The 1,080,072-nt window shown below is 38.4% G+C and overlaps 3 protein-coding genes, 1 long non-coding RNA gene and 4 pseudogenes across 4 annotated transcripts; 5 read left to right on the top strand and 3 right to left on the bottom strand.

The window, feature by feature from the left end:
• Positions 1–105,158: 105,158 nt before the first annotated feature.
• Positions 105,159–646,610, top strand: LOC149169055 (uncharacterized). Its single transcript, XM_089428542.1, has 13 exons — positions 105,159–105,560; positions 105,796–107,454; positions 143,847–144,017; positions 185,808–186,105; positions 247,173–247,288; positions 247,557–247,840; positions 294,108–294,174; positions 294,484–294,717; positions 356,471–356,608; positions 419,480–419,605; positions 495,703–495,891; positions 547,796–547,915; positions 646,029–646,610. Exons 2-13 carry the CDS (start codon positions 106,084–106,086, stop codon positions 646,245–646,247), a joined length of 3,333 nt encoding a protein of 1,110 aa, XP_089284668.1. The 5' UTR covers positions 105,159–105,560; positions 105,796–106,083; the 3' UTR covers positions 646,248–646,610.
• Positions 509,250–510,051, bottom strand: LOC149169058 (uncharacterized). The gene is made up of 2 exons (XM_089428058.1): positions 509,663–510,051; positions 509,250–509,506 (listed from the first exon to the last, which is right to left on the bottom strand). The coding sequence occupies exons 1-2, from the start codon at positions 510,039–510,041 to the stop codon at positions 509,250–509,252; spliced, it is 636 nt and encodes a 211-aa protein (XP_089284184.1). The 5' UTR covers positions 510,042–510,051.
• Positions 566,177–566,940, top strand: LOC149169057 (uncharacterized; annotated as a pseudogene).
• Positions 614,678–616,898, bottom strand: LOC149169056 (uncharacterized). Its single transcript, XM_089427016.1, has 2 exons — positions 615,154–616,898; positions 614,678–615,030 (listed from the first exon to the last, which is right to left on the bottom strand). Exons 1-2 carry the CDS (start codon positions 616,687–616,689, stop codon positions 614,827–614,829), a joined length of 1,740 nt encoding a protein of 579 aa, XP_089283142.1. The 5' UTR covers positions 616,690–616,898; the 3' UTR covers positions 614,678–614,826.
• A 188,338-nt stretch (positions 646,611–834,948) lies between the features above and the next one.
• On the bottom strand, positions 834,949–835,778 carry LOC149169054 (uncharacterized). The gene is made up of 2 exons (XR_016259362.1): positions 835,248–835,778; positions 834,949–835,186 (listed from the first exon to the last, which is right to left on the bottom strand). It is a non-coding gene; the product is annotated as an uncharacterized LOC149169054 (long non-coding RNA).
• Positions 835,779–836,810: 1,032 nt separating this feature from the next.
• On the top strand, positions 836,811–838,048 carry LOC149169053 (uncharacterized; annotated as a pseudogene).
• An 81,892-nt stretch (positions 838,049–919,940) lies between these two features.
• On the top strand, positions 919,941–920,321 carry LOC149169052 (UDP-glycosyltransferase 86A1 pseudogene; annotated as a pseudogene).
• A 155,689-nt stretch (positions 920,322–1,076,010) lies between these two features.
• LOC149169051 (isocitrate dehydrogenase [NADP] pseudogene) lies at positions 1,076,011–1,076,820 on the top strand (annotated as a pseudogene).
• Positions 1,076,821–1,080,072: the final 3,252 nt, after the last annotated feature.

Raw genomic sequence — 1,080,072 nt, 5'->3', positions numbered from 1 at the left:
ATATATGTTTGTGATTTTGCAAATGTTTTATGTATTTATGTTTGATATTTTGAATTCAAATTGTCTAAGCTTGTGTTTACTTGAATTGCATGTAACATTATTTGAATTTGTATATATATGTTTGTGATTTTGCAAATGTTTTATGTTATTTTTGTTTGATTTTTGAATTCAAATTGTGTAAGCTTGTGTTTACTTTGAATTATATGTATATGTCACTTGTTTTGACAGGTGTTTAGTTGATGTGTGTGTTTGCTCGTTTGAATTTGCTTATATATGAGGGGTTTTGACAATGATTATTTTTCTTTTGTATTTGGACACGAAATTGTATATTCTGTGTTTGCTTATTTAAACTTGTATTTTGTATGTTTATTTTATTGAAACTTCATATATACGTGAATCGTTGTATGAATGTTTATTTACAAAATATCTGTATGTAATTTGAAATTGTAATCATGTGTTTGTTGTATTGAATTATGAATTTGATATGTGCATGTATAATGTAGATTTTAATTTGTATATACGAAATTACTTTTATTTAAAGTTGCATAAGAATTTGTATTGTTTTCTTTTTATTGACATGAAATTGTATGTTGTGTGTTTTGTTGATTGTATATTGTATGTTTATTTATTTTAACTTGTACTTTGTATGTTTTCTTGATTTGAAATTGGATATATGTGTGTGTGTGTGTTTATTTATTTTACCAAATACAATTAAAAAAGAAAAAGAAAAAATAGAAATCTAATTATAATTAAAACTCATTATAATAAATAATTAAACATTAAAATATTATTCGCTAAAAAATATAAGACTTAATTAAATCTATATAAAATACACATGTTCAAGTTTATAATAAAATCCATGCCAATACAAATCAACATAACAAACAAAAGCATTCATTAACAAAACACTTGGTAAACAAACTTAATCAATTTGAAATAAACAAGATAAAATATACAATTTCAAATGCAACGGAATATAAAATTTAAACATATACATTCACAAACATTGACAAAGCCACCTACACATACAAACATTTGACAAAACATATTTCTCGCATGTTTATGCAATTTTAGAAGTAAAACACCTAGAATTACAAATTTAAATAAGCAAATATTACAATTTTAAAATTTTAAATATCAAACACAAAATACAATTTCAAATACAAAAACACATAATATACAATTCCAAATAAGGAAACACATATCATACAATTTCAAGTCAATAAAAGACAAACACTCAAACATGCCATTGAACATTAAATAAGCAAACGCACAATTACAAAGTAGTAAAAACCTACACACTATTTACAACTACAAAATTAATTACAATCACAATTCAATACAACAAACAAACACAATATTTACAATTGTATGTTGTGTGATTATTTGAATTTGTATATTGTATTTTTGTTTATTTGACTAGTACATTGTATGTTTCTTTATTTGAAATTTGATATCTATGTCTGTGTGTGCGCGCTTTTATTTATTTTAACCAAATACAATTAAAAAAGAAAAAGAAAAAATACAAATTTCATTATAATTGAAACTCAATATAATAAATAAACATTAAAGTATTATGCAATAAAAATATAAGACTTAATTAAATCTATATAAAATACACAGGTCAAGTTTACAATAAAACTCATGTCTAATATAAATGAGCATAACAAAACAATCATTCATTGACAAAAACACTTAGTCAACATACTTAATCAATTTCAAATAAACAAAAATACAATATACAATTTCAAATGAAATGGAATATAAAATTTAAAGACATACATTACAAACATTCACATTTACATATCTTTACTATCTCGTAAAATGCAAGTTGAATGCTAATCATGCCAGAGTCCAGTGATTCTTTGGAAACTCATGTAGCAAATGGGTGATTGGTGTGCCCTGCATGACAATGCTACCCTGCGTTTATTAATAAGCTTTATCGTTGTATTGAACTCTTATATTTGGGTGAGTGGTTTGACTCTATTTATCAAGTATCTTTATTCTTTGTTACACCTTATTGTAGAGCATTTCTTAACGTAATTTGCTGTTCAGCTTTTTGAATGCATGTGAAACTAAAGTTGCCATCTTGTTCCTTCTATCCATTGTATAAGACTTGTGTAACTGGTTCTGTTTCCTTGGTTGAGTGCAGGTTTCAGTTGATCAAATAAAATCTGCAAATAAGTACACTGATGACACCATCTATGCTGAGAAAAACTTATAATTCCTTGAGAGGGATATGGGAGCTCAGATTATATTTGAAAGTTTGAGATTATATTTGAAAGTTTGTAGTATAGGTTGTCATGGAATGTGTATGCAGTAATTTGCACAACAGCCTCAAGTCCCCAGTCTTGTTTAGATATAAGAGATCGGCCAGTCCAGTTTGAGTTTGGATTGTTTATGGTAGGTTATCTATCACAAATTTTAAGGAAATATGTGATAAGCCAGTTGGAAATGTATTTGTTTTGTTTATACAGATTTCGTTTAGATTTGTTACTCAGGGCATGATGTCATGTTCTAGAGATACCCTGTCCATGTATCTTTACTATCTCGTAAAATGCAAGTTGAATGATAATCATGCCAGAGTCCAGTGATGCTTTGGAAACTCATGTAGCAAATGGGTGATTGGTGTGCCCTGCATGACAATGCTACCCTGCGTTTATCAATAAGCTTTATCGTTGTATTGAACTCTTGTATTTGGTGCCTCCACAATTATTAATTTCCAACCCTTATTGCGATGTGTGAATGATAGTATTTGTCATTTTGTATGCATAACAAGCTTTAACTTCTTTTGATAATAAAAAATGGTTATTTTCCAATGCTTAGCCCTTCAGCTATGCCCAATGGGAAATTCAAAACAAGTGAAAACTAACAAATAAAATCCACCTTAGTATGTCTTACCTTATGGTATTTATTTTAATTTATAATTGTTTGAAATACAAACAAAACTAATAAAAAAACCCACCTTAGTATGTCTTACCATATGGTACTTATTTTTAATTTTTATTGGCCTGAGCAGTAGAAATTTTCACCACAAAATACTTAACTTAGTTTTCGTGAAATTTTTTCAATACTAGAAATGGTTACATATTTAGCTCTTTGGCTATACATGATGGAAAATTCAAAAGTAAGAAAAACATATATCTTGGTATGTCTTACTCGATGGTACCCATTTCAATTCTCATTGTGTTTGAAACAACCCCGAGGAGTACTAGTTTTTAGTCAAATATCTTTGAGTTAGTTTCTGCGAACTTAATATATTTTGGAACTTTGTAGATTGTCCACCCTTTTTTTATTAACCTTTAAACTTGGTATTCGAAATGAAATTTTATTTGCAGTTCTAGGGATTGAGAGGAAAAAGGTGTCTCTTACTTTTCTGAATTTCTTTATTGCAACTACTGTTTGACTATATGATACCAATTTTTTTTTATTTTTAGGTTAGTTTTTTTGTATCATTAGTTGCTAAGGAGTATATATTTGTGAAGACATTTTCTAGAAAGAGTTAGGGAATTAATTAATTCACTAGAAATATTATAACTCTAAATATGAGAGTGATAACATTATTTGAATTATTATATATATGTTTGTGATTTTGCAAATGTTTTATGTATTTATGTTTGATATTTTGAATTAAAATTGTCTAAGCTTGTGTTTACTTGAATTGCATGTAACATTATTTGAATTTGTATATATATGTTTGTGGTTTTGCAAATGTTTTATGTATTTATGTTTGATATTTTGAATTCAAATTGTGTAAGCTTGTGTTTACTTGAATTATATGTATATGTCACTTGTTTTGACAGTGTGTTTAGTTGAAGTGTGTGTTTGCTCGTTTGAAATTGCTTATATATGAGTGGTTTTGACAATGATTATTTTCTTTTGTATTTGGACACGAAATTGTATATTCTGTGTTTGCTTATTTAAACTTGTATTTTGTATGTTTATTTTATTGAAACTGCATATATACGTGAATGGTTGTATGAATGTTTATTTACAAATATCTGTATGTAATTTGAAATTGTAATCATGTGTTTGTTGTATTGAATTATGAATTTGAATGTGCATGTATAATGTAGATTTTATTTTGTATATTACGAAATTACTTTTATTTAAAGTTGCATAAGAATATTTTATTGTTTTCATTTATTGACATGAAATTGTATGTTGTGTGTTTAGTTGAATTTGTATATTGTGTGTTTATTTCAACTTGTACTTTGTATGTTTCTTTATTTGAAATTAGATATATGTGTGTGTGTGTGTTTATTTATTTTAACCAAATACAATTAAAAAATAAAAAATAAAAAATACAAATCTCATTATAATTAAAACTCAATATAATAAATAAACATTAAAATATTATACAATAAAAATATAAGGCTTAATTAAATCTATATAAAATACACACATTCAAGTTTATAATAAAATTCATGGCTAATACAAATCAACATAAGAAACATAAGCATTCATTGACAAAACATTTTGTAAACATGCTTAATCAATTTCAAATAAGAAAAGATACAATATACAATTTCAAATGCAATGGAATATAAAATTTAAACACATAGATTCACAAACAATGAGAAAACTACCTACACATACAAACATTTGACAAAACAGATTCTCACATGTATATGCAATTTCAAACAACACTAGAATACAAATTTAAATAAGAAAATATACAATTTTTAACTTTTAAATATCAAACACAAAATACAAATTCAAATAGAAAAACACATAATATACAATTCCAAATAAGGAAATACACATTACACAATTTCATGTCAATACAAAAACAAACACTCAAACATGCCATTACAACATTAAATAAGCAAACGCAAAATATACAAAGTAAAAACCTACACACTATTTACACTATAAAATTAATTACAATCACAATTCAATACAACAACAAACACAATATTACAATTGTATGTTGTGTGTTTATTTGAATTTGTATATTGTATTTTTGTTTATTTTGACTAGTACATTGTATGTTTCTTTATTTGAAATTGGATATCTATGTCTGTGTGTGCGCACTTTTATTTATTTTAACCAAATAAAATTAAAAAAGAAAAGAAAAAATACAAATTTCATTATAATTGAAACTCAATATAATAAATAAACATTAAAGTATTATGCAATAAAAATATAAGACTTAATTAATATCTATATAAAATACACAGGTTCAAGTTTACAATAAAACTCATGTCTAATATAAATGAGCATAACAAACACAATCATTCATTGACAAAACACTTAGTCAACATACTTAATCAATTTCAAATAACAAAATACAATATACAATTTCAAATGAAATGGAATATAAAATTTAAAGACATACATTTACAAACATTCACATTTACATATCTTTACTATCTCGTAAAATGCAAGTTGAATGCTAATCATGCCAGAGTCCAGTGATTCTTTGGAAACTCATGTAGCAAATGGGTGATTGGTGTGCCCTGCATGACAATGCTACCCTGCGTTTATTAATAAGCTTTATCGTTGTATTGAACTCTTATATTTTGGTGAGTGGTTTGACTCTATTTATCAAGTATCTTTATTCTTTGTTCCACCTTATTGTAGAGAATTTTCTTAACGTAGTTGCTGTTCAGCTTTTTGAATGCATGTGAAACTAAAGTTGCCATCTTGTTCCCTTCTATCCATTGTATAAGACTTGTGTAACTGGTTCTGTTTCCTTGGTTGAGTGCAGGTTTCAGTTGATCAAATAAAATCTGCAAATAAGTACACTGATGACACCATCTATGTTGGAGAAAAACTTATAATTCCTTGAGAGGGATATGGGAGCTCAGATTATATTTGAAAGTTTGAGATTATATTTGAAAGTTTGTAGTATAGGTTGTCATGGAATGTGTATGCAGTAATTTGCACAACAGCCTCAAGTCCCCAGTCTTGTTTAGATATAAGAGATCGGCCAGTCCAGTTTGAGTTTTGGATTGTTTATGGTAGGTTATCTATCACAAATTTTAGGAAATATGTGATAAGCCGGTTGGAAATGTATTTGTTTTGTTTATACAGATTTCGTTTAGATTGTTACTCAGGGGCATGATGTCATGTTCTGAGATACCCTGTCCATGTATCTTTACTATCTCGTAAAATGCAAGTTGAATGCTAATCATGCCAGAGTCCAGTGATGCTTGGAAACTCATGTAGCAAATGGGTGATTGGTGTGCCCTGCATGACAATGCTACCCTGCGTTTATCAATAAGCTTTATCGTTGTATTGAACTCTTGTATTTGGTGCCTCCACAATTATTAATTTCCAACCCTTATTGCGATGTGAATGATTAGTATTTGTCATTTTGTATGCATAACAAGCTTTAACTTCTTTTGATAATAAAAAATGGTTATTTTCCAATGCTTAGCCCTTCATCTATGCTCATGGGAAATTCAAAACAAGGTGAAAACTAATAAAAAAAAGCCACCTTAGTATGTCTTACCTGATGGTACTTATTTTAATTTTTAGTTGTTTGAAATTGCCACAAAAGTAATAAAAAAATCACCTTAGCATGTCTTACATTATGGTACTTATTTTAATTTTATTGGCCTGAACAGTAGAAATTTTTCACCACAAAATACTTAACTTAGTTTCATGAAAATTTTGCAATGCATGAAATGGTTACATATTTAGCACTTTGGCTATGCATGATGGAAAATTCAAAACTAAGAAAAACATATATCTTGGTATGGGTTACTTATGGTACCAGTTTTAATTTTCATTGTGTTTCAAACAAGCTAGAGGAGTACTAGATTTTAGTAAAATATGTTTGAGTTAGTCTTCGCGAACTTAATATCTTTTGGAACTTTGTAGATTGTCACACTTTTTTGATTTACCTGCAAACTTGGTATTCGAAATGAAATTTATTTACAGTTCTAGGGATAGAGAAGGAAAAGGTATCTCTTACTTTTCTCAATTTCTTTACTGCGAATATTGTTTGACTTTATCATACCATTTATTTTGTTTAGGTTAGGTTAAATTGTTTTGTATCATTCGTTTCTAATGAATAATATTTGTGAAGACATTTTCTGGAAAGGGTAAGGGAATTAATTCACTAGAAATACTATAACTCTAAATGTAGAGAGTTATAACATTATTTGAATTATTATATATATGTTTGTGAATTTGCAAATGTTTTATGTATTTATGTTTGATATTTTGAATTCAAATTGTCTAAGCTTGTGTTTACTTGAATTGCATGTAACATTATTTGAATTTGTATATATATGTTTGTGATTTTGCAAATGTTTTATGTATTTATGTTTGATATTTTGAATTCAAATTGTGTAAGCTTGTGTTTACTTGAATTATATGTATATGTCACTTGTTTTGACAGTGTGTTTAGTTGAAGTGTGTGTTTGCTCGTTTGAAATTGCTTATATATGAGTGGTTTTGACAATGATTATTTTCTTTTGTATTTGGACACGAAATTGTATATTCTGTGTTTGCTTATTTAAACTTGTATTTTGTATGTTTATTTTATTGAAACTTCATATATACGTGAATGGTTGTATGAATGTTTATTTACAAATATCTGTATGTAATTTGAAATTGTAATCATGTGTTTGTTGTATTGAATTATGAATTTGAATGTGCATGTATAATGTAGATTTTAATTTGTATATTACGAAATTACTTTTATTAAAAGTTGCATAAGAATATTTTATTGTTTTCTTTTATTGACATGAAATTGTATGTTGTGTGTTTAGTTGAATTTGTATATTGTATGTTTATTTATTTTAACTTGTACTTTGTATGTTTCTTGATTTGAAATTGGATATATGTGTGTGTGTGTGTGTTTATTTATTTTAACCAAATACAATTAAAAAATAAAAAGAAAAAATAGAAATCTAATTATAATTAAAACTCATTATAATAAATAAACATTAAAATATTATACACTAAAAATATAAGACTTAATTAAATCTATATAAAATACACATGTTCAAGTTTATAATAAAATTCATGCCTAATACAAATCAACATAACAAACAAAAGCATTCATTAACAAAACACTTGGTAAACAAACTTAATCAATTTGAAATAAACAAAGATAAAATATACAATTTCAAATGCAACGGAATATAAAATTTAAACATATACATTCACAAACATTGACAAAGCCACCTACACATACAAACATTTGACAAAACATATTCTCGCATGTTTATGCAATTTTAGAAAACACCTAGAATACAAATTTAAATAAGCAAATATACAATTTTAAAATTTTAAATATCAAACACAAAATACAATTTCAAATACAAAAACACATAATATACAATTCCAAATAAGGAAACACATATCATACAATTTCAAGTCAATACAAAGACAAACACTCAAACATGCCATTGCAACATTAAATAAGCAAACGCACAATATACAAAGTAAAAACCTACACACTATTTACAACTACAAAATTAATTACAATCACAATTCAATACAACAAACAAACACAATATTACAATTGTATGTTGTGTGTTTATTTGAATTTGTATATTGTATTTTTGTTTATTTTGACTAGTACATTGTATGTTTCTTTATTTGAAATTTGATATCTATGTCTGTGTGTGCGCGCTTTTATTTATTTTAACCAAATACAATTAAAAAAGAAAAAGAAAAAATACAAATTTCATTATAATTGAAACTCAATATAATAAATAAACATTAAAGTATTATGCAATAAAAAATATAAGACTTAATTAAATCTATATAAAATACACAGGTTCAAGTTTACAATAAAACTCATGTCTAATATAAATGAGCATAACAAACACAATCATTCATTGACAAAACACTTAGTCAACATACTTAATCAATTTCAAATAAATAAAAATACAATATACAATTTCAAATGAAATGGAATATAAAATTTAAAGACATACATTTACAAACATTCACATTTACATATCTTTACTATCTCGTAAAATGCAAGTTGAATGCTAATCATGCCAGAGTCCAGTGATTCTTTGGAAACTCATGTAGCAAATGGGTGATTGGTGTGCCCTGCATGACAATGCTACCCTGCGTTTATTAATAAGCTTTATCGTTGTATTGAACTCTTATATTTTGGTGAGTGGTTTGACTCTATTTATCAAGTATCTTTATTCTTTGTTCCACCTTATTGTAGAGCATTTCTTAACGTAGTTGCTGTTCAGCTTTTTGAATGCATGTGAAACTAAAGTTGCCATCTTGTTTCCTTCTATCCATTGTATAAGACTTGTGTAACTGATTCTGTTTCCTTGGTTGAGTGCAGGTTTCAGTTGATCAAATAAATCTGCAAATAAGTACACTGATGACACCATCTATGCTGGAGAAAAACTTATAATTCCTTGAGAGGGATATGGAGCTCAGATTATATTTGAAAGTTTGAGATTATATTTGAAAGTTTGTAGTATAGGTTGTCATGGAATGTGTATGCAGTAATTTGCACAACAACCTCAAGTCCCCAGTCTTGTTTAGATATAAGAGATCGGCCAGTCCAGTTTGAGTTTTTGGATTGTTTATGGTAGGTTATCTATCACAAATTTTAAGGAAATATGTGATAAGCCAGTTGGAAATGTATTTGTTTTGTTTATACAGATTTCGTTTAGATTTGTTACTCAGGGGCATGATGTCATGTTCTAGAGATACCCTGTCCATGTATCTTTACTATCTCGTTAAAATGCAAGTTGAATGCTAATCATGCCAGAGTCCAGTGATGCTCTGGAAACTCATGTAGCAAATGGGTGATTGGTTGCCCTGCATGACAATGCTACCCTGCGTTTATCAATAAGCTTTATCGTTGAATTGAACTCTTGTATTTGGTGCCTCCACAATTGTTAATTTCCAACCCTTATTGCGATGTGAATGATTAGTATTTGTCATTTTGTATGCATAACAAGCTTTAACTTCTTTTCATAATAAAAAATGGTTATTTTTTCCACAAGTAAATAAACAGTGTTCATTTCAGATGGCATTTTCTCTTTGAAACTGTGCCTCTGGACAACGCTGCTAACTTAACTGAACATTCATAAAGCTCTGCCAAATCTTAGTAGTTCATGGCCTATTTTAAATTCTATCAAACTTATTCGAACTAACACAGTATTACTTAAGCGGGGTCATTTCACATATGTTTAGTACAATAGAACTAAATATATTTTGGAACTTTTTTAGATTGTCACACCCTTTTTTTATTAACCTTCAAACTTGGTATTCGAAATGAAATTTATTTACAGTTCTAGGGATTGAGAAGGAAAAAGGTATCTCTTACCTTTCTTAATTTCTTTACTGCGAATATTGTTTGACTATATCATACCAATTTTTATTTATTTTGTTGAGGTTAGGTTTTTTGTATCATTAGTTGCTAATGAGTAGATATTTGTGAAGCCATTTTCTAGAAAGTGTTAGGGAATTAATTAATTCACTAGAAATATTATAACTCTAAATATTGAGAGTGATAACATTATTTGAATTATTATATATATGTTTGTGATTTTGCAAATGTTTTATGTATTTATGTTTGATATTTTGAATTCAAATTGTCTAAGCTTGTGTTTACTTGAATTGCATGTAACATTATTTGAATTTGTATATATATGTTTGTGATTTTGCAAATGTTTTATGTATTTATGTTTGATATTTTGAATTCAAATTGTGTAAGCTTGTGTTTACTTGAATTATATGTATATGTCACTTGTTTTGACAGTGTGTTTAGTTGAAGTGTGTGTTTGCTCGTTTGAAATTGCTTATATATGAGTGGTTTTGACAATGATTATTTTCTTTTGTATTTGGACACGAAATTGTATATTCTGTGTTTGCTTATTTAAACTTGTATTTTGTATGTTTATTTTATTGAAACTTCATATATACGTGAATGGTTGTATGAATGTTTATTTACAAATATCTGTATGTAATTTGAAATTGTAATCATGTGTTTGTTGTATTGAATTATGAATTTGAATGTGCATGTATAATGTAGATTTTAATTTGTATATTACGAAATTACTTTTATTTAAAGTTGCATAAGAATATTTTAGTGTTTTCTTTTATTGACATGAAATTGTATGTTGTGTGTTTAGTTGAATTTGTATATTGTATGTTTATTTATTTTAACTTGTACTTTGTATGTTTCTTGATTTGAAATTGGATATATGTGTGTGTGTGTGTTTATTTATTTTAACCAAATACAATTAAAAAAGAAAAAGAAAAAATAGAAATCTAATTATAATTAAAACTCATTTATAATAAATAAACATTAAAATATTATACGCTAAAAATATAAGACTTAATTAAATCTATATAAAATACACATGTTCAAGTTTATAATAAAATCCATGCCTAATACAAATCAACATAACAAACAAAAGCATTCATTAACAAAACACTTGGTAAACAAACTTAATCAATTTGAAATAAACAAGATAAAATATACAATTTCAAATGCAACGGAATATAAAATTTAAACATATACATTCACAAACATTGACAAAGCTACCTACACATACAAACATTTGACAAAAACAGATTCTCACATGTATATGCAATTTCAAACAACACCTAGAATACAAATTTAAATAAGAAAATATACAATTTTTAACTTTTAAATATCAAACACAAAATACAATTTCAAATACAAAAACACATAATATACAATTCCAAATAAGGAAACACATATCATACAATTTCAAGTCAATACAAAGACAAACACTCAAACATGCCATTGCAACATTAAATAAGCAAACGCACAATATACAAAGTAAAAACCTACACACTATTTACAACTACAAAATTAATTACAATCACAATTCAATACAACAAACAAACACAATATTACAATTGTATGTTGTGTGATTATTTGAATTTGTATATTGTATTTTTGTTTATTTTGACTAGTACATTGTATGTTTCTTTATTTGAAATTTGATATCTATGTCTGTGTGTGCGCGCTTTTATTTATTTTAACCAAATACAATTAAAAAAGAAAAAGAAAAAATACAAATTTCATTATAATTGAAACTCAATATAATAAATAAACATTAAAGTATTATGCAATAAAAATATAAGACTTAATTAAATCTATATAAAATACACAGGTTCAAGTTTACAATAAAACTCATGTCTAATATAAATGAGCATAACAAACACAATCATTCATTGACAAAACACTTAGTCAACATACTTAATCAATTTCAAATAAACAAAAATACAATATACAATTTCAAATGAAATGGAATATAAAATTTAAAGACATACATTTACAAACATTCACATTTACATATCTTTACTATCTCGTAAAATGCAAGTTGAATGCTAATCATGCCAGAGTCCAGTGATTCTTTGGAAACTCATGTAGCAAATGGGTGATTGGTGTGCCCTGCATGACAATGCTACCCTGCGTTTATTAATAAGCTTTATCGTTGTATTGAACTCTTATATTTGGGTGAGTGGTTTGACTCTATTTATCAAGTATCTTTATTCTTTGTTCCACCTTATTGTAGAGCATTTCTTAACGTAATTGCTGTTCAGCTTTTTGAATGCATGTGAAACTAAAGTTGCCATCTTGTTCCCTTCTATCCATTGTATAAGACTTGTGTAACTGGTTCTGTTTCCTTGGTTGAGTGCAGGTTTCAGTTGATCAAATAAAATCTGCAAATAAGTACACTGATGACACCATCTATGCTGGAGAAAAACTTATAATTCCTTGAGAGGGATATGGGAGCTCAGATTATATTTGAAAGTTTGAGATTATATTTGAAAGTTTGTAGTATAGGTTGTCATGGAATGTGTATGCAGTAATTTGCACAACAGCCTCAAGTCCCCAGTCTTGTTTAGATATAAGAGATCGGCCAGTCCAGTTTGAGTTTTGGATTGTTTATGGTAGGTTATCTATCACAAATTTTAAGGAAATATGTGATAAGCCAGTTGGAAATGTATTTGTTTTGTTTATACAGATTTCGTTTAGATTTGTTACTCAGGGGCATGATGTCATGTTCTAGAGATACCCTGTCCATGTATCTTTACTATCTCGTAAAATGCAAGTTGAATGATAATCATGCCAGAGTCCAGTGATGCTTTGGAAACTCATGTAGCAAATGGGTGATTGGTGTGCCCTGCATGACAATGCTACCCTGCGTTTATCAATAAGCTTTATCGTTGTATTGAACTCTTGTATTTGGTGCCTCCACAATTATTAATTTCCAACCCTTATTGCGATGTGAATGATTAGTATTTGTCATTTTGTATGCATAACAAGCTTTAACTTCTTTTGATAATAAAAAATGGTTATTTTCCAATGCTTAGCCCTTCATCTATGCTCAATGGGAAATTCAAAACAAGTGAAAACTAACAAATAAAATCCACCTTAGTATGTCTTACATTATGCTACTTATTTTAATTTTTAGTTGTTTGAAATTGCCACAAAAGTAATAAAAAAAATCACCTTAGCATGTCTTACATTATGGTACTTATTTTAATTTTTATTGGCCTGAGCAGTAGAAATTTTCACCACAAAATACTTAACTTAGTTTTCATGAAAATTTCGCAATACTAGAAACGGTTACATATTTAGCACTTCGGCTATGCATGATGGAAAATTCAAAACTAAGAAAAACAGATATCTAGGTATGGGTTACTTATGGTACCACTTTTAATTTTCATTGTGTTTCAAACAACCTAGAGGAGTACTAGATTTTAGTAAAATATGTTTGAGTTAGTCTTCGCGAACTTAATATATTTTGGAACTTTTTTAGATTGTCACACCCTTTTTTTATTAACCTTTAAACTTGGTATTCGAAATGAAATTTATTTACAGTTCTAGGGATTGAGAAGGAAAAAGGTATCTCTTACCTTTCTTAATTTCTTTACTGCGAATATTGTTTGACTATATCATACCAATTTTTATTTATTTTGTTGAGGTTAGGTTTTTTGTATCATTAGTTGCCAATGAGTAGATATTTGTGAAGTCATTTTCTAGAAAGTGTTAGGGAATTAATTAATTCACTAGAAATATTATAACTCTAAATATTGAGAGTGATAACATTATTTGAATTATTATATATATGTTTGTGAATTTGCAAATGTTTTATGTATTTATGTTTGATATTTTGAATTCAAATTGTCTAAGCTTGTGTTTACTTGAATTGCATGTAACATTATTTGAATTTGTATATATATGTTTGTGATTTTGCAAATGTTTTATGTATTTATGTTTGATATTTTGAATTCAAATTGTGTAAGCTTGTGTTTACTTGAATTATATGTATATGTCACTTGTTTTGACAGTGTGTTTAGTTGATGTGTGTGTTTGCTCGTTTGAAATTGCTTATATATGAGTGGTTTTGACAATGATTATTTTCTTTTGTATTTGGACACGAAATTGTATATTCTGTGTTTGCTTATTTAAACTTGTATTTTGTATGTTTATTTTATTGAAACTTCATATATACGTGAATCGTTGTATGAATGTTTATTTACAAATATCTGTATGTAATTTGAAATTGTAATCATGTGTTTGTTGTATTGAATTATGAATTTGAATGTGCATGTATAATGTAGATTTTAATTTGTATATTACGAAATTACTTTTATTTAAAGTTGCATAAGAATATTTTATTGTTTTCATTTATTGACATGAAATTGTATGTTGTGTGTTTAGTTGAATTTGTATATTGTATGTTTATTTATTTTAACTTGTACTTTGTATGTTTCTTGATTTGAAATTGGATATATGTGTGTGTGTGTGTTTATTTATTTTAACCAAATACAATTAAAAAATAAAAAGCAAAAATAGAAATCTAATTATAATTAAAACTCATTATAATAAATAAACATTAAAATATTATACACTAAAAATATAAGACTTAATTAAATCTATATAAAATACACATGTTCAAGTTTATAATAAAATCCATGCCTAATACAAATCAACATAACAAACAAAAGCATTCATTAACAAAACACCTGGTAAACAAACTTAATCAATTTCAAATAAACAAAAATACAATATACAATTTCAAATGAAATGGAATATAAAATTTAAAGACATACATTTACAAACATTCACAAAGCCACCTACACATACAAACATTCGACAAAACATATTCTCGCATACACCTACAATACAAATTTAAATAAGCAAATATACGATTTTAAATTTTTAAATATCAAACACAAAATACAAATACAAATAAAAATACAAATAATATAAAGTTCCAAATAAGGAAACACATATCATACAATTTCAAGTCAATACAAATACAAACACTCAAACATGCCATTGCAATATTAAATAAGCAAATGCACAATATACAAAGTAAAAACCTACTCACTATTTACACTAGAAAATTAATTACAATCACAATTCAATACAACAAACAAACACACTATTACAATTGTATGTTGTGTGTTTAGTTGAATTTGTATATTGTATGTTTGTTTATTTTGACTTGTACTTTGTATGTTTCTTTATTTGAAATTGGATATATATGTCTGTGTGTGCGCACTTTTATTTATTTTAACCAAATAAAATTAAAAAAGAAAAAGAAAAAATACAAATTTCATTATAATTGAAACTCAATATAATAAATAAACATTAAAGTATTATGCAATAAAAATATAAGACTTAATTAAATCTATATAAAATACACAGGTTCAAGTTTACAATAAAACTCATGTCTAATATAAATGAGCATAACAAACACAATCATTCATTGACAAAACACTTAGTCAACATACTTAATCAATTTCAAATAAACAAAAATACAATATACAATTTCAAATGAAATGGAATATAAAATTTAAAGACATACATTTACAAACATTCACATTTACATATCTTTACTATCTCGTAAAATGCAAGTTGAATGCTAATCATGCCAGAGTCCAGTGATTCTTTGGAAACTCATGTAGCAAATGGGTGATTGGTGTGCCCTGCATGACAATGCTACCCTGCGTTTATTAATAAGCTTTATCGTTGTATTGAACTCTTATATTTTGGTGAGTGGTTTGACTCTATTTATCAAGTATCTTTATTCTTTGTTCCACCTTATTGTAGAGAATTTCTTAACGTAGTTGCTGTTCAGCTTTTTGAATGCATGTGAAACTAAAGTTGCCATCTTGTTCCCTTCTATCCATTGTATAAGACTTGTGTAACTGGTTCTGTTTCCTTGGTTGAGTGCAGGTTTCAGTTGATCAAATAAAATCTGCAAATAAGTACACTGATGACACCATCTATGTTGGAGAAAAACTTATAATTCCTTGAGAGGGATATGGGAGCTCAGATTATATTTGAAAGTTTGAGATTATATTTGAAAGTTTGTAGTATAGGTTGTCATGGAATGTGTATGCAGTAATTTGCACAACAGCCTCAAGTCCCCAGTCTTGTTTAGATATAAGAGATCGGCCAGTCCAGTTTGAGTTTTGGATTGTTTATGGTAGGTTATCTATCACAAATTTTAAGGAAATATGTGATAAGCCGGTTGGAAATGTATTTGTTTTGTTTATACAGATTTCGTTTAGATTTGTTACTCAGGGGCATGATGTCATGTTCTAGAGATACCCTGTCCATGTATCTTTACTATCTCGTAAAATGCAAGTTGAATGCTAATCATGCCAGAGTCCAGTGATGCTTTGGAAACTCATGTAGCAAATGGGTGATTGGTGTGCCCTGCATGACAATGCTACCCTGCGTTTATCAATAAGCTTTATCGTTGTATTGAACTCTTGTATTTGGTGCCTCCACAATTATTAATTTCCAACCCTTATTGCGATGTGAATGATTAGTATTTGTCATTTTGTATGCATAACAAGCTTTAACTTCTTTTGATAATAAAAAATGGTTATTTTCCAATGCTTAGCCCTTCATCTATGCTCAATGGGAAATTCAAAACAAGTGAAAACTAACAAATAAAATCCACCTTAGTATGTCTTACATTATGCTACTTATTTTAATTTTTAGTTGTTTGAAATTGCCACAAAAGTAATAAAAAAAATCACCTTAGCATGTCTTACATTATGGTACTTATTTTAATTTTTATTGGCCTGAACAGTAGAAATTTTCACCACAAAATACTTAACTTAGTTTTCATGAAAATTTCGCAATACTAGAAACGGTTACATATTTAGCACTTTGGCTATGCATGATGGAAAATTCAAAACTAAGAAAAACAGATATCTAGGTATGGGTTACTTATGGTACCACTTTTAATTTTCATTGTGTTTCAAACAAGCTAGAGGAGTACTAGATTTTAGTAAAATATGTTTGAGTTAGTCTTCGCGAACTTAATATATTTTGGAACTTTTTTAGATTGTCACACCCTTTTTTCATTAACCTTCAAACTTGGTATTCGAAATGAAATTTATTTACAGTTCTGGGGATTGAGAAGGAAAAAGGTATCTCTTACCTTTCTTAATTTCTTTACTGCGAATATTGTTTGACTATATCATACCAATTTTTATTTATTTTGTTGAGGTTAGGTTTTTTGTATCATTAGTTGCTAATGAGTAGATATTTGTGAAGTCATTTTCTAGAAAGTGTTAGGGAATTAATTAATTCACTAGAAATATCATAACTCTAAATATTGAGAGTGATAACATTATTTGAATTATTATATATATGTTTGTGAATTTGCAAATGTTTTATGTATTTATGTTTGATATTTTGAATTCAAATTGTCTAAGCTTGTGTTTACTTGAATTGCATGTAACATTATTTGAATTTGTATATATATGTTTGTGATTTTGCAAATGTTTTATGTATTTATGTTTGATATTTTGAATTCAAATTGTGTAAGCTTGTGTTTACTTGAATTATATGTATATGTCACTTGTTTTGACAGTGTGTTTAGTTGATGTGTGTGTTTGCTCGTTTGAAATTGCTTATATATGAGTGGTTTTGACAATGATTATTTTCTTTTGTATTTGGACACGAAATTGTATATTCTGTGTTTGCTTATTTAAACTTGTATTTTGTATGTTTATTTTATTGAAACTTCATATATACGTGAATGGTTGTATGAATGTTTATTTACAAATATCTGTATGTAATTTGAAATTGTAATCATGTGTTTGTTGTATTGAATTATGAATTTGAATGTGCATGTATAATGTAGATTTTAATTTGTATATTACGAAATTACTTTTATTTAAAGTTGCATAAGAATATTTTATTGTTTTCTTTTATTGACATGAAATTGTATGTTGTGTGTTTAGTTGAATTTGTATATTGTATGTTTATTTATTTTAACTTGTACTTTGTATGTTTCTTGATTTGAAATTGGATATATGTGTGTGTGTGTGTGTTTATTTATTTTAACCAAATACAATTAAAAAATAAAAAGAAAAAATAGAAATCTAATTATAATTAAAACTCATTATAATAAATAAACATTAAAATATTATACACTAAAAATATAAGACTTAATTAAATCTATATAAAATACACATGTTCAAGTTTATAATAAAATTCATGCCTAATACAAATCAACATAACAAACAAAAGCATTCATTAACAAAACACTTGGTAAACAAACTTAATCAATTTGAAATAAACAAAGATAAAATATACAATTTCAAATGCAACGGAATATAAAATTTAAACATATACATTCACAAACATTGACAAAGCCACCTACACATACAAACATTTGACAAAACATATTCTCGCATGTTTATGCAATTTTAGAAAACACCTAGAATACAAATTTAAATAAGCAAATATACAATTTTAAAATTTTAAATATCAAACACAAAATACAATTTCAAATACAAAAACACATAATATACAATTCCAAATAAGGAAACACATATCATACAATTTCAAGTCAATACAAAGACAAACACTCAAACATGCCATTGCAACATTAAATAAGCAAACGCACAATATACAAAGTAAAAACCTACACACTATTTACAACTACAAAATTAATTACAATCACAATTCAATACAACAAACAAACACAATATTACAATTGTATGTTGTGTGTTTATTTGAATTTGTATATTGTATTTTTGTTTATTTTGACTAGTACATTGTATGTTTCTTTATTTGAAATTTGATATCTATGTCTGTGTGTGCGCGCTTTTATTTATTTTAACCAAATACAATTAAAAAAGAAAAAGAAAAAATACAAATTTCATTATAATTGAAACTCAATATAATAAATAAACATTAAAGTATTATGCAATAAAAATATAAGACTTAATTAAATCTATATAAAATACACAGGTTCAAGTTTACAATAAAACTCATGTCTAATATAAATGAGCATAACAAACACAATCATTCATTGACAAAACACTTAGTCAACATACTTAATCAATTTCAAATAAATAAAAATACAATATACAATTTCAAATGAAATGGAATATAAAATTTAAAGACATACATTTACAAACATTCACATTTACATATCTTTACTATCTCGTAAAATGCAAGTTGAATGCTAATCATGCCAGAGTCCAGTGATTCTTTGGAAACTCATGTAGCAAATGGGTGATTGGTGTGCCCTGCATGACAATGCTACCCTGCGTTTATTAATAAGCTTTATCGTTGTATTGAACTCTTATATTTTGGTGAGTGGTTTGACTCTATTTATCAAGTATCTTTATTCTTTGTTCCACCTTATTGTAGAGCATTTCTTAACGTAGTTGCTGTTCAGCTTTTTGAATGCATGTGAAACTAAAGTTGCCATCTTGTTCCCTTCTATCCATTGTATAAGACTTGTGTAACTGATTCTGTTTCCTTGGTTGAGTGCAGGTTTCAGTTGATCAAATAAAATCTGCAAATAAGTACACTGATGACACCATCTATGCTGGAGAAAAACTTATAATTCCTTGAGAGGGATATGGGAGCTCAGATTATATTTGAAAGTTTGAGATTATATTTGAAAGTTTGTAGTATAGGTTGTCATGGAATGTGTATGCAGTAATTTGCACAACAACCTCAAGTCCCCAGTCTTGTTTAGATATAAGAGATCGGCCAGTCCAGTTTGAGTTTTGGATTGTTTATGGTAGGTTATCTATCACAAATTTTAAGGAAATATGTGATAAGCCAGTTGGAAATGTATTTGTTTTGTTTATACAGATTTCGTTTAGATTTGTTACTCAGGGGCATGATGTCATGTTCTAGAGATACCCTGTCCATGTATCTTTACTATCTCGTAAAATGCAAGTTGAATGCTAATCATGCCAGAGTCCAGTGATGCTCTGGAAACTCATGTAGCAAATGGGTGATTGGTGTGCCCTGCATGACAATGCTACCCTGCGTTTATCAATAAGCTTTATCGTTGAATTGAACTCTTGTATTTGGTGCCTCCACAATTATTAATTTCCAACCCTTATTGCGATGTGAATGATTAGTATTTGTCATTTTGTATGCATAACAAGCTTTAACTTCTTTTCATAATAAAAAATGGTTATTTTCCACAAGTAAATAAACAGTGTTCATTTCAGATGGCATTTTCTCTTTGAAACTGTGCCTCTGGACAACAGCCTGCTAACTTAACTGAACATTCATAAAGCTCTGCCAAATCTTAGTAGTTCATGGCCTATTTTAAATTCTATCAAACTTATTCGAACTAACACAGTATTTACTTAAGCGGGGTCATTTCACACTGCTTAGTACAATAGAATGATCTTTCTTGAAATAGAATAAGTACTTCAAAAAAGTACCTATGAATTTTACTCATAGTTATTTGACTTTAACCTTAACAGAATCCTATGCCAAATCCCTATATGTCTTCTAGTACAATGTGTCCCTTGTTTGACCCCAAAAAAAAAAAAAAAAGCAGCAAAAAGGGCATTGGCCTTACACAGCCCGACATTAGAAGCTCTGCTAGATTGTTTGAGAAAGAGAAGCCCTCGTAGCCCTTGTACACGTACCCTGCAATTCTCGAATAATAAAACCCTGGGACAAACAGGATTGTTCCCAACAATGCAAACAACATACCTGAACAACAATAAATAGAAATCCCACAAAAATAAAATCAGATATAACCCTCAGTCTTCAGCAGTAAGGCAACACCGATATAAGAGGCCAAAAAATCCAAAAACAGATTTGAGAAATAGAAGAAAAATGAAATGCTTTATTTCCGGATAAAAATCATAGACAAACCATGGGTTCTGTCACCACCGATTTGCTGAGAGAACATGAAGAGGCCAATGGCAATGACGATGGTGCCGAGGATTAACAGTGCAACTGCCAATGATATTTCCTTTCTGGGGGGCTTGCTGGGTACTATAAACGTACCGCTGAAATCATTGTTGTTTACATAAGACATGGACATGGATGGAACAAATCAAACCTCTTCTATTCGGCCTTATTATGGCAAAAACGCCTCTCCAAATTGCTCTCCATCATATCTGTTCGTCCCAGAGATATTCAATATCTATATATAGCCACTATGATTGAACTTAGCTCCAAAAGTCGCTTTCTCTACAAACATCTGCTTGTGACAAGGAGAGTAACGTGCATTAAAGCTTCTCCCAAATGCCTTGTCGGAAGCCTTACCTTGGAAGTTGATCGTTCATGCTTCATACCTCATTAACTTAAAGCTACCGATGAAAATATCAGCGTAATTTTGGCGGGGTAATAATGTTGTTTAATTACGCCGTAAGGCGTTTCTCCTCTTTGAAATGGGTAGGTTAAATTGACAGATCATTGAGTTGGAAGGTTTGTAATAGTCCTCGTAGAGAGATATTTCAAATAATTTTTCAGTATTGTGCTTGAATATAATGAAAATGGATAGAGAAACACCTAGAGAAATCTTGGGGTAGAGTTGCTGCCTTTGCTTGTGACCTTCTGAATCTCAAAAAAATAATTTGTGATGAGTCATATTATGATTTACACTCAATATTAAATATAAGATAAATATATAAGAGTAGCATGTGAGTGTTAGATTTATAAAGAATATTCTTTTTATTATTAATAAAAATATAGATAGTTAGTTTCATTTTAAAGGGTTATAAATGAGTTATAAATACAAGACTTAATAGGTTGTAAATATTTAAAGTGTTGTAAATATGAGTTATTAATTGTTTTTACTCAAAATCTGATAAATAACAATTTAGTAATTTCTTTATAATGGAGTGACTTAAATTCATGTTTCTTTAGGTTGAAGGTAAAGCCACTAAAGTGCAAAAATTGTGATGCCAATAATTAGAGGGATTGTCATCATGGGGTGATAAGAAATTTAATATTCCAAGAAGAGGAGGTAGTAGTAGATTCTAAATAAATTAGCAATGCAAAAACATAAATGTTTGCAACAAATTTAGAGAGATCCACCTTGTAGAATAATGCACACACTACATGGATAATGGATTTCTGCACTTTATGCCTTACGGCGTTTTCTTTGCAACATCTGGTACAAATGCTAGTTACCATCCTCTTAGAATGGAACAACAAATTTCCTTCTAAAGATCACAAGAACTATTCTCAGGTCCACACTTGTGTGCTTTTTCATTTAGCCAACGGTCCAAATAAATGATTTTCTAAAATATACAAAAATACACCTTAATTTTTTTTATAAAAAAAAAATATGAAATCTTAGCATTCTTTGTATCCGTCGGCCATTAAAATTCAATTACCTTACCTTCTGCAATTCCAAGCCAGAGAATAAAAAATCTTCACTGAAGATTTAGTGAAACCGTATGAGAGGCGCACTAATATAATGTTAAACGCTTAATATTCAGGCATTTCAGAAAAATCTGTTAACAGGAAGCTTCATAGCATTCACATTGCTATAAGCCCTACGGGCAGTAAGCGCAGGTTAAACGATTGTGATCGTTCGGCTCTGACTTGAATTCAAAGTGAAAACAATGGAAATTTTAATTAAGATATCTCCTCTTCTGTGAACTTAGACGCTTTCATTTCACAGGAAAATAAAGTACCTTCTGTAACGCTTCAATCTATATAATAAAACTCCGCTTCAAAAAAAATATAAATGCCATGGTCAACAACGTACATTATCTGCTCACATACCAGTATTCAAAATCACCCAAGTAAATGCTCGACCGAGGCTCCTCTCTTCTTGATCAAGCGATGTGGGTCACAGTACTATCGTCTCAAGTGACATGGAGAGGCTTCCACAATCACAAACAGATTCTTCACCTTACAAATTAGTTTTCTTACAGTTCCTTGCAGTTTGGTTGGTTGGCATAAACAAAAACCCTTATTGGGCTGTCAATCACCCATCATCACTAACCTCCAAAGTCAACACTCCAATCACTGCAACCTTTTCTTGAATGAAATTACAGGGGCTCTAGGTTCTTATTATCGAAATGCACCGTCAACGGTTGGTAAGATTTTTTTTTCCCACGCCATGCTTTTAATTACCAACAAATTGGAAGGTCTATGTTGCTCCAATCAGCATTGTCGTCCTGTTATGGCCAAGTCTGATCTATCTCTGCACAACAATTTCAATTTCGTGTATTTGAGAATTACCAGGAGTTATCCATCAAAGAGTGGCCACATTCCCACTGAGCAACTCGCTGACTAAATTCAATGATTGTAATCACTCCATAATATAGTGTAACATCAGATACATTGATTAAGCATGCTCTAATATTTGTTGATTAGTGGCTCTAATACCACGGTAAGACAACAAAAATAGAAACCAAATTCAACTGTGTATTAAGAATTGATCTCAAAGAACAATGTACATAGTGTACATATAAATACACCAAGAAACTGTTGATTCAATTTCCTAGGTTTCTTAGACTCTAATAACTAATTACCATAATACACACTATCCCAAATCATAACTTGAGGATTAGGTGTCTAACATAAACAAAACAATCAGAAGTGACAAGTCATGCACAAAGATGAACGACTTTCATAGGTAAAATATCTGATAATACGTTACAATGCCTTTGTCTAAAGGGATAGTAGAGATAGTCATTTCACCCCATGGCCTGTCTACTCAATTATTTCTCCCTCTCCTCAAAATGCTCCTTAGGAAGTTTCATATTCATTCTATTCTTTAAACCATCTTTTGCCTTCTAGAATTAACCTAGTAGCTTGAGTGATGTTATCTTGTTATCTTCATTAACTGTAAATGTAATTTGTCACAAATCAAAATTCAAGGCAAATGATCCAACCTTAAGCAAGCTAATATTCTCAATTCACTAGAATAACTGCAACCAACCTACTATTCGAAAATGTTGATGGCTTCTAGATAATTCATTACCATTTATGTGGAAATTAGCTCTTATTAGAATATCTTCCTCCCATTATGGTTCTCAATTTGTTCATATAGTCTATTACAATGCTACATTCTCAGAACCTTAATCAGAATTTTCTAAACATTATCTAATTCTTGATGGAGTTTTGAACGCTGGTTGTAAAATGCTTCATTGGAAAAATAAATGGAAGGTTAATTATTTTGCATGCAACATTGGTTTGAATCACCTTGGGTTTCATGATCAAGCAACATGTACTATTTACTTAATGCCCATAAGTACCATTCATGCCGATTGGATAAATACATTGTGTCGAGGATTAGTGACAAATCAAGGTATTAGTTCAGTCATGTGTAGGAAATAAATGTGTCCATGTACATGTCACCAAAAGATTGAAAAGGATTCATGGAGTGTATTGCATTGAGAACAATGGTCGTGTCATAGCTTTGGACAAAGTGCATATCATGATTATTGGAAACAAGCAATAAAATGGGCATTTAAAATAGGAAATTAAGAGAATTACCTAACACGTGGTGGTCAAAAGTAAAGAAGATCGCACTTTGCTATTGAAAATTTGCATAACTGAAGTCTAGTTGATTATTGTTGTAGCGGTTCATGACAACTTATGCATCATTATTCCTATTGCTATAGAAGATGTTGCTCGTGGTGTTATGAAGTTATGTGTAGAGTTGTTGTTGACTTTTGATGTGGCGAAAGTTTTGATAATTTCTTAACACAATGGCTAACAAGATTCTCTACATTAGTGTAATAATGAATTCTTGATATACTGGCCGATGAGATTTCCTGCAACAACACTTCATTGAGTTTTTCTCATGGTAGTTATGGATTTTTCTAAAATAACCACATTGATGAATTACGATATTTCCACTGCAAAATTTCTAAAATAACATCATTGTTACTACAGAAACATTCTCCAAATTATTGTTACTAGAATATTATACTAAAGTTTTTTATTTTATTTTTTAAATATACAGTGAGGTTTGCCAATTCTAGTTTTCAAAAATCACTGTAGCCTTTAATGGCATCTTTATTTTTCAATACAAGTTTTTTAAAAAATTATTTATAGTAATAGTTTCCATTACTAGTTTTTGAGAACTAGTATAGCCTATATTGCCATTTATTGTTGTTCACTATAAGGCTATTGCCATTTATTATTGTTCACTATAAGGCTTCTTTCATGAACAAGTGTTTACAAAAATTAAATAGTGTTCAGGGCCATTAGGCCCTTAATTAAATTCAGATATTGGTGTTGCAGTAGTCTTTGAATAAACTCTTGTTTAAACTCTAGTTTCTTGTACAATTTCATCCAGTGATCATTAACTAGGAGTGGTAACCTTTCGTCATTGATGGTTCTCAGCTTTGCAGTTCCATTTTTATAAATATGCTCAAACTCATAGGCTCCTAACCATCTTGTGGTCAATTTTTCCTTGAAATATTGGAACATTGAAGCATATAGTAGTGCCCAATTGCCTAGCTAGAATAATTTGTTTTTTATAAATTAATTGTGTCATCAAACTCTTTGCTACTAATTGTTTCTATGTTCTCCAAGGCTTTCTTTCAAAACTCAACCAACTAATTTATTTAGGTTATTCTCTCTTTTTGTGCTGCAGAAATATCCATCTCCATTTCCATTACAGTCTGCATAGTTTTTATCTCAAATTCAATGGAAAGTAATGAAGTTTTACCAAATAAAAATGCATATGATGTAAATCCTATTGAGGTTTTCCATTTGGTATGATATGCCCATATTGCTTCTAGGAGTCTATTTACCCAATATCTGCAATGGAATTGAAATATTTTTTTTTCAAAATGTTCTCCATCTCCCTATTTATTACTTCCACCTATCCATTAAATTGGGGATGGGATGGTGTCGTCATCTGATGCTTAATCTTGTACAAATTTGTAAGATCTACTGATTTTGATCTAAATTGTTTTCATCTATCTAACACAATTTCCTTGGCTATCCCATATCTTATAAATATGTTGTCATAAAGGAATTCAACAACTCTCTTTTCCTTAATATTCTTTAGTGGTTGCACTTCAACCCACTTTGTAATACAAACAATACATTTTAAAATGTACTTACATTGATGAGAATGTCTACTGACGAGTACAACAAATTTGATACGCCATTTCTCAAATGGCTCTAGAGAAATCAATGGATGAATGAGAATTTCCAATGATTTTGTGTGTTAACCCATTCTATTGCATGGATCACAAAGTATCACATACCCTTTAGTATCTTTATGCAGTGCTTCCCAGTAGTACCTAATGGAAACTATTTTCTTGGTCGTCTTGGTGGTTGCAAAGTGTTCATTGAATGGCTCATCATGACAACCTTTTAAAATGTCATGCACCTCATCCTTTCTAATGAATCTCCAAATAACTTGATATATCCCTAGCTTGAATATATAGCCTTTTATCCATGTATATGGTGCACATATTTCAATTAGAGTTCTCTTTTCTCAAGATGAGAAATGTTGAGGCAACTTGTCAGCCACCAAATAATTTGCAATGTCCGCAAACCATGGTGTCATTACCGAGACTACAAACAAATGCTCATCTGGTAAAGCATCGTCCAAGGGTTCATCTACTTTATCATTAGTGATCCTTGAAACGAAATATGCAACCACATTATTGCAGCCAAGTTATCCATTATAGTACTATCAAACTCTTGAAGAAGCAAAAACACAAAAATTATTTTACCATTAATAACATGTATATTCATTAAATACTTAATGGTTAAATAATGTATGCACAAACATAGGATACCTAGTGATGTATTGTCTAAACTTGTTGATGCCATGTACAACCAGTAGGAACTCTTTCTCGATAATAATATAGTTAAACTATGCATTTGCAAGATTTTTGTTGATGTAATAAATTACATGCATTACTGAATCTTGTTTCTATACTAGCACAACACCCAAACTTTTATTAGAAGCATTAGAATATATATGAAATGGTATACCCCAATTTGACCCTTGTATGATAGGAGCATTTGTTAGCTTATCTTTTAAGGTCTCAAAATCCTACTGACAAGTTGTTGTCCACATATATTGGGAATTTTTGGAAAGAAATACAAATAATGATGAGGCTAACCTGCTAATTTTTCTAATAAATCTTTGATAATAACCAACATAGCGAGAAAACTCTTTACATCTCTTTGTTTTGTAGATAGAGGAATTTTTTTAATGACAACAATTTTTGCAGGATCTGACTTAATTCCATGTGTTGAAACATGATGTCCTAACACAGTTATTTCAATCATCATTAGAAAACATTTTTTATTGCTCAATGTAAGATGGTTTTTCATGCATTTTTGAAGGATTTTTATAATTTGGCCAAAGCCTCATCAAAAACATCCCCAAAGGTTGTAAATCATCCATGATAACTTCAACATATTTAGGAATTAAATTACAAAATATAATTAAATCAACCTATGAAATATTGTGAGTGCATTAAACAAACAAATTATGAGGATTAATAAGATTACAAGGATCCCCATACTTTGGATTAACGGGGTTTCCAAGCATAAGAATGTTGTGTAGAATGTTTAGTTTCCTATTGAAATGGATTGGGAGGATTTGGTAACAATGGTTCATCTTATTTCTTATATTGTTGCTTCTCATTACTCGCATATCTAATTTTATGTGATTTTGGATCCTCCAATTTTTTTCTAACCTTAAATATGTGGCTTAGAAATTAATTGTAGTAGCAATATAAGTTGAAGATTCGCCAGATTCATTAGTGTACACAAGTCAACTTCACTGGGCTACTTGGTTTGGTTACATAGAATGATTAGCTTTCCCACTCTAATATTAGGATTTGGATTTTGTCAAGTAGGTAATTAAGATGGCCTAGGTGGTTAATAAGAACATTGTGCCCATGTTGGTGATAACAATTGTTGATCTTGTTGTGACAAATTCTAATAAGGTATGTTTGTTTGTTGCATTTCTGGTTGAATGACCAATGTAGAAAAATACAATTAGGTTAGATAAGGTTGTATATTATAAGGCAATTGATGATTCCAAAGATTTGCTAAAAATGTCTATTGGGGCTATTATTTTTTGAACATTGAGAGGTTGGTAGTTGTTGGCCTGAGTTATATTGGGAATTATACTAAGGTTGGTTAGATAATTGATTTGACCATTGTTGATTAAAACATTGAGGATTTTGATTCACTGTAGGAAATGGTGGCAAAGGTTGTCCAAACCTCCTCTCATTAATGAAAATAATTTGTTCCACATTTTGCAAAACAATTTGATATGCTACCTTCAACCATGACAATTATAGAAAATCATAGACATAATTGTTTTCAAAACATATGTTGCAAACTTTTACTGCAACAAGTGGACATTCATTCCTCGAATGTCTCTTAGTACATCTTGGACATAATATAGCTAGTGCATACTTGTTATATTCATATTTATTCGAGTCTGTAGAGTATCTAGCTACATAGAGAGTGAATTAGGATGTCAATTTCCATACCCTCCAACAAATTCCCAATTTTAGTCTTAGTTAACCCCATAATATTCCTTGATGTTGTGATTGTCAAGTTGTCCCTTTTCCTTTCCTCATGTTCGCTCTTGAATAATTCTTAAAATATATATAATTTCATCATAGCTATATTGATAGATATCTCCATTAGAAATGAGGTTTAAGGCTTCCATTAGGTCTTCCCTAGCCCCTTTAAGTAGTACCAACTTTAATGAATCATCATCCAATTTAAAATGTGTTGAGCAGTTATAGTTAAACCTAAGGCATTAAACATAATCTTTTAGAGTCTTGTTTGGTCTTTGAGTCATTCAAAATATTCCATCTCTTGTTTCTCTTGCTTTGCAATAGTTTTATATATTGTGAGAAAGTTATTTTTCATTTCCTCCCAGGTACTTATACTTCCTCCTTTGAGTCTCATAACCCATCTCAAAGCAACCTCTTTGAAAGTTGAAGAAAAGAACCTTAACTTTGGAGAGTTTGTGTTATAGTCATAAGTTCTACATAAGACCTCAAATTCAAACACGAAAATAACCTTAACTATTGATAAAATGTCTTCTAGTCAGAGGTTATACATAAGACCTCAAATTCAAACAAAAAAGTGTCACGATCCTCTGTAGGCAATCCATAAAACACTGGAATAACTAAGAGGTTAATGTTATTTATTTTGGCATCATTAGCACCTTCCCTTATATGGAAAGGAGTTTATCCTTCTTCCTCTCTTATATGATGCCTAGCATGCCTTTCTTCCTCATGGCATTTTGCATGACCTACCTGCTTATCTCCCATACTGGACAAAGTATCAAGACTCAAGTCAAAGGATTGAGGCTCTACTCTAACATCCTCAATTCCCAATAAACAAATTCTAAAGGTTCCTATTAAATAATTTCCTTTTGCTTTTCAATTAGTGTTTCTTCCTTTACAAGCTCTTTTTCAATGGTCTATAATTCTTAATCAAACCCTAAGAAAAATATGAAACAAAAATTCCAAAATTTGGCATTTCCCCAATAACGACGCAAAAAGGTGACAGGTTGTAACACGTAGAAGCAAAACCCTACTTTAAATATAAATCTAGGATCATAAAAGATAAAAATAAAAATAAAAATAAAAAGTTGTGCACTATATGTGCATTTTTTGAGTCTTGATTTCGTTGGCCTTATTTAATCACAAGAAATTTCTATACAATACTGACAAGTTTTATGTACAAGGTTTGTTGGAAATTCTAAATGGCACATTCTAATTGATGTTCATGAACTAACAAGTAAATAAATATTCTAAAATAACTCTTAAACCAATTTTACCAACTACAAACTAAAATTTGTGGTTTTGCTTCATCTACCTATTGCTACATAAATTGATTATAGCAACTTCAAATAAAAACCAACCACTGGTTAGACGTAAACTAATAACTCATTGTTAGAAGTAAACTAGAGTGATTGCTACATAAATTATTCACAACTTTTGCTACATTAATTAATTACAAATACAATGTTTCAGCTAAAACTTAAACAAAAATTGAATCTACAGCAAAAGTATTCAAAAGAAAACTAACTATAGTAACTAAGATTAAAACTACTATGGAAATACATAGTTCAACTAAAGAAATACTTCTAATATGAAATTTGTCCTAAACATGGTTTAACATAAATTACATTACATAATAAAATGTACTTATAGAAGGTCATATACATAATGATTGAGAAAATAAATACACAACTCAGAAAGAAAGAGAAAATAAAATAAAAATCACCATGATTATATAGTGGCCCTTGCTCTACAATTCATTAAGTGATCACACAATTGTACCATTAGCTATCTTACACAGGAATTTAGGAATAGGAAATTATTTTGTATCTAAAGAAATCATTAAAAACATGAGAACCCTTTTGAGTTGTTTCTTCTATCATTTATACAAAAACATATAACTACTATGTAATTGTTTAATTAATTTCTAATGGTTCTTTACTTACATGAAGAAAGTAACAACTTTTTTGTCCAAAAATGGATAAGTATCTTTTGTAACTACCAAATACATAAATTGTGGTACTAACTGTTGAATCACGCCCTTGCACTTCAACCAAGTACCTTGAGTGGTCTAACATGCATAACCGAAATTCTATAGGGCTAATGTGGCAAAAATAGTTAATATAATATTTTGGTAAAAAGTAAATAATTACAAGTTTACATTATGTTGTTGACGATGAAAGGTTGTGCAACTATGGTTCCTTTCCTCCTTGGCTTACATGGCTACAAAAATACTTTGTAGCAAATGTTGTTCTCATCTTAGCGATTGTTGCCAATGAGAAACCTTTGTAGCAAGTTTTGTTGACAAAAGCTTCTACAACCCCTCTTATAGTTATAAAGACAAATGGGTGTCTATTGGAACCTGCAATGCACATGACATTATCTATCCCAACACACCATAACATTTAATTTCGTTAATTTTCTTATAAGAAAACTCACTTTTCACACATAATCCAACCATGAGAAATGTGGCATATAAATGGAAGAAAATGAGGTTAAATGGGGAAATAGTACATGACAAAGGCTAAATTATGGGTAAAAAGGAATGATTTAATGTGCAACTAATGAGGACAATGACAAACCTCTTCAACATGTTTAGCAATTCCATTGTTTCTAAGAGTGGAGTAGAAGAAGAAAAAACTCATACAATATTTGGAGAAAAGGCTATGTTGCCTCAAATATTGGGACATATTGGAGAGAAGTACCATTGAGTGCTACGTGGTGGTTGAAGGTACATCAAATTGCTCTCTTGTGTTTGATTTCTATGAACATTGCTTATATGGGAATCAAAATAAGGTAAGATTCTCCTCTGCTACTTCGAGGACAAAGGAAATATTATAGTTGGTGCACAATGATGTGTTTGAACCTATGTTGGTTCCATCACTAGGTAAATATGTGTATTGTATCTCATGATTTCTCAAGGAGCACGTGGACTTATTTCCTCAAGAAGAAATTAAAAGTCTTTAGTAAATTTAAAGAGTTGAAGGCGCTTGTGGAAAAATGGAAAAAGAAGAAAATCAAGGTCTTGAGGACAAGCAATGATGGGGAATACTTTGGGAATGAGTTCAAGGAATTATGTAATAAGTGTGATATAGAAAGGTGGAATACTACATCATACACATCTCAACATAATGGGATTGTAGAAAGGATAAATAGGACATCGATTCAAAAAGTGTGGAGCACGTTTAATGGTGTCAAGTTAAGACATGAATTCTAGACAAAGGAAGTGAGCACTATGTCTTACCTGGTAAATAGATCACCCTCATGAACATTGAATGCCAAGACTCCACATGAGGTATGGAATCGAAAGAAAACATCTCTTAAACATCTCGTGTTATTTGGTTGTCATGCTTATGTGCATGTTTTAGAGGAAAATAAGATAATTTGGATACTAAAGTTAAAAAGTATATCTTTATTGGATATAAATATGGTCTAAAAGGTTATAAGCTTTGGAACCCATAAACTAAAAAGGTCATGTATAGTCAAGATGTGGTATTTAGAGAAATTAAATATGTTTTCAAACAAGAAGTCCTACTAAGGGAGAAAGAACCAAAAAAAATAGAGTTTGAATTGAAGGATGATGAATCAGACTTTATAGAAGAACAAGTATCAGAATAACCTCATACTTTGGTATGAAGGAGATAGATTCGGGAAAGAAGGTAGCTATATGGGTTTACTCCACCCAATTTTTGTTCCAATTTCACTTTAATTTTTATTGGTGTGATATTATAATTATTATAGGGGTAGTGGATTCATAGGATGGAAAACCCCTGGTTGAAGAAATGGTAGCCTTTGACAAGAATAATGATTGGGATCTAGTGGAGTTGCTAGTTGGAATAAATAACATTGGTGGCAAATGGGTGTTTATGAAGAAGTTGAATGTAGAATGCAAAGCAGAGAAATAAAAAGCTCGGTTAATAGTAAAAGGTTTTCTCGAGTAGAAAGAATTAACTTTGGTGATGTTTTTTTCTCATATTGCCAAGTTAACTTCTACTAGATTTATTTTATCTATTGCTACAACTTTTGATTTTGAAGTAGAAAAGATGGATGTGAATACAACGTTCCTCCATGGGATCTAGAAGAAAAAAATTATGTGAAGCAACCAAAAAGATTTGTTGGGAAGGGAAAGAAATAACTGGCGTGCAGGCTAAAAATGTCATTATATGGGTAAAAGCAATCACCAAGGATGTGATATAAAAATTTGATACTTATACATTGGGACTCAGCTTCACAAGGAGAAAAGTAGATCATTGTTTATATTTCAAAATTAGTTGGTGATCGTCTTATTTATTTGGTCTTGTATGGGGATGATATGTTGTTGATTGGAAGAACAAGAAAATCATCTTGGATGTGAAAAATCAACTATCCTCTAGATTTGAGATGAAGGATTTTGGTGTTGTAAATTTCATTCCATGGAAATTAAAAGAGATTAGCCAAATACAAAACTCTAGTTAAATCAAATGAAAATATGAGGAGATGATATTGCAAAGTTTTAATATGTAAGAAAGTAAATCGTTAAGGGTCCCTATTCTTGTAGGGGTAAATTTATCAGAAGAATAGTGTCTAAAGATACAAGAAGAGGAAGAGGACATGTCCAATGTTCTATATGCTACTGTGGTTCATAGTTTGATTTATGCAATGGTGTGTATTAGACCAAATATTGCACATGAAATGGGAGTATTGAGCAAGTATATGTCAAAACCAAGCAAAGAGCATTGGATAGTGGTAAAGAGGGTTTTGGTTATTCGTGTCGCACTACTGGTTATGGATTGTGCTACCAAGGAGGACTAGGACTAGATAGAGTGTTGGACATACATGTCTTTGGTGATGCATATTGGGCTAAATATATGGATCGCAAAAGATCTACAAGTGGGTATGTGTTTAACCAATTTGGAGGAGAAAACAATTGGATGAGCAAGAGGCAATTTGTAGTGCCACTCTCAACTATAGAAGCAAAATACATTAAAGTTACTAATGCAAGCAAAGAAGAATTATGGTTACAAATATTGTGTCCAGGTATTGGGATGGTACAACAAGTTGTAAGGATGTTGCTTGACTTTGTGGATGAACTATGTGAAAATTTTAGAAATGTCTAATGATTTGCATGGACTTTCCACCCATCATCAAGGACACATGAAGCATTAATGATGTATGAAAAGACTGTAAGTTGTAAGAATAGATTCTGACAGCCATAGTGTAATCTTCCTTGCAAAGAACCTATCTTACCATACTAAGACAAAGCATACATATGTCTAAAATCAGTTTTTGAGAGACATGGTTGAAGGAAAGAATGTGATATTGGTGAAGGTGGACACCTTGAAGAATGATGCAAATTCACTAGCAAATCATTTGAGCAACGAGAAGTTCGATTGATGTAGAGAAACAATGGGCATTGATGCCCTAGATTATTGATCACCTATTGGTGTGTCCTCTTGTATGTAAAGAAAACAACAAGTGGGAGAATCTTGGGCATGTGTGATGTTCTTTGCATGACTAACAATTTTTTGCATGTGTTCTTGGTAGTTTTTGACATGCTATTTTCGCTTTTAGCATTTTTATGGTGCATGGTGGTTTAGGCCATGGTTTTGTAACTGTAGTTCAAGAACAACTATTGTATTATAATCCAAGGATAATGGACTGAGGGATTATATTTTTTTATTAAGAATATATTTACAACAATTAACTATATAGAGTTAAAACTGACACAAATACCTTGGAATCATTGTTAATAACTTTTTGGAGATCTAGTGGAATAGATGGTATAGATGTTTGAAAATCTAGTGATCACAATTGTGCAATTGCACTATGGAATACATTTTTGAGTAATTTTGTCATATTCTTAGAGCATATCACTTTATAGGGTTTCCCTTGGATACCTCTCACCTCGATTTCCTTTCCTTCTAAGGAAAATATCATAAAAAGATCTTGAAAATTAAGGGCCATTGTTCCCAATTATTGCAATTCTTGGACTAATAATCCAACATCACTACCACCTATCTGGATTACAATCATTGGACTATCAAATAAATAATCCCCCATACCACTTAATACTATGGCACTTTCCTAAATAGTTTCTAGTATCTCCATCTATAATCACCACCTAAAATTGTGGTGCTAGAAATACAAAGCAATTGAAAAGTTTTGATAATTTGCCATTGATGGAATTACAGGTACTACCTGAATCAATCAACATTGTTATATATATATATATATAACGTGAGGGTTTGTAGGGTATTGTTCCAGCCAATATGTGATAATATATTGTTGGATTAGTCTCTTTTAGATCTAGATCTTGTGATTGTTCCAATTATTGATTTATTCCTCTTCATAGTCTATGTAGAATAATTTCTTGTCACCACATTTATGCCCCTTATTGTACTTGTTATCACAATTGGAACATAGTCTCTTTCCTATTATTTCATCAAATTGTTGAGGTGTCAACCTTTCCGATTCAATGCGGTTACAAGGATAATAATGTTCTCTATAGTTGTTAGTCACCACTCTTTTAGTAGCGACAATGATGCTTTCGAATGTCCTTGCCAAACTGAATGTGTGCTCTAGGGATTTAGGTTTAAAGAGATACACCTCATGTTGGATGCCTTCCTTTAAAATCTCTATAAAGAGGTCTAATATATTATCCTCTTGAATGTTTCTTACCCTGAGACTCAACATTTGGTATGGTTGAATGTGCTCTATAATTAGACATTTTTTGTTGAAGATTTATCAATTAACTAAAGAATATATTTATCTTAATATCGATTCCTCCATAAAATTTGCCCAAGATACAATAGAATCATTTTTCTTTTCACAAAGCCATTGATACAATACAAATTTATCTTGTTCTAAATACAAGGGTGTGATAGTTACCCTCCATAACGCTAACACTTGGTGTTGATCAAAGTATTGCACCATATAGAATATCCATGTTATAGGACGTTTACCATCAAACTTTGTCATAACGATCTTCCTAACGAAGAAATTTCACGGTGTCAAGTTGAACCTTTCATGTTGTGGATCTTCGAGTGATAAATTATCATGATTTTTTGATTCAATATTTGTGTTATCTAATTGTGATAAATTACTCCCCGTATGTGATTAAGTCCCAATGCAATTATTCTCCTTTTCATGATTTCCTTGGATGTCCAAATCCCTTTTTGGAAGCCTCTCTAAGAGAACGATTTATATCAACTTCATGGATATTTATATTTCTTCCTTCTTTTCATCCACCTTCTTTTCCATTTCATCCATCTTCTTTTTCACTTGATATTCTATTTCCTTTTTTAAGTGTTCTTGTGGATGTGGTAAATCCACTTGTTTCAACATATTACCATTCATTTGGTTAACTTGATCATGCAATTTATTATCATGTATTCTAAGTGTTCACTTTCTTCAAATGTCATGTTTGATTTTTTGTGAGTATCAATAGTATTTCTTATAGAATCATTTTCCATAGGAGAAAATAATAATACTCCTCTCTATCACAAATTTTCAATCATCTAGAAATATATCTTTCAATCAAATTTTACTCCACTTATAAGTTACATACCTTTGATGCTAACTAAGGAAGAGTAGTCTTTATTGTTGTTGCTAACCCTAGCCTATTGCCTTAGTTACTCCCATGGATTTTCCCTCTAGAGGGGGTGCCCCTTTCCCCTACAACCCTCTACCAACATTCTAGACTTTCATGACCTAGTGGCCTCCATCAAAAAAACTGCCAAGGCACAATCATTAAAGCTCAGGGAGAAGTTGCACGAGATCCCTAACATCCCTATCCATCCCATCCTCTCTTAATCTCCCATTCAATCTTGTTTTCTTTTAACAAGAAAGAGTAGCATGTTTGTATTAATCCGCGCTTGTAGCAAAAAGTACGGGAGATTTACATTTCATACACATTGCCATCAATGGGCATCATTGTCTGCAAACTGACTGTCCAAGCCCATTTTCCTCTCAAAATTGCAAAAAGCGACTGAGAAATTACATATTTACTAGAGTAGACCTTACAAAACTACCGTAGTATTAAAATACATTTAAAATTCTTCATGAAAAATAGAAAAAATAAGCAGACTAGTCATCAAAGTAAGTTGGTCGATTGAGGTCTATGCCAGTTGTTTCTTCAGATGTCTAGGAGTTCTGCATTGCCAATTGGATTTGGAGATCATCGATTTTACTTCGTAGATCATCTACCTCATCTTCCAATTGAATCATTTTTATGTTCTTCTCCATGTTGCTCTCGTGCATTTCACAAACCTCTTCTCTCTACTGCTGAAGACTCTTCTGAATTTCTGTTAAGCCTACTCGTAGAGCTAAGTGTTCTCTATCACAAGACCCACATGCGGGAGGGTAGTATGAGGCCATGGGGGGTACTTATCCCACTTCATTTCAAAATGGTTCGCCATCCGGGCATCGACGGACCCGTGAGCCAAAGTCCATATTGTTGAGAAGAAAATGGTGCACAGTGGAAATTGCAAACTCAAAGGGACAACTCACAATGAGGCTTTGGGATCTTTCCCAGTGACCCAAATGATGAGGATGAACAGAGAACTTATCAAAACCCAAAATGATCACATAGTAGCAGGAGCTTTCAGAATGAGACTCGACAATGTGCAATTGACACTCACCAACACTTGACTCTCCCCACCCGACTAAAATAACTAGAAAATGACACTCTCCAGACTAAGGGAAGGGGTTACCTTCAACATCCAAAATTATCCACTGACAACCCCATCTCTGCCAAAGAGTCCTCTCTCCAGCGACCCTCTAGACAGAGTCAGACACATTCCTATTGCAGAGGTTAAAACCGTTGTTCAACAATTTATAGAACTTTTCGAAGAGAAGACTCATGTGATTTTGAAAGACGACAAGCTTACCTCCAAGATCCCAATGCTCAACCATGATTTCCCTAGTGCCTGAAAAGAATTTTTCCTTAAGCAATTTCACCTTTGTGTGAGCAAACTATCTAATCCATACTAGGGGAAGTAAATGTGGCTCTATTTATGAGGAATTGTGCATAGTGATAACTTGATTGTTCTTGCTACGGACCCTGATACGAGGAACGACTTGTAGAGTTCCCACACTTATCTTTTCCTCCACGCCAAGTGTATTGACCTGCTGAGGACTGCAACCACGAGTTCAGTGAGAAGGAACTAAAATATTCAGATGATGTCATATGGGAGGGGAGAGGGGACACAAATAGGGAGGGAGGATGTGATGAGGGCAGGGGGACCGATAGGAGGGGTGAGGGGGGAATGCTGAGGGGCTAGGAGTGGTGGTCGAGAGAGGGGGGTCGAAGTGTGGGGGAAGGGGAGGGTGATGTGGAGGCAAGGAAGATGGAAGAATGGAACACAAAGAGGAAGGATAAGTTCTCACAAGGGGAGGGAAGGGGAGGGTGATGTGGAGGTAGGGGGGATGGGGGAATGGAAAACAAAGAGGAAGGACGAGTTCACACAAGGAGAGGGAAGGAGGGACAATAGGGATTAATGAAACCTTTGAGACCATGATTTGAAACTTTTGTGCCTGATCTTTGTTTGAAGAAGGAGAAATTTATCATCAAAATTTGGAATTTCATTCAAAGATTTAAGGGATGGGTAAATAACCATCGATTTCATTAACCTTGTTGCAACCTTATTTCATTTGGCAATTCGTATTTTACTGCATATCCGAATCCTTATTTAGGCCTATGAGAATGTGAAAAAAATGTAGATTCTCAAATAGAGGGAACATGACAAGGGCTCTCTTGAGAATCTGATTTAGCAAGTTATTATGGGCTGCAGAGTTTGAGTTAATCTGTTTTATGACCAAGAGAGAGTCACCCAAAATATTCATTTCCTTAATTCATTTTTTATGAGCTAAAGTGAGTCCAAGATATAGTCTATAGGCTTCCGCTTGGGTATTGGTCTTCTTTCCCAAGCCCCATGCATATCGATCAACAATTATTCCTTCAGGATTAATGAGAATCCTCCCCCTCATGTCACCCCATCCCATTTAATCTTGTTAAAAGATAACTAATAAGTTATTTTATGACGATATGACCTTCCAAAAATCCCTCGTTGTATCAGTTGATAAGAGATATAAATTACTTATTAAAGGTGAAATATTTCACCCTCTATGTAGGGGCTCCTTTACCTTTTGATTTGAGGAGAAGGAAGACACGAATCCCATCTTCTTCGTAGCTCCTACTTCATGGGATCTTACAAAATTGACCTCAATCAATGGATGTCGTATTTTAATTATGAACATGATATCCCCTTAGTTATTCCTATTTGGGTATCCCTACCTCATCTCCCTTTCCATTGTTATGTAGATAAAACCATTTGAAACATTGGCAACTATTTTAAGAAATTCATTGGTTGAGAATATCATATGGATGTCCCACAAGCCTATGTTTGCATTTGTGTGGAGGTTGACCTATAAAATGGCCTCCTAAATCTTTCCAACTCATCTTAGATAATTGGTTGTACATTCAACTTATAGATTAGAAAAAAAATTCCCTTCAAGTGCAAATGGTTCCATGAATACAATCACTTCACCAAACATTTCCCCAAGCTAGCTCCCGATAAGAAATATATAAATGTGACTGAACAGTGGCAAACCAAAGAAGAAAAGGCCTCCTCTCAAGTGAGGTGCCCCTTCTCATAAAGTGAATCCCTCTTTGGATGTTCCTAGAGCAAGCTTGCATAGTTCAACATCACCATTTAAATCTAATGGAATCTTGTCGAAGGGAAATATCAATTCAAAAATAGGTATGACCTACTTTCACATTAGATGATGCTGACAAGACTAAAGGCCCTCAAAGCCCCATTTGAGGGTCAACCTTGTCCCGCTACCAATTGCTTTTGGAGCCACCCTTTCTCCTTTAGAGACCCTCTACCCATTTATTTTGGATCCACTGTTTCTCCTTTAGAGACCCTCTACCCATTGCTTTTGGAACCACCCTTTCGCCTTAGACCCCTCTATCCCCATAATATGTAAAGAAAATTCTAAAATGGATAGTTTAATAGAAGATATAGATAGAGGTTATTTAAGAAAAACCATCAAGAAAGTTAAGACAAAAATTGAATAAGTGTAACAGGGAAGAAAAAATAGACAAGGAGCAAATTTTGGGCACTTAGTCCACATTAGATCATGTGGTGGTAAGAGAAGGAATTTTTTTGAAAAGGCAAACAAGTTCCAACCCTCCAAAAGGGGGACCCCATAAATTCAAGCCTAAATGATGAAGGCCATCTCCTAGAAATATATAATTTTTAGAAGTAAACACAAGTTAAAATTGGTTAAAGTAATTAAACTTGAAAATCCCAAGTCATCCTACTCTAGGAGACCGAATTGAAGGATGTTGAGATCCCTCAAGAAAGCACAATATTTTGGCATACAAGCAAAGGATACGCAAACATCTCCTATGGAGCATCAAGGGGTATATATACCCCATGGAAACTGAGAATATTCCAATTACACAATAGGGTCTCCACCCCCACTAGTTCTTATTAACTCCATTGGCGTGTAAGAATTCTAATATTCACGGAAGTCCAAGGTCAGCGGCCATATTTAGCTCATTTGAGAGCTTGTATGAACCCTTAACCTTGAATGAACTCCTCTTGCAGCACCAACAAGATCTAGCTCTTCTATATAAAATCTAGTGAATGCTTGCAAATCATAGTTTATTTCCACACTTTCTATTACAGAGCCTATAATACACTAAGAAGCATCTATCCACATTGAAATGCACCTTCCTGCGAAAATCTATGAATAAATTGTTCAAATTTAAGGATAAGAGTAGAACCTTCGAAGGCATTCATTTCCAAATATGGGATCATAGCCCTACTCAATTTTCTTTAGTTTCTACTGGAATGTAACTAAAGGAAGGGAATTGTTGTAAAGAAAGGAACCACTGTAAAGAAAGTGCATATTGCAGCAAGAGAAATGTTGTAGTTCTAATTAGAAGAAATAATGGTTGTAAAGTGATGGTGAATGGAGCTGATATTACCAGGTAATAAATAATTCAATCTAGGCTCAATTCATGGTTCATTCTTTGGGAGTTTGGTTCATTCTTGTTTAGAACAATCACCCGGTGGCAACGACAACCCTTATCCCAATTGCACATTCAATAAACTTGCTTACATGGATGTGTGAACCCATTTGTTTATCTCCGTTTACACTGACAGATGTTAATGTTGATTAAGAAATTATTTTCACCGGAAAATGGTGCAGCCAGAAACTATATTTTTAACACTCCCTTACAACTAGTATTGTCCTTCCCTTAAATTGTCTTACAACAATATTGTCATTTTGTCGAGGCATAAAGATATGCATGTGTCTTCACTTGGAGGGATAGAAGCGGTTGTTGTTTTCACTTTATAATTTAAATAATCGCACTCCCTTAAGCTGCACAAATCCGAATTGTGATTTTTTTTTAAAACTAACTATTTTATTTTCTTGGTTTATAAGAGAATATATATATATATATATATATATATATATTTATTTATTTATTTCAAAAAATGTTAATAATAACAGTGTTTAAAAAAATATTTTATCTTCTTTGTTTATATATATATATAATTTATTTTTTTATTTAAAAATATTAATAATAATATTAAAAAATATATTAATAATAACTTTTTTATAAATATCTAAATATAATTTAATGCAAAAAAAATATTAAACAACTTTTATTTGATTTGTTCTTATTTTAAGGATTTTTTTTAAACATATGTATAAAATATAGTTTATTATATACTTCAAAGGAAAAAACTTATTAAAATTAGACATTTCATGATTATATGAACTTTTAATTTTTTATGTGGGAACATTATATAGGACTAAATTTTACAAGGAGGTGTTTTCCACATTTATTTCTTTACAAATATGTCTATTGTTTATATCATGTCATCATTGTTTCTTTATTGTCTTTCTCAAGTTTAAAAGGGGAAAATCCAATATTTTCTTTTTCAACATTCCAAAAATGAAAATCTTATGGTTCGAAACGCGTCAGCAAAATTTTCTCCTATGTGATTTCTATCGAAAATACTCTTCTTAATGTAATATGGATCACAGAAGCCTGAATTCAGAAATCTTATGGGTGTCAATTTTTATGTTTACAAGACTATTCATTTTCTTTTTCTCTAGAATATTTATAACATTAAGATATATTTCTTATAAGTGGTGACCTATTTAATGATAATGATTATGTTAATTATTAAAAATAGTTTTTCATGATCCAAGTATTAAATTTATTTAAAATTTTCATGTTTCAACTTCATTTAGTTTGGAAGACTTTTACAAAAGTCAATATTGATACAATTGTTTGCATACATGAACAATTCATAATGAATCACTTACATCATATTTTAAAGAGTTTGCCAAAGTGTTTCTAATGTCATTAAACATTGAGGGAATCAAAAGAAAGAGTTGTATTAGAGATCTTGAATCAAACTAGCATTTTGGATACAATCCTCAAATATTTTATGGTAATCATCATGAAAAAATTGTACAAGAATAAATAGTTTATAGCACATTGAAAGGACCTCTTTTTTTTAGACGAAAAAAACAAAACTTCCATTCAATAAAGAGAAAGTTTTACATATTCGTGATTCTTTACAAGATAGATTGCATAGAAGAGTAAGTATGTTCCACCAACAACTGTTTCATGACAAAATCTATTCTAGTGTCAAATCATCAATCCAAAGAGAGTAGAGATACATCACCAACAATACAGAAAAAGGAGATCATAAACAGGGGAAACCAACAAAAAGCCATTCAATTCAATGCAAAAATGGAAACAAAAAAAACCAAAGACAGGGGAGGGAACTAGATCTCAAAAGAAGAAAAAAACGTGTCATTGCTCCGACCACCAAAAAAGAGTTCAAAGAACATGAACCCAGGGCAGAGGGAGAGGTTGAGAGTGGAAAGAGAATATGCCTCCAAATTTTATTCCCAGTAGACATGCTTGAAGTAGATTTCCGGGATGAGAAGCGGTAGATTCTTAATCTGCAACAACCAGTTGCAAAGATCAGGGACATCAAGAGCCCAGATGCCTTTTACCCAGTTAATCGTAGATAAGGATTTGCAATTGATTAAGATTTTTTCAATTCCAAACCAGGAAGCACATTGCAGGGTGCCCCAAAGAGCTAATAGCTCAGCCCTACAGTTGTCTCCTCTACCACCATACCAGGAGAAATGGAAGTGAACATCTGGGTCGAAATGAAGAACAACCCCACATCCATAGTCACGACTGGAGGAAGCCCCATCAAAGAAACATATTGGATAAATTCCCTCCACACCAGAATAAGAGATAAATCAACGAGAGATTTTTGGTTGTTAAGGGACAATCTCTTGGAAGAATGCCACTATACCTATAGCACCTCATTTGATGTCCAAAGCTTTTCCTATGAAAATAAGGGCATTACAGGCCCCCCAGATGCCCCATAGAACATAGAGTGGGAGAGTCTTGTAGGACTTCATTCTGCAGTCCCAAAGGAGTACGCAATCATGGATGGAGGGTACAATACTAATAGCAGGAATTCCCAAAAAAATAATACCTCCGCCCATATTTTAGAGGCAAAAGGATAGCACAAGAATAGGTGTGGGCCATTCTCCAAATCCAACCTTCAAAAAGAGCACCATCCAGGGTCAAAAAAGACTCTCTTGAGAAGATTGTCCTAGGTGGGGACTCTATTATGGATGGCGAGCCAAGGGAAGCATTTGAACTTCAAGGGAGCATCCCATTTCCAAGTGAGAAAGGTGCATTTTGTGCATTATTGATTTTTTATTTTTGATATATCCTTCTATCTTGAGGGTTTGTGGAGTGTTGATCCCAACCAATACATGACAAGATATTGTTGGAGTAGTCCCTTCTGTCTCTAGGTCTTGTGACAGTTCTAATTCTTCATCTTCTTCCTCTTCACAGTCTATATAGAATATTTTCTTCTCACAACATTGATGCCCCTTACTATACATGTAGTCACAATTGAAACATAGTCCCTTTGCTCTTCTTTCATCTATTCCTAAGGTATCAACATTGTTAGTATAGGAGAGGAAGTATGATGTTCTATAGAGTTGTTAGTGACCACTTTTCTAGTAGCCATTTTACTTTCAACTCTCCTTGTTATAATTAAAGCATGTTTTAGGGATTTAGATTCAAAGAGACACACCTCATATTAGATGCTTTCCTCTAACATTCCCATAAAGAGGTCTAACAAATTACCCTCTATTTTTTGTATCCTAAGACTCAACTTTTGGAATTGTCGAATGTCCTTTGTAACTAGATCTTTTGTCGAAGATCAACAAGTTGACTAAAGAATATATTTCTTTTAATATTCCCATAATGTGTTATCATTTCCTTAATAAAAAAGAACCAAGATATAATAGAATCCTTTTTCCTTTCATGCCATTGATACCATACAAATTTTCTTGTTCTAAAAATATGGGTGCAATATTTACCTTTTGTAATCTTGTCAATTGGTGTAGATCAAAGTATTGCTCCATGTCGAATATCCATATTATAGGATCGTTACCATCAAACTTCCTCATAATGATCTTTATAATGAATTAGTTCATCGGTGTTGACTTCAAGCCTTGATGATTATGGTTCTTTGATTCAATATTTATGCTCTCCAATTGTGATGAAATGCTCCCCATATGTGATTGAGTTCCGACACGAATTTTCTTCTTTTTTCTAGATTTTCTTGGATCTCGATATTCCTTTTAAGAAGCCTCTCCAAGAGAATATTTTCCATGGAATTTATCTTTCCTTCCATATTTTGTTCCATATATCTTAGTGATCCTTACAATTGTTAAAATTGACTTTCTAACTTGGATACCTAGTACTCGACAACTTCTATTTCTTCGTGAGTCACAAATGATATTTATGGAGGTTTAAGTGGTGAAGTACCTTTTGAAGCACCCTTAGGATACATGTGAGTGAATAATAGTATTCCTTTATTTCCTCTTTATCACAAATTTTGAATCACCAAAAACAGATTTTGTAATCAAAATTTATGCCAAGTGTATGTTACATACCTTTCAAAACACTAATTTTTAAACTATCTAGATAGTTGACCTTCATCCTAGTATATCTTTGAAATTTGAGCCCTTACAAATATAAATTGTTGGTTTGTGTTGGAAACCTAATCCGCTAAGGGTTGGTGTGGACGAATGTGAACATTTGGAGAATTCCAAGATACCACTTGAAATATAAAAACCAAGGGTCACAAGGCTGCATAAATATGTGTATCATTGCTAATAATATGCGTTCAATGTTTTATCTTAATCTATTGTTTACATTTGTGTTATTTAAAACGGTATCAACGAAGGGGTATTCCTGCCCTTCTCATGTTTGAGCCACTGGTTTTGTGCCCTTTGTGTGCATGTCAGCTCTTCCATCAGCTCTCCATTTCATGAAATGTCATCTAAATTCTAGTTGTGATCTCTTCCCACGATTCGTTCGACTTGTTTCTCTCAGTTTTTTTAGGCTAGTCAAGTTTGTCTCTTTGTGCATATTAGACCTGGGCTTGTCATATCTCTGTTAAGGTGTTACATTGGCAATATCTTGTGTCATTTTGTTGGGTCCCTATAATGCTAGTGATTACCCCATTACTATTGTAGTTATACCCCTTATTTATATTGTTGTGCCCCTATTACCCCCATATTGTTATTTCTGTGCCCCATAGAATCCCTCTATTGTTATTTTTGTGGCTTTATATTATTATTGTTAGGTCGGCTGGATTATATTGTGACTCCTTAGACTCCTATATATAGAAAGGAGGTTTTGTCATTTGAATCATCCAAGAATTGTTCATTTATGTAATGTAAAGGAGGTTTCCCCCTCGAAGAGGCTGAATTCTAAGGTGTTGATCTATCTTTTCTATCTTCTCTTGAGCTGGTTTCATAACATTTGGTATCGGAGCTTTGGATTCTAGGGTTTCGCTGCTCCAAACAGGTCATTGTGGCATTTTCGCTATAACTTTTTTTCTGTGACGTTTCAGAAGTCGCAAAAAAAACCCATTTGAGAAGAAATTGCGCTGAACCTTGGGTCCAAATATCAGAGTTTTTCGCGCGATATTTGCGGAGATATGATCTGAGGAAGTTGGTCTTTTTGCAAACTCCTGAATTACATTCAAAACAAGTGACCTAGGGAAAATCGTCATAACTTTCTCTCTGGGAATCAGATTGAAATTTCGTAAGAAGGTACAGAAAGAGGACGGACTGTAGTTTCTTGTATATCTTTTTCAGAACCAAATATCAAAAATTGTACACGTGGCACTTCATACAACTTCACTCTTCTGGAAAGGTCTATAATCAGGTCATCTTGGGAGATTGTGCATAACTCTTCCTTGGAGAATCCAATTTGGATCAGACTGGTGGCATTGGAAAGAGGATATAGAGAGCTACTACAGGTCACAAATTCAGAACTAGATGATTGGAAAGTACAGAGATACATCAGAGGCAATATCAAGCTCCTACAAAGTGAAAAAAGGTGTGTAGATTTTTTTAAATTTTTGCTTAAGCTTGGTTTGAAAATTTATTTTGAAGGAATTCAAAGGGCATAGTAGAGCATTATTATCGGTAACTAATGCCCCGAGGAAAGAAAATGCAAACACCAATTAAGGAACCTGAAAGCTCTAGCATGACTCATGAAGAAGAGGAAGAAATGCTACATGATATATCAAAATTACAAGAACAAGTGCAACAAATGTCACGCTCACAAAAGTTAACAAACGCTAAGATAAGTGGCATGGAAGCTAAGATGAATGGCATGGAAGCTAAGATGGACAGTTTGAAGATATATTTGAACACAAATTTGAAGACAGGCATGGCAGATTTGAAGACAGATTTGACAAATTTTCTACAAGAAATACTTACTAATGGTGAAAAGGTAGTAAAGGAAACTCATGATGAGAACAAAAGAAATGTTAATCATGATTCCATAGACGCTAATGTTGGATCGAAGAATCACCATATTCCAAAAATCGATATGAGGAAGTTTGATGGCAAGGATCCTGCCACATGGATATTACAGATGGAGCAATCCTTCGATCTCAATAATGTGCAAAACGCACAAAAGGTACGCATGGCAACTGTATATTTGGAACCAAATCAGTTTGTATGGTATCAATGGCTTTGTTCTCATAAACAATTTATCACTTGGGCAATTTTTACGGAATAATTGATAGCACATTATGAGGATACAAAAAGCAACATTTTTTTTAGCATATTGATAAGTCTCAAACAAAAGGTTCAATAATGGAGCACATTGAGGAGTTCCAAAAATTGAACATAAGGGTAAAAGATATTCCAGAGGAGCATAGGATTGATGTGTTCATAGGGTCTTTAAAGGATAATATCCAACATGATGTTCGCCTTTGGGAACCTGATTCATTAGAGAAGGCATTCAGGTTAGCAAGAAAAATGGAAAGCAAAATTATGGCAACTAGGAAGCATACCACTCACAACTATAAAGACGGAAGTGTTGTTGTCCCTAGTCTTCCACAACCTACAAGGTTGACACCACAACAATTGGAAGAAAAAAGAGCAAAAGGGCTTTGTTACAGTTGTGATAGCAAATACACAAAAGGTCATAAGTGTGCTGAGAAGAAATTATTCTACATAGATTGTGAAGAGGAAGAAGAAAAGGAGCAAGAAAGGTCAAAAGAAGAGGATATACTCTAGGAACAAAGCCTAGATGAAGAACAAATAAATCCGACCATATCTTGTAATGCATTGGCAGGAATTACCACTCCTCAAACCATCAAGATAGAAGGACAAATCAAGAAGAAAAAGGTAATAGTGTTGATTGATTTAGGAAGCACCCACAATTTTATTCATTGTAGGGTAGCAAAAGAATTGAATTGCTTCCTATATCCAGCACCAGGGTGTCAAGTGATGATTGCAAATGGAGGAACAATAAATTGCTCTGGAAAGTGCCATAATATCAAGCTATCCATGAGAGAATATGTATTGACTAACCCAATGCTTTCCATTCCAATGGGAGGTGTTGATGTTGTACTAGGAGTCCAATGGCTACAATCCTTGGGTACAATAGCTTTTAATTTTCAAGAACTTTTCATCAAATTTTCTATGGAAGGAAAGGAAGTTGAATTAAGGGGTATTGCAGGGAAACCAGGAAAGATAATCATCTCTAATGGCATGACTAAGCTTCTAAAAAAGGAGCAAAGAGGTGTAATTACACAATTATGTTCACTAGATGTTTCCACATTGGAATCATCTATTTCTCCAGATCTCCAAAAAGTCCTGGACAATCATTCCAAGGTATTTGAGACTCCCAAAGGTCTCCCACCTATGCGTGATCATGATCATGCTATTCATCTGATTCCAGGAAGTGTTTCTCCAAACATCAGGCCGTACAGATATCCCTATGTCCAAAAAAGTGAAATTGAACGTATGGTTGCAGAAATGCTAGAGGCTGGTATAATTCAACCGAGTCAAAGTTATTTCTCAGCTCCAGTAGTATTGGTGCACAAGAAGGATGGATCATGGCGCATGTGTCCGGATTATAGGGAGCTCAACAAGCTCACTATTAAAGATAAGTTCCCCATTCCTGTCATTGATGAATTACTAGATGAATTGCATGGATCAATTTACTTCACCAAGTTGGATCTTCGTTCGGGATATCATCAAATCAGAATGAAGATTGAAGACATTCTGAAAACGGCATTTAGAACTCATGAGGGTCATTATGAATTTTTGGTCATGCCTTTTGGCCTCACCAATGCACCTTCAACATTTCAAGGTTTGATGAATTCAATTTTCAAATCATTCCTTAGAAAATTTGTGTTAGTATTTTTTGATGATATACTAATCTACAGCAAGTCTTGGAAGGATCATGTTGAACATGTTGACAGGGTGCTACAACTATTGGAGGAGAAACAATTATATGCAAAAAGATCCAAATGTTTCTTTGGAGTCCAGGAGGTGGAATATTTGGGTCATATTGTATCTCATGAAGGAGTTAAGGTAGACCCTAGCAAAATTAAAGCCATTAAGGAATGGAAAATCCCCACATCCATAAAGCATCTGCGAGGATTTCTTGGGTTGACAGGGTATTATCGCAAGTTTGTTAAGAATTATGGGAGAATAGCAACACCTCTAACAACATTATTGAAGAAAGATTCATTTTCATGGACTCCGGAAGCAACAAAGGCCTTTGAACATCTTAAAGAGGCAATGTGCCAAGCACCGGTCTTAGCTACACCAGACTTCACAAAAACCTTTATTGTGGAATGTGATGCTTCAGGAAATGGAATTGGTGCTGTTCTAATGCAAGATGAAAGACCCATTGCTTTTGAAAGTCGTCCAATCAAGGGAAAGTTTTTAAGCAAAGCTATTTATGAGAAGGAAATGTTGGCAATACTCCATGCACTTAAGAAATGGCGACCCTACCTAATGGGAAGACACTTCAAGGTAAAAATGGATCATGATAGCCTTAAATACTTTTTAGAACAAAGATTATCCTCTGAAGAGCAACAAAAGTGGGTCACAAAGATGTTGGGTTATGAATTTGAAATCATCTACAAAAAAGGGAAGCAAAATGTGGTGGCAGATGCACTCTCAAGAAAGGATGAGGATGTGGAAGCATTGTTGTGTGCCATTTCTATTATCCAACCAGATTGGATAAACGAAGCAAGGGAGGAATGGAAGAATGACGAAGAAGTGTGGGCACTTATTCGAAAGCTACAACAAGATTCCAGTACTTCTGATACATTTAGCTGGCAAAATGATTCGTTATGGTACAAAGATCGCTTATACCTCTATAAGAATTCCCAGCTAAAACAAAAGATTCTTATGGAATTGCACACTTCTCCCTTAGGAGGGCACTCAAGATTTTTAAAAACTTACCACAGGGTTAAGAAGGAATTTTTTTGGGATGGCCTTAAATCAGATATTCAAAAGTTTGTGGCGGAATGTTTGGTTTGCCAACAAAATAAAGTTGAAACAATTAAGACACCGGGTCTATTACAACCTTTATCCATTCCAAGCCAACGTTGGGAGGAGGTTTCAATGGATTTTATCACAGGTTTACCCAAGTCTAAGGGAAAGAGTGTCATCATGGTGGTAGTTGACAAGACTTACCAAGTATGCACACTTTTGTGCATTATCACATCCATTTAAGGCTAGTACAGTTTCTACTGCATTTATGGAAACAGTTCAAAATCTACATGGAAACCTAAAGATTATTGTAAGTGACAGAGATCCCATTTTCACTGGAAATTTTTGGACAGAATTATTTTCTTGTCTTGGTACTCAGTTAGCTCATAGCTCATCTTATCATCCTCAATCTGATAGGCAAACTGAGATAGTAAACAAATGTTTGGAAGGATATATTCGTTGCTTTGTATCTGATAAACAGACACAATGGGTCAAATGGTTGCCTCTGGCTGAATGGTGGTATAACACTTCCTTCCATACAGCAACAAAAATGACCCCATTTATGGCACTTTATGGTGGTATTCAATCAGTGGAACATCACATCGAACATCAACAACAAGTCCTCCAACTCTTAAAGGATAACCTCGTGTTGGCACAAAATAGAATGAAACAACGGGCAGATCAACATCGCAGTGAAAGAAGTTTTGATGTAGGTGATTGGGTATTCCTACGGCTACAACCATATAAGCAAATGTCCCTAAACCAAGCTAAGAAGGATAATAAATTATCACCAAAGTATTATGGTCCGTACAAGGTGTTGCAAAAGATTGGTACTATGGCATACAAATTGGACCTTCCTGCAGCTTCTCGATTGCACCCAGTTTTCCATGTTTCATGTTTAAAGAAGGTTATAGGCGACAAGCTCCCAATTCAAACAATATTGCCAGAACTTGACGAGGAAGGAAAAATTATATTGGAACCGGAAGCAGTCACAGAAACAAGAACTCGACAACTACGAAATTGATCAATTTCAGAGTATCTTATCAAGTGGAAGAACTTATCCGCTGAAGATTCCACATGGGAGGATGAGAATTTTATGCAGAAGTATCCAGAACTACTCAAGCGTTGAGGACAACACTTTTTTGAAGGAGAGGGGCATGTTGGGTCCCTATAATGCTAGTGATTACCCCATTACTATTGTAGTTATACCCCTTATTTATATTGTTGTGCCCCTATTACCCCCATATTGTTATTTCTGTGCCCCATAGAATCCCTCTATTGTTATTTTTGTGGCTTTATATTATTATTGTTAGGTCGGCTGGATTATATTGTGACTCCTTAGACTCCTATATATAGAAATGAGGTTTTGTCATTTGAATCATCCAAGAATTGTTCATTTATGTAATGTAAAGGAGGTTGCCCCCTCGAAGAGGCTGAATTCTAAGGCATTGATCTATCTTTTCTATCTTCTCTTGAGCTGGTTTCATAACACATTTTATGTTGATTTGTTGAAGGTTTTGTATTTTTATTTCCATGTTCTTGCAATTTTAGCGTGATAATTCTCATTTACAGTTGTCTCTCTGCAATCTTGTCAACCTATATTCTACCTTTTAATAATTCCCCTACAGTTCTAACTTTGTCAACTCATTAACAATTTTGATGACATTGATACAGTGTGGAACCCCGAACTAAGAAGGTTTCGCCCATCAACCATAACCAACAATTGAAGCATGTGTCTAGATTCACTTTTGGTCCAAAAAATCCTCGTGAATCTCTATATCCCATGCTCATCTTTTGTTATAACAATAATTCAAATCTCATTCTCTATTACATGAGAAATTGTGTGCACTTTAAGAAATCATGGGCTCAAAATCTTAGATTGGTCAATCGCTAGAAGATGACTATTATGCAATTTCTATTCGACAAATATTTGATGTGCTCATGGAAAAAGTGCCTTTTTCAAGAATATTGACTTTAGATTGATGAGAAGAAACTAGGGAATTCAAAGATTTGGGAACACACAAGGGAATGCCATACCGAGTGGCTTCAGTCATTTCGTTCCAACTTTCCCCATCCACTACTATGCTAATGACCGACACCATTATCAAAGAACATATTCATTGATGGTGGAAGATCTAGAACCTATTCGTCTATTTTTTAGGTATTTAAAGGCAGATTGGAAGGAGATTCAACAAAATCATTGTCAGATAAATTTACTAAGTAAACTAACGCATATGTTTTACTTGTCAATCCAGGTTTGTAGACTTGGAAGCACGTCCAAAGTATATGGTTTTCAAGTAAAGCCAATTTCAGAAGGCAAGGCTCAAAGGTTAAGGGAAATGCATATTACAAATAAGTTCTAAGTTTAAAGAAACTAAAAAGTCTCTGATTCAAGATGCAGTAAGTGAAGGAAGAGGCTTCTAACTTAGGAGGTCCTAATTTTCCTTCTTCACGGTTCTACTCCAAAAACATTACCATTGCATCAAACCATAAACTTGAATTCAAGAAACAATTCAAGAAATGCAAAAGGATGATTTTTAGTTGTGATTCATAATTTGATAGAAAGAGAATTTAACTTAAATCCGTGCTTTTCCTTTCGTATGCAAATTAGATTTCAAACCAAAATCATCCAAAAATGATATAGAAATCATAACACATCTAATTAACTTAATCATAAAACTGAAATAAAAAATATTGAATCAAAACTATGTTAATTTATACAAAATTTAACCAAAGTGTACTTAGTTTGGTATGGGGGCCCTCCAACTTGCCTTGTACACCTGAAGAACTCTTCAACTACAGCTAACTTAATAAAGCATCCACATCATGAACAAAAAATGGAACAACAGGAATGATTCTTCAAATTATCTCAAAAGTCTCCAATAATCTTAATACAAAATTACACTTTTTTGAATGGTCCATAAACTCTATTTAAATAAGAAAATCATAAACAAACTTTTCTATAATGGCTCTAACAACCTTATCAATCCTAATCCATCCATATAGGTCGAAATCATCAAGTCTGGTTCACAAAATCAGGAAAAATCCCATAAAATAATAAATCTGCTCCTTTTTACTAGGAATTCCTGAATGATAGGTCAAGTTTGACCAAAGTTGACCGGACCTGTTTTTGCTTAGTTTTATTGAACCAATAGGTGTTTCTTCATCTGTGGTTCCCAAGCTTTCCAAATATGCGCTCAGATATTTCTCAGGTGTCTTGCACATATGACTTCCATGAAGCTATTATGGGAATTTTTAATGCAGTCCAAATTTACTTTTAAAACCCAATTTTACAAAAAAATTCAAAAACTTAATTTAGTTACCTGAATATGAAAAATACGACTAAAATTAGGCATATATAGGTGAAATAGGATGGAATATGGTGGTGAATAAATGGATTTAGGATAGGCAAAGATGACAAAAATTGAGGGCCAACATCTCCCCCTTGCTAATGTTCAAGCATGTCCTCATGCTTGCCTCCTCCATTTGGATCTCCTGAGCGATGATGCCCCTGTTGTTCCTAATCTTGTAGCTTCTTCCTGTGCAACCTAAAGGAGAATGTCAATACCCTCATGTTTCTCTTCTTTGTAGATGGCAGTCTTCACTTTTTGTTTCTCATATTTGTACTGCCATAACTTTTTCTCCTTTAGCCATCTATAGGCTTGTTTGGAGATGAGGATATTTTGAGTCTCAAGCTTTTTAATATGCTTGCTCAATTTCTTGTTCTCCTTGATTATGTTGTTGTTATTTTCTTTATACATTTTGTTCTCCTTTTTCAAATGTCTCTCCATGATCTTGTTGTCTTCCAACTCACTTGTCAGCTCTGTTATTTTCTTAAGATATACTTCATTGTGCAGTTCTTTAGATTCTTCCCTAGTCTCTTTGGCATATGAGTGAGATGAGGTGGCTCCTACCCAAGAATCCTCAAAATAGGAGTCTTTCTCTATGGGATATTCCTGGACTTCCTCCTCCAATCTCTGTATAATCTCATCAATCTGCTTTGATGTTTGTGGAGGCTCAGTTCCAATAATTTCAATTTCTGGATCTTTTCCTTTGTTGCTTGGTTCCTCTTGTGATTTTCTTCTAGGCCTCCTAGGAATGGACAGAAAGGATTTCTCTTTTTCAATCATAATATCATCTTGCTTCTTCTTCAATCTTGTCTTAGGATACAAAGGAGAATGCATGATACTTCTTGTTACATGCAACTGCTCAAACTTCTCCTCATTCCCTGTTGTTTGTTCTTCAAAATGATGTTTAGCCAAAAACTCCTTCCAAAGCAACCCCTTATTCCTTACCTGATACTCAACAAGTATCTTGATTAGCCCATGATGATATATATTGGCTTCCTTGTCTTCTGTCTTTTCTTGACGTTCTCTATCATTTTGGTTAGGCTTTTTTAAAAGAAGTGGGGTAAGTTGATTTTACAATCTCCCTTCATATGTTGAAGCAATTTGATATGATAGAGGTATACCACACTGTACTGATTATCACAAGTGAAGTACTTTTGGATAATCAAAACCAACTCTGACTATGGCTTTCTAAGTCAATCTCTTGGAATCCCTCTTGTCCTATCAAAGGACCCCTTCCTTTGTTTCTCCAGGAAAAAGGTCCATCCCTTCTCCTTAAAATGAAAACCCTTGTGATACTCTTCTCCTATCAAAGGAAGGTCCAATTTTTTAGAAATAAAGGTTGGGTTCAACGGTATATAAAGTTCACCAACTCTGGTTTGCCCATGTTCAAAATGCTTTATGAACTCCTGTGTGATTTTATCATTATGACCATTGAACTTTTTAAGAAACTCCAGCCTTGCCTGGTATAGTTTCTCTACTGTATCCTTACTCTAGTTTTCTATCTTGAAGTCTTTAGGTTCAGTTTTGGTTTCCATTTGCATCTGATCTGTGTACCAATTAATATGGCCTTGTCCAGTAAATAACCTCATCATGAATATAACAAGAAAAATATATATATTTGACCTTCTCATTCATGCAATCTTTGGATAAAAATCATGGTGAATGTACTTACCAGACCTCTGTAGCTTTGAAAGAAAAAGAATGATATTACTTCTTCTGCCTTTAGGTCTTCAATTTCTCTGTCTCCTACTGCAAATGGTATTAAAAAAAATCCTCTATTTGTAAAACTGGGTAAAAAAAACTCTCACTATGTGAAAAACCATGTAAAAACATCTCCACTACAAAAATCTCTCACTCTTTGCAAAATTGTGTTTAAAGATCCTCTTTGTTTGCAACTTTCACATAAAAATCAATGAAAAACCTTCTCTGTTTGAAAATTTTCATACAAAACTGCTCACTGTGTTTTTTATGTGCAAAATTTGGAAAACTGTGTTTAAAAATGTATGAGGAAATCGTTTTTGGAACGATACCTGAGCTGCGAATGACTGTAAAAACCTTGTAGAGATTATCTTGTTAATGTTTGTTTTCTCTTGTGTAAACATACAGTCCTAGTTAAACTCTCTGTCTCCGGCAATTCAAAAATCATTCGTCTACAAGTGGCGGAGCCTTTTTAGGGTGACAGAGCATTGATAATCTAGGACTGAAGTCGTGTTTCTCTCATAATATGACACATTTAAACAACAACTTAAGTTGAACCCTTTTCAAGAGAATAACACAATCTTAGAAATCTTTTAACTGTTGAGAAGACCCCAAGATCTACTCTTACTTGATCACTGCACAATTTATGGGATTTGATGGAGAATATGCCTGCTTAGCGCATAGGAAATCTCAGTTTTGCGCTCTCCTATGTCTCCTCCTTTTAAACACAATGCTCCTCCTTATTTCTCTGTGCAATTCCTCGTGCTATCTCTACTGCACAAGGTTCTCCTCTTTGCACACAGTTCTCTTTCAATCTCTGCATATTTCTCAGTCAAACAGGGTTTGTTTTGTCATGTTTTCTTTAGGTTGTGATAAGCAATGAATATGCAATGTCCTTTGATTCAAAGCTCGGTTATGATGAAACTTAGTTGTGATGATGAAGAAAAACGCATAGACAGTGTTCAACTGTGCGTGCAACCCTTTGAAACATATTTTGACCATTTGTTGCTGTGTTTTTTCGATTTGACTAGCTGATTGTTCATCCTGTCACTTGTACCTTTGGCTGCCACTTATTTCACTTGATGCATCGTGGTTTTATACTCTTATCACCACTTTGTAACACAAGTGTTGTCCATTGTACATGTCTCGACACTTTTTTTGTTTCTTGTTAATGTTGCATCATAGCTCGTAACTGCTTGTAGTTTAGAGCTTTCAATACTCATCACTATTAGGACTAGTCTATGACTTTTGCATTGCATGCTTTCTTGATTATGCATTATGCTTGTTCATTGTGCATTTTTAGATCCATTATACTTGCATTGCATGTTGCATATCCATTATTATGCCTTTATCATTGCATACTTGCCCCTTTTTTGTGTCATCATTTACATATACTTATGTATTGATTTGTTTTGAAATGACCATAATCTTGGGTCATTTCAAATCAAATTCTTTTTGAAATAAGATGTTAAGTATATTTGTTCTTGTTTTGTAGGCATGTGAAACTAATCTTTGTTGTTTTGTAGGCAATTTTCCATGAGGCCAAAAAGGAGATGTGGCCAAAAATTTTGGTCAAAAATGCAAATGAATGTGGTTGAGTGAATGATGAATTGATGAATGTAAGGTTATAATAAGGTTAATGAATGTAATAAGGTGAATCAATAATGTAAGAGGTAAATGTAGGGTGATGTAGGATATAGGGTAATGTAGGATAATGTAGGATGATATATACATGGATAGGGGTACTGCATATTCAAGTTTAAACTAGTTTATCAATCTTAGAAAAAAATCAAAATCGAAGGCATTAAGAATACTTTAAACTTACAGTACTTTCCTTTTGCTTGATAGCTCATTGTCAATGCTTTTCTTCTGTTGATGATGACCTTAGCTCTTTTGTCAACACTTGACCTTTTTCTAATGATGATGATACTTTGACCTCAAAATGAATTCTGTTGAATGATTTTGTTGGATTGTAGATGCTTGTAGCTGCTTCTTAGGTCCCTTTGATGTTGATTTTAAGATGAATAATTAGGTCCCTTCTGCAATAACATATGACATTGATCTTGTTCAGGTCCCTTACTGATAAATATTGATTATGATGTCTTAGGTCCCTTCTGCAATACAACTGCTTGACATTAAACCAGTTGCATAGTTTGTTGGTTTATTATGAATCTCCCCCCTTGCTGATCTTGAGACTTGTCCTCAAGTCTTTGAATTTTGGAGGATGATTCTGCAAAATGAAATTGAAAAACATAAAAGAAAATTCATATTGGCCAAACAAGTTGGTTTTCCGATATGAATTCGAGTTTGTATTGTAACAATATCCTGAATTTTCACAACCAAACTCCTTTATTATTTTTTAAGTTCTTTTATTTTTTATTCTAGAAGTAGGGAAGGCATATCACTATGTTGTTCCAGTACTTCCATATTATTTTCGGTTGAGACTCTCTTCATAAAGTCTTCTTTATTGATAGGCTTATTATAAACTTTGAGAATATGACCATTAATTAGAAATGAAATGGTGGCTTCATCAATTGTCTTGATCTTGATTGCTCCATTGTCAAAGATTTATTCTATCTCATATGGCCGAAGCCAATGAGTAGTAAACTTAGCTTTGAAATCTTTGTACTTGGAGTTGAAAAGAAGTGTCTAGTCTCCCTTATGAAAAAAATTGTTTTTGATAAATCTGTCATGCCATTTGATTCTTTGTTGTTGTACTAGTGATGTATGCTCAACTGCTTGTTGTCTGATTTCGTCTAGTTCATTCAACTGCATAATTCTCTACTGTTGGGATTTTGACAAGTCCAATCCCAATTTTGCTACAAGTTTAAATGTATGAATTTGAAATTCGATTGGTAACGAAACTTCTTTACCATTTACCAGTTGATATGGGTTAAATCCATTAGTATTTGTCCATGTAATTCTGTATGCCCATAATGCATCTTTTAATTTGTCTGACCAATCTTTTATGTTCATTTTCATTGTCTTTGTCATGATGTTTTCCAGAACCTTATTAGTAGATTCCACTTGTCCATTTGCTTGAGGATGATACGGAGTAGACTTTCTATGCTTGATTTTGTATTTTTCCATAAGATCTCGGACAAGTTTAGAAGTGAACTGTGATCCTTGGTCTGTAACAATCTGTCTTGGAACTCCAAATCTTACAAAGATTTCTTCAAAGATGAATGAAACCATTGTTTCTTTTGTTTCTCGTGCCACTGCTTTTTCTTCTACCCATTTTGTAACATAGTTTGTACACACTAAGATGTACTTCTTTCCATTTGAAGGCAAGTTAATAGGTCCCACAAAGTCAAGAGCCCATTGTTCAAATGGTTCTATAAGTACTTGTGATTTCAATGGCATCTCATCTGATACTACAGGTCTTCCAGTTCTTTGACAGCTATCACATCTTTTGACATAGGCCTTTGACTCCTTGAAAATTGTTGGCCAGTAGTAGCCAAGCTTGAGCACCTTGTATGATGTTCGTTTATCTGCAAAATGGCCACCACATGGTTCATCATGAAATGCTTTTAGAATATCAATAATTTCATCTTCTCTTACACATTTTCTTATCAAAAGATTAGGACCAGTATAGAATAGGTCACCATTGAACCAATTCTATCTAGCACTCTCTCTGATTATTTTTCTTTTCCGGTTGCTAGTGAAATGAGATGTTAATATTCTAGATGATAAATAGTTAGCTACATCTACAAACCATGGGGTTTTAGCTGTTATAGAAAATAGATGTTCATCAGAAAATTTGTCTAAAATAGGAATAAGATCACCAGGAGAATGAATCCTTGATAGAAAATCTTCCACTTGATTATCTTTTCTTGGTCGATCTCGAACAATGAGATTGAATTCTTGCATTAGTAATAGCCATCTAGTAATTTTGCCATTGGTAATTGTTTTCTTCATTAAATATTTAATGGCTAAATGATTTGTATGAATAAACACTTGATAGCTTGTTATATAATGCCTAAATTTATTGACTGCATGCATAACAACTAGCATTTCTTTTTCAGTTATTGTATACTTTAATTCTGTCGGAGTTAGATTTTTGATAATGAAATAAATGGCATAGTTAAACTTATTTTATTTTTGTCCTAGAGATGCTCCTATAGCTGTATCTTATGCATCAATAGATATGTGGAATGGTAATGACCAATTTGGTCCTCTGAGTTTTTCAAATGCATTTTGACAATCTGTAGTCCATTGAAACTCAATGTCTTTTGCAAGTAATTTGAACAAGGGTAAAGTTATTTTGCTGAAGTTTTCAATGAATCTTCTATAATAGCCTGCATATCCCAAGAAACTTCTTACTTCTTTCTATGTTGTCGGTGGCACTAAGTTTACAATGACTTGTATCTTTGTTGGGTCTACCTTTATTCCAGAAGAAGAAATGTGGTGTCCCAACATTATCCTTTCACTTAACATCATAAAACATTTCTCATTGTTGAGGGATAAGTTTTTCTCTATGCATCTCTTTATAAAATTTTCAAGGTTGTTTAAACAATCATCAAATTTATCTTCATAGACAGTAAAATTATCCATGTAGACTTTAACACATTCATGTATAAGATCTGCAAAAATAACTAGGACTTCTCTTTGAAATGTAGTAGGTGCATTACATAATCCAAAAGGTAAAACATTATAAGCATATGTTCCCCAAGGACAAGTAAATGTAGTTTTATCCTGATCTTTCAATGCTATCTTAATCTGATTGTATCCACTAAATCCATCAAGAAAAGAGAAGAATTTATTTCGTGCTAGTGAATCTAGTACTTGATCAATGAATGGTAATGGGAAATGATCTTTCAATGTTGCTTTGTTCAGTTCCCTATAGTCTACACATATTCTCCATTTTCCATTTTTCTTTGGTACCACAACTAAGGGAGAAACCCATTGACTATCTGAGATAGGGTAGATGAATCCTACCTGTAATAGTTTTTACAGTTCTTCCTTAACTATCTCTTTCATCATTGGATTCATTCTTCTTTGTGGTTGTCTAACTGGTTTGATATTATCATCAATATAGATATGGTGAATACATGTTTTCGGATGAATTCCTTGCATGTTTGTATAGTCCCAGGCAAAAGCTTTTGAATATTTTTGTAACAATGCAATTACCTGTTGTTCTTGTGATGATTGTAGATTATTACCAATATTTAGATTCTTTCCAGGATTGATTTCAATGGTTTTGCTTTGAGAATTGGTAATTGAGCTAACAGGAAAAATTCTTTCAAATGAATTCTTCAATGATTGAATAGTACAATTTTCTTGAAAACATTGATTTAAAAGATGATTTGCAGCTTCATATTGCGTTATTCGTAGCTGCTCAGAAATATCAGGTTCTGAGATAAAAAGGTCTATTAAATCCTCATTTTCTTCTTCTTCTCTAAAATTAAAGGCTTGATTAATGCTTAAAACAGGTTGAGTTTCTTCTTGTTGGTCATCAAGCCATGATAGTAAAGAAGGAGATTGAGCAGGAGGATAGAGTGTAATATGTTTCCTTTCATCTCCATGTGTTATGATCATGCTTCCTGATCTGCATCTAATGAAGGCATCTGCTGTGGCTAACCATGGTTTGCCAAGAATTAAAGGATGGCCTCCTATATTTGTTTTTGGTTGCAAGATCAGAAAGTCTATAGGGTACTCCCATGAATCCAAAGAAACAATGATGTCCTCAAGTATTTCTTCCAGTGCAACTTTAGATCTATCTGTTAATTCTAAAATTGTAGTAGTAGGTCTGATATTTGACAATTTTAAATACTTCATTGTTTCTGTTGTTATGACATTCATAGCAACTCCTCAATCAATTAAAGTTTTAGGAACTGAAAAATTATTGATTGAAATGGTAACCATAGGTATCCCAGGATCAATATACTTTTCAATTGTTGTTTTTGCAAACATGAGACTAACAAATTTTCCAATGACTTGGATTGTGGGTGGATCTCTTTTCTTTCTGCCAGTTTTCTTAATTCATAATTCCTTTATTGTTTTTGTATAGATTGGAATATCTTCGATAACTTACAACAAAGGAATTTTGACATAAGAATTCTTTAATTCATCTAAGATATCAAATTCAGGAAGAGAAACTGAATTTTTCTGCTTTACTAACCTTTCTAGAAAAGGTGGTGTTTGAGTCATAATAGTTTTACTTTTCTAAATTTGATTCTTTGGATTAGATTTTTCAAATTGTTCTCCTTCTTCAATTTGTTCTTCTATGATTGGTGGAGAATCTTTTTGTAGAACTTTTCCAGACCTCAAGTGGATGTCTTGAATATGAAGAATAGAATATGTAGGAAATAATGTTGTTTATTCCACATTATACCCTGGCCTTTCCACTCTATTACTCGGATTTGCTACTAGCTGAGCTAGTAATTGAGTTTGTTTGGGTGGTGGTTAGATAGATGGTAGCTGAAGCTATTGTGGTTGAGTTAGTAAGGGTGCAAGATTTTGATGTGGAAATGTTATTGGTTGTTGAGGGTATGGTTGCTGAGGGTATGGTTGTTGATATGGCTGTTGAGGATAAGCTTGATATAGATAGAATGGTTGAGATGGTTGGGCATATCCTCTCCAACCTTGTTTTTGAGTTTTAGGGAGCCAAATTTGCCATGGCATAGGAGTATTCCATGAATTTTTTTCTTTTAACTATAACGATTATATTAATTATTTAAGCTCAGTTGGGTCGAGGCCAAAAACAACCATCATTACAATATGCAAATAAACTTTTAGGTGCAGCTATCCTTTCCTTACATAGGTGTAGATTTACTCTAGATTACAGGATCAGGATCCATGTATATTCTTCATCATTCTTGCTGAAAGCTCCTTGTGGCAAGAGGCATGCCTGATTTGCTTTTGCATCTGCTTCCTTATTTGAACCACGTAGAATATGGAAAAGAAGGTAGGAAGGAGAAAACTTGGAGCACGTATCTCAGCCTTTGAAGTGTCTTGTTGAGTGCCGGATTGCTAAAGTGGTCCTCCGATTTTAATATCTTTATCAAAATTTATGATTCCCCGAATACTTGTATTTTCTTATTTCCTTTTTCACGTGCTATCTGATAGGTTTTTAGCAGCCCAAGGATTTCTGCCTGGTTGTTGGTTCTCTATCCAAGGCCCCAGCTAAAGCTATCTTCTTGAATTCCCTCTGAGGAGTAGATCACTCTGCCTGGTCCTGCTATCCCTGGATTGCCTTTGGAGGCACCATAAAAAAGAATTGTTGCTTTACCCTATTTCCTCCACCAATCTTGAAAATCTGAGTCTATTTCTCGTAATCTCCATACAAGAGTTTTACTAGGGCAAGTGGTGTTCTTTATCTTGTCTCGAAAAATATATGTTCCCATCCATTTCTTTTCTTCAGGGAGAAGCGTGTTATCATTTTTAAGGGGGTGATTGGCCACAGTCTCGAGGAGTAGTGCTTTTGCTTTTGCTGCCACCTTCAATGGGGAATTCAAAATGTTGTTGAAGATCTTATCGTTTCTGGCGAGCCATATTTTCCAGCAGACGTATTTAGGAACTGCTTTCCAGATTCTATTCCATGTTGTCTTTCTTTGGGTCCTGTGAGGATATCGCATTCTCCAAGTGCTGAAAAGGTTAGCTATTTTGACTTGCGATGGGGCAGAGACATTGAGACCTTGGAGGATGCAGTCCCAGACTTCTTGAGCAAAAGTGAAATCCACGAACACATGCTCCATGGTTTCCTGAGCTTTGTAGCAGAGAGAACACCAATGTGGCCCGTGAATGCCTCTTTTACTCAGATTGTCGCTAGTTAGCACTTTCCCATGCATTAATACCCAAGTGAAGAAGTTTATTTTGGGAAGCCCAAGAGGATCCCAAATCTGTTTCCACACCGATGCAGTGTGTCTCGAAGCTTGTTGTACTTGAAGAGAGGCAAATCCATGCCTTACCTTGTAAATTCCAGTCTTTCCCCGTCCCCATTTATCCATCAATTGCATGTGAACCGATGTCGGGCCCGTTGGCGCTTCTTCTTGGAGAGTCTTTTGACTGCATAGTTGTTCAGGAACTCATGGAATTTCCCAATTTCTCCATTTTCTGGAGTCGTCCCAAGCCGAAATATCCGTCAGGGTGAGGATTCCTTGCTGCATGAGGAAGTTCCTAATTTCTTTGAATGCCTCATTTTTTCTCAGAGGTGACTGTCCCATTATGTTGTCTTGCCACAACATCGTGTTTTTTCTGTTGCCTGGGATGTGATACAAGTGATTTTGAAAGAACTCAATCCCCCATCGGCAGAGGTACCATATCGACATCCCTTTGATGTTGTTATCTATCTGAATGTTTCTTAGCATTGAGCCTTTTAGATAAATATATATTTTTATGACCTGACTGACAGGGTGTTTACTGTTTAAGAAGAGGGTCCAGAGTATTTTGCCTCCAAGAGCCAGATTGGCAAGGCTTGGGTCTCTTATTTGCAGGCCTCCTTCATAAATGGGACATTTAACTATATCCCAATTCACTAAATGGAATTTTATTTGATTTCCTATTCCTCCTTTCCACAGAAAATCCCTAATCATTCTGGAGATTTGTTGTGTGATCTTCTTTGGAGCCAGTAGAAAGGAGGCATGATAAATTGGCAGGGAGGAAAAAACAGATTTTATAAAGATGAGTTTGCCAGCATTGGTGAGCCATTGCCCTCCCCAAGCTGTAATCTTGGACTTAATTTTGCTTATTACCTCTTTCCACAGCGATAATTTGTTAGAGCCCAGGGTTATTGGTAACCCGAGATATTTGATTTTATCCCAAGAAGCATATCCCAAAAAGCCTAAGGAGTAGGCTATTCTCTGAATTGCTTGTTGATCCACATTCCACTCGTATATTGCACTTTTCCTTTTATTTATAAGAGCTCCTCAAATGCTGCAGTATTTTTGAAGGATTCCACTATAAACTTTGGCTATCTTGATGGAGGCTCCGCCCAGAAGAAGAGAATCATCTACGAATAATACATGGTTGAGAGGATCTAGCCCTTTCGTCATCTTGACTCCTAGAGTTGTCCCTGCTTTCTTTTCAGCTGTCATTTTTCTACTTAACAAGTTTTCCATCAGTATGCACAAGAAATGGGAGAGGGGGTAGCCTTGCCTTATTCCCCTCAAGGCTGGAAAATAGTTTGTTGGCCTGCCATTAACTAAAGGTGCTATCCATGGATTTTTAGTACAAGCTTTAATCAAATTGACAAAGTCAGAGCTGAAACCAAAGGAAAGGAGGACTTTTTACAGGAAAGAAAGATTTACTCGGTCGAATGTGTTTGCCATGTCGAGCTTTATGAGCATACCTTTCTCCTGCTAAAGGTAACTGGAGTGTATGACTTCTTGCACTTGTATTTCATTGCCTAATATGTGTCTCCCTTTGAAAAAGCCTCCTTGGGTGGGAGAAATGAGTTTCCCAAGCAATGGCTTGATTCTGTTTGCCAACAATTTTGTCAGTATTTTGTATGATGCATTGCAGAGCAAGATTGGCCTAAACCTGTCAAAAGTGCCCAGATTCACTTCTTTTGGTATTAATGCAAGGAAGGTAGAGTTAGTATTGCCTCCCACTTTGGATTTTGATGAAAAGCTTTAATCATCCTCAGAAGATTAGTTTTTATTATTTCCTAGCAGATTCTATAAAAATGAATTGAGAAGTCGTCAAGTCCTGGTGCCTTGTCTGGTTCCATGGACCATATTACTTTACAGATTTCTTCCTCAAAGAAAGGTTTCGTAAGAATAGTGTTGTCCTCCTTGCTTACCAAAGATGGAATGTGGGAGAGAAATTCCGAGATGACTTCTTCACTCCCATTCACATCCTCTTTATACATATTCTGGAAATGATCTTCCACTGCCTTTTTTAGTTGTTCTTGACCTTTGAGCACAGTCCCATCTGAGCAAGTGATTTCAGAGATATGATTTCGAGATAGCCGTGCCTTATATTGCCTATGGAAGAAAGAGGTATTTTGATCTCCAGCTTTAAGCCACATGCTACGATACTTAATCCTCCAAGTCTCTTCTTCATGGCAGAAAGTGCGAAATGATTTGATTTGGGTAGCTTGTTCTTTTTCTAAATCTGAAGCAGAGATCTCCTTACTTTCCAAATCCATTTGCAGATCTGATAAAAACTGAACTATCTCCTTTATGTTGCTGGTAGGAGAATTTGAGGGTTCTTTAATCCATTTTTTCAGAGCTCTCTTAGTTATTTTAGTTTCTGCTCCCACAAGAAGCTGGGAGATCCTGTCACGGTTATGGACCATGCCTCCAGAACAATTTCCATGAACCCTTCTTTCCCTGACCAAAGCAGGTTGAATCTAAAGGGGATATGGCCCAGATTTTCTTCCTCTTCCAGTTGTAAGAGAATAGGTTTGTGATCTGAGGCCAGCTTTGGGAGAATTTTCGAGGAGATCAGTCTTTTTCCTAGCAACAAAGAGCTTTGCGCTAAGAAAAGTTCTAGGCAAGCACATATGTGTTCTTCCCTAGCTCTATTATTTGTCCAGGTGTAAAGACATTTCTTCGGTTTGAAGTCAAGAAGATCCCAATGAAGTATTAGCTCCTCTACTAATGGAAGCATTTGGTCCCTGCCACTATTTCCACATGTCTTTTCTTTTGGATCAATGACGAGGTTGAGATCTCCAACCACTATTATAGTTTGAGGGGAGTAAATGTCTAAGAAATCAGACAAGGGTTGCCAGCATTCTTTCTTCTCTATAAGGTGGACTGGAACATAAAGGTTGAAGAGAGAGATGGAGAGCTTACTAGAGAAGTGCCGAAGTTCGGTGAATATCCAATTTTGGGTCTCAAAGGAGCTTTCTAGTTGATACTTGTCCTCCGACCACAATGTTTTTAGGCCACCAAAGGAACCTTTTGCACTAATGGCCTTTCCTGCATTTTTCCCCATTTTAATTTGCTAATCTCAACAAGGGTTTCCCCTTCAATATTAGTCTCTTGGAGCATGAGGATCTCGGGAATTTCTATTTTCAGAAGATCTTTAACTGCTTCAGCTTTCGAAGGGTTCCCCAAGCCTCTGCAATTCCAAGGGACTAGCTTCATTATTTAACAAGATTGGAGTGAGTTGATCCCCCCTTAGAGGGCCTTGTTCTGGTGTTTCTCCCAATAAACATTTCAATGGTGGATTGGTTGCCTTGCATTTTTTTCCTCTCTGCCTCTTCTTCCCTGGCTTCCTTATGAGATTTCCTTCCAACTCTTTTAGAGGGTCTCTCGAATGTCTTGTCTTCCGATGATCCAAAGGTTTCCGAGGGTTTTTTCCTTGTCATTTCTGCATATGTAGGTGAGAAGGAGTTTCCTACTGGGGAGTCAAGTTGGGTTACTTCTATGTTCTTCTTTTCTGCTTCGAGTGAAGGAACTTGGTGTTCAATCTCCTCTATCTCTGTTTCTGGAATTTCAATTGAAGTGTTGAGGGTTTCGAATGGGTTTATTGAGGTTGTTGTCTTTGGCTGTTCTCCTCTTCCTTCCATTGGAACCATTCCTGTTAAGGGAGTTCCAGACTCCATCGGCACCTCTTTCCCTTTCTTCCTGTTACTCACCTTGGCCTAGACTGCTTTCTGCACCTGGATCCATTTTTCTCATTTCGACTTCTCTAGATCTTCCTCCTCCTTTTTTTTCAGTATCTTGCGAAATGCCCATATTCATGGCAATTTCTACATTTGAATGGTAGCTGCTCATAGTCTAACTCTTGGATATAAGACCAGTCTGCTATTGTTAACTTTATGGCTTCAGGTAACCCTATTTCCAAGTCGACTTCGACGCATATTCTTGCACATGAATACTGATCCCTTCTCTCTGCTCTGTCTATGTATTTTTCCAAGGTGTTACCAATCGTTTCTAGTGACTTCGGGTTCCAGCAGTGCAGTGGAAGATGAGGGAGGCGCACCCACACTGGAACTGCTGACGGCACATCTTGTGTCAAATTGAAATCTGGTGACCATGAGTTTAGATATAGACCCTGAGGTCCCATGAAATATGGTCCATTCCTAAAGATGAGATTTTTGTCTTTTACTGAATCAAAAACAAAGACAAAAAAGCCCTTACCCACCAGGAAACTTCTGATGCCTTCCTTTACTAGTGGTCGCCAGTTCCTTTGTACCCACGCCTCGATAGCCTTGGGGGAAGGTCATAGCCCTGTAAATTGACCGATGAACCCTCTTTCAGCTAAGTTCAAAGAATATCTGCAAGAATCTTCAACGGGCAGGGCGACTGTGGGGATGTTGTCAAGTTTCTTTACAAACTTGCGTTGAGTTTCCCTTGTTGGGCGTTTACTACTATCGTCGATATGCTTCCTGAACGCAAGGATCTATGGTGGAGGAGGCGAAGGAGGAGGGGCCTCAGGGCCCCCTCCCAGGGCCATGGCAATGGAGGGAGTACTCAGATCGCACCAGGGGTTGCTGCGCGCGCGAAGCAAAGGTTTTCAAAACAGTCACCAGAAAGTAATCCTTCACTCCAGCCCCTTTTTTTTCTGCCGTATTCCATGAATTTTGATACTGAAAATTCTAGGGAATTTGTTAAGCAAATTGTTGAGATGTACCTGCAAAACGTGTTTGCCAAGCTCTTCTTGGTGCCATATAATAAAATCCTTGAGTTTCTTCTAGTTGGCCTGCTTGCAACTCTTTTAATGTTGGACAATCATATGTGACATGATTTTCTGTACAAAGTCCACAAACATGTATATTATCCAAAGGACATTCTCGTAAAGGATGCTTCTTCCTACACTTAGGACAAAAGATTGATAGTATTTGTTCTTCTTCTTCTTGTTTCTTCTTTGCTTTCAATACATCAACCTGTGTTCCTAAGGTGCTCAAAATATCAGTTTTAAAGTTTTCTAACAAACTCCCTATTTTTGCTCTTGTTACTCCTCTTGTTGCTGATTTAGAAGCTCTTGAAGTTATATTTCTTTTTCCTATTTTGGTTCTACCTCTAAAATACTTCTGACATAATTCAAAATTTTCATTGAATGGTAAGTATGAAATATCTCCTTTACCCATCACATTGAGAATATCAAGATACTCATCTCGTATTCCTTTGAGAAAAATTTTTCAAATGGTATCAGGATTTAAAGAATGTTGTTTGGATTTTTGTAAGTTGTAAAGAAATCGTTCTAAGTATTCTTCCAAACTCGCATCTTCTTGTTGAGACATCCTAAAAATATCCTCCTTTGAATATCTAGGCCTACAATAGGGTTGATACTTCTTAAGAAAAAATTTCTTCATGTCTTCCCAAGAAATAATAGTGTGTTCTCCTAATCCCATAAACCATTTTAATGCAGCTGCTTTAAGAGTAGCATGAAAAAAATGAAGCTTATGTGTATCATCAGTATAACCATAAGTACGACATACAATATCAAATTCAAACATGAATGGATCGAGATCTTCATAAGACATTCCATAGAAATTTGGTAAAACCGAAGGTGGAATATTCTTCATTTTTACCTCTTCTCCAAGAATTGCTCTAGTATCTAAAATTGGGAATCCAAAACTAGCTTCTTCATCATTATCTGTTTCTGCATCTTATCTTCTCTTATGATCATATTCTCTTTTGGCATCTTCCTCTCTTTTTATTTCTACTTCTCTTCTCATATCTTCTTCTCTTTTTCTTTGCCATTCCTTTTGTTGCTTTTCATATTGTAACCTTTGTCCTGGAGTTAGTATTGGGATATTAGATCCTTACCATTCTTTTGCCATATCTTTTTCAACGGTTTTAAATGTTTCAGTAACAAATTGAGATTGTGTATTTTCAACTTGCTTTGTTGTTTAGAGATAGGTTGATCTAGTTGTTCAAGGATAGGTTGATCTAACTGTTCAAGAATAGGTTGATCAATTGGTTTTCTTGTCTCTCTTTGTTTTTCCATGGAAGATGTTCCTATTTGTTCTTGTTTTTGTTTTCTCTTCTCTTCATAAGCTAACAAAGTTTTTCTTTCAACAAGCATTAACCTTTGTCTTGAACATTATTTTTCCTCTAGCTCTTCCAAAGTTGGTTTTCCAACAATTGGTGTAGTTAATTCAAATGTAGGTAGTCCTGCTTCTACCAATGGTTTAGTAGTTGGGGGGTCTTGTTTTATGTATCTACCCTTTTCGTCTCTTTTTCTAGTCATATAGAATCATAATGGAAAAATCCTAACTACAAATTTTTGTTTTTGTTTTTGTTTAAAGCTTCCTATTTTGATTAAATCTGAATGTGCTTCCCCGAAAACAGTGCCAAAAATGTCAGGTCAATTTACTAAGTAAACTAACGTAGGTGTTTTACTTGTCAATCTGGGTTTGTAGACTTGGAAGCATGTCCAAAGTATATGGATTTTAGGTAAAGTCAATTTCGGAAGGCAAGGCTCAAAGGTTAAGGGAAATGCATATTACAAATAAGTTATAAGTTGAAAGAAACTAAAAAATCTCTGATTCAAGATGCAGTAAGCGGAGGAAGAGGCTCCTAACTTAGGAGATCCTAGGTGTCCTTCTCCACAATATTGTCCTCAAGAAGAGAAATTAAAGAGCAGCAGTTTGTGATGTGAAGAAAGCAAGAGAAGAGGCTCCTAACTTAGGAGGTCTTGGTTTTCCTTCCTCACTATTCTACTCCAACAACATTACTATTGCATCAAATTATAAACTGGAATTCAAGAAGCAATTCAAGAAATGCAAAAGGATGATTTTTAGTTGTGATTCATAATTTGATAGAAAGAGAATTTAACTTAAATCCTTGGTTGTCCTTTCGCATGCAAATTAGATTTTAAACCAAAATCATCCAAAAATCATACAGAAATCATAACACATCTAAGTAACTGAATTATAAAACTGAAACAAGAAATATTGTATCAAAACTATGATAATTTATACAAAATCTAACCAAAATGTACTTAGCTTGGTATGGGGGGCCTTAGACCTTACCTTGTACACCTAAAGAACTCTTCATATACAACTAACTTAATAAAGTATCCACAGCATGAACAACAAATAGAACAATAGAAATGATTCTTCAAATTATCTCAAAAGTCTCAATAATCTTAATACAAAATCACACTTTTTTGAATGGTCCATAAACTTTGTTTAAATAAGCAAATCATAAACAAACTTTCCTATAATGGCTCTAACAACCTTGTCAATCCTAATGCATCCATATAGCTCGAACTCATCAAGTCTCGTTCACAAAATGATGAAAAATCCCACAAAAAAATAAATATGCTCCTTTTTACTAGGAATTCCTGAATGACAGGTCATGTTTGACCAGCGTTGACCAGGCTTGTTATTGCTCAATTTGACTGAGCCAATAGGTGTTTCTTCATCCATGGTTCCCAAGCTTTCCAAATATGTGCTCAGATCTCGCCCAGGTCTCCTGCACATATGAGTTCCATGAAGCTATTACGAGAATTTTTAATGCAATCCAAATTTACTCTTAAAACCCAATTTTTACAAAAATTGAAAAAAATTGAAAAAACTTAATTTAGTTACCTGAATATGCAAAAAAAAACTAAAATGAGGCATATATAGGTGAAATAGGATGGAATATGGTGGTAAATAAATGGATTTAAGATAGGCAAAGATGACCAAAATTGAGGGCCAACAATCATTCTCTATTTTTGTAAGTGGCTTTGATTGATTGTCTACTTTTATATATGATATTTCCTAGTTTTTTTATAATTGGGCACCATCCACGTAATTAGCAAGCCTAGAGATCAAGGAAATCTTTGTGCATTGAACACAGAGTGCATATTTTCACAAGCTTGGCAATTGTAAGTTGAATAGAAAATTTTGAGTGAGCAATAGTGGAAAGAAAATTCTTGTAACCTCTCGACCTGTAATCATACTTCAAAGAATTCCATAAACTGTGAAATTCAAACAAAATTCATGAATTGACTAATGTTATGGTGTATTGGCATGTTGAAGAGGCATCAAATGCATCCTAAATATTTATATAAATATTTGCATTCATTGTAGATTTTTTCCAAATTCCTCTTTCATTGTATAGAGCTAGGATACAAGTCCCTGGTTGTCCATTTATGGTAAAGGTGTTGGGAGAAATGTTTATGAGATTCACTTCGTTTACCATTGGGAGAATTTTTTCACTATTTTGTTCACAACACACTACTCAATTGTGGTTATATAGCATTTGCAGCTATTTGTCTTTACAAGTTCAGTTTTTGTTAAAGCTAACACATGTCTTTTGTTGAATTGAGTTGTTGAGAAGATGGTTAGACTTGATGATGCATTAGAGTTTTTTAATACTCTAATACAGTCAATTGTTGATGGGATGGTAAACATCAACAAGGACACTCTTTCTAACATTAGAATCTGTTTGCAAAATGCACATGACAAGATTATTGTCTACAACTAGAATTTCAGTTCTAGTGAGATGAGCTTCAGCAAAAGAGTTGTCATTTTGAATTGATTTTTTTTAGAACAATACTCTATTTGAGTTTGAGACAAACTTCCATCAGCAACCATAAACTAATCAAATCATTGAGGTGGAGGTTGATTCAATGCCCAGTGCAAGAGAATATTTGCATGCAGATGCATAAATTCAACCTACACTTCCTATGTTGATCATCATACCTTGGGAGGATCTTGTCAGCAACAAGCATATAATTGATCTTAGATATGATAAGGATGTTTCCTTTCATATTCTTAACTACTCTAAGCCCATTCAATTTCAAAGTTTTGGGTTTCTTCCAGGAAGTTCAATTTCACCTGCTTCTCTTCCACAACCACCACAAATTGTCAAATGCCAACATTGCGACAGAGTTGGCCATGTGAAAGATTATTGTTTTGATCTTCATCCATGTGACCATTGTCATAAAAATATTGATAATTCAAACAAATACTTCAAAAATGAGCCTCCTACAAGAACAAAGATTCATCTTGGATGGATCACTTCTTGGAAATGGGCTTCAATAGCCAAGAAGATATTTTGCTCATACCATAGAATTTGTTCTTGAGTATTGACATGTCTATTAATTGATATTTTTTCATATTCTCACCTTGTATCTGACACAGGGGGGATTTATGGCCATCTACAAGCTTCAAAGATACATCAAGCGATCCGAAGCCATAGCCTAAGCCTGGTACATGAGGCTAGAGTCAGAGTCAGCCATACCCAGAATTAGAGTTATAGCCAGAGATAGAGAAATGCCCCATGAACATGCCTTTGGTTGGTGGATTTCCTTAAACCACCATAAGTTGAGACCTCAATGGTCTCAATTTTCAGAACACTTCCTCTAGCAAAAGACTCAACTTCTAGCCATATTTGGAACTATTCCATGAACTTCACTAAGCGTTCCAATGTTGGTGGTCATCCTTAAACCACCACTGGTTGAGACCTTGAGTTCTCCCACCTTATACCATCATTTATGAGAGAAAATTCAGCCAATTAATGCCATGCATTTTTTCATTTTTGTATTACAACTCTCTTCTTAGACTCATATATTGTCCCTTCGGATTAAGGGGGGGAATGTTGGACACCTAATCCGCCAAGGGTTGGTGTGGACGAATGTGAACAGTTGGAGAAGTCCAAGATACCACTTGGAAAATGAAAACCAAGGGTCATAAGACTATATAAATATGTATATCATTGTGAATAATATGCATTCAAAAATTTATTTTAATATATTGTTTCCATTTGTGTTGTTTAATAACTTGTAATGCCCTTATATCTCTTTTAGGCAATTCCACAGGTGGGACCAAAATTTCATATGCCAAGCGAAAGTTACGGTGACCTTTCCAAAGCTTGTGATTTTTTCCCTCTTCCCAAGAGTGAACTTGTGTAGTGTGCCACATGTCCAATTTTTCCAATATGATTCTAAATTTTTTACTTGAGGTACTTCAATATGTTTCCTCAAAACCCTAAAAAAAATATAATATGAAATTTAACTGGTAAAAAGTTATAGTGAGATTACCAAGACGACTCTTTTAAAATATGATTTTAGAATGGTCACAAACCCTAACTTCCACAGGTATACCTATAAAATTATATTTCATTAGAATCTGAAATTTTGACACATCTACCCAAAAATATGTCCCCAACAACCTCCAAATCTCACTCTCTTATTTCTCCCATAAAAGAAGTTATAGAAAAAATTCCAATATGTCCCATTTACAATTAATTACAGTACCAATCACAAACACAAAGTTCAATAGGTTATATTTGTGAAACTATAGTGAACTAGAATATGAAATTTTGATCACTTACACATGAATATGTTTCCTCAGGCTCCTAAAATTTTTTCTCTCTTAATATTTTGAATGAAAAATTGTAGTGAAAATTCCAAGATTATTCATTTGAAATTGATTTTAGGACCATTCACAAACTCTAACTTCCACAGGATGTATCTCTGAAAATATAGTGAAACAAATTATGAAATTTTGACGAGATGTACTTCATGATCTCTCCTAAATTTTATCAAAATTTCATGCTTTGAAGCTTTACAAGAAAAAATTATAGATAAATTTCCACAATGATTCATTTGAAGAAGCAAAACCCTAGGTTCATACTCTCATACAAAATGTTATGAACCATGCACCTTGAAAATAATAATAAGTCAATGAATAAAATCCACCTCAAGAGTGGAACCCCCTTTTATAATGAATATAGTAAGATACATATTATGATCCTAATATTGTCTCCTTAGTGTGTATATATAAGAGATATAGGGTTCACATATAATGAAAGGGTTCAACATTGGACCTGGATGGGCCAAGGAAGCATACTGCAAAAGCAAAGTTCCATAGTAATAAAAAAGGGTTCTAGAGTAATGACTACATAAGTAAGGTTGTACCACATGGAACCAAGAACAATGGGAACAAGAGAATGGTTGTATACCCAAGCTTGTGATATGTATGGAATGCCTTTGAGACAAGAGTAATAGATCTATGTTAAGATATTGAGGTGGGACTATTGAAAGTGCAACAAAATAAGAGATTCATTGGAAAGCTAATTGTGAAGCTTATGAAAGAGGACAAATTCAAGATGCTAACTAGACATCCCTTGAACAACTGAATAAATGTTAATTACATAAACACATGGCCAACTCATGTATCCATGATTATGATGGGGAACCTCTCAACTTATCTCTTACTTTCTGAATGTCTTTTCTTCAAATTTTGAAAGGGTTGTAATATGTTGATAAATAAGAGCATAGGCATGTTGAGATGGCAAGGGATTGAATAACTAGATTACATATGCACTAATAGGCATGAGGATAGAGAAATGTTCATTGCATATATATATGCCATGGTGCATGCAAATAATGATTGAACATGCATGTCATATGCTTGTGGACTCAGAGTAGTATGTTATCATAAGATGGTTATGATTACTAACCATGGATGACAACCATGTAACCAAAATAGGTTGACTATATGGCTAGAGAAGATTATGAGGATGTTGCTTAGAGTCTTGTGGGGACAAAGCTAGGGATAATAAAGTATGGATCAGAAGGTTGGTTAAGAGAAGTGTAAGAACCCTCCCCGAGACACCAGTTGGTCATGTAACATCTAATAAATGCTAACGATCAAGTAGGTGTGTTTTAGTATGTTCAAAATACTAAGATGGAATTAGGTAAGGATTTCCTTGGTAAAAAATTAGTAGCAACAATGATATGCGTGCATGTACGACAAGTGAATCAAGAGCTAGCACTGACCATTCTCTGGGTGAATTTAATGGTCACTTAATCATTCCATGATATTTGGAATGAAATATTCCTTTCCAGTTTTTGTTATATGAAAAGGGACAACATGTTGTATCTATCAGATATCTCATTAAATGACTGTAAGTCCTTATCATGTAGGGTATTTTCACATTTCATGAATGTATATGAATAGTGAGAAAGGTGTAGGTAGTGCACAACCATGTGGACATGCATGATTGAGATTTTGTTTGAATGTACAATGTAAATGCATGTTTGTGATTTTGAATATTAAATTGATTGGTAAGTAATTGAAATGATTAGAGTTGGTACTAACTCATGAAGACATTGCACTCCAAGGAAGGTTGCATGCTAATATAGTTGCATGTGAATGGACTACCCAAAATATTATATTGAAGAAAACATAACTACAAAATATGAACATGGTAGTTAGAATGATGGGCTATCCAAGAGAAGATGACTAGCCTAGTTGAAAGTAATTGCTTAGGCAATACAAGAGAGGGCTAGGAAATTCGAGTTGTGCAAAGAAAACTCAAAGGGGAGAACTCTTCACTTTCTTCCTATTGATATTTTGTTGAGAATGAAAAGTATTGGAATGTATAAAATAATAAATGCCTAAGAATTATTGCACATGTTATATTAAAAGGGATAATGATCTTGGTATACCCAAGATTGAAACACCTTGTGTTCACATGAGTGTAAGGGGGAGGGACCTTTGCGTTGTTATAAGCAAATATTTAATGACTATATATGGAAATGATCATAACACATATTTTATGTTGGTTCATTGATGTGTATGCCAGATGGAGAAATTGTAAGTCTAAAACTAACTAGGACAAAGAACATAAAGAATGATGTTGATCCAAAGGAGCAAGAATGTTGATGCAACTGAAAGGTAGTAGTCCAAATGTTTTTTCAATGAAATAAGAAGCACCTAAAATGGTGTAATGTTGCTAAAGATGACATATGAGAGGGTGTGCACATTGAGGACAATGTTCCTTTAAGGGGGAGGGGATTGTAACATCCCTTTTTTTAAACCTCGTTGATATTGTAGTTGTAATTAATCATATTATTGATCCTTATCTGGGCATGTGCATGTAACTGGGAAAAACGCCTAATATAATTGTAACTATAATTTAAATACCATTTGACGAAGCGATGAAGCCTTAATACGATATAGACCGTGTGAATTCATGTGGTGAGGAAAGCTAACAAAAGGGAATTGGAGGTTAATAGTTGTCAATGGATTATTTTGTGAGCCAAATTTTATAAGGATCAAGTTTCTAAACCTTTCCCAAGAAAATATTTAACAAGAAGTTGTAGCAATAACTGTCAACAGTTATGAGAGGAGCGAACATCAGTACCAGGATAGCTCAAGATGTATGGACAAAGTACCATTAGAAGGATTTATCATAAGTGATGATCTGATCAAGCATGGAAATACCTGACATGTAATCCCATCAAGGGAAGTAATCTAATGAAGTCAATTATGGAAGATAAAAAGAGACAAAAAAACAAAGTAGAAGGGACAAACATTAGTTGAGGCACGAGTACGGGAGGACGAGGAAGAGTGAAAAACAAGAGGAGGAGAGCATAGAAAAGGGGTGTTGAGAAAACCATATATGAGAGGAGGGCTCTCGTGTGTGGGAGAGGTGAATCTCATGCATGAGAGGGTTCACCTGATTTTGATGAGAAAGGTTGGGGGCAAGTCTCAGCCTAAGCAAGAGGAATGAATTAATTGTTAAAGACTGTCTATGTTATGTATAAATATATATGAAGGAGGTGTCGAGTGACTCATGGTTGAGTGATAGATCCTTTCACTTTGTATGGGCTTGGAATGGCCATGAATTAGGTGAAATTTGGAATCCATGCACTTGAGCACAGGTGTTGATGAACTCTTGTTTGAGTAAAGGGTTTCCCTTGTGCTATGTAGGTTCCATTGTGATTTCATTAAGAATGAGTTTGAGACTTGGCTATATGGACTAAAATACTCCAAACTAACCTCCAATTGAGATGAAGGAGAGTGACCTTCATCCTCGTACCACCATTAGTCTTGGAGATGGTACCTTGGGGTGCTTGTTGTGTAAAGCAATTAAGAAACCATCCATGGTAGCTAGGTAGAACTTTGAGGTTTGTGTGATCTTAAGGAAATGGGTGAGATAATTTAATGAAGGAGATTGGCTTCAAAACTCCACCCTGTATTATTGGGTAGAACGTCCCTCGTAGCTTCTTGGTTTGGCTCAGTAGTGGCTAGATACAAGAAAAAAAGTAGTGCATATGAGCCTATGGTGGGGTGGAACATGGCACATCTTTCATTATTTGCAAGCAACCTTGTTTATAATAATATAAGTTTTCTTTGGGGATTTTAAATTATGAATGCAAACTTGAGCATATAAATACAATAATTGTTGATGAATTATGTATTTAGGAGCTATCCTATCGAATTCTTATCACATCATGTGTCTTTATTATTTACATTATGAAATGATAAACTTACCACTAATGACTAGATGAGAAGGCAAGTAGAGGACTTATGGGTCTAAGCCCCCTTAGTACAATAGTTCATTGGAAATTCAAGGATTGGTTCCCCTTTTGTTTGGAAAAGTCTTTGGAAATTTGGGGTTCAAATGGCCTTAGCCATAGCCCTCGTCACTGGCGAATGCAAGGTTCATGATCTTGTGCTAGCAAAGTAGAGGCTTATGGGGAATATCAGGCTATCGAAGATTTGGTAAATGCATGTTGTATGAGAATCACTAGTATGGTGTGGCTCTTGTGTGTCAGACAACAATCAACAAATATATTCCCCATCACTTAATGTTATCGAAGGGTCAACCCCTCGAGATATCAAAGGTCAATCAATATTGAAAGATTAACGCAGTAAAGTTCTAGCATGGATTTATTCCTGTGTGACAAAATGTTAATTAATGACATAAATTATTAGAAGTATCGAAGGATGATTTCAGAAAGATGACATGGAAATGGCTCATGTATGACATTTGTCATCTGAGTCCACCACTTTTGGGCATGATAGCTAAGCAAAAGTGATAGGGATTGAGTCCTTTATGATGGAAGGAATTTATATAAGAAAGGGGGGCGTAAGAAGAGAGGCACCTTTTGGGTAAGAGGAAATAATTTGTAAGCCTGGAAATAATAGATTGAGGCTTGGGGGTGACCAACTATTGAGTTGAGCCTACAGTTGGGAGGATAGTTGTTCCCCATACCCTCATTATGGAGTTGTTGAAGGGAAATAAGGAGGGAGTTGGAAAACCCATTCCTAAAAAAAAGGTGTGCACTTAAGTATTTTTTTTATGGTATTACAGATTGCATGTTGAAGAGTTATGTGGCATTATGACCTAGCATATTGGCATTATTGGAATTCTACTAATTGAGAATCTCCTGCTAAAGTCATTTTGATAGCCTGCAATGATGATATGCCATAAACCTAATGGAGTAACCATAAAGGAATTCTTATAAACCAAGGTTAGATAAAGGTCCAAATTCTATTGAATCATCTTCCTCACAGGATGGAGTCTTTTGGTGGAGGGGAAGAGTGATCCTAATTTGAAGTAGTACAATTGATGCTCAAATGTTAAACCTTGAAAGTAATCTATTATCTAAAATTTCGAGAGAAATCATGGCTCCCAAGCATCGAATACAATCTTAGTAACTCTTGAATTTGAAACCCCACCTCAAGTTAACTAAGGGGTTGTAAACCCAATTGAGTAAGAAATATCATATTACCTAGGAGAGACGATGAACATATTTAAATATGGGATCACTGATAAGCCTCATCATTGGGTAATTATATGGGCCTTAATTTGCCTTAATTCACCTCCTACCTTAGTCAAACCATCTATTCTCACAACTTATTGCATACTTTTGATTATATTTTGTTTATGAGATGAGTTAGATTTGGATATTTCTCTTTGTGGTCTAATGTGCATGTAATGCAGGAATAAAGGATAAAAGCAAGGAACTATGGCAAAGACCTTGGTCAAAACTCCAGTGGGACAAGGGAGAGTAATTATAGGAGGTAAATCCTCCTCATTTACTACCCCTCCATTCGAATATTCCTCCATCAGCTCGGAGTGCAAATGACCATCACTTTGAGGACTAGAAGACATTCGAGCAAGTGAAAGGGACATAAACTAGTTTATCTTGAGTGGGGAGCCCAGCCTGCCTAATGAGAAGGAAGTTGTTAGAGACTTCAGATGTATAAGTAGAGAGGCTTAGGACCTCAATAGGATTCAGACTTTTCATTGTAAAACTCTACTTTATTTCTGAGCTGCAAGACTTGTGACAGTTTGTTCTGTAATCCATGGTTTTCATAATGAGAATGAGTTATGTTTTAAGCCAGCTCTGAGTTAACTCAGAGGGCTGAAGCTCTTGGGTTAGGGCCTGACCTGAGTAGCCAAAGCTCCTCTTTACTGTACATGTATGCTAGAATAGATTCCTAGTTTTCATTGTTCATTTGCTTAAGTATCATAGATTTATGTTTCTGTTCATTTGCTTAAGTAGTTTCCTGGTTTTCTATTTATTTGCTTAGGTAGCTGCATTTTCATTACAGTAGTGTAGAGTAGATCGGTTGTGCTGTAGTTTACTTCCATTTTGTGCCTTCTTTCAGTTCACAGGGCAGCTAGAGGAAAAAGGTCACCATAAGGTTGTCCGCAGGTGTCTCAGCCTCATCTCCTCCCTCTGGGACCATGACTTGAGGAAGAGACCCTTCAGCAACCACAAAAACATAGGTTTATGGTTCTCGTATGAGCTATGGAGTTTGTAGTTTGATACAGTTACTTGTCCACCCTCACTGGTTTTTTTGTCATTTTCATTTAAAACCTCCTTCAGCACATTCTTCATGCATCGTTTCATCATCGTCCGATCCACAAGAAACCTACCCAATCACCGTCTGATTCATTAATTTATCCAACTGCCACCTCGCGTAAAGTCTTCCACTTACTTTATGCGCTTTAAGTCCCCACCATCGATTTTCCTTTCCTGATCTGACGATTATCACATCACCTCAACGCTTTATGTGCGTTAAACCCCTACCGTCGATCTGCCTCACTTGATCCGACGACTATCACGTCACCCGATCTCCAACTAGCTTGGTTGATCTCCATCGTTAATCAACCCCGCCTTATCCAACTGCTATCACGCAATCTCGCATGGATTATTGCACGACCGTTATCCCCTGAGGACACGCAAGAAAAGTGGTTTTCTCATGCTACGTGTCGCTCAGTTAGGCTAATCACGTGAAATTCAGAAATACAACTTACAGCCTTGAGGGCGCGCGAGAAACTACTTACTGCTTTAGAAACCCGCTCCATCATTTCTGCATGTTTCTTTTTCCCGCGATATGATCTGCGCCATCCATCCTCCGATTAATCTTGTCTATCCATCTCTTGACTTAATCTCCGCAATAAGATCTTCGTTGTTCATCATGTTCATTCGTTCGTTTCGTCCATCTATCCACTTAACCTCCACGATAAGACCTTCGTTGTTCATCTTGTGCGTTCACCCTGTTCATCCATCTATTCACTTAAGCCTTCGCGATAAGATCTCTGTTGTCCATCTTATGTTCATTGATCAATCCAATGGAAAGACAAATCCCTTTTAACCAATGTTAAGAGAAGTAGAGAAACATTGGATCAAGAGGAATAATAATGAGATTTGATTGGGAAGGATATACGCTAGAAAATAGTGGATTATTATGATATAAAAGTAAGAGGTATGTACCAAAAAACAAAGAGCTTAGGAGTTGATATTGAAAGAAGCCCATAAATCTCAATCCAGGAGTGAACAAAATGCATGAGGACTTTAAAAATATATTCTTCTATGTAGGAATGAAAAAGAATATAACATAGTTTGTAGCTTAGTGTTTAGAATGTCATCAAGTTACAGCATAACGTTAAATAACCCTACAGGACTACTACAACCACATGATATACCTGAAACCAAGTGGGGACTCATTTCAATTGATTTTGTAGGGGGCTTCTCATAACACCCTAGAGACATGACTGCATTATGGTATTTTTTGACAAAATCACTAAAAGTGCCCACTTTGTTCTAGTTAAGAGCACCTAGGACAAAGCTACCATCACTTAGGTTTTTCTAGAAGAAATAATTCACTTGCATGGAATGCCTCAAAAAATCATATCTGATAGAGATTCATGGTTTACCTCTAGATTCTGGAAAACCCTCCTAAATTCTATGGGAACACAACTCAATTTTAGTGCTACATATCATCCGGAGACTGATGGGAAAACAAAAATATTAAACCAAGTACTAGAAGACATGTTGAGAATGCATGTCATGGACTAACAAAATCAATGGGAAAAATATCTTCCATATGAAATTCTCTATGGACGACCCAATCACACACAACTAAGCTAGCATCGCTTGGAAGGTCGAGCCATATTGGGACCAAACATGTTACATGAAATGGAATAACATATGATTACAATAAAGAAAATATTTGAGGGAAGGAACTGACATAAAAGTTAGGTTATGGTTGAGAGGGAGAACTTTGATTTTCCAATTTAGGATTTCCCTCTTCATCATCTTGTTCTTGAATAATAGGTGAGTTTTTATTACTCACCATTCTCCCTGAATGATGTTGGAATCATCACAGTCTAGAGAAGAAACAACATAAGTTGGGTAAGGTGGTAGCTCAATGTTGTAAGTTGGTTAAGCTACCTTAATATTTGGGTTAGGTGTAGGTTAAGTAGGTATAGGGGGAGTCTTTAAAGTGGTTTGGAAGAGGGTAAATGTTGTTGTTGATGTTGGGTGATAGGTGGAGACAGAGGCACATATTACTGGGGATGACTCCCATAAGGTATAGGCCCTCACTGACTTTGTTCCCAAGGTTGGCCTTGGCATATGGATTCCAACAGTGCTAAGGGATTGGGGAGTGCCACTATTATGGATATTGATAAGGAGGAAAATTTAGTGATGTTTCCTCTATGGATTGAGGTAGCCAAGGTCATTTTAGTTTTATCACTATTCGACCTTAAGTGTGCTCTGTTTAGAATGTGAAATATTGTCTGAACAAGTTCAACCCAAAAGGTGTTTGGAATATTTATCTCATCCAACATTGCTCTAGCCATTTGTTGCACTGATATATTTTTCCTTTGTGCCACTCCATTTTGTTGTGGAATTGAGAATTATTTTCTTATTCCATGTTCTTCACGAAATCATCAAACTCACTTGAGGTATACTATCCACTTTGGTCAGACCTTATGCATTTTATTTTACAATTAGTTTGGTTCTTAGCGAGGGATTTGAAAACTTTGAACTTATCAAGCACTTTAGATTTCTGTTATAAAAATGCAACCCAAGTAAACTTGGTATAATCATTAATAATCAACATGAAATAACATTCTCCACCTAGGGTTTTAGTTCTTAAGGGTCCACAAAAGTATGTGTGAACCAACTATAGAGGCCTGGTTGATGAATTTTCCTTGATCTTGAAGTGTACTTGAACTTGAATATTGGTTGGATTTCAAATCTTTTGCAAATCCCTTACAACTTACTTTTTGCAAACCTTCACTATAGGATCAAAGTTTAAGTGTCCCAACTTTATGTGCCACAACCAAGTCTCATCAAGCTTCCCCAAACAATGCTTCTTGTTTTCCTCATTGAGTATGTACACATTACTTGGAGTTCTCATTGCTTTTGCTACTATTTTTTCTGTGTTTGCCATTTTTATTTTACATCTTTTGGAGTGAAAGATGACATCATACCCCTGGTCACACATCTAACTCACACTCAACAAATTGTATTTGAGTCCATTAACAAAGAGAACATTTTGAGCCTTTCCTCTTCCATTGTCCAAGCTAATTGTGCCTTTACACATGATTTTTATTTGTGCATCATTACCAAAAATGAAAATGCATGTCATATCTTTTCTTAGTGACAATAATTTACCCTTATCACCGATCATATGTTTGGAGCATCCACTATCAACATACCAATGGTTGCCTTTATTTTGAGCATACATGATAATGCCACATTCTTATTTTCTTTCAACTCTTTTTTTTTCCATGTTCTAGATTCTTGAACTTGGTTTGTCTAAGGGGCTGTTCTAATTCAATTTGCTTTACAGTCAACTGCCTTATGCCTAAAAATGTCACTTGTAACATTCAACATGATTTAGTAAAGGAGCAAAAGGATTGTTACTTCGTGAGATATTTCTATGAGGATTTGCATATCTATTGCCCCTATTCTTTGAGGACTTATAATATTCATTTCTAAAATAATTATCTTTGAGATAAGCTCTATAATGGACAATCTTGTGAGAAAAATTTGTGCAAGCATAACCATAACCATAAAACATATTTTGATACTTGGAATTAGATGGCCTTTGAGGGAAGAATCTTCCGATTCTTTCTTGATTTCCTGGATGATTCCTTTGTTGATTTTTGAAGTCACTTTCATGGTTGTTTGAATTGTTGTAGGTTGCCTTCCATTGTTACTATTGTTTTTTATAAAAGTTGTCCTTAATTTCCTTGTCACCATTTTCTCTTCTTTGTTGCTATTGTGGTTGATTGTTTTCCTTTTCATGGCTATTATGTCCTTTGAGCACTTCAAGATAGCTTTTATGTTTTTTTCATTCAACTTTCTTGGTGCTTGTTTCTCCTTCATAACCAAGACCATTTTTAATGAGAGGAGATCTTTGAACACTTAGGATTTCATCCAATTTCTCAGATCCTCCGACAAATATTAGATTCTAGTTTATATGAGCTTGGGTGTTTTCTAATATTTTCTAATAGAGACAACTTCTTGCAGTCCTTCCCTTTCTCTTTCAGTTGTTCTAAAAGAGTGCCTTTAATCTTCTTAGCTTCCTCTAGCTCCACCTTCGGAGGGAGAAATAATGAGTTTCCATTTTCATCCCTTTCTTTTTCATATTTCATCAACAACTCTTCCTACTTCTTGTTTTCTTCCCGAGCCTATGTATTTGCTCTAAGGCACTAACTAGTTCTCCTTCCAAATCTACTACAACTCCCTCTTTATTTAATTCATAATCATCTTTCCCTTCGTCTTGGGTTTCTATAGCCATGAGCATGAAATCATTTGTTCTCTCTTCCTCATAAGGTTTCTCACCCTCATCCTCTAAGGAGTTGCTATCCTCTTGAGTATAGAAGCTCTTTTTCTTTAAGTTTCTTTCCTTCTCAACTCTCTTATGATTATCCTTTTCTTTATTGTCATATTCATTATATTGTTTCTTATGTGGGAATTTAGATGCACTATGACCAACATTTCCACAATTGAAACATTAGAAAGGCAACTTACCTTTGTATTTTTTGCACCCTCTCTTCAATATTCTAAAAAAATTGATTTCTTCTTGATCAGATCCATAGCTTGAATCTTCTTGACTTCTTGGTCTTCTTATCAGCTTTGAAGGTTGCTTCCCTTAATGTAGATCCGCCTCTTGTGATTCTCATTCCATAAGCAGTTACTGTTCCATGTAGGTGATCCATTGTTAAAGTGTTGAGATCTCTCTTCTCATCAATAGCTAATACCTTGACATTGAACTTGGCAGGAATAGATCTTAACACCTTTTTAACTACCATGCAATCATTCATAGTTTCAACAAGACCTCTTATAGTGTTAAGTATTCCATATACACGAAGAAGGAATTTCACTATGTCCTCATCCTTATTCATCTTCAGTGACTCAATTTGCATTCTATAAACTTGGAATTTAGCCTTATTTACCTTGCTATTGCCTTCATAGAAATTATGCAACTTATCCAGAATCTCTTTGGCTGTGCTGCAGTGCATGACTTTAACAAATTTAGATTCAGGTAATCTACTTAGGATTGGATTCATTACTTTAGCATTATAAGTAAAATTGAGCTTGTCATCTTTTTGAGGCAATGTAGGTGGCTTTTCATACCCATTTAGCATTGCATCCCAAATATCTTCACCAAGGGACATTATGTAATTCATCATTCTTACCTTCCAAAATGCATAATTTGTTCCAGTGAACATAGGAGCTTTGTTAGTGAAATTTCCAACCCACCTAACATTGTCTTAGATCTAGATATACCTTCCAGTTGTTAGACTACTATTGAAGGAACTTGCACTAATACCAATTGTTGGAAACTGAGAAAATATTGGGGGGGTGAATTAGTATTTTATGAATTTTAAGAATTACTTAGTGAATCAAACACATTAAAAAAAAATAATAGTGTACCAATCACATAAAGCTTGAACACAAGATGGTTATGTGGAAACCCATATAGGAGAAAACCACAAATTTTTTTTTGATTGTAATGTAAATTCAAGCACCAATTTCAATTTACATCAACTTTTGTAGGAACCAACATACATGAGGCACCCACCCCCGTTTGTTTGCAAGCACTAACTCTTGATATTTGTAGGCACCAACTTGCTGGAGGAACCAACCCCCCGATCTTTAAGGCACCAACCCAAAGGAGACTCCAATCCCCTAATATGCAAGCGCTGACTTGCTTCAGCCGCTCAGATCCCTCTTTCATTCATTTTCAAACTTAGATCTATGGCTCCACAATCAGACATCGTTCGTTTATTCTCATATGGTGATTCATATTTGCATTGTTTCAACTAATTAGATCTCATTGCCTCTGCACAGCTCTAATTTTAGACTTGGCACTCAGATATGTACCAAGTGGCACACAACGTCTCCACGACTCCTTCATTGCACTGCTATCTATTTTTCTTGATTTTTACAGATGTGCTTGTACATGTGCACAAGCTCCTTCTTGTCATTTTCCATTTATTGTTTTACTGTGTTTATTACCATGGGTATTAATCCATTATTTCACCCATCATATTTTGAATTGACTCGAACATTGCCTTTGCAGTTCCATTGTTGTTTCGAATGTGACCACGTTTTTATCTCACATCGAAAGCATCAAAATATTTTGGCCCAATTTAATAAATTTTACACTCAAAACACCAAATTTTCAAGCCCCCCATGGCTAGCCTTAGTGCTTATGTTTTCCTCCTTGTGACCTTGGTTGTGACCATGGCCTAAATAACGCTCACAACCCATCGACTGCTGCTCACCGCTTGATTCTCAATGGTTACAACTCTCTCCAAATGGGTGCTTTGATGGATGGAAAATGGCACTATCCTATTTGTTGTTGATGACAATAAATTCTATGTCTATCAACCATTTCTCATTACTCATTAGCCAAGTTCACTACCTACTACAATACCCTCCAATTGGTGGTCCAATGGATGTAAATACAACTTTCTTGTTTGTTGTCGATGACAAAAAATATCCATCTTTCGGCCTTCGCTTAGCACTTGTTGTTCAAGTTCATTACCTACTATAATACCCTCCAACTAGCAGTTTGATAAATGGAGGTTTCAATTGACAATACCTTTACTTCTTGCTTCACTTGGTGACAATTTGTTCGTTTGTCGACCCACCGCTCATCGACTAACACCGCTACGGTTCAAAACTTCTTCAAGATGGGTGATCCAATGGATGAGTTTCTAATGGCTGACGGGCCCTTGGGCATTTACTTCTAATCCACAAGTGGCTAGAGGTTATGACCTTTGGATTATTCCCTTCTCAGACCTTGTAAGTCAAAGGTATTTACAACATCAAATACCAAACCAAAGTTCTGAGACCGAAATCCTAAGATGGGTTCCACTGCCACATCACTTGCTATTGTTTTGTGGTTTATGTTCCTGATTTATTGGTCTCTGTTAAGGAGAGACTTGTTGCTGTTGATTGCCATACTGTCTCGGGTCGCCTGGGAGCTTGCGTAGGTGCACGTGGGTCATGGTATACTTTCTCGATCCTCATACTGGGTGAGGGGGTCATGGTATACTTTCTTCATAAACTTCATTATTCTCTTTGACAGTCCCAACTGGTTTGTAAATTGCTTTGTTAGCTTGGCTATCAACGTCCTTATTTTGGTTTCTTAGGACATGCTTTATGGTTATATTTCCGAGACTTTCAAAACTTGTTTTGATCCTTTGATATATTTTGTTGATGGCTATGCTTTTGAAGTCCCTTTTTGCATCCAGAGCGGCTATTATGATAGCCGAGTCCCCTATTATTATAGGGTCCTTGATTGCATTTTTGTTTAAAATCCTTGTGCCTAGGAGAAGGCTATATGCTTCAGCCCTGTTGTTTGTCATTTCTCCAAGGCTCCATTCATAGGTTATTATTTTGTTTCCATTTGGATCTAATATAACACCACCTGCCCCTACTTTACCTCGGTTATTTTTTGTAGCTCCGTAAAAAAAAAAAAAAAATGTGTCTCTTCTGTTTTTTTATCTATTCTGCAAATTCTTTATCCTCTAGTCTTAATTTCCATTTCTTGTTTGTGTGTGTGAAATTATTTATTTTTTGCTATAGCTTGTGCTTTTGCTTTGTTTTCTAACATTGCTTTGCTGTACGAGTCTTTCTCTTCTTGTTATAAATTATTCTGGTCCATTTTTGAGATTCCATTTGTACTTACTATCTCTGCAACTTGGCTCCAAGTTTTTGCTAGGATCTTGCTTAGATTTGGCTTTTGTTCTTTGAAAATGCATTTGTTTTGGGCTAACCAAATTTGCCAACATAGGATTGAAGGGAGACATTTCCATATCCTATTTATTGTTGCCTTTTTTTTCTTTGTATATGGATAGCTTTTATCCCAGTTTTTATGAAGAGTTGTCAACTGAATTGTTGCATTTATGTTTATTTCCAAAGGACTTGTTGCATATTTCCAGCACTCTCTCGCCACCATACAGTTTATGAAGAGGTGTTGGATTGTTTCTTCCTCATTTTGAGGGCCCTTGTATTCCTTTTTTTTTTAATTTTTTTAATTTTTAGAGGTAAGAATTTTTCCTTTGAGAAGAGTCCAGGTGAAGACTTTAATTTTGGGCAGACTCTCTGATTTTCAAGCTACCTTCCAAAGACTCCAATCATTTTGATTGTGAATTTTTTGGAGGAGGTTGTACCTCGATTTCACTGTGTAATCCCCTCCGTTTGGGTCCCAAACAAAGGCATCCTGATCTTCTTTGTTGATGGGTGTGGCCCCCACCAGATGAACTTTTAAAATTTCCCACTTACTTTTTAGTCTTGGTGGCGCAGCTAGCTTTTTCCATCTAACCTAGTTATTCTAATCCCAATCCGAAATAGAATAAAGAGTGTTAAAACTTTGCTCTTCCATCCATCTCTGAAGTCCTCTTAAATTTTGTTGTTGATTTAAGGGGTTTTTCCCCATTATTCTATCCTCCCAGATAGAAATTGTTTTGCCATTCCCTAGATTTTTGGATATTTGATCTCTAATAAGAGGAATTATCCTTTTAACCAATTTCCAGATTTGGGTGCATGGCCTACTTGGAATAGTATCAATGAGCAGCTTTCTTCTATGACAATTTAAGTATTTCATTGTTAGAACTTTTTCCCACCAATGACCGTTCCCATTTATCATTCTCCATATAATTTTTGTCCCTAGAGCAATGTTCATTAGTCCTGGCAGGCGAATTGCTATACCTCCTTTTTCATAGGGAAGAGTAACCTGCTCCCATCTAACAAGGCTGAATTTTTTATTATCTTGTTTTCCTCCTTGCTAGAGGAAGCTTCTTATTGTCAATTCCATTTGCTTGTGGGCACTTGCCGAAGCCATAGTGATTGCATGTTGATATATGGGCAAGGCCGAGAGAAGTGCTCTAATCAGTGTCACTCTTCCTGCCAGGTTGAGCCACATCACTCCCCAGTTCTGAATTTTTTCCCTCATTCTCTCCACTTGCTTGTTCCAGACTTCTGATTTTACCACTTCCTTTGCTAAGGGCAGCCCAAGATAAGTGAAGTGGCTCCAATTTATTTGTAAAGGTATTTCCATTATTTGTGAGATACGTTGCATTGATTTTGTTGAGGTATTTTAGCAATAAATTCTGCATTTGGAGTTGTTTAAAATTCCTCCTGAAGCTAGGAGAAATTCATCCAAGACTTTTTTGAATCATCTTGATATAATGCAGGATGCCCCGCCTATGAGAAGGGTATCATTTGCAAAGAGTGAGTGGTTTATATCTTTGAATCTTCTCAATATTTGGATCCCTGTTATTTTTTTTTCTCTTTTCTTTGATTTTCTAGCATAACACTCAGCGATTCAGCCATGATGATGTATAAGAATGGAGAGAGCGGACAACCTTGCCTCAGCCCTTGTGTGCTTTGGAAAATTTTACTAGGTCGTCCATTGATTAAAGGAGCTATCCATGGATTTGATATACATGCCTGGATAATCTCTATGAAATTTATTGAAAAGCCAAACTTTTTGAGAGCTGCTGCAAGAAAGTTATGGTTAACTCTATCAAAAGCATTAGCCATATCTAACTTAACAATCATTCCTCTCTCCTTTCTTTGGATACTGTTGTGAATAGCCTCCTGAACAATTATCACATTGTCTGTGATTTGCCTCTTGGGGACAAATCCTCCTTGGTTTTCTGAAATTATTTCCGGAAGTAATTTTTTCATTCTGTTTGCTAGAATTTTGGTGAGTATCTTATAAGATGAGTTGCAAAGGGAGATTGGCCTATATCTGTTAAAAGTTGTAGGATTGGGTTCTTTGGGAATGAGGGCTAGGAAGGAGGATTTTGTATTTCCTCCAATCTTTTTTTTTGTTGGAAAGCATTTTTGAGCATTCTCATTAGATCTTTTTTGATAATTTCCCAACGTTATGTTGGCATTTTGGCACAGGTGTGGCGCTACGGTACAGGTGTTGTCCTTGATGGCAACTCTCTTTGATGAAAGATCTCAGTCCAGACTACAAGAATGAAGAGAAATTTCATATACGCAGGTTCATTAAGCCCAAGTTGCGTATACACGCTGGTACGCTATATACTAAGTCGCGGATACGCAGGCTCGCTATATACGAAGTCGCATATACACGCAGTTTCATGAACAGAAAAGAGCGTACATGTCGAGAAGCTTCCCTTTGGTCCGTGGTAGTTAGTCTTCGGTACTTGAGCCTATGTTTTTGACCAAGGTATCTCGACAGACGTGTTGATCCCTAGTTTTGAAGTTGATGGTATTGTGTTACTATGGTTTTGGACCGTGGTATTGTGAAGGGCCTAAGGCTATATAAGGAGAAGAAGATCATTAGGACAGTGCACTGAAAAAGTCTTGAATATCTGATAATGAAAGAGTTCTAGTATGCAGGTTCTGGGTTGAAGATACATTGCTTGATCTGAGCTAAGGAGAGATCACACCGGTTGATGGAAGACTAGATCGGGATCAAATTGTTTGAAATGAACTATCTTTATATGGTTGATTATGCGTATTTTTAGATCTGCATACTGACGCAATGTTATGTTCTGGGTATGACTGATGTCTGGTACAGCTGCAAGTTATGAGAAATTATTTTTAGATCTGTACACAAGTTGTCTTTGGTAAAAGCGCGTGTATACGCGGGTTGGTTTCATTGAAGTAGCGTATATCTTTTGAAGCTTAATTTTTGGGTTGCAGTTGGGTCTGACTATTATTGCAAAGTTCTGTAGTCTGCTCTGTGTTCTGGTGACTGGGTGTTGACAGGGTTTCAGTGGTTCAGTGATTCAAAGATTGATGATGCTACTATTGGTTGTTTTGTGCTTCAATGATTTGTTATGAAAAGTGAATGAATCGTGGTCTTCAGATTGTAATGTTGTGCTTCAGGAGTATCCAGTCTGAAAATTGATGAAAAGTGGTACCTGAAGGAAAGAAGATTGTAGGCCAGCACCTACGTACTAGTATCTTAGCTAGTACAAGAGCAAAGGGGGTTGGAGCTCCCTTCCAGGAGAGTTTGGAAAACGAGAGAAGGTTGTAGCCTTCTGCAGGTTGTAGCCTGCGTACTGGTATAAGGCTGCACCAGTACAAAAGATTGTAAACTGAAGTTTCTTATTAAAGAAAGATAGAGACGACTTGCAGCAGGTGGTTTTCAACCACATTGGGTTTCCACCTTATATCAGGGTGTTCATGTGTGTGGCTTTTGTGTGATGATCTGTTATGTTATATTGCACTTGTTTACTTTTAATATGGTTAATAATGTCCTGATGCATTTACTGAAGATAAACTAACTGATTCATAAGATTTCTGGTTATACGCTGGTTGCTTTAGACACAGTAGCATGTACACGCTGGTTCACTTAACTGAAGTAGCGTATATGTTTCTGAGTGTTGAAAAAGTTTTATTGATCTGATAATACTGATTCACCCCCCCCCCCCTCTCAGTATTATTTCCAACAATTGGTATCAGAGCAGGTCCTTCAGAGAAGCTTGATTGCTTGAAGGTAGATCGTTCATCATGAGCAACTACGAGAGAGAAGCATCAATCAGGCCACCGGTTTTTGATGGGACAAACTTCAATTATTGGAAGGTAAGAGTTACTGCCTATCTTCAATCTCTTGGTACAGAAGTATGGGACATCGTAGAGATAGGCTACACTTTTCCTTCAGCTACTCCTCCAGATCCAGCCGAGAAAAAGAAGTATGAAACAAATGCGAAAGCAGTCAGTACTCTATTAGGATGTATATCCCAATCGGAATTCATGAAGGTAATGCACTATAAATCCGCAAAAGAAATATGGGACAAAATTGTCACGAGCTATGAAGGAGACGAACAGGTAAAGCGTGCTAAACTTCAAACTCTCAGGATTAAGTATGAGACTCTCAGAATGTATAATGATGAAAGTGTGGCTAACTATTTCCTTAGGGTAGATGAGATTGTTAATTGCATGAAAAACTTGGGTGAAGAAATAAAAGAGGCTATTGTGGTTGAAAAGGTTCTAAGATCATTGTCCCCCAAATTTGAATCTAAAGTGTCTGTAATAGAAGAAAAAGAAAATCTACGAATTCTTACTATGTCTCAGCTTCACGAAATTCTAACTGCTTATGAAATGAGAAAAGGAGGTCCATCAGACAGAAGAGAAGCTGCTTTCAAGGCTTAAGGCAAAGAAGATTATTATGAAGCAAGTCACGTGCCAGAAGATGAAGAAGAAGAATCAAATTTTGTCAGAAATCTTCAAAGGGGTTCTGGAAGGTTCAGAGGTAAGTTACCTTTTAAATGCTTTGCTTGTGGAAGAGTAGGTCATTATGCTGCCAAATGTCCTCACAAAGATAAGAATGACAAGGGAAAGGAACCTGTTAAATGGAACAAGAAACAGAATGAAAAGAAGAAAAGCTATTACACTCATGAAGATAGTGATGGTCTTTCAAATAGTGACGAAGATGAACAGGGTTATAGATATAAACTTTTAATGGCTTTTGAAGATGATGACTACATGGATGCTATAGATGTAGAAGGCTTTTGTGAAGAAATGAATAATCTCAAAGTTTGCTTAGAAGAGAAAAGTGCTATTATTGATTCTCTACAATGTCAAGTGGCAGAAAAGGAAAAACATCTTGAAAAATTGGAATGTGAGATTGTTTGTCTTAGAAAGGAGATTGAGAAAACAAAAGCGATTAATCTTAAATTTGTTAAAGGATCTGAAACCTTGGATGAGATTATCAATGTGCAGCGTTCTCCTCTGATCAAGACAAGTCTGGGATATAATGGAGAAACATCTCAAGCTTCTACCTCTAAAAGTTATCTTGATGCAGCAAGGAGGAGCGAGCAAAGACCAAATAAAAGTCATCAGGTGAATCAGGGACAGTTTACCTCAAGAACAAATAAAGACTATCAAGAAATTCGGGGACAAGCTGCCTTAAGGACAAACAGAAGCTACAATCAACCACAGGTAAAATCTTCCCAATTTTCCCCAAGAATGGATGTCAATAGAAGCTACAATCGGTTGGATGATAGATCTGATTATCGGAGAAATTTCTTTAATGGCCAATGTCTTTCTTGCCATAACTTCGGTCACAAAGCAGCTCAATGTGTTGCCTACAAGACAATCATGACTAGAGAAGCTCCAAAGCAAAGAAGTATGACTGGAACCATGAAAAGGACTTATAACAACTTTTCGGTTCTTGAAAATGAAGTTGAATGCTCTATTTGTAATAAATTTGGTCATGAAGACTCTGAATGCAGGAGCAGGTTCTGGAAGACAACTCAGAAGGAACAAACCTCAAATGTCAGAACATGGAGAATAAAGGAACCGCAACCAGAAAGATGTGGGATAGCCTTTTACGCAGAAGGTCAAGAAAGTCTATGGTACATTGACAGCGGATGTTCGAAGCATATGACAGGGGACAAAGAAAAACTTGAATCATATACCGCATTAGAAAAGGGAAAGAAAGTTTCTTTTGGAAACGATATCTCTGCAGCCATAAAAGGAAAAGGCGTTGCTCCGTTGAAAGAGAAGGTCAAAGCTGGAAATGTTTTGTATGTTGATGGATTGAAGCATAATCTTCTGAGTGTCAGTCAGATGTGCGATCAAGGAACAGAGGTAATATTTAGATCAAATGGATGTTGTGTTCGTGATCTTGATACAGGTGAAACAGTGATCAAAGGAAGAAGGACTCCAAATAATCTATACATATTTGAAGAAAAACAACAACAATGCTATTTGAGCAAGAATGATGAACACTGGCTATGGCATCGGAGGTTGGGGCATCTAATCTTTCCACAAATAAGGAAAGCATGCAAATATCAGGCAGTTCGTGATCTTCCAGATATCAAAATTCCAGACAACACCATATGCAAATCATGTCAGTTTAGAAAGCAAACCAGAACTAATTTTCCTGAGAAGGAAGGATCAGCTAGCATGCCTCTTGAGCTAGTTCATACAGATACATGTGGTCCATTCAAAAAAAGAACACCTCGAGGAGAAGAATATTTGATATTATTCATTGACGATTTCTCCAGGTTTGTCTGGTTAGGACTTATGAAGCATTCGAAAAATTCAAATCCTTCAAAGCCTTGGCTGAAAATGAATCAGGACACAAAATTAAGTGCCTCGGATCTGACAGAGGTGGGGAGTTGACCTCGAATGAATTTTTCGATTTCTGTGAAGAACATGGGATAAGAAGAGAATTCTCTACAGCTAGAACTCCTCAGCAAAATGGAGTTGTGGAAAGAATGAACAGAACAGTCCAACAAATGGCTCGTGCTATGCTTGATGAATCAGGTACTCCCGCAACTTTCTGGGGTGAAGCTGCACATGCTGCGGTTATTATTCTCAACAAAACAAATGTCCGAGTAAACAGCACTCAAACTCCTCATGAGCTCTGGTGTGGTAAGACTCCTTCGGTGAAGCACTTCAAAATCTTTGGGAGCAAATGTTATATTAAGAATACTGATGAGCAACTTGGAAAAATTGAACCAAGAGCAGATGAAGGCATTCTTCTTGGTTATTCTCCACATAGCAAAGCATACAAGTGCTACAATAAAAGACTTGGCAGAATTGTCGACAGCATTGATGTTGTGGTTGATGAGAAGGGATACATTCCTAGGCAAGTTCATCATGAAGACATCGAAGAAGATGAAGGCTACCCTCAAAGACAGAATGATGAAGAAGAACCTCAAGAAGAACCAGAGGAGCATACAAGAATAGAAGAGAAGACTCCATCCAGATATGTTCAGAAGAATCATCCAGAATCTCAGATTGTGGGGCAGAAAGAAGCAGGAGTACAAACAAGAAGAACAATTGCAGAAGCTTCAAGCTATTTGGCATTACTCTCTTCCACTGAACCACAAAATGTGAAAGAGGCATGCAAAGATGAATGTTGGGTCAAAGCAATGGATGAAGAACTTGAGCAGATCGAAAAGAACAACACTTGGGAATTGGTTCCTAGACCAAAAGATAAGAATGTCATAGGGACAAAATGGGTCTTCAAAAATAAATTGAATGAAAATGGAGAAGTAATTAGAAACAAGGCCAGACTTGTTTGTAAAGGGTATGCGCAGCAAGAAGGAATAGATTTTGAAGAGACCTTTGCTCCTGTTGCAAGACTTGAGGCCATCCGAATGTTCCTTGCCCTCTCAAGCTTTCAAAACTTCAAGGTATTTCAAATGGACGTGAAATCAGCCTTTCTGAATGGAGACTTAGAAGAAGAAGTATATATTGAGCAGCCAGATGATTTCATTCTTGGGAATGATCCAAACCTTGTATGCAGATTGAAAAAGGCTCTCTATGGTCTCAAACAAGCTCCAAGGGCTTGGTACTATCGTTTGGACAAATATCTTCACCAACAAGGTTTCTCAAAAGGATCAGCAGATAGCAATCTCTATATGAAAGTTGAAAATAACAAATTGCTAATACTTGTTGTGTATGTAGATGATATTATCTTTGGCAGCAATGAAGAGGCTATGAGTCAAAACTTTGCCTTGGTTATGCAGAAAGAATTTGAAATGTCATTACTTGGAGAATTGACATACTTTCTTGGATTGTAAATCCAACAAAATGAAGGAGGTATTTTCTTGTCTCAAACCAAGTACCTCAAGCAGATCTTGAAGAAGTATGGCATGGAAGATTCAAAGCCAGTATGTACCCCCATGGTTACTGGATGCAGCCTCAGTACAAATGATGAATCAGCAGCAGTTCATCAACCAACTTATAGATCCATGATTGGGAGTTTGCTTTATTTGACAGGTACCCGACCAGACATTATGCATGCAGTAGGAATTGTTGGAAGATTTCAAGCCAACCCAAAGGAAACTCATCTTCAGGCAGTCAAAAGAATCTTCAAGTATCTTCAAGGGACTCAAAACTATGGCTTATGGTATCCTAGAGATACAAATCTCACTCTTCATGCTTACACAGATGCAGATTGGGCCGGAAGTGTGGATGACAGGAAAAGCACAAGTGGTGGTGCATTCTTCATGGGTTCCAGATTAGTATCTTGGTTCAGCAAGAAACAGAGTTCGATTGCTTTATCTACAGCTGAAGCAGAATATGTGGCTGCGGCATCTTGTTGCACACAACTTCTTTGGATGATGCAGACCTTGCAGGATTTTCAAATCACTTGCACTCCACCTGTCTCTATCTTATGTGATAATACAAGTGCAATCAGCATTTCAAAGAATCCAGTCATGCATTCAAAGACCAAGCACATACCAATCAAGTATCACTTCCTCCGGGAACAAGTGCTTGAACAATTAGATCATTGGAGTTATCGTGCGATTGGTCTCGGTTTTTCTCTTTCAACCATAGGTACTCTTTCTGGAGCAATATGGGCCAATGAAGCATGGGATCTTATTGGAGCTGGAACTTGCCACGACCCTTGCTCGTGATTACCAATTCCTCCGACTACTAAATATCCTATCATTTTCATTATTGCATACCCTTTTCCAAAGATGGCCTTCTTTTAAGACTTAGAAACATCCAAATACTTTGTTTTACCTACCTTATCTACTAATGAAGCAGTGTCCTCAGTCAATGACAGATCCTTTATGGTAGTACACAAACTCTACACATCTACTTATTCTATATATTGGGGCAAGACATAACTATCCTTGTCATTCCTGTGACACTTTTCATACAGTTAATACATATATAACATATTGTATATGATATCATCTATTTATGACACATTTTCTATATAAAGCCTCTCCCGTTGGTCGAGCCCTGCTTACGCATCCTAGAGTACATCCCTTTGATAGGAATCCTAGTGGTCGCCAGACCCCCTTAAGAGTGCCCTACACCACCCACTGAAAAGAGGTAGCAGCTTGGCAATGCCTAGGGTTTCCCAAAGGTGAAATCATGGTGGGAAATGAGGCAAGTTAGGAGTGGCTATACAGCGTGCAGTAGCCTGTGGTAGGACGCGAACTTGGGGAGAACAGAACCTAGATCGGGCCTTCCCGCTCTCCTAACTACTATTACTATGGCTGGACAGATGAAGCCCCTCAATCTTCCTCGCAGAAGATCTGAATCAGGTGAGCGGCTCCGCCGGGGATTGGGGTGGGTGGGTAAATAGTTTCGGGAAAATAGAGCGAGAAATCGATGGCGTTGGTCGAGCCATGCGTTAGCACCCTCTCCTTAACAGTCGAGTGTGCTAACGCACTCCCTAAAACTCCATAGATGGTTTTAACCGGATAATAACAATAATCAATCCTAGCCCGAATTGTCTGTAGGGGAACCCTACCTCCCCTGTCCCATTCGACCCGGGCAATTTCCTTTCCACATGCACACAATTTAATCAAGGTATCAAACTTCTAGTTGGGTTTTATTTAGCTTTTATCTATGAGCTTATTCACTTCCCTTTCCAACACCGAACAAACCAAACCAGGATGAAACCGTTATGCAACCAACTCACAAAATAGAAGAAGAGATAGATCAATGACTTCAAAATTAGCCTCGCTATGTCAGGTGGGGCTATGTGAGGCGGCTATGTCGGTTGTCTATGTGAGGCGCTTCAGTCGGCTATGTTCGGGTGGCTATGTGGGGATATCCGGCGTGTAGGGTGGGGCTATGTCTGTCTGCTATGTGAGGTGTCTATGTCGGGTGGCTATGTGGGGATGTCCTGTAGGTTGGCTATGTGGGGGTGGCCTTATCCTCTGGGCCAGTGGGAGTAGTTGATGCTTCATCCTGCTGTTGAAGCTTGTCTGTTCTAAAGAAAAGTTGGTGTACGCGTGTTGTATAAGGGATATCCGCGTACATACGCCGATTTATGCAGGTGAAGTCACGTATATGGAGTTCTGAACAGCAAGGGCAGACTCTGGTTGGAGAAGGTTTGAGATGGGTATGCCAGAGTCCTTCAGGCACAGTTTCAGGGGGTGCAGCAGGCACAACTTCAGGGGGAGCAACTTAAAGTCTAATAAAGCATTGTTGGCATTTAGATGTTTTTGGTTCTAGTTCACAACTGTTGTTGGTTTCAGGAGAAGGAGCACAGAAGGAAATCTTGGTTGTTGATCTAAAAGATGATTATCAGATGCTGTTGGTGACTTTCATAAGTCTTGGTCTAGATCTTTCGTCTCTATGTCATGTATCTCTTTTGTGATATCTCTTTTATGATGTCAAGGTCATGTAACGGCCTATGTTGGTTTCCCCACTATGCCTGGGATGAATGATGTAATGTAATTGGTTGTTATATGTAAATTTCTGATGTATCCCCTGTTGGTTGGGAATATGGATGTATGTATTGAGTCTTTTGGTGATAGGAAGGTCCTTTATGATGTATAAGTCTTGGTTCTTTTTTAAGAACATCTTTTGCAGATCTTGCCTACAGTCAGGGGAAGCATGTTCAGCACAGCAGAGCAGAGATATCAGCATGTTCTCAGGGGGAGCATAGCCCTTTGCCCTTGATGACAAAGGGGGAGAATGATTCTAAGGATCTTGGGGTTGCCATCAAGTCCAAAGGGGGAGATTGTTGGCATTTTGGCACAGGTGTGGCGCTACGGTACAGGTTTTGTCCTTGATGGCAACTCTCTTTGATGACAGATCTCAGTCCAGACTACAAGAATGAAGAGAAATTTCATATACGCAGGTTCATTAAGCCCAAGTTGCGTATACACGCTGGTACGCTATATACTAAGTCGCGGATACGCAGGCTCGCTATATACGAAGTCGCGTATACACGCAGTTTCATGAACAGAAAAGAGCGTACATGTCGAGAAGCTTCCCTTTGGTCCGTGGTAGTTAGTCCTCGGTACTTGAGCCTATGTTTTTGACCAAGGTATCTCGACAGACTTGTTGATCCCTAGTTTTGAAGTTGATGGTATTGTGTTACTATGGTTTTGGACCGTGGTATTGTGAAGGGCCTAAGGCTATATAAGGAGAAGAAGATCATTAGGACAGTGCACTGAAAAAGTCTTGAATATCTGATAATGAAAGAGTTCTAGTATGTAGGTTCTGGGTTGAAGATACATTGCTTGATCTGAGCTAAGGAGAGATCACACCGGTTGATGGAAGACTAGATCTAAGGATAGATCGGGATCAAATTGTTTGAAATGAACTATCTTTATATGGTTGATTATGCGTATTTTTAGATCTGCATACTGACGCAATGTTATGTTCTGGGTATGACTGATGTCTGGTACAGCTGCAAGTTATGAGAAATTATTTTTAGATCTGTACGCAGGTTGTCTTTGGTAAAAGCGCGTGTATACGCGGGTTGGTTTCATTGAAGTAGCGTATATCTTTTGAAGCTTAATTTTTGGGTTGCAGTTGGGTCTGACTGTTATTGCAGAGTTTTGTAGTCTGCTCTGTGTTCTGGTGACTGGGTGTTGACAGGGTTTCAGTGGTTCAGTGATTCAAAGATTGATGATGCTAGTATTGGTTGTTTTGTGCTTCAATGATTTGTTATGAAAAGTGAATGAATCGTGGTCTTCAGATTGTAATGTTGTGCTTCAGGAGTATCCAGTCTGAAAATTGATGAAAAGTGGTACCTGAAGGAAAGAAGATTGTAGGCTAGCACCTACGTACTAGTATCTTAGCTAGTACAAGAGCAAAGGGGATTGGAGCTCCCTTCCAGGAGAGTTTGGAAAACGAGAGAAGGTTGTAGCCTTCTGCAGGTTGTAGCCTGCGTACTGGTATAAGGCTGCACCAGTACAAAAGATTGTAAACTGAAGTTTCTTATTAAAGAAAGATAGAGACGACTTGCAGCAGGTGGTTTTCACCCACATTGGGTTTCCACCTTATATCATGGTGTTCATGTGTGTGGCTTTTGTGTGATGATCTGTTCTGTTATACTGCACCTGTTTACTTTTAATATGGTTAATAATGTCCTGATGCATTTACTGAAGATAAACTAACTAATTCATAAGATTTCTGGTTATACGCTGGTTGCTTTAGACACAGTAGCGTGTACACGCTGGTTCACTTAATTGAAGTAGCGTATATGTTTCTGAGTATTGAAAAAGTTTTATTGATCTGATAATACTGATTCACGCCCCCCTCTCAGTATTATTTCCAACACGTTATCTGTAAAAGGCCATTGTAAACCCATCTGGACCTGGTGCTTTATCAGGGTGGAGATTCCACATAACTTCTCTGACATCTTCCTCAATAATTTCTTTGTCTAATTACTTGTTTTGTTGGTCGCTTTTTTGTTTTTTTGTTTTGTTTTTATGCTGCAAAATTTCTTCATTAGTTGTCTGCTGATCACTTGTTGAGAGGAGTTCTTTAAAGTGTTTATGGGCTACATTTTTTATTGCTTCAACTCCTTTTATTTCTTGACAATTTACTTGAATATGTTCAATATGATTTTTTGACCTCCTTATTTTCATTGTATTATGAAAGAACGCTGTATTTTTAGCATCGGATTTTAGCCAGAGGCATCTTGATTTTAGTCTGCTTTCCTCTTCTTCTTGCCTATTTTGCTTATATATTTCTAGATATATTTCCTTTTCTTGTATATGATCTTGCTTACTTTCTTCCTTATTCTCTTTTCCCTTGCAAAGATTATCCATTTTTTTTTGCAATTCGATTTTCCTAGCTTTGTCCCGAAGATCGTTTTCTCTTGCCCAATTTTTTAAGTGCATCCTTAGGTTCTTTAGCTTGGTTTCCCAAACATACAGGGGAGATCTTGTGACACTTTTTTTTTTCAGCTGTCCTTTATTTGTTTGCCAAAATATTCCTTGCTGTCCCAAATTGAATTATATTTGAAGGGAAGGGTCCTTGATTTTCCAGCTTTCCCAAGGTTAGCACCACCGGCTTGTGGTCTGAAGTTGAGTTGTGAACAATTTTACTTTTCACAAGAGAATAAGCAGCTGTTATGCTTTCATGAATAAGAATTATGTCCAACCTTTCTTTTATGTTGTTTTTTCCTATTCTTTTGTTGTTCCATGTGTATTTTCCATTGCTTGGCAGAATTTCTATTAATTTGTGTTCTTCTATTATTCCTTCAAGAGCTTCTCTTGACAGATCATTGTGGAAGATTCCACCAAATTTTTCTTTTGTATTCCTTATCAGATTTAAGTCTCCTCCCAAGATTAAGTTCGCACTTTGTCTCTCTCCTATTTCTTCTTTAACTGATTTCCAACATTGTTCTTTCTCTCTATAGTGATTTGGGGAGTACACATTTATAATGCTATACTGTTCTTTTGTATTGAGATTTCTCAACTCTGTTTGAATCCAGTGTCTGCTGATTTTTTGGGTCATTAATTCCCATTTTCTTTTATCCCAAATGGTGTTGATTCCTCTTGATGCTCCTGTGGCTTCTAATGCTACTCCTTCATAATTTTTTAGTTTTTGCATCATTTTTTGATTTTCTTGCTTGTTTAGTTTGGTATCTTGAATCATATATATGTCTGGTTGTTCCTTGGCTAAAATGTCTCGGGCTGCATTGACTTTAAAGGAGGTATCAAGGCTGTGACAATTCCAAGAGACCACTATCATTATTTATTGTTGTGTTGGTGTGGTCCTCCATTTCCTCTTTGCTGAGTTTTTTCATGACTTCCTGTTTGTTTCCCAAGGAATGAGTCCATTGACTGTTGCGTTCCTAGGGCCATTTCTTTAGCTACTGCCTCATCTCTGATTTCTTTATTGGATTTCCTTCCCACTTTTTTTTGCTGATCCCAAGCTTGGGGGATTTCTTTGGCTTTGTTTCTAGTTAGAATGCGGTCCACTGAGGGAGGAGGTGGAGAGGATATAGGGTTGGGGGAGGATATGAGAGCTAAAGAGATGGGGTTTGAAGGTGGGGATCTGACAGAGGGTAGATCAAAGGAGTCTTCTAATGGCTCAAAAGGATTGGTGTTGTGTGATCAAGAGGAGTAATCTTCACTGGAGGTTGAGAGGTTGTTTCGTTTGCTTCTTGGGACTGATAGATATTTGATGCGGTTTGCTTATTGGTAGGTTTTTTCTTTTTCACTTGTTACCATGTAGGTTCTTGCTCTTCTACATTTTCATGCTCTATTTTTTTAAGTCACCTATTTGCAAAATGACCATATTCGTGACATACCTTGCATTTAAATGGTATTTTCTCGTAGTCCAGCTATTGAATGTGTGTCCATTGGTCGACCTTGATCTTTATGGCCTCTAGGAGGCCTTTTCTGAGATCTACTGCCACACATATTCTTGCGCACACATGCATGTTGTCTTTTGGCTCACATCTGTCAATATATTTGCTCACTACGTTTCCTATAGCCTTTACAGATTCGTCTCCCCAACAGTGAAGAGGAAGATGCGGGAGCCTGACCCACACAGGCACTGCATTTGGGACATCCATATTCAGATCAAAGTCTGGCGTCCACTTGTTCAGGTATAAACCTCTGGAGTCCATGAAGTAAGGTTCGTTTCTAAATATCAGATCTATGTCCTCCTTTGTTTCAAAGAGAAAGGTGTAGTATCCCCTTCCATAGAATCGTATTGCTATATTCCCTTGTGTGGTTGCATTCCAGTTTCTTTACACCCATTTTTGCATTGATTTGGGTGAAGGCCATAACCCAGTGAACTGTCCAACAAGTTCGCATTTTGCTAGAGAGATGGTTACTCTTCTTGGAAGTGCTGGAGGGAGAGAAATCTCTGGGATACTTTCAAGTTTCTTTACAAATTTATTGACTGATGGTCTGTTCCTTGGAGCTCCATTCTCTGCGATCAGAGATGCGAAGGCTTCTGCATTTTCTTCATTCCCTGGCTGTGAGGAAGGGTGAGGATCTCCCTCCTCAGAGGGCTGCATGGTCTGGTTGGCCTCAGCAGCAGGAGGCTGCCGAGAGAGGGATCTGCAGGGGCAGCGGTGGCTAGGTCAGCGTAGGCTCGGGATCTGCAGGGGCAGTGATTAACTCTCTCGGCATGCCCCCATATTGTTATTATTGTATCCCATAAAAGTCCACTCAGAACTTTGAGCTAGCTTTTACTCCTTGGTATCTAGATCAATTACTTTTATAACACTAAAAATTATTGATTTTCCTTGGTCAAAATTCAATTTGCTCAAAACTCTAAGTTGGATTTTGCTCATTGCTTTCATGAACAACTATTCCCTAAGCACTCGACACTTAGATGATTTTCCTATCTTCTTACTAATCTCCTTTATAAATTTGATCCCCTATGACATCTAAAGTTCTTCCATTCCTTAGACTAACTTTACCTATCCATAAGCATGTGTATATGTGTGTAATAATGATATATATATATATATATATATATATATATATATATATATATATATATATATATATATATATATATATATATATATATATATATATATATGCTACAACATGAAATCCATTCTATGTGTCATTAAAAAACATAAATTTTTGCATTCCTTTACAAAAACTAACTTACTTGTGAGGTCATAAATTTCAATGCATAGCTATAATACCACTTTCTGACAGAATTAGATCCCCTTTGTTGGATATGGGTTATTGATATGTTATTCTTATTTTAATTAAATTACTCAAAATGTTTACGAAATAGTAAAGAAACCATTTTAAAATGCACCATAAATACACTTTATGCCCTTGGTTTCTATTTACAACAAAGGCTTTCACAATATAATAAAACTAACAAGCAACTACATGTATAAATATACATATATGCAAGGTAGTACAAAAATAAGATTTAAATATGAACATAGTGACATCATGTGCATCCAAAGTTGAAAATATATTATAATATGATATTTTTATTTTAATGAGCCTAACACAAAATCTCTGCACATTAGTGGAAAGTCCTTTTAAAAATGCAACATGAAAGAGACCTTATACCCATGGTTTATGCTAACATCAAATCCACAAACAACAAAATAAAACTAGCAAACAACTACATATCTATATGTGCATATATGCAAGTGAATAAAATGATAAGATCTAAACATGAATGTAATGATATCATGTATATCTAAGGTTGAAAATATAGTACAATATCAATAAACAATCAAAGAGAGTAATGCATAGATTTCATGAAGAACAAATACTTTTTTGTTTATTCATTTGCATACAAATTTTCTGTAAGGGTTTTTCGCCTAGTCATAGGCTTGGATTTGATAGAGCCACACCCAAGCTCAAGGTCTATGTGTGATAAGGGAAATCTCTCATCCCTAAACCCCCCAATTATTGTTAAGGCCCGCCTACATCATTATTATCTAAAAAACCCTTGCTCATCAAGCAAAGTCAAGGAATAATCACATATGCCAATGAATTTGCTTGGTACAACGAAGATTAGAGCATTCACTACCTAACCAATTCCCATGCAACGCTTCTTTCCCGTAGTGTTGGGCACTCTGTATTAGTCCCAATTCTATTAGAAGCACAAGTTCTCTTTGCTAACTATTATCATATATAGATAGAGACTAGTGCTTATTATGTTGACAAATTATCATGTTTTAATTCATCTTTGTTCATCCTTTATAAAATGTAGGGTTCTTCACCTTGTAACTAAGGTTGAAACACAATCTTGATCTCCATCCTTGGGGACTCCCAAACCCAATGTGTAGAGAGTAGTTTGAGAATGAAGCAAACCCTTTTCCCCCTTTTTACAAGATATGAGAGGTTGACTCGACTTTCACACTAAGCCTTTGTCAATTGCTAAACCTTCCCCTCTCAACATTCCTCTCGAACAATTGTGTGCTTTATTTAATTATTAAAAGTAGAGAAATCTTACTCTCCATTACATTATGCATTATAAACATTGCTTATTGGATATTCACAATGAATGGGGCCTTTCACAATGTGCAACTATTATTCCAAGCACAACAAAGAAAACATTACCCAATTATCCACATAGCCAATTACTTAATTAGGGGTCAAAATTGGTGTATAACACTTAAACCTTGCCAACAAAGGATGAATGCATAAAATGTATGATATTTCACATCTCAAAAAGAATTTGGGATCCACCGAAGGTCCCATGCCAACTTGTTAGTGTTTCATTCCCTATAAGTAGTTATTTCACAAAAATTCATCAAGCAACTCCACTCTAGTTCCATCAATTGATAGTTACTTCATTGCAAGCAACTTTCAAAGTGAATAATTTAGGTGGGAGCCAACATATTTGTGAAAATCCTCCCAACTTTGCCTATGCTTAGAGAGCATAACATTTTAGAAGTGGGAAGTTGGTGGGCATGTGATGATCATTAATAGACAAGAGTAATGATCTTTGTCATCTCTTTAATAACAAATGACATTTTAAAGATGACTTTGATTGAAGTAATCAAATATATCCCTATATTTTTTAACATATAGGTTGCTTTGAGAGGAACTAACTTATCCATAAAAAAATACTTCAACTATATATAGATATCATACATTATATTACATCAATCCTATCAAATGTTAATATTCTATTGAACTTCCATATGCATATATATCTTTTTTCTTTCTCCGTGCACTGTTTTTTCCCTACTTTGATAAGCATCTCTTAGAGTAAACAAGGCACATTAACACACAATAGTTAAATGTAGAATGATCTTCAAAAGTCCATGTGACCTTCCAACATTCCAAAAATCTAAAGAATAATTAAGTACATTGCAAAACTACTGTCCCTTACTATACCATAATGTAATTTATGCAACTATAGTTAACCTATAACAACCTCAAGCTAATTCACATCCATGAAGATAGAATCACTATATCCCCTTCCTTCACAATAAACCCTTTATAGAATTTACTATATCTCTTCCTTCCAAATAAACCCTTTATATAATTTGTAATAGGTTCCTTGCATATCTCTTAGCCTCACCATAATTGCTTCCTCACCCTTCTCATTTGCGCAACATTACCTTCACTTTTAGTATCTAAATATTTAATTTATAACTAACATACATGTGGAAAAAAATAATTCTTTTTCCAAAAAATGCTTTTCCTATTTGCTCCACTTCATTCATGTTCCTACAAATCCTATATATATTCATATCATCCGGGAAATATTACCTTTCAAAAATCAGCCATATTAAAGATTTGATTACTCATCTTCACCTCTAAGGAATTAGTTCCTTGCCTTGATATTTCTATCTAACAAATGCCTACATTGTCACACTGGTAACCTGCCTTCCTAAGTTACGACAATTATGGTTAAGGCCGTGGGCGGGCCAAAGATTCTGTTAGTTACCTTTCCGCAATATTCTGATTCTACCTTTTTCTTTATCTCAGAGTTGGTGTAATATATACACCACATTTAGAACAACAAAATCCTACTTGGGGGTGAAGAGCAGTCAAGCGAGTCGGGAGAGCAAGAGGGCGAAACAAGCCTAAAAGGAAAAGGAGAGCAAGAGGGCAAAACAAGCCTAAAAGGAAAAGGAGAGCAAGAGGGCAAAACAAAGCCCAGAGTCCCAGCCAACGTACTGGGCGGTGGGCTCACTCAGAATCGGGAGGCAGGGTCCAGTACACGTTTGATTTAAGTGTGTCCTTGCAACATCTTCACACAAAAATCACCAAAAATTTCACTTTTTTGTGAGGGGAACTGTTCTGCTCTAGTGGGCTGTCTGTTCCTGCACAATACTCATTTACCCTTACAATCTATGGAAGTCTAGGTGGATGATGCTTCAATGCCACAATCCAGACTATAGTCTATCTGGTATGTTACCTTCGAACAAAGCGACATACCTATGCTGAGGCGGAGGTGAGATGTATTGAAACATAGTCTTAAAATGAAAACCTGCGAGTCCCAGTATTTTTTGTTTGAAAATTCTTGTCAATGACAAAATCTGTTTGGCTCCAACAAGACCCATTATTTGCTTCTTGTTTATTTTACTTGAACGATACTGGAATATGAATTTGGACATTGTTAAACTTGGATATTTTCTTTGAAGGGGTACTAGCTTTCAAGTCAAGACAACTCTCTCCACAAGATTTGTACTCGCAAAATAATTTGGCTAAAGGAGAGCTCACGATTTTTCATTTATAGAAAGGATTTTGTGGGCAGACAATACAGAATCAAATTCCCAGATCAGGCAACTGTTGATTTATTTGGCGGCTGAGTTTTCTAAGTCGTCTAGGAGAAGAGTAATCGGGGTGTTTGCTTGGTGTGTGTTTTTATAGGGAAACGATCAGTTCAGACTGAATGGTGGTGCATAGAAGAGGAAGGGAGAGTTATTAGAATGATAACCATGGAAGTTGATCAGGTAGATGGACAATCCAATACAAGCACCTTAGGAAAGTGCTTGGACGAGCTGAAATATTCACGTCTTATACATACACTAGGAAGAGAGTCGGTGGAATCTCTAAGGAGGAGCAAAGCGTTAATTTTTGGCTGTAGAGGTCTTGGGGCAGAGATAGCGAAGAATCTAGTTTTGTCGGGTATTGGGGGCATTGGTTTGGTGGACGATGGAGCAGTCTCTATGTTGGACTTGGGAGCAAACTTCTTACTGCAAGAAGGAGATGTTGGCCAGAATAGGGCCCTTTGTACTTCAAAGCTCTTGAGGGATCTGAATCCTGACGCTTCGGTTGAGGTGATTCCTTATTTCGATGCAGAAGCTTACTTGAAAAATTACAATGTGGTCATTGCTACCCATGGCACAATCCCTTTTTTGGTCCATCTGAACCAGGTCTGTAGGTCATGTAGCATTCCATTCATCACATCTTGTGCGAGAGGGGTTTTTGCATCTGTATTTGTTGATTTTGGTGACCAGTTCCTTGTCAAGGATGAGACGGGTGAGACACCAGGTAATGTAGTGATAGAGAGTATAACTCAAGACTTTCCTGCAACAGTGACAGTCGTAGAAGAACAAAGGCTTGGTTTGGCAGATGGAGATGAAGTAGTTTTCCACGGAATAAGAGGTATGGAGGAATTAAATGAATCAGGGCCAGTCACTGTCAGTGTCACGGGATCTTACTCATTTACAATCCTCATTGATACCAGGAAATTTGGGCGCTACACCTCAGGAGGCTATTTTCACAAGGTGAAAGCTAGCAAGACTGTTAAGTTCCTTCCACTCGAGGCAGCTCTTCTAGCTCCCAAGTTTGGTGTTTATAACACTAAAAAGCTGCAACATATACCTGACATACATGTTGCATTTCAAGCTGTTGATGCATTTGACAGAATCAACCGTCCAGAATCTCTGTTTTCTAATCCAATAGCTATAAAAGATGACGAAATAGAAGACATATTGTTGTTAGCAAGACAAGCAGTGAGAGAAACGACCATTGCAACAGGCAGTGGGTGCACAACAATGTCCCGTGGTTTTACAGATGAGAAACATAATGCAACTGGGTTAATTCTTCAAGTTGACCAGCAGGTAAATGGCATAGATCCTGAGGCTTATGGGGAAATGAGCAATGGGCAAAACAAGGATAATAACATCCTCGCAGGTGAACAGATTGCGGAAGCAGATAAAAATACAGGTCAAGTGAAGACAAAATGTGCAGAAATTGATGAAAATCTTATCAAAGTGGTAGCTTTAGGAGCTCATGTGGAACTGTGTCCCATTGTTGCTATTACAGGAGGGGTTGCTGCACAAGAGGCCATAAAGGTAGGTTCAAGCCCTTTAATGTCTTTGAAAACCACTGTGATTTAATCTAAGAGTGGTGCTACTTCATTAAACAACCATAGCTGGTTGACATTCCCACGCTTTTAGCAACAAACTTTTCATAGTCTGTAATTGTTTGTCTGATAATCTCTAAGTCAGACACTTGTGTCCCATGTGTTAGTGCCACACAACAACAAGGAACCATAATATTTGATTCAGATATAGTGTCATATATATGAAAGCTGCACACTGATAACAACAATGAAGTGGTGGATGCTGTCTTCATAGTTTTGCTCTATTCTTATTTTTGGTGTGCACTCTTTCAAGAAGTTGAAATAATTTGGCATAATGTTATACACCGAAACATTGGTTCTATTTTCAAGGTAGCCTTTTTCTAGTGTGCTAGCATCTTATATTGAGCAAATGATCTGCATGTTTGGAGAGAAATCAGCATCTTGTTCATGGTGTGCGTTTGTGAACATTCGAATAGAGATTCACCACTTTTATCTTCCAACAGTGTTTGGCAGATAACAGTTGCCCCAAAAAAGAAAAGTGCAAATGTATAAAATTTAAATGAAATAATATGTAGTTACATATTAGAGAGGTTTAGTTTCCCAGCTTTAGACATTGGATTATAGGGCACAATCATATTTGTAAAGCAGGAACTTTAGTTCCTTCTATGCCTTATATTACTTCTTAACCCTACGCAATTTACCCCTATTTCTGCTTCTTAATTCTATGTATTTATACAAGATAGTATCTATCAGTTATAAGTAATTGAACTTCCATAACTAACAGGTGTCACTGCTAGATGACCACACGTAATATGACTATTTATCTTGAAGTTAAATTTGGGTTCAATATTGATGCCGATGGCAGTCATTAATGTTGATTTTTTTAGTGGTTTGTCTCTTGACTTATCGATTTGGGATGGATCAGGTCCCTTCCTTATGAGGATGATGGCCCGCCATTGTTAAAATTTCAATGCTTGGTAAGCAGACCTGCAAACTACGAAGTACAAACCTAGAAAGCTGGAAACTCAATGATCTCAAAACTGCTGTTTGTATGCTAGATCTATAAAAATATAAACTAACTGAAAATATGAACAGCAGAAGCTATAAGAAATCTGCAGCACCCAAAATCACATCTGTTTTATTAATTGAAAAGGTGGAAATACAATGTTACTTGCTCAACTTCTCAACTCATTCACCTAAAATAGACTAAATTGGCCTAAAATAGTCCACAAAAAAGTGCCCAGATCTGCATGAATGCTTTCCTAGATTAGAGTACCCTCAAGTAGTTAGGCATGCATAATGCAATCAGTAATCTCCCAGGGGTCTGCACCCTATCTGAAATAAGGAATCACTCTTAGATAATGTGCTGGGCTAATTCTGGAATCACTTCTGTTTTATTAACTGAAAAACAGGAAATACAATGCCACTAAACAATGCCACTAGCTCAACTCCTAAACACACTCACCTAAAATAGACTAAATCGCCCTAAAATAGCCCACGAAAATGTGCCCAGATATGCACAGATTCTTTCCTAGATTAGAGTACCATCAGGAAGTTAGTCATGCATTAATGCAAGCAGTAATCTTCCAGGGTCTGCACCCTATCTGGAATAAGGAATCACTCCTAGATAATGTGCCGGGCTAATTCAAAACAGGAAATTGTTTTTTAATAATAAAAGATGCTATGAGTGGCACATTCATGTCTCAACTCTCAAGCATGCGTATACCATCTACTCTAGCCTATATAACTGTGTCTTCTCCACACTCCAAGCTACTGATGTCCCATTTCACTGCCAGGACTGTTGCACAAAGCCTGGGATGATATCTGTTGATGGAGTTGCTGCTGTATGGATCTGCATCACTACTGCACCATGCTGAGGATAATACTGGCTGAGCAGCCAGGTAAAATTCTAATGCTCCCCTCTTTATGAGGACAGTGTTCTCCACCAAGCCAAGCCTCTCCCACAACATTTCGAACTTCCTCTTAGCTAGGGGTTTCTTCAAACTATATGTAACATATGAATCTGAAGGAATATCCTCAAGAACTAGTCGTCTCGTCTGAACTCAGTCTCCGAGGAAATGGTATTGGATGTCAAAGTGCTTGGGGCAATCATGAAACACTAGATTGTCAAAGAGTCTGATGCAACTATAATTGTGACAGTATACAACAATAGGCTCTAACATCTGATTGGCCAACTCTACTATCAACTTGCAAAGCTAGAGATGGCTTCACAACTAGCAGAAGTGGCTGCCATATATTCTGCCTCTGCTGAACTACGTGCCATTGCTGCCTCCTTCCTGCTGAACTAGGATATTATACTTTAACCCAAATTAAAACAAAATCCTGAAGTACTCTTCCAGCTACCTACGTCTCCTGCCCAACTAGAGTCAACAAATCTATGCAGCACCAATACAACATCTCCAAAATACCTCAGACTATAATGAATTGTGCCCTTAAAGTTTTGGAGCACATGCTTTGCAGTAATTGAGTGACTCTGCCAATGTTGCATGAAGCGGGGATGAAGTGGGTGCGTTTTTTGGAAGCGAAGTATCGGAAGCATCATTTTCCAAAATTCCTTCCATGAACTTGGTGCCGTGGTTTGGCCTGCAGAACCGCAAATGGAATCGTCACGGTTCCCACATGTCCAGGAATCACAATTCTCAAGCGAAGCACGTTTTCGAAATTTGAGTGTGGGGTTCCATTTGCGGTTTGCTCACGAATCCACATGGTTTGCAGTTCCAGCTTTTGATCTGTTTTAGGGGGGACGGTGGTTCCTGCAACACTGGACTTTGCCTTGACTCAACCATGTACTGTTAATTTCTAAGTACTAGTTTCAACTTTTTGTTTCTTTGCAGCTATTTTATCCCCAGAAAATATTGAACCCCTGAAATTAATTTTCTGCAATAACCAATTCTGAAAACTACAAAACAGAAATACTGTGGTACTATTAACTCAATAATTTTGCAGCAGAAATACTAAAAAAAAATCACCCACAAACAACAAAGATTTGCCCCCCAAATTTCTCTTCATTAAATTCTTCTCAAAAAAATTAAGGGCTCCCTTACTAGGGAAAATGACCCTTTGAAAATACACAGAAAATATAGCTAATGGAACCTAGCAAGATCAGCCCCCATAAATTCGTCTTGGACTTTGGTGGCTGTCTCTCACTAGTTTGGCCCACCTCAAGTAGCTTGGCCCCTCCACTAGTGCGATCTCAACCCTCATGGCCTCCCCACACTCCTGACACACTCCACAAACTCGGTCTTGATCCTCTCGGCCTTTCCAAGCTCACGGAACACCTTGCCTTCAACCTCAAGCAAATCTCGACCCTCCTCTTTTGCACTCCACCTGCAAAAATCGTGCTCGATTGAACTCCGAACTGCACACTTTATGATTTCTTCAACCTCTTCACAAACTTGCAATTAGCTCATGCAAATTTGCTTGAATCTCTCCACAAACAATTGTGTCTCCATCCTCTCCCTTAGGCTTCTTTTATATTTTCAAATTGATCAAAGTCCCTAACCCTTAATCTCAAGAGTCCAAGGTGATAGACTGCAAGGATTAAATCTTATCCAAATAGATCAATGGCTGAGATTAGATCTAAGTCACTTAAATAATTAAATATTTATCCTTAGAAATTTGCTCAAAATTAGCCAATTAATGTGTTTTTCCTAAGTTAAAACATAGGAAATAAATTATATTATTTGCTTCTCTCAAAAAAGTTAAAAACCACCTAATGAGGACCTCTTCTCCTGCATGCTAGACACAAGCCTATGTAGAAGACCTTTCAAAGCTACAAAATCAACACTCCCTCCTAGCTAGGAAGGGATTCTCCATCACCCGCAACTTGTCCCTGTAGAACATGAACTTCCCCTTAACTAGAGGCTTGGTGAGAATATTTGCTACTTGCTCATCTGTGGATATGTACTGCAATCTCACAACACCTCTCTAGACTTTATCTTTGATGAAGTGGTACTTGATCTCTATGTGTTTGGACTTGTCATTAAACATTGGATTCTCCAAAAGCTTGGTGTAACTTTGATTATCATAGTGAATCATCATGGGCCCCATTTAAAGACCAAATAAACCTGTGAGCATTTTGCGAAGCCATATGGCTTCACAGACTTGTAGCTATGTACTCAGTGTTTGTTAAGTGCTACTGCGTGTTGCTTTCTGCTAAACCACGAGATCACAGCTGATCCCAAGCTGAAAGTACTCTTCTTATCCACTACACTCCCAACCCGATCTAAATTTGTGTAGCCCTGCAATTACACTTTCCCAACTCTGACATACTTGAGTCCATACTTCACTGTACTTCTCAACTACTTGACCCAATGGACCCTCCTCAGCTCCACCATGAACTGGCTAAGTGTGTTCACAACAAAACAAACGTTTGGTCTAATATTGACTGGATACATCAAGGATCCTATTAGTGTCCCATGCAAGGCAGGATCCACCAACTCATTCTTAGAAGCATCAAGCTTCCTCAAGTTGGTAATCATAGGTGTCGACATTGACCTGTAATTCTCCATCTCGAATCTCTTCAAGATATCAATCGCAGACTTGTTGTGGCCAAGGAATATGTCTCTTGGCTGCTGCCACATGTTAATTTGGCAGCTCAGTGACAAATTCCAACCATGGGATGAGATTCCTCTATTCGAGAGGACCAATTTTGACTATTGAAGCGCTCAATTTGGATAAGGGAAAGTGTATTTTTGAATTAAAAGACCACATGTGCATATTTGATCAGGTTGGCCTCAAAGCAAATTGGACACCCTTAGAAGGCTATAAATACAAGTCAAGTGAACCTCCTTTGGACATCATCATGAATCATTCTTCTATTCTCTTCTTTGGTTTGGCTCGCACAGGTCTGAGGCAAGTTTGTAGAGATTGGTTGGCACAGGTTCGAGATTATAGGGTCTGAAGCTCGCACGTGTTTCTAGGGTTTTGGGTGTCAGCGCAGCTTTGTCAAAGGCAAATATCCACTGTAGTTGCTGACATGCAGGGCTATGCATGTGATTGGAGGGTTTTAGTTGCATGCATGACACACTCTCCATGCGACTGGACTCTAGGATTTGGTTTTTCAGTTGATCGAAGTTTTCACCCATTGACCGCAGTGTTCGACAGTGGACTGCAGACAATGATAGTTGATCACAGGCTTTTGAATCTAGGTTTTGAGTATTAGCATTGCTGGGCTCATCTCATGGATGTTGTTTAATTGATTTTGCTGGATAGGTTTATGATTGAAGATATGGATCATTGTACTCTCTTTTGCTGAATAATTCAATGACAATCTAATAAGAAGAAGAATTTGAAAGGGTTTTCCCTATAGTGGATTTTGCCCTGGTCTTCGACTAATCTTGGTGTCTCTATGTGCGAATGCTTTTCTTCTATTGTTCCTTTATGTTCCGCTGCATTGATGATGATATTGTTCTTTCTACATAGTTGCATATGTTGCTGAAAAATGATGTAAATTTGAATAATGATATGATGCCATGGGGTGAATTTAAATATGGAAATAATGAAATGCAATTACCAAAGCAAAGAATAATATAGCCTTAAGAAAAATCAACATGGTATCGAAGATGGGTTGAAGAAAAGTCATTGAAGATCACCCCTATAAAGACACCCTTGATGGGATGCAAGAGAAGGAGGATACCTAAAAGAATTCTAGGGTTTGAAGGAAACCCTAAGCAATTTGGTTATTAGGGTTTGACAGATATTATGAGGTCAGGGCTTGAAAGTAACCCTGGTTTATGGCAAAGTTTTGAGATATGCAATCTAGAAACCCTAACATGGTCAATGTAAAGATGTTCAAAGCACTTGTGACAGATTTGATGAAGCCCTACATGGGATAGTGTTAAGTTATGGTATGTTCTATGCTTATAACAATTTACTTCTTTTTCTTATTATATTCCACTGATTAGCAATCACATGTACATAAAGTAAAGTGCAGATAGAACATTAAACGATCGACAGAAAACAAGCCAAGACAAGAGACACAAGATGTGGCGGCTAGCCAGGGACAAACCCCACAATGTGTGGGGAAACCCTTTGATCAAATCTTCTTTTATCTTCAATAATTCAGCAAAGAGAAATAGTACAATAAATCTGATTCATATCAGTAGTAGCAAACCCTAGATCAGCAACATCAGCATTAGCGGCTTCATTATCAAACTAGGGCAGACAATATCTCACAAACCGACCGTCGGATTGACTTCATTCCACCACCAAAAGTTTCGGCTTCCAGAGGAGGTTCAGATGAACCTACAACGTAGTTCCAAAGAGGAGATCTTCTAGGCCACACAAGTCAATCTTTACTTCTGCAGTTGCAGCTTCAGTTTCAGCAGTTTCCGGCTTCAAACTAGGGCAGTCGATATCTTGCAAACCGTTCGTCAGATTGACTTCATTCCACCACCAAAAGTTGCGGCTTTCAGAGGAGGTTCAGATGAACCTACAACGCAGTTCCAAAGAGGAGATCTTCTAGGCCACGCAAGTCAATCTTTACTTCTGCAGTTGCAGCTTCAGTTTCAGCAGTTTCCGGCTTCAAACTAGGGCAGTCGATATCTTGCAAACCGTTCGTCAGATTGACTTCATTCCACCACCAAAAGTTGCGGCTTTCAGAGGAGGTTCAGATGAACCTACAACGCAGTTCCAAAGAGGAGATCTTCTAGGCCACGCAAGTCAATCTTTACTTCTGCAGTTGCAGCTTCAAATTCAACAGCTTCCGGCTTCACATGTGTGAGAGAGAGACCCATTTCAGCGCAGTAGAGAAGAGACTCATTTCTGCGCAGTAGAGAGAGAGAGATGTGATGAGATGAGTGAGTCCAAATGAGGAAAAGTCCTCTTATATTTATACACAACGTTGGTGGGTGAATAGATGCGACTGTTGGGCTTCTGAGCCTACATGAGTTGTAGGTCGGCTTGATAATAATTCCATAATCAAAATAAATTCATATCTCCATGAATATTTATCAGAATCGGATGATCTTTATATCAATCCTACACCTCTCGACGAGAGGAATCTAATAAAAATATTATCAACCATGAATAAGATGACCCACATGAAGTTTTGCCCTGGTTGCCAATTTTAACACTCCCTCTCAACCATGGAGAACTTCATCTGCAATCTGTCTATCGGTCGTTACTATTCATCCATCAAATGCACTGCCCTGTACAGCCTGACCCTTGCCCTGCTCTGTTCTATTCTGCCTGTTCTGCTTTGTCTTGTTCTTCCCTGCACTGATCTGTACTGTTTTGCTCTGTTCTGCTCTGCTTTTGTCCGAATTATGAAGAAGAAGAAATGATCGAGGATGTATCATACTGACTCAAAGTCAGTCTCAGAGTATGTACCATTGGTCCCAGACTAGTCTCAACCAACCCGAAGTCAGCGTCATAGTGAGTACAACTTCACTGGTCCTAGACCAGTATCATCCTCCACTGACTCAAAGTCAGTCTCAGAGTGCGTACCACTGGTCCCAGACCAGTCTCAGCCGACCCGAAGTCAGCTTCATAGTAAGTACCACTCCTACCACTGGTCCCAAACCAGTATCGCAGTCTCAGAGAGTGTATCACTGGTCCCAGACCAGTCTCAACCGACCCGAAGTCAGCGTCATAGTGTGTACCACTCTCATTGGTCCCAGACCAGTATTGCACTGACATGAAGTCAGTCTTGGAGTATGTACCACTGGTCCCAAACCAGTCTCAACCGACCTGAAGTCAGCGTCATAGTATGCTACAACTCCTACCACTGGTCCCAGACCAGTATCATTGATCCCAGATCAATGGAGGTCATCCTAGCGTAGGGAGTACGGTAGATACAACGATGCGTCCATCGGTACTACTATGGTCCCTAACTTCATTTCCCTGCTCATTGATCAGATGAGAGGTACTTCCCATGAGTCCCAGACTGCATGGGTAGGATGCCTCGACAGGAGAACTAATCAATCCTGTCCTCACAGGAGAACACATCAATCCTGCTACAATCGTCGTGGAGAACACATCAATCCTGCTACAATCGCCGTGGAGAACACATCAATCCAGGCTGCCATGGAGAACACATCAATCCAGGCCTCACAGGAGAACTAATCATCCTGCTACACAGGAGAGCGAATCATCCTGTTCCACAAGAGAGCGAATCATCTTGTCCCACAAGAGAGCGAATCATCTTGTTCCAGTGTGCACCACCAGGGGAGGGTGAGTCACCCTGTGGTCATATGTTGCTCCAGTAGGAACCGCAAGCCCTCAGAGCTCCCAGAGCTCAATGTATGCAACATGCAGGACCCTTGTACAAAGGTTTCTTGCCGACTCCAAGTCGTTTGGGAAAATCGCAGATTAGATCTTTCCTCGGGGCTTTGACAAGGTGTATCAACCTATACATCATCTTAATGTGATGGAGCTTCCTTGCTCATCGACTTACCATATCCTAGATGATGTCTATCTACTGGAGCAATTGACGAATACGGGATTCCTCAATAATCGAATCCCACCTCTGGTTGTTACAGAGAATCACAGTGGTATCCAATGTAAATCCAAACAGCTCACTGAAGAGCTTTCGCAACCAGACTGCCTCACACGAGGTTATGCTAGCAACAATATATCCTGCTTTGGCGGTGCTCAAAGCCACCGACTTCTGCTTCCTGCTCATCCAGGATATCGAAGCAGATCCCAAGGTGAAACAGTACCCGGAAGTGCTCTTACGGTCCACCACACTGCCTGCCCAATCAACATCAGTGTATCCAAATAGTCTCACATCTCCGACAGTGTATCTTAATCCATGAGAGATTGTGTCCTAAAGACATCTCAAAAGATTCCTGGCATCAATCCAGTGAGGCTCAACCAAATATGAGCTCACAATGCTAACTGCAAAACATATGTTTGGACGGAGGTTCACCAAGAACATCAATGCAAATGAGTTTTTGAAACTCAAAGGCATTTCCCAAGTCTGGACCGACATCACTACCATATAACTTCTAAAAGTTAAGATCCTCGAGGTAGTCACAGGCTTGCAGTCCATCATACCGAATCTTTCCAATATATTTACCACATATTTTCCTTGAGATAGGAAAATTTCCCTTGGCTTCTGCCACACTTCAAGTCCTTGGTCCTTCATTTCAAATTCAGAAGCCATCTCCCTCTTACATTTGTGAATGAGAGGGTTTGCACCTGTTAGAAAGAGGTCATCCACATACAACACCAGTATGAGAGGCTTGTCATCTTCAACCTTAAAGTAAAGGTTAGGATCAGCTTCACTCCTAGTGAATCCCAGCTTCATCAAGTAGCTATCAGTCCTCTCATACCATGCTCGGGGTGCTTGCTTCAGCCCATAGAGAGCCTTCTTCAACTTGCATACATGAGATTTTCAATCATAAATCTCAAATCCTTCAAGTTGCTCCACATAGACCTCTTCTTTGATAGAACCATGCAAGAACGCGGTCTTAACATCCATATGATGTAGGTTCCATCCTTGTGAAGCCACAAGGGCTATGATCAAGCAGATGGTCGTATATCTGGCAACAGGTGCAAATATCATAGTCTATACCTCCCTTCTGGGATAAACCACGAGCAACAAAATGAACCTTATACTTTTCCATACTTCCATTTGCTGCATGCTTTATCTTGTAAAGCCATTTTGAAGTAACAATTGTCTTGTCCAGGGTCTGGGAACTACTTCCCAGACATCATTCTCCATAATAGACTCATATTCTATGGTCATAGCATCCTTCCATAGTTAATGCTTGATGACATCTGAGAATGATGAAGGTTCATTTTGTATGATCGTGCTCATGATGGTCAGGTATCCCTGATACCTGTTAAGTTTCTTACTTTGATGGAAGGTTCCTCAGGGTGCAGCATGTCCTTCAGCATCATCAAGTATCCCCCTAAGTCATGAAGGCCTCTTCCTAGAAGAGGAAGGCTCATGTGGATGAGGATCAATCGGATCCATGGGTTCTTCTACATCAGGCATTGATTCATCATCCTTTTCTTTCGGTTCCCTGGTGTCGGCTTCTTGAGAGCTCCTCAAAGTCGGAAGATTGTTCACCTTGCTGAGAGCCATATCTTCGTCAAAAGGTGACATCATGACTAATTACGACTTCCCTTTGACCGGCTACATAGATTCTATAGCCTTTAGTATTTTCACCATAGCCCACGAAAATTCCCTTCTTTCCAGATGCACCCAATTTATTTCTTTTCTCTTTCGGCACATGAAATATACAGGGCTTCCAAAATTTTTAAAATGAGAAACATCAGGTTTCTTACCGGTGAATTTTTCTTCAGGAGTCTTGGAACCCAATGCTTGATGAGGGCATCGATTTTGTACATATACGGCGGTGATTGTAGTTTCAGCCCATAGAAACTTTGGAAGTCTTTGATCATGTAGCATGGCCCGGACAGCTTCCATCATCGTGTGGTTCTTCCTTCCCACCACGCCATTCTGCTCAGGAGTATGTGGTGTAGTAGTCTCCCTCTTAATGCCAACCTCAAGTATGCCTGAGTAAACCAATTGTAATATATCGGAGGTCTTGCTTTGGCTTGAGGGGAATGGTCCCCTTTTGAGCTTTCCTTCGGCACATCCTGGACATACACCTTCTTTCTCTACTTAGAATTCAGGCATCCCTGTCACCATTTGTCTTACACCGAGTATAGCTTTATAATGAAGGGGGGCAAACCTCTAATGCCAAAGTTTAGACTGAAGAGATGTGTCATAAGACATGACACCTAGCAGACTTCCATCGACCTGATATAATGAATCAACACTAAACCCAAGAGTAAAGGCATATTTAACATTATTTTTCCATATACGTACCTTGCCATCGCTGAAGGTTACCTTGTAGCCTTTGTCTTCTGTTGCCAAGATGGACACTAGGTTCTTTTTGAGGTCAGGTGCATTTAATACATCCTAGACTTTCTAGCCTTCTTGAATGGTTGTCCTCTTCCTTGATTCCCAGCTCTCCTCTTACCTTTGCTATTAAATTTGTCATTCCTTTGATTGCCATTAGAGGGATTTTGATCATCATCCCAGTGTGAGTACTTTCTATCAATGTTCCACCAAGACTCTGGTGCGGGGAGACGCACAGGGGGGACGTGTGGGAGTACCCTCAAATTTTAGGGAAATTTTGGGGGTGCGGGGAGTCGTCAAGGTATATATATATATATATATATATATATATTCAAGTTCATATTCATTGTTCACTGTTCAATAATGAAAGCATAAAAATATTAAATAAACAATTGAAATTTGAATCATTGATCCATCCTCATCATTCATTTTGATACATACATCATTCATATGACATACTCAAGTGACAAGTCTCATTATTGAATTAATTATTATTCATAATTTCATACATACCATGAGATTCGAAAAGCAAAAATAAAAATCAATAATAAAATATTCAAATACATTGATGGATATCATTCATCATTCAAATGGTTCATCATTCTACAATCTACATTGATTTAAAAACTAAATTCATCATTCATCATTCTAGAATCTAAATTGAAAGCAAAACATACTAGTATATTTTCAAAGTTTGAACACTAAATCTATATAACTCAAAGTTTCAAAGTTCAAACTCAAAAATAGTTAAGAGTGAAATGGAAATGACTTTGGGTTGAAATGAAATGAGCTTTTAACTTTAAGTTTTAGGCTTTTAAGTTTTAGTTATTTAGTTTTAATTTCAATTTTTTCTTTAGACTTTTAAGTTTTAGTTATTTAGTTTTAATTTTAGTTTAAAAAAAAAATTAATGGTTTTGATTTTTGAAATTTTGATTTTTTAAGTCTTATTAGACAAATTTAAAGGGGGACGCCCAGGGGCACCCTTTTTGGGGAGTCTAGACTCCCACAATGAAGGGGGACGCCCAGAAGCACCCTTTTTGGGGAGTCTAGACTCCCACACTGGGGAAACGCACCCCCGTGCGTCTCCCCAAGACTCCCCAAAAAGGGTGCGTGGGGAAACGCACCCCCAAGAGACTCCCCGTCCTGGGTGCGTGGGGTGCGAGGGGTGCGCGCACCCGACCCTGGGGGACGCGTCCCCGTGTAACACTGCTTTCTATCAGGGCACTTCCTTGCATAGTGACCTGCTTCATCGCAGATGAAACATCGTCCTTTTCTTCCACCCTTAGATCCATCCTTTCCTTTTGATTTAGACCCAAAATTATTTCTTCTCTTAGCATGAGAAGAAAAAGCAGCAGGAGGACCTTTAGGCATGGGCATTTCTTGCTTTTCTTCCCTTGTTTCTTCTTGAATGCATCTAACCATTAATTCCTCGAAACCAGGAATTACATTATAGTTCAGAAGAGTAGTCCTGAACACGTACCATTCGGATGGTAATCCTCCAAGAGTCGTGAGTGCCATTTCTCTGTCAGTAATAGTTTCCCCAATATATAGGAGATCGTTTTTGATCTCGATGATTCTTAATAAGTATGCTTGCATTCTTTCATCTTTATCCTTCTTGATTCAGCTTATTTCTCAGAAACAAAACTTGATTTGCATCATTAACTTTAAATAAACTCACCAGTCTATCGTAGATTTCCTTGGAGGTGTCCAGTTCAGAGATGTAGGCCACCAAGTGCTTGTTGATAGAGTCCCGGATGATCTTCTATTGTTTTGACTTCTCCATTTTTTCATTTGTTCCAGGCAGCAACAGATGCATTTGATGGAGGCTCAACAATATTGCCTCTCACATGATCCAACACTCCTTGATTCTCAAGGGTTAGATCGATAGACATCTTCCATCCGTGATAGTCAGCGTTCTCATGGAGCTTGTCTTTGGCAGAAAAGAGTGTTGAGGACCCCATAGTTCTTTTAGAATAGCCTTGCCAATCTTCTCTTCGATGATTGCTCTTGCTCTTGCTCTTGCTCGGGCTTTGTCTTCACCTCAGCTCTGATACCATGTTAAATTATGGTATCTTCTATGCTTATAACAGTTTACTTCTTTTTCTTATTATATTCCACTGATTAACAATCACATGTACATAAAGTAAAGTGCAGATAGAACATTAAACGATCGACAGAAAACAAGCCAAGACAAGAGACACAAGATGTGGCGGCTAGCCAGGGACAAACCCCACAATGTGTGGGGAAACCCTTTGATCAAATCTTCTTTTATCTTCAATAATTCAGCAGAGAGAAATAGTACAATAAATCTGATTCATATCAGCAGTAGCAAACCCTAGATCAACAACATCAGCATTAGCGGCTTCATTATCAAACTAGGGCAGACCATATCTCACAAACCGACCGTCGGATTGACTTCATTCCACCACCAAAAGTTTTGGCTTCCAGAGGAGGTTCAGATGAACCTACAGCGTAGTTCCAAAGAGGAGATCTTCTAGGCCACGCAAGTCAATCTTTACTTCTGCAGTTGCAGCTTCAGTTTCAGCAGTTTTCGGCTTCAAACTAGGGCAGTCGATATCTTGCAAACCGTTCGTCAGATTGACTTCATTCCACCACCAAAAGTCGCGGCTTTCAGAGGAGGTTTAGATGAACCTACATCGCAGTTCCAAAGAGGAGATCTTCTAGGCCACGCAAGTCAATCTTTACTTTTGCAGTTGCAGCTTCAAATTCAACAGCTTCCGGCTTCACATGTGTGAGAGAGAGACCCATTTCAGCGCAGTAGAGAAGAGACTCATTTCTGCGCAGTAGAGAGAGAGAGATGTGATGAGATGAGTGAGTCCAAATGAGGAAAAATCCTCTTATATTTATACACAACGTTGGTGGGTGAATAGATGCGACTGTTGGGCTTCTGAGCCTACATGAGTTGTAGGTCGGCTTGATAATAATTCCATAATCAAAATAAATTCATATCTCCATGAATGCTTATCAGAATCGGATGATCTTTATATCAATCCTACACCTCTCGACGAGAGGAATCTAATAAAAATATTATCAACCATGAATAAGATGACCCACATGAAGTTTTGCCCTGGTTGCCAATTTTAACAGATAGTCTCAATTCGGCCTTGGTTGTTGATGAATATATATTGAAGGCAACAAGTGTTATATGGACAATGGATAGTCATGACTCTTGAAGGCTGGTTCAATAGGGAGCTGATCTCCTCTCATTAAAAGATCAGTACGTTTTGATTTATGTTACTTCTTTATGTCCTTACTTTTGTTTAGATTTATTGATTTGATCATTGATTATGCTTCCTGCATGTATATTTGAGTATTTGATTCTTCTAACCTCTTGATGAGATGATGTGATAAGTGGATCCTTCTTGAGGATCACCAGAGATGTAGGAAAATATGGTTAGAGAAGATCTATAGTTTCCCATGACAAAGTGCTCCCGCTGCCAATGTTAAATAATAAGGTGCAACGATATCTGAATACTACAAGGTATGTATGGTGTATTGTTTCAAATGCAATATTGGGTGGCAAGGTAAGCCCTAAGATATGGTGAGGATATCACTTCACAAATAACTCGTGCATATGAAAGTTTGATTCACAGTACTTATGATGAGATGGTGCACTTAGCATAGGACAAGTATCTTACATTCTATTAAGACATGGTAAAGCTACATAGAAACAATGATATTTGATATATTGGTGCTCTTGATATTTGGAAAACATATTTCATTTTAGACATGATGAATTTCTTGATTCTATGAAGCTACTTAGAAATATTGATTTTTTTGATATATTGGTATACTCTATGTTTGGCTAACATTTTGGATATCTTGATCCCATAAAGAAGGCTAGCACATTGATTCTTATATATGGTAACTTGATACTATTGATAATGCTTGTGATAAGCATGATAACCATGATGATAGAAGTGTAACAATGAGATTGATATTCAGGATCTTTTTGTTGACCATTATGAGCTTAGTAATTATGACATATGGTAAATTTAAATGCCCAGACTTAAGATTTTTGTCATTAATAGACTAAATATATGATAGTCCGCAGCAAGTTCTAGTTTGAGAAGAGAGGGTTTCCCTTAGTTTAAACCCCAACTGCATGGAAGCAATCTTATTAGTGTGGAAGCCTGACAACCTCACAAAAGAAATCCTATGGGTGCAGTTATGCATGCAGGTCTCAAAATCTAAAATCTTATGCATAAAATCAGGAATGCACCAGGAGTATGACAATCCTACTGACATGGAACAAACAATAGAATGTCCTATGAGCAGGGAAAGTTGAATATTTGACTTTCTAGAGAGAATGTGAATGTGCTGACTAAATTTGTGTTTGCATGTGACCAAAATATGCATATTAGTATGTTATTTCGATTTGATCATTAAAGCTAGTGTATGACAGTATATGATAACAATTACATGGGTTTGACAAGATTTGACCTATTGGCTTGACTTAGTGAGCATATTGGCTTGAATGATTGATGATGTTTTAGAACTTTGACATGATGCTTGATGGTTCATAGATATGTTTTGGCTTATGGATTATTTGAATTCACGGTGATGACAAGTTAGAGTTTTGATCTGATTTGGTACTTAATGACTGATGATTTGCCTTGATGACAATGCTATGTGGGCATAGTAACTTTCAGTGACTAATATTGGTATTGAATAATGGTTTTGGCCTCATTGTCCTTGGCACAATGGTGGAAGTATACACAGTTGTGCATAGAACCCGAGTGAATTCATGATTAAGCCGCTTCATACACATTGAGTTGCCACCAAGCACCCTTCAAGATATTTGCATGGGACGATCAATTTTTGATATGATATATTCATCCTATGATATGTGACTGCATGGATTTACTGATGATGTTTGGGATCATTATTGATGAGCACATCTGGGTGTTGCCTTAGTATGAGATCTGCCATGATATTTTGAATGAGAAGTTCCGTAGCTTTAAGCACAACCGAGGTTGAGTACGATGTTGCTAGCATGGCTAGCTATGAAGCGAGATGAAGAAGCTATTTGAGCATGTTTTGGATATGACAATAATGAGTGGGATATGATTGGCAGAGAATCTCGTATATTGCTGGGACTGAGATGCCTTCATCTATTGAGACAGTGTTGTTGTACGAGACAAGCTTAGGCTTGTGGTTGCTGCCTCCATGAGATGGAGGTTGAACAAGGTATCCTTTTTGTGATATATATATATATATATATTCTGGTTCTAACATAATATTTGATTTGATGTCCTATATGAATAAGAGACTGTTGCTATTGAGACATGATGATTACCAGATATGAGCACGACGATATGTTTTTGATCTAGAGAGAGCAAGAATGATCGAGAACGCTGAGCTAACTCTTCCCCATTGTTTGAGCTCCCAAGGTGAGGAATTGAGATGGAGGGCTCTTATGGTTGAGGGATCTCTAAACAATAGGGTCGTAGATGCTGCTCCCCTATCTTGGTCTTTGTAGAGTATACCTCAGTTGGCATCATACCCACAAGCTGGGCTTGTTGGGAATACCGCTTCCCGTCTGGCCAACGGGTTGAAAATGTACTTGGGGGCGTACAACCCAAGCTGTTTATGATGCAGGTGTTCTACCACATGACTCTTGAGGGTCATTGTTGGGAAGATCAGTGGGCAATAGGATGGGTTGGGATGTGCTCCCCTATATCACCTATTGCTTGATATGGGGTTGGATATGTTTTGCTCCCCCATGAGATTCTAGGTCGAGACTAAGCTCCCGATGTGGTTTCAAGTTGAGATGTGCTCCTTGATGTTGTTCCGGATTGAGCTAGGCTCTCCAATGTTAATGCAGGTCGTAGATTTGGCTCCCTACTAATAGTGATCCCAGGTGGTAGCAGTGGCTCCCCGATGGATAGAGGGTGGTAGATTGAGCGCTCCTCTGATGTCAAATTCTTTTTCTTTTAGATTCGAGAACATTTAGCATATGAGCAGGGACAATCAAGAGATAAGCAGGAATAAGCAAGAGATGAACAGAAATGAGCAGTGATGACATTTGATGACGAGATACTTGAGACAGGATATGATTTGATGACAAGATACTTGTGATGATTACATGATGTAGTTGGAATTTCTCCCTAGCTAAGAGGGAGTGTTAATTTTGTAGCTTAGTGACATATGCCAACCATGGGACGCGATTCCTCTTTTTGAAAGGACCAATTTTGACTATTGAAGTGCTCAATTTGGATAAGGGAAAGTGTATTTTTGAATTAAAAGTCCACATTTGCATATTTGAACAAGTCGACCTCAAAGCAAATTGGACACCCTTGGAACGTTATAAATACAAGTCAAGTGAACCTTCTTTGGACATCATCATGGATCATTCTTCTATTCTCTTCTTTGGTTTGGTTCGCACCAGTTTGAGGCAAGTTCGTGGAGATTGGTTGGCACAGGTCCGGATTACAAGGTCCGAAGCTCGCGCGTGTTTCTAGGGTTTTGGTTCTTAGCTGTAGGCTTTTCAAAGGCAAATTTCGACCATAGTCACTGGCATGCATGCTAATGCATGTGACTGGAGGGTTTCAGTCGCATGCATGACACTCTCCATGCGATCGTACTCTAGGATTTGTTTTTTCATTTGACCAAAGTTTTCCCCTGTTGACCGCAGTGTTCGGCAGTTGACTGCAGACAATGTTTGTTGATTAGAGGATTCTGAATCAGGGTTTTGAGTATTAGCATTGCTGGGCTCATCTCATGGATGTTGTTTAGTTGATTTTGTTGGATAGGTTTATGATTGGAGATATGGATCATTATATTCTCTTTTGCTGAATCATTTAATGACAATCTAATAAGAAGAAGAATTTGAAAGGGTTTTCACCATAGTGGGTTTTGCGCTGGTCTCTGACCAATCCTGGTGTCTCTGTGTGAATGCTTTTCTTCTATTGTTCCTTTATGTTCCGCTGCATTGATGATGATATTGTTCTTTTTACATAGTTGCATATGTTGCTGAAAAATGATGTAAATCTGAATAATGATATGCCATGGGGTAAATTTAAATATGGAAATAATGAAATGCAATTATCAAATAAAAGAACAATTAGCCCTAAGAAAAATTAACACCACACATCCAATCCTAGAAAGTAGTGCATCATCCCTATGTCCTTCATCTCAAACTCTAAAGCAAGGTCCTCCTTGCACAACTCTATTAGCCTTTCAGATCCCATCACAAAGAGATCATCCACATAGAGCACCAAAATGGGCGGTTCACCATTAACAAGTACATAGTACAAGTTAGAATCTGCATCATTCTTGGTGAAGCCCAAGCCAAGCAAGTACCCATCAATCCTTGAGTAACATGCTCGAGGTGCTTGCTTAAGTCCATACAATGCCTTCATCAACCTACATACATGGAACTCCCTTCAATGCACCTCAAATCCATGAGGGTGTTAAATATACACCTCTTCCTCAATTACCTCATTAAGGAAGGCAGTCTTGGCATCCCATTTGATGTATCCTCCCCTCCAGCTTTGAAGCAATGGAAATAATTGCCCTTATAGATGCATATCTGGTGACAGGAGAAAAGTTTCCTCATAGTCAACTCCCTCCTTTTAGGAGAACCCTCCTGCTACAAACCTCACCTTATACTTCTCGACACTACCATTTGTTATGTGTTTGATCTTATAGATCCGTCAAGTAGTGGCCATTGATTTCCCCTCAGGCCTTGGTACAATCTCCTAGGCATCATTCTTCATGATGGAGTTGTATTCCTCCACCATGGCATCCCTCCAAACCTGTTGGTTTCCTGCCCCCTCAAAAGTAGAGGGCTTGGACTCACTGATGTTGCTCATTGAGGCCATGTTTCGGAAAAATCTCTTCGGTGGTCTACTCTCTTGGAAAGTGTTGTTAGGAGCCTCCACATGCTCCTCAACATCCCTCAAATTTTGCTTAGCCCATTTGGCCTCCTCTTGACAGAGCTCAAAAGAATGTCTTGATCCTTGTCCTAATCAGAAGACTGTGTCCCTGTTGTTGATGCTACTGGTCCCTCCTTAGTCTTTGAAGCCTCTCGCTCCTGAACATCCGAACGTGACCTCGCTAAGGTCCTACCCTCCTCAAATTTGACATCGACATCCCTGCTAACATTGTCTTCCTCTGCATTGGAATATAGACCCTATAGGCCTTTGAAATCTTGTTGTATCGAACAAAGACGCCATTTTCTGTTGAGGGCTCCAACTTAGTCCTCTTCTCAGATGGTATGTGGACATAAATTGGACTACTGAAGATGTGAAGGTGGTGCACCTTTGGTTTGAATCCTTCAAAAACCTCTTTAGGAGTCTTGTCCTCCAAAACTTTATGAGGACTCATGTTCTGCGAATACAAAGTTGTGATACATGCCCCACAAGAACATAGGCAGATCTTGATCATAGATCATAGCATTTTTTGCCCCAATAATGGCCCTATTCTTCCTCTTTGTTACTCCATTCTACTATAGATTATATGGCACTATTCGTTCCTTGCCTCTTTGCATAATTTCTTGAACTTGTTGGAGGTATACTCGCCCCAATTGTTTGAACTAAGAGCCTTGATTTTCTCCCCCTTTTGGTTCTTCACAAGAACCTTAAAATCTTGAAACTGATTAAAGACCTCATCTTGGGCCTTTAGTAAGTATATCCATGTCCTCATGGAGACATCATTTATAAATGTCACATAATAGTAATATCCCTTCACAGACTCCATTGACATAGGACCGCACATATTGGAATGAATAAAGTCTAACACACTCTTGGACTTACTGTCACTAATTCGAAATGTAGCCTTGGCATACTTGCCAAGTGCACATCCCATGCATACTCCATCCTGCTCCATAGTGAACTCCAAAAGATCTGTGACCATCTTTCGTAGATTATATGGCACTATTCGTTCCTTGCCTCTTTGCATAATTTCTTGAACTTGTTGGAGGTATACTCGCCCCCATCGTTTGAACTAAGAGCCTTGATTTTCTCCCCCCTTTGGTTCTTCACAAGAACCTTAAAATCTTGAAACTGATTAAAGACCTCATCTTGGGCCTTTAGTAAGTATATCCATGTCCTCATGGAGAAATCATTTATAAACGTCACATAATAGTAATATCCCTTCACAGACTCCATTGACATAGGACCGCACATATTGGAATGAATCAAGTCCAATGCACTCTTGGACTTACTCTCACTACTTCGAAATGTAGCCTTGGCATACTTGCCAAGTGCACACCCATGCATACTCCATCCTGCTCCATAGTGAACTGCAAAAGATCTGTGACCATCTTTCGTAACAATGGTAAAGCTCTATAGTGCAAGTGATCTATCCTCCTATGCCACAACTCACATAGGTTGTCACTGTCATGCACTAGGGCTCGTACTAACTGTCCTCTCAACAAGTACAAGTTACTTTCTGTACCTCCAATTACTTCCCTCATGCTATGATCAAATTCCCTTGACCTAACAAGTCCCCGATCACTTGTAAAGTTGACCTCAAAACCCTTGCCCTCCATAGCTGAGATTGAGAGTAAGTTCTTCTCAAAGCTTGGCACGTACATACTTCATTCACCTCCATAGGACTTCTTGAATCCAATTGGAACTCTATGCTGTCCACACTCACTACTGCATACTTGATGTTGTCACCAAGCACCACATGTCGGTCTTTGTGCTCCTTAACCATACTGGTGAAGAGGTCACGAGATCTCGTCATATGACAAGATGCTCCATTGTCCATTAACCACACCCCTTGTGTAATGGTGCCAGAAAGACAAGATACCATTGAAAAATCCTTTTCAAACTTATTGGATAACTCATCCATTTGTGCAGATGTAGCCATAGGTGCCTTCCCCTTGCCCTCCTTCTTGTTCAAACATTGACTTGCATAGTGTCCATATTGGTGACATGCAAACCACTTGACTTTGATCATGTCCTTTTTTTATCATCATGTGAAGATGCTCCTCCTCTTGGGTTCTACTTGGCCTTTGCCTTGCCCTTCTTTTCTTGCCTAGCAAGAGCAAGGTTCTCCTCATCCCCACCCGTACGTTGTCCACTAGACAATGACTCCTCCGAAATCTCTTTTTGAGTGACGTTGTCCCATAGCTTGTTCCAATCAAGAAGCTTGTCATGTGCTAGGATCTTTGTCACAAAGGTAGCCCATTGGTTGGAAAACCCACTCAAGTCTATATCAATAAGCTCATCCCCTAACACAACTTCCCCAACATCTGCAAGCTGATCTCGAATTTGTTGAATACTAGTGAGGTATGATGCCATTGTGTCTGATCTATTCATCTTGGTGTTTCTCAACTTCTCTCTCAACACCATCTTCTAGTTTGGGTTATCACTCTAGTATAACTTTATCAAAGTTGTCCACATCCCACGACAATGTTCTTTCTTGATATGTGAGGGATCACAGGATCCTTCACAACGTCCAAAATGATGCACTTAGCTTTCACATCCTTCAAATTGTGAGCAACCTGTGTCGTAGCATCCAAAGAGGTTGTATGTTGGTACAAACCAGTTTGGAAAAAGTCGTGATAAAATCGACAAAGTCCGATTTTTTGGCGACTTTTTGGAAAACGAAAAAATCGAGATTTTATCGAAAAAGTCAGGATAAAATCGAGAGTTTTTCCAAAAAGTTGTGAGTGAGGTAGTTTCTTTAACGACTTTATATATATATATATATATTTTTGAAAAAATCAGGATTTTATCGAAAAAGTCAGGATAAAATCAAGAGTTTTTCCAAAAAATCGTGAGTGAGGTAGTTTCTTTAACGACTTTTTATTTTATTTTAATATGAATATTTTTGTAATTTGCTGACTTTTTCAAAAACCTCCAGACTTTAATGACTATTTCAATTTCTAAACCCTCGTCGATTTAATCCCGACTTCAACTTTTTCCACATTGGAATACAAACTCCCATAGGTTGTTCTCCATGAGAATTACTGAAATTCTTTCCTTCCATGGACTGAAATTAGATGCCCCTTTCAGCCAACCTTCAAATCTCAAGTTGATAGAGTCATTTTTCTCGGATCAAACCATTGGCCACAAAATCCTTTTGCTTAAACAAATCTACTGTTATAACCCTTGTGCTACTGATCTTCCCTTCTTTATAATTTTTATTGCTATGATACCATGTTAATTTCTAAGTACCAGCTTCAGTTTTTTGTTTCTTTGCAGCTATTTTATCCCCATGAAATATCTTACCCAACAAATTTGTTGACACCTAAACCTCCGGGATTAGGAAAAAACATGTAAATATGTAAATATAAAGTTAGAATAGGAAGAGACCTAAGAATGTATTTAATTACATTCATACTATTGAAATGGACAATTCAAGAGTTACTATCCATCCTGCCCTGACATGGTATCTAAGCACAGGTCCCCCATTTCTGTTTCTCTCAGTAGCTCCTTGCTCAATGTCTAATGCATTCTGCTCACTGCCAGTTTTGCCCTATCTGCTTGCCAGAACTTGAGCGTTCTTGTTGTGGACCTGTCCATAGATTATAATGCTCCACTAATTTGGTGTCTGTCAGAAACCCATGTCTACGTTGTGCACCTGACCTAATGCCCCACTAATTTGGTGTCTGTCAGAAACCCATTTCTTCGTTGTGCACTTGACCTAATGCTCCACTAATTTGGTGTCTGTCAGAAATCCGTTTCCTCACTTTGCGCCTATCGTAATGCTCCACAAGTTTGGTGTCTGTCTGAAATCCAAACAATGGATCTAATATTTCTCTCAATCACCACCACCCGCGCCTTCTTTTCCTTCATCCTTGTGTTGCTCCTTGCTACATCGTCGTTGTCCTGCTGCATTTTGTTATCACCATTAATGGGTTCACCGTCATGCGCAACTTTCACCGTGTTTTGCACAACGGTTTGGTTTCTGCATGGGCTTGATCTCATGACATCTTTGTGAGGAGTCTGAGCAATTTGGGGCATATTCTTTCCTGGAAAACATTATAGTCGTTGCTCTCCTCTTCACTATAGAAAGCCTTCTTTCTCGTCCCCTTGTCTCTATAGTCATGGTTTCGATTCTCCAGAGCTCATGATTCTAGATTCTCCAGAGCTCAATAGACTGCATTATTTGCTAAAGGAGTCTGCACTGGCCAAGTTATACGTAAATGGATTGCCGAAGCCTTTGAGAGAATGGTACAAAGGGTTTGTAAATTGTGAACCCAACATGGTGAGACAAAGTGGTTGTGAATTAGTCATTTGGTGCAACGGTAGTCCATTCTATTAGCAATGGAAGCATGAAGTGGCGTAACGACGTATGCCAACTAGGCTATGGCCAATTGTGCATTTTGCTTCGGTGTTAAGAACAGGTTATTAAATATTTTCCCTAAAAGTAAGATTAAGCCCTTTTTGAATATCAATAGAATTTTTATTTAAAATTATGATTGAAGGCTTATGGGTGGAGCTTGAAGTTAGTGAGATAATACAAAGGGAGAGTAGAGTGTTAACAACCATTCAAGTAGGGGTTCTTGTTAGAAACTCTAATTACTGCAGTGATTTTTGCACAAAGCTTTGATTAAAGATGCACTCTCTTATCTCCATTGTGGGTGTGGTGCTCACTAGAAAGGGAAACTACCCTGAATGGTCAAGGAAGATCAAGCACACGCTTATCTTCAATGACCTACGGTAAGGTGTTTGTGAAGGAGAAGATTGCAATCCACTTGCAAAGCCCACAACAAACAAAGAGTTTGCCATATGGGAAAACAAGAACAACCAGGCCTTTGCTTTGATTGTTGCATCTATAATGAAGAGGTGAGTCGTCACATTACCCCAATTACCAATGCTTTTAATGCTTTAAAGAAGTTGAAAGATTTATATGACTCACACTCTGAGCTCGAGGTAGTCTAGTTAATGATCAAACTCTTCAACCCGGAGTTGAAAGATGATGATCCCTTTGCCCTAGCCTCTAAAATTAGAGCTATCATGTATGATGTAGAAGCCACTAGAGTTAAAATGGACATTCCTCTCACAACTTTCATCAAGGCACTATATTCCACATATTCTCACTACCTTGAATCATTATAAGCTAGTGTCCAACTTAAGAATAACACTTTTGACACTCTTGTGGAGAAGTTTGCAGAAAGAGTGAAAGCTTTTGGGAAGAGGAAGACAACTGCTCAGTCTTCTGAAGAAGCCGCATGCCTTGAAAGTGAAGAATCAGACACAAGAATCCTCTAGTGGAAGAGGTGGTAGAAGAGGATGTGGAAAGAAGAATAATAGAGGCAGGGGACAAATGTTATCAAGGAGGAACACCTAATCTCCATTGTATTCGCTGCAACAAAAATGAACATGATCATCCACATGCAAGCTCTCTTGGGACAAAATCTAACAAGAAGGAAATGAAGAGAAAGGTAAAACATCAGATCCAACGAAAGGTAAAGGACGTGAATCTCATTATATTGTGGCACATTGCAATATTGGAGTAACTGAAGATTTGTTTCATACTTCATTTGGTTCGTGGAAAGATGCATGGTTGCTTGATACAGGTGCAACCTGCCACATGACCTTTCAGAAAGTTTTTTTTGAAGAATTCAGTGATAATGTTGATGTAGTTATCTACTTTGTCAATAAGTCAAAATTCAAGCCATTTGGACTCGACACCATCACGCTCAAATTGCCTGGACTTCGTGACTTTTTTCTACATAATGTTCTCTACCTCCCAATGTTGCGAAGAAACTTGTTGTCCCTGGTTCACAACTGCCAACAAGGACACTCCATTCATATGTTTGATGGCAAAGTTGAGGCGGGAAAAGCATCAAACAACACACTTGTAATGATGGGAATAGAGGAACAAAGATTCTTAAAGCTGCAAGGAAGGTCTACTTGTGCACAAAACTATGGATATAGTTCCCAACATAATGAAGGTACATTGCTATCTAGTCTTTCATGGCATCAGAGATTTGGACATATGAATTATGACAATCTTTGTTTATTGAAAAGAAAAGGTGTTATTGGTTTGCCAACAATTCTAAGGAAATTGAAGCAATGTGATGCTTGTATCCTAGGAAAACATAACAAACAACCATTTCGTGATTCCGTTTCCAGAGCACGTAGAAAGCTTGAAGTTATTCATTCTGATTTGTGTGGCCCTATGTCTGTTCCTTTTGCAAATGGAAATAAATATATGATGACCTTTATTGATGTCTACACTAGAATGGGTTGGGTATATTTGTTGAAGAATAAATCTGAAGCTTTTGAAACTCTCATGCATGGATTGAAAATGATGCACAATCTCATATTGGCTCTATTCATATTGATAATGGAAAAGAATATACTTCAAATGAGTTTGAAAACTATCTTTGCCAACATGGGATTCAACATCAAACAATTGTGCCTTATAATCTTCAACAAAATGGTGTAGCTGAAAGAATGAATCCGACTATACTAAATATGTTTCGTTCCATGATGCTTTTAAAAAACGTAAAGCTGATGTTCTGGGCTGACAGCAGTTTAATGTGCAATATATATTAAAAATAGATGTCCATCTCATGCTCTCGAAAACAAGACTCCTTATGAAATGTGGTATGGCCACATTCCTTCGGTAAGGCATCTCAGGATCTTTGGTTCCACTTGCTATGCCTTGATTCCTAAGGAAAAAAGAAACAAACTTGGTGCAAGGAGTTGAAAGTGTATCTTCTTGGGGTACTCGGATACCACCAAAGCATATCATCTCTACGATGAGATAAATAAGAAGTTTATACTATCTAGAGATATGATTTTTCTTGAATTTTCCAAGACTGGCAATGTTGTTGAGCGGCAACTTGGTCGCTTGGATAGATTCAGTCATGCAAAAACTTTTCAGGAATTTGATAATGAGATTCCACATCTTGAAGGGGGGATCCCTATCTTGGATCAATCTGTGGAATCTCCTTCTAAAGCACTCTCTCCCCCTCATGAAGCTCCAACCACTTCTTCAGATCAAGAAGACACTTTGAGTGATGTGATTAAGAGGATTGGAAGGCTAAATCTTGATGCAACCCCATCTCAGTGAACAAAACAACCTGGACCATCTTAGAAAGGTCCTCCAAAATGGCTCACTAAGACACTTGAAAGTGTTCATCCTGATAAGGTTGGAAAGATAGGAACTAGAAGTTCCACTAGACAAAATGGAGGTGATGTAGATGATTTTGATTCAGTTGTTGATATGGATGTTTCTTATGATTATGAATTAAATTTGTCTACTAATTTTGAACCAACTTCCTTTAAAGAAGTTGCTTCTCATGATGAATGGAAAGAAGCAATGCAAAAAGAGTATGATGCTCTTATAAAGAATGGAACCTGGAAGCTGGTGGACCCTCCATTTGGAACCAAACCAATTGGCTACAAGTGGGTCCTCAAGAATAAGTATAGATCAGCTGGCTCACTTGACAAGCACAAAGCAAGGCTCATGGCAAAATTAATGCGCAAAAAGAAGGGGTCGATTATGAGGAAAATCCCCCCCCACAGCAAAATGGATCACCATTCAGACTCCCTTTGCCTTGGTAGCTCAAAATGGATGGAAAGTTCATCAAATGAATGTAAAAACTGCTTTCTTGAATGGAGATTTGAAAGAAAATGTTTTTATGTCTCAACCAGAAGGTTTTGTTGTGAAGGGACAAGAGCATAAAGTATGTAAACTCATCAAATCCTTGTATGGCCTAAAACAAGCACCACGAGCTTGGTATGAAAATTTCAATGAGAATCTTCTGAAACTAAATTTCAAACACTTTGATTTTGATGATGCAACTTTATTTGTGAAGAAAGTTGGCAAAACTGTTGTCTATCTTTTAGTATATGTAGATGCCCTGTTGATGACAGGGAACAATGAAAACTATATTGCATCCATAAAGAAAGGATTTGAGATGACAAATTTGGGACATGTTCACAACTATTTGGGTATTGAAGTAACCAAACATCAAAACTATATATTCCTCTGTCAAAAGAAGTACATTGGGGAATTTTTGAACAAATTTGGTATGGTTGAATGCAATCCCTTGTCCACTCCAATGGAACAAAATTTAAAGCTCACATCTAAAGAAGGAAATTGGTTTGAGGATGCAACTGAGTATAGATAGCTTGTAGGAAGTCTTATCTACCTCACCACTACCAGATTAGACATTTCATTTGCTGTTGGAATCATTTCTAGGTTTATGCAAAAGCTTTGTGAGGGTCATTGGTCTGTTGCAAAAAGAGTTCTAAAGTACTTGAAAGGAACTCAAACCTTTGGACTCAAATATACATAGGTGGATGACTTCAGCTTGATTGGATACTCTGATTTAGACTTTGACGGAGATAAGGAAAATGGAGTATCTGCTTCTGGTTTTGTTATGAGTCTTGGATCAGGAGCTGTCTCCTCGAGGTCACGCAAAACATCAGTTCTAGTAGATTCCACAATAGAGGCAGAATAGGTGGCAGTTGCAAAAACAACCAAGGAGATTGTGTGGCTCAGGAAAATTCTTGAAGATTTGCAGGAGAAACAGGTGCACTGTACTCCTCTTTTAATTGACAATACTTCTGCAATTAAGTTGGCCAAGAATCCAAAATTCCATGATCGAACCAAGCATATCATTACAAAATATCATTTTATTCGACATCATGTTGAGGCCAAGACTATTCACCTACACCATTGTTCCACAAATGAGCAAATTACAAAGATCTTCACCAGAGCACTTGGAAGAGAAAAGTTTAAAATATTTAGAATGATGCTTGGACTTACAAACACCCCTTCAGATTAAGGGGGAGAATGTTGACACCTAATCCTCCGGGATTGGGAAATAACATGTAAATATGTAAATATAAAGTTAGAATAAGAAGAGACCCAGGAATGTGAATACTAAGGGTCACCATCCATTTGTATTTAATTACATTCGTACTATTGAAATGGACAATTCTTGAGTTACTATCCATCTTGGCCTGACAAAATTAATTTGCTGTAGTAAATAAATTCTGAAAACTACAAAGCATAAATACTTTGGTACTTTTAACTCAATAAATTTGCAATGGAAATACTCAGAAAAAATCACACGCATACATCAAGGATTTTGCCGTCCAAATTTCTCTATGTTAAATTGTTCTCAAAGAAAATTAATGACTCCCTCACCAGGGAAAATGGCCCCCTAAAAATATACAGAAAATATAGCTAATGGAACTTGGTAAAATCAGCCCCCCAAAGTTTTTCTTGCACTTTGTTGGCTGCTCTCACAAGTTCGTACCTCCTAAAGTAGCTTGACCCTTTTGGCCTCCCCACACTCACGACACTACTCCACAAACTTAGCGTTGAGCCTCTCGACCTCTCCTAGCTCATTGCACACCTCAACCTCAACCTCAAGCAAAGCTTGACCCTCTTCTTGTGCACTCCACCTGCAAAAATTGCGCTCATTTGAACTCCCAACTGCACGCTTTTAGATTTCTTTAGCCTCTTCACAAACTTGCAATTAGCTCATGCAAAGTTGTTGGAAACTCTCCAAAAACAATTTTGTCTCCATCCTCTCCCTTAGGTTCTTTTATAATTTCAAATTGAGCAAAATCCTTAACCCTCAATCTCCAATGTGATAGATGGCTAGGATTAAATCCTAGCCCACTTAGATCAATGGTTGAGATTAGATCTAAGTCTCTTACATAATTAAATATTTCTCCTTAGAAATTTGCTCAAAATTAGTCAAAATTTACTAAATTAATTAATATGCTTTTCCTAAGTTAAACTTAGGAGAAAAATCATGTTAGTTGCTCCTCTTGAACAACCACCTAATGAGGACTTCTCTTGCATGCTAGACAAAGCCTATGTAGAAGATCTTTTGAAGCTACAAAATTAACATGTACTGGGACAAAGTGTTTATTGTAAAACACATATTATGCCTGGCATTAACTAGATATATAAGGGAACTAATCAACTTCCTATAAATGGAAGGATCCATGTAATCTTAATTTAAGTCATCATGTAAATTCATATTTAGAACCATAGGAGTGGCTAAGGGTGTTAAAATATGTAACTAGGTTCGGTCTTCATAATCACATATGTAATCGTGATTTTATGTATTTTGATGTAATGAGAAAAATAAATTTATTACTGTTGTTCTTGAGGCATGGGTTTCATACTCAAGGGAATTTATTTTATAGGTCAAGCTCCCATTTAGAGCTTCCGGGGCTTGTCATTGATTCTACAAGTCAAGAAACTCATTGTCATGTATGAAAGACCCTTCTTGGGAATGTTATATATTGTAAAAAGAATTTATTTAAGTCAAAGTTGAGTCAAAAGACCCTCCAAGACCTCGTCATGATGTAATGAACAATTCGGCCTAAAGGCAGCTTCAAGTCGACCTACATACATGGACAAGAAGCCTATATAAAGGAAGACTCAACCTCATTCAAGGACACACTCATGACTTACACAAATTTGATCAAGGAAGAGGAAAAGTGCGAAGGAGAAGAGGACAAGAAGAAGAAAAGGAAAACGAATTTCTGGGACTATTTTTGGGTATTCTTCTCACACGTGTGAAGAGGATTAGGGCATCCTTCTGCGGTAGCAACTACCAAATTGCAATCGTCTTCAAGGGCTGAGTTCTGGGTCAAGAAAGGTCTCTCTAGCGAGCCGAATTGTCAAGGAAGGGAAGTCAAGAAAAAACTGTCCACTTCCTAGCCACATGTGTAACCTAGAGTTTCTACATAAGAAGCCAAAATTGTAGGCTTGCAATAGCCAGCCAAAATTTTGATCTAGGGCCGAAGTCTGAAGTAATGGAACAAGTTTGACCAACGTTGACTTGAACAAAGAAAAGTTCATCAAGGAGGAACTTTGACTTGGTCTTAGAGGGGTATTGGTGAAGGGTCTAGGACTTGGAATTCGTTAATTGAAGATTCTATAAGATGAAAAATTCTTGTGGGTTTTCCTCCCAGAGTGGAGAGGTTTTGGCCTTGGTTGATCGCCTACATCTTGTGTCCTTTGTCTTATTGTTCTTTATGATTTTATAGTTGTTTGATGAAGAAACACACTAATAATAAACAAGTGAAAGAAGAAGTTAATTAAGTGAAGTAAAAATATACCACAAACAATTATCAAAAGCAGAGAAATCACCTACACTTGCTGCCCCCAGATTTCTCAACATGGGATTAGAGCTAAGGTAACAATGACAAGGAAAGACAACTTATAGAAGGACACTCAAGGACCAAAACACTAAAGGATTGTTAAGAATTTCAATCATCAAGAAGGGTCACTCATCTCAAAGGCACCACAAGGACAAAGATTACATCATCATCTTGAAGGAAGTTACTAAAGAAGACCTCAAAACTCGAGTTCGTTCAAAGAATAACTCTACCTTAAAGCATTCTTGGGAATCTCGCACAATCATCACCTCAAGGAAAAAAGAGACCTCAAAGACCCTACCTCTACTCAAAGAAAGACAGACTACAAATTGAAGCATCTTGAAGTCTCTACATCCAAGGAAAGCAAGAAGAAGCTTTATCATCATCATCAAGGAATCAAGGTGACCTCCCTCTCTTTAAAAGATCACTTTTGAGGGAAGGCATCTTCATCAAGAAGACATCTTTTATTATCATCAAAATCAAGAAGGCGTCAAGTTGAAGATATTGTCATCAAGGAGCATCTTCACTTGACAAGTAAGTACCTTTATATTTATGACTGAATCTGCTATCAAATGACTGCATTTTGCAAGGAAAGCAACAAATTGGTTGGGTCATCAAACTTTCTTGCATGGAAGAAAAGGACATATTTGATCCTCATAGAAAATGAAGTCGTGGATCATGTTAAGGGCTCAATCACTAAACCTCCAAAGGAAGAAGCTCAAGCTCTTGCAAAGTACATGAAAGGGGAAGTAAGGGCTCAAAGGATCCTTATAGAATCCATCAAAGATCCCCTCATACCCTATGTATCAAAGTTGGAGACATCAAAAGAAATATACGATAAACTAGTAGAATTATTCTCCGTAAGTACTGTTGGAGAAGTGATATCATTAAGACAAGAACTCTACAAGATGAAAATATCAAAGGAAGAAGGAATAACCTCATACTTTATGAGGGTGTCAGAAATAAGAGACCAACTACAAGAGTTGGGAGAAATAATGTCCGATAAAGAAATGACCACCATAGTGCTCAATGCACTACCAGAGGAATGGGGCAACTTTACATCAAGCATCTATGGAAAGAAGGAAGCTACCCCATTCAATGAACTTTGGTCATTGTGTAAGATTGAAGAAACCCGATTAAAGGCAAAAAGCGATGTAGGATCAAATGAGCAAGCCCAAGCATTTGCTGCCATGGCTAGGAAGAAAAGAAAGTTTGGAAAGTTTGGCCCTCAGAAAAAGAACAAGAAGAATATGTCAAAGATCCAATGTTGTGGCTGTCATTAATATGGGCACACCGCACTACAAGAGAGATTGTCCTAAACTCAAGAAGGAAAACAACAAAAGAGGAAGGGAAGAAGCCCTTATCACCGAAGAAGTGGAAGAACCTGAGAAGAAGAAATCAAAGGAGGAGGAAGTGAGGGATCTCTACTATGACTGAGATGATCTCCTCCACTAAGTTCCTTTCAGTTTTGAAAATAATGGCTATCATGGTAGGAAGCATTGTAAGTATGATAGAATGTATCATATTAGGACATGGCATCATGGTAGAAGCATATGATTGAAGTAAGAGCTCATTATGTTAGCTTGAAAAAGAGAGCTAAAGCATAAGTCTACATGGATGTAGCAATCATTACATAAAGGAAGTAGCTCGTGGTAACCTCATTGAAAGCATGTGTAGTGCATATGGTCATCTAGCATAATAGAAGGAATTCATCGTACATCATCATCACGAGAAAGGAGCTTCTGCCGGATAAGGATAATCTAGATCCTCTGTTGGAATCTTCATTAGAAGGTTCACCTCTACTTAGAAGAAGCAAATGTCTCGCTGATCATTCCACCTTGTGTGGGATACATAGTTTAAAAGTATGCTGGTATGATGACAAAACGATGTAGCATGTGGAGATGATTTAAGCACTTTCAATCAAGGAAAGGAAGCTGCCGAAGGAAGTCTAGATGACCAAAAGGAGAAAAGAGGTATGTGTGCATATATTTGATAGTTTAAAGTCATGTCATCATATAGTTGCAGATAACATGGGTAAATGCTCTACCTTGAGGGCATGATCAAGGATCTCTTCCGTTGAAAGGATGCATGAAAGCATGGTTCACATATTGACAAGATGAAATCAACATAATATGTCCTCATATGGAAGACAATCAAGATGAAGTAACTACGGATGAAAGTTCCTGGGCAGCAATATGTGAAGGAAGAAAGAAGAGATCATGAAAGATGCAACTATCGTCACATAAGAAAAAGCAATCAACATCCGATGACTAGAAGAATTGATCATGACATTTCCATAGAAGGAAGACCATGATAAGGTTTGTAAAGAAAAGGAGACCCTTGGCACATGAAGTCTTGGAGATGTGTTTATAAATGTGCAGGATGTTGTAGGCAAGCTAGATGTCATGATGAAAGGCCATCACAAAAGGTAACTGTGATTTAATGTTCATTTTTGAACAAACATTTGGATGGGTTGATACAGGGCTACCAAATGAAGGTTGTAGATGTCACCTACAACTAGCACTCATGTGGATGGACGAAAGATCATAATTGAAACATGACTTGAAAGAGGTAGCAACATGAAGAAAATCCAGATGTGGACTAGAAGATCACTTTCCGATGAAGAGTAGGATGGTGTTAAAATTGGCAACCAGGGCCAAACTCCGTGTGGGTCTACTTATTCATGGCAGCTGATATTTTTCTTGGATTCCTCTTGTCGAGCGGTGTAGGATTGATCTAAAGATCATCTGATTCCGACATGTATTTATGGAGATATGAATTTATTTGTGTTATGGGACAATTCGTCAAGGTCGGCCAGCAACCAAATTGCCCCCACTTGTGCTCAACGTTTTAGTATAAAAAGAGGTGGCTTGCTAGTCATTTGGACACACACTCTTCTTGTGATCTCTTCCTCTCCACTTGTCTTTGGGTTTTGGTGGAAGGAGTCACTAAGAGTATACACTGCCCTAGAGGGTTTTCCCTAACTCTAGACACTATCTAAAGAAAGTCTATACGCTGCCCTAAGAGGAGTTTCCCTAGCCCTACTTACAGTCAAAGGGAGAAGGCTCTACACTGTCTTATATGCAGTCAAGATGAAGGTGGCTTCCACAACGCAGCAAGGAGTTAGACTGTTAGCCTAAACGCTGATCTCATCCTTACCCTAGCCGCAGTAAGGAAGTGTTTTAGCCACAGAATTCTGGCCACAGTCCTGGCCCTAACTTTGAAGAGAATAGGTCGCATTTTTATGTGCCCTAACTGCTGTCATAATATTGGCTCTCATATGCTGTTCAAAGGGTCCTAAATCCGCTCTCCTAAGGACAGGTCTATACGTTGTTCCAAAGAGACCTAGACACAGTTCTGTGTGTGCCCTAGTCTCTGTTCAGATGCACCCTAAAGGCTGGCCCTATTCCGCAGCAAGAGAAGGACTCTATGCTGCCCCAAACGTTGTCATCAGAGGTGTTATAATCCGGCTACTTGTAAAAGCCTTTCACACTGCCATAAAGAAACTCTACGCTGCCTAAACGCTGTCATAGGAGAGGATCTTGAACGCTGTCCTTAAGTAACACTGTGTCATGAAGAGTGTAACTATAGCCTAGCTGCTCTGCTAGGCTGCAAGCCATAGCAAGCAGCTAAGGCTGGTAATTGGATACAGTATTGGAGTGTAGTGATGATGGACATGGTGTGATAGGTGACAGTATGGTGCATAAGGTGCATGGTGCAGCACAATGGATGCAGCATGATGATGGGCATGGATGTATAGCAGCAGCATGATGTATTGCAGTATGCATTGAGTGCAATTAAGGGTACATCAAAGTGCAGCTCAGTGATGGGAGCAGCACCGTAATAAGAACAGCTCAGTGTCCGGTGGAGCTTGGATGGATGCTGCATGGACATGAATGCACTGACTGTTGGGTGCAGCATGGTGACAATGAATGCAACACACTGTTGGATGCAGCATGGTTAATGCAGCACACTGTTGGGTGCAGCATAGTGATCATGAACGGTGCAGCATATATAGTGCAGCATGGTGTAATGAAGTGCAGCACCGTGATGGGTGCAGCATGGTGTAATGAAGTGCAGCACCGTGATGGGTGCAGCATGGTGATGGAATCACCTGTGTTCAGATCAGCTACTTCATGTGTTATCTTTTTAGTGAAGATCTCTGCTCTTATTTTGTCAAGTCAAAATGTTGACGTCTGATGTATATGTACTATCTCTCTCTCTGCTGAACTATTGAAGAACATAAGAAGAATTGATCAAGGGTTTCCCCACATTGGGTTTTGTCCCTGGTGGCGCCACATCTTGTGTCCTCTGGTCTTGGCTTGTTTTCTGCAATTGATGTTTATGTTCTATCTGCATTTTACTATCATGCTAAATGTGATTGCTAATCTGGAATTGATATTGAGCTAATATGGAAAATTGAAGTAAATTTGCTCTCAGCATAGAACATACCTAAAATTAACAAATGGCATGACTGATGTATCTCATGAAGGAAATTGATGGATGGCCGATGCCCTACAACTGATGAAGGCTCCATTATGAAAAGGATGAACTTCATGACATCAAAAGGAGCCCCACAAGCAGCTGAGAGTCCCATGATCTACACCTATAGCAAAAAGCTGCTGGAAGCAAGTCCCTGGTTAACAGGGAGCTTGGACAAGTCCCTGGATAAGAGGGAGCTTGGGTACATTCCTTTTATAGGAATGGGTATATAAAGTATACAACTCAGTGGGCGTTTGAATTGGTTAGCACCTTGGAGGATGCTGGATTCTTTGAAAATTCTGAATAGGTGCATAAAGCATATGTTTGAAAATATTTGGAAGGCGGCAAGGTTTATATTACCTTGATAGTTTACAACTTTAGTGTCACAAAGTGGGGCAATGCATCAAAACGCAAGCTTTACAATCCATTTCAGAGAGGAAGGGTCAATTCACTTCACTGGAATTAAGTACCAGCAAGAAGAAATCTTGTTATGTTATTAGATTGCATTCAATTTCACTATTGCAATCAGATTCAATTTGTGGTGGGATTTCAACCATAATTAACCATAAGACCATCTGAAATAGAAAGAGGTATCCTTTTATTGTTGATTGCATGTAGAAGATTTGTTGCGGTACTCAATGAGGTGTAATTGGAAGAATACTTCTTGTGAAAGAAGAAGCTAGGGACAAATTCTGTTTGTGGGATGTGGGATGTTACAATGGTTGTTTTTATATGTTTTAAGGCTGATACTACAATATTTATTTTACCAATTTATTTCCAATTGATGGATATTGTGTCATTTCGTTCATAAGTAGATAAGTTCATGAACTTCATGGAATATTTGGAAATTGAATATGTGATTTTGTTTCGCAATAAAATTGTCTTGTTGCCAGTGTTTCAGGATTCAAGGTAGTTTTATATCTAATTTGCTTATGCATTAACAAAACATGGGTTGAAACTTGAAATGATCACAATATGAAAGTTTCAAACTTGCTTAAGACAACATACTAACATAGAAATTTGTCATACCAATTCTGCAAATGCTACACATAAGTGATACACCTGCTCTGTATATCTAATGGCATAAGTGAGATACATTCCGTCCTGTCTACTTCAAAAGGAAAAGGGATTATTTGCCAGCAGGCATCTGTTGTGATTGGTTCTGACTGGGGATGACCATTTTTTTGACAGGTAGCAAAATCTTCAAGTGCAAACAGTAGACAGAAAACTCAATTTCTCTTAGAATGAACATTCAGTGTCCATAATATGTAAACCCAGCGGCTCTCCAAATTTTCTTATTCACATCTTTTTTTGTTATCTACATTAAGCAATTTAGCAATATCATCTACAAATATTCTAGAATAATATTCTCAAATAACATCAACATTAAAGAACACTTATTTCAGTGCTATATAACTTGGAATAGAACCATAACATGATTTCTTTCTAAATGAATCCCGCAACTTGAAATATATTCCAAATGTAAATCCGGGAAAGTATTCTGGTTATTGTATACTGATGATCTACAATGGTGTTACTTACATGTGGATACAGTTATCCCATATTCTCTGTGAATTATTAATTTTCATGTTTGAAGCTACAATATGTGGCTTCTTCCCGCTTCTTGGATATGATAAATTAGCTTTGACAAATTGTATCCCCATTTCTTGTCGCTTCCAAGCTGTAAGTTCTACTGTTTGTCATTGTTCTGTTCATTAAATTTCCATCTAATGATCTGTATGGAGGATTACATGTCCACTTATGAATGCAGAAATGAGAGATGTCTTTATCCATCTTTATATGTAGACAGACCTAGAAACTTGATCCTATTTTATGAGTCGATTATTGCAAAATGATCCAATTTTCTTTTTGTATGTGTGGATTAATGTATGCATGATAGATTACCTGGTATAATGCAACCTTTAAGATGAAGCACTGGGTAATAATACAAAGTCAAAAATCATTAAGTAGACTTGGTGCAAATTGCAGGCTGTGACAGGAGTATTTATGCCACTTCACCAATGGCTTTATGTTGATGCTATTGAATGCCTTCCTCCATCAGCTCCTGGTTTTCAAGAGAGGTCTGCTTCTGGTTCACGGTATGATTCTCAGTTGGCATTATTTGGGAGGAATCTTCAAGAGAATCTTGGTTATGGACAGGTAAAAACCTTTCCTTTTTAAATTTCCAATGGACTCTAGCACATTGCGTGCTTCAGTTGTTAGAAAATGTCAGTTTAGTTTGTTGACATACTCAGTATTTCTGAATTTGAGTGGCCAAAAATGTCAGTACAATTACTTAATCAAGATGGGTTATAATAAATCCCTTTTATTCTTTGACAGTGGGTCATCCTATGGGCATCCACTAATCTAAGTTGTCTATACACCTGGAATTGTGGCTTTTGAATCCTTAATTATGGATAGCCTTTTATGTGATTTCATTTAACTGTAAGTCACTGGTGAACTACCTTACAGAAAATAACAAAATATTAACACATTGATCACTAACATAGACCAACAAAAAATACATGCTAACATAGATTGATCATTATGACTAACATGCAATATCTACATAAAATGTTTACATAAGATATCCTCTGTTACTTGGCTTAGTTGGAAATATTTGATCCTCACAGATCAATCTTTTTAGGCCTATTTTTAGAAATTCTTCTAGCACAACAGAGATTCAAATCAAATCATGTCCACACTTGTTTAATTAGATGACTGCTAATGCAAGTTGTTTGACATTAAATTGAAGAGAGAAGATAGCTGGCCATAGCTATTCTAGGAAGAAATAAATCACCTTGATTAAGCTGGTTAATGATTTTGAAGTAGAAGATGTGGAGATTAAATAACAAGTTACTAATGCTAATTAAATTGACAAAGTTGATTTACTTGACATGATTTCTTTTGCCATTGTCAGAGAAGTTCAAACTGACCTTATAAAGGTTTGTGTTTTGATTAAATGGGAATGAGCAAAGCTTTATGGTCCTAACTCCTTATTGATCACTGTAGTATTCATGCGTTGTAACTTCATGTTTTAGCTGATCACTATGATACAAGTAAGATTTATAATTTGAAGGTTCTTATGGCCAATAGCACACAAATTGCCTGCATTTCCCGACATAAGAATCTTTAATCGTAATCTGCATGTTATTTTCTATGATTTTCTATTAATGATGATATTATAGATGCAGTTGATGTTCTTGACATGTAGATGGGACCTTGGGATAGATGTCTACCAAACATGAAGGTACCATGTGTTAAGTCTATGGTGAATAGCACAAGAATATTCTCCAAGGTTTTCAATCTCCCAACATCAAAGACTATTTTAGAACGCTATATGGAGAAATGATCTATTGAAGCTTGTGGTAGCTTCAGAAGGTCTTCTGCATAGGCTTGGTGTCTTAGCATGTGGAGGACATTATTTGCCTCTTCTAGGTGCTTGCTTGGTGGAGTAAGTGATTTATGTCTTGTTTACTAAGTCTAACTTAGGAAAATTATAATAATTAAAGTCAATTAAGTCATTTTCTAAGGATAAATAATTTAATTATTTGAGTGACTTAGAAATAATCTCATCTGTTGATCTCCTAGATGTTCTATAAGGGAGATTAGGATTAGGGATTATGACTTGCTACACAGGTTCACTGGGACCTTCTTCTTCATAATTAGGTATAGTATCTTCTTCTTCCCTTGGACATTCTTCAAATATTGGTAGATCTTCATCATCGGAATCAATAGGGAGATCTTTAGACCAGTGTGGAAAAAGTCTGCAAAAAATCCTGATTTAATCCTAAAAACGCGATTTTTTGAACTAAACGATTTAATCCCCTGACTTTTTGGCGACTTTTTCACAAACAAAAAAATCACGATTTTTTCCTTAAATCGGGAGTTTACCCAAAAAGTCTTCCTCCCTTCCCAGGCCACGGATAAAGAGGCCGCAAAGGTGAAAAAACTGTAAATTGAAGCTTTCATCCATGCATTTTCAAGCTATTGCATTGTATTGTTTGTCATACTTCTTGCGAGATAGCAGTCCCATTTGTAATCTATTAGTTTTGAGGTTAAGATATGTTTTTGTTTACCAAGGAAAAACAAATCTTTATACTTCATATTTCTAGTTAGAAAGCAAAGTATACATTGGCTAAGCCTCCAGGCTTTTAGTGATCCAGACTCTAACAGCCACTGCCCCTTCAAAAGATTACAAAAGTACCAAAAGGACAGGCATACAACAGTCTTCCGTAGAAAGAACCCCACACCATCAAAAACATTGTTACAGTTGTTGAATGCTTCCAGACGAAACAACAAAGAGGAGGTAATGAAGATCAAATAGCAACAACCTGTCCAAAAAAAACAAAATCAGTGCCTCAAAAAAGAACCCATTTTTCAGACAAGAACAAAGTACCTGTGAAATCTTGTGATAGCAAAGATCCTTCCTGCAATGAGAGCACATTTTGAAAGGGAATCTTCTTTAGTGGTGAATTCCATATAAATGTGGGGAAAGGTTATGTATCAGAAGTGGATTTTACCTCCAAGAGTTTTTGAATAATAGATGCCAAGGCTACGTTAATAATCTGACTTCTACTGTTTTCTCATAAAATAAGCAGCTTGGATTCACCAAGCGTTAATTTTCACATCTACTGTGATACTCACTGTTAATTTTCATTGGACCTACCACCTGACACGTTATTACCCAAGCAGATTACAATCTACTGAATAAATGCATGACTTATTTCTTAATACAATTAGCGGAAACAAAAATTAAAAGGGGAAGAGGATCTCAGTGACTGATTACTTGATGACTTTTAGATGATTCATGATATACATTTATTATATTTTTTGTTGATATTTTGACTCTTGAGAGTTGAGACTCGGACAAGACTCAAAATTCAGGGGTTGATTCACTATTTTGATATGTGATGTAGCATTAGATTTCATATACATATTATATATTAGCTTTCTTTACATATTTATGTGGAAATGCATTTATTTGATGTTGTGTATACTCTAGATGTTAAAAAAAAAATGAATAATTTTGTGTTTTTTTAATTTTGCCGACTTTTTCAAAAAACTCCTGACTTTGACGAGTTTTTCAACTTTTGGACCCTTGCCAAATTAATCCCGACTTCGACTTTTTCCACATTGGTTTAGACTTCTTGTAGGCAATGCTCTCATCAAAAATCACAACTCTACTTACTTCAATTCAGTGACCTTCCTTAATGTAGATTCTATATGCCTTTGACGAGGCACTATAACCAACAATTATGCACTTCATGCTTGTAGGATCCAATTTTTTCTTGTTAGCTTTTGGAATGTGAATGTAGAGAGGGCAGCCAAATATTCAAAAATGATCTACACAAGGTCTTCTCCGGGTAAACGCTTCTTCAGGAGTCATGTTTTTATGTATCTGATGAGGACTTCGATTTTGAATATAGATTGCGGTTTTGGATGCTTCACCCCACATAAATTGAGGTAAGTCTTGATCATGTAACATAGCTCTAATACATTCTTTAATTGTACGAATTTTTCTTTCTTAATTCCAACCTCCTTACAGAAAACAATGAGTACTTTTGATGTGTAGTCCCCTCCATTGTCAGATATTAGCACTTTTATTTTCCTTTCTGTAAGATTCTCTACTTCTACCTTGAATTCCTTAAATTTATGAAATACTTCATCCTTGGACTTAAGAAGATAAATCCAAGTCTTTCTTGAGTGGTCATCAATGAAAGTCACATACTATAGATGACTTCCAAGAGACTTTATAGCCATAGGACCACAAACATCAGAGTGAATGAGATCCATAGTTTCTTTAGATCTTGAAGCACTACTTCCAAACAGTTTCTTTACATTTTTTCCTGATGCGCATCCCTTAAAAATTCCTTCACGCTCTTCCTTTAGTTCATGGATGCCATTCGCCATTGAGTTTAAAGATGGTAAGATTTTGTAATGAAGGTGTCCAAACCTTCTATGCCAAAGTCACATGGACTGATTTTAAGGTGCACTAAGGCTTGAGAGAGAGGTGTAAGTAATCAGTAGAGTCTACCATCACAAATTCCAATGGTTTTCGCATTATTAATGCTAGAGTCCTTACCCCATACCATAACTTTCCCATCGACAAAAACAATTCTATCTCCTTTATATTCTAGACAAGAAATGGAAAGTAAATTTTTCTTTAAACTTGGGACATATAGGATGTTGTTGAGATGTATGTTTCCTCCGTCTTCTAGCTCCAATGTGGTTGATCCAATTCCTCTTACTGCATAGCTCTTTTTATCTTCAAGATCGACTGAATGAGAAGATATTCCTTTTGATAGGGTCTTTAGTTGTCCATGTTCACAAGTCATATGTCTAGATGCTCCACTGTCAGTTACCCATATGTTGTCATCTTCCAAAGTACATGTAAGTGCTGAGAATAGTCTTTCATTCAAATTCTTTGTAGTGAAGGTCTTGGTCATATAGTTCTTGATAGACAATAAGAAATCCCCAAATGCTTTGATGCCTCCCTTGAGATGTTTTGTCATCAGAGAAAACTGCTTCAATGAGTACTTCAATAACTTCTTCAAGGATGTAGAGATCTTCATTATGCCCTTTATCATCCTTAGCTTTGAAACCATGTTGAGAAATCAATCGCGTTGCAATTGAAGTGATTTCTCTTTGACTTGATAATTGCTTGCGATACTTTTTTACTTTTCCTTATTATTAACTTCTCTTATTATTATGTTGTTCTTATCATCAAACAACTACCAAAACACAAAGATCAATAGTACACAAGAACATAAGACGTAGGTTGCTAGCCAGGGCCAAAAAGAAGAAAACCCACAAAAATCTCTTTTCTTCTTATAGATTCTTCAAATGACGAATTCTAAGACCTTAGACCAAGTCTAAGACCCTTTTAAGACCAAGTCAAGCCTGCGTAAGAATGTGCTTCTTCTTACCAAGTAAAACCAAGTCAAATCTCTTCCAAATGCACAATTTCGACTCCCAGCAACAAACTTCGGCCCTCGTTGTAGATCTGAAATTTTTGGCCTCTCTGCAACAAGTTGCAACTTTGCACGTGTGGATGAATTAGGGATTTTTAAGGCTTCCTCCTTCCTTCGCTTGGGTTTATTCTTCTTCAAAGGCTCATAGGTGATCAAGTTGACCTTCTTTGTTTGGATTTCGTCCCTTCTTTGCTTCTTGAGAAACTTTGACCTTGTAGCTACAAAACCCTAGCCTCTTTCGCACGTGTGAGAGATAGGGAGAGAGAAAATCGAAATTCTTGACTTCCTTCTTCCTTCTAGTCCTTCGCTTGTCTTCTTACTTCTTGTTCTTGTTTCCTTGATTGAATAAGTGAATGATTGTCCAAATGAGGTCAAATGGTCTCTTATATATAGGCTTCCAAGGGGGACGAATAGCCCTAATCAGGCCGACTTCTTCAGTGCTACGTCGACTTGGTTTTGGAGGGGTATTTTGACACTCTTGACTCAAAATAAATTCTTTTGACTTGTTAAAAAAATGCCCTGTAGGGTCTAATACATGTGACAATGACTCTTTTGACTCCTTGACTCTATGACAAAACCTAGAAGCACACAATGGGTGCTTTGAATTAGAACAAATTGAACTTGAGCATGAAATCCATGTTATAATAATAATAATAATAATAATAATAATAATAATGATTTTTCCTTTTCTTTTTACATCAAATACATAAAATATTATGAAGACTGAACCTAGTTACAAATTTCAACAGTAATCTGTGTGAATTGAAAATTGACTTGATGGGGTTTTGAATTTCTTGCAATGTAAGGCAAGAATCTCAGTGACCCTGAAGGAGCAAGACCAACCCTCCTCTAGCTCCAATGCAGACCTTAGGGAGCACACAAACACTAGCAATATTAGACCCTGCAGTGTAGGCAACATAGGATAAAAAGGACATAAAAGCATAGAGGGTGATCCTTGAAGCTATTAAGGATCATTTGATTCTGCATGTTGCAGGAAAGTCCAGATCTAAGTATATGTTTGATGCCTTAGTATCGCTTTTTCAAAGTGATAACATGAGTCCGAAATTGATTCTCAAAATTAAGCTTAGAGAGTGCAGAATGAACGTCTTTGACATTGTGACCAACTACCTTATGAGGATCACAGATCCGTGACCAACTTGCAACTATTGGATATGTTGTATTGGATGTAGAGCTAGTAGATGTTGCTCTAAATGGGTTCACTAAGGCTTGGGAACCATTGATCATGGGCATCTGTGCCTGGGAACATCTTCCAACTAGGAGAGACTTCGGGATGTCGACATCCATGAGGAGACTTGTAAAGAGTTTAAGACCAACAAGCAAGGAGGAGGAGCAACATATGAAAACTCAACCTTGGTTAGCAAGATGAAGAAGACCAAAAGGAAAGTTTCCATCAAGAAGGGTGATAGCTAGGGAGAGGGACAATAGTCTGAGTAGAAGAGATGTGTGAGCAAGATCAAATGCTATATCTGTTATAAGAATGACACTTTGCTTCTCAGTATGCATAGAGAAGAAGGGCACAGGGAAGTTGTAGATAGTTGCAACGAGCTTGCTTCCAAGTTCGAGGGTGACTATTCACTCGTGTCTTGCCTTTCTATTAGCACTATTGCTAGAAGCGCCTGGTACTTGGATAGTGGCGTCTCCGGCCACATGACAGAGGCTAGAGAGCTATTCAGTAGTTTTGCAGAGGATGACTCAGGGATCCATATTGAGCGTGGAGATGATGCCAAGTATACAGTGAGGGGACAGTGGATAGTTTAGTTACAACTTGAGTCAGGAGGGTCCTTTGATGCACAAAAGGTACTATGTACTTGGCCTAAACTTTAAAGAACCTTTCGTCTATCTTAGTCATGAAAGACAAAGCTTATGAGGTTAACTTTCAGATGATGAAGTGTTCATCTACCTAGAGGGAGCCAGGTCGGAGACTCCAGTAAGGATTGGAGCTAGGCCAGAGACTCCAGTAAGGATTGGAGTTCGAGAGGGGAACCTATATAAACTTTAGGGTCAACTTGCTTAGGCACTAGTGCACACCAATGGGAGCATGTGCGAGCTTTGGCACATGAGGATGGGACATATCCATCACAGAGCTCCACCATTGCTAAGACAGATGGTCACTGGGCTTCCAAACATTAGTTTGGACTAGCAGGGGGTGTGCACCTGGGAGGAATGTCAAGGCATCTTTCCCTAGCAGCGAGATTCGATCCAAAGGCATTTTGGATTTGATCCATTCTGATTTAGTCGGGCCTATGTCAGTATCTTTAGTAAAGAGCACATCTTATTATGTGACCTTCATTGATGACTTCTCCAGGGAGACGTAGATCTACTGCATGAAGATCAAGAGTGAGGTCTTCAGCCATTTCCGAGCTTTCAAAGCTTAGGTGGAGAACATGACAAGAAGGAAGACCAAGGTGACGAGAACAAACAACGGGGGTGAATACATCTCTAATGGGTTCACTCATTTCTGCAGGGAGGCAAGGATCAAGAGGGAGAAGACAATGACTTACAACTCGTAGCATAATGCAACTGTAGAGAGAAAGAATTGGTATATCATAGGTGCAGTGAAGGCCATGATCCATGATTAGGTTTTGTCATGTTTTTGTGGGTCGAAGTATGCAACACAACTGTGTATTTGCATAATAGGAGCCCACTCTAGATTTTAGGGGTTAAGACACCAGAGGAAGCATTCCCAAGAAGGCTGAGATGGAACATCTTAGGATATTTGGTTGTCTAATCTATATCCACATATTTGTGGAAAAGTGGTCAAAGCTGCAGCCCTTAGGTGAGAGGGGCATCCTCGAGGGATACACCAAGGATTTGAAGGCTTATAGCGTCTTCTTGACAGATCAGGGGAAGGCAATGGTGAGCCTAGATGTCAAGTTCGAGGAGACTTGGCGTCTATGAAATCTAAAGAACTACCAACAATTGCAGAGGGGACTCAGGAGGAACCAAAGGAGATGTCGAGAGCAGAGACTTCCAGTAGCAGAGAGCCAACCTTTAGTGCAGGGGGAGTAGTCATCTCCTTTGACATCAGTTAGGAGGCCCATGTGGGCAAAGCAAACCTTGTGAGATACTTAGGAGCATGTTGAACCTCCCATGAAAACTTTTAGGGAGAGCAAACCTCCACGAAAGTTTCTAATGTACATGTTTTTGATGATCAACATCATATACTCAGAGCCTTCCAACTTTGAGGGAGTAGCCAACCAACAGGTGTGGAGCGATGCCATGGTGGAGGAGATTAACTCCATCATGAGGAATGATGTGGGAGATTGTGCCGAGAACAAAGGGGGAGACAATTGTGACTTCCAAGTGGCTTTACTAGGTAAAGCATGTTGCATATGGTAGTGTGAATAAATACAAGGCCAGATTTGTGGCTTGCGGGTTCTTTCAGAAAGAGGGAGTAAACTACGAGGAAACTTTGCTTTCGTAGCTAGATACTCCTCTATTTTAGCAGTTCCTTAGATAACTTTTGAGATGGGATGGAGCATCCATCAGTTGGATGTAAAGAATGCCTTCCTCAATGACATCTTTGAGGAGGATTTTTACATCGAGCAACCACAAAGGTTTGAGGTCCATGATAGATAGACGTATGTATTAAGGCTTAAAAAATCCCTATGTGAACTCAAACATGCACCCAAGGCTTGGTATCTTAGGATTGACAACTATCTGCACGGTATAGTCTTCACCAAGAGTGAGGCAGATCCCAACCTATACTTCTTGTGGGCTGGATCTGAGCCCCTCATTTTGGTGTTGTGTGTGGATGATCTCATTTTGACAGCTGTAGAGAGATTTATTGCACGTTGCAAGTCAGATCTTGTGTCAGAATTTGAGATGAAGGATATTGGGCCGTTGCATTACTTTTTGGGACTTGAGGTTTGGCAACAACTAGGCGATATCTTCTTCAGACAAGGGAAGCATACTTAAGAGATCCTAAATAGATTCAGGATGGAAGATAGTAGAACAATCTAAAGAAGATTGATTCTTTAGTTTCAGAGTTGACAAACTCCACATAGTACAGGCAGTTGATTGACTCATTGATGTATTTGGTCAACACTTGACTAGACATCAACTTTGTTGTTAACACCCTAAGCCAATTCATGGTGGAACTGAGGGAGGTTCACTAGATTGCATCAAAGCACATGCTTAGATATTTACAGAGCACAGTAGGATACGGATTGCAATACCTTGGTAGAGATTGTCTATGGTTGCAAGGGTACTCAGATTCAAATTGGGCAGGTAATGATACAGATCGAAACAACACCTCTGGATGTTGCTTTAGCTTGGGGTCAATAGTGATTTCCTGGTTCAGTAGGAAGCAAACCTTAGTAGCACTGAGTTCAACTGACACAAAGTATATGTCGGATGGTTTAGCTAATTGTGAAGCCATTTGGCTTCACAAACTACTTACACGATTGTTTGGTCAGAAGCTTGAGTCGACAATGATCCATTGCGATTGGAGAATCCAATGCTTCACGACAGGTCAAAGCACATTGAGATCAAATACCACTTCATTAGAGACAAGGGTTGAAGGAAGTTGTCAAGCTCTAATATATTTCTATGGAGGAGTAGTTGGTAGACATTTTCACCAAAGGGCAAGTTCATTTGGTTTTGAGACAAGCTTGGAGCGATGGAGAATACCTTCCTTGCTAAGAGGAAGTGTTAGTGTTTGTAGCTCAGACAAGTATTTCCATGAGGGTTTATACTTACGGAAATCATGATTAAAAGTATCCTATGATTTTTTAGAAGTTCACTTAATTAATTAATGAAGTGAACATTTTATTATTATTAAAGTGACTAAAGTGGGTCACTTAATAATTTAATTAAAAGAGAGCCATTGATTTCACGGTTAGATGTGAACCATTCAAGATTAGGCTTTTGGCCATGTTGAAGTTATAAAAGAAAGTGAGGGCAAAGAACAAAGATACATAGAGCATTCATTACATAAGTCAGGTTGAGTGAAGGAGAAAATCAAAGATTTGATTTTCAACCATTAGTGAGGATTTCAGTTGTAGTTTAACAAAGAGAAGGAAACCAATCTTCAACAAGGACATGCAGCGAGTCAATAAGAAGGAAAAGAGTAGACATACAACCCAACAAAGCATGCCATATAGATTTTGTATCATCGTACGGAGTGGAGGTCAGGCTGCCTCGATTTCTATGTAGATTGAAATTTTCAGGTTTACTATTCATTTGATTAATTTCTCAGAGCCATTTTTCCCTAAAAGGGAGCTCTTGTAAGTTCTGAAGACAATTTTGAATGATTAACTGATCTAGAAGGGAAGGGAATAGATATTTGTGCACTTTGTGATTGCTTTTCTCATTTTTTGTTGCATGCAAAAGTTAATAATTCCAGCAAGTAGCTAGATTTGATCTGTTTACTTAGGATATTTTAACAACCTAAGTGTCTAGGGATGCAAAAGTCAACCAAAGTCTCCTTAGGACATCTGCTCAAGTATTGAGTAAGTTGCTATTGAAGCTTAGCCTAAGTCTAACATAGGAAAAACACATAATTAATTATGGTGGCTATTGAGCTAAAGAAACTTAGGAAAATTAAAGTACTTACTTTAGTGATTATATTTAAATCTTAATCGATCTCAAGTGAAGCGAGATTTAATCTTGGCCATCCGTCACTTTGGAGATTAGGGTTAAGGATTTAGCTCAATGGAAAGTTATAAAAACAGGGTTAAGGATGTTGAGAAATCTATAGAGCAGTAGTTAGGATGATTTCTCTATCTATGCTAACTGCTTGTGATATCTTTTTACTTTTTCTCACTTATTAGCTTATTCTCTTATTATTATGTTCGTTCTTATCATCAAACAACTAGCAAAACAAGAATAATAGTACACAAGAACACAAGATATAGGCTGCAAGCCAGGGCCAAAACCTCTCCACTTGAGAGGAAAACTCGTAAATCTCCTCTTCTTATAGATTCTTCAATTGACGAATTCCAAGACCTGTAGACCAAGACCAATACCCTTCCAAGACCAAGTCTGACCTCTCCGAATGAGGTGCTTCCTTTATAAAAGTCAAACCCAGTAAAATCTCTTCTAGCAGCACAACTTCGACCCCCATCCTTAGAATTTCGGCCTCTACTGCAGGTCTGAAATTTTCGGCCCCCTGCAACTGCTACTGCATCCACATGTGTGAGAGAAATTTAGCCTTACAAGGCCTCCCAAAAACTTCGCTTGCCTTGCTTCCTTATCTAGGGCTAGTAGATGACCTATTAGGTCTTTCTTCCAACAACTTTGATCCTCTTCTAGCAGATAGAGAATTTCGACCTTGAAGCAACAAACCCTAGCCTTCCTTCTTCGCACGTGTGAGAGAGAATTAGCGAAGAAACTTCTTTTATTTTTCCTCCTTCTTTGCTAGCCTTCTTGTGCTTCTCCTTTTCTTGTATGAGTGAGAAGTGAATATATTCCAAAGAGGTTGAGTCCCTTCCTTTATATAGGGACATGGCTCCTCAAAATAGGTTGACTTCTTTGTTGCCAGGTTGACTTGGTCTTGAAGGGTATTTTGGCAATTTTAAATGCAAAAATAATTATTTTTATAAATTATAATGTGCTCGAAGGGGTCTTCAACTTATGACAATAACTTTTTTGACTTCTTGACTTAGGACAAACCCTAGAAACACTCAATGGGTGCTTGGCCTGTAAAATAAAATACCTTTGAGCATGAAACCCATGCTCCAAAAATAACAATAATAATTTTCTTTCATTATCAAAATACAAGAATCAAATGTACATTTCATCTTTATGAAGATCAAACCTAGTTACACATTTTTCAACGCTCCCTCTTAACTAGGGAGATATTCATAACTCGTACATGGACATTCTCAATCTGAAGAGATCTCATAAGAAGAGTCAGATTGGTTACCCATCTGTTTAGCATCATAACAACCAACATTTTACATAGCAAGGCCTTGACTAACAACTCTATCTCTCCACAAGATTAGAGCACAATGCTGGCGAGACCAATGATTTATAAACACTATCATCATTGTCTCTCAAGGCACATACTCCACCCAGGTGTTCACAGACTATCTCCTTCCATGACTATTCTTATGTTGGATAGCCAATCCTCAAGAATATCGGTACTCGACTACTCTTATCTTAGATGCCCTACCTCATGCTCAAAGAGTATCGTATGCAAGATGCTTACCCAATCCTTCTTTCTTTCTACCCAAGGGAAGACAAGAATGATGTGCCTATCTCTCCCTCTCAATTGGGGAGGATATATCAACCAGACCAAGCTTGTCTCTCAATTTTCAAATACACAAGCTTCTTATTAGGGAGAGATTTAATTAATATTATCAGGGACCTGTTCACCAATGGCGATATACTATAGCTGCAATACACCATCTTGTACTAGCTTCCGAATTTAGTGATACTTTTTGTTTATATGCTTTGTCTTTCCATGAAACATCGGGTCTTCAGACAACCCTATACAACTAGTGTTATCACAATGTATCACTATAGGGTCCATTGTCCCTTCAAACAAGTTGGAGAACAACTTCCTCAACCAGACAACTTCTCTGCTTACTTCACAGGCTGCAATGTATTCAACCTCAGCACTACTCAAAGCAACTGATTCTTGCTTTCGGCTCATCCATGAGACCATGGAGGATCCCAAACTGAAACATCCTCCTGTAGTGCTTCTTCCATTCTAGTCACTGCCTCCCCAATCAGAATCTGTATATCCAATCAAGTGGACATCATTCCTCCTATCATATTTCAGGTAGTAGTGGATTGTTCCTTGTAGATATCTCAGAATGTGCTTGGCTGCTATCCAATGATCATGCTTTGGCTCAACTTGGAATTGACTGAGAACATTTACTACAAAACATATGTCTAGACAAGTATTCACCAAGTACATCAGTGAGCCAATCAATTGTCTATAATTTAAAACTCCTTAGCCTCTTCAAGTTTGTGATCATGGGGTTTGTCATAGGTTTGCAATCCATCATGTCAAACCTCTTCAACATCTCAATCACATACATTCCTTGACCTAGATAAATCTCATTAGGTCCCTGCCAGACTTCTAGTCCCAAATAGTAGTGCATCAACCCAAGGTCCTTCATATCAAATTCTGCTGCTAGTTGCTTCTTACATTCTTGGATTCGACCTTCTACACCTGTCAAGAGAAGATCATCCACATATAGAAGAATGATCACGTTCTCGTTCTTGACAACCTTGATATAGAGATTCAGATCAACATAACATTTTGTGAAGCCCAATCTTTGTAGGTATGCATCCATCCTTGCATACCATTCCCTTGGTGCTTGCTTAAGGCCATATAGCGCCTTCTTCAATTTGCAAACATAAGCCTTTCTATCTTTGACTTCAAATCCCAAGGGTTGCTCTATATAGACTTCTTCATCAATTGTGCCATTTAGGAATGTAGTCTTGACATCCATTTGATGAATGTTCCATCCTATAGATGCTGCCAAAGAGACCAGTGAGCGCATAGTTGTATGCATTACTGTTGGAGCAAAAATCTCTTTATAATCGATGCCTTCTTGTTGAGAGAATCCCCTAGCCACAAATCTTGCCTTATAGTTCTCAATACTTCCATCTGCTGCATGTTTAATCTTGTAAAGCGATTTGGAAGCCACCATAGATTTGTCTTCAGGCCTAGGTACGATCTCCCAAACCCCATTCTTCATTCATGGCATCCTTCCATTCTTGGTGATTGACAACTTCTTCAAAGGTGGATAACTCTGCTTCTATTAGTTTTGCCATATACGTTGCATACCCAGAATATCTTTTGGGCTTCTTGCTTTCTCTGAATGTGCTTTTAGCTACTCCATGCCCCTCTGCGTCTATTAGAGTAGATTTCAACTAGTTAGGTCTCTTTCTAGTTTCGGGGATGACCATAGGTTGCACAGGTTCACTGGGACCTTCATCTTCATGATTTGATTCTTCTTCCTCCCTAGTACCTTCCTCTTCAAATATAGGAAGTTCTTCATCATCAAAGTCCATAGGGAGATCCTTTGATTTCTTGAATGCAATACTTTCATCAAATATCACATCTCGACTAACTTCTATTCGGTGTCCTCCTTTTATGTAGATCCTATAGGCCTTAGAAGAATTACTGTAGCCAACAAATGTTCCCTTCATGCTTGAAGGATCCAACTTCTTTCTCTTGTCCTTTAGTATGTGAATATAGACAGGACAACCAAAAATTCAGAGATGATCCACGCTTGGTTTCTTCCCAGTGAAAGCTTCTTCGGGAGTCATGTTAGCTAGTGACTTGTGGGGACACCGATTTTGTATGTATACAACTATCTTAGTAGCTTCACCCACAAAACTTATGGCAAATCTTGATCATGTAACGCGACTTTTCAACTTTCATCAATGGATCGATTCTTTCATTCTGCAACTCCATTTTGTTCGGGATTATATGGGACTATCAACTCCCTCTTAATCTCATTCTCCATATAGAAATATATCATTTCCTTTGATGTGTATTCTCCTCCATTATCAAACCTTAAAATCTTGATTCTCCTTTCTATAAGGTTTTCTACTTCAACTTTGAATTCTTGAAATTTGATGAATACTTCATCCTTGGATTTCATTAAATAAACCCAAGTTTTCCTTGAATGGTCATCAATGAATGTTACATAGTATAGATGACCTCCAAGAGACTTTGGAGTCATAGGACCACAAACATTGAAATGAATGAGATCCAAAATTTCTTTTGACCTTGAAGCACTGCTTCCAAATGGTCTCTTGGTGTTTTTACCCAATGCACATCCCTTGCATACTCCTTCATGATCTTCTTTTAGTTCAGGGATGCCATTCACTATTGAATTTAGGGTTGGTAAGATTTTGTAGTGAAGATGACCAAATATTCTATGCCAAAGTTCACAAGGGCTAAATTCAATGTGAACCAAGCTTGAGCGAGGGGAGTTAACAATCTTTAAAGTCTTCCTTCACAGATCCCAATCAACCTTGCATCTTCTATGCTTGAGTTTTTACCGCATACTACAACCTTTCCATCTATGAAAGCAATTTTGTCTCCCTTATCTTCTAGACATGAAATGGAAAGAAAATTCTTATGCAAACCTGGAACAAACAAGATATTGTTGAGATGAATATTTCCTCCATTCTCCAGCTCTAGCAAAGTCCAATTCATCTTATGGGATAGAACTTGTTGTCACCAAGCTCAACAAAGTAAGAGGACTTTCCTCTTGACAATGTTTTTAGTTGCTTGTGTTGCCTAGTCATATGTCTTGATGCTCCACTGTCGATTACCCAAATATTCTCATCTTGAAATGTGCCAGTGAGTGCTAAGAATAGTCCTTTGTCCTTTGTAGATGTCTTGGTCACTTCCTTCTTAAGCGAAAATAAGAGATCCCATACTTGTTTGATGCCCTTCTTGAGATGACTTGCTACCTTTATACACTTCTTTGGGAACTTCTTCAATGAAGTAGAGATGTTCATTATGCCCTTAGCCAACCTTAGCTCTGACACTGTGTTGAGAAATCTATAGGGCAATAGTTAGGATGATTTCTCTATCTATGATAACTACTTGTGATATCTTTTTTACCTTTTCTCACTTATTAGGTTCTTCTCTTATTATTATGTTTGTTCTTATTATCAAACAACTACCAAAACAAGAAGAACAATAGTACACAAGAACACAGGATATAGGCTGCAAGCCAGGGCCAAAACCTTTCCACTTGAGGCAAACCCGTAAATCTCTTCTCTTCTTATAGGTTCTTCAATTGAAGAATTCCAAGAACTCTAGACCATGACCAATACCCTTCTAAGACCAAGTCCTACCTCTCCGGAGACCAGGTCCTACCTCTTCGGATGATGTGCTTCCTTTATCCAAGTCAAACCCAGTAAAATCTCTTCCAGTAGCACAACTTCGACCCCCAACTTCAAAATTTTGGCCTCTACTGCAGGTTTGAAATTTTTGTTTCCCTGTAACTGCTATTGCATCCACACGTGTGAGCGAAATTTAGCCTTCCAAGGCCCCTTAGCAACTTCGCTTGCCTTGCTTCCTTATCGAGGGCTAGAAGCTTACCTATTAGGTCCTTCTTCCAACAACTTTGATCCTCTTCCAGCAGATAGAGAATTTTGACCTTGATGCAGCAAACCCTAGCCTTCCTTCTTCTCACGTGTGAGAGAGAATTAGCCCAGAAACTTCTTTTCTTCATCCTCCTTTGCTAGCTTTCTTGTGCTTCTCCTTTTCTTTCCTTTCATTGTATATGCTTCTTAAGGTGGATGTGGCTCCTCAAAATAGGCCGACTTCTTAGCTGCCAGACCGACTTGGTTTTGAAGGGCATTTTGACACTTTTAAATATAAAATAATTCTTTTTACAAATTACAATGTGCTTGAAGGGGTCTTCAACTTATGACAATGACTCTTTTGACTTCTTGACCTCGGACAAACCCTAGAAGCACTCAATGGGTGCTTGACCTCTAAAATAAAATACCTTGAGCATGAAACCCTTGCTCCAAAAATAACACTAATAATTTTTCTTTCATTTTACGAAATACAAGAATCAAAAGCACATTTCATATTTATGAAGACCGAACGAATTACGCATTTTTCAACACTCCCTCTCAACTAGGGAGGTATTCATAAATGTTACATGGATATTCTCATTTTGAAGAGATATCATAAGAAGAGTCGGATTGGTAACTCGTCTGTTTAACATCATAACAACCAACATTGTCACATAGCAAGGCCTTGACTAACAACTCTATCTCTCCACAAGATCAGAGCACAACGCTGGCAAGACCAATGATTTTTAGACACCATCATCATTGTCTCTCAAGGCACATACTCCACCCGGGTGTTCACAAAGTATGCCCTTCCAGGACTATTCTTATCTTGGATAGCCAATCCTCAAAGAATATCGTCCCTCAACAACTCTTATCTTGGATGCCCTACCTCATCCTTAAAGAGTATCGAATGCCAAATGCTTACCCAATCCTCCGTTCTTTCTTCCTAAGTGAAGACAAGAATGATGTGCCTATCTCTCTCTCTCAACTAGGGAGGATATATCAACCAAACCAAGCTTGTCTCTCAAATACACAAGCTTCTTATTAGGAAGAGATTTTGTCAATATCTCAACCACTTGTTCACCAGTGGAGATATACTATAGCTGCAATACACCATCTCGTACTAGCTTTTGAATGTAGTGATACTTCTTGTTTATATGCTTTGTCTTTCCCTGAAACACTGGTTCTTCAGACAACCTTATACAATTGGTGTTATAATAATGTATCACTAGAGGGTCCATTGGTCTCTCAGACAAGTCGGACAATAGCTTCCTCAACCAGACAACTTCTCTGCTTACTTCACCGGCTGTAATGTATTCAATGTCAACACTACTCAGAGCAACTGATTCTTGCTTTCGGCTCATCCATGAGACCATGGAGGATCCAAAACTGAAACATCCTTCTGTAGTGCTTCTTCCATTCTGGTCACTTCCTCCCCAGTCAGAATCTATATATCCAATCAAGTGGACATCATTCCTCCTATCATATTTCAGGTAGTAGTGGATTGTTCCTTGTAGATATCTCAGAATATGCTTAGCTGCTATCCAATGATCATGCTTTGGCTCAAATTGGAACTGACTGAGAACATTTACTGCACAGTGCAAAGCATATGTGTGGTCGAGTATTTACCAAGTACATCAGTGAGCCAATCAATTGTATATACTTGGTCAGGTCCCTTGGGCTTGATTTGATACTCCTTCGCGTCTTCATTTTTGTGATCATGGGGGTTGTCATAGGTTTGCAATCCATCATGTCAAACCTCTTTAGCATCTCAATCACATACTTTCCTTGACCTAGATAAATCTCATCAGGTCCCTGCCAGACTTCTAGTCCTAAGTAGTAGTGCATCAGCCCAAGGTCCTTCAAATCAAATTCTGATGCTAGTTTCTTCTTGCATTCTTGCATTCGACCTTCTACACCTGTCAAGAGAAGATCGTCCATATATAGAAGAATTATTCTGGGCTCATTCTTCACAACCTTGATATAGAGATTCAGATCAACATAACATTTTGTGAAGCCCAATCTTTGTAGGTATGCATCCATCCTTGCATACCATTCCCTTGGTTCTTGCTTAAGGCCATATAGCGCCTTCTTCAATTTGCAAACATAAGCCTTTCTATCTTTGACTTCAAATCCCAAGGGTTGCTCTATATAGAATTCTTCATCAATTGTGCCATTTAGGAATGCAATCTTGACATCCATTTGATGAATGTTCCATCCCATCGATGCTGCCAAAGAGATCAGTGAGCGTATAGTTGTATACATCGATGTTGGAGCAAATGTCTCTTCATAATCGATGCCTTCTTGTTGAGAGAAGCCCCTAGCCACAAATCTTGCCTTATACTTGTCAATAATTCCATTTGCTGCATGTTTAATCTTGTAAAGCCATTTGGAAGTCACTAGAAATTTGTCGTTAGGCCTAGATACGATCTTGCAAATCCCATTCTTCATTATCGATTGATATTCTTCATTCATGGCATCCTTCCATTCTTGGTGATTGGCAACTTCCTCCAAGGTGGATGGATCTGCTTATATTAGTTTTGTCATATATGCTGCATACCCAAAATATCTTTTGGGCTTGTTGCTTTCTTTGAATGTGCCTTTAGCTGCTCCATGTTCCTTTGCATCTATTAGAGTAGATTTCAACCAGTTAGCTCTCTTTCTAGTTTCGGGGATGACCACAAGTTGCACAGGTTCACTGGGACCTTCATCTTCATGATTTGATTCTTCTTCCTCCCTAGTACCTTCCTCTTCAAATATAGGAAGTTCTTCATCATCAAAGTCCATAGGGAGATCCTTTGATTTCTTGAATGCAATACTTTCATCAAATATCGCATCTCGACTAAATTCTATTCTATGTCCTTATTTTATGTAGATTCTATAGGCCTTAGAAGAATTACTGTAGCCAACAAATGTTCCCTTCGTGCATGAAGGATCCAACTTCCTTCTCTTGTCATTTGGTATGTGAATATAGACAGGACAACCAAAAATTCGGAGATGTTCCACGCTTGGTTTCTTCCTAGTGAAAGCTTCTTCGGGAGTCATGCTATCTAGTGACCTGTAGGGACTTAGATTTTGTATGCATACAACTATTTTAGTAGCTTCATCCCATAGAAATTTCGACAAATCTCGATCATGTAACACGAATTTTACACTTTCTTCAATGGATCGATTCTTTCATTATGTAACTCCATTTTGTTCAGGATTATATGGCACTATCAACTCCCTCTTAATCCCAGACTCCTTACGGAAGGCTATCATTTCGTTTGGTTTGTATTCTCCTCCATGATCAGACCTTAAAATCTTGATTTTCCTTTCTGTAAGGTTTTCTACTTCAACTTTGAATTCTTGAAATTTGATGAATACTTCATCCTTGGATTTCATTAAATAAAATTAAGTTTTCCTTGAATGGTCATCAATGAATGTTACATAGTATAAATGACCTCCAAGGGACATTGGAGTCATAGGACCACAGGCATCAGAATGAATGAGGTCCATAATTTTTTTTTTCCCTTGAAGCACTGCTTTCAAATGGTCTCTTGGTGTTTTTACTCGATGCACATCCCTTGCATACTCCTCCATGATCTTCTTTTAGTTCGGAGATGCCATTCATTATTGAATTTAGGGTTGGTAAGATTTTGTAGTGAAGATGACCAAATCTTCTATGCCAAAGTTCACAAGGGCTAACTTCAATGTGAACCAAAGCTTGAGTGAGGGGAGTTAACAATCTGTAAAGTCTTCCTTCATGGATTCCAATCAACCTTGCATCTTCTATGCTTGAGTTTTTACCCAATAATACAACCTTTCCATCTATGAAAGCAATTTTGTCTCCCTTATCTTCTAGACATGAAATGGAAAGAAGATTCTTATGCAAACCTGGAACAAACAGGATATTGTTGAGATGAATATTTCCTCCATTCTCTAGCTCTAGCGAGGTAGATCCAATTCCTCTTACAGGGTAGCTCTTGTTGTCACCAAGCTCAACGGAGTAAGAGGACTTTCCTCTTGACAATGTTTTTAGTTGCTTGTGTTGCCCAATCATATGTCTTGATGCTTCAGTCTCGATTACCCAAACATCCTCATCTTGAAATGCGCTAGTTAGTGCTGAGAATAGTCCTTTTTCCTTTGTAGATGTCTTGGTCACTTCCTTCTTATGCAAAAATAAGAGATCCCATACTTGTTTGATGCGCTTCTTGAGATGACTTGCTACCTTCGTACACTTCTTTAGGAACTTCTTCAATGATTAGAGATGTTCATTATGCCCTTAGCCAACCTTAGCTCTGATACCATGATGAGAAATCTATAGGGCAGTACAGTTAGGATGATTTATCTATTTATGATAACTGCTTGTGATATCTTTTTACTTTTTCTTACTTATTATCTTCTTCTTTTATTATTATGTTTGTTCTTATCATGAAACAACTACCAAAACAAGAAAAACAATAGTACACAAGAATACAGGATGTAGTCTGCAAGCCAAGGCCAAAACCTCTCCACTTGAGTTGAAAATGCGTAAATCTCTTCTTTTCTTATAGATTTTTCAATTGATGAATTCCAAGACCTCTAGAACAAGACCAATACCCTTCGAAGACCAAGTCCAACCTCTTCGGATGATGTGCTTCCTTTATCCAAGTCAAACCCAATAAAATCTCTTCCAACAGCACAACTTCGACCCCTAGCTTCAGAATTTCAGCCTCTACTGCAGGTCTGAAATTTTCGGCCCCCTGCAACTGAAACCCCATCCACATGTGTGAGCGAAATTTAGCCTTCCAAGGCCTCCCAACAACTTCGCTTGCCTTGCTTCTGTATTTAGGGCTAGTAGGTGACGTATTTGGTCCTTCTTCCAGCAACTTTGATCCTCTTCTAGCAGATAGAGAATATCAACCTTGAAGCAGCAAATCCTAGCGTACCTTCTTTGCATGTGTGAAGGAGAATTAGCCTAGAAGCTAAGTTGCACTGAAACGGATACGGATGCCGGGTTTGAAATGTATACAACAATTTTTCAAAAAATCTGGATATGATATTGTAGGAAACGACACACACACACATATATATAAACAAAATAAGAATTTTATATAACCATCCATATTTTAGAATCTAGATTATATCTTAAAATACATAATCAATTATCATCTATCATCATCATCAATTCAGCATAAACATTGTCATCATCATTAATGATTATTATAACATTCATGATTCAACATATCATGAAGTTTCTGTTTGAAATTTCAATCATCAACATAACAAGTTACAACATCATCACCAAAATTAATAATGCATACTACATAGTACAAAGTACAAAATGAACTATGACTGGCAGTCTACTCATCTTCCCTAATTACCCTCAATTAGGGAAATTAGATAGGGGCTTCACTTTTATTTATTGTCCTCAGTTAGGGGAACTAGACATACATTATCAATATTGAACCTTGAAAGTAATAAAGAAGTTTTGGTCCTTGGAATATTCATTTTGTGGGTTGAATGAAGGACAACTCTGTAGATGAATGAATAAGTTGTACATTCTAAGTGAAATAAGGTTTTACATTTTAATGATAGCAATAAAGTTTTCTATCATGACCTTGTGTTTACACTGAAAACTGCACCTTGTCAGTGCAATGGACTTCAAACTTTTACCTTTAACATTGAACAAGAATAAGTATAATTAATGCCAAAATTCTACTCGAAACTAGCAGTGTTCCTCAGATAAAGATTGCAACCGTAATCAAACAAAGAGAATTCATTTATCAGTTTCTTGCCTGGATATACCACCAAATGCTTCATGTACAGTGCAAACTACAATCTATATTTTTTAGATATGTTGCAGTCCCGAGAGACCAAACCACTACAGACTTGATAGATACTGACACATTCAATAATTTTTCCATACCATTGATGACTAGTCATAATTTTAATGACCCATCCCAGCTCCTTGTAATCCTATTTGTCACATATCTATTGAACTAGTTTACATCTGGCTCAAGCAATTTCAAAGAATGGAACCCAAATTGTCTCGTCTCTCCTGAAAATTGCATCAACCCTTATAGAGCTAACAAGGTGGTTGAATTTAGGCTAAACCCATCCCAGCATCCTGTCCACAGAATACTCTGTGTCATCGGAGTGGAGTGAAACAACTCGTCGTAAATATCTATTATTTCAGAGAAGCAGGTGAATTACTCATTTAAACTTTAAGTGAGAACAGGAGGGCGACACTTACTCTGCACAGTCAAGTCCACTTCCAACAAAAACGCCTTTCCGTGTTGAAGAAAAGTGTAACTAGGTTTGGTATTTGTCAATTTAATTTTGATCTTTGTACTTGTCAAGAAAAAGAGATATTATTTTTGTAAATTATATGAATGAGTTTCTTGCTCATTCCATAGGTCTAGGAAAGTCAGAGAGTCAAAAGAAAATTGAAGAGCTCTTCTTGAGCTATGTGTAATGTATATGGGTCAAACCGAATGTCTAGAATAGCCCTCCAAGACAAGCACAATCCTCTGGATGAAGTCGGCTAGCAAATGAACTAAATAAAAGTCATGTCGGCTGTTAAATAGAGACACATCTGTTCACACTGACAGGTCAGCTAAATATGGGGACGAAACAACTATAAATACCCAGCTAGGGCATCCGCAAATCACAGAGACAAATCTCAAATTCATCTGAGATTTTCGGATAAGATCAGTGTTTCAGAGCTTCGGATGGGTACAGGAAGTGCAGGAGAACAGTCTTGGATTTGTCTGAGATTTTCGGAAGTCTGGAGTAAGGATACCTCTGAAATCTCGCTAATAATCGGATGAGTGCAGAATTTCAGTGTTGCGGAGGGAGAAGAATCTCCGTGTTTCTAAATGATATCTCGACCTCCTCACAACACTGTCTCAGCATGCTAAGACGCAGTCCCAGTATATGTGTAATGAAGATCTCTCAATACACTCTCGGCATACCTCTGTCTCAGCATACAGTCTTGGCATACTTGTGAAGAGGAGAGTCATGGAGAGACACTCTTTGTCTCGGCCTACTCTCTAGATACAATCACAGTCTCGGCATAATCATGATGAAAAGGATTCCAGTGATCTCACAATAATGCACTCTGTCTCATGAACACAGTTATGACCTCAGCATAGTTGCAGTCATGATCCTAATGAAGACAAAGTCAAGACAGTGATGGTGGTCTCGGTGAAGGTACAGTCATGATGCAGCAGTAATGAAGATCTCCGTAGTGCAGTAGTAATGGACTCAGTGGTGCAGCAATGATGATGATCTCAACAGTGACAAAGAAGAGGATTGGTGTCTTGGTCTTGGAGTGGCTTCATAGGTCAAGGGTCATGGTCTTGGTATTCGTCAATTGGAATCTCTATAAGAAGAATTATGTGCGGGTTTTCCTCTCAAAGAGTGAGAGGTTTTGGCCCTGGCAGAATGCCAACTTCTTGTGTTCTTGTCTCTTTGTTTTGGTAGCTATTTGATGAAATAAAGAAGACACACTCTAACAATAATAAGTGAAGATTGGTATAAGAAGAAAAATTGAAAACACCTCACAAATAGTTATCATGCTAAGAAGAATCACATAAACTACATTTGCCCTAGATTCTTCAACGTGGTATCAAAGCTAAGGTTATAAAGTCAAAGGAAGGGCAGCAAAAGAGACGTACAAGGACCAGTCTTCAAGAAGGGCATCAAAGCAAGAGCTTTGTCAAGATTAAAGGATTAGTCCACAACAACAGTCTACAACAGCAAAGGCTTTTGTCAAAGAATGAAGTTTCGATCACAAGTACTCAGAACTCGGGTTCATGGCAGCAGTTTCGATGCCTCTCACAGTCCTAGTCTATGTCATACGACAGGGATCTCAATATAGAATGGAGTTGTTCATGGATCTCAATACCATAAAATGATCATTATGGCAAGGAACATCAAGACTCTATGGTTCTACACAATGCTGCATGCTACAAGTTTCCAGAATCCACTTATGTGATAGCAAGACAATGCTATCTCAAGTTGATCAACAGTCTGCTAATCATAAGAATCAAATGTATAAGTCAAAGAAACTTGAAGACAAGAAGGCAAGCTTCATACCATTACATCAAGAATTTCATTCGGAGGAAGCATAATCAAAGCAATTAAGGTGAAGATTTCATCTTCACATGACAAAGTATCTTTTCAATTTATATATTTGGTTAAATGACTTCATGATTGCAAGGACATCTATAGGTTGGATGGGTCATCAAGATTCCTTGCATGAAGGAGGAGGGTAGACATAGTCCTCTAAGTAGCTGAAGTGATTAAACATATCAATAGGTCTCCTCTGAATTTATGGAAAGGGATGCTTATGAAAGATCCCCTCCCATAGCAATATTGGATACATCAAAGGGATGTAGGTGATAAACTCATTCTCTAAAGATGCAATGAAGAAGGTCATATGGAATCTATTCTTCATGAAAGTAAAAAAGGTATCAAGGATGTATGATATCTTCATAAGACCCCATCTACAAGATCTAGGAAGGAAGATAAGCATCATCGTTCTGATTGATAGGCAAGGTAACAAATGACCATGAACAAGAAGGTTACCTCATCCAACAACTTGTGGTCTCTATGCTAGATAGAGAAAGACAAGTTGATGGCAAAAATATTGAAGGTTAAAAGAACTCAACCATGTGCATAAAGGAAAGGCAAGGTTGGTCCTCACGCCAGACAAAATAAGTATAATTAAGATTCAATGCTATAGAAAGATTTTGGAAGCTCATATCACTGAAAGATGGAGGAAGCTGAAGAAAAGAGCCAAGGATAGAGGGAGCAACAGATCTCCAATACGATCAAAACGGTTTCCCTCACAAAAATGGTTCTATCATAAGTTCCTAAATCTTTAGATATGACCATGATAATGAAATGCATCATGGCATCATGAGAGCATTAGAGGCAAGAGCTCGTGGCATCACCATGAAGGTCAAAATCCATGGCAGTGCAACACAAAGAATATAACTCTTGGGAACCTCATTGGACATTGAAGGAAAGGAAGAAGTTATCCAGGACATGTCTCATCATACATCAAGTCAAAAAGGAAACATCTGCCAGATGGGGATATACAAGATCCTCAAGATTCTCTGATAGAATCCTAGTCGCAGGATTCACTAATCTAGAAGAGGAAGCAAGTGTTTCACCAAGAACTCCAAGCTATGGAATTCATGAATGATGTTATGATGACATAAGAAAAGAAGCAGATTAAGGGATTGAAGATACTTCAATCAAGGACGCTGTTGGAAGAAGCCTAGATGACGTAAAGGTAAAATGATGTATGTATGCCTATATTTAATTTTGTAATGTCATGTCGTATAGTTGTAGGTAACATGGATCATTACTTCTATCTAAAGAAGCATGATCAAGAGAAAAAGGATCTCCTCCTCTGAAAGGATGCAGGAAGGCATATAGTCACACTAAGATGAAATCAACATAATATGTCCTCGTATGAAGTATGGGGTGGTTGACTACAATTAAGAAACTCTGATTGAAAGCTCCTGGGAAAGGAATGTGTGAGGAAGGAAGAGATTGTGAGATATGCAAGCATGATGAAGGCAATCAACATCCAAAGGACCAAGAAGATTTGACTAAGAAATCTCCCAGAAAGATATGAAGACTCTGATGAAAGTCTGGAAAAGATGGAGACCCTTGACAATGGATATCTTTGGAGATATGTCAACATGTATGCAGGATGTTGATACCTACATGAATATGTCATGATGAAGAGCCATCTCGAAAGGTATGATTTGATTTAATGTTATGTTTTGATTTCTTGAGTAATATCTGGATGAGCTCATGCAAGGCCACTGGAACAAGAATTGTAAGTACAAGTACAACCAACATTCATGTGGTGGATGGAAATTCCTGAAAGTATCATGATAAGGAAGAAGTAGCCATATGACGAAGTTTCCAGATATGTATCAAGGAGGCCACTTTCCATGAAGAAAGGAATGACATGACAAACTAAGAAGGAAAGTGATCGACGACTGATGCCCTACAACGAAGAAGCTAAACTGAATTTCATGACATCAAGGAAAGAAGTTGATCAAGCAGTCGAAGGACCATCGAAGAAGAAGCTGCAGATGAAAAAGGAGAGTCCCTTGCTAAGAGGGAGCTTTGACAGGTCCCTAATCAAGAGGGAGCTTGGATTAGGTCACCTCTGATTAAAAAAGAGTGACAGTTGTGTTTTTCTATTTCATGTGTCATGCACTAGACCAGGACTAACAACCGTAAGTCTAGGTGAAGGCCATGAATGGAAATGAAGACACATGATAGACACAACATTCTTGAATCTTGTCTTCATCTGGGAAGAAAGAATGGGAGGATTGGGTAATCATCTGGCATCTGATGCTCTTTTAGGGTCTGTAGGGCATCCAATATAAGAGTAGGCAAGAGGACCGATATTCTTCGAGGGCTGGGAACCCAAGATAAGAATAGTCCTAGAAGGTCATACTCAATGAACACCCGGGTGGGTATGTACCTTGAGAGACAATGGTGAAGGTGTCTATAGTCATTGATCTCGCCAATATTGTGCTCTGATTTGATGAGAGATAGAGTTGTCAGTCAAGGCCTTGCTGTGGAAACAATGTTGGTTACTATGATGTTATACAAATGGGTTACCAATCTGATTCTTCTTATGAGAAATTCTTTAGATTGAGAATAACCAAGTACCATTGTAAATACCTCCCTAGTTAAGGGGGAGTGTTGAAGAAAAGTGTAACTAGGTTTGGTATTTGTCAATGTAATTTTGATCTTTGTACTTATCAAGAAAAAGAAATATTATTTTTGTAAATTATGTGAATGAATTTCTTGCTCATTCCATAGGTCTAGGAAAGTCAAAGAGTCAAAAGAAAATTGAAGAGCTCTTCTTGAGCCTATGTGTAATGTATATGGGTCAAACCTAATGTCTAGAACAACCCTCCAAGACAAGCACAATCCTCTGGATGAAGTCGACCAACAAATGAACTAAATAAAAGTCATGTCGACTGTCAATTAGAGACACATCTGTTCACACTGACAGGTCGGATAAATATGGGGATGAAACAATTATAAATACCTAGCTAGGGTATCCGCAAATCACAGAGACAAATATCGAATTCATCTGAGATTTTCAGATAAGATCACAGTGTTTCAGAGCTTCAGATGGGTATAGGAAGTGTAGGAGAATAGTCTCGGGTTTGTTTGAGATTTTCGGTAGTCTGGAGTAAGGATACCTTTGAAATCTCGCTAATAATTACAGGACAGAATCTCAGACACTTTGTACTTTCGGATAGGTGCAGGAAGCTTAGAATTTCGGATAGTTACAATGGCTCAAGAAATCTCGGATGAGTGCATAATTTCAGTATTGCAAAGGGAGAAGAATCTCTGTGTTTTTCAATGATATCTCGGCCTCCTCACAACACTGTCTCAACATGCTAAGACGCAGTCCCAGTATATGTGTAATGAAGATCTATCAATACACTCTCGGCATACCTCTGTTTCAGCATACAATACTTGTGAAGAGGAGAGTCATGGAGAGACACTCTTTGTCTTGACCTACTCTCTAGATACAATCACAATCTCAACATAATCATGATGAAAAGGATTCCAATGATCTCACAATAATGCACTCTGTCTCATGAACACAGTTATGACCTCAACATAGTTGCAGTCATGATCCTAATGAAGACAAAGTCAAGACAGTGATGAAGATCTCGGTGAAGGTACAATCATGATGCAACAATAATGAAGATCTCTGTAGTGCAGTAGTAATGGACTCAGTGGTGCAGCAATGATGATGATCTCAACAATGACAAAGAAGAGGATTGGTGTCTTGGTTTTGGAGTGGCTTCATAGGTCAAGGGTCATGGTCTTGGTATTCGTCAATTGGAATCTCTATAAGAAGAATTATTTGCGGGTTTTCCTCTCAAATAGTGAGAGGTTTTGGCCCTGGTAGAATGCCAACTTCTTGTGTTCTTGTTTGTTTGTTTTGGTAGCTATTTGATGAAATAAAGAAGACACACTCTAACAATAATAAGTGAAGATTGGTATAAGAAGAAAAATGGAAAACACCTCAAAATAGTTATCATGCTAAGAATAATCACATTAACTACATTTGCCCTAGATTCTTCAACATTCTGAAGTTTGTAGTTTGCACTGTCGAGTCTCGACGACTCATAGTCACTCTAGGTGGTTCACTCCAGTTGACATTCACTCCTCCAACAAAAAGATTTCACTCCAGCGGCAGACAAATAGTCACTCCAGTAGGCGGCTCACTCTAGTCGGCACTCACTCCTCCAGCGAAAAGATTTCACTCTGACGATAGACAAGTGACAATAACATAAGGTATTTAGCCTTTTAGGTTAGGTTCGGTGGTCAAAGCGAAAGGAAAGATCGAAAACGAAAAGGAAATATCGAAAATGAAATTGCAGGATTGTTCCCAGTGGGCAAATATCAGGGTACGTTCTTGTTTTAGGCAAGTACGGATCACAAAATTACAAAACGTTTTGACATTTATCAGAAATGACCATTTTTCAACCAAAACGCTGGAAAAAGTCTGAAATCTATACACCCCATTTCTGAAAAAAACTTGCCACAAATACGTTTTTTCACTGTTTTTCCGACGTTTTGTACACGAATCCGGATCTGAAATGGGATCCGGTGTTTTTGAAGTTGAAGGTAGCCGTTTTCGAAAACTTAGCCTAGAAGCTTCTTTTTTTCGTCCTCCTTCATTAACCTTCTTGTGCTTCTCCTTTTCTTGTAGGAGTGAGAAGTTACTATATCCCAAGGAGGTTGAGTTCCTTTCTATATATAGGCTTCTTAACGTGGCCGTGGCTCCTCAAAATAGGCAGACTTCTTACCTGCCAAGCCGACTTGGTCTTGAAGGGTATTTTGACACTTCTAAATACAAAAATAATTCTTTTACAGATTACAGTGTGCCCGAAGGGGTCTTCAACTTATGACAATGACTCTTTTGACTTCTTGAACTAGGACAAACCCTAGAAGCACTCAATGGGTGCTTGACCTCTAAAATAAAAGACCTTGTGTAATATCCCTTATCAAGGGTATCCCTCAAACACAAGCAAACTCCAACCAGAGATGGACTGGGAGGGTGTTTACCAGATATGTCGCCTCTGAAAAGAGGACGAGATCTGGAGGCTACCTGGCCCTTTCCAGACTTTGTCTAAGAGTATAGGAGAAAAACACACAAGTGGTATAGTAGCCGGGAGCTCAAAGAGATAAAAATAACATTAGTGCAACATACAGTAATGTATACATGGAATATAAGCAGATACTCAAGAAATGCAGAGAGAAATGCTAAGTCATTTTATTTTACTGAGTAATGGAAAGAGTACAAGAGGTGATCAGAAAGATAGCACCTCGACTTGCACAAGGCAAGTGAAGAAATACACTCAGAATGGTAAGGAAATGGCCTCTCTTGGAACTACGTCCAAGCTGTCGGAGAACTGCTGTGTTGCTGCTACTGCTGGAATCAAGTGAGGATTTGGGGCTGTTCCCCTCCTCAGAAAATGCTGAAACCCTGGAATCAACCTCTGCTCAATAAACCCAGAAAAGCCCAGAAAGCTTTTCTAAAATAGTTGACCCTCGAAAATAATCCCCTTGAGGATCTACGCTATCCCTCAAGACTCTGCACTGCCCCTGAAGAGAATCCTCCAAAACTCTACCTGAGACTCTGCCAAAATCCTCCAATATGCAAGGGCTGATCCCTTGCTCAATCTCCAAGCTCAAGTCCACATAAACCCAATCCGGAGCTCCTACCAAAAGAGACTGTGTCCTCCCCTCTCAAGACTGCGCAGTCATCAAAATGCTCAGTCCCTTTTGCTTCTCCTGCAAAATACTGATGAAACTACCTTGCTCGAGCAGGCACTCGAAGTAGGGTGAGATCTCCGAACGGAGACACTCGATGCACTAAACAGTGCTGCAGATAGGCTAAACAACCAGCGTGCTCTAAGTCGAAATGACTAGCTTAAATGCAACATAATCCCATGCCCAAATGAGGAGGCTCCTCTCTCCTTTATAGCGTTGGCCTATCTCAAAACCCTAAGGCCCACCTCCTCCAACGTAGCCTCTCTCTTGCCATGTGCTCCTTCTCCATCTGCGTAGTCCCTCCAAGTGTCTACGTGGGCCCCCTTCTCTACGTGGTACTTTGGCCCCCTTGGCTCCCCTTTTAAGTTACAACATTGTGCTACTAGGGAGTGACTTTATTGAAAAATTGAGTTATGTCCCCCTTTCCTCACCTTTTTATTTATAAATAACTATAGAAGGCAAAATTGAGCAAAATTGAATATTCTAATTAGCCATGGCTAATTAGGAATATTCAGTGTTGTTAAAAGCGCGATTAAATCGCGCTTTTTATGGGAAAAAAGCGCCTAAAATTTTTTTTGCCGCTTTTTTCGAAAAAAGCACGCTTTTTTCGCAAAAAAGCTCGGGGTGCGGGGCAACGAGTTTTATAATGAAAATTTGGATTTTTTTTTGCTCATTTGGAAATCAATAGGATTAGACTTTCATTTTATTGTATATGACATTATGACATGATGAGATACATTATTATATTTTTTGTTGATATTTTCAATTAGTTTATTGTGTGCTTGACCATTCAGGGCTATGGATATTTTCATGAAAACTACAAGAATATTAGCCTTGTAGACACAGTGTAGGCACCCTGCCTGTTTCATTGGTTTGAGAGAACGCTGGTTTGTCTCATTTCCTGAGTTGAATTGGTATTGCTTTGCAGTTTTCCTTTTTCCACAGGCTGTCCACAACATTTTATTGCTTGTTGGGCATTTTTCCTCTTCCACAGAGCTGTGCAATCAAATCTACACTTTGCTGAATTTACATATCTTTGGGCATTTTATCCATTGCCTGGGTGAATTTATACTGCCATGGGCATTTTATTCACTGCCTTGGTGAATTTTTATCCCCTTGGGTGTTTTATTCACTGCCTTGGTGACGCTATTCACTTACTTGGCTGATTTTACCTTGCTGGATGATTTCCTTTCATTGTTGGTTTGACTTCTGTTTGTTGATGTTGTGGATGGGCAGAGTTATAGTTTGTTGGTTGGTAGAATTTACCTTCAACAAGCAAAAATAATTAGTAAAGGAAGAGGCTATGGAAGCTGTTGCTATTGTAGCTCTTGAAGATGAATTGTATTCAAATTACACAAACAAGCAACAAACCAGATGTGGATCCATCTTGAAATATAAGGATAAAAATTTTCATTCCACAGGCCAGACAGGCTATAGTCTCTTTTATGGATCATATGGTATCAGAGTAGGGTCATCTGAAACCTTGAAGCAATTACCATGGGCAGAGCCTTGAAGAGGGAGAAGTTGGAAAAACTGAGAGATTTCAATAAGCAGATGATTTTTGAGGCTGAGCTGGGACTCAGGAGTCAGGACTTACTATTCAGGACATGATTCAATGTTATGTGTGATTTTAGCGCTAGAAATGATATTAAACATCTTATATATTAGTTTTTTTATCATATTTATGTGTCAATGTATTTATTTTATGTTGTAGATGGTTTAGATATTAAAAAAATTGAAAAAAAATGAAAAAAATTGAATATTTTTGTACCAAACGCTTTTTTCCCGCTTTTTTCCGCTTTTTCCCGCTTTTTCCGATTTTTTCCGCTTTATTCCCAATGCCGATTTAATCCCGCTCGCGCTTTTAACAACATTGGGAATATTACACCTTGAGCATGAAGCCCATGCTCCAAAAATAACAATTATAATTTTTCTTTCATTTTACAAAATACAAGAATCAAAAGTACATTTCATATTTATGAAGACCGAAACTAATTACACATTTTCAACAAAGGAGAGGAGGACTCACCAGACAACGATGCAAACCATTGATAAAGATATTTTCTCAAGGGTGAAGTGAGATAAGTGTCTTGGGTACAAGGAAGGTGCATGGGTACAACACTGGAGATTTAGATCAGCTAGGCAAATCAAGGACATATCTAGGGCCTGATCAATTGGATTAGATCCAAGATATTGTAAATGTATTTTCCTCAATTCGACCACTATCCCATGTCGAGATCCCAAATAGGCTAAGCTTATTAATTTAATGAAGAGTTGCCAAGGTGATGATTCATGATCAAGATTTGCCTATGTTTCTTTGGGTAGAGGCGTGCAACACGTTGGTGTTAAAATTCCTTGAAATGCAACAATTGGAATTAATTCTTCTAATTGGATTAATTATGCAGTTTATTTTGTTACAACAAAAAACGAATTAATCACACAGGAATTTCTTCACAAATAAAACATTGCGGAAATAAAACTGGAACTGAGAAAATAGAGTGCGCACACAAAATTTGACATAGTTATTTTTGGACATATTCCCCGGAAAAACCCAATGCCGGAAAACTGGTGCAGTAGATGAGGGTTTTATTATTATGCAACAGTGAAATTTTGATTACAATTTAGATGCCCAAAACAGAAAATCTTCTACAAGAATTTTTGGCCACAAAAATTAGTGAGACAAATCTTGCCTCACCTGACACTGATCTAGCTCCAAGTCTGGCACCAATTGGGCTGCTCGAAACCCTTGCGTCAACCTCTGTGCAGATGCTGCGTAGTCCCTCACACGCTCTGCCTAGAAGTTGCTTTGATCAAGATGTCCTACCCAACTCAGCCTCTGGGAATGACTTGGTAGCCCTTCCGAAATTTCTCCCAGCCTCCTGCAACTGAATCGACCATCACTCTAGCTGAATCAAACTCGTCCTCTAAAGCTCCCTGCACAGTCCCTGTGTAGCCTCACTAAAGAAAAACTCAACCCTCTTGCAACTGACTCTTCGGAATTGGAATCTCCTCCAGAATCAGTGTCTTTGTGCCTCACTGACCTTGCTTCCCCTCTGGTTCAAACTTCTCTTCCTTGCTTAGCATCTACTGCTGGAGAGTTCGATCTGCCAAGGAAAATCGATCTCTAGTGTCTCAACTGTGTCTTGTTCCAACCCCATCGATCTCTTCATATAATCTCTCGTTATCTCACCAACAACCATGAATAAATCCTCATCAACAACTAAGATAATCTCTGAGTCGATCCATGTGAACTTCTAGAGAAATCTCACGTTTCTCAATTAATTCCTGTTAATTAATCACATTTCCTAAGTTTGACTTAGGAAATATTTAATTATTGACTAATTAACTTAATTGAGCCATCTCTAGGTGTTTTCTCGTAAATCTTTTTCTAGGTTTTGGAGTTCTTGTGTTTCTAAGCCTCTCTCACTAAAGTCGAGACTAGAAGTTAGAACACTTGTCCGATGCTACCCAACCATAAAATACTAACGCTCCCTCTTAGCAAGGAAGGTGTTCTTGACGATCTCATAACTTCCTCCCATACACACTTTTTATTTCTGACAATTGTGACAACCTTGCACTGTCCACCAAGCCACTGCACAACTCTGATTCATCTGCTGCCAACTTTTCACTGCGCTGCAACTGATCTCATGTTGCTGCTGCTGTTGCAACTACTGCAACTGAGAACAAATCTACTGAATCCACTGTGCCACTGGAGTGGCTTTGCAACTTCTTCCTGAGTCTCTGGCTGCGCCTCTGCACTGTCCACTGAGTAACTATCTTTGTTGCAACTGCATTGCGCCCCTCAACATCTTGACTGCAACTAGCTCTGTAACTGTCCCTCAAGATCTGGCTGCGCCAACTGACACTTATCACTCTACTATTGAATACTGTGGGCCCCTATAGCAGGGGTAATGATCCAAGAGGAAACATCTGTCTGATGTCATCCTCCTTGGACCTTGCCCAAAACTCACAACTCTGGTGACTAAGTTTCAATGTCACCCCATTTCTCTCCTGGAGGTATTACTGCATACAAAGCGAAGTCTTCCTCCAATCTAGAGGACAAGTGGTCAATCTCGGTCGAAGCTGCTGCTTGTTCTTGCTTCTCCTTCTTGTCCTTCTTCTTTTGAGGACACTGAGTACTATAGTGACCAAAGTTTCACCAAACTCACCACACCTAAAGCATTTGATCTTTGACAAATCTTTCTTCTTTTCTCCTCCCTGTGAGCCTTGTCTCTGACTGGGACCTTTCTTTGTCTTTCCTTTGATGCAAGGGCTACGTTCTCTTCTTCCTTCACACTCTTCGATTCTTTGCTGCTCCCACCAAGGCTACTCTTGACTAGAGCAAGTCGCATCTCCTCCAATGTGAAATATGCCCACAATCGATCACCACTAGGTAGTTGATCTCGTCTAGTAATGCCTTGGACGAAAGTAGTCCACTCCTCGGTGAAACTGTTGATAGCTACACGCACCAGCTTAGCCTCTTGAGGTGTCTCTCCAACTGCTGCAAGCTCATTTGGGAGGTAGGGAGTAACTCCTTCTCCCTTCTGCATTGTAGTGGTTCTCAACTTCTCCTTCAAGAACATCTTCTGATTCTTGGAAGTATTCTGGTATAGTTCTACAAGAGCATCTCACATTTCTTTGGCCGTATTTTTGGTCGCTATGTGTGAGACTACACGACCTTGAACTCCATCAAGGATCAACCGCTTCGCCTTGGTCATCTCCTTATTGTAGTTCTTTAGCTGCTGCAGGTCTAAGGTACTACATCAACTCTCTGCAGATGCTCTCAGACCATGCTCATTTAGCAAGAAAGATATTTTGGCTTTCTAGATACAATAATTTGAGGCTCCATCTAGCCTACCATAATCTCGATGTCCTATTGAGGTCATTTTCTGTAAAACTCACAACTGGGAAAATAAACAAGAATCTCCTCCACTCTTGCACAACTACTTGTTTTGTTGTTCGCACTCCCTCTCGGAATGCGCAAAATAGCTGCTGCTGCCTCTCTCTGCCTTTAGTTGCTCTTTGAGACTACTCACTCAACCTTCCAGATGTCCTTTTTCGGAAACTGGCAACGAATGACAATCTCAACATCTCGAACTAGCTAGTCTGGCATGCTCACACGACCTTTTGCAACTGAAAATCAAGAAATTCCTTTAGAAAACTGAATCTAGAAGCCCTTTGAGAAAAATCCCTCAGTGTGTGCTATTTCTCTTCCACCCAATGCTGAATCTGCTATGGAAAAATCAACTGCGCCCAGATCTGCTCACCAAAATTGCTTCCCAGCTTCATCATTGCTTGTTGGAACTGCTACTGAACAAATCGAACTCTTCCTGCCATATGCAATTGGAAAATTGAGCCCTTATCCAACAATTCGCACTACTTGGCCAACCTCTGCATAGACCCAAAAGAAATTTGTTTAGACTCCCTCTGAACAGCGAAATTTCTCCCTCTTGATATCTAAGCCTCTGATCTATAAAACTCTCTTTGATACCATGTGGAAATTCCTTGAAATACAACACATGGAATTAATTCTTCTAATTGGATTAATTATGCAGTTTATTTTGTTAGGACAAAATAACAAATTAATCACACTGCAATTTCTTCACAAATAAAATGTTGCGGAAATAAAACTGGAACTGAGAAAATAGAGAGCACACACAAAATCTGTCACAATTATTTTTGGAAAAATGTCCCCAGGAAAACCCAATGTGGGAAAACTGGTGCAGCAGATGAGGGTTTTATTATAATGCAACAGTGAAATTCTTTGTACAATTTGGATGCCCAAAATTGACAATCCTCTACAAGAAATTTTGGCCACAAAAATTAGTAAGACAAATCTTGCCTCACCCAACACTGATCCAACTCCAAATCTAGCACCAACTGCGCTGCTTGAAACCCCTGTGTCAGCCTTTGTATAGTCCCTCACACGCACTGCTTGGAATCTGCTCTAATCAAGACGTCCAACCCAACTCAGCCTTTGAGAATGAATCGCTAGCCCTTTCAGAATTTCTCCTGGCCTCTAGCAACTAAATCGACCCTCACTCTAGCTGAATCAAACTCCTCCTCTGAAGTTGCCCATGCAGTCCCTGCGCAATCTCACTGAGGAAAAACTCGACCCTCTTGCAAGTGACTCTTCGGAATTGGAATCTCCTCTGGAATCACTCTCTTTGCCCGTCACTGACCCTGCTTCCCCTCTAGCCTGAACTTCTCTTCCCTGCTCAGCTGCTGCTGTTGGATAGTGTCTTAAGTGTGTCTTTCTCCAACCTCATCGACCTCCTCTTATAATCTCTTGTTGGCTCACCAACGACCATGATTAAATCCTCAATAATGACTAAGATTGTCTTTGAGTCGATCCATGTGAGTTTCAAGAGAAATCTCACCTTTCTCAATTAATTCCTATTAATTAATCACTTTTCCTAAGTTAGACTTAAGAAACATTTAGTTATTGACTAATTAACTTAATTGAGCCATCTCTAGGTGTTTTTTCCGGAAATGTTTTTTCTAGGTTTTGGAGTTCTTGTGTGTCTAAGCTTCTCTGACTAAAGTCGAGACTAGAACACCTGTCCGATGCTACCCAACCATATAAAACTAATAGTCGGTTTATGTTCAGAACAAGAGTCCTCGCAAGATCTTAGGGGACATGACTCCTAAGGAAGCATTTATGAGGGTGAAGCCAGAGATATGGCATTTTTGCATCTTTGGCTGTTTGGTGTATATCCATGTTCCGCTAGAGAAGAAGACAAAGCTGCAACTCTTATGAGAGAATGATATTTCTGGGATACATTGAGACTTCAAAAGCATACAAGATTTTCATTCCAGCACGGAGGAAGACAATTTTCAGTAGGGATGTGGATTTCCTAGAGTACCTAACATCCAGGAAGTCTCATGAGCCACTTCCAATGATGGGAGACGAGAAGTAGGAGGCTTTGAAGGATGAGCAAGTTCATCAGCTACTTCTAGTTCAGGGAGTAAAACTTTAGGTGAGGAGGAGGAGTTAACAACATGTCCTACCATTTCTGCTAAGAGACCTCAATGGTTTGCGCAGACATTAATGGATGCTTAGGAGCATTTGGAGGCTCCTAGGAGCACATTTAGGGTGAGTAGACCTTTGAGGAAATTCCCAAATTACATGGCACTTTTGAGCAGTATTATTGATTTCGAGCCTACTGGTTTGGAGTTGAGTAGACCAACAGGTTTGGAGGGATGCCATGATGGAGGAGTATAACTCCATTATGAGGAATGATGTATGGGATATTTTGTCAATATTAGAGGGCAAGTCAGTGGTGAGTTCCAAATGGGTCTTCAAGATCAAGCATGCTGCAGATGGTAGCATAGAGAAGTGCAAGGCAATGTTTGTGGGGAGAGGGTTCTTTCAAAAAGAGGGAGTGGACTATGAAGAGACATTTGCTCTAGTTGCAAGATATACTTCCATTGTATTGGCTGTGTTATCTATTGCTTCAGTTATGAGGTGGAGGATACATCAAATGGATGTCAAGAGAACATTCCTCAACGAGGTGATTGAGGAGGAGGTGTATATAGAGAAGCCTCAAGGCTTTGAGGTACATGGGAGGGAGTCTCATGTGTGTAGATTGAAGAAGGCCTTATATGGACTCAAGCGCGCACCCAAGGTATGGTGCTCTAGGATTGAAGGGTATTTGTTGAGTATGGGCTTCACCACGAGTGAGGTGGATCCCAACATGTACTTCATCCTTGTTGGAGATGAACCACTTGTCTTGGTGTTGTATGTGGACAACTTGTTTCTCATAGGTTCAGAGAGGCTCATATCAGGGTGCAAGGTAGACTTGGCTATAGTTTTGAGATGAAGGACATCGGTTTGATGCATTACTTCTTGGGGTTAGAGGGTATGGCAGAGGTTAGGTGAGATCTTCCTTGGTTAGGGGAAGTAAGCAGTATAGATCTTGAGGAGATTTGCGATGTAGGACTGTAGATCTATGGCTACACCTATGATCACCAATTTGAAGAAGGTTTTGACTTTAGATTCAGAGTTGGTGGATCCCACATTGTAGAAACAACTGATAGGGTCCTTGATGTATTTTGTCAACACCAGAGTAGATATCTATTTTGCTGTGAACACTTTGAGCTAGTTCATGGTGGAGCTAAGGTAGGTGCATTGGGTAGCAGGGAAGCATGGTTGAGATACTTGAGAGGTACAATGGAGTATGGTAAGGAGAAACATTATGCCAATTTATTACTTATATTTTCAAAATAAAGCATATGAATACGAACATATTACTGATGAAAGAAAAGGTTGCATCTCAAGATAAGGGCTGGTATTGTGATGGGATGAAATGGATTAAATAATGGGATATTTGAAGTTGAAGATTAGCTGGATGAACCATTGGCCATTTAATATTGGTGCAAAGAGGGTAATAGAGAAGTCATGGGAAGAACCCGGTGAGAAAATGAGATTGTATCAACGCGTGATCAATTCAATGATTACATACACAGAACAACAGTACCTCAGAGAAAATCTCTATGACAAGGTAAAAAGTTATTTTTATATATATGGACCTCTTTGTAGTGATCTTATCAATTATTCAATATTTAGTATAATATTGGTCACAATTTTGTCTCAATTGCTTATTATGGTGATATCAGAGCTTTGCTTCGATTCAAATTTTCATTGCAAATTCCTAAATGCAAAAAATATACCAAAGTGTAAGGGAAAGACTACATCAAATTAATGGTGGGCTAGACCAAAGGGGATATTTTCTGACATCATCGCACTTTTCCAAAGCACTTGAAGTAACTGTCAACCCTCTGATGGAGGAAATAATAGAGGATGCATTTCTTGAAGAAGCTGAAAGGGATGTTATTATGAATATCTCAAGTTAGCATGAAGAAACGACACTGGCATGAAAATGAAAACTGCACTTGTCTATTATGAACTGTTTACCACTTTGCTGATGAACATTGAAGAGGAAGAAAACTTGGAGCCAAGCCCACATGAACTCCTCCCTTAAACAGTAAAGGTGGTAGAATTTAAATTGGAGGATAAATGGGAGTCAAAAAAGAATGAAGTAGCATCCAAGCATAGTAAAAATGGCCAAGGGATCGTGCAATAATAGAAAAAAAGAAAAGCTTGAAGTTGAAAATGAACAAGCCAAAAGGACGTTCATAGACTCACATGATTTTTGTTACTCAACCTCATATGAATTTTGTTTAGTAAAGGGCGTGTATGAGTAAACAATCTAACAATAGTGAACGGAACTGTATGAGAGAGAAATCGTCTCAAAACATACATTCTTGTGCCAAGGCAAAAGGATCAGTTTATTTTATGAGTTTCACATGTATGATGATGATAATAGACACTATAAAACATCACATCAATTTGTTTCACTGATAGCATGGTGTGTATCATGTCTAGCCAACAATATCCAGAGTCTCAGTGGACAGCCTTTGATGGATAGACTAGGAGAATTATAAAAGTGTTGAAATTACCAATGGCCATTTTCAATATCTGGTACAATGACGATTCCTTGACTGTCCTTATCAATGATGAGTGCATGGGATTTTGATTAGCTACTTGGCTTATTGCGTAAAAGCAAAGTAACGTGGGAGCTTTTCTGTCAAAGTAATTGTATTGTCTTCTGTGCTTCATTGAATTGTGTTGATTTTAATAGCTGAGAGAAGGAGGTTGTGGTTTTATGAGTGCCAACCTCAAAGTTATATAAGCTCCATGCACTTTTCTTTCTAAATTGCAAATACATTCTATGCTAACATTGAGTATCTACAAGAGAAAAACAAAACTGGAATTGTATATAATATATCATGTGATAAGTGTATACTCTTAATCAGTGCTGGAGCAGAAATACAATCAGAATATGCTGGAGTGTCCATATTTTTAGCATCTTTCATAACAAGAAAACCTTTAGCCGACGATTGCATACATATCTCTTCCCTCTTGTTAGAAGACAACGACTGAATTGAAGTGACAACATCAACAAAAACAAATTTCCACCTTAACCTACAGATAGTGAAGAATGTAGTAATTTTGAGGTAGTTCCAAATGCTCGCAAAGGCAGAGAGCACTAGATAGCTGCAGTCGCCAAAGAGGGCTGCTCTACAATGCACCTGCCCTTCGAATAAAGCTCAGTGCTGATACTGTATATGGCACTGCCAATAGTGTCTAGCAAAGTGACAGTCCCAAACCATGTGTTTCACTGTCTTTGGTTCACCAGACACTAGAGAAAGTCCTTTTTTAAGCCCACTATTCGTCAAATGGGCCTTGGATGGCAGCCCCTGATAAATGACTAGCCAGATAAAGACCTGCAACTGATAAGACAAACGGTATGCAATCTGTGAATCCACCTGTCCTCGGGATCTGAAGAATTCAAACAAGCATTAAGCATAGAAGAAAAGACATGTTTTTTATGTAACAGGAAGTAGAGTTTCTTGGAGTCACACTGCTGAATTTTCCTACCAAACAACCATCCCCAGTCTCTCCACAATGGGCCCTGTGTAACAATGTTCAGTTTAAACAAGTCCTCAGGAGGATTCAACTCAACAATATCCTATGTAACTAGCTTGTCTGAAGAAAGGAGGGCCTTCTGTCGTGCTAAAAGGTCTGGAATTATTCCATGATCTAGCCTCAAAGTCCCAAAGATCCCTCTAGGCAAAAATATATTTTCTGCTTAACCTGTGTGCTTGAAACCACGAAAGTTGGACAATGCATTCATCCTGTTGTATCCAGCTCCAAATTGGGCTCCAGGTTAGATCCCAGCATGAGTTGCTTCTCAAGTAATTCCACTTAACCAACCTGACCAACTGCTATTGCAGTTGACAGAACAACAATCTAGAACAAATGTCGAGACATGATTATGCCACACAATCCAAAAGAACCATGCACCTTTAGCACATTCTGGGCTGTTAGAATTGTGTCACAAAAATGCCCTGCCATGGAGCAGAACTCTCTAAGCATCTTACCAGACAGCCAGAGTACTTCCATCTGAGGCAACATCAGTAAGACCCAACCCCCCCTCCTTGTGCATAATAGAAACATCCCATGGAATCATTGGAAGCCCTCTCTACCCTCCATCTTTGGATCACAAAATTGATCCTAGAATTTGCTTCAATCGCCTGAACTGAGTTCTGCTAGGGAGCCAACAAGAGACATAATACATATGCAGCCCTGGAGTATCTCAAGACAACTGTCAACTTACTTGCAAAAGGGAGGTCCTTCAACTGCTAGAATTGGAGCTTTGTCTGCAACTTCTGAAGACACCACTCTTACATAACCATGGCTGAAAGGCCCATGCCAAATTGGATTCCCAGACAGCGGACAATCACGCCAGGCTGGATGAAGTACCACACAGAGGGAATCCACTATGGAGGGTCATCAAGGCCTTCCAGCCAAAAATTGGTGTTCTCACACACAACTGCTCCTGAGCCAGCACAGAAGAGGTCCATATGATCTCTTGTATGAATCACTGACGACTGTTCAACTTGAACTAAAAGAAAGGAGTCTTTAGCAAAATGGTGATTCACCATATCTGAACCCTTGAGGACAGATATTTTGCTTACCTTGGATTTGGAGCTAGATATATTGCCATGGTTAACACTTATTCTCCAGTCCCTCAGCCCTTTTGGCAAATGATTCTCTCTTAGCTTGAATTTCCCTGCATTGTTTGATTGGACATGGCTGTTGTCTTGCCGCTAGTAGCTACCTTTATGTGCTGTCTGCTGAAGCTCCATGTACTTGCCTATTGACGTGTTCTATTTTGAGTGTCGCTTACAGTATGCTGGATCTGACATCTTTGAATTAGTTAACAATTCTCCTTGGTTCAATATTATATGTTTTATCAATGTCAAATTACGGGCATGTGTTCTGGATAGAAACTTCTTTTTAATGTTGTATTTTGTGTATTGCTTATAAGTCTGCAGGATCTGACATCTTTGAATTAGTTAACATTCTCCTTGGTTCAATATGTTGTTTTTATCAATGTCAACTTACATCTGTGTTGTAGACATTTTTTTTTTCAGTTAACTGTGAAGGTTATTTTACTGTATTTCTTTTAGGTTTATGACAAAGAGTAATGAAGTCGTTTGTAATGCACAGTTACACATTTGCATCTTGGGATGGTAATGTTTGTGTGTATGTGTTTTGCCATTCTAGTGGCTGGTTGTGGGCGCTGGTGGTATTGGATGTGAAGTTATGAAAAACCTTGTATTAATGGGCATTGGCTGCAGCCCGAATGGAAGCATAATAGTTACTGATATGGACAATGTATCAAAGCCAAATATGACCAATCAGATTTTGTATCAAGTAGATGACTTGGGTAGACCAAAAACACCTTCAGCATCAAGGGCTTTGCGAAGAATTAACCCTGCAGCTCAAGTACGTGCTCTGCATGCTAAATTCGGCTCAGAGACTGAGAATATATTTGACTCCTCTTTCTTTGATTCAATTTCTGGTAAGAAGTTTCTTCCATCTGAATATCAAATTGCTTTTTGTTTATTTATGAAATTTTCTCAATAACATCACTATTCTAGGCGAAGATTCAGTTGCAATCAAATAGTAAGTTCTATGTGCTTTCATAGTTTTGCATGGTTAATGGGAAACGCACTTTGACATGGACTTTTGGCATAAATGCTTTGACAGAACTTCTGCCAGAGATGATACAGGTTCATGATTTGCTTGCTTGTTATCTGTCTCTTGATGTTGGTGATGTTTATTTTTCTAAATTTCTCTGTATTTGTACATGTACACAGTCATATACATGTGCCCATTTGTGTGCATGCATACACACGAAAAATATGCTTGGACACAGAGTTACTCGATTTATCACCCTAGGGAAACAATCCAGAATCTGATGTGAATCAGATTCGATTATCTACACTAGATTCTGCAGGATCCAGAAGTAAAAGCTGCCAAGTCTGTTTTTGGAAGCAGAAACGTCTGTGGAATTGGGATTTGTTTCCTTCTGCAGGAAACAAATTATAAGGGATATAAAATAAGGCAGGACAGGTTAGGAGGGGAAGAGGAGAGTGGGATCAACATGGCCTCCCCACAGCAAATGGGCACTTAGGGAGGTCTCCTGCTCACTATGATTTTATTTTTCTCAATATGACTACGGATGCATTTGGGACCCTAACTTACCTCATTTTCCCTGTCATGCTTGGTGAAAAACTTGGGAGCATAGAACAGCCTACAGTGGGCGAACTTGGCAGATTTGGGTATTTCTTTTCTGTTTTAGGTGCCTGATGAAGAGTTTATTAGTTGTGGGTGAAGGGGTATAGTGTTTTTAGCAGATAAAACAACACTCAATACGCTAAAAAATTCTTCTGTTTCTCTTATTCTCCTATATTCTTCCTGCAGCTTCACTTTCATCTGCTCAATAAGGCTTTGGCTGTCAAACTCGTGGTGGGACAAGTGGTGGAGGGAGAGGAGACTCTGAACAAAATCCCAAAAATATAGCATTGATTCTCCTCTTTGAAATAATGTTATAAGAATCAGCAAGGTGAAGAAAAATGCAGGTGGAAGCTACTTTTGGAATTACAAGATTAATTTTAGAGGGTCACATACAAAGGTTGAAGCTCATTCTCTTCATCTTCTTGGTAATGGAGCTGAGTTTTGTAAGGCTATCATGCAAAAGGATGTGGAAGAATATTAGGAGCATGGTGAGGCACAATTAGCCAAGGAAGAAAGGAGGATCAAGATGTCTTCTCCAACAGGTTCAAGAAAGGGACACCAATTAGAATTGGAATTGAACACTGAACCCTTTGCAAGAGTGTTTGGTTTTGGCAGGAAGGAAGAGGTAGATAGTAGGGTTTCGAGTTGCATATGTGCATATGGGATTCCCTTTGATGTACTTTGGTCTTACTATTGGCAAGAGGTGCTTAGAGTGGTGAATGATGCTCCCAAGGGTTGCAAGGGGCCAAAATTTTAAAAATTACTCACCACCTTTCTGTAGGAGGAGATTCTTGGAACCAATATGTTGTAATTAAAGTACTAGTGGGATCTTCATTATTTCAAATGGATGCACTGGTATGAAAAATAGGACATTAAGACTGATAGTCTTGTCTCCTTTACAGCCATGCTTCTTGAGAGCAATTGATTCTTTAGGTGAGAAGAAGAGTGTTTAATGGGTGGCTGAGATTATGGATGCTTTGTCTTTTTTTACCTCTTGAACTAGCACTTCAAGTGGTAAACCCTAAAACGCAAGTGCAAACCCAAGGGAACTTACAAGGGCTATCCACTGTCGTCATTGTAGCTCCTCCTCTTGCTTTAGGCCAGCTCTTCTTCGACACAAGGGGGGTTTCCCTAAGTAAATGTATCACTAAATTCATGCAATGAAGGTTCAAACGTAGATGGAGAATTAGACTTAGTAAACAGTGATGTGAGATATTATTTATAGAAATAGATGATGGTAGTTTGCTAAGACTACTGTTAATCCAAGGATTACGGAATCAAATGATACAAATGAAGAGGGCTTGATATGTTGAAGAATCAAGGGCAATTAGGTGTAGTGTGATTCTTCTTGACTTGATAACAATTTGTGGAGTCTTTTTACTTTTCTTGTTAGCTTAATCTTCTTCTTCTTATTAATGCATGCGTGTGTACTTCATCAAACTGCTACCAAAAACATAAGAACAAGAATACAAGATGTTGGCTCTTTGACAGGGCCAAAACCTCTCTTCTCTTGAGAGGAAAACCCTTCAGTAAGTTTCTTTTATTGAAGCCTCTTATTGATCAATGCCAAACCCTAGACCCTTGATTAGAATGTCCTCCAAGTACAAGTCAAGTCCTTCCTCCTTTCTCCACTTTGTTCCCCGACACTTCCTTTTTCCGGCACTTCATTTCCCGGCACTTCATCCTCCTTCCAACTGTTGTTAGATCTTGTTGTACTTGCTCTAGAAGAGATACCTTTGATGAGAGCCTTTCCTTATGATGATCCTTCCTTCTCTTCTCCAACCAACGAACTTGTATGACTGTTCTAGGAGGGTTGTTATAACAGCAGAGACAGCCTCCTTCTCTTCGCACGTGTGACTGTAATAGGCTTTAGAACAGCCCTATTACCTTCGCTCTTCTTCCTAGCTTCTTCATTTGAGCGCGAGGCCCTTTTAGTCCTATGTTCTAGCCCAAACAAAGATAGATATAATGCTGTTATGTTGCTGCGGTTATGCCTGTAGGAATGCTTCTGTTTCTCGCATGTGTGACTGTTTTCTACCCTAGAAAACAGTCCTATTGACTTCGGTCTAGGCTTCACCTTCCTCGCTGCCCTTGAAGACCTCTTCTTTGTCCTTTGTTCACCCTTTTCTTGCCTCCTTACTTTGCTGACTTCAGAGAGAATACTATACATTGTAATGGAGTGGATAGGCTCTATATATAGAGGACTGTACCTCCTTTTAGGCTGACATGAAGGCCGACTAGAAGACTGCAGGTCGACTTGACAATTATAATTCGGCTTGCTTCTTTTGTAGGTGTCGTTGCATCGAGGAGACTTGTTGATTTTGCTTGGAGGTATTCTCTTGACTCTAATACACAAACATACATGGTGTAACATGTCCTTAAGGTCTTCAACATTTTCTTTTGACTCCTTGACTCACCTATAACACTTAACATGTGCTAGACCTATTTCAATGAACAAGAAACTCATTGCCATATATTATAAAAATAATATTTCTTTTCTTGAATAAGTACAAATATCAAAAGTACATTTATGAAGACTGAACCTAGTTATATTTCCTTCAACACTCCCTCTTAACTAGGGAGGTATTCATACAACATTACAAGGTGTTTGGCTATGTTTCAATTTTGAAGAATTCAAATAAGAGAAACCGATTGGCAATCCATCTATTATAGCATCATGATAACCAACATTTTTTCCACAACAAGGCGGTGACTGACAACTCTATCTCTCAATAGATCAGAGTACAATGTTGGCGAGACCAATGACTTATAGACACCTTAGTCATTGTCTCTCAAGGTACATACCTACACGGGTGTTCATTGAGTATGACCTTCTAGGACTATTCTTATCTTGGGTTCCCAACCCTCAAAGAATATCGGTTCTCTTGCCTACTCTTGTCTTGGATGCCCCACACATCCTCAAAGAGTATTGGATGCCAGATGATTACCCAATCCTCCCATTCTTTCTTCCCAAGTGAAGACAAGAATGTTGTGTCTATCTCTTCCCCGCAATCGAGGAAGACATTCCCCAGTATCCTCTGACAAGGTACTTGTCCAAGTTCCTTTGTAATTTGGAACTTGTTATGACTCCCTCTTAGCTAGGGACTTGTTCATTCATCACCAAATTCTTCTTCGTGGGTCTTCCAGCTGCTTGATCTCCTTTCTTCCTGGTTTGTCATGTCATTGCTTCCATCGATCACTTTCCTTCCTGGTTTGTCATGTCATTGCTTCCTTCGTGGAAAGTGGCCTTCTTGTCATATACCAGGTTCAACTGTCGTCTGGTTATTCCTTGTTATCTTGTCTATGCTTCGGACTACTCTTCACATGGATGCTTCTTTGTACTTGCTTGTTCCCATGCTTTGGTCTAGTAGCCGTTCATGACGTCTTCTTGATATTGCTTCAACATTAAATGGTACTTTTGTTGGATGGCTTCTTCATCATGACATCTTCGTAGAGTAGAATCAATTATCTGCACCTTTTATATCTCCAAGGCCTTCATAGGTGTCAAGGGTCCTTTGATCTTTTCCTTTCTTAGTCAGAGTTGTCCTACCTTCTTTCGGGAGATGTCTTCAATGGATCTTTGTCAGATAGTGATTCTTTGTGATCATGGTGTTCTTCACATGCTTGATCTCTTTCTGCATTTGCTTCTTCTTGGATAGATAGGTCAACCACCTTCTGCTTCTTCAAATTCTTCATTGCTTGCTTCTAGTGCTAGTCAACATTTCTTCTTCACTAGCTTCTTAGTCAACAATCTTATACTCCTTATATGAGTATTTCCTTTTGTTGACCTTCATTGCATTGTAGTACATGCCTTTGAGCATGTCATTGGTGAAAGAGATTCTTTCCTACTTGATCATGTTATAGAACTATTCCCATGACTCAATAATATACATATGATAACATGACTAAACTTTGATGCATACATACCTCATCTCGATTCTCCTTTGATCATCTTAGCTTCATTTGGTTGTCCTTGGTGTAGCCCTTCTTGCTTCATCTTAGCTTGCCTACATATCATCATTTTCTTGAATTCCATGAATGGGATTCCCAATGAGACATCTGCTTTTGTTTGTGAATCTTCTTTTGAAGATTCCATCACAAGATCTTAAAGACCCTTACCTTGCAAATGTTTCTTTCCTTTTGATGATGTAGGTCTTCTAAGATTCTTAATCATGATCAATTTTCTTTTGTTGTGGATGAGGTCCTATACTAGGTATTCTCCTTCTACATGAATATCTTGAGCTATATCTACCATGCTTCTATATTCTTGAAGATATTTCTAACCATGCATTTTGTTCTATTTATAAATGCTCCTTCTACATGAGTATTTCGAACTCTATGTACATCATGGTTCTAGATTCTAGAAGATGTTTCTAGCCATGTAATTTTCTTCTATTCCTACATGCTCCTATACTACTCAAAACTTTGAAAGAAGACTTTAAGTAAAGAAGTAGACTTAGTCATAGTAGAGATCCAGAGGATCTTCCTTCTTTTGCTTCTTGTCTTCTTCTTTCATTTGAGTCACATGAGCTTCTTCCTTTTTCTTTTGTTGTTGTTGTCCTTCTTTAGTTTAGGACAATTCCTTTTGTAGTATCCATATTCTTGGCATCCGAAGCATTGGATTTTGGACATATCTTTGTTGTTTGTTCTTCGTGGACCAAATTTTCCCTTTCTCTTGGCTATGGTAGCAAATGTTTGCTTCTTTGATCCCACATCTTCCTTTGCTTTGAGTCTTGTTTCCTCTATCTTGCATAGAGACCACATTTCACTTAGTGGGGTGGCTTCCTTCTTTGCATATATGGTTGATGTGAAGTTGCGCTAATCCTCAGGTAGAGCATTGAGTACTACAATTGTCATTTCCTTGTCGGACATAACTTCACCTAGCTCTTGAAGTTGATCCCTCATCTCAGAGATCTTCATGAAGTAGGGAGCTATTCCTTCTTTTGATATCTTCATCTTGTACAATTCATTTCGTAGAGATATCACTTCTCCAGCTGTGCTTACCGAGAATAGCTCTACTAGTTTATCATAGATTTCTTTGGATGTCTCCAACTTGGAGACATAAGGAATGAGAGAGTCTTTGATGGATTCTATTAGAATCCTTTGAGCTCTTGTCTCATCCTTATTGTACTTGGCTAAGGCTTGAGTTTGTTCCTTAGTAGGGATATTGATATTCCCTTTGATGTGTTCTAGAAGTTCATTCTCCTTGAGAAGGAAATCAGTCCTCTTCTTCCATGTAAGAAAGATTTTGTTACCTACCAATTTGTTGCTTTCGTTGCAAAAAGACATTGATGTATATTCAGAAGGGGACATATACTTACTTGATAGATTTTGAGATGTAGTAGACTTGCTTTCTCCTTGAAGACTTGATGGCTTGCCTTCCTTAGATCTTGATGTTCTTCAAGTTGCTTTCTCCAAGTGAACTTGCTTGATGACTTGTAGCTTGATGTAGGTCCTTCTTTGATTTTCTCTTCTTGTAGGTGCCTTTATGTAAGGCTCTTCTTCTAGCTTTGTAGTATTTCTTGATGAAAGATAGATGGTAGATCTTCTTGTCCTTGAAGTGATTGAGACTTCTTGGTTAGATGCTTCAACTTTTGTAGATGTCCTTCCTTGATGAGTGTTCTTGAGATGCCCTTTCCTTGATGTGTCACCTTAGCTTTGATACCATGTTGAAGAATCAAGGGCAATTAGGTGTAGTGTGATTCTTCTTGACTTGATAACAATTTGTGGAGTCTTTTTACTTTTCTTGTTAGCTTAATCTTCTTCTTCTTATTAATGCATGTGTGTGTACTTTATCAAATTGCTACCAAAAACATAAGAACAAGAATACAAGATGTTGGCTCTCTGCCAGGGCCAAAATCTCTCTTCTCTTGAGAGGAAACCCTTTAGTAAGTTTCTCTTATTGAAGCTTCTTATTGATCAATGGCAACCCTAGACCTTTGACTAGAATGTCCTCCAAGTACAAGTCAAGTCCGTCCTCCTTTCTGCACTTTGTTCCCCGACACTTCCTTCTTCTGGCACTTTGTTTCCCGGCACTTTGTCCTCCTTCCAACTGTTGTTAGATCTTCTTGCACTTGCTCTAGAAGAGATACCTTTGATGAGACCCTTTCCTTATGATGATCCTTCCTTCTCTTCACCAACCAATGAACTTGTATGATTGTAATAGGAGGGCTGTTATAACAATAGAGACAACCTCCTTCTCTTCTCACGTGTGACTGAATAGGCTTTAGAACATTCCTATTACCTTCGCTCTTATTCCTAGCTTATTTGCTTGAGTGGGAGGCCCTTTTAGGCCTACGTTCTAGCCCAAACAAAGATAGATATAATGCTATTATGTTGCTACGGTTATGCCTGTAGGAATGCTTCTGTTTCTCACACGTGTGACCTTTTTCTACCCTAGAAAACAATTCTCTTGACTTCGGTCTAGGCTTCACCTTCCTCGCTGCACTTGAAGACTTCTTATTTGTCCTTTGTTCACCCTTTTCTTGCCTCCTTACTTCGCTGACTTCATAGAGAATACTTTACGTTGTAATGGAGTGGACAACCTCTATATATAGAGGACTGTCCCTCCTTTTAGGTTGACTAGAAGACTGCAGGTCGAATTGACAATTATAATTCGGATTACTTCTTTTGTAGGTTTCGTTGCATGGAGGAGACTTGTTGACTTTGCTTGGAGGTATTCTCTTGACTCTAATACATAAACATACATGGTGTAACATGCCCTTAAGGTATTCAACATTTTCTTTTGACTCCTTGACTCACCTATAGCACTTAACATGTGCTAGACCTATTTCAATGAGCAAGAAACTCATTGACATATATTATAAAAATAATAGTTTTTTACTTGAGTAAGTACAAATATCAAAAGCACATTTATGAAGACCGAACCTAGTTACATTTCCTTCAACATGACATATGTGGAAGAAGACGTAGTGAAGCCATCATTGATGTGCCATGACTAATCCAAATAGATCTTTTAGGTTATGGGAGTAAATAAGGGCCCTTATATAAGATGCACCATTGACACTAAGAATATATAGCCAATAGATAACGTGCAACTGTAGAGTATTGAAGGATGGACCATAACATGAGATTATAAAGAAAAGAACCGGGAAAGACAAACCTTCAAATGAATGGAAAGCCCAAGATACAAGTTACATCTTCAACAACAACATCATAGGATGAAATGAGGTAGTGACTTGTGCCACATTAGATCTTTTATTATAGCAGAAATCTTCCTCAATATCCACAATTACATCAAGAGCTAAGGAGGGTTTACAACCTCACATTTAGTCTCTTTCGATGTGCAAAATTTTGCCTTCTAGATATTATTGCATAAACAACATACAACATCTACTCAACATAATACCCAAAATATCCCGGAGACAAGAGAAATGGAAAGAGAGCATCATATATGCTTGCTTGTACTTCAATTTCACCTCCTACATGATCTTCAACTAAGCTAGAGGGCTTTACCCTATCAATTCAATCATGACAACCAAATGAGGAAACTACTCTCAAAATAGAGTGTCTAGCTCAACCTCAGTGGATTTATGATCCACTATTTTCTCTAAGAAGAATCAATAAAATAACTCAGACTCTTCTAGATCTAGGCTTTTCTCCTATGAAAAGAATAAAATACTAAGGTATCATAACCAACTTAAATGACAAGGCAAACAATGCATAAAATAATGAGTGATAAGTGGTGGCTATACCACATGGCATCTTCTCTTTTGTAGAATCCGTCAAAGATAGCCTCAAAATATGCAAAACTTTGCTCTATGTTCAAAGTATCCTCCACCATTTGTATGCATTAGTTTTAGTATCCCAAATAATCAAAATGCTCAAGCAACCAAGGTGGGGCATTTGTCAAAAGGTTGGTCAAAATGAGGTGAGGTTTTTAATGCCATTGATTTGTAGCCACTATAACTCACTCAAAATTTGTCAAAGTTTATATTATGACCACATTTTGGAAGTCGCACAACGATTCTGCATCTATTATCATTGATTTGGAAACAATCTGGGCACTCTATATCTACTCATGAGTTATGATGCTCCTCCAAAAGTCCACGAAAAGTGGATCTCATGGATAATTGTGCAAGCAGTGATCCATTATTTGTTGTAAAAAGTTAAAAACTCATGAAACATAGGGTGACTTCATGTGTGCTAATAAGATGTGGGCATTCCTCAAAATATCCTAATCAACCTCACATAAAGTGGATCTACATATGTATATGTGTAAAATGGGCATTATTTGTTAAAGCAACTCCTTAAAACAAGTACACCCTCAAAGAATGTGCATCTAACTGTTGAGCCTCATAATTGCTTCTTTTTGACACTCTTTTTCCACCTATTTTACTCCTTTTTGATCATCATAATATCTCAATGGGCAACAAATCACAAAATCTATGGCATGGCAAGTATATAAAAGTCTTGTATTTTATAAGTTAATAATGTTCTTTATTATTAGTCTAATATTTGTTTTAGCTACCAGATCGGGATGATTCTGCAGTTAAGTCCATTGTTTCATAGGTTCTAAGGTGCCAACTAGAGAGTGAAGTATATGGAAAGGTGTTAATCAATGCACTCAAGGATTCCTTCCTACCTTCATGAACCAGATCGATAAAGGAAATTTCCAGTTAAGTGGTCAAAGGCAAAAGTCAACTCTGTCAGCGATAACAAGCGAGCGAGGATCGATATATACACCTAATGATTTGCTTTGTTAATAGCAAATCGTTAGCGAATTTCATTATGATATCTTTCATAGTTAATTTTGGTATTTTGTTAAGCGAAGCTAGGCATGAAGCTCTAAACATTTAATGATACAGGCTTTATAAAAAGACTTCGTAAGCAAACATAAACACAATGATTTTTGTTATGCCACTGTGAGAATTAAGAATTCTGTTTTCAATTCAATTATAAAGAATCCTTGTCTGCCTGGGGTAGCTCAAGTGGCGATCGTTGTGGAATGAAGTCTCACTGAACCAGAGATCTTGGGTTCGAATCTTGTGCTACCCTCCCCCTGTAGGGGGGTGAATAATGGATATGTAAACTCGAAAATCGGAGAGTCCTACCAAGCTTACAAAAAAAAGAAAATTATAAAGAATCCTTCTTATTTTGATGCGTGGTTGATTGTTCAATTTGAACTCGTGACTATCTGCTTGTGGAGGGTCCTGTCAAGTAGTAAGGTTCTTTATGTTTTTAAGTAGAATTTCCTTATATCATTTTGTAAGCTTATTTTCTTGATGCATCCTGTAGAAGATTTTCCTTTGTTGATTTTTGAGTTACGTAGTAGTAGTGTGATTGTCTTGTTAAAAATTTTCTTTATTGATTCCAGAGCACATGAATTGAGTTTAATGTGTAACGATAACAACAATTAGAGTTTGGATTTAGATTAAAATTGTAATTCTTAAAAGCAGAGGATTTGATTACAGGTTTTATTTTAGGCAAGAGTGATTTATGATTTTGAGCAAGTGAGAACATGTTTTCAATTCATTTTGGATTTTCGTGGAAGAGTGTGTTATTATGATAGATGCGTTGATTCCTTTAGAGGATTTTCATGGAAGAGTGTGTTATTATGATAGATGCTTTGATTCCTTTAGAGGATTGAGTTTCTTTCAAAGCATAATTCAAACATATAGCGGAGAGAGAGTGTGTGTGTGTTTTTCCGAGTTAAATTTCATTTTACAAGTGTGAGATTGATTTATAATTATGAGATTTTCATAAGTTGTGTGGATTTCATAATTAGATACAATTTTTATAAGAGTGCAATTAATTTTCATAGGTGTGGGATTGATTTACTTTAATGCAGAATTGTGAAAGTTTCTTTTGAAGCAGAGTGTGAGATTTTCCATAAATAGTCTTTGATAAAAGAGTGCGATCATTTTATTTTCTTGGAAAAATTGCTCTACTCATGTGCATTCCAATAAATTAATTTAGAATCTATATTTTGATAACTTAGTTTAGAGCTGTGAATAGCCAAGGACTTCTAGCACATACAATGCACTTACACTTCATCAGCTTACTAGCCTTGGTTGATAATTTATGCAAGTAATTTAAGGCTAATTAAATTACCAAACACCAACCTCAATCTATGTATTACCATCAAATGAAGTCCTCATCATGTGTGCCAAGGCATAGATCTATGTGCAAACACTCAAACCTCCTTAATCCAATGGTCCAAAAGTGCATGACCTAGGAGTGTGTGCATAAGGGCGCCATGCCTCCAATACATGTGCTTAAGAAGAGGGAATAAATGGAGCATTCTTCTATGAGATTTAATCCATCTCGTCATAATTTGATCCATGTGGCAAGAACCTCCAAATGAGCTGTTGACGTGAGTAGCATCAAAAGGTCTTCTGGTGATTTAGCATGTGGAAGACATTATTTGCCTCTTCTAGTGATTTATGTCTTACTTAGGAAAAGTACAATAATTAAAGCCAATTAATTATTGTGGACTATTGGGTTATTTTTTAATCATAAATAATTTAATTATTTAAGTGACTTAGAAATAATCTCAACCGTTGATCTTCAAGATGTTTCAAGAAGGAGTCTTCAAGATGTTTCTCAAAGGAAGATTCAAGATGTTTTTAGAAGGAATCTTCAAGATGTTTCTATAAGGAGGATTCAATATTTTTTTAGAAGGAATCTTCAAGATGTTTCTAGAAGGGAGGTTGGGGTTAGAGATTTGGACTCAATGAAGATTATAAATGGAGGCTGCCGATGGAAGGGAAGACACAACGAAGAGCACAAGTTTGTGAGTGAGTCATCACGAGAGAGCGATTCTCTTTGCAGCGTGAGTGGCTCAGTGACCAGTGCACAAAGAAGGAAGAAGTGCGAGTGGGTTTGAGCAAATCCAGGAGGGTTGACTTGCCGGAAGGAGATTGAGTATGTTTGGAGGAGGCTAAGTTGCTGGAGTGCTGGAATTTTTTCAGCGCGCATTAGTGGCAGGGTAAAGATCGAGTTGCTGGAGGGTGCAAATTTGATCGCTGGAGGTCGATTTCTTCAGAGCAATTTCATCTGGAGGCAGATTTCGTTGAGGCCGATTTAAGTGGGCCAAATTCATTTTGAGGGAGTCAAGTTGTAGGTTTCGAATTGTATTTTTCCTTGTATCTTCATGGATTGAAAAACCTAGATTTTCTAGGAAGTGACATGATGGAAAATTGTTTGTGGGCTAATTAATTTTTGCAATATGTGATTGATCTCTCTGGTTTATTTCCGTTGCATATTTTTAATTCTAGAAGTTAAATACACAGTGATTTTATTTTTTTGTGATTCACTTATTATTTGGGTAAATAAATAATAATTTGGGATAAATTAAATTGCCGTGAGAAAATAGATCTGTTTGGTATTAGAAATTTAACATGGAATCAAAGCAGTCTAGAAGACTCTGAAAGAGAGATCTGAGATGACAAGGGTTTGCAACAGAGAGTTTTCCTTTTTGTAGCAATAGAATTATTTCTAAAAATTTTGCAGTAGGGTTCTGTGGTCATGGTTTATCTATGAAGATGGCTCATTAAATAGTTTGAGATAGGAAGACAGGTTGGATGGGGTATCAAATTTCAGCCCCTGGAAGGAGCAAATTACCTGGATTTTGAAGATGAATGATCTCTGGGATTTAGTAAGCAGAGATGTGCAAGTTCCTTCAGATTTGGTACAAGCAGCATAACATAGAACCAAGGATATGAAAGCAAGTTCCATAATTCTGGATGGTGTGAGGGATCATATAATTCCTCACATATCAGGGAAGGACACCAGTAGATAGATGTGGGTAGCTTTGACTAGTCTTTATCAAAGTACAAATTAGAATAGAAAAATGGTGTTGTGGCAAAAGTTTATCAACATTAAAATGGGCAGATTTGAGACCATGAATTCCTATCTCATGAGGGTTGAGCAAGATCGTGATGAGCTTGTTGCTATTAGTGAAATTGTGCATGATACAAAGCTCATCAAAGTTGCTCTGAAGGGGTGCGTGAAGCATTGGTCCACCTTGTTGAGAAATCAAGGGCAGCTAGATTAGGGTGATTTCTCTTATTTTGATAACTGCTTGTGATGTTCTTTTACTTAATTTGGTGTACTTGTAATTAACTTTTTCTTTCACTTGATTATTATTGTGTTCTTATCATCAAACAACTACCAAACTATGAAGATCAATGAGACAAGATGACACAAAATGTAGGTTGCGAGCCAGGCCAAAACCTCTCCTCTTGAGAGGAAAATCCACAGGAATTCTTCTCTTCTTATAGAATCTTTAGATAAAGAATTCCAAGACCTATGACTCACGACAAACACCCCTCCAAGACCAAGTCAACCTCTTCTTTGATGAGCTTCTTTTCCATAGGGTCAACACAAGTCAAAGCTTCTCCAATACGTCAGATTTTCTGCCTTACTTTAGAATTTCGTCTTGTATTACAGGTTTGCAATTTTCGGCCTCTACTGCAGTTTTGATTTTCGCACGTGTGATTAATTTTAGGGCAGATAAGGTTCTTCTCTCCTTCGCTTGGCTTGGTCTTCTTTCCTTGGGAACTTAGCTTGTAAACTTGATCCTCTTGACCTCAAACTTTGGCTTCTTATGGTGGCTGCAATTCAGTCTTTGCTGCAACAGAAAATGCCCTAATTCTTTTCACATGTGTGAGAGGAAGTAGCCCAAACCAGTCTCTAAACACTTCACTTTCTTTTCCTTTATCTCTCTTCTTTTTCACTCACCTTTTAGGTCTCTTTCTTGTCTTGATCGAACTTGTTGGATGCTCTTTCAAATGAGGTCGAGCTTCTATATATACATGCTTCTTGTGAGGTCGAGTTGCCCTTCACGAGGTCGATTTGTCTCCTGTAGGATGACTTCCCTTCTTGCAGGCCGACTTGGTCTTGGAGGAGGACATTTGACACTTTTGACTTACGTAAATTCTCTTTACATGATACAAAGTGCCAAATAGGGTCTTTTACATATGTCAATGACTCTTTGACTCCTAGACTTTATGACAAAGCCGTAGAAGCACTCAATTGGTGCTTGAACTATAAATAAAATGAAGTTGAGCATGAAACCCATGCTACAAAATAATAATAAAAATTTCCTTTTTCTCTTTACATCAAATACATAAAATCATGATTACATAAGACATTATGAAGACCAAACCTAGTTACATATTTCAACACTCCCTCTTAACCAAGGAGGTATTCAGAATACATTCAAGTTACATGGACATTCTCATACTGAAGAATTCTTATATCAGTGCATCTCATCATATCAACCAACATTGTCACATAGCAAGGCCTTGACTAACAACTCTATCTCTCCATTAGATTAGAGCACATTGCCGGGGAGACAAATGATTTATAGACACCTTCATCATTGTCTCTCAAGGCACATACCCCATTCAGATGTTCACAAGTATGTCCTTCTAGGTCCATTCCCATTTTGGATTTACACATCCTCATGGAATTTCCTCTTCAAATACTCTTACCTATTGGATGCCCTACCACATCCTCAAAGAGTATCAGTATTAGTTTCAAATGCTTACCCAAACCTCCATTCTTTCTTCATAAAGATGACACGAATGATGTGTCTCTCTCCCTCTCAACAAGGGGGGTCTACTCATTCCTATAAAAGGATTATACCCAAGTTCTCTCTTAGGCACTTGCACAAGCTCCCTCTTAACTAGGGACTTGCTTTTAGCACCAGCTATATGCTCTTTGGTGGAGATCATAGTACCATCTACTGCTTGTAGGGCTCCTCCTTTCTACATCATCATGTCATGGATGATCTTCAATTTCTTCATCATGGAGCCATCTTCTTCGAGAACTTCTTCATAGGGCATCAACCATCTTCTCCATCACTTTCCTTCAACGAAACATAATGTTGAACCAATAGTCATGTCATCCTTCTCTTCATCGGAAAGTGACCTTCTTGTCATCATTTGGCTATCCTTTATATTGCTACCTTTTCCAAGTCATATTTCTTTCAGGATCTTCCATCTAATCTTAGTTGTAGATGAACTTCTACAACCCTCTTTCGATAGCCCTGTTACAACCCAACCAAATGCTTTCTTTCAAAAATAAAAAATGAACATCAAATCAACATTACCTATTTATGATGGCCCTTTGTCATGACATCTGCTGCGTGCAACATCAACATCCTTTTGCATACTGTATGAAATCATCTCCAAGACATACATTACCTGTGAAAATTCCTTAAACTCGGGAATCCCTATTGCAACAGCTGATGATATTTCTCCTACTTGTTAGATTTACATGAACAAGTTATTTGCAGTTTCCTACTGCAAACATCGAAATACATACACTGCAGCCTACACCATTAAAATAATATGCCGAAACAAGAGCCTGAGCAATAGAGAAAGATACAACACAAATGACACAATTATTTTTGGACAAATGTCCCTTGAAAAACCCAATGCAGGAAAACTGGTGCAATAGATCCAAGGGTTTTTATTATTAAGCAGAAGTTATTTCTGAATACAATCTTTGGATGCCTTGCTAGCAATCCAGTATAGAGAATATCACTTGGCAGAAGAAATTAGTGAGATTACCTCACTCTACACTACCAGTCCTGGCTGATCCGATAGCTGAACCAACGAGTTCCCCGACTACTTCTATGCTGCCCTTGTGTGGGCTTGCGTCAACCTCTTCTGGGAATCGATTTTCTCTCAGGAGCTGACTCCAGCCCTCCTAGCGCAAAACGTCAACCTCCTCAGCAAATTTTGACCTCTGCATGGAAGGCTTTTGCGCTGCTTTGCGTGGGTCCTGCGTGAGCCCTTCCTGGATCTGGGTCACCCTCTCTGCCAATTGCGCTAACTCCTTTGTGTGTCTTTCTGCCTCTTTGCTGTGTATTCTTGGCTCTAGAGAAGATCCTCCGGCCAAAACTCTCTTTGCCCCTCTTTGTGTGATCACTACGAAATCACTACACTGCCTCTAGCTTCAACAATTTGGTCTGACTGATCAAATCTCTATGTGTCTTCCAAATGACCCTCAACCTTTCTGAAATAATCTCCTCGTTGACATTCAACAACCCAGACTAGAAGCTAATCAATGGCTGAGATCATTTCTGCTTGATCCTCGTCTTCTTCTAGAAGTTACACCCACAGTTAGATTAATACCCATTAATTATTTTAATTTCCTAAGTTTAGACTTAGGGACCCATTAAAAATAATTAATTAAATTAATAAAACTGTCTCTGGGTGGCATTTCCCAAAACGCTTTCTGGGTTCTTTGGAATACATGTGCCCAAGCCTCCCTGCAAAATTTGAGACCTAGAGCACATTCGATGCTACCAGAAATCAACATTACCAAGGTTCTCCTTTTCCAACATACATATCAGGGTCTTCATACCTTCTTCATGGAGATGTCATAGCTAATCCTTCTTGTTATCAGATGTTGATCACTTATCTTATCTCACGTGACTTCAGATACATCTTTCACAAACTCTTCTTTCACCTTTCTTCACATATTGCCTCCTCAGGATCTGCTATACATAGTTCCTTCATCATAGGAACATAGTTCCTTCATAGGAACCATGGTTGCCAACCACCTCATTTCATATATGATATCATATTCATATATATTCTATCATGTAGAAGAGTTCAAGACACATTGTATTTATGCCTTCATGTATCTTTTCATAAGGAAGGGTTCCCTTTTCTTTCATCATGCTAATTAGACAAAGCATTCTAACCATTTCATCTGCAACTATGTGATGACATGACTTTATCCATCTGTTACCAAATATATACATACCTCTTCCTTCATGAAGTCATCTAGACTTTCTTCTAGCAACTTCCTTTCCTTGCTTGAAGATGAAAATACTTCAACCAACTTGACACGCTGCACATCTTTGTCATCATAATATCATCCTTCTAGACTGTGGATCCCACACTATGTGGAATGTAGACCATCTATGTGACACTTCTTCTAAGTAGAGGTGAAAGAAAGATTACAATGAAGGATCTTAATGATCCTCATTTGCAAATGATTCTTTCTAATGATGATGAGGTGTGACAACCTCTTAACTTCCTATCTTGCTAGATGACTTGCTTCAACCATTGCTACTTCAGTTATTCTTCTATGCTTCTAATGATGATGCCATTAGCTACTTCCTTTTTATCACGATGCCATCTCAATTACTGCTACAGTGCATCCTATCATACCTGTGATGTTTTCCATCATGATTGCTATCTTCTACAAACTGAAAAGAATTAAGTATATGATGTTATCTCAGTCATAGTAAAGGTCTTTCACTTCTTCCTTCTTTGACTTCTTTTCACGTTCGTCTACTCCTTCGGTGACATGGGCTTCATTTCTTTCCTTTCTCTTCTTATTGTCCTTCTTGAGTTTAGGACAATTCCTTTTGAAATGCCCATATTCATTACATTCATAGCATCGAATCTTAAACATGTCAATTTTCTTTTGAATTTTTTTTTGGGACTTCCCTTTCTTCCTTGCCATAACTACATATGCTTGAGTTTGCTCACATGATCCAACGTCGTTCTTTGCCTTCAGTCTGGTTTCTTCAATTTTACATAATGACCATAGATCATTGAATGGGGTAGTTTCCTTCTTTCCATAGATACTAGACACAAAGATGCCCCATTCATTTGGAAGTGCATTGAGCACAATGGTGGTCATTTTTCTATCTTACTTCTCCTAGTTCTTGTAGTTGATCTCTTATTTGAGATACCAACATAAGGTATGAGGCTACCCCTTCTTCCTTTGATACCTTCATCTTGTATAGTTTGGTCCTTAACGATGTAATTTCCCTTACATTACTTACAAAGAACAATTCCACCAATTTTTCATAGATCTCTTTCGATGTCTTCAACTTTGCTACATAAGGAATGAGAGAATCCTTGATTGACTCAATAAGGATTCTTTGAGCTCTTATTTCTCCTTTGATATACTTTGATAGTGCTTGAGATTGTTCTTGAGGAGGTTTTGTGATAGAGCCCGTGACATATTCACTAACTTCATTTTCTATGAGGATCAAACCTATTCAATTCTTCCATGCAAGGTAATTTGATGACTCAACAAGTTTGTTGTTCTCCTTGAAGAAAGAAGTCATTATAGATTGAGACATAAAATATAGAATACTTACTTGTCAAGTGAAGTTACTGTTTTGATGATGATATCTTCAACTCGATGCCTTCTTGATGATGTTGACTTCAACTACTCCTTGTTGTTGACAATTGAAGATGCCTCCTTGATGATGATGAAGTGCTTCTTCTTGCTTCCTTTGGGTACAATGAGAATGCTTCCAACAATACTTCAAGTGTGTAGAGTCTTTTGCGTGGAGGTGGGGTCCCTGAGGTCTTCTTTCTTCTTTCAAGTGTTGTTCCTTCTCGATGATATGGTCCTTGTGATGAGATGGATAGTCCTCCTTGATGCTTCTTGTGCTTGGCTCTTATGTATCCTTCTTCAATGGAGTATTTTCAAGCTGCCTTTCCTTGTTGATGTCACCTTAGCTTTGATCCCATGTTGAGAACTCAAGGGCAGCTAGATTAGGGTGGTTTCTCTTAGTTTGATAACTTCTTGTGATGTTCTTTTACTTAATTGGATGTACTTGTAATTAAATTCTTCTTTCACTTGATTATTATTGTGTTCTTATCATCAAACGACTACCAAACTATGACGATCAATGAGACAAGGACACAAAATGTAGGCTGCTTAGCCAGGGCCAACACCTATCCTCTTGAGAGGAAACCCCAAAAGAATTATTCTCTTCTTATAGAATCTTTAGATGACGAATTCCAAGACATATGACCCAATATAAATACCCCTCCAAGACCAAGTCAACCTCTTCTTTGATGAGCTTCTTTTCCACAGGGTCAACACAAGTCAAAGCTTCTCCAATACTTCAGATTTTTTGCCTTAATTCAGGATTTCAGGTTCTATTATAGGTCTGCAATTTTCGGCCTCTATTGCGGTTTTGATTTTCATGTGTGAGTGATTTTATGGCAGAGTAAGGTTCTTCTCTCCTTCGCTTGGCTTGGTCTTCTTTCCTTGGTAACTCGGCTTGTAAACTTGATCTTCTTGACCTCAAACTTCAACTTTTTGTGGTGGCTACAATTCAGTCTTTGCTGCAACAGAAAAATGCCCTAATTCTTTTCGCACGTGTGAGAGGAAGTAGCCCAAAACAGTCTCCAAACATTTCACTTTCTTTTCCTTTATCTCTCTTCTTTTTCTCTCACCTTTTAGGTCTCTTTCTTGTCTTGATCGAACTTGTTGGATGCTCTTTCAAATGAGGTCGAGCTTCTATATATATAGGCTTCTTGTGAGGTCAAGTCGCCCTTCATGAGGCTGACTTGTCTTTTGTAGGCTGACTTCCCTTCTTGCAAGCCAACTTGGTCTTGGAGGAGGACATTTGACACTTTTGACTTACATAAATTCTCTTTACATGATACAAAGTGCCCAATAGGGTCTTTTACATATGTCAATTACTCTTTGACTCCTAGACTTTATGACAAAGCCTTAGAAGCACTCAATGGGTGCTTGACCTATAAATAAAATGACCTTGAGTATGAAATCCAAGCTACAAAATAATAATAATAAAAAAATTTCTTTTTCTCTTTACATCAAATACATAAAATCATGATTACATGAGACATTATGAAGACCATTGAAGTAAATTGTGCTAAGCATAGAACATATCTTTGTTATCTAAAATTACCATGGAATCAGAGCACATGTGAAGACAAAGCCCAAGCAAGAGTGAGGAAAAGCAATCACTAAGGGAAGCTGTTGGACAAGAACTTGGAACTAGTTTCAATGACGACTATGTCTTACTTCAAATTCGAGGACAAACTTAAGGACAAATCCGGCTATCATGCATAGAAGATGTCTCTTGATTTGACTTTGGAAGAAAATGATGCTATGGACTATGTCAAAGGAAGAGTGGTGGAGCCTCCCTCAAGTGCACCTGCTGCTGCAAAAAACAAAGTACAAGAAAGGTGAGGTCAAAGCTAAGAAAATTATTGTTGATTCAATTCACAAGCCTTTGGTTTCCTATATTTCTGATTTGGAAACATCTAAGGAGATGTATGCCAAACTGGTTGGGATGTTCAAAGTAAATAATGCAAATCAAGTTCTCTTTCTCAAGAACAAGTTGAAAGACATTAAGATGGTTAGAGGAGAATCCATTCAATCCTACTTCATGAGGATTACCGAAATCAAGAATGATCTCCTATCTATTGGAGAAGTTGTTGGTAACAGGAAGCTCACTCTTATTACACTTGGAGACCTTACAAGAGAATGGGATGTATTTAACACTACCATCCTCAACAATGACAGGATTCCGGGATTTGATGAATTATTGGCTAGATGCACTCAAGAAGAAATAAGAATGATGGAAAGCGACAATCCCTCAAATAGAAATAATCTTACCACCTTCTTTGCTCATGCTAAAAGGAAGAACAATGTTGGTCCAAGAAGACAAGGTCAAGGGTTCAAGCCAGGATTCAAAGAAGGAAGAAAAGGAAGATGCTTCAATTGCAACAAGTTTGGTCACTTTGCTAGAGAGTGTCCTCACAAGAAGGATACTTCGAGGGATGATGACAACAATAATCTCAACAACTACAAAGGCAAAGGCAATCAAAGGAACAACAGGTTCAATAACAAAGGAAAGAGGAATGCTCCCGCCGCTCGATATGGAAATGGTCGTCCTCCCAAGAAGTTGAGAAACTCCAGGTATGAAGAAGCTAATGTTGTAGAAAAGCAAAAAGAATTTTATCTTATTTCTGTGCTCACCACTGCCTCTCCTTCAGATATATTGGGTCACTAGTTAATTGATAGTGGTACCTCAAGGCACTTCACTGGGTACAACGAGGCCCTCTCAAACTTAGTTGAAAAGAAGACAAATATGGAGATTATACTTGGGGATAATGCCACTTATCCTGTGAAAGGAATTGGGACTGTCACTCTTCACTTAAATAAAGGTCAAACCCTACATCTACAAGAAGTGCTGTATGTACCTGAGTTGAAAAAGAATCTGGTCTCTATTTCTGCGATGGAGTATAAAGGTTTCAAGGTGACATTTGTTGATGGGAAGGTTTGTGTTTGGAAAAGGAACCCGAAAGATGCATTTACACTTGGATTTAGCGTTGAAGGTCTCTATCAGGTTGGAGGAAGTTCGTTAGGAGCAATGACTTGCGATACTTCTCTTCAATCCAAATTATGGCATTGAAGATTTGCTCACCTTCATTACAAAGCCTTACCTGATGTAAGGAAGATGGTCACAGGTATGCCCAAATTCAACATAGATCATGAAGGAGTTTGTCAGGGTTGTGTAGCTGGAAAACATACAAGGGGACCATTCCCCTCAAGTGAAAGTCAAACTATCGATATTCTTCAATTGATCCATTCTGATCTATCAGTTATGTTCCTCATAACATCTTTGGGAGGATATTTGTACTATACAATTTTTGTGGATGACTTCTCTCGCAAAATTTGGATCTATTTCTTAAAGAAGAAGGATGCAGTTTTCAAATGGTTCCACTCTTTCAAAGCTTTGGTCAAGAATCAAAGAGGACCAATAATGGAATCGAATATGAATCAAATGAATTCAATGACTATTGTAGAGAAGTTGGCATTAAGAGGGAGACCACTACTTCATATACTCTTGAGCAAAATGGTGTTGCCGAAAGGAAGAATCGAACTATCATAGAAGTCCACCCGTGCCATGCTTCATGACCAAAGCCTATTGAAGTTCTTATGGGGAGAAGTTGCCAACATCGCTGTGTATGTTCAAAATAGATGGCCGCATCAAGCATTGGACTTCAAGACACCCGAAGAAGTTTTCACCGGTAAGAAACCTGATGTTTCTCATTTTAGAATTTTTGGTTGTCCTGTATATTTTCATGTGCCGAAAGAGAAAAGAAACAAGCTAGATGCATCTGGGAAGAAAGGAACGCTTGTGGGTTACAATGAAACTTCGAAGATATATAGAATCTATGTGCCTCGTCAAAGGGAAGTGGAAATAAGTCATGATGTCACTTTCGATGAAGATTCTGCCCTTGGGAAAGTCCGAGATCTTCCTATCCCTAGGAAGGACAATGATGATGATGCAGGAAAGCAGGATGAATCTCCAACAGATGATCCGATGCCTAATGGATCCCATTGATCCACCTCTTAGTGAGCCCTCTACTTCAAGAAAAATACCCTTGTGGCTCAAAGATACTCTTGAAGATGTTGAGATACATGTTGCACCAAGGGGAACATTTTGTGAAAGCAAGAAGCTGAACAGGTACCAAGGGTACTTAGCTGCCATGAGTACCATTTTACAATCTGAGCCATGTACATTCGAAGAACCCGAACAGGTACCAAGGGTACTTAGCTGCCATGAGTACCATTGTACAATCTGAGCCATGTACATTCGAAGAAGCCATGAAGCACCAAGTTTGGAACGATGCGATCAACGAGGAATATGAGTCAATCATGAAAAATGATGTCTGGGATGTGGTTCCTAGACCCAAGGACAAGTCAATGGTGACTTCAAAATGGCCTTACAAAATCAAACATGGAGCTGATGGGAGTGCTGAAAAGTTCAAGGCGATGTTCATTGTTCGAGGCTTCTATCAAAAGGAAGGAGTGGACTATGATGAGATATTTGCACTGGTTGCCGAATATACCACTATCTGTTTGATTATAGCCCTTGCTGCCTCGCAAGGATGGAGCCTACACCAAATGGATGTCAAAAGCTTCCTTCTTGCATGGCTCGCTCAAGGAGGAAGTCTATGTAGAACAACCCGAGGGGTTCGAAGTTCAAGATTGTAAGACACATGTATACAGGTTAAATAAATCCTTCTATGGATTGAAGCAAGCCCCCAGGGCTTGGTATGAGAGGATAGATAGCTATCTTATGAAGCTGGGATTTGCAAGGAGTGAAGTTGATGTGAACTTATACTTCAAGGTTGAAAAGGACAAGCCCCTCATTATGGTCCTTTATGTGGATGATCTCTTTCTGATAGGGGATGACCCTCTCCTTCATCAATGCAAGAGGGAGTTGGCTTCCGAATTTGAGATGAAGGACCTAGGGCCGATGCACTACTTCCTAGGGCTAGAGGTCTGGCAAAAACCAGGTGAGTTTTTCCTTTCTCAAGGAAAATACATTGTGAAGCTGCTTGAGAGATGTGGGATGGTGGACTGCAAGTCTGTGTCTATTCTGATGGAACTCAACTTCAAGAAGCTATGTGGAAGTGTTGTTGGGCCCGGATTAGCGAACCCTTATGAGTATCGACAAATTGTGGGGGCCTTGATGTTCTTGGTAAACTCCCGTCTTGCCATATGCTTTGCTGTGAACACGTTGAGTCAATTTATGGTCGAGCCTCATCACATTCATTGGATTGCTACTAAGAATCTCTTGAGATATCTCCAGGGCACAATCCACTATGGAATGAGATACAATGTTGGGAATTTGAGGCTGCATGGATATACAGATGCTGACTGGGCAGGCAGTGTGGTGGATCATAAGAGCATGTCTGGGTGTTGCTTCTCTTTGGGGTTTGCTTCAGTATCTTGGATGAGCAGGAAGCATAAATCAGCTGTTTTAAGCACCGCCGAGGCCGAATACATTGCTGCGAGTATTGCCTGTTGTGAAGCTGTTTGGTTGAGGAAGCTCTTCAGTGAGCTATTTGAGCACGTGCTAGTTACCACTGTGATCTTCTGCGATGACCAGAGTGGGACTTACAGGATGCCTTACCCAGGTCCCGGACACCTTGCCCCCAGAGACAGGCTTTCCGGCCTGAGGGGAAGGATGTGAGGATTCCGCCTCCAAAGGGGAATCCAGGACGAGCACAGATTGATGATGATGCCAGGAGGGAGTTGAAGAAGAAGCGGTTGTGCTTTACCTGTCAGGAGCCGTGGGCACCGGGACATAGATGTACTGCTGGCAAGGCGCATTTTATTGAGGTCTTCTCCGAGAGCAGCAGGGAAGAGGATGAGGAGGATGATGTGGAGGCAGGAGGTAGTCATGTCGCGCAGGATCGCTTGCCACCTCCACCACCAGCAGCAGGTGGTGTAACTTTTGCACCTATCGAAGGGACCCTTGCAACATTGCGAGGAGTCCCCAAGTATTTGACGTTGCGCGTACGGGGGACAGTACGTGGCCAGCGGGTTTCAATTTTGGTTGACAGTGGGGCAACCCACAACTTCATCGATGCACAGATGGTTGAGCGGAGGGGTATACAGATAGAGATCAGACCATGGTGTGTGCTCGTTATGTTCCAGAGTTATCAGTGACGATGGGCACCTACACACTGATTGACCACTTTTTCATGGTTGATATTCCGGACACCAACATGATATTGGGTGTTCAGTGGCTTATCACTCTAGGGAAGGTCACGACAGATTGGAAGACCCTAGAGATGGAGCGGGATGATGAGAAGACAGGGAAGCGTGAGAAGATATGGGGACAACACACATATCTGCCTCAAACTGTTTCGGCTCATCGGATGGAGGCAGTCTTCCGGAAGGGAGACGTAGAGTGGGCAGTGGAGCTGCGTGCATCAGAGGCAGGGACTACAGGGCAGATAGTGCACCCAGAGATATAGTCCATCCTTGACTGGTATGCCATAGTATTTGGGGAGATTCCGCCAGGACAGCCACTGGACCGGGGGTTTGAGCACACCATTGAGCTTGAGCAGGGCATACAGGCAGTGATTACTACCCCCTATAGGCATCCCAAGGCCTATCGGGATGTGATTGAGCGAGCCATTCAGGTGTTGCTGGCTCTTGGGCACATTCGGCCGAGCACGAGTCCTTTTGCTTCTTCCGTGGTGTTGGTGAAGAAGAAGGATGATACATTGAGGATGTGCATTGACTACAGGGCCCTAAACAAGAAGACCCTGAAGAACAGGTACCCCATACCCAGGATCGATGAGTTGATGGATGAGTTGAGAGGAGCTCGGTTCTTGTCAAAGATTGATTTGAGATCTGGTACCATTAGATTCGCGTGAGGGAACATGACATTCCCATGACCGTCTTCAGGTTTCACTATGGGCACTTTGAGTTTTTGGTGATGCCCTTCGGGCTAACCAATGCCCCAGCTACATTCCAGTCTTGCATGAATCACATCTTTCGCAGTCACTTGAGGAAGTTTGTGTTGGTATTCTTTGATGATATACTCATTTACAGTAGGACTTGGGAGGAGCATCTCCAGCACATTGAGACAGTGTTGCGCATCTTGGAGGAGCAGCAGTTCTATGCCAAGCTCTCCAAGTGTGAGTTTGGATTGACGGAGATGTTGGACTTGGGACACATCATAGGGATGGACGGAGTGAGAGTCCACGAGGAGAAGATTAGGGCCATCAGAGATTGGCTGGAGCCGAGGAACGTGACGAAACTACGGGGATTCATTGGTATTTGTACTTACTATTGGAAGTTCGTCAAGAGTTTCTCTCAGCTTGCTGCACCCCTGACTGATTTGACGAGGAAGGGGGCATTCAGTTGGTCGGATACAATGTAGCGAGCCTTTGACAGGCTCAAGGAGGTGATGAGCAGCTGCCCAGTGCTTGTATTGCCAGATTTTTCGCAGCCATTTGTTTTGGAGTGTGATGCGTCCGGAGAGGGGATCAGCGCAGTATTGATGCAGGGAGGTCACCCTGTAGCTTTTGAGAGCTGGAAGCTCCTTCTTCACGAGAGGTTGTATTCTATATATGACAAAGAGATGTTGGCCATCATGCATGCATTGGCCAAGTTCCGGCAGTATTTAGTGGGTAACAGGTTCAGGGTGAGTACTGATCACAACAGCCTCAGGTTCTTTTTGAAGCAGAAGCAGCTACAGGAGAGGCAGCAGAAGTGGATCAGTAAGATCCAAGTGTGTGACTTTGACATCGAGTATGTCAAGGGTAAGAACAACGTGGTAGCAGATGCCCTTTCACGTAGACCAAACACGACGTCTTTTATGAGCTTGGACACAGACTGGAGGGCTCGACTCTTAGTAGAGTACTCCAAAGACCGATTTGCATGTGAGGTTCTGGATGGGCAGGGGGCGGATGACAGGTACAGGGTGATTGATGAGATCATTTACTATAGGGACCGGATCTTCTTGACTGAGGGATCTCAGCTCAAGAAGAAGATACTCCAGGCATCACGTGATACACCTTTGGCCGGCCATCAGGGGTTTACCAAAACCTACAGGGCCATTAGAGAGAGGTTCTCATGGAAGGGCCTCAAGGAGGACGTACTCCAGCATATCTGGGAATGCAAGGTTTGCCAGAGGAACAAGGGGGAGATGAGCCATCCCGCAGGATTATTGCAGCCTCTTCCCATTCCGGAGGGGAAATGGGAGTGTATTTCGATGGACTTCATCACAGGTTTGCCCATGGTACAGGGCAAGGATTGCATCTTTGTCGTCGTTGATCGACTGATGAAGTACTCACACTTTTTTGCCATATCCGCACACTACACAACAACATAGGTGGTCGAGTTGTTCTTCAGAGAGATCTTCAGGTTACACGGTCTTCCCAAGACCATCACCAGGGACAGGGACAGCCATTTCATGGGCGGATTTTGGCAGGAGCTTTTCCAGTTGGTGGGGACGGAGTTGACATCGAGTACTAGTTATCACCCACAGACGGACGGGCAGACAGAAATAGTTAACAAGTGGCTGGAGGGCTACTTGCGTAACTATGTCAGTGGGCAGCAGCGAGCATGGCTGAAGTCGCTGCATCTGGGGGAGTACTGCTACAACGCTACACATCACATATCCATTGGTATGTCACCATTCTATGCTTTGTATGGATATCATCCCTTATCTTTTGATGACGTGATGTTTGGTGCTAGCAAGGCTCCGAGAGCCAAGATTTGGGTCCAAGAGAGTCAGGATATTCTCCGAGCTCTCAAGGATAATATGGCTACAACACAGAACCAACAGAAGCTGTATGCCGACAGGGGTCGGGTGGAGAGACAGTTTGAGGTAGGGGACTTGGTCTACCTATGGTTACAGCCATACCGACAGTCGTCACTGGAATAGAAGGGGGCTGAAAAGCTCAAGCCCCGCTTTTATGGGCCATACAGGGTGATACGCAAGATTGGACAGGTTTGTATGAGTTGGAGCTGCCCCAAGGCAGCAAGATTTATAATGTTTTTCATGTATCATGCCTGAAGAAGGCATTGGGACAACATGTGACAGTGACAGATGAGCTATCGCCCACGGATAATGAGGGGCATCTGGTGTTGCAGCCAGAGGCTATTATTGATACCAGGGAGAGGCAGCGACGGAGCAGGACAGTTCGGGAATTCTTGGTGAGGTGGAAGAATTTACCGGATGAGGATGCCACTTGGGAGAGTAAGAAAATTTTGCAGTATCCATCACTTCAGTTGCTTGAGGACAAGCAACATTTTGCCGGGGGAGACTGTACTATTCCTAATTAGCCATGGCTAATTGGAATATTTGATTTTGCTCAATTTTGCCTTCTATAGTTATTTATAAATAAAAAGCTGAGGAAAAGGGGGACATAACTTACCTTTCGAATAAAGTCACTTCTTAGTAGCACAACGTTGTGACTTAAAGGGGAGCCAAGGGGGCCAAAGGACCACGCAGACACTTGGAGGGACTGCGCAGATGGAAAGGAACACGTGGCAAGAAAGGGACTGCGTTGGAGGAGGTGGGCCTTGGGATTGAGAGAGGCCAACGCTATAAAGGAGAGGGGAGCCTCCTCATTTTGTCATTTGATTATGTGCATTTGAGATAGTCGCTTCGACTCAGAGCACGCTGGCTGTTTAACTGGTCTGCAGCATTGTTTAGTGCATTGAGTGTCTCCGTTCGGAGATCTCACCCTCAGCCCCGGGGGACTTTGAGTGCCTACTCGGGCAAGGTAGTTTCCAACAGTCTTTTGCAATAGGATTGATCTTTGGCATTGTGGAGGAGCTGAGCATTTGAGGACTGCGCAGTCTTGGGAGAGAGGGACGCAGTTCTTTTGGTGGGAGTTCTAGATTGGGGGTTTGTGGAGGATTAGTGCTGGGAGATTGAGCAAGGAATCAACGCTTGCATATTGGAGGATTTTGGCAGAGCTTCTGGTTGCGTTTTGGTGGATTCTATTCAGTGGCAATGCAAAGCCTTGAGGGACAGCGTAGATCCCCAAGGGGGTGATTTTCGGGGGTCGGCCATTTTAGAAAATTTTTCTGGGTTTTTTGGATTTCTTGAGTAGAGTCTGATTCCAGAGTTTCAACGTTTTCTGAGGAGGGGAACAACCCCAAATCCTCATTTGATTTCCAGCAGTAGCAGCAGCAGCAGCACGACAGTTCTCCAGCAACTTGGATGCAGTTCAGAGAGAGGCCATCCCTTTGCTATTCTGAGTGTATTTCTTCACTTGCCTTGTGCAAGTCGAGGTGCCATCTTTCTGATCACCTCCTCTACTCATTCCATTACTCAGTATAATAAAATGGTTTAGCATTTCTCTCTGCATTTCTTGAGTATCTGCTTATATTTCATGTTCACATTATTACATGTTGTATTAATGTTATTTTTATCACTTTGAGTTTCCTGGTCACTATATCATTTGGACGTGCTTGGTTGGAGTTTGCTTGGGTTTGAGGGATATCACGGAAATGGGATATTACACATTGACGGAGGCCTTATTGACCAAGTTTGACTGCGTTTTTGAGGGCAGAAATTCGATCTCTTTCGGCCACATTTCTGGGCACAGAAATCAAGGAATTTTGGACTAGTTGACCAGCGCTGACTTCATGGTCAACTGCTGTTTGACCGCAAAAAATTACATCAGAGTTTCTCTTTCCTTTGAATGAGTTTGACCGTGCTGTTTTGGGCTGCAATTGACCTCTTGTTCAGGCCAAGTTTGACGAAGGAAGACTGAGCTGCATTGGAGAAGGGTTGCTGTTGTTTTGACTAGCGTTGATTTTCTGGTTAGGGCTGAAGTTTGACTGCAGTTGGCTGCAGAATTTGACAAGGCTAATTTGACTGTATATTGGGCAAGTGAATTTGGTTTTTGTACTCTCTCTCTTTGCTGAACTATTGAATAATAATAATAAGATTTGATCAAAGGGTTTTCCTCACATTGGGGTTTTTCCTTGGCATTCGCCAAATCTGGTGTCGTCTTGTCTTGGCTTGCTTCTACATATGTTTTTATGTTCTATTTGCATTTACTGTCAATGTGATTAATCGTTAATGTGATTGGTATTGGAAATTGTCATTAGGTTGCTAAAGGAACATTGAAGTAAATTGTGCTAAGCATAGAACATACCATTGTTATCTAAAATTAATAGAGGTTCATGGTGAGAGGGTTCTCCTAGAAGGAGGGAGTGGATTATGAGGAGACATTGGAACCTGTCACTAGATGTGCATCTATTGGAGTAGTTATGTCCATTGCTTAAGAGATGGGCTGGAGGATGCATTAGATGGATGTAAAAACTGCTTTCCTCAATGGAGTGATTGAGGAGGAGGTGTATATTGAGCAGCCTCAAGGTTTTGATATTGGAGAGATTCCCATGTATGCAGGTTGAAGAAAGCCCTTTACGAGCTGAATCAGGCTCCACGCACATGGTATCCCAGGATCAATGAATATCTTCTTGGTTTGGGTTTCACCAAGAGTGAGGGGATCCTAACTTATACTATGTATTCGTTGAGGGTGTGTTATCTGCTAGGTTGCACCAAGTAGAATTTGAAGATCCCATGGCCCAAAGTATAGGGCACTCATAAAATTTTCAGTAGTCTAGAGTCAACATGCACTGTTGACCTTTTCTCTCTCCTCTCTTTGCTTTCTTTTCTCTAAAATTTCGCAGCCTTGTGGGGAATTGTATTAAATGTCACTAGTATGATGACCTGTTGTAACAGGCTTAGTTGACTTGGGACTCGATTGTCGAGTGAGTACACTATAGATTGTTTTTTTTCACTTAGCTAATTAGTCTCACTTTTCAACGATGAATAATTAGTTGAATATTTTTCACTCACATACCTCCAAAGCTGGAGTGATGGCTTGATGGTTGAGCTTTGTGTCCGTTCTAATGCCTAGAGTTGATGTATATTACCATACTAGGACATATATAAAGTGTCACGAAATTTGATTAGGTTTACATAAGATTTTTTAAATTATTAAAAATTCCTGCAGGACAGGATTTTTAATTAATTTCCTAATGTAAATTGTAAATAAGTGGTCCTAGGAGATGTCTAGGGCATGTGAGTACTTGAAATTCATCCTCAGAGCCTTGACATTATCCTAAGACCCACTTCCAGGGTCAAAAAACAAATATTACCCCCTCAAAAACCATTTTTCTTGATGTAAATGGCAAAAATGGCAAAAAATTACAAAGAAGTAATAATATGAGACATATTAAAAATATGTTTCAAAGTCAAAAGGGGTCAAGCAAGTGATATGGAAATTAAGTGGAGGCCAAAAGTGATTGGGCATCCAGCTAAGGCCCATAAGTCAAAGTATCAAATAAGCCAAGTCAAAGAGGCACCACGAGTTGCTGAAGTACTAAATAAAATTCGATTGGGGATATTGTCTAAGGTTAAACTTAAAGTTAAAAAAAAGAAGTGAACGGGGAGTAGACCACACCTCACTCCCCCTTGTCATACATAGCCACGAGGAGTTATGCATTGCCAAGTTTTAGTTTCCATGCAGGTTTTCAATGCAACCCAGCAAGAGGAATCTCCACGCAGAATTGGGACAGGTGGCCAACTATTAGATGTTTCAGTCGAAAAGGAGTGTAACTTCACATTAGATGCCACCTATACACAAGTGCTTCCAACAGTCATTAGCGCTGGCAGTTACACACAAATTTGACAGGGATACACGTCAGTTGGATGCTCCACACATTCAATTGACGATTCACAGTTTTTTCATGTTCAGTCTTGCCCAGATTTTGTGGAGTTTGCTCCACCTCTACTTCAGTCCTTGCACACGTGGCAGCTGTCACACTTACACTCAACCAACAATACAATCCACTTTGCCAGCACTCAGTAAGTTTGTCCATGCACAGATCTTTTTTGGTGACACTTATCAACATGTGCAACCAGTCCTCTCTCGACTTGGAGCTCGACTTGGCTTTGGGATTCTCACCTACCTTGCCACTTGCTGTTTCGGTCTTCATTGGGATTATTTCAAAAATATGTATAAATAAACACATAGAGCTCTCATTTGCTCATGGTTGGAAGCTGGAAGCTTGTTATAACTCTGTCAATTTTTTTTTAAAGTAATAAGAAGTAAAGACTTTGGAGGTCATCATGCTTGGTTCTATGTTTTTTTTCCTTGTAGCATGAGGTAACACAGTATTTTTCTGTTGAGTTCTTTGTTGCATTGTAATTATTTTGTGTTATAGCCTGCGGGCATTCTTGTCTAGGGAAGGAATGCCACAATTACTTGTAGTTTTCCTTGGGCTTGCACATATCCTAGGCTTAGTCGAGATTTGTATGTTCTCGGTTGAAACAAATCCAACTTTGCCATCATATGGCAAGATCCCATTGACACTAATATTTGTGCTTTGCAAGATTGTGGTTGCTTTGAAACAGGTTATCAAATGCTTTGGAGTTGGGGACGTCATAGTCTAGACTAGCCATTTCCATTGACTTTAAGGAATGCGTAGTTCAAAAAGCCAAAGACTCTCCAAAGCAATTCAAAGAAGAAAGACTCTTCCTTCCATCATTTCAGATCTATACTTTATTGGTCACTTTACTTGTGTTTTCATTTGCAAAATCAAGCAAAAGGCTTTTTCTTGGGTTGCTGCTCATAACAGTGATCCTATTTGTCTAAGGAGGAACCAAGTTCACTTGGTTTCCTTAGCCAAAATAGAGTAGAGATTAGTTGGATTTACTTGGTAGTTTTGTTTGCATTTGATACTAACCCATGCTAAGCTTTAGAGTTTGGTTTAAAGGCACCTCTTAGTCACTTTGCTAATTGCTGTCCTTGACTGTCTTTTCGGACAGATTTAAGGACAAGGAGTAGCTCGCTTTTGCTGATTTTGGGGCAGCCTTGGAAAGGGAAAGAACATTGGTGGATTTGGGCAACAAGGACAAGCAAACTCTTGAACCATTAGATGCTTTCATTGTACCTTTTTTAAAGTGGTTCTACATTCCAAGGATCCTTCAAGGATTCACTATTTTGTAACTCATTTAGACTTCTCTTCTTCATCGATAAAGGGAGTTCTAAGTTTTTTTGGGTTTTATCTTACCATTGAGTGAAAGATCAAACCAAATTTTGTAACCATTTCCAAGTAACCTCTAGTTTTTATTTTTGATCACTTGTAACTATTGGAAGGAAGTACGTTTCCCTTTTGAGGGATCATTTGTAAACTCCTTCCCAAAAAATTCCCTTTTTATCCCTCACTTTATAAGAGGGAGCTAATATAATAAAGAGGCACCTTTTCTTGGGTGCTTGGTGATTTTTTCCCCTTGGCATCCCACTCTTCCCCCTTTGGGGAAGGTCTTCATGTGATTGATTGAATGGTTGGATGATTTGTTTCTTTCACTTTCATTCGCTTTTTATCTTATGCAACATAGTTCATAGTCTCTAAACTTCGCATGCAAACTATTTGAATGAGTCTTATGAACTAATTTCATCTATTTTGAGCATTCCTTTTCTTTGCAGATTAGCTATTTTTCATAGCTTGATCTATTGCAATTTCATTTGGTTATTTGCTTTAAGTTCCTCAAAAGTTGGTCTTCCTTTTTGCAAAACATCATCTATTTATGCAAGGTATCTTATCACAAGTTTGCCAATTGCAATCCTTTCATTTCCTTTCATTCATACAATCATAAGTTAGCTTAGTCTTTTAGCTTGCTAGTTTCATTAGATTTTAGTTCTTTTGCATTTAGAGAAATTAACCTCCAGCTTAACTGGTTGAATAGGTTAACAGGGCCCCTTTTCACCCATCTCATTTTCCAAGATTGGAAATGGTAAACACTCGACTTGCTAAAATAGGCTGGGCAAGCCAAATGTTAGATCTACTTGTGAGTGGGTTGACTTGAGAAATCAGGTGGATACTCATTAATGAAGCTAAGCTTCTCCACATTGGATCCCAAATGTTAGATCTACTTGTGAGTGGGTTGACTTGAGAAATCAGGTGGATACTCATTAATGAAGCTAAGCTTCTCCACATTGGATCTCCTTGCAGCCATCCTTATCTTTGCTAGGATAAAGTTTTGGAGGAAAAGTTTCACATTAGATTAGGTGCAATCTCTCTCTAATTTACACTAACTCAAGCGACAACCTAATCAATTCTAAAACCAATCAAGAAGCAATTCATCACACTTTATATTTTCCATTGAGTACTGGATTGAGATATTGTTGCTTTAGTTTTACAAGTTTATTTACATATTGGCAAATTTCTATCTCAAAGCACTTAATTTCAAGCAACTTTTATTTTAAGGATCTCCTTTCAAGTACTTTGCTTTCAAGTCTTTTTCATTTCCAGGTACTTTACTTTTATTGCAAGCATCTATTTGGATTATTGGCATTGGTCTCTTTGTTGATCATATCTCTACATTGCTCAAGTATTTCATTCATTGGTTTAGCACTCCTATATATGTTTTGTCATGAATGTTATGTGATGCTTATGTACTCGAGAAATCATTTTTTATTTTGAAGCATATGTGATGGTCTATATCATAAATGGTGAATTGTAAATTGGTTCAAGTCATATTAACTCCTAGAACTTGTTTAGCATAGCACTAATGAAGCCTTTGTTTTGTTCTTTAGGGACTACCCTCCTTGGCTTTGTTAGGAGTTAGCCTAGACGAAGGAGTTGGGAATTGGGTGACGACCCCAACTTGCAACTTGTCCCCTGTTACTGCTCAAACTAGCAGGGGGCCTAAAAGGGACTCCTAAAGGGACAACTGGTAGACCAAGGGCAACAATGGAGACTTAGCCCACTGTCACCTCAGTGAAGACTCCCTACTCTTTACAGACTTTCATTGATGGGAGGAGACCCGGTATATGGAAAGCCACTCGTGAAAGATGAATCAACAAATGGATGTTGAGTGACCTTGATGATCCTTTTTCCTAGAAGGAGGTTAAGAATGGAGCTTTCTTGCTCTTCAAGCAAGGTACAAATATTTCTATGAGGAGGTGAGGATTTAAGGGCTAGGTTTAAGGAATATGTCTCGTAAAGGAGTTTCTCAATCCCTAAAATCCTTATTGAACTTGGTTTCCCAAGTGGTTCTTGAAGAATTAACTTTTCAAAGGTATAGGACCACACGGGACTAAGTGGACCCATCCTAGGTTAAGGGGAGGGAGTTTAGCAACCAATGTTGATCTTAACCTAGACAAGGAAAGGGAAAGGATCAAAACAATAATTTTCACTTAAAGGTGTCAAATTGATCCTATGAGGTACTAGCCTAGGGAACACTAAGGCAAAGTTTGATCTTAGAGCTAGGGCTTGCGATATCTCACAATCCCCCTGTCGAAATTTGTTAAAATTGGCAACTAGGGCCAAACTCCATGTGGGTCATCTTATTTATGGCAGTTGATATTTTTATTGGATCCCTCTCATCGAGAGGTGTAGGATTGATCTAAAGATCATCCGATTCCGATAAGTATTTATGAAGTTATGAATTTATTTATGTTATAAAACAAATTGTCAAGTTGGCCAGCAACTTGAGTAGGCTCAGAAGCCCAATAGACATGTCTATTCATCATCTACGTTTTAGTATAAATAGAAGAGGATTTGAAGTCATTTGTCACACACTTACACTCCATGTGATCTTCTCCTCTCCACGTCTTTGGGTTTTGGTGAAGGAGAGACACCAAGAGTAATACGCTGGCCTACAAATGAAGCCCTAAACGCAGTACAGGTGAAGGCCTTATACGCAGCCCTAAAACTACAGTCACGTGACCCTAAACGCAGTGAAGATCAAGACGCAGTTGAAGGGAAAGGATCCTAGCCGCAGTTAAGGGAGATTGCCATACCCTAGCCGCAGTAAAGAGGTCTATTATGCAGCTGAAGGAGAAGCCCTAGCTGCTGTCCAAAGGTACTCTAGCCGCAGGTCTAAAGGAAGTCTTAGATGCAGTTGTGAAGGTGCTTTAGAAGCCCTACACGCAGTAATAAGGAGCCCTTGATCCACTGTTCAGATATGCTCCTATCTGCAACTAGCCACAGTCAAATAGAGGTTGTTATACATAGTCAAAGCTGGCCTCATTTCCGTGTTATTACTCGCTGTCAAGAGGAATGTTAATTCACTGTTCTAAGTGGTCCAAATCTGTAGTTAAGGGTGGATCCAATGTGCCCTAATCACAGCAAAGTTTCAGGGTGAAAGTGGCATGGTGTGACAATATAAGGTTAGTTTCTTCTTGCAAAAGGACCAAGTTAAAGGAGCAAGTGAACAGACCTGTTGAGGTGTCCAAGGCAGCTTCATACGCTGCCCTAATCCGCAGTCTAAGAAGTCCCATCTGCTGCAGTCATCTAATTGGTATAAACTTGGATTGCTGTAGGTGACAACATGATAATTTAGGTCTGCTGGAAGGTGGAACTATAGCCCAGCTGCTTTGCTAGGCTGCAAGCCATAGCAAGCAGCTAAGGCTGATATACTGTTGCACGATATAACACTGCTACACGATGTAACTACAGGTGACAAGTGCAACTGATGATGTGTGTAGCATAGCAGGCATTGCATATCAACAATGTGTTCAACATTAAATACAGATCCATGACGTTGAGCTCAGTGATGTTTGAAGATGAAGCACAACATAGTGCAACATGATGATGAATTGCCACATGATGATGAAGTGCAACTGATGATGTGTGTAGCATAGCAGGCATTGCAGATCAACAATGTGTTCAACATTAAATACAGATCCATGACGTTGAGCTCAGTGATGTTTGAAGATGAAGCACAACATAGTGCAACATGATGATGAATTGCCGCATGGTAATGGGAGCAGCTCTGTGACTAGGTGCAGCACCATGACGAAATGAAACACTACGATAGGTGAAGCAGTCACCTTGGAGAATCAGTCACCTTGGAGAATCAATTGAAGCAATATGTCTTTAACTGATCTCATGTATCATCGTTATAGGAGATGATCTATTTTCAGATCTAGATAAGTCAAAATGTTGACTTCCATTGTAAATGTACTATCTCTCTCTCTTTCTCTATTGAACTTTGAAGAACATAAAAGAAGAATTGATCAAGGGTTTCTCCACATTGGGGTTTGTCTTTGGCTAGCGCCACATCTTGTGTCCTCTTGTCTTGGCTTGTCTTCTACGATTTATATTTATGTTCTATTTGCAGTTTACTTTTTGCTAATGTGAGCGCTAATCTGGAAAAGAAATTGAAATAAATTGCTCTGGCATAGAACATACCTAAAATTAACAAAATTTCTTCAAAATTGTAGGAGACCTTGAGGACACACCAACGCAGTATAGGCTAGGAGATTGAACTTTTTCTATGGCTACTTTGTCGGGAAAGTGATGCCCTAGGTGACCCAACTTGGCTAGACCTAGAAGAGAACGGGAAATGTGAAGAAAAATGGTTCTTTGAGTGACAACCTATTGGTAGACCATTGCCTAATCTGCTAGGGAGAATGGAGATGGAGTCTAGGAGAATAATGAGAAAGGACTTCGTTTCTCGATCAAGGAAGCCTCAAGGACTACTTCGCTTGTCCTTTAGGGCAAGAAGAAGCTACCTTAAAGCTTTACACTTCACTTTGCAAAAAGAGATGGCTTATCAAGATAAATTCAATGGTAGAATTATCCCTAGGAGATTTCATTCAACATGCATGGCCCATACATTGAGAAATTCTATATAGAAACAATAATTCCACAATTTCACAATTATGCAATGCATCAATTACCCTTGTATAGAGGAAATTCCATTCCAATGCATATGACAAAGTAAAACAAGAATATCATTAAATGTGTGTACTTACTAGTAAGAGAACATATCCAACCATCAACATATTTGCCAATAAAGAAGCTCCAAGATAAGAAAGTCCAATCCAAACATCAAAATTCATCCATGCTCCAATTCATCCTCCAAGAAAGAAATGCGAAATTCTCAAGAGAGAGAATGATCCAATCAAAGTGATGATACAAAATGAATTCATGTCTCTCCTATTTATACACTCATTAGGAGTTCGAATTACCTAATTTGAGCCTACATTAGCCCATCAACTAAAATAATGTGCAAATAACTATCTATTGGTGACAAACCTACCAAACTAGCTCATAAACAAAATAATAAGCCTTCCAAGAGGTCAAATAATTAATAATGCATGTTGTTGGGCTCTTTAAGGGGCCTGATGAAGTCCATAAGTGCCAAAATGATGAATTGTACTTCCAAAAGTAAGGGGCATGGGGTTGGCCCCTTGTTCTCCACATAATAAACTTGTGGTGCTCCCAATGGTTGCGAGGGCACACAAGTGACCTCATGGGTCTCCAAGTGAGTCGAAGATGCCTGTAGTCCATCTGTAAGGGCTCAGATGATGGTGTAAGTGATGCCACATCAACATACAAATCCTGGGTCATCTGCCAAGTGCATGGTACAACTATGGGGTAGGTTGGGCAAAGGTGAACTAGGTGCATCTTCTTTGCCCAATAGGTCAATCTCGAGCAATCTCTGAACATCCCTGGGGATCCATGGAGTGTTGTCTACTGCTATGGAGGCCCATGGCTTTCAATACACACCCTAAATGTGCCAATGCAACCCTATAGAGGATTAGGACCCCTTATAGGAAGACTACACCCAAGATGGAGACCACCTGCAATCCTGCATAAGATCCAATGCGTCCCCTAGCCTTCCAGTACAACAAGTCATCAAGGAAATCGAGTAAAAGAGCTTACAAATCATGGGCAACAAGTGGGGACTTCATAATGGCATGCCCTTCCATAATGGGCTTTGGCATGTGCTAATGTCTCCAAGCTCGAAATGGGGTTAACCAAGCATCTTATTAGGTGATTTCTACTTCTAAAGGGGACAATATGTCCAAGGTACATCCTTCAAAGGGTGGTGGCATGTGACAAAGAGATGAATGGAGTAGGGGATGAAAGGGGCAACCCTGGGTCACATGCTGGGGTACAAGGGTAGCTAATAAAAGGGAAGCCCACACTTGTGTATATAATGTATAGGAGGAAGCAAATGTGGTAAAAGAGGTGCGCTAACCTTGATTTTCCCACCCTTCTTTATATGCCTTTTGCCTTTTTATGATTTTACTTTAATTAACTGCTCGGGGCTCAAGGGGTGAGAGCATGATGTGTGAGATATGACAGTGGATATGCCCTTTAAGGTAGGGTGGTTCATTGCCGACCAGGGGTTGGGACAATCATGGGTTCCTAAATGATAAAGGAGGCTCATCAAGGGCCTGTAGGAACTAGGGTGATGACCATGATGATGGGGCAAAGCTCATGTATTAGATTTTGCCCACGTGCTAAATGTGTTTGTCCCGACCATCTTTTGCATTTTGTGGTACATTTTCCTGTTGAATGTGGTCTACGTGGCATCATTCCAGGCCCGACCCAAGGTGTGGACAAGGGGAAGGGGAGAGCTAGCCCTATGTGGACCCAGTGGAGGAATGTGGACCTAGGTGGGAGAAATGATGAATGGGGTTATAATGAGTGGAAAGGGGGCAATATATGTGGATTAGGGAGCAGGACCACACAACCAAAATCAAGGTTTCCCATGAAATGCCATCCCTAAAGCCAAATGGTTAGTAAAAGAGATCCCACGGGACTAGAATCCAAGGTTAACATCCCAAAGGGGGCTAGGGGACAAGAGCACAAACCTAACCCATTCTTTCTGCCGAATCCCCCCATTAATCCATGGTCAGAAGTGTCCATGATAAGCAAACTACAATAGTCAATTACCAAATGACAAAGCATACCTTTAGGTTCGGGAGGCCAACCTTCAAACATATGATCATGGCAGATGGATGAGGGACCGCATAGCTGGCTCAGGTGGTGGAGAAATGGCACAACGAGCTAGTTTGTCGCTGCAAGGAGTTGTTGGCTGTCGACTGAGGACCATCTTGGAGAAAAATTTCTCCTAGGGATATCACCCACAAAATGGTGGGTAACACCCCCCAAGGCCACACCAATTGGACTTGAAGACTTTCTCCACGATAATCCTAGGTGTGGATTTAGGTGGCAATAGGGTGAACCACTCATCTTGGCATTGTATGTGGATGATCTCTTCTTGACAGGATCAAAGAAGCTCTTAGGGATGTCCAAGGAGGACCTTGCTTCGGAATTTGACATTAATGACATCGGCTTGATGCACTACTTTTTGGGATTGGAGGTGTGGCAGTAGCCAGGAGAGATTTTCCTTAGGCAGGGCAAGTATACAATGGAGATCTTGAGGAGATCTAGTGATTTATGTCTTCTTTTTTAAGTTTAACTTAGGAAAAGTACAATAATTAAAGTCAATTAATTATGGTGGACTATTGGGTTATTTTCCAAGGATAAATAATTTAATTATTTAAGTCAATTAGAAATAATTTGAACCATTGATCTTCAAGATGTTTCTAGAAGGAAGATTGAAGATGTTTCTAGAAGGAACCTTCAACGTGCTTCTAGAAGGAAGATTCAAGATTTTTATAGAAGGAATTTTCAAGATGTTTCTAGAAGGAAGATTCAAGATGTTTTTAGAAGGGAGATCAGGGTTAGAGATTTGGCCTCATTGAAGATTATAAATGGAGGCTAGTGATGGAGGTGAATATAGAACGAAGATAACAATTGTGTGAGCGAGTCATCACGAGAGAGAGCGATTCTCTCTGAAGTGCAAGTGGGTCAATGACCAGTGTGCAAAGAAGGAAGAAGTGTGAGTGGGTTTGAGCCAATCGAGGAGGGTCGAGTTGGAGAAGATTGCACGACTGGGATGTTAGAAGGAGATCAAGTTTTTTTGGAGGCCAGGTTGCTGGAGTGCTGGAAATTTTTTAGTGTGCATTAGTGGTAGGGCATAGATTGAGTTGTTAGAGGGCGCGAATTTGATTGCTGGAGACCAATTTCTTTTGAGTGATTTCATTTGGAGGTAGATTTCGTCGAGGCCGATTTACTTGGGCTGAATTCATTCTAAGGGAGCCGAGTTGCAGGTTCTAGATTGTATTTTCCTTGTATCTTTGTGGGTTGGAAAACCCATATTTCCTAGATAATAACATGGCAGAAATTGTTTATGGGTTATTAATTTTTACAATGCGCGATTGATCTCTGGTTTATTTCTGCTGCATATTTTTAACTCTAGAAGTTAAAGATACCAATGATTTTAATTTTCGGTGATTTAATTAAATTGCCGTGAGAAAATAAATCTGGCTGGTTTTAGAAATTGAACATGAGCAAGGGCATCCATACCTGAAGGTTCAAACCATGCAATATCATGCCAAAAATTTGGGGGCTAGAACCATGTGGAGAGAGTTATACATGAAAATTGTTCTCCTGAAACATGAACTGCATCATCCTAATATGCCATGTCAATGCCAAACAAGCCTTCATGTTCCTCAAATTGAGCCAAGAATCAACACATATCATCAGCATACCACTCCTTGGAGGGTTGGATCATCATAAAACTATGCAAATGTGTAGCGCTTTATCCAAAGTGACGTGTGAGTATGCTAAATATGTCATCATTATGCCAATCATGCAAACATGACCTATGGAATTTCTCCAAGAGAGCCACACCTTATTATACAATGCCAATGCAAGGTATAGATCATCATATAACAATGTGTAGAAATGGAGCATTCTCTAGAAATGATGAGCAAACATACCAAGAACAACACCATATTACCAAGGTAAATTATGTGAGGTGTTGATGCCTTGAAAATCGCTGCAACAACAATGGGGGATAACCACCCGGTCTGGACCTTAAAGCAACTCTTTTTCCGTTTGGTGTGGTGGCTCCAACTAATTTAACTAGGTCCAGTTACCTTCTCCCTATCGCTATGGGTTTATGATGTATTTTTAACTACCCATAGACAGGGATATCAAATCACTTCTTCTTGCTGATCAGGCAAGAGAATGACCCTTAAGCTGATTTGGGTTCAGCCAAGCCACGATTGAAATTTTGCCTCTTTGAGAAGAGGACTTAAAAGAATGTAGAAATTACTCTCAATGCAAACTTATTCTATAATGCAAGCAAAAGAAACTAATCTAAATCCTATCTTAATTAGGTAGATATAGATCTAACCCAACTAAGAGCAAGATAATTAAAATATTGGGATTTAAACATGCTTTGCTTATAATGAATATCAAGTTAATGAAGTAGTTCAATTAACTGATATTGTGGATATCAAAACAAATCCTATTGAGACCTTTTAACTGAAATAATAAACCAACAACATTCAAGGAAGTAGTTCACAAAAATGATATTGATTATCAAATCAATAAATCCAATAATTAAACAATAATATGCAGAAATAGTTCATAACACATTACTATTTAATAAATCAGTTTTATAAGATAGATTTCTGAGCAAGTAGTTACTCAGAAATCAGAATTTAATCCATAAGAACAGAGATACATAATAACAACATTGAGACAAATTACCCATATTGACAATAGTGCACAAACATGAATAAAATGACACATTCCTGTTACCATAAAAATGAAACTGATATTTGAAATAGTAGTATTAAAAATACCAATTTATTGCCTCCATTTCTCTGACCTTGGTCTCCAACAGTCCTTTACATTGCTTGAACTTCTGCCTTCAAAACTAGAGCCACAATAGTGCAAACTCTGCCCTTCATACATAATTCAAGATACAAAGGAAAAATCCTCAATAATCCCCAGATCTGAGATTTTCTCTCCTCTCTCCTACAACTCTAAATTCCTATTACAGTAGTGCTTTTAGAAGTCTAGAATTGCAGAGGAGAGCAACCCCTTATTACATTCTGCAATCTATTATTTATACTATTTGCAAAGGAATTTTGGAGAGGAGAGTTTGTTGAAGAGAAATCTGCCAAATACAATTTTATTTATTCAAAATTCCAATCTTTAATTGTTGGAGCATTCTCATTGATTGAAATCCTTTTCTCCATATCACTTCTACTGTTTTTCGGCAAGAAGAAATAAAAATAAATTAAAATGCAACAATAAAATCAAAATGGCATTGCTGACATTTAAATCAAATCCAATCGAATTCTATTTAAATCAATAATTGAAAATAAAATATAAGCTTTCTATTGATGCATGGGATGGTTTGATTGGCCAAGGATATTATTGACGAATGGATCTGCATTGAGAAGAGGCTTGGACAAATGAAAATGCAGAAAATAAAACTCAGAAAATTGATTTTGTTTTAGAAATTCGTAGCTTGATCTTCTGCTTGATTTTTGACTCAATAAATGATCAAATCTGTTAGTGAAACCTCCTCAGAAATATTCTCCTTGATTTTATCTTTCCAATGAGCTGTCCTGGGCCTCATTTGGCCAAGTATAACTCAATCTATGAGCCTCCAAAGTTGATGGATCAAATCTGGCATAAATCTGGAAATTCTGTTGCTGGGCTAAAAATCAGAATTTTAGTTAAAAATCTAATCCTAAATTAGAATTTTAATTAATCCTAATTTAATTATTAATCATAAACTAAACTAATTAATTAATTTATATAAATCTCACTAACTAATATATAATTAGTTATTTACAGACTATATAATATTAATCTTAAATAATAATTACATTTTAATTTATTTAAATTAATTATATTACATATATTAATTAATTTAAATATTAATATTTAAACTAATAAATATTATTTATAATATTAAATTAACCCTACACTATCTTACTTCACTTACCTTTCCTCACTCATTCACTCATCGTATGAGTGAGTTTTGAAATTCAAACAAATGCATGTTATAATACTTATGCCTTAATGCCCCTTTGGTTAATGCACCATGGTTTGACTTTTCGCAATCGGAGAATCGGGGGTATGGAGGCTCTCAAACTTGTCACAATGCCAAAGTCCCCGATGCGATGTAAAGCAAATCGGCAATCGGCGTCGGGAGGGTATCGAGGTTCTTAAACTTGTCACAATACAAAATCCCCGATGCGATGTAAACTCCCGATGCGATTAAATTTATTTTATATATATATTAATTTTATATATTAAATTTTAATTTAATTAAATTAATTATATTTTATATAATAATTAATTTAATTAATTTGAGATTTAATATATAAAATTAATGTTTTGTTTTAATTTTATTTTAATGAAATTTAGTTATGAAATTATCTAAACTACAGCCACTTGGAAAATAAATAAAAAGAATAAAAATAAACTACAGCCACTTGGATATTATGGGTTTTTTAAGATTAGTAATTGTTTTGGAAATTGGAGTAAATTTCTTAAATCCCGATGCTTAATAATTTGGCTGCTTAAGTAAAAATGGAAAATGAAAAATGTTAGTAAAAACTCACTAAGTGTTGGTATTTAAAATAAATGCATTATTGAACTAATTTATTTACAAAATGATATATTGTACATTTTATGCATTTTTAGCCCATGCTAGATAAATGATGAGACTTCAAAAGAGTACCATTTTCAAACCAGTTGACCAAATGAGGCAAAACAAGCGTCAATGGAAAGCTTATAAAAAATCGATTTTAACGAAGAAATCAAAACAAGAATCCAAAGAAAATGAAAAATTAACCAAAAGCATAGGGCAATCAACTAAATAAAAATCCAAAAAGGTGTTTAGCCAAATTTTTATAGAAAGGGTCCCCATTATTTGAGTTGAGCAAGTCAAAAAATGATAATGGGGGGTTGTGTTTTTACCACAACATGAGGTAAGGCTCTCCATGATCCAAGCAATCACCTCATAAAAAATAATCCACTAGATGGCTGTTCCACCAGTGAAAAGCATGCAACATGGGGAATGCACCACCTATATGAACCATGATAAGGAATCCATAAAGGAAGAGATGATTCTCCTACATCCAAATCAATCAAATGATAGCACAGTACTCCAACAAGCAAAGCTGTCATAATGGAAACAATCTCCATACATAAACTTTGTATCCCTGGTCCATCACTTGCTCAAGTAGTATCATCCGGAGAATACGTGACCTGATAAAAACTATGTGTTATGATGAAAATCACAAGTATAGGCCTCATACAAAGTGATGTGTAACAATCTTAAATGGCAGTCAGTCCATAGTGGCAAACATGGAGACAATCTAATAGTGAAAAAGCAATGTCCATCAGAACCATCATTCCTGATAAGGTATGGTGGGGTCAGATGGAGTTCTTCTTTACTTGAGATATTGGATTCATTAGTTGATTTTTTGCAAATTTGTGATCCAGATGTGCCTATGTTGGGAGAGGTTTATCAAGGTACTAATCATAAGTTGGACATAATTCAATTGTTTCCTTTTTGGAGGGACACTCTTTTGTATGTTAATATAGAGATGTGTTAAATAATGAATTTTCTAATTCATGATAGCAGATCTGCACTCAAAGATTTTCCTCTATATCTGAAAGAGAACGCTGAGAAATACCAAGCAAAACTTTGGATTTTTGAAAACTAAAAGAATAGGACTCAGGAGTATAGATCACGAATGTAGACACTGCATATCAGAATATCAGTAACAGTCTGGCATGTGCAGAGTGTGGATCTGAGAAATACTAGATCTTCAAAATAAAACTAGCAAGCTAGAATCTGTAGTGGAAATCAAGTAACTTCTCATTAACATGGAAAGATCAATGACAATGACTAATTATTTGCTAATGTTCACTCCATGCAAAAATGTCCAAGAATGAAGACAGTAACTTTTCAAGTAGTGCAGACCACATGTGCCAAGAATAGCTAAACACATGCCAACACATGCCAAGCACACTCCTCCACGTGAAGGCCATTTGCCCACCCATTGTTAATTTTTAGGGCTAGATTGTTCTCTGCTGTAGATAATTGCAATTTAACCTTTTTCAACATTTGCACATTAAATTCACCCAATAACATCATTTTATCATTAGCAATTTATGTAGAGAGAACAATAACATCAACAAAGCAGCGGAACAGTAAAGAACATTAGAAGAAAAGCATGCACAATAGAGACACTAGGATTTTGGTTGGATACCAGGGCAAAAGCCCACAAGGGGGAAACACATAAGTCAATTCTTCCTCTTTTATTACATATTCATCGATGTTCAGCTGAGATATGAAGTACCAACATCATGAGGCATAAGTCGTTCGTCATCAATCACATTAGTCCACTGAGGGCCAACCCAGCAGCAGACAAGTATATTAGAGAGGCAAGCACAGGCCTCCATGAGTGTAGAGTACATCATTGTACTGTCATATAGAATCTGCCATCACTGTCATATCATCATCATAGAGACAGGCCATAGATCAGAGTGTCTCTGTCATACATCAAAGGGCACTGCCATGTCAAGATCACTGCCATACATCAGAGGTCACTGCCATGTAGATCTCTGTCACATATCAAGAGCACTGTCTTGAAGATCACTGTCATAAGGTCACTTTCCATATATCACTGTAATAAAGGATGTTGCCATAAGATCATACTACTGCTTGCCATACAGTAGTTATTATGAGGACTGTCATATATTACTGTCATGTTGTATTGTGTCATATATCTTTATCATACACATCATTGTACACTGTTATAAATCGTGCTGTCATATAGAGACACAACCTTTCATCAAAGGTCACTGCCATATCAATAGATCACTCAAGGTCACTGCCACAGAAGGTTACTACTACCTCAAAGTCACTTGTCAAGTCAAGGTTATTGTCATACGAAGATCATTCTCATGCATTAAGGTTATAGCCATACCTCAAGGTCACTGCCATATACATTCATCACTGCCATACAAGGCTTACTGCCATAGATTGTGTCCCTTACCACTATTATTATCATTGAAACATCAAAGCCATAGAACATGGTACTGAATATAAATAGCAAGCCACGGAGAGTCTCAAACGAGTCATATAGATAAGAGTATGCTAGCCACTTATAAATTAATGCGAGTCACAATAGAAGCGATCCACAGTTGAAGCGGGCCACAAATACTTGCGAGCCTCAAAGTTAACAAAACGAGGCACTGTTACATATGCGAGCCACTGTAATATGTATGTGGGCCGTTGTGAGATAATGCGAACTGGAGCAACCTCAGATGCGATGCAAGCCTTAGAGATATGTCAACGAGCCACAAAAATTTAACAACGAGCCATGCAGAGTATTGTGCGATAGGAAATAATGCGATCCACAAAGATATAGTGAACCATAGAAAAATAATGCGATCCATTGAGATTCGATACGATCCACTAGAAAGACAGAGATAGTGCAGGCAACAGTAAAATACGAGCTGCAGTGAGATGCGAGCCATATATATAATGCAAGCTACAATGAGATGTGAACCACAGATAGATACAAGCCACAAATAGATATGAGCTACTAATTTAGAATCCAAGCCACAATAACCTCAGACCTTGCACCATTGTGAGATTTGAATTGCTCTTTGGGATGAGAATTAATCTTCTATTTGTAGCCATTCTCAAGATTGACTGGGTGCCAAGAGAGTCAAGTCGACTTGAACTTTCTGCCATCTGATCATCAACTGAACAATGATGTCTCAATCTAAAGAAGAAGAAGAAGATACCGCTTCCCACAAGTGACAAAGATCACACATGCCCTATAGTAGGGAGAGATACACTTGTCATAAGTGACAAGGATCATGTACACCCTACATCGACAATAAGACAAATACAATCTTACCACATGGGGTAAGGATCATACACACCTATCATTTGTTGAACTTCCCACCTTGATTCTCAAGCATCAAGTGGTAGAGCACTTGCATCCCATCACTTGGGAGAGATTCCACTTACCATAAATAGTAAGGATCTCACACACTCAAGTCTCCTCACCCATTGGCCAGATGGGTGGCAATCCTTAGAAGCCTAGCTTGTGGGTAGGATGCATACTGGGGTATACTTTGCCAAGTCCTAGACTTGATAGGGAGAGATATAACTTGCCATAATTGACAAGGATCACACACACCCTATAGTGACAGTAGGAGAGATAGACATTATCACAAAGGGTGAGGATCACTCACACCTATTGTTTGGAGTTCCCTCAACCCAGGAGCTCTCTAGCTCCATTCCCCTCCTAAGAGCTCAAAGAGGGGGGAAGAGCATAGCTCAGTGTTCTCGATCAACCGTGACCACTTCCTGGAAGGGTCACTTCCACCAGTACAAGCTACTTTTTGAAGACCAAGAACTTCCCTTTTAGCGAAGGCTTGGTAAGAATGTTAGCTATCTGCTCATCAGTTGGGATGAGTTGGAGCCTTATTGCTCCTCTCTGCACCTTATCTTCGATATAGTGATATCTAATATGCTTGGACCGTTCATGAAACACGGGGTTCTTTGAAAGTTGGATCCCACTCTTAATATCACATTATATCACAGTGGTTCCCAACACATGCTGAAACAACTCTCCAAGGAGATTTCTTAATCACACCATCTCAAAGCTAGCTATACTAGTAGCAATGTACTCAACCTCAATTGCGGTCAAAGTAATAGAACTTCTGTCTCCTGCTCATCTAAAAAAATTATGGTAGACCTCGATCTAAAGCAACAACTAGATGTGCTCTTCCTGTCAACAACATTTCTAGCCCAATCATCATCAGTGTATCCATCAAGTCTCTGACAATGTATCTTAGTCCATGAATGACTACATCATCTAGGTATCTCAATAACAACTTTGTGCCTTTCCAATATACAAGTCCAAGCTCTATCTAGCTTAGAGAACATGCCCCAAGGCAAGGATCCATTAAGTTGTTGACTCTATTGAATTTCCACGACCTTGGGTCTAGGTTAGAGTCTTGAAATCACTGACACTACCAAACCAAGAATCTCAACCATAAACTACTTTTCATAGTAGAAATATAAAGCAGTAAATCACATATGCACAGTTTTAAACAAAATTGTACAATATCGTACAACCCCAACCTTCGTTATATTACACCAAATCTGAATAATACAATAATCTACGGTATACAAGATACAATGCCAAACTTCGCTGCAACTTCTATGTCGTCTCTTGTCTTGCCGGTCCTTCGCTTCCGTACTACTCACTAGTATTGCCTTAGTCCATCAAGGCATCTACACTTCGAGACTCCAAGAGGGCTGCCTCCTATCACTGCTGCAAGTCACCTCTGCTACAATGAATACGGGCTCATCAACTGCTCTCTGGGTAGGCCTAATTCTCGAGCTCCAATTTGCCACGCTAGCAACAACTTTTGTCCATCAAAGTGTTACACTTCGGCACCGATCTTCACCCAACCTTCAGTTGCTCTTCTTCCTTCAAGATAGCTCGTCTAGGGCTACTTTGGGTAGCCAACTCGTTGCCCTCTAATGAGCTCTGACACCCAATCAACTCACTGTTGATTCTGCTCCTAGGATGACACTTCACCACCACGAAATATCATCCACATGGCACCAATAGGTTGCTCAATAACTGATCCAAACTCGTCAACTTCTTTGACCCAATATACATCAATTTCTGCTCTGAGTCTGATTTCCTCTGTAATATCCCTTATTAGGGGTATCCCTCAAACACAAGCAAACTCCAACTAGAGATGGACTGGGAGGTTGTTTACCAGATATGTCGCCTCTGAAAAGAGGACGAGATCTGGAGGCTACTTGGCCCTTTCCAGACTCTATCTAAGAGTATAGGAGAAAAACACACAAGTGGTATAGTAGTCGGGAGCTCAAAGAGATAAAAATAACAGTGGTGCAACATACAATAATGTATACATGGAATATAAGCAGATACTCGAGAAATGTAGAGAGAAATGCTAAGCCATTTTATTATACTGAGTAATGGAAAGAGTACAAGAGGTGATTAGAAAGATAACACCTCGACTTGCACAAGGCAAGTGAAGAAATACACTTAGAATGGTAAGGAAATGGCCTCTCTTGGAACTGCGTCCAAGCTGTCGGAGAACTGCTGTGCTGCTGCTACTGCTGGAATCAAGTGAGGATTTGGGGCTGTTCCCCTCCTCAGAAAATGCTGAAACCCTGGAATCAACCTCTACTCAATAAACCCAGAAAAGCCCAGAAAAGCCCAGAAAGCTTTTCTAAAATAGCTGACCCCCGAAAATCACCCCCTTGAGGATCTACGCTATCCCTCAAGACTCTGCGCTTCCCCTGAAGAGAATCCTGCAAAACTCTACCTGAGACTCTGCCAAAATCCTCCAATATGCAAGGGCTGATCCCTTGCTCAATCTCCAAGCTCAAATCCTCCACATAAACCCAATCTGGAGCTCCTACCAAAAGAGACTGTGTCCTCCCCTCTCAAGACTACGCAGTCATCAAAATGCTCAGTCCCTTCTCAACTCCAGAGATTGCTTCTCCTACAAAATACTGATGAAACTACCTTGCCCAAGTAGGCACTCGAAGTCCCCCGGGGCCAAGGGTGAGATCTCCAAATGGAGACACTCGATGCACTAAACAGTGCTGCAGATAGGCTAAACAACCAGCGTGCTCTAAGTCGAAATGACTAGCTCAAATGCAACATAATCCCATGCCCAAATGAGGAGGCTCCTCTCTCCTTTATAGTGTTGGCCTCTCTCAAAACCCTAAGGCCCACCTCCTCCAACGTAGCCTCTCTCTTGCCACGTGCTCCTTCTCCATCTGTGCAGTCCCTCCAAGTGTCTACGTGGGCCCCCTTCTCTACGTGCTCCTTTGGCTCCCTTGGCTCCCCTTTTAAGTTACAACATTGTGCTACTAGGGAGTGACTTTATTCAAAAAGTGAGTTATGTCCCCCTTTCCTCACCTTTTTATTTATAAATAACTATAAAAGGCAAAATTGAGCAAAATCGAATATTCCAATTAGCCATGGCTAATTAGGAATACTACATCCTCTTGCTGCCCTTGACTGTCACTGGTTAGGGCATATTTTGCAGGCTGCAACAACCACTAACCAACCCCTGAACAACCCTCAAACAACCTTCATTAAATGCGGCCTAGCCTTGGGAGACTCCTCCTTTACCACGCTGTTGTCATAGGCATATATAAGCCCTTTAAATTGCCCCTCCACACACCTTACTGTGCTTCTATGTCTTGCGGCCTAGCCCATAGTAATCCTGTCGATTTCGGCCAGCAAGGTGATAGAGATATGCCCCAAAAACAATACTTCAAACATTCCCAAAAACACTTACCTCTACCTCGGCCCTCTAGGGAGTTATCTTGGCCTTCCTTCTAGCAAACTCGACCTCCAAACAGACCCTTAGAGACACCCCTAAGCTCCATGTTGTCCCTTCTTCTTTTGCTGCGGCTAGGCTTCAAACGTCGGCCTTTCTCCTTTTAAAAGCACCCAGTAACAACACCCAAACAACCTCTTTCCCACGCTGTACCTACAGTAAAACAAGAGACTTCCACACTGCTTCTAGGGCTTCCACTCTGTCCTTTAGTCTCCTTCTTCACCGAAATTTCAGAGGATGTATTGCTCAAGTTGGATGCCTAAACAATGAGCCTTCGTCCTCCTTTTATAGGCATAAAGAGGGGCTCAACGTCTCATTTGAAGTGACACTTCTTTTGGACTGTGTTTACATCAAGTCGGCCTACTTGACAACCAAATTAATTTGTCAACTTCAAAAATCAATATCTCTCTAACGACAACTCAGATTCAGATGATTTTCGTTGCGTTGGAATCGTCTTTCCAAGCACTATCATCCTCATCCATCACATGTCGTAAATCCATCAATGTTTTGTCCCAAATCTCGATGGGTGCCAAAACCCCATACTTGGGTTCCAAGCCCACAAGCTGCCCTTGTGGCACTTTTCCCTCCAAACCCTGAACCCTAGGGCTTGGAGTACCTCCCAAGCTACGGAAATCAACACTCTCTCTTAGCGAGGGAGATACTTCCAAGACTAGGAAGTATTTCGTCATCATCATCACTGCTCGCAACACTTGCCCAACTCTTGGCGCTCACATTCGTAGCAATCCCTCTATGGTGAACTAGCCCTCCTCAGAAGTGTCGCTGTTACTGTTGGAAGCAACTTGTTTCTTCTTCTTATGCTGTAACGTCTTCCACTCTTTCCATGATTCCTTCTTGGCAATTGTGGGAGCACCCTTGCTCACCATTGACCAGGCACTCGTCTTGGGTTGCAGAGTCTCCCTTTGAATCTGCAAGCTCCCTCTCGAACTAGACTCCCTCTGAGTCTCTGGGACCTAGACCTTCTCGGGAAAGTGTACCTTCCTCTCGGGAACCTGTACCTTCTCCTTCGAAGCTTGCACCTGTACCTGCACCTGCTCCTGCTTGTCTGGAACTTGTACCTGCTCCACCTGCTTCTTTCCATGATCCACAGGCTTGCTCGTCAACTTGTAGAGACCATGCTCTCTAACTCCGAGTACAATCCCATTGGAGTTAGAGCCTTTGAGCCTGAGTCTTGCCTTCCCATCCTGGAACAAGACCTCAAACCCTTTCCTCTCGATCATTGAGACAGAAATCACGCTATATCTAAGTCCCGGTACAAATAGTTCATCATGGACCCACATCATACGTCCTATCTCCATCCTGAATGGCACAACACCCGATCCTCAAATCTCTAACTGACTATTGTCGCCCAACACCATGTGCAACTTCGAATCCCATCCAACTAGTCTCAAAAACATCCTGTGACCTTGTCATATGCTTCGTCGCACCACTGTCCACGTACCATCCATCCTCAGTGATACTACTCTGCGAGAAATGAGAAATCATAGCAAAGTCCTCGTCTTCCAATCTCTTGGAGAGATTGTCCATCACTGTTGAAGCGACAACACCAGAGGCTTGCTTTCATTTCTTCTTCTCATCATTTCCCTTCTTCTTTATCGGACATGTCGACGAAAAATGACCCATCTCACCACAGTTGAAACACTTGACTTTACTCAAGTCGTTCTTGTGCTTAGCCTTCATTCGTTATGCAAGTGCCATGTCATCATTTGAAGCTTTTTGCTTCGGCTAAAGATCCTTGTCCTACAACTCTTCTTGAATCAAGTCATCCCACAGCCTATCCCTGTCTGACAACTTCTCCTTGGCAACAATACCCTTGATGAAGGGCTTCCATTCCTTGGTGAACCCTTTCAAGGCAATCCTTACCATATCTCCATCTGAGATAGTCACACCGATGGCAGCAAGCCCATCATTGAGCCGAGAGAATCTCATCAGATATGAGGCCATGCTTTCACCCTTTAACATCTTGGTGGCCTTCAACCTGTCCTCTAATACCAGTACTCAGTTCTCGTTTTTATTCTGGAACAAATTTTGAAGAGCCATCCACATCTCATGTGTGGTGTTCTTCCCAGACAAATGAGATATTAGGGCATCCCTCACACCATCAAGGATGATCAATCTCGACCTCGCATCCAAATCTTCCCATATTTCCAGCTCCTTAGGGTCAGTTGGCTTCTTGATCACTTTGTCGGCAAAATCCCAGATCCCGTCGACCTGCAAGATTAGTTTGATCCTTTCCTTCCATGGACTATAGTTGGACAGCCCCTCCAACTTGTCCTCATATGGATACCTGCTTGCAACTTTGACATTGTAGTGAACCATTCACTCACAATGTGACCAACTCCCTCTCACGCTCTACTTCGTTGCAACAGAACTCTAATTTACTTACTTCCAAAGTAGCTCAAACACGCTCTGATACCATGTTGAATTTCCACGACCTTGTGTCTAGGTTAGAGTCTTAAAACCACTAATGCTACCAAACCAAGAATCTCAACCATAAACTACTTTGCATAGTGGAAATATAAAGCAGTAAATCACATATACACAATATACATAGTTTTAAACAAAATTGTACAATATTGTACAATCCCAATCTTCGTTATATTAAACCAAATTTGAATAATATAAAAGTCTATGGTATATAAGATATAATGAAAAACTTCACTGCAGCTTCTATGTCGTATCTTGTCCTGCCAGTCCTTCGCTTCGTACTGCTCACTAGTGGTGCCTTAGTCCATCAAGGCATCTACACTTCGAGACTCCAAGAGGGATGCCTCCTATCACTGCTGCAAGTCACGTCTGCTAAATTGAACACAGGCTCATCAACTTCTCTCTGGGTAGGCCTAATTCAAATTTGCCACCCTAGCAACAACTTTCGTCCATCAAAGTGTTGCACTTCGGCACCGATCTTCACCCAACCTTCAATTGCTCTTCTTCCTTCAAGATAGCTCATCTAGGGCTACTTTGGGTAGCCAACTCGCTGCCCTCCAACCAACTCTGTGACACCCAATCAACTCACTGTCGATTGTGCTCTTAGGATGACACTTACCACCACGGAATGTCATCCACATGGCACCAACAGGCTGCTCAACAATTGATCCAAACTGGTCAACTCCTTTGACCCAATACACATCAATTTCTGCTCCGAGTTTGCTGCCCTCTTGCTGCCCTTGACTATCACTGGTTAGGGCAGATTTTGCAGGCTGCAACAACTACTAACCAATCCATGAACAACCCTCAAACAACCTTCATTAAATGCGGCCTAGCCTTGGGAGACTCCTCCTTTACCACGCTGCTATCTTAGGCTTATATAAGCCCTTTAAACTGCCCCTCCACACACCTTATTGTGGTGCTATGGTCGGCGGCCTAGCCCACAATGATCCTGTCAATTTCGGCCAGCAAGGTGATAAAGATCTTCCCCCAAAACAATGCTTCAAACAGACCCAAAAACACTTACCTTTGCCTTGGTCCTCTAGGGAGTTATCTCGGCTTTTTTTCCAGCAAACTTCGCCTCCAAACAGACCCTTAGAGACAACCCTACGCTCCACGCTGTCCCTTCTTCCTTCAAGATAGCTCATCTAGGGCTACTTTGGGTAGCCAACTTGCTGCCTTCCAACCAGCTCTATGACACCCAATCAACTCACTGTCGATTCTGCTCTTAGGATGACACTTCACCACCACGGAATGTCATCCACATGGCACCAATAGGCTGCTCAACAATTGATCCAAACTGGTCAACTCCTTTGACCCAATACACATGAATTTCTGCTCCAAGTTTGCTGTCCTCTTGCTACCCTTGACTATCACTGGTTAGGGCATATTTTGCAGGTTGCAACAACCACTAACCAATCCATGAACAACCCTCAAACAACCTTCATTAAATGCAGCTTAACCTTGGGAGACTCCTCCTTTACCACGTTGCTGTCATAGGCTTATATAAGCCCTTTAAACTGCCCCTCTACACACCTTATTGTGGTGCTATGGCCGACAGCCTAGCCCCATAGTGATCCTGTCGATTTCGGTCAGCAAGGTGATAAAGATCTTCCCCCAACAGTGCTTCAAAGTTTCAAACAGACCCAAAAACACTTACCTTTTCCTTGGCCCTCTAGGGAGTTATCTCGACGTTCTTTCCAACAAACTCGGCCTCCAAACAAACCCTTAGAGACAACCCTAAGCTTCACGCTATCCCTTCTTCTTTTGCTGCGGCTAGGCTTCAAACTTCGACCTTTTTTCCTGCATAAGCACCCAAGAACAACACCCAAACAACCTCTCTTTCCCACGCTATACCTATAGTAAAACAAGAAACTTCTACACTGCTTCTAGGGCTTCCAAGTTGTCCTTTAGTTTCCTTCTTCACCAAAATTTGAGAGGTTGTATTGCTCAAGTTGGATGCCTAAACAATGGGCTTTCTTCCTCCTTTTATAGGCATAAAGATGGGCTCAACGTCTCATTTGAAGTCACACTTCTTTTGGATTGTGTTTACATCAAGTCGGCCTGCTGGACAACCAAATTAATTTTTCAACTTCAAAAATCAATATCTCTCTAACGATAACCCAGATTTAGACGATTTTTGTTGCATTAGAATTTTCTTTCCAAGCATTATCATCCTCATCCAACACATGTCGTAAATCCATCAATGTTTTGTCCCAAATCTCGATGGGTGCCAAAACCCCATAGTTGGGTTCCAAGCCCACAAGCTTCCCTTGTGGCGCTTTGCCCTTCAAACCATGAACCCTAGTGCTTGGAGTACCTACTAAGCTACAAAAATCAAAAGACTCATCGTGGGATCCATCAAATGTGCATCTGAAGAGGAGTTTCTCTCCACTGCTTCAGTCATATATATCAAGCCAAAAATCTGTGACAACACACTTCCCTTAACAAGGAAGTCCTCATCATCTCTTTGTCACACTTCTAATCTCAAGTAGTTGATCACCTGGGCTAAGTGATTGACTTCTTTTGGCACTGAACACAGAGATGATCTGATCTGTTAGAAATAAATTATTAGCTTATAAAATCAAATATCAAAGACATGCCTACAACCTTGAAGAGAGGTTGGAGTCCACATCAAATGTCCATCAATCCAGGCATGCCATGTCTAGGGGACTAACTTGAGTCCATATGGGACTTTCTTCAATCTGCAATCATGAATCTCATCTCAGGTGTCTTAAAGACTTGAGGTAACTCTAATCCGCTTCTTCCTTAAGTACATCATGGAGGAAGTCAATTTCACATACATTTGATAATAACACATTTGGCAACAAGTGCTATAAACCTTTTCCTCTGAGAGCATATTCCTTATAATTGATGAATTTAACATTTCGGAGGCAACTGACTCTCCTGCATCTTGTAATCAGTATGATCCTTTCATGAAGGACATATTGCTTCTCATCTTTTCCTTAGCTTAGAATATCTCATTGTTACATGACAACTTGCTCCCTCTAAATGGAAAGCCTTTTAAGTCATAATCATCAACTAGGGAGATTGCAATCCTTCTTCTGAGGTCTGCGCTGTTATCCGTTGCCACTCTAGTCATGCTCTTCATCCTCCTCAATCTCGATATAGAGGACTAGGTCCTTAGATTCATCAGAGGTACCTATTGACCCCAGAACAAGAGCAAAAGCAATAGTAGAAAGTAAATAAACATAATGAAAGTGTACGTGATGATGAGGCAAGATTGTCTTTCTTCTCAAGATATGAGAGTGGCTCCTTCATTTTATTGCACCAACTCCTTAGAGCTAACTCTTGCTGCAATGCTCTACATCTTGATGATCCTCAAGAAGGATTTGCTTTCCTTGATCACATCCTCATCCAAGAAGTTAGAAGCATTCAAATGCTCATGCAGGAAGAATAAATAGTAATCTAAAACGATAAATCTAAACAAGAGCAATGTCATAAAGAAACAACATAAGACTTGGAAATACTTATCATTAAAGAGGATTGTAGGAAGCTATCAACTCCCTCTTGATCCTGCCTTCAAGGTTCACCACTGTGCATCAACCATATGTCAATGCCTTCTTCAAAAGAAATGCATCTTCTTGAGTACCACCTGTATTCTCATTCCAGATCCTTCGAAGCTAGGTTATTAATGTATAAGATGATCATTGGATCTGCATCATACCATCTCCTATTAGGAGACTAGCCCATCTAGGGTTTCTAAATCTGTCACAAGTACTTGAATGACTCAATGGATTCTCATTGATCATTTCATATCATGAAAATTTTGAATCATACTAGGCCTTTCCATATCAAGGCCACTCGTAAGGTTTCTCCCCAACCCTATCTTCTATTTGCAAGAACAAAAGACTTCCTACTGTTTCCTTCAAACCCTAGCATTCGTTTATGTCTCCACCATCTTCATCCCTTTCACTTTGCTTGCTCAAGAAGTCCATCATAGGTGTTTATAAGGGGCTGATCTCAATGACTTTTCTTCAACCCAGCTTTGATTCCATGTTAATTTTTGGGGCTAGATTGTTCTCTGCTGTAGATGATTGCAATTTAAACTTTTTCAACATTTCCACATTAAATTCACCCCATAACATCATTTCATCATTAACAATTATGTAGGGAGAACAATAACATCAACAAAGCAACATAACGATAAAGAATAGTAAAGGAAAAGCATGCACAATAGAGACGGCAAGAGTTTTTGGTCGGAGACTAGGGAAAAACGTCACAAGGGGGAAAACCCATAAATCGATTCTTCTTCTTCTATTAGATATTCATCAATGTTCAACTGAGATACAAAGTACAAACATCATGAGACATAAGTCGTTCGTCATCAATCACATTAGGCCACCTAGGGCCAACCCAACAACAAACAAGTATATTACAGAGGCAAGCACAAGCCTCCATGAGCACAGAGTTTATCATTGTCATTGTCATATAGAATCCACCATAAATGTCATATCATCATCATAAAGACGAGCCATAGATTAGAGTGTCTCTGTCATACATCAAGGGGCACTACCATGTCAAGATCACTTCCATACATCAAAGGTCATTGCCATGTAGATTTCTGTCACATATCAACACTGTCATAAGGTCACTTTCCATATATCACTGTAGTAAGGGATGTTGCCATAGGATCAAGCTATTTATATTACTGTTTGCCATACATTACTTATTATGAGGACTGTCATATGTTACTGTCATGTTATACGGTGTCATAGATCATTTTCATACACATCACTGTACACTGTTATATATCACACTTGTCATATAGAGATAACATTTCATCAAAGGTCACTGCCATATCAATAGATCACTCAAGGTCACTACCACACAAGGGCTATTGCTACATCAAAGTCACTTGTGATGTCAAGGTTATTGTCATACTAAGATCACTCTCATACATTAAGGTTATAGCCATACCTTAAGGTCACTGCCATATACATTGATCACTGCCATACAAGGTTTACTGCCATAGATGATGTCCCTTACCACTATTATTATCATTGAAACATCAAAATCATATAACACGATACTGAATATAAATAGTGAGCGACAAAGAGTCTCATATGAGTCATACAGATAAAAGTATGCGATCCACTAATAAATTAATGCGAGTCACAACAGAAGCGAGCCACAGTTGAAGCAAGCCACAATTGAAGTGATCCATAGTTGAAGCGAGCCACAGATACTTGTGAGCCTCAGAGTTAACAAAATGAGCCACTGTTAGATATGCGAGCCACATAGAGAATTATGCGAGCTACTGTAATATGTATGCTGGCCTCTGTGAGGTAATGCGAGCCAGAGCCATCACAGATGTGATGCGAGCCTCAAAGATATGTCAACAAACTATTATACAACGTGAGCCATAAAAATTTAACGAGCCACATAGAGTATTGTGCGAGCCATTGTAATAACAAATGCTAGCCATTACAAATACGAGCCATAGGAAATAACGTGATCCACAGAGATATAGTGAACCATAGAAAAATAATGCGATCCGTTGAGATGCGATGCGATCCACTAGAAAGACAAAGATAGTGTGGGCCACAATAAAATACGAGCTACGGTGATATGCGAGCCATATATATAATGCGAGCTACAGTGAGATGTGAACCACCGATAGATACAAGCCACATATATATTTGAGCCACTAATGTAGAATGCAAGCCACAATAACGTCAGACCTTGCACCATTGTGAGATGTGAATTGCGCTTTGGGATGAGGATTAACATTCTATTCATAGCCTTTCTCAAGATCGAATGGGTGCCAAGTGAGTCAAGCCAACTTGAACTTTGTGCCATCGTGACCTTTAATAATTCGCTCATGGGTGCCTTAATATCGAAGCCCAAAAATAAATTATAATAATGAGAGAGTGCCATGCCGATTACATCAAGGAGGATTGCCATGAACTTATTAGTAATAATATTTTCCTTTTTAACCAATATGAATTCTCTTTTGGGGCGAGATGGGTTTCATTTGGGGTCTTTGGGAAATTCGTCCCATAGCTGCCCCAATTTTCAACACCCATGCCCAGCCTACTGCACAGAATATGACCCACGTGTGCTAAGAGTAGGTATATATATGCTAAGTAACACACTGAGCACACTCCTTGGTATGATGAACACAAGACAACACCTTCCAAGCACTCAACTTATTATTTAATTGCAAATAACTAACTGATGACTAATCACTAGCCAACCAGTCAATTCTAGTTTCTAAATAGAACTTCTGAGAATAGAAATCCTTAAACATAAGATATCAGAGAAACTGTTGGTTATTGGAGAACAAGTTTGAAGCAATAAAATAAACTAACACAATGCAGTTATTAGTAGATGGGACAACTACAATCACTGTTTGCACTTTTTGGCCTATGCTTTGAGCACCAGTTAGACGTGTCCCTTGTGTTTCCTTTGCCCTTGGGGATGTCCCTGCTTGGCAGAGGACATCCCAGTGAAATCCACGTTTGGGAGGGGATGTCACCTAGGTGCTTGGGGCACTTTCCCCCAAAACGAGATGTCCAAGAGATGCCCCCTATTATGCAGGGGTCGTCTAGAGTCCAGAGTCCAGACATCCCCTTTCCATACACATCCATATTGGTGTCAAAAGTTAAAACCATACAAATCTCTGAAGGATGTACTATCTTTTAGATAGTTTTAACACCTCCTATAGAATTGAAACACTTGGCTACCATTTCCATTCCAACTGTCACAACCACAAAATAAAAATGTCAATTTAGGCTTTGAGTTTATTTTTAGTTGAGAGTCGAGATGCAACTGACACAAGTTTCTCTTAGTTGTTAGTATACATTGCCACCTTCTAGTGAACCTATAGGTACAATGTGGTATCTGTAGACTGTGTGCTCCATGTTTGCTGAAGATCAATATTTATTATAGGAAGAAATGTTGGCTAGTATTCACCTGTAGTGAGAAATGTTGCGTTTCCTTTAGTTTAAATACAAATGAAAAGTCAAATAAGCATATTCTTGGCATATGCCATTCAGATGTTTTACTTGAAGGCAATTTGTACATGTACTCAGGTCTTATAGCAGGGGTTTACCTTCTCTCACTATGTCTACGTTGTTTACTTTGTGCAATTCGTTTTAGCATCTTAGTGTTTAGCTATTTTTTTGGTCCCTATGGTTTTTCTTCCTTAGCACTTTTCCATTCGTCTGGATGTAATTCTGAGTCCTATTGACCTACTTTGGTCATTCCTCAATATTAATATATTTTTCGTTCTTTCTTTTTGAAGTTATAAAGTGATCCCTTCTTAAAGGCCCCCCTGTTAAAGAAGATATTCCTTCCTTACTCTAAAGTATTAAGAAAGGACCTCAAACGTAACAGGACTTTTATATTAAAAGCTGGGGTAATTTATTGCTTTCAATCCTACAATGGTATCTCTCTTGTTTCAGTAGGATTTCATACTGTAATTTCATATTTTATACATGTTTAATTGAGTAACTGCTTGAAAGTTTTTCTTAGATCATAGAATGTTCTTTGCCTTTTAGCCTTTGCCTAAACCCATCCCTTCCTTCCACCATTGCAGAAACTTGATTCAATGTAGAGGAAATTCTATAAAACATTCTGATGCTGAAAGTAGGTATATGGAAGAACTTTGTATTTCTGTCACCTCTTTTTCTCTAGAGCATTCTCCAACTTCGAGCCTACATTTTTTTTCTCCCTTCCTCTGAGTAAAGTGTTTCAAGCTCCCTAGTATGATTGCATTCAAGTACAGGGTTATTTATTTATTTGTTATTTCAAGTGTGAAATTAGAATACACATTTGGCTGCCTTAAAAGGCACAAAAAAAGGTCTCTGTAGTGTCTTGAAATAATTTCTTTCTCTGTCCTATACTTACATATTACAGTCTTCCTAGGCTCCTCCAAGGCAGCCTTCACATTTCAAGTACGGTGTTATTTTTCTTTACCATTTCAGTTAAAACAATAGGAAAGTAAAATGAACGGCACCGATTTAGTAATAAGCAGGATAGTTATATATTTGGGAGGATGATTCAAATGGGGCTTTGAAGCACAAAACTAGCAATGATGTATCCACTAGTGAATCAGTGATATTAACTCTATTTGAAAAAATGGGGCCTCATAAAGGATGACTGTTCCACTCTCCAATTAATCAGGAGATCCTGTTCTGGACTTCCTAATCATGCAGTCTACATAACTGTATAAATCCAATGTCCAACTTCTGGAGCGACTTGTAAATTGCGAGTGCACTATTGTTTTTCTGAATTTACATGCTTTAGTTACAATGCTTATGAGACGAAAGGCACTAAGTAACAACATACACTGGAGACAAAATAGGACTTCACATCAATATTGCGGCTAATAGCAGTGAAATGAAACTCCTCTGCCAACACTACTTTAATGACTTTAACTTAAGGCTTTATGAAATTGCTAGTCTGACTATTTTTGTAGGATTTTTTGTCTTTGACAGTTTTGGAAAAGTATTTTTCTGTTGGATTGTTGCTGCTATTGTCGAATGTATGTTATATGAGATTTTATTTAAGTTTTAATAGTAAATACTAAATACAATCAATTAAAAAATGCCCACGTTCGTCTGCAATCACCTTTTGTTTGTGCATCTTGTGTTGTTAGAGGTTGACATTATGCAGGTGCTTAGGCACACCAGCAAACCAGTTGACAGCTTAAAGCTCTTGCAATGATTACATTAGAACAAATGTCATGACTTGTCATCAGAATATCCATAATAAATTTGATGTTTCTCATACAAGTTTCTAAAAATAGCTATGAAAATGTAGGTGTCTTCTCTGCCGTTGACACATCATCGTCAAGATTATATCTTGATGCTCGATGTGTTGCATATCGCAAACCAATGATTGATGGAGGCAAGCATGGTACTAGAGGCAGTGTACAGGTAATTATATCATCTGGAGGTAAATGGGAAGATTGTTGTGTGCCAGAGGAAAAAATTGAATATAGAAGTCAAGGGCTTGAGTGTGGGTATGGCTTTGAGTGTGTGTGCAGTTGTTCTTGTGCATGTGCTAGATATTCTTGATTATGGTTATGTTTTTCATTCTAGAGAAATTTCAAATTACAGTAAAGGTGAATTCCTGTGAGAATCTTAGATTAGAAATCGCAAAGAAGTTGCCAGATTTAATATGATTAGATTTTGAGATTTGCAGGTATTTATTCCTTATCTCTCAGAAATGTATGCTTCCTCAAGGGATCCGCCAGAACATAAGGAGATTCCTATATGTACACTAAAGAACTTTCCTTATGCAACAGAGCATACTCTACAGTGGGCTGTTGAAATATTTGAGACCCTTTTCAAACAGCGGCCAGATGATGTAAATGCTTACCTTTCCAATCGAGACTTTCAGGAATCAATAAAAAAGTCAACAACACCTGCAAGGCACCATATCCTTGAAATGCTAAGGGATGCTCTTGTAAAATACAGACCATTAAGGTGTGTTTCTTTGGATGTCCGTAGTTAGATTTGTATTTTATTGTGAATTCTCTTTATTTGTCCTGCAGTATCCATGTATTATCATTCAAAGTTTAGCTGATTGGAACTATGAATGCTATGCTGGGTAGGAAAATATTTCATTTAATATATATGGATTTTCTTTTCTTGTTATCTTTTGTAATAATGCAACGTATAACTTTTCTAGTCTGGATTGGAAGGGGAAGTGCAGTAATGTAATCTTGTAAAGCTATCTATGGCTTTTCTTCCCAGTGGAACATCTGATTTTCTTGCATATTTTTCCATTGTACTGTGTTCCAATATTTCCATGATTCTTAAACGGAATTTCATGTCACAATCAAGATCTGTCTCAAGTATGTCGGTTCCCCTAAAAGAAATGTTATATGTGATAACTAACAATATTCATGCATCATCATTCAAATTTTATCTGACTAGAACTGTGAATCATATGTTGGCTAGAAAAAATATTTTATTTAGCATCTCCGAATTTTCTTTTCCTCTTTCTTTTGTAGTGTGATTTGGAAGGGGAGAGCACAGTATTGTAATCTTGTAAAGCTATATAGATCCACATCTTTCTCCTCGAAAAACATTAATTTACATATCAAGAAACTTCCTCAAAGCTGGGAACTCCTCAATAATAATAAGAAATGCAGAAATATGGCTTTGAATAAGTCTTGGATTCCACTTGTCAACCTCCAATGACAAATGTCTTATTATTTGACCATGTGTGAAGGTTCCTTGTGCCATTTGCTTTCATTTTCCTTTGAATTCTCTTCAAGATAACCACTCCATAAATAATGATAAATACCAAGTTAAAGGAGATGCTCCTGAAGATAGGTTGTTGCTTCTTCTTAGGATGATGAAATGATTCCATGTGTCCTCGTTAGAGCTTGGGTGGTTCTCAAAGAGTGCTAACATATCCCTTGTGTTACCCTTCATATTATATGAAGCCTTATATCTGCTTGAAGGCCTTACCCAAGCTGGCTGTGTTTTGAGTATATTGTCATTAAGTTGCTATTTAGATTCATGTACCTCATGAATTATCGTCTATTTGTGTTAATTTTAGGTATGTTCTATGCTGAGAGCAATTTACTTCAAATTTTCACAATAACTCAATATCTAAGTCACATGACACGAGGACATGAGACACGGAGGACATGTAAATACGAGTATTCAATACGAAACGCAATGACCCGGAAACAGGACACGGGGGACACGTTTTATATGTATTTAGTAAAAATATAAATATATATATATATATATATATATACCGAAATATAGTTTTTTATCCATATTAAAATGCAGGTTGCAGCTTATCTAATCAAATTAAAATGTAATTCTCAAAGTTCATAGTTCACTTTAAAAAAATAAATAGAATCAAAATTTACGACTTACAAGCACATAAGAAACTAAGTAGTAAGTACTTACTACTAAATATAAATTTAGAACTTAGATATTAAAACCATAAAATGCATATTTTCCATTAAGTCATCAAAATCAAAATGTATCACTGTTCAATGTTTACAATGTACATAGATAGATCATAGATCATAGTAGATACTGACTCCTGAGAGAATGCCAATGGAAAATACAAAAGAGTAGATACAAAATAAGTAGGAATATCATAGCTCGGTACTGGTCCATGAGTCATGACTCATCACTCTATCAATAGTCCATGTCCTCTGGCTCTATGTCATAGTCACCATCACTGCCACTGCCATCCGACTGTACTCCATCCTCCTCCTCTATGCCCAATCCAGGATCTGCTGCTGCATTTTTTGGTGTGGAGGATGACCCCTCAAGATGCTGTGTCTCTGTAACGAATAAAATATATAAATAATATAAATATAATGTAAAAGATAATAATCATAAATAATAGTTAGTTAAGCTAGTAAATAGGTTGAAGAGGCATGTCTAATAGGACATGACTCTTCATGAAGAGATGCTTGTGTGGTATATAAGCAAGCCTCTCGTTCTCATTGTAATTCATCATCATTCTTATTCTTATTCACATATTTAATATTATATTTATATCCTTAATGGATAATTTTCATCATCATTCTTATTCTTATTCACATATTTAATATTATATTTATATCCTTAATGGATAATTTGATATTCCAAGTCTTTTGGAGTAATTAATCTTAAGAAGGAACTTTGTTCACTTCATGTGGTATCAGAGCCACGTTGGCTGATCACCAGGCCTTTGGCTATCAACCTATCATCAACTTCGTTGCTGTCATAATTGAAGTGTTTCGCTACATATTGGGAGATTCTCCATTTTTTAGGTCTTTGGCCATTATTTAAAAAAATTAATAAAAAATAAAGAAGAAGGGTATATAAAAAAAAGAGGAAAGGAAATAATATATTCCGAAGAAAAAGTGAATATATATATATATATATATATATATAAAAGGGTTTTACATTATTGATAAAAGTGCATAATAAAGATAAGCGGGAATCTTTTCAAGTATATTTAAAACTTTTTACGTGGAGAAGCCCACGGTTTTAAAAACAACCCATGGTAATTGCCCATGGTATTTTAGAAAGTTAAAAGAAAAAGAAAGAAAAACAAAAAACAAAAGGAATACGTTTTACTTTTTACGTGGAGAACATTTTAACGGAGGTTTTAAAAACAACCCACGGTAATAGCCCATGGTATTTTAAAAGTTAAAGGAAAAACAAGGATACAAAAGCTCTTACGTGAAACGTAAATATTACTTTTTACAGGAGGTTTTAAAAACAACCCATGGTAATAGCCCATGGTATTTTAAAAGTAAAAGATATTTTGATAACATTGGAGAAAAAAGGTGTGATCTAAATAATTTTAATCATTCAAATCTAAAGATTGTGACTGTACCAAGAGTCTCATTGTCTCATTCAAATTAGTAGTCACGACTCATCCAAATTTTCGATTTTTTTATTTATTATAATTATAAAAAAGGATACTATATAAGCCTTATATAGTTACATATAAAAGGAAAAGTGGGTCTCAAAAAAGTATATATAAATTTTATATAATTTTAATTCTATAATATATATAAATTAAAATTATATAATATATATAATTTATAATTATATATAAAAAAATTATTATTATATAAAAAAATTTATTAAAAGAGTGAAAAAAAGAAGAAGAAGAAGAAGAGAATATTTGAAATATATATATATATATATATATATATATTAGATTTTTATAAGAGAGAAGTGGAAATATATTTTACAAATTAAGAGAATATATAAAATTTAAAAAAAGAAAAAAAAGGGTTTTATATAAAAAAAACTATTATAAAAAAAAGAGTGATTTAAAAAGGTATTTAATATTTAAAGAGTAAAATGGAGACTAGTAATGAAAGGTTTCCTAAAACCTTTAGTAAAAGTGTTGATACATTATTTAAAATCAAAGGATCGCTCGCAGGAAGAGATATCATAATCACTATCAGTCCTGCTGAAAAAAGTAATTATGTTAGTCCTAAATGTGCTAACCAATTGGTGATTCCTGAATCAAATATAGTTGAAAAGAATACTTTTGGCGAATATGACAAACAATATGACATAAGCAATTTACACCTAAATATTGGAGATTATACTTTTACCTCAAAATTCACCGTGAAAACCTTACGTTTTTTCGATAGTGACATTGATAGTGACATTGTTTTGGGGTTACCTTGGATGGAAACTCTAGGTTCCTTTATTCTAAATACAAAGAAGAAGTTTTTAACATTTTCTTACAAGAAGAAGAAAATAACGCTCCAAGATTTTACACTAAAACCAAATTCAGTAACACCAGAAGATATCTCAGATATTTCAAAAGTAATGTCTCAAGAAGGTAAAAAGCTGTTACAAAATATGCAAAAAGAAATTGACAAAATCAATGTTGACAAAAATGAAGAAGTTTCTCGATTTAAAAACCATAGCGAAAAATTGCTGAGACAAATTAAGAAACTTAAGAAGGATAAGAAGTCATTAGAAAGCCAGGTCCAACAACTTATCAAGAAGGAAGCATCAAATGTAGGAATTCAACTTGATGACAAAACAAAAAATATCGATTCAGTGAATGTCACAACTCAGGAAGAAGACGAGCAAGTTGAAGAAAACACAAGCTTGGATGTTGCAGTTGAAACAATGAACATCCCCAGTGAATGTTTCATAACCAACTCAACAACATCTTCGCCAGAAGAAAATATAAAAATTGGCACATGCCAAGTAAGGAAAAATTAAACAAAAAAAGTTCCATATCGGCATCCAAGTCATGAGAACAGACGAATCAACCATACTACATATTTGAACCAGTCAAAACCGAAACAACAAACTAATGTTCCAAAAAAGAGTAATGTAACCTCAACCCAGTGCTACAAGGACAAGTCGTTACAAAGTTTTAGTGATCAGAATGCTATACAGAAGATTAATCTAGGATGGTCTGATCCCTTCTCAATGCAACAATTTTGTTTGTCACTAAGAAGATCATATCAACTTGTATCGACGAAGATGACTGTTCCAAGAGAGAAAGACTTTCAAAGCTGAAAAAGAGATCAAGCTTTTTTCATCGACAAGCTTTGAGGACAAAGATTTTTGAGGAAGGAGGCAATGTAACGAATAAAATATATAAATAATATAAATATAATGTAAAAGATAATAATCATAAATAATAGTTAGTTAAGCTAGAAATAGGTTGAAGAGGCATGTCTAATAGGACATGACTCTTCATGAAGAGACGCTTGCGTGGTATATAAGCAAGCCTCTCGTTCTCATTGTAATTCATCATCATTATTATTCTTATTCACATATTTAATATAATATTTATATCCTTAATGGATAATTTGATATTCCAAGTCTTTTGGAGTAATTAATCTTAAGAAGGAACTTTGTTCGCTTCAGTCTCATCATCAAAAGTCACTGGCTCTAGCACTGGGTCATTAAGATCCATGTTGGCTAATGCCAACTCAATACTGTCGTCCAAACCCATATCATCAGGAAACACATCCCACATCTTTGTTTTTCCCTTCAACCACTCCTGTCTCTGCCTGTAAATAAGACGAAGGTTGGTGTGCACATACACCATTGTCTCCGCCCTGGATTGCTCAAGCTTGCTCTTTTTCAAACTATATAGATTCCTGTAAGTGCTCCAATTCCTCTCACAACAAGAAGATGAAGTAATTTGAGAGAGGACCCTCAAGGCTAACTGTTGTAGAATAGGGCATGCTGCCCCATGAGTTGCCCACCATGCATAGGCACTTTTGACCCCCCTATCTCCAAGTACATCATACCCCCCAAATCTCCTGGTGCCAGTGGAGAACTCTACAAAGCCTTCCTCCACCTCAAGAAAAGATGCGCTATCCTGAAATATCCTTTTGAATGCTATCTTCCTCCCCTGTGAAATCTCTCCATCCATGTGAGGAGGGTATCTGTGTGAGGTCCCACCACGGAGCCACTCTTGACTGTAGTACTTGGGATTCAAAGAGTGAGCTAAGAAATGCAAAGGTGTGCAATTCTTATCCCACCTAGAGATAAGAATATCCTGTATGGTGGACCATAAGCTCTCTGCTGATGTCTCATATGCAGGGCACTCATTCTCCATAACAATAGTCTTCACAGACTCAATCATGGAATCCCAACCCTCATAAACCTCTCCTAAAATGGGCTGGTCCGTGTCTGCAAACCGCAAGAAAGAAATGATAGGGTTCATGATCTTTATGGTAAGATCCACCCTTTCCCACCAACCATCATCTAACATTATGTCCTTTACCTTTTTTGAAGCTGTTTGATCCGTCTTTCTCCAAAAAGACCAAAGATCTGAAATAACCATGGCCCCAAGAGCGGCCTTCACCTCCTTCAACCTCTTAAGCATGATGAATGAGGAAGCAAACCGAGTATCTGCAATCTTCAACAAGGATAGATGTGTGTACTCTTTATATATTGTGAGGGCATTGGTATGGTTTTGCACAAAATTTCGGATATGGCGTGCATCCTCAATAAGATTGCTAATCCATGTCACATCTGAGGCAATAGATTTGAGTGCTAAATTCAAAGAGTGAACAATGCATGGTGTCCAAAATATTTGTGGATATTTAGTTTCCACAATCAAGCCAACTGCTTTGCAAATAGGTGCATTATCCGTGATGATTTGCACACAACTTTCAATGCCTACTTCTTCAATAACTTTAATAAACAGCTCACCATATATTGTGCATCCTTGTATTGTCCAAGAGCATCAACTGCTTTCAAGAAAACCGGTCCATTTTGAGAATATACCATGAAATTGATGAGAGGATGGCGTGCTGTATCTGTCCATCCATCAGAAACAATACTGACACTAGATGAGATCCATGATGATTTAATAGGTTGTAGAATTTTATCCACCTCCTTCCTTGCCTTCACCAACAATGTGGTTCTAAGTTTTTCTGAACTTGGAGGCACATACCCAATTGGAGCCCTATCAACTAGAGCTCGACACATCTCAATAAACATAGGAGACCGTGCAACATTAAAAGAAATGAAGTTGAGATAGAAAAAGAATGCCAATGTAAGATCAACCTCATCTCGCTGCTCACGCCGAAAAATCTTGCCCATTGGACCACCATAAGTTTGGGCTGCCCTCTTTTTTGTTGGCTGAATTTCTTTTCTCCCAAATCTACTACTATTAGAATTCCTCAAGAATGGAAGAGGATCTTCATTTTTACTAGTTTTCCTGCTTGCTGGCACCACATTTCGGGAGCCAGCTGCATCCTCCCTTTCCAAATCCATTTTTTCTCTAGGACTGATCTTTTTGCATGCTCCAAATCCACAAGGAAGGCCCAACAAATGGCCCTTAACTCGAAAGTAAGTGCTCTTAAATTCACCCTTGCAGAAATTACAAGACCAATGCACATTCCCTCCCGGACCAGTGTATGGCACTTGCTTCTTGGTTACATACTTCCAGAGAGGGTATTTTTTTAGCTGTGCTTGTTAGCTTGCTGTAACAACACCATATGTTAATGTTGGCTGAGAAACACCTACAGCTTCACTTGAAGCACTTGGGGCACTATGACCAAGAGAAGGTGAAACAGAAACACTTGGAGGGGGGGGGACCACGAAAAACACCGCCCTTCCTTTGACCTCTGCCGGCTGATTTGGATGATTGAGCCATTAATCTTCTCACTGTTATAAAGTCCACACACCTTCACCTACAAAAAAAGCAATTAAAGTTAAACAATTATAATTTATAAATTATAATTTATAAACTTATAATTTATAATTTATAAACTTATAAAGTTAACTCAGGACTGTTATATGATTCAATATGTGCACACAGACAGTGAATGGGCAGTGAGTAATGGTATATCCACAACACTTAAATATTGGGGAAATATACCAGCCTTAAGGCTCATTTTACCACAGTAATTCAAGAGCAGATTTGTAATCAATGACATGAGTGAGCACTGAGCAGTGAACTGATACAAGCACATTTACCACAGTAATCTAGGACAAATTGTTACCATGAATAGTATGTTATCAAGAGTGTAATCACCACAATTAGTCAGTGATGTAATGATGAATTTCCAGCAGTGAAAGGGCCAGAACTAATTTCTGTCATCTCTTAAGGAGGCCACTTCATTAAAAAGGGGAGCTATCTAATATATGTTTACAGTCAGCTTCAGATGCAGGTTTGTCTTGGCCGAGTTCATAAACCAAGTGCTGTAGCAGCTTGTTAAAGAGGACAGAATTAGAGTAATCATCGAGTCTGGTTTCTTTTTACAGTAGGTAAGTGTTCCAATATATTCAAGAGAATTATCATATTCCTGTAGCAGCCTGGCAGTTAAGGAGGCCACATTGTACTCAAGGGAATCATCAAATTATCAATTCTGATTTTTCCTATCAGTTTCGAGGTTATCCCAGGTGTTGTTCTTCCATGGCACTGAAAGGTAGATTCAGGGAGCAGTGAACAGTACTTACAATTGAATGAAATGCACCAGCGTGACATGCCAGAGGTCTATTGTCAAACAATGATGAGATCATGTGATAATAGAGTGATATGATAAAGTTAGCACTAGCAGCCAATCAGCATGCCTATAGTGCTCTAAACAAAGTCAAGACACCAACATTCAAACCGCAGTCCAATGGCTAATCTTGCAATGCTCCAACTGACAAAACTGCATGAAATAGATAGTGAACAAAGGCATCCACAGTGAAGTTTAAAGAAAGATAATATATGTTAGGATAATAGGATTCAAAGCTTTGTCAACTGTGTTACCATCAGACAATGATGCACAGTACCCCAAACACTGGTCAAGATAACTGAAGTGTAAACAGAGCTTACCCACAATGAACGCTGCACCGGTTTACGGGCCGGTCTTGAACGCTGCACAACAATCGCACCAGCCGCACCACAATCTGCTCCAGACTCCTCCACACGACAGCTCCAGACAGCACAGGACGAAAATAACCCGCAAAAATCCATCGCGCGGCCTTTAAATTACACTTTTTGCAGCATACGTATTCAACCGGTCGAAATACGTTAGGGCCACGTTTTCAACAAACGAAATACGCGTTTTCGAAATTCAGGACACGACGAAAACCATAGAATACGTATTCAATTTTCCAGGACACGATAAAAACCATATTCGACACGTATTAGGGCCGTTTTCGTGTCCAATACGTAAAATACGGGACATGGGACCCTGGCGGACGTGTCCTGTGACAGTTCCAGATTAGCAATCACATTTAGCATGATAGTAAAATGCAGATAGAACATAAACATAAATCGCAGAAGACAAGCCAAGACAAGAGGACACAAGATGTGGCACTAGCCAGAGACAAACCCCAATGTGGGGAAACCCTTGATCAATTCTTCTTATATGTTCTTCAACAGTTCAGCAGAGAGAGAGATAGTACATATACGTCAGAAGTCAGCATCTTGACTTATCAAAAAAGAGCAGAGATCTTCTCTAAGAAGATGTCACATGAGATCGCTGATCTGGACACAGGTGATTCCATCACCTTGCTGTACCTATAACTGTGCTGCATCATGCTGCACCATCATACGATGTCCATCATCACTGTGTTGCACCATCACTGAGCTGTACCTCATCATGCTGTACCCAACATGCTGCTCTTCATCATCATGCTGCACTATGCATCATGCTACACTATGCATCACTGTGCTGCACCACTGTCACTGTGCATTATGCTGCACCCATCATACACATGCTGCATCCTTCATGCTGCACTTCAATACATTCATGCTACTGTACCCTATTACTATGCTGTCCCATCATATCATATTGCTGCACCTCATTGCAGCATTCATCATTACGCTATGATACACTTCATCACTATGCCCTTCATCATGCTGCAGCATTCAACATGCTGCACCTTATTACCATGCTGTCATATCTTATTATATCATGCTGCTGTACTTACATCAGTTCACAATAAGGGGATTCTCTGATTGCCACATTGCTGGATTGGGAAGGGCATTCAATCTGAGGGCATGTGTAATATCACTCCATAGCAGGATCTGCTCCTAGTTGGAGTTCCTTCAAGCCCAAGGCAACTCCAACAAATGGCTCCCAACAATCTGCAATGTAGACTGATCCAAACTGATCCAAGAACGTGGATCCAACGCACATTCCCATGCTGCTGCAGTACTGCTGTCCTGGTTAGGGCAAGTGCGTGCTGCAACTTCCCTTCATAAACCGACTTGACAACCCTCTCTTTGCTGCGGCATAGGCCAGGAGGTACACCTTCTTTGTGGGCTGCTGTTCTGGGCAATTGCCATCCCTTAACAACCCAAATTTAGGCCTGTTTTGGGAGGCTAGGCCTGCGGCCTACCTCAGCTGGCTGCAGCTCTCCTACAGCCCACCAAAACAACCCTCATACTGGCCCTAAAACAGTCCGCAATACTCTCAGCAGTCTCGGCCTTCCTCCAAGGGACCTCGGCCCCTCTCCCAGCAACTCGGACCCCGAAAACAGCAAGCTCAGACCCTTAAGACATTCCCTCCTTCCATGCTGTTCCTTCCTCATTATTGTTGCAGCTAGGGCGCAAGAGAATCCTCCTCCAACTAGTCTTTCTTTTGAGAGTGCGTTGCACAGAACCTTCTCTCCTCTGCTGCATAAACTTCCTTTAGACTTGCGGCTAGGGCATTCTGCCTTCATGACTGTGTTTATGGCATCATTAGGACAGCGATTAGGGCTTGTTTCATACCAGTGTTTAGCCTTCTCCATGATAGCGTAGAGCCTTCTCCATTAGGGCAGCATTGTCTCTTAGGATCTCTCCTCCCACCAAAACCAAAAGACAAGTGGAGAGGAAGAGATCACAAGAAGAGTGTGTGTAAATGACTAGCAAGCTACCTCTTTTTATACTAAAACGTTGAGCAGAAGTGGGGGAAATTTGGTTGCTGGCTGACCTTGACAAATTGTTCCATAACACAAATAAATTCATATCTCCATTAATACATGTCGGAATCGGATGATCTTTAGATCAATCCTACACCTCTCGATGAGAGGAATCCAAGAAAAATATCAGCTGCTATGAATAAGTATACACACATGGAGTTTGGCCCTAGTTGCCAATTTTAACACTCCCTCTCAACTAGGGAGAACTCCATCTGCTAATCCATTTGCCAGACTCACAGCTATGTATCCAGCCTCATCGGTGCATAAAGCAACCTACTTTTGCTTCCTGCTCATTCAGGATATCAAAGCAGAACCCAAAGACAACCAAAGCAGAACCCACATGGAGTTTGGCCCTAGTTGCCTATTTTAACAATTTGGCATTCTCATCATACTTCATAGGAGCATTCAATTTGATTTTGATTGAGTGCTTGGATTGATAAGGGGTAGATCACATGTGCACACTTTCATAGATGCTTCCCTTGTGATAGTTATCTATTGGCCACTTTGTGGGTGTTGAGGTATTCTAATGGGCATGATAGGTATAAAAAGCAAGCGGAAGTGAGCATGCCTAAATACAATAGTTAATAATTATTGGATCAATAGAAAACCCCAAGCTTATTCAGATTGGAAAGGATACATCAATGGAATAAAGGAGAGATAGATAATCTTTTCAAGTGGTGCAAAGTGTTAGAAATCCATGTACCCCAGGTCTAGTCTATGCTCTAGCAAGAAAACATAAACACACTGAAAATGCTTGACTTCATAACTTTTGCACAACGGAATAGACCAACAATTAGATCAATGTACATTACACAAGAATTAATGCCCAAGACTTGTTTTCTTATAATTCCATAACAAGAAATCCTCAGGGCTTCTGAACTAGGGATAATGGCCCTTTATATCCTAGTACAATGCCAAATACAATGTCAAATCCTTTTGACCAAACACTTAGGGCTAAAGCTTTGTCCTCTAAGTCTTTCCTGTCCAATTATATGCGCCTACAACGCTCTGATAATACAACTGTAGCTAACTAGGGCTTTACTATCCCACCTTTAACGATACAAATACCAATTAGCTTACCTAGCCAACCTATTTTCCTTTGCAGTACCCTCTTTAGCCTTGGCCTGGTCCCTTAGGACTTTGGCTTACTCCTTTAGCCCTCTACTAGTCCTCTACTACACCTATTCACGCCTCAACTTACTGTTATGCCCTTGGCCAACTGTTCTGGCCTTTGCCAGCGTCTTGTTTGCCCTTGGCCTCTTGGCACAACACTGTGTTGGGCTACAACCCTCTACTTTGTGATTGTGGTTGCCTTGACTCACAGTACGGCAACCCTCAACCAATCTCGACCTCCTTTACTAGCCCAAATAGACTTCGCCCCCCTGTGGCTTATTTCCTTTAACATTACAGTCATTTCAACCACCAATTTCTCGGCCTCGACTCCTTGCATAAAGTTCCACAGGGCTTGTGGTCTTCCTCCTTGGTTGCAACCTCCTTTAACTTACCAAAACCACGAAAAACTTGTCTTCTCACTCCTGTGACTCCTTTTGTTGCCTTTTTCACCATGCACAAGAAGAATAGTCCTTCAATTCTTGTATTTATACCTTTCCAAGGGGGTGTGAAACCCTAAGGGGTGTGCCTCTTGGCCTTGTTGCCCGACTTGAGCCGACTTGATACCTTAAATCGACTTATAAAAAAATTAAAATATTAAATGCTTTTCTATGGGTGAAAAACCCCGACAAATAGCCGCACCTTGGGTGCAAAGCCCATTAACCAAACCAGAAAGCCCCAAGGGATTTTCCAACTGGAAATACCTTCTAAGCTACCAAATTTCAACACTCCGTCTTAGTGAGGAAGGTATTTCCACCTGCCTCCGAATCTGATCTGCAACCACATCCTTTTGGAAGACTTGGATCTTTGAAAACACCATGCTCTTAGAAGCCTCTCGCTTCAGAGCATCTTACATGGCCATCCAAACCATGACTTTCCTTGTTCCTAGAAATCTCCAGCTCCATGACTTTTCCTTGCGTGGCCATGACTTTCTTGCATGTGCCTGTTGAAATATGTAACTAGGTCCGATCTTCATAATGACATATGTAATCATGATTTTATGTATTTGATATAATGAGAAAATTAAATTTGTTATTGTTGATCTTAAAGCATGGGTTTCATGCTCAAGAAGATTTATTTTTAGGTCAAGCTCCCATTGAGAGCTCTTAGGATTTGTCATTGAGTCATCAAGTCCTTAAAGGTTATTGTCATGTATGAAAGACCCATGTGGGTATGTTACATATTGTAAGAAAATTATTTAAGTCAAAGAATGAGTCAAACAAACCCTCGAAGACCTTGTCAATATGCCACATTCAAGTTGGCCTATCAAGAGATCATGTCGGCCTTGGAGTGAAGTTAAGTCGGCCTAGAAGCATGGAGGAAAGGCTATATATGGGAGTACTGAGCCTCCCTCAAAAGATCATCTATCAGGTATTCGAGTGAAGGAAAAAGTGCGAAGGAGTAGCAAGAAGACTCTTAGATAGCGAGGAAGAAAGAGAAAGAAAATGTAGAAGATTGGATCTGTTTTTGGGCTAAATATCTCACACGTGCAAAGGAAAATTAGGGCTCTCTCTACTGCAGAAAGACCGTATATTACAGTCACTCTAGTGGTCCAATATTGTGTGGAAAAAAGATCATTTTGAAGGCTGAGTTATTGAAGAAGAAATATCATACCAAGCAAAGAAGAAAGGAGGATTCTTCCTCCATGCTCTTGCTCACACGTGCAGCCTAGGGTTCCTGTTGTGAGGCCAAATTTGAGTCGAGAAGTTGTAGCTCCGAAAAAGAAGATCGAAGGAGAAGCTGTTACTATTGGAAGGTTAGTTTGACTAAGGTTGAGCTTGTGGAAGAAAGGCATTTCAAGGAAAGGTTGAGCTTGTGGAAGAAAGGCATTTCAAGGAAAGACATTGGCATGGTCTTGGAGGGATTTTGGTCAAAGGTCTGGTTCTTGGAATTCGTCAATTGAAGATTCTATGAGAAGAAGAATTCTGTGGGTTTCCTCTCAAGATTGCAGAGGTTTTGGCCCTGGCTGATCACCTATATCTTTTTTCTTTTGTCTCATTGTTCTTTATATTTTGGTAGTTGTTTGATGAAGAGAACATATAATAATAGGCAAGTAAAAGGAGAAGCGAATGAAGTAAAATTAAAAATACATCACAAACAATTATCAAGCAAGAGAAATTATCCCATCTCTCTGCCCTAGATTTCTCAACATGGTATCAAAGCTAAGGTAACAAGTCATGGAAGGGAAACTCAACAAGGGACACTCAAGCTCTCAAAGGTCAAGGTTCTAGAAGGATATCAAGGGCATCAAAGAATCAAGAAGATCCTCTCATCTCCAAGGCATTTGGAAGATAAAGGTTACATCATCATCTTGAAGGAAATGTCAAAACCATAGATCGATCAAAGAAGTAGTCCTTAGTTAAATCATCATCACATCAAGGAGACTTCAAGGAAGACATCATGAGAAGAAAGGAACTATTAGCATCTGTTGGACACCTAATCCTCAATGGGTTAGTGTGGAAGCCAAATGGACAAAAGGAGTCCAAGAGACCTTGGGATGTGAAATCCAACGGTCACAACATGTAATATAAATGTAAATCATTTGTTAATAAAAATCGCACTTTCATGTTTTATCTTTCATATTTCTCTTGCTGTCCATGTGTGTTTAACATGGTATCAGAGCGGGCGATTATTGGTCCTGCGCCAATGTGAGCCACTTGTTTTGTGGTCTCTATATACATGTCAGTTCTGCCTTTCTCCTAATCAAAGTTGATCAGAATTGCCACCTTATAAAGTGTTTTACTGTGTGCTGTACACTGCTCTGACATGGTCTGACATTGGTATGCATTGATGCTGCTCATTACAAGGCTCACGTTACTATGCGTTGATGCTGCCACAGGTCCCAGGTTCCCAAATTAGTTTTTTGTGCTGTAACTCCCGTAAGTTTTCTGTCATTGTCCTCATTATTCCCTGTCCCTCTGCCAGAATTTGGAGCGTTCGCTGCATTGTAATGAATGTGAGACCGTGCACTGTGTGCTCAGAGGTCTGCGTGTAAATGTTCTAGAATGCGCTGAGGGTAGTTGTTTAAAGCTTGAAGATGTTGAAGCCGTAGAAACCTGCATTAAATTTGAAAACCGTTGAATGAATTCACACCTGCCCATCTGACCAAATTCAGTTTTCCATATATACGCTGCTCCACCTGCTATTCACCATTTATTCTAGCTGCTCATAAACATCCATATGTCGCTCCACTCTGATTAAACAGTTTCATTATGTTATGCATTTGCCTGAAGTCTGTGGTATTACATTAACGCTGTTGTTAATTGCTGAAGGGCTCCGTCTAGCGAGTTCAGCAGTCGGAAACCTAAGCTATTTGCGCATCCATCGAGTAACTGTTTGGTCGGTGCTCTCTTTGGGAAGATGAATCGCTAACCGGGCGACTGGAATTGTTCGTCTTGTCAACATCTTAATTTTAGTCGGCGAGATTCGTGTCAGCACTGTCTCCATCGAATGAACCTCTGCTGCGTTGGTAAAGCCTTGTAATGGTGTGGCAGGTTGTTACGTCTCAAACCTGCGTACTGTATGACTAGTATGTATCCATTCTCTTTTTCAAATCCAGAGAGATAAGGTTGGCGAAAGCCTAATGATCTGGACACAAACATTGGCTCTCCTATAAATGAACGCTTTCCTGCCCACCAAGTTGAAACTGATTCTTTTTCTGTACCTTTCAATTTGACAATTGTATCAAAAGGAAAGTGCTGTAAAGATTTGCATCCGCTCGAGCATCCTCCCACATATAAATATCTGTTTTTGTAACCAGTGACCGCCATGTTTATTGATGGAAAATCGCAGGACTTTGTCCACCCTTTGAAAGAAGTCACTTGTGAAGAGTAGCTGGTGTTATTATGCTTGGGATCGATTTGGATTGATACTGGTACCAGGTGATGCGTGCAAGGTTCTCTGTCCGAGGTGATGGAAGAATTATTCATATATCCCGAGTAGTATTTATAGTACCATCTGCTAGAATTAACATCGCTTCATTCAATTCTTGGTGATGTGAAGGCCGAAACGTTTTCTGAATTGACAAGCCTAGTGGCTTCATTCAATTCCCGTGGAGAGTACAAGACTCGTATCTGCGTTTCAGAAAAACATGAACATGCATAGTTAAAATATGTAGAAGCAAATCGATGAGTGATAATGTTACGATTCGAATTTTGCTTTCATATATTTTACTGTTTTTTGAAAAAAATTGAGAATAATGGTTGGAGTTACAAATATCCATCCGAATCATATAACATTTAGAAATATTTCATAAATAGACAACAGAGATCAAATAAAGAACACATGCCAGTGTCCTTCATGTCAATCTCCCACTCTGCTTGAAGCAATATTTATATATATATTTCTTAAATCTTTGGCAAGATTTCTAGTAGAGTTTTCAGCTAGCAGTGGATTGGCACAATAGGCTCTCTAACAACAGCTAACTCACTCTTGATAACCTACTTAGATGTTGAGGTGGAGCCTGAAATGGTTGTAACGGTTAAACCCACTGAGGAATGCTCTTTCTTTCTATTGAAATATTGATCAGGCAGTTGCTTATGTTGTGGATACTGTTTATTTTTACACAGCCAGTGGACAGTGTTGTGGGAGGCTCTGAAGGAAGCCCTTGGGAAGGTTCTGGTGCCCTTTTTTCCTGTGTAATCAGATTGAAGAAGTTGTTGCCTCTGATCGTCTTCTTTATTCATCATTGCAATTTTGTTGTCAAATTAAGGTTTAAGAACAATTCACAGAAAATTAGTCTATGTCGATCAGAATACCTGTTATCGTATTACTCTGAGCACCCAGTCATATTGTCAATTTGGCATTCAAAATTCCATTCTTCAGAAAATTATTCCCACGACAGGTTCTCTTGGATTCAAGGCTGGTACAAGAACATATCTTTTTGAGGCCTGAATTGCTCGTTGCCTTGTTGGAAGTTAAATTCTCAGGTGAATTGGAGAAAATTCATTTTTGAATGAGGAGTCTGTTTTCCGGATGTCACCATTCTTTGTGTGTTGAATCTATTGCAAGCTGTCAAGATTGATTTGAAGTTGTTGCCATAAGTTTATATAAAAGAGAAATTGGTGTCCATCTTTTCCTCATTGTTTTACTATTTTTTTGAGGTTGAAAAATGGCTCCAATTGGTGCAATATTAGAGTCACTGGACAATCTAATACTCTCTACTATGGATAATACAATCAAAATCAGCAAGGATTTTCTCACCGATATTCACAGTTGTTTACAAGATGTACATGACAAGATTGAATTTTTGCAGCTTGAATCTCAACTACAGCAGGAAGAATTACAGCAGTGGAGTCATCATTATGAACCTGTTTCTATTCAGAACATTGAAACAGTCTCCCATAAGCAACAAGTTCATTCAGATCCAATGCCCAATAAAGCAGCAGTTGTACATGCAGATGCAGAAACTCAGCTTGCACTTCCCAAGCCCATCATCAGACCTTGGGAACAACTTGTCCACAACAAGCACAGAATTGGTCTTGGATATGAGAAGGACTTGTCTTTTCATATTCCAGACTACTCCAAACCAATTCAGTTTCAGAGTGCTGGATTCATTCATGACAGTGCACCTGCTCCTCATGACAGTTCACCTCCAGCTGTTCCAGACTCTACCCCTCTTCCACAACAACAACAACAACAACAGATTGTGAAATGCCAACACTGTGACCGAGTTGGCCATTTGAAAGATCACTGTTTTGATCTTCATCCATGTAAGCACTGTCATAAAACTAGTCATTCTTCACACAGATGCTTCAGAAATAAACGTCCTGCAAGAACAAAGATTCATCTTGGATGGATCGCTTCTTGGCAATGGGCATCAACAGCCAAGAAGATATTCCAAACACATGTCAGAACTTGTTCCAGAGTATTGAACAATCTTGCAGTTCCATCATCTCACCTTGTATCTGACAGGGGGGGAAATGATGGTCATCTACAAGTTTCAAAGTCACATCAAGCGAGCCTGAGCCACAACCTGCCACACCAGATTCAGAGTTGTAGCCAGAAACAAAGATGCCCCTGAGCATGCCTTCAGTTGGTAATCTAGGACACTTCCTCTAGCAGAAGACTTCAGGTTCTTGCCAGTTTCGGAAGAATTCTAGGAACAACTTCCTCTAGCAGAAGACTCTAGCTTCTTGCCAGTTTTGGAAGAGTTCCAGGAATTGCATTAAGCATTCCAGAGTTGTTGGTCATCCTTAAACCATCACAGGTTGAGACTTCCCTTTTTAGGTTGAAGTTCTCCCTTTTATGCGAGGTGAGACCTCCCTTTATTGGTTGAAGGTTTCTCTCTTCAAAACTATAGGAGCACTTCCTCTCGCAGAAGACTTCAGCTTCTTGCCAGTTTTGGAAGAGTTCCGGGAACTGCACTACGCGTTCCAGTGTTGGTGGTCATCCTTAAACCATCGCCCTTTATACCAACATTTCAGAGAGCACATTCAGCCTAGTGCTGCCATGCATTTTTGCACATTTTGTATTACAGTTCTCTTCTTGGACTCATACATAACCCTTCGGATTAAAGGGGGGAATGTTGGACACCTAATCCTCAATGGGTTAGTGTGGAAGCCGAATGGACAAAAGGATTCCAAGAGACCTTGGGATGTGAAACCCAACGGTCACAACATGTACTATAAATGTAAATCATTTGTTAATAAAAATCGCACTCTCATGTTTTATCTTTCATATTTCTCTTGCTGTCCATGTGTGTTTAACATCATCATCAGAAGACTCAAGGTGATCTCCCTCTCTTTGGAATCAAGGATCACCTTTGAAGAAAACCATCTTCATCAAGAAGAAGTTTTCTATTATCTATACCATCATCAAATTCAAGAAGGTGGTAGGTTTTAGGAGCATCTTCACAAGTAAGTATATTTATGTCTACATCTGAATCTGTCAAAATGTCTTTTTGCAAGGAAAGCAACAAACTGGTTGGGGCTTCAAACATTCTTGCATGGAAGAAAGGGACAGATCTGAACCTCATAGAAAATGAGGTCGTGGAAGATGTTAAAGGGTTCAATCACTAAACCTCCAAAGGAAAGATGCTAATGCACTTACAAAATTCATGAAAGGGGAAGTAAGGGCACAAAGGCTTCTCATAGAATCTATTAAGGATCCCCTCATTCCCTATGTATCAAAATTAGAAACTTCAGAAGAAATATATGACAAACTTGTAGAATTGTTCTCTGTAAGAGCTGCAGGAGAAGTGATCTTGTTAAGACAAGAACTCTACAAGATGAAGATATTGAAAGAAGAAGGAATGACCTCATATTTTATGCGGGTGTCTGAAATAAGGGACCAATTGCAAGAGTTGGGAGAAATAATGTCTGACAAGGAAATGACTACCATATTTCTCAATGCACTACTAGAGGAATGGGGCAACTTCACATCCAACATCTATGGGAAGAAGGAAGCTACTCCATTCAATGAACTATGGTCACTATGCAAGATAGAAGAAACTAGATTGAAGGCAAAGAGTTATGTAGGATCAAGCGAGCAAGCTCAAGCATTTGCTGCCATGGCTAGAAGAAAAGGGAAGTTTGGGAAGCTTGTTCCCCATAGAAAGAAGAAGAAAATGTCGAAGGTTCAATGTTATGGCTGTCATGAATATGGGCACTACAAGAGAAATTGTCCAAAGCTCAAGAAGGACAACAACAAAAGAGGAAGGGAAGAAGCCCATGTCACTGAAGAAGTGGAAGAAGTTGAAAAGAAGAAATCTAAGAAGGAGGAAGTAAAAGATCTCTACTATGATTGAGATAGTCTTCCTCACCTAGTTCTTTTCAAGTTTCTGTTTCAAGTTTTCTGTTGTAAAGTATAGCTATCATGGTAGGAATCATTAGAAGTATGATAGGATGCATCATGGCATCATAGAAGCATACGATTGAAAGCAACAACTCGTAATATCATCATAAAGAAGCATGAAAGATAGTTGAAATATGAGCCTATGGCTGTCACCTATAGAAGGATGTAGGTTTGGTAACCTCATGAGCAGCATAAGTAGTACTTATGGGAAAAGGAAAGTCATCTAGTATAGAGCTCATCATACGTCATTCAAAAGGAGCATTTGCTGGATGAGGATGATCAAGGTACTATGTTGGAATCTTCATTGGAAGGTTAACCTACTGGAAGAAGCAAGTGTCTCGTTGAGAATTCCACCTTGTATGGGATTCATGAAATGATGGTATTATTTCAAAAGAAGTAAAGCAGGTCAAGGGATTGAAGTTCTTTCAATCAAGGAAGCTGAAGAAGGAAGTCTAGATGATCAAAGGAAAAGATGAGGTATGTATGCTTGTATTTGATAAAATTGGGTCATGTCATATAGTTGTAGATAGCATGGATAAATGATCTACCTCATTAGCATGATCAAAAGAGAAGGATCTCCTCCTTTGAAAGGATGCATGAAGGCATGGTTCACATATTGACTAAGATGAAATCAACATAATAAGGCCTCATATGGAATATGAGGTGGTTGACAAAAACAAAGGAACTATGAATGGAAGTTCTTGGGATGCAATATGTGAAGAAAGTAAGGAAAGATTGTGAAAGATGCAACTATGGTCACATAGAAAAGGAAATCAACATCTAATAGAAGAATTGACCATGACATCTCTAGGGAAAAAGGTATGAAGACTCCCATGAAGTATGGAAAGGAAGATGACCCTTGACATATAATATCTTTTTGGGAGATGTGTCAGTATGTATGCAGGATGTTGATGTGAAAACAAGCAAATGTCATGATAAAAAGACCATCACAAAGGTAAGTTTATTTAATGTTCATTCTTGATTTTTGAACAATATATGGATGGGCTAATGCAGGGCTACCAAAGGAAGAGCTGTAGATGTCATCTACAACTGATACTCATGTGGTAGGATAAAAGATCCTGAAGGAAACATGATGTGAAGAAGGTAGCAAGGTATGACGGAAAGGCCAGATATGGACTAATGGATCACTTTCCGATGAAAGAAAGGATGACATGACTGACATGATTCATGAATGTGTCATGCCCCCAATTAATAATTTTGCTAAGGGAATTCTCAATTTTGCAATTTTTGTAAGTTAATAAATATTTGGAATATAAACTTAGCAAAGTGGGTGAAAAAGGAAAATTTATAAAGATGCCACCCCCAAACATTAGATAAGCCAAGAAATTCGGTGGGAAGTGGAGAGTGGGGGCCACTCTAAGGGAATATGCACCCCTGGGAGTAATTCAAATTGGGTGAGAGAGGGAATTGGATGGGTGGAGCCCACAAGGTGCATGATGGATGGCTAACTATAAATTGGAGGCGAGACTCTCATTTTAGGGGCTTTTTGATCATTTGACAAACTTTGTTGTTGCTCAAGCTATTCGACTGAGTCACAAGTGTTGTTGAGCACTAGAGTTTCCCAAGGAGGAAACTCACCCTTCTCTTTAGTGGACTACGAGTGCCACCCTAGGAAGGTATCACCATTGTCTTGTGGAGGCAGGGAGAGGCATAGCATAGGTGCCACAAATTTTCTGAGCTAAACTGGGACGCAGAATCAGAGCTACGCTATCCTTTGGGGAGTTGGTGCCGGGAATTAGAAGCCACACCATTTGCTGGACACTACTTGCAGAATTTGCTGGAGGAGAGGAGAGAATTGCATAGCAGAAGTGAGCCCATCTCACCAGTACAAATTTCTCTTGCTGAGCCTACGCAGTTACTACCCAGGCTTGCGCAGTAATTGAGAGGGAGTTGTTGTGGGTGGTCTTGGTCAGAGGTATTCAGAGCTGGGTTGTGTGGGAATGAAGGGGAGATTTTCCACTATTTTGGAGGGTTGTAAAGACAGAAATTCCTGCAGACCGAAATTTACTAGTGGTGGAGAAGCGCTGGGAATTTGGGGTCAATTTTGGAGCGTCAAAACTAGAGAAAACCCTTTTTGGGTTTTTCTGGGTTTTTGACAAGGATCTCATATCTAATTTTGCAGAATTTTCTGGGCAGATTTGAGGGGTCAAATTAGGGTCTCAACACAACCAATAAGTGTAGAATTACTAGGGCCAGCGCAGATTTCTGGAAGATAAACTCCTGCAGCAGTTGGGCATTGATATATCGACCACCTAAGGCTTGTAGCTTGCCTTGTGCAAGCCCAAGTGCACTCTTTCTATTTCACATTGTACTCCAACAGTTATATATAATAAAATTGTCCATTCTGGTGCTCTGGCAGCGTTTTCTGTTTCATGGGTGTTTACTGAAAATTTATTGTGTTGTTATTTCTATGCATTTCTTTGATTATCTCTGTAAAATTTCTATTTGGAACATTACAATGGTATCAGAGTAGCTGTGGGGGAGCTAGCAGGATCATGGAGGTTTTGGCTATGCATGCATAGTGACTGGTGAATTTATGGGCACTCCAATGACACAGAAAGGGAAGAGTACACAAGGGATCATGGAGGAGTTGATGAGGCATAACCAATAGCTGAGGAGGCAAAACCAACAGGTCCTAGAGAGGATGCAACAAATGGTGGGGATGTTGAGTCATACCCAGCAGAGAAGCCATGTGCATGCACACACAACCTAGTAGTACAACACCCATACGTATGGCCAATTTGGTTGTCCTACCATGCCTCATTTTCTGGATGCGCTGGAGGAGAAGCATGAGTCAAGGATGAGATCATCCTATAGAGGAGGGCAGTTAGAGGGTGAGACCAGGGGGTGTTTTTGTCAGTGGAGGTCGGGGGAGGTTGAGAATGAGGACAAGCAGGATGGTGAGGGGCACATTGATATACCCAGTGTGGCACAGGAGTCACCAGTGTTGGAACCTCTTTGATAGCACCGGTTGACACCTTGATGGAGAGTAGAGCTTACGTTGCTAGAGCCATATGTTGATGAGGTGTCGTCCCTAGGTAAGGTGCTAAGAGACATAAAGGTACCCGGAGCCATGACTAAGTTCCCTGACAACAACCACCTACAATAGCATGTAGAACACATAGAGGGATGCGAGCTAGTCATGGAGGGGCATGTTGTGACCCATGTAGAGCCTATGTTGGAGGAGGACGAGCAATCATCTTTTGGGCTAGCCGTCGATTTAGACCAGATAGATGCACAAACCGTCAACAAAGCTGCAATACTTCCAGACAGTAGCTCTCTTCAGTCCTATATAGATGGGGCTTGCAGCATTGCTAGGTTACCTTTATACAGGGGGGAGAGAGAGGTGGAGTTACCTAGACATATTATATGTGTTGACCAACCCAGCGAGACAAGGTGACATGAGTTGCGCAGCGTGCAATGTTCACAGGTTGGAGGGCTAGTTCAGTGTACGGGGGTTTGTGCTTTCGATCGTTTCCTTGGGGTTGGATGGTGAGAGATTTTGAGTTGGTACTCGGTGGAGTGGGCTAGGCGTATGGAGTCGGTTATAGGCCAGAGTGAGAGTCAGCAGGCATGTTCAGGCATCGGGGATACTGGAGGCCCAGGTTGGCATTGGGATCCAGGTGGGACTACCTACCATTTGCCAGATACGCAGATTGACTATGGCATTGGTGGTATAGTTGACCCAGCAGTCGAGCACACACATTTGCTAGGGGAATTTCAGTCAGCACCAGTGGCCAGTCAGTGTGTGAGGGAACTCCATGGGTCATTGGGTTATGCTGGTTATGCGTGGGGTCATGAGATAATCAACACTCTCGCAGGAGATTGTCGGAGGAGGTGGCATTGACAGGTCACCAGACAATGCCTTGTATTGGGATGGGGATTCTCCACTATTATGTGGGGCACAACGAACATAGAGGTGCAGAGTAGTGCTGGCATCACTACTGGCACCTAGGGAGATTCACTTCTCGGGTCCCTCCAGGAGGATTTGGAGGGGAGATCCATTCATCAGAGGGTATGATGATGCGACAATGGAGGTGATGATGCCAGTCAGGTGCGGGCCGACGCGTACTGTCACAACTTTAGGCCATGACATCTAGGGATGTGTAGGAGCATATAGTGACGAGCAGTGGCCTACAGAGGAGCACAAAGATGCATGGTTATTTGCTGTAGCATGTTGGCGTGCGTTGTGGAGTAGGAGGAGCGACTCCCATCTCACTGAGTACACATAGGGAGTGCCAGGTATAGTGGCACAAGCAGGATACGAGACGATACGGGATGGTCCAATAGTAGCACGAGGTATCCAATGGTGTATAGAAATAGGCCGCAGGGTATAGTGGCATGCTGTGGAGTACGGGGATACTTGGTGGTATGCAGCGGCATATTGTACGACACAGTTGGCTCTTGGAGCGTTGCCTCCAGGGAGACTTATGGACAGGGACATTAGGTCTACCGTTGGGTTCAGTTCACCCCAAATTGATGAGGACGGAGTTGAGCTTCTAGGGACGCCATGTTCAATGAAGTCGATTGTGTTATCAGCAGATCTGAGGCAGAGAGAGGGACATCCATAGGATTACTCTTCGGTATCCCTGCAGACTCTTGATCATACCCTTGGGGACCTACCCACCCATCACTCTCCAGTGTTGCTTACGGTCGCAAAGAGTTTGTTGCTTTCTGTTCAAGCAGCAAAACATAGGAGGCCCACCTTAGGTAGCTGGATGAGGCACTGCGTGTCATGGGTGAGGAGGAGACTCTCCAATTGAGACATTTGGTGGAGGCATGAGTTGACAGATACAGGCTTAGGGATGGCATGGTTTATTGTCGAGGTAACATAGGTTCCACTCCTGGGCTCACACTTGGGGAGTCGATTGCGAGGGAGTTGCATGATGCACTTCTGGCGAGACCGTTGAAGGCATTACAGGAGCCTAAGGGACAGTGGGTGGTAGACTTTGTCTACAGGAGGGTACCCAAAACTCTGATTAGTATCCAGGTGTATCATCAGGAGGTGGTATAGCGGATTTCACTGCATGGTCTAGCAGGAGTAGGGCAAATTTGCATGTTTGGGATTGATTCGTGATACTTGGGGTCCACCTATGGTATACATACAAGGGTCAAAGATGAGGACCAGATGGGCTCTAGCAGGTAGTAGTGTTATGCAATGGAAACCCATGAGGTGTGGGAATTGTGGACCTCTAGTATGGTTATGGGAATTACAGATCCAGTTGATGCGGGGGACACTCCATTACTTAGTGAGTACGATCAGGACAGTCGATGATCTGGTTCATTATCAAGTTGGCACATGGGGGATCACGGAGGTCTTCATCATATGGCGAGGCATGTGGGTGTTCAGGGTTGGGGCCAACCATGGAGTGATAGGCGCTGGCATTGTTGAGTTCCCTTGGCAAGTTGGGCATAGCCTCGATCATCACATATATTATGGCCAAGAGTTGCAGGAGATGAGGATTTGGTACGAGTATGTTAGACAGTTAGTTGTGACCAAAGTGTCACAGGGTCTATAGGGCAATTTCTTCTTGCGATGGGCTTGGGATCTTGGCATCACAGTACTTGACAATTCAACTACCTTTGGAAGTGAGCTGGGTTTGACAGGGGGAGATCATTTTGACCTTCCATTGGATTTTAGTGATTCTTTATTGGCATGGGGGACTTCACCAACATGGAGGGATGACCAACAGGGGGAGTTTAGGGGAAGCTCGTGCGAGCAAGGATTTATCCACAGGGGTTGGATTGTATCCTTGGGTGCCTAGCCTTCGAGTACATGAGATGAATGACTCAACAGAGCAACTGCACGGGGAGACAAACAAGGATTTATATGATCGTGTTGCTTTCTTTACTGATGGTATGTAGAGGGATTCAGGTGTCTATACCAGGTTGGACAGTGAGTGGAGCAACAGGTGCTTCACGTTGACTAGGACGACTTTGGGTCCTAGTATCGAGGGACTCCTTCATGACAGGATAGTGTTGGGGATAGGGATGACTCAATGGCACATTTGGGACCCCGATATCATTTGCAGTAGCCATTTGGGTAAGCTGATAGAGGGGCGCTTGTTCAGGCATTGCTTGAGGACAAGCAATTTTTGGTGGGGAGGACTGTCATGTCCCCAATTAATAATTTTGCTAAGGGAATTCTCAATTTTGCAATTTTTGGCAGTTAATAAATATTTGGCATATAAACTTAGGAAAAGTGGGTGAAAAGGAAAATTTATAAAGGTGCCACCTTCAAACATTAGATAAGCCAAGAGATTCGATGGGAAGTGGAGAGTGGGGGCCACTCCAAGGGAACCCACAAGGAGCATGAGGGATGGCTAGCTATAAATTGGAGGTGAGGCTCTCATTTTAGGGGCTTTTTGATCATTTGACAAACTTTGTTGTTGCTCAAGCTGTTCAACTGAGTCACAAGTGTTGTTGAGCACTAGAGTTTCCCAAGGAGGAAACTCACCCTTCTCTTCTGTGGACTAAAAGTGCCACCCTAGGAAGGTATCACCATTGCCTTGTGGAAGCAGAGAGAGGCATAGCACAGGTGCCACGAATTTTCTGAACTAAACTGGGACGCAGAATCAAAGCTATGCTATCCTTTGGGGAGTTGGTGCCGGGAATTAGAAGCCACACCATTTGCTAGACACTACTTATAGAAGTTGCTGGAGGAGAGGAGAGAATCGCAGAGCAGAAGTGAACCCATTTCACCTGTACGAATTTCTCTTGCTGAGCCTACGCGGTTACTACACAAACCTACGTAGTAATTGAGAGGGAGTTGTTGTGGGTGGTCTTGGTTAGAGGTATTTGGAGCTGGGTTGTTGTGTGGGAGTTAAAAGGGAGTCAAGGGGATATTTTCCACTATTTTGGAGGGCTGTAAAGACAGAAATTCCGATAGACCAAAATTTACTGGTGGTGGAGAAGCGCTGGGAATTTGGGGTCGATTTTGGAGTGTCAAAACCAGAGAAAACACTTTCTGGGCTTTTGACAAGGATATCATATCTAAGTTTGCAGAATTTTCTGGGCATATTTGAGGGGTCAAGTCACAATATCAACACAGCCAACAGTGCAAAATTACTAGGGCAAGTGTAGATTTCTGGAAGATAAATTCCTGCAGCAATTGGGCATTGATATATCGACCACCAAAGGCTTGTAGCTTGCCTTGTGCAAGCCCAAGTGCACTCTTTCTATTTGACATAGTACTCCAACAATTATATATGATAAAATTGTCAATTTTGGTGTTCTGAATTTTTTTTTTGTTTCATGGTTGTTTGCTGAAAATTTATTGTGTTGTTATTTCTGTGCATGTCTTTGATTAACTCTGTAAAATTTCTATTTGGAACATTATGAAATGAAAGTGATGGATGGTCAATGCCCCACGAAGAAGTCCCAAAAGATGTAGGCTCCATAACAAAGAAGAAATTCATGACATCGAAAGAGGGAGTCCTACAAATAGTTGGTTGTCCCATGATCTCCACCTAGAGAGCTGTTGGAAGCAAGTCCCTAATTAAGGGAAGCTTGGTCAAGTCCCTAGTTAAGAGGGAGCTTGGGTACATTCCTTTTATGGAATGGTTTAGTCATCCCTGGATAAGCCTTTTATGGAATGGTTTAGTCATCCCTGGATAAGGGGGAGTGGCATATATGGTTCTCTACTTCATGTGTCATGCACTAGACGAGGACTAACATTCGTGAGTCTTAGTGAAGGCCATGAGGAGAGATGAACACATCATTCTTGTCTGCACTTTGGAAGAAAGAATGGACGATTGGGTAAGCATATGGCATTGGATACTCTTTGAGGATGTTGTAGGGCATCCAAGGTAAGAGTAGTTGTAGAGGAACAATATTCTTTGAGGATTGGGAATCCAAGATAAGAATAATCTTGGTGGAACATACTCTGAGAGAACCCGGGTGGGGTATGTTTCGAGAGAGACAATGATGATGGTGTCTATAAATCATTGGTCTCGCTAGCATTGTGCTCTGATCTTGTGGAGAGATAGAGTTGTTGTCAAGGCCTTGCTATGTGACAATGCTGGATGATATGATGCTATACTGATGGGTTACCAATCCGACTCTTGTTATGAGAATTCTTCGAATTGAGAATGTCCAAGTACCTTGTAATGAATACCTCCCTAGTTAAGAGGGAGTGTTGAAATATGTAACTAGGTTTGGTCTTCAAAATGACATATGTAATTATGATTTTATGTATTTGATATAATGAGAAAAATAAATTTATTATTGTTGATCTTCAGGCATGGGTTTCATGCTCAAGAAGATTTCTTTTTAGGTCAAGCCCCCATTGAGAGCTCTTAGAATTTGTCATTGAGTCATCAAGTCATTAAAAGTCATTGTCATGTATGAAAGACCCATGTGGGGATGTTACATATTGTAAGAAAATTATTTAAGTCAAAGAATGAGTCAAACAAACCCTCCAAGGCCTTGTAAATATGCCACATTCAAGTTGGCCTATCAAGAGATCATGTCGGCCTTGGAGTGAAGTTAAGTCAGCCTAGAAGCATGGAGGAAAGACTATATATGGGAGTACGAGGCCTCCCTCAAAAGATCATCCATCAAGTATTTGAGTGAAGGAAAAACTGCGAAGGAGGAGCAAGAAGACTCTTAGATAGTGAGGAAGAAAGAGAAAGAAGACGTAGAAGATTGGATCTATTTTTGGGCTAAATACCTCACACGTGTGAAGGAAAATTAGGGCTCTCTATGCCGCAGAAAGATTGAATATTACAGTCATCTAGAGGTCCGATCTTGGGTGGCAAAAAGATCATTTTGAAGGCCGAGTTATTGAAGAAGAGATATCACACCAAGCGAAGAAGAAAGGAGGACTCTTCCTCCATGCTCTTGCTCACACGTGCAGCCTAGGGTTTCTGCAGTTATGCCAAATTTCAGTCAAGAAGTTGTAGCTCCGAAAAAGAATATTGAAGGAGAAGCTGTTGCAACTGGAAGGTTAGTTTGACTAAGGTTGAGCTTGTGGAAGAAAGGCATTTCAAGGAAAGGGATTGACTTGGTCTTGGGTGGGTTTTGGTCAAGGGTCTAGGTCTTGGAATTCGTTAATTGAAGATTCTATAAGAAGAAGTGTTGGAGTTTGTCTTTTCAAATGCTTCATTTCCCTATGAGCTAAGTATGGTGAGTTGTAAGCTCACATAGGTTCTTGTATTTGCCCTGTTGTCATAGTTATCCTTAACTGACACCGGGCCTCCTCCATTGCTATATAATGGAGGCTTTCTATGTACTTTTACACAACCTTGTGACTAATAATTACTCTTACATGGTAATTACTCTACAATTTCAACTCCATGATAATTTGAGCACTGACATCTTTCTCTCTTTTGGGGGGCGGGGGGAGTTTTTTCCTAAGGGTTTTTCTCTCTTTCTCCGCTTATGAGAGTTTTTACATAGGTAGCTAATTAGGCCTTGTTGTCAGGACCCATTTCTTGTTTTCTTTCTTCTTTAGTTACTCCCTATGTTTTGCTAAGGGGGGTGTTGGAGTGTGTCTTTTCCAATGCTTCATTTCCCTATGAGCTAAGTATGGTGAGTTGTAAGCTCACATACGGACTTGTTGTAGAAATTCCCACTGTAGATCAACAGATTATGCAATATACTAAAGCAAAATACAAGATCTACTTCTACAACAAACTCTGTGGAAACTTAATCAATTTGAGCTAGATCAATCAGAACACATATAACAGATGAAGAGAAATCATACACATGAAACACAGAAGAATAGCCCGGGGAAAGCCTCAACCTAAAACCCCAATCTCTATATTATCATACAATTGGAAATATGTTCAGATTACAAAAAGAATCAGCTCACAAGCTATCCTGCTCTCTCTGCAATCAAACAATACTGCTCATAGACAGTCAAAGGCTCTCACAACTTTCTCCTCTGTCCTCCAAGCCTCCTATTTCCTTGCGCAATTTTTCTTGGGGTCTAATGATGCCACCTGTGTGAATTGGCCTCATCACACTCACTAAATTGAAGAAGTAACTGCGCAATCTCCAAGGAATGAATTCCTTCTGCATGCAAGAGATATTCACAATGGAATATTTCTGCAATTGATAGTACACTATCCCTCCATCTGAGTTCAACTGGGTCTTTGTCTGAACTGACATGCATGAGTTATTTATGAGAGAATATTCATTTATCTGAAGTGCAGCAGTTACATGCATACATGCATTAACTAACTGAACTCACCATTAATTCAACAAACTGTTTGAATTAACCTCACTGGACTTGACTCAGTTAACTGAGCCAACTAATTACAACTCATTATTACAACTCATCCTTATCTCTTTAACTGATGGATAAATTGCTCAATCAATGGAGAAACTGTTGCATGTCCCCACATAGACTTCATGTTTGATTTTCTACAATTAATTAACTCAAGATGAATTAATTAATTATTTTACAAACAACTGCTAAGATCAAATTCGAATTTTACTTCTCTATTTTAGTTTAGGGACTAACTAAAATAGGAATCTAACCCGAAATGCTATTTATACTAGTGCTATTTTTAGCACTTCCATTTTTCATTCCTTGTTGCTATGTCCAACTCTGGTACCCGAACTGCTATTTATAGCAGTGCTATTTTTAGCACTTCTATTTTTATCATTTCTTGTTGCTATTTTCAACACTCCCTCTCAAAAAGCAAGGCATTCAACTCGAACTCGATCTTGAAGCTTTGGAATGTTCTGCATGCAACACTTCTCCCAAGTGTTGTTGCTCTAGCAACTCTAGAAACAAGAAATCTCCCAACTGACCTCCTTGTTGGGCTAGAAACATTCTCTGATGCTGAAGCTTCCTCTGCCGCTGACAAGTGCTCCCTCCGTGACCTCTGAGCTGCTGCAACACTCTATGCATCTCGCATTGTTGCACACCTCTTTGTGCCATCCTGCACTAGTGCAACACTCCTGTGCCTCTTGCATTGTTGCAGCCTGCTAGCTCTGCACTGTCTTGGGATTCCTGCACTGTAGCTCTCTCTGCCGCTCCATCCGCATCTACCTCTACCCACTCAGCCAGTCCTGCTACTCCTCGTCAAGGCTCCCATAGCAAGGTCTAATCAGAGAGGCTGGGTACCTTAATGATCCTACCCCTATTCCAGCCTTCTTGGGAATGTCACTCCACATCGCACCACCTCTGACCTGGAGGTATGGATGTATGTGATCCCTCTGCCCACTTGGCTCGAAATTTCCCCCTACTAGAGGTCTCTGCATGAGTGGATGCCTCCACTGTGTCTCCTCTCGGCTTCCCCAGTTGTGGCTGCTCCACAACCTCCTGAAGCTGCTTCACCAATCATGGCTCCTCCATAATCGTCTGATACTTCTCCTGTGGCTGCATGTTGAGAGGTAATGTACTCTCCCTTTCAACCACCAAGTCTTCACCAGTTGCCTTGCTCCTCAAGGCTTTGCATGCATCTTGAACCTCAAGAGCATACAAGTTCTTGACTCGTAAACCGATCTGCTTCACCTGTCTCGTGGTGATGTGTTGAAGGAAAACCTTTCCCTTACTGAAGATTACATCATAACCTTTGTCTTCCAGCATTGCGATCGACACCAAATTTTTCCTCAGTCCTGGTACATATTTGACATCGGTCAAGGTAATGCGAGCTCTATGCTCCCTCTGAAAAACAACCGTGTCTACACCTGAGTCACTATACTTTTCATCATTACCCATCACTATGAGTATCTGGAGATCTTTCTCCTCCAAGGTATTGAACAAACTCTTGCCGCCGGTCATGTGGAAAGAAGCTCCATTGTCAAGAAACCAACCACATCCCACCATGGATGAAACCATGCATGCGAAGAGGGTGAAATCCAATTCGAACTGTGTGGCCAATGCCTCACCTTCAGATCCTTCCTTGGATCCCATCTTGGAATTCTTCAGTGGACAATTTGTAGCAAAATGGCCCACCTCATGACAACGAAAGCATCGCACTATTGATTTGTCAAACTTCTTCCCACCATAGGAAGAACTTGATTTGGGATGAGAATCCTTCTCCTTCCCTTTATTTGCCTCACTCGCTAAGGCGCAATTTTCTTCATTCTCCTTGGATGAAGAACCATCTCTGGTGCTTCTCCTTATCTCCTTTTGCATCAGATCCGACCAAAGTCGTTCCCAATCTGGCAATTTTTCTCTTCCATTAACCGAGTCTTGGTAGCTATGCCAGCTCTTAGGTAGACCGAGGAGTGCAAGACTCACCATGTCATCATCAGTGGTCGTGATCCATACACTTCCAAGCTCATCCCTGCAGGTGGTGAGCTTGTTCAGATATGTAGAGATCATGTTGCGCTTTTCACACTTGATTTTCCGAAGCTTGTCTTTCAGCGCCAACTTCCTTTGATCACTGCTATTCTGATATAGATCTTTCAATGTTTTCCACATGGAAAACGGTGTCTCATTCCCATGGAGGCTCGAGACAATGTGGTCTCGAACTCCCTTCAGGAGGATTCTCCTTGCTCTAGCCATACATTTCTTCCATTCCGCCAATTTTGTAGCATCAGTCGGCTTGGGGACTTCTTGATCAATGAAGTCCTTTAGATCGTTATCCTCTAATACTACTTGCATGCGATCCTTCCAGGATATATAATTCGAGTTGCCACTAAGGGCATACTCGAGTATTAAACCGTTGAACGCCATTGGTGAAATTGAGATGTGATAAGAACTCGATTTCTATCTTCAGAAACTTCAACCTTTGAACTTCTCCCTTCTTGTATACTGTTCTTCGCTTTGATCACCTTTGCTCTGATACCATGGAGAAATTCCCACTGTAGATCAACATATTATGCAATATACTAAAGCAAAATACAAGATCTACTTCTACAACAAACTTTGCGGAAGCTTAGTCAATTTGAGTTAGATCAATTAGAACACATATAACAGAAGAAAAGAAATTATACACATGAAACACAGAAGAATAGCCCGGGGAAAGCCTCAGCCTAAAACCCTAATCTTTGTATTATCATACAAGTGGAAATATGTTCAGATTACAAAAAGAATCAACTCACAAGCTATCCTGCTCTCTCTGCAATCAAACAATACTGCTCATAGACAGTGAAAGGATCTCACAACCTTCTCCTCTGTCCTCCAAGCCTCCTATTTCCTTGCACAATTTTTCTTGGGGTCCAATGATGCCACTTGGGTGAATTGGCCTCATCACACTCACTAAACTGAAGAAGTAACTACACAATCTCCAAGGAATGAATTCCTTCTGCATGCAAGAGATATTCACAATGGGATATTCCTGCAACTGATAGTATACTGTCCCTCCATCTGATCTCAATTTGGTCTCTGTTTGCACTGACATGCATGAGTTATTTATGAGAGAATATTCAGTTATCTGAAGTGCAGCAGTTACATGCATACATGCATTACTAACTGAACTCACAATTAATTCAACAAACTGTTTGAATTAATCTAACTGGACTTGACTTAGTTAACTGAGCCAACTAATTACAACTCAATATTACAACTCATCCTTATCTCTTTAACTGATGGATAAATTCCTCAATCAATGGAGAAACTGTTGCATGTCCCCACATAGACTTCATGTTTGATTTTCTACAACTAATTAACTCAAGATGAATTAATTAATTATTTTACAAACAACTGCTAAGATCAAATTCGAATTTTACTTCTCTATTTTAGTTCAGGGACTAACTAAAATAGGAATCTAACCCGAAATGCTATTTATAGCAATGCTATTTTTAGCACTTCCATTTTTCATTCCTTGTTGCTATGTCCAACACTGGTACCCGAACTGCTATTTATAACAGTGCTATTTTTAGCACTTCTATTTTTATCATTTCTTGTTGCTATTTTCAACACTTGTATTTGCCCTGTTGTCATAGTTATCTTTAACCGACACTAGGACTCCTCCATTGCTATATAATGGAGGCTTTCTATGTACTTTTACACAACCTTGTGAATAATAATTACTCTTACAAGAAGAATTCTAGCATTTTCCTCTCATGATTGGAGAGGTTTTGGTCTTGACCGATCGCCTATATCTTGTGTCCTTTGCAACGTTGCACGAAGCGGGGACGAAACAGGGACGTTTTTTGGAAGCGGGGATGCGGAAGTGTCATTTTCCAAAAATTTGGGAAGCAAAGCGTCTCAGAAGCATCTACTATATATATATATATTTATATTTTTTTGCATTTACATTCAAAACAAACATCCCAAATACCAAATTGGTTGTAGAAGACATGAAAGCATGCATATTTTTACATAAATCAAGATAGATATGGCATCCATGATTCCATTGTACATCAATGATTAATTATTCGAGCATCAACCATCTATATTCTAGCAATTACAAACATACATCAAATTTTTAAGCATATTATAAAACATAAAACATTTAAGCATATTATAAAACATAAAACATAAAACATAAAACATATTATCTAGCAAGTGAGCAACTATCAACATTAGTCATGTCCAAAATTCAAATAATAATGTTTACAAAATAGGCCACTTGGTCACCACCAAGACAAAAAGGTTAAAATTCACAACAAGCCTACAAGTCTAATGATTAATCTATGACAAAAGTAGTAAATTGTGAATATAGCTACTAATCTCTCCTCCTTCCACCACAAAGAGAACGTGGTGGTGGTCCTCCACGTGGTGGCAATGAAGAAGATGGTGCCTGTGGAAGTTGTGGGAGTGGGATTGAGACTGATGAAGATGAAGCCCCTACTATTGGTGTTGAACCATGGAACCTGGGTACCAATGGAATAGATGGGGGTGGCATCTCAAATTGATTATCATCATCCTTGTTTTGCTCAAAAAATTCATACCAAAAAAAACCACTAGTTAACAAAAAAAATTAAAAATAGGAATTAGAGATATGCTTTATAAGCAAAATTCATACCACAATGGACATACCTGGAGAAGAGCATGCTCTAATTGCTCTAATCGCAACACTCCATCCTCCAAATTGGGCTCCTTTGGATTCTTGTCCCAAACCTTAAGGTCTTTATTATTGTTTGCATCATCACAATAATGGGACAACAATCGCAAGTTGTAATGAACATAAACCAAGCTCTCTGCTCGGTCTTAACTTAACCTGTTCCTTTTAACATTATGGATGAAAGACTAAGAGCTCCAACACCTCTCTACAGAAGAAGTGTTTACCACCTGTGATAGCACCCACAATGCCAAAGTCTATAGAAGTGGAGTAGCACCTCCATGCATGTTCCACCACTCAAGAGAAGAAAAGTTCTCGCAATCTTTAATTGCATGCATGGTCCCAAATGGACCAGTGCTAAGCGTATAGTTGTTCAATTGTTTTTGTACCATGGTAGCCTCCTCATCAGGGACTAATTTACCAAAGCAATCATATATTTTTCTAGGACCTCTAGATCTAGGTGTGGTTTTCTCCTGCTCCCCCGTAGGTGCTAGTGTTGAAAGCCATGATGGATGATAGTATTTAGGTGTCAAAAGATATGGTAATGCATGCAATGAAACATTTAGCATTTCCAATTGGTTTTCCACCTCTGCACGAATATAATTGTACAAGGTGATATGTCTAGGATCAAAAATGTCTTTAATCTGCCCAACATGCTATCCATTTGCTCACACACCTCCCCAATTATTGGCCGATCTGAATCTGCAAACTTGATCATGTAATTAATTGGTTTGGTGATTGGCAAAACATATTTAACCTGTGACCAAAAGAACATGTCAAGAATAATGTCCTTGGCTAGATTAGCACCATCTTTATCAATGTTAATTTCCTCCCATGATTCAAAGGTCACCATATTAGTTAAAACTTGTCTCACCTTCACTAGCCGCCTAAAGGTGAGGTAATAACTTGCAAATCTTGTTTTTGCAAGTTTAAGAAACCGCAACATGGAGTAAGTGCCATAGAAGTAGTTTACCCTTATATGCCCTGCGATAAATTTAATGAGTTGCTTCCCTTTCCTGTAAAGCTCATTAATCCATCCACATTCTTTATGCTTCACAATATCATTCATCGAAAGGTTCATGTGTGCACCAAGCACCCATACCAAAAGATGTGTGGATGAGTACGCTCAATAACTTTTCCCGTTGCCTTACAATTTGCTGCATTATCTGTGATCACTTGAACCACATTATTCGGACCAACATCTCTGATTGATTGCAATAGGAGATTTGCAATGTTTTGGGAACTTGCATTGATGGAGGAGTAGTCATGACATGTAATAAAAATTGCACCACTAGCAGGAACACCATGAAAATTTATCAAATGTTGGTTTCTAATATTTGTCCACCCATCTGATACAATGGATACCCCACAATCCACCCACTCATTTGTAAAACATGTCAAAGCTCTTTGAACCTTTGCTTTTTCTCTTTCTAATAACATTGTTCTAGCTTTCTCATAGTTGGGGGACTTGTATCCTTTTGGGGCTTCATTGATGGCCTTTACCATTTCATGCCAATAGGGAGAGCGAAGCACATTGAATGGTACACCGCAAGCACAAAGAAAATTGACTATCTTTCCATCCACATCATCCCTCCCAACAACATTCAAGAAATCCCTTATTGCTCTTTTACCTCTAGAGCTTGCAGAAGTACCATGAAGAGATGATCTACCAAATCTAGAGGTTGCACTTGATTCAGACTGAGTTTTTTGTTTCTTGCTTTTTTGTTGTGCAACCTCCTCTATTTGGATGTATTTTCTTCTTTGTTCAGCTGAAATGTTTGGGCAAATTTGTATCCCCACAACACCCTTTCTGTCATCACTGTCCATCACCCCACAAAGATGTCTTATCACACGGGTATATGAACCACTAAATGGTTTTCTTCCATGACAACCATGAGGGCACAAAAAATTGTAGCTTCCACCACCTTTTCCCCCTTCAAGTTTGGTCACATAGTTCCACAAGGGTGTCAATGCAGCTTTCCCCTCTAGTGTTTCAGTGTTCCCTTCAAGTTCATCCCCTTCCTCTTCAAACCCTTCCTCCTCATCATACATTGGGTCACTCATATGGGGACCACTATCCTCTTGTTCTTCTTCCTTTCTATTTCTACTCCCCCTTGCCATCATTAAAACCAAAAGTGGAATGATACATAGAAGCCAAAAGAACACCATCTTGGAATATGAATATAGGTGGTGGACAACCTGCAATTAAATGAGCAAGAAGAAAGAATGGGAAAGAGTAGGAGAGGGAGGAGAAAAATACAAAAAACAATGACAAAAAAATGAGGGAGTTTGGGGTTTGCACTTACCTCTTTAGCTCTTGTAGATGGAAGCCCTTCTTTACTCCTCCAAGCTCCTCCTCCTTCTCCTAGCTCCTCCTTCTTTACTCCTCGAAGCTCTGTTCAAGTCTCTCCTCTCTTCTCCTCTCTTCTCCATGCTCTATTCTTCAAGCTCTCACAAAATACAGGTGAGCAAATGAGAGGTCAAAGGGCCTTTTAATCCCTTCATTCCATACCCTAACCCATCTTGGACCCACCCCAAGCAATAGAAAAAAAATTAAAAAAAAAGACGATGCACAGAATCGGTTGTGATTTGTACGGATCCGACCTCGAAACGTGGCGTTTCGGCTGGGCTATCGGCCAGCCAAAACATGGATCGGAAATTCCGAAACGCGGATCGGACTGGACGATTCCGACATGCCAGGAACCGTCTTTTTTGGCTTGATCTGTGTTTTAGAATTTCTGAAACGCATTTCGGCCAGCACATCACCCACAGATCCGTACGGATCGCATTTCGGGGTTTTGGTCCGGGGGACGGGGGGCATTTCGTGCAACATTGGTCGTTTGTCTCATTGTTCTTTATATTTTGGTAGCTGTTTAATGAAGAGAACACATAATAATAAGTAAGTAAAAGGAGAAGCAAATGAAGTAAAATTAAAAATACATCAGAAATAGTTATCAAGCAAGATAAATCATCCCATCTGTCTACCCTAGATTTCTCAACAGTGCCATGACTTTTCCATGCATGGGCATGACTTCCTTGAATGTGCCATAACTTCTCTTGCATGATCATGACTTTCCTTGCATGTACCATGACTTTTCCTTGCGTGCACCATGAATTCCTTGCATGGACCATGACTTTCCTTGCATGCACCATGACATCCTTGCATGGTTCGTGACTTTCCTTGCATGGCCTGGAAGACTCCACTCTTTCGCTTGAACCTGAAGGTTAGATTTCCATTGGGATGTTGACTCTCCCTTTGAGCCAACAGTCTCCTTTTGAAGCCAGCCTCCCGCTGAGCCTACACAAGTTTCCCTTGGCTCATTTTGTTTTCCCTCCCAAAATGTAATCTCAAGAAAACCTATGCACACACTGCGACTGAACTTGTGTCCTTTCAAGTCCAGACTCTAGAGCTATGACGAACACTTGGCCTAGTCCACTTTAGACCATCGCAACTCAAATATGCAAGTGTCCTCATCCTCCTGGGTCAAACACCTCATATGCATATGGCTCCACTATCAGATGTGCAACTATGCAACTAAAGAAGATACTATCTCACGAAATTGATCAAACTACAACCCATATGAAGCTACCTCGTCCATGCCAAAGCACTCCTTGCCAAGGCACCTGAGCTATCACAACTTACTTTGATAGGTCAATGAAAGTCCATCAACGATGTCGACAACCCACCATACAACATACTGATGTGAGCCGAGCTCTTCGCCAATCCACCAAAACTCCCACCCTACCACCCCAAGCTGCAATAATCCATACCTCCATGACTCACAAGGCATACCTAGCCAACTCTCTTGGCAACACTGCAAAATCTGCCCCCCCCAGGTTTGGTCTATGCTCTAGCTAGAAAGCATAAACACATTGAAAATGCCTAACTTGAAAAACTTTTGCATAACTGAATAGACCAACAATTAGATCAATGTACTATACACAAGAATTAATGCCTAAAACTTGCTTTCTCATAATTCCATTAACAAGAAAACCCTCAGGGCTCTGGTACCAGGGATAATGGCCCTTAATATTCCAAATAATGTTAAATACAATGTCAAATCCTTTTGACCAAGTACCTAGGGCTGAGGTTTTGTCCTCTAAGCATTTCCTAGCCAATTATATGCACCTACAACACTAACAATATAGCTGTAGGTCACTAGGGATTTACCAGCCCACCTTAAATCATAAAAATACCAATCAACTTACCTGGATAGCTTGCTGCCCTTTGCAATCAACCTCTTTAGCGTTCTTGTAGCCTTGGCTTACTCCCTTAGTCCCTTGGTTTACTCCTTTAGCTCTCTGCCAATCCTCAACTGCACCTATTTAGGCCTTGGCCTACTATTTCGGTTTCAACCCACACAACATTGTACAGGGTTACAACCCTCTCCTTTGTGATTGTGATTGCCCTGTCTCACTCTCCGAGCTTCTATAACACCCTTGAACCAATCTCGACCTCCTTTACTAGCCCAAATAAACTTTGACCCTTGTTGCCTATTTCTTTTAGCACTACGGTAAACTCATCCACCAATTTCTAGGCCTCGACCGCTTGCATAGAGTTCCATAGGGCATGTGGCCTTCCTCCTTGCCCGCAGTATCATTTAGCTTACCAAAACCATATAAAAGTTGTCCTCTAGCTGTCCTCTCACTCCTGCGGCTACGACACACATTCGACTCCTTTTGTTGCCTTTTCCACCATGCACAAGAAAAATAGTCTTTCGCTTCTCGTATTTATACTTTTCCAAGGGGGTGCGAAACTCCAATGGGTGTGTCTCTTGGCCTTGTTGGCCGACTTGGGTTGACTTGACACCTTAAGACGACTTATAATTAGATTAAAATATTAAATCTGGCCTACTAGAATGGATTACAACTGGTATCAAAAGATCATATTCTTTCCCCAAAAGCACTCAAATTTGAAAATCATGAAAGATTATAATGGTTGATGTTTGAGCATGTTATCAAGACTTGCCTTCTCATCTTTTAATCCCCTTGTGGAAATTATAAAAGGAGGTAGCTGTCTACCTGGGCCTTTGTATACACATTTTTTCTCTTCATCAAAAGCTCAGAAATTACCATCCCAGATCAGAAGGATAAGGTGGAGCAAAGTTCTTTGTATTTTGTCTTTTTCATATCTAGTTATGCCTCACTGTTTAGTTGTTCCTAGGTTGAGTTTCTAAGTCCAATAAGGGCCTGTCCCGAGGCCATATCTGAAGCAATCAAGTAATCATTTTGATCTGGTCGTGATGATTAACGTATGGTTGATTTGGTCTCCAAAGTAAACTGATTTAGTCATCAAAGGCGAAGTGAAATGTAATTAATCTTTTTGATTTGGTCCATGGAGGTGTTGCATCGAAAGTCTGAGGTGGAATCGTAAAGTAACTTAGTGCATGTATTTAAAAGTGAAATTGATCTGCTTGTACAAGGCCTTTGAGCAATCTGAGTCAATGGCACTGAGATAGATTGAAGTGATGATGTGCATATTGCTGCCTGCGTGTGAAAAAAATTGACAGTATGAATTGCTGTGCATGTTACCTGAGCACTGGTGCGATGGAATGGCCTGAGCAATTGATGGTTCTGCCATAGACTGAACAAAGGAGAAGGTGTGATCTCAATATCTGTGCAAAGGCATGATCGTGATGTGAAAATTCCATGGGAGAATATGTATTGAATAGCCCATTGCTTTCCATTCCAATGGGTGGCGCTGATGTTGTACTAGGAGCGCAATGGCTACAATCCTTGGGTACAATAGCTTTTAATTTTCGAGAACTTCTCATGAAATTTTTTCGGAAGGAAAGGAAGTTGAATTCAGGGGTATCGCAAGGAAAAAGGGAAATATAATCAGCTCTAACGGAATGACAAAGCTTCTAAAGATAGAACAATGAGGCGTAATTGCACAATTATGTTCGCTAGAGGTTCCCACATCGAAATCATCTATTTCGCAAGATCTCCAAAAAGTCTTGGACAACCATTCCAAGGTATTTGAGACTCCCAAAGGCCTCCCACCTATTCCAGATCACGATCATGCTATTCATTTGATTCCAGGAAGTGTTCCTCCAAACATTAGGCCTTACAGATATCTCTATGCCCAAAAGAGTGAAATTGAACGTATGGTTGCAGAAATGCTAGAGGTTGGTATAATTCAATCTAGTCAAAGTTCTTTCTTTGCTCTAGTAGTATTGGGGCACAAGAAGGATGGATCATGGCGCATGTGTCCGGATTATAGGGAGCTCAACAAGCTCACTATTAAAGATAAATTTCCCATTCTTGTCATTGATGAATTATCGGATGAATTGCATGGATCAATTTAATTCACCAAGTTGGATCTTCGTTCTAGATATCATCAAATTAGAATGAAGGCTGAAGACATTTCGAAAACAACATTTAAAACCCATGAGGGTCATTATGAATTTTTGGTCATGCCTTTTGGCCTTACCAATGGACCTTCTACATTTCAAGGGTTGATAAATTCCATTTTCAAACCCTTCCTTAGAAAATTTGTGTTACTATTTTTTTGATGATATACTAATCTACAAGAAGTCTTGGAAGGATCATTTTCAACATGTTGATAGGGAGCTCAAACTATTGGAGGAGAAACAATTATATGCAAAAAGCTCCAAATGTTTATTTGGAGTACAAGAGGTGGAATATTTTGGTACTCAGTTAGTTGATAGCTCATCTTATCATCCTCAATCTGATGGGAAAACGAAGATAGTGAACAAATGTTTGGAAGGATATATTTGTTTGCTTTGTATCTGATAAACATACACAATGTGTAAAGTGGTTGCCTTTGGCTGAATGGTGTTATAACACTTCCTTCCATACTGCAACAAAAATCACCCCATTTATGGCACTTTATGGATATCATCCACCGTCCATCACATCATCTTTAAAAGAAAATTCTAAGGTTCAAGCAGTGGAAGATCACATAGAGCATCAACAAGAAGTTCTCAAACTCTTAAAGGATAACCTCACTTTGGCACATAATAGAATGAAACAACACGCAGATCAACATCACAGCAAAAGAAGTTTTGATGTAGGTGACTGGGTATTTCTACAACTACAACCATACAAACAAATCTCCCTCAAGCAGGCTAAGAAGGATAATAAATTATCACCAAAGTATTATGGTCTGTATATGTGCTACAGAAGATTGGTACTATGGCATACAAATTGGAGCTTCCTGCATCTTCCCGAGTGCACCCAGTTTTCCATATTTCATGCTTAAAAAAGGTTATAGGTGAGAAGATCCCAGTTCAAACAATATTGCCGGAATTTGAAGAGGAAGGAAAAATCATATTGGAACTGGAAGCAGTCACAAAAGAAAGAAATCAACAGCTACGAAATCGATCAATTTTAGAGTATCTGATCAAGTGGAAGAACTTACCCGCTGAAGATTCCACATGGGAGGATGAGAGTTTTATACAAAGCATCCAAAACTACTCAAGCATTGAGGGCAACACTTTTTGAAGGAGAGGGGCATGCTAGGTCCCTATACTACTAGTGAAACTCCATATTTTTATTAGTGCATCCTCCTTATTGTATCATTGTGCCCATATAGTCCCCATGTTGTTATTATTATGCCCCATAGAAGCCCACTATTGTTATTGTTGTGCCCCTACAATATTATTGTTATGTAGGCTCTAATTGTATTGGGACCTCTTAGACTCCTATATATATAAAGGAGGTCTTGTCTTTTGTATCATCCAAGAATTGTTCATTTGTGTAATGTAAAAGAGGTTGCCCCCTCGAAGAGGCTGATTTTGAAGTCGTTGATCTATCTTTTTATCATTTTGTGAGCTGGTTTCATAACACTCTCATCTGTTGCTGTTGCAACTGCAACATCTGCAACTGAAAAGCATCCAAAATACTGAATCAACTGTGATCAATATAATGCATCTGTCACCCGAGTCTCTGACTGCTGCTAGCATCTACACTTTCACCGAAGAATCTACGCTGCTGCTGACTCTGCATTGTGCCAACTGCACTGCTGCCAACTCTACACTGTGCTTCCTAGCATTTGACTACTACTAGTCTGCAACTGCCGCTCTGGAACTGATTGCATCAACTGCAACTAATCCATCCTACTACTGAATATTGTGGGCCCCGTAGTAGGGTATTGATCCTGCCCATCTGGCACACTGGAGTCTCATACTTCTCGACCTGGATCTGGTGCCCCACTATTGCCTTTCAAGCCTTGGCCCTGGCTGGGACCCTTCTTCGCTTTGCAGCTCGCACTAGACAACTCGCACTTCCTTCGTCATCTGCCTTCGGCAATTGGAAGTCGATCTGCTGCCCAGATCTGAATTTTGGCTAACTCGCACGACCTCCTTTGGCAATCTCATACGGTCATCCCTGCAAAGCTGCAAAATTTCTGAGACTCAAGACTGGAGAAAATAAATGCGATAATCTCCCTGTTTCTTGTTGCTTGGCTGCTAGATTTGCTATTCACACTCCCTTCTGGAGTGAGAAGATCTGCTCACAGCTACTACCAATCTACAACTGGAAAAATTAGATCTCTAAAACTCGAGATCCACCGAGAAATTTTCCCTCTGCTATGTGTGCTTCTTCTCTCTTCCACTTGACGCTGGTTTTGCTCTAGCGAACTGCTGCAAAACCCTTTGTGTCAAGCTAGAGATCTGCCCAATGAAAAATGATTTGCTCCCTCCACCTTTAGAATCACTCAATCTGGAAGGATCGAATATTTTTACCCCACTCAGAAAAATTGAACCTCCACAAGTAACTTGGCCTCTTGGCAGAATGACTGCGCTTCCCTTGAGAATTTCGGCGTGCTGCCCACAATGAGCAATGAAATTCCTTCTCTTTTTGCCTCTGTGCTCTCCGACTGATCATCTATGCTTTGATACCATGTGAAAATTCCAATACCAGAATCCTATTGCAGCGACTGGAAATTATTCTCCTAATTGTTAATTTAATTTAACGATTTATTTGCTGTTTGCTACAACAAATACTGAATAAATCACACTGCAATCTGCACAAATAAAATTGCAGAAGAATAAACGCTGGAAGAAATGCTTGCACACACACATAAAATGACACAATTATTTTTGGACAAAAGTCCTCGTAAAAACCCAACTTGGGAAAATCGATGCAACAACTGAGGGTTTTATTATTAAACAACAGTGAAATAATTTGAGTACAATCTGGATGCCGAATACTGGTAATCTTGTAGATAAAATACTGGCAAAAATCTGGAGAGGAATTTTCCTCACCCCATAGGCAATCTCCCAACACAACTTGCCTTCATAATTTCGGCCCTTTGAGCCTCTGCGTCAGCCTCTATACTGCTCTGCGTAGATGGCTGGACGTCTAGCCTCGGACTAAACTCTAATGAAGTCGTTCTGCCTTCTGCTGACGAGAAAGACGCTTCTTCGACACTCTGGGATTCCTTCCTGGCCTTTAGAAGTGAAAACGTCAATCTCTCCCAGCGAATCGACTTTGCCTCTAGAGGCTACTGCATTGCCCCAACGTCAGCCTCTCTTTGGCTCTCTTGCCTCTCTGCAAATGCACTCACCGGATTTGGAAACCTTCCTCTGACTTCACTATCTCTGCCCCTCTCTCACTACTTTGATTTCAGTAGCTCTCTCTCCGGCAACTGACTGTTGCTACTCAGGAAATCGATCTGCTCATGAAATTGAACTGCTCAATTGTCACCTCCATCACCACATCGATCTCCTATTATAATCCTCTGTTGGAGCACCAACGACCAAGATTAAAACTTAATCAATGGCTAGGATCATCTTTGGATCGATCTGTGTGAGTTTCTAGATGATTCTCGCCTTGACTTAATTAACACTAATTAATTAAGCATATTGCCTAAGTTTAGATTTAAGAAATATTTAAAAACTGGTTAATAATCTAATTAAGTCATTTCTAGACAGAATTGTCAGAAACGATTTCTGGGTTTTGTAGATCTCATGTATTCTAGCCTCTCCGCAAAATTTCGTTTCTAGAACACATTCGATGCTACAAAAACTAACACTTGATTTCTTTGAAGATCAACCACTAGATCGAAGTATTAATGTTTTGATTGATCTGATTAGCAGAGTGCGTATGGTCTGTGAGCTGTTTGATCCGAACAGATATGTGATCGATCTCTTAGCCTGATAGCGCTTGGTGTGTCAGAGTAATGTGTATCAGTATGTTTGCTCATGTGTAACACCGGTGAAGAAAATGACCTTTGTATGATCTGGAGTGATGGTCTGCAACTGTGATGTGTTGGATAGAGTGTCTTAGTTCAGAACAAAGGCAAAGGAGCAGAGGGTTTGCCAGTCAGAGTCTTGATCATTGCTAGTGTGTATTATGGCCATTCGTGATGAGATATGCTGCAGTCCGAGATTGTGCAAGCATTGCTGATGATAGAGGTAGAGCTGATATTGTAGAGTAGTTTATTATTGCTGGTGCATATCTGTTTCAGGGTTTGGTTTGTATGCTGTATTGAGTTGCAATCATGTTTGGATGCTACTGTAGCTGCCAATATACTGTCACGAGATTTTTATTGCCATGTTGCTGCGAGGAGTTGCCTGTTGAGTCTTGTTTATTCTGCTGATGTAGTGTTGAGCAATGTTGATATGCTGCTGTGTTAGGGTGCCAGTTTGAGTATGTGTAGATGCACTTGATGCCATTTTATATGCTGAGTGAAGTGGTAGCTTGCTGGGATTATGTCAGTTTGTGGCAGAGAATATATTGCTGCTACAAGTTTGTCAAACTATTGTTGTTGCTGCAGGCTTTTCTGAAAGTACTGACATATTATTAATGGTGCTAGTGTGTGAGATGACAAAGCTTTGAATTGCTAGTATCTCGTATGGTTGAATGCAAAGATGCCATGTATGGTGCTGCTAGGGTTTGACAGTTTGATGATTATTGTTGACAGTGAGGATGTGTTGCTGAGTGGGTTTATGTTGCAGAGAGGTTTCGTGTTTTGATGTTGTTGTTATTAAGCAGAGGTAGATCCAGTGTGAAAGTGAACGAAAGGTTGTCCACACGGTGATTGTAGGTAGGTGCCTTCAGGGAAAGTGGTGGCTTGCTAGCTAGAGAGTGGTGGCTTCCTTTAGGTGTGTGCCTGAGAACAACTTGGGGGTTGGCGCCTTCAGCAGACAGGGGTTTGCATACAGTTGTGGAAGTGGGTGCTTCCATTAGGTAGTTGCCTGGAATGAGTGGGTGCTCACGTGAGATTTAGTTCAGTGCCTCGCAAGTCGGTGCTTGCATGCTAGTGGGTGGCAGCATACAATGTAATGAAAAGATTTTATATAAGAAGAAGAAGAAGACAAAAGTTTGGTGGTTTTCTCCTGGAAGGGTTTCCACCTAAATCTCTGGTCTCCTTATGTGTTGCCTCTTGTGCTGTGGTTTGATACATTTACATATTTAGATCTACTGCTCATGTGTTATGATTTCATCCTTGTACATTTGGATCTAATGTTCATATGCTGTGCTACTGGTTAATGAATGGTCAACTGTTTAATGAATTGGTAAAGTTGGTTAATGATGATCGAATCAGTGTTATACTGATTCACACCCCTCTTTCAGTATAACCAAGCTTCCAACACTGTGCATCCTTTGCTGCACAACAATTATATTCTACTTCAATATCTGGGTTTCTTTTATTGATGGAAAATTGCATGTGCTATATTGCTTATGTAGGTATGTTTTATTAATGGGTCAATTTTTTCTTGTTGCTATTTAAAGAACGACAATGGCTACTATGCACTTTTTTGTTTGACAAATTTGTTATACAAACTTTTGTTTTAATGATTTTAGGCTTGTCAGTTGCATAACTCTTAGAAAGAATGGTACATAAGAATTGTGTTGCATATTCTCTAATCCTCTAAACATAGTTTATGTTGTTGGGAAAGGTTATGATGAGCATTGTAATTTATATCATACAATGTCAAAAAAATTATTCATGGAAGTTTCTTTCATAGAATTTTCATTTGTGTATAGAAATTTTACTTAGAAAGTTTACTGCAGTCTTTCCTAGTTTTGCATTTCACTTCTGATGGACAATTTCTGCCTCTGTTTTCTAGTTTTGATGCTTGTGTTGAATGGGCTCGGTTACAATTTGAAGATTTGTTTTCAAATAGCATCAAACAGGTATGATTTGTATTAACTGTTTCGAAAAGAAGTATATCTAATACAACTTGCATTATCATTCACATCTGTAGAGTGTCCAACTTGCTTCTGAGTTATGAGGATTCATGTGGCATTGAGAAACTAGAAATTAGATGTTGAAGTGATTCAGCACACAGAAGCATGCAAAACTGTAGAACTGGAATATGGCCTTTGAAGCATGTCGTCCTCTGCTGCATTTACACAATTTAATTTGCATGCATAAACATTAATTTTAGTTGGTTCTCTCGACATAATTGATCTCTTTTAAGCACTCACTCTTTTGGAATACAGATTTGCTACAATTTCCCTGGTGACATGAAAACAACAGCGGGGGCACCCTTTTGGAGTGGTACAAAAAGGTTACCAAAAGCTTTAAGCTTTGACCCTGAGGATCCTCTCCATATGGATTTCATTGTTGCTGCGGCAAACCTACAGGCAACTGTTTATGGACTTAAAGGTTGCCAGGATCAGAGGCATTTTATGCAAATCCTTGAAAAGTTTCAAGTGACAGAATTCAAACCCAAGGTACAAATATTCATTATGTAGTTTTGTTGGTTGCTTTCTATATCAATCAATTCTGATAGGACAATTATGTTTAAGAAGAATTCTCCTTCTTCGTGAAATGCTGCTTAGTCATTGTTTTAGATAGAGTTTTAGATTCAAAGGAATAGTAATTTTTCACATTTCAGCAAAATGTATGTAATGTATTTTTTCTTAATTATTATTTTGTTTATGCAAAACAAATGGATCTGATGGGTAATACTGTAATACCTCTTATTTTTCTCAATTACTGCTCTGTTTTCTCTGTGGATTGCTGTTGGAATTTCTAAGTCTAACCCGTTAGAAACCATTCATGTACTTTCTGATTTATTCCTACCTACTTGTTCTGTTAATTAATAAGTTATTTACCATGTAAATACTGGAAATAAATACAAGTGCATGTTCAACACATTATAGATCATCAACTGAAGAAAACAGAAACAAGCATACAAGTGACACCGTTGTTTTTGGACTAATGTCCCCGGAAAAACCCAATGCGGGAAAACCGGTGCAGCTATCTGAGGGTTTGATTTATTAAGCATTTTCAAAATACAATCTGGGTGTCAAATCCAGCTCACCCAACAGAGGAAAAATCTTGGCAGTTGTACCTCTCTACTCGAAAGCAGATATTCTGGCTGAAACCCTAGATAAACAATTCGACAGCTCCACAGCTCCAATCTTCCCCACGAAACCTCAGTGTTAGCCTCTAGGGACTGCGTCAGCCTCTCTCTGGCCCAACGTTAGTCCAACGTCACTCTGGCTTGGCCTGCGTCAGCCTCTGGAGGCACTGTGTCAGTCCTCTGGCCCTCTACGTCACCAACGCTGGCCCTCCGAGGCACTGCGCAACTCCTGGCTGCCTCTGTGTGAGCCCTGGCTGGCTCTACATGAACCCTTGGCCGCTTTTGGTCCCTCTCTCCGGCTATTACGCTAATCCTCCCAATGTTATCTCTGCCTCTTTGCTTCTGTATTCATTGCCCCTCCGCTGCAACTCTGATCACTTTCTCAACTTTCTCAGCAAACTCAACCCCAGAAAGTCGAAATCTTGATCTCTTGGTGTGTTCTCCAAGTGACCCTCGAGCCTCCTCTTATACTTTTCTCGTTGACAAATCAACGGCCGAGATTAAGTCCCTAATCAACGGCTTAAGATTAGATCTGGCTTGATCCATGACTTTTAGACCATTCTAACACAATTTTATATTAATTCACATTAATATTTTATTTTCCCTAAGTTTAGACTTAGGGACTCCATTAAAAATATTAATTATTTTAATATCTCCCAAATTGTTTAGAATCTGCCAAAACCCTTTTTGGGTATTGAATATCTCATGTGCCTTAGCCTCTCTACTAATTTTTGTGGCTAGAGCACATCCGATGCTACCCCAAATCAACACTCCCTCTTAGCGAGGATTGTGCTCTAGCAATACTCCTCACTGAGTATCACCCTGATCATCCAGCATCAGTCCCTGTGCTGATGCTAGGCCTGCTGCCCATCATCTGCACTGCTGCATCCTGTACTGCTACCCATGGCCCTGCCACTGCCACTGTTGCATCCGTATTGCAACTCCCTCTGCATCCGTGCTGCTGCCCATGGCCCTGCCACTGCCACTGCTGCATCTGCACTGCAACCCCTCTCATCATGCTGCATCGTGCTGCCCATAGCACTACCACTGCTAACTGCTGCACTGCAACTCAGTTACTGAGAAGTAAGTAACTGATCTCCCAACTCTGACATCTTCGTCAGGTTAGAGACACCCTCGATGCTGAAACTCCCTCTGTCGCTGACAAGTGCTCCCTCTCCGACCTTTGCGTTGTTGCAACAACTCCATGCATCTTGCACTATTGCACACATCTCTGTGCCATCTTGCACTGGTGCAACACTCCTGTGCTTCTCGCATTGCTGCCTCACGAGGTCCTGGGAATCCTGCACTATAGCTCCCTTTGTCGCTCCATTCGCATTCGTCTCTACTGACATCCGCCTATTGTTACTTGGGAGCGGGAGCGAAAGCGGGGAGCAGGAGAGGAAACGGGTGTGGGAGCGACATTTTCAGAAGCTCCCGCTTTGGGTTGAATCCCAAAGCGTTTTTTATAATATATATATATATATATATATATATATATATTTATTTATTTATTTTTTTTGATACATATATGTCAACAAAAACATGTAGAATGATGAATTAGATATAAAAAACATAAAAAAACATAGATTGAACCATATAACAACAATCATCTAGAAGTTATAATCTTCATCAACCACGTCCACAAGTTAGTAACATAGTAACATACAACATATTCAGTCTCATGATTCATCAATCTTAAAGTTTCAAGCTTTCAAAATTCAATATATAACATTTATCATCATTGATTACCAAAGTTGTACTTGTAAGCTAAGTGTAACCATTACAACAAATAATATCTAACATGAAATGAAATGTTATAAAATGAAACAACTTTCAACTTTCATGAAGCATCATATTCATAATTCATTACTAATGAGTTATAATTGCCAACTTCAAACTTAAATTGTCATATATTGTTTAAAAAAATATCATAATAAATATGAAAGAGTCAATAGCTATAAAAACTACTAAAAACTAGAAAAGAAAAGTAAATCTATTATCTATTTCTTATGCTTGGGTCTCTTGCCACCACGAGAAATGTCTAATTTTTTAGTCTTGTTGGAAAATCAGGATCTTTGTCATTAATATCACCCTCTAAGCATTAACATAAGATAGAAAAATCATAGCATGTCAAGTCAAGATTTTGTTTGAGTGATGCATACATTTTTAGGAGGGTCATGATAGAGGAGTTCGACAACCAATGTCACTAACATCAAGGTACATAGAGGGATTGGTGCTCTTGATTAAATACAAGTTCCATACCCTAATACATGACAAAATTCAATGGAAACATTGCAATCCCCTAATCCTAAAATCCTGAAAAACTGATAAGTCTGCTGGATTTTGAATGAAATCTAAAATTCTACTTTCTCCATATGAAATCCAATGAGGTCGGAACCACTCTCAAACATCTTGAGTCATTTCATGGTAATGTTAAAAATTTAAGTAAAAGGATGAAAATGAAGATTAAGGATAATGTCACTTTGTCACTTTTACTTTAAGAATTTAACATTACCATGAATCTCATATCAATACTAGGGCCATAGGCTTGATCATTAAGCTTCCCGACTCAAAACTTATTTGTTTCTTTGAAAAAAATTGCATTTGGAACATTACTGCATTTTTTTTTTTGCAAAAAAGGCTAAACGCCCCCGAAAAGGCAGGGAGCATAAATTTTTTTAGGGTGCGCGCTCCCGACCCGCTCCCGAGTCGCTCCTGCCCGGAGCGCGGATTGGGAGCGAGATCGTAGGGGGGGGGGGAGCGCTCCCCCGCAACACTGCATCCTCTATTATTGCTACTTCTCTTCGAGGCACATGTAGCAAGGTATAATCCAAGAGGTTGGGTACCTCAAGGATCCTGCCCCTCATCGCCTGTAGTCTGTCTGACTACAACTCGATGTCTCCCCACTTTCGGTCAAGTGGTGTGTGTGCACTCATGGCACAGTCATCGTCTTTCTCCAGTTCCTTCTCTACCCTCGATGGCGCAACCTTGGTCTCAAAGTCCTCTCCCTTGCTCTTCTTCCTTGGACACTGGGTCGCATAATGACCTAGCTCCCCACAGTGGAAGCATTTGACCTTGGAGAGGTCCTTCTTCTTTCGTTTCTCCTGCTTTCTCTCAGATGCTGGGGCAACATCCATCTCCTCCTCCTTGATTTTGATCCCCTTGCCACTACTTCCTGCCTTGCTCAGCCTTCTGATCTCTTCTTGGCGAAGAGCCGCCCACATTTCCTCCCAATTTGGAAGGGTTGCCCTGCCTAGTATGCTCTGGACAAACACCTCATAGTCTTCTGAGATTGCGTTCAGGGCTGTTCTCACCATCAATTCTGGATCCGGCGTGGCTCCTATGGAAGTCAGCTGATCCCGGATCTCCTTCAATCGACCGAGGAAGGGGTCGATTTGTTCTCCCTTCTGCATCTGGTATGACCGCAGCTGATTTTTTAGTAACATCCTTCTCTGCACAGAAGTATGCTGGTACAATTTCTTTAGGGCCTCCCACATCTCATTTGTCGTTTCCTTTTTGACAATATGTGGTACTACATGGTCCTTGACTCCGTCAAGAATGATGCTTTTGGCCCTCGCCATTGCCTCCTCGTACTTGTCGTTATCAGTGGAGTCAACTGGGATAACTATTGTCCTCAAGGCGAAGTGGTTGACACGATTCCCTGTTTAGAACGGATAGGATTTTGGCCTTCTAGACTACGAAGTTTGAGGCTCCGTCTAGTCTGTCCTGGTCTCTTACCTCGTTCACTGCCATCTCATTGCTCCTCTACGTCCCTCTTGGAAGTTCTTGGTGTGACTCCCTCTGAGCCTCGATTTCCCTCTTGGAAACCCTTCCGCCAATGTTGAGATGCCCCCACTCCGATCGCTAGTGCAACTACACCACTGATCCAAATTTCTCGACTAGAAATTCTCAGTAGCAACTCCCTCCTCCTTGGCCTTGCCCTGTTAGGTACTGTTATGACTACAGTACCCCACCAACTCCACTTTTCAAGTTACCCACAGCTTCCTAAACCCCAACAAACTGAAGGTTAGAGCTCCTAGGCTCTGCGCAATCCTGACACTGGCAAGTCAACTTCCTCAACCAACTGCATCAACCGTCCTGGCCTTTGCGTGGCTCTGCGTGAGCCTGTCTTTGCCTCTCTCAGCCTCTCCGTTGCCTCTTCCTGGCTCAATCTTTATGACGTAGGCACTGCGTCACCCCTCCTTACTGCTACTCTGCTAGGAACAACTTGTCACTCAGGACAATTGTTTTTCTGCTATTGTTGCTCTTCTCGGCTGATGTCCTCAGTTCTCGTGTGCTCTGCAACCACGCTCTGATACCATGTTGGATTTTCTAAGTCTAACCCGTTAGAAACCCTTCATGTACTTTCTGATTTATTTCCTATGTACTTATTCTGTTAATTAACAAGTTATTTACAATGTAAATACTGGAAGTAAATACAAGTACATGCTCAACACATTACAGATCGTCAACTGAAGGAAACAGAAACAAGCACACAAGTGACATCGTTGTTTTTGGACTAATGTCCCTAGAAAAACCTAATGCGGCAAAACCGGTGCAGCTATCTGAGGGTTTGATTTATTAAGCAGTTTCAAAATACAATCTGGGTGCCAAATCTGGCTCACCCAACAGAGAAAAAACGTCGGCAGTAGTACCTCTCTACTCGGAAGTAGATATTTTGGTTGAAATAGTACCTCTCCACAGCTCCAATCTACCCCACGAAACCCCAACGTCAGCCTCTCTCTGGCCCAGCGTTAGCCCAACGTCTCTCTGGCTTGGCCTGCATCAGCCTCTGGAGGCACTGCGTCAGTCCTCTAGCCCTCTGCATCACCCACGTTAACCCTCTGAGGCAATGCGCAACTCTTGGCTGCCTTTGCGTGAGCCCTGGCTGGCTCTGCGTGAACCCTTGGCTGCTTTTGCATCCCTCTCTCCGGCTACTGTGTTGATCCTCCCGGTGCTATCTCTGCCTCTCTGTTTCTGTATTCACTGCCCTTCAACTGCAACTCTGATCACTCAACTTTCTCAGCAAACCCAACTCCAGAAAGTCGAAATCTTGATCTCTTGGTGTGTTCTCCAAGTGACCCTCAATCCTCCTCTTATACTTTTCTCGTTGACAAATCAATGGCCGAGATTAAGTCCCTAATCAACGGCTAAGATTAGATCTGGCTTGATCCATGACTTTTGGACCATTCTAACATAGTTTTATATTAAAAATATTAATTATTTTAATATCTCCCAAACTGTTTAGAATCTGCCCAAACCCTTTCTGGGTATTGGAGATCTCATGTGCTTTAGCCTTTCCACCAATTTTCGTGGCTAGAGCACATCCGATGCTACCCCAAATCAACAATTACACCAATGCAGGCTTTCAGTTCATGCAATCCATAAACTGCCCATGGTTTAGTAGCAAAAGGTTTTAATGTTGTTCTTGTAAAAGGAATTAACTATAAGTAATGCCAGTTATTTTTCTGCTTTCTAGGTTGACCTTTCCATGGCTTAGTGGCAAAGGGTTTTGAACTGCGTATTGCTATGAATGGGTTAATGACTTTTGTTCATTTTCAAGACTGATAATGGGGTGCTAAATGGATCAAACATAATATTGAATCCAATTAGTATATACAATGGCCGTCATAACAGTCTTCAGTAATATACTAAAACTGAGATAAAATGAGACTATGTTATGGAATATAAAGATTGGGCATCTTTGATCAAAGAAGCACCCTTAGCCAGGCGCTGATGACATACATCATCCTGCTACATAGTACAAAGAGCAGACAGTGAGTTAACCTCATGTTCAAAAATAAACTAACACCTGATCATATTAAAAAATAGACTTACCCCTAATCTTCCATATAATTAATAAAACCAAAATCTGCAGAAAGAAACATAATTAGAAGATGAAAATATCCAAACAAATTTGCATGCAAAATGAACCCTACCCTGCGGTAGAACTGAATACTGATGCTCTAAATTTCTCCACTAATGCTTAGCAAATTGACAGTCTGAAAAGATTTTCATCACGATCTCTGAGCAATGATAGATAGGACACAGTCCATTAGAGAGCCCATTCTTAGCCAATCGAGCCTTGATATGGATCCTCCTAAGTCACCTGACACGAGGATTCGGGATTCATAGGATTCGGGATTCGTGGTGTCGGATTTGGACACGTTGACCCCCCAGAACAGGACACGTAGGATTCGTTATATATTATTTTATTAATATATATATATATATATATATATATATATATATATATATATATATAAAAAAATTAGATATTTCTTACACAAATTTTAATTAATGATACAAATTTATTGATTTCAAACATCGATCTTCATCTATAGCTATTAGCATGCATAGTACATACAAAATTCAAATACATGTCAGTGGTACTGGTCACTTAAATCATGCTTCATAATTCATAACTGAAAGACAACTTACAACTACAAGATAGTAAGATAAACACACTAACAACTGTAGTTTTCTCATTAAGTCATCAAATCAAAATGTGTTACATAGGTAGTGCTAGTGCAATGGCAATGGCAAATAGAAATAGAAAATATAAAACAACTACAGGTATACAAGCCTCAAGGCATCAATCAGCATCAGAATTAGCATCAATGCCCTCATCATCATGGTCCCCACTGCTCTCCTCTGCATCCTCCTCCTCCCCTGTATCCCTAGTCGCCTCTGCATCTGCTGGTGTGGAGGATGACCCCTCTAAGTCATCAAATCTAACAGGCTCTAGCACTGGATAATTGAGATCCATGTTGGCCAATGCCAACTCAACAATGGTGTCCAGACCCATATCATCAGGAACAGTTTTACTTGGGAGCGAGAGCGAAAGCGGGGAGCGGGAACTGAAACAAGAGCGAGAGAGACATTTTCAGAAGCTCCTGGTTTGGTGCTCTTGATTAAATACGAGTTCCATAACCTAATACATGACAAAATTCAATGGAAACATTGCAATACCCCAATCCTAAAATCTTGAAAAATTAATAAGTATGCTGGATTTTGAATGAAATCTAAAATTCTACTTTCTCCATATGAAATCCAATGAGGTCGGAACCACTCTCAAACATCCTGAGTCATTTCATGGTAATGTTAAAAATTTAAGTAAAAGGATGAAAATGAAGATTAACATTGCCATGAATAGCATATCAATGCTAGGGCCTAGACTTAATCATTAAGCTGCCAAAACGCTTGCCAAATGAAAATATGCGTGGCTGTAATGACCAAATGCGGCCTTTTCATACCCGGGCAGGTCACTTTTGCTGCCTAATGAGTCCTGGAAAACAGGACACGATTTCCAAAATCATGACACGCTGGGGGATTCGACGTGTCAAAATAGGACACGACGTGTCATGTTTTTTGGACACAAATTTCGAGAGAATTGTGTCAGACCGATTCGGATTCGTGGGCCCTATAGAACGAATCTGGTTACTTAGGGATCCTCTTATACATCACTAACCAAACAAAAACCACTAGTGTATAAAAATGCTGAATGGACCACACATTGTGAAGTCTAAATACCCATCTATCCTTCCGATCAATGGACTTCCATCTTGCATTGAGGATCAGGGGTAATGGATGTCTTTGATGCACTTAATACAGATGATGAGAGTCATACTGAAGTGGTCAATTAAATTTCCCTTGTCAAAATGTTTCAAGCATCTCAATGCATACTTTAAACAATTCAGACTTTGGAATGAGACCTCTTAAGTTGATAATTGAATGATGGTCAATGCAATAAGACAATACTCCTGAGCAAAAGAACACCAATCCTCCAGTTATGTGTGACAGAACCCTACATATCTCTCAAGAAGAAAATGCCTTTCCTGCTGAACCTATGAGGTTGAAAGCAAAGCATATCTGCAACACAAGTACCCAAACCCTCCAGCTCCACATGTGATGACAAGCTAGATCCCATCTTGTCATGTTGCTCTGCCAATACCAACAGACGAGACCTGCAACAGCTTTCAGAGCTGACAGTATACTCCTGAAGATGATTGAGCTTGAAAGTTGAAACAAATGAGATGAGGAAAGAAGATTAGATAAGCCAAGCACCCCTCTAATGGTACTTGTATGCTAAGTGTTACCTACCCATATGGGTAACCCCAAGTGTTAGAAAATCAGAAAGGCAGAAATATATTCTTATGTTGATAATTACTTGTGATATTTTTATATTTTTATTATTATTATTATTATTTTTTTTTTTTTTTTATATGTTCTTCCCATCAAGCAATCATCAAATCAAAAGCATGAAGGTCAATGATACTAGAAGTAGGCACTCATCCAAGGCTAAAATCCCTATGTAGGGGAAAACCTACTCAAAATCTTCCACTAATAGAGTCAAATCAAATTGAGGCAAACCAAGACCTTTGACTAGACCAAAAGACCTTCCTTAATCCACAAAGTCAGCCTTCCAAGATGAATATGCAAACTTTAGTAGTCTATTCTCGTCAACTAGCTTCAATCCAGTTGCTACCCAGAATTTTGGCTCTACAACTCCCAAAATTTCTGCCCTACTACAGATCTGAAAATTCTGCCCTCCTGCAGCTACTCAGAAACTCGCATGTGTGGCAGAAAAGAGATATTTTCGGCTTCCTTTTGGCTTGACAAGTGTCTGCTTCTTCTTCACTAGGGTTTTCTCCTTCACTTTAGGTATTTCACTCCCCTTTTTTCTCCTCTAGCAACTGCGGATCGAAATTGCTTGTCTTGTGCTCCAAATGAGGTCGAGTTGCTTCCTATATATAGTGGTTTGAGGCTCCCGTTGAGGCCGACTTGTCTTCCTTGGGGTCGACTTGGTGGAGGAGGTCTATTTGACTCAATTTACATAAAAATAATTTTCATTCTTGACAAATAAAGCCCAAGAAGGGTTTATTACATGATGACATGGACTAGGACTTATGACGTAAACCCTAGAAGCCTACAATGGAGGCTTTGACCTAAAAATAAAATAATAAAGCATGCAACCCATGCTTAATAAATAAATTTTCTTTTTCTTTCTTTTGACAAATAAATTACATCATGACTCAAATACAATGATGAAGACCAACACTGGTTACCTTCTTCAACACTCCCTCTTAACTATGGAGGTATTCATAATTACATGTCGAAATTTCTATGTCTGACACGTTAGAAATCCCTATTGCATTATTTGGTTTAATTTCTCCTACTTGTTCATTCCATTAACAAGTTATTTATAAATATAAATACTGAAATAAACACAAATGCAACGTTAACTCATATATAGATCAACCACTGAAATACTGAGACAAACACACAAGGGACACTGTTATTTTTGGACAATCGTCCCCGACAAAAACCAATGCGGGAAAACCAGTGCAACAGTTCTGAGGGTTTTATTATTATGCAGATTCTTGAGTACAACTAGGGTGTCAGAAATGGCTCACCCAACAGAGATTGTTACATGACAGTAATACCTCTTCTCGGAGACAGATATTCAGCCTCTCAGCTCTAGTCTGCCCCACAAAAATCCTTCCAGTGCTTCCTCTTGGCCCTGCGTCAGCCCTGCTAGCTTCAACGTAGCTCCTGAAGCCTCTGTGTCAGCCTCCTGGCCCTTTGTGTCAGCTCTTAGCCCCTCTGTGCAGGCCTCTCTGCCTCTGCGCATTCCCCAGCTGCTTCTGCGTAGCTCTCGCTGCCTCTGCGTCAGCCTCTTCGGTTTCTGCGCTGACCCTCTGGCACTATTCCTTCCTCTTTGCTATGTACTCACTGCCCTCATTGCAACAAACCACTAGCTCGAATTTTCTCAGCAAGCCCCACTTCAGAAAATCGAACTGACTGATCAGTTTGGTGTATCTCCAACTGACGCTCAAGCCTCCTCTTATACTTTTCCTGGTGAGTCTTCAACGACTGGGATTAAGTTCCTAATCAACGACTAACATTAGATTTGGCGTGATCCATGTCATTTAGAACATTCTCATCCATTTTTTTATTAATACCCATTAATATTTTAATTTTCCTAAGTTTAGACTTAGGAAACCCATTACAAATATTAATTATTTTAATATCTATCCAACCGGTGGAATTTCCCCAAACCATTTTTGGGTCTTGGAGATCTTATGTGCCTTAGCCTCTCCACCAATTTTCATGGCTAGAGCACATCCGATGCTACCACAAATCAACACTCCCTCTTAGTGAGGAATGTGCTCTAGTAATGCCCCACCACTGAAACATCACACTAATCATTTCGCACTGGTACCTGTGCTGATGCTTGGCCTATTGCCTCACATGGCCTATTGCCTCACATCATCTGCACTGCTGCTTCCTGTACTACTGCCATGACACTGCCACTGTCACTGCTAATATCTCGGTCAGTCTGGAAGCCTCATGAAACCAAAGCTGCCTCTGCTGCTATCCTGTGCTCCCTCTGCTGCCACTGTGCTGCTGCATACACCTCTGTGCCGCTCGCACTGCTACAACCTCCATTGTGCTGCCTCAAATTTCTGCACCGAAGCACTGCCTTGGTGCTCCATTATAGTTTGCTCCACCGGATATGATCCAAGAGTTTGGGCACTTCAAAGATCTGCTCCTAATATGTAGTCCTGCTGACTACAACTCGATGTCTCCCCACTTCTTCTCTAGAGGTGCATGAGCACTCATGGCACAATCGTCATTAGTCTCGACTTCTTTCTTCGCCTTAGTTGGACCTGCCTTGGAGTTGGAAGCCTCTCCCTTGTTTTTCTTCCTAAGACACTGGGATGCATAATGTCCCAGCTCCCCACAATGGAAGCACTTCACCTTGGAGATATCCTTCTTCTTCCTCTTCCCCTGCTGTCTTGTAGATGCTAGAGCCGCATCCTCCTCCTCCTCTTTCTTGGTTCGACCTTGCTTGCCACTACTCCCCGCCTTGGTCAATGTCTGATCTCTTCTTGGCGAAGAGCTGCCCAAATCTCCTCCCAACTTGGAAGAGTAGCCCTGCCCAAAATACTTTGGACAAATGTCTCCCACTCCTTGGAGACTACATTCAGGGCCGTCCTCACCATGAATTTCGGCTCCTGTATAGACCCTACGGAAGTAAGTTGGTCACGAATCTCCTGCAATCTGAGGAGGAACGGATCTATCTGCTCCCGCTTCTGCATCTGTATGACCACAACTGATTTTCTAATAGCATCTTCTGCTGCACGGAAGAGCCTTGATACAATTTCTTCAAAGTATCCCTCATATCCTTTGCTCTGTCCTTTTCAACAATATGTGGTACGACATGATCTTTGACCCTGTCAAGGATCATGCATTTCGCCCTCGACCTTGCATCCTCATACTTATCATTCTTAGCTGGGTCGACCGAGATAACCATGGTTCTCAAGGCAAAGTCCTTGATGCGATGTCAATCCAGCATTGCTAGGATCCTGGCCTTCCAGGTGACATAGTTGGAAGCCCCGTCCAACCTGTCCTGATCCCTCAACTCGTTCACTGCCATTTCCGCTCCTCTTCTGGACTCCCTCTGAGGATCAACTTCCCTCCTAGAAATCTCCTTCTAAGTTCTCTCCTCTCCAATCCTTTATGCAACTGCAACTCGGATTTGGATTTCCTAGCTAGAAATCCATCAAGATAGCGACTCCCTCTACCTTGGTTCTATCCCCTTGGGTATTGTTCTGCACTGATATAAACAACACCCCACCAACTTCTCAATCACAATCTGCCCACAACTCTCCAAGCCCCGACAACTGAAGAAACTGAGCCTTTCAGGCTCTGTGCAATCCCAACAAACGACAAAATCTGCTCTTCCTGGCCACATTGTTGATCCTTCCTGGCTGAGAACGATGACCGGGCACTGCGTAGGTCTGATTTGCCCTTCTCTGTCTCTGCGATGACCCTCCTCTTGGCTTGAAATGATGATGCAAGCCCTCTGCGTCACTTCTTCTCTGCTGCTTCTGCTCTAGCACAATGCTATCTCTTGGGACAACTGTACTATTGCAAATTCTCCAGATTACTGTTGGTGCCTTCAGTTCTCCTGTGATCTTTAATACTCTGATACCATGTTGAAATTTCGAAGTCTGACACATTAGAAATCCCTATTGCTTTATCTGGTTTAGTTTCTCCTACTGGTTCATTCCATTAACAAGTTATTTATAAATATAAATACTGAAATAAACACAAATGCAGCCTTAACTCATATATAGATCAACAAGTGAAATACTGAGACAAACACACAAGGGACACCGTTATTTTTGGACAATCGTCTCCGGAAAAACCCAATGAGGGAAAACCGGTGCAATAGTTCCAAGAGTTTTATTGTTATGCAGATTCTTGAGTACAACTAGGGTGCCAAAAATGGCTCACCCAACAGACATTGTTACACGATAGTAATACCTCTTCTCGAAGACAAATATTCAACCTCTCAGCTCTAGTCTGCCCCTCAAAAATTTTTCCGGCGCTTCCTCTTGGCCTTGCGGCAGCCCTGCTAGCTTCAGCGTAGCTCCTAAAGGCTTGGCATCAGCTTCCTGGCTCTCTGCGTCAGCTCTTGGCCCCTCTGTGTCACTACGCAGTCCCCAACTGCCTCTGCGTAGCTCCTGCTACCTCTACATAGCTCTAGCTGCCTTTGTGTCATCCTCTTCGGTTTGTGCGTTGACCCTTTGGCACTATCCTTGCCTCTCTACTATGTACTGACTGCCCCTCGTTGCAACAGACCACTACCTCGAATTTTCTTGGCAAGCCCCGCTCTAGAAAATTGAACTGACTGATCAGTTTGGTGTATCTCCAACCAATGTTTTAAAACTCCGACTCCGACTCCGACTCGGCCGAGGGTCGACTCCGACTCCGACTCGGTATCGACTCAGCCGGCTCGATTTCAATGACTCGGTCGTTGTAAAAAATACATTAAATATTTATTTTTTATAAAAACCCATAATTTTAAAGATTTTCATTCATGTTTCCAAACACACAGCATTAGAATATAGATAGAAGACAACATATTATCAAAGTAGGCTCATGAATATATCCATTATATCAAAATGGCACCCAGTGCATTGTCCAATACATACACGATGATGATATAGAGATCAAAACAAAAACAAATAACCAAGGAGGCTATAAATGGCCTCTACAACAAAGCTCTGTGACTAGTACTACTGGCTACTGCTAGAGTTGCCAACATCATCTGGCTCAGTGTTACTTGGGAGCGGGAGCGAAAGTGGGGAGCAAGAGCGAAAACGGGAGCTGGAGCGACATTTTCAGAAGCCCCTGGTTTGGGAGTGAATCCTAGAGAAGTTCGACAACCAATGTCACTAACATCAAGGTACAAAGAGGGATTGGTGCTCTTGGTTAAATACGAGTTCCATACCCTAATACAAGACAAAATTCAATGGAAACATTGCAATCCTCCAATCCTGAAATCCTGAAAATCTGATAAGTCTGCTGAATTTTGAATGAAATCTAAAATTCTACTTTCTCCATATGAAATCCAATGAGGCCGGAACCACTCTCAAACATCCTGAGTCATTTCATGGTAATGTTAAAAATTTAAGTAAAAGGATGAAAATGAAGATTAAGGAGAATGTCACTTTTACTTTAAGAATTTAACATTACCATGAAATTTGAGTAGCATATCAATACTAGGAGAGGTGAATGGACCCCAAATAACACTTAACCAATTTAGAAAACACCTTGGAGTCCCCAACAATTAGCTAAATGTTAAAAAGTTAAAAAAAAATTAGAAAAATCGTTGTTTTTTGTGGGGACTGGCTAGATTTAATGACTCGGCCGAGTAGATGTGGAAACGGCCGGGTTGACCGAGTCATGATTGACTCGGCCGAGTCATGCAATAAACTCGGCCTCCCAAACTGGTTTTTCTGCCGAGTCATAAAATTCTTCAATGACTCGGATCAACTCGGCCGTTTCGGATTCGATTCGGCCGAATTTTAAAACTATGTCTCCAACTGACCCTCAAGCCTCCTCTTATACTTTTCTTGTTGAGTCTTCAATGGTCGAGATAAAATCTCTAATCAATTGCTAAGATTAGATTTGGCTTGATCCATGTCATTTAGAACATTCTCACCCATTAATATTTTAATACCCATTAATATTTTAATTTTCCTAAGTTTAGACTTAGGAACCCCATTAAAAATATTAATTATTTTAATATCTCTCCAATAGGGTGGAATCTCCCGAAACCGTTTCTGGGTTTTGGAAATGTTATGTGCCTTAGCCTCTCCACCAATTTTCATGGCTAGAGCACATCCGATGCTATCACAAATCAACATTACATAGGTACATGGATGAACTCAAAATGATGTGTTTCTACAAAGAGTTATAACACACAGAGTGCTATAAATTAGATACTTGACCAGAGTATCTAATCGGGTGGGACTAAGGTGTGTTCCAAGCTTTAGCCTCTATAGATACCATCAAGATACAACTCTAACACCAACCTAGGGATCTAGGTATCGTATCCAAGGTCAAAGCCTCACAAGACCAACGATACCCTCCCTACTTCGGGATCTAGACATCATGAAAGACCGACCAGATGTCCTCCCAAGCGTCTTGTCACCCAAGATGCTTCATCTCTCCCTATACACGAAATTAGATATATCTAACAGTGCAAACATGCTTCCAAAATGTTCAACCTTCTTATGGAGAGATCCGCACAAACACATGTTTAGCACAGACCTTCGGGGTCCTCAATCATTTTGATGTTACTTAAATTATCATCAAATTATCCAAATACGTCTTGTTGGAAGCTTTCTTCTTTACTTTCTACTGCAACACCAAACTCAGCCTTAGCACCTCTAGTAGAACATCCAAGTCTTGTTTACAACTTTGCTACTCACGAGTATCTATTTATAATGCTTCAGTCATGTTCTTTATTTTTTCTTCAAGATCTTTATTATAGCCGTCCCATTATGTCCTCCCTCTCAACTAGGGAGATATACACTTTCTTTCATCCAAGCTCCGTCTCAACTTAGGGAGATCAACAATTTCATTATTATAGGTTCTTTATCATAATATCAGAGAAACTTCAACCTTTCAAAGCTTCATTTCTTCAGGAACATCATTATTTCTCATGGCAACAAGGTTATCTATTCATCTTTTATGTCATCATTGTTTTTACAGCTTCCTTCGTTCATCGTGAATTATGAACATCTTCAACATCTTGAAGATTATGTATCTGCAAATAGCAAGTACAACCAAGTACAAATATACAGAAGCATGAAGTCAACTATATCAAAATAGGGTTATGATGTCATTACAATCAAAGCATCAAAACAATCAAGCTAAACCTAGTTAGGTTCATAATCAACAAGTGTTACATGTTTTATATTCTAGACTTTCACAACTTGCTAAGGTTTTGTCACAAAGCCTAGATTCCATCATCTTAGATATCTACAATTAAATCTTGGTATCAATCCAATCATAACACTTTACATCTTCAATATTATGCCCTAGAATTTCATGTCAAATTCTACTAGGCTTTTGTCACAAGCCCTAGATTTCATTAGTAAAACTAAATCATGGATATCAACAATCAAGTTAGCATACTAGCATTTCATATCTAGGGTTTCATTGTTATTTTCTTATATTAATCCCTAGATACATGCATCAAATTTGCAAAACTAGATATATAATAATTTTACTAGGGTAGGATTCTAGTCATATGGAAGCACATGCACCTAGGGTTTCATTCCTAGGACCTTATTTTAATTATTACAAAGATTTTTGTTCATAAACCCTAATTCATCAAACACTAAAAATCTAGGGTTTTAGATATTAACAACAAACCCTAAAAAACTAGGGTTTTACCATAACATTACGAAAACCCTAAACATCAAGAGAGTAGGATTTCTGTAAGAGATTTAAACTTGATCAATAAACTCTAAGAAGATTAGGGTTTCATCATTGGCATGCTCTAAGCATTGAAAGGCTTTAGGGTTTCACCAAAATGAATGAATGGAAAGAGATAGTATGACAAGGGTAGATTTAATATAGTGATTAATCACCCTAACAAGAATCTTTATTATTCAAAACCCTAGACGCAAGAGAGTTAGTAATACAAAACCATTGTAAGATGAAGATCTACAACAAATCAAACATAACTTGAGTTATTCTTTAACAAACCTTGTCGGATATCATCTTCTCTGAAGGGCTTCTTTTGTAACAAAGCTTCTTTCATGATTCAAGTCTTTCCTTTGAAGTTTCCTCCATAACCTTTGTGTATTCTGCAAACTTTCCTACCAAGGAAAATACAAAGAAAGGATTATGAGTATGCAATACAAACAGATCTTGATGTGTGGAGGAAATCAAACATGAAAGCGGAAATAAAGAACAATATGTTTCTTTAGGTAAAATGGTGAAGGCTCTCTCTTAATCCAATCTTTCTGAGGGATACATACAATTTATCAAAAACATTTTAAGAGTTTCTAACATGACATGTTAGATCTATGAACTCTAGAAATCATATAAAATAAAACTTTGCGCAACCTAAAACAATAGTCTATAATATAAGTTGGAGGATATGTAAGAGACTTAATAATATAAGTCTTTGACTTCGGACACTTCGGTCTTGTTCTTCTTAGGTGGAGCTTCATCTACAACTTTGGCATGTTCTTTTTCTCTTTTGTTGTCCTTGTTCCTAGGATTTTCAGGACATTGATTCTTATAATTTCCCATCTTATGATAATGATAGCACTATACTTTAGATAGGTCAATCCTCTTCTTGTTGATAAATCTAGGGCATAGAGATTAAGTGATTTCTCTTCTATTAGTAACTGCTTGTGATTGCTTTTTACTTCTTTAGATTAAGATCTTCTATTGCTTTGATTATTAGTGTTATTCTTCATCAAACAACTACCAATGCATAGACCATAAAGAGACAAGAGACACAGAATATAGGCTATCAGCCAGGGCCAAAACCTCTCACTCTTTGAGAGGAAAACCCGAACAAATTCTTCTTCTTATAGAGATTCCAATTGACGAATACCAAGACCAAGACCCTTGACCTATTTTCCCCTCCAAGACCAAGACACAAATCCTCCTTGATGAGGTTCTTCCTGCAATGATCAAACCTCTGCTTCTTCGTTCTTCTTGGCTACTCTTCAGAATTTCGGTCCCTTGGTTCAACACTACACTTCAGAAAACCCTTAGCCCAAAACAATCCCAAAACTAATGCTGGAATATTTCATATCTTTTCCTCTCTCTTCACTGGCTCCTTCTTTGTCACCTTCGTACTAATTAACTTCAAACTATGGAGGTATTCATAAGTACATTATTCAACACTCCCTCTTAACTATGGAGGTATTCATAATTACATAGGTACATGGATGAACTCAAAATGATGTGTTTCTACAAAGAGTTATAACACACAGAGTGCCACAAATTAGATACTTGACTAGAGTATCTAATCGGGTGGGACTAAGGTGTGTTCCAAGCTTCAGCCTCTATAGATACCATCAAGATTCAACTCTAACACCAACCTCCTGATTTAGGTATCGTATCCAATGTCAAAGCTCCACAAGACCAACGATACCCTCACTACTTTGGGATCTAGACATCATCAAAGGCTGACCAATTGTCCTCCCAAGCATCTTGTCACCCCAAGATGCTTCATCTCCCCCTATACACGAAATCAGATATATCTACCAGTTCAAACATGCTTCCAAAATGTTCAACCTTCTTATGGAGAGATCTGCACAAACACATGTTTAGCACAGACCTTTGGGGTCGTCAATCATTTTGATGTTACTTAAATTATCATCAAATTATCCAAATACATCTTGTTGGAAGCTTTCTTCTTTACTTTCTACTGCGACACCAAACTCAGCCTTAGCACCTCTAGTAGAACATCCAAGTCTTCTTTACAACTTTGCTACTCACGAGTATCTATATATAATACTTCAGTCATGATCTTTATTCTTTCTTCAAGATCTTTATTATAGCTGTCACATTATGTCCTCCCTCTCAACTAGGGAGATATACACTTTCTTTCATCCAAGCTCCCTCTCAACTTAGGGAGATCAACAATTTCATTATTATAGGTTCTTTATCATAATATCAGAGAAACTTCAACCTTTCAAAGCTTCATTTCTTCAGGAACATCATTATTTCTCATGGCAACAAGGTTATCTATTCATCTTTTATGTCATCATTGTTTTTACAGCTTCCTTCGTTCATCGTGAATTATGAACATCTTCAAGATCTTGAAGATTATGTATTTGCAAATAGCAAGTACAACTAAGTACAAATACACAGAAGCATGAAGTCAACTATAACAAATTAAGGTTATCATGTCATTACAATGGAAGCATCAAAACAATCAAGCAAAACCTAGCTAGGTTCATAATCAACACGGGTTACATCTTTTATATTCTAGACTTTTAACAACTTGCTAAGGTTTTGTTGCAAACCCTAGATTCCATCATCTTAGATATCAACAATTAAATCTTGGTAGCAATCCAATCATAGCACTTTACATCTTCAATATTATGCCCTAGAATTTCATGTCAAATTCTACTAGGTTTTTGTCACAAACCCTAGATTTCATTAGTAAAACTAAATCATGAATATCAACAATCAAGTTAGCATACTAGCATTTCATATCTAGGGTTTCATTGTTATTTTCTTATATCAATCCCTAGATTTATGCATCAAATTTCCAAATTAGATATACAATGATTTTACTAGGCTAGGATTTTAGTCATACGGAAGCACATACACCTAGGGTTTCATTCCTAGGACCGACCTTTAATTATTACAAGGATTTTTGTTCATAAACCCTAATTCATCAAACACTAAAAATCTAGGGTTTTAGATATTAACAACAAACCCTACAAAGCTAGGGTTTTACCATAACATTACCAAAACCCTAAACATCAAGAGAGTAGGATTTTGGCAAGAGATCTAAACTTGATCAATAAACCCTAAGAAGATTAGGGTTTCATCATTAGCATGCCCTAAGCATCGAAAGGCTTTAGGTTATCACCAAAATGAAAGAATGGAAAGAGATAGTATGACAAAGGTAGATTCAATCTAGTGATTAATCACCCTAACAAGAATATTTTTAATTCAAAACCCTAGACACAAGAGAGTTATAATACAAAACCAATTCCAAATGAAGAATAATCATATCTTCTTGTAAGACGAAGATCTACAACAAATCAAACATAACTTGAGTCAATCTTTAACAAACCTTGTAGGATGTCAGGGCAGGAGTAACTCTAGTTTGGCAAAAAACTGATACAATTTATTTCATTAGGTAGCTATTGTTATATACAAAGAATGTGACTGCTCAGTTCATCTTCTGATGACTGTTCACATTCCAAATTCACCCAATCGCAGAGGATTAGGTGTCAACATTCCCCCCCTTAATCTGAAGGGATGTTGGTGAGTCCAAGCATCGTTCTGAATCTTTCAAGCTTTTCTCTTCCAAGTGCTTTGGTGAAGATGTCTGCAATTTGCTCATTTGTGGAACAATGACGGAGATGGATTGTTTTGGCCTCAACATGATGTCGGATCAGATGATATTTAGTATTGATGTGCTTTGTACGATCATGGAACTTTGGGTTCTTGGCCAATTTATTGCAGAGGTGTTGTCAATCATGAGTGGAGTTGATTGTACTTGTTTTACCTGCAAATCCTCAAGAATTTTTCTGAGGCACACAATTTCTTTCGTTGCTTCAGCTGCTGCCATGCATTCTGCTTCTGTTGTGGAATCCGCTAGAACTGATTGTTTGCGTGATCTCCAAGAGACAGCTCCTGATCCAAGACTCATAGCATATCCTGAAGTAGATACCCCAGTTTCTTTGTCTCCATCGAAGTCTGAATCAAAGTATCCAGTCAAGTTGAAGTCGTCCACCTGTGTATACTTGATTCCAAGGTCTTGAGTTCCCTTCAAGTACCTTAGAACTCTTTTTGCAGCAGACCAATGTCCCTCACAAGGCTTTTGCATAAACCTGGAGAGGATTCCAACAGCAAATGAAATGTCTGGTCTGGTAGTAGTGAGGTAGATGAGACTTCCTACAAGCTGTCTATACTTTGTTGCATCCTCAAATTCCTTTCCTTCAATAGATGTGAGCTTTAAGTTTTATTCCATTGGAGTATAAAGAGGATTGCACTCTGTTAGGCCAAATCTGTTTAACAAATCTCCAATGTATTTCTTTTGAGAAAGAAATATGGATTTTGGATGTTGGGTTACTTCAATGCCAAGATAGTAATGAACATAGCCCAAATCAGTGATTTTAAAACTTTTCCCCAATTCCTTCTTTATGGATGCAATGTAGCTTTCATTGTTCCCTGTCATTAAAAGATCATCTACATATACCACAAGATATACAACTGTTTTGTCAACTTTCTTGACAAATAAAGTTGCATCATCAAGATCAAAATGATTGAAGTTGAGTTTCAGAAGATGCTCAGTTAGTTTTTCATACTAGGCTCGCGGTGCTTGTTTGAGGCCATACAAGGACTTCACAAGTTTGCATACTTTTTGTTCATGTCCTTTCACAGCAAATCCTTCAGGCTGGGACATAAAAACATTCTCTTTTAGATCTCCATTCAAGAAGGCAGTTTTTACATCCATTTGATGGACTTTCCAACCGTTCTGAGCTGCTAGTGCAAAGAGTGTCCTGATGGTGGCCCATTTTGCTGTGGGGGCAAAAGTTTCCTCATAATCGACCCCTTCCTTCTGTGCAAAACCTTTTGCCACAAGCCTAGCTTTGTGCTTGTCAAGTGAGCCGTCAGCTTTGTACTTGTTCTTGTAGACCCACTTGCAGCCAATTGGTTTGGTTCCAAATGGAGGATCAACCAGCTTCCAAGTGCCGTTCTTTATGAGGGCATCATACTCCTTTTGCATCGCTTCTTTGCATTTATCATGAGAAGCAGCTTCTTTGAAGGAAGTTGGTTCAAAATTTGTAGACAAGTTCAATTCACAATCATAAGAAACATCCGTATCAACAGGTGAATTAGAGTTATCTACATCACCTCCATTTTTTCAGTTTGAATTTCTGGTTCCTGTTTTTCCAATTTCATTAGGATGAACACTTTCAAGTGTCTTTGTCAGCCACTTTGGGGGACCTTTCTGAGATGGTCCAGGCTGCTCTGTTGATTGAGTTGGGACTGAATCAGGATTGAGTCTCCCAATTCTATCAATTATATCACTTAAAGCATCATCCGTTGTTGGAGTTTCATGCAGGGGAGATTGTTCTTCAAAAGAAGATTCCACATGTTGATCTAGTATAGGAATCCCCCCTTCAAGATGTGGAATTCGATTATCAAATTCTTGAAATGATTTCGTTTTTGCGAATCTATCCAAGCGATCAAGTTGCCGCTCAACAACATTGTCAGATTTGGATGATTCATGAAAAATGACATCTCTAGATACAACAAACTTTTTATTTGCTTCATCATAGAGGCGGTATGCTTTGGAGGTGTTTGAATACCCCAGGAAGATACACTTACGACTTCTAGCACCAAGTTTGTTTCTATGTACCTTTGGTATCAAAGCATAATAGGTGGAACCAAAGATCCTGAGATGTTTTACTGAAGGAACATGTCCATACCACAATTCATAAGGAGTCTTGTTTCTTATAGCATTAGATGAACATCTATTCTTTATATATGCAACACATAGAACAGCATCAGCCCAAAACATTATCTTTACATTTTTGAAGAAAAGCATGGATCGTACCATATTCAAGATTGTTCTATTCATTCTTTCAGCTACACCATTCTGTTGGGGATTATAAGGCACAGTTGTTTGATGTTTGATCCCATGTTGGCGAAGATAGTTTTCAAACTCATTTGATGTATATTCTTTTCCATTATCAGTGCGAATAGAGCCAATATGAGATTGTGCATCATTTTCAATCCATTTATGAAAATTCTTGAATGTTTGAAAAGCATCAGATTTGTTCTTCAATAAATAAACCCAACACATTCTGGTGTAATCATCAATAAATGTCATGATATATTTATTTCCATTTGCAGAAGGAACAGGCATTGGACCACATAAATCTGAATGAATGAGTTCAAGCTTCCTATGTGCTCTTGAATGTGAATCATGAAAACACTGTTTGCTATGCTTTCCTAGAATGCAAGCATCACATTGCTTATGTTTCCTAGAATGCAAGCATCACATTGCTTATGTTTCCTAGGAATTGTAGGCAAACCAGCAACACCATTTTTCTTCAATAAGCGGAGACTGTCATAGTTTAAATGTCCAAATCTAGCATGCCATAATAAACTTGATGAAGTGTACCTTCTTCATGATGAGAAATATATGAGAAATGTTGTGCATGAGCAGAGGTTCCTTGCAGTTTGAGAAGCCTTTCTTCTTCTATTCCGCTCATGACAAGTGAGTGGTCAGAAGCTTTTCTTACCTCAAGTTTGCCATCAAACATATGAATGGAGTGACCTTGCTGGCGGATGTGAACCAAGGACAACACGTTTCTTTTGAGCTATGGGAGATATAGAACATGATCCAGAAGAAAGTCTGGAAGACCAGGCAGTTTAAGCCTGATTGTGCCAAGCCCTGATGGCTTGATTTTTGACTGATCTGCAAAGTATACTGCTCCATCAACATTGTCAGTGAAATCTTCAAAAAAATATTTTCTATGAGTCATATGACAGGTTGCTCCTGAATCAAGCAACCAATCGTTTTTCGAAGAAGCAAGTGAAGCATTAAACAAATCTTCATTTACTCCAATGTTACATTGTGCCTCAATATAGTGAGCGGATTCAAGTGCTTTACCTTTGTCTGTATCATCAGTTTTACCTTTCTGTTGGTTTCTTTTCTGCTCAATTTTGTCCCATGGTAGCTTGCATGTAGAAGCATCATGTGATCCATTTCTTTTGCAGCGAATGCAGTGTAAGTCTGCCTTTTCTCCTTGAGAATGTATGCCCTCGTTGCCTCTGAAGTATCTTCCTCTTCCTCTTCGTCCACCTCTTCCTCTTGTAGAATCTTGAGCAGGATGCTTTTCTTTATGAGCAAGGCACACAGTCTCTTCAGAAGATTCAGGGGTTGTCTTCTTTCCAAAGGCTTTCTCTCTTTCAACAAACTTTTTCACAAGAGAGTCAAAGGTTATATCTTTAAGATTTCCATTTGCTTGTAAAGACTCAAGATAATTGGAGTAGGTAGGATAGAGTGCCTTGAGAAAAGCAATAAGAGGGTTATCCAGCTCAACCTTAGTGGATTTGATATCATGCATTATAGACTTTACTTCAGATGCAAGAGCAATAGGATCATTATTTTTCAGTTCAAGAGTGAAGAGTTTAATCATGAGCTGAACAACTTCAAGTGCAGAATGTGAGTCATAGAGTTCTTTCAGCTTTTGTAAAGCTTCAAAGGCAGTTGAATATGATGAAATATGGCGACTCACCTCTTCATTTACAGATGCTGCGATTAATGCATAGGCTTTGCTGTTCTTGTTTTCCCAAATGACGAGCTCTTTGTCTGATGTAGGCTGCACTGGGTCATTGTCTGCTTCTCTGACACACACTCCTTTCCACAACTCATTGAAGATGAGGGTGTGTTTTATCATCCGGGACCATTCAAGATAGTTCTCCTTGCCAGTGAGAACTATTCCTACCATAGAGATGATTGAATGCATTCTGTAAAAATACTTCTGCTGATAAAAAAAACTTCTGCTGATATACAGTGAAATTGTACTCAAAAGATTTCTGTGGGAAATAACTTTGGTTGTTTAAAAATAATCAGTCATTCACCGCGAGCTCTACAAAGTTGGAGCAGCAACGGTATTAACCGCGAGCTCTACAAAGTTGGAGCAGCAACGGTATTACAATTTCAAAGTTCACTGAAAAGATTAAAAAAAATCACCATAAATCCCTTTGATTCTCTAGACCAGAAACCAATCGATCAACACATCCATTATTCGAAAATTTGCTTTTGCAATCGCAGAAGCATGTCGCCGTTGGCAAAAAAATCACAATGGAAAAAAACAACTTTTCACACGCATTTACATATATGAACAGTTATATGATTTAAATGCGCTGTTCAAGACCTCAAGCTCTCTCGTATCCTACGATTTGAACTATCAATTACAAAGGCCAGTTCATAACTTTTATTCTGTCTGGATTTGTCTAAGAAAATAATGATAGCTCAATACAATGCTGACAGAGTCCCTCAATACAAGTATCGAGAATTTTACATATGCGGGGAGAGCTACGCAGGGCACTATGTTCCGCAGCTAGCGAAGAAAGTGTATGAATGGTGGGAAATCCACTGATGGACGATTACTATGAGTCTATGACAACATTGGCTGTATTCAGTACTGGTGGTCTAAGAAAATAATGATAGCTCAATACAATGCTGACACGAGATACGATTACAAGTCTTCGAACAATCAAGGAAATTGATACGATTACACCAGCTCACCAGAATTCGGCAGTTCGAACTAGCTCAGAGTTTCACGTCAGGTTCACCAAGGATGAAGATATGTAGCGCTTTGATACCAGGTAGAGACAGAGAGCAGTTATTAATTTATCAAACAACATCTTCATATAGAGCCGTCTCTACCACTCTGATTAAATTATCAAACAGCTTCTTCATACAGAGAGGTCTCTACCTCTGATTAAATTATCAAACAGCTTCTTCATACAGAGCCGTCTCTACCACTTTCGGCTTAATCCCATCTTTATTCTTAAACCAGAAAGCCGAAGGGTGAAAGTAAAACGGGAGAATGGGATTAAGTCGAGAGATTTTCATGGAGAGAAACCTTAACAGTGAGCAGGGCGACCTGTTGCGGCAGGTAATAAAAGACAAGTTACTTGCAGATCGTTTGCTGGACGAAGAGGAAGAAGGGCCTCTGCTGTGGTGGTCTGACAGTGGTCAAGAGATTTTGGAAGATAAACGCAGAGGGTAGCAAATGCGCAGCTTGTGGTTACTTCGCATCCCTGAACTATTTAGACGAGGAGGAAGCGTTATGATAGATGCGTTATGGACAGAGGCAGCGCTGGTGCGCCAGAGAGCGTTATGACATATGCGTTATGGACAGAGGAAGCGCTGGTGCGCCAGAGAGCGTTATGACAGAGGAGTTACAAAGACATAAAGGGTAAACAGGGAGCTGGCTCTAATACCATGTCAGGCCAGGAGTAACTCCAGTTTGGCAGAAAACTGATACAATTTATTTCATTAGGTAGCTATTGTTATATACAAAGAATGTGACTACTCAGTTCATCTTCTGATGATTGTTCACATTCCAAATTCACCCAATCGCAGAGGATTAGGTGTCAACATAGGATATCATCTTCTCTGAAGGGCTTCTTTTGTAACAAAGCTTCTTTCATTATTCAAGTCTTTCCTTTGAAGTTTCCTCCATAACCTTTGTGTATTCTGCAAGCTTTCCTATCAAGGAAAATACAAAGAAAGGATTATGAGTATGCAATACAAACGAATCTTGATGTGTGGAGGAAATCAAACATGAGAGAGGAAATAAAGAACAATATACTTATCTTTTGGTAAAATGGTGAAGGCTCCCTCTTAATCCAATCTTTCTGAGGGATACCTACAGTTTATCAAAAGCAATTCAAGAATTTCTAACAAGACATATTAGATCTATGAACTCTAGAACTCATATAAAATAAAACTTTACAAAACCTAAAACAATAGTCTATAATATAAGTTGGAGGATATGTAAGCGACTTAATAATATAAGTCTTTGACTTTGGACACTTTGATCTTGTTCTTCTTAGGTGGAGCTTCGTCTACAACTGTGGCATGTTCTCTTTCTCTTTTCTTGTCTTTGTTCCTAGGATTTTCGGGACATTGATTCTTATAATTTCCATCTTATGACAATGATAGCACTCTACTTTAGATAGGTCAATCCTCTTCTTGTTGATAAATCTAGGGCATAGAGATTAAGTGATTTCTCTTCTATTAATAACTTCTTGTGATTGCTTTTTACTTCTTTAGATTAAGATCTTCTTTTACTTCGGTTATTAATGTTATTCTTCATCAAACAACTACCAATGCAGAAACCATAAAGGGACAAGAGACACAGAATATAGGCTATCAGCGAGGGCCAAAACCTCTCACTCTTTGAGAGGAAAACGCAAACAAATTCTTCTTTTTATAGACATTCCAATTGACGAATACCAAGACCAAGACCCTTGATCTGTTTGCCCCTCCAAGACCAAGACACAAATCCTCCTTGATGAGGTTCTTCCTGGAATGATCAAACCTCTGCTTCTTCATTCTTCTTGTCCACTCTTCAGAATTTCGGTCCCTTGGTTCAACACTAAACTTCAGAAAACCCTTAGCCCAAAACAATCCCAAAACTAATGTTGGAATATTTCGTATCTTTTCCTCTCTCTTCACTGGCTCCTTCTTTGTCACCTTCGTACTAATTAACTTCAAACTATTTTACCTTGCACTTGCTATATTGTTGCCCTTACTGCCGCACGTTCGCTCTGTTGTCCTTATACCTTCGCACTGCTATCCTAGTGTTGATTTGGGGTAGCATCGGATGTGCTCTAGCCGCGGAATTTGGTGGAGAGGTTGGGGCACATGAGATCTCCAATGCTCAGAAAAGGTTTGGGCGGATTCTAAACAGTTCAAGAGATATAAAAATAATTAATATTTTAATGGAGTCCCCAAGTCTAAACTTAGGGAAATTAAAATATTAATCTGAATTAATATGAAACTGTGTTAGAATGGTCTAGAGACATGGATGAAACTAGATCTAATCTTTAGCCGTTGATTAGGGACTTAATCTCGGTCGTTGATATGTCAACGAGAAAAGTATAAGAGGAGGCTTGAGGGTCGCTTGGAGAACACACCAGAGTGATCAGTCATTCTATTCATAAGAGTGAGCTTTGCTAAGAGAGATAGAATCAGTGATCAGAGTTGCAGCTGAGAGGCATTGAGTACAGAGGAATAGAGAGGCAGAGATAATGCCAGAAGAGCAGCATAGTAGCCAGAGAATGTGATGCAGTAGCAGCCAGGGCTCACACAGGGCTACACAGAGGCAGCCGGGAGCTACGCAGAGCCTAAGAGAGGCCAGCATTGCTGACGCTGAGGGCCGGGAGTTGCGCAGAGAGGTCAGCGTTGCTGACGGTGAGGGCCAGAAGGCTGATGCAGGGCCTCCTAAGGTCGATGCAAATCCATTTAGGGTGACACAGGGCCAATGCTGGGTAGAGAGGGGCTGACATAGTCCAGAAAGGCAGACGCTAGGGTTTTTGGGGTAGATTGGAGTTGAGGCGTTGCCGAAAGGTTTATCCGGGTTTTCAGCCAAGACATTTGTCTCAAACTGAGAGGTATTACTTCCAAGGAAATTCTCTGTTGGGTAAGCCAGATTTGGCACCCAGATTGTACTATGATATTGCTTAATAAGAAAACCCTCAGATCGCTGCACCGGTTTTCCCACGTTGGGTTTTTCCGTGGACATTGGTCCAAAAATAACCGTGTCATTTGGTGTGATTGTTTCTGTTTCCTTCAGTTGTTGATCTGTAATATGTTGAGCATGCACTAGTGTTTATTTTCAGTATTTATATTGTAAATAACTTGTTAAGTAATAGAACAAGTAGGTAGGAATAAATCAGATAAAGTGCATGGAGGGTTTCTAACTGGTAGACTTAGAAACTTCAACACCTAGTGCCTTCGCACTGTTGTCCTTTCCCACTATTGCACTTTCGCACTTTCGCACTCTTGTAATTACTGTGGTACCTTCGCACATTAGACTGAGATTACCAAAATTGTATCAAATATGAAATTTGAGCAGCCTATTTATAGTAGTTTGCCCTTGTATATGAGCCAACATGAGTACATGAGAGCCAACATGTCCATGAGAGCCGACTTCAAGGAGAGGTTTCGTGCTAGGTTTTGGAGGGCTTACACACTTATTAAATGACTCATACAAGATGTAACATGTCCAAGAAGGGTCCTTCATACATGACATTGACTCAATTAGACTTTATGACCAATCTTAGGGACTTTGAATGAGAGTCATACTAAAAATAAAATTTCATGCTCATGAAACCCATGAGACAAGCATTATAATAATAATTTTATTTTTCTTCTTTTCATCAATTACATAAAACCTGTAAAAATTTCTCATTTCCTACCCCGGTTTTTAGTTTCACCTTATTTCTCCAATATAGTTAAATGCCTTTTCCCATATCCATACATTCAACAAATGAAAAATAAATTTTGCTGAAAACACAAATTCTGGAAATTTTACAGAATGCTGGAAAATGCAAAAATAAAAAATCAGCAGGTACAAACGACCATTTAACACATTTAAACCAATGTTGTTAAAAGCGCGATCGGGATTTAATCGGCGCCGGGAAAAAAGCGGAAAAAATCGTTAAAATCGGGAAAAAATCGGAAAAAAGCGGGAAAAAATCGTTTGGCACCAAAATATTCATTTTTTTTCATTTTTTTAATATCTAAACCATCTACAACATAAAATAAATACATTGACACATAAATATGATAAAAAAACTAATATATAAGATGTTTAATATCATTTCTAGCGCTAAAATCACACATAACATTGAATCATGTCCTGAATAGTAAGTCCTGAGTCCCAAGTCCAACTCAGCCTCAAAATATCAACAAAAAATATGATAATGTATCTCATCATGTCATAATGTCATATACAATAAAATGAAAGTCTAATCCTATTGATTTCCTCTGCCCCTCTTGCGAGAATATGGCACAGCTTTCTCTTTCCCTCTAGATGTAGAAGCTGGTGCCTGTGCTGGTGGAAATGGCAGTGGAGTCTGACGTGCTCTAGAAGATGAGGAACTAGTAGTAGCAGCTACAGGAGGCTTAGGTGGACGGAGACCACGTCCTCTACTGGTGGTAGTGGTAGCCCGGGTAAGCGGTGTCACCTCCTCCTCCTGCTCCTCTAACTCCTCCTCCTCCTGCTCCTGCTCCTGCTCCTCCTCCTCCTCCCCCTCCTCCTCCCCCTCATCCTGCACTAACCAATCCTCAGTGGGATCCATGAGAGGCCTCTCGGTCTCAACCCTCCATTCAGCAGTGGTGTCAATCCCATCCAATGAGATGGCTTCCGTATCAGGTGTCTTCTCTAGTTGTTTTACCCACAATCGAAGATTGTAGTAGACATAGACCATGTCATTAAGTCTATGGGACTCCAACCTGTACAAAGTTCATGAAATAATAAATTAATAATTAATAATTAATATTATAAAAAAAATATTGTTTAAAACTTTAATGAATTCAAAAATTTATTTGGAAATTTGCAATATTTTAAATGTTTAAGTGTTAACCTATTGCGCTTCTTGTTGTGTATTTTTTCAAATACACTCCAATTGCGCTCACATCCCGAGGAGCTGCATGTTTGGCTGAGGATGCGTATGGCAAGATTTTGCAAAAGGGGTACTCTGCCACCATACATCTTCCACCATGCGTCTACAACAAAATTACAAATAAAATTTTAAATAAACATAAGAAAAAAATGGAATTTGAAGAAACAATGAAATTTGAAACAAAGTTACAAAGTACATACTACAAACTAAAAAATACCTGGCATTTTAACCGTCCTATCAATGACAGCCATCTCAAAGCCAAATAAGTCACCTGACAACTTATATTGCTCAATTTGTCTAGAGATCTCCATACGTTCTTCTGAAGATCTCACCATCTTCTGGACACAGGTTAATAATCCTTCCACGACCTCAACATCAAAATTAAACCCACATGCATAAGAAAATGCAGGGTTCAGGAAAAGCCCAGCAGCATGAATGGGACGATGGAGTGTGTTGTTCCATCGCTCATCAATGACGTTCCATAGAAGGAGTTGTCTCTGGAACCCATCATCTCCCTTGTCATCATAGTAGGACCGAATGGCTTCTTTGGCCCTATCCATGGCTTCATACAAATAGCCCATTGCGGGCTTCTCACCATCAACCAACCGAAGAACCTTTACCAAAGGTTCTGTAACAGCGCACACCTCCTGCACTCCCGCCCAGAAGTCCTCCTGGTATGAAACTACTCTGCAGACGGCCTCTCCTTCTGGTTTGCGGCTCATTGACGAAGCACGCCACTCCTCTGAAAGAAACATTCTCTTCAAATCCCACATAGAATTCAAGAGGGATTGAAGAGATATGAAACTCGTCGCAAACCGTGTAATGGCGGGGCGCACCAACTCTTTGTTGTTGGTGCATTTTCTCATCAAGCTAAGCACAGATGTGTGGTTGTAAATAAATTTTGTGATGCTTTTTGATGAGTCAACAACCTCTTTGACAATAGGAATTTTCCCTATGTCCTCTAACATCAAATCAATACAATGGGCAGCACAAGGTGTCCAAAATAAAGCAGGATGCCTGTCCATAAGCATTCTACCAGCAGCAACATAATTTGCAGCATTGTCCGTTATGACTTGGACAACATTTTCTGCACCCACCTCCAAAATAAACACATCCAGCAAATCACATAAAGTTTTTGCATCTTTGATTTGATCAGTTGCATCAACAGATTTGATAAACATAGTCCCCTTGGGACAACTAACCAAGAAGTTTATAAGGGTTCTCCCCTTTTGGTCAGTCCAACCATCTGACATAACAGTGCATCCTGTTTGTGCCCATGATGCCCTAAAATCCTCCAATCTTTGGGTGCAGTCACGCTTTTCATCTTGAAGAAGCCGGCCTCTGAAATCATAAAGAGAAGGGATTTTGTACCCCGGGCCAACACTGGCAATAGCATCAACAGTAGGTTGGAAAAATGGATTATTCCTTACAATGCTGAAAGGAATATCACTCCAGAGGAGAAATTTTGTCATCAACTTGTCAGCTTGTTCTTTTTCAGTTCTTTTTAGCATTGAACCAATAGTTGGTTGTGAACCAGGTGTGGTTCGAGGAACAAAATATGATGATGCAGCTACCGGATTGATTGACGCTGCAGTAGAACTAGTGCCACTTGGCCCACTTCCTTCAGCTGACCTTTTTAGTTGCCTTTTGAGTTCTTCTTTGGCCTCTCTAGTGTGCTCTAATTCTCCCAATGCTCTCATGGCTTTTTGGATAATTTCAGCATTTGTATTTAGACAGGGCCCCACATCATGTCCAGGGATTTGTGCAAGGTGGAACTTCAACCTGTACACCCCTCCGAATATTTCCTTTCCACACAACTTGCAATACAAGTTTTGTCTATCATTCGGAGTTTTAGGGTCACCATATTCCCAGAAAGGATCCAATTTCCTTGGCATGTTTGTTTTTGAATTTGCAAACCTATGGAAAAATAAGGATTAGGAAATAGGAATTTAGGATTACAAAATACAAATTACAATTTAGCATTTACAAAATTACAAGTTAATTATTTCCAAAATCCCAATTTCTAAACCCAAGTTACCCAACCAAATGCTAAAAAACAATGAAAATTCAAAAAAAATAAACAATGTTTAAAAAAAATGAGAAAATAAAAATAAAAAATTGGTTCTCATAGTCATAACAAATAACCCATCCCAAATCAATGAAAAATTTCAAAAAATTCTTTAAAAACAATGAAAAACAAAGTTTTTATAGAAGCAAAACAAAAAAAAATTAATCTACATACCTTTTTTACGGACAAATTGGTGATCTTGGCTTGGATTCCTCCTAAAAATTCAAAAAAAATAAACAATGTTTAAAAAAAATGAGAAAATAAAAATAAAAAATTGGTTCTCATAGTCATAACAAATAACCCATCCCAAATCAATGAAAAATTTCAAAAAATTCTTTAAAAACAATGAAAAACAAAGTTTTTATAGAAGCAAAACAAAAAAAAATTAATCTACATACCTTTTTTACGGACAAATTGGTGATCTTGGCTTGGATTCCTCCTAAAAACGCTTGGATTCGCTCCCAAATCCGCTGGAAACCCTTTAGCTCCTCTCCCTCACCTCTTCTCCTCCTCCTCCGCGCGCAGACAGCAAAATGACATAAAAAAAATCGTGTTTTGCCTATTAAAAGCCCGCTGCCCGCGCCCTCTGCGATTTTTTCGCTAAAAATCGCGATTTTTTCGAAAAAATCGCGATTTTTTGAAAAACTCGCGATTTTTTCGAAAAAATCGTGTATAAAAAAAATTGCCGATTTTTTGGTGTAAAAATCGCGATAAAATCGGCTGGGCGAAAAAATCGCGATTTTCCGATAAAATCGCGATTTTATCGCGATTTTAACAACACTGATTTAAACACTGTAATTTTTGGTCAAGGTGACCCTGGAAAAACCCCTTACAACTCTTGGGGAAAACCAGTTCGAGAGCTCCTTCTTATTTTTGAAAAATGGTTTTTTACAGTGAGAAATATTCAACAAAAATCAGCAAGTAAACTTTACAGCTTATCTTGTTTTCCGTGCCTCACAGCGAACTGGAAAAACATGCAAACGACAAAATCTGAACAGGAATAAATGCTGTACGTCCTCCTCGATTTCTGTGCCAATTTTCAGCCTTAAATTTTGCTGTATGGCTTGCCTAGAAAATCGTGCAAGCTGCCAGAAATTCTGCTGTACGATTTCCTCGATTTCTGTGCCGAAAACTGCTGTATGGCCTCCTTGAAAATTTTGCCAGCAAACTCAGATTTCTACTCCTCGATTTCTGTGCAAACTGCTGTACGACCTCCTTGAAAATCGTGCCAAAAAATCTACCTTTCACTGTATGCTAACTCAGCTGTACGGACTTGCTGGAATGCTGCCTTGGAATGTGTGCCAAACCGCTGCCTCCTTCTCCTCCCTGTCTAGAAATCTCCCTTGCTCTCTTGCTCTCCTTCTCCCAATGTGCTCATGAAAGAATGAATGACCTTTTCCTCCTTTAATCTAACCCTAAGTGACTTTTGGGTGGTCCCTAAATCCAATGGCTGAAATAGATAGAGATTTAGGGCTGAGATTAAATGCTCATTTAAATCTCACTTTCTATTTTTTAATTCACCCCACTTTAATAAAGATCCACTTAGTCATTTATTTCCAAAGTCACTTTTCCTTTCTAATTTTACATTGACTTTATTAAAGTCACTTTAAAATTAGACTTTAGTAACTTTATCACTTAAAGTCACTTTTAAATTAGATTTGACTTTATAAAAATTATAAAGTCACTTTAGGAGAAAAATTAAATTCTTTTGGACACTTTTCCCTAGGCCAAAGATCAAAACCTTAGGGAACCACCTGTTCTCCGGTACCAAATTTCAACACTCCCTCTTACCGAGGAAGGTGTCCCTCACCACACCTATCTTGTCTTTGAAGTATCATGCTTGCCCCGTGGTAACGCTTTGGTAAGAATATTTGCAACCTGCTCATCAGTGGGAATATACTCAAGCTTCGTAGCGCCCTTCTGAACACAATCTCTGATGAAATGATATTTGATCCCGATATGCTTTGACCTGTCATGAAATACTGGATTCTCCGTGAGTTTAATGCAACTTTGATTATCACAGTAAATCACTAAAGGTCTCAACGGCTGACCAAATAAGCCAAACAACATCTTGCGAAGCCAGATGGCCTCACAACTAGCTAGACTGGCTGCCATATACTCTGCTTGCGCTGAACTCAATGCTACTGACTGCTGCTTCCGGCTGAACCATGACACTACTGCTGAACCCAACCCAAAACAACACCTTGAAGTGCTCTTCCTATCATAAGCACAACCTGCCCAATCAGAATCAGTATAACCTGCCAATCTCACTCCATCCCCCTGCCTGTAGTCCAGACCATAATCCACTGTCCCCTGCAAGTACCGCAAAATGTGTTTTGCAGCCACCCAGTGAACCTTCCTAGGCTCACACATAAATTGACTCATCGTGTTGACTGCAAAACAAATATCTGGTCTAGTGTTGATCAAATACATCAAGGAACCAATCAACTGCCTGTACAATGTGGGATCCACCAACTCGAAATCCGAAGCATGAAGCTTCTTCCAGTTGGTAATCATCGGTGTCGACATGGGTTTACAATCCTCGATGTGGAATCTGCCAAGGATGTCCACAATATACTTCCCCTGCCCCAGGAAGAAATGCCCCTCCTCCTGCCACACCTCCAAACCCAAAAAGTAATGCATCAAGCCGATGTCCTTCATCTCAAACTCTGCCGCAAGATCTCTCTTGCAGTGCTCTATGAGTCTCTCTGCACCTGTAATGACCAAGTCATCCACATACAGCACCAGAATGAGAGGCTCCTCACCTATCACAATAAAGTAAAGGTTCGGATCTGTCTCACTCTTTGTGAAACCCATCCCCTGCAAGATGTATCTATCCTGGAGTACTAAGCTCTGGGAGCTTGCTTCAGGTCATAAAGGGCCTTCTTCAGTCTGCACACATGGGACTCCTTCCCATGCACCTCAAAGCCCTGTGGCTGCTCAATGTACACCTCCTCCTGTATGAAGCCATTGAGAAATGCAGTCTTCACATCCATCTGGTGGATCTTCCAACCCATCTTTGCTGCTATCGATATAATGGAGCGGATCGAAATATATCAAGCCACGGGAGCGAAGGTGTCCTCATAATCAACTCCCTCTACCTAGGAGAACCCTCTAGCCACAAACTTTGCTTTGAATTTCTCAATGCTGCCATCTGCAGCATGCTTTACCTTGTAAAGCCATCTGGAAGTAACCACGGATTTGCCCTCAGGCCTCGACACCACCTCCCAAACATCATTCTTCATGATAGAAGAATACTCTGCCTGCATGGCCTCTCTTCAGACCTGCTAGCTAGCTGCCTCCTCATAGCTAGAAGGCTTAGAGTCAAGGATGCTGGTAACCATTGCCATATAGCTACAAAACCTCTCAGTTGGTCTACTCTCTTTGACCGGCCTCTTAGGCTCAGCAACAGATGTGGCATCTCTCAAGGTGACCTGAAGCCACTTGGGCTTCCTCTTCCCTGAGCGCACTTCTCCCAGTGGAGAATCAAACTCCTCCTCATCATCATCAGAAGCCTGAACTCCTGACTGTGTTAAAATTGGACAACTAGGTCCAAACTCCATGTTCTGATGCTCAGATTAAGAGGCTAATATTTTTGTTGGATTCCTCTTTCTGAGAGGTGTAAAATCCATATAAAAATAGTCTTAATCCGATGAGCATAACTTATATTTTGAATTTATTATTCTTAATAAATTATATGTGCAAGGTCAGCCAGTTTTGTAATGTAGGCTCACATGCCCAACAGATGTGTCACACACCCTCATTGATGGATATATATACAGGAAAAGTTGGAGAGAATTTATACACAACTGAACTCACATCTTCCTCTCTCATCCTAAAAGTACGAGCTACCAGGAGGGTTGTTGTGACACATGCTGGGCTGGCTGACCAAAGGAGACTTTGCTGGTTGAAGCATCTTGTTGACCGCTGAAACGAACACATTCATTTTTCTTGTTTCTGATTTGTCTTCTGTAAGATCTGCTTATATGTTCTATCTGCATTTTGCTTATCTACTTGTATGATTGCTGTGAGAAAAGTGAAATTGCTCTTAGCATAGAACATCTACAAAACTCGACATGGTATCAGAGCTGAGGTGAAGACAAACTCTATCTATAGCAATCATCTTCGAAGAACAGGTATTCTTGAGGTGATCTCCTCTCCACGTCTGGGTTTTTGGAAGGAGAGAACCAACAGATACGCTGGCCCAAGGGTGATGCCCTAACCGCAGGAAGCCGCAGTCATATAAGGAAAAACCGCAGTAAGGTTAAAGGTTAAAGTGTGTTCATATAAGGGACAACCGCAGTAAGGCTAACGTAGCTGCAGTCAAGCCGCAGTCATGTCTTACAAGGAGGTCTGGACGCAGTGCAAAAGGAGACCTGTAGCTGTCAAGAGGAGTACTAATACGCAGTTGAAGAAATAATGAAGCCGCATATAAGTAAACACAGGACATAAAGAACAGTTATGATACGCTGTTCATATATCCAATATTGTTTATGTTGTATACGCAATATGGAACCACTTTATACGCTGGGAATGGTTATACATATATACGCTGGAATAAGTAAGCCGCAGTCTCAAAGGAACAAAGAACAGCAAGCCACAGTCAATAGGAGTTAAGGAGTCATAGATCAGTGGGTCGAAGAGATTTAAGGTATATGAAGCCAAGCCGCAATCTGGTATATAGAACAGCTGAAAAGGATTACAGGCAGGAGCTAATATGTCGGTCACAACTATATATTCAGATACGTTGGCATATTAACACAGCAAAGAAATACGTTCTGAGGAAACATGTGGAGACCACACACTTTGATCGTTGTCATATAGCACACTGTCATATAATACAGGGAATGAAGATATTTATTAGAACGCAGTCAGGATGTAGGCAAAGATGCGTGGGCACATCACGCAAGCCCTAGATCCGGTAACGTGGTTCATGCTGTAGCACGCAGACATGTAATACGCTCTCCTAAATCCACTTACAGTTATACGATATAATGGAAGGACATTGTAATGGAACGCTGTTAGCTGCCACTAATATATATGAAGCCTGTAGGTTAGAGGAACAAAACTCAAGTTTCCTGAATCTACATACAAGTATACGCTGGAAACGCTGGATAATCAAAACACTCGGAAATAATATAAGCATTGGACGTTGGGAAAATGTTGTACGCTGAGCAAACGCTGGACAGTCTTGCATATATGCTGGATAATTTTATAAAAGTGTTTATAAGCGTTGGACAATCTTACATAAACGCTGGATGCTGATCAATAATATATACGCTGGTCGAGAATGCATATAAATTGTCATATGCAACAAATGTATGAGGCTGACACATGGGAAACCATATACACTGTACGCTGGTCATGTATATATATATACATATACGCTGGTAATGAGCCGAATCGATGAAGTGAACGCAGTCATGATACGCTGCTCCTGGAGGCTTATACTCACATCATCGGAGTCATATATGCTGATATATATATACGCTGTCATGAAAACATTTCTCACGCTGTTTATGAAAACATACAGTGATGCCCTAGCAGCAGTGGTCGCAGTAATGAAGATCGCTGCCGTAGCCGCAATGAGGAAGACATAGCTGCAGTATTTGATTCCTTACGCAGTTATGGTGACAGTTAATATGTTACGCAGCAATGTGATACGCTTTTCATATATATGATGATACGTTGGTTAATCTCTGGAAAATCCATGTACAACTCAGTTATATATGGAATGTTGTTAGTCGTAGAAGCCCGCAATTGGATTATATATGGAATGCTGTCAGCATATACGTAGCAACTATCCTCTATAAGCTGTTATCTATACGCACAGAAATTGAATACTACTTACGCGCAGTTCTTGAAGACTCACAATCTGTCCCTGAATCTTCGGGTGATGAAGGAACATAAGATACGCATTACTGTGGGCTAGGGTATCCGCAAACAGCGACTCAATTCTTTCGTGTGATCCACACTATAGGAAGGAGGGTACAAACCTCTAATAGCTGTAGGATCTAGATGCTATCGTAGTGTTTGGATACAGGCAGACCAGATCACGTATGACATGATAATGCCTTCTCACCTCAGGAACTAGGCATACTTGAAGAGGCATGAAACAGAAAGACAGACTTGGCATAATGGCGAGACACAGTATAGTATGATATTGAGAACTGTGACGCCTTACTATTCTCCCTGTCTTGGATTAATGGAGATCACAATGATACTTAAGAAGCAACCTTAGTCTATGCATATTAGCACAATGAGAATTAGTGATAAAGGTTTCAAGCAATGTCAAGTGCTGCTGTAGTGATGACAGTGATAGTTACATTCTCAGCATAGTGGAAGAAGTTGTGTCAAGAATGATCAGTGACAAAGTCATGATCTAGTTCTTGTAAAGATCTTGATCTCGTTGAAGATTCAGAGATCGCCTTTGTGGTAACTTCTAAGGGACAGGCATGGGCAACACAATGTTGAATGAGATCATGAGCAGCATGATGGATAGGATCATGAGCATGGGCAGCATGATCATGGACAGCTTGATGTTGAGAACAACTCAGTGATACTTGGATGCAGCATTACATAATGAATTGGCAGCATTAAGACACATGGGCAGCATAATGTATGAGGTCATGGACAACATGATGTGTGGGCTGCACAATGATCATGAGCAGCATGATGATCATGGGCAGCATGATGGTGCTACACAGTAAGGTGCAGCAAATGGACGAGATGCAGCATGATGATAGGTGAAGGAGTCACCTTGAGAATCATTTGAAGCAGAATGTCTTCAACTGATCTCTTCATTATAGGAGATGATCTATGCTTAGATCTAGAGAAAGTCAAAGGGTTGACTTCTGTTGCAAATGTACTCTCTCTCTCTCTTTCTCTGCTGAACTTTGAAGATAAAAGAAGATTTGATCAAAGGGTTTCCCCACACATTGGCCATCATGGCTCAGGGACACCCTCGAAGATGCTGAGGGTCATGCTGCCCCAAGGGGAACATTCCGAGAAAGCAAGAAGCCGTGTAGATACCAAGGGTATCTAGCTGCCATGAGTACTATTATACAATCTGAACCTGGATCTTTTGAGGAAGCCATCAAGCATCAAGTCTGGAAGGATGCTATGAGGCTATTATGAAGAATGATGTCTCGGATGTGGTCCCGAGACCGAAGGACAAATCTGTTGTCACCGCTAAATGGCTCTACAAGATTAAACATGGATCTGATGGGAGTGCTGAAGAGTTTAAGGCAAGATTTGTTGCCCGTGGCTTCTCTCAAAAGGAAGGAATTGACTATGACGATATATTTGCACCTGTGGCTCGATATACCACCATCCGATCCATCATAGCCCTTGCTGCTACGCAAGGATGGAGTCTTCATCAGATGGATGTCAAGACCACTTTTCTGCATGGTGCAATAAAGGAAGAGGTGTATGTAGAACAACCTCTGGGATTTGAAGTTCAAGATCAAGACACTTATGTCTGCAGGTTGAAGAAAGCCCTCTATGGGTTAAAGCAAGCACCCAGAGCTTGGTATGAGAGGATGGATAGTTACTTGATGAAGCTGGGCTTCACTCGAAGCAATGCTGATCCAAACCTTTACTTTAAGGTTGAGGAAGGAAAGCCTCTCATTCTAGTGCTGTATGTGGACGACCTCTTCCTGACAGGTGATGACCCTCTCATTCATCAATGTAAGAGGGAGCTTGCTGCTGAGTTCGAGATGAAAGACCTAGGACTGATGCACTATTTCCTAGGCCTGGAGGTCTGGCAGAGACCTGGAGAGATTCTCCTTTCTCAAGGAAAGTATATTGTGAAGCTTCTGGAAAGATTTGGGATGGTGGACTGTAAGTCCATGTCGACACCAATGGAACTCAACTTTAAGAAGTTGAGTGGCAGCGCTGTAGGGCCTATCTTGGCCAATCCTACTGAGTATCGTCAACTCATAGGAGCTTTGATGTTCTTAGTGAACACCCGTCCGGACATATGTTTTGCAGTGAATACTTTGAGTCAACAGATGGTTGAGCCTCATCATTTTCACTGGGTTGGTGCCAAGAATCTTTTGAGATATCTTCGGGGCACGATAAACCATGGGCTGAGATACACTGCCGGGAGTGTGATACTCCGGGGATATACTGATGCCGATTGGGCTGGCAGTGTGGTGGATCGTAAGAGCACATCTGGATGCTGTTTCAATCTTGGTTCTGCTTCGATCTCATGGATGAGCAGGAAGCAGAAGTCGGTGGCTTTGAGCACCGCGGAGGCCGAATACATTGCTGCTAGTATGGCCTGTTGTGAAGTAGTTTGGTTGAGGAAGCTCTTTAGTGAGCTGTTCCAACATGTGCTAGATACCACTGTAATACTCTGTGATAATCAGAGTGGGATTCGTATGACTGAGAATCCTGTGTTCCACGACCGATCCAAGCATATTGATATCAGGTACCACTTTATCCGGGATATGGTACAGCGAGGCGCCGTAAGGCTCGATCATATAGGAACTGATGAGCAGGTCGCGGATACTCTCACTAAGCCCCTGGGGAAGGTCAAGTTCCTAACCTTCCGTGAGAGTCTTGGTGTCGTGGAAAGACCCTATGATATGGGTCCTGTTGGACGATGAGCTCTGGGAGCTCTGGGGGGCTTTGGGGATAGCTTCTCGGAGCTATAAGCACTCATAATGCTTCTGCCCCACCCTTGTGATTATTGAGCTGGTTCGCCACTCATTTAATCTGTGCCCCGTATGCATCCTACCCATTGAGTTCAGGGCTCATGGGAAGTACCTCTCATTTGGCCAATGAGGTGTGGAAAAGCTAGAGACTATTAGCAAAGACTGATGGACGCATCAGAGATTGCCGTACTCTCTATCTAGGATGGCATGGTCCAACCACTTGATCTGGGATCAAGATTTGTGAGGTCTGGGACCTCTGGACTGATTATGTCAGTCGGGGAATGATGTCTTTGTGACTTACCCACTTCTGTTCTGAAATAAAGAATCCAGCAAAGCAAGTTTCGGCGGGATGACTCACGATGTTAATTGCACTAATAGATGGAGTTCTCCCTAGTTGAGAGGGAGTGTTAAAATTGGACAACTAGGTCCAAACTCCATGTTCTGATGCTCAGATTAAGAGGCTAATATTTTTGTTGGATTCCTCTTTCTGAGAGGTGTGAAATCCATATAAAAATAGTCTTAATCCGATGAGCATAACTTATATTTTGAATTTATTATTCTTAATAAATTATATGTGCAAGGTCAGCCAGTTTTGTAATGTAGGCTCACATGCCCAACAGATGTGTCACACACCCTCATTGATGGATATATATACAGGAAAAGTTGGAGAGAATTTATACACAACTGAACTCACATCTTCCTCTCTCATCCTAAAAGTACGAGCTACCAGGAGGGTTGTTGTGACACATGCTGGGCTGGCTGACCAAAGGAGACTTTGCTGGTTGAAGCATCCTGTTGACCGCCGAAACGAACACATTCATTTTTCTTGTTTCTGATTTGTCTTCTGTAAGATCTGCTTATATGTTCTATCTGCATTTTGCTTATCTACTTGTATGATTGCTGTGAGAAAAGTGAAATTGCTCTTAGCATAGAACATCTACAAAACTCGACAGACTGTCTGTCTGCTGTCCTCCTGCCTGCACCTAAACCTGTAGAAGCTGAGGTACCGTGTGAACTATCTATCAATGGAATCCCTAGTGAACTGCTCTGTGAACTGTTCTGCATGTTGATCGGAGCACCACCCCTCTGGCTCGGCGAGCCACTGCTCACTGACGGACCTGACATCCTCATAGATGTACCTCCTAATCCTCCTGATCCCTGCCCATTGGATCCCTGCGACTGACTCAACTTCACATCCCGCCTGACAACAACTTTCCTCTGTGCAGGAATGTAAATCCGAAAGGCCTTTGAGGTCTCACTGTAGCCCACAAAGATACCCTTCTCTGCTGTGGGCTCTAGTTTGGTCCTCTTCTCCTTGGGTATGTAGGAGTATGTAATGCATCCAAAGATATGAAGATGACCAATATCAAGCTTCTTCCCAGAAAAAGCCTCCTCCGGAGTCATGTGCCCCGAGGCACGATGCGGAGTCCTGTTCTGCAAATAAACAGCTGTGTTGCAGGCCTCTGCCCACAAGAACAATGGCAACCCCTGATCATGTAACATGGCTTTGGCAGCCCCTATGATGGATTTGTTCTTCCTCTCCGCAACCCCGTTCTGCTGGGGGTTATAAGGAACAGTGAACTCCCTCCTAATGCCTGCCTCCGCACAATAGTCAACAAACTCTCCAAGGGTGTACTCTCCCCCATTGTCCGACCTCAGGGACTTGATCTTCCGACCTGTCTGTGTCTCCACAAGAGCTCTGAACTCCTGAAACCACTTGAAGACCTCACTCTTGGTCTTCAAGAAATAAATCCAGGTCCTCCTGAAGTGATCATCAATGAATAAAACATAGTACTCATATCCACTCAAGGAAACATGAGACATCCGACTGCTCACATCAGAATGAATCAGATAAAGTATCCCAGTCGCTCTGTTGTCACTGTTGGGAAAAGGGGATTTGGCAAACTTGCCCATCGCACATCCTCTACAAGTATCAAAGTGATCAGTACTGAAATCTGGCACACCTGTAGTGATCTCCCGCAAGGTCCTCAAGGCTCCATGATACATATGTCCCATCCTGCGGTGCCAAATCTCACACAGCTCAGAACTGCTAGCTCTGCTGTCGGTACTACTGCTCAATGCCAAAAGGGACTGGAATGCAAACTTGTACACCTTTGCATGGCGTACACCTATCACTGTAGCTGAATCAGCTGGAGTGCCCCTGGGATACATAAACACCTGTCCTCCCCTGAACAGTACCTCATATCCTCTGTCCTCCAAAGCTGAGACGGATATGAGGTTCTTCCCCATCCCTAGCACATAAAGAACATCTGAAACCTTCAAGGGAGGTTTGGACTCCCTCTGAAATGTCAGTGTCCCCACACCGACTGTTCTAACAACTTTGTCATCACCGAGTACTATCTCTATATTAGTGCCATTCTCTGAAAGCTCTGAGAAGTACTCACGGACTCCTGTCATGTGACGTGAAGCCCCACTGTCCACATACTAGATACCCGAAGATGCTCCGCTAATCGAGGGAAAAGCATGCTCCCTCTGAATCTGTGTGGCAGGTGATCTTGCACTAGAGGACTCATACGCAGTGAACCCAAACTCCCGGTCAAAACGAACTGCAAAGTCCTCAACTTCTGCTGAAGCTGCCACGCTCTAGTTCTTCCCCTTGTTCTTCTTCTTTGGACACACAACTGCATAGTGTCCCATCTTTTGACAATTCCAACACTTCACTTTGGAATAGTTCTTTTGTGTGTTACCCTGTTTACCTTTACCTTTGCCTTTGCCCCCACCATTGCTTGTGGAAGCCTGCTTCTTCCCTTTGCCTTTCTTGCCTCCTGCCGACAATGCTACATCCTCATCCTGCTCAACTGGCTTGGCTGCCCCAAGCTGATCTTTCCTGATCTCTGTCTGAATGCAATCATCCCAAAACTTCTCCCATGTGGGAAGGGTCTCACGTGCACAAACCCCATCAGCAAAGTTCATCCATGAACGGGGGAGGCCATTCACTGCAATCCGCACCAACTCAGTGGGTGGAATGTCCTCTCCAACTGCTGCCAACTCATCTCTCACATTAGTAATCTTTGTGAGATATCCAGCTGCACTATCGTTGCCCATCTTAATGGTCTTTAGCTTCTCCTTCAGGACCATTTTCCGGTTCTCATTGGTACTTTGGTAGAGATTGGACAATGCTGTCCACATCTCATGGGCATTTCTCTTTCCTCTCACATGAGAAATGCAATGGTCTTTGACTCCTTCTAGAATCAGTGTCTTACCTTTGTTGTTCTTTTTATTATACTTAGCCAACTGAGTAGCATCAATAGGCACAACAACAGGGTTCTGTGTGGTATGCACCATGATGTCCCAGACTTCTGCCTCCTCAAAGATACTCTGCATTCTCTCCTTCCAAACGCTGTAATTTGTATGCCCATCCAGCCTATCCTCCACCCTCAATCCCAATGACATCTTACTGTCTTAAAACTGAAAAATAGCACTGCTGTAGTAAAGATAAAACTGCTGTTTGTGAAAAATCAGCTTGCTGGAATTTTCTGAGTGAAAAATCAGCAGGCTATAATTTTCCTCCTTGCGGTCCCAAACTGCACTTCAGCACTCAAGCTCTGATACCATGTGAAAATTTCTCATTTCCCACCCCGGTTTTCAGTTTCACTTTATTTCTCCAAAATAGTTAAATGCCCTTTCCCATATCCATACATTCAACAACTGAAAAATAAATTTTACTGAAAACAGAAATTCTGGAAATTTTACAGAATGCTAGAAAATGCAGAAATAAAAAATTCAGCAGGTACAAACATCCATTTAACACATTAAACACAGTAATTTTTGGTCAAGGTGACCCTGGAAAAACCCCCTACAACTCTTGGGGAAAACCAGTTCGAGAGCTCTTTCTTATTTCTGAAAAATGCTTTTTTATAGTGAAAAATATTCAGCAAAAATCAGCAAGTAAACTTTACAACTTATCTCGTTTTCTGTGCCTCACAGCCAACTGGAAAATCTTGCAAACATCAAAATCTGAACAGCAATAAACGCTGTACGTCCTCCTCGATTTCTGTGCCAATTTTTAGCCTTAAATTCTGCTGTATGGCCTGCCTAGAAAATCATGCAAGCTGCCAGAAATTCTGCTGTACGATTTCCTCGATTTCCGTGCCGAAAACTGCTGTACGGCCTCCTTGAAAATCTACTGTACGACCTCCTTGAAAATTATGCTAGCAAGCTCAGATTTCTGCTCCTCGATTTCTGTGCAAACTGCTGTACAACCTCCTTTAAAATCGTGCCCAAAACTCTGCCTTTCACTGTATGCTAACTCAGCTGTACGGACTTGTTGGAATGCTGCCTTGGAATGTGTGCCAAGCTGCTGCCTCCTCCTCCCTGTCCAGAAATCTCCCTTGCTCTCCTTCTCGCAATCTGCTCATGAAAGAATGAATGACCTTTTCCTCTTTTTCCTCCTTTAATCTAACCCTAAGTGACTTTTGGGTGATCCCTAAATCTAATGGCTGAAATAGATTGAGGTCTAGGGCTGAGATTAAATGCTCATTTAAATATCACTTTCTATTTTTTAATTCACCCCACTTTAATAAAGACCCACTTAGTCATTTATTTCCAAAGTCACTTTTCCTTTCTAATTTGACATTGACTTTATTAAAGTCACTTTAAAATTAGACTTTAGTAACTTTATCACTTTAAGTCACTTTTAAATTAGATTTGACTTTATAAAGATTATAAAGTCACTTTAGGAGAAAAATTAAATTCTTTTGGACACTTTTCCTTAGGCCAAAGATCAAAGCCTTAGGGAACCACCTGTCCTGCTGTACCAAATTTCAACAAAACCATAATTACACATGTCATTATGAAGACTGAACCTAGTTACACTTTTCAACAATCCCTCCTAACTAGGGAGGTAATCATAATGGTACTTGGTCATTCTCAATTCGAAGAATTTCTTATAAGAAGAATCAGATTGGTAACCCATCTGTTTAGCATCATATCAACCAACATTGTCACATAGCAAGACCTTGACTAACAACTCTATCTCTCCATGAGATCTGAGCACAATGCTGGTGAGACCAATGATGTATAGACACCCTCATCATTGTCTCTCTCCGAACATACCCCACCCGGGTTCTTAGGGTGTTTTCCACTAGGACTATTTTTATCTTGGATTCCTAGTTCTCAAATAATATCGGTCCCCAACGACTACCCTTATCTTGGATGCCCTAATACATCCACAAAGAGCATCGGATGCCAGATGCTTACCCAATCCTCCATTTTGTCTTCCCAAGAGTAGACAAGAATGATTTGTCTATCTCTCCCTCTTAATTAGGGAGGACATATCTATTCCAATAAATGAATATACTCATTCGTACAGAAGGAATGTACCTTAGATCCCTCTTGGCTTAGGAATTTCCAAGTTTCTTCCAAGTAAGAAACTTATTTTCAGGTTCCCTCTTAATTAGGGACCTACAACAGCTCCTTAGGTAGAGATGATTAGACAACTAGCTGCTTGAAGAACTCTTCTTCACGATGTCGTGAACTTCTTTTCTTTTTTTAGGAGTCTTCATGTTTGTGACTTCTACATTGGGCACCGACCATCCATCACTTTCATCCATGAGTTAGCCATGTCATCATTGGAAAGTGATCCATCAATCCATATTTGGCCTTCCTTCATGCCATGCTTCTTTCTTCATGGCATGTTTACTTAAGGATCTTTACATCCTACTACATGTGCGTCAGTGGTGGAAGACATCCCTCTTAATTAGGGACCTACAACAGCTCCTTAGGTGGAGATGGTGGGACAACCAATTGCTTGAAGAACTCCTCTTCACGATGTCATGAACTTCTTTTCTTTATTTAGGAATCATGTTTGTGACTTCTACATTGGGCACCGACCATCCATCACTTCATCCATGAGTTAGCCATGTCATCATTGGAAAGTGATTCATCAGTCCATATTTGGCCTTCCTTCATGCCATGCTGCTTTCTTCATGCCATGTTTACTTAAGGATCTTTACATCCTACTACATGTGCGTCAGTGGTGGAAGACATCCATATATCTTCCCTTCGCAACTCTGCATAAACCCATCCAGATATATAAAAAATAAAGGAATGAACATTAAAATTGACATTACCTTTGTGATGGTCTTTCATCATGACATCTTCTAGTTTGCATCAGCATCTTGCATACATATCAACACATCTCCCAAAGATATATATATATATTTTCAAGGGTCTCTTTCCTTTTCAGACTTCATCAGAGTATTCCATGATCTCTTCCTTTCTTTGCACATTACTTTCCCAGTAGCTTCCAATCAGAGTTTCTCAATTGTAGTCAACCACCTCATACTTCATATGAGGGCATTTTATGTTGATTTTCATTTAGTGAATATGTGACCCATGCATTCTCGCATTCCTTTGAGGGACGAGATCCTTACTTTTGATCATGCTCTCATGATAGAGCATTGATCCATGTTACTTGCAACCATATGACATGACTTCCACAATATCAAATGTAAGCATACATACCTCATTTTTCCTTTGGGTCATCCAAACTTCCTACAACAACTTGCTTGGGTGAAAGAGCTTCAATCCCTTGATCTGCTTCATTTTTACATCATACCATCATCCCATGAATTCCACAAGATTGGAATTCTTGATGGAACACTTGCTTTTCCTCATGATCGGTGAACCTTTCAATGAAGATTCCATCAGAGAATCTTGAGGATCTGAAATATCCCTATCAGCAAATGTTTCCTTTTGATAGATGTATGACGAACTTTGTACTAGATGACCTTGCCACTTATGTTCGCAATGAGATTCCCAAGAGCTATATCCTTGAATTCCATAGATTTTAAGCATCTTTCATGCTTTTCTATGATGATGTCCCGAGCTCTTGTTTTCAATGCTTCTATGATGCCTTGGTGCATCCCATTTAGTGAATCATGATAGATGTATCTTACAACAAAAGAATTAGGAACTTGAAAAGAACTTAGGTGAGGAAGACTATCTCTATAGTGGAGATCTATTACTTCCTCCTTCTTGGATTTCTTCTTTTCAGCTTCCTCCACTTCTTCGGTAATATGAGCTTCTTCTCTTCTTCTTTTGTTATTGCCCTTCTTGATCTTAGGACAATCTCTTTTGTAGTGTCCATATTCTTGACATCCATAGCATTGGATTTTAGCCATGTTCTTTTTCTTTCTCTGAGGACCAAACTTTCTAAATTGTCCCATTCTTCTTGTCATTGCAGCATAAACTTGATTTTGCTCACCTGCGCCCGCATTAGATTTGGCCTTTAGTCTAGATTCTTCAATCTTGCATACTGACCATAGATCCTGGAATGGAGTAGCTTCTTTCTTCCCATAAATACTTGAAGTAAAGTTAACCCACTCCTTCGGTATTGCATTTAATACCACTATAGTCATTTCACTATCAGACATGACTTCTCCCAGTTCTTGTAGTTGATCCTGGATCTCAGATATCCTCATAAAGTATGAGGCTATTCCATCTACTGTAGACATTTTCAGCTTGTATAGTTTTTGCCTTAATAAGATAACTTTTCCAACAATGCTTACAGAATACAACTCTACTAGTTTGTCATAAATTTCTTTTGAAGTTTTGAGTTTAGATACATATGGGATGAGGGGATCCTTGATGGATTCTATGAGAATCCTTTCTCCCTTCATATACTTGGCAAGCACTTGAGCATCTTCCTCTCATGGTTTTGTGATAGATCTTTTGACATGTTCCATAACCTCATTTTCAATGAGATTCAGATCTGTCCTTTTCTTCCATGCAAGATAGTTTTAATCCCTGACCAATTTGTTGCTTTCCTTGCAAAAATATATTTTGAGAGATTAGATAAGGTCATATACTTACTTGATAGGATGGTCCTTTCTCCTTGCTACTTCCTTGACGTTTATGAAGATAGAAAACTTCCTTTTGACGAAGATAGTTTTCTTCAATGATGATCGTTGATCCCACAGAGAGGGAGATCCCTTGGATCTTTTTGATGATGATGATGTCTTCAATGGTAGGGATCTTGCTTGAGAGAGATCGCCTTAGAGTCTTGATGACAACGCCTCTAGATTCCTTTGGATGAATATACTTCAAAACATTTCAACTTGATTTGTAGATCCTTTCAATTTGAGTAGACATAGGGTTTTGGCCTTTTTTTCTTTGATGATGATCCTAATACTTCTTTGTAGACCTTTTGACTTCCAGATGATCTTTTCTTTGATGCCTTTCTTGAGAGTTGGTCCTTGAGTGTCCCTTGATAAAATGTTGTTCCTTGTCTTAGTCACCTTACCTCTGATACGATGTTGAGAAATCTAGGGCATAGAGATTAAGTGATTTCTTTTCTATTAGTAACTGTTTGTGATTGCTTTTTACTTCTTTAGATTAGTATGTTCTTTTACTTAGGTTATTAGTGTTCTTCTTAATCAAACAACTACCAATGCATAAACCATAAAGAGACAAGAGACACCGAATATAGGCTATCAACCAGAGCCAAAACCTCTCACTCTTTGAGAGGAAAACTTGAACAAATTCTTCTTCTTATAGAGATTCCAATTGACGAATACCAAGACCCTTGACTTATTTTCCCCTCCAAGACCAAGACTCAAATCCTCCTTGATGAGGTTCTTCCCGCAATGATGAAACCTATGCTTCTTCGTTCTTCTTGGCTACTCTTTAGAATTTCAGTCCCTTGGTTCAGCACTAGACTTCAGAAAACCCTTAGCCCAAAATAGTCCCAAAACTAATTCCAGAATATTTCGTATCTTTTCCTCTCTCTTCACTGGCTCCTTCTTTGTCACCTTCGTACTACTTAACTTCAAACTACTATACCTCACACTCACTGTACTGCTTCCCTTAGTGCTACATTTTCACACTGCTGTCCTTATACCTTCTCACTGCTATCCTAGTACCTTCACACTGCTGTCCTTATACCTTCGCACTGCTATCCTAGTACCTTCACATTGTTGTCCTTTCCCACTGTTGCACTTTCGCACTCCTGTAATTACTGTAGTACCTTCGCACTTCAGACTGAGATTACTGAAATTCTGTGACAAATATGAAATCCAAGCAGCCTATTTATAGTAGTTTGCCCTTGTATATGAGCCAACATGAGTACATGAGAGCCAACATGTCCATTAAGTAAGTTATATTCTCCATTTCGTAGTCGACTTCAAGGAGAGGTTTCGTGCTTGGTTTTGGAGGGCTTACACACTTATTAAATGACTCATACAAGATGTAACATGCCCAAGAAGGGTCCTTCATACATGACATTGACTCAGTTAGACTTTATGACCAATTCTAAGGACTCTCAATGGGAGTCATACTAAAAATAAAATTTCTTGCTCATGAAACCCATGAGACAAGCATTACAATAATAATTTTATTTTTCTTCTTTTTATCAATTACATAAAATCATAATTACACATGCCATTATGAAGACTGAACTTAGTTACATTTTTCAACACTTCTTTGGTCCTTTAAACTTCTTGTTTCCTGCCTTTTTTCTTGTATTATGCAAAATATGCATTGGATGCGATGAAGATGTTCTCTTCATCTTCCTTCTTATTGTTTGTGAAGCGAACAAAGTTCCTTCTACAAATTAATTACTCCAGAAGACTTGGAATATAAAGATATCCATAAGGATACAAATATTATATATTAAATGTGTGAAGAATGATTTACAATGAGAAAGAGAGGCTTGCTTATATACCAAGTAGGTGTCCACTGTCTTTTCATGGAGAGTCATGTTTCATTTAGACACGCCTCTTCAACCTAATTACTAATTAACTAATCATTATTTATGATTATTATCATTTACATTATTTTATATTATTTCCTATATATTTATTCATAACATTGCCTTTCTCCTCAAAAAGCTTTGTCCTCAAAGCTTGTTAATGAAAAATGTTTGATTTCTTTTTCGGCTTCGAGTTTCTTTCTATCTCGAAACTGTCATCATTGTCGATACATGTTGATATGATCTTCTAAGTGACAAACAAAATTATCGCACTGAGCAGGGATCAGACCATCCCCGATTAATCTTTTGTGTAATATTCTGATCATTGTAATTTTCTAACGACTTGTCATCATAGGGCTGGATTGAGGTTACATCACTTTTCTCTGGAACATCAGTTTGTTGTCTCTGTTCTGAATGTCCCCGATATGTTGCGTGGCTGAGTTGTCTACTCTCATGATTCGAATGTCGATAGGGAACTTTTTTTGTTTGACATTCCCTTATTAAGTGTGTGGAACTTTTTTGATTTACTTCAAGGGACGATATTGTTGAGTTGGTTACAAAACCTTCACTTGGGATGTTAATCATCTGAACTGCAACATCTAAGTGTGTTGTTTCTTCAACTGACTTGTCTTCTTGAGTTGTCATATTCACTGGATCGGTATTCGTTCCCTTATCTTCAACTTGGATTGTTACCACTGGAGATTTCGATACTTCTTCTTGAGTGAATTGTTCTAACTTGTCTTTTAATGCTTTCTTATCATCCTTAAGTTTCTTAATTTGAGTGAGTAGACTTTGATTATGGTTTCTCAGACGTAAAAGTTCTTTGATTTCTGATTCATCAACCTTCTTTTCAATGTTTTGACTTTTGAGTTTTTCATCTTTTAGATCTCTGATTTGTTCTAATAAATTTTTATTAAGGTTCTTTAAACATAAAGTTTCCTCTTCTTGTTCTGATAAGCACTTCTTGAGTTCTTTCTTTGTGACCTTAGTCTTCTTCACTTGTGCAAGTAATTTTTCGACGTGGTCCTTGAGGCGAGAAATTTCTTCATCCTTTTACATTATTTCTTTGTAATGCATATCCACAAGATTTTTATGTTTGTGTTCTAACGCTTTCTTGTTTTGCTGAAGTTTAGCTATTTTTACATTCTCTTGATCTTTTAGTTGCACTTTCTTGGTACACTGGATTACATCGTTTTGTGGGAGTGATGATGGACGTTCAAATTGCAATTGGGGTTCCATTTTCTTGCTTTCCTAATTAAAATCAGCATGTTGTCGCTCAAGTATTGTCATTAATTGTTCTATATCTCTTGCGAATGATTGTTTTTGTTCATTACTTAGAGATTCCATATCTTTTTTCTTTTTCTTCACTTATTTTAACTTTGTATGGAATATATATATATATATATATATTCTTTTTTTTTTTAATTTTTATTTTATCTCTTCAATATATCTTTTTAATTTTTAATATATATATATAATATATTTTTTAATATAAACCTTCACTTATTAACTTCAATAATTTTGCTTTATAAATACCCTCCCACTTGTAATTGCCTTCACATGAATGTACTTATGACTTTAATAATATAATATTTCTTTTTCACTTTTTAACTTAGAGGGTTTTCCTCTTTTCCTAAGTTATTTCCCTTCAATACTAACAATTATGATCGACTCTCTTATAAATGTTGGTGCCCATATATAATAATGTATTAGGTAATCTTAATAGAATGTTGACCGTCACATCCCTTGAGATTCTTAACAATATTAGCAGCCCGAATATTTGAACTAATCACTTGGATGATTCTTCTCTTTGGATTTTGCAAACCTGTGTTGTATCAATTTACAACATGCGCTTCTGATGAATTTTCTTCACTGCTTGAGCAGGGTGGATGATAGTTGAAATAGTCGGTGTGACTGTGCAATAGTGCCTACAGGTTCAATTAAAGGCTATTGGGGATGGACGAGGGCCGTGTTGGGTGGTGGATGTGTATGTATGGAATTGTGGATGCAACAATTGAGATTGTGGGCAACTAGCGCGGTGAAAGTATCTACGGTCAAATGTTATTTGTACGGCGAAAATGGTACAATGACGGGGTTTGACTCTGGACGGATGTGGATTGCGACGGAAGGTTCCAGGGTTTGCTATTAGATTGTATGTGTTGTTGAATCACAGTGGTTGTGTTGTTGGATCTGCAACAATCGAGGATTGTCAGGTAGTAGGTGTGAATGCGGCTATGGCTTCCACTGTGAAGATGGTGGCTTCCTACTGCAGAATCGGCCTAACACAAGATTTAGCCCCTGAAATTAGGTGCTGCAAGATGACACTGCCTTGGCAAACCTCGACCCCACTTGTGCTTAATTCAACCTTCCTGCATGGCTGTGCTGGCAGCTATGGTGGTTCCGGAACGGGTGACTACACCTTTGCGAAAACCTCTCTATTGTGTATGGTGGCGGGAGGACCTAGCCGCGACACGGTTTTGTTTATTTTATTTTTTTTATACATAACTTTTGTATTTTGTATTTTTTTTAATATATTATGATTTTTTTTTTTGAGATACAGCCAAAGGCCTAGTAGCAACTGCAGAATGGAGAAGCTCCCACTTCGTAGTGAGACGCTTGAGTCTTGACGGCAACAATGTTGACGACAGGTTGGTGGCCAAAGGCTTGTTGATCAGCGAAACGTGGCTCTGATACCAAATGAAGCGAACAAAGTTCCTTCTACAAATTAATTACTCCAGAAGGCTTGGAATATAAATATATCCATTAGGATACAAATATTATATATTAAATGTGTGAAGAATGATTTACAATGAGAAAGAGAGACTTGCTTATATACCAAGCAAGTATCTTTTCATGGAGAGTCATGTCTCATTTAGACATGCCTCTTCAACCTAATTACTAATTAACTAATCATTATTTATGATTATTATCGTTTACATTATTTTACATGATTTCCTATATATTTATTCCCTAGATGATGAAGGAATGGTCATTTTAGAACCAGAAGGTATCATAACTACCAGAGAAAGGAAGCTTTGATCTCATGTAATCAAGGAATACTTGATCAAGTGGAAGGACTTACCAGAAGAAAAAGCTTCTTGGGAGACTGAAGTGTTTCGTCAACAACATCCGTCGTTACGTATGCTTTGAGGACAAAGCATTCTTTTGAGAGGAAGGCAATGTTATATAAAAAATTAGTTAGTTCATAAGTTTATTAGGCAAAGGGCATGACCATTCACCAATATGCACCCAAGGCAGTATATAGCCAGTGCCTCCCACAAAATGTAAACATCATCTATTTATTTATTAAGAAAATATATATATAATGGTTGTCAATTGCTAAATTCATGTGTTCCAGTTTGCTAATGAGTTGCTAGCTTCTTCTTGCATTCCACTTTTCTTCAAAAGATGGTGTTTCTTTCCAAATGCTAATAATACCTAATCTAAAGGCAATCCAGGATTTTGGTAGACCTAGTAGTGCAACAATCACAAGCTCTTTATCTAGTATGACTTTATCGATAGCTTGGAGCTCATCTCTTATTCTGGAGGTTCTTACAAAATAGAAAGATACTATATAATTTTTTGTCATCTTTATTGTTCTTAGTTCATTCTTGAGACTCGTTATTTGTCCAATTTTCTTGATGGTGAATAGTTTGGAGAGAGCTTCATACATCCCTTTTGCAGTATCTATATTGGATATGTAGGGAATTAAGTTATCCTTCACTCCATCTACAATTAGATTCATGGCCAAGATGTCTGTTTCCTTGTACTTTTCCTTTCGTGAACCATCTGAGGATTCTGTGACTTTTCCTAGTACAAAATCCAATACTTTGTGTTTTGCAAGGATGAGATCTATCCTCTTCTTCCATGCTCTATAGTTGGTGGCTCCTTCTAGTTTGTTTTTTGTCTTCATTGATGTGGCCATAATAGTCCTTCCCTTTCCTTATATTGTCCTTCTCCTTGTGGTCTACTTTGAAACCTTATCTTAACCCTTTCTTCAATAGCTCTTCAAGTTGCCTTTTTCCTCTTCTTTTAGCTTTGCTCTGATACCATGTTAGAAAATCAGAAAGGTAGAAAGATTTTCTTATGTTGACAATGACTTGTGATATTCTTATATTCTAATTAGTTGTCTCTATGTTCTTTTCATCAAGTAATCATCAAATCAAAAGCATGAAGGTTAATGACACCAGAAGTAGGCACTCAGCCTGGGCGAAAATCCCTATGCAGGGGAAAACCCAGTGAAACTCTTTCACTAATAGATTCAAATCAAATTGAGACAAACCAAGACCTTTGACTAGCCAAAAGACCTTCCTCAGTCCACCAAGTCAGCCTTCTCAGATGAATATGAAAACTTCAGTAGTCTCTTCTCGTCAACTGTCTTCAATACACCTGCTACAAAGAATTTCGGCCCTACTGCAGATCTGAAATTTCGACCCTCCTATAACTACGCAAAAACTCGAACGCGTGGCAAAAAGGAGAGATTTTTGGCTTCCTTTTGGCTTGCCCTATGTCTCCTCCGCTAGCGTTTTCTCCTTCACTTTAGGTATTTCACTCTTCTTTTTTCTCTTATAGCAACTACAGATTGAACTTGCTTATCTTGTGCTCCAAATGAGGTCGAGTTGTTGCCTATATATAGTGGTTTGAGGCTCCTATTGAGGCCGACTTGTCTTCCTTGAGGCTTGTTGCACCGATTTTGCCACAAGTCCAAGGAAGCAGTTGTGCGAAATGTTTCAAAGATCAGAATCATCAGCCAACCAGTTATCATGTCAATGTAAACCCAAATTCTGCAAATTGTAATGTAAATGATGCTAGTAAGACCGTGTAATTATGTAACAACCTAGGTAAGCTTATGATTTTGGCAACGAATTTCATCCTAGGAGGTTTTTTAACCTCACCGATTACCTGTGTTTCTAAACACGACTAATCAAAAGAGGTTTTTCCCTCCAGCTTAAACCCCAAATCTAGGGTGAAATTTATTGTCAAATCTTAGGTGAGTCCTAGTGTTCTTAGTCGAGTCTATTGTAAAAGTGATTTGGGAATAATTTAAGTTATTTGGCTAAATTATTTTATTACAAATCACTTGGTCTGTTAGATCACATTGTGTCGCAGAATTGGGTAAAAATTATGAGGGTCTATAACGAATGAGTATTCCCCCTTTGAGGGTTGAATTTTTAATTGTCTAATGTAAAAATATTTTAGTGAATGATCCCTCATAATCAGACACCATGGCTAAGTATTTTAGGGTGGAAAAATAATTAATCCCCTCTTGTGTCAATTAATTAATTTTTTTTGGCAAAAATATTAAATCCTAAACCATAAAATTAATTAATTTAGAGTTAGAAAATAAATTCTAGAGAAATTAATTTCTACAAGTGGAAAATGACCAAAAAATTCGCGGGTCAAAAAGAAGTTAATTTTTGGAGGTCCCTCACCAGGTAAAAATGGATTTTTTAAGAAAAATTAAGCCCTTGGACCTTGGTGGTTATGTCAAAGTCAATTTTTTGAGAAAATTAATCCAAAATAATTATTTTTGGATTAATAAAAAGTGATTTTTATGAGAAATTCGAAAAATCTTCAAAAATAAATATTTTCGACAACATAGATTAAAAGATGATCAAGTATTTATCAACGATTGAGATTACTTTGACGGGGATCAAGCCAACTAGCCGTTATTTTCCACTTGGAGGATTTATCTATAAATTAGAAGCCATTTGCTTCTCAAGTCACAATGATGGTGACTCTGGTCTAAATGTAATTTTGTAACGCTGGTGTGAAGCCACTGTTCTGCTGGGAACATTTGAAATTCATAATAAAAGACTTTGGGGTTCAGTTCATGGTGTCTTTGTCTCATTGATTTGTGGTACGTGTTGGGTATGTGCTTTCCTATATTGTGCTTCAATATTATATGAATTGTTATTTCATTTGTAGATGATAGGAACATTCTATTGGTAAGTTTTGAGTTTATCTTAGGTGATTCGATTCATTGTATGATCTGACAATTTTCTCTTAAGAAATATATAAAGTTTGCGGGTTCCCCGGCCCGTGGGCTCCAATTTCGCAAGACTGTGGTTAACATCTATCTTTCGAAATACATCAAGCTATTGTCATTATCATAAAAATTACTCTCCAAAAAATATTTTCAAGCATTGTATATTTGTAAATACATTTGTAAATTTTTTTTTTGTAAAATAATTTTTGTAAATAAATTTCTTCTAACCCTTGTTTTCTTGCTATTTGGGGTTTGGGAATTTCTCTTAAAATTATGTATATATTGGGTTTTGGGCACATGTATTTTCATTTGTGCATGTGAGATTCAAGAAGATGCTGGGTTGGAGCTAGATCTAAGCCCTTGAGGTTAAGATTTAGTCTCTAGAATTTTTGCAGGGCCAACATCAAGGAATTTTTCTGTGAAATTGAGCAATATTGAAGATCTGAAGCAAACTCGAATTTTGGCAAGGGTTTCAATTTTTTTTAGGCCCTCTAGGCCCATCGTCCTCCTCCTAGCTTAGCCACAAGCTTATTTTGCCTTATAGCCCTAGCTGCTGGCCTTTTTTAGGTCACGACCCTAGACGTGAGCCCTCTCAGCACTGGCATCATCTTTGCTAGGCCTTAGTGGCCTCCCATCCCTTGCCGTAGCCTCCTCCCTGTCTCGGCCTGCTTCGTTGCTCCTCCTTGACCTTCATTTCTCCACCTTCTCCCCTCCGCTTAACCTCCTTATTCCTCCGCTGCCCTCCATCTCCCTTCTTTCCTCCTCGCTGTCCCCTTGGCAGCCTGCCGCAGGCCTTGAAAGGCCTCCTCTTGCCTTCCACTCTCCTATCTTCCCTTGCGGCCCTCCTCTTCCTGCCCTTTTCCCTCTCGGCCCCCCTTGTTGCCCCTGCCATTAGCCTTGACAGCCTTTCCAAGGCCTGCTGTAAGGCCTAGCAGCCCATCTTACCCTTGTCATGGCCCTTTGAGGGCTTCTTCTCAAAGCCGCTGGCCTTTAAGGTCCTTGTCCCTCTGATGTAGCCCTTATTGGGCCTTCATTCACCCTTACCGAGGCCTATTAGGCCTTTCTCCCTTTGCTGCTCCCATGTCTGGCCTAAATGCTAGCCTTACTAGGCTTAGCGTGGCGCTAACTTGGTCTCTTCTTGCCCTCACTCATCTCTGTGGGTTATTTATTTGTTTTCTAAGCTAACACTTGATTATTTGCAGCGAATATTGGTCATATTCTTGTGATTGCAGGCAGCTCTGTCATTGGAAAAGTGTTGGGCAAAAAGGACAAGCTCTCTTCTAGGCCTAGGGCCTCAAGGGTTTTATCTCCAAACCCACTAAACTATCACTGTTTTGCTACAGCAAGGTTAAATCTCTCATAACAGTGGTAAAAGACACATTAAATTGGCATAAAATCAACTCACACATTGTCTAATGTATTGATAAGTCAATTGGATAAATTGGGCATTTATCATTTGGCATGAATTTACAAGTTTTGGTGACCTTCACCTCTGCATCATAGGTCTGATATAGCAGTGGCATTTACATCATTAAAAGACCTAATACATTGAGAATTTGGTAGTTTGAAAGTGGTTTTGATAGTAGGTTATTTCGCTTGCAATTGGCATCTCACATTGTACATCTAAAGTGCTCTAAAAGTAATTTAACTTACTGCTGTCCTAAATCACGTTACTGCTGTCCTAATTGCTCATTAATGTCATTTGGATAACATTAAAACATAAGTAACATAAGATTCTATTTCAACAGAACAAGATGCTTGCTCAATAGAGCCAATCCATGGATTGGAAGAATATGAAATTCCACTTCGAGATGCATCACCAGGATGTTTCTTTTTTTAATAAGTAATTTCTTCTTGAAATTTGTTTTCCAGCAAATATTTGATTCTTTAAACCAATTATAGCTAGAAATCAGGCCCCACAACCAGGATGGCCGCATGTGGGGCCCACAAAACACCTAAAAAGTGTCGAAATGCCATGGAAAAGGTCTGAAAACCGGCCAAAATGTATGGTGCCGTAATGTACAGCCTCTCCAAATCATGGGACGCCATACAGTATGACACTTGACGTTTCGGCCGCGTTTCGGCATTCCAGCTACTGGTATGGTCCAAAATACTGGGTTCCTGGACATTTTTTGCAACATAGGTTTCAATCTATCATATGCTGGTTTGATGGATCCCCAGCTTAGGTTTTCCTCTTAAAAATTGATCACTTAGCATTATCAGTGATTACCATGGTTCTTAGATGTACAACAAGCAATTAAACCACTTACCCTTTCACTGTTTTATTTTGGCCAATACCCATGGATGCTTGCTTCGTGGAGGGGACAAGAAATTTCTAATGACAGAAGGGAATATAAATAAAGAACATGGCCATAATAGAACTGGACATTAAGTTGTTTGAATTCCAATCTTCCTTTGATTCAAACGTACCTTTTCCAGTGATGCAATAGTTTTTGTAATTTTCCAAAGTCCTCTACTTTCTTCGTTATCTTGACTGAAGATTCTTTTTCCTCTTCATGAGAGAAATGCTAATTCACAAATCTCAGTTATCGGTTGCCCAGTCTCGTCCCATAACCTCCAGGAGGATCACTTTATACTTACAGGTTTTCTGATCCAATTCGAGAAACGAGCAATAGAGAGAGCATAGGATACTTTAGACCCTAGATCACTGATGCCTGAGGTTTCTCACTGACTTTTTCCATGGTGGTTGACTTTCATCTTCAAGGCCTGTGAGGAGTTGTCATTCTAGGTCATAGATCATGCATGATCATATTGACAGAGGACTAGCTCTGGACAGATTTAGGGTAGAGCATTGCTTGACTGTTGGATTGTCCTTCATATTCAACCGAGTAGCTAGGTCTCTATCAGGAGTTTCTTTTTTCTGACCTTCTATGGTAGGAGAGTGGGTCTCTCTCATTTTTACACTCCCTCCAAAATGGTACGGTATGGTCCCATTAACCTTGCTTCCCAGAGAGTGTCATCTACCATTGAATCAACAGCTTCACAATAATCGATGACTTTGACTCTGATCCCGTATCTTGGGTTCCCTTCCTCACTCTCAGCTATTACTTATTAGGTTCAGTAGGACTTGATGTCTTCTCTCTCTCTCTTTCTCACACACATGAGCACTGTGATCTGTAGTTTCTGGCCTTCCAATTATATTGTTGCACTGTTCGAGCTTATCTTTTGGGTGGAATGTTAGTGTATAGCTTAGCTAGACAATTAGTTATGTTTTCTTCTTTGCACATTTTTGCTTTCAATATTGATACAACAGTTGCTTTCCCACTCACACACTGAAATGGGTGTACCTTTTAGTTCTTTTGACCTAATTTTGTGGTGATTTGTACATTAATAAAATTATGTTATCCTGTCATATCTATCCCCTGATGAGATACCAAAGACAAATGTCATTAGTTTTCTCCTTTTTTGTTCACAAGGTTATTTATTTGGTGGAAAACAAAGGTTTTGTGCTTGTAGGCTCAAGGAACAAACCCAGCAATCATCTTCTTAATCAGGAGTTCAGCATAATTTCACTATTTTGATTTTCAATCAGCTTCTTATTGATACTGATATTTGGTAATTCTGAATAAACAGGGCATATTTACATACTGATTGAAAATATTTATGGAAAAAGGTGCCCAGTCTTTCTTACAATTACATTAAGTGAATTATTGAAACCAATAATACTTGATGCAAGCTTTCTGCACAAAGAGAGAACTATTTTGCCTAAGTTACATGAAACATGTGACAACCTCGCTGCCACCCCTCTCTGGTGCCAGCCATGTTTCAGTACCAAAACCCTGAAGCATGGCTGAAACACGTTCCACTTTTCTGAAACACATGTCAGGCACCAAACCCCATGTTTTAGTGTTCCTGCATTGCGTTTCAGCATCCATATGGCACGTGTGGGGTGATACAATATGTTTGTGTGGTGCGTGTGGGCCGAAATCAAATTATTTTAAAAAGAAATAATTTATGAGTGGGGCAGCATAATATTCAACTGTAAGGCCCTACTAATATTATGTAATTAATGTCAATGTTAAGAATATGCTATGTAACTAATGGTAATGTTAAATTTTTAAAGTAAAAGGTTTAATCCTTTTACTTAACCTTTTAACATTATGATTAATTGGTTCAGAATGTTTGAGAATGGTTCCAACCTCATTGGATTTCATATGGAGAAAGTAGAATTCTAGATCCTACTCCAAATCAAGCAGACTTCACAAATTTTAGGATTTCAGGATTGAGGGGATTGCAACGTTTCCATTGGATTTTGTCATGTACTAGGGTATGGAACTAGTATTTAATCAAGAGCACCAAGCCCTCTATGTACCTTGATGCTACTGGAATTGGTTATTGAACTCCTCTATCATGATCCTAGAAAATGTGTACATCACTCAAACAAAATCTGGATTTGATTATTTTAATGCTTAGAGGGTGATATTGATGATGGGGATCACAATATAAGCAATGATTTTGATGATAATTTTGATATTTGTTGTAGCATGATTTTCTTGAGTCTTGAGTCCTGGGCATTGGCACTTGGTCAATTATTCGTGAATTTGTATCTGCATTCTAAATTATAATGTTAAAACTTAAAAATTTAATGCCTTCTTTCAAAGTTTCAATATATATATAACGTTTCTCCGTTTTCTGGTTTTTTGGGGGTCACGTTTGCATCACGTTTCTGTTTCCCTGTACCATGTAACTTAGTATTTTGTCAAATGTGTTTGGTTGTCTTTTGATGAGGAAGGCAAGTTGTTTGAAATGCATTGCTGATTAGGCTTTTCATTTTGTGAAATTGTGTCTTGAAACTGTGGAACCTATTGAAGGTTCTTTTCTGGTTTTATTTTATGGTTGGTTTTCATGGTGAATGGTATAATTATGATTTGGTTAATATATAAAAACCTATATGACAATAATGTGTCTTATCGTGCTTTTCTCAGTGGAATTCCCATTGGGAAAGAACATTCTGAGGCCCTCAAGCATAAGAAGGGTATTTAAAGAAACAAATTCTAAAGTATGATGCAAATTGGTCATTTGGATCTGCATGTGGATGCAATATTTGTTGTGATCTATAAAATTTACTAACATTTGTATTAGTTGATTCAACAAATTATTTCTACCTTAGTATCCATTGTATCCAGAGATTCAGATACTTCCATATTTTGTGCTCTATAGTATATTAATATCTTGATACACGAGCAGCTATCTGGAGATTTTTAAGTTGAGAAATTACAAGAGAAGGAAATAATATATAAATTTGGTGGAAAAAATGAGTGCTTCTTCCCTACCACTAGTTCTCTGTTCACTTTCTATTTGTTCATGATTTCGAAGGATTATTGTTTAAACATTAGGGGTGGTATTGAATTTGGCTTCTGAAGGAAATCCTAATGCCTTTTTGTTTCTGAAAGGTTTTAAACTTATTATGTTACTTGCCTCAACCAGGAAGGTGTGAAAATAGCAGTATCTGATAGTGAAATTCGAAGCACGACCCAAGGAAATGCTAGTGCAACTGGTCAAAGCTATGATGCTGGAAGTCCATCAGATATTCTTCGTGAACTGCCTGCTCCTGCAACCCTTGTGGTAACCATTTCTTATTATATATAATGTTTAAACTTGGAATAGTTTTGGCATCCAGATTTTTGGCAACTCTCATTTCTTTATTTTTATATGTAAACGACAGTCTGAAGATATTGTGGAGCACTTTATTAGTGGTAGTATTTTTTTCAAAAAAGTTATACTATTATTACTATCTTTTTTTTGTTGCTTTTTTCCTATAATTCTTTCAGTAAATGGGTGGTATGGTGTTGCACACCAAAGTCAACGCTGAAGGAGGCCTATCATACTCCATGGTGGCCAAATAGGTGAAGAATAAATCACATACAATCACACATCATACACACACAACTGTGCCAGGAGGGGATCTTACTCCTTTTGCCCAGGCAGGGTTTGGTGCTTCAAGATTTGGTGGAAGATTCCATCGATCCATTATCTTGTCTATTCCAGAGGAAGTTGCTTTTAGTTTTTCCCAAGGAGGTAGAGGTGACTTTTGAAGTTCAGAAAAGAGATACAATTCTGTAGTGGCTTCCATCAATGTCTTTCCATCCCTCCTTGGTACTGTATGTACATATGGATTTGGTTCTATCCTGATAGACATTTAGTTCATTTATTAGTAGGATCTTGCTGACTGTGTAGGGTCTACAAGTAACAATCGAAAATAATATTGTGAATCTAGGATGGCAGCATAAAGATATGGTTATGGGTAGAAGTGTTAGAGTACTGAAATATAAATCAAATAATCCTCCTACCACTATAAATTAATGGGTGTAATGAACAAAGTTCGTATACTCAGAGGAATGCTCTGATACCAATGTAACGAACAAAGTTCAGTTACGCTCTGATACCAATGTAACAAAGTTTGTATACTTCAGCGGTATGCTCTAGCATCTGATACCAATATAACGAACAAAATTCTTATTTCACATTAATCTTTAGAATACTTCGAAGACAAAGACATTCATTGTTGGACAAGTAATTATATATAAGAATATTTGAATACCAGTGAAATGATTACAAATGAGGGTGATGACTTGCTTATATACCTAGGCAGATATCTCTTCACCAATGGTCATGTCCTTAGGGACATACCTCTTCATTAACTAATTACTACTTAATTAATCATTCTTTATTATTATTATTGTTTACATTATTTGTATTATTTTATATATATCTAAGTTGCAGGAAACGTGGGCAGGGGGTCCGTTTCCCTAGGGGAAACGAAACGAAACTCGTTTCCCCGTACCGTACGGCCTGGAAACGCGTTTCCGGCCGTACGACCACGTTTCCCGAAACGGAAACGTGGCCGTACGGCCGAAAACGCGTTTCCAGGCCGTACGTGCCACGTTTCCCCAAAAAAACACTTGTTTTTTTATTTTTTTATTTTTAATTTGTTTTTAAATTTTTTTAGGGTTTCCAGGTAGTTCTAGAAACCTATTCTAAAGTTATAAAAGAGCAGCTTGGCTCATTCTCTCATCACACTATTCAGCAAGTCATTTCTCTTGGAGACTGGCAGTTGTTTCAGCTAGGGTGTTTTGAGCAGTGAGCAAAGTAGATTTCAGCAGCAGGAGAAAGAGATTTCAGCGGCAAGAGAAAGAGATTTCAGCAGGAGATTTCAGTAGCAGCAAATTTGGCTCAGCTGCAACCATATTTCTCTCTTTTCTGGCGTTTCGGGGTAGTCTCAACCACAGATAATAATGATTGCACATATATATAATAATAATTTCGGGGTAGTATCATTCATGCTTTATGATTGCACATATATATAATAATAATTTTTAAATATTTTTAATATATATATATATATATATATATATATATATATATTCGCGTTTCCCCGTTTCCAAAATTTGGGGAGGTCGCGTTTCGTTTCGCTTCCCGTTTCGGAAACTCGTTTCCGTTTCCCCGTTTCGTGCAACTTAGATATATATTTTATTCATAACAATGGGTAATCGCTGATATGTTTAAATCTGGAAAATACTTCTCAAAAATGAGGGGTCAAATCCACACTTGGTTCAAAACCCATATTTTTATTATTGCAGATTTTGTTTTCAACAAGCTGAAACTTGAATTTTCACTTCTAAATGTGTTCAAATACAACCTGAAAGTGAAGAAAAAGAAAGAGTTTGAAGAGATATACGTTTAGTCTCAAAATTCTCTTGATAGGGTTTCACTTACCTTGTGAATTTACTGCTGTAAATTGAAATTATAGACCTACAAAACCCTTGCTTGAATTGCTTATAATTAATATTTATCGGCACAATACAAGAAACTATACATTCCTTGGTCCAATTGGATAACATTTAAAAGAAAACCTAAGTGAGAGAACTAGTTGAAAAATATGAATATAAGCTCAAGCTAATGAAATATTTTTTAGTTTTAGTATTTTTCGATTTTTTATTTTTTTAATATTTATACATAGAATTTTGGAAAAAGATTTTGGATTTTTGAAAATAATGGAGGTGAAGTGAGGCTTACCTTGCTCCTCTAATGACCTCTTCCGGCACCGAATTGTGATCACAACCCTTTTTAAATCAATTTTATGCTTTTTGGAAAAGAAGTGAGTTTGGAGCCTTGAACTAGTTGCCTCCACTCTTGTTTAGGATTTTCATTAGTGCCCAAATCTAACTAGGAGTGATTTCTTTGTGAAATACCTCCAGTCAAATGGATCAACTGTGAGATCAGGAGATCTCTTGCCCTTGAAGGAGGAATCCCCTATGAAGATTTGTTGAACAATGAGACTTTGAAAACACTAACCTCAACAATGATGAAGTGAGGCCTAGCGACCAATCCTTCTTTATCGACATGACTAAGTAGCCCTTGAATGGATTGATCTAAAATCTTTGTATAACTTGGGAAAACCTGCAAAAATTCTTATAGAAGCACACTATCTAATGATAATGCCAAGAAGAGGGAGAATGGTCTCCAAAGTATTGATATGGATTAGGGCATTCTCCCTAGGTTAGGTTGACCAGGATTAGGGAGAATGGTCTAGAGTATTGATATGATAGTATTAGGGACAAACATTCTCCCTGTGTCAAGTATGACCGAAATTAGGGAGAATGGTCGAGCAAAGGACAATCATTCTTCCTATGTCAAGTATGTTGACCAAAATTAGGAAGAATGGTCTTAGAGGCCCAGGACCACTTAGTTGAGTGGGTGTCTTTCCACATTAGGCTCAGACTCTCCAGATAGGTTGAGTGAGCACACTTAGCAGTGTGCTCGAAATTACTCATGAAGAGTGAGGCATTTGGAGAGTCACCATGAGTCAAAGATATTGGCCGAAATGATGGTGAACCAAGACTACTCTGTATGCCATGTGTTAGAGGGACCAAATTATGGTGACTAGTTGATGCTAATCTCGTACTATGTGTTAGGAGTATCGACTAGGATTATGGGGATGATGTACTATAGGTCAGAGTTATTGACCAGAATTATGGTACCTAGTTGATGCTGTAGATATTTACCATAGCTCAAAGATATTGACCACAATTATTGTAATCAGATGATGTTGATGCTGATAATAAATAATGAACCTTTTCTTTAGAGAAATTTGTCAACAAGAGAACATCTTACAATTGTTATGAATACCTCCATAGTTAAGAGGGAGTGTTGAATTTTTTTAGCTATGGTCGGTCTTCATAATTATTATTTTGGCCCTCCAAATAAATGTAATAATATATTCAAGACATGTTCTTCGTGTCAACTTCAAAAAGAGGGAAATTTGAATTTTCAAATTATGTATTTTTGCCTCCAAAAGTAAGGTCGGCTTCAAGTTGGCTCATCCCTAAAGTATTAGGGCTCATTTAAATTTTATATAAAGACCATTCGACCTCCTTCAAAGTGTTGAAGAAAGTGTAACTAGGTTCGGTCTTCATAAATGTACTTTTCATATTTGTATTTATTCAAGAAAAAAAATATTATTTTAATATTATTTTTCAATGAGTTTCTTGCTCATTGAAGTAGATCAAGCACATGGTTAAGTGATTCTAGGAAGTCAAAAGGTCAATATATTTATAAGACCCTTAGAGGGCATGTTGCACTCTATATAAGGTCAAAGGAATATGTTCAAGACAAGTGTAAGTCCTCTCCATGCAACAACATCCTCCAAAAGAAGCAAAACAAAGAAAATAATGAAGATATGGTCAAGTCGGCTTGAAGACAGAATGTTGGCCAAATGTCGTCCTAGAGGAGGGACAATCCTCTATATATAGAGGCTGTCCACTCCCTCTCAACATCATCAAGTATCACTGAAATCAGCGAAGTGAAGTAGCCGAAAAAGAGAAGGGAAAGTCTAGTCTAAAGGGTCTCCAAGACAAGCGAAGGAAGGAGGAAGAAGGCCGAAGAGAAGAGGACTGTTTCTAGGGCTAGAAACAATCACACGTGTGAAGAAGAGGAGGGTAAGTTTGCGGCATAACAACAACCAGAGAGCTGTCCATGAAATATCATTGTTTGGGTGAGAAATCTAGCCTACAAGGACTCCCAAGCCTAGCGAAGGTGAAAGGAACCTAATTCACTAAGGTTACCCTCCACACGTGGGAAAACTAGGGCAATAGAACAACAATACACTCATACACCCATATCTCAAGAAGGATCTCGTTTGGTCAACAAAAGAAGTCTACTTGAGCAAAGGATAAAAGAGGAACATCTCATCTAGAAGGCTCACTCAAGGAAGGTCAATCTCTAGACAAGAAACAAAGAAGGAAGACGAAGTGCTGGAACGAGGAAGTCTATGTGTTGGGGAACCAAGTGCAGAGAAGAGGAAGGACTTGACTTGTGCTTGGAGGACATCCTAGTCAAGGGTCTAGGGTTTGGCATTGATCATTAAGAAGCTTCAATAAAAGAAACTTACCAAAGGGTTTTCCTCCCTAAGAGAGAGAGGTTTTGGCCCTCGCAGAGAGCTAACATGTGTGTTCTTGTCTTTATGTTTTTGGTAGCAGTTTGATGAAACACACTCACTAATAATAAGAAGAAGATCAAGCTAAGATAATTGTAAAAGTGCTTCACAAATTGTTATCAAGTCAAGAAGAGTCACACTTCACCTAATTGCCCTAGATTTTTCAACACAAAGGGAAATTCAGTTCATCTCCTGTTCAAGGAAATTCACATTACATCTGATCAAGTGAAGGAAGAAAGGCGAGGGCAGATTGAAGTGAGGAAGCAAGTTGAGTTTTTGTACATAACTAATCTCTGTAGGAAGATCGAATTTCTAAACCAGGCAGAAGGTCGAATTTTGATAAGAGATATTTCTTGGGCAGAAGATGTAATCTCTAAGGCACAACAGACCAAGTTTATAAGGCTACTTGTTTGCTTGACCAGGTTTGACCTAGGTCTATTTATGGTCAGTTTGACCTCTGCTTTTATTGGAAAGATAATGTTGTATCTCTTGTTGAATTGACTAATTTCTCTAAGGAAAAGGTTGATGGGTTTTCCTAGGGTAAAATTCTTGTGTTTCTTGTTTAACTGTCTCTTTATGATCCTGCTGGCATTTTGTTTCTACTATTGATGTCTTTTGTGTAATTACTTTGTGATGAATGTGAATGAAAGAAAGATTAAATTAAGAAATCATGAGAAGTAATGATCAACATAGAAGACCTATGAAAAATCAATAGTTTGCACCAAATGAAGTTTTTATCATGGCATAATAATCTCACATTTTTACAACACACAAATGAGGTGAGGAACTAGCCTTATATAATTTTGTTTCTAATGGCTAATTTGAAACCCTCCTTCAAAACAACGAGAAAACTTGTCATCCACAACTTTGAGACTAAGCTTCTTTAAAGAGAAATTGAATTTTTACTAGTGGCTCCTTCAACAACAAGGGGTCGATTTGGTTACAGAAGGCCAAATGATTAGCTTTAGAGGCTTGACATGCTTTTACTTGACTTGGATTGAGGTTAATTTGAGTGGATTAGGGTTGTTTGACTTGAAGCAACCCCCCAATGGCTGTATAAGGTCCAATGACTTGTTTGACTTGCCTCAAAAGCCTCAATGCCTTGATTTTTGGTGCTCAATGTCTCTCTTAGTGAAGTCTACTTGCTCCATTTGCTTCATTAAGATGCTTTTTCCTTTTTCTTTGATGACTTGCCTTTGATTTTGAGTAAATTTGACCTTTCCTTCCTTTGACTTGGTTAAATATTCCCTTAAATTCCCTTGGAAGGCTATCCTAACCTCCACATGTGTGGCCGACACCCTTGAAAAGTGATCCCAAATGTGAATGTCCAATTCCCTAGTTGATCTAAAGATTCCGGGACATGGTTATCTTGCAAATAAATTGTAGATGACTATTGGTACCTTGCATGCCCCATTTGACCTCAAAATTCTATTTAGAAGCCCACATGTGCCACAAAAAGAGGATGACTCCTTTGATTGAGTACATCTTTCTTTTGCTTCATAATTTTTGAAAAATTCCAAGTGGTATGTAAAGTACAAAATTTGTTAGCAATCTAGGTCTTTCTTGACATTTGACCCCTAGGACCTTGTGCATTGAGATCCACCAACTGCCTTGGGAAATGCAAACTGTTGGAAAATGTGAGATTGCCATGTTAAAGAACTGTGACATGATGAATATAATGATACAAACAATGTTTGTTATCACACAAATATTTATACTATATGGAATATGGGAGTATCCATAATAAGATAAACAATATTTTTATATAAATGTTTTTTAGTATAGAAGTGATATGATTGAATACAATGATGGGCCCCATATAAATATTAGGTGAGAGTGTCCTTTTGTAAGGAGTCGTCTTTTTGAGACATGCCATTTCAAAATTGTTAATTTATATTATTTATTATTTGTATTATTCCATATTCATATTCATAATGTTACCCACCAAAATGGGTAACCCTATAGAAGACTCCCGCGTTGGACATCCAACCAGCCAACATCCCCTGATATTCACTTGTTGATGATGATATGCCATGTGTCTTCGCCATTTACATCAGCCACATACCTATTGTCATCTGGTATTTCCTCTTGAATGAAGGTGGGCTGCTATTCAAAAGGTACTTTGATAATTTTGCAGTTGACGAGTGCTTATACTTGTTTGTTTTGGGCATTTAGAATGGATAAAGGGTGATATGGAAGATTGAACGATCTTGACTATAAATTTGTTCTCTCTTCTTACCACAGGGTTAATCTTTTGCCTTAGTCTTGTGGAACCTCCCTTAAGGCCTTAGGGTTATAAGAGGGACACTACTTGGAAAACCTGGATTGAGATAGTGTGTTCTTCTTCCCCTAGATCATACTTGACACTTTCCTTGCCACATTACAAGCCCCTCTATACCATCTCCATTCTTCGGGTCTAACTTGTCATTGGTTCTTTGGGATTTGGCACTCTCTTGTGCACACTCCTGGAGTAGGGACAAGAAACATTGCCTTGGAGGTTGATGCAGCTAAGTGAAGCATAATGTGGCGACAATAAAAGAAAAAGAAGAAAATCAAAATGCAAAAGATAACGCATGGGAAAAATCCTAGCATGAGCTCTACCCTCCTCATTTGGCCATCAATTGGTTCCTTAGCAGTTGATGCTCCATCTCATCGAAAATAACCTTTGCATGTCTCAACCCTGATGCGCGATGAATTGTCTCATATTAAGGGGTAAAATTAATGCTACATCATAAAGAGAAAGGTCTAGCCCTTTATCTATGCACCCAAAATTAAAAGAATTAATGTGAAAATGTAAAAGGAGCACTAGCGGGGTGAAAAAAGCAGGCCGAGTAGGGTAACTCATGAAAATTTGTGAATCTAGACACAAAAATCCTACTACAGTTATTGGTTTAGCTTCTCCTACTTGTTATTTCATTCAACAAGTTATTTAATTTATAAACAATGATGAAAAACACTACTGAAGACCACTGAAATATAGATCATATACTGAAACAATAGATGAGACAAACACACAAGTGACACCGTTATTTTTGGACAACACATCCCCGGAAAAACCCAATGCGGGAAAATCGGTGCAAAAGGTAGAGGGTTTGTATTATTAAGCAAGCAAAATATGAGTACAACAGGTTGCCTCTCACATCGGCTAACCTTTCTGAGAAATCATGACAATAAGAAATACATATGAGGGTTTACCTTGTTTCTTAAGCCACAACTGATCCAATGAGTGATCTAGCTCCTCCCGGCACACACTGCGAAGTCCCTATGCAATCACTGCATGGGCTAGCATCTTGCCTTTAGAAGACTGCATCACCCCTTCTGCTGGATCGATCTGCTGGATGAAGACTATTGTTCAGCCCTCCCGGCTCAGAATCTCACTTCTCTAGCAAAATCTCGGACTATTGACGAATACTCTGTATTGCCACTACAAGAGACCCTCCTGTCCTGCGTCAGCTCTGTGTGAGCCCCTCCTGGGTTGTGTAGGCCTCTGCGCTGCCTCCCTGATGCTCAAGCTGCCTCTTTGATGCTATTGCTGCCTCTTTGCTTGGTACTCTTTGGCTCAGAACCATCTGTCCAATCCAAATCTTTGCTTCTGCCCCTTTCACTGCAACTCCGATAACTAGTTCTATTTTCTCAGCAAACCACGCTGCAGAAAAATCGAACTGATTTGATCACTTGGTGTATCTCCAACTGACCCTCAAGCCTCCTCTTATACTTTTCTTGTTGATGAATCAACAACCGAGATGAAGTCCCTAATCAATGGCTAAGATTAAAACAATCTTGATCCTCGTCTCTTAGAATCTTCTCACCCATCTTTTTATTAATACCCATTAATACTTATATTTTCCTAAGTTTAGACTTAGGAGCTCCATTAAAAATATTAATTATTTTAATAACTCACAATTTGGGTGGAATTTCTCCAAACGATTTCTGGGTCTTGGAGATCTTAAGTATTCTAGCCTCTCCACAAAATTTCGGAGCTAGAGCACATTCAATGCTACCCAAAATCAACAACTCATGCTTCCATGGTTGCTCCATCCTTTACATCTATAAGCTCAAGATGTGGATCCCCATTAGATGGTCCCCTTGAGCTAATGATTGAAGGGTTGATCTTGGAAATGTCACTTCCCCTTAGGAGTTGGAAGCAGTTCATAGGGTTGACCAACCAATATCAAGGCAGGAAGCACCTTTATGGGTTTTGGTCTAGTTAGATATGAAAAGGTGATCCAAGTTTGAAGCAATGCTATCAGAACCGAATCGGTCACTGAACTGATCACTGAACCGAAAAACGTTGTTGATCGGGAACCAGTTGGAACCAGAAAAAAACCGGTTTACCAAAAACATATAAAATATTCATATTTTAAATAAAAAGCAGATATATTCATGTGCATCCATATGAATCCAAACCGTTTATACACAAATATGCAAAAGTTCTCATTTATATAGCAAGTAATAGTGCATATAAACAAAATAGCACTTACTGCAAAACGTCGCTGAACCAAAAAAGTTATAAACATCAAGAAGCAGGCACTAAAAGGCCTTTATAGTCCAAAATAACATGATAGATCATAGTATGATAGTACAGTCTAAAATACTACAGGCTACAACTACAACAAATCAATGATCAATGATCATCAGAATCATCATCCTGATCATCATGTGAAGAATGAGTAGCATCCAAGTCTGCAATGGGATTATGACTTGATTCCCCTAGCCCTGAAGTAGAAGTTGCTACTAGTGCTTCTTGTGAAAATTTATGAATCTAAAACTTTAGAAACCCCTACTACAATATCTGGTTTACTATCTCCTACTTGTTCTTTACATTAACAAGCTATTTAATAACATAAACATCAAAGTAAACACAATTGCAACCTTCACAAAGATAGAGATCAACAACTGAAATAAACTAAGACAACACAAGGGACAATGTTATTTTTGGACAATCGTCCCCGGAAAAGCCAAATTCGGGAAAACTGGTGCAACATATATGAGGGTTTTATTATTAAGTAGATTTTTGAATACAACTAGGGTGCTAGAAATGGCTCACGCTTCAAAGAATATATGTCGCAGTAGTACCTCTATCCGGAGACAGATATCTGGAAAATCAACAACCAGATGATCAACCCCATAGTGACTCTGACTGTTCCTTGTGTTGGACAATGGAAGCTGCTCCAAGCACTCCTTTGGAACTGTGTCACACTCTCTCGTCTAATCTGCTCTCAGTTTGTCCCACAGAACCTCCTCAACGCAACCTCTTCAGCCTAGTGTCAGCCTCTACAGCCCTCTGTGTTGTCTGCGTCAGCTTTTGCGGCTTTCTATGTCAGCCTTCGCGTCCTCTGCGTGTGCCTCTACGGCTTCTGTGTCCTCTGCGTCTGCCTCTACGGCTTCTGTGTCCTCTGCGTTGGCCTCTTTAGCCTTTGCATCAACCCTCCTAGCTCTGCACTGCCTCTTTCGACACTTTGTTGCCTCTCTGATATGTATTCTTCAGCCTTGGACCGAGTCCATTGCTGAACTACCCCTCATTGCAATTGATCTCGAACTCGATTTTCTCAACAAACCGAGCCCTAAAAAATCAAATTCTTGCTCTCTCTTGGCGTGTCTCCAATTGACCTTGAAGCGTCCTCTTTACTTTTCCTGTTGACGATTCAATGACTGAGTTTAAGTCCCTAATCAATGGCTAAGATTAGATCTGGCTTGATCCTTGTTATTTAGAACTTTCTCACCCATATTATATTAATACACATTAATATTTTAATTTTCCTAAGTTTAGACTTAGGAACCCCATTAAAAATATTAACTATTTTAATATCTCTTCATCTGGGTGGAATTTCTCCAAATGATTTTTGGGTCTTGGAGATCTCATGTGCCTTAGCCTCTCCACTAATTTTCATGGCTAGAGCACATCCGACGCTACCAAAAATCAACACTCCCTCTTACCGAGGAATGTGCTCTAGTAATGTTTCACCATAGAAACATCACACTGATCTTCCACATCTGTACTTGTGCTGATGCTTGGCCTGCTGCCTCACATCCCTTGCACTGCTGCTTCCTGTACTGCTGACACTGCCACTGCCACTGCCACTACCAGATCTGTACTGCAACTCTCTCTCAACATGCTGCATCATGTTGCCCATAGCACTGGCACTGCTAACTACTACACTGCAACTCAGTTACCGAGAAGTAAGTAACTGACTTCACCCAAACATTGACATCCCGGTCAGTTTGGAAGCCTCCTGATGCTGAAGCTACCTCTGCTGCTATCTTGTGCTCCCTCTACTGCCACTGCGCTGCTGCAACCTCTTCTGTGCCTCTCACACTGCTGCAACCTCCACTGCGCTGCTACAGACTTCTACACTCTAGCACTGCCTTGTCACTCCATCACACCTTGCTCCACCCAACATGTGTCAACATGCTACTGTCTTTAAGGGCTCTCGTAGTCGGATGTGATCCAAGAGTTTGGGCACCTCAAGGATCCTGCCCCTGCATGTAGTCCTCTTGACTACAACTCGATGTCACCTCACCTCTTCTCTAGAGGTGCATGAGCACTCCTGGCACAATTGTCATCAGCCTCGACATTTGTTAAATTGGAAACTAGGGCCAAACTCCATGTGGGTCAGCTTATTTATGGTAGCTGATATTTTTATTGGATCCCTCTCAATGAGAGGTGTAGGATTGATCCAAAGATCATCCGATTCCGATATTTATTTATGGAGATATGAATTTATTTAGATTATGGTTTTATTATCTAGCCGACCAGCTCTTACATAGGCTCAGGAAGCCCAAACATCATGATTATTCATCATATATGTTTTAGTATAAATATAGAGGACTTGAAGTCATTTCAATACACATTCTTGATGTGATCTCCTCTCCACGTCTTGGGTTTTTGGAGAAGGAGAGTCACAAAAAGAATACGCTGTCTTTGTTTGATGATGCCCTAGCCAACGTATGTTGATCCAACACAGGGACAAGGAGACTCCTTCAACACAGTCATGAATACATATATACATAGTCAAATGATGCTCTAACTCATTGCTAAGAAGAGGACTATTACGCTGCTCATGGAAACTCTCTTATATAACGTTGTTCATGGAGCCCTAGCTGTAGTAAGCCGCAGGCTTATGAGGATGCAAATAGAAATCTTGTAAGCTGGACCCTACGCGTTGTCATGACATTTATACGCTGGGAATAATTAACACGCAGTTTATATATATACATGCTGTCTCATATATCAACGCTGTCCAATGTTATATATATACACGCTGTTTCATATGATGTATATCAACGCTGTCCAATGTTATATACATGCTGTTTCATATGATGTATATCAACGCTGTCCAATGTTATATATATATACACACTGTTCATATAACATACCGCTGTTCATAAAGATCTATAGATACAGTTCATGAAGAGAAAATTCACACTGTTCATTATGAGGATATTCCGCTGTAAATGGAAACATATACGCAGGTATATGTAGACTGGAGACATATACGCAGATGTATGTAGACACCTATTCCACTGTTCAACGAAATACTTAATACGTAGCCATATATTCGCATAGCATGGTGATACGCTGGTCTCCAAGACGCAGATGAAGGAAGATGCTCCCAGCCACGTGAAGCTCTAAATCATCATAATGAACTACAGACATATGCAGCCCTAAACGCAAGTATCTATACGCTGTAGCCGCTATATATGAAGGAAGCTACAGGTCATGATGACACATACGCAGATCATTGATGACATTGATAAGCAGATCATGGAGACTTATGGATGCTGAACATGATGACACATACGCGGATCATAAAGGACTTCATACGCAAAACTATATACGTTGTACTTGATATGTAATTTAGGCACATCTAAGAGTAGTCTTGATGTGCTATGAAATTTTGAAGAGAAGATCTTAGTATCCTACAACATGATGTATGAGATCATGTGCATAGGCAGCATGAAGCATAATGATCAAAGGCAGCATGATGATGAACCAGATCATGGTCATGGATAGTATCATGATGAATGTAATCATAAGCATGGGCAGCTTGATGATTAATGAGATCATGGACATTAAAGCGCAGCATGAGATCATGAACATGAAGGGCAGCAGCATGATAAGATCATGGACATGGGGGGCATGATGATTATCATGATTAGTGCAGCATGGTGCAGTATGCTGTGGTGCAGCAAGAGGACCAGATGCATGATGATGATAGGTAAAGGAGTCATCTTGAGAATCCGTTGAAGTAGAATGTCTTCAACTGATCTCATCATTATACGAAATGATCTAATGCTAGATCTAGATAAGTCAAAGTGTTGACTTCTGTTGTAAATGTACTATCTCTCTCTCTCTCTCTCTTTCTCTGCTGAACTTTGAAGAAAATAAAAGAAGAATTGATCAAGGGTTTCCCCACACATTGTGGGGTTTGTCCCTGGCTCGCGCCACATCTTGTGTCCTCTTGTCTTGGCTTGTCTTCTGCGATTTATATTTATGTTCTGTCTGCAATTTACTTTATGCTGATGTGATTGCTAATATGGAAAAGAAATTAAATAAATTGCTCTAGCATAGAACATACAAAAAATTAACATGGAATTGGAGCTGAGGTGAAGACAATGCCCAAGCATGAGTTGGGACAAGACAAAAGGATCAATGGGTTCCTCATAATTCACCTAGAGTGAATATGAAGTAGAGAATGTTATCAGAATGACGCAACAGAAGTTTCTGATGGCATACCTAAAGATCACTTCATTGGGAAGTTCGGATCTAACGGTGGATGGAAAGGTAGATGTCTTGGTTATGAGTTCGGCCCTTATGCGAAGGAGTGTCCAAATGAAAGAGATGCAGGTCATCAAAGACACGACCGACTCTTCAAGGAAGCAAGGAACCCCAGGTAAGAAGAATCAAATATTTTTTCTGATAAAGAAGTGTTATCTTGTATTCTTTGGGAATTTGGCATATTGATTGTAGTGCTTCAAGGCACTTCATCGGATAGAATGGTGCACTCTCTAATTTGATAGAGATAGAAACAATTGTGGGATTACACTTGGAACCGATGCCACCTATCCTGAAAAGGGAATGGAAGTCAAAGGTTTTATGGTGGCGTTCGTCAATGGAAAGGTACGTGTTTGAAAATTAAATTTTCAAAGATGTTTTTGAGTTCAGGGTTGTATCAAGTTGCAGGAAGTCCACTGGGGACCATGTCCATTGACACAACACCGGAGGTCTGTGAGTCAGATGGTGACAGAGATGCCTGAATTCAAAAAGAGCATGAAGGTACATGTTTGAGATGTACCAAAGGAAAATCTTACAAGGGGACCATTCCCCCTCAGGTAGCAGCTCCACAGGTTTGGAACAACCCGAGGGGTTTGAGATTGATGATCAGGAATCTCATGTATGCTGGTGGAAGAAAGCCCTCTATGGCTTGAAGCAAAGCACCCCGGGCGTAATATGAGAGGATTGATAGTTGTCAGATGAAGCTGAGATTCACTAAGAGTGAAACCGATCCAAACCTTTACTCGAAGGTTGAGGATGATAGACCTCTCATACCGGCACCTATGTCTGACAGGTGCAAACCCTCTTATTTGTAGAAGACAGAGGGAGTTGGATTCCGGATGTGGAATGATAAACTGCAAGCCTGTGACTACCTCGAGGATCGTAAGTTATATGGTAGTGATGTCAGACCAGATTTGGGAATGCCTCTGAGTTTCATAAACTCATTCGCATTGATGTTCTTGGTGAACCTTCGTCTGGACATATGTTTTGCAGTTAGCATGGTGTGCTCATATTTGGTTTAGCCTCATTGGATTGGTGCCAAGAATCTTTTGAGATATTTTCAGGGCACAATCTCTCATGGATTGAGATACACTACCAGAAAGATGAAATTGCATTATTATTCGAACACTGAATGGGCAGGCAGTGTGGAGGATCACTAGAGCACTTTTCAGTGCTGGTTCTCTTTGGATTCTGCTTCGATGCAAGAAGCAGAAGTTGGTTGCTATAAGCACCGCCAAGACCGAATACACGGCTACGAGTATGATCTCGTATGAAGCTGCATGGTTGCAGAAGCTCTTAAGTGAAGAGGTGGGATTCGATTATTGAGAAATCCCGTATTCGACAATTGCTCCAGCAGACAGACATCAAATACTACCTTATTTGGGATATGGTAAGTCGATGAGCAAGGAGGCTCCATCGCACTGAGATGATGTACAGGTCAGAGCCCCGGGGGAAGAGCAAATTTGTGATTTTCCCGAACAACTTGGAGTCGTCGAGAGACCTTTGTAAAAGGGTCCTGCATGTTGCATACATTGAGCTCTGGGAGCTTTGGGGGGCTTGCGATTCTTACTGGAGCAACATACGACCACAGGGTGACTCACCCTCTCCTGGTGGTGCACTGGAACAACATGATTCGCTCTTTTGTGGGACAAGATGATTTGCTCTCTTATGGAACAGGATGATTCGCTCTCCTGTGTAGCAGGATGATTAGTTCTCTTGTGAGGCCTGGATTGATGTGTTCTCCTGCGAGGCCTGGATTGATGTGTTCTCCATGGCGGCCTAGATTGATGTGTTCTCCATGGCGGCCTGGATTGATGTGTTCTCCATGGCGGCCTGGATTAATGTGTTCTCCATGGCGATTGTAGTAGGATTGATGTGTTCTCCTGTGAGGACAGGATTGATTAGTTCCCCTGTGGAGGCATCCTACCCATGCAGTCTGGGACTCATGGGAAGTACCTCTCGTCTGATCAATGAGCAAGGAAATGAAGTTAGGGACCATAGTAGTACCGATGGACGCATCGTTGTATCTACCGTACTCCCTATGCTAGGATGACCTCCATTGATCTGGGATCAATGATATTGGTCTGGGACCAATGGTAGGAGTTGTACCATACTATGACACTGATTTCGGGTCAGTTGAGACTGGTCTGGGACCAGCGGTACATACTCTAAGACTAACTTCGGGTCAGTGCAGTACTGGTCTGGGACCAGTGAGAGTGGTACATACTATGACGCTAACTTCGGGTCGGTTGAGACTGGTCTGGGACCAGTGGTACACTCTCTAAGACTGCAATATTGGTCTGGGACTAGTGGTAGGAGTTGTACCATACTATGACACTGACTTCGGGTCGGTTGAGACTGGTCTGGGACCAGTGGTACATACTTTGAGACTGACTTCATGTCAGTACAATACTGGTCTGGGACCAGTGAGAGTGGTACATACTATGACGCTGACTTTGGGTCGGTTGAGACTAGTCTAAGACTAGTGTTACACTCTTTGAGACCGCGATATTGGTCTGGGACCAGTGGTAGGAGTGGTACTTACTATGAAGCTAACTTTGGGTTGGTTGAGACTGGTCTGGGACCAATGGTACGCACTTTGAGACTGACTTCAGGTCAATGGAGAATGGTATTAGACATTCTCGATCAATTCTTCTTCTTATAGTTCAGTAGAGCTAAGTTGAGCCGAGCAGAGCTAAGCAGAGCCAGCAGAGCTAAGTTGAGCAGAGCAGAGCTAAGCAGAGCCAACAGAGCCAGCCGAGCTGAGCAGAGCTGAGCAGAGTAGTGCAGAGCCAACAGAGCTGGGCAGAGCCGTGCAAGGTACTGATGACAGAGATAGTCCAGTCGGACATATGGATCAGCGGATGGAGTTCTCCCTAGTTGAGAGGGAGTGTTAAATTGGCAACTAGGGCCAAACTCCATGTGGGTCAGCTTATTTATGGTAGCTGATTTTTTAATTGGATCCCTCTCGTCGAGAGGTGTAGGATTGATCCAAAGATCATCCGATTCCGATATGTATTTATGGAGATATGAATTTATTTAGATTATGGTTTTATTATCTAGCCGGCCATCTCTTACGTAGGCTCAAGAAGCCCAAACATCATGACTATTCATCATATATGTTTTAGTATAAATATAGAGGACTTGAAGTCATTTCAATACACATTCTTGATGTGATCTCCTCTCCACGTCTTGGGTTTTTGGAGGAGAGTCACAAAAAGAATACGTTGTCCTTGTTTGATGATGCCCTAGCCAACGTATGGTGATCCAACACAGGGACAATGAGACTCCTTCAACGCAGTCATGAAGACATATATACACAGTCAAATGATGCTCTTAACTCATTGCTAAGAAGAGGACTATTATGCTGCTCATGGAAACTCTCTTATATAACGTTGTTCATGGAGCCCTAGCGGCAGTAAGCCGTAGGCTTATGAGGATGCAAACAAAAGTCTTGTAAGCTGGACCCTATGCGTTGTCATGACATTTATACGCTAGGAATAATTAACACGCAGTTTATATATATACAGGCTGTCTCATATATCAACGTTGTCCAATGTTATATATATACACGCTGTTTCATATGCTGTATATCAACGCTGTCCAATGTTATATACACGTTGTTTCATATGATATATATCAACGTTGTCCAATGTTATATATATACACACTGTTCATATAACATACCGCTGTTCATAAAGATCTATATATACAGTTCATGAAGAGAAAATTCACGCTGTTCATTGTGAGGATATTCCGCTATAAATGGAAACATATACGCAGGTATATGTAGACTGGAGACATATACGCAGATGTATGTAGACACCTATTCCACTGTTCAATGAAATACTTAATACGCAACCATATATTCGCATAGCATGGTGATACGCTGGTCTCCAAGATGCAGATGAAGGAAGATGCTCCCAGCAACGTGAAGCTCTAAATCATCGTAATGAACTACAGACATATGCAGCCCTAAATGCAAGTATCTATATGCTGTAGCTGCTGTATATGAAGGAAGCCACATGTCATGATGACACATACGCAGATCATTGATGACATTTATAAGCAAATCATGGAGACTTATGGATGCTAAACATGATGACACATACACAAATCATAAAGGACTTCATACACAAAACTATATACGTTGTACTTGATATGGAATCTAGGCACATCTAAGATTAGTCTTGATGTGCTATGAAATTTTGAAGAGAAGATCTCAGTATCCTACAACATGATGTATGAGATCATGTGCATAGGCAGCATGAAGCATAATGATCAAGGGCAGCATGATGATGAACCAGATCATGGTCATGGATAGCATCATGATGAATGTAATCATAAGCATGGGCAGCTTGATGATTAATGAGATCATGGACATTAAAGGGCAGCATGAGATCATGAACATGAAGGGCTGCAACATGATAAGATCATGGACATGGGGGGCATGATGATTATCATGATTAGTGCATCATGGTGCAGTGTGCTGTGGTGCAGCAAGAGGACCAGATGCAGCACGATGATAGGTAAAGGAGTCATCTTGAGAATCAGTTGAAGCATAATGTCTTCAACTGATCTCATCGTTATACGAAATGATCTAATGCTAGATCTATATAAGTCAAAGTGTTGACTTCTGTTGTAAATGTACTATCTCTCTCTCTCTTTCTTTGATGAACTTTGAAGAAAATAAAAGAAGACTTGATCAAGGGTGTCCCCACACATTGTGGGGTTTGTCCCTGGCTCGCGCCACATCTTGTGTCCTCTTGTCTTGGCTTGTCTTCTGCGATTTATATTTATGTTCTATCTGCAGTTTACTTTATGCTGATGTTGTTGCTAATATGGAAAAGAAATTAAATAAATTGCTCTAGCATAGAACATACCAAAAATTAACAACATCCTTCTCTGCCTTTACTGGAGCTGCCTTTGAGTTAGAAGCTTCTCCCTTGCCTTTATTCCTGGGGCACTGAGATGCATAATGTCCTAGCTCCCCACAGTTGAAGCACTTGACCTTGGAGATATCTTTCTTCTTCCTCTTCTGAACCCCTTGCTGTCCCACAGATGCTAGAGCTGCATCCTCCTCCTCCTCTTTCTTGATTCGAACTCCCTTACCCCTACTCCCTGTCTTGGTCAACCTCCTGATCTCTTCCTGTTGAAGAGCTACCCACATCTCCTCTCAACCAGGGAGAGTCGCACAACCCAAAATGCTTTGGAAAAACGTCTCCCAGTCCTCGGAGACTGCATTCAGCGGTCCTGACCATAAACTCTGGATTCGGTGTAGACCCCATGGAAGTAAGTTGGTCCCGAATCCCTTGTAACCTGAGAAAAAAGTGATCTATCTCCTCTCCTTTTTGCATCTGATATGACCTCAACTGATTCTCCAATAACATCTTCCACTGCACGGAAGAGCCTTGGTATACGGTGGTCAGGGTCTCCCACATCTCCCTTGCTGTTGAATTCTCAACAATATGTGGTACATGATCCTTGACCTCGTTTAGGATCACGCATTTCGCCTTCGCCCGAGCCTCCCCATACTTGTCATTAGCATCAAGGTCAACACGGACAACTATTGTTTTCAAGGCATAGTCCTTGATGCGATGTTTATCTAGGATTGCCAGGATCCTAGCCTTCCAGATGACAAAATTTGTCAGCCACGTCCAATCTGTCCTGATCCCTCAATCTGTTTACTGCCATCTCTGCTCCTCTTTTAGACTCCCTATGAGTCTCGACTTCCCTCTTGGAAATACTCCTGCCAACTGTCGAATCACTCCTTTCCAATTCCCCTTTGCTGGTGCAACTCGTATATGGATTTCTTGCCTAGATATCTGTTGAGGTAGTGCTTCTCTCTACCTTGGTTCCGTCTCCGTAGATACTGTCTGTACTGACAAAAGCAACGTCCCACCATCTCCTCAAATCACAATCTGCACAACTCCCTTAGCCCCAACAACTGAGGAACCTGAGCCCTTCAGGCTCTGCGCAATCACGATGTAGGTTGAATCTGCTCCTCCCAACCAACTGCGTCAATCCTTCCTGGCTGAGAAGGATGATGTGGGTCTGCGTGAGCTTGTTCTGCTCCTCTCTGCCTCTGTGCTGGCCCTTCTCTTGGCTTAGAACGCTGATGCAGGCTCTGCATGAGCCTCTGCATCACCCTCTTTGCACTGCGTCGCTCCTCCTCTTGCCTCTTCAACTCTGGAACAACACCATCTCTTGGGATGACTGCTTCTCTGCTGCAAATTCTCAGATTTCTTTGGCTGGTGTCTTCAGTTCTCTTTGATCTGCAATCCCTCTGATACCATGTAAAAACTTCTGAATCTAACACTTAAGAAACCCCTACTGCAAAATCTCGTTTACTATCTTCTACTCGTTCATTACATTAACAAGTTATTTAATAACATAAACATCGAAGTAAACACAATTGCAACCTTCACAAATATACTGATCAACAACTGAAATAAACTTAGACAACACATGGGACACCGTTATTTTTGGACAATCGTCCCTGGTAAAATCCAATTTGGGAAAACAGGTGCAACATATATGAGGGTTTTATTATTAAGTAGATTTTTGAATACAACTATGGTGCCAGAAATGGCTCACCCTTCAGAGAATATCCTTGGCAATAGTACCTCTATCCGGAGACAGATATTCCGGCAAATCAACAACATGATGATCAACCCCATAATGACTCTGACTATTCCTTGTGCTGGACAACGAAAGCTGCTCCAAGAACTCCTTTGGAACTATGGCACCCTCTCTAGAACTGCGTCACACTCTCCCGGTTTATTTGCTCTTAGTCTGTCCCACAGAACCTCCTCAGCGCAGCCTCTTTAGCCCAGCGTCAGCCTCTACAGCCCTCTGCGCTGTCTGCATTAGCTTCTGCGGCTTTCTGCGTCTTCCTGTACGACTTCTGTGTCGTCTGCGTTGGCCTCCTTAGCCTCTGCGTCAACCCTCCTAGGCTTTTTGCTGCCTCTTCTGACACTTTGGTACCTCTTTGATATGTATTCTTCAGCCTTGGATCGAAGTGCCTTGTTGAACTGCCCCACTGCAACTAATCTCTAACTCGATTTTCTCAGCAAACCCTGTGAAATTTCTATCACTGCAACAGCTGATTTATTTTACCTACTGATTTCTCGACAAGTTATTTATGAAAAGCCTTCAGTAAACATTAAAATAAATTCTGTTGCAGAGATCACACCATAATATAGAAACAAACACATGCACAAGAATCAACACATCAACACAGATATTTTGGACAATTGTCCTCAGAAAAACCCAACATGGGAAAACCGGTGCAGTAGAGGAGGATTTATTATTCAACAGTGCTTCAGTTCAGCTGGGTGCCAAACTGGCTTACCCAATAGAGAAAACTTCTCCAGGACTTCTCCCAGTCTCAGCATCAGGCTTGCTGGCCTCTGCACAACTCCTAGACCCTCTGCGTCAGCTCCTGCCTCTCTGCGTTAGCACTGGGCCTCTTTATGTCACCCGCGTAGGCCCTCCAGTGACTGCGCAGTGTGTTGCCTCTCTGTCTGCCTAAGAGGCTTTGCGTCTGCCTCTCCAACCTCTGCAATGGTCTTCTGGTGCTTTTCCCGACTCTCAGTTCTGTACCTGCTGCCTCTTGCTGCTCTCCAGACCACTAGTTCGAATTTCTCGGCTAACCGCGCTCTAGAAATCGAACTGATTGGTCTACCTTAGTGTGTTCTCCAACTGACCCTCAAGCCTCTTCTTATACTTTTCCTGTTAGTCCTTCAATGACCAAGATTAAATCTCTGATCAACAGCTAAGATTAGGTTTGGCTTGATCCATGACTTTTGGAACCTTCTAACTCAGTTTTATATTAATATCCATTAATTTATTTTTCCTAAAGTTTAGACTTAGGAGCTCCATTAAAAATATTAATTATTTTAATATCTCCCAAATTGGTTAGAATCTGCTCAAACCATTTCTGGGTCTTGGAGATCTCATGTGCTTTAACGTCTCCACCACTTTTCATGGCTAGAGCACATCCGATGCTACCCCAAATCAACACTCCCTCTTAGCGAGGACTATGCTCTAGTAATACTCCATACTGAGCATTACTTTGACTATACGGCACCGGAACCTGTGCTGATATTAGGCCTCCTCGCCCAACATCCTTTCCACTGCTGCATCCTGTATTGCTGCCCATGGCTCTGCTTCTGCCACTGCTACATTCGTACGACAACTCCCTTTGCATTCGTGCTGCCGCTGGTCATTTCTCCCAACACTTCATCTGCACTGCAACTCCCTCTGCATTTGTGCTACTGTTGGTCCTTCTTCCCAACATTGCATCTACACTGCAATCTCTTCTCGTCATGTTGCATCGTGCCACTGCTAACTACTACTGCACTGCAACATCATCCCCATTTCTGCTACTGAAATGGATTCTTTATCATCCCCATCTTTTCCCTGAAATAATCAAACTTTGTTCTTCCAAGGACCTTGGTGAGGATGTCTGCCACCTATTCTCCTATAGGAGTGTAGCTCATCTGTACAACTTCTCGTTGGACACAGTCTCTGACAAAGTGACACCAGATATCAATATGCTTTGACTGATCGTGAAACACTGGATTCTTAAAGAGTTTGATGCAACTCTGATTATCACACATGATCTTGGTCGCCTCCATCCTTCTTCTGAATAGGTTCACAAGAAGTTTTCTAAGCCATATGGCCTCGCACGAAGCTGTGCTTGCAACCATATATTCTGCCTCAACTGAGCTTAGAGCTACGGACTTTTGTTTCCTACTGCACCAAGAGGTCATTCCTAATCCAATGTTGAAACAATAGCCAGAGATACTTTTTCGATCTATTGAACTTCCAGCCCAATCTGCATCAATGAATCCACTCAATAAGATATCCTTCCTCCTGGTGTACAATAGTCCATAATTGACTGTTCCCTATATATATCTGAGAACATGTTTGGCTGCTGTTCAGTGCGCCCTCTTCGGCTCCACCATGAACTGACCGAGGGTGTTGACAACGTAACAAATGTCTGGCTTGGTATTGACTAGATACATCAGGGACTCTATGACCTACATGTATAAGGTGGGATCAACATCCTTGTCTTCTGATGCATCCTTTTTCTTCTAGTTGGTGATCATTGGAGTAGCCATGAGTCTAGAATCCTCCATCTTGAATCTCTTCAGAATTTCTGTAGCATATCTCCCTTGTACAAGGAAGATCTCCTCATTTTGCTGCCAAACTTCCAACCCTAGGAAATAATGCATCTGCCCCAAATCCTTCATGTCAAATTCTGTGGCTAGATTCTTCTTGTAGTCCCCGATGAGCCTGGATGATCTTGTCAGGAAGAGATCATCCACATATAATACTAGGATTAGAGGCTCATTCTCTACAATCAGATAGTAGAGATTTGGATCTGCGTCACTCTTGACAAATCCCATCTTTTGCAAGTAGCCATCAATTCGACCATACGATGCTCTCTAGGTGCTTGTTTCAGCCCATGCAAGGCTTTCTTCAATCTACATACATGAGACTTCTTCTCATGTGTCTCAAAGCCTTCTGGCTATTCAATGTATACCTCTTCTTCTATCAACCCGTACAGAAATGTCGTTTTGACGTCCATCTAATGAATCTTCCATCCCATCTATGATGTAAGAGATATCATGGTTCTAATAGATGTATACTTGGCTACTGGGGCGAAGGTCTCTTCGGAGTCAATTCCTTATGAGCATACCCCTTAGCCACAAACGCGGCTTTGTATTTTTCCACACTGTCGTCTGCAGCGTATTTAATCTTGTAGATCCATCTCGAACCTAGCATTGATTTATCTTGAGGTCTTGGGACTACCTCCCAGACATCGTTCACCATTATGGAGTTATACTCCTCTACCATCACATCCAACCAAACCTGATGTTGAGCAGCCTCCTGAAAACTGGCAGGCTCCCCATCTTGAGCTACTAATGCCTAATATCTATCTGGCTATTTTCACTCCGTCTTATTGTTCCTTGGTGCACTGATGAAATCCTCTGCATCTCGCAGAATCTGACGAAGTTCCCTGTTTGTTCTTCCTCTGCCTGTAGGTGCTTCTGTTAGCTCCTCCTCCTCTTGTGATTCTTCCTGATTCGAGGAAGAATTCTTTACTTCCATTGGTTGAAGAGGTTTGGCTAACGACTCCTCTTTTGATTGCTCCTCGGAAGGCATTTCTCGAGATTTTCTGAAATCCCTGTCCTCCATGAACTTCACATCTCATCGAACTACTACCTTCTTGCTCCTTGGAAGATAGATTCTGTATGCCTTAGCGTTCTCACCATATCCCACTTGATATCCTTTCTCTGCAATTTGATCCAACTTCTTCCTCTTTTCCTCGGGTATGCGACAATATGCTAAGCTCCCAAATATCCTGAAATGACTGACTTCAGGCGTCTTCCTTGTGAAGACTTTCTCTGGAGTAATCTTGCCCAATGCCCGATGAGGAGTTCTATTCTTAACATAGACTACCTGTTGTATGCTTCTGCCCACAGGAATTTTGGCATATCCTGATCATACATCATGGCCCTAGCTGCTTCTACGATAGTCTTATTCTTCCTTTCTGCTACTCCATTCTGCTCCGGATTGTAAGGAGATGTCCACTCTCTTCTGATGCCCTCTTTAGCACAAAAGTCAGCGAAGTCCTTATTGACATACTCTCCACCATTATCTGAGCGCAAAACTTTTATTTTCTTCCCAGTCAGATTCTCCACTAGAGCCTTGAACTCTTTGAATCGACAAAAAACCTCGTCCTTGGTTTTCAGAAAATAAATCCAAGTTTTCCTTGAGTGGTCATCAATGAAGGTGAGGAAGTACTTGGCACCACTAAGAGATTTAGTGGACATAGGTCCGTAGATATCTTAGTGTATCAATCTTAGTACACTCTTGGCCCTGTTTTTACTTCTAGGAAATGCTGCTTTAGCATACTTTCCCAGAGCACATCCTCTTTTTGTACTAAGATCCAGAACTCATGTTATAGTGTTTCTGATAATTCTCAGAGCCCCATGGTGCAAATGTCCCATTGTTTTGTGCCATAGTTCGGTCAAATCCTTGTCTCCATGACTGCTTATTAGTGCCATTGGTGATTCTAGTTGTAGTATGTACAACCTGTTACTTTTGATCCCGATCTTCACTTTCTTTTTCTAGCTCGGGTGTTTGACGTATACTTTCTCCTTGATGATGAAAACATCATAGCCTTTGCCTTGAAGTTGCGACACAGAAAGTAAGTTCACCCCCAATCCTGGTACATGTAGCACATTGGTAGCATGGAACCACTCCCGTTTCTGTTTGAAAAACTATGGTACCCCTCTCCTTGGTGGAGTACACTTTGCCTTGTTATCCATGGTGATCTGAAAGTTCATCCCCTCCTCCTGATAATCTGAGAAACATTCCCGGATTCCCGTCATATGCCAAGAGGCTCCACTATCTATATACCATACCTCTGATGATGCAGAGCTAGTCACACAAGCCACTTCTTCTTCCAGCCTGGAAGCCAACATAGAAAAATCGAAGTTATTGTCTCTTGTGCAATTTTCTGAAAATTTGTGCGAGTCTCCTGACGTAGATGCCTCTGCATCATGGTCTCGACTCATAATTGATTTTCCCTTCCTGTCTCTAATTACTTGCTCTGATACCATGTGAAAATTCTATCACTGCAACACTTGATTTATTTTACCAACTTATTTCTCAATAAGTTATTTACGAAAACCCTTCAGTAAACATTAAAATGAATTCTGATGCAGATATCACATCATAATACAGAAACAAACACATGCACAAGAATCAACACATCAACACAGATATTTTGGACAATTGTCCCCGAATAAACCCAATGTCGGAAAACCGGTGTAGCAGAGGAGGATTTTATTATTCAACAATTCTTTAGTACAACTAGGTGCCAAATTGGCTTACCGAATAGAGAAAACTTCTCCAATACTTCTCGCAGTCTCAATGTCAGGCTTGCTGGCCTCTACACAGCTCGTAGACCCTCTGTGTCAGCTCCTGCCTCTCTGTGTCACCCACGCAGACCCTCCAGTGATTGCGCAATCCACTGCCTCTACGTCTGCCTCCCCAACCTCTGCGCTGGTCTTTTGGTGCTGTTTCCGACTCTTTGTTCCATACTCACTGCCTCTTGCTGCTCTCCAGACCACTAGTTCGAATTTCTCAGCTAAACCCGCTCCAGAAATCGAACTGACTGGTCTCCCTCAGTGTGTTCTCCAACTGACCCTCAAGCCTCTTCTTATACTTTTCCTGTTGGTCGTTCAACGACTGAAATTAAATCTCCGATCAACGGCTAAGATTAGATTTGGCTTGATCCATGACTTTTGGAACCTTCTAACCCAATTTTATATTAATACCCTTTAATATTTTATTTTTCCTAAGTTTAAACTTAGGAACTCCATTAAAAATATTAAATATTTTAAAATCTCCCAAACTAGTTAGAATTTGCCCAAACCATTTCTGGGTCTTGGAGATCTCATGTGCTTTAGCCTCTCCACCAATTTCATGGCTAGAGCACATCCGATGCTATCCCAAATCAACAAATCCAGCCCCAGAAAATCGAATTCTTGATCTCTCTTGGTGTGTCTCCAACTGACCCTCAAGCCTCCTGTTACACTTTTCCTGTCGACAATTCAACGACCGAGATTAAGTCCCTAATCAACGACTAAGATTAGATCTGGCTTGATCCTCGTTATTTAGAACTTTCTCACCCATATTATATTAATACACATTAATATTTTAATTTTCCTAAGTTTAGACTTAGAAGCCCCATTAAAAATATTAATTATGTTAATATCTCTTCATCCGTGTGGAATTTCTTGAAACGATTTCTGGGTCTTGAAGATCTCATGTGCCTTAGCCTCTCCACCAATTTTCATCGCTAGAGCACATTCGATGCTACCAAAAATCAACACTTTTGATACATCTGCCTCTACATCTTGTGGAAGTGGGGTCAAATCCAACCAAGAAAGGTCTTCATTGTCAAATGATGGTGCTTGTCTTTCCACAACCCAATGTGATGTTGGATCAAAGTCAACCAAGACAATGTTGCTTGATTCAGGGGTTTTATTCAGCAATTGATTGCGCCTCAACCTAAGGTTGTATTGAAAAAAACCATGTCATTCAACTGCTTTTGCTTCAAACGGTTCCGCTTCTTAATGTGTATATGCTTAAACACACTCCAATTCCACTCACACCCCAAAGCACTACATGTCTGGTTCAATATTCGAATTGCAAATTTTTACAATTGAGGGCATTCACCACCAAATTGTTGCAACCAATAAGTTGCAAAAAAGGTGGAAGGAAAAAAGGTATTAGCAATTGAATTTGAAAGTCCAAACTTGGACTCAACAATTGCAAATTGAAATGAGTAATATAAAAATTTGCAAATTTGACAGTTCTTACTTGGGGGACTCTTTGCTTTATTTCTTACAACCATAGAAATTCCAAAGGTACCGATACTCCCATTGAAATTCAAGAGATTGTTATGAATTTGATCTTGAGTCTTGGAATTTGGGACCATGCGCTCAATGCATTAACACAATCCCTCTAATACCTCCCCATCAACCTCAAAATTTGTAGTGTAATGGTACCTTCAAAATTCAGAAAACAAAAACATACTCATCAAGTCAACAAAACTTAAAAGTTAAAACTTATAACTTACAAGCAATGAGCATTGAAATCCAAGATTACATACCTTGTATTTAAGTAGTAGTCAGCTGCATGTAAAAGTCTATGGAATTGTTTGTTCCATCTTTCATCAATGATTCTCCATAGAGGAATGTACTTTTGTCTTTTATCTCCATATGCTGCCTTTATCTGTTCCATGGCCTCATAAACAAATCCCATGGCAGGTTTATGACTATCCACTATCCACAAAACCTTGACAAGAGGCTCACCAAATAACACAATCTCTTCTGCCTTTGACCAAAATATTTTCCATCTATTTCCCTTCAGCCTTTTTGCTATAATAAGACGCATTCCATTTATCACATGAAAACATCTTCCTCAAGTTTGATTTTTGTTGAACAAGGGATTGCAACGAAAGAAAGTTGGTTGCAAATAGTATGATGGCTGATCGAACAAGCTCTTTACCCCCTAGCGTGCTTTCTCATGAAGTTCAAAACCCATGAGTGGTTGTAGATGTACCTGGTTATGGATTTTGCATCATCCACACACTTCTTCACCCACTCAATTTTGCCAATATCCTCAAGCATGAGGTCCAAACAATGCGCTGCACATGGAGATCACCAAATGGTGGGGTGTTTATCCTCCAACATCTTTCCCGCCGCAATATAGTTAGAGGCATTATCTGTGATCGCTCATACAACATTTTCAACCCCTACTTCTATAACTATTTCATCCAAAAGACGAAATAGGAATTGTGCATCCTTCACCTAATCAGATGCATCAATAGATTTGAGAAACATAGTACCTTTTGGACAAACAATTAAGAAATTTCGTATGGTGCGAGATCTACCATCAGTCCATCCATCGGACATAATTGTGCATCCTGTTTTGGTCCATGACTGCTTGAACTTTGTAAGGTACTCTTGTATTTTTTGGACCTCATTTTGTAAAAGTGGCCCCCTAATATCATGAAAGTTAGGGCCTTTGAAGCTTGCTCAACATGAAGCTATAACATCAATCATGGGTTGATAATATACAAAATTAGTAGCATTAAAAGGTGTGTCTGCATCATACCACCATCTAGCAATGCATTCATATTTAATCTTTCTCTATCTTCTTCCATTTAGCATCAAGGGTTGGTTGAGAACCAGGGGTGGTGCAGGGTACAAAGAAGGAGTCAATCCCTTTACGGGCTGCTGTCCTATTCAAGTTAAAAGCAATTTAACTACACTCTCCAACTCTAGTAGGGGAACTAGAGGAATCTTCAAACTAGGCATATATTCTTCAAACTCAGGGTCACTATGCATATCATCATCCTTTTGACTTTTGCCTATATTTTTTTAATTATTTTGTTTTTCCCTTTTTCATCATTGTGGGCTTCAATTAGACTTTGTATCTCTGCTTTAAGATTATCAGAAACATTTTCACAAGGTTTTATTTGCCCTCTCCAATGTTTTAGGTGTTTTAAATTCTATGGATCCCCCCACCCTTAACTTTCTTCCCACAATAGCTACATACTTTTATCCCTTGTTCATTAAATGGCAGTGAACGCATGCTGAATTATTCTTTTTTTTGGGGGCCATGACAATTTGTACAGGAAGAAATGAAAAATCTGCGTAGAAAACCCTAGGGTTTTTAGAATTCTATGGCAATTTTTTATAGAGAAATAAATGAGGAATAGAGACAATGAAATACCTAGAGAAGATCTGTAAATTTTGAGAAGAGAAGAAGCTCCAACTAATTGGAAAATAAACTTTTCAATCAACTCTAAAATCTCCCTAAGAAATTTGCCAATGAAATCCCTCAAAATAACCCTATAAATTTCAACAATTGTTGAAAAAAATTAGAAGAAAATAACGACCACACATTTTTTGCAAAAAATATTACAAATATGGATTCTGCATAAAAACGCTAGGGTTTTAATTTTTTTAGCGAAAACATAATAGATTTTTGGAGAAAAATAGAATAATAATGGTTGAAAAAAATACTTTGATTTTCCCTCTTAATTTTCTAAAGAAAATCAGCGCCAAAATCTTTCCAAATCAGCTCTGAAGCAACCCCTACAAATCTGATAGAAACATTGGGGATTTTAATTTTTTTGGGAAAAAAAAAAACTAATTTTTGGAGAAAAATGGAACGAAAATAGATGGAAATTTTTTTTTTTGATTGACCTTCTAAATTTTTTGGAGAAAATCAGCTCCAAAATCCTTTGAAATCAACTATGTAGAAGTTCCAACAAAATAAAAATAAACCTTTTCAACCAACTCCAAAAACCGCTGAAGAAAACCCAAAGATCTTTGGGACAAAAAAAAAATCTTTGAAGTAGCTCAAAAATCTCCCAACCCAACAACTCTCCAAGACTCCAATCAACTCTTCAAATCTGCAAAAAATCTCCCTCAGAACAACCTTGCGAAAAACTCTCCAAATTCTCCTCACTGAACTTAGCTCAAGAATTGCAAGAGACTCAAATGAATAGTGTGAGTGAAATAGAGGAGGTGGTGGGGGGGCTAGACTAAGTTAGAAATTAGGAAAAAATAAATAAAAAATTTGATTTTTTTTTTTAGCCTGTGCCGCTTGCTTAGCAGACCGACGAAACCAGCCTCTGAACTGGAACAGACCGGTTTGGTACTGAACCGGCCGGTTCCGTGACTGGAACTCACCGGTTCGGAGGGCCGGTTTGGACCGAATTTGGCCCCAAACAAGTTGAACTGAGCGGTTTAGCTGGTTCTGGTAACATTGGTTTGAAGTATTAATATACCCTCAACATACAAATGTGGTCCACTCAGATGCTCATATGGTCTTTTAGTCTCTAATGAATGGTTGCTTTCACTTGAGTTCATGTTGGTGTTGTCAAGTGGTCCACAACAACTCATGCCTTGAGGGTACCCACTTCATAGGTTCCATGGCCTTTTAAAGAGGTTGATGTCTTAGCAGATGCAACGTAGCCCACTGACATTAGAGCATTGGGAATTACGATGACTTGAGGAAATGATTCATGGCCCAAAGAACCCCGAAGACCTTGGAGACTAGGACGTTGATCTTCTTTGACCCATCACAGAGGATTCTTGATGATTAAACCATTGGACCCAATATGCGCCCAGGTTGGACTTGACACTACTTGATGGGAGGCCATGATTCAGAACCCAGATGAGGATGGTCATCCATGAGATTATTATGGAGGGCTTGTTGTACCTGATGGTGAGCCCTAACGCTGGAGAGAAGAGGCCTTGCATTGACCATTGGAGACCCATGGAGATGATGTGGTGACACCCTAGTTGGATGTGGGATGCCTGGAGCTGCTTTTAGGGACACCTCAAATGATGGATGATCTTGACACGGACACATTTTCAGCCTTCATCTCACCATGACATGACGTTTGGAGCCCAAAAAGGGCATGATGTGAACATTATGAGGCTTATGGCTCATACATGTGGGTTTTTTGAGGCATAATTTGCATTAAGTTAGTGGGTTGGCTTGTAACCCAAGGTTTACTTGTCAAAATTATTTTAGGGGCTTCTTAGGCTAATATTAGTTTTGGTAGACCTCATATAAATAGAGGTCACCTCACATTTGATTCTCATCATAACTTGTGGATTATTTTAGCCTCCTTAGAGGATTTCAACCTAGCTGTTGTAGCATTGGATTTTTGTGGGGATGTGATCTTTGTGGATAACTTTATTTTTGGAGACTAGCTCTTGTTGTGGATACATTACTTTGAAATAAAGGAGGATTTTTTTCATGCATATCTTGTTAGTATTCTTATTATTGATTATCTTTTGATGGTTAATGCATGGAATTAGTGCGGATAAAATCAACAAAAATCACAATTTGTCGTGAAATTAGCGATTTTTTTGCCCTTCCAAAAAATCGACAAGTAAACATTGCAATTTTTTCACTTTTAAAATAATTGTGCTTTTTTCGAAAAAGTCGTGATTTTTTTGTGCGTCACGACCTAAAAAAATGCCAGGAAATAAAAACACACTAAAAGCCCTTAGCTAGCACCTTAGCACAACGAAACAAATGAATAGAGAAATCAATAACAACATACAAGAAAATTGGCCAAAATCAATCCTCTTATTGATCCATTAAGAAGAAAACACTAGGGCTCTCACACCAAGGATCATGGCCCTTCAGATCTTTGATACAAAAACAATATACAGTCTGTCCTTGGGCTTGAGATCTGATCGTTTAGATCTTCAATCCGCCCAATAAAATCAAATGCATACTTGAGCTAGTCCTTCAGCTCATGGTCCTTAGATTTTTTGCAGTCCTTTGCAACCAGTTCCTCTACAATCATGCTACAACTTCTGGATTTGCTAGATCTGCTTCTTCAGTTCACAAATCTGACTTTCTTCTTGTAGATTTGACCTCCAACACTCAGATTTGACTTTCTTCTTGCAAATATGAATTTCCAGCACTCATATCTGACTTTCTTCTTGTAGATCTGACCTTCCAACACTCATTTCTGACTTTCTTCCTGCAGATATGACCACCTATTTCTTAGATCAGACTCTCTTCTTGCAGATCTCACCTTCCAGTGCTCAGATTTGACTTTCTTCTTGCAGATTTGACCTTCCAACAGTTAGGTATGACTTTCTTCATGTAGATCTAACCTTCTAGCACTAAGATCTAAGGCCTATAAACCCTTGTCCTGCCTCAACTAGGCCTCGACCCTTCTCTTGCTGGCTCAACAGACTTTGCAAGTGAACTCGGCCCTGCTTTGGTCTACCAAACATGGCCTGACCCTCCTCCCTGTGGCTCCTCTAACATGCATCTGCGATTATGTCCTTTAGCCTCCCTTTCTCGACTAGTGAAAGTTCTTCTCTACTTGTGTGTCTAGGCCTTTCCTTTGGCTTCTTATTTATACCTTTTCTGTGAGTGACTTGGGGTTTTCCTTGTCCATCAAGAAACCCTCGTTTAACAAATCAAACCCAAATTTGAATAAACAATTAATTATTTTAGGTTCAAACCCCACCAATTGGGTAACTTGCCTGACCAACTCCTTTTGGTGGGTTTCTCCACTCAGAAATACCTTCTGAGCTACCCAAATTTGAACAACATGGATACTAGGCCAAATTTCTGAGGATAAATAATTAAATTGTTTAAGTGACTTAGATATAATATTAACCATTGATCTCAAGTGAGGCGTAGGATTTATATTATACATTGATCATTTAGGAGACTAGGTTAGGGATTTTGGCTTAGTGAAATTATAAAATAAGCCTAAGGGAGAGGTGACGACACATTATGTTGAAGAAGCAATTTTCTTAAGAGCGAGAGGCTTGATTATATTGAAGAGAAGTTAGAAGAATTATGGGAAGGAATTTTGGGAGAAAATTTTAGGGAAGCCAAAGCTAGGAGAGGGAGATGCTGAATCAACTGAAAATGAGGGTTGGATTATTAGAGAAAGTCTGAAATATCTAGAGGCTGAATTTCTCAATTACACATGGGCCATATGAGGGCACTGGTGAGGGAGGCTAAATTTTCAAAGGTCGAGTTCTGTGGTAGTGCCAATTTCTAGGGGCTGATTTCCTTGAAGTTGATTTTTCCCATTGGGGCTGAATTCTAGGTTCCTAGCAGTTGTATTATTCTGTGTATTTTCTGTAGGCACAAATTTGTTGTTGTCATGTGATTGATTTCCATATTTGTTTTCCATTGCAATTTATTTTTGAGTTAGTATATGAGCGTGTTTGTTTTATCAACTATTTTCGAAAATATTTAAGGTAAATATTTTTCTAGGTTTTCAATAGAATTGTTGAAGTAAATAACTCAGATATGGTATGAAAGAATCAACATTTAGGGGTCCTAGGGTTGAGTTGGATGAAACCCACTCAACAAAATATTGATATATATATATATATATATATATATATATATGTGTTTATATTTGAATTTTGTGGGTCAGCCTACTATGTTGTGCGGCACTAGCTAGTTCAACAACAGACTGACATTTTTTGGTTTGATACCAAACCAATGTTTTTTGGTTTGCGACAATTGGTTGGATTGATTTTGCCTCCAAACTAGTTGGACTCACTGTTTCTGATAACATTGGCCAAAATAAATCACCAATATAGATACTAAATGTAGAATAATAAATGCTATAAAACCTAATCTAGTTTAAATTCTTATGCATTATAATAATGGTTGTGATTTCTTTAACAAGGGTATGCTAGTAGAAAATAAATTCTTGATCATACATATACAAATATCACAAGAGATACAATGGAGAAACCTCTACGGGAAAACTGTAGCTTCTAAATGGTTATCTTGCTTTCGTTATTCTTACTATTGTTGTTATAGTTACAAGGCTCTCTAGATTTTACACTTAGTAAATGCAACATGCAATACAACATTGAACTCCTTGTATTCAAATCTCTTCCATGAATTGATAATTTGGTCTCCATTTTAGTTGCTGTCTTTGGCCTGTTGAAAATGTTACTAGTGTAGGTCTTCAAAATGTAATATAATCATTATTGTATTTATTATTATTGTTTTATTTTTGGTCAAGCATGTTCTTCATGCTCAATGGAGTCAAAAAGAGTGCAGAGAATTTGTATTTGTGTCATGTCCATTTGGACAAATGAAAGAAAAGAAAAAGGATTTTTATTTTTTAGTCAAAAGAGTCAAACAAAGGTTCAAGTCGGTCTGTGTGGCTATTTTTCACCTTCCTAGACTGCTATATAAAGGGGTCAATTCGACCTTCTGGGAGTGCATCAAATTCAACACATCATCATCGAGTTTTGCACTTAAAAAGAGAAATCAAATCAAGTTAAAGGAGAAAGGAACTGAATTTTTTAGCCTCACCTATGTTCACATGTTCGAAATTTGTGACATTTCTGAAGCAACCACAAAGCCGAAATTCAGACTCTGTCGCAAAGGGCCTAAAGTTTTGAGATTTTGACCAGTTTGCAGAAGGTTTGACCTTCTTGGACTTTTGTTGACTTTGACCTATTGAAGAAGACTTGGAGGAGGGTTGACTTGGAATCTTTGATAGTCTTGGTCTAGGTTTTGGATATCTCATTTTGACTTGATTCTATAAGAAGAGGATTGTTAGGTTTCCCCCTTGTGGCATTTTTCCCTAGCTTGGATCCTAAATTTTGTGTCTCTTGCTTCTTTGTGATCTTGGAAGATTGAATATTGTATAATTGCTTGATGAAGAAGAAATAATAAGTAATAAGAAGAAGATTAACATTCACAAGTAATTATCAAGAAGGAGAATCAAGTATCATCTTCATTGCAATTGATTTTCCATCATGGCCTCCACTATGTAAATAGAATTGGTGTTAGCTTGACCCACATACAAGCTTCTTTCCTCCTCTCTAGTCAAACCTTGAGTTCAAATAGCACTATCTTGAATGAACCTTTGAACTCTAGTGGAATTGTTGTACCTCTTTTTCCTTGCAATCCCTTCTTTTATCATTGTGTTTCTAGGTATCTGGAAGGCTAATGAATTTTGCAATCTTTTTGAAACAATGGTCTCATAATCTGTGAGGAAACACCTTTGGATTTTGAATTTTGCAGAATTAGCAGAATGTTGAAATTGTAGCAAGAAAAGGCTTCATTTGACTTGTGCCTTAGTCAAATGGAGAAATTCGATTTTCCACATCAGCATGATCACTTGGATTGCACTTAGCTGGAGTGACATGGCCTTGTCTCCTAGTTAAATCAGTGAATTCGAGTTATAGGCATGAAGTAGAGTTGTGAATGGGTTGATTGCTAAAATCTAGCAATCTAGTGGAGTTATTGTTAGTTAAACTCAATTATCTGAGGTCTAGTCTTTAGTGGAGTCACTAGGAGTTCAATTGAGCAGTTTTAACTGTTGTTAACTCACTGATCTTTCAGTGAACTGATCAGTTTACTAAAAATAGTCCCAGTCATGCATGGGATTCGAATTGCCTAGTTTGAGTGGAGGAAAAGCCATCGTTGTAATTATAAACTGTATACTAGTTGAGTGTACAATCGTTGTATAGAAAAGGTGATCAATTCCTTCAGGATTTGCACAAGGAAATAGGGAATTATCCTATTTTTTAGGGGCTAATTTCCTCAAGGATTGTGCAAGGAAATAAGAGGAAAGCTGAGGCCTATTTTGGCTAGGTGTTAGTCAAAACAAGTCAGTGTGCAGGAGATCAAAACTGCAGTACATGGTTTGCTTAAGGATAGAAGCAAGACATTGTAATTGATCCATATTCTCATCTGAATTAATGCAAAGCAACAGAGGGGTTTTTCCTAGCTGGGTTCCCTTGTAAAATCATTGTGTTCCTTGTGTTTTGATGGTTGCATGTTATTGCATGTGTTTCCATCATATGTTTTCATTTCTGCAAAATAGTAGAAGAAATTTGTGTCTCTTGATTTCAGTGCGATTTCATTAGTAGTATCAAATTTCTTGCAATTTCTACATGGTATTAGAGCTATAGAAGAATACATAGAAACCTTGTTCCAGATCTTCTCTCAGAGAAATTTTAATTTGCGGAGTTTTTGGTGCAAATTTTCTTCAGTGCAGGAAAAATGTCTTTCAATGGATTGAGGCTTGAGTATGCATTGGAGGGCATCTCGAATTTTTGTGCTTGGAAAGACAAGATGTAAGCTGTCCTGGATGACAATGGAGTATGGGAATACACACAAATTGATATTCCAAAACCAACAACATCAGATGCACAAGCACTTGCTCAGTGGAAGGAAGACGCAACAAAAGCCAGGTGGATTATTCTAGAGGGTGTCAAAGATCATATGGTTTTGAACTTGCATGGAAATGAGACTCCTTTTGCAATGTGGAAGACTAACAAATCTATTCTAGAGCAGCAGTGATGCCAGGAAATTGGCATTGAGAGACAAGCTCAGGAACATTCGCATATAGAAAAATGAAACCTCAATACCTATCCAGATTCACTCGGGTTTGAGATGAGCTTGGAGGAGTAGGAGAAAATGTGGCCTCATCTGAACTTGTGAGATTAGCACTCCTTGGCCTTCTGAAGTCTTGGCATAGCTATCGAGATTCAGTTAATGGAAGAGACAAGCTACCAGATTGGGAGAGACTTTGGTTTGATTTGGTGCAGGAAGAGATTAGAAGAAACGCTAGAGATGGTGTCAGATCCAGATCTGATGAGGAAGAAGACTGTGCTCTAGTTGGCAAAGGAAAGAATTCCAAAGGAAAGAAGGCCCAAGGCAAGGAAAAATCCAACCAAAACCATGGCAAGAAGAAAGACCTCAGTAAGATTAAATGCTTTCATTGCCATGAGTATGGACACTATGCAACCAAGTGTCCAGACAAGAAATCCAGTAAGGATCCTATAGAAGAGGCAGGAGGAGATCCTCTTACATCACAATTCGAGTTGGATTTCACCCTCTTTGCTTGCATGGCAAGCACAGTAAGTGGGAGTGAGTGGTACCTAGACTTTGGTGCTTCATATCATTGACAGGAAATAAGGAGTTCTTCAACATCCTGGAGGAGAAGGACCTACAGTTACATAGAGTTTGGAGATGATGGAAGGTATAGTACTAAAGGGATTGGCACTATCACCTTTAAGAGGGAGTTAGGCTCCCATCTTCACCTAAAGGATGTAATGTATGTGCCTGGTTTGGAGAAAAATGTAGTTTTTGTAGCTATACTTGAATTTCGTGGATATGATGTGCTGTTCAGAAAAGGGAAATCTTATTTGAAGCATGTTTCTATTGGACAAGTAAAACAAATTGGTGTTTGAGTTAAAAAGCTCTACAAGCTAGAGGTACACTTCGCCATGCATGCAACTATACCTTGAGGAGTGAGGTGGGGTGATGTAGAGCCTTAGTCCGAAAGTTGCAAAGATTTGGGCAGGGTCCATAAGAAAGCAACATCAGTTGCTGTATACTCTTCTCATGGATCATACCCTTTCTACAGGGGCCCACAGTATTAAGTACTAGAAGGATCAGTGTCAATTGATGCGATCAAATCATGAGAGACAGTTGTAGGCTAGTAGCGGTTAAAGACTCAGGAGATAGTTGCAACATAGAGACTTAGTTGATTCAGTATTCTGGATGCTTCTTAGTTGCAGTTAGTGCAGTAGCAACAACAGTAGTGAAAGGGAGTGTTAGTTGTGTTACAGTACATTCCACTGGAGTAGGATTAAGATTGTGCAGAATCCTTTTCTTCTTAAGGAGTGTTGAAATTGTAGTAAGAAAAGGCTTCATTTGACTTGTGCCTTAGTCAAATGGAGAAATTTGATTTTCCACATCAATAAGATGACTTGGATTGCAGTTAGCTGGAGTGACATGGCCTTGTCTTTTAGTTAAATTAGTAAATTCGATTTATAGGCTAGAAGTAGAGTTGTGCATGGGTTGATTACTAAAGTATAGCAATCTAGTGGAGTTATTGTTAGTTAAACTGAGTTATCTGAGCTCTAGTCTTTAGTGGAGTTAGTAGGAGTTTAATTGAGTAGTTGTAACTATTGTTAACTCACTGATCTCTCAATTAATTGATCGATTTACTAAAAATAGTCCTAGTCATTCATGGAATTCAAATTGCCTAGCTTGAGTGGAGGAAAAATCATCATTGTAATTATAAATTGTATACTAGTTGAGTGTACATTCATTGTATGGAGCAAGTGATCAATTCCTTCAAGATTTGCGCAAGGAAATAGGGAATTCTCCTATATATTAGGGGCTAATTTCCTCAAGGATTGTGCAAGGAAATATTAGGAAGGCTGAGGGCTATATTGGCTAAGTGTTGGTCAGAGCAAGTTAGTGTGCAGGAGATCAAAATTGCAGTGCAGGGTGTGCTTCAGGATTGAAGTAAGACATTGTAATTGATCCATATTCTCATTTGAATTAGTGTGAAGCAACAGAGGGGTTTTTCGCAGTTGGGTTCCCCTGTAAAATCATTGTGTTCCTTCTGTTTTGATGGTTGCATGTTATTGCATGTGTTTCTATCGTGTGTTTTCCTATCCGCAAAATATTAGAAGGAATTTGTCTCTTGATTTCAGTTCGATTTCATTAGCACTAGCAAATTTCTTACAATTTCTACATAGAAAAGGGCATGTTTGTTATGAACGTGTTGGACCGTTTGATTTGATAGGCTACCCATATGTTGTCGTTTGATTACCTCCTTTTTGTTGTCTTGCCTAGGTGGGCCTTATCTTTTTTAGCCTTTCTACGCAAATCTCTTTCCTGTTGTAGGTAGAGGGCATATTGAAGTGTCGTAGTTCCATGCTTTACTGCCCTCACATCTGTATTACTTATGTGAGGTACATAGGGTAGATCCTCAAGTTATGTGCTTTTCGCTTTGCTTCTGACGTTTCTACCTAGTGTTGCAAAGCTACTTGCTTCTTACTATGTTTTGCTTTAGCCTTGCTTGAGGGATTATAGAGACATATTGATGTCTTATCCAACTTCTGTGAGATTCAAAAATTGACAGTCAACACGGGTAAAACTAGGGTTGTGATGTTCTATTGAAGAACGCTCTCTTTGAATTTAATTTCTACTTTCTAGGTGAAGAGATAAAGTTCGAGGTCGCCTAACTTACTTGTGTCTAGTATGTGGGGAAACATTTCAACATGCTTGAGGCCCTCCAACCATGACCGAATAATGGATATGGATGCCTTACCCTCCTTGAGAGACCATGCTTCTAGAGTTGGTTCTAAGATATCTCATCCAAGATGCACCTCTTGGATGTGATCAATAACTCACCTTCCTCAATTGTTCAAAGATCTAGGGACCAAGTTTACTTTAGTCCAATTAGATCGAGAGAACCCTTCTGAAGCACATCATTTGATGAAAGAGGATAGTTTACCACTACATTGTGTAGGCAAGGTTCAAAGCCCATCCCTTTAGACTAAAGTTATCTTCCACATGGTGGCATTGCACTTTGTTCTTTTTGAGACCTTTAAATTAGTGGAGCCCTCCTTTGTGTGCTCACGATTGGATCTTTATGGCTTCTTGGTGACTTCAATCGATGACCATTTCTTTAGAGCTTTTTTCTCCTCTAGGTACTTACTAGACGTGGTAGTACACCTATTGTAATCTAAGCAGGACTTGAATGAGGTTATCAGAGAAGATATTTAAGACAATACGTCTAGATCACTTGGATCACACTTTGGAGGGTCCCGACTTGAAGATGGGCTTTTAGTTGGAGCACTTTTTGGAATTGAGGGACGATTTTATTGTCCAAACTCCAGACTCCATGCCATTACATGGCCAAACACTAGAGGCATGCGCTTAGGATTCCATTATGTTAGTTTTGACATGGTTTTCACTACCTTCAGGATGAAATAGATCACCAACTTGAACGACTAAGTAGGATCTACTAGCTTTGCCACTTTGTATTTCTTATTGGTAAATGCTAAATTACATCCTTGTGTATCAATACTACTCCTAAATCTCTTCTGAAGGCATCACATTCCAAGACAAAAGTCTTATTAAATTCAGGTGCTACTAATAGTGGAGTAGTACGCATGGCATCACAAAAGTTTTATTAAATTCGGACGCTATTAATACTAAAGTAGTACACATGGTATCCTTTAAAGCGGTGAACACGTGTGTGGCTTCCACACACTAGAAAAAGGCATTCCTTTTGAGTGAAGTTAGGTGAGTTGTAATTTTCACATAAGTTTTCCAAAAATATCCCGTAGTAGCTTTTAAGTCCTTATAATCCCCGCAAACACTACAATGTTTTGGGAGGGGGCGAATGTTGCATAGCCTCCACTTTCTTGGGATCAACTAGTAGTCCCTACTGATTTACAATATGACCTCAATATTCAAACTCAGGAGCGCCAAAAACACATTTGGAGTGCTTCACAAATAATTAGTTGCCTCTCAGAACTTGCAAAGACTTACCAACATGCTCTATATGTGATTCCCATGTTTTAATGTAGATTAATATATCATCAAAGAAGAATAGCACAAACTTGCATAGCGAGGGTTTGAAAATATTTTTCATGAGGCCTCTAGATGGTGGATGGGGCATTACAAAGACTGGAAGGCATCATTAGAAACTCATAATTACCTTCTTGTTTTTTGCAAGTTGTCTTAGGGATGTTTGTCTCTTTCATCTTGATTTGGTGCAGTGTTGTGGGGGAGCCCCCCCCCCTTGATCTTGCTCCCAATCTGCGCTCCGGGCTTGCTCCCAATCTGCGCTCTGGGCGGGAGCGCGCTCCCTAAAAAAGTTTCGCTCCCTTCCTTTTTGGGAGTGTTTTCGGGAGTGTTTAGCCTATTTTGCAAATTTTCTTTGCAGTAATGTTCGAAATGCAATTTTTTTCAAAGAAACAAATGAGTTTTGAGTGGGGTAGCTTAATGATCAAGCCTATGGCCCTAGTATTGATATGCTATTCATGGTAATGTTAAATTCTTAAAGTAAAAGTGACATTCTCCTTAATCTTCATTTTCATCCTTTTACTTAAATTTTTAACATTACCATGAAATGACTCAGGATGTTTGAGAGTGGTTCCGACCTCATTGGATTTCATATGGAGAAAGTAGAATTTTAGATTTCATTCAAAATCTAGCAGACTTATCAGTTTTTCAGGATTTCAGGATTTGTGGATTGCAATGTTTCCATTGAACTTTGTCATGTATTAGGGTATGGAACTCGTATTTAATCAAGAGCCCCAATCCCTCTATGTATCTTGATGTTAGTGACATTGGTTGTCAAACTCCTCTATCATGACCCTCCTAAAAATGTACGCATCACTCAAACAAAATCTTGACTTGACATGCTATGCTTTTTCTATCTTATGTTAATGCTTAGAGGGTGATATTAATGACAAAGATCCCTATATAGATACAAAGGTAATGACAAAGATACCTCTGGATATTAATGCTTAGAGGGTGATATTAATGACAAAGATCCTGATTTTCCAACAAGACTAAAAAATTAGACATTTCTTGTGGTGGCAAGAGGCCCAAGCATAAGAAATAGATAATAGATTTACTTGTCTTTTTTAGTTTCTAGTAGTTTTTATAACTATTGACTCTTTCTTATTTATTATGATATTTTTTTAAACAATATATGATAATTTAAGTTTGAAGTTGGCAATTATAACTCATTAGTAATGAATTATGAATATGATGCTTCATGAAAGTTGAAAGTTGTTTCATTTCATTTCATTTTATACATTTCATTTCATGTTAGATATTATTTGTTGTAATGGTTACACTTAGCTTACAAGTACAACTTTGGTGATCATTGATGATAAATGTTATATATTGAATTTTGAAAGTTTGAAACTTTATGATTGATGAATCATGAGACTGAATATGTTGTATGTTACTATGTTACTAACTTGTGGACGTGGTTGATGAAGATTATAACTTCTAGATGATTGTTGTTATATGGTTCAATCTATGTTTTTTTATGTTTTTATATCTAATTCATCATTCTACATGTTTTTGTTGACATATATGTATCAAAATATAAAAAATATAAAATATATCTATATATATATATATATATATATATATATATATATAAAAAGCGCTTCGGGATTCGCTCCCAAATCGGGAGCTTCTGAAAATGTTGCTCCTGCACCCGTTTTCACTCCCGCTCCCCGCTTTCGCTGCTGCTCCCAAGTAACACTGATTTGGTGGTACCTTGAACGTAGTTCAAGTTTAGTGAGTAGCTTTTCTCCATGAAGTTCATCTAGGAGATCATTAATAACTAGGATGGGAAATTTGTCCCTGTTCATCAAGTTGTTGAGAGCCCTAAAATCAAGGCACATGTGCCAGGTTCCTTTCTTCTTTAACACCATTACTTAGTGATGAGTGGGAGCTTGTACTAGGATGAATGTCCCCTGCCTCCAACATTTTTTGAATGATGGAATCAAGGGATTTCCATGGTTACATTCTCCTTAAGAAGGGGCTAAACCCTTTGGTGTCTCAAAGACCTAATGATGCTTGACAAGGATCAACTACAAATGTGGGTGGATTTCTTGTGTTATCTTATCCATAACATTTAACTTGTATGGCATTAAATTGGGCAATAATGCTAGGGTGGCCTTTCTTTAATAACTTCTCCATATGACAAGAGTTGACTTTTTAAAGGGAGCCTTCCTTAAGCACTTGAAGCAGTGTTACTTGGGAGCGGGAGCGAAAACGGGAGTGGGAGTGACATTTTCAGAAGCTCCCGATTTGGGAGCGAATCGCGGAGCGATTTTTAAAAAATATATATATATATATATATATATATATATATATATATATATATATATTTAATTTTTGATACATGTGTCAACAAAAACATGTAAAATGATGAATTAGATATAAAAAACATAAAAAAACATGGATTGATCATTGAACCATATCACATCAATCATCTAGAAGTTATAATCTTCATCAACCATGTCCACAAGTTAGTAACATACATATTACAACTGCAACATATTGAGTCTCGTGAATCATGATTCATCAAATTCAATCTTAAAGTTTCAACTTCAAGCTTTCAAAATTGAAAATTCAATATATAACATTTATCATCATTGATCACCAAAGTTGTCCTTGTAAGCTAAGTTTAACCATTACAAGAAATAATATCTTAGATATTTCTAAGTTCTAACTGTTAACATGAAATGAAATGTTATAAAATGAATTATGAATAATGAAATGACATGAAACAACTTTAGTCTTTCACGAAGCATCATATTCATAATTCACAATCATTACCAATGAGTTATAATTGCCAACTTCAAACTTCAAACTTTCATTGTGACAATGATATATTGTTTACAAAAAATATCATTATGATATGAAAGAGTCAAGAGTCAAGAGTCAAGAGTCAAGGACTCAAGACTCAACAGTTATGAAAACTAATAGAAACTAGAAAAGACAAGTAAACTGTAAATCTACATGTGGCCCTTACCATGAGAGTCTCTTGTATGAGCGGGTCGTGGTGGTCTTCTAGGAGTCTCCCGCACAGACCGACGGCCAGAAATAGAAGGCACATGCCCTCCACGTGAGGGTGTAGATGGAGGTGGCGACAACAAAGGAACAAGACTCGGAACTCGAGCACTGCTACTGGATGGTGGAGGTGGCATGGCTGCTGCAGCTGCTTCATCTTCATCCCTTATAAGTTCCTCTTCCAGTTCTTCAAGATGTATAGTGCCGTCCTCCAAATTGTCATCCTCTAGGTGGTTGTCCCAAATTTTATATGTGGGATCCTCATAAGCCTGATCATAGTAATGACTCAACAACCTCAAGTTGTAGTGCACATAAACCAAGCTTTTTGCCCGGTTTTCATTGGGTCTGTTTCTTTTCACATTATGTATGAAGTTGTAGGTGTTCCAACACCTCTCTGTAGAAGAAGTATTTACAACCTGTGATAGAACTTTTTTTGCCAATTTTGACAAAAGTCCCTGGCCGCCATATGTTTCCCACCATGTGAGAGAATCAAATCTGTCTCTGTCTTCCATTGCATGGAAGGTACCAAACAAACCAGTGCCACTGAAGTATTTTCCTATTTCAAGGCGCACAGCTGCACATTACTCCCTATCAAGTATCAACTTTTCTAATGCATCCAAATATCCTCTAGTTACCTCTGCATCTAAATGGGGTTTGGTCCTAATCCCACCCCTTGGTGCAGGTTGGCCCAACCAAGATGTAGAGTAGTATTTTGGCGTAAGGATATACGCCAAACAATGTAGTGGAATATTAAGTTTATTCCACCGTATACACACAATCGTGAATCAGTTTGTACAAGTCGAGATCTTTGTTATGAACAATATCTTTTATTTGCCCCAACATGGTATCCATCTGCTCATACACCTTGCCAATCACTGGTTTATCTGTATCTGCAAACCGAATCATGTGATAAATGGGCTTGGTGAAATTCAATACTTGCCTCACACTTGACCAAAACATACCATCAAGAGCGGCCTCCCCCACCAGTTCAAAACCTTGCCTGTCAGCTGCATTTGTAGCCCTTTCCTTTAATACTTGCCAGTGTGGACTTGATACCATGCTAGCCAATGACTCTCTTACCTTCAACAGGCGCCTGAAGGTGAGGTAATAGCTACCAAATCTAGTCTTCGCAATCTTCAACAACTCCAATCTTGAGTGACTGCGGAAAATGCCATGGGTATTGCTATGATTTGTAATAAATTTTATCATTTGTTTGCCTTTCTTGTACAAATCACCAATCCATTTGTATTGTTCATTTTTGTTCTTAACAACATCATGCATCAAAAGGTTCAATGTGTGAACCAAACACCCAGACCAAAATATGTTGGGGTATTTATCCTCAATAATTGCTCCTGCTGCCTTACAATTAGGAGCATTATCAGTGATGACTTGGATGACATTGTATGGCCCAATACGGTCAATTGTTTCAAGTAATTCTTCTGCAATGTTGATGGCGGTCTTGAACTTGTCTGAGTAATCATATGCATTTAGAAAGATGGCACCACTAACAGACACAACAAGAACACTTATCAATGGCTTGCCTTTTACATTTGTCCATCCATCAGATACAATGGACACCCCATGGTCAGTCCAAGAACTCGTCATTCTATTCAAAGAATATGATATTTTTGCTTTTTCATAATCAAGTCCAATGGTTCTTGCCTTGTCATACTCAGGGCTCTTGTATCCTTTAGGGTTATCATTTATGGCAGAAACCATTTCGTGCCAATAAGGTGAGCGAAGAACATTGAATGGTATCCCACATGCATTGAGAAACCTGTAAAATTTTGAATCTACATCATTCCTACACCCCTCATCAAGGAAATCTGATACGGTTCTACGCCTTAAAGCTGGTGACCCTGTGCCTCCATATCCACTGCCTTGGGAGGATGCTGAAGGAGTTCTTTGTGCTTGTGATTGTGAGCTTGGTTCAAAGAAACCCCTTGATTTTTTAGATTTGTATTGGGCTTCCTCCTCTTCGCTTATGTATTTGGCTCTATCTGTTGCTGACATAGCTGCACAAGTTTTGATTCCTATTTGTTTGTCTCCATCCCATGGCCTTTTCCCGCAGAGGTGTTTTCTAGCACGGGCGTATGAACCTGTGTAATTATTGTTGCAATGGGGGTAATAAAATTTAGTGGTTCCACCCTCTTTCCCTGCTTCAGGCCTGTTAACATATTTCCACAATGGGGTTTGGTCTTGTTTAGTTTTTTGAGAGTCATGTTCACCCTCCTCCAGCTCCTCCTCACCGGTGTTTACATCAAATCCACTTTCTCCAGCCTCTTCATCCCCCTCTTCATTTTGGCGCCTCCGTTTCCTACTCTCTAGCACCATAATAACCAGAAAAGGGACCAAGAAGAAGAAAATGCCAAGAAATATAACTAGGTCCATGATGTTTGATATTTGTAAGCTTTTGAATCTGCAAAATTTAATGGGAATGGGAATGAGTCTTGAGAAAAATAAAAATGTATTTAGTTTTACTATTTATTAATTTAATTTATTTAGATTCATGATTCATTTACTAAATAAGTTATACATTTACTAAATTACTAACTAAACTAAACTAAATTACTAAGTAATTAAAGCCTAAACTACTAAATTAATAAGTTACTAACCTCCTTGTAGGCTTGCTCCTTGCTCCTCGACGCTCTCTCCTCGCTCCTCCTCGCTCCTTTGCACAATCTCCTTGGCTCTCCTCAACTCATTTAAGTCACAATGAAATACAAAATGCCCCCCAAGCCCCTGTAAAACAAGTTTTTTTAATTTTTTTTTTTTTTTTGGCGTCCGCGATTTTTTTCGCCTTTTTCGCTCCCAGAGTGAAAATTAAAAGCCTAGGAGCGATCGGGAGCGATTGCTCCTTGATCGCTCCCGAGCTTTAATTTTCACTTCGGGAGTGACGGGAGCGACGCTCCCGAAGTCGCTCCCTGTTTTGGCAGGGAGCGCAATTTTTTTATCGGGAGCGCGAGTCGCACCCTCCCGGAGCACAGATTAGGAGCGGGTTTGAATGGGGGGGGGGACACTCCCCCGCAACTCTGCCTTGAAGGGTGTGTACATGTCCTTGCTTAGTGAAACTCATATGGAGTTATTTGAAATCCTTTACAAGTGGTTTGAATGTGCATAACCATTCCGCCCACAATACTATATCTCAACTACACATATCAATGGCAAATAGATGGGTTTTGCGGTGATGGTCTTCCATCTAGAGTTTGACATTTTTTGCCCCCACATTTCATCATACCTCCATCGACGATCATGATTTGAAAGTTGTGCATTGGGTGTATAAAAAAATGGGTTTCCTCTACCACTCTCTTGAGAATGTTGCCATTGTCATGTATGACTAACTTTCTAGTGCCTGATGTAGCTCGTGAGTTTCAAGGTTTGTGAATGAAATTATGCACTGCCACTATTGTGTAGGGCTATAACTTTTTGGTGCCTAGTGTAGCATGTGCGTTTGAAGGTTTGTGGAGTTGAAATTCTTGATAATGCATGTATGGAGATTAGGTATTCATCAGGAGGAAATAGAGGTTCAATCTTTGCTTGAGTTTGAGTGTTGGTGTCTTCAACTTGTAATGCTATTGTATTTGTCTCTTTGGTGGTTATTTCTTCGGTCAGGGTTTGAGTGGTAATATCAATTTGGAACAATTTCTGTTCTTTACAGCATGTTGATTGGAGTAGAGAAGTAAAGGTTCTGCTTGCTGAGGTGCTAAGGCTAGCAGAGGGACCCACAAGACAACCACTTTAATAGAATACTAGTTTATTTAACTATTTCTTAAAGTTATACTTGGGAAAATTTAAAAAATCTTATGTTAACTTATGATTTAATCTCAACCATTGAGAGTGAAGAGGAGCTTAGGTGTGATTGGCTCAGCAAGAGAAGGGTTTTAGTAGTCAACGAGTAGATCAGGTTCTAGAGATAGGAAGAGGCCAAATAGGCTTTGCCCAACTTAGCACTAGCGTGTCCGTACAACAAGTTATAGTGTGCAAGGAGACATCGATCTGCACGGTCGTACAGTGTGCATCTGTGCGTAGAAGAGCAGTTCTGCGCAAGCATTGCACAGAGGTTGTCTTGATTTTGATTTAGATTAGTTATTGACTGGACTTGCTATAGAAGGGAAGCATTCCCTTGTTTGAATCTTTGAAAAATTTATTATTTGCTGAGATAATAGAAAACACACACAGTTGCAAGTTTTCCTCGGAGTTGGGGTTTCTTAGGTATATTTAGTGTTCTATGTGTTGAATGTGTTTGTCTACCAATTTATTTATTTTCTGTTGTGCATGCTAAGTTAGAAAACTCAGTGTATTTGCAATTTAAGTTTCCAATGTAGCAACTATTTGTATTTCTGGTTTTACACTTAGAAAATTGTGAATCAGTTACTGGGTTTTATGGAAATCTAACATGGTATGAGAGCATAGCCTCTGATTGAAGACCAAACACAATTTTTATCTTCATGTGCAGGTTCTGCTATTCAAGGGAGTGAGTTTATCAGATTAATTTCATTGCTAGGGTTTCTGGGCAGTGCAATTTGGTAGTATGGTGTGTCAAGGTCTTAGATGTGAGGACAGATTGTATGGAGCATCCAACTTCCATTCATAGCATGAGAGGATAACAATGGTGTAGAAGGAGCAAGGGGTGTGGGAGTTTGTTGAGAATGTCCCAGTTGTACTTATTGACTCTCAACAGTTGGCTCAGCATAGCAAGAAGGATGCCAAGGTAAGAGGAATTATTTTGGAGGGAGTCAAAGACCATATTATTCTTCACCTCACTGGGAAGAAGACAACCAAAGGCAAGTGGACAACAATCATTGGTCTCTATTAGGGTTCGAGCGAGGCCAAAAAGTTGGTGTTGAAGGACAAGCTCAAGAATATTAAAATGACCATAGTTAGATTCTGTGGTGTCTTACCTTGCCAAGTTTACCCAAGTAAGGGAAGAGCTGGTTGGTGTGGGTGAGTTAATTCCAGACAGAGATTTGGTGAATTTTTCCCTGTTGGGCTTCACCAAATCTTGGCAAGCTCTAAGGGTGAGAAGAAGGAAAATGATCTTAGCAAGATCAAGTGCTTTTCGTGACCAATTTGGGCATTATGCTACTAAATGCCCTAACATGAAGAAAGGGTCCAAGAAGGACCAAGTAGCAACCTCTGCAGAGATACCTGATTTTTCTTCTCATTTTGAGGTGGATTTTTCACTCATTGCTTGCATGGTAAGCTTCGTAGCTACCGGTTTATGGTATGTAGATAGTGATGCATCCTGTCATATGATGGGAAACAAGAAGTATTTCAGCAAATTGTCAGAAAGGGACATGCAGTTCGACATTGAGATGGGAGATGATGGAAAGTATTGGGTCAAGGGTATTGGTACAATTCGATTTCAGAGGGTGTTTGGAAACCCTCTATATCCCAGAGATGTCCTTTACATACCTAGGCTCAAGAAGAACCTTGTTTCGGTTTCAACATTGGAGGATAAGTGGTACAAGGTGACCTTTGTTAATTTTTGATGGTTGGGTAGCATTGGACATGTGTTCTAGTCTTGTTTTTGGTCAGAGAGGCTTAGAAACACAAGAAATCCAGAACCCAAAAAAAGTTTCAGGAGAAAACACCCAAAGATGACTTAGTTAAGTTAATTAGTCAGTAACTAAATATTTCCTAAGTCTAACTTAGGAAAAGTGATTAATTAACAGGAATTAATTGAGAAAGGTGTGATTTCTCTAGAAACCCACATGGATAGACTTAGAGATGATCTTAGCTGTTGATGAGGATTTAATCATGGTCGTTGGTGAGCCATTGAAAGATTATAAGAGGAGGTCGATGGGGTTTGAGCAAAACACACAGGAGTTGTGGGAGCAACTTCGGCAAAGATTGATCAATGGTCCTCTAGGTTGGAGGAATATTTCTCTTTGTATGTAGCTATACCTCGAGGAGAGAGGTGGGGAGACATTGAACTCTAGACTCTAGAGTTGTGCAGAGCTGGGTGGGATCCCTTGAGGGTAGCGTCAGACAAATGTTGAGCATCAGACAAGTGTTTAGGATCAAGCAGGTGTTTCCTCTTGGATCAATACCGTTGCTACAGGAGCCCACAATTTTCAGTAGCAGACAAATCAATGTTGAGGATGGCGCAACCAGATCTTGAGGGACATTTGTAGTACAAGTTGTAGTTAGACGCTGAGGGGTGCAGAGCAGTTGCAGCATAAACAGTTACTTAGTGGACAGTGCAGAGGAGAGTAGCAGTTAGAGACTAAAGAAGTAGCTGCAGAGCCACTCCAGTGGCATAGTTGATTCAGAGATGTGCTCTCAGTTATAGTAGCAGTGGCAACATGAGATCAATTGCAGCGCAAATGTAGAGTTGGTAGCAGTATAGGTTGTACAGTGCAGTGTTATTAGCAACACAGATGTAGGGTGGTTCAACTCAAAGTAGCAGATGAATCAGAGTTGCGCAGAAGTTGGTGGGTAGTTGCAGGTTGTCATTGTTGTCGAACATCAACAATGTGTATGGGAGGATGTTATGAGATCGTCTAGAACACCTTCCTCGCTAAGAGGGAGTGTTAGTTTTTTATGGTTGGGTAGCATCAGACAAGTGTTCTAGTCTCGACTTTGGTCAGAGAGGCTTAGAAACACAAGAACTCTAGAACCTAGAAAAAATTTAAGGAGAGAACACCAAGAGATGGATCAATTAAGTTAATTAGTTAGTAATTAAATATTTTGCAAGTCTAACTTAGAAAAGTGATTAATTAACAAGAATTAATTGAGAAAGGTGAGATTTCTCTAGAAACTCAAATGGATCGACTTAGAGACGATCTTAGCCGTTGATGAGGATTTAATCATGGTCGTTGATGAGCCAACGAGAGATTATAAGAGGAGGTCGATGGGGTTGGAGAAAAACACACAGGAAGAGCGAGTTTCCTTGGCAAATCGATTTTCTAGAGAGCAACATTCAATCGAAAGAATTCGAGGTAGAAGGAAGCAGGAGCAAGAGGGACATCAGTAGCAAATTTTCGGAGGAGGATTCCAGATCCAGAAGAGTCAGTTGAGAGAAGGACGATTTTTCCTCAGGAAGCTGCGCAAGGCCTGCATAGGGGGCTTTAGAGGAGTCGTCGATTCAACTGCTTGGGTTCGGGATAAATTCTAGGAGGCCAAGTGAGTCACTTCCAGGCGCAGAGGTAGGCAGAGCTACTGGATTTAGCGTGTTCGGAGGCAATGCGAATAACTTGTGCAGAGGCCGCGCAAAGGCTCACGCAGGGGCATTTCATGTGGCCTAGATTGACCAGATTTCGCAATAGAATCAGTTGTGGTGTTGAGGTATTAGCCTCACAAATATTTTGCCAGTATTTCTCTCAGACTGGATTGCTAGATTAAGCATCTAGATTGTACTTAGTATTTCTGCGGCTGCATAATAATAAAACCCTCATCTGTTGCTGCATAATAATAAAACCCTCGTCTGCTGCACCGGTTTTCTCGCATTGGGTTTTTCAGGGGACAATTGTCCAAAAATAATGATGTCATATTTTTGTGTGTGTGCTGTATATTTCTCAGTTTCCAACATTTTATTTTCCACAACTTTTTTATTGTGAAGAAATTACAATGATTAATTCGTTATTTTTCTACACAAAAGAACTGCATAATTTAATCAATTAGAAGAATTAATTTTGGTTGCCACATTTCAAAGAAAGTTTCACAACCTTCAGACAAGGTAGTCTTTTTATAAAACCCTCATACTCCATGGTGGCTAAGCAAATTGGGGTTAGGCACAAGAGCCTGTGTAGATTGTAGTTTGAGAGAGTCGTGGCATTAACCAGCAGAGGGAGCCATGACTCAAGCAGGGAGCTTGAGGAGTTGTGGCATTTTGAACTCTACTTTTCAAGGAACCCTCTTCATCAAAATTCTTATCATGCTCCCACTCAAGATCTCCCTTAATGTCTTCATCAATGACCTCATCTTGATGATCTAGAAAGGGATCCTCTTCTTCCTCACTGCCCTCCTCAATTTCAAGAAAGGCTTCCTCAAAGCTATATCCAATATGTGACATGCTTCTTCAGCGATTTCAAAAATGGTCCTTTATGCAAGAAGAAACATGAAACTAACATAGAGAAAGAGGAAATTCTTCTACGCTCATATGATTTAAGCCAATCGTCATTTAGAGCAATAGATAGGAAAAACAATTCCATCTTCTCATGAGGCTGGGATATGTTGAGTCTTTAGGTATATCTTATGATCTTTACTATATGATTGGCTGTTGAAAGTAGATCCCCATCGAATATTGGCATGTTCCTTAGGTATTCTGCCTTTGGGTATTGTGGGTTCGATGGTATATCCAAGGCAAAAAAAGAACTGATCAACATGTTACTGGTCTTTATATATCAATGACATGGGATTTGCCAGGGTGAATGAAATTTGCCTTAAAGAATGCTTGCTTCACCCTACAAGCATTGAAATTTGAAACTTAGTGAAGAACAAGGGCTTCATTCTTCTAATGGAGTCGCCATAAGAGGATCTATATGGTCGTTGAAGTAATCACATCTTCAAATATTTGACCAAGGAGGCAGACCTGCTTCCTCCCTGATAACGATGCCAAAAATGTTACCACAAAATCTAGTAGTGCCCTAAGGGGGGAAAACCTACGGACAACTGCTAGACCAAGTGACAACAATGGGACAATGACCCACTGTCACCACATCCAAGGTCCCCTGCTCTTTACAGACTTTCAATGATGGGAGGAGTCTTGGTATGATTGTGATCACCTATAATATATATTCTAGGTTTGAAGGTTCAAGGTGATGGAGTTGGAGCTCATTCTAAGAGAGGCTCAATAAAGGTACGAGGCTTCAAAGAAGCAAACCGCTCTCTAAGAAAACCGCTCTCTGAGGTTTCTCGATGGTAATAGGTATTCACAAGGTTAAGGCTCGAGAGAGGAAAGGGCTTCATATGATTTATTCCAATGAATAATAAGCTCATACAACCCTCAAAGAGGTCCCCAAGGTGAGGGAGAAAGCCCTAGATTTCCCCTTTTGGAGTAGCACCTAGGGCAAGATATTTTATGGATGAAACTCAGGCGGATGCCCACCAAACTTGGAGCATCGGTAACCTAGACCCTTAGCTTGATGTTTCGATCCTCGAATTCCTGAAAAATCACCTCCCTAAAATTTCGCGGCAAGCCCTAGATTTCTGCCCGACCTTTAGGTGACTGAAGTTTAGGAAGAGAAAATATGGGGAAAGAGGAGTTTGATCACCAAAATCCTTGGACTAGTGCCTAGTCCTTTGGGTAATGGAGTATTAAGATGCTTAAGATAAAACGTCTTAGAAGAAGGCTCAAAATCGATGCCCTAGGTCCCAACTTCAAACATTTACCTTTTTCAAGATAGAATGGAGTTTCATGAAGAATTAAAGACATTCATTCACTCGGAACATTCAACACATGGCTTGCATTGAATAACATATGCCATCCTCTACTGCAAAAGCTTTCCAAAGTCGAAGATTCCACAATTTGGGCACAAATTCACATATTCTAGAGCAACAATTCCTTACATTAAACAATTCTCAAAGAAAAACTTCATCAATATTAAGTACTTACAAGAGACATGCAATATATCTATCCATCATTCAAGAAGAAGCTCCAAAGAAGAAATGCAAATTTTCTTCCACACATCAAAATGCATCAAAAGAGTCTCCAATAGCTCCAAAGAAAAATTGCGAGTCCTTTACAAGAGAAAGAATCCAAGTGTGATGAGGAGTTATCACAAATGAGACTCACTTCTATTTATATGAGTCTCTTTAAATCGAATTAGCCTAATGAGCCCCCAAAATTATAAAATAATGTGCTAAAAATAAGTCTTGGTCACATGCCGACCAAGTAGCTATCACAAGTTATGAAGTAGCTATCCATATGCAAGTCGAGTTGATGACGCCATGATGATGTAGGGCCATTGAAGGGCCATGTTGAGTCCTTTAAGTGCCTTGATGAGAGAGAGGGCTCCCCTAATTTTCCATGCAAGTCATCATGTGGGGCCCCAAAGTGGGTTTGGGGTAGAATTGCTGGTCTCATGGGTTTCCAGATGAAAGAAAAGCTTGTACAATGCTCCAAATGAGGGCTTTGATGATGGCACCTACCTTCCCATGTCTCAAGTGTGAGACAAATCTCTTTTGGGCCTCAGATCAATTGCCATGATCATGCTAAGACGACCTGGGCATGATGGTCAAAGTGCATCATCTTGCGAATAATGTGGGGCAATGAACAAATTGATGAAGGTACTGAGGGTGCCCATGGCATGAAATGATGCTCTAACACATGATGGAGTCCCATGGCTCTCAACGCATCCCCTAGGGGTGTCAATATGATCCTCTGGTGGGCTTGGGCCCCAGTTAAGTTTCCCAGCCCATGATGAAACCACCTGCCAATTACATATAAGATCCAATGCGCTTCCTCACCATCAAGTACAATAATTCATTAGTGCATCTAAGTGAACCAAGCTTGTTAATCAAGGGCACATTGAGACTTCATAATGGGCTTCCCTTCCAAATTTGGGGCTTTAAGCTTGTAATAGTGTTACCTCCCTAGGTAGGAGTGGCTAATAAACAACCCTATTAGGTGTTCCCAACCCCTAAGGGGAAAGACAAGTCCAAGGTACATCCTTCAATTGATAGGGGTCATGTGAATAATGATGAGATGGATAGGGACACAGGGGTCTCAAAGCCAAAGACCATGGGTCAAGGATGGTAATGATGAGTGATTTCCACATATTTAGGTGTATAGATGTAGGAAGGAGCAATTGTGGATACATGAGTTACCTCTACCTTTGTTTTCCACCCTTCTCAATTTTCCTTTTGCCTTTTCTTGATTTTTTCTTTGTATCACGCCTCGGGGCTCCAACAGATGAGAGCAAGTTGTGTATGATATACGCAGTTATTACCCCCTTAAGGTGGGGCAGTTCATCTCCCACCAGGGTCTGGGACGTGCATGGGTTCCTTAAATGATGCGGGGGCACTCATGGGGCCCTAGTAACCAGGGTGGTGGCCATAATGATAGGGGGTATAACTCATGTTTGGCTTTTGCTCACACATTATTTTAATGCCTCGACCATCTTTTGCATTTTATAATATTAATTTTTTTTATTTCTTTCGTACGACCATGACATGCTTTTAACTTTCTTTTAGTTGCATCAACCTCTGGGGCAACATTTCCATGCCCAACCAAAACATGTGGATAAGGAGGGGGTTGTACCAGTGCCTTGTGGACCCAGTGGTCATGTGGAACCAGAGAGGGAAGATGATGAAATAGGGCTTGTAGTGTGCCGAGGGGAGTGAAGAATGTGAAATTGGAAAACGAGACTGTGCTACCAAAATCGGGGTTTCCTAAGTAGTGCCCTTCTTGAAGCTATAAGCCAATACGGGAGATCCCATCGGACTAGGATTGAGGATTAACCCCCATCCCCCCCCCCCCTCTCATTTAAGGTGAAATAACAAAACTACAATCAAAACCCTTCGTTCTTCTAAGTCACCCAATAATCCATGCCCAAAGTGACCAAGGAAAAACAAACATAAGCACTCAATTGCACAATGAAAAACATACCTTTGAGATTGGATTGTCAACCTTCAAACATATGCTCTCAATAGATGGGCGAGGGGACATATGACTAGCTCAGGGAGTGGAGATCAAATGGCAAAATATATTGACTGCACTGGTGGTTGTCAGGGGTTGTTCGCTGCTAGTTGAAGACGAATCTAGGAGAAAAATTGTCCTATGGGGTTAGCCACTTTTGGTGGGTAACAAGAACTTTAAATGAAAGCATCCAACATGAGGTGCGTGTTGAAATTTCTAAGTCTAACACATTAGAAATCCCTACTGCATCTTTTGGTTTAAATTCTCCTACTTGTTTATTACATTAACAAGTTATTTATCAATACAAATACTGAAAATAAACACAGATGTAGCCTTTACTCATATACAGATCAACAATTGAAATACTGAGACAAACACACAAGGAACACCATTATTTTTAGACAATCGTCCCTGGAAAAATCCAATGCGGGAAAACTGGTGCATCAGTTCTGAGGGTTATATTATGATGCATATTCTTGAGTACAACTAGGGTGCCAGAACCGGCTCACCCAACAGATATTGTTACATGGCAGCAATACCTCTTCTTGGAGACAGATATTCAGCATCTCAACTCTAGCCTGCCCCACAAAAATCCTTCCGGTGCTTCCTCTTAGCTCCACGTCAGCCCTGCTAGCTTCATCTCAGCTCTTGAAGCCTCTGCGTCAACCAATGTTTTAAAACTCTGACTCCGACTCGGAAACGGCCGAGGGTCGACTTCGACTCTGACTTCAACTCCAACTCGGTATCGACTTGGCCGATTTGATTTCAATGACTCGGTTGTTGTAAAAAAATCATTAAATATTTATTTTTTTATAAAAAAACATAATTTTAAAGATTTTCATTCATGTTTCCAAACACAAAGCTTTAGAATATAGAGAGAAGACAACATATGATCAAAGTAGGTTCATGAATATATCCATTATATCAAAATGGCACCCAGTGCACTGTCCAATACAATGTTCATACTTAGCCACCTATGTGAGGATTCTTTTCTACCTCAACCTAAGGACAATCACTAGACTACAACAACAATAATACCAATTCTCTGCTCCTAATGAAGTCTCAAAACCCTTGATTTAATTCTGGTCAAGCTCCAGAACAATCAGAGGTAAATATGTATTTATTAGTCCATTGCCAGAACGTTTGCCTTTTTAAAAACATTGTATGGCTCAATGCATTGTTTCAGTTTTCTAATTCATGCCACTAGGATAACCATACTTCGGCCTTGTGATTTTCAAAACTTTCTCACAGTGATAGATTACTTTAAGGCTATAAATATGCAATAAACAACAACCCAACCATTGATATATAGGAGGCGGAACAACTTTTGACAAATGTGCTTCAGTATTTTTGTCAAAGAACTGAGCCGACCGAGTTGTTACCGAGCCGACCGAGTCATTACTGAGTCGGCTGAGTCATTACTGAGTCGACTGAGTTCTACAGGTCAATGACTGGCTTGGTAACAACCCGACCAACCATTTTGTTTTGGTCACCGAGCCGACTCGGCAAGGCATTGGCTTGGTCTGACTCGGTCGAGTCCAAGTCGACTCAGCTGTTTTTTAAAACAGTGGTGTCAGCTCTCTAGCCCTTTGTGTCACCCACATAGGCCCCTCAGCCTCTGCGCAGTCCCCAACTGCCTTTGCGTAGCTTCTGCTGCCTCTGCTTAGCTCTGGCTACCACTGCGTCAGCGTCTTTAGTCACTGCGCTGACCCTCATGCACTATCCCTGCCTCTCTGCTATGTACTCATTGCCTCTTGCTGCAACAGATCATTAGTTCGAATTTTCTCATCAGGCCCCGCTCTAGAAAATCGAACTGACTGATCAATCTTGGTGTATCTCCAACTGACCCTCAAGCCTCATCTTACACTTTTCTTGTTGAGTCTTCAACGACCGAGATTAAATCTCTAATCAACGAATAAGATTAGATTTGGCTTGATCCATGTCATTTAGAACATTCTCACCCAGTTTTATATTAATACTTATTAATATTTAAATTTTGCTAAGTTTAAACTTGAGAACCCCATTAAAAGTATTAATTATTTTAATATCTCTCCAACGGGTGGAATTTCCCCAAACCATTTCTGGGTCTTGGAGATCTTATGTGCCTTTGCCTCTCCACCAATTTTCATGGCTAGAGCACATCCGATGCTACCACAAATCAACACTCCCTCTTAGCGAGGAATGTGCTTTAGTAATGCTCCATGACTAAACATCACACTGATCCTTCCGCACCGGTACCTGTGGTGATGCTTGGTCTGCTGCTTCACATCCACTACACTGTTGCTTCCTGTACTGCTACCCATGACACTGCCACTGCGATTGCTACATCTGTACTGCAACTCCCTCTCAACATGTTGCCCATGCTGCCCCATAACAGTGCCACTGCTAACTGCTGCACTGCAACTCAGTTACTGAGAAGTAAGTAACTGATCTACCCAAATTCTGACATCCTTGTTAGTCCGGAAGCCTCTCTGATGCTGAAGCTACCTCTGCTGCTATCCTGTGCTCCCTCTGCGCTGCTGTAAACATCTCTGTGCCTCTCGCACTACTGCAACCCCCACTGCACTGCTACAGACCTTTGCACTCTAGCACTGCCTTGTCGCTCTATTGCATCTTGCTTCTACCCGACATCCATCATCCTGCTACTGTCGTTAAGGGATCCCGTAGCTGGATATGATCCAAGAGTTTGGGCACCTCAAGGATCTTGCCCCTCGTATGTATTCATCCTGACTACAACTCGATGTCTCCCCACCTCTTCACTAGAGGTGCATGAGCACTCATGGCACAATCATCACTAGTCTCGACTTCTTTTTTTCCTGTAGTCGGAGCTGCCTTGGAGTCAGAAGCCTCTCCCTTGTTCTTCTTCCTGGGACACTGGGATGCATAATGTCCCAACTCCCCATAATGGAAGCACTTCACCTTGGAGATATCCTTCTTCTTCCTCTTCCCTTGCTGTCCCGTAGATGCTAGAGTCGCATCCTCCTCCTCTTTCTTGATTCGAATTCCCTTGCCACTGCTCCCCGCCTTGGTCAACCATTTGATCTCTTCTTGGCGAAGAGTTGCCCACATCTCTTCCCATCCTAGAAGAGTAGCTCTGCCCAACATCCCTTGGACAAATGTCTCCCACTCCTCGGAGACCACATTCAGGGTGGTCCTCACCATGAATTCCTGATCCGGCGTGGCCCCTATGGAAGTAAGTTGGTCTTGAATCTCCTGTAATCTAAGGAGGAATAGATCTATCTCATCTCCCTTCTGCATCTGATATGTCTGCAACTGATTCTCCAGTAGCATCTTCCGCTGCACGGAAGTGCCCTGATACAAGGTCGTCAAAGTATCCCACATCTCCTTTGCTATGTTCTTTTCAGCAATATGTGGTACGACATGATCCTTGATCCCGTCAAGGATTATGCACTTTTCCCTCGCCATTGCATCCTCATACTTCTCATTATCAGTTGGGTCGACTGGGATAGCCATGGTTCTCAAGGCGAAGCCCTTGATGCAATGTCTATCCAGGACTGCCAGGATCCTGGCCTTCCAGATGACAAAGTTGGAAGCCCCGTCCAACCTGTCCTGATCCCTTAGTCCATTCACTGCCATCTCCACTCCTCTTCTGGACTCCCTCTGAGTTTCGACTTCCCTCCTAGAAATCTCCCTCTAAGTCTTGATTTTACTGTTGGAAATCTTCTCGCCAAATGTCGAACTGCTCCTCTCTAATCCTCTTTGCAATTGCAACTCAGATTTGGATTTCTTGGCTAGAAATCCATCAAGGTAACGACTCCATCTACCTTGGTTCTCTCCCCTTAGGTACTGTTCTGCTTCGACAGAAACAACACCCCACTAGCTTCCCAATCCACATTCTGCCCACAGATTACTAGGTCTCGACAACTGAAGAAACTGAGCTTTCTAGCTCTGCGCAATCCCAGCAAAGGCTAAATCACTCCTCTGGCCAGCGTCAATCCTACCTGGTTGAGTAGGATGAATTGGCTCTTCGTGAGCCTCTTCTGCGTTTCTCTGCCTCTGTGCTGGACCTCTCTCTGGCTTGAAATGATGACGTAGGCCCTTTGCGTCACTCGTTCTCTACTGCCTTCTGCTTAAGAGCAACTCTGTCTCTCGAGACAGCTGCTATTGCTGCAAATTTCCGATATTGCTGATGCCTTTAGTCCTCCTGTGATCTGCAACACTCTGATACCATGTTGAAATTTCTAAGTCTAACACGTTAGAAATCCCTATTATATCTTCTGGTTTAAATTCTCCTACTTGTTTATTACATTAACAAGTTATTTTTCAATATAAATACTGAAAATAAACACAGATGTAGCCTTAACTCCTATACAGATCTTCAACTGAAATACTGAGACAAACACACAAGGGACACTGTCATTTTTGGACAATCGTCTCCGGAAAAACCCAATGCGGGAAAACCGGTGCATCAGTTCTGACTCCTGAGGGTTATATTATTATGCAGATTCTTGAGTACAACTAGGGTGCCAGAACCAACTCAACCAACAGAGATTGTTACACGGCAGTAATATGTCTTCTCGGAGACAGATATTCAATCTCTCAGCTCTAGTCTGCCCCACAAAAATCCTTCTGACGCTTCCTCATGGCTCTGTGTCAGCCCTGGTAGCTTCAACTCAACTCCTGAAGCCTTTGCGTCAACCTCCTGACCCTTTGCGTCAGCTCTTTGGCCCTCTGTGTAGGCTCTCTGGCCCTTTATGTCATCCGTGCATGCCCCTCAGCCTCTGCGTAGTCCCCAGCTGTCTCTTCGTAGCCTTTGCTGCCTCTACTTAGCTCTAACTACCTTTGCGTCAGCCTCTTCGGTCACTGCGCTGACCCTTAGGGACTATCCCTGCCTCTCTGCTATGTACTCACTGCCTCTCGCTGCAACAGACCACTAGTTCGAATTTTCTTAGCAAGCCCCGCTCCAGAAAATCAAACTAACTGATCAATCTTGGTGTATCTCCAACTGACCCTTAAGCCTCCTCTTATACTTGTCCTGTTGAGTCTTCAATGACCGAGATTAAATTTCTAATCAACGACTAAGATTAGATTTGGCTTGATCCATACCATTTAGAACATTCTCACTCAATTTTTATATTAATACCCATTAATATTTTAACTTTCCTAAGTTTACACTTAGGAAGCCCATTAAAATTATTAATTATTTTAATATCTCTCCAACTGGGTGGAATTTCCCCAAACCATTTCTGAGTCTTGGAGATATTATGTGCCTTAGCCTCTCCACCGATTTTCATGGCTAGAGCACATCCAATGCTGCCACAAATCAACAGTGTGTCTGTTTGAACCTAAATCCCTAGAGCATGCTTTTAGTCTAGTGAGGAAAGTTGAAATCATTTATATGGCTACTAGAAAATTGGTTAGCAACTACTATAGAAAACATCATGCTCCCTCTCCTAACTTAACTGAACCAACAAGGTGGACACCTTATCAAATGGATGAAAGAAGAGTAAAGGACTATGTTTCAATTGTGACAACAAGTGCAATAAGGGACATAATTGTGATGAGAAATAATTATTGTACATAAACTTTGAAGAGGAAGAAGATCAAGAATTGGAACTATCACAAGATTTAAAGTTAGAAGGGACTACTCCAACAATATCCTTTCATCCATTGGCTAACATCAATACTCCACAAACCATCAAAGATAGAAAGATATATCAAAAAGAAAAAGGTAACAATGTTGATTGGTTTTGGCAATATCCATAAATTCATCAATTACAAATTATCAAAGCTTCTCAATTGTTTCGTATTTGCAACACCATAGTTTTAAGTTATGATTGCAGATGGAGGTACGATAACTTGTTCAAGGAAGTGCCATAGTATAAAGCTCAATATGGGGAGTATTTGTTTAATAGTCTTGTGATTGCAATACGAATGGGTGGTGTTGATGTTGTATTATTGGTCCAATGATTACAATCATTGGAAACAATGACCCTTAATTTTCAAGATCTCTTCATATTATTTGCCTCAGAAGGCAAAGAAATTGAGCTTAGAGGTATCCAAGGGAAAACCTCTAAAGTGATAAGCTCTAATGGAATGACAAAACTACTCAAAAAGGGGCACCATGGTGTAATTGCACAATTGTGTTCACAAAATGTTTAAATGTCAATATCATCTATGTCAGGACATGTCCATAAAGTTGTGAACAATTATTCCAAGGTGTTTGGAGTAATGCCTAAGGGTCTTCCACCTGTTCGAGATCATGACTATGCTATTCACTTGCAGCCTGGAAGTGTACCAGATATAAATGAAGAAGGGAATATAATACTGAAAGTAGTAACAATCCTTGAAACAAGGATTAAGCTGCTGAGTAATCCAATAATTGTGGAGTGCCTCATCAAACAAAAGAACCTACTAGTGGTAGAGGTGGCATGGAAAGATGATTTATTCATGCAGAATCACTAGCAGTTAGTCAAGTGTTGAGGACAACACTTGTTTGAAGTGGAGTGGCATGTTAAGCCCTATATAAGCCCCATTTTAACCCTAAATCCCCTTATGAAGCCCAAGATATTGAGTGATTACATTTCTATTGTTATATTGTTAGGTAGGCTAAAACCTTTCATGGTCCAATTTTATTATAATCTCCTATATATACTAAGAAGACCTAGTCTTAGGATCATCAAATCTTGTCTTGTACATTATAATATTATATTCATCGTAAAACGAGGTTTTCCCTCGAAAAGGACTATAGTTATTGGTTTCTTACCATTTTTAAGGCACGAGGTTCATAAGATCCTTCTCCACATAGTAACTGATATCTCTCAAGTATTGTACTCACTGTGTGGTGTGGCTTTGTCCTCTCCTTAGCCTTGCATTGATGACTTCTTATTGAGCTAAATCCTTAACATTAATTTCCAAAGTGATTGACGGCTGAGATTAGATTGCACCTCACTTGAGATTGATGGTTGGGATTAAAATATAATCACTAAAGTAAATACCTTACTTTTCCTTAGTTTCTTTAGCTCAATGCTCAATAGCCAACATAATTAATTGTGTTCTTTTCCTCAGTTAGCCTTAGGCTAAATTACAAAAGCAACTTACCCATTACTTTAGCAAAGAGACTTTGGGCTACTTCTACATGCCGGAAACTTGGCAAGTAACTGCCTGTGCCACAATCATCAACGCATTATTTACATTTGTGATTTTATCAAACCAAAATATTCACCTAGAATACTACACTTGGATTTAATAATTCATTCTCTAAAGTTTTCCCTGCTTCAAAGTCATGGTTTTTGTACCCTGAATCAACAGCGAATCAAATCTCAGCAGGAGAAGACACTCATTCTACTTCTGTTAAGAAATCGAGCTTAATCTTTACATAAACCTTTTTCCTTATTGGCATACTGGAAGTCATGAACAGAAGTTCATGATGGTTGGTGTTACACCACTTAACGCTCAGTGATCGTTTTCTGAAATATTGCAGAACTGGGTCACAGTACTATACTTGCATTATCCAATTATGACTTCATATATTTGGTTGGTGTTGTACCACTTAATGTTCAGTGATCGTTTTCTGAAATATTGCCGAACTGGGTCACTGTACTGTACTTGCATTATCCAATTATGACTTCCTATATTTGTTATATTCCTCTGCGCCTTTTTGCAGTTACACTGCCTTAAAAACTTATTTTTCTTCTCTTCTGACCGATGAAATCTAAGTTTTCTGTTCTCTTTTATTGTTCTACGCTCTATGAAATGTCTCTATCTTATCTTCATATTCATTCTCCTGAAATATGCACTATCCTTTTCTCGTTGTCTATTTAGAATATTCTACTGTAAGCATATTGTCTGCAAATATATTACTGAGAAGAGAATCCTGTTTCCTTATGGCTCTGTATAAGCAGCTTTTGTACCATTGCAGCAATATCTTTGAGAGCATGTTCGTTCTGTCTGGTCTAAAGATGTGAAATTTCAAAAAGATTCAATTTTGTATCTTATTTTTATGGGTTAACATTTTCCATGGTTGTATGGGTTAACCGTTAACATATAGCCTTATGCAATATCTTATGCTTCCAATTGTAATAAACACTTTGTGAAGTGATGTGCATGCAGTCTTTTTTTTTTTGGCTTGCTTAATCACATTGAAATTTGCTTGGTTTATATGTATTAATATGATTTACTATTTTGCAGGGCTATCGGCTATCTTCCATAGATTTTGACAAGGATGATGAAAAAAATTTTCATTCTGAGTTTGTACATGCAACAGCAAACCTGCGAGCACAAAACTATGGAATATACCTTTCAGATAAGTTACAGGTGAGATAGAGTTTACTCAGAATAGTTTGTTGTTCTGCCTTTTTATCTGTCAGGGATTTAATGATGTAGCTGGTGTAGCTATGCCAGCAGCCAAATCATAATGAATAAGTGATACGTAAGCTACTATATGCCAGAATAAAAAACTATGTTCCACTGAGTGACATGCTTGATGCATGCTAAGTCAAAATCAATAAAGTTCTAGTTGATGGGTTAGTGACCTTCTGTTACATGCTGCAAACATATTTTTTAGGAAGATGAACTTATATCATAATGGTTGGGCACTAAATTGACAGGTGGGCTGAGAGGTGTGTGTATTTAGAATGGCTAAGCGTGAAACATTATGCAAAATTTGATGGCACATTAGTTAGGTCTAACGGGGGCCTTGCAGAGACTTAATGAAAATATTATCTTTCTCATTTTTTTGTCATAACAGTTTCCCTCTTATTTTCTCATTTTTGGGATTTTCCTACTATTGTTCTGGAATTGTGACAGTAGAAGGGATCATCTTAGTTTTCTAGAAGAAACAATCCTTTCTCTCTCTTATTTATTAGGATTTTGCTTCATTGTGATGATGGTATTTCACCAGTAGAAGTCAGATGTCTAATGTACTTTGCAATAGATGTGTTGCTGTTCCTTTTGCATCTTTCTAGCATTTCTTAGAGCATAAATTAGCACTAGAAAATCTAATTAGCACTAGAAAATCAACATGGTATTAGAGCATAAATTATGGTGGACAATGTAAATTTTTGGGTTTGTTACAATCTTTATGTACAACATATTTACTTTTACTCCTACCTAAATTTATGCATGAACTGCATAAATTATGGTGGGAAATAATTCATGGTAAATATGTTTAATTACCGAAATATAAAGAATGTACTGCATATTTACTTTTTAGTCCTACCTAAATTTATACAAAGAATCACATAAATTATGGGGGAACAATTTAACAAAGTCAAACACTATGTGGGTGGATTATGGCCTAATTCCAATGTAGTAAAATACAAATTTTAATATGTGGAGACATTTAACCTCATTGCACCAATGAGTAAATGGTTAGAGAATATGTGTGGGGTGAATAACGGCATAAATCCTCTAGTGTTCATAAAAAATTAACCTAGGAGATTTAAAGGGCATCTCAAAGGATTCTCTTAGGGTCGAACATAAACTCAACGATGTGCATTCGAGAGGGAGATATTATACAAGCATCTAGAACTGTGCCAGATGAACGGAAGAGCTTCTAGTTCAGAGGGAACAGACAATCAGGTAGAATGGAAAGATGCATTCTACTAGAGATCCACAGGGTCTCTCATGATCATGAGGAGAAGGAGGCTCACAAGGATGTTGGTTTAGGTCCTTCCGTGCCTGCGAAACATCCTTTAGATCATTAGGAAGACACAAAATGGCCCATTGAGCCAGTGGACCCACTTAGGGTCTTTATTCCAAAATCCAAGAAGAGGCCAACATGGCTTCAAAGTACATTGAAGTATGTTGAGGGGCATGCAACTCTCTATGGCACCTTTAGAGAAATCAAACGTCTTAAGAAGTACACAGGATATGTAGCACTGATGAGTCGTATCATTCATTTCGAGCCATCCAACTATAGGGAGGCAATAGGCCAACATGTTTGGAAGGATGCCATGATGGAGGAATATCAGTCCATCATGAAAAATGATGTGTGGGAAATTGTGCTGAGACTTGAGGGGAAGTCAGTGGTGACTTCCAAGTGGATCTACAAGATCAAGCATGTGGTAGATGACAACATAGAGAAGTATAAAGTGAGATTCATGGCAAGAGGGTTCTCTCAGAAAGAGGGAGAGGACTATGAAGAGACATTTGCTCTAGTCGCTAGAGACACTTCTATTAGAACTATTATTTCTATTGCTTCTGTTATCGGTTGTGTTGCCACACAATCTAGTAGGGGTCCTAGGAGGGGTAACTATGGGACAACTACTAGAGCAAATGACAACAATGGGACAAAGACCCATTGTCACCTCAGTCAGGGTCCCCTGGTCTTTACAAAATTTCACCAATGGGAGGAGTCTCGATATGAAGTGATTTCCAAGGCCCATTCGAAGGGGAGGCTCAATTATGGCTTGATGAAAGAAAAAATCTCCAAGAAAGACCTAATAGGAGAGTTAAGACCTAGGGTTGTGAATATTCAACAATGATGAATATGTCTAGGATCAAGACTTCCGAGGTGGGGCAAGACCTTTCTAGGGTCTTTGCAAGATGAATCTTTTTCAGTACAAGGTTTGCACTCCACTAGAGAAGCCTAGAAAGAAACCTATATGAGAAATGAGTGCTCACTAGGCCAATATAGGTGGGAAACTAGTCTATGCGCAAGGGACCCTTAAGAAGAACACCAACCAAAGACACTTCAGATGGGTTCCAAAGATGCAACTAAGGTTCGGGTTTTCTCACAAACCAACCTTGGGAATTGCTCTAGACTTGGAGGATCACTAGAGGAGATACCCATGTAGATTCTTGTCCAAGTGGTTTTGCAAAATACCTCCTCTAGTGCAATTCATAGGGAGCCCTAATTGGATGTGTAGGAAGGGGGCCGAAAATTCGGGAAAGAAAAAGAGAGGTAAGGAGAAGGTGATCACCAAATTTGCTTGGGTCGGTGTTCCTTGGGCTATGGAGTCTATGTGATTCGAAATTTGGCCGAATTTGTCTTCAAGGAGGCTAAAAAGCGAGTCCCTAGCGACCACTCTTTAACATTTACCCACCCAAGATCTATGGATTTTCATGCAAGAAAAAAAGTTTCAATCCACTACTTGCTATTCAATGAGTAACATGTGAAATTTCACAATCTGACATTCTTTAGAATGATTTTCAATAAAATTAGGGCAAGAAGATCTAGCTAGTTGCAATAATTCCACACATTAGACATTATTTCATGAAAAATATTCAACAAAATTCACTTACAAGATAACAAGAGATATATCCAATCATAGATCAAGAAGATGGCTCCAAAAAAGAATGAAATTTCAGCTCCCAAATATATCGAAATGCATCAAGAGATCTCTAATAGACATCCAAGAAAATGTGCGAAATTCTTCAAGAGAAGTAGATCCAAGTGTGATGATTATGTTTGATACAAAGGAGGCTTAGCTTTTTTTATATGAGCCTCTTCTAATTCGAATTAGCCTAAGATCCCCCTAAAATTATTTTAATGTGCAAAATAACATAACTTTGGTGACAAGCCCACCAAATAGCTCATAAAGTGTAGAATAAGCCATCCAAAATGAAGCCAAAATGATGAAACAATGGTGTAGGAGGGCCGTTGGAAGGCCTAATTGAGTCCTCAAGGTGCCATGATGAAGAAGAGGGCTCCATGAATGATGGTCAAGGGGGTGGCCCCTTGATCTCCAAGTAAAACATCACGTGGTGCTCCAAAGTGGCTCTAGGGCACAAGTAGTGGTTTGATGGGTCTCTTGGTGTAAAATAAACCTATAGACTACTCTGAATGAGGGCACGAAATATGGTGGTTGCCCTCCCATGTCTCAAGGATGAGGCAAACCTCCTCTGGGCCTCGAATCAACTGCCAAACCCTGTATTCAATGCTAAGCCGACTGGGGGCACTACTGGTCCAAGTGCAACATCTCACATATAATGTGGGGCAATGAACAAGTTGCTGTTGATTTGGGGTAGCATCAGATGTGATCTAGCCACGAAACTTGGTGGAGAGGTTGGGGCACATGAGATCTCCAATACCCAGAAAGGGTTCGGGCAGATTCTAAACAGTTTAGGAGATATTAAAATAATTAATATTTTTAATGGAGTCCCTATGTCTAAACTTAGGGAAATTAAAATATTAATGTGAATTAATATGAAACTGTGTTAGAATGGTCCAAAAGACATGGATCAAGCCAGATCTAATCTTAGCCATTGATTAGGGACTTAATCTCGGCCATTGATATGTCAACGAGAAAAGTATAAGAGGAGGCTTGAGGGTCACTTGGAGAATACACCAGAGTGATCAGTCATTCTATTCTCTAGAGTGGGGTTTGCTAATAGAGATAGAATTAGTGATCATAGTTGCAGCTGAGGGGCATTGAGTACAAAGGAACAGAGAGGCATAGATAGTGGTGGAAGAGTAGAACAGTAGCCAGAGAAAGTGACGGAGTAGCAGCCAGGGCTCATGCAGGGCCACACAGAGACAGTCGGGCGCTGCACAGAGCCTTAGAGAGGCCAACATTGCTGATACAGAGGGCTAGAAGGCTGACGCATGGCCTCCTAAGGCTGATGCAAACCCATTTAGGGTGACGCAGGGCCAGCGCTGGGCAGAGAGGGGCTGACACAGTGCAAAAAGGTAGACGCTAGGGTTTATGGGGCAGATTGGAGCTGAGGAGCTGCCAGAAGGTTTATTCGGGGTTTCAGCCAGGGCATTTGTCTCAAACTGAGAGGTATTACCGCCAAGGAAATTCTCTGTTGGGTAAGCCGGATTTGGCACCCTGATTGTACTATGATATTGCTTAATAAGAAAACCCTTAGATGTGCTCTAGCCACGAAACTTGGTGGAGAAGTTGGGGCACATGAGATCTCCAATACCCAAAAAGGGTTTGGGTAGATTCTAAACAATTCAGGAGATATTAAAATAATTAATATTTTTAATGGAGTCCCTAAGTCTAAACTTAGGGAAATTAAAATATTAATGTGAATTAATATGGAACTGTGTTAGAATGGTCCAAATGACGTGGATCAAGACAAATCTAATCTTAGCCGTTGATTAGGTACTTAATCTCGACCGTTGATATGTCAATGAGAAAAGTATAAGAGGAGGCTTGAGGGTCACTTGGAGAATACACCAGACTCCAGAGTGATCGATCATTCTATTCTCTAGACCGGGGTTTGCTAAGAGAGATAGAATTAGTGATTGGAGTTGCAACTGAGGGGCATTGAGTACAAAGGAATAGAGAGGTAGAGATAGTGCTGGAAGAGTAGCGGAGTAGCCAGAGAAAGTGACGCAGTAGCAGCCAGGGCTCACACAGGGCTACGCAGAGGCAGTTGGGAGCTGTGCAGAGCCTTAGAGAGGCTAGCGTTGTTGACGTAGAGGGCCAGAAGGCTGACACAGGGCCTCTTGAGGCTGAAGGGCTAGCGCTTGGCAGAGAGGGGCTAACACAGTCCAGAAAGGTAGATGATGGGGTTTCTAGGGTACATTGGAGCTGAGGAGCTGTCGGAAGGTTTATCTAGGGTTTTAGCCAGGACATTTGTCTCAAACTGAGAGGTATTACTGCCAAGGAAATTCTCTGTTGGGTAAGCTGGATTTGGCACCCAGGTTGTACTCTGATATTGCTTAATAAGAAAACCCTTCAGATAGCTACACTTGTTTTCCCACATTGGGTTTTTCCGAGGACGTTGGTCCAAAAATAACAGTGTCATTTGGTGTGATTGTTTCTGTTTCCTTCAGTTGTTCATCTGTAATATGTTGAGCATGCACTAGTGTTTATTTTCAGTATTTACATTGTAAATAACTTGTTAAGTACGAAACAAGTAGGTAGGAATAAATCAGATAAAGTGCATGGAGGGTTTCTAATAGGTAGACTTAGAAACTTCAACAACTGCTGAAGGTGTAGAGGGTGCCCATGGCATGAGATAATGTTTTAACCTAAGTAACCGGATTCGTTGATATACCTTGGGGAATCCGAATCCCGCGTATCCGATACGATTCGCTGGAAAATCGTATCCCAAAACTGGATTCGATGAGTCCGACTAGGATTCGTAAGAATCTTGTACGAATCTCGTACATGCTCAGCGAATCCCGATTTTAGGATTCGTATCCCAGAAAAGTGCCTCCCGCGGGTTAAAAAGCACGCATTTCCTTCATTCTTTCACGTTGTTTGTCATTTGTATTTGCATTGTTTGAGCTGTTTGCAAGGAGATAAGGGTTTGGTCACCAATCCCGAATCCCGAATCCCCGTGTCAGGTGACTTAGGTCACCAGGTTTATGAATTTTAATTTTGCATGGGTAATCATGACATTACAGGTCCTTTGCTGCTTCAGAATTAGGCCTTGGACCTTGCTTAGTCTCTCGTTGTCCTGAAATAAAGCACTAAGGTCTGTTGTACAAGGGGCGAGGTCCTATGATGGTCTGAAACAGGCCTATACCCAAGCGAATCCCATAATCCAAAAGGAGGCCAAAGTGCACAAAAGTCCTTTTCAAGAAATATGGAGTTCGATTCACTTGAGAAAGAGAACTGAATGACTTTGCAACCATCCCGTATCAAGAGAAAAATAAAAGGAACGAACCCTTGATCCTTTCGAAAAGCGAAACTCCAATCCAAAGATCTCTTGTCTGATATACGATGCTCCACAAGTCCGAAGTGAAATTTCAGAACTCGCAATTACTCAAAATGATATTCATTTCATACTGCTTTAGAAGATTAGGAATGATGTCTTTATATAGTCTTTTGAAGCCATGGATTAAGGAACCGACTTAATGTTTTTGAGGAGGAAAAAATCCTATTTTGAATATTTAAAAAGGTTGAAGCCCCGGGATATGATTTTGACATTAGGATACGAACCACATTTGGATATATTAATAAAATTATTCTCGGTCCTTTCTATATAAAAGATAAAAGGACATATAATTTTAATAATATTTCTTTTAACTTTTGACTATATTAAGCTTATATTAAATTTATATTAAACTTTCTTTATTCAATTTTCCTTTGACCTTTTGACTTGATGATCTTGCCAAGCCACATTAACTCCAACATTGATGATTTTGTATGTACTATGCATGCTATAGATGAAGATCTATGTTTGAAATCAATAAATTTGTATCATTAATTAAAATTTGTGTAAGAAATATCTAATTTTTAATATATATATATATATATATATATATATATATATATTTATTTTTAGTAAAATAATATATAACGAGTCCTAAGTGTCCTGTTCCAGGGGGTCAACGTGTCCAAATACGACACAACGAATCCCGAATCCTACGAATCCTGAATCCCCATGTCAGGGGACTTAGGTTTTAACTTTTTTCACATGATGGAAACCCATGGCTCTCAATGCTTCCCCTACAGGTGTCAATACAATCCTCAAGTGGGCTTGGGCCCCAGTTAAGTTTCCCTGTCCATGATGAAAACACCTGCCAATCCTGTGTAAGATCCAATGCATCTCCTCACGTTCAGATACAATAATTCATTTTTGTAATTGAGTGAATAAGCTCGTTAATCAACAAAAGAATGGATACTTTATAGTGGGTTATCCTTCTAGATTTGGGGCTTTGAGCATGTAATGGTGTTACCTCCCTAGGTAGGAGTGGTTAATAAACAACCCTATTAGGTGTTTCTAACCCGTAAAGGGAAGGACATGTCCAAGGTACATCCTTTAATTGGTAGGTGTCATGTAGATAGTGATGAGGTGGATTGGGATACAAGGGTCTCAAGGTCAAATGCCACGGGCTCAAGGGTGGTAATGATGAGGGTTTTCCACATATTTGGGTGTATGAATGTAGGAGGGAGCAATCGTGGTACATGAGTTACCCTGGCCTTTGCTTTTCCACCTTTCTTCATTTGCCTTTTTCCTTTTATTTTACTGCTTGGGGCTCGAGGGGATGAAAGCATGATGTGTATGATATGGTAGTTATTACCCCCTCAGGGTGGGGTAGTTCATCACCCACCAGGGATTGGGACAGATATGGGTTCCTTAATGATGCATGGGGCACTCATAGGGGCCCTAGGAACTAGGGTGATGGCCATAATGATAAGGCGTAGAGCTCATGTTTAGCCATTTCCCACGTGCTAAATTTTATTGTCTAGACCATCTTTTGCATTTTGTGGTATTATTTCCTTTTGTATGTGGCCATGATATGCTTTTATTCTTTTTTTTAGCTACATCAACCTCTAGGGTATCTTTATAGGCTCGACCTAGACATGTGGACAAGGGGAGGGGTGTACCAGAGCTGTGTGGACCTCGTGGTCATGTGGACCGGGAGGGGGGAGATGATAAAATAGGGTATGTAATGTGCGAAGGGGAGTGAGAAATGTGGGCTGAGAAAACGAGACCGTGCTACCAAAATCATGGTATCCCAAGTAGTGCCCATCCTAAAGCTGTAAGCCGATAGGGGAGATCCCATGCGATTAGGGTTGAGAATTAATACCCTAGTAAAGGTAAGGGAACAAGACTACAGTCAAAACCCTTCCTTCTTCGAAGTCACCTAATTATCCATACCTAAATATGCCCAGGAAAAACAAGCACAAGAACCCGATTGCACCATGAAAGACATAAATTTAGGATTGGAAGGCCCACCTTCAAACATACGATCTTGATAGATGGGCGAGGGGACATATGACTAGCTCAAGGAGCAGAGACATCTGGCACAACATCGACTACACTGGTGGCTGTCAGGGGCTACTCGCTTTCGACTGAAGACAAATCTAGGAGACAATTTCTCCTATGGGGTCACCCACTAGTGGTGCTTAACATCTGTCTCCAATTGGGACATTATCTCTCTGTGGAGTGCACGAACCATGTACTCGAACGGGGAGGTCATGGGAACACCAACAATCCTCTGGGACCACAGACTTTGTATCTTGCACATCGCAAACAAACATTGGGAGCATCTGTCTTGGGCGTACTTTGATTGCCCATGTTTTCATCAAATAATAATAAAACCTTACATAAAATAATATCTACTGTGAGTGCAAGTCTAATCTAAATGCATCTAATCTAACATGAGAACATGATATGATGATGTTAGCTATGCAAAAATCAATATGCAATGCACTCTACTCTAACATGCATATAACATTATGCAAATACTAAGTGTAATCAAAGAGCTAATGCAACCAACATATCATTAAATTGATATCAAATTTCCTAAACCCATGATTTATTATTACATATACTTGAGCGCAAAAATGACAATCACGGTACTCATGTACTAGGTCATAAGGGAGGGAAGTGGGAAAACAAATTGACCATGTATGAAAGATCATGCATGGGGAAGGAAAGGAGGGATGCAACTTGCACCATTGGATCCTCTCTTCTAGCCAAAAGATAAAGATATCAACAAGCAAGCTTATGAACCTCCGATGAAGGGTTACCTCAGGCATATCATCCTCATCATGGTTCCTCTTAGTGATGTCATGCTTCACGATTGCCTCTGTTGAATTTCAATGGCACTGGATAATCTAGGTTAGGGTTTTAGAATCTCTGACACTACCAACTCAAATTCCACAACAAAATACTTTGCACATTGGAATAACACAACAGTAAATCAATACGTGCACTAGTATACAATTTTTTACAATTTTTCAATAACCCAACTTCGTTATATTTTCAATCTATAATACAACAGCCTAGGGCTGCCTTACCAAGGATAATGGCCCTCATACAATCTCTGATACAAGGAATATACAACTAGGGTTTGGTGTCAACTACTATGACAATTAATCTACCCTTAACAAGATACAATTGACATCCTAGCTGATGTAGTGCACAATCACAACTCCTCTTGGTCGTACCTTGAACACATCTGCTGGTCCTTCTGCCCCCAATCAACAACTCTACCTCTATCAATGGTCATGCTCCTTTAGGTCATTGAACACGGCTCCAATATGCCCTCTAGCTGATCATTCGTCCATCAATTACTCAACACAAAGGGTCTTCTTGTGAGTTGTTGACAACTCTGTTTGTTCACAACTCCTTGATTGCCCATTGCTGCTTCTCAGCTCTTAGGGACTTCTTCTCTCTATTTCCTTCCTGTGTTGCTCCAATGACAGAAACTTAGGACATGGAGGGCTGCCCTTTATCACTGTAAGACGTTTTTCTCTTTAACAAACTTGGGCTAGGAAAATTGCTCCCTTGACTTCCTTCTTTTGTCCTTCAAAGATTGACTCTGAGCATCAACCTTCTACCTCTTCTAACAGCTACACTTTGTCCTTCAAGAGGCTGTACATAGGGCTCCTTAGGACAACTACTTGTTGCCCTCCAACCAACCTCAAGATGCTGCATACAATCTCTCCAAACTAGGACAACTCTTCTACTAGCAAACAACACCAACACAAGAGAGTAACATACCTTGTTTTTGCAACTACTACTGCTTCTCTTGTCGTCGGTCTCTGTGAAATTCTGAACTCTGTTTAGGGCACACACTAGCCCTAATTTGGCCTCAATGCCTACATTCTTTCCTCATTCCAGGCCTTGCAAAACTTCACTGCCCTTTTTTGTTGTTGCGGTCTAGATTAGGCCTACTTCTAGGCCTCTTGACCCTCCCAAAAGATGGGTTATCTACCTGCAATCCTCATAAATTCTTCTGCCAAAAAAAGAGACAGAGAACACTTCAAACCCATGCACAAACCTGAAGACTTCTCCTCCTTGACCTCGACCTGCACTCCAAAGATACTTGCACCAAACCAGTCACAAGAAGATACAAAACTCGTCCTCCTTAACTTCAGCTAGGGCTGCTTCAGATTTGCGGTTAATTCAGAGATGATCTTTGATGTTGTTGCACTTTGGATATGACTTATGAGGTCTACGACTTCTCTTATTTATTGCCACTTGTGGTGTGACAACTAGCCCTTAAGGGCACTTCCTTAATCTAGGCCGACCTGTCACTTTAATTATAATGCCACACTTTGACATATAAAAAAATATTTTCTCAACTTGCAGACCTCCTCTCTTGGTGCTTGAAGCTGCCCCCTATTGTAGCATATTTTGGTTTTGATTAGATAGAATATTTGAAAAAATGTTAAGTTAGGATATGGACATAACAATAGTGAATAAAATGTTAGTTGAAAAATAAATCTTAATGATGATGTCCATATCAAAGAAAATGTTAGGTTAGATGCTCTAAAAAATCAAGGCAAAAAGAAAATGTTAGGTTAGAAAGAAAAGAAAACAAATAAACTCTGAAAGTGAGCAAGTCTAAATGCCACTACTCCAATGTTACTTGGGAGCAGGAGCGAAAGCGGGAAGCGGGAGCGAAAACAGGAGCAGGAGTGACATTTTCAGAAGCTCCCGGTTTGGGAGCGAATCCCGGAGCGTTTTTTATATAATATATATATTTTTTATATTTTGATACATATATGTCAACAAAAACATGTAGAATAATGAATTAGATATAAAAAACATAAAAAAACATAGATTGAACCATATAACAACAATCATCTAGAAGTTATAATCTTCATCAACCATGTCCATAAGTTAGTAACATAGTAACATACAATGTATTGAGTCTCATGATTCATCAATCTTAAAGTTTCAAGCTTTCAAAATTCCATATATAACATTTATCATCATTGATCACCAAAGTTGTACTTGTAAGCTAAGTGTAACCATTACAACAAATAATATCTAACATGAAATGAAATGTTATAAAATGAAATGAAATGAAACAAATTTCAGCTTTCATGAAGCATCATATTCATAATTCATTACTAATGAGTTATAATTGCCAACTTCAAACTTAAATTGTCATATATTGTTTAAAAAAATATCATAATAAATATGAAAGAGTCAATAGTTATAAAAGCTACTAGGAACTAGAAAAGAGAAGTAAATCTAATATCTATTTCTTATGCTTGGGCCTCTTGTCACCACGAGAAATGTCTAATTTTTTAGTCGTGTTGGAAAATCAGGATCTTTGTCATTAATATCACCCTCTAAGCATTAATATCTAGAGCTATCTTTGTCATTACCTCTGTATCTGTATAGGGATCTTTGTCATTAATATCACCCTCTAAGCATTAACATAAGATAGAACAAGCATAGCATGTCAAGTCAAGATCTTGTTTGAGTGATGCGTACATTTTTAGGAGGGTCATGATAGAGGAGTTCGACAACCAATGTCACTAACATCAAGGTACATAGAGGGATTGGTGCTCTTGATTAAATACGAGTTCCATACCCTAATACATGACAAAATTCATTGGAATCCTGAAATCCTGAAAAACTGATAAGTCTGCTGGATTTTGAATGAAATCTAATGAGGTCGGAACCACTCTCAAACATCCTGAGTCATTTCATGGTAATGTTAAAAATTTAAGTAAAAGGATGAAAAAACATTCTCCTTAATCTTCATTTTCATCCTTTTACTTTAAGAATTTAACATTACCTTGAATAGCATATCAATACTAGGGCCTAGACTTGATCATTAAGCTGCCCCACTAAAAAATTATTTGTTTCTTTCAAAAAAAATTGCATTTCGAACATTACTACAAAAAAAAAATTGCAAAAAAGGCAAAACACTCCCGAAAATGCTCCCGAAAAGGCAGGGAGTGAAATTTTTTTTAGGGAGCGCATCCCGACCCTCTCCCAAGTCGCTCCCGCCCGGAGCGCGGATTGGGAGCAGGATCGGGGGGGGGGGGGGGAAACCCCCCACAACACCACACTACTCAGTTTCTGCAAAATAATGCTTGTATGCAGCTTGTTTTTAAATGCCACAACCCATGACAGTGAAACTGTTTAATCTTGACTGCTTCATGCTTTAAATTTGATGTTATAGTTAGAGAATAAAGATCTGGCCAAACTGTTTAATCTTGGCAGATCAGTAGTTAGGTAGAGAATAATAAGGTGCTCATCAGTTTAATCTAAGCCCTTGGAGGCTATAAGGGTAGAATTAGTTTGTTTGCTTTTGCTAAATAAAAAGAAGGGCAAAGGGTTTGCTAGTTTAAATGCACCCATTAAGTGAAGGAAAAAAATGATAGGATAAGCAAAGGGTAAGTAGAGAAAGCTTGTAGAAGTTTAATGGTTGATTGGACAAAAGGAACATTTATCATGTTTCTATGTCCATGATCCAATTACACAAAGCAAATGAAGGTCTACAACATCAGTTAATTAACCTCCCTGATCCTTATTCATTCATATATTTACTAATTTTGCCTTCATACATTCATATTCATTCATTTCCATAAAAATCCGTTTTCCTAAGGTCAAAGCCCTTTTTACCTAGGAAAAGTAAAAATTCCATGTAAAATCCCTTTTTACACGAAAAGCCATAAGAATATCTTTACCCTAAGTATAAATGCTTATATGAAAAATCAAATGATTCATTAAAAAGCATTATACTTAGTCGCATTTCCCTTTCCGATCATATTTCATGTTAACATTAATTTAATGTAATAAACACTTAAAAAGTTTCCTTCTTGTATATATTAACTCCATTTATTTAAATATCCCGAAAACCCTTAGTTTTTGTTATAAAACTATTTATTTAAACAAAATATCACATTGGTAGGTCGCAAAACCCTTCAAACATACATACACTCCACGCATTGCGAACTCTGATTGCAATATACGATGGGAAGTCCGGACCCGACATCATTATATATCATAATATATCGCATTTCGCATCCACCCTCTGTCGCAGTCCCGCTTATAGCATAACCCTTCGTGTATTGCGATCCCCGACTGCGATATGGAAGCCCGGACCCGACCAGATATATATTGCACTTCACTGCCATATCGGATCCGACCCTTTTCGCATTCCTCTGCGATGGGCCTACCCCAGCCTAACTCCGATTGCGATATGCGATATAAGCCCGGACTTGATGTCATTATCCCCTCGAATTCATTTTTTTTTCAAGTCCGCCATATATTGATTTGTGAAGGTTTTCTGTGTTAAATCGTTTTTCGAATTAAACGAAGAAATGAACCGAAACTCCATTTAAACCGCTAATCACATTTTTAACCATAATTAAGCCATTCTTGCCATAATTAATCCCTCCGTAATCTTTCCACCACTGTTCACCTTTGCCCGATAGTTCAAAAGTTAACTGTTTTTCCATTAAACGCATAAAAAGCCATTTTTGCTCTGTTTTGCCTATTTTACATAGCGTAACCTCCATCATGCCTCTGTGGCCATTAAAGCCATTGTTTACCCTCCAATATGCCCCGGACTGCTTCCGATATCCTTTCAAACTCACATAAAGCCATTGAAGACCTCCTCTGTCACATTGTTTTTTTTAATGATTTCTGTGTTTTGCAGGTAAAGAGTGTTGTTCCAGGTTTATATACACAAGCCTGCATAACAGTTTGAAGACAAATATGGGTGGTTTACTATTGAAAAACACAGTAAAACCTGAAATGCACAGTCAAATCTACTCAGCAGGGTCGAGAGAGAGTTACAAAGTTTAAAGAAGTCAGATGAAAGATCAAAATGAAGAAAACAGCCAGCGTAGAGGATACAAACAACAAAGCAGCATAAATGGCAAAATATCAAACAAATGAAGCCAGCACAACCTGAAAAAAAGGAGACAACGAGAAGCAGTTCAAGAGCTGCCCCTATCTTCTTGCATGAAGATCTTTTCCTTTCCTTGAATAAATCTTAAACAATTTTAAGATATTTTTAGTTTTATTATTGTATAAATAACTCTCTTCTCGAGATGTTATGGGTTCAGAGTTGATGATTCATCGTTCATTGCTTGTAAAGTCTTAACTATTAGTTCTACTTTGAACGTGCAAGGCTGGAAGTCACTGTTGAAGGAAGCTTTTGCAGACACTTGATGTAGTCAGTCTTTCTGGAAACTTAATACAAAGTAGAGGATTCTGAATCTGGTTTTACATAGTTTTGTGTTATCCTGTAAGTTTTTCCAGTTTTCAATATTATGTTATTTCTTCATATGCTTATGACTTGCAGAGATATCTAGGTAGGAACAATTAGTGTTTCAATTGATTCCTATAAGCTCCTGAAGAAATCATCTATTAAGAGATTGGATTAATGCAACTGTCTGTGTAGCTAATCCCCTCTAATCAATAAATCACCAACATCTTGTGTAAGCTTAAGTATACTGCCTCGAACCTTTGGAATGTAGTTTAGAGGTTTTCCAACTTATGATTGTTCTGTTTTACAGTCTGGAAACTGTGATAATCATATTTTTTGGTGTCTTCTGCTCACCACTATTTTGATCTATATCACTGTGTAAAGTCTTATAGCAGCCCTCTGCTGAAATATTAATATACCCCAAAGGATTAATTACTTCAATTCTACATTTGTTTTCATTCATTGGTCTTCCAAAACTAAAACCAAAAACCCCCAAAACAATTATTTTAGATGCTCTAGCATTGGTAGCTTGACCTACTACTATCTGAGAGGTACAACATCAGAGTGGCGCCGTTGCCCGGGATTCGAATTTCATTTAAGTTTCCCTTGGGACAATGATATTCATTCATTCTTATTCTTTAAAGGTGATTAAAGGATTTAGAAAGGTTAAAATCATTCACCTAGGCGACTCCACACTCCCAAGCTCGCACCCTATAAACATACCAGATCTCGTTTAGAAGCTGATATAGTTAAACGTCTGTCAAATCCTGAAAGGCTTTTGAGAAAAGCCAGTTCTAAAAGGGGACACCAACCATCTTCTTCTTCCTCTTCAGTCCTGTAGTCTGGAGAATTAGGATCATTTGACCCCTATAGTAATATCCCATCTGATCGTGATTATTCCCATTTATCACCTAGGGTTGCTGAACTTCTAAATAAAGGATTTGATTTTAAGTCAACCTACTTTATTCATTGATTAGAATCTCATCCAAGACCCACACTACCACTAGGATCACCTAAAACTGAATCTGATTTGGGTGTCAATCTACCAGAATATAAACCCACAGATTTCATATCCCCTACCACCTATCCATTTCCTTCCATTTTTGACCAACCTGAAGCTTCTTCTTCTGAACAACCTAAAGAGACCTTTTCTGTATATACCAATCCTCTCTTTAAATCAAAAGAAGGTATTCCTTTACAGGTCCCAAAGCTAGTTCTTAAGACTCCTTTGAAGTCTTTCAGGAGATCTCCTCCTCCTTCACCTACAACTAGTTCACCAACTTCTAAAACACCATCTTCTTCCTCCATTTCTTCTTCATCTTCTACATCCACACAAACACCTCATATTCCACCTGGACAACCTCATACACCTCAAGCACCTCATACATCACCTACTGTCATGGCATTTCGACCTATTGTACAGGCTAGATATGTTGCCTTAGTTTTAACCTTGATGCATTCCCACCTGGATACTTAAAATACCTTCCCAAGTACAATGGAAAAACTGGTCCCTCAGTTGAGGACCATCTTCAAGCTTTCCTAGACTTTTTAGACAACATGAATATTGAACAAGAAAACGTTTATATGAGATTGTTTGTACAGTCACTTGAACGAAATGTGAGGATTTGGTTTAGGCAATTACCAACAGCTACCATTAGAAATTGGGAAAAGCTTACTACCATATTTAAAAATCAATGGGGTGTTAAAAAGGATCCTCTTTACTTCCTCACAGAATTTGAAGAGCTTAAAAGGAACTTTGGTGAACCAGTAGCAGATTTTATCAAAAGATTCAACAAACTCTATCACAAAATGCCTGTTGATTGTAAGCCTCCTGTAGTAGCAGCGAACTCTAGATTCTCTAAAGCTTTTGATGTTGACTCTGCTGTGATGCTACGAGAGAGAACTTCAAGAACTCTTGAAGATATGCAAACAAACGCTATAGAAGTAGAAGACAATAGGTCAGCCTCAACTTCTTTAAAACTTAAGGAAGAAAAGGCCCAAAGGAAACTCAAATCTGTTCAAGAAACCTCTAGTTCCTCTAAGACTAAAACAAAAGACTCAAAAATAGATGAAATAACATCTTTTCTTAGAAACCTATCAAATAGGATTTCAAAGATTGATACCCAACCTAGGACAATACAACAAACAGTTACTGGGCCCCAAAACCAAAATGAAGGTCAGTATAAAAGAAACCAACCACTTCAAATTCTTCAGAGACCTACCAATGATCAACAAGTTCCTACCCCTCTATTGATAGATGACCAACAACCTGATGATAACACTATGACAATTACTGAAGATATTAATAGTATGGATTCTTCTTCCAATCAAACAACGATCATGATTCTCTCACAACAGAATCAGGATCTAGAAGAGCAGGAATCTGCACAAGTCTCTAAATATCATGCTTTCTCTGAATTTTTAATTGCAGAGTAAAACAAGAGGTATGATCTTAGGCCTAGGCCTGGTCCTGGGAGACCTCCAAAGAAAATGCCAACAATTGAACCACGTACTGAAACTGCTGAAGCTCAAACAACTCTTATTCAACCCTTAGATCAGTCAATTGATACTACCCAAGCTGGTAAAAACATTTTGACTGCATTTAATGTTGAAAAAGAATCAGAGAGGGTTAAGATCCCAATCCCACTGCCAGAAATTTCTAAAAACCCTGGTTACAAAAGCCAAGTCACTAAATGGATTCAAAATACATCGGTTGATGCTGAAGGTGATGTCACAAGTTTACATGATGAAAAGCTAACAGTAGTCTTTGGCCCTCGTTCAGACATGATAGATGAGATAGTTCCTCCTTTCTATGTAACTCTTAAAACAAATGATTCCATGTTGTATAATTGAATGCTTGATTCAGAAGCATCACACAACCTTATTCAAAAATCTATCATGGACCATTTGAAACTCGACATAACTAGATCCTACCATGACCTGTACACCTTTGATTCTAAAAGGGTGCCTTGTTTAGGATTGATCAAGGATCTAGTGGTTACCCTTGCCCAAATTCCAGTGAAAAGTGTAGTGCTCGATATTGTTGTCACAGATATCCCCCCCCAAGTTTGGAATGCTCCTTTCTAGGTCTTGCTGTGCCAAATTAGGGGGAACTCTACAGATGGATATGCCATATGCTACTATTCCTGTTTATGGAGGAGAGCAATTAAGATTATATAGAGAGGTAAGATTTGTACATATTGTTTGTAAAACTGACCAGCCAAGGAATCATCCAATTTATGCAATAGATCAAGACTTTGGTTGTTTTCAACTCACTTCAAACCAACATAAAAGTCAAGTCAAAATTGAAGAGGTAGTTGAAAGTCCTGAACCAAAACAAACCGATATTTGGAAATTGTTCTTTGATGGCTCTTGCACAAAAGATGGGGCAGGAGCTGGAGTAGTTTTAATTTCCCCTGAAAAGGAAAATATAACCCAATCATGTAAATTAGACTTCAAAGTTACCAATAATGTTGCTAAATACGAAGCTTTCCTTTTAGGATTGCAATTAGCCAAAACCCTGAAAGTTCGAAACTTAAGTGTGTTTACCAATTCTGAACTTATTGTTAAGCAATTAAAAAATGTTTGCCAGACCAAGCATCCTAGACTTAGGCCCTACCGAAATGAAATATGGCATTCAGTTGAAAACTTCTTTGATGCTTTTAATTTGACTCATATTCCCAGAGATCAGAATATTCATGCAGACGCCTTAGCTGTCTCTGCTTCCTCTTTTAAAATTCCTGATTGTATTGATGTGCTCTATTAGATACAAGTCAAATATAGGCCATCTATCCCAGATAATCTGAAACATTGGCAAATATTTGAAGATGATGAACAACTGAAATCATTTTTGCAGGTAATAGATGATCTTTCATTTCTGCAAATTGATGAAGATAGAGCTGAAATAAATGAAAATGCAGATGGAAATGATACTTCAGATTTTAAAACCCAAATTGCTAATCACGACATTATTCAACTATCTAATAATTTTATTCCAAAGGGACTCATTCCTTTAGAAAAATTATTCGATCAAAATGATGTTTTCCAAAACCCGCAGTCCATTTCTTCAGAAGATGACATAGAAGAGATTAACGTTGGAACTGATAAAGATATTAAAAACATCAAATTATGTGCATCTCTAGACCCAGAAATCAAAGCTCAGTATTTTAAATTACTGCAAAATTATAAGGATGTTTTTGCTTGGACTTACGCTGATTTAAAGACCTATGATACATCGTTAATACAACACAAGATTCCTCTGAAGCCAGAAGCAAAACCGTATCAACATAAGCTTAGAAGGATAAATCCAGCTCTTCTACCAACAGTAGAAAGAGAGATTAAGAAAATGTTAGATGCCCAAATCATCCTCCCTCTTAGATATTCTAATTGGGTTGCAAATGTAGTTCCTGTTACAAAGAAAAATGGAGAAATAAGACTCTGTGTGAATTTTAGAAATTTGAACAAGGCATCATTAAAGGATAATTATCCTTTGCCCAAAATGGACCAGTTACTGCAAATGGTTTCAGGTGCACAAAGACTTTCTATGCTTGATGGTTTTTCAGGTTATAATCAGGTGAACGTTGATACAACAAACAGAGAGAAGACAACTTTTACTACACCCTGGGGTACATTCATGTATGCAAGGATGCCATTTGGCTTAACCAATGCTGGAGCAACGTTTCAGAGAGCTATGGACATAGCTTTCATGGGTCAGGTAAATAAATTTGTGGTTATTTATCTTGATGACATAACTGTTTTTTCTAAATCTGATCAGAAACATTTAAAGCACTTGATGAAGGTTTTTGACAGGTGTAGAAAATTTGGAATATCATTGAACCCCCGGAACTCCTTATTTGCTGTCAAAGGAGGAAAACTGTTGGGCCGTATCATTTCAAAGGAGGGAGTAGTAATTGACCCCAAACAAGTATCTGCCATTGAATCATTGACCTTGCCTAGAAACAAGAAGGAGATTCAAGCTTTTCTAGGCAAGATTAATTTTTTAAGGAGGTTTATTCCAAATTATGCAGAGATTGTAAAAGACATAATTGACATGCTCCGAAAGGACCATGAAGTCAAATGGACTCCCACTTCTAGCCATGCATTTGAACAAATAAAAAAGGCTATCTTTGAAGCTCCAACCTTAGCCAACCCTGATTATACTAAGCCATTTGGTATTTTCTTTGTTGCCTCCGAAACAACCCTTGCCACTGTTTTATTACAAAAAAAGAAGATTCCCATGACCAGCACATATCCTTTTTCAACAAGGTTATGAGAGCTGCTGAGCTTAAGTATGACATCATTGAGAAGCAAGCCTATGTCCTCATTCAAGCCCTGAAATCATTCAGGATGTATGTCTTACATTCACCTATTACTGCTTATGTTCGTAATAGTGTTGTGAAAATTGTCTTAACTCAACCAGACACTGATGGGAAAAGAGGTAGATGGATCACTCAAATTCTGGAATTTGATTTAACTATCAAGACTACCAAGCTAGTAAAAGGTCAAGGATTAGCTAAGCTTCTAGCTGAATCCAACTGCAAAGTACTTGGAATCAATTTTGTTTTAGAAATACAAGGGAAGAATCCACAAGAACCTTCCTCTCATCCTCAAGGGAAGAATACACAAGAACCTTCTCTCCTTGCAGAAGGGGAGAATCCATAAGAACCTCTACCTTCGGAGCAGATCAGTCCTATACACATTGATGAAAAATTCATGTTGTCAAACTGGTATCAAGATATTGTAAATTTCTTGATTCATTTTGAGTGTCCAGCATCATTCTCCAAAACCTAGTGTAAACCCTTAAGTTGAAATCAATCAAGTATTGCATTATAAATGCATATTTATACTGGAGAGATCCACTGAATATTTTGTTATTATGTTTAACATAATCAGAAACTGAAGGAATCATTGATTAGTTTCATACAGAATTTTGTGGGGGACATTATGCTTGGAGAGCAACAACATACAAGATTCTGAGGGGAGGATTTTATTGGCCTACATTGTTCTTACAAGTAGGGGCAAAGGTGAGAGGTTGTGTTCCTTGTCAAATGTTTGCTGGTAAACAAAAACTAGCAGCTCTTCCACTTGTTCCATCAATAGTTTCAGAATCTTTTTCTCAATGGGGATTAGATTTTATTGGAGAAATTCACCCCACTTCAAGTAATCAACATAGATGGATCCTCATTGCAACAGACTACTTTACTAAATGGGTGGAACCAATTCTAGTCAGAAATGCTACCGATGCAGTAGTAATTAAGTTTATTGAGGAGAATATCTTATCTAGGTTTGGTTGCCCAACTCAAATTGTAACTGGTAATGCAACATCTTTTTCTAGTGTTAAATTGATTGACTTTTGCCAGAAATATCAGATTCTGTTACATCATTCAACTCCATACTACCCTCAGGGTAATGGCCTTGCAGAATCATCAAACAAGAGTCTGGTAAAGATATTAAAAAATACTCTACCTGATCATAAGAAGAACTGGGATTCACATTTGATTTATGCAGTATGGGCAAACTGAATTACTCCAAATAGGTCAACTGGAAAATCTCCATTTCAATTAGTCTATGGTAAAGATGCAATCTTCCCTACCAATTTGGCTTTCCCTGTTTTAAAATTTCTGCAGGATGCAACAGATGAACCTAATGATTTTTCTAGAAGAATAAATCAGATTATTGAACTTAATGAAACATAGATGAAGTTCAATACAAATTGCAGAAATATCAGAATAAAATGAAGATCCTGTTTGACAGAAGAGCCAGCGAAAGGGACTTTAAGGAAGGTGATCTAGTTCTAAGATGGGATGCTAGGAGAGAAGAGAAAGGGAAGCATGGCAAATTTGACAATCTATGGTTTGGACCTTTAGCAATTGCTGAAGTAAAGGGTAATAACACTTTTGTGCTGCAGAATCTTGAGGGGCTATATTCCACTTATCCTGTAAATGGAAGGTTTCTTGATATAGTTTTCATTGTAAATACTCCGGTTTTCTTTTACTTTTCAAAATGTCAGTGTGATTTTCTTACAACAAGGACTCCATAGCCCGAGGAGAAGGCACATGGATCTGCAGGTTCTCTGCATTCTACAGGAAAAAGCAGTCCCCAGATGGAGCCAATGTTGTAGCATTTTTTGGTTTGATTAGATAGAGTATTTTAAAAATTGTCAAGTTAGGATATGGACGTAACAATAGTGAATAAAATGTTAGTTGAAAAATAAATCTTGATGATGATGTCCATATCAAAGAAAATGTTAGGTTAGATGCTCTAAAAAATCAAGGCAAAAAGAAAATGTTAGGTTAGAAAGAAAAGAAAACAAATAAACTCTGAAAGTGAGCAAGTTTAAATGCCACTACTCTGTTTCTGCAAAATAATGGTTGTGTGCAACTTGTTTTTAAATGCCACAACCCATGACAGTCAAACTGTTTAATCTTGACTGCTTCATGCTTTAAATTTGATGTTATAGTTAGAGAATAAAAATCTGGCCAAACTGTTTAATCTTGGCAGATCAGTAGTTAGGTAGAGAATAATAAGGTGCTCATCAGTTTAATCTGAGCCCTTGGAGGCTATAAGGGTAGAATTAGATAGTTTGTTTTTGCTAAATAAAAAGAAGGGAAAAGGGTTTGCTAGTTTAAATGCACCCATTAAGTGAAGGAAAACAATGATAGGATAAGCAAAGGGTAAGTAGAGGAAGGTTGCAGAAGTTTAATGGTTGATTGGACAAAATGAATATTTATCATGTTTCTATGTCCATGATCCAATTACACAAAGCAAATGAAGGTCTACAACATCTGTTAATTAACCTCCCTCATCCTTATTCATTCGTATATTTACTAATTTCCCCTTCATACATTCATATTCATTCATTTCCATAAAAATCCCTTTTCCTAAGGTCAAAGCCCTTTTTACCTAGGAAAAGTAAAAATTCCATGTAAAATCCCTTTTTACACAAAAACCCATAAAAATATCTTTACCCTAAGTATAAATGCTTATATGAAAAGTCAAATGATTCATTAAAAAGCATTATACTTAATCGCATTTCCCTTTCTGATCATATTTCATATTAACATTAATTTAATGTAATAAACCCTTAAAAAGTTTCCTTCCCGTATATATTAACTCCATTTATTTAAATATCTCGAAAACCCTTAGTTTTTGTTATAAAACTATGTATTTAAACAAAATATCGCATTTGTAGGTCGCAAAACCCTTCAAACATACATACACTCCTCTCCGCATTGCGAACTCCGATTGCAATATACGATGGGAAGTTCGGACCCGACATCATTATTTGTCATAATATATTGCATTTCGCATCCGCCCTCCATCGCAGTCCCGCTTATAGAATAACCCTCCGTGTATTGCGATATGGAAGCCCAAACTCGACCAAATATATATTGCAGTTCACCACCATATCGCATCCGACCCTTATCGCATTCCTTTGTGATGGGTCTACCCCCGCCTTACTCTGATTGCGATATGCGATATAAACTCGGACCCGATGTCATTATCCACTTGAATTCATTTTCTTTCAAGTCCCTCATATATTGATTTGTGAAGGTTTTCTGTGTTAAATCATTTTTCAATTTAAACGAAGAAATGACCCGAAACTCCATTTAAATTGCTAATCACATTTTTAACCATAACTAAGCCATTCCTGCCATAATTAATCCCTCTGTAATCTTTCCACCACTGTTCACCTTCGCCTGATAGTTCAAAAGTTAACTGTTTTTCCATTAAACACATAAAAAGCCATTTTTGGTCTGTTTTGCCTATTTTACACAGCATAACTTCCATTATGCCTCTGCGGCCATTAAAGCCATTGTTTACCCTCTGATATGCCCCAGACTCCTTCCGATATCCTTTCAAACTCACATAAAGCCATTGAAGACCTCCTCTGTCACCTTGTTTTTCTTAATGATTTCTGTATTTTGCAGGTAAATACTGCTGTTCCAGGTTTATAAACACAAGCCTGCATAACAGTTTGAAGACAAATATGAGCGGTTTACTGTTGAAAAACACAGTAACACCTGTATACTTCTTCTCTTGGTGCTTGAAGCTACCCCTTGTCCCTTTAAGGGTGCTCTTCCATCTCCAAGGGTCAAGTCAACAAAATCGTCTTTGGTTTCACACCCAAAAGCTTGGGTGCAAAGCGCACATGTTGGGTTCTTAGCCCACAAAGCACTTTGGTGGTGCCAGTTCCTCCACAACCCTGAACCCTAGGGTTTGGAGTACCTCCCAAGCTACCAATCTCAATACTACCTCTTAGAGAGGGAGGTACTTCCAAGACGAGGAAGTAACTCGTCATCACTGTCACTAATGGCAACACTACTCGAACTCCTGGTGCTCACCACTCTAGCATAATGTGAATCGTGAAATACACCCTTCTCAGAGGTGTTACTGCCACTGGAAGCCTCCTGATTCTTCTTCTCCTGAAATTTTTTTAGGCCATTCCATGATTCCTTCTTGCCAGCTGTAGAAGCACCCTTACTCCCCACTGACCTTGCACTCTTCTCGGGTTGCACATTCTCCCTTTGAACTTGCAAACCTTCGCTAGAACTCGACTCCCTCTGAACCTCTGGAACCTGGACCTTCTCTTGCTTCTGCTTCTCATGATCTATAGGCTTGTTCGTCAGCCAATATAAACCATGCTCTCTAGCTCCAGTGACCACTCCACCAGAACTAGAGCTTTGGGCCTGAGTTTCGCTTTCCCATCATGGAAAATCACGTCAAACCCTTTTGCTAGATCACTAAGATAGACGATACATTGTATCTTAGCTTTGGTACATAGAATACATCCTGAACTTGCATCAACTGACTTGACCCCATCCTGAATGGCACGACAGTTGGTCCTTTGATCTCCTTCTTACTTTTGTCCTCCACCACCATGTGTAATGTTGAGTCCCGCTCAACTAGAGTCTTTTACACATCCTGCGAACTTATCATATGCTTTGATGCACCACTGTCCATGTACCATGCAGCCTCGTCGATGCCACCCTCAGATAAATGAGAAATCGAAGCAAAATACTCACTCTCCAATCTTCTTGAGAGGTCATCTATCTTGGTAGAAGTGGCAACACCTGCAACCACCTTCCTCTTCTTCTTCTCATCATCTCCCTACTTCTTCTTCGGAAACTTTGTTGAATAATGACCATACTCGCCATAGTTGAAACACTTCAACTTACTCAAGTCCTTCTTGTGCTTGCCCTTCATCCTTGCTGCAAGAGCCACGCCATCATTAGAAGCCTTCTTCTTTGGATGAAGATCCTCGTCTGACAATTCTTCCTGAATGAAGTCATCCCACATCCTTTTCCATTATGGTAGCTTCTCTTTTGGCAATGATCCCTTTGATGAACGCCTTCCATTCTATAGTAAACCCATTTAAAACGATCCTCACCATCTCAGAATCTGTAATAGTCACACAGATGGCAGAATGCTCAACTCGAACTTGAGACAGTGTTATCAAATATGAAGTCACCCCTTCACGCTTTGTCATCTTGGTGGCCTTCAACTTATCCTGCAACACCAGCTGCCGATTCTCGTTCATATTCTGGAATAGATCTAGAAGAGCTTTCCACATCTCATGGGAAATGTTCTTCTCGGACAGATGAGGTATCAAAGGATCCTTGACACCATCTAGGATGATCAACTTGGGCATCGTATCCATCTCTTCTACACTTCCAGCGCCTTAGGGTCAATTGGCTTCTTGATCTCTTTCTTGGCAAAGTTCTAGATTTTGTTAACCATCAAAACCAACTTGATCCTTTCCTTCCAAGGACTATAGTCGGACAACCCTTCCAGCCTGTCCTCATATCGTAGACCGACCGACATCTTCAACATTGCTATTGGTCCTTATACAATAATGTGACCAACTCCCTCTTAAGCTATACTTTGTTGTGCACACTTTGATTCACTGGCCCTTAAAAGTGGCTTTGATACCATGTTGAATTTCCATGGCACTAGAGAATCTAGGTTAGGGTCTTAGAATCTCCGACACAATAAGTCAAATGCCACAACAAACTACTTTGCACAACAGAATAAACATAACAATAAATTAACACATGCACAAATATACAACTTTTTACAATTTTTCAATAACCCAACTTCCTTATATTATCAATCTATAATACAAAAATGGTCCTCATACAATTTGTGATACAAGGAATATACAACTAGGGTTTGGTGTCAACTACTATGACAACCAATCTACCTTGAACAAGATACAATTGACCATCTAGCTGATGTGGTGCATAATCACAGCTCCTCTTGGTCGTACCCTGAACAAATCTGCTGGTCCTTTTGCTCCCAATCTGCAGGTCTGCCTTTATCAATGGTCATGCTCCTTTAGTTCACTAAACATGGCTCCAATTTGCCTTCTAGCTGATGATTTTTCCATCAATGACTCAACACATAGGGTCTTCTTGTGAGTTGTTTACAACTCCATTTGTGAACAACTCCTTGACTACCCACTGTTGCTCCCCAACTCTTAGGGACTTCTTCCATCTATTGCCTTCTTGTTCTGCTCCAACGAGGCAAACTTAGGGCATGGAGGGTTGCTCTCTATCATTGTAAGATGTCTTTCTCTTCAACAAACATGGGCTAGACAAACTGCTCCTTTGACTTCCTTCTTTTTTCCTTCAAAGATCAATCACTGAGCATCAACCTTCTGCCTCTTCTAACAACCGCTCTTTGTCCTTCAAGAGGCTGCACTGAGGGCTCCTTAGGACACCTACTTGCTTCCCTCCAAACAACCTCAATATGGCCAACACAGTCTATCCAAACTAGGACAACTCATCCACTAGCAAACAACACCAACACAAGAGAATAACGTACTTTCTTTCTGCAACTACTGCTGCTTGTCTTTTCCTTGACCTTTTTGCAATTTTGAACTCTGGTTAGGAAACAAGCCAACCCAATTTCTGCTCCAAAACCTGTGTTCTTTCCTCACTGCAAGCCTTCCAAACTTCGCTTCCCTTTTATGTGGTTGCAGCGTAGATGAGGCCTCCTTCTAGGCATCTCGACCCTCCCAAAGATGGGTCGTCTACCTACCATCCTCTCAAAATTTCCGCGGCGCAAAAAAAGAGAAAGAACACTTGAAAACCATGCACAAACTTGCTAGACTTCTCCTCCTTGACCTTAACCTGCACTCTAAAGAGGCTTGCACCAAACCAATCACAAGAAGATAGATAACTCGTCCTCCTTAACTTTAGCTAAGGCTACTTCAAATCTATGGCTAATTCAGAGATGATCTTTGACGTTGTTGCACTTTGGATGTGTCTTATGAGGTCTATGACTTCTTTTATTTATATGCCACTTGCGGTGTGAAGACTAGCCCTTAAGGGCACTTCCTTAATCTAGACCGATTTGTCACTTTAATTATAATGCCATACTATGACATATAAAAAAATATTCTCTCAACTTGTATACTTCCTCTCTTGGTGCTTGAAGCTACCCCTTGTTCCTCTAAGGGTGCTCTTCCATCTCCAAGGGTAAAGTCAACAAAATCATCTTTGGTTTCACACCCACAAGCTTGGGTGCAAAGCCCATATGTTGGGTTTCTAGCCCACAAAGCGCTATTGTGGTGCCAATTCCTCCACAGCCTTGAACCCTAGGGTTCTGAGTAGTGTTGATAATATCGGTATCGACAAAATATGGCGAGGGTCCAGAAAAAATCTTATCGGAAATATCGGTGAAAATATCGGCAAATATCGGCAAGCATAATAAATAATTTTTTCAAATTTTTAAACATAGCTGATATTTTGCCAGTATTTTTTGTTGATATTTGCCGATATTTTGAAAATATCGCGATATTTTTTCGGCGATATGTCGTTTTGTCGAAAATATCGCGATATTTTCGAATATCACCGATATTATCAACAGTGGTTCTGAGTACCTCCCAAGCTACCAATCTCAACACTCCCTCTTAGCAAGGGAGGTAGTTCCAAGACTAGGAAGTAACTTGTCATGACCTAAGTCACCTGACACGGGGATTCAGGATTCGAGAGTCGGATTCGGACACGTTGACCCCTCGGAATAGGACACGTAGGATTCGTTATATATATATATATATATATATATATATATAAACTAGATATTTCTTACAGAAATTCTCCTTAATGATACAAATTCATTGATTGCAAACATAGATCATCTAGATGTTAGTTTTATTGTTTACAAAGTGACTTAGTAATAGTAACATTATAGCAATTAGCATGCATAGTACATACCAAATTCAAATACATCAACATGTCACATAAAATGATAAATCATGATTCATAAATGAAAGGCAACTTACAGTTACAAGATAGTAAGATAAAGACACTGACAACTGTAGTTTTCTCATTAAGTCATCAAATCAAAATGTGTTACATATGTAGTGCAATGGCAATGCCGCAATGGAAAATAGAAATAGAAAATATAAAGCAACTACAGGTATACAAGCCTCAAGGAAATAGGTAGCCGGAGCCCATGACTCTTGAGTCAACAATCCTCATAGTCGTCATCAGAATCAGCATCAATGTCTTCATCATCATGGTCACCACTGCTCTCCTCTGCATCGTCCTCCTCCCCTGTATCCATAGTCGCCTTTGCATTTGCTAGTGTGGAGGATGACCCCTCGAAAATATCGCTGTCATCAATTCTAACAGGCCCTAGCACTGGATCATTGAAATCCATGTTGGCCAATACCAACTCAACACTGCTGTCCAGACCCATATCATCAGGAAAGACATCCCACATCTTTGTCTTTCCCCTCAACCACTCTTCCCTCTGCCTGTAAATAAGACGAAGGTTGGTGTGCACATACACCATTGTCTTTGCCCTGGACTACTCAAGCCTGCTCTTCTTCAAACTATACAAATTCCCATATGTGCTCCAATTCCTCTCGCAACAAGAGGATGAAGTCACCTGAGAGAGGAGCCTCATGGTTAACTGCTGAAGAGGAGGGCTTGTTGCCCCGTGATTTTCCCACCAAGAATAGGGCTTCTTAGCCCCCTGTCTCTAATCACATAATATCCTGCAAATTGACCAGTGCCAGTGGAAAACTCTGGAAAGGCATCCTCCACCTCATCAAGGGATGCTCTATCCTGGAAAACCCGCCTGAATGCATCTTTCCTCCCCTGTGAGATTTCACCATCCATGTGAGGAGGGAATCTGCGGGAAGGTCCACCATTCAGCCACTCATGGCTGTAGTATTTTGGGTTCAATGAGTGAGCCAAACAATGTAAAGGTGTGCAATTCTTGTCCCATCTGCTGACAAGAATATCCTGCATAGTACCACCGAAGGCCTCTGGTGATGTCTCATACTCGGGGCACTCACTCTGTAGAATAATGCTCCTTACATACTCAATCATGAAATCCCATCCCTCATAAACCTCTCCTAGGATGGGTTTGTCTGTATCTGCAAATCGAAGAAAAGAAATGATAGAGTCAATGATCTGAATAATTAGATCTACCCTCTCCCACCAAGCATCATCTAGCACTGTGTCCTTCACTCTTTTAGAGGCTACTTGACTGTCTTTCTCCAAAAAGACTAAAACTCAGAAATAACCATGGCCCCAAGAGTGGTCTTGACCTCCCTCAACCTCTTCAACATCATGAATGAAGAGGCAAACCGTGTATCAACAATCGTCAACAATGATAGATAGTTGTACTCCTTGTAGATAGTGAGGGCATTTGTATGATTTTGCACAAAGTTACGGATATGTTGTGTATCCTCAATAATGTTACCAATCCAAAGCACATCAGAAGCAATGGATTTCAGTGCTAAGTTCAATGAATGGACAATGCAAGGTGTCCAAAACAGTTGTGGATATTTAGCTTCCACAATCATGCTAGCAGCCTTGCAAACAGGTGCATTATCTGTAATGATTTTCACACAAGAATCAACACCTACATCTTCAATAACTTTAATAAATAACTCACCCATAAATTGTGCATCCTTGTATTCTCCAAGTGTATCCACTGCTTTCAAGAAAACTGGACCATTCAAGGAAGACACCATGAAGTTGATGATTGGGTGTCGTGATGGATCTGTCCATCCATCAGAAACAATGCTAACCCCAGATGTTGGCCATGATGCTACAATAGGCTCAAGCATTTGTTGCACCTCTTTTTTTGCCTTCGTCAACAATGTGGTTCTAAGCTTCTCTAAACTAGGAGGCACATACCATGATGGAGACCCATGAGTTAGAGCTCGACACATCTCAATAAATAGATATGAGCATGCAACATTAAATGATATGAAGTTTTGATAGAAAAAGAAGGCAACGGTGAGATCAAGATCTTCTCATTTCTCTTTTTGAAAAATCTTGTCCATTGGACGAAGTGTAATTTCTCTTCTTTTTGCTGCTTGTCCGGCAATAGAACTCTCAAATGGAAATTTGGTGGTGCCTTTCCTCAAAAATGGAAGGGGGCCTTCATTCTTGCTTTTTCTTGATTTTGCAGCCACATTTTCCATACCAATAATGAACTCCTTTTCCATTTCTTTCCTCTTTTGTAAAGGAACAACTTTACAAGCTCCAATTCCACAACCTGGTAAAGCCAACAAATGGCCTTTCACATGGTAATATGTGCTTTTGAAAGAAATGTGGCAAAAGTTGCATCTCCATTGCACATTGCCTCCTCCCTTCCCCTTGGTGCTTGTCCCATCCTCTCTTGTGACATATTTCCACAAGGGATATTTCTCAATGTTGTCTTTAGGTCCTCCTCTTCTCTCAACATTATTTGCAGCAGACTTTGATGATATTGGGGGAAGAGGGGCATCTCCAATGGAGACATTCTTCCCCTTCCTTTGCCCCCTAACTGCTGCCCTTGATTGAGCCATGAATACTGTAAAAAAAATAAACAAAACATGCACAAATTTGTAAAAAAAAAATCATATACAAACTGCTGTAATAGAAATGCAAAAAAATAGAGATGAAATGCACTTACCTGGTACTTGAATATCCTTGCCGAATGCTTCACACCCTTAGCTCCTTGCTCCAAACCCTTAGCTCCTTGCCCACAGCTCAATGTATGCAAAACTGAAAGAGAGAAATGGTAAAAAACATAAAGAACAATGCCTTTTTTATGCTCGCGGGTTTCATTTTTTCGGATTCAAATCCCAAAATCGGGACACGTTGTGTCCTAATGGGACATGTACGAGATTTGTACGTGTCCTGTTAGGACACGATGTGTCCCCTTCTGGGATTCGAATCCCCAACGAATCGTGTCTGATTTGTGGGATTCGGACACGTTCTTAGGTCATGATTGTCACTTCTAGCAACACTACCCCAACTCCTGGCGCTCACCACTCTATCATACCCTGAAGCATGAAATACACACTTCTTGAAAGTGTCACTGTCACTGGAAGCCTCCTGCTTCTTCTCTTGAAATGTTTTCAGGCCATTCCATGATTCCTTCTTGCTAGTTGTAGAAGCATAATTACTCCCCATTGACCACACACATTCTTGGCCTGCACATTCTCCCTCTGAACCTGCAAACCTCTACTAGAATTCGGCTCCCTCCGAACCCGCAAACCTCAGCTAGAAATCGACTCCCTCCAAACCTCTGGAACTTGGACGTTCTCTTGCTTCTGCTTCTCATGATCTATAAGCTTGGGTGTCAACCGATAATAGATATAGACCATGCTCTCTAACTCCAATGATCACCCCACCAGAGCTAGAGCCTTTGGGCCTGAGTTTCTCTTTCCCATCCTCGAAAATCATGTCAAATTGTTCTACTCGATCACTGAGGCAAACAGTACATTATATCTGACGTTTGGTACATACAATACTTCCTGAACTCACATCAACTGTCCTGACGCCATCCTGAATGACATGAGACTTGATCCTCTCATCTCCCTCTGACTCTTGTCTCCCACCACCATGTGCAACTTTGAGTCCCACTTAGCTAGAGTCCTGAACACATCTTGCGAATCTTTCACATGCTTCGATGCACTATTGTCCACATTTCATGCAGACTCGTTGATGGCACCTTCAGAAAAATGAGAAGTCAAAGCAAAATCCTCACTCTCCAATGTCCTGGAGAGGTCATCTATCTTAGTAGAATTGGCGACACTTGCAATCGTCTTCCCCTTCTTCTTCTCACCATCTCCTTGCTTCTTCTTTGTATACTTCCAAATCTGATTTATGATAAAAATATACAGAAAATGTCAAAATACACTTAGAACAAGAGATTTTGGTTTTTTTCCTATGGAAATGAATATAATATGCAAAAAAAATCCCACAATGATAAATTACAAGTCTAATTGATAAAAAAGACGATGAACTTGGCATAAACTTGTAAAAGAGGTGGTGATTCTTGCTAGGGTTTCACTAAGAAATTCTCCAAATGAAAGTTAAACACAATTAAGCATTTAGGAGTTGAAGTTCAACACTAGATATGTTAGATAAACTTGAGAAAACAATCTAGGAATGAAAATTATGCTAAGAGAGGGTTAAAATACACCTTTTAGCAGCAAACACTAGCCTTAAGGGCTTCACCATATATAATTTCTATTGCTGCAATTTTAGTTTCCAGATTTGTAAAACACCTCAAATCAACATACATGACATTAGAGAAGACCTTGAAGCACAAATATATAGGTCCAACAAGCAAGGTGGGCATGGCCTTCAAAGTCAACAACAACGTTTTTAGGACCAATGTCTTTGATTGATTGCAACCATGAGGCATGTCCAAAATTCAAATAATAATGTTTACAAAATAGGCCACTTGGCCACCACCAAGACTCAAGTACACATTGAACTAGGAAGAGTAAGATAGAAAAGTTCAAATTCACAACAAGACTACAAGTCTAATCTATGACAAAAGTAGTAAACTGTGAATATATCTACTAATCTCTCCTCCTTCCACCACGAACAACAAGTGAGCCTCCACGAGCTGGCAATGAAGGAGATGGTGGTAGTGAAGAAGATGGTGGCCCTGGAAGTTGTGGTAGTGGAACTAATGAAGATGAAGCCCTTGCTATCGGTGTTGAAGCATGGAACTTGGGAACCATGGGACCGGATGGGGGTGGCATCTCAACTCGATCATCATCAACCTGGATAAGAGCATCCTCCAAATTGTGATCCTCTGGATTTTTGTCCCAAACCTTAAGGTCTTTACTAGTCTTTGCATCATCACAGTAGTGAGACAAAAATCGCAAGTTGTAGCGAACATAAACCAAGCTCCTGCCCGGTCTAAATTTAACCTGTTCCTTTTAACACCGTGGATGAAATAATAAGAGCTCCAACACTTCTTTGTAGAAGAAGTGTCTACCACCTGTGATAACACCCGCAATGGAAAATTTTGTAGAAGTGGAGTTGCACCTCCATGCATATTCCACCATTGAAGAGAAGATAAGTTCTCTCGATCTCCAATTTCATGCATGCTCCCAAAAGGATCAGTGCTAAGTGTATAGTTGGTCAAATGTTTTCGTGGAATGGCAGACTGCTCCTCATCAGGGTCTAATTTATCCAATGCTTTCATATAACCAGATATAACCTCTGGATCTAGGTGTGGTTTTCTCCTGCTCCCCCTAGGGTGCTAGTGTTGAATGCCATGATGGATGATAGTATTTAGGTGTTAGAACATATGCTAAGGCACGCAATGGAATGTTTAGCATTTCCCATTGTTTTTCCATCTTTGCACAAATATAATTGTATAAGGTGATATCTCTAGGCTTACCAATATCTTTAATCTCCCCCAACATGCTATCCATTTACTCATACACCTCCTCAATCATTGGCCGATCTAAATCTGCAAACTTGATCATGTAATAAATTGGTTTGGTGAATTGCAAAACATATTTAATTTGTGACCAAAAGTAGCTGTCAAGAATAGTGTCCTTGGCTACATTAGAACCATCTCTATTAGTGTTAATGTCATCCCATGATTCAGAGGTCACCGTATTAGTTAAAGCTTGTCTCACCTTCACCAACTGCCTAAAGGTGAGGTAATACCTTGCAAATCTTGTTTTTGCAAGCTTAAGCAACTACAACTTGGAGTAAGTGCCATAAAAATAGTTTACCCTTATATGCCTTGTGGTAAATTTTGATGAGTTGCTTCCCTCTCTTGTAAAGCTCATTAATCCATTCATATTTTTTATGCTTCACAATATCATGCATCAAAATGTTCAATGTGTGCACCAAGTACCCAAACAAAATGATGTGTGGATGAGTACGTTCAATAATTTTTCCTGCTGCCTTATAATTTGCTGCATTATTTGTGATCACTTGAACTGTATTATTAGGACCAACATCTTTGATTGATTGCAAAAGGAGATCTGCAATGTTTTGGGAAGTTGCACTGATGGAGGAGTCGTCATGACATGCAATAAACACTGCACCACTAGTAGAAACACCAAGAACATTTATCAAATGTTGGTTTCTAACTTCTTTCCACCCATCTGATACAATGGATACCCCACAATCCACCCACTCATTTGTAAAACGTGTCAAAGCTCTCTGAACCTTTGCTTTTTCTCTTTCTGATAACACTTTTCTAGCTTTCTCATAGTTGAGGCTCTTGTATCCTTTTGGGGCTTCGTTGATGCCCTTAACCATATCATGCCAATAAGGAGAGCAAAGCACATTGAATGGTACATTGCAAGCACAAAGAAACTAGACTATCTTTCCATCCACATCATCCCTCCCAACAACATTCAAGAAATATCCTATTGTTCTTTACTTCTAGAGGTTGCAAAAGTACCATGAGGAGATGAGCTATGAAATCTAGAGGTTGCACTTCATTCATAATGAGTTTTTTGTTTCTTGTCTTTTTGTTGTTCAACCTCCTCTATTTGGATGTATTTTCTTCTTTGTTTCGTTGAAACCTTAGGGTAAATTGCTATCCCCACGACACCCTTTTTCTCATCGCTGTCTATCACCCCACAAAGATGCCTCCTCACACAGGTATATGAACCAAAATATGGTTTTCCTCCATGACAACTGTGAGGGAACAAAAACTTGTAGCTTTCACTACCATTTCCCCCTTAAAGTTTGGTCACATAATTCCACAAGAGTGTCAATGCAACTTTCCCCTCTTGCATTTTAGTGTCATCTTCATCCCCTTCCTCCTTCAAACCCTTCCTCCTCAACGTACATTGGGTCACTTATATCGGGATCACAATCCTCTGTTTTTCTTCCCTTCTCTTCCTACACCCCCTTACCCTCATGAAAACGAAAAGTGGAATGATACATAAAATCCAAAAAACACCATTTTAGAATATGAATATAGATGGACAACCTGCAATGAAATGAGAAAGAAGAGAGATTGGGAAAGAGTAGGAAGGGGATGAAAAAAATACAAATAACAATAACAAAAAAATGAGGGAGTTTGGGGTTTGCAGTTACCTCTATATACCTTACCTCTTTACTCCTCCAAGCTCCTTCTCCTTCACTGCTCCTAGCTCCTCCTCCTTCACTCCTCCAAGCTCTCCTCAAGCCTCTCTTCGCCAAGCTCTCTTCTCTTCTCTTCTCCAAGCTCTCCAAAGATACCAGAGTGAGGAAATGAGATAGGGAAATGACTTTTATCCCTATCTATTATTTCCCTAACTCACCTTAAACCCACACCCAACTCAAGTTAAAGCAAAAAATAAAAATAAAAAAAAGGAATGTGGGTCGGCTACCGCGGAACATCTCGTTGGGCTTTTGATCCACTCTGGATCTGTAGGGATCCATGCCCGATCTGCCACAGATCTGAGGCGGATCCTCTAGTGGAATCGCGGTTCAGAAATGCAAAACTGCGGATCGAGCCTTGCTGGTTCTAGATTTCTAGGAATCAACTCAATTTGCCCGATCCACGGTTCTGGATTTCCAAACTGTGGTTCTGCCAGCGGATCCCCCATTGATTCATACGGGACGTGGTTTCACCTTTGGAACCTTGGGGTGGGGGGGAAGGATCATGCAACATTGCTTTATTGAAGTTTTGTTATTGAAATATGTCTAATTTATGGAATTCCTGCAACTAGGTAATGTTATTGTGCCCTAATTTATTGAAGATTATTTTGAAAGCTATTTTGTTGGTAATTGCATATGTTATTCGTTGTATAGAAAATGATGAATGTTCCTAGTGGATAAAATATTGTTTTAACTTTTTCCTCCATTAAACTCCGTAAATCTTGAGTGGGTGAATGTCGAGGGTTGTCTTGTGTTGTGTAAGCTCTAACAATCTTCCTCTTTGCACTAAACTCACTCACATAAGCATGAAATTAAGAATTGAATATCATTGTAATCCCATATTGGCATCTAAGTACTTGAAGTCTTTGAGCATTATAATATTAAGCATCTAATTGTCTAAAGAACATTGCTAATGACAAAAAGAATGATTGGTCTATTGTTAGTCCTTGGTTTATTGGTATATCTTAAGAAGCTGTGATAATTTTATTGTCTATCTTAAGCATTGGCATCTTGAGAATTATTGACTGTGAAATATCTATAGTGGTGAATCATCTTAAGGAGCATCTCTTGATTGTTGACATTGAGTAATTTGGCACCATTGGCATTTACTTTGTTGAAATGCCTTGGAAGATTTCAAATTGGCTCAAGTAATTGTCATTATCGAATCATTGAAGTGGATAAGTGTTCTAAATTGCTACCATTTACATTGGTTAAGCATCTTGTGGAGGAAATCTATTGTTTAGTATTGGAACTTGATAATTTGGCACATTCTTGTTGTTAAGATTGTGTTTCCATCTATTGTTAAGTACTCTTGTCATAAAAGATAATCATAATTGAAGTACTTAGAACCCTAAGCAATCTTAACCCAAGAAACACTCATAATCCTTGCATTGCATTCTAAGTCTAGTTGCACTAATAACCTACCTCCAAGCATAAGCTTGGTTGATAGACATTTAGGGCCACCCTTTCCCAGTTTAGCTTGAGGAATTTAGACCCTCTTTAGTGGTTAAAACTGTGACCTTGCAGTTGTCAGAGCTGTAGCCTCTGCAATGCTAGAGGCATTGGGTGGTTGGAACACAAGGGGAAGTATCATTAATCAAGCCTTTGCTTGCTTCCCGTTGGCTTCCATCCCACAACCTACTCTAGAGACTGATTCCAAAACAGTTAAGAGGAAGGTCACACTTAGAATAGACATCTAACTTAAAATTAACCAAGATTTTGCATTTTCACCTAGTTGGTAGGATTTGCATTTCATTTAGGTTAGTGAAGCATTTAAGCAGCGATTTTCCATCCGGTTACTTGGCATTTAATTGATAATAAGCAAGAAGTTGACTCCATAAGACACTGGTCTCACAATTCAATCTAATCTAATCTTTTAATCTTGCTAAATTTAACGAAGTAGCTAGACCACTCAATCGTGTCTCCTGGACTTGTTGGTTGCAAACTTGTCTTTCATCTTCACATTTCCATAGGGACTGCCCCCCATACCCTGCTGTTGGGAGACAACTAGAACTGAGAGGTCAGAGATCAGAGTGACAACCCCCAACCTGAGTCGTTGTCGCAGTGCTTGTACAATTTGAGCGACAACATTTCTGGTACCGCTGTGGGGGATCCTTTTGTTCTCGACGCTTCAATGACATTCTATCATCTTACACATCTCATCCTTCTCATCATCTCATTTTATCTTCCTTATCCTGCCAACGCCACATTTTCTGGCACCTTTCTTTCATCATTCTTGATCTCTTCATCACCTTATCTTTTTTCCTCTCACTAATCCTTTCATCTTATCTATTGACACCTTTAGCAACTGGACATTTCGATTGGTTTCCTGTTTGGGTAGCGACTCCACTTCTTCATCCATTCACGAGAGCTTATTCTAGAAGGAATCCTAGTAGCTTGGTTAACCCCCCTCTTGATCCTGAAAAGGTTTTAAGAGCTCGGTTGAACAAATTACATTCTAGAGAGCATTTGATATTTCTCAGAAAGGAAGCCCTCCTTGATATCCATTTGCTTTTCCTAAATCCTATAAATGAAGACTTTATGGCTACTCTTCCTGATATCAATTTTCTTTTCCTAAATCCTATAAATGAAGACGTTATGGCTGCTCTCCCTGATATCCATTTGCTTTTCCTAAATCCTATAAATGAAGACTTCATGGCTAATTATTACAGGCCTTGCAACTTTACCAACATCCAGGGATATCCGCATGATTTTCCAGACAACTCTACTGTGAACAAGCTGTCGATCTTTCACAAAAATAATGCCATCAATGTCGAATCTCATATAAAGAAGTTCAACACTTTTGTTCAGAGATATGCTCATGCCGCTACTTACAACCATGAGGATGTTAGAATGAGACTGTTCGTTCTTTCATTAGAAGATAATGCACTAGACTAGTTTCATGACAAAGCAGATAATGCCTTTGACTTTTTAAGAGCTCTCAGACTTTTTAAGAGCTCTCATTGATGCATTCAAAGATAAATTTGGGGATAAAAGAGGAGGAAAATACTTAGTCAAAGAGCTTAATACTATTAAAAAGATGGAAATTGAAACAATTGAGGAATTCAATCAAAGATTTAATGGTCTTCTAAAGGATATGACTCAAGACTACAAACCTCTTGACAAGATAGTGTTAGAACAATATCTTGAAGCCTTCAATGTTGATACTCAATATGAGATTAGACGTGCCAAGCCTGTTACTTTAGCTGCTGCCCAGAGTACAGCTGAAGAATTAGAAAATGATAAGAAAGCTTCAGGTAAGTTAGAGATCCCAGGTTTTGAAAGAGGTCCAGTCAAGTCTAAAGGAAAATAAGTTAAGGAAGAATAGCATGACTCCGTGAAAGAATTAACTCGAATAATTAAGGAAATGAAATTTGAGCATGCTAGACAAATAAGTGACATTTAGTTTAGGATGATTTAGATGCAAAATATGCAGCCTAGAAATAACAATGGTAGCAGAGGCAACAACAATCCGTGGCCGAAAGGAAATCCTCCTCCTAAGCAGAGGCCTCCAGATCCCTTGGAATCTGCAAATATAGTGACCCACTCCTTTTGCAGAGTTTGTCCGAGTTTCCACGATGAGGAATCTTGTGCTATCGTGAACAAAGTCTTACGTAATACATTTACGACTGTTGCAGATCAAATCAATATGTTCGGAAATAGTTTCATTTGCCTTTAAAGGATTGGATGGAAGTTATAGAAAATCGTTGTAGTGTTGAAATTCTTAACTCTAGCAATGTGGAGAATGAGAGTGAGGATTGGCTTGAAGATCAATCTGCATAGGAAATAGAAGAATTGGTTCCTGATATTTCAACGGTTAATTCAAATTTTGATTTAGCGGAATGGATCAGCCATGTAAAAATATCCGTGCCTATCAGTGAGATGATCAAGAGTCCGATTCAGAAAGCTATGATCAAAAAGGATGTCAAAACTCCTCAAGAAGAGGTTCCTAAAGTTGAGCACCAGGCTCCTTCACCTTCTGTTCCATATAGTGATTGTGTCAAAAACGAGGAAGTTTCAGAAAACATGTCTTCTCCGAAGGACCCTTTAGAAGAACCTGTTGTGATGCAGTCTAACATTGGAAATTACGCTGTCCTTTATGATCTTATAGAGTTGCCAGGAGATAAAGAAGATTCTAAGGGGAAAATTTGGCACATGAGTTTTGATGGTGCTCGCTCAAAGCCAGGCAAAGGGGCCAGAATTGTTTTAACCTCACCTTCAGGGCATGTGTTTAAGTTTGTTTTCTGAATAGAGTTTGAAGCAACTAACAATGTACAGAAACATTGTATGGGATACTATTGAGCTATTTGATTTATTTGGTCTACAAATTATCCATAAAGAAGAAAGTAGTCAACCGATGAGCTTGTAGCCGCCTCTACTTTCTAAATATCTGATAGTTTAATAAAGGATAAGGCCAAAATGGAAGTCATTTTTAGACTGTCAGTCTTGGATAATGTGGAACATTGACAAGTGTTTGATGATGAGAAATAAATTGTCCGTTTTCTTAATCACTTGGACGAGTTTGAAAATTTCCAAACCTGTTCCAAGGAAGAAGGGTTTGACTTTAAAGGCAAAGATGTGATAAATCCTTTTCTTGGAATTGTGGTGGCCATGGAACAACTCGTTGCTAGAAATTATGCCACCAAGAATGCTGATGAAAAGAAGATGTATCCTGGTGAATTGATTGAAGTAAACATCCATTTTCCCAAAAACCCAAAAATGGTTAAAATTGGTAAAGGAACTTCTGAGGAAGAGAAGGAAAATTTAATTGATTTGCTCATTGCGTATCGAGATGTCTTGGCCTTTTCTTATGATGAGCTCAAAGGTTACCGAAAGGATGTTATTGAACATACCATTCCTTTTAAAGATAAAGATGCCAAACCATTTAAACAAAAGCTTAGGTAGATCAATCCTAAGTTGGCCCCTCTCGTTCAGAAAGAGTTATAGAAAATGCTTGCTGCTGGTATCATTAGGTAGACTTGACATTCCTCCTAGTGCTCAAATCTAGTGATTGTTAGGAAGAAGAATGGTACTATTAGGCTATGTGTTGATTTCCAAAATCTTAACTTGGCTTGTAAAAAAGATAATTATCCTTTGCGTAATAGGGAAAATATGCTGCAAAGAATCACTGGGTCTGGTATGATGTCATTATTAGATAGATTTTCTGGTTATAATCAAGTGTGGGTTAAGGAAGAAAATTGTCATAAGACTACCTTCACCACGCCTTGGGGTACCTTTGAATATCTTAGAATGCCATTTGGGTTAACAAATGGGAGGTAGTCTGTTTTTGGAGTGACCGAAGGAAAATTGTTGGGTCAAATCATTTCCAAGGATGGTATCAAGATTGACCCTGAAAGGGTTGACACTATTCAACAAATTCCATTGCCGCATAATCTTATGTCCTTGCAGTCTTTCCTAGGAAAAACAAATTTCCTTAGGAGATTCATTCCGAACTATGCTAAGATTGCCAAGCCTATACATTGTTTTCTAAAGAAAGATGCAAAGTTTGTTTGGAAGGATGAGGGCAAAAAGGGATTTCAAGATTTCAAAGATGTTATAGCCAAAGCCCCTGCCTTGGTTAGCCTAGATTATTCAAAGGCCTGCAGTCAACATAGGTCAAACAACCCACAAAATCTCGTTTTTTGTGCCAAATGGTACGACCTACTCAAACAGAAAATTGCCCAAATGATCAAACTAAAATTTCGCCGAGAAAGTCAAAGTCAATGCTGGTCAAACTGCAAGAAAACTTTAGATTTTTGGCCCTGTAATTTTTGTTTTCCTTTTTGCCACACGTGAGAAAATTAGTGGCCCAATGAGGTGTACGCACCAATCTGATGAGGAGAGAGAAGAATGTGTGAGTTGATGAGGTACAAATTGTTCAGGGTCAAGAGACATGTCGCTTGGGTTTCATGAGCCTACATGATGATGTGGCTGACCTTGACAATTTGCACATGTGGGCTTGACCTCAAAAACATATTTCTCCTTGTCCAAATTTAGTGATCTTTAGGTCAATTTTGGTCCTCTCGAAATGTGGAATTCAATGCAATAATTATCTCCATCAAATGAGCTATCCGAAGTGGAATTTGGCCCTGGTTGCCAACTTTAACACTCCCTCTCAACTAGGGAGAATTCCACCTACCAATGTCTGACCATCAATCATCATGCCATTTTGCCATCATGTACCATCTTTGCACCTCATCTCAACTTTGTTGAACACTGATTAGATAATGAAGAAGAATCGATCGAGAATGAGTCATAAGACCTTTGCCACTCTGCACTGACTAAAGTTAGTCCACATAACCAGCGGTAGAACCCCAATCAAACTTGATCTTGAACGATCAAGTTGTTGAACATCATGCATGCTAGACATAGGGAGTACAACAGTACATGATGCGTCTATCTGTAGTGCTATGGTCCCTATCCTCTTTTCCCAATTCATTGGTAAGATGAGAGGTACTGCCCAAGAGTCCCAAATTACATAGGTAGGATGTATGATGGGGCATCCGCATGAGAAGGTGAAACACTCACCTTATGCATATATCATCGACTATAAGAGAAGGTGAGCCACTCACCCTGTGCTCTCATATATCATCATGTGGTATCATAGGGGAAGGTGAACCACTCACCCTGTACACAACGTACCTATAGGGGAAGGTGAACCACTCACCCTATGGTCACTCATAGCTCCAAGAAGTACCCCAGGCCCCTAGGAGCTCCTAAAGCTCAATGTCCAACTGAAGCGGGACTCTCATGTGAGGGTCCTTCCACGATTCCAAGTCTCTCTCGGAAGGTTAAGAATTTGACCTTCCCCAAGGGCTTTTAGAGGATATTAGCAACCTGCTCATCAGTCCTAATGTGTTGGAGCCTTATTGCTCCTCGTTGTGCCATTTCTTAGATAAAGTGGTACATGATATCAATGTGCTTGGAGTGGTCGTGGAACACGAGATTATCTGAAAGACAAATCCCACTCTGGTTATTGCAATAGATAACCGTGGTATCCAACATGTGCTCAAACAACTCACTAAAGAACTTCCTCAACCAAATAACTTCACAACATGCCATACTAACTACAATATGTTGGAATTTCTAAGTCTGACACGTTAGAAACCCTTCATGCACTTTACTGATTTATTTCTGTTAATTAACAAGTTATCTACCATGTAAATACTGGAAATAAATACAAGTACATGCTCAACACATTGCAAATCATCAACTGAAGGAAATAGAAACAAGCACACAAGTGACATTGTTGTTTTTGGACTAATGTCCCCAGAAAAACCCATTGCGGGAAAACCAGTGCTGCTATCTGAGTGTTTGATTTATTAAGTAGTTTCAGAATACAATTTTGGTGCCAAATCTGGCTCACCCAATAGAGAAAAATCTCGGCAGTAGTACCTCTCTACTCGGAAGCAGATATTCCGGCTGAAACCCCGGATAAACACTTCGACAACTCCACAACTCCAATCTGCCGACGAAACCCCAACGTTAGCCTCTCTCTGGCCCAACATTAGCCCAGCGTCACTTTGGCTTGGCCTACGCCAACCTCTGGAGGTACTGCGTCAGTCCTCTGGCCCTCTGCGTCACCCACGCTGGCCCTCTGAGGCACTGCGTAGCTCCTGGCTGGCTCTGCGTGAGCCCTGGTTGGCTTTGCGTGAGCCCTTGGCTGCTTCTGTGTCCCTCTCTCCAGCGACTGCGCTGATCCTCCCGGTGCTATCTCTGCCTCTTTGCTTCTTTATTCATTGCCCCTCAGCTGCAACTCTAATCACTTTCTCAACTTTCTCAGCAAACCCTGCCCAAGAAAGTCGAAATCTTGATCTCTTGGTGTGTTCTCCAAGAGACCCTCAAGCCTCCTCTTATACTTTTCTCATTGACAAATCACTGACCGAGATTAAGTCCTTAATCAATGACTAAGATGAGATCTGGCTTGATCCATGAATTTTGGACCATCGTGACATGCTCTTTTTATCCACCACATCACCAACCCAGTTAGCATCAAAATATCGATGTAGCCTCAAATTCCCGACAGTGTATCTCAACCCATAGTTGATTGTGCCACGGAAATATCTCAAGAGATTCGTAGCAACAATCCAATGTATGTGATGAGGCTCAACCATAAATTGACTCAAAGTATTCACAATGAAGCATATGTCTTGACGGGAGTTTACCAAGAACATCAGGGCCCCCACAAGTTGTCTATATGCAGAAGGGTTTGCCAATTCGGGAGCAACAACACTTCCACATAGCTTCTTGAAGTTGAGTTCCATCGGAGTAGACAAGGAATTGCATTCCACCATCCCACATCTCTCTAGCAGCTTCATGATGTATTTTCCTTGAGAAACGAAAGTCTCTCCTGACTTTTGCCAGACCTCCAGTCCCAGGAAGTAATGCATCAGTCCTAGGTCCTTCATCTCAAACTCAGAAGTCAAATCCCGCTTGGATTTGTAAATGAAATGGTCTGCACTAGTTAGAAAGAGATTATCAACATAAAGGACCAAAATAAGAGGCATGTCCTTTTCAACCTTGAAGTATAAGTTTGGATCAATATAGCTCCTTGTAAATCCCAATTTCATAAGATAACTGTCAATCTTTTCATACCAAGCCCTAGGGGCTTGCTTCAACCCATATAGGGCTTGTTGTCGCACAGTTTCTAGGCAGCATGACAACGCTCAAATTGGGGGTTGTCACCATGATCCCCAATCTCTCTGTTTAAGTTGTCTCCCTACAGCAGGCTAAGGTGGGTAGACCCTATGGAAAAATGGAATGAAGAAGAACTAGTTGGGAACCAACTAGTTCGGGAGACACAGTGAAACGATCAAATACTTGATTAAGATTTAGCAAAACTTATAGAATTTGATTAGATTTTAAACGGTTGATACCAGTGCCTTATGGAGTCAACGATCTTGCTAGGGAAATTAAGACCAAGTAATCGATTAGCAACTGCCGCTTAGATGAATGACTATTTTATATGAAATTCAGATCCTAAAACTAATGTGAGATGCAAGAATCTTGGGTTAATTTTAGTTAAATGCCTATTTAAATGTGAATCCTTCAATCTTTTCTGTGTTGAGCCTGATTTCGTAGTAATTGGCAGAGAGAAGATAAAGCGAAGCACACTAAGGTGTGATTAACGATGCCTCTCCTGAAAACCTAACATATCCGGTGCCTCCGGTGCTGTAGAGAGCTGTGGCTCTGACGACTGCAAGGTCACCATTTTAAATACTATTAAAAGCAGGCTTCTCAAGCAAAGATGGATGGATACCAATATCTCTATCGACCAAGCTTATGCTTAGAAGTAAACTTTAGTTATGCAGAACTAACTTAATATGCAAATGCACAAGATGATTAGTAGATGAGATAAAGTTAGATTCAAGGATGAAAAGTGCTTATGCTACGATCTAATTCAGAGTTATATATCAAAACCCTTAATTGTCAAAATGAATGTTCACTTCATTAGACAAAGGTTGAAAGATAAACTCCTTAGCAATATCATAATTGGGCCACAAGTTTACTTCAAATCTTCTAGATTCTTTCAAATGCAATTATAGCTCAAATAGAACAAAAACGTCTTCACAAATTAATATCAGATGTTCGAAAAATACTCAGTTTATGAAACAAAAGATATGCATTTTATCACAATTCCATGACAGAGTACTTAATTTTCAGAAATTAGTTTTTAGGACAACAGTAAGAAAAACTTTATGATAACAGCAATATGACAATAAAAACAGTAAGCTATCAATGATATTTTTATGCCAAAAATTTACTGAAAAGTTTCCAAACTTGCCCACATGAATTATAAAAGTTTTTCAGCTTGTTATGATGCGATTTCCAGAATTATATCAGATCTGAGATACTTATTACAACTAGCAATTAAAACATGAAATAAGCATAATGATGAATGCCCAACTCAAGAAATTAATTTCTTAATGTATTATACAACTTAGGAACTGATGTTAGGCTACCCACATGAAACTTTGCCAGTGTTATATTTCAGACTTTAGAAACAGAATTATTCAAAAATAACAGTCACCCAAAATGTAGATTTAGGCCAAATTCTTGATACACGTCAAACATAAATGACTTATTAATGTATTTAACAATTTTTTTAGTTTATTTCAAACCACTTAGATGTACTTTTCACCACTATTAGAAAGGTATATGACTGCTGTAGCAAATAGTGAGGAAAATGATGGTTTAGAGATCAAATCCTTAGGCCCCAAGCCTTGAAGATCACTTGCCCAAGTTGCCAAAAAAAATTCAATATCTGAAACATAATTTTTTATTCAATTTTCTGCAAAAACCCACTAATGATCAACTCAAAAAATTAAATATTCAAATCCGAAATGGAGCAAGGGGAATCTAGGGCCAATGAGAGCTAGCACAGGGCTAATAGAACTAGCGTTGGGTTAGGAGAAGGCAGATCTGGGCTTAGGAGCCCCAAAACTTGAAACCCTTGTTCTGGAAAAATGATTTTGGTTCAGATCTTCAAATTTATTGTAAAATCTTTAATGGCTGGCCTTGCAAAAATATTTGGGACAAGATATTGCCCTCCAGGGCCTAGATCTGTCTCAAAACCCCAGATCTGCTTGAAAAAATCTCAGATCTGAAGATTTACTTGGCTGATTTCCCAAATCTATTCTTGCAAACAATCTTTGAGCCTAGATTTTGCCCTCCAGGGTCTGGATCTAGCTTAGATTTGAAGATTTTCTTGGCTGATTTCTCAGATCTATTCCTGCACAAGTGAAAAGAGAAAAATTCAATACCCAATATGTATAAAAATAGAGAAAATCCCAAAAACCCAAGTGTTTAAATTCAAAATTATGTTACAAAATTTCAGATCTACACAAGTAAATAACAGATCTATACAAATAATTTATAGATCTATCAGATTTGAGGAGTATGAGTCCAACTCTGCTCCTAGATCTGATAATCTAAAGCTCTTAATAGCCAGATCTATCAAAATTTCCACAAAATATTTAAAAGATTTTGAATTTTTAGAGAGATACTAGCCCAAAAACACTCTGCAGAAAAAAGATTATTGTTAGATAAATCCTGAGGCTTATATGAAGTAGGCTCTTCAGAAAATATGTGTTGAGAGTTGGTCGGTCCAACTGAAGACTATCCCCAAACACTCAATGAGAACCTGAGAGATCTTCTGCAAACACTAGATCAACCATCTAATCAAGTGGAGAAATAGAACAACAATAAAATTACGAAGAAATAGAGATACCTGCTACGTCAATCAAAATTAAAAATTTTACTCTAGATCCAACAAACTGAATAAGATACCAGTATTCATATTATTATAAGAGAGCTATTGATGGATAGTTTTCACATAATATTAAGCAGAACACTACAACATGTTGAAACAATGTTACCATAAATTTATGAAGAGGAACACTACAGCACTTTGAAACCCCAAAGACTTTTGCATTAATTCAAAAAAGTATACAAGAGAGCTTGAGAGCTTAGTACACGATTCAAAGGCCGATGAATTAACTGACAAATGACCTCCTATTTAAAGAGAAATCTTCCAACGGCTAGTTCGAGTGATCCTTGTCAAAGCAATCTCGACAGTTGATGAGGATTAAAATTTCTTTTAATCTTATCCGTCGAAATCTTAAATTCTTGAGGAAATTCAAAATTTTCAATTAAATGCATTTTGTTTAACTCAAAAATAAAAAATTTGAGTTAATTTCCTGAAAAATTTGATTTTGACTTGAACGCCAGGGACCAAAGGCTATCAAAATAATTAATTTACCTTAGACCTGGGACCTTTTAAATTTTGATTTTTAAGGACCAACGAATTTTTCCTTCGAAGAATTTAAATTTACGTAGGACCTAGAATTAATTAAATTTCTGGCTTAAGATTTTAATTAATTTTTGGCTAGAAAATTTAATTAATTAACCTATGAGGGGATAAATTATTTTTCCAACTTTCGAGACACTTTACATCATAATTTTCATATTTTTTACATCTCAAGGGGGAAAACCCATTTATAAAAGACCCTCATAGACTACCCATTTCTGCGACACAAATATTATCCAACAGACCAAACGATTTGTAATAAAATAACCTAACTAAATAGTTAGGATTACTCCCAAATCACTTTTACATAGACTCGATCTATAACACTAGGACTCGCCTAAGATCCCAGTGACAATACATTCCGGCTTTGGGGTAAGACTGAAAGAAAACTCTGCCGACCATTTGAGAATGGATCAGTGAGACAGAAAACCTCCCAAAATGTAGGTCGTTACCAAAAAATTAGGTTTACCTAGGCAATTACATACATGACACAGATCTGCTGAGATTATTTATATCATATACATGCAGAATGGGTTTACATTATAATATGAAGATCAGACTGATGATGATAGCTAGACGACATAGACACATCGATCAGGCACTATCTCTTTTGCGAAAAAAGGGGGTGTACTGCTATGGGTTGTTGACATGTAGTGGTCAACAGGACTTTCTTCAGCCGGCATACACGTGTCCTTCGAGCTTGCACTTCAAACCCCTGAGGTTGTTCCAAGTAGACTTCCTCCTAAGCGAGCCATGCAAGAAAGTAGTTTTGACATCCATCTTATGAAGGCTCCAACCTTGATTGGTAGCGAGAGCAATAATAGATCAGATAGTGGTATATCGGTATATTGAGCAACCAATTCAAATATTTCATCGAGTCCACCCCTTCCTTTTGAGAGAAGCCATGAGCAACGAATCTGGCCTTGAATTTTTCAGCACTTCCATTAGCTTCCATGTTTAATTTTGTAAAATCATTTTGGGGTGACAACAGACTTGGCCTTAGGTCTAGGCCCCATGTCCTAGACATCATTCTTCATGATCGATTCATATTCCTCATTCATCATATCCTTTCATACTTGGTGTTTTACTTCTTCTTCCAACGTGCATGGTTCAACTTGAAGAATAATACTCATGGCAGCCAATTAGCCTTGATATCTGTTTGGCTTCTTACTTTCACGAAATGTCTCTCTTGGCGCACTATGTCTTTTAGCATCTTCAAGAGTATCTTTGAACCATAGTGGTCTTTTCCTTGATGTAGAGGGATCACCAAGAGGTGGATCAATAGGATCCATTGAGCCATCAACATCGGGCATAAGCTCATCCATCAGAGGTTCATATTGTTTTTCCACAACATCATTATCACCCTTTTTTGGGATAGGGAGATCTCTGGCTTTCCCAAGGGAAATGTTTTCATCAAAGGTAACATCACGACTTACTTCCACATCTCTTTGACCTGGTACATAGATTCTATATGCCTTTTGAATTTTCAATGTAGCCGACGTATAAACCTTTCTTCCCGAAGGCTTCCAACTTTTTCCTTTTCTATTTAGGCACATGAAAATATATCGGACAACTAAAGATTCTAAAATGAGAAACATCGGGTTTCTTACCAGTGAATTCTTCCTCAGGTGCCTTGAAATCCAAATCTTGATGCGGGCTCCTATTTTGAACATATACAGCAGTGTTAGCAACTTCTCCCCATAAGAACTTTGGTAGACCTTGATCATAGATCATGGCACAATTGTTTTCCATGATTGTTCGATTCTTCCTTTCAACAACACAATTCTGTGCAGAGTGTATGGAACAATTGTCTCCCTCTTAATGCCAGCGTCTTTGCAAAAGTCACTGAATTCATTTGATTCATATTCGGCTACATTTGTCAGTCCTCAACGTCTTGATCTTCTTCCATGTTTGATTTTCCACCAATGCTTTGAAAGAGCGGAACCATTTGAACACTTCATCCTTACTCTTCAAGAAATAGATCCATGTTTTGCATGGGTAGTCATCCACAAAGATTGCGTAATATGAGTGTCCTCCTAATGATGTTACGGGCAAGATACCAAACAGGTTAGAATGGACTAATTGAAGAATATTGATAGTCTTGCTTTCACTAAAAGGGAATGGTCCCTTTGTATGTTTCCTAGCTGCACAACCCTGACAAACTCCTTCATGTTTCATATTGAACTCGGGCATACCTGTGACCATCTTCCTTACCCCAAGTAAGGCTTTGTACTGCAAGTGGGCAAATTTCCGGTGCCATAATTCACTTTGAAGAGAAGTATCACTCGCCAAAGCTCCCAAAGGACTTCCTCCAACTTGATAAAGATCATCAACCCTAAATCCAAGAGGTAATGCATCTTTAGGGTTATTATGCCAAATATGTACCTTTCCATTGATGAAAGCTACCTTGAAGCCTTTATCTTCCATTATAGAAATAAACACCAAGTTCTTCAAATCGGGCACATATAATACTTCTTGTAGAGGTATGGTTTGACTTTGATTCAAGTGAAGAGTGACAATACCTATCCCTTTCACGGGGTAGGTGGCATTATCTCCAAGTATGATCTTTAAATTAGTTTTATTTTCAGCGAAATTTGAGAGGGCCTCCTTGTATCCACTGAAGTGCCTTGAGGCTCCATTATCAATCAACCAATGATCCAAAGTATCCAGAGGAGAGGCAGTAGATAGAGCAAAAATAAGATAAAATTCATCTTGTTTCTCTACAACATTACTTTCATCATACCTGGCATTTCTTGCCCTTTTGGGAGGTTGACCATTTCCATTAGGAGTAGCCAAAACATTCCTCTTTACTTTGTTGTTGAACCTGTTGTTCCTTTGATTGCCCTTGCCCTTGAAATTGTTGTTGTTGTTGTCATCATCCCTTGGAGAATTTTTCATGTGAGGACACTCTCTAGTATAGTGGATGAACTTGTTGCAATTATAGCACCTTCCTTTTCTTCCTTCTTTGAATTCCTTCTTGGATCCTTGAGCTTGTCTCCTTGGACTAACATTATTCTTGCTTTTTGCATGAGCAGAGAAGGCAATAGGCTCATTTCCATTAGGGGGCTTATCTCTCTCTGTCATCCCAGTCTCCTCTTGAGCGCATCTAGCCAATAACTCATTGAAACCAGATATCTTGTCATTGTTGAAAATGGTGGTGACAAATACATCCCATGGTCTTGAAATACCTCCAAGTGCAATGAGAGTGAGCTCCTTGTCAGCAATAACTTCTCCAATAGATAGTAGGTCATTCTTGATTTGGGTCATTCTCATGAAGTAGGATTGGATGGACTCCCCTTTATCCATCTTGATATCCATCAACTTGTTTTTGAGAAAGAGAATTTGATTTGCATTGTTCACTTTGAACATCCCAACTAGCTTATTGTATATTTTCTTAGAAGTTCCCAAATTAGAAATATAGGCAACCAAATGATTTTGAATGGAATCAATTAGAATTTTTTTTGCTTTGACCTCACCTTTTCTATACTTCGTCTTAGCAACCACTGGTGCATTTGAAGGAGGCTCCACCACTTTTCCCTACACATAGTCCAATACTTCATGCTCCTCCAAAGTCAGGTCCAATGTCATCTTCCATGCATGATAATCATATTTGTCATTGAGCTTGTCCTCAATCTTGAAGTAAGATGTAGAGGCCATTGAGACTTGTCCAACAAATCTGTTAGTGATTGCTTTTCTCTATTTCTTGGGCTTTGTATTCACCTAGGCTTTGATACCATGTTAGTTTTAGTTAACAATGGTATGTTCTATGCTTGTGACAATTACTTCAATGTCCTTTAGTTAGCCCAATCACAATTTCCAATTTAATCTCCAATATCAATCATATTAAACATCACATTGACAGTAACTGTAGATAGAACATAAACAATAAATGCAAAAGACAAGATAACACTAGAATTGGCTAATGCCACGGAAAAAAACCCAAGATGGGGAAAACCATTTGATCAATTCTTCTTATATTATATCAAATGTTTAGCAGAGAGAGAGACTACAATAAAGTCAAAATTGACTTTGCCAATAGATGATCAAAACCACTGTTCAAAACAATCCCGTCAAATCTGCGATTCTGCTCTTAGTCAACAGTAGTCATATCAACCCTAACCAGAAAGTCAACGATAGTTAAAGTCTGGTCAAAATTCTTCAAAAGAGCTTGATCAAAGGAGAGAGGAACTCAACTTCTCTTGCTGCTTAAAGTCAACCCAAAATAGTGAACAAATCAACAGTGAAACTTGGTCAGCCTGTAGTCAACTCTATGATCAAGTAGGCCTACGGTCAATGCAGGTCAAACAACCCATAAAATCTTAGTTTTTGTGCCAAACAATATGGCCTGCCAAAATAGAAAAATGCCAAAAAGATCGAACTAAAATTATGCCTAGAAAGTCAAAGTCAACACTGGTCAAACTGCAGGAAAACTTCATATTTTCAGCCATGTAATTTCATCCTCCTTTCTGCCACACATGTGAGAAAATCAGTGACCCAATGAGGTGTACAAACTAATCAGATGAGGGGAGAGGAGTGTGTGAGTTGATTAGGTGCCAAATGAGGTTTGAGGTCATCCATATTTATAGAAGTTGTTGAGGGTCAAGAGACATGTCGCTTGGGCTTCATGAGCCTACATGATGATGTGGCCGACCTTGACAATTTGCACATGTGTGGGCTTGCCTCAAAAACATATTTCTCCTTTTCCAAATTTAGTGATCTTTAGGTTGATTTTAGTCCTCTCGAAAAGATGAATTCAATGCAATAATTATCTCCATCAAATGAATTGTTCAAAGTGGAATTTGGCCCTAGTTGCCAACTTTAACACAACCTCAAGGATTGACAATTCGACCTCCAATTTAAATGACAAAATTGGGCCCCACTAGAATAAGTGTTTTATATTTCAAGAGATGGAATTCAGACCAATGAGGTAGATAATTTGGCCTCTGAAGAAAATGTAGATCGACTTCCAAAATAGACAAGAATGGCCTCCTGATTTCTAGGCTGAATTTTTGATGTCAACAATGAAATTCGGCCTCTTGAGGGAAAGAAACTCAGTATGCTGGATGAGATAGATCCTTGGCTTGTTAGTGTAAATCTTTTTCTCCAATAAAGAATGCTCTAGGACCTTTTTAAATTTGATGCAAAAATTGATCTCCAAAATGGGAAATTTTGACGTCCAAGAAGAATTGTAATTCGACCTTGATAAGCTCCTAGCAATTATAAACTATGTCTCCAAAGTGTGAAGTTGTACCCCTGCAACAGTTGGAATCTCAAGGGAAATATCCTCTGACATAATAATATTAGCTTTGGCACTTTCAAAATTAACCCACGAACTTAGCTCAAAATTGATCTGCAATAAAATTACCCTCAAGCTGGCATAATGCACAACTCTGATACCGCTGTAATAACCTGTTTTAATAATTTCATTCAATTATTGGGAATTTTCTTCAGAAAATCATGTTGTACATTTTATCCGAAATAACATGAAAATTCATCTATTTTTACACTAGAGAAATCGCTGACAATTACCATTTAAAACCTAGAAAATTAATTAATGTCAGTACTTCGACAATTTCATAGAACACGACAACACGAAAAACGACCATAATATTGTAATAATAATAAACTCAGCTTTATTATATTGCAAAAGCAGTGTTACATGCCAATAACTCAGATGATCAATAGCTAGAATGACGTCCAAAATACTGCTATAGTGTTGATATCGGTTTCCCAAAGCTACAATTGGAAATATAGCTCATACTGAGGATCTGGATGATCCTCACTTTGATCCTCATATCTGCTCTAGATCGGATCTCCAACTAATGCTGCTAGAGCTTCGTGAGATTTTTAGATGAAATCTTTTCAACAGTGTTGAGAAATATAGGGCATTCATTAGGGTTAGATTATCAATTGATTTCTCTAAATATTGACATTTACTTGTGATACATTATTACATTATCATTATCATTAGTATGTTCTTTCATTAAGATAAATGCCAAAACCATGGCGATCACAATGCAAAAAGTAAAGACACTAGAGATAGGCTCGAAGCTAGGGCAAAAATCCTCAAAGGAGAAAACCCAGGGAACTCCTCGTTATAGAAATTATTTCAATGAAGACTTCCATGACCAAGACACAAGACCACCTCACCAAATGCCAGACTAGCAACCCATAAAATTTATTTCACCAATCTTCCATGTTTATGTAATAATTTGACCTATGGAAACCCTAACTTCTCATAGAAAACTCGCATCATCATCAAACAGAGAGAGAGACTCCTTTTCTTTGCTACCCTCCAACCTTCTCCAAGGACCCTTGCATCATCTTTCGCTGCAGAGTAAATCACCGAAAGATAGATCCTAAGTATATGTCAAATGAGGTTGAGTCCTCTTCTTTGATAGGCTTTCAATTGGGTGCTCAAGCCTCTCCTAGGCCAACCTCAATGGGCTGGTCGACCTGGTCAAGCTGGTGGCTTTTAGACTTTTCCATTGCATAAAAATATTTTCTTTACATTGATACATGAACCCTCCAACCCTCCAACGGACTTTACATTGTTGTTTTTATTTTGACTCAAGACTAAACCCCTAGAGCACACAATGGGTGTTGGACCTAAGACCAATGACCATGGGCAAGAAACCCATTCTCAAAATAAATAATTTTTGTTTTACAAAAATATTTTTCTTTCTTTTGACAAGTACAATAATAATTACATCAAGTTATGGTTCAAACACAATTATGAAGGCCGAAACTAGTTACAACTTTCAACACTTCCTCTTAACTAGGGAGGTATTCATAATTGACCATAGGTACAAGAACAATATTTCCATTGAAAAGTTCTCATAAGAAGAGTTTGATTGGTAAGCCATCCCATAAGCTATCTTTTTAGTTTATGTCAGCGCATCTCATCATATTGACCAACATTGTCATATAGCAAGGCCTTGACTAACAACTCTATCTCTAATTTAGAGCACAATGCTGGGGAGATAATGATTTTTAGACACCTTCATCATTGTCTCTCAAGGCACATACACCATCCGGATTTTCACAGGGTATGTCCTTTTAGGACCATTCCTCTCTTGGATTTACACATCTCAAGGAAACTCCTCTTTGACTACTCTTGCCTATTGGATGCCCTACCTCATCCTCAAAGAGTATCAGTATAAGTCTTAGATGCTTACCTAATCCTCCATTCTTTCTTCATGATGTGAAGAAAAGAATGATGTTTCTATTTCTCCCTCTCAACTTGGGAGGATCTACTCATTCCTTTACATTAATGGAATATACTCAAGCTTCCTCACAACTAGGGACTTGCTTCCAATACTAGTTGTCTATTGTTCTGTGGAGATCAAGGTACTATCGACTACTTGTAGGCCTCCTTTTTCTTGATCATCAACTTTTATGTACACCATGGAGCCATCTTCTTTCACAACTTCTGGTAGGGAAAGCCATCACTTTCCATATCATCAATCTTTACCTGCTTTATATTCACAAACCAGTCACTATGGCACTTGAACATAAATCCCTCTGAGCATCGGTAAAGTGATCTATTAAGACATGCTCATCAAACCATCTGTAAACTGCTACTTTTCTTGTTGGTGATATATATATATCCTTTGAACTTAGACATCGAAAGTCATCTACTCAATTTATATCATATTTTCTTATTACTAAATCTTGCTACAGCGCATCTTTTTTTGGTAGCAGAATTATATTGAGCCATCGGATTATAATAACTTCTTTTCAACATGTCATGTCTTGTCTTCATCAATCTCTTTATTCAATCATTGAGAAGAGTTATCCTCACATCAGGTCATCTTGTCAGTGATTTTGTAGCTTCCTTTGAAGTTGGCGGTCTTTCATATCATCTTGGATGTTGATGTCTTCAACCCAAACAAATTCATAACATGCTAATGCAACATGCTCTTCCTGCATAATGAAAACAAAAGTTAGCTAAATCAAAGAAGAATGTCAAAGCACTCATACCTCTTACTTCAACTGGTCATCTAGCTTTCTTCAAATTGCTCCCTATCCCAAGGTTAGAACTTCATCATGTTGCAACTGTATCAACAAACTTCTAGGAAGCTTGCCCCAATTTTGAGAGAGTAGAAAATGTTTGCAATATCATCATGGTCCTTCTTCTACTAGGTGAAGAAATATTCCCATGAATTCATCTAATGGAGGATCCTTGAATGACCCTTTCCAACTATTTGCTGCATGAAATTATTTACTATCATGTGTTGGATAACTGCTATCAATTCATTAGGTTTTCGTATAACAGATTCTTCTAGACGATCTCACCAGGCATCCATATTCTCATGGCCGATCTTCACATGAATCTTTATATCAGAGTGCCTGTTAGGTCCCTATAATACTAGTGATGCCCCGATTAATATTGTATTTGTATCCCTTATTAATATTGTTGTGCCCCTATTGTCCCCATATTGTTATTATTGTGCCCCATAGAATCCCTCTATTGTTATTTTTGTGCCTTTATATTATTGTTGTTAGGTCGGCTTGGTTATATTGTGACCCCTTAGACTCTTATATATAAAAAAGAGGTTTTGTCATTTGAATCATCCAAGAATTGTTCTTTTGTGTAATGTGAAGGAGGTTGCCCCCTCGAAGAGGCTAAATTATAAGGCGTTCAACTATCTTTTCTATTTTTTTGTGAGCTGGTTTCATAACATTTGGTATCAAAGCTTTGGATTCTAGGGTTTTGCTGCTCTAAATAGGTCATTGTGGCATTTTCGCTATAAATTTCTTTTTGCGACATTTCAGAAGCGAAAAAAAAACCCATTTGAGAAGAAATTGCATTGAACCTCGGGTCTGAATTTTAGAGCTTTTCACGCTATATTTACGGAGATATGATCTAAGGAAGTTGGTCTTTTTGCAGACTTCTGAATTACATTCCAAAAAGGTGACTTGGGGAAAATCGTCATAACTTTCTCTTTGAGTATCAGATTGAAATTTTGTAAGAAGGTACAAAAAGAGGACGGACTGTAGTTTCTTGTATATATTTTTCAGAGCCAAAGGTCGAAACAGTGACACGTGGCACTTCATACAAGTTCGCTCTTCTGGAAAGGTCTATAATCAGGTCATCTTGAGAGACTGTGCATAACTCTTCCTTGGAGAATCCAATTTGGATCAGACTAGTGGCATTGGAAAGAGGATGCAGAGGGCTACTACAGGTCGCAATTTCAGAATTGGATGATCCGAAATTACAGAGATACATCAGATTCGATATCAAGCTCCTACAAATTGAAAAAAAGGTGTGTAGTTTTTTTTTTAAATTTTTGCATAAGCATGGTTTGAAAAATTAGTTTGAAGAAATTCAAAGGGCATAGTAAAGCATTATTATCGGTAATCGATGCCCTAAGGAAAGAAAATGCAAACACTTAGTAAGCAACTTGAAAGCTCTAGCATGGCTCCTGAAGAAGAGGAAGAAATGCAACATGATATATCAAAATTACGAGACCAAGTGCAACAAGTGTCCTTGCACAAAAAGTAACAAAATCTAAGATGGATGGTTTAAAAAAAGATGTAGAAGCTAAGATGGATTGTTTAAAGAAAGGCGTAGAAGCTAAGATGGATGGCATGGAAGCTAAGATGAATGGCATGAACGCTAAAATGGATGGCATGGATGATAAGATAGAAGAATTGAAGATAAATTTGAATAAGTTGCTACAAGAAATGGTCAATAATGGTGAAAGGGTAGTAAATGAAACTCATAATGAGAACAAAAAAAATGTTAATCATGATTCCATAGACTCTAATGTTGGATCGAAGACCCACTATATTCCAAAAATCGATATGAGGAAGTTTGATGGCAAGGATCCCGCAACATGGATATTACAGATGGAGCAATTTTTCGATCTCAATAATGTGCAAAACACACAAAAGGTACGTATTGCAACTTTATATTTGGAACCAAATCAGTTTGTATGGTATCAATGGCTTTGCTCTCGTAAACAAATTATTACTTGGGCAATTTTTACAAAAGAATTGACAGCACATTATGAGGATACAAAAAACAACACTTTTTTTAGCCAATTGATAAGTCTCAAACAAAAGGGTTCAATAATGGAGCACATTGAGGAGTTCCAAAAATTGAACATAAGGGTAAAAAATATTCTAGAGGAGCATAGGATTGATGTGTTCATAGGGACTTTAAAAGATAATATCCAACATGATGTTCGCCTTTGGGAACCTGATTTATTAGAAAAGGCATTCAGGTTAGCAAGAAAAATGGAAAGCAAAATTATGGCAACTAGGAAGCATACCACTCACAACAATAAAGATGGAAGTGTTGTTGCCCCTAGCCTCCCACAACCTATAAGGTTGACATCACAACAATTGGAAGAAAAAAAAGCAAAAGGGATTTGTTACAGTTGTGATAGCAAATACACTAAAGGTCATAAGTGTGCTGAGAAGAAATTATTCTACATAGATTGTGAAGAAGAAGAAGAAAATGAGCAAGAAAGGTCAAAAGAAGAGGATATACTCCAGGAACAAAGCCTAGATAAAGAAGAAATGAATTCGACCATATCTTGTAATGCATTCGCTGGAATTACCACTCCTCAAACCATCAAGGTAGAAGGACAAATCAAGAAGAAAAAGGTAATAGTGTTGATTGATTCAGGAAGTACCCACAATTTTATTCATTATAAGATAGCAAAAGAATTGAATTGCTTCCTCTATCCAGCACCAGAGTGTCAAGTGATGGTTGCAAATGGAGGAATGATAAATTGCTCTGGAAAGTGCCATAATATCAAGCTATCCATGGGAGAATATGTATTGAAAAGCCCAATTCTTTCCATTCCAATGGGAGGTGTTGATGTTGTACTAGGAGTCCAATGGCTACAATCCTTAGGTACAATAGCTTTTAACTTTCAAGAACTTTTCATGAAATTTTATGGGGAAGGAAAAGAGGTTGAATTAAGGGGTATTGCAGGGAAACCGGGAAAGATAATAAGCTCGAATGGTATGACAAAGCTTCTGAAAAAGGAACAACGAGGTGTAATTGCACAATTATGTTCCCTATATGTTTCCACATCGAAATCATCTATTTCTCCAGATCTCCAAAAAGTCTTGGACAATCATTCCAAGGTATTTGAGACTCCCAAAGGTCTCCAACCTATTCGTGATCATGATCATGCTATTCATTTGATTCTAGGAAGTGTTCCTCCAAACATCAGGCTATACAGATATTCCTATGCCCAAAAGAGTGAAATTGAACGTATGGTTGCAGAAATGCTTGAGGCTGGTATAATTCAACCTAGCCAAAGTTCTTTCTCTGCTCCAGTAGTATTGGTGCACAAGAAGGATGGATTATGGCGCATGTGTCCGGATTATAGGGAGCTTAACAAGCTCACTATTAAAGATAAGTTTCCCATACCTGTCATTGATGAATTGCATGGATCAATTTACTTCACCAAGTTAGATCTTCGTTCAGGATATCATCAAATCAGAATGAAGACTCAAGACATTCCAAAAACAACATTTAGAACTCATGAGGCTCACTATGAATTTTTGGTCATGCCTTTTGGCCTTACCAATGCACCTTCTACATTTCAAGGTTTGATGAATTCCATTTTCAAACCCACCCTTAGAAAATTTGTGTTATTATTTTTTGATGATATACTAATCTACAACAAGTCTTGGAAGGATCATGTTGAACATGTTGACAGGGTGCTACAACTATTGGAGGAGAAACAATTATATGCAAAAAGATCCAAATGTTTCTTTGGAGTACAAGAGGTGGAATATCTAGGTCATATTGTATCTCATGAAGGAGTTAAGGTAGACCCTAGCAAAATTAAAGCCATTAAGGAATGGGAAATCCCCACATCCATAAAGCATTTGCGAGGATTTCTCGGGTTGTCAAGGTATTATCGCAAGTCTGTTAAGAATTATGGGAAAATAGTAGCACATATAACAACATTGTCGAAGAAAGATGCATTTTCATGGACTCCAGAAGCAACAAAGGCCTTCGAATATCTTAAAGAGGCAATGTGTCAAGCATCGGTCTTAGGTACACCAGACTTCACAAAAACCTTTATTGTCGAATGTGATGCTTCCGGAAATGGAATTGGTGTTGTTTTAATGCAAGATGAAAGGCCCATTGCTTTCGAAAGTCATCCAATCAAGGGAAAGTATTTATTTATGAGAAGGAAATGTTGGCAATACTACATGCACTTAAGAAATGGCGACCCTACCTAATGGGAAGACACTTAAAGGTAAAAATGGATCATGATAGCCTTAAATACTTTTTAGAACAAAGATTATCCTTTGAAGAACAACAAAAGTAGGTCACAAAGATGTTGGGCTATTACTTTGAAATCATATACAAAAGAGGGAAGCAAAATGTTGTGGCAGATGTATTCTCAAGAAAGGATGAGGATGTGGAAGCATTGTTGTGCGCCATTTCTATTATCCAACCAGATTGGATAAACGAAGCAAGGTAGGAATGGAAGAATGACGAAGAAGTGTGGGAACTTATTCGAAAGTTATAACAAGATTCCAGTACATCTAATACATTTAGCTGGAAAAATGATTGGTTATGGTACATAGATCGCTTATACCTCTGTAAGAATTCCCAACTCAAACAAAAGATTCTTCTGGAATTGCACGCTTCTCCCTTAGGAGGGCACTCAGGATTTTTAACAACTTACCACAGGGTTAAGAAGAATTTTTTTTGGGATAACCTTAAATCGGATATTCAAAAGTTTGTAGCGGAATGTTTGGTATGCCAACAAAATAAAGTTGAAACAATTAAGACACCAGGTCTACTACAACCTTTATCCATTCCAAGCCAATGTTGGGAGGAGGTTTCAATGGATTTTATCACAGGTTTACCCAAGTCTGAGAGAAAGAGTGTCATCATGGTGGTAGTTGACAAGACTTACCAAGTATGCACACTTTTGTGCATTATCACCTCCATTTAAAGCCAGTACAATTTCTACAACATTTATGGAAACAATTCAAAAGATACATGGAAACCCAAAGATTATTGTAAGTGACAGAGATTCCATTTTTACAGGAAATTTTTGGACAGAATTATTTTCTTGTCTTGGTACTCAGTTAGCTCATAGCTCATCTTATCATCGTCAATCTGATGGGCAAACTGAGATAGTAAACAAATGTTTGGAAGGATATCTTCGTTGCTTTGTATCTGATAAACAGACACAATGGGTCAAATGGTTGCCTCTGGTTGAATGGTGGTATAATACTTCCTTCCATACGACAACAAAAATGACCCCATTTATGGCACTTAATGGATATCAGCCACCATCCATCACATCATATTTAAGAGAAAATTCTAAGGTTCAAGCAGTGGAACATCACATCGAGCATCAACAACAAGTTCTCCAACTCTTAAAGGATAACCTCGTGTTGGCGCAGAATAGAATGAAACAACAGGTAGATCAACATCGCAGTGAAAGAAGTTTTGATGTAGGTGATTGGGTATTCCTATGACTACAACTATATAAACAAATGTCCCTCAAGCAAGCTAAGAAGGATAACAAATTGTTACCAAAGTATTATGGTCCATACAAGGTTGTGCAAAAGATTGGTACTATGGCATACAAATTGGATCTTCCTGCAGCTTCTCGAGTGCACCCAGTTTTCCATGTTTCATGTTTAAAGAAGGTTATAGGCGACAACCTCCCAGTTCAAACAATATTGCCAAAACTTGACGAGGAAGGAAAAATTATATTGGAACCGGAAGCAGTCATAGAAACAAGAACTCGACAACTACGAAATCGATCCATTTCAGAGTATCTCATCAAGTGGAAGAATTTATTCGCTAAAGACTCCACATGGAAGGATGGGAATTTTATATAGAAGCATCCAAAACTACTCAAGCGTTGAGGACAACACATTTTTGAAGGAGGGGCATGTTAGGTCCCTATAATACTAGTGATGCCCCCATTAATATTGTAGTTGTATCCCTTATTAATATTGTTGTGCCCCTATTGTCTCCATATTGTTATTACTATGCCCCATAGAATCTCTCTATTGTTATTTTTGTGCCTTTATATTATTATTGTTAGATTGGCTTGGTTATATTGTGAGCCCTTAGACTCTTAAATATAGAAAGGAGGTTTTGTCATTTGAATCATCCAAAAATTGTTCTTTTGTGTAATGTAAAGGAGGTTGCCCCCTCGAAGAGGCTGAATTCTAAGGCGTTCAACTAGCTTTTCTATCTTTTTGTGAGCTAGTTTCATAACAGTGCCCAAGGATCCAACTTTATTACCAAGTTTACAACTTACAGGGTCCTTACAATTCCCTCCCCTCATCTTGCTTGCCATAGGATCTTCCTTTTCTTTCTTTATGATGCACCTGCAACACTTATTGACAAGCACAACCAAGCAAAATGTATGATAACAAAAGCATGATGTTAATCTTGACCAATGTTGCTTGGGAGCGGGAGTGACAATTTTCAGAAGCTCCCGGTTTGGGAGCGAATCTGGGAGCGATTTTTTAAAAATATATATATTTTTTATATTTTTTAATTTTTGATACATATATGTCAACAAAAACATGTAGAATGATGAATTAGACAAAAAACATAAAAAAAAATAGATTGATCATTGAACCATATCACATCAATCATTTAGAAATTATAATCGTCATCAACCATGTCCACAAGTTAGTAAAATACATATTACAACTGCAACATATTGAGTCTCGTGAATCATGATTCATCAAATTCAATCTTAAAGTTTCAACTTCAAGCTTTCAAAATTGAAAATTCAATAACATTTCTCATCATTGATCACCAAAGTTGTACTTGTAAGCTAAGTTTAACCATTACAAGAAGTAATATCTTAGATATTTCTAAGTCCTAACTTCTAACTGTTAACATGAAATGAAATGTTATAAATTTATAAAATGAAACATGAATAATGAAATGAAATGAAACAACTTTACTCTTTCACGAAGCATCATATTCATAATTCACAATCATTACCAATGAGTTATAATTGCCAAGGCCCAACTTCAAACTTCAAATTTTCATTGTCACAGTGATATATTGTTTACAAAAAATATCATTATGATATGAAAGAGTCAAGAGTCAAGGACTCAAAACTCAGCATTTATGAAAACTAAAGTCTAATAGAAACAAAAAAAGACAAGTAAACTGTAAATCTACATGTGGCCCTTGCCACGAGAGTCTCCAGGAGTATAAGCAGGTCGTGGTGGTCTTCTAGGAGTCTCCCGCACAGACCGACGACCAGAACTAGAACCTCCACATGAGGGTGTAGATGGAGGTGGCGATAGCGAAGGAACAAGACTCGGACCTCGAGCACTGCCACTGGATGGTGGAGGTGGAGGTGGCATGGCTGCTGCAGCTGCTTCATCTTCATCCCTTACAAGTTCCTCTTCTAGTTCTTCAAGATGTACAATGCCATCCTCCAAATTGTCATCCTCTGGGTGATTGTCCCAATTTTATATGTGGGATCCTCATAAGCCCGATCACAGTAATGACTCAACAACCTCAAGTTGTAGTGCACATAAACCAAGCTTTCTGCTCGGTTTTCATTGCGTCTGTTTCTTTTCACATTATGTATGTAGTTGTAGGTGCTCCAACACCTCTCTGCAGAAGAAGTATTTACAACCAGTGAAAGAACTTTTTTTGCCAATTTTGGCAAAAGTCCCTGGCGGCCATATGTTTCCCACCATGTGAGAGTATCAAATCTATCTCTGTCGTCCATTGCATGGAAGTTACCATACAAACCAGTGCCACTGAAGTATTTGCCTATTTCAAGGGGCACAGCTGCACATTCCTCCCTGTCAGGTATCAACTTTTCTAATGCTTGCAAATATCCACTAGTTACCTCTGGATCTAAATGGGGTTTGGTCCTAATCCCACCCACTGGTGCAGGTTGGCCCAACCAAGATGTAGAGTAGTATTTTGGTGTAAGGATATACGCCAAGCAATGTAGTGGAAGATTAAGTCTATTCCACCGTTCACACACACAATCGTGAATCAGTTTGTACAAGTCGAGATCTCTGTTATGAACAATATCTTTTATTTGCCCCAACATGGTATCCATCTGCTCATACAGCTCGCCAATCACTAGTTTGTCTGTATCTGCAAACTGAATCATGTGATAAATGGGCTTGGTGAAATCCAATACTTGCCTCACACTTGTCCAAAACTGACCATCAAGAGCGGCCTCCTCCACCAGTTCAAAACCTCGCCTGTCAGCTGCATTGTAGCCCTTTCCTTTAATACCTGCCAATTTGGACTTGATACCATGCTAGCCAATGACTCTCTTACCTTCAAAAGGCGCCTGAAGGTGAGGTAATAGCTACCAAATCTGGTCTTCGCAATCTTCAACAACTCCAATCTTGAGTCACTGCGGAAAAGGCCATGGGTATTGCTATGATTTGTAATAAATTTTATCATTTGTTTGCCTTTCTTGTACAAATCAACAATCCATTTGTATTGTGCATTTTTGTTCTTGACAACATCATGCATCAGAAGGTTCAATGTGTGAACCAAACATCCAGACCAAAATATGTTGGGGTATTTATCCTCAATAATTGCTCCCGCTGCCTTACAATTAGGAGCATTATCAGTGATGACTTGGATGACATTGTATGGCCCAATATGGTCAATTGTTTCAAGTAATGCTTCTGCAATGTTGATGGCGGTCCTGAACTTTTTTGAGTAATTATGTGCAGTTAGAAAGATGGGACCACTAACAGACACGGCAAGAACACTTATCAATGGCTTGCCTTTTACATTTGTCCATCCATCAGATACAATGGACACCCCATGGTCAGTCCAAGAACTTGTCATTGTATTCAAAGTATGTGATATTTTTGCTTTTTCATGATCAAGGCCAATGGTTCTTGCCTTGTCATACCCAGGGCTCTTGTATCCTTTAGGGGCATCATTTATGGCAAAAACCATTTCGTGCCAATAAGGTGAGCGAAGAACATTGAATGGTATCCCACATGCATAGAGAAACCTGTAAACCTTTGAATCCACATCATTCCTACATCCCTCATCAAGGAAATCTGATATGGTTCTACGCCTTAAAGCTGATGACCCTGTGCCTCCATATCCACTGCCTTGGGAGCACGCTGAAGGAGTTATTTGTGATTGTGAGCTTGGTTTGTATTGGGCTTCCTCCTCTTCCCTTATGTATTTGTCTCTATTCACTGCTGACACTGTTGGACAAGTTTTGATTCCTATTTGTTTGTCTCCATCCAATGGCCTTTTCCCGCAGAGGTGTCTTCTAGCACGGGTGTATGAACCTTTGTAATCATTGTTGCAATGGGGGCAATGAAATTTAGTGGTTCCACCCCCTCTCCCTGTTTCAGCCCTGTTAACATATTTCCACAATGGGGTTTGGTCTTGTTTAGTTTTTTGAGAGTCATGTTCACCCTCCTCCAGCTCCTCTTCACTGGGGTTTTCATCAATTCGACTTTCTCCAGCTTTTTCATCCCCCTTTTCAGTTTGGCCCCTCCGTTTCCTACTCTCCGACACCATAATAACCATAAAAGGGACCAAGAAGAGGAAAATGCCAAGAAATATAGCTAGGTCCATGGTGTTTGATATTTGTAGGCTTTTGAAATTGCAAATTAATTTAATTTATTTAGATTAATAAATTTAATTTATTAATTTAATTTAGATTCATGATTTTTAAACTAAATAAGGTTAATAAACTAAATAAATTAAATTAAACTAATTAAATTACTACCTAACTAAATTAAACTAATTAAACTAACTAAATTACTAAGTTACTTACCTCTTTGCAGGCTTGCTCCTCGCTCCTTGGCGCTTGCTCCTCGCTCCTTTGCTCTTGCTCTCCAACTCTTCTCAACTCATTCAAGTGATAAGGCAATTTTAAAACAAATTTTTTTTTTTTTTTAATTGATAATTTTTTGGGGTCTGCGGATTTTTTTTCCGTCGGAACGCTCCCGGTGCCGCCTGATTCGCTCCCGGAGCGATTTTTTAAAGGTCAGGAGCAGTCGGGAGCGATCGCTCCCCGGGTTTTAAATTTCACTCCAGGAGCGACGAGAGCGACGCTCCCAACAACGCTCCCAAAATTGGTAGGGAGAGAAATTTTTTTTGTCGGGAGCGCGCTCCCGAGACGCTCCCGCCCGAGTCGCGTATTGGGAGCGGGTTCGAGGGGGGGGGCGCTCCCCCACAACTCTGATCTTGACAGTCTAGGGTTTCCATGGATTAGAGGATGGAATCTTATGGTTTACAAATGCCAATCCTAGATCTAGGGACTTGATGTCATATACAACTCATCATCCTTATTTATTCATATTTGATGTATGCCCTAGATTGCATGCAAGCCCTAGAGACCAAGGGTTTAGGGTTTCTATGAGGGAACATGTCAACTTAGGATTAGGGTTTCTCATGACTCATCTAGGGTTTACAATCCTAGACATCAACAACTTTCAATAATGAAATCAACATACCCTAGAATCATATCCAACCATCTCTTGATAGACAAATAAACATACTATACATACCTGATGATTACAGACCTCTGTACTTTATGATCAAAAAGGCTGTTACAGGGCCTTCCACTGTGTCCCATACTCTTCTGACTGCTTTGCAAGAGTGAAGACTTCAGACTTGCAACTTTTGTCTTTAACATTATTCAGGATATTCTCACTGTAGGTGCTACTACTATAGCAGACCTCTTTCTCCTTTGAGATAGAGACAATCTGAAAGAGACTTGTCATATAATTACTAGTGCAAGAGTATCTCCTTTCACTGCTTGAAGCTTGAAACTGTATGCCTTTTCTTCTTACTTGTTATAATGCGAGAGGATCTCCTCTTACCTGGATGCCTGTAGCTTATATGTCTGGGCTTCTTCTAATGTGAACAATCAGAGCCATAATATATATGAAGCTTTCTTATTGAAGACTGGGCCCTATGACTAGGGCTTATCCTTACTCTTAAAAGATCTTAAGTGACCCTTTCGATAGTGCCTCTTCACAAGCTCAACAATGATTTCAAAATTCTTGACACAAGATAATATTACAATAGTTCCTCCAAAGCAAGTGTTCTAGACATACCTCAACATCAAAGGAGGAGATTCTACAAGTCAGCTCATTGATGTTAGGTTTAGATTGTGTATAAATATGCTCAGGACATTGAATCAAAACTCGTCTTCCTTCATGGAACCTATAACACTGTAGGTATGCATCATATTGCCAATTCGACTTATATGCACAGGTCTTTTGATTTCTTAAGATACATTTGTAAAGGAAGTCTTGGCTCCCTTCTTTCCAATGGACTGAAGTTACTCTTCTATCTCGGACTTGCTAGATCTTTTGCTTCCAATAGGCCTAATACCTATTCATATAATTTGGACTTGAGTTCCTATTATGCACAGGTATATAAGATGGGTTTTGGTCCTCTTGTAATAGGACTTATGCTCAGAACAACCCTTCAATGAAACCTGAGATTTTTACCTCAGAATTTCAGACCTTTGACAGTGGTTTTAATGAAGACTTTATGCTCAAGATTGCAAGGAGACTATGCTCCTTTTCTAGGTTTATTGGAGATGCCAATAAGTAGGTCTTTTGATGCCTTATTTGCATGAACTTCAAACCAATTGAATTACTGAACCTCACAAATTCAGATCTTTTAATGAAAATATTAGACCTTGTAAGGTCATAGTTTTAAAATTCGGTCGTTTTGAAACCGAAACGGCCGAGTTGATCCGTTTCGTTGCCCTCAGAAGTGACTCGGTAGAAGAAACTGTTCGTTTGGCCGAGTCAGCCATGACTCGGCCGAGTCATTGAATGACTCGGTCGAGTCATGGCTGACTCGGCCAACTCGGCCGTTTCCATACTGACTCGGCCAAGTCACAGACTGTGGCCCTTAACTCCAGTAAAACAGCGATTTAACAATTTTTTAATGATTTTTTAAGGTGTTTGCTGATTGGTTTGGACTCCAATGTGTTTTATGAATTAGTTAAATGTTATTTGGGTTCCATTTCCCCCTCCCAAACCCTATTTAATACACTCAAATGCTTTGTACTATTGATATGCTATTCAAATTTCATGGTAATGTTAAATTCTTAAAGTAAAAGTGACATTCTCCTTAATCTTCATTTTCATCCTTTTACTTAAATTTTTAACATTACCATGAAATGACTCAGGATGTTTGAGAGTGGTTTCAGCCTCATTGGATTTCATATGGAGAAAGTAGAATTTTAGATTTCATTCAAAATCCAGCAGACTTATCAGTTTTTCAAAATTTCAGGATTGGAGGATTGCAATGTTTCCATTGAATCTTGTCATATATTAGGGTATGGAACTCGTATTTAATCAAGAGCACCAATCCCTCTATGTACCTTGATGTTAGTGACATTGGTTGTCAAACTCCTATGGGATTTCGCTCCCAAACCAGGAGCTTCTGAAAATGTCGCTCCCGCTCCTTTTCGCTCTCGCTTCGCTCTCGCTCCCCACTTTCGCTCCTGCTCCCAAGTAACACTGAGCCATATGATGTTGGCAACTCTAGCAGTAGCCACTAGCTAGTAGTACTGGTCACAGACTTTTGTTGTAGAGGCCATTTATAGCCTCCTTGGTTATGTGTTTTTGTTTTGATCTCTATATCATCACCGTGTATGTATTGGACAATGCACTGGGTGCCATTTTGAAATAATGGATATATTCATGAGCCTACTTTGATCATATGTTGTCTTCTATCTATATTCTAATGCTGTGTGTTTGGAAACATGAATGAAAATCTTTAAAATTATGTGTTTTTATAAAAAATAAATATTTAATGTATTTTTTACAACGACCGAGTCATTGAAATCGAGCCGGCTGAGTCGATCCCGAGTCGGAGTCGACCCTTGGCCGAGTCGGAGTCGGAGTCGGAGTTTTAAAACTATGTGTAAGGTCACCCTAGACCCTCGTTATCCTTGTGAGAATATTCGGCCTTCCTGGGCTTCTTAGATTTGATTTTCGGTCCTCCAAACATAAAAACAAATTCGCTGATCTACAAGGAGTATGATAATTGAGTTATGTAAACATACCAGAGATTTGGACTTTTGAGGTTGCACAGAAATTCAGATCCTTCTAGAGTGATCACAGAATAAGAAAAGATGCTCAGAACTTTGATCTCCAACTAGATAGATTTGGCCTTGAGTGAGCTTTCTTCCTTGGTATTCATCCTTTGAAGATAATGCCTCTATCCTTCAAAATTTTCTTTGTTGACTAGACATAGAGTTGCGGTCATATTACAGTGGTTAGGGCTTTTTATATTGCCCAGAATTCTGATCTTTTTCCTCTAGTAGCTCAGTGCTAGATTGAAGCCTTTCTTGAGATAAATTGGAGCCAAGGATATCTTCTTATCTGCCCTTTCTTCGAAGCCCTCGCTCTGATACCATGTTGAGAAATCTAGGGCATTCATTAGGGTTAGATTATTAATTGATTTCTCTAAATATTGACACTTACTTGTGATACATTATTACATTATCATCATCATTAGTATGTTCTTTCATCAAGATAAATGCTAAAAACATGAAGATCACAATGCTAATAGTAAAGACACCAGAGATAGGCTCCAAGCTAGGGCAAAATTCCTCAAAGGGGAAAACCCTGAGAACTCCTCCTTATAGAATTTATTTCAATGAAGACTTCCAAGACCAAGACACTAGACCATCTCATCAAATACCAGGCCGACCACCCATAACATTTATCTCACCAATCTGCCATGTTTCTAGAATAATTTGACCAATGGAAACCCTAACTTCTCACAGAAAATTCACATGGTCATCGAACAAAGAGAGAGACTCCTTTTCTTTGCTTCCCTCCAACCTTTTCCAAGAACCCTCACATCATATTTAGCCATAGAGTAAATCACCGAAAGATAGATCCGAATTATATGTCAAATGAGGTCGAGTCCTCTTCTTTTATAGGCTTTCAAGTGGGTGCTCAAGCCTATCCTAGGCAGACTTCAAGGGGCTAGCTGACCCAGTCAAGTTGGTGGTTCCTAGACTTTTCCATAACGTAAAAATATTCTTTACATTGGTACATGAACCCTCCAAGGGACTTTACATTATTGTGTTTACTTTGAGTCAAGACTAAACCCCTAGAGAACACAATGGTTGCTGGACCTATGACCAATGACCATGGGCAGGAAAGCCATTCTCAAAATAAATAATTTTTCGTTCACAAAAATATTTTTTTTTTCTTTTATTTGACAATTACAATAATAATTACATCAAGTTATGGTTCAAACACAATTATGAAGACCGAAACTAGTTACAACTTTCAACAAAGAGTGGGTTGGGTTTTCATCCAACTCACAAAAAGGAAACCCTAGGGTTTTCGTCTTGGGGCTTGATGAAAGCTGAGAACCTCTTTCTCAAACCTCTCCAATAAGAAAATTGATCAACTCCAAGATGTCCCAAATGATTTGCTTCCTCTCCTTTTACATATCTAATGGATCCCTCTCCAACCTTCTAGAAGAACTTTATTTTATTATTTTATTCCCATTCTAGAATATTCTCCCCTTTACTTTATTTAAGTGACTTTAATTTTATTTTACTTAAGTCAATTTTCTCCTTATGGAATTTTTCTTCAGTTAAGCATTTTCCCCTTTTTTTATTTAATTAGTGACTAATTAAAGTCACTTTTAATCTTGGAAAATGGCAATTCTGCCTCTACAATCCTTCTGTCCGCTAAAGGTCACTTTTCACCATCCCATCTTGTAGATCTCTTTGCTTTGGTACTGACGAGGTATTACACTAAGGTGTTTCAAGAAATATTCCTCCCAAAATGGCAACTTAACCGTATTTAATTAAGATATGTTCAATAGTAACCCCGTTTTACGGGAATTGTCGGAATGCAGCAAAACCAAGAATAAGTTGTGCGGAATTAACCTTGATGATGAAATATGCCAAGTGAAATTCGTTGGACCCATAAAACTCCTTCAAAACCCTTCGGGCCCACTGATAACAAGATCTCGCTCTTGTGACCAAGCTGTCACCAACCTTGGATTGCCCTGGAAATCCATTCTCGCCGCATTATAAGGGAAATTGAAAATGGGGACATTACAATCATTGTGAACAAAATTAAGAGATGATGAGGCTCTTTGGCTCATCGTCAGCCTTTTTGGGCTCTGCGTCAGCTTTTGGAGCCTCTCTGTCAGCCACTAGACCCTCCTCGTCTCACCTGTTGGCCCTCTCTGGCTCTGCGTAGCTCCTAGTTGCCTCTGTGTGGCCTCTAGCTGGCTTTGTGTCCCTCTCTCGGCTCTGCGTTGATCCTCCTGGCACTAACTCTACCTCTCTGCTATGTATTCACTGCTCCTTAGTTGCAACTTATATCACTCACTCAATTTCCTCCGCAAACCCTGCCCCAGAAAATTGAGTTGTTGATATCTTTTGGTGTGTTCTCCAGTTGACCCTCAAGCCTCCTCTTATACTTTTCTTGTTGGTCCATCAACAGTTGAGATTAAATCTTTAATCAAAGACTAAGATTACATTTGTCTTAATCCATAACTTTTGGACCATTCTAACCCTGTTTTATATTATTACCCATTAATATTTTATTTTTCCTAAGTTTAGACTTAGGAACTCCTTTAAAAATAAATTATTTTAATATCTCCCAAACTGGTTAGATTCTGCCCAAACCCTTTCTGGGTCTTGGAGATCTCATGTGCTTTAGCCTCTCCACCAATTTTCGTGGCTAGAGCACATCCTATGCTACCCCAAATCAACAGAATGAAGTATCCATGTAGATAATTAGGAAGAGACAACCACAAGTTCATGACCTACTTACTTGCCTCTGTCTTTGTCATCTTGTGGCTTTTTAGATTTTGTCAACTTTCTTCTTTATCATATTAGGTACATTAATATTATGCATCTAAAGAGGATGGACTATTTGATCCATCTTCTTTCTCATGTATGCATGTTCTTCATGATCGAGTTTCATGCAGTATGCACATATCATCTTCTCTTTCTTTGTTTTCCCAGTTTTAGGGTTGGAGGACACCTATCTAGATTTTGGATTGCACTCCTTCATCTGGTCTTGGTGTTTCTTTCCTTTGAAGTGATGTTTTAGTTTGCTACTAGTCTTTCTTTTGTCATTTGTTATTCTGTAGCAAGAGCATGTGCCTTTGTTGTCTTTAGGGAACCCATTTGAGCAAGCTTATCTTGCTCATGGTTGAGAGAGGCAACAACATCTAGGGAAGGAATTTTGCAAGTAGCTTCAAATATGGATTTTATTGTAGAAACAAAAACTAAGTATTTAAGACCCAATTTGGATAGAATTGAGAGAATGAGTTGCTCTTCCTTCTTGTCTATGCCACATACTTTGAGTTGAAGCAATAGTGACCTAAGCTTGGCGAAGAAATCCTGGACAGTGTGGACGTTTCTTGGCTCAAACTAATGAGCTCATTCTCCAACTGATGTCCTTGCAACACAACCTGTTTACTGAAGAGTCCTTCCAGCTTGGTCAAGACTTCATTCCATGTTTTTGTAGATTTGAAGTGGAATACGAGGTCAAGAGAAATAAAGGGACATACAAATCCCTCCGTGTTTACAATGGCTTAGCCACTAAACCCTTGCAATTACATTTATATTTGGTCCATATCACTGGTATAACCTTTAGATTGACCATATTACACAAACATATAACATTCCCACATGAATATATACTCCAACAGAATCCAAAAAGAAGGCGTTGACAGACTCGATCCGTTTCTCTAATGCTAAAATTTACAATAAAATTCACTTCTTGTTTTAACCAGTGTTTTAAAAATCGGCCGGTTTGAACCTGCAATTGGTCAAACCCGCTGGTTCACTAGCCGACTGGGTCAAACTAGTAGAAAAATCAGGGTCGACCCCTCCCTTCACCCAGAAACCACAAAAACTGCTGCTAATCGGCCAGTTTAGGGCGGAACTGACCGATTTATGGTCAAACCGGCTGGTTCCGTCCTAAACTAACTAGCTAGTTGCCAAGGCCATGGAGGGCCCAAGCAATGCAATTTAGGAAGCTTCTAGGGTGTTTTGGAGGGAAAATAAGGGTTGTTTCCCTCCAAAAACACCCTCTCCAAGCCTTTAAAAGGAGTTTGTCCCTCTCATTTGTCTCACACATCTCATTTGGAGTTTTTGTGAGTTTGATTGGGATCTTGGAGAGTGATGAGTTTTTGTTGGAGTAGTCATCTTGGAGGCTTGGGGTTGGAGCTATTTTGGAGATAGTTTGGAGCTGTTAGTGGAGTTGGCATCTTCAAGAGGAGGCTAAGGAAGCTAGTTTACATTTCCAGGCAAGGATTTTCACTTGAAAAATTCCTCGTTTGACTATTGTCCATGTATTAGAATTTTTTATGTGTTCTATCATCTATGCTATCAAATCTCTAGTTCTATGCTATCAAATTTTGTAGGCTACATGTGCGTTTGTTTTCCAAAATTTAGCTTTGGTTTTCCATGTTTCTTAGTTGCAATTTTTTTTTAAATTGCAGATTTCCTTGCAATTTTTAATTATTTCAAGCCAACATGGCTTCAAAAGCCAAGGACAATGCATGGGCTCATTGTGATTTGATTGATGGAAAAATGATATGCAAATTTTGCCATAAACCTATTGGAGGTGGGGGTATTCTCAGATTGAAACAACACTTGGTTGGGATAATAGGCCAAGTAAAGCCACGTGAAGCACCAAATGAAGTGTGAGGTCTTATTAGGGCAGAATACCTTTCCAAGTTTGGAAAGTTTGAGGAGAATAAGGGTAGGGAGAAGGCCATCCAAGATGACATTGCAAGGAAGAGGGAATTATTAGAAGCCATGAAAGAGAGTGGGTATGATGATTATGAGATTCATGGCTCCTCTTCTATCCCTTCCACCAATGACCCCTTTCACTATGTTCCTCCTGCTTTTGGCCAACAATCAAAAGGAACAAAGAGAACAAACATCTAGAGTAATTTCTCATCCTTTGCCAACATTTCCTCTTCTAATCCCACTTCTTACCAACCAAGTCGTGAACCCAATTTGAATCAATACACTGCTAGATGGTGGTATGATGTAGATATCCCATTTATTGATGCTCGCTCACCTTATTACCAAGCTATGTGGGACTCTGTTATAGTTGCAGGAAAGGGCTTCAATGGCCCTAGTATGCATGACTTGAGGGGAGCTCTTTTGCAAAAATAAATTTCTTCCATTGATGAGTTCTTGGCTGAGTATAGAGATTCATGGTTCAAAACAGGTTGTTCCATCATGTCAAATGGATGGACCGATGGAAGGAACCATGTTTTTGAGATCAGTTGATGCATTTGATAAGGTGAAGGATGCAACCCTTCTATTTGAGATTTTGGATGACATTATTCAGGAAGCGGGGGAGCAAAATGTTGTGCAAGTCATCACCGATAATGCCTCAAACTATGTTCTTGCTAGAAAGATGCTTGAGTCTAAATATAGGACCATATTTTCGACTCCATGTGCTGTGCACTGCATAGACCTCATGTTTGAGGACATAGGCAAATTGGAGTGGGTAAAAAACACTGTAGATCATGCCAAGTGCATTACAAAATACATTTACATCCACTCATGGGTATTGAGCCTAATGAGGAAAAACATTGGGGGCAAAGAGCTTGTTAGGCTTGCAATGATGAGATTTGCAACTCACTTCCTCATGTTGCAATGTCTCAGTGCTCAATAGAAAAACCTACATAAAATGTTTTCTTTTGATGATTGGACTGAATCTTAGTGGGCTCATAGACAAGATGGCAATGACACCAAAAAGAAAGTGTTTGACCATTATTTTTGGAATATGTCTGCAGAGCTTACCGAGTCCCTTTATTAAGGTGATAAGGATGGTGGATGGGGAAAAATTGGCCATGGGCTACATTTATGAGGCTATGGATTAGGCAAAGGAGCAGATATGGGCAACTTACAGGGACATGTTAGCTAAATATAGCCATATATGGGAGATCATTGATAACAGATGGAACAATCAGCTCCATCATCCTATACATGCAACTGGGTATTTTTTGAACCCAAAGTATCATTATAAAGCTCGGCTAGGAGATCTACAGGGTGGGGAGGTCAGAGCTGGATTGATTGATTGCTTGGAGCACATGGTCCCTATCCATGTAGACTAGTGGGAAATACATAGACAACTTACTCTTTTTAGTATGGCAGCTGGTACTTTTGGAAAAAACTTGGCAAAGATGGCAAGAGATGTGGATCAACGAGGTAAGCAATTCCAATTTCCAATTTGTTTTTCTTTTCAAGTTAAATTGTTTACAAATTTACAATTCAAATTATCTATAAATACTTGTAATTTGTAAATAAGTAAAGAAATGAACTAAGTTACTAATTAATGTTTTTTTCTTTGCAACACATTGGTGGGAGTCATTTGGCAGGCAATGTCCTCAATTGAAAAACTTTACAATTAGACTCCTCAACCAAACTTGCAGTGCTTAAGGTTGTGAGCGCAATTGGTCTGTTTTTGAGCGCATACACATGAAGAAGAGAAACTGTTTGGAACAAAAACGGTTAAATGATCTTGTCTTCGTGCAATACAACCTTCAACTAAGGCGGAACCAAATGATGAACAAAACACCTGATCTAGATCCCATTGTGTTGGACGATATTGATCCAACATCAAAATGGGTGGAGAAGGCTGAAAATCCTTTGTTTGATGCTAATACATGGCATTAGCGGGGGATGAAGCAAATTTGGTGGCACCATCAGAACCAGGATCAGTAGCCACATCAAGGAAAGGCAAACAACCAATGGAAGGCACTAGTCATGCAACTCGACCAACTCGTGCTTCCATTAGGTCCACTTCTATTGTTATTGGTGGCAGTGCTACTAAGGTTGCAGATGAGGCTGAGGCATCCTCAGACTCTGAACCAGATGATGTCTATGTAGCTCCTGCTGATGATGATGATCATGTGTCTAGTAGTGGTGATGAATTTGATGATTGATCATGTGTAGACTCTAGAGTCTAGACTTGTAGTCTTGTAGTAGGCCAATGGCCTCATAGTTTGTAGCATTATTTTTGGACTTTATAGGCCATTTAGAGCCTCATTGGTTATGTATTTTGTTGATGATATGTATTACACGGTGCCATTTTGATATATTCACCTTTACATGGTATATAAAATTATAAATGAGCAAACTTTGCATATTTTGTCTCTATTAGCTTGGAATCATGGTTTTAAATCTTAAAAATATTTTTTTTCATTAAAAATTAATTATTTAATATATATTTTTAAAAACCGGTTCATTTACACCTGACCAGTCCTGGTTTGACCGGTTCGTGTTTGAAACTAGTTTATTAAGTGAACCGGTCCGGTCACCGGTTCCGTTTTTTAAAACTATGGTTTTAACTTCTATTTATTTTCCATTCTTTATCTTAGAAAGTGGACAAATCTGATCATTTGGGAGAGTTTTTGAAGAAGAAATTGAGTTAAGTGCACTTTTCTTTTATTCTTTTACTCAGTAAATCAATTAGAAACAATGTTTCTCATTTCCAATCTGGTAGTGAGATTTGACTCTTGTTTTAAAATAACATTGATTCTCCAAAATATCATTGCAGGCATTTATTCTGTGGCAACAAATAATGATGGATGAAACAAATGATCTGAAAATCTGTTCATCCACGAGTGTTAGTAAATATGAGCAACATCTGAATCCTTTATTTTCTTATTCTAGAAATATGAAGATGTAATTTGAAATATCAGGCCCATAGTTTTGACCGCTTTTATGAGCATTAAAGATATACATTTCAGATCTAAAAAAATTCACCAGTCACTTGTAACTATGAAATATGTTAGCCGCAATGGTTAGCTTAATTGGTTTCACCATCTGCCCAAGGCTTGTAGTCAATAGGGAGGCCAGAGGGGACAGGTTTAAATACAGTTGAGTCCCTTGGTGTTAACAGCTGCTATTGTGGCTGGTAGTTGAGCCTCCCTCCATCTGGATACTCCAGGGAAGTGGCAGGGATCTCATGAGGTTTTCCTAAGAAAAAACTATTAAAATGTGGTAAATGATTAACTGATTCTATCTTGTTCTTATTAATATTCATATATTTTATTTCTAATGATTAGTGCATGTATTGTTTTGGGTTTACCACAAATCGTAATTGTTTATATGTAATAATTTTGCGTTAATTGCCAAAGGCATTTATTGGTATTCTCATCGTGTTCTGTGCATTCATTAATGTGGTAATGGTTCTTGCAAACATGTGGATACCTTAAAAGGGTGGCTATAGACACTACGTCCTGGCTCTTTGTTCACATGTTTTTGCCAGGACATCAATGTTACCATAAGTAACATTTTACAGCATATGATTTTACTGTTGTCCATGGTATGCTTACATCAAGGAAATTCGGGTAGCATTGTTTCATTGAATTTATGAATAGTCATATTACGTGCAGGTGTAATATTTTACTTCTTGATTCCAGGCAAGGCTTGTTGGTGGGAAGGCAATTCCTTCAATTGTTACTGCAGATGCAGTTGTTGGGGGGTTGATGTGTCTTGAGGTGTACAAAATCCTGCAAGAGAAGCCTTTGGAGGATTATAGGCATTCATATTTTAACCTGTCTTTGCCAATGTTTGTATCTGCTCACCCAATTAAGGCGGTAGAGAATACGGTAAGACTTTGTCATTGGTTTATTTGTTTGGTAAAGGATTACTTGTTCTTCTTTATAGTTCTGTGAACTAGTTTTTTAACTTCTACCTTTTGGTCATATTGTTTTGAGTCCCATGACTTGCCACAAATAATGAGGAAGTATGAAACTGACATTTCTGTTACATTGAAAAATCCACTTTTGCCTTTTGCACATCTTGGAATCAAAACCTCTAAAGAATGAAATTCTGTTGGTGCAAAATCGTCCTTTACATCATAGCAAGTGCATGTTAATGGATATCTTTGAACAATGTGCTCTCTTTAGAATAAAAAACTCAGACAGAGTATTGCCATGATATATCTTGGTAATCTGTAGTATAATGCAGTTGAATTTATCTTACCCTAGTCAAGCATGGGGAAGGTGCTTGATGGAAATTTCAATGTGAATCCTTTCTATCAATAATCAAGTCCCTTCCATTTTCCACTGTGATGGTGGCAGCTGGCCCTCGGATGATATAATAAATCACCAAACATTGTGAATAGTGTAAGAATGATTCATTTTAGTGAGCTTTGTTTAGATCTTGGCAATTTTTGCCATGGTTGTTGATTTTGTCTGTGATTGAATATTCTTGATTTACATTGAATGCTGTTTCAGTAATGTTTTCCTAGATTCTTTCTTTGGTTGATTAGATTATTTATATCTTGCAAGGCCATTTACAATTTATATTTCCATGCACAACTGGATATTTCATAGTGCATTGACATCATTTACAAGTGTAGAACTGTCATTGCTAGCCAAAAAGAATAGAACGTTACAAGTTTGTACTCATTGAGGAGGGAAGGAAGCTTTTGGATGCCGTCAATTATCATGCTTTTGTTGTTGAGAAGTTAGGGACGTATAAATTATTTTGAATAGATAACATGTAAGATTTTTTAGAATTAATTTTCATTGTTATGGATGGGTCTCTTGACAGTTTGCAGGACAACATCCTGAAAGACAACTTTATATATGTAGAAATAGGGAGTGATATTAGTGTACAATGCAAGTGGGAATGCAACTTCTCAGATTGTAGGGTTGACTGGTGATTCATTCATACAATTGGATACCTTGATCGAAAGATAAGAGTATGGCTGTCTTCAAACCTCTTGTATAACTGAAACTGAGATGGCCAATTCTACTTGATGTTAGTCACCATTTTGTTTGTGATCAAAGGTCACATGTTCTTGGCTCGCTAATTTGAGGATCCATGACTTTGCCATATATATCATCAGTACTAATACAAAATAATGAATGAAAGTGGACTGTTGATTACTTGATAGCATTAATCCCTTTCAATGTTATTTTACCCTAGTGTAGTCACTAGATAGTAGTGTTTTAAAAACTGGCGGCCGGTTTGAACCGGTAACCAGTCAAACCGTCCGGTTCACTAGCCAATCAAGTCGAACTGGCAGAAAAACCCGGTTTGACCTTTCCCTTCACCAAAATATTAGAAAAACCGGTCCTAATCGGCTAGTCTATGGTCAAACCGGCTGGTTCCATCATAAATTGACCAGTTTATTGCTAGGGCAGCTATAAAACCCACACAATGCATTTTTGTGAGTTTTGATGCTGTTTTGAGGGAAATTTGGGGTTGTTTTTCTCAAAAAATAGTCTCTCCAGGAAAAACATGCCTACTCTCTCATTTTCCTGACACATCTCAACCCTAGCATTGTTGGCAATTAATGGTAATGTTAAATTCATCCTTTTACTTAAATTTTTAACATTACCATGAAATGACTTAGGATGTTTGAGAGTGGTTTCGACTTCATTGGATTTCATATGGAGAAACTAGAATTTTAGATTTCACTCAAAATTCAGCAGACTTAATGGTTTTCAGGATTTCATGGTTTGGGGGTTTGCAATGTTTCCATTTGATTCTATCATGCGTGAGGGTATGAGATTGGCATTTGATCAAGAGAATGAAGCCCTTTAAGAACCTTGATGTTGGTGGTATTGATTGTTGAACTTTGTTGATGTTGGTGGTATTGATTGTTGAACTCCTCTACCATGGCCTTAACAAGAATGCACCCTTCACTTAAAGGAAAACCACTGGTTAGGCATGCTAATGCTTTTCTACCACATTATAAGGTTGAGGAGATGAACCCTTCACTCAAACCAAAATCATTGGTTAGGCATGTTAAACCTTTTCAATTTCTATCATGTTTTAAGGTTGAGCAATCCAAGGCTGAAGACTTTGAGCTAGATGATGTTTATGTATCCCTTGTTGATAATGTTTATGTATTTCTAGTAGTGTTGAATCAATGATGAGTTTCATGAGTGACCATGTTGATTAGTGATTTGTAGTTTTGATGTCTATTTATGCTACTACTACTAAAGTTGTAGAGGAGTTTTAGGAGTCCTCAAACTCTGACCCATATTATTTATGTAGCCCATATTGATGATCTCTTTTCTAGTAGTGGTGATGAGTTTGATCACGATGAGGAGTGATCATGTTGTTGATCACTGATATGTAGACTTGTAGTAGGTCAGTGACCTCATAGCTTAGAGCATTGTTTTCGGACTCTAGAGGCCATTTAGAGCCTCATTGATTATGTATTTTGTTGCTGATATGTATTGCACTTGATGCCATTTTGATATATTCACCTTTACATGGTATATAGATGAACAAACCTTGCATATTTTGTCTCTATTTGTTTGGAATCATGGTTTTAAATCTTAAAAATAGCTTTATTTATTAAAAACTAATTATTTCATGTATTTTTTTAAAGACCAGTTCATTTAGACGTGACCAGCGCCGGTTTGAAACCCGGTTTATTAGGTGGACCGGTCTGGTCACTGGTTTTAGTTTTTAAAACTATGCTAGATAGTAAAGTGAATATCAATGTTGCAAACATCGACATCATGATAAAATTGGCAAGGGACTGTAAAACCAAGAAATCATAAAAATTGAGAAAATATTGGTAAAAATCAGCGAACATTGGTAAAATGAAGATACCACCAAAATATCAGTAAAAATTGGCAGACATTGGCTTGGGCAAATACTTGCAATTTCGTCATTTTTTTCATGATAAAATCAGGATGTTTTCAACACTTGTGAATATTGTGAAAAAGATGGTTTACATTAAAAGGTTATTTTATCCCAATACAAGACATGGATAATAACAAATGTTGTTGAGCACTTGAAGGAAAGGCGACATCCCATTAAAAGGGATAGTTCTATGTCAACATGACGTAATAAATAGTAGTAGGTATAGAAGTAGAAACAATCTAACTTATTGTGAGGTTTGGTTGATTAGCCAAACGACATAAACACTACTAACTTTGCTTGTGGACTTGAGATGCAGTGGCTATGGAACCACCCATAATCAAGAATCTAAATTAAAGAATGCAAATAAAAGTAGTAAAATCATAATTTTGTAGGAAGGTATCACTATGCTCATTGTTGATTAATTGACTAATCCCTCTAAGCAATATTAGTCTAAAGCAATACGAATATAGGTGACTACTGGAGAGATTTGGGAAATGGGAAAGAAAGCCATGCGAAGGTATGCCATGAATCTCTCCTTAGAGCAATGATGCAAAAAGAAACTAAGTAAGATTAATTCCCCATGTGCTTAAAAGTGCTCAATCAAACAACAAGGTCACTGAAATAAACAAAGCACATGCACAATACACCAACAACCCCTCATAAGTGTAACTTAGGTGAGTATGTGGTGCGGGAGATGGGTTTTGGTAATTTATAAGCCATATTAGGAATCTATTTTCAAAATGATCCTCCCAAGAAGTGAGAATGGGAAAACCTAGTGCGCGCCCCTTCCCCTGCCCAACCCAACAACACAAAGAAAATAGAAAGAGAAGACTATGCAGCTTGCTTCAGAGAAGAAGCCATTCACAACCCCCATAGACCTCATAAATGATGAAATCTGCTCTCCATAAAAGGTTCGGTGAAGATGTTTAGAATCTACTTTGTTATTGGATGGTATGTCAGAGTCTCAAGCCAATGACCTATCGATGAATAAGCTCCCAAATTAAGTGCATTTGAATCTCAATATGCTTGGTTGGTTGCTAGTGAACTGGATTTTTTGAGATTTAAATGGTACTTTGATTCTATGTTTTAAATACGAGCATGGTACAAACCTAAATAGGTCAAACCGATTGGTTGGATATGGTGTGGAAGTTAACTGGGAAATGAACAAAACTAAAGGGCAGGTTTGTATTGGTTTGGTAACCCCATAGCAGGAAACTTTTCTCCTACATTTGACAACCAACTAGGCAGCTAGACAACCAACATCCCTAATCACCCTCCATTCGTTGATGATATGCCATATATCTCTACTACTTGCACCAACCATTTGCTTCTCACCTATCTGGCATGAGCAGATGGACGAAGGTGGGTTGCCATTCGAAAGGTACTTTGATCATTTTGTAATTTGGTTCTTATACTTGTTTGTTTTGGGCATTTAGTACCAGTGTTGAAAATATCAGTATCGGAAAAATATCGACGAGGGTCTTGAAAACAACTTTTCGGCAATATTAACGAAAATATCGACAAACATAAAAAGTGCATAATATATTAATTTTTTATTTTTATTTTTATTTTTATTTTTTATTTATTTATTTATTTTTTTTTTTTTTTTTTTTCCAGGTTTCTAAACATATAAAGCAATAACAACATGATAAACACATTGGCACATAAATATGAAGAAGACACTGATATATATATGATGTAGTGGGTGTAAAGTAAAAATGATACATCAAAGGTAATATGAAATCCCGCTGATCCTTGATAATTGTCCAATCAAGGACTCAAATGTGGAGAACCAATACAAAATAACATCACATATATAAAAATATGTCATCATCATGAGTTATATGTAGCAAAACAAATAAAACTAGCAACTAGCTATTTGAGATCAGTGCCTCTCCCCCTTTTATGGGAAAACATGATGGGTTGCTTTGTAGCCCTGCCCCTAACAGTAGAAGGCCCTGAGCCTGCACCTAATGTCAAATAATGATTGTTAGGCACAGAACTGTGCTCTCTTATATCCATGGCAGATGGTGTTGACGATGACGCTCCCACAGTCTCCTCCTCTTCCTCTTGCTCCTCCTCCTCGTGTTGCTCCTCCCTCGAGTCCTCCTCCTCTTGCTACCCTTGTATTAATGGTTCCTCCTCTAACCATGTAGGATACTCATTTAAGATGGGCACCTTAGACTCCACCCTGCACTGGGACAGTACATGAATATTGTCTAAGGAAATGGCATTTGGATCCATTGGTTTCTCTATTTGGTTCACTCGAAGTCGGAGATTGTAATGCACTTACACTAAATCATTGAGGCGTGGGAACTCCAACCTGCAAGAGTGTCAAAAAAACTAATGATTCTTGACTCTTGGCACTCGAGGGTCATAAATTAAAATTACAATAAATGTAATTGCTCAACTGAAGCCTGAAGCTAAAAGTTGTACCTATTGCGCTTTTTGAGTGTATTTTCTCAAATACACTCCAATTGCACCCACACCCTAAAGAGCCACAAGTTTGACTTAGGATTCTTATGGCCAATTTCTGTGAATTTGGCGCCCTTGCACCATAGCTTTGCCACCAAATTTGTACAAGAAAATAAAGAAAGAAAAATGTAAAAAAGTTAAAACATAATTAAACTTTCAAATAAAAATAATTGAATTTAAAAAATTTAGAATTATAAATAAGTAAATTCTAAATTGAAAATTCTAATGAGTTATGACTTGTCACTTATGTGGCATGAAGAGGGTCCTTTCCCGAATAGCATTATCAAAGCCAAATAGGCCAGCACAATTTTGATAAAACTGTATCTCATGATTGATCTTGCTATGAAGCTCAGGATCAGGTACCATCCTATGAATACAGGAATGGAGCCCTTCGATCACCTCGCCATCAAAATCAACTCTGCATTTGTATGAAAATGTGGGGTTGAGGAAGATTGCTGCTGCATGAATGGGTCGATGAAGCATCCTTGTCCATCGACTATCAATCACATCCCATAACATCATCTGTCTATTAAGCCCAAAATAACCAGTGTTTGCATAATAAGCACGAATGACCTCCTTGGCCCTTTCCATGGTCTCATACAAATAAGCCATTGCAGGCTTCTCCCCCTCTACCAATCTCAGAACCTTTACTATAGGTTCACTAACTAAGCACACTTTTTCTACTCCTTGCCAAAATGTGTTAATGTACACCATTCTTGCAATGGCTCTCCCATTCTGTCTCCTGCTATATCTACAATCACACCACTCATTAGAAACAAACATTGGCTTCAACTCAAACAAGCATTGAAGCAAAGAATGAAGAGTAATAAAGTTGGTGGCAAAATGTGTGATTGCAGGACACTGCAACTCCTTGTTTCTAGTATATCTCCTCATGAGGCTAAGAACGAAAGCATGGTTTTATATAAACTTGGGGACTCTCCTAGCCATATCAATCACCTCCTTGATGAAGGAGAGTTTCCCCTTATCCTCAAGCAACAAATCAATACAATGTGCTGCACATGGAATCCAAAACAATGTGCGATGCCTCTCTATAAGCATCTTGCAGACATCCACATAATTAACTGCATTATCTGTTATGACTTGCACCACATTCTGCACACTAATCTCCTGGACGAACCCATCTAATAACTCACATATCAATGTTGCATCTTTTATATGTGCGGATGCATCCACTGATTTAATAAACATGGTGCCTTTAGGACAATGTACCAAGAAATTTAGAATGGTACTACCCTTCCTATTTGTCCAACCATCAGGCATCATTGTTCGTCCATACACCTCCCATGTCTGTTTCAACTCCGCCAATCTAGAGTTGATGTCCTGCTTTTTTGCTTGAAGGATTGGCCCTTGCAATTCCTCATATGTAGTACTTTGGTACCCTGGGCCCACAATAGCAATAACATCACACATTGGCTGCCAAAATGGATTGCTTTTGGTGGTGCTGAGGGGTAAGCCGCTCTAGAAAAGACACCTCCCCATAAAGAACAAGGCCTGTTGTATAAAAGGAAAAGTAAAAAAATAATGTTAGTTATTAATGCAAAGAATGCTTGATTTACATTTAGTAAGATTGCCACACACATAATGTTGTAGAGTCTAAAACAACTATCAACCTTTTAAATAGTTAAACATGACCTAAACAATGTTTTGATCAAGTGAGATTAGTTGCACTAGGTCTAATTTTCTATCGATAAGACACCAAATATTATCAGATTAAAGTGATTAACTAATTACCAATAAATCTTCAAAACATGGTCAAATCAAAACCTCGAGAACATAAGGTAGAGAATGGCATGCCGAGCGATTTTTAAACATTGGGAAGGTCTAAAGGAAATTTCTCTGATTTGGAGATGAGAGGCTGGTGTTTTTTAGGATTATATATCAAATTTATTTAGTGCCATACTTTGATTTTCCATTTTTGTAGGATAAGTTTGTAGTCATAGGAGATGTTGAGTCCTAGGAAGATGAGTTTTGGTTGGAAATGTGTTAAAATTGGCAACTAGGGCCAAATTCCACTTTGTACAATTCCTTTGGGGAAGATAATTGTAGTATTGAACCCCCCTTTTTGAAAGGACCAAAATCGACATAAATATTATCGAATTTGGTTAAGGAGAAGTATGATTTTGAATTTATATTTCTCTCATGTAAAATTAACAAGGTCGGTCTCACTGCTGATTCGGGGTAGCATCAGATGTGCTCTAGCCATGAAAATTGGTGGAGAGGCTAAAGCACATGAGATCTCCAAGAGCCATAAATGGTTTGGACAGATTGTACCCGGTTTGGGAGATATTAAAATAATTAATATTTTTAAGGGAGTTCCTAAGTCTAAAATTAGGAAAAATAAAATATTAATGGGTATTAATATAAAACTAGGTTAGAAGGTTCCAAAAGTCATGGATCAAGCCAAATCTAATCTTAGCTGTTGATTAGAGATTTAATCTCGGTCGTTGAATGACCAATGAGAAAAGTATAAGAGGAGGCTTGAGGGTCAGTTGGTAAAAACACACCAGAGTGATCAGTCATTCATTTTGCTAGAGTGGGGTTGCTAAGCAAAGTTGAATTAGTGATCAACATCAAGGGGCAATGAGTATAAGGCACAGAGGCAGAGACAATATTGGGAGACCAGCACATAAGCAGAGAGAGCGAGAGCAGCAGTTAGTGCAGGCTACACAGAGCCCAGCAGCAGCAGTGCTCAGAGAGATTGCGTCATCCACGTAGAGGGCAGAGGGAGTGACGTAGAGGCTCCCAAAGGCTACACAGTGCCTCAGAGGGTTGAAGCAGAGGGTCCTGGGTTGACGCAGGGGCCGGAGGGGCCAGCGCTAAGCTTCAGTTGTGCTGGAGAGGGTTTCGTGGGACATGTTTTCTGAATACCTGTTTCCGGATATAGAGGTATTGCTGCTGTGTATTTTTTTATGTCGGGTGTGTTGGTTTAGGCACCCTGTTGTACTCAGATAGACTGCATAATAATATAACCCTCAGAATCGCTGCACCGGTTTTCCTGCATTGGGTTCTTCTGGGGACTTTTGTCCAAAAATAATGGTGTCACTTGTGTGTTTGTTTTCTTTCAGCTGATGATTTGTAGATGTTGTGACTGTATTGTGTTTATTTCGGTATTTAAATGTTTTAAATAACTTGTTCAGAATTTACAGGTAGAAGAAATAAACCAACAGAATACAGATTAATTTTCTAATGGATAGACTTAGAAAATTCAACATGGTATCAGAGCATGGTTATAGATCACAGGAAAGCTGAAGGCATCAACTGAGCAGAGCATTTGCAGCAGATTCAGTTGTCCCGATTGACAAAGCTGATCCTTGTAGAAAGCAACAAAGGAAGGGTTGACATAGAGGGATTGCATCATCAGTTCGAGCCTGAGAGAGGTTAGTGCAGAGGTTGAGGAGGGCAGAAACAGGCTCATGTAGAGCCACGCAGAGGCCAGGAGGGCTGACGCAGTTGGTTGAGGGAGTTGTTTTGCCGATGTCAGGATTGCGGAGAGCCAAGAGGCTCAACTTTAGTTGTTGGGGCGAAGGAAGTTGTGGTCAGTTTGCAGGAGCGAAGCTGGTGGGGGAGGAAGTCTTGACCCTCTAGGGCATCATTGTCTAAAGCAAATGCTAATTACTTTAACCATCAGATATTGAGGTAATGGCTTGGCTTTCATGACTTGGTATGTATGCTGCAGTGGTTTCATAGTGCGGACTCCATTGATCCTATCAATAAACATTGTTAACAAACTATCCTATGAGTATCAACTTGTTCTACAGTTAGATCATCTACAACTATGAATCTGTGCAGCTCTAGGCTTTCGTTAAAGTTGAATGTCAACTGTAAAATATTACCAATACAACCCTCATTTATCAATCCATTCATTTGATTTTTTAGTACCCAAGTATCATAGCCTCATTTGACAGTTCAAATGGAACCAATAAACCTTGGAAACTTATCTCTAGAAGGGTACTATAGGTTAGGACTACAAGAGACTCAAGCAATGTTTTAAAATTCCGACTCCGATTCAGCCGAGGGTCGACTCCGATTCAGCCAAGGGTCGACTCCGACTCCGACTCAGTATCGACTCGGCCGGCTCGATTTCAATGACTCGGTCGTTGTAAAAAATACAATAATTTTAAAGATTTTCATTCATGTTTCCAAACACACAACATTAGAATATAGATAGAAGACAACATATGATCAAAGTATGCTCATCAATATATCCATTATATCAAAATGGCACCCAGTGCACTGTCTAATACGTACATGATGATGGTATAGAGATCAAAACAAAAACACATAACCAAGGAGGCTAGAAATGGCCTCTGCAACAAAAGTAAACTGTGACCAGTACTATTGGCTACTGCTAAAGGAGCCAAGACCATCTGGATCAACCTCTGGATTAGAGTCGAAAGGGGGTCCCATGGCTCCTCCTCATCATCATTTCCAACTGCCACTGTAGAAGTGGTAACACTAGCAGGCTGTGTAGCAACTGCAAGCTGAGATAGACGAGATATGTGCTTCTGTCGTGGCTAAGCAGAGGAAGCGCTTGCAACTGGAGGACTTGCTGGCATTGAGGCTGGTACAAGTGGATCAGGATCTGCATTCAACTAAACACTATGTTCAAGTGATGCTATCATCTCATAATGATAATCAATATCCTCATCAGAATGAAACTCTGCTGGATGACTCTCCACTACCCAATCTGATGTTGGATCAATATCCTCCAACACAGTGGGATCTGAATCAGGTCTTTTGTTCAACAATTGGTTGCGTCTGAGGCGGAGGTTGTATTGGACATAAACTAGATCATTTAACCATTTTTTATCCAAATGGTTTCTCTTATTCGTGTGAATCCTCTCAAAGACAGACCAATTGCGCTCACACCCAGTAGCATTGCAAGTTTGTCTCAAAATACGAATTGCAAACTTCTACAATTCAAGACAATGGCTACCAAAAGCCTCCCACCATTGTGCTACAAAAAACATAGGAGTGTAATGAGTTAGATCAACAAAATTACAAATTATATCCAACTTTCAAATTATAAACGATTTAACAAAATAAGTATTAAGAATTTGAAAATTGAAATTTTTGTTTACCTAGCTCATATGCTTCCCTTGCAATCTTTGCTAGGTTCGTCCCAAAGGTACCTGAGGCATTGCTGAAAGTTGTGGCCTGTCAGTGTATCTCCAGCTGATCACACTCCAATGGGATCATGCAATCAATGCAGTCAATCAATACATCTCTAACCTCCCCCTTTAAAGCTCCTGTCGCCTTAGCTTTATAATGATACCATGGGTTCAAAAAATACCCAGTTGCATGTATAGGGTGATGGAGTTGATTGTTCCATCTTTCATCAATGATTGCCCAAATGGGCCCATACTTTGCCACTTTATCCTTGTATGCCCTCTTTATTTGCTCCTTTGCTTGATCCATAGCCTCATAAATTAAGCCCATAACCAATCTTTCCCCGTCCACCAACGACAACACCTTAACCAGTGGCTCAACAAGCTTCACAATTTCTGCTGCCTTTCTCCAAAATATTTCTTCATTAACTTTCTTTTTCAATTCTTTGCTTCCATGTTTGTTAGATCACTGGCTTTGATTCCATTCTTCACTAGAAAATATGATATATCTTTTGCAAGTTTCTATGTTGTGAAAGCATAAATTGCAATGTCAAAAAATGAGTAGCAAATGTAGTGATGGCAGGCCTAATAATATCCTTGCCCCTTGTGTGTTTCCTCATCAGGCTCAAAATCCATGAATGATTGTAGATAAATTTTGTTATGCTTTTGGCATGATCTACAGTGTTCTTGACCCTATCTAATTTGCCAATATTCTCAAGTATGAGGTCTATGCAATTTGCAGCACATGGGGTCTAAAAGATGTTTTTGTGTTTTTCCTCTAATAGTTTACCAACAAGAACATAGTTAGAGGCATTATCTGTGATGACTTGAACAACATTAGCCACCCCCACCTCCTCAACAACCTCACCCAATAGCTGAAACAACAATTGTCCATCTTTTACTTTATCAGATGCATCAATTGATTTTAGAAACATGGTTCCCTGTGGGCAAAAGATAAGAAAGTTTATGATTGTATGGTTCCTTTGATCAGTCCATCCATCTGACATGATGTTACATTCTATTCTTGCCCATGAGTCCTTGAAATCTTTTAAATACTCATTAATGGAGGCAATTTCTTTCTGCAAACCATGCCCCCTTATCTCATGCATAGTAGGGCCTTTGAAGCCTTTTCCAGCAGCATGTATGGCATCAAACATAGGCTCATAATATGGTGAATGGGAAGCATTGAAGGATATATCAGCATCATACCACCATCTACATATGTAATCACAAGCAGTCTCCCTCAAGTCTTTCTTCCAATGGTCATCTAAAGTGGGCTGCAAAGTTCTATTAGCTTGAGGACCATGTGCATCTGATGGAGAGGAGGATGTGATAGTGAAATAACTTTTGATATTCATATCACCCTTCTTTTTCATTTTACCCTTACCTTTTTCTTGAATAGACTCCAAGGAGGGCAGAACATATCGGAAGGGGTTGGATGCATCAATACAAGGGATAGAGGAAGAACCCTCAAAATCAAAATGGGGGTTGGTAGCCATCATTTTTTGTATACTCCTGTTCCTCCCAATTTCAGCCTCTATTTCTTTTTGTCTAGCCCTTTCTTCTTTAAACTTCTCAAAGTTGGCTAACAATTCCTTTCTAATCTCCCCAATTTCATCTGATTCACATGGAGTAATTTGGCCTCTAATCCCCGCCAAGTGTTGTTTCAGCGTATTAATGCCCCCAGGGCCTTCCTTAATTTTTCTGTGGCAAAATTTGCAATGCATTTGACTATCAACCATTTCAACATATGCCCAAGCAGCATCTTTCACTCTAGGTGCCATTTTTTGACTTGGAAATGAAAGCAAAAAATCTGAAAATGAAAACAAAAAAATATAGCATTGCTTCAATGTTCATTTCTTTCACAAAAAACACTCTTTTCTTTCCATATTTGCACATAAAAATTAATAAGCAAAAACAGATTTTTACAAGTGAAAAAAAAATACCTCTAGGCATAAACTGCCTCCTCAAGGTTGCTCCAACAAACCAAATCCTCAATGCTGTTCCAAATGGCTGCCCAAGAAGCTCTTCACTCTCGCTACAATGCTTGCCCAAGACTCCTCACTTCTGCTCCAAAAACAAACTCCACAACTCCTCACAAACTCTCACTCAAATTTTCACTCAAATGCAATGCAATGTTACCAGACACGGAATCGGCAATAAATCGGCGAGCCAAAAGAGCGAAAGTTTTAATCGGATCGGGAAAAAATCGGGAAAAAATCGGCAAATTCATTAAATAAAAATATACACATATATTGAATTAAAAAAACCATTTTTCATTAATATTGGATAAAGGTATGTCCAAACAATGCATAATATCAATAGATGTCCAAAATATCATGAATAAATAAGTATCTCATATATGTTATGAGTCCACACATGATCCAAAGCACTGAGTCTTGAGTCCTTAGAAGCATATGCTTCTAAAAGTTTACAAAAAAGTAAAAAACTGCATACTAATCAGAAAAAAATCAGCAACTAAGAGTCTAAGACTCTTAAGAGTGAGAACTAGAAGCAATTCCTCCCGCTCCTTCGCTTGCTTGACTCTCAAAGTTCTCCAAGTCATGAACGCTGAAAAGAGGAGGCTCATCTAATTGAACCCATTCTGCTGCATTTGTAGCTTGCAAATCTAACTCTTCAAGGTCAATTGGTGAATGATCAATACCTGTCATTATCATGAGACATTGAAAATTGAAATGTGAATTAAAATTTCACTTTGAAGTTTGAACTTTAAACTTTTAAAGTACGAACTAGATTATGAAACCTTCAAATTCAAGCTCTCGAATCTCACCTTGTATTTGTTTGTTGTGAAGTCGTAGATTGTAATGGACAAATACAAGGTCATTCAAGCGCTTTTGTGTCAATCGGTTGCGCTTCTTAGAATGTATTTTCTCAAACATGCTCCAGTTGCGTTCACAACCTGAAGCACTGCATGCTTGGTTTAAGATTCGAATGGCAAATCTCTTCAAATCTGGCGTATCACTACCAAAGTTTTGCCACCAAAGACCTAGCAAGTGGTAAGGGTTTGTGAGTAGAAGACTAGAAGTACCAAATTAGTAAATAGTAAAAACTTAAAAAGAAAATAAAATTTAATAAAACATTTAACATACAAAATAAAGTTTAAACAAATTTAATGAATTGATGAAGCCTTCAAGCTGGGTACCTGGCAACATCTTTGACCTTTGTCTTATAGCACTGGTATAGGCAAACAATTTAGATGGTGTCCTATAATCTTGTAGTTGGGAAAAGACACGACTTTGTTGTTCTGGATCAGGGAAGCACCTTTCCAAGCATGTCATAAGTCCTCTGCCAACCTCCCCATCCTCATTAAATTTGCTCTTATCATAAAAATATTGTGGGTTTAAGAAGTACCCAGCAGCATGTAAGGGGGAATGCAATTGCCTATCCCAACGTGCATCTATAATGTCCCAAAGAGGCATATACTTTGTCTCATCATCCCCATATCTTCTTTTGATGGCCTCCTTTGCGAGATCCATCGCCTCATAAATGTAACCCATAGCGGGTTTGTCACCATCAACCATCCTGAAAGTTCAAGCATTCAAATTTAAAGAAATATGAAACATTGTAAATAAAAAGAAGCTTGAATTGAAATTTAAAAAATGAAAAAGTTAAAAGACTAAAAGTACCTGAGAACTCTAACAAGGGACTCCGTCACAGCAATAATCTCTTCAACATCTTTCCAGAAGCCATCATTAAACACAAGTGCAGCAATTTCGATGCCTTCAGGGGTCTTGGAATGTTTAGATCCCATCCACTCAGGTCCCAAGAACATCCTCTTCAGATTTATCTTTTGCTCAGCCACAGATTGCAAAGATATGAAATTTGTTGCAAATCTAGTCACTGCAGGTCGAACAATTTCTTTACCTTCAGTGTATATTCTCATAGCGTTTAGGACAATAGTGTGGTTGTATAGGTATTTGGTTATGGATTTTGCCTTCTCCACAACCTCATGTATCCAATGAAGCTTACCAATGTCCTCAAGCATTAAATCTATGCAATGGGCAGCACAAGAGGTCCAAAAAATAGTGGGGTGCCTCATCTCAAAAAGTCTACCAGCAGCCATATAATTCGCTGCATTATCGGTGACAATTTGTACAACATTTTCTTCTCCCACTTCTTGAACGACTTCCTCCATCATTTCACAGATAAGTTGGGCAGTGTTAACCTTATCTGAAGCATCCACTGACTTGAGAAACATTGTGCCTGCGGGACAAGATACAAGGAAATTTATTAAAGTTCTATTCCTCTGATCTGTCCATCCATCACTCATGATGGTGCACCCTGTTTCTACCCATGATGAATGAAACTCAGCTAGCACAAGCATGACATCTTCAACACTCTCTAACAACATATCTGTCCTAAGGCTCTCTGATGTAGGGGCTTTGAACCCTGGACCTGCAACAGCAATTGCATCAATCATAGCTTGCCAATAAGGACTTCTGGCACAGTGGAAAGGTATGTCAGAATAGTACCAAAAGTTAGCAATGGCCTTCCTTGCCTGACTATGGATATTTTTTTTCCAACCAGTGCCATCCAAGGTAGGTTGGGAACCGGGTTTTGTGCGGGGAGCAAAAAAGGCGTTTATGTTTCCACCTCCAGTGTTCAAGGAAGGAGTTGAAGGACTGGCATGGCTTTGAGTTTGACTTGGCCTTGGAGGCATGTGTGGAAAACTTGGGAACGACATTGAGGATTCAGCAGATTGAGGTGACATGGGGCTAGTGGCAGAAAAAGTATCAACTCCAACATTTCCTATTTCAGCAGTTTGCTTTGCTCTCTTGGCATTATGCTGCTCTAACATTTCAAGGGCCAAGGCTGCTTGGTGTTTGACATTGTCGTCAACCTTGTCGCAAATACCTATATCATGGCCAGTTATTTGTGCAAGGTGGAACTTGAACCTATAAATGCCTCCACTACATTTTGTTTTGCAAAATTTACAAAGGAGCCTGGGGTCTCCGGGAATCCTGTCACAATAAGCCCAAGCAAAGTCCTTCTCTCTCGGCATTGTTGTTGCTTTGAACTTGTGTTTAATTTGTGGCTTCTGTTAAGATTTGGAGTCCGGCTTCTATTTAATTTGTGGCTCCTGTGAAAGACAAGAAAAAATCAAATTTAAAAATCATCCAAAAATTTAAAATATGCTAGAAAATTAGAAATTTAAAAAAGTAAATGAAGACAGATGGACAAAACACTCATATCTGTAACTCTGACTGGGTAGTATGGGTAGAGCATTGGTCATCTGTATATGGATCAAATTCTCATACATTTCACTCCTCTGGTGTGAACCAAGATAGTCATGAAAGAAGCCTTGTAGGCTTGTACAGTATTCAGGTTTTGCTGATAGAAATATGGTCTCTGTTGAAAGTTTGAAACTTGAATCAGCAGTGTATGGAATCATGGATTTGGTGTTAGGGAGTGTATTTCAATGACAGAGCATTCCTCACAGTGAAAGCATCCTATTGCAGATTCCAGAGTGGACAGTCATCAAACTTTGGACTCTGGAGATATGAGATAGCTCATAGCTCGGAATTACCTGTGATCATTGTTGCAGACTTAATTAAATTACATTCACCTGTAGCTGCTTCAAGCTCAGACTTGGTGCTACTTGGAACAGTCACCTAGGAACAGAATTGTGGCTCAGATTTGTTGGAGGGCTCAGTCCTTGAGGCACAATTTTAAGCTTGGAGTCTATACCAAAGCGGTCCCGAATCTCTGATACAGTTTTACTCCATACCAAGGCAGCGCAAGGAATATTATTGGTACATTGCTTTATGATATTGAGTATCAAAGAACTAATCGTGGTAATCTTAGGAGGATATTGAGTACCAAAAAACTAATCGTGGTAATCTTAAGAGGATTTTTTGTTTGGATTGGACAAGAGATGCAAACCAAAGGAAATCATCTGCTTGTTTTATTTTCTGACTTGGATCAGGATGTTTTCATGATAAGCAAGCAACTATTAATTTGTTGTCCAGTGAAACAGAGTCTGAAGCTACCATAACAGTACTACCAATTCATTGAGGAGAGGAAGATTCAGCGTAGAGAAGTTGGTTTTTTATGCAATACAGGGGATGATCGTGAGGATATATTTATTATAAAGGAAGCTCGGATCATAACACAGACTCCAGAGACAAAGGAAAATTTGGATCTGTCTCTGAGAATTTCGCATCACAGTTACAGTGAGAAGTTTGATGATTTTGTATGGGTAACAGAAGTTTATAAATTTGGATCCTCTGCAATTTCGGTAAGTGATTACAGTGAACAGAACTCGGGCATCCCTGAAGACTTCGGTGATCATTACAGTCATGAATCTTTACCAAAGGTCTTTCTAAAGAACATTTTAAAAGTTTAGAGTGTGCACAGGAATGAAAGAAGCAAGATGATCGTTGAAGTTTTGAGGAGTTAGATCAAAGGAAGTCTACGATACACGTATATCAAATCAAAATGCGATGCAAGCTACGGTAGCTACCGGTACCCAAGCCTCGGACAGTCGAATAGATCAATGCTTCTTATTATTAATGCATACCTCACACTTAATCGCCAAACTGTGACCTGAGTTTCACTGACAGGGACTGTGCTTCGAATGCGGCTTCGTCGTTCGAATGCGCTTCGACAGGCTTCGTCGTTCGGCAGGGAATGTGCTTCGAAGGCTGCGGGAATGCTATAAACTCAAAAGCGGCAATGTTATCAGCGTTAAAACAATTAAACAATTTACGGGAATGTTATAACCGAAAACGCGGCAAACCGGAACCCGCGAAAACCCTATTGAATTTGGCGGGACTCGTTAAACTCGTTAAAATCGGCGGAAATCGCATAAATCGCGAGTCAAACTCACGTTGACCACGAGTTAAACTCGGTCAACGCGAGTTGACTCGCCCAGATTCGAAACGGGACTTTTCGCCGCCGATCCGACTTTCACTCGCGATTAATCGCCGGAATCGGCGATTCCTGTTACATTGATGCAATGAGATGGCTGTGAGGAAACGAGAGGGGTTGGGTGGGTTTTATAGGGTTTAGGAGAGGGGAATGGACCCCAAATAACCTATAGGAAAAATAGAAATGGGTTTTGGGTCCCCAAAAAGCAAGTTAAAAAAAATTCGCTGTTTTTAGCATTTTTGGGCCATTGTCACCGAGCCGGCCGAGTAGGCTCGGTCTCGGCCGAGCCAGCCAAGTTGTCTAACTCGGCCGGCTCGGTAATAACCCGGCCGGCCGAACTGGTTCGATGGCCGAGTCGACTCGATGAGGGCTTGACTCGGACCAACTCGGCTGATTCTTAAAACAGTGCTTTCTGGAAGGGGTATTTGTATCTCTGCAGCTTGTCATGAAGAAGCAAATTTGAAGACCATGACCTTATTTCTAAAGATCTGATGTTCAACTTCAGGAGGCATATGTGAAGTGAATTAGAATCTGGATTGCCTGAACATAACTACAAACCTGTGATAATTGTAAAAATCAAAAGGTGGATGATCTGCTAAAAATATTGAGCCTAAATCCTCAGTAATACATACAGAAAGTCACATGCCTAAAGCAAAGCCGACTATACATGCTTGAGACCTCTATCTGAGTCAACATAAAAGGGTTATTTTGAAGCGTCTGAAATCTACAAAACAGTGAATTTTGTCATTCAAACCTACAGAGGTATGGTTCATTCTCCTTAAAGTTTTGTAGCCATCTATCATACAGTGTTTGTTTGGAATTTGGATCACACTAAAGTGAAAGCTCTATATATAAACCTCCAGCAAATAAGTTTTGTTGTAAGTTGTATTGAAGCAGCAGTAAACAGGTCTCCAAACACATATTTTGGCATTTATAATCTTCAAGTCTTATCGGATCCTGTTTATTATAGAAATAGAAGAAGTTGAATATTTGGTTCTGTCAAAATTGAGATGTCCATTTAAGAATCTTGCTCTGTAGCATTTCTCCTTGTAAGATGAAATATTACCAGAGATAGAGGGACAGAGTAGTAGCATATATTCTCAGGGCATCAATTGATCTACAGAGATACTGTATCAAGTTATAACGGGGCATCTGCATATCAAGGAAGTCATCTACAGGCAGAGGCAATAGCTTTCTTTTGCAGTAGTATATAAGATATCCAATCTAACAAACATTTTGTCAGGTACCAATCATAAAAGGAGCTTGACTTACTTAGGTGCAAGTGATTCTATACTGCTATTGAAATCTGACAGAGCATGTGAGAGAGTTCACTTTTGTATTGCTGAGGTTTGGTTTGATATTATATCATCTCAAAGATGAGGAGCAGATTGATGAAACCCTGGATGTCCAATTGAATCAAGAATTCATAAGGAGCTATATCGATGACTTTGGCAAAGGAACAATGACAGGAAAAGTAGCAGGTTGCAGATAGCTCGATGATTATGATTTTGGCAAGTCACTTTCCCTATATTTAGAGGGAGTTATGGACTAGCCATGTTGATTGGATTGTAAGGATGCAACTATTGACGATATCTGATTAATGACCCTCTCGTTTATCAACGTAAGAGGGAGTTGACTTTTGAAGTCAAGATGGAAGACCTAGCATTGATGCACTATTCCCTGCACTTAAAGGTCTGATGGAAAAGCTGATGGTCTGCATATGTATATCTTGTAGGATCCCTGGTGTTCTTGATCAACACCTTATCAGTCATATGTCTCGCTATGAAAACTCTGAGTTAATTTATGGATGAGCCTCTCATATTGGACAACCACTTATTGAGATATCTCTATGATTCTATTATCTATAATTTGAAGTACATTGCTGGAATTTAAGGTTCCATTTTCTGATGCTGGTTCGATTGACAGTATGATGGAAGGAAAGAGAACATCTAGTGCATTATCTCTTGATTTGATTGCTCTGGAAGCACTATTGAGGCTGGATATATATAACAGTAAGCTTGGCTAACTATGAAGCCATTTTGAGTTAGCTCTTCAGTGAGCCATTTGTGCACACCTTTGTTGTATATTGCAGAAGAAGATTCTGAGAATCCTGTATTTCACATACCACTTTGTATGGTACAGCAAAGGACATACCTGTTTTATGACATGTTTAAGTGGACAGATCTCATGAGCACTCTGCACCCTGAAAAGACAAGTTTAGGCTATGGTCTCCCTGAGTAAGAGGGAGTATGATCAGTCAAATATTTTTATTTCATCGAGATATGCAAAAATCTGAGGATTACTGAGTGCTGCCAAGATATCTGCTATATACACATCCTTATGCGGCTGAATGGAGGTAAGAGGCTCCCATTGGTCTAGTCTTGACTTTCAGAACACAGCTTGGCACTTTTCCTTGTATGAATGGATCCTTGGTCAAGATTGAACATTGAGCTCTGGGAGCTCATGGGGGCTTGGGGTACTTATTGAGCTATAAGCAACCATAGGGTGAGTGGTTCACCTTCCCCTATTGGTGCGTTGTGTACAGGGTGAGTAGTTCACATTGCCCTGTAATACACCATGGTGGTTGATATGTGTGTAAGGTGAGTGGTTCACCTTCCCCTACGATTGCGCACACATGTATGTAGGGTGAGTGGTTCACCATCCCCTACTGTTGATGACATATGCATAGGATTAGTGGTTCACCTTCTCCTATGGCATATGAGCAGGATGAGTGGTTCACCTTCACCTTCTTTTGCGAATACCCAAGTAAGAAATGCATATAGGCATCTGTTGACATGTCAGTGGGACGTGGTTCATCCTTTCCCCACATATACGATGCTCATTCCCCACGATTGGTGGTTGACATGTCAGGGGGACGTGGTTCATCCTTTCCTCACGTGTAGGATCCTTGCTACGATTGATTGTTGTGACTTGTGTTTGTAGGATGTGGTTTATCCTTTCCCTACATGTGATTGTAACTTGTGTTTGTAGGACGTGGTTCATCCTTTCCCTACTCTCGATGATTTGCATACGTAGGATGTGGTTCATCCTTTCCCTACGTGTGGTTGTGATGTGTGACTGTAGGATGTGGTTCATCCTTTCCCTACGTGTGGTTGTGATGTATGACTGTAGGATGTGGTCCATCCTTTCCCTACGTGTGGTTGTGATGTGTGCCTACGTGTGGTTGTGAGCAGGATGTGATACATTCTTTCCCTACTATTGATTCAGTATCATCCTACCCATGTAGTCTGGGACACATGGGAAGTACCTCTCATCTGGCCAATGAGTTGGGAAAAGTGGTCTGGGACCATACCACTATCGATGGACGCATAGTGCACTGCCGTACTCCCTATGTCTAGGATGAATGATGTTTCTTCAACTTGATCACTTGGGATCAAGTTCGATTGGAGTTTACCCTTTGGTTATGTGGACTGACTTTTGTCAGTGGAGAGTGGCTAGGTCTTGTGACTCACTCTTGATCAATTCTTCTTTATTATTCATATCAGTGTTTAGCAGAGAAGAGCAGAGATGATTCATGACGACAGGATGGAATGATGATTGATGATGGATGGATTAACAGTTGGAATTCTCCCTAGTTGAGAGGGAGCGTTAAAATTGGCAACTAGGGCCAAATTCCATTTTGTACAACTTCTTTGGGGAAGATAATTGCAACATTGAACCCCTCTTTTCGAGAGGACCAAAATCGACCTAAAGATCATCAAATTTGGTTAAGGAGAAGTATGATTTTGAATTTATCTTTCTCTCATGTAAAATTAACAAGGTCGGCCTCACCTGTATGTCGGCTCAATAATCCCAAAAGTTATGTCTCTTCAATCCCAACGACTAGTATATATTAAGGTTCCCTCAACCTCATTTCATATCATCAATCTCACGACTCTTCTCTTTGAAATAGCTGCAGATGATTCTCAGCAAATCCAGAAGGGTTTGGACATCATCTTTTGTGGGCTATGTTCCTCTGGCAGGAGGCAGAGGTAGTTTGGGCTATCATAGATCTATTTTGGGCCAAGTATTATTCCGTTTTGCAAGCCGAGATCTCTTAGACAAACAATCGCATCAGTTGAGGGCAATTTTGGTTATGTTTTGGACCATTTGAAATAGGGTTCTTCTCCTTAAAGCTGGCCGCATTCCATGTGAGCTCTTCCAAGTGAATCGCAGGCCTTATCTCCCCTAGATCAGGAAGTCGTATGACTATATGATTTAAGGATGGGCTATGAACCAAATTCTCTTGAATGTTGTAGGTTGTGAGGCATATTAGAGGGTTGGAAATAGCCCTGGTCAACAGAAGAATGTGGGCTAATTAACTTGAATGGAAACCACAGTCAAGAAAGGGTTCTAGGAGCAGTGGAAGAGGTCTGTTGAAGCCTGTCATCAAACCCTAACCAGCTCACCAGAATGCAAGCCTCTACAACAGTAAGCCTCAAGCCTATGAGGGCTCAATTTGCCTACTCCAGAATATCATTCTTTTGAACCAACTATTTACCTAAAGACAGTTACATTGAATCTTCAAATTGGCAAGTCGATTTTGACCTTGATATATTGTACTCTCTCTCTACTAAACATTTGATATTAATAATAAGAAGATTTGATCAAGGGTTTCCCCATCTTGGAGTTTTTCCCTGGCTTGTGCCATATTCATGTGTCCTCTTGTCTTGGCTTGTCCTCTGTATTATGTTCTTGCCTCAATGTGATAATATTCGTTGTGATTACTTCTAATAGAATTGGATTAATGGCTGGGCTATATGAAAAAATGAAGTAACTATCCTTAGCAAGAACAATTTAATAAAAGATTAACAAAATGCTACTGCTGTTGGATTTGGTGTTGGTGTTATGTTGGCTATATCTTTCAGTGATGGCGTTGAGTAGACTACATCTTTTTGTGATGGCTGTCTTGGTGATTTTCCTGTCTATTATATAGTTTTTGAACTCTTCCACTTCTTGGAAGTGGATTGTGTTCCTTTTGTTAATCGTGGGGCGGCTATGGTCATAATTGACTCCTTGAACTTTTCCTGCTTCTTTGACATAGTCACTTGTCACTCATTTGGAGCAACTGCTCGACTTCTCTTTTTAGGGGGGTGTTTCATCCTATTTGCATCTAGCCATCCTAATTCTACTTGCTAATGCTCTGTTTCTCTTTGAGCTGCATCCTTGCATTTGGATGTTGTTGGTGGTTGTTGTTGATGGATTTTTTCCTGGAATTTGCTCATCGTTCCTTTACTACTCGTGCAGTAATTGCGAGTAGTTTGGTAGGTAACATTTTTGAATTTGTATCTCCCTCCAAATAAGGTTGATGGATTTGAGAATATGATTGAGGGTCATTCTATTGAAGGGGTTTTACAATGTCCATATGCATGATTGGGTAGTTATTGCAGTTAGTACAGATACAATTCAATTTGCATATCGATATACTTTCTATAGTAGGTTGTTGGGATTACTTTTGTACTGAGGCTTTAAGGGACACATAATGGGACTACTCCATATTGTCCGATCAATCAATCTTCAAATGAGCACCATTCTTCTCCATCTTTATCACTACTTGTTCTAGCCTTGTTGTAATTGGCTGGACAAGTGGGCTCTCATTGGGCTGAATTTTCTTCATTGTGGAGCTCGTCATGACTTGGTGGCATCTCTTCATTTGTTATAATGTGCAGCGTGCTTAAGTGGACCCTCAACATGTTTTCTGTTAGTTTTCTTCATGTAGTCCTATCATTGGGAAACTTTCCTTGTTTAGTAGTTGTTCTATCTTAGGGGCATAGTGGCGAATGGGATTAGTTCATCACATTTATATCTCTGATCCTGAGGTCTGGTGACTATTTTATTTCATTTCATTGGCATTGGTTGGTAGATGCAATTACATTTATGTCTATTCCACTTTCGATCTTGGAGGATCTGTACAGACGATTGATGTCCATGTCGAAAGGGATAGGGAATTCAAATCTTCCCTTTACGTTCTAACATCCACTGTACGTTTCTTTTCTCCTCTTTGTTTTGAGTCTTGACTAGGCGTGATTGGTGTGTTGGATAGGTGACCGTGCAAGTCCCCGATTCTCCAAACAGCGAGGAGCTAATTCGTGCCACTCTGGCGGTCGAGATGGCATACAAACATGCTAATCAACAAATCAACCAGGAGATTGAAAAACAAAATATAGAACACACCGACGTTCTTTATCAACTGTTCGATTATGCTCAAATTTCTCTTGATCCACAAGGTCCTTCTAACAGGTCGTGGTGCGCTGGACTTAACAAACAAAAAACAAAGCCAATCAAGGTACTAGAGGAGATAGAAAAACCACACTTTGATTTTGAGTTCTCTTAGGAGTGAATTGCTGGCTTACAACACAAGGCTTTAATTGGGAGGTGGGAATTCAGGGAGATCGATGCTGATGGCCTCTGAAAGTGGGTGACAAACAATTGGAAGCCACTCATCTCCTACACGCCCAAAATTAGTATTTTACTCAACCAGTGGTTTTGTTTTCATTTTCTAAACAAGGATGATGCAAATGAGATTCTCCAGCGTCCATGGGTTTTCGGAAAAAGCTTCCTTCATCTCCACAAATGGTACTTGGGTTTTAATCCCTTAACAGATGTTCTTAGTTGACGTTTGGTTCGGGTCAAACTCTCTGGGTTACCGTTAGAGTTGTGGACTCGACTTGCCATCTGGGCTATTGGAGACGCGATTGGCAAAAGTTTTTATCTGGATGACAATTATTGTCGAAGTAAATATCTCGGGAGGACTTCCAGCTGAATTGGACTTGTGTAGGGGGCATGTTAGCTATCGACAGAGGTTGGATTATTGGGGCATTCCTTTCAGATGTCTTAGATGCCACCATATTAGTCACATATTGGATAAATGTCCTCGTCGTTTTGGTAGACATAATGGTCACTAGTTCCGCGTTGATTGGGAGCGATCGTTGATTGAACCCATTCACCTGTCTCTGGATGTTCAATTGGACCATGACGTCAAGGTGGATGCCCACATTGTCATAGGTAACAATTGATACCTCTATTTAGCTTATCCTTCTTCTACTTCAGGTGGTGTTGATACACTCCATTCTATCAATCCTTCCCAGACCTCTTTTGATGAAATTTTGTATCAACCATCCATTCTTGCCCATATCACCCCATATATCCACATTGGTACTTCGGGCTCCTCTTCCATATTTCAACAGTTGACTATTTTGTCTTCCTCCTGACTCCCCCCTAATCCCATTGATTTTGGTGCGGATGGGGCCTCTTTGGTTTCTCCTGTGACTGCTCCCTCATCCTGACCACCTCCATGTATCCAATTTGGTTCTTTTCTTGGGGCCCCATGCCCTCGAACTCCATAGGTAATGATCTAGCTTTTCTTTGTAAGAACAAATCCCTTGATCTCATTCCTTTGGACATTTAGACCACTCACGACTCTTCTCATATTTCTGTTAGTCCTAATTCAGCCAAGAATGTCAGTATTTGAAAATAAAGGAGAGGTCGACACATATCTTCCATGATGGGTAACAGATCCCTTGCTGTGAAATCGATAGACTTTATGAAGCAGTCAGATTTACATGAGGTTATTATCCAAGAATCATAAGACAATCAGGCCCTTAGAGTAGTCGTGCCTGACGATCACATGACCTCATGAAAATTCTCTCGCTCACTTTGCATGGGTTGGGGGATGCCCATAAAAGAATATTCCTCAGGCATTTGATTCAAAATATGGGGCTTCAATTATACTCATTTAGGAATCGATGGCCCCTGGCGACAAAGCTCTGTCTTACTTCTTGAATATATGCCCACATTGGAGCGTTGTAACAACAGATGCCTTAGGCCTTTCTAGTGGTATGGTTTCTCTTTAGAACCCAAATGTTGTTAATTTCGTTGCTTTTCATTTCTTTCCAGGTATCCTCTTAACAAGTTTTGTCACAGGATCAAGCCATAGATTTCACATCATCAACATGCATGCTCCCTATGGTGGGCGCAAGGAATTTTGGCAGAGAGTAGAGGCTTGTGGTATTCTGAAGATCGGATCTGTCATCTTCTTAGGGGACCTCAATCTTTCTATATCTATGGATAAAGTTTGGGGAGACAAAAGCAAGATCGATCCTTTAGGCCTATATTTTATAGATCTATTTGAGGTCAATAATTTGGTGGACATTGCCCAGGATCCCATTTCCCCCACTTGGTGCAATGGTCGCCTGGGGTTGGATAAGATTGCGAAGAGACTTGACTGCTTTCTGGTACACACAAATATTCTTGGAAAATTTGGTTTCATGAGATCCTGGATGTCCTTTGATAATTTGTCCGATCAGTCTAGGGTCTCCCTTTCAAATTAAACTACCATTGGCTCCAGGTTCTTGAATTCCATGACCGGGTGACCAAAACATGGGGCTTGTGCAACAATATTCTCGATCGTCTTACATGGATTCACTTGTACAAAGGATCAGGTTCATCAAGAAGGTAGTTCTTCGTTGGATACAGGGGAAAAAAGTCGCTTTAAGACATGAATTGGAAATTATTCAAGCTGGGATGGCTTGTATAAACAATCCAGTTGCCTTGGATTTCCTCTCCAAGGACAAGCACTTCTGAACAATGGTTCTAGAGCATCGAAAAAGACAAATTTTGTAGACACAGGAGGCCAAATGGTGCCTTAAGACTTGTGCTACTTGGATTGAGCTTGGAGATAAAAACACAGTTTTTTCATCAATTTGCATCTCAATGTGAGCAACAGAACACCGTTTGGGGCATAAAAAACAACACTGGTGAAAAGATCCATAATATGGATGACATTCATAAAGAGGCCATACACTTCTTTGAAGAGGCTTACAGGGTGCACAATGATGTGGACTTTAATAATTAATTAGAATGTGTACAAGGCTTTCCCAAGATTTCCTCGGAATCATACGTCGCAGCTGTGGGCAAGCCAATCACCTCTCATGAGATTTTGGACGTTTTGAAATCCTTTGACAAAGATAAATGTCCAAGACCTAATGGCTGGAAGGTTGAATTATTCTTACACTTTTTCGATGTCATGGGTCCAGATTTGTTGCATATGGTTGAGGAGATGAGAATTTTATGCAAGATATTGGGTGCCATTAATGCCACATTCATCGCCCTCATTCCAAAGTGCACAAAGACCTCCTCCTTCAAGGATTACAGACCTATTTCCTTATGCAACATTTCTTATAAATTGATTTCTAAGATTATTGGCAACAAAATCAGGATAAGGCTTTTGGATTTATTCTCTCCTGAGCAATTTGGGTTTCTACAAAATAGATAGATTCAGGTTGCGTTTGTAGTTGCACAAGAATGCCTATATTCAATTAAATCGAAGAGATTGTATGCCATCATTCTGTGTCTGGATCTCCATAGGGCTTCTGCCTGCATAGATTGGAATTTTCTCAGACTTATTCTTCTCAAAATCGGCCTATCTTTTGTTGTCATTGGATGGATCATGTCTTGTGTCACCTCAGTTTGTTATGTTGTTCTGATAAATGGTGTCACGTCTAACTTCTTTCATCCACACAGGGGTCTGAGATAGGATTGTGCGCTCTCGCCCTTATTATTCCTTTTAGTCATTGATGGATTGAGTCGGCTTATAAAGGGGACACATAATGATGGTCTTTTCTCTAGACTGTAGATCACTAGAACCGTCTTGGTCAGTCATTTATTATTTGCAGATGATGTCCTTATGCTTGGATAGTTATCAATGCACCAATGGAGTCACATTGCCCACATCCTCAATAGATTTGGAGATGCATCTGGTTTGTACATAAAAAAGACGAAATCCTTGATCATTTATGTGTCTTGCGACGTAAGTCTGGTTATGGAGACTGCGAACATATTTGGCATCGATATTTCTCCCCTGGATCAGGGTTTCAGATACCTCGACTACCTTCTGAAACTAAACAGATATTTGATTAAGGACTGGTTCTGGATCATAAAACAATTGAGAACAGACTCTTCTCATGGTTGCACCAGTGGCTTTCAAGTGGGGGACTGTTCATACTCGCTTAGGCAGTCCTTCAAAACATTCTTGTATATTGGCTCCATCTTTTTCGGATGCCTCAGATTATTATCAAGAAGATCAATGCCATCATTTCTAGATTTCTTTGGTCTGGAGCTAAGGGAACAAAGAAATTTCACCTGGTTTGTGTCGAGCAACTCTCTCAACATAAGAAGCTCGACATTTGGGGTTTAAAATAACTGGAAGTTTTTGGTTGGTCTCTGATGACAAATATCTTATGGCGTGCCCTCTTTGGATCGGGGATTTGGCAGCATATTATTCGAGAGAAGTATCTAAAAAACATGGATTGCATATCTTGGATCAAACATGGTGGCCCATCTCCCAAAAATGCATCTATTATTTGGCAGGGCTTCATGAGAATAAAAAAATGTCTCTTTGGTAATCTCAAATGGGATATTGGAGATGGTAGAAATGTGGAGGTGGGGCTAGACTTGATTTGCGGCTTCTCAGGTGACCACTCTTTGCCGATTGAGATCATATACCATCTGTTGAATTTGGGCATCACACACTTTCACTAGATACATGCTAGATCACCCTCGCTTACACAAGTTTCGAATTGGATACATGCTTCGCAGCTAGGACTTGAGGACAAATGGGCTGACATCTAGGAGGAATATATACTTAAATTGTGCAAGGATGGCATTTTCAGTAGTGCAGTTCCCGATTCCCTTTGGTGGGGTGACTGATTGGTTTTTGGAAAGATCTCGATTAAGGAAATTTACCATTTCATTTCTTTTGATCCCTAATCCACCCTTTCTCCATGTTGGTATAACTCTTTATGGAAATGGAATGTGCCATTAAAGGTCAATATTTTCAGATGGTTAGTGTTGAACAACAAAATCCTCACCTGGGATAACCTATACAACAGGGGTTTTCATGGCTCAGATTGGTGTTCTCTTTGTAGAAGCTCTTTTGAAGATGTATTCCACTTGTTCATCTCTTGTCTAGTGTCCATTTCAATATGGACACAATTATGTCACCTCTTGTCCATTCTAACTCCTCATGAACCCTCTTTTATTAAGGTTTGCGTTCGTGGGTGGTTGACTGATCGCACCGCTTTGAAAACTGTTCCTTTTTTCATATTTTTGGAGGAATGCCATCGTTTTCGAAAGCAAGCCCTTGGATATTACTTCTAAATGCCATAACATATGTGCCTCTTTTGGAGTGTAATATTCCTAATTGGAAAATAGCGGTAAATACCAAAAACAGGAAATAGAAGCAATAATTAAAATTAAAGTCCAAGAACCTAAATCGGAACACCATAAAAACTAAGCAGAAAAATTGAGCCATTTTATTAATCCATGGGAGTTTGTGTACATAATGAGTAAGAACAATGGAACCTGGGCTTGCTGTGCAAGCTATGTAAACTCCAGGTGAAATCTCGCTAACCCAACTACTGAAATGGCTCCAAACTAATAATGCACACTACCTAGAGACTCTGCTATAGTCTGCCAAATGGAATTGGAAGTTCTTCTCAAAATAATGCCCAGAATGATCTGAAATTACAGCCACAAGCTCCTCTCAAACCCTAAAATACCCAGAAAAGGTTCGGCCTATCTCCAAGCTAAAATCGAACCCACAAACTGATGCAAATTCCCCAACTAATTAGCAATTCGCCCTGCTATAACAATGAGGATTTCAAGTCCGAATATCACCCAATTTTTTTTGTAAAATTAGCTTGATACTCCTCTCAATAAACTAACAAAAACCCATAAAGTGTTGGAATGAATCCACCGACCCTCGGTGACCCCCGACAAGTGAAAATTGCCCAATTTGGTCAGAAAACGCCCCACAGTCTTGATACTGCTGACTTAAGCCCAAATACGTCATTGGAAATGTCTCCCAACTCTGGATAAATTCTCCCTTGAGGTATACCTCCAATCTTCGACCCTTATCTCTCCTCAACCTTTATTGCTCCAGTCCTTGCACAAGCTTGCCTGGAGACACTTGCGCGCTCCCAAAAATGTAGAATTTTGACTCCAAGAATTCCCTCAAACTCAACCCTACTAATCACCCCAAAATTTCCAGATAAAATAATGGAAAACACCTGCAAGTCCTCGATGTTCTGCTCCTTCGTAATTGATCTCCCCCCAAGTAATTCGAACCACTAATGGGACCTAGAAGAAACACACTAGCTGTAATAACCCGCAAATATGCCCAATGGAAACTCTGAATTGAGGCCCCCAAATTTGCCTTACTAGGGAGACACTCGAAGTTCTCTGAAATGAGGGTGGAATTCCACTTGGAACTCCTATGCTAAACAACACTTCTCTTTTTGTGCTAAACAACTCCAAGAGAAGATTTAATGTTAAGTGTAATAGTCAAAGAGAGATCCTCAACAAATGAGTCCCTCCTTTTATAATTTCTCCCCATGCTTCTAGACTCCCATTTTAATTATTATTTTATTGGTGGGGGCCATTTTCCACAAAGTGAGTTTTTCCTTCATTTTAATAAATTAATAATTTTTCGCCAATCTCCAATAAAACAATACTTGTAACCTTTCTCCAAAATAATATTTGCCCCTTTTAATTAATATTAACAAAATTGGGCAAAATTCCCGCAAAATTCTCATGCTTACAAAATTGGGGATATTGCAGTCCTTCCCGCCAAAAATTGTTTGTCCTCAAGTAATGCCTAAACAAGTGGCTCCACTATCTGTTGGCTCAATGATCATTGCAAACAATACCATGATGCCAAAAGTGCCACTAAGTCATCCTAGTCCCATGCACCATCCTAACATTAAGGAATCCCTTGATACCAGGATCCCAAGCCATCCTGATCAACGTGAACCACCCCTTGGTCCACCCTTTGTTCAACCAGGTATAAGCTCCAGAAGCCCTCCACATACTATCAATAAGTAGAGCATCATGATAATGTAGGACTTTATCCAAATCCCCATGAAGCTTCCCTACCAAGTAGTCCATCTCATGCACACCAAGAGTAAACTCCTGAAGATACAACCCAATCCCTGTGGGGATGAAGTCTCTCCCGCATGAGCTCCCCCTGATATCCTCCTGCTGACCAACTTGCCATGCTAATGAAGTCCCCCACGCCATCAGTGATTCGTTGAAGCCTAATGGAAGATCTGAGTGTTCTCCCCCTGTAGCAGCCAGATCATCCCTAAAGATTGCTGAGCTGTGAAGTGTTTTGATGCCCAGGTCTCATGCTAGTCTTAAAAGGGTGCCACCATGTTGTTGTTGTGCCAATCTGACTCTAACAGACTGCCCATCGTGCACACATTATATCCTCCTCCCATGAAACTTGATGGCGAAATATCGATGAAGGCCAAGCTCATCCTGCCAAGGTATCTCTATGATGTCAATATCTACCCATCCATGTCTAATCCCGATCCTGAGATGTAACTGGAAAACTTGTCTCACCATATAATGGAGGCCTCAACAATCACGCATGTGTCAACCCCAAAGTGAGCTAGATCACCCTCTGTTGTGGTCCTACACCTCATGAAATGGAGTGTCTGGTCAGCCAACTAAATCCTTGGATCCCATAACGAGATCTATTGCGACAGAGTCTTAATGACTGCGAGAACCCATCTGCCCCACATCTCTGCTCCCTGCATGTAATCAATATATAGACTCCATATGTCATGAATCAATCTAACACATACAAAGTTGCCCTTGCGCTCGCCATACCACACCATGGGATCTGCTATCCTTTGTCTTGAAAGCGCACTCTGATATTGCCTGAAGACTAGATATCCACTCGTAAGAAAGGTCAACCACCTGCTATATATGCTCTTGCGACATCTCCCCAAAATGTGTCACGCATCCCCTTGTGTGAACTCAAGGGTGGAACATACACTACCTCTACAGCAAGCCATGCATTCCCAAACTTGTACCTGTAAGCTCGTACCTTGACCTAATGCCACCGTTAAGAAGTCTCCCCCCTAGTGCATTGAGTTGCATCTAAATATCTCAAGTGAGCTCCTCGCACCCTGCTTCTCATGCCCAGAGTGTCAAAAGACAACAACCAGATCATTTGTGCCTACAAGCAATGTAGAAATTGGATAGGCATGTGAGTCGCCATGGATACCATCAAATATTGCTCATCTACATCCTCGTCAATCTTGGGTGAACTACACCCAAAGGTGTGCCTTTTGTCCTTGTCCATAAGTCTCCTTGGAGGCAACACTCCAAGACCTTCCTGTGCATCACCCTATGTCCCTACATATCACCGAATATCCCTGTACTCCTCGGCATGTCATTGTACCCTGCGGCCTATCCTTGTACACCACTGGATACCTTGTGCTACTGTTTTACCATCTTGTACCATCTCGTATCCTGCCTGTATCACCCCCTGCGTGTACTCAATGCGATGTAAGTCGCTCCTCCAACTCCACAACACAAACCAAGATGCTACAATTTATTGGGGCATTTTGGCGCAATTTCATGGGTTTCTAGTGAAAATGCCAGCATAAAATTTTATAAAGAAAATTCTCAGAAAATACCACAAAATTCCCGAAAGGGATATTACAGTGGTATCATAGTTGGTTTTCCTTCTAGCCTGAGGGTTTTAATTGCAAATTGTTGAAGTTCTATTTTGAAGGTGCCAAAGCCATCATTTTGTTGTAGAAAAAATTGTTCGAAACGTTAGCTATTCTACAAAAGTCTCTCTTGCAAAATATTAGACAAATTTTCATGGATTTTGTCGCCCACCCAATTATCGAATATTGGCCAAGTCACTTGGAAGTGCGATTAATTTCATTTTATTTAGAAGGGCAGAGGATTTTAAAAGCCAATATATATGCGGCTTAATCGAAACATTAGCGGGGGCCAAAATTTTGTGATAGCTAAATTATTATTTGGCCAACGTTTGATTATATGGCCAAAAAATTATTAAGGCCATGATTTTTCAAAAAGCCGATTTTAATGGGAATTTGAGTGCCGTCGAAGAATTGCATGGGGCGAAAATAATTTCGAAGTGTTGAGAACCCAAGAGCTAGATTTGAAGCAGTGATCTCTGCCTAAATCTCCAATGCTGAATGCATTATTGTTGAAGTTCTATTTTGAAAGGTGCCAAAGCCATCATTTTGTTGTAGAAAAAATTGTTCGAAACGTTAGCTATTCTACAAAAGTCTCTCTTGCAAAATATTAGACAAATTTTCATGGATTTTGTCGCCCACTCAATTATCGAATATTGGCCAAGTCACTTGGAAGTGCGATTAATTTCATTTTATTTAGAAGGGCAGAGGATTTTAAAAGCCAATATATATGCGGCTTAATCGAAACATTAGCGGGGGCCAAAATTTTGTGATAGCTAAATTATTATTTGGCCAACGTTTGATTATATGGCCAAAAAATTATTAAGGCCATGATTTTTCAAAAAGCCGATTTTAATGGGAATTTGAGTGCCGTCGAAGAATTGCATGGGGCGAAAATAATTTCGAAGTGTTGAGAACCCAAGAGCTAGATTTGAAGCAGTGATCTCTGCCTAAATCTCCAATGCTGAATGCATCATCAAGACTGGGTGGAGTTTTTTGTTATGGAAAGGGCCGAATTATTTTATGGGTGTCGGAAGCAAAGGAGTAAACAAGGCAGGGGCCAAGTATTATTGAGTGACCAAATTATTGGACCAATTTTCTACAGGAGCGGAGCTCAAGCTAGAAGTTGACGTCTCTTAAGAGTTGAAGGCCAAAGGGTTGTACACTCAAATCGGTCAAATTTTGTAGAGGCAGAATTGGAAGGCTATCAACTTATTGAAGCACATTCTATCGAAAATTATTGTGGTACGACCATATTAAAGGAATCAATTGGATGAATCTACTATAGAGGACAAGCCACTATCGGAATTTGTAGTTGTGTTTGTTGAGGCCAAAAGTCAATTTTCCAAGGGATGAATCCATCATTTTCTATTGGCCGCATACCTTTATTTGAATTGTGTATCACTGAATGGGAGTTGGGTACTGTATTTTATAAGTGCCAACGTGAGCTGGAAAGGACCGTAGATCAGGAGCTTGTGATTGGGAAGAGAATACTACAGTCGGTGGAATCGAGTCCCTTCTCAGTTGGATATTCACTAGAGTAGACCGAGTGGACCCCACGTTAAAGGTTGACAAGTCAGTCGCTGTGCGTGTACCCTTTCTGTGGACCCACGTCCTCTCTTGCACAAGAACGACTATCTGCAAATCAACAAAGATAGTATCAAGGCTGATAATGCATGGCTGAGCAACGGAAAATTCCAAGTTCCACATTTTACTTACTGTCTGATATTACTGATAATTTTAATTTTAATTCTTGTATGTATAACAATGTGGGAGTAGGGTGCATTATCAAATATCAGTGGTAAAAAGCATGCACAAAAGACCATTCTTGAAGACTGAGTAGTATTACTTGAAGGTCTTGTTGTTGCTTGAAGTGTAAACCTAAGGCGCAATGCTCAGAACAGGGGCTGTCACTCTAAATCCCTATTCACTTTGTTTATACTCTCTCCTAGCTATGTCAAGGGAGGTAGTCCCTAAGAATGATAATGAAGGAAAAATTGTTGGAATAACAAGTTTAGGAGATTAAGGGCAAGAAAATTATTATTAGTGTAACTTGATTATTAATTAAAGCAAGTGTGAAAGTTTATAAGCAATGTATATTAAGTTAAATGCAATTGGGATTAATAAGGCAAATACAAAATATATGTAACATACCAGTGCCTTTACAATGCTCAATGGAAATTTAGAAACTTGCAAGAAATAAATGCCCTAAGTTACGATAACAATAATGCCGCAAGAAGAGTTAGCACAAAAATTTGAAGATCAAGATAACCAAATGTATGAGCAATGAACCTTATGGAAAGACAATTGCAAGAAACGATGATATCTCTAGATATAATGAACCTGCAAATTATAAATTTAGCCCACAATTCCAATGACCAATGATCAAACAAAGAAAGAATGCAAGATCTAAGGTAATGTGAAATGCAAAATCTTGGTTGATTTTAATTAAGATGCCTAATCAAGAACACTCACCAGCAGAAGATCCAACTGTATTGGGTTATCAAAGCTGACTATTGAAATTTCTAAGTATTACTTGTTAGAAATTTTATCTATATTCTCTGGTTTATTTTGCCCACTTGTTAATTACGTACAAGTTATTTAACCATATAAACACTAAAATAAACACAATACAGTCTCAACCATCCACAGATCAACAACTGAAAGAAATAGACAAACACACAAGTGACACTATTATTTTTGGACAACACGTCACCTGGAAAACCCAACTTGGGAAAACCAGTGCAACAATTCTAAGGGTTATTTTATTATGCAGTATTTATGAATACAATTGAGTGCCAAACCGGCTCACTTGATAGAGAAATTAATCCGACAGTAATACCTCTCTATTCGGAAGCAGATATTCAGAAAGTTTGCCCCACAAAACCCTCTCCAGCACAATCTGAAGCTCAGCGTCAACCCTCCTAGCCTCTGCATCAACCCTCTGAGGCTCTGCGCAACCTCTACGACCCTCTACGTCACTCCTGCAGCCTCTGCGTGGATGACGTAGGCCCTTCTGGCATCTGCGCAATCCCTTCTGCCTCTCCGTGGCTCCCTCTGGCTCAACGTTTGCCTCTCTCTGCTTCTGCGCTAGTCTCTCGATACTATCTTTGCCTCTCTGCCTCGTACTCACTCCAACTGATCATTGATTCGATTTCTCTTAGCAAACCCCGCTCTAGAAAATCGAATGATTGATCACTCTGGTGTATTCTCCAATTGACCTTCAAGCCTCCTCTTATACTTTTTGTATTGGTCCTTCAACGGCCGAGATTACATCTCTAATCAATGACTAAGATTAGATTTGGCTTGATCCATGTCATTTAGAACCTTCTAACCCAGTTTTGTATTAATACCCATTAATATTTTATTTTTCCTAAGTTTAGACTTAGGAACTCCATTAAAAGTATTAATTATTTTAGTATCTCCTTAACCAAGTATAATCTGCCCAAACCATTTCTGGGTCTTGGAGATCTCATGTGCTTTAGCCTCCCCACCAATTTTCATGGCTACATCAGATCCGATGCTACCCCAAATCAACACTCCCTCTTAGCGAGGATTGTGCTCTAGTAAAACTCAACACTGAGCATCACCCTAATTATACGACATCTGTACCTGTGCTGATGTTAGGCCTCCTTGCCCAATATCTTCTGCACCGTTGCATTCTGTACTGCTGCCCATGGCTCTGCTATTGCCACTGCTACAATCGTACAACAGCTCCCTCTGCATCCATGTTGCTACTTGACCTTTCTCCCAACACTGCATCTGCACTGCAACCCCCTCTCATCATGCTGCATCGTGCTACTGCTAACTGCTACTACATTGAAACTCGGTTACTCAGAAGTAAGTAACTGATTCACCCAACTACTGACATCCCTGTTAGGCTAGAAACACTTCTGATGTTGAAGCTCTCTCTACCACTATCTTGTGCTCCCTCTACTGCCTCTGCATTGCTGCAACAACTCCCTACCTCTCGCACCGCTGCAACCCTCTTTGTGCCATCCTGCACTGCTACAACCTCCTTTGTGCCTCTCGCATTGCTGCAACCCTCTCTGCGCTGCCTAGGACTACTGCACTATAGCACTCTCTGCTGCTTCATCCCCATCCGTTTCTACCGACATCCGCCATCTTGCTACTCTTACTTTGGGGCTCCCATAGCCAGGTATAATCCAAGAGTTTGGGTACCTCAAGGATCTTGCCCCTCATCGCCTGTAGTCTTCCTGCCTACAGCTCGATGTCTCCCCACCTCTTCTCTAGAGTATATGAACACTCATGGCACAATCGTCATCTTTCTGTACCTCCTTTTCCGCCTTTTCTGGCGTTGCCTTGGAGTCAGACGCCTCTCCCTTATTCTTCTTCCTCGGACACTAGTTTGAATAATGTCCCAGTTCCCCACAGTTGAAGCACTTAATCTTGGAGAGGTCCTTTTTCTTCCTCTTCTCCTGCTTCCCCGCAGATGCCAGAGCTGCATCCTCTTCCTCTTCCTTCTTGACTCGGACTCCTTTGCTGCTACTTCCCGTCTTAGACAGCCATCTGATCTATCCTTAGCACAATTCTTCCCAATCTGGAAGATTCGCCCTGCCCAGAATGCTTTGGACAAATGTCTCCCACTCCTCGGTGTCTGCGTTTAGAGCGGTCCTCACCATCAACTCCTGATTCGACGTGGCCACTATGGAAGTTAGTTGGTCTCGGATCTCCTTCAATCTACTGAGGAAGTGATCTATCTACTCCCCCTTCTACATCTGGTATGACTGCACCTGATTCTCTAGTAACATCTTCCTCTCCACGGAAGTATGCTGGTACAACATCTTCAAGGTGTCCCACATTCCCTTTGTCGTTTCCTTCTTAGCAATATGCTGGACCACATGATCCTTGACCCCATCAAGGATTATGCATTTCGCCTTGGCCATTGCTTCCTCGTACCTTTCATTGTCAGTTGAGTCAGCTGAGATAGCCACTATTCTCATGGCGAAGGCCTTGATGCGATGTCTATCTAGAATAGACAGGATCCTTGCCTTCCAGACGACAAAGTTGGATGCCTCGTCTAGCCCGTCTTGATCCCTCAGTCCATTCGTGGCCATCACTCTGCTCTTCCTTTCGACTCCTCCGAGTCTCTACTTCCCTCTAGAAGTTCTCTCTTTAACTTCCTCTGAGTCGCGATTTCCTTCTTGGAAATGCGCTTGCCAACCATCGAGTCACACCTCTTCGATCTCCTATGCACCTGCAATACTGATTTAGATTTCTTGGCTAGAAATCCGCTTGCCAACCGTCGAGTCGCCCCTCTCCGATCTTTTATGCACCTCCAACACTGATCTAGATTTCTTGGCTAGAAATCTGCCTAGGTAGCGACTTCCTCTAACATAGTTTTGCCCTGTTAGGTACTATTCTCTCTCGGAAACAACATCACCCCACCAACTTCACTCTCCATAATCTGCCCACAGCTTCCTATGCCCCAACAACTGAAGGACTGAGCCTCTAGGCTCTGCACAATCCTGACACTGGTTGAAATGCTCCCATAGCCAACTGCATCAACCCTCCTGGTCTCTGCATGGCTCTTCGTGAGCCTTTTCTGCCCTCCTCAGCGTTTGCGCTGGCCTCCTTTTGGCTCAAACTGATGATGCAGTCCCTCTGCGTCAACCCTTCTTAGTCGCTTTATGCTAGGAACAACTTTTGTCACTAGGGACAACTGTTTCTGCTGCGAATCCTCTAATTTAGCTGGTGCCCTTCAACTCTCCTGTGATTTGCAACGCTCTGATACCATGTTGAAATTTCGAAGTATTACCCGTTAGAAATTTATTTGTATTCTCTGGTTTATTACGCCTACTTGTTAATTACGAACAAGTTATTTAATCATATAAATACTGAAATAAACACAATACAGTCTCAACCATCTACAGATCAACAACTGAAAGAAATAGACAAACACACAAGTGACACAGTTATTTTTGGATAACACGTCCCCGGAAAAACCCAACTTGGGAAAATCGATGCAAAAATTCTGAGGGTTATTTTATTATGCAGTCTTTCTGAGTACAACTGGGTGTGAAACCGGTTCATCCAATAGAGAAAATAATCCAACAGTAATACTTCTCTATTCGAAAGCAGATATTTGGAAAGTATGCCCCACGAAACCCTCTCCAACGCATTCTGAAGCTCAACGTCAACCCAAAACTCATTGTGTCAGCCCTCTGAGGCTCTGCGCAGCCTCTACAGCCCTCTGCGTCACTCTGATAACCTCTACGTGGATGATGCAGGCCGTTCTGGCCTCTGTGCAGTCCCTTCTATCTCTGCGTGGCTCCCTCTAGCTCAATGTCTGCCTCTCTCTACTTCTACGCTGGTCTCTCGGCACTATCTCTGCCTCTTTGCCTTATACTCATTGCCCCTCGCTGCAACTGATCACTGATTCAATTTCTCTTAGCAAACGCCGCTTTAGAAAATCGAATCACTGATCACTCTGGTGTATTCTCCAACTGACCCTTAAGCCTTCTCTTATATTTTTCCTGTTGGTCCTTCAACGACCAATATTACATCTCTAATCAACAGCTAAGATTAGATTTGGCTTGATCCATGTCATTTAGAACCCTCTAATCCAGTTTTATATTAATACCCATTAATATTTTATGTTTCCTAAGTTTAGACTTAGGAACTCCAATAAAAATATTAATTATTTTAATATCTCCTTAACCAGGTAGAATATGCCCAAACCACTTCTGGGTCTTGGAGATCTCATGTGCTTTAGTCTCTCCACCAATTTTCATGGCTAGAGCACATTTGATGCTACCCCAAATCAACAATGACCAACTCCTACACGAAGGCAAGTGGCTCACCAGGGACCAAGTTCAACAGAAGTTCCCCATCTCATGGTGGTACTCCATGCAATGAGGACCATTGCTTCCTAAGGGGGGAGGACTGATCCAGGTGGATATTGGTACCCACCTATTCCACTTGGACCCCCCCATTGTGTCTTTTCAGTTTCCTTAATTGTAGCACAAATTACTATTTTTGACAGTTTTTCAGGTCCTAAACTCTCAGAGCCGTTTTGAGGGAGTAAAAGACGTTTTTAGGAAAAATCAGAGAGACTGGAAAAGTCCCAAACCAGTTTACCTGTTGGTTTTTGGCCTCCTCTTCGACATCTTCGAAACGATGTATTATGATATCCAAACAGAGATCGTATGCCAAAGTTACGACTCCTAGAAGTTGATGTACTAATTTACCCAAACAGGGCGCACAATTTTGGTGCTTCATCTCTTAGGGTTAGGTTTTTGGATGTTTAGGGTTTTCTATTGTTTCTCAATAATAAATAGGTCTTTGAGCCACATTGTAACACAATTCAGAGGCTTGTAGCTACCGCATCCCTTCTCAGAGATAAGCTACCATCGCCTAAGCTAGTTTATTTCCATTTCTGTATGTAAGCATATTTCAGTTCTTTGGTATTAATGAAATGAAGTTTTATTTTTATTGCATCTCTGTGTTTATGTGTATATCTAAATTTTGTTGCGTTCCTACATAAGTCCGGATCACTCAACCAAGTGATGATGAGAAATGAACTCATCATTTCTAATTTGCAGGAAACGTTGGAGAAGGGTCCATTTCCGGCCGGGAACGAAATGGAAACGAGGAAACTCATACCGAATGGCCTTGAAACGTGTTTCCGGCCGTACTGGCCCATTTCTCGAGGAGGAAACGTGGCTAGTACGGCCGAAAATGAGTTTCTAAGCCGTACGACGGAGTTTCCTCTTCTAACTTGACTTTTGCTTGTATTTTTTTATTTTATTTTCTCGCTTCTAAGTTTTTATTGGGCGACTAAAATATCTTTTGGATGCTTCTAGATGCCTCTCAAGTTATAAAAAAGAGGATTTTTTGAGTGGGGCAACATAATGTTCAAGCCTATTTTTCATTTTCATCCTTTTACTTAAATTTTTAACATTACCATGAAATGACTCAGGATGTTTGAGAGTGGTTTCGCCCTCATTGAATTTCATATGGAGAAAGTAGAATTTTAGATCTCATTCAAAATCCAACAGATTTATCTGTTTTTCAGGATTTCAAGGTTGGGGGGGATTGCAATGTTTCCATTGGATTTTTTCATGTACTAGGGTATGGAACTTGTATTTAATCAAGAGAACCAAGCCCTCTATGTAGGGGAGACTCCCAATAATCAAGAGCACGTAGGGTACTAGGGTATGGAACTTGTATTTAATCAAGAGCACTAGGTTGTTCACTATGTAGGAGGAGACTCCCAATCAAGCACGAGACAAGAAATTATAAATTTCTCGTGGCTGATTTTGGATATTGATATTTTCATTATGTGATCATTCATGAGTACATGTGATGTAAATTTAGAGAATTATAGTTTATGCATTGACAATTGACAATTTAATCATAATGTAATAAATTAGAATGTATCATATATGCTTTATGATTGCACATATTTCTTAAATTTCCATATTTCCATATATATATATATATATATATATATATATATATATATATATATTGTGTTTCCCTATTTCCAAAATTTGGGGGGGTCACGTTTCGTACCTGTGCCTGTTTCGGAAACTCGTACCCATTTCCCCGTTTCGTGCAACTTAGCATCATTTGTATTTATACTCTCCTAATGAGTTTGATTTACCTATTTGAGTCTACATTAGCCCATAGAATAAAAATAATGTGCAAATAACTAACTTTTGGTGACAAGCCCACAAAACTAGCTCATAAACAAAATAACAAGCCTCTCAAGAGGTTGAATGATCAATAATACATGTCATTGGGCTCTCTATGAAGCCTGATGAAGTCCATAAGTGCCATAATGATGAATAGTACTTCCAAAAATGATGGACAAGGGGTTGGCCCCTTGTGCGCCACATAATAAACGTATGGTGCTACCAGTGGGTGTGAAGGCACACAAGTGACTTCATAGGTCTCCAAGTAAGTCGAAGAGGCCTGTAGACCATCTGTAAGGGCTCAGATGATGGTGTGAGTGATGCCACATCAACATACAAGTCCTGGGTCATCTGCCAAGTGCATGGTACAATTGTGGGACAGACTAGGCAAAGGCTAAGTCACTCGGTTCAACGAATTTATTCATTCGAATTCGAAATTCGCCGAACCTCAAAACAATTTGAACAAATTCGTTTATGTTCGCCGAACTTTATGCCAAACGCGAACACGAACTTTATGCCAAACACAAACACGAACTTCATGTCGAACACAAACACGAACACGAACAAATTCGATGAAATTCGCCAAAAATTGGTTGAAGTTCATTTTAGGGTTTTGTGGTTCGACATTTTTCCATCATTTATAATTAAAGAAAGTAAATCAAGATTGTATGTTTGGTAACCCTAACGAACTTGAGGCTAAAACTTGGTGACACACGAAAATCTACCTCACTCACAGTCACAACTGCTCACTCCACCAACCGATGAGATAATCGGGCTTTTGGGAGTTGGATAACTAGCCATCGGGAATCACCGGGCTTTTGGGAGTTGGAGTCACCGGGCTTTTGGGAGTTGGAGTCACCGGGCTTTTGGGAAGTTGGATAACTAGGCCATTGGGGCATTTGGAATCATTGAAAAGACGAGAAAGGTTTTTGATCCGATTGACAAACTTTTCTAATGGGAACAATAATATATCTTTTTCAAGTAATGTTTATGTCAACCAACCCATTGAGAGGGTTGAATCATCGGGGTGAATAATGAATTTGTCTAGTTCAGTTAATAGATTTCACTAACTAAAACAACAATTATTTTTTGTCAATTTATAGTTTTGTTAATTAGCATATAATTCCATTGTGATGTATTGGCGACGTAACAATTTGTAGTTGTCGGTATGGATTTAGTGAAAGTTAATGGTGATTTTTGCTTTTTATGGGGTAATCTACATGATTTATTTGTGAAGAACTGTTGCTAAATTTGTTTTTGAGCCTGCTTAAACTTAAATAGTATATAATATTTGTTAAAAGTGGCAACTAGGGCCAAACTCCATGTGAGTCATCTTATTTATGGCAACTGATATTTTTCTTCGATCCCTCTCATCGAGAAGTGTAGGATTGATCTAAAGATCATCCGATTCCGATAATTTTTCATGGAGTTATGAATTTATTTGTGTTATAAGACAATTCGTGAAGGTCGGCTAGAAACCAAATAAACCCCTCATGTGCTCAATGTTTTAGTATAAAAGGAGATGACTTGATAGTCATTTAGACACACTTCACTCTTGATTTCTCTCCACTTGTTTTGGGTTTTAGTGGCAAAAGAAATCTAAGAGGATGAAGCCCTAATCACAAGTCAAGAAGGATGCCCTAGCCGCTGTTATAATGATGCCCTAGCCATACGCTGTCCAGAGAAAGGTCTAAAATGCAGACATGAAGATGATAATGATGCCCTAGCTATACGCTATCCAGAGGAAGCCTAAAACGCAATAATGAAGGAGATCTGGCCACAATAAAGAGGCTCCTATACACAAGCTAAAGGGGCTCCTATACGCTGCCTAAACCTGCCCTTATATGCTGCCTAAAGGATGCCCTAACCGCAACAATGAAGGGAGATCTACCACTGTTTAGGAGAGCTTCTATACGCAGCAAGATCCATTGTCATGTGGAGGCCTTAAAGAGCCCTAGCCATGGGTTTAGTAGACATAGCCGTAGCAAAGAGAAATTGATGCAACAAAGCTGCAACTTTGAAACGATTCTCGGACCTATGGTTTATTGGTCCAACGTATGGACAAAATCATCCATTACAACAAATCTAAGGGACCTCAAAATTAAAATCAACACATAACATAAAACAACAATCTACAAAACACACATTTTTTTTCATTATATTCGAGCTTGAATTACATACAAAGGCGCTCAGGCCTTGGCCATGTCCTTGCCAGATTTACATTGTGTTCTCCTACCCCTTTACAAATGCATGAAGACTACATTTTATAAGGAATGCAACAACGTTGTGGATTATCTTAGATCCACAATACACTCCTAAATCTTATCAACAACTCCCTAAGATCTCGTGAAGGTCTCGATTCATGCTTACCACAATGCAACGATCAGGTCTTTGTATAGTTGTGGATCGGGTTTCATGTTTTTATGGCGAGTTTGTCGAAGGTCCTTGATGCTCCTGTATCAGACTCCCAAGGCACAAAAATTTATGACCTCCTGGTCTTTCTAACAACTTTAACTTGTGAACTGCAATCAGCCCCTGCAGTAACAAGTCTCCTTCTTGCTACACATGCCTCGCTAAGATTCTCTCCTCTGAGCTCAGTCTTTCGGCATCTCTCTGGTTCTCTCTTCTTTGTAACCATTTGAGCACTTCGGGCTCTAGGCTGCTGCAAATATTCTCACCTTCCTCTGATGCTACCTGCACAAAAATATAAATACCAACGCTGACTAATCCACAATATAATCATACTTCTTCCCAATGCACGCAGAATATTCTTCTGCTCTGATATCACTTTGATGCGGCAAAGCTGCAACTTTGAAATGATCCTTGGACTTGTGGTTTATTGGTCCAACGTATGGATGAAATCATCCATTACAACAAATCTAAGGGACCTCAAAATTAAAATCAACACATAACATAAAACAACAGTCTACAAAACACACATTTCTTTTCATTATATTCGAGCTTGAATTACATACAAAGGCGCTCAGGCCTTGGCCATGTCCTCCCCAGATTTACATTGCATTCTCCTACCCCTTTACAAATTCACGAAGACTACATTTTATAAGGAATACAACAACGTTGTGGATTATCTTAGATCCACAATACGCTCCTAAATCTTATCAACGACTCCCTAAGATCTCGTGAAGATTTTGAGAAGATTCTTCGGCGAAAATCACATAGAGATATTTTTGTCGACGCGTTTCGAACCAACCAGTGTGGTTCATCGTCAGGACAAGTTGAACGAGCAGATCTTGCTATGCATATTAAATAGATAGGGTAGAATATCCAATGACCAAATTTCTAGACCAGGTAATGGCTAAAATGACAACAGCTAGATTTGATCGGGAAACGGCTAATTTGACTATGATGAAGGGTATAAACTTAATTTATTTAAATAAGTTAATTCGGTTATTAATTTACTTATTAAAATAAACGTAAATGGACTATTTTATAATTATAAATATATATTAGAATAAGTGAGTTAATATATTATAATAAGTAAATCATAAAATAAAATAATTTCCAATTGGATTTCAGAGATCTGTGGTTTGTGTTATTTGAATTTCTGATCGGAGAACCCACAGTAATGGAGTTTTTACACCAACGTTTCGAATCCCACATGGGATCCATCATCAGGGAAAAAAGAAAGATGAAGAGAAAGATGATAAAAAGAAGAGCCAGAGGGAGGAAATAAATACTCATGAGGGCAGAATAATAGAGGCAAAGCACAGGTCGGCTGGAAATAAATAATGAAACCTAATTTTAATTTTAATTTATTTATTGATTTTGATTTTAATAAATTAATCTTATTTATTTAATAACTTTTTAAGATAATCTTGAAAAAATATATATAATTACCTAGATACTAATATATATAATGATAATAAAATCAAAAAAATTTTAAAGAAAAAACTTGAAACCCTAAAGTAATAATATCTAAAAACTAGAATATAAATTTTAATATTTTAATATTTAAATCATAAACCTAATACTATTAATATTTATAAAACCTAAAGACAAAACTAAAAACTTTTCATCTAAATATTTAACTAACCTAAGGACTCTACACACATTCATATATATATATATTAGAATTAATAATAATCAAGCCTACAACTTCATAAATATATATTTAGAGTTAATAACAATCAAGCCTAAAGCCTATATCAATTTCTAAAGACTAAAGTAAATATTTTAATCTCTTAAAACTATATATACAATTAAAACTATATATACAATTAAAGTCAATTTCTAAAGACTAAACTATATATTTTAATCTCTTAATTTCCAATTGTTAGATATCAAAGTTATTATATATAAATATTAAAAATAGATTATTCTATAAATAGTTAATGATATTTTAAATAAAATATAAGTTAAGGGGATATATATTTATAAATATATATTAAAATAAATAAATTAGTGTCATATTCATAGTCAAAGAGATTTCCGATATATAAATATTAGAGAATTCAAGTGTTAGAAAAATATTACAATATTAATTAATAGTTTATTAAGGGTAAAAATTAGTATATTAGTTTTAAATTAATTAATTATAAAATTAATTAATTATAAAAAAAGAAAAATTAATTTAATAGTCAAAGAGTTCAAATATATAAATATTAGAGAATTCAAGTATTAGAAAAAAAAATCACAATATTTTAAAAAATAATTGATAGTTTATTTGAGGGGAAGAAAGGAAGAAAATGACTAGGAGGAGAGCGCTAGGACCCAACAACTACTGATCTTCCAGCGATCCTCTCTATTGAGATTGTTCGGCCTTTTTTCAGTTTCAAGGGCTTCCCTAAATTTCCGGTGATAGAATTGCGACACTCTAGCAATCACACTAGCTTCCTCGATGCAGACATGATGATTGGTTTTCTCCACATGCTCTGCTAAAGCGGAAGACTTGGTTCTCATATGCTTAAGGTAAGTTGCATGCTCACTAATCCTTTGGTTAATGGAGTGACCGGTCTCACCAATATAGGGGGTCCCACATGAACAAGGAATAATATAAACTCCTTTCATGTCCTTGGGGTCAATAGGATCCTTCACAGATCTGAGGGACTTACGAATGGTGTTAAGAGGTCTAAAGGTTGAGGGGACATTATGCTCCTTAAGAATCCTCGCAATCCTATCTATGGTCCCTTGAACAAACAGAAGATGGACACCAGGAATCCGTTCTTTAGGTTCTCTTCTGGTTAACGAATTCTTAGTTGCTTTGAGGAGAGCCTTTTGTCCCAAATGTCTGCTATAACACTCTAGCAAGAAGCCTAAATTCAATAATCTCATGAAGATCTCAATTCATGCTTATCATAATGCAACAATCACGTCTTTGTGTAGTTATGGATTGGGTTTCATGTTTTTATGGTGAGTTTGTCAGAGGTCCTTGATGCTCCTGCATCAGAAATGCCCTAACTGCAGCAAGGAGAGATAGCTTAAGGACAGCGTGGGCATTCCTAAAGGGGAGGCCAAGTTGTTGAGGTACAACAGACTGTTCTAGGGCATGTTTAAGGGTTGTTTCGAATGCGTTGAAGGGCTGGTTGATGAGAAGAGAAGGCCATAGGGCTGGAGGTTAAACTGCAACTGTTTAAGGACTATTTCGTGTAGGATAAACCGTAGCCGTTTAAGGACTATTTTGTGTAGGATAAACCCTTGTTAAGGCTGTCGTAAACCTATAGGATTGCTATGTGGTAGGATGCAGACCATACCACCACAACCAAGGGTAGCGTAGGTAGATTTGAGGGCTATCTTGTGCCCTACACCTTCAACGAAGTGGAGAACACCTACACAAGGACCACAGATTTTTTGGTTGTTTTGTTGACTATTGAAGAACTGTTACAACAGTGTTTGGTGCCATAAGTAGTCATCATGGTCACAACAACTAAAAGGTGAAGAACAACAGTATGAAAGAAGCATCAAGGCATAGTGCTGCAATATCAATTGGGACAACAACAAGACATAGTGCTGAAATAGCAATTGGGACAACAGCAAGACATAGTGCTGCAATAGCAATTGGGACAGCAGTGTGGTAAGCAAGGTGAAACAATCACATGGTGGCAAAACAAGGTGCAACAATGGCACATGATGGTACATGATGCAGTACAATGATGGGCACTGTCATGATTGATGAATCATGATGAGATGGAGCATTGTGATGATGGGTGCATCATGGTGCAGCATGGTGAGGTGCAGCATGATGACGAGATGCAACATGATGACGAGATGCAGCACGATGATAGGTGAAGGAGTCACCTTAGAGAATTAGTTGAAGCAGCATGTCTTGAACTGATCTCATGTATCATCTTCTTAGAGATGATCTATGCTCTTATCTAGATAAGTCAAAGTGTTGACTTCTGTTGTAAATGTACTATCTCTCTCTCTCTCTCTCTGTGATGAACTATTGAAGATCATATAAGAAGAATTGACGAAGGGTTTCCCCACATTGGGGTTTGTCCCTGGCTAGCGCCATAGCTTGTGTCCTCTTGTCTTGGCTTGTCTTCTGCGATTTATGTTTATGTTCTATCTGCAGTTTACTTTAATGCTGATGTGATGGCTAATCTGGCAAAGATATTGAGCTAACTGTGAAAATTAAAATAAAATGCTCTAAGCATAGAACATACCTAAACTTAACAATATTTCAAATTTTATATGTCGAATTTTATGCCGAATTTTATTAGCAAAATTTTAGGTGCCGAACTTTATTCGAATTTCAAGGTTTTGCCGAACTCAAACACAAACATGAACGTAATGACTTAGGGCAAAGGTGAACCAGGTGCATCTTCCTCGTCCAGTAAATGAATCTCGAGCAATATCTGAACATCTCTGGAGTTCCATGGAGTGTTGTCTATTGCTATGGAGGCCCATTGCTCTCAACACACATCTTACATGTGCCAATGTAGCCATCTGGAGGGTTAGGATCCCGTAAGAGACCAAACACAAAATTGAGACCATCTGCAATCTTGCATAAGATCCAACGCATCCCCTAGCCTTCCAATGCAACAATTCATCAAAGGAAATCAAGTAAAAGGGCTTACAAGCCACGGACAACAGGTGGGCACTTCATAATGGCATGCCCTTCCATAGTGGTCTTTGGCATGTGCTAATGTCTCTAAGCTCTAAATGGTGTTAACCAAATATCCTAGCAGGCAATTTCTACTTCTAAAAGGGGATAGTATGTCCAAGGTACATCATTTAAAGGGTGGTGGCGTGTGATAAATAGATGAATGGAGTAGGGGATGAAAGGGGCAACCCTGGGCCACATGCTAGGGTACAAGGGTAGGTAATAAAAGGGAAACCCACACTTGGGTATATAATGTATAGGAGGGAGCAATCATGGTATATGAGGTGCCCCGACCTTGATTTTTTCACCATTTTTTATATGCCTTTTGCCTTTTATGATTTTTCTTTAATTCACTGCTCGGGGCTCAAGGGGTAAGAGCATGATGTGTGAGAGATAATAGTGGATACCCCCTTTAAGGTAGGGCAATTCATTGCCCACGAGGGGTTGAGACAATCATGGGTTCGTGAATGATAAAGGAGGCTCATCTAGGGCCTTTAGGGACCAAGGTGATGGCCATGATGATGGGGTAGAGCTTATGTATTGGATTTTTCCCATGTGCTAAATGTGTTTGTCCTGACCATTTTTTGCATTTAGTGGTACATTTTCTTGTTGGATGTGGCCAATTATGCTTGCGCTTTTCTTTTCGGCTGCATCAACCTCTGGGGCATCATTCCAGGCCCGACCCAAGGTATGGGCAAGGGGAAGGGGAAGGCTAGCCCTATGTGGACCCAGTGGAGGAATGTGGACCCAAGTGGGAGAAATGATGAATGAGGTTATAATGTGTGGAAGGGGAGTAATATATATGTATAAGGGAGTAGCATGACCACACAACCAAAATCAAGGTTTCCCATGTAGTACGATCCCTAAAGCCCAAGGGTCAGTAAAAGAGATCCCACAGGACTAGGGTCCAAGGTTAAAAAAAGGTCTAGGGGACAAGAGCACAGACTTAGCCCACTCTTTCCACCAAATCCCCTCATCAATCCATGCCCAAAAGTGTCCATGATAAGCAAACTACAACAATCAATTACCAAATGAGAAGGCATACCTTTAGGTTTGGGAGGTTCACGTTCAAATATACGATCATGGCAAATGGGTGAAGGACCACATGGATGGCTTAAGTGGCGGAGAAATGACACAACGAGCTAGTTGGTTGCTGCAAGGGGCTGCTAGTTGTCGGTTGAGGACCATCTTGGAGAATTTTTTTCTCCTAGGGATATCACCCACAAAATGGTGGGTAACAGGACCCTCACTTTCCATTATTTGGTAGTCTTACTTGGATGTTCATAGCATGTATAAGTGGACCAATGTTGTTAATTCAACTTTCCCTTCAACCAATTGCTTGATATCTTTTAGTTTGTTGATCAGTCTAATGTTGTTGTTAATTTATATTTCCCATCAGCCAATTGCTTGATATTTTTTAGTTTGTTGACACTGATCAAGGCTTATTCATTCATGTTATTATCTTCCTCTTTTCAGTCGTATAAGTGCTCTCTATATGCTATCCTATATTGTCAATCTTCTATCTTCCCATGGAGGTTGTGAAGGAAATGAAGAAATGACATGTCTCAAGGATGAAGATCACAAAGAGTAGAACTGTAGTTCCTTTTGAGGTTTATGATCTTAATGTTCTAGAAAATTCACACGACACCAAATGAATGATGATTTTGGTTGTACTATGGTTATTGTATGTCTAGTCATCATGCGAGTGTATTGTACATTGAAGAATTGTTCATATGAATGACTGTTTATGCCTTGAAATGAATTGTCATTGATAAATGTTTCACAGGTTAATACATGGATGCTGTTTTTCATCACTCTTTCAAATGGTGAATATTTTAATTACTGTGATTTCATAAATAATTACCTTAATCCAAAACAGAGATTGACATGAATATATCAGTGTTCCACAGAAACTCGCCCACCCCCCCCATAGGGGTCTAGTTTCCTCGCTCCCCCACGCTCCGAGGACTTGGGGACGAGTAGGGGATGTTTCCCCACGCCCCCAAAAATGAGGAAACTCAGGGGGATGTGCCAGGGAGTCGTTTCCCTTTCCTGAGGGGGCATTTCCGAAAAAGGCGACGTGAGGGGACGTGGGGAGACGAGGGGGGTTGTGGGGGGACGTGGCACACGTTTATGCAAAAAAAAACGATTTTAATTAACTTAACCCTAAAACTAATCTTTAATTAACAGTTAAACTAAGCGTAGGGTTTTGGAATTTGGCTGTTTCATGTTATAAAAACGGCAGGGTGAATACATAACAACACACACAGCCTTCGCGCACTGCGTGTGTTGTTATTACTAGATCTGATCACTCCCATGCATGGAACCTCGATGGCATCTGTTGGAACATTGCAGATTGCAGAATGGACCCTTGATATGGCTATCACATTGGTAATGTGATTTGGTTATTTGCAGGAATTCTGGAGTGCACATATTAGACAGAATTGAAGACAGATCTTGAGGATTTCTATCACTATGAACTGTCGGCCCTCTGATTAGACAAATTCTGAGTTTGATCCAAACAAATTCATTTATCTATGGTTGCTGCTCGATATTACCCTACACATTCTGTGAGGAGATCTCCCTGAAGTGGTTACTCATCAATGCTTCTCTGCTTCTCTCAAAGCTCGGCTCTTCAAGATTCACTATGGATGATCAACATCAGAGGCTCCCTCTTGTGAAGAATTCAGTTTGTGACGATAAGAAATATTAGAAGGCAAAGAAGTTCAGCATCAAATTAACTTAACTTTTGTGTGGCAGTGCTTGCTTTCTAAAAGACAAACTGATCACGTTGAAGTATTTTTGATTTCTCTAAATAACCCTAACTGGTGTCTTACAAGTATCTGTATAATCAAGTTACAGTAATCCTTGAGGTCATTGTATTTTGAATTTAAACAAGAGTTTCAAAGTAAAGGAGCAGAAGCTGTAATACATATAGCCAAATTGTCAGATATGGAAGCTACAGGTTTAGATTGCAGATTTTTGGAGTTATGATAGAAGTATTAGTAATGTTCTTGACACAAATGTGCATCAGTGGACAGAGGCATTAGCATCTTGTTATGCCATCAGGAGTCTGCACAACAGTCACTCTTCAACAAGGATACAATTGACAATAGAATTCACACGAGCATAACACAACACTGTTGTTTTGTATATCCTTGTAATTGATACTATGTACAGATGGGCAAAACTCACCAATGATTATAGCAGTTTGGCCTAGAACTGAACAGAGTTGCCTTGATAACATATTGTTGAAGTTGCAGAGGACAGAAGTGTTAAGATTCTGAGATTCAGATCTTTTATTGATAACAGAGATGCAGGAAGAATAGATCTACAGTGATCTTCTACAATGACATTGTTGAGGTTTGTTGTGTATTATCAGAATGCTTAAGATGGTGGTATTGCTGTCTTTGTATTTTGTTATAATGTATGATCATTGATGTATGATTATAAATTAGAATTTTAAAATTAAAATTTATTATTTTATATGATATTAGAAATTTAGATAATGATATTCATATCAGTGATCATGCTTTGCAGCTTTTCAATTCAAACCAAATTGTCATAGTGGACTCAATTAATAAATTATATATTATATTTATAAGTTTTTAAAACCCTGACGCTCCCCCACGTTTCCTAAAAAATGGTGGGGAGCTTTTGCATAGGCCGCTCCCGCGCCCCCTCGCTCCCTCTCCCCCTCGTCCTGGAACCTTGGTGGAACATTGGAATATATCATACCTATGGATCAGTAAACTCGATATTGGTTCAGCTGGGTTTGAACCTAGATAAGCACATTGGCAATTGATTCACTGTCTGTTCCCATTAACCATGCAGTTGTCAAGTAAGGAACAATAAATTGAAATTGTTTGCATTAATGGTGAAGTATCCTAAAGACTTTGATAGCCCCCATAGGGAAAATTAATTCCATGATGCTTCCTCCGAAAGAGAGATCTCTCAGGCCACTAGATATAATTATCTTTTTATTCTATGTGCACAAATTTTGTTAAAGGATGACAATGACTCTTTCTACGATATTTCATTTCTTTCTATATGTGTGACAAGAACACAAGTTAACATTGCTTGCATGCTTTATTGTGACCTCTATTGTAATGCTATCAACAAGAAGAATGGCAGTGCATTAACGTGGAGTTTATGAATGACAGGTTTTAAGGAGTGAAAAAGAGCCATTATTGTGGACCCTTTGGGACAAGTTTGAAATGGAATGTGTTGGAATGTCTTTGCAGACATTCCTTGCTGAATTTAAGCAGCAACATGGACTGGAGGTAAGTATAAATTTTACTAGTTCATTTCAATCTATTGGTTCAAGATTGATTTGTCCATAGACTGTAACAAGAGTTTGTTAAAGTTTAATGATGATTAGATATGTTTTTTTGGGGGGGGTTCATATAATTCAATGCTAAACAGTGCTATTTCTGAAGGCACCTTTACTGGAAATCCAGAACTGATTTTGTCAGTAGTACAAAAAAAAGTTTTGGACTTCTTTGTTTTGATTATTTGCCAGTCACATTGTCATTTGAGCATGCCATTTTTGTTCCAAGCGGTCACAATATCCATATGAGTGTTTGATTTTGTTCTTGATGTATAAAATACCATTACCCCAGTGTTACCAAATCTATTGGTCCAGGGGTTGGGTCCTGGATCAGATCCGAATACACCTGGATCCACTCAGGATTTTATTCCATATTGCATAGGTCAAATTGGATCCCTTACCTATCAAACATATCCTAAACACCTTCCAGGGATCCTGTGATTTTGGGTTATTGTAATATGAAAACAAAACGAATTTTAATTAAAAGTATCAACAAATGCTACAAGTTATTCCTTTAATTTATGAACCGATTTAATCTGGTTGGGCCCTTAAGTTTGTTGAACATTGATGGCTGTAGTTGCAGGCTTTAAAATTAGCAAATTGCAAACTTGAAAGGAAAAAATTGCCCAAACTTGTGACCTATAAATAAATGTCAAAAGCAAAAATCAATAATTGAAGGCATGGTCCCTAAACTAGCCATTCTCCGATGCCTGTATAGATTCTCCTTCTTTGCAGGCTTGTTGGACACTATTGAATCTCTCACACTCAAACCTCGACTGTGCTAAAGCTCCCACACTGACTGCATTGAAACTCCCATTGCTTGACTGTGTTTTTAGTGTTGTGCCTGACTATGCTATATTGAGTCTCAACTATATGGTGTGTCCAAACATTCAAATTGAAGTCTAATGATTGAAGGTGTGCATGAATTTGTCACGTTTCCTCAATATTGAAACTCACATCTCAATCCCAACCACCTTTTGTGTATGTCTGTGCTTGAAGTTGACAATGTTGTTGTTATGAATAAAATATATTAAATATAAATAATTATGATAATTGTAATAATGATTAGTTAATTAGTAATTAGTGTTGAAGAGGCATGTCTAAATGGGACATGACTTTCCATGAAGAGGCACCTGCCTAGTATATAAGTAGGACCCTCACTCTCATTTGTATCATCATTCTTAATCGTACCTTTTAATATATATTCTTGTATTTCAATGGAGATCTTTATATTCCAAGTCTTCTGGAGTATTTCACCTGAAGAATGAACTTTGTTCGTTCCATTTGGTATCAGAGCTATTCGATCCTCTGGCCGCTCAATCACTGCACAGAGCTGTGTTCTCCAATCTAGATCTTTGACCATCAAATTCGTCAACATTGTTGCCATTTGAGTGTTTCTCTACAAGAATTTGGAGTTTCTCCATATTGCCATTTTGGTCTTTGGCCAAATATAAAAGGAAAAAAGAGCACATTAAAATATATATATATATATATATATATATATATATATATATATATATATATAGTTATAAAAAAAGAAGAAATTCTTAAAGGATTCCACACCAAGATTTGAAGGAAAAAATATTTGAAGGTTTTAAGGTATTTTTAAACAACCCTAAGCTTATTTCCAAAAGAAAAAATGGAGTCTAATTCGGAAATGAAAGCCGGAAGATTCCTAGAAACTTCATATAACTATGCCTCGGTGCTATTTAGAATTAAAGGGTCGATTGTGGGAAAAGATGTCACTATTGATATCTCACTTGCCAAAGATAAAAATTATATAACGCCTAAAATCGCAAACCAATTAGTGATTCCAAAGTCAAATATAATCGAAAAATTACACTGTTTTGGCAACAAAAAATATGACAACCAATTTACAGTTAAACATTGAGAATTATACATCTATATCGCAATTCTCAGTTCAAACCCTATGGAGCAATCAAGGTGACATTATTTTGGGTTCGCCATGGATGGAAACCCTAGGTTCCTTCATCCTGAATACGAAAAAGAAGTTTTTAACATTTTCCTACAGGAAGAAGAAAATAACACTCCAGGATGTTACACTGAAACCAAATTCAGTAACACCAGAAGACATACAAGATATTTCAAAAATAATTTTTCAAGAAGGTAAAAAAGTACTACAAAATATGCAAAGAGAAATTGACAAGATCACCATTGACAAAAATGAAGAAGTTTCTCAGCTTAAAGACCATAGTGAATAATTATTGACGCAAATTAAGAAGCTTAAGAAGGAAAATAAGCCATTAGAAAGCAAGGTACAACAACTTATCGAGAAGGAAGCATCAAATGTAGAAATTCAAGTTGACGAAAAGAAAACAAATACCGATCCAGTCAATAACACAACTCAAAAAGAGGACAAACTAGTTGAAGTAAGAATGTACTCAGAAGTTGCAGTTCCAACAACAAAGATGCAAGTGAAGATCCAGAATTTAACCATTCAACTTCCATAACTAAAGGAAATCAAGGGCTTCAAATAAATCAAGAAAAAGACACAAACAAGATAAGAGAAAATCAAATCAGTAGAATTCCATATTGACATGTGAATCACGAGAGTAGACAACTCAATCAAGCTACGTATTTAGAACATAAACAATAAACTGATGTTCCGAAGAATACTAATGTCAGTGCAATCCACTCATGTGATAACAATTCATCACAAGTTTCCAGTCACCGCAAGATTCCACAGAAGATTAATATAGGTTGGTCAGATCCTTTATTCGTGTGACAATTTTATATATCACTCCAAGGATCATATCAACTTGTATCAACAAAGATGATAGTTCTGAGACGAGAAGACATTCGAAACAGAAAAAGAGATCAAGCCTTTTCATCAGCAAGCTTTGAGGACAAAGTTTTTTGAGAAGGATGGAAATGTTACGAATAAAATATATTAAATATAAATAATGATGATAATTGTAATAATGATTAGTTAATTGGTAATTAGTGTTGAAGAGACATGTCTAAATGGGACATGACTTTCCATGAAGAGGCACCTGCCTAGTATATAAGCAAGACCCTCACTCTCATTTCTATCATCATTCCTATTCGTACCTTTTAACATATATTCTTGTATCTCAATGGAGATCTTTATATTCCAAGTCTTCTGGAGTATTTAACCTGAATAACGAACTTTGTTCGTTCTAGTTGTCCACCAATAGTTTTGAATAGGAAGCTATATTATAATAATAATAAGCTTATATCATATATATTATATCTTTTCTTTTTGGTATTTTTTTAAATTTAGCTCCTCCATTAATATTATAAAAGAGCGTTGCATCTTTTTCAGACTAGAGATGCCACTCCCTATAGGTCTGTCTTAGTTTGTGAAAAATTTGCATATGATAGACTGCTTGGCATGTCTTAATATAATGGTAAAGTAATATACACCCCTGACCTTAGTACTCAGCAGTCTGAAAATAGCTTTATACAAAAAACTGAGTTTGATCTTAGTAACTATGACCATCACTTTTTGTGAAAAACAGAGTTTAATCTTAATAACTGTGACCATCACTAGGCTAGACCGTACTATGCTATAGGGCAAAGGAGAAGCCCACTGAAAGACTGAAAAACTAGACAAAAGAAGATAAGTTCTGGCATTTGACAAAGCTAATTTTCCTCTTCAATGTCAGGATCTACAGAAATGTAAACTGGCTGGCTATTATGCAAGTAGCTCCTGTGTGTATGACTGGTCCTGTGGTTCGTGCTCCTTGACCACTGCCTCTCTCCCTCAAATGGTTTTTATCAGGGTCTCATATTTTTGTCTAGGAAGTCCAGCTTGTCTAAGATTTCCATGCTGCATCCCCTTATCCACTGTTATCTGGGAAATAAAGGCTTTGTTGTGCCAGTATATCTCAACCATCTTGAAGAGTTTCACATCTCGACTTCTAGGTAATCCCATGGTAGGTATCCAGTTGAGAAGCTTCTCATCTACCTCCTTAGTTGATGTATTTTTTATGTTTTGCCTAACACTTTTCTCAATCTCCTCAAGTTCAGCCTCATCATCTTGCTGAAAACCTCTTTTGATAGTGATCAGCTGCCTCCATAGATTACCTTTTAGCTGTGGTCATTCTTTGATGTTCCCTTGTCTTATTAAGGTTTCTATGTGCTTTGGGTTGGCCCCTTTTGCCACTACATCTATCTCAGGCTGGTGGTCACTCCCATCCATATGATGGTTCCTTACCCTGCTATTACTCTAAGCCTTGGCCAGCAGAGAAATAGACGACCAGGGATTTTTGAGCTCTGCCTTTAAGGTAAGGCCAATACCCCAAGAAAGATCCCAACCCAACTCTGGATATAGATACTAATACTCAGCAGATACCCAACTGCGAAACTGCTCACAGGGGGAGACAGACTGCACTTCTCTAATTGGCTAACCAGAAACTAGATCCCTACCAAATTTTTTTTGCACGGAGAATTGGAGATCAATCCACATGAATGGGATGAATATGATCCAGGCTCAACCCCCTAGAACACAAGGAAGACAGAAAATTGATAGGCAAATTTTCCAAACCGCTAACCTTTCCTGCAGTCTCAGAGCATTGCTGCTATTTCCTATTGTGTTCTGAGCGAGAAACATATCAATTTCAAGGGGAACCCCAAGCATTTTCATCATTGTGACTGTGTGTAATTGAATTCTCATACTAGATGATGACCAGAGATTCAGATGGCAGAAGTAAAATATCATAAAGCCAATCCTTTCCACACTGTCAATTGTACCTTGTTCCATTATGCAAGCCTGCCGACACCTGTCATGTGGTGTGGCAAGTTTCCTTTCCTCTAAGTGATTGCACCCCATCAGATTGTTTTTATGGGATTAACTTGATTTTTACTCCCCTAATACCCTATATGGGGGTGCCATATCTACTCTCTGAATTTTCAAGCATTCCTCCTTTCGGTTGCCTTGAGTGATGCTTTCCCAGTCGACCTCCAAGTCATGATCCTTGCAGTTGACTCCTTAATTGGCTAATCTGTCAGCAGGATGGTTCACTTTGCTCCTGACATAGAAGGGGATAAGCACTAGAATTTGATAAATGGTATGAATTATGTACTCCCATCCAGAGGTCAGCATCCAATTACTTGTCAACTTTTCTCGTCTGGTTCCATTAAACAGTTGCTTGAGAATGTTCACTAAGATGGATGAGTTTCCTACAATCAGCCTTTCATATCCCTGAGGTATGGCAAGGTGAACTGTTTCTTTTGTGTGGCTTAGCTACGTTCCATAGATCATCCACATCTCTATTTTTGCATTTAAAAATGGATCAATTCCTTCTTTTCCAAATTCCCTAGAGGAGGAATCTTGGGATATATGCTAGACTTTGTTTAGTATCAAATTCTCAAAGGGGGAGGACCACCATCCTTTTATGGTTTCTGAAATAACTTTTCTCCTTCAATTGGTCTACTTGAAGGTTGTTTCACCTCTGTCCCACATAATCTCAACTTGCTTGCATTGATTAAATAATAAATAGGTGCTTTGCTGGTTCTACCATCAATATTTGGCATATTGATGCTCCCTCAAACCTGCTTTCTATATTTTTCCTCATGTCAAAACCTATCTCCTAGCTAGTAGCCAACGTAATGTAGATATTTTGGGCCCTATCTTTGGGTTCCATATCTATTTCTAGATCTTATCCTTTTCCAACAAGTCATGCCCTTACTTCCAATTCATAGAATTCTTTGATTGAAATGTTGCTTCTCTTTTCTACGCTCATCGAAGGATGGCTTATCCAAGTTTGAATTGGATTCTTTTGTTTTTTAGTTCTTTTTCTAAGAGATATAGGCCTTCTTGAGAGATGAAGGGTAGCCATTAGTCTTGTGTCTTCCAAGTATGCCATCGCCTTGGGTTAACCATTTGAGTATCTTCTCAGCATTGATTAACTAGGTGCTAGTTCAGGAAGTGGAAAAGATTCTTGGTTTCTAAGAGACTGTTGTTTCCATTTAGTTTGGCTTGTTGCTATCATGAGTCATCCTAGAAGAGTGTAGAGGACCCTTCATGGATTTCCCAAAAATTAATGAGCTTAGTCTATGCTCATGTTGTTCCATGCATTGTTCCATATCAAGGAATCTGTCATAAGTCCATCCATTCGTATGAGGTTTTTTTCTTCTACCTCCCATTCATATGCTTGTCTCTATATTTGATTCCATAGCTTTCCCTTTCTATTCAGCGGCTAAACAATGCCACAACAATTTCCCTACCCATTGTTGAGAGTTTGAAGATCCCTATCTCCTAGACCTCTTGCATATCTAGGAAGGCAAAGTTTGTCCCAAGCCATAAGGAGGACCCATTTTCTATCTTTGTTTGGGTCATCCAAAAGGAATGAACATTGCAAACATTCAATGGCTTTGAGGATGTCAAGGCATGGGGAGGAATATTTTAATGATGAGTGTAAGTTTATATCTACCTTTTCCCACATCTCTAAGGTGTCATCCTCTTGTGCACATGGTTCTAGGAAAATCAGTTGATGGTTTTGGAAACAACACATGATTTTGGCACATGCATTGATGAGGTTGACCACCATTGGCACTCTTAACTATGGTGCACTTCATCTTGTTATTATTTTATTATTTATTTTTGGTTTGAGGTGGTCGAAGGCACATTCTTCTAGGGAGCACCTCTTGTAGGTGCTCATTCTTCAATGTTTTGTGGCCAAGATAATTATTTCAGCACTCGGCGTCATTTCACATCTTCTAGAGAGTGCGCTCACTTTTTTGACTTGGAACTTACATATTTTATTATGAGATGGTTATGGAGGAGGTTTCTTGAGGAACATTTTGCACATGGACAGGACATGTGGCTATTTTCATGAGCTTGGAGTTTGAGGAGGGCCACACATTGCTATTAGCATGCATTTATTTAGTCAGTCTTCTATATTTGGAGTGTCTCCTTGGAAGGTGCACATGTGGAGACATTATTCTTGCTATTTGTGGAGGGTTTTGCTTAGAGGAGTGCACCCTATGTTTATGTTACTTTCTTCTCGGAGGGTGCACATATGGAAGGGTATTTTATTATTTCACGGAACCTTGTATGTTAGAGGTTGTAACCGCTTCATCATTTTGTCATTTGCTTGACTTGTCTTATGGTAGTGGCTACTTGGGAACATTATTTTATTTGCATGCATGCATATTGGAAAGAAAACTGAGTGAGTTCTACTACATGAACCTTGGAACACATCCTTACATGTCAAGGAGTATTTTATTTGTATTATTGATCTAGCACCTTGGAGGTTGCCTTGTATGTGGACGATTTGGCATCTTGACATGGTAAAACACCTATTTTAGGTGATGTGCTGTCATATCTTTATCATATTTTCCTTCATATTTTGTATGAGGCAAGCACTCTCAGAGAGGCTAAAGTCCACATAATATTTGATATGGTCAAACATTGTTTGAGGATGGATCTAACTACTCCATTATTAGGTTATTGTTTACCTTGTTATGGAGTGAACTGGACAATAATTTATTTTTATTTCAACAGATAAGAGGTTTCCTTTAAAGAGGAGTTTTCTTCCCATATGAATTTAGGAGGCTAAGTAGTTCTCCTCTTGGGCAACATTGTAGATAATTTTTGCAAGATTATTGGAATATTGAAGGTATTGCTTATTTTTATGTGTCTTTTGTGTTTGCACTACTTTCATATGTTGTTTATTGTTGTAGGAAACCCTTGTAGCATGTTATGTATAGGCCTTGCAATGGATCATATGCCACTTGGATGGTGTAATGGGAGGATATAATCCCTCTTATATTTATTATTGTTGTGTTAAACTTGCATCTAACAAACCTAGTTGTTGTTAGAGTAATATGACATCACCTTCATAGCAATGCTTAAGAATGACACTCCTAGCTTTTTGAGGTTAATTTTTTTGCAGTACTTTATAGTAAGATCATGTTAATAATTAGGAAGAATGAGACAAGATATGTAAATTGGCAAAAAAGGCTTTAAGCCTTTGTATTGACCTTATAGATCTTCTAGATCTAGATGTAGATCTCACTAAAAACTCATCAATGGATCATGAAAACACATTATCAAGATAAGGATTGCAACTCATAACAATATGGTCTCGGACTTTGTGATTGTTTAGGGACTCACAATCTAACGATCCCCCTCGCGATTACAAGTCTAAATGGTTTTACCAATAATTATTAAACTGAGCTCTGATGAAGATATTGTTGAAGGAAATGTAACTAGGTTCAGTGTTCATAAATGTACTTTTGATATTTGTATTTATTCAAGAAAAGAAATATTATTATTATAATATATGTCAATGAGTTTCTTGCTCATTGAAATAGGTATAGCACAAGTTAAAGTGCTATAGGTGAGTCAAATAGTCAAAATAAAATGTTGAAGACCTTAAGGACATGTTGCACCGTGTATATGTTTGTATAGAAGTCAAAGGATACTCCTCCAAGCAAAGCCAAGTTTCCTCCTAGCATGTGACACCACCAAAGAAGCAATCTGAATTATATATGTCAAGTTGGCTTGTAGTCTTCTAGTCGGCCTTCAAGTCGGCCTAAAGGAGGGACAAACCTCTATATATGGAGGTTGTCCACTCCTCCAAAGACAACGCACTCATCTCTGAAATCAACGAGAAAAGAAGGCAAGTAAAGGGTGAATGAAGGAAGAAGAAAGGATCTCCAAGAGCAGCGAAGAAGAAAGATACACAACTGACCTTAAGAAGACTGTTTCTAGGGTAAGTTACAACCACACGTGCGAGAAAAGGAGGGTTGTCTCTGCGGTTATGACAAAAACAACTCACAGCTGATATATCTCACTATTTGAGGCTAGTAAACTAGGACTATAAGGCCTTCGAATCAAGCGAAGGAGAAAAGAGCTTACAACATCAAGTAAACCACCACACGTGTGAGAAATTAGGGCTGCAGGATAGTCATACCAAGTTTGTACCTACACCTCAAGGAAGAAGGTCATTTGGTCAAGAGGAAGGAAGCGACCATCACAAAGAAGGAGTCTCATCATAGACCAAGGATCCGTGCCTCTTCTAGAGCAAGTGCAACAAGGTTTACCAACAATCGAAAGAAGAACGAAGTGCTGTAAGAAGGAGGACAAAGTGCCAGGGAACGAAGTGCCGGAAGAAAAAAGTGTCAGCGAACAAAGTGCAGAAAGGAGGAAGGAATTGACTTCTGCTTGGAGGATATTCTTGTCAAGGGTCTAGGGTTTGGCATTGATCAATAAGAAGCTTCAATAAGAGAAATTTACCGAAGGGTTTTCCTCTCAAGAGAATAGAGGTTTTGGCCCTGACAGAGAGCCAACATCTTGTGTTCTTGTTCTTATGTTTTTGGTACTAGTTTGATGAAGTACACACACATGCATTAATAATAAGAAGAAGATTAAGCTAACAAGAAAAGTAAAAAGACTCCACAAATTGTTATCAAGTCAAGAAGAATAACACTACACCTAATTGCCCTAGATTATTCAACATGGTTTCAGAGCTAAGGTGACACATCAAGGAAAGGGCATCTCAAGAACACTCATCAAGGAAGGACATCTACAAGGTTGAAGCATCAAGCTAAGAAGTCTCAATCACTTCAAGGACAAGAAGATCTACAATCTATCATTCATCAAGGAAGTCTACAAAGCTAGAAGAAGAGCCTTATATAAAGGCACTGACAAAGAAGAGCAGATCAAAAAGGTACCTACATCAAGCCACAAATCATCAAGCAAGCCCAATTGGAGAAGACATCTTACGGAACATCAAAGCAAGCCATCAAGACTTCAAGGAGAAAAGAAGTCAACTACATTTCAAAATCTATCAAGTAAGTATGTGTTCCCTTCTAAATATACATCAATGTCTTTTTGCAAGGAAAGCAACAAGTTGGTAGGTACCAATAACTTTCTTGCATGGAAGAAGAGGACTAATTTACTTCCAAAGGAAAATGAACTTCTAGAATGTTGATTTGTGGTAGCATCGGATGTGCTCTAGCCATGAAAATTGGTGGAGAGGCTAAGGCACATAAGATCTCCAAGACCCAAAAATGGTTTGGGGAAATTCCACCCGCTTGGAGAGATATTAAAATAATTAATATTTTTAATGGGGTTACTAAGTCTAAACTTAGGAAAATTAAAATATTAATGGGTATTAATATAAAACTGGGTGAGAATGTTCTAAATGACATGGATCAAGTCAAATCTAATCTTAATCGTTAATTAGGGACTTAATCTTGGCCGTTGAATCGTCAACAGGAAAAGTATAAGAGGAGGATTGCGGGTCAGTTGGAGATACACGAAGTTGATGAATCAGTTTGATTTTCTGGAGCAGGGCTTGCTGAGAGAATCGAACAAGTGATCTTGCAGCGAGGGGCAGTGAGTACATAACAGAGAGGTAGGGATAGTGCCAGAGGGTCAGTGCAGAGACCAAAGAGGCTGACGCAAAGGCAACAGAAGCTACGCATAGGCAGCTAGAGCTACGCAAAGGCAACAGAAGCTACGCAGAGGCAACTGGGGACTGCGTAGAGGCTGAGGGGCCTGCGTGGGCAACGAAGAGGGCTAGAGAGATGATGCAAATGCTTCAGCAGTTGAGTTGAAGCTAGCAGGCCTGACACAAGGCCAAGAGGAAGCGCCAGAAGGATTTTCGTGGGGCAGACTAAAGCTGAGAGGCTGAATATCTGTCTCCGAGAAGAGGTATTACTGCCGTGTAACAATCTCTGTTGGGTGAGCCATTTCTGGCACCCTAGTTGTACTCAAGAATCTACATAATAATAAAACCCTCAGAACTGCTGCATCAGTTTTCCCGCATTGGTTTTTTCCGGGGATAATTGTCCAAAAATAACGGTGTCCCTTGTGTGTTTGTCTTAGTATTTCAGTTGTTGATTTGTATATGAGTTAAGGCCGCATTTGTGTTTATTTCAATATTTATATTTATAAATAACTTGTTAATGGAATGAACAAGTAGGAAAAATTAAACCCGATAATGCAATAGGGATTTCTAATGTGTCAGACTTAGCAATTTCAACATAGAACATGTCAAAGGGAATATCACTATCCTTGCTAGGGAACAAACTCAAGCCTTAGCCAAGTATAATAAGCATGAGACAAGAGCTTAAAGGATTCTAATAGAATCCATCAAAGAATCTCTCATTCCTTATGTCTCCAAATTTGAGACATCAAAAGAAATTTATGATAAGCTAGTAGAGCTATTCTCGGTATCCACAACTGGAGAAGTGATATCTCTAAGGAACGGATTGTACAAGATGAAGATATCAAAGGAAGGAATAGCTCCCTACTTCATGAAGATCTCTGAGATGAGAGATCAACTTCAAGAGCTTGGGGAAGTCATGTCTGACAAAGAAATGACAACTGTAGTACTCAATGCTCTACCTGAGGATTGGGGCAACTTCACATCTAGCATATATGCCAAGAAGGAAGCAACCACACTTAGTGAAATGTGGTCTCTATGCAAGACAGAGGAAACTAGACTTAAAGCAAAGCAAGATGTGGGATCGAAGGAGCAAGCATTTGCTACCATGGCCAAGAGAAAGAGTAAATTTGGGAAATTTGGTCCACGAAGAACAAACAACAAAGACATGTCCAAAATCCAATGCTATGGATGTCAAGAATATGGACACTACAAAAGGAACTGCCCTAAGCTTAAGAAGGACAACAACACCAAAAGAAAGAGGGAAGAAGCTCATATGACTCAAGAGGTGAAAGAAGAAGAATAGAAGCAAAAGAAGGAACATCCTCCAGATATCTACTATGACTAAGTCAAACTCTTTACTTCAAGTCTTCTTTCAAGGTTTTGAGTAGAATAGGAGAATGTAGAAATTGAATGGCTAGAAACGTCTTCTAGAATCTAGAAGCATGTAGTACATAGAGTTCTAGTACTCATGTAGAAAAAGCATTTATAATAAGAACAAAATGCATGGTTAGAAATATCTACTAGATTATAGGAGTATGGTAGATATAGCTCAAGATATTCATGTAGAAGGAGCATACCTAGTATAGGACCTCATCCAGGATGAAAAAAAAATGATCATGATTAAGAATCTTAGAAGACCTCCATCATCAAAATAAAAGAAGCATTTCCAAGGCAAGGGTCTTTAAGATACTATGATGGAATCTTCAAAAGAAGGTTCATGAACCAAAGCAGATGTCTCATTGGGAATCCCATTCATGGGATTCAAGAAAAGGATGATATGTAGGTAAGCTAAGATGAAGCAAGAAGGGCCACACGAAGAACAACCAAATGAAGCTAAGATGATCAAAGGAGAATCAAGATGAGGTATGTATGTATCAAAGTTTAGTCATGTTATCATATGTATATTTGTGTCATGGGAATAGTTCTATAACATGATCAAGTATGAAAGAATCTCTTTCACCAAGGACATGCTCAAAGGCATGTACTACAATGCAATGAAGGTCAATAAAAGAATATGCTCACATAATGAGTATAAGATTACTAACTAAGAAGCAAGAAGGAATGCTGACTAGTCCAAGAAGCAAGCAATGAAGAAGTGCTCTCAAGGAGCATAAGGTGGTTGACCAATTTATCCAAATAGAAGCAAATGAGGAAAGAGATCAAGCATGTGAAGAACACCATGATCATTGATAATCACTATTTGGCAAAAATACTTGGAAGATATCTCCCGAAAGACGGCAAGATAAATCTGACAAAGGAAGGAAGGACCCTTGACACCTATGAAGGCCTTGGAGATATGAAAGATGCAGATAACTGATCCTACTCTACATTGATGTCGTGATGAAGAAGCCGTCCAGCAAAAGAAAAAACAATGTCGAAGCAATACCAGGATAAAGTCATGATGGGCTACTAGGTCCAAGCATGTAAACAAGCAAGTATGGTGAAGCATCCATGCGTAGTGTATTCCGAAGCATGGACAGATGGCAAAGGAGTAGCCAGATGACAAGAAAACCCGATGTAAGACAAGAAAGCCACTTTCCACGAAGGAAGCAATGACATGACAAACTAGGAAGGAAAGTGATCGATGGATGGTGCCCTACCTAGAAGAAGTTCGAACAAAGACTTCATGGCATCAAAGAAAGGAAGGAGATCAAGTAGCTGAAGGGCCCACGAGGAATTTGCTGATGAATGAAAGAGTCCCTAGTTAAGAGGGAGCTCTGACAAGTCCTTGATCAAGAGGGAGTTTTGGATCACCCCTGATTACAATGAAGTGACAATTTTGTTTTTCCATTTCATGGGTCATGCACTAGACTAGGACTAACAACCGTAAGCCTAGATGAAGGCCATGAATGGAAATGTAGACACAAGATAGACACAAAATTCTTGTCTTCACTTAGGAAGAAAGAATGGGAGAATAAGGTAATCATCTGGCACCCGATACTCTTTGAGGATGTGTAGGGCATCCAAGACAAGAGTAGCCAAGAGGACCGATATTCTTTGAGGGTTGGGAACCCAAGACAAGAATAGTCCTAGAATGTCATACTTGGTGAACGCCCAGGTGGGTATGTACTTTGAGAGACAATGACTAAGGTGTCTATAAGTCATTGGTCTCGCCAACATTGTGCTCTGATCTATTGAGAGATAGAGCTTTCAGTCAAGGCCTTGCTATGGAAACAATGTTGGTTATTATGATGCTATAACAGATGGATTGCAAATCCAGTTTCTCTTATGTGAATTCTTCAAGATTGATAATAGCCAAGAACCTTGTAATGTTGTATGAATACCTCCCTAGTTAAGAGGGAGTGTTGAAGGAAATGTAAGTGTTTTCAGTCTTCATAAATGTACTTTTGATATTTGTATTTATTCAAGAAAAGAAATATTATTTTTATAATATATGTCAATGAGTTTCTTGCTCATTGAAATAGGTCTAGCACAAGTTAAAGTGCTATGAGTCAAATAGTCAAAAGAAGATGTTGAAGACCTTAAGGACTTGTTGCACCATGTATATGTTTGTATAGAAGTCAAAGGATACTCCTCTAAGCAAAGTCAAGTCTCCTCCTAACATGTGACACCACTAAAGAAGCAATCTGAATTATATATTTCAAGTCGGCTCGCAGTCTTCTAGTCGGCCTAAAGGAGGGACAAACCTCTATATATAGAGGCTTTCCACTTCTCCAAAGACAACACACTCATATCTCTGAAATCAACGAGAAAAGGAGGCAAGTAAAGGGTGAATGAAGGATGAAGAAAGGATCTCCAAGAGCAGCGAAGAAGAAGGGTACACAACCGAGCTTAAGAAGATTGTTTCTAGGGTAAGTTACAACCACACGTGCGAGAAAAGGAGGGTTGTCTCTATGGTTATGACAACAACAACTCACAGCTGATATATCTCACTATTTGGGGCTAGTAAACTAGGCCTATAAGGCCTCCCAATCAAGCAAAGAAGAAGGGCACTCAAGCGAAGGAGAAAAGAGCCTACAACATCAAGTAAACCACCACACGTGCGAGAAATTAGGGCTGTAGGACAGTCATACCAAGTTTGTACCTACACCTCAAGGAAGAAGCTCATTTGGTCAAGAGGAAGGAAGGGGTCATCACAAAGGAGTCTCATCATAGACCAAGGATAAGTGCCTCTTATAGAGCAAGTGCAACAAGGTTTACCAATAGTTGAAAGAAGAACGAAGTGACGAAAGGAGGAGGACGAAGTACCGGAAGAAGAAAGTGAAGAAAGGAGGAAGGACTTGACTTGCGCTTGAAAGATATTCTTGTCAAGGGTCTAGGGTTTGGCATTGATCAATAAGAAGCTTCAATAAGAGAAATTTACCAAACAGTTTTCCTCTTAAGAGAAGAGAGGTTTTGGCCCTGGTAGAGAGCCAACATCTTGTGTTCTTGTTCTTATGCTTTTGGTACCAGTTTGATGAAGTACACACACATGCATTAATAAGAAGAAGCAGATTAAGCTAACAAGAAAAGTAAAAAGACTCCACAAATTGTTATCAAGTCAAGAAGAATCACACTACACCTAATTGCCCTAGATGCTTCAACATATATGCTTGAAAAATTTCCAATATCTAAATATATGGAAATGAATAGCTGTTATGTTTGAACATTTCCATTGAATAATTGAAATGATTGGATTTTCTATTGAGGAGATAAATTGTTGTTGGAATTCCCAATTGATCATTGAATGTTGATTGAAATTTGATTGATAATACTTCAAATCTAGAAGCATGATATCCGATATTCCCTTGTATTAGGTGCAAGGTGAGAAGCTTGTCGATAGTTCATTCTAGAAAGGATCTAAGTTGGGGCTTTAGATCAATGTTATCAAAACTAGATTAGATTTGTTAGAAGTGGATTGGATTGGTTAGAACCGACTGGTCGACCTGGTTGGGGGGAAAAACTAGTTCGAACCAGTGAGCTAGATAGTTTTTGGTTGGTTTGGTATCGAATCGACCTTTTTTTTCACTAAACTAGCCATTTTGGTAATAAACTGGCCAATTTTGTACAATGCTGCCAAGGACACTTTGAACACAATTTTTTAATAAAAAATTCAGTGATTTATGATTGAGGAAGCTTAGTATTTGACCATATTTCCTTACTAATGCCATGCAATTCATGGTAATTTAGTATTTGACCATATTTCCCTACTAATGTTATGCAATTCATGGTAATGTTAAATTCTTAAAGTAAAAGTGACATTCAATTTTACTTAATTTTTAACATCGCCATGAAGTGACTTAGAATGTTTGAGAGTGGTTCTGGCCTCATTGGATTTCATATGGAGAAAGTAGAATTTTAGATCTCACTCAAAATCCAACAAACTTAACAATTTTCCAGGATTTCAAGATTCGGGGACTGCAATGTTTCCGTAGATTTTGTCATGTATGAGGGTATGGAACTAGTATTTAATCAACAACACCAAGCCCTTGATGTCAGCAGCATTAGTTGTTAGACTCCTTTATCATGATCCTACTATAAAAGTACCCATCACTCAAACAAAATCTTGACTTGACATGTTGCATTTTTTCTATCTTATTTGAATGCTTAGAGGGTGATGTTGATGACGAAGATATTGATATAGGCAATGGTTTTGATAATATGTAGGTATTTTTTTGTAGCATGATTTTTCTTGGATGTTAGAGGCCATTCGAAGCTTGTTTTTTGATGTATTTTTGGTTTAGAAATGGATTTCTCTCGATGCTATTTTGGCACATAGCATGACCAAAATAGTCTAAGGGGTCTACGAGTTCGATGACCAGTGCAGTTCTGATAACATTGCTTTGGATTCTTTAGGTGGTGGCTTTTTTGGTTGACCACTAACCATCTTCCATGGAAACTGGTGGTCTATGGCTTACCACTAACCAATCTTCTTTGAATAATGTGGTGGTTTATGTTTTACCTCTTCCTTTCTTCACTTCATCAATTACTTCACCCCCTTGAAAGGTGTAGGAGAGTTTCTTTTCCTATTGTGTTCCATGCCTTTACTTGTGGAGAGGACCATATCTAACCTTTACCTCTATTTTGACCTGGTGGTATGACCAATGTTGCATGATCCTCCCCCCCCCTCCCCCACGACGTTCCAAAGGCGGAACTGCGTCCCATACAGATCCATGTGGGATTCGCTAGCGGAACCACGGATCGAGAAAATTGAGTCGGTTCTTGGAAATACGGAATTGCGTGGGCTTGATCCATGGTTTCGATTTTCGAATCGTTGTTCCGCGGCAAATTGGGCACGCATCCTGAGTGGAACTGAAATCCGATAGATGTTTCCACAATGATCGACCCACATTTTTTTTCTTCTTTAACTTGAGTTGGGGGTGGGTTTAAGGTGAGTTAGGGAAATAATAGATGGTGTTATCACTGACAAAATTCCAATGCCAAATGTCCTACATTTGTTTGATGGTAAAGGTCGGTGCTAGTCTAAGTTTGAGTTTTTGTTTGCCTTAGAGTCTGAGTCTTATGAGTCAACTATGTATTCTCGTTCATCACCGGTCATTCTCATTCATCCCCGGTCTCATTTCCATGTGTCAACTATGTTCAAAGCCCTTTAGGTAATTTCGTAGCGCATAAGTCAGTTTTAAGTGGTTTCGCAGCGCATAAATCCTTTTAGCAGTTTCGCTGCGCTACGAAATGGGGAATTCGTGCTGATTCACAGCACATCTCATCCCAGTTGTCATATTTTCTGCAAGAATTTTACGGGGATAACATGTGCAAGGTCTTACATGTCGGTCTTGACACGTGTTCTGTAGCCTTATTAAGACCGAAACTTCTGATTCTGGTTTCGATTTGTGATCAATCTGGCGGTGCTTGAAAAGAATGCTTCATTTCATAATTGGGGTGATAGATGTCACTGAAATTATGACCAATGGGGATAAGGGAACTCTGGTTCTTAATCACACGCAAGGATTCCAGGATTGTGCAGCTTATGCTAAATTAGAGCAGTGGTTAGGAAGCAAGGCCGATGAGTATTGGGATGAAAATTTCGACACTCTTGAACTGAGAGACAACAGCAAAGGGTACAAACCTGACCATGAATGGGTTCAGTGCAATAAATGTTGGAAATGGCGACTTCTGGATCCAAGTTACAACAGTGAAAATCTATCAGATGAATGGTTTTGTTATTTGGCGCCTTTTAAAGGTTCCTGTAGTATCCTTGAACAAGCAATTGAACCTGGGGTAATTACAGTTGGTGCAAAACGGTCGAATGGTGGATTTATAACTTCGAGAGCATTGAACATGTGAAGACACCGGAGAGCATAGACTATTCCGCAAAGAAAGGCAGGGGAAATGGTGTAGATCTCTCCAATAGATTATCAAATGGGACCCCTGCTTCTAGTTTACCTATTCCTACTATGTCGCCAACTCGTGATAGATCCATAGGAAAGAGCCTTTATTACACGTCTGCAAGATCTCTAGCAAGCAGTCATACCCCAACTCCAGGCTCATACCTCGTTGCATCATCCCGTGGGTCTGGTCGCAGTGGTCCGAGTTTTATATTAAACCAGTCCTCGGTAGACGATGAAGGATTGCTAGCAAATATTGAATCTACAAGTCCTACGGAATCAAAAACCATGCTGCGCAGTGTAGTTGCAATAGCTTTCTTCGTTGTCTGGCTCAATTATTTCCATTTACAAGGAATTCCAACCTTCCATTCTGCTCAAATAGATACAAGGGCAGCAGTTGTACTAACAGGGAGAAAATTTTTGCAGGAAGCGAGCATAATTGCATTCAGAGACTCAGCGATAGGTGAATGGTCCTCCAGTCGAATAGGAACCTGGCTGGGATGGATCCCTATTCAATCCGTTCAACTTGGCAATTAATTAATGGGTAAAGAGAGGGCAAATGTGAGCTTACTTTTTACATGGGCGAACACGATTGGTGAAACATCACATTTTTCTGGAGGCCATGTCAACAAGCCTTTCATGAGCGATGATGGAGTGCGTGGCATGCTTCTACATCACAAGACCGCAGAAGGTTATCCACCAGTTACTTTTGCAATTGCCTCTCGCCAAACTGACAATATAGATGTGACTATTTTACCTTGCTTTGGACTGTCAAACAGAAGTTATACATCTGCTAAGGATATGTGGGTCACTATGAGAGAGCAAGGGCATTTTGATGAAGAAATTTGGAATGAGGATTGCAGTATTGCTTCCCTACCTGGAGAAGGAGCACGGGGCTGTGCCTGAACCAGGAGCCATTGTTACAGCGAGAGTCACAAAGGTGATGGCAAAATTGGCCACAGTGAATATTATTTGTGTTGGGATAAGGGCAGTGAAAGAAAAGTTTACAGGTACTGTGAGACAACAGGATGTTCGAGCAACAGAGAGTGACAAGGTTGATATGTACACATCGTTTCGCCTTGGGGATATAATCCGAGCAGAAGTTCTCTCTCTTGGTGATGCACGGGCGTATTACCCCTCTACAGCTAAGAATGAATTGGGTGTTGTATCTGCAGAAAGTATTGCCGGTGCAGCAATGATCCAAATCAGTTGGACAGAGATGCAGTGCCCTTTGACAAATCAAATAGAGCGGCGAAAGGTTGCCAGGGCTGTCTGATATGTAGCAAGAAGCTTTCGTATTTTGACACAAGATTTCACATTTCTTTGATGGATCAAATTCATGCAATTATGATGTTTGTAAATGTGATCTAGGACATGATGAGACAGGGATTCTTTCATTTGTAGATTCTCACAGTGGCAAAGAGCTTGAATCTTATAGGCTTTCCTATCCCATATCTCAAGTGATTCCTCTGCCAATGACAGATTCAACTGAGCAACGGCTACATTTTTTTTTGTTGATAACAATGCAAGGACACACTTGTTTCCTAGAACCAATGAAGCATTGACTATGTTTCTTAAACAGATGTCAAATATTTACTTATATTTTGTTGATATAGGAAAAGGATCAATCCAAGGTTATAGTATCAACAATCAGGACATGTCAGATATGGTGTTTAAGGATTATTGCTTCATAACTAGAAGACTGTGGTCTGTATTGTTTCCTTCTGAATTGGAGAAAATTGTTGCCACTGTTACAAAAATCTAAATGAGGTGTGGAATGTCTATAATGCGCTCAACTATTTACAGGCTCTTGTTGAGAAGTCTGAGATAATCCAGCGCCAAGTCTTGTGACAGAGAAGAATATCCATGCACCTGTACTAAGCATACCAGCAGTAAAAATTACAGTCCTATTGGTGTTCAGTGGTTTTGCTTTTGCAAGCATTGCATTAACTACAAGGCTTCAACCAGGTTTAGAGCAATTGCATAAAGAACGCAGATATCAAACCTATGGCTGAGCCTACAAATTTGAAGGAGCTACAGACTTATTAAAATCGCAGATTCAAGCATTGTTTATGTAGGCTGTCCGGTGACTGTGGCATAAATGAATACAATTTCAGGTCTTGTTGTTTTAACATATCTCAACATAAAGTCATGCTGTATAACTGATGCTGGAAGACTGTGCTTTTGAAATTACACAGCAGTTTCGTAGCGCGCTACGAAACTGCTGTAGCTGCATGTTTCAGTTGAGCCAATCAATTATGATTGATAAAGCGGCAAATCTTTTTGAAAGTTTTGTCATCACACAGGTACATGGAAAAGGGTGGCCAGCACATCATGGACGTGGCAAATCTGTTCATATTGGGTAATTAAAGGATAAAGGCAAGCTTCTTTGGATCCGAATATTTTGAAGCACATTAAGGACCGACAAACAGGTGCCTATGTTTCAGGGTAACAGAAAAGATGTGTCATTGAAGACAAACATGGAGCATCCAATTCATCAGGAAACATGGTGGTGTTCTATTGTTTTTGGGTTATTAAAGAGACTTAAAGTACATGCTGCTGCATATTCGAAGTGATGGGGGACCAGAACCGAAAAGTAAGGGATATTCTCAGCCAACACGGAGCAGATTAAAGCCTTCAGTATCCAAAGCCAACATGGGGCATTAACTGCTCATCTCATCCCATCTCAGCCAAACGAAAAGGAAACCAGGTGTCAAAGCTGCAAGGAGGAATCATTCTACGAAGGAGATAGAGTTAGAGTTATAATTAAATTAGAACTCTTTAGAACTTCAGTTAGTGGTTATTGTATTAAATAGTTTGTTGCAAAGCAGTTAGGTGTCACTAGTGGCAATCATCGAGCTCCCCTCATGCTGGAGGAGGAAGCTCCAAGTAGTTAGAGTTATGTTTCTATATATAGCTGAATCATCTATGTAATGAGGGTTGGATATTTTGAAAAAACAGAGTATTATTTTGGCTTGTGTAAAAACTCAGTTTCAGTAATACAATTTGCTTCTTGTCTTCTCAGGATTCATACAGTGTTTCAATGCTCAAGATATGTGGTTTTGTTTTATCCTTAATGTTTTTACAGTTGTATAAATACACAATCACTCAGAATTCACTTTGCTGCTCTGATTTCCTGTGTGTATTTGTAAGCTGAGGTTTCTATGAGATGTGTTTTGAGTATTTAAACATCACATGCCCCGACTTCTATGTATTAGTAGTGTTATAGTTTACTGAAGGATGATTAACTCCATAAGCCCAATGGAAGTCTTTGTAATGTCTGTCCAGCCAACATATTTGTTAAATTCACTTTGCAAGAGTTAGCCATCTTATCAATATTCAAAATCAATAACCTTTAGAGAGAGCCCTCTCAGGCTAAGGAGGCTAAGCCTTAGTCAAAAGATTGGTCCGAAACAATTACACAGAGTCTAACTGATCAGCAGCCCTTCAGTGCTTGATTTTGTGATAACAGATGGAGATAATAGTCATTTCCCCCTCTCATTTCCTCACTCTTGTATCTTTGGAGAGCTTGGAAAAGAGAGGAGAAGAGAGGCTTGAGGAGAGCTTGGAGGAGTGCAGGAAGAGGAGCTAGGAGCAATGAAGGAGGAGGAGCTTGGAGGAGTAAGGAAAGTGTTCCATCTACAAGAGCTAAAGAGGTAAGTGCAAACCCTAAACTCACTCATTTTTCTGTCATTTTTTATATTTTTTCTCCTCCCTCTCCTAATCTTTCCCATTCTTTCTTCTTGCTCATTTCATTGTAGGTTGTCCATCTATATTCATATTCCAAAATGTTCTTTTGGCTTATATGTATCATTCCACTTTTGGTTTGCATGATGGTAAGGCGGCGTAGGAATAAAAGGGAAGGAGAACAAGAGGATAGTGATCCCCATATGAGTGATCCAATGCATGATGAGGAGGAAGGGTTTGAAGAGGTAGGGGATGAAGAGGACACTGAAATGCAAGAGCGAAAAGATGCATTGATACTCTTGTGGAATTATGTGACCAAACTTGAAGGGGGAAAATGTGGTGGAAGCTACAAGTTTTTGGGCCCTCATGGTTGTCACGGAGGAAAACCATATAGTGGTTCATATACCTGTGTGAGGAGGCATCTTTGTGGGGTGATGGACAATGATGAGAAAAAGGGTGTCATGGGGATATCAATTTTCCCTAAGGTTTCAACTCAACAAAGAAGAAAATACATTCAAATAGTGGAGGTTGCACAACAAAAAAAAGAAACCAAAAACTCATTCTAAATCAAGTGCAAGGTCTAGATTTGGTAGCTCATCTCCTCATGGTACATCTGCAACCTCTAGAAGTAGAAGAACAATAGGGGATTTCCTGAATGTTGTTGGGAGGGATGATGTGGTTGGAAAGACAGTCCAGTTTCTTTGTGCTTGCGTTGTACCATTCAATGTGCTTCGCTCTCCCTATTGGCATGATATGGTTAAGGGCATTAATAAAGCACCAAAAGGATACAAGAGCCACAACTATGAGAAAGCTAGAACAATGTTATTAGAAAGAGAAAAAGCAAAGGTTTAAAGAGCTTTGAGACGTTTTACAAATGAGTGGGTGGATTGTGGGGTATCCATTGTATCAGATGCATGGACAAATGTTAGAAACCAACATTTGATAAATGTTCTTGGTGCTTCTGCTAGTGGTGCTTTGTTTATTGCATGTCATGACTGCTCCTCCATCTAGTGGTGCTTTGTTTATTGCATGTCATGACCCGTCCTCCATCAGTGCAACTTCCCAAACATTGTTGATCTCCTATTGTAATCAATCAAAGATGTTGGACCGAATAATGTGGTTCAAGTGATCACAAATAATGCAACAAATTGTAAGGCAACTGGAATTATTGAGCGTACCCGTCCACACATATTTTGGTATGGGTGCTTGGTGCACACATTGAACCTTTTGATGCATGATATTGTGAAGCATAAAGAAGGTGGATGGATTAATGAGCTTTACAGGAAAGGGAAGCAACTCATTAAATTTATTGCGGGCATACCAGGGTAAACTACTTCTATGGCACTTACTCCAAGTTGTGGTTTCTTAAACTTTCAAAAACAAGATTTTCAAGTTATTACCTCACCTTTAGGCAGGTAGTGAAGGTGAGACAAGCTTTAACTAATATGGTATGACCTTTGAATCATGGGATAACATTAACACTAATAGAGATGTTGCTAATGTAGCCAAGGACAATGTTCTTGATAGTTACTTTTGGTCATAAGTTAAATATGTTTTACAATTCACCAAACCAATTTATTACATGATCAAGTTTGCCGATTCAGATCAACCAATAATTGGGGAGTTGTATGAGCAAATGGATAGCATGTTGGGGTAGATTAAAGACATTATTGAGCCTAGAGATATCACCTTGTACAATTATATTCGTGCAAAGGTGGAAAAACGATGGGAAATGCTAAACATTCCATTGCATGCCTTAGCATATGTTCTGACACCTAAATACTATCATCCATCATGGCTTTTAACACCAGCGCCTGGGGGTGGGGCACCACCTGGGGGGGTGGTAGGGAGCAGGAGAAAACCACACCTAGATCCAGAGGTTCTATCTAGTTATATGAAAGCTTTGGATAAATTAGTCCCTGATGAGGAGTTTGCCATGCTATGGAAACATTTGGGCAATTATACGCTTAGCACTGATCCATTTGGGAGCATGCATGCAATTAGAGATCGAGAGAATTTATCTTCTCTTTGTTGAGAAATCTAGCGGGCAATAAGTGCAGGTGATTTCTCTTACCTTGACAACTGCTTGTGATGTATTTTTACTTTACTTGATTAACTTCTTCTTTTCTTATTATTATTAGTGTTCTCTATCATCAAACAACTACTAGATCATAAAGAATAATGAGACAATAGGAGACAAGATATAGGCGATTAGCCAAGGCCAAAACCTCTCCAACTGAGAGGAAAACCCACCAGAATCCTTCTCTTGTTATAGAACTTCAATTGATGAATTCCAAGACCTATGACCCTTGACCAAGACCCTCTAAGACCAAGTCATCCTTCCTTCTTGATCAGCGTTCCTTATACAACTTCCAGCAACAAACTTCGACCTTCCAGCAACAATTTCTGCAACTTCGACCTAACAACTTCAACAACTTCGACCTAGCAGCTTCACAACTTAGACCTCGATGCAACTTCAACAACTTTGACCTAACAACTTCACAACTTTGATCTAGAGGCAACTTCACAGCTTCGACTGCAGCTTTAGAACTTCGACCTTGCAGTTTCACAACTTCGATGCAACTTCATAATTTTGTCTATCTCAGAAATTTTAGAAACCCTAATGAGAGAGAGAGAGAGAGAGAGAGAGAGAGAGAGCGAGAGAGAGGCCCAAAATCTTCGATCTTGATCTTCTTCTTCTTCTTCGTCCTTTTCTAGCTTCTATCTTAAGGAGATTGAACTTTCTTGAGTGAGTGTGCAGATGCGGTCGAATTCCTTCCTATTTGTAGGTTTGTGAGGGGTACGAATTGCTATCTTAAGGCCGACTTGCCCCTTCATGGAGGCTGACTTCATCTTTGTGCCATGACGAGGTCTTGGAGGGGTCTTTTAACTTTATTTTGACTCAATAAATTTTTCTTTACAATATGTAACATGCCCAAGAGGGTCTTCAATACATGACAATGACTTGATTGACTGTATGGCAAACCTAGAAGCACTCGATGGGTGCCTGACCTAAAAATAAATTTCGCTTGAGCATGAAACCCATGCCTCAACAAATACAAATAATAAATTTATTTTTCTCTTCTCATTAAATACATAAAATCACGATTACATATGCCATTATGAAGACTAAACCTAGTTACATATTTCAACACTCACTCTTAACTAGGGAGATATTCATAATCCATACAAGTTACTTGGACATTCTCAATCTGAAGAATTCTCATAAGAGTCGGATTGGTATAACACCATATCATCCAACATTGTCACATAGCAAGGCCTTGACTAACAACTCTATCTCTCCACAAGATCAGAGCACAATGCACGCGAGACCAATGATTTATAGACACCCTCATCATTTTCTCTCTCGGAACATACCCCACTAGGGTTCTCTCAGTGTATGTTCCACTGAGACTATTCTTATCTTGGATTCCTAGTCTTCAAAGAATATCGGTCCTCTATGGCTACTCTTATCTTGAATGCCCTACCACATCCTTAAAGAGTATCGGATGCCATATGCTTACCCAATCCTCCATTCTATCTTCCCAGGTGAAGACAAGAATGATGTGTCTATCTCTCCCTCTCAATTAGGGAGGATATGCCCATTCTAGTGAAGGAATGTACCCATTCCTATAAAAGGAATGTACCCAAGCTCCCTCTTAATCAGGGACTTGACCAAGCTCCCTCTTGACCAGGGACTTGCTTCCAGCAACTCTTTAGGTGGAGATCATGGGACAACCAACTGCTTGAAGAGCTCCTCCTTTCGATGTCATGAACTTCTTTTTCTTTATTCAGGAGTCTTCATCTTTTTGGGACTTCTTCGTAGGGCATCAACCATCCATCACTGTGATTCATGAATCATGTCAGCCATGTCATCCTTTCTTTGATTGGAAAGTGATCCATTGGTCGATATCTGGCCTTTTCTTCATACCTTGCTACCTTCTTCGCATCATGTTTCCTTCAGGATCTTTCATCCTACCACATGAGTGTCAGTTGTAGATGACATCTACAACTCTTCCTTTGGTAGCCCTGCATTAGCCCATCTAGATATTATTCAAAAATATAAAATGAACATTAAATCAAAAATACCTTTGTGATGGTCTTTCATCATGACATCTCCTTGTTTGCATCAACATCCTGCATATATTGACACATCTCCAAAAAGATATACAATGTCAAGGGTCTTTTCCTTTTTTAGACTATCAGGATCTTCATATGTTTCCCATGGAGATATCGTAGCCAAATATTCTAGTCCTTGGATGTTGATTTCCTTCTCCATAGTTGCATTTTTCATGATATCTTCCTTTCTTTATTCACACAATTCCTCCCAAAAACTTCCAACCATAGTTTCTTCGACTTTGTCAACCACCTCATATTTCATATGAGGACATATTATGTTGATTTCATCTAGTCAATGTGTGAACCATGCCTTCATGCATCATTTCACAGGAGGAGATCCTTTCTTTTGATCATGCTCTTGAGGTAGAGAACTCATTCATTATATCTGCAACCATATGACATGACTCTATTTTATCAAGTACAAGCATACATACCTCATCTATTTCTTTTGGTCATCTAGACTTCCTTTGGCAACTTCTTTGATTGAAAGAACTTCAATCGCTTAACCCGCTTCACTTCTTTTGACATTATACCATCATCCCATGAATCCCATAGAAGTTGGAATTATGGCGAGACACTTCCTTCTTCCAGAAGGTGAACCTTCCCATGAAGATTCCAACGGAGGATCTTAATCATCCTCATCCTACAAATGCTCCTTTTGAATGATGTATAATGAGCTCTATACTATATCACTTTCTTTTTCCCATAAGTACTACTTATGCTTCTAACAAGGTTACCAAGAGCTACATCCTTCTATAGATGACAACCATAAACTTCTATTTCAGCTACCTTTCATGCTTCTTTATGATGATGTCACGAGCTCTTGCTTTCAATCCTATGAATCTATGATGCAATCTCTTAACATGATGCATCCTATCATGCTTCTAATGATTCCTACCATGATAGTTATACTTTACAATAGAAAACTTGAAATAGAAACTTGAAAAGGACTAGGTGAGGAAGACTATCTCAATCATAGTAGAGATCTTTTACTTCCTCGTTGAATTTCTTCTTTTCAGCTTCTTTCACTTCTTCAGTGATATGGCCTTCTTCCCTTCCTCTTTTGTTATTGTCCTTCTTGAGCTTTGGACAATCTCTCATGTAGTGCCTATATTATGACAACTATAGAATTGACCTTCGACATGTTCTTCTTATTTTTCTGAGGACCATGCTTCCAAAACTTCCCTTTTCTTCTAGCGATGGCAACAAATGCTTGAGCTTGCTCACTTGATCCGACATCGATTTTTGCCTTCAACCTTATTTCTTTGATTTTGCACAATGACCATAGTTCATTGAATGGAGTAGCTTCCTTCTTCCCATAGATGCTTGATGTGAAGTTGCCCCATTCCTTTGGTAGTGCATTGAGCACTATGGTAGTCATTTCCTTGTCAGATATTATTTCTCCCAACTCTTGGAGTTGGTCTCTTATTTCTAACACCCTCATAAAGTATGAGGCTATTCCTTCTTCTTTTGATTTCTTCATCTTGTAGAGCTTGAGCTTCTTATTTTGACGATTCAATAATTAAACCCTTAACATGACCATCGACTTCATTTTCTATGAGGATCAATCTATCCTCTTCTTCCATGCAAGAACGTTTGATGACCCAACCAATTTGTTGCTCTCCTTGCAATATGAAGTCATTTTGACATATTCAAATATAGATATAAAAATACTTACTTGTCAAGTGAGGATACTCCTAGATGATGAAATCTTCAACTTGATGCCTTCTTGATTTTGATGATGATAGAAGATGTCTTCTTGGTGGAGATGTCTTTCTTCAAAAGTGATCCTTGGCTCAAAGGGAGATCACATTGATTCCTTGAGGATGATGACAACACTTTTTCTTGTTTTTCTTCCTTCAAGACAATGCTAGTTAAACTTGTTTTCACAAATTGAAATTTTGGCTCTTCTTCAGAATTTCAGCTTCTTGTAGCAGTTATGCAATTTTGACCTTTTCCGCATTAACCCTAGCTCAAACGTGACTAAAAATGGACAAATTTGCCTCCTTATTGCTTTGCTTGACTTGACTTCTTTTTCTTGTTGTTTCGGCTTTCAAAGGAGACCTTTCTTGGCACAAAATTTGATCCTTGACAGTGGCTGCAATTCGATAATCGCTGTTGCAGAAGGATGTCTAAATAGTTCGCATGTGTGGAGAATATAGCCCCCCCCCAAAAAAAAACCCAAGAGTGCCTCGCTCTTCCTTCCTCGTGATAATGATTGTAGAATGTGTGTTTCCTAATACTGTTTCAAGTGTGGAACCCTTCTTTGGATGAGCTAGGGTTTTGAGGTCTTCTTTGATGCTGTTAATTATTGCCTTTCAATATGATGAGATGGTTAGTCAATGATTGATGCTCTTGATGTTTCCAAGATGATCTCTTTATACTTCAACCCTAGAGTATCCTTCTTCGTGTTGCCCGTCTTGATGTAGTCACCTTAGCTCTGATACCATGTTGAGAAATCTAGGGGGCAACATGTGTAGGTGATTTCTCTTACTTTAATAACTGCTTGTGATGTATTTTTACTTTACTTGATTAACTTCTTCTTTTCTTATTATAATTAGTGTTCTCTATCATCAAACAACTACCAAATTATAAAGAATAATGAGACAATAGGACACAAGATATAGGCGATTAGCCAGGGCCAAAACCTCTCCAACTGAGAGGAAAACCCACAAGAACCCTTCTCTTGTTATAGAACTTCAATTGATGAATTCCAAGACTTATGACCCTTGACCAAGACCCTCCAAGACCAAATCATCCTTCCTTCTTGGTGAGCTTTCCTTACACAACTTCTAGCAACAAACTTCAACCTTCCAGCAACATTTTTTGCAACTTTGACCTAGCAACATCAACAACTTCTACCTTGATGCAGCTTCAACAACTTCAACCTAACAACTTCACAACTTTGACCTTGGAGCTTGACAACTTCATTGCAACTTAATAACTTCGTCTAGCTCAAAAATTGTAGAAACCTTAATGAAAGATAGAGAGAGAGAGGCCCAAAAACTTCGATCTTGATCTTCTTCTTCTTGGTCGACCTTTTCCAGGTTCTATCTTAAGGAGATCGAAGTTGCTTGAGTGTGTGTGCAAATGAGGTCGAATTCCTTCTTATTTATAGGCTTGTGAGGGGTACGAATTGCTATGTTGAGGCCGATTTGTCCCTTCATGTAAGATGACTTGATCTTTGTGCCATGATGAGGTCTTGGAGGGTCTTTTTGTAAGAATTTACAGGGTAAGTTCCTCAGACAGAACACCAAAGGACACCGCTCACAAACAGATCGCAGATCAATACACCAATACTTTTGACGTGGTTAAAACCCTCAAAGAGGGAAACAGTCCACGGCCTGATCCAACGCGGCCACTTCAGGCAATTTATTAATAAAAGAATGAAATTTTACATAAGCTTCTCTCATGAACGGTTAACCTACAAATGACCCTCCATGCTCTTTAAATAGAGATCATGGACCAATCGGGTGTTAAGCCACAAATCAAGTGTCGGTAATACCGAGGAGAGAATGAACCGTCGGATCACTACATATCTTGACCGTCGGATTGTAAGTTACAAAATGTACATAGTAAAAAAACACACTTTACCTAACTCTATACCTAACTCTATACTAGACCAAGTTGTACTTAACTATTTCCTATGTGTCGGAATATCCTAACATCCCCCCTTAAGAACAACTTGGGATAGGATTGAAGGATTTACAAATATGACACAATAGGAGAAGGAAGGAGGCACTAGAGCCTATCCCCCCTTAGTGACAACTTCTTGAACTCCAACCATAAATCGAAGTTTAGTGAACTTCGCCTCTGTGAGAGCCTTTGTAAATATGTCTGCAACTTGATCATCTGTTGAACAATATTGCACTTCAAGAACATGGTCATGAATGAGCTTTCTGATGAAGTGCATGTGCAGTTCAATGTGTTTGCTGCGCTGATGTTGGACTGGATCTTTGCATAGTTGAATGGCACTTTGATTATCACACCAAAGTGTAGTCGGATGCTGCTGCTGAAAGCCAAACTCTGATAGGATCTGACGAAGCCACAAGGCTTCCTTACTAGCTTCTACGGCACCACGATACTCTGCTTCTGCTGAAGAAAGAGAAATGGCACTTTGTTTCTTGCAAACCCATGTAATAGGTCCTGAACCAAGAGTGAACACATAACTTGCAGTAGACTTCCAATCACCAGGGTCACCAGCCCAATCGGAATCAGTGAAACCAACCAATAGAGGAGATTCTTCGGCACTGTAATGAATCCCAAACTGAACTATACCTCGAACATAATGAAGTATTCTTTTAGCTGCTTTCCAATGACTTTCACGTGGGTTTTGCATAAACCGAGCAACAAGGCCAACAGCAAAGGAAAGGTCAGGACGAGTATGGGTTAGATACAAAAGTTTTCCTACAAGTTGACGGTATAAGGTAGCATCAACTTCAGGAGAAGTACAAGTGACTGAAAGTTTGACTCCAGACTGAAAGGGAGAAGGGGCTGGCTTACAGTCTTCCATGTGAAAATGGCGTAGAATATCACAGGCATACTTGGATTGGGAAAGGGAAATACCTTCCTTGGATTGCAAGACTTGAAGACCAAGAAAATAATGTAAGTGTCCTAAGTTTGTCATTTCAAACTTCCTTTTAAGGCTAGACTTCACATGGTTTATAAGGTTGGGATCACTACCAGTCAGGATAAGCTCATCAACATAAAGAACAAGAATGATAAGACTCAAGAGACTTGCCCACTTTCTTGGTGTAGACAGTATTGTCAGAATGACACTTAGAAAAGCCATTTTCTAAAAGAAAGTTATCCATTTTGGCATACCAAGCTCGAGGAGCTTGCTTGAGACCATAAAGGGATTTCTTAAGCCGACATACAATGCTGGAGTCTGTTTGTATAAAGCCAATAGGTTGTTCCATATAGATTTCTTCATGCAAGTCCCCATGCAAGAAGGCGGATTTAACATCCATCTGATGGACTTCCCATTTGAAAGAGGTAGCAAGGGAAAGAACAAGGCGGATAGAGTTCATTTTGGCAACAAGGGAGAAGGTTTCAGTATAGTCAATGCCTTCAACTTGTGAAAAACCCTTAGCAACAAGATGAGCTTTATGTTTATCAACTTTCCCATCTGGTCCATACTTGGTTCTGTAAACCCATTTGCATCTAACAAGTTTTCGTCCCTTTGGTAGAGGAACAAGATCCCATGTATCATTTGCCAATAATGAATGATATTCTTCATTCATAGCTACTTCCCAATCTGGATGGCCTGAAGCTTCTGCAAAGGTGTCAGGATCATAATTCACTGAAGCTTGAGCCAGTAAAGAAGAGGCTCTCTCGAACTGAGAACGTGTACGTCGCTGATCTGTAGGATCACCGACAAGATCACCTGCTGCATCCCGAGTAGCACGGACCCATTTTGGAAGCTGAGGAGCTGAAGGAGGATCCTGAGAAGGTGGGGGAGGATTTTCATCCTCGCTTTCATCATCTGAAGAAGAAATATTTTCAAAAGTAGAAGAGATAGGGAGAGGTGGCACATCCGCCGAACTAGGCTCGCAGGCCAATATATTTTCAGCAAACTTTACATCTCTTCTAATGATAACACTTTGGACTTAAGTGGAATAAGTCTATATCCTTTGACATCTTCAGAATATCCAACAAAAATACATTTTTCACTCTTAGGTTCTAAAGCTTTATGTTTCTCATCTGGAATATGGGCCCATGCTTCACTTCCAAAAACACGAAAGTGATTTACATCTGGTTTGATTGAGCTCCATGCTTCTTCTGGAGTGATATTCTTTAAAACCTTAGTAGGAGTGCGATTTATTATGTAATTTGCACAGTTAATTGCTTCTGCCCAATAATTAAGACTAAGTCCTTTAGATTGAAGCATACAATTAGCCATTTCCTTTAAGGTGCGATTCTTCCTTTCAGCTACACCATTTTGTTGTGGAGTATATGGAACAGCATGTTGCATTTGAATTCCATTCTCAGTGCAAAAGTTGATGAATGTGTTTTTAACATATTCTCTGCCATTATCAGATCTTAGCTTAAGAATTTGATGTCCAGATTGTTTTTCAACAAAGGCCTTAAAGGCCAAGAACATGTTAAATACTTCACTCTTGAGTTTTAAGAAGTATACCCAAGTGCGTCTGGAGAAATCATCAATGAAAGTTAAGAAATACTTGTAGCCAGAGAATGAAGCAACTGGAAGTGGACCACATAAATCACTATGCACGAGCTGTAAAGGGGCTGAGGCGTGCCAAGAGGCACGTTTTTCAAAACTGTCCTGATGATGTTTTCCGAGTACACATCCGGAACAAACACCATCTCTGCAAGATACCATTGGAAGACCTGTCACCATATTTTCTTTACATAGATTCTGAAGAGAGCAATAGTTTAAGTGACCAAATCGCTCATGCCAAAGTTTGCTCACCTCATCATTATGAGCAACAAATACTGAGGGAAGATTTGATGACCCAAAGTTGTGAAACTTATACAACCTTGTAGAATCATCAGCAATGCCAGTAGCTAAAATCTGTCTAGGATCTCTTAGGTCCTTAATTACAACATCGTGAGGTGAAAATTCAACGATTTTACCTTCACCTGAATGGGTTATTTGATATACAGATAGAAGGTTGCAGGATAAGGTTGGAACACATAATACATCATTAAACTGACCATTGTCTAGATGAACAGTTCCAGTCCCTACAACACTAAGAGATCTATCATCACCAACATATATATTTTTGGTGTTACAATCATTTAAAGAAGAAAACATGGCTTTGTTTTTGGCCATGTGATAAGAAGCTCCAGAATCAATGAGCCACTCATGAGAATGAGAAGAAGAAGATACATTTAGTGCATAGCCAGACCGAGATGCTTGACAACCACATGCAAAAACTGTCATTCCTGAAGATGAAGTTGAAGATGAAGATTGCTCCAAATGGATGTTATGCTTCTTCATTGCTGCTTCCAAGGCTTCCATCTTCTTAAAGCATTTGGATTCTAAGTGGCCATCTCGATTACAAAAGTTGCAATGTCTATCAGTCTTCTTCCATTTGTTTTTATTTGTCTTATCATTTTGTTGAAATGATTTTTCATTTTGAGGCGAAAATTGCTTAGGACCCTTGTTTGGTTTAGGACCATTCCTTTTAGGATACGACTTCTTAGGATTCTTTGAATTTGGTTGCTGTTGGGCGGCTAACGCTTTCTTAGAAGAGTTTCCAAGATGAAGAAGACCAAGGTGTAAGAGTTTTTCTTGTTCTCTTATTAAAGAATCACAAAAGGAATCAAAGGAAGGGGACTTGTAGGCTTGTCCTTGAGAAATGAAAGCTTCTCTTGTAGAATGGAAGGTGGAAACAAACACAGAATAGGTTGGTCCCAACTTAGTAAGAATGGAGTAGATAAGGCTACTATCTTCTTTCTTGACCTTAACACCTCCCAAGAGAAGTCTAATGGTCTTGAACTTGGACAAAAAGTCTTCAATGCAAGAAAAAGTATTGGGGTCCAATGTAAGCAATTCATTTTCAAGTTGATGGGCTTTAAGTTCATTTTTAATTCCAAAGACTTTAGTAATCTGTTTCATTGCTCCATCAGGAGTATCAAGTTCTGCAATATAGAATCTAAGATCTGGAGAAATAGACATCCCTATCAACCCACGTGCTTGGTCTTGCCTATTTTCCCATTTAGCTGCCTTGTCTTCATCTTTCGGTTTGGTCTCTTGGCCTGTGGCTATTCTGTAAAGACCTTTACTTCTAAGTAAATCCACAATGTAGGACCACCATTGGAAGTAGTTGGTGCTGTCAAGAATAACTTGGCATGGACTTTCCATTTAAAAAAAAAACTGAAGCTATAGATGCTGAAACTAAGTGTTTCAATGGAAAGATCTCGAAAAGTTAGGCTGTTTAAAAAAAAACGGTTCTGAAAACGGCTTCCAGATGAAGAAGTTATGGCTTTTTGAAGAAAATTTGATGAAGTCGCCAACGAAGTGCGGGAATGTGCGGAAATGAGAAATCTGCCCCACAAAATGGAGACTTGAACCCAAGACCTCTACTCTCATAAATTAGCTTTGCACCAAGTGAGCTATACAAAAAGTTTGAGATAGAGAGAGAGAGAGGGGGTTGATGCTTTGGGTTGCGTGCTTGCTTTGAGAAAGCTCTTTTTCCCTACAAAACAAAAAACACAAAACCCAACATGGATATACAAAAAAAACGATCCTTACGGCTCAAAGTTAGCTTTAGCCGAAAACTAAATATTTTCAAAAACGAACCTTGCGGCTCGAAGTTAGCTTTAGCCGGAAACTAAATATTTTCCTCAATGTTTCTGATTTTCCGATATCACACTAAGGCGTAGCGGAAAAGAGCATACGCATGAGAAAAATCCTTCCTTTCTGTTTCTGATTTGCCCAGATCGCACAGAGTCATAGGGCAAAGAGCATACGCAGAAATGAAAGGTATAGATCCGGTAATTAAAAAAAGCTAAATAAACCGAAAACCAAAATAAACAGAGAGAAAATAACTGTAAACTGCAAATAAACACTGTGTACCTCCAGATCTTAAAAATGACGCAGCTAGGGCTACCGGAAACCTTTTCGCGTGAAACGAAAGGGGTTCCTCACTGGAACAGATGCTCCCAACACAACAGAGCAGTCCTATCGGCCCGAAAGCAGTCAGAAACAGTAGATCTAGGAAACGGTAGTCGGATGCAGTTCTACCGGCTTTAGATTTGGATCACCAATGGACGCGACCCTCAAATAGCTCTGATACCATGTAGGAATTTACAGGGTAAGTTCCTCAGACAGAACACCAAAGGACACCGCTCACAAACAGATCGCAGATCAATACACCAATACTTTTGACGTGGTTAAAACCCTCAAAGAGGGAAACAGTCCACGGCCTGAGCCAACGCGACCACTTCAGGCAATTTATTAATAAAAGAATGAAAATTTACATAAGCTTCTCTCATGAACGGTTAACCTACAAATGACCCTCCATGCTCTTTAAATAGAGATCATGGACCAATCGGGTGTTAAGCCACGGATCAAGTGTCGGTAATACCGAGGAGAGAATGAACCGTCGGATCACTACATATCGTGACTGTCGGATTGTAAGTTAAAAAATGTACATAGTAAAAAAACACACTTTACCTAACTCTATACCTAACTCTATACTAGACCAAGTTGTACTTAACTATTTCCTATGTGTCGGAATATCCTAACACTTTTAACTCTATTTTGACTCTAATTTTTTCTTTACAACATGTAACATGCCAAATGGGTCTTCAATACATGACAATGACTCAATTGAATTTATGACAAACCTAGAAGCACTCAATGGGTGCTTGACCTATAAATAAATTTCCCTTGAGCATGAAACTCATGCCTCAACAAATACAAATAATAAATTTATTTTTCTCTTCTTATTAAATACGTAACATCACGATTACATATGTCATTATGAAGATTGAAACTAGTTACATATTTCAACTCTTGAGTGGTGGAACATGCATGGAGGTGCTACTCCATTTCTACGAATTTTGGCATTACGGGTGCTATCACAGGTGGTAAACACTTCTTTTGTAGAGAGGTGTTGGAGCTCTTATTCTTTCATCCACAGTGTTAAAAGGAACAGGTTAAACTTAGATTGCGCAGAGAGCTTGGTTTATGTTCACTACAACTTGCGATTGTTGTCCCATTACTGTGATAATGCAAAGACTAATAAAGACCTTAAGGTTTGAGACAAAAATCCAGAGGAGCCCAATTTGGAGGATGGGGTGTTGCGATTAGAGAAATTGGAGGATGCTCTTATCCAGGATGATCATGATCAAGTTGAGATGCCAACCCCCAGCCGATTCCATGCTTTAACACCAACAATAGGGGCTTCATCTTCATTAGTTCCACTACCACAACTTCCAGGGCCACCATCTTCTTCATTGCCAACCCGTGGAGGTTCACATGTTGTTCGTTGTGGAAGGAGGAGAGATTAGTAGATATATTCACAATTTACTACTTTTGTCATAGATTAGACTTGTAGTCTTGTTGCGAATTTGAACTTTTCTATCTTACTCTTCCTAGTTTAGTGGCTACTTGAGTCTTGGTGGTGGCCAAGTGGCCTATTTTGTAAACATTATTATTTGAATTTTGGACATGACTCATGTTGACAGTTGCTCACTCGCTAGATAAGTTACTTGAATGTTTGATGATTTTATCTTCTAAATGTTTTATCTTTTATGATATGCTTAAAAATTTTATGTATGTTTGTAATTGCAACAATCTAGGTGGTTGATGCTCGAATAATTAATAATTGATATACAATGGAATCATGGATGCCATAACTATCTTAATATATATATATAGTAGACGCTTCCTATATTTTTGGGAAATGACGCTTTCGCGTCCCCGCTTCCAAAAAACGTCCTCACTTCATCCTTGCTTCATGCAACATTGGGTATGACTGATGTAGTTGTTTCACCTGTAGATTCTATCTCCTTGAGTTTATCGATCCACAATTAACTATCTTCTTAACTTGCTTTTTTCTTGCGACATTTTTTTGATAAGTGATTTGTCTTCCCACAATGAAGACAAGGATAGAGATCAAAACTCTAACTCTCCATGGGACCATCTCTTTGACAATGCTGGCGCCTTTTCTCAATATTCTTTACTTCGTCAAGAAATCCTACACTCACAAACTAAACTAGTTTGGCGTAATCAATAATATGAAAACTGTTGTCCTTGATGTATCCTAATCCATGTCGATTTATGTTGAATGATATTTCTTCCCAAGGTCAGAAAAACATCTTGAAGAGCTCTTGATGTTGTTCTTTGACATCTTCGCATTTACTATTATCATCATTTTGTCCTTCTGACTCATCTGCATTCACTATTTCTTTCATGATATGACTAGAATATTTCATCTCCATTAGGTGTTTAGTACAATATACATCAACCATTTGCGTTATGTTTTGGGTATCACAAGTTGCATCAAATTTTTTCATTATTTCATTTGTATCACATGCTACCTCAAGGTTTTGGGTATCACATGTTGCATCAATTTTCTCTAGTAGCTCCATTGTGTCGGAACTTTCATCAACTTGTTGGACGAGTTCATTAATATCACAAATTGCATTTATTGTTTGGATGAGATCTTTTGTGTCACAAATTGCATCTACCTTGGCTATAGATTTTACATCAAGTTGATCTTTCTTTTGCCTCAATTTTACCTGAGATGCATCTGGAGAGACTGAGCTTGATGCTAAAAACCACACACTCAATTGAGTGATCCTGGGATTCTAGGACCATTCTCCCCAACTGGTCAACATCTTTGACACACAGAGAATGACCGTCCTTTGCTGGACCATTCTCCCCAACTGGTCAACATCTTTGAGACAAGGAGAATGATTGTCCTTTGCTGGACCATTCTTCCCAACTGGTCAACATCTTTGACATAGGAAGAATGATTGTCCATGATGCTATCATATCAACACTCTCTCTGAGAGAGGTATAGGACCATTCTTTACAAAAATTATTGTCCTTTAATGCTATTGTCTCATCACTCCCTCTTGCTTAGAGAAACATGCTCAATCACTCCAAGCTTGTCTTGGGACAATTTGCTTGATAATCCTATATCCATATTGCTCTCCTCAGGGTGCCTTGACCTATCACATGCTATCATCTACACCTGATCAACAATCTTGCAAGTTGAAGCCATATTGCTTCTCAACTTGCCAATCAAGCTGCAATATACACGACCTTTGAGAGCAATAGATGTTTGCTTCTTGGTCATCTAAGAGATCATAATGGAGCCCAAACTGAAGTGATATACAAACTCTTTCTGTCTTCAACACTCCTTGCCCAGTTTGAATTAGTGCATCCCTGCAGTTGTACTTCTTTGTTCGAGTCATCTCTAAAACTGTAACTAATGATAATTGTACCATGTTTCTTCTTCAACATATGTTGAGCTATATGTCTTGGCTCAATCTTAAATTGATCTGCCTCCACTTGATCCATCATCTTGGTTACTTTCAACTACCGTAATAGGGTATTCTTTCTGAAATAGATCCTGTTGTGACAATCATGATTTGCTCCCTCTGTCGTTCATGCTATTAAGATCCTTCATTTCGATTCTAGAGATCAACTTTCTCTGAAGCTAAAACAAGGGTTCCTGAGGAAGCCTTGACTACTCCCTCTAAAGAAAATATTTTCGGTCAATGTTGCTTCCTCTAAAGCAAATATTTTCGGTCAATGTTGCTCCCTCTGACACATGTGTTCAATTTTCATTTGGATATAAAGGAATAAAAAAAAAATATAGGATCAACCTTGATCCATCAAGTCTGAGGAGTTTGTACAAAGCCTTCTTTCTACTTACAAGTATAAAACTTCATGTACCTTACAAGATTGAGGTAGCTTTGATGGACACGTCTTCTTTCATCGAGGAAGATGATCTCTAGCTCTGTATGATGTAATTTTCAATAGAAACCATAAAAATAATAAACTTTCAACAAAAGTGTACTTGACAAGGTGTCCCTTCATAGTCTTTTCCCTCTTACTGAGGTAATCGTTTGCTTTGTATTTCTCTCAAGTTTCCATTTACTGCATACTTCATCTTGGAAGTCACCACTAACTTCTTTTTTGGCATACATCAAGACATACTTCAGTTTTGCTGATCTAACTGCTCCCTCTTGAGCATAGATATAGTACAATATCTCTCAACACAAATCCCTATTTTTGGGAGAGCCCTCGTGTCACAATTTTCCTTTGTTCTTCCACCTGTTATTAAAGCCTTGGCATTGTTGGAGAATGTAACTAGTTTCGGCCTTCATAATGAAAAAATTATCATTAATGTGTTTATTTATATTTATTATGTTCTTGTCAAAGCATGTTCTTTATGCTTAGAGAGTCAAAAAGAGTCAAAAGAAAATGTATTTGATTCATGTCCTACTTGGACATTGAAAATAAAAAGAATTTGAATTTTTATATTGGGTCATAAGCCCACCAAATAAAAAAGTCGGCCGTCCTTGGAAAAGTTAGTCTGGCCCTCCAAACACACCTCTTCAATCTCCTGGACAACTATATATACGAGGCAAGTTCGACCATTTCAGAGGACATTCATCCATTAATTAATATAATCATCTTCTGCACCTAACAAAGAAGAAATAGACTAAAAACAAGCAGAGAGAGTGTTGCAAAATCTATATGGCAACACTTAGGGTGATTTCTCTTGATAATTTCTTGTGATATTATATTAACTTCTTCTTCTTGTTCTTATTATGTTATCTTTCATCAAACGAATAGAAAAACCATAAAACAGAGAAGATCACAAAAACAATGAACACAAGATGTGTTGAAGAATACAACTAGTGTCAGTCTTCATAATTGTATTTGAGTCATGATGTAATTTTTTTGTCAAAAGAAAGAAAAATAAATTTTATTATAAAAGAAAATTATTTATTAAACATGGGTTTCATGTTTTATTATATTATATTTAGGTCAAATCCTCCATTATAGGGTTTATGTCATACAAGTCCTAGTCCATGTCATCATGTAATAGACCCTTCTTGGGCGTTTTTTGTCAAGAAAGAAAATTATTTTTAATGTAAATTTTGTCAAATAGGCCTGCTCCACCAAGTCAGCCTCAAAGACGATAATTCGCCCTCATTAAGGACAAGTCAACCTCAAAGGGAGATAGGAACCACTATCCAAAGGTAGCAACCCAACCTCATTTATAGCACAAGACAAGAAAGTTCGATCTGCAATTGAAGAAGGAAGAAAAGGGAGTGTGAAATACATAAAAGGAGGAAACCCTAGCGAAGGAAGACATTTTTCTAGCAAGAAGAAGACAAATTTTTCTCTTTTCCGCCACACATGCGAATTTCTGGGTAGCTGCAGGTGGGCCAAAATTTCAGATCTGCAATAGGGCCAAAATTTTGGGAGCTGGAGGGCCGAAATTTTGTGTTGTAGTTGGGTTGAAGCTGTTTGACTAGAACAGACTACTAAAGTTTGGATAATCATTCTGGAAGATTGACTTGGTGGAGTGAGGAAGGTCATTTGGTCTAGTCTAAGGTCTTGGATTATCTCAATTTGATTTGAATCTACTAGTGGACGAGTTTGACTAGATTTTCCCCTTCATAGGCGTTTTTGTTAGAGAATCTAGGCCAAAGTAGTGTAAAGTGATTCTCCCTTGCTTGATAGCAATTTGTGATGTGTTTTTACAATTTATCTTCTTCTTCTTATTAATGTGTGTGTTTCATCAAACTGCTACCAAAACAAAATAAAAAGAACACAAAGTTTGGCTCTCTGCCAGGGACAAACCCTCTCTACTCTTGAGAAGAAAACCCTTTGTAAGATTTCTCTTATTGAAGCTTCTTATTTGAACAACTACCAAACCCTAGAACCTTGACTAGGTGTTGATGGTGTTGGACCCGCCAACATGTAAGGGGATCTCCTCAGTAAGAAGTCCCAATTAGACCTCAAGCCGTTTGGTGTAGGAGTCCCAGTAGTGGCTCGTACAATAATACCTTGACTGCGATTTTGCATAGAGGCAAGTAAGATAACTATGTTGGTAGCAAGGGTGTGACAGCTGCAGTGAGGCAAGGAAGGTGCATGAGAGGTTCTAACACACGAGGGTTGAGATGAGTGTGCCCCTTGGAAACCTGTGATAGCACATAGTTAAGAAGGGAACACATGAGCGAAGATGCATCACAACATGGAAGGCAAGTTAGCAAGCAATCCAAAGTGATGGTTAAACCAACAACACATTTTAGAAAGATTCATACATACATACACAGATAGCTATACATGCATGCGTAAGCAAACCAATACATATATCATTTAGAGTAAACCAGATAGCATAGAATACAATACAACATATGCATGAAACGTGTTGGCTCTTGTTATATTAAGAAGTGTAAGTTCCAGTCATACAATACATCCATGTCCAACCACTAGTTTCGATAGCGGAACGTTACAGCCACAACCGCCTGCTCCTCCAAAGAGATGTACTAGCTTTGCGCAGTGGAGAAGCCAAGGCTCGTTACAATACTGTCCAAGCTTTCTCCAAAATAGTTTTATTAGAAGCTTGGCTGACCAAAAGCCTTTATAATGAGTTATGAGGTTCTATTTATAGCAAAGGTTGGGGTGACCTTTGACATTCCCCTTGATGATAGTTCATCTACCCTCATGACTCTTCATCTACTCTGTGACTGTTACATTCAACTATTGACACTTGAACTTCCACTTGGCAAGACGTTACATTACAATGCACATGTGCCCTTGTGAGACAAAATGGCTTGAGCAAGACATCATTGACACTCGGTCCGTTGTGATGAGACCAACTTTTTGACATGCTTGTGATGGTGAAGGTGGTGAGCTAATGCCAAGCTTGGTCGTATGTGATGGTATGCATGCACTGCATGGTGACATCTTGGTGAAGCAAACTCTTGCCTCCATTGTATCCTGGTGCATTGGTGTGGCTCCTCCATCAAACTCATTTGCTAACATGTGCATGGTCTTCTTGGGTGCGGCCGAACCGGCAATACACTGATGCATAGTGTCCGTGTTGATCTTCCAGTGTGTGCTAGTGGTCATGCGGATCAACTGTTAACTACATGTTCAGCTCCAGTCGGACTCGCTTCATGTCTTCGCCTTAGTGCGTGTGCTGAATGGGTGGGATTGCATGTGTGCGCACAATGACATGCATGTTGTTGCATTCCCTTGTATGCGATCAACAACACTGCTCACCTTGTCTGCTCCGTGCCAGCTACTGGGATGGATCTATAACTTGTACGGTGCAGTTTCATTCGTGAGTGCATGTTGTGCCCCCTGTTGTTCCTGTTCCTACTGCAACTCATTCACTTGTCTATGCAGCTCATGTTCTTCCTTGAGTTGCTGCTTCAGCACATGCAACTCCTTCTTTGTTCCATTCTCTGTCTTCGCGCGATCTTCATGTCGCACCGTCACCTCATAGCCCGAGTCTCCAAAGTTGCTTTCATCACCAGTGGATCTGCTTGAGCTTGCAACTTTGTTCCACCTCTATGTTGTCAACAACCTTCCTCTTGCCTTCGTTGCATCCGATATGTTGCCTTCAGCTGCTGTTCATGATGTTGTTGCCGTCATATCTTGATGTCCTTGCCTACGAACAAGTTGATGTCTTCGTGGGTAGGCAAGTCCATAAACACTTGATCGACTGTATCTCCAAGTGTGTTCTGAGCAGTGTCTTCGACTCTGCTCTCTTAGAAACCATTGTACCTATACTGCTGAGAGGCAGATGAACACTTGCGATACCTGGAGACATGGCAACACTCATGGAAAGCAATGTGTCAGTCGAAAACCAAAATGAACTTGAGAACTGACTTGCAACATACTTGTGTGGCTGATCATGAAGGTTGCGCAATTTCCGCTGGGAGGTCGGGAGACTGATTGCTGAGACTGTGCAAGGTACAGTCTGCGCTGCTTGGAGGCTGATTGACCACTGGAACTGCGCAATGCACAGTACAGTTTGACTGCTCACTACTGGAATTGCGCAATGCGCAATCTTAGCGGGCAATGGTTGCCGGCTCAGTGACTGCATTGCGCAATTTTCTAGGCCAGCAATCACTGCCCCTCAGAATTGCACAATGCAAGACTGGAGGACAGTCACTGGGTAGAAATGCACATTTCTTGAGAAGAAGAGAGAGCCTTCCCTCTCAGGATTACGCAATGCTGTCTTGGTGAGGCAGAGTCCAGACCAAGGCTGCCCAGAGTCGCCGACAGGCATCTGAAAGCGGATGTGAATGCAAATGCATGGCGATACTGAGTGTAAGCATAAGTGAATGATCGTGCATCCAAATGGTGAATGACAGATTCAGAAAACAGAATATCATGCATGTGGGTGAGGCGAGTCACTGAATCGGCTACCGTTTGTGAAAAATCGTTTCATGCATGCGACAATAGTGGGATGTCAACGAAAACTGAAATGGTGCTAGTACAAGCTAGTATGTATCAAAATGATAGCGAGCGTTCACTGAAATCAAGTAGACAACATTCATACGAAGCAAAACACAAAAAGTGCTAGAAATGCAACACAAGACATGAAAAGCGGGCTTACCCCAAAACCACTGAGCTGAATGTGCTGACAACTCCTAGATGCAATGTGGGATGTCAGAGCTACAGGGTCGATGTGAGGATTGAACTCTGCAGCGTCCGGTTCATGAGTTTTGATAAAATCGAGGTTGCACAGCGCATGCCACAAATCTAGGAAAATCGACAGTTGGTGGGAGGTTTCTTAAATGGTCCTTGCATGTAACCTTCGACTGCTAAAAATAGATCCCTGAAACAAGGGATGCCTTTGCATGCTGCCTGGGGAAGAGCATCCCATGCATGCAAATCAATTTTGCTCGATCCCAGAGGGAACTAGTCAACTCAACTTCACATGGAAGAGGTTGTTCAACTGCCGGGAGAAAATGCGCATTTTTGGAAGGACGCTGGGTTGGCTACCCAAGAGATTTGCGCAATTTTTGGACAGAGCAGCTGACTGCTGCCCATAATTGCGCAATTCCTGGGCTAAGCAGCCCTGCTAGGAGGAATTGTGCAATTTTCTGGATGAAGCCTGGCTGGCAGAATGGCACAATTCTGGAGCCTAGCAGGCTGCCAAACAGAATTGCGCAATTTCTGGAGGGAAGGTTGGTTGCCCTCTAGAATTGCGCAATTTCTTGAGGGAGCTGCTTAGCCTGCAGTTGGACCAAGTCCAGAAGAACAACCTACGAGGGGAGTGCAACAAGCTCTGATGGGCAGGCTGTCTATCTACAAGAAAATCACTGAAGCTTGTGTACTTGACAAAGCAAGACATGTTGCTGTGAAAGGTCGGTAGGGAGGCTCCAAAACGAAGCTAAGGCAAAATTTTGGAGGGTGGTTGTAGCCGCTACAACACTAGGATATCCTCCAAGCATTAGTCAAATCCTTCTTTCTGCATTGTCACTTCCGACACTACTTCCAACACTTTGTCTTCTAGCACTTTGTCTTCCAATTAGAGTCCTTTTCACCTTAGAGAGATGGAATCCTTCACTAAGCTTGTGAGTCTTTGGAGACTTGATCTTTCACCCAAACACAATAATTGTTTGCTGTCATACCCTTGCTACACCTCGCACGTGTGACTGTTTAGCCCTAGAAATAGTCCTTCATACATTCAATTTGTTGCTTCCTTACTTCGCTGGAGAGCCCTTCCTCGCTGGAGTAGGAGGCCTTTGTAGGCCTAGTTACTAGTCCAAACCCTAAAGAATATACCACTGTAACTTTACTATTGATTTGGTCGCAGTCTGTCCTTTATTCCTCCGCACGTGTTGCTGTAGCTACTTCAGAAATGGTCTCCTTACCTTAGTTGTTCTATCTCCTTAACTTGCTGTCTTCGTTACCCTTTTTCTGCCCTTGTCTTCGTCTTTTTAGCCCTCTTCTTGTATGCGGATTTCAAAGTGAAGTTATGTGTCATCTTTTGGAGAGGACAACCTCTATAAATAGAGGTTTGTCCCTCCAATTATGCTGACATGACAGTTTTAAAGCCGAATTGACAATTCTTCTCTGTAATTCAATTTTATCCATCCCTCCAATTATGCTGACATGACAGTCTTAAAGCCAAATTGACAATTCTTCTCTATAATTCAATTTTATCCATCGTTTTGCTGCTTGTAGACTTCGTTGCTTCTAGGAGAGGATTTGACCATGCTTGGAGGTGTTCCCATGACCTTCTATGATGAGTTACATGATGTAAAATGCCCTCAAAGGGTCTTACATAATTACATTTTGACTTTGACTCTCTAGAAGCACTTCAAAATGTGGATTTAAGACATTTGTGGTTTATATCTTCTAACTTAGTAACCGGAGAACCGACAGTAAAAACCATTTTTCGTCAACGTTTCAAATCCCAACAGGGATCCATCATCAGGACTTCTTGAATGTTGATGGTAGAAGAGCTTGAATGAGGGTTTTAAATAGTTTTGAGGTGAGTAGATTTAAATGGATGTCGGCTTGTTTTAATCCTTTTTATTTATTATTATCCTTATTTTTAAATAATTTTAAAGTATTTTAAAGAATTTTTAAAAAACTATTATTTAATCCAATTATTAATGTAATAATAAATAAATACTTTGATTATTTAATCTTTATCATCAATATTTACTACTAAATGTTTAATTTATTATTACTGGTTTAATTCAGTTAATAGATTCATTAATAGATCTCAAATAATAATTAATAATACTAACAATTCATAAAAATTAATAGTAGTAGGTATTACCAAAATTATTATAATAAATATTTATTTATATTAAATATTAGTATTGATATTCAATATATATTAGTATGTGAATATATAAAAATATATATTTAAATTATTATTACACTAAAAAGTAATATTAGTATATTAATATTAAAAATTAAATATTAAATGCTAAAAATATATTAATATTAATAATAATATTCATGTATTAAAATAAATAATAATTAATAACTAATAATTAATATTAATAGTTAATAATTAATATCAAATTCTAATAATTACTACTAAATGATTAATTTTTATTAATAGTTTATTTAATTAATAGATTTATTAATAGGTCTTAATAAATAATTAATATTAACATTTCATAATAATAATTATTGATAATATTAATAACTATTATCATAATTATTATTGTAAATTTTATAATTCATACTTAATAGTATTGAAAATTATTATGGAGAGTAACAATGAAAGTAATGCTACTAACTACTAATTGCTAGAATAGGAGACGGAGAAATCTACCCACTGAGCGTTATACCTGAGATATACTGGTGATCCTAATTTCTCTGATTAAGGGAAGCCAGCGTCCACTAATCTCAATACCATTGTCCCTATTGAGGTTATGTGGATGCTTGACCTATTTTCAATGAGCAAGAAATTCATTGACAAATAATACAAACATAATTTCTCTTTTCTTGAATAAGTACAAATATCAAAGTTACATATATGAAGACCGAACCTAGTGACATTTTCTCCAACACTCCCTCTTAACTAGGGAGGTATTCATACAACATTATAAGGTGTTTGGCAATTTTCAATCTTGAAGAATTCACATAAAAGAAACCGGATTAGCAATCCATCTATTATAGCATCATATCCATCAGCATTGTCATAGTGCAAGGCTTTGACTAACAACTCCATATCTTTACGAGACCATGAGCTACAATCCTGGCGAGACCAATGATTTATAGACACCTTCATCATTGTCTCTCAAGGTACATACCCACCCGGGTGTTCTCGAGTATGACCTTCTAGGACTATTCTTATCTTGGGTTACCAGCCCTCAAAGAATATTGGTTCTCTTGCCTACTCTTGTCTTGGATGCCCTACACATCCTCAAAGAGTATCGAATCCCAGATGATTGCCTAATCCTCCCATTCTTTCTTCCCAAGTGAAGACAAGAATGTTGTGTCTATCTTGCATCTACATTTCCATTCATGGCCTTCATCTAGACTTACAGTTGTTAGTCTTGGTCTAGTGCATGACTCATGAAATGGAAAAAACAATTGTCACTCCTTTGTAATCAGGGGTGATCCAAAACTCCCTCTTGATCAGGGATTTGTCAGAGCTCCCTCTTAACTGTGGACTCTTCCTTCATCAGCAACTTCTTCTTCTTGGGTCCTTCAACTGCTTGATCTCCTTCCTTTCTTGATGTGATGAAGTCTTCAATCGAACTTCTTCTTGGTAGGGCACCATCCACCAATCACTTTCCTTCTTGGTTTTTCATGTTATTGCTTTGTGGAAAGTGACTATCAAGTTCTTGTCATCTTGGCTACTCCTTTGTCATCTTGTCCATGCTTCAAAATGCTTTCCTTATGGATGCTCCATCGTACTTGCTAGGTTATATGCTTTGACCTATTATCCCATCATGACTTCATCTTGATTATTGCTTCAACATTGCTTTTCCTTTTGTTGGATGGCTTCTTCATCACAACATCTTCATAGAGTAGAATTAGTTATCTGCACTTTTTATATTTCCAAGGCCTTCATAGGTGTCAAGGGTCCTTTCTTCCTTTCTCAGAGTTGTCCTGCCTTCTTTAGGGAGATACCTTTCAAGGAATTTTGTTAGATAGTGATTCTTGGTGATCATGGTGTTCTGCACATGCTTGATCTCTTTCTTCATTTGCTTCTTCTCGAACAGATAGGTCAACCATCTAATACTTCTTGTGGAAGCATTCCTTCATTGCTTGCTTTCTGGACTTGTCAGCATTTCTTTTTGCTTCTTAGTCAACACTCTTATGCTCCTTATGTGAGCATGTTCTTTGTTGAAGTTTCTAAGTTTACTTAATTTAGAAACCCTTCATGCACTTTTCTTGATTTATTCCTACCTACTTGTTAATTTTTCTTTAACAAGTTATTTACAAATTGAATACTGAAAATAAACACCAGTGCATGATCAACATATTACAGATCAAAAACTAAAAGAAACAAGAACAAACACACCACATGACACCATTAGTTTTGGACCAATGTCCCCGGAAAAACCCAATGCGGTAAAACCGGTGCAGCTATCTGAGGGTTTTCTTATTAAGCAATATCAGAGTACAATCTGGGTGTCGTAACTGGCCTACCCAACAGAGAATTTCCTTAGCAGCTATACCTCACAGTTTGAGAGAAATCTCATGCCTGAAACCCCGGAAAACCCTTCCGGCAGCTCCTCAACACAAAACTGCTCCTACAACCCCAGCGTCTGCCCAGTCTGGACTGCATCAGCCCCTCTCTGTCTCACGTTGGCCCTACGTCAGCCTTTCTTGGCCTGCGTCAGCCCAGGAGGCCCTGTGTCAGCTACGCTGGCCCATCTGGTGCTCTGCATAGCACTTGGCTACCTCTGCATGGCCCTGCATGAGCCCTTGCTGGCTCTGCATCGCCCTCCTTGGCTATTGCGCTGCTCTCCCGGCACAATCTCTGCTTTCTCTGTTCCTCTATAACCAATGCCCCTCAATTGCTCTCTCGATCACTGATTCTATCTCTCTTAGCAAACCCCGTTCTAGAGAATAGAATGACTGATCATCTGGTGTGATCTCCAAGTGACCCTCAAGCCTCCTCTCATACTTTTCCTGTTGACGATTCAACAGCTGAGATTAAGTCCCTAATCAATGGCTAAGATTAGATCTGGTTTGATCCATGTCTTTTGGGCCACTCTAACACAGATTCATTTTAATACACATTAATATTTTATTTTCCCTAAGTTTAGACTTAGGGACTCCATTAAAAATATTAATTATTTTAATATCTCCTAATCTGCTTAAAATCTACTCAAACCCTTTCTGGCTATTGGAGATCTCATGTGCCCCAACCTCTCCACCAAATTTCGTGGATAGAGCATATCCGATGCTACCACAAATCAACACTCACTCTTACCGAGGACTTGCTCTAGCAATACTCCTCACTAAGCATTACTCTGATCATCCAGCATCGGTACCTGTGCTGATGCTAAGCCTACCTACCCAACATCCTCTGCACTGCTGCCTCTTGTACTGTTGCCCATGGTTTTGCCACTACCACGGCTACATCTGTACGATAGCTCCTTATGCATCCATGCTGCTGCTGGTCCTTTCTCCCAACACTGCATCCACATTGCACCTCCTCTCATCATGCTGCATCGTGTTGCTCACTGTTGCACTGCAACTCAGTTGCTAAGAAATAACTAATATCCCAACTGACCTCCTTGTTGGGCTAGAGACACCCACTGATGCTGAAGGTCTTTCTGCCGCTGACAAGTGCTCCCTATCTCTGACTTTTGCGCCGCTGCAAAAACTCCTTGCATCTCGCACCGTCACACACCTCTCTGTGCCTTCCTGCACTGGTGCAACACCCCTGTGCCTCTCGCACTGTTGCAGCCCGCTAGCTCTGTGTTGTCTCAAGACTCCTGCATTGTAGCCCCCTCTACCGCTCCATCCGCATCCATCTCTAGCCACCCAGCTAGTCTTGCTACTCCTCGTCAAGGCTCTCGCAGCAAGGTCTAATCCAAGAGGCTGGGTACCTCAAGGATCCTTCCCCTCATCGCCTGTAGTCCATCTGACAACAACTCAATGTCTCCCCACTTCCGCTCAAGTGGTGCGTGTGCACTCATGGCACAGTCATCGTTTGTCAAAAACTTCCTTTTCTGCCTGTGCTGGTGCTGCCTTAGTCTCAGAAGACTCTCCCTTACTCTTCTTCTTTAGGCAATGGGTTGCATAGTGACCCATCTCCCCACAGTGGAAACACTTGATCTTGGAGAGATCTTTCTTCTTCCGCTTCTCCCACTTTCCCTCAGATGCTAGGGCCACATCCTCCTCCTCTTGCTTGACCTTGATCCCTTTGTTACTGCTACCTGTCTTTGACTATCGTCTGATCTCTTCCTGGCGAAGAGCTGCCCACATCTCGTCCCAAGGTAGGAGAATCCCTCTACCCAGGATGTTTTGGACAAACACTTCCCACTCTTCTGAGACAACATTCAGGGTTGTCCTCACCATAAGCTCCTGATCCAGTGTCGCTCCTATAGCAGTCAACTGATCTCGGATCTCATTCAGTTCTCCGAGGAAGGTGTCAATCGATTGACCCTTCTTCATCTGATATGACCTCATCTGGTTCTCGAGCAACATTCTTCTCTACACTGAAGTATGCTGGTATAGGTTCTTGAGAGCCTCCCACATCTCAACTATCGTTTCCTTCTCGGCTATATGTGGTACCATATGATCCTTTACCCCGTCAAGGATAATGTACCTGGCCCTCACCATCGCCTCTTCGTACTTGTCGTTATTATTAGGGTCGATTGGGATAGCTATAACCTTCAAGGCGAAGTTCTTGACACGATTCCTGTCAAGCACTGATAAGATTCTGGCCTTCCAGACTGCGAAGATCGATACTTCGTCCAGTCTATCCTGGTCTCTTACCCCGTGTAGTGCCTTGATGCTCCTCTACTTCCCTCTTGGAGGTTCTCTGTTCGACTCCTCTGAGTCTCTACTTCCTTTCTGGCAGTTCTCTCCTGGACTCCCTCTGAGTCCTGATTTCTCTCCTGGAAATCCTACTGCCACTTGTTGAGATGCCCCCTACTCTGATCGTCTTGTGCAACTGCACTGCTGATCTAGGTTCCTCGGCTAGAAACCCTCAGTAACAACTCCTCTATCCTTGCTATGTCAAATACTGTTCTGACTACAATACCTCACCAGCTCCACTCTGCAATATTTCTGCAGTCTTCTAGACTCTAGCAACTACCTCTTTGTGAACTGCGTCAACCCCTCTTTGCCTTACGCTGGCTTTGTGTCACACCAAATGGGTCTGCGTTAGCCCTGGTATGCCCTGCGTTAGCCCTCTCGCCCTTTGCGTTAGCAACGATGGCCTCTCTAAGGCTCTGCGCAGCTCCCAGCTTCTTCTGCGTGACTCTGGCTAACTCTACGTCACACTTCTTGGCTTTTGCGCTACTAGAAACAACTTCTGTCACCTCGGGACAGTTGTTTTCTGCTGCTATTTCTCCGCTCGGCTGATGTCTTTTATTCCTCCTGTGATCTGCAATCGCACTCTAATACCATGTTGAAGTCTATAAGTTTACTTAATTTAGAAACCCTTCATGCACTTTTCCTGATTTATTCCTACCTACTTGTTGTTTTTCTTTAACAGGTTATTTACATTGTAAATACTGAAAATAAACACCAATGATTGCTTAACATATTACAGATTGCAACTAAAAGAAACAAGAACAAACACACCACATGACACCATTATTTTTGGACCAATGTCGGAAAAACCCAATGCGGGAAAACTGGTGCAACTATGTGAGGGTTTTTTTATTAAGCAATATCAAAGTACAATCTAGGTGCCGTAACTGGTCTACCCAACGAAGAATTTCTTTAGCAGCTATACCTCACAGTTTGAGAGAAATTTCCTGGTTGGAACCCCGGAAAACCCTTCCGGCAGCTCCTCAGCACAAAGTTGCTCCTACAACCCCAGCGTCTGCCCAATCTGTACTGCGTCAGCCCCTCTCTATCTCAAGCTGGCCCTGCATCAGCCTTTCTTGGCATGCGTCAGCTCCAGGAGGCCCTACGTCAGCTCTGAGGGTCTCTACGTCAGCGACGCTAGCCCCTCTGGTGCTCTATGTAGCACTTGGCTGCCTCTATGTGGCCCTGCGTGAGCCCTCGCTGGTTCTGCGTCACCCTCCTTGGCTACTGCGCTACTCTCCCAACACAATCTCTGCCTTCTATGTTCCTCTGTACTCCGTCCCTCAGCTACTCTCTTGATCATTGATTCTATCTCTCTTAGCAAACCCCGCTCTAGAGAATAGAATCACTGATCATCTGGTGTGATCTCCAAGTGACCCTCAAACCTCCTCTTATACTTTTCCTGTTGACGATTCAACGGCCGAGATTAAGTCCCTAATCAACGACTAAGATTAGATCTGGCTTGATCCATGTCTTTTGGACCACTCTAACACAGATTCATATTAATACACATTAATATTTTATTTTCCCTAAGTTTAGACTTAGGGACTCCATTAAAAATATTAATTATTTTAATATCTCCTGATTTGCTTAGAATCTGCCCAAACCCTTTTTGGGTATTGGAGATCTCATGTGCCCTAACCTCTCCACCAAATTTCGTGGCTAGAGCTCATCCGATGCTACCCCAAATCAATATTCTGTTGTTAGCCTTCATTGTATTGTGGTACATGCCTTCGAGCATGTTCTTGGTGAAAGATATTCTTTCATGCTTGATCATGTTATGGAACTATACCCATGACATAATAATATACAACTGAAAACATGACTTAAACTTTGATGCATACATACCTCATCTTGATCCTCCTTGATCATCCTTTGTATGGCCCTTCTTGCTTCATCTTAGCTTGCCTGCATATCATTCTTTTCTTGAATCCCATGAATGGGATTCCCAATGAGACATCTGCTTTGGTCCATCAACCTTCCTTTGAAGATTCTATCATAAGATCTTAAAGATCCTTACCTTACAAATGTTTCCTTTCTTTTGATGATTTAAGTTTTCTAAGATTCTTATCATGATCAAGTTTTCTTTCATCATGTATGAGGTCATATACTAGGTACGCTTCTCCTACATGAATATCTTGAGCTATATTTGCCATGCTCCTATATTCTAGAAGATATTTCTACTTGTGCATTTTTGTTCTTATCATAAATGCTACATCTACATGAGTGTCTAAAACTCTATGTACATTATGTTGCTAGATTCTAGACGGTGATTCTAGCCATGCAATTTAGTTTATTCCTACATGCTCCTATTCTACTCAAAACTTTGAAAGAAGTCTAAAAGAAAATATTTTGACCTAGTCATAGTAGAGATGCGAAGGATCTTCCTTCTTTTGCTTCTTTCCTTCTTCTTTCATCTGTTGTGTTATGTGAGCTTCTTCCCTCTTCCTTTTGTTATTGTTGTCCTTCTTAAGCTTAGGACAATTCCTTTTGTAGTCTTCATATTCTTGGCATCCAAAACATTGGATCTTGGACATGTCTTTGTTGTTTGTTCTTTGTGGACCAAACTTGCCAAATCTACCCTTTCTTTTGGCCATGGTAGCAAATGCTTGCTCCTTTGATCCCACATCTTCTTTTGGCTTAACTGGTTTCCTTTGTTCTGCATAGAGACCACATTTCACTGATAGTGATGTTCCCTTTGACATATTCTAGGAGTTCAATCTCCTTGAGAAGTAGATCATTCCTCTTCTTCCATGCAAGAAAGTTATTGGTCCCTACCAATTTATTGCTTTCCTTGCAAAAAGACATTCGATGTATATTCAGAAGGGGACATGTACTTGATATATTTTGAGATGCAATGGAATTGCTTCCTCGTTGCAGGCTTGGTGGCTTGTCTCTCTAGGATCTTGATGCTCTTCAAGTTTCCTTCTTCAAGTGGACTTGCTTGATGATGAGATTTGCTTGATGACTTGTAGCTTGATGTAGGTCTTGCTCCAATCTGCTCTTCTTTGTAGGTGCCTTTATATAAGGCTCTTCTTCTAGGTTTGTAGACCTCCTTGGTGAATGATGGGTTGTAGACTATTGGGTAGTGGAGGCCCCGCGTAACGGTTTTGGGGCTTAAAGCCTAGAAGTTAGGGAAATAATATTGTAAATCTCCGACATGCGCGGAGTGCGAAATGTAATAGGTCGAGTCAAGGGGTTGTCCACCCAAAAATAATATAGAATAATAAAAAGTAAGTCGGTCTGCCCATGGTCCACAGACCATGGGAATGTATAAATAGAGCGAGGCTCTAAGGGTAGAAGGCAGTTTTTGTTCTAGATTGGATCCGATGTATTATGGGCTAGTGAAAGTAGTCAAAGTTCTGTGTCTGTAAGTTCGAGTAAAAGGGGTTTGTGGGTAGATAGAGGCTCTGCAGCTGTGTGCGCGGAGGCCTGATAGAGTCAACCGCTGTGTGTGCAGACCCCTGCAACTGTGTGCATAGGGCAGAAAGAAGGTTGTACTGGAAAGAAGATATTAATAAAGATAAGTTGTTTCTGAAATATCGCGGATCTGTTGTCTTCTAGTTTATGCATCTGTTATTTGACTTTATATATGTTTATGATTGCGCACACTAGGTTTATGGTTAAATGTTTGCTTAAAGACTATATAAGAAGATCAGATCTATAATAATTTCATTAATAGGAACGTACATCTGCGCAGATCTACGTGGAAGCCTGATACTAGTCCAGAGTGGTGCGAGGCCACAAAACAGTGTGCGACCCCTCTAGACCACATCAAGACATCCCAAGGGTGCGGAAACCTGGTTCCAACACCCTCCCCTGCTACCTCGGGTGAGACCTCAGTCCGTGATCCACAAGCTGTTGCCGAAAGGGCCGGTAGCTATAGGATTTGTTTGGCTAATAACTCTTCCGAACCTGGGTCAGGGCCAATAAGCCAACAAATGGTTCCGTTGCCGGGACCGGGATTTGCTTAAGGGATGGTTGATGTCGAGAGGTTGGAACTCTACGAAGAAAGAGATTGAAGATTGATTGGATCGATAGCGGTACGAGTTCATAGGTGACCTTAGTACACCTACACGCAAACCAGAAGTTTAGCATGGCGAACGCAATCAAGTTGCTCGTATTCAAAGGAACAGGCAGTGAAGATCCAGAACAGTTTTGGTTCATAGTAAGAGCAGTATGGGAAGCGCACGGAGTTACGGACGATAATATTAAAAAGGCTACTCTGGTGAGTGCACTACAAGATCGCGCGCTAACTTGGTATATTAAGCACTGTAGCGATCTCCCCAATGTTGGAATAGCAAAGATCCAGGATGCGCTAAAGGAGGAGTTTAGTCGGCCGAAATCAAAAACGCAGTCGATTATAGGATTCAAGGAGATCGTGATGCTGCCATGAGAAACCCCTTGGGATCTGGATCAGAGATTGAAGAGTACGATCTGAGAAGCTAACATGACGCTAATAGATGCACAGCACTGCGCGTGGTTTGTGGCGTCTTTAATGCCACACTTGAGGACAGCAGAAAATCTCGACCCAGGCTGAAGCATTAGAAATAGCGATGAGGTTGCATGAGACTCCAATACAGGATCTTGGGTTGGGAGTTCAACAGATCCACATGCAAATACAAAATCTATGCTTGGAAATGCAGAATCTAAAACAGGAGAAGGCGCCCAGGCCAGAAGTGCGCGAGGAGGTGTGGTGTGTAAAGTGTAAAGGCCAGGGCCACGATAATGATCATTGTCCGATATTCACAAACTACTTGATGCCGGGGGGACCAATGCCATTGCGACCAGAGGCACAAGTAGGGCCGATTGCGGCGCCCTCACTCTGGTGCACAATCTGTCAGGTGGGCGGAAAGCACAACATGGACAACTGTCATCTACTGCAAAAGTTTACCCAGACCCCCCAGCAGCTATTTTGCAATTTTTGCAGATTGGTGGGCCACGATGAACGAGATTGCCGTAGTTATGAATTACTGATGGATCACACCCCTGCCTACAGGATGCAGACTGAGGCGCGAGGATAAGATCCAGCCGCAGCGATAGCGCGCGGTGGGTTCCAAGGGCGAGGACGAGGACGGGGAGGAATGGGGCCAGGAAGGGGCCGTGGGCAACTAATCTGTTACAACTATGGAGGACCAGGGCACTACGCGCGAGATTGTACCAACCCAACCAGAATATCGTGCCCCTACTGCGAGCAGTTCGATCATGAAATGATAGATTGCCCCATACTGATAGCGCAGATTCGAGAGAAAAGGACAGCACAACCTATGGCGACGCAAAACGTCTAGATGATGAGGTCTGAACCACGCGAGGAAGACCCTAACGAGAACATGATGCTTCGAAGTGGCACGGCCACAGAGGAGGATAAGGGGAAACTAACCAAGGAAGACACAGGGATCCGTAAGGAGACATGTTTGGAAGCTAGGAAGAGCTTCACAGAGGTCTGTACCCTAGGTAGTAAGGATCAACCCGAGCAGGACAAGGATCCCTCGATGCTAACTACCTTTTTAGAGACATGCATGAAATTGCTTCGCGACAATAGGGCAGTTAAAGGATTACAAGAGTTGATAACTAGGTGCGCAGGGTCAGGTGAACCTCGCGTGGTACGAAAATTGGGGAAACATGCTTCGCGTTCGGGACGGGAAATGTGATTAACTGCGCAGATTGACGACTACGAGATGGATCAAATCATTATGGACTTAGGCTCAGATGCAAATGTACTACCTAAACAGACTTGGGAGCGCATGGGCAAGCCCTCACTACAATGGTCTCCTATTCAATTATGGATGGCGAACCAACAGAAGATCATGCCCATGGGAAGACTGCAAGGAATTATAGTAGATATAGAAGGCGCAAGCACCCAAACGGACTTTGAGGTAATAGAAATCATGGATGAAAGTAGCCCTTACCCTGCGTTGTTAGGGATAGACTGGGCCACCGATATGAATGGGGTTATTAATTTAAAGAAGCGGAAAATGATATTTGAGAAGAAGTCACTTCGTGTAGTCATTCCGCTAGACCCAGCTGAAGGACCACGTTACACTGAACCCGTGCGCGACGAAGGAAGTGATGATGAACTGGATTGTATCTACAAGATTACGACACGAAACCAAGATTGGGTCAATCCAACTACGGAAGGAAGAATATCGTGGGGGCATGTAGAGTCCTGCACCGAAGATTCAGATGAGGAAGACGAGCAGTGGCATAATCGGTTGAACGAAGTAACAACGTTAAACTGCAATATGGTGACTAGGTCACTGTATTGCGTAAAAGCTCAGGATCGCGAACTGCCGATGTATGATGGGCTGACAGTAGTAGATGAATTCCTGACCAAGTTTGAAAGCGTGGTACCAAAGCACCAATGGTTCGATGCATTGAGATGGGCATTGCGTGCGACGCCTGCGCGTTGGTGGGGAACACATGAAGGAACCTTCGAAGATTGGCGTGACTACAGGCACATGATGCAGATAAGATTTGGGAAGCCGGAATTACGAATAACTAAGAAATACGATTGACGTGATGACCTGCGCATGCACCTTACTAGATGGGTCCAAGCCTATGGAGAAGAGCCTCAACCGGAGTGGGTACACTTATTTTATCATTCCCTGGATGTCATCCCAAGGAACTGGTGCACTGAAACAGAGCTCCAACATGGTACAGGCGAATGGGATATCTTGCACGAAGGGTTCTTATTAACATTCTTATTTGAGGACCAATGGATGGACATTGTTGATGATGCGTTGCAAGTAGTAAAGGCCGCCATTTTCAAAGTACCAGTGGAACTGGAAGAAATAGTGCAGCCAGACTAGTTGCACCAGCTGAGCCGGGCCCTTGAGTGTTATAATGTACAGATCAAAGATGATGAGGATGATCCCAGAAACATCAATATTCCAGAAATAGAGGGGAGTTGCGAGGTGCGTAGACCAGCGATCGAGGACCCCGACATCACTACGCCGCTGAAAACAAAACAAGTCAACATTGGCATGGAGGAGGAACCAAAGTATGCAACACTTGGGGACTATTGGGATGATGCAACAGTGGATAAGGTTGTCGAATTACTTCGCAAATATCAAGATTTATTCCCGACCAAAATCACAGAGCTCAAAGGAATCCTCGACGACCTGGGGATGATGAGGATAACTCTGAAGTCGGATGCAAAGCCAGTCAAGCAACGACCCATCAGTTGAATCCAAAATATAAAGCAAAGGTCGGCGAAGAATTGGATAAAATGCTTGCAGGAGGATAATTGAACCAATAGAGGAATCCACACGGGTAAGTCCTATGGTTGTACAGGAGAAAAACAGAAGGGAGAAATACACATCTGTGTGGATCTCAGGAAGCTCAGCGATGCATGTGTTAACGATCCATTCCCAATGCCATTTACAGACAAAGTCCTGGAAAATGTTGGAGGAGAAGAAGCCTACTCCTTTATGGACGGTTTCTCGGGGTACCACCAGATCAAGATTGCGCCAGAGGATAGGAGTAAAACAACGTTCGCTACTGAATGGGGTTGTTTTTAGTATACAGTGATTCCCTTTGGACTAAAGAACATGCCGACGATATTCTTGCGCGTTGTGGTAGCTGCATTCAAGGAATTTATACATAAGTTCTTAGAGGTATATCTTGATGATTGGACCGTATTTGGGCTAGTTAAGAAACATACCGCGAGCTTACGGTTAATGCTGGATACTTGCCGACGGCACCAGATTGCGCTAAATATAAAGAAGTGTACTTTCCTCGTCCCCTTCGGGAACTTGCTCGGCCATGTGGTCTGCAAGCAAGGCCTGATGGTAGACCTAGCAAAGATTGTTGTCATACTCAATCTGCAAGCACCACGAAGTGTCAAGCAGCTGCGCGCCACGTTGGGACACACTGGTTACTATCGCAAATTCATCAAGAGCTACGCGCAGATCACAACACCAATGGAATAGTTGCTGAAAAAGGATGCTACTTATTGCTGGAATGAGGAATGTAACAAAAGTCTGGAAATGCTCAAGGAAAAGATGGCATCAGCTCCTATATTGGTCTTTCCAAAATGGGACATCGAATTTCACGTGCATGTTGACGTGTCGTGTATCGCGCTGGGCGTGGTACTCACACAGGAAGGGGCAGAAGGAATTGATCACCCGATCGCGTTCGCAAGTCGCCGATTGTCCAAAGCTGAGAAGAACTACTCCACTACTGAGTGAGAGGGATTGGCAATGGTATACGCACTCCAGAAATATCGCCACTACCGACTCGGAGGACACTTTAAGATGTATCCTGATCACTCTGCGCTAAAGTACTTAGTGAATAAGCCTGTGTTGGGGGGGGTGCATTTGTAGATAGTTGTTATTGTTTCAAAAATGTGATTTTGAAGACATCGTAAAGCCATGGCGTCTAAATGCAGGCCCAAATCACTTGTCCCAAATTGAGAATGGTGAAGAACCCACGAACCTGGAGGAAGGACTACCTGATGCACAGCTTTATGCAGTGCGCGTCGCGGATGGCCACTTTGAGGATGTAATCCACTTCTTAACCACAAGAACCGCGCCACAGGGGTATTCAGTGCAGCAGAAGAAGGAACTAGTGATACGCGCCGCAGACTTTACTGTTATTGCAGGGCACCTCTACAAAATGGGCAATGATGAGATATTACGCAAATATGTACCAGAATTTGAGCAAGGGCAGATCCTTGCGGAAGCGCATGGGGGGGTTGCAGGAGGACATTAGGCAAGGCGTGCTACAACACAAACGATCCTTCGCGCAGGGCTCTGGTGGCCAACCCTACTTCAAGACTCAAAAGCGTACTGTTGGGCTTGTGACGTATGTCAATGGACAGGGAAACAATTGCGGAGAGATGAGATGCCACTCAAGCCACAGATGACACTACAACCATTCGAGAAATGGGCAATCAACTTTGTGGGGCCTATCATACCTCCAGGAAAGACGGGGGCGCGCTATATCATCACTGCGACAGAGTACTTGACTCGATAGGCAGAAGCACAGCTGGTTAAGGACTGTACGGCTGCTACAGCTGCAAAAATTTTGTTCGAGAATGTGTTAACATGGTTTGGATGTCCAAAAATTCTAATGAGCAACCGCAGAATGCACTTCCTGAATGAGATCATCAGCACGCTCACTGAAGAGTTCCAGATCTATCATCAACAAAGCACACCGTACCATCCGCAGGCAAACGAGATCGTTGAAGCCTTCAACAAAATCTTGGAGACTGTGTTGACAAAGGTATGTAATGCGCAGCGAAATGATTGGGATTTGCGCATACCTGCTGTCCTATGGGCATATCGAACAACGTGCAAGAAGTTGACGGGTCAGACGCCATTCCGGTTAGTCTATGGAAAGGAAGCTATCATGCCCATGGAATACATCGTACCCAATTTGCACATAGCAGCGACAACAGGCATGGCAGACTGCGCGGCTTTGGAAGAGAGGATCGCACAACTAGAAGAATTTGAGGAGGAACGGTTTCTGGCAGGATTCCATGACCAAGTACAGAAGCAGTGGGAAAAAGCTTGGCATGATCGCCATATCAAGATGCGCACGTTCAAAGAAAATGATCTAGTCTTACTCTACGATAGCAAGTTCGAGAAATTCCTTGGAAAGCTCCAAATGCATTGGTTGGGGCCTTATGTAGTACAAGAAGTCACAGATGGGGGTGCAGTCCACCTTGCCAAGCTGAATGGAGAACCTTTCCCAGGCAGAGTAAATGGCAGTCGCCTGAAGCTCTACACGGGTGGGCCGACCGCATGACTAACTGACCGAAGGACAGTCTCACCGCTCCAAGTAGTTGAAAGAGAGCGCGGGACATTAAAGCAGTCTATGGGGAAGCTGCACGACAATCAAGGGGCACGTAGAATTGGTATGTCACCTGGGTCGCGGTTGCGCAGAAGGGGCTGCGTTGCTGCGTGGACAAGCAGAAAGGTGACCGTTGCTGACACTATTCATGACAAGATGTCTAAGTTATGGCAAAAGGGAGCGGGCGATGGGCAATTAAGAGATGCGGTACGAGCTAGATCTGGAACGATCTACCACAGGCTTAACGTTACGGCACAGAAAAAGGAGGGAACCAACAAATATGAATTTCAATACCCTTATAAATCACAGGGGGGCATCCGCCAAACGATCTACGATTTTGAGGAAAGTAAGCTATTGTGCCTCCCCGCCGAGATGGAATTGTTCATTATTTACGCTCAAGGAGTAAGCCCACGGGTTGTGATATGGCCAATGGCGATATAGGACTTTCTGGATAATATGGTGTTGCTGGTCGTGGGCACTGCGCAGAGTTCAGCACCAACAGTAGGGGATGTGCCAGAAATTCTTAGACACGAAGCAAAACTGGTTTGGATGTTGCTGCCTAACCCATGGGTTGGTCGACAAACCATCAAAGATAAGGGAAAGCCTATAAATACAGAGCCAAATGATGGAATTGTAGTTAATAGTTCGTCTCTTACACACCTTGAAGATTGGGATCTTGCGGATAGCAACAATTGTCTTGCAAAATTGCAACACAGGTTGCAACAAACAGTGCGTATAGGCGACTAGAAATTGGAGACTTGCTGCGTTAGCACAAGGAATTCCCATACGTGGCACCCCAGCTAGAGCTAAAATCCTATGAGGGGGTGCTCTGTGTTAACCGAGCAGAGCAGAATGAGCATCATCGGTTGCGCGAAGTAGTGAAGGCAATGGAGCAGGAGCTAGCAGAAGAGTTGCAGGAGACAAAGAGGGAGCAATAGCACGAAGTGTGTCACTCACAGGGATGGTGGACCGCGAAGCCTAGGCAGCACGTATCGCCGCACCAATGAGTGACTCAGGACAAGTCACGATGATTGTGTTGGGGCCTTGTTGGGTAGTGGAGGCCCCGCGTAACTTTTTTGGGGCTTAAAGCCTAGAAGTTAGGGAAATATTATTGTAAATCTCCGACATGCACGGAGCGCAAAATGTAATAGGTCGAGTCAAGGGGTTGTCCATGCAAAAATAATATAGAATAATAAAAGGTAAGTCGGGTGCCCATGGTCCACGGACCATGGGAAATGTATAAATAGAGCGAGGCTCTAAGGGTAGAAGGCAATTTTTGTTCTAGATTGGATCTGATATATTATGGGCTGGTGAAAGTAGTCAAAGTTCTGTGTCTGTAAGTTTGAGTAAAAGGGGTCAGTGGGTAGATAGAGGCTCCGCAGCTATGTGCGTGGAGGTCTGATAGAGTCCGCAGCTGTGTGCGCGGACCCCTGCAGGTGTGTGCACAGGGCAGAAAGAAGGTTGTACTAGAAAGAAGATATTAATAAAGATAAGTTGTTTCTGAAATACCACGAATCTGTTGTCTTCTAGTTTATGCATATATTATTTGACTTTATATCTGTTTATGATTGCGCACACTGGGTTTATGGTTAAATGTTTGCTTAAACACTGTATAAGAAGATCAGATCTATAATAATTTCATTAATAGGAACGTACATCTGTGCGGATCTACGTGGAAGCCTGATACTAGTCCAGAGTGGTATGAGGCCACAAAACGGTTCGCGACCCCTCCAGACCACATCAAGACATCCCAAGGATGCGGAAACCTGGTTCCAGCATCCTCCCCTCTTACCTCGGGTGAGACCTCAGTCCGCGATCCACGGGCTGTTGCCGAAAGGGCAAGTAGCTGCAGGATTTGTTTGGCTAATAACTCTTCTGAACCTAGGTCAAGGCCCAATAAGCCAACATAGACCCTTCTTGTCCTTGAAGTGATTTGAGAGTTCTAGGCTTGATGCTTCACCTTTGTAAATGTTTCTCCTTGATGAGTGTTCTTGAGTTTCCCTTTTCTTGATGTGTCACCTTAGCTTTGATACCATGTTAGAGAATCTAGGGCAAAGTAGTGTAAAGTGATTCTCCGTTTCTTGATAGCAATTTGTGATGTGTTTTTACAATTTATCTTCTTCTTCTTATTAATGTGTGTGTTTCATCAAACCGCTACCAAAACAAAATAACAAGAACACAAAGTTTGGCTCTCTGCTAGGGACAAACCCTCTCTACACTTGAGAGGAAAACCCTTTGTAAGATTTCTCTTATTGAAGCTTCTTATTTGAACAACTGCCAAACCCTAGACCCTTGACTAGGATATCCTCCAAGCATAAGTCAAATCCTTCTTTCTGCACTGTCGCTTCCAACACATCTTCTGGTACTTCTTCCGGCACTTTGTCTTCCAATTAGAGTCCTTTTCACCTTAGAGAGATGGACTCCTTCACTAAGCTTGTGAGTCTTTGGAGGCTTGATCTTTCACCCAAACACAAAAACTGTCTGCTATCATACCCTTGTTGCACCTCGCACGTGTGACTGTTTAGCCCTAGAAACAGTCCTTCATACATTCAATTTGCTTCTTCCTTACTTCGCTAGAGATCCCTTCTTCCTTACTGGAGTAGGAGGCCTTTGTAGGCCTAGTTACTAGCCCAAACCCTAAAGAATATATCATTTTAACTTTATTGTTGATCGGGCCGCAGTTTGTCCTTTATTCCTCTGCACATATGGTGCTTCAAAAATGGTCTCCTTACCTTAGTTGTTCTGTCTCCTTAACTTGTTGTCTTCGTTACCCTTTTTCTACCCTTTTCTTTGTCTTTTTAGCCTCCTCTTGTATGCGGATTTCAGAGTGAAGTTGTGTGTCATCTTTTGGAGTGGACAACCTCTATAAATAAGAATACAAGAATATCACAAGTAATTGTCAACATAAGAAAAATGTTTTTGCCTTTCTGATTTTCTAACATGGTATTAGAGCTAAGGTGAAAGAAGAGGGACAAGGCAGCTTGAAGATCTATTGAAGAAAGGGTTAAGGTTTCAAAGTAGACCATAAGGAGAAGGACAATATAAGAAGAGGAAGGACTATTATGGCCACATCAATGAAGATAGAAAACAAACTAGAAGGACCAACCAACTATAGAGCATGGAAGAAGAGGATAGATCGCATCTTTGCAAAACACAAACTATTGGATTTTGTACTAGGAAAAGTCAAGGAACCCTCAGATGATGCAGGAAAGGAGAAGTACAAGGAAACAAACATCTTGGTCATGAATCTAATTGTAGATGGAGTAAAGGATAACTTAACTCCCTACATATCAAATATAGATACTGCAAAAGGGATATATGAAGCTCTCTCCAAACTATTCACCATCAAAAACATTGGACAAATAGCTAGTCTCAAGAATGAACTAAGAACAATAAAGATGACAAAAGATGACACTATGTCTTCTTATTTTGTAAGGATCTCCCGAATAAGAGATGAGCTCCAAGCCATTGATGAAGTTATACTAGATAAAGAGCTTGTGATTGTTGCACTACTAGGTCTACCAAAATCATGGAGTTCCTTTGCATCAGGTATTAGCAGTTGGAAAGAAACACCATCTTTTGAAGAAATGTGGAATGCATGCAGTCAAGAAGAAGCTCGCATCTCATTAGAAAACAATAAGAAGGAAGATGAAGAGAACATCACATCCAATGCATATTCTGCTCACTACAAGAAAAATGGAGGAAACAAGAAGTTTAAAGGACCAAACAAGAAGATTGACCTATCCAAATAGAATGCTTTCATTGTCATAACATGGGACACTACAAGAATTAATGTCCTGAAAATCCTATAAGTAAGAAGAGCTATGGTTGAAACATCCTCCTATTGTGCCTCGTTTGCCTCACTGCCACCCCAATCTAAATCTATATATCCTGTAAGTTGGATTTCCTTCCCAGTGTACCCGAAGCAGTGATGTATAGTCCCACGCAAGTACCTTAGGATATGCTTAGCTACAATCTAATGATCATGTTTTGTCTCCATCTGACATTGATTGAGGACATTTACTGCAAAACAAATGTCCAGCCTGGTATTCACTATTGAAGTTTCTAAATCTAACAGTTAGAAACCCTCCATGCACTTTACTGATTTATTCCTACCTACTTGTTCTATTAATTAACAAGTTATTTACCATGTAAATACTGAAAATAAATACAAGTGCATGCGCAACACATTACAGATCATCAACTGAAGGAAACAAAAAGAAGCACACCAATGACACTGTTATTTTTGGACTAATGTCCCTGTGAAAACCGAATGCGGGAAAACCGGTGCAACGATCTGAGGGTTTTATTATTAAGAAGTTCTTTTTTTAGTACATTGGGTGCCAAACTAGCTAACGCGACAGAGATAACAAATCTGGCAATGATACCTCTCTTCGGAAATAGGTATTCAGTAAGCCTGCTCCACAAAATCCCTCTCCAGCACAATCTGAAGCTCAGCGTCAGCCCTACTGGCCTCTGCGTCAGCCTGAAACCCTCTGAATCAGCCTACTGAGGCTCTGCGTAGCCTCTCTAGCTCTCTGCGTCACACCTGCAGCCTTTGCGTGGATGACGCAGGCCCTTCTGGCTCTGCGCAGTCTCTGCTACCTCTGTGTGACTCCCTCTGGCTCTGCATCTGCCTCTCTCTTCTTCTACGCTGGTCTCTTAGCACTGTCCCTGCCTCTCTGCCTCGTACTCACTGCCCCTCGCTACCACTGATCATTGATTCTATCTCTCTTAGCAAACCCCGCTCTAGAGAATAGAATGATTGATCACTCTAGTGTATTCTCCAAGTGACCCTCAAGCCTCCTCTTATACTTTTCTCATTGACGAATCAACGGCCGAGATTAAGTCTCTAATCGATAGCTAAGATTAGATCTGGCTTGATTCATGTCTTTTGGACCATTCTAACACAGTTTTATATTAATTCTCATTAATATTTTAATTTCCCAAACTGTTTAGAATCTGCCCAAACCCTTTTTGGGTATTGCAGATCTCATGTGCCCTAACCTCTCCACCAAATTTCGTGGTTAGAGCACATTCGATGCTACCCCAATTGAACACTCCCTCTTAGTGAAGGCTATGCTTTAGTAATACTCCTCACTGAGCATCACTCTAATCATCCGGCTTCTGTCCCTGTGCTGATGCTAGCCTTGCTGCCCATCATCCTCTGCACTGTTGCATCCTGTACTGCTACCCATGGCCCTGCCACTAACATTGCTACATCTGTACTGCAACTCCCTCTACATCCGTGCTGTTGCCCATGGCCCTACCATTGCCACTGCTGCTTCTGCACCGCATCTCCTCTCATCATGCTACCCATAGCACTACCACTGCTAACTGCTGCACTGCAACTCAGTTATGGAGAAATAAGTAACTGATCTCCTAACTCTGACCTCTCTGTCAGGCTAGAGCACTCCTAATGCTGAAGCTCCCTCTGCTTCTAACAAGTGCTCCCTCTCTGACCTCTGCGCTGCTGCAACAACTCCCTGCATCTCGCACCATTGCACACCTCTCTATGCCATCTTGCATTGGTGCAATGCTCCCGTGCCTCTCGCACTGTTGCAGCTTGCTAGCCTTGCGTTGTCCTGGGAATTTTGCATTGTAGCTCTCTCTGCCGCTTTATCCGCATCCGTCTCTACCCACATCCACTAGTCCTGCTACTCCTCTTCGGGGCGCTCGTAACAAGGTATAATCCAATAGGCTGGGTACTTTAAGGATCCTGCTCCTAATCGCCTGTAGTCTGTCTGACTACAACTCGATGTCTCCCCACTTCCGCTCAAGTGGCGTGTGTGCACTCATGACACAATCATCGTTTGTCTCCACTTCCTTTTCTGCCCTTGTTGGTGCTGCCTTGGTCTCGAAGTCCTCTCCCTTGTTCTTCTTCCTTGGACACTGGGTTGCATAATGACCCAGCTCCCCACAATGGAAGCATTTGATCTTGGAGAGGTCCTTCTTCTTCCGTTTCTCTTGTTTTCCCTCAGATGCTAGGGCAACATCCTCCTTCTCCTCCTTTTTGACTCTGATCCCCTTGCCACCGCTTCCCACCTTGCTTAGCCTTCTGATCTCTTCTTGGCGAAGAGCCGCGGGTTGCTCTGCCCAGTATACTCTGGAAAAATACCTCCCAGTCTTCTGAGACTGCGTTCAGGGTTGTTCTCACCATCAATTCTTGATACGACGTGGCCCCTTTGGATGTCAGCTGATCCCGAATCTCATTTAGTCGACCGAGGAAGGTGTTGATCGGTTCTCCCTTCTTCATCTGATATGACCACAACTGATTTTCTAGTAGCATTCTTCTCTGCATAGAATTATGCTGGTACAATTTCTTTAGGGCCTCCCACATCTCATTTGCCGTTTCCTTCTCGGCAATGTGTGGTACTACATGGTCCTTGACCCCATTAAGGATGATGCTCTTGGCCCTCGCCATTGCCTCCTCATACTTCTTGTTATCAGCTGGGTCAACTGGGATCGCTATCGTCCTCAAGGCAAAGTGCTTGACACGATTTCTGTCAAGTACAGATAAGATTCTGGCCTTCCAAACTGCAAAGTTTGAGGCTCTGTCCAGTCTGTCCTAGTCTCTTACTCCATGTAGTGCCATGCTGCTCTTCTACTTCCCTCCTGGAAGTTCTCGATGTGACTCCCTCTGAGCCTTGATTTCCCTCCTGGAAACCCTTCTGTTGATGTCGAGATGCCCCCTACTTTGATCATCTGTACAACTGCACCATTGATCCGAATTTCTCGGCTAGAAACCCTCAATAGCAACTCCCTCCTCCTTTCCCTTTCCCTATTAGGTATTATTCTAACTATAGTACCCCACCAGCGCCACTCTGCAACTTACCCACAGCCTCTTAAACCCCAGCAATCTGAAGGTGAGAGCTCCTAGGCTCTGCGCAATCCCGACACCGACAAACTAGCTCCCTCGGCCAACTGCGTCAGCCCTCTTGGCCTCTGCATGAGCCTGTATTTTCCTCCTTCAGCCTCTGCGTGAGCCTGTCTTTGCCTCCTTCAGCCTCTGCGCAACCTTTTCTTGCCTTGAACTTGATGACGCAGGCACTGCGTCACCCCTTCCTTGCTGCTTTGCTGCTAGGAACAACTATTTGCACTTGGGACCAATGTTGCACGAAGCGGGAGCGAAGCGGAAGCGCGGAGCGCGGAAGCGTCATTTTCCAAAAATCTAGGAAGCGAAGCGTCCGCGGAAGCGTCTGCTATATATATATATTTTTTTATATTTTTTTGCATTTATACTCAAAACAAACATCCCAAATACCAAATTAATTGTAGAAGACATGAAAACATGCATATTTTTGCATAAATCAAGATAGATATGGCATCCATGATTCCATTGTAGTTACTAGTATGTACAACAATCATCTATATTCTAGCTATTACAAACATACATCAAATTTTTAAGCATATTATAAAACATAAAACATTTAAGCATATTATAAAACATAAAACATAGAGCATATTATGATTTATCTAGCAAGTGAGCAACTGTCAACATTTGTCATGTCCAAAATTCAAATAATAATGTTTACAAAATATGTCACTTGGTCACCGCCAAGCCAAAAAGGTTCAAAATTCAAATTCACAAGTCTACAAGTCTAATGAGTAATCTATGACAAAAAGAAGTAGATTGTGAATATATCTACTAATCTCTCCTCCTTCCACCACGAATAGAACGTGATGGCGGGCCTCCACGTGGTGGCAATGAAGAAGATGGTCCCTGTGTAAGTCGTGGCACTGGAACTGATGAAGAAGAACCCCCTGCCGTTGGTGTTGAACCATGGAACCTAGAAACCAAGGGACCAGATGGGGGTGGGGGTTGTGGCATATCAACACCCGTGTCATCATCCTAGAATCGCTCAAAAAATTCATGCAAAAAAAAAAAACACTAGTTAACAAAAAAATTAAAAACATGAATTAGAGAAATGCTTTATAAGGGAAAATTGGAAAATTCATACCACAATGGACATACCTGGATAAGAGAATCCTCTAATTGCTCTAGTCGCAACACTCCATCCTCCAAATTGGGCTCCTCTGGATTCTTGTCCCAAGTCAACAAGTCTTTATTAGACTTTGCATCTTCACAGTAATGGGACAACAATCGCAAGTTGTAATGAACATAAACCAAGCTCTCTGCCCAGTCTAAATTCAACCTGTTCCTTTTAACACTGTGGATGAAAGAATAAGAGCTCCAACACCTCTCTGCAGAAGAAGTGTTTACCACCTGTGATAGCACCCGCAATGCCAAACTCTGTAGAAGTGGAGTAGGCCCTCCATGCATGTTCCACCACTCAAGAGCAGAAAAATGCTCTCGATCTTGAATTGCATGCATGCTCCCAAATGGACCAGTGTTGCTCGTATAGTTGCTCACCTGTCTCCGTACCAATGCAGCCTCCTCATTATCAGGGATTAATCTACTCAATGCAGCCATATATTTTTCGTGAACCTCTTTATCTTGGTGTGGTTTTTTCCTGACTCCCCCCCCAGGTGCTGGTTTTGAAAGCCATGATGGATGATAGTATTTAGGTGTCAAAACATATGCTAATGCATGCAATGGAACATTTAGCATATCCCATCGGTTTTCCACCTCTTCACGAATATAATTGTACAAGGTGGTATCTCTAGGCTCAACAATGTCTTTAATCTGCCCCAACATGCTATCCATTTGCTCATACACCTCCCCAATTACTGGTCGATCTGAATCTGCAAACTTGATCATGTAATAAATTGGTTTGGTGAATTGCAAAACATATTTAACCTGTGACCAAAAGTAACTGTCAAGAACAGTGTCCTTGACTGCATTAGCACCATCTGTGTCAGTGTTAATTTCATCCCATGTTTCAGCACACACCAGATTAGTTAAAGCTTGTCTCACCCTCACTAGCCGCCTAAAGGTGAGGTAATAACTAGCAAATCTTGTCTTTGCAATTTTAAGCAATTGCAACTTGGAGTAAGTGCCATAGAAGTAGTTTACCCTTGTATGCCCTGTGATGAATTTAATGAGCTGCTTCCCTTTCCTGTAAACCTCAGCAATCCACCCACAATCTTTGTCTTTCACAATATCATGCATCAAAAGGTTCAATGTGTGAACCAGGCACCCAGACCAAAAGATGTGTGGATGAGTACGCTCAATAATTTTTCCTGCTAACTTACAATTTGCTGCATTATCTGTGATCACTTGAACCACATTATTCGGACCAACATCTTTGATTGATTTCAATAGGAGATCTGCAATGTTTTGTGCAGTTGCACTGATGGAGGAGGAGTCATGAGATGCAATAAATACTGCACCACTAGAAGAAACACCAAGAACATTTATCAAATGTTGGTTTCTAATATTTGTCCACCCATCTGATACAATGGATACCCCAGAATCCACCCACTCATGTGTAAAACGTGTCAAAGCTCTTTGAACCTTAGCTTTTTCTCTTTCTAATAACACTGTTCTAGCTTTCTCATAGTTGGGGGCCTTGTATCCTTTTGGGGCTTCATTGATGGCCTTTACCATTTCATGCCAATAGGGAGAGCAAAGCACATTGAATGGTACACCGCAAGCACAAAGAAAACGGACTATCTTTCCATCCACATCATCCCTCCCAGCAACATTAAGGAAATCCCCTATTGTTTTTCTACCTCCAGAGGTTGCAAAAGTACCATGAGGAGATGGGCAACTACCAAATTTAGAGGTTGCACTTGATTCAGAATGAGTTTTTTGTTTCTTGTTTTTTCGTTGTGCAGCCATCTCTATTTGGATGTATTTTTCGCTTTGTTCACTTGAAATGTTTGGGCAAATGGTTACCCCCACAGAACCCTTTTTTTCATCACTCTCCAGCACCCCACAAAGATGCCTCCTCAGACGGGTATATGAACCCGTATATGGTTTTCCTCCATGACAACCATGAGGGCACAAAAATTTGTAAGATCCACCACCCTTTCCCCCTTCAAGTTTGGTCACATAGTTCCACAAGGGATTTGATGTACCTTTCCCATCTTGTGCTTCAGTGTCCCCTTCAAGTTCATCCCCTTCCTCTTCAAACCCTTCCTCCTCATCATACATTGGGTCACCAAGTTCATCCCCTTCCTCTTCCCCTCTATTCCTCACCCTTGCCATCATTAAAACCAAGAGTGGAATGATACATAGAAGCCAAAAGAACACCATCTTGGAATATGGATATAGGTGGTGGACAACCTGTAAATAAAGGAGCAAGTAGAAACAATGGGAAAGAGTAGGAGAGGGAGGAGAAAAATACAATTTTTTTTTCAAAAAAACAAGGGAGTTTGGGGTTTGAACTTACCTCTTTAGCTCTTGTAGATGAAGTCCTCCAAGCTCTTGCTCCAAGCTCCTCCTCCTTCACTCCTCCAAGCTCTCCTCTCTTCTCCTCTCTTCTCCTCTCCTTTCCTCTCTTCTCTTCTCCTCTCCTCTCTTCTCTTCTCCAACTCTCATAAACTCAAAGTGAGAAAATGAGAAGAGAATGGGGGCTTTATTCTTTTCTAAACTCACCCTAAAGTGACCCTAACCCACCCCTAACCCACCCCCTCATGCTTAGTTAAGTTAAATTTTAAATGAAATTAAAAAAAAAATATGTTATCCGCGGGTTGCGTGCGGGTTGCGCCCGGGTGGCGTGCGGGTGGCGTGCGCTTCTGGGCAGGTTGCGTGGCGCCACCTCATGCCAGAACCGCATGCCGAAGCGCGATTCCGGGGGGGCCGCAACCTCATTGGCAGGAATCGTTTAAAAAACAAGGAAGCGCGCAACCTCAATTTCGGAATCGCGATTCCTGTGGAGATTCCGGAACGCTTCCGCACGGGTCGCGGTTCCGGGTTAGGATCCGGGGGGGGGGGGATTCCTGCAACCCTGCTTGGGACAATAGTTTTCTATTGCTACTGCTCTGCTTTGCTGATGTCCTCAGCTCTCTTGTGATCTGCAACCACGCTCTGATACCATGTTGAAGTTTCTAAGTCTAACAGTTAGAAACCCTCCATGCACTTTACTGATTTATTCCTACCTATTTGTTCTGTTAATTAACAAGTTATTTACCATGTAAATACTAAAAATAAATATAAGTGCATGCTCGACACATTATAGATCATCAACTGAAGGAAACAGAAAGAAACACACCAATGATATTGTTATTTTTGGACCAATGTCCCCAAGAAAATCCAATGCGGGAAAACCGATGCAGCTATTTGAGGGTTTTATTATTAAGCAATTCTTTTCTCAGTACACTGGGTGCCGAACTAGCTAACCTGACTGAGATAACAAATCTGGGAACAATACCTCTCTTCGGAAACAGGTATTCAGTAAGCTTGCTCCACGAAATCCCTCTCCAGCACAATCTGAAGCTCAGCATCAGCCCTGCTGGCCTCTGCATCAACCTGAAACCCTCTACGTCAGCCTACTGAGGCTCTATGCAGCCTCTCTGGCTCTCTGCGTCCACCTACAACCTCTGCATGGATGACGCAGGCCCTTCTGGCTCTGTGTAGTCTTTGCTGCCTTCGCGTGGCTCCCTTTGGCTATGCACTTGCCTCTCTCTGCTTCTGCGCTGGTCTCTTGGCACTGTCCCTGCCTCTCTACCTCATGCTCACTGCCCCTTGCTGCAACTGATCATTGATTCTATCTCTCTTAACAAGCCCTTCTCTAGAGAATAGAATGATTGATCACTCTGGTGTATTCTCCAAGTCACCCTCAAGCCTCCTCTTATACTTTTCTCATTGACAAATCAACAGCCGAGATTAAGTCCCTAATCGACGACTAAGATTAGATCTGGCTTGATCCATGTCTTTTGGACCATTCTAACACAGTTTTATATTAATTCACATTAATATTTTAATTTCCCGAAGTTTAGACTTAGGGACTCCATTAAAAATAGTAATTATTTTAATATCTCCCAAACTGTTTAGAATCTGCCCAAACCCTTTTTGGGTATTGGAGATCTCATGTGCCCTAATCTCTCCACCAAATTTCGTGGCTAGAGCACATCTGATGCTACCCCAAATCAACATTCACCAAGTACATCAAGGACCCAATCAATTGTCTGTTGCAAGTTGGATCTACCAGACTAGATTCTTAACTCAACCTTTTTAAATTTGAAACATAGGAGTCATCATGGTCTTGCAATCCATCATGCCATATTTCTGAAGCATCTTGATCACATTGTTAAGTTTTGGTATGTTCTATGCTTAGAGCAATTTATTTCAATTTTCACAATTAGCTCAATATCTTTTCCAGATTAGCAATCAAATCAGCATTAAAAGTAAATTGCAGATTGAACATAAACATAGATTGCAAAAGACAAGCCAAGACAAGAGGACACAAGATGTGGCGCTAGCTAGGGACAAACCCCAATGTGGGGAAACCCTTGATCAATTCTTCTTATATGTTCTTCAATAGTTCAGCAGAGAAAGAGAGAGATAGTACATTTACAACAGAAGTCAACACTTTGACTTATCTAAATAAGAGCATAGATCATCTCTAAGTAGATGATACATGAGGTAGCTAAACTCAGTTGAAGACATTCTGCTTCAACTGATTCTCCCAAGTCACTCCATCACCATGCTACACCTATCATTGTGCTGCTCCTCATCATCATGCTGCACCTCACTATGTTGCACCATGCTGCACCCATCATCACTATGTTGCATCTCATCATACATCATCAAGCATGACTGTACCCATCGCTATACTACATCATGTACCTTCATTTTCCATTACTGCACCATGTTTGCCATACTGTCCCATGTGCTTGCTACACCATGCTTGCCACCATGTGCTTACTGCACCTTGCTTACCATACTGTTGTTTCATTGTTAGCATGCCTTTGCTGCTGACCCATTGTTACATTGTTGTACCATGCCATCATTGTAACATTGTTGCTATCATGCTGTCATTGTAACATCATTGTACCATGGCATCATTGCTATCATGCTGCCCATGCATCTTGCTGCACTATCATGCATTCAAACTTCATGGGTCACCTTATTGTCACATTCCTAGCACTGTTGTCTCACTGTTAGTGATTGTTGCTCCTATGATTGCTTGTTGTCCCATCTTACTTTGTTGCGCCATGTGACCTTGCTGTCCCATCTTCCTTTGCAGCACCATGTGACCTTGTTGTCCCATCTTCCTTTACTGCCAACACACCATACAAACGTTGTTGTGTGTCACTTCATTACGGCTATAATTTCTGGGACTGGTTAGGACACACAACAATCCCTAACGTCCTCAAATCTGGCCTAGAATTACCCTTATGAAATGAACATACCTCATTTAGATGACTGCGTCTAGGGTATTCTAGGACTACGTCTAGGGATTCCTTAGGACAACGTCTACGGCTTCTTTAGGACTGCATCTAGGGCTTCCTTAGGACAACGTCTAAGGCTTCCTTAGGACTGCGTGTAGGGCTTCCTTAGGGTGGTGTCTAGGGCTTCTTTAGGACTGCGTCTAGGGCTTCTTTAGGACAGCGTTAGGGCAGCGTAGAGGTTCCTTCCATGGATGAGATCTGATCTCCATTAGGGCTTCCTCTCCTAGATTTCTCTTCCACTAAAACCCAAAGCGAGTGGAGAGAAATCAATAGTGAAGTGTGTGTGAAATGATTCTCAAGTCATCTCCTTTTATACTAAAATCGGATGATCTTTAGATCAATCCTATACCTCTCGATGAGGGGGATCCAAAATATCGGCTGCAAAATAAGATAACCCACATGGAGATTGGCCCTAGTTGCCAATTTTAACAACTTGCCTTAACCAATATATATCTCTCCTGGCTTTTGCCATACTTCTAGTCCCAAATAATAGTGCATAATCCCAAGATCCTTCATATCTAACTTTGTTGCTAATTGTTCTTGCATTCCTGAATCTGATGCTCTACACCTGTAACTAGTAGATCATCCATATGCAAGAGTATTATCATTGGTTCATCCTGGAGCACCTTGATATATAGGTTAGGGTCTGTAGTACTCTTGGTAAAACCAAGTCTCAAGAGGTATGCATCCATTCTTGCATACCATGCTCTCGATGCTTGCTTTAAGCCATATAGAGCCTTCTTCAACCTGCAAACATGAGTTTCCCTCTAATTTATTTCAAATCCTTGAGGCTGCTCAATGTAGACCTCCTCATCAATGGTCCCATTCAGGAAAGTTGTCTTGACATCCATTTGATGAATGTTCCAACCCATAGAAGCAACCAACAAAACAAGCGATCTTATTGTTGTATACCTAGTTGTGGGAGCAAAGGTTTCCTCATAATCAATTCCTTCTTTCTGTGAGAAGCCCCTTGCTACAAACCTTGCTTTGTATTTGTCTATGCTCCCATCTACAGTGTGCTTTATCTTATAAATCCATTTTGAAGTGACTATCGATTTGTCACTAGGCCTAGGGACAATCTCCCATACATCATTCTTCATTATGGACTAGTATTCTTCCTGCATTGCATTCCTCCATTCTTGATGCTTAGTTGCATCCTCATAGGAGGAAGGTTCTGCCTCAATCATCCTTGTCATGTATGCAGCATCTCCAAAATACCTCTTCAGTGTCGTACTTTCCATGGATGTCCCTGATGCTATATGTCCTTCAGCCTCTTAAAGAGTAGATTTCAAACAAACAGACCTCTTCCGATTTTCTGGAACAATTACTTGTTGTATAGGTTCACAAGGACCTTCAACATCTTCTTTAGTAGGTCCCATTCTTGACCATCATTGTCCCTAGAAATATCTTCAAAGATAGGAACTTCTTCTTCATCAGAGTCAACTGGAACATCCTTCAATTTCTTGCAAGCTATGTTTTCATCAAAGATGACATCTATGCTTACCTCAATTCGACGATCCTCCTTAATATAGATTTTGTATGCTTTAGATGAAGCACTATACCCAACAAAGATGCCCCTTAGATTGGTAAGATCTAACTTCTTCCTTTTATCCTTGGGTACATGAATATAAACAAGACACCCAAATATACGAAGATGATCCACACTTGGCTTCTTTCCTATAAATGCTTCTTCCAGAGTCATGTTGTTGAGGATGTTACGAGGACTTTGGTTCTGCAAGTAAACAACTATCACACATGCCTCACCCCATAGGAATTAAGGAATATCTTGATCGTGCAACATAGCTCTAACACATTCTTCAATAGTACAATTTTTCCTTTCTGCCACACCATTTTGTTCAAGATTATAGGGAAAAATGAGCTCCCTCTTGATTCATGCTTCCTTGCAAAAAGCTATTAATTCTTTGGAGGTGTATTCCCCACCATTATCTGACCTTAGAATTTTAATCTCTCTCTCGGTAAGATTTTCCACTTCATTCTTGACCTCCTGAAACTTATCAAATACTTCATCCTTGTCCTTGAGAAGGTATAGCCAAGTCTTTCTTGAGTAATCATTAATGAAGGTTACATAATATTGATGCCAACCAAGAGACTTAACTGCCATAGGTCCACATACATCTGAGTATGAGATCCAAAGTTTCTTTAGATCTAGTTTCACTACTTGCAAATGGTTTCTTCACATTATTGCCTAGAGCACATCCCTTACAAGTTCCTTCATTATCATCCTTTATTTCGGGGATGTCATTGACCATTCGACTCATAGATGGAAAAATCTTATAATGAAGGTGCCCATACCTTCTATGTCGCAGTGTCTATATAATGTTCCCTTACGAACCCCAATCACCCTTGATTCATAATACTAGAGTCCTTATCCCAAACCAAAATCTTACCATCAACAAAAGCAACTCTATTACCCTTATCCTCTAGACAAGAAATAGAAAGTAGATTTTTCTTCAAACCTGGAACATATAAGATGTTGTTGAGGTGAATTTTTCCACCTGACTTGAGCTCCAGCGATGTAGACTCAATGACTTTCACTAGATAGCACTTGTTGTCACCAAGTTCGATAGAGTGAGATGAGATACCCTTAGATAGGGTTTGGAGTTGACTGCATTCTCCCATCATATGTCTAGAGGCACCACTTTCAATAACCCATACATTCTCGTCCTTGAATGTGCCGAATAAAGCAGAGAACAAGCTTCCATCTTCTACTTCCTTTGCAAGTTTGGAGATGATCTTCGATATGTTGTTCTTGATAGAGATAGCGAGATTTTCAAGAATCTTGAAACCCTTCCTAGAGATGATCTTCGATATGTTGTTCTTGATAGAGATAGCGAGATTTTCAAGAATCTTGAAACCCTTCCTTGTAACCCTTGCCATAGTACTAACAAAGATGTGATCTTCAGTCTCCTTCTTGCACCTTAGCTCTGATACCATGTTGGAAAATCTGGAGACTTGCATATTATAACTTATTTTCCTTAGCTTGATAATTACTTGTGATGTTAGATGTTCTTTTATTACTTTAATTTTGTTCATCAAGCAATTACCAAAAACCAGAAGATCACAAAGAGACATAATACACAAGATATAGGCTCCAAGCCAAGGAAAAACCCTTCCAAGGGGAAAACTTGGTAAATGCTTCTCTTCTTCTTTAGAATTTGCTTACAAAAGAGACTTCCAAAACCCAAAGACCCCAACCAACAAACCCACCAAGACCCAAGTCAACCCCAACAAGATCTTCCTTGAGACAACTTCCAGTACTTCGATACTGCTACATTGTTACTGCAACTTCTACACCACCTACAGAATTTGGGCCCTGCAACTTCGCCCCCTGCATCTGCATCTGCTTCAGAATTTCGGCTTCTTGTAGTTGGCAGCTTCAAAAACCCTAGCGAGATAGAGAGAGAAGGATAACCCTTGACAAGCTTCGATTTCTACTCCTCTTCTTCGTCCTCCAACTACTCTTCTTCACCTTTGCTATTGCAGATCGAACTAGCTTGAGATGAGTGTGCAAATGTGGTTGAGCTCTCTTTTATTTATATCCTTTCTTGAGGGTCGAATAGCCATCCCTTAGGTAAACTTGTCTTTGCTCTTGGGCCGACTTGCTCTTGGGCTTATCCATGGCTTTTACATGATAAAATAAATATATTTTTTCATTACAATGAGTCTAAATGGGATTATGACACATGAACAATATTATTCTTTATCCTAGAAAGACCTAGAAGACCTAAACACACGAAGAACATGCTTTTGACTCAAACTTGAGTATGAAACACATACTCCAAAATAAAATATAATTTTTCTTTCTGTCATTTTTATTTCTTTATAAAGAATATACAATGTTATGATTACAATTGCATCATAATGAAGACCAAACCTAGTTACAACTTTCAACAAGCCTGGTGGATATATCCGATTTATTGTATACGGAGAGATGAAGCATCTTGGAGCGACAAGATGCTTGGGAGGACATATGGCTGACTTGTGATGATGTCCAGATCCCAAAGTAGGGAGGGTGTTGTGGCTAAATCTTGCACCTACAGCACAAGCACAACAAGAGACAAAGAAAGCTCCCTAGAGGCAGTCTATGGGTTGATTGTAGACTAGTGCCTAGGACATCTTAAATAGAGGAGTGCTTGTAAGGTTATATGTGAGGGGGTTGCAGCACTCCAATGGTCACGGAAAAACAAAAAGGAAATAGGAGGGGCTTGGTTCAATAAGCCTTCAATGAGTTAGATTCAGGCCAATTCATGGATCCAAATGCTGGGGGAATATTTGGGCAATCCCAAAGAGAAATGACTTCTTTTGGTGGCCAACACATAACAATGAGACAACTTAAAATTGAAGTTGTAGTGATGGTGGAGAGGAGGAAGGGAAGGAGGGAAATAGATGCATTGGGTTGTAACAAACAAAATCCTAGGTAGCAATGTTCCAGCAGAAAGTGGAATTCAATGGATAGGGTTGTAAGCAACACAAAATCCTAAACCATGGTTTTTCAATGAAATGATAGAAATAGAGGAGTGCAAAAGAAGGTTTCAGACTAAACATGACATGGGTATCATTCTCTACCAACAAATAAAGTAAATCTGAGCTACCCCAGGTACTGTTCTCTATTTAGTAGCTAAGATAAATCCACAAATCAGCAAGAAACCAACAACCTCATTACACTATTTCAAGAATGGGAAAACACAAATGAAGTGAGATTTACCAAGAGGAAACGCGCTGCACATTAATCATGCTTGGAATCAACAAGGAAACACCATTTATCTCAAAGGGTCCAATAACTATTCCACACATTCAACATGATATCAGTGAAGTCCCATAAAAAAACAAATTGAACCAAAATGGCATTTCAGAACTCAAAGCTTGCGGGTGAGAAATTCCGGAACCTATGTATAATATTGCTTCACCCTATTTATAAGAGGAGGGGGAGCTGGAATTATAGTTTACAAAATATCTGAGCTTGAGCCCTAGTTGTCATGCTAAACTAGCTGTCTCGGTCAGTGTAAGGCTCTGCTGCCCCAAAAAGATTACAATTGGGATTGAATCCCTTCTTGGAAATAAAAAAAAATTAATGAACAGAGAAAGAAAATGGAGAGAGGAAGGAGGAGGTGTCCCCTTGTTGTTTCAGTGGAGGCCTCTGATCAAGCCACAGCCCTATCGTGATGCGTTCCACTTGCTGCTCGGTCGGTTTCTGTCAATTCTTACTTAACTACTTGAGTGAGCTATTACGTGGAGAAGTGATGGAGTGTTTCTGGGCAGTGCTGCGCTGTGCAGAGGAGCGAGTCTCCATGTCGAATCATTAAGTCTCTGTTGGGCCTCCCATACTGTCATTTACTCACTGCCCCCTGCTTCATTCAATGTCGGCGCTGCCGACCCATCCACCTTTGAAGCTCTGTACCATGCCCTCAGGGCCCTGCTGTAGTGTAACAATGAAGTTTCTTGCCCGTGGACCTTTTACCTTAAAATATGACAAAACAAGTGGGCACTTTTGATTTCCCCCTCAGCCCCTATGCTTTCAACCCCTTTTGTAACTTCTCGCATATGACTAGGGGCTGGAACCAAGGGCTAAGCCCTCGGGCGCTATGGCCTTCAGATTCTTGTCTGTGGGCTTCTTTCCCTTTGTTACACCAAATACCGTATATCGACGCTTTAATGTTGTTCGCTTGTGGCGCTTCCCTCTGTCCTCGCGATAGCCGATCCACAGGGTCGGGCCCGCCAAAAGATATCGCAATCGCAACCACAAAGAGAGGGGGACCCTTTACCTCTTTCTTTGGAGTAGGCCGACAGTCTGGACGCAAGATCTTTATAGACCCTGTCGTAATAATTTATCGCATCCAGTGGGGGAGTCCCGCATATCGCAATCGCAGCCGGGGAGGAGTATCGGCAAACTTTCATTTCGTGCCACGTGTCACCCTGTGAGTGGTGACACGTGGCACCCGGAAATGGTCCCATGTCACCCCTAAAAACACTGAAACTAGGTGACACATGTCCTCTGCCACATCATCAACCATACTGCAACATCACTGCTGACATCAACTACCCTGTCAGCTTAGAGGACCAACCAGAGGCCGCCATGTGGCCCCTTAGAGGAGAGAGAAACGGACCTGCCCGGCCCTGTTTTTTCCATGCTTTTCCCTTGTATTTGCTTTCTTGGCTTCCCCAACTATGTGCCACTATACCACAAGATCAGCAGTTTGTGAGTCTTTTAATTTGAAACCCTGTCGATCTACTGATTGTTGATATCGTGGGACTGCGATATCAGCCTTCGGCGCCGAGAATTGCCGATAATCCATAAGTGTGTGCCCTGGGACTCCGTCGATTCTAAAGGATGGACTTAATGCTTTGTACTTGTTTCTATGTCGCTTTAAGGTCCAAAACCTTCCACAAATCTAGCTTGGGTGGGTACACCATTTTTAGCAGAGTATCCCACAAATTTAGCTTGGGTGGGTACACCATTTTTATCCGAAACCTTCCACAAATCTAGCTTGGGTGGGTACACCATTTTTAGCAGAGTATCCCACAAATTTAGCTTGGGTGGGTACACCATTTTTATTCGAAACCTTCCACAAATCTAGCTTGGGTGGGTACAACATTTTTATCCGAAACCTTCCACAAATCTAGCTTGGGTGGGTACACCATTTTTAGCAGAGTATCCCAGCCCATATATTGGGTGTGACTTCCTGCTATCCCTGTGGGTACAACTGGAAACTGGTTGTGACTCAACTGGGTTTTACTCCTCTACCATCGTCAGACATAAATCATTCATGGAACCCGTAAAGCGACATAGAATCCAATTTTATGAGGTATGATTGTGACTTCCTGCTGGACAGTTTAACGCATGATGTTAGAATGTCAAGAGACAAATCAGCTTGACCCTTCCAAACGGAGGTTGCCACATTACTAGATAAGGAAAGAATGTAATGTGGTCCCGAGGGGGCTGACATGACACCCAACCACACGGCTGTCCAAATGAGTTAAACTGTACAGGAGGATATGGAGGCTCTCCATCAAGGCGTAGGATACAGATTCACGGATGACGTTAGGGGGCCAAGGTTAATGCTCTGCTTGCCTAAATGGGAGGTTTACCACACGGGGGGTTACTACCCGTGTGGACCTGAAGGGGCAGACATGACTCTCAACCTCACTGCTGCATTAGAGGCTGTCCATCATTTGGTTAGGGAGCAAGGCAGCTTACTGGAGGTATAAGGTTACCACTGGCTGTAGTGGGCCTACAGGGCTACCAGGCGTTACCTCCCAGCCTCCTAGTGTTGGTAGTGGTTGTCCCTTTGCCGATCATCTATTTATCCATCCTGCCTATCTATCTGGCCTACCATCCTGTGCCACATCTGACTTGTTGGACCCACATGTAGACTTCAAGACAGTCTCACTCCTTGACTAAAATCCATCCCAATAATTTAATTATTTGATTTGGCTAAGGCACAAAGCCCTGTTTGGCTAACCCTGGTACCTAGTCCACTGTATTCACGATGAGCTAGGAAAGAGAACCATCATTAATGATAGCCCCACATGAGTCTCAGTGCCTTAGTGATTCCAGGACAAGGCATAGGGGTGTTGATGCCCTTTTTAAAGGTGTGACGTACTATTATTTGCACCCAATGGCTTACGGCTCAGTGTTGCTTCAAGCTCAATATTGCCTGCACGGAGTGAGCCGCATACGAGTATGGTCAATTTCATTCCTGAGATGGCGTCAAACCCAGGAACACCATGCCTTGTAGGAATCATCATTCTGGTATATTGGGTGTGACTTCCTTGTTGGTATGCCGGACATAGCGGGACTCGAACCCTGCGACCCGATAAAGGCTCTAACCGCTGAGCTATATGTCCCGACCTTCAAGGACTTGTTGTCTGGGGTGTGACTTCCTTGTTGGTTGTCCAGATCTCTGTTGGTATCTGACTTCCTTGTTGGTTGCTTGTTGGTTGCTTCCTTAGAATTAGTTTCTAAAGGGTGAACCCAACACCCTTGTACTTTTTTGGCCGATTGCGATATATACTCTGCTTGGACCCGCCGACTGCCGATATGTGATAAACCTCTCAGGTCCTGATGCGATTTACCTCCACACTTCACCATTTTCCTTGTTTTCTAAGTTTTTCAAAGAAATTCATCGATCGGGTCTAACTTTTGATCTAGGAACCTCTTTTTGAACTTCTATATACCACAGGAAAGCCTTTTCCAAGCATTGTGCAATGGAGAGGGTCCCATTAGCTTTGACATCTTCTATGGCTCAGAATTTGGCATCAAACATCACTGCTATTTGGATTTTGAAGCAACTGATGACCTGTGAAGCAGTGAGTGACAACAGAGGGCATCGTTGGTCTTGTGGAACTCTGACCTTGGATACAATACCTAGATCCTTGGGTTGGTGTTAGAGCTAAAGCTTGATAGTACCTATAGTGGTTGAAGCTTGGAACACACCTTAGTCCCACCCGATTAGATACTCTGGTCAAGTATCTAATCTGTAGCACTGCATGTATTGTGACTCTTCATATAAACATATCAGATTGAGTTCGTCCATTTACCTATGTATATATGTAGTTATGAATGCCTCCCTAGTTAAGAGGGAGTGTTGAAAAATGTAACTAGTGTTAGTCCTCATAATTGTATTTGAGTCATGATGTAATTTATTTGTCAAAAGAAAGAAAAATAAATTTGATTATAAAAGAAAAGTATTTATTAAGCATGCGTTTCATGCTTTATTATTTTTTTTAGGTCAAAGCCTCCATTATAGGCTTCTATGGTTTATGTCATAAGTCCTAGTCCGTGTCATCATGTAATATACCCTTCTTGGTCTTTTTTGTCAAGAAAGGAAATTATTTTTAATGTAAATTGAGTCAAATAGGCCTCCTCCACCAAGTCGACCTCAAAGGGAGACAAAAACCACTATATAAAGGCAACAACTCGACCTCATATGTAGCACAAGACAAGCAAGTTTGATCTGCAATTGAAGAAGGAAGAAAAGGGAGTGTGAAATACCTAAAAGGAGAAAAACCCTAGTGAAGGAGGAGACATTTGTCTAGCAAGAACCCAATTTTTTCTCTTTTTTGCCACACGTGCAAATTTTTGGGTACTTGTAGAAGGGCTGAAATTTTAGATCTGCAGTATGGATGAAATTTTGTGCGCTGGAGGGCCAAAATTTTGTGTTGTAGCTGGGTTGAAGTTGTTTGACTAGAAGAGACTACTGAAGTTTGGATAATCATTCTGGAACACTGACTTGGTGGAGTGAGGAAGGTCTTTTGGTTTGGTCTAAGGTCTTGGATTATCTCAATTTGATTTGAATCTACTAGTGGAAAAGTTTGACTGGGTTTTCTCCTTGATAGGGGTTTTAGCCCTGGCTGAGTGCCTATATCTACTGTCATTGATCTTCATGTTTTTGATTTGATGATTACTTGATGAGAGGGAGATAAAAGAAGAACATAAATAAAGTTATTAAGAATACAAGAATATCACAAGTAACTGTCAATATAAGAAAAATATTTCTGCCTTTTTGATTTTCTAACAAGATGTAAACTCTCAGCCAAGGCAAAACCCCTCTCTTAGGGGAAAACACATTCAAAATTCTTCTTTTCTTATAGAAACAACTTCAAATAAAAAATCCAAGACCAAAAACCCTAGATCAAGACCTCCTGCAAGCAACAAGTCAACCTTCCAACAAAATTCCTTCCAACTAGTGAAACTCAAACCAAGTTAGCAAGGGTCAAACCCTTCCAAAACTGCTGCAAACTCATAATTTCAACCCCCGACATCTAAATTTTGGACTTGCAGTAGGTCTGCAACTTCGATTCCCTGCAACATCTCAGAATTTCACATGTGATAGAAAAATAGTCCAAAAACTAGGTCAGGACTCAAAACTGCGATTTTCCTTCCTCCTTGCTTCAACTTCTCTCTCCTTTGACTTTCTTGGCTTCTTCCTTGAATTTTTCACTTTTCTATTGCAGATCAAACTTCTTTGTGATAGGGGTGTTGAGAAATCTAGGGCAACTAGATTATGTGATTTCTCTTACGTTAATAATTTCTTGTGATGTAGTTTTGCTTATCTTTATTAGATTATTTTTTACCTTAATTATTATTGTGTGCTTTTCATCAAACAGCTAGCAAACCCTAAAGAACAGTGAGAGAAAAGGACACAAGATATAAACGATTAACTAGGGCCAAAACCTCTCCACTTGAGAGGAAAACCCACAAGAATTCTTTTTTTCTTATGGAATCTTCAATTGACGAATTCCAAGTCTTATGACCCTTGACCAAGACCCTCCAAGACCAAGTCCCTTTACGAGCTTTCCTTCTAGCAGTTCCTTAGCAACTACTGTAATTTCGACATCAAGCAATTTCTTCTTTCTAGCAAAATCTTCTGCAACATCGACCAGCTTATTCTACTGTAACTTCGACCTCTCCAGCAGATTCACAGTTTCGACCTTTCATAGCTTCGACCTAGCTGTGACTTCACAGCGTCGATGTAGCTTCACAACTTCGATGCAACTTCACAACTTCAATATGTAGAAAAGGAGAAAAGAGGTATGCAAATAACTATATATACATACCTCTTTTCTCCTTTTGGTCATCTAGAGTTCCTTCAACAACTTCCTTTCCTTGATTGAGAATACTTCAATCATCTTGACCTACTGCACTCCTTTGTCACCATACCATCATCCTTCTAAACAATGTATCCCACACAAAGTGGAATGATCAACGAGATGCTTCTTACAAGTAGAGGTGAACCTTCCAATGAAGATTCCAACGACGGATCTTGATTATCCTCATCCGGCAAATGCTTCGTTCTCATGATGATGATGTATGATGAATTCCTTTTATCATGCTAGATGACTTTCTTTCAATCATATGTACTATATATGATTTCAATGAGGTTGCCAAGAGCTACTTCCTTTATATGATAACTGTTACATCTTTGTAGACTTCTACTTCAATTATTCTTTCAAGCTTCTCTAATGATGTCATGAGCTCTTGCTTTAATAGTATGCTTCTAGTATGATGCCATCTTCTACTAAGATGTATCTCATCATAATACTTCTCATCTTGATTGTCGTGGTGGAGATCTTTTCACCTCCTACTTCTCCTTGCTATGCATTGGAGAAGCCCTAATAGTGAAGATCTATCCCTTTGGATTTCTTCTCATCAAGTTCTTCCACTTCTTCGATGATATGAGCTTCATTTCTTTCTTTCCTTTCAATGTTGCGGGGGAGCGCCCTCGATCCCGCTCCCAATCCACGCTCCGGGCACTCCCGAAATTGCTCCCAAAAAGGGAGCGATTTCGGGAGTGCGCTCCCTAAAAAATTTTCGCTCCCTACGTTTTCGAGAGTGTTTTGCCTTTTTTGCAAATTTTTTTTTGTAGTAATGTTCGAAATGCAATTTTTTTTTAAAGAAACAAATAAGTTTTTAGTGGGGCAGCTTAATGATCAAGTCTATGTCCCTAGTATTGATATGTTATTCATGGTAAGGTTAAATTCTTAAAGTAAAAGTAACATTCTCCTTGATCTTCATTTTCATCCTTTTACTTAAATTTTTAACATTACCATGAAATGACTTAGGATGTTTGAGAGTGGTTCCGACCTCATCGGATTTCATATGGAGAAAGTAGAATTTTAGATTTCATTCAAAATCCAGCAGACTTATCAGTTTTTCAGGATTTTAGGATTGGGGGATTGCAATGTTTCCATTGAATTTTGTCATGTCTTAGGGTATGGATGTTTCCATTTAATCAAGAGCACCAATCCTTCTATCTACCTTGATGTTAGTGACATTGGTTGTCGAACTCTTCTATCATGACCCTCCTAAAAATGTACGCATCACTCACAAAATCTTGACTTGACATGCTATGCTTTTTCTTTCTTATGTTAATGCTTAGAGGGTGATATTAATGACAAAGATCCCTATACAGATACAAAGGTAATGACAAAGATACCTCTGGATATTAATGCTTAGAGGGTGATATTAATGACAAAGATCCTGATTTTCCAACAAGACTAAAAAATTAGACATTTCTTGTGGTGGCAAGAGGCCCAAGCATAAAAAATAGATAATAGATTTACTTCTCTTTTCTAGTTTCTAGTAGTTTTTATAACTATTGACTCTTTCATATTTATTATGATATTTTTTTAAACAATATATGACAATTTAAGTTTGAAGTTGGCAATTATAACTAATTAGTAATTAATTATGAATATGATGCTTCATGAAAGTAGAAAGTTGTTTCATTTCATTTCATTTTATAACATTTCATTTCATGCTAGATATTATTTGTTGTAATGGTTACACTTAGCTTACAAGTACAACTTTGGTGATCAATGATGATAAATGTTATATATTGAATTTTGAAAGCTTGAAACTTTAAGATTGATGAATCATGAGACTCAATATGTTGTATGTTACTATGTTACTATGTTACTAACTTGTGGACGTGGTTGATGAAGATTATAACTTCTAGATGATTGTTGTTATATGGTTCAGTCTATGTTTTTTTATGTTTTTTATATCTAATTCATTATTCTACATGTTTTTGTTGACATATATGTATCAAAATATAAAAAAAATATATATTATATAAAAAATGCTCTGGGTTTCGCTCCCAAACAGGGAGCTTCTGAAAATGTCACTCCCGCTCCTGCTCCCCGCTTTCGCTCCCTCTCCCAAGTAACATTGTTTCCTTTTGTTGCCCTTCTTGAACTTCGAACAATCTCTCTTGTAGTGTCCATATTCCTAATAGCTATATCATTAGACTTTTGACATATTCTTCTTCTTTTTATGAGAAACAGATTTCCCAAACTTTCCTTTTCTCTTAGCCATGGAACCAAATGCTTGAACTTGTTCTTGGTCCCACGTCGCTCTTTGCTTTCAACCCGATTTCCTCAATTTTACACAATGACTAGAGTTCATTGAATGGGGTGTCTTCCCTCTTTCCGAAGATGCTAGATGTGAAGTTTCCCCATTCCTCTAGAAGTGCATTGAGCACTATGGTGGTCCTTTCTTTATCGGACATTTTTTCTCCCAACTCTTGTAATTAGTCTCTTATTTTTGATACCTTCATAAAATATGGGGCTATTCCATCTTCCTTTGAGATCTTCATTTTGTACAGCTCGTTCCTCAAAGATATCACTTCTCCTGCAGTACTTACAGAGAACAATTCTATTAACTTGTCATATATTTCTTTTGATGTCTCCAACTTTGATACATAAGGTATGAGGGGATCCTTGATGGATTCAATGAGAATCCTTTGAGCCCTTACTTCCCCTTTCATATACTTTGCTAGAGCTTGAGCTTCTTCCTTTGGTGGATAGTAATTGATCCCTTAACATGTTCAATGACTTCATTTTCAATGAGGATCAAATTTGTGTTCTTCTTCCATGCAAGAAAGTTTGATGACCCAACCAATCTGTTGCTTTCCTTGCAAAATGAAGTCATTTTGATAGCAGATCCAGTCATAAATATAAAGGTACTTGTCAAGTGAAGATGCTCCTTGATGACAATATCTTCAACTTGATGCCTTCTTGATTTTGATGATGATGTTGATAATAGAAGATGTCTTCCTTCAAAAGTGACGCTTTAAAGAGAGAGAGATCACCTTGATTCCTTGATGATGTTGACAAGGGCTCTTCTTGCTTCCCTTGAATGTAGAGACTTCAAGATGCTTCAATGTGTAGTCCTTCTAGATAGGGTCCTTGAGATCTTCTCTGATGATGTTGTGCGAGCTTCCCAACAATGCTTCAAGTGAGAAACCCTTCTTTTGATAAACTAGGGTTTTGAGGTCTTCTTTGCTTGTACTTGGTCCTTGTGAATGGCTTTTTGATGGTATGATGTCAATGTTTTTCATCTTCTTGATACTCCTTTTGAGAGCCCTTCTAGTGCTTCGACCTTTGAGTGTCCTTCTTTTAGCTACTTTTCCTTGTCTTGTCACCTTAGCTCAAATACCATGTTGCGAAATTTAGGGCAGCTAGATTGTGTGATTTCTCTTACTTTGATAACTGCTTGTGATGTATTTTTTCTTATCTTGATTAGATTCGTTTTTACCTTAATTATTATTGTGTTCTGTTCATAAAAAAGCTACCAAACCATAAAGAACAGTGAGACAAAAGACATAAGATATAGGCGATCAACCATGGCCAAAACCTCTCCACTTGAGAGGAAACCCCACAAGAATTCTTCTCTTTGTATAGAATCTTCAATTGACGAATTCCAAGACCTATGACCCTTGACCAAGACCCTCCAAGACCAAGTCCCTTGACAAGCTTTCCTTCTAGCAGTTCCTTAGCAACTACAACATCCAGCAATTTCAACATCCAACAAATTCTTCTTCCCAACAAATTCTTTTGCAACATCGACCAGTGGATTCTACTGTAACTTCAACCTCTCCAACAGATTCACAGTTTCAACCTAACTGTAGCTTCACAGCTTCGTTGCAGCTTCAGAATTCTGTCTTGCCCAGTAATTGTAGAAACCCTAACAAAGAGAGAGAGAGAAAGGCCCAACAATTCGAATTTGTTTTTCTTCTTTTTCTTCATCCTTTCCCAGCTTCTATCTTAAGGAGATCAAACTTGCTTGAGATTGTGTCCAATTGTGATCGAGTTCCTTCTTATTTATAAGATTTTTAGGGGTACGAATTGCTATCTTTAAGTCGGCTTGCCCCTTCATGTAGGCCGACTTGATCTTTGCACCATGATGAGGTCTTGGAGGGTCTTTTGACTTTCTTTTGACTCAAATAAATTTTCTTTACAATATGTAACATGCCCAAAAGAGTCTTTCATACATGAAAATGACTCAATTGACTTGTAGACTCAATGAAAAGCCCTAGAAGCACTCAATGGGTGCTCGACCTAAATGTAAATCTCCCTTGAGCATGAAACCCATGCCTCAGGAATAACAATAATAAATTTATTTTTCTCTTTTCATTAAATACATAAAATCATGATTACATATGTCATTATAAAGATCGAACCTAGTTACATATTTCAACAGTAATGTGGTCGAAATCACTTGTATTTATACCCTTTCAAGGGGTTGAATAGCCTTTCTAGGCCGACTTGGACTGGCAGAGTCGACTTGGTCTTGGAGGTCAATATTGACAATTTTGACTCAAAAATAATTCTTCTTTCTTGTTACAAATTGCCCAATATGGTCTTATATATAGGACAAAGACACTCTTGACTCATGACACATCTCTTATTGACTTGACAAACCCTAGGAGCATGAAATGCATGCTTGACCTAGATGACCACTTAAATGGAGCATAATAACCATGCTTGAAAAATAATAATTTTCTTTCTTCTTTTGATAGATACATAAGATATATATAACAACATGAGTACAATGAGAATTATGAAGACTGAACAAAGTTACATTTTCAATAGAGAGGAGCTTGTACACGTGGAAGAATCTCAGTGAGAGAGGATGAAATTTCTAAAGGAGTTGCAGACCAGTTTTTTCGGCCCATCTTGTTATAGGTCTGAATTTCAAAGCTTTGACTAGAATTGGAATAGTTTGGTTGACGTAGACTTTGCCTCCTGGAGGTGACTTGGAGGAGGGTTGGATTTGGTGTCTTGGTGGCAGTTTTTTGTCTTGGTCTTGGATATCTCACTTTGATCTGATTCTATAAGAGAAGGATTGTTGGGTTTTCCCCTTGTGGTTTTTCCTTGGCTAGCAACGTAATTCTTGTGTCTCTTGTCTCTTTATTTTCTTGGAAGATTGAACATATGTATAATTGCTTGATGAAGAAGACATAATAAGTAATAAAGAAAAATATGACATTCACAATTAATTGTCAAGAAGAAGAATCAAACTTTAATCTTGATTCTCCAACATGGTATTAGAGCTAGTATTGAAGAAATAGTTCTGAATTCTTCTGTGATCCTAGTAGAAGTTTGAAGTTTCGTGGAAGAGTCTGCTCCAAGTATGAATCAGAGAGTACTTCAGAAGGTTTGAGATTTGTACTCTAGTCCAAATTTATTGCCATACGAAATTTGCTTTGCTGCTTGAAGGTGATTACTAGGTCGAGCCTAGATAATTCTAGGTCGAGATCTAGAAGAGAAGTCCGAGACTTCTGTTATGAAGATCAGAAAGTAAATATGTCTCTATGAACAAGTTTTATGGTGAATCTCTGAGACCAAGATGAGGACATGCCAAGCAATATTCTCTAATATCCTAATTTGGGTGATGCTAAACCTTTGAAAGACTATTCCATACGAAATTATGAAACTCGTATATATATATATATATATATATATATATATATATATATATATATATGCAAAGAAATACACTCGGGAAAGAAATCAAAGGTCTGAATTATCTCGTAGCAGTAAATGAAGTACCTGTGGTTCTTGTGGCACAAAATATCCAAACTTGTGGTGATGAGACTTGTGATCTAAATCATATGGAGAAGTATCCATTCGTATGTGGAGAAATACTATATATAGTACACTGGCATCTCTCAGTTAAAGCCCATCAACACACATACTTCTAATCTGAAATAAAAGACAAAGCTACTCGCTAACGAAAATTTGAGGGTTAATCAGAAGTAAAGACATAAAGGTGCAAAGTGTAGAAAAAGGCACAAAGTCTAAAGGCGAAGAAAAAAGGCGAAATTTGAAGTTATATCTCTGTGGAATTTTTGAAGCATAGAAACAATATTTTTATCTCCCTATGATCCTAGGAAACCGAAGGTATGTGAAGCTTGTGGAAACACAAGCAGTATCAAGCCTCATTTTTGTGATAAAATATCCAAGTGACATCTAAATCTATGGAAAAATAACTAGCCTGAGCATGAAAGGTAACAAGTCCAAAGTCTGTATCTTTGAAACAAATATCACTTGCTTATGTGGAGGATTGCACCCTTGGCTCATGCGAGGGACTATGGAAATTATGCTACTCTCTATGGATAACATGAAGGTCTATAGTACCTTCTACTATGACTAAATAAGACACTTCTGAAGCAGCTCGAATAACATTCATGTGGAAGAGGGATAGTTCGTTTACGTAGTATTACAAGAAATTCCCAAGGCAGTATGAAAGACAAACATATGACAACTTATGGACAAGTATTGAACAGAATTGGAAAGTTGACATGAGCTACCTTGATGAGAAGTGTGAGTCTGTTGTGAACATATCTCTTTTTAGCAGCCCAAAGAAATTTTTGTGGTTTGTATCAATGTTGCACGAAGCGGGAGCGAAGCGGGAGCGAAGCGGAAGCGTTTTTTGGAAGCGGGGACGCCGAAGCGTCATTTTCCAAAAATCTAGGAAGCGAAGCGTCCGCGGAAGCGTCTGCTATATATATATATATATATATTTTATATATTTTTTTGCATTTATACTCAAAACAAACATCCCAAATACCAAATTAATTGTAGAAGACATGAAAACATGCATATTTTTGCATAAATCAAGATAGATATAACATCCATTGTACATTAATGATCTAGAATCTAGATTCTTCTCCTCTTGTCTAGCCTTTGCCTCTACCTCGATTGTCTAGGGATATTAGTCAACATTGCCCAATTTTGATCAAACTACCTAATTCAAGACTTAAAATATGGTAGAAAAAGCTTAACATGTTTGATCGATGATTTTGACTTGATTGAAAGGTAATTTTTTGCTAAGGGCGTGCCGCGTGACAAAGGAGTTCAACAATTAACACCACCAACACCAGGGTACATATAGGGCTTGGTGCTCTTGATTAAATGCTAATCGCATACCTTCATACTTGATATAATCTAATGAAATGCCACAATCCCAATGATCCTGAATACCTGAAAACTGTTAAGTCTGCTGAATTTTGAATAGGATATGAAATTCTATTTTCTCCATATGAAGTCCAATGAGGCTGGAACCACTCTCAAACATTCTGAGTCATTTCATGGTAATGTTAAAAATTTAAGTAAAAGGATGAAAATGAAAAATAAAGGAGAATGTCACTTTTACTTTAAGAATTTAACATTACCATGAGGGAGCATCTGCTATATTTATATTTTTTTTTGCTTTCATTTGTCACCCTAACCCAAGGTGGACCCACCCCCAACAAGCAAACTCACCTAAAATTTAAAAAAAAATTGAAAAAAAAACGATTTTCTAAATGCTTTTCCGGAAGCTTTTCTGGAAGCTTTTCTGGAAGCGTCTGGGAAGCGCCTGGGAAGCGTCTGGGAAGCGTCTGGGAAGCGTCGTACGAAGCGCGCTTCGGGGCTTCGGAAGCGCCAGCGCTTCCAAATTTCCAGGAAGCATCTAAAAAAGCCGGAAGCGCGCTTCCGAATTTCGGAAGCGCGCTTCCAGCCAAGCTTCCTAGGCGCTTCCGTACGGGACGCGCTTCGGGGCTTGGAACCGGGGGGTGGGGGGCGCTTCGTGCAACACTGGTTTGTATCCTAGATTGAAGATTTGAGGCACCTCTATTGAAGAAAGATGATAATCTTTGTTGCACAAGAACTAGATCCCTATAAAGATGGACATGTAAGGTTAAAGGAGGTACGTATAACTTTTTGTTCATTTGCAACTGATGACCTATGTCAACTATATTGCAAATAATGCTAAGTCTTCTAGGTCATGATGAAATCACATGAAGAATAAGCTAACGATCTTTAAAGATAGTAATGTATTATAAAAGAGGTTTGTGTAGATATATTAGAAATCGTTGATATGCTAGCATTTAAAGTCTTTCCTTGCATATAAAGACTAGGTTCCTGAAATGAATTCCATCTCACATATTGAAGGCTTGTTAATAGCATTTATAGGGTTTGCAACTAACACATTTGTATATTTGTAGAATTCGCAAACTTGAAGTATGATAGGTCTTGAAGACTTTGGATATTGAAGCATCTAGGGTTTGTAAACCCTAGCAAAGGTTTGAATTAAGAAACCTTAGGGACAAACTCTAGGACTGATTGTTTCTGCTAACAAAAAGTAGCCCTAGTTCTTGGAATTAACATAAATGACATCAAGTTGATATAAGAACAAGGATAATACAAGACTAAGAGGGAGTTGATTCTCTTCTCAAAAGATAAGTACTTTATATCTCTATTATTGTTGTCCTTCTCTTTGATAATCTCTTGTCTATGTATTGTATTTGTTCTCCAATGGCCTCCTAGTGAGGATTGCAAGTTGATAACAAGGGTTGCCTAGGTGTTGACAGTAGCTGAAAGAACTAGAAGAAAGAAGCAAAACATGAGAACTTTCCCTATGTGTAGAACCAAGTTCAGAAGGAGCAAGCAATTTAAGATTACTTGTCAAAATCTAGTATGCAAGATATGGTAGCATAAAAGCAAGTAGGTTCTACCAATAAGAGGAAGAGGATCCTGATAAGACATTTGTCTCAGTTAGAGAAACCTCATTATTAAAGACGACCTCGGGATTGATTAAATGATTTGTTCCTAATGAAAGGACTCATGAGTTAGAGAAGAAAGGTATTGCCTTCGAAGGGAACTAGAAGCAGAATTTGACATAAAGAATCATGGCGTGATACACTACTACTTAAAAACCTGAGGTTTGGGAGAAAACTAATGGAATCTTTCTTGCTCAAAAGAAGCATTTGATCAAGATCCTCCAAAAGTTTGAAGAAGTTGAGAAGTTATGATCTTGTTGATCTATCATTGTACCGATAGTTGATTTGTTCCTTGATACGTTTGATTCATGGTTGAATTGTTTGGGCCAGTGTTGAAAATATCGGTATCGGCAAAATATCGACTAGGGTCCAGAAAATATCTTATCGGCAATATCGGCGAAAATATCGGCAAAATATCGACAAATATCGGCAAGCATAAAAAATGCATAATATATTCATTTTTTTTCATATCTCTAAACATATAAAGCAATAACAACATGAACTAAACACATTGGCACATAAATATGAAGAAGGCACTGATATATATGATGTCAAATAGAAATGATACATCAAACTTCAAAGGCAATACCAAATCCTGCTGATCCCTGATAGTGATAATTGTCCAATCAAGGACTCAAACAAAATAACATCACATATATAAAACTTTGAAAGTATTTCATCATCATGAGTTATAAACTTACATGTAGCAAAAGTTGCAAAACAAATAAAACTAGCAGCCATCTATCTGAGACCATTGGCCTCTCCCTAGCAGCTTTCTTTCTGTCTTGTTCAGCAATTGCTTCACGAGCTTTTTGTATAACCTCTGCACTAGAAACCATACAAGGAATTACATTTGCATCATATACAGAGAGTCTAGCCAGATGGTATTTCAATTGTGTAACCCCTCCTGACATCTTGGTCCCACACAAGTTGCATGATATATATGCCTGATTTGCCCCACCAACAGCCTCCCCATACTCCCAAAATGGGTCCAAGACTTTTGGCATATTTGACATTTGTAGTGAACTAATTCAAACCTAGGGCACAAAAAAAACAAAAAAATTAGCATTAAACCCCCCAACACAAAATGAAAAAATAATAAGTAATAACCACCTCATTCAAAAAAACTTACTACATTATTTGCATTTTGCAATGTGAATGAAAAATGGCAATAAGAGGGTGCATAAGAAAGTTGAAAAAAAATGAAGCTTGCTGTCCAAATATGGAGAAAACCCTTGCATTGGTTCATGGGCATGAAAATTATAGCAAATGGAAAAAAACAAAGAAACAAAATGTTGGTAGGCAAAGAGGCAAGCAAGCATAACCCTAATCTATGAAAAAATCATTAACATAGGGTTTTGAACATACCTATTAATGGAAGAAATGCATCCATCTACAATTCATCAGCTTTGATCCACATCATTATGATGGCATTCCTTTCTTACAAGAGTTAGGGTTTCTTCTTTTGCAGAAACGTTGATATAAATCCAATCCTAGGGCTTTGTCCATAAAGCCTAAACCATTATTGCCTGCTAGGGTTTACAAACCCTAGATATCCAATTTTGTAAAAACCCTAGAATTATTCGCATCCAAGACTTTCATTCAGTCTTCCAAACCCTAGATTTACATAGATTCATTTTGCACCTCTTTCAAGTCAGATTCCAGAATCATAAAATCCCCATGTTTTTGGCAAACAATCAAGATCAGGGATCCCACAGCATACTTGGTTACTATTCTAATATTCTTAGCTAAACATTATTCTTATCCTTTCAACCCAAGTAGCCTATCAGTGATAATAGTAAGGTTCTGCAAATAATTCATTTTTCTTAAGATGACTTTGTTCTTCAGTCTTAACGAGGAACTTGGCCTCTTATTCACTATGAGCCCAGAAATTCTAAATTTCTGGTAATAGTAGCAACATCAGTAGCAACCTTTCCATATCCAAGAATGTTCAAGACCATAAAATTTTGTATGCCTCCTTTAAAACGATCAGCCCTTGAGCTTTCGAATCATAGCAAGATATTTGCTTTAGATTTAAGAACCAAATATCTCAAGAGTTGAATGGCTTCTTGCAAATGAATTTCATGACTTCCCCTTTCAGAAAGGAACTTCAGAGATCATATATCTTAAGAGCGATGATATTTCCACAGAGGTGTCTTGAGGAAATGTCTCTTACACAGGTCTATGCAAAGCCTGAATTCAACTTGGATTCATGATGCTTGACAGACTGTGTCTTTTGATCATCACTTTATTGCACACATTCAGGTCACCCATATCATACTTAATGCACCAACAATGGCCTATATGCTACACATGGTTCTTTAAGGATTCCTTTCATAATTGCATATGATTTGTAGGGCAATGTTTCCAGAACATTGACATAATCCTCTAATGTAGTTTTGTACTGAAAAATTTTCATCCTTCAAGATACTAGAGGTCAACAGATCCAATAGAAATTTTGACACAAGTCTTTACTATAGAGTCTAGACTTCTCCATCAGACCTATACTTGATCCTTGGACAAGAGATCATCAAATGTTGCCAGAAGAACTTTGACTTCAAATTTCTGAGAGCAATAATATATATCTTGCAATGCATCTTGGTTTTGAGATCATACCTTTTGTTTGCTGGTCCCCTTGTCTAACAAATGCTTTCTTAGATCTTTGATACTTTAAGGTATCAGTCCTTCTCAAACCTTGTTCAACAGATTAATCCCTTCTTTTGAATACAGTGTCTTCCACAGGTCGAATAGATCTCACTGCTCAGAATTCTTTTCAGGTTTCTTTTAGGTTGCTTTCTGAGTCTCATTGGCTTTAGTTATAGGGAATTAATGCAAATTAAGTTTATGCTTAGGATTTCTTCTTGAAACAATATGCACTCCAATGGTTCTGCCTTAAGAAACGTCAATCAAGTCACAAAGGAATTATACACCAAAGCAATTGCTTCGAGGTTTTCTGTGATCATCTAAAAATTCATTTAGCCTTCTGTTATTAGGCCTGAGGTCTTCTGCACTTTGACCGAAGTATCCTCAGATCTCCTAAGGTATCTTGGATCCTGTAACTGGTTTCTGAGATTTTTGGCCCCCTGTAACTGGTTTCTGAGATTTTCAGTCCCCTGCAACCATCTTCTGAGATTTTCAGCCTACCTGAGATGAGGTTAGATTCTATCTAGTTATGAGGTAGGGCTCTTCTTATATCTTAAACAGAACTCCCTTCTTCACACCAGACATACGCCCTTGAATTTGACTTGGAAGATCAGAACTTTGGACCCCAAACGCATGAACATATTTTGGTGTATATGTTATTCCTTTCACAAACAAGGACTCATTTCATAGTAGACCTTCGGCCTACTGTAATATGGTCTTGAGGAGCTTTTTCCCTACTGTAATGTTAGACTAGGGCTTCTTGTCTACTCCTTTGTCATTCTATCAAAACAGGCTAAATGACAAGGCTGGTCTTTCACCCAATGGCTCTGATACTAAGTTGCATGAAACAGGGAAATAGGTATGAGATTCTGAAACGGGCACGGGTACAAAACGTGACCCCCCCAAATTTTGGAGACGGGTACGAGTTTCTGAAACGAGCACGGATACAAAACATGACCACCCCAAATTTTGGAAATGGGGAAATGCGATATATATATATATATATATATATATATATATATATTAGAATTTAGGACATTTAAGAAATGTTATGTGCAATCATAAAGCATACATGATACATTATAATTTATTACATTTAAAGTTTAAACATTATGATTAAATTTACATCACATTTACTCATGAATGATCACATAATGAAAATAGCAATATCAGAATATCCAAAATCAACTTTTATTATATATCCAAATCTCAAAATCAGCCTTTATTATATATATGAGGCTGCAAGTACAATAAAGACTATGAGGCTGCAAGAACTATAAAGACAAAAGACCACTGCTCTCTTCCTCTTTTCTCCTTTGCTAAAATTGTCCGTCTCCAAGAGAAACAACTTGCTCAATTGTGTGATAAGGGAATGAGGCGAGAGTCTTTTTATAACTTGAGAGAGGCATCTAGAAGCATCCACAAGATATTTTATTTGCCCAATAAAAAATTAGAACTGAAAAAACAAAAAACAAAAAAAACAAAAAAATTGCAATATGAAGTGGAAACTCCGTTGTACAGCCTGGAAACTTGTTTCTGGCTATTCTAGCCACGTTTCCCCAGGCCGGAAACTCATTTCCAGGCCGTACGGTACACGTTTCCATTTCGTTTCCTGGCTGAAACAGACCTGGGGGCAACATTTCCTGCAACATAGCTCTGATACCATGTTGATTTTTAAAGGATCCTCTAAACAGACAATTACTTCTTATGATCTTATCTTAGGTTAATCTTTTTTTGCATTTATTATTCATCATAAAGTAATTGCACAAAGAATCTCAACAGTAAAAAAAACAAAAATGCCAATAGGATCATAAAGAGACAGCCACACAAGAACACAATAATTTACCCTGGGAAAACCCACATGGGGGAAAACCCCAGAAACCCTTCTTAGAGAAATTATTAAGTTCAACAGAGATACATCAAGTCATATACAAGGTCAAACTGACCAATACTAAAGCTAGGTCAAACCTGGTCCACTGCCCTTAGATCAAGTCACCAAGATGCCCAATTAAACTCGGTCTATTCTTCTTTGTTAGGGCTGAAGTCCATCCCTCGTCTCTCAAGAAAACTCTGTTATGCTCCAGATAAACTCAGAAACTTTGCCGCAGGTTCGTCCTATTATATGCCTTAGATTCATCTTCTTTACTTGCCTCAGATTTGACTTCTTCATTTGCCACAGAAAGACTTCTTCGCTTGCCTCAGAGAGTCCTATTCGCTTGCCACAGAAAGTCTAAGTTTTTTCTTCGTGGAGGTTGAAATGGTGTATATATAGTGTCTTTTGAGGCCGAATGGGTGTGACCAAAGGGACAGGCTGACCTGAACTTATGGAGGGACGACTTTACAATTGGAGCCAAAATTTCAAGTTTTTACAAATTCAATAATTTTCTTTTTTGGAGTCAACATGAAGAACATGATTGGCTTTTATCATTACATACATGTCAAGGGCTAAAATGTTAATTATGAAGACCGAGCATAGCTACAAACTTGAACACAGAGAACTCTTGTTTTAAAGACTCTTGCATTAATTTGTATAGCTTACTTCAGACTTAGATGTCAACATAATGAATTTATTCTTTTCCCCTTGAACTGGCCACAATTGTCTATTGCTTGGGACTTTTGTAACCAGACCACTTCACATGAAGCTTTTAAACAAATCTATTGAATTCATCAATGCCAAAACAATATCAGTGTTTTTAAATCTTACTCTGTATGCCTTTTGAACAATTCTTGATTTCTTCACAGCCACGATGAATCAAATTTATTGAAAATAACAATGTCTTATCTTATACACTTTTGGAAAAAAAATTGGTTGCTTTGTTTGACGACCATTGTGATTTGCGAGCTAATTGCTGTTCCATGGTTGAAAGTTCAAATGGCTTAAACAAAGTCTGAAAAAATTTATTTTAAACCTGATTGTGACCACACTTACATCTCCAAACCAGTTAACATGGATTAGATGCCCCATTCATGTTGATTATCGGTTGAATTAATATGTTGGCTATGTACAATATTCTTATGGAACAAAATCGACTCACGAAATAGATTATTGAGAATCTGCAGAGACATGCCAAAACCTAGTTCTCTATCTGCCTCTTTAAATTCAAACATTTACCAATCGAATCATCGATGGCATTCTTTTAGATTAAAATGTTCAGATTAATATGTTGGCTATGTACAATATTCTTATGGAACAAAATCGACTCACTAAATAGATTATTGAGAATCTGCAGAGACATGCCAAAACCTAGTTCTCTATCTGCCTCTTTAAATTCAAACATTTACCAATCGAATCATCGATGGCATTCTTTTAGATTAAAATGTTCCTCTGAATGTTGTATATAAAACTAATTGCCTGCTTGAAGTAATTTGATTCAATGAACAATCATATGCTACACTTTGGGAAACAAATTTTGCATATTCAGTCATTTTTCTCTGCTGAAAATGCAAGTTTTCTTAAATATCTTAAATAACGAACTACCATCCCATTTCTAACTAGTGGCAGTTCTTTAGGTGCCACCTATTAAATAACTGATCAGTCTCTGGTCTTGTGTTTCAGGTTAACATGATTATGTATGGAAAGAGCCTCCTGTATGCGGAATTTTTGCCCAAGAAAAGGATGCAGGAGAGGATGCATTTGACTCTTCTTGAACTTGTACATAATGTTGGGAAGGTCACAGTTCCCATGACTGAAAATAAATTGATCCTTTCATTAACATGTACAGATGCAAATGATTTAGATGTTGAAGTTCCAGACATAATTGCCAAGGTTCGATAATTTGGGGATAAGCTCCCCTTTGAAAAACGTTTTATAACATCATTTTATTCTGTATATTTATTTCTCAATGAAAATAAGTAATGGTAATGCTATCAAAAGCTGTTGAGGGGAAATTGTCTAGACAGTAAAATCTTCAGTTAATACAGTATTATAGCATGCCAGGTCTTTGCTTCAGTAATTCACCACGGTACATCCTCAAGAGGTTTGTTCTGCATTATAGAGTTCTAGGAAACATAAGAAATTTAAGCCTAAATTTCACTTGTTTATGCTACCCTGTATTGCAAAATATAATCCTTAAATGAGGATTGTTTGCAAAATTTCATTAGACATAAATAACCTAATGCAATTAGATCTTACTCTTAATATTATTGGTGAATATTCCAGGGCGATTTCAATCTTCTTTTCCAATAAATTTTTAATGATCTCTGATTTGCACGTTTCCAAGAGCATTAATTACTCTTCTCGAATTGCATCATGTTTCTTAGCACTAAGCCTTCGGATCATCATGTCAAAAACATCTAGCAACTACAATCAAGGAAATATCTATGGTCCACGAACTCTCTATCAGTGGTTTGAATTCTTGTCAAGATATTGGAAATAATGCGACATGGCAGGATTTACAAAACTTTTGAATGCCAATTCACATCATTTTGGGTTTAGAGGTCTTTTCCTATAGGCTATTTCTGTTGTGTTAAAAAATTATCAGGTTCATAATGCATCGAACTATCGTGAATTCAACTAAAGTAAGACTATCCAGGGGCACATTTAAGGCATGTTTGATCATGAATTCAACTAAAGACGGACTCTATCCAGGGGCACATTTAAGATGTGTGTTACATCATTCTTCTCATTCTGCTTAATTATACATTTATAACTACACACGGCTTAACCGTTTTATTCCAGCACCTAAAATGCATATATTTGTGTAAGTGTTTAGTACTGAGTTAGAATTAATTGTAATATATGGAATCTTGGATTTGTTCTAATTATTATGATGTGAAGATTGTAAAGTGAGCCTTAAGTTTTGGCACAAGATCAGTATGAAGTCCTATACGTTAATTGAAAGGTTGTTTCCGAGTTTCGTGTAGGGATATTTTATGAGCACTTTTCTTGTTGATATTCTCTACAAGCAGCTCTTATTGTATATTTATGCATTACTTCTATACTTGTTGATCATGTGTATATATTATATAGACAATTAGTGTAAGATTTTTGAAATATTCAGACTTTCGGGAATGATGTTGTGATTTTTTATCTTTTTTTAGTTTAATACGTCATGGCTAAAATAAATACTATATTTCAGATAAGCCTATTACACAATAATGGCTAGACACTACCCCATAGCCATATCGATAGTAGAGTTTGTAATTCTAGGCTTAAACTTGTTATTATGATGAGCCTTACAGTAAAATAAAAAATCATCCTAACATGGCACTTAGCATATTAACAAATAAGAGATTACTTGCAAAAAAGGAAAGACGTATAAAGAGATTAGCTTCTCAATACATTGTGTTCAAATTTAGAAGGTACATGAGCACTGGTATCACAACACTTTGTAATAGCTATAAAGTTCAAGTAAATGAAAGGAATGTTTCAGACATGTACAGCAAGTAAATGAAAGGAATGTTTCAGACATGTACAGCAACAAGGACTTGTGTATAAGTCCACTATAAGCTACTTGATTTTTATAGACTTGGCAAGCCCTTGCATTCTTTGTTTCAAACATGAGGGCTAGTATTCAACACACAACCCTCAGAAATGTGGTTGCAAATTCAGGTGAATTTAAAACTTTTGACAAGGAAAACAATTTGCGTTTATGCTTTTAAAAATATGTTCATCTAATTGATGAAGGACATGGTAGGGTTTAGGGTTCCAAGTTTTCATCTAACTACATCGTCAGTCAGAATATCACCTATTACCCTCTTTACTGCGTGATGCAGCACAAATATTCGATCGCTACCATTGATATTTCCATCATAGAACAACAGTTCCATAACTAAAGACTTGCCCCAAGAAAGAACAAAACATATAATGAAGTGAGGGTAGTTTTTTCTTCACAAATAGGCTAGGGATATATGGAAGCACTAAAATGTTGGCCGAGAAGAATGTATATTGTGATAGATTTGGGGAGATGCATTATCAAGGAAGAGCATTGCATAGAGCATGGGAGAAGGTTGAGATAAAGAGAGATGACAAGGCTCTCCATAATAATTCAATGATGCTAATCAACACATATCACCAATGATGACATCTCACATTTATTTGATTCCTTAGATTAATTCTTGACTAACTTTTTCTCGTACATTTATTTGAGTCGTTAGATTCATTCTTGACTAACCTTTTCTCTTTCTCATTTTCAACTTGGAACTTTAGATGGATTGTGCTATTAACATTTGGAATTTGATAAGGCACTCCTTGCTTAATGATGATTGTGGGTGAGGGAAAATTCAAGTGTAGTTGGTGTCAAGTAGGTTGAGACAAAGTGCATGAAAAGATGTATGTCACTTGGTTGTGGTCAATAGTGTTGTAATATTATCTTTTATTATTGAATTGATTTGTTGATTACCTTTTTAAAGATTATAGTGTTAAAATATCTATGTTGAGGAATATGCACTATTTGTGTCACATTAATTATATAGTTGGAGCCCTTCATTGAGAGGTTAATTATCTAGGTTGGACCTCAACCTATCCATGGATAAGGAGGGGCATGAGAAATGATCTCATGAAGAATGTTGGTGAATGGGATTCATGGATTGATATGGAGGCAACTATAATTGGCTAAGTTTAGTGTAGTTGTTGATCAAGTCATAAGCAATCTCAACACAAAGATGGCAAGGAGGTGCCTAGTCAACAAGCAGATGGCATCCAACTTGCCTTACAAGCAACATGGTAATAATGGTGGAAAGGCAAATTTGGCCTCCTTAATTAGTGTAGAACGTTGTACTCTGCAAGACATGCATTTTGTTATAGCAAGTTTAATGTAATAGACCAAATTTAAGTCCGTCATTATTATGTAGTTTTAGGCATCACTAATTGTGTACATGATAACATTTACAATGCATGGTTAGATCTATACTTTGAAGAAAGGTCCAATATTTTAATTTAAAATCATCTAGAGTCATAATTCGTGATGTTTATAACATATGAATGTAACTTTAGGCCCACATATTTCTTTTTCTTCAATAATAATAGCTTCGGGTTGTTAGGTTGAAATAGAAACACATTACAAACATACCATTCATAAGATAATTTTCCATACTTAATATTATATTAATAATATATTTTATTAAATTATATTTATTATTGATCATGTTCATCTAATGATGTTTAAGCATGTGGCATCCTTCCCTTTTCCCCACATTTATAGACATCTAAAGTAAACTCATTGATGTAGACTAGTGTGCCCCACCTCAGGGGTTTCAAACTAGGTACTTGCTAGCACAAATTGGCCAAATGCACAATAACATTGGTGACAATTAATTGAGCTAACACTTTGGGATAAGATGCTTCCACATATTTGTGTATGGCCTTCCTAGTAAATTTTTTGGTTTAGATGAGTGTGTAATTGTTTGACAAAGCAAGGTACAATTATTTGAAAGCTCAATTATATGTGAGAACCTTGATGCCTTGCATATGGAGATTTGTATGAGTTACCTATTAGGATGGGACTAGTTGAATGCCTGAACATTGGGAACTAGTTAAGCTAACCCCTTGAAGCAACATTAACGACAATTGGTTGAGCTAATTGTAAAAAATTGAGAATTTGAATTTTAGAAATTTCACCTCCCTAAGATCTATAACCCAATTCACAAGATAGTGCAAGAAAATAAGTATCATTTAGGTGTACTTAAATACCATGAAGTTTCATCCCATAAGGTATAATGTCCAAGGACATAAAATTTTGAAAAATAGTTATTCAAGCAGTAAATCAATGCCTTAAGCTTCTACATCTTTATTAAATCACTTAATAGATTTTGTTCGATGTTATGTCAAATCAACATGCATAACGAGTTTTGGAATCTACTTACCATGAAGATAACACGAGTTGAAATTCAAATATGATAATACACAAAGTTTGGACAACAATAACACTTCATATATATAGACAACATGAAGTATTGTAAATGCCACAAATCAATACAACTACTACAATTCAAGCTCTTCAAATCTTAGGAAACAATAAGAAAACCTGAGCTACCAACTCTTCCTATCTAGGAATCACCCCAAACCAAAGTTGGTCACTCCACCAAAGATCCTCAATAAGATAGCTTACACATCAACAACTTCCCTTTGGTATGTACACCTACATTAGATAAAAGGTACAAGATAGTTTTTGTATCTTCTCCACATGAAACACTCCAAGTATTATGACCATTTCCAAATGCCACAAAATCTTAGTTTTCGTCTAATAAGAATTGCAAGATCAAGTGCTCCCTATGCTCCGGCTTCTCCCAAACCCCATCTTCTCGGTCCTTAAACCCTAGTTTTTCCTTGAATTTTCTCAAAAACCCTAGTGCATGACACAAAGAGTAAATATAAATGAAGTTAAGTACAAAGATATTGGTTTACTTTACCTCTCTCTAATACATGTGCTTAAATGAGTGAATAAGAATGAATATGATGGGAATAATATTTCATTTATTTATTTATCTATAAGATGGAGGCCAAAAAATAATGAGTGGATCTAGTCCACAATAAGCAACTTTTTTACATGCTAAATAGACCCATGTGGAGCACTTCAAGTGACACATAGCTCCAGTTACACATGTCCACCAAGCAAATGTCCAAGGTTGAACACTACTCGAGAAAAGGTCTAACACTCTTACTCCAAGGGCCTCCATTGGTGCAATGCTCCCTCCTAAGCCATGTCTACCTTAAGGTCCACCACACTTACATAGTCACTTGGTGCAAGTGTACTCAATTCAAACACAAATCTCTGTCCAAGTACTTGAGTTTCCTTTTGTCATTTTAGGTTCAATGCCCTCCTCCATGATGCCTAATTCTTGTCCTTGAAAGTGAGTTGTCTCCAAGCAAGCAACCATGTTCTCCATGTGTGCACTCCATGAAGAAAGGCACTAACCCACATCAATCTCCAACACTCAAAGGAAGTGTGCCACATAAGCATTAAGACAAGGCATAACAATCCATGAGAAATCTATCTCCAATGATATGTCCATCAGGTACAACCAAGGGTAATTAACACACCATTCACCTCACATCACATGAAGCGGCCTTAAGTATGGTGTAAACACTTCTGGAGTAATCTTAGAAATACAACACTTCCTCTTTATGGGGAAGTGTTTTCATAACCAATAATATATTCCCTCTATAACTCAATCAAACTTTACATTACGAATATAAACAAATGTAGCCTCAAAATCAACCACTAGCTCAAGAAAGAAATTGTCTCAGACATCACACTCCATCAAGGTATCACACCTCACTTCCTCAAAGCAATTGGAAGGATCACAAATGGAAGAAACCAATGCAATACGATTTGTTATGCAACCAACTCACAAATAGATAGATACGACTTAAAAATTATCCTCTTCGAAGGGGGAGAACTCCTTTACATAACATAAATGAACAATTCTTGGATGATACAAATGGCAAGACCTCTTTGTATATATAGGAGTCTAAGGGGTCACAATATAATTAGAGATTACATAATAATAATAATGTAATGGCACAACAATAACAATAGTGGGCTTTTATGGGGCACAACAATATCAATATAGGAGCTACATGGGCACAACAATAACAATAAGGAGGCTACACTAGTATTATAGGGACCTAACATGCCCCCCTCCAAAAAAGTGTTGTCCTCAACGCTTGAGTAGTTTTGGATGCTTCTGTTCAAAATTATCATCCTCCCATGTGAAATCTTTAGCGGGCAAGTTCTTCCACTTAATGAGATACTCTGAAATTGATCGATTCCATAGCTGTCGGGTTTTTCTTTATGACTACTTCAAGATCAAATATGATTTTCCTTCTTCGTCAAGTTCTGACAACACTTTATGAACTGGAAGCTTGTCGTCGATAACCTTCTTTAAGCATGAGACATGGAAAATTGGTTGTACTCAGGAAGATGCAAACAAATCCAATTTGTATGCCATAGTACCAATCTTTTGCAACATCTTGTAAGGACAGTAGTACTTGGGTGATAATTTATTATCCTTCTTAGCTTGATTGAGAGATATTTGTTTCTATGGTTGTGGCCGTAAAAATACCTAGTCACCTACATCAAAACTTCTTTCACTGCGATGTTGATATGCTTATTGTTTCATACGATTTTGCGCCAAAGCGAGGTTATCCTTTAAGAGTTGGAGAACTTCTTGTTGATGCTTGATGTGATCTTCCACTCGTTGAACCTTATTAGAATTTTCTCTAAGATGATGTGATGGATGGTGGATGATATCTATAAAGTGCCATAAATGGGGTCATTTTTGCTGCAGTATGGAAGGAAGTGTTATACCACCATTTAGTTAGAGGTAACCACTTGACGCATTGTGTTTGTTTATCATATACAAAGCAATGAAGATATCCTTCCAAAAATTTGTTCACTATCTCAGTTTGCCCATGAGATTGAGGATGATAAGATGATCTATGAGCTAATTGAGTACCAAGACAAGAAAATAATTTCGTCCAAAAATTTCTAGTGAAAATGGGATCTCTATCACTTACTATAATCTTTGGGTTTCCATGAAGCTTTTGAATTGTTTCCATAAATGCAGTAGCAATTGTACTAGCTTTAAAAGGATGAGGTAATACACACAAGTGTGCATACTTGGTAAGTTTATCAACTACCACCGTGATGACACTCTTTCCTTCAGACTTGGGTAAACCTATGATAAAATCCATTGGGACCTCCTCCCAACACTGACGTGGAATGGATAAAGGTTGTAACAAACCCGGGGTCTTAATTTTCTCAACTTTATTTTGTTGGTAAACCAAATATTCTACTACAAACTTCTGAATATCAGATTTAAGGTCATCCCCAAAAAAATCATTCTTGACCCTATGGTAAGTTTTTAAAAATCTTGAGTGCCCTCCTAAGGGAGAGGGGTGCAATTCCAAAAGAATATTTTGTTTGAGTTAGGAATTCTTACAAGATATAAGCGATCTTTGTACCATAATGAATCATTTTTCCAGCTAAATGTATCAGATGTACTAGAATCTTGTTACAACTTTTGAATGAGTGACCACACCTTTTCATCATTCTTCCATTTATCCCTGGCTTCAATTAACCACTCAAGTTGGATAATAGAAATGACACAAAACAATGCTTCCACATCCTCATCATTTATTGAGAGCGCATCTGCAACAACATTTTGTTTCCCTTTTTTGTAGATGATTTCAAAGTCATAATCCAAGATCTTTGTCACCCATTTTTGTTGCTCTTCTGGAGACAATCTTTGCTCCAAAAAATATTTAAGACTATCATGATCTGTTTTTACCTTGAAGTGTCTTCCCATTACGCAAGGTTGTCATTGCTTTGGTGCATGTAGTATTGTCAACATTTCCTTCTCATAAATAGATTTGTGTAAATACTTTCCTTTGGTTGCACGACTTTCAAAAGCAATGGGTCTTCCTTCTTGCATTAAAATAACACCAATTCCATTTCCTAAGGCATCACATTCCACAATAAAAAAATTTGTGAAATTTAACGTAGTTAACACCAGTGCTTGGCACATTTCCTCTTTAAGATGTTCAAAGGCCTTTGTTGTTTCTGGAGTCCAAGAAAATGCATCTTTCTTCAGTAATGATGTTAGAGGTGTTGCTATTCTCCCATAATTCTTAACACTCTCATGAGATACAATATGACCCAAATATTCCACCTCTTGTACTCCAAAGAAACATTTGGAGGTTTTTGCATATAATTGTTTCTCCTCCAATAGTTTGAGCACCCTATCAACATGTTGAACATGATCCTTCCAAGACTTGTTGTAGATTAGTATATCATCAAAAAACACTAACACAAATTTTCTAAGGGTTTGAAAATGGAATTCATCAAACCTTGAAATGTGGAAGGTGCATTAGTAAGGCCAAAATGCATGACTAAAAATTCATAACGACCCTCATGAGTTTTGAATGTTGTTTTTAGAATGTCTTCAATCTTCTTTTTAATTTGATGATATCCTGAACAAAGATCCATCTTGGTGAAGTAAATTGCTCCATGTGATTCATCCAACAATTCATCAAAGACAGTGCTGAGAAATTTTTCTTTAATAGTGAGATTGTTGAGCTCCCTATAATCTGGACACAAATGCCATGATCCATCCTTCTTGTGCACCAATACTACTAGAGCAGAGAAAGAACTTTGACTACGTTGAATTATACAAGCCTCTAGCATTTCTGCAACCATATGTTCAATTTCACTATTTTGGTCATAAGGATATCTATAAGACCTAATGTTTGGAGGAACAATTCTTGGAATCAAATGAATAACATGATCATGATCATGAATAGGTGGGAGGCCTTTGGGAGTCCCAAACACCTTGGAAAGATTGTCCAAGACCTTTTAGAGATCTGGAGAAATAGATGATTTTGATGTTTGAACCTTTAGTCAGCATAATTGTGCAATTACACCCTGTTGTTCTTCCTTCAAAAGCTTTGTTATACCATTAAAGATGATTATCTTTCATGGTTTCCCTGCGATACCCCTCAATTCAACTCCCTTTCCTTCCCAAAAAAAAATTCAAGAAAAGTTCTTGAAAATTGAAAGCTACCATCCCAAAAGATTGTAACCATTGGACTCCTGTACAACATCAACACCACCCATTGTAATGGAAAGCATTGGACTATTCAATACATATTCCCACATGGTTAGCTTGATATTATGGAACTTTCCAGAGCAATTTATATTTCCTCCATTTGCAACTATCACTTGACACTCTGGTGTTGGATATAGGAAGCAATTCAATTCTGTGACTATCTTATAATGAATAAAATTATGGGTACTACTTGAATCAATCAATACTATTACTTTTTTCTTGATATATCCTTTTAGCTTGAAAGTTTGGGGAGAAGTAATCCCTGCCAATGCATTACAAGATATGTTAAGATTCATTTATTCTTTCTCAGGGGTTGGTTCCTGGTGCATATCCTTCTCTTTTGATGTTTCTTGTTCCTTTTCTTCCTCCTGTTCACAATCTATGTAGAATGATTTCTTATCAGCACACTTATGACCTTTAGTGTATTTGTTATCACAATTGTAAGAAAGCTCTTTTTCTCTTTTTTCCTCCAATTGTTATGGTGTCAACCTTGTAGGTTGTGGAAGACTAGGAGTAGCAACACTTCCATCTTTATAGTTGTGAGTAGACTTCCTTGTTGCCATAATTTTTCTTTCAACTTTTATTACCACCCTGAATGTCTTCTCTAATGAATCAGGTTCCCAAAGGCAAACCTCATGTTGGATGTTATCTTTTAAAGTCGCTATGAAGACATCAATCCTATGCTCCTCTAGAATATCAGTTACCCTAATATTCAATTTTCGAAAGTTTTCAATGTGCTCTGCCATTGAACCCTTTTGTTTGAGATTTATCAATTAGCTAAAGAAGGTGTTGATCTTTGTATCTTCATAATGTGCTATCATTTCTTCCGTAAAAGTTGACCAGGTGACAAGTGGTTTACAGGAACAAAACCATCTATACCATACAAACTGATTGGTTTCTAAATATAAAGATGCAATGCGTACCATTTGTGAGTGTTATACATCATGTAGATCAAAATATTACTCCATTTGTAGTATCCATGTTACAGGATCCTTGCCATAAAACTTCCTCATACCTATCTTTGGAATGTAGTGGTTCTTAAACCCCACATTGGAGTCTCTAAAATCACAATTCATATTCCTTTTGTCCTCATTAGGATTTTCATGGATTACCTCCTCACCACCGGGAAGCCTTTCTTGCAACAAATTTGTCAACCCTTCCACCTTGACATTCATCGCATCCATGTCTACTTTAAAAAGCTTCATGTTGCCTTTTATACCATCCATGTCCCCTTTTAGTTCATCTTTGGTTGCTCTTTGTGAGAGCGAAAGTTGCTGCATTTGGTCCCGTAATTTTAATATATCATGTTGCGATTCTTCCTCTTCATGCGCCATAGTAGAGTTTTTTTAGGGTTTAATGGGTGTAGAATTTTTTTGTTTGGGAGGAAGTTTAGAACCCAATACTGATATATATGCTTCAATATGCCCTTTGAATAACTTCAAATTGATTTTTCAAACAAAAGTTATGAAAATTTTAAAAACCCACCTGTTTCTTTCTTTTTAGGAGCTTGATATTGCAATTGGTGTATCTCTGTAATTTCATACTTCCAAGGTCTGAAATCCGGTCCTATGGTATCCCTTTGAATCTTCTTTCCAATGCCGCAATTCAGACCAACATTGGATTCTTCAATATAGAGTTATGCCAAATCTCCCACAATGACCTGATTATGGACTAATTTAGTAAAGCGAAATTTGGCCCTGAAATTGCTAAAGGGAAAACTATAGTTTGTGCACTTTCAACCACTTTTTACAGAATTCAAATCTAATGCCTGAAACGAAAGTTGTAACGATTTTCCCTAGGTCACCTGTTTAAGAATGAATTCTAGATCCTGAAAAAACCCTAACTTCCCCATATCATATTTCAGAAAATATAGCAAACCAAGATCTAAAATATTTACATGAAGTTCACCAATATTTTGTCTACACATGGTTGAAATTTCAGCTTCTGAAGCCTTGCAGAAAAAAGTTATAGAGAAAATGCCAAGATGACATGTTTGAAGAAGCGAAACCTTGTAATACAAAGCTCTGATACCAAATGTTACGCAACCAAATCACAAATAGATAGATCAATGAATTAAAAATTATCCTCTTCAAGAGGGAAACCTCCTTTACATTACATAAATGAACAATTCTTGGATGATACAAATGAAAATATCTCCTTTGTATATATAGGAGTCTAAGGGGTCACAATATAATTAGATCCTACATAACAATAATAATGTAAGGGCACAACAATAATAATAGTGGGCCTCTATGGGGCACAACAATAACAATATGGGGGCTACATGGGCACAACAATAACAATAAGGGAGCTACACTAGTATCATAGGGACCTAACATGGTTAGCATATCTCCTAGGAGGTATCTCAACCTCATAAAAGATATGAGTGCTCTTCAATTCTCACAACTTGAGTTACCATAGTGTTTCACTATGTTGGAATGTAGTACCTAGAAGCTTTGGAAGTCTTATTATATCCAACAAAAATTCCATTTATACTCGAGGGTTCTAATTTAGACCTCTTCTCCTCAAGCACATGAATATAAAATGGAGAACCAAATGCACATAAATGTGATACATTTAGTTTCACAGTAGTAAATGACTCATTTGGTTTCTTTTCCTTCAAGGTCGTATGAGGACAGCTATTTAAAATATACAATGTTGTATTATAAGCCTTTACTCAATGATACATAGGAAAATCCATGTCATGATCAAAGTCTTAATAGTTTCAACAATAAACTTGTTCTTCCTTTCCACAAACCTGTTTTGTTGTGGGTTTTAAGGCATTTTCAACTATGTTTTGATCCCCACTTTCTTGCAAAGGGAATCAAACTTCTAGGAGGTATACTCAGCTCCATTATTTGAACAAAACACCTTGATCTTCTTACTATTTGATTTTCAATCAAGGTCTTGAACTCCATGAACTCACTGAACAATTCATTCTTAGTCTTCAATAAATAAATCCAGACCCCACAAGAGAAATCATCAATGAAAGTGACATAATGTAAACTACTTGTTAAAGAGGACGAAGACACAACCCCATGTACATATAAATGAATTTGATCAATGCTCCCTCTTGATCTATTCTCACTACTAGGAATAATGGCCTTGGAAAATTGGTAAGTGTGATCCCATGCATACACCTTCCTTCTCTATATTGAAGTATGGAAATCACTGCACTATTTCTTCCAGGGAGGAACCACTCCATAGTGTAAGTGACCAAGACTTTTGTGCTATAACTCATGTATTCCCATGCATTAGAGCACCATGCTTCACTATATTTTCTTACAATAAGTGAATCCCTCCAACTCATACCCCTTTGGGAACGACATGTATTTAATCTCTAATGATGAACTTTTGAGAATCAAACTTTGTCAAACAATGTAGATTTGTGATACGAGAAAATGAATATTTTTCTTCAAGCCAAGAACAAAGAAAATTCAACTCAAGAACATCACTTGATGATGTATGGAAGGAAATGGATCCCATTCATATGACAAAGTGTATCTCATCCAATGCCACACGCATACCTCCCTCTTGCTCTTGAAGCCTAGTGAAAAGTTCCCTTAAAATCCCATATGCTTCAATGCCTTACTATCCAGATATCATTCAACACCTAACACAATTTTAGAAGATAAGTAAGAGATTATGGAGAAGGTAGTCTTAAGTTGTGATGATACCTCATCCACTCTTGTCACGATAATTACACTACTTGCAACCTATATCTATTATCTATTTCTTGGCCTTCCCTTCTTCTCTAAACATTGTTTGGTATAATGTGCTAACTTATGATGCCTAAAACCTTTCACCTTAAATATTTCTTACCTTGGCTTGATTTTTTCTCCTTACCCTTCATGTCATCCTTTCTCACTTCCCTTTCCTTGTCCTCTAAATGAGGTCTAGCTATTTTACTTATTTTTGTTGTATTTAACATGAATCCAACCTAATCTCTTCTTGGAAAAGGTTATCCAAATGTTCTCATAATTAGGTAGATTCTCACACACACAAGCACCTTGGGAAAAAAGTTTATAAGATGGAGTATACTCATTTAAGGCAATGAGCACCACATGCTTATCCTCCACTTTTGTCCCTCTGGTAGCCAATTGATCTTTCATCTCTATGACCTTCGCCAAATAGCTCATTGTTATCTCTGTATTATGTGGATAATTAAAAGTTTGTTTCTTAAGAGCATTTGTCTAGAGATATTGGACTTTGATATAACCCAACCAAAGCCTTATGCATTAGCTTATCAATTCATTTTCTCTATAGTGTGGAGAGGTATGAAGTGATCCTTCACATAATTAAGAATAATTCTCTTTAACATCCTTCTTAATATGGATGACTGATTGTTGTATCAATAGATGTAATTATCTCCTTCTCAATCTGCTCTCAAACATCATTCTCCTCCAAAACCATTTGTATTCTGCACTTCTAGGTATACAAATGGAAGCACCATTGAATCTATGACACTCTAAGAATAAAAGTAATCATCCCTACAAATTTGAACAACAACTCAAAGAAATATCAACAACAAACAAAGTAGAAAAACCATTTTAGGGTTCCAACACTTCTCCAAAGCACAATAGTGTTTCACATCAAACAATGTATACTCGATTAGGCACCTCTCTAAGGTACAAAATAATTGAAATATCTATCTGCTTCTTTAATACAATAATCTTCAATCAATTTTGATATGATGAGAAAAAATTTGAGGACTTCATTTTTATTGAAAAAATGAAATTATACTTGAACCTTGAAGTTCTTGGATCTATTTCTTGTAAACTTTTACCCGCAAGGATGAATTTGAAATATTAATTACAACATCAAATGCTTCAGTTCTCTTCAATCTAACATGGCAGGAAAAGAAAATAAATACTAGTAAAGTGTACTTAAATACTATAAAGTTTAATGACCTATGGCACACTTTCCAAGCATATAAAATACATCTAAAAATGACACACAAAAAATATGTCTACAAAATCAAATCTTCCCCTTTAGCTACTATATTCTTACTAAATTAGTTAAAAACATTTGTTCAATGATACATCAAATTGGCATGCATATATAGTGTTAGAATCCAATCAATCTTGAAGATATATAACTTGAAATTCAAATATGAAAGTACACAAAGTTTGGACAACTTAGATATATATATATATATATATATATATATATATAGAGAGAGAGAGAGAGAGAGAGGGAGAGAGAGAGAGGTGCATAATACAGCTCAATACAAATTGGTACAAATCAAGCTCTCAAAATCGCATCTAGAAAAGCAATAAAAAACCCTAGCCACCAATTCCTCTTAACAGAATCACTTGCAATCAAATTTGATCACTCCACCAAGATCTTTAACAAGCTAACATACAGTGACATTTTCTCCTTAGCACCTACATTTGCATCACACAAGCGCATAAGATAGTATCCTCAGACCTTCTCCACATTTGAGTACTCCAAGTGGGACTAGCATTTCAAAATGCCACAAAACCCTAGTCTTCTTTCTCACATGAAATATAAAATTTATTCTCTTAAATTTCCTCGGGAACCCTAGTTTTCAATAAAAAAGAGTATATAAAAATGAATAAAATTTCAAAGAGACTAATTTACTCAAATTCTCACATATTTAACACAAATATGTGATTATATGAGTGAATAAGAATGAATATGATGGAAATACTCTCTCCACTCTTGTTTATATGAATGATGAGGAAGGCCAATAATAAGAAATATACCTAGTCCACAAAAATCTCTATCAATAAGAGTCTAGTTCAAGTGTTTTTCTCTCACTGTAGTCAGAGAGAGAAAAACACTTGACAAATATTAAGCACCATGCAATAATTCAATCATTGGTTTACTGAGGGGTGGGAGGAGGGGGAGGGGTACTCTATGGCCCCGAGGAGGAATAGGTGTTCAGGTAGTCATGGGAACTTGGTCATATGACAAATAATCAAGTAGATATATATGGTTCCTACCGAGGACACTTATTATCCAAAAAACATTAGGTGGACACACTTATGGTTATGGGAGATTCTCTCCTAATCTTGCATCATTTGGTCAAAGGCTCCCTCTCAAAGGGGAAATATATGGAAAACGTCATGAAAAGAATAAGGAAAATTATGGGATATATCCCATCCAAAGTATATCTCTGTAAATTCCCCCTGTTTTACCCCTACTTTTTGTAATAATAATTGTGACTGCAATACTAGCATGGGGGAAACCATGACTCATTGAACCTATGATTAAACATATGCTAATTAATATTTCGAATTAATTAACAAATAACTAAGGAAGGGACAACCTTATGGATCCTCGACCTGAGGGAATCTTGCTTGCTCACCTATTTTGAAAAGCCATGATACATACCCAACCAAATTAAATTTTGAATTTTCTTGTAGCTGAGAGAAGCCATTTCCTTATAGGAAATTAAATGATGTGATTGGGGCTGAACTAGAGTTCACATAGTTTTTTTGCAGTTCATTTATCAAAGTAGAGATTAGATTGGGGCAGTTCTCTTTCTCCTTTCCCTCTCACAGATTGAAGAGACAACCCTTCAAGAGAAAACACACTAGAAAAGCCAAGATACGCTCTCAGGGAACATGCAGAGAAGGAAAGTTTGTTCTCTCTCAGAACACATCGGGACTAGAGGCTTTTTCTATATATACGCACAACAAAAGAGAAGACACAGTTGGTTGGATTTTGACATATTTACGAGTCATTGATAGTGAGTGAGAAATTAGAGCTCTCGTTTTATCATGTTTGTGTTGGTTCTCTCTTGGGGTTGCTATTTGTTTTTTAATGCACTTCATTTGATCAGGAATTCATTGATTAACTGGAAGGAGTTAGTCCTAAGACAAAGTTGGTCCTCCTAGGCCACCATAATTTCCTTTGGATGGCTCGTACCCACTCTACTTTTTAATATTTTCATTGGGTCGATTGTTGATCTTGTGGTGGAAGTGTTTCTCTCTCTCTCTGATTCTGGTGCATAGGAATTCCTATTTTCCTAGAGAACAGAGTGTGTTTAAGACAAATCCTGAGCGATGTAGAGTTGTGGATCATACTGAACACTTCGTGCTTGATGTGTTCGATGAACTACTAAGTGCTCAATGTGTGGTCTATGAATCATTTATTGCTTGTTTTTGAGATGATGAACGACTTAGTGCTTGTTGTTTCTTAACGAACCATTAAAGTGCTTGCTAACTGGATGATGAACCACCTTCATAGTGGAATCAATCCTTGGAATTGAGCAATATACTCCCTTTGATGTTTATTGTTTTTATGATGAACCGCTTAGTGCTTGTTTTTAGCTAATGAACCACTAAGTACTTGTTTAATGGTAAATTTAATCACTGGGTGCTTGCAGTTATGTTGATGAACCACTTAGTGCTTGTTGATGGCTGATGAATCACTAAGTGCTTGCTAATTAGCTGATCAACCACCTTTGTATTGGATTCAATCCCTTGGAACTGACTGATATTCCCCTATGGAATTTGTTGAAACCCTGTGTTTTGAAACTCAAGAGAGTAAGTGAGTCACTGTGGTGCTTACTTCCGAAGAGTAGTTGATAAATCACCTAGATAGTGGGCTCCATCTCCTAAGTGTTGGATCAATCCATTGGTGTGAATTTCCCTGTGCAAGCGTTTCCTCATACTCTAGATTTAGCTCGAGGGTGCTCGGGGACAAGAAAGATTTCAGTGTATCTAGCCTATGGTTGGGTGGGAGTGGAAGTCCCTCCTTCATTTATAAGCTAATATAACTCACTTAGATAAGTATAATAATTTTATGCATATTTGATTTATGGATGATGATTATTCTTATTATGTTATTGGCTAAGATATGGTTTTGTATTATTCATGAAATAATTTCTAAATCATTGTGTATTCATGGTTGATAAGCTATCTTAATTGTTCATAGTGGTAAGGAATGCTTGAATGATGTGATTGTTTCCATCTTCATGAATGTGTAGGATCACTTACATGCTTGTGATTAATGATCTAGAGTTCACATAGTTAACCTGATATCTTATAAGTTCTATGTTATCTTATATGTTTATGAATTTGGGTAGCTCACTTCCATAATCATGATCATAGTTATCTTACTTGTTTTATATGTTGTGTGTTAAATGAGTAGCTGGTGAGAGTTAATGGTCTCTTAGCCTATGAATGATGTGATTATTCTATGGGTTTATGCACACTTTACATATTGTTGTAACTAAGAATTGTAACTAAATGTAACACTCTAAGATTAGTTGTTTTAACATGATTTGTAGCCCTCTTAAATGGACACAAGCTTACATACCTCCTTACTAATGAATGAAGAAATTTTTAATTCATTGAAGAAATTAACTGATTTGAAATAGATCTCATAATGGAACTACCCTGCATATCTCATCTTGTATAGTGTTGAAGTTGGTTAAATTGGCCTCAGGAGCCATGCCTTTCTCTTAGTCTAGATCTAGTGTCATTTCAACCCTATTAGAGCCCCTTTATTTTTTCTGGAATGGTATAGTACTTATGAGTTTATTTTCTTGGGTGTTAGTCTTAATCTTCATAAATTTGGTGTTCAAGAAGTTTCCCTCTACCATAAGAAATTTCCCCAAAATTCCCTTTCTTTTCCCTTATTCTTTAGAATTTGTTGCAAAAATTTGATGATCCAGGAATATGGGGGATGCAAGGGTAAAACCCCTTGTGTGGAGACTAGATCACCACATGTTGGAAGTAATGCTTCCATGTCATTAGTAGTTGTCATTGTGTGTTCCTAGGCATCAGTCTAGAAACTGTTGAATCTTATGTAATAAGTTGGAGTCATTATCTAGAAGTGTTGAAATAAGTGTGTAATTTCTTATATATGTAACTATTGTAATGAATAATAATACAGCCTGGGATTTGTATTGTGCAAAATCACTCTCTGTTTTATTTTTCTAACATGGTATCAGAACATGTTCTAGCATGATTCCCTTAAGGGAAAACGCAGATGTGAGATTTGTGAGAATAATTGACTCAATCACTGTAGCTTAGATGTGTGGTTTTTTTGTATTGTTCGTGTGGTTGTTCGTGTGCATAGACTTATAGATCGGATCACTGTAGATTTGTTTTCATCAAGGGAGATAAAAAAGCCATGTTAATGGTGGAGTTGGAGGCTCATAAGAAAAACCCTATGGAATCGTGTGTGGACCTACAGTAGTTGCGAGTAAGTGTTTATGCTGTTGTTCGAATATCGTGGTACCCGATTACGCTCTTCAATTCTGCCCAGGGCATAGTGGACGCATGGATTAGAGAGCACCGGAATTTAAAAAAAGAAAAAGAAAAAAAGAGAGAGAAGTCGAAGGAAAATATCCAACGTCACGTCATTTGCTACATTTGGTCTTAGGTGAGAGCTCCATTTTCTTGAGAAGATTCACCATTGCTAAATATGCAAAAACGACTATCTATGTGGATCGCCTCTTAAGGGTGATTTAGTTCAGGGAAGAAGATCTGCTGCAATTTAGAAATTTTGTATGCCATTTAAGGAAGTCCGTGGAGCCGTCTGTGGTTCGTATTGTGGTGACTCTGATTTACAGTTGGAGATCTGTCATAAGTACTTCGATCTGCTAATAAACTAAAAATTGTTGAACCTTTTGGTCATCAAGATCGGTTATGGAGGTGAGAGCAAGTTTTGTTGGGAGTAATATGATTTTGCTGATGTACTTTCGATAGCCCTCGTTGTCGTGTAAGGAAAGTGCTCGGGAAGCTTTGGTTGAAAGAAATTCTATTGCAATTGGCTATGAGAGTATCTCTCAAGCCATTTCATGTGGAAAATAGGCGTAATCATAAATATCTTATGGCCGCGGAATTCTGTGCTTCTCCAAAAATCACAGAGATTGCTCTGTCGACTTCAAGCTTTTTGATATTATGTTCAAGTTGTGGTGTGAGCTAAAGATGCAATTTTATTATTATTGTTGTGTACTATTAAAAAAAGTGTGAGATTGTTTTGGTATTGTGTGTTTTTAAAAGGATTGATAGTTATTAAACTGGAAACCTTGGTGTTCGAAATATCAATTCTTGTGTGTTAGTAATTTTGGTTATAAAAAGGGTTGGTGGTTCTTACACTGGAAGCGCCGATGTCTGAAACATCAATTCTTGTGTAAGGTCAAGTTGTTTGATCAACTCTTGAGCACATTCAATATCCAGACCTCCATTCTATCCACTGACGGATAACCGAAAGCGAAATATTTGACAGATGGTGGTTGGTCCATAGGATGGCTCATTACTTGATGGCTCTTATCGCGGAAGCCTCGACAAGCCGAGTTGTCAATATTGTTGATCCTACAAAGTTCATCAACGATGGTCAGAGGCCGTTACATTTTAAATGGAGTTCAAGTGACAGGCCGAAGATGTGGTGGTGAAAGAGCAGTGTTTGCGAGATTCCAAAATGGATGTGGGTGTTGACGAAGACTAGTGAGACAAATTATTTTTGTTGTTATAATATGTGTTTTTCATGTAAGAATTAAGGGAGGGTGTTGGAATTAATGCTTCAATGTCATTAGTAGCTGTCATTGTGAGTCCCTAGGCGTCAGTCTAGAAACTGTTGATTCTTATGTAATAAGTTGGAGTCATTATCTAGAAGTGTCAAAGTCAGTATGTAATTTCCTATATATGTAACTTTTGTAATGAAAAATAATACAACCTGAGATTTGTATTGTGCAAAATCACTCTATGTTCTATTTTTCTAACACCACAAAGCTAGACACCCCTTTGTTAAATAATCTTGCAGATCCATCAATTTAAGATCAAGGACCAAAAAGGATAAATTACTTAGTGCATTGACATGATCACATCTAGGCCGGATGCCTCTTCCATGAACGGGATGAATTCGGTGATCCATGGATTAAAGTGGTCAGCGAAGTCAAGACCATTTGCGAAGGTCGGATGAGAAGTATCCTTCTCTTTTGAAGTTTCTTGTTCCTTTTCTTCCTCCTGTTCACAATCTATGTAGAACGATTTCTTATCAACACAATTATGACCTTTAGTGTATTTGTTATCACAATTGTAAGAAAGCTCTTTTTCTCTTTTTTTCCTTCAATTGTTGTGGTATCAACCTTGTAGGTTGTGGAAGACTAGGAGTAGAAACACTTCCATCTTTATAGTTGTGAGTAGACTTCCTTGTCGCCATAATTTTTCTTTCAACTTTTATTACCACCCTGAATGTCTTCTCTAATGAATCAGGTTCCCAAAGGCAAACCTCATGTTGGATGTTATCTTTTAAAGTCCCTATGAAGACATCAATCCTATGCTCCTCTAGAATATCAGTTACCCTAATATTCAATTTTCGAAAGTTTTCAATGTGCTCTGCCATTGAACCCTTTTGTTTGAGATTTATCAATTAGCTAAAGAAGGTGTTGATCTTTGTATCTTCATAATGTGCTGTCATTTCTTCCGTAAAAGTTGACCAGGTGACAAGTGGTTTACAGGAACAAAACCATCTATACCATACAAACTGATTGGTTTCTAAATATAAAGATGCAATGCGTACCATTTGTGAGTGTTATACATCATGTAGATCAAAATATTACTCCATTTGTAGTATCCATGTTACAGGATCCTTGCCATAAAACTTCCTCATACCTATCTTTGGAATGTAGTGGTTCTTAAACCCCACATTGGAGTCTCTAAAATCACAATTCATATTCCTTTTGTCCTCATTAGGATTTTCATGGATTACCTCCTCACCACCGGGAAGCCTTTCTTGCAACAAATTTGTCAACCCTTCCACCTTGACATTCATCGCATCCATGTCTACTTTAAAAAGCTTCATGTTGCCTTTTATACCATCCATGTCCCCTTTTAGTTCATCTTTGGTTGCTCTTTGTGAGAGCGAAAGTTGCTGCATTTGGTCCCGTAATTTTAATATATCATGTTGCGATTCTTCCTCTTCATGCGCCATAGTAGAGTTTTTTTAGGGCTTAATGGGTGTAGAATTTTTTTGTTTGGGAGGAAGTTTAGAACCCAATACTGATATATATGCTTCAATATGCCCTTTGAATAACTTCAAATTGATTTTTCAAACAAAAGTTATGAAAAATTTAAAAACCCACCTGTTTCTTTCTTTTTAGGAGCTTGATATTGCAATTGGTGTATCTCTGTAATTTCATACTTCCAAGGTCTGAAATTCGGTCCTATGGTATCCCTTTGAATCTTCTTTCCAATGCCGCAATTCAGACCAACATTGGATTCTTCAATATAGAGTTATGCCAAATCTCCCACAATGACCTGATTATGGACTAATTTAGTAAAGCGAAATTTGGCCCTGAAATTGCTAAAGGGAAAACTATAGTTTGTGCACTTTCAACCACTTTTTACAGAATTCAAATCTAATGCCTGAAACGAAAGTTGTGACGATTTTCCCTAGGTCACCTGTTTAAGAATGAATTCTAGATCCTGAAAAAACCCTAACTTCCCCATATCATATTTCAGAAAATATAGCAAACCAAGATCTAAAATCTTTACATGAAATTCACCAAGATTTTGTCTACACATGGTTGAAATTTCAGCTTCTGAAGCCTTGCAGAAAAAAGTTATAGAGAAAATGCCAAGATGACATGTTTGAAGAAGCGAAACCCTGTAATACAAAGCTCTGATACCAAATGTTACGCAACCAAATCACAAATAGATAGATCAATGAATTAAAAATTATCCTCTTCAAGAGGGAAACCTCCTTTACATTACATAAATGAACAATTCTTGGATGATACAAATGAAAATACCTCCTTTGTATATATAGGAGTCTAAGGGGTCACAATATAATTAGATCCTACATAACAATAATAATGTAAGGGCACAACAATAATAATAGTGGGCCTCTATGGGGCACAACAATAACAATATGGGGGCTACATGGGCACAACAATAACAATAAGGGAGCTACACTAGTATCATAGGGACCTAACATGGTTAGCATATCTCCTAGGAGGTATCTCAACCTCATAAAAGATATGAGTGCTCTTCAATTCTCACAACTTGAGTTACCATAGTGTTTCACTATGTTGGAATGTATTACCTAGAAGCTTTGGAAGTCTTATTATATCCAACAAAAATTCCATTTATACTCGAGGGTTCTAATTTAGACCTCTTCTCCTCAAGCACATGAATATAAAATGGAGAACCAAATGCACATAAATGTGATACATTTAGTTTCACAGTAGTAAATGACTCATTTGGTTTCTTTTCCTTCAAGGTCGTATGAGGACAGCTATTTAAAATATACAATGTTGTATTATAAGCCTTTACTCAATGACACATAGGAAAATCCATGTCATGATCAAAGTCTTAACAGTTTCAACAATAAACTTGTTCTTCCTTTCCACAAACCTGTTTTGTTGTGGGTTTTAAGGCATTTTCAACTATGTTTTGATCCCCACTTTCTTGCAAAGGGAATCAAACTTCTAGGAGGTATACTCAGCTCCATTATTTGAACAAAACACCTTGATCTTCTTACTATTTGATTTTCAATCAAGGTCTTGAACTCCATGAACTCACTGAACAATTCATTCTTAGTCTTCAATAAATAAATCCAGACCCCACAAGAGAAATCATCAATGAAAGTGACATAATGTAAACTACTTGTTAAAGAGGACGAAGACACAACCCCATGTACATCTAAATGAATTTGATCAATGCTCCCTCTTGATCTATTCTCACTACTAGGAATAATGGCCTTGGAAAATTGGTAAGTGTGATCCCATGCATACACCTTCCTTCTCTATATTGAAGTATGGAAATCACTGCACTATTTCTTCCAGGGAGGAACCACTCCATAGTGTAAGTGACCAAGACTTTTGTGCTATAACTCATGTATTCCCATGCATTAGAGCACCATGCTTCACTATATTTTCTTACAATAAGTGAATCCCTCCAACTCATACCCCTTTGGGAACGACATGTATTTAATCTCTAATGATGAACTTTTGAGAATCAAACTTTGTCAAACAATGTAGATTTGTGATACGAGAAAATGAATATTTTTCTTCAAGCCAAGAACAAAGAAAATTCAACTCAAGAACATCACTTGATGATGTATGGAAGGAAATGGATCCCATTCATCTAACAAAGTGCATCTCATCCAATTCCACACGCATACCTCCCTCTTGCTCTTGAAGCCTAGTGAAAAGTTCCCTTAAAATCCCATATGCTTCAATGCCTTACTATCCAGATATCATTCAAAACCTAACACAATTTTAGAAAATAAGTAAGAGATTATGGAGAAGGTAGTCTTAAGTTGTGATGATACCTCATCCACTCTTGTCACGATAATTACACTACTTGCAACCTATATCTATTATCTATTTCTTGGCCTTCCCTTCTTCTCTAAACATTGTTTGGTATAATGTGCTAACTTATGATGCCTAAAACCTTTCACCTTAAATATTTCTTACCTTGGCTTGATTTTTCCTCCTTACCCTTCATGTCATCCTTTCTCACTTCCCTTTCCTTGTCCTCTAAATGAGGTCTAGCTATTTTACTTATTTTTGTTGTATTTAACATGAATCCAACCTAATCTCTTCTTGGAAAAGGTTATCCAAATGTTCTCATAATTAGGTAGATTCTCACACACACAAGCACCTTGGGAAAAGAGTTTATAAGATGGATTATACTCATTTAAGGCAATGAGCACCACATGCTTATCCTCCACTTTTGTCCCTCTGGTAGCCAATTGATCTTTCATCTCTATGACCTTCGCCAAATAGCTCATTGTTATCTCTGTATTATGTGGATAATTAAAAGTTTGTTTCTTAAGAGCATTTGTCTAGAGATATTGGACTTTGACATAACCCAACCAAAGCCTTATGCATTAGCTTATCAATTCATTTTCTCTATAGTGTGGAGAGGTATGAAGTGATCCTTCACATAATTAAGAATAATTCTCTTTAACATCCTTCTTAATATGGATGACTGATTGTTGTATCAATAGATGTAATTATCTCCTTCTCAATTTGCTCGCAAACATCATTCTCCTCCAAAACCATTTGTATTCTGCACTTCTAGGTATACAAATGGAAGCACCATTGAATCTATGACACTCTAAGAATAAAAGTAATCATCCCTACAAATTTGAACAACAACTCAAAGAAATATCAACAACAAACAAAGTAGAAAAACCATTTTAGGGTTCCAACACTTCTCCAAAGCACAATAGTGTTTCACATCAAACAATGTCTACTCGATTAGGCACCTCTCTAAGGTACAAAATAATTGAAATATCTATCTGCTTCTTTAATACAATAATTTTCAATCAATTTTGATATGATGAGAAAAAATTTGAGGACTTCATTTTTATTGAAAAAATGAAATTATACTTGAACCTTGAAGTTCTTGGATCTATTTCTTGTAAACTTTTACCCGCAAGGATGAATTTGAAATATTAATTACAACATCAAATGCTTCAGTTCTCTTCAATCTAACATGGCAGGAAAAGAAAATAAATACTAGTGAAGTGTACTTAAATACTATAAAGTTTAATGACCTATGGCACACTTTCCAAGCATATAAAATACATCTAAAAATGACACACAAAAAATATGTCTACAAAATCAAATCTTCCCCTTTAGCTACTATATTCTTACTAAATTAGTTAAAAACATTTGTTCAATGATACATCAAATTGGCATGCATATATAGTGTTAGAATCCAATCAATCTTGAAGATATATAACTTGAAATTCAAATATGAAAGTACATAAAGTTTGGACAACTTAGATATATATATATATATATATATATATATATATATATATATATATATATATATATATATATATATATATATATATATATATATATATATATATATATATATATATATATATATATATATATATATATATATATATATATATATATATATATATATATATATATATATATATATATATATATATATATATATATATAGAGAGAGAGAGAGAGAGAGGGAGAGAGAGAGAGGTGCATAATACAGCTCAATACAAATTGGTACAAATCAAGCTCTCAAAATCGCATCTAGAAAAGCAATAAAAAACCCTAGCCACCAATTCCTCTTAACAGAATCACTTGCAATCAAATTTGATCACTCCACCAAGATCTTTAACAAGCTAACATACAGTGACATTTTCTCCTTAGCACCTACATTTGCATCACACAAGCGCATAAGATAGTATCCTCAGACCTTCTCCACATTTGAGTACTCCAAGTGGGACTAGCATTTCAAAATGCCACAAAACCCTAGTATTCTTTCTCACATGAAATATAAAATTTATTCTCTTAAATTTCCTCGGGAACCCTAGTTTTCAATAAAAAAGAGTATATAAAAATGAATAAAATTTCAAAGAGACTAATTTACTCAAATTCTCACATATTTAACACAAATATGTGATTATATGAGTGAATAAGAATGAATATGATGGAAATACTCTCTCCACTCTTGTTTATATGAATGATGAGGAAGGCCAATAATAAGAAATATACCTAGTCCACAAAAATCTCTATCAATAAGAGTCTAGTTCAAGTGTTTTTCTCTCACTGTAGTCAGAGAGAGAAAAACACTTGACAAATATTAAGCACCATGCAATAATTCAATCATTGGTTTACTGAGGGGTGGGAGGAGGGGGAGGGGTACTCTATGGCCCCGAGGAGGAATAGGTGTTCAGGTAGTCATGGGAACTTGGTCATATGACAAATAATCAAGTAGATATATATGGTTCCTACCGAGGACACTTATTATCCAAAGAACATTAGGTGGACACACTTATGGTTATGGGAGATTCTCTCCTAATCTTGCATCATTTGGTCAAAGGCTCCCTCTCAAAGGGGAAATATATGGAAAACGTCATGAAAAGAATAAGGAAAATTATGGGATATATCCCATCCAAAGTATATCTCTGTAAATTCCCCCTATTTTACCCCTACTCTTTGTAATAATAACTGTGACTGCAATACTAGCATGGGGGAAACCATGACTCATTGAACCTATGATTAAACATATGCTAATTAATATTTCGAATTAATTAACGAATAACTAAGGAAGGGACAACCTTATGGATCCTCGACCTGAGGGAATCTTACTTGCTCACCTATTTTGAAAATCCATGATACATACCCAACCAAATTAAATTTTGAATTTTCTTGTAGCTGAGAGAAGCCATTTCCTTACAGGAAATTAAATGATGTGATTGGGGCTGAACTAGAGTTCACATAGTTTTTTTGCAGTTCATTTATCAAAGTAGAGATTAGATTGGGGCAGTGCTCTTTCTCCTTTCCCTCTCACAGATTGAAGAGACAACCCTTCAAGAGAAAACACACTAGAAAAGCCAAGATACGCTCTCAGGGAACATGCAGAGAAGGAAAGTTTGTTCTCTCTAAGAACACATCGGGACTAGAGGCTTTTTCTATATATACGCACAACAAAAGAGAAGACACAGTTGGTTGGATTTTGACATATTTACGAGTCATTGATAGTGAGTGAGAAAATAGAGCTCTCGTTTTATCATGTTTGTGTTGGTTCTCTCTTGGGGTTGCTATTTGTTTTTTAATGCACTTCATTTGATCAGGAATTCATTGATTAACTGGAAGGAGTTAGTCCTAAGACAAAGTTGGTCCTCCTAGGCCACCATAATTTCCTTTGGATGGCTCGTACCCACTCTACTTTTTAATATTTTCATTGGGTCGATTGTTGATCTTGTGGTGGAAGTGTTTCTCTCTCTCTCTGATTCTGGTGCATAGGAATTCCTATTTTCCTAGAGAACAGAGTGTATTTAAGACAAATCCTGAGCGATGTAGAGTTGTGGATCATACTGAACACTTCGTGCTTGATGTGTTCGATGAACTACTAAGTGCTCAATGTGTGGTCTATGAATCATTTATTGCTTGTTTTTGAGATGATGAACCACTTAGTGCTTGTTGTTTCTTGACGAACCATTAAAGTGCTTGCTAACTGGATGATGAACCACCTTCATAGTGGAATCCAGGAATCAAGCAATACTGACTCCCTTTGATTGATTTTATTGTTTTTATGATGAACCGCTTAGTGCTTGTTTTTAGCTAATGAACCACTAAGTACTTGTTTAATGGTAAATTTAATCATTGGGTGCTTGCGGTTATGTTGATGAACCACTTAGTGCTTTTTGATGGCTGATGAATCACTAAGTGCTTGCTAATTAGCTGATCAACCACCTTTGTATTGGATTCAATCCCTTGGAACTGACTGATATTCCCCTATGGAATTTGTTGAAACCCTGTGTTTTGAAACTCGAGAGAGTAAGTGAGTCACTGTGGTGCTTACTTCCGAAGAGTAGTTGATAAATCACCTAGATAGTGGGCTCCATCTCCTAAGTGTTGGATCAATCCATTGGTGTGAATTTCCCTGTGCAAGCGTTTCCTCATACTCTAGATTTAGCTCGAGGGTGCTCGGGGACAAGAAAGATTTGAGTGTATCTAGCCTATGGTTGGGTGGGAGTGGAAGTCCCTCCTTAATTTATAAGCTAATATAACTCACTTAGATAAGTATAATAATTTTATGCATATTTGATTTATGGATGATGATTATTCTTATTATGTTATTGGCTAAGATATGGTTTTGTATTTTTCATGAAATAATTTCTAAATCATTGCGTATTCATGGTTGATAAGCTATCTTAATTGTTCATAGTGGTAAGGAATGCTTGAATGATGTGATTGTTTCCATCTTCATGAATGTGTAGGATCACTTACATGCTTGTGATTAATGATCTAGAGTTCACATAGTTAACCTGATATCTTATAAGTTCTCTGTTATCTTATATGTTTATGAATTTGGGTAGCTCACTTCCATAATCATGATCATAGTTATCTTACTTGTTTTATATGTTGTGTGTTAAATGAGTAGCTGGTGAGAGTTAATGGTCTCTTAGCCTATGAATGATGTGATTATTCTATGGGTTTATGCACACTTTACATATTGTTGTAACTAAGAATTGTAACTAAATGTAACACTCTAAGATTAGTTGTTTTAACATGATTTGTAGCCCTCTTAAATGGACACAAGCTTACATACCTCCTTACTAATGAACGAAGAAATTTTTAATTCATTGAAGAAATTAACTAATTTGAAATAGATCTCATAATGGAACTACCCTGCATATCTCATCTTGTATAGTGTTGAAGTTGGTTAAATTGGCCTCAGGAGCCATGCCTTTCTCTTAGTCTAGATCTAGTGTCATTTCAGCCCTATTAGAGCCCCTTTATTTTTTCTGAATGGTATAGTACTTATGAGTTTATTTTCGGGGTGTTAGTCTTAATCTTCATAAATTTGGTGTTCAAGAAGTTTCCCTCTACCATAAGAAATTTCCCCAAAATTCCCTTTCTTTTCCCTTATTCTTTAGAATTTGTTGCAAAAATTTGATGATCCATGAATATGGGGGATGCAAGGGTAAAACCCCTTGTGTGGAGACTAGATCACCACATGTTGGAAGTAATGCTTCCATGTCATTAGTAGTTGTCATTGTGAGTTCCTAGGCATCAGTCTAGAAACTGTTGAATCTTATGTAATAAGTTGGAGTCATTATCTAGAAGTGTTGAAATCAGTGTGTAATTTCTTATATATGTAACTATTGTAATGAATAATAATACAGCCTGAGATTTGTATTGTGCAAAATCACTCTCTGTTTTATTTTTCTAACATGGTATCAGAACATGTTCTAGCATGATTCCCTTAAGGGAAAACACAGATGTGAGATTTGTGAGAATAATTGACTCAATCACTGTAGCTTAGATGTGTGGTTTTTTTGTATTGTTCGTGTGGTTGTTCGTGTGCATAGACTTATAGATCGGATCACTGTAGATTTGTTTTCATCAAGGGAGATAAAAAAGCCATGTTAATGGTGGAGTTGGAGGCTCATAAGAAAAACCCTATGGAATCGTGTGTGTACCTACAGTAGTTGCGAGTAAGTGTTTATGTCTGTTGTTCGAATATCGTGGTACCCGATTACTCTCTTCAATTCTGCCCAGGGCATAGTGGACGCATGGATTAGAGAGCACCAGAATTTAAAAAAAAAAAAGAAAAAAAGAGAGAGAAGTCGAAGGAAAATATCCAACGTCACGTCATTTGCTACATTTGGTCTTAGGTGAGAGCTCCATTTTCTTGAGAAGATTCACCATTGCTAAATCTGCAAAAACGACTATCTATGTGGATCGCCTCTTAAGGGTGATTTAGTTCAGGGAAGAAGATCTGCTGCAATTTAGAAATTTTGTATGCCATTTAAGGAAGTCCGTGGAGCCGTCTGTGGTTCGTATTGTGGTGACTCTGATTTACAGTTGGAGATCTGTCAAAAGTACTACGATCTGCTATTAAACTAAAAATTGTTGAACCTTTTGGTCATCAAGATCGGTTATGGAGGTGAGAGCAAGTTTTGTTGGGAGTAATATGATGTTGCTGATGTACTTTCGATAGCCCTCGTTGCCGTGTAAGGAAAGTGCTCGGGAAGCTTTGGTTGAAAGAAATTCTATTGCAATTGGCTATGAGAGTATCTCTCAAGCCATTTCATGTGGAAAATAGGCGTAATCATAAATATCTTATGGCCGCGGAATTCTGTGCTTCTCCAAAAATCACAGAGATTGCTCTGTCGACTTCAAGCTTTTTGATATTATGTTCAAGTTGTGGTGTGAGCTAAAGATGCAATTTTATTATTATTGTTGTGTACTATTAAAAAAAGTGTGAGATTGTTTTGGTATTGTGTGTTTTTAAAAGGATTGATAGTTATTAAACTGGAAACCTTGGTGTTCGAAATATCAATTCTTGTGTGTTAGTAATTTTGGTTATAAAAATGGTTGGTGGTTCTTACACTGGAAGCGCCGATGTCTGAAATATCAATTCTTGTGTAAGGTCAAGTTGTTTGATCAACTCTTGAGCACATTCAATATCCAGACCTCCATCCTATCCACTGACGGATAGCCGAAAGCGAAATATTTGACAGATGGTGGTTGGTCCATAGGATGGCTCATTACTTGATGGCTCTTATCGCGGAAGCCTCGACAAGCCGAGTTGTCAATATTGTTGATCCTACAAAGTTCATCAACGATGGTCAGAGGCGGTTACATTTTAAATGGAGTCAAGTGACAGGCCGAAGATGTGGTGTGAAAGAGCAGTGTTTGCGAGATTCCAAAATGGATGTGGGTGTTGACGAAGACTAGTGAGACAAATTATTTTTGTTGTTATAATATGTGTTTTTCATGTAAGAATTAAGGGAGGGTGTTGGAATTAATGCTTCAATGTCATTAGTAGCTGTCATTGTGAGTCCCTAGGCGTCAGTCTAGAAACTGTTGATTCTTATGTAATAAGTTGGAGTCATTATCTAGAAGTGTCAAAGTCAGTATGTAATTTCCTATATATGTAACTTTTGTAATGAATAATAATACAACCTGAGATTTGTATTGTGAAAAATCACTCTATGTTCTATTTTTCTAACACCACAAAGCTAGACACCCCTTTGTTAAATAATCTTGCAGATCCATCAATTTAAGATCGAGGACCAAAAAGGATAAATTACTTAGTGCATTGACATGATCACATCTAGGCCGGATGCCTCTTCCATGAACGGGATGAATTTGGTGATCCATGAATTAAAGTGGGCAGCGAAGTCAAGACCATTTGCGAAGGTCGGATGAGAAGTATCCTTCTCTTTTGATGTTTCTTGTTCCTTTTCTTCCTCCTGTTCACAATCTATGTAGAACGATTTCTTATCAGCACACTTATGACCTTTAGTGTATTTGTTATCACAATTGTAAGAAAGCTCTTTTTCTCTTTTTTCCTTCAATTATTGTGGTATCAACCTTGTAGGTTGTGGAAGACTAGGAGTAGCAACACTTCCATCTTTATAGTTGTGAGTAGACTTCCTTGTTGCCATAATTTTTCTTTCAACTTTTATTACCACCCTGAATGTCTTCTCTAATGAATCAGGTTCCCAAAGGCAAACCTCATGTTGGATGTTATCTTTTAAAGTCCCTATGAAGACATCAATCCTATGCTCCTCTAGAATATCAGTTACCCTAATATTCAATTTTCGAAAGTTTTCAATGTGCTCTGCCATTGAACCCTTTTGTTTGAGATTTATCAATTAGCTAAAGAAGGTGTTGATCTTTGTATCTTCATAATGTGCTATCATTTCTTCTGTAAAAGTTGACCAGGTGACAAGTGGTTTACAGGAACAAAACCATCTATACCATACAAACTGATTGGTTTCTAAATATAAAGATGCAATGCGTACCATTTGTGAGTGTTATACATCATGTAGATCAAAATATTACTCCATTTGTAGTATCCATGTTACAGGATCCTTGCCATAAAACTTCCTCATACCTATCTTTGGAATGTAGTGGTTCTTAAACCCCACATTGGAGTCTCTAAAATCACAATTCATATTCCTTTTGTCCTCATTAGGATTTTCATGGATTACCTCCTCACCACCGGGAAGCCTTTCTTGCAACAAATTTGTCAACCCTTCCACCTTGACATTCATCGCATCCATGTCTACTTTAAAAAGCTTCATGTTGCCTTTTATACCATCCATGTCCCCTTTTAGTTCATCTTTGGTTTCTCTTTGTGAGAGTGAAAGTTGCTGCATTTGGTCCCGTAATTTTAATATATCATGTTGCGATTCTTCCTCTTCATGCGCCATAGTAGAGTTTTTTTAGGGCTTAATGGGTGTAGAATTTTTTTGTTTGGGAGGAAGTTTAGAACCCAATACTGATATATATGCTTCAATATGCCCTTTAAATAACTTCAAATTGATTTTTCAAACAAAAGTTATGAAAAATTTAAAAACCCACCTGTTTCTTTCTTTTTAGGAGCTTGATATTGCAATTGGTGTATCTCTGTAATTTCATACTTCCAAGGTCTGAAATTCGGTCCTATGGTATCCCTTTAATCTTCTTTCCAATGCCGCAATTCAGACCAACATTGGATTCTTCAATATAGAGTTATGCCAAATCTCCCACAATGACCTGATTATGGACTAATTTAGTAAAGCGAAATTTGGCCCTGAAATTGCTAAAGGGAAAACTATAGTTTGTGCACTTTCAACCACTTTTTACAGAATTCAAATCTAATGCCTGAAACGAAAGTTGTGACGATTTTCCCTAGGTCACCTGTTTAAGAATGAATTCTAGATCCTGAAAAAACCCTAACTTCCCCATATCATATTTCAGAAAATATAGCAAACCAAGATCTAAAATCTTTACATGAAGTTCACCAAGATTTTGTCCACACATGGTTGAAATTTCAGCTTCTGAAGCCTTGCAGAAAAAAGTTATAGAGAAAATGCCAAGATGACATGTTTGAAGAAGCGAAACCCTGTAATACAAAGCTCTGATACCAAATGTTACGCAACCAAATCACAAATAGATAGATCAATGAATTAAAAATTATCCTCTTCAAGAGGGAAACCTCCTTTACATTACATAAATGAACAATTCTTGGATGATACAAATGAAAATACCTCCTTTGTATATATAGGAGTCTAAGGGGTCACAATATAATTAGATCCTACATAACAATAATAATGTAAGGGCACAACAATAATAATAGTGGGCCTCTATGGGGCACAACAATAACAATATGGGGGCCACATGGGCACAACAATAACAATAAGGGAGCTACACTAGTATCATAGGGACCTAACATGGTTAGCATATCTCCTAGGAGGTATCTCAACCTCATAAAAGATATGAGTGCTCTCCAATTCTCACAACTTGAGTTACCATAGTGTTTCACTATGTTGGAATGTAGTACCTAGAAGCTTTGGAAGTCTTATTATATCCAACAAAAATTCCATTTATACTCGAGGGTTCTAATTTAGACCTCTTCTCCTCAAGCACATGAATATAAAATGGAGAACCAAATGCACATAAATGTGATACATTTAGTTTCACAGTAGTAAATGACTCATTTGGTTTCTTTTCCTTCAAGGTCGTATGACGACAGCTATTTAAAATATACAATGTTGTATTATAAGCCTTTACTCAATGACACATAGGAAAATCCATGTCATGATCAAAGTCTTAATAGTTTCAACAATAAACTTGTTGTTCCTTTCCACAAACTTGTTTTGTTGTGGGTTTTAAGGCATTTTCAACTATGTTTTGATCCCCACTTTCTTGCAAAGGGAATCAAACTTCTAGGAGGTATACTCAGCTCCATTATTTGAACAAAACACCTTGATCTTCTTACTATTTGATTTTCAATCAAGGTCTTGAACTCCATGAACTCACTGAACAATTCATTTTTAGTCTTCAATAAATAAATCCAGACCCCACAAGAGAAATCATCAATGAAAGTGACATAATGTAAACTACTTGTTAAAGAGGAGGAAGACACAACCCCATATACATCTAAATGAATTTGATCAATGCTCCCTCTTGATCTATTCTCACTACTAGGAATAATGGCCTTGGAAAATTGGTAAGTGTGATCCCATGCATACACCTTCCTTCTCTATATTGAAGTATGGAAATCACTGCACTATTTCTTCCAGGGAGGAACCACTCCATAGTGTAAGTGACCAAGAATTTTGTGCTATAACTCATGTATTCCCATGCATTAGAGCACCATGCTTCACTATATTTTCTTACAATAAGTGAATCCCTCCAACTCATACCCCTTTGGGAACGACATGTATTTAATCTCTAATGATGAACTTTTGAGAATCAAACTTTGTCAAACAATGTAGATTTGTGATACGAGAAAATGAATATTTTTCTTCAAGCCAATAACAAAGAAAATTCAACTCAAGAACATCACCTGATGATGTATGGAAGGAAATGGATCCCATTCATCTGACAAAGTGTATCTCATCCAATGCCACATGCATACCTCCCTCTTGCTCTTCAAGCCTAGTGAAAAGTTCCCTTAAAATCCCATATGCTTCAATGCCTTACTATCCAGATATCATTCAACACCTAACACAATTTTAGAAGATAAGTAAGAGATTATGGAGAAGGTAGTCTTAAGTTGTGATGATACCTCATCCACTCTTGTCACGATAATTACACTACTTGCAACCTATATCTATTATCTATTTCTTGGCCTTCCCTTATTCTCTAAACATTGTTTGGTATAATGTGCTAACTTATGATGCCTAAAACCTTTCACCTTAAATATTTCTTACCTTGGCTTGATTTTTCCTCCTTACCCTTCATGTCATCCTTTCTCACTTCCCTTTCCTTGTCCTCTAAATGAGGTCTAGCTATTTTACTTATTTTTGTTGTATTTAACATGAATCCAACCTAATCTCTTCTTGGAAAAGGTTATCCAAATGTTCTCATAATTAGGTAGATTCTCACACACACAAGCACCTTGGGAAAAAAGTTTATAAGATGGAGTATACTCATTTAAGGCAATGAGCACCACATTCTTATCCTCCACTTTTGTCCCTCTGGTAGCCAATTGATCTTTCATCTCTATGACCTTCGCCAAATAGCTCATTGTTATCTCTGTATTATGTGGATAATTAAAAGTTTGTTTCTTAAGAGCATTTGTCTAGAGATATTGGACTTTGATATAACCCAACCAAAGCCTTATACATTAGCTTATCAATTCATTTTCTCTATAGTGTGGAGAGGTATGAAGTGATCCTTCACATAATTAAGAATAATTCTCTTTAACATCCTTCTTAATATGAATGACTGATTGTTGTATCAATAGATGTAATTATCTCCTTCTCAATCTGCTCTCAAACATCATTCTCCTCCAAAACCATTTGTATTCTGCACTTCTAGGTATACAAATGGAAGCACCATTGAATCTATGACACTCTAAGAATAAAAGTAATCATCCCTACAAATTTGAACAACAACTCAAAGAAATATCAACAACAAACAAAGTAGAAAAACCATTTTAGGGTTCCAACACTTCTACAAAGCACAATATTGTTTCACATCAAACAATGTATACTCGATTAGGCACCTCTCTAAGGTACGAAATAATTGAAATATCTATCTGCTTCTTTAATACAATAATATTACTTCAATCAATTTTGATATGATGAGAAAAAATTTGAGGACTTCATTTTTATTGGAAAAATGAAATTATACTTGAACCTTGAAGTTCTTGGATCTATTTCTTGTAAACTTTTACCCGCAAGGATGAATTTGAAATATTAATTACAACATCAAATGCTTCAGTTCTCTTCAATCTAACATGGCAGGAAAAGAAAATAAATGCTAGTGAAGTGTACTTAAATACTATAAAGTTTAATGACCTATGGCACACTTTCCAAGCATATAAAATACATCTAAAAATGACACGACAAAAAATATATCTACAAAATCAAATCTTCCCCTTTAGCTACTATATTCTTACTAAATTACTTAAAAAAATTTGTTCAATGATACATCAAATTGGCATGCATATATAGTGTTAGAATCCAATCAATCTTGAAGATATATAACTTGAAATTCAAATATGAAAGTACACAAAGTTTGGACAACTTAGATATATATATATATCTATATATATATATATATATATATATATATATATATATATATATATATATATATATATATATATATATATATATATATATATATATATATCGAGAGAGAGAGAGAGAGAGAGGTGCATAATACAGCTTAATACAAATTGGTACAAATCAAGCTCTCAAAATCGCATCTAGAAAAGCAATAAAAAACCCTAGCCACCAATTCCTCTTAACAGAATCACTTGCAGTCAAATTTGATCACTCCACCAAGATCTTTAACAAGGTCACATACAGTGACATTTTCTCCTTAGCACCTACATTTGCATCACACAAGCGCATAAGATAGTATCCTCAGACCTTCTCCACATCTGAGTACTCCAAGTGGGACTAGCATTTCAAAATGCCACAAAACCCTAGTCTTCTTTCTCACATGAAATATAAAATTTATTCTCTTAAATTTCCTCGGGAACCCTAGTTTTCAATAAAAAAGAGTATATAAAAATGAATAAAATTTCAAAGAGACTAATTTACTCAAATTCTCACATATTTAACACAAATATGTGATTATATGAGTGAATAAGAATGAATATGATGGAAATAATCTCTCCACTCTTGTTTATATGAATGATGAGGAAGGCCAATAATAAGAAATATACCTAGTCCACAAAAATCTCTATCAATAAGAGTCTAGTTCAAGTGTTTTTCTCTCACTGTAGTCAGAGAGAGAAAAACACTTGACAAATATTAAGCACCATGTAATAATTCAATCATTGGTTTACTGAGGGGTGGGAGGAGGGGGAGGGGTACTCTATGGCCCCGAGGAGGAATAGGTGTTCAGGTAGTCATGGGAACTTGGTCATATGACAAATAATCAAGTAGATATATATGGTTTCTACCGAGGACACTTATTATCCAAAGAACATTAGGTGGACACACTTATGGTTATGGGAGATTCTCTCCTAATCTTGCATCATTTGGTCAAAGTCTCCCTCTCAAAGGGGAAATATATGGAAAACGTCATGAAAAGAATAAGGAAAATTATGGGATATATCCCATCCAAAGTATATCTCTGTAAATTCCCCCTGTTTTACCCCTACTCTTTGTAATAATAACTGTGACTGCAATACTAGCATGGGGGAAACCATGACTCATTGAACCTATGATTAAACATATGCTAATTAATATTTCGAATTAATTAAAAAATAACTAAGGAAGGGACAACCTTATGGATCCTCGACCTGAGGGAATCTTGCTTGCTCACCAATTTTGAAAAGCCATGATACATACCCAACCAAATTAAATTTTGAATTTTCTTGTAGCTGAGAGAAGCCATTTCCTTACAGGAAATTAAATGATGTGATTGGGGCTGAACTAGAGTTCACATAGTTTTTTTGCAGTTCATTTATCAAAGTAGAGATTGGATTGGGGCAGTGCTCTTTCTCCTTTCCCTCTCATAGATTGAAGAGACAACCCTTCAAGAGAAAACACACTAGAAAAGCCAAGATACACTCTCAGGGAACATGCAGAGAAGGAAAGTTTATTCTCTCTCAGAACACATCGGGACTAGAGGCTTTTTCTATATATACGCACAAGAAAAGAGAAGACACAGTTGGTTGGATTTTGAGATATTTACGAGTCATTGATAGTGAGTGAGAAATTAGAGCTCTTGTTTTATCATGTTTGTGTTGGTTCTCTCTTGGGGTTTCTATTTGTTTTTTAATGCACTTCATTTCATCAGGAATTCATTGATTAACTGGAAGGAGTTAGTCCTAAGACAAAGTTGGTCCTCCTAGGCCACCATAATTTCCTTTGGATGGCTCATAACCACTCTACTTTTTAATATTTTCATTGGGTCGATTGTTGATCTTGTGGTGGAAGTGTTTCTCTCTCTCTCTGATTCTGGTGCATAGGAATTCCTATTTTCCTAGAGAACAAAGTGTGTTTAAGACAAATCCTGAGCGATGTAGAGTTGTGGATCATACTGAACACTTCGTGCTTGATGTGTTCGATGAACTACTAAGTGCTCAATGTGTGGTCTATGAATCATTTATTGCTTGTTTTTGAGATGATGAACCACTTAGTGCTTGTTGTTTCTTGACGAACCATTAAAGTGCTTGCTAACTGGATGATGAACCACCTTCATAGTGGAATCAATCCTTGGAATAGAGCAATATACTCCCTTTGATGTTTATTGTTTTTATGATGAACCGCTTAGTGCTTGCTTTTAGCTAATGAACCACTAAGTACTTGTTTAATAGTAAATTTAATCACTGGATGCTTGCGGTTATGTTGATGAACCACTTAGTGCTTGTTGATGGCTGATGAATCACTAAGTGCTTGCTAATTAGCTGATCAACCACCTTTGTATTGGATTCAATCCCTTGGAACTGACTGATATTCCCCTATGGAATTTGTTGAAACCTTGTGTTTTGAAACTCAAGAGAGTAAGTGAGTCACTGTGGTGCTTACTTCCGAAGAGTAGTTGATAAATCACCTAGATAGTGGGCTCCATCTCCTAAGTGTTGGATCAATCCATTGGTGTGAATTTCCCTGTGCAAGCGTTTCCTCATACTCTAGATTTAGCTCGAGGGTGCTCGGGGACAAGAAAGATTTCAGTGTATCTAGCCTATGGTTGGGTGGGAGTGGAAGTCCCTCCTTCATTTATAAGATAATATAACTCACTTAGATAAGTATAATAATTTTATGCATATTTGATTTATGGATGATGATTATTCTTATTATGTTATTGGCTAGATATGGTTTTGTATTATTCATGAAATAATTTCTAAATCATTGTGTATTCATGGTTGATAAGCTATCTTAATTGTTCATAGTGGTAAGGAATGCTTGAATGATGTGATTGTTTCCATCTTCATGAATGTGTAGGATCACTTACATGCTTGTGATTAATGATCTAGAGTTCACATAGTTAACCTGATATCTTATAAGTTCTCTATTATCTTATATGTTTATGAATTTGGGTAGCTCACTTTCATAATCATGATCATAATTATCTTACTTGTTTTATATGTTGTGTGTTAAATGAGTAGCTGGTGAGAGTTAATGGTCTCTTAGCCTATGAATGATGTGATTATTCTATGGGTTTATGCACACTTTACATATTGTTGTAACTAAGAATTGTAACTAAATGTAACACTCTAAGATTAGTTGTTTTAACATGATTTGTAGCCCTCTTAAATGGAAACAAGCTTACATACCTCCTTACTAATGAACGAAGAAATTTTTAATTCATTGAAGAAATTAACTTATTTGAAATAGATCTCATAATGGAACTACCCTGCATATCTCATCTTGTATAGTGTTGAAGTTGGTTAAATTGGCCTCAGGAGCCATGCCTTTCTCTTAGTCTAGATCTAGTGTCATTTCAGCCCTATTAGAGCCCCTTTATTTTTTCTGGAATGGTATAGTACTTATGAGTTTATTTTCTTGGGTGTTAGTCTTAATCTTCATAAATTTGGTGTTCAAGAAGTTTCCCTCTACCATAAAAAATTTTCCCAAAATTCCCTTTCTTTTCCCTTATTCTTTAGAATTTGTTGCAAAAATTTGATGATCCAGGAATATGGGGGATGCAAGGGTAAAACCCCTTGTGTGGAGACTAGATCACCACATGTTGGAAGTAATGCTTCCATGTCATTAGTAGTTGTCATTGTGAGTTCCTAGGCATCAGTCTAGAAACTGTTGAATCTTATGTAATAAGTTGGAGTCATTATCTAGAAGTGTTGAAATCAGTGTGTAATTTCTTATATATGTAACTATTGTAATGAATAATAATACAGCCTGAGATTTGTATTGTGCAAAATCACTCTCTGTTTTATTTTTCTAAGATGGTATCAGAACCTGTTCTAGCATGATTCCCTTAAGGGAAAACGCAGATGTGAGATTTGTGAGAATAATTGACTCAATCACTGTAGCTTAGATGTGTCGTTTTTTTTTAATTGTTCGTGTGGTTGTTCGTGTGCATAAACTTATAGATTGGATCACTGTAGATTTGTTTTCATCAAGGGAGATAAAAAAGCCATGTTAATGGTGGAGTTGGAGGCTCATAAGAAAAACCCTATGGAATCGTGTGTGTACCTACAGTAGTTGCGAGTAAGTGTTTATGCCTGTTGTTCGAATATCGTGGTACCCGATTACGCTCTTCAATTCTGCCCAGGGCATAGTGGATGCATGGATTAGAGAGCACCGGAATTTAAAAAAAAAAAAGAAAAAAAGAGAGAGAAGTCGAAGGAAAATATCCAACGTCACGTCATTTGCTACATTTGGTCTTAGGTGAGAGCTCCATTTTCTTGAGAAGATTCACCGTTGCTAAATCTGCAAAAACGACTATCTATGTGGATCGCCTCTTAAGGGTGATTTAGTTCAGAGAAGAAGATCTGCTGCAATTTAGAAATTTTGTATGCCATTTAAGGAAGTCTGTGGAGCCGTCTGTGGTTCGTATTGTGGTGACTCTGATTTACAGTTGGAGATCTGTCAGACGTACTTCGATCCGCTAATAAACTAAAAATTGTTGAACCTTTTGGTCATCAAGATCAGTTATGGAGGTGAGAGCAAGTTTTGTTGGGAGTAATATGATGTTGCTGATGTACTTTCGATAGCCCTCGTTGCCGTGTAAGGAAAGTGCTCGGGAAGCTTTGGTTGAAAGAAATTCTATTGCAATTGGCTATGAGAGTATCTCTCAAGCCATTTCATGTGGAAAATAGGCGTAATCATAAATATCTTATGGCCGCGGAATTATGTGCTTCTCCAGAAATCGCAGAGATTGCTCTGTCGACTTCAAGCTTTTTGATATTATGTTCAAGTTGTGGTGTGAGCTAAAGATGCAATTTTATTATTATTGTTGTGTACTATTAAAAAAAGTGTGAGATTGTTTTGGTATTGTGTGTTTTTAAAAGGATTGATAGTTATTAAACTGGAAACCTTGGTGTTCGAAATATCAATTCTTGTGTGTTAGTAATTTTGGTTATAAAAAGGGTTGCTGGTTCTTACACTGAAAGCGCCGATGTTTGAAACATCAATTCTTGTGTAAGGTCAAGTTGTTTGATCAACTCTTGAGCACATTCAATATCCAGACCTCCATCCTATCCACTGACGGATAGCCGAAAGCGAAATATTTGACAGATGGTGGTTGGTCCATAGGATGGCTCATTACTTGATGGCTCTTATCGCGGAAGCCTCGACAAGCCGAGTTGTCAATATTGTTGATCCTACAAAGTTCATCAACGATGGTCAGAGGCGGTTACATTTTAAATGGATGTCAAGTGACAGGCCGAAGATGTGGTGGTGAAAGAGCAGTGTTTGCGAGATTCCAAAATGGATGTGGGTGTTGACGAAGACTAGTGAGACAAATTATTTTTATTGTTATAATATGTGTTTTTCATGTAAGAATTAAGGGAGGGTGTTGGAATTAATGCTTCAATGTCATTAGTAGCTGTCATTGTGAGTCCCTAGGCGTCAGTCTAGAAACTGTTGATTCTTATGTAATAAGTTGGAGTCATTATCTAGAAGTGTCAAAGTCAGTATGTAATTTCCTATATATGTAACTTTTGTAATGAATAATAATACAACCTGAGATTTGTATTGTGCAAAATCACTCTATGTTCTATTTTTCTAACACCACAAAGCTAGACACCCCTTTGTTAAATAATCTTGCAGATCCATCAATTTAAGATCAAGGACCAAAAAGGATAAATTACTTAGTGCATTGACATGATCACATCTAGGCCGGGTGCCTCTTCCATGAACGGGATGAATTCGGTGATCCATGGATTAAAGTGGTCAGCGAAGTCAAGACCATTTGCGAAGGTCGGATGAGAAGTATCCTTCTCTTTTGATGTTTCTTGTTCCTTTTCTTCCTCCTGTTCACAATCTATGTAGAATGATTTCTTATCAGCACACTTATGACCTTTAGTGTATTTGTTATCACAATTGTAAGAAATCTCTTTTTCTCTTTTTTCCTCCAATTGTTGTGGTGTCAACCTTGTAGGTTGTGGAAGACTAGGAGTAGCAACACTTCCATCTTTATAGTTGTGAGTAGACTTCCTTGTTGCCATAATTTTTCTTTCAACTTTTATTACCACCCTGAATGTCTTCTCTAATAAATCAGGTTCCCAAAGGCAAACCTCATGTTGGATGTTATCTTTTAAAGTCCCTATGAAGACATCAATCCTATGCTCCTCTAGAATATCAGTTACCCTAATATTCAATTTTCGAAAGTTTTCAATGTGCTCTGCCATTGAACCCTTTTGTTTGAGATTTATCAATTAGCTAAAGAAGGTGTTGATCTTTGTATCTTCATAATGTGCTATCATTTCTTCCGTAAAAGTTGACCAGGTGACAAGTGGTTTACAGGAAAAAAACCATCTATACCATACAAACTGATTGGTTTCTAAATATAAAGATGCAATGCATACCATTTGTGAGTGTTATACATCATGTAGATCAAAATATTACTCCATTTGTAGTATCCATGTTACAGGATCCTTGCCATAAAACTTCCTCATACCTATCTTTGGAATGTAGTGGTTCTTAAACCCCACATTGGAGTCTCTAAAATCACAATTCATATTCCTTTTGTCCTCATTAGGATTTTCATGGATTACCTCCTCACCACCGGGAAGCCTTTCTTGCAACAAATTTGTCAACCCTTCCACCTTGACATTCATCGCATCCATGTCTACTTTAAAAAGCTTCATGTTGCCTTTTATACCATCCATGTCCCCTTTTAGTTCATCTTTGGTTGCTCTTTGTGAGAGCGAAAGTTGCTGCATTTGGTCCCGTAATTTTAATATATCATGTTGCGATTCTTCCTCTTCATGCGCCATAGTAGAGTTTTTTTAGGGCTTAATGGGTGTAGAATTTTTTTGTTTGGGAGAAAGTTTAGAACCCAATACTGATATATATGCTTCAATATGCCCTTTGAATAACTTCAAATTGATTTTTCAAACAAAAGTTATGAAAATTTTAAAAACCCACCTGTTTCTTTCTTTTTAGGAGCTTGATATTGCAATTGGTGTATCTCTGTAATTTCATACTTCCAAGGTCTGAAATCCGGTCCTATGGTATCCCTTTGAATCTTCTTTCCAATGCCGCAATTCAGACCAACATTGGATTCTTCAATATAGAGTTATGCCAAATCTCCCACAATGACCTGATTATGGACTAATTTAGTAAAGCGAAATTTGGCCCTGAAATTGCTAAAGGGAAAACTATAGTTTGTGCACTTTCAACCACTTTGTACAGAATTCAAATCTAATGCCTGAAACGAAAGTTGTGACGATTTTCCCTAGGTCACCTGTTTAAGAATCAATTCTAGATCCTGAAAAAACCCTAACTTCCCCATATCATATTTCAGAAAATATAGCAAACCAAGATCTAAAATCTTTACATGAAGTTCACCAAGATTTTGTCTACACATGGTTGAAATTTCAGCTTCTGAAGCCTTGCAGAAAAAAGTTATAGAGAAAATGCCAAGATGACATGTTTGAAGAAGCGAAACCCTGTAATACAAAGCTCTGATACCAAATGTTACGCAACCAAATCACAAATTCATAGATCAATGAATTAAAAATTATCCTCTTCAAGAGGGAAACCTCCTTTACATTACATAAATGAACAATTCTTGGATGATACAAATGAAAATACCTCCTTTGTATATATAGGAGTCTAAGGGGTCACAATATAATTAGATCCTACATAACAATAATAATGTAAGGGCACAACGATAATAATAGTGGGCCTCTATGGGGCACAACAATAACAATATGGGGGCTACATGGGCACAACAATAACAATAAGGGAGCTACACTAGTATCACAGGGACCTAACATGGTTAGCATATCTCCTAGGAGGTATCTCAACCTCATAAAAGATATGAGTGCTCTTCAATTCTCACAACTTGAGTTACCATAGTGTTTCACTATGTTGGAATGTAGTACCTAGAAGCTTTGGAAGTCTTATTATATCCAACAAAAATTCCATTTATACTCGAGGGTTCTAATTTAGACCTCTTCTCCTCAAGCACATGAATATAAAATGGAGAACCAAATGCACATAAATGTGATACATTTAGTTTCACAATAGTAAATGACTCATTTGGTTTCTTTTCCTTCAAGGTCGTATGAGGACAGCTATTTAAAATATACAATGTTGTATTATAAGCCTTTACTCAATGACACATAGGAAAATCCATGTCATGATCAAAGTCTTAATAGTTTCAACAATAAACTTGTTCTTCCTTTCCACAAACCTGTTTTGTTGTGGGTTTTAAGGCATTTTCAACTATGTTTTGATCCCCACTTTCTTGCAAAGGGAATCAAACTTCTAGGAGGTATACTCAGCTCCATTATTTGAACAAAACACCTTGATCTTCTTACTATTTGATTTTCAATCAAGGTCTTGAACTCCATGAACTCACTGAACAATTCATTCTTAGTCTTCAATAAATAAATCCAGACCCCACAAGAGAAATCATCAATGAAAGTGACATAATGTAAACTACTTGTTAAAGAGGAGGAAGACACAACCCCATGTACATCTAAATGAATTTGATCAATGCTCCCTCTTGATCTATTCTCACTACTAGGAATAATGGCCTTGGAAAATTGGTAAGCGTGATCCCATGCATACACCTTCCTTCTCTATATTGAAGTATGGAAATCACTGCACTATTTCTTCCAGGGAGGAACCACTCCATAGTGTAAGTGACCAAGACTTTTGAGCTATAACTCATGTATTCCCATGCATTAGAGCACCATGCTTCACTATATTTTCTTACAATAAGTGAATCCCTCCAACTCATACCCCTTTGGGAATGACATGTATTTAATCTCTAATGATGAACTTTTGAGAATCAAACTTTGTCAAACAATGTAGATTTGTGATACGAGAAAATGAATATTTTTCTTCAAGCCAAGAACAAAGAAAATTCAACTCAAGAACATCACTTGATGATGTATGGAAGGAAATGGATCCCATTCATCTGACAAAGTGTATCTCATCCAATGCCACACGCATACCTCCCTCTTGCTCTTGAAGCCTAGTGAAAAGTTCCCTTAAAATCCCATATGCTTGAATGCCTTACTATCCAGATATCATTCAACACCTAACACAATTTTAGAAGATAAGTAAGAGATTATGGAGAAGGTAGTCTTAAGTTGTGATGATACCTCATCCACTCTTGTCACGATAATTACACTACTTGCAACCTATATCTATTATCTATTTCTTGGCCTTCCCTTCTTCTCTAAACATTGTTTGGTATAATGTGCTAACTTATGATGCCTAAAACCTTTCACCTTAAATATTTCTTACCTTGGCTTGATTTTTCCTCCTTACCCTTCATGTCATCCTTTCTCACTTCCCTTTCCTTGTCCTCTAAATGAGGTCTAGCTATTTTACTTATTTTTGTTGTATTTAACATGAATCCAACCTAATCTCTTCTTGGAAAAGGTTATCCAAATGTTCTCATAATTAGGTATATTCTCACACACACAAGCACGTTGGGAAAAAAGTTTATAAGATGGAGTATACTCATTTAAGGCAATGAGCACCACATTCTTATCCTCCACTTTTGTCCCTCTGGTAGCCAATTGATCTTTCATCTCTATGACCTTCGCCAAATAGCTCATTGTTATCTCTGTATTATGTGGATAATTAAAAGTTTGTTTCTTAAGAGCATTTGTCTAGAGATATTGGACTTTGATATAACCCAACCAAAGCCTTATGAATTAGCTTATCAATTCATTTTCTCTATAGTGTGGAGAGGTATGAAGTGATCCTTCACATAATTAAGAATAATTCTCTTTAACATCCTTCTTAATATGAATGACTGATTGTTGTATCAATAGATGTAATTATCTCCTTCTCAATCTGCTCTCAAACATCATTCTCCTCCAAAACCATTTGTATTCTGCACTTCTAGGTATACAAATGGAAGCACCATTGAATCTATGACACTCTAAGAATAAAAGTAATCATCCCTACAAATTTGAACAACAACTCAAAGAAATATCAACAACAAACAAAGTAGAAAAACCATTTTAGGGTTCCAACACTTCTCCAAAGCACAATAGTGTTTCACATCAAACAATGTATACTCGATTAGGCACCTCTCTAAGGTACAAAATAATTGAAATATCTATCTGCTTCTTTAATACAATAATCTTACTTCAATCAATTTTGATATGATGAGAAAAAAATTGAGGACATCATTTTTATTGAAAAAATGAAATTATACTTGAACCTTGAAGTTCTTGGATCTATTTCTTGTAAACTTTTACCCACAAGGATGAATTTGAAATATTAATTACAACATCAAATGCTTCAGTTCTCTTCAATCTAACATGGCAGGAAAAGAAAATAAATACTAGTGAAGTGTACTTAAATACTATAAAGTTTAATGACCTATGGCACACTTTCCAAGCATATAAAATACATCTAAAAATGACACGACAAAAAATATATCTACAAAATCAAATCTTCCCCTTTAGCTACTATATTCTTACTAAATTAGTTAAAAAAATTTGTTCAATGATACATCAAATTGGCATGCATATATAGTGTTAGAATCCAATCAATCTTGAAGATATATAACTTGAAATTCAAATATGAAAGTACACAAAGTTTGGACAACTTAGATATATATATATCTATATATCTATATATATATATATATATATATATATATATATATATATATATATATATATATATATATATATATATATATAAATATATATATATCGAGAGAGAGAGAGAGAGAGAGAGAGTGCATAATACAACTCAATACAAATTGGTACAAATCAAGCTCTCAAAATCGCATCTAGAAAAGCAATAAAAAACCCGAGCCACCAATTCCTCTTAACAGAATCACTTGCAATCAAATTTGATCACTCCACCAAGATCTTTAACAAGCTCACATACAGTGACATTTTCTCCTTAGCACCTACATTTTCATCACACAAGCGCATAAGATAGTATCCTCAGACCTTCTCCACATCTGAGTACTCCAAGTGGGACTAGCATTTCAAAATGCCACAAAACCCTAGTCTTCTTTCTCACATGAAATATAAAATTTATTCTCTTAAATTTCCTCGGGAACCCTAGTTTTCAATAAAAAAGAGTATATAAAAATGAATAAAATTTCAAAGAGACTAATTTACTCAAATTCTCACATATTTAACACAAATATGTGATTATATGAGTGAATAAGAATGAATATGATGGAAATACTCTCTCCACTCTTGTTTATATGAATGATGAGGAAGGCCAATAATAAGAAATATACCTAGTCCACAAAAATCTCTATCAATAAGAGTCTAGTTCAAGTGTTTTTCTCTCACTGTAGTCAGAGAGAGAAAAACACTTGACAAATATTAAGCACCATGCAATAATTCAATCATTGGTTTACTGAGGGGTGGAAGGAGGGGGAGGGGTACTCTATGGCCCCGAGGAGGAATAGGTGTTCAGGTAGTCATGGGAACTTGGTCATATGACAAATAATCAAGTAGATATATATGGTTTCTACCGAGGACACTTATTATCCAAAGAACATTAGGTGGACACACTTATGGTTATGGGAGATTCTCTCCTAATCTTGCATCATTTGGTCAAAGGCTCCCTCTCAAATGGGAAATATATGGAAAACGTCATGAAAAGAATAAGGAAAATTATGGGATATATCCCATCCAAAGTATATCTCTGTAAATTCCCTCTGTTTTACCCCTACTCTTTGTAATAATAACTGTGACTGCAATACTAGCATGGGGGGAACCATGACTCATTGAACCTATGATTAAACATATGCTAATTAATATTTCGAATTAATTAACAAATAACTAAGGAAGGGACAACCTTATGGATCCTCGACATGAGGGAATCTTGCTTGCTCACCTATTTTGAAAAGCCATGATACATACCCAACCAAATTAAATTTTGAATTTTCTTGTAGCTGAGAGAAGCCATTTCCTTACAGGAAATTAAATGATGTGATTGGGGTTGAACTAGAGTTCACATAGTTTTTTTGCAGTTCATTTATCAAAGTAGAGATTGGATTGGGGTAGTGCTCTTTCTCCTTTCCCTCTCACAGATTGAAGAGACAACCCTTCAAGAGAAAACACACTAGAAAAGCCAAGATACGCTCTCAGGGAACATGCAGAGAAGGAAAGTTTGTTCTCTCTCAGAACACATCGGGACTAGAGGCTTTTTCTATATATACGCACAACAAAAGAGAAGACACAGTTGGTTGTATTTTGACATATTTACGAGTCATTGATAGTGAGTGAGAAATTAGAGCTCTCGTTTTATCATGTTTGTGTTGGTTCTCTCTTGGGGTTGCTATTTGTTTTTTAATGCACTTCATTTGATCAGGAATTCATTGATTAATTGGAAGGAGTTAGTCTTAAGACAAAGTTGGTCCTCCTAGGCCACCATAATTTCCTTTGGATGGCTCGTACCCACTCTACTTTTTAATATTTTCATTGGGTCGATTGTTGATCTTGTGGTGGAAGTGTTTCTCTCTCTCTCTGATTCTGGTGCATAGGAATTCCTATTTTCCTAGAGAACAGAGTGTGTTTAAGACAAATCCTGAGCGATGTAGAGTTGTGGATCATACTGAACACTTCGTGCTTGATGTGTTCGATGAACTACTAAGTGCTCAATGTGTGGTCTATGAATCATTTATTGCTTGTTTTTGAGATGATGAACCACTTAGTGCTTGTTGTTTCTTGACGAACCATTAAATTGCTTGCTAACTGGATGATGAACCACCTTCATAGTGGAATCAATCCTTGGAATTGAGCAATATACTCCCTTTGATGTTTATTGTTTTTATGATGAACCGCTTAGTGCTTGTTTTTAGCTAATGAACCACTAAGTACTTGTTTAATGGTAAATTTAATCACTGGGTGCTTGCGGTTATGTTGATGAACCACTTAGTGCTTGTTGATGGCTGATGAATCACTAAGTGCTTGCTAATTAGCTGATCAACCACCTTTGTATTGGATTCAATCCCTTGGAACTGACTGATATTCCCCTATGGAATTTGTTGAAACCCTGTGTTTTGAAACTCAAGAGAGTAAGTGAGTCACTGTGGTGCTTACTTCCGAAGAGTAGTTGATAAATCACCTAGATAGTGGGCTCCATCTCCTAAGTGTTGGATCAATCCATTGGTGTGAATTTCCCTGTGCAAGCGTTTCCTCATACTCTAGATTTAGCTCGAGGGTGCTCGGGGACAAGAAAGATTTCAGTGTATCTAGCCTACGGTTGGGTGGGAGTGGAAGTCCCTCCTTCATTTATAAGCTAATATAACTCACTTAGATAAGTATAATAATTTTATGCATATTTGATTTATGGATGATGATTATTCTTATTATGTTATTGACTAAGATATGGTTTTGTATTATTCATGAAATAATTTCTAAATCATTGTGTATTCATGGTTGATAAGCTATCTTAATTGTTCATAGTGGTAAGGAATGCTTGAATGATGTGATTGTTTCCATCTTCATGAATGTGTAGGATCACTTACATGCTTGTGATTAATGATCTAGAGTTCACATAGTTAACCTGATATCTTATAAGTTCTCTGTTATCTTATATGTTTATGAATTTGGGTAGCTCACTTCCATAATCATGATCATAGTTATCTTACTTGTTTTATATGTTGTGTGTTAAATGAGTAGCTGGTGAGAGTTAATGGTCTCTTAGCCTATGAATGATGTGATTATTCTATGGGTTTATGCACACTTTACATATTGTTGTAACTAAGAATTGTAACTAAATGTAACACTCTAAGATTAGTTGTTTTAACATGATTTGTAGCCCTCTTAAATGGACACAAGCTTACATACCTCCTTACTAATGAACGAAGAAATTTTTAATTCATTGAAGAAATTAACTGATTTGAAATAGATCTCATAATGGAACTACCCTGCATATCTCATCTTGTATAGTGTTGAAGTTGGTTAAATTGGCCTCAGGAGCCATGCCTTTCTCTTAGTCTAGATCTAGTGTCATTTCAGCCCTATTAGAACCCCTTTATTTTTTCTGGAATGGTATAGTAATTATGAGTTTATTTTCTTGGGTGTTAGTCTTAATCTTCATAAATTTGGTGTTCAAGAAGTTTCCCTCTACCATAAGAAATTTCCCCAAAATTCCCTTTCTTTTCCCTTATTCTTAAGAATTTGTTGCAAAAATTTGATGATCCAGGAATATGGGGGATGCAAGGGTAAAACCCCTTGTGTGGAGACTAGATCACCACATGTTGGAAGTAATGCTTCCATGTCATTAGTAGTTGTCATTGTGAGTTCCTAGGCATCAGTCTAGAAACTGTTGAATCTTATGTAATAAGTTGGAGTCATTATCTAGAAGTGTTGGAAACAGTGTGTAATTTCTTATATATGTAACTATTGTAATGAATAATAATACAGCCTGAGATTTGTATTGTGCAAAATCACTCTCTGTTTTATTTTTCTAACATGGTATCAGAACCTGTTCTAGCATGATTCCCTTAAGGGAAAACACAGATGTGAGATTTGTGAGAATAATTGACTCAATCACTATAGCTTAGATGTGTGGTTTTTTTGTATTGTTCGTGTGGTTGTTCGTGTGCATAGACTTATAGATCGGATCACTGTAGATTTGTTTTCATCAAGGGAGTTAAAAAAGCCATGTTAATGGTGGAGTTGGAGGTTCATAAGAAAAACCCTATGGAATCGTGTGTGGACCTACAGTAGTTGCGAGTAAGTGTTTATGCCTGTTGTTCGAATATCGTGGTACCCGATTACGCTCTTCAATTCTGCCCAGGACATAGTGGACGCATGGATTAGAGAGCACCGGAATTTAAAAAAAAAAAGAAAAAAAGAGAGAGAAGTCGAAGGAAAATATCCAACGTCACGTCATTTGCTACATTTGGTCTTAGGTGAGAGCTCCATTTTCTTGAGAAGATTCACCGTTGCTAAATCTGCAAAAACGACTATCTATGTGGATCGCCTCTTAAGGGTGATTTAGTTCAGAGAAGAAGTTCTGCTGCAATTTAGAAATTTTGTATGCCATTTAAGGAAGTCTGTGGAGCCGTCTGTGGTTCGTATTGTGGTGACTCTGATTTACAGTTGGAGATCTGTCAGAAGTACTTCGATCTGCTAATAAACTAAAAATTGTTGAACCTTTTGGTCATCAAGATCGGTTATGGAGGTGAGAGCAAGTTTTGTTGGGAGTAATATGATGTTGCTGATGTACTTTCGATAGCCCTCGTTGCCTTGTAAGGAAAGTGCTCGGGAAGCTTTGGTTGAAAGCAATTCTATTGCAATTGGCTATGAGAGTATCTCTCAAGCCATTTCATGTGGAGAATAGGCGTAATCATAAATATCTTATGGCCGCGGAATTCTGTGCTTCTCCAGAAATCGCAGAGATTGCTCTGTCGACTTCAAGCTTTTTGATATTATGTTCAAGTTGTGGTGTGAGCTAAAGATGCAATTTTATTATTATTGTTGTGTACTATTAAAAAAAGTGTGAGATTGTTTTGGTATTGTGTGTTTTTAAAAGGATTGATAGTTATTAAACTGGAAACCTTGGTGTTCGAAATATCAATTCTTGTGTGTTAGTAATTTTGGTTATAAAAAGGGTTGCTGGTTCTTACACTGGAAGCGCCGATGTCTGAAACATCAATTCTTGTGTAAGGTCAAGTTGTTTGATCAACTCTTGAGCACATTCAATATCCAGACCTCCATCCTATCCACTGACGGATAGCCGAAAGCGAAATATTTGACAGATGGTGGTTGGTCCATAGGATGGCTCATTACTTGATGGCTCTTATTGCGGAAGCCTCGACAAGCCGAGTTGTCAATATTGTTGATCCTACAAAGTTCATCAACGATGGTCAGAGGCGGTTACATTTTAAATGGAGGTCAAGTGACAGGCCGAAGATGTGGTGGTGAAAGAGCAGTGTTTGCGAGATTCCAAAATGGATGTGGGTGTTGACGAAGACTAGTGAGACAAATTATTTTTGTTGTTATAATATGTGTTTTTCATGTAAGAATTAAGGGAGGGTGTTGGAATTAATGCTTCAATTTCATTAGTAGCTGTCATTGTGAGTCCCTAGGCGTCAGTCTAGAAACTGTTGATTCTTATGTAATAAGTTGGAGTCATTATCTAGAAGTGTCAAAGTCAGTATGTAATTTCCTATATATGTAACTTTTGTAATGAATAATAATACAACCTGAGATTTGTATTGTGCAAAATCACTCTATGTTCTATTTTTCTAACACCACAAAGCTAGACACCCCTTTGTTAAATAATCTTGCAGATCCATCAATTTAAGATCGAGGACCAAAAAGGATAAATTACTTAGTGCATTGACATGATCACATCTAGGCCGGATGCCTCTTCCATGAATGGGATGAATTTGGTGATCCATGGATTAAAGTGGTCAGCGAAGTCAAGACCATTTGCGAAGGTCGGATGAGAAGTAACCATATCCAGGCATCTAAGGCGTGGTGGGGTACTAATTTTTGCAGTAGGTCGAATGTGGATGGGGATCAATCACTCTGTCGAAGAAAAAATGCATACATAATTTGGGGATCTGATATGGATGAAGGTTGATACAATAGTGCAAGGTTGGGTTTGGCCAGATCTGAATTGCTATGGAGCTTGATTGATCTGGGGGTGGAAAAGGGTGCACACTCGTATGGTGGCATGGATGGGCACCAAGCTAAATCTTGCGCAAATTAACAAATGTATCTGCAGATATGGGGGTCCTAGAGTGTTAAACATTAATATAGCATTGTAAAACCATCAAATGTGAACAATATATAACTTAAAAACATTAAAAAACACAAAGGGTGAAGGGAGTTGATGTGGCAGTGCCACAGGGGTTTGATAGGATCCATGTGGATGCTCACTATTTTTACGTGGTAGTGCCGCATGGACCACACATGGATGCCACGTGGAAGCACCCTAATAACATGGACCCCTATCATGTTGATGTGGTAGCACCACATCGGTCGGACAACAACCATATGGGAACTTAATGTTGGTGTCGCTTTATAAAGTTGGTTAAACTTCATAAGGGAATAACTTTCAATCTGGGAGTTAGATTGAGATAAAATTCATATCACTGGAAAGCTCTCAACAAGTTGAATGCATTGGTGGCATTTCTTTTGAGATTTGAAAATGTTGAAAACAAGAGAGGATTGTGTAACTCCATATTCATATCATACCTTGGAAGTCAAGTCAAATGAATAGATAACACCTCCATCAACCTGAGATAATACAAGGGGGTGGGAAGGAGTGTTACAAAGTGGTATCAGAGCAAATGCTCAACGCTAAACCTTTGGGGATAAAGTTAGAAGCTATAATACAAAGAGGTATCAGAGAAAAGATTCAACACTAGACATTTGGGGAAAAAGTTAGAGACTCTAATATAGAGTGGTATCAGAGCTAAGATTCAACACTGGACCTAGAGAGGCTCGTGAACAAAATTTAATATAACATTTTAATTATTGACTATGCTAATTTTCTTTGGAATTACAACCAATTTGATGTTAAACTTGATAAAATGATGATTTTAACCTACTTATGGTGTGGTTACTGACATATTGATATGTCCTTTGTTTCTTCAAATATGTGATTGCCATGGGTTTTAGATGTGTGAACAACATTATATCAATATACTTTGGATCAACATGCTTAGTGTTGGTATGACATAGTAAAAAGTTAATATGATTATGCTTGATATAACTAACAACTGTGTGGGTGACAACACATAAGAAGATACAATTTGCAACAAGAAATAAAGGAATGGACAATAATATGGTACAACACAGTATGGACCAATTCCATCATGAGCAAGGAGAGGAAAGGACCCCACAATTTTTACAAGAAAGAAAGGTCATAAACCTACTAGAAATTTAAGGAAAACTCATTTCTATGTTTAATGATACGGTTATGCTTACTCATAATGAATTCCTAATGAACTTGGAAGTATGTCTTGAAAAATTGCAATAGAGGGAAAATGAGGACAAAATATTAGTCAAGAAGGCTTGAATAGATTAGTATGAACCAACTTGACAACAATGGTATAGTTGTAAAAATGGTTTAAGTCGGAAGTTCCCTTAATTAAAATTGTGATTGGCTGATATATGTTTCATATTTTATAAATATGTGAATAATGATAAAACAAGAAAAGGGAATAATGATGCCATTTCATTTGAAAGGTCATTTGTTGAGAACCATCATAGTAGGAGGATAATTAATTTATTTTTTAAAATGATTTGTAGAAATTCTTTGTAGATTCAAATTGCTTATGCAATTTGCTAAAACAAAAGACTTGAATCTACTCTACTCATTAGTGGAAACAATTAATCGATCGAGAAATCACAACATAAAAATGAGACAATATTCAATCACATACGCTTAGAGATTTATCTAAGGGGATAGCAACTGATCAAAACCCCTTCCTATCTGTATTGCATTAGGTCAGAAAAATAGAGAAAAAATACAATGCTTGTTCAACTTGAACAATTTCTGCACAAGTATAATCTATCTCAATGCTTCACAAGCTGACTCTGGCCAATACTTAGCCAATTTTCTTCTTTCTCAAGTCCATATTTCCTTATGTTGTTCCCTTGAGAATTAGGCCCCTATTTAATAGGAATTTTCCTCATCTGGATTATGTAATTCCTTTAGGCCAATTCTTTGACTGCATGGACCACCTGTAAAACTCAGAAAATTATACAACTGATAGTACATTGCCCTTAAACTCCAATCTCAAATGGGTAACTAGAATTTCATGCATGCATGTGTTAATTATCGTTGATCTATTAGGTAATTGGTTGAACACATGAAGTTTCACCCTACTATTAGACCTCCTAGTAGTTCCTCCAATAGTTGGAACTAGTTTAACCGACATTAACTAAGTTTAACTGAATTAAATTATTACAACTCAAATTAAACTCAACCTAAGCTCCTAAAATTTAGGAACCACTCCACATGACTCAAGTTTGGTCCTCAAATCGAATTAACTAAGCCAACTAAGTGAAATTAACTTAGTTAACACATTCTTGTTGTCTTGTAATGTGGAATTACAAATTTTCTGCTAATTTAATTCAAGGGAAAATTAAATCAGGATTTTCTTGTTGTCATTTTCAACACTCCTTCTCAACAAGAAAGGGATTCATATATACCTTGATCTATCACCTTTGGAATTTATTGCATGTGACACCTATCATTGTTGTTGTTGCTACTACAACATCTGCAACTGAGAATAATCCAAAAATAAGACAAACTAAATCAAATGTGCCTGCAACTGTCCACTTGGAAAATTGTGTTGTTGTTGACTCTGCTATTCAGCCCCCTACTTTGTTGTCAACACTCCTTTGCACTCCTCAATATATGACTAACAATAATCCTCCTACTACTGAATATTGTGGGCCCCCGTAGCAAGGTAATGATCCCTGATACAAACAACACCTCAATGGACCTTGCCCAAATTTCATCACTCCTGGGACTATTGCTTCATGTCGCCCCACCTCACACCTAGAGGTATGGATGCATGTTCTCCCTCTTCCCACTTAGCTCAAACTCTCCTCCTACTGGAGGTCTCTGAATGTTCCTCTTCATCATCATCCTCCTGGTCAGCCCAGTTACCAACTGGTTGAGGCTTCCTCTTGAAAGCTAAATCACGCTCCCTCTCAACCAAAACATCACTGCTTCCTACCTTGCTCCTCAAGGTTGTGCATGAATATTCCTATAATGTGTAGAGGCTCTCAATCCTGACACCAAATTTATTGATTTGACATGACACAAGATGCTTGAGGTAGGCATTCCCATCTTTGAAGACTACCTCATACTCTTTGTCTTCAATCCTCAATTTCTTCATTAGTTCAAGTTTCTTAGCTTCATTTCTATTTCTGAATATCTCATTGAGAGTCTTACACATAGCAAAGGGAGTCTCTTTTCCATGAAGTTTCAAGACTATGTGGTCTCTCACACCCTCGAGGATTATCCTCCTGGCTCTAACTACACACTTCTTCCAATCCGCTATATTTTGAGCATCAACTATTGCCATTTCTGGATATCATTATCAGTGAATTCCTTCAACCCATTATCTCCCAGCACTGCCTCCACGTGGTCCTTCCAAGCAACATAATTTGAGCTTCCCTCAAGGGTATACTCGAGTCTTAGTCCATAGAAAGCCATCATGCTAGCTCTAAATAAATTATCCTGTAAGTTCGATCCTCTTGCAATAACAAGTTCGAAATCTCTTCTCTATTGTGATTCTTGATTTGATACGATGTAGAAATTCCTTGTAGATTCAAACTGCTTATGTAATTTGCTAAAACAAAATACTTGAATTTACTCTACTCATCAACGGAAACAATTAATCGATCGAGAAATTGCAACATAAACATGAGACAATATTTAATCACATATGCTCAGAGATTTATCTAAGGGGAAAGCAATTGTTCAAAACCCCTTCCTATCTGTATTGCATTAGATCAGAAAAATAGAGAAGAAATATGATGCTTGTTCAACCTAAACAATCTTTGCACAAGTATAACCTATCTCACTACTTCACAAGCTGACTCTAGCCAACACTTAGTGAATTTTCTTCTTGCCCAAGTCCCTATTTCCTTGTGTTGTTCCCTTGGGAATTAGGCCCCTATTTAATGGGAATTTTCCTCATTTGGATTGTGCAATTCCTTTAGGTAAATTCTCTGACTGCATGCACCATTTGTACAACTTGGAAAATTATACAACAGATAATACACCACCCTCGAACTCCAATCTCAACTGAGTAACTCGAATTGCATGCATGCATGAGTTAATTATGGTTAATTTATCAGTTAATTAGTTGAACACACGAAGTTGCACCCCATTGTTAGACCTCCAACTAGTTCCTCCAATAGTTGGAACTAGTTTAGCTTACATTAACTTAGTTTAATTAAATTAATTATTACAACTCAAATTAAACTCAACCTAGGCTCCTAAAATTTTCGAACCACTCTACATGACTCAAGTTAGGCCCTCAACTCGAATTAATTGAGCCAACTAAGTGAAATTAACTTATTTAACACATTTTTGTTGTCTTGTGATATGGAATCACAATTTTTCTCCTGAATTAATTCAGGGGAAAATTAAATCAGGATTTTCTTGTTGTCATCTTCAACATGATTGTGTGAATGGTGTGTACATAAAAATTAGTACTTCCTATGTTTTGGGTAATATAGTGAGATTACCCACTAGGACTCCATGTCACATGGAATATCCATCAGGAAAGTGTGCAAGAATGATCTCTTGCTAATTAACTACCATTGTTAGTGTGCATATGATATGCTTGGGCTTATGAGCTTGGTCATGTAAATATTTGAAAATAATAGAGGTTGAAAGTTATCTTTAAAATGACAAGACAATATTAGAATTTGTAAAGTGGATACCTAATGCAAATTCCTTTATCAAAATTTCACTACAACTTGTGAGTAGTAGAATTGATAGAATTGTGACTAATATGTGATTCAAGTTCAAAGAGTTCCAAGGACTGCTGAATATTTTAACAACATGTATGCTACAAGAAATTTGGAATCCTTAAAAAAGGCTTGAACTGAAAGTGATTGTAGTGGCAACCAAGTGACTGAGGCAAGCAGTAAGCAAAGGTAAAAAGGTAAAGGAAAGGAATTGGGTAAGAATTCCTTTCAGATGAATCCGATATCATTTTCTTCAAAGTTAATGCATGTATCGTATGGATTCCCAGGAAAGGGTATGGTTGAGGCAAGAATAATTTAGTGTGAAATGTTGTAATGACTTTGTAATTGATGATAAATGAAATAAAGAACTATATTTCTTATGAATTTAAAGATGTGCATCTCTCATTTTTTACTTATTGGCTTGACAAAATAAAATTTTTATTGTTTTATGAAATGCTTAGAATGATGCATGAGTATGATGTTATGATAATTTCATTTTAATTCAGTGAAGATTTATAAGATAGTTGTGTGTGTAATATTTTTTATAACACATTAGGATATGTTACAAATATTGCAATGAAACATTGTAGGTATGAGTACTTACAACTATTTGGATGATCGAATACTCAGATTGCAAGAAGAGTGTTGGAATTAGATGTGAGCTGGAAACACCCATGAAAGGATATCACAACTAATTGGTAGTCAAGGTCTTGAGACCCATTTTTCATGTTTTGAGGTCTCATTAATGCCCTTGACTCTAACAAACTTTCTTTAGAGAATAAGGCCAAAATTTCCTCCATAGGCCATGGTAAGGCCATGAGACCCATTCCTAATGAAATAAATAACCCTAATTAGAGATCAAAGATCCCATAGTGAGGACTTGTGTGACGCCTCAATACTTCCATCAAGCATTAGAAGATTCATTTAGGGCCAAAGGCCCCAATTTCCTCACTAAATCATATGTAAGGCCCAAAGATCCATCCATGGTGTTTAAAACCTTGTGTTATCACTCAAATCCTCTCTCAATGGCTAAATATCCTATAGATAGAAAAGGTGTGGTGGTTTAAGGCCTTATCAATAAAACTTGAACCCCAAAGGATTCTTTAGAACTTAAATTTCGTGTCTCTTCCTTGACCATGTATAAATTCCTAAGAGCCATAATTGTTTCTTAAAACCTCCTAGTCGAATCCATATCCCCACTTATAGACCAAATATCCCATTAAGAGATAATGGGTAGTGGTTTCAAGAATCATGTTGTAAAATGTAACTAGTTTCGGTCTTCATAATTGTCATTATGTATATCTTATGTTACAAGAAAAAGAAGAAAGAAAAATATTGTTTTCAAGCATGGGCTTCATGCTTCTTTTGATTGGTCATATAGGTTAAGCATGTTCTTCATGCTTCTATGGTTTTTCATGTCATAAGAACATTTGTCATGACTCAAAAGAGTAAATATCATTTATATAAGACCCTATTGGGAAAGTTGTAACATCTAAAAGATATTATTTTTATATATAGAAAGTTGAAAAGACCTCCAAGCACAAGTCGGCCCTACCAGTGACAAGTTAACCTAGAAGAGGTTATTCAATCTCCACAGATGTGTATATATAGAAGAAGTTTCGACCTCATTTGACACACATTTGATCTGCACAAGAGACAAGTTTAATCTAAAGAAATTAGTAAGAAGGAAGAAATAGTGAAGGTCAAGGAAGTAAGAAGAAATGAAGAAGAAGAAAGATCTGATTTTGAGCCTTATTCTCTCACACGTGTAAATGAATTAGGGTTTCTCCAGCTATTGCAGGGGCAAGAATTCCAGGTCGAGATTGTAGATCTAAGTTAAGGGTCAAAGCTGAGATTGGAAGTAGGTTAAAGGATGATTGAATCTTGTTGATTTGGTTGATCTTTGACCTACTTTTAAGAGACTCTTGTAGGGATGACTTGGTGCTTGGAGGACGTCTTTATCTAGAGGTTTGGGTCTTGGTTTTCTCATTTGAAGCAGGTTCTATAAGAAGATAAGAAGTTATTTTTTGGTTTTCCTCTTGGAGGTGTTTTTCCCTGGCTTGGAGCCTATATTTGTGTTCATTGTTTTTATTATTTAGGCTCTTGATAATTGTTTGATGAAGAGAACTTAACTAAGAATAAAAGAAGCTAATACAAGATCACAAAATTTTATCAAGGATAAAGGAGAATTATTTTAATAGATTCCCTAGTAGATTCTCCAACATGGTATCAGAGCAAAGGGAAATAAATAAAAGGAAACTTGAAGATCATTTTGTTGACATAAGAAGGGATTTCTTATCAAAGGGAATCAATTGAAAAAAAACACAAGGAGAGAAGAAGAAGACCAATTGACCTAGAAGGAATGTTACTACATCAAAATTTCATTGAAGACCTCATCATCTTAAGAAGGATCAAGCTATCATTAAAAGAAGGAAGGATAAAATCTTGTTGAAGGTTCTCTAGCGCACCCTGTCATCTTGAATGAAAAGAAGCATAAAAAAATCTTGGGATCATCATCCACTCTTTGAATTTGTTTGAAGATATTATTGTTGAAGGCATCCTAAGGCATCTTTGAAGTCTCTTTGGAGGTCTTGAGAGCATCAAAATAGTTAGAAGACATCATAAAAAAGGAGGATTCTCGGTTGATAAGTAAGTATCACATTGTCTTCTATGTCTCAACCTATATATCAAATGGCTACATTTTTCAAGGAAACTAACAAGCTCATGGGATCAACAAACTTTCTAGCATGGAAGAAGAGAATCGACTTGGTGCTCATAGAAAATGAAGTCATGGAATATTTTCTTCGTGAATTTTTTGTACCATACAAAGAGAAGATTCAAGATTTAGCAAAATACAAGAAAGGATAAGTGAGAGCACAAAGGATCATTATATAATCCATAAAGGATCATCTTGTTCTCTTTGTTGTTGATTTAAAGACATCCAAAGCTATGTATGATAAGTTGGTGAAATTTTACTTTATAAGTATGCCATGTCATAAGATTTCCTAGAGGAATCAACTATATAGAATAAGGAATCCAAAATATGAAGACATGGCCACTTATCTTATGAAAATATCACAAATAAGAGACTGGTTGCAAGGGTTTGAGGAAGTTGTTTCCGTTTCATAAATGATTGCTTGTGTATTAAATTCTTTGCCCCCTGATTGGAAAATTTTTGCAACTAGTGTCTACTCAAGAAAGGATACTACTCCTTTTGATGAGTTATGGGCTCAATGTATCTTGGAAGAAATTAGTGTAGAATTTCTTGTAGATTCACAAGCTCATGCAATGTACTAAAGCATAGGACAAGAATCTACTTCTACTTTCATTCAAAGGAAGCCAATAGAATCGAAGAAAAAAATAATCGACAAGAGGAAGATAATCTAAAACACATAACACAATAAATATTTGGGGAAAGCCACATCTCAAAACCCCACTATCTATAGTGCATATATCATAAATCCAAGATGATAATACAATGCTTGTTCTCACAAGGACAATCCTAGCACTTAGTAAAATCAATCTCCAACTCACAAGAAAACTCTTGGCCAACGCCTAGCCAATTCTCCATCTCTCCAAACCCCTATTTCCTTGCGCAATTCCTATGGTTGATTAGCCCATATTAATGGGAAACCAGTGCATCCAAAACTGTGCAATCCCTTCAAGGTTCAGTTCCCGATTGCATGCATGATCTATACAACTCAGTAAACCATACAACTAATAGTACATTGTCCCTGCACTCTAGTCTCAAATACGTCTTTCTCAGAATCGACACGCATGAGTTTCTGATGAGGGAGTCTTTAGTTAACTGGAGTAGCACTAGTTAATGCATTAGTGCACCAACTCACTGTTAACTCACTATTAGTTCCTCAAACAGTTTGGAACTAATTTAACTGAACTTAAAATTGAGTTATCTAATTATAACTCACAATTAACTCATCCTGGACCCCCTATAATATAGGGAAAACATATACATGACTTCAGAAAGGCTTCCAACTTGAAATTCCTAAGCTAATTAAGTTAATTAAACTTAATTAACTATTTACAAGTTGCTATGAGAATAGAATTCAATTTTTAATTCTCTGTTTAATTCAAGGACAAATTAAACTGGAATTTCTTGTTTCCATTTCTCAACAACTAGGATAAAGGAAAAGGATGACACTGAATCAAATGGGAAGTCTCACTCTTTTATTGTAAAATCCAAGAAGAAGAAGAAGAAAGGGAAGTTTGGAAAGTCCAAAGGAAAACAAGATATGTCCAAGATACATTTCTTTTGATGTGATGAGTATGGACATTTCAAGAGGGATTTTCCAAATAAGAAAAACAACAAAATAAAAGAAAGGAGTGAAGTTCACATAGCTGAAGATAATGGAGAACTTGAGAAGAAGCTGAAAGGAGAAGATCCCAGGGACCTTTACTATTAAAGGAAGCTCCATCTCTATCAGGTTCATTTGCAATTTGTCTTTCTTTTATTAGAAAGTAGAAGTTATAGTAAGCATGCATAGTTTCATTCTTTAGAAGAAGTCTTGATTTTTGTGAATCATGGAATCATAGAAGGAAGCATATGATGGCAAAAGAATTAGATTCTACATGATCAATTTGCTTTGGAAAAGGTCATCTAGATATCAAGGAATGAGAAGATTTATATCTTCTTGCATATCATAGATCATCCAAGAATTTTTCTAACATAATGTTAGAGGTAGTCATCTTGCAAAGAGGGATCGTCAAGATCCTCCAGGAAGAACCATCATTCAAAATGGTCATTGGAAGAAGCAGTATGATTAGTATATTCCACCTAGTTTGGAAACAATACTCTTGAAGGATGAAGGAATGCAGATGGTCGATTTGGAGCATGAAAGATATAATTAACAATATTTCTCCTCTTAGAAAAAGAGACCTATCTTTGATAGGTATAAGAAGCAAGCTTGTTCAAGGAAGGATGGCTAGATGGTTATAAAGGCATGCATGTTCTTAGTGACTCTTCTCTAGAAGCTAGAATTCATGTCCACAAAATCCTTGCAAGAAGAGTTGGTGGTGAGAATTTGCTTGGAAGTCTTTCATACAATGCTTGAAGTTTGGATCAAGACTCTTTCGCAAATGTGAGACTTGACATGATGATATTGGAATAGGTTTCTTGAAGAAAGGAAGAGAGTTAATAATGACAACTCCAAGGAAGAAGAAATTGCAGCTTGTTAGGCACTTTGATTACAAGTGATTAGCATTGAGAAGGATCTTTGGTAAAAGATGAAGATATACCATGCGAAAGGATGTTGATCTCAAAAGTAAGAAGAATCGGAAGAGGCCATCATATTGAGGTAATTTTTATATTTATGTCTTGGTTTGGTTATCTAGTTGATACATGTTTTTCTACCTGGAAGAATATTTCATAAAAGCATAACAAAAGTTGAGGTAAGTACATCTACAATTGTTGGTCTTGAACTCAATGGATATATAGATTGGTTGGTTGGCTTTGCTAACCTATATGGTCAATATTTTTACATCATCTTTAGATTAAAAGGTAGTAGTACAGGAAGATAACCTTATGACAATGAAGATCAATTTCATGTTTAGAGGGAGCTACGATTAAGCTTTACTTTGGAGGGCTCAATATACTGCCTTTATTTGATAGAGAAAAGTGACTTGAAATGTTGATGGCTCAAATCCTGTCATATTTTGGCTCCAGTTCATTCAGGGAGATGAAAGCTCAATTTCATGAAGATATGAAGAAAAGGAGGAGCCATGCAACTACTTAAATATATCTATGAAGTGCAAGTAACTGATATATTGATGAAGACACACTTAAGGAATTGACTTTCCAAATTGAAAGGAAGTAAAATAATCTCATTTATGCTTTAGAGGGAGTAAGAAGTATCATTAAATATTTGATAAGGAGCAAGGATATATTTCCCAATCAAGAGGAAATGGGGATATCCTCTCTAGGCTAAGAGGGAGTGATTTTAAAAACATCATATTCTCCATGTGGCATGCACTAGATTAGGACTAACCGTCGTAAGTCTTACTGAAGGAACTAGGAAGGAGAATGGAGGATCGGATAAGAATCTAAGATTAATATTCCTTGAGGATATATAATCCAAGATAGAAAGTAATCTTGTTGACCGAGACTCTTTGAGATTGGACAAGTATCCAAGATAAGAGTGGTCGAAGAGGACCAATATTCTTTGAGGATTGGGAATCCAAGATAAGAATAGTCTTAAGAGGACATACCTAGTGAAAATCTAGATGGGGTATGTATCTTGTAGAGGTAGTTTGGTGTCTCACGTATGGCCTCCCAACATTATGCTCCAATATAAATAGGTATTTTGAAGTTAAGGCCTTACTATGTTGACAATGATAGTTATGATAATGATGCATAAAGATGGCTTATCAATCTGAATCTTCTTATGAGAACTCTTCAGTTTGAGAATATCCTTGTACCAATTGTACAATTATGAATACCACCCTAGTTAAGAGGGAGTGATGGAAAATGTAACTAGTTTCGTCATTGTACTCATGTCATTATTTATATCTTGAGTTACAAGGAAAAGAAGAAAGAAAAATATTATTTTCAAGCACGGGTTTCATGCTTCTTCATGCTTCTATGTTTTGTCATGTCATAAGAATATTTGTCATGAGTCAAGAGAGTCAACATCATTTATATAAGACCATATTGGGCAAGTTGTAACATGTAAAAGATATTATTTTTATATCTATAAAGTAAAAAATACCTCCAAGCACCAGTCGGCCTAGAAGGGGTTATTCGACCTCCATAGATGTGTATATACAGAATTAGTTCAACCTCATTTGACATGTATTCGGTCTGCATAAGAGACAAGTTTGATTTGAAGCCAGAAGAAAGAAGGAAGCAATAGTGAATGTAAAGGAAGCAAGAAGAAATCAAGAAGAATAATAAAGATATGATTTTGAGCCTTATTCTCTCACACGTGTGAAGGAATTAGGGTTTCTACAACTATAGTAGAGCCGAGAATTGCAGGTCAAGATTGCAGATCCGAGTTAGGGTTGAAGCTGAGATTAGAAGCATGTTGAAGGAGGATTAATGCTTGTTGTTTTGGTTGATTTTACCTACTTGGAAGAGAATCTTGGAGGGCTAACTTGGTGCTTGGAGGAGGTCTTGTTCTAGAGGTTTGGGTATTTGTTTTCTCATTTGAAACAGGTTTTATAAGAAGAGAAGAAGTTATTTTTGGGTTTTCCCCTTGGAGGGGTTTTTCCTTGGCTTAGAGTATAATTTTTTCCATTGTTTTTATTACGTATGCTCTTGATAATTGTTTGATGAACGAAACTTAACTAAGAATAAAAGAATCTAATACAAGATCATAAACTTTTATCAAGTAAAAATGATAAGTATTTTAATATCTTTCCTAGTAGATTCTCCAACACATTGTTCATGTTCATAGAGCTCCATAATATTCCTTTAGGGCCAAAAATCCATGTTTCCTCCCCCAACTATGTCAAGGGATATGATATCTGTAATTAGTGTTGAAAACCTCTTAATGGTGCCCATTTCCTCACTTATATTCGAAAGGTCTACATAATGGCCATGTGAGGTGATTTGAGGCCTTATTTACAGTCCTTGAACCATAAATTTTCCTTCAGGGCCTAGGGACCAAGTTTCCTCCTCTAATCATTTCCAAGGGAACTATATTCATTGATGGCACTTAAAAATTTCTAATGGAAACTATATCCCCACTTGAAGGTTAATTATCTCCTTGAGAGGTTGACATGTGTGGTGGTTTCATCCATTATGCATGCCCCTTGAGCCTTAAAAATTTATTTTATTGTGTCAGTATTGTGTTTTCTCTATCAACCAGGATTAAGTGCACAAGTACCATGCCTAGTGTGGAAAATTTATTAATGACACTTGTTTCCACAATTGGATGATAAATATCTTATAGATAGGTCTTATGTGGTGGTTCAATGCCTCTGTTATGGAACCAACTCAAGAAAAGATAGAAAAGAAAGATCAACGCCTTAGAATTCAGCCTCTTCGAGGGGGCAACCTCCTTTACATTACATAAATGAACAATTCTTGGATAATACAAATGACAAAACCTCCTTTCTATATATAGGAGTCTAAGGAGTCACAATATAATCCAGCCGACCTAACAATAATAATATAAAGCCACAAAAATAACAATAGAGGGATTCTATGGGGCACAGAAATAACAATATGGGGGTAATAGGGGCACAACAATATAAATAAGGTGTATAACTACAATAGTAATGGGGTAATCACTAGTATTATAGGGACCCAACATGCCCCTCTCCTTCAAAAAAGTGTTGTCCTCAACGCTTGAGTAGTTATGGATACTTCTGCATAAAATTTTCATCCTCCCATGTGGAATCTTCAGCAGATAAGTTCTTCCACTTGATAAGATACTCTGAAATTGATCGATTTCGTAGCTATCGAGTTCTTGTTTCTATGACTGCTTCTGGTTCCAATATAATTTTTCCTTCCTCGTCAAGTTCTGTCAATATTGTTTGAACTGGGAGCTTGTCGCCTATAACCTTCTTTAAACATGAAACATGGAAAACTGGGTGTAATCGAGAAGCTGCAGGAAGCTCCAATTTGTATGCCATGGTACCAATCTTTTGCAACACCTTGTACGGACCATAATACTTTGGTGATAATTTATTATCCTTCTTAGCTTGCTTTAGGGACATTTGCTTATATGGTTGTAGCCGTAGGAATACCCAATCACCTACATCAAAACTTCTTTCACTGCGATGTTGATATGCCTGTTGCTTCATTCTGTTTTGTGCCAACATGAGGTTATCCTTTAAGAGTTGGAGGACTTGTTGTTGATGTTCGATGTGATGTTCCACTGCCTGAACCTTAGAATTTTCTCTTAAATATGATGTGATGGATGGTGGTTGGTACCCATAAAGTGCCATAAATGGGGTCATTTTTGTTGTTGTATGGAAGGAAGTGTTATACCACCATTCAGCCAGAGGCAACCATTTGACCCATTGTGTCTGTTTATCAGATACAAAGCAACGAAGGTATCCTTCCAAACATTTGTTTACTATCTCAGTTTTCCCATCAGATTGAGGATGATAATATGAGCTATGAGCTAACTGAGTACCAAGACAAGAAAATAATTTTGTCCAAAAATTTCCAGTGAAAATGGGATCTCTGTCACTTACAATAATCTTTGGGTTTCCATGTAGCTTTTGAACTGTTTCCATAAATGCAGTAGAAACTGTACTGGCTTTAAATGGATGTGATAATGCACAAAAGTGTGCATACTTGGTAAGTTTGTCAACTACCACCATGATGACACTCTTTCCCTCAGACTTGGGTAAACCTGTGATAAAATCCATTGAAACCTCCTCCCAACGTTGGCTTGGAATGGATAAAGGTTGTAATAGACCCAGTGTCTTAATTGTTTCAACTTTATTTTGTTGGAAAACCAAACATTCCGCCACAAACTTTTGAATATCTGATTTAAGGCCATCCCAAAAAAATTCCTTCTTAACCCTGTGGTAAGTTTTTAAAAATCCTGAGTGCCCTCCTAAGGGAGAAGTGTGCAATTCCATAAGAATCTTTTGTTTTAGCTGGGAATTCTTACAGAGGTATAAGCGATCTTTGTACCATAACGAATCATTTTGCCAGCTAAATGTATCAGAAGTACTGGAATCTTGTTGTAGCTTTCGAATAAGTGCCCACACTTCTTCGTCATTCTTCCATTCCTCCTTTGCTTCGTTTATCCAATTTGGTTGGATAATAGAAATGGCACACAACAATGCTTCCATATCCTCATCCTTTCTTGAGAGTGCATCTGCCACCACATTTTGCTTCCCTTTTTTGTAGATGATTTCAAAGTCATAACCCAACATCTTTGTGACCCACTTTTGTTGCTCTTCAGAGGATAATCTTTGTTCTAAAAAGTATTTAAGGCTATCATGATCTGTTTTTACCTTGAAGTGTCTTCCCATTAGGTAGGGTCGCCATTTCTTAAGTGCATGGAGTATTGCCAACATTTCCTTCTCATAAATAGCTTTGCTTAAAAACTTTCCCTTGATTGGACGACTTTCAAAAGCAATGGGTCTTTCATCTTGCATTAGAACAGCACCAATTCCATTTCCTGAAGCATCACATTCCACAATAAAGGTTTTTGTGAAGTCCGGTGTAGCTAAGACCGGTGCTTGGCACATTGCCTCTTTAAGATGTTTAAAGGCCTTTGTTGCTTCCGGAGTCCATGAAAATGAATCTTTCTTCAATAATGTTGTTAGAGGTGCTGCTATTCTCCCATAATTCTTAACGAACTTGCGATAATACCCTGTCAACCCAAGAAATCCTCGTAGATGCTTTATGGATGTGGGGATTTTCCATTCCTTAATGGCTTTAATTTTGTTAGGGTCTACCTTAACTCCTTCATGAGATACAATATGACCCAAATATTCCACCTCCTGGACTCCAAAGAAACATTTGGATCTTTTTGCATATAATTGTTTCTCCTCCAATAGTTGTAGCACCCTGTCAACATGTTCAACATGATCCTTCCAAGACTTGCTGTAGATTAGTATATCATCAAAAAATACTAACACAAATTTTCTAAGGAATGGTTTGAAAATTGAATTCATCAAACCTTGAAATGTTGAAGGTGCATTGGTAAGGCCAAAAGGCATGACCAAAAATTCATAATGACCCTCATGAGTTCTAAATGTTGTTTTCGGAATGTCTTCAATCTTCATTCTGATTTGATGATATCCCGAACGAAGATCCAACTTGGTGAAGTAAATTGATCCATGCAATTCATCCAGTAATTCATCAATGACAGGAATATGGAACTTATCTTTAATAGTGAGCTTGTTGAGCTCCCTATAATCTGGACACATGCACCATGATCCATCCTTCTTGTGCACCAATACTACTGGAGCTGAGAAAGAACTTTGACTCGGTTGAATTATACCAGCCTCTAGCATTTCTGCAACCATATGTTCAATTTCACTTTTTTGGACATAGGGATATCTGTACGGCCTGATGTTTGGAGGAACACTTCCTGGAATCAGATGAATAGCATGATCATGATCACGCATAGGTGGGAGACCTTTGGGAGTCTCAAATACCTTGGAATGATTGTCCAGGACTTTTTGGAGATCTGGAGAAATAGATGATTCCAATGTGGAAACATCTAGCGAACATAATTGTGCAATTACACCTCTTTGCTCCTTTTTTAGAAGCTTTGTCATGCCATTAGAGCTGATTATCTTTCCTGGTTTCCCTGCAATACCCCTTAATTCAACTTCCTTTCCTTCCACAGAAAATTTCATGAAAGGTTCTTGAAAATTAAAAGCTATTGTACCCAAGGATTGTAGCCATTGGACTCCTAGTACAACATCAACACCTCCCATTGGAATGGAAACATTGGGCTAGTCAATACATATTCTCCCATGGATAGCTTGATATTATGGCACTTTCCAGAACAATTTATTGTTCCTCCATTTGCAATCATCACTTGACACTCTGGTGCTGGATATAGGAAGAAATTCAATTCTTTTGCTACCCTACAATGAATAAAATTGTGGGTGCTTCCTGAATCAATCAACACTATTACCTTTTTCTTCTTGATTTGTCCTTCTATCTTGATGGTTTGAGGAGTGGTAATTCCCGCCAATGCATTACAAGATATGGTCAGATTTATTTGTTCTTCATCTAGGCTTTGTTCCTGGAATATATCCTCTTCTTTTGACCTTTCTTGCTCCTTTTCTTCTTCCTCTTCACAATCTATGTAGAAAAATTTCTTCTCAACACACTTATGACCTTTTGTGTATTTGCTATCACAATTGTAACAAAGCCCTTTTGCTCTTTTCTCTTCCAATTGTTGTGGTGTCAACCTTGTAGGTTGTGGAAGACTATGGGCAACAACACTTCCATCTTTATAGTTGTGAATGGTATGCTTCCTAGTTGCCATAATTTTGCTTTCCATTTTTCTTGCTAACCTGAATGCCTTCTCTAATGAATCAGGTTCCCAAAGGTGCACTTCATGTTGGATATTATCCTTTAAAGACCCTATGAACACATCAATCCTATGCTCCTCTGGAATATCTTTTACCCTTATGTTCAATTTTTGGAACTCCTTAATGTGCTCCATTATTGAACCCTTTTGTTTGAGACTTATCAATTGGCTAAAAAAAGTGTTGCTTTTTGTATCCTCATAATGTGCTATCAATTCTTCCGTAAAAATTGCCCAAGTGATAAATTGTTTACGAGAACAAAGCCATTGATACCATACAAACTGATTTGGTTCCAAATATAAAGTTGCCATACGTACCTTTTGTGTGTTTTGCACATTATTGAGATCGAAGAATTGCTACATCTGTAATATCCATGTGGCGGGATCCTTGCCATCAAACTTCCTCATACCGATTTTTGGAACATGGTAAGTCTTCGATCCAACATTAGAGTCTATGGAATCATGATTAACATTTCTTTTGTTCTCATCATGAGTTTCCTTTAGTACTCTTTCACCCTTAGTGATCATTTCTTGTAGCAACTTATTCATATTTATCTTCAATTCTTCCATCTTATCATCCATGCCATCAATTTCAGCGTCCATGCCATTCACCTTAGCTTCCATGCCATCCATCTTAGCTTCTACGCCTTTCTTTAAACAGTTCATCTTAGCTTCTACACCTTTATTTAAACCATCCATCTTAGCTTCTACATCTTTCTTTAAACCATCCATCTTAGATTCTGTTCCTTTTTGTGCAAGGGACAGTTGTTGCACTTGGTCTTGTAATTTTGATATATCATGTTGCATTTCTTCCTCTTCTTCATGAGTCATGCTAGAGCTTTCAGGTTCCTTACTAGGTGTTTGAATTTTCTTTCCTCAGGGCATCAGTTACCGATAATAATGCTCTACTATGCCCTTTGAATTCCTTCAAAATAAATTTTCAAACCAAGCTTAAGCAAAAATTTAAAAAAATCTACACACCTTTTTTCACTTTGTAGGAGCTTGATATTGCCTCTGATGTATCTCTGTACTTTCCAATCATCTAGTTCTAAAATTGTGACTTGTAGTAGCTCTCTGTGTCCTCTTTCCAATGCCACCAGTCTGATCCAAATTGAATTCTCCAAGAAAGAGTTATGCACAATCTCTCAAGATGACCTGATTGTAGACCTTTCCAGAAGAGTGAACTTGTATGAAGTGAAACGTGTACAATTTTTGACCTTTGGTTCTGAAACAGATACAAAAGAAACTAAAGTCCGTCCTCTTTCTGTACCTTCTTACGAAATTTCAATCCGATCTCTAGAGAGAAAGTTATGACGATTTTCCCTAGGTCACCTGTTTTGAATGTAATTCAGGAGTCTGCAAAAAGACCAACTTCCTCAGAGCATATCTCCACAAATATCACGCGAAAAGATCTGAAATTTGGACGCAAGGTTCAGTGCGATTTCTTCTCCAATGGGTTTTTTTTGCGACTTCTGAAACGTCACAGAAAAAAAGTTATAGCGAAAATGCCACGATGACCTGTTTGGAGCAGCGAAACCCTAGAATCCAAAGCTCTGATACCAAATGTTATGGAACCAGCTCAAGAAAAGATAGAAAAGAAAGATCAATGCCTTAGAATTCAGCCTCTTCAAGGGGGAAACCTCCTTTACATTACATAAATGAACAATTCTTGGATGATACAAATGACAAAACCTCCTTTCTATATATAGGAGTCTAAGGAGTCACAATATAATCCAGCCGACCTAACAATAATAATATAAAGCCACAAAAATAACAATAGAGGGATTCTATGGGGCACAGAAATAACAATATGGGGGTAATAGGGGCACAACAATATAAATATGGGGTATAACTACAATAGTAATGGGGTAATTACTAGTATTATAGGGACCCAACAGCCTCATTCGTGTGCCTCAAACGATAAAATACTTTTTCAGTACCTAAGGAATAAATTCCCTCCCATGACTATGGTAAAGATAGTAGGACCCATACCTAGAGTTAAAAATATACTAATGGATTCTATTTCTCCAATCATAGGTCAAATATCCACTTAGAGGTCATGTGTGGTGGTTTGAACCATTTTTCATGGCCTCAAAGCCCTAACATGTGCCTTTAGGACCTAAGGCATGAAATTTATTAACCATCTATGTCTAGGGCCATGACAACCATCCTTGGTATTAGAAAAACCCTAGGGATGCCCTTATCCCCATTCATAGGCTAAAGACCCCATAAAGGGGTCATGTGTGGTGGCTTGAGGCCTTCATTGTGGCCATTTATTATGAATCTTGTGCCTTAAAAATGATAATATAGCAATAATTACGTTCTTATTTGATGGGGAAACTTCATTTTACAATGAATACAATATATAAAATAAAATTTGGCGATCCTATGATGAGGCCTCCTCACTATATATAGGAGATAAAGGGTACAATTATAATGAAAGGTTCTAGCTGACATAACAATATAGAAATAGAAACGTAATAACTCAATATCTATGAAGAGGTTTTAGGGTTAACATGGGGCTTATATAAGGTTTAACTTGCCCCTCCCATTCAAACAAGTGTTTTCCTCCACACTTGACTGACTATGGGTATTTATGCATGAAAAACTCATCTTCCATTGATTGGTTCTTCCATTTGATTAGGTACTTAGTAATTTCTTGATCTCAAGTGCTTAATCTTTATTTCTAGGATTATTTATGATTCTAATATAATTTTCCCTTCTTCACTAATCTCTGCTAAAATAGTTTGGACTATCATCTTATTACTAATTACCTTATTTAAGTAAGAAACATGAAATAATAGATGTACACATGAGAATGGAGGAAACTCCAATTTGTAAGCCATACTTCAATCCTTTGCAATACTGTATAGGGGGCATAATACGCTAGTGCTAATTTATTATCCTTGTTTTGTTGCTTGAGGGACATTTTTTATATGGTTGTATTATAATATATACCCAATCCCCACTTAAAATTCCTTTGCACTGTGATGTTGATATGCTTGCTATTTCATCCTATTTTATGATATAACCAATTTATCCTTCAATAGTTTGAGAACCTCTTGTTGGTTCCCTATGTTCTCCTCCACTACTTGAGCCTTTACAATGCATTTCAAGGGTGATGTGATGGATGGAGGATGATATATGCAAAGTTAAATAAATAGGGACATTTTTCATGAAGTACAAAAGGATGCGTTATTCTACTATTCAACAAAGGGAAACCACTTGACCTATTGTGTTTGTTTATCATATTGAAATCAATATAGATATTCATCTAACCATTTATTCACAATTTCAATTTTCCCATTGGATTAAGGATGGTAAGATGATTTGTGAGCCAATTGTGTACACAAACAAGAAAATAATTCAATCCAAGAATCTCTAGTGAAAATTGGATCTTTGTCACTTAAAATAATCTTAGGTATTCCATGTATCTTTTAAACTATTTCCATGAATGCTTCTTCCACTTTGATTGGTTTAAAAGGATGTGAATGAGAGGAAAAATGGGAATACTTTGGCATTGAATCTACCACTACCATAATGAAATTATTTCCTTTAGATTGATTAAACCTATAATAAAATCCATTGAAACTATTTCCCAATGCTATCTTGGTATGATTAATGGTTGTAGGAGACCTAGGGTCTTAATTGTCTCTCCTATTGAATTTGTAACTATATTGGTCAGTCTTCATAATGTATATTTGGCCAATTGATGTATTTGTATTGATTATTGTAAAGCATATTTTAAACACTAGAGTCAAAAGAAAAATATATTTTGATTCAAAGTCCCATTGCGACTTTTAAAAGAAGAAAATTTGAATTTTGAAATTAATTTTTTTGCCTCCAAGTTTTTCAAGTCATCCTCTCTCCAAGTCAAGTCAGCCTAGGGCAAAGGACACACCCATTCAACCCAATAGATCACTTTATAAAGGTAGCTCGACCTCATTCTCTTGGCATCAAATTCACACTCTCTTGTGAAGACAGTTTCTGGGCATCCTAACGAAGATCAAGAATGATAAGGAGGATGAAAAAGAAAATGAATTTAGCTCTCCCTCTCTCTCTCAAGAGTTCACATGTGGATAGTCTCTTCTTCTTCTGGTTTGCATTTTTTCTAGGCAATTTTATTGTAGGGGGGCGAAATTCTAGGTAGTTGTAGGGATCAAAATTCTAGGTCAGATCAAGCAGAGTGAAATTCTACATCAAATTGGGAGGCTTGAATAGGAGGGTGTTGTAGCGGCTACAACCACCCTCCAAAATTTTTCCTTAGCTTCGTTTTGGAGCCTCCCTACCAACCTTTCACAGTAGCATGTCTTGCTTCGTCAAGTACACAATCTTCAGTGTTTTTCTTGCACAAAGGTAGCCTATTGATCACAACTCAATGCATTCCCCTCACAGGTTGATCACCCAGACTTGGTCCAGCTGTAGGCTGAGAAGCTCCCCCAAGAAATTTTGTAATTCTAGGGGGAAACCAGCCTTCCCTCCCGAAATTACGCAATCCTGATTGGCAACCTACTAGGCTCCATAATTTCGCAATTCTGGCAGTCAACACTCACAGTGAAAATTATGCAATTTTCCCCAACAAGGCTGCTCTGCCCAGAAATTGCACAAATATCCTGGGAAACCAACCCAGCTCCCAACCAAAAATGTGTACTTTCTCCCAGTAGTCAAACAACCTCTTGCATGTGTAGCTGAGTTGACCGGTTCCCTCTGGGACTGAGCAAAATAGACTTGCATGCATGGGCTGCTTCTCCCAAGGCAACATGCAAAGGCATCCCTTGTTTCAGGGATCTATTTTTGGGCAGTTGGAGGTTACATGCATGGATCACTTCAGAAACCTCCCACCAAGTGTCGATTTCCCTAGATTTGTGGCATGCACGTCACAACCTCGATTTGATCAAAACTCATCAACCAGACTATGCAGAGCTTATTCCTCACATCTACCTTGTAGCTCTGACATCCCACATCACATCTAGGAGCTGTCAGCACATTTAGCTCAGCTGTTTTGGGGTAAGCCCGCTTTCCATGACTTGTGTTGCATTTCTGGTGCTTTTTGTGTTTCGCTTCGTATGAATGTTGTCTTCTTGATTTCAGTGAGTGCTTGCTATCATTTTGATACATACTAGCTTGTACTAGCACCATTTCAATTTTTGTTGCTATCTCACTATTGTCGCATGCATGAAAACATTTTGCATGAACAGTCATTGATTCAGTGACTCACTTCACCCACATGCATGTTGATCCATTTATTGAATCTTTCATTCAATGTTTTCATGCATGATCAATCACTTTTGTTTTCACTTAGTATTGCCATGCATTAACTTCCATATTTTCTTTCAATTGCCTGTCGGCGAGTCTGGCCAACCTTGGCTAGGACTCTGCCTCACCAAGAGCCTCACCAAGACATCATTGTGCAATCCTCAGAGGGAAGGCTCTGCCTTCGTCTCCAAAAATGTGCATGTCTTCCCAACAATTGTTCCCCTGGCCTACTTTGTGCAATCCTGAGGGACAGTGACTGCTGGCCCAGAAAATTGTACAATGCAGGCACTGAGCCTGCAGTCATTGCCAGCTGAAATTGTGCATTACGCAATTCTAGCAGTCAGCAATCAGGTTGGACTATGCATTGCACAGTTCTAGTAGCCAGTCACCCTCCTGACAGCCTGGACTGTGCCTTGCGCAGCCTTGGTAGTCAGTCTCCCGACCTCCCTGTCGAAATTGCACAACCTTCATGATCAGTGACACAGGTATGTTGCAAGTTAGTTCTCAAGTTCATTTTGGTTTTCGACTAACAGATTTCTTGCCATGAGTGTTACCATGTCTCCAGGTATTGCAGGTGTTCATCTACCTCTCAGCAGTATAGGTATAATGGTTTCAAGAGAGCAGAGTCGAAGACACCGTTCAAAGCACACTTGGGGATGTAGTCGATCAAGTGTCTATGAACTTGCCTACCCGCGAAGACATCAAGTTGTTCGTAGATGAGGACATCAAGATATGACGGAAGCAACATCACAGCAAGTAGCATCATGAACAACAGTTGAAGGTAGCATGCCGAATGCAATGAATGCAAGAGGAAGGTTGTTGACAACACAGAGGCGGAACAAAGTTGTGAGCTCAAGCAGATCCATTAATGATGAAAGAAAATTTGGAGACTCAGGCTATGAGGTGACAACGTGACATGAAGGTCGCGTGAAGAAAGAGAATAGGACAAAGAAGGAGTTGCATGTGCTGAAGCAGCAACTCAAGGAAGAACATGAAGCCGCATAGACAAACGAATGAGTTACAATAGGAACAGGAACACCAGTGGGCACAACATGCACTCACGGATGAAACTGTGCCCGTACAACTTAAAGATCCATCCCAACAGCTGGCACAGAGAAGACATGGTGAGTCGTGTTGTTGATCGCACGCAAGGGATTCAACGACATGCATATCATTGTGTGCATGCATGCGATCCAACCCATTCAACATACTCACCAAGGCAAAGACAAGAAGCAAGTCCAACTGGAGTTGAACATGTACTTCGACAAGTTGATGCGCATGACCACCAGCACACCCTAAAGTCCAGCATAGACACTATGCATCAGTGTGTTGTCGGTTCAGCCACACCCAAGAATACCATGCGCATGTTAGCAGACGAGTTGGATGAAGGAGCCGAACCAATGCACCAGTTGCAACGGAGGCAAGAGTTCGCTTCAGCAAGATGTCACCATGGGGTGTATGCACACCATCACGGATGACCAAGCTTGGCATCAAATCACCACCTTCTCCATCACAAGCATGTCAAAGAGTAGGCCTCATCACAATGGACCAAGTGTCAGTGATGTCTTGCATGGCTTTCTCAAGCCATGTTGTCTCACATGAGTACATGTGCATTGTAATGTAACATCATGTCAAGTGTAAGTCAAGTGTCAATAGTTGGATGTAACAGTCATAGAGTAGGTGAAGAGTCATGAGGGTAGTTGAACTGTCACAAAGGGGAATGCCAAGGGTCACCCCACCCTTTGCTACAAATATTACCTCATAACTCATTGTAAAGGATTTTGGTCATCCAAGATTTTGATAAGACTATCTTGGAGAGAGCTTGGACAGTATTGTAACGTGCCTTGGCTTCTCCACTACATTGAGCTAGTACATCTCTATGGAGGAGCATGTGGATGTGGTTGTAACATTCCACTATTGGAGCTAGTGGTTGGACATGGATGTATTGTATGACTAGAACTTACACTTCTTTATATAATAAGAGCTAGCAAATTTCATGCATATGTTGTATTTTATTCCAGCTATCTTGTTTACTCTAAATGGCATATGTGTTTTCTTTCTTACGCATGCATGTATGGACTATTTTGTATGAGTATGTATGAATATTTCTTAAATGTGTTGTTGGTTTAACCATCACTTTGGATTGCCAGCTAACTTGTTTTCTAGCTTGTGATGTATCTTCGCTCGTGTGTTCCCTTCCCATCCAATTACTATTACATGTTGCCAAGGGGCACACTCATCTCAACCCACATGTGCTAGAACCTCTTATGCACATTTCCTTGACTCTTTGCAACTATCACACCCTTGTTACCAACAAAGTCATGTTACTTGCCTCTATGTGAAATCGCGGTCAAGGAATTACCATATGACCCACTGTTGGGACTCCTACACCAAACGGTTTGAGGTCTAATTGGGACTTCTTACCGAGGAGATTCCCTTACATGTTGGTGGGTCCAACACCATCAAAATTTTGGCACTAGAAGGAGGGACAGATGACAAGCTAAGTCCTCACATCTGTTTTGAATCTCTACACATCTCTCATGATTAACTACCGATTTGCTCTTCCGGATTTCATGTCCTATGGAAATGACTTCATTATCTCAGAAAAGCTCCCGGACAACTTGTCTCATAAAACATTTGATGGTGGAGGCTACGTAGCCTTGGTTAGGCACACGGTCGGCATTGTAGGCTCAGGCCAAAGACATGGATTCTTTGAAGAATACATGAGTTGCGCGTGGTTTTTCTACACGCTTCGAGGGCACCCAATGCACTGGCATGCCACATTTCCTGAAAAATCTATTCATTTTCTTTCTCATTTGGTCACATAGATATATTGTGCTTTCAATCACTTCGATTATAAAGCACTCAACAAATAAATTCTGGAATTACGACAAGCACTCGATGAATCCATTGAACAGTTTTACACCTTTTGTAATCTTGCATACCGATTCCCAAAAGATGATTTTGATTGGGAATTCCTCGATGGGAGATTTGAATATCTTCTTCACATATATGAAAATCCACAATTCTTGAAATCACTTGAATCACGTTCATACTCCGGTGATGGAAATGCGTAATCACGAGTAGGCACAGTCATTGTCACAAGTGACTGTCCTTCTTCACCTCATCATACAGCTCCACCATCACAGAGTGATGTGGGAGATCATGCACATACCTCTGTTGAACTGTCACATCCTCCCATCCTGTTAGCGCTCGAATTTGGCCTCAGGCTGAAGAAGGCAAAATCCCAGGCAACATCAAACCACTTAACCTCGTAGCTAGCCCTACGAGGACAGGAGAGGGCTCTCTCCGGGTCTATCTCGGCAAAAGGTCTTCAAAGGGCTGAGATGACCAATAAGAACACTGATTTTAGGCTAGTAAACTGACAAGGAAAGTTTGATTTCAAATTTTAGGGTTTTGTTGGAAAACTGAGCAAAGCAATTTTGGGTGCGGGGATAAGACACAGTTTTTGCAAAGGTCTTTTTGGGGAAAGGTAGGAGATTGTCTTGATGCCTTTGAAGGAAGTGAATGGATAGGTATGTCTGGTGAGGAGCTAAGGAGAGCAAGAAACCATCAGGAGTTCTCCTTAAACTGCTTAAAACATAGATATTAAGCAAACTTAAAGACAGAGCATAGAAACCATGAATTCTACCTTAACACTTCATTTACTTAATTTGCAGAAGAGAAGAGTAGGAAAATGATACACATAAAAAACTTACAAGTACATGAGAGAAACACACCATCAACACAAATCACCACAGGAATCCCAAATAGTGCTGCAAAACCCTGGTCTTTCCTTTGCCAAAATTGCAGAGATACAAAGAGTAATACAGTCTAAGCTTATCCCTCAAGAGTCCAAACATGAAAATGAATAAGAAAATACATAATATAGGCAAGATAACACATTCCCTTGCCTCTAGGGGTCGAGCTCATCATCCTAGGAGCTGTTTCAACCAATTCTAAACTGAGCACTACAATCTAGGCAATCAAAACAACTTGCCTCTATAAGCTAGGAAACCAATTCATTCATTAATTTTTTTCCATTTTATGAATGAATCTTCTAGAATAGGTAAAAAAGAGTCATGTCAACATAAAATTACATCAATTACATCAAGGAGGATGAAAAATCCCACCAAAAAGTAAAACTGGTCAAATGCTGCGTTTCCTGAGTTGAAGGTGCAAAACTGGCAAATTTCCTTGACGCGTAGCGCGCCTTTCAGCCCACTTTTGGGGCACTTCCCGGCATCCAAATTAGGCACAAGTGGTCTTGTTGGAAAGGTCTAGATGTCTACTCTCCAGCCCAAGTGAAATTTCTCAATTTGGTGGCCATTTGCTCCTCCAAAATTGCAATCTCCCAAGACTGCTTCCTGTGTGTCCAAAAAGTGGCAGAAGGTCATTTTTTGCTTGTTTTTTGACCTTTTGGGGGCTCAAATCTCCATGAAATGTCTTGGCAGTGGCTGAGAAAAAGTGTATTTTGTAATGAAAAATCCAAAAATGCTGATTTTTCGTGAAATGGACCTCCCCAACTTAAGGGTAGCGCGCGGCGCGCTACGCGTTGAGGGCAAAAACCTGTTTTTGGCACAAAAAATTCAAAATTGACCAAAATTGCTCCAAATTTCCTGAATTTTGAGCTGGAGGTGTATCATTGAGCACCATGCTCCTTCAAGGTGGCTTCAGCCAAAATCTGAAGCGGATCGGGCCTTTTCCTCCGTTTTAGTGCCTTAGCCAAGCGTGCTTTGAGTACCTTCATTTTTGCTTTGCACACATGCATGCGGGCCCAATAATGATTCTTCATGTGGCGGAGCATGTCTTTGTCCCTGTTTGCCTTGGCTATCAATCTCTCTAAATGAGTGTTCACCCGAATGAGCATAGACCCTTGCTCAATAGGTGTCAAATCATCGGGTCTCTTGTGAGCCAAGTTCCGGTCTTCTCAGATCCTCCGCAACTCATCAAGAGTGTGTTCATCCTCTAATTGCTTGTTGCGCTGCTCTAAGTATGTGATTGTCCAATTTTCCATTTCCAACTTTTGCTGCAACAAGTCATTTTCAGCCCTTAGTTGCTGAATGATCTCCTTTGGCTCTAAGCTAGGAGAGCTGATATCAAGGTCAACAATATCTATGTCCAGATCTCCTGATGGCCCCTCATCAATCATGGGCTGCTTGCCTCTCTCCTGTACCTGTGCTATTGTCGAAAGCGAGGCCCCTTCCACCTGATGTGGAGATAACACTCGTTGTGCTGATGAAGAAGGCGAGACCCCTTCCACCTGATGTGGAGATAATACTCGCCGTGCAGATGCAAATAAGACCCTGTGGCCTCTCTGATATGTAACATATGGAGGAGCGCTGACATGCTCTGGCTCAGGAATGTCAAACTGATGTGAAGGCCCTCCCTCATCATGGAAAATCTCGGGAGGTGGTTGTGGCACCATGAAGAAGTCGCGAGAAAGGAAATCCTCCCAAGCAATACCCTGTTGTGCCAACTGATGCATCACTATGATCTCGATCAGTGCATAATGATATATACTTTTGAGTTGTTGTGCGGGGTTCTTCCTTTGCACTACGGGCACCATCTTCTCTATATTTCGGCACATGAAAAATGGAATGTTCATCATTCGTACCCGGGTGAAATGCATCAACAAACGGATATGGTATGAATATAAACGTGAAAATATGCCCTCACAAGTGAAATAGCGCATAATGAGCCTCATCAAGGGTGCATACTCATCCCTTAGGAATCTGAAAGGAAAAACAGCAGTTAGATGTCTCATGCATCCGGGTTTGATGTATGGTTGATAATGAAATTTGTCTAGCAGCTTGCGCTTGGTCCACTCTTCCCCAACATTTGGTATCCCAGTGGCTTGAGCAACAATTTCAGGTGATAGGGTGAAATCCACTCCTGCAAGGTTCACATGGCCATTGTGCAAATGTAGGACAAACAAGCGGACCAGTTCTCTATGGTGTTGAATTTGTGAGATCCTCTCACAATATCCAAAGCATGATTGATACTGAAAACATGACATTGCAAGTGGACAGGCTTGCAATTGAGCCAAAGAAGTGGGCTCTTCCCTGACGTGCCGACCACCCTTACCACCCTTGTGATGCCTCCTTGGCACTTCTACCTCTGGTGTTGAATCACTGTCATAACTCTGCTGATAATCTGATTCGGTTTCTGACATGGTTTTGAAGGCAAGATAGCTGAAATGTAATGATGACTTTGCACCCAATTAACTGTTGTTTGACTTTTCAAATGCTGTTACCAAGGGGACATAAATACAAGGGAATTGTTAGGGATAGGGGAACATGAGGGAATTAGGGACAATAAACATAAAGAAGGAATTTAGGGAAGGCAAGCATGGGAAATCACAAAATTATGGGATTTTAAAGTGAAGTAGAGTTTGGGAATTTAAGTATGTTTTAAGAATTTTAGAGAGGAGAATTATGAAATTTTATGGGAAAATTTGAAGGAGAAAGGTGATGAAAATGAGGGAAAAAGGGATTACAAATAGGCAACCTTGGACAGCAAGAGAAATTTGAAACCCTAGTACCATTGAAACTTTAAATTTTCTACAACAATGTAGGGTTTTGATTTATCATTTTCATAGCATTTGAACATATTCATTTTCTCTTTCATCTTGCAAAACCAAATCTAGCCATGGAGGAGAGGCCTACCTGCAATATGCTTGAGAGAAAAATCGATTTGATGGCTTGCTGGCAGTTTTTTGAGCAGAAAACCCAATGCGTAGCGTGCCTTGCCCAACGGGTAGCGCCCCTCTGACGCGTAGCGCACGTGCAAAATAACACTGAGAAAAGCTCCCTGACGCGTAGCGCGCCCCTGACGCGTAGCGCGCCCTTCCTGACGCGTAGCGCGCCTCTGAAACTGCCCACTTTGCTCAAGAACTCCTAAAATCGCCTTTGCAAGGATTCACTTAGCTTGTGAGAGGCAAATGAGTTGCTAATGAAGAGTGATGTGCTTTTATAGGCTTCCTTTAGATTTTTACTTGCCCAAAACCCACTTTATAATGTTTTGAATGTTGACACTTTTTGAATTAATTGGCTCTGACTTTTGGTTTCTTTTCTTTGAAAATTGGTTGAAATGATGACTTCCTCTGAAAATTTTTGCAGGGATAGCTTCTAAGATGCTTTGGCAAAGGAGACCAAGGCTGCACTTCGACATTTGAAGAATTTGAAATTTTGAGAATTTTTACAAAAATGAGATAATGACCCTTGTTTTTCAAAAACAGAGTTTTTGAAAACAAGGTGAAAATTTAGCTGTACAATAGTGAGAATTGTTGAAATGATGCTTTAATGATATGCTTGTGACTCAGAATAAACTCCCTCTGGCCTCAATCATCATGCTATGATGACTTCTCAAGACAAAAATCGACTCAAGATCTGTAAGACATAAGACCTCGAAAGTTGTCAAAGCAAGATGAAGTGATCCTTTGAACATCCACTTTACATTTACTTAATTTTCTTCTACGAACAAGACAGCAGTCACATCTTCAGAGTCCAGTCATGAAAACACAGAGGGTGAACATCTTTGCTTCCCATCTACCCCTTTGCCTGAGGATGGTAATGAACATATCGCCTTGGTTGTCGTGAATTCACTTCCTCATCTAACCACGATGTTGATTCAATCATTGTTAATCTGTCTGACACTAGTCACGATGATCTATCTGTCACGAAGTCCTAGACTGTCGAGGCACTTCAGCCCGAGCTGATGGTTATGTCGGGCTCGCTATACTGGGGTTTGTTTCACTTTCGGTTAGGAAATTCGAAACACTTGGATCAACCAAACACCCATATTTCACTTCCTCCACTCGAACTACTCCCTCGCTCGTGTGTTACTTACAAGCAAGCACACATGCACAACATAAGTCACATTTGCATGTCACAGTCAAGTCATTGCTTCGTGCAATGTACTCACAAGCTTCAGTGTTTGTGCTTGCACCAAAGGCAACCTGTCGATCACAGCCCATCGATGCATTCCACTCACATGCTGATCACCCGGACTTGGTCCAGTTTCAAGTTGAGCATCTCCCCCAAGAAACTGTGCAATTCTGGGGGGAAACCATCCTTCCCTCCAGAAATTGTGCAATCCTAACTGGTAGCCTGCTGGGCTCCAAAATTGTGCAATTCTGGAAGTCAACACTCACAGTGAAAATTACATAATTTTCCCCAACAAGGGCTGCTCAGCCCAGAATTTGCACAAATCTGGGCAGCAGTCAGTTGCTTTGCCCAAAAATTGTACAAATCTCCTGGGCAGCCAACCCATATCCTAGCGAGAAACGAGCATTTTCTCCCAACAGTCGAACAACCTCTTGCATGTGTAGTTGAGTTGACCGGTTCCCTGCGGGACTGAGGAAAACAGACTTGCATGCACGGGTTGCTTCTCCAAACGTAGCATGCAAAGGCATCCCTTGTTTCAGTGATCTATTTTTGGGCAGTTGGAGGTTACATGAAAGTATCACTTCAGAAACCTACCACCAAGTGTCGTTTTCCCTAGATATGAGGCATGCGTGTCACAACCTCGATTTTATAAAAAATCATCAACTAGACGCTGCAGAGCTCATTCCTCACATCAACCTTGCAACTCTGACATCCCACATCACATCTAGGAGTTGTCGGCACATTCAGCTCAGTTGTTTTGGGGTAAGCCCGCTTTCCATGACTTGTGTTGCATTTCTGGTGCTTTTTGTGTTTCGCTTCGTATGAATGTTGTCTGCTTGATTTCAGTGAGCGCTTGCTATCATTTTGATACATACTAGCTTGTACTAGCACCGTTTCAGTTTTCATTGCTATCTCACTATTGTCGCATGCATGAAACTGTTTTGCACGAACGGTCGTCGATTCAATGACTTGCTTCACCCACATGCATGTTGATATGTTTACTGAATCTTTCATTCATTTTTTTCATGCACAATCAATCACTTCTATTTTCACTTAGTGTCGCATGCATTCACTTCCATATTTTCTTTCAGTTTCCTATCGACGAGTCTGTCCAACCTTCGCCTAGACTCTACCTCACCAAGAGCCTCACCAAGACAGCATTGCGCAATCCTGAGAGGGAAGGCTCTTCCTTCCTCTCCAAAAATGCACATTTCTTCCTAGCATCTATTTCCCAGGCCTACTTTGCGCAATCCTGAGGAACAATGACTGCAGGCCCAGAAAATTGTGCAATGCAGTGACTCAAACTGCAGTCATTACCAGCTGAAATTGTGCATTGTGAAATTCCAACAGTCAACAGTCAGGCTGGACTATGCATTGTGCAGTTCCAGTAGCCAGTTAGACTCCTGACATCCCGGAATGTGCCTTGCGTAGTCTTGGCAGTCATTCTCCCGACCTCTCGACCGAAATTGTGCAACCTTCATGATTAGTAACATAGGTATGTTGCAAGTCAGTTCTCAATTTCATTTTGGTTTTGGACTGACATATTGCTTTCCATGAGTGTTACTATGTCTCCAAGTATCAAACGTGTTCGTATGCCTCTCAACGGTATAGGTATAAGGGTTTCAAGAGAGCAGAGTCGAAGACACCATTCAGAGCACACCTAGGGATGCAGTCGATCAAGTGTCTATGAACTTGCCTACCCACGAAGACATCAAGTTGTTCGTAGATGAGGACATCAAGATATGACGGCAACAACATCACAGAAAGCAGCATCATGAATAAAAGTTGAAGGCAACATACTGAATGCAAGAGGAAGGTTGTTGACAACACATAGGTGGAACAAAGTTGTGAGCTCAAGCAGATCCACTAATGATGAAAGAAACTTTGGAGACTTGGGCTATGAGGTGACAGTGTGACATAAAGATCACGTGAAGACAGAGAATGGAAGAAAGAAGGAGTTGCATGTGCTGAAGCAACAACTCAAGGAAGAACATGAAGCTGCACAGACAGACGAATGAGTTGTATCAGGAATAGGAACAACAGTGGGCGCAACATGCACTCACGGATGAAACTACGCCCGTACAAGTCAAAGATCCATCCAAGCAGTTGGCATGGAGCAGAAATGGTGAGCAGTGTTGTTGATCACATGCAAGGGATTCAACATCATGCATGTCATTGTGTGCATGCATGCGATCCAACCCATTCAGCACACTCACCAAGGAAAATACAAGAAGCAAGTCCAACTGGAGCTGAACATGTACTTCGGAAAGTTGATGCGCATGACCACCAACACACCCTGAAGACCAGCACGGACACTATACATCAGTGTGTTTCTGGTTTAGCCTCACCCAAGAAGACCATGTGCATGTTAGCATACGAGTTGGATGAAGGAGCCAAACCAATGCACTGGTTGCAACAGAGGCAAGAGTTCGCTTCAACAAGATGTCACCATGGGGTGCATGCACACCATCACTGACAACTAAGATTGGAATTAACTCACCACCATCGCCATCACAAGAATGTCAAAGAGTTGGTCTCATCACAATGGACTGAGTGTCAGTAATGTCGTGCATGGCTTGCTCAAGCCATGTTGTTTCACATGAGTACATGTGCATTATAATGTAACGTCATCTCAAGTGTAAGTCAAGTGTTAATATTCGGATGTAATAGTCATAGAGTAGGTGAAGAGTCATGAGGGTATTTGAACTGTCACAAAGGGTAATGTCAAGGGTCACCCCACCCTTTGCTATAAATAGTACCTCATAACTCATTGTAAAGGCTTTTGGTCAGCCAAGCTTCCGATAAGACTACCTTGGAGAGAGCTTGGATATTATTGTAATGCGCCTTGGCTTCTCCACTGCATGGAGCTAGTACATATCTAGAGAGGAGCAGGCAGATGTGGATGTAACGTTCCACTATTGGAGCTAGTGGTTGGACATGGATGTATTGTATGACTGCAACTTACACTTATTTATATAATAAGAGCCAGCATGTTTCATGCATATGTTGTATTGTATTCCAACTATCTTGTGTACTCTAAATGGAATATGTATTTGCTTTCTTAAGCATGCATGTATGGACTATTATGCATGAGTATGTATGAATATTTCTTAAATGTGTTGCTGGTTTAACCATCACTTTGGGTTGCCAGCTAACTTTCTTTCCAGCTTGTGATGTATCTTCTCTCGTGTGTTCCCTTCCCATCCAAGTACTATTATAGGTTTCCAAGGGGTGCACTCATCTTAACCCACATGTGTTAGAACCTCTCATGCACCTTCCTTGACTCTCTACAATTGTCACACCCTTGCTACCAAAAGAGTCATCTTACGTGCCTCTGTGCGAAATCACGATCAAGGCATTACCATACGACCCACTGTTGGGACTCCCATACCAAACGGTCTGAGGTCTAATTGGGACTTCTTACCGGGGAGATCCCCTTACATGTTGGCGAGTCCAACACCGTCAACAGAGGGGTTGACCAATTTTTACCATAGGTCAAGGTGTGTCTCTTGTTGAACACAATAATTTCTATTTTGAAAAGGTTTCTGGATTTTTCCCCTTAGTGGGTTTCCCAGGGAAAATCTTGTCTTCTCTTTGTGCATTGTGATATCTACTATTCTATTGTGCTTGTATGGTTGAATTTATAAAGTATAATTTTTGAATGATATATTGGAATAATTTAAAAGAATATCAACATAAAAATTAAATATTAGTATTTCAAAAATATTATGCTAGTCCATATTTCACTCAGAAAATCAACATGGTATCAAAGATTTGGTGAAGGAACACTGAGGTCACCTTTGAAGAAACCCTACATTGAGAACACTATTTTTTAATTCCTTCTTGATTTGCATCCATGGATTCTTCTATGAAATCTCATAACAAGTTGGAAGGAGCCTCAAACATCCGAGCTTGGAAACTTAGGATTGACCATTCTTGCAAAGAACAAGGTTTTGGATATTGTGACAGGGAAAGTTGTAGAACTAGCAGATGTTGCGGGAAAGGAGAACTTTAAAGAGGATGACATTACTTCCATGAGTCTTATTTCAGACTCCATCAGAGTCATATCGTTCCAAGAAGATGAATGATGCCCTAACAAATCTATTTGCTATCAAGAATGTTGGTCAACCCATGAGCCTAAAGAATGAACTGCGTGATATAATAATGATGAAGGGTGACTCTGTAGCTTCATATTTCATAATGATTTCTCAAATAAAGGACCGAATTCAAGAAATTAGAGAAACTATTTCCGGGAATGAACTTCTAACTACAACACTCAATGGTCTACCTAGATCATGGGATGCATTTGTAGTATGTATAAGTAGCTGGAAGGAAGCCCCTTCATTTGAACAACTATGGACCTCATGGGATCAAGAAGAATTAAGGATTATATCAAGAGATAAAAAGTAATAAGCTTCTAAAATTACGATGAGGGATTCTTCAAGCTCTGCAACCCTAATGACCTCGCGGCCATGAGGTAGGCAGTGCAGAACACCTCGAAAACAAGTAAACAGGCACAGAAAGAAGTGAACAGGCGGCTCATAAATGACAGAGGAGACTAGGAGGGGAGAGATCCCCTCCTACAGGGATGTGACAACAGGAGAAGGAACAAGCAACAACAAAGAAAAGGTTGCACAAAGGACACCGGGACCAGTCCTGGGAGCACGCTGGCAAGTAGGAAGCAAAGGAAGATGTCTGCCCTGCGCAGTGGAGAAACCAAGGTTTGTCATTCCAATGAACAAACTGGAAAGGTATAGAAGCTATATGAAGGACCATGCATTGATCTGCAAGTTCATCGGAGTTTGGCCCTCAGAAAAAGAACTGACAAGATGGATCCAGTAGAAATGGCAGCCACACAGCCACATTGAACTGAAGCTGGGCGCACGCGGTTTCTTTACGGTAATCTTCTCAAACCTGCAAGACAAAGAGAAAGTTTTTGAAAATGGACCATATTTCCATAACAATGCAGGTTTATTTATGAGGTATTGGGAGGAATGCTATAACCCGGACAAAGAAAAATTCCTAGCAGCACCTGTATGGGTTAGACTGTTTGGACTACCTATGGATTTCTGGGACCCAGAGATTCTTGAAGGAATAGGGAACACCATAGGCAGTTTCGTAAAGATAGCGGAATCAACTAAAAGAGGGAGATATACCTCGTATGCAAGAATATGTGTGTACATGAACATTGCAAACCCTATACCAGGTGCAGTCGAACTAGAATATCATGAGGAGGTCTGGCAGCAGGCGTTGGACTACGAACATATACCATTTAGATGTAGAAAATGTCATGAATATGGACACCTTTTCAAGGAATGCCCCTTAAATGTAGAGGAAGAGGAGAGAAAGACCAAGCAACAGAGGAAAACCATTGAAGACGATGAGGGGTTTCAAGAAGTAAAACTCAAGAAACGACCCACCAAAGAATTCCAGAAGGATGGCAGGAAAGAACAACAAACCAAAAGTAAAGAGACAAATAGGTACGAAATACTGCAAACAGAAGAAGGGGAGGGAGAAACCCAAAAGATGGACTACCAAGAAGAGACAGATCAGGAAGGCGGGGGAAAAAGCAGGACGCCAACAACAATAAGCAGAAAGCTCAAGAAGAACCAGAAGTAAAGAGGAATCAAGAAAAGGAAGTATACCAGGAGTATGAAGTAATGGAAGTAGATATAAATAAAGGGGATGACCCAACCACAGAAGAGGAAATTTTAAAAAATTTACTGGATAAGTGGAAAAACCTAGACGAGTAGTTTATCCCAGAAGAAGACAAAAAACTATACAAAGACATCTTCCAAAAATACAAAGAAAAGCAGGAGAGTGGAAAAACAGGGATGAATGAACAGCTTGGAACACAACAGGATAATATCCAAGAACATCAAAACAAATGGAAAGGGGGGGAAATGAGGACGAAAGAACCTACAAGAATCCATTCAGATAATGGGAGAAATGTTAGTCAACACTGGAAGAGTAGTGCCGTTTTCAGTGGTCTTCCACCAAACAACCCAACTGTCTCAATGATTATTACATCATGGAATATAAGAGGGCTTAACAGCAAGGGTAAGCAAAGGTATTTGGCTGAGAGGATCAAAAAAGAAAAACCTCAGATCATGCTGCTTCAAGAAACAAAAATAACGGGAGCAAAAATGGAGGAAATTCTAAAAAAAATCAAGCCTTATTATGAAAGCATGACAGTAGATGCAAAAGGGAGTGTAGGGGGTATAGCAATACTATGGAATCCAGCAGAAGTAATGGCTGACCTATGGATAGGAATGCAAAGGATTCTATCAGGGAGATTCAGAATGGTAGGACATAAAGATTGGTTCCTTGTATCAGTGGTGTATGGGCCTCACATACCGCTTGAGAGAGAGGCCTTTCTAAAATAGCTGCGTCGAATGGGCAACCTGCACACAGAAAAACTATGGGTGATAGCAGGAGATTTTAATATGATAACAACCACAACATAAAAGAAAGGAGGACTACAACGGGAGGATGCAGATATGGAGAGATTCAAGGAAACCCAGACAACCCTCCAATTGATTGATATAAATACTATCAATGGAAAATACACATGGAATAATAGAAGAGGAGGCAGCAGGCAGATAGCCTCCAGATTGGACAGGTTCTTAGCCACATAACACTTCCTTGGGAAAAATATATTCTATGAAGCAATGATCTTACCATGCCAAGGATCATATCACTGGCCAATAAAACTTGAAATTTCCATGAACAATCAAAACCAGCATGAAGCCTTCTGGCTAAGAGATCCAACACTCATAGAAAAGATGGAAACCTGGTGGTAGAATAGTGAAGGAGAAATTCAAGGTAAGAATAAGATGCACACACTCCAATTGAGACTCAAGGAGCTGAAAAGAAAAATTAAGACTTGGAACAAAGAAGAATTTGGCAACATCCATAAAGACAAGGAACAACTCCAAATAGCCATGAAAAGGATACAACAAAAAATAATAGAAGAAGGAAGAACAGAGGAGAGTGCGCAGGAAGAAGGAGAGGTGCTAATCAGACTGGAGGAAAGAAGAAAGCAGGAGGAAATCCTTTGGCGACAAAAGTCAAGAGTTCAATGGTTAAAAGAGGGAGAACAGAATACAAAATTCTTCCATCGAGCGATGCAGCAACACAGGCAGCAGAACCGAATTTTCTCCCTCAAAAATAAACAAGGTAACAGGGTAATCCAGAAAGAGGAAATGGAAAATCTCCTAATCCAACATTTCAAGGGCATACTGACAGAGCCGCAAAGCAACAGAGAAGAGGAGATAGCAAAGATAAAACAATATATCCCAAAAAAGGTAAACAGGGATCAAAACCTAGCTCTTCTACGGGTAATTACTGAGAAGGAGGTCGAGGAAGTAGTCAAGTCAATGGCTAAAAATAAAGCCCCTGGCCCAGATGGCTTTACAACAGAATTCTTTCAAGCAACTTGGAGGTTCATGAAAAAAGATATTGTTAACGCAGTAGAAGAATCAAGAAGCCATAAAAGAATGCACCCTGCATGGAATGCTACCTTTCTGGCATTAATACCAAAAGTAGATCAGGCTGAAGAACCCCATAGCTTCAGACCAATAGCTCTTTGCAATGTAATCTATAAAATTCTGGCCACTATAATGGTAAAAAGATTACAACATCTAGTCCCAGAATTGGAAGCAAAAGAACAAATAGGGTTTGTGAAAGGCAGACATATTGTGTATGGGATTGTAGTTGCACAAGAGGTTATCCACTCCCTATAGAAAACGAGAAATAAAGGAATGATGGTTAAACTTGACTTAGCGAAGGCCTATGATAAACTCAGCTGGAAATATCTACAAGAAATCCTACAAGCCTACGGATTTGACGATAGATGGATAGCATGGATAATGTCCATGATATCCACACCTAGTATGTCAATCCTGCTTAACGGGACCCCTACTGACACCTTTAAGCCTTCCTGTGGCCTAAGACAGGGAGACCCTCTCTCACCGTTCTTGTTCATTTTAGCAGCGGACGGATTAGGTCACTTAATCAACGCCAGAGTAAGCAGAGGAGAATTCAAAGGGCTAAGATTATGGGGGGAGGACTTAACTATTACACATCAGCAATTTGTGGATGATGTAATGATGTATAGCCAAGCAAACCTCAAGGAAGCTAAAAAACTAGGGGAGATCCTATCAGAATTTACAAAAGCTTCAGGAACAGAGGTGAATAAGAGAAAATAGAAATCTTCTTTTTCAACATGCCAAGAGTGAGCCAAGCCTTCCTGGCAAGAACATTGAGGTTCGAAATTGGGCAGTTCCCAACAAAATACTTAGGAGTACAACTTAGTGATCAGCAGTACAGAGTAGCGAATTGGCACAGTTTGATAAGGAAAATTCAAAAAATAATGGACAATGGGATGTTCAGAATGCATAATACACTGAGCCGCCTCATACTCTTGAAATTAGTCCTTCAAGCTATGCCAGTCTATCAGATGGCTAGTTAAGCAATCCCTAAGACCATATGCCAGAAAATGGTGCAAATCTTCAAAAAAATTATGTGGCAAGGGGCAAACAAATCAAAAAAATGGGGTTTACTTTCATGGACATGGTTAAGCAGGTCGGTATCAGAGGGAGGCCTAGGACTAAGAGACCCTTATACTTTAAACGAAGTCATGAGGGAAAAATTATCGTGGAGATGGATTCAAGGAGGGAATGACCTATGAAAAATGCTGTGGGAATAGAAATATGAGATAGCAAGGACACTGGAAGGTAAACTCTGAACCCTGTTAGAAAGGAAAGGCTCAACGATTTGGAACCTGGCTAGTACGAGAAGAGCTTTGATAAGAGACAATAGCTTCTGGGAAATTCGTGAGGGAGACAAATCAGATTTTTGGCAGGAAGCGTGGCAACAAAGAGGAACCCTGATTCAAGAACCCCAGCTACACGAAATCCAACAGTACACAACCCAAGTAGTGGAAGACACAGTAAGAAACTATTGGGTAGGTGAACAAAACAGTTATTGGAGAAAATGGAAGATGAAGAGTGACTGGCCCAAAGCCCCAGAAATTGATCAATGGACTACTATAAAAAAGAATTGGCAACTAGGAAAATAGCTATTAAAGAAGGACCAGATATAATAAGATGGGGAAAATGCATAAAAGGCATGTTCACAATATCAGAAGGCTACCATATGAAAATAGGAGGAGTTGGAAATGCAGACACAAAAAAATGGAAAAGAATTTGGCAGTTAAAAACCTGGCCAAAAGTGGCGTTTTTTACCTGGACAGTGCTACATGGGCGAGCCTTGACTTGGGATCAATTAAGAAGGAAAGGGATGCATGGGCCCTCACGCTGTGTGTTATGCCAAAATCAAGAAGAAACCATGGAGCACGTTGCAAATTCCTGCAGTGTAAGTAACAACCTGTGGAAAAATCACCAACAACTTTTTGAGATTACAGAAAGAAATTTAGAGAGCATTAAAATAACAATAGAGTTGTGGAGCAGCAAGTCATACTGCAACATAATCCTAAACCATGCTTGGAACCTGTCAATCGGGTTTCTCCTGTGGAACCTTTGGAAAGCCCGAAACAGGGTAATATTTAGAGAAGGAAAAAACAACACAGGGGAAATCTGGAACCAAATTATGAAAAACATAAGAGAAACAATCATCCTGGGAAACTGGAAAGAGGAAGACTGGAAGACAGAAGGAACAGAAACCAGCATCATGAACCGACTGGAAATCAAAGCAAAAAACTCAAGAAGCATAGGGAAGGCACATGATGCAGAAAAGGTAAGAGCCGAAGAAAGTTACAGGAATCCCCCCCAAGGATTCATAAAACTAAACTTCGATGGGGTAGCCAAAGGCAACCCAGGGGAGGCGGGTATTGGAGGGATATTCAGAGATGAGGAAGGAAAGATCAAAAGGGCATATGCAATGGATTGTGGCATTGCCACAAACAATGAAGCAGAATATCACGCACTAAACAGGGGACTGGAGATAGCGATACGAGAAGGGTACCAAAGATTGCAGATAGAAGGTGACTCCATGCTGGTCATAGAAACCATAAAACAACTACAACAAGGAATACCCGCAGAAAAACTAAGCAAAAGCTGGAGGACGGCGTGGGTAATAACAGATGTTGAAAAGCAACTTCAGCGACTGGCATACACTATCTCGTCCCATGTGAAAAGGAAAGGAAATGCCCCGGCGGACCTCCTCGCGAACTGGGGATGCCGAAATAGAGAGCAACAGTTAGACGCGGGAGAAGCAGAGCTTAGCCAGAATGAGGAAATGAACCAAATGATACAGGCAGTCGAAGCAGATAGGCGACATCTAGAGAATTCGGGTGACGCTGATGGGAGGGTAGAAGGACGAAGGCAGGTGCAGGTAGATCAGCACAGATGACCCGCGAAACAACAAAGGACAGAGAGGACATGGATGATGGAAGAGGGAAGAGAAAGGATTGACTCGAGAAGCATGGGGGCAGAAATGGAAACGGGTGGGATAAGGGAGAACATGACAGTAGGACCAAGAAGGGACAGCAAAGGAAAGCCAGATGGCAATGCAGAGTCAGCAAATGGATAGCAAGAGCAGCTGGGAGAAGATAAACATTAATGAAGCACGGAGGACAAGACATTTGGGCAGCATCCCAAGGAAAGTGGGCTGGAAAGCGAGCCAAGGATGGACGGAAACGGAGATAGCTAGAGGTAATGTTAAGACAAGGGAATATTAAAAGAGTAGAGTATGAGGGAAACCATGCATTTTGCATGTGGACGCGGAAGAAGGAAGGTGGCGAGTGAGAACACATCGATTGCCAATGATAGCTGCAGAAGATATAATAGCGCAACTAGGTTGACGGGTATGTTAAATTTCCTTCCCCACCCTTGGAAAAAAGATTTTTCATGAAGCATAACGTAGGCATGAAGGTAGATAGGGATAATTTGCATCACCTCAGATTCAGTTACAGAGTTAAGGTAGTTTGGGACAGGGAAGAACCCTGAGAATCCATGGCTGGGAAGGGTGGGTATAACAGTAAGGAGAAGCGCAGAAAGGAAATGAAGGACCCATCCACCCATGTCCCCTGCAATAGATTTGGAGACCCGGGCATTTCAAACCCTGAGACTCTGCCTACTGAAAGGAAAACCTGAAAAATTCGAGAGTGGAACCAGGAGCATCCCATAGGGAACAGAGAAACTGAAGAAAATCAGGAGGGGGACTCTGGACCAGAGGAACCCAAACCGGGGATAGGGATAGGCAAGCCTAGGAGAGCTAGGAGGGGCCTTGAAAGCAAGGCGGACCACTCATCCCAGAAAAAGTACGCTAACTCTCATAGCGCAACCCTCAGTGGTGGAAGCTCGGAACCTGAAAGTTCTAGAGAGGCCTTAGCTCTGCATAATTGAGACAGTCATAGCACGAGAGGACCTATGACGAGGGGTGGTAGCACTACCCTATTCAATTATACCACCCCAAAGGCTAAAACTGACAACTGTGTTTATAATGTGATAGGTCTAACAAACGGTAAGGGGGAAACTGCAACCCAGCTAGAACATTTCAAGGATAAGAGCACCAGAACGCTGACAAGCAAAAACATGGCACCCAGGCACAGCAAGAGAAATGTTAAGCAAGAAGAAGGAACAAGCAGCACAGGACAAAAAAAAGGAAGGAAATCGACCGGTGAACAAATTAAGAAACTAGTTGACGCCTACATGAAGGCAAATCCACAGGAAGTCTGGGACCAAATTTGGAGTTGGGAATGAGACCTGAGACAAAATATAAGAGGTAGAGACCTCCCTATGCATGAGTGGGAAGAAATGGTATAGGACCCAGGTACAACAAATGGTCGGCAATCTCTCTATAACAGGACTTTGCAACAATACTGGATAATGAAACATATTGTTGCTCGAGCCATGACCCTGCATCAAGAACATATGGAAGGGGAAGTGTTGAACAGGCAGGAGAGAAACAAGGAACCGGAACTTGGTTGAGGGGAAATGATGAAAGAACTGGCGACCATTCAGATACAAACCTACAGGAACAATCTTGCCTTGGGCCGAATTGAGCAGACTCTGTCGGAGATAAAGTGGAAATTGTTCCAGCAGGGACGAGAGCTCCCAGGCCCAGGGGTGAAGTTGCAGAATTCTGGCAAGAAGATGCTGAGCCCGGAAGAGAAGGAAACATTTCAGATAGCCTCCTCAGATGAGGAGTAGTTTATTTATCTTTAGTTTTTTGAATGTTTTTGGTTAAAAGGCCAAAGATAGGAACTTGGGAAATGGATAGTAAAGATAATATGGTACTGATGAACTTATTTAAATTTTGGAGTGGATACAATGCTGATCGATGGTCACCTGGTTTCCCTTGGGCAAGTGACTGATCGAAGTTTTTGAACGTAAATTTTGAAAAAAGTAAATATAGAAAGTACTACCTTGTTTACAAAAAAAAAGGAATAAGCTTCTCAATCACTTGCATCTCACTTTAAGAGAAGTAGAAGAAAGAAGAAGGGTATCTTTCAAAACAAGAAGTCATGAAGAAGATCTCCTCCTCCCCGAAGGAAGAAGGATATGTCAAGAATTCAATGTTATGGTTGTCATAAATTTGTAAATTTCAAAACAGATTGTCCTAAATTATCTAAAAAAAATAAAATAAAGGTAAAACAACATGCTTCTGCAGCCGATGTTGAAGATTAACATCCAAAGAAGCCTAAAGGTGACAAATATTTATTTTACTTTTCTTCTCTAACAAATTTTATTACATATGATGATGATATGTGGTCAGTAGATAGTAGTGCTTCAAGACATTACAACATATCATGGTAATCTCTCTAAAATGATGGAGAATACGTTATCTCAAAGGGTGGAACTTGGAGACAACCACAACTATGTAGTCAAAGGAGTTGGTAAGGCATCCATTGAGCTGGAATTTGGTAATAAAGTTCATCTCATCAATGTTCTATATTTACTATGTTTGAAAAATAATCTAGTCTCTATTTCATGTTTATAAGATAAAAGATATAGAGTAGATTTTGTGGATGGAAAAGTACTTGTTTGGTCCAAGGGATCTACTTTAGATGATTCTAGGGTTATTGGGATTCGTGAAGGAATATTGTATAGGCTAGTGAGTCAACCAGATCAAGCTCTTGTACATGATAAAATCAATCCAAGTGAGTTATGGTGTTCACCTTCATTATAGATCATTACCCATATTGAATAAAATAGTTTCAGGTGTCCCTAAATTACAGATGGATCATGAAGGCGTGTGTAAAGGTTCTTCTCTTGGAAATAACAACAAGACACGATTTCCAAGAAGTGATGACAGATCTAAAGAAGTCTTAAATTTAATTCAATCTGATGTATGATTTCTATAAGATTGCTTGGAGGTTCATTATACTAAGTGACATTTGATTTATCTCATGAAGATCAAAGATGAAGTATTCACAAAATTTCAAAAATTTAAAGCAGAAGAAGAAAAATTGACAGGTAACAAGATCAATATTCTCAAATCTGATAATAGAGGAGAGTACTAAAAGGTGGGATTAATATATTTGAGATTTCTATAAGAAAGGTGGGACTAAGAGGGAGCTTATCACGGCCTATAATCCACAACAAAATGGTGTAGTAGAATGAAAGAATGAGTCCATTGAAGAATTTATCAAGGCCATGATGCATGATCAAGATTTTCTGTTATGGGAAGAAACATCATTGACAAATGTATACATTTAGAATAGAAGTCCTCATTGAATTTTGGAAGATATGACTCCTGAAGAAGCATTCTATAAACAAAAGCCAAAGGTTGGACATATAAGAATATTTGGTTTCTCAGTCTACGTTCATGTTCCTAAGGATAAAAGGAACAAGCTTGAACCTTTAGGAAAGAAAGGCATATTTGTTGGTTACAATGAATCATCAAAGGCCTATAAAGTCTACATTCTAGAGTAATGAAAGAATGAGGTCAATCGGGATGTTGCTTTCAATGAGAAAGTTGCAAATTGGAATTCTAATGAAGTCTCCATGGATTCCCATGATAAAGTAAACCATAAGGCTTCGATGGAAAAGCATTCAAGTTCTAAACAATGTCTTGAAAAGCTATAAGGGCCTTCTGAACCAGTGGAACCAATTATTGCTCCAGGGATTAGAAAGAGACTAGCATGCCTTAGATCTACATTAGAATAAGTAGAAGGACATGTAGCTATTGATGTCACATACAGAGAGATTAAGAAACCTAAAAATAATTCTAGCTATGTAGCTTTTGTGACTAAATTTATTGACATAGAGCCTTCCACTTATGAAGAAGCAGCTAGCTAGAAAGTATGGAAGGAGGCCATGAATGAATATTTCCAATCCACCATGAAGAATGATGTTTGGGAGATTGTGTTAAGGCCAGAAGGGAAGTCAGTAGTAACTTCCAAGTAGATATACAAGATCAAGCATGCTACAGATGGAAGTATTGTCAAATACAAGGAAAAATTTGTATCTAGAGGGTTCTCTCAGAAAGAGGGAGAATATTATGACGAGACCTTTGCTCCATTTTCTAGCTACACCTCCATTAGATCTATTATTTCTCTTACAACTTTTTCGGGATGGAATTTACATCAGATGGATGTGAATACATATTTCCTCAATTGTGTGATTGAGGAAGGGGTGTACATAGAGCAACCTCAAGGGTTTTAGGTGCATGGAAAGGAATATTATGTTTGTAGGTTAAATAAGTACTTGTGTGGACTCAAGCAAGCTCCAAGAGGTTGGTATGATCATATTGACAACTATCTAACTAGACTAGAATTTACTAAGAGCGATGTTGATCCAAACCTCCATTTTAAGGTTGTGAAGAATGCAACTGTGATCCCATTGCTATATGTTGATTATTTTTTTCCTGATAGTTATTGAGCCTCTCATTATTCAGTGCAAGAAGTTGTTGGCTTCTGAGTTTGATATGAAGTATTGGTTTGATGCATTATTACCTCGGACTGGAAGTATAGAAAAAACCTGGAAAATTATTCCTTGGTCAAGGAAAGTATGTTATTGATATCCTTCAGAAGTTTTGCGTGATGGAAAGTAAATCCATGGCTACTCCCATGGTGACTATCTTGAAGAAGTTAAGATGCTTTGAATCTAGTTTGGTAGATCCATCTATGTATGGGTGGTTGATTGTCTCGTTGATGTAATTGGTTAACACCAATTCGAACATATACTTTGATGTTAACACGTTGAGCCAGTTCCAGGTGGAACAAAGGCATGGGCATTGGATTGTAGTAAAGCACATTCTAAGATATCTACATGGTATTGTGAACTTTCGTTTGAGATATGTTGCAAATAAGGATGTACAACTTCTAGGGTATACATATTTTGATTGAGAAGGTAGTGTTGATGACAGGAAGATCACTTTAGGAGTGTGCTTCAATTTGGGCTTTTCTATGATATCTTGGATGAGAAGGAAGCAGAGATATGTCACACGCAGAATTTCAAAACAAGAATTTATTCTAGAAAATGAAGCATGTATAGAAGCAGTATGGCTTCAGAAGGTGTTTGCAGGATTGTTCAACTAGGAGATAGAACCGATGGTGATACATTATGATAATCAAAATTGTGTGAAGTTTTTAGAGAATATTGTGTTCCATGACAGGTTGAAGCATATTGAGATCAAGTACCACTACATTTGTGACAGAATGTAGAGGAAATAAATAAGGCTCGAGTACATTGGCATTAATGAGCAAACAACTAATATTTTGATGAAGAAGTTTCCCAAAGAGAAGTTTGTGTACTTCAAAGACAAGTTGGGGCTTGTGGCAATTACCCTTCTCGTTAAGGAGTGTCGATATGTCACCAGCATGGATGGACATTCTCATGAAAGGTAGAATGGTCTAAGTGGCCCAGAGTGCTCCCCTAATAGGGTTGAATGAGCACCTATTGGTGAGGAGACTTGATTACTTCCCATGAAGGGATGAGTAAGGTCTAGATCTAATCACTCCCTAGAAGAGGGGTGAGTGAGGTTTGTTAGCATTGAGACCCAATCACTCCCCAAGGAAGGGTTTAGTGAGGTATTTCAGCATTAGGGCCCAAAGTGCTCCCCAAGAAGGGTGAGGAATTTATCCCCAAGAGGATTGAGTGAGTACTACCCAAAAGGTTTGAGTGAGTGCCTACTACTAATCCCTAAGAGGGTTCAGTTTCAACATTTTGGTCTACTGAGAGGGCATGCGATTTGAGGATCCCTCACTCTAGAGGAGTGCATCCTGATATGTTGATGTTAATTCATGGGTTAGGTACCAACTAGGATATGGGTACTAGTGGATACTAATGGTAGATGATGATGCTAATTATGATGATGTTGATGATGATTTAATATAACCTTTTCTTAGATAAATTTGTCAACTTGAAAACATGTATGAAAGTCATTATGAATACCTCCCTACATAAGTGGGAGTGTTGAATTTGTAACTATGGTCGGTCTTCATAATGTATATTTGGCCACTTGATGTATTTGGATTGATTATTGTAAGTCATATTTTGAATGCTAGAGTCAAAATAAAAATTTATTTTGAGTCAAAGTCCTATTGAAACTTTTAAAAGAAGAAAATTTTAATTTTGAAATTGAAATTTTTGGCTCCAAGTTTTTCATGTCGGCCTCCCTCCAAGTCAAGTTGTCTCAGGGAAAAATACACGCCCATTTGACCCTGCAGATCACTATATAAACAGAGTTCAACCTCATTCTTTTTGCATCAATTTTGCACTCTCTTGTGAAGAAAATTTATGGGCATCCTAGCGAAGATCAAAAGGGACAAGGAGGATGCAAAAGAAGATGAATTTATCTCTCTCTCTCTCAAGCTCGCGCACATGGACAATATATTCTTCTTCTGGTTCACAATATTTTCAAGGCATTTTTTTTGTAGGGGGGTGAAATTTTGGGTAGCTGAAAGGGTCGAAATTCTGGGGTAACTGGCAACTATAGGAGGGCCAAAATTCTGGGTCAGATTAGGAAGAGTGAAATTTTTTATCAGATTAGGAAGCTTGACTTGGAGGGTTTGAGCAGGTTTGACTATAGGTCTAGGTGTGTCTCTTGTTTAATAGAATAATTTCTCTATTGAAAAGGTTGTTGGGTTTTCCCCCTTGGTGGGTGTTCCCAGGGTAAATATTATCTTATCTTTGTGCATTGTGATATTTATTGTTCCATTGTTCTTGTATGGTTGAATTTATGAATTATAATTGTTGAATGATATATTGGAATAATTTAAAAGAAGATCAACTTCAAAATTAATTATCATTATTTCAAAAGTATTGTGCTAATCCATATTTCAATTAGAAGATTAACATCTCCCTTATTTTTTTGGCATACCACACATTCAACCAAAAAAATTTGCACATTTTCTTTAATTTCTTCCCAAAAACGCTTGCTATATCCTATGGTATATTTTCAAGAACCTTGAATGTCCTCCTACATGAGAAGTCTAATTCCAAAAGGACCTTTTGTTTAAGTTGAGAATTATTACATAAGTATATACCACAACAAATCATTCTTCCACATAAATATTTCAATTGCATTGGGGTCCTCATGTATATGTTGAATGATCTTTCATTTAGTTTTCTTCTTGCTTCTATTTTATCCTTCTTCCACCCATCCAAATTGTGGAAAGGAAATAGCACATGGTACCCTCTATGTCTTTCCCTTTCCCTGAGAATGTATTTGCCACAATATTTTGTTTTCCCATTGTGTAGATAATTTCAAAGGCATAACCTAGCATCTTTGTAACCAAGTTGTGTCACTCTTATGAAGATAGTCTTTATTCTAATAAGTACTTCAAATATCACAATGTATTTTTACTTTGAAGTGTCTTCCTATTAAATATGGATGCCATTTCTTAATTGTGTGTACTACGGCTAATGTTTCTTTTTCATATATGGGTTTGAGTAATTTCTTTCCTTTAAGTTCACAATTATAAAAAACAAGGGGCCTTCCTTCTTGCATCAAAACTACACCAATGCCATGGCTTGTGGCATCACACTCCACACTGAAGGTTTTTGTAAATTCGGGTGTGCCTGGGATGGGAGTTATACACATACCGTCTTTAAGTGTTTCAAAAGATTTGGTTGTTTCTTTTTTCCAACAAAATACTTCCTTATTAAATAATTTTGTTGCGGATGCTACCTTTTTACCATAATTCTTGAAAAAAGTAGTTTAATATCCTATGAAACATAATAATTCTCTGATTTTTTTCATGGTCTTGTGGATTGGCCATTCCCTCATAGCTTTGCTTTTATTAGGATCCACTTTGACACCTTCATGGGATAAAATATGACCCAAATATTTCACTTCTTGAACTCAAATGCCACATTTGGAAGGCTTTGCATATAATTTTTTCTCTTCTAATAGTCGTAATACTCTATCAACATGGTGTATATGCTCTTACCAATATTGGTTGTAGATTAGTATGTCATTGAAAAATACTAACATAGATTTTCCAGGGAAAGTTTTGAAAATAGAATTCAAGCTTTTAAATGTTGAAGGTGCATTAGTAAGTCCACATGGCATATCTAAAACCTCATAATGACCTTCATGGGTTTTAAAGATTTCTTTGGGATGTCTTCTTTCCTCATTCTGATTTGATGTATACTTAATGGAGATGCAACTTAGTATTGAAAATTGATCCATGCAAACCATTTAATAATTTATCAGTGATAGGAATAGGAATCTCATCTTTGATTGTCATTTTGTTGAGTTGTCTTTAATCTAGACACATATGTCATGAACCATGTTTTTTATAACCATCACCATTAGTGAAGAGAAATCTTTGGCTAGGTTGAATGATGTCAGCGTCTAACACTTTTGAACCTCAATAGCACTCTTCTATGCATATGGATACCCATAAGCCTAATTTTAGGTGGTACACTTCCAAGTTGAAAATGAATAGCATTGTCATTATCTCGAGTAGGTGGAAGACCCTTAGGCATCTCTCCAAATACCAAGGAATAATTGTTGATAACTTTTTGGAGATCCACTAGAGCAAAGGATATAGATGTTTGAACATATAATGAAAAAAAATGTGCAATTACACCATGGTGTCCATTTTAAGTAATTTTGTCATGTTATTAGAGCTTATCACGATAGAGGGTTTCCCTTAGATATCTCTATGCTCAATTTCCTTTCCTTTTAAGGAAAATCTCATGAAAATATCTTGAAAATTAAGGGTCATTGTTCCCAGTGATTGTAACCATCGGATCCATAATACAACATCAACACCACCGACTTGGATTGAAATAATGGGTTTATATAATAAATACTCCCCCACATTCATCTTGATACTATGACACTTCCCTAAATAATTTATGGTATCTCCATCTGCAATCATTACTTGAAATTTTGATGTTGGATATACAAAGAAGTTAAGAAATATTTTCCTATTTATAATTGATGAAGTTAAGGGTACTACCTAAATCAATCAAAATTGTTACCTTTTTATTTTTTCATATATCATTCTATCTTGGTGGTTTTTGGGTTATTGATGTCAACCAATGCATGACAAGATATTGTTGTAGTAGTATCTTCTAGCCCTAATTCTTGTGATGGTTCCAATTCTTGATCTTCCTCATCTTCATAGTCTCTGTAGAATAATTTCTTATCAACGCATTTATGCCCCTTACTGTACTTGCTATCACAGTTGAAACATAGTTCCTTTTCTCTTCTTTCATCGATTTGTTGAGGTGTCAACATTTTGAATTTAGGAGAGGGAGCATGATGTTGTCTATAGATATTAGTGATCAATTTTCTAGTAGCCATATTTTTACTTTCAACTTTCCTTTCTAGACTGGAAGCATGCTCTATGGATTTAGGTTCAAAGAGAAATAGCTCATTTTGGATGCTTTCTTTTAAGTTCCCATAAAGAGGTCTAACAAATTATCCTCTAAAATGTTCTTTACCTTGAGACTCAACTTTTGGAATTGTTAAACGTGTTTAGTAATTGGATCCTTTATCCAAATATTTACTAGTTGACTAAAGAATATATTTCTCTTAATATACTCATAATGAGCTATCAATTCCTCCATAAAAATAGACCAAGATACAATATAATCTTTTTTATTTTCACAAATTCGTTGATATCATATAGATTGATCTTATTTTAAATACATGGATGTCATATTTACCTTTTGTGAGGTTTTCACTTGGTGTAGTTCGAAGTATCGTTCCATTCGAAATATCCATGTTATAGGATCATTACCATCAAACTTCATTATATCGATCTTCAAAATGTAGTAGCTCCTTGGTGTTGTCTTAAATCCCCGATGATGTGGATTTTGAAGTGAAAAAATAAAATTATAATTCTCTGATCCACTTTTTGTTCTCTCCAATATGTGATTGATTTTCAACACAATTTTCCTCCTTATTTTCGTGATTTTTGTGGATCTCAATATCATGTTAGGCTAAATCCTCTCCAAGAGAATCTTCTCTATGGAATTCATGGATCTTATATTTCTTCCTTATTTTCGTTCATGGACTTCTATATTTATTCATTGATATTTTTCATTTCTTCCTTGAAATTATTCATTTCCTCCTTATTTTCTTCATCCTTTGTTCCATATGTAACAACTAACCTTCAAGCTTGGATACCCACTACAAGACATCTTCTATTTCTTCATTAGTCATGGATGATATTTCTTGAGATTTAAGTGTTGAAGTAACTTTTTAAGCATGATTGTGATACACATGAGTAAATAAAAATGCTCCTCCTTTCCCTCTTTATCACAAATTTTGAATTTCCAAAAATTTATCTTTTAATCAAAGGTTATGCCAATTTTAAGTTATGTACATTTCAAAACCATAATTTGTAGACTATCTAGGTGGATGACTTTGTCTTGATATATCTATGAAAAATTAGCCCTTCTAAATATTAATTTTTGGCATAAAATATTATAATATGTCTTCTATACAATTCCACACATCTAACCAAATTTTTGTGTGCCAATTGAAAGTTATCGTAATTTTCCCAAAACTTGTTGATTTTGGCATATTCCTAAGAGTAAACTTGTATAGCATGCCACATTCTCAATTCTTCAAATTTGAGTATAATTTTTTACTTGGTGTACTTTGGTATGTCTCCTAAGATCTCTAAAAATTCTAAATCCTAAATTGTCCCATAAAAAAATGTTACATCAAAAAATCCAATATCACTCATTTGAAACTAATTTTAAGACCATTCACAAACTGTAACATCCACAACATATAACTCTTGAATTATAGTGAACCAAAATATGAAAATTTTACCAAGCATAACTTGAAAAACTTTTTAATTAGGAGAGGAATAACATGTTTAGAGTTTATTTAACCCAACGTTTCAGACTTCCAAGTGGAGATTAATGATGTATCATAGAGCTAGACATATGTATGTATATAGCTTCTGGAAAGGATCAATCAGAAATGATTTAGTCGGCCAAGTTTGTTTGATATTTGGAAAGAATTATAACTTATGTTTATTTAATTGTTATTAAGAATGGTTCAGATTATTAGTTGATTTAATTAAAGATTAAAGATGGAGATTTCATTCTTTAGAAATGTTTTATTTGAATTTACTATATCAGTCCAATGTGATTAGTTGATTTTGATATGAAATTAGGGTTTGATTAGTCATTAGGGTTGTTTTGAAAAATGAATTTTCATTAATGTTTCACTTATTTATTTGACTTATTTAATATATTGAATGTTAATTTATTGACTTATTCAATATATTGTTTCTTAATTACAATCTTATAATATTATTATAATGGATTTCCTATAAAGAAATATAATTTTTAATTTTTAATATCTAAATAGTATGTAAATTTATAAGCTTTGATTATTTTGAATTGTTTATAGATGTATTATGTTTATTTAGTTTATTATTTTTATTATTTTTATTGAAAAATTAAATGAATTATCCTATAGGATTGACTCTATAAATTTAATTAAAATTTTTATTATATCTAACTTGTAATCCTATTTTATTAATATAAGGTTGGGGTTTGAATAGTTATTAGGGTTGTTTTGAAATATGAATTTTAAATGTTTTGAAAAACTTTCTCAATATGATAAAAATCTCATGGTTTGAATCTTCCTAGAAAATTTTTCATACCAAATATTCCAAGATTATTGGTTTGAAATTGATTTCAAGACCATTCACAAACCCTAACTTTCACGGGATATATCTCTAAAAGTATAGTGAAATATTATACAATATTTTTATTTGATGTACTTTGAGGTGTCTTATCTATCTTCTAAAAATTTCATGGCATAAAACATCTCCAATTTTTTTATAGAAAAAATTCTAAGAAGACTTGTTTGAAGCAATAAAACCCTAGGATCATAGCTTTGATACCAATTGTCATCAAATGTGTGCCTTAAAATGATAAGAAACCCATAATTATAGTCTACTTTGAGGGGGGATGTACTTTTACAATTAATATTATCTATAAGACAATATTTGATGATCCTAAGACTAAGTATCCATAGTATATATAGGAAACAAAGGGTACAATTATAATGAAATGGTACAATGAAAGGTTCTATGCAACATAACAATATAACAATAGAAATTTAATAACTCAATATTTAGGGGTTAAATAAAGGTTTTGGGGTATACATGGGGTTTATATAGGGCTTGACACCCTCAAGCCATAGAATATTACTTTAGGGCTTAAGGGTTAGGTTTCCAACCCTGAGTATGGTTCAAATCCCAAGATCCATATGTGGAGTTCAAAACTTCCCAATGGAACCTATATATCCACTTAGAGGCCAAATATCTACTTGGGAGGTCAAATTTGGTGGTTTGAGGCATTTTTATTTGTCCTTGATCCTTAGAAGTTTCCTTTAAGGCCCAAGGCTTGGCTTTCCTCCCCAGATCATGGTTAAGGATGTCAAATTGGGTTCAAAAATGAGTTATAGAACCAAGAGTAGCATACTATGGATCTATAATGTGATGACTATGGATGCCATATAACCACCCATGATAAAGAGTCTGAAAGGAGAACATACATCAAGAAGTGAAACACTAGATCATTGTAATGTTATTTCTATACTCATTAACCCATTAGATTTCTTATTGATCAAAAATTGGTTAATTAATATGAATATAATGGATTTCTAGAGGGAGGTTTGAGAAACAAATCAATATTGAAATGACATGCCATGAATCTATCCTCAAATAAAGGAAGCAAAAACAACAAAATTATAAGCAAGCCTAATTTCTTGTGTGCATGAATGTGTTAAGGCTAAAGAAAACAAGCATGAATGCTTAAGTAAAGAAACACATGCAAATGCACTAATGAAAGAAAAGTGCATACACAACATGCACTAACGCCTCCCATAAGCATAAATTAGGTGAGTATGTGGAGATAGAATCGGTCCCCAAAAACGTATAGCCATGTACCCATGTATAAAAATTCCCCTCAAAATGGAGAAAGGTAAAATCCAATGGGATCACCCCCTACCTTTACACCTTATACCCCAAAGAGGATAGAATTCCAAAATGTGGCTAGTTACTAATCCCCAAGAGCCAAAATTAACGACAGGACAATGAGGTGTGATCTAATGGTGGTATCTCAATAAAGTGCTATAATGAGTGTGCTAAAGTTGAAGGCTATTACTTATACTAGCACCAACCTACACCATAATGGTCAATCTAGTTAGAGTGTTATGTATTAAAACCATAAATTAGCATAAGAAACTAGAGTACACACCATCTACACCAATCACGAGAATGGAGCACAACTTCAAGACAGATAAGAGAGGAGTTACAAAATTTTCTTAAACAATAGGATAACCTCCTCCAAATACTTCAATACAATCATACATCCAAATCACATGTTCCATAATAATGGCTACATGATATCTATGTATACTTATTCACACTTTGTGCATGTGATCCCTTTATTAGGCCAACCACTATTACATATTCATTTAACCCCATATATTCCCCTCTTGGGATTATATAATACACATTTATCCCTATATATACCCACTTTGTGGTCATATCATAATACCCTCCTTCAAAAAGCATGAACCTCAAAACTTTTCCATTGATGATGGTCATTCCATCCAAGCTCAATTCCTTTTGGTCTTAAACCTTGGCAACTAAATGTTGCATGGTTTTCTTTTCTTTGATTCTATGTGTTGTTATTGTGATTTCTCCAATTTTTTGTAGTTGTTGGTATTGATAACATCCCATTTAGTAATGGTTTTGTGATTCCCTATTCTAGGAACATTGTGGATTATTCCATTTTATTCTGCAGTAATGTTGATGTCAATATTATTTCCTTTCTTGAAAACTTTCTTGGTAATGAGGGTTCCGGTATGGTTTCGCATGTGGTGATTTTCTTTTATTTTTCACACCCATTTCATATGTATTATTTTTAGATATGATGACTTCTCTTGATCATTTATAAGCCCCTTTGCGATATTTATATGCTATAGTATCTATTTCCCCCTCTCTTGGAGTGGATTACTCATGTTTTTAGATTCCATGCTTGAGCGCTTAAATAATAAGCTTCCACAAACACCAACATTTCATATTTCTTAGCACCGCATATTGAAACCACCTTAATGCACATGACCAAGCATATAACCCAAGCGTTACCTATATATTGATATATTGGAAATACACCAAGACTTCAAACATTTCTAATATGGATCTGTCTCGATATGAAAAAAAGATAGTAGACCTTTTTCCCATAATTTCATGTCATTGGGTGGTCAATGATATTAGTTATCAAAATTTCTACAAACCTAATGAAATTTTGATATGGTGATAATCAACATGATGGGCGATAGATGAAGGGAATATTTTTTTCTATTCTTCCCATTAGTTGACAGCAGTAGCACTAGGATATCATATATCAATAGAATAGGAATACAAAGGGAATCATTACCAAAATTTTGAGGTTGGTATGGAACCTCAAAGAAGAACCACGATACTGTGATATTGGTATATCGACCAAATGAGGAAGAAAAAGAAAACACTACAAAACATCAAGTTCGGTATGGAACCTTTATCGCAAAACCTTGCTACTAAATGTTTCCTTTTTTATAGGAAAAATCTTTATTGATAACAATATTCCTATCACTCGAGGCACGTGAACTGACAGAAGCATAGAAGAACTTGGAAATTGTAAGTTTTTCACCCTTTATGTGGTGTTATTGATATATCACCAATTTGTCTGTTTTTTACCTTTTCAACAATTAACTCTATGCTTGTAAGCTTAAAGCTAAATCTTGCTATCGAAATGATTGAAGCCTCATTTGGAACCCCTCTTGGAACCTTGAATGGATAGTCAAATTTTGACCAAGAGATAATTATATAGAAATATATAGGAGCTCAATAATCAATAATTCCTTTGACCGAAGCCATTCAAGATGTCAAAAAAACAGGGGACCCAAAAACTGCCAAAGTAGTCGAGATATGTAGCAATTGGATCCCCCATGTATCCATTATTTCTAATATTTTTATGCCATAAATTATAGAAAAAGGCACTTTATTATTACCCATTAAAACCCACAAGGTGGAAAATATATTTCGATGTCATCAATGTTAAATGGACACATGGAAGTAGAGCGCTGAGTAAGTTTTTTAACCACCTCAATGTCATCTCCGATGACATAAAATTTACCATGGAAATTGAAGAGAAAAACAAAATCACTTTTCTTGGTGTGTTAGTTACCAAGAAATTTAATGGAACCCTATTACACTAGGTTTATAGGAAAATAAATCACATTAGAAGTTACATTCACGCTAGTTCCCACCACCGCCCCTCTCAAAAAATTGGTCTTCTAAACACATTGGCTACAAGAGCTATAAGGATCTTTGATAGTGATCACATTGATCAAGAATATAAAATTTGATTAAGGTATTAAAAAAATTGGATATAAATAAAATGACATCAAGAGATCTCTCAAGACGGTTAAAATAATAAAGCTCCACCCTGTGACCCTCAACCACCCAACTTTATCTACCTTACATCGATGGAGTAACTGGAAAAATAATAAAGGTCTTGAAAAAGAAGAACTTATCTATTGCATTATAGCATATGAAGACCATCAGTCAAAGCATGAAGTCTGTCAAGGATGATATGAACCAACATTAACACAAAGGAATCTATAAGATAATTTTATCTTGTGGGAAATATTACATCAAAGAAATTGGCCTATCATTTAATATTAGGATGAAAGATCATGTTTTTGATATTAAACATGAATGTATACACTCTTATTCCCTTGCTGATAACTCCATCAGAACCAAGAATCATGTAGGGCTTGAGAACTCTGAGATTATTACCAAGGAAAACCATTACTTGAAAAGGTGCTTTAGGGAAGCCATTGATATTATTAAGAACCTTGACAATCTAAATAGAGACCGAGGTTTATAAGTAATTTTCAATTGGATTCCCCTTATCAATATACTCAAGAGCACTTAGATTCATTTTCTTATCTCACTTTATCTCCCATTTTATACCTCCCCTTCCTTTCAACCTGGTGAGCCCTAGTATTGCACCAAGAGTGATGCAACTCCAAAGGGCTCCTCAACTCTATTTATCAGCTCGGGGTTCATACAAACTTCGAGGTGACAATATGATATACACATTAGATTTGATTCTACTCATGGCACCCTCAACCAGGACATTTGATCAATAGTGATCCAAGACCATTATTCCTACTTAATTAGAAGGAAGGTGCAATTCAGAAGCTAGCCCTAATGATAAAAAAGGAAAATTATTTTTGAACTTCAACTTGTAAATTCTATTGAATCAATTCATGAAAAGATAAGAGCTACACTACTTGCAGAAAGGGAACTACATTATCCTGCAATCAACTGTATGGATACCAAATCTACTTGTAGACAGGAAGCTAACCTAAAAAATCATAATTCAAAATTCCATGCATCATCCATCTACCTCACACTTGCATATAAATCAATGTTCTATTTGTGCTAAATATGTGATAAAGAAACTAATGTTATTCTATTTTGCAGTGAAGGAAAAGGATGGTTGGAGTGTCTTAAGTGCTTCCCTTGATCATGGAGTCATAGATGAGGGTCAACCTACTTCTAAAATGATTCCAAATTGCATCAAAGGTCAAAAGAGATGGTGAAATAGACTGTTATAGGTATGCTATGGGAGGCTGCTATAGGTGCCCTGTATTGTTACAAGAAGGCCTGTAATGTTAGAAGAAGGTTGCTGAGAAGTTTTAGGAGGTAATAATGATGGGTTCAAGGGATGGAAAGGTGGATGGAGGTTGGGGTAAAAGGATGAAAGGTGGCCAAAACCCCTAACCAGTCTTAGATCCTTTGGAAGGCATTTTTTTCACTAGGAAAGTTTCTCGTGGTGATCTAAGGGAATGATCTCAAGAACATAGTTTTGAAGATAGAATTCGCAATTTATCAAAGAGGGTGAGGAAGTCCAAGATAGAGGTGATGAAAGGCCCCTCGCCTGCAGATCCAAATAGCCCGGCAAAATCACATGCATATACCCTTTTATCATTGACAAAATGAAACAACTAATAGTGGAAAAGATGAGTTGAATTTAAATGTCATCTAATCTGTGCCAAAAAATCTGATCTAGTTAATAAATAAACTCCTAAGCTACTGTAAGCACATGCAAAACAAAATGACTAACATAGACCTTCTTCCAAGAAATCATAAACATATTATTTTTGGATGGTGATTGTAGATCCTTCCATTCATGCTCCCATGGGAGAGATGAGATAGAGGTTGAAATCACTATATTTTGAGGTGCTCTTTTTTGATGAAATGTAGAAGACTAATAAGCACTCTAAGATAAAAAGAAATACTAATACATAAGACGAACCTAAGCCACTGGGGTTGGGCCCAAAACTAAGAACTTCAGCCCTATGGAACTAACTCAATGATTAATCAATAAGAAATTTCTCATTATCATTGCATAAATGTCAAATACATCACATAACTAGTCAAAAATAGCATTGTCAAGTGCTTGAGCTCGATATCTTCCTAGATGAAAACAAAGTTCGAATCCTAATGAGCTCCTTTGCATGTTTATTTATACAAGAGGCTAGCTACTAGCAGCTCACTAGAAAATAGGAATGTTTGTCGCCCAAAACTCGAGAAGGGTGAATCTTGATATTCTTTAACTGCACTTGCTTGGTTGCCAATGAGCTCCTTAGCATGTTTATTTATACAAGAGGCTAGCTACTAGCAGCTTGCTAGAAAATATGAATTTTTGTCTTCCAAAACTCGAGAAGGGTGGATCTTGATATTCTTTAACTGCACTTGCTTGGGTGCCAATGACCTCGTCTTTCTTGGTTTCCAATGACCTCGAGCTAACGAGAGAAAGTGTGGTGATCATGGCTTATTGGAGGAGTTAAGGGGGTGGACAACCTCCTAAAATCTCTCCCTGCTTTCTACTCCGATCTCATGCATGGAAATAATCTAAAAAATGCTCCATTTCCTACAATTAAACCATAGTAGGCCACATGACATAGAAAAACATCTTTTACCCCTCTCACTAAGGATAATATAACAAAATTGTAAATAAATGTGAGAAAGAGATAGTTCTAAAGCTAGAGGATGGAATTATGACCCTTATGATGTACCTATTGATGAGCCTCATCATCAACCCCCTATTGAAACTGTTGCTCATCCTCTGAGCAACTCAGTCATTTATGTCCATTTCTTTCATGGCCCTGGTGGCCTCCTTGACATCCCAAGGTTCCTCAAATGGTGTGCCTTCTTGGGGATAGAAACCTACATTCTTTTCTATCTTTGTCCACTCCTTCTACTCCTATGATTCATTTCTTCCTTCTTGTAGGCCTAGCAGCAAGGGTGGACTGAGATTGAGTCCTATCCAATTGACTTTTAATATTTGCATGATTCTTTTGTACGTGGGTTTCCTCTCCAATGCATTCCTCAATATTTCAAGAGAGTGATATTCTTTGATCTGGATACTGTGGGGTAAGGCATTCCATCTCCTTTGGAAGGCTTGCTGGCTTTCTATTCCCAACAACTTGAGTGTGTCTTCAAAATGTGAGATGGATTGTTCCTGGGTGGCAAGGTATTTGGGTGCTAGGTCAGCATCATTGGAGATGATGCTATGATTGCTAATGACAACCATTGGGCTCATTAGCTTTGCCCTAATATATAATGGTTCATTTTCTTCCTTTTCCATGACTCTCTTTACTTCCTCAGCTCTTGCCTCCTCATGAGTCATCTAGGATGCTAAGGCCATCAGTTGTGTATCCCCCAATTTTGCATTGTGATCCCAAATATTCATGTCAGTCAAGGTGAGGTTATGAATGTAAAACTCAACCAATTTCACTCTATCCTCCATGCTAGTTTGGTTGCAAAATTTAATGAACAGTTTGTAATATTGAAATGGAACAGACCCATGTTGTGCTAAGGTTTTGATTTGGAATTGTAGCCAATTCTCTTTGAGAAAGAGTGCATAAGACTTGGATGGATGTCTACACTATAATGCCTCCATGGAGAGGCTTGCCATTGTGGCAAGCTGGGTTTCCTTCTCCTGCATCTTCTCCCTCAACCATCTAGTTTTTGTATGTAATTTCTCCTTCATTGTGGACTCCCTCTCTCTTAGATCAATTAATTCCTTTCCCATCTCAAGGACCTTTTCTTCCATGAGACCCACATCTTCCACCTTCTTAGACTTAGCAACTTTATTCCATCTATGGGTTCTTCCTCTTTCTATTCTAGCTCATAGAAAAGTGGGACTACAATTTTTTGGAGAATAATAATTAGGGGAATTTTGAGGTCTAAAATGGGCGTAGTAAGGAAATTATAAAATAATAGTGGAAATAATAAAATAAGATTAAATTACATCATCAAATTTTAGAGGGAAAAAAGAAAAAACTATTTTTTGAACTCGTATTTTGAACTTATCTCCCTATGGGTTTACTCAAATTTCAAGTGGAAACACTCATTGGATGCAAAATTTGATTCATAATCCAAAGAGTACCCATGTTGCATAGTTTTAATGGTCCCTACTACACGAAAAATGAGAAATACATGAAAAACGTGATTGCAATCACGTTTTTTCATGTAATTCTCATTTTTCATGTAGCGGGGTCCATTGAAAGTATGCAAAATGGGTACTCCTTTGATGAGTATTTAAATTTTTAATCCAACAAGTACTATCGCTCAAAATTTGAGTAAAACCTTAGGGAGATAAGTTGAAAATACGAGTTGAAAAAGTAGTTTTATTATTTTATTGTTTTTTAATATTTTTACTTTTTTACTCCAAAAATAGTGAATCATGCCCCATGGTTGACATCATCATCTTGAATCCTATTGGTTCTTATAAAATTTTTTTTTTTTTTTTTTTTTTCTTAGGAGGCCCATTTTAGACCTCATAATTCCCCTAATGTCTCCCTCCTTCAATGAATTCATAATACGAGCTTAGGTTGGGTTGTGGACTAGGCTCCTAAAGCTATATGAAGTCCTTCTCAAATGTTTTTGGGGAGGTTTCTACCTCCTGTAGTTGTTGTGTCACATTTTGCCCCTCCTGTAGCATCCTCTACCCCTCCTGTAGCACACTCTGTTTTTCCTATAGCATGCTTTTCCCCTCCTATAGGTTCCCCTTTTCTTCTTGTTGGAGGGTGGTTGGTGTCTTGGGTTATTTGAAGGAGGTTTATCTGGTGGTGGGCCTCCTTACATATGCTATAGGAGTATTTGTTATGGGCTTTGGAGAGGTAACCTATTCGATTTTTCTTTAAGTAGGCCCACCTCCTCTTTCTTGCTTGGGGACTTTTCAATTGTGATAGGGGTATTTGTGGGATTTTTTGGCCTCCCTTGATTGATCTTGGTGCTTCGGGTCTTAAAATATAGGGGGGCTTGCCCTTGTCTCTTCCTTACAGGTTTGACTAGGGTGCTCAAGGTAGCTAAAGTTGCAGCTACCTTTTTTTCAGTGGGTCCTAGAGACAAACTTGCTTTCTTTGGGGATATCTCTGTTTCTCTAGGCTCAGTAGTCTTCTTATGACTTGATTTTTCCTACTTCTCCCCCTCTTGCTCTTCATCTTGTTCTTTTCCTACCTTTGCCTTTGGTTCCTCCACTGTCCTTTCTGCATTTGTTTCTCTTTCCTCTTCTTCTGACCCTACTGCTTCTTCCTCTTATTTCCTTGCCCCTTCTTCTTCTTCCTTTGTTTTTCCCTCAATTTTCCCAACACTAGAGGTTCAGGTCTCACCTAGTGTGAGGGTGTATGTGTCAATGAAGGCTTCTTTATCCATGTCTATGAATTTGGACCAAAGGACATGGATTCTCAATTTGTTCAAGGCATCCGCCACTATCAGTTCATATAGGCCATTGTGGTCTAAGTGTTGATGTTTTCCCTCTCTCACTTTTTGACTCCTGTCCTTGATAGACTGTAGGAGGAGGTATGGAACACTAATCCTTTGAGTAAGAGGAAATTATGCCTGAAATATGAGTTCATGAAGTAATCTAAAGTGGTAGGAATAGAACACACTCAGCCTTCCCTAACAAGAGATGTATTTCAGAATATGGTAGGCCACCTCATCCTAAGGATAAGGTAGGCTTTCCCTCCTAACTCCATTCTTGACCTCGAAATACTTTTCATTGGTAGTTAAGAAATTATTTTTAGCAGTGACGCTTGTGGCTTTGTCTTCTCTGCTCCATTTGATCCCTAGAGGTAGGGTTGTCACTTTACTAATTATTTCAGTTCTGAGTGAGATATCTAACCCCATCACAACAATGGTGGCATTGTCCTATGTTTGTGAGTTCAAGGCCATGGAAAATTCAAAGGCAATGTCATCACCATACCTGTTATGAAACGAGCTCAAGAAAAGATAGAAAAGATAGATCAACGCCTTAGAATTCAGCCTCTTTGAGGGGGCAACCTCCTTTACATTACATAAATGAACAATTGTTTGATGATTCAAATGACAAAACCTCCTTTCTATATATAGGAGTCTAAGGAGTCACAATATAATCCAGCCGACCTAACAATAATAATATAAAGCCACAAAAATAACAATAGAGGGATTCTATGGGGCACAGAAATAACAATATGGGGGCAATAGGGGCACAACAATATAAATAAGGGGTATAACTATAATAGTAATGGGGTAATCACTAGTATTATAGGGACCCAACATGCCCCTCTCCTTCAAAAAAGTGTTGTCCTCAACGCTTGAGTAATTCTGGATACTTCTACATAAAATTCTCATCCTCCCATGTGGAATCTTCAGCGGATAAGTTCTTCCACTTGATAAGATACTCTGAAATTGATCGATTTCATAGCTGTCGAATTCTTGTTTCTTTGACTGCTTCCGGTTCCAATATAATTTTTCCTTCCTCGTCAAGTTCTGGCGATATTGTTTGAATTGGGAGCTTGTCGCCTATAACCTTCTTTAAACATGAAACATGGAAAACTGGGTGCAATCGAGAAGTTGCAGGAAGCTCCAATTTGTATGCCATAGTACCAATCTTTTGCAACACCTTGTACGGACCATAATACTTTGGTGATAGTTTATTATCCTTCTTAGCTTGCTTTAGGGACATTTGCTTATATGGTTGTAGCCGTAGGAATACCCAATCACCTACATCAAAACTTCTTTCACTGTGATGTTGATCTGCCTGTTGTTTCATTCTATTTTGTGCCAACACGAGGTTATCCTTTAAGAGTTGGAGGACTTGTTGTTGATGTTCGATGTGATGTTCCACTGCCTGAACCTTAGAATTTTCTCTTAAATATGATGTTATGGATGGTGGTTAATACCCATAAAGTGCCATAAATGGGGTCATTTTTGTTGTTGTATGGAAGGAAGTGTTATACCACCATTCAGCCAGAGGCAACCATTTGACCCATTGTGTCTGTTTATCAGATACAAAGCAACGAAGATATCCTTCCAAACATTTGTTTACTATCTCAGTTTGCCCATCAGATTGAGGATGATAAGATGAGCTATGAGCTAACTGAGTACCAAGACAAGAAAATAATTTTGTCAAAAAATTTTCAGTGAAAATGGGATCTCTGTCACTTACAATAATCTTTGGGTTTCCATGTAGCTTTTGAACTGTTTCCATAAATGCAGTAGAAACTGTACTGGCTTTAAATGGGTGTGATAATGCACAAAAGTGTGCATACTTGGTAAGTCTGTCAACTACCACCATGATGACACTCTTTCCCTCAGACTTGGGTAAACCTGTGATAAAATCCATTGAAACCTCCTCCCAACGTTGGCTTGGAATGGATAAAGGTTGTAATAGACCCGGTGTCTTAATTGTTTCAAATTTATTTTGTTGGCAAACCAAACATTCCGCCACAAACTTTTGAATATCTGATTTAAGGCCATCCCAAAAAAATTCCTTCTTAACCCTGTGGTAAGTTTTTAAAAATCCTGAGTGCCCTCCTAAGGGAGAAGTGTGCAATTCCATAAGAATCTTTTGTTTTAGCTGGGAATTCTTACAGAGGTATAAGCGATCTTTGTACCATAACGAATCATTTTGCCAGCTAAATGTATCAGAAGTACTGGAATCTTGTTGTAGCTTTCGAATAAGTGCCCACACTTCTTCGTCATTCTTCCATTCCTCCCTTGCTTCGTTTATCCAATCTGGTTGGATAATAGAAATGGCACACAACAATGCTTCCACATCCTCATCCTTTCTTGAGAGTGCATCTGCCACCACATTTTGCTTCCCTTTTTTGTAGATGATTTCAAAGTCATAACCCAACATCTTTGTGACCCACTTTTGTTGCTCTTCAGAGGATAATCTTTGTTCTAAAAAGTATTTAAGGGTATCATGATTTACCTTGAAGTGTCTTCCCATTAGGTAGGGTTGCCATTTCTTAAGTGCATGGAGTATTGCCAACATTTCCTTCTCATAAATAGCTTTGCTTAAAAACTTTCCCTTGATTGGACAACTTTCAAAAGCAATGGGTCTTTCATCTTGCATTAGAACAGCACCAATTCCATTTCCCGAAGCATCACATTCCACAATAAAGGTTTTTGTGAAGTCCGGTGTAGCTAAGACCGGTGCTTGGCACATTGCCTCTTTAAGATGTTCAAAGGCCTTTGTTGCTTCCGGAGTCCATGAAAATGAATCTTTCTTCAATAATGTTGTTAGAGGTGCTGCTATTCTCCCATAATTCTTAACAAACTTGCGATAATACCCTGTCAACCCAAGAAATCCTTGCAGATGCTTTATGGATGTGGGGATTTCCATTCCTTAATGGCTTTAATTTTGCTAGGGTCTACCTTAACTCCTTCATGAGATACAATATGACCCAAATATTCCACCTCCTGGACTCCAAAGAAACATTTGGATCTTTTTGCATATAATTGTTTCTCCTCCAATAGTTGTAGCACCCTGTCAACATGTTCAAAATGATCCTTCCAAGACTTGCTGTAGATTAGTATATCATCAAAAAATACTAACACAAATTTTCTAAGGAATGGTTTGAAAATTGAATTCATCAAACCTTGAAATGTTGAAGGTGCATTGGTAAGGCCAAAAGGCATGACCAAAAATTCATAATGACCCTCATGAGTTCTAAATGCCGTTTTCGGAATGTCTTCAATCTTCATTCTGATTTGATGATATCCCGAACGAAGATCCAACTTGGTGAAGTAAATTGATCCATGCAATTCATCCAGTAATTCATCAATGACAGGAATGGGGAACTTATCTTTAATAGTGAGCTTGTTGAGCTCCCTATAATCCGGACACATGCGCCATGATCCATCCTTCTTGTGTACCAATACTACTGGAGCTGAGAAAGAACTTTGACTCGGTTGAATTATACCGGCCTCTAGCATTTCTGCAACCAAACGTTCAATTTCACTTTTTTGGACATAGGGATATCTGTACGGCTTGATGTTTGGAGGAACACTTCCTGGAATCAGATGAATAGCATGATCATGATCACGCATAGGTGGGAGACCTTTGGGAGTCTCAAATACCTTGGAATGATTGTCCAAGACTTTTTGGAGATCTGGAGAAATAGATGATTCCAATGTGGAAACATCTAGCGAACATAATTGTGCAATTACACCTCATTGCTCCTTTTTTAGAAGCTTAGTCATGCCATTAGAGCTGATTATCTTTCCTGGTTTCCCTGCAATACCCCTTAATTCAACTTCCTTTCCTTCCGTAGAAAATTTGATGAAAAGTTCTTGAAAATTAAAAGCTATTGTACCCAAGGATTGTAGCCATTGGACTCCTAGTACAACATCGGCACCTCCCATTGGAATGGAAAGAATTGGGCTAGTCAATACATATTCTCCCATGGATAGCTTGATATTATGGCACTTTCCAGAGCAATTTATTGTTCCTCCATTTGCAATCATCACTTGACACTCTGGTGCTAGATATAGGAAGCAATTCAATTCTTTTGCTACCCTACAATGAATAAAATTGTGGGTGCTTCTTGAATCAATCAACACTATTACCTTTTTCTTCTTGATTTGTCCTTCTATCTTGATGGTTTGAGGAGTGGTAATTCCCGCCAATGCATTACAAGATATGGTCGGATTTATTTGTTCTTCATCTAGGCTTTGTTCCTGAAATATATCCTCTTCTTTTGACCTTTTTTGCTCCTTTTCTTCTTCCTCTTCACAATCTATGTAGAATAACTTCTTCTCAGCACACTTATGACCTTTTGTGTATTTGCTATCACAATTGTAACAAAGCCCTTTTGCTCTTTTTTCTTCCAATTTTTGTGGTGTCAACCTTGTAGGTTGTGGAAGACTAGGGGCAACAACACTTTCGTCTTTATAGTTGTGAGTGGTATGCTTCCTAGTTGCCATAATTTTGCTTTCCATTTTTCTTGCTAACCTGAATGCCTTCTCTAATGAATCAGGTTCCCAAAGGCGAACATCATGTTGGATATTATCCTTTAAAGACCCTATGAACACATCAATCCTATGCTCATCTGGAATATCTTTTACCCTTATGTTCAATTTTTGGAACTCCTCAATGTGCTCCATTATTGAACCCTTTTGTTTGAGACTTATCAATTGGCTAAAAAAAGTGTTGCTTTTTGTATCCTCATAATGTGCTATCAATTCTTCCGTAAAAATTTCCCAAGTGATAAATTATTTACGAGAACAAAGCCATTGATACCATACAAACTGATTTGGTTCCAAATATACAATTGCCATACGTACCTTTTGTGCGTTTTGCACATTATTGAGATCGAAGAATTGCTCCATCTGTAATATCCATGTGGCGGGATCCTTGCCATCAAACTTCCTCATATTGATTTTTGGAATATGGTGATTCTTCGATCCAACATTAGCATCTATGGAATCATGATTAACATTTCTTTTGTTCTCATCATGAGTTTCATTTACTACCTTTTCACCATTAGTAAGTATTTCTTGTAGAAAATTTTTCAAATCTGTCTTCAAATCTGCCATGCCTGTCTTCAAATTTGTGTTCAAATCTATCTTCAAATTGTCCATCTTAGCTTCCATGCCATTCATCTTAGCTTCCACACCATTTATCTTAGCTTCCACGCCATTTATCTTAGCATCTGTTAACTTTTGTGAGCGTGACATTTGTTGCACTTGTTCTTGTAATTTTGATATATCATGTAGCATTTGTTCCTCTTCTTCATGAGTCATGCTAGAGCTTTTAGGTTCCTTACTAGGTGTTTGCATTTTCTTTCCTCGGGGCATCAGTTACCGATAATAATGCTCTATTATGCCCTTTGAATTCCTTCAAAATAAATTTTCAAACCAAGCTTAAGCAAAAATTTAAAAAAATCTACACACCTTTTTTCACTTTGTAGGAGCTCGATATTGCCTCTGATGTATCTCTGTACTTTCCAATCATCTAGTTTTGAATTTGTGACTTGTAGTAGCTCTCTATGTCCTCTTTCCAATGCCACCAGTCTGATTCAAATTGGATTCTCCAAGAAAGAGTTATGCACAATCTCCCAAGATGACCTGATTATAGACCTTTCCAGAAGAGCGAAGTTGTATGAAGTGCCACGTGTACAATTTTCGATATTTGGTTCTGAAAAATATATAAAGGAAACTAAAGTCCGTCCTTTTTCTGTACCTTCTTACGAAATTTCAATCTGATTCCCAGAGAGAAATTTATGACAATTTTCCCCAGGTCACCTGTTTTGAATGTAATTCAGGAGTCTGCAAAAAGACCAACTTCCTCAGATCATATCTCCGAAAATATCGCGCAAAAAGCTCTGAAATTCGGACCCAAGGTTCAGCGCGATTTCTTCTCAAATGGGTTTTTTTTTGCGACTTCTGAAACATCACAGAAAAAAATTATAGCGAAAATTCCACGATGACCTGTTTGGAGCAGCGAAACCCTAGAATCCAAAGCTCCGATACCAAATGTTATGAAACTAGCTCAAGAAAAGATAGAAAAGATAGATCAACGCCTTAGAATTCAGCCTCTTCGAGGGGGAACCCTCCTTTACATTACATAAATGAACAATTCTTTGATGATTCAAATGACAAAACCTCCTTTCTATATATAGGAGTCTAAGGAGTCACAATATAATCCAGCCGACCTAACAATAATAATATAAAGCCACAAAAATAACAATAGAGGGATTCTATGGGGCACAGAAATAACAATATGGGGGTAATAGGGGCACAACAATATAAATAAGGGGTATAACTACAATAGTAATGAGATAATCACTAGTATTATAGGGACCCAACATACCCTTTCAACAACTTGAAGAATCATAGCCACTAGTGTCTTCTAAAAATTTCTATCACGGGAGAGTGTAGGTGGATTATTCTGGTATCTGAGGGTTCTCTTCTGTTAAATCCCCCCCATATCTTCTCTATGTTTTAGCTAAGTGAGGAAGAGATACTTATTTTAAGAGCTTCAATGTATAATTCATTGGAATTAATGAGTTAAAATTCCTTGTTGATGACAATTGCCTACATTCCCATTACTCTACTACCCGAAGAGACCCTTAAATTTCACAATTAGACTGCTACTGCCTGTAGAATTTGAAGTGAAATTTGCATGCAATCTTATGGATGGATGAAGGATATGGTGGCACTTACTTTTTATCCATTGTTCTAGGTTGAAGGTAATAATTTGGATACCAATTTGAACCTTTGTAGCCTTCCTTCACCCTTTCAGTCTTCCAGTAGCAGTATCTCGGCCCTCTTCTAGCAGTTGCAGGTTTTCCTGTATCTCCTTCTTGTAGAAATTGTAGAACAGGGTTCAAAACTCTTCGATGGAACCCTGAGCTTATCCTCTCCTTAATTTTTTTTAAATGAGCAACTATACAAAATAATTCAAGCCTCGGTACATAATATGCCATTTTTTGCTTAGGCTAGGAGCGCTTTGGTGACCTGGAAGTCACACAGGGTTTCCTCTTTTGGACCGTTGTCCCCACTCATAGTAATTATTCCTTCTTTCCTCATAATCACTGCCCACTATCTATGATCCCAACTCGAGTGATGTGACACCTCCACGTTGGTTGAGTGCTTACTATCACTTTTAGTTTACTAGTTGAGGGTGTCCAAGTTAACTGGCCACCTCCAACTTCTTAAAACATCTCCTCTCGACATTTACACATTTTTGTTATTCACACATAGGGAGGAGGTGAGAGTTTTCCATACTGTGCCTACCTCATGATCGAATTGATGAAGGGATTTTCATGTTGGAGCTAGACCACATTGTTGGCATCAAGGGATTTGACTTGTGTTTCTTTCCCGTGTATTTCTTCATTTCTCCTCATGGTATTTGACTATTGTGTGTACAAGTACCTTGTTGATGTACAAGTTGCTACTGCTAGTGGAGAGTTCTTCTAGGATTGATATGACTACTTCAGAGTGTCCTCATAAGTTTCCATCACCCCCCTACTAATGATAAAATAACAAGATTATTTCTTTCTGTGATGTGTTCACACGCTGCTATAGGAGGAGGTTTTCTTCCTGTAGCGGTCTTATCATTTTCCTTTGGGATCTTCAAGTTGCATGGGGGTGATGAGAGAGGATGTAACATGTCTTGAGGAAAATTCTAGGACTTTGAGGAAGTATTTTATATTTGTAGGAATGGAGATTATGGCCTCTGTGTGTTTCTCCAAATTTTTAACAGGGATAAGACAAAGTGGGGAAATTTGAGTGGAAAATGTCGTTTTTATGAAATGGGATGGATGAGTGATAGATGGATGGTGGACCATGGTGGAGGAACCTTATTCATCATTTTCAAGGTCATGTTGGGCTATCCTTTTCCTCGGATCTCCCTCCTGTATCTTTTCAGAACCCTCCTGTAACACTATAGGACCTTCCTGTAGAATTTACAAGTCCTTCGTGTAGCAGTCCAGAGAGGGGGTGAAACTTGAATTTTGGGATAATGGGATGGTGGAGAGGGGTGATCACATGAGTGTGTATGATGGATATTAAGTGGATAGATTGAGGAGTGAAGGGAATCTCGAGAATTTTGGGCCCTGTAGCCATGGGATCTGCCACTGTCTTTAATCCTGCAAAATGAAAAAACAAATCAGCAAGCATGGTGTAAATCCATTTCCTTTGTTTTTGTTGTTTGTTTTTTCTCTTTTTTTTTTAGACACGCAGGTTTCCTCAGAGGAGCTTTTCAACCTGTATGCCCGCCCAAGGTGCCTCAAGAGAGGTTTTCACCTAGGGATCTTTATTAGTTTTCTTCTCCTTTTTTTGCTCATAGGCTGCCTCAGAGAGGTTTTCAACCCAGGAGTTGGCCTCAGATGCCTCACAAAGGTTTTCATCCAAGCCTTTTATTTTATTTTTTTCTCTTTTTTATTTTTTTACAAAAATATCTAGAAATTTTGTGGACTAGAAGTTATGACACTTCCAATCACATTGAATTCTCTATTTATTGTACTGATTAATTCTTCCTTAGACATAGGTTTTTTGTATACCTTAAACCTATAGCCAATTACAAGTAAGGGAATCCCTTCCTCATCAACGTTCCTGATTTGAACAGCTCCATTTTCATGAAATTTTTATTAGGTATGGGCCAAACCATGTTTTCATCATTTTTTCTTTGAAATCCTTGAACCTTGAATCATATAATAATGCCCAATTGCCTTCTTGAAAGACCTTGTACTTGATATGTTGGGTCCCTATGATACTAGTGATTACCCCATTACTATTGTAGTCATACCCCCTATTTATATTTTTGTGCCCCTATTACCCCCATATTGTTATTTCTGTGCCCCATAGAATCCCTCTATTGTTATTTTTGTGGCTTTATATTATTATTGTTAGGTCGGTTGGATTATATTGTGACTCCTTAGACTCCTATATATAGAAAGGAGGTTTTGTCATTATTATCATCCAAGAATTGTTCATTTATGTAATGTAAAGGAGGTTGCCCCCTCGAAGAGGCTGAATTCTAAGGCATGGATTTATCTTTTCTATCTTTTCTTGAGCTGGTTTCATAACATTTGGTATCAGAGCTTTGGATTCTAGGGTTTCGCTGCTCCAAACAGGTCATCGTGGAATTTTCACTATAACTTTTTTTCTGTGACGTTTCAGAAGTCGTAAAGAAAACCCATTTGAGAAGAATTGGCGCTGAACCTTGGGTCTGAATTTCAGAGCGTTTCGCGCGATATTTTCGGAGATATGATCTGAGGAAGTTGGCATTTTTGCAGACTCCTGAATTACATTCAAAACAGGTGACCTGGGGAAAATCGTCATAACTCTCTCTCTGAGGATCGGATTGAAATTTCGTAAAAAGTTACAGAAATAGGACGGACTGTAGTTTCTTGTATGTGTGTTTCCGATTCAAAGGTTGAAACAGTGACTCGTGGCATGTCGTACAAGTTCGCTCTACTGAACCAGTCTAAAAGAAAGTCACTGTGGGAGATTTCACATAACTCTTCCTTGGAGAATCCAATTTGGCTCAGACTTGTGGCATTGGAAAGAGGACTCAGAAGGCTACTGCAAGTAGCAATTTCAGAATTGGATGATCTGAAATTACAGAGATACATCAGATTCAATATCAGGCTTCTATAAAGTGAAAAAAGGTGTGTAGTTTTTTTTTAATTTTTGTGTAAGCTTGGTTTAACGGAATTCAAAGGGCATAGTAAAACATTATTATCGGTAACTGATGCCCCGAGGAAAGAAAATGCAAACACCTAGTAAGGAACCTGAAAGCTCTAGCATGACTCATGAAGAAGAGGAAGAAATGCTACATGATATATCAAAATTACAAGAACAAGTGCAACAAATGTCACACTCACAAAAGCTAACAGAAGCTAAGATAAGTGGCGTGGAATCTAAGGTAAATGGCGTGGAATCTAAGATAAAGGGCATGGAAGCTAAGATGGATGGCATGGAAGCTAAGGTGAATGGCATGGACGCTAAAATTGATGGCATGGATGATAAGATGGATGAATTGAAGAAGTTGCTACAAGAAAGGGTCACTAATGGTGAAAAGGTAGTAAAGGAAACTCATGATGAGAATAAAAGAAATGTTAATCATGATTCCATAGACTCTAATGTTGGATCAAAGACTCACCATGTTCCAAAAATCGATATGAGGAAGTTTGATGGCAAGGATCCCGCCACATGGATATTACAGATGGAGCAATTCTTCGATCTCAATAATGTGCAAAACACACAAAAGGTACGTATGGCAACTTTATATTTGGAACCAAATCAGTTTGTATGGTATCAATGGCTTTGTTCTCATAAACAATTTATCACTTGGGCAATTTTTACGGAAGAATTGATAGCACATTATGAGGATACAAAAAGCAACACTTTTTTTAGCCAATTGATAAGTCTCAAACAAAAGGGTTCAATAATGGAGCACATTGAGGAGTTCCAAAAATTGAACATAAGGGTAAAAGATATTCCAGAGGAGCATAGGATTGATGTGTTCATAGGGTCTTTAAAGGATAATATCCAACATGATGTGCGCCTTTGGGAACCTGATTCATTAGAGAAGGCATTCAGGTTAGCAAGAAAAATGGAAAGCAAAATTATGGCAACTAGGAAGCATACCGTTCACAACTATAAAGACGGAAGTGTTGTTGCCTATAGTCTTCCACAACCTACAAGGTTGACACCACAACAATTGGAAGAAAAAAGAGCAAAAGGGCTTTGTTACAATTGTGATACAAAATACACAAAAGGTCATAAGTGTGCTGAGAAGAAATTATTCTACATAGATTGTGAAGAGGAAGAAGAAAAGGAGCAAGAAAGGTCAAAAGAAGAGGATATATTCCAGGAACAAAGCCTAGATGAAGAACAAATAAATCCAACCATATCTTGTAATGCATTGGCGGGAATTACCACTCCTCAAACCATCAAGATAGAAGGACAAATCAAGAAGAAAAAGGTAATAGTGTTGATTGATTCAGGAAGCACCCACAATTTTATTCATTGTAGGGTAGCAAAAGAATTGAATTGCTTCCTATATCCAGCACCAAAGTGTCAAGTGATGATTGCAAATGGAGGAACAATAAATTGTTCTGGAAAGTGCCATAATATCAAGCTATCCATGGGAGAATATGTATTGACTAGCCCAATGCTTTCCATTCCAATGGGAGGTGCTGATGTTGTACTAGGAGTCCAATGGCTACAATCCTTGGGTACAATAGCTTTTAATTTTCAAGAACTTTTCATGAAATTTTCTGTGGAAGGAAAGGAAGTTGAATTAAGGGGTATTGCAGGGAAACCAGGAAAGATAATCAGCTCTAATGGCATGAAAAAGCTTCTAAAAAAGGAGCAAAGAGGTGTAATTGCACAATTATGTTCGCTAGATGTTTCCACATTGGAATCATCTATTTCTCCAGATCTCCAAAAAGTCCTGGACAATCATTCCAAGGTATTTGAGACTCCCAAAGGTCTCCCACCTATGCGTGATCATGATCATGCTATTCATCTGATTCCAGGAAGTGTTCCTCCAAACATCAGGCCGTACAGATATCCATATGTCCAAAAAAGTGAAATTGAACGTATGGTTGCAGAAATGCTAGAGGCTGGTATAATTCAACCGAGTCAAAGTTCTTTCTCAGCTCCAGTAGTATTGGTGCACAAGAAGGATGGATCATGGCGCATGTGTCCAGATTATAGGGAGCTCAACAAGCTCACTATTAAAGATAAGTTCCCCATTCCTGTTATTGATGAATTACTGGATGAATTGCATGGATCAATTTACTTCACCAAGTTGGATCTTCGTTCGGGATATCATCAAATTAGAATGAAGATTGAAGACATTCCGAAAACAGCATTTAGAACTCATGAGGGTCATTATGAATTTTTGGTCATGCCTTTTGGCCTTACCAATGCACCTTCAACATTTCAAGGTTTGATGAATTCAATTTTCAAACCATTCCTTAGAAAATTTGTGTTAGTATTTTTTGATGATATACTAATCTACAGCAAGTCTTGGAAGGATCATGTTGAACATGTTGACAGGGTGTTACAACTATTGGAGGAGAAACAATTATATGCAAAAAGATCCAAATGTTTCTTTGGAGTCCAGGAGGTGGAATATTTGGGTCATATTGTATCTCATGAAGGAGTTAAGGTAGACCCTAGCAAAATTAAAGCCATTAAGGAATGGAAAATCCCCACATCCATAAAGCATCTGCGAGGATTTCTTGGGTTGACAGGGTATTATCGCAAGTTTTTTAAGAATTATGGGAGAATAGCAGCACCTCTAACAACATTATTGAAGAAAGATTCATTTTCATGGACTTCGGAAGCAACAAAGGCCTTTGAACATCTTAAAGAGGCAATGTGCCAAGCACCGGTCTTAGCTACGCCGGACTTCACAAAAACCTTTATTGTGGAATGTGATGCTTCAGGAAATGGAATTGGTGTTGTTCTAATGCAAGATGAAAGACCCATTGCTTTTGAAAGTCGTCCAATCAAGGGAAAGTTTTTAAACAAAGCTATTTATGAGAAGGAAATGTTGGCAATACTCCATGCACTTAAGAAATGGCGACCCTACCTAATGGGAAGACACTTCAAGGTAAAAACGGATCATGATAGCCTTAAATACTTTTTAGAACAAAGATTATCCTCTGAAGAGCAAAAAAAGTGGGTCACAAAGATGTTGGGTTATGACTTTGAAATCATCTACAAAAATGGGAAGCAAAATGTGGTGGCAGATGCACTCTCAAGAAAGGATGAGGATGTGGAAGCATTGTTGTGTGCCATTTCTATTATCCAACCAGATTGGATAAACGAAGCAAGGGAGGAATGGAAGAACGACGAAGAAGTGTGGGCACTTATTCAAAAGCTACAACAAGATTCCAGTACTTCTGATACATTTAGCTGGAAAAATGATTCGTTATGGTACAAAGATCGCTTATACCTCTGTAAGAATTCCCAGCTAAAACAAAAGATTCTTATGGAATTGCACACTTCTCCCTTAGGAGGGCACTCAGGATTTTTAAAAACTTACCACAGGGTTAAGAAGGAATTTTTTTGGGATGGCCTTAAATCAGATATTCAAAAGTTTGTGGCGGAATGTTTGGTTTGCCAGCAAAATAAAGTTGAAACAATTAAGACACCAGGTCTATTACAACCTTTATCCATTCCAAGCCAACGTTGGGAGGAGGTTTCAATGGATTTTATCACAGGTTTACCCAAGTCTGAGGGAAAGAGTGTCATCATGGTGGTAGTTGACAGACTTACCAAGTATGCACACTTTTGTGCATTATCACATCCATTTAAAGCCAGTACAGTTTCTATTGCATTTATGGAAACAGTTCAAAAGCTACATGGAAACCCAAAGATTATTGTAAGTGACAGAGATCCCATTTTCACTGGAAATTTTTGGACAGAATTATTTTCTTGTCTTGGTACTCAGTTAGCTCATAGCTCATCTTATCATCCTCAATCTGATGGGCAAACTGAGATAGTAAACAAATGTTTGGAAGGATATCTTCGTTGCTTTGTATCTGATAAACAGACACAATGGGTCAAATGGTTGCCTCTAGCTGAATGGTGGTATAACACTTCCTTCCATACAGCAACAAAAATGACCCCATTTATGGCACTTTATGGGTATCAACCACCATCCATCACATCATATTTAAGAGAAAATTCTAAGGTTCAGGCAGTGGAACATCACATCGAACATCAACAACAAGTCCTCCAACTCTTAAAGGATAACCTCGTGTTGGCACAAAATAGAATGAAACAACAGGCAGATCAACATCGCAGTGAAAGAAGTTTTGATGTAGGTGATTGGGTATTCCTACGGCTACAACCATATAAGCAAATGTCCCTAAAGCAAGCTAAGAAGGATAATAAATTATCACCAAAGTATTATGGTCCGTACAAGGTGTTGGAAAAGATTGGTACTATGGCATACAAATTGGAGCTTCCTGCAGCTACTCGATTGCACCCAGTTTTCCATGTTTCATGTTTAAAGAAGGTTATAGGTGACAAGCTCCCAATTCAAACAATATTGCCAGAACTTGACGAGGAAGGAAAAATTATATTGGAACCGGAAGCAATCACAGAAACAAGAACTCGACAGCTACGAAATCGATCAATTTCAGAGTATCTTATCAAGTGGAAGAACTTATCCGCTGAAGATTCCACATGGGAGGATGAGAATTTTATGCAGAAGTATCCAGAACTGCTCAAGCGTTGAGGACAACACTTTTTTGAAGGAGAGGGGCATGTTGGGTCCCTATAATACTAGTGATTACCCCATTACTGTTGTAGTTATACGCCCTATTTATATTGTTGTGCCCCTATTACCCCCATATTGTTATTTCTGTGCCCCATAGAATCCCTCTATTGTTATTTTTGTGGCTTTATATTATTATTGTTAGGTCGGCTGGATTATATTGTGACTCCTTAGACTCCTATATATAGAAGGGAGGTTTTTTCATTATTATCATCCAAGAATTGTTCATTTATGTAATGTAAAGGAGGTTGCCCCCTCGAAGAGGCTGAATTCTAAGGTGTGGATTTATCTTTTCTATCTTTTCTTGAGCTGGTTTCATAACATGATATGCCTATCATGCCAGACATTCATTTGCAATTGTATAACTTCAGTGTGTAGGAGGGCCTGCATTCTGAACTCATCCAAGCCATTCAATTGGAGCAACCTCTCTTGTTGTGCTTTAGTGACATCTAAGTCCCATTGGGTTGTCATTCTCAAAGTATTATACTCAAAATCAATAGAAAGCATAGCTTTCTTTCCATAAACCATATCATATGGAGTGAACCCAGTGGTTGTCTTCGAAGTGGTGTTATAAGCCCAAGTGGTCTCCACTAATCTGTCTGCCCAATCTCTCCTACTTCTACTCACAACCTTGGTGAGGATGCTCTCTAATTCCCTATTTGTAACCTCTACTTTCCCATTTTACTAAGGGTGATAGGAAGTAGATGTTTTGTGTTTGATATGATGCTGCCTTAGAAGATTCTCAATTAGATGTGATGTGAATTGAGCTCCATGATTGGTTACTATCTCCTTGGGGTGCCAAAATTTGTAGAAGATATTTTCCCTTAAGAACTCAGACACTTTCTCCTTTTTGTTGCTTTTAAAACCTTTGTTTCATCCCACTTTGTCAAGTAATCATTGCACACAATGATGTACTTTTTTTGCCTTGATGGTGGATCAATTCGCCCAATGAAATCCATGCCCCACTTGTCAAATGGCTCCAAGGCCACCTGAGTTTGTAGAGGAATTTCATCCTTGGGTGTGGGTTTTCCCATCCTCCAGCGCTGATCACATTTGTCGATATACCTTCTTGTATCTTGGTGGAGAGTGGGCCAATAATAGCCAACTTGTACAACTTTGAAATTTGTTCTCTTGGTAGAAAAATAACCTCCACAGGGCCCATCGTGGTAGGCTGAGAGGATTTCAAAGACTTCCTCTTCCCTGACACATATCCTTAAGATCTAATCCGGTCCTAGCTTGAAGATATTTCTCCCAATCCATGTCAAAGGGGCTCTTTTCCTTACAATTATGCTCTTCTCCCTAGATGACATATTTGGAGGAAATATTGCAGCAACTAGGTAGTTGGCTATGTTAGAAAACCATGGAGAGAGAACTAAGATAGAAAATAGGTTTTCATCTAGAAGTTGATCATCGACCATCCCTTCATCACCTGCAGGCAAAACAAGTCTAGACAAAAAATCTGCAACTATATTTTTTTTCCTAGCTTGTCAATGATAGTTAAATCAAGTTGTTGTAATAATAGAAACCATTTAATGATTCTAGCATTCAGATAAGGCTTATTCATCAAATATTTAATAGCTACATGATCAATATGCATAAAATTTTGGTATCCAATGATGTATTATCTAAATTTGTTTGAGTGTACAACAGCTAAGATTTCTTTCTCAGTTATAGTGTAGTTCAATTCAGCCTTAGACAAATTTGTACTAATGAAATGAATGGCATAAGGTAACTTATCATCTATTTGTCCCAAGGCTTCCCCCACGGATTTTTTGGATGCATCAACATGGATATGGAAAGGAAAAGCCCAATTTGGACCCCTAAGTATGGGTGCAATGGTTAATTTATCTTTCAAAATCTCAAGGGCCTCTTGGCAGCTATTTGTCCAACATAATTTTGAGTCCTTGGCCAACAATCCAAAAAATGGTGAAGCCACTTTAATAAATTCCTTGATAAACCTCCTATAATATCCAACTAAGCCAAAGAAACTCCTAACATCCCTATGCTTTTGAGGAGTAGGGGCCCTTTTGATGACGGCAATCTTGTTTGGTCCACTTGTATTCCCTCCTGGGATATTGAATGGCCAAGGTCAGTGTCTAGTCAATTTAACGTCTTAAATTGCTCTACATAAATTATCAATCCGGGTATCATAAACTAATGAAGTGTGGTGCACTATATGTGCTTAGTTAACCTTTTTCTTACTTCGTTGTTTTATAGATTTTATTTTGTTTTGGGGTTTTGTTTTTGTTGGTTTCCTAAAGTGTCTAATGCAAATGGAAATCCTATTCTAAGGTCTTAAGAATACTTTTAAAGGACAAGTATGGATGTAGATTTCAAGACAAAGTCTATGTCCCTAATGGTAATTTCCAAAACTTAGCACTTCAAAAGATCTTAAAACATGTTATTGATGGAGTTAGTACTTAAACAAAAGTGTAAATATGCAGCTACTTCAATCAAAAGAGAATGCAACAACCAAACAATGAGCTAGTGACTATAAAACCTAGTATCCTTGCTGCTGTATAAAAAGAAAACTGAACTTAAAACAATTCAAAAACTGTAAGAAAAGTAAACTAAATCATATTACATCAACTCATATTCTAACCCCTCACCATTCGACTCGCTTTGGCTATAGGAGGTAACTGAAAATGACATGAGCAATTCAATAACTAACTTGCAGAAAAATAAACTAATATCAAACTACGCATTCATATTTCAATCCATCACTATTTGATTCGCTCTGGCTATAGGAGGTAACTGAAAATGACATGAGCAGTCTAATATCTATCTTGCAGAAAAGTAAATGAACAAAAAAAAATGAAAGAAATAACAATGTTGGAATTAGAACTCAGAAAATAAATCAGCAGAAGGACAATATGATTCCATCATGTCATTAGTCATTAAAAATCTATGTGCATTACTAATCTACAATCAACCAGTTGAACACACTTGCATGAATTAAAATTGCATGAATGAAAAATCTAATCTATCAAACTTGAAAGCAATCAAATGACATAATGAAATCAAAGCAAAATTTACAAAATGAAATCTACTCTATCTTACATTCTAATATTCTCCATGACATCTACTTCACATCTCCTTCCATGTTGAGAACATCAAAGCTTTATTCAAATTCTTCAAAATTACAAAGTACAACAAAGTTCTCCAAAGCTTTCAAAAGCCATCAAGGAAGAACTACAAACTCCAAGCTAAACAACTCACAAGCTAAAAGACTAACAAGCTAACAAATGAAGGAGAGAGATCTCCTATTTATACAAAAATATGAGAATCCATCTCATTAATGAAAGTCCATGAATCTCTCCCTCTACCTCTAGAGTCCTAATCAAAATAAGAACTAATAAGACACACGTCTTCTTAGAGTTACAATACAATTAGGAGATGTGACACATATTCTCATGATCCCATGATTCTTTCCACTCAAATTCGAATTTGGCCTTAGAGTGCCACATAAGGGTCTTCTAGAAGCCTCCTTTCAACCTACACATGTCAACAATCTCAACCCATTTGTTACGTATAAGCATATGCACATTATTTTCTAATTTTTAACCACAAATTTGCTTAAAAGGCTTAGAATTAATAAAGATTGGAAAAACATAAATGTGGCCCAATGATAATGAAAGTGGGATGAATGTGGTGACATAGTAGTGAAATGGAGGTGATATAATGGACATAATAGTGAAAGTGTAATGGAAATGAATGACATTTTCAAGACTCAACATACCCCCCAATTGAAGCTATTGCATGTCCTCATGCAATATATATTACATTAACTCTTTTGATCCCTGAGCTTTGGCTTAACTTTGCATGATATCATTTGATAACTTCATATTTCTGCAAAGTGTTTCACTTGAATTGCAACATGGTTGGTTCTTGTGTTACAACCATTTTTTTTGTTGTTGCCTTCTATTTTGATCTTTGAACTTTGAATAATGATATTTTGATTAATGTTGCAAAGTATATCTTTATTGGATTGCATGATGGTTGGTTCTTATGTGACAACCATGATTTTGTTTGTATCCAATTTATCCTTTAAGCACTTTTTCAAAAGCGGCCATTGTATGCTCATAATAGCAATGTAATAATTAATATATGTTGGAAGTGTGTGGGCTCCTGAATATGATATGGACATGGCAAGATATGAATATGAATGTATTCCCCCCCTCCAACTGATGGTATTGGCAATTTTATGAAATGAGGAAGAGAAATGTTTTTCCAACAATTATCATTCTAGCTTTTTATGGAATTCTATGGTCAAAAGTTAGAAAATGACGTACCTTCACTTACGCTTTGGAATGGATGAGTTGTATGTGTAGTGGCTGAAAATTTCTGATCATATTCTTCTTCAAGTGGCTGAACAAGAGAAGTCATGGATAGAGAGATAAGATGATCTTTTATTGCTTCTACTAAAACTTGCTGAATCTGCTCCAAAATGCTGAAAATAATAGTCTTCATGTCTTCAAAACTCATTGGCACAATTCCTACTATGTGAAAAGATGTTCTGATGTCAAACATAGTAGGAAATTGTTCTCTTAGTGGCCATTAATGGATGCCACTAGTCAACACGAGAACTCTCACCATTGATGACAATGAGAGTCAAGATGCCCAAACACATCTTGCTAGGCACGAATGAATTTGTCGATGTCGAGTCACCTAGAAGATCTGATGAACAAGGGACATTAATGTATTCCCATTGTTTGTCAGCATGAGGACTTGCCATTGCAAGCCTCAAGGTGTTTTTACAAAGAACTTAGACTTAAAGGACTATGGACTCAATAATTTGCATTGAAGCAAGGCTTATTTGCGGAATGAAAATGACAAAGAATGGAAAATGAAAATGGAAAATGACAATGGAGAGTAGAAATGGCAATGGGCAATAAGCATGTAAATGAGCCTCTTGCTTTTATTTATGGGTTATGAATGGAAAAAAAGAGATGGAAAGTGTATGTGAATGTAAATGGAAAACATGGAGTGAAATGAGGTGAATGGTTTATTATGAAGTATGGATGTGATGGATGGATGTGATGGAGACAATAGTATCTGAAAGTTTTTTTTTCAAGTGTTTGGATCTGATTTTGCATCAGCATATTTCCTCTTTGTTGCTGATCATCCTCTTATGAAACAAATTGGTCTCTTAGAGAGACACCATTCTCTTGTAGTCATTTGTCCTTCCTCCTGGAACCTGCAAAAAAAACTAATACTTCTTCTGCAATGGAATGTAAGATTATCAAAGGAGAGAAGTGATCAATCTCTCTAATTATGATATTTACACACAAAACTAAGAATTTGTATTAGTGAAAAAAGTTCTCAAAGGAAAAATCAAAAGAATTTATACCTGCTTTGGAATTGGTGCCTCAAGTTGATGTTGCTTCGTTTCAGCAATTTATTTCATTATTTGCCATTTCAAACTCTAATGATAGATTTCTCATTGTGTAGATCTTGTTGAGATCTTTCCAACGATACTTAAATCATCAAAATCTGATTTTGTATGAGAAAGATAGGCTGATTTGAACAATGAGGTTTTTCTGGCTGCGGAATTAGACTTTAGTTGCGGAATGTGCATGGTTCTGTAACTAAAAATCTTGGATACAAAGTTAGCCATTCATCTTTCATCATCATTCCAAAATTAATCAATACCTTCAGAAAAGTGAGCAAATAATTTATTCATTTTATTGATTCAAAATTATTATTTTTTTTTTCTTGACATGCAGCGACTTAGTGTGGCAACTCAGTATGGCGACTTTGTGTAGCGACTTAATGATAACACTCAACTTGAATTCCCTTTGACCGGGGCCTTTTTCATCAAATTTGACAGAATGAATAGGGCACCATCCATGTACTGACATTCCCCCAGCTACCCATGTGGCTTGTTTTGCTTGATGACACCTGCAACCTAGAGTTTAACAAAACAGCTGCAGAAAGTGGCTTGTTTCCGCAGCTAATGAAAATAGAGTGTAAAAAATACTGTGAAATGGAGTGGCTGTGTGCGTGGAAAAGAAAAAAAATGTGGAGGAGTGAAGGCTTATGTGAGCACGGTGGCAATGAAGCCGTAGTCAAATTAACCACGATCCATAATCATAAATGGAGTGTGAGAATATTTCCAAACTTGAGTTAAACGTGGAGGAAAGAGGATTCATGCATTCCACCCAAAGAGATGCATGCATTCCACCCAAGTACAGCGCATGGAAAGTTGAATGCAGTAATTACTCCGACTATGCCAAGAGGATTCCAAACCTCCATCATCATATGATTGGACCATTATGAAGGTATGATGGAGCCATTAGCATTCCAAAACTTGTGATGATTTTTTCTATTTTATAAATATCTACACCAAGAATTGCTAACATATGAGCCGATTGAGTGTATGGAAAGAACATTCGATTGACAGCAAAGCCGGTGCAATTTCCCACCACTATAGGGACTTTCTTTATATTCTTTCCAACATTTATAAGGTCAACAATAATCTGCGGTGAAGTTTTCTCTGTTCGAACAATTTCAAGGAGTGGCATCACATGCGCAGGACTGAAAAAAAGTGCCCCTACTATACGGTCTTGAACATGTGTTTTTACACCAATGAGATTGATGTCAATCGTAGACGTATTCGAGGCCAAGATGCTATGAAGAGCCGTACCCAACCAGATCATGTAATGGAGAGTCGTTTTGAATTGGAACTATTGTTTAATAGGTGTTAATGATTTGCAAATGGGTGGCATAAGGGCAGAAGACGTGGTGGAAAAGGGTGGAAGACATGGTAGAGGTAGAGTAGGTGCCAACACAGAACCAAATTAGAATTCTCCTTTCTCAGGCATGCCGAATTAAATCACTGTCTGCTCATTTAATTGAAAATTCTGTTTTTTACACTTGGCAGGCAAAAATGGGCTCCAAAGAACCGAGGATTTCTCCCAGACCGCCACAAATTTCTTCAAACGGTTTCTGGGTTATCTAACTGACCCAACTGGCAAAAAAACCCATGTTTTAGTATTTCGAAATTCGCCTCCATTTTTCCAAATCATGCTCTCAAAGTTTGACGTTTTTTCTGTTCTGCATTTTTTCTGAGTTGATGTTTTTAGTGTTCTGCATTTTATGAATTGTTGCATTCATATTTTTTTTGTTTGATTTGCAATTTGAATACAGGGAAATAACAAATGAATAGTATAAAATTTTTCAAAGACATTGGCGTTGTTTCATTTTTTATGTTCAGGTATTTTGACTGTAAGTGATGGTTTCACGAAGGCGGAGCGGTTGTATGAGCGGAAGATGGAGGAGGATTGCGGAGTGGACGTTAGCAAATTCATAAAATGACTGCAGAGTGGTGTATTGGATTGAAGAAAACAAAAGTTTCTTTATCCTTTTGTGAAGATCCGAAGTCCTGAGAACAGAAATTAAGAACAAAAAATATTTGGTTCTCTCGGACTTGCCAATTGATAGATCATTCCACCATTTCTTAGATTGCAAGATAGGAAGGAATTTGGATACCTTGATATTAATGCAAATGAATCGGTAGTTCTATTGATATTTCAACACAATGGGTTGCCAATGCCTTTTCTACAAGATATCCAGCTAATCCTTCATACCCTTTCTTTGAAAACCAGATCAGCAGAAGTCAAACCAGATTCCAAAAATGCAGAGTTTTTATTTTAACACAACAGAGTTTTGATTTATTTGGTTTTTTTTTTTTTTTTCATATATACAGTGCATTTTTTTTTTATGTTGCAAGTTTGTTTCAGGCCAAAGCTTGAATAGGGAGGCAGTTTTTTTTTTTTTTTTTTTGAAGCCACAGTGGAAGCTAAGATTGAAGATAGCCATAGATTGTTTTTCTCTTTTTTTCTTCTCTAAAATTGTAAAATTTTATAAAAAGGATTAATGATTTTCAATTTCAGGCAACAAAGGCTTCAAGAAAAACATGCTAAAAACAGGACTTTGACTGAGGTCTTAGACTGGTTTTTCATCGATCTGACCTAGGCGACTAGGATAGGATCCATGTCAAGATAATTCCAAAGATGCCCATGTGGTCGATTTCTTCATTGGACACTTGTAACCTGCTAAACCTTGAAACAGCTGCGGAATTTTCAACTAGCTGCGGAATCAGGGCATTTTCTGCAGCGAAGTTGCAAAACCTTATTAAAACAGGATATAGTGTTTTGAGGACCACTACAAACCATAACCAGTCAATTTTGGACAATTTGAACCTATCAAAGCAGTTGAGTTCCATTTTTTTTTTGAATCAAATAAAATGATGAAGTTTATTTTGTCTCCCTTCTTTTTTTTTGTATATAACAATCCTTTTTCTGATCCTCCAGATCACACAAAGTGCAGGAGGAGAGCATACTCAAGAATTATTAATTTTTTTTATAACAATCCTTTTTCTGATCCTCCAGATCACACAAAGTGCAGGAGGAGAGCATACTCAAGAATTATTAATTTTTTTTAGATGTAAGAAATAAGGTCTCCTAATTACACTTCCCCGACAACGGCGCCAAAATGTCTAGTCAATTTAACGTCTTAAATTGCTCTACATAAATTATCAATCCGGGTATCGTAAACTGATGAAGTGTGGTGCACCATATGTGCTTAGTTAACCTTTTTCTTACTTCGTTATTTTATAGATTTTATTTTGTTTTGGGGTTTTGTTTTTGTTGGTTTCCTAAAGTGTCTAATGCAAATGGAAATCCTATTCTAAGGTCTTAAGAATACTTTTAAAGGACAAGTATGGATATAGATTTGAAGACAAAGTCTATGTCCCTAATGGTAATTTCCAAAACTTAGCACTTCAAAAGATCTTAAAACATGTTATTGATGGAGTTAGTACTTAAACAAAAGTGTAAATATGCAGCTACTTCAATCAAAAGAGAATGCAACAACCAAACAATGAGCTAGTGACTATGAAACCCAGTATCCTTGCTATTGTATAAAAAAAAAAACTGAACTTAAAGCAATTCAAAAACTGTAAGCAAAGTAAACTAAATCATATTACATCAACTCATATTCTAACCCCTCACCATTCAACTTGCTCTGGCTATAGGAGGTAACTGAAAATGACATGAGCAATTCAATAACTAACTTGCAGAAAAATAAACTAATATCAAACTACGCATTCATACTTCAATCCATCACTATTTGATTTGCTCTGGCTATAGGAGGTAACTGAAAATGACATGAGCAGTCTAATATCTATCTTGCAGAAAAGTAAATGAACAAAACAAAAATGAAAGAAATAACAATGCTGGAATTAGAACTCAGAAAATAAATCAGCAGAAGGACAAGATGATCCCATCATGTCATTAGTCATTAAAAAGCTATGTGCATTACTAATTTACAATCAACCGGTTGAACACACTTGCATGAATTAAAATTGCATGAATGAAAAATCTAATCTATCAAACTTGAAAGCAATCAAATGACATAATGAAATCAAAGCAAAATTTACAAAATGAAATCTACTCTACCTTACATTCTAATATTCTCCATGACATCTACTTCACATCTCCTTCCATGTTGAGAACATCAAAGCTTTATTCAAATTCTTCAAAATTACAAAGTATAACAAAGTTCTCCATAGCTTTCAAAAGCCATCAAGGAAGAACTACAAACTCCAAGCTAAACAACTCACAAGCTAAAAGACTAACAAGCTAACAAATGAAGGAGAGAGATCTCCTATTTATACAAAAAGATGAGAAGCCATCTCATTAATGAGAGTCCATGAATCTCTCCCTCTACCTCTAGAGTCCTAATCAAAATAGGAACTGATAAGACACATGTCTTCTTAGAGTTACAATACAATTAGGAGATGTGACACATATTCTCATAATCCCATGATTCTTTCCACTCAAATTCGAATTTGGCCTTAGAGTGCCACATAAGGGTCTTCTAGAAGCCTCCTTTCAACCTACACATGTCAACAATCTCAACCCATTTGTTAGGTATAAGCATATGCACATTATTTTCTAATTTTTAACCACAAATTCACTTAAAAGGCTTAGAATTAATAAAGATTGGAAAAGCATAAATGTGGCCCAATGATAATGAAAGTGGGATGAATGTGGTGACATAGTAGTGAAATGGAGGTGATATAATGGACATAATAGTGAAAGTGTAATGGAAATGAATGACATTTTCAAGACTCAACAGTTAGTCCCTGCATTCATTAAGAATTCACATTTCTCGGCACTAAGCGAGAGGTTCATTTCAATGCATTTCCTCGGGAATTTTCCCAAATTAGAGAGAGTTTCCAGGAAGTCACATCCATAGGGAGTGAAATCCATGTAGATCTCCATAGAGTCATGGACAAGCTTAGCAAATATGCTTAGAACTTCCCTTTGAAAAGTGTAATGGGAATTGCATAGACCGAAAGGGAGGACCCTATAAGAAAAGGTACCCCAAGGACATGTGAATGTAGTTTTGTCTTGATCCTAAGGCCGATCCTGATCTGATTGTAACCACTGAATCCATCCAGGAAAGAGAAGAAATTCTTCCCTGCAAGACCATATAAAACTTTATCAATGAAAGGCAAAGGGAAATGGTCTTTCTTGGTGGATTTTTTCAATTCTCTATAATCCACATAGATCCTCCACCTCCCATTCTTCTTTGGGACTAAAGCTAGAGGAGACACCCACTCATTATCTGAGATGGGGTATATGAATGTTGCATCCAACAAATTTTGCAATTCTTCCTTTACTATGTCCTTAAGGACTGGGTTCATTCTCCTCTAAGGTTGGTGCATAGGTTTGAATCCATCCTTGATGTAGATGTGATGAGTACAAACTGAGGGATGCACCCCCTTCATTTCTTTATAGCTCCAAGAAAAGGAATCTAAGTGTTCTCTCAACGTATTGCACAACTTCTTTCTTGGTTGGTCGAGAGAGGGGTTAATCTTCAAGATTCTAGATGGACCAAATTATACAATTTTGACATGAGCAGGACTTGGGTAAACTAAGAATAATTTAGTCCAAGGACTAACCTCAGGTTCTTTCACAAGCTCATCAAGAGGCATGGTATTGGGGGTTTGGTTCTGGAGGATCTGGTCAATGAGGTCATTTTCATCAGGTTTTCCCCCTCCTATAACAACATCTAGGGTACAAATTGGATGGGTTGTTGTATGATACACTTCATCTTCCTCCTCCTCTTCTAGACACAAGGGTAAGTCATGTTCAATGGACGGCTGAGTAGGAGGGTACAATACTAGTTGTTTGGAAAAATGCCCATTCTTAATGGTCATGTTCTCAGCCCTACAAGTAATGTAAGCATCATAAATGTCTAACCATGGCCTTCCTAAGATGAGAGGATAACCATTGAATTTGGTTTTGGGATGGAGAACCAAGAAGTCATTAGGATACTCCCAAGAGTCAATGGAGACCATTACATCCTCAACAAATTCCTCAGGTGCCACTGTGGATATATATGCAAGTTGCAACAATGTAGCAGTCTTTCTCAAGGCTCCTTGGAGGTTTAGTTTTAGCATGGTTTCTTTAGTAATCACATTTATGGCATCCCCAAGATCAATCAAGGTATGAGGGACAACGATTCCATCAATGTGCACATTTATGACTGGACTTCCGTGGTCTAAATATTTTGGACAAGTCACTCTCCCCAACATCAAATCAGATAATTAACCATTAACATTGATGGTGGGGGTGTCTCTTTTTCTCCTCCCAGGGTGTTTGAAACATTTCTCCTTGATAATATTATTATATATGGGAACATCCTTAATAGCTTGGAGGAGGGGTATTTTAACACACAAATTCTTCAATTCACCCAAAAGTTCAGTCTCCTCTAAGGTGTGTTGGCTAGGATGGATCAATATCTCAGGAAAAGGGGGTGGATTTACTTGAGTTGTACTCTCTTCCTTTTCCTCTTCAAGTTCTTCAAGTGGATATGGAAGTTGGTTATTTGTAAGCACTCTTCCATACCGAAGGTTGATTTCTTGGATCTCCACAACATAGGCAGGGTAAGATGTCTCTCCATTGTAGACTTGTTGTGATTTCTTGTTATTCGGGTTCAGATTGGGTTGAGAAGGCATCTGAGGTTTCTTGGGTAGAGCAGGATGAGTGAGTTATGGTTGATGTGGAGGTGGAGGTAGTAAAGTAGTAGGTTGGTTGATTTTAGGTAACCACCCTTGTGATGGGTTATTCCATTGAGGAGGTTGAGAAGCATATGGCTAAAATGGTTGATTGACAGGTTGGGGAGGATATTGAGGAGCATAAGGCCAAGAAGGAGGTGTGGACCATGATGGATGAGTGGAAGAGTACTAGGGTGGCAAGGGTGCATTCTAGTTGGGATGGTAATAAGAGTAATATGCACCTTGTATGCCCTATTGATATGACCAAGGTCCCTAAGGCCTCCTTTGATTTATAAAGCAGAGTTGCTCAACCTCACCTTTTGCCCTTGGTATACAACTTTTAAACCAGGCAAAGAAGGGCATTTATCTGTGGCATGGTTTTCCTCATAGACTGAGTAGACCTCTATGACATTTAATGGGCATTCATTTATGGGGTTTCTTCTAGTGCATTTAGGGTAGAAAATAACTAGGGATCTCTCTGCTTCCTCTTGTCTCCTCTTAATTTGCATGGTATCCATTTGCAAAGAAAAGGTATGCATCATTTCACTTTTAAATTCCTCCAACATGTTCCCAATCTCATTCTTGATGGATGTTGTGGAAGGAGAGGAACTGACCAAGCCTTGACTAGCCCTACCCTTCTTCCTAGCAACCCTAGAGTGATTTTTGAACATTGTTTTGATGTCATCATAGGATAACTGATAGATGTCTCCCCTAGACAACATGTTGAATGTTTCCAACATTTCCTCCCTCATCCCTCGGAGAAGAAGAAGAGTGAAGGTTGATTGTTTGAGGGTGTGGGGGTGTTTGGTAAGAATTTTCCTTGAGTATCTCTATTCCTACAAGGCATGAAATAAATTTTTTTCTTCTTTTAAGTGATTTTTTCAAAATTGAATGAAAAACATAAAATAATACTTAAGCAAAAATAACATCTACCAAGACCTCCCCGACAATGGCGCTAAAAAGTGGTGAGCCCTGATATTGCACCAAGAGTGTTGCAAATCCCGAGAGCTCCTCAACTCTATTTATCAACTCGGGGTTCGTAAAAACTTTGAGGCGATAGTGGTATATGCACAGTAGATGGGATTCTACTCATACCACCCTCAACTAGGACATTTGATCAATAGTGCTCAAAGACCATTCTTCCTACTGAATTAGAAGGAAAACTAACTAATGAAGGTGCAATTCAAAAGCTAGCTCTAATGATAAAAAGGAAAATTATTTTTGAACTTGAACTTGTAAATGCTATTGAATCAATTCATGAAAAGATAAGAGCTACACTACTTGCAGAAAGGGAACTACATTATCTTGCAATCAACCATCTAGCTACCAAATATACTTGCAGACAGGAAGCTAACCTACCAAATCATAACTCAAGATTCCATGCATCATCTATCTAGCTCACACTTGCATATAAATCAATGTTCTATTTGTGCTAAATATGTGATAAATAAACTCATGTTATTCTATTTTGCAGTGAAGGAAAAGGATGGTTGGAGTGGCCTAGGTGCTTCCCTTGATCATTGAGTCACAGTTGGGGGTCAACCTACTTCTAAACTAAGTCCAAATTGCATAAAAGGTCAAAACAGATGGTGAAACAGGCTACTACATGAGGTTGCTATAGGTGCCCAGTATTGCAACAGGAAGGCATGTAATGTTATAGGAAGGTTGTCTAGAAGGTTTAGGAGGTAGGAATGATGGGTTGAAGGGATGGAAAGGTGGATGGAGGTGGGCTTAAAAGGATTAAAGGTGGCCAACACCCCTATCTAAGTTCAAAGCCTTTGGAAGGCATGTTTTTCACTAGGAGAGTTGCTCACGGTGATCTAAGGGAATGATCTCAAGAATAGAACTTTGAAGAAAAAATTTGGGATTTATCAAAGAGGGTGAGGAAGTCCAAGATGGAGGTGGTTAAAGGCCCCTCACATGCAGATCCAAAAAACCCTGTAAGATCACATGCATATACCCTTTTATCATTGATAAAATGAAACAACTAATAGTGGAAAAGATGAGTTAAATTTAAATGCCATCTAATCTATGTAAAAAAATTTGATCTAGTCAATAAATCAACTCCTAAGCTACAGTAAGAACATGCAAAGCAAGATGACTAACATAGACCTTCTTCCAAGAAATCATAAACATAGTATTTTTGGACTGTGATTGTAGATCCTTCCATTCATGCTCCCATGGGAGAGATGAGATAGAGGTTACAATCACAAGATTTTGAGGGGTTATTTTCTAATGAAATGCAGAAAACTAATAAGAACTTTAAACTAAAAAGAAATACCAATACATAAGAGGGACCTAAGCCATTGGGGTTGGGCCCAAACCCAATAGCTTCATCCCTTTGGAACTAATTCAGTGATTAACCAATAAGAAACTTCTCATAATCATTGCATAAATGTCAAATACATCACATAACCAATCAAAAATAACAGTGTCAAGTGCTTGAGCTTGATAGATTCCTAGCTGGAAACAAAATTTGAATCCTAATGTGCTCTTTGCATGTTTATTTATACAAGAGGGTAGCTACTAACAGCTCCCTAGAAAATAGGAATGTTTGTCTCCCAAAAGTCGAGAAGGGTGGATCTTGATCTTATTTAACTGCATTTGCTTGGCTGCCAATGAACTCATCTTGCTTGGCTACCAATGACCTTGAGATGATGAGAGAGAGTGTGGTGATATTAGTTGATTGAAGGAGTTAAGGAGGTGGAAAAACTCCTAGAATCTCTCCCTATTGTCTACTCTGAGATCCTGCATGGAAATCATCTAAAAAATGCTCCATTTCCTACAATTAAACCATATTAAGCCACATTAGGGAGCTCTGAGATCTTACATGACATAGAAAAACATCTTTTACCCCTCTCACTAAGCATAATATAACAAAAATTGTAAATAAATACAAGAAAGAGATAGTTCTAAAGTTGGAGGATGACATTATGACCCTTATGATGTACTTATTGATGAGCCTCATCACAACCTTCCCTTCTACTTCCTATTTCTCCTTTCCCTCCCTATCTCGTCCCCTCCTTTGGCATGAATCTTATATTTCTTCTTCTTTCTACTTCCCTTTTTATGCACCTCCCCTCCAACCCTTTTTTCCATATCCCTTCCCTTCCCTTGTAATCTCTATCCCATCTACCTCTTGCAAAATTATACTTCTACACTTTTACCTCTATCCATCACCTTTGCACCCTCATTATGAGATTCCTTGGTTATTTATTTAGCCTTTCTCTCTTCTAGGTTATAATTTAACCTTTCCCCTTGTTTCTAAGGCATGGCCTTCACTTTTTCAGGTTTCCTTTTCTTAACCTTTAGGATTTTATTTTGGTAGTAACCTATGTATGGTTATAATCCTCCTTCAATATTAATACATCAACCTATTAATTTGGCTATAATATTAAATCTCATTTATTAATAACAATCATTATTTACCTACTAATTTAACATGAATATTATTCTAGTTTATCATTTTTCAGCTCTATGATTAATACTTATAATAGTTTTATTAATATTCTAGGATAGTTTCTTAATACTAATATTAATACTATTGCCTTAATATTCTTAAATCTTAACTATTTAACTGAAATTTGTACTATTAATACTTTTAAAACTATACTCTTATTACTATTAATAATACTAATACTAATATTATTTCTATAGTTTTATCATTACTCTATTATATTTTTAATATTGATTTCCATTTTCTATTGTACTTCTATGCACAAAAATTTAATGTTCATTATCGTTTATTTAATTGTTGCATCCCCATTCAACATCTTTAGTTGGTATAAGTGTCTTTCCAATAATTTGAACTTCTACTCCATGATTTCTTTCCTGAGATTCAAATGTTCATCAATCCATAATCTTGTAGTGAATTTTATATCTTCATTATGCCTATATATCTGTAAGGCTTTCATCTCTCCATATTTTCTTGCCAAATTGTGTGGACTCTTCCTGACTTTTAAAATAATTATTCTTTCATCAATTCTAAAATCATACTCCTTTCTCTAGATTTCTGCATTACCATGCCTTATGTCATTCAAACCTTTCTGAGGATATTCTCCTTTTGTGAGACCATACTTATGCTAATGGATGTTAGGTTTCCATACAATTGATAACATCTCAACATTGCCTTGATGGGGAAGAGTTATGAAAAACTCTTTTTATTCCTTCATTCTTTACTTCACAAATTGGTGTGATGATAAATTTCTTTCTACATCTTATCACTTTTCCCATATGTTGTCTAACAATCATTTCAACTTCATATGATGTTAGCCTCTTATCAAATGGAAAAACTTACAATGACCAACTCATACCTTCCAACTGCAATTTCTTCTTTGGATTTCTTACTTGCTCCTTGGTCATCATAACTTCAAACTCATTGCTTGTAGCTTTTCCATCCTTATCCACATGTGCTACGTCATAAGAAATTAATGTTCTTAGTTTCCTTCTCCATTGCCATTTTCTTAAATAATTTTTATTTTTTTCTTTTCATGTACATAAAAATGACATTTTACAACTAATATTCTATCTATGACACTCAACCTCATTCTCTTTCACAAGAATGTTTTCCAACACAACTTGCTTGTCCTCAGTGTTATAGTTTGACATATTTTTGTAAGCATTGACTTCTCCTCAAAATTCCTATTTTATATTCAATTGATTACATCTTGCATTTTCACTCTTTTCATTGTGTTTCCAGATTATTTTTCCTTCTTCAAATTCCATATCTTCATGTTTACTATGCATTTTTTATTTCCTTTTGTCTTTTCATTGGATCTTCTATTAAGGTGTATCATTTATCCATATTGGTATCTACTAACCATTCCTCCAAGAACTCTAATTCTTCATCCAAATCAATTTGTATTGTACCTAAGTACTTTCCAATTCTCATACTTTTTATCATATTCCTTTCTCTATCTACAAGCTCAATGCCATATTCATTAATCTTGTGTGTTTCTAGCCATTCTTCAAAAAAATTAAACTCTTCTTCAAAATCTACATTTCCTAATTCTATCATAAGACTATTGTCTTTCATTCCATATGATGAGATCACTTTGCACATGTGTTCTCTTATTCCTGCTGTCAAGGTAAATCCCCTCTGTGGACAGAGGCGATCCCTCTAGCCCAATGAGTGGGTCTAGAAACAAACTAAACAAATTAACAGACACTTTCCTAGCTTATGTTTAACAAAGGCAGAGAGAGAGTGACCTACCTTGCTCTGATGCTAATCACTCAATCCTTTTAGATATGACTTTGATTCTTTCGCTCCAGGCCTCGCTCCTTACTTGTTCTTTGCATCCGAGTACTTGCAAGGAAGATCAAATAACTATGCAAGATATAAGAGCATATATGGCATACATCAAACATAAACTACTTAATAGATCAAGGAATATTAAGCTAAAAGCATAAACATTTACACAATGGAAAGTGAACATCAAATGTATATATTAATAAGATAAAAATGGAAGCATACAACCTATGCCTTGATGTTGGAGACCTCCTTTTGGTGGATGTCCAAGTCCAAGAAAACAGTCTTCAAACACTCCTTCTCTAAGTTAGAATGGGCAACATGTAAGAATAATCGTAGCATAGGGATGTAACAATCAATGACCAACCATTTGGGTATGGAAGGGAGTGAATTTATAAGAAGGGAGAGGGAGTTAGGGATCCACAAAAGAGGGAGGAAGGTACACATCTCAAGGGGAAATCCCATGATGATAATATCAAGAAGTCCAAATGGGAGAGCTTGACCATATCAACAACAACCAATATGGAGCTCGATGTTCTCGAAGGTTCTAGTGCATGAAGCTTCTCCTCCAGTTTGGGAAAACCCACCAAAATAGGTTTAGGATGGGCTTTCATATCAAAACTCGCGTTGGCAGCGCTAGGGTAGAACTGTGAAACCAACCATCAACATGCGTAGGCAGTGGAGCAAATGCGATGATGCTAAAATTTGGGTTTTTAGTTAACCTTCTGTTAGTGTCGGTCTTGAGCCCTCCATCGGTGATCAAAAGCTCTTTGCATATGCATAGGTAGGTGTCTCATCAGTGTCAGTTTTGCATCCCGTTAGGCATGCCATAAAACTGATGGAGGAGCTGGTCCTTGTTCCCTTCTTGGCTTTGCTGGATCAGGTCATATCATAAATGAGGTTGGGTCATACTTGTTTTTATTTTTGTCTTGAGGTCCCAAGTCTTAGGTCTAGGGTTTTGGTCAAAAATCACTGCAAGGTCACGAGTCAAAGGTCCATGACTGCCCAGCAAACCAGAAGGAGGTTTGTACATATGTTCCATTGATATTTTTCATCAGGTACAGATCATTTATACCTTCGATTTAAAAACCATGTTTTTAAACCCAAGGTCATGTAATATTTGCAAAAAATAAGGAAAATTTCAAAAGTTTTCAAAATGCCGGCAATAACCCTGGTCTCCTCGCCAGAGTCCATCAGATGGTCAACCTGCAAAAAGAACGGAGTTAAAGTGCCTCAAAAGCTAAATTCAGGACAAAACAACTCAAGAAACAGTGTTAAAGTGAATGCCAAAATAGAACATTAGAGAGTGGGTTTTGTGATTTAATTTTTTCAAATTCAACCTACAAGAGCTAAATTTCCCTCTAAACATTTCATTATGCCTCTATGAGCTAACAAAGAGGAGCAAGAGGGCGAAAATAGTGAAGGAGGTCGAATTGCAGTGAAATTGGAGAGTTTCTCTGGTGCGCGACCACTCGGGCAGGGTGCGCGACCACCTGGGCGGTGCGCGACCACTCGAGCCCTCCTCCGCAGTGCAAATTTTACACTGGCGCGACCACTCGAGCTGCGCGCGACCACTCCAACCCTGCGCGTGACCACTCGAGCTCTAACTTGCAGAACCGGCCCAAACTCACTCAAATTGCCTTGTGACTTGTAAATTGCTCGAGGTAGGCCTCTCAAATGTTTTGAATGTTGAAAATAAGGATGATGAGCTTGTGTTTGTGCATTTTTATCATCAAAATTATGAAGAGAAATAGGTTAAGTGATTGCTTGTTCTTGTAGGCAATTTTGCTAGGGTTATGTTTGATTTCAAGGTTTTTAATTCCTTTTTCTTCCCTCCATTACTCCTATTAGATTTACACTTGTCATCATGTGTCTCAATCTCATCTCATTTGCAAAGAATGAATCTCAATTCCCCATTCCCTACACCTAAAACCTTAATCCCTCTCATATGCATCCCTAAACCCTAAACCCTCTATACAAATCTGTCCCAAAACCCTAATTCATTCCCCACAGCAATATCATTATAAAAATATGTAAAACCACAGCAAAGATCAAATAGTGATGTGAAAATGAAAGAGAAATTGCAATAATAAAACAAAAAGACAAAAAACAGAGAAAAAGATTACTATGTGTAGCCAAGTTATTGCAAAGACAAAAGAAACTTATTGTTGTGTATAGTCCTCATAAAAACAGTGAAAAGGAGGTTGTTATTCATAACAAAAACAAAGTAAATACAGCTGTACCTATTTGTTAAAGGACAGGTTGCCTTGAAATACTGTTTGTAAAGGAAGATTGTTGTGTTTTCAGACCCAAACCTATGTATCTTTTTTCCTTCTATTCCCGTAGATGCAATACATCTCCTTTCTCTTTGAATCTGTCAAATAAAGCCTTTCCCCTCCCCTTATGACAAATGCAAATTAATCCCTTATTGCCCCTTAGCATCAAAAGTACATCAATCCCTTGAAAAAACAGAGTATGCCTAATAATGTACAGTCAAAGGACAAAATCTAAGAGCTATCTATTGATGCTAGTAATCAGTGCTGTCCCATCTCCTGTATTACATGCTACCCCTTACCCCCTGTTGAAAAATGTATTGTCCTTTCCCTTGGTGACCTTATTACATGTCTTCCCTAATAAAGATATTTCTTTGCAAATGATTTCCCGATGATGAGAGATGAGATAACATGTTTGACATTTTGTGAATTATTCCTTAAAAGTTCCCGGTTTTTATATATTTTCCCATTCCTTATGAAAAAGTCCCTCCCCTAACATTTCCCTCATGATTTTTTCCCCTTGAAAACAACATACTTCTCAGCATTTTGCAGGCAGGGCAGCAGTCAACTTTGTCTATCTTCTCCACCTTGCTCAATAACACCATGTCAACCACTGAAACTAATGAGCAAGGTGATGACCGGTCTTCTTCTACGGAGGTTGAGGCACAGCAGAGGCCTCGTAGGGGTGGCAAAGGTGGTCATCATAGGAGAGAAGAGCCCACATCTTTAGCAGAATTACAGGCTTGCCCATTGGCAGTGACTTGTTTCCAGTACATGTCATGTTTCCAGTTTTGCGAGAGGCTTGCCCAGATTCAGCACCACAGGGAGTTGGCCCGGCTATTTGTTTTGCGCCTTCATGATGGGCAGGTTACTCTTGCAGGGGTGAATTTTGTGTTTTCTCCTGAGATGATTTCAGAGGCTACCGGGATACCCAATGTGGGTGAGTTGTGGCCAAAGCGCAAATGGCTGGATTTTGTTTATTTTGAGCCATATGTCAGGCCAGCATTCGTACATCACTTGTCAGGGAACTTTCCTTTCAGATTCCTCCGAGAGGAGTATGCTCCGATCATGCGGCTTATCATGCATTACTTCACATGTGAGGGAAGGTTTTCACGAGTCTTTGCTTGTCACATTCGCCTGTTGATGCACTTTACCCGAGTGAGGATGATGAACATCCCGGTTTACTTCTTCCAGGATATTCAGAGGATGGTGCCCGTGTTTCAGAGGCAGTCCCTAGCTCAGCAGCACAGGAGTTTGTGCCATCATGGTCTCATCCAGCTCCTTTTTTCCCATCAGTTGAGTCAGCAGGGCATTCCATGGGCAGACTTCATTTCTCATGAGGTTTTTACAGTGCCACCACAGCTACAGCCAGAGCTAGAGGTCATTCATGAGGCGGGAGGTCCATCACACCAGCCCGAGATTATTGTTCCAAGACATGTGGCTTCTTCACCTCGGGTCACCTATCAGAGAGGTCCTAGGACCTTATTTGCAGCAGCTCGACGAGTATTTTCTCCACAGCAGGTGGAAGGGGTCTCGTCATCTTCTTCAGATCAGCGAGTGTTATCTCCACACCAGGTGGAAGGGGCCTCGCATTCTTCATCATCAGAGGCAGTACGGGAGGGCAAGCAGCCCATGATTGAGGATGAGAGAGCTGGTGATACACATGATGATTTCATTGGTCGTGATGCCCGCTCTCCTTCTTCAGATTTTTATGAGATTATCAGGCAGAGAGAGGAGGAGAACCTCGTGTTGCAGCAAAAGCTCCAAATGGCTCAATGGACCATCACTTATCTAGAACAACGCACTAAACAATTAGAAGAAGAAAAAGAACTTGATGAGCTATGGAGGATCCGCAGTGATTGAACTTTGAACCGTAGGAGCCCCGGTGACCCATTGCCTGCTGACCGGGAGTCTTTGCTCATTCAGGAGAATGCTCGCTTGGAGAGGCTGTTGGAGAAGGCCAACCAGGACAAGAGGCTGCTACGGAACATGAAAAATCATTATTGGGCGAGAATGCATGTTTGCAAGGCGAAAATGAAGATACTCCAAAGGAAGTTGTCCGAGGCCCGCAAGAGGAGGAAGAAGACCAACCCGCTCCGTATTTTGGCTGAGGCCTCTCTCACTCACCATGATACTCATTAGCCTCCTCCTAGCAGCAAACCCAAGAAATTTTGAGAGTTTTGAGGCATTTTGGGCATTTTTGAGAATTTTACAGGTTTTGGCCGTTGGAGTGGTCTCACCCCGCGCGCGACCACTCGGGGGGACAGCTCAGAATGAGAAAAACTTTGCATTTTTGGAATTTTCATGCAAAAATACACTTGCCTATGCATGGGGTCAAATTTTTATGGAGATTTGGGCCTCCAAAAGCTCAAAATACATGCAAATTTTGACTTTCTGCCCCTTTTTTGAGTTGCAGAAAGCTGTCTTGGGAGAAATGACTTTTGAGGGGTCAAATCAACTCCAAATTCAGAAATTCCAGTGGAGTTGGAAAGTAGACTCATAGACCTTTCCAACAAGCTATCTTGCACCTGATTTGGACACCAGGAAGGCCCTCAAACGCAGCTTCCAATGCGCGCAACCACTCCAAGGCAGGGGCGCGACCACTCAGGGAAATTTTGCCAGTTTGACCATTTCGGCCTGCAAAACTCAGTTTTTACTATGGTTGACTCTTAATGCTTGTAAATGATGGATTTTTGGGTAATTTTCATGGCACATGGATACATTTACTCTCCTTTAACACTTCTAGAAGTTTCCTTGATGTAAATGGTAAATATTTAATGCATGGATAGGTTTCCTAAGTTTTAGAGGCAAGTTGTTTTGACTGCCTATTATCTAGTGCTCAGTTTAGAATTAGTTGAAACAGCTCCTAGGAAGCTGAGCTCGACCCCTAGAGGTGGGGAAAGGAGTTAGATCATCTATATTATGCCTTCTCTTGCTCATTTTCATGGTTGGACTCTTGAGGGAGAAGCTCTATTGTATATTTTACTTGTATCTCTGCAATTTGAGGAAAAGGAAGGCCAGGGTTTTGCAGACATCATTGTGGATTCTTGTGGATTATTGTGCTGATGGTGTGTTTCCTACTTGTCATTGTAAGTGTGTTTATGTGTTCCATCTCTTATTCTATTGCTTCTAATTAAACAAAAGAAGTGATAAAGTTTGAATTCATGCATGCCATGCTCAGCTTTCAATTTTGTTTAATATTTATGTTTTCCACTGTCTAAAGAGGATTCAAAGTCATTGTTTGCCCTCTTTAGCTCTCTCTCTTTCTTCCTTGATCATCCATCTCAGCTTAAGGCATCAGCACAAACTCCTTCCTTGCCCCAAAGACCCACCTGCAAAAACTGAGCTCAATCCCCACACCCTGAATTGCACTCCCTCCAATTGCCACCAAAAACTTTAAATCAATCCTCCTCATCAGTTTACTAGCCTAATATCTTTGATCCTAATTGGTCTGCTCACCTCATTGAGAAAATACCTTGAGTCTGACCGGAGAGAGCCTTCTCCTTCCTCGTAGGGCTAGCTACGAGGTGTAATGGTTTGATGTAGCCTTGAGATTTGTCTATCTCAGCCTAGGTGAAATTTCAAGCGCTAACATAGTGGCGACCATACTGGGGAGAACAAACTTGTTTGTATGTTGATGTGTTTGTTTCACAACTCTTAGACGGAGCCTGAAGATATGCCAGGTAGCCTTCGAAAACGCTCTTGTTTTACATCAGCGTTAGTAGATAAACGCTGCTTCAGTCAATCTCCGTGAGCTTGTGAATACGACCACTTCATTTGCATTTTACCCCAGTACATGTATCAAGTTCAGATCTGATTGTTGATGGTGAACAACGATCAGACACTTGAAAGGCTGAATCATTCACTTGGCGACTCCTTTCACTGAAGAATCCAGCAACCTATGCTTCATGGTGACTTCACTGCAGGAAGATCAGTAGCTGTGAGATTTTCATGATGGACCTAATTGCAAGAAGATATGCTCCCTTGAGCCGAGATCACATTCCAGGTTTTCCGAATAAAATTCCAAAGGTAGATTGGTCAAGGAATTTGCCTACATTTAAAGATGATGGTAAGAAGGATGCTGCTTTACATCTTGTTAGATTTCATATGCATATTCGCAAATTCAAGGTGGATTTTCCTGAAGATTGCTTGATGAAGATATTCTTGGCCACTCTGGAAGGTACAGCTCAATCATGGTATGAAAGTTTGCCACCTGCTTGTATTTACTGTTTAAAGGATTTTCATGCTATGTTCATTGAAAGATATCAAGCATCTTATCCATCATTAAATTTGGTTCATGACTGTTGCAAACATGCTTCTACTTTTATTGAAAGGCTTGAGAAGTTTTATGAAGATGATAATTTTATGGATGTTGAGATCATGGAGGCTCTGTACGAGAATCCATTTCAGCAACATGAAGAGAACCTAGAAGATTCCCATAAAGATGATCATGAGAATTTGTAGCAGGACCAAGATCTTAGTACGGTGGGAAATGAAACAATTTCGCATCTTGACAGTCAACAGGAATTGCATGAAATGGATCAGCAGTATGAGGAAAATCTGTATACTCCTTCACTTGAAATCAATGAAGACAATCACTGTTTGAACAAAAGAAAACAAAAGGTATTATATCCTCTATCTGAAGATGAGATAGATCTACTTTTGAGAGGTCTTATTCCGGCTCAAGTTAACGCAGATCAGCAGGTTGAAGATGGCCATATGGCTGAAATTGATGAAAGAGAAAATCTTATTTCAGATCTACCCACAGAAGAAGACAGCATGCAGATTGAAAAAGACACGACAGCTACTTCAGAACTACATTCAGATTGTGATGACCAAGCATACCTTGTGCTGAATCCTGAAAAGGAGAGTTTTGTTGTTGAGACCATAGACAGAGTTTTTGATCCAAATGTCCTTATGCCATCAGAACAGAGCCTGCATGAGGAGGTCATTCAGCCAGCCCATGAACAGCAAGATGAGATCTTTGTTCAAGTAAGTGAAAACTCTTCTTTCAATCATAATTTGGATAGTTTTATTGCCATGTCATATGAAGATGATCAACAATGTTTCCAAGTTTCAGAAGATCAGGACTGTCATTTAGATTTTTCATGTTTTGAAATGTTATTTCAAGAAGACAAGACTTGTTTGAGCAAAGGGAAACAGAAAGCCTTATCTCCTTTGTCTGAAGAGGAGATAGATCAGCTTTTGAAAGGTCATGCTACAACCCAAGCTAAAGCAAATCGGCAGTCTGCACATGGTCACGAAAGTGTTGGTGAAACTTCTTCCTCTTTTGAAAATGATGACAGTCTTGTAATTAGTTTTATAGATCAGCAAACGGATAATATTTTCTTTGATGAAGATGATGAGGCTGTCATGTTTGATGATCTTGAGGATTGTTTTCTGTTTAAGAATGACCTAGACCATGAAATTGAGGAATGTAAGCTTGAGAGAGACAATATGTCAAAATTTCTCACGGTCAAAGAATTTACAGCCAACACTCATATGGCAGAAGCTTATACCTCTCTGTGCCTTCCTATCAATCAGCAACCCACTGTTTTTTCATATCAGAATGAAGTGAGTAATTATATTTTTGCAGCCGGATCTCCAAACAAGGTAGTGCTTCAGGATTATCAAGATCCCTTTGGCATTCTTCTGCAAGCATTAGAAAAGATAAATGTTGCCTGGTTCATTATCATAAGCTTTGGTTTCAGTGGTTATTTTGAGTTGCCTACAGGTTCATCGTTTCGCCTGCTCGAGATAAGCGAGAGCAGAAATTTGGTATGTAGCCATCTGTTAGATTAGTTACATTGGAAAGCTCATTATACATGATTGTACATATTTCATTAGTATGCAGGTGGTTGTCATCATGATTCCAAATCTTGATGGATTGCTGCCGTTTTTCCAAAAGCTTTGTAAAGTTTTGTTTTAAGTCAGTCATGAGTCATTTCTGTTTGGTCTGTTGAGTGAGTTGTTCAAGTTATTTCAGTTTGCCATCGAGTCGGTTTGAGTCAAGTTCTAGTTAAGTTTCAGTCAGTTTTCAGTCAAGTTTTCATTCAATAAATGAGTCAAAGTCTTGTGTCGTTTGCTGAAATAATGACTCCATCGCCCAATGGTTGCAAGCACTAGTCTACTCTCCCAGAGGTCTAAGGTTCTTGGCACCTCCAAGGAGCTACCATCCCCATTGGAGCCAATGTTAGTGTCGGTCTTGAGCCCTCCATCGGTGATCAAAAGCTCTTTGCATATGCATAGGTAGGTGTCTCATCAGTGTCAGTTTTGCATCCCGTTAGGCATGCCATAAAACTGATGGAGGAGCTGGTCCTTGTTCCCTTCTTGGCTTTGCTGGATCAGGTCATATCATAAATGAGGTTGGGTCATACTTGTTTTTATTTTTGTCTTGAGGTCCCAAGTCTTAGGTCTAGGGTTTTGGTCAAAAATCACTGCAAGGTCACGAGTCAAAGGTCCATGACTGCCCAGCAAGCCAGAAGGAGGTTTGTACATATGTTCCATTGATATTTTTCATCAGGTACAGATCATTTATACCTTCGATTTAAAAACCCTGTTTTTAAACCCAAGGTCATGTAATATTTGCAAAAAATAAGGAAAATTTCAAAAGTTTTCAAAATTCCGGCAATAACCCTGGTCTCCTCGCCAGAGTCCATCAGATGGTCAACCTGCAAAAAGAACGGAGTTAAAGTGCCTCAAAAGCTAAATTCAGGACAAAACAACTCAAGAAACAGTGTTAAAGTGAATGCCAAAATAGAACATTAGAGAGTGGGTTTTGTGATTTAATTTTTTCAAATTCAACCTACAAGAGCTAAATTTCCCTCTAAACATTTCATTATGCCTCTATGAGCTAACAAAGAGGAGCAAGAGGGCGAAAATAGTGAAGGAGGTCGAATTGCAGTGAAATTGGAGAGTTTCTCTGGTGCGCGACCACTCGGGCAGGGTGCGCGACCACCTGGGCGGTGCGCGACCACTCGAGCCCTCCTCCGCAGTGCAAATTTTACACTGGCGCAACCACTCGAGCTGCGCGCGACCACTCCAACCCTGCGCGCGACCACTCGAGCTGTAACTTGCAGAACCAGCCCAAACTCACTCAAATTGCCTTGTGACTTGTAAATTGCTCGAGGTAGGCCTCTCAAATGTTTTGAATGTTGAAAATAAGGATGATGAGCTTGTGTTTGTGCATTTTTATCATCAAAATTATGAAGAGAAATAGGTTAAGTGATTGCTTGTTCTTGTAGGCAATTTTGCTAGGGTTATGTTTGATTTCAAGGTTTTTAATTCCTTTTTATTCCCTCCATTACTCCTATTAGATTTACACTTGTCATCATGTGTCTCAATCTCATCTCATTTGCAAAGAATGAATCTCAATTCCCCATTCCCTACACCTAAAACCTTAATCCCTCTCATATGCATCCCTAAACCCTAAACCCTCTATACAAATCTGTCCCAAAACCCTAATTCATTCCCCACAGCAATATCATTATAAAAATATGTAAAACCACAGCAAAGATCAAATAGTGATGTGAAAATGAAAGAGCAATTGCAATAATAAAACAAAAAGACAAAAAACAGAGAAAAAGATTACTATGTGTAGCCAAGTTATTGCAAAGACAAAAGAAACTTATTGTTGTGTATAGTCCTCATAAAAACAGTGAAAAGGAGGCTGTTATTCATAACAAAAACAAAGTAAATACAGCTGTACCTATTTGTTAAAGGACAGGTTGCCTTGAAATACTGTTTGTAAAGGAAGATTGCTGTGTTTTCAGACCCAAACCTATGTATCTTTTTTCCTTCTATTCCCCTAGATGCAATACATCTCCTTTCTCTTTGAATCTATCAAATAAAGCCTTTCCCCTCCCCTTATGACAAATGCAAATTAATCCCTTATTGCCCCTTAGCATCAAAAGTACATCAATCCCTTGGAAAAACAGAGTATGCCTAATAATGTACAGTCAAAGGACAAAATCTAAGAGCTATCTGTTGATGCTAGTAATCAGTGCTGTCCCATCTCCTGTATTACATGCTACCCCTTACCCCCTGTTGAAAAATGTATTGTCCTTTCCCTTGGTGACCTTATTACATGTCTTCCCTAATAAAGATATTTCTTTGCAAATGATTTCCCGATGATGAGAGATGAGATAACATGTTTGACATTTTGTGAATTATTCCTTAAAAGTTCCCTGTTTTTATATATTTTCCCATTCCTTATGAAAAAGTCCCTCCCCTAACATTTCCCTCATGATTTTTTCCCCTTGAAAACAGCATACTTCTCAGCATTTTGCAGGCAGGGCAGCAGTCAACTTTGTCTATCTTCTCCACCTTGCTCAATAACACCATGTCAACCACTGAAACTAATGAGCAAGGTGATGACCGGTCTTCTTCTACGGAGGTTGAGGCACAGCAGAGGCCTCATAGGGGTGGCAAAGGTGGTCATCATAGGAGAGAAGAGCCCACATCTTTAGCAGAATTACAGGCTTGCCCATTGGCAGTGACTTGTTTCCAGTACATGTCATGTTTCCAGTTTTGCGAGAGGCTTGCCCAGATTCAGCACCACAGGGAGTTGGCCCGGCTATTTGTTTTGCGCCTTCATGATGGGCAGGTTACTCTTGCAGGGGTGAATTTTGTGTTTTCTCCTGAGATGATTTCAGAGGCTACCGGGATACCCAATGTGGGTGAGTGTGGCCAAAGCGCAAATGGCTGGATTTTGTTTATTTTGAGCCATATGTCAGGCCAGCATTCGTACATCACTTGTCAGGGAACTTTCCTTTCAGATTCCTCCGAGAGGAGTATGCTCCGATCATGCGGCTTATCATGCATTACTTCACATGTGAGGGAAGGTTTTCACGAGTCTTTGCTTGTCACATTCGCCTGTTGATGCACTTTACCCGAGTGAGGATGATGAACATCCCGGTTTACTTCTTCCAGGATATTCAGAGGATGGTGTCCGTGTTTCAGAGGCAGTCCCTAGCTCAGCAGCACAGGAGTTTGTGCCATCATGGTCTCATCCAGCTCATTGTTTCCCATCAGTTGAGTCAGCAGGGCATTCCATGGGCAGACTTCATTTCTCATGAGGTTTTTACAGTGCCACCACAGCCACAGCCAGAGCCAGAGGTCATTCATGAGGCGGGAGGTCCATCACACCAGCCCGAGATTATTGTTCCAAGACATGTGGCTTCTTCACCTCGGGTCACCTATCAGAGAGGTCCTAGGACCTTATTTGCAGCAGCTCGACGAGTATTTTCTCCACAGCAGGTGGAAGGGGTCTCGTCATCTTCTTCAGATCAGCGAGTGTTATCTCCACACCAGGTGGAAGGGGCCTCGCATTCTTCATCAGCAGAGGCAGTACGGGAGGGCAAGCAGCCCATGATTGAGGATGAGAGAGCTGGTGATACACATGATGATTTCATTGGTCGTGATGCCCGCTCTCCTTCTTCAGATTTTTTTGAGATTATCAGGTAGAGAGAGGAGGAGAACCTCGTGTTGCAGAAAAAGCTCCAAATGGCTCAATGGACCATCAATTATCTAGAACAGCGCACCAAACAATTAGAAGAAGAAAAAGAACTTGATGAGCTATGGAGGATCCGCAGTGATCGAACTTTGAACCGTAGGAGACCCGGTGACCCATTGCCTGCTGACCGGGAGTCTTTGCTCATTCAGGAGAATGCTCGCTTGGAGACGCTGTTGGAGAAGGCCAACCAGGACAAGAGGCTTCTACGGAACATGAAAAATCATTATTGGGCGAGAATGCATGTTTGCAAGGCGAAAATGAAGATACTCCAAAGGAAGTTGTCCGAGGCCCGCAAGAGGAGGAAGAAGACCAACCTGCTCCGTATTTTGGCTGAGGCCTCTCTCACTCACCATGATACTCATTAGCCTCCTCCTAGCAGCAAACCCAAGAAATTTTGAGAGTTTTGAGGCATTTTGGGCATTTTTGAGAATTTTACAGGTTTTGGCCGTTGGAGTGGTCTCACCCCGCGCGCGACCACTCGGGGGGACAGCTCAGAATGAGAAAAATTTTGCATTTTTGGAATTGTCATGCAAAAATACACTTGCCTATGCATGGGGTCAAATTTTTATGGAGATTTGAGCCTCCAAAAGCTCAAAATACATGCAAATTTTGACTTTCTGCCCCTTTTTTGAGTTGCAGAAAGCTGTCTTGGGAGAAATGACTTTTGAGGGGTCAAATCAACTCCAAATTCAGAAATTCCAGTGGGGTTGGAAAGTAGACTCATAGACCTTTCCAACAAGCTATCTTGCACCTGATTTTGACACAAGGAAGGCCCTCAAACACAGCTGCCAATTCGCGCGACCACTCAGGGAAATTTTGCCAGTTTGACCATTTCGGCCTGCAAAACTCAGTTTTTACTATGGTTGACTCTTAATGCTTGTAAATGATGGATTTTTGGGTAATTTTCATGGCACATGGATACATTTACTCTCCTTTAACACTTCTAGAAGTTTCCTTGATGTAAATGGTAAATATTTAATGCATGGATAGGTTTCCTAAGTTTTAGAGGCAAGTTGTTTTGACTGCCTATTATCTAGTGCTCAGTTTAGAATTAGTTGAAACAGCTCCTAGGAAGCTGAGCTCGACCCCTAGAGGTGGGGAAAGGAGTTAGATCATCTATATTATGCCTTCTCTTGCTCATTTTCATGGTTGGACTCTTGAGGGAGAAGCTCTATTGTATATTTTACTTGTATCTCTGCAATTTGAGGAAAAGGAAGGCCAGGGTTTTGCAGACATCATTGTGGATTCTTGTGGATTATTGTGCTGATGGTGTGTTTCCTACTTGTCATTGTAAGTGTGTTTATGTGTTCCATCTCTTATTCTATTGCTGCTAATTAAACAAAAGAAGTGATAAAGTTTGAATTCATGCATGCCATGCTCAGCTTTCAATTTTGTTTAATATTTATGTTTTCCACTGTCTAAAGAGGATTCAAAGTCATTGTTTTCCCTCTTTAGCTCTCTCTCTTTCTTCCTTGATCATCCATCTCAGCTTAAGGCATCAGCACAAACTCCTTCCTTGCCCCAAAGACCCACCTGCAAAAACTGAGCTCAATCCCCACACCCTGAATTGAACTCCCTCCAATTGCCACCAAAAACCCCAAAAACTTTAAATCAATCCTCCTCATCAGTTTACTAGCCTAATATCTTTGATCCTAATTGGTCTGCTCACCTCATTGAGAAAATACCTTGAGTCTGACCGGAGAGAGCCTTCTCCTTCCTCGTAGGGCTAGCTACGAGGTGTAATGGTTTGATGTAGCCTTGAGATTTGTCTATCTCAGCCTAGGTGAAATTTCAAGCGCTAACATAGTGGCGACCATACTGGGGAGAACAAACTTGTTTGTGTGTTGATGTGTTTGTTTCACAAGTCTTAGACGGAGCCTGAAGATACGCCAGGTAGCCTTCGAAAACGCTCTTGTTTTACATCAGCGTTAGTAGATAAACGCTGCTTCAGTCAATCTCCGTGAGCTTGTGAATACGACCACTTCATTTGCATTTTACCCCAGTACATGTATCAAGTTCAGATCTGATTGTTGATGGTGAACAACGATCAGACACTTGAAAGGCTGAATCATTCACTTGGCGACTCCTTTCACTGAAGAATCCAGCAACCTATGCTTCATGGTGACTTCACTGCAGGAAGATCAGTAGCTGTGAGATTTTCATGATGGACCTAATTGCAAGAAGATATGCTCCCTTGAGCCGAGATCACATTCCAGGTTTTCCGAATAAAATTCCAAAGGTAGATTGGTCAAGGAATTTGCCTACATTTAAAGATGATGGTAAGAAGGATGCTGCTTTACATCTTGTTAGATTTCATATGCATATTCGCAAATTCAAGGTGGATTTTCCTGAAGATTGCTTGATGAAGATATTCTTGGCCACTCTGGAAGGTACAGCTCAATCATGGTATGAAAGTTTGCCACCTGCTTGTATTTACTGTTTAAAGGATTTTCATGCTATGTTCATTGAAAGATATCAAGCATCTTATCCATCATTAAATTTGGTTCATGACTGTTGCAAACATGCTTCTACTTTTATTGAAAGGCTTGAGAAGTTTTATGAAGATGATAATTTTATGGATGTTGAGATCATGGAGGCTCTGTACGAGAATCCATTTCAGCAACATGAAGAGAACCTAGAAGATTCCCATAAAGATGATCATGAGAATTTGCAGCAGGACCAAGATCTTAGTACGGTGGGAAATGAAACAATTTCGCATCTTGACAGTCAACAGGAATTGCATGAAATGGATCAGCAGTATGAGGAAAATCTGTATACTCCTTCACTTGAAATCAATGAAGACAATCACTGTTTGAACAAAAGAAAACAAAAGGTATTATCTCCTCTATCTGAAGATGAGATAGATCTACTTTTGAGAGGTCTTATTCCGGCTCAAGTTAACGCAGATCAGCAGGTTGAAGATGGCCATATGGCTGAAATTGATGAAAGAGAAAATCTTATTTCAGATCTACCCACAGAAGAAGACAGCATGCATATTGAAAAAGACACGACAGCTACTTCAGAACTACATTCAGATTGTGATGACCAAGCATACCTTGTGCTGAATCCTGAAAAGGAGAGTTTTGTTGTTGAGACCATAGACAGAGTTTTTGATCCAAATGTCCTTATGCCATCAGAACAGAGCCTGCATGAGGAGGTCATTCAGCCAGCCCATGAACAGCAAGATGAGATCTTTGTTCAAGTAAGTGAAAACTCTTCTTTCAATCATAATTTGGATAGTTTGATTGCCATGTCATATGAAGATGATCAACAATGTTTCCAAGTTTCAGAAGATCAGGACTGTCATTTAGATTTTTCATGTTTTGAAATGTTATTTCAAGAAGACAAGACTTGTTTGAGCAAAGGGAAACAGAAAGCCTTATCTCCTTTGTCTGAAGAGGAGATAGATCAGCTTTTGAAAGGTCATGCTACAACCCAAGCTAAAGCAAATCGGTAGTGTGCACATGGTCACGAAAGTGTTGGTGAAACTTCTTCCTCTTTTGAAAATGATGACAGTCTTGTAATTAGTTTTATAGATCAGCAAACGGATAATATTTTCTTTGATGAAGATGATGAGGCTGTCATGTTTGATGATCTTGAGGATTGTTTTCTGTTTAAGAATGACCTAGACCATGAAATTGAGGAATGTAAGCTTGAGAGAGACAATATGTCAAAATTTCTCACGGTCAAAGAATTTACAGCCAACACTCATATGGCAGAAGCTTATACCTCTCTGTGCCTTCCTATCAATCAGCAACCCACTGTTTTTTCATATCAGAATGAGGTGAGTAATTATATTTTTGCAGCCGGATCTCCAAACAAGGTAGTGCTTCAGGATTATCAAGATCCCTTTGGCATTCTTCTGCAAGCATTAGAAAAGATAAATGTTGCCTGGTTCATTATCATAAGCTTTGGTTTCAGTGGTTATTTTGAGTTGCCTACAGGTTCATCGTTTCGCCTGCTCGAGATAAGCGAGAGCAGAAATTTGGTATGTAGCCATCTGTTAGATTGGTTACATTGGAAAGCTCATTATACATGATTGTACATATTTCATTAGTATGCAGGTGGTTGTCATCATGATTCCAAATCTTGATGGATTGCTGCCGTTTTTCCAAAAGCTTTGTAAAGTTTTGTTTTAAGTCAGTCATGATTCATTTCTGTTTGGTCTGTTGAGTGAGTTGTTCAAGTTATTTCAGTTTGCCATCGAGTCGGTTTGAGTCAAGTTCTAGTTAAGTTTCAGTCAGTTTTCAGTCAAGTTTTCATTCAATAAATGAGTCAAAGTCTTGTGTCGTTTGCTAAAATAATGACTCCATCGCCCAATGGTTGCAAGCACTAGTCTGCTCTCCCAGAGGTCTAAGGTTCTTGGCACCTCCAAGGAGCTACCATCCCCATTGGAGCCAATGTTAGTGTCGGTCTTGAGCCCTCCATCGGTGATCAAAAGCTCTTTGCATATGCATAGGTAGGTGTCTCATCAGTGTCAGTTTTGCATCCCGTTAGGCATGCCATAAAACTGATGGAGGAGCTGGTCCTTGTTCCCTTCTTGGCTTTGCTGGATCAGGTCATATCATAAATGAGGTTGGGTCATACTTGTTTTTATTTTTGTCTTGAGGTCCCAAGTCTTAGGTCTAGGGTTTTGGTCAAAAATCACTGCAAGGTCACGAGTCAAAGGTCCATGAGTGCCCAGCAAGCCAGAAGGAGGTTTGTACATATGTTCCATTGATATTTTTCATCAGGTACAGATCATTTATACCTTGGATTTAAAAACCCTGTTTTTAAACCCAAGGTCATGTAATATTTGCAAAAAATAAGGAAAATTTCAAAAGTTTTCAAAATGCCGGCAATAACCCTGGTCTCCTCGCCAGAGTCCATCAGATGGTCAACCTGCAAAAAGAACGGAGTTAAAGTGCCTCAAAAGCTAAATTCAGGACAAAACAACTCAAGAAACAGTGTTAAAGTGAATGCCAAAATAGAACATTAGAGAGTGGGTTTTGTGATTTAATTTTTTCAAATTCAACCTACAAGAGCTAAATTTCCCTCTAAACATTTCATTATGCCTCTATGAGCTAACAAAGAGGAGCAAGAGGGCGAAAATAGTGAAGGAGGTCGAATTGCAGTGAAATTGGAGAGTTTCTCTGGTGCGCGACCACTCGGGCAGGGTGCGCGACCACCTGGGCGGTGCGCGACCACTCGAGCCCTCCTTCGCAGTGCAAATTTTACACTGGCGCGACCACTCGAGCTGCGCGCGACCACTCCAACCCTGCGCGCGACCACTCGAGCTGTAACTTGCAGAACCAGCCCAAACTCACTCAAATTGCCTTGTGACTTGTAAATTGCTCGAGGTAGGCCTCTCAAATGTTTTGAATGTTGAAAATAAGGATGATGAGCTTGTGTTTGTGCATTTTTATCATCAAAATTATGAAGAGAAATAGGTTAAGTGATTGCTTGTTCTTGTAGGCAATTTTGCTAGGGTTATGTTTGATTTCAAGGTTTTTAATTCCTTTTTATTCCCTCCATTACTCCTATTAGATTTACACTTGTCATCATGTGTCTCAATCTCATCTCATTTGCAAAGAATGAATCTCAATTCCCCATTCCCTACACCTAAAACCTTAATCCCTCTCATATGCATCCCTAAACCCTAAACCCTCTATACAAATCTGTCCCAAAACCCTAATTCATTCCCCACAGCAATATCATTATAAAAATATGTAAAACCACAGCAAAGATCAAATAGTGATGTGAAAATGAAAGAGCAATTGCAATAATAAAACAAAAAGACAAAAAACAGAGAAAAAGATTACTATGTGTAGCCAAGTTATTGCAAAGACAAAAGAAACTTATTGCTGTGTATAGTCCTCATAAAAACAGTGAAAAGGAGGTTGTTATTCATAACAAAAACAAAGTAAATACAGTTGTACCTATTTGTTAAAGGACAGGTTGCCTTGAAATACTGTTTGTAAAGGAAGATTGCTGTGTTTTCAGACCCAAACCTATGTATCTTTTTTCCTTCTATTCCCCTAGATGCAATACATCTCCTTTCTCTTTGAATCTGTCAAATAAAGCCTTTCCCCTCCCCTTATGACAAATTCAAATTAATCCCTTATTGCCCCTTAGCATCAAAAGTACATCAATCCCTTGGAAAAACAGAGTATGCCTAATAATGTACAGTCAAAGGACAAAATCTAAGAGCTATCTGTTGATGCTAGTAATCAGTGCTGTCCCATCTCCTGTATTACATGCTACCCCTTACCCCCTGTTGAAAAATGTATTGTCCTTTCCCTTGGTGACCTTATTACATGTCTTCCCTAATAAAGATATTTCTTTGCAAATGATTTCCCGATGATGAGAGATGAGATAACATGTTTGAAATTTTGTGAATTATTCCTTAAAAGTTCCCTGTTTTTATATATTTTCCCATTCCTTATGAAAAAGTCCCTCCCCTAACATTTCCCTCATGATTTTTTCCCCTTGAAAACAGCATACTTCTCAACATTTTGCAGGCAGGGCAGCAGTCAACTTTGTCTATCTTCTCCACCTTGCTCAATAACACCATGTCAACCACTGAAACTAATGAGCAAGGTGATGACCGGTCTTCTTCTACGGAGGTTGAGGCACAGCAGAGGCCTCGTAGGGGTGGCAAAGGTGGTCATCATAGGAGAGAAGAGCCCACATCTTTAGCAGAATTACAGGCTTGCCCATTGGCAGTGACTTGTTTCCAGTACATGTCATGTTTCCAGTTTTGCGAGAGGCTTGCCCAGATTCAGCACCACAGGGACTTGGCCCGGCTATTTGTTTTGCGCCTTCATGATGGGCAGGTTACTCTTGCAGGGGTGAATTTTGTGTTTTCTCCTAAGATGATTTCAGAGACTACCGGGATACCCAATGTGGGTGAGTTGTGGCCAAAGCGCAAATGGCTGGATTTGTTTATTTTGAGCCATATGTCAGGCCAGCATTCGTACATCACTTGTCAGGGAACTTTCCTTTCAGATTCCTCCGAGAGGAGTATGCTCCGATCATGCGGCTTATCATGCATTACTTCACATGTGAGGGAAGGTTTTCACGAGTCTTTGCTTGTCACATTCGCCTGTTGATGCACTTTACCCGAGTGAGGATGATGAACATCCCGGTTTACTTCTTCCAGGATATTCAGAGGATGGTGCCCGTGTTTCAGAGGCAGTCCCTAGCTCAGCAGCACAGGAGTTTGTGCCATCATGGTCTCATCCAGCTCATTTTTTCCCATCAGTTGAGTCATCAGGGCATTCCATGGGCAGACTTCATTTCTCATGAGGTTTTTACAGTGCCACCACAGCCACAGCCAGAGCTAGAGGTCATTCATGAGGCGGGAGGTCCATCACACCAGCCCGAGATTATTGTTCCAAGACATGTGGCTTCTTCACCTCGGGTCACCTATCAGAGAGGTCCTAGGACCTTATTTGCAGCAGCTCGACGAGTATTTTCTCCACAGCAGGTGGAAGGGGTCTCGTCATCTTCTTCAGATCAGCGAGTGTTATCTCCACACCAGGTGGAAGGGGCCTCGCATTCTTCATCAGCAGAGGCAGTACGGGAGGGCAAGCAGCCCATGATTGAGGATGAGAGAGCTGGTGATACACATGATGATTTCATTGGTCGTGATGCCCGCTCTCCTTCTTCAGATTTTTATGAGATTATCAGGCAGAGAGAGGAGGAGAACCTCGTGTTGCAGCAAAAGCTCCAAATGGCTCAATGGACCATCACTTATCTAGAACAGCGCACCAAACAATTAGAAGAAGAAAAAGAACTTGATGAGCTATGGAGGATCCGCAGTGATCGAACTTTGAACCGTAGGAGGCCCGGTGACCCATTGCCTGCTGACCGGGAGTCTTTGCTCATTCAGGAGAATGCTCGCTTGGAGAGGCTGTTGGAGAAGGCCAACCAGGACAAGAGGCTGCTACGGAACATGAAAAATCATTATTGGGCGAGAATGCATGTTTGCAAGGCGAAAATGAAGATACTCCAAAGGAAGTTGTCCGAGGCCCGCAAGAGGAGGAAGAAGACCAACCCACTCCGTATTTTGGCTGAGGCCTCTCTCACTCACCATGATACTCATTAGCCTCCTCCTAGCAGCAAACCCAAGAAATTTTGAGAGTTTTGAGGCATTTTGGGCATTTTTGAGAATTTTACAGTTTTTGGCCGTTGGAGTGGTCTCACCCCGCGCGCGACCACTCGGGGGGACAGCTCAGAATGAGAAAAACTTTGCATTTTTGGAATTTTCATGCAAAAATACACTTGCCTATGCATGGGGTCAAATTTTTATGGAGATTTGGGTCTCCAAAAGCTCAAAATACATGCAAATTTTGACTTTCTGCCCCTTTTTTGAGTTGCAGAAAGCTGTCTTGGGAGAAATGACTTTTGAGGGGTCAAATCAACTCCAAATTCAGAAATTCCAGTGGGGGTGGAAATTAGACTCATAGACCTTTCCAACAAGCTATCTTGCACCTGATTTGGACACCAGGAAGGCCCTCAAACACAGCTGCCAATGCGCGCGACCACTCCAAGGCAGGGGCGCGACCACTCAGGGAAATTTTGCCAGTTTGACCATTTCGGCCTGCAAAACTCAGTTTTTACTATGGTTGACTCTTAATGCTTGTAAATGATGGATTTTTGGGTAATTTTCATGGCACATGGATACATTTACTCTCCTTTAACACTTCTAGAAGTTTCCTTGATGTAAATGGTAAATATTTAATGCATGGATAGGTTTCCTAAGTTTTAGAGGCAAGTTGTTTTGACTGCCTATTATCTAGTGCTCAGTTTAGAATTAGTTGAAACAGCTCCTAGGAAGCTGAGCTCGACCCCTAGAGGTGGGGAAAGGAGTTATATCATCTATATTATGCCTTCTCTTGCTCATTTTCATGGTTGGACTCTTGAGGGAGAAGCTCTATTGTATATTTTACTTGTATCTCTGCAATTTGAGGAAAAGGAAGGCCAGGGTTTTGCAGACATCATTGTGGATTCTTGTGGATTATTGTGCTGATGGTGTGTTTCCTACTTGTCATTGTAAGTGTGTTTATGTGTTCCATCTCTTATTCTATTGCTGCTAATTAAACAAAAGAAGTGATAAAGTTTGAATTCATGCATGCCATGCTCAGCTTTCAATTTTGTTTAATATTTATGTTTTCCACTGTCTAAAGAGGATTCAAAGTCATTGTTTTCCCTCTTTAGCTCTCTCTCTTTCTTCCTTGATCATCCATATCAGCTTAAGGCATCAGCACAAACTCCTTCCTTGCCCCAAAGACCCACCTGCAAAAACTGAGCTCAATCCCCACACCCTGAATTGCACTCCCTCCAATTGCCACCAAAAACCCCAAAAACTTTAAATCAATCCTCCTCATCAGTTTACTAGCCTAATATCTTTGATCCTAATTGGTCTGCTCACCTCATTGAGAAAATACCTTGAGTCTGACCGGAGAGAGCCTTCTCCTTCCTCGTAGGGCTAGCTACGAGGTGTAATGGTTTGATGTAGCCTTGAGATTTGTCTATCTCAGCCTAGGTGAAATTTCAAGCGCTAACACCTTCTTCAAAATGGATTCAAGGCAGTTTTCATTTGATTCTTCAGGGAGGTTTTGGTTTGTATATCATGATGGATACGCTGCACAATTGTCAATTTTTTGGCACTTCGGGATATGGAATAGAAAGTGAACAGGAGGTGTGACAAATATTGTGAAAAAAATGCCCCTAAAGCATGGAGGCGGAATAGGGAGTGATGGCTGAGATGCTTTACAAGTTAGTGCAAGGACAAGAACAACACCATCAGGAGACCTGCAAGTCAAGCATATACATATACATATACATATCTGACAGCTCTGATGATCATGCCTAATGACACATGAATAGACATCTAATAATACATGAATCTACGGTATGGATGCAACCATATGAATAGAAGAGATCATGTGTAAGGATCCTTGGTATGGTCGCAACCATCCAAATAGAAAGGATCATGAATATGGACCCATGGTATGGTTGTAGCCATCCATCCAGAGGAAACATGTGTACAATCATGAATAACTCATAACTCCACGCAAACTAGATTTTATCAGACAGAATCTAGGGTCTTGTGCTCTGTCTCGAACCGATCAATGTATGAATTCTATCATGTGAATATATGTGTCGAAGTCGAACATGATAGAAAACCACATTATTACGGTCAATGATATAAACGTTAACAGGCATGAGAGAAACCACCAATAATGACAATGGCTCTCAAGGTACAATCAACACAATCCACGAATGTGAATAATGAAGTTGATGTCGAACACCAATGGAACCATTCGATCGAAGTTCAATGATGTAAACCTGTCGTCGAATGCAAAGAACTTACTATTGAGGAATGCAAGCTCTAAGATACTGGAAGGGATTTTCTAGATCATCTTCCCAGATAATGAGTTGAAGTCGATAGGAAGTGATCCATAGAAGGAGGGCCATAATGAATCCCACATCATTGACACGAAACAAAGGATGTAGTAGAGTAGATAAGTGATCTGGGACTGTGGCAGAAAGTCAGGCAGTGTATAAGCGGTAAAGAACTGCAGATAGGACTTTTCTTGAACATATTGGCAACACGACTCTGGATTTTAGTAGCATTGGACTCAACATATGATCAAAGGTCATGATGACGAAGTGGTATAATTAGATGAGAGGCAAAATGGATTTCCAAAACCCAGGAAGGCAAGTGACTAAGTGAGGATGTCCCAAACCTTACATGAGCAATAGGTGAGTATCATGTTCAAGAAAGACATGTTGCCTTTGCAAAATACAAGAGATGATTGCTTTCACCTTTTTCCCCACCATTTCTAGTGAGTACTCCATATATTTTTATCGCAAGCTTGAAGGGGATAACATATGTTTTCCATATAAGTTCATCCTTCAGATGAATCCATCCTAGTAATTTTTATGAGCCCTAGGAAGGAGAAACTTGGTCTCATCATGGTGACAAGTCCTGCGTCGTTTTATTTTTACGAGTTCAACAGAGGAGAAACTCGACATCTTTTTTGTGTTTAGAAAGTTTGAAAAAGAAGCGGAAAATAAAACTCCAAAGGTCCATTTTCATAAATCTTCTCTTGAACCTGAAAAGGTAGAAAACAATATCCAAGAGAACCTCATAGACGTGTTCGTCTAAGGTATTCCTTTTTCATACAATAGTCTATCTCAGTCCTGAAAAACGGTTAAACTTATACTAAGTATATGTATTTTAATTTACTTCTACAAGTTTGAAAAAGACAAGTGCTCGACAATCTTTTCATATTTCAAGAGTCAGAAAAGAGCTGAAAGATGACTCCGCCTGGAAGAACGAGTGGTATAAAAGGATAACAACTGCTTCTAGTCATGATGGAACTACTCAAAACATGTAAAGGTCAATAAGATGGCTAATAATACCACTCATCGCAGATGTTCCTCAGGCAAGGGTAAAACAACCAAGTGAAACCATATGATTGACCAAAGAGATGGTGACGATGGAATGAAAATATCAAGGCTCATATAGAAAAAATAGGCTGATAAAAATGGCAATCACAAGAGGTAAAGTAGGAATGGTTTCATTTTGACAGAATCTTGAAACCTGGGAAACTATGCTTGAGTATACTTGAGAATGGTTTCATTTTTTCACAAGCTTGAAAAAGAAAAAAACTGTGTTTGGGTTTGGTTTCATTTTTATACAGGCTTGAAACAAAGATAAACTATACTTGAGATAAGTTTTAATGCCCCCATCATAATGACTCAATTCGAGGTACGTGCCTCCCAAGCTTCATTTCATTCACCTAAGTAGACTACTGGTTATTAACAAGTGGATGGAATAAAGGTTCACTTATGAGATCAAGTGAAAGACTCAACTGGGATTTTACGAGATCTAATCAAAGACTCTAATTGGAAGGGGATTTGTTTCATTTTTAACGAGATTGACACAGGAAAAGAACCATGATCATGACACCTTGTTTCATTTTTTACCGATCTGACACAAGTAAAGGAACCATCCTCATAACACCTATTTCATTTTGTAACTAGGTTGACATAGTAAAAGAACTACCCTCAATGGGTCCCATTTCATTTTTTAACGAGGTTGAAGTAGTAAAATAACTGTCCTCGTGGCCCTTGTTTCATTTTTTAATGAGCTTAACACAAGACAAGGAACTCTTCTCCAAGCCCTTGATCACAACCCAAAAGAGGCCATGGCTTCCAAGAAGTTCTCATCAGATGGGAGAAAAACACTTTGGAAGGGATACATGTCCATGGATCCAATGTAAAAATCAGGCTCCAATGCCCTCAGTACATGATGTACTACATCACCTACTAGATCATCAGTAGATGTGGGCATGAAATAGGTGGCCACATAATTAACTTGTGGCGGGGGTGATACCGCTTACATATAAGAACCATTTCAGGGTGATGGTTGATTGCGGGTTGATTCAGGAGCAATGAATGTAAGCTAATCAATGATCACAATTCTTCCTTCATGCAGGAAAAACATCACACGAAAGAGAGAAGAGACAAAAGATCCCATGCCATAAACATAGTCACGAACAAGGATTATATTAAAATCTAAAGGACCTTGGACAACCATCACATCTATATAGACAGTCTTTCCTCCCAAAGTAATAAGTAACTTAGGAAGGATCCCTAACGGTTGACTGGTTCCTTTGTTCAAAGCTAACAAATGTTGGGTGATAGGGACACGCTGAGGAGAACCTAAAGCTTGCCAAGCAGTTGAGGAAAGAATGCTAACAGATGTGCCCTCGTCTATGACTGTGCTAGGTACGGCCATATTGTAAGTTTGTATTGTAATCTGGAAAGGTACATAAGATGGAAGACGATATCCTACTAGTCGAATCCAATCAAAATAATTGACTAAACTACTTAGATGGGGTGTTGTAGGAACGTAAGAGTTTCCCTTTTGCGCTATGGGAACAAGATAACTGCTCTCATGCACCTTGGGAACCGGAGGATTTCCCTCCAGTTCATTCAAAACTAAAGACACAAGAAGAACCTGAGTGGTATGAGGTTCACTCTCTACCTGAAAGGTATGGTTAACTGAAGGTGGACTCAGGTCTATATTTTTCTCAACCAATGTTTGGTCAATAATGGGCTCACGAGACTCACTTTCGGAGAGAGCGGAGTGGACCAAAGATGAATTTTGATCAATCACTAGATCAACTAGTGGAGTATCAGGGGAAATATTTTGATAACCAATCAGAAGACAAGGCTGGGAAGCAATAAGGTTTTCCAACTCTTTGGAAACTTCATCCATAAGAGGACAAAGGTGAATGGGATGATTACCTTCACACAACTTACAGAGAAATTTGACTTTTTCCCTTTTCCCATGAGCTTTACTGTTACTAGTTGAGGATTTGTCACCAGCATGAACTCCAGAGGCTGATGACAAAGGTCGATGTGAACCTGTGGACCACACTTCTAAGATTTTGCGAATACCAGGATAATTTCTAAGAAGGTGGTCACCCTTACATAACATGCAAGGGAATTTCACTTTTTGGGGCTGATTGGAATATTTTTCTACATCAGTTGCATCCGTAACAATGGTTGTTTGGTTTCCACCTTACTTATTTTGCTTCTTCTTCTTAGCTTTCTTGTTACTATAATCCAGACTTTCACCAGGCAAAGAGGAAGAACGAGGTGAAAAAATAGGTGAAGAAGGTGAGGGGTCAACTTTAGGAACAATTTGAGGTTGATGTTGTTCAGGTGGAGGAGAACTCGGTTGAAAAGTAGTTTGGACCCTCAGAATCACTGAGGTTGAAAATAACCAAACTGGCAGACCAATGGTCAATCCAAAAGGGACAATGTTGCCATATAGGTAGCACCAATATTTACAAAAGAAGGAAAAGAACTAGGATTCCCATCTAAGGGGTTTCATTGACTGGTAGACTCAGGGGATGTTGCCATCAGTATCAACCTAAGATCTACTAAGGAGAATTTCCAGAGGAAGGATGTAGTTTTGCGGTCAATTAATTTATTTTATAAATTAACAAAAATAAAGAAAAGAGGGGTAAGCTAGGCAAGAGGGTTTACCAAGTATCTGTGAACCGCAATATACACCTTAACTGAAACCAAGGACTTAACGTACAACGGCCAATCTCCCTGAATGTTGTGTTTGGTGTATCACATTTACAAGGCAGCTGACTTGGTTACCTGTGGCTAAAGGATAGCAACCTAGTGGGGTCTCCCAATATATACGCAACGATACAGGGAGCACAAGTCCGTGTTAGCACTATCTAATGCATAACCATTCGGTGAGAGCATTCCCATATACTTTCCATACTGGAGTGACATCAAAGAACATGCCTCCACTAACTTTATTTTTCATCTTCCAAATGCAATGCCAAAAGTAAAAATGAATTTCACTTTTCACTATCCTAAATGCAACTTTTTCTAAAGCAAAATGATTTTACTTTACTAAGATGCACTTATATGAATTATGCTTTTCTTTTTGTTTTGAATGATTTGATGCACCTAATACAGTCTTTAGCTTTCAATCACCGAAAAATGTGATCTATTTTCAATGATGAATCTCAAAAAATAACTTTTCAATGCAACTAATCTAATGCATTTTCACGAAAAGTAAATTTTGAAAGACAAGCTAAAACAAATGCAAAATGATGTTTTCAATGATTTCCATAGAAAACAACACTCAATCAATCAACAAAACCAGCATCTCAATGACACCAAAAAGCAAGAAGCAATGACCAATTGACTAGAAACCCTAGAACTCAATCAGATTTCACTTCAAAGCCAATGAGACAAATTTTACAAATTAATCAAGACAATCAATCAAAAACACTGACAAATCCAAGCATACAAGATGGGAAAAGACCTCAGGGGCCAAGACACTGGATTTTGATAGAGAAACCCTAAAAATTATCACATTCAAGGATTAGTGCTACTTTATATAGAAAAACCTGTGCTGACGGGGTCATCAGCGCTACGTTTCATAGCAAAACCCATGTTGTCAGCGCTACTTTTCATAGCAAAACCCGTGCTAGTCTTCAGTGTGGGTAAATAGTGGAAGACAAGGTTTCCAAAGCGACTGTACAGGTAAAAAAATGCGGTGTCGACTCAACTATCACTGATAAAACTCGTGTTGAGTGAGGAATATGGGGAAAAAATATTTTAAAAAACAATCCAAACTCAGTACTCTATGGCAGTAATCAGTGAATGTGTAGACCTATACAGGCTCAAACTAACTGAGAACTCAATGGTCAATCAAAGTGATCAAAAGACCAAATCAATAAAAGAGATTGAAGAGGCTACATCTTCCCCAGTGGAGTCACCATTTTTTTATGAAGGTAATTCCCCTATATGGACAGAGGTGATCCCTCTAGACCAATGAGTGGGTCTAGCAACAAACTAAACTAAATAACATACACTTTCCTAGCTTATGTTTAACAAATGCAGAGAGAGAGTGGCCTACCTCTCTCTGATGCTAATCGTTCAATCCTTTTAGAGATGACTTTGATTCTTTCGCTTCAGGCCTCACTCCTTACTTTTTCTTCACGTCTGAGTACCTGCAAGTAAGATAAAATAACTATGCAAGATACAAGAGCATATATGGCATACAACAAACATAAACTACTTAATAGATCAAGGAATATTAAGCTAAAATCATAAACATTTACACAATTATGGAAAGTGAACATCAGATGTATATATTAATAAGCTAAAAAGGGAAGCATACAACTTATGCCTTGATGTTGGAGACCTCCTTTTGGTGGATGTCCAAGTCCAAGTAAAGACTCTTCAAGCACTCCTTCTCCAAGCTAGAATGGGCAGCATGTAAGCATAATCTCATCATAGGGATGTAACGATCAATGAACAACCATTTGGGGATGGAAGGGAGTGAATTTATAGGAAGGGAGAGGGAGTTAGGGATCCACAAAAGAGGGAGGAAGGTCCACATCTCAAGGGAAAAGCCCATGATGATAAGATCAAGAGGTCCAAATGGGAGACCTCGACCATATCAACAACAACCAATATCTATCTTGTTGTTCTCAAAGGTTCTAGTGCATGAAGCTTCTCCTCCAGTTTGGTAAAACTTGCCAGATGAGGTTCAACATAGGTTTTCATATCAAAAACCGCATTGGCAGCGCTACAGTAGAACTGTGCAACCTGCCATTAGCACAGTCAGGTAGTGGAGTAAAACGCGTCGATGCTAAAATTTAGGTTTTTAGTTAACCTTCTTCAGAATGGATTCAGGGCAGTTTTCCTTTGATTTTTCAGGAAGGTTTTGGTTTGTATACCATGATGGATATGATGCACAATTGTTAATGTTTTGTCCCTTCGGTAAATGGAACAGGAAGTGAATAGTAGGTGTGACAAAATACTGTGTAATAATTCCTTCATGAGGAAACTCCTCATCTTCCCTTATGATATATTTCATAGGCTATCCATCTTCATTACTTGTACAACCTACATTCACACATAAATTCTTAGTTTCAAAAACATGATACTTATGGGTCTCTATAGATGCTTCACAAATCCTCTCTTTTTGCTTCAATTCAACACTCCTTAAGTACTCTATGAGAAACCTATAAGGTCTCTCATCTTCCTCATCATCTCCTCCAGGCATTTCTCCCTAATCCAGTTCACAAATATGAAATCCTTCTTCCTTTTTCATGGATCTTTGTCCATATGTAGTTCCACTAAAATTTTCTTTTGTATTTAACCAGAATTTCAATATATTCATCAATTTTGTTACGTATTATTTCACAATAGGACATTTGACCTCCTTCTTCAATTTCCATCCACATTTATATTCCTTTCCGATTCTCTTTAATAGCACCTTCATCACACTAAGCTATTCTTTTAACTCAATTATTTTTCTTTTTAATTCTTTGTCATTTATCTTCTTCCTACCAATTGATTTGGCAATTCCTTCCACTTTTTTGCAACTTCCTTCTAAAACCTACAATTTACTGTCCATAGTCATCACCGTTCATGTGAGCTCCTCCATGCTCACTATAGGATGCATGTAGCCTCTACAGTAACAAGTATGTTCACCTTGCTACAAAATACCTCACCAAGCTTCTCTTCTGAACTTGGCATTTTGGTATCATCATTTCTCTTCTCTAGAACCCTATGAGATTCCTCTGCTCCATTAGGCTTCTATAATCACACTCCTAAGGACTTTCATTATCCTCCTTACCTCCAACCTCAACTGGAATTTGTTTTCAACTCCTCTATTGTAAGTTTTTTCTGTCACTCTTCTTCTTTTTAGTTTTTATTTATGTGTCACGACATACATGGATATCTCTTTCAAATTTGATCCTGTAAACGTGTATCTTCTTAGATTTTTAATTGCAAAAATTATAACATCTACATTACCTCTGAGAGCTCATCAAATATTTATCTTCTTTCCTTTTTGAGATTTTTACACTACAAAATTCATGTCATCAACTTCACCTTGCTTTACTAGCTCTTAATGCTTATTTGCAACCAATAATTTCCTTTGCTAGAGTTAACTTCAAAATACATGAATACTTACCAAAATTTTATCTAGATCTGCACATGCTATTTGTTCCACATCTCAAAGAATTTTGCACCTCCACCTCATCTAATATCCTAACCTTGTAGTTATATGTACCATTTCCATTATATCCACCTCTATCTAATTTCACTTGGAAATGAGATCTTACCTATTTTGCAATTTCTTCAATAGCTTGTTAAAGTACATATTTATTTAAATCAATTTCTCATTCTATATGTTATCTCAAAATCAAGCCCTGGAAGGCTGCAAACCAGGAAGACTTCAAGTAACTGTTTCAAACCAATCTTTTAGCTAAGGCTTAGCCTCCTTAGCCTGAGAGGGCTCTCTCAAAGGATTGAAGGTTTTTGATTATGATTAAGATGGCTAACAAATAGGAATGAAGCTGGTGGAATAAAATTAACAAGTATCCATTGGGCTTATGGAGTCATATGTCATTTAGCATTAACAGTAGACTTGGATTTGCAATAAAATCAAGGCATTCAAATTTCAATATAGGTAGAGTACACCAAACACAAAAAGGACAGTTTACGAGTATATGAAGGAAATTAGAACACTGCAATTGATTTCTAAGTAATCAAATACTCATAATACTGTAGACAACATGAAAAGACAACAAAAGGAACTCATACATTGAACTCCCTATGATTCTTGAGCAGCAGAAGCCAGTACTGTATTACCAAAAGAAACAGAGTTTTTACATAAGCTTGATAACATCGCTTTTTTACATAAACTTCCAACCCTTATTACATTTCCTTTTCTCCTATATATAGAGTTCTTCTACCTGACTGAGATTCCTCCTTAAACATTAGGGGAACTCGAAATCTACTTCTAATGACACCTGTTTAACTTTTAACTGCCTATTAAATGTAACAAACTGCAACTAGACTTTCTAGAGATCTAAATCAAGTAGGAGTCTAACTCCATATTATGCTAATAATAGCCTTGATTACAATCCTTCTCATTCTTTGACATCTGGTCCCTTTTTAGTTTGGCTGTGGTGGATGTTCAAAGCTCCATGATGGTCTTCAATGTCACATCTTCTCCATTGCCCTGAAACATAGGAAACTACCCCTGTTTATCAGTCTTTGGTTTACCTCAAAATGTTCAAATCGAAAGAACCATGCCCTTTATCTTTGATTATCCAAAATATAATAGATTGCCATGTCTTTGATGTGTTGTCAACCTCTTTTATGTGTAAAGGTAAAATATCTTCCATGTTGTCTGACATATCTTGGACTGTAGTAAATATGCTCACTTTATGACAAAAAGTTTGGATTTGGATTCGAATACATGTTTCCTTCACCTGTCTTGACGTTGTTGAAAGTTTATAGCTTCAAATGATCCCTTGTAGATATTCCCTTTTCAAAATTCCCGCTTGTATTTCAAAACCGGTTGACTGAGATTAGATTGGGTAGCTTCAGCAGTTTCGTAGCGCACTATGAAACTGCTGAGCGTTAGTCATCATCTTCAGCAATTTCGTAGCGCGCTATGAAACTGCTGTGTTATTCTAAGAAACACAGTTTCAACCAAAATTTTTCCATTTTTGAGCATTTTTCTATTTAAACATTCTTTCAACTGCTCCAAGGCCTTTCAAAACTGAATGGAAATGTATGATTCTTCAAGAAAGATTATACCAAGCAAAACCATCAAAATTTTGAAACATAGCCTTACTTGAAGTGATATTTCTTTAAGGAGATTCTTTCAGTTGGCTTAACTGTATCTTTAAGTCTTCAATTTGTTTCTTCATGACCTTGATCCCAGATCTGAGTTTTGTGTTGACCTTTCTAATAAATTGAGCTTCCTTTATTGCAGGAACAGTCCAGTTACGGAATTGAACACTAAAATCAACCACTTCAGGAATTTGAAATGTTTGGTCCTCCCACCAAGCTTGCATTTTGGTTAAAATAAGCCTCCTTAACTGCAAATTTCCTGCAACTTTCTTCAATCTGGCAATTTCAAAGTTGGCTGATTCCAATCTCCTTTTCAGGTTTTCCACACTATCTTCTTCTTGAATGGCAACTGCTTTGCCTTTATCCTTTCTTTCATGATGTCGTGTCAACTCCCCTGTTTCATCTGCTCTTGGCAGTACCTCCTGTACTTGTTTAAACTTCCTCGTTATGGGTCTCCTAGGCTTAAAAACGAATTGCTCAACCTGATCATCAAACTTGAGTTTTTTCGAGGCTTTGACTCTCTTGGCCTTGTCTTTTCCTGACTCTATGAAATCTGCTTGAACTAGTGGAGACTCTTCAATGTCAATGGCTTGCAATAAGTCATTTAAGTCTCCCTTTGAAACAGGGCTTTCTTCAATACTCACTGACTTACCTTTTTCTTTAGCCACCTAGCTCCTAGTCCTTCTTCTTTGAACTCCTTCACCTGTGCTTGATTCATGTGCAGTTTCTTTGACCTGAGTTTTCTCTTTAAGGGACTGCTGGGGTGTATCCTGGATAGTCAGTGGCCTGGTGGATTCTCGAACTTGTTTCCTTGCCTTTAACTTTCAAAACCTCTTGGATCTTGTTTCTGCCTGATGACTAGCTGTTGTTGGAAGGTCTTTTGCAGCTTGAGGGCTGAGACAGGTCTTGTTCTTGAAACCAGACATGATATGAATGTGTCCCAGTCTCTACCTACCCTACGGAGTTCATGCAGAACAATCAACTTAACGAAGCCATGGTGGAACAATGAAGTCTCACAAGCTTCTTTTCTTAGCTACACCTTGTCACACATTTTGCTTAAGCTGCGGAATAAGTAAAAAGGTAGATCAATAGATGTCTTTCCTGTGAAATGCAATAGAAGTTTAAAATGATATGAATACACCTTGTTATATCTCCCTTCACAGGTAAGGTACTTCTGTATACAAGTAAGCAAATTGGCATATGACTCTTTGACATAACTTCTAGGAACATATTTGCTTAAATCTGAGTTAATGAACTCCTGCTTTAGAAATTCTTTGCATGGGGCCATATCAAATTTGAAATTCTTGAACCAACTTTCTTGCCCTCTTGGAATCTCTGTAACTGTGGATATCATGTCTAGTGAGACCTGCAATTCCAGCATACCAACCTTTGAGTTTAGTCCTATGAAATTCAGGGCAAATTCCTTAGTAACTTGTGCATGACCTCCCTGGAGCTTCTTGCAAAAATTCCAACATCTAGCTTGTTTAAACGCATGCTCGAATTCTCTGTTCTTCAAGGTTATGTCTAAACCTTCAGGTTCGTTTCTCAAACATTTGCCTGATCTGTGGTCTTTCCTTTCTGTCGATCCCTCCATGAACGTTTGAAACACTGTCGCTACTCAAATTTCAATCTATGCCTTGCTTGAATGACTGCCTCGCTTGATAACTGCCTCGCTTGATAACAGTGTATTCAAATTGAAAACTTGCAGACTTGTTCTTCATGCAACAAATACAATCATCATTAAGACTATGGATACCTGGCCTTTCTACCTAGTGATTGTAATAATGGAGATAAGTGGTTGGACATGATATGTGGAGTGCATAAACTGACAATGAATGACGCAACTATAACTTAACTTGATAGATTTGACAGTTATGAAAGATTCGCTGCGGAATGCACGAACCTCCGATTTCGCAACGCGGTCAGTGTAGATTTTGAATTATGCGCTACGAAATCACCTAAGACGTGTCGCGCTGCGAAATCACCTAAAATACATCGCGCTGCGAAATCACCTAAAGGGCTTTTGCGCTGCGAAACTGCTAAAAAGGTTTTATGCGCTGCGAAAACACTTCAAAATGGTTACATGCGCTACGAAATCACCTAAAAGGCTTTGTGGCACATAGTAATTTTTAAGCCAAACTGACACATGGCTATGAGACCGGTGATGAATGAGAATGCATACTTGACTCAAGACCCCCTAAGACTCAGACTCTAAGGAAAAACAAAATCAAACTTAGACTAGCACCAACCTTTATCATCAAGCTAGTATGAGAAATTTTGGCATTAGAATTCTTAAGTGATAACACTATACCCAATTTCTTAGCACTCTAATACCAAACCAATGACCTCGATAATTTCTAATCATCCTCATGATAGACTCCTTATTTCCCCCTCTTTTTGAGCAGATCATTGGTCGAGAACTTAAACAATAAGCCTCTACAAACATCAAAATTTCAATTTCTTATCACTTAGGGATAAAACCACCTTAATGCATATGACAAAGTGTTATAATCCAAGCACTATTGATATATTGGTATATGGGTAATCCACCAAGACTTCATAAATTGATATGGATCCATCCCAATATTATGGAAACATTTAACATGCATTTTCTCATTACTTCATGTCATGGAGTGGTGAATGATATCAGGTATTGGCAGTTAGCGATATCAATATACCAGTGGTTCTACAAACCCAAATAAATTATGAGATGGTGATCGTTGATATGACAGACAATAGGTGACAGGAATATTTCATTTTAGTCTTCCAATTATATGACAACAATGGAAACGGGATATCGGATATCAACAGAATGGGAATACTAAGGGAATCATTACCAAACTGTCAAGGCTAGTATGGAATCCTGAACAAGAACCATGATACCTTAATATTGGTATATCGGCCAAAAGATGAAATAAAGAAAAACGTTTCCAAAAGTGAGGCCGATATGGAACCTTTATACTAAATGTTTGTGGTTCGATAGGATGTACAGTTATTGATAACAATATCCCCATCACTCATGGCATGTCAACTAATATAAGTGCACCGAAACTCAGGAATCTGTAATATTTTCATGCTTTATGTCATTTTTTTGGTATATCACAATTTACGTGATTTGAACCTTTCCAACAAAGGAACTCTTTTTCATAAGGATTGTAACAGTCTTTTTATTTGACCCCATGGTTGTAAATATAACAATGTACTACTAGTGTATGTCTATTGATTGTAGCCTAGGTGGTTGGGAGGGTTTAATGATAACTTCATCACTAATTAGGTTCAAATCTCATTGACATGATGCTCCTTTGTGAGTTTCTTTTGTACTACTCCTTTGGGAGTTTCTATGTAATGATTATGTTGAATTTGTATCTCTTCCTTGATTCTTAGGAATAGCAGGAAGAGGGAAAACTAAAAAAAAAAAACAATGTACTGCTAGCGTGAGATCCACGGCTGGCTAAAACAAAACTTTGTAAACACTTGAAAAGTGCATGTTAATTCAATGATTGGCTTCAAGAGAGGGACACTATGGATCCACAGTATGAGGGCAAGGTAGGTTGTGTGCCTTGAAGAATCGAGAGCCACTCGCATTAAATTTTGGAGGTCATTGCAAGCCAATCAACCAAATTCACTAACATAAATTCATGATCCACAATGTGAGGGGAAGGCAGGTTGTGTGCCTCAAAGAACCGAGAGCCACCTGCATTAAATTTTGGATGTCATTGCAAGCCAATCAACCAAATTCTCTAATATAAATTCATGAGATGGGATTAGGTGGCGTGGGCACAAGACCGTACCCATCCACATCCCCCTCGTGGAAAAAGGATGGGGATGGAAGGGTTAGAACAAGGTAGAGTGAAAGGCCAAGAGATAGCAGATGCAAGAAAGGAGGAAAATAGTTGAAAAAGATGAGGAGAGTAGTGGAAATGTCAAGGAAGAAAGGAACATGTTGTGAGAGGGCTAGTGGAATCCCTCTCTGTTACTTTTCTATTGTTTTTGTTGAAATCTCCATGGAACATGGAGAGACCATTGGTTACTGATAATGGAATGTGTGGAGTTGGAGTCATGGAAAAGATGTTCGAGTAGTGTTGGAATTGATTGTTGAGCACTGTGCTCTGTAACATTGGGTGTTATTCCCTGTGATTTTGTGCTTGAGGTCACTGGACTGTGTCTATCCCTGAGTGGTCACTGGGAGGCTTAGTGGATGACTGAACCACTGTGGTGCTTGTATCACTGATTGAAAACCTGGATAGGGAAATTTGAGTCACCATGGTGCTTGTTGGAGAGATAATAAACCATCTGGAAAGTGGATTCAATCTCCTGGACTAAGCAATACTCCTAGAGGGAAATTGATAAACCAACTACTCCATCTCTTGAGTCTTTACTATGCATTGGTGTGAAATATCCCTTGAGCAAGCATCCCATTACACTTTGGGTCTAGCTTGGGGGTGGTCAAAAAAAAGAAAAACTAAGGTGTAGTTAGCTTATGGTTGGGTGGAGAGTGGAAGTTCCTTCTTCAATTTCCAGCCATCTTAATATACATAAATGAGTATAAATTTCATATGCATATTTGTATTATAGATTGAGATGTTCCTTTTTACGTTTATAGCTGGTGGAAGATCTTGTGTGTTTATGAATGTGAATAAATTATTGAATTGTGAAGTTTTTGTATACTCGTGACTAGCTAGATATCTTGTATGTCTATAGTTGTAATGAGAGATTATAATTTTTTGTTCAGTGTTTTAATTCATGGTTGGGATATGAACTTGTATAATTATGCTCAATTAGGTTGGCATGTGTCACTCAACACTGTGTTTTATCAAAGGCCACATGTGTGTGCTCAGTTAGCTTGGATCATGTTATCCAACATTATGTTTATGACCAAATTATAAATTTGTGCATTTCATGTTTGGTTAATTGATGAATTACATGCCTATGAGTATGTTTAACCAGCCAGCGAGAGGTCAGTAGAGTGGGACTGATTGGTACAGTTCCCCTCAAGCATCATTGAAATCTTGAGTGAAGTTGGCATTTGGACCATGCCCCTTTTCTTATTTATGAGACTAGTACATTTTGGGGCCTCTACTTCTATCACTGATCATCACACAAAAATGGAACTCGAGGCATTCAACCCTTTGACACACATACACCAAAATTTGAGGTCTCGAGACCTCAAGGGAACTGTGAGCCTTAATACCTAGAAATTTAAGGTTCAAGGCATCATGCACATGGGTCACAATGCTCGATAAATTGGTGTGGGGTGGTCGCCCTTCCTTGTTTTATTAACACCCCACAACTAATGTTTATATAGGTTTTCGAGACTAACAGAACTAAAGGATTTAATATATGTATGTATGGGAGGAGCCTGACACTAAGGGGTTGATGGTGGAACCTTTCCCCATTGAAACCATGACTAGTGGGCCCCATCATTCCGTCATACCCCTGGGGTCAATACAAGAACCAATATTTGCAAACACTTGATGCCAAGGATCTGATATCAACCATCAACCACAAAACTTATGTGCACGAGGAGACTAATAAACCTTAATTTAGGGAAAATTTTAAGGATGGAAATTTATCTTAAAGTGTACAAACCTTGGCAAATATTACATGTTCCTGATATGCAACATATAAAATTTTTAATTATTTTTTACAAAAATGTTCATATTCCTAATAATTTTATATAATATCTATAAATTCTGGTGATTTTTAAGATACAAAAAAAAATCCTATAAAATTTGGGTGAATCATTTTTAGAAAAAATGGAAATTGGCAAGTCTCTTTTTTGGAAAAAGCATGAAAAATTAGCCCATATGCAAAATTTAGCCCCTAAATTTTTTCTTTCCTAGATTTTGAGGTGACATATGTTGGGGCTGAGGTGGACGTATAATAGGGTGATTTGTATCGAGCTCTCAAGCCTTCGAGCCATCGACTTTCAAAGGAGTTAAGTAGAGAAAAACCTACCCTAACATGGCATAAGTATATGGACCCTATCGGGTTCTCAGGCTAGTGGACTATGAAAAAGTCATGAAGGTGAATCCACAACTGAAAATTGACCTAGCATGACATGTATTGGGTGGACCATGAGGCAGGGTGGTCGAGCATCGAGACATTGGGGTATGATGAGTGTAGGAAGATAAGCGTATGGATGATGAGCCTGATGCTAATGGGCCTAGTGTTGAAGGGCTCTTATCAACCTTCAACCATTGGCCCTTGGCCAATTACCTCATACTTTTAACGCACCAACTAGAACAAGAGGGCACAGGTACCCTACAGGCCCCACCTATTGATGGTGTGGCACCACGAGGATTCCATGTGGAACTTATCGATGACGTGGCCTTTTATAATAAGGATGAAATTCTAACGGGCATAAATTTCTATCTTAGACTCATATTGAGGTAAAAATTATATCATCGGAAAGCTCTCGATGAACTCATTGTAATGGTGAAATTAGTTTTAAGAATTAGAAGACTTGAGAAAAAGAGGTTATGTAACCCCATATCCATAACATACCTTAGAGGTCAAGTCAAAACAAGAAGGTAACCATCCTAGAGCCTGGGATGGCACAAGGGAGTGGGAGGTGGTTACAAAGTGGTATCAAAGCAAAGGTTCAAAATTGGACCTGAAGAGGCTCATACAAAATAGATAAAATTTAATATGATAACTTAATTGTTATATGTTTTTCTTTTATACTTACAGTTGATATAATTGTTAGCCTTGATAGATTGATGATATGTCATTTTGTTTTCTAGCATGTATAATTGACATGGGGTTTGATTTTGTGAACAACTTCAGATTTGCATTCTGAGTGTTGACATTCCAAGGTGAAGAGTTAATATATTTCTATTGAGCTAGCACTTGTGTATCTATGTGACAGAACATAAGAAGACACAAATTACAACTGATGTTAGAGGAATGAGAAGCAAAATGGTATATTACAGCATGGACAAAACACATCATGATAATGAATAGGACTCAGTTGGAAAGAGGTCAGAAGAAAATTCCCCTAATTGGATGGATACCCTCAAGAGCGTAAGAGTTGAGTTAAGAAGATGCAAGGAAAACAATGAAAACATTTCTAGAGCACAAGAAAGGTAAGTATAAGTGAATGCAATGATATTTGCACAAATTGTCAGATCTGCAAAGGAAAAAGTAACATGATCCCAACACCAGCTATCTAGGCAGGCACAAATACAAGCAATGTCCATCTAAAATCCAAAAGCTTGGGTTGGAAATCAATGCAAAAGAAGGAAGAAAGTCAAGGAAAAGGCACAAGCAAGCCAATGAAAACAAAGTGAGGGGAGAAACCCCACTCAGTACTCTGTGAAGAGAGACAAATAGCCATGATCAATTGTTTAGTGTTGAAACAAGAAGATGCCACCAACAAAGGAGAAAGAAGACCTCATATTAGAGGACTTCAAGAAAGAAAAGCTCCATGCCTTTGTGGTGAAACAGTGAAGAAGTAGAAGCCTAGTTGTTAGGTTTTAACAAATGCTTCAGAGTTCATGATTGCTTTGAAAACATGAAGGTCAAGGTAGCCATTTTCAACATGAAGGGAAAAACTAATATATGGTGGGAAAATTTGAGAAATGTCAAAAGTGTTAGAGAGAAATAACTAACATGGAGAAAATTTTATAGATTGAAGAGAAAAGTACTTGTATGAGAGGTACTATGATATCCAGATTAAAGAGTTCCATGAGCATAAACTGGGACAACTTACCTTGCATGCTTACACTAACATATTTTTGGAGATGTTGAAGTATGTTCCATATATCAAGGACAATAAGGTAAAGATTCAAAGGCACCTCAGTGGGTTGCCACAATCCTACCAAGACAATATTGAATTCAATGAGCCAAGGACACCACATGAAAGGCCAAGTATTTCTATGATTAGTCCAAACATAGGGTCGAATTATAAACGAATTGGAGAAAGAAGGATAAATCTAGTTTTAAGGGAAAGGACCAAAACTGTAGGAAATAAGCAAATGGGGAAAATTTTCAAGTTCGTCGCACCTATTAAAGGTTAATTCTAGTTAAATTCCACCGCCACGAGTAGAGATCAGCCTAATAAAAGACAAGAGAAGAGGTAAATTTGCCTAGGAGAACGAAATTACAATGTTAGGGATTTGGAGAGAACCACATGTTGAATGAATGCCCTTACCAATAGCATAACAAGAAGCAATTGTACAATGTCCAAGAGGCAACAATTGTGAATGACGCGGCTCAGAGCATAGCTCAAATTTATGTGGCATTGGATAACAGGAAAGCAGATCATCAAGCATCGATGATCAAAATGGAAGGTATGGCTACCAACCAACCTATTTCAATGTTAATCGATCTAGGTTCTAATTTCAGCTATATAAGCCAAAACATTGCAGGGAAGTGTTCTTTGCAAAATAATCCTCATGCAAAGTTGTGGCTACTCCAACTAGCCATGGGAATCAAGTAGAAGGTGGAGAAATTTGTGGATTCATGCCACCTAGAGCTACACAACATCCCCATTACAACATCCTTCAATTTTCTACCACTCAGTTCATATGATGTGTTGATAGGTATGGATTAGTTGGTTTCCCACAAAACTGAAGTGGACAATTATAATAAGTCATTGGAGTGCCTCAACGATGAAGGCATGGAAATAGTATTATAAGAGTTGGTAAATCCTATCTCAGTCAGCAAAACTTCAGTGCGACAAGTGAAGAAATGCAACATGAAGGGATGTGCCCTATATGTGGTTCAAGTGACTAGCGTGCTAGAAAACAATGAGCCACGAATGGAAACCCACCCCATTTTGGAGTAGTTCAACAATGTATTTCAGGATAATGTGACAGGATTTCCACCTAGGATGAAAATTTACTTCTCCATTGATTTGATTCTTGGTTCAATGGAAGTTTCAAAAACTTCATATCACATGACCATGTCGGAGCCGGTAGAGTTAAAGCCATAGCTAAAAGAAATGTTGAATAAGGGATATATCAAATCCATCATGTCACCATGGGGAGCCCCAAAGTTGTTTGTGAAGAAAAAGGATGACATGTTGTGGTTATGCATTGACTACCAACAATTAAATAAATCCATGGTGAAAGGTAAATACTTGTTACCCAAAATGTCTGATCTATTTGATCTGTTGTAACATATTCTTGTCAGAATGATCCAATTAAAAAAATTGGTCCTGTGGCTCTTTCTCATCATTTTTCTCATTACATATTTTATTTTTGTATCACAATTTGTTGTCTTTCTCCTATTTCTCTCATGATCCTCAAATATCCTTTCACCTTTTTAATTTTTATCATTATAAATAATTTATATTTATATGGAAATTTAATAAATATTTTTTTCCTTTCCCCTATTTCTCCCATGATCCTTAAATATCATTTCACCTTTTTAATTTTTATCATTATAAATAATTTATATTTATATAACAATTTTATAAATATTTTATGCCTTTCTCCTATTTCTCTCATAACCCTCAAATATCCTTTCACATTTTTAATTTTAATCATTATAAATAATTTATATTTATATAGCAATTTTATAAACATTTTATATTTTATATATTGAATTATTAATTAATCCTCATGCAAAGTTGTGGCTACTCCAACTAGCCATGGGAATCAAGTAGAATGTGGAGAAATTGGTGGAGTCATGCCACCTAAAGCTACACAACATTCCCATTACAACATCCCTCAATTTGCTACCACTTAGTTCGTATGATGTGTTGATAGGTATGGATTAGTTGGTTTCCCACGAAACTGAAGTGGAATATTATAATAAGTCATTGGAGTGCCTCAATGATGAAGCCGCGGAAATAATACTATAAGGGTTGATAAAGCCAGTCTCAGTCAGGAAATTTTTAGTGCTGCAAGTGAAGAAATGCAACATGAAGGGATATGCCCTATATGTGGTTCAAGTGACCAACGTGCTAGAAAAAAATGAGCCATGAATGAAATCCCACCCCATTTTGGAGTAGTTCAACATTGTATTTCTGGATAAAATGACAGGATTGCCACCTAGGATGAAAATTGACTTCTCCATTGAGTTGATTCTCGGTTCAATGCAAGTTTAAAAAACTCCATATCACATGAGCATGTTAGAGCTAGTAGAGTTAAAGCTATAGCTAAAAGAAATTTTGAATAAGGGATATATCAGATCCATCATGTCACCATGGGGAGCCCCAATGTTGTTTGTGAAGAAAAAGGATGGCATGTTGTGGTTATGCATTGACTACCAACAATTAAATAAATCCATTGTGAAAGATAAATACTTGCTACCCAAAATGTATGATCTATTTGATCTATATTGTAACATATTCTTGTCAGAATGACCCAATTAAAAAATTTGGCCATGTGGCTCTTTCTCATCATTTTTCTCATTACATATTTTATTCTTGTATCACAATTTGTTGTCTTTCTCCTATATCTCTCATGATCCTCAAGTATCTTTTCACCTTTTTAATTTTTATCATTATAAATAATTTATATTTATATGGCAATTTTATAAATATTTTCTGCCTTTCTCCTATTTCTCTCATGATCCTTAAATATCCTTTCACCTTTTTAATTTTTATCATTATAAATAATTTATATTTATATAACAATTTATAAATATTTTATGTCCTTCTCCTATTTCTCTCATAACCCTCAAATATCATTTCACCTTTTTTATTTTAATCATTATAAATAATTTATATTTATATAGCAATTTTAGAAATATTTTATGCTTTGAAATTATTAATTAATCCTCATGCAAAGTTGTGGCTACACCAACTAGCCATGGGAATCAAGTAGAAGGTGGAGAAATTGGAGTCATGCCACCTAAAGCTACACAACATTCCCATTACAACATCCCTCAATATTCTACTACTCACTTTGTATGATGTGTTGATAGGTATGGATTAGTTGGTTTCCCACAAAACTGAAGTGGACTATTATAATAAGTCATTGGAGTTCCTCAACGATGAAGGCGTGGAAATAATACTATAAGGGTTGATAAAGATTGTCTCAATCAGGAAAATTTTAGTGTTGCAAGTGAAGAAATGCAAGATGAAGGGATGTGCCCTATATGTGGTTCAAGTGACCAGCGCATTAGAAAACAATGAGCCATGAATGGAAACCCAACCCATTTTGGAGTAGTTCAACGATGTATTTCCGGATAAAGTGACATGATTGCCACCTAGAATGAAAATTAACTTCTCCATTGAGTTGATTCTCAGTTCGATGCAAGTTTTAAAAACTCCATATCACATGAGCATGTCGGAACTAGTAGAATTAAAGCTATAGATGAAAGAAATGTTGAATAAGGGATATATTAGATCCATCATGTCACCATGGGGAGCCCCAACGTTGTTTGTGAAGAAAAAGGATGCCATGTTGTGGTTATGCATTGACTACCAACAATTAAATAAATCCATGGTGAAAGATAAATACTTGCTACCCAAAATGTATGATCTATTTGATCTATTGTAACATATTCTTGTCAGAATGAACCAATTAAAAATTTTGGTCATGTGGCTTTTTCTCGTCATTTTTCTCATTACATATTTTATTCTTGTATCACAAATTGTTGTCTTTCTCCTATTTCTCTCATGATCCTCAAATATCTTTTCACCTTTTTTATTTTTATCATTATATATAATTTATATTTATATGACAATTTTATAAATATTTTCTGTCTTTCTCCTATTTCTCCCATGATCCTTAAATATCCTTTCACCTTTTTAATTTTTATCATTATAAATAATTTATATTTATATAACAATTTTATAAATATTTTATGCCTTTCTCCTATTTCCCTCATAACCCTCATATATCCTTTCACCTTTTTAATTTTAATCATTATAAATAATTTATATTTATATAGCAACTTTATAAATATTTTATATTTTATATTTTGAAATTATTAATTAATCCTCATGCAAAGTTGTGCTTACTCCAACTAGTCATGGGAATCAAGTAGAAGGTGGAGAAATAGGTGGAGTCATGCCACCTAAAGCTACACAACATCCCTCAATTTGCTACCACTCGGTTTGTATGATGTGTTGATAAGTATGGATTAGTTGGTTTCCCACAAAACTGAAGTGGGCTATTATAATAAGTCATTGAAGTGTCTCAATGATGAAGGCGTGGAAATAATACTATAAGGGTTGTTAAAGCATGTCTCAGTCAGGAGAATTTCAGTGTTGCAAGTGAAGAAATGCAACATGAAGGGATGTGCACTATATGTGGTTCAAGTGACCAGCGTGCTAGAAACGAATGAGCCACGAATGGAAACCCACCCCATTTTGGAGTAGTTCAACGATGTATTTCCGTATAAAGTGACAGGATTGCCACCTAGGATGAAAATTGACTTCTCCATTGAGTTGATTCTCAGTTCAATGCAAGTTTCAAAAACTCCATATCACATGAGCATGTCGGAGCTAGTAGAGTTAAAGCTTTAGTTGAAAGAAATGTTGAATAAGGGATATATCAGATCCATCATGTCACCATGGGGAGCCCCAACGTTGTTTGTGAAGAAAAAGGATGGCGTGTTGTGGTTATGCATTGACTACCAACAATTAAATAAATCCATGGCAAAAGATAAATACTTGCTACCCAAAATGTATGATTTATTTGATATGTTGTAACATATTCTTGTGACCCAATTAAAAAAAATTGGCTGTGTGGCTCTTTCTCGTCATTTTTCTCATAAATATTTTATTCTTGTATCACAATTTGTTGTTCTCCTATTTCTACCATGATCCTTAAATATCATTTCACCTTTTAATTTTTATCATTATAATAATTCTTATTTATATAACAATTTTATAAATATTTTTCGTCTTTCTCCTATTTCTCTCATAACCCTCAAATATCCTTTCACCTTTTTATAATAATTTTATTAATATTTTGAAATTATTAATCAAATGTTGTTTATTATTTTGATCCTCAAATATCTTTTTATCATTATAAATATTTTATTAATATTTTGATTATCAAATATTCTCACACTTTTTTATAATGATTTTATTAATATTTTTATCATTTTTTACACATGGAAAAATCATCATTTTCATTGAAAATATCAGAAAATTACATGTTGCAGATGCTAATAGCATATGTAGAATAGTGGACATAAGCCACTTACAGTGTAAAACTCCGAAAGGAGTACCCATCAAAAGCCCTAAAAATGGGTTTCGAATCAATACAATAAACGGGTTGAAGACCCTAGCATATCATGTATAGAACAAGAGATTAAAACCCTAAAGAGGGAAAACAAAAACTGGCAAAAACCTGAGACATATAGAACAAGAGCTTAAAACCCTAAAGAGGGAAAACAAAAACTGGCAAAAACCTGTGTCTCAGAGACATACGCTCCGCCAAGGCAAAACTACCAAAAGCCAGAGTATAATCGGGGCACAAGCTGCCCAGTGACCCGAAACAAATAGCCCAGGAACAGTCCTGCAGCAGGAAGCAGGGCATAAACCCCAAACCCTCTACAACCTCAAAATAAAATCAGTAGTGCATCACCAGGATAGCGCCCATGACGGCGACGACAATGAGGTCGCACCATCTAGACCACGAACAACAAACCCCGACACCAAACCACACAGGCAAACACGTAATACTCCTGCAAAAATACAATGACCACTGCGAACGAAAGCTCTGGAAACCTGGTCAAGAAAGAAAGGCATGAACCAGGGGAAGGGGAAGAGGCAGCCAAGGCAACCGCCGCTCCCCCACTCCCTCAAGCTGACACAAAGTATCTCTGCTACTCAGCCTCAATAGCAGCAAGCAGAAGTGTCCGGAGACCCGTCCATGAAACAAAAAAAGGCACGAATCAAAGACAAAAGTGGCTAGGGTTCAGCGTCCTCGCTCCCTCAACTCTCTCCTCCATCAATATTTTTATCATTTATTATTATAATAACTTTATTAATATTTTGAAATTATTAATTAAATATTATTTTTTTATTTTTTATCATTTTTTATTATAATAACTTTATTAATATTTTGAAATTATTAATTAAATATTATTTCTTATTTTTATCCTCAAATATCCTTTCGCCTTTTTAATTTTTGTTACTAAAAATAATTTATATCCATTCACCTTTACTATAAATTAACCTTTTTAATTTTTATTATTATAAATAATTTACATCTTTTCAACTTGATTATAAAAAATTTATATATTAAATAATTTACATCCTTTCAACTTATTATAGAATTATATTAAGCGTTAAAAGGAGGGTAATAGTACACACGGGTCATGGATGAACTTAAAAAAGGTATGATGTGTATAAACATTCTTTCACCCAGTCGATGTGGGATAATTCCCCACGACGAAACACACATAAAAGGAGAAACCAAGCTTCTGTGTAGTCATTTATCAATCAAATCGACAACAGTTAATCCTTCAGGTGTCTACCGATGAAATCAATGTTTACAGTTTGATTGAGGAACCCCCGCTTTCGAGCTTTAACGGAGGGAGAGGGTCTGCTATGGGTTGTTTTTCCAAACATACTGTGGCTACACGACAGCGTTTCATTGGAGCGAAACCCCCCAGTTCAAAACCGCATACCACCTTACACCCCCTCCGCAATCAGTTTATGCTTTCCAAGGTTTCTTCCCACGCAGGGAGTGTATGACAAAGCACGCATTCAAATCACCAGATCAGATAATTTGCAATGGAAATTGGTTACAGGAAGCATGAGATTTCTCTGTCGTAATAGATGCAATCCTTCATCCATGTCGTGTTCGGTGGACTGGAGTCGATGAAATTCATCGGGATTACATCAATTGGAACATAAATTTGAATTTTTGATAGGCTGAAATGACTCAACAACCGGAAGAAATCTCCGGGCTAGAAACACACCATACCAGAATAACCAGGTTGGAATTTCATATTTCTTGGCTGGCAATGGAAAAACCCTTGGGAATCATTATGGGAGACTTACTGAACGCAGAGCTTGGAACAATGGATCAAGATGAGTCGCCTGAAGTTGATATCGGGGTGGTCTCAATGATTTTATCTGTTATTTTACATCATAAAGATTGCACCGAGCAATGGGCTTGGGAACAGGGAGTTAATATCTTTGTAAAATTGTTGAATGCTGGTATGGAATTTGTGCAAATTAGAGCCACAATTATGCTTGGGAGAATAGCAAAATTTGCTCCAGAGGACATTTTAGAACAAACAGGGGAATAATTTGGGTTCTAGTATTGGAGATTCTAGAACCATTCCCATCCTTGTAAGACTCTTGCTAAAATATGAAGGGAGAATGCAGAGGGTGGTGGTCAAGGCTTTGAGAGAGCTTGTCGTATGTACACAGAGTAATCAAGTGATTATGGCTAGGAGTGGAGCACAAGTAATAATGAATCTTATAGCTTCATCCCCTGATTATGTAAACAAAATCGCTGCAGAAATATTGACTTCATTAACACAGTTGAAGGACGTTCGACGAGAAATACCTAGTTTGGTTGGAATCCCCATATTTATCCAGTCAGCTAGATTAGGCAAAATTGCATCTAGAGTCAGGTCAACTCAAGCAATTGGACAACTAGGAGTCACCAGAAGGGTCAGAAGGATGCTTGTGAATATAGGTGCTATTCCTGTGTTGACTGAGATGCTAACATAAAATGATTTGGATGCAAAGCTTGTTGTCGGGAATGCTCTTGGAATAATATTGGCCCGTGTTGATTATCTTAGGCCCGTTGCTCAGTTGCAGAAGAGAACCTATAGCTGTAGCTACGGATGTTGTATGGGATCTCTCTAGCTACAAACATTCTATCTCTATTGTCAGAGCTTCAGGTGCAATCCCTCTACTTCTGAGACTGTTGAAGAATGAGAATGATGATGTTAGAGAGAAGGAATCTTGCGTTGTTGCACAATTGAGTTATGATTGTGGTGACACACTAGCATTAACAGAGGTTGGGGCCATCCCCATACTTCTGTCATTGTTTCAGAATGAATTAGAAGAGCTCAAAGACAATTTTGCTGAAGTTCTGATCAATTTATCACAGAACCCATTCCCTTGTCTTTCAATGGGTCTGGGCTGCAAAATTTTTGGCTCAATAACCAGGATGCACCTTCTCTCTCAGGTCCAATTGATCTGTTGGGTACAATGCAGTCTTGGAAACAATTGTAATTGCTTATGAATTGAAGGCTTTATTATCCTGAGAACTCAACCTAAATTACATTTGATTTCTTTTGGAAGCCTGGTTCATTTTGGAAACTTCAATCACCATAGTTTCTTCCTCCTGAAAGTGAAGAAATCATCCTCTAGAAAACCTATCAGGCATTGAGAAGGGCTTTTCAGGGTCTTGGCATTGAAGCAAAATATTTGGAGGAGCATCTACAATTCTTGAGGGTACATGGTTATTTGGTTCAACTCTCCTCCATGGGATGCTTTGTGGAATTTACATTTGTTGGAATTATTCAATGATCATATTTTGAAGTTGCATTTCTCTACGGTTCTGTATAAGAAACTTTAAGAGAAAGTGCCGACAATGGACGATCTTGTTGAGGTAAACCCAAGTCTTGTGAAGGGCTCAAAACAATTCTTGCAATTTGATGATAATATCGAGGTATAGTTTGGAGTTTATATAAATAAAGTCTTTAGTAGAAGCTTCCAAGTATCAGTGCAAGATATTTGGGGAATTCATCAACATTGAGCTTAAGGAGAATGGAAGTTATTTTGCTATTACCAGGAAAAACTGAAAATAATATGTTGACCAGTGTACTAAATATTTTCTTAAGACTTTAATAACATCATCATTTGATGCATTCAAAAGGGAATTTCAAAATTATGCAAAGGTTGAGTATTGAAACTATTCCAGCCAGTTGAACTGGAACATTTGATTTTCAGCAGTCTCGTCTGTGATTCGAAGTGCGGGAGAAACATATAGCATGTGAAGATGGTTATAAAAGTAATATTGATGTCATCTGTGCTTTTTTTCCTGGGAGTAGTTCATTCACTAATGAGGAGAACAAAAGAAAGTTTCCTTTCTTTGTCCAATTAAGGGGCTTGCAAACTTCAGATTTGTCATCTCTAAGAATGATTCACATTCTAACAGGTTACCCAGTGCTCATACTTGTTTTAATCATTTAATGTTGCCTGGATATGAAAGTAAAGAATCATATAAGAGGCCGGGCCAGTCGGGCCAGTAACAGTGGATATTTTTACAAGGCATGGCAGAGTACAGTGGTTTCATAAAGTTGAGTACATTTGTTGAAGATATGTTGTTACCGAATCAAGTTTGAGTTTATCCCTGGGAATTTCTACAAAAACTTTCTACCATTTCCAGATTTCCCGCGACAAATTCGATATTTTATTTATTTTTAGTTTATTGATTAGGATTTTATTCCTCAAAGCTTGTAACTGCTTGAGGAAGATATTATTCTATATTTTCTTTGATTTGGAATGTAAAAGGGTTCGCTTTTGCGCTTAGAAACTATGATATGTTTTTGTAAAACTTGTTACTTCAGAATTTTAATTAAAAGTTTCTAGCTTTAGTTTAATGACGGAACTTGAGTATATGTGAGTGCTAATTATGATTTCATAGTTGTTTTATGCATGTCTATGAGGTTGTATAGATATCGGTGAAAGGTTGGGTTGAGTATCAACTTTCCTGACATCTCACTGCAAAGTTATATTTTTTATTTAGTAGATTAGGGTGACAGTGTCACTACTGATCCCTTTACATCAATAGATTGTTGCTTCTATACAATTCTTAAATGTATTGATGTTTCACTATAGGAATTTTTCTATACGCTTATGCTCTTATTAGATAATTGAATATTTAGTGTGAATATATTGATTAACTAATATCATTTTTAGAATTCCCATCCACATCTTTCAAGCTATGTTATTTTGTCATAGTTGAGCATTGACACTTTGATCAAGCCTCTGCAAGAGAAGCCCTTATTTGTTAACCAGGGATTTGTGACTCATCATCAACCTCCTATATAACAACTCCTATATCTAGTCATTGTGCTTCATAGGCTATTATTTAGTGATAGTGAAGAACATTAAAGCCCCGTAACATTGAGGGAGACCCTCTGGTTTAAGGGCTAGCTTGGACCTAAAGTGGCTGAGTTGGTTTCTTAGCATAGTTTCCAACCAATAAATTGCCTTCAATAAATAGATACAACATGATCAACTGAGAAGGACCACAATATTTCCCAAAATAAATCTAAGATCTGGGTATCATCAATTTAGAACTAAATATGAAGATATCTAGACAATAACATTCAAGATGAGATATGGGACCTATGAGTTTATAGTGGTGTCATTTGGGATCACAAATTCCCTGGCCACATATATGTGCCTGATGAACAATGTTCTCAACTAGTGTTTTTTTGTGGACGATATCCTAGTTACTCAAAAACTAGACAAGAACATGAAGAATACTTGAAGGAAATGTTGCGGTTGTTGATGGAACACAAGTTGTATGCCAAACTCAGCAAATGTGATTTCTTCCAATCACAAATACAATATTTGGGACACATCATCTCAAAAGGAGTGGTTATGGATCTTAAAAATATCAAGGCCATAATTTAATGGCCTACTCCCTGAAATATCATAGATGTTATATCTATCATGGGATTATCCAGTTATTATTAGTGATCCATTCAAGATTTTTCAAAAAATGGACACACAACATAGCTTTACAAAACAAATGGGTCAAGTTTCAGTGGACATCAGAGCACAACTAGTTTTGTGCAGCCAAAGAAATTGCTCACACATGCACCTATTTTGAGAATAACATATCCATAGAAATATTTCCTTGTTTGCACATATATTTGTGAGGAAGGACTAGGTGGAGTCTTGATGCAAGAAGAACATGTAATATGTTATGAGTCGAGGAAACTAAATGAGTACGAGAAGAACTATGTCACTCATGACTTGGAGCTAGCAACTGTCATGCATGCATTAAAAATGTGGAGTCACTACTTGCTTGGGAGGACATTTGTGTTGATTTTGGATCATGGAGGGCTGAGATACTTGTTTGATAAACCCAAATTAAATCCTAGACAAGGAAAATTGTTGGCCTTGATCAGTGAATTTGATTTCGAGATCAAGTATATTAAGGGCAAGGAAAACAGAGTATTAGACACACTCAATAGAAGTATATGAGTAGCTCACTTGGAAGCTGTGAGCTCTTGTTGTATAGACACTAAACAAAGGATCAAAGAGGCATTCATTCACGATGAGCATTTCTAGCATGTAAAGGAATGCTTACAATGGGAACTAGAGGGTATGATGTGTAAGAATTACAAGCTCACTAGTGATGGTATGTTGTTGTTCAAAGGTAGATGGTATGTGCCTTGTTTGACTAATTTGAAGAAGCTCATAATGTATGAGTTTCATAAAACACCTTATTCAGGTCATTCTAGTTATCAGAAAATGGTAACATCCATAAAAAATACATTATTGGCTAGGGATGAGAAAGATATAGCTAAATATATTTCCAAGTTCTTGTAATGCCAACAAGTCAAATTAGAACGCAGGCACCCAGCAGGATTACTACAACCAAGTCCAATTCTTGAGTGGAAATGAGAAGGCATGTTTATGGACTTCGCTATAGGGTTTCCAAAGACACCCAAACAACATGATATCATTATGGTGGTCATGGACAAGATGAGCAAGGAACTCATTTTATAGTTATCAAGTCCACCCACAAATCCATTGACATAGCTCATATTTTCATGAAACAAATATTTAGATTGCATGGCATACCCAAGAAGATCATGTTAGATCGGATGTTAAGTCCACACCAAAATTTTGGCAAGAATTGTTTGTTGGATTTGGGACTCAAGTAACTTTTAGTACAACATATCATGCTTAGACATATGGCAAGATTGAAAGAGTAAAAACAATTTTTGAGGACAGGCTGATGATGTATGTCATACATCAGCCAAAGAGGTGGGAAAATTTCCTTCCATTTGTTGAATTTGCATACAACAATGGGTACCAAGAGTCACTAATTATGAGTTGTTTTTAGGCATTATAGGGAAAAAATGCAACACTCCCATTACCTGGAATGACCTAGTGACACAGTGGTTCTGATATATGACATGTTGATAGAAATGCAACAATAAGTGCTTAATATTAGGAAAATTTTAGAGGCAACCTAAGTTAGACAAAAGAGCTATGTAGACCAACAGAGAATGCACAAAGAATTCCAAGTGGGAGAGAATTTATATATTTGCCTCATAACAAGGAAGAGCTCACTAAAAGTGGGGTCTTGTGCTAAATTAGCACCCATGTTTTGTGGACCATTTCATATTTTGGAAAGAGTAGTACCAATGACTTACAGACTGGCCTTAACATCCACAGTGAAAGCACACAATGTGTTTCACATTTCTTTGCTTAAAAACTATGGACATGATACTAATCATGTGGTTGATTGGTCTATGATAGAGATGGAATCCAAGGAAGAATTCCAACTAGAACCAATATTCATCCTAGACCAAAGATAAAACATGCTTTAGAATTGAGTAAAATAACAGGTCAAACTACAATGGAAGCACTTTGGACCAATGAAACAACCTGGAAGATTGCATATCAAATGAGGGTACTCTACATGTTTTTGTTTAAGGTATAAAAGTATGTAAGAGCTATAAATATAAAAATCAATTTTTATTTTTTGTTTTTTTTGGTTTATAGATAACTGAAGATAGTTTTCCCTTAAGGGGGTGGGTTCTTAAACAACCCATATATTTCACACCCATGCTTATAAATATAACAATCAACTACCAGTGTGAGAGTCACAGTCGGCTAAAGAAAAACCTTGTAAACACTTGAAAACTAAATGTTAATTTAATGGTTGGCTTGAAGGAATGGATGTAGAAATTCCTTGTATATTCAAACTACTAATTGTAATTTACTAAAACAATAGACTTGAATCTACTCTACTCATCAGTGGAAACAATTAAATGCTCGCGAAATCACGAAGCACACAAGAGAAAGAACTCAATCAAACACATTACCCAATGATTTCCTCGCGAAATCCATAGCTAAAAACCCCTGCTATCTATATATTGTATTAGTCAGAAAATATGAGAAGATTACAATGCTTTGCTCAAGCCCGAGCAACCTCTTCCCTATCTCTATCTATCTCAATGCTTCCTAAACAAGCTCTGGTCAATACTTAACCAAATTCCTATTTTTCCAAGTCCCTATTTCCTTGCGTTGTTTCCTTGGGAATTATCCCCCTATTAATTAGGGAAATTCCTCAATATGAATTGTGAAATCCTCATAGGCCTTCCTCTAACTGCATGCACCACCTGTACAATTTGGATGATTATACAATTGATAGTACATTGTCCTTGAACTCCAATCTCAACTGGGTAACTCTTAGATCTAACATGCATGATTTATTTATGAGTGAATCATCAGTTAATTGGTTGAACACATGAAGCAGCACCCCACTGTCTAACCTCCTACTAGTTCCTCCATCAGTTAGAACTAGTTTAACTGACTTTAACTCAGTTAAACTGAATTAATTAATTACAACTCAAAATAAACTCAACCAGGGCTCCTATAATGTAGTACACACTCTACATGACTCAATTTAGGTCCTCAACTCAAATTAAATGAGCCAACTAAGTCAGTGTAACTTAGTTAACTCATACAAGTTGTCTTTTGCTGTGGAATTACAATTGTATTCCTAATTTAATTCAAGGACAAAATTAAATTAGGATGTTATTGTTACATTTTCAACACTCCCTCTCAACAAGAAAGGGATTATCAGATACCCCAATCCTGCCTCTATGGAACTCGAATTTTCCTCTTGATGGTGCCTTACTCAGAATGTCTGCATCTTGTTCCTCTATAGGAATGTACTCTAAAAACATGATTCGCCTATGCACACAATCTCGTATATGGTGACACTGGATGTCAATATGCTTGGACCAATCATGAAAAACTGGATTCTTAGAGAGTTTGATACAACTCTAATTGACATAGTAAATCACTGTAGGATCCATCTACTGACCAAATATCCCAAAAAGGATATTCCTCATTTAGATAGCCTCGCAAGTTGCTTGACTAGCAGTCATGTACTCTGCTTCTATCGAGTTGAGTGCAACTGATCTCTACTTCTTGTTGTAGCAAGAAATTGTTGTTGACCCAATACTGAAAATCCCCCTTGATGTGCTCTTCCTATCATATGGACTCCCTGCCCAATCTTCATTTCTGAAGCCTTGCAGATTCACTCCCTCTTTCTGTTTGTACCAAAGACCAAACTGAGTGGTGCCTTTGAGGTATCTCAACACATGTTTAGTTTCCTTCCAATAAAGTTTGGTTGGCTTAACCATTGCTTGACTAAGTTGGTTAATTGCAAAACATATTTTCGGTCATGTGTTCACCAAATACATAAGTGAACCCACAAGCTACCTGTGCCTCCACTACTTCACTTGAAGTAGCATCTTCCTTCCTCCAATTCCTTGCTAGAGGAGTCTCCATGGGTTTTTTCTCTCCATGTGGAACTTATTTAGTATCTCGTTGGCATACTTTCCTTGAGAGACAAACAATTCCTCATCTCCTTTACATACTTCCATACCAAGGAAATAATGCATAAGCCCCAGGTACTTCATCTCGAATTCTCTTGCAAGATCCTCTTTGCAAGATTTTACCAGCTTCTCATCACCTGTTAGAATTAAATCATCGACATATAATACTATAATCAATAATTTACATTCAACCACAATATGGTAAAGAATTGCATCTGCTTCACTTTTGGTGATACCCAACCTAGTGAAATAGTTGTCAATCCTGGTGTACCAAGCACGAGGCGCTTGTTTCTATGAAAATTCTATCACTGCAACATTTGATTTACTTTTCCTACTTATTCTTCAATAAGTTATTTATGAAATTCCTTCAATAAACATTAAAATAAATTTTGCTGCAGATATCACACAGTAATACAGAAACAAACACATGTACAAGAATCAACAGATTGACACAGATATTTTGGACAATAGTCCCTGGAAAAACCCAATGTGGGAAAACCGGTGCATCAAGGGAGGATTTTATTATTCAGCAATTCTTCAGTACAATAGGGTGCCAAACTAGCTTACCCATAGAGAGAAAATTCTCTGGCACTTCTCCTAGTCCTAGCATCATCTTGGCTAACCTCTGCGTGGCTCCCAGACACTCTACGTTAGCCCCTGCTTGATTGTGTCAGCCCTGGGAATCTCTGCGTCACCCAAGCAGGCCCTCTAGTGACTGCGCAGTCTCCTGCTACTTTGCGTTTGCCTGAAATGCCCTGCGTCTGCCTCTCCTACCTCAACGTTGGTCTCCAGTGGCTGATCCAGTTTCTCTGTTCCATACTTTCTGCCTCTTGACTGCTCACGAGACCACTAGTTCGAATTTCTTAGCTAACCCTGCTCCGGAAATTGAACTAGTTGGTCTCCCTCAGTGTGTTTTCAAAGTGACCCTCAAGCCTCCTCTTATACTTTTCTCGTTGACAAATCAACGACCGAGATTAAGTCCCTAATCAATGGCTAAGATTAACTCTGGCTTGATCCATGACTTTTGAACCCTTCTAACACAGTTTTATATTAATTAACATTAATATTTTACTTTCCCTAAGTTTAGACTTAGGGACTCCATTAAAAATATTAATTATTTTAATATCTCCCAAATTGTTTAGAATCTGCCCAAACCATTTCTAGGTATTGGATATCTCATGTGCTTTAGTCTCTCCACCAATTTTCGTGGCTAGAGCACATCTAATGCTACCCCAAATCAACACTCCCTCTTAGCGAGGACTGTGCTCTAGTAATACTCCTCACTGAGTATCACCCTAATCATCTGGCGTCGGTCCTTGTGCGGATGCTAAACCTCCCTGACCAACATCCTCTGCATTTCTGCATCATGTATTGCTGCCCATGGCTCTGCTACTGCCATTGTTCCATCTATACGACAACTCCCTCTACATTCGTGTTGTTATCACTCCCATTTCTACTACTGAAACAGGTTCTTTACCATCCCCATATTTTCCCTGAAGTAGTCAAACTTTGTCCTTCCAAGGACCTTGGTGAGGATGTCCACCACCTGTTCTCTTGTAGGAGTCTAGCTCAACTGTACAGCTCCTCGTTGGACACAGTCCCTGACAAAGTGACACCGGATATCAATATGCTTCGACCTATCATGAAACACTGGATTCTCAAAGAGCTTGATGCAACTCTAATTATCGCACATGATCCTGGTCACCTCCATATTCCTTTTGAATAGGTTCACAAGCAGTTTTCTAAGCCATATGGCCTCACACGAAGTTGTGCTTGCCGCCATATATTCTGCCTCAGATGAGCTCAAAGCCACGGACTTCTGTTTCCTACTGCACCAAGAGGTCATTCCTAATCCAATGTTGAAACAGTACCCAGAGGTCCTTTTTTGATCCACTGAACTTCCTACCCAATCTGCATCAGTAAATCCACTCAAACTGATATCCTTTCCTTTTTTGTACAAGAGTCCAAAATCGAATGTTCTCTGTAAATACCTAAGAATGTGTTTGGTTTCTGCCCAATGTGACCTCTTCGGTTCCACCATGAACTAACTGACGGTGTTGATAGCGTAGCAAATGTTTGGCCTTGTATTGACTAGATACATTAGGGACCCTATGAGCTGCCTGTAGAGGGTGGGATCAACATCCTTGTCTTCTGATGCATCAATCTTCTTCTAGTTGGTGATCATTGGAGTAGTCATGGGTCTACAGTCATCCATCCCAAATCTTTTCAGGATTTATATAGCATAACTCCCTTGCCCAAGGAAGATTTCCCCCTCCTGCTGCCAAACTTCCAACCCTAGGAAGAAATGCATTCGCCCCAAATCCTTCATATCGAATTCTATGGCTAGATTCTTCTTGCAGTCCCCAATGAGCCTAGATGATCTTGTCAGAAAGAGATCATCCACATACAATACTAAGATTAGCGGCTCGTTCTCTACAACCAGATAGTAGAGATTTAGATCCGCATCACTCTTGACAAATCCCATCTTTTGAAAGTAGTCATATATTCGACCATACCATGCTCTAGGTGCCTGTTTTAGCCCATATATGGCTCTCTTCAATCTACATACATGAGACTTCTTCTCATGTGTCTCGGAGCCCTCTGGTTGTTTAATGTATACCTCTTCTTCTATTAACCCATTCAAAAAATTCATTTTGGCATCCATCTAATGAATCTCCCATCCCATCTGAGTTGCAAGAGATATCACGGTCCTAGTAGACATTTACTTGGCTACTGGGGAAAAGGTCTCCTCGTAGTCAATTCCTTCCTTTTGAGCATACCCCTTAGCCACAAACCTGGCCTTGTATTTCTCAACACTGTCGTCTGCAGTGTATTTGATCTTGTAGATCCATCTCAAACCTACCACTGATCTGTATTGAGGCCTTAGCACTACCTCCCAGACATTGTTCAACATTATGGAGTTGTACTCCTCTACCATTGCATCTAGCCAAACCTGATGTTGAGATACCTCCTTGAAACTGGCAGGCTCCCCATCCTGAGCTACTAATGCTTGATATCTATCTGGTTGTTTTCCCTCCCTCTTATTGTTTCTTGGTGCACCGATGAAGTCCTATGCATCTCACAGAATCTGACAAAGTTCCCTGCTAGTTCTTCCTCTGCAAACAGGTGCTTCTGTTAGCTCCTCCTCCTCATCTTGAGAATCTTCCTGACCCGAGGAAGAATTTTTTACTTCCGTTGGTCGAAGAAGCTTAACCAGCGGCTCCTCTTTTGACTGCTCCTTGGAAGGCATCTCACGAGATTTTCTGAAAGCCTTGTCCTCCATGAACTTTACATCTTGTTGAACTAATACCTTCTTGCTCCCTGGAAGGTAGATTTCGTATGCCTTAGCGTTCTTGCTATATCCCACCAGATATCCCTTTTTTGTAGTTTGATCCAACTTCTCTTTTCCTCTGGTATGCGGCAATATGATAAACTCCCAAATATCCTAAAATGACTGACTTCAAGTGTCTTCCCTATGAAAAATTTCTCTGGAGTAATCTTGCCCAACGTCTTATGACAAGTCCTATTCTGAACATATACTGTTGTGTTGCATGTTTCCTCCCACATGGATTTCGTCATATCCTAATCATACATCATGGCCCTAGCTGCTTCTACAATAGTCACATTCTTTCTTTCTACTACTCCATTATGCTCCGAATTGTAGGGAGTTGTCCACTCCCTTTTGATGCCCTGATTAGTGCAAAAATCAATGAATTCCTTATCGACATACTCTCCACCATTATTTGAGCACAAAACTTTTATTTTCTTCCTAGTCAGATTCTCTACCAAAGCCTTGAACTCTTTGAATCGACAAAAAACCTTGTCCTTGGTTTTCATAAAATAAATCCAAGTTTTCCTTAAGTGGTCATCAATGAAGGTAAGGAAATACGCAGCACCACTGAGAGCTTTGATAGACATAGTTCCACAGATATCTGAGTGTATCAATCCTAGTACACTCTTGGCCCTGTGTTTGCTCCTAGAAAATGTTGTCTTAACATAATTTCCTAGAGCGCATCCTCTGCATACATCATCTCATTTCGTACTCAGATCCAGAACTCCTGTTATAGTGCTCTTGAGAATTCTCAGAGCTCCATGGTGCAAATGACCCATTCTTCTGTGCCATAGTTCATTCAAGTCCTTATCTCCATGACTGCCTATTAGTGCCATTGGTGATTCTAGTTGTAATCTATACAACCTGTTACTTTTGATCCTGATCTGCACTTTCTTTTTCTAGCTCAGGTGTTTGACGTATACCTTCTCCTTAATGAATTAGACGCCATAGCCCTTGCCTTGAAGTTGCGACATGGAAAGTAAGTTCATCCCCAATCTTGGTACATGCAACACATTTGTAGCACGGAACCGTTCTCCCAATTCTGTTTGAAAAAATACAGTACCCTTCCCTACTGGAGTACACTTTGCCTTGTTCCCCATGGTGATCCGAAAGTTATCTTCTCTTCTCGATATTCTGAGAAACATTCCCTAATTCCCGTCATATTCCACAAGGCTCCACTGTCTATATACCACACTTTTGATGATGCAGAACTAGTCATACAAGCCACTTCTTCTTCCAGCCTAGAAGCCAACATAGAGAAATTGAAGTCTCTTTGTCTTGTGAAATATTCTGAAAATATGTGCAAGTCCCCTAACGTGGACGCCTCTGCATCGTGGTCTTGACCCATAACTGATTTTCCCTTCCTGTCTCTGATTTCTCGCTCTGATACCATGTCAAAATTCTATCACTGCAACATCTGATTTACTTTTCCTACTTATTCTTCAATAAGTTATTTATGAAATTCCTTCAATAAACATTAAAATAAATTCTGTTGCAAATATCACACCATAATATAGAAACAAGCACATGTACAAGAATCAACATATTGACACAGATATTTTGGACAACAGTCCCCGGAAAAACCTAATGTGGGAAAACCGATGCAACGAGGGAGCATTTTATTATTCAGCAATTATTCAGTACAACAGGGTGCCAAACTAGCTTACCCACAGAGAGAAAAAATTCTCCAACACTTCTCCCAGTCCCCGTGTTAGCTTGGCTGACCTCTGCATGGCTCCCAGACACTCTGCGTCAGCCCTGGGCCTCTCTGCGTCACCCATGCAGACCCTCTAGTGACTGCGCAGTCTCTTGCTGCCTCTACGTCTGCTTGCAATGCCCTGCATCTGCCTCTCCTACCTAAGTGCTAGTCTCAGTGGCCAATCCTATCTCTCTGTTCCATGCTTGCTGCCTCCTGACTTCTCACCAAACCACTAGCTCGGATTTCTCAGCTAACCCCGCTCCAGAAATTAAACTCACTGGTCTTCCTTAGTGTATTTTCCAAGTGACCCTCAAGCATCCTCTTATACTTTTCTTGTTGACAGATCAACAACCAACATTAAGTCCCTAATCAACGGCTAAGATTAACTCTGGCTTGATCCATGAATTTTGGACCCTTCTAACACAGCTTTATATTAATTCATATTAATATTTTATTTTCCATAAGTTTAGACTTAGGGACTCTGTTAAAAATATTAATTATTTTAATATCTCCTAAACTATTTATAATCCACCCAAACCATTTCTGGGTATTGGAGATCTCATGTGCTTTAACCTCTCCACCAATTTTCGTGGCTAGAGCACATCTGATGCTACTCCAAATCAACAGTTTCAATCCATGCAACGCTCACTTGAGCTTGCACACATGCGCCTCTATGTTGAAGGTCTCCAATTCTTTCAGTTGCTTAATGTACACCTCTTCATCAATCATTCCCTTGAGGAATGTTTTTTTCACATCCATCTAATGTATCCTCCATCCCATCCGCATTGAAAGTGCTAGAATAGATATGATTGAAGAGTACCTCGGTATCCTCACCACTGAATTTTCTGCAGGTCTTGGGACCACTTCCCAAACATTGTTTCTGATAATGGAGTCATACTCCTCTACCATGGCATCAACCCATACTAGTTGTTGCATTTCTTCCTCGAATGGGGATAGCTTAATCTCTACACCCTTTCTCATCAGATCCATGTAGCTAGTTTATCGATCTAGTGACCTCCTCTGCCTGCATTGTGATGTGGGTGCACCCACATTCTCTCTAGCATCATGCATCAACATATTAGCTTCTTTGGTGTGCTTTATTCCATATTTGGAAGTCTCTGCATGAGTGGGGGCTTCCACTCTTTGCTCCTCTGCATGTGGCTTCTCCACATCATCCTGAGGTTCTTCCTTTGGAGCCAAAAGCTCCTCATCTGCGTGTAGCTAAAGCTCCCTCTCAATGGAACATCTCATGGCCTTCTCTTCATCGAAATTCACATCTCTACGAACCACTGTCATCCTTTGAGATGGAAGGTACACCCAATAGTTGCGAGGTGTATCAGTGTACCCCACAAGTATGCCCAACTCCGTTGTTGGCTCTAGCGTTTTCCTTACATCCTTGGTAACATGACAGTAAACTGATGAACCAAATATCTTGAAGTGTACCACATCTGGTTTCTTGCCTGAAAAAGCTTCTTCTAGTGTACTCATCTTGAGAATCTGATGAGGACTCCTGTTCTACACATATACAGTTGTGTTGCATGCTTCAACCCACAAGTGCAACGGTAGGCCCTATTCATGTAACATCACTCGTGCAACTCCAAAAATACTTCTATTCTTCATTTCAACCACCCTGTTATGTTGTGATTTATTGGGTGCTATTAACTCTCATTGGCTTCCTTATGATGCACAAAAGTTCTTGAATTCATTTGACATATATTATGCACTGTTATCGCTCTTGAGAGACTTCACTTTCCTGCCAGCGTCTTTCTCAACAAGTGCTTTAAATTCACAAAATTTAGAGAACATTTGATCTTTCTTCTACATGAAGAAAATCTGGCACTTACATGAGAAATCATATACAAATATTACATAATACTTGTGCTTGATCATGGAGGTTGTCGAGAACGGTCCACACACATCTAAGTGAAATATTTCAAGGATCGCTTGTGCTTGACTGTCCTTATCATAAAAGGTGGCTTTGGTGTTGATCAGGTGCTCAAAATTATGCTAAAAAATAGAAGTGTCAGAATCTTTTCAAACTCAGATTCATATTGAAGATCTCATCATTCTGAATCCAACGGTTTGAATGACGCTCGAATCTGAGTTCGTATGTAGAAGTTAGAGCAAGTCAAAGTTCAAGTTTGACTTGCCTACATGGCAGGATTGGGATGATGTGGCAAGTCTTCAGTGAATAAGGAGGCGCCAAGTGGAAGCTTTCCATTGGTCCTTGTAAATCCCATATCGCAACAGTAGGCAGAAAAGGTGTTTCAAATCGGCCCCCAGTAGGTTGGGTTGCGATGCGATCAAATCGCAATCGCAATCGATGAAAGGGATCAAAGAACAGGTATCGGCCTCGGCCCCAGCAAGGTTAGCGATGTGATGCGATTTCATATCACAATTGCAGCAGTAATAGGAATCGGCCCCGAGCAAGTTAAGTCTCAAATGCAAAATACCACATACGCAATAACATTATATGTCATAGTTTAAAACTCCAATGGGTCCACAATATCACAATTTCAGCCTTTCGTCGGGTAAACAAGACATTCCCCCCGCCAAAACCCATCGATTGCGATCTATGATAAGGCCAACATGATATGGCCCTCAGTGCGGTGAAATTCTTGCCCCATTAGCAGATTTTGTGGTTAATTTGTAGTTTTTTGCTGGTTTTAGAGCATTTTAGAGGAAGAACTAGGAGAAGTCATAACTCCTTTAGTTCTTATCCAAATTTGATGCAAAAATAGTCGATTCTAGTAGTTTTTCGTATTATGAACTCATCGAGATAGGTTTCAGAGGCATCTGAGCATTGAAAGCACACTTTTGATGTAATTTGAGCATAATAGATAGGCCCAATCCATTGGAAGTTGGACCAAGGAGACGTAGCCCAAGAGGGGTGAACTCCTTTATCATGTGCTTGTTATGTGTTGTATATTGATGTTCATTGTTGTTGTTCATGTTACAGATCCATTTGGGCACATCAAATCCAAACATTCAAATCAGTGTTTTAGGGCTCATCAAACCCTATATTCAATTGTTTCATGCCCTAAATAAGTCACCCCTTTGAATGCCTCCTTCCCAAACAATTTCATGACTTGAGGAAATCCATAAATTTCCTCTAGAGGGACCAACGTAGGTAAGCCCTTCTAAAGGTGCATTGCAGAGTAGTTAAGTCCACTGCTAGGGTGCTCTGTAGAGCACTTAGGCTTCCTTTCACCTGCGTTGGGAAAGAATGAGCAAAATTCACATAGGGTTTGGGGAATATTCTTATCTTTTGGAGTCATCTAGAAGTTTCCCTGTCTTATCAACTCCTATGAGCTCGAAAATGGATGAGGAATGAGTTAAGGAGCATCCTATCCTCTCATCCCTTCCTCCACGGAACTAATTCTAAGTATGGAAGGCCATTCAATGTCACCATTAGTGACAAAACCTCCTTCATCTTCCTATAAATTGACCACTCATCTAAGTGATCAGGGGTTGGATTATGTTGAATTGTAAGGAGATAATGCTGCTACGAGACTTGACTTTGGAGCAAATGATGTGATACCATCTTTCTTTTGATGTGATGTGGATGGGATCCAAGCTGGAGGAATGACTTTGAATCAGACACTGATGGTTGTAATTCCTTCTTCTATCTAATAAAGTGTTTTAAACCTTTTTCATATGTTGCGCTCTTTCATAATGCTTATATGTATGAATTGCTTATGATTCCTTTCATTTATATTCAATGGATCGTATGCTTTGATCGGTTTCTATCTTCTGTTGTGTTTATAGGGTACTTCTCAAGTGGATTAAGTACGGGAAGAAGCAACGGAATCAATACAAGGGAGACAAGAGGAAAGCAAAACTACAGGTAGGCCTTCTATCTCCTCATCTTATCTATTATTTATAGGAAAAGTCTAAAACACTTTAAACTATTGTTCTAGGCACAGCTACTTGTCTAGTGAATTAGTGTTTATCCGTAGATGCTAAATTCTCCAAAACAAATTGGCGACTCTACTGGGGAATAATCCTCTTTCCTAGTAGCTTATCCACCTCCTAAGACATCCTTGTAGACTTTATTTGTGTTCATTGATTGTAATTCAGCTATTTACATTGAAAAATTGGTCAAAGCTATGTTAAATTTCCTCTTGAAATGGCTTATTGTCACCAGTGCAAGCTTGTGAGGGACATAGTGTGCTCCAGAGCATCCCTGGCTTAGGGACAGTGCTCTGAAGTGTACTGTCTCCCACTCTTGGTTGTGCTGATCCTCCTAGGATCAGTTTCCCACCTTTGGAAAGAGTTTTTTGCCAAATTTTCTCTGTTTGACTGTTTTCTGATTGATCAATGAATGTTATGTCTCAGAAAAAGAGTTTTTATCTCCTGGTCTAGCCCAAGTTTGATAGGATTGATTAATGTTTCTTCATGTTTTATTTGTCATTATCGATCAATAGTCAAAGTTAGGATATAATTGATTAATCTTCATTCGAAAGAAAGTGTCATACTCGAATTTGAACTGTCGTAAAAGTCTTCATTCATATGAAAGATTGATTGATTGTCTGTGCATATTTCCTTTTGTTCATATTCACATTAAGGGAATCGAAAGAAATACATGCAAGTTGTATTGAAAAGAGTTTGTGTGTGCTAATAGGAATAGTGTAGGGAAATTACATTTAGATTGTGCTCTTTGCTCTTTGATCAAAAGAAAATTGATTGATCTATCCCTAAGTAGCTAGGATTTTCATCATTAAATTGAATGGAAAGAATGCTTATAATGATAGTTGCATTCCTAGGAATTTCAGAATACATCACGTGGTGAACTTGAAAGGAAAATTCCTTAGCAAGATCAACTTAAAATTAACATCAATTTACCTAATGGAGAATTTTCAATTACGAGAACATTTAGTGGTTCTAGGCTAGAGATATGTTCCGGCGTCGTAAAACAAAGCAGTTGCCGCTAACTTGTCTGAAATACATCCTGAGTGTGATACCTCATTCCATGTATGTGAATATATCGTAGCTTATCCATATACCTTCGGGTATATAGGGCAGTGTTACAGTACGTAAAGTATATGGGAATGTTGTCACTGTGCGGTTTTCCATTAGACATCATTTATACGGATTGGGCTTCCATGTACCTTCGGGTATATATGCGAGGACAACTCTAGGTTGCTATCCATCCTTAAGTAACCGAGTCGGCCGCCTTGTAAACTGTGATACACGGAACACAACATTCAGGGAGATTGTTTGCCCGTACTTCTTGGTTCGCCAAGAGGTATTCTGCAGTTCACAGTTGCTTGGTAAACCTTTTGCCTACTATACCCATTTTTGTTTATTTCTTTTTTGATAATAAAATTAATCAGCAATCGTGGAGGAACATCAACCCCTACCCCATCGTTTGTGGAGAACAGCGAGCAAACCGCCTTTGCCTCCCGAAGCGACACCAATTCGGACAAAGCAGTCTCGCTTAACTGAGTCTAGTACATCAAGAACTCCTAGTTCTTCATCTAAATTACCTGAATCATCTATTTCAGTAAGTACTGAGACTCCAGTTACTCCAACTATTTCTGGCCCATCTGTTTCTGAAGAAGAAGTTTCACAATTACCTGAGGACATTAGCAATGATCCTAGTGAAAGAGTAACCAACATTGTTCAACAACAAGTTGATCCTCAACTTGAAGTTGCTCAACAAGAAAGTACTTTTGAACTTGAATCAGTTCAACCAGAAGTTAATCCAGAATCTATCCCAGTTCAAACATAAGTTACATCTGAACCTGAAGTTGTTCAGGAGCCTCTTTCTTAAACTGGTGTTCATTTACCCAAACATCTGGACTCTGAATTTGAACATTCAGAAGTTGTTACTTTACTGGAATACGATCAACCAATTACCCCTCATACATCAATAACTATTGAAACTTCAACTTTATCAACACCAGAAATATTTTACAGACCTGACGGTGAAGTTCTTCCACCAGGTTTAATTTCTATAGAGGAGTAATTGGAAGAAGATTCCACACCTGGAACCCTGTTTCACTTTGGAAATAGGCTTTATCTTTACCCTCATACTCTTGATTTACCCGCTCCATTTGATCCTGCTTCTTTTCAAGTACTTGTCGATTCTTTGGGACAACTTTTGGGTCAGTTAACTATGGCTGAAAAACCGTCAACATCTCAGATTGTATCATCTGATGCAGTTGTAGTAGAATCTTCTGTTGCAACCTCTTCGATGTTTTCTACCACACTTGAGTTGCACCTGTATGGTGAATCATTTGTCCCGGTTGGTTACCAATCATTGTTTGGAACCCACTCATGAGTTGCTTCTACACCATGGTCATCACCCATGTCCTCAACCAGAATTTTACCTGGTTCTTCTCTAACGGGAACTCAATAGTTTGATCCTGCATATCAGTATCAAGCCAGGAAATCTGGTTAACAAAGACCTATGTATCCATTAAATACTCAATTTCCACCATATGGAGATAAATACGCTTATTCACCATATCCTCCTTATTCCGGAGGATTACCATATCGTAATATCCTGCAGTATTCAGTTCAATCTAGAATTAGAGTTTGTTAATGGAAACCAACAATGCCAGTTCAACTGAGGCTTGTGTATCCAACACAACTAATGCAAACTGTGTCAGCTATTACTGCTACACCTATTGTTACTACTGTACCACAGTCACAAGTTCAAACTGTTGTATCTCAACCGATACAAACTGATCCTTCTTCCTTGCAACCACAAGTTTCAAGTCAAGAAATTCAAGTTCCTCAGGTTGTTGTACAACAACCACTCGTTTCTGGGGTTCAGCAACAACCTCAGGTTAGTATACCCTTATCTAGACTGACCCAGATTACACTGGTATAGTTTATTCACAACCTGGCCAACCTTTCATTGCTGGACAACAACAACCATTAAATCAACAACAGTTGTACCAACAACAACAATAGTTTATTCAACAATCGTGGCAGCCTCAATTTCAACAACCCCAATTCCAGCAATTCCAACCCCAGTTTGGACTTGTTCCACAGGCTCAACTTGGTTTTGGTCAATCTCAAGCTTACCAAGGTCCTGGTCAACAAGGCTTTGCAGGTTATGGACAACCACACATTCAACCTGGTTATCAACAACCACCTTATGTTGGTTTTGTTCAACAACAACCATACTAAGGTTACCAAATGCAAATGCCCTATGTTGATATGCAAAGACCTATTGCTCAGGTAATTCCATCATTTCCTAGGTATTCTAAACCTCACTTGAATCGACAGTTTCGATTTGTAGCAACTTTAGAATTACCAGATTTAAATCGGCTCACTAATGATCCAATCTTATATGCACCTTGGTGGCCGATAATTCCGCATAAGTTACCATCTGACATTCCAAAATTTAACGGAAATCCTGGAGAAAATCCATCAAACCATGTCATGACCTTTCATTTGTGGTGTTCATCAAACTCCTTAAATGATGATTTGGTTAGACTTCATCTTTTCCAAAGAACACTTACTGGTCCAGCTGCTAAATGGTACATTGAATTACCAAGAGTTTCTTTCGATAATTTCACCACTTTAGCCACTACATTTTTGACCCACTTCTAGTTACCCATCAGATATGAGATTGGAACGAAACTCCTAACCAACTTTAAACAGACCACTACTACCCATATATGAAATCATATTCATGAGTGGTGGCGTTGTCGTCGAATGGTTAATACATATGTTCCTGATCAACTTTTAGCTGAGTGGTTCATAAAATCCTTGTTGCCATCAATCACCGAGGATGTGGAAAAAGGTGGAGTTGTCACAGAAGAGAAAGTTATTGCTCGTGCCCAATACTTGGATTTGATTTACACACAATCTGACACGCTTTATGATAAAATTCCCAATGCACCTCGACCAGCTTTCACTGTTCCCCCTCCTCCACAATCGAGTAAGGACTCTCATGCCGACGATGGTGTGATCGGTTCTTCAAGCATGAAAATAGTAGGAAGACCATCTGGTCAAACTCTTTCTCTTTCCAATCAAACTACCAATGCATCAGAAAATACTCTTGCCTTCGATATTAATGCCTTGTCATTGGACAAAGGAAAAAATCCAAAGCAACCAGGGAGCAAGAAAAAGGGGAAAAACAAAAAGAAACAAGAAAATTCCCCTCCAAAGAAATCATCTGATTCCTCTACTTTGGCAAGGAAACCTCGTTATCCATGTCTGATCTGTAATGACGAGCATTTTACAAGAGATTGTCCACACTGCTCTGAGGTCTCTAAACTTTTAAAGACTTCAAACACATTGGTAGTGTTGATTGATCTGTTTCCAAACCCAGAGACACATTTGGTTGCAACAGATCATGCTTCCACATCCCAAGTACTCATGTTATCCATCACAAAGCCACAAAACGAAGTTTTGGTGTCAACGAGAAACAAATATTATGGAAATCCATCGTCATCATCGAATAATCAGGCCACTGATCAACCTAATCCTTCAACTTCGACTTCATCTAAAAATGTTCCACCCATTGTACCTGAATTGACAATAAAACCAAGAAAGGGAGTTGTGCACAAATCGACATTTAACCCTCGGGCTTGAGTAGCTCAAAATTATAACATAGTGGAAGATCTTGCTCAATCACCTTTTGCTATGTCGACACTCGAGGTGTTGCAAAACTGTCCCTCCCAGAAGCAGGCTTTACTGTCAGCAATAGGTGGAATAGATCCTATGGATTCAAATCTTGTGGTTTTTAACCATGCGGGATATACACCACAGTTATGACACAGTTAGCTTTCCTAATTCAAGTAAAATATCTCAATAAGAATGTTCATCGAACTATTATTGATGAGGGGGCATCTACTTGCATTATGTCCATGAGTTGCTAGAAAACACTTGGTTCACCGCCGTTGTCACGATCACCAACCATGTTGAAAGCTTTTGATGGAAGAACATATACTCCATGTGGGATTTTGAGTAACCTGCAAATCAAACTAGGGGGAAAAACAATTACTGTTGAAGTTGAGGTAGTTGACGGACCCCTCAATTACAAAATTTTACTGGGAAGGCCTTGGGTATATGCTATGGCTGCTATGGTTTCCACGTACTTTCGTACTATTGTATTCCCTTTTAAGGCTGGAATCACAGTAATTGATCAACTAGCCTTCTTTACCAATAGTTCACAGGCTACGGGAAGCATTCCATTGGTACACGAACCTCCATTGTCACTTCAAAGTGTTGGAGTAGGTCTCTTTAAATATCCTTCCCTAATGGGTACTTTTACCCTACCGTCACCATCTAATTTGGCAGAAGTGGCAAGAGTAGAGACTTGCAACATGATTTCCTCCACCTTATCTAATTTAAGGAGGATTACCAACAAAGTTGAAGTTGATAGTAATATTGAGGTGATGTCGTTAAGCCCCATTGAATCATTATAGCAATCAATTTTTTGGGCTTGTGTGGCAAACCCAAATCCGCACTCAACAATTGTATGGGTAGATCGATCATTAGAATATGGCAACTCTTCGGATCCTTTTTCACATATACATTCTACGGATGAATGAATCATCCAATCAACGATGATAGGAGAGGAACCATGGGAAGATTATCATCATCGTTCCCATATTCCAGATGACATTGAAGATTATTCAAACAAACTAAACCACCCATCAGTTGTTGATTTCCTATCAAATTCAGTTTTCATAGACACAATCGAATCTGAGCAAAACCTGTCAAATATTGAAGAAAAGATTTCTATTAATATTTCGACCAAGCCTAATATTGTAGAGAACATTCATGTCGGAAAATATTGTTCTCCATTGGAACTTGATAATTATTGTACTCTATTTCGTGAATTTAGAGATATTTTTGCATGGTCTTACGAGGGGATTCTAGGCATTGACTCTAGTATTGTTGAACACGAAATCAAAATGTACCTTGATGTTAAGCTAGTTCGACAACGGCTTCAACTTATTCATCCTAAGAAAGCTGCTACAATTAAAGCAGAAGTTGAAAAACTTTTGTGGGCTGGTTTTATTTACCCTGTTCCTCTTACTCACTGGGTTTCCAACATTGTTCCTGTCATGAAGAAACAAGGAAAAATACAAGTGTGTGTCGATTATAGGGATGTAAATCAAGCATTTCCAAAGGACAATTATCCTACTCCTTTTATCGACCAGATTATTGATGAATGTGCCGGATGCGAAATATTCTCATTTATGGATGGATTTTTCGGCTACAATCAAATCAATATACACCCACAGGACCAATCGAAAATAGCTTTTATTTGTCCATGGGGCACATTTGCCTATAGGAAACTCCCATTCGGTTTGAAAAATGCTGGGGCCACATTTCAGAGGGCAATGAATTATGCCTTCCATGACATCAAGCACATTGTTCAACCTTACCTTGATGATTTACCTGCTCATTCACGAAAGCGGACTGATCACCTGCAACACTTGAGAGCAATATTTTTACGGTGCCGACACTACAAGATTCGACTCAATCCACACAAATGTGTGTTTTGCATTGGTTCTGGTTGCTTGCTTGGATTTGTAGTGTCTCAAGAATGGATTTGACTGGATCCACTAAAGGTTCAGGCAATTCTGAATTTGCCTCCACCTTCAAATCTTTTACAGTTATAGAGACTCCAAGGGAAAGCCAACTTTCTGAAATGGCTAAAGGTTTTACATGTCTTTTGAAAAAGGAGAGACCCTTTCATTGGGATTAGGTTGTGCAAGCTTCCTTTGACACTCTTAAAGATACCCTGATTAGAGCTTCATTAATGTATTCTCCAAATTACCAAAATGACTATTACCTGTATCTCGCCACTGCAGATACAACCATTGGCATGGTTTTAGTCCAAGAAGAAAATGGGATTGAACATCCTATTTATTACTTGAGCCATGATCTCAACGATACAGAAAGTAAGTACTCTTATGTAAAAAAACTAGCTTTGGCAATTGTGCAAGCTGTTCAAAGATTTCACCATTATATCCTATTATGAAAAACAACTGTCATTTCAGATTGCAACCCTATGAAATACATTTTTTCATGTCAATTGTTGGGGGGAAAATATTCAAAATGGATAGTTATTCTATAGGAATTTGATTTAGAATTCATCAAGTCTAAATCAAAGGAACCTCTAGTTTTCGCTGAGTTAATATGTGACCTTCCCTCGACCTCCATCGATTCAACATCCAAACCATCAATTTTGGATGAGTCTCTATTTATAATTTCATCATTTGATGCCTGGTATGGAGATATATTGATTTATCTCGAAACCCAAACTTTCCAGCAAGATACCTCTCGCTCACAACAATGACGTATTTGTTACCAAGCCAAAGATTATATGATCATTGGCGACACACTTTACCATCATGGTATCGATACAATTTTACGGAGGTGCCTCACGCATGAGGAGGATGAGAAAGAATTGAATGATTGCCATTCAGGTGCATGTGGTGGAAACTTATCTGGATATGCAACTGCACAAAGGATTCTTCATGCTGGTTACTTCTGCCCAACTATATTTAATGATCGTATTATTGCTGTCAGAAGCTGTCATGCATGCTAGATATATGACCGAAAATCTAGATTACCACCTGCACCATTGCATCTAGTCATTGCTATTAGCCCATTCGCCAAATGGGGCATTGACTTTATGAATTGTAACCCTACCTCGGCCGGGGGGCATGGGTATATAGTCGTCGTTGACTATTTTACCAAATGGGTTGAGGCGATGCCAACATTGAACAACAGTGGCGAAACAACTACTATTTTCTTTTTTAACCATGTGGTTGCCCGGTTTGGTGTACCACAAGCCATAGTTACAGATCATGGGTCACATTTTCGCAATCACATGATCGCTGAGTTTGCTGCTAAGTTAGGACTGTCACATGATAGTTCTACCCTGTATTACCCGCAAGCGAATGGACAAGTTGAGGCCATCAACAAGGTCCTGAAGCGGATGTTGCAAAGAATGATAGGGGTTCATAAAAGAAACTGGCACTTAATCCTGTACTCTGCCTTGTGGGCATATCAAACCTCGATGAGAAATGCAACTAGATTTACACCCTTTCAGTTGGTGTATGGTTTGGAAGAAATCTTACCGATACAATGTGAAATTTCATCGCTCAAACTCGCAATTGACCTGTTACCCGACACTTCTGAAGAAGAAGCGTGTTTCTTGGAATTAATACATTTGGATGGAACTCGTCGTGATGCCACATTGGCTAATGAAGCGCATAAGAAACGTATTAAGGCTCAATATGATGGGAATGTCAAGCCTCATATCTTCTCAGAAGGAGACTTGGTCTTGCTTGACGATCAGGAAGATAATAAACTTGGAGCAGGGAAATTCGAACCAATGTGGATGGGTCCTTATGTTGTCAAGCGTGTTCTGGAAAAAGGAGCCTAAGAGCTAGTATATTATGATGGGATTCCATTGTCGTAGCCCCGAAATGGGTTGTACCTCAAACGTTACTATGATTGATTAATTGTAGTAAAACTCACTGTATATATGATTTCATTGCATGTATGTGTGTGTCTTTTATAAATTTTTATCTGGTTAGTATTCCACTTTGCATTTGCTGCAAATGTCGGAGTCTTCAGAACTTTTTGTTGGTTACGTCGATGGTGCCAGTTGTAGTACGCAGAATTTGTCTTCTGTAGCATGGGTTATTTTCGCTCCAAGTGGCGAGTTAGTGAGTTTTCAAGAGATTTGTATTGGTCGATTGACAAACAATATCGCTGAGTATAGCGCATTTATTGAACTAATCTTTGGTTCCATTTCACTTGGCATTCGCCGAATCATCATTAGGCTGAACTTGCAACTCGTTGTACTACAACTAACAAACATTTATACTGTCTGAAATCCAACAATTTTTTGTATGTTCCTTAGAGTTCGTATGTTGGAAATACATTTTGAACACATTCAATATCAACATATTTCCAGAAATCTTAACACAGTAAATGGCTATCTAGCAAATTATGTGTTAAATAGACATTTGCGACACATGTAAAAGTAATATTTTCGATTCACATAATTAGTTGAATAGGATTGCATATAACCATAAAAAATCTGAAAGTAAATAGATAAGTGTTTTAAAAGGTTTTACAAAATTTGTGCCTAAGACACATTTGGTCATCTGACCCAAAAACTCAAAAATGCATACAAAACATCCTAAGTAGATCTAGTGGTGCTCATGGTAACAGGTCACAGCCTGTGCTATCATGTGCAAAAGCCTAGCCCAATGGTTAGGAACACCAATAGTGTGGCGTTGTAGCCTCATAGGTAACTCCTCGATCTGGATATCCGGAATACCAAGGGTTAATCCCTCTATGTGATCCTACAACTTTGCTAAGGTCTCGACTAAATCCAAGTCCTGGAGAACTTCTCTCCTGACGTTTATCTGTGTTGGCCCACCTGCAACCTGTTGGCGTACCGCAGGTCGAACAGTACCCACAACTGTATGCATAAGAGTAATTTTAGTTTAGTATTGGAAACATTAAAAAACACAAAAAACATGTAGAAACTTGGAAAATCAAAAAACACTTTGGTCAAACAACATACCCATAACACCCCATTATGCTCCAACTGGTAGAATCAAATCTGGATCTCCATGATAATCCATCCCTAAGTATGGATGCTTCTCAATAACAACATGTTGTCGCTCAAGCCAACTAAAAAATGCAGGGGAGAAAATAATATTTGATTGACTAGCATGTCCAGCCATCAATTCAACCCACCTCTGCCTATGTGGATCTCTAGGACCAACCACACCCAACGATACATGTTATGGTTGCATCAATGGGATTTTCTCTAAGGCAAAAGCAATTAAGAACAAACCATAGCACAAATTCTTCGTCTTACTGCTTTTTACCTTAGTAAGTTGTTCTTTCAACAGTGAAAGTACAACCTCGCACTAGTCGTAAAATTTTGGCTCTAGACACTCTAGTGCATACTGCATATAATATCTGTTCACTAGATGTAGTGTCACACTGCCAGCTAATTTTTCGATCGTGAAGAGGATCATTCTTAAAGGAAAATCACTTACATCCTTGATATTTATTTTCCAGTCCTTGCTAGGCTCTGTACCTGTCCGACAAAATTATCTGATGTAATCTCTCACCGAATCACCTCCACAGGAAAATCTAGAAAGTGAGATGGGGCACCTCGCCTTGACAATCTGGTAAGAAAGTAAATATCCTCAATAGTAATATGGAACATCTTGTCCCTAATGTGAAATGTCTGATCCGTCGAATACCATGCATGAACAAGGAATTTCAATAGTTCTATTTTTTGACTCATTCCGAACAACTTAAAGTATTTGAGTAATCCGCAATTCTTGAGGGCCTCAATTGTACCCGGGTTGTTTAGGGCAACCATGTCTTGTTCTTCATGCTCTCTTTCTCATCAATGTAATCGACATCCTGATCTGATGAAAGCCTGAAACATAATAATAAGCTAAATTAGAATCCTTTCCATGCAAAAAACAGGACAAATTTTGGAGCTAACAACTAAAACAAACTTGGGAAACTCGCCTAGCGCAGCCCAAGCACAGATACAGTGCGCTGCAGATCATCTGGCCTTCTATCTTGGTGCTCTTCAGCGCAGTTTTTGATGTGAAAGCCTGCGCTGATCCCTGGGCAAAAAAATAAAATGAAACCCCAGGGGCCCCAAAAAACCCTAAAATTTGCATGAAATGAAAGAAGAATGGATTGAAAAGAAAGTAGAGAGGTTTAGTTCCTACCTGGTCTAGATGGCTCGAGAAATGGTCCACAAAATCTTTCGCAATCAGCTAGTGAAATTTGAGGTAAAAACTGAGCTTAAAGCACAAAACTGGATGGTAAGTTCCAAATGGTAAAAATGTTATGGTAAAAACTTGTTTTATGTTTATTTCATGTTAACTAATTGACTAAACATTAGTATTTTCCTATGACAAAAATATTTTTAATCCATTTGGTGATGTTTTGAGCAGGTTTTACAACTGATTTGTAGAATTCAACGTGCTTGATTGTAAGTTGTACTTTTGACCACAAAGCACACTTTCATCTCTTTTTCAAGCTTTGTTAAAAACGAAAAAGGAACCCCTTGGAGTCCTCTTTATGCTCTTTTCAGACTCTCTAAACATGAAAATATTGTCGAGCGCTTATCCTTTCTAGCTCATTAATGGATTGGAAAAGATATCTCTCTTGTATTATTTTATGCTTTTTTAGGCTTGAGAGATTAATTTACGAAAAAAACTTGTGGAGTTGTATTTTTGTACATTTCAAAACTCTCTAAACATGAAAAGGACCGAGTTATCTTTGTCATTAAACTCGTTAAAAACATCAAATCGTGACAAACATGTCCATCTAGACAAGATCGAGTTTCACCTTCGCTAGACTCATTAAAACATCAAATAGCGATGGATTCACCCGAAGGGTGAAATTATACAACAAGCATATGTTATCCTGCTCAAGCTTGATAAAAATAAAGAGGTACTGGTCAGCAATGACTGGGGAAAATGGAAAAAGGGGAAAACCACTTTATGGTAGCAGGTCGCTCTTGAACATGACACTTTCAGTCCATCACCGTGACTATCTGGGTTGGGTTATTAGCTTGATGGTTATCACATCGTTGGTCTATCATACCATCCATCGCTTTGTTTTGGGTCAATGCTTCCAATTCACTTTAGTGTCGCTGACATGTTCAAGAGTAGTCATCGAGTCAAAATCCATCTTTTGCAATACCATAAACCTTCATTTTCATGACCGCCATTCCTGAACCTTGTGTCGTTAGTCAAATTCCATCTCGAAAATCACTACACTCATTTTGTGTTGTTGATGTGGGATTCATCAAGGCCCTCTTGCGACAAGTCGCTTCTTGTCGACATCAGCTCATTATCTAAGAAGTTGACTTAGAAACACCCATTCTTACCTTGAGGTTTGCATGCGTCAATGGTAGGTTTCTCGCTTTCGGCGATAGGCATACATCAATGGCTTTCGACCAAAAGACTTTGTATGGTGTTCGGCATCAAATCATCCATTCAAACCATGCAGAATGTACTGTAGTACCTTGAGGATCATTATCATTATCAGTGATTTCTATCGCATTTGTTAACAACTTACATCATTGGTTGGTAATCAAATGGTGTCTTCCCATGTTTGACTTCAGATCACATATTCACATGGTTAGACTCATACTTGAGCGAACAGTTGAATGAGATTGAAGGCCCCAGATCTAGTTTCATCCATCTGGACTGTGATATTAGGAGTACTAAATCATATCTACAATGGCATTACATTGATAGTCATTCCGATCATGGGTCTATATCTGTAGACGACTGTTTATGTACATGTAATGAATTTTTAGAAGCTGAGCATGGGCATGCCTTCCCTCAACAATTCATGTAAAATCAAATATCATGATATAAGTATTGTAATTGATGCAGGTCACCTTCCACTTTGATACCTCCTCATCATATCGTAAAGCATTTCATTCGACATTGGCATTTTTCCGACTTCATGCTTTAAGGGGTAGCTGTTACATATCCATTTGGGCACATCAAATCCCAACATTCAGATCAATGTTTTAGGGCTCATCAAACCCTAAATTTAGTTGTTTCATGCCCTAAATAAGTCACCCCTTTGAATGCCTCCTTCCTAGATAGTTTCATGACTTGAGGACATCCCGAAATTGCCTCTAGAGGGACTAGCGCAGGTAAGCCCTTCTGAAGGTGCACTGCAGGGCAGTTAAGTGCAATGCTAGGGTGCTCTGCAGAGCACTTAGGCTTCCTTTCACCTGTGCTAGGCAAGAATGAGTGAAATTCACATAGGGCTTGGGGAATATTCTTTTCTTTTGGAGTCATTTAGAAGTTTCCCTATCTTATCAATTCCTATGAGCTCGAAAATAGATGAGGAATGAGTTAAGGAGCATCCTATTCTCTCATCCCTTCCTCCATGGAACTAATTCTAAGTATGGAAGGCCATTCAATGTCACCATTAATGACAAAACCTCCTTTATATTCCTATAAATTGACCACTCATCTAAGTGATCAGGGGCTGGATTATGTTGAATTGTAAGGAGATAATGCTGCTATGAGACTTGAATTTGGAGCAAATGATGTGATGCTACAAGCTTGTCTTGCTTTTGATGTGATGTAGATGGGATCCAAGTTGGAGGGATGACTTTGAATCAGACACTGATGGTTGTAATTCCTTCTTCTATCTAATAAAGTGTTTTAAAATTTTTCCATATGTTGTGTTATTTCATAATGCTTATATGTATGAATTGCTTCTGATTCCTTTCATTTATATTCAATGGATCGTATGCTTTGATCGGTTTCTATCTTTTGTTGTGTTTGTAGGGTACTTCTCAAGCGGATTAAGTACAGGAAGGAGCGACAGAATCAATACAAGGGAGACGATAGGAAAGCAAAACTACAAGTAGGCCTTCTATCTTCTCATCTTATCTATTGTTTATAGGAAAAGTCTAAAACACTTTAAACTGTTGTTCTAGGCACAACTACTTGTCTAGTGAATTATTGTTTATCCGTAGATGCTAAATTCTCCAAGACAGTTCAACATATGTTTTTTTATGTTAAATTGTTTATAACATTTACATAAGAAACTCTCATGGGAATCTGTTAATTGTAAAAGTTTTTGAATCCTTAAGCACTTGAAAAGAAAATGATAAGCATCTTGGGTTTATTTCTGAATGGGGAATTAGCATAACATTACTAATCTGCTCCAATTCAGATCAAGTTGGTATCAGAGCATTGGTTTTGCTTACTATATTTTCTTTGTGAAAGAAGGATTTAATTGTTTTCAAGTTTATGTCATGATCACAAGGTTAAAGCTCAAAAGAGGTGAAGGAAAGTTGGTTGAAAGCCTTGAAATTGGGTCAAAGGGAAGAAGAGCAAGGTTGCCAAAGTCTTCTACACCAGTTCAGCCTCAAGTTGCAGAAGTTGTAGTTGAGATTCCAACACCAGTACAACCTCAAGTTGTAGTTGAGTCTTGAGAGACCATGTCTCATGAAGGAGAACCTATCATGATAGAAGATGAGAAGACCTTCAGAAATGCTTTCTTTGATATGACAGGGATGGTGAAGGTCCTCTATGAAGAGAGGAACAACAGACTACAAGGAGAAAGTTCCAAGCCTCCAAATGGAGAAGGCTCTTCGGGAGGAGGTAATGGAAACGAAGATAAGGGAAAAGGAAATAATGGGAATGGAGACAAGCCTCCACCATATTCTTCATCTTCTTCTTCAAAAGCATCTTCAAACTCTTCCACCAATACCATTGTTTCTCATACACATCATCATTCTTCAAAAGGGATTGGTAAATCACATTTTTTGAAGCTTGATGTTAAATTCTAGTTGCCTATGTACAATGGAGAAGTTAATGCAGAGAAGCTAGATAACTGGATTCGTTAGTTGGAGGTGTATTGTAGAATTCATAACCTTCAAGAGGATGATATCAAGATTCAGTTGGCTTCATTGAGAATGGAGGGTGCAACACTTGTATGGTTGGAAGGAAGGACTCAATACGAGATCAAGAAACATGGTAAGATCTCTATGACTTGGTCTGATTTCATTGCTGCTGTAAAAAGATAGTTCTACCCTTTAGCTCATACAAAAAAATCCATTATGAATTGGCAAAATTTCGGCCATTTGAAAGGTAAAAATGTGCGAGTATACTCAAGAGTTTAGGAAAAGAGCCCTTATTCTAGGAGTGGACTTACAGTCACAAGATACCTTGCTAAAATACATAGGAGGGTTGCATAGCTATCTTCAACATACCATTCTTATGTTCGGTCCCACAAATCTTGATGAGATTTGTGTTCAAGCCACACACCTCAAAGAAAGAGGGAAAAATATACATGAAGAAGGTAAGAATAAGCCATTTTAGAGTGTTGAAAAAGGGAAGAAGTATAAAGGAAAGCAGAAGAAAAATGATTTTGTTAAGAAAGAAGGGGAGAGACATGTGTATAAGAATTGTTCCAAGGAAGGACATGATGAAGCTCATTGATGGAATCTTCATTGGGAATTATGACCAAAGAAATTCAACAATAAAGGGGAACATAAGACCAATGTTGCTGCACAACAAGACTTGGGTTCAGACTCAAGAATGAAACAAAAATCGCAGTCACAGTCACCAAAGGAAAAGTCGTGGCAAAAGTAAGAAAATAGGTCAGTAAAGAGGTAGTCGTAGCAAGTACTAGCGTAGCAAATAATACCCACAGTGTTTCAAATGAGGAAAACCGAATAGAGTTATTACATATCCATGTCATTTCCAAACATATGATAATCGATACATTGTTTGATAGTGGATCGCAAGCCAAATTAATTTCTACAGATTTGGTTAAGAAAATGAATATGGAAACCATGGCCCATCACAAACCATTTCCGTTGGGATGGATAACCAAGGATGCTAATTTACAGGTCACACAAAAATGTATTTTCAGGTTTGCAATCACTGCTAATTTCATTGATGAAGTTGAATTAGACATTGTGCCAATGGATATCTTAGTAATTGTTTTGGGAAGTCCGTATTTGTATGACAGGAAGGTTGTTTTCCATAAATTTAAGAACAAATGCCATTTGTTCAAAACTGGAGTGGAGTACATTGTGAGAGCCCATCGCAGGAAACTTAATTTGTCTTTGGAAAGCGCAGGTGAAATGAAATCACTGGTTAATTCCATCAAGAGTCTCGTGCTCCTCATGATCAAGCGGAAAAATGGCACGGAGTAAGAATCCTTTGCAGGCTGTGATGTAAACCTAAAATATGAATTGATTGATGTGGTCAATCAATATGGGGACATGTTTCAAGAACCAAAGGGATTGCCACCAAAAAGAGGAATTCAACATGAAATTCAGCTACAGTAGGACTGTCCACTCCCAAACATTGGTATGTATCGAATGTAAATTCTAGAAAGTTTAAAAATTAAAAAACAAGTCCAGGAATTGTTAGATAAAGGAGTAATTTGTCCTTCTACTTCGCCATGTGGCTCACCAATTATATTGGTGCCCAAGAAAGATGGAACCTGGCGTATGTGTGTAGATTATCGAGTTTTAAATAAGATCATAATAAAGAATCGATACCCACTGCCCAGAATAGATGATTTGCTAGATCAGTTGAAAAATGCAAATTATTTCACTAAATTAGACTTGAGAAGTGGATATCATCAAGTTATAATAACTTAGGAGGACATATGGAAGACTACTTTTAAAACCAAACAGGGATTTTTTTAGCGGCTAGTTATGCCTTTCGGTCTTTGAAATGCTCCATCTACATTCATGAGAGTTATGAATGATGTTTTAAGATAATTTCTTGATGAGTTTGTAATTGTCTATTTAGATGATCTTTTAATATTCAACAAATCACGAGAAGAGCATGTCAAGCATGTTAGGAAAGTTTTGGATATCATGAGAAAATAACAGTTATTTCTAAAGATGTCTAAATGTGAATTTGGGAAAACTTCCTTAGTGTATTTGGGCCACATAGTTGGAGGAGGTGAGTTGAAGATTGATCCCTCTAAAGTTTTGGTCATTGTGAATTGGCCAATACCTAGATCAATCACAGAAGTAAGGAGTTTTGTAGGAGCAGTGCAGTACTAGAGGAAGTTTATTGCCAATTTTTCCTCCATAGCAGCTCCATTACATGCATTGACCAGCTTGAAGGTTGTCTTATAGTGAGGAGGCAAACAACAAAAAGCATTTGATGCTTTGAAACAAAAGATCAGTCCAACCCCAGTTTTGGCATTGCTAGATTTGAAACAACCATTTGAAATATAGATAGATGCAAGTGACTATGCCATGGGTGCAGTTCTTTTACAACATGGTAAGCCCATTTCATTTCATTATGAAAATTTTAATGGTGTTGTTATTAATTATCCTACGCATGATAAAGAGCTTTATGCATTGGTACAAAGTTTGAAGAAATGGAAGCATTATTTTATGGGAAAAGAAACCATTATTCACACCGATCATCAACCTTTACAATATTTGCAATATCAAACCAAATTGCAGTAGTCAAGGCACTTTCGTTGGATGCGATTTTTACAGAAATTCCACTCGGTAATTAGGTACAAGAAAGGCATTTATAACAGAGTTGTTGATATGCTTTCTAGACCGGTTGTAAATGTAGCCATTTTACTCAAGAATAATTTTGTTTTCCCTAAAAGTTATGTTGAAAAATACGCATAGGATGTTGACTTTCAAGAGGTGTATTTAAACTTGAGTCAAGGCCACCAAGTTGAGGAATTAGACTACCATGTATATGATAATCTGCTATATCTTTTGGGAAAACTTTGTGTTCCACAGGGGGAGAGAGTAAATGTCACAAGGGAAGTACACACTTCTCTTATTGCTGGACATTTCAGTGTAAGTAAAACAATGGAAAATCTTCAGAGGTATTTTTATTGGCCTCGTATGCTTGAAAGTGTGTCACGTTTTATAAGAGGTTGTTCATTATGTGCAGTCAGTAATCCTAGTAATAGAAAACTAGGATTGTACACACCACTTCCAATGACTTCAAGACCATGGGAAAGTGTTTCTATGGATTTTGTAGGAGGTCTTCCTTTGTCAAGAAAAGGTCATGATTATTTGTATGTAGTTGTGGATAGGTTCAACAAGATGTGCATGTTAATTCCTTGTAAAAAATAAATTACAACTCAACTTTTCTTTCAAAATGTATGGGTTCATTTTGGATTCCCTACTTCTATTGTAAGTGATCGTGATTCTCGATTTGTTGGGAATTTTTGGTCAAGTTTATGGAACTTGATGGACACCAAGTTGAAGAAAAGTACATCCTTCCATCCACAGATAGATGGTCAAACTAAAGTGATAAACAAGACAATAATTCATTTGCTAAGAGGATATTGCAGCAAACATCCTAAGTTGTGGGATGAACATTTGCAGTATATTCAACATGCTTACAACCAAGAAAAACACTCTTCTACTCTAACTTCGACTTTTGACGCATGTCTTGGTTATTTGCCTAAAACACCTTTGGATTTCATCTTTGAGAAAGATGTAGCTATAGATGGACATAGTGACATAGGCAGGGAAAATAATTCCATTAAGCAAATTCAATTGATTCACCAAATAGTTCAAGAACAACTAGAAAAGAGTCAAGGTAATTATAAGGCAAGGCATGATAAGCATCGTGTGGATCATCAGTTTCAAGTAGGTGATGAAGTTTAGCTATACATTAGAAAGGAAAGGCTTCAAGGTGAAGGTAAAAAGCTGAAACCAAATCGTTATGGTCCATTTAAAATTCTAGAAAAGATTGGTAATAATGCTTTCAAGCTTGATTTGCCTTCATATATGCAAATCTATTCTGTTGTTAATGTTGAAAATTTGAGATTGTATGAACCTCCTTTGATTGAAGATCAAGGAGAGAATGTTCAAATTCCATCTATTGAAGACTTTTCTCTAGAATACCTTGATGTGCTTTAGCAAGACACTATACTTGACAGAAGGACAAGGACAACTAAAAGGGGAAATATTGATTATCTTCAAGTGGGTCTCAAAGGTACACATCCATCAAAGGCCAAATGGATTGAAGTGGGGAAGGTGAGGGAATAGTACCCTCATCTTTTCAATAACTGAAAGTGATCCTTTTGGGGTCCAAAAGGCTTCCAGTGGGGAGGAGTGATCAGGTGCTCAGAATTATGCTCAAAAATCAAAGTGTCAGAATCTTCTCAAACTTAGCTTCATATTGAAGAGCTCGTCATTCTAAATCCAACGATGTGAATGGCACTCGAATTTGAGTTCGTATGCAGAAGTTAGAGCAAGGAAAAGTTCAAGTTTGACTTGCCTACATGGTAGGATTAGGATGATGTGGCAAGTCTTCAACGAATAAGGAGGTGCCAAGTGGCAGCCCGCCATTGGTCCTCACAAATCAAAAACCGCATATCGCAGTGGTAGGTGGAAAAGGTGTTTCAAATCGCCCCCCCCGGTAGGTTGGGTTGCGATGTGATCAAATCACAATCACAATCAGCGAAAGGGATCAGAGAAGAGGTATCGGCCCTGGCCCCAACAAGGTTACCGATGCGATCACATATTACAATCACAACAGTAACAGGAATCGACACCGGTGCAAGTTAAGTCTTGAATGTGAAAGAACCCGAATGCAATAAAATTATATGTCACAGTTTAAAACTCTGGTGGGTCCGTGATATCGTAATCGCAACATTTTGTGGGGTAAACAAGACATTCTGCCTGCCAAAACCTGTCGATTGCGATCTATGATAAGGCCGACAAGATATGGCCCGCAGTGCGATGAAATTCTTGCCCGGTTAGTGGATTTTATGGCTAATTTGTAGTTTTCTTTCGGTTTTAGAGAATTTTGTGGAACGATTAGAGGAAGAACTAGGAGAATTCATAACTCCTTCAGCTCTTATCCAAATTTGATGCAAAAATAGTCAATTCTAGCAGTTTTTGGTATTTTGAACTCATTGAGATGGGTTTCAGAGGCATATGAGCATGGAAAACACACTTTTTATGTAATTTGAGCATAATAGAGAGGCCCAAGCCATTGGAATCTGGACCAAGGAGACATAGCCCAAGAGGGGTGAACTCATTTATCATGTGCTTGTTGTGTGTTGTATATTGATTTTCATTGTTGTTATATTGTTGTTGTTCAACATATGTTTTTTATGTTAAATTGTTTATAACATTTACATAAGAAACTCTCATGGGAATTTTTTAATTGCAAAACTTTTTGAATCCTTAATCACTTGAAAAGAAAATGATAAGCATCTTGGGTTTCTTTCTGAATGGGGAATTATCACATCATTACTAATCTGCTCCAATTCATATCAGGTGTACTTCCCCAATGTACACCCTTTTCATTTATCTATGTGCTCTAGTGCACCCTTGGGAAGTCTTGTAGAAATATGTTGCATTATCTTCAAAGCTCTGTGGTGAAAGTGACCTAATCTTCTATGCCACAATTCACCAATGTCTCGGCTCTGCACCTTATCTACTTTTGTGCTCAAAGTATCATAGTCTTCTACATCCAATTTGTAGATGTTCTTCACCCAAAAACCGATCTACTTCACTTTCCCTTAAGCTATGTGATGAAGGAAAGTCTTTCCTTTTCTAAATATCATATCATAGCCATGGTCCTCCAACATAGCAACTGAAGTCAAATTCTTCTTCAGAACCAGAACATACATGACATCTTTAATGTGAGAGGAGAACTAGACTCCCTCTGATATGTAACAATACTGATGTCGGTCGTGCTATACCTTCCATCATCTCCCATTTCGATGTGCATATGGAGGTCCTTCTCCTCCAAGTCACTAAATAATTCTTTGTTTCTAGTCATATGGAATGAGGCTTCACTATCCATATACCACACACTCCCCATCACCGATGCCACCATGCAAGCAATGAGGGTGAAATCCAACTCGAATTGTGCAACAATAGCTTCACCTACCACTCCTCATGAGGGATTCTTGTCGGCCTTCTTGTGTGAACACTTTGTGGCATGGAGTCCCAGCTCATGCCAATGAAAACATTTAGTTTTTTTACAAGTTCTTCTTCTTACCGTCTTGACTGGAATCTGATTTGGAGTGGGATGACCTCCCTTTCCCTTTCTTCTCCTTTCCAGCTAAGGAACATTTCTCCTCACCGTCATGCTTGGATGAGGATCCATCTCTAGTGTTCTACCAAATCTCTTCTTGCATGAAGTCAAACCACAAACGCTCCCACTTTGGTAGCTTGTGCCTCCCATTTACCGAATCCTGGTAGTTGTTCCAGCTCTTGGGAAGCCCTAGAAGTGTTAGGATGACCATATCATCTTCAGCAACTATAACACCAACACTTCCAAGCTCATCTTGACATTGGATGAACTTGGTCAAGTACTTTGGTATTATGTTGCCCTTCTCCATCTTGATTTTCCTGAGCTTGTCCTTCAGTGCCAGCTTCTTGTGGTCACTTCTCTTCTAAAACAGGTATGTCAAGGCCTTCCATATTGCATATGGATTCTCCTTCCTGTGGAGGTTTGAGACAATATGATCTCGAACTCCTTCTAGAATGATCCTTCTCACCTTTGGAACACATTTCCTCCACTCTGTCAGATGATGAGAATCAGTTGTTGGAGGCTTAGGAGTATATTTGTTTATGAATTCTTTCAGCTCATTGTCTTCCAACACTGCTTCCATCTTGTCCTTCCAAGCAATATAGTTTGAACTACCCTAAAGGGAATATTCGAGTCTCAATCCGTAGAATGACATCCTGCTGGCTCTAAAGAATGATTATGCAAATTTGATTTCACCTACAAAAAACAAACTCATATTCTCCTCTTCTAGAGTGATTTCTGCTCTAATACCATGTAGAAATTCCTTGTAGATTCAAGCTGCTAATTGTAATTTACTAAAACAATAGACTTGAATCTACTCTACTCATTAGCAGAAACAATTAAACAATCATGAAATCACGAAGCATACAAGAGAAAGAATTCAATCAACACATTACACAATAATTTCCTGGGGAAATTCACATCTTAAAACCCTTGTTATATGTATATGGTGTTAGTTAGAAAATATGAGAAGATTACAATGATTTTCTCAAGCCCGAGCAACTTGTGCACCATATCTATCTGTCTCAATGCTTCCTAGACAAGCTCTGGTCAATACTTAAGAAAATTCCTGCTTCCCCAAGTCCACTCTCAGATTTGACATGCATGAGTTATTTATGAGTGAATCATCAGTTAACTGGTTGAACACATGAAGCAGCACCCCACTACCTGACCTCCTACTAGTTCCTCCATCAGTTGGAACTGGTTTAACTAACTTTAACTCAGTTAAACTATATTAATTAATTACATCTCAAAATAAACTCAACTAGGGCTCCTATAAGGTAGGGGACACTCTACATGACTCAAGTTAGACCCTCAAATTTAATTAACTAATCCAACTAAGTCAATTTAACTTAGTTAACTCGTACAAGTTGTCTTGTGATGTGGAATTACAATTTTATTCATAATTTAATTGAAGGACAAAATTAAATTAGGATTTTCTTGTTGTATTTTCAACAATGGACACCATGGATCCAAATTCTTAGGGGAAGGTAGGTTGCATTCCTTTAAGAATTGAAAGCCATCCATATTAGATTTCAGAGGCTATTGTAGGCCAATCAACCAACCACATTGAAAAAAATCATGAGAAGGGATTGGGTGGTTTGGGAACAACACCATGCTCATCCTTGTCCCCCTCGTGGATTGAGGATGGTGATGGAAGCTTAGAAAAAGTCAGAGTGAAAGGCCAAGAGGCCACAAATGCAAGGAAAGGAGGATAGCAGACAACAAAGATGAGGAGGGTAGCGAAAAAAGACAGAGAAGAAAGGAACACACTGTGAGAGGGTTGTGTTCAAGGATGATTTTTTTTACACTTCACTATTAAACCCTCAATTGTCATTGGGCATGTGAGATAATGGGACTCGGCCTGGTGTTTTACGCCCTTATTTTGGTGACTTCTTATTTATCTAAAAAATTACTTATGGTAAGGGAAATTCAAATTACAAAAGTACAAGATTGAGAAGGGAACATAAAATGAAATAATTACAAGTTATTGCATTAATAAAATAAAAGCATGTACATATAAACAGTATGTAACAACAAATGTGAAGGGAATGAACTAAATAAAATTGAAGTAAAATAAATAACTCTATGAGCAACTATAGAATAATGCTTCATTGGACACAATGCTCTGTAATAATATAATGATATGTCGTATAAATCCCATAAAAGCTAAAATATATTTCAACCTAAGTTGTTCATGAAATATGATAAAATTCTCGAAAGATATGCACACATAAAAAATGATGGAAATGGTTTATTTTTATTAATAAAGGAGAGTATAACCTAATTTTTCGTTAGTTATTAAGAGAACTGTTGGCCATAATTCAATTCAGAAGCATAATGATGTAACAAAATCATACAAAAACACTCAAAGGACAAAAATAATACAAAACAACAATTATGAATCTTTTTCAGACATTCTGATATGAATAAATTAACAAAAAAAGTTTCTATGGAAAACATTCATCTAATATTAGAACCAACATTAAATTCCAAAACTTCTGTAAGCATAAATAAATGTAGGAAATGTCGATGTGGTCTTGGATAGATGGTGTCTGGGTGCGTTGTTAAGGCACTTCTAGATGTTAAGTCACCAATTTAATTTCCTGCCCTATTCGAGTGTTATTCTTGGACATGACCATGATATAACATTACCATTGTCAAACTTATGCAAAAAATATGTGCAGGAAATAAAGATAACCTAAAAGATATAAGAAGTAGGAGACGAATCTACTCTCCACCTTATCACTCCATTGAAGAAGTCTGTTGCCACCAAATAGGTCAGTCTCTTGTACTCACAGAAATAAGTAGTTGAAGGAAAATAATGACAACTTTAAAAATTTGTTCATACCTCCCCTCAAAGATTTTCAGACCTTTCCTTCATATTCTCCTTCCCTTTTTGTATCCACTTGAAACAATTGGAGAGACTAATTTTTTGGGAGATTGGTTTCTCTTTAATTTAGTTTATTTTTTTTAATATGTTTTATTAATGTACAAGAAGGAGAATTATAAAGGAATTATAATTTAAAAGATAATTTAACTTTTTCAAAGAATTTTTTTGGTAAGTGGGGTCCCCCTCATTCATCTCATGAACTTAATACCACCCTTATGATTCCCGACATAAAAATGTACAAATCGTATAATAATCTAAATCAAATAAACTATCCCGTCATTTATTGCACAATCTGAAATATACTCCTGTACTCCTAGCATGCATGACATAAAATAAATATGTGTATACCATAAAAAGCATCCATCATATATGGATTTGGCCTAAAAACACCTTGTGCTTCCTCACATGTTGATGCATAACCATGGTAAAAGTCAATGAATACACACACTATAATACATAATATTTCTACTTGTAACACTTCATAAATAGTATGTTATCAAGTGTAAACATGTCCAAAAATATAATGTTGTCATAAGGTAAACCATGCTAAAAAACATATTGTTGAATGTGTTGTAGAATAAAAGTATGTATGCTATAAATGTACTATGAAACATATACTAAAAATATAAAATTATATGAAGTTAGTAGAGTAAGTCTATGCTTCACATGAGCACACGATGATAATGATATGTAATATATTTACTATCTATTTCCTTGCCCTTATTGTCTTCCTTTGCCCCCTAGGAATGTATTTTTGAAAACATGTCATCAACAAAGATTTCTTTCTTTTCACTTTTTCCTGCAGCACAAGTGTGGGAATGGGAATATGTGGCCTAGAATGAAGAAAGAGGAGGGCTTGTAGTAGGGGGAAAAGCTTAGAAAAAAGTATGTGTTGAGGTGACTGCAATGGTTGTACGTGATGTTGGGTCATGGCCTGAAAAGTAGCAAAGGGTGCATGTTATGCAACCAATTCACAAAATAGAAGGAAAGATAGATCAACAACTTGAAAATAAGCCTCTTCAAGGGGGAAACCTCCTTTACATCACATAAATGAACAATTCTTGGATGATTCAAATGAAAAGACCTACTTGGTATATATAGGAGTCCAAGGGGTCATAATATAATCAGAGCCTACATAACAATAATAATGTAAGGGTGAAGTAATTACAATAGCGGGCTTCTATGGGTCACACCAATAATAATATGGAGGTTACCTGAGCACAAAAAAACAATAAGGGGGCTACACTAATATTATAGGGACCTAACATGACCCTACCCTTTAAAAAAGGTGGTTTCCTCAATGCCTAAGTAGTTCTGGAGGCTTATGTCTAAAATTCTCATCCTCCCATGTGGAATCTTCAGCAAGTAAGTTCTTCCACTTAATGAGATACTCTGAAATTGACGGATTTCGTAGTTGTCAGGTTTTTATTTCCATGACTACTTCAGGCTTCAATATGATTTTTGCTTCCTCGCCAATTTTTGGAAATATTGTTTGAACTAGGAGCCTGTCACTAATAACCTTGTTTAAGCATGAAACATGGAAAATTGGGTGTACTCGAGAAGATGCAAGAAACTCCAATTTGTATGTCATAATACTAATATTTTGCAACACCTTGTACGGACCATAGAACTTGGGTGACAATATATTATCCTTCTTAGCTTGCTTGAGGTACATTTGTTTGTACAGTTGCAACCATAAAAATAACTAGTCACCCACATCAAAACTTATTTCACTGTGATGTTGATCTGCCTGTTGTTTCGTTCAATTTTGCACCAGAGTGAGGTTATCCTTTAAGAGATGGAGAACTTATTGTTGATGCTCGATGTCATATACTACCATTCAAACAGAGGCAACCACTTGACCCATTGTGTTTGTTTATCAGATACAAAGCAGCAAAGATATCCTTCCAAACAATTGCTCACGATCTCAGTTTGCTTGTCAAATTGAGGATGATAGGATGAGCTATGAGCTAATTGAGTACCAAGACAAGAGAATAATTTCGTCCAAAAATTTCCAGTGAAAATGGGATCTATGTCACTTACAATAATCTTTTGGTTTCCATGTAGCTTTTGAATTATTTCCATAAATGTAGTAGCAACTATACTGGATTTAAAAGGATGATATAATGCACAAAAGTGTGCATATTGTTGAAGAATGTAACTAGTGTCGGTATTCATAATTGAATTTGTTAAAAGAAAGAAAAAGAAAAAAAAATATTGTAAAGTATTGACTTATTAAAGCATGGGTTTCATGCTTGGGTCATTGGTCTATAGGTCAAATCCTCCATTGTAGGATTCTAGGTTCATGTCTTGAATTATTTTCATTATCTAGACCCTTCTTGGGCTCATTATATCAAAGAAAGAAAATTATTTCATGTATTTTAGTCATAAAAACTCCTCCACCATCAAGTCAGCCTCAAGCAACTATCTAGTCGGCCTCATGAAGGGATACGTATATATATATATATCTATATCTATATATATATATATATATATATATATATATATATATATATATATATATATATATATATATATATATATATATATATATATATATAGGAGCATTCGACCATAAAGAATCATTGATTAATCTATTTGATCTCCAATTATGTTAAGACAAGAAGTTTGTTGAGGCAATAAGGAAGAGCTACCTATGAAAAAGGATCAAGGAAGAAGACCAAATTATGTCCAAGATATTACATGACCGAAGTTTTCCTTTATAATGATAGGATCAAAAAATTTTGGTATGACTGCAGAAGTCGAAGATAAAGGATAATAGAGAAGGTCGAAACCCTTGTTCTTAATGAGTTGTTTTGGAAGAAGTGAACCAAAAAATGACTTCTCTACTTGAAAGGTTGACTTTATGGACAAAGAGAGAACTAGGTTAAGGGTATGGGATGGTCTCAACTAGATTTGATTCTACTAAAGGAAGAGTTTGACTAGGTTTTTCCCTAGCTTGGAGCTATCTTTGGTGTCTTTGTGATATTCTTGTTTGGCATTTGTCTCTATGATTAAACAAAAACACAATAATAATAATGAAGAACTAATATGATGATCACAAGAACTTTTCATAGAGAAATCATTTTAAGAAACCCAATTTATATGTTGCCCTAGATTTCTCAACATGCTATCAGAGTGAGGTTCACTTGTATAAGGGCATAAAATGTTAGAAAATCAGAAAGGAGAAAATATTTTCTTTATATTGATAATTACTTGTAATATTCTTATGTTTTCTTATGTTTTTCTTTGTATTAAGTTCATGAAGCAATTATAAAAACAATAACACAAAGATCACAGACCAGATGTAGGTGGACATCCAAGGAAAAACCCCTATCCAGGGGAAAACCCAATCAACAACTCTTCCTTAATAATTTCACGAGATGATCCAAGACTCTTGACCTGGACAAAAACTTCCTCCACATCAAGTTAGCCCTTTCTTCCTTCTGTAGATGATAACCCTATTAGAACCTAGATTTGTCTCATGCTGAAAAGACAAGGTTCTAGGTCCACATCAAACCACGCTCAGCCTCGTAGCTAGCCCTACGAGGACAGGAGAGGGCTCTCTCCAGGTCAATATCGGCAAAAGGTAATCGATGAGGCTCGAGATGACTAAATTTGCAATTGATCTTAGGCTAGGTATGAAGTACAAGGAGTTTGAGGTTGATTTTTGAGGTTTTTGTTGAATCAAAGGGAAAGGCAATTTTGGGTGCGGGGATGAGACACAGTTTTTGTAGAGGTCTACTTGGGGCAAGGTAGGCGATCGTCTTGATGCTTTTAAAGAGAATGAATGGCTAGATCTGACTGGTGAGAAGCTAAGGAGAGCAAGAAGCTTTCAAGGATTCTCCTTAAACAGATGAAAACATGAAAAATCAAACAAATTTAAAGGCAGAGCATAACAATCTATGGATTCTACCTTAACACTTCATTTGTTCAATTGCAGAAGATGAGAGAAGGAAGATGATACACATAAAAACTTACAAATACTGAAAGAAGCACACCATCAACACATAAAGCCACATGGATCCCAAACAATGCTGCAAAACCCGGGTCTTTCCTTTGCCAAAAATGCAGAAATGAATGTACAATAGAGTGTCAAGATTTTCCCAAGAGTCAAACCATGAAAATGACTTAGAAATTACATAATATAGGCAATCCAACCTCTTCCCTTGCCTCTAGGGGTCGAGCTCATCATTCTAGGAGCTGTTTCAACCAATTCTAAACAAAGCACTACAATCTAGGCAGTCAAAACAACTTGCCTCTATAAGGTAGGAAACTGATTCATTCATTAAATTTTCACTCTTTGGTGAATGAATCTTCTAGAACAAGTAACTAAGTGTCAAAATTACATCATTTTCAATCAATTACATCAAGAGAAGTCAAAAATTACATCACAAAGCAAAACTAGTCAAACTGGCCGAATTTCTGAGCTGAAAGATGAAAAATTGGGCAAAAAATCTATATGCGCCGTGCTACTTTTCTGCTGATTTTGAGGCACTTTCTGAAGTCAAAATTGAGCTCAGGTTGGCTTGTTGGAAATCCCTACCTGTATACTTTCCAACCCAAGTGGAATTTTCTAATTTGGTGTCCATTTGCCCCTCCAAAAGTGCATTCTCCCAAGACTGCTTCCTGTGTGTCAAAATAGGGGCAGTGAGGTCATTTTTTGCATGTTTTTTGACCTTTTGGGGACCCAGAACTTGCCCAAATTTCTTGTCCAAGTACCAAAATTCATGATTTCTCATGAAAAATCCAAAACTGCAAGCCATTTTTAATTTGGAGCTCCCAATCCTAAGCGTCGCGCACCTTAGGGAAAAAGCTTGTTTTTTAGCACAAAAATTTCAAAATGTCAAAAATTTCTCCAAATTTCTTGAAATTTGGACTGAAGGTTCTTCATCAAGGGCAATGATGAGCCAAGGATGCCTCAGCCAATATCTAGAGTCCTTCATCCACTTTTTTCCTCCTTGAAGCTCTCTTTACCTTTGCTTTCAAACTCCCGATTCTCGCTTTGTACACCAAGTTCCGAGACAAGTAATGATATGTCTGCCACCTCTATGAAGCCTCATGAGTGCATGTTCTTCCAAGGGTGAGTCACTTTGGGTTTCAACTTCATAATCGGATGAATTACCGGATGACATAACTGCTGATATACAAACTGCCTCAAATGAATGCTGATAAGTGAAACTGCTGTGTGCAACTGAATATGGATTGTTCCTTTGATTTAAACAATGTTGTGACCAAGGGGAAACAATGTACAAGGGATATTAGGAAAGGGAAAACATCAGGGAATTAGGGAATTTTGAAATGAAATGTATTTAGGGATAGGAGGGGAAATGTAAATATGAGATTAGGGTTTTAGGGTTTGGGATATTAAATAGGATTAAGGAGTTTTTTTTATAGAGGTGGGGGATTAGGATTTCAGGGATTGTAGTGTAGGATTAATGAGGGAATTAATGGAGGGAATTAATGAGGAAGTATGATGAGTGGATTTGGGAATGAGGAACAAAGGGAAATGGGGAAAAAACACAACCTTGGTAACAAAACTGTTTTCAAACCCTACAACACTTTTATATTGACAAAGGGAGGCTTTCAAAATCTGGTCTCCATGGCAATCATCCATGAACCCATCACATTCACCATTAAAAACAAAGCAAAGGCAATGGAGGCGAGCCTACCTGATAAATTGATGTGAAGAGAAGGCGATTTGATGAGGTTTCAAACAAGTTACGGGCTCCAAACTATAAGCGTCGCGCTCCTTACCCAGTGCGCCGCACAAGTTATATGCGTCGCGCTGTGTGCGCCGCACAACCTGCTATATGCGCCGCGCAGGTTATAATTTGTACTGGCTTGAATGTCTGTGTGCGCCGCGCAACCTGTTATATGCGCCGCGCAGGTGAAATGAGGACCAATCCGCTCCAAAACGCTCAAACACGACTTGCAATGGTTTTCTCCTCCTTTGGCATGCACAATGACTTGAAACTTCATTGAAAAACCCTTATATAGACACCAATTTGATTTTTGCCTCTTTCATAACCCACTTTGTTATGTTTTGCAATTGACACTTTTTCAGGATTAATAGAATTTTGACCTTTTTGTTTCCTCCTTAAATTTGGTTGAAATAATGATTTTCTTTGACAAATTTTTGCAGGGATAGCTATGATATGATCTGGCAAAGGAGACCAGGGCTGCGCCGGGACATTTCAAGAACTGAAATTTTTGAAAATTTATTACAAAAATGAAATATTGACTTATCTTCAAAACAGAGTTTTGAAGAGAAGTCATAATCTATCCGTATAATGATAAAAATCTCTGAGATAACAATCTAACAAGGAGCTCCCTCTGGCCTACTGGCTTTATTTAAACTTTTTCAAAGACCTATCGACTTAACCCTAGACCTAATGACTGAAAAAACTATTATGACCTAGAGACTGAAACAGGACTGCAAATGACTTTTCAAGACTTGATTTTTAAGAATAGACCTGAGCCAGCAGTGCCAAGCACGAGGGGAATGAGTGACACAAACCTCTCCATCAGATTTATGGCATGCTTCTAATGAAATGCAACTGATCGAAACTGATGAGACACCTAAACATGAAGTGTGAAAAAGAGTTTTGATCTTTGACGGAGGGATAACTAGACCGACTCTAACATTGGCTCCAATGGGGATGGTAGCTCCTCGGAGGTGCCAAGAACAACAGATCTTTGGGAGAGCTAGACAGTGCCTTCGTCCATTGGGCTATGGAGTCCACTATTTCGGCAAATGAAACAAGACTTTGACTCATTTATTGATTGAAACCTGACTCAAGCCAACACAATTATGAAACCAACATGACTGAAAACTGACTCACAAATGACTCATGACTGACTTAACTAAAACAAGAAATTACAAAGCTTATTGAAGGGCAGCAGTCCATCAAGATTTGAAATCATGATGACAACCACCTGTGTTTCTTACAACACAATATACCATCAAACTATATCAAAATGCCAATGCAACCAATCAAGCAGATGCCTTCTTGATTGATTCTCCTGATCAGATCTTTTGGTCAACAATGAATACTGGTAACTGGGCATCCAAAAATATAGTCGACCATAATCTCCTTCCTCACTGAATACTACAATAATCACCTTCACTGCTGACTGCAACAGATCTGCCATTGGATCCTGAAAAACATGAAGTATTTCCTCCTGCTGAAAGAGAAAGGTGTCTTTTTCTCTTGATTCTGATCTTCCTTCATCATGTACTCCAAAAAGAGTATGTTCCTGGTCCTCAAAAAATTCTGAACAAGTAGATGAGCAGATCTCCTCTTGAAATAACATTTCAAAACATGAGACATATGAGGAAGAATCTGAAATGGAATCCTGAATGGTCTGATCTTTTGTAGTTTGAATATATGGTAGGTCATCCTCATATGATATGACAGCCAGATTCTCATTACATTCATCAATCATGAGAAAAGAAATTTCAGATGTTTCGTGAAACCCAACACTAACATTTCTATCAGCTACCATAGATTCATCCAGAGAAACCTTTTCACTTACTTGAACGAAGATCTTGTCTTGTTTTTCACAGAGGAAATGAACTACCTCCTCATGAAGATCTAGTGCTGGTGAGATGAGAGCATTTAGGTCTGCTACTCCGTTTTCTTCATTTGAGGCAGCCGCGACAATACAACTCTCTTTTATGAGATCCGGAACAACATGTTTTGCCTCATCACAATTTATCTCTCGATCTGATTTATCATCATCACTTTCTGAGATTGGAACATTACTTTCCTGCATTACTTGCATGCTGTCTTCTTCTATGGACAAATCTGAAACAACATTTTCTCTTTCCTCATTTTCAACCATATGGAAATCTTCAGCCTGCTAATCTTGACAAATATCCTCTAAGATTTCTGTGTGCTGCTGAAATGGATTTTCGTACAGGTCTTCCATGATCTCTTCATCCATGAAATTATCATCTTCATAAAACTTATCAAGGCTTTCAATAAAACTATAGGCATGCTTGCAACAGTCTTGAACTAAATTTAATGATGGATAAGAGTCCTTATATCTTTCAATGAACATAGCATGAAAATCCTTTAAACAGTAAATACAAGCAGGCGGCAAACTTTCATACCAAGATTGGGCTTTACCTTCCAAAGTGGCCAGGAATATCTTCATCAAGCAATCTTTAGGAAAATCAACCTTCAACTTGCGAATATGCATGTGAAATCTAACCAGATGTAGAGCAACATCCTTCCTACCATCATCTTTAAATGTAGGAAAATTCCTTGACCAATCTACCTTCGGAATTTTATTTGGAAAACCAGGGATGTGATCTCGGCTCATGGGAGCGTATATTCTTCCAACCCGATCCAGTGCGCCGCGCAAGTTATATGTGTCGCGCTGGTTATAATTTTCACTGGCCTGAATGTCTGTGCGCGCTGCGCAAGTTATGTGCGCCGCACAGCCTGTTATATGCGCCGCGCAGGTGAAATGAGGACCAATCCGCTCCAAAATGCTCAAACACGACTTGCAATGGTTTTCTCCTCCTTTGGCAAGCACAATGACTTTAAACTTCATTGAAAAACCCTTATATAGACACCAACTTGATTTTTTCCTCTTTCATAACCCACTTTGTTATGTTTTGCAATTGACACTTTTTCAGGATTAATAGAATTTTTACCTTTTTGTTTCCTCCTTAAACTTGGTTGAAATAATGATTTTCTTTGACAAATGTTTGCAGGGATAGCTATGATATGATCTGGCAAAGGAGACTAGGGCTGCACCGGGACATTTCAAGAACTGAAATTTTTGAAAATTTATTACAAAAATGAAATATTGACTTATCTTCAAAATAGAGTTTTGAAGAGAAGTCATAATATATCCGTACAATGATAAAAATATCTGAGATAACAATCTAACAAGGAGGTCCCTCTGGCCTGCTGGCTTGATTTAAACTTTGTCAAAGACCTATCGACTGAACCCTAGACCTAATGACCAAAAAAACTATTATGACCTAGAGACTGAAACAGGACTGCAAATGACTTTTCAAGACTTGATTTTTAGAATAGACCTGAGCCAGCAGTGCCAAGCACGAGGGGAATGAGTGACACAAACCTCTCCATCAGATTTATGGCATGCTTCTAACGAAATGCAACTGATGGAAACTGATGAGACACCTAAACATGAAGTGCAAAAAAGAGTTTTGATCTTTGACGGAGGGATAACCAGACCGACTCTAACAAACCCTTTCAGAAACAACTTTGACTTAGCAGAAAAAACTTCGACCTAGCAACAAAAAATTCAATCCAGTAGTATCCCAGTGAATACTTCGACCTAGCAGAAATAATTCAATTCAGTAACAACACTTCGACCCTCCATTAGTAGACCAGAAAATCTACACATGTGAGAGGGAGATGACCCAAAAAACTTCGATCTTGTCCTTTCTAGTAATTCTCCTTCTTCTCTTGGAATTTCACACTTTTTCTGCCTCCTTCTCTTGGATATCGAACTTGTGTGAGATATATCTTCAAATGAATTCGAACTGCTTGTATATATATGCTTTTGGTGAGGTCAAATTACCCTGTTTGAGGCCAACTTGGTGTGGAGGTGAAAAATAACTTATTTGAATCAATAATAATTATTTTACATGATTTGAAAGCCCAAGAAGGGTCTCTTTAAATGGATAATGACTCTAATGACTCATTATTGATCCTAGAATTCCTCAATGGGAACTTTGACCTAAAACACAATGACCCAAGCATGAAACCCATGTTTTAATAAGTCATATTAATAATAATAAAAGTTTCCTTTTCTTTCTTTTGATAAATACATTTCACTAAGACTTAAATACAAATATGAAGACCAAACCTAGTTACATTCTTCAAAACTCCCTCTTAACTAGGTAGGTATTCATACTTACATATGGAAGATCTCAAAACACATGGACCATGAAGAGTTTAGGCACTTACGATGCCACAGACTAGATTCTTGACCAGGGCAATCTATCCAGGTGGGACTCAAATGGACTAAAGCCTTCAACCTCTCTAGGTACCATTAGGCTTACTTGCTAGACATCAACCTATGGAACTAGATGCATAGTGCAAGGTTAGATCTCTATGACCAATTCCACCCTCCCTACTACTTCAAGAACTATACATCAACACATATGTCATCTAGATGTCCTCCCAATCATTTTACACATGCAATGCCTCAACACATCAAATCTATCTAACCTCAAGCATTCTTTTCAAAAACTTTGACAAATTTACCTGAACAGTCACAACCCCAATTAGTATCAACCTTTCAAATACTCATGAGTAAACAAAAACCTTCGGGGTCTTTAGAAATTGCGATGTTGCTTCACAATTTATCACAGTAGGACTTAGAGGCTTCCCAAACAAATCTTGAAAGAAGGTTTCCTCAATAATTCAACTTTCCTTTCTACTTCACAATGCACATGAAACAACCAAATCCTGCTTTCCTTCTTTCAATAGCACCTCAACTTGCATTCTCTGATTTCTTCAAGGTATCCATCATGACTATAATATGTCCTCCCTCTCAACTTGGGAGATATCCTTCCTTTTATATTGACTCCTTCTTAACTTAGGGAGATTAATTTCTTTCTATGACATCAGAGAATATTTCACAACTTCCATCCTTGATCATCATTCATATAACTTCCTTCATCATGTTGGAAATACTGAGAGGGGGGGTGAATCAATATTTCTTTTTCAATTGTTATTTTTACCAGTTAAAACATTTATATTCAAAACACAAGATGAACAACAAGAAAAAATGCTTTTATTAATATAATCTTTGCAATAAAGTAGATACAATATATATATATATATATATATATATATATGATTCCAATTTGTTGCCAAGCAACTTGGAATTTTGTGAGGCATCAACCTCCAGAGCACCAACTCTGTTTTGTCAAGGCACCAACCTTGGACTTAGGAGCACTAACTCCCAGGACACCAATTCTTCTAGTTTTGAGGCACCAACCTCAAGGGCTCCAACCCTCTGTTGCAAGCTATCTGGATCTGTTTTGTCAAGGCACCAACCTTGGATATAGGAGCACCAACTCCAAGGACACCAATCCTTCAAACTTTTGAGGCACCAACCCCAAGGACTCCAACCCTCTTGTCAAGGTATGTTTGATAGTAATGTTCTACTCTTAGAACTCTTCTTTATTGGGTTCTGTCTATTTACAGCTTCACTGTAGTCTCCATGCTACAGAATCAATGGCAATCAGTCTTCATATGAAAAAGTCTATACAACTCTTCATACTATCCACACAGAGTCTACAATAGCCATCATGATCTCTGATAATGTCTCCACACAGAGTCTACTATTAGCCACACTAAGCTCTAATTAATTCATCACTGGTCTGAGCTTTTCACAGGTTAGCCCGATCAACAGAGTTGCTCATCTGTTGGCTTCCTCCTGTCCTGCTGGACCTTCAGTTTCCTCTTGTCCTGCTGGACCTTCGGCTTCCTCCTGTCCTACTGGACCTACCGCTGCCTCTGTTTCTTCCGGTTTTTCCCTACCTATAAACTTTCCTTGTTCTCTGTTTTATATTCCTGATACACTTGACCTTTGGCTTCCTCCTTACTCGCTTTGGCTTCGGCTTTCTCAATGCCAGCTTGACCTTTTGGCTTCCTTTGCACTCACTCATCCATCTACAATCGCTTGATTCTTTGTCTTCCTAGTCCATGGCTTCCTCTATCTATTTGAGTGTTCCAACACTCACAGGACACATAAATTCAAAAGAGAGGCCGAATTACAAAGAAATGTTGTATATTAAAAAATATCAGAGAGGCCCTTTTTTTCTTTAATATTTATACAATAGACTCAATCATTATTTACAGAGTATTTCATTAAAGAGGTTGTACCAACGGAGAGGTCCCACATGCCACATCACTATCCAATCGCAACCGCAACTTTCTAGAGATCTTTTATAAGTTGTGCCTATATGACACAGGACATCCTTTTCTTAATTCCTTGCCTATGCATGTTTCTCAAGGCATACTTATCACATATCACTATTGCAATGGTTCAAGCCCACTAAACTATCAAAAGCATTAATTTATGCTTTTGGCCTTAAAAACCTGGGCAACATTACTTATCGGAATACACAGGAATACACAAAAAACCCGACCGAACGCTTAAGGCCGGATCTTAAAAAGAATACACCCGCATCTATTAAACTTTCGGGTCCATTCATTCAAGCCTTTTCTATTGTACTCCTCCGATCTCCGATCATGCTTCATTGGCCTTCGCATCATTGGCCCATCGCACATAACATAGCCGATTCCCAACTGCCGACAGAGTGGATGCGATGTGGTATTAAACAGTTATTAATAAGTCCGTCGGGTCCATACCCTTATCGCAATCCCTGGATTGACATTCCTTTATACATTGTGATTACCGTGGATGTGACATTTGATTAAGCCATGCTATAATGGTGTATTCAGGTCTGCAATTATATCGCAATCAACATTTTAATGTGGCTTTAAAGAGGCTTGCGTTATGGCGGATGTGATATAACATTAAAATGTATTACAATGGAATCATCGGGCCCGAGTATTGTATTGCATATATATATCTATATATATATATATATATATATATATATATATATATATATATATATATATATATATATATATATATATATATATATATATATATATATATATATATATATATATAGATATATATTGCAATCGCATATTTAATGTTCCATCACTTTATAAATTATGATATGATATTAAGTGGTATTCCTTAGCGATCCTCCACCATTGATCTGTTCATGATCCGACGGTCAACACTTAACCTGATCAACCCAAAACTGTCTGTTGATCCTTTATTATGCTCTTAACCTGCAAAATGATACCCAAATACAGAATATGCGAAGAAAAGATACCCAGAACACAGAATAGCAATGATTTTATTATTCAGAGAGTAATGTTCACTTGCCTCTTCGAGGGGGCAACCTCCAATAGAGCAGAGCTCGACTACAAAATAAGACACGATGCTCCTCACAGGGAGTCTCTATCCTTTATATATGAGTCATACATGCAATACCACGGGCCAATACCGTGGGTTTTATTAATACCATCTATCTAATACTACGGCCCATTTGCAACTAACTGTGGTTCTGTCCACTTACAATTATTAATATGGGCTTTATTGACTCTTGACTATGACGTGATCCCATTACATAAATAAGGGGGTTAGGGTGGGACCCTAACATGCCCTCCCCCTTAAAACGAGCCTTGTCCTCAAGGCTGAAGCTGCGGAAACTGCTGAAGAATAGTGGCTGGTTCCCAAGTTGCATCTTCCGGAGAGGTGTCTTTCCATTTGACGAGGACTTCCTTAATCATGCGGCCGCGCAGTTGCTTGTCTCGTGTGTCTAGAACCTGTTCGGGTTGAAGCCAGATGGACCCTTTTTCGTCCAATTCAGGTAGACTGGTCTGAATTCTACAATTGTTCCCAATCACTTTCTTGAGGCATGAGACATGGAAAAATGGATGGATTTTTGCAGTAGGTGGCAAGGCCAACTGGTAGGCCACTTCTCCAATGCACTGAAGTACTTGATATGGTCTGTAGAATTTGGGAGAGAGTTTCTGACACCCCTTGTCCTTGAGTGATGTTTGCTTATATGGTTGTAGCCGTAAAAAGACCTGATCCCCTTCTTGAAATTGGCACTCTGAGCGATGCTGGTCTACTTGTTGCTTCATGCGGTTCTGAGCTTGATGAAGATTCGCTCGAAGATGGGCGAGCATGGTTGCGCGGTGTTGTAGGAGTTGATACACTGCTTGTACTTTTGAGCATCCCTTGAGATACAAAGTAGGTGAAGGCGGGAGTTGACCATATACTGCTTCATAGGTAGTCATTTTGGTGGTGGCATGATAGTTGGTGTTATACCACCATTCAGCCAGAGGTAACCACTGTACCCAAAGGTGTTGCTTTTCTGAAGTGAAACACTTAAGGTAGGTTTCTAGACATTTGTTGACGGCTTCGGTTTGACCATCTGTTTGCAGATGATAGGAAGTACTGAGTTTGAGTTGAGTGCCTTATATTCTGAAGAGTTCCTGCCAAAAATTACTGGTGAAGACCGGGTCGCGGTCGGACACAATAGAAGTGGGCATGCCATGCAATTTGAAGATCTGATCCATGAAATATTGAGCAACCAAAGTTGGTGTAAACGGGTGGGGTAGGGTGCAGAAATGAGCATACTTCGACAGTTAGTCCACAACCACCATGATGATTGACTTGTTCCCTGACTTTGGAAGACCTGAAATGAAATCCATAGAAACCTCCGTCCAAATTGATGCCGGAATGGGAAATGGTTGTAATGTGCCTAGTGTGTTGACGGTTTCCCCTTTGTGGCGTTGACAGACATCACATTCTGCTACGAAAGTAAGGATGTCCTTTTTCATGCCTGTCCAAAAAAATGATCTTCTGGTGCGAGCATACATCTTTTGAAAGCCTGAATGTCCTGCAATGGGAGATGAGTGCAATTATGCCAAAATGCGACTTTTGAGGGTGGATGTTGGTGATATTACGACTCTGTCCTTGTAGCGAAGAATATCATCCTGCCACGAGTATCCCTTGGTGGAATTTGGATCTACCTGCAATTGAGAAATGAGTTGGGAGAACCCGGGGTGTGAAAACCATTCCCTGCGAGCCTCTTCAATCCATTCTGGAATGGGGAGGGAAATTGCTAGCAGAGTACTTTCCTCCTCAAATTGGCGAGATAATGCATCTGCTACACTATTTTCTTTCCCTTTCTTATAAATGATCTCATAATCATATCCCAGCATTTTGGCTAGCCATTTATTTTGTTGTGGGGAGGATAGGCGTTTCTACAAAAAATATTTAAGACTGTGATGATCTGTGCGGATTTGGAAACGTCGCCCCAATAAGTAACGTCGCCAGGTCTCGACTGCATGTAAGATGGCCAGCATTTCCTTCTTGTAGGTAGATTGGCCCACATTCCTCCCACTGAGTTGTTGGATTGTGAAGGCCAACGGTCACCCTTCCTGCATTGAGACTGCCCCAATACCTATACCCGAAGCATCGCATTCAATGACAAAAGATTTGGTGAAGTCAGGTAGTGCTAAGACTGGAGTGGAACACATGGAATTTTTTAGAGCTGTAAAGGCCTGTTATGCTTCCTCATTCCAGAAGAATGAATTTTTCTTTAGGAGTTGGGTGAGGGGCTTCGCTATGCGACCATAGTTGTGGATAAATTTACAATAATAGCCTGCAATACCCAAAAATCCTCTCAAGCTCTTCAAGGTCTTAGGTTGAGGCCATTCCTGCATTGCCTGGATCTTTTTGGGGTCCACCTTGACACCTTCACACCCCATAATGTGGCCCAAATACTCTACTTCTACCATGCCAAACGAACACTTGGACATCTTGACAAATAATTTATGCTTGCAGAGCAGTTGCAAGAGTAGATCTACATGCTGAAGATGTGCGACCCAAGTGCAACTATAGATGAGGATGTCATCGAAGAAAACAAGGACAAATTTCCTGAGATATGGTTTGAGAATGTGGTTCATAAGGCTCTGAAAAGTAGAGGGGGCATTACAAAGACCAAATGGCATGACCAGGGATTCATAATGGCCTTCATGAGTTCTGAAAGCAGTCTTGTGGATGTCGACTTCCTTCATGCGAATTTGGTGGTAGCCTGAGTGAAGATCCAGCTTAGTGAAGAATTGAGCCCCATTGAGTTCATCCAGCAAATCATCAACCACCGGGATGGGAAATTTATCTTTGACTGTCAACTTATTGAGGGCCTTGAAGTCGGGACACATCCGCCACTCCCCATATTTCTTGAACACCATGACCACTGGGGATGAATAAGGACTAATGCTGGGACGAATGACACCTGCTTCCAAAAGTTCCTTGATGATTTTTTCTATTTCATTCTTTTGGGTGAACGGATATCTGTATTGGCGCACATTTGGGGGTTGGGCCCCTGGAACCAAGGTGATGATACGATCATGTTCCCCTCGCGAGGGTGGAAGCTCATGAGGCTTGTCAAAGACCGACAGATGGTTATTTGAAATCTGTTGCATCTCAGGATGAATTGGTAGAGGCTTTGTTTCGACTACCTGGATGGCATTAAATTGAGGTACAACTCCATGATTGCCCTTTTTTAACAATTTTTCCATCCTATGCAAGCTGATGATAGAGGGGGATCCCGCCTGGAGTCCACGGAGGGTATGTGTGTAGTTGTTCTTCTTAAAACTCATATATAACTCCTGGAAATCCATTGTGATTGGCCCAAGAGTGCGGAGCCATTCAACGCCGAGGACAATGTCGCAACCCCCCATGTGTATGGCAAACATGTGGGTTTTCAACTGATAATCGCCCATTTGAAGTTTGACATTTTCACAGCGGCCTTCACATTTCATTGTGCCTCCATCCGCAATTTGAACTTGGAAGTTAGAAACTGCTCGTACAAAACAATGCACTGCTTCTGCGACTTTTTGATGGATGAAATTATGTGTACTTCCACTATCAATCAAGACTACTATTGGGTGATGTTTAATAAAACCTCTAATTTTGAGAGTTTGAGGGGAAGAAATCCCTGCCAAAGCATGCAACGAAATAACTGGTTCGTCAGAGACATTGTCCTTTTGGTTGTCTTTTTCTAGTGGCTCCTGTTCCTCCATTGGTGGATCTTCCTCTGTTGAGTTGTAGTCAGTGGCATCAATTTGAAAAAATTTGGGCTCCTTGCATTTATGACCTGGGGAGTATTTTTCATCACAGTAGTAACATAGGCATTGCTTTCTTCTTTCGGCCATTACCGCAGGTGACACCTTTTGGACCTTAAGTGTTTGAGTCGTGTTGTGAGCCTGTGGGGGGCGACCTTTAGCGGAGAAATTTGGGCGACTGTATTGGGCTGCTAATGCACGTTCCACGTTACGAGCTACCTTGCAAGCCTCCGTCCATGTGGGAGGGTGGTGCAGTAGGACTTGGGCTTTGATAGCTTCTTTAAGACCGCTGATAAAACATTCCGTGTAGAACACATCTGAGAGACCCCAAGTGCGGAAGGCTAAGGCTTCAAAAGCTGTAATATATTCATCCACTGTACCAGTCTGTCGGAGCTTAGTAAGACGACCCAAAAAAGATGATTCCTGGTCAAAGCGGTCTTGAAGAGCTTTGGTGAATTTGGTCCAAGTCCTAAAAGGTCCAGTGCAACGCTGATGCCATTCCCACCATTGCCACCTTTCATTGTCCAAGTACATGCTCCCCAACATAAGCTGAGTCGCATCATCGAAGATGTGATTCAGTTTGAAATACTGCTCCATTTGTGCTATCCATGCTGACGGGTGAGAACCATCAAATTTATGCATATCCAACTTGGGAGGTCGCTGACTGGGTGGTGGGTGGGTGTGCCAGATGTGAGGAGAGTGGCTAGACTCACCCTAATTGTGTTCAGTGCCATTATACTCCTCCTCTTGGGCTTGATCCTTGCCCTTCGGGACTATTTTCTCGACCATGCTACATATTCCGGTAAGCTGAAGGTGGAGGTTGTGCATTGATTCTTCAAGTTTGTCCATCCTTTCATTGGCCATCGCTTGAGCTCTAGTTTCTACCATACACCAACCGGATTTTTTTAAAATTGGGACCGCCTAAAAATTTTTCACTAAGAAGTGAATGGTACCATCGTGCTCAGCTCGTCGTCCTGATTCTAATGGGTTAGATCACCAATAAGCACCCCGAAAATCCTCAAAATGTCAATGCGGCCAAAAGTCCTGCGAAAATTATACCCCGGTATAGGAACCCTTCACAACGACTCCGATCTGGTGGATCTGAGAGATCTAAATGGCGGATTTGATGGCGGAACAGACTGCTTCTGCGGATCTAATAGATCGGAATGGCTGATCTGCGAACTCGAGACTGCGGGACTGATGTCTGCTGCTGTTGCACCCCTTTGCATAGGCGGATCTGGAAGAGATGCTGTGTGATCCCCCGATAGAAAAGGGAACTATGGTCTTGAGGAGTGTCAGGTGCTACAAATCGCAATATACATAAGGGTATGGCAGTAGTACTCGGACCAATGTTTCAGGGTTCTAACTAAGGAGGATCGACCGTACCCTTAGCCGTACAACCCGACTACCCTATCGTATGGGCGAGTAATCTCCCCGAATGCTATTCTCGGTGTACTGTAGCCGCAAGACGGCCGACGGTTTATCTATGGCGAGGTTTCAAGGGAGCCTAGGGGGCTTCCGATATACCCATAGGGTACGTGGAAGACAATCTGTGCGCGGTTCTGTCTAATGCGCTACTACTCGAAGGGGTACCCATAGGGGTTACAAGGGAGTCCAACAGATGTGACCACCTCTTGTATTTCCTGCGTGCATGCCTCCCCAAATCCGCAGGTTTATGCACTCAACGACAGATCCCGTGGTTTAAAGACGCCGGAACACATCTCTAGCCAAATTTTTTTTTTGCTAAGAAATGGAGATCCCACCGGCCCTGGAAAGTGCTATGATACCACTTGTTATGCTCTTAACCTGCAAAATGATACCCAAATACAGAGTATGCGAAGAAAAGATACCCAGGACACAGAATAGCAATGATTTTATTATTCAGAGAGTAATGTTCACTTGCCTCTTCGAGGGGGCAACCTCCAATAGAGCAGAGCTCGACTACAAAATAAGACACGATGCTCCTCGTAGGGAGTCTCTATCCTTTATATATGACTCATACATGCAATACCACGGGCCAATACCGTGGGTTTTATTAATACCATCTATATAATACTACGGCCCATTTGCAACTAACTGTGGTTCTGTCCACTTACAATTATTAATATGGGCTTTATTGACTCTTGACTATGACGTGATCCCATTACATAAATAAGGGGGTTAGGGTGGGACCCTAACATCCTTCGTCATTGATTAACCCACGTTGTATCCAACGGTCTGCATGAATTTCAGGTGAGAAATTTGCAAGGGAAATAACCACCTGAAAAATTGGTTTTCTCTCTCCACCCTCGTGCTACGTGTCGCTCAGTTAATGGAATTGGGTGTTCTCCTCTAAATACCACATACTGCCTATCATCTGCCCGAAAACCATTGCGACTATTACAAATCCACCTTTTGGAATATAACCACGTGCATTCACTTTGACTTTAACCTGATATTATATACTTCCACTCTTTTCTGGTTTGATGTGACTTTGCAATGACTTCCGATGCACTGCTCCAATAGCTCTTCTCTGCTTTGATAGCTTTGCTCTGCTATATTACATGCGATACTCCTGATATGGTTGTTTATGCTCCTCCTCTACGTGTTCCTCTTTGTTTCTTAGTTCTTACCCTTTTCCGCTGTGTGTTCCTCTTTACTTCTTCTGATGAGCAATATGGCTCCTCTATTAACTGATCTTTCGCTAATGCACCTCCGATATGTGTTTCTCTTTGTTTCTCGTGGCTTCCATTGACCTCTTCCTCTTTGCAGGACTTCTTGGGCATATAATACATGCGATACTCCCGATATGGCTCCTCTTGCTCCAATAGGTCTTCCTTTGGCTTTGAAATGTCTTTCATTGAACTTCTCCGATACTTTCATACCTTGATGGCTTCTGATATATTTTCCAATATGCCTCTCTTGCTTTGATATTCTACAATACTCCTCTGATGTGTTAACTCTTCTGATACTCTGATACTCTGCAATACTCTTAAGCATAATTGATAGCTTTGATATGCCTCCTTTGTTAACTCCTCCATTAACAGATTCTTACTCATGGCTTGGCTTTCCTGATGGCCTTGCTCCTTGGCTTCTTACTCCCGTTTCTTCATGGATCTGCTCTTCTTCTCCTAGAATATTTCCATATTGACATCAATGACAATCCAGGTCAACACATTATTCTTATCAATCAAATAAACTTTAGTTACAAACATCATTCATGCCTCCCTGATCTGCACACTGGGCAGTCTCAAAGCTCAAGCTCTTCCCCCTAGTTTCTGGAATTGTGCACTATGCAGTCACTGAGTCCTTCTTCCCAACCTGTCACTTGTTCGGGGCTCAGTTGGTGGATCAGAATGCATCATCTTAGACTAGGGAGTTTTCGAATTGATTTCATCTCGTCATGAGTGATTTGCAGGAATATGTACCTTATCATGTCAGGTAAAGATGATGGAGAAGGAGAAGAAGGAGGGAAGAATGCCCAAAGACTCTCTTGTAGCTAAGCTTACAATTTTATCAATCAAGAGAAAGGAAAGGGATACTAGTTTGCGAACACTATCCAAAGACTGGAGATCATTGAAGATTCTGCATCACCAAGCCATGTGAAGGTGAAGAGAAAGCACATTCAAGAAGACATCCAACACTTAGCAACAATAGTGACTTGGCATTACCACATCATCAAGCATTCCGTTTCAGCAGTGTCATGTCATGTCATGTCATGAGTGGTCATATGCCACATCACTATTGTGGATCATATATATTGTATTAAAAATGTATTGTAAAGTGGAATTCCAAAGGACACCCATGGAATGTAAAGAGTCATGTAAGTTGAAAAGTCATAGGAATTCAAACAGTCATGAGGGTAGTCAAAGTGTCACCCTTGGTTATATATACTCCCTCATTTTATGAGAAAATGAATGTTCACCTGGGCTCCTCCCGCAAGGCATTAGAGAGATAAGTCAGTTCTTTGACGAGCAAGGAGTGGCTCCAATGCTCCACTATTGGAGCTAGTGATATAGATTGTAAACATGTGTCTTGGAACTTTTACTCAATAATAGAAGCCTTCAAGGCCGTCACGTTCTTCATGCATGGGCTATGAATGTTTGTAAGGCTATTTTGCAGATGTTTGTATTTCATGTTTGCTTTCACATGTGCTAAGATAGTTGAACTATTTCGGTTATTTTAGTACTTATATTATTGGGAATTTGTTGTAATGGTTGTTATTGTTGTCCCATCCTTGTGGACTATTCCACATGATATTAGATATATATTTCTTCATTTGTTGGTTGTAATGATCGTCGCATCCACTATTGACTATTTCCCTAGATGTTAGATGGGCCCTTCTGATTCATGTGTGTCTCTTCTTGGGTGGTACTATTACCTCTCACTGGGCACCCCCCCTTTCCTTTCGAAGACACCATTGCATCCCTCTCTCTTTCTAACAGTTAGAATCAAGGAAAATCTTTAAGGATTCAGAAACTGGGCCTTTATATTGGATGAGACTCCTACACCAAATAGTTTGAGGTCTAATTGGGACTTCACATTAGGGAGGTCCCTTAAATGTTGGTGGGTCCATCACCGTCAACATTTCTGGTGCTAGATGGAGGGAATCCATTGTTTTATGGTTGATAACCCCACCAACCCCAACATCTCATCCTTTGGTCAAGGCAACAACATTAATTTCACCTCCCCTACTCATGTTTCTGAATTTGGTGACTCTTCTTAGCCCAAGCCTGAATGGAATTGTGAAATCCCATATAATCATATTCGAGCCATCCGTCCTGTAACCCATCAATTTGCAAAAGATGTTGGATTGATCCTAAGAGTAATCAATCTTCCATATTCTCCAAAGAAGAATAAGACCACCCCCATAGGGATAGTAGTTTCTACTCTTGAATACGTGGTCCTTTCTACTCTTGAAGAATTAGCACACTTTGTGGAAAGGGAAGAAGAGCCTCCACTCTTTTACAGTGGTGATGGAGATAACATTGTACTCTCAAACACAACTTTTTGTGGGTCAAGCGAAGAAGAGGAAAAGGAAGAAGAGCCATCAGATTATGACAAAGTAGAGGAGGAAAGTGAAGAAGAAGACATGGAAGACCAAGATCTAGATTGGATGACTCAGGGCCCACTGGCACTTTCGGGTGTTTTACACAAGATGCCAAAGCATGCAGAGAAGATCCTAATGAAGTATGACCTTAATAAAATAGTGGAGGTTGAAGACCATGTGGACAATTTTTACCTACATCTGAAGACACTTGAGTTATGTCACGATGATGTTGCATGCAGACTTTTTCCATGTACTTTGGATGGTAGAGCAATTATATGGTATCACAACCTTCCCCCAAACTCCATCCATAATTAGAGGGGGTTCAAGAAAATCTTCCTTGAATTTTTTTTTGATGATAAGACCCTCACCATGTTGTTGAAAGAGTTGGGTAATCTTAATATGGAGAAAAAGGAGAAAGTGAAAGATTTCAATCAGAGGTTCAACTGCATCTTGAATAAATTTTCAGAAAACACAAAACCTCATGACTCCATCATAATAGACTACTACACTTCTGCCTTGCCAGCAAGCATTGCACAGTTTGTAAAGTGAACTATGAAACAAACACTAATGGAAAATTATGAAGATGCTATCGCTATTTAGAAGGACTTGTGCGTAATTAGAGTCATCTCAGTCAATGAACCAATTAAATACTCCAAATACATGGATAAAAGGTCTCAAGCCTTCGTGAGAAAGGCCAAAGAGAAATAATTGTCTGATCTTGAAAGCTTGACTCGTCTTGTCAAGACTCTGTCAAACAAGATGGAAGAGGTTAAACAGAGGTCAAGTGAGACCACCATGAGAAGCAAGCCCCCCAAATTCAACCTATTCAGATGGAATGCAACCTCTGGCAGTAGTAGAATACAAAGACTGTGTAGAGCTCCAATGTTGTATTGAATTTGAACACTTGGGCATAGATCAATACTATTTATATCACCAAGAACGTCATTCTGAGAAAATGCACCCGCAGTGGAATCAGGACATGAGCATGCTTTCTACACATCTTGTTGATTCGGTAATGGCCAAGGAGCAGACTGAGCCTACAGAAGAAAAATAATAATTCATTGCAACCAATGAGACTCCAAGTGTCAGGCATGTAGTAAACATGTTTAACTGTATACTCATAGCCCAAAAAAGTATCGCCAATAATCAGCCTCCGAGTCATGGTCTGACCCAGAAGCATACCAATCGGTACAATCTGAGGAGCCAAGGGCCAACCACTACAATCGAGTTGCCAAAGCAAAAATTTAAAGAAAATATATTGAGGAAAATCAATCCACTGATCAACTCAGCATTGAACACTCAGAGCAAGTCTGGGAAAGTAGTCTTAACAAAAAGTGCTTCCATGAGCAGTAAGGACAAAACCATCACTCTGGAAGTCGTAGACCAAGTTACATCCACAGACACTTCGGCCATTCTTCCCGTTGTGGACTACAACATAGTTGATGACATGAAGAAGGTTCATGTGAACATTTCAATGTTTGAGTTAACAAAGATCACGAGCTAGCGATATATCCTCTTACGGGCACTTGGGCATACCACCACAGGTAATGTTGCCTCTTCAGACAAGGGATCTGGTAAGTCTTATGGTTCTCTCGAATTTGTACTTAATGCATTAACAATGGATGCAAACACTCTTTTCCCACCTTTCTTGTTAACTTTCAAAATCTTTAATTTCAATGTACACAATTTATTGGTTGACTCTGGTGCATCGATGAATGTAATGCCATTATCTGTTGCCAAGAAAATCAATGCAAAATGGGACAAAACAGATGAAAATATTATTCAGTTGGACATAAATCATGTCCATGCAATTGGTGAACTTATAGATGTCATCATTTGCTTATCATCTTATGGACGAGTCCACCAATGTATCAACATAGTGATTGTGGACATACCGGAAGCATATAGAGTGTTGTTAAGTAGAGACTAGTCTAGCAAGCTACAAGGGTACTTTTCCACAGACTGGCCACATCTACGGGTTCGTATAAGGGAAAAAATATTCATACCTGGGTGGATTCAGAAAGATATATGAAACACAATGTCACTCCCTTAAACAAACAAAATGAACCAATGGATTTCACATAACTAATTTTCAGCAATTGCTTCCTTGAAAGCTAGTTGGGGTGTTATCTTTTGCATCCATCCCCAGTCCGAATAGAAACACAGTTGGAGCTCCTTCCTAGTCCAAATGGTGAAAATGACCTTTGTACAATTAGTAGTAGTAGTAGCAATACTAGTGTAGTTCCCAGTCCCTGTACATATGATATGTGGACTTTGTACTTCGATGGTTCCAAAATGCAGGAGGGCTCTAGAGCTTGTTGTGTTTTAATAGACCCGCTATAGAGAAAGAATTTAATCTCTAGTCGCTTAGAATTTGAGTGCACGAACAACATTGCAGAGTATAAAGCACTCATCTTGGGCTTGCAAAGAGCCATAGACCTCAATGTGGCCATCCTCAAAGTAGTAGGTGACTCAGAAATTGCGGTGTGATAGGTACACAATACCATACATTGTGTGTCACCTCATCATAGAGTCTATGAAAAATAGGTATGGCATCTGATTCCACATTTCCAAGCTTTCAATATTATTTTTGTTCCAAGAATGCGTAATGCAACTGCGGATGCATTAGCAAATGTCGTTGCTAGGTTGTCACCATTGAGGGACGATTTTTCTGTTGAAATTCTTTATAAGCCTTCCGTCCCCTATAATATAATTAATTTTTGTGTTTTTTATGATGACCAACATATACTGTACTTCATGTTGAACGCTGATGTGTTCAAAGATGCAACAATCGATGAGGATGAGCACGAAAATGCATTGCAAGATGCAGCCATTGAAAGTAAAGGAAATCTCATCCCCAAGGGTGTGGTATCATTGGAGAAGTTGTATGACCTGCAGAATTGCTTTTGGGGACCTGTCAATGCTAAGACCCATAATTCCACATTGTCGCACGAAGATATTAACTTGGGAACAGAAAAGGATCTAAAGTATGTCAATCGCGGTACTTATTGTACACCACAAGAGAAAAAACATTAAATAATATTCTTATTCAAGCAGTACCGAGATGTGTTTGTGTGGACGTAAGATGAGCTTAAAACATATGAAACATGAATCATCTAGCATGTGATACTGATAAAGGAAGGGGGCAATCCATTCCAACAAAAGTTGAGAAAAGTACATCCAACGCTTGAGGCTCTTATTTAGAAAGAGTTGAAGAAATTATTGGATATCCATATCATATACAAAGTGCAACACTTAACGTGGGTTTCAAATTTGGTCCTAGTGAGAAATAAGTTCGGGGAAATCCATTTGTGTGTATATTTTTGAAATCTCAATCACGCCTTGGACAAGGAAAACTACCCTGTGTCGTCCATGGAACAAATATTGCTAATCAACATTGGTGCAACAATTCAACGTGTTATGGACATCGCTTTCCATGGACTGATTGGACGAAGCGTAGTGGTCTATCTTGATGATGTGACAATGTTCTCCAAATAGAATTTATACCACATACGCCACCTAAAGAAAATTTTTGAGTGATGTCACAAGTATGGGATATCCTTAAATCCCAAGAAAAGTATATTCACCATGTTCGAGGATAATATCTTGGGCCATCTCATTGCCAAAAGTGGGTTTAAGGTAGACTCGGGCAGGGTCAAGACAATCACGTAGATTCCCTTCCTAGTGAATAAAAAGGTTATGCAATCCTTCTTGGGTAAAATCAACTTCCTCCGCAAGTTCATCTTCGACTACACTCAGATTGTTAAACCGATACAGGAGATAGTGAAGAAGGACACGATTTACAAATGGGATAAAAGGGAAAATGATGCATTTTCTTGTATTAAGTAGGCTATAGCAGAAGCACCCACATTGTAGAGCAAAAACTTCAATAAGGATTTCTTGCTCTACACTTTTTCTTCTAACACTTCTCTCATTGTTGTACTCACTCAAAAGGATGAACTGAACAACGAGCGACCTAGCTCCTTCATGAGCACAAGTCTTCAAGGAGCAGAACTTAACTACCCCGTCATGGAAAAATAAGCTTATGTGGTGTAAAAGGTGGTAAATAAATTTCGACCCTATCTATTGAATAATCATTGCATTGTATTTGTTCCGCACCCAATAGTCAGATCATTGCTTGTTCAACAAAATTTGGATGGAAGGAGAGTGAACTGGATGACCGGGTTACAAGAATATGATATAGAAATCAAGCTAGTTCACACAATCAAGGGCCATGGTCTTTGTCAATTAGTGGCAGAAGAAGTAAACACAAAGGAAGAAGAATAATATCTTTCGGGATGGGGGAAAGAAATTGAGATGTATAACATTGAGTGAGCCTCCCCCACTACTAGCATAAAATCTTGGTACATAGATATGCGCCAATACCTTGAGCACAACACAGTTCCCTCCCACTTTTCTACACGATAGAAGACGGCACTCAGACTTAAAGCATTATCCTATCAATTGGTGAATGGGGTTTTTTTCATAAAGCACCACAATAGAGTACTGCTCAGGTGTTTGGAAGCGCATGATTCAGAAAAGGTATTGCATGATCTCCACGATGGACTAGCCATGGGACACTTCGCAGGCAACACAACAACACATAAGGTTATGCAGGCTAGTTTTTACTACCCTACATTATTTAGAGATGCTCATGCTTATGCCTGCAAGTGTCTAGTCTGTCAAAGGTGTGCCGATAGAAACAAGAGGTCAGCCGCCCCATTGCAACCCATTGCAGTGGAATAACCTTTTCAATAGTGGGGCTTGGACATTATTGGGGAGATTTTCCTGCATTCATCAAAGCAACACTGCTACATCCTTACTACCACAGATTACTTCACGCGGTGGATAGAAGCAGTTCCACTCAAATAGGTGAATGACCAGGAAGTCATTAGCTTTCTACAGCAGAACATCATTTCCAGGTTTGACATTCCTACTTCACTTGTTTTCAATAATGCAACATACTTCTCATCGCTAATACTTTACCATTTTTCATTGGAAAATGGAATTGTATTGAAAAATTCAACTAATTATTATCCACATGGGAATGGTATTTTTGAATCCATGAATAAGAACCTAATCCACTTTATAAAAAATACCATATTCTCTTAGCAGCGAAACTAGCACTCTACTTTGGTAAATGCCTTATGGGTTGACCAAGTCACGCTAAAAACTTCCATGAACACCTTCCCTTACTTCTTGGTGTACATAAAAGAAGCCATCCTCCTGCCCAACATCTACTTTCCTGCACTCCAACTCTCACAAGAATCCCAAGGAAATCCATGTTTGTTAGTACAACATAGGGTGGATACCCTTCACAAGCTACAGGAAGAAAGGTTGAAAGCAAAAGAAAAAAATTCACTTCACCATAATCGTATCAAGAGATAGTTTGACAAGAAGTCTACAGGGAAAAATAGCTTTAGTGTGGGTGACTTAGTCTTAAAGTGGGATAAATCCCACGAGGACAAAGGAAACCACACTAAGTTTCATTCCTTGTGTATTGGGTCATTCGCAGTGCATGAAAAGCTTGGCCAGCACACTTATCGTCTTCAATCACTTGATGGGAAGATTAATTCTCTCCCTTTCAATGGCCAAGACTTAAAACAATATTTTCAATGAAGATCTAGGGTTGTGCCCTGCTATGTACATAGTCTTTTCTTTTGTTGTTTGTTTGTTTGCTTGATTCTTGTTTTTGTTTTCATTATGTGAATAAGTGTTGTGCATGAACATGTTGTGGATTCTAAGTATGTGTGTGGTCAAACTATAAAGAGTCTTGTGACACTTCATCATTTGGCTAGCCCTCTGTCCATCTTCCTTATGTTGGTTACATCTATTTTCTGGTGAATTTTTGACGGAAAATACGATCCATCTGTAAGGAGAGTTTTGGTCGAACCATGAACCCATGTTTAGTCCAGAAATCTCATTACCTAAACTTGGTATTTATGTTTTGGTATCTTCATGCCTATCTAACTAGTAGAAGCAAAGAAGGGGAAAAATCTAAATGAGAAAACCTAAATTAGAGGTCTCTATATTATTCTTTGAAGGAACAACCTCTTCTACTCTCAATAAGTCGGGATCCCTCTTCCACCCCAAAATAAATAAGTGCCTATGCACAGTTCTCTATAAAATAAATAAATAAAGGTGAAAGAAGAGAAAGACTTCCTTCATAGAGAGGTGAAGCAAGCAACTTTGTCGGGGTACTATCTAGGCTCATTGGAAGTAGAGCAATGTTTGTGTTTCTACGTGACTTTGTCAAAGTACTGTCCAGGCCTATTGGCAGCGGAGCAACACCAAAGATGAAAATTATACTTTGAAAATCTTAAGCTCGTGAGTTACACTACCCTTCCCAACTCAAAACATTGTGATATTGTTGAATCTTATGTTGTGTTCAACCAAGAAGGTATAAGGGGGACCGTGTCTATTCATGGGGTAAGTGGGAAGGCCAAAGTAATCTGCACAATGAATCAATACTCCCTGAAGAACTGCTACCCTGCACAGAATAAGTTATCTGAGATAGAGAAACTAGAGTTCAACCAGTATGTCGATAAGTGTTGTAGTTGCTACAAAACCATCCAAATTTTTGGCTTACACTTAATTTCAGAGCCTTCCTTGGTATTGTACATTGTTTTCGCAAACATCAGAGCTTATTTCATGAGCTTTCTTGCATTTTTTTGTTCCCTTTTGCATGTTGGGTTAACTGTCATCTTTCGGCATGTTTGCCTGTCACGCAATGTTTTCAAGTCTATTCTAATGGTTTCAAAGGTATTTCTTTGTGTATATGAGTTGTTCTAATTATGTAAAAATTTTTCGCACCCATACACAAAGTCATTGGCACAGTCACACAAGTGTCGTCCCAAAGTCTATCTTGAGTGTCGCACTTGTCGTATCTTTTCATAAAGCAGTCACACGAAGGGAAATGATTTTTCATGTGTTTGGATGATTTATGTTGTCATGTCATCAAATTATGCTAAGTATGTGATCACAGTCAAGGTTCATCATAGTTCATCACCCACCCCACACTTAGCCATTTTCAAAAAAAAAAAAAAACTTCTCGACCGATCAACTTAGATTCACTGAGCCCCTTCTGAACTGCACATTTTTAAGATATGACATTGATTCTTGGAACTGCACAATACACAGTTCCCATCTCCCACGACTGTTGCACTGTGCAATTCTTGTGCCCAAGCCCCGACCTTGACCTCCAAAATTGCGCAGTTATGTCCTCCAACCTAGCTTGAATTATGCACTTCACATATTCAAGCCTCAAGCTCATCCCCTAAGTACTTTAAATGCATAGTTGTGCAAAATCCCAATCTCCCTTGACTCCCAAAACTGCACAGTTGGCTCTACTAGTGTCCATTCCCTTAGCCTAACCCCACTAGATCTGGAAATTGTGCAGTCTTGTCCTTCAGGTCTCCATGAGTTGCGCATTGTGCAATATCAGAGCTCAATATTTTCCCCTTGGCTACTAGAACTATGCACTGTGTAGTCACTGAGTCCCTCTTCCCATCCTGTCACTTGTTCTGGGCTCATTTGGTGGATCATAATGCATCATCTTAGACTAGGGGGTTTTTGGATTGATGTTGTCTCGTCATGAGTGAATTGTAGGAATAGGTACCCTATCATGTCATAGAAAGATGATGGATAAGGAGAAGAAGGAGGGAAGCATGTCTAAATACTCTTGTATTTGAACTTACAAGTTGATCAATTAAGAGAAAGAAAAGGGATACTAGTTTGCGACCACTAATCAAAGATTGGATATCATTGAATATTTCACATCACCAAGCCATGCGGAGGTGAAGATAAAGCACATTCAAGAAGAAATCCAACATTTAGCAGCAATAGTGACTTGACATTGCCACATCATCAAGCAATCCACGTCAATAGTTTCATGTCATGTCATGTCATGAGTGGTCATATGCCACATCACTATTGTGCATCATGTATATTGTATTCAAATTTCTTTTAAAGTGGAAGTCCAAAGGAAACACATGGAATGTAAAGAGTCATGTAATTTGAAAAGTCATAGGAAGTCAAATAGTCATGAGGGTAGTCAAAGAGTCACCCTTGGTTATATATACTCCCTCATTGTATGAGCAAAGGACTTTTCACCTTGGCTCCTCTTGCAAGGCATTAGAGAGATAATCTAATTCTTTGAGGAGCAAGGAGTGGCTCCAATGATCCAATATTGGAGCTAGTGATGTACATTCTAAACATGTGTCTTGGAACTTTTACACAATAACAAAAGCATTCAAGGCCAACACGTTCTTCATGCATGGGCTATGAATGTTTGTAAGACTATTCTGCGGATGTTTGTATTTCATGTTTGATTTCACGTGTGCTAAGATAGTTTAACTATTTTGGTTATTTTAGTACTTAACTTATTGAGAATGTGTTGTAATGGTTTTGATTGTTGTCCCATCCTTTTGGACAATTCTGCAGGATATTATGCGAATATTTCTTCATTTGTTGGTTGTAACAACTATTGCATCCATTGTGGATTATTCTGCTGGATGTTAGACGAACCCTTCTAGTTCATGTGTTTCTATTTTTGGTGGTACTATTACCTCTCACGTAGAGGCTCTCTTTTCTCCCCTATCAATAGTAGAATAACCTCAACACAGTTGCAATTGAACAGTCACTGGGTACACCCTCTTTCTTTTCCCATTGCACCCCTCTCTCTTGTTGACAGTTAGAGTCAAGACAAATATTTAAGGATTCGGTAACCGAGCCTTTATACCGGATGGGAATCCTACACCAAATGGTGTGAGGTCTAATTGGGACTTCACATCAGGGATATCCCTTGAATGTTAGCAGGTCCAACACCATCAACATAACTTTAGAATTCATATGATAGACTTATACTAAGATTTAATGCAAACCCTAGATTCCATACATGAGACACTAAGACTTAGATGTCAACAAATAAAACCAAGGACAACACAATCTAAGGTTTCAATGAGATGACCAACTTCTACTAGGATTTGTTGCAAACCTTATATTTTATGATCATAATGGAAACACTATCACCATATCCTAGAATATCAAAGTTCAGCTAGGACTTAGTTACAAACCTTAGAATTTACACACTATCAACAATTAGGTTAGCACATATACATATCTAGGATTTCATAATCATGCACAAGCATATCAATATCCATTAGGTAAGCCCAAGACACAAATATCAATACATTCAAAATCATACATATAATGATCTTGATTAGGCTAGGGTTTTGATTAGACAGAAAAACATACACCTAGGTTTTTATTCCTATGACATCATCTTATTTAACATGAGGGTCTTGATTATAAATCCTACCAAACCCTAAATATATAGGGTTTCAATACATAACACAACAAACCCTACATTTCCAAAAAATCTAAAGGTCTAGGAACACATTACCATCCAACCCCAAAGGACTAGGGTTTCCATAATAATACTAAAACTCCAAACATGACATTACCATCAAAACCCCAAACATCAAAAGAATAGTATTTTCTAGATTTCATTAGTAAGCCTAAGTAGACTAGGGTTTTGACATTAGCATACCCTTAGGTTAGGGTTTTACAAAGAACCTCTTAGGGTTCCACAAACATAATGATTTAATGAGGGTAGATTCAATCTAATGATTAATCTCCCAAACAAGAATCTCAATGATTCAAAGGTCCTAGACATAACACTTGTTAGTAATGTAAAGTAAATTCATGAGTGAATGTACCTTTATCTTGAAGAGAACATGACTTATGATCTAAAACATACCTTTGAGTTTTTTTCTAGACAAACTTTATAGGACATCAATTCTAATAGAACTTCTATGTTTTGTCTTGTGAGGTCTTTTCCTTAAGCTTATCTGCAAGCTTTTCCTAAAAAAAAGAAATTTTATTAGCATCTAGTGTAAACACATCTATATAAGAAAAGGAAAACCGAATATGAAAGATAATATATGGAGTAAGATACTTATCTTTGGAAAATGGTGAGGGCTCCCTTTTAATCCAATCTCAAGGGATACATATAATTTTAACAAAACAACTCAAGTATGTTTTTCCTTCTTCGGCAACATTAGCTTAATCCCTATTTCTCTTTCTATTCCTTGGATTATCAGGACAATCACTTCTATAGTGACCCATCTTGTGACAAGTGCATCATTCAATTTGGATAGTTCTATCTTACTTCTAGGCCCTTTAGACTTCTTGAAGGATCCTTTGTTCATGTAATGAGTGGAATAGGAATTTGAAACTTTCTCCTCTTCATTCTCTTTGTTTCTTACTAGATAAATTTTGACTTCTTCTTGACTGCATGCATTCCATAATGGTTCAAATGTAGGATTTTTCTTCCAACTGTTGAGACCTGATGAGAAGGAACTGCAAGATGTTGGTAATCCTAGAAGTGCAGTGATTACAAGCTCCTTTTTTGGTACTATCTCATCGATCGCTTGGATTTCATCTCTGATTCTAGTCATTCTCACAAAGAAGGATGCCACAATGTCTTCCTTTGTCATTTTTATAGATATTAGTTCATTCTTAAGACTTTCTATTTGACCAAGATTCTTAATTGTGAATAATTTGGATAATGCCTCATACACCTCTTGACAAGAATCTATGTTGGATATATAATGGATTTATATTTTATTCCATGATCCACCATTAGTGTCATGGAAAATATTTCTAATTCTTTGAAATTTGCCTTTTCTGCATCACTTGACTCATTAGTAGGCTTCTTTACTTTTATTTTGACTAAATCCAAGACTTTATTCTTTTCGAGGATGAGGCCTATCCTTTTCTTCCATGCCGTGTAGTTAGATTCTCCTTCTATTTTATTTTCTCCCTTCATTGAGTTAGACATTGTCTTTGAAGATGGTAGGCTTGACTTCTTATATGATCCTCTTGATGACCCTTATTCAAACTTCTTAAAACTCCTTATTCTTCCTTTCAATAGATCTTCAAGTTGCCTTTTTCTTTCTCCTTCACCTTTGCTCTGATACCATGTTGAATTATAGTAGGAACTTGTGTGATGTTGAATTACCTTGTTTGAGACTGACTTGGTGTAGAGGTGACAAATAACTTATTTGACTCAATAATAATTATTTTTATATTATTCAAATGCCCAAGAAGGGTATCTTTAAATGGAAAATGACTCTAATGACTTAGTATAAATCCTAGAAGTCCTCAATGGGGACTTTGACCTAAAACATGATGACCCAAGCATGAAACCCATGCTTTAATAAGTCATATTAATAATAATAATAATTTATTATTCTTTCTTTTGATAATTGCATTTCATTAAGACTCAAATACAGATATGAAGACCAAACCTAGTTACATTCTTCAACATAAATAAGGTCACATGAAATTAAAAATAGCAAGGAATATAGTCACCTAGAACTGAGCTCCTAGAGGGAACAAATTCTAAATTCTAGGCACATACATGAGCAAATGGAGCGAAGGATTTAAGAAAGAAAGAAGCATCACTTTGTAGAGCTGAGAGGCTAGAATAATAACCCTTCAAGACCAAAATCCCTTGATGAAGGGATCAAAGTACTAGGCATAAATATCATGATCTGAAATCTCTCCGGAAGTCTGAAATTTAGTAACCTTAGAAATCCAAAGTCTATCTTTAGCAAGAAAGGGACATAGGCTGAATGGTTTAGAAGTATTTATGGTCTATTTTAAAATACCTATTATAAAGGTACAAACATGGAGACCGAATTGTTGGTAATGAAGCTACAGTCACTTGGAAAAACAGGATTCAAGTCTCCCTCAAATTTCTCAACATAAAAATATTTTAAAGACCTGGATTGTAGCCTCCACCACTCCTAAAAGGAGTCGAAGACCTATATACAATCATCACCTATATACAGTCGTCAATATAATTCACCTATATATATATTCATCACCTATATTTGAGTTATAACAGCTAAAGAATCAGTAGGAATATCACAAGCCATAGAAATCGAGGAGTCATCAATGATTTTTTGAACCTCATCAACTGAAGAATCAATAGGAGATTCTTTAACTTCATTAACTGGAGAATTAATAGAAATGTATTTAACTTCATCAACCAGAGAATCAACAGAATTATCTTTAAATATAGTAGTTGCGGAGCTAGTACTATGTTCCTGAATTGTGGTAGTTGCAGATTCGGTGGAAGATTCATGAATTGTAGTAGGAGGAGAATCAATGGGAGGAACCTGAGTTACAGTTGTTGAAGGATCGGTATGAAACTCTTGAGCTATATCAGCTAAGGGATCAATAAAATTCTCTTGAGACACAATAATCATTCCTTCCTCCATACTCTAATATTTTAACAAACCTTACACCCTTTCTAATGACTACTCCACTTCTACACTAGGTACTTCTTGATCAGAATTTGTTTTCTCTAGTACTTGTGCATATTCGATATTCTGAGTAATTTGATCCAAATTCTCCTCACATTATTTTAAAACTTTTTCTAGGTCTTACGCCTCTTCAGGCACCTTTTCTCCTTTATGCCATAAGCCAATCATCATTTCTTAGTTAACTAAATGACTCAAGGTTTTCATTGTTTCCAGTAATTCTTGCATGGTTTGATCTTGACAAATTTCCCCTTTCTCACCATAATTTTCCTCTGTTAAATCAATTTCTCTGGAAGAGGAAGTTGAATTCCCTAGAGACATGAGAGGGGATGAGTTGATTCCTTGGTGTAGTTTAGACAATCAGACTGACCTTCTCCTTCCTCTAGGTGAGATGGCCATAAAAGAGGCAATTTGTCTCTCTACCTTACTGGATTTTTTAATGACTGGAGTTCCTAATAGGGAAGCTTCGGGTTGTGAAAGTTCAAGTGGAATACATTCAGATATTACACACTTCGACTGTGAAAATTCAGCTTGAGGAATTTCTACATAGATAGTTTTGGAATAGATAGCCTCAGAGTGGGGTGTACTTGAGAAAGTAGCATATGTAGAAATTATGATGTAGATTTGCAACTTATCATGAAATTTTAATCAAAATCACAAGACATAAACCTACTCTATTGCTTTATGGAATTCAATTCACAATTTAGAACATCAATCACAAACATGCGATGAGAAATAACACACATGCACACAATATTTTTCGAGGGGAAAAAATCTACGAAAACCCATTTTCTTGCTTGCATTAATCTAATGAATAGAGATGTATTACAATTGCTAGCTCAATCTAACCTCAACCTACAAGTAAAAAACATATCTCTATGCTCACTAAGAAGCTCTAACCCAGACTTAGTCAGTTTCTACGTCTGCTTGAGCCCCTATTTCCTTGCGCAATTCCTGAGGAAATTGGGCCCTTATTATTTAATAATTTATTCCAAAATGATTGTGTAATTCCCAAGGTTGATCATTTGACTTCATGCAACACTTTTACACTCAAGACTAGTCTACAATTGATGTTACACTACCTTGGAATCTCCACCACAACTAGGGAACTCGAATTCTCTGCATGCACTAGTTATTTTGGGTTGATTGATCAGTTAAATAGATGATCACTGAGTTAGACTGAAGTCCCATTGTACAACTGACCTTCCACTAGTTCCTCCAATAGTTAGAACTAGTTTAATTGAAAACAACTTGAAATAACTGACATTGATTGCTACGAATTAGAAATCACACATGCTTAATTGAACTCCAACTCCTCTAAATCAAATTTACTGAGTAAAGTGAGTGACACAAGCCATGTCACACAAGTTAATTGCAACCAAGTTGTCTATTGATGTGGAAATTCGAATTTTCTCAATTTGACCAAGGAAAAATCAAATTGAGACTTTCTTGCTGCATTTTTCAACACTCCCTCTCAACAAGAAAGGGATTATCAACCACCCCTATCTTGCACCTGTGGAACTCAAAATTCCCTCTTGACAAATCCTTTGTCAAAATGTCAGCATATTATTCCTCTGTCAGAATGTATTGTAGCAACATTATTCACCTTTGCACACAGTCCTGTAAATGGTGATATCAGATATCTATATGCTTAGATCCATCATGAAACACTGAATTCTTGGAGATATTGATGCAACTATGATTATCATAATAGATAACAGTTGGATCCATCATCTGACCAAACAGTCCCACAAGTATCTTTCCCATCCAGATCGCCTCACATGTTGCTTGACTTGCAATTATGTATTCTACTTATGATGAGTTGAGCACCATAGATCTTTGCTTCCTATTGTACCAGGAAACAACTACAAACCCAACAATGAAACTTCCACTTGATGTACTCTTTCAGTCGAATGGAATCCTTGCCCAATCTACATCTGTGAAGCCACACAACTTCACTACCTTTGTCCGTCTATACCATAGTCCAAACTGGGTAATTCCTCTAAGGTACTCTAAAATATGCTTAGCTTCCTTCCAATATAATTTGGTCGTCCTAACCATAGATTGGCTCAGCTGCTTGATTTCATAGCACATATTTGGTCATGTGTTCACAAGATACATTAGTGAACCCACTAGCTTCCAATAAATGGTAGCATCCACTTCTTCACCGGAAGTGGCATCCTCCTTCCTCTAGTTGGTCGCTAGAGTGTCCCCATGGATTTAAAACTCTCAATGTGGAATCTCTGTAGTATCTTGTTTGCATACTTTCCTTGATACACAAACAATTCCCCATCACCTTGCCATACTTCCAACCCAAGGAAGTAGTGCATGAGACCCATGTCCTTCATTTCAAACTCCCTTGCAAGGTCCTCCTTGCAAGATCTAATCAGCTACCCATCACTAGTTAAAATCAAATCATCAACATATAAGAACAATTTAACTTCTACTAAAATATGATAGAGGTTTTCATCCTCTTCACTTTTGGTGAAGCCCAAACTAGTGAGATAGTTTTTGATCCTGGTGTACCAAGCATGAGGTGCTTGTTTAATACTATACAATGCTCACTTGAGTCTGCACACATGAAACTTTCAATCAAATATCTCAAAACCTTCTAGTTGCTCGATGTACAACTCCTCCTTAATAACCCCATTGATAAATGTTGTCTTTACATCCATCTGGTGGATCTTCCACCCCATCTGTGCAGCTAGTGCAAGAATTGATATAATGGATGAGTACCTTGTTATAGGAGAAAATGTCTCCTCATAATTAATTCCCTCAACTTGAGAGTACCCCTTGGCCACAAATACAGCCTTATACTTCTCTATGCTTTCATATGTTGCATACTTAACCTTCAAGACCCATCTCGAACCCACAACTAATTTATATGTTGGTCCTAGGACCACTTCCCAAACACTATTCTCTACAACGGATTCGTATTCCTCCACCATTGCATCAGCCCATATAGGTTTCTCTACTACTTCTTCGAAAGAGGATGGCTCAATCACTACAAGATCAATCATTAGATCCATGTAGCTAGTGTACTGATCAGGTGAACTCCTCTATCTATGCAAATTTGAAGGACCTCCCACATTCTCCCTTGCATCCTACACAAGTCTATTAGCTTCCTTGGTTCTTTTTTTGCCTTTTCTAGATGTTTATGCTTAATTGGATGTCTCCACTCTCTACTACTCTACTTTTGGCTTCTCCACAACTTCATAAGGCTCCTCATTTGGAGCTAAAAGATCCTCTTCTTGTGGGATTTGAAGCTCCCTCTCAAGAGAGATTTGCATCACTTTCTCCTCATCAAACATTATGTCCCTTCGCACAACTTTCATTCTGAGGGAAGGTAAGTACACACGATAGTTGTGAGTTTTTTTGTAACCAAAAATACCACTAACTTTGCTTCCAGCTCAAGCTTCTTCCTTGATTCTTTGGAGATATTGCAGTAAACAGAGGCTCCAAAAATCCTAGAGTGCGACACATCCATCTCTCTCCCTTTGAAGGACTCCTCTGATGTAATCATACCAAGAATATGATGAGGACTCTAGTTCTAAAAATACATTGATGTTTTGTATTCCTCAACCCACAAATGTAGAGGTAGGCCTTAGTCATGCAACATATCCCTTGCAACTCCCACAATTCTATGGTTCTTTCTCTCATCTACCCCATTTTGTTGTGGGTTGTGGGGTGTTTACATCTCTCTTTGAATGCCTTCTTTTGCACACAAAATGATGGATTCATTCAAAACGTACTCACCTCCATTATCGCTCCCAAGAGCCTTTAACTTCTTATCAGTTTCTTTTTCAACTAGGGCCTTGAATTCTACGAACTTGGAGAATGTCTCATATTTCTTTAGCATGAAGAAGATACAACACTTCCTTGAGAATTCATTAATAAAAATGACAAAATATGTGTGTCTGGTAGTGGAGGTTGTTAAGAAAGTTCCACAAACATCAAATTGGATCCTTTCCAAGACTGTATGTGTTTTGTTTTCCCAATCATGGAATGTGGATTTTGCATACTTCCCCAAGGTACATCCTTTGCATATATCCTAATTCTCTAGTTCTCCTTTGGGGAGGCAGGAATCATGATGAAAATGGTCAAGTATTTTGTGCCAAAGTTCACTGACATCACGACTCTGCACTTTATCCGTCTTAATGCTTAATGCAGCACAATCTTCCACATCTAGATTATACAGGTTCTTCACACAAAGCATGATTTTCTTCACCTTTCCTGTGGTTATTTGTCTCAAGAATGCTTTCCCTTTGCTGAAAATCACATCATAACCACGATATTCTAAAACTCTAACAGAGATGGGATTTTTCTTTAGGGCTGGAACGAACATGACATCCTTGAGTCTGAGAGGGGAGCTCAATTCCCTTTGAAAGGTGAATGTACCAATGTTTGTTGCATTTTAACTTCTTTCGTCCCCCGGCTTGATGTGCATCTAGATATCTCTCTCCTCCGAGTCACTAAAAAACTCTCTACACCCTGTCATGTGGAAAGATGCACTTGAGTCCAAGTACCACACGCTCCCCATCATTGTGTTGGCCATGCATGTGATAAGGGTGAAGTCAAGATCGAACTGTGAAGCCAAGGCTTCACCTGCTTCTCCTCCTGACTTTTTTTTGCTTGACTTTTGTGTGGACACTTCGTGGCATAGTGTCTGAATTCATGAAAATTGAAGCATTTAATTTTGGACAAATATTTCTTCTTTCCCCTTGGCTAGATTTTGGTTTGGTTTGAGATTTCTTCCCTTTTCCCTTATTTCCCTTTATAACCAATGCAATTTTTTCTTCATCCTCACCCTTGGATGAAGTCCCATCTTTGGTATTTTTCCTTATCTCCTCTTGTACCAAATCGAACCATAAGCATTCCCAATTTGGTAGTTTCTCCCTCCTGTTCACTAAGTCCTAGTAGCTATGTGAGATTTTGGGAACGCCTATAAGAGCTAGGCTTACCAAGTCATATTTTTCAACATTAACACCAACCCCACCAAGTTCATCACAAAATTGTGTAAATTTGCTCAGATACTGCGAGATAGTGTCATTCTTTTGCATCTTGATGTTTTGAAGTTTATCCTTGAGCGCTAGCTTCTTGTTATCACTACTATTCTCGAACAATTCTATTAGTGCTTTCCACATTGTGAAAGGAGTTTCTTTCCCATGGATATTTGAGACAATGTGATCCCGTACTCCCTCCAATATTATTCTCCTCGCCTTGTCTACATCTTTCTTCCATTGGGCTAGGTTTTGTGCAACAGATGCATGTGGTTTTGCAACATTTGTCTTGATGTATTCTAGCAATCCATTTTCATCCAATACCACCTCCATGTGATCCTTCCATGCAATGAAATTTGAGCTGGCTTCCAAGGCATACTCAAGTCTCAGCCCATTGAAGGTCATTCTCCCAACTCTGAAGAGATTCTTCTACACTGAACTGGAAATTCGGTCCTCCTAAGAAACAACTTCAAAATTCTTGTTCTAATGTGAATCCTGATCTAATACTATGTATAAATTATTATGTATATTTGCAATTTCTCGTGAGATTTTAAGAAAATTCATAAGACAAAGACCTACTCTACTTCTCTATGGAATTCAATTCACAATTTAGAACATCAATCACAAAAATGCAATGAGAAATGACACACATGCACATAATATTTTTCCAGGGGAATCAAATCTGCTAAAACCCCTTTTCCTGCTTGCAATCTGATGAATAGAGATGTATTACAATTGCTAGCTCAATCTAAGCTCAGCCTACAAGTGAATAACCTATCTCTCTGCTCATTGAGAAGCTCTGACCCAGACTAAGTCAATTTTTTTTCCTCTTCTTGAGCCCCTATTTCCTTGCACAATTCTTGAACAAATTAAGACCCTATTATTTAGGAATTTACTCCAAAATGAGTGTGAAATTCCCAAGGTTGATCATCTGACTGCATGAAACACATGTATAGTCAAGACTAGTCTACAATTGATGTTACACTTCCTTGGAATCTCCACCATAGCTGGGGAACTCGAATTCTCTACATGTACTAGCTATTTTGGGTTGATTAATCATTTAACTAGATGATCACTAAGTTAGACTGAAGTCCCACTGCACAACTGACCTTCCACTAGTTCCTCCAACAGTTAGAACTAGTTTAACTTAAACAAAAACAAAAAAAAAAAAAAAAAAAAAAAAAAAACTAACCTTGGTTGCTACAAATTAGAAATCACACATGCTTAATTGAACTCTAACTCCTCTAACTAGAATTTACTGAGTAAACTAAGTGACACAAGCCATGTCACACAAGTTAACTACATCCAAGTTGTCTGTTGATGTGGAATTCGAATTTTCTCAATTTGACCAAGGCAAAATCAAATTGAGACTTTCTTGTTTCATTTTTCAGCATGTTCAGCCTAAAGAGTGTCAAATTGGGTAGTTCCTTATACAACTGAGGTATTCTATTCTAATACCACGGGGTTTTCTTTCCCCACTTCTTCTCTATTTAGAGGGGAATTCCATTGCTCCGACGTCAACATATCAATCAAATTATCCTCATAATCTTGTCCTGCATCAATTTCAAAACTCTCTTCCTCCTCGACATTTCTACTTCCAATTATAAATTCAAGATTTCCCTTACTAAATCTGGTTTCATGGTTCTCACTAGCAGTTCCAATTTTAGGATTTTCACCACTTCTAACAACTTCGAGTTTTTCTGGAGCACTGTCTAGAAGGGTTTCATCATCATTATTTGGTTCACTCACATGTTCTTCAATTCCCCCAATCAAATTTTCCCAAGTCTATTGAGTTTGTTGTAAGATACATATAACTTATAATTTTATCAATCCATGATGGGTTACGATTGCAGAGGGTTCTTTAGCCTTTCTAACACTAAGCAATGTTTCATGCAACATAAATTTTAAGAAAAAGGGAATATTCAAAGATACCTTATGTCGCAAATATGCCAATATCTTAAGGTGGCTATCTCTAACCACATTGTATCTTCCATCACATGTGATATATCTTTTGACTCTACCAGCTCCATCCAAGGTTTTGAAAACGAGTTGGGATTATACCCCTTCCCTTTTCTTACCAATTAGTCTCCATTGTCTAGAAACAACAAAGTTGCATTTTGGAGCGAAGTATGTGTCTCATACCATCTTTCACTTGTTTTTGTTATCCCTGTAACCTCAGCTATAGCTTCTTCATCTACTTGAACTTGTAAATTCTTTACCATTGTCATTCCATTGTTCAAGATTTTCATGAATTCTAATGCAACTTCTTTGTCGAAACCTTAAATTTTTCTGAAATACTGCACCCATTCTACCTAGTTCAAAATGTTGTGCACTTCATCTATGGCTCGCAGATGGCTTAGTTCGTATCTAATCAATTAACCCCCATGCTTGTGTCTACAACTTGCTTTTGTTGGTGAAAATGGCTACAAACTTCTATGAATTTCTAAAGTTGGTTATTCTAGATTTTAGGCTTTCCTAATCATAAATGTAGTAACAACTCGAGAATAATGGCACAACATGCAGAAGTAACAAGGGAAATTGATAGCATCACGACATTGTACCTTCACCCACCCTCGATTAATTTTAGTGGTAGTCCTTGGCTAGTAATTACATTAATTTTAATAGAGAGGAGAGGTCAACAATGTGGTCATTTCAAATATCGAGAATAAAAAAGTGTACTTATATATGACTTACCATGTGATTTATTGATTTAGTTGTTGCTGAAAAATCAATCATTAAATCAAGAGATCACTTCTGAACTATACAATATTTTTTTATAATAATTAGGCTGATAGGCCTTCCTATGCATTAACTTTTTCGTCAACACTTTTATCCTACTCCGTTTGATCAGGTCAGACACTTTCAACCGTTGATTTGAAGTGTCACTGCTTTTTCCAACATGGCAAGATATTTTTACTGCTTTTTCCCATTCTTTTATGTTACTCTTGAAGATATTTTTACTGCTTTTTCCGCTTCTTTGGTTTGCCAATTGTTGTTGCTGTTCTTCTTCCTAAGTTTTGGCAAGCACTGTTCTTCTTCCTGACTTTTGACAAGCATTAATTAGTATTAAATTATATACCTCATACACCCATTAAAACTACCGGCCGCCAACTCTTTAGACTTAATCCCCAAACCCCCAAAGCTGGGGTTTGAAGCTCTGTAAAGAGCTTTTCAAAATTTGACTTCCCTTCCCTGATTTCTCTAATGTGTTCTGCTCGCTGGTGTAGTTTGTTCTCGGCGCAGTTTTTCATTTACGTTGAGCTCACTATATTCCGCCGAGACCCATCTGACTTAACAGAATTTTGTTGTTGTTCGAGGGGTTCTACACTGGCCCCTCAACCTATGCCAGCTTCCATCTTCTCCTACGATAGACATCTCGGCTCGATCTGCAGGCCATTACCCGATAGGTGTTTATTTTCCTTCAAATTGTCATAAACACATGCGTTTTTGTTCTCTAGATAAGAGTTGTTAAATTTTTTTTTTTCTCTCTCTATTTCTTTCTACACATGGTAACTGAATTCATGTTTTTGGACTGCAGGGGTATTGTTTCACCTACACGCGGGTTCTGGCAGTCAGAAGGCTCAGGATTTCACCAGAAGTTTTGGCTGTTTGGCTCTCGGGTTGATTCCAACTCAATATATCGATTCTTACCAATAGTTTCTTCCTTAAACTGGTATGGATACCCATAATTCTAATTGGGTTCACTCTTCGCTGGATACCCTGAAATTATCTAATGGGTTCTGCTCACTGTTGTGGTTTGTTCTGTGCGCAGTTTGTTCTTGGCAATTCTTTTGACGATCTCAAAAGAAAGGAAGTGAATTTGAACCCTCAGGTACTGCATGTTGGTCCGTTGCTTCCCTCTGGTTTTTTGAACGGTGAACATTCCAAGGACATGAGAGTTGGAACGAGCATTTGGACAGAATGTGACTGTTCCGAGTGGCTGGATGCAAACCCTAATTGACTAAAGCTCAGCTGGAGGAAATAGCAATGGTTTTGAAGGACAGCGGGCAGTTGTTCCTCTGGGCTCTTCATCCAGACATAGTCTCTTCAACAGTCTCAGACAACTTACCCCACGGTTTTCTGGATGAGATAAAAGGGCAGGGGCTCATTGTTCCATGGTGCAATCAACTGCAAGTGTTATCCCATCCCATCGTTGCGGGATTCGTTCCTCATTGTGGATGGAACTCAATGCTTGAAAGCATAGCTGGTGGAGTTCCCATGGTAGGGCTTCCATTTTGGGCGGATCAATTCACCAACAGCAAGCTCATGGTCGATGAATGGAAAATTGGATACAGATTGAGTGGTGGGAAAGGACTGATACTAAAGAAAGAGATATCCAGAACTATCAGAAAATTGTTCAGTGACTAAGAGAAGGAGGTAAAGAAAAATGTCGAGGCTCTAAGAGACAATGCGAGGACTGCGGTGCGAAGCGGAGGATCTTCGGATATAAACATTGAGAGCTTCCTAGAAGGTTTGAAGGGGAACCGTATCAGTAAATAACTGCATGATGGTGAACCTTCTCACACATGTTTATCACTTGTATGACGCATGATGTTTGAGCTGAGTTTATAAATGTTTTAGTTGAATTTATACAAAATTATTCATATAAATCAGAAGTTATTTAAATTCAGAAGGGAAAAAAATTGAAATTGAGCGCTATTTTATCCTGTCGTTACATCTAAAATGTGTGGTTTCAAAACAATAAAACGACTTTAATTTAATTTCGTGGTATTCTAATATGTGCTTCATTCCCTTTCTATTTAAGTAGGGGACGATTTAATCGATTACGCTGAATTTTACCAGTGAATCATTATAACTATTTTCGTTTATCATAAGCCTAAAGTTTTATATAATTTTTGTTTTTTATTTTTTTAATAATGATGACGGTTATTCACATCATTAAAATAAATAAATGAATATTTATTTATTTTACAATTTTAGTTTTGTATTTACAAAATTTAATAGAAGTGTTTTAAAGAAGTATATTTTGTTATGAGTTAAAAAGTTAAACAAAGACGTTAAGAGAAAATGCTTTCCCAAAAACTCCGTGGGTCCCCTTAACAGTTGGATTTAGCAACCATTACTCCTCCATTGAGGTTTAACCAAAAAGGACATCAAAAAATATATGGAAATTGTTTAATTATGTAGCCATTGACAATTACTTGCATTGATGCTTGGTGGGAATTCTAACCAAACAATGTTCATATATAGAATTCTAAGACATATGGATCGCCATAGAACATAAGAGAACTAAACATAGCAGATACGAAAGTGAGTGACCAAGTGACATAATAAACTATTAGTCTAATATTATGACTTGAAAATGAGCATTGGAGTTGCCTTGGTTTCGAGTTGACGGTGCAAAGCCATTGAATAGAGAAAGTGAAGTCTTCCTTTGCGAAACTTCCTAGGCTCGGGAGTCCACCTGAAGATGTTTCCAATGATTTCAATATCAAAGAAATATGGTCTGCCACCAAATTCACTTGTTCCCTATTGAAGGATATTGTTCCTCACTTTAGGTGGAATAGATTCAAAATGGTAAGTGACAGAGTTCTAGCCAAATAAACACCGACATCAAGAAGTGGATGCTCTTGTCACACCACCCCGAAAACTACCTTGACGCAGCCTCAGAGCCATGAAAGGACTTATAATAACCAAAGATGACCAAACTAGTGTATGACTAGACATAATTGGTGTTACCCACAATGGAACATGTGGTTTATAATAATGGCGAGGTGAAAATATAGGTAGATAGGGATTGGAATTTGAGTGAATAGGCCATGTTAGAAAGGTGTCGTCAACCACTAAAAGGATGATTGGCCTTAGATATTGTTGTAGGTATTCTTCTTGTAGACACTGGTGTCATTGGTGCGGAAGGCATATAGAGATGTGAAAAATATTGTTAGGAAGATTAGGCACGTGATTTTTTCAGAACCAAATGGAAAATGTGCCTCGGTACTAGACATCACATAGTTCATGCTTTTGAAATTTTACTCAGAGAAAAGAAAAGATGGATTTGGTATTGCATATGAATGAGATGTATTCTTCGTATATGCTTGGCCATCTATAGAGGTTTCTTGATTTTGGGTAATTAACTTACTCTAAAATGAAATAAGGCATTCAATGTGTTCTTTGTAATATAGATATAAACAAAACATCTAAAGAAAAGTAATTGCACAATGATCCAGTCCAAGAAAATAAGGTTTTCCATAAACCAATTAACGCTTCTAGAAAAATTCAACAATTCCAATTTAATAATCCTATCGGCCTCTCTTTGTACCTTTTGAGACAATTGATAGTTAATCGACTTGACACCTATTAATAAAATAATGACATGATAATGATTGAAGACCATAGATAAATGCAAAATCGAAAGGAATGATATTCGAATGGTACACTCCATTAATGTTAGTGGAATAGATATTCCATTTTTGTAGCAAGGTTATAATAATTTTAATGATATAAGAAAAATGTGACGACTTCTAAGGGTCACACATCCCAAAATCGTGGTAATATATTTAAAGTATAGCATCAAGGCATTAGTCTTTATAGGAAATTTTGAATCATTCCTTGAAAGCCTTAGTTTTGGGTTCATTGTCCTTAGCCTTGACTTATGGGAGTAGTGATGAATGAATATGGAAAAATCCTTTCCCAGTGTGAATAATATAGTGCTAATTTTTTGTATCTTCTTTTCCCTAGCATAGCACTGCTGCCAGCATGCATGTTCAGTGCCTTCGCGGGTTTACTTGTATTTCCACTTTCCTATTAAATATTTAATATATATGATAATTTTAAATGGTGGAAAGTGGATGGTACAAAATTTTATTAACTAAGCACATTATTTTAGTTCCTAGGTTGGTTTTTTGAACATATCTCCCATCATAGTCCCTCTGTCGTGGATATTTAATGTGAGATAAGATGGAGTGTTTCATGGAATAACATAAAACATTAATATAGTCATTAACGCATTTATTTTTATTTTTATTATTGAATGTACATTATTATGGGAATGGGCCTCCATAAAAAGTTATGCCATAAATGCTTTAATGATGATTAATACATTTGTTCCCAAAAAGATCCTTGAAAAATATAACTAACATGAATGGAATAATAACCATTCAGATCATTAGAAAGAAACAATAACATAGTCTTCTTCCCTCATTAGAATGACAAAGCAAATGATGGGAGGAAAAAGAGTAATCTCTTCAATCAATCATAATCATTTTAAATAGGGGTGGAGATATTATTTTACTAAAAAATTCTTTCAAATACATAATAGCAATACTCCTATTCAAATTTGAGTAAGGGAACGACGGTTGTACCAAAGGTAACAACAATGGTAATTTGGGGTAACAACAGTTTTGACTTAGGTAATAATGGTTGCGACTTAAGATAGAACTAGGTATAAAAGAAAAACAAATATAATTAAAAGGATGAAAACAACCAAACAACAAAAGCAATCAAAATAAACAAAAAATTCTAATAATTTTTATTTTTTTTACAAAAGTACTAAAATGGAAATAAATTTACCTGGTCGTAGATTTGGGGGAATTCCCCTCTCCGCCTACGATCTGTAGATCTGCATAATGTGTAACTTTGTGAAGAAAAGACTCTCTTGCGATTGGTTGGTGGTATAAACCTAATCGATGACCATTGGCAAGAAAATAAATACTAGAGTCATCGATAGTAGTGAGGTGCACAATTCCATTATCATATACTTCACTGACCTCATAAGGGCCTAACCACCTTGTTTTAAGCTTCCCCAGGAAGTCTTGGAACCTGGAATCATAAACTAGTACCCAGTCACCTTTTTGAAAAGATTTTCTTTTACTAAGATGATCATGCGAGTTGGCCCTTTGTTATTGAACTATAGATGTTTATTGGATAGAAACAAGGTGCATTTCATCTAACTCCTTGAGTTGTTGTAGGCATTGTTTCTACACTTCTAAAATATCCAAGCTGAATTCACAGGAATTTTTAAGAGTCTTGGTTTCGAGCTCAATTAGAAATAATGTATTTTTACCATAAATAAGCTGGTAAGGCGAGAAGCCAATGATGTTACTCCAAGTCATACAATAAGCCCATAGGGATTTAAAAAGTTTAGAAGCCCATTCTCGAAGATTTGTAGCCATTGTCTTAGTTAAAATATTTTCCAAAACTTTATTCGTACTCTCAACCTAGCGATTTTTTGTTGGATGGTGGGGCAAGGTAACTCTAGGTTTAATGTGATATTTCTGTATAGTTGCAAAAATATTATGGGATATAAATTGCATTCCTCCATCGATGACGAGTTCTCTGGGTAGGTCATACTAAAAAAATAGATCAAACAAGAAATTTATAGCTACTTCTTATGTGTCTCTTGAAACAACTACTGCCTCTACCCACATCATCACATAATCAGTACAAACCAAAATATATGATTTATAATTTGAAGGAGAGTTAATAGGGCCCACAAAATCCATACCCCACTTTTATAATGGCTCTAACACAAGCTGCATCTGAAGAGGCATTTCGCCGGACTGAATGGGATGCCCCATTCGTTGGCATATATTGAAACTTTGAACATATTTCTTTGCATCCTTGAATTTTGTGGGCCAAAAGTAGCCCATATGTAGCACTTTATGCCTATTTCTCCAATGAACAAAATGGCCCCCATAGGGCTCATCATTGTAGGATTTAAGGATATCATAAACCTTGTATTCTCTAAGTATACAACTGTAGATTTGAAGGTCTTCTCCTATATGAAAAAGATAACCATCTATCCAGCAAAACCAAGCACTACATTGATGATATGTTTCTTCTGATAAGGTGACAGATGCAAAGGCAGCTTTCCTGCTATAAGATAATTCACAACATCCACATACCACGATGTTTTAATAGATTTTTTAAGAAGAGTTTCGGCGTAAATCACATGTAGAAAACCTTTGTCGACGCGTTTCGAACCAACTAGTGTGGTTCATCATCAGGAAAAGTTGGTTAATAGATGCTGAAAATAAATGGTCTTCTAGAAATTGGTCTTCTACAAGAGAGGAATCATTTGCAAGCAACATGTTGGATAAGAAGTCTGCAACAAGATTATCTTTACCTGGTCAATCTTTGATAACAATATTGAATTCCTGCAATGGGAGCAACTATCAATTTATTCTACCATTAGTAAATGGTTTATTATCTAGATACCTAATAGTAGAATGATCGGTATATAAAAATATAGGATAGCCTATAATATAGTGACAAAATTTATTAACAACATAGACAACTTCCAAAAATTCTTTCTCCGTCACTATGTAATTTAGCTCTGCGGGCGTTAATTTTTTGTTGATATAATAAATGGCATAAGGGTTCTTGTCTTCTTCTTGGCCCAATAATGTTGGCATTGTGGCTAATGTGTTGTCCTTGATGGAAACCTACTTAATAAAGATGTCAATAGCGTGATAACAAGATGATTATGCAGATTGATACATATGCTATAGTTGGTATGGACAGAGAAATGGCAGTTCAGAGATAGATGAATGACAAAAATGATATTTGAGAAAGTATATGTGGATCCTATGAAGAAGGTGCATGTACACACATAAGACCCATAAGAGAAAGTTCATACATAATCTGCACCATGGTAATCTGGATACCAGGGGTATTTACCATGGTATTGACCCATAGTAATCAAAGTGACAACAATGATTTGATCATGACAAAGAATAATAACAAAACTACCAAGGGATTTACCTAAGGTATTGACTAAGACCAAACCTATATAAGGAGATTGAGATCAAGGTGTTATGTGTGCAAATAAATGATCTATCTTTATGTAATTTGATTTGGAACAGGTGTGCATCAGGAAGCAAGGAGATAGTTCAGATCTGACAAATCTAAAAGGGTTGTGAAGACTAATGAAAATACTTTCTTGATATATTTATGCTTATAATTTTAGATATATAGGTTTGATGATTATTTTATCTAAACATAATAATGCATGTCGAGCTCTGAGGTTAACAGATTTTGTGAATTGTAGCGAAAGTTTGATTCAAGTATTTTAGGATTTGTACACAAGTTTGCTTCTGATTTATCGCGTACATACACAGACCTAGTTCAGTAAAGTAGTGTATAATGTTTGCAATAATTTATTCAATATATTGAGATATGTACGTGGGTGTTAAGGCTAGTAGTTGTGTACATACGCCAATGTGTTTCATTGATATCGTGTATACCTTGTAGGGTTTTGCAGTATGGTTTGATGATGACACCTGATAATTTCTACTCTATTTTCTATTGTCTGTCAATGATGTATCTATCTTGATGATTTGTGATGATTGGGTTGGTTTATTGACAATGATGTTTCAGTGTAGGGATATTTAATTGGTTCAATATTATGTTATTTTTTTGTATGGTTCAATGATTGATTCAGCATTACATTTATTCATTATTCAGTTTGCAATAGTTTAAGATGTGTACGCAGGTGTTACACAAAGGAGGCATGTACATATGCGAGTATTATTCATTACAATCACGTACATAATTTGGTATTTATTGTTTCTGGTTGGGTTCTATATTTAGTGATTTGATGCTTCAAAAATTTAATTAATTTGCAGTGTTCCAGAGTCTCAGATCCAGTGCTTCAGTTTGATATATTTGTTTGGATTTATTGTTTATAGGGGTCCAGTTTGAAAATGTGATGAAAGGTGGCTTACAATTTGTTTGATGATTATTTTAATGGCAGATCGAGTCTGAAATATTATGAAAAGTGGTCCACAAGGAGCTGAGGGTTGCAACCTTCAAAAAGGGAGCAGGAGAATCCTTCCAGTGAAATCTGGTAAAAAAGGGTTAGGGGGTTGTAGCTCCCTTCCTATAGGAGTTGGAGAATGAGTGGAGGTTGTAGCCTCCTACAAGTGGGTGCCTGTTTACTGATAAGAGTCTGCATCAGTAAAAATGTAATGAAGATTTTCTTAATATCATAAGAAAGAAGACAGAGACATTAGCAACAATGTTTTTCTCCCACATTGGATTTCCATCTAAAAATCCTGGTGTTTTATGTGTGTTGCTCATTTGCTGTGATTTCTTTCTGTGCTTTACTGCATATTGAAAATTAATTAATCTATTGATGCAATGATTAATGACAAACATTTGATAGAATACATGAAAAATCACTAAACTAGATATACACAGGTTTCTTTCTCTAAAGTAGCATACATATGCAAGTTGTTTTAATAATAGTAGCGTACATATTTCATAATATAGGATTTGAGGGTTTGAGTTAAAAATATTGATACACCCACCCCCCCTCTCAGCATTTTTCCCAACAATTTGTGTCAAAGTCAGGTCCCTCAAAATAAGCTTGATCGCTTAAAAGGAGATCCATCAAGATGAGCAGTCAAGAAGGACCATTTTCTATTAAGCCACCCTAGTTTAATGGAACTAACTTTGTATTTTGGAAAGTAAAAATGAGAGCACTTTTGCAGTCACTTGGCGCTAATGTTTGGGAAATTGTTGAAGGAGGATATCAATACCCATCCTTCATTCCCATAGATGATGCACAAAAGAAATAGTATTAGACTAATCCAAAGGAAATCAATGTTATCTTGGGAAGCTTGGATGAATCTGAATTTGTGAAAGTCATGCAGCTAAACACCACAAAGGAAATGTGGGATCAACTTATCCAAATTTATGAAGGTGACACCAAGGTAAAAAGCGCTAAACTTTAAAAGTTTAGAATTCAGTATGAGACCCTTAAAATGCTTAATGATGAAATCATTGCAAGATTTTTCCTTAGAGTAGACGAGATTGTTAACTCAATGAAAAATCTTGGTGATGAAATAAAGGATGTTACTATTGTTGAAAATATTTTGAGATCACGAACTCCAAAGTTCGATTCCAAAGTCTCCACCATTGAAGAAATGTAGGATTTGAAGAATCTCACTATTGAACAGATCCATGGGATCTTAACAGCTTTTGAGATGAGGAAACGGGGTCCATCAGGTTTGAGAGAAGCAAAATTCAAAGCTAAAAACAAAGGAAAATAAAAGGAAGAACTTAAGGAAATAAGTTACATTTCGTATTGTTAGGCCCCTATACTACTAGTGTAACCCCTTATTGTTATTAGTATAACCCACTTATTATATTGATGTACCCATGTAGTGCCCATATTGTTACTATTGTGCCCCATAGAAGCCCACTATTGTTATTATTGTGCCCTTACATTATTATAGTTATGTTGGCTCTGATTATGTTATAACCCCTTAGACTCCTATATATAGAAAGGAGGTATTTTCATTTGTATCATCCAAGAATTGTTCATTTATGTAATGTAAAGGAGGTTGCCCCCTCGAAGAGGCTGAATTATAAGGCGTTGATCTATCTTTTCTTGAGCTGGTTTCATAACACGTATGAAGATGAAGAAAATTTTGTGAAGAAACTTCAAGTAGGAACTGGCAGGTTTAGAGGTAAGCTTCCTTTTAAATGTTTTTCCTATGGAAGGGTAGGTCACTATGCTACTAAATTTCCTTATAAATAAAATCATGAGAAATGGAATATCGTTCCAAAAGTAAATGTTAAAATATTTTTTGATAGAAATAAAACTTTTTATACTCATAAAGATAGTGAATATTCTTCCAATAATGAGGATTTTGAATTTGATCAAGATTATCAATTGCTTATTGCATTTGAAGAAAAATGTGTAGATGAATCTAATGATGTCTTTATGGATGCTCTAGAAGAAAAGGAAATTTTTATGTATAACTAAAACACTCTTGTTGAAGAAATATCTCAACTAAAAATCAGTCTAGAAGAAGCTAAATTAGATGAAGAAGTTCCAAAGAAAAGGAAAGGCATTGTGAAATTTTAGAACCTGAGATAGTTGGTCTAAGAAAGGAACTTGAGAAAAAAATGGCTCTAAATTTTAAATTTTTCTAAAGGATCCAAGACTTTAGAAGAAATCATCAAAGTACAATGTTCTCCTCTAATCAAGGCAGACCTTGGATATAGTCCAACTGGTGAAACATCAAGAACTATGAAATATTTTGAAACAAGTATAGGAAGTTATGTCAATGCAGTAAAAGGAAGCAACCATCAGAATTATAGTTCTCAGCAAAAGAAAGAAGGATCAAATACCTCTCATGAAAAACAACCTTACCATAATCAAAGGGAAAGCTACTGAAGAAGGTATTATACTCCCAGGTATTCCTACTTCAATGGTCAATGCTTCACTTGTCACAATTTTCCCCACAAAGTTGTTCAGTGTGTTTCTTATAAAACTATTATGACTAGAGAAGAAGGAAAACAAAAGAATGAGATTGGGGCAAATAAATCTTCTTATAATGTTTTCTCACCACCTCAATATGAAATTGAATGTTCTCTTTTCCATAATTTTGGTCATAAAGAAACTGAATGAAGAAACAAAATGGGGCCACCTTAGCAGCATGAAAAAAAGACAATACCACCCAAGGTATGGAAAAAGAAAATTACAGACTCTAAAAATTGTGGTCTAACTTTGTATGCAAGAGATCAAGAAAAATTTTGGTACATTGACATCTAATGTTCGAAGCATATGACAGGCGACAAATATAAGTTTATTTATTTTAATGAGATAAAGAAATGAAAGAATGTAACTTTTGGTAATAACTCACCTATTGCTATCAAAGGGAAAGGAATTGTGTTGTTAAAGAAAAAGATCAAGTTTGGAAATGTTTTATTTGTTGATGGATTAAGACATAACTTGTTAAGTGTTAGTAAAACATGTGATCGAGGGCATGAAGTTGTTTTCAGATCAAAGAATTGTGTGGTAAGAAATCTAGATACATGTAAGATCATAACAAAGGGAACAAGAACTCCAGGCAATATCTATGTCTTAGAAGGTGGCCAAGAGAATTGATGTTTAAGTAAATCTGAAGAAAGTTGGCTTTGACACAAAAGGTTGGGGCACCTTATCTTTTCTCAATTATGGAAATCAAGCAGAATGGGAGTTGTTTGTGACTTGCCCAACATCTCTCCACCTGAAAATAGCATCTCCAAATCATGTCAATTTGGTAAGCAAACCAGAGTTCAGTTTAAAGCTAAAGAAGGTACTTCAAATAAGCCACTTGAACTTATTCATATTGATTTGTGTGGTCCAATGAAAAAGAAGTCTCCTCGTGGTGAACAATACTTCATACTATTCATTGAAGATTTTTACAAGAATGTGTTCAATTGGCTTACTAAAACATAAAGATGAAGCATTTGATAAATTTAAAGTATTCAAGGCTATGGTATAAAATGAGTTATATTTGGAAATCAAAAGTCTTAGATCTGATAGAGGAGGAGAGTTTATATCACATGATTTTTTCAATTTTTGTGAACATCATGGCACCAAAAGACAATTTTCCATAGCTAAGACTCCTCAACAAAATGGAATGGTAGAAAGAATGAACAGAACAGTTCAACAAATGGCACGTGCCATGCTTGATGAGTTAGGAACACTTCATACCTTCTAAGGAGAAGAAGCACATACAACTATGGATATACTTAACAAAGCTCATGTTTGACTAAACAGTGATAAAACTCTACATGAACTATCGTTTGGTAAGCCTACAACTGTCAAACACTTTAGAATTTTTGAAGGAAATGCTACATAAAGAAAAATGATGATAAGATTGGAAAGTTTGAATCTAGAGTTGATGAAGGAATCCTTCTTGGATACTTTTCTAGAAGAAATGGATATAAATTTTATAATAAAAGGGTTCAAAATATTGTTGAATGCATAGATGTGATAGATGAAGCATCCACAGGTACCAAAAGAGAAGCACCAGAAAATGACAAACATCTCCCTACTACAAGACAAAAGGTTGTATGAGAATGATATAGAGAAGCATCATAAGAATAAAATGAAAATACAGATACATGAGAAAAGAATCCTTCAAGGTATGTTCAGAAAAATCATCCTGAATCTCAAATTCTAGGTGAAAAGGAAGAAGGAATACAAATTAGAATAACTCTTGTTGGAACTTCTAGTTACTTAGCCTTACTATCCATAATTTAACTTCAAAATGTGAATCAAGCAAGCAAAGACAAATGTTGGTTCAAGGCAATGCGTGAATAACTTGATCAAATAGAAAAGAACCATACATGGGAATTAGTACCAAGGCCTCATGATAAAAATATAATTGGGACAAAATGGGTGTTCAAGAACAAACTAAATGAAAATGGAGAATTAATTTGAAACAAGGAAAGACTTGTATGCAAAGGCTATGCTCAATAGGAAGGGATAAACTTTGAAGAAACATTTTCACCTGTAGCTAGACTTGAAGCCATAAGGATTTTTCATGCATTTTCAAGATTTCATAACTTTAAGATATATCAAATAGATGTTAAATCTGCATTTTTAAATGGGGATCTAGAAGAAGAAGTTTATATTGAAAAACCTGAAGGGTTCATTCTTGGAAATGATAAAAATCTTGTTTGCAAACATAAGAAGGCAATGTATGGGTTAAAACAAGCTCCTCATGCATGGTATTATTGTCTTGACAAGTATATTCAACAAAAAGGCTTCACAAAGGGGTTTGCAGATAGAAACCTATATATCAAATTTGATACAGACAAACTTTTGATAGGTGTTGTTTATGTAGATGACATCATATTTGGAAGTAATGAAGAATTTATGAGTCAAGGATTTTCTTCAGTTATGCAGCAAGAATTTGAAATGTCTCTACTTGTGAACTAACATACTTCCTTGGTCTTCAAGTTAAAAAAACTAAGAATGGTATCTTTCTTTCTCAAACCAAGTACCTCAAACAAATTTTGAAAAAATATGGAATGGAATACTGCATGCTTGTATGCACACCAATGGTAACATGATGCAATCTTAATCAAAATGATGATTCTTTTTCAATCAATCAACCAGAATACAGATCTATGATTGGTAGTTTACTCTACCTTACAGGTACAAGACCAGATATTGTGCAGACAGTTGGAATTGTTGGATGATTTCAAGCAAATCCAGAGGAAACCCATCTCCAAGCAGTTAAGAGAATATTCAAATATCTACAAGGAACTCAATATTTTGGTTATGGTATCCCAAAAACGCAGACTTTTCACTTCATTCTTACACACATGCAGATTCGGTAGGTAATATTGATGATCACAAGAGTATTAGTGGAGGAGAATTTTATTTAGGACCCTGCTTGGTTTCATGGTTCAACAAGAAACAAAGTTCTATTGCTTTATCTACTATTGAGGTAGAATATGTTGTTGTTGCATCTTGTGGTACTCAACTTCTATGGATGATACAAACATTGCAATATATTCAAGTCACTTGTCCTCAACCTGTACCTATTCTCTATGACAATACCAATGCCATAAGTATCTCTAAGAATCATGTCATGCAATCAAAAACCAAGGACCTTCCAATCAAATGTCATTTTCTAAGAGAGCAGGTGCTTAAACAAAAGGTCAAACTAGAGTATGTTCCTTCAAAAGAAAAAGTTGCAGACATATTTATAAAGCCACTTCCATCTGATTCCTTTGAATATCTCAAACAAAATTAGGAATAATTCCTGCCTCATCACTCTGCTAATTTTTCTAACAGGTATATCATGTTCAGGGGGAGTTGTGACTATAAATTACTACAATTTACTTTCTGTACGCGGATGGTGTGAAGGGAAGTCATGTATATACATGGTTTTTGAGTTAGACAGACGTGTATACATCTCAGTGACTGGTAAAGAGTGGCAAAAATTTAGGGGGAGCCTCCTGTATGCACTCATCATTTCATGATTGGTATTCTAGTTTTGACATTGGTTTGTTGCAGTTTGTTGGTTCAGGGGGAGCAGCTATTATGGCTCTATAGTTCCTTGTTGGCATTATGGTTTCCTGAGAGTGTATCATTGCATATATTTTCTAATGTCTGGATGTTTCTACTTTTACTACTAAATTTTATATGTTTTTTTCCTAGTTATCAATGATGCAAGGATTCCAAATGATGAATTAATGGTTAGTATTAATGCTTGGTTATTGGTGATGCTTGGAAATTGATGCTACATTGCCTTATCTTACTTCTATGTTGTTGCAATCATATGTTCATGTTGCAGGTTCCTAGATGGTGTATGGTGGTTGTTGATGACTATCATGGTCTCACTGCCTCACTATTGATATCTCTAGTTTTGGTTATAAATTTCATATATGTCTCTTGATGTAAAGGTCATGTAAAGACCCATGTTGTAAATAATTGTAAAGTTCTATCATATATGGGCTATTGGGGTCTAGTCATTCATGTATGTAATCCCATTATGTTGGGACATTGATGTAGAGTTGAGTCAATATGTAACCCCACTGTGTTGGGTGATTGATGTAATCATGAGTCATTGGTGATAGGAAAGGGCATTTTTGGTTGAGTCATAAATTATTGTACTCTATTGAATATCTTCAGATGGTTAAGCATATGCTCAGGAGGAGCATGGTCAGTATGCATACTCAGCAGATCAGACCTACAATGATGATCTCTACAAAAGGGGAGAGAAACCTTAACCCTTTTCCCTTGATTTCAAAGGGGGAGACAAGCTTGGTGTTTGAAGAATAATGCTTGGAGAGAAGCTTCGTGAACAATATTGGTATTTGCAGGTGTGTTTGAAAGTGATTACAGATGGTGACCAAACACCAATGTGGTTTCCATCAATTCCAAAAGGGGAGATTGTTGGCATTATGGCTAATGTGTTGTCCTTGATGGAAACCTACTTAACAAAGATGTCAACAATGTGATAACATGATGATTATGAAGATTGATATAGATGCTACAGTTGGTATGGACAAAGAAATGGTAGTTCAGAGACAAATGAATGATAAAGGTGATGTTTGAGAAAGTATACGTGGATCCTATGAAGAAGGGCCACGTACATACGTAGGTCCCATAAGGTAAACTCACGTAGATAATCTGCACCATGGTAATCTGGATATCAAGGGTCTTTACCATGGTATTGGCCCACAGTAATTAGAGCGATAATGGTTATTTGATCCCATCAAAGAATACTAACGACACTACCAAGGGATTTACCTAAGGTATTGGCTAAGGCCAAACCTATATAAGGAGATGGAGATCAAGGTTTCATGTGTGAAAATAAATGATCTATCTTTATGTAATTTGATTTGGAATAGGTGTGAATCAGGAAGCAATGAGATAGTTCAAATTGGAAAGATCTAAAAGGGTTGTGAAGACTAATGAAAATACTTGCTTGATCTATTTGTGCTTATAATGTTAGATCTATAGCTATGATTATGATTTGATCTAAACATAATGATGCATGTCAATATCTAGGGTTAATAGATGTTGTGAATTGCAGTGAAAGTTTGATTCAAGTATTTCAAGATTTGTACACAGGTTTTCTCCTGATTTTTTGTGTACATACGCAGAGTTGGTTCAGTAGAGTAACGTATAATTTCTACAATAATTTATTATGTTGAGATTTGTACAAGAGTGTTAAGCCTAGTAGTCACGTATATGTTAGAAAATCGTAAAGGCATAAATATTTTCTCATGTTGATAATTACTTGTGAAATCTTAGTGTTCTTATTAACTTCTTTATGTTTTTTCTTTATCTTTGTTTTATCACGCAATTACCAAAATCAAAACACAAATATCAATGGACACCATATGTAGGCACTCAGCCAGGGCTAAAACCCCTTTATAGGGGAAAACCTAGTCAAAACTCTTCCTTTAGTAGATTCAAATTGAGATAGACTAAGACCCTAGACCAAAAGACCTTCCTCCTCCACCAAGTCAACTCTTCCTTTTGATAGGTGATCTCTTCCAAAGTTACCAAGTGTCAACTTCTTAAATGCCACTTCAACCTAGAATTTTTACCCCCATCTTTAGAACTTCGACCTAGCTTTAGGATTGTAGTTTTGATCTAGAAAATTCAGTAGCTCCAGCCTAGCAACTTCACAGCTTTGACCTTGATGTAGCTTCACAACTTCGATGCAGTTTCCCAGCTTTAGAATTTTGTTGCACATGAGAGAGAGAAAGAGAAAGAGAGAGATGCAAAAACTCCAATTCCAACTTGCTTCTTGAACTTATTACTTTTTCTGCTCCCAACTACTGCAATTCGAACTTGTGAGGGATGTGCAACCAAATGAGTTGAGTTTCTCTAATATATAGTGAGTTTGTGAAGTAGAATTACCTTGTTGAGGTCGACTTGTCCTTTCTTAAAGCCAACTTGGTGGAGGAGACCTAATTGACCTATTTTACAATAAAATAAATTTATTTATTGACAAATAAATTCCAAGAAGGATATTTTACATTATGACAAAATAAGGACACTTGACATAAACCCTAGAAGTATTCAATGGATATTTTGACCTAAAAAAATTTAACCAAGCATGAAACCCATGCTTTAATAAGTCAATTTCTTTCATAATAAAATTACTTTTTCTTTCTTTGGACAAATATATTACATCATGAATTAATTCCAATTATGAATACTGACACTAGTTACATTCTTCAATAGTATATGTACCAATGTGTTTCATTGATATCACATGTACCTTCTAGGGTTTTATAGCATGGTTTGACGATGACACCTAATAAGTTCATCTATATTTTTTGTTGTCTATCAATGATGTCTCTATCTTGATGATTTGTGATGACTGGGTTGGTTGATTGAAAATTATGCTTCAGTGTGGGATTTGTGATTGGTTCAGTATTATGTTATTTTTCTGTATGGTTCAGTGATTGATTTAGCATTATGTTTATTCATGATTCAGTTTGCAACAGTTTAATATATGTGCACAGGTGTTACACAAATAAGGCGCATACATACCCGAGTCTTGTTCAGTACAATCGCATACAAAACTTTATATTTGTTGTTTTTGGTTGGTTTCTACATTCAGTGATTTAATTCTTAAGAAATTTAATTGATTTGTAGTGTTACAGAGTCTCAGAGTCATTGCTTCAATTTGATATATTTGTTTGGGTTTATTGTTGATATGGGTTTAGTCTGAAAATGTGATGAAAGGTGGCTTATAAGTTGTTTGATGATTATTTTACAGGTGGATCTAGTATAAAATATTCTGAAAAGTGATCCACAAGGAACTGAGGGTTGCGACCTTCAAAAAGGAATTAGGAGCATCCTTCTAGTAAAAGTTGGTAAAACAATGTTAGAGGGTTTTAGCTCCCTTCTAGTAGGAGCTGGAGAATGAGTGGAGGTGGTAGACTCCTGCAGGTGGGTGCATGTGTACTGATAAGAGACTGCATTACTACAAATGTAATGAAGATTTCTTTATGTCATAAGAAAGAAGAAAGAGACAGCAACAGTAGTGGTTTTATTCCACATTGGGTTTCCACCTAAAAATATCGTTGTTCTATGTGTATTTTTCATTTGATATGATTCCTTTATGTTCTTTACTGCATACTGAAAAGTAATTAATCTACTAATGCAATGATTAAAGACAATCATTTGATAGAATACATGAAAAATTGCTAAACTGGATATACGCGGGTTTCGTTCTCTAAAGTCATGTATATACGCAAGTTTCTTTAATAACAATAGTATATATATTTCAGAATATAAGATCTGAGGGTTTGATTTTAAAATACTAATTCACCACCCCCCTCATCTCAGTATTTTTCCCAACAAATACTTATGTTATGGACGTATTAGATGCATAAAAGGATATATGGAATGAAAATTTCCAAGTAGAACCTTGTAGTACTCATGTTGTTTACAATAACATTTTCAACTTTGCAAAAACATGATCACATTTATCAGTCCAATCAAATTCCACATGCCCTATTAATATATATAAAAGTGTTGCAATATTTGAAAAATAAGCTACAAATTGGCGATAGTAACCAGAATAACCAACAAAGCTACATACTTCTTTTGGTGTCTGCGGAATAGGGTGTTGAAGAATTAGATAGATTTTTTGTTGATCTACTTGGATGCCTGCAGCAAAGATGAACGCAAGACCATCCCTTTTGTCATTAACATATGGCACTTTTCATGGCTAAGGAACAACCTGGTTAATATACATCTGATGAGGAATTTTTCCAAGTTATTTAGGGCTTCTTCAAATTCATCACCATAAGGTGTAAATTTTTCCATGTAAAGCTCAAGTACATCGTTAATCAGACATAAAATATGCTCAAAACCTCTATTTGAAAATTTGTAGGTGCATTGCAGAGGTCGAATGGGAGTACTTGTTGTGAAAACATCCCCGTGGACAAGTCAATGTGGTTTTATCCATTGAATCCATCTAGGAAAGAAAAATATTTCTTTCTAGCAAGAGTATCGAGAACTTGATTGATAAACATAAGAGGGAAATGGTCTTTTTATGTAGCTTTGTTTAATTCCCTATAATCTACACAAATGTGTCACTTCCCATTCTTTTTAGGGATGACAACTAATGTTAAAATCCATTGACTATCAGATATGGGATATATAAAGCTAACATTGTTGGCTTAGTGGGTCCTTTGAGGTTGACGGATAGGGCAGGCGTCTTTATCTATCTAAATGTGATATGTGCATAGTTCAAGATCGATACCCATCATGACTGTGTAATCCTAGTCGAAATCTTGTTTATTCTTCTAAAGGACTTGTATTAGTCATTCACGTTGAGAGTCGATTAGGTTAGCATTAATGTTTAATGTTTTACCAGGCCTGATTTCAATGGGAATGTTATTATTAACTACTATTGTAAGAGTATGATCACTAGTGGATCATTCCATAGGGTTACCTCGAGCTTCATTATCCAACATAGCTTCCAAGGTTTGACAGGTTGGATATTCTACAACAAATTGTTGACTAATAAAGCTATTAATAGTATCATCCTTAATTTTTCATTTAATGATAATGGATTTTTCAATAGTGAGGACATGACGTAGTTTTGTTTCTTCATAGTCAGGATATAACCGTGTTGGATTACTAGACTCTATGTTGGGTTTAGTAGGTGGATAAATGGTAATTCTTTTGATGTTTATTCCTTTAGCGATTGTCATGTTCCCTGTTCGACATCTAATATATGCATTGTCAGTGGCAAGCCAGGGACTGCTTAATATAAGAGTATGTCCTTATAATTTTTCTTTAAGATTGAGAACTAATAAATCGACAGAATACTCCCAAGAGTCCACCGAAATGATAATATCTTCAAGGATTCCTTCTGGTTTAATTACAGATCTATTAGCTAATTCCTGCATAGTAGGTGTTGGTATTAGCTCATGCATCCCAAGGAGAATGCAAGATTTTAATGTTATGATATTAATAACATATCCCAAGTCCACTAGAGTGTTTGGGAAGCTAACACCTCTCACCTGAACAATGTCTACAAGACTTTCATGGTCATCATATTTCATAGGAATCTACATTCCTAGGATTATATCGGATAGTTTCCCAATCACATGAATATTGGGAGGGTCTTTAGGCTTTCTTTCATGTTTTTTAACACATAATTCTTTAATGGTTTTTGCATACATGGGCACATCTTTGAGAGCTCGCAAAAGAGGAATCTTAGCACAAATATTTTGCAATTCTCCTATTAGATAAAATTCAGGATATATAAATTGTTTAACTATAGTTAATATTTCCAGAAATGGAGGAGCAAAAGCTATAAATTTAGTTGCTCCCTAATTTTTGGTAGGTTCAAAAGATGATTCTAATCCATCATAAGTTACAGTTGCTGAATATTTTTCGAATTGTTTATGCTCTTTATTGTGTTTTTCACTTTCTAATTGCTCATAATTTATTAAAGGGTTTTTTATAGGAATTTTCTTCCCTTATCTCAATTTCATTTCATTACATTCTAGAGGTTGAGGACAATAATCAGAAGTATCTGATATTTCTAAAATTTAAACAGGTATGTTATTTGGGTTCGGATTTGGTTATGCAGGCAGTTGTGGGTGTAGCAATGGTGAAGTGTTCAATGGAAACTGAAGTTTTGGTTGCAATGATGGTGTTTGTGCCTAAGGTAATTCTCCTAATGGTTGATTAATAGGCCTAGAAGGGCATTGCCAATTTTCAAGCCATACTATCCCTTTAGCTACTTGATTCGACCATTGGGAAAGGTAATGTGTGTTTTTCAGACTTTTTCAGGGGAACCCAAAGTATGGTTGATTTTTCCATGTGGATCCTGGGTATGGTTGATTTGGCTAGGATGGTGTTGGGTATTGTTGGTTTTTCCAAGATGTGTCAGGATATTGTTGACTCTTCTAGGTGGGTCTAGCATACTGTTGTTGATTGTATTGACTAGAAAAAAACATAGAAGAATCTTGGGACATACCTGGATGGTGATATTTCCATTGGCATTGTTGTGCCACAATATATGTTGGTTCAGGTTCCTCTCCCACTTCCTTAAAAATAAATTTTAATCTTGGGAGGGATGGATCAGTCGAATGATATTTTTGATAGATGGCACAGATTTCAACCACATCCAAGGGACATTCCTTGTGGCCATTTTTTCGAGACAACGAGGTCATAAAATATCCAATGCTTGTTCTGCATCTGCATGTTTTTTTTTACCTACAAAACATCAAGTTGTGTAGTTAGGGTACTCAAAATATCGATTTTAAAATTTTCTAATAAGTTACCTATTTCTACCTGAGTGATTCCTTTTCTTGTAGTTTTTTAAACTCTTCTCATAGGGTCTCGTATTCCAGGCTTAGTCATTACACTTCCATGGGAGCACCTCATACATAGTTTAATAATATCATCATATTCCTCCATAGAAATATCCCCTTGCCCCATTAAATTGAGTGTTTCTATCCATTCACCTTTCATTCCTCTAATAAGGGTAGTTTTTAATACTTCTTTAGGAAGGGTAGTATATGGTGACCTTTGCAGATTATACTAAAACATTTCTACATATTCTTATAAAGTCTCATCCTCTTTGTAAGTCATCTTGAATATTTCTTCTCTTAAATCTTTGAATCAACAGTAATCCTGGTACTTTTTAAAAAAGGCTTCCTTCATCTCATCCCAAGAATTAATGACACCACCTCTTAATCCCATAAATCATCGTAATGTTTCTCCCTTCAAGGTAGAGGGGAACAATTTTATTTTTTTTGAATCGGTGGTATAGTAATATCCTCGACATGAAACATCAAATTCAAACAAAAATTTATTTGGGGCATCTGAAGCCAATCCATGAAAGTTAGGAAGACCTTGGAGTGGTATGGCTTTCATGGGTGCATTTTCTTGTGGATCAACAATAGGGAATTATGTGGTTGAGGTTGAGGTGGCTGATGTGTTTACTTGTCCTACCATTTGGTCAAATATATGACAATATCCCTCTAGGATTCCAAAATCAGGAGGTACTAGTTGAAAAGGACTAGTGTGATGTTGAGATTCTGGACCTTATCTGGGCCTTACAACCCTACCTAAGTCAAGTACCACAATTTCTCCCCTTGATATCAATGTTGTATGAGGCTCTTATTCAAGAGGTTGGAAGTTTAAGTTACTCATTTCACCTCCTCCTTTTTCACATTACAAGAGTACCCCTCACTCTTGTCAGGAATATCAGGATGTTCAATTGATGATGATTGAAAAATTTCTTTGGATCCCGAAATTTTATCGTGAAGCTCAGCTTTCATTGTGGCATAGGATTATGCTACATGAGTGGTAACAACAGTGGATCCTATTAAGGATATTGTTTGGGGTCCTACTGAAGCTTGAGACTACTTTTCAAATGATATTGTCTATGAAGGTCAATCGTCCAAGGCCAATGTAGCCCTGGGTCATGTTGCTTGCAAAAGTAATTTTTGGGTTTTTGTTTTTAATTCCTACTTCTATTTCCTTTCCTAGTCATGCATACTATATGACCTGAAACTATAAGCTAAGGGCAGACACCACCACAAGTTTAACCGGGGTGCATACATAGGTTCTTACCTTCTGTCTTTAATATCCAACCCTCATAGAGTCAGGTATGCATCTAAAACCAATCATTAGTATGATAGCACTCTTTTGACTACCTCCCTAAAAACAATGCCAAAATGTCGAGACTATTTATTGCTTGAAAACAACCAAGTATTGAACATTAATTCATCAACCCAGGGATCCTTCTTTCTATCTCAAGGCGTTCGACAAATTCTATGCAAGAGGCTTTCAAGAGCTAATGTTAGTGCTATATGAGTTAATCTAAAATCTAAATCTTTATTTTGCAAGCATATTATTCCTAATTATTAACAAATCATTTTATATCTAATGAAACCAAATCTCATTATGAAAAGGAAATTCAAAGGTGCGGCTATTATTAAACAAATATTATAACTGAGGAACAACATAAGTAATCTCAATTCTAGACTTATCAACGATCTAACCATTCATAAAATAATATCTAATTTATAAGTAGTGTTTCAAGAAACAACAATACAAAATTAAAGAAACAACAATGAGAAATCGAAGAAACAACTATCGTCTACCTAGGAAACAACAATGCACAATAGTGCTATGAATTATTTTGTTATTGAAAACATAAATAAAACTCTTCAATAGCCATCTATTGAAAAATAACTATTCAAGAAAAGGAAGCATAAAAACGCTAATCTAATTTACTTTGCAGGTAAGACAATGCTTCATCTAGGAAGCAGGCTCGAATTTCCCATAGTCATACTGCCTCTAAAAGAAATTCAGATTAAGAAGTAATTAATAACGCTAAAATCAAATAATAATTCTTTGCATTATAATCCTTCAGAGAAATTATTAAAGTCAAAATATCTCTCCTTAGTTTTTCCTTTTACAAAAGTACAACAACCACCAGAGGTAAATTCCTCCATTTTCATATTACAAAAAGGAGTTATAACAAAAAATTCGCAGAATAGGGAACATTCCTCGAAATCAAATATTCTCATAATTTTCTTCTTAAATTAATTTGGTTCTCCTATCTTCAACAAAGAAACCAAGGATTATGTCTCGTAACTAATTCTTCAAATAGGAACAACTATGCTTGAATTAGCCACAAACTCTGTCTACACGGTCCTTCTCCATAGATCTTCACAACCCCTGTTTTCAACATGATCTCATCCAACAAATTATTAGCTCAATTATAAAGAAACATCTTTGTTTTATCTCATTAAGGCATAACTATAGGAACAAATATATTTTTACCAAAGTTGAATCATATTGAACAATGAATATGAATATAAGTCAACAAGAACAAGCAATTATTATAAAAACTAAGAAATCAAATGAAAGAAAATATCACAATTGCAAGGCCCAACACTATGGAAGCCTTGTGAAGCAAGGGACAACCATGAATAAGAATTAAATTGAAATTTCATATGTTGAAACACGTGTTTATTTTGTGGAAATTGAGATTTCTTATGTAAAATTTAATGGTTATAACACATATGTTCTCTTGATTTTCTCATGTAGGCATTAGAGGGAACTCCATAACTCTGAAAGTGACTATATTGTGAAGAAAAAGTCATTGTTGAAGTAGTAGGAAGGAAATAGGACATAAACACTAATGTTGGTATGCATGAGCAATGATGTTGGTGCAACTAAAAAGAAGTAGTGTGTGGACTATTGTAGTGAAAAAAGGGCACTTGGAATGGTTTGTTGCTGAAAAGGACACTTGAAATGGCGTGAACACCACGGATAGTGTTCCTTTAAGGGGGTTTGAGATTGTAATACCCTTGTTTTAAATCTCCATTGATATTTTAATTAATTATTTTAAAATACTATGTGGGAATGTAAATGTGAATTGGTTAAACATTTGAAACAATTGTAACTATATTTTTAATGTTAAATTCTAAACAACTAATGAATAGGTGGATCTTGATACAAAACATCAAAAACCATGAAAGGAGGAAGCCAACAAGGGGTATATGTTAGCAAACTGAACCATGGAAATAATCCATACAAATTAATTATTTAGCTAAGACAAACATTTTGAATATCCAAGATTATCAATTTCACAAGAAAAATCAATGGAGGTGGAGTTGGTATTTGAGATACAGCTCCCATAATTATGAAGGTATTTGGGTCTGCAACCAAGTGTATCATTAAAGGTATGGAAAGAGTTCTCATCCATGGACTTCTTGGATTTAAATATAATATTATGATAACTACAAATTGGAAATTCTAACACAAAATAAAATGGAGAAGAAACCCATGAGGATTGGGGGATAGGAAATTTTATATTTGTGCATGCATGACTTGGGAGTATGATTTTGAGTTATAGAAACATAGTGAGGGATTAGATAGGTCTGATCCTAGCCTAAGAAAACCAAGCACCAAGTGTCCCAACCTGGGCTATTATGGATAGTTGTGTTTTGGGTGCTTGTTGGGTAGGACATTAAGCACTCAAAAAGGGAAGGTCACCAAGGGACTAGTGGGAAATGAAGGGGATTCCTTTGTGTTATGGAAGACAGTTAAGAAACCACCCATAAGCATGTGTAAGCTCTTGTAATTTTTTGGTTTGAGTGGAACTTGTTCATTTTATGTGGATGAAGGAGAGTATACCTCATCCTTACGCTATTGGTAACCTGAGAGAGAGAAATTATTTTTGGTTTTTTTCCATGTATGACACTAAACACTAAGAAATGGGAAATCATTGAGGGATTGGTGGGTAGTGAAGGGGATCCCTTTGTGCTATGAAATACATCTAAGAAGCCACCATAAGATTTGGGTACGTTCTAGGTTCATTGGGATTGTGAGAGAACTTGCTTAGTTTGTATTGATGAAGGAGATTGACCTTCATGACCCTGTCATTATTGATTGAGTGAGAGATTTCCCCTCATGGCTTCATGGTTTTTTCGGTGGTGGAAAACTACGAAGGATATAAAATAAAAATGACCCTATGCTGGGTAGAAATTGGGACACTCTTCATCAGTTTCAAGTAGTGATGCAACATGATCAAATATTAGTGCCCTTGTGGACTTCAAATTTGTAATGTAAATTATTGTTAAAAGAAATGGAAATGGTCTTGATGGATTTGTATATTTATGTGCTTTCCTGTTGAATTGTATGTGATCATGCAATGTATAATTGATGGATGATCTCTTAACGTGATGGTTTATTGAGAAAATATTTCATATAAATTCTTAGTGGCTTATATAGCCTTTATGCATTTTTGTAATAGGACTTTTTACAAGAAATCTATTATGGTTGAGAAGACAAGGAAATTCGACCCCCTCAACATCTCAAGCATCCATGATGGAAGATTAATTATGGAGGAATCTTAGTAAGTCACAACCATGGGATATGTGTCTGCTCCAGATAGGCTATAGAATCCTTGAATCTGCTACTTATGATCAAATAGTCTCATTCATGAAGTGGACCTAAAAGAAAGAATAAATTTATCGGTTTTAAAGTGGAGGGTCAAAGGAAGGAGTCTTCATAGAACATCTGATATAAAGTGTTAAATAGTGCACTAATGAACTAATGATCTAGTCGAGATCTATTCAATGGATTGAATAGGCCTTAAAGGCCTTTAAAATTAATATGAATGTTAAAAATCCCTACGGGTGATAGTTTGTGTGGTTGAGCAGCTGATATGTATCCATATTTTAGGATAAGAAGAATTAGATATCTTCTTGCATTTATGCTTAAATAAAATCATGAGATTGTTGACCTCTCAGGTATTGGGTTTGGTTAAGGGTCTCCTTTAGTTGATATTGAATTTGTATTGAAGCCCTATGTGCTTGAATTAAGATAAGTGAGAAGTTTCACTCAAATGGGAAACCTATGATCAAGTGGCCTCTTTTTGACTCCTTGGAGAAAAATTCTTAATGGTTATGGATGGGGAGTTCTAGATGCCTCTATAGGTTGGAGAAGGTTGCAGTTTCCTTAAAGGGACCTAGGAAAATTAATTTCCAATTTCTAAATTGGATTGCTCAAGGGGAGGCATCGTTTTCCAAAAAGGAAAACTTGAAAAAATCCCCCAAATTTGGTAAACAGGGTTAACCCTAGCCCTTTGTCGCATGGGAAATTTATGGTTGTGACAAATGCCTAGAATAGGGAGAAAAGGGGATGAAAAAGGTGGAATTTCAATGAATTTTAGATGTCCCAAATGTTTGGATATTTGGACATTCAAATTTTTTTTGTGTGGAAGTCTAGTGGGGATTGGATGTTCCAGATATTTGGATATCGAAGCATTCAAAACTTTTTATAAGTGCCAACCTTTGAAATATTCATATGTATATGGAATAGATGGGTGGAACCTAGTGACATTAGAACCTAACAAGCAGAGGAACATTGAAAACAAAGTTATGTAAGGTATCTAGAGTCCAAACATTTTCTAAAAGCCTATAATAAGTCAAAAAATAATAATCTTGGATCCAAATGCTAGTGAGGGAGGACATGTGTGGTCATATGGAACCTACATGGGCCTAACTTGAAATAGAGAAATTAAGCATGAGTGTGACATGGCATATTGACATGTCACTACTGACATGGCATGTTGATGTGTTATTATTGACATGGAAGGTTGACATGTCAAGATGAAGCAACATGATGATGTGTCATTACTTATGTGGCATGTTGACATGTCACATATGACATGGCATGATGAGATGATGCAACCAAGGTGGTATCTATCATGGAAGGTGACATGGAGACCAGAATTCAGAATCTAGGATTTCATGAAAATTACCTTTTCAGGATTTTTCGTATGTTGGATGGTCTGAATCCTCAAAAATCTAGATATTGAACCACATTGATGAGGATGGTGATGTGGTGGCTAAGAAGTTTTGGTGCTAATTTGGAAGGCCAAGTGGGTAGTGTCATGGAAGATGACATAAATAGAAGATGGCACAAGAATCAAGAAATCTGGCATTTTGATTTAATGAGATTTTTGGATTTATATAGATAGTAAATATCTAGATGCGTACTGTGGCCAAGGGTTTCTTCTTTGTCACTAATTTCTTCTGCGACAAGCGTGAGTAATCTTCTTTTGTAGCCATCTTCTGCGGACAAGTGTAGTGTACTGCCGCGAGGGTTATCCTTTTCAGGGTTATTTTTCCCATCTATCTCTTGCCACGAGGGCGATCTACTACCGTGAGGGCGAACTGCTGGGCAATCTACACAATTATTTCCATCAATTCCACAACTGATATTACTCTCAACTTCGATCTACTGTCACGAGGGCGATCTACTGTACTGCCACGAGGGTTATCCTTTTCAAGGTTATTTTTCCCATCTATCTCTTGTCGCGAGGGCAATCTACTGCCGCGAGGGTGAACTGCTGGGCAATCTATTGGTGGGCTAGGAAATCTACTATTGGGCTGGGCGATCTACTGCCGCGAGATCTATGAGAGGAAGCGTTGCTGCTGGGCGATCTACTGCTAGATCTGGGGCTTTGTCTTCAGATATGACAGCTTGAGCATGATGGTGGTCAATGAGATTTGAACCATTGCGAGCATGATGATCTTTGGCGAAGTCTTCCACCCTAGGATTCTTGGCATTGATAATTTTATTGGCACTATTAACGAGTCTCACCACGATCTCCTGAGCTCTCTGCTTGGCGATCTGGACTTCATTAAACGATAGAGGGACAACATTGTAAGAAACACTTTGACTCTAATTCTAGATGGCTCCTAGCTTCGCGAAGATAGTTTCTGGCTCAACTTTGTCTGCCTCTGGGGGGCAAGCTCCTGCCCATATCGTCAGTGAAGCCCCAACTCCCATTGTCTAGGTGGTCTAGGCCTCACTCGATGAGGCTTTGAAGTTTTCTGAAAGTGCCCTAATCTGTCAATTCAATGGTTTTTGGCCACGGCTAACAGCTCTCCACAGTTGGATCTCGGAGGTATGGAAGCCTGTCATCTCTGATGAAATTAATATCTACCCCTGTGCTAGGGGTTTCTTTATAGTGGATTTTGAAAACCCTGAAAGCAGACAATGTATTCTAGATTCCGGCCCTTGGTTTTGGGAGAACTCAGGCCTATTCATGAAGCCATGGAACCCATCATTCGATCCCTCAACAATATTGATAACCTCAGCACCAGTTTGGGTGAGATTGGCAAACCTACCCTTGCATCTCTAGAATTTCTCCTCGCTAAAATCCATTGGAAATGCAATTGAGAAATTTTACTGCAGGTGCCCAGAAACAGAGGAATATGCCAGAACCACCTATGCATGCATCTGTGTGGAAATGGACTTCAGCACCGAATTCCCAACTGAATAAACCTAACAAGTAAAGAATATGTGTGGAACTAGAAACTTGATTATGAAAATCTCCTCTTCAGATGTTGATCCTGCTTTGAGACATGCCATCTAGCAAAAAATTGCCCAAAAGTGTAACAGAAAACTTATTCTAGAAAGAATCACCACAAATCTACATGGTGGGAAGGAGCACAAAAAGAGCATTACACTGTCATCAAGGAAGAATACTCTCCAGAAAACTATGAATCGCAAGAAATCGGGCATGAAAGAAACAAATCTCAAGACAAGCACAAGGAAAGCCTTGCTCAATAGCAAAAAAGTGAACTTGACAACCCCTCAACCATCAACAGTTATGAGGATTCGAATACCACACAAAATAAATCTTCATTTAACAGCAAAGTAGATCTCCCAGACAAAACTTCTTCTCCGACTATCTTCAAAAGGATGAACACAACAGATTGCGAAGCTAAGACACCAATGTCCCAAGAACCAGAAGAGATGAAGGAGATGCAAGATAAAGGAAGTTGGAAGACTGTAGAGAAAAAAAGAAAGCTACAACACCAATCTCGCCAAGAATGACGAGAAGCCAAACAATTAAGAACTAAGAAAATTATAGGTACGATAGACCAATTTGGTCCCAGTGGACGTTAACCATCATCATCATTGATAATATGAATTTTTTATTTAATTAGGACTTCTAGAGACATCATGATCCAGATATCTAAATGTTTGACCAATTTATTGGAGTGCCTTGCCAAGGTCTGGATGATCGAGAAGATCTAGACATCCAGTAATATGGAACATTTGAGAATGGTCATGGGGAATGAGAAAATTGGATTCAAATGTGGCCTAGAAACTAACGTGTCTACCTTACAGATGTCGCATTGTATAGTGATGCCATGTGGCTGTTAGTCTTAAATTGTTTCCTTTTTTACTACCCTTATGATTTGGATGATGAAACATTAAAATATCTTTTGTTAAAATGCATCAGAGATGAATGGATTGGCCCTCTTAATTTAATGGGCAAGGGAGATGTTTCAGAACTTTCATTTGGAGAAATATGTGATTTGTGTAAACATATTTCAAGGGGTAAGGCTAGAACTGGCAAAAATCCAATAGATCTTGTGATGTCCAAAATTAATAAATCTACAACTGGAATAGTAAATAGAGCTGAAATAGGAAATTTGCTTGATAATTGCAAAACATATATCCTAGGGAGTCTTAGTGAACAACTAGATACCCTTAAGATACAAAATAAGCAAAAATATGAGAATGTTGCATTATCTATTTTTTGTCCCAAGTGTAGGAAGAAATATGCCTTAAGAGAATGTCCTCTTGATAGTATAGAAATGTGTGTCATATGTGCTAAAAATCATAATATTAAGGAATTCCCTTCGATACATGGTCTTAATGATGTTTTTCAAGATGAAGTTGGAACAAGACAAGTTGAATCTCTTTGTTTTTTTTCTAAAATACCATGGAAAAATCAACGATCAAATATGACTCAAGGTTTCAATACTCAATCATATGCACAACCACAAAACAATTGGATTGCACCCATGACATGGCAACCTTGGCCCCCACAATCTCAAAATCCATCTTGGGCACAAGGTTGGAAAAATCCTTATGGAAAATATCCTCAATTCCAACAACCTTATCCTTATTTTCCACCACAATATTATCCTCCTCAACCAACCCAACCTCCTCAATTTCAAAATCCAAATCAACAACTTTCATTACCATTTCCTCAAAAACCCAATCAACTACCTACTCAACCACTTCCAAATCCAAACAATAAGAATCAACAAGTTGTTTATAATATTGAAGGACAAAATTTTCAAGCTTGTATGATTACCCCATTAGGTCTAAATGATGTTCAACTTAGATTTGGTAGGGTTTTACAAAAGAAGTCACCAACAATCGCCATCCAAAAATCTAAAGAGGATGAATTTCATGAAAAAGATGCAAATCTTGATCAAGAAAATATTCCTCTAAAGGAATATGTTCCTATACAATCAAAGGATGAGAAAATAAAGCAAGCTCCTATAGTTCCTCTAGTAGAACAACCTTTTATTTCTTTGCAAGATCCACCTTTTCCTAAAAGGCTCAAAAGTGATAAAGGAATAGAAAGAAAAATTGTTTTACCAAACTATGATATGCTAGATGAACTTAAGACTATTTGCATCAAGATTCCTTTACTCCAAACTATAAAGGAAATACCAATATTTTCAAAAAATATTAAGGAGCTATGCATTAGAAAACCAAGAAGAAAAATAAAAGATGTTAAAAAAATCCAATTGGTAGGAAAAAATATTGATATCATGATGGGGAACCTATTGTTAAAAAATATCTAGATCTTGGTAGTCCCATTGTGAAAATTCATATCAATGGTGTTGAAATTCCAAACACTTTAATTGATATGGAAGTAGCCATCAATATCATGACTAAACAGACAATGGAGAAACTTAAGCTTCCTAATATTCAATATACTCCTACATTATTAAAATTAGCAGATAGATTTGTTCTCAAAATAGATGGAGTATTAGAGGATGTGTTTGTTTCTCTAGATTCTTAGGAATATCCTATAGATTTCATGATTTTAACTCCCAAGAACAATTTAGGAGGCCATCCATTGATCCTTGGTACACCTTGTCTAGCTACAAATGATGCATTTATAAGTTGTATATCTGGTGATATGTACATCTCTAATGGAAGTTCCAATAAGAAATTCACATTGTATATTCCTCTTGCAAAAAAAATAACTAAATTAGAAAGTGAAATTTGGATAGATGATGATAATGAAGACTTTTCCATGATATGCAACCAGTTTATACTCTTTCACAATTAGATGAAGAAGGTCAGTTGATAAATTTAATGAATAATAATGATTCTTCTTCATACTGTGAGCAAGATCAAATTTTTCAATAACAATGGAATATGGAATATCTATCATCTCATCAAATGTATTTATATTCTATAGAAAATTTTGGCAATTCTCAAGTAGAAATTTTTCCATATAAAAAATTATATATTAATAACAATTTGGAAGAATTTCAAAAGAGAAAATTTGTACATATGCTACAAAAACACTATTTTTCTTATGCATGGGAATACATAGATATGAAAGGGATTGATCCTAAAACTTGTATGCATCATATTTATCTTCAGGAAAATGCCAAACTAGTTAGACAAACTCAGAGAAAGATGAATCGTAATCTCAGAGAAAATATTAAGGAGGAATTACAAAAGTTACTTAATATCAATTTCATCTATCCAATATTAGATAGTCAATGGGTGTCACCTTTAGTGATTGTTCCCTAAAAAAATGGAAAATGGAGAATTTGTATTGACTATATGGAATTAAACAAAACTACTTTGAAAGATCATTTTCCACTACCCTTTATAGATCAAGTATTAGATACCTTGGTAGGAAAGAAGTATTTTTTATTTTTAGATGGTTTTAGTGGATATAACCAAATCCAAATAGCACCAGAAGATCAAGATAAAACTATGTTTACATGTCCATGGGAAACATATGCCTATAGGGTTCTTCCCTTTGGATTATGTAATGCACCTACCACATTTCAAAGAGTAGTTTTAGGTATCTTTCCTATCTAATTCATGATTGTGTGGAAGTATACATGGATGATTTCATTGTGTATGGTGATACTTTTGAGGAAGCTATTGAAAATTTGGAAAAAGTTCTTATTAGATGTAAAGAGGAAAACCTTTCATTAAGCCATGAGAAATGTTTTATGATGTTCAATGAAGGGATTGTTTTAGGCCACCATATTTCAAGTGATGGAATTAAAGTGGATACATCTAAAGTAGAAATAATTTCTAAATTTTCAATTCTTGTTTTTCAAAGAGATGTTAGAAGTTTTCTTGGATTTACTGGATATTATAGAAGATTCATAGAAAATTTCACAAAAATAGCCTCTCCACTTTTCAAACTCCTTACAATAGATTGTGAATTTGTTTGGAATTCTGACTATCAGAAAGTTTTGAGACATTCAAACAAAAGATTATTGAAGCACCAATTTTAAGGGGACCTAATTGGGCTCTTCATTTCCACATTTCTATTGATGCTTCAGATATAGCTCTAGGAGTTGTATTGGGAAAAAAATATTTAACTCCTTGTGTTATATATTATACAAGCAAAAATTAACTCCAACAGAGTTAAATTACACTGTAACAGAAAAGGAGTTTTTAGTTGTTGTGCACCATTATAAGTTTCTCATTATATCACTGGTTATGAATCATTCATACAGATCGTTCTTCCATTAGATATCTATTGAAAAAAACAATTACTAATGGTATAATTACAAGATCGTTGTTATTTTTCCAAGAATTCAACATTAATATTCTTGTTAGACTAGGAAAAGAAAATACAACTGCTGATTTTCTTTATAGAATGTAGAATAATAATGATGATGTTCCTATAAAAGATAAATTTTCTAATGAATATCTTTTTGCAGTATCTACTAAAACACCTTGGTTTGCAGATATTGCTAATTATTTGGCTACAAGAAAGTTACCTCCACAACTATCAGCCAGAGAAAAACAAAAAGTGATCAAAACCAATGCACCTTATTCTTGGATAGATGGAGAATTATACAAAACTGGACCTGATTTGATTATCTGAAGATGTGTTCAAGAAGATGAAGTACCTGAAATCTTGAAATATTTCCATGATGAGCCATGTGGAGGACACTTTGTTGACAAAAGAACTGCTTACAAAATCCTTATTTTGGGATATTATTGGCCATCCATTTTAAGGATGCCAAAGAATATGTCAAAAGATGTGATAGTTGTCAAAGAATGGGGAAGCCTATTCCATCAGATGAAATGCCTCTACAACCATAGGTACTTGTAGAACCTTTTGAAAAATGGGCTCTAGATTTTTTTGGACCAATAAATCCTCCATATAAACATAAAAGGTACATACTTGTTTGCTACGATTATGTTACAAAATGGGTAGAAGCTAAACCTCTTTTATTTGCAACTGAAAATGTTGTAGTTACATTTGTTTTTTAGGATATATTTACTTGTTTTGGTGTTCCAAGAGAAATTGTAACAGGTCAAGGTACTCAATTCACATCCAAGTTAGTGCAAAAGGTCATGGAGAAATATAAGATTAAGCATCGAAAGACTACTCCATATCATCCACAAGCCAATGGACAAGTAGAATCCACCAACAAAGTACTTGAAGCAATTCTTACCAAGAATATGCATTTACATAGGAAGGATTGGGCAGAAAAGCTTCCAGAAGCACTATGTGTTGAAGAATATATGGCAATCAGGCTAATAAGATTCTTCTCACGATGATAACTACTTGCGAGGTACTTTTTACTTTTTCTTATTAGCACAATATTCTCTTGTTATTATTAGAGTTTGTTTTTCTTACTTCATCAAATAGTTACCATAACAAAAGAGACAAGAACACAAGATGTTGGCTCTTTTCCAGGGTTAAAAACTCTCACTCTTTGATAGGAAAACCCGCACAAATTCTTCTTATAGAGATTCCAATTGATGAATACCAAGACCAATACCCTTGACCTATTTTCCCACTCCAAGTCCAAGACACCAATCCTATTCTTCGTCATTACTGAGATCATCATCACTGCTACTGAAGTCATCATTGCTGCAACACCGAGGCCATCACTAATGCACCACCGAGATCATTACTGTTGCACCATTGTTGCACCTTCACAAATAACTTCACCATAACAATGAGATCTCTATATATGAGAGTTGCACCTAGATTCACTGAGATCACGACCTTGTAACTATGTCTTCATCAAGATCATGATTGTATCTATAATAAGACCATGATTACATCTATGCCAAGATTATGACTACATCTAGAATGTATGTTGAGACAGAGTGTGTCATTTTGGATCACTGAGATCCTCCTCATCACAAATATGTTGAGACTACAAGGAGACAGGTCTGAGCCCTTTTCTGTGGTATCTGAGGTTACTTTTGTGATCATTGTATTGGTAGGCTAAGACTGTGAGGAGGTCGAGACTTCATCTCTGTGGTACCCATCCTAAAAACACGGAGATATCTGCATACTACTCCATGGATAGACTTCCAAAAATACCTCACTGTGGCATATGAAACCCTTTTCTGTGACAACCATCTAAAACTTCAGAAGGATACGAGTTTTTCACTTCACTTATGTGAAGATCCTAGCTAGGTATATATAGTAATTTTTCCCACATATTAATCCAACATGACATTCTGAATGGATGTGTCTATTAATGTAAGTCGACATGATATTTCCATACAATTTGGAGGTTGACTTTGAAGAGGATGGCGAGTGCTTGTCATTGGAGAGCTAACTAGACATATTTATAGACTTATATACATTTCCTCATGCTCAATAATATCGTCTTCATACATGACATTGAATCTTTGACTCAATAATAAATCCTAAGGCTCTCAATGGGATCCACTAACAAATAAACCTCTTGCTCATGAAACCCATGAAGCAAGGCATACAAAAATAATTTTATTTATTTTCTTTCATTATTTACAAAGATCATGTCATTATGAAGATTGAACCTAGTTACATTTTACAACACTCCCTCTTAACTAGGTAGGTATTCATAATGGTACTTGGTCATTCTCAATTTGAAGAATTTCTGATAAGAAGAATTAAATTGGTAACCCATTTGTATAGCATCATAGTAACCAACATTTCTTGCAAAACAGGCCTTGACTGAAAGCTCTCTCTCATCATATCAGAGCACAATGTTGGTGAGACCAATGACTATAGACACCTTCATCATTGTCTCTCACGGTACATACCCACCTGAGTGTTCACTGAGTATGACCTTCTAGGAATATTTTTATCTTGGGTTCCCAACCCTAAAATAATATCAGTCCTCTTGCCTACTCTTATCTCGGATGCCCTACACATCCTCAAAGAGCATCAGATGCCAGATGATTACCCGATCCTCCATTATTTCTTCCCAAGGGAAGACAATAATGTTGTGTCTATCTCTCCCTCTCAACTAGGGAAGATATGCCCATTCCTGTAAAGGAATGTACCCAAGTTCCTTTTGACCAGGGACTTGTCAGAGCTCCCTCTTAACTAGGGACTCTCCTTTTCATCAACAACTTCTTCTTCATGGGTTCTTCAGTTGCTTGATCAATTTCTTTTTTTGATGTCATGAAATTTAGTCGAGCTTCTTTCTTGTAGGGCATTAGCCATCAATCACTTTCCTCCTTGGTTTGTCATGTCATTCCTTTCTTCATGGAAAGTGGCTGTCTTGGTACATATTTGGATCCTTATTCATATGGATACTTCTTTCTCATCCTTCTTCATATGGCTACTTCTTTCTCATCATGCCTCTTTCAGGAATCTTCATCTACCACATGAATTCTAGTTGTACTCGTACTTACAATTATTGTTCCAGTAGCCCTGCATGAACTCATCTAAATATTATTCAAGAAATCAAAACACAACAATAAATCAAATAGTACCTTACGAAATGGTTCTTCATCATGACATCTTCCTATAGGTATCATCATCTTGCATACATGTTGACACATCTCCCAAAGATATCCATTGTCAAGGGTATCCATCTTTTTCAGAATTTCATCAGAGTCTTCATATCTTTTTGGAAGATTTCCTAGTCAAATCTTCTTGGTATTTTAGATGTTGATCGCCTTAATCATGGTTGCATATCTCACGATATCTTCCTTCCTTACACATTCTATTCCCAGGACTTTCCAATCAGAGTTCCTTAATTGTAGTCAACCACCTCATACTTCATATGAGGACATATTATGTTGATTTCATCTAGTGTGACATATGCCTTCCTACATCCTTTCAATGGAGGAGATCATTTTCCCTTGATAATGCTTCTCAAGATATAAGTAGTGATCCATGTTACTTGCAACCATACGACATGACTTTATAATATTAAATACAAACATACATACCTCATTTTACCTTTAGGTCATCTAGGCTTCTTCCAACAGCTTCCTTGGTTGAAAATATATTCAACCTCTTGATCTGATTCATTTCTCATGTCATCATACCATCATCTCATCAATTCCATAAGTTGGAGTTCCTAATGAAATACTTGCTTCCACTCTAGATCGGTGAATCCTCCGATGAGGATTCCATCAGAGAATCTTGATGATTTCACATATCCTTATTCAGCAGATGTTTCCCTTTTGACTGATGTATGATGAGACTTGTCGTTGATTAATTTTTCCTTTGATCTTTCAATGAGATCACCAAGAGCTATATTCTTCAAATTTTAATACCATAGATTTTGTTCTAACAGTCCTTCATATTTCCCTATGGTGATTTCATGAGATCTTGCTTCTAATGCTTCTTGTTCCTTATTCTTCCTTCTTTCATTTTCCTCCATTTCATTGGTGAAATGGGATTCTTATATATTCTTCTTGTTATTGTCCTTCTTAAGCTAAGTACAATCTTTCCTGTGAAGTACATAAACTTTTACTTCCATAGAATTGAATCTCAGTTATGCTCTTCTTCCTTGAATTTTCCAAACTTCCTTTCCTTCTAGCAAATGTTTGAGTCCTCAACACTTTTTCCCTCAACTTGTCTTCTTCTATCTTGCATATAAATCACAAGTTGAATGAGGTAACTTTCTTATCCCATGGATAATTGTTACCTTGATTATCAGTTAGTGCATTTAGAACAATGATGATTATCTTCTTATCATTTCTCCTAGATCTCCCAATTGAGATCTTATGAAGATATTCTTCATCCTTTGATATCTTTTACTTTTGCGTAGATTAGATCTAATTAATGTGACCTTCTTTATCGTATCTTCAGAGAATATTCTTACGAGCTTATAATATACATCTCTTTGGTGTCTCCAATATTGCTATATGAGGGGATCTTTCATAAGAATCCATTTCCATGTATTCATAGGAGACATTTTGATATGTTCAATGACTTCAACTTATTAGAGGACTATGTTTATCCTCCTTCATGCAAGGAATTTTGATGACCCATCCAATTTATAGATCTCCTTGCAAACACGAAGTCATTTTACCAAATAAATTAAAGAATGAAAGATACTTAATTGACAAGTGAAGATGAACTCTTCTACTTGATCACTTTGATAATGGTTGAAGAAGATGTATTAGATCTCCCTCTTGGATGATCTTCTTCCAAATGAAAAATCCTTTCTCCAATAGAAAAGGTTGCTCCTTTTGATGAGGATGATTTGTTGCTTCCTCGGATGATCTTCTTCTAGGGAAAGGAGATGATCTTTGTTTTATAACCTTGAAGATGATGACAATGCCTTCTTGCCTTCAATATGCTTCGCCTTCTTTTGCAGTGTACATCAGAACTGCTTCTAGGGTTTCGACTTTCTCCAAGATGATGTGATCTTCATTTTTAAGGTCCTTCAAGCTACCTTTCTTTTTAGAAAACTTGATGAGGGTCTTTTTGGCTGTTTGATCATGAATATGGAAACAAAATCTCTTGTTGTTGTAGACTGATTCTTCGATCTAGGGTTTGATTCTTCAATGTAGATCTTGATTAATTTCTTTGATAACCTTCAACTTGCTTTGATGCCCTTATTGAAACTTGATTCTTGAATGTCTCTTTGCTGCCCTTCCTTTGACTTAATCACCCTAGCTCTAATTCCAAGTTGAAGAATATATGGCAATCAAGTTAATAAGATTCTTCTCACAATGATAACTACTTGTGAGGTACTTTTTAATTTTTTCTTATTAACACAATATTCTCTTGTTATTATTAGAGTGTGTTTTTCTTACTTCATCAAATAGTTACCAGAACAAAAGAGACAAGAACACAAGATGTTGGCTCTCTGTCAAGGTTAAAACCTCTCTCTTTGAGAGGAAAAACTACACAAGTTCTTCTTATAAATATTCCAATTGACAAATACCAAGACCAAGACCCTTGACCTATTTGGCCACTCCAAGGCCAAGACACTAATCCTCTTCTTCGTCATTACTGAGATCATCATCACTGCTATTGAAGTCATCACTGCTGCAACACCGAGGCCATCATTACTGCACCACCGATATCATTACTGTTGCACCATTTTTGCACATTCACTGAGATCTTCACCATAACAACGAGATCTCTATACTGAGATATGTATATAGATGTATATATATGAGAGTTTCACCTAGATTCACCGAGATCATGACCTTGTAACTATGTCGTCATCAATATCATGATTGTATCTATATTGAGACCATGATTACATCTATGCCAAGATTATGATTTCATTTAGAATGTATGTCGAGATAGAGTGTGTCACTATGGGATCATCGAGATCCTTGTCCAAGACTGCAAGGAGACAGGTCAGCTCCCTTTTCTGTGGTATCTGAGGCTGCTTCTGTGATCATTCTGTTAGTAGGTTGGGACTGTGAGGAGGCCGAGACTTAATCTCTGTGGTACCCATCTGAAAAACATAGAGATATCTGCATACTGCACCATGGACAAACTTTCGGAAATACCTCATTGTGGCATCTGAAACACTTTTCTGTGATAGCCATATGAAGCTTCAGAAAGATACAAGTTTTTCACTTCACTTATGCGAAGATCCTAGATGGGTATATATATTAATTCATCCCACATATTAAGCTGACATGACAGTATGAATGGATGTGTCTATTAATGTAAGCTGACATGAGCTTTCCACAAAATTTGGAGGTCGACTTTGAAGAGGATGGAAAGTGCTTGTCATTAGAGAGCTAACTAGACATATTCATAGACTTCTATACATCAACTCATGCTCAAGAAGAGCTTCTTCATACATGACATTGAATCTTTGACTCAATAATAAATCCTATGTCTCTCAATGGGATCCACTAACAAATAAACCTCTTGCTCATGAAACCCATGAAGCAAGGCATACAAAAATAATTTTATTTCTTTTGTTTCATTATTTACAAATATCATGTCATTATGAAGACCTAACCTAGGTACATTATTCAACACTATGGGCATATCGAACTACATGGAGGAACACAACTGGACACACTCCTTATGAGCTTGTCTATGGAAAGCAAGTTTTTCTTCCAATTGAGTTCCAAGTGGAGACCTTCAAAATAGCAGCTAAACTGGGCCTTGATCTATCAAAAGCTCAAAAACAGAGATTATCACAATTGAATGATCTAGATGAGAATCGATAATATGTTATTCAAAGAACCAACATAGTTCAGTAGCAAAGATCAAAGTGGCATGACAAATTCATTAAAGCTAAAAAGTTCAAGCAAGGTGACTAGACTCTTCTTTTTTATTCCAAATTCAAATATTTTCAAGGGAAATTTCAATCTCATTGGCTTGGTCTTTATGATATTGATACTATTTTTTATTCTTCCAATTGAGTTCCAAGTGGAGAACTTCAAAATAGCAGCTAAACTGGGCCTTGATCTATCAGAAGCTCAAAAACAGAGATTAGCACAATTGAATGAGCTAGATGAGATTCGATAAGATGTTAATCAAAGAACCTGTTAGTTTCTATGAGTCATCAATGATCAAATGTACTCGTTCCATGTGATTTATAGGGTCTTAGGTTAAATTGTTATATTTTCAAATAAAATTTGACATGTCTTTTTATTGTCAAATGAGTCTTGAGTCATGTCCTAGGTGTCATTCCTACTCCCTCCATTTTCAAGGTCATAAAATGTCATCATTCCTTGTGATAGGTCATCAAATGAGTATCTTGGTCATTAAGTCATTCACATGAATACTTAAATGGTTCGAAGTTCCAAATCATGGTTAAGATATGCATTAGGTGTCATCATTTGATCATGTCATCACCATTGTCACCATCATGGGAGTTAGTAATTAGGGATAAGTTTGTCAAAAAGGTATCAAATTTACATTTACCCCACATGGATATGTAACCTTTCCAAACAAAGTAATAAAGCTGCAGTACACTACCTCATCAAGTCACTTTTCAAAGTACATGATAATGTCACACCATCACCAAAGCAAAAAATTGAGTTTCAAGCTATTAAAAGACCATCCAAGCATTCAAATTCATTTCATCCTCCAATAGCTCTTCTCCACCATTATGCCTCATCTCAGCCATCAGAGCATCGATTTTCATCACCAAACACCTTGCCCATCAGCTCGTCGTGTTTCTGCTTGCCAAATGTTGCGCTTCTAGACATTCGCTGCATTTTTAGTTTGAAGGTCAAAGCAAGCAGACAACGGGGAATTTCTCATCCAAGAAGTTTTCAACACTCCTGAACAAGTAAGTGAAGCATTCATAAGCCCCCTCATGAAGTGATTTCTTTCCAAAAATGACGAAATCCCTCTCTTAGGGTTTTATGCTATGTTTTTTAAATTTCATGGTTTTTTCTTTCTTCCAAGGAGAAAATCCCTATGTTTTCTGCCTAAACACCCTTGTATACACTTGACATACCTTCCCAAACTATTTCCCATACTTTTTTTCCCTATATCACCACTTTTCCCCAAAAACCCAAGCCCATGCTATGCTTCTGTTGCGTTTTTGGGTTTTCCCTGTGTTTTCCACTTTTTCCCTTCCTTTCTTCACCCATTCTAAGAAATTTCACTACCCTAGAATCCCTAACATCTACCCCTACCCCCTAAATTTTTCCTAGAATTTTCCCTAATCCTTATCCCCTTGATTTCCCTCCCTAAACTAGCTACTATGTTTTCCTTGTTTTGCAACCCTAAACCCCTACCCTTTCTCCTATCAAACTAGGGTTTTCAGTAAAGAAAAACCAACATCATGGCCAGTGAAAAGATGAAATACACCAAGGGGGTACTGGTCCGAAGATATGAGCCAACTCATATGCAAGAGATCAATGCTTCAGATTTCATCAAAAGGTCATTTGAACAAGTAGGTTGCCTAGGGTTTTGTGAGAAAGTACAAGAGGTGGGCTACCATTGTGAGATGACTAGTCTATTTTCCACTAATTTCAAGAGGAACAAGACCACAATAGAAAGGATTAAATTTCCAGTGTCAGCAGAGGTCATAGCTTCGGCAACTGATATCCCTAATCAAGGTTACACCTTGCTGCCACTATTTCAGGCCACTCGTTGTGCTTTTGGGACAGTTTGACTTCAAGGAAATTTTCAAAGAGTTTGGAGCAGGCGTTTGTAGTGCTTGATGAAACCATTGTGTAGTAGAAATATTCAGCTTTCCAACCATACCTTTTTCAACATCTAACTCATCTAGGAAGGCCTCCAAATCACCCTGCAAACTTTGTTGCGCTTCTACTGTGTTTCTACAAGATTTGTTGCATTTTTTGTGACCAATTTCAAACTTGGATTCTAAACGGATGGGAAATAATTTCACAAAAATGAGAGAGGTTTTTCTTCAAAACAACCTTATCTACAAAAATTCTCCCATTTTTGTAAAAAAAATTATGGTTGAATAGATATCACTCCATCTTTGATCCCTATTTTTATAATAAAAAAATGCAGAAATTTGACCCTACAAAAACACAGCGTGCCCACGCTGCGCTTTTTCCCAGGACTTCCAAATGACAAATGGAAAACATGTATAGGTGTCTTATGGTTAGTAAATCTCATAAATATACTTTTGGTATCTTTTCAGCTCTTGGATTTACAGGAAAAGGTCGAAAACCACTAAAATTTCACCTTTCTGCCACTATTTTTGGTCACACATTGCGCTTATGGAGTAGTTGTGGAAAATTGAGTTTTAAGTGGTCTTGGAGAAGTGTTTTTTCTGATTTCAAGCTTCAGTGATATAGAGGACATCCCCAAATACTAGTACCAATCTTCAGTTCAACTTAAATATGCACCAAAGTCATTCAATTAGCCTTCAAACTTTCACTACACTTCTGTGCCTACATGCTGCGCTTTTGGCTCTGTTTTTTATCATAATTTGCAAAAGAGTTTGATGACCAAATGAAGATGAATTTTGTAAAAACAAAGGAGGTTTTTTTAAGGGCAGATGCATTCACAATAAATTGCTTCATTTTATACACAGGTTTCATGGATTGGGATATATTCAAACTTTCTTGGAGGCCTATTTCAGAAAATCAAATTCTCCAATTTAATTGTCTATTTTAGTCATTATTTTTTGGCACGGATTCCGAGAAGCTGGGAATGAATTTCACAAAATGGAGAGAGGTATTTCTTCAAAACAACCTTAACTACTATTATGAAACCATCTCACAAAAATATAGAAAAGATAGATCAATGCCTTAGAAATCAACCTCTTCAAGGGGGAAACCTTTTTTACATTACACAAATGAACAATTATTTGATGATACAAATGACAAGACCTCATTTCTATATTTAGGAGTCTAAGGGGTCATAATGTAATCAGATTCAGCATAAAAATAATAATTTAAGGGCACAACAATAATAATAGTGGGCTTCTATGGGGCACAATAATAACAATATGGGTACTACATGGGCACAACAATATAATAAGGGGGTTGCACTAATAGTAATAAGGGGTTACACTAGTAGTATAGGGACCTAACATGCCCCTTTCCTTCAAAAAGTGTTGTCCTCAATGCTTGAGTAGTTCTAGATGCTTATGTATAAATTCTCCTCCTCCCATGTGGAATCTTCAGCAAGTAATTTCTTCCACTTTATGAGATACTTTGAAATTGATCAATTTCGTAGTTGTCAGGTTCTTGTTTCTGTGACTACTTCAGGTTCCAATATGATTTTTCCTTCCTCGCCAAGTTCCAACAATATTGTTTGAACTGGGAGTTGGTCACTTATAAACTTCTTTAAGAATGAAACATGGAAAACTGGGGGCACTCTGAAATATGTAGGAAGCTCCAATTTGTATGCCATAGTACCAATATTTTGTAGCGTCTTGTAAGGACCATAGTACTTTGGTGATAATTTATTATCCTTCTTAGGTTGCTTGAGGGAAATTTGTTTGTATGGTTGTATTCATAAAAATACAAAGTCGCCTATATCCTTTAAGAGTTGGAGAATTTTTTTTTGTTGAGGGTCTACCTTAACACCTTCATGAGATACAATATGACCGAAGTATTCAACCTTTTTTACTCCAAAGAAACATTTGGAGGCTTTTTCATATAATTGTTTCTCATCCAATAGTCTGAGCACTCTATCAACATGTTGAACATGATCCTTCCAAGACTTGTTGTAGATTAGTATATCATCAAAAATTACTAACACAAATTTTCTAAGGAAGTGTTTGAAAATGGAATTCATCAAACCTTGGAATATAGAAGGTGAATTGGTAAGGCTAAAAGGCATGACCAAAAATTCATAATGACCCTCATGAGTTCTAAATGTTGTTTTCGAAATGTATTCAGTCTTCATTTTGATTTGATGATATCCTACATGAAGGTCCAACTTGTTGAAGTAAGTTTATCCATGCAATTCATCCAATAATTCATCAATGAGAGGAATGGGAAATTTATATTTAATACTGAGCTTGTTGATCTATCTATAATCTAGAGACATGCGCCATGATCTATCCTTCATGTGCACTAATACTACTGGAACAGAGAAAGAACTTTAACTAGGTTGAATTATGCCAGCCTCTAGCATTTCTGCAACCATATGTTCAATTTCACTCTTTTGTGCAAATGGATATTTGTAAGGCCTGATGTTTGGAGGAACACTTCGTGGAAAATGAATAGCATGATCATGATCACAAATAGGTGGGAGGCCTTTGGGAGTCTAAAATACCTTGGAATGATTGTCCAAGACTTTTTGGAGATCTCGAGAAATAGATGATTTCGACGTGGGAACCTCTAGCAAACATAATTGTGCAATTACGCCATGTTGTTATTCCATTAAAAGATTTGTCATGCCGTTAGAGCTGATTATCTTTCTTAGTTTCCCTATGATACCCCTTAATTCAACTTCCTTTCCTTGTGAAAAAAAATTCAAGAAGAGTTCTTGAAAATTAAAAGTTATGGTACCCAAAGATTGTAGCCATTGGACTCCTAGTACAACATCAGCACCACCCATTGGAATGGAAATCATTGGACTATTCAAAACATATTCTCCCATGGATAGCTTGATATTATGGTACTTTCCAGAGCACTTTATGGTTCTTCCATTTACAACCATCACTTGACACTCTGGTGCTAGATATAGGAAGCAATTCAATTCCTTCACTATCTTACAATGAATAAAATTATGGGTATTTTCTGAATCAATCAACATTATTACCTTTTACTTCTTGATATGTCCTTCTATATTGATAGTTTGAGGAGTGGTAATTCCTGCCAATGCATTACAATACATGGTTGGATTCATTTCTTGATGCTCGATGTGATCTTTCACTTCTTGAACCTTTTTCTTCTTGATATGTCCTTCTATCTTGGGAGTTTGAGTAGTGGTAATTCTTGCCAATGCTTTACAACATATGATCAGATTCATTTCTTCTTTCTCTGGGGTTGGTTCCTGGTGTATATCATCTTCTTTTGATGGTTCTTGATCTTTTTCTTCCTCCTCTTCACAATCTATGTAAAATAATTTCTTCTTGGCACACTTATGACCTTTAGTGTATTTGCTATCACAAATGGAACAAAGCACTTTCTCTCCTTTTTCTTCCAATTGTTGTGGTGTGAACCTTGTAGGAGAAAAAACTCTTCCATATTTATAGTTGTGAGTGTTAGGATTCCTTGTTTCCATAATTCCATTTTCAATTTTTCTTGCCAACCTGTATGCTTCTCCAATGAACTAGGTTCCCAAAGACGAACCTCATGTTGAATGTTATCCTTTAAAATCCCTATCAAGACATCAGTCCTTTGCTTCTTTGGAATATCATTTACACTTATATTCAATTTTTGGAAGTCCTAAATGTGCTCTTCCATTGAACCCTTTTGTTTGATATTTATCAATTGGCTAAAGAAGGTGTTATTATTTGTATCCTCATAATGTGTTATCATTTCCTCCGTGAAATTGACCAAGTGACAAGTGGTTTACGAGAACAAAGCCCTTTATACCATAAAAATTGATTTGATTCTAAATATAAAGATGCAATACGTACCTTTCGAAATAGTTTTACATCAGGTAAATCAAAATATTATTCTGTTGGAAATAATACTGAGAGGAGGGGGGGTGAATCAGTATTATCAAATCAATATAACTTTTTCATTTCCATATTCAGATTCATATATGCTACTTTAGTTAAGGAAATCTGTGTGTATACGCAACTGTGTTTAATGCAACAAGCGTATATCCAGTAAACTTCTAATTTAGTTAGTTGATCTTTAATGAGTGCCTCAGAACATTATTAACCATATAAACAGTAAACAGGTGCAGTAAAACAAAATAGATCAACACACATAAGAAGCACACATGAACACCATGATATAAGGTGGAAACCCAATGCGAGACAAAAACCACCTGCTGATGTTTTCTTTAATATAAGAAAAACCTGTTTACAATCTTGTACTGGTGCGGACTCATACCAGTACCCAGGCACCCACCTGCAGAAGGCTACTACCTTCTCTCGTTTTCTAGTTTCTACTGGAAGGGAGCTCCAACCCCCTAGCTCTTGTACTAGCCAATCCGTTTACTAGTACGTAGGCGCCGGCCTACAGAAGGCTACTACCTTCTCTTTTCTTCTAGGGACCACATTTATCCATAAATACAAAAAAATCACCACTGCAATACAATCATCAACTACACTTGCATCGTCAATCTCTGAATCACCCAATACTGAATCACTGAAACCCTGTCATCAAAACACAGTAACCAGAACACAGAACTCTGCAACAACAACCAGATCCAACTGCAACTTCAAATATCGTATCTCTCTATGTATACACTACTATGATGAACCAAACCAACGTGTATATGCGCTTTTACCAAAGCTAACACACGTACAGATCTAAAAATATTTACTCAAAACTTTGCAGCTATTCTAAACATTAGTCATACACAGATCATAACGTTTATATAATAAAACATGCGTCAATAATTCAGATCTAGTCTATCCATGTTCAAACCACATAATGATAATACATTCCAAGCCTTATGATCTCGATCCATCATCCATCATCAACCGCATAGGTGCATCCTTGGTTCAGATCAAGCAAAGCATCACAAACCCATAACCAGCATACTAGATCTCACACTTCATCAGATATTCATCACTTGCACACTTTCCCCTTGGACTAATGATCTTCTCCTTATATAGGTTAAGGCTTCTCTCAATACCATGGTCCAAAACCATGTAGAACCAATACCTTGGACCCAATACCAAAATACCATGGACCAAATACCACGGACCAAAACTTAGTTTTCCGACATGTACGTGCCTTTCCTTCTGTGAACCTGCGTGTGTACGTATACGCGCCTTTTTTTCTTCTCACCCGCGTGTATACGCACTTTCATCAAAGTTAACCTACGTATGTCTCTCTCTTGACCCGTTGTTCTAAGATATGTCCTCTGATTGAGTTTCCATCACCTATATCATACCTCTGAGTGAGTTTCCATCAATTACAACACTTGTATCATAATGCCAACAATCTCCCCCTTTGGACTTGATGGCAACCACCACACCAAGTCACTCTCCCCCTTTGACATCAAGGGCAAAGGGCGGACCAAGATATTCTCTTCTTTGATATACATTCTGCTGTCCATGCTTCCCCTGAGTACATGTTGAAGTTTCTTATTGAGCTCCCCCTTTGTACATGCCAATTTGTACCAATCCGTCCATGCTCCCCCTGCAATCCATTCTCTTGGTCAATCAACAATCAGTAGCAAGATATGTCAATAATTATCATCACCAAGGACTTCTAACCATAATGCCAACAATGCATTATTTGAAGCATATGCTCCATATACACGACTCTGCAGCGTCTAACTCGCATATATACGTGACTTATCTTCATGAAACCTGCGTATGATATTTAGAACATGGATGTTCCACACTTTCCGCTTCCTCTAAGTCTGTGATGTCTGTATATTCTGCTATGCCACATCTTTCTGGCTGTACTTCCTTTTTCTTCCATATCTTCAATTGTGATGACATTTTCTCCTTTTGGTATGGTGTCCAAAATCTTCTCCTGCATTCCTTTGATATATGTCCAAGCTTGTTACATGCATAACATCTGACATGTCTCATATTCCTCCTATAGCAGTCAATGATGTTGTGACCAAACATATTGCAAGCAAAAAAATATCCCTTAAAATATCTGGAACGTGATGATCTTTCTGAGTGATGGTCTTGAACCATTCTACTTCTGCATCTGGCTGCAACATGTCCAAGATTATGACATACATAACATTCAACATTATTCATCAGAGGAAATAATCGTCTATCACTTCCACAGTTAGGAGCAAAAGATATTCTTTGAGGAATTTCTTTCCTTAGCTATTGATGGGGTTGTCTTCTCATCTCCTTGTTGAGCATTTCAGATTTCTCATTAGAGTTCCTTGCCTCACCTTCAATAGATTCATAAAAACCAAGACTAGTTTTGATAGCAGGTGACCTTTGACTACTAAGAATATCATCCAAAATCTTAGTACTGTCTTGAAATCATAATAGTTTATCCTTTTCTTCTAATTTACCTTTCAAGATATTTACCTCAACCTGATGTTGTTCTTCCTTTTCCAGACATTGCTTCTTCAAAATTTCCTCAGAATTTCTTCCTTCTTCCATTTGTTGCCTTAGTTTGAGAATCTCCTTTTCTTGTTCTTCATTCAGCTCCTGCAGCATTTGACGAACTCTAAAGGCACATTCCAGCTGAGCTTTTAAGCTGATAATTTCTTCTTTAAGGGCACTCTCCCTTTTGCTAGGTAGATCTTGTTGATCTATGAATTTATTTGATGCTTCATTTGCTTGTCCATCTTCAATTTGAGGTGATTCAGGATCTGAATACTTGCTTCCACTCAATGGCAGGCTGTCATTGTTCCTTTGAGCTATCTTCTTCTTTTGACGCGCTTTCTTTCCCATTGTTCAACGGATCTCCTTCAAGCGATCAAGCTTCTACCAAAGGACCTGCTCTGAAACCAATTGTTGGAAATAATACTGAGAGGGGGGGGTGAATCAGTATTATCAAATCAATATAAATTTTTCATTTCCATATTCAGATTCATATACGCTACTTCAGTTAAGGAAATCCACGTGTATACGCAACTGTGTTTAATGCAACAAGCATATATCCAGTAAACTTCTGATTCAATTAGTTGATCTTTAATGAGTGCATCAGAACATTATTAACCATATAAACAGTAAACAGGTGCAGTAAAATAGAACAGATCATCACACATAAGAAGCACACATGAACACCATGATATAAGGTGGAAACCCAATGCGGGACAAAAACCACTTGCTGCTGTTTTCTTTAATATAAGAAAAACCTGTTTACAATCTTGTACTGGTGCAGACTCATACCAGTACGCAGGCACCCACCTGCAGAAGGCTACTACCTTCTCTCGTTTTCCAGTTTCTACTGGAAGGGAGCTCCAACCCCCTAGCTCTTGTACTAGCCGATCTGTTTACTAGTACGTAGGCACCGGCCTACAAAAGGCTACTACCTTCCCTTTTCTTCTAGGGACCACGTTTCATAAATTTTCAGACTGGATCCATAAATAAAAAACAATCACCACCGCAATACAATCATCAACTACACTTGCATCGTCAATCTCTGAATCACCCAATACTGAATCACTAAAACCCTGTCATCAAAACACAATAACCAGAACACAAAACTCTACAACAACAACCAGATCCAACTGCAACTTCAAATAGCATATCTCTCTATGTATATGCTACTATGATGAACCAAACTAGCGTGTATAAGCGCTTTTACCGAAGCCAACACGCGTACAGATATGCAAATATTTACTCAAAACTTTGCAGCTATTCCAAACATTAGTCATACCTAGATCATAATGTTTATATAATAAAACATGCGTCAATAATTCAGATCTAGTCTATCCATGATCAAACCACATAATGATAATACATTCCAAGCCTTATGATCCTGATCCATCATCCATCATCAACTGCATAGGTGCATCCTTGGTTCAGATCAAGAAAAGCATCACAAACCCATAACCAGCATACTAGATCTCACACTTCATCAGATATTCATCACTTGCACACTTTCCCCTTGGCCTAATGATCTTCTCCTTATATAGGTTTAGGCTTCTCTCAATACCATGGTCCAAAACCATGTAGAACCAATACCTTGGACCCAATACCAAAATACCATGGACCAAATGCCACGGACCAAAACTTAGTTTTCTGACATGTACGCGCCTTTCCTTCTGTAAACTTGCATGTGTACGTATACGCACCTTTTGTTCTTTTCACTTGTGTGTATATGCACTTTCATCAAAGTTAACCTGCGTATATCTCTCTCTTGACCTGCTGTACTAAGATCTGTCCTCTGATTGAGTTGCCATCACCTGTATCATACCTCTGAGTGAGTTACCATCAAGGACAATACTTGTATCATAATGCCAACATATTCCATCTGTAGTATAAAATTTACTGGGTCCTTGCGATCAAACTTCCTCATATCACCTTTTCTTGATTTTAGGAGCTCAATATTGAAATGACTATAACTCTGTAATTTTGGATCTCCAAGATCTGAAATTATGACTTGTAGTAGCCCTCTGCGTCCTCTTTCCAATGCCACCAGTATGATCGAAATTGAATTCTCCAAGAAAGAGTTATGCCCAATCTCCCACGATGACCTGCTTATATACTTTTTTAGTAGAGCGAAATTGTATGAAGTACCACGTGTTACTGTTTCACCCTTCAGATCTAAAAGCAATACAAATAAAAGCATAGTTCATCCTATTTCTGCATATTCTTACGAAATTTCAGTTTGATGCTTAGAGAGAAAGTTATGATGATTTTCCTCAGGTCACATGTTTGGGATGTAATTCGGGAGCCTAAAGAAACCCTACATGTCCTAGACTGTATCGCCGAAAATATAGAGAAACAAGATCTAAAATTCGAGCCCAATCTTCACCACGATTTTGGCTCAAATGGGTTTTAATTTCAAACTCTGAACCTTCATAGAAAATAAATTATAGCGAAAATTCCACGCTGATATGTTTGAGATGGAATTCTGGAGCTTGTAAAAACCCTAACGTCCTCAGATCATATCTCTGGAAATATAATGAGACAAGATTTGAAATTCAAACCCAAGCTTCAGAACGGTTTCAGATCAAATGGGTTTTTGTTTTAGCTTCCGAAACTTCGTATAAAAAAAGTTATAACAAAAATTCCAAGATGACCTATTTGGAGCAGAGAAACCCTAGAATCCAAAGCTCTATTACCAAATGTAATGAAACCAGTGCACAAAAAGATAGAAAAGATAGATCAACGCCTAAGAAATCAACCTCTTTGAGGGGGAAACCTCCTTTACATTAAACAAATGAAAAATTCTTCGATGATACAAATGACAAGACCTCCTTTCTATATATAGGAGTCTAAGGGGTCATAATGTAATGAGAGCTGACATAACATTAATAATGTAAGGGCACAACAATAACAATAGTGGGCTTCTATGGGCACAATAATAACAATATGGGGACTACATGGGCACAACAATATAATAAGGGGGTTGCACTATTAACAATAAGGGGTTACACTAGTAGTATAGGGACCTAACAACTACGAAACCCTCTTCAATTTTTGTAACAAGTGTTATGGTTAAATATATATTAGTTCATGTTTAACCCCTATTGTTCGATACGTTTCTGCAATGCACGCCGCGCTTCTGTGGAAGAAAGCTTGTTTCTCAGTTTCATGGTCAAGAGTTGAATTTTCCCAATGTAATTAGTCTTGAGATGATTCTAAATGATTTAATTAATTATTTTAGAGATTGCTAGAGTTGATTTAGTTGTAATCAATGCTTTTAAAGTCAAACTGTCAGTTAGTGCAAAAAAGGAGTTGGTTTCTAACGTCCCTAATTTTTGGTATGGTTAGAGATATTGATGTAATTAGTTCCTAGGGTGAAGGATTTGACCCTTGAGAGGGGGAATGTTGTTTCTCATATGTATGTAGTCAAAATTAACTCATAGGGTGTGTTGGATACTTGGTAATCATAGTGTGGAGCTAGTGTACACCATTTTACAGTGATATTAAAGACAGTTGCAGCGATAATCTTGGGATTCCTGTGGTATTCTTATTGACAATGTTTCTTTTTAGTTTTATCATCAATTTGAATGTTTATTTCCCCTTGCAACCATATGTATGATTTGATGTGATCATCTCATTAGTTTTTAAGCAAAATTCATAAGTTTTATGCTATGTTTTGATGAGATCTTCATGTTTGTGTTCCATTTCTTCTAATGAATGAATTCATAGTCATATGCTCATTTTGATCCTTCATTTTTCAACCCTATACCACAATGAAAACCCAAATATGTCACTAAACATACCTACCTTGCCTCATTTTCATCCCTACAATTGATCATTAGAAACCCTAACCTAGTTCCTAGATCTATGACCTTGATCCAACAAACTTGATTTCAAAACCCTAATGAGCTGAATACCTAGCCTAAAACCCTGATTTTATCCAGGCATTACAGTGACTGTGAGGTTGATTTAGAGAGATCCCTCTCTGAATTGGTAGGGCTAGCTACCAAGTCAATATTTGATCTAAGGTTACCTCCTTGGCTTCCTTTCTCAGTGTTGGGAAAACTAAGGAGTGCTAACACTTTTGGCATCATTGCCAGAGAAGCGAAAGGTCACATTTTCCTTGGGTATGAACAACAAGGATCATATATGATTTTTTGATGGTGGACAGTGGTCGGACACATATGAAGGTTGAACCATTCACCTGGCGACTCCAATCATATTTAAATCTAATTTGAAGACTCCATTGGAAGATGAACCTTACCAATAAAAACATGAAAAGACAATATGGAAAGATCAAGTATTCAAGTTGGAATTTCATTCAAGACATAATATGATTTATTGTTAATTATTTCTTCTCTTTTCCTGAGAATGTCAAGAAGGTTTTCCGATGTATACTGTATTTTAAAAAATATCACAAACTTGCATTTGATTCCTTTCCTTTGAAAATTGTGAATCCAAATTCTCCTTATGTTTTTTATCTTGGTCAAGGCCCTTCTTCTGAAACTTATGTTGATCATATTCAAATTGATGAGCCTCAAGAGGTCAAGACTAATCTTATAGCTTCTGTACATACTCCTACACCTTTAAAAATCCTAGATAGATACAAGCCTCTCATCTTACCTCCTATACTCCATGATTTCCCTGAAAATTATCACAAATGTCTTCCCAAGTTTGATGGTGAATATGGTAACGTCACTGCTGAAAAACACATTCAGAGTTTTGAAAATTTTCTAAACCTTTTTGAGGTTGAAGAAGATGATGTCAGTATCAGGATTTTTGCTTAGTATCAAAAACTTGCCAGTTGCAAGAATTTTCGATTTCCATCATTTTGTGAAAGTATTCCTTGATAAATGAGTGATCAAGAGGAATCCTTTTTTGATTTAGAAGAATATAATCATTTGAAAAGACAACCAGGAGAAATAGTGCAACATTTTTCCGCCAAGTTCAATCAAGTATACCATTCAATGCTTGTTGATATAAAACCGCCTCCTAGTTTAGCTCTCTTACACTATGTTATGAAACCAGCTCACAAAAAGATAGAAAAGATAGATGAAAGCCTTAGAAATAATCCTCTTCGAGGGGGAAATCTCCTTTACATTACACAAATGAACAATTCTTCGATGATACAAATGACAAGACCTCCTTTCTATATATAGGAGTCTAAGGGGTCATAATATAATAAGAGCCGACATAACAATAATAATGTAAGGGCACAATAATAACAATAGTGGGCTTCTATGGGGCACATTAATAACAATATGGGGACTACATGGGCACAACAATATAACAAGGGGGTTGTACTAATAACAATAAGGGGATACACTAGTAGTATAGGGACCTAACATGCCCCTCTCCTTCAAAAAGTGTTGTCCTGAATGCTTGAGTAGTTCTTTATGCTTTTGTATAAATTATTGTCCTCCCATGTGGAATCTTCAGCGGGTAATTTCTTCCGCTTGATGAGATACTGTGACATTGATATATTTTGTAGCTATTGATTTCTTGGTTTTGTGACTGCTTCAGGTTACAATATGACTTTTCCTTCCTTTTCAAGTTTTCGTAATACTATTTGAACTTGGACCTTCTGCAACTTTTGAAAGAGTTCCCACTCCTTTGGGCATATGGATATCTGTGAGGCCTGATGTTTGGAGGAACACTTCATGGAATCAAATAAATAGCATGATCATGATCGCGAATAGGTGGGAGGCCTTTGGGAGTGTCAAATACCTTGGAATGATTGTCCAAAACGTTTTGGAGATCTGAAGAAATACATGATTTCGATGTGGGATCCTCTAGTGAACATAATTGTGCAATTATGCCCCGTTGTTCTTTATTTAGAAGCTTTTTCATGCTGTTAGAGTTGATTATATTTCTCGGTTTCCCTTCGATACCCCTCAATTCAACTTCCTTTCCTTCCCAAGAAAAGTTCTTGAAAATTAAAAGCTATCGTACCCAATGATTGTAGCCATTGGACTCCTAGTAAAACATCAGCACTACCCATTGGAATGGAAAGAATTGGGCTATTCAATACATATTCTCCATGGATAGCTTGATATTATGGCACTTTCCAGAGCAATTTATGGTTCCTCCACTTGCAACCATCACTTGAAACTCTGGTGCCGGATATAGGAAGCAATTCAATTCCTTGGATATCTTACAATGAATAAAATTATGGGTACTACCTGAATCAGTCAACACTATTACCTTTTTCTTCTTGATATGTCCGTCTATCTTGATAGTTTGAGGAATGTTAATTTCTTCCAATGCATTACAAGATATGGTCGGGTTCATTTCTTGATGCTCAATGTGATCTTTCACTTCTTGAACATTTTTCTTCTTGATATGTCCTTCTATATTGATAGTTTGAGGAGTGGTAATTTTGGCCAATGCATTACAAGATATGGTCGGATTCATTTCTTCTTTCTTGATGTGATATTTCACTTCTTGAACCTTTTTCTTCTTGATATGTCCTTCTATCTTGAGAGTTTGAGGAGTGGTAATTCTTTCCAATGCTTTACAAGATATGGTCGAATTCATTTCTTCTTTCTCTGGGGTGGGTTCCTGGTGTATATCCTCTTCTTTTGATGTTTCTTGATCCTTTTCTTCCTCCTCTTCATAATCTATGTAAAATAATTTCTTCTCAGCACACTTATGACCTTTAGTGTATTTGCTATCACAATTGTAACAAAGCCCTTTTTCTCTTTTTTCTTCCAATTGTTGTGGTGTAAACCTTGTAGGTTGTGGAAGGCTAGGAGAAAAAACACTTCCATAATTATAGTTGTGAGTGGTGGGATTCCTTATTTCCATAATTTCGCTTTCAATTTTTCTTGCCAACCTAAATGCCCTCTCCAATGAATCAGTTTCACAAAGACGGACCTCGTGTTGAAGGTTATCCTTTAAAGTCCCTATGAAGACATCAACCATTTTCTTCTCTGGAATATCATTTACCCTTATATTCAATTTTTGGAAGTCCTCAATGTGTTTTACCATTGAACCCTTTTGTTTGAGATTTATCAATTGGCTAAAGAAGGTGTTTCTCTTTGTATCCTCATAATGTGCTATCATTTCCTCCGTGAAAATTGACGACGTGACAAGTGGTTTACGAGAGCAAAGCCCTTTATACCATAAAAATTGATTCAATTCTAATTAATTAGATGCAATAAATACCTTTTGTAACAGTGGTACACCATGTAGATCAAAATATTTCTCCATTTGTAGTATCCAATTTACCAGATCCTTTCCATCAAACTTCCTCATCTCGTGTTTTCTTGATTTTAGGAGATCGATCTTGAAACGACTGTAACTATGTAATTTCAGATCTTCCAGCCCTGAAATTGTGATCTACAGTATCCCTCTACGTCCTCTTTCCAATGCCACCAGTCTAATCAAAATTAGATTTTCCAAGAAAGAGTTATGCATAATGTCCCAATATGACTTGATTATATACCTTTTCAAAAGATCGACCTTGTATGAAGTGCCACATGTCACTTTTCTAACCTTCGGATCTGAACAATATGCACAGAAAATTGCAGTCCGTCCTCTTTCTATAATGTCTTACGAAATTTCACTCTAATGCTCAAAGAGAAAGTTATGACAATTTTCCCAAGGTAACCTGTTTAAGATGTAATTCGGGAGTCTGCAAAAACCCTTACTTCTTCAGATCATATATCTGAACATATAGCGATACAAGATTTAAAATTTGGACCCAAGGTTCAGCGAGATTTCGTCTCAAATGGGATTTCATTTTAGCTTTTGAAACGTCGCAAAAAAAGAAGAAGTTATGGTGAGCATTCCACGATGACCTATTTGGAGTAGCGAAAACCCTAGAATCCAAAGCTCTGATACCAAATGTTATGAAACCAGCTCACAAAAAGATAGAAAAGATAGATGAATGCCTTAGAAATAAAGCTCTTCGAGGGGGCAACCTCCTTTACATTACACAAATGAACAATTCTTTGATGATACAAATGACAAGACCTCCTTTCTATATATAGGAGTCTAAGGGGTCATAATATAATAAGAGCTGACATAACAATAATAATGTAAGGGCACAATAATAACAATAGTGGGCTTCTATGGGGCACATTAATAACAACATGGGGACTACATGGGCACAACAATATAATAAGGGGGTTGTACTAATAAAAATAAGGGGATACACTAGTAGTATAGGGACCTAACACACTACATGGATGCCTTTGATCCCGAGAGAAAGGAACACTGTGACACTCGAAGAAATGCAGGACAATGCAATAGATGTGGAAGCTAACTTGTTGGTCAAAAGGGCAAAGTTGAAGGTGGAAGAGAGGGAGAAGATAGAGAAGGATTACCTGACATCTTCGGAAGTGAAGCTCAACATTTTGGTAAGTACAATGGAAGAAATGATGCAAAATATCATCATGAGAGATGAACTTGTTCAAAAACACCATGTCTCACTTATTGCAGAAGAAGGAAAAATTATTGGTCTTAATCATTTTGTTGTTAATCCTTGTTACCATATATCAGAAAATGATTGCTTTATGTATTCACTCCAAGCCACGTATGAAGATGAAATGAAAAATCAGCCTATGGAGCAGCAATCTGCTGATCTAATGTGTATGCTTGATGACATTCCTTATATTGATGATTTACCCAAGTATGATTAGTATGATGATGACTATGTTGTCGAAATCGAAGTTGATGTTTCAAAGCAATCAGTAGCATTTTTTTGGGAAGAGGAAGTTTAGTTACAACAACTCAAATATAGCAATCAACCTATGCATATCAATCATGACAAAAATGAAGAAAATGCAGAAAATTTTAAAACAGGTGAAAGGTCTTTGCCTTTATGTTTTACTTCATTTCAATTATGGAGAGAAAACTTTCCTAAGATTAGAAATCAGCATTCTTTCAGCTTTGATATTAAGCACGAAAAAGATAATGAATTTCCTGATTGGGTCTCATTACCTTTGTGTTTCTCTTCATTCGAAAAAATAAGAGAAAATTATAAGGTTGTCAAGGAAGAAAATAAGCAAGTTGACATTAGTTGGCAACCTTTTCCTGAAGTTGTTGAGAATGTTGTTTGTGATATAGAGGCTTTTTTCAGTGCACAGTCACAGTGACCAAGCAACATTCAATTTGAAAATGCAACTGAAAGTATGGAACATGAAGAGTTTATACAAGATCTTGCAGTTTCATTAGAACCGATCCACAACATGTTACACATCTTTCTCATATTTGCAATGATCTAGTAGGTAATTATATGGATTATTTTTGTAATCAAAATTCTCATCCTTAGCTAGTTGTGAGTTTGAAGATAGGGTTGATAAAGATTTAGTTTGGCATCGAGCTTCATTGGAATGTTTAGCAAGAGTCTAATTACAAAGCTCATCTGAAAATCTGCAATCACATCAGGACAATTATAAGTTAGGATTGCACGAGAGTAAGGATGAAAATGAAGGTCTATATTCATGGTATAAATACCACCTAGAGTAGAATTACACTCTGTTGGATGAGATAAATCTTGGTGCACATTTGTTTGAAGACCCTATTGCCAATTTTTCGCAGCTATATGGAAATATTATTTTTATTGTATTTATGGATAATGATCACATTATCAGTGGACACTTGGAGTTGCCTATCTTTTTTTTTTTGCCTACTCAAGGAAAGTGTGAGCAGAATTCAAATAAGTAGCCATTTTCTGGATTGGTTACATTGGAGGGATCATTTCACATGATTGTATACATATCTTCAGTAGGTGGGCAGTTATCATTAGGATTTGATGCCCGAGGTGAAGGACGTAAGATCTCGATGGTTTGCTGCCATATCTAATTCAAGTCAGTTTTAGTTTTTCTTAAGTTTAGTTTGTCAGTCATTTGAGTGTCAAGTGTTTTATTTTGACTCCACTACACAACGGATGAGGCTACTTGGTCTACGGTGTTCTTAACACATCCTAAAGGAGCTGCCATCCCCGGCTAGAGCCAATGTTAGTGTCTATGAGTCACCAATGATCAAATGTACCCTTTCCATGTGATTGATAGGGTCTTAGGTTGAATTTTTATATTTTCAAATAAAGTTTGACATGTCTTTTTATTGTCAAATGAGTCTTGAGCCATGTCCTAGGTGTCATTGCTACTCATTCCATTTTCAAGGTCATAAAATGTCATCATGGTCATGTCATCATTCCTTGTGATAGGTCATCAAATGAGCGTCTTGGTAATCATTTTGGTCATTAATTCATTCACATGCATACTTAGAGGGTTCTAAATTCTAAATCATGGTTAAGATATGCATTAGGTGTCATCATTGGCTCATGTCATGAAAATCTACATGGGATTCATGTCATCACTATTATCACCATCCCAAGAGTTAGTAATTAGGGATAAGTTTGTCAAAAAGGTATCAAAGGTAAATTTACCCCACATGGAGATGTAACCTTTCCAAACAAAGTAATAAATCTGCAGTACACTACCTCATCAAGTCACTTTTCAAAGTACATGATAATGTCACACCATCACCAAAGAAAAATAAATGAGTTTCAAGTTATTAAAAGACCATACAAGAATTAAAAAACTTCATTTCATCCTCCAAGAGATCTTCTCCACCATTGTGCCTCATCTCAACCATCAGAGTATCAATTTTCATCACCAAACACCTTTCCCATCAGTTCATTGCATTTCTCCCTGCCAAACGCTGCGCTTCTGCACATTCGTTGCATTTTTGAGTTTGAAGGTCAAAGAAAGAAGACAATGAGTCATTTCTCATCCAAGAAGTTTTCAACACTCCTAAACAAGTAAGTGAAGCATTCATCAGCCCTCTCATGAAGTGATTTCTTTCAAAAAATGATGAAATCCCTCTCTTAGGGTTTTATGCTGTGTTTTTAAGATTTCATGGTTTTTGCTTTCTTCCAAGGAGAAAATCCCTATGTTTTCTACCTAAACACCCTTGTATACACTTTATAGACCTTCCCCAACCAATTTCATTACATGTTTTCCCTATCTCACCACTTTTCCCAAAAACCCAAGTCCACGTTGCGGTTCTGCTGTGTTTCTAGAATTTCCCTGTGTTTTCCACTTTTTCCCTTCCTTCCCTCACCCATTATAAGAAATTTAACTACCCTTGTGTCCCTAACATCTATACCTACCCCCTAAATTTTTCCTAGGATTTTCCCTAATCCATATCCCCTCCATTTCCCTCCCTAAACTGGCTACTCTGTTTTCCCTGTTTTGCAACCGTAAACCCCTACCCTTTCTCCTATCAAAATGGGGTTTTCAGTCAAGAAAAACTAAAATCATGACTAGTGAAAAGAATAAATACACCAAGGAGGGATAGCTCTCAAGATATGAGCCAACTCATATGCAAGATATCAATGCCTCAGAGTTCATCAAAAGGTCATTTGAACAAGAAGGTTGCCTAGGGTTTTGTGAGAAAGTACAAGACGTGGGCTACCATTGTGAGCTGACTAGTTTATTTTCCACTAAATTCAAGAGGAAAAATACCACCATAGCAGGGATTAAATTTCCAGTGTCAGCATAGGTCATGGCTTCAGCAAATAATATCCCTAATCAAGGTTACACCTTGCTGCCATTATTTCAGGCCACTCGCTACGCTTTTGGGATAGTTTGACTTCAATTCAGTTTTCAAAGGGTTTGGAGCAAGTTTTTGCAGTGCTTGATGAAACCATTGTGTAGTAGAAATATTCAGCTTTCCAAACATACCTTTTTAAGAATATAAGGCCTCAAAATCACCCTCCAAACTTCTTTGTACTTCTGCTACGTTTATGCAAGAATTGTCGTGTTTTTAGTGACCAATTTCAAACTTGGATTCTAAACGGATGGGAAATAATTTCACAAAACTGCGAGAGGTTTTTATTCAAAAAAACCTTATCTACAAATATTCTTTTATTTTTGTAAAAATTGTTATGTTTGAAGATATATCACTCCATCTTTGATCCCTATTTTTATAATAAAAAAATGCAGAAATTTTACCCGACAGAAATGGCGCGTGCCCACGTTGCGCTTTTTCCCATGACCTCCAAATGACAAATGAAAAACATTTACAGGTGTCTTATGGTTAGTACATCTCATAAATATAATTTTTGTATCTTTTAATCTCATGGATTTGGAGGAAAAAGTCGAAAACCACTAAATTTTCACCTTTGTGCCACTATTTTTGGTCACACGCTGCGCTTATGGAGTAGTTGTGGAACATTGAGTTTTAACTGGTATTGGAGAATATTTTTTTCTGATTTAAAGCTTTATTTATATAGAGAACATCCCCAGCTACCAGTACCAGTCTTCAGTTCATCTTAAATATGCACCAAATTCATTCAATCAACGTTCAAACTTTCGTTGCGCTTCTATGCCTGCACGCTACGCTTTTGGCTCTATTTTTTGTCATAATTTTCAAAAGAGGTTTATGACAAAATGAAGATTAATTTTGTAAAACAAAAGGAATTTTTGTTAAGGACAGACTCAATCACAATAACCTCCTTCAGTTTCTACACAGGTTTCATGGATTGGGATATATTCAAAATTTCTTGGAGGCTTGTTTTGGAAAATCAAATTCTCCAATTTACTTGCTTGTTTTAGCCATTCTTTTGTGGCACATATTCCAAGAAGTTGGGAATGAATTTCACAAAATAGAGAGATTTATTTCTTAAAAACAACCTTATAGATTAAAACTTCTTCCAGTTTTGTAACAAGTGTTATGGTTAAAGATATATTAGTTCATCTTTGACCCCTATTTTTCACTATGTTTCTGCAATGCACACTGCGCTTCTCTGGAAGAAATTTCGTTTCTCAGTTTCATGGTCAAGAGTTGACTTTTCCCGATGTAATTAGTCTTGAGATGATTCTAAATGATGTAATTAATTATTTTAGAGATGGTTAGATTTTATTTACTTGTAATCAATGCTTTTAAAGTCAAACTAAGTCAGTTAGTGCAAAAAGGGAGTTGGTTTCTAACCTCCCTAGTTTTTGGTATGGTTAGAGATATTGATGTAATTAGTTCCTAGGATGAAGGATTCGACTCCTGAGAGGGGGAATGTTATTTCTCATCTATATGTAGTCAGAATGAACTCATAGGGTGGGTTGGATACTTGGTAATCATAGTGTGGAGCTAGTGTACACCATTTTACAGTGATATTAAAGACAGTTGCAGCTATAATCTTGGGATTCCTGTGGTATTCTTATTGACAGTTTTTATTCTTAATTTAATCAAAAATTTGAATGTTTATTTCCCCTTCCAACCATATGTATGCTTTCATGTGATCATCTCATTAGTTTTTAAGCAGAATTCATAAGTTTTATGCTCTGTTTTGATGAGATCTTCATGTTTGTGTTCCATTTCTTCTGATGAATGAATTCATAGTCATATGCTCATTTTGATCCTTAATTTTTCAACCCTATACCATAATGAAAACCCAAATATGTCACTAAACATACCTACCTTGCCTCACTTTAATCCTTGCAATTGATCATTAGAAACCTTGACCTAGTTCCTAGATCTATGACCTTGATCTAGCAAACCCCATTTCAAAACCCTAATGAGATGAATACCTAGCCTAAAACCCTAATTTTATCCAGTCATTTCAGTGATAGTGAGGTTTATTTAGAGAGAGCGCTCTCTGATTTGGTAGGCCTAGCTACCAAGTCAAAATTTGGTCTGAGGTTACCTCCTTAGCTTCCTTTCTCAGCCTTGGGAAAACTAAGGAGTGCTAACAGAACTAGCATAGTTCAGCAGCAAAGATCAAAGTGGCATGAAAAATTCATCAAAGCTAAAAAGTTAAAGCAAGGTGACTGGGCTCTTCTTTTTTATTCCAAATTCAAACATTCTTAAGGGAAATTTCAAACTCATTGGCTTGGTCCTTATGAGATTGATACTATTTTTTATAACGGAGCAGTCAAAATCAAAACTATTGATGATGAAAAAATTACTTTCCTTGTTAACGGTCATAGATTAAGGTTGTATCATAAACCAATAATAAAGGAAGAATTTTTCAAATATTTGCAAGAGAATTTTGAATTCAAGTTGGTCAAGGAAGGAGATTCTTCTCCTCATTCTCTAACTTCATTGTAATTTTTTTCATTATATATATATATATATACATATATATCTATATATATATATATATATATATATATATATATATATATATATATATATATATATATATATATATATATCTATATATATATATATATATATATATATATATATATATATATATATATATATATATATATATATATATATATAAACATGAAAACCAACTATGTTGGCATGTTTATACAAAAAATCTTAACTGAAAACCAAGATTTCTTGGCGGTTTAGATTTTCATAATCCCCTCTTTCTTGTCCCTATTTCTTTCTACCCTTCTTTTTCTAATAAATTTTAGGTGGAAAGCAACACTTCTAAGGAACAACCATTTCACTGACCACCAAAAGAAGCAACAATAATAAATAAGTCTTCTCCTCAACAACAAGAAAAATTCAAGAAATGATAAGCAGCAACAAAATTTATGTCATTCTGCAGCTGATCTTCAATTTTGCAGCCAAGTCTGAATTCTACATCAATATTAGAAAATCCACAGCAAAATAATATCAAGGGAATTCACAAAAGTAAAGGTATGTAGAATGTTGAAATATTTTTCATATAAGAACTTAGGTTTTAATTCATGGATGATTTTATCAAAGAAAAGGTTGAAGACCTTATAAACTACTATTACACTCATTATCATGACTGTTATACCCCACTCCCTCATCGTTACTTTGTCAATCACATAAATATGATCGAAATAAAATACATTCCACTGATCCTATGAAATTGGATATAGGAATTGTGGGTAAATATACAGAAGGAACAACCCCATCATAAAACAAATACTTCATTGGACACCTTATTTCGCTATCATTTTACTCTGTCTCATTTCCTTCCTCTTCATTTTGAAACCCCTTCCATTCAAACTTTGCACATTATCAGTCTTTCATCATCCTTGTCGAAAGGAACAATTGAGGACCAAAACTTCTTCTCACCATGGGGATTATTGTCCGCTTTGAACAAAACATAATTAAGTCTTTGTAAGCATATCTGAGACTTAGAGATCATTTGCATCAAGTAGGGTGGCTTAAATTCTTTGAAAAAATCGACGGGCATGAGGCATAGGTTACCAAAGCTTTTTCTCAGGATTTTGATGGGGTCGAGGTAGAAATTGTAGACAACAAGCTTATTCTGACAAATTCAATCATGGTAGAAGCTAGAGAATTACCCAGAAATGGAGAATTTGGTTCAAGAATAGGGAAATCAAGGTGAATGACTAGATACACTTCCTCAGAGAACCAGGTATGGACATATCCATCTTTAAAAAGGGAATTCCATTTATGGCATTGAAAGGAAAATGGAGAAATTTATTGTTGGTTATCCAGAAGTTTATAACTTGTGAGGGTAGATTTGGAACTATGTGTTTCTACCATGCCTAACTTTTGATGCATTTTATTGATGGGAATGAGATCAATTTGCCTTAATTTTTGCTTCAAAGTATTAGAAATATGGCATCTAGTATACAGAGAGAGTCTTGATCCATTGATAATTTTCTCTACCATCACAGACTCATAAAAATCCTTATAGAGGCACATTTAGAAGCTAAGGGAGACAATTGGCAAGATTTCTTAGTTCAAAATCATTTTGTAGAAATCCAGGAAGGGGAAACAAGCAGTAGGGTTAAACGAAGTCGATGAAGGTCAACATCAAATCCTAACCCTAAAAAAGAGAAAATTGAAGAAGAAAATCTAGAACATAATGAAAGATAGGTATTAGAATACTTGTTTGAGGATGATACCTCATTCTCTTAGTACCTTGAAAAATTTAAGCAGAAAAATGAAAAACAAAGTCTTAGAAGAAAGAAAACCAAGTCAAGCTCTAAGCAACCTGAAGAAAGTAAGAAATTGGAGAAAGAAAAATAAGAGGTTAGCAAAGAAAAAAGGTCAAGATGTTGAAGGGTTGGGAGTAAAATTGAGAATAAGCAGGAGTATTTCAAAACTTTCAAATACACAGTCTCCAGAAATGATTGATCTTAAGAAGAAGGGTATAGAACACCACCTCACACAGTGAGCCTGACAAGAAAAACTCCATACATTAACCCAATCCAACGGGAAATTTATGATTATGTAGAATCTCTGGAACAAAGAGAACAACAGAAGGAAAATCTCTCTCACTATCAAAAGAATGAAATTGGTGAAACTTCCTTGACAAAAAAAACTCCAGAACAAGAACGCAAAGTTGAAGATTCTTTGAAATAGGACATATATGAACTAGAGGTTCCTAATAAACACCTAGCATGGAAAGGGAAGCATAAAAAGTACAGAATGAGATATTAAGAACTCAGAATGATAACATACTTCTACATCTATTCCATTGGTATAAGAAAAATAAGAAACTCAAGGCTAATAACAAGTTTCTTAAGAATAGAATTAGGGGTTTGTAGAGTAAAATTATGATGAAGACCAAGGGCCACCTTCAACATTAGGAAGAGAAAGGAAAGCACTAGTCTAGATGTGCTTGCACAGGCTTCAGAAATCATACATTGAAGAAGAAAAGAAGAACCAATTTTGAATTTTTGGTGCATGAGGACATGCAAGACCTTTGGTGTGGGGGAATGTTGAAGCCTGAAATTGTTTTCTTTTTCACTACCCTTTTTCCATCTCCTTCACCTTTTTGTCACCATTTTTTGTAGCAGTCTCAACTTATTCAAGGTGAATTCAACTTATAAAAAGTATTTATCATCCATGTTTAGAGTCTTTGTTTATTTATGAATTATAATGAATAAATTCCTACAATAACAGAATCACGAACATTCCATAGCTAATGTTGAATTTTGTAGCGATATTCATGGTTAGACAGGTTATAGTGCATCAGTAAAAGGAAGAAAAGTATATGAAGATGGAAATATTTCACCACATGGATGACCACCAATCAACATGATTAGGAAGGATATCTGGATAAAGAGATATAAGAGTCAAACTCTAAGTATGACGATGCAACGGTCAAGTCAAGGCAATAGGAGATTAAAATGACATGAGGCGAGCATGCAGAAGACTTATTCAATCACGAGGATATGATCCAAGAAGAATCCCTCATGATTTTCTCTTTTAGTAGAAAATCATGAGGAGATAAAGTCTTGGTTTAAATCTATTTCCTAGATGGAAAAGTAGTTTCATTTTGTATCGACATAAAACTCATGAAGTTTTTTAATGAAAACTTGTATAACAGCCATAAGGTGAGACCCAAAACTCAGTTTGATTATTAAGTTTATTGTGGTTTATTTCCATAATTTGTGATACTTTATTCCAATTAAATACACTTCTTTGTTTTCAATGTGTGACTAAGAAATCATCTGACTGATAGCAGACTTATGCTCATGGGAGGGCCCCATGTTGAGTTGTAAGGATATCTAGTTTTGTTTATATTTATATTTTCTCATAGCATGATAGTATTTTGAAGTTTATTCTCTCTCAGAATAGTTGAATTTAATCATTTATTATTCTAGTTCCAGAGTGCTCATAAAAGAAAAAATTACCAAAAAGATTTAACTTTCATAAGTGTTTCCTTTCAAGTTTCATTACTCAATTAACTTCATAAATGGAAAGAGAAATTTTTATGGAGTTAATCACACACATCAGTAAGAATTTAGAGTTACAAGTTCTCAAGTTCTCATTTGATTTTTATTCATGTCAATAGTTTCTTTCTGCAATCGTAGTCTCTTTTCTTTCTGCAATTAGTTTTCTTATGCAATTAGTGTAGAATTTCCTTTTCTACAAAATAGTGTTGTAGTGTTTTCAATTCTACAAATAATCATTTTCCTACAATTTAGTATTAGCATCTCCTTTTATGCAAGTAGAAGTTAGTTTTGAATTCCACAATTAAAATAGATTTCCAATTCTGCAAGCAATAGATTTTAATTCAGTTAAAGTAATTGGTTTTGATGTAACTTTAAATAGAAAGAACTTATGCGTGTTTACTCTCTAAATCTCATTCAAACATTTGTCCATACTTAGGATAATTTCATACTTAGAATAATTTAGTCCATAGATAGAACTACTAGCATATATAGTGCACATACATCTCACAAGTACATGAACCTTGGTTGACAATTAATGAAGTAATTTAAGAACAATTAAATTACCCAACAATGGGCACATGACTACCATGTGTCAATTTTATGGTATGCTAACATGGCATAAATAATAAATATTTTGAAGGCTATAATTTTTTTCCTAATACATCATCATGAGATTAAATTTATATCAGCAAAAATCTCTTGATGAGCTAAAACTGAGAGTGGCCTCAAAAAAGAGGTTTGAGATGGTTAAAAAAATAGAAATTATGATAACCCCACTTCCTTAAGGTGACCAAGGAAGTTGGATATGTATATCCTATACACTAAAAAATTCCTAGAGGGAACTAAGTGTGTTAAACGTGAAGACAAATAGTATGTTAATTAACCTTTAATTTCATGAAAAATTCTCAAATAAAACAATATTCATTGTGCATATTGTTCTAATGAGTAGCTACTCTTGGGGTGAGTAGTTTTCTATGTTAAAATTTATTTCTAAAATAAAAATATATAACTCATTATTGAATAAAAAAATATAAAATTCATATTAATAAATACCCTCATCACTAATATATTAATCAACCTTCAATACGAAAACTCATTCAATAAACACCCTAGCACTATTGGGTCACCATGTTGAAGTGGGTTTGAAAATGAGAGAATATAACTACTTCATATCACCAAGAACTATCACCACAATGTGTGAGTGTCTTCAATTATGAATTGTTAGCTTCGTGATTCAAATAGATAACATATACTAACACAACATGATCTAGTGATATATGTATTAATGCCAATAATAATACAATATAAAATGTTTTAGTGTTATGATTTTAACAATGGTACAACGTAATTTGTATGTAAATTTAAATTATATAGTGAAAAACAATTTCAACATTAATTATATAGTGTTAGGCGGACTAATCCCTCTTGTGGACTAATCCCTCTTGCGAACAAGTAGGATCTCCCTTGAACTCATAGAAATATAGTAACAAAAAAGAAAGAACTGCTACCTTTCCCTAGATTACGATTGATTGAAACAAACAATATGAGAGAGGTCACTTACCGTTTAATCGAAATGCCTAAAGTCTCTTTCAGTTCCTTCGATCACTCAATTCTCCTTGTTGCTTTAGAGACCATTCCAACTCTTCCCATAACTTCTCCATGATGTCGTTAAGGAGATCTGTGTAGACAGAAACAAACGAAGGATCAAAGCATCCAGTAAATAGCATAAAAGATAAATGAATTAATTAACTCAACATATATTGTAAATTGAATCAAAAAGAAATCATAACCTATGTGGGTGATCAAGGAATCCCACAAATGACATCAACAAAGAAATTATTGAGAAATAACAGTTTCTTTTATATTAATAGAATGGAGAATAGACTTACAACCTTAAAGCATTGGTGTTGCAAGCCTTTTCTCACAATCTCCAACCCTCTCCTTGATGAATAGCCTCCTAGCCTTATGTTTGCACCATAATCCTACCTACAATAGTCCTTCTCCATCCTCAAGCCTGTGCTAGCTTTATAGGCCAAAAGGAGGAAGTTTGGGATCCATTTCCCAAAGGGTGAGATCCGCGTATGGTGGGATAGGGGTTCCACAAAGAGAGGGCAGGAGCTCCATGATGGAAGGGATCAGGGTTGAATAAGCATCCATTCGAATCTTGTTAGTTGGGAAATATTCGACTAACAATGCTTCTAGACTTTACTTTTTATTTTTACATGTGTTAAGTCATGTGTGAGGGCCATAGTGTAAGACAGAGAAAACTTATGCACAATTTCTAATGGATTCTTCTGCATATGCACATAAATTTACTAGGGAACTGCGCAGGAAGCCAAAAATGGGTTTTTGAGCCTTGGGATCCAGGAATTTCATTCTCTTTGGGATAGTTTGGATTTTATCCTTGCAAGGGGATGATTTGGAACACATTGATGGATAGGCAAAGATCCAAACCGATGGTCATTTTGCTAATGTGACAAAATGACATGTAACAGATTTCCCCTTAAAGTGCAAAGTCAGAATAGATGTTTGATGATTGAAGTGCTTTATCATGCCAAGGTTTGGGTTAGAGACTAGAGTCAGAGACTTGAAACAATCAATCAAATGTTACAATGCAATAATCATCGTTGAGGTAGGCATTCCCATACTTAGAACATAAATGTCTCAAAGAATCAGTACGGAAATACATCTGAAGATCCATGTCGATAGACAACATAGTATGGACACAACCATCAATGGATCTATGTTTAAAATCATGAATATTTAATAACTCCATGCAACTTGGATGGATGAAACTAGATCCAGGGTCTTGATCTCCATCTCTCAATCCGTAGTATGAATATATCCATGTGAGTGAATGTCTCAAAGTCGAACATGGTAGAAACCACTTGATTACTAGTCAATGATGTAAATCGTTAACAAGTGTGAGAGAAACCACCAATAATGGCAATGGTTCTCAAGGTACTTCTAGTACAATCTATGAAGTGTGAATAAATATACTGATGTCGAGCACTCATATAATCATTCGATCAAAGGTCAATGATGAGAACCTGTTGTTGAAAGGCGAGAAACCTACCATTAAAGCATGCAGGCTCCAAGGTACTGAATATTTATAGATCGACTTCCTAGATAGTGAGCTGAAGTTGATAGGAAGCGACCCTTCGCATGAGAGACCACGACACGAAACTCATGTCAAGTTTTTGAAGAACAACAGTTTAGAGTAATTTAGGACTGACTCAGGGATGGTCGACGCGATTGAAGACTATGAATAGAAAAGTAATTTTGACTGAGGTTGGACTTCTCTTGAACATATCAGTGACATGACATTATGACTTGGCAGAATTTGACTAAAAAAATAATACCCGAACCAACTGAAGACTTTCAATGAGGTATGTTCAACTGAGAGACATGGATTTCCCAACCCAAACAAAAAAATTGAGGGAGTGTCATGTTCAAGAGCGACATACTGCCTTTTACAAATAAAAAACAAAGGTTCTTTCCCACTTTTCCCCCACCATTATTGGCAAGTACCTCTTTATTTTTGACAAGCTTGAGGAGGATAACATATGCTTGTCTTGTAAGCTCATCCTTCAGATGAGTCCTTCGAAGTATTTTTAACGAACCCTAGGAAGGAGTGGTTTGGTCTCGTTATGCCTAACGATTCCTACACTGTTTAAATTTTATGTGTCCAATGAAGGGGTAACTCGATGTTGTTTTCATGTTTAAAGAGTTTGAAAAGACACAAAAGAAAACTCGTTCAGTTCTTTCAACGTAAATTTTAACGAGCCTAGAGAAAGTAAAGCTCGGTGTTTTTCAGTTTTAGGGAGTTAGGAGAAAAACATAAGTAAACTCCACAGTGTCCTTTTTCGTAAGTTTAGTCTCTCAAGCCCAAAAAAGGGTAAATTAATGCAGGAGAGAACTCTATTGACCATGATTATTCAACATATAATTTTTTCGTAAATAGTCTAATTTAGTTCGTAAAAGCAGTAAACTTATATTGAATAGATGATTGTTCATTCACTTTTATGAGTTCGAATAATCAAGTACTCGATGATCTTTTCATGTTTAGGAAGTCTAAAAAGGCTGTAAAAAGAACTCCTAGGTTTCTCTTTTTCGTAAGTTTTTAACGAGTTTGAAAAAGTGATAAAAATGTACTTGTTGTCACCGACTTTCAATTTAATTAATGAGAAGGAAAAGACATAAATAACTTGGCATTTTCATATGTTTTACGAGCATGAAAATAATAACCAAAATGGACTCAAATTAGGTTTCATTTTTACACAAGCTTGAAACATAGGAAAAACTATGCTTGAGAGGGTTTCATTTTTACACAATCTTGAAATGACAAGAAACTGTTATTGAAATAAATTTGCATGCCCCTAGCATAATGACTAAATTCTAGGCTTAGCATGCACCTCCAAGCTTCATTTAATTCACCTTAGTAGACTATTGGTTACTAATAGGCAGATGAAATGAAGGTTCATTTACGAGATTGGGTGAAATACTCGACTTAATTAGGGGAAGATTTGTTTCATTTTTTAATGAGATTGACACAGGAAAATAACTATGCTCATGGGTATTGTTTCATTTGTTAACGAGGTTGACAAAGTAAAATAAATATCCTCATGGGAATTTGTTTCATTTTTTAATGAGGTTGACACAGTAAAATAACCATCCTCATGGGTTGTTTCATGTTTATGTGAGCTTGAAACAAAAATAACTATGCTCGTAAGAACCTGTTTCATTTTTTTATTGAGGTTGACATAGTAAAAGAATTATCCTCTCATAGGAACCTGATTCATTTTTCAATGAGGTTGACATAGTAAAAGAACTATCCTCATCATTGACCTAGATCATGGCTTCCATTTGGAAGAAACATATGCCAAGGGATACTTCTTGACCATGGATTCCAAGAGATCTTCATCAGAAGGAAGAATAGCTCTTTGGAAAGAAGACATGTGAAGAGAATCAAAATGGTTAAGAAAATCCATTTCAAACTCCCCCATTGGGTTCCCTATGTCAATTATTAGATCTAATTCATAAGAAGTTGATCAAACAGTGAGAGGAACTCTTGCATCAATAAGTAAAAACGTAGGAGCAATTTCCACATAATTAACCCATGGTGTGGTAGGTACCACTTCGATATAAGGAATATTCAGGGATGTCAGATGGTTGGTAATCGAATCAACTAATGAAAGTTGGTCAATAGTCACAATGTTTCCATTGTGAGGAAAGGACATAACGTGAAAGAGTGTCGACACAACAGCTTTCATGGCGTAGACATAGTCTCGCCCAGGGCGAAAATTGAAATCCAAGGGGCTTGGACTACCATAAGATCAATATTGACAATTTTACCTTTCATAGTAATGGTAACTTAGGAAGGATCCCTAATGGTTCACTAATGGTTGTGTTAAAATCTAAAATATTCTATGTAACATGTAAAAGTTGAGGGGAACCCAAAGCTTTCCAAGCAGATGAGGATAAAATACTGACAAAAGCACCTTCATCTACATTTGTGTGGTGCACATTCTTACCATATGCTTTCATAATTATTTGGAAAGGGGTGGAAGAATGAATGTGAGGCTCTGTTAATCTACTCCAATCAAAGGAAATAACCTCATTACTTGGAGGGGGTTCAATGGAAACAGGTGAAATTCCCCCATGTGTAGAAGAATCTGAAGTAACAAGAAGAACCTGAGTAGTATTATTTTCACTCTCTAAAGGGAGAGTGGGATTGACCGAACATGGAATCAATTCAACCACTTTATCAACCAATGGTTCATTAGCCTTAGTGATATGTGTTTCACACTCCAATGGAATAGTGGTATTGATTGTACTTGTAACTATATCAATCACTTCATCAACTGACGGTAGGTTGGGAGAAAGTTTACGGTAACTAGTTGGAATTTGTTGTTGTGGAACAGTAAGTTTTTCCAACAATTTTGAGACTTTGTCCATATAAGGTAAAAGGTGACTATGATGAATCCCTTTGCATAACCTACAAGGAAACCTAACTTTACGCTTTTTCTAGGGAATCTCACAATCACTAGTTGATAGATCGACATTAAGTTGATAATAAGTTTTTGACCATACTTCCATGACCTTAGGAATACTAGGACAATAAATAAAGAAGTGGTCACCCTTACAAATCTTGCAAGGGTATTTGGGCTTGTAATGCATATTGGAAGTTTCCTCAACATTACGATTACCTATAGCCATGGTTGGTTGGTTGACATCTTTCTTATCTTTCTTCTTCATCTTCTTCTTCCCTTTCTTCTTCTTCTTAGTCACTTGGTTACTAGTATCAAGGCTTTTACCAAGCAAAGAAGAAGAAGGAGAAGATGACATGTTGGGTGAAGACGGTAAAGAGTCAACATGAGGTTGGTGATGTTGAGATGATGAATTAGGTTGAGATGAAAAACTTGGTTGAGGTGGAATGGTTTGGGTATTTTGGATCAAAGAAGTTGAAAACAACCACACTGGTAAACCTATCGTGAATCCAGAAGTGAAAACATAGCCATATAAGGAGGACCGACATTTGAAAAATCAGGGAGAGAATCAGGTTTCCCATTAAAAGGGGGTTCTTTATCAGTAAATTTCGGCATTGATTCCATTAGATTCAAATTAGATAAATTTACTATCAATATTAACAATTGAAAATCACAATCCACACCTAAGGTCTGTAAAAAGTAAAAAACAAGCAAATAACATGCACTAGTAAATCTAAGGAATCAAACCATGCAAACAAAATTTTCACAGCGAAATCACTAGTTAGTGATGAAATTCAATGTCATAGGGATCAATGTGAAAAGTGGCTAAAGATAGAGCAGTTGGAACCAGTTACACTGACAACCTACTTAATGTACATGATCTAGTGCAAGTAATCTTCACTTATGCCACCTCGAGTGAAGAGTACCCTCCAAAAAGTTCTAAGTGAGTCTATCCAATGTCTATTCTAGGTACAACAAAGACTTACCCTCCACCTTCACCTTGGGTATAGTTGTAAGATTATGGTCTCTAAGGTTACCACGTAAAACAATTTAACCTACGGGGATAGTCACAGATCGGGCGTAAATGCAAGGGTAGAGTAACAAGTTAATCTGAGGTTTACTTCCAAATGACTCCCAAGTACCTTTTGGAAATATTTTTAATACGTGTAAATCACTCTACCGTAACCAATGAAATGGGGTCGATCACTCCACTGGGTCCAATATGATCTCAGGTTTAACTCCTTTGTAAGGGGAGCTTCCTAGAGCCAAATTGTAGTAAATGGATTTACTCCCTATCGCAAGATACTAATGTTTGTTTGTATCTTTGGAAAGTTAACTCAGTTCCCTATTCCAAAGCCCTACAATCTGATCTAAAGTAGGTGGAAAAGAGCCCTAAAATAATAAAAATTTCTAGATTGATTTTATTAACACAATTTTTAAGAGTTTGTTGACGGTGCTAGACCCACCAACATTCAGGGGATCTCCCCGGTATGAAGTCCCATCTAGACCTCAAATAATTTGGTGTAGAAGTCCCATACGATATGATGGCCCAGTTTCCATTATCTTAAATTTTTTCCTTAGCTCTTACTTGTCAGCACGAGAGAGTGCACTACTTTTTCTTCGAGGTTCGCGTGCCTGGTGAATGATAGTGTTACTTGTGTCAAGGTTCTTTCACAGCAGAGAGTAAAGATGAAAGTGAGTCTCTAGTTGATGGGGAAGAAATCCAAACTTTGTCAGAGATGCACAACACAACAGGACATGCATAGCTTCCAGAGGAGTAGTCCACACGAATGCGGTAGTCACACACACACGGGAAGATAGCACATACAACAACCAGCGGAGTAGCCCACACGAGTGCAATAGTCATTATAACTATAGGAATTTACAGGTTAAGTTCCTCAGATAGAACACCAAAGGACACCATTCACAAACAAATCATAGATCAATACACCAGTATTCTTGACGTGGTTAAAACCCTCAAAGACGAAAACAGTCCATGACTTGAGCCAATGTGGCCACTTCAGGAAATTTATTAATAAAAGAATGAAAAATTACATAAACTTCTCTCATGAACGGTTAACCTACAAATGACCCTCCATGCTCTTTAAATAGAGATCATGGACCAATCGGGTGTTAAGCCAAGGATGAAGTGTCGGTAATACCGAGGAGAGAATGAACTGTTGGATCACTACATATCGTGACCGTCGAATTGTATGTTACAAAAGTACATAGTAAAGAAACACACTTTACCTAACTCTACACTAGACCAAATTATACTTACCTATTTTCTATGTGTCGGAATATCCTAACATCCCCCCCTTAAGAACAACTTGGGATAGGATTGAAGGATGTACAAATATGACACAACAGGAGAAGGCAGGAGGCATTAAAGCCTATCCCCCCTTAGTGACAACTTCCTGAACTCCAACCTGTTGACGCCTCTAAAATCGTAGCACCAACATTGGGGGATAACCACCCAGTCCAGACCTTAGTGAAGTTCCTTATCCATTTGGTATGGTGGCTCCGACTGGATATTATGGGACAAATTTCCCAATAAAGTATGATTTGATGAATGGGTGTTTTAAATGTATAAAAGGATGATAGGTGGTTTAATCTATAAGCTCTAAAATATACATATATATTTATATAACCCGGGTGATCTCATAATAATGAGATTCTTGATGATTCCTTGTAGACAAATAATAATATAAATTATTTACTTATCTACAGAAAGGTGCATTTAAATAATGATTACTTTTTTTAAGAAATTAAACAAAGTAATGTGAGAACATATCGCATAACATACTAATATTTATCGTTGACATATGTATACAATATAACAATTCTAGATCATTCAAAAGTGAAATAATACAGAGTTGTTTGAAACATGTGAATACATCAACAATAAGAAATCAATGGAATGCTAATTACATAAACAAGAAAAATGAACAGTGATAGAAGTACCAAATGCATTTGAGTCTCGTTATGCAAGTAACACTCTGGTTCAATCTTCTTATTCTGGAAACTCCAAGGAGATACAAAAATGCAAGTCTTTATGAAGCTCTTTCACAACAAGTCTGAACCTTAATCCACGGCTTATAAAAAAAAAATTTAAGAAATGCAGAAGTGAAAACTTCTCAAGTCTAGTTTTATACAAATTGAGGACCCTTTCTAAAATGACATGAAAGGGTCTTTATAGTAAACTTAAAACAAACTGTCCATAAAAATTGTTGAGAGTTGTTGGAACTACCTTCATCAAAATATGGGATTTGAATTTCAAAAATAGAATTGTGATAAGCTTTGAAGAGATTCATCGCATCTAGGCTTTCTCTTGCATCTTCAACTGACAAATTGAGAGCATGGTTTGGATTTCTAGAGGATGACTCATCCTGGAGTGTAATTGTCCTGCGTATGTGGCATATGAGAGCTCGGGAATCATGTGATCAATGGCATCAACAAGGCACTTGATAGTCATCTGTTGGTTGTGTGGCTTGACTAAAAAAGACCAATGCGCATCCCATGTTAAGACCTTGTACTCTGTTAAGTTGTTCCTCCTTGGTGTCCAAATCCTGCTTCCATTGCTTCTTTAAAACTTTCGCCTATGGAAGTTTTCCTAGGGAACAATCAGAAATTAAATTAGCACAATATAAGTTATCATTCACCAACTCAATAACATTATTCATTATAGCCCTGGCCCTGGAGGTAGCTCTTTCTTCTTTTATCAATTGTGTTCCCATTCTACAAACAATATCTCTTTATGAGACTCTTCAATTTTAGGTAGTTTAGTAGCTCTTCCATCTTCTGTGCTTTGCTAGAAGAGATAATTTGTGACTTTATCATCCGCATCTTCAAATTCTAACATGGTATTAACTGCTTGGTCGATCATTGATGTTGTTATGATGCATAATGGATCAATAAGAGATATTTTCTGACAGAGTAGATTCAACTATTGAGATAAAGCCTTATTTGCCTCTAAGGCTTCCTTTAAAATTCTTCAACCTTAGGATAATCTTTGAATTTTCCCATAGAGAATTGTAATTGTGTGATTTGGTCTTCCTTAGATTTAATCTCTTGCTGATGCATCAATTTAAGTTGCTCGAGCTCTTGAGACAGCTGTTGTTGTCTCTGTATGGTCTACTAGTCAATTTTATGCTTTTCCATATTCAGTTGTTCTTCAAGCTGCTCATTCTTCTGTTTCTATACTGTTAATTGTTCCTCAAGCCAATTGATCTTTCGCTGTTCTACTGCCAACTGTTCTTCAAGTTGATTAATCTTTTGATCCTTTTTTTAATCAATTGATTCATTTCAGTTGCCTTATCAATTGTAGCAGCTGTGTATGCACCTACAAATTGAGATAACTTAGTCAAATCCTCAGAAGGATTGACCTCTAAATCTTTCCATATGACATTCATAAATTCAGATTGAGGAGCTGTGGATGATGTTTGATCTATTTTCCTCTTTTTCCTTTGCCTCTTGACTATAGCCCTATGTTTTGGGCTGTAAAACACATCCAAGGGTGGAATCTCCTCAATATTCAATGTAATCTCCCCTGAAGGATTTTCAGGGATTATTTCTATCTCTTTTCTAGTTGTTTCTTTGTTGGGTGTCTCTTCAAACACAATATCAGGAATAATGGGTTGTTTTGTTTCAGGAGGCACAGATGTGATAATTTTTTGAGGATCATTCTGACTTTTGATCTGTTGATCAAATTACTCCCATTCTTTAATCAATATGGGATCAATGTGAACATCAGTGTTTAGTTGTTTATTGGCCTTATCACTTGCCTCAACTTCTCCAGAAACCTTTTCAATTACCTACTCTCCGCTATGTTCTGCCTGCTAAATGATTGGTGCAATACTTAACAAATCTAGAGGTACTGTCAGTAACCTCTGTGGCCTGTATTCAATGAATTTGTCCATTTTCTCAACACTCAATTTGAATTTTTCCAGATGACTTACTGTTGAGAATAATTCTGCTAAAGCAAATAAGTCATCAAACTCATCTTCCTCAAGCAAGAATTTATTAACTTTCATCTAAGTGGTGAAATTGAAAGCAACCTTCTTTGGGTCATATTGTCTTTTAGGGATAACGGCTAGACTCAGATCCTTTGTCTTGTTTGCTTCTTTCTCGTCGTGTTTAAAATCATGTAATGAGTAAGTGTTGCAGCGAAGAGGAAAGTCATGCCACAACTATTTCTTGGAGTCTTTAAGATTTCTAGACATCCCTTTTTTGACTATCTGGTAGGCTACCTCCCTGGCCAAAATCTTATCTGGAATGTAAAGTGGAAGGACATGAGGATTTGTAATACTACCAAAAACCCTAACATAGGTAAATGTCTCTTCCCCTAACCAATTGTTGATTGAGGTTTAATCAATGCTAGCCTCATCAGATAATCGAGGAGCAGGTTTATTAAAGATAGCTTGATGGACGGGTAAAATGAAACCATGGAAAATCCTGTATAAATTATTCTTTTACTCATACTTCCATAAGTATTTATGGTAAATATGAATGGGGGTTGGGTCCTGAACAATCCATTTCAAACATAGTATGGGAAAGTCATAATTAAAACAAATTGTGTTAACTATGTAAGCACTCATATGGAATGGGGGCACAACTCGGGTAGTGACAAATCTGTTCTTTCTATAATCTAGTATTTGACTAGCCATTTTTTCTGATAGGATAGTTTCCTAGTCCATGAAAAAGGAGTTTATCACTGCTTCTATCAATGGAACCATCTCAATAGAAAATCTAGCATAACTGGGTCTTCCAAAGAGTCTACACATCATAGTAGCAACATAACAATATGGAGATGCCAAGGAGTCCACAAAATACATACCAGATGATTCATGTCTGTGCTTGTTAAGAAAGTGTCTCCATTGCTTGATAGGGTCTGATTCAATGTCATTCTCCTTGGCGAAATCTTCCAGGAATGCTTTGTTGTAGTGTCGCTGGGGATTTGGTAGGTGATACATTCTCTTGACATCTTTCAGTTTGAAGGATCCAAACATCCTTCCATTATCTGTGAAGAAATATCTATCTGTTATGTTAATTCTCTCAATTACCCATCTTACCATATCATTATATGGTAAAATCTTTGCACGGGCCACTATTCGATGGAGGAAAGAGCTGGCTAAATCATTGAGCGTGTTTTTTTATTTATCAGTTCCATCAGTTGTTGCTTCTTCCTCTATCTCCTTCGAATCTTCATTTTCAAGCAAAGTATATATGCCTTCCCACGAGGTCTTGCCAAATCCTAGATAGGTGGTATCTGAGATTAATGCCAATTTTCCTTGTCCTTCTTCCACTGTAACGGGAGACTTTGCCTTTTGAGTTCTCTTAGACACCTTAATTGCCTACGTGATTCTGGATTTATATTGCAAAATGAGAAAGAGGAGCGTGATAGGTGAAAAACTTTTAGATGAGCCAATACAACTAATTACAGACTAAAATAAGTTATGTGCATCAAAATATCTCATATAGTACATAGTCACAAAGGATGAAATCCTTATAGGATTGTAACCATAACTGCCTCTAAATGCATTATCATATCCTCATAACGTGAACTTTAATTCTGAATTAATATATGTTGCATTGCAAGTTTTCCAATGGTCCTTTTAGAACAGGTATCACAACTCTGCGATTTTGCGATTAGCAATTTTATTATTTTAATACGTGTAGAGCCATTGCATATCACAAATTAGGCGTTACAAGCACTATGTCCGAAAGAATTCCTTGTATTGTTGCGATTGCGATGAGTGATGAGCTGGAATGTAGAGTTGGCAGGTTCGTTTCAAACTTAGAAAATCATGTTATTCCTTTGCAAATCATGTTTTTATTTATAATTGATTTAAGATTATATCGTGAGTGCTCATAGTATATGCTACTTGTTTCTATTGGGAGCACAGTTTGCTATATGCGATCACAATAGTTACATCGCATCGCAAAGTTTCTGTTATCACTCAGGTTCTCCCCAGGTTGGAGGAAGGGATACGGCCGAGGTAACCACAAACCAACTTTGGATTGCAAGTTCTAGCCCACTTGCAATCAAAGAGGGCTCTCTCTTTTAGATTTAGCTTTGTTGAAAAGGGATTTTAGGCTAGGTATTGAGTTCGAAGGGTTTTTGTTTTGTTTTTTGGTGGGAAAATTGAGGTTTTCAGGTAGAGAGGCAGGGCATAGTCTGAAAATTTCAAACCATTGGGCGTGGAGTCAAGGAGGAGGACTGTTGATGAGTTTTCTTGGTTACAATAAGGGAAAATGCAGCAAGACAGCTGCGCAAGAAACAATGTTTTCAGGTTTAAAGGATGGGGATGAATGCTAAGTAATGAGAGGCAGTTAAGAATCTCTCAATCAGCTTAACAGAGGGAGGTAACAGAGCTCTACCTAGGGGCAGTAAAGAATCCCTAGATAATTGGCCAACACAGGTGAATCGGGGTAAATATGAGCCAGGAGGAATTCATATTCATGACCAATTCATTCAGAGGAAAACATAAATAAATAGCAGAAATTGAGCATAGATTGTATTTAAACAAATTCTAAGCTATTCTTTCTTTCTGCTATTTAGATAATGGTAACAATAAAACAGAGGTAAGATGCACTTATTGCTTCGGGCTACCACACAAGAATTCCATCTTCAGACCTTCAGAACATTCATTTACAACACACAGTTTGCTCTCCAAGCTTTCAGCAATATTTGGTTATAGAAAAATTCAGGTATGCAATGCGAGTCTCTAGTGAAAATTCTCAATTGACCAACCCTTGAAACAATGTAGAGGGTGGTATATATAGGGAAAAACTCTCTACAAGTGCTTTTATTACATCTTGACCTAAACAGGTCATAAAAAATGATTAATTGACCTAATTCTATCATAAATAAATGCATGAAAATATCTCGGGTTGTGCTGAGGGCGGCCGTATCAAAACTGAATAAATTGTGTTGTCCTCGGTGGCTTGGTGCAGTGCTTCCTAAAATAAATGTGTATGGGTTTCCGCTTCTTAGCCGTTCGCCTGCATTTAAAGCTTTAACTGTGATTTGAGAGCAGGGATGGGCTTATGCTGCTTGATTTGACTTTACTGGGGGGCTCATTAATTTCCAGGTGCCTCGAGCCCCTAAAAAATCTTGGCTGATACTCTTTGGCTCTTCTTCTTCCTCTGATACTCTTTGGCAATAAACTGGGCTTCTGCTCTGATGTGCTGTGCGTTAAATCAACATTTAATGGTCGTTGTTTGGCTCTCCATCTTCTTCAAAACTGTCTTCGGCTCCTTTCTGAATGCTTCGCGAAGAAAAACGGGTCCTTTCTGGGGGCTGCGCGATGAAAAGATTCCCCACTTCGGCCTATTTTATCCAGCGATGCGCAAATCGCGCATCAAAAATTGCCTCAGAAACTGATTCCGGGGCTCCAGAGTGCGATTTTCGCCCTTCGCGCCAAAATTGCTCATTACGTCAGCATGACGGACCTCATACGGCGGGTGACGTGGTGGGATGACGTCATCACGTACGGAGGTGACGTGGCAGTACGGCAGGGGACACGGTGGCAAGACACGTGGCAGGGTGACTCGGCGGTACAGTGGCAGGAGGCCACACAGGCAGATGACATGTCACGGTGACTGGGCAGATGGGGGTGATGCAAGCGGGTGATGTCACTGGGCGGGAGGCGGTTTTCGGTTTTGGGGCACACCGCCTTTGGGGAAGAGTGGTTTTGTCAGGGGGGCTCCGCCACAGCCCAGAAGGCGACGCATGGCAGGAGTACGGCGACAATGCCGCCCATCTCCCGGACGCTAACCTTCGGGCGCGTTGGAGATGGGAAGGCCCGCCCACCGTAGATCTTGGACAGGCCAGATCTAACGGTTGGCGGGGAATGTGAAGCGGCGGAGGTATAAGGGCGGGGATCCGGGGAATATTCCCATTTTAATGTTGCGCGGCGGGGGTTTAGACTTAGGGAAAGGCGGATTTTGAGGGTTATATGGGTTTAATAAGCGCGGGTTAATGTTTTTATGCACAAAACTTAGGGTAAGGGAGCAAAAAGTGGGTTTTTTGAGGGTTTTAGGGCTAGGGGAGAGGTTGTTAGCATGACCAGGTGTCATCTAACTCCTACTATGACTCGAATGGGCTAAAAACAGCCCCAGATAGACTGCTTTTTCCCTGAATTAGAAGAAATATGGCTATATTGCCAGGGAGGGGATATTTACATAGGGGAGTTTTATATACATAGTTTAGTAGGGGAAAGGGGAAAACTGATAGGGAGTTATATACTAGAGTTAGTAGTTAATATGGAGATGATAAGCAGGCGCTAAGGTGGGGGACCTTAGGCTAATTTTCTGGGGAAAAGTAACTCATAGGTGAGAAATAAAGAATCCTTGAGTGAAGTAGATCTTCACCAAGACAAATGACATGGAAAATGATGAAACTAAGAGGAATCAAGCAGATCTTGACCTCTTTGGGGAAATTAGTAAGTGACTTGGGGAATTAGAAGAAGGGGAAGTTAGTGAAGTCTAGCTTGAGCTCCTCCAGATGAAAACTGCCTGATAACTGTGATCTGAAAAGATAAAACACTTTGTAACACAAAACTGATCATAAATCATCATTCTGCAACCTCACTGCTACCTACCCAGCCTACTCACCTAACATTTTTTCTTCTTTTGATTTGGGTGCACTTAGACTTGCAAACCCAGATTTACAATTTTTCTTTTGAATGTTTCCTATCTAGATCTACACTTATTTCTGCCAAGGGCCCAGATTAAGCGGTTGGGCACCTTTGATTCTCTACCTATCTACAAATCTGCCAAGATTAAACTGTTTGGACATATATCATTCTCTATATTCTAAAACAGGAAATTGAAACCTAGGGAGACCAAGATTAGACTGTTTGGACCTCCCTTTAAAAAATCTTCAAAACTGGAACAACTCATCAAAATTGGAATACAGCAGTGCACTTGGACTAAGCATACTTCATGGCATCTTGTGGAAATATGGAACACTGCAGCCTGCAAAGTATGACATATTTGGCATGTAAAAATGTCAATCATGAAAAATGAAACCCTGTTGCAACAGGAGGCTAACAGTGGCTCCACTTGGGGATGGCTTTTCCTTGTGGAAAGCCAAGAACAGTAGGTCAGACTGCCTTGATCTTCTATTTGTTGCTGAAGACTGGAAACACTTCTTTGTTCTGGCTGTTAAAAATATGAAACTTTGAAATCTAAACCATTCTCTCCTTAACTGGCTACTGTGAACTGTACAACATCGCCTGCTTTCTTCTGCGTGCTTGATGATTATGTACAGTGCTGTCGGAACATGCCTTTGACTGCAAATATTTTTTTTCTACCATGAATTGCCTCTAATGTGACGATTTTCCTCTTGCTGTTTTGCTGAAATTGGTGCAGAGACAGAGCCTTTAAAACTGAACTACTTGCATCAGCTGTGTCTTCACAAATTTACTGCTGCTCCTTAAACAATCGGCCTGTTTATAAAAATAAAAACTGAGTGCTGATATATACAAATAAGACTGTACAAAGATATATACAAAGCTGCATTATGTCGCTTAAAAGGGGTCATGGTAATGTTTCAGCATACGGCCATTGACAGGGCCTTCTTCAGCAGCGTCGTCTTCTATAGATCTGAGAAAATAGGTGTTGTTTCCCTGAACAACAGAAACAACAAATGGACCTCTCCATAAAAAATCAAACTTTGCATGTTTTCCCTTGTCTTCTCTTCTTGAATCCCATCTTAGAACTTTGTCACCAACACTGAATTTCTCAGCCTTAGCTCTCTTATCAAACATCTTTTTGAGCTTTTCTTGCAAAATTTGAGCTCTGTCATAAACTTGTTCTCTGGTTTGCTGAAGATGAATTGTTTGATTGATTCTTATTTGAATGTCATTTGGTTCAGCCTGAATCTCCTATAACAGTTTGATAGTAGGAATGCCCAGGGATGAAGGAAATCTGGCCTCCATGCCATATACTAGCTCATAAGGGCTCATTCCGATGGATCTCTTGCTCAAAAGTCTGTCTGCCCATAGGGCATTTACCAGCTTTTTGTGTCAGTTCTTCTTATTTTCTTCTAGCACCTTCTTTATGATGTTGATGAGGCTCTTGTTAGATGATTTGGCCAAGCCATTACCTTGAGGGTAATAGGCTGTAGAGTGGCCCAAGGTAATATGAAATCTGTGGCAGAGATTGATCATCTTTTTGGACTTAAAGGAAGCGGCATTGTCAGTGATGATTTTCTCAGGGCAGCCAAATCTAGAAAGGATATTGCACTCAAGGAATTGGATAACGATGGTGTCATTGGCCTACCTATAGGGGATGGCTTCAACCCACTTGGTGAAATAGTCAGTGGCTTTTAGGATCCATTTGTGCTGGCCTGAGGAAGAGGGATGGATTTCTCCAATGAAGTTAAGACCCCATTGTTGAAAAGGTTTTTCTGTTGATATAGGTTTAAGGGGCAGGGGTAACAACTTTCTCTTGCCCTCAAAGATTTGGCATTTGTGACATGACATGGCAAAATTATTTACATCTGCAAAAAGAGAGGGCCAATAGAAACCAGCCCTTAGAATTTTATCAGCAGTGGACTTCCGATATAGATGTCCTCCACAATCACCTGCATGGAATTCTTTCATGACATCGTTAGTTTCATTCATGGTTAAACAATTCAGCAATATACCTTCATGATTTCTCCAAAATAAAGCACCATCTATAACACAAAACTTTAAAACCTTCATTTTCAAAAATCTTTTCTTGGTCCTGGACAATCCTGGGGGAGCACACAGGTTTAACAATACAAAGCAAATATCAGCGTACCATGAGGATTGCAGAAATATTTCACTGATCTGTGGAGTCGCCAGCTCCGATTCATTGTCCAGCTGGTTAATGTCTAAGGCTTGAAAGTTTGTTTCGGACATCAGTTTAGCTAAAACTTGTCCCTTTATCAGCTTGGTTGGTTTTATTTCTATGTCATATTCAAGGATGTTTGCAATCCACTTGCCTCTTTTACCTTCTAATCCTTCTTGTGTCAATATGTCTTTTACAGCAGTGTGTGGAACATAGGAAATCACGTGTGAATACAAAATGTACACTCTGAAATCCTTGATGGCCTTAACAAGTGTGTAGGTTCCATTATTGGGTACTTCAAAGGGGCGTCTCTTAAGGCTCGGCTAAAAAAAGCGATTGGCTTTTCAGCTCCTTGTTCATCCTTTTGCAAAAGGACAGCGGCTATTGTGTGATCAGATGCAAACGAAAATATGATAAAATCTTTGTCAAACTGTGGGCTGGTGAGGACAGGGGTTTGGGTTAATGCAGTTTTGATACTTTCAAATGCTTGCTTGGTTTCTAGGGACCATCTTACCTTGGCATCCTTTTTTAACATGTTGCTTAACAATCGTATTAGTTTAGCTAGATTTGGAATAAATCTTCTTAGGAAGTTGATTTTCCCAAGGAATGCTTGTAGCTCTTTAATGTTTCTTGGAAATGGAATCTGGAGGATGGCTTGGATTCTTTCAGGATCAATTCTAATCCCATATTTTGATATAATGTGGCCAAGTAACTTGCCTTCTTCTAGGCCAAATAGGGACTTCTTGGGATTCAAGGAAATGCCATATTTCCTACATGTCATGAAAATTTGCCCGAGATGCTTGAGGTGTTCTTCATCAGATTTGGAAAATGGGGTTAAGTCATCAAGGTAGACAACTAGGAAATCACGTATTTCCTTGGCAAAAGCAATATCCATTGCTCTTTGAAATGTGGCACCAGTGTTTTTAAGACCGAATGGCATCTTTACATACTTAAATGTTCCCCACGGTGTGGTAAAGGTTGTCTTGTCTTGGTCGTCCGGGTGAACAAGTATTTGATTGAAACCTGAAAAGCCATCTAGCAAAGAGATTCTAGATGACCCCACTACTCTTTGTAGGATGTGGTCCATTTTGGGCAAAGGATAGTGGTCCTTTAAGGAGACTTGGTTTAAATTTCTCAGATCTACACAAAGTCTGATTTCACCTGTCTTTTTTCTCGTAGGAACAAGATTAGACACCCACTCAGAAAATCTGATGGGCGCTATTATGCCTGCTTCAAACATCCTCTTTACTTCCTTCTTGATCGGGGAAAGAAGCATAGGGTTAATTCTTCTAAGTTTCTACTTGAAGGGTTTCTGGTTGGGTTTTAAGGGGATTGTGTGTTGGATCACCGAGGTGTCATAGGATTTCAAATCTTCATAACTCCAAGCAAATACATCTTGGAATTCTTTGAACAAATCAATGTACTTGGGCTTTTGATCAGATGGCAAATTTTTGGACAGTTTGATCATTTTGGGATTCTCTTTTGTCCCAATGTTGTGTTCTTCTATATCAGTGTTAATGGGTTGTAATTTTGGCTTTCTAGGCACATCATTAGCATCAAACATGTCTTCAAGTGGGGTTAGGCCGGCAGGCAGAAAAGTATCCTTTAAGTCAATGATCTCTGCCTCTGTTTTGTCTGTTTCCTCCAAGTGCATTTGTTTAAGCTATTCTATGTTCTCTTTGTCAAAAATAGTTGGTTTCAGGATTTGCTTTGCTGTTGCAGCGGTCATAGTTTGCTGATTTTCATTTGTTTGTTGTTCTGGATTTGTCATAGCATCCATGTCAATGTTTACACTTGAAAACTCATGCTCAAGGGTAAGAAAATTATTAATCTGGGCATCATTTTCGAATACTTGCCAATCTTTAATGTTATTTGGGACAGTGGGCCTATGTTTTATTTCAGCTGTGAAATGATGGTTTGGGTCAAAAGGAAGCTTGCATGTGCTTACGAAGGTGGCTAGGCTGTGTGCATGAATGTTATGTTCTCTTGAAATTTTGTCAAGCTTGAATTCAGTGAACGCCTTGAGTATATTAGTGGAAGCAGTCCTATAGGCTCTCATTCTATTGTCATTGGTTACAAAATTTCCTTTCATCTGCTGTATGATTAAGTTAGAGTCTCCTAAAATAGACACCTTTACAGCTCCTAGAGCTTTGAGTAGTTTAAGGCCTAGCAGTAGAGCCTCATACTTGGCCATGTTATTTGTGCATTTGAAATTTAGTCTGTAGGCATGACCTACTGCATGATTGTTATGTGTATTGTGAATCCAGACACCTGCCCCTGCTCCTAACTTGTTGACAGAGCCATCAAACTCTAAATACCATGTGATTTCCTGCTTGTGGTTGATGCCTAAAGTGTCAGTCAACTTAGGATTGGGCAGATTTGTGTTTTCTGTTTGGGGAAGTTCTTCTTGCATGTTGGTTGCATTGACTGTTGTGACAGTTTCGTCAGTGTGTGCAGCTGATTCTTCATTGATCTGTTCTTGTTGTTCCAAAGCCAAAGGCTCATCACTAGTTGGAGAATTTGTGTCATCATTAAACAAAATAAAGGAATCCATATCAGAATGGATTGAATAAATGGGAAAATTTTCAGGCTTGCTCTCACTACTCACCACATATTTCATGAGTGTTTCTCTGTACAGTCTCTTTGGTTGCCCAAAGACTGAAATGGTGGCATAGGAGAGGTCTAATTGAAGGGATCCTTGGAGCTTTGCTCCCCATGATCTTGATAGGAGCATACCATACTTTGGTGGAATGTCAGCAACTACTACATCCATGAGGATGGTCTTGTTGGGATATTGGACTAAGGAGACACACAGGTCTTTGATGAGGCCTAGACATTTTACTTGACTTGAGTCAAATGAATATAAATCTTTGTAAGGTCTTGTAACATCAAGATTCAGTTTTTCCATAACTGCTTTGGGCATAAGATTGTGCGATGCCCCAGAATCGAACATAGCGTTGTGTAAGACTTTGTCATGTATGTGCAAGCTAATATAAAAGGGTGGAACAGGTCCATGTGTTGATTTTCCATTAACTTCTGGACCAAATAGCAGTTCAGGGGAATCATCCAAAACATTTACATCGTCCTTAACCTCTGGCATTTGAAGTGACCTTTGAATTTCTTGCCTATATATATCGTGTTTGGCAAGTTCTGAGAGGGGGATGGATATCTTAAGTTTTCCAATCTCTGCCTCTAAATTAAATGGCTTCTCCAATGGAGTCTTGGTGTTGACAATGGCAGTTTTTTCCTTTTCATTTGAATTATCTACGATTTGCTCTTCTTTATCAGCGTTATGAGGACTGATTGCTTGCGGTTTTTTAGTTTCAGGAAAGTTTTTTGGAACACTGTTCGAGCTTTCTTTCGAGGAAGAAGGTGGCAAAGGCTGATCTCTGGAAGGCTGTATTTATGTTATGTCTTCTACGGTCACTTGATGCGGGTTTGGAACATTTGTATCAGCTGGTTCTGTTATGACAGCCTTGCCTTTAATCTTGTTGGGTTGTTTTCCATCCTTTGTTTTACTAGGTTCAGAAATGTCAATGGTCCTAGTTCTCAGCTTATATTGTTTGTGTACTTCATACACAGCAATATCATATCCTTGTTTAAAATCAAAAGACTCGCCAGATTTAGTTTGAAACTAATTACAGTCATGCTGATTTTGGTCTTCTTGGCTCAGGAAAGTCTGATGCTCACCCTTTAAATCCATCAGGTTCATGTGAGTGTCCTCTGTGGGTTGACTAGAAGTGGATCCTTCAACATAGTTATCTTGAAAAGGAGGTCTTATTTCATGGTCTTGGCTAGACCTACCAGCATTTGTGTTCTGCGTTTTCCTGAAATTTGGGTTCCTCATGGTATTGGACTGCTGTCCTTCCCATGATGCTTTTCGTTCAACATTTTCTACTCTCTCTCCCAATCTTTGCAGGCCACTGATAATAGCATCAAGCTTCTGGTCAAAGGCTGAGGGTTCTTCCTTAAAGGTGGTTCTTCTTTCCATTTTAGCTCTGTTTCTCTTGGCAATTAAGTTGGCCTCAACACTGACAGCAACGTTTTGCATGTCTGCAAGGGTCTGAGGAGCTCTTTCTTTTAACTGGTATGCCATATCAGGGTCAAAACAATCCGGAAATTTGTACAAGGCAAGGTCAGGTGGAGGCCTTAAGTTCTGTGGTATTGCATTATATACATTATTGAATCTTGCACAGTACTCCAAAACAATCTCTTGAGGACCTCGTTTAATCGTATCATATTCAGCTAGTATGTGCAAGGGGTCTTTCTTTTTCTCCCATCTGTTGGTAAAGGATTGGTAAAGCTCATCTGGGGTGGTTATGGAGTTTGCAGCAAGTGATCTGAACCAAGTTCTTACATCACCTGTTAAGCTCTGAACAAAAATTCTCATTCTCACGCTATCATCATCTATCTCGTAGTTTTCAAAATAGTCTTGCATCTTCTGAATGGCAGTAAAAGGGCCAGTACTATCAAAATATGTGATTTTAGATTGGTACTCTTGAGGTAAAGCCCTAGCATTAGTGGGAAATTGCAGGGGCGCATATCTATTAGCCATATTGGCAGGGATAAGTGGAACAACGGGGATAAATGGAACAACTGGGATAACAGGGATAATGGGAATACCAAGAGTAACTAGAACGGTGGGAACAACAGTAGTAGTAGTTGCAGTATTTGCAACAAATGGGGGGGTGGAAGGAGTGTTACGAGACGTGGATGATGAACAAGGGGAAGCAGGGGTGGACCGGAATAAAACCTTGACAGGAGTTGGAACAAAGATAGGGTAAGATGTTTCAGGACTCAAATCAGCAAAATCTTCTTGTCTTTCTTGCTTCCTGCAGATTTTTGGGATTATGTTAGGGTTTTCAAAAACAGCTGGAGGGTCTGGATCTGGGTTTGATCTTGTATATCGTGGATTCTTCTTGGGAGCCAGCTTCCGAATTTGTTTTTTGGGTATTTTATGGAAATGTTTTTAGAAATAGCAAAGAACTAATCAAAATTTGGGACAGCTTATTTGTAACTTAAAACTAGCATGAAGATTGACTGAAGCAGCATTTATTTACTCCTGTTAATGCAAAGCAAAGAACAGTTTCAAAGGCTTCCTGGCTGACATTCAGGCTTCATCAGTAGTTTTAAGAAATATACAGCAATTAGAAAATCAACCTTTTAACAGGGGATTTTTCCAACATTCTTTGTGAAATTAACTGAGGACAGTCCCTAGTGGAGTCGCCATTATGTTATCACTCAGGTTGTCCCCAGGTTGGAGGAAGGGATACGGCCGATTTAACCACAAACCAACTTTGGATTGCAAGTTCTAGCCCACTTGCAATTAGAGAGGGCTCTCTCTTTTAGATTTAGCTTTGTTGAAAAGGGATTTTAGGCTAGGTATTGAGTTCGAAGGGTTTTTGTTTTGTTTTTTGGTGGGAAAATTGAGGTTTTCAGGTAGAGAGGCAGGGCATAGTCTGAAAATTTCAAACCATTGGGCATGGAGTCGAGGAGGAGGACTGTTGATGAGTTTTCTTGGTTACAATAAGGTAAAATGGAGCAAGACAGTTGTGCAAGAAACAATGTTTTCAGGTTTAAAGGATGGGGATGAATGCTAAGTAATGAGAGGCAGTTAAGAATCTCTCAATTAGCTTAACAAAGGGAGGTAACAGAGCTCTACCTAGGGGCAGTAAAGAATCCCTAGATAATTGGCCAACACAGGTGAATCGGGGTAAATATGAGCCAGGAGGAATTCATATTCATGACCAATTCATTCAGAGGAAAACATAAAGAAATAGTAGAAATTGAGCATAGAGTGTATTTAAACAAATTCTAAGATATTCTTTCTTTCTGCTATTTAGATAATGGTAACAATAAAACAGAGGTAAGATGCACTTATTGCTTCGGGCTGCAGCAGAAGAATTCCATCTTCAGATCTTCAGAACATTCATTTACAACAGACAGTTTGCTCTCCAAGCTTTCAGCAATCTTTGGTTATAGAAAAATTCAGGTATACAATGCGAGTCTCTAGTGAAAATTCTCAATTGACCAACCCTTGAAACAATGTAGAGGGCAGTATATATAGGGAAAAACTCTCTACAAGTGCTTTTATTACATCTTGACCTAAACAGGTCATAAAAAATGATTAATTGACCTAATTCTATCAGAAATAAATGCATGAAAATATCTTGGGCTGCGCTGAGGGCGGCCGTATCAAAACTGAATAAATTGTGTTGTCCTCGGTGGCTTGGTGCAGTGCTTCCTAAAATAAATGTGTATGGGTTTCCGCTTCTTAGCCGTTCGCCTGCATTTAAAGCTTTAACTGTGATTTGAGAGCAGGGATGGGCTTATGCTGCTTGATTTGAATTTACTGGGGGGCTCATTAATTTCCAGGTGCCTTGAGCCCCTAAAAAATCTTCGCTGATACTCTTTGGCTCTTCTTCTTCCTCTGATACTCTTTGGCAATAAACTGGGCTGCTGCTCTGATGTGCTGTGCGTTAAATCAACATTTAATGGCCGCTGTTCGGCTCTCTGTCTTCTTCAAAACTGTCTTCGGCTCCTTTCTGAATGCTTCGTGAAGAAAAACGGGTCATTCGCCGCCTTTCGGGCTTGCTGGGGGCTGCTCGATGAAAAGATTGCCCACTTCGGCCTATTTTATCCAGCTAGGCGCAATCGCGCATCAAAAACTGCCTCAGAAACGGATTCTAGGGCTCCAAAGTGTGATTTTCGCCCTTCGCGCCAAAATTTCTCATGACGTTAGCATGACGGACCTCGTATGGCGGGTGACGTGGCGGGATGACATCAGCATGATGACGTCATCACGTACAGAGGTGACGTGGCAGTACGGCAGGGGACACATGGCAGGGTGACTCGGTGATACAGTGGCAGGAGGCCACGCAGGCGGATGACGTGTCATGGTGACTGGGAAAATGGGGGTGACGCAAGCGGGTGACGTCACTGGGCGGGAGGCAGTTTCCGGTTTTGGGGCGCATCGCCTTTGGGGAAGAGTGGTTTTGTCAGGGGGGGCTCCGCCATAGCCCAAAAGGCGACGCGTGGCGGGAGTACGGCGGCAATACCGCCCATCTCCCGGACGCTAACCTTCGGGCGCGTTGGAGATGGGAAGGCCCGCCCATCGTAGATCTTCGGTGGGCCAGATCTAACGGTTGGTGGGGAATGTGAAGCGGCGGAGGTATAAGGGCGGGGATCTGGGGAATATTCCCATTTTAATGTTACGCGGTGGGGGTTTAGACTTAGGGAAAGGCGGAGTTTGAGGGTTATATGGGTTTAATAAGTGCGGGTTAATGTTTTTATGCACAAAACTTAGGGTAAGGGAGAAAAAAGTGGTTTTTTTGAGGGTTTTAGGGCTACGGGAGAGGTTGTTAGCATGACCAGGTGTCATCTAACTCCTGCTATGACTCGGATGGGCTAAAAACAGCCCCAGATAGATTGCTTTTTCCCTGACTTAGAAGAAATATGGCTATATTGCCAGGGAGTGGATATTTACATAGGGGAGTTTTATATACATAGTTTAGTAGGGGAAGGGGGAAAACTAATAGGGAGTTATATACTAGAGTTAGTAGTTAATATGGAGATGATAAGCAGGCGCTAAGGTGGGGGAACTTAGGCTAATTTTTGGGGGAAAAGTAACTCATAGATGAGAAATAAAGAATCCTTGAGTGAAGCAGATCTTCACCAAGACAAATGACATGGAAAATGATGAAACTAAGAGGAATCAAGCAGATCTTGACCTCTTTGGGGAAATTAGTAAGTGACTTGGGGAATTAGAAGAAGGGGAAGTTAGTGAAGTCCAGCTTGAGCTCCTCCAGATGAAAACTGCCTAATAACTGTGATCTGAAAAGATAAAACACTTTGTAACACAAAACTGATCATAAATCATCATTCTGCAACCTCACTGCTACCTACTCAGCCTACTCACCTAACATTTTTTCTTCTTTTGATTTGGGTGCACTTAGACTTGCAAACCCAGATTTACAATTTTTCTTTTGAATGTTTCCTATCTAGATCTACACTTATTGCTGCCAAGGGCCCAGATTAAGCGGTTGGGCACCTTTGATTCTCTACCTATCTACAAATCTGCCAAGATTAAACTGTTTGGACAGATATCATTCTCTATATTCTAAAACAGGAAATTGAAACCTAGGGAGACCAAGATTAGACTATTTGGACCTCCCTTTAAAAACTCTTCAAAACTGGAATAACTCATCAAAATTGGAATACAGCAGTGCACTTGGACTAAGCATACTTCATGGCATCTTGTGGAAATATGAAACACTGTAGCCTACAAAGTATGACATATTTGGCATGTAAAAATGTCAATCATGAAAAATGAAACCATGTTGCAACAGGAGGCTAACAGTTTCAACGGAATCTTTTCAACATTTTCCTATGGATTGGTGCAATGCAATATGCGATAGCCTTATCGCATCGCAAGGTTTCAACAGAGTCGTTTCAACGTTTTCCTATCGATTGGCACAATGCGATATGTGATAGCCTTATCGCATCGCAAGGTTTCAACAGAGTGCCTTAACTTATTCCTTAGAATTACCGATATGTGAAATGAGATAGTTATATCACATCGCATGTTTATAAATGGCTTTTTTTTCAATTTAAAACTTTGCGATGAGGCATTTGCAATGACTTTGATCACATCACAACTTTTCAAATGGATGTTCATTGGTCTTAAGCAATTGCGATCTGCGATGAGCAGTTCCAAACACTCATAAAGCAACTTTTATATGAAAAGTATGGAAAATCTATTTTTACTCAAAAGGTTTTATTACTTTTTTATATCCTAAAGGGGACCTATTTCTTATTTAGCATATTTATACTAAGATTAAAAATTTGAAATGGGGGGTTGTTGTACAACACAAAACAACCATAAATCAAAGTTTAGTAAACTTCGCCTCTGTGAGAGCCTTTGTAAAGATGTCTGCAACTTGATCATCTGTTGAACAATATTGTACTTAAATAACATGGTCATGAATGAGCTTTTTGATGAAGTGCATGTGCAGTTCAATGTGTTTGCTACGCTGATGTTGGACTGGATCTTTGCTTAGTTGAATGGCACTTTGATTATCACACCAAAGTGTAGTCGAATGTTGTTGTTGAAAGCCAAACTTTGTCAGGATTTGATGAAGCCACAGGGCTTCCTTACTAACTTCTACATCACCATGATACTCTGCTCATGTTGAAGAAAGAGAAATGGCACTTTGTTTCTTGCAAGCCCATGTAATAGGTCCTAAACTAAGAGTGACCACATAACCTGCAGTAGATTTCCGATCATCAGGGTCACCAGCCCAATCAGAATCAGTGAAACCAACCAAGAGAGGAGATGCTTCTGCACTATATTGAATCCCAAACTAAATTGTACCTTGAACATAACGAAGTATTATTTTAGCTGCTTTCCAATTACTTTCATGTGGGTTTTGCATAAACCAATCAATAAGACCAACAACAAAGGAAAGGTTAGGATGAGTATGGGTCAGATACAATAGTTTTCCTACAAGTTGACGGTATAAGGTAGCATCAACTTTAGGGGAAGTGTTATGCTCTTAACCTGCAAGACGATTACCAGAAAACCAAATATGCAAAGAAATATACCCATAACATAGAATAGTGAGAAACAAGACCAAGTATTTTATTATTCAAAAAGCAATGTTCACTTGCCTCTTCGAGGGGGCAACCTCCAATAGAGCAGAGCTTGATTACAAAATAAGACACGATGCTCCTCGCAGGGAGTCTCTATCCTTTATATATGACTCATACATGCAATACCATGGATCAATACCATGGTTCTTATTAATACCATCTATCTAATACCATGGCCCATTGCAACTAACTGTGGTCCCGTCATTACTTGCGGGTTAACCACTTACAATTATTAATATGGGCTTTATTGACTCCTTACTTAACTATAACTATGACTCGATCCTACTACATAAATAAGGGGGTTAGGGTGGGACCCTAATATGCCCTCCCCCTTAATAATAGTCTTGTCCTCAAGGCTGAAGCTGTGAAAACTATTGAAGAATAGTGGCTGGTTCCCAAGTTGCATCTTCCGGAGAGGTGTCTTTCCACTTGATGAGGACTTCCCTAATCATACGGCCACGCAGGTGCCGTTCTCGTGTGTCTAGGACCTGTTCAAGTTGGAGCCATATTGACCCTTCTTCATCCAATTTAGGTAGACTGGTTTGAATTCTGTAATTGTTCCCAATCACTTTCTTGAGGCATGAGACATGGAAAATTGGATGGATTTTTGTAGTGGGTGGCAAAGCTAGCTTGTAGGCCACTTCTCCAATGCGCTGAAGTACTTGATATGGTTCGTAGAATTTTGGAGATAGTTTATGAAAACCCTTTTCTTTGAGTGAAGTTTTCTTATATGGTTGCAGCCTAAAAAATACCTGATCCCCTTCTTGAAATTGGTGCTCTGAGCGATGCTGATCTACCTGTTGCTTCATGCGGTTTTGAGCTTGATGAAGATTCTCTCTAAGATGGGCGAGCATGGTTGTGCGGTTTTGTAGGAGTTGATCCACTGCTTGTACCTTTGAGCACCCCTTGATATAAGAAGTAGGGGAAGGAGGGAGTTGACCATAAACTGCTTCATAGGGAGTCACTTTGGTGGTGGCATGATAGTTGGTGTTATACCACCATTCAGCTAGAGGCAACCACTGTACCCATAGATGTTGCTTTTCTGAAGTGAAACACCTAAGGTAGGTTTCCAGACATTTGTTTACGGCTTCAGTTTGACCATCCATTTGTGGATGATAGGAAGTACTGAGTTTTAGTTGGGTGCCTTGTAGCCTGAAGAGTTCCTGCCAAAAATTACTCGTGAAGATCAGGTCACGATCAGACACAATAGAAGTGGGCATGCCATGCAATTTGAAGATCTGATCCATGAAATATTGAGCGACCAAAGTCAGTGTAAACAGGTGGGGTAGGGTGCAGAAATGAGCATACTTAGAAAGTTGGTCCACAAACACCATGATGATTGACTTGTTTCCTGACTTTGGAAGACCTGTAATGAAATCCATAGAAAACTCCATCCATATAGATGTTGGGATGGGCAATTGTTGTAATGTGCCTGGTGCTTTGACTGTCTCCCCTTTGTGGCGTTGACAGAAATTGCATTCCGCTACAAAAGTAAGGATGTCCTTTTTCATGCCTGTCCAAAAAAATGATCTTCTAGTGCAAGCATACGTCTTCTGAACGCCTGAATGTCCTGCAATGGGGGATGAGTGCAATTATGCCAAAATGCGGCTGTTGAGGGTGGATGTTGGTGATATTACGACTCTGTCCTTGTAGCGAAGAATCTCATCCTGCCACGAGTAGCCCTTGGTGGAATTTGGATCAGCCTACAATTGAGTAATGAGTTGGGAGAGCCAGGGATGTGAAAACCATTCCCTGCGAGCCTCTTCAATCCATTTTGGAATGGGAAGGGAAATTGCGAGCAGGGTACTTTCCTCCTCAAATTGGCGAGATAATGCATATGCTACACTATTTTCGCGCCCTTTCTTGTAACTGATCTCATAATCATATCCCAACATTTTAGCAAGCCATTTATTTTGTTGTCGGGAGGATAGGTGTTGCTCCAAAAAATATTTAAGACTGTGATGGTCTGTGCGGATTTGGAAACGTCGCCCCAGTAAGTAAGGTCGCCAGGTATCTACTGCATGTAAGATGGCCATCTTTCCTTCTCATAGGCAGATTGTCCCAGATTCTCCCCACTTAGTTGTTGGCTTGTGAAGGCCAAGGGTCGACCTTCCTACATTAAGACTACCCCAATACCCATACTCGAAGCATCACATTCAATGACAAAAGATTTGGTGAAATCAGGTAGTGCTAAGACTGGAGTGGAACACATGGCATTTTTGAGAGCTGTAAATGCCTGTTGTGCATCATCATTCCAGAAGAATGAATTTTTCTTGAGGATTTGAGTGAGGGGCTTCGTAATGCGACCATAATTGCGGACAAATTTCCGATAATATCCTGTGAGACCCAAAAAATCCTCTTAGGCTCTTCAAGGTCTTAGGTTGAGGCCAATCCTGCATTGCTTGGATCTTTTTGGGGTCCACTTTGACACCTTCACGCCCCACAATGTGGCCCAAATACTCAACTTCTTCCATGCCAAAAGAGCATTTGGACATCTTAACAAATAATTTATGCTTGTGGAGCAGTTGCAAGAGCAGATCTACATGCTGAAGATGTGTGGCCCAAGTGCAACTATAGATGAGGATGTCATCGAAGAAGACAAGGACAAATTTCTTGAGATATGGTTTGAGAAGGTGGTTCATAAGGCTCTGAAAAGTAGATGGGGCATTACAAAGACCGAATGGCATGACTAGGAACTCATAATGGCCTTCATGAATTCTGAAAGCAGTCTTTGGAATGTCGACTTCCTTCATGTGAATTTGGTGGTAGCCTGAGCGAAGATCCAACTTAGTGAAGAATTGAGCCCCATTGAGTTCATCCAGCAAACCATCAACAACCGATATGGGAAATTTATCTTTGAATATCAACTTATTGAGGGCCCTGAAGTATGGACACATCCGCCATTCCCCATCTTTCTTGAGCATCATGACCATCGGTGATGAATAAGGACTAATGCTGGGACGAATGACACCTGCTTCCAAAAGTTCCTTGATTATTTTTTCTATTTCATCCTTTTGGGTGAACGTATATCTGTATGGGCGCACATTTGGTGGTTGGGCCACTGGAACCAAGGTGATGCTATGATCATGTTCCCCTCGCGAGGGTGGAAGCTCATGAGGCTTGTCAAAGACTAGCAGATGGTTATTTAAAATCTGTTGCATCTCAGGATGAATCTGCAGAGAGTTGGGTTCGACGGCCTGGATGGAATTAAATTGAGCTATAACTCCATGATGGCCCTTTTTTAGCAATTTTTCCATCCTATGTGAGCTGATGATAGATGGAGCTCCCGCCTGGAGTCCACGGAGGGTATGTGTGGAGTTGTTCTGCTTAAAGCTCATATATAACTCCTAGAAATCCATTGTGATTGGCCCAAGAGTGCGAAGCCATTCAGCACTGAGGACAATGTTGCACCCTCCCATGTGTATGGAAAACATGTGGGTCTTCAACTGATAATCCCCCATTTGAAGTTTGACATTTTCACAGCGGCCTTCACATTTCATTGTTCCCCCATCCTCAATTTGGACTTGGAAATTAGAAATGGCTCATACAAAACAATGCCCTGCTTCCGCGACTTTTTGATGAATGAAATTATGTGTACTTCCACTATCAATCAAGACTACTACTGGGCGATGTTTAATAAAACCTCTGATTTTGAGAGTTTGAGGTGAAGAAATCCCTGCCAAAGCATGCAGCGAAATAACTGGTTCGTCCGGGACATTGTCCTTCTAGTTGTCCTCTTCTACCTCCTTCGGTTCCTCAAGTGGTGGGGCTTCCTCCGATGAGCTGTAATCAATGGCATCAATTTGAAAAAAATTGGGCTCCTTGCATTTATGACCTGGGGAGTATTTTTCATCACAGTAGTAACATAATCCCTGCTTTCTTCTTTCGGCCATTTCTGCAGGTGACACCTTTTGAACCTTAAGTGTTTGAGTCGTGCTGTGAGCCTGTGGAGGGCGACCCTTAGCAGTGAAATTTGGGTGAATGGACTAGGCTGCTAACGCACGTTCCACGTTACGAGTTACCTTGCAAGCCTTTGACCATGTGGGAGGGTGGTGTAGTCAAACGTGGGCATGTATGGCCTCTTTAAGACCGCTGATAAAACATTCTGTGTAGAACGCATCTAGGAGATCCCTAGTGCGGAAAGCTAAGGCTTCAAATGTTGTAACATATTCATCCACTGTGCCAATCTGTCGGAGCTTAGTGAGACGACCCAAAAAAGTAGATTCCTGGTCAAAGTGCTCTGTAAGAGCTTTTTTTGAAGGTGGCCCAAGTCATAAAACTTCCATTGCAACGTTGATGCCATTCCCACCATTTCCATCTTTCATTGTCCAAGTACATGCTCCCCACCATAAGTTGAGTCTCATTATCTAAGATGTTATTCAGATTGAAATACTGCTCCATTTGTGCTACCCATGCGGCCGGGTGAGAACCATCAATTTATGCATATCCATCTTGGGAGGTCGCGGACAGGATTGTTGGCAGGTGCCCTAGAGGTGAAGAGAGTGGTTAGACTCACCCTCACTATGTCCATTGCCAATATACGCCTCCTCGCGGGCTTCCTCCTTGCCCTTAGAGAGTGTGTCAGTTAGTTTGTCAAGCTGAGCTTGGATGGCTTGCAAGGATTGTTCAAGTTTGTCGATCTTCTCATTGGCCATAGCTTGAGCTCTAGTTTCTACCATGCACTGATCCGATGTACTTGAAATTTGGGACCGCCCAATTTTTTTTCACTAACAATTGAATGGTACCACCTTGCTCAGCTCGTCGTCCTGATTCTTATGGGCTAGATCACCAATAAGCACCCCGGGGGGTCTCAGACATACTCCTAACGAAGTTTTACTCCTTGCTTAGGAATACTGTAGTCACCGAATCCTCAAAATGTCAATGCTGCCAAAAGTCCTACGAAAATCACGCCCCAGTATAGGAACCCCACACAACTACTCAGATCTAGTGGATCTGAGAGATCTGAATGGTTGATCGGATAGCTCTGATGGCAGACAGATTACTGCTATGGATCTGATGGATTTAATATCTCGGAAAGGCTAGTCTGCTAACTCAGAACTATGGGACTGATGTCTGCTGCTGCTGCAAACCCCCTTGCAAGATCTGATTTGGCAGAGATTATGCGTGATCCCAAGATAGAAAAGGGAACTATGGTCTCGAGGAGTGTCAGGTGCTACAGACCACAATATACATAAGGGTCTAACAGTAGTACTCGACCCAATGTTTCAGGGCTCTAACTAAGGAGGATCAACTGTACACTTAGCCGTACAACCCAACTACCCTATCGTATAGGCGAGTAATCTCTCTGAGTGTTGTTCTCGGTGTACTGTAGCATCAAGACGACCGACGGTTTATCTATGGTGAGGTTTCAAAGGAGCTAGGGGGCTTCCGATATACCCATAGGGTACTTGGAAGACAGTCTGTGTGTAGTTCTGTCTAATGCGCTACTACTCGAAGGGGTACCTACAGGTGTTACAAGGGAGTCCAACAAGCGTGACCACCTCTTGTATTTCCTACATGTATGCTTGCCCAAATTCGCAGGTTTATGCGCTCAATGACAGATCCCGTGGTTTAAAGACGCTGGAACACGTCTCTAGCCAAAAAAGAAAAATTGCTAAGAAATGGAGATCCCACCTGCCCTGGAAAGTGCTCTAATACCACTTGTTATGCTCTTAACCTGCAAGATGATTACCAGAACAACAAATATGTGAAGAAATATACCCAGAACATAGAATAGTGAGAAACAAGAGCAAGTATTTTATTATTCAGAAAGCAATGTTCACTTGCCTCTTCGAGGGGGCAACCTCCAATAGAGCAAAGCTCGATTACAAAATAAGACATGATGCTCCTCGCAGGGAGTCTCTATCCTTTATATATGGTTCTTATTAATACTATCTATCTAATACCATGGCCCATTTGCAACTAACTGTGGTCCCGTCATTAATTGCGGGTTAACCACTTACAATTATTAATATGGGCTTTATTGACTCCTTACTTAACTATAACTATGAATCAATCCTACTACATAAATAAGGGGGTTAGGGTGGGATCCTAACAGGAAGTACAAGTGACTAAAATTTTGGCTCCAAACTGAAAGGGAGAAGGGGTTGGCTTATAGTCTTCCATGTGAAAATGGCGTAGAAGATCACAGGCATACTTGGACTGGGAAAGGGAAATACCTTCCTTGGATTGCAAGACTTGAAGACCAAGAAAATAATGCAAGTGTCCTAAGTCTGTCATTTCAAACTTATTTTTAAGGCTGGACTTCACATGGTTTATAAGGTTGGGATCACTACCAGTAAGGATAAGATCATCAACATAAAGAACAAGAATGATAAGAGACTTGCCCACTTTCTTGGTGTAGACAATATTGTCAGAATGACACCTAGAAAAGCTAGTTTCTAAAAGAAAGCTATCCATTTTGGCATACCAAGATCGAGGGGTTTGCTTGAGACCATAAAGGTATTTCTTAAGCTGACATACAAGGCTGGAGTCTATTTGTATAAATCCAATAGGTTGTTCCATATAGATTTCTTCATGTAAGTCCCCATGCAAGAAGGTAGATTTAACATCCATCTAATGTACTTACCATTTGAAAGAGGTAGCAAGGGAAAGAACAAGGCGATAGAGTTCATTTTAGCAATAGGGGAGAAGGTTTCAGTATATTCAATGCCTTCAACTTGTGAAAAACCCTTAGCAACAATATGAGCTTTATGTTTATCAACTTTTCCATCTGGTCCATACTTGGTTTTGTAATCCCATTTGCATCTAACAATTTTTCATCCCTTTGGAAGAGGAACAAGATCCCATGTATCATTTGCCAATAATGAATGATATTCTTCATTCATAGCTACGTCCCAATCTGGATGGCCTGAAGCTTCTGCAAAGGTGTCAGGATCATAATTCACTAAAGCTTGAGCCAGTAAAGAAGAGGCGTTATCGAACTGATAACGTGTACATCGCTGATCTATAAGATCACCAGCAAGAGCGCCTGCTGCATCCCGAGTAGCAAGGCCCATTTTGGAAGCTGAGGAGCTGAAGGAGGATCCTGAGAAGGTGGGGGAGGATTTTCATCCTCGTTGTCATCATCTGAAGAAGAAATATTTTCAGAAGTATAAGGGATAAAGAGAGGTGGCACATCCGCCGAACTAAGCTCATAGGCTGATATATTTTCAGCAAACTTTACATCTCTTCTAATGATAACATTTTTGGACTTAAGTGGAATAAGTCTATATCCTTTGACATCTTCAGAATACCCAACAAAAATACATTTTTCACTCTTAGGTTCTAAAGCTTTATGTTTCTCATCTGGAATATGGGCCCATGCTTCAATGCCAAAAACACGAAAGTGACTTACATCTGGTTTAATTGAGCTCCATGCTTCTTTTGGAGTGATATTCTTTAAAACCTTAGTAGGAGTGCGATTTACCATGTAATTTGCATAGTTAATTTCTTCTACCCAAAAATTGAGACTAATTCCTTTAGATTGAAGCATATAATTAGCCATTTCCTTTAAGGTGCGATTCTTCCTTTCAGCTACACCATTTTGTTATGGAGTATATGGAACAGTATGTTGCATTTGAATTCCATTCTCAGTGCAAAATTTGATGAATTTGTTGTTAACATATTCTCCACCATTATCAGATCTTAGCTTAAGAATTTAATGTCCAGATTGTTTTTCAACAAAGGCCTTAAATGCCAAGAACATGTTAAATACTTCACTCTTGAGTTTTAAGAAGTATACCCAAGTGCGTCTGGAGAAATCATCAATGAAAGTTAAGAAATACTTGTAGCCAGAGAATGAAACAACTGGAAGTGGACCACATAAATCATTATGCACAAGCTATAAAGGGGCTGAGGCGTGCCAAGAGGCACATTTTTCAAAACTATCCCGATGATGTTTTCCGAGTACACATCCGGAACAAACACCATCTCTGCAAGATACCATTGGAAGACCTGTCACCATATTTTCTTTACATAGATTCTGAAGGGAGCGATAATTTAAGTGACCAAATCACTCATGCCAAAGTTTGTTCACTTCATCATTATGAGAAAAAATTACTGAGGGAAGATTTGATGACCCAAAGTTGTTAAACTTATACAACCTTGTAGAATCATCAGCAATGCTAGCAGCTAAAATCTGTCTAGGATCTCTTAGGTCCTTAATTACAACATCATGAGGTGAAAATTCAACGATTTTACCTTCACTTGAATGAATTATCTGATACAGATAGAAGGTTGCAGGATAAGCTTGGAACACATAATACATCATTAAACTGACCATTGTATAGATAAATGTTTTGATCCCTACAACACTAAGAGATCTATCATCACCAACACATATATTTTTGGTGTTACAATCATTTAAAGAAGAAAACATGGCTTTGTTTTTGGCTATGCGATAAGAAGCTCCAGAATCAATGAGCTACTCATGAGAGTGAGAAGAAGAAGATACATTTAGTGCATAACTAGACCAAGATGCTTGACAACCACATGCAAAAAGTGCTATTCCTGAAGATGAAGTTGAAGTAGAAGAGTCCTCTAAATGGATGTTATGCTTCTTCATTGCTGCTTCCAAGGCTTCCATCTTTTTAAAGCATTTGGATTCTAAGTGGCCATCTCGATTACAAAAGTGGCAATGTCTATCAGTCTTCTTCCCTTTGTTTTTATTTTCCTTATCATTTTGTTTGAATGATTTTTCATTTTGAGGCTGAAATTGCTCAGGACCCTTGTTTGGTTTAGGACCATTCATTTTAGGATATTGCTTCTTAGGATTCTTTGAATTTAGTTGCTGCTGGGCAGATAAAGCTTTCTTAGAAGAGTTTCCAAGATTAATAAGACCAAGATATAAGAGCTTTTCTTGTTCTCTTATTAAAGAATCACAAAAGGAATCAAAAGAGGGGGCTTGTAATCTTGTCCCTGAGAAATAAAGGCTTCTCTAGTAGAATGGAAGGTGGAAACAAATATAGAGTATGATGGTTCCAACTTAGTAAGAATGGAATAGATAAGGCTATCATCTTCTTTCTTAACCTTAACACTCTCCAAGAGAAATCTAAGGGTCTTGAACTTGGAAAAAAAACCTTCAATGGAAGAAAAATTATTGGGGACCAATGTAAGCAACTCATTTTCGAGTTGATAGGCTCTAATTTCATTTTTAATTCCAAAAATTTTAGTCATTTGTTTCATTGCTTCATTAGGAGTATCAAGTTCTGCGATATGGAATCTAAGGTCTAGAGAAATAGGCATCCCTATCAACCCACGTGCTTGATCTTGCCTATTTTCCCATTTGGCTGCCTTATCTTCATATTGAGGTTTGGTTTCTGATGAGCCCCAAAAATGGACAATTATTTGGCCTCATTCAACCTCCTAATTTGACTTAATCCACCATTCTCATTATTTTATTGCATGTTTTTTATTACATTTATGTTAATAGAGTGAATTTGGTTAGTCATTATGCCAACAAGTCTAATGGGTGCTTTGTGTAGCCTTTTTGGTCAACTTGGAGACAAAATTGAAGGTCTTAATGAGCACTTGGCAGCCAAATTCGTGGGAGAACAAGCTAGAGGATTTGTAGGAAGGTGTCCCCTTCATTTATGGGCCCTTACCTCGAATTCTCCACCATCAGCTCGGAGTTCAAGGGCCACTGAATCAATCAACACAAGGGCAGCCAAGCAAGTCAAGTAGGACTGCTGTTAACTACAAGTCTTGGGTAGCCAAGTCCCTAAATTTTAGGAGGACTGTTGGGTCCTCAAATTGTATAAATAAGAAGGCTTAGGGCCTCATTTTGGTTAGCCAGTGTAGCCAGTGGATGTTAGCTAGTTAGCCAGTAGATAGTAGCTAGTAGTTAGTCATTTCATAGCCTTGTTGTAGTCATTTTGTAATTCGATTTGTATGCAATAGATTAGCTTTGCTTTCAGCACATTCTCAAGCTCTCCTTGTGGACAGTTTTGATGTAACTCTTCATTCTTGATTAATAAAGATGAATTCAGCTTTGCACCAGCTCTAAATCTCTCTTGGGAGGCTATAGCTCTTGGGGTTGGGCCCATCTCAAGCACCCAGTACCTCCCCTGTTTATCTTTATGTGTGTTTGCTACGTTCTTAAAATAAAATCTGCTCTTTAGATCTTGCTTTGTTATTTTGGTTGTTTTTGTTGGTTAAAGTAGCTTTTTATGTTTGGGAATCGATTGGTAGGAGTTTGTTATGCATTTATATCTTTCGGAATGTTCTTGCTCACGTGATGTACATGGTTCTCTTTCCAAACGAGGCTGTTATTTATTCATTTCGTTGACAGTTAGATTAAGTTAGCTAGGACTTAGTTTGTTTACAAGAATTCATTGATTCGGTTGAATGTGCATTGTGCAGGGCATCTCTATCACTCACTCACATGGTCAAGCTTCATCAGAGCCATCTGATTCATCCCATATCTAGGCTTCTCGCTTCACACCCATCCTCTTGCCCACGTAACCCTACCTTCTTCTCCATTGTTGTCTCAACTACCTTAAAGCCAAATCAGCCTTCCACATATCATCTCACCACTCCATCCATCAGTTCCTGGGTCACTTCAGACCCCCATCCTACCTCCATAACCATCCATGCATCTTCCATCAATCACCCATCCTCAAAAATCCCATTTCGAAACATCCTGTAGAAGAATTACAGAACATCCTGTAGAAATCCCTGCAGACTTCCTGTAGAAGTTCATAAACACGGTTGCATGGCATCCGAACTTTGGGAAACTCTCAGGAAGAATGTTAGGGATCCCTTAGAACCTCTCTGTACCATCCCAACCTTTCCCAAAGCATTTCATCCCTTGATCCATCCCTGCACAGTGGAAAACTAGTTAAAAGCACATGCATGATAATTCTAATAACTTAAACAAAAATACAAAAAGATGTTTTCTTCAGATAGTGATAACTTAGACACATGCATTTTACCTTCTTAGAAGTAATGGCATCTCTTTCGGTAGTTTGCATGCTCTCCTTTGCATCGATAGGACTAGCTGGTAGAATTAGGGTTTGCTAGGGTTTGTGTTTCTTTTTGGCTTTCAGTTTCTTTCCGCAAGTAGATTAGCTTCCTTTGAGTTAGCTTTCGTCCACCAGTTAAAAAGCTTCTTCTAAGAGCTCATAGAAGTTGGCTTGAGCCCCTAGCAGACTTATGCCAGCTGACCAAGTGACAGCTGCGGCAAGAGCTAATACTTGTGCATACAGCACCGTCGCTTCCAAGTTTGTTACGAACTACCGGGTTGAGAAAATTAGAGAAGGAAGCTCCAGGAGTTGTAGCATTATTGCTACAATACTGGAGCCCACCATCTTTTTGGCGCCGTTGCCGGGGAAGCGTCAGAGTATTGGTGATTGCCGCTTTTCTTCTATTTTCCACTACAATCTTCTGCTAAGTAGTTTATTTCATTTCCATTATGCAATTTCGTTTATGCAAAAGTAGATTAGCATTTCTCGCTTTCATAGATTAGCATTTCAATTCTGCAATTTCATTTCTGCAAGCGTAGATTAGCATTTCAATTCCGCAAGCGTAGCCTAGCATTTCACTCCTGCAATTTCATTTGAGCAAAATAGATTAGTCCTTTCCTATTTTCGTTTCAATTCCGCATTTTCGTTTTAGCAAGATAGTTAGTTGCAATTCAATCTATTTCAGTTTTGCAGGTAGAAGTAAAAAAAAAAAAAAAAAAAAATCAACCAAAAAGATTTCATTTCATGCCTTGTAGGAGTAGAGATAAGTTAGAAAAATGATTGCACAACACCCCCACTGCTTCACACAGCCAACATTCTCTCTTCTTCGATGGCTGTGATTGAAGAACCCCTGGGTGGACATCAAGGCATATTTAAAGAACCTCTAGGGGAGAAGAAGAAGAAAACATTCCTCTAAGCGAATGGCTACAAGCAGAAATGTTGGGAGCAACATCTTGTCCAAAGATGAATTTGAAAATCAGATCAAAGATTTCAAGAGTGATATGAGGCAGTTTCTTGCCATGCAACTGGATACCTTGCGGATCCAAAAGAAGCAAGAAGAAGCCAAGAGGGCTTTGGCCATTTTTTGTCCTAGGTGCACTAGAAAGCATCCTAGGAACGAATGTCCAATGCACTCCCTAGAAGTGTGTTTCATCTGTGAAGAATACCATCCTACAAATCAGTGCCCTTCCTTGCCTGGACTTAAAGTTGCATATCAGAGAGCCAAAGGAGCCACTGAACCACTCTATTATATGAACCAAAGGAGGCCACATGAACCTAGATCTTATCAGCAGGAAGTGCAAGGGACATCTGAGACCTATTATGACCCCTATCAAGCCACTTTCATGCCTTCTTGGGGTCCCCCTGCTCATCCTTCCTGGTCTACACCTCCTCCTTGGTCATATTCTCCTTGTTCCTTCACAGATCCATATTATGCCCTACCAGTTGCTCATTCATTTCACTCTTATGCTCAGCCACAGCCTCAGTGGAATGCACCTTATCAGGAGTGGAGGCCCCAGTACAACTCTCATCCCGCTCATTGTCCTCCACCACCTGCTCATCCACAACCATCGCCTCCTACTCCACCAAGGCAACCCCAAATGCCTACCCAACCACAATGCCATCCATCTCCATCTCAAATACACACCTCCACTCAAATACCCATACCACCATTTCCAAAGCCATACAATGGAGCAGCTCAACCCAATTGCAAAGCTGGGGCACAACATATCCAAATGACTCCTCTTGAGCTCAATGATCTTCACCATAGCTCAGGAAAAGCATTGCAAAAAAGAGATCATCTTGAAAGCATTGAAGGATCACATCCAGCAAAAGAAGATTCAAAAGAGGAGATCAAAGAACCATGGGCTGCACGTGATGGAGAGAAGAGATCAGAATCAGAGATCGAGAAAGCTTCCTCATGGTTACCATCAAATCTTCCATGTATTCAAGAGAAAGATTAGCAAAAAGAGGAAGATGAGAAAATCATGTTGGAAGGTGACATGAAACATGATCCAGATTAGCAAAAGAACCAAGGATATCAGAGCTATATTGAGATATGGTTCCAGACAGTGACTAAGTTGCAGCAGTACTCTCTTCCTCAGCTATGTTTGATCTCTTCAAGGTCAGATCATTTGGTCCCTGAGATCTGGATACCTATCCAAGCATGCATTTCGAGCCTCCACATCATTTTGTCTCTAATCTCGATGTGCACATGGCTCCATTGGAAGTATTCTTATACTTGAGAACGATTTTGTTTTTCAAGTAGGGTAGGGTAGAGAAAAAAAAAGGAAAAAAAGAAAAAAAAAAGAAAAAGAAAAAATGAAAAAACAGGAAAATAGAAATCTAAGGTGAAAACCTCCTTGGAGGCGCCTTAGATTGGCTCATTGATTGAAAACCTCCATGAGGCAGTCAATGGGTTGGAAAAAAAACAGAAAAGAGAATAAGATCTTTGGGTGAAAACCTCCCTTGGAGGCGCCCAAGGCAGGCAATTAGGGTGAAAACCTCCATGAGGCGCCTTAGTTGTTTTTCAAAAAAAAAAAAAAAGAGAAAAATAAAAAGAAAAATAAAGCTAATCTCCATTGAATAATTTCATGTTGCAACAATGACATTGCAGGTTGCAAGAAGGACGTTTCACGACAGGAGGAGCACTCAAATCAAGATCAAAGGAATTTTTCTTGTGCCTTCTACAGGAAGCTCTGTATTTCTACAAGAAACATCCTGTAGAACCTTTGGACGAGCCAAATCCAATTTCAAAAGTGAATCTAATGGTGGGAATCTGTTGATGAGGCCTACAAGCACTTGTGTGTCCATCCCTTGCCTTTCTCCATCATTTTTTCCACCTCATTGTGCTTCTCATTGTGCTTCTACAGGAACTTCCTGTAGAAATTGTGGGAAACTAGACATGGATTCCAAAAAGTGGTTTGGCGAACATGGTAGCTTCCTCAAGGGTTCAGAAGCCCTCATGCAATCTTCCAACTCCTCCTCCATCATCTCCATACCTGCATCACAACCCAAGCTCAGTTTCCCTTCCATGCAAACACATGCAAAGTGCCTTGAAGCAAAAACACATGGAGCAAAATTTGTTTTTGCCATAACTTGAAAACCATGCATCCATTTGACAAACCGTTTTAGGGGGAATTGTACAAGGGTGATGACAACATGCCTGAGTTTCATGTTGTTCCGGTGCACGGTTTCCAAGAAATCAGCCTCCATCACCATCAGCCATTTTTGCATTTTCTCCATAACCGTGCATCCGTTTCAAAACCTGTTTCATGGGGATATGCATATGAGTGGTAGTAGCCTACCCAAGCAGTTTCAGTCGATTCCGATGCACGGTTTCCGAGAAATTGAGCTATGAAATCTTCAGCCATTTTCCATTTTTCTCGAAATCCATGCATCCATTGATCATGATTTTGCTATGGGAGATGCATAATGATGATAGAAACATGCTCAACAAGTTTCAGATCAATCCGCTTTACCGTTTGGGAGAAATGGCGAAAACAAGTTCTGGTTCTGTGACATTGCAGCAGCAGCAACTTGAAGGTGCAGATCTGAACGTGGAAACAATTTCATGCAGCTCAGATCCGGCCAGAGGACACCTGCACAAGGAAAAGCAATCAAAAATCATCAGCCAAGCCCTCATGCAATCAAAGGATCCAAGCATGCAGCAGCAAAAAGCTTCACAGGCAGTCGTTCGACTTCCAGGTACGTGACTGAAACTAATTCCTTTGTTGCATGAATGTAATTTGAGAACTGCGTGAACAATGAGATGGTTGTGATTAAAAAAATCGGTGGCCAGCTAACTGGCCACCCTCATCCAGTTCAAACAGCGCTCGATGGGTGAATACGACACATGTGCTCAGCCATCTCAGGAAGAAAACTGGAAACAGGTAGTAAAACTCCAGCGTGATTGATGGACGTGATTACAGGCAGAGAACAAACAGTCTGGTGAACGTGATGGACGTGATTAGTGGTGGTTGTTTAAATGGTCTGCATGGGGCCAACGTGCACTTGGCCAGCTCACCCTCCATCAATGGAAGTCTCCATAAACAGCCAATCAAACTCTCACCTCCGTTGTTTCCAGTTTATCATCGTCCTTGCAGCTGCAATAAGCTCCATACCACCTCCATAGTAGCAAACCAATCTTTCTCGGCCATTTTTCAGAACCCTCCTGCTTATCGGCATTCTACAGGGAGCACTGTTTCATTCTACAGGAAACGAGAGCCGCCTACAGGAAGGCGTCTACAGGAAAGGCAGAGAACAGCTCTGCGGAAGGAAAACCTAGAATTTTCGTTGAATTTGGAGCTCCAGACGAGGTAGGCTCGAAAAAACTCCTCTATGCATGGTTTGTTTGTGCAAGGTGGTGAATTAAACATGGCATCAGATTGGACAATCAGTGAAAATCTGCCTGTGTATTGGAAATAGAAAGTTTGCTTGTGTGTTGCACTGAGTTTCTCAGTTATGTCTGCATCAAGATTCTTCTCCACGTTTCCTGTTTCTAAAATTCTCTTATAAGGAAGGCATATGCAGCTGTGAGAGCCAGCCTGTGGATGAAAATTTTAAAATTTGCATATCTGAATGTGCCCTGAGAAGAAAACTTGGTCTCTGTCCTCTATCTGTAGAAGAAAAACTCTTCCTTTCATAACCAGATCGCTGAGAGCTGAGTCACAGCAGTCTTGAAACCAGCATTCCCTATTTTCTTCTTCAATCATTGGTTGAATGTGGGACAAAAATGAATGAAGGGATTCCAGACCAGATGGCCCATCATGGGCTCATCAAATTATTAGTAGAAGATGCCCCGCACACCTACATTGTCCCCATATCATGGGAAATCTTCCAAAACATGTCTAGGGATGACAATATCAGAGTTTTGGCCAAAGATATCACCCCATCCAGTAGTGAGGAAGAAGAACACATTGAAAAAGGTGAGAAAATTGATGGTGAAAAACCGCAAGACATCCAGGCACAGCAAGAACAAAGAGGAAAAGGAGAAATGGGCCAGATTGCTAAGCCTAAAACAGGGGAAGAAACAACAGCAAAAACACCAAGGGAAAAGAGGATGCAGCGCAGAACAAAGAAGGCTGAGAAATTCCAATTGAAGAGTGTAACAGCCAAAGAAACCACACAAAAACAAAAGGAGAAAACACAGTCAGCAAAACAGGCAGAAACAGGCACAGGGATTTCTACAGGAAGCGGGGGAAAAAGAGCAGCAAGAGGAGAAATCACCCGAGATATTGGCTAGGGAGGCAGCAACTGTGCTTGCTGCCCTAAGCACATCTCCAAAGCAAAAAGGGAGGCGAAAAAGGGGAACATCCATGTACTTTAAAGCAAGAAGGAGCACACGGATAAAAGTGGGCAGACCCCAACCACAGTTAAAAGAGCCAATTATCATTGAGGACACCACAACTAAACAAAAGGAGGAGTCTCCCCGAAAGATATCCATCACCTATGAACGACGGAGCTCGAAAACATCCACCTGGAGAGAAAGGATTGAAAGGATGGACTCAAAGACAGCTCTAGAGGAAGTTAGCAGACTGTTTCTACAGGAAGCTAGCAGACTGTTTCTACAGGAAGCTAGCAGACTGTTTCTACAGGAAGCCAGCGAACTGTTTCTACAGGAAGTTTGAAAAGAGGGAAGCCAAAGGAGAAATTGGCCGAGATGTTAGCCAAAGAAGCCACCAGGGCCATCAAAGATGAGGAGAGAGATTGGTTGCTCAGAGGATGAGCAACACTTTCAGTAGGGGGGTGATGATGAGCCCCAAAAATGGACAATTATTTGGGCTCATTCAACCTCCTAATTTGACTTAATCCACCATTCTCATTAGTTTATTGCATGTTTTTTATTACATTTATGTTAATAGAGTGAATTTGGTTAGTCATTATGCCAACAAGTCTAATGGGTGCTTTGTGTAGCCTTTTTGGTCAACTTGGAGACAAAATTGAAGGTCTTAATGAGCACTTGGCAGCCAAATTCGTGGGAGAACAAGCTAGAGGATTTGTAGGAAGGTGTCCCCTTCATTTATGGGCCCTTACCTCGAATTCTCCACCATCAGCTCGGAGTTCAAGGGCCACCGAATCAATCAACACAAGGGCAGCCAAGCAAGTCAAGTAGGACTGCTGTTAACTACAATTCTTGGGTAGCCAAGTCCCTAAATTTTAGGAGGACTGTTGGGTCCTCAAATTGTATAAATAAGAAGGCTTAGGCCTCATTTTGGTTAGCCAGTGTAGCCAGTGGATGTTAGCTAGTTAGCCAGTAGATAGTAGCTAGTAGTTAGTCATTTCATAGCCTTGTTGTAGTCATTTTGTAATTCGATTTGTATTCAATAGATTAGCTTTGCTTTCAGCTCATTCTCAAGCTCTCCTTGTGGACAGTTTTGATGTAACTCTTCATTCTTGATTAATAAAGATGAATTCAGCTTTGCACCAGCTCTAAATCTCTCTTGGGAGGCTGTAGCTCTTGGGGTTGGGCCCATCTCAAGCGCCCAGTACCTCCCCTGTTTATCTTTATGTGTGTTTGCTGCATTCTTAAAATAAAATCTGCTCTTTAGATCTTGCTTTGTTATTTTGGTTGTTTTTGTTGGTTAAAGTAGCTTTTTATGTTTGGGAATCGATTGGTAGGAGTTTTTCATGCATTTAGATCTTTCGGAATGTTCTTGCTCACGTGATGTACATGGTTCTCTTTCCAAACGAGGCTGATGTTTATTCATTTCATTGACAGCTAGATTAAGTTAGCTAGGACTTAGTTTGTTTGCAAGAATTCATTGATTCGGTTGAATGTGCATTGTGCAAGGCATCTCTATCACTCACTCACATGGTCAAGCTTCATCAGAGCCATCTGATTCATCCCATATCTAGGCTTCTCGCTTCACACCCATCCTCTTGCCCACGTAACCCTACCTTCTTCTCCATTGTTGTCTCAACTACCTTAAAGCCAAATCAGCCTTCCACATATCATCTCACCACTCCATCCATCAGTTCCTGGGTCACTTCAGACCCCCATCCTACCTCCATAACCATCCATGCATCTTCCATCAATCACCCATCCTCAAAAATCCCATTTCGAAACATCCTGTAGAAGAATTACAGAACATCCTGTAGAAACCCCTGCAGACTTCCTGTAGAAGTTCATAAACACGGTTGCATGGCATCCAGACTTTGTGAAACTCTCAGGAAGAATTTTAGGGATCCCTTAGACCCTCTCTGTACCATCCCAACCTTTCCCAAAGCATTTCATCCCTTGATCCATCCCTGCACAGTGGAAAACTAGTTAAAAGCACATGCATGATAATTCTAATAACTTAAACAAAAATACAAAAAGATGTTTTCTTCAGATAGTGATAACTTAGACACATGCATTTTACCTTCTTAGAAGTAATGGCATCTCTTTCGGTAGTTTGCATGCTCTCCTTTGCATCGGTAGGACTAGCTGGTAGAATTAGGGTTTGCTAGGGTTTGTGTTTCTTTTTGGCTTTCAGTTTCTTTCCGCAAGTAGATTAGCTTCCTTTGAGTTAGCTTTCGTCCATCAGTTAAAAAGCTTCTTCTAAGAGCTCATAGAATTTGGCTTGAGCCCCTAGCGGACTTGTGCCAGCTGACCAAGTGACAGTTGCGGCAAGAGCTAGTACTTGTGCATACAGCACCGTCGCTTCCAAGTTTGTTACGAACTACCGGGTTGATAAAATTAGAGAAGGAAGCTCCAGGAGTTGTAGCATTATTGCTACAATACTGGAGCCCACCAGTTTCTTAGCTTAAGGCCATTCTATAAAGACCTTTACTTCTAAGTAAATCCACAATGTAGAACCACCATTGGAAGTAGTTGGTGATTTCAAGAATAACTTGGCATGGAATTTCCATTTTAACAGAAACTGAAGCTATATATGTTGAAAGTAAGTGTTCCAATGGAAAGATCTCGAAAAATTAGGCTGGTTAAAAAAAAAACGGATCTGAAAACGGCTTCCGGATGAAGAAGTTATGACTTTTTGAAAAAACGTTGTTGAAGATGCCGACGAAGTGCGTGAATGTGTGGAAATGAATGATAATGTTATATTTAAAAAAAAACTTCTCTCTTTCCAAACTTAATCTAATTAGTTCACTTTAAAAAAATTATGTGACTCACTTTTATAAATAAGTGAAAGTCACTTTTACAATGGTACTTTATGAGTTACCCACTAAAATGTAACTTAAATAAAAGATAAAGAGACTTTAGAATTATAAGTGACTCACTTTTTATAATGGGTGAGAACATTTTTACATAAAGTAACTTTAAAACATAAGTTACATGTGCCTTTTTGAAAAAGTAACTCAATAAAAGGAAAGACTTGAACTCAAGACCTCTATTCTCATAAAGTAACTTTGCACCAAGTGAGCTAGTTTAAAAGGTTGGTAATTTTGGAAAAGAATAAGGGATTTTTTTTTTTTTTGAATCACTGAAGCTTTGGGGTGTGTGCTTACTTGAAAAAGCTATTCTTTTTCTAAAAAACAAAAACCACAAAACCCAACACGAACATACAAAAAAAAACAAACCTTATGGTTTGAAGTTAGCTCTAGCCGGCAACTAAATATTTTCCTCAATGTTTTTGATTTTCCGAGATTACACTAAGGCACAGCGGAAAAGAGCATACACATGAGAAAAATCCTTCCTTTTTGTTTCTGATTTACCCAGATCGCATAGAGTCATGGGGCAAAGAGCATACACAGAAATGAAAGGTATAGATCCGGTAATAAAAAACAAAGAGATAAATAAACTGAAATAAACAGAGACAAAATAACAAAAAACTGCAAATGAACACTGTATACCTCTAGATCTTAAAAATGACATAGCTAGGGCTACTAGAAACCTTTTCGCATGAAACGAAATGGGTTCCTCACTGGAACATATGCTCCTAACACAATAGACCAGTCCTCTCAGCCTGAAAGCAGTCAAAAACAGTAGATCTAGGAAATGACAGTCGGATGCAGTTCCACCGGCTTCAGATTTGGATCACCAACGAATGCGGCCCTCAAATAGCTCTGATACCATGTAAGAATTTACAGGGTAAGTTCCTCAGACAGAACACCAACGGACACCACTCACAAATAGATCATAGATCAATACACTATTATTCTTGACGTGGTTAAAACCCTCAAAGAGGGAAACAGTCCATGGCTTGAGCCAATGCGGCCACTTCAGGAAATTTATTAATAAAAGAATGAAAATTTACATAAGCTTCTCTCATGAACGGTTAACCTACAAATGACCCTCCATGCTCTTTAAATAGAGATCATGGACCAATCGGGTGTTAAGCCACAGATCAAGTGTCGATAATACCGAGGAGAGAATGAACTGTCGGATCACTACATATCGTGACCGTCAGATCATAAGTTACAAAAGTACATAGTAAAGAAACACACTTTACCTAACTCTACACTAGACCAAGTTACACTTAACTATTTCCTATGTGTTAGAATATCCTAACAATAACAAGTTTATGTGAAAGGTTATGTCTGATGTCCACGGAGGTAATCAACATGGGCAGGACAACATTAACAACTTATACAACACATTTTCATAATTATCTGTATTAGAGAAAATGAATGAGTTCAATTGTTTAACATAGGTTAAAGCAACATGTATTACAAGTGTTCAAGATTAATATTTAAAATAGTTACAACACATGTGTGAAAACGTGTTGGCCTGTGATCAAGCTTCTAAATTAACCAAAAGTTCCAAGACACATCAGTACACCATACATCACTAACCTCGTGAAAGGGGCATTGGAGCCATTGTTCACTCCTCAAAGAAAAGACTATAGACTCTCAAGGCTATGTGGGAGGAGTCAAGGTGAAAAGTCCTTTGCATGTAAAAATGAGGGGGTTTTTATAGCTAAGGGTGAAACTGGCCCTTGTGACTGTTCAACTTCCCTCATGGTTGTTTGACTTATTTGACTCTTCATCTTTACATGACTCTTTGTGTAACATGTGGGTCTCTTGGACTTCCACGTTACATTACATTTATTTACACAGTATGGCCCACAGTAGTGATGTGGTCGACATGACTCATGACACGACTTGACATGACAGTGCTGGTATGTTCATGTTGCTACTGGTATGCATTTCGAGCTGCAGTGCTGCTGAGTGATGGGTGTGCTCTTGGTGTATCACAGCTTCACCTCTACATGGCAAGGTGTGTGGGGTCTCCTATGGCCTTGGTGTTTACTTGATGTTGCATGTGCACATTTCTCCTTTGCTTGTACTTCGGCATGCTTGACATGTTCGTCTGTTCAAGAAAAATTCTCCTCGCATGCATCATTTGTTCATCCATTCGTGAACACATATCCTTGCATGTACTCTCCTTGTTCATCCCATCCATCGTCGCATTATGTCTTATCCATATACCTGTATCTGCAATCAGTCATGATGAGATAACATCAAATCCACAAACCTCCTAGTCTACCATGACGCATTGTTATTCGCTTTCGGATGCAGGTGACCAGGAGAGAGGAAAAGGCTATGAAACTACACAATGCAAGTTTCAAGATGGGATGCGGGCTCCGGGCATTGCTGGTGAAAATTTCGCAGAAGTCACTAGGAGACTAAGATGGGCAATCTGGATCAACAGTGACTATCTGCGAGATCTGGCTCGGTTGGAGGGTAGATCTACGCAATTTCTAGAGGGAGGCAGTGTGGGAAGCTGAGGGGCTTGGCAGCAAAAACTGTGTAATTCCTGGAGGGAGCTGGCTGCATGCTTCAGGAGGCTTGGTAGAAAAATCTACGCAATTCCTGGAGGGAGCTGGCAGCGGGCTGTGGGATGGCTTAGCAACAAAAACTGCATAATTCCTAGAGGTAGTTGGAAGTGGGGTTGCTTGAGACAAAAACTGTGCAATCGCTAGGAGGTTGGCCTATTGAATACCTCTACACAGTTTATGAGATGAGCAGGATGCTAGGCAGCTGAGGGGCTTGCTCATGAAATTTGTGTAGTTGTCTGGGTGAGCATCGGCCAGCTCACTAGGTGGCTGGCTGGGAAAACTATGCAATGTTTTGAGGGAGACAGGGACGGGAATTTGGTGTCTATCTGACTTGTCTACGCAGTTTCCTCAGTTAGCGAAGTGGACAAGGTTTGCAGCTTTTGTGCAATTTTTGAGGGGAGTGAATCCCAGGGTTACTGCTTGGTCACAACTCTTCGGTTGACCAACAGGAGGGTTGGTTGATCATCTTGTGGGCAGCGCAGATTGAAATGGCTTATTAGACACTTCTGCATTGTTCTGGGTGAAAGTCGGTTGAGTCAATTGCAGGGTGGAGGTCCGACTGTTAAAGGGTGATCCAGTTGTCAGAACTTCAGCAAAATGACTAAGTGTGTGAGCGAGTGAATTTGTGCATACATGACCTTGCAAACACACACTCAACATGACTTGATGAAAAAATGCCTCAAACCATCAAGACAACATATGCTCAACATGAATGACCAATGGTGCGAGCGACAAGCGCGACGCTTGTGATAGATCATTGAATGACCATGACGACGCTTGTGTGATAGTGCATACAACTTCGTGTGTGAGTGTGACGGATGTTCACATAGCGAATACAACATGTACACATGAAGTGAGGACCTTGTGCATGACCAAAACATGGCTACAAGCATGGCATTGAGACCAACATGCAAAAAAGAGGTCCATTGAACGGTCAAGCAAGGAGGGTGCAAAGACTCACACGAGCCCACGGGTGAGCCTGAGTTCTTGTAAACATCAATTAAAAATCCAAGGGAGGCTCTAAAATTGGATGCAGGCCAAAATTTTGGAGGGTGTTGCAGCCGCTACAACACTTGAACAATGGCTCCAACACCCCTTTCACGGGGTTAGTGATGTATGGTGTACCGATGTGTCTTGCAACTTTCACTTAATTCAGAAGCTTGATCATAGGCCAACACATTTTCACACATGTGTTGTAACTGTTTGTAAGATTAATCTTGAACACTTGTAATACATGTTGCTTTAACCTGTGTTAAACAATTGAACTCATTCATTTGCTCTAATACATATAATTATGAAAATGTGTTGTATAAGTTGTTAATGTTGTCTTGCCTGTGTTGTTTACCTCCCCGGACATCAGATAGAACCTTTCACATAAACTTGTTATAACGATCGTCGCACTCGCACAGGCTGCTCCACTGGGTGTTGTACGTGCTATCTTCCTGTGTGTGTTGTGACTATCGCATCTGTGTGGACTGTTCCTCCAGAAGCTGTGCATATCTTTTTGTGTTGTGTGTCTCTTATAGAGTTGGGATTTTTTCCCCATCGACTAGAGACTCACTTCCATCTTTCCTCTCTGCTGTGAAATAACCTTGACACAATTAACACTATCATTCACTGGGTACATGAACCTCGAATACAAAGCAGACCACTCTCTTGTGTTGACAAGTAAGATCTAAGGCAAACATTTAAGATAATGGCAACTGGGACATCACACCGAAGGGGACTCCTACACCAAATGGTGTGAGGTCTAGTTGGGACTTCATACCAGGGAGATCCCCTGAAAGTTGGCGGGTCCAGCAACATCAACATTTATGGCTCTAAAAGGAGGTCTACCAGTTGTTTATATTTGAATGTCCTTTCATCCCCACTCATTTGTCATTTGGCTACTCCTCACCTCCCAAGACTGAACAAGAAATTTTTTATCAACACCTTCGCTCCGTCCGTCTCATCACTCGTAAGTTCACAAAAGTGGTCAAAATGATCCTAGGAATACATCATCTTCCATACGCATCAAGAAAGCCAAAAACCACTCCCATAGGGGTTATTGTATCATCGCTGGAAGAAGTTGTTCCTGCCATACTTGAAGGTCTGGAAGAAGCTGTTGAGAATGGAGAGGAACCTTTGGTCTTCCAATAGGGAGAATGAGACACCCTCGTGATCTTGGGCTTAGACTCCGGTATAGGAGGGGGAGGGGAAGGCATCTGAGGAGGCGGAAACAAACCAACAAACTCAAAGCCGAAATCATTAGATTATGAAGAAGAGGAGGAGGACGAACAACAAGAAGACATGGCTAACCAAAATATGGAATGGTTGACTGAGGGACCATTGGCTCTCCTAGGTGCTTTGCACAAGATGCTGAAGCGGTCAGAGAGAATGATCACAAAGTTTGACCCTAACAGCACAGTGAAGGCAGAAGATCACTTAGACAATTTATACCTACAATTGGAAACCCTTGAGGTACGATACGATGATGTTGCATGTAGATTGTTCCCATGTACCTTGGATGGCTGCGCAGCAGCATGGTATCACAGCCTTCCTATCAACTACATACACAATTGGGGTGTGTTCAAACGTATTTTTCTAGAAACGTTTGTTGATGATGAGACCCCAACCATGTTACTCAAAGAATTGGGAAGCCTGAAGATGGAGGGGAAAGAAAAGGTAAAAGATTTCAATCCAAGATTTCTTTGCATATTGAATAAGTTTGCAGCAGACAAAAAACCTCATGACTCCATCACTGTCGATTACTACACGTCTGCACTGCTGAACATCATTTCGCAGTTCATCAAACAAGCTGCGAAACCAACACTATTAGAAAACTGCGAAGAGGCAATTGCCATTGAAAAGGACCTATGCACGATTGGAGTCATCAAGGATGATGAACCAACAAAGGACTCTAGAGGTGTGAGCAGGAAGCCACAGGCTGTGGCAAGCAAGGGTAAGGACAGGGAAACAAGTGATAATGAAACCCTTACTCGTCTTGTCAACAACTTGACAACAGAAGTGTTTGAGCTCAAGCAACGAACCATTGGCACATCTGCGAGCAGCCGACCGCCTAGACAGAGACAAGGAAGCATGTCATCGGGTAGCAATCACCTCCTGACTAAAATTGTGTAGAGCTCAGTGTTCCAGCTCGAACAATGCATGAACGATGAATTTTGTTCATTTCATGAAAATGATCACTTGAAAGGGTCTTGTTCGTACTGGAAGTGATTTGCAGGCTCAATATGAAATTGTGCACTGGACGTAGCAAGCAGCGCACAAGGACAGTCATGAGATACAGACAATGACGAAGATGTTGCGCCTGATGATGCATCAAGCTATGGGAATGTGGTAAACATGTATCAGTTTTCACAAGAAACGTAGAAGACAAACACCGAGAAGCAATCCCAAAAGAAAAATGATCGTTACAATATTAGAAGTAAAGGGTCTCCCCCTACACTTAGGTAAGTGAAAAAAAATCTTGAACTACAGAGGAAGGTTGATCCATCAGCCATCCATAAGCATAAAATGCAAAGCAATACTGAGAATACAATAGCAGATAAGAGTACATCCATGAGCGACAAACTGCAGACCACTCCGTCAGACAACATGAATACCAGTCTTGCCCCGGACATCTCGGTGAGTATATTCACTCTGGATTACAACATTGTGGAAGACATGAAGAAAAATTTTTAGACATCAGTTTGTTCGAGTTGGCTAAGATCTAGATTTAGCGGGACATTCTGCTACACGCACTAGGGAAGACATCAACGGAAAGTGCAGCCTCTACCAGCAAGGGAGAAAGCACACCTCCTAGATCACTTTCAACTGTGCTAAACACACTCCAAATGGAAGAAGAAAACTCTTTTTCCCTCCATTCCTACTTTCATTCGAAATATTCAACTATAATGTTCACAAATGTTTGGTTGATTCTAGCGCGACAGCCAACGCCATGCCTCTCTCTATTTCCAAAAGGATCAATGCGCAGTCAAGCAAGACATCCATACAAATCATCCAACTTGATCGAACATATGTACCAACCATTGGTGAACTTCAGGATGTGATCATTCGACTATCTCATGATGGTCGAGTTTACTAGTGCATAAACATTGTTCTTGTGGACATACCAGAAGAGTATGGCTTACTTCTCAGCAAAGACTGGTCCAGCAAGCTGAATGGATACTTTGCTATAGAATGGTCGTACATGTGGCTTCCGTACAAGGGAAAAAAAATCAAATATAGGTGTTATCCGAGAGATATATGAAGCACAATGTCACTCCCATCAATGGCGAAAATGAATCGTTGGCCTTCACAGAACTCATGTTCGACAACTGCCTCTTGGAAACAACGCTGGGGTGTTATCCCACACGGCAGCTTCAACCCCACCAGACACGCAGTTGGGTCTCCTTCCCTTCCCAAGTGATGTAAATGAAACATGTACAGTAGTAGCAGTAGCAGTAGCAATAGTAGTAGCAATAGTGCAAATGTGTCGAACGGTCTGAGTATAGATAAGTTGTGGACTATGTACTTCGACGGATCAAAGGCACAAGATGGCTCAAGAGCCGGGTGTCTCTTGATTAACCAAAACAATAGGAAACATTTAATTTCGATCCTCTTGGAGTTTGAGTGCACGAACAAAATTGTTGAATATGAATCACTCATGTTGGGCTTGCAAAAATCCATTAGCTGCAACGTGGTCACGCTCAAAGTGGTAGGTGATTCGGAAATAGTGGTACGGAAGGTACGTAACACCATTCAATGTTTATCACCTCATCTCAAAAGTTACTAGCAAGAGGTATGGCAAATGATCTCTAACTTCCAAGCATTCAATATCACTATTGTACCAAGAATGTGTAATGCAGATGTCAATGCCTTGGCAAATCCAGCTTCTAGAATGTCACCACTTAGGGATAGATTTACTATTGAAATTTTGTATAGACCATCTATCTAGGATAACATAACTAATTTACGTGTGTTTGATGATGATCAACAGATACTACGTTTCATGGCCAACATTGATACCTTCAAGGATGCAGCGATAGACAAAGATGAGCATAAGAGATCTTTGCAAGCTGGGGCAGATATCAAGAAAGGCCACCTCATCCCCAAAGGTGTGGTATCTTTGGAAAAACTCTATGACTTGCAAGAACGCTTTCAGGGGCCAAGGAATAGCAAAACCCACAACTCTACCATGATGCACAAACTGATTAACTTGGGAACATAACAAGATCTGAAGTTCATCAATCTCGGTATGTGTTTCATGCAGCAGGAGCGGTAAGCCTTTGTCTGCTTGTTCAAACAGTACTGGGATTTGTTCACGTGGACATATGATGATCTGAAAACTTACGACATGCGAATAATCCAACACATCATTTCGATCAAAGAATGGGTCAATCCATATCAGTAGAAGTTGAGGAAAGTACATCCATCACTTGAACCCCTCATACAGAAAGAGAAAACCAAGTTGTTGGATGCATGGATCATATATAGAGTTTGTCATTCTACTTGGGTTTCAAACTTGGTTCCTTTACGTAAGAAGTCTGGGGAAATCTACTTGTGTGTTGATTTCTGAAACTTGAACCTCACCTCGGACAAAGACAACTACCCCGTGTTGTCTATGGAGCACATTTTTCAAACAGTATCTGGGGCACAAATGTTTCCTTTACTTCTCAGGTTTTCAGGATATAATCAGGTTCTAGTAGTGGAACCCGATAGACTCAAAACTACCTTCCGTACCAAGTAGGGTACATTTGCATATAGACGAATTCCATTCGGGATCGTGAATGCAGGCGCAGCTTTTCATCGCGCCATGGACATTTCCTTCCACAGACTCATTGGACAGAGCATAGTGGTGTACCTTGATGATGTGACTGTGTTTTCAAGAAAATGGGAAGACCACATATGCCATCTGAAGAAAAATTTTGAGCAATGTTGGAAATACGGGATTTCCTTGAATCCCAAAAAGAGCATATTTACAGTGTCTGAGGGTAACCTCCTTAGACACATCATTTCCAAGAGCGGGATCAAGGTTGATCTAGACTGGGTCTGAACTATCACACAAATCCCTTACCTAACCAACAAGAAAATGATGCAGTCCTTCTTGGGAAAGATAAAATTCCTCCGGAAGTTCATCTTAGATTATGCGTGGATAGTCAAACCAATGCAAGACATTATTAAGAAGGATGCAGTCTACAGCTGGGGCAAGAGGAAAAAGTACGCATTCACCCATATCAAGCAGGCTATTGCAGAAGTGTCTGCACTCTACAGCCCAGACTTCAACAAAGACTTCATGTTATACACCTTCGCCTCTGATAATTCGCTCACTGCAGTACTCACTCAGAAGGATGAGTTGAACGACAAATCTCCCATCTCCTTCATGAGCACAAGCATGCAGGGACCCGAACTCAACTACCCTGCCATCGACAAACAAGCATATGCAGTATGCAAGGTAGTGAAATACTTTAGACCCTACTTGTTGAAAAACCATTGCATAGTCTATGTGCCTCACCCAACACTCCGCTCATTTCTCGTACAACAAGAGTTGGGTGAACGACGTGCGAACTGGATGATAGACTTGCAAGAGTATGATCTTGACATCAAGCTAGTTCACATTGTCAAGGGTCATGGTCTCTACAGACTTGCAGCTGAGGCAGTACACAGACAGGAGGAAGAAGAAGAGCTCGTCAATTGGGAGTAGGAAATTGCAATGTATGATGTAGTGCGAGCACCACCCACTATAAATGGAAACTCTAGATACGTAGATGTGTGTCAGTACCTTGATAAGGGTACCATACCCTCTCACTTTTCCATTAGAAAAAAGAGGGCACTGCATCTCAAAGCTTTAGCTTATCAGTTGGTGCACAAAGTGCTTTACAGAAAGCACAACAATGGAATCTTTCTCAGGTGCCTAGAGGCACATGAATCAGAGAAGATTTTGCAAGATCTGCATGACGGACCAGTCGAGGGTCACTTCGCGGGAAATACCATTGTGCACAAAGTTATGCATGTCGGTTTCTACTGGCCCACATTATTCAAGGATGCACACGCTTATTCCCGCAAGTGCCCGGTCTGTCAGCGATGCGCTGGCAGAACGCGAAGGTCATCAGCCCCACTACACCCTATTGTAGTGACTAAACCATTCCAACAATGGGGCCTGGACATCATCAGGGAAATTTTCCCACATTTGTCGAAACAACACCACTACATTCTGACAGCAACTAATTGCTTTGCGTGGTGGACAGAAGCAGTTCCGCTCAAGCAAGTGAACGACCAGGAGGTCATCAGCTTCCTCCAACAAAACATCATTTCACACTTTGGTGTTCTAGTATCACTTGTATTTGAAAATGAAACTTACTTTTCATCTTTGAAGCTTTATGATTTTGCATTGCAAAATGGTATTATGCTGAAACATTCATCTAACTACTACCTGCAGGGAAATGGTCTCACAGAATCCACGAACAAAAACCTTATCTGTATAATCAAAAAGACTATTTACTCTGAGCAGCATAACTGGCACTCTGCCTTGACGAATGCTTTATGGGCTGACCGCGTAACACCCAAACCCTCTCTGAATAACTCACCATACTTCTTGGTCTATGGTAAAGAAGCCATCCTACCACCCAACATCTACTTTCCTACGCTTCAGTTGTCACAAGAATCCCAAGGCAAGCCTTGCATGCTAGTTCAGCATAGGATGGATACACTCCACAAACTGTAGGAAGAAAGGATGAAAGAAAAAGAAAAAATTACACTCCACCAAAACCGTATCAAGAGATGGTTCAACAAGAAGTCTGCAGGGAAAGCTAACTTCAATGTTGGTGACTTAGTCTTGAAATGGGATAAACCCCATGAAGACAAAGGCAAGCATACGAAGTTCTAGTCCTTGTGGATTGGTTCATACATAGTCCATGAGAAGCTTGGCCCACACATATACCATTTTCAATCACTTGACGAGAGGATTGACAACCTTCCTGTCAACGACCAAGATCTCAAGCACTATTTTCAATAGGTCGGGTCATGCCCCACGCCATGTACATAGTCTGCTTACTGCTTGTTGTTTTTGCTTTGTTTTCTTTGCTTATTATTTTTTCTTCATTTGTTTGGTTTTCTTAGTATCCTTCTATTTTTGGTTTTGTAAATAATTGCTTCCCTTTACAAAGTTTTGGCTTTTGAATGAGAATGTGGTTGAGATCTAAAGAGTCTTGTGACACTACAGCACTTGGCCAGTCTTGTGTCCACCTTCTCTGTGCTTGGTTATAACCTTCGGCTGATGAAATATTTATGGAAAATACGAGTCGTCTGCAAGGGAAGCTTGGGTCCAACCATGAACCTATGTCCACACTAGGAAACCCCATGCCTATACTCAGTTTTCTGCTTTGTGTGATCAAGCTCATCCAACTAGTAGAAATAAAGAAGGGGAAAATCTAAATGAGAAAACCTATGTCAGAGGTCTTACATGCTTCTCTAAAGGAACAACCAATTCTTCTCTCAATAAGTCGGGATCCCTCTTTCGCCCCAAAAATAAATAGGTGCCTATGCACAATCCTATTTAAAAAGTACAAAGGTGAAAGAAGAGAAAGGCTTCCTTTGCAGAGAGGTGAAGCATGCAACTCCACCGGGGTAATGACTAGGCTCACTAGCAGTGGAGCAATGCATGTGTTCCTGCGTGACTCCGTTGGGGTACTGTCTAGGCTTGCTGGCAGCAGAGAAACACCAGAGATGAAAACTTATACTCTGAGAATTTTTAACTCATGATACAAACTACCCTTCCCAATTTCAAAACACTGTGATCAAGCTGAAACTTTTGTTGTGTTTGACTGAGTTGGCAAAAGGTGAACCATGTATGTCCATGGGGTTGTTGAAAATGGCAACAAGAAATGCTAAAAATAGAAATGATAAAAATAGCATTGCTATAAATAGCAGTTCATGTATCAGTTATGGACATAGCAACAAGGAATGAAAAATGGAAGTGCTAAAAATAGCATTTCTATAAATAGCATTCGGGATAGATTCCAATTTTAGTTAGTCCCTGAACTAAAATTGAGAAGTAAAATTCGAATTTGATCTTAGCAGTTGTTTGTAAAATAATTAATTAATTCATCTTGAGTTAATTAGTTGGAGAAAATCAAACATGAAGTCTATGTGAAGACATGCAACAGTTTCTCCATTGATTGAGGAATTTATCCCTTAGTTAAGGAGATGAGGATGAGTTGTACTTTGAGTTGTAATTAGTTAGCTCAGTTAACTGAGTTAAGTCCAGTTAGATTAGTTCCAACAATTTGTGGAATTAATTGTGAGTTCAGTTAGTCAATGCATGCAAGCATGCAACTAATGTACTGCAGATAATTAAATATTCTCTCATAAATAACTCATGCATGTCATTCCAGTCAAAGACCCAGTTGAGATCAGAGGAAGGGATGGTGTACTATCAGATGGAGGATTTTTCCTATATAGGAAACTCATCCATGCATAAGGAATTATCTCCTTCAGGTTTGTGCAGTTATTTCTGAGCCAAGTGAGCAGTGTGAGGTAGGAATTCACACAAGTGGAAGCACTGGACCCCAGGAAAAGCTGCGCATGGAAATAGGAGGCTTGGAGGGTAGAGGAGAGGGTTGTGAGAGCCTTTGACTATCTATGAGTAGTATTGTTTGATTGCAGAGAGAGCAGGATAGCTTGAGAGCTGATTCTTTTTGTAACTTGAACAAGATTTCCACTTGTATGATAATACAGAGATTGGGGTTTTAGGCTGAGGCTTTCCCCGAGTTATTTCTTCTGTGTTATGTGTGATTGATTTCTCATTCTTAGTTATATGTGTTCTCTTGATCTTTCTCAATTCAATTAAGCTTCCGCAAAGTGTTGTAGAAGTATATCTTGTATTGTGTTTTAGTATATTGCATAATTTGTTGATCTACAATGGGAATTTCTACATGGTATTGGAGCAAAATGATCAAAGTGAAGAATAGTATACAAGAAGGGAGAAGTTCGAAGTTTGAGGTTCCTAAATATAGAAATTGAGTTCTTATCACATCTCAATTTCACTAATGTCGTTCAGCGGTTTAAGACTTGAGTATGCCCTTGATGGCAGCTCAAATTATATAGCCTGGAAGGAAAACATGGAAACAATATTAGAGGATAACGGTCTAAATGACTTCATTGATCAATAAGTCCCCTAGCCGACTGATGCTACTCAATTAGCAGAATTGAAGAAATGTGTGGCTAGAGCAAGGAGAATCCTTCTAGAGGGAGTTCGAGACCACATAGTCTCAAGTCTCCATGGGAAGGAGACCCCATTTTTGATGTGGAAAACATTGAAAGATCTATATCAGAATAGTAGCAATAAAAGGAAGCTGGCGTTGAAAGACAATCTTTGGAAAATCAAGTGTGAAAAGGGTGACACGATCTCTACATATCTGAACAAGCTCACCACCTACAAGGATGATCTTGGAAGTGTAGGGATCATGACCATTGATGATGACATGTTGAGTGTTGCACTCCTCAGTCTTCCTAAGAGCTAGCATAGCTACCAATACTCGGTTAATGGAAGAGAAAAATTGCTAGATTGGGAACAACTTTGGTTGGATCTGATGCAGGAGGAGATAAGAACAAGCACCAGAGATGGATCCTCATCAAAGCAAGATGATGAGGAAAATCTTGCCTTAACGAGTAAGGCAAAGAAAGGGAAGGAGAAGGATTCTCATCCCAAATTGAGTTCTTCCTATGGTGGGAATAAGTTTGACAAATCAAAAGTGTGATGCTTTTGTTGTCATGAGGTGGGCCATTTTGCTGCAAATTCTCCATTGAAGAAATCCAAGATGGGATCCAAGGAAGGATCTAAAGGTAAGGCATTGGCCTCACAGTTTGAGTTGGATTTCACACTCTTCACATGCATGGTTTCATCCATGGTGGGATGTGGTTGGTTTCTTGACAGTGGAGCTTCTTTCCACATGACCAGCAACAAGAGTTTGTTCAGTACCTTAGAGGAGAAAGATCTCCAGATACTCATAGCGATGGGTAATGATGAAAAGTATAGTGTCTTAGGTGTAAGCACGGTTGTTTTTTAGAGGGAGCATGGAGCTCATATTACCTTGACTGATGTCAAGTATGTACCAGGACTGAGGAAAAATTTGGTGTCGATCGCAATGCTGGAAGACAAAGGCTATGATGTAGTCTTTAGTAAGGGAAAGGTTTTCCTTCAACACATCACCACTAGACAGGTGAAGCAGATCGGTTCACGAGTCAAGAACCTGTATTCTCTTGAGGTTCAAGATGCATGCAAAGCCTTAAGGAGCAAGGCAATTGTTGGAGACTTGGTGGTTGAGAGGGAGAGTACATTACCTCTCAACATGTAGTGCCAGAAGAAGTCTCAGATAATTGTGGAGGAGCCACAATTGGTGAAGCAATTTTAGGAGGTTGTGGAGCAGCCATAACTAGAGAAGCCGAGAGGAGATCGAGTAGAGACATCTACTCATGCAGAGACCTCCGATAGGGGGAAATTTCGAGCCAAGTGGGCAGAGGGATCACATGCATCCATACCTCCAGGTAGGAGGTGGGGCGATGTGGAGTGACAGTCCCAAGAAGGCTGGAATAGGGGCATGATCATTGAGGTACCCAACCTCTTTGATTAGACCTTGCTATAGGAGCCCTGACGAGGAGTAGTAGGACTGGCTGAGTGGGTAGAGACAGATGTGGATGGAGTGGCAGAGAGAGCTACAGTGCAGGAATCCCAAGACAGTGCAAAGATAGCAGGCTGCAACAATGCGAGAGGCACATGAGTGTTGCACTAGTTCATGATGGCACAGAGAGGTGTGCAATGGTGCGAGATGCATGGAGTGTTGCAGCAGCTCAGAGGTCACAGAGGGAGCACTTGTCAATGACAGAGGAAGCTTCAGCATCAGAGGGTGTTTCTAGCCCACTCAGGAGGTCAGTTGGGATATTTTTTTGTTTCTAGAGTTGCTGGAGCAAAAACACTTGGGAGAAGTGTTGCATGCAGTACATTCCAAAGGTTTAGGATTGGGTTCGAGTTGAATTCCTTTCTTGTTGAGAGGGAGTGTTGAAAATGGCAACAAGAAATGCTAAAAATAGAAATGATAAAAATAGCATTGCTATAAATAGTAGTTCAGGTACCAGTGTTGGACATAGCAACAAGGAATGAAAAATGGAAGTGCTAAAAATAGCATTGCTATAAATAGCATTCCAGGATAGATTCCAATTTTATTTAGTCCCTAAACTAAAATTGAGAAGTAAAATTTGAATTTGATCTTAGCAGCTATTTTTAAAATAATTAATTAATTCATCTTGAGTTAATTAGTTGGAGAAAATCAAACATGAAGTCTATGTGAAGACATGCAACAGTTTCTCCATTGATTGAGGAATTTATCCCTTAGTTAAGGAGATGATGATGAGTTGTACTTTGAGTTGTAATTAGTTAGCTCAGTTAACTGAGTTAAGTCCAGTTAGATTAGTTCCAACAGTTTGTGGAATTAATTGTGAGTTCAGTTAGTCAATGCATGCATGCATGCAACTAGTGTACTTCAGATAACTGAATATTCTCTCATAAATAACTCATGCATGTCATTTCAGTCAGAGACCCAATTGAGATCAGAGGAAGGGACAATGTACTATCAGTTGGAGGATTTTTCCTATATAGGAAACTCATCCATGCAAAAGGAATTATCTCCTTCAGGTCTGTGTAGTTATTTATGAGCCAAGTGAGCAGTGTGAGGTGGGAATTCACACAAGTAGAAGCACTAGACCCTAGGAAAAACTGCGCAAGGAAATAGGATGCTTGGAGGGCAGAGGAGAAGGTTGTGAGAGCCTTTAACTATCTATGAGCAGTATTGTTTGATTGCAGAGAGAGTAGGATAGCTTGAGAGCTAATTCTTTTTGTAACTTGAACAAGATTTCCACTTGTATGATAATACAAAGATTGGGGTTTTAGGCTGAGGCCTTCCCCGAGTTATTTCTTCTGTGTTATGTGTGATTGATTTCTCATTATCAGTTATATGTGTTCTATTGATCTTTCTCAATTCAATTAAGCTTCCACAAAGTGTTGTAGAAGTAGATCTTGTATCGTGTTTTTGTATATTGCATAATTTGTTGATCTACAATGGGAATTTCTACAGGGGTAAGTGGGAAAGATGAAGTAACCTGCACAATGATTGACTAAGCCCCTGTGATGTCGAGGAACCAAAATAGAGAAGCTGGAATTCTACTAGTGTGTCACAAAGTGTTGTAGAGGCTGCAACACCCTCCAAAATTTTGGCTTGCATCCAATTTTGGAGCCTCCCTTGGATTTTTAATTGATGTTTGCAAGCACTTAGGCTCACCTGTGGGCTCGTGTGAGCCTTTACAACCTCCTTGCTTGACCGTTCAACGGACTGCTTTTTTGCATGTTGGTCTCAATGCCATGCTTGCAGCCATGTTATGGTCATGCACAAGGTCCTCACTTCGTGTGTACATGTTGTATTCACTATGTGAACATCTGTCGCACTCGCACATGAAGTTGTATGCACTATCGCACAAGTGTCGTCACAGTCATTCAACGATATATCACAAGCGTTGCGCTTGTCACTTGCACCGTCGAACATTCATGTTGAGCATATGTTGTCTTGATGGTTTGAGGCATCTTGTCATCAAGTCATGTTGAGTGTGTGCTTTCAAGGTCGCATATGCACAAATTCACTCCCTCACACCCTTAGTCATTTTGCTGAAGTTATGACGAATGGATCACCCTCTAACAATCGGACCTCCACCCTGTAATTGACTCAACTGATTGTCACCCAAAACAGTGAAGAAGTGTCCAACAAGCCATTTTAATTTGCGATGCCCGCAAGCTGGTCGACAAACCCTCTTGCTAGTCAACCGAAGAGTTTGATAGGGCAATAACCCTGACACTCACTCCCCTCAAAAATTGCACAGAAGTTGTAGGCCTTGCCTGCTCCACTGATTGAGGAAACTGTACAGACAGGGTGGACAGACACCAAATGCTCGTCCCTGACTCCCTCAAAAAATTTCGCAGTTTTCCCAGCAAGCCACCCAGTTAGCCGACAGGTTGCTTACCCAGAAAAATGTATAGATTTCATGAGCAAGCCCCTATGATGTCCAGCATCTCACTCAGCTCAGAAATTGCACAGAGGTGTTCAACAGGTCATCCTCCCAGCAATTACAAAGTTTTGTCTCCAGCAACCCTGCAGCCCACTGCTAGCTCCCTCCAGGAATTGCGCAATTTTTGCTACCAAGCCATCCCGCAACCCATTGCCATCTCCCTCCAAGAATTGCGCATTTTTTGCTGCCAAGCCTCCTAAAGCCCACAACCATCTCCCTCCAGGAATTGCACAGTTTTTCTACCAAGCCCCTCAGCTGCCTGCACTGCCTCCCTCTAGAAATTACGTAGATCTACCCTCCAGTCGAACCAGATCCCGCGGACAGTCACTGTTGATCCAGATTGCCCATCTTAGTCTCCTAGTTACTTCTATGTAATTTTCACCAGCAGTGCCCAAAGCCCACATCCTAGCTTGAAACTTGCCTTGCGCAGTTTCATAGTCTTGTCCTCTCTCTCGGTCACCTACATCTGAAAGCAAATAAAGATGGACCGTGGTAGACTATGAGGTTTATGGATTTAATGTTGTCTCATCATGAGTGATTGCAGATACAGGTATATGGATAATACATGATGCAAGGATGGATGGGATGAACAAGGAGAGTACATGCAAGGATATGTGTTCGCGAACAGACGAACGAACAATGCATGCAAGGAGAATTTTTCACGAACAGACGAACATGTCAAGCATGCCAAAGTACAAGAAAATGAGCAACGTGCACATGCAACATCAAGAAAACACCAAAGCCATCAGAGACCCCACACACTTTCCATGTGGAGGTGAAGTTGTGATACATGAATAGCACACCCATCAATCAGCAACACTGCAGCTCGACATGCACACTGACAGCAGCATGAACATACCAACACTATCATGTCGAGTCATGTTGGCCACATCACTATTGTGGGCCATACTATGTAAATCAATGTAATGTAACATGGAAGTCCAAGAGACCCACATGTCATACGAAGATTCATGTAAAGCTGAAGAGTCAAATAAGTCAAACAGTCATGAGGGAAGTCGAATAGTCACAAGGGCCAGTTTCACCCTTGGCTATAAATACCCACTCATTTGTACATGCAAAGGACTTTTCAGAGTGGCTCCAATGCCCCTTTCATGAGGTTAGTGATTTATGGTGTACCGATGTGTCTTGGAACTTTCACTTAATTCAGAAGCCTAATCACAAGCCAGCACGTTTTCACACATGTGTTGTAACTGTTTGTAAGATTGATCTTGAACACTTGTAATACATGTTGCTTTAACCTGTGTTAAAAAATTGAACTCATTCATTTTCTCTAATACATATAATTATGAAAATGTGTTGTATAAGTTGTTAATGATGTCCTGCCTATGTTGGTTACCTCCCCAAATATCAAACAAAACCTTTCACATAAACTTGTTATAATGACCATCACACACACGCAGGCTACTCCGCTGGGTGTTGTACATGTTATCTTCCCGTGTGTGTTGTGATTGCCGCATCCGTGTGGACTACTCCTCCGGAAGTTGTGCATGTCCTGTTGTGTTATGTGTCTCTGACAGAGTTGGGATTTTTTCCCCATCAACTAGAGACTCACTTCCATCTTTCCTCTCTGTTGTGAAAGAACCTTGACACAAGTAACACTATCATTCACCAAGCATGTGAACCTCAAAAAAAAATTAGAGCACTCTCTCGTGTTGACAAGTAAGAGCTAAGGCAAATATTTAAGATAATGGAAGCTAGGCCGTCATACCGGATGGGACTCCTACACCAAACGGTGTGAGGTCTAGTTGGGACTTGATACCAGGAATATCCCATGAATGTTGGTGGGTCTAGCACCGTCAATAGAGTTGTTATTTACTCACGGGGTAAATGGACGTAAAAAGGATGGTTTTATGACCTGACTCAAAACTTTAATGCAATCGAACATGATATTGTGATCTTTTCTTTTCAACGAATTCTAGCTAAAGTAAGGAGAGAGTTTCTTCTTTAAAATATTAACTCCATAATGCACCACTTCTAACTTTCTAATTCAATTCAAAGCCCTAAGTGCCAAACCACGCAATATAATCTATGCACAATTTTCTTGAAAACTATGAAAATGTAATCTATGCACAATTTAAGTTCATGTTATGAAAAAGAGAATTCTAACTATGAAAATGTAATATATGCAAGAGAATTATTCAAAACAAACACAAGATGATTGCAAATCAGCGAAAGAGCAATAAAACTATTTTCCTTCACCAATATAACTAAAGAACCAATCGAGTGTAAGTAAAGGAAATTGGGTGAAAATTCCAAATATCAAAAGTGATGACACTCAAAGGTGATTAACACTCTGAGTAATGACCAAAGGAAATCAAATTAATAATTTCTCAAAAAGAAAATTCAAAACAACCAATCAACTTGACAGAGACTTACTAAAGGTGTAAACAAGTGTAATTAAACAGGAAAAATCAAAATTTCTCGACTTGATGAAGAGAAAACTGAAATTTTCAAAAATTCCAAGTATGTGCATAGGAAATAGAACAATCCAGTGGGCATACGCATTATTTCAAAGGGAAAAATATGCAGATATATGCTCTGTGCCTAAATATAAAGTGCGCACAGTGGAAAATTTTTAGAAAAAAATAAAAACAAGTCAAATAAATCACAAAATCCATATTCTCAACATTTCCAAACACTCATAGAGGGCTTCAACAGAAGGATCAAAGGTAAAAGAAAATATAATGAATGATGGAGAGTGAGATGTTCCCTAGTATAGTCACCAATTTGTTAGGCAGACTAATCCCTCTTACAGACAAGACTGATCTCCCTAGACCTTAGAGAAATCTAGTAACAAATAAGAAAAAATTGTTACCGTTCCTTAGATTACAATTGAATGAAACAAGCAATATGAGAGAGGTCACTTACTATTTAATCGAAATTCCTTATGAAGTCCCTTTCAATTCCTTCTACCACTCGCTTCTCCTTGATGCTTTAGACACCATTCTAGCGCTTCCCACAGCTTCTCCATGATGTCGTGAAGGATTTCTGCATAGAGAGAAACACACAAAGGATCAAAGCATCTAATATATAGCATAAAATATAAATGAACTAATTAACTAAACATATATTGTAAATTGAATAAAAAATCAATCATAACCTATGTGGGTGATCAAGCAATCCCACAAATGATATCAACAAAGACATAATTGAGAAAGAACAATTGCTTTTATATTAATAAAATGGAGAACATAATTGCAACCTTAAATCCTTGATGTTGCAAGCCTCTTCTCACAATCTCCAACCCTCTCCTTGGATGAATAGCCTCCTAGCCTTATTACTACAACATAATCCTACCTTCAATAGTCCTTCTCAATCCTCAGCCTTGTGTTAGCTTTATAGTCCAAAAGGAGGAAGTTTGGGATCCATTTCCCAAGGGATGAGATCCACATATGGTGGGATAGGGGTTCCACAAAGAGAGGGAAGTAGCTCCATGATGAAAGGGATCAGGGCTGAATAGGCATCCATTCGAAGCTTGTTAGTTGGGAAATATTTGACTAACAAAACTTCTAGACTTTACTTTTTACTTTTACATGCGTTAAGTCATGTGTGCAAGTGATAGTGTAAGACAGAGCGCACTTATGCACAGTTTCTAATGGACTTGTTGACGGTGCTGGACCCGCCAACATGTCAAGGGGATCTCCCTAGTAAGAAGTCCCAATTAGACCTTAAACCATTTGGTGTAGGAGTCCCATTAGTGGGTCGTATGGTAATGCCTTGACTGTGATTTTGCATAGAGGCAAGTAAGATAACTCTGTTAGTAGCAAGGGTGTGACCGCTGTAGTGAGTCAAGGAAGGTGCATGAGAGGTTCTAACACGTGAGTTGAGATGAGTGCGCCCCTTGGCAACCTGTAACAATACTCGGATGGGAAGGGAACACACGAGCAAAGATGCATTACAACACTAGAAAGCAAGTCATTTGGCAATCCAAAGTGATGGTTAAACCAACAGCACATCTGCAACAAGATTCATACAATTGCATACAAAATAGTTTATACACAACTATGTAAGTTAAATAACATACATGTCTACAACAACCGAAATAGTCCAACTACAATAACAACATATGCATGAAAATGTGTTGGCTCTAATTATATAAATAAGTGTAAGTTCCAGTCATACAATACATCCATGTAAACCCACTAGCCCCAATAGTGGAACGTTACAGCCACATCCACCTGCTCCTCCAAAGAGATGAACTAGCTCTGTGCAGTGGAGAAGCCAAGGTGTGTCACAATATTGTCCAAGCTCTCTCCAAGATAGTCTTATTGAAAGCTTGGTTGACCAAAAGCCTCTACAATGAATTATGAGGTTATATTTATAGCAAAGGGCGGGGTGACACTTGACATTCCCCTTTATGACAGTTCATCTACCCTCATGAATCTTCACCTACTCTATGACTATTACATCCAACTATTTGTAGGTTTGAACCCCGTACAGAAATTACCTGCATACAAATTCTAAAACACAGAAAATAAACAATGCGAGAGCATAATACATAAAACACATATACACAGAGATTTTCCCCTGGATCCCAAAACTGGGACTACCAGCTTGATTTTTCATTATGTTTATTTCAATGTTATCATACATATTTATACATGCCGAAGCATCCAATACCATGGACCGAAAACCATAGGTAGGTTTGCCCAACCTAATATAGGGTCCAAAAAAAAAATTCTGGGGCACTGCCTCGGATCCTGTAGAGGGGGGCTACCTGCCCCCCCTCAAACCCCCCTGTGACCCTCCCCCCGGCCCCCGCTATGCAATCGACGAAATGAAGGGGGGGCTCCACCCCCCTCTAACCCCCTGGTTCACTATGTAGGTTAGTTGTGGAAAGAATATAACACAACCCAACATTCTCCCACTTGTTGTTTTCTTTCTACGGGAGAGTTTAGTCATTTTTCCAGCCCTGAAACACCCATTGTTTCTGTACACCCGGAGAGCTTCTCAGAGCTCACAAATTTTGCAATGCATCTGTAGTATTCTTAAAAGTTTCCACCTTTACCAACAAAACATTTTTTCTTCTATCATATCCCTCATAAAGTGATACTGAACATCAATGTGCTTTGTCTTTGAATGATAAGTAGGGTTCTTTGCCAAGAAAATCGCACTTTGGTTGTCACAGTCTATCCTTATAGCTCCCTGTACTAACCCCATACTTGAACACAATCTCTTCAATCAAACTACTCCCTTGCTTGCATGAGTGGCTGCCATGTATTCTGCCTCTATAGTTGATATTGCCACTACAAATTATTTCTTACTCATCCAACCGACTGCACCTCCAAATAGGTTAAACACATACCCACTTGTAGATCTTCTCTGATCCAAATCTCCAGCCCAGTTTGCATCAACAAAGCCATGGATATCCAAATCTCTGTCCAATCCTGGTCTTCCTTGGTAGCACAAACCATAATCTCTAGTGCCACACAAATACCTGAAATCTCGCTTTACTGTTGTCCAATGCCCCTTCCCTGGTTTTGACATAAACCTACTCAATATTCCCACTGCATGTGCAATGTCTGGTCTAGTACAGATCATTGCATACATCAGGCTACCGACTGCACTTGCATATGGAACATGGGACATATCCTCTTCCTCTTCTTGAGTCTTGGGACACTGTTCAACAGATAACTTTACACCTACAGGAATAGGAACCTTCACTGGTTTACTATCCTGCATATTAAACCTCTGCAATATTGTCTTGACATACTTCCTCTAGTTTAACTAGAGTTTCCTCTTTGCCCGATCTCTTTTGATTTGCATGCCCGAAATATAGTTTACAACACCAAGATATTTCATGTCGAATTTGGAGGAAAATTGGGTCTTCAAATCCTGGATAATTTCTTTGTCATTTCCAACCAGCAACATATCATCCACATACAAGACCAGATAAATAACACAGTCACCAATTAATTTAAAATACACATAGTTATCTTATTTGCTTCTGGTGAAGCCAAGTCCCTGTATAAATGTATCAAATTTCTGATACCACATCCTTGGTGACTGTTTTAACCCACACAAAGACTTCTTTAACTTACATACCAGTTCTTTCTTACCCTTCACCGTAAATCCTTCAGGTTGCTTCATGTATATCTCCTCTTCCAGATTCTCGTGAAGAAATGTTGTCTTCACATCCATTTGTTCTACCTCAAAATCAAAAGCTGCAGCAATAGATAAAAGTAATCTAATAGAACTTACCTTGGCAACAGGAGAAAAAATATCACCAAAATCAATTCCCGGCACCTGGGAATAACCTTTTGCTACCAACCAAGCTTTGTATTTCTCCACCTTTCCTTCTGCATTTGTCTTCTTCTTGAACACTCTTTTGCTGCCAATGGGCTTCCTTCCAACCAGCAACTCCACAAGATACCAAGCCTCATTTTTGTGCAAAGATGCCATTTCATCAACCATGGCCTCTTTCCAGAGTTTTCCATCCTCTGAATCTACTGCTTCCTTCATAGTTCTGGGATCATCATCAGTAATAGATAAAGCAAAATTTGAACAGAAAGCAAATGGATTATACCTTTCTGGCTGCCTTCTTTCTCAAACTGATCTTCTCACACCCGGAGTTTGTGGCTCTTCATCTTCTAATTCCTCCTCTACTGTAGAGTCTGATTCTTCCTCCTTTAGCTCAAACTCTATCTTCTCAGGTTCTTTTGGTTGGACTTCATGTTTAATAACATCTTTCACCTATCTGAACACCACATCTTGGTTGTACACAACATTCCTTGTTGTTGGGTTCCAACCCTTTAAACCATCCTTATACCCAATAAATATGCACTTTTCAGATTTACTATCCAACTTGGTTCGTTTCTCCTTTAGAACATGTACATATGCATCACATCCAAATACCCTCAGATGTCAAAGAGAGAGTTTATTACCATTCCATACCTCTTGTGGAGTTTTATTTTCCAACACTGATGAAGGTGATCTGTTGACTAGGTAACATGCTATCTCCATCGCCTTTGCCCAGAATTCTTGTCCTAACCGAGAACCACTAAGCATGCTTCTTTCCCTTTCCATCAATGTCTTGTTCATTCTTTCTGCAACTCCATTTTGCTGAGGTGTATATGGAGTAGTCTTTTGTCGTGCTATACCATACTTCTTACAGAATTCTTCAAATTCCTTACTGCAAAACTCTCCACCGTTATCTGTCCTTAGTACCTTTATCTTCTTCTCTATATGGTTTTCCACCAGAGCCTTAAATTCTTTAAACTTGTCAAAGACTTCAGATTTCTTCTTAAGGAAATATATCCATGTATTCCTTAAGAAGTCATCTATAAATGATACATAGTACACAGACATACCCATTGATGGAACCTTCACAGGTCCAAACACATCACTGTGCACAAGCTCTAATATCTGTTTTTCCCTCTTACCACCAGAGGGGAAACTCACCCAATTCTGCTTCCCATATACACAATTTTCATAGAAATCAAAATCCAAAGAGCTATTACTCATACCTTATACCATACCTTTACCATGAAGTATTTGAAGGCCCTTCTCTCCAATATGTGCAAGCCTTTGATGCCACAGCATGGTCTTCTCTCCAGAGACCACTATATTTTCTGCTCCACTTTCAGGAACCACAGAATTGTTGCACCCATCAACAACAGTGCTACCTTACAGCTTGTATAGAATTCCAGTCCGAACACCCCGCATCAATACTAGTGCTTCTCGAACCATCTTGTAGGTATCCTTCTCGAACACTATTTTTACACCTGCATATCCAACTTGCTTACAAAAATCAAATTTCTAGCTAATGCAGGAATATGCAGAACACCCGGAAGTTTTCTAACCCTTCCACCTTGCAACTTCAACTTTACTTTTCCACGACCAATGATTCTAGCCTTCCTATCATCCCCTAAGAAGACATCACCACCATCATATTTATCATACTCGCGGAACCACTCTCTATGGGGAGTGAAGTGAAAGGATGCACCTGAGTCAATCAACCATGCCTCATGATCTACATGTGTACTTGAAGAAGCCAAGTACACATCCTGACCTTCATCTGAGGTGGTTTTCGCCTCTACAGAAGGAGCATCATCAGATCCCTTTCCTTTATCAGGAGCTTTAGATTTACAGTCCATTTTGTAGTTCCCTTCCTTTCTGCATTTACAGCGCACCACCTTTACAGGTTTTCCTAGAGATTAAGATCTCCCTCTAGATTTAGATCTCCCACTCGAAAACTTATTTTTGTTTCTATTCTGGGACCGTCCTCATACAAACAAGGCATCACCATTATGGCTCTCCATATTTTTCCGTCTCATCTCCTCCATTAGCAAGGATGAGACGATTTCATGAAACTGCAAGGCAGTTGCATTGCTACCTATTGCAATAACCAGACTATCCCACGAATGTGGTAGAGAACACAAAAAACTGATGCAATTATCTTCATCTGAAATTTTAATATCAACAGATGCTAACTGACTTACCACAATATTAAATGCGTTCAAATTCTCTGTCACCGAGTCTCCATCTTTCATCCTCAGGTTATACAGTTTTTTTCGTAGGAACAGTTTATTCACCAAAGACTTAGATTGGTACAAAGTCCCTAACTTGTCCCACAAAGCCTTTTCCATAAATTCCCCTGATACATTCAGTAATACTGAATCTGAGACACACAATCGTATTGTGATCTTTTCCTTCCGATCCAACTTCTTCCATTCTTCATCAGACACTCCCGTTGATTTAGTACCCAGATCTACCACGATCCACTGATCTTTAACCACCAACAGATCCTCCATCTTGAGTTTCCACAACTCAAAACTCTGACCATTAAATTTCTCGATCTTTATCTTTCCACTACTCGCCATCTTCTTTCACCACTAGAATCAATCTCGCAAATCTCCCACTGAATAGGGTCTACCACAGGCCCGAGCGAAACCCCTCAGCAACAAAGGCATCCCCTTGAAGCCAAAAGAGCTCTGATACCAAATGTAGGTTTGAACCCCGTACAGAAATTACTTGCATACGAATTCTAAAACACAGAAAATAAACAATGTGAGAGCATAACACATAAAACACATATACACATATTTTTCCCTGGATCCCAAAACTGGGACTACCAACTTGATTTTTCATTATGTTCCTTTCAATGTTACAATACATATTTATATTTGTTGAAGCATCTAATACCATGGACCGAAAACCATCGCGTCCAAAAACATGGATCGAAAACCATAGGTAGGTTCACCCAACGTAATATAAGGTCCAAAAAAAAAATTCCCAGGGCGCTGCCTCGGACCCCGTAGAGGGGGACTACCCGCCCCCCTCAAACCCCCCTATGACCCCCCTGCTGCGCAATCGGCGCAACAAAGGGGGGGCTTCGCCCCCCCTCTAACCCCCCATTTCACTACATAGGTTAGTCGTGGAAATAAAATAATACAACCTAACACTATTGACACTTGACATGACGCTACATTACAATGCACATGTGCTCATGTGAGATGAAATGGCTTGAGAAAGCCATGCAAGACATCACTGACACTCGGTTCATTTTGGTGAGACCAACTCTTTAGCATGCTTGTGATGGTGAAGGTGGTGAGCTAATACCAAGCTTGGTCGTCCGTGATGGTGTGCATGCACCCCATGGTGACATCTTGCCGAAGCAAACTCTTGCCTTCGTTGCAACCAGTGCATTGATTCGACTCCTTCATCCAACTTGTCTGCTAGCATGTGCAAGGTCTTCTTAGGTGCAGGAGAATTGGAAACACACCAATGCATAGTGTTCATGCTAATCTTCAAGTGTGTGCTGGTGGTCATGTGCATCAACTTGCCAAAGTACATGTTAATCTCTAATTGGACTTGCTTCTTGTCTTCGCATTGCTGAGTGTGCTAAATGGGTTGGATCGCATGCATGTGCACAATGACATGAATCCCTTGCATGTGATAAACAACATTGCCCACCATGTCTGTTGCATGCCAGCTGCTAGGATAGATATATAACTTGTATGAGTGCAGTTTCATCTGTGAGTGCATGTTGCACCCACTAATGTTCCTATTCCTACTGCGACATCTATCTGTGCAGCTTCATGTTCTTCCTTGAGTTGCTACTTTAGGACATGCAACTCCTTTGTTCCATTTTCTATCTTCGCACGATCTTCATGTTGTGTCATCACCTCATAGCCTGAGTCTCCACAGTTTCCTTCATCATCTGTGGATCTGCTTGAGCTCACAAATTTTTTTTGCCTTTGTGTTGTCAACAACCTTCCTCTTGCATTCGCTGCATTAGTTGCATTCGGTATGTTTCCTTCAGCTATTTTTCATGGTGTTGCTCGTTGTGATGTTGTTGTTGTCATATCTTGATGTCCTCATCTACGAACAACTTGATATCTTCGTGACTAGGCAAGCTCATAGACATTTAATCGACTGCATCTCCAGGTGTGCTTTGAACGATGTCTGTGACTCTTCTCTCTTAGAAACCATTATACCTGCACTGTTGAGAGGTAGATGAACACCTGCTATACCTAGAGACACGGAAACACTCATGGGAATCAATCTGTCAATCAAAAACCAAAATGAACTTGAGAACTGACTTGCAACATACTTGTGTGACTCATCATGAAGGTCGCGTAATTTCGGCTAGGAGATCGGGAGACTGACTGCCAAGACTACTTAAGGCACAGTCTGGGCTGCTAGGAGACCAACTGACTATTGGAACTGTGAAATGCACAGTTCATTTTGGCTGCTGACTATTGGAATTGTGCAATGCACAATCTCAGTTGGAAATGGCTGCAGGCTAAGTGACTACATTGCACAATTTTCTGGGCCAACAATCAATGTCCCTCAGAAATGCGCAAAATAGTCCTAGAGGACAGTCACTGGGTAGAAATTCACATTTCTGGAGAGGAAGACAAAACCTTCCTTCCCTGGATTGTGAAATTTTGTCTCAATGAAGGCAAAGTCTAAACCAAGGTTGCCCAGACTCGCCGACAGGAAACTGAACGAGAATGTGAGTGCGAATGCATGGTGATACTAAGTGTAATCATAAGTGAATGATCATGCATGAGAACGGTGAATGACAGATTCAGAAAACGGAACAACATGCATGTAGGTGAGGCAAGTCATTGAATCAGCGACCGTTCGTGAAAAATAGTTTCATGCATGTGACAATAGTGAGATGTCAACGAAAATTGAAATAGTGCTAGGACAAGCTAGTATACATGTAAACGACAACAAGCACTCAAAGAAATCAAGCAAACAGTACTCATACAAGTGAAAACACAAAAAGTGATAGAAATGCAACACAAGGCATGGAAAGCGGGCTTACCCCAAAACAACAAAGCTGAATGTGCTGACTGGTCCTGGATGTGATGTGGGATGTCAGAGATGCAAGGTTGATGTGAGGAACGATCTCTGTAGTGTCCAGTTGATGAGTTTTGATAACATCGAGGTTGTGATGTGCATGCCGCAAATCTAGGGAAAGCGACAATTGGTGGGAGGTTTCTAAATGATCCTTGAATGTAACCTCCAACTGCTAAACATAGAGCCCTAAAACAAGGGATGTCTTTGCATGCTGCCTTGGGAGAAGCATCCCATGCATGCAACTCTGTTTTACTCAGTCCCAAAGGGAACCAGTCAACTTAGTTGCACATGCAAGAGGTTGTTTGACTGCTGGGAGAACATGTGCATTTCTGGCTGGGAGCTGGGCTGAATGCCCAGGAAATTTGCGCAATTTATGGGCACAGTAGTTGACTGTTTCCTAGATTTGTGAAAATTTTGGGCTGAGCAGCCCTACTGGGGAAAATTGCGTAATTTTCACTGTGAGTGTTGACTGCCAAAATTGCATAATTATGGAGCCTAGCAGGCTGCCAGTCACGATTGCGCAATTTCTGGAGGGAAGGCTAGTTTCCCTCCATAATTATTAAATTTCTTGGGGGGGGCTTCTAAACCTACAGCTGGACGAAGTCTGGGTGATCAACTTGTGAGGGGAATGCATCGAGCTATGATTGATAGGTTGCCTTTGTGAAAGCAAAACATTGAATCTTGTGAACTTGACGAAGCAAGATGAGCTGCTCTGAAAAGTTGGTAGGGAGGCTCCAAAACGAAGCTAAGGCAAAATTTTGGAGGGTGGTTGTAGTTGCTACAACAGGACTCTTATGCGTATGCATAGAAATTGACTAGGAAATTGCGCAGGAAGCCAAAAATGGGTTTTTGAGCCTTGGGATCCAGGAATTTCATTCTCTTTGGGATAGTTTGGATTCTAGCCTTGCAAGGGGATTCTTTGGAACACATTGATGGATAGTGAAAGATCCAAACTGATGGTCATTTTCCTAATGCGACAAAATGATGTGTAACATGTAGTGAATAAGTGTGTTGATTTTAATGATGATATAGTACAAAACAAATCAATAACATTGATTTAAGAAATGATTTGGTGAAGGTGAATATATCTATACTAGTATGTTAAAGGTGATGGTGGGATATATTACATATTTAAAAAAATGGGAACAACGAATTTGGAATAAAATGAAAGAAATATAAGAAAACTAATGCCAAAAACTATGACCAGTTGAATGAATGTTGTTAAATAATATAGCCTCAAACATGAAAAAGTAAATTTTAATAGAATAATTATTTGTAGAATAAATGTAAATACAATATGTCATTACAAAAATAAGTTTTGAAGCCATTTACAATAATACACTTGTTAATAACTCATCATATCACTTGTAGGAGCTGAATCCTTTTATGCATTCTATTAACCAGGCAATCCCTTTTACGGATAGAAGCGATCCCTCTAGCCCAATGTGTGGGTCTAGTAACAACCGTGACAAAACAAGCAAAATTCCCTTCCCTAAATCAAAATGACAAATGAGAAAGGGATATGGCATGCCTCTCTCCTATGCACTTGAACTTTGATGATGATCTCGATCCCTTAGCTCCCAGGCTCACTCCTCGCTATTCCTTGCGTCCGAATACCTACAAGAGAGATCAAAAGACAACAACAAGAGATATCATAGCATATGCATTCCAATGTAAGTTATACAACAGATAAAGGAGTCTTGTACTAAGAAAACTATCATAGACAAGCTTATGGGAAGTAAAACATGCTTTGTATTAGTGATTAAATCAAAGAGGGAAGCATACAACTAGTGCCTTGATGTTGAAGGCCTCCTTCAGGATGGTTCCAAGTCCAAGCCAAACTTAAAAATATCTCCTTTCCTCTCTCACCAAAATGGTAGCATCTAAGCACAATTGAGTAGAAGAATGGAAACTAGCAATGACCAACCATTTGGGAATGGAGGGCATTTGATTTATAGGAAGGGAGAGGGAGTTACAAATCCACAAAAGAGGGAGGAATGTCAACATCTCAAGGGGAAGGCCCTTAAAGGTAGGATCAAGAGCTCCAAATGAGAGAGCTAGACCATATCTCTACCCAACAACATCCAACTTGTTGTTTCTCGAAGTTTCTAGCATATGAAGCTTCTCCCCCATTTTGAGAAAACCTACTAGAAGAGGTTCAACATGATTTTTCATATCAAAACCCGTGCTGGAAATGCTAGGTAAAAGAACTGTAGACTGCCATCATCATGGGAAAGTAGTGGAGAAAAGAGCACTGGTCCTGAAATTTAGGGTTTCATTCAACCTCCCACATAATTGTCTCAGGGCAGTTTTTCTTCCATTCTTCAGGAATGTTCCAGTATGTGTTCCATGATGAGTACACTTCGTAGTTGTCAATATTTTGGTACTTCGGGATGTGGAATAGGAAGTGAACAGGAGGTGGGACAAAATACTGTGTAACATATGCCCCGTAAAGCATTAAGGAAGAACAGGGAGTGATGGGTGAAATGCTTTACGAGTCAAGGCAAGGACTAGAAAAACATCGTCAAGAGACCTGCAAATCAAGCATATACATATACATATCTGACATCTCTGATATAAACATGCCTGATAATACATGAATAGGCATCTAATAATACATGAAAGCCATATGAATAGAAGGGATCATGTGCATGAATCCACGGTATGGACGCAACCATCCAAACAGAAAAGATCATGTGTACAAGCACAAATAACTCGTAACTCCACGCAACCTAGGATTTATCAAATGGAACCCAGGGTCTTGAGCTCTATCTCGATCTGATCAATGTACAAATTATAGCATGCGAATGGATGTGTCAAAGCCTAACATGATATAGAACCCCTTGATTTCCAGTCAATGATGTAAACAATAACAGACATGAAAGAAACCATCAATAATGACAATGCCTCTCAAGGTACAATCAGTACAATCCACAAGTGTGAATAATGAAGCTGAATTCAAACACTTGTAGAATCATTTTATCGAAGGCTAATGAAGTAAATCTATCATTGAATACGAAGAACTTGTGATTGATGCATCCAAACTCCAAGGTACTGGAAGGGAGTTTCTAGATCATCTTCCTGGATAATGCATTGAAGTCGACAGGAAGTGATCTGTCGAAGGAGGGCCATAATGTATCCCACATCATCAAAACAAAACAAAGGGTATAATAGAGTAGGTAAGTGTGATTCAAGACTGTGGCAAAAATTTCAAGCAATGTATAAGTGATAAAAACTACAGATAGGACTTCTCTTGAACATATCGGTGACACAACTCCGTAGTTTGGCAACATTTGACTAAACATGGGATCAAAAGTCATGATGACGAAGTAATATAATCAAATGAGAGGAAAAATGTATTTCCCAAACCCAGGAAGGCAAGTGACAAAGTGAGGATATCCCAAACCCAACACAAGCAACAGATAAGTGTCATGTTCAAGAGCGACATGTTGCCTTTACACAAAATAGAAGAGATATTCACTTTCATTTTTCCCCAACTATTTCTAGTGAGTACCCCATTATTTTTTATCGTAAGCTTGAAGGGGATGGGATATGCTTTCCATATAAGTTCATCCTTTAGATGAATCCATCCTAGTAATTTTAACGAGTACTAGGAAGGAGAAACTTGTTCTCGTCATGATGACAAGTCCTGCGTCGTTTAATTTTTCGAGTCTGACGGATGTGAAACTTGGCATATTTTTCATGTTTAAAGAGTTTGAAAAAGAGGCGAAAAAGAAAACTTCAAAGGTCCATTTTTCTAAATCATCTCTTGTCTGAAAAGGTACAAAATAATATCCAATAGAACCTCTTAGCCATGTTCGACTAAAGTATTCCTTTTTCGTACAATAGTCTATCTAAGTCCGGAAAAGGGTTAAACTTATACTATGTAGACGTCATTTCATTTACTTTAACAAGTTCGAAATGACAAGTACTCGATAATATTTTCATGTTTCGGGGGTTAGAAAAGAGATTAAAGATGACTCCAAGGGATTGCTTTTTCGATTATTCTTTACAAGTCCAAAAATTTGATAAAATAAAACTCAATGAATTAATAAAAAATAATCATTATCACCATGTTCCATGACCTGCCGCTGCACAAGTGAAACACACATTAGCAATTTCAAAGAAAAATATTAAAATGTAAGTGCAATATGCCCTAATTTGGTAAACATGTCATTTAAAAACTTATAAAATCTCAAAAAAATAAATCATTTTCACCATTTTACTATTTTGCAAATCAAAGAGCATTTTTACCCTATTTTACCTTAATCTTCAGGTGGAGAGTACGATCAATCCCAGACACCATTCATCAAGTTGTTCACTGCAGATAAGAGATCTGTCTCTTCCCTTCAATTTGGTTGTGTTTTTATGTATTTTCATCGATAGACTAGGCTTCATGGAGGGCTTAGAAAAAAGTTATGTCGAGGGAAACCAATGTAGGTTTTACCCATCGGACCCACATTTCTCACCTTGCGGCCAACTGTGGTAGTGTGCTAGAAGCATGGAGAAATATATAGACAATTGTGTTGGCATAAAGTTGTGAATTTTTTCGAAAATCCTCCACATTTAATGCTTTATTTCCGGATTTTCTTCCATAGAAACTCATGGATGTTTTACAGGTTAATAAAAAAAATGGCAATCAAATGGAAAGAAAGAGGACATGAAGCTGAAGACCATTAAGCACCCCATGACCCAAATTGTAGTGTTGCCCTTTGAGACTATGGGTTACTAAAATTCTTCTGAATTCCTCAGATTAGGAGCCAGGTAGAGTTACTGCAACATTTGATTAGTTTGTGGGATGTGTATCGCCAACTATTCATGATTGGGGACCAAGTACTCCAAATAGATGTCAATAGCTTAGCTACCAAACAAAGCTTCTCAAGATTTCTAAAGTTCTGTATAATCATGAGTACAACAACATCATTTAAAGGAGAGGACCAGTTAAAATACACAAACTCCTTCAGATTTTTGTTTGCTGCAACAATGGTTGCTAATGAATAATCAGGACATGCTTGTTGATCCCCGTATGTATGAATAGATAGAGCAATCAAAGTTGATAACCCTGACAACTCTCTTAGGTTCCCCTTTAGGAACTTCAAAGACAATATCTGGAGATGTAGGCAGTGGGTAGCCAGAGACCTGAGGGCCGAGGTGATATCGATGGAAAAAACGTCCTCTGAAAGCAAAAGCCCACATTTCCCTAAAAACAGCTATGCTCCTCCTAGAAATATATGCATCCTATTCTTCCCCTGAATCCAGGTGCATCCTAGTTCCTTAATCACCCTAGCAACCAAAACAGGACACAGAGGAGTAGTTTCAAACATCACAATGCACTCTAAATTGAATAGAATGCAATTCTATTGTTTCTCAAGTCTCGACAAAGGACAAAATTTTCTTGCTTTATGGGAAATATGGTCCATTACAGCCATGAAGAGTCTCCTCCTCTTCTTGAATTTCTTGAATTACAGCGAGACAAGAAACTACTGTTGTGGCAAGGGTTTACCTGTCCACGTGCTATCTACAATTGATGACACTATGTCCAAACTATTCAGAGGGATGGAAGACTGGTTGTTTACTCATAGGTCACCTGTGAGCCTCGTTGCCTGCAATAGAAGACGTGAAGTCGAAATCGTTCGACAGTGACGGGTTAGGGTTTAATAACTCCTTTCTAAACTACTTTTGCATGATACAACGACTAAGTACATTCCAATCATCTAACATATAATCTAACGGGGCATGGCGATGACAGGTGGAAAAGAGGGAAGTTCATTTCAGAGGGAACACCTTACGACGTAATTATTACAAATTTTGGATTACATTAACATTCCCTTTCACCACTCTTGGTGCCACAATGTTGATCATGTGATGTTGGACTATGAAATATCCTTCTAGAAGCATTTCAAAATGAAGGAGAGCTTGATTACTATTTTTGTGGGTTAGGAACTTGATACTAAGGCTAATACAAAGACTTCATATAATAGGTCTACTAAAAAATATATAAGATTATATCTAAGATCAAATGAATCACACTCTTTTTGGTTTAGTGCAAAGGAATATGGAAGTTATGTTTGACAATTTTCCATGCCTTTGATAATGGAATCTTAATGATGGGAGGTATTGTAACAGTTGCAAAAGCTATTGGATGGTGACCTAATCAGGTTCAAGGATTAGAGTACTTTTCTGACTACTAAATATATGAGGATTACCTTAGATACGATATTTGTGTAAGTTAAAACAATATCATATCCCTTCACCTATTTATAGTGGTGAGATGTAAGTTTCCAATGAGTGTTTAGTTTTTTTTCCTCATATTGTGTCTTAATCTAAAAGGGATATACCAATCTATACATCAAGGGGGATTTTGGAGGAATATTCTTCTTTGGTCAAGACCATTAGAAATCAAGTCTTGGCCTCTCTCATTCCATGGGTACTCGTCAATCGTAGGTTTTGGGCATTTCGACTTAATATTTGGGTAGAATTCCCTATCTATTAAGATATAGATTTCCTTCCTTGGGGATGAACATTGTGGGGTAACAAGGCCTTAATAAACAAAGGGGTAGTAGTGCATCAAATTCCATGTGGAATTCAAAGTTTCAAAACACATTGGTAGGTTTCTAGTTCATCTCTTGAATCTTCTTAATAATTGATATGGTTTAGTCATGGATGAGGAAGATTTAGTGCTTGGGTCAATTCCCCATATTTTTAGAATTTGGTAAAGGGGAGCACAAGTTTGGTGTACCCTTCAGGTATAAATTTGCATGCTCTAAAGGGGGGTAATTTCAAACCTTCATCTAAGATAATTAGTGGCATTTTTAGCCATATCTGAATCTCCCTACCAAAATTAAATTTTCTAATTCACTTCATGAGTTAAAGGAGATTGTTTTACCATGATCAAAGGATAACAAATTGAGTAGGGATCAAGACATTACAAGCATCAAATAGGTGTTAGTGTTGACACCTAATCCGAAACGGATGAGGTGAAGCCGGACAGTCATCTAGAAGATGAACTGATCCGTTTTTGTATATGTATAAATAATAATAGTTGAATGAATAATATCACTCAGTTGTTTTGCGCTCATTAATTTCTGAGCTAACCTGGCCTGACATGGTATCAGAGCCCAGGTCCCCAGGTTCCTGAAATAGCGTAACTCCTCTGCTGCCTCTGCTCCCTGGCGCACCAGCGCTGCATATGCTCTCTGCGCCCTCTGCCATTAAGTACGTTGCTGCCAGTACTTGAATTGAGGTATCGTTTTTGGAGCTTTGGTGAATGGTGAATTGTGGTGACTACGCCTTAATACATTGAAGCTAGCGTTTATGCGCATCGAAACCTGGCCTGACAGAAGCCTTGGATCATGATCCCACAACGGTCGGTATTGAAGCTTTGGTGAAAGAAGTGACTGCGTTTATAGTTTTGAAGAAATTGGCCTGCGGATATATATATATATGGAAATATATATATGGTTTTGGTGACTGCGTTTATGGTTTTGGTGACTGCGTTTAATGCTGAGATATATTAATGCTGAGATATATATAACGATGTATATTAATGCTGAGATTTTATGCTGAGATTTATATAATATATGCTGAGATTTAATGCTGAGATATAGGCCTGCGGATATATATATTAATGCTGAGATATATATACCTACGTGTGCTATTGACCTGCGCAGTGATAAATATTGAGACCACAGTGATGAGCGCCCTTTTTTTTACAGTGATTTTCATATGAGCGCCTTTGTTTAATATATGTAAGCAGTGACATATATATATGCGCCCTCTTTTTGTTCAGCAGTGATATATGTAAGCAGTCATATATGTGAGCGCTATTTTTTTTGAGATATTGATATATGGAAAAGCAATGAGCGCCCTTATTTTTTTTGTTAAACAGTAATACAGTCATATATGTGAGCAGTGAACAGTGTATTGAGCACCCTTGTTTTGTTGAACAATGATATATATATATGAGCAGTGATATATATATACTGTTGCATAAGGCAATCATATAAGGATTTTTTTTCTCTCAACAGAAGTGTTTTTGGCAGAGATATTTTTTTTTTACAGAATGCATAAGGCTATGACATAAGATTTTTTTTCCAGCAGAAGTCTTGCTGTGGCATAAGTATTTTTTTTCTATCAGCAGAAGTTTTTTGTTACAGTATGCCTTCAAGAGAAAGAAGAAGATACTTCAGAGGCAGGGGGGGCAGACACCCTCAAGAAGAAAAGGCAGACTTACATTGCATTCGCTGCAAACAAAATGGATCTCATGATGCTTCTACATGCAAGCTACCATGGGAGAGGATTGAGCAGAGAAGAAATCAGCAGAAAGGTAAAACTGATGACACAGACAAAGGTAAAGCACCTGAATCCGCTCACTATATTGAGGCACAATGTAACATTGGAGTAAATGAAGATATGTTTAATGCTTCACTTACTTCGTCGAAAAATGACTGGTTGCTTGATTCAGGAGCAACCTGTCATATGACTCATAGGAAAGATTTTTTTGAAGATTTCACTGATAATGTTGATGGAGCAGTATACTTTGCAGATCAGTCAAAAATCAAGCCATCAGGGCTTGGCACAGTCAGGCTTAAACTACCTGGTCTTCCAAACTTTCTTCTGGATCATGTTCTATATCTCCCACAGCTGAAGAGAAACTTACTGTCCCTGGTCCACATCCGCCAGCAAGGTCATTCCATTCACATGTTTGATGGCAAGCTTGAGGTAAGAAAGGCATCTGACCACTCACTTGTCATGAGGGGTATAGAAGAAGAAAGACTCCTTAAACTGCAAGGAACTTCTGCTCATGCACAGCATTTTTCATATATTTCTCATCATGATGAAGGTGCACTTCCATCAAGTTTATTATGGCATGCTAGATTTGGACATTTAAACTATGATAGTCTCCGCTTGTTGAAGAAAAATGGTGTTGCTGGTTTGCCTACAATTCCTAGAAAACATAAACAATGTGATGCTTTCATTCTAGGAAAGCATAGCAAACAGTCTTTTCATGATTCACATTCAAGAGCACATAGGAAGCTTGAACTTATTCATTCAGATTTATGTGGTCCAATGCCTGTTCCTTCTGCAAATGGAAATAAGTATATCATGACATTTATTGATGATTACACCAGAATGTGTTGGGTTTATTTATTGAAGAACAAATCTGATGCTTTTCAAACATTCAAGAATTTTCATAAGTGGATTGAAAATGATGCACAATCTCATATTGGGTCTATTCGCACTGATAATGGAAAAGAATATACATCAAATGAATTTGAACACTATTTTCGCCAACATGGGATTAAACATCAAACAACTGTACCTTATAATCCTCAACAGAATGGTGTAGCTGAAAGAATGAACAGAACAATTTTGAATATGGTACGATCCATGCTTTTCTTCAAAAATGTAAAGACAATGTTTTGGGCTGATGCTGTTCTATGTGCTGCATATATAAAGAATAGATGTCCATCTAGTGCTATAAGAAACAAGACTCCTTATGAATTGTGGTATGGACATGTTCCTTCGGTAAAACATCTCAGGATTTTTGGTTCCACCTGTTATGCTTTAATACCAAAGGTACATAGAAACAAACTTGGTGCTAGAAGTCGTAAGTGTATCTTCCTGGGGTATTCAAACACATCTAAAGCATACCGCCTTTATGATGAAGTAAATAAAAAGTTTGTTTTATCTAGAGATGTCATTTTTCTTGAATCATCCAAATCTGACAGTGTTGTTGAGCGGCAACTTGATCGCTTGGATAGATTCACAAAACCAAAATCATTTCAAGAGTTTGATAATCAGATTCCACATCTTGAAGGGGGGATTCCTATACTAGATCAACATGTGGAATCTTCTTCTGAAGAACAATCTCCCCTGCATGACACTCCAACAACGGATGATGCTTTAAGTGATGTAATTGATAGAATTGGGAGACTCAATCTTGATTCAGACCCAACTCCATCAACAGAACAGCCTGGACCATCTCAGAAAGGTCCCCCAAAGTGGCTGACAAAGACACTTGAAAGTGTTCATCCTGATGAAATTGGAAAAACAGGAACCAGAAATTCAAACCGACAAGATGGAGGTGATGTAGATAACTCTAATTCACCTGTTGATATGGATGTTACTTATGATTGTGAATTGAACTTGTCTACAGATTTTGAACCAACTTCCTTCAAAGAAGCTGCTTCTCATGATGAATGGAAAGAAGCGATGCAGAAGGAGTATGATGCCCTCATAAAGAATGGCACTTGGAAGCTGGTTGATCCTCCATTTGGAACCAAACCAATTGGCTGCAAGTGGGTCTACAAGAACAAGTACAAAGCTGATGGCTCACTTGACAAGCACAAAGCTAGGCTTGTGGCAAAAGGTTTTGCACAGAAGGAAGGGGTCGATTATGAGGAAACTTTTGCTCCCACAGCAAAATGGGCCACCATCCGGACACTCTTTGCACTAGCTGCTCAGAACGGTTGGAAAGTCCATCAAATGGATGTAAAAAATGCATTCTTGAATGGAGATCTAAAAGAGAATGTTTTTATGTCCCAGCCTGAAGGATTTGCTGTGAAAGGACATGAACACAAAGTATGCAAACTTGTGAAGTCCTTGTATGGCCTCAAACAAGCACCACGAGCCTGGTATGAAAAACTAACTGAGCATCTTCTGAAACTCAACTTCAATCATTTTGATCTTGATGATGCAACTTTATTTGTCAAGAAAGTTGGCAAAACAGTTGTATATCTTGTGGTATATGTAGATGATCTTTTAATGACAGGGAACAATGAAAGCTATATTGCATCCATAAAGAAAGAATTAGGAAATTTTTTTGAAATGACTGATTTGGGCTATGTTCATTACTATCTTGGCATTGAAGTAACCCAACACCCAAAGTCCATATTTCTTTCTCAAAAGAAATACATTGGAGATTTGTTATACAGATTTGGCATGACAGAGTGCAATCCCCTTTCTACTCCAATGGAACAAAACTTGAAGCTCACATCTACTGAAGGAAAGGAATTTGAGGATGCAACTAAGTATAGACAGCTTGTAGGAAGTCTCATCTACCTCACTACTACCAGACCAGACATTTCATTTGCTGTTGGAATCCTCTCCAGGTTTATGCAAAGGCCTTGTGAGGGACATTGGTCTGCTGCAAAAAGAGTCCTAAGGTACTTGAAGGGAACTCAAGACCTTGGAATCAAGTATACACAGGTGGATGACTTCAACTTGATTGGATACTCTGATTCAGACTTCGATGGAGACAAAGAAACTGGGGTATCTACTTCAGGATATGCTATGAGTCTTGGATCAGGAGCTGTCTCCTGGAGATCACGCAAACAATCAGTACCAGCAGATTCCACAACAGAAGCAGAATATGTGGCAGCAGCTGAAGCAACGAAAGAAATTGTGTGGCTCAGGAAAATTCTTGAAGATTTGCAAGTAAAACAAATACAATCTACTCCACTCATGATTGATAACACATCTGCAATAAAGTTGGCCAAGAATCCAAAGTTCCATGATCATACTAAGCACATCAATACTAAATATCATCTGATCCGACATCATGTTGAGGCCAAAACAATCCATCTCCGTCATTGTTCCACAAACGAGCAAATTGCAGACATCTTCACCAAAGCGCTTGGAAGAGAAAAGCTTGAAAGATTCAGAATGATGCTTGGACTCACCAACATCCCTTCAGATTAAGGGGGGGAATGTTGACACCTAATCCGAAACGGATGAGGTGAAGCCGGACAGTCATCTAGAAGATGAACTGATCCGTTTTTGTATATGTATAAATAATAATAGTTGAATGAATAATATCACTCAGTTGTTTTGCGCTCATTAATTTCTGAGCTAACCTGGCCTGACAGTTAGAAACCTATTATAACAATCATAATGGGAACACTCAATATCAAGATGTCATTGAAAAGTGTCGATCCTTAGAGATTCACATAGCCAAATTGTTACTTGATTAGGAGGAGTTAAGGGTCAAAACATGAGCCTTGTGGATCAAAACAAGGGAACAAAATATGAAAAATTTCCAAAAAAATCCTAATCATATAATGAAAATCAACACCATATGGAAAATGGAAGACAATAATGGAAGCAAGGTAAGTGGATTCTTAGACTTAGTATCCATGGGGGGTAAACATTTCAGGAATATTTCTAAGGAGTTTAACTAGGTTAGAATTAGGGACATACTTAAAATTATATATTATCTTCCAAAGCTCATTGAGGAAGAGGAAAATGAAGTCCTACTGTTCTATCTGGAGTGATGAACTCTTTCCAATCATTAGTTCCTTCAAGAGGGATAAGAGCCTAGGTCCTAACAACTGGGTGACTAATTTTTTGAGATCTTTGGTGACGACTTACTCTAGGTGGTTGTGGAAGTTTTTTGTTGTGGAAAAATACCTAACAACTTCAATGTCACCTTAATACCATTATATCTTAATTGTATTAGCCTATCTACCTTAGATCTATCTCGTTCTACAACTACTTATAAAAAATCATAACAAATATTATTGCATGTATGCTCAAATTTTTTCTATTGAGAGATATTTAACAAGAACAATTTGGCTTCTCTAAGGGAAGGTTTATTCATGAATCAATCAGATCAGCTTAAGAGGGTATGCATTTTTTTAAAACATCTAGACTACCATCTACAATAATAAAGCTTAACCTTTCAATAACATATTAGCAAGATTACCGGTTTAATCATAGACTTCTTCTTACTCATGTTGGTTTCAAATTACCTCTAGTTAATTGGATTATTCTTTGTATGACTTTATATTTTCTCATTTTCCATGAAGGTTTTAACCTTGTACATAAATTATTTGCAAAAAAATTCTAAAAAAAATAGAAAGTATACAATCATGAGAATAGAAAATATATACAAAGTTTTTTCTCCTCGAACCAAAAATAGGGAAAACCAGATAGATTTTTCATTATATTCCTTTCAATGTTACAAATAATTATATACATTCCAAAGCATTCATAAACCCCCAATCCATAAACCTTGAATTAGACATAAATGTAGTTCCCTTGACCAATTCTACAAAATACCATGGTAAAAACCATCATGTATAAAACCACGCACAAAAACCATGTGAAAAACCATGCGTGGGTTTGCTACCACCCTGAACCCCATGTACGGTGGCTATCGCCCCCCTGCAAACTCCCTAGCATGGGGGGATGTTGCCCCCTTACAACACCCCCTCCACTGCACCTTAGGCTAGTCATGCAAAGAATATAACACGTGCCCAACATTATCCCACTTGTTGCTTCCTTTGCACATAGGGGCCCACAAGAGTACACAATCAATGGTTAGTGTTAACAATTTAAAAGTTTGAAACTATACATTATATTAAACATGATCTATAATAAATATTACAACTTAGGTTGGAGCGTAGTAATTCCTAAGCTATGTTGGAAGAAACTTCAATATTATATAAAAGAGATAAATCTCACACATTCATCATGTAGTAAAATACCATTATAATCATTTATTATATAAACATGCAAAATTACATTATTCCACATATATTATTTGGATGTAATTCCTCGATATCTCTTGGTATATAATACATGTTAAAGAGCCCCCTAAAAAATATGACAAATATATGATAGTCTTATCATTGTATAGTGGTGAAGCATTTCTGCTGGTGCTCTATGTAAGATTGAATATTTATGAATATAATAAAGACACTATTACCTTCACGTAGATGTTTCCGGAATTTGGGTTTTACCACATAAATCTGTTGTGTTCTTTCTCCTGTTTCTTGTATCCTTTCTTTTATCTATTAAATGTTTTATTATGCATAGGATTTTAGATTTTTTTTTGTTTTATATAGTTATATGTGTCTGCCTATTTTTAATATTCTAAAATAGCATTAGAGTAGGTTACTATTTTCTACCTCCCATAGTAAATTTTTTCATAACAACATTTTCTTCAATTTGAGCACTTATCATTTTGTATATTTGTTGTTAGATTTGGTATACATTAAGGCTTCTCTTTAGATTTGGGAATTTTTTAAACAACATTGTTGGGAGCTTTACAATATTGAGAGGGGGGAGGGGGGTGAATCATTTTTGTACCAATGGGTACTCTTTTACAACTTTTAATATTTTCTTTACAAATCACTTAATCATCAATTAATTAGCCAACATCACAATAGATTATGTTATGAAACCAACTCACAGAAAGATAGAAAAGATAGATCAACACCTTAGAATTCAGCCTCTTTGAGGGGGCAACCTCCTTTACATTACATAAATGAACAATTCTTGGATGATACAAATGAAAAGACCTCCTTTCTATATATAAGAGTCTAAGGGGTCATAATATAATCAGATCCGACATAACAATAATAATGTAAGGGCACAATAATAACAATAGTGGGCTTCTATGGGGCACAATAGTAACAATATGGGCACTACATGGGTACATAAATATAATAAGGGGGTTGTACTAATAACAATAAGGGGTTACACTAGTAGTATAGGGGCCTAACATGCTCCTCTCTTTCAAAAAGTCGTGTCCTCAACGCTTGAGTAGTTCTTGATGCTTTTGTATAAAAATTATTGTCCTCCCATGTGGAATCTTCAGCGGGTAAGTTCTTCCACTTGATGAGATACTCTGAAATTGATCGATTTTGTAGTTGTTGGGTTCTTGCTTCAGTGACTGCTCTAGGTTCCAATATGATTTTTCCTTCCTCTTCAATTTCTGACAATATTGTTGGAATTGGGATCTTTTGCAACTTTTGAATAAGTGGCCATACTTCTTCATCCTTCTTCCATTCATCCCTTGCTTTGTTTATCCAATCTCGTTGGATAATAGAAATAGCACAAAACAATGCTTCCACATCCTCATCCTTTCTTGAAAGTGCATCTGCAACAAAATTTTGCTTCCATTTCTATAGATGATGTCAAAGTCATAACCCAACGTATTTTTGGCACATTCTTTTTGTTCTTCTAAAGACAATAGTTGTTCTAAAAAGTATTTAATACTATCATGATCCATTTTTACCTTGAAGTGTCTTCCAATTCGGTAAGGTCGCCATTTCTTAAGTGCATGTAGTATTGCCAACATTTCCTTCTCATAAATAGCTTGCTTGAGATGTAGTAGTAAAAATACTCAATCACCTACATCAAAACATTTTTCACTATGATGTTGATCTACCTGTGGTTTCATTCGATTTTGCACCAAAAAGGCATTATCCTTTAAAAGTTGGAGAACTTGTTGTTGATGCTCGATGTGATCTTCACTGCTTGAACCTTTTTCTTCTTGATATGTCCTTCTATCTTTAGAGTTTGAGGAGTGGTAATTTCTTCCCATCCTTTACAATATATGGTTGGATTCATTTCTTGATGCTCCATGTGATCTTTCACTTCTTGAACATTTTTCTTCTTGATATGTCTTCTATCTTAATAGTTTGAGGAGTGGTAATTCCAACCAATGAATTACAAGATATGGTTGGATTCATTTCTTCTTTCTTGATGTGATATTTCACTTCTTGCACCTTTTTCTTCTTGATATGTCCTTCTATCTTGAGAGTTTGAGGACTGGTAATTCTTTCCAATGCTTTACAAGATATGGTCTGATTCATTTCTTCTTTCTCTGGGGTTGGATCCTGGCATATATCCTCTTCTTTTGATGTTTCTTGATCCTTTTCTTCCTCCTCTTCATACTCTATGTAAAATAATTTCTTCTCAGCACACTTATGACCTTTAGTGCATTTTCTATCACAATAGTAACAATATGGGAACTACATGGGTACATCAATATAATAAGGGGGTTGTACTAATAACAATAAGGGGTTACACTAGTAGTATAGGGGCCTAACAGATTAGTAGCAATTAACTCATGCACAATAAATCATATGAGAAACAAACATAAAAACAGATAAATCATGAGATAAACATCTAATACTACATCACACATGAGAACACCATATGTTAGGATGAAACTCTTTTGGGATTAAAACCTCTGATTTTTTTGTATGCTTATTATTCATCTTAATAAATCATTCTTTACATCATGCACTAGCCACCACCAATGTGAAAACCCAAAATTGCGATGCACATGAGCAACCACTCACTCTAGGCCAGTTCCTGACGGAAGCCATCACTTCCACAACTGTGCAAGCCCCAACATGCTATAGGCCCCAACCTGCTGAGGGCACCTACCTCGATTAGTTTGTTTGGACACCACATAAGGAAGCTGTTAGACTCCATCTTGCATGTCAAATGTGAGATTGATTCTTCTTCAAAACCCTGTTTTGAAGAAGAAATCATTAAATGTGTTTTTAAGAATATGTATCAAATTATCTAGCTCTTCAAATGGCAGCAGTTTCATCAGCTCCTATCCCTGCAAGAAGACAAAGAAAAAAGCCCTAATTCAAAATCAGCAAATTTAAAAAAAGGGGGAATTAGAAAACAGAGTTTGTAATAATGTGTTGGAGCATAATTGGCAAAGAATATTGCAAAGAGGATTTCATCAGATGGTGGCAGTGCACTCATCATTGATTATGGACAAATATGGAAGGCGCCCACTTCTAATGATTGCTGCAGGAGGAATGTGCATAAGCTACTTCATTATTGGATCATTCTACATACAGGGACATTTTGATGGGTCTTCTCTTCTACTACTTGCAAGAAAATTATCATTAATTGGTATTTTGGGTTATATTGCAACATTTTCAATGGGCATGGGTGGAATTCCATGGGTCATCATGTCTGAGATATTTCCTTTGAATATGAAGCGTATTGCTAGCAGTCTGGTGTCTCTCACAGCTTGGTTTGGTTCATGGAATGTCACCCTCACTTTTAATTCTCTCTTTTCTTGGAGTTCTACAGCTTCCTTCTTTATATTTTGCATATGGATTTTCTGAGGTTCATATCATCGCACTCTGTGGCATCCAAAGATCGTATATAATCTCTGTACCTGTGGCTTGCATCTATGATTATAATGGTTCGATTTGTTCAGAATCACAACTTATTGAGGTGTTGGAAGTCCTGTATGAGCAGTATACACAATATGTGACTTACTGCAAGTATTCTGATTTATCTCAAAACACAGGGAAATGCTACAGAAGTATACAGTTCATGTTTCCATCTAGTAATCATTTCCCTTTAGCTTGGCATGAGAATCAACAGATCGGAGAACCGGTAACTATGACTGTGACTCTGAGGTCATCTCTTAACATGCTCGAAGGAGCCACAGGCTGTTGTATTTGGTCAGCAAATTTGTTCCTATTTGAGTTTTCGTTCTCTCATCCACAACTTTTTTCTAATAAATCTTGTTTTGAGGTGGAATGGCGATGACTATGTTCAATGTTGATGAGTCTGTTCGATCCTTTGCTCAGTCCTCAATGGTAATGGCATATTCAAAAAAGTAGCCTCTTTATCTAAGTACAAAAAAAAATACCATTCTTAAAAAATATATGATGGTAGGTTTAAGGACATCTTTCAAGAAGTATATGAACAGAACTGGAAGGACAAGTTTGAAAAAGCCAATATTTGGTATGAGCATCGGCTAATTGATGACATGGTAGCTTATGCTCTTAAGAGTGAAGGCGGATGGTAAGACTATTGAAGCTGAGGCTGCACATGGAACTGTCACAAGACATTTTCAAGTTCATCAGAAAGGGGGTGAAACTAGTACCAACAGTATTGCTTCAATATTTGCCTGGACACGTGGACTTGAGCACAGGGCAAAACTCGATAATAATGAGAAGCTGTTGGATTTTGTGCACAAACTGGAGGATTCCTGCGTTGAGACAGTTGAGTCTGGGAAAATGACAAAGGACCTTGCCATTCTAGTTCACGGGGCAAAGGTCTCAAGGAACTTTTACTTAAATACAGAGGAATTTATTGACGCTGTTGCAGAAAATCTCAATTCAAAGATTCTTTCATCTAAAGTGGTTGTACAATGACATTTTGTTACAAGGATATAGTTCTGCAGTATTTGCAAGAAGTATAATCCTCTCTTACGAAATGTTAAGGGAGATGTATGAGAACCAACCATGCTGACAACTATTTTACGTCTTGCCTTGAGGAAACCTTCCAACAGAAAAACATCTTGAAGGTGGGTGCGGTTTCACTAGAACTACATAGTTGGGTTTGTAAAATTTAAAATACCACATATATATGAATGCATTATTTCAGCTTATTTGTACCCAATTTATGAAGGCCATCGTGTCATGGTAATATCTCCGAGATATATGAATGGGAAATACTGTGGAGCTTTTGATGTTCAGGGGCGCATCACGTGCTTTGGTGGGGAACATCAAGTCACATTTTTTCATGAGTACAGGGCAGGCGTTGATTGGGTGCTATGCTGCTTCACTTATTGAAGATAGGTTTGATAAAGGAGAATACAGAAATCCTCGACAGGCATATGAAATATGTTCCACAGATATCCTTTACTCATACCATTGCTGTGTATGAGCGAAAGTTATGGAAAGCGGCTGGAAACGGTAATTTGATAAAAGCGCCCCAAAGTTACAGAGGATGGTAATTATAAAAATTTGGTTGTTTTCAAATGGTAAAGGTAAAAGTAAAGACCTGAAACAAACACAGAATATCAACCATAAGCAGAAGAATAGGATTCAATTTCCTATTTATGACTTCAGATTTCCTTATTTGAATGGCCAACGCATTTCCAGAGATTTGGGGCGCAGTTATAATTTCCAGAATGTGCAAAGTGGCATGCAAGATTCGATTGCCTATGTTTATCTTCAGTAAATGGGATTGACACCTGTAAATGCCACCTCTTCATCAACAGATTCGAGTAGAAAATGGAGTGCTTTTCTATCTTCAGAAATGCTGATTGGCTCTTAGTTTTATTTATTAATAATGATAAAACAAATTCCTTATCCTGGGGTCGATTTGTTTTCCCCTAGCAGAGTTTACTTAAGGTATTGAAAAAACCATTTGTAAGAGAATAGAGTCAGAGGAGAGAGTTCTGAGCGCTGGTGGAGGAGAGAGAACAGAGCTTCATTGTAAAGTTGTTGTTTGACAGAGATTTTAATGAAAATACACAGCTCTGGCTTCTGAGATTCCTGTGGTCTGAGATTTAACATTTGTGTCCTCCTTTGTTTCATGTATAGCCTGTTATGTGTTCATTTCATTTCATGATCATTTCTAATTGAACAAATGAAGTGTTAAGGTAGAATTCATATTTTGTATGCTCTACCTTTAAGTTTGTTCATATTTAATGTTTTCTTCTGTTTGACAAGGATTCATCCTCTATGCCCTTGTCAGCTCCTCAGCAATCTTACCATTCCATTTAATCTCAATTTGATGTTAAACTTTCTTGCCTACCTTGCCTCAGGGGATAACCTGTGTTTTTGATTACATTTCTCTGTTCAAGCTATTCCTTTGCCCCATGCAGCCCAGAAAAACCCCATCATTTTATTAAAAACCCCTTTTTTAATCAATTTACTAGCCTAAAATCAATTTCTTTTAAAGTCATCTCAGCCCCTTTTAGAAAACTTTTTGCTGAGATAGACCCGGAGAGAGACCTCTCCTGTCCTCGTAGGGCTAGCTACGAGGCTAAGTGGTTTGATGTTGCCTTGAATTCTGCCTTCCTCAGCCTGAGGTAAATTTGAGCGCTAACAGAAGCCACCACTTGCCACACTAAAGGCCCCAACCCTCAAACTCTTGTCGACCACATTTCATACATTTTTATATTAGGCCCACTATTCTTTTCTCAAACACTTGTAGGCACCATTTCATCTCTTTTCATACTAGACCCACTTAATCTTCTATGCTCATAAACAATACGCCAAAACAAAAAAATCTCTACAATACATCAAGCCACATACCCTATGCTCATACAATCAACAACATCAAACCTTAGCTCATCTCATTAACACTATCACCATTCACTAGATAACAACATCAAGAGTATAATACCAAAAATATAATCCGACTCAACAACATAACAATCATGCTTTCAAGAGTCAACACATCTCACTGACAACCATAAACATATGAGAAAATCACTCAAACCACATCATCACCTGCAAAAAAAACTAATTTATCTTATTAATCCTTTGTCCATACTCTACCACAGTCTCAATAGATCTGCTTATGTGCACCACACATAAGCTGCCAACTCTTCTACATGTTGCCAATGCACTCGACTCAATACACAATCTACCAATTTCACCCATGATATTTGCTACAATAATGTATGATAATATCTATGCACACTATAACCATCATGCTCTGTTATAGGTTGCACATTCAAATAACTCTTCCTTTCATCACACTAGATAACACTGACTAATCCTCTAACTTCCAATTCTCTAGGTGTAAAATCACTCCAATACGATATTCATCACTCTTGCAACATCAAACAACAATCCATGGCCACTCTTAATTAGACAACGTTTAAACCTAAAGGAAACACACACCAACTCATTACAGATACCTTAGGAAAATTCCATGAGAAAAGCCTCTGGTTTTTTGTTTGTGCCCACAGATCGTGTTATTCACCTACAAGAAATGTCACAAGGATATAAGGCAAGACAAATATGATTATTATGGGGATATGAAGGAAATATTGTGTAGTTTATGCAAGTGTCATGGGGATGAAGAATCAACCAGAGAAGATTTTGTAACTCTTGGAAAACTCAAATTTCTTCAACCTAGATTTGCAATTACCTGTAACACCACTTCCTTAAACACCTTTGCAACATGTGTGCACTTATAAAACATTTGAACAAATCAGTCACACCATGTACAAACTCTCCTTAGGAATTGGCATTAATGGCCAATTGGCTAACTCTACAGTTGACATCAATGCCAACACCATGCTTCCAACAATATCCCCCTTTGGAATTGATGGAAACTTAGAAAAATAATACCAATTTGATCTCTTCTAAATAACTGGCTTATTCTCCACTAGTGCCTGGTTACATTCTCCTCCTTTGACATCAATTATAAAGGGTGACCAAATCTATCTAAATCACCATGCAAACACCAATGAAAAATATCAATCCAAATTTTTTTCTAATGAAATATGATCAAATACAACACTTGCAATATAGACATTAGAAATCAACCAACATGACAACTCACTTTTGCATAAAATGTAACATCATGCCAACATTGCCAAAAATGACGAACATGCTCCCCCTAAACACATTATTGACCTTCAATCAAGTCTTCATGCTACTATTCAACAATATTTTATGCTTCTTTTTTGGTCCTCTTGGAGCCCATACCTCCTTGCAACATGTAAGAGGTTACACAATCCAAACCAATAAATCACAACAACCTATGAAAATGATAAAGAATGCGATAATACAGGGATACAAAAATGGCATCCAAAGGTCCATACATGGCTGATACAAGTGACATATTTT

This window comes from Pinus tabuliformis, chromosome 4_2 (assembly GCF_031772625.1).
Source record: "Pinus tabuliformis cultivar Carrire ecotype Pingquan chromosome 4_2, CPIR1, whole genome shotgun sequence".
NCBI classification, from domain to species: Eukaryota; Viridiplantae; Streptophyta; class Pinopsida; order Pinales; family Pinaceae; genus Pinus; species Pinus tabuliformis.
This window is presented reverse-complemented; position numbering and strand designations above follow the sequence as displayed.

Bases quoted from the DNA above. Each gene is read 5' to 3' on its own strand.
- LOC149169055 (XM_089428542.1), top strand. From the start codon at position 106,084: ATGATAACCATGGAAGTTGATCAGGTAGATGGACAATCCAATACAAGC. The intron at 247,841-294,107 runs GTGTGTTTCTTT...TCTGTTTTCTAG, and splicing joins GTAAAATACAGACCATTAAG to TTTTGATGCTTGTGTTGAAT. The intron at 356,609-419,479 runs GTAACCATTTCT...ACTATTTTGCAG, and splicing joins CTGCTCCTGCAACCCTTGTG to GGCTATCGGCTATCTTCCAT.
- LOC149169058 (XM_089428058.1), bottom strand. From the start codon at position 510,041: ATGGTTGATGGTGACAAACCCGCTATGGGTTACATTTATGAGGCGATG. The intron at 509,507-509,662 runs GTACCCAGCTTG...ACCACTTGCTAG, and splicing joins AAGGTCAAAGATGTTGCCAG to GTCTTTGGTGGCAAAACTTT.
- LOC149169056 (XM_089427016.1), bottom strand. From the start codon at position 616,689: ATGGTAAAGGCCATCAATGAAGCCCCAAAAGGATACAAGGCCCCCAAC. The intron at 615,031-615,153 runs GTATGTCCATTG...GAGCGATTCTAG, and splicing joins TAGAGGATTCTCTTATCCAG to GATGATGACACGGGTGTTGA.